Source organism: Trichosurus vulpecula, chromosome 1 (genome assembly GCF_011100635.1).
Source record: "Trichosurus vulpecula isolate mTriVul1 chromosome 1, mTriVul1.pri, whole genome shotgun sequence".
In the NCBI taxonomy this organism is placed as follows: Eukaryota; Metazoa; Chordata; class Mammalia; order Diprotodontia; family Phalangeridae; genus Trichosurus; species Trichosurus vulpecula.
In genome coordinates, this window is record NC_050573.1 from 461,064,393 (window position 1) to 462,217,825 (window position 1,153,433).

Below are 1,153,433 nucleotides of genomic sequence, written 5' to 3' on the forward strand. Positions count from 1 at the left end.
GAAGATTGGAAGTGCATGGCCAACCAGATTTTGAAAAGGAACATTTAAGTGGACTAGTACACCATTCCAAGAATTCAAGATGTGCTGGACTCCTTACAAGGTAGTCAGTAATCCTCAGTTTTGGATTTACACAGAAGTTACTACTGGATCCAATAGCAAAATAAGACAAAGATAGTTTTCATTGTCTCAGCTGGACTTTACCAGTTTGATTTTAAGGCTCAAAGACACCTCAGAAGCATGAATATCTACCTCTTGTCAAGGGCACATGGAAAAGGTAGTTGGAGACTACTTGGAAATGGTGGTGCACCTCTGTTGCTAATGGGAAGCATGCCAGTGGGGTTGCAGGAGCTGGTGTTAGGAGCAGGCACCCACAGTTAACCCTGTGACTTATTAGTAGTGGCCTCTCTGTGGACCTAGCCTACACTTGTAAGTTGAGGGGATATCCAAGAAGGGGTTTTACAAATAGAAGTATTTAAAATATGTGTTATGGTCATCCATCTTGAAGGCTTATTTTTATTATATAACCTGATTATTCATAAAAAATATTTCCCCCTATAATTTTAGAACAAACTTTTAACTTAAGTAAAATAGTAGGCTTAAGAATAGCTTTTAAGGTTTTATCATCTTGTTTATCATTTAGTTTTTTTTAAAGGGTAGTTTATTGCTTGAATATTTTTTAAAATTGATGCAAAGAAATAGGTTAAGGTTAGGTGTATTTTTTAAAATATCAAGCATAGAATCACTCATTGAATTTCAAGGAAATACTATATCCCTTTAAATATTTATTATATGTTTTAAATTACAGTCATCTGAAAACTACAAGCAGACAGTCTGAGAATATTACATTCATATTACATCCAAGAACAAAGATGCTTAACATTTTTATTTTAACATCAATTATGTATAGTTTACAGTTGACGGAAAAAAGAGATCAAAGTTTCTTTACTTTTTTTATATGAAAAAAAAAGTCAGTAAGGAAACTGGATTACCAAAGACACAGCACTACCAATTTAAAGAGTAAAAATGATTTCTAAATATTTTCAATTTTTACGACTTACAATTCAACATTTTTTAAAGTAATAAATTATGTCAACATTAAAGGGTCACTGTCAGGGTGAAAATATACATATTAAAAATTAACATATATTAGGAAAATGCTTTGGGTTTTTTCACCTGTTTTACTATTGGCACACTCCACATCATGGAGAGTAAAAATACACTTTGTCAAGTTTGTTCCACTGAGCTGGCCATTAGCCAGACTCTTCACAAGTTTCAACAGTAGTACAGTAATACAATCTTGAATAATGTTGCTTAAAATACATCAATTCAAATGTTGTGAAACTTTATTCTCCTACCAAATAAGCACCCTCATTCCCTAAAGAATTTTAGACATTCTCATTACAAGTAACCGTAAGCCTAAAACCTCTACTTCTTCAAGGGAAAATAATATAAAACTCTATCAGCTAATAGGGTCTTCAGTGATTTATAGGTTTGGAATTTACTATTTTTATAACCAATGTAAAAATAATGGCTCTTCTTAAAGCCATCTAATAATTTTACTCATAGCATCCCCAATACTACCACAATAATTCTCAATATAATATTGAAATTCTTAATATTCATATATAAGCTTCAAAGTCCAGTCTAATAGAAAAGCTGTCTTTAAAAATGATCACTCTAAGCAAGGTCCAATGATATCTTCACTAGTTTATATTAAAACATTTTTTGATGACACTGAGTTATTTTTAAAGACTACAAAATTACTTAGTTTTAATTTATAGAGTCAATTACAAGAAAGGTCAATTTAGATTAGGACTTGATCCTTCTTACACAAAGAGCTGTGCTTGCAAGAGATCACACAGTACAGAGAGAATCTTTATTTGTATGTACTCAAACAACTGTCTGGTTTCTTTGATTCCAGATTATGAGCATTATGGCTCTGTGTGGGTGGTTAGTGAGGATATGAAAACCACAATAAGAGTTGTGCATAGCCTTGAACCCCCCAATTTCCTTGTCTTTAATTACTTATATGGCTACAAGAAAACAAGGTAGAAAAAAATTCATTTTTTTAGGCTCTTCCATAAAGCAGTATTGTTGTCTCTTGTTACTCCCCCAATAATCAGGAATACTGACCATACTGAAAATGTTCTATTAAACCTGTTTAATCAGCACAGGGGATGTTTGATATAAAGAAGTAATACACCAATCTACAACCATCCCTTCTTTCAAAATCTTGCTCATTATTCATCTCTCCTCAAACTTTCTCTGGCTAACCTTACACTATAAACATTACTTGCTTGTTCTATTTCTCAGTATTTATGTATACTATTAATTGTTATCCTTGCTTTGCATTGCTATCCTATTCTCTGTTGTATGTTTGCTCTAGCTCGGTTATGAGTTCTGTGAGAGCAGGAACCCCATCTTTAACTCCTATTACATTTCCCCGTTGTGCCTAGCATAGTGCTGTATTTATGGTAGATGCTTAAATTCTGCTTAAATAAATGAATATGGAGAATTTCTGGGAAAGGAGAGAGTTTTACACTGTTTCAGAAACCCTTGGTCTAGCACTCCTAAAACTGAATTTCATGTAACTGTCACTGTTTGAATTCAGGAATGCTAGGACTAGAAAGGTAGTAGTAAGAGTTTACAAAAATTCTTTTAAGTTTCTCCAAAGTCTTACACACACACACACACACACACAAAATGCATTGCTAAATATCAGTCTAGCTTTTGTTGAGAGTAGACTCTGCAAATGAGATCTTTTCATTTCAGTCAAAGGTTGTAGGTGGTTCAAAATCCATCAGAAAAGAATCAGTTCTGTGAATCAGGAAAAGATTACTATCTAATTTACACTTTGAAATTAATTTGGTAAGCCCTTTAATGCAACATAGGACAAAGGACCAAGTAGAATACCTGTTTGTTTCAAGATTATACAATTTAAAAAAAAATAAGAGTCCCAAAGTTGATTTCATATGAAGTGTTGCCCAAAGAAAGAATGCCTTGAGGCCTGTTTTTACTTTTCCTTCCAGACCAGAAGGAAAATATTTCAAATCTTATATATTTTTTAAGTATACCTGACAGTGTCCTTTCAAGAAATCTAAACATTTGCAGTTAAATATGCACACTTAAAACCTCACTATCTGCAAAATACAACACCTCAACTGTAACATCTTTTCAGCCTTTATTAATGAAGCATTTGTTTTATAAAGTCTTGCATCAAACCCAAATACACTTTACTATTTTTTAAATAAATAAAATAAACACACCACAGACAGTGACTATTTCATCAATAAGTTACACAAAGAACAAATAAATCATGGCACACATGAATCCAGTCCCTACAGTAGTGAAATGTTTTGGATGTCACATAAATAGGTATATTATATATTTCACATTGAGTTCAAATGGATTTTAAAGTGAAGAAGTTTCATCTTTCAATTTAAATGTAATACTGAAAATGTCAGGGTTGGGGCACAAAATAAAAACACCTTACTTTAATGCACATAAGAAATAAAATGAGAGTTTCCAAAAGTAGGTATGGATAACTCTTCTTTCCTTTTCTCCAAATGCCTTCCCCATGCAACCATCCCACAGTTTCAATGACCACAAACAAAACAAAAACCCACAAACATTTAAAAGGCAACAGCTTTGGCAAGCTATTAGCTTCTTTCAGAGGCTTATTATAATTATTTGGTGGAAAATAAATAAGTTAAAATAAGAAATCTCCCTCTTTTGGCTTTTTCCTTCTCAAATCTCCCCCCTCCCCCCCTTATATTGAGAAAGCACTTCTTAAATGATCACAATCAATTATTTCAACCACAAAACTGCTTGGTTTTACACAAGTATCAATTACATGATAAACCAATATGTACAAACTAGGATGGGGTTCTAGAGGTGGTTACACGCAGAGCTAAACTTGCAAGAGATCTCATGGCGCAGGTTGAAACTTTGTGACACAAGCCAGCTTTCGAAATATAGTTGGAAGCCAAGCGATACAGCCTTTCAGCTCCAAAGGTGTTGAAGTGCCCAGGAAGCACCTTCTCTACCACGCCACTGTCCACCAATTCTATCAGACGCTCACAGGTAACAATATAATCATTGATTCGGCTGTATGGAAGCCAGTCAATCATAGCTCCATCGTATACAACATCTCCACTGAACAAAATCTTCCGATCTTTGTCAAGCAAGCAAATGCTTCCCCTGGAGTGACCAGGCATGTGCATGACAGTGAGCTGTCGGTCACCAAGGCTGATCACATCCCCTAGAAATGAGAAGAGATTTTAAAGATTAAGAACCCCATTATAAACTTTGTTACAAAGATGGATACACAAAGATACAAAGTTAAACGGTTTGAGAAGGATAACCAAAGGTGGAAATAAGTTAATTTACATTCCAAACTTGGTTTTACAAATAAGATTACTTCCCCAAGAGAGTTTTATGAGTGAAAAGTGTTAGAAATGGGCTGGACTTCAAGTACGGGGCTGGTGTTGGAATGTATACCTTGTCTAAGGCCTTTAAATTTAGAGATGCTCATTGTCAGATTGGCTGCAGGGGAATGAATTTTTTTGGACAAAGAAATTCTCAAAGACCTTCTATTAGAACAGTCCTTCTTAAATTGTGGATTGTAACCCCATATGGGGTCATGAAAAATTTGGCAACAGTAAAAGGTTTCTGAACTCATAACAACCAAAAATTAATTAAAAATCAAATGCATAATGAATCTGGGGTGTTTCTGGCAGCACTCTTGTCTGTCTTGCATCAAGCAACTTCACTGCATGCAGCCTTGGCTCTGAACACAAAACATGCACACTTTGCATTTCGAATGAATGCTGTCAAAACTCAAAAAGGGATCATGAGTGGAAAAAATTTAAGAAGCCCCTAGAGTTATATTCTCTTCATAGGTCATCTTCGCAGTAATAAGTTAGTTTATATATGGGCTAGTCATGTATTCCCCTCCATTTCTCTACTTCCATCATACTGTTAAATTCTTAGATAATTCTCTATGCTCTATCTCCATGTAAGATAGTAATTAACCAAAATGGACAATTCCAGATTTTTCAGAAGCCTCATCTTCAGGATAAGGTAATATATTTAAATTAAAACATTTAATAAAATTATTTTGCAAACATTAGCATAAAAAAGATTTGCGGGGCATGCAATAAAGACCCAGATCAAAATAATATACATTCAGAAAGACTAAAAAAATGCAGCAAGATTAGAGAGAAGGTAAGTGATAGAGGAACAGTGGATGAGAATTTCTCCATTTCAAATTGGCAGCAAAAGCTTTTATGGTGGATTTGGGATTCCAAGAGAACCTCAAAGAAGAGAGCTTAGTAAGGTAGCAAAGGGACACTTTCTTGGAGATCAAGCACTCAGTAAAGCAAAGCTCCTAGCTATTCAAATTGGGACCTGTGGGGGAATGTTGTTCTTCAATCATTTCATTCATGTCTGACTCTTAAAGATCCCATTTGGGGTTTTCTTGGCACAAATATGGGAGTAGTTTGCCATTTCCTTCTCTAGCTCATTTTATAGATGAGGAAACTAAGGCAAACAGGGTTAAGTGGCTTACTCAGGGTCACACAACCAGTAAGTATCTGAAGCCAGACTTGAACTTAGGAAGATGAGTCTTTCTGACTCCAGGCTTGGCAGTCTATCCACTCTGCCACCTAGATGCCTCACAGGAAATTTAGTTTTGAATTAATACTCCTGATCCTCCAGTAAGAGAGCCAAAGGGAAAACACTATTTCTCTGAGCCAAGTGGCTGAAATTTACTTCAGAAGATGATCACATAAAAGGACTGGGCAAAGGCTTATGACTAAGCTCTCTGGCCCAATATCTCTTTTCACACTGTCATTATCTTGTTCCTAGTGCTAGGTCTCAAGCTGATACCAGAACAAATGAGACATTCCAAGATCCTCTTTGAAATAATGTTTTGGGATTATAATTCTCTTGCAAAGCAAGAATACAATGCCTTTGGAAAACCTACAAATCACTGTCTTATTTTATTTGACCCTCAATATATAGGGAGGGGGGAGAGGGAGGAAGAAACTCCTAATAACTTTGGCAAATAACTGCTCAGTTGTGATCAAATGGTTTTTATAGAGGACTTTTTAAGAAATCCTGGAAAGAACTATCCACTAAGCAAATGTTAACAGGCTAGAATAGGTGGTGATTTTCAGTCAGGTGCTAAGAATAAAGCCTAGCACAGTCTTGTAGGTGAGACATTTAGTTGACCAGTAATTGAATTTAGTGTGGGAGAAGCACTGTATCTAGCCTAGGTTCAAATCCCAGCTCTATTAATTAATATCTACATAACCATGGGCAACTCAAAAGCTCCCTGGGACTTAGTTTATGAATTTACAAGATGAGAGATTGGACCAACATCCTTTTAGCTCTATATCCTGTCAGTTTGTGACTTCATGGTATGTTTTTAAGGAAGAAAATTTTAAGATTAATTATAATAGTACTTACTTTGTATTTAGGGGTTATATTGCTTTGTACTTTTCACTAACTTATATGGGATACAATTTGGTATAAAGTACATATTAAGCAAAATACAGATGCTTTAAAGAGTTGTATTGTTGTAGGAAATGTATTTATGTGGTAATGTGCTTCTTTCAGTTATCTGTGGCTGAAGAAACTCTAACAAAGGTCAGGCATATGGGTCCACTGAAAAGTACCTACCAACCATCATCTACTGAGTAAGCAAAGTACTTAGGATGGATCAGTTTACTTTTATAGGAGTTTATTTATGGGTCCAAACCTTTTAAGTAAGGTCATATTAAGCAATAAATAATAGTTCTTTACTTTCACATAGCCTTTGCTTCAAAGCATGCATACATAATGTCATTTGATCTTTGTAGTAACCCACTAATGTTCATACCATGAGTAGTATGCATGTGAGTATTATTAGAACATCAAAAATGCCATACTTTATTAGAGCAATGGTTTCCCCAGTCTTTTATTTTAACACAGGCAATGTAGTGAAGCTTTTTTATAGCTCTGTTTAAAAATCTTGACTAGCTCTACTTAAGTTTAAAAAGTTATATTCTAGGATAAAATAGAATTTGTTCTGAAAAGATGAGGCCCTCTACTCTGAGAATATTTCTTCTAAACATAAACTGTCAAAGATGCCCAAGAAGTTTCAAAGGAAATGTTGTTCATAGAAGATTTGTGGATTAGGCTGGGAAGAAGAAAACTGGAGCAAATGACCAAGGTTAAAAAGGCAAAGATGGAAAGGTCCTCAAGTTTCTCAGACTGAGGAGAAAGTCTAATGAATTTTCACGTGGGAAATTATCCTTAAGACTTTAGAATTCTGATCAATAAACCACAAAGCCAAAAGGATGAAGGTGAAACACACCACTACCCATCTGACAGAAAGGTGATAAATTTAAGATGCAGAAAAAGACATGCACTTTTAGACAAAGCTAATGTGGGGATTTGTTTTACCAGATTATAGGAGATATATTGAGGGCTTTTTTTTTAAATCAGTGGAAGAGGGAAGGGGAGGGACAGACTAATAAAAATAATTGCTACCTTAAAATACAAAAACAATTTTAAAAGAAATTACTTTCCTATATTCAGGACAAGGTAAGAACCATTATAATTAAACTTTGAATATTTTCTTCCAATAACATACTGTCAGGACCTCAAACTATCTACAGCTAAAAGGAACCTAATCCAACCCTGCCTCTCCCATCTTGCAAACTAGTTTCCTGTAAGAAACTGCTTAACAGGGTGAAATATCAAACTGCTCTTTCTGTAACCGAAGAAGCAAAAAAACCAGGAATAGTAGTGGTAATGGCAAAGCCATTTGTCGATTAAGTTTACATCAAGTTGGCAGGGCACAAACTTTTGGGTGAGAGGCACGTACCCTGGGGAGGTTTTGATTCAAGAGTAAAAGCAATCTAAATCTACTTAAATATTGGTTGAAAAGCAATGCTACGTACAATAAATGATGGGAAAGTTAGAAAGGTACCAAATTTTAACTAGTTGTTTGCATTCTTTAATAACTTACTTTATTATTTATACTTAATTATTTTAATAGAGGGTGAATTTTCAAGGTGGTGGAGGAAAAGAATGGGTTAAAAAGACAGAAAAAAACATGACAATCTGGTTCTCAACCAGATGGGAAGCAATCAAGGCACCTCCTGATCAAAGAGATGCACACTCTAATTAAAGGCAAAGTACTTAAAAGGAAATATACCTCTAGTGCTGCATTTTCAAACCCAATTGTTCAAAATAACATTGCATGTCAAAGGTGCCAAAATACTTTCATGATTAAGAATGGAAGTTGCCTTCCATGAAAACAAAACAAAACAAATTAAGGATGTATCCCAAATTGCTCCACTTTCCCATGTGCAGAATCAAAGGAAATTATCCTAGAGATCTAGAATAACTCTCTCATTTTGCTGGCTGGAAAACTGAAGCCTCCTGGTTTTAGCATTATGGAGTTTTAAAGACTTTAATCAATCAATATACATTTAGTAAGGGAATTTCAGTCTCTTGACTTTTGTCTTTCCAGGCAAAAAGTTCTAATATTTTTAGGTGATCCTAGAAGAGACATTCTGTTTTCATTTTAGTTGTTGTTCTTTGGACAAGGACTCCATGAGTTAATTATTTTTTTTTTGAGCTTCAGGATTCCAAATTAGCTAAATACAAATTAAGCAAGCAAGAGCTTAGTTCTAATCTAACCTCTCACCCAATGTATTAGAATTCTCTAAGTCACTCACAAGCCCCAGACTCTGCCTGAGCACTGTCTATAATGCAAAACTTGCTACCTCATTAGGTCATTTTATCTCTGAATTTATTTCAATTTTTAGAAATTTTTTCTTGATAATAAGCAAAAATTAGCCTTCCGATCATTGACCCTAGCTACCTCTGCCCTCTGAAGTCCTACAGAGTAAGACCAACCTTTTTTCCACATGAGAACATTTTGAATACACTGATCCAATGCCCCATAAGTCTCTTTTTCCCTAGGATAAGTAAGGCCCCTTCTTCATTCCTCCTAGATAACCTTTACATGAGAGTTTAGAGTTCCTTCATCGTGGACTTCTGGACTCATTCCAGCTTGATAGTACCCTTTCTAAAATGTCACACCCAAAACAGAACATATGGTTTGATGAAAGCTGGGTACAGTGAGTACAGATTCTCTTTCTGACTCTGGACAATGCTGCCTCTTTTTGTACATACTCTTTGGGCATGTTTCCTTTAAAACAGGGTAGATTTTCCATTAGGACTCTGCATTCCCAACACAGTGTAATTCTGGTCTTGTGTTAGAGGCACTGGGTTACCTAGAAGATGCTGGAGGTAACAGGAATTCTACCCCAAAATGAAACATCCTAAGCCTCTAGCTCTCTAACCTGGTGGCACAATCAGTCTGGGAATTATTTGGGTTCAATGACTTCAAGTAATTACTTTATGCTCTCTGTAAAATAATAATACCCACTCATCTTCACATCATAAAGACAATGAACATAAATGAAATCCATGAAAATGGCATTACAATACCATTAATAGAAGGGAATTATTTTCTGTTACTGATTAAGTGTGATGATTTAGCTACTCTCTCCTTGTGCATAATTTACTAGCTGTGTGGCTAGGGATACAATCCAACCAATACTGGACATAGGGAAAGTAACTAACCTAACTGGTCACTAAATGAAGTAGATACGATTTTTTACCTCTCTAGCACTAAGTTGGGTGGGGAGAAGGAAGGCACATTATTCCACATTACTATTTTTAAAATCTGGCTATTTAGAGATCTTCTAGTTACTTCCCCAGAAAGTTAATAGGACATACTTTTCAAATATTGGAAATCTATATTTCTGGGTAAGGAGGAAATTAGATATTACTTAAAAAGTTGAAACTTACAGCTCCTAATGTGTTAGTAGAAGCTGTTTGTCAGTATTATCAATTTTCCAAGTGATTCTGTAAATACTAAGCCTTCTTTACATACCTTAAAACTTAGAAAACCACATAGATACAGTCATGAAAAATGGATTTGAGAATGCCTAAGTTCCCCCAAATTCTGTGAACCTCTCTTGCCTTTTCTAAAAGCTACCCTTTAAGCCATTAAAATACAAGTAGGTGCTCCAAATATTTTATCCATTTTTGAATTTATGGATAGCTGTAACTAGCAACTGCTTAAAATACTACTTTTTAAAAATGCTTGATTTTATTTTTATAAAACATCTGCAATAAATACAATAATTAAAATAATTTAACAATAAATGTTTGTTTCCTTGGTTTCACTGTCATATAAAGGCCACATCCAGCCAATTCTAGTGCAAAGTTAAGTCAAAAGACTTGTTCAAATCAAGAGAACCACTTGCTCTCAAGGAACTCAGTCTAATGAGGGAGACAACATACAAACAATTGTGTATAAATAAACCATATACAGGGTAAATTGGAAATAATCAAAAAATGGAAGGCACCAGTATTAAAGAAGGATGGAAAAGGCTTCCCGTAAAAGATGGGACTTAGCTAGGACTTGATGGGAAATGTCTGCAGTTTGGAGATGGAGTAGCAAGGAGGCCAGTGTTACTAGAATGCAGAATTACATGGGGTGGGGGGAGTGGGAGTGGAGAGGTGGGAGAAGATAGATGTAATGTGAAAGAAGACTTGAAAGGTGAGGGATGGGTAGATTATGAAGAGCTCTGAACACCACACAAGATTTTATATTTGATCCAGGAGGAGATGGGAGGCCACTGGAGGCAGCTAGGTGGCACACTGGATAGAGGATTAGGCCTAGAGTTGGGAAGACCAACTTGAAACCTGGGCTCAGACAATAGCAGTGTGACCCTGGGCAAGTCACTTAACCTGCTTACCTCCATTTCCTTAATTGTAAAATGAGAATAACAGGAGCACGTAACAGGCCTGTTGTGATTCTCAAATGAGATACTGGTAAAGCACTTGGCACACAGGAGTGCCTAGTACACGGGAGGCACCATAAAAATGCTTATTCCCTTCTTACTCCTCTACTAAGTTGGGGGATAACATTGCCAGACCTGAGTTTTAAGAAAATCAATAGCAACTGAGTGAAGGATAGCTTAGAGTGGAAGATATGTTAGGGCAAAAGGGCCTAGTGTCTCTTAATCAGGCTTCAACATCCTTACCTATAAACTGGGAATAACATCTATCCACACCTCAGATGTGGCACTGCTGTTTTAAACAATTAGCTCATTTAGTTTCAGAATTAAGTCAAGACAACAGGCATGGTTTAACTTGATGGGCACAGCTTCTATCAGAGCCCTAAGTGCAACCTGCCTTGACAACAACAAAGTGCAGATTGGGAAAAAAAAATAAATCTAGGTAAATTAGTTCAAAAGCATTAACACTGACAGAAACAACTACTTCATTACTCAAAATGCACGCCTTACTCAGTACTTAGACCTTCATATAAAAGAAGGCATCCATCAGCAGGCCCTTTTGCAGGCTTTGTCTGCAGCTAGGAAATGGATTGTTATAACAGAAATGTAGAAATTGTTCTACAGCCTACAGTGGAATTGCATCTTAACAAGGTGGGGAAGGGGGGGTTGCAATATTCCAAACTCTGTGAGTAAGGGGATGACATGGTACCCTGGAAAATTCTTTAAATCACACACAAAATTTAACACGGTATCTTTAAAAAGTTACAGCTAGAAAGGAGACAGGTCTTATTAAAAGAAGGCAGTGGGTATTAAGACAGCAAGTGAGACTTGAGATGGTTGCTATGGAAACAACTGGATGCAAATTTTATTTTTCACAATTCCATTAGTTAGATTATTAATCAAGAGAAGTACGTAGTCAGAACTTCCATTCAAAGGAAGACAACAAAACAGGTGGAGTCTTAGTTGGCTGGAAAACTGATAATTAAGGAAAAAATATCCTTAAAAAGACTTCAGTAAAAAAAATTCTTAGAATGAAGATGATTTTTTACTCCTGCTTCACCATGAGTCAAGAGGGGATACAATAAAGTAAAAAGGTACATAGCAAGGACCTTCCAGATGAACAGAGAATATTAGGATAGTCAACTAAGGCTGTCCTCTCCTGCTGTTAGCTCCACCATTTTGTAGGCATGACAAAGAGAAGGTTCTAGAATCATACTCAATGCTTCCACATGTTGAGGCCAGTTTAAGGATGAGCAGATTGCTCTCTGCATCTCACATGCATTCATAGGTATAGGCTATTTGCATTTAGTAGTGACCAGAACCGGTACTACTTAAATTGCTATTTTTCCCCTTCTTTGGCTAGTGGGTCTAGTGGAATTGTGGAGTTGAATTTGGGTAGGTTAAATATTCAATCAATGCCTACTCTATTGGTTTTCTATTCTCACAATCAAAGGTCTTCTTTGAGTCAACAAGGAAGGCAAAAACCTCTTTAGAAAGTACATGTATAAATCGTCTTCAATCATTGCTCTCTAAAATGGTTCTCTAAAGCTCCGTGTTGGAATTAATAATGCCATGGACTGAGTTGATAATAGGAGAGATTCTCTGGGAAAAAAAATAGTAACTTGGCATTAAGGATGCTCAATATGATTTAAGTCATGAAGTATCTTTTTTTATTTAAAAGTGCTTGCTGAACAAAGGGTCATATCATAACTAAACTAGGGGTGCAGAGAAATCATCTGTTAGATCTATGGATAAGGAAAGAGTTCGTGACCAAATTAGAGATAAAGAGGGTCACGAGATAAAATGGATAATTTTAATTACATAAAATTAAAAAGGTTTTGCACAAATAAAACCAATGCAGCCAAATTTAGAAGTAGATAAATGAGCAGTAGGTTTCTCTGACGAAGACTTCGTTTCTAAGATATATAGGGAATTGACTTAAATTTATAAGAATAAGAGCTATTCCCCAATTGATAAATGGTCAAAGGATATCACTAGGCAGTTTTCAAAGGAAGAAATCCAAGCTATCAATAGTCACATGAAAAAATCCTCTAAATTATTAATAATTAGAAAAATTCAAAATATTGACACAGTGGACAAAAAAGTTAAATGACAAATGCTAGAGGGTTTATGGGAAAATAGGCTGTGAAATCCTGCCATATTCAAAAGCAATTTGGAAGTATGCCCCCCAAATTATTAAACTATCCATGCCTTTTAGTCCAGCAAAACCACTACAAGCTCTATACTCCCAAAGAGATTAGAGGGAGGAAAAATACCCATATATACAAAACTGTTTATATCAGTCCTTTTTGTAGTAGCAAAGAATTGGAAACTGAGAGAGTACCCATCAACTGGGTAACTGCTAACAAAGTTATGGGAAATGTATGTGATGAAATACTATTATGCTATAAGGGAAGGTGAGGGGAATGGTTTCAGAGAAACATGGAAAGACCTGTATGAATTGATTGAGTGAATTGAGCAGAACCAGGAGAATGATTTATACACTAACAGCAATACAGTGATAATTTTAAAAGACTTAGGAATTATGATTAGCTATAAGGACCAACTACAATTCCAGAGGACTCAGGATGAAACATGTGGTAGACATTTTTGAGACATTTCTTTGCAGGGGTGGGGCATGGCCAACTTGGGAATTTGTTCTACCTGATTTACATGTTTGTAACAGGGTTCTATTGTTCTTGCTTTCTTAATTTGGGGGTGGGGGAAGCTGGCAGAGGGAGAATGTGGATTTCATTTGAAAACTGAAGAGCAGCTAGGTGGTACAGTGGACAGAGCACCGGCCCTGGAGTCTGCAGGGCCTGAATTCAAATGAGACCTCAGACACTTACTAGCTGTGTGACCCTGGGCTTAATTCCGATTGCCTCAAAAACATAAAAATAAATAAAAAGTGTCTGCCCAAAGATTAGAGAATGGCAGAACAAATTGCGGCATATGAATGTAATGGAATATTACTCTGGTGTAGTTGTCAGAGATCTGGCTTTGGGGAGAGACTTCGGTTCAAATCCTGCCTCTGACAAATGTTGACTATGAGCCAGTAAGGAAGTCACTCAACCTTTCAATATACCTGACAATTCGAAAACATTAAGTTACAAAAAAGAAACAGAGACAAATATGAGGCAGAGGAGTAATACCCAAATGAAATCACAGGCCTAGACAGAGATAAAATGAGAATCCTAAGATTCTCATCAGTCTAGACCTGCAAGCAAGGGTTTTGTGGATGTATCCCACCTTGGCAGTCTGACAATGCCTATGGCCCTTTTCTTAGAATATTTTTAAAGGCATAAAATACATAAGATTAAAAAAGAAACCAATTATATTGAAATAAGGATGTGATTTTTCTCCCATCTTAAGAATTTCTGACTGGAAGTCACCTTAGATGGTGTCTAGTGCCGGTAAGAAAACATTCAGGCTCAAGAGCTTTAATTTGTCCAAGGTCACAGACTCAGTGAGAGGTGGAATTTGAATCTAGGCTCTTTCACTTCAGAGCTGGTGCTTTTTAGACAGTTATCGAGGCTCCTTTCAACAGACATAAGGTAAATGGGGTCAGAATTGGATGTCATTTGGAGATAAGGAATAACATAGGAAGACTTGTATTAACTGAGGCAGAATAAAGAAAGCAGAACCAAGGAAATCTAGCCAATGTTGACAATTTAGTGAATAAATAACACTAAAAAGCATCTGGACTCCGATTAAAAAAACTAGTGTTGGTCTTAGAATACAAATAAAACATTTCCCCTTTGAGTAGCAATGAAAACTAAGGGTGGGGAACGCTGCAAACGGTTGCTGTGTCTTTTGGTTTTATTTAACTATTTTTCTTCGTTCCAAGGTAGGGTCTGAAGGAGGAGGGAGATCTGTATCATGAAGTGGCTGAGGAGAAAAAAAAATTTTTTTTTTCCCCCTTAAGTGACTGGAAATGTCAAACAGGTGCTCAGAATGGGAATGAGTGGGTGGAAATCTTTCAGGAAATCCAGTCTCACAGCCTGTGGCATTCCCACTGCACCAGGCTCCCGAAACTAATTAGGGGGCGGAGCCGCCTTCTACTCCACTAGTAGTACACAGTATCTCTCTACAGTAGCAGGGCGCTTAAACCCTCCCATCTGCAGGGCCCCAGAACCCAAGGGGCCTCTCCAGGGATCTTTTTTCCTTCCAAGGGAAGGAATGGAGACAGGTGTCATTCTGGTGACTTGGCAAAGGATCCCCCTCCTTTTCGCCCCCCGCCCTCCGTTTAGTCAAGATCACTGGCTGTTCTTCCAGGGCACATGCACCCTCCCCCCGCTTCGCGCCCCTCTCCCCACGGAGGGGCCAGGGCTCCATTACCCTCCTGCAGGATGTGGGTGGGCTGCACCGCTTGCACTCGAAACTGCCTGGCGTTCCAGCCGGGGCTTGGAGCCCGTACCACCTCGCTCTCCGACAGCCAGGTCGCGGTCTCAAAGTTGTCCCCACGGGCCAGGGCATCCGCCTCGGCCCGGTGCACCGCTACCTGGTCAAACTGGTAGAGCCCGCCGGCGTGGTCGAAGTGGACGTGGGTAGCCACGGCCAGCAGCGGCCGCCGCACTAAGTCCTCCCCTTTGTCCGGGTCCTGCAGGAGGCCAGCCGAGTACAGGTACTCGGGCAGGCTTCGAAGCCCCAGCCCGGTGTCGATCACCACGTCCTGCTCCGTGCCGCGCACCAGCCAGATGTTGGCGCGGTTGCCCGACTCGAAGAAGCGCTCCTGGATCCAGAAGATGCCATCGCCTAGGGACTTGTGCGCGTACCACTCCAGAGCCGACATGCTGGGGATAGGGAATGAGCGCAGGAACTGGGATGTGAGGCGGAAGAGTGTGGGTGTAGGGGTGCAGGGGTGCGAGCAGATAGGAGTGCGGCAGGCCTCTACCCCTCTCCGGGCCACAGACACAGCTGCAGCTCCCACAGGCTGTCGGCGCCGTCTGGAGAGGAGGAGGGCTCAACTGGGGGCTCAGTCCAGGGGGGCTGGGCTCGGGAGAGGCTGCGCTGCCCAGGGCCAAGAGGAGGGGCGGGGGGTGGGGGAGATGGGAAGGACGCAGTAGCAACAGCAGCCTCGGCTGAGCCCCCGCGAATGGGCGTCGCGGGGCAGCGCCTTCCAATTGCAGCGCAGAGCCCACTGCAGCAGGGAGAGAGAGCGCGGAAAGCGGCTCCTTCTCGCTCCACCCTCCTCACCCCGGGGTGGATCAAACTGCAGCAAAGGCAGGGAGGGGGGAGGCAGAGACAGCGTCGTCTGCAAAGCCACAGGTCCCGCGCGAACGAGGGGGAGGGAGCGCGCGTGCCCGAAGCTCGCGGGGCCCAAGCGCGCCTTCTAGTGCTCGCCAAACCGGCCAGGAAAGGGTGGGGGAGAGGCTGGTCAGGCAGCAGTCAGGGCGCCTGCCCAGGGCTGAAAAAGCTTGCTGTGCAGGGGGCGGGCCTTGGGGCGGGGCTAAGAGGCCTCAGCCGGCTGGAATTTGAATGCTGTTCTGGAGGGGGAAAAGAGAAGGGAGGGGTTCAGTTTCCTTGGAGGTGGAACCCTGCGACTGGGAGAGGCTGCACAGGTAACCCGGCACCCTTTCCCTGCCCGCCTTCGAGGGCACACTTGTGAGTTTGAGAACATAAGCAGCCCCAGCCAAGTCCGGCCAGGGAGGAGAGGTAGGCGATGGGGACCTTGAGGGGAAAGGGGAGTTAATGTGGAGCCTAAGGAAAGGGCTCTCGGTTCGGAGAAGTTAATTGAAAACATAGCCCAGAAAGCCATAGGCCAGAAAGAAGTTTGGACCCTGCTGCCTCTTCCTGCTCCCATTAAACCCCAAATGTCCTGTAATGATTCTTATCTGATTGTAACCTAGTCCCCCCTTGCTGGGGCTGACTGCAATGAGATTAGAAAGTAATTTACTCATTACTGAGGACTTTGTGGGCCATTAACCACGTTATGTGGACATAACCTTCTGTAGTGGAGGGATTCTCCCCACCACCACCCCCAGTATTACTGGTCATTGCACCAGGCTTGCAGCAAAGGGCAGAACACTTAGTATCTCCTTACTTACCTGTCAGCACATTAAACCGTGTCATGAGGTGAGGAGGGCTGCCAAGCTTTAAAACAAAATCAGATCTATTTTTTACACTTTTTTCATGTTTGGAATAAAGGCAAGGCAAGGGGGATGGGAACTGGAAGAGGCTGTGCTAAGTAAGAGGAGGTATCTGGCTAAAGATGAATTGGGGAAGACTGGAAAAGGTGGGTGTGGCCCAGTTAGCCTCCTAAAAGAGCTTTCCTTTTAACCTGCCCTCCCTACCCTTCTCTCCACCCATGTGCTGACTACACCCACCAAAATTTAGAAAATTTCTCTGGACTGTTGCCTCAGGCTGACTTTGGCCAGTAAAGCTGTTCTATTCACACAGCAGTCTTAGGCCCTCCCAAGATTGAGAGTTTCTTGAAGTCTGCAATATGTAGTCATAAAAGATAATTATACAAGCTGTATTTTGTGGAGGCAAATACTAACATGCCTCTCTGTTTTAGGGAGAGTATACTATTAGGCTATAAACTGCTTCAGATGACTTTAGTCATGATGGAGGTGTTGACTGGAAATTTCGTATTTACCTTTCTGTTCATATTTTATACCCCATTAGAAAGTCAAGTCAGTAAGCATTTATTAAGCACCTACTGTATGCCTGCGGTGTACTAAGTGGATACAAAGAAAGGCAAAAAACCCAGTCTCTGCTCTCCAGTAGCTCACAGTTTCATGGAGAATACAATAGAGGTCATCTGAATGTTGTGAGATGATGGCCTCGATTTTTTTCATTTTATAGGACGCTAGGTTCTCAGCTGAGGTAGAGGGGATAGGAGACCATGAGAGGCTTGAGGAGGGATGAAAAGGTTTAGAAAAGCCACTGTAGTTAGTGGGATATTGAATGGATTAGGGAGCAAAGCCTCATTTCTTTTTTGGCCTGCTTTATATGTAATAGGTAATTAATATCAATCAATCAACAGACTTTACCAGACCCCGTGCTAAGCACCGTGTATATGAATTGAGGCCTAGAGTCCTTGCCCTCTAGGAGTTTACAATCTAATGAGGGAGAGACAACATGCAAATAAATATATAAAAAGTAAGGATACAGTACAGTAGGAAGTTGTTAAGAGGAAAGGCACCAGAATTAAGAGGGGTCAGGCTAACAGTAGAAGAAGGAATTTTAGTTGCAACTTAAAATAAGCTAGAAAGGTCAGTAGTTGTAGCTTCAGAGGGAGAGTGCTCCAGGTATTAGGGACAGCCAGAGAAAATGCCCAAAGCCAAGAAGTGTACTGTTTTGTTCATGGAACAGCCAGAGGCCCGTGCCATTGGATCAAAGAGTTTGTTTTGGGGAATAAGATATAAGAAGACTGGAAAGATAGGAGGGATTAGGTTATGAAGGTCTTTGAATGCCAAACAGAGCATTTTGTATTTGATCCCAGAGGCAATAGGGAGCCCCTGAAGTTGTTTTGAGTAGGGAGGTGACATGGTTGGACCTGCACTTTAGGAAAATCACTAGTGTCTGAATGGAGTATGTGTTGGAGAAGGGCTGGCAAACCCACCAGCAGGCTATTGAAATGGTCCAGGACTGAGGTGATGAAGGCTTGTACTAGTGGTGGCAATGTCATTGGTGAGAAGGGGGTGCATTCAAGAGATATTGCAAAGGTAAAATTGACAGGCCTTAGCAACAGGATATATGAGAGAAGATGACACCTACAGTGTGAGCTTGAGGGACTAGAAGGCTGATGTTGCCCTTAACAGTGATAGGAGAAGGTGAGGGGTGGGGGAGGGTTTAGGGAGAAAGTTAATGAGTTCAGTTTTGAATACTTTTAGTTCAAGATGTCAACTGGACATCCAATTCTACATGTCTGAAAGGCCTTAGGAGATTCTAGATTGGAGGTCAGCCTAGAGCTTGGGGCAGGATAGGTAGATTCGAGAGTCATTAGCATAGAGATGGTAATTAAATCCTTGGAAGCTAATCTGTTCACCAAGTGAGATAGAATAGAAGAAGAGAAGAGGACCCAGGACCAAATACTGAGGGGATACTCAAAGTTAGAGGGCTAATTTGCAAGAGGATGCAGCAAAGGAGACAGAAGGAGTGGACAGATGGGAAGGAGGAGAACTCAGAAGGAATGGTGTCCTAGAAACCCAGGAAGAAGAGATATCAAGGAGGAGAGAGTGATCCACAGTGTCAAAGAGAATGAGGACTGAAAAAAGACCACCGAATTTGGCAACTAAGAAATCACTAGTAACTTTGGAGAGAACAATTTCAATGGAATAAGTTTGAAAACCAGATTGTATGAAACCAGAATACAGTTTTGTTTCTGAAGATTTTGCTATAGTCATTTAAGACATATGTAGCCATTACAGCCTCATCCTGCTTAGGTGGCAGCCTATTTGTTTGGTTTACTGAAGAGTATTGAGGATCATGGCTTAGTTCTTAAAACACATGGGAAGCTTTTGCCCTGAATTTTTCAAAAGTGCATAAAGTGTATTTTTATGATCAGGTAATAATGGATTAATTTCCCCCTCAGATTTCATGGGCTTACAAATGTGTTGCTAATTAAATAGACCCTATAGCACTGTATGAAATCTGTAGTTTTTTCCCATTGTTACCATTTACATGCTCATATTTTTTAATTTTTTAAAACTAATTTTATTATTTATTTAATATTTTTTAGTTTTCAGCATTGATTTCTACAAGCTTTTGAGTTACAAATTTTCTCCCCATTTCTGTCCTCCCCCCACTCCAAGATGGCATATATTCTGATTGCCCCGTTTTCCAGTCAGCTCTCCCTTCTGTCACCCCACTCCCTCCATCCCCTTTTCCCTTACTTTTTTGTAGGGCAAGGTAGATTTCTATGCCCCATTGCCTGTATATCTTATTTCCCAGTTTGCATGCTCATATTTTTATGCAGTTATGAACATGTAGGAAAAGGTATCCAACAAGCATTTATTAAGGTCCCGTAAGTGCCAATAAAAGGCACTATTAAGGCTGCAGATTTTATAAGATGTCCTTCATTCGGTGAGTTTACACTTAAGCAAAGCACTAGGAAAAAAAATAAACCCTAAAATTATGAGGCCAAATTGGAGAGTCTAACAGGTAAGTGATGAGAGAAGGTATCACATAAGGTAAGGTATGTTACAAGGAGGTGATTCTTGAGCTGGGCTTTTAAGAAGCAGAAGGGTATAGTGGAAGCCTGGTCAAAGATCTGGGTTCAAGTTTTGCTCAGTTACATACTGACTGTGACCAGGGACAGGAGGTCACTTTACTTCTCAAGTGCTCTTGGCAGCTCTAAGTTGCAGAGAAGGTGCCAACTAGCATTAGTGAAGGGAATTTCTTGACAGTTTCCTATAGCTGATGGGGGATGGGGGGAGTGGGGTAGAGGAAAAAGGATCAGCCCAAACATAACCTTGAACTAGAAAGTGCACCTCTTATTCAGGAAACAATGAGTAGTCTCTTGTCTGAAATACAGGGAATTTGGGGAATTAATGGGTTGAAAAAGAAGGGTACAGAACCCAAGAGATTCATCAGTGTTCTGAAGACTGAGGGGATGACTTGGTGAGTTGAGTGCTACTATAATCCAAATGTGAAGTGATAACTGGAGGAATTAGGGGGTGTGGTGAAGAAATGGGAAAGAGAGAGATTAAAAAAGCTGGAAGAATCATTAGGATGGCAACCTGTTGGATGTGGGGAACAAAAGAAGAAAGTTTACTCTGAAGTTTTGGTTCTGGGTGACTGGGAGGCAGTGTTGGAACTGGATTTCATAAGGATTAAGCCTGTGATTAGGAAAAACTAAGGCAAGGAAAAGGATAGAAAGAACCGGTATAACAAGGAAGGTGGCGACTATGCTTAGACTGTTCTTCTTTTCCCCCTCTAAATAGGAAGGTGGCTTTGCTGAAGCCTTTTAGCTTCATTTTTCTATGGTAGTATTTTACTGAAAGCATGGAAGAGGGTGGTGTCCTTAATTTGGAATCCACTAGCAAAATTATTAGTTTCTTTTCCTGCCACTTAAAGCTAGCTATACTTTTTTCTGGGTCTGAAGATTTAGTCTTTAGGAAGTGGGAAACCATTGAATGTTATTGAAGAAGCTAGTATTTCAGGAGAATTAATCTGACAACAATTTGCAGAATGGTTTGGAGGTGGGGGGGGGGACTAGTTATGAACCTAACGGAGACCTAGGCTTGAGGTAATAAGGCCCTGGATTACAAATGAAAGGAAAGAGAAAAATATGAGAAAGATTTCAAAAGAAGAATTCAATAGGTATAGTGTTTAGTCAGTAAACATTTATTAGCACCTACTATGTTCCAGGCATTCTGCTAAGTGCTGGGAATACAAAAAGAGGTGAAAGACTATCCCTGCCCTCAAGAGGTTCTCAATCTAATCGGGCTGACAAGCAAACAAATATGTACAAACTAGTTATATACAGGATAGATGAGAATTAATTAATAGAGGGAAGATGGTAGAATTAAGAGGGGTTAGGAAAGATTTTCTGTAGAATTTGGAATTTTAGCTGGGACCTAAAGGAAGCCAATAGGTGGAGATGAGGAGGGAGTGCATTCCAGGCATGGGGAACAGCCAGGGAAAATGCCCACAGCCAAGAGATGGAGAATCTTGTTTATGGCACAGCAGGGAGGCCATTGTCACTGGATCCAAAAGTAAGTACATAGAACTCTGGAAAGGTAGCAAGGGGGTAGGTTTTGAAAAACTCTGAACTCCAAACAGGATTTTGTATTCTGTGCTGGAAGTAATAAGGAGCCATTGGAGTTCACTGAGTAGGAGGGAATTTGTGTTGAACTTGTAATTTAAGAAAATTTTTTACGTGGCTGAATAAATGGTGGATTGGAGTGGAGAGAGAGTTGAGGCAGGCAGACACACTAAAGGGCCTATTGAAACAGATGGGTTATTAAGTGATGGGGGCCTGCACCAGAGTGGTAGCAACCTCAGAGGAGGGAAGGGAACATTCAAGAGATATTGCAAAGGTTTAATCAAGCAGGCCTTGGCAACAGATTGAAGAGAAGGAGTGGTAGATACTTAGGAATCCAGGATGACTCCTATGTTGTCTTCTATAGTAGTAGGAAAGGGTTTAGGTCACAGAGGTGGGAAGCCTTCAGCCTGGAGGCCACATGTGGCCTTCTAGATCCTTAAGTGCAGCCCTTTGACTGAATCCAAACTTCACAGAACAAATCATAACAAAAGAACTCAGTCAAAAGGCTACACACCCAAGGACCTAGGCGGCCGCAAGTTTTAGGAGGAAAGATATTGACATGTTTTGGACATGTTTAGTTTAAGATGTCCACCGGACAGCCATCCAGTTCAAGATGTCTAATAGGCAGTTGGAGATGAGAAATTGGAGGTCAGTAAAGAGGGTAAGGCAGAATTGAGAGTCATCAGCATAGACATGGTAATTTATATATGTGAGAGCTGATTCCTTCACCAAGTGAAGTAGTATGGAGGGAAAAGAGAAGAGGGCCCAGGATAGGACCCTATGAGACAGTTACAATTAAGAGTACATGATCTGGAAGAGCATCCAGCAAAGGAGACAGAGGAGGGGCAGTCAGGTAGGAGGAGAACCCAGAGAAGCGGTATCCTGAAAAAAACAAGAAAGAAGAGAGTATTAAGGAAGAGAAAGTGATCAATGGTGGCAAAGGCTGCAGAGAGGTTGAGGAGAAAAAGAATTGAGATTGAAGTAGATGAGGCAAAGGAAACGAAAGAAGTCAGAGATGAGTTAGAGGGTTTGAACTCCAGCCATACCATTGACCCACCAGGAAATCGGGATCTTAGATTAAAAATGGGTGGGACTTTCTAAGAGTGACTCATCCAAGCCCCTTATTTTACTGATGAAGAAAACGGGCCTCTTGAAAGTTGAAATGACTTGTCCAAGATAGGATTTGAACTGAGGTTCTCTGACTCTGGTCTGGTGCTCAGTGGTCGTTGTTTGGGGAAAAGATGTTTATTTTAGTTGGACATTTTGAGTTACTCAGTTCAAATTCTACCTTCTACAAGGCCTTTCCTAGTTCTCCTTGGCTGCTAATGCTTGCCCCCTTGGGAATTACCTTTCAGCTACTCTCTGCATATTCTGTCTGTACCTATATTGTAAGCACAGTGTGTTGTTTCCAACAATAGAATGTGAGCTCCTTGAGGGTAGAGAATATCTTCACCTTCCTTGGTATTCCCAACATTTGGCTTTTGCTTGGCATGTGGTAGCTACTTAATAAATTCTTGTTGACCGAGATGTAGAACAGAAAATTGTTTACAACCAGAGATAGAGATTTAGTTTAGTCATTAGTTTAAAGCTAGAAGGTGGCCTTAGAGGGCATTGAGAGAAAGTCACTATCTCTAAGTAACATAGGTGAGAGGCAGGACTTGAACTGGCTCCAAAGCCAGTAAGCTTTATGAATTATAACACAATGCTATCTATATAGGGGTGAACCTTGAATGAATTAAAGGGAGACAATGTAAAGTACCACAGAGGTTGGGGAACTGAACCTTGGAGGAGTGGGGAAGTGCTTCCTACATGTTTAAGGAGCAAGAGAGGGAGAAGAGGAGCCAATGGAGTAGGTAAAGGGAGTAGGAATAGGCTAGTGGAGTGATGCTGAAGTCCAGAGAGGAGAAAATCTTAAAATGGAGAAAGTTTCATAATTAGTGAGTGCCTCATGTCTGGGGTAAACTTGATCTTCACATTCTAGCTTCTTTACTTTTAAGGCCCAGGTACTACCACTTTAACATAACTTTAACCTAATTCTAACAGCTGAAAGCATCCTCTTCCTCACCAAATATTCCTGAATACTTTCCATCTCTCCCAGCCACTCCCTGTTTTGCACATGTTTCCCTTCCCCACCCCCCCCAAGACAATATATATTCTTTGGAGATAGTGACAGCTTTGTGCTTTGTGAACTGTGGGCTCTTTTAATAAAGGTTTGTTGGATCAATAACAGGAAGGCAATTGATGGTATGTGCTTCTGAGATATCCAGAAGAATGAGGATTTGAGATAAGGTTCTAGGATTAGGCCAGTAGGAGGTTATCTCTGACCTTTGAGAACAAGTTTCAGTAGAAAGGTTTGGTACTAATGTCAGATTGCAGTGGCTTGAGAAATTTGTCAAGAAAAGGAAGACATTAGTTTTTATGGTAGAAATTCAAGCAAAAGGTTTTTTGTTTGTTTTCCTAGATAGGGAGAACTTTAGAGAAGGAGAGGAGAGAGATGAGAGAGTGATATTTGGTAGGGGAGAATAATTGAGGAACACAGGTTTCAAGTGGAGGGGATGGGAGAGATAGCACTTGTGGGAGGCCTTTATGGTGGAGGGGGAAAGAATACTTCTTCCTCTGAGCTAGGAGGAAAGAAAGAGAAGATGACTATTGAAAAAAAAATACTTTTTGAGTTTTTTGAGGCTAGAATAGGGAATATAAGGATAGAATACAAGGTAGAAATAGGGCACTGAAGTCCTCTACTTGAGAATCTGTAAAACTACGTATATTTCATTTTGTGCAAATGTTTTTGGGTATTGTCTTCCTCCTTAGACTGTGAGCTCCTTATGTGCAGGGACCATCTTTTGCCTAGTGCTTGTCACACAGTAGGTCCTTAATAAATACTGGTTGACTTGTTTTCTGATTTACAAACAATATGCTAGTTACAAATGATTCTTTTGTCTACATTAAAGCAGGTCAGATAAACCTTTTTTTGTAAATCTTCTTAAATTCGTTATATTGTATCAATATACAGTGTTTGAAAATAATAAAATAATTTCTTTGAGAAGATTGTATAATTCTGAGTTTTTACAAATTTAGACAAACTTCCTACTGTGTGTCTAAATTGTTGATGTTGATTGTTGTAGCCTAAATTGTTGATTGTACGTATATTTTGTATTGCTGCTTCGCTTGCCTTGTCTTATTCCCTATTTTTTAAAACAAATTTTTATTGATATCTTTTGTTTTTACCTTCATCTCCCAGTGTATGCCTCTGCCAACTCCCTCCAAGGCACATCCCTCATAATAATACATTTTTCAAAAAGATGAAAAAAATCAGCAAAACCAGCTAAACCGTTAAAAAAGTCTTCCATTATATGCAAAGTTTAATGTCCACGATATAGTACCCCTGCAAAGGGGAAATGGAAAGGTAACTTCTCATCTCTCTTCTTTTAGGACAGGCTTGATTTTTACAATTCCACAGCATTTAGTTTTCAATTGTTTGGTTGTTTTTTCTTTTTAGATTGTTAGAGTATCTGTGCATATGATTTTCCTGGTCCTGCCTTCTTCTCTACATGTGTTCATGAGTTTTTTCATCCCTATCCATATTTGTCATATGTGTAGTTTCTTACATCTTAGTAATATTCCATAACTGCCTTATACCATAATTTGTTTCGACATTCTCCAGTTATAAGCCTATAACTTGTCTTTAGTCTTTTGTTGTTGTTGTTCTTTTGTTGTGTTATCAAGTTGTGTTTGATCCCTGTGACCCCATTTGGGGTTTTCTTGGCAAAGATACTGGAATAGTTTGCCATTTCCATCTGTAGCAACAATCTGCTGGCAGCTGCTGTAGGGGTGTAAGACCCACCAACAACCATCACACAACAACCTGCCAACACAGGTTCTTTGATCTGCTTTACTAGGAGTTAACAATCTCAATTTAATCGGAACATACAAATATCATTCACTTAGTTCAGGGGAAAAAGCCAGCACCCTGAATTTCAGAGCAAATACAAAAAATTACAAACATACATTTATAAACAGACCAAATACAATTCATAGTTACCAAGAAACCATCAACATCTGAGTTCAGCTGGGAGGCCCTTAGAGCAGCTGCCCAGAGTCCTGAGCCTCCAAGAGAATGCCAACCTCTGGGTTTATATGTCTTGTTCAGGGTCAAAGGTGAGTCACACATGCGACTCACCCATGGGACCTAAAAGCGTCACAAAAATTTGACTTAAACCCATGTGGACTAAAAGTCTCTGATGTCGCAAACATGTCACTCAAACCCAAGTAAACTAGGCTTTCACTTGAGGCAAGGAGGTCATCAAGGACCCCTAGTTTAATCAAGGAAACAAAGGCCAAACTCTTCAAGGGCACTTGATCGAATAAGTGCTAAAAGCCCATCTTGGATTGCCAATACACCTTCTCCAGATCATTTTACAAATAAGGAACTAAGGCAAACAAGGTTAAATGACTTGCCCAGAGTCACACAGCTAGTAAGTGTCTATGACTGGATTTGAACTCATGAAGATGAGTTCCTAGCCTAGTGCTGTATTCACTGTGCCATAAAAAGTTGTTAACCTCTTGAGGTGTATGCATAGCCAGGGGAATCACTAGGTCAAAGAGTATAGATATTTTATTCATTTTCTTTGCATAATTACAAATTACTTTTCAGATTGACTAGACTAATTCACAGCACTAAGTGTGTCCAGTCTTTCACTCAATTCCTCAAACATTGATCATTCCCAACTTTTGTCATCTTTGCCATGTTGCTGCTTGTGATGTGAGACTTCTGGGTTGTTATGTTTTATTTCTCTTATTAGTAATTTGGAGCATTCTTTCATGTGGTTATTCTTTTTGAAAATTGTTTATCCTTTGACAAAGGAATGAATGAATGCATGAAAAGCCATTTATTAAAGCCTTTACTATGTACCAAGCTCCATGCTAAGTTCTAGGGTTTAAAAGGAAAGACAGTTGAAGCAAAGACTTTTTCCATGAGGAAATGGCTTTTTGGCTATTTATTTTTTACTTTGCTTTTTATCTTGGATATCAGGCCTCTATCAAATATTTGGTACAAATTTTTTCTCTCTTGTTGACACCTTGCCTTCTTATGCTAGTTGCATTCATTTTGCTTAAACAAAACCTTTTCATTTTCTTGAAATAGAACCCTGGAAAACCAGGCTTTGATAAAGACCTTTAGCATTCAAATGGAGCTACTAGACCACAACTTAAACCTAAATCACTCTGGCTGTTGCTGATTGGCCAGTAGTTTGCCCCATCCCATTTTTTGGGGTTTTGGTGGCTCTGAAGGAGTATGGAGGGAGTATGAATAACAGGGAGTATGAATAACAATTGTTTCTGTTCTGGCCAGAAACCCTGAGGGTCTTCCCCTTCCAGTTTGATTTTTTTTTTTTTGAGTAGGCAAACTAGGCCATCTTTTGCCTCATTTCTTACCTAGCCTTAAATCACTGAATGGGTATTGCCTCAGACAAACTAAGACTTGGGAAAGACCTTTGCCTAAAAAAGGCCAAGGTGCCCTACTGTATCTGGGGTCATCTTCAGTCTTCCTGACCTATGTCTTCCCACCAGACTTAGATGACTGGAGGAGAAAGTGAGGCTGATGACTTTGCACAGCCCTCTCTCACTTAAATTTTATTAACTTGCATCACTCTTCTGATATCATTGGTCTTTTTCGAGAATGGAGGACCAATAACCAGCATTTTTTTTTTTTTTACTTATGCACAGACTTTTCCATTGTAATTGCCTCTATTCCTTGTTTGGTTAAGAATTCAGCCTCTTCACATAGCTGTGAAAGACATATGGTCTGCTCCTCTTGTAATTTTTTAAATGACTGTTTAGTATTTTTATGATCTTTAATATTCTTTAATATTTAATGTTCAAAATATTTTGTATGATCTTTAATATTCAGGATGCATGTACATTTTTAATTTATTATGGAAGATGGTATAAGATAATTGATCTAAACCAGGAGATGTACACAGACACAGACACACACACAGACACACATACACACACACAACTGAGAACTATTTCAGTAAATTGGTTCCTTTGGTAATCCTATGTATTTTACTATGTACATCTAAAAATTATTCTGAAAAGAGGTCCATAGACTTCACTAGATTGCCAAAGGGATCCATGAAACTCTAGTTTAGTTCTAATTTCTGCAAGGCTGCTTTCTGCTTTTCCTGTAGTTCTTGTCAAATAGGAGGATTGATGGATCACTGAGGTATTTGGTTATTTCTGATTCTTTCTTGTTTAGTCTTTTCCACTGATCTACTTTTATATTTTTAACCAGTATTAAATCATTTCAATTACTGGTTTGTATTATAATTTGAGTTCTAAAAGAGATAGTCCTGCTTCATCTTTACCTTCTTTCATTATTATTGTTTTTACATTCCAGATATTTCGTTCTTCTAAATGAATTTCATTTTGTCTAGCTCTGTCAATTATTCCTTACATAGTTTGGCATAGCACTATATCTGTGAATTAAATTCATGATATTGTCATTTTTATTGTATTGGCATGGCCCAGCCATGAACACTAATTATTCCTCTAGTTATTTAAGTTGTTCATTATTTCTTTATTGTAATTGTATTTATATAGGTATTGAGTGTGTTTGGTAGGTTGATTCCCAAATAGTTTGTGCATTTTCTAGTTATTTTGAGTGGGATTCCCCTTTCTGTCATTAAATGCCAGAATTTTGTCACTGCTATATAAAAATGTTGATTTTTTGACGGTTTACTTTGCAGCCTGCAACTTTAGTGAAGCTGTGATTTTTTCAATTAGTTTCTTTGCTGATTCCTAGTGAGTGGGATGGATGAAAGTCTCCCATTTAAGGAACAGGATACTTAATATTTTAGCTTCCATAACGCCTGAACTATATCTTCAAGTTTAAGAATTAGACCCCCACCCTTTCCCCCCCGCTTAAACTTGCACATACACCACATATGCACATCCTGCATACACATAGGGTGAGCATGCCTGTAACGGCTGTCTGTTAGTTTGAGGTTAAGATGTTAGATTAAGAATCTTTCCTTGTTTCAAGAATGTGAGGCCAAAAACACCCATGGATGGGGATAAAGGTCCAGAGGGGTTTTGGGAGCTTTTTAGAATTGTTTGTGTAAGGGGGTTTTTGGGGCTTCTTAGAATTGTTTTTGTAAGGGGGTTTTGCGGGGGCCCTTTAAGGGGTACATAAACTGACTGCCTTCTGAAACTTGCCTCCCCACCCCAGACCATTCTGGAGTGGGCGATGCCCAATTCTCGCTAGAGACTTGCAAATAAAGCCTCTGTCTTTACCTTGAGAAACTTTTGATATTTCATTTGGGGGGATTATTGTCCCATACACTAGGATTTTCTAAATAAAATGTTATGTAATCAGCCAATAGGGGTAATTTTGGTTCTTCTTTCCTCGTCTTTATACTTTTAATTTCTAAAACATTGCTATTGTTTCCATTTCTAGAACATTTAAGAAAAGGTGGCATCTTTACCCTTTATTTGGGAAACTTTCTACTATTTTCCTCTTCTAAATAATTCTAGCCCTTGTTTTAGATAATTTATATCTTATTTAAAAAGATCATTCTATGATATTCTTTGTAGGGTTTCTTTTTAAAAAAGCATAATTGAGAGTTGGACTGTAACAAGGGCTTTTTATTCATTTATTGATATAATAACGGCTTGTCCTGGCAAAAAATTGAAAGTCATAGGCTTGAATACAGCCTATGGAGGCTGTAATACACAAGGAATGAAGAACTCCAAAGAGCAGGAGTAAAGGACTATCAAGAAACTGTATAACAGGAATAGAAGAAGGGCTGGACATGTGCCAAGAATGAAGAGTGACAGGTGGATAACCAGAGAACTCCCTTGGTTCCCTTGCCAGATCAGGAGAGAACAAGAAAGGATTCCAGCATGCTCACTTCAAACCTGGCTCACTCACTGGACCACTTCTTAACCTCTGTCCTAGCAACCTTCTTATGCTAGTAAATAATACCCCTATCCTATGGTCTTCTCAAAATAGTGAGTTCCTTCTCCCAGATTTCCATTGGAGGAGTTCCCCATGCTGGCTACGGGTATTTCTAACCAGGCTTAGACTTTCTGGACTACTTTTCTAACTTCTCCTATACTCCTCCCCCTGCTTTTTGGCTCTTTTATTTGTTATCTTTCCTAATTAGAATGTAAGCTCTTTAAGGGTAAGGACTGCCTTTCTTTTTGCATGTATTTATTTGTGATCCCAGCTTTTAGCCCCTGCTTGGCTCATAGTAATTAATAAATGTTTTTTCTTTCTATATCTATCTCTATATGTATCCATCCATCCAGAATGTTGGGATGGACTCCATGTGATGAAATTTGGGGTAAACATAGTTGAGTCCCACCAGCCGAATGGGCACGCAAGACTGCATTGCATTGTTGGAGGGAACTCCAAAATTAATGAGGTCACAGATCCACTTGAGTATTGATATAATGATGAGGTTTTAGATTTTTTCGCCTAATATGATTATGTTAATTGTTTTGCTAATGTTGCACTATCCTTGAATCTTTGTTTTACATCTGACTTAATCAGAGTGAATGGCTTTTTGGAAAAATTGCTTTCATCTTCTTGCCAGCTTTTTGCTTTGCCTTTTTGCCAGGATTTTATTTAGCATTTTAAAATTGATATTCACTAATGATATTGGTTTACAGCTCTCTCCTTTCAAAACTTTTTGTAAGTGGGTATACTTTTTTAAAACTGCTTTTTAAAAAAATTAATAAATGATTGTTTTTGTCTCCTTGCCACATTCCCTTTCACCATTGGGGGGAAAGAAGAAGAAGAAAAACAAAACCCTTGTAACAAATAATGCATAGTCAAACAGAAGAAATTCCACATTGGTTATAGCAAAAAAATTACCTGTTGTTATGCAGGTCTCATTTACCCTCTCTCTGTCAGGAGGTGGAAATAGAGTTTTATCATCCATGTTCTGGAATCATGGTCTGATATTACATTGATAAGAATTCTGAAGTTTTTCCAGGTTGTTCTTGTTAGAGTATAAAATTGTTCTCCTGCTTCTTCCCGCTATACTCAGCATTAATTCACATGTTTCTTCACTGGTTTTTTTTTCTGATTTCTACTTTTAAAAAAATCATTATTTGTTTATTTAATATTTTTAGTTTTCAGCATTGATTTCCACAAGATTTTGAATTACAAATTTTCTCCCCATTTCGACCCTCCCCCCCACTCCAAGATGACATATACTCTGATTGCCCCATTCCCCAGTCAGCCCTCCCTTCTATCACCCCACTCCCCCCTATCCCCTTTTCCCTTACTTTCTTGTAGGGCAACATAGATTTCTATGCCCCATTGCCTGTATATCTTATTTCCCAGTTGCATGGAAAAACAACTTTTTTTTTGAACATCTGCTTTCAAAACTTTGAGTTCCAAATTCTCTCCCCTCATTCCTTCTCACCCATCCTCCCTAAAAAAGGCAAGCAATTCAACATAGGCCACATGTGTATCAATATGCAAAACCTTTCCACAATACTCATGTTGTGAAAGACTAACTATATTTTGCTCCTTCTTATCCTATCCCCCTTTATTCAGTTTTCTCCCTTGACCCTGTCCCTTTTCGAAAGTGCTTTTGATTACCTCCTTCCCCATCTGCCCTCCCTTCTATCATCCCCTCTTTTTTATCTGCTTCCTCCTTCTTTTCTGTGGGGTAAGATACCCAGTTGAGTGCCTATGTTATTCCCTCCTCAGGTCAAATCCGATGAGAGCAAGATTCACTCATTCCTCCTCACCTGCCCCCTCTTCCCTTCCTACAAAACTGCTTTTTCTTGCCACTTTTATGTGAGATAATTTACCCCATTCTATCTCTCCCTTTCTCCCTCTCTCAATATATTCCTCTCTCATCCTTAATTTGATTTTATTTTTTTAGATATCATCCCTTCATATTCAACTCACCCTATCCCCTCTGTGTGTGTGTGTGTGTATTCCCTTCAGCTACCCTAATACTGAGGTCTCATGAATTATACACATCATCTTTCCATGTAGGAATGTAAACAAAATAGTTCGACTTTAGTAAGTCCCTTATGATTTCTCTTTCTTGTTTACCTTTTCATGCTTCTTTTGATTCTTGTGTTTGAAAGTCAAATTTTCTATTCAGCTCTGGTCTTTTCACTGAGAAAGCTTGAAAGTCCTCTATTTTATTGAAAGTCCATATTTTGCCTTGGAGAATGATACTCAGTTTTGCTGGGTAGGTGATTCTTGGTTTTAATCCTAGCTCCATTGACCTCTGGAATATCATATTCCAAGCCCTTCAATCCCTTAATGTAGAAGCTGCTACATCTTGTGTTATCCTGATTGTGGTTCTACAATACTCAAATTGTTTCTGGCAGCTTGCAGTATTTTCTCCTGGATCTGGAAACTGGAATTTGGCCACAATATTCCTAGGAGTTTTCTTTTTGGGATCTTTTTCAGGAGGCAATCAGTGGATTCTTTCAATTTCTATTTTACCCTGTGGCTCTAGAATATCAGGGCAGTTTTCCTTGATCATTTCTTGAAATATGATATCTAGGCTCTTTTTTGATCTTGACTTTCAGGTAGTCCAATAATTTTTAAATTATCTCTTCTGGATCTATTTTCCAGGTCAGTGGTTTTTCCAATGAGATATTTCACATTGTCTTCCACTTTTTCATTCCTTTGGTTCTGTTTTATAATATCTTGATTTCTCATAAAGTCACTAGCTTCCACTTGCTCCAATCTCATTTTTAAGGTAGTATTTTCTTCAGTGGTCTTTTGGACCTCCTTTTCCATTTGGCTAATTCTCCTCATTGGCTTTTTGGAGCTCTTTTGCCATTTGAGTTCATCTATTTTTTAAGGTGTTATTTTCTTCAGTATTTTTTTTTGGGGGTCTCCTTTAGCAAGTCATTGACTTGTTTTTCATGATTTTCTTGCATCACCTTATTTCTTGTACCAATTTTCCCCCCTAAGTCTCTAATTTGCTTTTCCAAATCCTTTTTGAGCTCTTCCATGGCCTGAGACCAATTCATGTTTTTCTTGGAGGCTTTTGATGTAGGTTCTTTGACTTTGTTGACTTCTTCTGGCAATATATTTTGGTCTTCTTTGTCACCAAAGAAAGATTCCAAAGTCTGAGTCTGAATCTGAATACATTTTTGCTGCCTGTTCATATTCCCAGCCAACTATTTGACCCCTGAGCTTTTTGTCAGGGTATGACTGCTTGTAGAGTAGAGAGTACTTTGTTCTAAGCTTGAGGGGCTGCACTGCTGTTTTCAGAGCTATTTCTACACAGCAAGCTGTGCCACAACAGTGCTCCTCCTCCCCCAAGAACTGCCAACCTGGACTCCGACTCAGATCTAAGCAGGCTGTGTACTCACGCTCTGATCCGCCACTCAATTCCTCCCACCAGGTGGGCCTGGGGCCTGAAGCAACTGCAGCCTCAGAGCTGCACCTCCAGGGTGGTGGCCGAACATGAACTCCTTTTACTCAGTCCCCACAGTTTTTCCCACTAACCTTGTCTGTTGCCTTTGGTGTTTGTGGGTTGAGAAGTCTGGTAACTGCCACAGCTCACTGATTCAGGGAGCTACAACCTGTTCCACCTGGTTCCTGGTCTGGTTGGTCCTGGCATGGCCCAGGCTGGGCTATACTCCATTCTCCTCCCAGCTCCATGCGATAGACCTTACCCAGCCACTTCCTGGGCTGGAGCCCTGCTGCCCTCTGCTATTTTGTGGGTTCTACAGTTCTAGAATTTGTTCAGAGCCATTTTTTATCGGTGTTTGGAGGGTCCTTGGGGAGAGCTTTAGGTGAGTCTTTGCTTTCCTGCTGCCATCTTGGCTCCGCCCCCCTCTTCACTGGTTTTTCTGAACCTGTCCCATTCATCGTTTCTTATGGCAGTATAGTATTCTGTTACATTTGTATAATCAACTAATCAGTAAACATTTATTAAGTACCTAGTAGGTGCCAGACATTGCTTAAGTGTTGGGGATGCCTAAAGAGGCAAAAGACAGCCCCTTCCCTCAAAGAGTTTACAGTCTAATCTGGGAGACAATATGCAAACAAATATATGCAAAATAAATTATCTGCAGGATAAGTAGAATGTAATTTAAATAGGGAAGGCACTGGAATTAAGAGGGGTTGGGGAAGACCTCTGTAGAAAGTAGCTTTTTAGTTGGGACTTAAAGGAAACCAGGGAGGTTTGCAATTTTTGGGCATCCTTTTAGTGTCTGGGTCTTTGCCTCTACAAAAAGAGCTGCTATAAACATTCTGTACATAGAGACTCTTCTCTCTTTCTTTGATCCCTTTGGAGTATAGACCTAGAAGTGGCATTCCTGAGTTATAAGGTATGCACAGTTTAAGAAGTTTCAGGGCATGGTTCCAAATTTCTTTCCAGAATAACTACCCATTCACAGCTTCATCAGCAGTACATCGATGCGCTTGTTTTTTCACAACATTCCCAACATTTCTTTTCTTTTTTTGTCAATTTTTTCAATCCTATGGATGTGTCATAGTTCCTCAGAGTTGGTTTAATTTGTATTTCTCTAATAATTAGTGATTTAGAGCATTATTTCATATGGCTATTGATTTCTTCCTTAGAAAATTGCCCATTCACATCCTTAAGTGACCATTTATCATTGGGGAATGCCTTTTATTCTTAAATGTTTTAATCATTTCCTTACATATGGTATTAATTATTCTTTAAAAGTTTAGTAGAACTCTTCTGTAAATACATTTAAACCAGGGTCCTGTCCCACACCTCCACATCTTGGTAGTTCCTTTAAAGTTATTTCAATTTCCTTTTCTCAAATTGAATCATTTAAGATCTGTTTGGTGTACCATTGATTTAGGTATTTTATATTTTTGTAGCTAATTCTCTATATCTTTGAATTCTCAATTTTATTGGCATAGAACCACATATAGTAGGTCCTAATAATTTTTATTTCTACTGGGTTTGTTGTGATTTCACATTGTTTATTTTTTCACTTTGTTGGTTTTACTCTTTTTCATCAGGTTGTTGCTTCAGAATATACACAATCTTTAGTGTTCCCATTCAAAAGGTGCAATAAATCTTTTCACTCCAAATTCTTCAACAGTTTTGTCAGTTCTGTATTTTCCCTTTTATCTTTCTGTTAGATTTGTTCAGATCTGAGAGAAGAACATTAAATACTTCTATTCCACTTGTGTTACTGTATAAAACTTTTTGCCACTAAGTTAATTTTTCTTTTATGAATTTAGGTGTTATGCCATTCGATGTATACTCAATATTGTTATTGGCTCTTTGCCTGTGGTTCCTTTTAAGTAATTTCCTTCTTTATCTCTACTGATATTGTGAGGTTTTTTTTTTTATTTTGTCCGGTAGCATGACTTTAACACCTGCTTTTTTTGGATTTATCTGATCCAGAGCAAATTTTGTTCCAGCTTCTCTTTTTTAGTCTGTTTGTCTTTAATTTTTGTCTTTCTTGAATTATTGGTTTCTTATCTATTCTGGCACTTTTTTATTGACATTGACATTTAGTGTTGTGACAGTTATGTTTGTTTTCCTTCACTTGTAGGTCTAATATTGCATTTTTTTTAAAAGTTGTTTTTAAAAAAGAAATCCCTACATGTAACCCTATTTCCAAAGTCTTCTCCAAAATTTTTAACTTCTTTGGCTAGTTTTTTTTGGGGGGGAGAGGTACTTAAATTTTATTTCTTAAGTAATTTGTTTATTTCTTCCTCTCATTCTTCCCACCTCAGTTATTTCTTGTTTTTCAGTCACATCCAACTAACTCTTTTAGACCCCATTTGGGATTTTCTTGGCAAAAATACTAGAGTGGTTTGCTATTTCCTTTTCCAACTCATTTTACAGATGAAGAAACTGAGGCAAACAGGGTTAAGTGACTTGCCCAGAGTCACACAACCAGTAAGTATCTGAGGCCAGATATGAACTCAGGTCTGTCTGACTCCAGGCCTGGTCTCTATCCACAACGTTACCTAATGGCCCTTACCCCCAATTAAGTGGTTAGTTAAAAAATTTCCTTCCTGCCCTCTCCTACAGCAACATATTGTGACATTTTTTGCATTTTTTTCTAAAAAGGATTTCTTCACTTTGTTTATCTCATTAATTCTTTTCCTTCATCTTTTCTGAAATTTTATTCTGGTTCTATATCTTTATTTTTTTCTTTCTTAATTTCTTTGTGCTTCTCATAGTGTTAAAGTTTTTGAAGTATTGGAGCTCCCTCTTCAAACAAATTTTGCCTTTATTTTTCTGCCATAATATTCCTTTTTTTTTTGTACCTTATTCTTAGAAATTCATTAGGGAAGTAATATGGATAGAAGCCATCTAATTGTAGGAATTAGTGCCCTAAATTATCCAGTTCAACATTTTGTTCTCCCCCTTGCCATTTTCTCATTTGTTAAGCCATCTCATTTTTTAATCTATGCCCTGTTCCTTTAAGAAGCCAGCTGCCCCTAGCAGCTCAAATTTCCTTCTTCCTGGCACAGAATCTTGTTCAATGTAATCTTAGAGAATGTGGTCTTCATGTACTCACTCCCCCTAGGTTAAACCCATCATAAAGTCACCATTTCCCATAACTGGCATATATCTCTTCTTCCTCCATAGTTAGTGTTCTTTTGTTGGACTCTCTACTCTTTCTCCATTGGCTTAAGACCCCTCCCTTTTATTCCCCAGTTTCAATTCTTCATTTCTGCCACCTGTCTCCCATTCTCCTGTAGCCCAGCTTTTTGCTGAGAGACTGTAGTAGTCCTCATGGATTTTAAAGGCACATTCCGCATTTCTGTCTGTCTTCTCTTCTCCCCAATATGCACCACTTCCATTCTATAGTTTTGTCCCACAAAATACATTGATTCACCTGTAGTGGGGTTATGGGATTTAGAGCTTCAGTTCTGCTCCTCTCCCTTCATGTCTCTTACTTCTTTATGTTCTGCCTTATTCCCTTATGCGCTTTTTATCTCTTCGTGATTTCCCCTTAATTTTTTTTTTTTACTTTCTAGGTTGATCTTTCTCTTAAAAAGAAAAAACGCAAACCTCTAAATGCAGTGAAATTTATTTTGCTACTTTTTTCTTTTCTTGGTAATTGTATTTATTTGTTGCTTCCAAATCTAATGTTATACTCACCTTTTTTTCCCTTTCTTTCCAGGAATGCCGTAAATTCTTTTTCTTTTTGTTTCATACTTTCTTGCAATTCCACAGGATTCTGTGTCTCAGGCTCTAATTCACTTTCCTTTGTTTTGTAATGCTTATTAAAAGAACTTTGTCATCCATTCAGTACTTTTTCCTTTTAGTTTTATTATCTTCTCTGTTGTTTTATTTGCTTGTGCTTTCCCCCATTAATATTCCTGTTACTTAATTTATGACTCCCTCTTTGCTTATAGGTACCTTGGGGCGGGGCTGCAAAGCTATCTCAGCCTCCTCCCACACTGGGGATTGAGTGTATGCTCACTTGAGTCCCTGCCTCAAATAGCCTTTGGGGCAGGGGAGGGGGGAAACTAGAGTAGTCCTAGCTAAATTTTAGTTTCCTTTCTTTTCTGACTCAATGCAATCCACTCATGCTGCTTCCTTGCCCCAGATCCTCCCTTTAGTTTTGTCCTTTCTTTCACTGGGTGAGCATAATCAGGATCTGCGCAGCCTCTACAGACTTAATTGGGGGTGGGAGTAGGGGTGGAACAATATGATTAAAGTGTGAGGTGAAATGATGTAAGAGGGGATCTCAATATAGTCCCTAGGGCCGGGCTTTCCAGTTGATTTGTACCTCAGTACCTGGAGCCTTGAGGCTTGTAGAGGGGAGGAGGAAGGACTTTAAAGATTAGCTTTCTTGTATGTTAATTCCTGAAGATATCTTTTTCCCCCTATGGATTCAACTTTAATTACTACAAAGTTGGCATACAACTTATTTTTTGGATTTTTTTGAGAATGAATGGGGATTGAGAAAAGTGTTTCTTTGCCATGCCCCTTAACATGTTCCCAGTACTTTCAAAACTTGACTTGATAGACTCAATATGTATTCCATTGACTTAGCAATTGAAAAACCATTTGGAGGATGTCATTTGAGCATTGATCTCTTTTGCCTTTTGGTTTTGTAGTAAAAAGGTAGAGAATCACAGAATATCTGAGCTAGCAGAAGGGGAAAATTTTTTAAATGGAAGATAATTTTCACAATTAGCTAATTTTGAATTGTTTTAAAATGAACAAGAATATTGGGATATAGGCACATGAGGAGGGGTTTGCCTAGTAGAATGTAAGGTCATTGATAATGGGTTGTTTTTTTTTTAATTTTAGTATTTTTATCTCTAGAGTCTAAAAATAGTGCTTAATATTTTTTAAAAGTTAGATGGAATTATTAAAAATTATGTTAAGTGATTTTCTAGCTTTAACAAACATGTGAAATATCCAATTTAATATTTGTTTCTTCATACTGTTCATATGAACATAAAAGAGAACTCCAACTAATTCTGTGTTGAATAATGTAAAGCAATGATTTCAGGATAGAAGGATGTTGAATTTGGTAGTAGGGGAGTTATGAGATCCCTAAAGAAGTATGACCACTAAATTTAAAGTATTCATCCAATCAATGAAGCTTTAAAACTGAAGGGCCTTGTGTATTATGAAGGCAGAATTTATGATTTCAAAGAGAATCATATATATGCCTGAAAGGTTCGGAACCGCAGGATATAAGGAATTCCCTAGGTAGAAGACAGAAGAATTAAAGCACGTATTTAAGCTCCACAGTAACAGACCCACGAACCAGCATCCCCATTTTGATATTTTGATCAAAAGCTTCCAGGCCCAATAAGTCCGCCTCACAAGAGTAACCAGGAGGCCACAGAGAAGCATGATGGTATAAAGCAAAATCATATACATGCTTCCGCTCTACGGTAAGAAGATTACCCACTGGCCTCAAGTCCTTGCTCAGCACTCCTCGGTCCACACGTGCTCCTGCTTCAGCTTCGGCTGTAGGCATCTCTGGCTCCAACGGAAAGAAAAAAAGGGCTCTTCAAGCTGTCTTCTCTCCTCTTATAGAGTTTTTGACATCATCAAGCGCCACCTGAATGACCAGGGCTGATTGGTTCTTGAGTTGGCCCCTCCCCCTAGGACCCTGGGAGGTTCACATCCACGTAGACTAGGTTAACACCCAATAGGTGGAGTCAACACCTCCCCTCAGCCAGCCCCATGAATTGTCATACAGGAAGTTCTCTGCTCCCAGGCATGGGTCTCTGGGCTTCCTGCCCTGGAAGAGAAGCAGCAGGCACCGGGGAAAGGTGAAGAGCTTCCCTGAAGATGACCCCACCAAGGTTCCACACCTAACAGGGCTCTGGGCCTGGGGCCCAGCACCCAGCAAGGCTCGATGAGATAAACTGAGTCACTCAAAGAAAACAAAGGCCATTCTGCCTACCGACACACCTTGATGCTGCTGCCGCTCAGAAAGAGGTTAAAGCAAAAGCAATAATCAGGAAAATTCATATCTGTAAATGCTTACATGAGTAAAATACAGAGCAGACCAATGAATTAAGTATGCAGTTAAAAAAAAAGAACAAACTAAAAATCCCCAATTAAACATTAAATTGGAAATCTAAGAATTAAAGGTGAGATTAATAAAATTGAGTGTAAGAAAACCATTGAATTAATAAAACTAGTTGTTTTTATGAAAAAAAAATGTAAACCATTGGTTAATATGATTTTTTTAAAAAGAGAAAATGAAATCATCAGTACTAAAAATAAAAAGGGTGAATATACCACTAACAAATGAAGTCAAAGCAATTATAAGGAATTATTTTACCCAGTTATATGCCAATAAACTCAACAATGTAAGTGAAATAGAAGAATATATACAAAAAATAAACTGCCTAGATTAGCAGAAGAGAAAATAGAATATCTAAATAGACTTATTTTAAATAAAGAAATTGAACAGCCTATAAGTGAGCCTCCAAGGAAAAAAAGCACCAGCACCAGATGGATTTACAAATGACTTCTACCAAACATTTAACGACCAACTAATTCCAGCATTAAATTAATTATCTGGAATAGTAGGCAAAGAGAAACATATGATATTGACCAGGAAGAGTAAAAAACAGAGAAAGAAAATTATAGACCAATTTCATTAATCAATATGGATGTAAAAATCCTAAATAAAATTCTGGCTAGGAGATTACAACAGATCGTATATTGTGACCAGTAAGGCAGAGATGGTTTAACACAAGGAAAACTATTGATTGTGTCAATAATAAAAGTAACAATAATCAATAAACAATATGATTGTATCAATAGCTGCAGAAAAGGATTTTGACAAAGCATAACACCCATGTCTATAAAAACACTGAAAGTATAGATATAAGTGGATTTTTTTCTTAAATTGATAAGAAGCATTTGCCTAAAACTATCAGCGAGTATTATTTGTAATGAGTATAAGCTAGAAGCCTTCCCAGTAAGTACTGATATGACTCAAGGATGGCCACTGTCACCACTATTCAATATTCTATTGGAAATCGTAGCAATAGCAATAAGAGAAGCATATGAAATCGAAGGCATCAGAATGAGCAATGAGGTAATAAAACTCTCTTTTTGCAGACAATATGATGATATACTTGGAAAATCCTAAAGACTCAACTAAAAAGTTAGTTGAAATAATAATTTTAGCTAAGTAGCAGTATATAAAGTAAACCCACATAAATCATCAGCATTCCTATATATCACCAACAAAAGCCTGCAAGGAGAAATAGTAAGAGATGCCCCATTTAAAATAACTGTAGACAGTATAAAATACCTGGGAATGTATCTGCCAAAACAAACCCAGGAACAATATAAACCAAATTATAAAAACTTTTTATACAAATAAAATCAGATTTAAGTAGTTGGAGAAATATTAATTTTTCATGGGTAGGCAGGGCTGATGTAACAAAAATGATCATTTTACCTAAATTGTTCTATATATTCAATGCTGTCCTAATTAAATTACCAAAAATATTAACAAAATTCATTTGGAAGAACAAAAGGTCAAGAATATCAAAGGGACTAATGAAAAAAACATAAAGGAAGGAGGTTTAGCAGTACTAGATCTAAAACTATATTATGGGGCAATAATTATCAAAACTATCTGATACTGGCTAAGGACCAGAAAGGTAAATCAGTGGAACAGAGTAGACATACAATTTATAGCAGTAAATGACTATAGTAATTTTGTGTTTGACAAGTGTAAAGACTTAAGTTTGGGGGATAATAATTATTTCGTAAAAATTGTTGGGAAAGCTGGAAAGCAGTTTGGTAGAAATTGCACATAGACCAATATCTTACACAATTTACCAAGATTAGGTCAAAATGTATACAATAGCTATATATAAAAGGAGCTATCACAAGAAAATTTGAAGAACATGGAACATAGTACTTATCAGATTTATGGACAGGTGAACAATTTATGAATAAACTAGAGACAGAGTATTGGGAGGATAAAGTGGATAATTTTGAGTACATTAAATTAAAAAGGTTTTGTATAAATAAAACCAGCGTAGCCAAAATCAGAAGGAAATCAGAAAATTGGGAAAAAAGTTTGTAGACAGTTTCTCAGATAAAGGTCTATCTCAAATACATATTAAAAAAATTTTGTAAAATCTGTAAGAATGCACATCATTCCCCAATTAATAAATGGTCAAAGGATATGAACAGGTAGTTTTTTGATAAAGAAATCAAAACAAATTATGGTCATATGAAAAATTCTCTAAATCATTATGGATTAGAGAAATGCAAATTAAAACAACCTTGAGATATTTTACATGTATCAGATTTGCTAAAATGATAGCAGGGGAAAGTGACAAATGTTGGAGGGGATGTGGAAAAATTGGGACTCTAATTCACTGTTGGTGAAATTGTGAAGTGATTCAACCATTTTGGAGAGCAATCTAGAATTATACCCAGAGTTATTAAACAACTTATGACCTTTGACCCAGCAATACTACCATTAAGTCTGTTTCCCAAAATGATTAGGGAGAAAGGAAAAGAGTCTATATGTTCTAACATATTTATAGCAGTTCTCTTTGTGGCAGCAAAGAACTAGAAATTGTGGAGAAGCCCATCAATTGGCAAATGGCTGAACAAGTTGTGGTATATGATTGTGGTGGAATACTACTCTGATATAAGAAATAATGAGCTCAGTGATCTTAGGAAAACATGGATAGACTTGCACAAAATAGTGAAGTGCAAAATGAGCACAACCAAGAGAACATTGTATACAGTAACAGCAGTATTTTTTAAAGAATAACTTGGAGCATCCAAGTCATTTCTACTATTATGAATACCCCAAACTAACTACAAAGGACCTATGAAGGAAGATGCTATCTGCATCCTGAGAAAGAACTGACAAGTAGAAGTATATATAGTATGTTTTTTACATATATACACATATTTGTGTCTAATGGTAGCCATTTCTAGGGTGGGGGGAAAGGAAAAATTTACATGATAACTTCATTATATATTTAAAAAGAAAACTATACATAAGAGAGTTGCAGTTTCATGTGCAGTCCTCTTCCTATTCTACTAAAAAAAAATCCTATACTTGTAGTCCTTTACTTCTGCAAGATAGGGAGGTAAATTTTCTTAACTCTTCTCCAGGGCGAAGTTATGTCATTATAATTATCAGGTGTTTAGCTTCTTTTCTTGTTGTTGGGTTTTCTGGGTTTTTTTTTTTTCATTTACAGGGTTGTAGTCATTATATATGTTGTTTTCCTGGTTAGGAGACCTGATTTTTGTATCTGTTCACCTATTTCTCCCCTCCCCCACCCCTAAAGCATGCGAACTACTTTAGGGCTGTAATGTTTGGGTTTTTTTTTTTTTTTGGTAACCTTTAATGTCCAACTCAATGCCTTGAATATATTAGGTGCCTCAATAAATCTTTTTTGAAGAGATAGTCTCTGACTGGAGTGACAAGTTTATAATTGAATAAAGGGAATATGAATCTTTTTCAAATTATAAGGTGTCATTTTAATTTTTATTCCTAACATACTGTCCCTTGGGATTTGGCTGTCTTTCTATAGTGTAAGAGTTCTAATGGCTGGAAACAGAGGAAGAGGACGTGCTTCTTTTACCTTTAACATTGAGGCTATCGGTTTTGCTAGAGGTGAAAAGTTACCTGATGTGGTGTTGAAACCTCCACCGCTATATCCTGTAAGTATCCCAGCATGCCATTCTATTCTTTTGGATCAGGTTTCAGACCATCTTAAGGTTCAACATTCATAGATAAATTATTAATATTGATTATTCCCATTCTCTTCATGCAGAGGTTCATTACCCTAGACCCTTCTGGCACTCTGGTGAAGTTTTTGGGCCCCTTCTTAGAATCATGTTTTTAAATACATAAAATAAAATACATAGAATTATAAAGGGAATCACTCATGTTGAAATGCATTTAACAATTTTTTTTACGTTCATGGACCCCTCCCCCCCAAGTAAGAATCCTTTCAATAATGGAAGAGATTCTAGTTTAACCTTCTTACTTTTGTTAAGTTACTTATTTGTTCTCTCTCAGCTGATTTCAGTTTCTAGACAGCTGTTTTTTGGTCTAGAAATAAGATTTAATTGGCTGGGGAATTGCTAGTATAGAAACTACTTCCACCAATGCAAATGAGCAACTTGTCTATAATTTGTAGTCTTGAGAGTCACCTGGGACTCTAGGAGTTTAGTTGACTTGTTCTGTGGGTATCCAAAGTAGAAGGTGGCAGAGGACAAAGCCAAGTCTTCCTGACTGCAAGGCCTACTCCTCCATCCACTATGCCACATTGCCTTTCTTAAAATGCATTATTTTTAAATATGTGGGGAAAATTAGGTAGAGGATTCAACTAAGGGTCCAAATAGTGCTGAAATATATCATAAGGATTATATCCTTCACCACTTCTACATGTTTTACTCTTTGCTAAAACAATATATCTCCACATCATATCAGTTTTATACTTCTGTTTGTTAAATTCTATTTAAATTGTTATATATGACAATCATGGATTTTGGGGGTTTTTTTTGGGGGGGGTGACCTGTACTTTTACTCTATCTTGTATGTATACAATTTTATTTTTGTCCCTAAATATACTAGTTGAACTAATTATCTAATTTATTCAAGATACTTTTGAGACATTTTTCTTTTACAAGTTAGCATGGTATCACAAGGTGGGGATTATAATTGTCCAACCTACATAAGAGAGACTGAAGCAGAGTTCTGAGCCAACAGGACTTTATTAAAGGGTCCATCGTCCCCTCTAATGAAAGGACTTCAGATCTTCTTCGTGATCTGAGATGCCCCCTTCTTCCAGGGCCTTATTTTTAATAAGGCCTTATCCCAGATTTGATACCTGAATATTCTAAAGAGGCTATACAAAGTACAGGATCCCTTTGGTTGATATATCTTGCTTTGCAGGCCAAAAAATGATGCATCCTCTTGAAATGCTGTTAGCAGGTGCGGTCTCAGGTTGGGCAAAGCATGAGGCATCACCCCTGACCAAGTGGTCATAAGATGGCCCCCTGCTCATATTGGACAAGACAGTATGGTCTGGAGGTCTAAAAATAAGATGGGGGACTTTCTATGTAATTGAGTCACCCCTGCCACACTGGGCTTGGCCAACATAACAGGAAAAACAAAAGTGGAGGGCCTCTAGTTAGCTTCCTGTGATTAAGCAAATGAACTTACAATCTGCAGCTCACAGCCCTGGGGCCTAATATACAGAACTTATACTCACTACCCCTGTGGAATCATAGCAAACTGATTAATAATGCTTAGAATAGAGTAGGGGGTCCAAAAGAATTATTTCTCATACCCATTTAATGAACATGCCCAAAGCTTAATAATAGTTAATATTTATATGGTGCTTTATGTTTTGCACAGCATCTTATGTTATCTTATTTGATTCTCACAACAACTCTGGAAGATAGGGGCTATTATTATCCCCATTTTACAGATGAGGAAACTGAGGCAGATTAAATTACTTGTCCAGGGTCACATAGCATGTCAGTGTCTGAGGCTGGATTTGAACTCATGTCTCCTGGCTCTAGGCCCAGAGAGCTTTGTCCAATGTGCCACCTAATTGCTGCTGTTGAAATGAAAAGGAAACTTAATGGAATAAAGAATGACAATATATGTATGTTCTTTTAAAAAATAACTTTCGCTCCCTCCCTCTTTAATTACACAGGACACAGATTATAAGCCAGTGCCTCTCAAAGCAGGAGAAGCAGAAGAATACATGTTGGCCTTAAAACAGGAGTTTAGAGCAACCATGAAAAGAACACCTTATTTTATGGACACAGAGGAAGAAAAACAAGGTATGTGTGTGAGTGTGTGGTGGTGTTTGGGGCTTACTAACATAACAGTGCTAAAACACCAAGGCAATGCTTAATTAATGCACATTGGATAGACTTTAAATGTCAAATACACAGAAATGGCACATTTTCTTCTGTATCTCCAAAGAAGATAACATTGACTGGTTTTTCAAGCTTACTTCTCCTTTGCTGTGATTTACCTAGGTAGGTGGTGTTTAAACTTTTAATAGTGCAAGTTGCTAGAATAGCATTTTCCTCACTGTCCCTGATTGCTCTGTTGCTTCAGTAAGATGAAATATTTGATCAAAGCAGCTTACAGTCATAGCATGTTGAAACTATAAAGGATTTTGGAAATCATCTTGTTTTACAAGTGAGGAAGCTGAGACTCAGAGAGGCTGTGATTGAACCAGAGTAAATGATATGATGAGTAAATATTTGTTGAATCGGATAGCTTACTTATGACAAATTAGGATTATCTTTATTTATGGAAAGCATCATGAATATCAGTTAATGCTCTTTACATGTATATTCATAGGACTATTAGCTGAATAGTATTTTCTTTGGGTACAAGGACTCTGTTTTTGTAGTTTCCATTAGCATTTATCACATAATCGTACATAACTGCTGCCTTAAAGCATTTTAATTGATTTAATAATCCTCATGTGTCAAAAAATCCTCAGAATGTTAAAAAATAGCAGTTACGTAGGAGCACTGAGACACCGCAGAAAAGTCATCTGAGATGTTTTCTCATACCGTTATGTAGTGTTGGTCTATTGGCCTAGAATGCAGGCTAACAGTTATAGGCGAGGCTACCAATACATGCTAGATAGCTTTAAGAAGTCATAGCTCTGGAGATACTAATGCATACCTGTATGTTTCAATTATAAAATTTTGGTTTGCTTTAACATGAGTGTTTATTTTTTAGAAAACAAAACTAAGCATCTTATTTATTGATCTTAGTGATTAACTTTGTAGATCGAGGGGTCTTACAAAATACTAATTGATCTCCATGTCTACAGTATAACAAATCTTAACTCCAGGAAAGGCAAAACTTAGAGAATCATAGAATTTGATAGTTGGAGGAGTGTTCAGCAGCCATCTATTTAGTTCAACCCACATGCAAAAGGAATTCCCACTACCTGACAAGTGGTCATCTAGCCTTTTCTTAAAGATTCCCCACCTCTTGAGATTGCTCATGCCACTCCTGAACAGCCCTAGAATAGGATGTTTTTCCTGATATCAAGCCTGAATGTGCCTTTTTTTTCATCTCCCTATCCGTTGTTCTGGTTCTTTGCTCTGGCAACAAATAGAACCAATCAAATTCCTCCTCCACCTACGTGGTTGTCCTTCAGATACTTGAAGATAGCTGTCACAATCCCCCAGGGTCTTCTCCAAGTTATACATGCCCAGTTCCTTCATCTGGTTTTCATGTGATGTGGACACAAGGCCCTTCACCATCCTAGTTACACTTCTCTGGAAATCCTTCTTTTTATCAGTATCCTCCTTCAACCATGGCACCCAGATTTGGGTTCGCTATAGGTGAGGTCTGATGTGGGCAGAGTACAGTGGGAGTATTATATCCCTATTCCTGGAGATCTGTCCATTATTGGGGTCTAGGATCACATTAACTTTTTGGTTGTACGTTGTGTTGCCAACTCGCATTAAAATTGTAGTCCGCCTAAAACTTCAAATCTTTTTCAGACAGTCTATGATCTAACTATGCCTTCCTCTCTTATACTTGTTAAGTTGATTTTTTTTTTGGTACATGCATGCAAGACTTTACATTTATTCCTGTTGAATTTCATCTTACTAGATTTAGCCAGTGTTTTTGGCACATCAAGATTCTTTTTGATCCCAACTCTGTCATCCATTGTGTTAGTTATCTTTACCAACTTTGAATCTTCTACCAGTTTGAGTGTGCTATCTCTTCCTTTATTTAAGTCATTTATAAAAATAACTAGCATGGGGCAAAGAACAGATCTCTGAAGGAAGGAATTTCACTGGAGATTTCTTACCACGTTGACAATTCATTAAAAATTCTTCTTTAAGTCTGATCATTTAACCCATTGTGAATTTAACTAATTACATGATTATTCTACCTTCTCCACAAAAATATTAAGAGATGCTTTATTAAAAGGATAGGCATTGGATCTGTGATTCCCCTGGTGTTAGGAATTCCCAGGTGATGAGACTCCCTTTACTAAATAAGTTGGTGGCACTTTTTCTGCAACTTACAGTTGCAGAGAGAGGGTTGCCAAGTGCACTGAGAGATGAAATGACTTGCAGGGGTCACAGGATCAATATGCTGGAGGCAGGACTTAAACAGAGGTCTGTTTGCCTCCAAGGCCAGCTCTCTACGTACTGGACCACACTGCCTCTGCTTTATCAAAAGCTTGGCAAAAATCAACCTTCCCTTCATTGCTTTGCTTAGTGATTTGATCTTGATGAAGCCATGTTGGTTCTTTGTCATCACAACTTTCTTTTTTAAGATTTTAGACACTATTTTTTTTAACCACTTTTCTCAGGATTCTAAATCAAGCTCAGGGCTTATAATTTGTAGACTCTGTTCTCTTCCCATTTTCAAAGTCCAGGTGATTTTCCCTCTCCCAATATTGTGGTATCTCTCTTGTTTTCCTTAGTCTTGGAAATCTAATCAGTCACATCAACTGGTTCTTTCATTACTTGAGTTCGTCTGGGCCAGATGACTTGAATTCATTAAGGGCATCATGGGCACTCTCTTACGCCTTATTAATTTTGTGTTTCAGTTCCTTCTTATTTTATTCTGTGATTTCCGCTGTCAAGGTCATTCTTGGCAGAGAAAAAAAGCAAAATAACAATTGAGCAGCTCTGCTTTTATAGTTCCATCCTTCCCAAGCAACATCTGTATCTCTTCTTTAATTCCTTTTTTCCCTCCACCATAGCTAAATTTTAAATACCATTTTTAAAATTGTCGGCTTCCCTTGTCAGCTTCAGCTCATTTTGAGCTTTATAATTTCAGACACTATTCCATCATGCTTTTACATTCACCTTCTGTTATGTGCCCTTGCTTCCATCTTCTGTATAGTTCTTTTAAAATCTAAGTTGGTTGGTGAGCTCCCTTTGTATCCACAGTGATCGTGAGAAAACATTCATTTCCTTCTCACTTTTGAAATTGTTTCCCTTTGTGTCTTGAGCATCTCTTGTTCTCCTGGGATGAATTCTTCTCTTGTGATATTTTAATCCATGGGATCCTACCTCTTTCCTCTGAAACTTTTGAAGTTATTTTTCCAACATCTAGAGTGCATGTCAGATTGTTCCCAGATTTTCTGTCACTCATAAACTCTAGGAAGGAATGGGCACTTCTTCCTAAGGTTCACATCATTCCCACCCCAGCACCAAGTTCCTTCTGGTTAGTGAGAATCAGATCCAACATAGAATTTCCACTTTTTGTTTCTTCCATATTATGACGAATGAACAGCACTAAGTGGAAAAATTATTAGATACTATGCTTTTGGCAGAGCGAGAGCTTTAGGAAAGGTCTAGATGATTAAAGTCTCCAATTAGTGCAGTATAATTCCTTTGTGCCAGGCTTGAGATCTAGTTGCCAAACTCCTCATCTATTTCAGCTTTCTCTCCTAGTGGTCTGTAACATGTTGTTGTTGAGTCATTTCAGTCGTGACTGACTCTCTGTGATCCTATTTGGGGTTTTCTTGGCAAAGATACTGGAATAGTTTGCCATTTCCTTCTCCAGCTCATTTTACAGAGGAGGAAACTGAGGCAAACAGAGTTAAGTGACTTGCCCAGGATGACACAGCTGATAAGTGCCTGAGGCCAGATTTTAACTCAGGTCTTCCTGACTCTATGTATGGCACTGCCCAAACTGTAGCATACTTCAGTGATAAAAATTATTTTTTTCTTCCCTTGACCTTCACTGAAATAATTTCCTTCATGCTTCCTCCATCTGGTTCCTGGATTTCCTCATATAAGCATATTTTCTTAATATGCAATGCTACCTCTCCATCCTTATCTTTTTCTTTTAGATAGTTTTGAAATATATCCATTTAGAGCCCATGGTCCCTGTCATAAGCTTTAATCTTTAAAGTCTCATGCATACTTCTGAGGTCAAATTTACCTCCTTGCATCTAGACCTCTAGTTCTTTTTGCTCGTGTATGCATAGACTATGGGTTTTACTATTGCTTCTTTCTTGGATTTTGTTCAAGAACTTCTAGATATTTCTTTTCTTTTTTAAAAAAATTATTTATTTTTAGTTTTCAACATTCACTTTCATGAGATTTTGAGTTTTAGATTTTTCTCCCCCAACTTTTTCCTTCCCCTCCCCAAGATGGCATGCAATCTGATATAGGCTCTACATATACATTTATATTAAACATATTTTCACATTAGTCATGTTGTAAAGAAGAATTAAAACCAATAGGAAGAACCACGAGAAAGAAGAAACAAAGCAAAATAAAAAAGAGAGAACAAATAGTATGCTTTGATCTGCATTCAGATTCCATAGTTCCTTCTCTGGATATGGATAGCATTTTCCATCATGAGTCTTTTGGAGTTGTCTTAGATTCTTGCATTGCTGAGAAGAGCTCAGTCTATTAAAGTTAGTCATCGCACGCTGTTGCTGTTACTGTGAACAATGTTCTGCTGGTTCTGCTCACTTTACTCAGCATCAGTTCATATAAGTCCAAGTTTTTCTGAAGTCTGTCTGCTTATCATTTCTTTTTTAAATTTTATTTATTTATTTTTAGTTTTCAACATTCACTTCCATAAGATTTTGAGTTCGACATTTTCTCCCCATCTCTCCCCTCCCCCCTCCTCCAAGGTGGCTTGTGAATTGATATAGGCTCAACATGTACATTCATATTAAACCTATTTTCACATTAGTCATGTTGTACAGAAAAATTAGACCCAATGGGAGAAACCACGAGAAAGAAGAAACAGAAAAAAAAGAGAGCAAAAAATTTGCTTCCATCTACATTCAGATTCCATTGTTCTTTTTCTTGATGTGGACAGCATTTTCCATCATCAGTCTTTTGGAGTTGTCTATTGGAGTTGGCTATTACTGTTTACAATGTTCTGGTTCTGCCCATTTCACTCAGTATCAGTTCATGTAAGTCTTTCCAGGTTTTTCTGAAGTCCATCTGCTCATCATTTCTTATAGCACAATAGTATGCCTTTACATTCATATACCACAATTTGTTCAGCCATTCCCCAGTTGATAGGTATCCCCTCAATTTCCAATTTTTGGCCACCACAAAAAAAGCTGCTACAGATATTTTTGTACATGTAGGTCCTTTTCCCATTTTTATGGTCTCTTTGGGATATAGACCTAGAAATGGTATTTTTGGGTCAAAGGGTATGTACGCTGTTTTATAGCCCTTTGGGCACAGTTCCAAATTGCTCTCCAGAATGGTTGGATTAGTTCACAACTCCACCAACAATGCTTTAGTATTCCAATTTTCCCACATCTTCTCCAGCATTTGTCATTTTCCTGTTTTGTCATGTTAGCCTATCTCATGGGTGTTATGTGGTACCTGAGGGTTGTTTTGATTTGTGTTTCTCTAATCAATAGCGATTTAGAGCATTTTTTTTTTCATATGACTATAGATAGCTTTAATTTCTTCATCTGAAAACTTCCTGTTACTTCTAGTTATTTCAATAGGTATTCTGCTCCTTTTTTCTAGATTTTTTGGGGGGGTTTGGAGGATTAATTTGGGATTTGGGATAATTTGGGGGATTTTCAGAGGCAGCCTTCTCCTACTATCCCCTTGTCCTTTTTCGGTTTAAAGCCTTTTTTGTTAAGTTCTTCCTTTTCCATCAGTAATTCCTTTTGGTTTGGACTTCGTGGAACATCATTCCTCTTTCCAGGATAAACTGATCACCTGAAATCTCATCATTGTGTAGATTGACTTAGTTTTTGTTACTCAACACTTTTTCAACTCCCTCAGTTGCTTCTTTCCTGTGATTGAAAGGCTGGAGGTGGAATAATAAATTAGTTCAAAAGCATTTTCCACTAGCACCTCTGCTTGGTTTTAACTCCAGGAAACGTGCCTCTGTGCTGGGTGCCACTTGGCAGATCTTCCTTTTTTGATTTGTCTTCCTCCATTAGGCTGTAATCTCTTTGATGGCAGAGACTTTCTTTTTGTTATTTGTGTTTGCAGCAGTTAGCAGAGTGCCTAGCACATAGTAGGTACTTAACAAATTTTTGTCGAATTGAATTTGCAAAGACACCTAGAACACTCTTGCTAGCCTTCGTTAGGTATACAGAGTCCAAGGCCAGGAGTCTATTATCTCTGAATTTTAAGCTATAGTCTAGAACTCTAAATTTCAGTCTCAGCTACTGTTTTCGTAGCAAGTTGTTCACTTTTCAAATTACTTTTCCTCTTTCATATCCCTTTACTTCAATGAGCAATAGTGACAAAAATATATCTTGCATTCCTGTGGTCTTCATTTTTTTGTTTTTGTTTTTCCCCCTACCAAGACTTTATAATTGTTGGCAGGACTTTTTAGGTTCTTTCTGGCAACGTCATTTGTGCCAGTGTGAATCACCAGTAGTGGGTAGTTGTCATCCATTTTGATAAATCTGATCATTCTCTGTAATTGCTTGGATACATGCCCTAGAAAGGCAACCAACCTCAATCTTGTTGTTAGGTTGACAGATTGTTGCTTCAGTGCCCTTGAGCAGAGAATCACCAATGACTATTGTTGTTCTCTTCTTCCTCTGGCCCTTACTAGATATTTTACCTGATAGCTTCTTTGGTTCTACTGTATAGCAGCTTCTCCTCAGACCATCCGGCTCCCTCCTCTTCAGAAGAGTCCCAAATCTTTTTTTAAGCTCTAATTTTTGTACATCTATCTTCTTCCTTCTCTTTAGAGAGTATGTCAACTCTGCAATATTCTGACAACAATCAAATCTCCTTCTCTCTACCTTGGATGCCTCTTTTTCCCCCTTTGAATTCATTTAGAAAAACTTCATTCTCCCTGACAATCTGAATAGTGGTGAAACACTCTTCAAATACATTTAACTTTCTCCAGGAAGGGAGATTAGCGTACATTTGGAACACAGAGAACAGTCAGTCAGCTGTGGCTGAAATGTGTAAAGTTCTCTTGATACCAGTCATTGTAAAGTTTTCTCTGCTTTCCATAATGGTTGAGATTTTCATCTTTTAAAAAAACACACAACTATGTGTAGATGCTGATACCGCAACTCTTAGGTGCCTAGTTAAAACATTTACAGCCAATTATCACCTCTTCATGATACAACAGTCCCACTCAACGTCCTTTCCTCAGTTTCAACAACTCCACAGCCATATTTCCTTCTCCTTTAGCCTCATGTTTACCTCCAGGCCATTTCACTAATTTGTTCTACCCAGCGATACACTTTATCAATCTTGCTTTACTTTCAATAAACTTTTCTTACTTACCTGGTTTTGTCAACTGCTTCCTTCTTTTTCTTATGTTTTCTTCTTCAGGTTCAAATGCCTAATTCTACTTGATTCTCCTTCATCTTTTTATATCCTCCTTAATTGTGATAAGACTCTGAAGATCAAAGATATAGCATTGGAGAGAATGTTAGAGAATATCTAGTACTATGCCTTCACTTTATAGATATGGAAGTGAAGGCCTAGTTCTTTTTTCATCCCAGAAATAGAATTCAGATTAGTATCTGAACCTGAAGGTGATGGTTCTTTACATTTTCCTAAGTTTCTCCCAAATTTCACCAAATTTCTCCCTAAATTCAACTTATGACCTACTTTACTAATGTAGTCTTCTCCAGATTACCTCCATGATTTCCTTCTCTATTTTATCTTAAAAAAAAACCCAATTCCTTATACACAGAAGGATGAACAAGGATTATGTGTAAGCTATGAGTCTCAATTTCATAGTACTTTATAAAAGTTATATGGTAAATTCTACAAGTTATTGTCAAAATGGTCCTGCTTATCTGTGTCTCCCTTTGAACCTCCTTTTATTCTCTTCTGTGCCTTTTAAAATTTTAGTATTTATAAATACTTCAATATTTAAAGTATTGAAGTATTTAAAAATACTTCAGTGATCCTCTTGTTTTTTGGCATCACTCTTGCTAATTACCCATTTTCTTCCCATCCACATTCCCCTAATTAAAAAAAGTGAAAGAAAAAACCAATCTTCTAACAAAATACCCATAGCCAAGCAAAACTAATACAGACAGGGCCGTGTCCAAGAATATATTATCTCTTTCTTCACCTTGAATCTATCACCTCTCCATCAGGAGGTGTGGGTAACCTGCTTCATCATAGCTCCTCTGGAGACATAGCTGGTCATTGAACTGATCAGCGTTCTTGTATCTTTTAGATTTCTATTTCTTGACAATGTAGTTATCCTTGTATAAACTGTTCTCCCAGTTCTGTACACTTTACTCTATCATAGTAAATACTATTTGGGATTCTCAGCACTCATTTCTTCAGTAATTTCTTACAGCACACTAATATTCTCTTATATTCAAATGCCATAGTTTCTTCAGGTGTTCCATAACTGATGAACACTCCCCTCTTAGATATGAGTTCTCTTCTTTTTTCCTTTTCCCCTTTTAACCTAGCACCCCCTTCAAGATTAGGAAGTTTGTTTTTTTTCTACTATTCCCTCCTCAGAGGGGCAGCTAGGTGTTATAGTGGATGGAGTGCTGGGCCAAGAGTCACGAAGACTGGAGTTCAAATCTGGCCTCAGACACTTACTAGCTGTGTGACCCTGGGCAAGTCACTTAACCTGTTTGCCTCACTTTCCTTGTCTGTAAAGTGAGCTGGAGAAGGAAATGGCAACCACTCTAGTATCTTTGCTAAGAAAACCCCAGATGGGGTCATGAAGAGTTAGACATGACTGAACAACAACAAATTCCTTCCTCCCTCTTAACCTTCTTCCCAACCTTTTTTGTTTCCCTTTTGAGTTTAGTATATTTCTAGACAAAACTCTCTGTGAGTGTGAGTGTGTTTGTGTTCAACCCTCCTTTGCCTGTTTTAGATAAAGAGTAATGTTCATTTGAAATCCACTCTTTCCATCCTTTCCTCCATGTTTTTGTATACATTTCTCATTCATTCCAGTTATGAAAAACATCAAGTCCTATCCCTTTCTTCCTTCTTTCCATACCAATGTATTCGTTTTACCCATCCCTTCTCTTTCCCCTCTTTAAACCCTAGGAAAAGAAGGAATACAGTTCCAGGACCTCTGTTTCTCTTATTTAATTGTCTTAATACCCTTTTAAAACATTAAGTTTCTGAATGTATAGTTGTTTCTTCTCGCCCATTAGACCATTAACATAAATCATCATGTAGCCCCTTCCAATTGCTCAAATAAATTTATTTTTCTAGAATTCTCTAGAATCTAGACACTTGTGTATGTCTTTTGAAGTTCCTATTCAGCTCTAGCCTTTTCATCACAAAGTTTTGAATGACTCTATTCCATAAAAAAATTCATTTTCCCCCCTATAGGATTATAGTCAGCTTTGCAGAATAACTTAGTCTTGATTGCAAGCCTATATTTTTCATCTTTTGGAACATAGCCTTCCAAAATCTCCCCTTATTTTTAGTAGAACCTGAGGCAGCCAGGCAACACAGTCTATTGAATGTCTGGCCTGGACTTAGGAAGATCCGAGTTCAAATCCAGCCTCAGACAGTCACTAGCTGTGTAACCTTAGGCAGGTTGCTTAACCTCTTTTTGCATCAGTTTCCTCAAATACATACTGGAGATAATAATAGAACATGCCTTGTAGGGTTTTTGTAAGGATCAAATGGGATAATATTTGTAAAGCACTTGGTCATATAGTAGACAAGGCATAAAAACTTACTCCTTTCCTTCCCTAGAAACTGCTAGGTTTAATATGATCCTGTGTGTGTACCTTTGAGATTTGAACTGCTACTTTCTGGATGCTTTCTGTAATATTTTTTTCTTTGAAACCAGAGTTCTCAATTTTTGCTATGACATTCCTGGGACTTTTGCTCTTTGGGGTTTCTCTCAGGATGTGACTAAAGGATTCTTACCATCTCATGAACTCATTGATTTCTTTTTGATTGATGGATTTCTAGTTTTCAGGGAGTCCATTACTTGGTAAAGTTTACCACTTTCTCTTCTTAGCTATTTATTCTCCTTCCAGTTCTTTCCTCCAGAGCTTTTATTCCATTTTCTTGTTTCATTTCTTCTAGCTATTTTTTATGGCAAATCCATTTTTCCCTTTGATTCTCTGATTGGATTTTTTATGTAATTACTACTGCCTTCTTTGTGGGGAAGGTGGATGGATCTCTACATCCTCAATGTTTTTTTTTTTTTAAATCCTGATCAGTGCTTTCTTTAGTTTGCCCATTTCTCTAGTTTGTAGTAGAGCTTTATGCCAGAGCCAGTTCTGCTCTCTGCTGCTTTTTTAGTAGGCACTCCTTGGTCTTGCCATGAATAACTTGTACTCCCACACTGACATAATTTCCCAGGGTTAAGTTTCCCCTGGAACTCAGATAATGAATGCTTGGTCTTCATGGCCTTCTACAGTATCTCTGGACAGAGCTCTAGAGACCTCAGAGACCTGGGATGATTGAGTCTCTGCCACACTTGCACTGGTTGCTTAGACCAGCATAGGTTGTTGCTTTTCCTTAGATCTTTCAGGTTCCCCACTGTGAGTTTACAACTGCTTGGTGCCTTCCACTTTTGCTATTTCTGGTCATAGAACCTTGTAGTCTACACATGTCACCTTTCTTCTACCAAATCATCTCCCACAGAAGTGAGAAATAGTCTCATACATAGAGACGTCTATGAGGTTTGGTGAACTACAGCCCACTTGGCCCAGAAAAGAGTAAATGAGGGACCTATTTGTCCCCCTCTCAATTTACTAAACCTCTTGTGACTGAGACAGGTAGAAACACATCTTATGTAGTCCTTGAACTTGCCTTGTCTGAATGGAAGGGAGGCCATCCCTCTTCTTCTCTTTTAACCTCTATCCTTTTCTCTATTCCTTCCCTTACTCTCCTTCCATCTACCCTGTCTTCCTATTCCAAATATCTCCTGCTGCATCTGTCCTCATTTCTCTCTTCCTCAGTAACTGCTTAAGATTTGTTGTTACCACTGGTTGTGGACATTGAGTACCAGACTTATGATTAATTATAAGTTCCATTTACATTTATCATTTTAAAATGGAGTCCTTATAGGTACAGACATAATTCTTCAGGTACATCAATGATCATTTCTTACTGGGAAAAACTGAAAGATATTAGGTAATTCTGGGCCTTTATACAAAAAATTCAGAAAAAGGTCATTCTTGTTAGTCTATAACTTCTTTTTCTTTCCTTTTTTCAGTTAGCATATCTTCTTGTGAGAATCGCTGATTGCTTTTGCAGTAAAACATCTTTCAGGTTTTTATAACTTGTAGGTTGAAACTTGAATGGTTACAGTGTAATTATTTTTATCTATTACTGCAGGAATTTTGTTTCTACTTGTTGGATAAATGTATTTCTTTTGGGTGTATCCATGAAGCTTCTTTGAGATCCATGTCTTCTATTAGACTTTCAGCTTCTCCACGGTTAGGAATTCTGTCTTATTCTTCTTATTTATGTCTCTCACAGTGCCTAGCACTGTGAAAGCCTTGTGTGAAGTAGGTATTCAGTAAATATTTGAATGTATGGACTATAATTTGCTTTTAAGGCCACAGAAACAAACTCTTTGGTTTCCGCAGACCTTCAATGGACCATCGTTTGTGGTTATTGACTGTGATGAGCACTTTATTCTTCCAGCAATAATTAAAGGGGAGCTATGAGTGTCTTTATAAATACCTAAAGGCTTCTGCTGAAGAGCTAGTTTAGTCATAGTGTATTGATTTTAGTTTTTTCCTTTGTCGTGGTAGTTAGATGAATCAATATCATCCTTGTATTTTCAAACATACCATCATTAAAACATGTTATGATGAAGGCACATAGAATTATCCTATTCCATTAGTATTAAAAATGCATTTGCTTTTCTTTTTCTTCCATCAGAAAGGCTTAGAAAAGCTAAGGAATGAAAGGGAAAGTAATACATCTTATTATTACATGCACTTCATAATCATAGGAAACATTATAGCCAGCATGTTTAATTTTTTAAAACATAGCTGCTTGAAGTTCATTATCATGGCTTGATTCCTAATAAATATTTGCACATCAAAACAAAACACAACACGACTCCACTTAACTTTTGTGTTGATCTCATGTATTCAGCTAATTACGAGATAACATTAAAACACGAGTAGAAAGCGATTCTATGAGGAGAGCTACAGAGGTCCATGAGGTATGATCCTTGACTTCAAGAAGCTTAGAATTAAATACAGGGGATACCACATTCTCTTTGATATAATAGTTACATACAAGTTAAATGTTTGAGAGAGGTACAAGTTGCTATGGGAGTTCAGAGGAGAGAGAAGATATTTCTGGCTGAAGAAATTAAGCATCTTTTCAGGAAGCAGGTCACGTTTGAGCTGAATCTTAAAGGATCTATATCAGTTTTTTTGTTTGTTTTTTAAGAATGAGGCTATTAGGAAGGAAATGTATTCTGTGGGGAGGGATCAGCATAAGCAAAACAATGGAGATATATTTGACATTCAAGGCCTACCACAGTGTAATACTACCTTATCTTTTCAAATTTCATTTTATTCCCTTCCATGCACTATTTGATTCAGCCCAGGTGAATTACTTGCTGCATCCCTTGCCCTTGCTCTTGACCATCCCTAGTGGTTTAGCACCTTCCATGCCTCTGCTCTTGTTCCTTATGCCTGGAATATTCTCTTCTATCTTCATCTGCTTAATTCCTCCCCAAATCAGGTGCCACCAAGAGAAAGCCCTAACTCACTTGTCTAATATTGCATTTCCTCTTAGACCTCAATTAGCCTTGTTCTGCCCCTCTGTAATATGCATAAGCTAAAATGCCGTGTAAAATAATAATCTCTCGTATCTTCTTACTATACTGTAAATACCATGAAAGATTTCACTTTCTCTCAACTTTGTATCGTCCACCATCTTTAGCATAGTGCTCTGTACACTATTCAATTCAGATGTATTAACCGTGGTCCTAAATAATTGAATTACTCTGGCAGCTACATGGGATAATTGGAGAAAGGACAGGATCAGGGGGATGATGTAGTCTTTCTAGATACCTGGGTGTACCTTTAGAGTTTTAGGCCCCGAGAGTGAATAGTCAAAATTAGCTGCCCCTGATAGGGTTTGGTGATGTAAACAGGAGATCAAGCTGAGAAATATAAGGATTCATCATCTGTGTCAGAGACTTAGAATGGCCTGATAGACTGAAATAAATATGTGGTCTATAAGGCAGTGGATAAAGCTACATTATTGGACCAAAGGGGTAGGTAATGACTTAGTCTGGTAAGTAGGTACAGGAACTCAAGCAAGAATAAGTCTGTGTAGCAGCTGCACCAGTGAGTTTATATTAGAGATGAAAATTGTAGGTAGTGTGGGAAGGCTATGGTCAGGATGAGAATATCAGAAAGGATAAATGAGGCAGACTATAGGGGGCAATAGCTAGGATTGTTCCCAAAGAACTGAGGTTTACCTACTTAAACTTGCTTCCAATTGCCCTTTCCAATAGAAAGGCTGGGGTCTTCTGGGGCAGCTCTTTCCCAGGATAAGATATGCCCATGTTTAAAGAGAGTGAGAGAGGATAAAGATTTGTTGGAGGTTTTGTTTCCTTTAGCCCACAAGCTCTTTAAGTTTGACTAAGGAGAAAGTACTTTGTCATTGGGGTAGAGGGTGACTCCTGAGATCTGGATAAACAATCCCTTAAAATAACAGGGTCATTGCTCTTTACTGAATCCCACAGAGACAGGGTTCCCACAGCAGGGCATTTGGTCTGGGACCTTAATACCCATAATGTGTACAATGGATGGAAAGAAGGAAGAGCCTGGAGACAGGGAGGCTAGTTTTTACCATGGTATGTGTGAGAGATTGTAATGGGGGCCTGAACTAGGGTGGTATCCATGGATTTAGAAAGGAAAGGATAAATTCTGTAGACTTTGCAGAGGTCACGTTGACAGAGCTCTGGAATTAATTGGATATTGGGTGATTGAGGGAGAAATTGAAGATACTCAAGGTTTCTGAAGCAAGAGGATTGGAGAAGTATGGATGACTCTGGATTCTTGAAGAGGCTACTTGTCTCACCAGGTATTGGTATCCCTGGTTTTTTGTAACATGTTTTCAGTGTTTATCTCTGTTTTGATTTTTGGATCTTCCTTCATCAGGATCAGTGAAAATTCCAAACAGATTCACATTAGAGTTATTGTGGGCTTTTTATCTATCTAAAGAAAGGTACAATGGTAATTTGATTAATAAATTCTTTGGAAATGAAGATCGATTTATGACAAAAAGTTGGCCATGTTAATTAGACTTTATAAACAATTCAAGACAGGCTATATGGAATATTGACACAATAGAAGGAATCTTGGGAGCAAGTAGAATCTTTATGGTAAGAATCTCAAAGTAGTAAGAGTAAGTGCCTTTCCTCAATTGCCAGATGATCAAGGATTATGAAAAGGCAGTTTCGAAAGGTAGAAATCCAAGCTATCAACAGACATATGAGAAAAAATTCCAAATCACTAGGCATTTGAAACTAAATTTGTAAATTAAACCACTTCTGAGGTTCTACCTCACACCCATCAGATTGGCAAAGTTGATAAATAAGGAAAATGACAAATGCTAGAGGGGCTACAGGAAAGCAGGCACATTGATGCATTCTTAGTGGAACTATGAATTAGACAGCCATTTGGGAAAGCAATTTGGAACTATGCCCCCAAAATTACTATATTAGATACATATTGGATCAACCCAAGGGTAAAACTACTGGGTCCATATCCAAAAAAAATGAAAGAAAACAGGAAACCCAAGTTTGCTACTAGATGTCAAGCTCCTTGCAAGTAACGGCATAGTTTTATTCATCTTCGTATCTCCCAGTCTAGGGCCTTTACTTATTGGGAACCTAGTAAGTGTGGATTGAATGTAAATAGAATAAAATAATAACCTATATTGAAAAAAAAAAGAAGAAAGAAAAAAGGACCCATATGTACATATGGTAACTAAGGGGGGTGCCCATCCATTGGAGAATAACTGAACAAATTATGGTATATAAATGTAATGGAATATCATTGTGTTGTAAAAAAAAAAAATTGTGAAAAGGACAATGTCAAAGAAACCCTGGGAAGACTTATATGAATCAATGCAATGAAATGAACGGAACCAGGAAGACAACTTATATAATAATGACAACACTGTGAAAACAAATGACATTGAAAAACTTGAGAATTCTGATTCTCAATGGAACTACCAAGCATGACTCCAGAGAACTGATGAAGCATGCTTCCCACTTCTTGACAGAGAGAGGGTGCAGAATTACTGAAGGTACAGAATGAAACATTTTTTGGATGTATTTGATGTGGGAAATTATTTCCCTTGACTATGTGTATTTCCTTTTTCAATTTTGAGGGTAGGTAGAAGGAAGAGAAAATTCATTTTTGTTAATTGACATGTTAATTTAGAAACATGGAAACATAAAGTAGAAAAAAGACTCCTGGATTTGGAAATCTAGAACTATGGGTTCTATTCCTGGCTCCAACATTAATCAGTTCTTTGACCTTGAGCAGGTAATGTATATTCTCTGGACTTCAGTTTTACTATGTGTAAAATGAGGGGATCTCTAAAGTTTCTTTGAACTCTAAAAAATTTTTATTTTTATTGTCATTGTGGCAGTCAGGGATAAAACCCATTGTTTCTGTATATGCTTAGATATATGTACTTAATACACTAGGAAAAAAAACTGTGAAATGAAAGGGGTATTGAGTGCTTAATTATTAATTGGAATAAATTTGAACTGAAGTCAGGCTTGTGAAATGCATTATTCTTATTCAATTGTTTTGTGCTAATAGATGATTTCTATCTCGTTTCTAGAAATTGAAAGATACAGTAAAAGATATCTGAAAAATTACAAAGAAGATGATTTGGAATGGGTACCAGGTAAATATAAGATGTGTAGCTAAAATTTATTTTAAGCATTTCTTTGTCTCCTTTTACATAGAACAGATTTTCTTTTTATTGAGACCTACAGAAAAATAACATTAGCATCTCTCTGTTATCTTTGGGCCTTAAAGATAAGAGTGAGCATTCTTCCCAAACTCAAAATTCTAAGTCTTTTATAATCTGAGTTAGTAATATGCTGTTAGGGCCAGTGGTAGGATTCAAATGAATTAACAACCTGTTCTCCACAGAACAGAGCCGAGGCCACTGGCATGGCCCTGCCCCTGCTTATAAAGGGTTCGGCCAAACCCAACCTAAAATTAGGTACTGGTTCTGGTGGGAGCTGGCTGAATCCCACCACTGCTTAGGGCTTCAGTAGTTCAATTCAAGAAATATTTTTTATGTGCCTAACTCTTATGTGCAGAACCCTTTGCTAAACACTAGAGATGGGCCATGGCCCCTGCCTTGTCATGACCTAATATGTGAATATTCTAGGTCTAGGAACAGCATGAAAAGAGAATTTTTCACATTTTAAAATAGACAAGAACTGGAAAACAGGGACAGGCTGTAACAACTAGTTACAGTTGTCAGCAAACGACATTTCTTTTTGTAGGGACTACCAGTCTCAAAAGCATTGTGTTTCCATTTTAATAGCACTTTCCTATTTCACATACACTTTTAACCCTATTGTAAAATCAATAATGGTTTGTCCCTCCTTCTAACTGAAAATTCTAGTTTAAGATGTATTTTTTTTTCCACACTGGTCTCAGCAGTTTATTTTTCTTTCCTTTAGCATATGTAATTTATTTTTAGTTATTTGGGTACCTTTTCTAATAGAACTTACTTCAGTTGCTTTGTAATCACAAGAACCACGAGTTTTACTTTTGATATAGAATTAGAGCTGAATGAGACTTTTAAGATCATCTAACCCAGGGGTTTGTAAGCTTTTTTTATGTGTGTGTTATGGACCCCCTTAGCAGTCTGGTGAAGAGTATGGACGCTTTCTCAGAATAATGTTTTTAAATGTCTAAAAATAAAATACCTAAGATTACGAAAGAAATATAGTTTTCCAGATCTTTAAAAAAAGTTTTTGTTTCTTATTTCCACAGACCCCAGGTTAGAAACCCTGAATCCAGTTCATCTCTCACATTTTACAAACAGATAAAGAAATTGAGGCCAGAGTGGTTAAATGAATTAGTGGAAATGCCAGGGCCAGGACTCAGTTCTCTTTTCTCTCAAGCTAGGGTGCCCATCTCATGTTTTAATCAATATTTTCAGTGTTTTCATGCACCTGACCTTTCAAAAGGGGCTTAAGAGAGCTTTACCTTCTTTATGTATTATAATGTGCACATACTGGGTCAGTCAGCAGTTATTGTTGGTGAGGACATAAGTTCCCATGGAAACAGTCCCAAATGACTCTTATTTTTTTCTGCTTCCTCTCTCACTGGTCCTAAACCATTATCTCTTTATACTTTAGCTTGATTTTCTGTGGAACATTTTTTCTGTTAAATGTAAGTATATTCAATGTAGAAACCATTAAGGAATGCCATGTGAACTTGAGATTTAAATATTTTCTGCAGCAAATTTAATGAGCTTTCTCTCTGGGTTGGCAATGTTTTTGGATGTATTGTTTTAACAATGCTTCATTTTCATGCTTGGTACCATGTGTAATGATAAGAAGGGTAAGAAGACTCTTTTACTGTTTTCTCTTTTGGAATGCTAAGGTAATCAAGTATCTTTGAGTCTTGCCTTTCAAATGTAATGGCAAGCAAAGTGGGACTTTTTGCTGTTTTTTGTTTGGGTGCTTCTCAGCACTGATGTAATCAAGTACTTTTGAGAGTCTTGCCTTTGTTTCTTTGATTGAATCAAGAGTCTTTGATGACTTGCTTAAGAAACAAGAAAGCTGAGTTCACATGGGTTTGAGTCACATGGTTGTGATGCCCTCTGACCCTGAGAAGGGTATATAAGATCTGAGGTTGGCGTTTTGTTTTGGGGCTCACTCACCGGAAGAGTGTCCTGTGGTTTGATCAGACGAGACTCTGGGTAGCCGTCATGGCGCACCACGGGGCCTCCACCCCCCAGCTTTGAAAAACCCAGATGTTGGTGCTTCTTTCTCTGGTAACTATGTATGTAATGTCTTGGTCGGACAGCTAGAAGCCCTGTCTGCTGATTTGTGTTTATTTGCTCTGTTTATAATTTCTGCTTGTAATTTCTGTTTGTATGCTCTCAGAAGTTCAGGGTGCTGACTTTGTCCCCTGAACTAAGTGAATGTGATATGTATATATATATGTTTAATTGAAGTGAGATTGTAAACCCCTTAAGGTTGCTTTCCTTAAAAAAGCAGATCAAAGAACCTGTGCTGGCAGCCTCTTGTGTGCTGGTATTATTGGCCTTATACCTCCACAGCAGCTGCAAGCAGCATTGTTGTTACACCATGTCTGCACAATTAAAGGAACATGGAAAACAGCAGTAGTTGACTGAAGGTGACTGAAGGCAGCAGTTGCCTTTTTGACTGAAATAGTTTACTTTTCTCTCAACTATTTGGATTTTTTGCTAAGATAATGCAGAGAACTGTCAGTTCTTTACTGTTCTTCAGCAGCAATGTGGTTATCCCGAGACTTAACATTTTGAAGTAGTTTATAGTACAGTCTACAGTTATCTGACCCTCTTACATCTCTGACAGGGAAAATTTTGGTTTGGATTCTACATTGAACCCAGACGCTAGGTCTCCCCAGTCCGAATCACTGGTAATGTTCCTATATCTGTCTCTCTCTCCCTGCCCCAGATTGGAGAAGACTCCCAAGAGAGATGATGCCAAGAAAAAAGTTGACAAAAGGTAGGAGATGATAAAAAGTTCAGTATACAGTAGCCTTTCAGGTATGAAAGAATTTTTAAATTACTCCTTTATATGGGCTTTATCAAATTTTACATTTTTTGCTTCAAAACTTCAGTGCTCAAATTTTTTTTTTCAGGTGGGGGTGGTACACAATCTAGATCTGTGATTTCATTGGTGTTCAGGGAACACTTGGTAGAAGCAACTCCTATCAATGCATTTCTTCAACCTGTAATCTGAAAGAGCTGCTTGAAGCATTGAGAGATTTAAGTGACCTATCCAAGGTCACACAGCCAGCTTATATAAGAAGTAGAACTTGAACCCAGGTCTTCCTAATTTATAGATCAGCTTTCTATCCACTACCCCACACTTTCCTCTCTTGTGCAGATGGTAATTTATGAAACTTAGTGGCCTAAAGTTTCTTTAAGTTTCTGGGGTTTCTTGATGTGCTAGCAATGGCTTTTCAGTTTTGTATATGAGTCAGAAGTATTTCATTAAGATATTAAATTAAGTTTAGGAAACAGTTAGCTAGAACTTAAATATTGTACGTAACAATGTCTCATATTTATGTAGTGCTTCAAGATTTATAAAGCATTTTGCATAAATGATCTCATTTGATTCTTGAAGAAATTTGGAGGAGTGGTTGGCACAGGTTTTAGTAGCCCTATTATGTAGGTAAAGAAACAAGGTTTAGAAAGGTGAGGAGACTTGCCCAGGGCCACACAGCTAGGAAGGGCTAGAGGAGGCTTTTTTTGATTCCAGGGCCATTGTTTTTGCTGTTCCACCATGCTGCCACATTTTAAAAAGCCAGGACAGTTTGTTAGGTCTTGTATTTCCGGTGAATCTCTTTTTAGTGGGCAGCTAGGTAGCGCAGCACTGGGCCTGGAGTTAGGAAGATCTGACTTCAAATCTGCCCTCAGACACTTACTGAGCAAGTCATTGAACCCTGTTTGCCTCAGTTTTCTTATCTGTAAAAAAATGAGCTGGAGAAGGAAACGGCAAACTACTTCATTATCTTTGCCAAGAAAACCCTATATAGGATCATGAAGAGCTGGGTATGAACTGAAAAACAACTCTTTTTAGTAATAGAATGCTTCCAGAGGTTGTAAATGACTTTTTATTGGGGGCGTGGGGTGGGGGGAGCCTCCAACATAACTGTGTACATCATCAAGGTCTCAGAATATCTTACCACATAATAATACGGCTGCTGGACTAGCTTTACCTGGCCTTCTCAAGACCCTTTCTGTCCTTTACTTATGATTTGAAAGTATGGATTATTGTAAGGCATTCCTTTAGCTTGGATAATTTATAAGGAATAATAATTAGGAAGTTATTTAATTAGAATATGGTTTTCTCTTCTGTTTTTTTAGTTTTAAGTGGAATGCTCAGTTATTGTCCTTTTCAATAAAATAATAAACAGTAATGGGATTTACATAGTTATTACTTTTTCTCCCCTGTGTAAGATATTGTTGGATAAATTTTGTAAACATGGTATCAATTACTTTATCAATATACAACCTTTCAAAAAGGCAATACGTATTGCTATTATCTGTGGAAAATTTCTTGAAGAAAAAAACTTTGTCTGAAAAAAGTATAGTACTATTTTCTTCACAGGATTCATCTATCAGGCTATTTCAATAGTCAGGATTTTTTTACTTATGAAAATTTGAAAGAACCATTAATTCTCAGAATTGCAAGTCATCAAATTCAACTCATAATTAAACATGAATCCCCTCTTTTAAAAAAGAAAAAGGTTTATTGGTATCTTTTTGTTTCACATCAAAGTTATTTTCAGCCATCATCCTCTCCCTGCTGTACTGTTCTCACAATGAACTGTCACAAAGTTTAGGAAATATTCCATACTCATAGTGCCTTACCCTTACTTTTTAAATTATCTGGTGGGGTATGTGTTTGTGTGTGTGTGTGTGTGAGCGCGCGCGCACGCGTGCGTGCATGTGTATGTTCTGTTCTTTTTTGCCTTTGTCTTCCTGGCACTTGGTACATTGTCTGACACATAGTAAACATTTCATAAATGGTATTGACTGACTGTTTTCCAAGACCAAGATTAATCATTACAATTACTTAAAGCTTCGTTTCCTTTTCATGTTCTTTTCATTTCTGTTACTGTTCTCATTATACATGCTTATGCATTAGTTTATGCAAGTATTGCCTTGTTTTTTTTTTTCTGAATTACTCCTAGTTGTTGCTTCTTGTGACTCAATAATATTCTGTTTTATTCTTATACTACAATTTGTTCATCTAGTTACTCATTGAGAGGCCCAAACCACAGTGAATAAAAACTGAATTAAATAAGAAGGCAGTGCTGGGAAACACAACACAAAAGAGGTTAATGGAAGACAATTTTTTTTCTCTTTTTAACAATTTATTATTTTTTTTTAGCATTTTGAAAATAATTTTGAGCTACAAATTCTCTCCCTCCTGCACTTACTGAGAAGGCAAGCAGTATGATCAATTATACATAGGAAATCATGCAAAACATTTCCATATTAGCTATGTCACAAAAAAGTAAGAAAAATAAAGTGAGAAAATTAGACTTCTGTTTGTGCTCAAGAGTTCATCCTTCCCCAGTAAAGACAGAATGAGATGAATGGATAACAAAACCTAACAATTTATTGCATATGAGAAAAACACTTAAGATATAGAGTAAAATTCTGGGGCTGGAACTTGGAATTATGCCCCCTGTGACTAAAATGTTTAGCCCCTTCTTCACCGAAGTCCCATGGCCAGGCATCTAAAACCAAAATGAGGTAAAAACAGAAAGAAAGGACCGATACACACCCGAATACTTATAGCAGCATTTTTTGTAGTAGCAAAGAATGTGAAACAAAGAAGGTGCCCATTGGCTCGGAAATAGCTAAACAAACTAATATAGAGTAATGCAATATTACTCTGCTATAAAAAATGAATATGAAGAATTCAGAGAAGCATGTGAAGGCTTATTTGAACTGATGCAAAGTGAACTAAGCAGAATCAGGAAAATTATGCGCAGTGACTATGACAATGTGAGTGGAAAAATCAATCGATCAAGCAATCATTTTTTTTTTTTTTAGGTATCCACCATGTGCCCAACACTGTGCAAGGTGTAGGGGAAGAGGGAGATACAAAGATAAAAATGAGAGTCCCTGCCTTCAAAGAGCATACATTCTATCGGGGGAGCTACCATGAACATAAATAAGAATGTAGAAAATAAATACAATTTTTTTTGTGTGTATGTGGGAGTGTGAATTGGCAGCTGATGGAGAATCTGGAGAGGCTTCATATAGGGATTACTTCAGCAGAGTTGTGAAGGAAATGAAGGATTCCATATGGTAAGGTGAGGTGAGAGTGCACAGGCAGATGGAGATGAACAATAACATTAAATGGAATGCTGTATATATAGTTATAATGACCAAGCTTGACATTGAAGAAAAGTTAGAAAACATACTTCATCCCCTCCTTGTGGAGGTGGGAAACTTTATGTGAGGAATGCTATATGTGCTGCCAGATATATGATGCATTTGGTTTAGCTGGACTTCTATTTTTCACTTTCTTTTTTGTTCTTTGTCACATTTCAGTGGATAGAGAAGGGAGGAGAGTATTCAGAAAATAAGGCAATATAAAACAAAAATTATACCCATTTAAAATTTTTAATAGTTCACAAAAAAAGAGAAAGCCAAATTAACCTGTTGGTTAAATTAACTTGTATCCTCTTTTACTGCAGTAGATATACTAAGTAACCCTTCTGGATTTTTCCCTCTTTCACAGATTTCTTTCTTCTGATCCCTGGGGTTGGTAAGATTTTCAGGCTTCAACCCACTAAGATTCTGGAGTCTGTTATTGCTAGGAAACTACCAAGGGGTTAATTTTTAGAGCTAATATCTAAGTGTGCAGTAGCCACATAGGGTTCATGATGGGCTGTGAATGAGGAGCCTGAGGAACGTGGGGCTAGTTCTCTTGTTAAATTTTTTGTGTAAGAGAATAAACTTGTGATGACGTAGTTAATTTTTCTTCCTGTTGTTGTTGCTGGTTTTATTGCATTGTTGAGTGCCCTTTTTGTTCATTTGAAAGGAGAAGGGGAAACTGAGCCTAAGCTACATCTTGTACTGTCATCTTGCATCTGTGAACAAACCAAATCTCCTCTTCAGCATCTCTGACAAATGGTCATCTGGTCTGCATTTGAAACACTCTGGTGATGGAGTTTTGTCTTCGGAGGCAGACCATTTTATTTTCAGAGAACTTTTAATTGTTACGAAGTTTATTCTTCATATTGATCCTAAATATGCCTCCAAGGAATTTCCATCCATTCTTCTTGATTCTGGCCCCTGGAGACAGGCAGAAGAGGTATTATTGCACACTTATATAATCCTCATCATCATAACTAGCATTTACATAGCACCTACTGTGTGCCAGTCGCTGTGATAAGTGCTTTACAAATATTGCCTCTCTTGATCTTCACAACAGCCCTAGGAGGGACTGTTATCTCCATTTTACAGATGAGGAAACTGAGGTAAGCAGATGTGAAGTGACTTGTCCAAGGTCTCACAACTAGTAAGTGCCTGAGGCTATATTTGAGCTCAGGTCTTCCTGCTTCCAGGTCCTGTTCTTTATTCACTGTGCCTGATAGCTGCCTGATAATGAGGTAATAAGATACATGATACCTTAAATACTTGAAGATAACCATCATGATGGAAACCAAAGTCTTCCCTTATTTTTAGGCTAAAATGTCCCATTTCTTTAACCAAGCCTGGTATGAAGGGTTTTTGGTCTCCTCACCATTCTGTTGCTGTTCAGTCATTTTTCAGTCAGATGTCCCTCTTTGTGACCCCATTTGGGGTTTTTCTTGGCTTGAGTGGTTTGCCATTTCTTTCTCCGGTTCTTTTTACAGATGAGGAACTGAGGCAAACTGGGTTAAGTTACTTGCTCAAGGTCACACAGCTAGTAAATGTCTGAGGGCAGATTTGAACTTAGATGAGTCTTCCCAACTCCAGGCCTGGCACTCTATCCTCTGTGCCACCTAGCCACCCTCACCATTCTAACCTTACTCCAGTGATAAAACTTCTCAGTAGCCTTCCTAAAGTGTGGTATGTAGAACAGAAAACAATATTTTAGGTGCGATTTCACCAGGACAGGACTTATATATAACTCCCTTATTCTGAACACCATGCAGCGCAAGAGTAAATCAGCTTGACCTGTAATCCCTGCTACTGGGAAGACAGAGTCGTCTCGATTGCTTGAACTCTGGAGTTCTGAACTGCAGTACATTAAGCTAAGTGGCCATACTAAGTCTAGCACCAATATGGGAACCCCAAACGAATGATCAAGGAGCTACCAGGTTGCCAAAGAGAAGCGCAGGTCAGAAATAGAACAGGTCAAAACTTCCATGTTGATCAGTATTGGGATTGGGCCCATGAGTGGGCAATTGTTCTTCTAGCCTGGGTGAGCTAGGGAGACCCAGTCTTTTCTTTCTTTCTTTCTTTCTTTTTTTTAGTGAATCAGTTTTTTTGATTTATCAGTCATGACTATGAGTTCTGTCAGGATCCTGAGATGTTCATCCTAGAATGATGATTTGAACTCAAATGAAGGATGTTCTTTCCTCATCTTATCACTTATGTTCTAATTCCCCATAAACCACTTCCATTCTAGACTTCCCAGTCCTGAATGCTATTCTACTTGGTAGAGGAAACTGAAGTAAAATAGAAATTGAGTTCTTTTGCCTTCCCTCCATTATGTATTTTCAGAGTTCCCTTTGCTTCACCTGTGGTCCTTTTTGATCTTTTTGCTTCCAACAGAGCTTTAACACAAGACAAAAAAAGGCCTTTTGTTGTCCTTGGTGGCCATTGAAAGCCTTGGCTCATTCTGCTCTACTCCTCCCCACCCCACCCCCCTTTTTACTGTTTTATACTTGTTACTTTTAAATCTAATTTTCATTCCTTGAAATTGATAGCATGTGTTCTCCTTCCATGCTTAAAATCTACTGTCTCACCTAGTCCTATATGTGTTAAAAAATTGAAATATTTAATGCTATATAACTATGTTAGAGAAAGATGGAACCTGTTCTCAGTCATTAGCAGTATTTCCAAGTGACTTTGTACTTTCTTTCTTTTTTCTTTAGAGGTTGCAACAGGACTTTAATTTTCTATAAAACCTTTCCTGTTCACCTTTAATATCCTGCTTCCCTATGGTGTTTCTGAAAGGAACAGATAAAGCTGAACCAATCTCCATGACTACTGCCTTTTATGCTCAATTTTCCTCATTCACCTTTATCCTTGAACTGAAGAAGTGACAGGCATAAAACCTAGGTAGAGAGAAGAGACAGGAGAGCATTCTGGACATTCATAGCAGCTGTTTCTTCATGCCATCTTACAAAGATGTTTTTGGTGCCTTTTTTTTTATGAGTCATTCTTCTCCCTACCTAGCTTGTTTACTTTGACTGGTAATAGAAAAATAAGTTGAGAAAATAGATATATTTTAAACTGAAATGATTTTTTTTTTTTTTGCTTTTCAGACTTTATATAGCTTTAACGATTTAAACCCACTCACCCAGCTGCTGTGAGGGGGGGACAAAAAGGAGTAGAAAATGAGTTATTTTTAAACTGGGATGAATGTGAAAGTGAGGAAACTGAGAAAGAAACAGGAGAAGAAAAGATCGGGGCATTATAGGAAACATGCAAAGAAGTGGGAAGACTTGCGGGTACAGTTTCTGTAGAAACTTATTTGTAGAAAAGAATATCTACATGTTTGAAGTCAGATTATCAAGAAAAGAATATGAGCTTAGCAGACAGGTATGAAGATCTGTAGAATAATAGATAGTTGAAGAAGTGGATATATTAATGATTAATAATAACATTTTCCACTTATTTGATTCTCACAATAACTCTGGGAGGTAGGCAGGGCAGATGTACTCTATACTTTAAAGCAGTGGCATCAAGCTCAAGTAGAATAGAGGCCACTAAACCATATATAAGGATCCATTCGTGCCACAGATCTATTTGGGGGGGGGGAGGGGCAGGGCAAGACTGCAAATGGAAACCCAGCTTGACATGATGCCTGGCTTGGTGCTCCTTCTCTTGTACCACAATTACTACCATGCTCTGTTTCTTCTACTCTGTCTCTTGCCATGAATTATCCTATTTTTGGGGGAAAAAAAACCACTTTAATTCAAAGGCATAAACTTAAGAATAGTAGCATATTAGTGCTATAAGAGAATTTATATGATATTTGCTATATGATAGTCTTTGTCTTCCTGTACCTTCTTTTTTTTATTTTTTTAATTTTTATTTATTTTAAATTTAATTTATTATTTTTAATTTTTAATATATTTTTTATTTTTATTTATTTTTAAATTTAATTTATTATTTTTAATTTTTTTTATATAAAGCATGTCATGTGTATAGCAGAACATAACAGAGGATTGAAAATATGTAGCAATAAATTTTCATTTCAAGAAAACCTGTATGATAAATAATACACATTGTGTTGAGAATTGTCCATCTTTTCTTTTCTTCCCTTCTTTTGTTCTCTGCTGTGCACTTTTTTACTTTGTTCTTTCACACACATACACACACACACACACACACACACACACACACACCCTCACAAGGCTATACTTAAATATGGATATGTTTCTCTATAGTTATAGATGTATATATACACATATACATATATACATACATATATAGACATATACTTTCCCAGATTCTACTCCTGATCTTTGTTTTTATGTTCGTGCATATCTCTTGTTTCCTATCTGTCCTGCCTCCTCTACTTTACTTCTATTTGCTACCTTGCCCTCTTATTACTTACCTACCCCCTTCCAAAGATTGCTGTCTTCTCCTCTCATTCTCATAAATCTAAACACCCTTCCATAACCCCCTTTAACCTATTTATTCCCTCACCCTCCCCTCTAAGGATCCGTCCCTTGTCCTGTCCCCCCTCCCAGTGCCCCTACCATTTTATTTCTTCTGAATTTAGAAGATTTTTATACTCTTCTAAATATGTATGTATTGTTACCTCTTAAACCCATTCCCGATGAAAGTAGGTTACTAGAACTACCAGCCTTCCTCCCCCATCTAATTCTACTATATTGATTCTTCCCTTGCACGTCATTTGTATAAAATAATTACTCTTTTTAGCTGTTCCTAAATGGGTTTTACTTTTTAAATTCATATCATACTCAGGTTTACACCAGTCTCTTAGGAGCTACCCAATTGTTAATAAGAATTTTAGACATATGCTTTCCATTTTACATGTATAAAAAGTAAATAGTCTGTCCTTATGAATCCCTTATAATCAGTCTTTGGTATGTACGTTATATTTCTCTTAACTCTTGAATGTCAAATCTTCTGTCAAGTATAGGGTTTTTTTTTTTAACAAAGTCTTGAAAGTCTGACAGTTGATCAAGTGTCCATTTTTTTCATTCAGAATTATTCTTAACTTTGCTGGGTATGATATTTTTGGCCAGAGTCCCAGTTCTCTTGCTCTTCAATATATAATGTTCCAAGACCTGTGGTCCTTTAATGTCTCTGCTGCTAGGTCTTGTGTGATCCTAATTGTGTCACCATTATATGTAAATTGATTTAATTTTGATGCTTTTAGTATTTTATCATTGAGCTGGGAGTTTCAGAATTTGCCTATGATATTCCTATGAGTTTTCTTCATAGGATCTCTTTTAAGTGGTGATCAATGTATTTTGTCTATTTCTACTTCCCACCCCCCACCCCCTTGTTCTAATGCTTCAGGACAATTTTAATTATTTCTTGTATTATTATATCAAGATTCTTTTTTTGATCATAACTTTCGATTAGTCCTATTATTTTTATGTTTTCTTTTGATCTACTCATCAAATTTGGTTGTTTTTCTTATAAGATGTTTCACTTTCTCTTCTATTTTTTCATTATTCATATTTTGTTTGATTATTTCTTGATCTCTTATAATTTTGCTAGCTTCACCTTGCCCAATTCTAGCTTTCAAGGTGCCATTTTCTTCTTTAAGATTCTGCATCTCCTTTTCTAATTGGTTGACTTTCATAATTTTCTTGTTTTTTTCTGGATGATTCTTTTTTCCCCCTCCATCTCTGTCATTTGATTTTTAAAGTCTTTTTTAAAGATCATCTATGAATTCTTTTTTGGGCAGGTGACCATTTGACGTTATTCTTTGCGGGTTTCTTTACTTCACTATCCTCCTTTGAAGATGAACCCTGGTCCTCTCTATTCCCATAATAGCTTTCTGTGGTTGGATTCTTTCTCCTTGGCCTGTGCATTTTTTGTGGTAATAGCTTAATTTTTGCAATCACCCTTAGCCCTGGGGTGTGGGAGATGGTGCCTCTTGCCCCAAATCTTCAGTTTTCCCCTCCAGCCTGGAACCAAAGCCAAACCTGTAAGTGCCCACAACCAGGGGCTTCTGCCCCACTGCTTCAGCACTCACCAGGCATGCGCTGATTCCTTCTCCCTTCCCCACTTAGTCGCTCTTGGAAGCACAGCTGGGTCTAGCTTTCCCTATCAGCAGAGGTTCCCTCATTCTTCCCGGGTTCAGACGCCCCAACTCCCCTCATTATGGGGTGCGGGGGCGGGTAAAAGTTCCTGTGGTTGCAGCCAAGGCAGCCTCTCAAACCAAATAACCCCAGAGCTTGCTGCTTGTTTAAGTGGACTCTAGCCTGGAGGTGTTTACTCTTCACAGGGGCCAAACCTGGTCCTGGGATTTTTCTTCTGATCTCAAATTGTCCCAGGAAGATCCCTGTTGTGCCCCTACTCTTATTTATCTTTACCCGAACTTTGTTCAGCCTAAGGTGCTATTTTATCTTATGGGAGAAAATCTTGAGAGCTTGGAATTTTCTGACTTACTCCGCCATCTTCCCACAATCCTCTCTCCTGTACCCACTTCTACTTTTAATTTCAAATTATTTAGAATGTTAACCACATTGCCTAGATCTGGGCTTAAGAAGCTTTCATTATTAATCCTTTAATTTGTATTTTCTCATTGCCAAGCGTATTCTTTGTAATTTGAAATAGTTTACGTGGTGAGTAGAAATGAGGATTGGAGAATGACGGTGAAATTGCAAGCCTGGGTGATTGGGAGGATGCAGTGCCCTCAAAAGTGCTGCGAAAGGGGAGCAGAGGGGGAACAAGGATTTATTAAGCATGTGTTAGACACTGTGCTAAAGACTTTGCAGATCTTATCTCATTTGATCCTTACTACACCCCTGGGAGGTAGGTGCTATTATTATCCAACTATTATTATAGTTTGGAGGACAGAAATGTTTTGGGGGAGAGATCATTTCTATTTTGGACATGCTGAGTTTGAGATGCCTATGGAACATCCATCGTAAGATGTCCAAAAGGCATTTGGTAATGTGGGACTGAAGCTTGGGGGAGAGAGTAAGGCTGGATACATACATGAGTGATTAAATGAATAAAAATGCATTTATTAAGTACTTACTATGTGCAAAGCACTCGGTAATGGGGATAAAAGTGTAAAAAGTAAGACAGTTCTGCTCTCAATGAGCTCACGTTCTAATGGAAGGAGACAGCACAAATGAAGGGTTACAGATAAAAGGATTCCATGGTCTATAATGATAATAGCTAATATTTATATAGTGCCTACTATGGCACTATACCAGGCACTGAACCAAGCATTTTACAATTATGTCATTTCAGCCTCACAACAGCCCTAGGAAGGAAGTGTTATTGTTATCTGCATTTTACAGGTGAGGAAACTGAGACAAACAGGTGAAATGCCTTGCTCAGCATCATACTGCTAGTAAGTAAGTATCTGAGGCTGGATTTGAACTCAGGTCTTCCTGACTTCAGGCCCAGCATTCTGTCAGGTATACCACCTGGCTGCCCCTTAGGGCACAGCAATAAATCAGGTGGTAATACTTCCTTTTCATGGCCTTTCCCGTGATAAAATCATAGTTGTTTCTGAGGTTGAAATCTTTGACAGTGCCAAAGACTTTGTTGGCAAGAACTTTCCTATCTTCAGCAGCTGTGGCTGTAGCACCCGCAGGAGCGTTTGCCAGGCTACATCTCCCCACAGGTTACTTCCCAGCATTGTGGCTGTGGAAACCAAGCTGGATGCATTGCTGTTCTTAAGGCTCTTGTGTTCTGGGTTTTGGGCCATCTCCATTAGGGTATGATAATCATCCACATGGACATAATGGTTAAACTCATGAGAGCTAATGAGATCACCAAGTGCAATAGCATGGAGGGAAAAGAAAAAAGGGTCTGGGACAGAGCTTTGGGAGACAGTCAGTGAAGAGAAAGGAGAATGGGGAGCTCTCAGCTAAGCAAACCAGGAGAGAGAAATGTCCCAAAAAAAAAAAGAGTATGTAGGAGGACAGAGTGATTGATAGTGTTAGTAGGGCTGCAACAGTTTTCATTTAGCTTCATACCATGAAATTTCCTTTTCCAACTAGCATAGATACTCCATTATATATTTGCCATTTTGTTTTGTGGGCATGGTGATGTTGTAAATAAAATATTCTAAGAACAGTGATTTTGATTGCAGACTCTGATGTGTGAATCGATTTACTTTGTTTATTGATACTTCAGGCTTTTTTTGTATTGCCTTTCACATTGGTGTAGGGAAATGCTAATGAGTAGACTATTTCTCCCCATGCAAATCAGCAGATGTTTGAAAACATAGAGGTTTACAGAGCTGGAGGATTAGGTGACTCTTCCAGAGCCTCACAGCCAGTATGTGTCATGGGTGTAACTTGAGCTCAGGTCTTCCAGATTCTGAGAACAACTCTTTATGCAATTAATCATGCTCCCTCTCACCTTAAATTTTTAGGCATAAAATTTTCACTAAAACACCTGGAAAATAGTGCTCACCACATACTACTAATTGTTTTGGTTTTACTCCCTAACACTTTGTCTGTCCTTACAGAAAACCACACATATTCTTTCCAATTCAGGGCATTGGGACACTGGGATTTTGGTTTATTACAGCATCATGGCTTTCCTCACTTACGCATATTAGTGTTTTTAGCTGGAATGGCAGAACCCATATTAATCATGGTGGAATAGAGAGAGACTGGCTGGGCTGTATGTGTCTCTGTGTTGACATGTCACTGGGAGGGATATAGATGGGCAAATGGCTAAATGTCTCCAATGACCTAGTAAATTTATGGATGAAAAATAGACTGAAAGTTTGGGAGTGCTTTAAGATCATCTTGGGGATTGGGAAGCTGAAACATTAGTGAGTTGCCGAAGGCTTTGAGACAGATCCTTCATCGCTGGATTCTAACTTGAAGAAGTAATTTATTTTTTAAAAGAAAGATAAAGAAGATCTCTTGTTGCTAGATTCGTAACTGTCAAAAGCTGTCGTTTTCTATATTGCCTAAATTTACTGATGTTTTTGGTTTATGTTTTGTATTTTGGTAAGTCACTTAAACCTCCCTGAGCTGAGGTTTCTTCATTTGGAAATGGGTATTATAACACTTGAAATAGTTATTTCCCAGGATCAGATGAGATAGTGTATGTAGAGTGCTTGATAAATTTCCATTTTTCATCTCCTGATTACTTATCAGTGAGACTTGCTCAAACTCTGCCTTACCTTCAGTACTTTCTCCTGGGTTATAAAGACAGATAATATGAAAAGATAGGGGTCAAGGGAAGGAAAGGCTAGTAAACATCAGATTGTTGGTCTCCTGTAGACCAAGTCCCTGACAGATATTTCTAGCCCTCTCCACCACTGAAACATACAAATACAGATGTGAGTAATTTTCTTAGTCAAACACTGTTTGCAAGGGTATTGGCTACCTTAAACTGACAATCCATACTTTCATGAAGACAGTTTTAAATCAAAAACCTGAAAACAGATTTTGACAATTTGATCCTCCATGAATGGGAAAAGATCCATTTTAGGCAATAATTGTGCAAAATCCCAGCAAGAAGGTGCTAAGAACATACAGCAGCTCTAATTCTGTCACTGACATTCTGAGGACATACTGGATATCGTTAGCCTCTTTATGAAGTTAATTTCCTTTTTTGAAGTCTTTGGTACATAGTTTAGAGGGATTTGTGTCTTATGAAATGAGTATTGACAAAACCTCCTTAGAGAAAAACATGACAGTACATAATGTTTTACTACCCCTGGCTTTTTTGTACTCTAGCAGCGTTGACTTTGGGCTGCATAATTTATTAGGGATTCTTCCAACCTTGACTATGTTTACTGCTCTACAAAGCAGATTAAACAGTGTCCTTATTCTCTTGCTGCATAGAGCATTCTGAAATACTAGAAAGTTCTGGGTACTGAGCAAGCACCATTAAGTCCAACAAAGTTACTTTTATTTGAGTAAAATCTCAAAAATTTATGGCCATGGGTCCATTTGCCTAATGAATCATAATTTAGTGTAAATGATAGAAAATTGCATTCCCATCAGTTATGGTTGACCAAACACAATCCCTGTGGTCCTTTTCTCTTCATAGTTTTTACATTTTGCATTTTCTTTGTATCCCCACTGATTATTAGTACAGTGCCTTAGTGTAGTGCCTGGCATACATATAATAAGTGTTTAATCAACAATTATTTACTAAGTACCTATGAGCCAGGCACTATGCTAAGTGGTGGGGCTACACAAGTACAAGGAATGAAATGATCCTTTCTCGTAATGAGTTTACATTCTAATGAATGCTTATTAATTGATTTCTTTAAAAAAATATTTTCTTGATGTATTTTAAAAAAAAATAATCACCAGAATTGCTACCAGTGTCCTTCCCTTCCTCCTCCCATAGAACCATCCCTTATAACAAATATTTTTAAAGAAAAAAGAGGAAGATGAGGGGGAAAATCAGCAAAATTGATCAATAAATAAAAAAATATGAAAAAAAAGTCTTTCTTAATTTAACCAGGTGTTCTTTTCTGCCCGTTTCATTCCATTATTAACTTGAGGGTTGACGAAAGGGGAGAGGATCATTAAACATTTTCAGAGCCAAGGCTAAGGTACCATTTTGCAGCTAACCATGGTGAGTCTAAAGTGAGGTCATTGTGTCAGTTTGAAATAGCATTGAATTTAATGCTAATTGTTGAGTAGTTTATTGAGTAAGCCTACACTACCAATTTAGTATAGAAGATGTTAAATGGGCTGAAAAAAGCAACTTACTTTTATTTTGTAATGTGTTAGAGATCTAAATTCACATATTTAGACATAAGGAGTTATGATATTTTTAATTATGAGTGTTCAGTTAAACTATTTTATCTTTGAGCCAGTAATGATATTGTTATTGAATTCTTACCTCTTTCTCCATTGATTAGATGCTGATTATATTCATGAAGAGATAAATCCTACATTTTTATTTCTCAAACATAGTGAAATGGTGTCTCTTAATTCCAGGTATATGGGATGGTGATTGACCAGGAGGATTCGTGCTTAGAGATTTGATCAGAATTTCCAGCTGTTAGCTCAAATATCAGTTTTAACCTCCTCCCCACACCAATCCCTTCCTCCCTTCCAAACTACAGTAGTACTAAAGTATTTTAAAATATTTTGCTAAACTGATGAGATTTGACAGAGTTTTATTTAATATACTTGGTTTTGTTTACTAATGTGAGCAGTGGTCTTTTGTTTGTGTTATAGTCTTTTAGTAAATATGCCTGTATTGCTTTGCCTATAGTAGATACTTAATAAATGTTTGTCGAATTCAATGTAGATGAGGCCTGGGTACAACCAGTGGAAAAACTTAACTAGATTAGAGAGTCTGAAGATCTGGGTTTGGTTCTGTCAGGGGTAGGTGCCTGCTCATGAACCTCGGTGAAATAAGTCTCTTCATTAACAGTTTCCTTACCTTTAAAATAGGGACAACAAAGCTTGCCTTAAGTACCTCATGTGTTAAGGAATCAATGAATGTACTTAAAAGTGCTTAGTAAACTGTGAAATGCTTTAGAGGAGTGAAGTGTAAGGTGTCATCATTATTTATTCTGTGAAACACAAAGCAGTGTATTAGGCTTGTTCAACTTTCTTTACTGTTCTAGAAAAATTGTACTAACTAGTTGTTTTACCTTAGCAGGACCCAAACGCCAAAGGACAAAAGGTACAGCCAAAGTTGCTACGGTCATGAGTACTGTGGATGTATTGAAAAAAATTGAGGTAAGCTCCATCTACTTGTTAAGCAGCTTCAACGTGTGCTCGACTAAAGGGGGTTGGGTACTATATTTCTGAAAGAGCTTACTCAACTCCTGTTGTTCCGCACTATCCTTTGATATCACCTATTTCACAGGAGAAAACAGTTTGCAGAAACTAACAGGAAATCTCTAGATAAGCCAGTGCATTAGCTGGAAAGTGGCATAATTTGTCTCATCAGTTTCATGCATCATCAGACAATATTAGAGCTGACAGAGACCTTAGATATTTTCAGGTGTCTTCCCCATGGTTTTCTCAGCTTTCACCATCTTTTCCTTTCTCATTTGTAAACATCTCTTTCAATACTTGGTTCTCTACTGCTTTGCTTTTGTGCTCTAGAGGTTCAGTGATTTCCTACACAGGAATGATAAAAATAAAATAAAGGAATTAGGGGAAAGCAAAGAGGACTAAGTGTATGAAATTTATACGTTTAAATTTGTATGTTTAAATAGCTCTCATTTCCTTTATTGTAGATATCCTTTTTCTTTGTAGTATTTAGTTTCTACTTGCACTCTTTTTTCCTTTGTCCCTACCATGTCCATATAGCCTTTTATTTTTACATATCTTTGTTTATGTACTCAGTGTATCACTGTGAACTTCCCAGAAGTTGTGAGGATTGATGAAGGAACAACAATCAAATATGCCAAGCTTAAATTTGGTGGGATGATGGATAAGTTGCAGACATACCCTATGGTGTCAAGCTGTAGCCAGCTTATATTGACTGAAACTGGTTTGATTCTGGCCAGCTGTAGAGTTCAGCAGTAGAAAGAATATTAAAGGAGACATGTATTATGAGGAAGATTGATCTGGAACTCCAAATGTGACTTATCTTTAGGACAAAAGTGGGTCTTCATTCATTCAGGTAGAAGGACTTATACCAGCTCAAATAGGCCAAGTCATATTTGACCTGTGAAACCTGAAAATTCTATCACAGTTAAGAGTTTTAATAGAATACAATTAGAATTCAAGTGACCACATCATTACTTCAGAGGTAGAAGTAGTTCGGGTCTTTAATGTGAAATGTATGTGTATTCACAGGAAAATAACACATTCCACTCTCAAACAGCATTCAACAGATATTTGAATTTTAGTCAGTTCTAGGATCTGTACTCTACTGAAACTCAAAAAATTTGGCTCAGGGGCACTAAGTTTTCAGTCTTGATTTCCTAGGTTTTAGAAGATGAATCAGACACAATAAGTACAAGACCACAAACCCATAATTTAAAAATAAAAATATGTATTTCATTTCTTCCCTCCTCTTCCTCTGCCACTACTTTATTTGTAATCCCATGTAATGGTGGTTAAAATTCCAGCTTGATGAAAATATTGTTACTTGCTCAAAGTTAGATGAATTTAGCCCCAAGCTTAACCTGAGATGTCTAATTTTGGGGGGGAGGGGAATGTTGTCTTTTTTAAAAAAAACATTATTTCCCTCTTGTTCTGATTTTTCTTTCACAAGATGACTAATGTGGAAATATGTTTAACATGATTGCATATGTATAACCTATATCAGATTGCTTGCTGTTTTGGAGAGAAAGGGAGGGAGGGGAGAGGAGAGGGAAAGAGGAAGAAAAATTTGAAACTCAATCTTATAAAAAAATGAATGTTGAAAACAATCTTTACATGTAATTGGGAAAAATAAAATACTTACATAAAATACAATGCTTACATAAAATATTAACCAAAAAATTTAGTATTTTTTCCCAAATTACATGTAAAAACAATTTTTACCATTCATTTTAAAAATTTTGAGTTCCAAATTCTCTCTCTCCTTCCCTACCCCTGTCATTGAGAAGGCAAGCAGTTTGATATGGTTATACATGTGTAGTCATACAAAACATATTTCCATATTTGTAATGTTGTAAAAAGAAAGCACAGACCACCAAACCTCCCCTTCACCCCCTGAAAAATAAAGTTAAAAAAAAAGTATGCTTCAAACTGTATCCAGACTCTACCAGTTCTTCCTCTGGAGCTAGATAGCATTTTTCATCATAAGTCCTTCAGAATTGTCTTAGATCATTGTATTACTGAGAACAGCTAAGTGAAGTGATTCACAGCTGATCATCTGACAGCATTGCTGTTACCATGTACAATCTTATCTTGGTTCTACTTATTTCACTTTGTATTAGTTCGTATAGGTCTTTCCAGGTTTTCCTGAGAGCATTTTGCTTATCATTTCTTCCAGCACATTAGTATACAGTTTGTTCTGCCATTCTCCAATTGATGGGCATCTCCTCATTCCCCAATTGATGGTCATCCCCTCAATTTCCAATTCTTTGCCACCAGAAAAGAGCTGCTATAAACAATTTTTGTACATATAGGTCCTTTTCCTTTTTTTTTCTCTTTTCAGATACAGACCCATTGGTGGTAGGCAATGTTTCCTCTTAAAGGAAAATGAAAAAATACTATATAACTAGACTTGGAATCATAAGGAGCTGAAAATTCAAATCTTGCCTTAAACCTGTAAAACAAATGTGACTCTGGACAAATTATTTAACCTCAGGCTCAGTTCCCTATTCTGTAAAATGGGATAAAAATAGCACCTAACAGGGTTATTGTGAAGATAAAATGAGATACCATGTAAAATACTTTGCAAACTTTCAAGTGCTTTAAATGCTAGTTATTATTATTAATACTAACAATATCTTTTGTTCTGTGGCCTCATCAATAAGTGTCTTCCCTCAAGGGATGTAGTTTGAAATCCATCCATTACCTGTCCATTTTATTCAACTCTTGTCCATGCCCTGCCAAAAATCCTATGGGGAGGTTCATTCATTTTGTTGGATAGCTTTCTCCAGTGATCTTGACATTGTGTAGATATCAATAGATTGTACCATTTGCCTATCAATTATCTCTACTCTTGCTCCAGGACTGTCCTATCCTTTCTTTCCCCCAGTTATACATCTCTGATAATATGTTTTATAGGATTTCTGCAGAATTTTTATTTGCAATGTGTTAAAGCATCCTAATGCACTTATTGACATTTCATTTGTCATTTAAAGTATGTAGATGTTGACAGGTTCTGATTTACAGATTGAAAAGCTAGAGGCAGAGAGAATGAGAAATTTATCTAAGATCACATAGGAAGTCCCTGTCAGATTCAGTTGAGGGCCCTTAAAAAATCTTTTCCTTTGTCTTTTAGCTTGGTATCATTGAATCTTTCCTTGTAGGGTGAATATTTGAAAAAAGATAGATCTTGATTTGTGCTCTGGTATTCAAGGCTGTTCAAATATGTTCCCTTTCTCTGTTTCCTGCAACCAGAGAGAGATCCAAAAGAGCAATTCAGTAATCCCCATAGAGAGATGTAATTGAACAGAGATATTATTCTATGGTATGGAAGATCTTTTAGTAAAATTTTAATTAGAATTCTGTTTATTGTGAAGAATGATTCTTTTTTTAGTGGAGCCTGTCTTATGCCTTAATTATATTGCCAGTTGCAAAAGTGTTATTGAGCCATTTTCCTGGAAATCTGTAAAACAATAATAATAATAATATTAATACTAATTTCAAAGTGCATTGTATGTATTACTTGATTTGATGTTTTACCACATTTGCAGAAATTCAAATTCATTATTTACTCATTGCCTTCAGGTTTAAGGGCTGTGATGAAGAACAATAATTATAATAGTTTATATTTGCATGCCTCTGCACACATTATCTCATTTGCTCTTCACAATGACCATGAATAATCCTTGGGACAGAGATAATACAACTATTTAAAAGTGTCCTAGCGAACCCAGGTCTTTCAACTCCAAACCTAGCATTCTTTCTACTACTCCATTGCTGGTCACCTTGGTTTGAACAAATGATTGACACTGACCATAGAAATAAAAATGAGGCTCCCCCTTCCCCAGTTACTAAATTGGAGATGTGTCTATATGTCAAAAAGTAAACTTCTGCAAATACAAGCTGCCATAATGATTTAAGTGAGATGTAGAAATATGGCCAGAGTGAAAGTTTAGGCATTGACTTCCCCTTTTTTCCGTTTTTCACAAACGTCACTGAAAATAACTGAGATTGACTTGAGTTCCATCTCTCCTTTCCCTTATTAACCCCATTAATGAAATTAACCTTAGTAATGAAAGCCAAGGAACAGTAACCAGGTAAGCAGGGAGAAAAAGAATAGCAACACGCTGGATCTTCACACTGAATAAGCTTAGTTGAAAATGATTAATGATGCATTAAAACTTGCGCTTTAAGAAATCTCACCTTTATAATATCAGCAGTTCTTTTATAAATGTGTGAAAATTCACTCCCGGAGTTTAGAAGGAATAAAATTCAGTATTTTTAATGAGCATATAATTTTTCTGTCTTTACCCTTTTGTTATGTTCCCATGAATTCTCATCTGACCTCAGACACTTACTAGTTGTATGACTCTGGGCAATTCACTTGCCCTTTGTCTACCCTAATTTCTTCATTTGTAAAATGGGAATAGGGTTGTTGTGAGGATAAAATAAATTGTTTGTAAAGCACTGTGTATATCTGCTTGTTATTGTCTTGAAAGATCTATCCTGTCAACCGTCACCTAAAATAAAGCATTGCCTCAAGTCTCAATATTGTAATTAATACATTTAAAGAAACTGACGTGATGGTAGGAACCAAATCTTTGACCCACAAGTTACAATACCATTTCTTTTGAAGAATACTGAGGAGCTGTTACTTACAATTGTGTTGTCTTATAAATGAGATTGGAGTGGTTGTGGCCAAGCTGTTACCATAGATTGATTAATGAATCTGATTTGTACCAGGACTTGGAAAAGAAAGGTGACGAAGAAAAATCAGATGAGGAAACTGATGAGAAAGAAGGAGGCAAAGGGAAAAGGAAAGATGATGATGACGATGAAGAGGATGAAGCGGCTGATGAACAAGAAGAGTATGATGAAGAAGAGCAGGAAGAGGTACTGTTTTTAAATTATGACATAATGTATAATAATATACCCCTTTATGAATAATAATAAGATTGGAGGTAGTAATAATAATGAATGGGCATATTTTTAAAAGCAATTGGTTAACAGGAACCTGGTTATTACCAGTGACATAAAGAACATTGAAATCAATTGGACCATTATGACATGGAAATCATAGGCTTTAGTGAATAAAAGTTCAGGAAGAAGTGCTTGATTGGTAGGCAGCTTTATAATAGCAGATTGGCAGCTCTCACTCTTCTTGTTTAAGGGAATAATTTTTTTTTTCAGATACGGTCATGTGAGTTTCTTAAATCAGGAATTTAGGAATAAATTAAGAGGAGGTAGCCCATAAATTTGATTGGTTGACATAGGCCCGATAGACTCAGACTCTGCCTAGGAGGTCTCTTGTGCCTGGTAATGTGAAAGTCTTATTATTACTCAGTTTGGGGGATAGATTTATGGGGAGCATTCGTGCCTTTGTCCCCAATTTCAGTGAGTGCTTTAAAGTCTCTAAGAGATATACTAGGATCCTTTGCCCCTTCCTTTCATCATAGGATCAAGTTCCCAACAGAAGCACAGTACTATAGAAATGGAGCTTTGTGACCATTTAACAGGAATTCCTGTAACCACTAAGGGGTCCTTTATATTTTCAGTAAAACAAAGACTTTCACATATTTAAATGACAATAAAATGAAATATGTTTTTCATGAAAGGTGTGCTACAGTTTCATTCATTACCATATATTCATGAATACCGAAGGGGTGTGCTGGTAAACAACCAGCTTGGGGTGGGGGTGGGAGGGCAGGAATTATGCACAACACACTTTTAATTTTAAGCTACAGTGTTAACATTTTCTTCATCACTTCCTTAAATCTAGACAGTCAATAAAACAGTAAATCAAGCTTTGATTTGTAGCATTTGCCAGTATCAGAAATGTAAATGCTTACTCTAAAAATGTAACAGTTGTCTATCTTGAGCTCATATAAGCTGGCTCCAGCATGCCCCCATTTTACAGTTGTCTATTTTTTAGTATTCTAATTTTGGGCAAGCACTGGTTTATACTTGGCCTACTAATAATGCTTTAATAGTCCAGCTAGATTGAGTGACAATTTGGACTGATTAAACACAGGTTCTGGCCAGCCTTTAGAGTTATAGACCCTCTGGATGTTTTTTAAATTTTCCAACTTGTAGAAATTTTATGAATTTCAAATTTGGCAAGTACTTAGTTCCAAGTCTGTCGTCTCTACAGTTGCTTCCATCTTCAGGATGACTATAGACTCTATTGACTATGGACAACCAAGATTAGAGCTGCTTAGCTCAGGGAGGGGTTACCCCAGGGTTTGGGTTGGGGTCAGTCATAGCAGTCTTGATGTTCCCTATTTCCTGCTGCTTATGACTACTAAGTCTTTCTTCAGAACACTTTTTAACTGGTAAACTGGTAGGTTCCTAAAAGGCTAGCTTTTACTGGACAGATATTCTTTCAGTCCTGCCTCAAACCAGTGAGATTTACTTAAGAAATCCTGTCGGTTTCTGGACACGGCTAGTTTTTGGAATTCTGCATTTTTGGAGTTGTTCTCTCATTGAGTCATGGCTCAGCCAGCGCCAAAAGGCAAATTAGGAGCTCCCCTGTTGAGCACAGTAACAGCAGGATTCCAGGCTTTACCACTGGAGTGAATTATGTATCAGTCCTTAGTGGGATACTGAACTGTATCAATCAGTGTGCATACATAGTTGTATTTCACATTTTTTTCCTACATCCTCCAGTATAATAGGGGGCCAAAGTGCATGTTAGGTAAGGAGGAAGGATGGGAGGAGAAGAAATGCTTACAAAGACTTGATGAATTTGAAGTAGTTAAAGTTTCTGTTAACATTCCCTATTTTGTGACATCTCCTCAATGCATGAGAACAAAAGGGGTGTTTTATTTTGAAGGATAAATGAAGCTAATTAATCAAATGAATAATTTGTAGAAACATTGGCGTTCCTCAGAAAAACTCATATCCTTGGGGAGAAAGAGAAGTAGGAAGGTGTTTTTTTTTTCTTTTGACTGAAACCAGCTGAGAATAAATGGCTTAAGCAAAAGCCAGGGCTTTTGTCTACTCAAAATTAGATAACTTGATGTAGGGCTACTCGAAAGGTAGGGAAAATAAAAGGGAAGGCGAAGAAAAAGATGAGCAAAAGAATAGTTCACCTTTTCTTCATCTTTTTAAGTGTATAAATTAGATTGGTAGGCAAGGTTAGCATAGATAAACGAAATCCATAGAGAATTCTAAATTCCCAGTTTAGTCTGTTTCAGATTATTTTCTCACTATTATATAAGAAGAATTAGCCATCTCCTTCTGCACATAGATTGACAGGAGCCCGAACTCATGAACAAAAAATGTCCACTATTCATTCTCCTCATCTTGTCACTTCTGCACCTAGGTGAGAGACCCAGAACTAGTTTCCTCAACCCCAAATACTCTTGTTTACCTTTCTAATTTTGGAGGTTTCAGCTTCTCTTCTCAGAAGCCAGAAAGGATCCAAAATGACTAGGAAATCTAAGTCCTGGCAATGGAAGTCATATTTCCAAATTTCTTCATGTGGGAACTGTATCGCTCAGGAACTAGGCTGTTATCTCAGAGAATTTATTTTAAGGGCTAGTCTGTATTTTTTCAGCTACTCATTTTCTGCCACAGGCCTTAGTACTAGAAATTTTTGCGAACAGATTTAGTGAATTAATTCTTTAAGGCTGCTAAGCTCAGGGACATCTCTTAAGCCTGTTGTATGAATAATATTCTCTTTCATCCCTGAAAACTTGGAAGTACCCAGGCCTAACTGAACCCAAAAGAAATTGACCAGTGGACTTATACTGTAGTCTGCTTGTACTTAGTCCTGTGTTTCTTCACCTGGTTAGGTAATCTAGTGAGCTGTTCTTGTTATCAACTGCACCCCTATGCTTCTAATGCAAAAAAGAGCCTCTTATGATAGACTAACTGGACTACTGGTTTTTAATGCACATTTCCAATGTCTAAGGGCACTTTTGCCACTTGCCACTAGGAGTTAGTTACTCTAAGGTTGTTTAATTGTTTGAGTAGAAGAGTTCTTCATGAGAAATGCTAGGCTGGATGAGTCAAAAGCTGAAATTAAAATTGTCCAGAGAAATATCCACAGTCTGAGATATGCAAATGATAGCGCTCTGTTGGCAGAAAGTGAAGAGGAATTAAGCCTATTAATAAGGGTGAAAGAGGACTGTGTAAAAGCTGGTTTGAAGCTTAACATCAGAAAAACTAAAGTCTTGGCCATTGGTCCCATCACTTCCTGGCAAATAGAAGGAGAAGAAGTGGAAGCAGTGTCAAATTTTATATTCTTGGGTTCAAAGATCACTGCAGGCAGCTACTACAGCCATGAAATTAAAAGACACTTGCTCCTTGGAAGGAAAGCTATGGAAAATCTGAACAGCATACTAAAATGCAGAGACTTTACCTTGCTGATAAAGGTCTGTATAGTCAAAGCTATGGTTTTTCCAGTAGCAGTGTATGGCAGTGAGAGTTGGATTGTAAGGAAAGCTGTGGCTGCAGAATCAACACTTTCAAATTGAGGTGCTGGAGAAGACTTTTGAGAGTCTTTTGCTTGGACAGCAAAGATGTCAAATCAGTCAATACTTAAAAGAAATTAATTCAGACTACTCAATGGAAGGTCAAATACTAAAACTGAATCTTAAATATTTTGGCCATATAATGAGAAGAAAAGACTCATTGGAAAAGACCCTGATATTGGGAAAGATTGAAGGCAAAAGGAAAAGGGGACATCAGAGGATGAGGTGGATAGATAGTATCAAGGAGACAACAAACTTAAAGTTGGATAAACTTCAAGAGACAGTGGAGGATAGAAGGGCCTTGCTTTCTGTGGCCCATGAGGTCTTGAAGAGCTAGATACAACAGCAACAACATGCAATGATTCACCTTAGAATGAAGCTTTAAAATGTCCTTTAATTAATAATATTTGTGTTGACAAAATCAGGTGTCTTACAACTGGAAAGGACTCTAAAAGATATTTAGACAAAAATCAGGTGTCCCCCCACCCCCCACACTTCCTTTTATAGATGAGGCCCAGAGAGGTTGACTCTTGTCTAGCAAGCAATGGGAATTGGTGGTCTTTATTTGGAAGAGAAGGAAAAAATGTGAGCGGAGTCAATGAAGCCTTTTTTTAAGAAAACAAAAAAATTGTGAGGTCTGTCCATAGCCCCCTTTTCTTTGGTTTTAGGGCTAATATGATTTCCGATTTGGTAATTTGGTATTTTTTTTTCCACTTAAGTAGAGGAACAGATTAAGAGAGTAAATTAACCTTCTAATTATGTGTTTTCCCCCTAGATAACTAATAATTTATTAATTAGGCTAGCTGATAATCAATAAATTGATGGCCAGTGGTCTCCCTCGGTAACCAAAGGCTTCTAATTTTGTTTTAATGTTGCTGTTTTCTCATTATTTAGGAAAATGATTACATCAATTCTTACTTTGACAATGGAGATGATTTTGGTGCAGAAAGTGATGACAACATGGACGAAGCAACATATTAGTGATAATCGTTTAGATTATTTTTGTTTATTACATGGCCTCTGAATACTTAAGCAAACTTATTACCTCCTTTGTTTCTGATGAGAAATGAGTAAGTATTGTATTCTTGTTCACTATCCTGTGAGCATTTATTACTTAAAAATTCCAAAGTCACTTTGAGTTTACAGATTTGTTAACAGTTTACATGTTTGTTTGCAGGGTTTTCCTGTAAATGCCTTTGCCTCAACCATGTTCAAATGAATTTTACAATTACTATTTTGATTTGAATGTGCCTAAAGCCTACAAATTAATACTTGAACCAAGCTGCTCTTGTTTTTAACTGCTGATCTTTTGAAGAATTTATTGGTCTTCATAATATATTTCTTTATCCTGGAAACTGATCTTACATTGCACATGGAGCACTTTAAAAACAAAGAAACTTGAAAGTAGTTGGTATTTTTGACCCTTCTGCATTTAGACTGATGACTTTGTACCCTTCTGGACATCTTCCGAGTTAGTTTTAAAGTTAGGGTGAATTTTGTACAAGAAGCTAGTGAAAGTCTGAATTTTTAAAGTTCTCAACCTCAGTCAGTAGAAGGTGGCTTTCAGATGAAATGAAAGAACCCTGAATGACATAAAGATACCAGGGAACTGCTTTCTGCATGATATTGTAGGAGATGTTTGAGGTTAATAGTCATTTTTAAATTTTCATCCATGAACAGTTGGATTTGGGGAAAAAATAAGGTTATTTTAAGAAAGAATATTCAGTATTATAATATGTAGAAATATGAGAGGGTAATTCCATAAACTTTGTTCATATATAATAATACACCCTAGTGTGGATGGGTAAAGCCCCATGCAGGTGTTTATTTTTTGAGGTAGAGTAAGGTCTCTTGAATACTGTATAGAACATAGAAGTTGTAGAATTAATTCTATTTGTTTACATAATGATATTGAATAAAGCTCAGGATATCTTGAAAATAAAACTTACCTTTTTTTAGTAGAACAGCAAAAGCTACCCATTTTGCCTTTTTTTAAACCAAGTTTTAAGGAAACTTCTTTGAAACCTCCAGAATCTGAAGTTATTGTTCTCTGAGGACACTAATATCCTTTTTGGTTTTCACACCTTCAGAATAATCTGTGAAAAGTATTATTGGACAGATGAAAGAAGGGATTTTAAAGAGTCTGTTCCTCTGACCAGATTCAGTAACACATCAAGTCTTTTTAAAAGCCTGTTGTAGAAATCTTTTCCACTCACAAATATAAGTATTCTCGGGAATACTAATGTGTGAATCCAACAAACAGCTTTTGAAAATCGAGGCCTTCATTCACAAAGACTATGATCTTTCTCTTTAAAAATAAAAACCAAAACCAAAACCCTGCATTTTCTTCCCTCCTTCCACTCCTATCTACCACTCCCCATCTCTGTCGTTATTACCCAACAACACTGACTAGTCTAGGAGCTGAAGACCCAGGTTTCATTTCTACCTGAACTATATTTGACCTATTTAGAGATACTGGGTAGTTCAGTTAAAAAATTTTTTGCCTTAGTAAAATAGGAAAAAAATTCCTAGGAATCTATCAGTCAATCACCAAACATTTATTAAGTGCCTGCTTTGTACCAGGTGCTGATCCCACTAAGACAAAAATGAGCCGGTCCCTGCCCTCAGAAAGCTCACATTCTATATGAAAGGTTCCACTCAGATTGTAGGATCATAGAACTAGAGCTGGAAAGGAATTTGAAGGCCACACATCTAGTTTAGTTCCCTCATTTTACAGATGAGGAAACTCAGTCCCAGGGAACTGAGTGACTTTGCCCAGGGTCCCTGTGAGCCGGAAGCAAAGCAGATGGGATTTGAATTGACATCCTTTGACCCTAGAACTCTCATTCCATTGCACCAAGTATCTTTTAGAGACCTTTTTTTTTTTTAAATTGCAGTTTTATAACTTCTACTGATAAAAGTAGAATTCTTTAGGAAATAAATTGTTTAATTTTCTGTCTTTTAAAGGTCAAATGATGTCTTTGAAAAAAACTTATACTTTCCTCCTCACAAATAAAATGTGTTTTGATTCCAAGATCTGCCTGCATTTTTCTGAGGACTTAGAAATCACATCCTCAGGAAATAGAATGCTAGTTACCCCTGGGTAATACCTTTTGATGTGGAAATGATGGCCATTGTTAATAAGTAAATGTGGTGATTACCAGCTAATCCCTTCAAGTTTAAAGGATTTTATAGAAATGGACAATAATTACTTCAAATTCAAATCACCCCATTTTTCCCGTGTAGAAAGTCTTTCTGCAAGCTGTGACTCACTGCATTTGAAATTGGACGGTTCCTATAAAGCCAATAAACCTTGTTTTTAAGGCCCGAGTTAAAACTGTGTGAAGATTGAAGAAACGGGGGATGTTTAACTTGGAGAAGTCTTAAGTGAGGGCTGTCACTCTCAAGAGAGGTTAGACTTGTTCTTGGCCCCAGATGGCAGTATGAGGAGTAGTAAGTAGTTAGAAAATCTTCCTAATGATTTACATTGTCCAAAAATGAAATAGGCTGTCTCCAAAGAAAAGACTGTCCCAACTAGAGGTACTCTAGAAGAGACTGGATGACCACTTTCTGGGTCTTTTGTAAAGGGGAGATTCGTTCAGGTCTGGATTGAGCTAGAAAATGATTTCTGAGCTCTCTTCCAACTCTGAGATTCTGTGATTTCTAATAGAAAGGGATAGAGGTTTAATTTGTGATTTTATTAGTATAAGGAACTCCTGGGTAAAGAAATTCCTGGTTTTAATTGCTTTGAGTAGTGAGAGATTTAAGTGATTTGTTGAGGTCACGTTGACATTATGTGTCTTACTCTACACGTAAATGCCTATTCAGGGCGTTTTTCAGTTGTTTCCAACTCTTCATGTCCCCATTTGGGGTTTTCATGGCAAAGATAGTGGAGTGGTTTGCCATTTCCTTCTCTGATTCATCTTACAGACAAGGAAACTGAGGCTAACAGGGTTAAGTGACTTGCCCAGTGTCACACAACTTGAGAGTGTCTGAAGCTAGATTTGAACTCAGGCCTAGCACTCTAGCCACTTTGCCACCTAGTTGCCATGTAATGAATAGAAAATACAATTAAATATTGTTCCTGGATGGATAAGATATGTAGTCCAACAAATATTTCTTTTTTGTTGTTGTTGCTCCAAGATTCTCGGTAGTAAAATACAGTTTAATGCCTAGAAAACTGTTATGTATGCAGTTTAAAAAAATTAGTTGCTATACTGAAGCCCTACAGGTACTTACTGACTTGGCACAAGTAAGCCTTTGAGTTGGATATCACTTTCCTAGCCCTCTTTCTTTCTGCCTCAACCCTGTAGGTAATCACTAACTTTATGGGCAAGGAATCACCTAGGAGTGACCTCAATATATTACTCTTCTGCCTTTCCCTATTGAAAAAAATTTTTTTTTTAATTTGGACCAGTAAATTCACTTGTATAGGAAGCTCTCTATGAGGAAACCCTCCATAATATGCAGATCAGCAGCCATTTTGCAATTGGCAGTATGTATTAAGAGATGGGAAATGAAGGTTGGTCTTCCTGATTCTTGAGATTGGGTCTACCAACTGTTCTGTGCTGCCACTTTTTTTTTTTTTAAACATTTTATTTTTTTAACATTTAATAGTATTTTATTTTCTTTCCCTGATTACATGTCAAGACAATTTTTTTAGCATTCATTTTTTTTTTTTTTTGCAGGGGGGAAGGCTGGGCAATTGGGGTTAAGTGACTTGCCCAAGGTCACACAGCTAAATGTCAAGTGTCTGAGGCCAGATTTGAACTCAGGTCCTCCTGACTCCAGGGCCGGTGCTCTATTCACTGCACCACCTGGCTGCCCCAATGCCACTTTTCTTAACTCCTCATGTAGGCTACTAACATAAGAAAAGGAGGCAGCAAAGCATTTTCAGCTCTATGGGTGTTTTGTTATTGTTGCTCTTGGTTTTCTACTTCAAGTAAAATATTTAAGAGAATGTGAAGTCAGTTCTAATGGAAAGACTATAAGTTGGTTTAAAGATAGTCTACATTTGGAAAAAAAAAACTTTAAAAGGCTATATATCTTTAAATTTTGCTACGCAAGAAATTGATAATAAAACTTTAATTTACTCTTGCTGTAAATGCTCATTTTTACTAATTAAGGAAATTCTTGAAATTTTTTTTGTCAAAAAATTAAATTTTCTTAGGAGCAAAATGACTGAATATTCACACTGAAATGGTTAATGTATTTTTGGAAGGAAAAAAATAATATAATCAGTGTAATAGAGTGGTTCGTATGGATTTAGATCTTTACAGAGCAGAGCCAGTATTTATTAATAATAGCTCCCATTTTTATAGTGATTTAAGATTTACAAGTCACTTTAATTATATCTCATTTGATGGTCCTCACAATAACCCTGAGGGGTAGGTGCTATTATCTATCTCCCTTTTACATATGAGGAAACCAAGTCTCAGAAAAGTTAAGTGATAGTATCTGAAGAGGGATTTGAACCCAAACTTTCTAGTTCTCTAGCTCCTTCTCTCTAATACCTTATTGCTATGGTATTTTAAGGCTTTGAACAGGACCTTCATATACAGTGACTCACTTGATCCTTAGGATATATGTGTGAGTTTGGCAGGGCAAGGATTATTCTCATTTTGCAGAATTGAAAGCTAAAACTCAGAGAAGTTAAATAATCATCCCAAGGCCACATGGCTAATAACTGGTGGAACAGCCAGTCTTCCGACTCTCATCCTGTGTACTTTCTTGTGTTTTGTTGTGTGTTTTTTAATTTTCCAGTCCTCTCTTCAAAACCTGTTTTGAGTAGGACTTTTGCCATTGTAATAATACATTAATATACATTGTAAAGAGATGCAAAAATTGAACTTTAAAAAGGATGAGTTAAAGATGAAATAAACTGTTTAAAAATAATTTGTAAAAATGTTTTTTAAAGTCAAATCAAGTCAACAAGCATTTATTCAGTACCTATGATATGCTGGGAATACAAAGAAAGGCAAAAAACAGCCCCTGTTCTCTAGGAGCTGAAGATCTAATGGGGGAGACAACATGCAAACAACTATGTATAAACAAACTATCCAAGATAAATTGGAGATAAGCTGAGAGGGAAGGCAATAGGAATAAGGGTGATAGCAAAGGCTTGCAGAGGGTGGAATTTTATCTGAGACTTGAAGTGGGGAGGCAGAGGTGAGGAAGGAGAGAATTTCAGGCATGGGGGATAGCAGAAAATGCATGGAGTCAGGAGGTGGTGCATCATTGTCAAGGAGGCCAGTGTCACTGACTGTAAAGTTCAGTGGGCTGAGTAAGGTGTAGGAAGACTGGAAAGGTAGGAAGGTGGCAGATTATGAAGGGCTTTTAAAAGCCAGAGAATAGCAAAGGTACAAAAATGATTCATATAATTCTTGGTGAAAACAATAGGATTTATTTTTGAAAATCTTAAGTTATTTTTTTCAGGATCTAACTATTAGTGGCTTCATAGCTGCAGAAGATACCTCACACGGAAGTATAAGATCCAAATGAAAAGAGTCCACTTATTAAGTCTTGATGTTCATTTTTCAGTACCATCCATCAATTATTCAAAGAATTTTATTGACATCTAACTAGTCAATTTCTGACTTCCCTTTGGAGGGCTTGGGCAGGGGTCATGGGGGGAAAGATTGGTTTTAGGAGTCAGGTCTCATGGCCAGAGGATGACAGAGAAGGGAGCAGTTGAAAGTAAATGAGGACAAGATGCCAGAATATGTCCTAGCTTCTTAGTGGCCATTCTGATTGAAAGTTTGGGATAGAGTGGATTTAGGATCAGAATTTTACATTTGAGAGAGTTATGTGATTGATTGATTGGCAGCCACCATGGCCGTCTTTTGTATCCAGCTAGCTGCTGCAACTTGCCTCAAGCCAGAAGACAAGAGCCCTATCTTGTATTTTTAGGGGCAAGGAGAAAAGGAGGAGGGGGGAGTAAGCAAGGAGTTTGTACTGCTGTTGCTGTAGGAATGGGGAAGGGGGAAAACCAAGAGTGTGCAGGTGGGGGACAGGTATGCAGTGGCTACCTGTCTTGGGAACACAGTCTGCAGACACAGGTAGCAACTGCAATGCTGAACAACTATGTTGTCCTCCTTAAAGCTATTATTTTCTTTCTTCACACCGGTAGATTGTCATAAACACACCACTTTGAAGACCACTGATGTAGGAGATACTTTGGTGAAGGACATGTCTGGGTAGCAGTATATATATAAAATATTGAAAGGAAGATTTGATAATTCCTTTTAAGTATATTAATGAATGTATATCGTGTTGTATATGATCGTCTCTTAAAATATGAAAAATATCCTTCAAGATAAAATATATAATAAGAATACGAAGATGACACATTTATATTACTATAATTTTTATAATTGTGTATTTTATAATTTTACATATTATTATATATTTATAACATTACTATTAATTTTTTATTGTAAATATTAAATAAGAAAATTACCAAAGCTAATTCTGGTCTTTAGAATCAATTATCAATCACACCAATACTCATTGGAAAAGAAGAAGGAAAAAAACTGTTAGAGAGATAGATGTTCTTGCCAGGGAGAAGTAAAGAAATCTAATGTGCTTTGAATGATTGCTATCCAAAAATTTCAAATAAAATTTTTAATTCTTTTTATAGGTGTGTTATTGGGTTGTTGTTTTAAGCTTTTCCTCCCTTTTCTCTGTACCATGCCCCTGCGCTTGCATTTTCACTGGGGTCAGTATCCATCAGTGTTGAGGTCTATAGTGGAAAGGAACTGGAGAACAAATAAGACTGGAAAGAAAATAAAGATATTAAGAACACAAGGAAAAGGACTGGCTATACAAAGAACAGGATCAGGATCTAATTGACTAGAACAGGGCTTTTAAACTTTTTGAGGGGGTTGCGAACCCTTCTGGGAGTCTGATGAAATCTGTGGGCCCCCTTTCAAAATGTTTTTAAGTGTATGAAACAAAATTCAGAGGAATTACAAAGGAAACAAATTATGATGAAATATAGTTATCAAAATGTGCAGAAAAAAAAGTTCACAGATCTGATCTGGAACCCAGGTTAAGAGTCATTGTTATATAGACTGACTTAGATTCCTGGCAAAATTATATAATTTTGATGAAAAGGGTGATTAATTCTAGAAAAGGAATTGGTGATCACAGAGAACCCAGGCTTCAAGAACAACTTATTCCAGATTAATTCCATACCTTCTTTGATAATTATCAGGCCGGTAAACCAGGGGAATGCTGTGGATGACATAGTTTTCTTAGATTTTAGCAAAGTATTTGACAGTCTCTCATCCTCTGTGGGTCTAGTCGTGTCAAGTTGGGTAGGTTTGCAGCTAGCTAAATAACTCAAATAATTAGTAATATTGTGGGATTCTAGATCAGAAAATCATGGAGCTAGGAATAGAACATACTAGTACTACCTCTTGTTTTGTAGATAATCAAATTAAAGCCCAGAGGGGTTGTGATTTAACCAACAAGAAGTAGTAAATGGCAGAGGAGATATTTGAACCCAGGACCACCTAACTATAGAATCAATGCCCTCAAATCCTTTACAACCAGTTTAATTTTTTTTCTGGCCATTTGTGCCCTCATTGTTAAATAAGGCAATCACTGTTTCACCAGCATACGGTACTTGTTTATATACTTATTTATATGAGAGAATAAAGACTATGTTAGTGAGCAAACATTTATTAGGCAGCTACTTTGTACCAGGCGCTGAACTAAGTGTTGGGGATGTAAAGAAAGCCAAAAAGACAGTCCCTGCCCTGAAAAGCTCACATTCTACAGGGTGTTCCTAAAGTCTGGACACATAGGAAATGTGGAGTTATTGATTCGAGTTCACGTGAATCTTGCAAAGTGCATCAACCTTTGCATCACAAATGATGGAAATCATATCGAAGATGTTATTTGTTAATATTCCAATTAAATAAAATGTGGTTGAAAATTTCATTCCTTTCTTGAAAATATGCCTTTTTGCCTATGTGTCCAGACTTCAGGAACACCCTGTCATGGGGGAAGACCACACATAAAAAGAAGCCGAAAAGGTGGTAGGGAGGGGGAAGAGATGGGGCATGATGAAGTCCTACAACTAGCTGGGAAATGAAGAGACGGCCACCCTGTATGGGCACTCTGTAAATGGAGGATCTGAGAGGAGCTCTCCCACGTCCATCCTCCATCCTCTCCCAGGAGCAGGGAGTAAAATTAAATGTTACAGTTCACTGAATTTGGAGTAGCGAAACTGATTCTAAAATCTATGAACCTGTTAGTCAAGTCAGCAAGCATCTAAGCACCTTCTATGTAGCAGGTACTCTGCTAGTCATTGGGCATACAAAGACAAACATGGAATGTCCTGCCTTCAAGAGCTTACGTAATGCAGTGGTAAGTATGACTCTAATTTCTGGTACTAGAATTATTACTCAAACTCGAAAACGTTGACTCACCTTTAAAAGTTATGTAAAATAAGTCATGACTGTTGGCATTAATCAAAATTCATGGCTTTATTCTAAAGTAATTTTAAATCAGATAGTGTCATTTATGTATGACTAATGCAAATCTTGAATGTAATGATATCTAAAAATCTCAAGACTTCTCAAAATTTTTCAGATGGGGAAATGGAGGCAGTTCATGTTAATGGTAAGATAGCCTCATGCTATAAAGCTTTTGAGTTTTAAATAAATAATCAACGACTTTCAAATAAAAATGAACATGTAGTATTTCGTTAGGAATTTTTAAACTTGCATTATTGGAAATATATTTTTAAAAGGTTTTATAAAAATATGAATTTATTGAAGACAGGACCCACATTCTAGACTACACTATAACACATAGTGCCCACAAAAATAATGTTAATTTACAAGAAAGGTTGACACTGATTTTTCTTTTGTCAAATTATTTTTGAAATAACATTATTTTTAAAGTTATTCTTTATTAAGATACTTGTGCTTTTCTGATTGGCCAAAGAAGAAATTTTCTGAGATTGAATTGGCTCTTCAAACAGTAACAGAATTGTCTTTGTGACAACTTTGTTTTGTTTTATTTTTCTGTATATGGGAAGCAACTATCAAGTTTGGGGTACCATACTGGGAATATATCATTTTTGATTCAACAAGATAGAGCAGTGATTTTCGGACACTCAAGTTATATCAAAGGATATCACTAAAATTCTCAAAAATGTTTTAATCTACCTACTCCCTCCAACTCCAGAAGCACTGTTTACAAATAAATATGCCCCAAACAACATATTTAGCAGGAAGGAAGATGTCATAAAATCAAATTTGAAAAGAGTTATAGCAATTTCCAAAAAGTTGGAAACCCATTGGGAGTGTCTTGTGATTATTCTGTACAGTGCTACATGCAAATGGAAGTGTAATTCTTTTAGATCTAAAGTATTAAAAAAAAAATGCCTGACATTAACCCACTACCACCCCACTACAAAAAAGGAGGGAGGGGGGCAATGGAGAGAAATCAGTAGCTGCCAATCCATACATCTGCTTTCACATGTTTTTAAAATTTTATGAGAAATATCTAGACAAGGATTTCCTTGTAAGGACATCAGAATGGAACAGCAAAGATATTGCCACCCATGTTATACAGTAGACCACATCTTTGCCACTACACAATTGAGTAAAAGTAGTTGATACAAGATAGAAGTGTCTCTCAAGGCATTTTGTAAGGTTCCTTGAAAGATAGGAAGCAACCATGTGATCAGACACTGTGAGGCATAAAACAGGGATGTATGTTCACCCCTAAGCTCTTCATCATTGTCCAAGCTGAACAGGCCTTCCCTAGTGGTGGTATGGCCCTCCAAACCAGTGTGCAGAACAAACTGTTGACTGCATCAAGCCCAGGAATACTACAGAGGCTCCTAAGTAAGATTCATAATCACCGTTTGGCATGAACTCCCACTGAAGAAAAACTGAGTAAATGAAGAATGTTTACTATCTACTAGAAACAAAGGCACATTTTTAAAAAACCAACATTCTTCAGGTGTTGTCATATGTTGCTGCAAGTCAGGGGACACTATAGTCTCTGTAGAATTGAATGATGTGAGTAGACTATAGCATATTACAAAAAAAGGATTGCAAAAATTGTGTTCCTACTATATGCCAAACACTGTAGGGAGATTTTTCTTGCCCTCAAGGAGTTTATTCTATTGGAAGGAGCAGTGAAAAAAGTCATCAAAAGAAATGTGTGAGCAAAAAAAGATGGGCTAGCTAATCATGCAGTGAGAGGTAGGATGTGTGCTCCACTGGTATCCTTATAAGGCCAAGAGAAATTGATGAAGCCTCCCAGGATGTTGGGTGATCCCTGTGGAGGGTATAGGGCAAGTCATACAGGATGGATAGGCACATCTATGTCAATGGAGGGAATATATCATTGGTCTATGAGTTGGAAAAAAAAAGCCAAGGCCATTTTCTTTCACTAAAATTATTTTGGTATTGACTATGACAGACTTGAAAACACGTTTCTAATGCCATTTGACTGTTTTAAAGTGATGAAATGTGAAGACATAGAGCAACTTCATTTTATCTCAGTGGAACTTAAAAGGCTGCATGATACTGAGTATTTAATCAGAGGCTGAGTGTACATTCTGGCCCTTGCTACTTAATGCTTGCACAATGTTGGCAAGTCACTTTTTCTTTAGTCTTCTGTAAAATAAGTCAAAAATGACCTTTTCACATTCTGAGTGAAAATGTATGATTTTAGGACTCTGGCGTACCCTGCTGTACATGTAGGTAGCTGTCAATTGTCTCCGGGCGGCAGTACACCCACAGAAATTATAGCTACCCAGGTTCTATATGCCCATTTCTGGTTCAATTTATTTCCTACAAATGATACAATGTTTTGATTTAATAACTCACTTTAAACAAAGTATATCTGAATTGGTTTCTCAAACTCTTAGCCTGAATCTAACAAAGTCTGTCAATTCAAGTATATAAATTCAAACTATTGTTTGAATATGGAGAATAGAGTTTGATTTTCAATTAAATTCACCAGCTTCCATTTTAGATTGGATAATAAAATAGACACTTTATTGTTTTACACTCAGACATCTGAAGATATGAAAAGTTTAAATGGCAAAAATTTTAAAGCCACCATTTTAAAGACTTACATGCTAACACATGGTTCTGAAATTATTACATTTTGCATTTGTATCAAATATATTTTAAAGAGATTTACAGCATTAGTGTGAATAAAAATACTTAAATAAAGCATTCAGGTATTTCTATTTATGATCTAACAGTGCAATATGCACATACTTGGAAGAAAAATACTGATTTCCTGAGCAAGTGTTCTAAGTCAAAATATAAAGCATGATTCTCAGCATAGTGCACCATTTAAATACATTTTCTTTAACTCTGGCTTCACCCTTTAACATTTGTACTGTATCCTTTTTTTTCATTATATTTGCAAGATTCTCACTATATTTGCTTCATCTTATTTCCCAATTAAATTTCTTTCCAATTTCCCAATTACAAAGGTCCCAACTTTCAGAAGTAACTATCAATAAAAGGACTAAATCATTGTTTAGTGAGTAGTTTAAATAACTCCAGTCTGCCTTACCAAGTAGATTGTAAAAAGTTTCTTAGAGAAATTAGTTTTATATTCAAAACAAATTTATCTTGTTCACATGGAAGGCAGAGACTTTATAATTTACTAATACATTATCTATGAAAATACATGGTTTAAAAAAAAAAACAAAACCCGAGGCCCATGTTTTACCTTGGAGGTGTTAAAATTCCAATTACATCTTTGAACACACAAAATATTTTTATTTATAACCAAACATTTCCAAGGGAACCAAGATTATTTTTCCAATTATATCTTTGTCAGTTTGACACATGCTAATATAAAGTATGCCAGTTAAATCTGAACACTTATCAGGGTAAGAGTCCAATATACATTTAACCTTAAAGCCCATTTCCAAAGCCTACAATTAGAAAACAAAAATATGTCCTTGAGAAAATTACATAAAGCAACTTTCACATACCATCATCTTGATGCTCATCAGCACATTTACAAACTGAAAATTTATTTTTATAGTGATTATTAAGTACTAAAATTGTACTCCTTTGCTAAGTTTAACCATGTTCTTTCTGGGATGTTGCGTTTAAAGATTAGAATTTGTAATTCCGGAACCATATAACAGGTAAACGAGGGGAACTGCTTAGCAATCAAGAGGATATATTTTATGTTCACATTTATCACCAAAAGTGACATTCTATAGGGCAGAAGTGGTTCCTATATCTAGTCAGGTTTCATGTTTAAAAAAAAAAGCAATATACTTTTATTTACCTATTTACTTATTAGACCATTATTATAATTTCAAAGTAGCACCAGTAGAAGGCAATCATTGATATCCTTTAGCTTACCAATCTGAATTACACTATAAATTCTTCACATAATTGAGTTTTACTGTTTGTAACTTTTATTCCCCTCAAAACTTACAATTTTCTGTAGGCTTACTAAAAAAAAGCATTGCACATATAAACTAAAGTTAATGCTAAGGATTAGAAAAAGACCTCATTCCTCTCTGCAATACAGCAAAGAAAATTAAGTTTGTTTTTTTTTTTTTTGAGAAAGGACTTTCACACTTAATTTAGGTGTCTTCATGAATGTTGCTCATTTCTCAGGCTGTTTTTATATGAATGAGCAGACAGATGTATTTAATAATAACACTTTCTGGTAAGTATCTACCATATGCAAGGGCTCAGTGTTGTTTTCCTTCTATCTTTATGATGCTTTTCTTCTAAAAGAGTAAGACACTCTTATCATGGGTCTAGATTACTCATCTGCCCCACTATTCACTGGATGGGGCTTAGATACAAAATGATTGTTCCTCAAGTTCAAACATCAGACACTAGGAAACAGTGTCCGGAAAATGAGGCAGTATCATATACCTAAAACACACAAAAAGTTTTAATTACACATTTAAGAAAGCAAGTCAGACTCCATTGAACCTATCTTTTATGGCAGCACCACTTTGTATTTTTATAAATATAACGAATCAGTAGGCAAATGCTTGTTTAGCCAGATTACTATGAACTTAAGGCATGACAGGTACCCTGACCTGATCTCCCTCAGAAAACATATATTTTCATACAGCCCTAGCAAAAGATCCCTTGACAATTCATCTCTTACAGTCTTCACAATATGCTGTAGTTTAGAAAGAAAACAAATCTGTTACTCACTTTCTACTTTAGATGATCATCCTCATGGAAGACAGTGAGGGTAAGGGATCAAGAAATGAGCTGTACCTAATTTGCCTACCAATGAAAATGACCCTGTTTATAATTTTTTCCTAATGAACCATTTTTTGCCAAGTCACATTAGATGAAAAAGACAGCAGACACATCTGTGTTGCCCATTAGATTGTGCTTGATTAACTGAAAGCTAAGATCAGTTTACACTACACATACATCACAGGCATTAATTCCATTGAAAGGGAAGTCTAGGACACAGAAGTATAAGTTTGATTCTAAAAAGTATATCAACTCTCATAGTAACATTAACATTTAATTAAGGCATTCAATTAAGGCATGTTGTTGCACATACAGAATTGCAACAGTTCATCATAGGGTAGTAAGAATTTTTCCCAAATAATGCATGTGTACACGTGTAGCAGGTTTCTTCAAAGAACTACGAAAGTACAGAAGTCCACAGTATGCTTATTTTACTGAAGACAGAATGAAACAAAACATAGGCATAATAGTTAAAAGACATTTCCAAAAAATTGAGAAACAGATTAAAACATCTCATCCTCTGATTCACTCCAATATTCTAGTTACTCAATGACACCATTTCTCTATATAATTCCCAGAGGTTATAATATAAATTTGTAAAGTCCTAGCTCCTCTAGCCAAAATTATGCCTTCCTTTCTGATTTTGTTACTTTTGATTTGATTTTGCTTTTGGTTTTAATGCCATATTATATGCGATTAAAAAAATCAATCAACAGATTCAAATGGGTAGCGTCATCTACACAATGTGCTATCACAAATACTTTTAGAATCAAACAATTGTTTCTTAATCAAACATTTTGAGCTAAGAGATAATATGCTTATCTGGTAGTAATAAATGGATTTTCTTCAGTTGCATACATCTAGTGCTACCATTCATATTGCTTAATAACTTTAACATCAATGCCTTAAACAAAAAAATTACTTAAAAAAATAAACTTCAAGGCTATGTTTAAATAAGTGGGTGCAAAATTTTCTACAGAAAAATTTCTATATGTGTACCCATATTCACTTCTGCAGTGCCACAACAGAAACTTTGACTTAAACCATTCAAAGCAGAACAGGTAGTAAGCCTAAGGTTCATACAGAATTGACTTGCAAATGGCTCAAAACAAAGAAGTCTCTAGAAGAAATAAAAGCATTTTCAATAAACCAAAATACTGCCCGTGAGTGGTAAATAAAGAATATAACTGATTCTCTGCATTCCAGATACATTTATAGTTATAAATATTATAATCTAGAACTGAATGTTACGTTATATGCCGTGTAGAAGGTGACTGAGAATTCTGTTTATGAAGTTTATAATCATCTTGTTGTCCCACATTTGTTCCTTTTGTTGGAATTATTCCCTTCTCTACTTCTCTCTGTTGTGATGGCGCTGTAACTCCCGAATGCAGATGTGAGGAGTCCACTGTGGAATGATGGCTAACGTCTACTTTAACTAAAACTTCATAATACAGTAAGTAAAATACTGGCGTTATTATGCCTACTATTAACATGATCACCACAGCTGTCCACCAGCCTATTCCCCAGTCTGCTCCATAATAGGGATCCTTACGTCTAATGCTTTTGCTCTCAGGTTCAAAACACAGTTCTTGTTTTGCTAAGGCAGAAACCACTTCATTGAGGTTCTCTCTCTTTGTGTCTGTACATTTTACTATTTGTTCTATGTCTTTGTCCACTTCCTTTAAGAAATTCCCAGCAGTCTCATTCGAAACCAGAAGATCGGAGTTAGGGAATATTTCCTGCAGTTCTGGAGTACATTGGGCAGCTGAAGGACGTGAAATCTGTCGTCCTTTGGGAGAGTAATGTGTTTCGGTCAATACACTAAACCTTTTTACTGGAATTTTAACAGACCTAAGTGCAAAAAAGTCTTGATCACTGATGAGATTATTAACCCTCTTGATATCTGCTACCTGTTAAAAAAAAAAAAGATGTGTTAAAGCACAAGTCAATGGAATTCAAAATCAGGAGAGGAAAAAGTTTCAAACAGTGACTTCATTATTTCTTTTACTGAAAATAAAGAGAAGTCAAAGTTGTTCCTCCAATTTCTCACAGCATTTTGCCTCAACTTCTTCGTACTTCTCCTAGTACCTCGTACACTTCCTTTCCCTGATCCTTTTGTATTGTGAGCTCCTTGAAAGCAGTGTTTGTCCTGTTTTGTCCTATTTTGTCCTTATATTCCCATCACCAATGCAAAGTGCTTTAAAAATCAGAGCCACTCAGTAAACATTTATTAAATGAACTAAAAGTTGGTCTTATATGAAAACCTCTTCATCCTGAAGCCCAGGCTTTGTGGTTCATACATCTTGAGGGACAGTTTGGTATCATGGAAAAAGTACTGGCTTTGGTGTATAGAGAGGCCTGGACCAAGCTAATGCTGCTAGCTGTGAGACCATATGGAAGTCACTGAACTTGTCTGAAACAGTTTCCTCATCTGTAAAATAGAAATGATGCTTCTATTACCCACCCCATGTAACTGGTGTAGGGGAAACACTTTATAAGCCCCAGAGCACTAGTTTGGCTAGGGCCCTTCCCTAACTGAACAAACTGGGACCTACCTCCTCCTCAATGACAAGCTTTAACAAACCCTCCTTCATCAGATCAATTCCTCTTGCAAACTTTAATTACCCACCAGATGCACTGCCTCCTCCTTGTTATCTCTAGGGCCTTCCAGCTTGAACCTGAACACCACTGCAGACTCTCTCTGTGGACTCTTTGCCTTCTCTTCCAGCCTTGGAACACCTACAGAATCTACTGTTATACCCTAAGCTAATGAAATAGTTGTCGTTTACATTGACTTTTAAAACATTACCAAATCATGTTAATCTTGTAACCTTTTCAACCAACCATTTGACCCAATAGGAATTTTGGGTTAACACAAAAAAGTAGTTACTGGCTACTTTTTTTGACTGTGCACCCCATCAATAAAATTTTTCTTCTAACCTTCACCCCCACCAATATATATCTATTTACTCGTACTACTGAACTATTATATACATTATAAAACTTTTACAAAAGTTAAAATTTAAGAAGGATGAGATAATGTTTGATCAACAGGAGCCACCTGAGTTTAATGAGTAGGGGAGTGACAAGGTTTTAGGAAAATCATTTGGCAGTTTTGAGGAGGGTGGATTAGAGGGAAGAGACTTGAGACAGAAAGGCTAATTAGCAGGTCACTGTGATACCAGGAGAAAGATAAACCTTTCAATTAGGGTGGTGGCTGTGAGAAAAGGGACAGATGGCAAAGGATGTGGTAGGGAAAGAAATGACAAGATTTCACCATGAGGTTAGGGAGTATGAAAAGCTGAAGATGACACCAAGGTTACAATCCAGGGTGACTAGAAGGATGATGAGGCCCTCAACAGCAATAAAAAGTTTGATGAGGGGTATATTTTCAGGAAAAAATTATGTAAAGTGGTCTGCAGATTGAAATTCCAAAGAATGAGCATGCTTGCCCATAGACTGTTCCATTCAAAAAGGAAGGCCTCCAACCCCATAGGAGGGTTCTGCTAGGGCAGGGGTAAATATGCTGGGGTAGGGGGAGTTCACAGAGACCTGTACAATTACTGCTGGTGTTGGTACTCAGGCTGTAACTACCCTGAGGTGCCAACACCCATCTCAGCAGAACTGAGATTGGGGGCTTGCAAAATGGGAAGAAAGTGGAGTGGGTGAGGGGGTATTAGCAGGGTGGGGTGGGATAAGGGAAAAACGTGACTGTGCTAGAGACAAGCCCCACAACAGATCAGCTATGGTGGAGAAGGTTATGTGCTACCCATCTTCCCATTCTCCTAATCGTTGTTTACAATTCCTGCGGGTCAGGTTAGAGGCCACTGACCTTTTCAATAATAGACAAAAATCAACTTTTCTATCTCAAGATTATCCTCTGCTGAGTCAACCAACCAACCAACAAGCAATTAGGAAGCATATCCTTTGTACCAGGAACAGTGCTGGGGGTATGTGAAGAGTACAGTGCAAAGAATGAACTAATAATCCCTACTTATAAGGAACTTGCATCCAAATGGGAAACAACATACATATGAAGTACATACAGCATAAATCTGCTGTAAATGAAAAGTAATTAAAAATATAAGTTAGTTTGGGACGGACAACATTAGCAGTTGTGGGGGATCAGGAAAGCCTTCATGCAGAATATGGTGATGAGCTCATCTTAAAGAAGGAGAGAGATTCTATAAGATGGCTGTAGGGAGGGAGTGTATTTCAGGTACATGGGATGGCCAGTACAAAGACACAGAGATGAGAGCTAAAAGTGCTGTACATAATGAATGGAAGTTCAAAGTAATATTCAATGAGGCTGGAAAGAAAGGCTGGTGCAAGGTTAGGACAGTTTTATCCTAGAAGCAACAGGAATCCTCTAGAGTGGATTAAGTAGGGGAGTCGCATGGTCAGATTTATGTTTCCAGAAGCATCATTTTGTTAAGTGTGTAGGATTGGAATGGGGAAGGGAAAAACTTGAAACAAGGAGCCTAATTCAGAAGCCACTGAAATAGTCTAGGGAAGAGGTGATAAGAACCTAAACCAAGTAGCGGATACATGAATCATGAGAAGAGTTCAGATGTGAGAGACTGGAGGCAAGAATGGCAAGATGTGGCAAATGACTGGATATGTGGGGTGCGGGAGAGTAAGCAGTCAAGGATAATGAACCTGGAAGACTGGAAGGACGGTGATGCCTTTGAAAGAAACAGGGAAGTATGAAAGATGGGAGGCTGTCGGGGGAAAGATAAGCAGTTCTGTTTATGAGATATCCAGTTTGAAATTTCCAACAGCCAATTTGGTGATCCAGGAATGAAGCTCAGCAGAGAGAATGGATAGGAGTCATCTGCGTAAGTATGATAATTAAGCCAACTGGAACTGAGGAGGGTATTGAGAAAAAGTATAGAGGGAGAAGCAGCCTTGGACAATTGGAGACACCCACAGGTAGAGGTCATGATTGGACAAAGAGCCAGCAAAGTAGACTGCGAACAGTCAATCAAGCACTTAGTGAAACTAGGATAAAATAACATCACAAAAGCCCTAAGAGAAGAAAATATTTAGAAGGAAGAGAGTGGATCAATAACGTCAAATGTAGCTGATGAATCAAAAAGATGAGGACTAAGAAGAGGCCAACAGATTTGACAATTATTACATCAGTGGTAACTTTTTACAGAGCAATTCTGATTCAGTGATGAGATCAGCAGCCAGACTGCAAAAGGTTAAGGAGAGAGAGAGAGGAATGCAACAGAGAAAGCTGTTCAAAGGAATTTGCCTGAGAGAGGGAAGAGAGAGGATGATGGTTTAAGGAGAAAGTAAGGTCTAGAGAAGTTTTTAAAAGGATAGCAAAGACTTGAGCACATTTGAAGGTAGTCAGGAAGGAACCAGCAGATGGGGAGAGGCTGAAGATTATAGAGAGAGGGGATGATTAAGGATGCCATCTGCTGGAGAAGATGGTAGGGGATGGGATCAAGTGCATATTCAGAGAGACTGGACTAGGAAAGGAAAAGGGCTACCTTGTGTAGGAAAAGAGGAGAAGAGAGGTAAGATCAAGAGGATTTAAGAAGGGAACAAGGAAAGCACAAGGGAAAAGAGGGAACCCGTATAAAGTGGCCTCTGTGAGTACTGACACGCAAAACTCTCAGGCCAGACAAATCACTTAGGCTACATGTGACAAAGGGAGAAAGGTTCAACTTCTTTAATGATGGTTTCATGGCATATTAGGCCATCCCAAAGCATGATAGCATCATTTCTCTGATGTCTACAGACAAGAACCAGGTGACACTGTAGTCAATCCTATCCATTTGAACACTGAATAAGTTCATACATTACCATTTTTACCTAGATGGGTCCCTCACATTTGTCCTTAATTCTGTACTATTAATACTTTAGGTCCTGGTTACCCCCCATCTGAAATATTTTAAATGTCAATGTTAGACTCCCTAACTTCAACACAACCTCTCTTCTATATTTATCTATCAAGTTTTCTTTCTTCTATAACTCTGATTAAAGCCCTATGATTTCCTGATGAATTGAATTTTTCACCTTTTCCAAAAAGGCCTTCATCAAGACAAATACTCCCACATCTCTTCCTACAATTGAAAATTTTTGTTTTACTCACCTCATGAACACTAACTTGTCTGCTTATCCTAGTCCCACTTTTAAATTTTCTCCAAAACAATGCCATATGACTGAAATACTCGTATGTTCCCAGCCTACCATATTGTCTCTCAGAGTAATTCTAAACCCTCCTTAAGTATCCCCTCCTCCATGAAACTATCCTGAGGTAACCAAAGAAGAGCTGATAGTCTTCAATAACAAGGCTATTAAATTTGACTGCCTTCTATCCCAATTATATATTCACTTTTACTCCTCATTCCCTAGAAAGATTTTTGTCTTTGGCTTGTACAGGAAGCAAATGTTAAAAAAAAAAAAAAGGCAACCCCCTTATATTATTGTTTCAAAAGTTAAATTTAAACCAGACTTTGATGCCCCCTGGTATTAAATGAGGAAAGAGTAAACCTCAAATTTACTTAGACAAATACAAAAGTTTCAGTTATTAGTGGTCATTAATGACCAGCAATCAGATTACAACCAATTAGCTTTTAAAAGCAAAAACAACATAAAATGTTCAAAGTTTACTTCAATAACTGCAAATTTCGTATTACTAGATTTTTATATTGTTTAAATGTTTCTGTCATGCTATTTCCACATGCTTTTGTTATGATTATAAACTTAGGATAAGAAATTGACTCATACAATTGTTTCAGTTAATGATAGGGACCACATTCCACCTTCTTTATGACTTTTATCTTGAAAAAGTCTAACTCTTAGGCTCACAGGCCTATAAAATTATACATCTAGAGCTAGAAGGGACCTCAGAGGTCATTTAGAACAATTCCTAAAAATATTAGTTTTGAAGGAATGTTATTCATTCAAAAAAAGATCTGTCTGGTTCCTTTTCTATGTAGAGCGCCATGTTAATCGCTAGAGGAAATACCTAACTCTTAAAGCCTGGGTCTGGCTTCATCCAATCGGGAGCTCATTTTCTTTGTGATAATGTATGTTAGGATCACATATTTTCATATCTTAAATGTACTTGTTTTTGTGTCTATAGCTGAACTTTGTGATATCTTTGTGATGACACTTTGTTTAGGTTTTGTATGGTAAAATTTGAATGTGGAATCATAATGGTCATTATCTACATCAGCACCATCAAAAAGATAATATAATTACGCACACTGTTCTAAGCACTTGGGAGAGACAATCTGAGACATTTTGTATTGGTTATCTAAGATAGAAACATTTACAGATATAACAAGGGTTTAAATATTCTAGCAGGCAAATATTTAGCCATCAATACTGATACTTTAAATAAAGTCTATAATCTTTTAAAGTCTATATATGGAAGCTTTCCGAGAATTTTACATATATACGCATGTGTGTGTATATACACATACACACACATATATGTATGTATGCATTTTTTTCTATGAAGAGAAGATGGGAAATAAAGGAGAAAGGAGGAACAAGGTAAATGGAATTTCACTTTGGATTGCGTATGATTTTTTTGGACAACCAAAGAAAAAGGACTTACTGAACAACAATACTGAAGGGCTATTGCATTTAAAGTATCGCCTTCCTGTATATCTTTTGTTAGTAATACGATATCATCCAGTCTGTCCCTTGATGTACTTCTTCTGACTTTCTCTCTTCCTCTTGGTCGAAGTTCATACACTTCAGCATCCTCTTCAAAGATATCAGTGTCTGTAGTATTTCCAAATGAATATATTTGGTTGCTCACCACAGACTGAGTTATTGGAAATTGAAAATTTCGAGTCTGATTCCTTCCTGCCATAACCTCAAACTCTATAGAAGAAAAGAGAAAACTTGTGAAAAAAATGGTTTGAGTCAAAACTTAAAGCAAAAACCTGTCAGTTTTTCTATATGCAGCTTATTTTCGAAGCAGTTAAAATATTTTTATCACGAATGTACATATACATAATTTATATATAGACATAGATTTTCTAAGTCTTAAAATATATTTTAGCAATTTGGAGGATAAGAACTGTTTCCCAGTCTAATAATCCACCAACTGTAGTATGCTTGGGGAAAAAAAATGTTGAAACAAGGACAAATCCCTAAGGAATAATTTTAAAGTTAAAGAACTAACCTTCCCCTTAGAGGTTATAAGGAGTTTGCCCTAAGTACCAGATAATTAGGTGTCTGTGTTGGCACTATATCTAAAGAAACGAAGTGCTGATGGTGATAAAACAGTTCTAGCAGTGTGAAGTATTTTAAATACATGCTCATGCTTGTGACCTAGACTTCTAGTACTACCATATCCAAGTTCCTTGGTGTGTGAAAAGCATCTTTCATCTATTTAAATACTCAGTAAGAGTATACTCTAACAAATCTTAAATGTACAATAACAGCCTTTTCCTGAATCAGAAAATTATTCTGTTTCAGTCACTATATTTTTAAGGGCTCTTACCTTCACCTCTCCAACTTGTAAGATGAAGTCTAATCAAGTATGTTGTTACCTAGGTCAACTAATGTAATTCTCCTACAACGGTATCCTAGTGGCTAAACATCAACGTGTGCATGTGCACGTGCGTGTGTGTGTACGTCAAATATTATTGACCAATAGCTGACCTCAGACAAAAACAAACTAATATAAAATTGATTTTTCCTTCCAGGCTGTCAGTTAATAATAATAAAACAACTCTCTAAATTTGGTTCATACACATCGGAAAATAATGAAGTCCTACCAGGTATTAACATTCTGTATTGCAATTTAAGTTCTTTATTAAATGTTTCACATGAGGAACATTGTTGTTTAAATACTCAATTACTTCCTTCAAAAGAAAATTAATACAATTTTGTAATTGAAAGAAACCTTAAGATAAAGTTTTGTTTTGGTCAGTATTCTTATTATTTATTAAAAAATAACCATTAGTAATATAGTATGAGTCATACACTAGATAAGATACTACTAAAAATTAAAGCAGTAGATAAAATGCTCAAAGTTCAGCCAAACCAACAGAAGACATGTCTTTATGCTGCTTTTTTTTAGGTTCTCCTAAGATTTCAACTGAGGAGGACAATGCATATAGTTAGTTCCCTAATGTATTTGAGAATGGATATTTACTTTTGAAAGTCTAAGCTTAGTTGAGTTTACATTTGACTCAAAGACACAAATTTTCCTTAAAAGGGAAATGTATTTATTTAAATGTTAATAAAATTAGTCCAGTATTTCCCTGGCTCTGTATAACACTCCCATTTCTATAGTATATTTCTCAAGTACCAAAGTTTTTAAAGAAAAATTGCCCAAGTAATCTGAAAACCATTCCTTGATCAAACTTTTTAAAGAGTACTTAGTTGGATAAAACTGAGGATGAACTAACAATACATTGTTTGGTTAAATTCAAGTACCATTTACTGTTTATGTGGAAATCCTTATCACAATAACTAAGCCTCACTACAGACAAAACCATATCGAATTACCAGGAGTTGAGGGTTTATCCAGTTGAAAATGAAATGCTGGAATCTGGCCTACCGTAGATTATTTACTGAGCCAGCTACTTAAAACGAATGTCTGGAACACGGTAACAAGTCAAAGAAAAAAAGGAAAAATCGCATCTCCTTTCTTAACAAAATCTCCACTGCGCACACGGCATTTTTTTTTTTTGATCTTAGGAAAACCCTGCACTCCGGAGAGGTTTTGTAGATCAGCTACAGGTGACTGCACCTGGTGGAGTTAGGAAGGCAGGTACTCTATTAACCGTGGTGTGCGGTCAGTATTAATTCCCAAAATGCCCTTGTATTATGCAAGAACCGTGGGGTGCAGCCATCTGACCCCGCTTAACAAGGGTCCAGTCAAAGGGGAGACAGGGCACAAGCCCCAACGGTACCAGGGCTATACACCAGGCTTACTCCCCAGGGGGTGGTCGGCGTTTGGCTCGTTTCATGCTCGCCCCCCTCCCTGCCCATTCCCCCTTTATTTTACTACCCCCTGTTCACCTGCTGGGACTTAGTCTGGGCTATGAGTTCATCCACTCCAAAGCACTTGCGATCTCATCGATGTGGATGGTCCTTCCAACGAGCCAGATCGCCATCCATCCACACCTGCCCGTCAGTGTCTACGAACTGCTCACGATTTTTAAGCGTCACACCGGGGAGCTGGAACAGGGGGCGGGATGAGAAATACGGTAAATAATTTATTTCATGCCCACAAAATGCAGCCACCCTCCTCCCCGGGAGCCAGGGTTGGGGGATGCAGGGATCTGCTCACCGCCCCCGGCCCAAGGACACGCCCGTACACCTGTAGCTAGGCCCATGGAGGGGGTCCCCTGGGGACAGCAGCTCCTCTTCTTCTTTGGAAGCTGCAGAGGGAGCGCGTCCCGGGAAGGGAAGGGACGTCTCTCTCTTCCCCACCACCCCCACCGCCATCTTTACCTTCCCCTTCAGCATGGGGGGCGGCTGCCGCTGAGCTCGTGGAGGATCCCATCAACTTCATGGCCAAGGCTCCCCAAGGCAGCAGTCTCCTCTTCCTGCTCCTTCCTCTTCCTCTGCCTCCAGCACCACCACCCTCCGCGACTTTCCCCCTTACCGCACGGACCTGCCCAGTTGCCTCCGCCGCCGCCGCCACGTCCGCAAACCTGCTGTACGTCATCACGTCGGACCAGCGGAGGTGGGAAGGGGGCGGGGGAGGAAAGAGAGGGGGTGGAGAGGGCGGGGGGAGTGAGCCGGGGTGGGGCGGGGGATAAGAGAGATAGGGGTGGGAGAAGCGCAGGGGCCTCTAGTGCGCACGCGCGCCGTCGGGACCCGCAGACTCCCTCCAACTCCGCCGATCCGGAGACTAGTCCCTTAGCCTGTGAGGCCCTGGGATTGTGAGGCCGGGGTCTGGAGCACGCGCGCGCAGGCAATGCAGGGAAGAGCTTGGTGCTTCTGCCTGCCCGGCGGCACGATTGCGTGCGTGCGAGAGCTGCAATTGCCTCCCTTTGACATTAACACGCACGCTGCCTGGGACTCCTCCAGTCAAACGTTAGACACCTGCACGGGGCAAACCCACCTTCCCGGTAGTAGCCCCCAGGATTGGTAAGGGAAGGGAGCCACCAAGAGCCCACGCAGGGAAGTGTGGACAACTGGCCTAGGCGGGATTCGATCTTAGGTCAGGGACAGAAAATAGATAACAGAGGTCCTGGTGCTTGGTGTCAGGTTCCAGTGCGTGAACACAGCCCAGGTGTGCCGTTTATCCTCTACAGGACTTGACATGTGACAGTTTACTGGAATTTAGTAAGTGATTCCTTTTTAAAAAGAAGTGTAGTTGCAGAGACTTTCCATTACATAGGGTTTTTTTAAAGTATATAATCAATTCAATACCTGAATTCCAAAACTGCCCTACTTCTCTCTCTCCCTAATAATAGCTCGAATTAATAGCTCACATTTATATCCACTTACTATGTGCCAGGCACTGAGCTAAGTGCTTTAAAATCATTACCTCGTTTGATTCTCACAACAACACTGGGAGGTAGGTGCTATTATTAGCCCCATTTACAGATGGGGAAACTGTGGCAAACTGGGATTACGTGATTTGCCCAAGGCCACGAAGCTCTAAATATGTGAAGTCCTATTTGAAGTCTGGTCTTCCAGACTCTAGGCCCCACACCCTCTGACTTTACTTTTGTTCTCTTCTGTGAATTTTAAGTGTTTTCATTGAATTTTTCTCTTCTTTTCTCTTTTTTTTTTTTTGCGCTGTTATCACTACTCCCTACCCATCATCCTGTGTCCTCCCTTGTATCAGACAAGAAGTCATGCAAAACAAATCCACACAGGTGGCATGGTCCCATTCTGAATGCATCTATAATCCATGAATAACCAGCTAGCATTTATATACAAGTTTTAAAATTTGCAAAGTGCTTCAAAATATTATCCCTTTTAATTCTCACATTACTCCTGGAAAATAGGTTCAAGCTATAATTATCTCCACTTTACAGTTGAGGAAACTGAAGTAGATCGAGGTTAAGTGACTTGTGCAGCTAGTAAGTGTCTGGCTGGACTTGAACTCAGTTCTTTCTGACTCCTTCCCATTCTTCCAATAATTGTGATTTTCCATTTTTTTTGTTCTTTGCTCATCTGACAAATATGAGGTAAAACCTCAAGAGTTGTTTTAATTTGTATTTCATTACTACTGATTTGGACCATTTTTTTTAAATGTTCCTGAGAATTGTGTGTAAATATGTTTTAGCTAGTTATTTATTGGGAAACAACAGGTTTTTATTAAGTACCTACCATTTGCTAGGCATTATGCTTGGCACTGGAATTAGAAGAATGGATGAAACAATATCTCTGCTTAAATGTTATATATTTGAATCAGTTAGTTCCTTATATATCCTGAGTATCACACTTTTATCAGAGAAACCTAACTGCAAAAAATTTTATTCCAGTTAACTTTTTCTAATTTCAACTGCATTGATTTTGTTTGTGCAAAAATTTGTCCATTTTATATTTTTTTTTTTAAAAAGCTAATCACAATTGACCATTATCTCTTTTGATCTTTACTCATGTTTGGAATGAAGGAAACAAGCATTTATTAAGCATCTACTATGTGCAAGACCCTGTGTTACTCTTTATAAATATTATCTCATTTAATCCCCACCACAACCCTGGGGGATAGGTGTGAGCTATATTTATCCCTATTTTACAGTTGAGGAAACAGAGACTGAAGTTAAGTGACTTATCCAGCTAGTAAGTATCCACGGCTAGATTTGAACTCACTTATTCCTAACTCCAGCATTCTATTCACTGTGCCACTCAGGGAGTAAAGAATTCTTTCCGTAACTAGAGATGTAAAAGGTATCACCTGCCTTTCTCCTCTAATCCTCCAATTTGTTTCTGATGTCATCTTTTATATTTAGGTCATATGTACATTTAGAGCTTATTGTGGAAATGGTGTGACATGTTAGGTTAATTTTACTTTACAGTTTTCCCACTAGTTTTTGTGAAATCGTTGGGGTTTTGAATACCTTGCTTATATGCCAATTTCCTGGATCACGTATACCTACTCTGTTCCACTGATCAGCATTTCTATTTTTTAACCAGTACTAAATAGTTTTTGATAATTATAGGTTTATAATGTAGTTTGAAATCAAATACTACTAGGCCCTTTTCCTTTCCATTTTTCATATTATTTCTTTTGAGATTCTTGACCTTTTGTTCTTCCAGATGAGTTTTGCTATTATCTTTCTAGTTCTAGTTTGATATAGCACTGATTGAGTAAATACATTTAGGTAAGCCTCCATCATGAACAATTACTATATCTCCAAATAACTTATTTCTATAAAAAGTGTTTTGTAGTTTCAAGTAATTCCTATTATTTCTGAGTAGGTAGATTTTGGACTGTTTTGTACATTTTATTATTATTTTGAATGTAATTTCTCTTCCTATTGGGTTTGTTGATAATATGTAGAAAAGCTAATGGCTTGTGTGTAGTTTACTAATGGTATTCATTCCTTTACATTTTTTAGTTGAATCTCTAGGGTTCTCTAAGTAGACTATCATATCATGCACAAAAAGTTACAATTTTGTTTTTCCTTTGCCTGTGCTTATTCCTTCTAGTTCTTTTTCTTATTTAATCCTATAGCTAACATTTCTAGAGCCATGTAAACTATAGTGGTGATAATGGACATCCTTGCTTTATACCTGATCCTATTGGAAGGACCTCTAGTGTTCCTCCAGTTTAGATACTATTGACTCTTAGTTTTATATAAATATTATATAACATTCAGGAAAGTTCCATTATTCCTGTGCTTTTTAATGTTTTAAAAATACATGGCTGTGGTATTTTTCAAAAGCATTTTATTCTTCTACTGACATTCAGGTGGCTTTTGTTATTTCTGTTATTAAGATAGTCTATTACATTTATATTTTTGCTAATATTTATCCAACCCTCCATTCCTGATATAAATTCAACCTGATCACACTGTATAGTCTTTTTATTATGTTTCTATAGTCTCTTCATGAATCATTTATTTAATATTTTTTGTTGATGCTCAATAGGAATATTGGTCTATAGTTTTCTTTCCCTGCTTTATCCCCAACTCTAGCAATGGACTCACTTTGTGATCAGACACTTTTGGAGCCATTTTATCAAATTTACCACATACTTATGGCAAAGCGTTTGATCCCTGAAAAGTCCAGTGGGGAGAGGGGTGGTTTTTGGTCAAATCTGCTGTCTTCCCAAGATAAATATGAACATGATACTTTGAGAAGTATATACTTTAAGTCAAAACATCCAGCTCATTTTTTTAAAAATTTCAGTTGACTAACGACTTTCAAGGCTATTTTGGCATCATTTTAGCTTATTTTTAGGGGATTTGTTATTTCTAAAAGTAAATGATGCAGGAGAAGTTCAGACAATTAGATCTACATTATAATATTTTCTTTATCTAAGTGGACGTGAGCTATGCCCCATTAGGTTAAAAAAGAAACGCTAGAGCAGCTGTTTAAAAAAATAGTCCTGCTTGAGCTGTGCTCCTGCCCTTATGACACCCCTGTCTGTAACCATTTATCACAGAGACATTTTCTCATCAATAGACAAAGGGTATATTCCCAACTTGATGTGTAGGGCTTTAGCTGCAGAACTCTCATGAATGCTAATGGGGATACAACCTTCATTCTGCATATAGGTTACTTCCCTTATTTTAATGTCAGTTAGCAGCAGGGCCCCTGTTAGAGTCTGAGTGATAGAATTTGAAGCACTGCTACAGGAATGCCACTGTTTTCTTTTATATGAAACTTTCTTGATAACGTGTATGTTATTAAATCATTATAATTTATATTTAAAGAAGCTACTGTTATTGAAGTTTCATAAGGTCTTGAGCATACTGTTACATTTTGTTTTTGGAATATACAAAGAACTCAGTTATCCATGAATTTTGGCCAAGTTCCAGAAATCAGACCAGTAGGAACAAGTGCTTTCCCTTACAAAAAAGAGAGTATCCTCAGATATCAGAAAAACAGGATTTTACTTTTCTGAGATCCAATCTGAAACATTATAGTTATATATTGAAATTTCTACAGAAATGAGAATGTGAATTCTATGAAAACATTATGTTGTTCCTGAAATTTTTAAAGATACTATATATGGAGGGATTTGTAATTTCTGGCAATGTTCTTAAGTGTTCTTTATTTTATAAAGGTTTAAGAATCAAAAAAGAAAAAGAATTCTGTTCTTAATAATAGCACAAACCCCACAATTCACGGTCTAACTTGGAAAATAGTTTTTAAAAAATATTATCACCGAGAGTAGTTCAATTTGTGTATAAAATGTGCATTGTCCTCAAATTGTCAGTGCTGTCTCTTAATCATTCCTGAATCTGCCAATTCTCTTCCCTCCCTCCCTCCTTCCCTTCCTTCCTTTCCATCCATCCATCCATCCATCCATCCGAAACACTTATTAGCATAAATGCTTAAAGACTAAAGGAACTAGTCCCTGCCCTCAAGGAGTTTTTATGCTTCTGTGGAGAGAAAGGGCAGGTGGTTATAACACATACACAAGTAAGTATAGAACAAGAAAAATCGAGTATGAAGAAAACACTTATCCTAGGCCAATAATTATAGTTATACACCATAATAATAGCTTACATTTATATAACGGGGTTTTACAATTTATAAAGTACTTTTTCCATCCCAATAACTCGTGAGGTATGCAGTGCTGTGGTAGAACATAGACTTGGAGTCTAGGAGAACTAGGCTAGGATCTTGTTTCTTTTGTATGACTATGTGATAAAGAGTACCCAGAGGAGAGAAACTGGCAGAATTATAATAGATAATATTTAGTATATACTTTGTTTTGTGAGAACTTTGTATAATTTTTTCCAACAATCCTGTGAGGTATGGAGTCCTTTTTCAGATGAGGAAACTGAGGATTAGATACCAAGGTCATATAAATAGTAATAGAAGAAGGCAAGATTCCTATACACCAGTCTAGAGAGGTTCTCTGTTGGGAGGGAGTGGTAGGAGAGAGGGACCACAGGAAGAGAAGAATTCTTACCAGGGACATAAAGTTCTCTGTGTGTAGTTCCTCTCCTGTCTGCATCTCTTTGTGTCAGCTCCCTTTTGAAGGATAAATCCAAGGGGGCAGGCATTCAGGCAGGCAGCAACCATTTATTAAGCACCTTTTATGTGCCCAGCACTTTGCTAAGCATGGAGAATACAAATGCAAGCAGAAAGGAAGACAGTGCCTGCCCTCATGGAACTCACATTCTTATGGGTGAAGACAACAATTTAAAGGGAGCTGGAAAAAGGGAGGTGGAGGAAGGTACTGACGGGGAGGGAGGGAGGCAGATAATGGTAAAATCCAGAAAATCTGAAGGACAACTGTGAGGGGAATGAAGCTTGGCTGGCCTAGGTCCTTCCCCCAAATGCTACTCCATTACAGTCAAGAGAAGTTATAGGGTGAAAAGGCAGCTGAGTCATGGTGACTCAGGAGAGTCCAACCAGAGCTGCAACCAGCCAACTGTTTTCTCAGGGGTGACTGCCCTGTCTGGGAGGGGGTTCTCAGATTCTCAGTGGCTATTGCTTCTGGCTCCATGCACATATATTAGGCCTGAATCATCTTAAAACAAGGAGCCAGCAAGAAAGGGTGTAGCTCAGGTCTTTAGCAGTCATGATTCTATCTGTCATCTCAAATAAGTTTACTCAGTACTCAATTAGCCTCATGAAACCAGGATACCCAAGACAACGGTGCTTACACAGAAAGGAAGGAACTAAGCATTTAGTAAGCACCTATTATGTACCAGGTGAAGTGCTAAACAAATATTATCTCATTTGATCCTTACAACAATCCTGGGAGGTAGATGCCATTTATAGCCCCATTTTACAGTTGAGGAAACAGAGGCTGAATGAGGTTAAATGAGGTTAAATGAGGGTCATACAGCTAGGAAGTATCTGAGTTTGGATTTGAACTCAGGTCTTCCTGACTCTGGACTCTAGCTGCCTCTAACACACACGGAATTATTCAGGATCATATAGTTGAAAAAGGACAGTATGTCAGATAAATGGATATCTAAACTTTGCTTAAAGACCTCATATGAAGAGAAATCTCTCCAGGCAGCATATTTCACTTTTGGATAACTATAGTTGTTAGGAAGTTTTTCCTTCTCTTCCGCGAAGCCTAAATTCACCTCGTTGCAGCTTCAACCTACTCCTAGTTTTGTCTTCTGGGTTCAAATGGAACAGTAAAAATGTTCTTCCCTGTGAGTGACTTTCGACATTGAAGATCGCTATCATCTCTACTTCACACTCCTGCATGACCACGAACAAATCTCTTCTCCAGGTTAAACATCCCTTAGATGATCCTTGAATGGCATGGAATCAAGGCCCTAAATCATCCTAGTTGCTTTTCTCTGGACAGTCTTCAACTTATCAGTGTTATTCCTAAAATATGATCAAGAACTGCACAGAATATTTCAGGTGTGGTCTGATTAGTGTAAAATATAGAGACATGCTCATTGCATCATTCCTAGATATTTTGCTTTTTTAAATGTTTTCTATGATCGCTTTAGTTGTCTTAGCTGCTATATTACACTATTAGCCCATATTGAGCCTGCAAGCCCCTGAAATCCCCATTTACATTTCATTAATGAGAAAGCATCAAATTCCCCCAAATCACTGAGAATGTTTTTTATACCTTCTATAGGGAGATATCTTCAAAGCCAAAAGAAAGGCCATCTCCTTCAGCTTCTTCAGTCTTAATCAGACCCATCCTGGTCACACCATCTATATCAGTTAAGAGGCAGAATATGTTTAATCTTTTTTAGGTAGATTTTATAAGTTTTTAAAATTGACCTCATGGACTAGTTTTTCTTTTCCTGTTATCTTCTTCCTAGTCCTCCATGTCCTCTTTATATCTATCCCCCAAAATTGATTTACTTTAGACCCTGTGGGGACAGATATTTTATTATAAATTTACTTTATTTTTATTGATACCTTTTGTTTTTCTATTTCTTTAGTTTCTGAACATATTTTTCATATTTCATATTTTTATGTAAGCTATCCCTTATGACAAAGATTGGAAAAAAAATAGGGAAAGTAAGTAAGCTGAGAGTAGGTCCAATATTCTATCTCTATGACAAAGGGAGAAAAGTGCATTTTCTCAACTCTTCTCGAAGACCAAGCTTTGTGCAACATTGCTTCTTTTCCTCTTCTCCTTCCTTTCTCTTGCTTTTCCCTTTTTCTCCTACTCTTTCTCTTCCTTCGCCATTGCATATCATCTTCCTCTTTCTGCATGCTTCACTCTGTATTGGTTCATATAAGTCTCACGATTTGTTTGCTGTTTCCCAATTGGTCACTTCTACTTTGTTTCCAGAGCTTTGCTATTACAGAAAATGCTGCTATGAATATTTTGGTTTATATAAGACTTTCTGTTTTATTGACCTCTTTGGAGTACATACCTAGTAGTAGCATCTCTAGGTCAAAAGGAGCATACTTTTTTCCTTTTTTTTCATACTTATTTTAATGTCTTACTTAAACAGAGCTAACTACAATGGGTTGACCACATTGTTTGAATGCCAAACATACACTTGCCTAAAAGTCTATGTTACGGAGAACTCATACAGGGCAAGCACTCACATGGTGGTTAGAAGAAGTAATACAAGGACACTCTCAAGGTCTCTCTTAAGAACTTTGGAATTGATTATGTGACATGGGAGACACTGGCACAGGACTGCCCAGCATGGTATGCCCTCATCAGACAAGGTTCTGTGCACTATGAGCAAAGCAGAATTGAAGTAGCTCAAAAGAAACATGAGATATGCAAATTTAGAGAATCCACCCCAATGTTCACATGGACTATTTGTACCCAACATGTGATAGAGCATTCTGAGCTCATATTGATCTGATCAGCCATAGTCAGAGGCGTTTTAACTTGATTCTAACATAGTGGTGTCATTTTGGTCCTCTTTGAGAATGAAGGATAACAACCAAACTGATAACAAACAGGAACATATTAGCCCAATTTACAATTGCTTTTTTTTAGCTGAAAACCAATAAAATTTTCTTTATATCTGAATTTTAAGCATTGTGGAATTTCTTTCTCTGGATAGCTTTAAAAATTTCACAGAATCTTATATTTAAATTTGGAAGGGGGCCTTAGTTATCTGACTTAACCTCACCATTTTATAGGTGAGAAAACTTAAGCTTCAGAAAAGCTGTAGGGAATAAGTGGCACTACATTCCTGCCCTACAAGATTGCCCTAAAATTATCCACAGGGCTCCCAGAAGCTGAAATTATTCCAGGGACAATTCTAGAATTGATAGAATGAGCTGGAATGGCAAACAAGTAAGGGGAGGGCATAGGCCTAAGTAACTGACAAGTGATAAAATGCCCATGAAAAGAAAAAAAAAAAGAAAAAAAATTCTGTCATTAAGCTAAAGCTAAAGAGAGAAGAGTCTTTTAGGTTCACCACTGCTTTTTGAAAATGAAGGCAAAATTGGTTGTAAAAAATAAATATAGATTTTCCATGTTTATGAAAAGAATAAAAAGGCTAAAAATGACTAGTGAGGTATACACTTACAAAGTAAAGATGGTCCGTTTTCAATTAAAGAATATAAAAAGAGGCAGTGTATCTCAGTGGCTTAGAAGGCTGACTTTGAAGTCAGGGAGATGTGTATTCATGTCCTGCCTATGGGCCACATACTAGTTGTGTGACCCTGGGCATGTCTCTTAATAGAGTTATATATGTTCATTTTTGGAGAGAGTTTCTCCACCAGGGAGGCCCCTACACCAGTGAAACACCGTTGTGTCAGTGATATTTAAAAGTTTAGGGAGGACAGAAGAGAGGCTGCAAGATTGGAGGAAGGCAAGTGCCCCCATTATTTTTTTGAAAGGAAGCAAATAGGATCTTCAAACTCTAGCTAAGTTTGACTTCAGTTACCGAGGACATTCCAGAACAAGTCATTAAAGAGGTAGTTAACTGGCCTCTAGAAAAGTATACCTTGATTACAGATTGCCAGCTTTGGCTTTATCAAGGTAAGGTCATGGCAGACTAATCTCTTTCCTTTTTAAAAAACAAAATAAAACTGATAGATCAGGAGAATGTTGCAATGTAGTTTACCTAGACTTTAGAATGATATTTGATAAAATATCTCCTACTATTTTTTTGTGGAGAACAGGAAGAGATGTAGGTGAGAAAATAATATATTTAGATGAATTCAGAGCTGGTTGGGTAGCCAATATTGAAGAGTCTAGTTGTTAATGGTTCATTGTCAGTGGGGCAGGTGGTCTCCAATAGAATGCACCAGAAATCTATGGTTGGTTCTGTGTTAATGAATATTTTTTACAGTGACTTGGATAAAGGTATAGATGGCATTCTTATCAAATTTGCAGATGACAGAAAGCTGAGAGATATATCTAAAAGCACTAAATAACAGAGCCAGAATCCAAATAGTTCTTGAAAGGCTAGAGAATTTGGCTGAATCTAATGTGATGAAATTCATTAAGGGCAAATGTCAAGTCTTAACACTTGAGTTTGAAAAGTCAACTTTAATTGTATGGCAGTGTAGTATGGGAGATGTATGGTTAGATAGCAGTTTGTTTGAAAAGATCTGAAGGTTTTGGTGGATAATAAACTCAAGATGATCCAGCAGTATGAGGTAGCAGTCATAAATTTTAATGCAATCCTGAGCTGTATTAAGAAAAGTCATTCAGTACTCTTACATGGTCATGCCATGTTAGGAGTATTATGTTCACTTCTATGTACCTTGGTTTAATCAGGTTGTGGATATCTAGAGAGTGTTGAGAAGAGGCCAACCGTAATGATGAAGGCATTAAGTCAATGAATACTGTTTGAAGCAGTTAGATATATTTGGCTTGGAGAAGAGAAGGCTCAGTATGAACACTACAATTCTCTGTAAATATTTGAAAGATGTTCATAAAGAATTTGGATTAAACTTGCTCATTTGGGCTCCAGAGTAGAAATAGGAGCAATGGTGGAAGCTACAAAGAGACAAATTTAGGCTTCCTGTCAGGAAAAACTTCCTAACAATTATTGCTGTCCTAAAGTGGAATGACCTGCTTTAGGAGGCAGTGGGTTTCCCTACAGTGAGTGGCCTTCTTCAAGCAGAGGCTGGATGGCCATTGTATCATAGAACTAGAGCTGGAAGGAACTTCAGATGCCATCCAATTTAACTTCCTCATTTTACATCTGGAGGGCCCAGGGGAATTGTGTGGCTTGCCCACAGTCTTCCAGGCACTAAGAGGTGGGATTTGAACCCAAGCATGTATTATTGCTACTGTACAATATACCTGTCAGGTATATAATAATGGGAATTCCTTTGGGTATGAATTGGACTGCTGAGGTCCCTCCCTACTCTGAGATTATGAGAAATATGACATAACATCCCAGGTCTAGACATTTAGATATATATACAGATCATTTATTGTTGAATGGTTTTCTTTGGTTAAAGAAATTTTTATCTTTTATGTTTTGATAGTTGAAATATTTCAGGCAAAACATTTATTAAGCATTGTGCTAAACACTGAGAATGATGATACAAGCAAAAGTAAAGGCAGTTCATGCCCTCAAAGAGCCTACATTCTAATTTGGGAAGACAGTACATAAAAGGAAGCTGAAAATTGGGGCTGGGGAGTGGGAGGAGGGAGCAAGGTGGAGAAGTATTGATAGGAGAAGGGTGAAGGAGTGAGCATGGGGGGCTTGGGCACTTCCTCAAGGGGAGGTTCTGAGGAGGAACTCACCAATCAGAGAAAGGAGCTACAGAGGCTGAGGGATCTTCCAGAGTGATGTGGTAGTGCTGTGACATGGTGGAGAAATCTAGAGAGTTAGGAGGAACGGAACCAAAAGAGGAATGAAAGAAAAGCTAATCACCAAAAAAGGAGTATGGTTATAGACTTGAGCAGGAAGGGTATCAGAGGAGACCCAGGGAACTTAAATGCATGCCCAGAGTCACAAAGGTAGTGAGCATCAGAGGAAGGCCTTGCACCTAATTCCTCTAATTCAGAATCAGCAGTCTTCCCCCTGTATCAAGCTACTTCCAGTTTCGCATGATTTATTTAGATTCTGTAATCACTCAATCTTTTATTCAATATAATTTGTTTGCAATTAATATACCTTATATACTTCATTTGATTACATGGATAAATTCTTAGGCTCCCTTTTTCTAAGTATTCTAAACAAAGCTAGAATTGTCCTAGTAATTATTGCTTCTAAGAAGGGTCCTTCTATGTCCTGGCTATATGTTATTTTCACTGAAGGCCTCCAAACTTTAATCCTGCCAGGCTTTGCCTCCTGGCAGAATTATTTGAAGCCCAGAATTCCTGCTGACTTCAAAGGGAGTTTCACACTCTGATCAACTCTGTGGGATGTATAGCAAGAGGAGTGGAGCCTCCTTTTCCAAGAGCCAGTTTCCATTCATACAAGTATCTTTCATTCTCACATATGCGGATCACTGAACAGTTTGTTAAGAAAATCATACTCCAAGTTACTGTTTTCCTTTTTCTTGATGTATTGAAATGCTGAGAAAGAATTTCTGTTGTTACCAAATAACTTTCAGTTCTAAGTCTAAAAAAGGATATTTTTAGGAAAATCAATTACTCTTAAAATTTAACTAATCTGTCATATATTGAAATACCTACAAGAGCTCATTAGAACTTTCACCAAATGTATGTATTCCCCTAAACATTCATATCTGATTTATGAGGATTTCAGAATTGTGCTTCTGTAATCATACATCATTTGATAAAAAGTCCAAAATATTGAGTCTCTCAGATTCTCCTAAGATTCATTCAATATGAGTGATAGTACTACTGGCTCTACGAAAGAGAAATCCTTTGCACAGTCTTTTTTTTAATAACTATAATCAATGTAGATGTACAATTCTGCCTTTACTGTTTTTTTTTAGTCATGTGATTTCATTTGTATACTGAATAAAAAATTGAATAATTACAGAATCTAAATTAATCATGCTAAATTGGAAATAGCTTGATTCAGGGGAAAGAGTACTGACTCTGAATTAAAGGAATTAGGTGCAAGGCCTTCCTCTGATGCTCACTATGTGACTCTGGGCAAGCATTTAAGTTCCCTGGGTCTCCTCTGAGACCCTTCCTGCTCTAGGTCCATACCCATACTCCTTTTTTGGTGATTAGCTTCTCCTTCATTCCTCTTTTGGCTCCGTTCCTCCTGACTCTCTAGATTTCTCTACCATGTCACAGCATGTCACAGCACCTATGAGAGAATTCACTTTACCAATGCAGATCATCATTTGCTCTTCAACCTATAGTCCAGAGAGTAGCCTGGGGCACTGACCAGTTAAGTGATCTGCCCAGGGTAATATAACCAACAGGTGTCAGATGCAGGGCTTGAACTCAGTGCTTCCTGACTCCAAGGATGGCTATTTATCCATCCTTTTAAGATGCTTCTCACCACCACCACTACTATTTCTACTTCTGCTTATTGTTATTATCATTATTATTATTAATAGTTCATTTTTTGTGGTTTATGAAGAACAAAGGATAATTGATAGAAAGCATTTCTATTCCATTGGTATCCTCATGATGTCAAGAGATTGTATGGAAAACTCTAGTATATTGGGAGGAATCTAAGGAGAATCTAAGGAGGAATCTCTAAGGAGAACTTATAGAAAGGCTTTCTAAACCTAAATACCCTTCTGGACATGACTCTCCTTTATGTGTTATCTCCCCCCTTAGAATGTAATCTTGACCGTAGAAGCTCTCTCTGCCTATGTAATTGTATTCCTAGACCCTAGCACAGTGCCTGGCACATGGTTGTTGTCCTTGATTCTCAAAGAGGACCAAAATGACATCACTATGTTAAAGTCAAGTTACAGTATATCCTACTGTGGCTGATCAAACCAATATAAGCTTAGGATGTTCTATCACAGGTTGGGCACAAATATTCCATATGAACATTTGGAGTGGAGATATCTATAAATTTGTGTACCTTGCATTTTTTTTGAGCTACTGCAGTTGTACTTTGCTCTTAGAGCACAGCATCTTTGATGCAGGAATGCCATGCCAGGAGGTCCTTTGCCAGTGTCTCTCATGTCACAAAAATTCCAAAGTTCTTCAGCGAGACCTTAAGAGTGTCCTTGTATTGCTTCTTCTATCTGCCATGGGAGCACCTTCCTTGCATGAGTTCTCCATAAAATAATCTTTTAGGCAAGAGTATGTTTGGCATTCTGTAACAACAATGTTGCTAGAAGGTACTATGGCTGTGTGAGACCAGCACACAGAAGGACTGCCAACACAGGTTCTTTGATCTGCTTTTCTAAGGAAAGCAACTTTAAGGGGTTAATAATCTCAGTTTAATTAAGCACACATATATCACTCAGTTCAGGGGAAAAAGTCAGCACCCTGAACTTCAGAAAAAACACAAATGGAAATTACAAGCATATATTATATAAACATATCAAATAATACAAACCAGTCTATCCATAGTAATATATAGTTACCAGAGAAGCACCAACATCTAGGTTATCAAAGACAGGGGGGCTGCTTCAATAGTTTGCCCGGAGTCTCATCACTCTTTCAATGAGTGTATCTCCAAAGGCAAAACGCCAACCTCAGAGCTCTTATACCCTGTTCAGGACCCTGAGGGCTGGGGCAACTTAGCATTTAGGTGTAGGAAAGTTCTTCAATCTCTAGCACCACATCACATACAAATCAATGGTTCCCATTGTCTTAGTGCTGAGAAGTACTCCAAGATAAAAGATCCCACTTTACCTGCCCCAGTCAAACAAAGGCCAGACTCATTAAAGGCACTTGATAGCCTTAGCATCCCAAAAGAGAAGAACAGCAAAAAATCCTGCCTTGATTACCATTACACATTCAAACAAAGTGGCCAGCCCATCAGAATTGTGCTTTCTGCAGCAGAGTTTGAGTGCTTGGCAGCCATTATGCTGACCTCTCTATTGTATGCCCCTGAAACCTGGATAGTATATCAGCATCATACCAGGAAGCTGAACTGTTTCCATTTGAATCATCTTAGGAAGATTCTGAAGATCACTCAGCCAGATAAAGATAAGGTGCCTGGCACATAGTAAGCACTTAATTGATTGATCAATTCATTACATTATACTGCTTCCCTCTCAGGAGACGGCACAGAGTTGGTTGCCATTTAAAATGAGAAAAGTTTACTGTTCTGTGTTTAATAAATTATTTGCACGAAATGCTAAAAACAAATTTTATAAGATTCATTAGTATTTTAAGCTGTTTCATGCTCTATTTCTTTTTCATAGTCATAGTTTTCTCATCTGTAAATTGAGGAGGTTAGACTAGATGATCCTCAAGGTCCCTTCTGGCTTAAGATCCGTGGTCCTAAGGTCACACAGTTCCATCGTAACAGAGATGGGATACAAGTCTCTTGACTCCCAGTCCATCTTACTTCCCACTAGTACATACTGCCTTTCCATGAGAACAAATGTCACTTAAGATATTCTTTAAAAAAAATCCACCTAAATTTTTACTGATAGATTTTGTTTTTATATTACCTAGCTTCTCCTCCCTTTCCCCTCTCCTCCATTCTTTCCTTCTCCCTCCCAGGGAGCCATCCCTTATGACAAAGATTCTTTTAAAAATAAAGAAAAAGAGGAAAAAAAATCAGTACCATTGGTCAACACACTGGCAAAATCTGACATTGTATGAAGTGTTCCACTCTCATGGACCCCAGCCTGGACGAAGTAGCTAGAGAAACCATCTTCTAGCTCTTACTTGAGACCAAACTCATTCTTTATCATTTTGTAGCACCACTTTGATTATTCTGTGGTGGTGGTTCTTTCCATTTATACAGTTGTAGTCATTATGTATATAATTTTTCTGTTCATGTAAGTCAGTTCATGTAAGTTCATATAAGTCTTTCCATGCTTCTTTGTGTTCTTGTTCATTGTTTCTCACAGTACCACAGTCTGTCCAGCAGTTCCCCAAGGAGCATCTACTTTGTTTTCAATTTTTTGTAACCACAAAAAGCACTGCTATAAATATTTCGACATCTAGGGAGCCATTATTTTTGTCAATAACCTCCTTGAAGCATGTGCTTAGCCGTAGAATCTCTGGGTCCAGAGACTATAGACATTTTAGTCACTTTATGTGAACAATTCCAAATTGCTTTCCAGAGGGGTTGTAACAATTCTACCAACAATGAGCTAATGTGCCTGGCTCTCCACCACCCCTTGAACTTTGACTATTCTCATCTTTTTTCATCTTTGCCCATTTGATGAAAGGTTGTTTTGATTTGAATCTTTCTAATTATTAGTTATTTGGAGCATTCTTTCATGTGGTTGCTAATAGTTTGCAGTTCCTCTTTTGAGAACTGTTTGTTCATTGCCTATGCATCTCTTTGGTATTCATTTAACTTCTGTTACTACCAGTAGCACCTATTCCTATACCTATCACTAATAGAGGGTCTGGTGTTATCACTTAAAATATTCTAAACAATATCTAATTATTATTTGCCTTGTCATATTCTGAAGTTGTATGTTTCCAGTAGGGCAGTTGGGTGGATAGAGTACCTGGAGTCAAGAAGACTTGAGTTCAAATCCAGCCTCCTACTCTTACTAGCTATGTGACCCTGCTCAAGTCACTTAACCCTCTGTGTCTCAGTTTCCTCATCTATAAAATGGGCTGAAGAAGGAAATGACAGATCACTCCAGTATCTTTGCCAATAAAACCCCAAATTGGGTCATAAAGAGTCAGACACAACTGAGCAACAACATGTTTCCAGTACTTTGGAATACTCTTTCTTTATGGTGGGAGAACAACTACAAAAAACAATATTTTCAATATCTTAAAGTTGCAGTATTTACATTCTCTTGTACATTTTGCTAGTGTATATTACATATCCCCATGTCAGGTATCTCTACCTGGCCCTTTCCACCTTCCTTTTATGTGTTATCTTCCCCCATTAGATTGTAAGCTCCTTGAGGGCTGGGACCAGTCTTCTGTTTTATTTGTATATCCAGCATTTAGCACAATATGTGGCACATAGTAGGTGCTTAATAAATGTTTGTGGACCAGCTGACAGTGGAAAAAGGGACACACTTAAAGCTTAGGATAATAATGTTTCATTCGTGTATGATTTTCTGTGAAACCTATGATTTCACAATTATCAGAAATTGACCAACATGGCTTGCCTACTTGCTTTTTTTTAAACTAAGGGATGGTAAGGAGGTTGGCATTTTGCTTTGAACATTAAAATAATGCACTGTCAAAGGCATTTTTGTCTGTAATTTACTCTTTCAGACACAAGCTCAAGACCCTTTCCTTTAAACAAACCAGCAAAAAAAAAAACTCAAAGAAGAAATGTGAATAAAGCTGCTTGAAAGTCGGAAAATCAGTTTAAATTCCCTAAATTGACCCTCCAAACATTGTATATGTGAAGCCCTCAATAATAACTAGGGGAGAGAATATTACATAAAATAAAGAAGGAAGTTTGTGTAAAATTTTAGAGATCACACCTTTAAATTTTCCAGTGTGATTTATTGGTTCCAAGCCTATATAAGCTCATTTGATGAAATATCAAATCCACACTACCGACTAGGAACACAGAGCACCCAGGTGCCTGCAAAAGTAAGGCCCCAATTCCCCACTCACTGGATCCTAAGCTTCTTTTCAGCTTTAGGTGTGGCTATATACATAGGTACAGCAGGTGGCCATCTAGGTGAGACTTGGAGGGATATTGAAAGGTCCTGCTATAATCACAAAATGCAAAATGGATAATTTTGATTATGTTAAATTGAAAAGTTTTTGTATAAATAAAGCCAATGCAACAAAGATTAGGAGGGAAGCAGAAAATTGGGAGAAAATCTTTACAACCAGTGTTTCTGATAAAGGCCTCATATCTAAAATATACAGGGAACTGAGCCAAATTTATAGGAATACAAGTCTTTCCCCAATTGAGAAATGGTCAAAAGATGTGAACTGGCAGTTTTCAGAGGAAAAAATTTAAAGATATCTATAGGCATATGAAAAAATGCTCTAAATCCCTACTGATTAGAGAAATGCAAATCAAAACAACTCTCAGGTGCCACATCTCTCCTATCAGATTGGCTAACATGATAAAACAGGAAAATGAAAATGCTGGAGAGGATGTGGGAAAATTGGAACACTGTTATATTGTTGGTGGAGTTGTGAACAAATCCAGCCATCTTGGAGAGCAATTTGGAACTATGCCAAAGGGCAGTTAAAATGTGAATAACCTTTGACCCAGCAATACCACTCCTAGGGCTACATCCCAAAGAGATCACACAAGTGGGAAAGGGACCTGTATGTATAAAAATATTTACAGCAGCTCTTTTTGTGGTAGCAAAGAATTAGAAATCAAGGGGATGCCCATCAACTGGGGAATAGCTAAACGAATTGTGCTATATGAATGTAATGGAATACTGTTGTGCTATAAGAAATGGGGAACATACAGACTTCATAATCCAGAAAGACCTACATGATATGATGCTGAGTGAGGGCACAAGAACCAAGAGAACATTGTATACAACCACAGACATATTGCTTCTGTGATGACTAACTTTGATAGACTTGGCTCTTCTCAGCAATGCAAGGCTCAAAGATAGCTCCAAAGGACTCATGATGGAAAGGGCTATCTACATTCAGAGAAAGAACTATGGAGTCTGAATGCAGATTGAGGCAAACTATTTGCTCTCTTTTTTTCTTTTCTTTTCTCTCTCTCTCTCTCTCTTTTTTTTGGTTTTGTTTCTTCTTTCTCATGATTCATTCCATTGGTCATAATTCTTCTTTACAACTTGACTATTGTGTAGGTAAGTTTAATGCGAAGGTATATGTAGAAGATATATCAGATTCCATGCCATCTTGGGGTGGGGGGAGAGGGGAGGGAAGGAAGGGGAAGAAAATTTGGAACTCAAAAACTTGTGGAACTGAGTGTTGTAAGCTAAAAATAAAAAATCAAAAAAATGTTAAAAACAAAAAAAGAAAGGTCCTGCTATTTCTAAGCTTAGTTTGACACAGCCCTCTTTTATTATTTTGGCTTCACATTTGGATCACTCATTGTTAGATATTTTATGGGTTAGATAATGAAAGTGAAGGTTTTGTTTTTTTCCAGGTGGCTCATGTTGAAATACCTTTAAAAAAAAGAAGTTCTTTAGAGAATATTCAGGGACAGTTTCAATTCTGTCTTTGTATTCCCATTGCCTATCAAAGTGGTTGGCACATAGTAGGGCCTTAATAAATGCTTGTTGATTGATTAATGGGGGAATGGATAAGACTAGGAGGAGGATGAACCGGATCTTTCTAATAAAACACAGGTTTATTGAGTACATTAGCTAGTTCTAGTAAATGAGCCCTGGATGGGTGTGTGAGAATATGGAGTGGTAAACAAGGACTGAAGGTGACAAGGGGTGCCTAAGATAAATATGGGGAACAACAAAGATACACTTGACCTCTTCTCAATTTTTACTGGCTCCGTTACGTTAAAGGGGCAGCTCCAAAATTAATGTGGCTAGGGCATGCCAAATAGGATTATAGTTATCCACAATGTTACTTAAGTATAGCAAATTATTTCTGCTGAAAAAGGTATATATTGAATTTGGAAATTCAGAAAGTAGACTTATTTTGTGCGGTCCAACCCATTAGAAACATTTGTAGTTGTAAATGCATGTTTTAAAAAAACCAAATATTTTAAGTTAAAAACTTTGATTTTTTTAGACATTTATTTTAATTAATAATAAATTATAAACAATTGAACCTTAAAAATTTGTTGACCAGACCTTTCCCCCCTCTAAGGCAGAATGTTATCAAAGAGAAATTTGAAATGCTTCACACCAAAAGATTGCTTCTCTGCACCACTATAGTATGATATCATGCTCATTTAAATAGTAATTAACTTATAAGTTATTTAAAGGAAGCATAATTTAAGTAGATCATAACATGTACTTCATCTTTGGTCATTTATGGTTCTTGTCTTTCTTTTGGAGGTGTTATATATAGAATGTCTTTGAAAAATGTACAGTTCTTTTTCAGTACATGTTAATGCAAATATACTATTGAGTAATTCTTCTATACATAGGAACACACAATTCTAGAACCCATTCCCATCAATAAAATGTGATAAAAAATTCTAGTAATCTACTCTCAACAAGAGTAAGAAAGTAAGAAAGGAAGGAATTGTGTTATTAGTTTTCTCCCAAACCTAAAGCCATAAATCTTAAAAGCTTCAATATTGATTCAATGAAATGAATGGCGGAATCATTCTCAAGCGACTCTGACAAGTGGACAAATGCTTCCATGGTTACATTGTGATATGCAGTGTGGCTGCCGAGCTTTGTTGGTTTCCTCCCCCTGCCATTGAAGTAAAATAACAAACCACAGGGAAGCACCACACATGGTGGGGATGAACTAAGAGTGACTTAAAAAAAGATTGAACGAGCTGGTCTTACATGATTTTTTAAAAAAATCCCCACTAAAATAGGAGGAAAATAATAAACTTTGTTGAGGAATTGAAACTTTTTATTGCTTATCTGACTAGAATCTTAGGCATCATGTGAAGTAAATATTTTTTCTTTTAACTAAAGAAACTAAATGTTTATCCATGGAAGACAAAATTCTCATTTTTTGGTCACCCTTTATCAGTATACAGTGACACTGCACTATCTAACACACAAGAAAGCCCATTTCCTGGCCACAAAGTAGAATCATAAACTCATGATAGAAATTATTGAGTAATTTTCTTTTAAATTTATAAGGAGATCAATTTGCTGGAAAGCAACGAATCCATTCATCTATAATTTGGTTTTAAGCAAATGTTTGAGCTGCTTAACAATTCTATGTATGCCTTTTTCTTAATTATCATATCCATATCCTATGGTAAACAAAAATAATTCAAAAGTATTATTATAAATAAGTTGTCTTATAACAACTCTACTTTTTAGATACTTTGGTTATAAAAACTTTCTAAATTCATCTAATATAGAACTGATAATATCAAGTTTTCACAGGTAGAAGGATTAACTTAGAATACAGAAGTTTTTTGGAAGCATTTAAATGAGATCTAATGTTCAATGTCATACTGTATGTATTTTAAATTTAATGTTTGGTTGTCTTTTATGTTTATGTTTTTTTTACTGAGTTTTAGTTATGAATTATAGAATGAAAATTGAACATGAGAAATCATGGCAAAATAGATAATATGAATTTCAAAAAGGAAAACTTTTTAAAAATTGAACAAAGAAGCAAGAGTTGGGAAATAAAAGGCACTTTTGGGTCAAATTCCAACTTCTGGAAAACAACTTTTCAACTTCTCATTTAGCATGATCTACAGAGGGTTAGAAGCACTACTAGTTGATCAAAGGAATGGAAGGCTTTAATTAAGGAAAAGCAATTCTACACCCAGAAGTGGCAATAATATCTTGGCATTCCAGTAAAAACATGATCCACCAACCTTTCAGAGAGCTACTTGCCTTCTTGTTCAAGCACCAGCGACAATTTATGCCAGACCAGTAGTAATGGATGGGAATTTTGTTTCATTGTGGGTATATTACTGATTGTGAAGATGATATGAGAAAAACCTGAAAGTCTAAGAAATCTTCTAATTTGTCTACAAGGCAGAGTGGAATAATACAGTTGATTCTCTGCTGGATCTGGAAGCTGACTTGGACACATTTCAAAACTGTGTGACCTTGGACAAATTATTAACCTCTCTGATCTTTAGGAAGCTCTCTGACACTCTGTTACAATTGGGTTGTACATTGTACTGATTGTTGAAGAAATACATTTGCCACTTTACTAACATCAAGCTTTTTTGCAACAATAGCGTTATTTAACCTTTTTATATTGCCTATATAGGGTAATTCTAAATTCTAAACAGAGTGAACATATCTTGTTACCCAATTCCTTCCCATAGATATGAAATTGGGTACTTAGGGATTGTACTTGTATATCTTAAGGAAGAACACAGGTAGGGCAACTGACTTGTGGAAATGTGTTATGTAGCTCTAGCTTTAGTCTAGACTAGTTTTGGACTAGGATTGAGGGCTAAGACTGGCAAGAGCATCCAGAAGGTTTAGAGCAATTATAACAGGACACCTTTCTGCTGAAGGGTTCATTTCTGGTCATTTACAGTATGGAACATCTAGAACAGAAGTTCTTAATCTTTTTTTGTGCCACACACCCCTTTGGAAGTCTAGTGAAACTCTTGACCCCTACTTAGAATAATATTTTTAGATGCATAAAATAAAATATGTGGCATTACAAAGGAAGCAAATTACACTGAAATTTAGCTATAAAAATGTTTTTAAAAAGTTCATGGACTCTGTACCTGAGAGACATAACAAGGCAAAAAGACTCATACATTACAAAAATATCTACAGAAGGCCTTTTTGTGGTGGCAAAAAATTGGAAACTGGAGGGGATGCTCGTCAGTTAGGGAAATGGCTAAACAAGTTGTGGCATATGATTGTGATAGAATACTATTGTGCTGAAAGAAATGAATACTTTCAGAAAAACCTGGGAAGAGTTATATGAACTGATATAAAGTGAGATGAGCAGAACTATGAGAACAGTGTTCACAGTAACAGCAATATTGTAATAAGTCAATTGTAAAAGACTTAGTTACTCTGATCAATACACTGATCCAAGACATTTCCAAAGGACTAATGAAGAAAAATGCTAACCACCTCCAGGGAGAGAACTGATTAACTCTGAGTGCAGATTGAAGCATATTTTCTTTCACTTTATTTTTTTTTCGTCTTTTGCAACACGGCTAATGTGGAAATATGTTTTGCATGACTTCATATGTATAATGAGTATTGTTTTTCTTGCCTTCTCATTAGTGAGTGAGGGGGTGGAAGGAGAGAATTCAGAAGTGAAAATATTTTTTTTTGAAGTTCATAGACTCCAGGTTAAAAAAAAGCAATGACCTAAAGGAAGAATAAGTTTCAGATTGATACAGGGATTTAGGGCTCTTCTAGGGCACTGTTTTTTAAATTGGGGGTCATAATTCTTAGGTCACGATGTCTACCTTTCTGTTTTAAACTACTTAAACTAAACTAGGTGTGGCTGCATGCCCTTTGAACTAAACTTTCCATCATTACCTAGGCACTATTTTAAACACTCCTTGTGGCTCACTATTTATTTATTAAGTGACTCCTGTGTGCCAGGCACTGAGGATGCAAAGAATGGCAAAACACCACCTGTTCTCAAAGAGTTCACGTTGTAATGGAAGCTACATTATGGAAACTACATACAAACAAGTTATCTATATTTATATATAGTGTATGCATACATGTAAGTATACACACATAGGATAAATTGGAGATAATCTCTGAGGGAAGGCACTAAGATTAAGGAGGATTTGGAAAGGATTCCTGCAGAAGGTGGGACTTAAACTGAGATTCCAAGGAACCCAGGAGGTCTAGTTGGGGAGAGAGTTTCAGGCCTGGAGGATCAACCCATGTTTTTAAAGGTGCAGTCTCACTATTTCCAGCTAGTTTTTTGCTCATAGACTGACCTGTCTCTCAGAATGGTACAGCTTCTAGCTGTCATGGGATTTTTTTTTTCAACTTTTCCTTTGCAGGGACTAAACAAAAGAGAGCCTTGGGATACTGTGCTGTGATACCTGGGATACCAATGTCCATTCTTCCACTTCTTTCAGTGGGAGAGAGGAAGGGGTGGGGCATGGGTATAGTGGGGTACTGAGGAAGTGTGAATTTTAGAGTTAATGTCATCTTGAAGGATTATGAGTTTCTGGAGATCATACCCTCTAGGAGAGTAGCAGGGTAGGCACAAAGGGTGGGGGGAGGGAAGAGGGGAAGGAAATAATGCAGAAAAAGTAGTCTAGGACTCAGCTGTGAAGGGAAATAATATGCTAAACTAAGTTCTGTGAACTCAGCGAGACAGGCAGAATAAGAATATGTGTGTGTGTGTGTGTGTGTGTGCGTGTGTGTGTGTGTGAGCGTGTGTGTGAGCGCATGCACATACAACAATGGTCTTGGAAAGAGCTATCCAGAAATGATACAGGCAGAAAGTTGGGTAAGAACCAGGAAGACACAAACCAAAGGGGAAAGCAGTGTGGCTGAACCAAATTACAGGCAAGTAATGGAATAGACTAGAATAACAGATTAAGGCCAATGATGAAAGAAAGGCAGGACCTTGGTGAATGAGAATCCTCCTTCCTCATGCCTAGGACTTTTAATTGATCCCTGTTGAGGCAGGAATCAATCATAGAATCACTAGCCTAGACCAACGCATGTGGGAGGAACTAATTGGGAGCACCTAGGTGAGCAAAATTGGACTTAATGCTAATGAAATGATAGGGTGGTTCCAGTTGTGAAGGTGAGCAGGACAGAAATCAGTTAAGCAGTGGAAAGGTTCAGAGACTGAAGTCAGTAGGGTTTATAGCAGTAGCAAGAGATAAGGCCAAAGTCTACCATTCTTAAGTCAGTAGAATTTCAAGTAGTAGCAAAGAATCAAGCAAACGACAGAATTGTGGTCAGTATGGTGAATACATCATTATAAGCAAAAACAGAGGTGATTATAAGACTAAGGATAATTCCTTGTGAGCTATTACTTTGAGAACAGTCTCAGGACTTCTTGAGGCCTGTTATCTGTAGGTAGGCCAAATTTATTATCTGCTTGTTAGACTAAATCTCTTTATTTTTAGTTTACCAGATTCTCACTGGTTAATGCGATATCTGATCTCTTTTGGGGAAGGGTGATATTACAATAATTGAGTATTCAATATCTGTGAGTGATGAAAGGATTGTGTTCCTGAGGATGATTTTAAGACTTTGAAGGTAGGTCAGTATCATCAGAGAATCTAGCTCGTTGTGAGGGTAAGCAAAGTGGGACTTTTTACTGTTTTTTCTTTTGGAGTACTTCTCAGCACTAAGGCAATCAAGGGCCTTTGATTGAGTCTTACCTTTGTAGGAAGGCCCATACCTCTTTGCTAATTAGGTCTTGAGAGGTGTGAAGCCCTCAAGAAGTGTGACGCCCTCAGGCCCTGAAAAAGGGTATATATATATATACTCTGAGGGTACCCTTTAAGCTAGAACTCCCAGAACTACACAGGCGGAAAGGTTTTGCTTGTGGGCTCACTCATTGGAGTGAGATTTGGCCAGAGGAGATTCTGGGTAGCCTCTGGGTAGCCTTTAAGGAGCTGGGGTGGGGGGAGGTGCAGCTTTGAAAACCCAAATGTTGGTGCTTCTCTCTGGTAACTGTGTATGTATTACTATGGACAGACAGAAGTCCTGTCTTCTGATTTGTGTTATTTGTTCTGTTTATATAATTTCTGCTTATAATTTCTGTTTGTGTTTGCTCTGAAGTTCAGGGTGCTGACTTTCCCCCCCGAATTAAATGAATGATATATGTATGTTTAATTGAAGTGAAATTGTTAAGCCCTTAAAGTTGCTTTCCTTAGAAAAGCAGATCAAAGAACCTGTGCTAGCAGCCCTCCTGTGTACAGCTGCTGTTATTGACCTTACACCTCCACAGCAGCTGCTAGCAACATTGTTGTTGCAGTGGGTCAATTCTAGTAACCCAAGTTTTGTAGCTGAGTCTTTTACCTCCTTTTATCAGAGATTTTCCCTCCAGGGGTCCTGCCCAGTGTACCTTTTAGCTGATCCATGCTGACAGTTTCTGAATTTTGGAAGTCAACAAAACAAGGAATAGTTTTGAAATATTAGTTTTGTCAGTGTTCCATTGAATTTGACTAAGAAACAACTTTAGTCAAAACACAGATTAGTATGCCTAATAGTAATATAATACAACAATGAGTTGAAAATATAATAATTGATATAGAAAATTTTTTCCTCAGTATCTTGTCCTCTGTTTCAAACTGTGTCTATGTGTATAATTGATTCAATAGTTTTGATCAAATCAACTAGTCACAGCAAAGAGACCAAGGTTCTATTTCTGGATCAGTTATCAACTTGCTGGTTGACCTTGGACAAAAAACTGCACTTATCAGTTTCTGTATCTGTAAGTTGAGAAGGATGGTCTAGATTGTGTCTAAGGTCCTTTCCAGCTCTAATAATTTGTAGTTTTAGGTTTTCATTTTTCCAGGTAGAAGAGTTCTAATTTTGGTCATTTCATTTTACCTCTCTGCATATTTTCTAAAATCCTGTATTGTTCTTGAAGCGTAGCATCCAGAAATGTGTACGGTACTCTAAGTGACAGTTCAAAATGGTTTTGTACAAGGACGAGTCAGAGAAATAGGGAAAAACAAAATGAAGCAATGAATTTATTGCCAAAAGAAGACTAAGTTTTAGGTCAGGCTTACAAAACTTTGCTGTGAAATGGTGGGCAGATTATTTAACTTAGTTACTCAATCCCTAGATATTTATTTCCCATTACTCCCCTTCATAGGCTCTCCATTGCAACCAAACATGTCTATCTGCTGTTCCTGAGACATTGAATAATTAATTCTCCCATCTTTGTTTTTGCATGGCAAAATCTTTGGATGCCTATATTGCACTTTCTGTCTATCCCAGCTTGTTACAATCCTTAGCTTCCTTCAAGGGCAAACTTGGTATCCCCTCTTAGCAGAAGCCTTTCTTGATCTCCTAACTTTTTAGTGCTCTCTCCGTTATCAAATTACCTTTTATTTATTTTTCTGTGTAATTGTACCATAGCCTTGCCCCATCTTTAAGAATGTAAGCTCCTTGAGGGCAAGGACTATTTTTGTTTTGCTTTTGTATCCTCATCTTTAGAACAGTCCTTAGTACTTAAGGGTCTTAATAAATAGTTGTTGAATTGAACATTGATCCTCCATTCATCCATTTTTAAATGGGAATATTAATATTTGCATTACTAGTTTCAGAGGATTGTAGAGAGAGAAGTGCTTTGTAGTCCATAAAAATTCTATTTTAATGTAAGTTATTTTGTTGCTTTTTATCTTTCTCTTTTTACTCCAAGATTTTAAAATTATATTTCTAAAGTACCATTTCTTCAGAGACCAACCAAGACATTGGACTTTGGATGTTAGGGACCGCTGTGCTTTCTTGCATGAGCCGCCACTCTCTGGGGATCCTGGAAGGATAGTGGATGGATCCTGGAGCTTGAATGAGAGGAGGTGATAGGCCCATTGGGTGAAACACGTGGTCCAAAACCTGGTAGGGGTGTAGGTGCAATCCTAGGAGGAGGGGGCAGGGCAATAATGACCTTGCTGGAGGAAATTAAAATAATTGGTGGAAGTTTCTTTTTCAGCTGTTGGAGAAGAGGAGCTCTAGGAAGTCCTGGGACAAGCTCCAACTTAATTCCAGAATCTCTTGTTCCTTCTTTATCCTTTTTTCCTCCTCTGGCTGCCTGGGATCTTCCCCATTTCACACTAAGCCTATGCCCATGTACAATCAGTTTCTTGAAGGACTTCAGAAACTTGGCTTGTAACAAACTGGATGAAAGGACACTACTTCTCTGAACAGCTGTTATCTTTTGGATCTCAACAAACTGGTAAAAGTGATTTCTGACATCAGTCTCGCTGACCGTATCTCCCAGGCCACCAACATATAGTGTGGCAATGGTCTTCTCATCTGGTAGGTACAGACAAGGCATTGTTGAAGTCTCCTTTTGATGCTTATCCACCATCGTTTGTGTGTGTGTCCTTCATTCTCAAAGAGGACCATGACATCAGGGAGATGATGACATGACTTGCAGTTGACTTTGATTTGAGTGAAAGAGGGCTGTGCAGTCATCAGCCTCACTTTCTCCTCCAGAGCCATCTGGGTCCAGTGGCTGGATGTTCATCTGGATGACTGGAGATGACCCAGGATGCAGTGGGAGACCCTGGCCCTTTTAGGCTAAGGCCTTTTCAGGTTCTCACTCTGAGTGAGGTGATCCTCATTCAGTGAATGGGCCTCTTTAAGAAGTGAGTCAAGGGACAGCCCCTTTAACTTAAAAAAAAAATCCAACTGGGAGTGTAATACTGATCTTTGATATTCTGATCAGCAAGAGATTCACTTCTGGTGTCTGTGCACTCTTCTCCTCTTTTACATTCTCCTTTCACCCACAAGGAACAAATGTGAGGACAATTTCCTTTGTCTTAAGGGGTGGTCTAGCATGTCAGGGTGGCTGTAGCCTTCCCAAGGCCACCAGCCAGCTGAGCTCCATCAGAGGTCTTAGAAATCTCTCACTCGACATTCTGGATGTAAGTATTCTTTGTTTACCTCACACTTAGGTATATCCCTTAAGGGATGACAGTCCTGCATCATGGACCTGAATAAATAAGCCATATTCTAGGTCCAAAAGGCAGGCCATTTTTTTAATCTCGCAGCAGATTTGTGACGCACTTAAGTCTTCTTAAGACGCAGTGAAAACTGGGGCAATCAGCAGAACACTGTGAACCACCAGACATAAACACTGCATTCTTTTCCACTCTTCTTTGGTCTTCGGCATGTGGGGACTTTCTCCAAGGTACATCTGACATGTAATAGAGAAGTCTGCTTACTCCCAGTTCTACTGGTATATGTTGGAGCCCAGAGATGGTGCCATTTAAAGGGCGCCACCGCCACCGGAAGTGGGAGCGGGGCGGGGCCTCTGCATTCCCAGCAGCCCCTGCGGCCAGCGGCGTGGCTCCATTTTGTTGCTTTCGCACCCCATTTCTTGAGGCTCACGATTTTCACTGCAGTGCCACATTGCACTTATATCTTAAGGAACAAGTAAAAAAATTCTTTTCCTGGAAGTTTCCAACATTTCAAAGATTATGGAAGGTATAAGCATGGAGTTGAGGAGACTTGTTTTCTTGTCCAGCTCTGCCACTCGATTGGGTGACTTCAGGTAAGTCGTTTATCTGCTCCGGGTCCCTCTCAAAAGATTGCCCAGGAGAAGACTGTATTAGATTATCCCCAAGAGTCCTTCCAGCTAAAAAAATTTATGAATTCAAGAAATCCATATGTGCCATAAAAATGCTATGTGGACCATGTGCAACTTGAAGAGCATAGAACAGGGGTGGGGAACCTGTCTCCTTGAGGACTCACGTGGCCTTCTGGGTACTCAAGTGCGGCCCTTTGACGGACTCCAAACGTCCAGAACAAATCTGCTTAAAAGGATTTGTTCTGTAAAACTTGGATTCCATCAAAGGGCCGCACTTGAGGATCTTGAAAGCCACGTGTGGCCTCAAGGCCATAGGTTCCCCACCCCTGGCATAGAATGTTATAGGAGAAAGGGCCTGAGATTTGTCCACTTTGTTGGGGGTGTGCCATAGAGGAGAGAAGGGCCAGTAAAGTTGACCCGTGCAGCTGCTGCGTATTAAAATCAAAAGACAGGCGTTATGTCTGTAGCAGGCTTTCTTTCATCACGATTTTTATGAATCATGGAAACTTGTTCTGACCATCAGTTTTTCAAATACAGCGTGTCCTAAGGTCCTTAGCAGAGTTTCAGGCCAGCTCTTCGAGATGAACTGGCTACTTTCTGCCATTCCCCCTGCAGGTGAGGTGGTTGGGCCCCTGGGCTATGATGGGGGAGGGGGGCGCCAGAGGGAGGAGCTGCAGGCTCCCCAGGTAAGGGGCCTTAGCCCAAGCCCGGGGATCTCAGCCCGGGTGCGCGCAGTAGGACGCACGCTTGCCCAGCACAGTCCAGAGGCAGGGTCCCTCCACAGCCGGGAGAGTCTTCGCCACGCGCCCACGCGGGCCAGCCGGGGCGCCGCTCTGCTGGAAGAGACCATTAGGGATGCCCGAAGCAGGGTGTTTCGGACGACGGAATCAACGCCTCCCGGTCCCCGCTGCGCAGCAGAGCGCGCGTCGTCGCGGGCGTCCACCCCTGCTCTTGTGGTCAGGTACGCGGGGCCCCAGGAGCCGCTAGTTCTATTGGAGCTGGAGGAGGGGGCGGGGGAAGAGGACCGAGTTTTCCTAAGCATCCAGATAGCGGGAGAGTCGGGAGCCGGGGAGAAGGCAAACTGGGAAAGGAGCCTAGTGGCAGTGGAGCCTGTTTCCGAACGCCTTTGTCCAGAGGACACGGATGTCCTTGTCCTCGGGTCCAGGTAGGAGACTTTGGCTGGCGGGGGAGGGTGCGTTCCGGAGAGCGTCACCTTCTAGCGTGTGCGCCCCCCGGACGGCGGGATTCTCAAGCTCCGCAGCACCTGTTGTGAGAGGGCGGGAGGTAAGTGGCGGGGCGGGGGACGGGGGTGCTGGCGGCCGCAAAAGCGGCTCTGTGCGGTCCGTCCTGCGGCTGAGCTGCGCGGAGCTGAACGCCCTTCAGGTCGAGGCCCCCAGCTGGTAGGCGGGAGGCGTTCGGGAGCTGACCGAAGGCTGAATCAACCTCAGCATGCAACCTGCTGCCCTTTCCCTTCCCGGATTTTCAAGCCTTTACATCCCTTTGAAAAGTTGGTTGATATCAAAGAAGGTGAAAACGAAATAATTAGATGTGGAGTTTTCTTTCTTTCTCTCCATCCTGGCCACCCTCCCCCCAAGTAACCTTAACCGTAGCTTAAATTTTAAAAATCGAAGTTGAAAATCAAGTGTTTGTGAGCATCACTCCGCAGATATTTAATAATAATGAAAGGATCTAGATATTCTAAGAAAGTAGTTCCCAATGTGTCGTAAGTAAGTTCTACATCAAAGCACATTATATAGAGTAAATATGTAGATTGTGTTCTGGAGAGGTGTCTAAATATGATTTCAAATTGAAAATTGTTTGAAAGTAGTTATTTGAACTACCAAAGGATCTTTTAAAATGATTGTAGTTTAAATTAATGTTGATAAGTAACAATCTGTTGGAAAATATCAACTCTATTGAATTTTCACCTGCCTGAAAACATGCTTTAGAAATCAAGCTTAGGATTTTTTTGATTTATAAGGATATTTTAAAATTTTACTAAATATAACACTTAAAATTTACAAAATACTTGGCCTTAAACATGTTCTTAATTAGTGTAGCTAAAGTGGCCTCCACACACAACGAGTTTATTGCTTGACAGTAGATCTTAAAGGTGCAGCTAATTCACTAGTGTTGGAATAAATAAGGGCTGTTAAAAATAAAACTTGTGACAAAGCATTACTTGAAATCTGTATGCCTATTGGTTTTTGTGATTTGCTTCCTTAGATTACAGAAGAAATGTATTTACTCTGTCAAACCTTTATCAGAATGGAAGAAGAAAGGAAACTTTACTTTAAAAAAAGTAGAAAGTAGCACTAAGTCACATTTTGGGGCACTAACTTGCTGGATTATGAAGCAGGTATTAACTTTGTGTAAAATACAGTCTGTAGGGGCTACTAAATAAAGTCTGAACCACTAAGATGTAAACCTAGTGGAATATAACAAAAAATACCTAATTTTAAAATATGGTGATTTTTAAAGATAATCAAAATACGTAGTGTGTTTCAAAAGCCTGAAATGCTACTACACTTTTGGGACACACTGAATTTGAAAAACTGGTGGTCAGAACAGGTTTCTGTGATTCATAGAGCTTTAATGAATGATTCAGAAACTGACTGAATCAAAAGTTATCTTCAACTCTAAGGAGTAAATGTAAATTCGATAAAAGAATTAGCTCCCGATCTAGTGAGGTAGAACTGAGATATATTCATTATATAGTGTGTTCGAAAAGTCTCCATGCAGTTTTAAACCTCAAAACTGCACTGAGACTTTGGGGACACAATGTTTTTGTTTTTTAAACAAATAATACCTTGTTCAAGTTCAACACACATAGCTTCAGTATTCATGTAATAACATTAGTTTCATGGGCTTGGCAAGTAAGATACAATTTGGCGCTCATATGACATTTTGATGGCTAATTATTTAGTCAATGTGGAAAAAAAGAGTACCAGGCAAAAATGTGGCCAAAGGGCATTCCACTTTGAGTTGCCCTTGAACCTTTATTGTTCAAAAGAATGCGTCTACAATTAGAAAGAAGGAATCTTCCCGTGAGACTACAGGAAGATCTATATACAGAGTACCCACAAGAATACACACACACACACATATGACATATATAGTATACATATCCTGTCGATTCGCTATTCAAGCTTAAGGCTGTATGAAGACTTCTGAGACATCCTGTGTAATCTTTCATTGATTCAGAAAGACAAGGTGGGGGCGGTATTCACCGAATGTGAAATTCCAGGGCTGGAAGGGAAGCTAGAGAGCATTTAATTTAACACCACTTATGTTATAGTTGAAGAAACATACCTAGAGAGGTAAGATACCTTGCTCAATCAAGATCTTGCATCTTACTATTTTCCTGAGACCACTAATTAACTGAATGAAAGAAAATACTCTGCATTCCCTTGTAAGGTTAAATAAAAAATATTTTAAAAATAGCTAAGTTCTAAGTTTTAAAAAAAATTATTTTCTATACTTATTGCACATTGAGATATATACTTGTGACATCTTATAAGGTGAGATAATATTTGTAAAGTACTTTGCAAATCTTAAAATACTATATAACTACTAATACTATCAGATCTTGTCTATTCATCTATGTAGGTCTCACTAATAAGTTTTTACAACTAGGTAGAATTCCTATGCCATATCTTACACGGATGTGACACTTGGCAATATGCAATAGCCTGTTTATGCCCACCAAGCATCTTTCTACTCTTTGTTTGAAAAATCAATTATTTTTATTCTCCAAAGACCATAGTGTGTTTTGTTATTGTGGAGTTTGAAAGAGGTGAGTTTTTTCAACAGCAAGCAATTGAGTGAGGATCACTGAACAACTTGTAGCTCCTCAAATACAACCACAATCCAGCCTTATATCCTTATACTATTTGTCTCTATCTGACTCATCCATGTGCAGCACCAAGAAATATATACTAATATATGCTTCATGTCATAGTCAGGGCAATATGCATTTTTCATTTACTTTATTTTTTGGTGATTAGACAAGTCTCTTTGGGGTTACTTTGGACTTCACTGAAGAGAAGGCTTTGTAGTTTTCTGGAGCATAGTGTAACTTGCACATTTTGAGACTCTTACCATCGATAGAAAATCCATCTTGTACCATCTTTGTGAGGAGACAGTGTTCCTAGGGAGTCAGCACTGAAGCCAAGAAGACCTGGGTTTAAATCTGCTTCTGATATATATTGCCTATGTGACTGGGCATGGCACTTAACATCAAGACTCTGGGCAGCTCTCTATGACTACATGTTGCAGTGAAGGTGCTGTCCTGCGTTGATAGAGGGAGTTTCTTTACCTTCAAGTTCCTAATACCAGTGAAAATCATAGGTCCAGCCCCTATCCCTTTGTTAAGACCTTATGCAGGGTATCTCGCATTTATTGATGAATGCCTTTGGTGAGCTCCCCATTTAACACCTTGCTTGATCTCAAGATTCAGTCAATTATTGAACAAAATTATTTCTGTAGTATATCTTTCATAGGGTTTTGCACAATTTTGATGTCTGTGTAGAATGACTTTTTTGTAGGATATCTTTTTAATGCTATATTTTGATTTTTCAAGTAAAATGCTATCTTAAAATTATAAATAGTGAACACAGCAGGATCTTATATTCTTTCTGTCAGTTGTGACTTAATTTTTTCTACTATGTGAAATGAATATATAATGTTGTATACATTTATAATATGTTAATATCATACATTAATATAACAATATGGTACAATATATAACATACTAAATGAAATCTCTCTGTTCCTTTCTTATGTTTTCATCAAAGATAGCCTCTGTCTAGTCCATTTTCATATATGTATATTTTTTAAATGGGGTTATAGGAAGCATCTGGAATTGCTGCTTGTTTGTGGGAGGTCCTCACCTGTTAGTAGATAAGTCCTACGGAGTTTACCTGAGGCACCCGAAAGTTAGGTGGCTTACCCAGAATAATACAGCTAGTCAGTCAATACTTCAGCATACATTTATTAAGCACCTCCTATGTGCCTGGCACTATGCTGTAAGTGTTGAGGATGCAGTGAAAAAAAAAAACAGTGCCTTCTCTCAAAGAGCTCATGGTCTAGAAAGTATCAGGGACAGGATTTGAACTTACATCTTCCTGAGTCCTAACTCAGCACAAAAACTTTCTTTAAAGATTTTTCAAAAATGCACAAGGATCGGGGTGGGTAGTTGTGGATCTGTGACTTCATCTGTGTAAGAGCTGTACAAAGTGTAGGTAACTCTACCAATGTTGTACACCAACAACTGTTTTGCATTTTACTGTCCCAGAGGGTATTTTGGGGAGTACTAAGAGGTTAAGTATCCTTCATGGAGTCACACAGCTAATATAAGTCAAAGCCCCAACTTGAATACAGGTCTTCCTGACTTTGTAGCCAGCCCTCTATGTGTTAATCTCTTGCTGCCTCTGTAATCTTATAGAGATGAGAAAACAGAATTATGGTCAGTAGTTGCTGTTTTCAATCTTTTCTGTCTATCTGTCTGTCTATATCTCTTTGATATAAGTGTTCACAGTAGACAGTAGACACAGTAGATTGAATGAATGAATTACTCTCTTATCATTTTATCTGGGATAACTCACTTATCTCTAAATCTATAAGTTGAAACACTCATTTTTTTCCTTGTACTTTCTTTGTGTAGATTTTTCAGATGTTCTCTCCTTGTATACAATTTCAAGCATATTGAGCTCTTCAGATAAAAATTGCCCTTATATTTTAAATATATATTTTATGTATAAAATTATGTTTTTCCTCTTGAATCACCTTGATAGAAATGTGCCTGTGTGAAAATATTTTTATTCTGATATTTATGGTGAAAAATCATATTCTTCAATTGCTTGCAAAACTAATCCTGTATCACCTGTGAGTTGCTGGAAAGCAAGGATGAAAGCTACTTTTAAAAGTTTATCATCACTTGAAATTGTTTTAAATTGAATTGTTGTTTGAATTGATTACTTTCTCTAGTTAATGAATTAACTAGACCTTTTTTTTTAAAGAAAAAAAAACAAATTTGTTCGAAACAAAGTAAGGCAAATGCCTTTTTCTCACATGGTATACGTATGCCTGGTTTTTTCCTTTTGTGTTCAGGCTAGGAAGGCATCTTCTCACATAATCCTGTGCTTCCCATCATGTCTGGGTATTGGGCCACACATGCACCCATAGCACCTGAGTATACTTGTGTCCGTGTCAGCCTGACAAGGAGCAGAGGAGGAAGAGGAGGAGGAGGAGAAAAAGAAGGAGGAGGGTGGAGTAGGGGAGCTATCTAATTTTCTCAGAGCCTCTGTAGTGTACTGTATTCTTGAAACTGTATGCACGCAATATATTTCTCTGCCTGCTAAGCAGGTAACTCTCAGCCATTTTGTTTTTCTATTATAGATATAAAATTGGCTGTACTTGAAAATCTAGGAAAGGAGTTGGAGAAAGGCTTTCTTTATTCATTCATTCAACAGGCATTTATTAAATGCTCAGTTTGCATAAAGTACAAACAGAAATGCCTTTCTTTTGTATGAAGGTGAAAACTGAATTGAGCTCAGAGCTCTTGGCATATTTTCAACAAATTAGTTTTAAATTTATGCTAATAGTCCTTTTTAGGATTTGTATATTTTTAGTATATTTGGGTAGGGAAATTTCTATTTCAATAATGACTTACATTTCTCCTGAACATTACAAACATTCCACACCAATTGAATGAGCTCTTGCTCAGTAGCTCATCTGGTATATGAAAAACTTTTCCCCAAACACATTTCCTGAATTGATCCTATATATTTGAGCTTTGAACTCTTTCATGCTTTATTAGTGGCTACTTTATTAGGGATTTAACATGGCCTTAATCCAGCCATCTGTTCAGGTTTTTTGGCACATCAGCAGATCTGCGGTGCTAGAGCCAAAGAAATTTCCCACATTTTTAAAGGTTAGGGAAAGAGCTACCTTTCTGAATAGATTTCAAATGATTCTCAGCAAGACAATGGTGCAGAACTGGAGTAAAAATGCATGTCATTCTATGAAGCACAAGGTCCCCTGTCTGTCTTTAGCCTTGCTGAATGGCAATTAGCATTTCAACTAGCCAATTTGGTTACTTGCTACGAAGTACTTGGGTTTGTAATTTGCTGCTCTCAGTTTGGTGCTGTTAAGAACTGGCTCTTATGTAATCCTCTCAAAGTACCTTTCTTTCCAGCATGGTTATTGTTGCTGGTCTTAAATAACTAATCAACAAAGAGATTTCCTTGTCTTGAACTATAGGGTGCCATAGACCAAGGAAAATGAAATGCCAAGCTAATAAGGGAATGATTGTAATTATTAATGGTCATTATTGAAATGCGGCACAGGTTGAAAGATTCAGAACAGCTTCAAATAAAATGCAGTTCTAAGGGGGAAAAAGGAGAGTATTGTGAGAAACTGTTGAATAGTTTATTTCTGTTTGTACTTTGTAAGTCAATAAATAGGGAGCACAAATATGGGAATAAATTAGTGGAACATAGAGGCCTCAACAATTTTAAAAAGACAGTCTTAAGTTATTCAGATTGGTTTTTTTTTCCATTCTGAGAAAAAGAATCCTACAAGGAATATGTGTAAAATATAAATGTAAAAATCCATTCTGTGCTTGAATGTGATAATGAATTAACTATGTCTAATCCAAGTGCAGAGGCATAGGTTACTTTAGTGAATGCATGATCATTTTAAAATTTTGTTAGCAGTTTCCTTAATAATGGTTTCTGGTAATTAGGTGACATCAGTTTTTCATAATGCATGCCTGTATTCATCTGTAAGGAATATGCCATGATAATCCTTTCGTCAGTATAATTGAAGTGATAATATCCTTTAATCCATATTACAGGACAATATTTCAGTTCAGTTCACCTTGTAAATCAGTATTCTCTGGGAGAAGATCCAGTTATACAATGATTTGAAAAAATAAATTCTCATTTTTCAAATAATCTTTAACTAGAGAAATGAAAACAGAAGGAAGAATTATTTTAGATATATGTATCCTTTAAGTGCAAATAGAACTTTGAGGACATATCTGAAGGTAATCTAACTAGGCTTGTGCTGGAGCCAGCTAGAACCAGCTAATGAGAACTCTGTGAGCATTCACACTTTGGAAATCAGCAAACTCTACAAATCAGGGTTCAATTTATTGTCTTGTTGATTGTTTAGACTTAAGAATGGCATAGAGAAAATGCCAGTAAGGAAGATTATATTTAAATGTGTGTGATAATGCATTTTTCTCCCTGGAGAGCTAGTGTTATTTTACCAGTATGTCTGTGAATGTAATCATCTGATACACGAGCGCGCACACACACACACACACACACACACACATACACACACATGCATAAGTATATGTATGTATGTGTGTATTATTTGTGATTGTGCAAGAGAAGCCCAATACATAGTTAAAATTGTGGATTAATCAATCAATTATTGAAAGTCATCATTGAGCAATCAACTAGGCAGCCAACTTGCCAGTGGAGACAAGAATTAATCAAAAAGTTGGAAAATTGAAGCAAGAAGGTCAGACTGTCCTTTGGTAATCTGGCTGGTTTCAAAATGTAACAGGTGCCATGAAAGGGATAGGACTTGATATGAACCTCAGAAGATGTATAGGATTTGGAAAGGTTGAGAGTAGGGTATATTGTACTGTAAGTTTGGGAAATAACATAAACAAAGCCATGAAGGCAAGGAAAGGGCAAGTCAACATTGAATAAACTAGGTGGTTTAGAGCAGAGATTTAAGTTGAGAAATAGTGTAAGGTAAGATTGGAATGTTAAATTGGGACCAATTTATGGATGGCCTGGATTACCAGGTAAAACAGTTTGGACTTTATCTTCTAGTGACTTGGGAAGTTTTGAGAATGACTTGGAAATGGTGTTTTAGCAAGACTAATCTGGTGGATATGTACAAGATAGATTGAAATGGGGAAGATAATTAAAAAGAATATTATGCTAACAGTACCAAATTGACCTGAGGAGCTTGAAGTAGGGTAGTGGCAGGGGAATGGAAGTGAATAAATGAATGAGAGACATTATAGAAGAAGAATCATTAGGATTTGGTGATTGGATTTGGAGGGTAAATGAGAGGGATGAGTAAAAAATAATTCTGAAGTTTAGATTTGGGTAACTTGAAAAGTGATAATACTTTAGTTACAGATATCCTGTGCATATACCTATATGCTGTTAACTTAGCAAAAGACATCTGGAAAATAATAGTCACAGAGACTGAATTTAGCATGCAACACTCAGAAATAAAGCAGATTCTAGAGGCAGATTGGCAAATCAGTCAACAAGCATTTATTAAACATCTAAGTGTCAGGCAATACAAAAAACGTACATAACTATCTCCGCCCCCAAGGAGCTTTTGTATTCTACTAGAGGGATACAACATGATCTTGACTAAATAAATACAAAGTAATTTTTTTTTTTGGAGAAGGAACCTACCCGGGGAAATCAGGAAAAAGCCCCTGTGGGAAACTGCATTTCAGCTGAGCTTTGAAGGAACTAAGGGTTTCAAGGTGAGAAGTAGAACATTCCAGGCATGGGGTTGTGTGTTCAGGAAACAGACTGCGAAGTCATGGAAGCAGAGAAGAATATGTAGGCTGTTTAGCTGGACTGTAGATTGTTTGAAGGGAAGTAATGTGTCAATAGTCTGAAAAGATAGGCTGAAGCTAGATTGTGAAGGACTTTAAATGCCAGACAGAGGACTTTGTATGTTCTTGGAATAATGACCACAGATGCAAAACAAAGAACATTTTTTTGGTGTGCAATAAAGAACTGCTGTGCATTTAGGTGTTTATTTTTTGAACCTACAGATTGGTAGTGGTCACTCGCAGTAGTAATTTATAAATATGAAGGACTATGATATGAATATGTACAAAACATATGTTGTATGTGTGTATGTACTAGAATAAATGCACTCTGATCCCAGGTCTTGCCCTATTAGATATGTGTTTTTCAGTAATGCTTGAAATCATGAATGACTGCCTTAGGTACATTTATTCTCTTTGTATTTTACATATAGTATTCTCTAAATCTAGTAGGCATACTAGTAGGCAATCTAGTATAGTTTCTTTTTTATTTTTATTTTATTTTATTTAAAAAAATTTTTGGCAGATAACTTCTTATCAACTATAGGGGCATGTATGATGCAGGCCGAGTTGTTTCATAGTCCTTGTTATTCACCATTACATCTTCCTTATCCACCTGATTTCCCAGCATTTGGTTCCTGTTTTCATTCCTATAAATAGTAGGTATAATCCATATATTTTTGGACATACTCCAATATGGAAACTTGTTTTGCATGGTTATGTATATTTCTTGCAAGGGTTTTCTTTTTTATTTTTTTCCCTGTCCCCTAATTGGTCAGAGGGAAAGAAAATAAGTACTTGTTACTTTAAAAAAAGTTAAAAAATAATAGCAGTATGCACAATTGGGAAATCTCTTGACCCATGTCAGTCTATGAAATTTTTTCCTGAACCATCAGAGCCTGTTCAAATTATTTACCAATACTTACTTAAATTATTTACCAAAATTATTGTTTGGGAACTTAAATATATGAAGCCCATATATACCTCTATTCTCTTCTTTTTTGTTAATTTTCACTCTTTCTTGTGGGGGAAACTTAATTATCTGTGATAGGATTGTAGTTATATTCTCTTCTTTACTGGATCTCTCCAGAGCTCCTACCTGATGTCTTGAATTCCTTTTTTTCCCCCTAGGCTTCATCTAGCACCCCAACCATGTTGCTACTCAGATCTAAACTCATGTTCAGGAAGCATAAATATGAATAAATACATAGTTAAATGTACCTGAAACATAGAAAACCTTAAAAAAGAATCTTATTTCAGGAGGTCAGCATGCTGGACAGAGAATAAGTAGTAATAAAATCCTCATATTCAAAATATGTTGTGAATATCAAGTTATTGCTACATTGTTGCAGTGTGTTAGTTTTTGGTAGAAATTAGATATTACCTGAACTCCCCCTTTCCTTCTGTCTTCATTAGACACTCACAGCACATCAAGGCAGAATTTGTTCTCAGGCAGAATGATGTATTGTATTGTTTTTTGTCTCCAAGACTGCATATTGGATTAAAAAATAAACATTATTTTTTGTTATTCTAAGAAATTTTACTGAGGATAATATAATAAACCATTGTCAATAGTCCACTAATCTGTAAGTTGCTGGTAAAAACAAACTAGCTAATGGATATTAGTCCTGTTTTGTCTTTAGGTATACGTCTGAATCTTAAAAAAAACCCAAAACATTTTATTGATGCATTTTGTTTGTATATCAAAATTATTTCTCTGAAAGAAAAAAAGAAAACAACCACCCTACTCCACTCTCCATATTATACCTTCCTTGTGACAGTAACAGCTAAGAAAAATTATCCCATACAGTGATGTCATCTAGCAGTGGCTATATTTTTCTGTCCTAGAATGTGGATCCTTAAATTATCTAGAGAATAATTTCCATATTTGCACTTGATAATTGACTAATGAGATAGAAAAATTTCACCACTGCAAATAATTTTAAGCCATCTAGGCAGTTTCAGATTTTAATTTTTTTCTTTAAATAGTATTTTATTTTTTCCCCCAGTTACATGTCATGAAAATTTTTAGTATTCATTTTTGTACGATTTTGAGTTCCAAATTTTTAGATTTCAATCTTTGAAAGGACTTCAATTTGATCAGCATTCACAATGGGGAAAAAGGTATGATTATAAAACTGTTGCACACTTGGGCCAATTTAAATCACTTGGAAACATTGCTATCATTTACTTTATGCTTTTTAAATTTTATATGTTTTTAATTAAATTTTATTTTTCAAAATATGCATAGTCAAGAAAACAAATTCCTGCATTGGCAAAAAAAAACTCCAAAACAAAACCAACAACCCAACAACAACCCAACCACCCCAAAATGTTTCCATCTGCACTCCCGAGTCATCAGAGTTAGATAGAATGTTTCATCTTGAGTTCTCTGGAATTGTGATTAATTACTGTGTTTATGAGGATTCTAAAGTATTTCAAAGTTGGTTGTCTTCACAGTGTTGTTGTTATTATATAAATTGTTATTTGATTTTTAATGAAAATATCTTGTCTAACTTAAAAAAGTATGCATCTATACTTTTAAATCTTACCTGAAATATTTCTAGTGGTTAGGTTTTTAAAAAGTCCATATCAGGTAGCACATTGGGCATAGTTCCAGATTGTTTTCTAAAATGGATCAGTTCACAACTCCACCAACAGTGTCCTAATTTTCCCATATCCCCTTCAACATTTATAATTTTCCTTTTCTGTCATTTTTTTTCCAATCTGATAGGTGTGAGGTGAGTTCTTTTAATTTGCATTTTTCTAATCAATGGTGACTTAGAGCATTTTTTCATATGACTATATGTAGCTTTGATTGCTTGATCAGAAAACTACCTGTTCCTGTCCTTTGAATGGTCCAGTTATTTTAAGAAGTATTTTGCGTAAGAAAATTCCAGTATAGTAATTATTTAGAGTTCTCTGTGGAGTATTTTCTCTCTCCTTTTTTTCAGAATTTTAATTTTTTGTTATTCTGAACTCGACAAACATTAACAAATTTTCATATATAAAGAACAGAATAAGAGAATTTTATATCATAGTGCATTTCTATTATGTATACCTTGGTGGGGGGTAGACACACGTGTATGTTAGTTTCAAAGTCTTGATTGTGGTCCCTCTGCATTGACTTTTGTTCTCTTCCATGCATTAAAAAAGTGCTTCATTGATTGTCTTTTCTTTTTTTAAATCACTATCATGACCTCTTGTGTGTGTGCCAAATTTTACCCTTCCCCCTAAAAAAAAGCTATTCTTTGTAATAAGCATAGTTAAGTAAAAGAAATCCATAAATTGGCAACATCTAAAAATGTGCGTCTGTTATTTTAGTTGGGGAATGGTTGAATAAGTTGTGGTATATGATTGTGACAGAATATTATTATGCTATAAGAAATGATGAGGGGAATGGTTTCAGCAAAACCAGGAAAGATTTATATGAACTCATGCAAAGTGAAGTGAGTGAAACTAGGAGAATATTGTATGCTGTTACAGCACTATTGTAACAGAGATCAACTGTGAAAGACTCAACTACTTAAGACATTGATCCAAGACAATTCCAAAGGAGTCATGATGAAAAATCCATTTTCAGAGAGAACTGATAAACTCTGAGTGAAGATTGAAGAATATTGTTTTTCATTGTCTTTATTTTTCTTGGTTTTGTTTGTTTAAGAAATTTGTTTTGCATGACTTCCATATATAATGGGTATCATATTACTTGCCTTTTCAATGGGTAGGGGGAGGGCTAGCAGGCAGGAAAGAATTTGGAATTCAAAATTTAAAAAGTAAATGTTTAAAAAAAACCCTAAAATAATGTATGTTTGATTCTGTGTCTGTAGTACATCACTTCTCTGTCAAGAGGTGGGGTGCACTACTGTTATCCTGGCTCTCGTGGAGTCATGGCTTATCATCAAATTGACCAAAGTTCTTAAGTCTTTTAAATTTGCTTTTCTAGTCACTATGGAGAATGTTAGTGGTCAGTCAACAAACACTTATCAAGCACTTCCTTACTATATACCAGGTATTATACTTAGTGCCTGGTATACAAAGAAAGGCAAAAACCATAGTCCCAGCCCTCAAGGAGTTCACATAATAATGTGGGAGACAATATGCAAATAACTGTGAACATATAAGATACATACAGTGTGACTGGGAGGTGGTCTTAGAGAAAAGGCGCAGGGCGGGGCAGGGGGACATAGGGGGAAGTGAGACCAGTAAAGACTTCTAGCAGAATGTTAGATTTGAGCTGAGTCTAGAAGCAAGGCAGAGTGCTCACTTGGGCAGTGTATATGTTAAAATTAGAATGATCCAGAGAAGATCAGCATGGCACCTGTGCTAGGATGATATGAAAATTCATAAAGCATTTCATATTTTTCTTTCTTTATTTTGCCTTTTTTTGGGGGGAAAACTCATTGCTAATGTGAAAATTTGTTTTGCATGCAATAATGTATGATTATTAACAGCTTCCATTTCCTCTTTTGAAAACTATCTGTTCAAATCCTTTGATTTTTTACCTTTTGGGGAATGGCTCTTGTTTATATATGTTTGTTTCTGTTTTCTATGTATCTTAGATATCAGTCCTTAATTGCAGAAACTTGATGCAGTTTTTTTCTACAGTTAACTGTTTCCTTTGTAATTTTAATTGCATTGTTTGTTTTGTATAAAGTTTATCAATTTTATGTTATCAAAACTGTCTATTTTATCTCCTGGGATCTTCTTTATGCTTTATTTAGACAAGAACTATTCCTTTCCGTAATTGTGAAAGGCACCTCCTTTTTTATACTTAACTTTGCTTATAATGTGACTTTTTATTTCTAGGTAAGGTATCCATTTAAAGCTAATTATGCTATGTGGTGTGAAATGATGGGCTAAATATAATTTCTGCCAATCTGCTTTTTAGTTTTCACAGCAGTTTTTGTCAAATAATGAGTCTTTACCTCAATAGTTATGCTCTGCTACTATCTTCATTTGTGTCTGGATCTTATGTACCTAATTTGTTCCATTGATTAACTTTTTCTATTTCTTTAACCAGTACCAAATAGTTTCGATGCTTATAGTTTGAAAACTGATATTAATAGACCTTTTCATTCCTACTTTTTTCCATCATTTCCCTTGAGATTTCTTTGAGGGATATTTTGTTCATTTACATTAATTGGTGTTATTTTTTTCTAGCTTTATAAAATTAACACTTTTGGTAGTTTGTTATTACACTGACTATGTAAATTAATTTATATAGCATTGCCATTTTTATTATACCTGGACAGCCCAATGATAGGCAATTAATATTTGTCTAACTTTTTAGGTCTGTGTATTTCTGTAGTAAAGTGTTTTGTAATTGTATTCATATAGTTCCTGTGTCTTTGTAGGTAGAACAGAAAAGAATTTCTGTAGCCTCTGGTTATTTCGAATTGAATTTCTCTTTCTGTATCTTCCTGTTGGGTTTTGCTGTTAATATACAGAGATTGATAATTTTTGTTGGTCTTCTAATAATTTCTAAAAATTTCTTCAATTTTTTTCAATAAACATTTTTTCTCTCCCTCTCACAGTTTCCCTTCTTTCCTATTGAAAAAATAAGCCCAGACAAGCAAAATTAATTCCAACATTGGCCATGTCCAAAAACAGTATATTTCTGTCTTCCATCTGAGTCTATCACTTCTCTGTCAGGAGATGGTTGGGTTTATTTTATATACTTCTGCCTCACTGGGGGGAATTGAACTTTATTTGATGCTTTTATGTTAAATATGTTTGTCTCTTTGAGGCATCTAGGTGACGTAGTGGATGGATAGAGTGCTGGGCTTGGAATCAGGAAGACCTAAGTTCTAATCTGGCCCCAGCCACTTAGCAGCTTTGTGACCCTGGGCAAGTCATTTAACCTCTGTTTGCTTTAATCCACTGGAGAAGGAAGTGGTAAGCCAGTATCTTTGCCAAGAAAATTCCATGACACTATTGGTGGGCTGTGGTCCATGGGGTCATGAAGAGTTGGACAAGACTGAATAACAATAAATATTTTTCTCTTAGAAGCTGGATGAATGTTCAGAACAATGGATACCCTCATTTTGGGGGGATGCCTTTGTTAACAGCAGTGTGCCTAACAAATGTGGTCCTGGAAAAATCTGGTTTCATTTTATTTTCACTTTTACTTTATCTTAGAAGATTTTACCTTGTCTTTTTCTTTTGTTATTCTACCATATAATAGTTATCATTATTTGTACCTCATCCCTTTATTAAACAGCAAACTCCGTAAGAATAGGGACAATATAATGGAAGGCAGTGTGGTATAGCGTGGAGCACTTGACTTAATGTCAGAGGACTTTGGTTTCAATTTGAACTCTCTTACTTGCTAACCTAGCTACCTTGATTGAACCTCATTTTGCTCATCTATAAAAGGAGATTGGAGGACTTGTAAGGTCCCTTCTAGTTCTAGGTGTTAAATCTTATCTAAACTGTCTCTTCCAGTGCCTGATGCAACGTATTGAATAAATATTTAATAAATGTTTGTTTAATGTTGAATTATATGATTCATGTCCACTGTGTCAAAACCATAGCTTGACTAAAAGTCATTCTCTATTAGTTCCAATCTTTAAAAACTATTAGGTTAGTCAGTCACCAAAATTTGTAAGTGGAACCCTTCCTGTCTAGAGGGGTGGTTGAGATTTGAAGGATGTTTTTTAGGGCTGTCAACAAACTTAATAAAGCAGCATCAGTTGAGCTGCTGAGTGACATGGCATCTCTCTGAGAACTTGGTCTGCAATCCCATGGATACACATGACACAGTACACCGATCCACGTTCTGCTCTATTAATGTAAATTCCAGGCCAAATGACAAAGAATCAAAAACATGTTTCAGTCTTGACTGAGCACAGAGTTTACTTAATTAGTTATAGGGGCTAGGAAGGGAATGAATATGCAAATATATGCATGTAGCAAATGGACTTTTAGAGACCTGAACTTTGTATAGGGAGTTGGGATTATGGACTAGAAGTTTAAAACTAGGAATATTTTGTTCATCTAGAATCCAGTAAGAAAAAGATAAATTAAGTCTGTCTACCTCTTTCCTCCTGCCTTATTATTCAGAAAAAAAGGTCATTAAGTAATTGATATTCCTAACTCTCCTAGGACCAATATTTTGGTATCAAAATGTGTTGTAATAACATAAATGGGCAAGAAAAAAATCAGCAAAAATTGGTCATGTCCAACAACCAGTAAGGCGTTATACAAGTATGTACATGTCTATGTATACACACATATACACATTATACATACATATGTATACACAGTATATACACACATATATACATATACATGCATATGTGTACATATACATGTACATATAAATGTATTTGCTCTGGCTAAAGACCTATTGTAGGCTAGTGTTATCATTAAAGAAGCTCCAATTAGTATGCTCAGAATTATATTTTCACTTTTTATTATCAAAGTAGCAACTTCAAGTAAAGCTTTATATCTTGATTCATTGTTAGGACGTGAGCATGTGTTGACTGACTTAAGTATAATACTTGTGTAAGCAATTGCAAAATGTAAACATATTTCTGAAGTGTTATACTCACATCATTAAGGATTATTTAAAATACCAATATGGACAAATCAGTGTGCTAGGTGCTAGGAAGACAAGGTGGCACGGTGAGGCCATGTAGATTGTAGTATGAAAGGGCCTGGAGAAGCCTAGCTCTCTTAACCCTAATGGAGGGGATAGGTCTGGAAAGTATGTACACAGATCATTAAAACTGGTGCTCTTGCTAGAGCCATATCAGGAGATAGTGTCAGGACAGAGTCCAGAGATTTTATCTGCCAGGGAACCTCCAGGATGCCTGAGAACAGCACAATCTCCTATATCTGGCCATATCTCTGGGGTCTGTCATTCCTTAGGAAGGGAAACGGAGTCTATAAGGCTGGCCCCATTTCTGCCATTGGTGAGTTTGTCCATTTTGTGGATGGCATTGTCAAGCCAGTCTTTGTTCTTCTCCTGTCTCTTTTCCTGATCTGTACTTTAAAACCCTGCCTTTGTGCCAGAGTATCTTCATTGCCCCCCCCACCCCACCCCACCCATTTTTAGTTCCTGTTTGTGTATTGTCTTCCCCCTTTAGAATGTAAGCTTCTTGATTGTAGGGACTGTCTTTGTTTTTGCTTGTATTTATCCTCAATAAATGCTTATTTCCTTTCTTCCTGTTAAAGGAGGAAGAGACAAAGATGGGCTGAGACGAGCACTTACATTTGGCTACTAGGAGACAGAAATAAAAACCGGGGATTGTAGTGGAAGGAATGGGGGTGAGGCGGTTACTGTCCTAGCCACGTCACTCAGACCTGCAGAGGCACCCAAACTACAAAAGGGACGGAACTAAATGGGAACCATACAACCCATCCAAGAGGGCAGAAAGGAACAGATGATGACCCTGGCACAAAGTCCCAACCCAGGACTGAGCCTGAAAATGTGTATAAACAGAAAAAAAAAAACTGAAGAAGGGGAAGAAATACCAATTTGTGAAAAAGGCAGAACCAGAGGAGAGTAGATTCATAATTGGTACAAGTAAAGCCTCAGAGAAAAGGTGGAGAAGGAAAGGGAATAAGTATTTATATAGTATCTACTATGTTTCAGGTACTATGCTAAGCACTTTTTACAAACCTCTCATTTTACAAATATTATCTCATTACCACAAGAACCCTGGAGGCTCCTATTAGTATCTCCATTTTACAGACAAGGAAACTGAGGCAAACATGTTAAATGACTCATCCAGGGTCACAGAGCTTGTAAGTGTCTGAGGCCAGAATTAATCTCAGGGCTTCCTGACTCTAGACTCAGTGCTTTATCTACTCTGCCACGAGGCAGCTTTAGAGAAAAGAATGAGTCAGTCACAAAGATTCCAAGATTGGCTGGATGAAATGAAGTAAGAATTTCAAAATGAATTTAGAGCTTTTGAGGAAAAGAATGGAAGTTGAACAGGTGGCTTAGAATAGAAAGTGGTAAGCCTTATCCAATTAGTGGACCTCGTGATAAACAGAATGGAAAAAAACCAGAACTTTATGGTTCCATGTGATAAAAAAAATTAGAATAAAGTCAGAAGAAAAATTAGGAGAACTTAAGAAGTATTATTTATTATGAAAAAACAAGTACCTTAGAAAGTGGGTGGAAGAATGATAATTTAAAAATCACTGGGTTTCCTGAAAACTTGATGAAACAAAAAAGATGAACAACATATTTTAAGAAATCATAAAACAAAACTATTGAGATATATAAGAACTAGAGAACTAAGTGAAAAAAGAATTCACCTGTCACCACTTGCAAACAATAACAAACTGAAATCACCATGAATATAATAGCCCAAATACGTAAGTTCCAAGTCAATGAGAAAATACTAAAATCAGCCAGAAAGAAACAATTCAATACTAGGGAAACACAATTGAGATCACAAGATTATTCTGCAATTATACAAAAAAGAGGAAATCCTGGAATATGATATTCCAAAAAGCAAAAATCTTAAACTAAGAGCAACTTACCCCGCAAAACTGAGTATAATACTGCAGAGGAAAAACATAATTTTGACAAAATAGAGGACTTTCAAGTATTCTTGATGAAAACATTAACACTGGGTAGGATTTAAAAAATATATGATATGAGAAACATAGTTAACTAAATATGAGCAAATGGAAGGGGCTAAATTATAATGAAGTTCCTGCATTCAAATAGACGAAAAGCCTAGTGTTCTTTCAGAATGCACCAGTCTTCAAGTCATCAAGTGAACAAAGACAAGTGTAGGACTTGGGATATTTTTTGTTCTGTTTTGTTTAAGACAGGAAAGACCAGGAAGAAGAAAAGGAATGCTTTAGGGAGAAGTGAAGAAGAAGGGGGAGGAACGTACTCTTTCTTGTAATTGTAGTGTATCAGAAAAAGGGCTTGGGAGAGTGGAAATCTTACGAACTCTACTCTTATCCAAACCAAGCAAGGGAAGATTGAATACACACAAAGAATTTGGTGTAGATTTTAGACTCAGTAGAGAAAGAGATGAAATTATACCTCTTATTACCAGGAGGATAGACCTACCCATCACAGTGTTCTCTTAAAATAATGCCTTTCATTCTTCAATATTGAATATTCACTATCATTTTCACTGCCTACTTTTCTTCTGCCTCTCCTCTCCTCCTTTCCTCCTCCTCTTCCTCCTCCTCTCTCTCCCTCTGTCTGTTGCTGTCTCTGTCTCACATACACACACATTTTGCTCTGACAGTGCTAGATAATTAATCTGACCTGCTATAGATACTGCAGACAGAAAAAAATCCTTTTACATAGCAAAGTATCAAAGCATGAGTGAAGTTTCTCAAATGTATGCATCAAACATGGAACAGCTCTCAACAGTTTAACCTATAAACCTTCTCCATTGTCCAGACAGCAAACCTTCTGGGCTCTTGACCATGACCTCCAGCCTATTGCATGTATTCTCAGTGTTTCACTATTCTAGACCAAGAAGGGTGGGTTGAGTTCCTTATCAAGGAGATCTTCAGCACTTAGTGATTATCTAATCTAGAGGAAAGAACCTTGCAGTGAACCTTCACCTTCATACCCCTGAATTAATGAAAGCCCTAGAAGAACTCTTGAGGAAGGAATCCTGTTCTAGACCACTTCATAATTGCTGTTTCTTTTGAGAAGATGGTGATAGTGAGGAGCTGTCCAGTTTAAGCTCATCCTTCGAAAGATAGGAGGTCAGGTGGTGCTCTTAAACCCAGGCACAAAAATTTGCACCCACAAAGTAGTGATTATGATAAATTTTATCAGATGTTTATGCTTGAAACCTCCTCATTTCCCTTCCGCTTAAACAGAACCAAATTTCTTTGCTGGCACAGTGGCATCATCATTTTGATCTAGACCCTATCCTGTCCCTCCAGCACCTTTGCTTAACTCTGATATCTATAGTAACTGACCCCTTATGCTGTACAACTTACACAATACTTTTGTCCCTTTTGCTTTATGACCATGGTCTCTGGCTCACAAGGCTTAAGTCTTTGCCATAGGCAGATATAGCTCATGGAAAGTCCTACACTGGAGGGTGCAAGGAAGAACATCATGTAACGGTGGTAGAAGCCACTAATAAGAACTCCCTCCAGGAAGTGACTTATTTTTGCAGACCTTTGTATCCAAGTTGGCTACCTCTACTCCAAGCCAGCTCAATTTCAGTATTTAGGGTGTTCCCAAGCATCAAAATTTTATTATTCTTTAAAGTTCTATTTCAGCGGTAGTTTCACTAGTTTCAGTAGATTTATTCAGTAACACTGAATTAATAAATTTAAGCAATATTATCTTTTATTGCAATGTAGTCTAATTATGAACAATTAATGTTTTGATAATCATTTGTCTTTTATTTCTGTGAAGAATGTATTCTAAACTTTGTAGTTGTTTTCATGTAAGTTCTGTGTGTCTTTGTAAATATACCTCCAGATATTTTATACGTTCTGTAGTTATTTTAAATAGAATTTCTTTTTCTCCTTCCTGATGGACTTTGTTGGTAACATGGAAAAGAGCTGATGATTTCTGAATATTCTGTAGATATCTTAAAACTCAGCATGTCCAAAACAGAACTCCTTATTTTTCCCCAAAACCTTCCCCTCTTTCCAAATTTCTCTATTACCATTGAGGATACCGCCTTCCTTCCAGTCACCCAAGCCCACAAACTAAGTGTCATCTTCTGTTCTTTTTACATATTTGCCCCATATAGCATGCAGCTAAGTCTTGGCATTTCTATCTTTACATTTTTTACATATGTTCCTTTCTCTCCACTTATGCAGCCACCACTATGGTGCAGGACCTCATTACCTCACACCTAGACAAGGGTAGTGGCCTTCTGGTTGGTCCTCCTGCCTTGTCTCTCCCTATTCTAGTCCATCCTCTATTCAACTGCCAAAGTAATCTTAAAGTTCAGGTCTGGTCATGTCATCCCCCTCCTCAATAAACTCCAAGTGGTGAGATCACCGAATAAGATAATACAGAGGGAAATGAGAAATGGGCCCACAAAAAAACTGTGTGGTACACCCATGACCTAGTCTAGATGAAGCCCAAACAAAGGAGATTGAGGAACAATAAGAAAAATAGGAGAACCTGGAGAGAACAATGTCATGAAAACTTAGAAAGGAGAGTGAATTCCAGAGAAGAGAGTGATCAACATTGTCAAAGGCTGCAGAGAGGTGTGGAAGAATAAGGATTGAGAAATGGACATTAGATTTGGCAATTAAATCGTTGGTAATTTTAGAGAGAGCAGTTTTAGTTGAATGAAGAGGTCTGAATCCAGACCACAGAAGGTGGAGAAGAAAGGAAGTGGTAGCACATAGTACAGATTGCTTTCTCAAGGAGTTTATCCACAAAATGGAGAACAGATACAGAATGATCACAGGAATGGTCGTAACAAATGAAACCTTCTCAAGGATGATGGAAACAGGAGAATGTTTGTAGGCGTGAAGAAAGTGGTTCACAGACAGGGAGAGATCTAAGATTAGTGATGTAGTGGGGGGTGAGGAAGAGGACAGTCTGCTGGAGAATATGGGATAAAATGTGGTCACATGTATATGGAGCGACTTCTTCATGTGAGACGGGGTGAAGTGGGGAATAATAGAAGACATCTGAAATAAGGAAGAGGGAAGAAGAAGGGGCTCTCAGGGAATGGCCTCACTTTTTTTGTTGCAGAATGAAGCAAGGTCCTCCACTGAGTGCCATCATTCTGAGAGTGCAAGTCCTCTGCAAAGCTCTCTCTATATGCTTATATGTCATTGTTTGGCTTTACTTTGGACCCGACATCCTTAGCTGCATCTCTTTTATCTACTGACTGGAGTGTTCTCTTATGTGTCCTCTCACAAGTGTCCTCTTGCATGTATTATCTTTTGAAATTTTCTAGTGATGATGGGAAGCCACAACTCTCTGGTTATCATAGGTGCCAAGGTGAGCCCAAGGGGTTCTCCTCATCTGATTGAATGACAGATTTCTTCTGCAGAGTATGTGGCCTTAGCTGTAGGGATTCCCAATTATTGCATCTCAACAAAGATTGAAGGTATCAGTCTCACCTTTGAGGAGTGACTCACTTTCCATACCTGTAGCTTTTCCCTAGGACTCAGATCCAGCTCCAGTAGCACAGATTATTCTACTGAGGCAATCCAATCCCCCTAATTTCCTTTCTGCTTCTTATGTTTTCGATGGGCATCCCTTGCCCAAGTGAATCCAGAATGGTACAGAGGATGATAGGACACCCGGGTTGCCCCACAGTTTACCCTCCCAAAAGAATTGTATGAGATTATTCAGATTTTCCAGGGCTGCTGACTACCTGTACTGGATTCTTGCCCCGGGGGAAATTTATCTTCACTAACTCTTAAATTACAGGAGGTTCCCTCATTGCTGTCAGTCTTAAACATTGTCTTGGGATCAGCTGAGACTAGGAAGTGGGGAGGACCAAGAATGGGCTATATTGAAGAGGATCATAGGAGAATAGATTTATTATCATTTGAGGTGAGCTTAGTGGTCATCAAGTCCAAACCCTTATTTTGCAGGTAAGAAAATTTTTATGTATCTGCCTCCTCTCCACATCCAATGTTTGTATCTATTTGGTATTTGGTATGGGTTGTTCTCTTCTCTGAGGTTCTTCTTCACTTGTTGCCCCTCCTCTCTGCCCATAGAGCGTAAGTTCCTTGGGGGGCAGGGACTATTTTTCTTTTCATTTTTGTGTTCTCATTGTGGTAAATTGGACAGAGCATTGGGCCAAGGGTCAGGAAGATCTGAGTAGCTTTGTGACCCTGAGCAAGTCACTTAACCCTTGTTTGCCTTAGGGGCTAATAATAGCACTTATCTCCCAGGATTGTTATCAGTCAAGATATTTGTAAAACACTTAAGCCAATGCCTGGCAAATAGTAATTGCTTAGTAAGTTCTCCCGCCCTCCCTCCTTTGATCTCTCAGAGCCTGTTTCAACCCATTAAATGGATGCTCATGTTATGCTAGTGTTACTCTGAAAGTAGGCTGGGCTCTGGGAATGAAGGTATGCCTCCAAATCCATCCAGTGTCAGAGTAGTCTGCCTGCCCGTGTTTGCCTCAGTATAGATGGGGCTGTTGAGTTTTGTATCATCCGAGTGTGACAGTTTTGGACTTAGCATTGCTGTTAATTAACACAGCATCTGGGTTTACTGGAATTCTTGCCTAACATCTATCTATTCTCTTCAGGGACTACCTAACTGGATTTATGAATTCTGAGCATCCTCATTTCATTTCATGAAAGGTTACATGTCATACATGAGCTTACATGTCATAGTTTAGTTTTACTTCAGACCCTACTTCCTTGCCTAGTTAGGCTGAGGCTAAATCACTTTTTGTATGTGAATGGGCAGCTAATTCTTCCAGGGCCTCAGGGTTCAATTTGTGTCCTTGAAAAAGTCCTAGGTGCCTGGGGAAGTTATTTACCTTCCTCTTGTGAGTTAACACTTTCTTCTAAGAAACAGTAGTACACTCATTGTTAATGGTGCCATCATGGAATCAAGACACCATTTATAACCAACAAAAGGGTGTTCAAGATTTCTTGATGGGAAAAGTAACTAGGAGTAAATGTGAAGGAGATTGAAAGGAAGAGTAGCCCCACAGAGTTTGCTAAGTTTTCCTGATAGATTCTTCATTGTTATTGTACTTGTAAGATGGATTGGGAGAAGGAAATATAGATTTTACCTCTCGTAATGTGGCATATTGAATTAAAGTATGTAACATTTATTTCCCCAGGAAAGTGGATTGTGTATAGTGAGGCCAACTATAATAGAGTATCTACATTTTTAATCGTTTTGTTTCAACATTTCTGCTATTTAGACTACTGGTTTTTTACTGCATGACTCTTTTGTTTTCCTTTGAAAGAGTTGCTGTTTTCAAAATTAATGTTGATGATGAAAAAGGTAAAAGGACAGTTTTTGATGCTTCACACTAGTAAATCATAGTGTAGATAATACAAAGAACAAGAATTCTCACAGACTGAATAATTGATAACTTGATGATGAAACCTCTCTGCTTCCACAGGAGTAATTCTATAGTTTTAGTGTGCCCTGTAGGAGAAGTAATAGAATTAAGGTAATTCTAAACCCTAAAACCTTGCTCCATAAGGATCATATTTTTAGTATTATTTACCTGGTATTCACACTGTGGGAAGATCCTGGCTAAGTCATTGACAAGGGAATAGCTGAAGCTAAAAGGTCACCAGACCCTTTCTATTTTACACACAAACCAGGCTTGCTTTTGTATATCCTTGTCTCAGAGCTCAGGGAGGTTACACAACTATTTGTCTTGAAGCTTAGAAAAACATTGACTTTTAGAACGAAAGAATTTTTCTCAAAGGAAACAGACTACTCTCAGACAATAAGTGATGCACTCAATTGAATTCTTAGTATTTTTCTGTATCTAGTCCTGATTGTCACTTATTTGACTTGTGGATACTAGAGTATTTTACTATAAAACTGAAAAAAAAGGAAAGAGTGACAAAAAGCAATCTTAGTCTGGTGCTCTTCAGAATTTTTAAATGACATGTTGCCAAAGGCTATTTGGAATTTACTTGTTAAATTTATGAGCTAACTAATAAGGACAGGAGGTCAGAGGAAGCATGGAAGGAAGATAACTCCCAATAAAGCTAGACCTGCCATGGCAATTCAGATGAATGTGTATTTACGAAAAGTTGAAATATTACACATGATGGAGTTGAATATGAACAAATACAGGGAACTGAAATAATAAAGAAAATACTTTAGGCAGCATGGCCCAGTGAAGAGAGAGCCTACCTCACTGTTAGGAAGATATGAGTTCAAGGCCTGCTTCTGGACCATATTACTTATGGGACCCTGGACAAGTTACTTTACTTCTCAGTGTCTCAGACAACCGGGTAGGGAATTTCTTTCCCAGGACTTCCCTGCATCAGTAAAATCATAGGTCCAGATTTTTAACAGACAGCAAAGGTTAGGATTGTCTATTCACTTTTCTAATTAAAAAAAGAGCTAGGAATTACAGTAGACTTCAAGTTAAATATGCATCAGTAGCATAGTGGCTGTTAACAGATAAGAGTGATGTTGAGACCCTTGTTAGTTGGAATATATGCCAGCTTTTTCAGGACATTGAGTTTAGTGCATTGTTTCCTAATTATTGTTCAACACTTTGGTGGACATTCTTGGGGTATTCTGTATTTCCTCATACACTTTTGCTGATTTTTGGAGGGAATAGGAAGTAGTAGGAAGAGAAAGTAGATGAGAAATGAAAGTGGTGGTCATCATGGTGATGAGAACAGGGAGGATGATTGTGTGTGTGTGTGTGTGTGTGTGTGTGTGTGTAAAATGTTTTGTGTGAGAAAGGAGATATAGGAGGATAGATGACAGGCCCAGTGGATGGCTGAATATGGGGAGAATCTCTTCCCCCTTAGAGTGGCTTGATGTAAGTTCCCAGACTGAAAATTATTGGCAAATACTTCTCTAGGAGATCAGTAACATAAATCTTTGGTTCTAAGAAAGGTTGGAGGGACTGATTTCTTCTGAAAGTGTTTTATTAAACTAGTAGTTTCTGTCCCAAAATTTTTGAAGTCTTATGTTGCTTGGTGAATAATAAATTCTTAGGATCCAAGGAACCGATACTTTGGGTCCATTTGGGAGGAGGAATCTGTCAATATGTTATTTATTTCTTTGAGTGAAGGAACAGAAAGTTCTCTAAAATCTCACATTTGCCTTAAAAGAAAAGGGATTCTATTCAGAAGCAGTTTAAGTTTCCATTGAAGCTTACCTTGCTTGAGCAGAAAAGGTGAAGAGTAGAGGATTTGTGATATTGGAACATCATGTGACATTGGAATATCCAAGGAAAGATATTATTCAAGGATGTATTAGAGAAGAAGGCATTAGAAATAAATCATGACAATATTTCCACAATTTAACAGAATATGACTTAGGAAAAATAACTTTTGTCTTACAGTAAAATATTATTCAAAACAACTTTAACTCGTGTTAAAAAGTGACTAAAAGTTAAAGACATATGAGGAACATAAAATATAAAATTTAAATTTGTAAAAAAAAGACAGCCTGTCAAACATTCTAAAGACATAATTCTGCTTTCACTTTCCTTATATCATCTTCAAAGTTTCATGAAGAATCTTTAAGTGACTAGCTTTTGGCATGTTGTCTTTAAGGCTAAGCTCATCCGCTTACATTACAAAGGAAACAGTTCCTCTGTTGTCTAAGCATGAGTAACTGTTCCTTGCTTTGCAGTCTAATTGGAGCTAACTTTTTATGTGAACTTCACATGCATTCCTTTCTTCTCTCAGCTTCTGTTGATCATCCACTTTGCCCCAACAACTTTTCTTATAATAGTGAAAAGATGAAAGTGAGAAAGGCTCAATTATCAAATGATGTCACAGAATTTGAGTAATTTCCAATTCTTGTTTGTTCATTTACTTGCAGTGGTAATAGAAGTCTTTGATGGGTCCAATTTAAAATGAATTTACTTTACTAAGATTTAGACACAAAACTCGGGAACCCTAATTGCCTGGGAAACTGAATGAATTCACCAACAGCTTTCAGCTTTGAAGTTTCCAACCTTCGAAGGTGCTACTTCGCTTGTTCCTTCCTTCCTTCTTTCCTCCCTTGCTCCCTCCCTTTGTCTGTCTGTCTGTCTGTCTGTCTCCAAATCTGAAACCCATTTCACTCTGGAGCTCATAGATTGGACAATGTTAGGTTCTTGCCCAAGCAACACTTAATGGCTATTTTTGGGCCCTCCTGGCTTGGTGTGAATGTAACTGTTTCTCTTTGGGCCACCAACCCTGAGGGTCTTCTCCTCTCAGTTTGATTTTTTTCTAATTAAAGGGGCCATACCTTAACTCACTTCTTAAAGAGCCCCATTCACTGAATGAGCATTACCTCACTCAGAGTGAGAACCTGAAAAGGCCTTAGCCTAAAAGGGCCAGGGTCTCCCATTGCATCCTGGGCCATCTCCAGTCATCCTGATGAACATAAGGCCACTGGACCCAGATGGCTCTGGAGGAGACAGTGAGGCTGGTGACCTTGCACAGCCCTCCCTCACTCAAATCAAAGTCAACTGCAAGTCATGTCATCATCTCTCTGATGTCATGGTCCTCTTTGAGAATGAAGGACAAACACATAACAGTGGCTCCTAAGAGATTTGAAATTGTTCAGTAAAAAAACCTTTTTTATATATGCATTATAGATTACATTTTGAAAGAGTTGGAAGTATGAATTGTAGGATTACATAGTAAATCTTTGAAATTGATACCTTTTTTCTTAGGGAAACAAATCTGAAATTTTATTTCTTAGAAAGTGCATATGATCTTATAAAACCATCAGAAAACATTAATAAAAAAGAAAACAAACATTTAAGAGGTTTATTTTCCAACTTCATTTGTGTATCTTTGAAAGATTCAATGACACAGAATACTAGTGTTCCATAGTTTTTCATTATCTTTCTCTCTAAAATGAAGTGTTGGACTAAGATGGCTTTAGGTACTTTCTAGGTGATGCAGTGGATATGCAAGGCTGAGCTGGGAGTCAGGATGACTTGAGTTCAGATTTGGCCTCAGACATGACCTTTGTGACCTGGGTAAGTCACTTAACCTCTGTCTGCCTCAGTTTCCTCATCTATGAAATGAGGATAATAATAGTGCCTCTCCAGCAGGGTTGTTAGTATCAGATCAGATGTAAAGCAATTAGCTTAGTGCTTCGCTTATATTATTATTATTTCTAAAATTTATCTACATTATTGTTATTATTTACTTATTATTAAAGTAGGTGCTAAATAAATGCTTGTTCTCATCTTCTTTCCTTGCAACTCTAGATATATGATCCTATTACCCGTATGTCTTTTTTCTGGTCCTCTTTTAGGATGAAATACTAGTTCATTCCTCCCAAGCACATCAGCCTCAGGTCTCCTCTTATTTGTTTAATTCCAACCTGCTTATTCGTGGATTTAAAAATTTACTTTATGTCTATGTTATTTTCTTTGCTAAGAAAGCCACTGGGAGCTACAGTTTACCTGTCATTTCCTAAATCTTTCACTTTTGACCTTATAATCCCTGATTCTTACCTTCCCATGTTTGCAAGTGGTGTATTAAATTGGTTCGTTGTTATCCTTCATTCTCAAAGAGGATCAAAATGACATCACTATCCTTGAGTCAAGATTCAGTGTGTCTGACTATGGCTGATCAGGCCACAGCATGCTCAGCATGCTCTGCTACAGGTCAGGCACAAATAGTCCTTGTGAACATTTGGGGTGGATACTCCAAACTTGCACATCCTGTGTTTTCTTTGAGCTATTTCAATTCTGCTCTGCTCACAGAGCACAGCACCTTCTCTGATGTGGGAACGCCATGCTGAGTGGTCTCCCGTGTCACACAATCAGTTCCAAAGTTCTTGAGAGAGACCTTGAGAGTGTTCTTATATCGCTTCTTCTGACCACCATGTGAACATTTGCTCTGTGTGAGTTCTCCATAACATAGACTTTTTGGCAAGTGGACATTTTGCATTCGAACAACATGGCCAGCCCATCGGAGTTGTGCTCTCTGAAGCAGAGTTTGAATGCTTGGCAGTTTAGTTCGAGTAAGGACCTCAGTGTCTGGTACCTTATCCTGCCAGGTGATCTTCAGAATCTTCCTAAGACAATTCAAATGGAAAGAATTCAGTTTCCTGTCATGGCACTGGCAGACTGGCCAGGTTTCACAGGCATGCAACAATGAGGTCAGCACCACAGCTCTGTAGACCTTCAGTTTGGGTAATCAGTCTAATACCTCTTCTGTCGTATACTTTCCTTTGGAGCCTCCCAAACACTGAGCTAGCTCTGGCAATGTGTGTGTCAACCTCATTATGAATGTGTACATCCCTGGAAAGTATACTACCAAGGTAAGTGAACTCATTCACAGTATTCAAAACATCTCCATTTGCTGTAACCGATGGTTCCACGTATGGATGGTATGGCGGTGGCTGATGGAGCACCTGTGTTTTTTTCATGTTAATTGTTAGGCCAAAATTAGCACAAGCAGCAGAGAATTGATCCATACTTTGCTGCATCTCAGCTTTAGAGGCTGCATTGAGTGCACAGTCATCTGCAAACAGAAAATCATGCACCAGCACTCCCTCCACTTTGGTCTTGGCTTGTAGCCTTTTCAAGTTGAAGAATTTACCATCACTGTGGTAGCTGACCTTGATGCCATGTTCATCCTCCTTGAGAGCATTTGAGAACATAGCTGAAAACATCATGCTAAAAAGCATGGGAGTAAGCACACAGCCTTGTTTCACTACCCTGATGACTGGGAAGGCACAAGAGCATTGGCCATTATCTAGAACCTGGGCAATCAGGCCATCATGAAATTGACATATAATGCTGATGAACTTCTCCAGGCAACCAAATTTTGACATAATTTTGCATAAGCTCTCATGACTAACAGTATCAAAGGCCTTGGTGAGATCTACACATGTTGTATACAACCTTTGTTTTGCTCCTGGCATTTCTCCTGGAGTTGTCGGGCAGCAAACACCATATCAACTATTCCTCGGCCCTTTCTGAAGCCACATCGGCTCTCAGGTAGATGATCATCTTCCAGGTGAAGGATCAGCCTATTAAGGAGGACTCTGGCAAGAATCTTGCCAGCAATGACTAAGAGAGAGACACCTCTCCCTGATTGTCGCAGGACAATGTATTTCCTTTATCTTTATAGAGATGGACAATGGAGGCATCTCCTGGGGGATAACATCTTGCCATATAACCTGGAAAATTTCAGTCAAGTTTGTATGAGTAATGAACTCCTTACCTTGTAAATCTCAGCTGCAATAGAATCAGTACCAGGTGCTTTGCCACACAGAAGGCGCCTAATGGCATTCAAAACCTTTTCTTCATTTGGAGCTTCAGCTAGGGTGGGATCAACTTCAACTGAGGTAAACGGTCAATAGTTTCAGCATTGATTGATGATTATCTGTTGAGAGCACTATGGAAGTATTCAGCCCATCTCTCCAGGGTCTTGTCCTTATCACTAATCAATGTGGCTCCATCAGCACTGAGTAGTTGAGATGCACCATAGGTCTTTGTCCCATAAATAGCCTTCAGGACATCATAAAAGCACTTTGGATTATTTCTATCAGCATAAAACTGAATTTCATCTGCCTTCTTACTTCCAAGAATCCTGCATCTCTCTAAGCTTTGCTTGTACTTTACTTTTGATGGCATTAAATGCTGCCTTCTTAGAGATGGATGAACTGTCCTGCTGGTAAACCCTGTGAAGTTCTTGTTTTTCATTTAGCAGCTTCTGAATTTCCCCATCATTTTCATGGTGTTTGTGAGTGTTCTGACCCAGATGAGCAAATGCAGTGCTATACACCAAATCTCTGAAAGCTGCCCACTCCTTTTCTGTTCCACTGTTGCCAACTGTGTGTTGGCTTAACTTTTCCTCCAAGTTAGCAACAAACTGTTCCCACTCAGAGAGGAGCTCTAATTTGTTGACATTAATTCTTCTGGTAGTCATTTGGCCTTAGCGGGGTTGGCACCAATTTTGCTGAATGTGAATATCTAGCTTGGAAAGGATAAGTCTATGATCAGTCCATCACTTTGTACCACACATTGCCTTCGTCACTCTCACATCCTCCCTGTCTGTTTTCCTTACAATCGCATAGTCTATTAAATGCCAATGTTTGTTGGGAGAGTGCATCCATGAAGTTTTATTGCATTTAGATAAAAACAGAAGACAGTGTTGGTGATGAGAAGGTCATGAGATGCACAAGTCTTCAGTACTAAGTGACCATTGCTGTTGCTGTTTCCAACTCCATTCTTCCCTAGGACTCCCTGCCAAGTCTGGTAGTCTGAGCCTACACTAGCATTAAAGTCACCTAGAATTATAAGCTTGTCCTCTTCTGGCACATTGATGATAAGGATCTCCAGATCTTCATAAAATTTTTCTTTGACATCATTAGGGTTCGTCATGGTAGGAGCACGGGCACTGATGATGGTGGTGTAACGTTTTTCTGCAAGTGGCAATTGCATTGTCATGAGCCTGTCATTCACTCCTTTTGGCAGGCATACAGCTCATTGACTAGATTAGTTTTGATTGCAAAACCTACACCAGCTTCACAGCACTCCCCTTCACTGCAGCCACTCCAGAAAAACGTGCATCCAGCTCTGACTTCAGTAAGCTGGCCTTCATTTGCTAGCCTTTTTTCACTCAGGGTCGCTATTTGGATGTGATACCTGCTGAGTTCTCTTGCAACAAGAGCTGTTTGTCTTTCAGGTCTACTGGATTTTGTGTTGTTTATAAGTGTGTGCACATTCCATGTGGTAATGGTGAGTGGAATCATCTTTGCAGATGTTTTTGTTCATCTCCTCTCCCCTACTCGTAGCCAGTCAGTTTCCAAGTCTTGGAGATTTTTATCTCCTTAACATTTTCCACTACATGCTCACCTATGAGTATAGACCCTCTTTGTACTACTTGCAGTGGCCTCCAATTGATTTCCCTTGCTCAAGTCTTTCCTTTTTTCAAATAGTACTCTAAGCAGCTGTCAAAGTGATATTCATAAAGGGTAGATTTGACCATGTCATCATCTTGAGTGTCTTCCTTGTTCCTTTAAGATAAAATAAAAACTGTTTAATGTTTTAAAACCCTTCATAATCTGACACCTAACTCTCATGTTATTCTCCCCTATACACATCATGTTTCAGCCAAGCTGGCTTGTTTGCTATTCTCAGTACATGATGTTCTGTCTCCTATCTCAAAACCTTACACAGGCTGTCTACCAAGCCTGGAGTATATTCCCTTCTTACCTCCACCTATTGGAATCCAGGACTCCATTCAAGGCTCAGCTCCATAGCGAAAGAGGCCCATCCTGATCCTGGTAGTTAATACTCCCGGTCACATAGCTTATCTACGTATCTGTGGTTTTCTCCTAGTAAATGATTCTTTAAGAGCAGAGTGTATTTTAGTTTTTGTTTCACCAGAACCTTAGCACAGTACTCTGCACATAGTAAGTGCTCAGGGAAGTGATTTTTTTTTCAGAAGATAAGAACCACTGAAGATTTGGGAATAAAGGACTGATGTTATCAGAGGCATGAATTAAGATGACTTACCTGGCAACAGGGAGAAAGACGATGAAAAGAAGCTATACTGGAGCAGGAAGACCCTTTAGGAGGCTATTCTGATAGTCCAGGGCAAGAAAGAATGAGTATTTTTGCAGTGATTATGGGGAGAAGTTAATCTATGTTGGAGTTTGAATTGATAGAACTTGATAACAAATTGAACATAGGGAATGATGGAGAGAGAAGAATTGAGGGTGATTGTTGAGTTAAGAGACTGAGTGACTGAGAGAAAGTTAATTTCATCAACAGAGAGAGAAATTGAGGGAGAGCCAAGTTGGGTTTTTGTTTGCTTTTTGGTGGAGGATAGAGAGGGGAATGATTGGTTTATCTTTGGCTATGCCAAGTTTGATTTTCTAGTGAGAAATTCAGAAAGAGATGTTCAGAAGGTAGTTGGACATATTGAAGCTAAGAGAGTAAATGTAATGACTAAGGGAGAGAATGTAGAGAGAAGCGGGTAAAAGAGCCACGAAGAATAGCGATGCTTAGAGAATGGGAATAAACTGAGGAAGCCAAGGAAAAAGTAAAAATGGTCAGAGAAGTAGAACTATGAGAGCACAGTGCTACTGAAGCCAAGGGAGGCAGAAGTGTCAAAAAGTTGGGGGCAATCAAAAGTGTCTGCTGCTATAGAGAGTTTTAGGAGGATGAGGACTGAAGATGGTCATTGGATTAGACTATGTGGTCAGATGTGGAGATCGTTAAGTCACCAAATATTTATTAAACTACTATGCATAAGAACTAGACACTGAGCATAAAGGCAGAAATGAAAAAAAAAATCCATGTCCTCAAGGAGATTACAACCTAGTAGGGTTCACTTAGTGATTTTAGAGTAGTCTCATTCTTTACCTGCCTTATAACTCATTACCTTTCTTGAGGTACAGTTCCCTTTTAACTATTTTTATTCTATCTTTTCCAGTCTGAAAATCATTCTCATTGGTAGGAAAACAGAAATAAAATAGGAACCAAGTAATTCTCTCAGATATCTGTTGTTTTCTTAGCCATGACACTTCTTATGACTTCTTTATCTTCTATGCAGTCAACTAAGCCTCAGGTCATAGGACTGCCCTCATTTATTCTTTATTTTGTTGTTATTCGGTTGTAGCAGTTGTATCTGACTCTTTGTGACTCCATTTGGGGTTTTCTTGGCAAAGACACTGGAGTGGTTTGCCATTTCCTTCTTCAGCTCATTTTACGGATGATGAAACTGAGGTCAGTGAGGTTAAGTGATTTGCCCAGGTTCACATGGCTAGTAAGTGTCTGTGGCCAGATTTAAATTCAAGGAGATGAATCTTCCTGACTCCAGGCCTGGCACTCTCTCTCCTGTGCTAACTAGCTGCCATTTTTTGTTTGCCTTGCCATGCATGCATACATATATACACACATACATATATTTTTATATCTGTCTACTTACCTATCTATATCAGTCCACCTGCCTTCACGTTCATCTCTTATATATAATTTATAATATGAATTTTTGATGAGCATCCCATGGAGTTAATTCATCTTTTCTTTCTCATCAGAAGCAATTATCATTGCATCATTAGAGTTTTATTCCTGAAAGTCTCTTATTCCTTTGGATTTGACTTTGCTTTTAGAATCTCAAACCATAGGATCTCAAGAATTTTTTGAAATTTACTCTCTGACAAGTACACATCAGATTCTGCCTAGTGTTACCTGCTTTTTTTTTTAAAATTATGAACTCCAAGATAATACAGTCTCTGCCTCTGAAGGTTTCCATCATTGCCTTACCATCTAATTCTCCCTTATTGGTCAGTATTAGGTCCAAAATAGTAGTTCTCCTTGTCTCTAGAAATCTTTGCCACCATTTCCATTCCCTTTGTCTCTTTTTCCTTTATTCTAACTGAGATCCAGAGATTATTAGCATTATTAAAAATTAGTATACTATGCTTATAGATTCTCTAGGCTGTATTGAGCTATCTCAAGAAGAATTAATCAAATATGTTTGCCCAAGAAAGTTATGTTCACATCTTTTAATACCAATAATCTATGTATTTAGTGCCTTCTCTACATAAAAATATAGCATAGGTAGTAAGTGGGAGCAAACAATGTATATAGAAGTTCCGTTATTACCCTGACAAGGTAAAGATAAAGGAACCTTTTAGTTAATACAATAAATAATGCAACTTTCTCTAAAAACAAAACAAAACAAAAACACGAGCTAATTTATTATGCACGCATGGCTGATCACGTGGATCTAAGAGAATCTTAATGATCCATGAGATAAATTGTTCTCATTATTAAAGGTACATCTACATCACAAAAAAGTAGTGGTTTAAAAGCACAGTGCACTGATGCACTTTGGAAAGCCCTTAAATCATGAATGGTGCCATGAAAAAGAACAATATTGATGATTCAGAAAAGTGAATTTTTGTTGGGTTTACTGCAACTAGAGAATATATACATTGCCAAATTATGCTTTTTAAAACAGTAATGTAAATTCTCTCCAGTGTGATTGTGTTACTCAGTAAATTGGAAGAAAATTTAAGTCCTAGAGGTTTTCCTTGTATTAAATATTTTGCCCCAAATAGATACAAAAAATGGAAAAAAAAAACTAAACCTAGACAAACTTACGCCAAAACACTTAAAGATAACACACACATACACATTATGTATATGTATGTGCACAATAAGAAAATGTAAAATTATTGCTCAGATTCTCTCTTCAGTCGTTTCTGAGTATCTTCTTACATAGGGCTTCTGTGTTCACATTCTACACCCAGCAGTGAGTAGGCAGATAATACATGCTTACTGAATAAATGAAGAATGAATTGAATCAACACTGGCTATATTCCATTTGAATTTTTCTTTTTCAGCCCTGTCTGATGTTCCACTGCTTAACTTGGATGAAGGCTGAGTTGATTTTCCATGCTATTCTTTAGATTTTTTTTTCTGAGAATAAAGACATGCTTAATAAATCCTTGGTGAACTGAATTTCATGAATAAGTTTAAGACCAGGTAATGCTATTTGAAGACTATAGCAGCTGGAGAACGAATAGTAGTTATCAGCTAATAAGAAATTATTATAATAAAATTGTGATTTTTGGCTTGATTTCAGGATTATAATTATCTGAAGTAGTTTTTAGCATCATATATATTCATGCCTATGTGTTTATTTGTGACTCCTAGCTTGGTGCGCCTATCCTTAGTCAGTATGGAGCGATAGAAAAATGTTACTTTTATTTTAAGGAACAAAATCTTGTTTTTTTCTTACATCTCATCTCTTTTTGTTTTTTCCCCCACCCATAGGGATGCCCTCTGCTTCTTTATTAGTTAATCTTCTTTCAGCATTACTCATCAGTTTTGCGTTTGGAGAAACAGAAGTAAGATTTGCTGGACAAACAGAATTCCTTGTTAACGAAACAGCTACGACAGTCATACGGCTTGTGATCGAAAGAATAGGAGAGCCAGCCAACATCACTGCAATTGTATCGGTGAGAAAATATTTCAGTAAATGTTCTTATTTGATCAGATATATCTGTTCATTTTAAACTATACTTTATTTTTTCCCCCAGTTACATGTTCAAATAATTTTTAAACATTTTAAAAAAGTTTTGAGTTCCAAATTATATCCCTCCTCTTTTTTTTCTCTCCCCCCCTCCCTGAGATGGTGAGCATTCAGATACAGATTCACATGTGCAATCATGTAAAACATTATTAGTCATTTTGTACAAGAAGATTTTAAAAGAAAAAGAATGAAAGAAAAAAGGTGAAAAAATAGTATACTTCAGTCTGTAGATAAATAATATCAGTTCTTTCTCTGGAGTCAGAGAGTATGCTTCATCATTAGTCCTTTGGGATTGTCTTAGTGGAATGTTTCATGGCGAGGTTTTCAGGAGTTAATTTCTTCTTCATTTTGATATTTTTGAGCACCTAAATTGTGATGTTCTGCAAATATATGTATGTCTGTATAAAAATTTACATTCTAAAGTGATATGACATATGTGTTTCACAGATAGTATTATATAGTAACATTTAATAAATGATCTAATCAGGGATTGATTGATTATACTTAGGCTGGTTTTATTTTCTCGCATTCCTGTCTGCTTATAATAAAAATTTTTTTTAATTTTGGCTTTATATCTCCTACATTTCCCAGTGTATTCTCCTCCTTTCAGAGATTTGGTCTTTATAATGAGGAATGAGAGAGGGGAAAAAATTCATCAAGCCTAACCAGCATGTTATAATAGTTAGAAAATATGTGGCGTTTGATGCTCACTGTCTACAAAGCATCAGAAGGAGATGTCTCCTTCCAGTTCTTTTTTGGGAATAAATTTGGTCATCATAACTTCATAGTATTCAGTTTCAATTGTTTTATTATTGTTGTTCTGTCACTGTTTACATTGTAGTCACTGTGTATACTGTTTTCCTGGTTCTGTTTCCCTTTACCGCAGTTCATATGTCTTCCCATGCTTCATTTTATTCATTTCATACAGCAGAATAATATTCTAATACGTTTATGCACCATGGCTTATTTAAAATAAAATCCCTAATTGATAGACACATACTTTGTTTCTAGTCCCTTGCTACCACAAAAAAGTGTTGCTATAAATATTTTAATATAAATGGGTCTTTTCATTTTATCATCGACCTCCTTGGAAATATATAACTAGTAATGGAATCTCTGGGTGAAAAGGTGTGGACTTTCTGGGTACTTTCTTTACATAATTCCTAAATGCTCTCAGAAATGGTCAGATAAATTCACAGCTCCACCAGTAATGTGTTAGTGAGGTTTTCTTTCCACACCCCCACCCCCAACATTATTCCCATCTTTTGTTGTCTTTGACAATTTGCTCAATTGAGGTGAAACTTTAGTGCGAGCGGAAACTTCAGGATTTCGATTTGCATTTTTTATTATTAGTAAGGATTTGGAGCATTGTTTCATATGGTTCATTTTGTTTTGCAGTTTTTTTGAGAACTGTTTGTTCGTACCCTTTGACCACTAACCTATTGGGGAGTGACTTTCATTCTTATATGATTGAACTGATCATTATTTTGTGAAATTATGAAATTGGGTGGGCATGCCTGGTTCTTAAAGGACTCAGCAGGAAAGACCACAGTGGCAGTGGGAAGCAAGACTACAATCACACTTTAATAAGGCACAGAGGATACAGAGGCGAATAGATGCAGAAAGTACAGGGACAAGCTGTGGAAAGGGGTACAAAGGCCAAGAGTGTGGGGACCGGGGATGGGATGATGAAACAAGGCAGGCAGCAGTGGGGAAGAGGATGGAGGGAGCAGAGGTAGAGAGTATCACTCCCTTAACCAGGGAGGAAGAACCTGTGGTCTCACGGCCCCGTGTAGCCCTCTGCGTTCTTAAGTGTAGTCCTTTCGCTGAATCCAAACTTTATAGAACAAATCCCATTAATAAAAGGATTTGTTATATAAAACTTGGACTCAGAAGGCCACACCCAAGGACCTAGAAGGCCACATGTGCCCTTGAGGGTGCAGGTTCCCCACCCCTGCCATGGATTATAGTTGGGACCACGTGGCAACATGGACCCCATGGATATGGAAGAATGCTGGGGAAGCGGAGAGGAGAGCAGAATTTTGAGGTCTCATCTTTATAGGTTTTTATGGGGAGGAGCTGACTAACACATCTGTGCCACCTTGGGGTTAGTTCATTCATATATCAGATCATCTCAAAGTTGCCAGTAAAACTTTAAATTTAACATCTGTATTATCTCAATTGATGGTTTGTTGGTCTTACTGTGAATGTCTGGAGCTTATCTAAGATTTACATATCATAGGAACAGAAGCCTGTGATTGATTCAGCATGTATTACCAGAATGTGATTTTTGGTTAATATATGATAAAATTTGTAAATTATGCTTTTTTGATCTTTAGGATAGTTTGTACATGGTTTCTAGGTTCCCCTTTGCAATCTTACTTCTTGGTATTGTTACTTTATACTGGCCACTTGTAAACTTACTATACTGAGTAGAAGTGAAGGGATAGTCAGGGGGACTAGAACAAGATACAATTTTAACACAGATTTCTCTAAGTTATTGATATATCTTAAAAATCTGACTCTTATCTAGAGGTCTTTGATACAGAAATTTTCCTCAGTCAATGCCTTCCTTTTTTTCTAGTTGTGTTTTGTTCATGTCAAAGCTTTTCAATTTCATGTAATCAAAATTAGACATTTTATCTATTTGCTTTTGTTTCCTATTCTTTTTTTTTTGCTTAAATAAAAAAATGTAATGATACTTAGGTCCTTGAATGCAGTTCATACAAATTAGTTCTAGATTCTTGTTGCCTCAGATCAGCTTTATGAATTCTGAAACTTTTAGAATTTATAAATTCATCGAAGAGAAAGGAAAAGTCTGAAACTGAGAAAAACTAGCCTAAACATGAGTATGCTCGTGAGTTTCCAAATTTTAAGATAAACTTAAGAGGTAAGCGATGTCTGTGCAAGAGTACAGAAGAGGAATAACAGCTAAGAAAGCCAGCTCTACGAAGTTCCTTCTTGTGAGGCAGTTGAAAATCACTGTGGTACAGTTTTGCTGCAGCCTGAATCTCTCTTTTGGACTTAATAAAAATTATTAATGGACCCTGTGAAAAACCTTTGTGAAGACATATTTTCCAATAATGCAGCCATGTACACAGATTCCGAGAATATCATTACATTGAAAGTCTAAGGTGTTTGAATTTTCTGTGTATCTAAAATTTCACCCTAGTTTTAAAACAGTGTTGAGCTTAATTTGCCTTATATGTACATGCCCAGGATGCTTCATGGATTATGGGCCTATTTCTTTGGATGTATGATTAATTTCTACTTCTTTGATGAAGATGAACGATTCTTCACTAGATAGAATCACAATCTGAGTTGGAAGGAACACCAGAGGCCATGAATTCCAGCCTCATAGCTGAGCAAGAATCTTCTCTCTAACTTCTCCTGGTCATCCAGCTTTTGCTCGATGTCCTCCAGAGGCAGCCCATTTCATTTTGAAGATAGCTCTCATTGTTAATGAAACTTTTCCTTCCATGAAGCACAAATCTATTTTTCTGTGACTCCCATCCTTTGTTCTAATTCTCGCCTTCTGGGGTTCAAGCAGAGCAAGGTTAATCCCTCTTCCACGTGATAGATCTTCAAATACTTGAAGGCAGCCATCTTTTGAGTAAGAAGAGGAAGGGTAAGAGGGCACTATTTTTAGACACAAATAATTTCTGTACCAAGTTTCCTAATAGCTACAACATACTAACAATTGGCATGTGTTTAGTGCTTTAAGGTTAAAATTTAAGGTTGAATTATTTTATTCTATTCTCATAATCCTCTGAAATAATAATAATAAATGACATTTTTGTTTACAAAGTATTTTCTTTGCAACATCTGTATAAGATAGGTTAGTAGAAGAATTATCAGGCAGCTAAGTGGTGCAGTGGATAGCATTCTGAGCCTGGAATTGGGAAGATTCCATTCACCGAATTTAAACCTGGCCTCAGATGACTACTAGCTGTGTGACCCTGGGCAGGTCAGTTAGCCCAGTTTGCTTCAGGGTCCTCATCTATAAATTGAGCTGGACCCCAGAAGGGGTCAAGAAGAGTCAGATACTACTGAGAAATAACTTAACTAATAACATAAAAATTATCATCTAAATTTCACAGATGAGGAAACTGAGACTTGGGTTAAGTGCCATGCCTGTTTCTGATAACTGCGCCTGGTGTAGGTGTGATAGGAATTCTTATCTCTTTTTATTTGATGGGCTATTGAAGAAATAAACAAGTTTTTTTTGTTAAATCATTAAGGATTTAAGGATATTGACAGACTATGGAGCTTTTCTTGGGGGAGAGAATAAGAATTATTCCTGAATTCAGAGTTTGTTCTCTTTTTGCAGTTGACAAAGAATATGATGGATTGTCATGAAATTCTTGAGCAGATTAATTCCCCTCAAACTTGTTAAACTGTGCTTAATTTTCAGTTTAGGTTCATCCTTTCCAAATCAGATTTTGTCATACTAGAGAAGGAAAAAAATCTGTTATTTTGCTTTGGCTCCGTATGGCTTGCTTTGTATAGCTTAGACAAGCAAACGCATAAGGATATTTCTATTAGTTGTTTGTCTTTGAAATGCTAACTCTGTGACCACTTGTTTTAGTCTTTTCAGTTGTGTCTGATTCTTTGTGAGATGACCCCTTTTGGGGTTTTCTTGGCAAAGACACTGGAGTGGTGTGCCATTTTCTTCTCCTGCTTATTTTACAGATGAGGAAACTGTGGGGAACAGGGATAAGTGATTGGCCCAGGGTCACACAGCTAGTAAGTGTCTGAGGCTATGTTTGAACTCAGGAAGATGAATCTTCCTTATTCCAGGTCTGGCACTCTATCCACTGCACCACTGAGCTGCCCTTTCTGTGAGCACAGGCTGTTGTTTCTTTGTTTGAATAGAAATATCTCAGGTATTTGGCAGTTCCATTATTTTCATTTTGAATGCTCCTTTGGGTTTTAGTGTTAGAGGTTTGTCTGGACCCTTGGTTAAACAGCCCTTACCTTTGTATCTTATAGCTTTATGGAGAAGATACAGGTGACTTTGTTGACACATATGCTGCAACTTTTATACCTTCTTCAGAAACCAATAGAACTGTGTATATAGCAGTCTGTGATGATGACATCCCAGAGCCTGATGAAACATTCATCTTTTACTTGACATTACAGGTAGGTACTAGAGTTACAGTTTTACTGATACTTTTGTAATCTCATTCTCATGTTCAGATAGATATGTTCCTATTCTGCTCTTATTCTCTTATATTTAGTATTCTGAGGACTGTTTTGCTGGTACACAAGGTTCTTGCTTTTTTAAATGAATAAAAGTATTGGGATTTAATTTTGTCTTCTGCAGGTTTCCTGGAGACAGCTTCAGTAGCAGACAGAATAATAGGGATGATAAGGACTTCATCATGTTCCCACTTGAGTTTGATTTCTTCTTTTAGGTCTCTATGTTGAAAGTTTTTCTTTCCATGTGGTTTGGAGATCATGGCATCTCTTAAAAACATTATTCTTAAATGTGTAGGAATCAACATCATGCCTAGGTGATTACAGGCACAATTTTGTTGTGATAATTGTTCTAATTTCGATACAATTTATTGATTTATCAAAACTATTTTGGAGTCTGTATTTGTAGTATGGATATTTATTATGTGTTAATTGATAAAGAATGGCAGGTTTCTCATGTATAATTCTGGCCACAAGTTCTTTTCTTTCTTAGGTATGTGGTAGATTCTAAGTTTTTATAGCCTATGGTGACATGTTGCACAACATTTCTACTTTCTGTAAATTCTGGTGGCAATATATTGATATTATATCATTATTATAAATTTCTCTGTTTCAGTTAACAAATCTACATGGCAGTCATTTGTTTGACATACATATTGCTGGTTGAGTTCAAGTTGATGTTGCCCCTAGGGGATCTTTAGATTCCTATCTGGGTTCTTAGCGGTTTCATAGGCTCCATCAGGAGGTAAACCATTTTCTGGTTTCATTAGATAATTCCAGTGACGATAAGTCTTTTAGCAGCTGTGGAGTCTGTGCCAGAAATTTTTTCTGTAAATTTTAAGCTTATTTATCATGTTCTCTGAGAACATCTATGAATCCTCTCTTTTTGGTTGGCTATGGAATTGTTAATCTTTGTATAGCTCTCTTGGGGACCCTTCATTTTATTAAAATTATAAATATTTTGTTTGGATATTTTTAAAAGTATTTATTTATTTTTGTTTTCAACATTCACTTCTATAAGATTTTGAGTTATAAATTTTCTTCCCTTCCCCAAGATGTCATGCAATCTGATATTGGATATTTTATAAATAGACCATCCATGTTACTGCTCCAAGTATACATTGAGCTCAGTCTTGTATTATATAATTGTTAGTGGATATTATTATTCTTACTATTATTATCATACAGAAAACCTTAGTCTACCTTAAAAACTTAGATATTTGGGTCGTAGCTAGCCCTGTTGAGTGATGTTAGTGCTCTGGACTTTAGTGAAAGCAACTTGAACTCCTGTTTTGCAGACATACGAATTGTTCCTCCTGCTCTAAAGATGTGTTTTACAACATAGTTTTCTGGTCCACCCAGCTTACTTAAGAATTGCTTTCATGAATACTAAAACAAGTATTGTCTTCTTCCTGGTCTCCCTTTCTCTCCCTTCTCTCACCCTCTCTCCCAACCATATGTACACACCCACTCACACACATATAAACACAAAGAATGGTCATGCCTCCTGACTTCAAAGGGGAAGGGCACAAAAAGGAGGAGGGACCACTTGGTGAGGAAATGGGAAGTTCCCAGTCGCTCAAAAGGAATTTGTAACATCCCTGGGAAAAGTACTTGAATAGGATGAGAGTTAATCACCCTCTACTGCTTGCTCTATGAGAATGATGCAAATAATCTCAAGTTTTTCTAGTTAATTTTAAAAAATAGTTTTGAAATTATTACTAGTATGATGTCTCTGTTTTCAGTTTTCTGTACTTTATAGTGTTTCGCTTCACTTATAGAGTCAACTGTTAATTGAAATAATAAATGCCTTTTGCCTTTCAATTTCCTTTTTTTCCTTTAGGCCATTTTATGCTGCTGAGGAATATTAGTAGTTATTTCATAGAGAAATTTTCCTGCTGTTATAAAATAATGTTTACTTTGACCTATAGGCTTTTGGTTCATAGGAAAAAAATTGTCTCCTTAGTTTCTATAGTTTCTAGTGGTAAATTTTTTTCCCTACAGAATTATGCACTTTATATTTGGTTCCTTATTCCTTTGTTGTTATTAATAGGTTGTCAAATTGTGATTTATGATTTTCAAAACCTGTTTTGAGGACTTTGTTATTTAGCTAGTTGGGAAATATTTTTTTTCAATATTTGAATTTATTTGACTTTTTCCTTAAAGTATGCATTAACAATTTACTTGCATTTCAGTTCACAATCTGAAAAAAGACATCCTGCTGAAAATGAACTTTATTTTTCACTCTTTTCTTTTTTATGTGCTATTCATTTTAGAAACCAACATCAAAGATAAAGCTTGGATGGCCAAGGTCTGTGACTGTGACTATACTATCAAATGACAATGCCTTTGGAGTTATTTCATTCGATATGGTATGATTGATCCTATATAACTTAACCTTTGTTATTTAAATCTAGTAGTTGATTTACTTTAATCTATAGCACTATATTTGTATATAGATACCATTCTGTTTTGGCATATGGCTGACTCTGTCTCCTTTGTGAAGCATGTAACCAGTTACCTGGAATCTTTTAACCTGGCATGATTTCCTAGAGCTTAGCTCCATTAGCCCAGCCATTGATGACTCAGAGTTTCCTCCATGCCATGCTTTATCCTTGGCACAGGACTTTAGTGGAAGGAGGTACATACAGTCTAAGTTAAATTTTCCTGTTTGGAGTGCCCAAAGTGATTGTTTGATAATGGAATAGTCTATGGGAATCACATAGTAATTGCTTAGTACACTGGATTTTTTTGTCTTTTAATTGGTCTGCTAACATTTTGAACACGAAAATAGTTTATTCAGACATCATTATATATGGTCTTTTAAAAGCATTATTGCCACATTTATTACTTGAAGTGGAGGAAAATGATAATAATAATGTGAGCATCTTTAGAGCACCTACTGTGTGCCAAGCACTTTACAAATATCTCGTTTGATCCTTACAACAACGCTGAGAGGCTATTATTAGCCCTTTTTATAGATGAAGAAACTGAGGCAAACGGAGGTTTAAGTGACTTACCAAAGGTCACAGTTAGTCAACATCTGAGGTCAAATTTAAATTCAGATCTTTCTGACTTCAGGCTCAGTGGTGCTCTAACCACTGCACCACCTAATTGCTAAGATAGGAAGAAAGTGACTCAAGTGTTTCTTTGTCTCTTTCCCCCTTCTCTTTACCCTTTCCAATCTGTCCATGCCCCTAATCTCCTGTGGGCATTTGGGGTAAAAAGAATGAAGCTGAGGACCATGATCCAGCTCTAACTTCTGGGAGTAGAAATGGCCTCTCAGGAGCTTGTTGAGCAACAAGCTCTCTCCCTTTTAATCATATCATTACAAACTCAAATCAACACCTACTATATGTATAGTGTTGAATCTCGGTCCTACCTCTAACACTACCTAGGTGCTGCTGTTTAGCTACTCATTCATTCTTCACAACTTACTGTAATGATCACTGCCCTATAGTCACCTATTATGTTATGCACTCGTCACCCCTTGGTTCTTGGCTTTACTGCCTATTGTTTCCTTCTCTCTCCTGACTGGACCCTGCCAGAAAAAGCTATCAGCAACTGATTTTTTCTCTATCTGGGACAGTGGATGGGTAGGAGGGAAAAGCATGAAAGATGAGCTGGCTGATAGGCACTCTGACAAGCTCCCCTTGACGTAAGGATACATTAGTAAGTATGAATGATACTGCAGCCAAGATTTAGTCTGTCAGCAGTGCTGGATGACTCCAGGAAAAAAAAAACGCATAAAAAGATGCTAAGGCAGTTTAGATTGTTGGTGGGAATGAAGTATAGGCATACTTTCATTATACTTGCTTGAATCTTGGGAGGCTTCGTACTGTAATGGAAAATGCCTCAGACTAGCTGTTGTTATTGCTCTTGTGTTTTGTCCTTCATTTTCGAAGAGGATCGTAACATCAGGGAAATGATGATAGGACTTGCACTTGACTTTGATTTGATTGAGGGAGGGCTGTGCAAGGTCACCAGCCTCACTTTCTCCTCCAGAGCCATCTGGGTCCAGTGGCCAGATGTTCATCAGGACGACTGGAGATGGCCCAGGATGCGGTGGGAGACCTTGGCCCTTTTAGGCTAAAGCCTTTTCAAGTTGTCACTTTGAGTGAGGTAACAGGTATTTAGTGAATAGGCCTCTTTAAGAAGTGAGTCAAGGGATGACCATTTTAATTAAAAAAAATCAAACTGGGAGGGGAAGATGCTCAGGGTTGTTGGTCAAAAGAGAAACAGTTACCATTGACGTTCACTGTGAGCCAGGAGGGCCCCAAAATAACTGTTAAGTGTTGCTTGCTCAGGGACCTTTTGTGGTCCAATCGATGAGCGCCAGAGTGAAATGGGTTTAAGGCTTGATTTTTGAGAAAAGAGAGAGAGAGAGAGCAAGTGAGAGAGAGAGAGAGATAGAGAGAGAGAGAGAAAGAAAAGGAAGGAAGGGAAGGAATCAAGGAATCTAGCCTGGGCAAGGAATCTAGAACTGGGCAGCTTCTGGCCATCAAAATTTACTGTTCTTTGGAGAAGAGAAGGAGAGGACAAGTTGAGTTATCCAGCTAGCTGTCCCCATTCAGGCAGCTCAGACTTCTCACAGGTTGTGTTTGTCCTTTGTTTTCAGAGAGGACCATGGCTTTAGGGAAGTCAAGGCAAGAAGTAGGAAGACCTTCATTGTAGTTGTTAGCTGCAGCATCTAGGGCAAGTCACTGAGCCTTAGTTTTCTCATCTGTAAGCTGGGACTTGTCCTCTCTATCTCAGGGTTAAGTGAAGATCAAATAAGATAATGTATATGGAAGTATTTATAAATGGTAAGCGCTATGTAGGATAAAGTTATAGCAAATGTTTGTTTTGTTTTGTTTTTAACTGGACCTGCCGTTTTGTTGCTGTAGGGAATGCCTAGGGAGGAGAATGTCTGCCAGTACCGATCTGCACCTGCTTTGTAACTTATAGTATTAGTAGAGGGTTGCCTGAGGCAGTGAGAGGGTGAGTGACTTGCCAGGATCACACAGTTTGCCTTAGAGGTGAGGCTTCAATCCTGATCTTCCTCATGTGGATAGATGAACTCTTTAATCCACTACACCCACCATGCTGTTTCTTAATGAATTAATAGCAACATAATTTTCCATGTACTGATTCAACCTGAGATAGTGGTATAAGGCAAGTAGCATTAGCCCTTATTTTTAAGATCCATAACTTAGACTGTTTAGGGGTTCTTAACCTTTTGGGGTCATTGACCCCTTTGGCAGCTTGGTAAAGCTTAAGAACCTCTTCTCAAAATACTGTTTGTTTTTTCAAAAGTTGGTAACTGAAAGAAATTCTAAATTACAGTAAGAGGTTAGTGAAAGCATTTTTTCCTGTCTAAGTTTACAGACCCCTTGAAATCTATGCATAGACCTCTTAGTGATCCATGGACCCCAGGTTAAGAACCCCTGATCTAGAGGCCAGAGGATGTTGACTGCACATTTCTTGAACCACCAATTGGTAGAAGGATCTTTTGGGAGGGTAGTTTCTTGGACCTAGAAAGGAAAACTACTTGTGATGATTTCTTGGATGACAAAGAAATGTCAACCATTAAAAGTTATAATTTTTTTGGACCTCATTATAGGAAATAAAAGTAGATAATACAAAGTTTAGAGCTGTTTGGGACTTATTGAGTCCAGATGAAGAAACCGGGCCACAAAGAAGTATAGTTATATTGGTGGAGAGCAGAGTCAGGACTAGAACCCAGGTCTTTTAATTCCTACTCTAGAACTCTTTGTACTATACTCTGTTGCCTCAAATTTGCTAACTGTGGATAATTTTTACTGGTAGTCTTTTAAGTGCTGTTATTCTCAGAGCTAGTTCATTGTTAGGCAATGCACTATTCTTAGTTGACATTTTACAGAGTCTGCTAACTTGCCTGTGAGCATTTAATATTTCTGTGGCAATGGTTTTTTAAACCCCTTTCTACTATGACATTTGTTCAGCACCTGATTATCTGTCTCCGCTTTTCCCCATTAGCCTTCCTTAATCACAGTGAACGAACCCAGGGGCAGGAATGAATCTGTACCTCTTATTCTAATTAGAGAAAAAGGAACCTATGGGAGTGTAACTGTGAGTTTTGAGGTAAGTTTGTTTAAAAATAACTTTAAATTTCTACCTCTTAAATTTAGTAGATAGCTTACATTTAAAAAATCACAGTTTTGATCATAAACATGAAACAGATTTAATATAGAAATATTTTTATAACCTTGTTATAAATACTGCAATGTAATGTTTTTAGAACAGATGTTCATTAGGAGTCTTACTCTGAATTTGAGGTATTAAATAAGTTTGAGTAATAAATTACTGAAATTCAACATATGAAATGTCAGTTGGAAAACTTTAAATGGTTTAAACATAAGAATTTTCATAATGGATATGAAGCTGAGCTTCTTCCTCAGGCAAACACATGGGCAGAATTATCATGTTAGATTATTTCATTTTCTATTTAATGCATAAGTAAAAGTGAGCAAATACATGGCATTTTTACAACCTTTAAAATTCACATATAAATAATTTAATTTTGGCACTTTCTGAAACTATCTACCATATGATTATCTGCTACTTGTAGAGATTTAAGTATGAAGTCATTATTGTTTCCTTAAACATTTTATTTCTGGAAAAGATAATAATTTTCCACTAAGGCAATTGATGTTTACGGAAGTACCTTTTAGCTTTGATTAAATAGTTAAGAAAAAAGATACTGATAACCTAGAGCCTTTGAGCTTACTCACTTACTAATGGTAACTTGAGTGTTACCATTTTGAGTCCATTAGTAAGTGTAATTGATTGTGCAAAGAGTTGTTCAGTAGTCTCTGGAATCCTATAAATTGCTGCCGCTACTACCAATGCTATGTATTTTTTAGATGATGTAAACCAATTTGCATTTATTAATAATACCTTATAATTTTTTGCAGGTAGAGGGTGGTCCAAACCCACCTGAAGAAGATTTAAGTCCAGTTAAGGGAAATATCACCTTCCCTCCTGGAAGAGCAATAGTGGTTTATAACTTGACAGTATTAGATGATGAGGTGAGAAAAACTAAGTATTATATATATCTGTGCAGAATATTATATCTGTGCACCAGAAATTAAAATAAAGCACCTTTATAGGATGTATTAAATTGTGTTTTGCTTACACAGTTGACCTTGAAGCAAAAACTTTAAAAATCCTAAATAAAATTAGTGAACTGTGGCCAATAATGATGTGAGGGTAAGAGGGCAAAATTGTTTTCCCACTTTTTGTATGTACTACTTAAGTTGTTGTTTTTCAGCTCTTTCAGCCATGTCTGACTTTTTGTGACCCCTTTTGGGGTTTTCTTGGCAAAGACAGTGGGCCAGGTTGCCATTTCCTTCTCCAGATAATTTTACAAATGGCAAAACTGAGGCATACAGGGTTAAGTGACTTGCTCAGGGTCATACAGCTAGTAGAGACCAGATCTGAGACCAGATTTGAACTCAGGCCTGACGCTCTATCCACTGTTCTGTCTAACTATATCATTATGTAAATATTTGATTTATTTAACTTATTGGAGGGAAAGGAAAGAAACAAACATTTATTGTCAGGCACTGTGCTAAGAAATTTACAGGTATTATCTCATTTGATTTTTAGAGTTGTTGCTGTGCCAAATTGAAAAAGTAAGAAGCTGTACAAATGTAAGATAGTAGTTTTAATACTTGTAGTCTCTATATGCATATAATAAACACTTTAAAAATCACATTGATTATTTTTAGTAATGAACTCTTGTTCTCAGGTTGCCCATGGATATACAACTATTCCAAATCTGTTGTCATATGCCATATATGTATATATACAAGCACATATATGTATATACATACACATATATTTATGTACATTCACATAGGTTAGAATCTGTGATTTTTTTAGTGAATGGAATAGAGAAACATTAGCATGTAAGTATAATTTATGCCAGCCAAACAAGAAAGAAAATGGTTTCGGTACTATAGAAAACTTTATATGTATTCCCATGGCTCGAGAAAATGATCCAGCAATGACTGATTAGCAGGTGAATATGAAAGAAAAAAATAGTCACTTCATCTTTTTATAAATGGAAGAAATAAAAAAGAAATAAGACGTACCATAGAGTACATATTACATAAACATTATTTATTCAAAAATTTTAAATTTATTCAAAGAGTCTCCTGAAAAGTCTTAGTCCTTTGTTTCATTATGCAGTAGATAGAAGTGGCCTTTAAGTCTTCAGTTGAAGGAATAAGATAGGATAAGATTGTGCTATCTGAAGAGTTTCCTTGCCAGAAGGTTGGCTTTTAGGCAATTAATTTTTTGAGCTATGACAACTTATAAATTTTATCTAATAAGGGTATAGGACAGAAGGAGCAGTATTTTTATTGATAAAATCATGGATCTTTTGAAGAATTGTAATTAATTGGATTTTTATGTTTCTGTTGCAGATAAATACTGCTTTAAGTGATTTATTTTAAGTTAATTTATTTGTGATACTGTATGTAAGTTTTATTCTAAAATTTTGGAACTTATTTAGTGGGTTAATAAATTTAGCTTTTCATGTAAATTGGGAAAAACAGAATCTTTTAATTTCTAATATTAACATGTTTAAAAGTAATTGAAGACCTACTGTATCACAATGAATAATGTCTTTAGGATTCATATAGAACCACAATTTAGGGAATAATTGTCAGCAGGCAATCACAACTTCAGAAAACTTATGTGAAAACTAGGTTTATTAGAAAAGAAATGAACAAGCATGCAGAACCCAAAGAGTTCACAATCCATACAGAAGTTTGCATTTTTTTAAACAGCAGGACAAAGGAAGGAGGAGTTAACAGAAATCTCCATCCAAAGGGGTATGGCATAGGAGGGGGAAAATTTCAGTAAAGGTGCCAAAAGGACAAAACCCCTCCCAAAGGGGAGGAGCAGGCCAATGGCAAAAATTGCATTGTTTTACCTTAGGAACTGCTAGACTATGAAGATAGGATGGTCTGCTTATCTGTATCGGTCCCAGCTGCACAAGCAGTTTCTTAACCTATTTCAGACTGACTGGCGCCTGTCTTAACTCCCGAGGACACACAGGAAGTTTGGTTTGGGATGCAGACAATAAATTATGTCATCTGGGGGCCTGCATCCTTGATACATTCAGGGCACCCTGCATGCTCTAGGTCCAGTCTTTCTGGAAAATATGGCAACTTAAAAAGACAAGTTCAGGGGACCCCTTAATAGTTCTTAACATAACTAAATCAGAAAATAAAATAGTAAGTATGCTTTCTTATTTTGATGGCTGTCCAATACCATATGTCTTTTTGTTGCTTCTTGGTTTATTCGATACTTCTGAGATTAGTGTTCCATGATTGTTCCCCCTCATTAAGGCCAACCTTTCTACATGTGACCTTGATCCTCTTCCCATCTCTCTTTACTATTAGATTGCCCTGACAGTTATCTACACCCCTCTGATCTTCAGTCTCTGCTAACTGCAGGTTCCTTTCTTCCTGCCTACCAATATGCCCACTTCGCTCCTTATCCTGAAAAAGTCCTCAGTAGACTCTGTTAATCCTTCAAGCTATTGTGCTTTTTCTTTCCTTCCTTTCATAGCCAAACTCTTAATAAAAGCTATCTGTACTCATTGCCCTCATTGCTTCTTCTTTTACTCACTTTCTCAACCCATTACAATGTGTCTTCCAGTGTCCTGCCTGAAGCTGCTTTCTCCAAGTTAGCCATGGTCTTTTAATTGCCATATCTGGTGGCCTTTTTTTCTTTCCCTCTTCCTCTTTGACCTCTCTGCTGCATTTGATGCTGTTGAGCAGTTTCTTCTCCAGTTTCAGATTGAAACTGAGCTGGGCCTAGAACTAAAATGGTCTGGATTGCCTTTGAGAAATTGCAGAGCTTCTTCAGTGATCCTAAATTTCTTCTAGAAACAAATCCCCAGCTTTTTAATACTTATATTCCAGAAGTGTTCTGGAGACAGCTTGTACTGTCTTGAGACAACTTGATAATAATTTATCATGCCCAGTAATTTATGTTACGTTCATTTATTTGTGATACTATGTGTAAATTGTATTCTAAAATATAAAATAAAATTTTGAAACTTATTTGGTGAGCTAATAAATCTAGCTTTTTGTGTGGTTGGAAAAAACAGGATCTTTTAATTTCTGGCACTAATGTGTTTGAAAGTAATTGAAAGTCAACTGTATCACAGTGAATAATACCTTCAGGATTTATACAGAACCAGCTAATTTATATAGAACACAGCTAAGTACTTAGACATCTTGAGAGAGTCAATAGCTAAATTTTCAATGTGAGCATTTTCTCCTTGGAAATCGATAAATACTACAAATTAGAGCTTGCTTTGTTGTTTTGTTGATTGTCTAGACTTACTAAAGTAATGGAAAAATGTTAAAAATGCTAATTAAACTTAAAAGTGTGTTGTACATACTTTTTTTTTTTGAGATGGAGAGCCAGTTGCTAAGCAATTACCAGCACATCCCTGCACAACTCATGGAACACTACAGTACTGAGGAATTAAAAATGAGTGTCATTGAGAGGGCTTTGTAGAATCACAGGATTGGTGAGAACAAGCTGCAATGCAAAATAAATAAGTAACTAAGAAGAATCAGAATAAAGGACTCATGCCTAGATGCTCTGTCCCCTCACCTCTGCTATTTTTCTGGCTTCTGTCAAGACTACAAGCAAATCCCATCTTCTATAGGAGACCTTTCTTAGTCTTCCAAATCTTAGATCACCTACATTTACCCCATATGTCCCTTGTATGTATGTTTTATCTCCTTCGTTAGATTGTATGGTCCTTGAGGACAGGGACTATTTTTCCTTTTTTTTTATATCTCCAGTGCTTAGCACAGTGCCTTAGAAAGTACTTGTTGAATACATGCTTGTGTAGGGGGACCCGTGGGTAGCAAGGTACCATGTGTGGCAAGGCCTTTATCCCAATATGTACCTAGGGGGTGTTGTGTGGCTTGAAGAGAGACATCTCTATTCTCTTTCCCCTCCACCTTCACCCTTCTTGAAGAGATATTTTAATTCCTTCCAGAAAGGGAAGCAGGAGTTTGGGGCTGGGGGCTACTCTGCCATCCTCAGAGACATGGGGTGCTCTACAACCTGGGATTATAGCTATCTCCTTCCTTAATTATTATTATTCTAGGGGATATGATCAGGTTCAAGCTAACTTCTGATTGCTGTGCCATCATTGCAAAGGGTAAAGGATAACTGTATCCAAGACTTCATCCCTTTTCCACCAAATACCAGTTTCACAATGAACTGATACGGCAAAAAACAAAGGAATGTATTTAATCAAAATGGTAGCAAAACAGAAATCAGAGAAGGTATACACAGGAGAATATATACCAGACAATACAGAATGAAGGAACTCTCCCACTAGAAGTAGGTAACTCAGGTCAACCGAAAGAGAATCCCAGATCACACCCAAGGGGGAACCCCCAAGTCTCTAGTGTAGCCAGCTGGGAATGGAGACGTGATAGCATCTGCTGCTTCCTCTCATGTCTTCCCATAGTCTTTTCTTTCAGCAACTTGAAGTGAAATTTCTCTCTTGCATCTTGACTCTTGAAGTTGGAAGCCAGAAGTGCCCAAAGCAACAAATAGGAGATAAGGCTTGAGGAATCCTAAAGAGGACTGGAGAAGCCTGGAGCTTTCTTGCTTCCACTGACTCCACTCTGTCTCTCATGCAGGGCAGGGCATTCATCTCCCCTCGTAAGGAAAGAATCCCTACCAATAAGCTTAGGGAGAAGGGTTATGTTTGGGAGAGAAGATGGGCTCATTACTTGGCAAGGGTGAAGGACAACCAGTATACAGCCTGTGTATTCTTTTTGTATTCTTGTCACGTCAGAGGGTAGTGAGGAAGGCTTTCTTTTACGTAATCCTCCTGTGATGAATTTTTGTAGGCTTTTCCCTCCTTTTTTTCTTCAATGGACTAGGTAGAAGAGAAAATAGATTTTTGATAATTGGAAAAATAAAACACTTAAATAAGTTTAATTACAGAGAAGACTAGACCTCAGGAATCTGTCCATCAGAGATGCTGCACCCAGTGGGGTCAGCACAAGGCCTCCATGAGAATGGAAAGAACATAGGGGCCTGCAGCCCCCACTAGGGTGTGATTTGCCTTGCCCACAATATGTTCCTTAAGTATGTACCTCCCTTGGAGTGTAACCATTTTTTCCCCTGATACTGTGTATAGTTGTGAGACACTACATCCCAGATTTATGAAGAGCATTTTTTTTACCAGGCTTAGGATGCCATCTCAGCAAATGCATTTGATTTGGGGGGAAAAAGAATTTATGGGAGGACATGGATACGAATAGCATGGGAAAGAGAGGCATGGATGTGTTGTAATCTGCCGTGTTGGAGGGAGCATCTATGTTGGTGTGACTACAGATTCATTTGAGTATTCAGAATGTGAAATCTTTGTTCAGTCAAGGCTGATATATTATTGGAGCAACTAAATAATGTTGATTTTGATGTTCTCACTAGAGATGAAGCCAGAAATTCTAAAGGAGTTGAGTCTAAATTAAGGATAGCTCACAGTTTTTTCTCAGAGAGGGTTGGTTTTATTGGTTTCATTTCCCAAAGCAATGAGAAGTAACATACATGAGATACTTAGTCATCTCACAGTTTAGCACTTCTATAAGATGAGCAGGAGTGAAAAGACAGTGAGGAGGATAACTATCACTTATGTGCAGAGGGTGAAGTACTGGATTAATTCTGCAAAGCATTTGACAACGTCATATAAGCCTAGTCAATCTATACTGTCTTCCTTGATGACTTCAATGCAAAAATGGGCACAAAGGAGCATGGCAAAAATAGTTGCTGGAAAACATGGCTAAGGAAGTGAAAGAGGCCAAAACTTGTTAGGCTAGTTAGATTACTCAGAATTGTAATGCTTATATGGAATAAATGATTTTTTTTTGAGGAAGAGAGGTAGAGAACTATGATCAATATCATTGCCATTTATGATTCCAGAGAATCAATAATGAATCATGCTATCCATCTAGGTTGTGATGGGGGTGGGAGTGAGAGAAAAGAAATAGCTTTCTTTTAATAAAAAATAGGTGAGGGAGTGCTATAGATGTGAAAGTTTGCATGAACTTTTAGATGAGATCACTGTATAGCTTTGCTTAACTTTTACTTTGCCACATGAAACATCAAGTGGGAGTGATCTGGGAATGTTTGTAATGTGAAAACGAAACATTTTTGAACACTCAGTGGAAATAAAGGAAAGAGATGAAGGACACTGGACCTGGCAAGTATCAGATAATGCCATAAAAATGAAATTGAATATATTTGAAAGGACAGAAAATGACTAGCTACCAAAGTAGGGGCCATTTTAGAATTAGCTATTTGTATGAAGTCAGATCAACTTAGAAGAGGAAAAACAAAATCAATATGAAGTAGCAAAAAAGAGGGGAAAACCCCAAACAACTTTACTATATAACTACCACAGCTCTGGCATGACTTATTCAGACAACAAACAGAAGTCAAAGGGAAAAGACTCCTTATGGAATCATATGAAAATGTCACAAATGCTCAAGAAATGTCTCACAGATTCTGGTGGTTTTCCACTATCATCTGAAACACATCATGGCTGTCTTGCCTGACTCACGATGATGGCCGGATTAGATACCAGAAGGAGACAGAGATTTTTGTGACTGCTGAATGCAAAAGCACATCACTGGAATACTAAATGAACCTGATAGGGCACACTCCTTGTTTCCAATAAGGTCATAGACACTGATTGCAGCTTCTGTTACCAGCAACCTGCTGAAATTCATGTAAAATGAGATAGAAAAATATCTATTTAATACATATTCTTTAGAGTCACTAGTGGGCTAGTAAGTTAAGTTGTAATATATGTCCTTTACATGATCCGTATTTATTAATTTTTTGTTAATTTTCCCCCGAAAGAAACCTTTTACTTTAGAAAAACCAGCCAGGGGATTCTGGTTGCTCACATTCGCTATTTCTAGGTAGATATTTTTGGTTTATTCATAATCAAATTGGAAAAAATAATGATTTTACGCATAGGTTGATTTGCTAGTCTTGTCAGAGCTATTCTTTTCATCAGTGTTTATTCTTGCTTTGGCAGATACCAGAAAATGATGAACTGTTTTTGGTTCAGCTGAAAAGCGTAGAGGGAGGGGCTGAGATCAACACTTCAAGAAACTCTGTTGAGGTTGTTATTCGGAAAAATGACAGTCCAATACGCTTCACCCAGAGTAGTTATTTGGTGCCTGAGGAAGCAGACATACTAACAATTCCAGTGGTTCGTGGTAAGAATGAGAGTGGGAATTTGATTGGATCTGATGAATATCAAGTTTCAATCAATTATGCTGTTGTGACTGGGAATTCAACAGCCCACGCAGAACAGAATGTAGACTTTATTGATCTTCAGCCAAACACGACTATTGTTTTCCCACCTTTTGTTCATGAATCCTATTTGAAATTTCAAATCATTGATGATGCCATACCAGAGATTGCCGAATCCTTTCTTATCGTCCTACTTAAGGACACTTTACAGGGAGATGCTGTGTTGTTAAGCCCTTTCACGGTTCAAATCACTATTAAGGCAAATGACAAACCTTATGGAGTGCTATCTTTCAATAGTGTCTTGTTTGAAAAGACAGTTATCATCGATGAAGACCGAGTCTCAAGGTAGGGTTCAATTTTGTTCTGTTGCTGTAATAAGTGCCTGTTGTAACTGGATTTTCATTTTAATATATTGGTAGTAAAGTTCATTTAGTGGATTGTCTAACAAATTGACATATATATTGTGCTCTCTCGCTCTCTCTCTCTCTCTGTCTCTCTCTCTCTATATATATACGTGTATATATAAAACAAAGAATATCTTCCTTCTTACACAATTGAGAAGTTACTTTTATTTTCAACTTCAAAAATCAGGATGGAATTATGGTGTATGATTTAGGATAGTTGCTAACTGGAAAGTCTAAGGTATATTTTTATTACTGACAGTTAACTGGGATAATAATTGTTGTTGATATTACATCCTTTTTTTTCTCTCAGAAGTTCGTATTCACATAAGGCACATATATCCAGAGAAAAATGTATTATATATGTTATATTATAGCACAACTAGGGATATACAACTAAGTAACAAGCATTTATTAAGCTCTTACTGTATGCCAAATGATTCAAATACAAACAAAAAAGAAAGGCGGTTCCTGCCCTTGAGGAGCTTACATTCTAATGGGAGAAGACAGCACTTAATAATATTTATGATACTAGAACAATATTTATAACAATAATTATCAACATAAAATATACCATAAATATAGTAATAAATCTGTTGTCTTACATTTGTACATCTGCATGCATTTTTTCTTTTTAAAAATTGTAGGTTTGAAGAAATCACAGTGGTGAGGAATGGTGGAACTCATGGGGACATTTCAGTGAGTTGGGTCATGACACGGAAGAGCAGCGATCCTTCTCCAGTGACAGCAGACATCATGCCAAGTTCAGGTGTTCTGCATTTTGCTCAAGGTCAGATGATTGCCTCCATTCCTCTAACTATTGTTAATGATGATCTCCCTGAAGAGGCAGAAGCATATCTACTTCAAATTCTACCTCATACAGTACAAGGAGGTGCAGAAGTGAGTGAGCCAGCAGAGGTAAGGAAGGTCCTTGGCTTTTACTCTGGGGTGTGTGTGTGTGTGTGTGTGTGTGTGTGTGTGTGTGTGTGTGAGAGAGAGAGAGAGAGAGAGAGAGAGAGAGAGAGAGATGGATGTAAGGAAGCTGCAATTTTTGCATGGGAAGGTAAAATTTAAGTTTCAGGTTTCATACCAAGAGAAAACAAATTGAGCAAATGTGTTTCCTTCTTTCTTTTTTTCCTTCCTTCCCTCCTTCTCCCCTCCCTCCCCCTTCCCCTTCCCCTTCTCTCCCTTCCCTTTCCCCCTTCCCCTTCCCCTTCCCCCTTCCCCTTCCCCCCTTTCCTCCTTCCCCTTCCCCCCTTCCCCTTCCCCTTCCCTCCTTCCCCTTCCCTCCTTCCCCTTCCCCTTCCCTCCTTCCCCTTCCCTCATTGCCACCTTCCCTTCTTCCCTCCTCTTCGCCTTCCCTCCTTCCCGCCTTCCTTCCTTCCCTTCTCCTGTCTTTCTTCTTCTCTCTCTCCCTCCCTCTCTACCTTGTTTTGAGATTTTTCTTTATGAATTGAAGGTTTTTGCTGTCTTTTTCTTTTTCTGTTGTTTATTTTTAGCTGCACTGGTGATTTCATTGGTAGAGGGAATTGTTGTTTAGGAAATTCCATCCATCAATGAAGGTCACACTCTTCTCTAATTAATAATCTTACAAAGTTGCCCACAGCACATAGGAATTTAAGTGATTAGCCCAGTTTCATAAGGCCTGTATTTGTGAGACAGGACTTGAAACTCATGCTTTCCTAATGCCACAATGAGCTCTTTATCTTCTATATCATACTGCTTCTCTTATTTCTGTTGTTTAACACAAAATATAAAGTTCATTCTTGAATCTTTTTTGCATAATTAAGAAATGTACATCCTTAGAGCTATATGTACAAATTTGTGGTAAAAATTTGAATAATGGTAGAAAGTGAAGAATTTGTTAATTTCTGTGCATTGTCTAAATCCCTTTTTTTGGTGGCAGCTTTTGTTCTACATTCAGGACAGTGATGATGTTTATGGTTTAATAAAGTTTTATCCTTTGGAAGACCAGAAGATTGAAAGCAGCCCAGGTGAAAGATTCCTATCCTTGAATTTTGCAAGACAAGGAGGAACTAAAGGCGATGTGAAGATGTTTTTTTCCACATTTTATATTCCTGCTGGATCTGTGGACCCTTTGCGAGCAAAAGATGGCATCTTAAATGTGTCTAGGATAAATAGTCTCATCTTTCCAGAGTGGAAAACTCAAGTTGCTATGAAATTACCCATAAGAAATGATGCATTCCTTCAAAATGGGGCCCATTTCCTAGTGCAGGTATTTTTTCTATAATCTGGTTAAAAATTACATTAGCTTTTTGCTATATATAAAATGAATATTTGGGGCCTTGGTTTACACCATTCTTAACTCAATAATAATAATAAAATCACATTTATGTAGTACAGTCCCATTTACAGAGTACTTTTCTCACAACAGTCCACTTAGGCAGTAAAAAATAAGATGTTAAGGCCCCTTTTACTTTGGGGTCATTTTTTATGCCATATTGCTACAATTGATTATGAAAGGGTACCTATAGTATATGTACTGGGCCCAAGAGTATATGAACCCTCAAAGACCTTGAAGAGTAAATGTACCTCTACCTTACTACATTGCTTACTACATCTGGGCCCAAGAGTATACGTGCTGATTTCAGAGTCCTTGAAGAGCAAAATGTATCCCTGTCTTACTACATTAAAACATCAGTTCAAAAAACTTCAATTAAATAGTTTCCCCCTTGTACTCTATCTACTTTTAGTAAATGGCAGGAAAACCAGCTTATTTTTAAGAGAGTGGGCTGATAAATCTATAAAGACAACAACATAATGGAAAAAAAGAAAGGTAGTTATGTGCTAGAAAGAATATGGGATTGGGAGTCCGAAGATATGGATGTAATCCTACTTCTGTTACTAACTAGCAGGTAAATCGGTTCCACTCTCCTGTCCTCAGTCTCCTGATATGAACTGTTTGGACTAAGTGCTAGGTGATCTTTCCAGCTCTAAAATTCTACAGTGCTTTGAAGAAGTGTTTTCTGACTACCCAGAAAGTTTGGTTAATCAGAGCCTTCCCTTTCCCTGAATATTCTGGACATTCAAGGTGTAATTTACCAGGAAGGGATAAGAGTTTTATTTTTATAACTATAGCTTAAAGAGTTATAAAATTAGTATAGCTGTGCTTTTAAAAGATGTAGGACAGAACAGGTATTTTGAAAAAAAGGGAATTTAAATTAGTTTTATGAATTGTATCTGGATTAGTGGTAGTTTTTTACTTTTCATCATTTTGTGTTTTTTGCTCCTCTAACAAACTCCAAACTTTATCCAGTGGCCCCTTTTTTCTCTTTGCATTCTGTTTCTCAGAAGAGACAATGGTTAAAAAAACTTCTCCTGTATCCTGAGTTTGACTGAGGTATTAGGGTTGTTTCTTTTAAGTTTTTCTGTCTATGGAAAGGTAAATCTGTCTAGGTTGGACACAGGTCAAGGCTTTGTGTTGATTAGTACTGGGATTGGACCATGAGTGGCTGCTGCACTTCTAGCCTGGGGGAGTTAAGAGCCAATCTCTAGCAAAACAAAAGAAACTCAACAAGACAACAAAATAGTCCAGACGTCAGGTTAAAAGCCCTAGTCCAAATACTATTTTTGACACCTCAGTAAGGCATAAGAGGTACCTCAGTAAGGTGTTTTGGCATGACTACAGCAAGCTACAACTGAATATTTTGTAGTGCCTTATGAATTTACATTATGAGATTACACTGTGCTGTTACCATAGTTTCTCAGAATCAGATGTATGTTCATCCTACTCCTGTTCTCTTAATTGTCATGATACCTTTTATCTGGGCTCTATTAATGAGGACATGCTTACATGGAACATTAAATAACAAAGTATTTGTTCCATGCTATTATTAAGGGTGTTTATGAGTCTTTGACCATTTCAGCACCTCCTGAAAAAAAGCCTTCAGAAACAGCTAGTAAGTTTTTTTTTTTTTGTATATTGTACATATCGCTGGGCTGAAATATGTTGTCTTTTAGGCATCAGAAGTCTGGTTTAGTGGATAGAGTTGTGCTGGTTTGCCCTAGTTTAGTTATGCTTTCAGCTTCAATATTGCACTGCCCTGTCATCCAGAGAGCTGTTGGTTAAAGTTTGCCAGTTGAAGGCTTGCTTATTCTAAAGAGACTATGACTGAAGACGGTTAAACGAAGAGCTCCTCCCAGTGCCTAAGCTATTTTGTATTTTGTAAGGTAGATTCCTTTTGGCAGCTGCATTATTAATTCAATTAGATCTCTTGGGTGAAGTAATAATAAGAAATGCTACTTGCGGTATTTTCAGCAAGTGGTATGTAGGAGTTAAAACATCTTTCATAGATGCCTAACTGAAACCCAAGGGAAAGAAAGGAGAATTTTTCTTAGGAAAGGCAAGTATTTACTGAGTGCTTTCTGCTTGCAAGCACTTGGGTAGGCAGAAAGGGAGATACAAGGCAGTAAAAGGGCAACATGGCCCTTACCATCAAGGATTGTGCAGTCTAGACGAGACTTTAAATAGCAATTAAAAATAATGATATGGATGTTGTATATAAGGTCTTACACGATTTATTATCAAATAAGTGTCAGAGTGATTGAGTTTCAGGGGAGAGAGATTTGACAAAGAGAGAGAAAGAGGGAAACAGAAACAGAGACAGAGAGACAGAGGGCGAGTTCTTTGAAGTTCAAAACAGACAGCTGAAGAAGCAAGGAAGGAAGGAGCAAGAAGGATTGTAGATTTTCTTTCTGTGGAGGATGAAGAACTTTGATATGACATATATCTATTTGGTAATCAATTATTTTTTAAAATAAATTTTTACCCACTTTCTCCTTCCCAGAGAACCATCCCTTAAAATAAGGAGTATATTTTTTGGAGAGGAAAAAAAAGTCTGAAAAAAACGTACAATGTATTTGGACCTTTGGGTCTCCAATTTCTATGAAGGGGTAGACTCTGGTTTTCCTCTTCTATATCTTCATTCGAATCCTACTTGGTCTTTTTAATTTTGTTGCACTTCCTTTTGATTTTTTTGGTATGAAATTCTTTCCATTTACATTGTTATAGTTACTGTGTGCATTGTTTTCTTGGCTCTGCTTAATTCACTTTGCATCAATTCTTGTAGATCTTTCTATCCTTCTCTATATTCGCCACATTAATCAATCAATATTTTTAAATGTCAGTTTTGTTCATTGTTTGAAATGAAATTTCTATTTCTATTATTGCTTCTTTTGTCTTATTATTATGTAGAAATTTTATAGATTTTTGAGGGTTTGTTTTGTAGGCTGCAACTTTGCTGAAGCTATTAATTGACTCAGTTAGTACCTTTGCTGATTCTCTGGGATTTTTCTAGTATATCATCATCTCATCAGCAAAGAGAAATAGTTTAATTTCTTCTTTACTTATCTTTATGCCTTTAATTTCTTTCTCTTGTCTTATTTAGCTGTCGCTACATTTCCAGAACTATATCAAACAATAGTGGGGAGAGTGGGCATCCATGCTTACCTCCTATATTTATTATAAAAAGTTCTGATATACATGATGCTTGCTTTTGGTTTTAGATAGATTCTTTTTATGATATATTTTTTAAAAGTGTCTCTCTATGCCTACATGTCCTTTATAGGGTTTTTAACATAAGCGAATGTTGTGCTTTGTTAGAGGCCTTTTCATGATCTATTGAGGTGATTATGTGGTTTTGGAAGTTCTGGTTTTTAATATGATTATATTGATTGTTTTCCTTATGTTGAACCATCCTTGTATCCCTGATACAAATCTCACTTGGTCATAATGAAGGATTTCTTGAACAAATTGTTGTAGTCTGACAGGATTTTGTTTAGAATTTTCAAGTCAGTGTTCATTAATGTTATTGACCTATCGTTTTCTTTCTGTGTTTCATCTTTCCCTGGTTTAGCCATCAGGAGTATATTTTTTTCCTCAGAAAAGTATTCTGGTAGGGTGCTTTCTTTCTCAGACTTTGAGAGTAATTTTTGAAATAAGGATACTTATTGTTCTGTAATCTGTTTACTCCTAGGATTCCCCTTTTTCATTGTGCCTCATTCCCAGAACAATGCCAGTTATTGCATGTATCAGAGGGGGCATTGCCCCATCATAGAGTCTCTCTATATCCATGTTCCTGATTATACAGCCCACACTGTACCTTCTTCTGGTTATCTTTTTTCCCCATTTACCTCAATATCTCCTCACTGAGTTCATGCTTTTCCACTCCCCCAGGTACTAGTTGTTCCAGGAGTTCCAAATCTCTCTCTCCTGAGGTAGGCTAAGGAGACTTTGTAAGCCCCAGTCCCTCAGATCACACCCAGCATGAGAGTCTAATCTCTCTTCACAGATCATCTATTCAAGCACAGGAGCATTCATCAGTAGAGCTCCCTCCTGCCTTAAAGAAAGACCTACTTCCTCCTAATGTAGTCCCCTGGTTTTTCTTTCTGAAACCATGGGGTTCACCCTCTCCTTAATTTGACCCTGTGGCATCACCTTTCTATCCTTTTAGGCTCCCTTATCTCTACCATATAACATCCTATGTTGAAATGTAATGCCACAAAAAGCAATGATTCACTGGTAAGCAGTGTGTCACCAGGTTCTATCCATAATACCCGGGCCCACATCTTCACTGTTACCTCCACTGGACTTCTGCCTTGTCCCCTGTCATCTTGTGTACATTTAGAAAGAAGTCTCTTACTGGTCTCTCTGCTGTTAATTTTTTGCTTTTGCTGAGCTGGAAGGTGCATTTTTTCATTCCTCCTGCATTTTAGTTTTTTGGGGTGTTTGAGAAGCAAATAATCTCTTCCTCTTTCTAAAAATATTTCAAATGCCTCTTTATTGTTGAATATCCATCTTTTTTATTTATGGTTAAGCTCAGATTTTCAGGTTGGGTCACCCTGGGCTTCATACTGAGCTTCATTGCTTGTCAGAAAACATTATTCTATTCCCTCCTGTGTTTTATGGTGATTGTAGAATAGTCTTGCATTATTCAAATGTCCTTTCCTTTGTACTTGAAAGTCTTCTGATCTCTTGTAGAACTTGTTTCTGAACTGAATTGTTAAATTTAACCACTATGTATCAAGGAATTTGCAGCCTTGGGTTTTTTCTGAAGCTGATCTCTGAATTCTTTTAACTGGTATTTTTTTCTACGTTCAGAAGTTCTGGGTAGTTCTCTTTTATGATTTCCCGCATTATGGATTAAGATCCTTAGGTTGTCTTTATGCATCCTGTCTTCAAGATAAGTATATTTTACTTGTATATTTTATGAACATATCTTCTTTTAATGTTACTGTTTTTGCTTCTCTTCTTCTGGGTTATTCTTCACTTCTGTATTTATATTTCCTATTTATTGTTCTCTTTTGTTTTTTGTTTTTTTTGGTGAGGCTTGTCATTGCAGATTACAGTTTTTTTCTATTCTGATCATTATTTTTGCTGTGCTCTCACAATTGTCATTTCTCTTTTGAAATGCTTAAGAACAAGTGTGTTCTGGTTCAATATTCTTCTCACATTTCACAATATCCTCTGCCTCATCAAATATTGGATCATTTTCCTTTGTTTTGCAGTATGTATCCATAGATGCCTGAATTAGTTTACCAGATATAGAGGCCATATTTACTCCTTTCATTAAAGCTTTCCCTGTTAATTTATCAGCTTATGCTAAAGTTCTTAGAGTTTTTTTCTTTGTGAAATCTTTGGTAATTTTAGTCTTTTTTTTCCTCCTTGATTTTCCCCTATTGTACATTTTCTGTTCTGTCCCCTCTGATGGTATTTTCTTTGGGGACTGGATCCCAAAGCATCTCAACCTTCTCCTGTGCTGAGCAATTCATGATTCACCAGCCTAGGTTTCTGCCCCAAGTGACTTTTGGAGAGAACTGGACCCAGCTAGATTCCTGCTCCCCCACCATGGTGTCCTGACCTGGTGTCTTGCCCTATTCCCTCTTTTATTCACTTCTCTGGCATTTCAGAGAACTGTCACGTTGGTATTATCCGCCTGGGCACAGGCAGTTCAGGTCTTTGCAGTGCTAGTGCAATGGGGTTTTCTGCTGGTGCCAAGGGGTTGTCTGCCTGAGCACTGCTGGCCGTTGTGGCCCTGCCCAAGCTTACTTTTCCTCCTGAAGGTTTGCGTTAGCATGGGCTATCCCAGAATATACTTTTGCGGCCTGTCTCCATATCTCTATGCAAGGAGGTAGGGGGACTGTGGTGTGGCGCTGTGTTGTGTTGCAGGCCCTTTGGTCCTTGAGTCTACTAGTACAGCTTTGCTTCCTGTAGTGTGGGATGTTGGGGAAAGGTACTGAGTGAACAAAAGGGTTGATGAAGGTCAGTTCACTTTTTTAATACCTTCTTTTGGATTCTGAGAGTTCTAGAGTAACCAATGCTTCTTAACTTGTGGGTCGTCATCCCATATGGGGTGATGACCCACAGTTTATGAAGTGCTGAAGGGGTTACAAGTGGAAAATGTTTAAGAAGCCCTGTTCTAGACTTGTGGAGACAGCTGAAGTTGCTTTATCTTTGGTGCATAATTTCTGTTTTGGGAAGGTTTAAGAGGTTGTAGGGGTCAGAGAAAATATCTAGTCCTCCATCTTGCCACTCACATGACCCGGAAGTCCTGGTACACAAATTATTAAGTGCCTACAAATACAGAAAGAGGTCTCATTGTCAGAGCATTTGTGCTGGGTTGTTTTAGTGGTGATAGAAGGATGTGCGCTGATTTCTTCAGGCTCTTCTAAGATGGTGAACCAGGATTAGGATGGACCTTTGGCTTTTAAAGAGAGTGAAGAAGCTAATTATGAGTACCCATCAGTACCTCATTTAGTGACTTAATTAAATAAGTAAAATGTCAGAATAGTTTTTGCTCTTGCTGAGTTCAGTATCTAATTGTCCCATCTAAAGGGTTTCTTAGACATATATAGACACTGTGCTTCGAAATGTACAAAGTTAGTTCAAAACATAGAGTTCCTTACATGAACTGATGCTAAGTGAAGTGAGCAGAACCAGGAAAACATTGTACACAAAAACAACAACATTCTGTGATAATCAACTATGATAGACTTAGTTCTTCTCAGCAGTACCATGATCCAAGACAATTTCAAGACTCATCGTGGAAAATGCTATCCACATCTAGAGAAAGAACTGATGGATTCTGAATGCAGTTAGAAGTATGCTGTTTTCACTGTCTTTGTTGTGTGTGTGTGTGTGTGTGTGTGTGTGTTTCCTTTTGTTCTGTTTCTTCTTTCACAACATGGCTGATGTGGAAATATGTTTATATGACTGTACATGTATAACCTATATCATATAGCTTGCCCTTTTGGGGAGGGGCAAAAAGTGGTAGGGAAAAAATTTGGAACTCAAAATCTTATTAAAAAAATGAATGTTGAAAACTATCTGTACATATAATTGGAAAAAATAAAATCCATCAAAACCAAACCAAACAAAAACAAAATATATAGTTCCTATCCAGGACTATGTGTTGTATGAATGTATGTAGATAGGTAGGTAGTTAATCTGGACCTGAGGTTTTATCATGGAGACTCCCTGTACCATTGCAAGTAAACAACTTTTTTTTTAAATAAATCAGAATCTAAGAGAGTTGTTTGGGGACAGAGAGGTACAGTGGCTATCCATGGCCATAAATTTAAGGATGAGTCAGAGGCCCCCAGTCTTCCTGATTTCAGGGCCAGTTCTCTGCCCATTAAACTACACTGCCTCTTGGATTATTGGAGATTATAAATGGGTGGAGTGCACCGAATACTTTTATTTTCCACTAAGCTGGTTTTCCTCAGACTGACTGAGCCATAAAGAAGATTTCTAAAAGGGCTTAGAGACTGGCAATTTAAAAGTTAGTTTTGGTTTTATATTCTCCCTAGGACTAATGACACTGCCATTTTTTTTCTAGCTACTGTCTGTTACCTGATTTGCCTCATGAGGCCCCTCACCATCACATTCCAAACTCAGGTAGAAAACTCTGGTGAGAACCTTATTATTTATGACAGAAAGCAAAATTTTTAATGTACTGGTTTGCTTTTTGCTCCTAAATAACATAGAAATCCTGACTTTTTTTTCTTTTAGGGTGTTTGCCTTGTGGTTTTGGGAAATAGTAGAGGAAATGTAACTTTTAGAAGTACAGAACATCTTCTCATTTCATAAGATCATAGGAGCTCAGACATAGAGGATATTTAGTTAATGTCACTCATTTTAACCAATGAGGACACAGGTGCAAGGAGTTTAAATGATTTGCCCAAGATCATATATGTAATGAGTTTCAGAGTTGGGATCCAAAGTCAGTTCTGACCAGGAACTCAATGCTTGATTATCCCCTGAGCATACTGCCTTCTCAGTTCTGCCTTTTTGTGGTTTCTGCCTTGAACTAATATTATTTGAACTAGGATTATAATCCTTTGAACTAAATATTTCAAATACTGGGATATTTCTTTGCACAAGGTCTCCAAATACTTCATAAAATAAAAACCAATATGAAACTGTAGAGGCAGAGGATTTGGTCACGTTGTTCAGGGACATTGTTTTTAAAGACACTGATGCCACACTCAGGTCCCTTTTTTCACTGTGAATCTTAGATAGCTGCATGTTCAGTTAAGCAAAAAAAGGGGGGGGAGGGAGAGGCTTTATTGCAGATAATTAATTAAAGCACTCATTTGGAAAGCTGTGCTGTTTCTCACTGACACAATTCCTTGAGGTTCAAAATAGACTTTAAGCTCAAGAGACATGGTTAGAATTAGAAGGTTGTATAACTTGTACAGTACATAATGGATGAGCAACCTAAGAATAGGAAGAGGCAGATTCAGCATGGAAACTTGAATGAAACTAAAGAATGGAGAATCAGAGACATGAGCTACTCATTCTTCAGTAACCTTCTCAGTTAAAGACATTAGCCTGAGATACGACTTTTGGCATGCATGGGATTACTAATGTGCTGTCCCAGTTGCAAATGATCTAAAAGCGAGAAACAGTTCTTAATGAATGGATCAGTGTGATTTAGCGAATGCTTAAGAAACACAGGAAAAAAGGGCTTATAGACAAGGAAACCAGCCATGGGAAATTAGCATTTTCCTTTCTAGCATCAGTTTGTCCTATATCCTCCTAAACCTTCTTTCCTTATATTATTCAAGAATAATTCTTAGAATTATTGATGTCTTTAAAATTGCAAGATTACTGTCCTTATCTAAAAGTAAATTAGAACCTACGTCTTCCTTTTTTCCTTGCCCTGGTTAAGGTAAAAATTCTCAGGCTTGAATTTCATATTTCAAAAATCATAAACAAATAACCACAATAGGTTTCTATCACCTTTTCCCCTCCTGCTGCCATATATGTTTATATGCTCTTTAAGTTTATATGCTGTTTAAATTTGGAAAATTGAGTGTTCACTTTTTATTCTAATATTCTTATTTTATTTCTAATTCTAATATAATCTATTCTAATATTTAGCTCTCTCTACTAAAAGACAGAGGAGATAAAAAATGAAATTTCTGTAGTTTCATTCCCTTTCTCCAGCAGAAGGGACAGTTGTAGCTAGGTGTTTTTTTAACTTTTTAACTGAAGGCACTTCTCTTTTTTCTTTCTTTTTATGGGGGGGGCATGTCTGAATTAGGCATTGTGGCATGTTTGGCTGTACTTTGAGTGGTCTTTTGCATTTGGCAACACTATTCTCCTCTAATACTTTCCCATCTTTTACTTAAAGGGCTTATTCCCCAAACATGTTTTTCTTTTTTTTAAATGTCTTACTCTTTCAATTTTATTTGGAGTTTCTAAGATTTTCATAGCAGAGTATAAGATTTAGAAAATCTTTACTAAGCATTAACTCTTAGATAGCCCCCTAGAAATATATGTTGTTGGATACAAAGAGAGGAAGGAATAGGCAAGGGATAGGATGATAGAGCAGTGCTAATCTATCATTGTTACTAGGAAAACAACTCAAAGTGTAAGCCTCCCTAGTAGTGACTAGACAGTCCTATTGCCTTGTATACAAAGAATAGCACAGTACTCTAAAGGCTGGGATATCTTTGAAAGTCACTGAAGGGCACCAAAGTATTGTGATAGGGCCATGGCCAATAGGTCAGAACACCTGGGTTCTAACTTTGCTTTTGCTACTGTGCCATGATTTGTAGCAGTATGGTATTATTGGAAAAATATTGGCCCACCTCCCTCTAGCATTTCTCTTATCTTTTTCTTACTTTTAGAAATCCCTTGCTGGCTCCACTGCCTGTTGTCCAAACACTCTTCAACTGTTTGCAGTCTGGTTTCCATACCTACCATTCTACTAAAATTACTTTCTTCTAGAGTTGCCATTGACTTCTTAACTGTCCAGTCCTCTTACTGACCTGTCATGGAGTTCTCATCTTCTTTGACATTTCTGCAGCACTGAATACTGTTGATGTCTTTATCCTTCGCGACACTTTCTTCTCTTTTATTTTATGACACTGGTTCCTTTTAATTTTCCTTGATCATTTCTTTTCTTTTGTTTATTATTTACTTTTAGTTATCTAACTTTGAGGGTGTTCCTCTTCTCTGACCTTAATGTTCCTTTCCTATCTCACTATCTCCTTCCCTTGGCAATATTATCTCTTTCCATGACCAACCTTTAAGGGAGTTTAGACTAAGTAGTAAAAGGTCAAATTTGATGAGGAGACATTTGGCAATATTTGAGAGTAATTGAGAAAAATTTGAAGGACAGTTTCCAGACTTATATATTAGTCTGGATTCTTCCAAGTTGTAGGGGAAGCTAGATCTAGGACAGTTAGGATTAACAAGCAAGCTTGAAAGAAGACTCAAGAAAAGATAAGGAGAAGGTAGCTGGCAATACAAAACAAAGTAAGAAAAGGAAAGTAGGAAAATTAGAAGTTTAAACAAATTGCTTGGATGGATTAGTAGGCTGTCCAGATTAGTGAAACAGATTGGTAGGCTGAAGGGGAGGTAGTTATGGCTGTGGATGTGGAGTTGTAGAGACAAAGGAAAGGAATTTGAGTAGAGCTGTCAAGTTATTAAGAAATGATATTTGGATGAATAAAATTTCAACTAGGAAATTGAAACCGTCTTCAAGTGGTTTCAAGGAACAATAACAAAAATCTCAGCCATTATGGAGAATAGGAGAAATTGTGCAGTTACTTGCACTGAGTATATTTTTGTCTTTCTGCCACAGACTAATGACTGTTGTCTATGTTCTAAACACAGGCTGATTGCCCTTCTAGAAGGGAAGGTGAAGGGATTCGAAGACTGCTTCTGCACTCCAAATTGATAGGGAGAATGAGGGATTCCTAAATGATTCAGAGGAGAGTCTTAAATGTTAAAAAGGGAGATCTGAGTTGGAGGAGGAGACGTCTGACTTTTGGACCGTGGAAAAGTGTCAGAGGAGAAAACAGAAGGAAAAAGACTGGTACAATTAGTTCTCAAAAACAAATTTGAGTCTACTGAGGAGGAGAGATCTGGATGTTTTGAGGAAGAGGTTGCTTGCTCTTCCTACAATGATAGTAGAGCCACAGAAAATATTAGATGGAAGTTCATCAAGTGAAGGGCAGAGGAAGGACAAAAGTATTAACAGTCCCTGCTAAAGGGTATTGAGGCAGTAACCTGTCAACCTGATGACAAGAGACAAACCTGTTCTTCCTGTGGCATGTATAAAAGACATTACAGAAAACCTCCCAAGACTTATCAAAATATATGACAACCACTCACTTTTGGTGATTCACAAGAATCACGAAGATTGTGCCTGTGGACACAAGAGACTGCCGTACTCTTTACTCCAGTCATACCAGATTAGCCATTTCCTAATAGTGTTTTGTTTGACTCCTATATATTTACTCATACCCTAGCTTTTCCTGTAGATACTTGCTTTTGTGTCTCAACCCTTTTAGCAAGATGTAAGTTTCTTATGGGCAAGGACTATGGCATTCTCCATTTTTACAGTTCTAGTGCCTGACATAATCCCTTGAACAATTGTAGGTGATTAATAAATATTTGTCAAATAAATTGAATTTAAAGCAGAGGTTATCACTCAAGCAACACACATTTATAAGTAACTTTTCTGTGTTTAGTGCTGTGCTGTCAGTGTGAGGATGAAACGGGGGAAGGACATATAAAATGTAAAAGGCCTGGTCCTCCTCAGGGAGCTTACAATCTCATTGGGGAGATGAGGCTCGAAGACGTTAACAACAAGCTTACAAACACATTAAGCTATAGGAATTCACATGGGAGGAAGACCAGTGTAAGCAGTAGTTAGGAAGGATTCATGAAGCATGTGGGATTTGAGATGGTCACTGAAGGATATGCAGGATTTGCAGACAGGGAGGAAGAAGGGAGAATATTTTAGGTGAGGGAATCACTGTGAGATATGGGCTATGCTTTGCTGATGAATTTTAGGAATATTTGATAACTGTCATTTTGTAAAAGTTCCTGGGCTGTCAGCATCTTTTATAATTAGGATTTAGAGTTTTGAGTGTCACTTCAATAACTAAACTCAGTCTAGTAAATAGACAAAACTACCTTGTCTCTTTGGTTAGATCTTGGCTATGGGCAAGCTTTGGAATCCTGACCACCAAGATTCTAAGTTTATTGAAGTAAGGTATTGTGTCTTATTCATATTTTCTTAATTTAATTCATTATTAAGTCTAGCTGTTTTTCTTCTCAGTATCAGAGTTGCCCTTTCTAGCACACCACCTTATCTAGACTTTTCTCAACATGAAGTGGAATTATTACAATAGCTTCTTCCTTTGTTTTCCTGCTTCCAGGATCTCTCTGATATAATTCATCCTAATTTTCCTCCAATATCCCATTTCATAATGTTATTCCTCTGCTTAGAAGTCTAATAGTATCATCACTACTATTAGTCTTAATATTAGTGTCTTAATTAATGTCTTAAATAGTGTCTTAAATAATGGGGTTGGTTCTTTGGACCATAGTGTTAAAGACTTAGGGGACCTTAGAAACTATTTAGTGTCATCTCTTTATTTTACAAATAAAGCACCTGAGACCCAGAGGGGTAAGTGGACTTGCCCAAAGTCACATAGGTGGAAGAGCCAGGATTCAAATTCAGGTCCTTTGACTTCAAATCCAGTCTTCTTTCTCCAGTATTATACATTTACTTTCTTGCAACTGGTTGTTGTCCCATGTTACTTGTCCAGCTGAAGTACATCTTGGTTGTAATTGCTTTTTATTGCTATTTGATTTACATATAGTTGGAAACTGTGGAGCTAGTGAATATAATTCCTCCAATCCCACCTCTGAGTCCTAGATTTGGTGACATCCAAAATATTTCTCTAAGAGTAACGCCAGATATTGCAAATGGAGAAATTGGCTTTATAAGCAATCTTCCAATTATTCTTCATGAGCCAGAAGATTCCCATGCTGAAGTGGTAAGTAGAATGTTTCTCACCAGTGATAATTTTTGTAGTTTGAAGCATTTTTCCAACTGTGGCTTTTAGGAGGGGGGAGTCTAGTTTTCCTGAGGTTAATACATGCATTTACTAAGTTTGTATTATTAAGTTTTGCAATAGAATTTTCACAGTATCTAAGTTGCTTAATTTTTATATTTGAGTAATTACCATAGATTATAACCTTATTCTTGGGAGTCAACTTTCCTAGAATTGTACATTTTTTTCCAATTAAGACAGACTATTTAGAAACATTAACATGAAACCAAATAAAAAAGCCAATGATTTCTAAGATTTATCTTTATTTTGGGAAGAGAAAGGAAGATCCACAAGTTTTTGGTTGCACAGTTGAGATTTTTATTTTATTTAACACCATTTCACTGTGTTGCTATTTTTAAAAGTACTTAGCAAAATGTGCACGCACTAGGCAATGTCTGTATAATTAATCTCAGTCATTACAGAGGGATTTGTTCTATTTCATTTTTCAGGTTTCTATTCCCTTACATCGAGATGGAACTGATGGCCAGGCCACTGTATTTTGGAGTTTGAAGCCCTCTGGGTTTAATTCAGAATCAGTGACAGTAGATGACATAGGCCCTTTTAATGGTTCTGTTGTATTTTTATCTGGGCAAAGTGATACAATGATTAACATTACTGTCAAAGCGGATGATATACCGGAAATGAATGAAACAGTAACACTATCTCTGGACAGGTAAAGATACTTTATATCTTATATAATATTCGTGTGCATCTAGTTGAATATTTCTACTTTTTGTCCTTGTTCTGTCCTTTGGATTGGACAGTAAGAAATTCATTCAGGTAATAATACAGTGATGATGGAAGCATTATGAATTTGCACTTTGAATTCTGGTTTGAATACTAAAACACTCAAGGACTTGATGATCCTTCCTTTTATTTCTGATCTAACTGTGAAAGTAAAATCTCTCAGACACTGCAGAATCATCTGACATAAGTTACAGATTGATGAATTTCATACTAAATCTTGGGAGAAGCTTTGCTTATTAGAATTAATTTGAGGCATCAGATTCATCTTTTGAATAATAAGTGTGTTAGTGTAACAATAAAGTAAGCAGGTGCAGATACAAAATTGTATGATACTTACAGATGAATATGAGGTTTAGCATAAAATTCCCCAGTCTGTAACTTGTATTAAAACAGCATTACAATCCCCAAGAGAGATACTTTACAGTTAAAGTAAGATCTGTTTCCCCTCAGAAATAAAAGAAAGGAAAAAGACTTCAAGGTTTTCAGTATTTGATAATAAAATTGATGCTAATTGCTATCTTGTTTTTTCCCTCCTAAGTTGGGTAATTACTGCCGGCCAATTTACTTCAGGTTAGAGATATACAACTAGTGTAGACCAAGGTGAATCTGATTGAAGAAAGTTTAATTAACTATGGTAATGTGGATGTTTTGACAAGAAAATAAAACAGAAATGACTCAAGAAATGCTATGCTTTACTACTTTATTTAGGGAGGAAGTAGCAACAATTTTCCTTAGATGGTCTCACTTAGCGTTTATTTTTTTAAAAAAACTTTTAGGTTTTAGTTGCATCTTTCTTCCATTATTTAAATTGGAGAAAATATGCCTTTGGAAATTTGGTGAGAATTTATTCATTAAGTGAAAGAAAAAAAACTGTTTGAGCCAATTCTGTTGGTTTATCTCCTTTCATACAGGGGAAGAAACCCAGTAAAACGTAAAATGCCTTGTGGGATCAAATACATTTTGGATTAAACCCTAGGGAGAAGAATTTCTTATGAAACTCTGTGAAATATATCCTAGAAAATCCTTCTTCATTTAATTCTTTTCTCCCCCTTCAAGTTAGTTCCTGGCACTAATTAAATCAGTGTATAATCCTGCAAAAATTAAAGAGGGATGAACAGTGAATACAAACCTTGGCAGTAGAGCAGTCAGACTGTGTTTTATAGTAACTTTGAGCATTGAGCTAAATATGTTTAAAAGGCAAGATTTTCATAACCATATGCAAAATTACATTGTTCTCTATCTTAGTGGGTTTTCCAAAGCACTAATTTTGAACTTCAGCCAGGCTAACTTCCTAATCTCATTTTAAAAGAAATTTAAAAATACATTATGTACAATAATGTGTCAATACCAGGCTTGTTAAAGCTTTGTCATTTCTTTTTATTCTTTCCTTCTTGTAAGCACAAGTGACAACCCAGAAAATTATATACTACGGGACTGCAAAAGTTAATTGGCTTCTTTTTCATTTTAAAGGAAATTAGCTCATAGTTTAATATGTTCACCTTTGATTAGTATGCATCAGTTCATAACTGCAGCATACTTCTGCCATCTAAGTTGTGTGTGATCAAAAAGGAATGCTGTTTTCTTTAATGTGGGTTTTACATTCTTTTAATAATCCTTCATTTACTGTTTGAATGTATATTATTACTTCACATAAAAATTCATTCCAAGAGGACAGTGTGATTTAAAAGGATCAAATGCTCACTGTTATTTTTTTGTTCCTGCTGCCTGGGTAACCTAGAATAAAACTACAAGCCATTAACTAATCAAAGTAGATTATAATTACTTTCAGTAATATTCCTGAAAAAATGAATTTAATGGATCAATTTGCCATGATTTTTAGGGAAATTTTAGAAAAAAACTATTCAGGCCATTGATCTCCAAATTTCACATTCATATAGTTAAACTTTGCCTCAGTTGAGGACCTTTATTTTAAAAATTCATACTTTTATTTGCTAATTTTAAACACAACATATAGCTTCTATTTGTTTTATTATTTCATTTTGTGAAAATCAGAAACATTCTCATCGTGCTAATCTGAGGGTAGAAAATTTTTCATTTTTCGTTGTTTAGAAATCTTAAGTTTAGAAATCTAATAACCAGGCATCAGCTTGTAAGCATGCCATAACAAAGCATAAAGGGTCAGGTTTCTGTAGTTCAGTGGACTTCCTAAAAATATTTGAATCAATTCATTGAGGATGAGAGATTGATGTTTATGGTTCATCTTATATCTAAAAATGTAGTTGTCCATTACTTGTCATGTCAAAATAAAATTTTGTGGATTCTTGGGCTTGTCCTCAAGCAAATGATTAGAATAAATCTTTATTTCTCAGCTTACATGGTTTCTACACCCTTCCTTCCCAATCAAAGGACAATAGGCTTTCGATACTGAGAATTAAGTTTCTTAAAAAAACCTAATTAAAGGCACTAAGTAATTATAAATGGCTTGAATAAAATTTGCTCAGCTGCTGCAGTCTGTGAGCATGTACAATGCTTGGCAAGCATCTAGTTTCTTGGAGGAGGGCTGTTGAGGAATGTCTTGAATGGGTCTTGACATGCTGGTTGGTCATGGGGTCATCTCACACAAGTGGGAACTGCCCAACCTCTTGCTAGCAATTGTCAATACTAAAAGCACCCAGTAAGCAGGGTTCTCATAAAGTGAACATTATTAGCTATTGGAAAGAGAGGGAAAAAGACTTTCTTTATCTTCACCCCTCTATTCTAAGTTTGGTACAGTGTTCTTGAGATTCTGGCAAATGGCAATTTTTTTATTGGCTTCCCCTTCCCTACTTCTTTCTGTTGACAGGGTAGAAACTGAAAGGTTTGTCGTGTATTTTGGGTAAGTGTACAAAGTAATGTCTTTGTTTTTGGTGAATCTACATTTTGTTTTGCAAGTAGCTGTTTTGGAATAGCCAGTCTTTTGCTACAATTCAGTTTTTTGAATATTTTTGCCTTTCCTATCAGCCTGTGCATGCCTTGCATGCAGTTTCAGTTATGAATGACATGGGGTGTTGACATTAGACATTTTTTTTGTGTAGGAGATCTGACTTACAGTATGCAGTATTTGATGTTTGAGATGTTGGTGCTCCTGAACTTAATTTACAGTTTTGAACCATAGTTCACACATAAGGAGAAAATTTGTAGACATATATATTTGTTGTGGATAAAGCGCATATAGGTACAAATTTTTTTTTAAGTTGGCAGAGGATTGGGAATTATTTCTTATCCCCTCTCTCCCTCCTTTTTTTCTGTGTGACTGAGCAAATTTACTGTTATTAATGGGATTCTACAGCTCCACTTTACCGTCTTGCATTCTTTGCAAAGTAGAGAGAAAGTCATTAGACTTCTCAGTTCCTGTGCATACTAGTAAATGATTAGGTAACACTGGTCAGAATAATTGCTAGTAAATGCAGTGGAGGCAAACTCTTGTTAATCAGCACATGAGCTCTCTAGTGTCTTGATTCTTTGGACTGGTATTTACATTTAAATTTCTGGCCTAGCTTCTCCTCTTTACCATTTACACTTTATTTTTCTGGGCACCATATGCTCAGTGAATTTGAACTAATTTTAATGCTCAAATGAAACATAATTAGGAAGATAAATTTGTTCGAAAAATGATAGATATATTGAACTTGTCAAATGACTGTGTATTTTCTTTTGCCTTGATTCCTTGTACTATTATGAAAGGTGGTTTGTGTACTTTTAACACCTATGCATGGCTAGTCTACTTGATGTGGAGATGTTAAGTTCATTCCCCCACCATACCATCTTGAAATATGTTGAACTGTCATGATGGATCTGTTGTAGCATTGAAGTATGTGTTTAAATACTTCCTGTTGTTTTCTCATTCGGGCATGTTCAGGGACAGGGGTCAGACCCTGACCTCTCATGCCCCAGCTGTACTACCCCACATCACTAAAGTTATTTCATTCACCTTTAGAGTCAGTTGGTCAGTAAGCATTTATTTAGTGCTTACTATGTGCTAAGCACTGTGGATAAGGAAAAAAGGCAAAAGATAGTCCTTACCCTCAAGAAGTTCACAAGCTAAGCCCTGGCCACCATTTTCCTTATAGCACTGATGATCAGGAATAAAACGGTTCATATATTTGGAAGGAGTGTGCTAGTTGTTGTTTTTTTCATACTCAGAGCCATGTACAATTTTTTATTGTGTCCTTTGATCACAATGATGACATATAGGAATAGGAGTTAAAATTAAGAATAAGAAACTTTATAGTAAAATGCTTTGGAGGGTCAGCTAGGTGGTACAGTGGATAAAGCCCTTGACTTGGAGTCAGGAAGACCTGAGTTCAAATTTGTCCTTAGATACTTACTAGCTGTGTGACCCTGGGCCAGTCATTTAATCACCTCAATTTCCTCATTTGTAAAATGGAGATAATAACAGCCCTTATCTCTCAGGGTTGTTACGAGGATCAAGTGAGAGAATAACTGGACTCTAAGCCCAGTGCCTAGCACATAGTAGGTGCTTCATAAGTGCTTATTTTAAAAAATCCTCAGAATTTTATATGGAGTAATCTTGCTCTCTAATTCATCTGATTCCCTTTGTTTTCCTATAGAAAAATAACATTATTTTATCCAAATCTTGAATGGAAAGCTATTAAAGAACTTTTAGGTGGTAATGAAAATCAAATAGTAATTAAACGTTGTAATATATACATATATGTTATATATGTATATACATATTTAAATTTATTTATATATTTATTTAAATTTGACCCACTTATTAGCTCGGTTTATCCCACATATCTTTAGGGTAACATCCAACATTTTTTATTCATAATGTCTATATATCATACTAAAAATGCTTGAAAAATTTCTTTTAAAAGCACTTAAAGTAACAAGAAAAGCAGCAAGCTATTACAATTTAAAAACACTTTCTTCTAACCAAACCTAACTACTTACAATTCTCTAAAATTGTAGAAATAGCAATGGACCATTTTTGCACTTGGACAAAAGACAATATATCAGAGGATTAGCACTTACATGGCAGGCTTATTGTGTGTTAGGTTTGCATATGCATGTGTGTGACACAGTGAAACAAATTGCAATTATCATGTAACTAGTGCCAAAAATTATCTCATTTTCATTGTTTGTTACATTTAAATTCCATTTGAGGTTTTAAGTGAATGGCTGGGCCAATTTTTATAATAAAGTACGTTTTAGGCTCAGTTATAAGACAGGGTTCCGTGGCTCTGGTTTCCTGTAAACATTATTGTGGATTAATTTTACTTTCAGAAGTAGAACTCTTTGCAGCCTATAAATCGTTCACTTTTGACTTTCCCAGGGTCAATGTGGAAAATCAGGTCCTGAAATCTGGGTATACTAGCCGAGATCTAATCATTTTGGAAAATGATGACCCTGGAGGAGTGTTTGAATTTTCTTCTGCTTCCAGAGGACCCCATATTATAAACGTGAGTAGAAAAGAAGGTTCTTTTACACATTTGAGAACTCATCTATAAAGGAATAATATCGCGTGGAATTCCTGTATTAGGCTTATAGGCTTCTTTTCTTTTTAAGGAAGGAGAATCTGTAGAGCTCCACATTATCCGCTCTAGGGGAGCCCTTGTCAAGCAGTTTCTTCACTATAGAGTGGAGCCAAGAGACAGCAATGAATTCTATGGAAATACGGGTGTCCTAGAATTTAAGCCTGGTGAAAGGGAGATTGTAATCACCCTGCTGTCAAGATTAGATGGAATTCCAGAGGTATGGCATTTTATTATACTTAATTCCTCTCCTGAAGTTAGATGGCATAAAAAATTTTGTACGTGGGAATGTCATGTACAGTTGGAATGAAAAAGAAGAAATCAGATTGCTAAGAGGTTATCAATAGACTCAGTTTTTCTCATCTGTAGAAGGAGAGAGTTGCACATGTGTTTTGTAAGGTTCCCTCTCAACTCTGACGTGCTATGCTTTTTTTCAGGCCAACACACACACATGCATACACACATGCATGCATACACATAAAACACCAAATCAACAATGTGATGTTTTCATGAATAGTGGTAGACTTCTGTTTTATGTGAAGATCTCAACAGGTAGAAAGTGACAGGAAACTTTCACTTTTAGCTCAGATTAATTTTTTCATCTTCCTTCAATTCTGCTTGGTTGTTAAGTAATCTTTAGTGACTGAAAATAGGTGATATGTTAATGATCTAATATTGAACTGAGGACATTTTTGAGTTTTTTTCTTATTTAAAGGAAATAAACCCAAGGTGCCAAATTGGTGCCCATTCAGTACAACTATCCAGCCATAATACTTTAAAACATTTATAGAGCACATTACAGCTTTGAAGCATAGTATCTTTGTTAATCCCCACAACAACCCCAGCAGCTATGCAGGGCAGATAATATTATTGCAGTGCTGTGGAGGAGAAAACTGATCAACAGTTCTGACCTGCTCAGGAAAGACAATGGCAGAGCAGGGATTAGAACCTGAGTCCCTGATTCTTTTTTTTCTTTCTTTCTACTCTTTCCACTCCGCTTCATGGGGTCTTTGCCCCTACGCTATAAAGCCAGAATCCATGTGGTTTTAAGTTAATTTTATTTAGCTTTTTCTGGTATAGTTTTAATGACAAAGGTATCAAGAAAAAAAATTCTCACGTAATTTTAAAGTATAAATATAGGCCTAACCTGTTGAATTGGGCAATATTAATATATTTTGCTTCCTTTTGCCAAGTCATGAAGAAATATTTTAAAAGGTAATTAGAAGGATCTTCTTTGATGACATACAAGCACATTTCTGGAAATTATTTTTATTGTACATGTGATTTCATTGCTATAGAGCAGGGGTTGAAAACCTTTTTGTGTGTGTTATGGACACATTTGACAATCTGGTGAAATCTATTGACTTCTCAGAGTGATGGTGTTTATATATACATATATACACACACACATATATACACACATATATCTGGATATAGATATGGATATATAGATATATGAATATAAAGAGATATCTCCCATCTGAATACACAGTTTCCCCTGAAACTGGGCCATAGGCTAAGAACCCCTGGCAGAATTTTAATCCAAGTTTTATTTCCCTAACTGCACAGCCAACTCTCAATCCAATTTGCCACATTTGAAAAATACTGTAAATTAAACTTTCTGAGTATTATTTAGTCTTTAGTGAATGCATGGCCACTCACAATTTTAGGCTTTGTATTTTATTTTTTTTAACAGCAATAAATTTTCACTTCACAAAAGCCTATTAAATAAACAAACAAATAAATAAATAAATGACATTTCCCCCACACAGGGGAAAACAAAAACAAAACAAAACACCTCCCTCTTCCAAACTTTCTGATCTAGTCAGAGGCCCTATTATCCTTCCAGTATCCCAAAAGTTCCAACTTGAGAATCATCCTCAACTCATCACTGTCTTCCCCAAATGTGTCCACCAGGAGGCCAAATCTTGTGCTTCCTGGGTCTCATCTCTCCTCACACAGCTCTGACCTTAGCTCAGGCCCCCATTCCACATGTTGCTGCTGCTGCTGCTGCTGCTCTTCCTCCTGCTCCTCCTCCTCCAGGCCATCCCATGATGCTGCTGCTGCTACTGCTATGTTCCTTAAACCCAAGTGTGACTCTCTTACTCAGTTACCTCCAGTGGCTCCCTATTGCCTAATGTTCGTAGGCTAAACTAGAAACCCCTGGGATTAGCATTCTAAGCCTTCACGGCCTGCACCCACCTCTTCTTCCTGCCTCACTTACATTTTTTTTCACCTCCCTGAACTGGCCTTCCCTCTCCATGGCTCTACACTGAGCATTCCTGGCACCTGAAATGCATTCTTCCCTCACTCCCACCTCTCCCTTCAAGCTTAGGCACTACCATTTCATATGAAGCCTTTCCCCACTTCCCGATCTCTTTATCTTTATTCTGTACCTATTTCTCCTTGTACTGGCTGTCTCCACCACTGAGGAATGTTTTCATGCTTCCTCTCTGTATCCCTAGCACCCAGCGTAGGGCATGGCACCTAGCAGCTACTTTAATAAATGCTGATTGATGGACAGCCTGCCAAGCAATGCCCAAGTGTCAAACTCAGACCATTTAAAAAAAACTATGATGACTTCCTTCTTCTCTCCAAGTGAGAAGGTAGCTTTCTGTCTCTTATCTTTGGTCATCCCATGCTGAAGTCAGTTGTGTGCATGTGCTGTCACCCAGCATGGCATGATGGGGGAGGTGCTAGACTTAGAGTCCAAATTCCCCTCGGACCCCTAAATAACTTCTGCCACCCTCCTCTCTGAATTCTCCTTTATTAAGTTATTAATGCCTGCAGGGAGGGCTGTGGCTCAAATGAAGCTGTGGATGTAAAGAGCTTCATGGAAGTCTTGCTGATGAGGAAGAGGAGGGAGACAATGGTTACACACCTTGATGCTCAGTCTTTTCATTTCCCTCCATAGCATGTAACAACAATCATCATAAAAATTCTCATCTCCATAAAACTGTAAGGCTTCCAAAGTATCTTCCTGACAATAATCCTATGGATAGTGCAAGCCCAATCTCTCCATTTCATATATGAGGAAACACAGTGAAATTATTTGCTTGGAGTCATGATACCAAGAAGCACCAAGACCAGGCCTCAAACTCAGGTTTTCTGATACTGAGATTACGAAACAAAGAATCCCCAGGAGGCTTTTGGTTAATTTAGAAGCGTGAAGAGCCCAGCTCACTGACAGACTCCAGCAAAGAGCTAAAAAGGCTTTAGATCCAATAAGGACCACTGAACCCAAAGAGAAACAGTAGTAGTAGACCCTTCATCCAGCCTAGGACTGTACCACAAAGCAGTTCCAAATGAAAGATTGGGTATTTTGTCAGCTTGGGGAGCTCTGAGGGAGGGAGCCCCTGCACCATGGCAGAGATCATAATTGGCTGGTCAGTGATTTACCAGCTAAATCCTAGGGCCCCATGGGGGAAAGTAATGTGCCCAGAGTCCCATGGCACACTAAGGAAAAACTCCACATTAGGGAGTGAACTCCAAGCTTAGCACTGTAGGCACACACTGTATCAAGCTACACATCTAGAGCTAGTCAATCAATATTCAGTTGGTCAGAGCTTGAAATTACCTTCCCTGCTCCCTCCCCTCAACCTACAGGTCACCTGCTCTATGCAGTAGACTCTGATACCCCCAGTTTGAAAGGATTTCCTCCCTTTTACTGAACTTCCAGAGGGCAGAGGCTATCTATTACTCATCCTTCCATCCCTCACAACACTGAACTCAGAACAAGCATTTTGTAGGGTTGTTTAAGGAGTAAATTCTTAGATTCACCCACTAAATCTAAATTCTGTAAAGAAGGAATGTCACATGAGAATCTGAAATATATTGAGGGAACCCAGAAATGCTGGCCAAGTAGGATCTGAACTATCACTTAGATTAAGGAGGGTTGGGAGTGTGTGGGAGCAAAAAAGAAGGGATTAAGACCATTTTCAGAAAGAAAAATCATGGGAAATAAATGCTGAATACAGACACAATTTCATATTCAAGCACTGAGCTACTCACAAAACACAAAAAATGTCCATGGCAGTGGGGTCCAGCCTAGGAAGCAGTGCTTCGGGGCTATCATATCCATGGGTGTAAAACCCTCAGTACTTCACCAACACTCTTTTTGACGCTGATGCCCCAGCGCACCAGAGCCCCTCCCTAGACAAGCAGAGCAGCCAAGAAAGCCTTTGGGGGAGGGGGCCTTCTCTGCATCAGCCTTTTCTTCCTCCAAGACTGGCAATTATTTGTTACTCATCTCTTTTAAGAAATGCAAAAAGAATATATTATTCCTTCAGAAGGGTCAGGCTTTGTATTTTAATAACTTAACGTCTTCATTTTAGTTGGATGAGCACTACTCTGTGATTCTCAGCAGTCATGGTGAACGGGAGAGCAAACTGGGAAGTGTCACAGTGGTCAACATCACTATTCTAAAAAATGATGATCCTCATGGAATTATAGAATTTGTTTCTGATGGATTAATTCTCACAATAAATGAAAGTAAAGGGGAAGATGTATTTTCTGGTAATTACTTTTATTATATTTCAACTCATAAAGGTGCCCTTAGCTGGGAATGTGATTTTTAAGTTATATTTTCTTTCTTTCAATTAGCAAAAATCTATTTTCTCTCTGTCCCAGATGGTCCATTGGGAAAAACCCCAAAATTCTTGTAACAAATAAGCAGTCAAGTAAAACAGATCTCCACATCATCAGTGTCCAAAAATATTACTCCTTCTGCTTCTTGAATCTATTACTCTTTGTCAGGAGGTGGATAGCATAAATGATCATCAGTTCTTTAAAAGCATGATGGGTCATTGCATCAGTCAGAAATCTTAAGTCTTTCAAGTCTATCTGTCTTTACAATGTTGTTGTTATTGTGTAAATTTCTTACCTGGTTCAGTTTACTATACTCTGTATTAGTTTACATGTCTTTCCAGGATTCTTCGAACTCATTCTTCTCATATTTTTTTCTGTTTGTTTATGACACAATAGCTTAAAATACAATTAAGTTACTATTACTTTCATTGTCGATTATACATCAAAATTCATTTTTATGTATTGTAGAAACAATCATAAAAGTAAAGCAGTGTTATCTTTCTGACTGTTGGTGATGTCAGTTGCTTATTGACCTGCCTGGTGGATTTATTTAGGGCTGTCTTCCATCAGTTCAATTCAGCAAATATTTTTACTAAGTATCTGTTACATTGTTCTGCACGCAGTAGGCATACAGGCTATATTTAGAAAATACTAGCTTCTATGAATGAGGAGGTAAGAGTCCCACTGTATTCTGTTCCCTAAACCAAGAATATCTGCAGTATTGTATCATTACTATTCTGGTGCCACAGATTAGGTGGGATATTGATAAGTTGGAGAGAGTCCAGAGAAAGCCAGCCAGGATTGTGAATGGTTTGGGGTTCATGATTTATATAAAGATTGGTTGAGAAAACTTGGGATATTTAGCCTAGAGAAGATTTAAAAGGCACATGCTAGTTGTCATCAAGTATTTGAAAGGCTCCTTTGTGGGAAGGGGATTAGACGTTCAGTTTGGCCCTGAAAATAGGTAAATTTAAGCATGGTGTAAAGAAAAATCTTCTAACAATTAGAAATATCCTGAAGTGGAATGGGTTATCTTGAAAGGTTGTGGACTTCTTATTGGAGGACTTTGAGGAAATGTTATAGTCAAATATACTTGTCACATATTTTGTATAGATAATAATAGTTTTTTATGCATGTGTTAGACTACTGGTCTATGGTCACTAAAATCCATTCCAATCCTGAAATTCTCTGCTTCTGGGAATGTATATGGAGTAATGTGCTGGAGTTATATAAAATTTGTATACAACATAGTCCTGGACTTGATGGAGCTCACATTCCTGTAGGGGGATAAGATATAAACACAGATAACAGAGATATGCAGTGTTAGAAGATAGGTGGAACACAAATTTGGGAGAGTTTGTTTCTTAAAAGGGGAATTAGGAAAGGTATAATGGAGGAAGTAGAATTTGAACTGTTTCTTAAACTATTGGTAGGATCCAATGGCATATGTAGGAATCAGCATAGGCAAAGAGGGGCATGGAGATAGGTAAGGACAGGATGTGTTCTGAGAATAGTGAATCTTTTGCTGGATCTTAGAATTATGGAGGTGCAAAATATGAGACAAGGCTGAAAAGGCTGGTATGGTGGCATCAGTTTGTGGAGGGTTTTGAATTCCAGGCAGAATTGGTGTAAATTCTATTTTTGTTGGTCAGTAGAGAGCCATGGAAGAATTCTAAGCAGAGATACAACATGGAAAGATACATGTTTAGTCTAGCAGTGACATAAAGGGTGAATCAGAGGAGGAAAGGTTTTTCAGAAGGTTTTTCACATCAGAGGTTTTTTTCGGATGTTTCAGAGGTTTTTCACAAGATTGTGCATGACTTAAAAGAGAGAAAAGCCAGATGCCGTACTGCTGCTTCATTGAAGCAGGAGTCTGGGGAGAAGATGTATCACCCTGGTTAGATGAATTTCTTTGCAGCATTGTATTAGGCTGGGCAGAAGAAATTACAAATCTTGAGAACAGTGCAATTCTGTCTCACTCTAGCTAGCATTCTTCTTGTCCATCTTTTTGGAGTCTGAATGATTGGCATCTTTGTAAATAACTACTTATTCACTGCTTTATCACTAATAACTTTTCATGATAACAAAACGAATTGTGCCCTTTAAAGTAAGACTGGGCTGGTATAATTTTGGTATATACCTTCAAGACTATGCTAAGCATAATCTCCTTAAGAATAGGGATAATTTCATTTTTTGCTTTTGTATCCCCCAAATATCCACATTTTATTTGTACCCACAATAGCTATAACTTTATTGCAGATACCTAATGCTTATTGATTGGTAACTATCTAATATATTAACAATCAGGCATTATGTTTAATTTTGTTTAGTTGGGTTCTTACCGTTCATTGTTTGTGCATTTGTTATTATGTATGAGACATACGTAAGTATAAGTGAAATTTATATTATACTTGTTTGTATTTCATAGCTGTTTATGAAATAATAAGAAAACAAGGCAACTTTGGCAATGTTAGTGTATCTTGGGTGATCACTCCAAACTCTACAGAAGATGTGTTCCCTGTGCAAGAGACTGTTTTCTTTGGAGATCAAGAATTTTCTAAAAATATCACTGTTTATTCACTACCAGATGAGGTAAATATTGTATACCAGGTCTTGCATATATTAAGCAGGCAAGTAATTCTTCAATGAATAAATGAATGAATAAATGAATGAATGTATATCTGGTAGTTATAAAAACAAGGAATATGAAAAAGAATAATTTGTGAATTCAAGTTTATCTAATATCTGATTATTATCTGAAAAAGAAGCAATGAATGTTCTTTCACTGGTGTTATTTACTATTTTGAAGCATGACATGGAATCATAAGCTCTGTGGTCCGAGGACAGAATGCAGATATGGTTAGTGAGAGCAGGGACTGTCTTTTGCCTTTCTTTGTATTTCAACATCAGCACAGTGCCTGGCACATAGTAGATGTTTAATAAATGCCTAATGCTACTGCTACTTTGTTTCTTGGGCTGCTGCTCATTGATTGTAGGATCACTTGACTTACCTTCTCTGTCATATAAAGGAGCAGGTACCTAGGATCAGAGATAAGCAGATAACAGAGGAGAAGAGTGAAAAGAGGGTGAATAAACATACCCTTTGGGGTTGGTATCAGAGAATGACTGCTAAGATCACTGACCAGTGCCCTTTAATGCCATCTCCAGAGACATAACTGAACCGAATAAAGTGATAGCATGAGCAACTATGACATTTATTATGTTTCATAATGAGAACAAAGGAGGGTGCATGCATGATAAGGAAGCCCAGAAGTCATGGCATTTGAGCTATTATGAAGGAAAGGAAGAGAGTGCTTATATTAGGAACCATACACCCTGATCCCTTAATTCCAAATGGATTCTAATTCTTAAGAGTGAGAGGAAGAATAGGAACAGACAAAAGAAATGGATGCAGAGGATGGGTCATGCACAGGATTGGTAACAGTGGCCATGCCAACAGAACCAGAGCTGCAGTGAACAACCTGTGACATAATATTGATATTTTTATGAACTGGTTGTGAAACACTGGTATAGGATTTTTATAGTCCTTTAAAAGCTGCCAAATCTCAGGCACTGTTTTGAATTCTTTCATTATTCTAGTCTCCAGAGAAATTTTTCTCTATTTAGCAATTCGTTTTTTTTTAAATTTGAGCTCCATTTTTTCAATTTATTTCAGAACTTTTTGTTTCTTTTCAGAAATGACATCAAAAGTACATGTGATTTTCATTTTTAAATGATACAAGCCAGAAAGTTTTTACTTTTTATTAAGTGTATTTTAAACAAAAGTGAATGTGGTTAGGTTGTTAGGCAGTTATTATTATTATTTTTGTTACTGTTGTTGTTTTATTTTCTTCCCTCTCTCCTTCAATCCTAATTTGACACTGATGCATTTCAGCTGATTTAAGCATATTTTTTTCCCCTGGATAATGGAAGAAGAATGTGTAATGGACAGAGAATCCAATTTTGAGTCAGGGAACCTGGGTTTGAATCCTAACTGTTGCGTATTGAGTGGCCTTGGGCAACTCACTGCTCTATATCACTATTCTTTCATCTGTAAAATGAGGGAGTTGTATTCAGTGATTGCTAAGATCATTTAACTACACTAGATCCTATGATTTTATAAGAATTTGGTGATTCAGCTAGGTGACGCAGTGAGTAGAGCACCGGCCCTGGAGTCAGGACGACCTGAGTTCAAATCCAGCTTCAGACACTTGACACACTTACTAGCTATGTGACCTTGGGCAAGTCACTTAACCCCAATTGCCCTGCCTTCCCCCCTCAAATAAAAAGTAAAAAAAAAAGAATTTGGTGATTCCTGTAGATTGCTTCTAAGACTATTACTCTGTCTTTGAAACAGTAATAGAATATTCACAGTGAAAAGACACTTTAATCACCATGGATCATTTTTTATTTCTTAGAATTACCAATATGAAATGTATCTACTTGCCTTAATCATAATGTTTTTGAAGGCTTTTCTTGTCATCTCTTTTTTAACAGATACCTGAGGAAATGGAAGTATTCACAATCACCCTTTTTAATGCCACTGGTGGAGCCAAAGTGGGAAATATAACTACTGCAACCCTGCAGATCAGAAGAAATGATGATCCAATTTATTTTGCAGGTGGCATGCCTGTCTTTTTGAATAATTTATGTAAATTTCTAGCAAAGAGGTTTTTTTAAATGAATTTTTTAAAAACCTAATGCAATGCTTGTTTAAATATGGTTTGGTAGGATGAGACTTGTCTAATAAGCTGCAAATCTTAACAAATGTTTTAAAAGTCTTCTAAAAGATGAAAGAAATAAAATAAATTCTAAATTTAGGCTAATTCTCCCTTTTAAGCCCCCAAAGAGCACTTGTTATTTGCTTTCCTTTTGGTAGAGGAGAAAAGAATCTCCCTTTTGTCTTCTTTTAGAATCTACAGTCCCGCTGGTTCAGTGTCTGGTTGGCCTGACTGCCTTCTGCATGATTAACATAAAGTTAATTCTTTCCCTCCCAAAGGCTTGAATAAAAAGTTGCATCAAATGGCACCACGTGCTGTTAAACATTTGAATATTTAAAATATATTATTAGTTTCTGGTGAATATTTTTATTTTAATTCTATTTATTTGGAACCTTTGTCCTCATCCCTTTATACAGTTTTGTTGCATTGGGCATTATCAATTTTCCCATGGCAGGAACTTTTTGAATCAATGTTGGCTGATGCATATTAATAGCAATCCATTAGAAAGTATTTTTTTGTGTGCATACTCTGTTAGCAATGCGCTTTGGGGGATACCAAATTAAGAAGACTTCATAGACTTTGCAGTCTGATTGGAGAGACAAAAACAATTCACCTAAACCATTAGCAGATAATACAAGACTGCATAATTAAGGCTAACTTGCTTGCTCCAGACTCAACAGGCTGTCTGAGTGCAGAGAAAAGGGTGGTCCCTGAGAACTGGAGAGTCAGAAAAGGCTTTATGGTGGAGATGGGTCTTTAACTAGACTGGGAAGGATAAACAGAATTTAGACAGGCAGTGGGGGAAAATTCCACACGAGGGAAATAACAGTGAAGGTATAGAGGCAGTAAAGACCTGCAGATGAAATTGGGTCTAAACTAGCTAATATAAAGAATCAAGGAATTTGCTGTCTTTTTTTCCTCTACATGTTTCAGAACCTCGTGTGGTGTGGATTAAGGAAGGTGGAGTTGCTAACTTTACAATTCTCAGAAATGGCTCCCTTGATGTTGCCTGCACTGTCCAATATGCTACCAGAGATGGAAGGGCAACTGCAGAAGAAGGAGACTTTGTTCCTATTGAAAAGGGGGAAACACTCTTTTTTGAAGTTGGGAGAAGAGAACAGAGTATATCTGTATTTGTTAATGAAGATGACATTCCTGAAACAGATGAGTCCTTTTACGTCATCCTCTTTAATTCCACAGGTTAGAAAATTAGTTATGGAGCAGTTCATTTGCCTTTAATTGTATTTTGAAGAGAGGCAGCATGATGAATAGAGTAGTAAATAGAGAGCTGGCCTTAAAATGAGGAAGACCTGGATTTGAGTTCTGCCACTGTCTCATATTGGCTTTGTGACCCAGGGTGAGTGATAACCTCTCATTGCTCTAGAAGACAATTCTCTCGGTCTTTAAATTGCAAAGAAGATGTCAAGAGGTGGTAGGACTTTCCTGTGCCAATGAAATAGTAGGGCCTGACCCTATCCTTATGAAAATAAACCAGTTTACTTCTCCAGCCTTATTTACCTATTCCCTTTTATGCACTTTACATTCTTGTTTTGTTCAATTGTTCAGTAACATCCAGCTCTTCAGGACCCTATAGGCCATTGCAGGCTAGGCCCTTTTATCCTCCACCGTTTCTTGAAATTGGTCCAGACTCATGTTTGTTGATTCCATGACACTATCCATCTCATCCTCTGCTGTTCCCTTTTCCTTTTGCCTCCAGTCTTTCCCAACATCAAGGTCTTTACATTTTAGTCAACTACATTCTCCACTGTTACTTGGTCTTGTTATGCCCCCCCCCCACTTCTGTGGCTTTGATCTTTCCGTTTTTTACTCATGAAATAGACTCCCATCCTATTTCCAGCTGTCAAAATCCTCTAAACATATGACCCAGCTTAGGTTCTAGCTCCTCCATAAAGCCTTCCCTGATTTCCCTCCCCTCTGGCCACCCTTTCCCTTCCTTCCCATTTGAAGATGATGTCTTTCTCCTTAACTCTCATGCTATTCTGTGAGAGACAGCATGGCATAATGGAAAGAGTAATGAGTTCAGTCATATTGCTTTTTAATTCCATCTCTCCTTTTTGTTAACTGTGCAACCCTGGGAAAATCATTTAGCTCCATTTCCTCCCTCCCAGCTCTGAATTCTCTTGCCCTGTATTCTTCATTTTGAGTTGTACTATAGTTACGCAGGCATATCCTTTCTTACTACCGACGAAACTCCTTGAAGGGAAAGACTCTTGAAGCTTTGTCTTTGTTTCTCCCCAAGCACCCAGAATTGTGAATTTGCTTCATGGATGATTGCTGAATGAAGGAATTGCTCTTTAGTGCAGTATGACCAAGAGTACATTCTTTGGACTGAGACATCTCTTCTACCTCTCCTTTGAAAATGCTTAGCTGGACAGACAGTCTTAAATTATGTTGGGGATGGGATGAGGTGAAAAAGTAATAATTATTCCCAATTTGTGCACTGGAGAGGCCACTTTGCTCATAGAGAACTCAAAATACCCAGCTCCTAGATAGGGTGTGGGACTGGGCATGATAGGAGTCAGTCAGTCAGTAGGCATTTATTAAGCACTTATGTGCTAAGCACTGGGCTACGTGCTGGGGATGCCAAGAAGAAGAAAAAACAAAACACAATCCTTGCTCTTGAGGAGTTCATATCCTAATTGGGAGGGGGATTACGTAATTTTACAAAAATATTGTTTAAATGTCCTTAGGCTCCCTGGTTGGGGAAGCATGTGTGTGACAATAACTAACTGTGTGACAATAGAAGAGTCAGTTACCTCAGCTCTAAAAATGAAGATACTATTATTTACAAAACCTCAAAGGGTTGTTATTTAGAAAATGTTCTCTAAACAAAATAGCTTATGAATGTGAGCTATATTAATTACTCTATTATTATCATCATTATTATATGCCCCCTTTCATGGTCCAACTCCATTGGAGTCTGGTAGCCTTGGGTCATTTTCTAGTCTGGTCAATCACATATTCCAGATCTATGAATGCTAATTTTATTTTTTAATTTCTCTTTTCAGTTTTATTTATTTTATTCTGAACTTAAATAAAACAAACATTTTCATAATATAGTGGAATAGAAAAAAAAGATGATTGCACATGAAATTGCAAATCTATTATGTACAATTTGCTATCCTTTTAAATATAAAATAAAGTTATTATGTAAATTTGTTTTTTTCCCTTCTACTCCCCTCTGCCCTAGAGATGGATACCATTAGACATAAATATGTATGTGCGTGTATATATATATATATACATATACATACACATACACACAGATATGTAAAATCATTCTATACATACTCCTATTTATCGGTTCTTTCTTTGGATGCAGATAGCATCTTTCTTCATATGTCCTTTGTAGCTAATTTGGATATTTATAATAGTCAAAATGACTTATTCACTCAAAGTTGTTCTTAAAACAATATTGCTGTCACTGTATACAGTGTTCTCTTGGTTCTGCTCATTTCGCTCTTCAGTATTTTGTGCATGCCTGTCCATGTTTTTCTAAGATCATTAAGCTCGTCGTTTCTTATAGCACAGCGGTATTCCAACATGATCATATGCCACAACTTGTTCAGCCATTCCCTAATTGATGGGCATCCCTACAATTTCCAGTTCTTTGCTGCCACAAAGAGAGCTGCTATAAATATTTTAGAACATATAGATTCTTTTCTTTTTTCCCTAGTCATCTTTGGAAAAAGACCTAGTAATGGTATTGCTGGGTCAAAGGGTATAGGCAGTTTAATAACTCTTTGGGCATAATTCCAGATTGCTGTCCCAAATGGTTGGATCAGTTCACAGTTCCAATAGTGAATTAGTGTTCCAGTTTTTCCACATCCCCTCCAACATTTGTTACTTTCCTCTTCAACCATTTTAGCCCATCTGATAAAATGATAATCTCAAGGTTGTTTTAATTTGCATTTATCTAATCAATATCTAATTTTAGAAGGGGAAGAGGAGGATTTTTCTCTTCTCCTCTGCCCCTAATGCGCCTCCCACTGCCCCCAGCCAAGCTTTGGAAGTAGCCTCTTCTACCTGAAGAGCAGTCCATTTTCGTTGCAAGGCATATCCTCAGGGAAATACATGCATGGTTTCAGAAATCATATTTATACGGAGAATATTTGATTTTTGCCACAATGTATTCTTCGAAACTCCATTATAAAGCAGATTGTCACAAAGCACACTGTATTTTCTCGTAGGAAGGTTATTACAGTTGGGAGTTAGATGTTGCAACAAAGGATCTGGCCTTAATCAAATCACATCTGTGACTATATGTGTGCCATGGAAACAAGTACAGGACAACTATATCCCTCTCTAATAATTTAAACTAGTTAGATTATGCTCCAAATCATAATCATAGAATTTTAGAGTTGCAAGAGGACTTACAGATGATCCGATTCAGTCTTATGATTTTAAAGATAATTCCTGGCAATTATACAGTGCTTTAAGGTTTACAAAATGCTTTACAAATATTTTCTCAGTTGATCTTCATAACAGCCTTGAGAGGTAGATGTTATTATTATCATCTTTATTTTATATATAAGGAAATGGAGGCATACAGGGTTTCAGTGACTTGCCTGGAATCATACAAAACTAGTAAGTATCATCCGAGGCCGGATTTGAACTCATCTTCCTGACTCAGGGGCCTGTGCTATATCTATCCACTGTTCCTTACGAGATGATAGAAAATTAAGATGTAGAAACTATATCTAAGAGAAATGAAATTGATGTCGAGTCAACAAATGCTAATTAAGGATCTTCTGTGAAAGGCATTGTCCTAACTAAGCACAGGAAATAATACACAAAAGTGAAAGCCCATGCAATCAAGGGGAATTTAATATGTAAGCATTAAGTTTGAGGAAGGAAAGAGCATTAACAAGTAAAGGGATCAGAGAAGGCTTCGTGGAGTATGTGGCACCTGAACTAGATCTTGAAGGAAGATAAAGATTCTGAGGAAAAATTTGGAAGAAGGCATTACAGGTAGGGGAACAACTTGGGCACATGAAAGGAGATATAGCTGACCTCAGGGAACAGCTAGCATAGCAGTCTAGTTTAGCTGGAATGGAGGATGAAAGGGAGTAAGATGACAGGGAGTAAGGGAGTAAGTTGTTGCTAGATTGTGGAGAACCTCAAATGCCACTTTGAAGAGTTGTTGCCCCTGCTGTTGTATTTTAATCCCAGAAACAATAGGCAGTGGCTGAAGGTTTTCTACCATTAGAGAAACATGGCTAAATCTTTGCCTGAGCAAAGATAATTTTGGCAGTAGGTTGGATCAGAAAAGGGAGAAACTAGGATATAGGAGTCGGAGTAAGACCATTAGAGTAGTGAAAGGCAAAGAGACCTTGAACTAAGGACCTTGCTGTTCATGTGTTTTATCCTCCCAGTCATATGCTAGCTCCCTTAGGGCAGGGATAGTTTTTTAATTTTGGCTTTATTGTACTGGCTTCTAGCATCATGACTTTCTCATAGTAGGTATTTAATGAATGTTGTATCATCTTGGATGTTTACTATTATATGGTTGTTTAGGCAAATCAAGTTACGTTAAAAAGCCATTAATAAGCACTTGCTATATACCAGCCACTGTGCTAAGTGCTGGGGATATGAAGAAAAGCAATAAAACTCCCTGCCCTCAAGGAGCTTACAATCTAATAGGAGAGAGGCAACACGCAAACAACTATGTACAAACAAGGCACTAGCATTAAAGAGGAGTGAGAGAAGCTTGTTAGAGAAAATGCAATTTTAGTTGAGACTTGAAGGAAGCCAAGTAAGACAGGAGGCAGTTATGAGGAGGAAGAGTATTCCAGGCATGGAGACAGCCAGAAAAAAAATGCGTTAAGTCAGGAGTGTAGTAAGGAAAGTAAGGTTTAGGAGGACTGAAAAGGTGGGAAGGTGCCCTTCATAAAGGACTTGGAAAGCCAAACAGAGGATTCTGTAGTTTATCTTAGCTGTGATAGGCAGCCACTGGAGTTTATTCAGTTGTGGGAGGTCTGTGTAATTTGTTAGATTTGGCTTTGGGAAGATCACTGTGATTGTTGAGTGGAGGATAAACTGGGGAGGGAGCAATATGAAGCAACAACATCAAACCAGAAAACTGTTGCAATAATGTGGGCATGAGTTGATAGGCCTGCACCAGATTGGTAGCAGTTTGAGAGGAGCAAAGAGGATGTATGGTAGAGGTATTACTTGGTAACTGATTAGATTGGGGTGGGGGTGAGAGTGAGTAGTCAAGGATGACCAGGAGGATGGTACTGTCCTTGACAATAACAGGGAAGTTAAGAGAGGGGAGGGTTTAGGGGGGTGGGAGATAATGAATTCAATTAAAAAATTAATGTCTCAAGGGAAAAAATGCAGCATTACTCATTTATCAAATGACACTTGTTGAAAATAGTTTCATTCTTGCAAATAGATTTAAATTTATGCAAATGATATGTTGAAATAAAATAAGTAAATATGACAGGATTTGAATGTAACAGAAAATGAACTTCTGGTATAGTCATTTGAAACTCTTCCTTTTTGTATTTGAAACTAGGTGACACAGTAGTATATAAATATGGGATAGCCACTGTTATTATTGAAGCTAATGATGATCCCAATGGTATTTTTTCTTTGGAGCTTGTGGACAAAGCAGTAGAAGAAGGAAAAACCAATGTATTTTGGTAAGTAAGCGTTAATTCTATTTCTATTCTCCTTTTAATATTTTTTAATCTAAAATATGTATGTTTTGCTCAGTCTCAGACTTTCTTGCCATTCAAGATTTTGAGTATGATGACTAGGAAAAATGTTTTACTTTACAACATAAAGCTACGGTATCTTACCTTAACCATGTTGTGGTTTTTGCATATGACATGACACGACACGACACGACAACATGACATGACACTTCCCTAACAAATTAGGTGAACCTTTTTCATGGTTGGCTGGAAAACTCTGAAAGATGGATGGTGAGTTGGAAAATAGGAAAATAGAAAAATGTCTATTTGAAGATTACAGAGGAAATCTATGTCTGTCTTTCTTACTCAATTTATGATCCATTACTTATGAACCTATTAAAAATGAGTCTTATTTGGTATGATTAATTTCCAGGATTTTGAGACACAGAGGACACTTTGGCAATGTTTCATTGATGTGGCAGTTGTTTGAGAATGATTCTGCTCTACAGCCTGGACAAGAGTTCTATGAAACTTCAGGAACGGTTATGTTCATGGATGGCGAAGTATCCAAACCAATAACTCTCCATGCTATTCCAGATAAAATTCCCGAGTTCAATGAATTTTATATTCTAAAGCTTGTGAACATTTCAGGTATGACTTCTCTCTAGATTTTCTTACTATTAACACTAGGATGCTATAGCTTATACTTAAACAGATACCCATAGAATATTAGATTTTGTTGTTGATGTTAAGAATATTCCATTGCATGTGCATGTACATACGTGTGTGTGTGTGTGTGTGTGTGTGTATGTATCAATGTTCTAGGTGCTGAGAGAGATACAAAGTTTATATGAGACAAGGACTCTTATCTTCCAGGAGTTTTAGTTGAGCAGGTGTGGGATGCAGATAACTAAAACATACAGTGATTCACATCATAAGGAATGTGCAAAGCCAAGAGCTCTAGGAGTTCCAAGGGGGAACATCTTGTTAGCACTACCGTCATCTTGATCAGCAAGCAAGTATCAATCACTTACTGTATGCCAAGTACTGTGTTAAGCACTGGGAGTGCAAAGAAAGGTAAAAATATAGTCATTGCCCTCAAGGAATTCACGTTATAATGGGAAAGATAACATGTAAAAACCAATGCGCATGCAAGATGTAGACAGGGTAAATAGGATGTAAGCTCAAAGGGAAGGAGTCTTCATATAGAAAGTACTTAAATGGGGGAAAATACTTTGCCATCATTCTAATCTCTCCTTAGAAGTTATATTTTCATATTTAATTTTGGGATTACAGCTTGTTTCAGAGTGTGTATAGAACTTATTTCTTTCAAGTCTTCCCATATGGCAAGAATGGGAAGGATTGGAACCAATATTAAGTGCCTGCTGTGTATAGAGCACTGTTTAGTGCCAAGGGAGGTACGGAGCTTATATAATATGTGGCCCTTGTTCTCAGTGAATGTATATTCTACTAGGGTGCTAAGGCAAAAATACATGTAACTATGTTAAATGGTACCATCAATAATAATTATGATCATTGAAATTTTTGTGGTGCTTTAAGTTCTGTAAAGCGCTTTATATGGATGATCTAGTTTGAGATATTTACAGCAGGCGTATACCCCCATTTTTCAGAGAGGAAACTAAGACTCAGAGAGGGCCAAGTAACTTCCCCATGGTCATTCAACTAGTAGCTGTAAGGGGCAGCATTTGAATTCATGTTCAAAATAAAGCGCTATATGAAGTCTAAAGTGGGGGGCGGAATATATTACTGATCAAAGGGATCATGGACAGCTTAGTGGAGAAGGTAGCATTTAAAAGATGTATAGGAATTTAACTAAGATGGGGAATAAGGACATTGTGGACCCAGGGAACATCAGGAGCAAATGTATTAAGGCTGGGCAGCTCAGAGTATGCTGAGGGGCAGAATTGTCCAGTTTATTTGGGTCTAGAGTGTGCTTCCGCACACATTATATGAGATAATGCTGGAAAAGCGGGTAGTACCTTATTATGGAGGATTTTGAATGCTAGACAAAAAGGAATTTATACTTTATTCATTGTAGAATTTGGATGTCATAGATTTGAGAAAAGGAGTGCCATGCATAAGGAAAATTATGATGGATTAAATGGTGGGAAGAGAGGATGCAGACAAGACATCTTGTTTGGAATTATGGCAGTGGCTTGGGCATTGGGTTACAAGGGCCTGTGCTAATGTGGTAGTGGGAATAGAAAGGAACAGATGTATGTGAGAGATGTGGAAAAGATGGAATTCGTAATTGATTGGATATGAAGAGGAGGGATCAGGTTAGGGTTAAACATAACAAGATTGTGAAGATTGGAGACTGGCTAAATGGTGGTGTTCTATGGTTCTGACCAAATTGGAAAGTTTCTTAAAGACAAAGCAATGAATTTAAAAATAATTTTCAACACTACTTAAATATGTGGATGGATCTGTAATTGCTCCAAGAGGTTATTCCTTCCATTAGTGCAGATCACCATGTCTTTATGCTTTCTCTCCTAAGAATTACAGCTGGATGTCCACTAAAGCCCCTACATCTTTTTCAGACACACTGTTGTCTCACTATGCATCCCTCATCTTGTGTTTGGGAAGTCCAGGTGTAAGGCCTTATTTTTGTCCCTATTAAATTTCCTCTTGATTCAGACCAAAGTTCTGGTTTGTTAAGATGTTTTTGAATCCTGACTCATTCATCTTGTGTGTTAGCCAGCCCTCTTAGCTCTCTTTTGTATTTATAGGCCCAACTGTTCTCCTTGATTTAATTTCCTTATGCTTTATTTCCCATTTCCTCACATAGAACTTTGGATCCTGAGGTGGCAAAGCCCAGTTGTAGTGGTTCTGTCATCTCTGATGATGGGAAGATATAACTACTTTTGCACATTGGTTACATTTCATATCTGCTTATTGTCGTCCTTCCAGTTTCATCTCCTGGGTTGCACTCTGCAGGCTCATCTGACGCTATTTTAAAAAAAATTTATTTATGTATTTATTTTTAGTTTACAACATTCGGTTCCACCAGCTTTTGAGTGTTAAATTTTCTCCCTCTCCTTCCCCTTCCCCTTCTCCAATATGGCATGCAATCTAATATAGGCTCTACATATACATTCATATTAAACATATTTTCATATTAGTCATGTTGTAAAGAAGAATTATAACCAGTGGAATGAACCATGAGAAAGAAGAAAGAAAACAAAACAAAAAAGAGAGATAGCAGATAGTATGCTTCGATCTACATTCAGACTCTGTAATTCTTTGTCTGGATGTGGATAGCACTTTCCATCATGAGCCTTTTGGAGTTGTCTTATAGCCTATCAAAGTTAGTCTATCAAAGTTAGTTATTGCACAATGTGGCTGTAATTGTGTACAGTGTTCTCTTGGTTCTGCTCTCCTCACTCGGCATCATTTCATATAAGTCTTTCCAGGTTTTTCTGAACTGACACTAGTTTTTGATGTTTTGCAATGCAGTATTGTTCACAGACGTTTATCCTAATCCACATAAATCCAACAAAAAGTCACTAAGCACCTACTGTGTGCAAGGTACTGTCCTAGCATTGGGATGCAAAAAAGTCTGGCAAATATTTGCAGCTCTCTAGAACCTTGCATTTTACTGGAGGGATATAACATGTAAACACATAAATATATGGATGATAATTTGAAAGAGGAGATAGCACTAACAACTAGGGATATCAGGAGAAACTTCTAATAAAAGGTGGCACATAAATGAAGCCTGGAAGGAAGATAGGGATTCTAAGAAGTGGAAGTCAGTCAGGATTACATTGCAGACATAAAAAATAACATGTACAAAGGTATCAAGTCAGGAAGTTAAATACTTTCTTTAGGGAATAGCAAGTTGGCCACAGAGTATGTCATTAAAGTGAGGGTAATACCATGCACTTATTCCAGAAAAGGAGACAGAAGGAAGCCTGGATGAAGAGCTAAGCTGAGAAGTTTATATTTTATGTTAGAGGCCATAGGTAGCCACTGAAGTTTCTTGAGCAGGGAAAACAACATCATCACAACTGTGGTTTAGAAAGATTATTTTTATATTCATGTGGAAGATAGGAGGCAGGAAAGATTGGAAGTTGGAAGTCTGATCAGTAGGTTGCTATAAGAGTCTAGCTGAGAGCTGATTAGGGCCTGAGCTATGGTGGTGATTTGCGTAAAGAATAGGGGAAGGAGGTAGAGTTTCAGCTCATGGTCAACCAGCACTATTTTCCCATTCCCTCTCCATTTTCCCTTTCCACTGTCTCTTGAAAATTCACAAAGACATTCTCAACTCTCTTTCCATTTGACTTTTTGTGTTTTCCCCCTTCCTATGGCATTTCTTTTATAGGTGACATTAGCCTTGTTAAACATGCATTTGTTTTTAACGTTAAAAATTATTCTTTTAAATAAACTCAAAATCTTCCATGTATGCAATATACTGATTTCAGATTCTGGATTCTTACTCATTTTGTATTCTCCCACACAGGCGGATCACCAGGTCCTGGTGGACAACTAGCAGAAACCAACCTCCATGTCACAGTAATGATTCCATTCAATGACGACCCCTTTGGAGTTTTTGTCTTGGACCCAGATTGCCAGGAACGGGAAGTAGCAGAAGACGTCCTTTCAGAAGATGATATGTCCTATATTACCAACTTCACTGTTTTGAGGCAACAAGGCACCTTTGGAGATGTACGAGTAGGCTGGGAAATACTGTCTAGTGAGTTCACTGCTGGATTACCTCCAATGATAGATATTTTATTGGTTGGAATTTTTCCCAACGCAGTGCAATCACAGCCACATAGGAGACGCCATCACAGTGGAACAGATGCTTTGTACTTCAGTGGGATGGAGGATGCATTTGGGACCATTAGTTCAAAGTACCATCCCACCAGGAATAACACAATTGCCAACTTTACATTTTCAGCTTGGGTGATCCCTAATGCCAATACAAATGGATTTATAGTAGAAAAGGATGATGGCAATGGAACCATGTACTATGGTGTGAGGATTCAAACAAATGCTTCTTATGTAACACTTATGCTTCATTACACTACCCTGGGTTCCAATGTTACTTATGTTGCCAAAACGACAGCCATGAAATACTTGGAAGAAAACATTTGGCTTCATCTTCTGATCATCCTGGATGATAGCATAATTGAATTCTACCTTGATGGAAATCCAATGCCCCGAGGATTAAAGAGCTTGAAAGGTGAAGCAATAGCTGATGGTGAGTGAAGTCTTCACAGCCAGTTCATTAGATTTGGAGTTATTTTAAGCTGGAAAATGTTAGAAAAAGTAAGTGTTAAGTTAAAAATGAATCACTTTTTTTAAGTTGCAGGTTTAGGAAAATCTACTCTATGGGCTACTTTGAAGAGGCATTCTTGTGTTTCAACTTAATTGTTTCCATTTTGAGGAATATTTGTGTCTGTATATTCTCACTTGGTGACCTTATCAGATACCATGGTTTTAATTATTATTTTTATTCCGATGACTCCCAAATCTAAGTCACCAACCTTAGTCTCTTTCCTGAGCTCTGGTCAACCATCACTAAGTGCTGATGGATTATTTCTAAGTTAGTGTTCTATAGGTCTCCCAAACTCAGTGTGTCCAAAGCAAAACTCATTATCTTTCTTTCCAAACCCATCATTCTCCTGAAATTCTCTATTTATGTCGAAGGCCCCACTTTCCTTCCAGGCACCCAGGTTCACAAACTCATTGTCATTCCCAACCCTACACACACACACACACACACACACACACACACACGCACATACACATGTATATTCTCCCCCCCCCCCCCCGCCCCACACCTGTTCAGTCATTTCAGAAAACCCCATTTAGGGTTTTCTTGGCAAAGATACTGGAGTGGTTTGACATTTCCTTCACTAGCTCCTTTTACAGATGAGGAAACTGAGGCAAACAGGGTTAAGTGACTTGCACAGCCAGTGTTTGTCAGAGGGGACTTGAGCTTGGGTCTTCTTTACTCTAGTGCTTCATTCTCCTTTCATTATGGCCTCTCTGGTAAATGAACAGTTAGGTAGGATGAGTAGATAAATATTTGTCCATATATATCTCTATTTGTATATATGTATTATTTTGAACAATAAACAAAGAAAAATATATTGAAATTACATTCTTTCTTAGCATGTTCTTCATATGACCTTAATTGATTTTCTTTCCATTTTTGATATTGAAGTACTCAATGTATACCTGTTTAGAATATGTGCAGTAAATTTCCTAATGCCCTTGGTGTGCCTTGGCAGAGGCTCGTGGTCTGCACTGGAGGAGGCAGTGCTTCCATTGATGCTTAGTTATGGCCTCCAGTACTAAGCGTTGCCACCTAAATGGAACTTTTCCTCCTCTGAAATTCTTTAGGTTCAATTCAGTCCATCTCAACAAATGTTTATTAAATGCTACTACCTAGGGCAAAGTCAGGGTGGTATGGTGGTTAGAGGGCCAGCCTTGGAGTTAGGAAGGCTTAGATTTGAATCCTGCCTTTAACATATTGTGGCCATAGGCAAGTTGCTTAATTTCTGAGTGTCCTTGGAAACTCTAAGACATAAATTGCTGACAGAGGTATGATTTGCACCAGTTAAAAGAGTCGCCACACTTGGATGAAATGAAATGAAATCACAGATGCAAACAAGAGTACAAGGAAGTATCTTACTACTCACTGGGTCAGTAACATTTTTCTTCTTTTATTTATTCAGTCAGTAAACATTTTTTTCAGGAGACAGTGTTACATAGGAGAGATACTAGTCTCAGAGTCAAGAAGGGTTTAAGTCCTACCCTTGACACGTACTGGTTGTACCTTGGACAAATCAAACCTCTTAGTGCCCCTACCTAAATTCTAAGGTTGAAGCTGCACAGCAGGTGCTCATCTACATTGGTAGATGGAATTTTAATATATCAATGAACTTATGGATCTGGAAAAAGATAACATCTCCATGAAAACATTTTTCTGGTTTCTTATCATGGGAATGAGGGGTAAAGAGAAGCAGGTTCTTCCAATATAAATGATATCTATTCATGCTTTTATCAAATTGGAAAAGGTTAAGGTCTGATAATGGTTTATCTTTTCACCAAGGAGAGTCTTGATGAATTTGGAGGGGCTTATTATTAGATTGACTACCCGGTGATAAACACTTTTGGGGGAGACCACCACAGATCCACAAGACCATTTACTGCGACAGTGGGAAATTATAGATCATTAAATTATTGAAGGAAGTCTTGTTAGAATGTGTGTGTATCCATATATATGTATGTATGTTCATATACATATATATTAACATATGTATGTCCTGTCTCCTCAAAAAGATTTTAAACTTAGTGATGGGAGCCATAGCTTATGCATTTATAACAAAAGCTGTTACATAGCTTATACATTTATACATTTATAACCAAGCTATTACATAGCTTATACATTTATAAGAAAAAAGGTTAGTGTAGGATAATGTCTGGGCCAGGCAGTTATCCACAGAACTAGGAAAGAAGGAAGGGAAAGGGACACAACTAAATTTTATGGCAAGATCATAAATTTAGGCTGTCTGGCCAATGAACTGGTAATGGCTTTTACTTCTCAAATGCCATAGGAAAATGAATGGGACTTACATTATAGGAAAACTGTCCATTTGGAGCCAGACGAATTAACTGAGTGGGAATTATGCTCATGTTCCACTGACAAAATGGGTTGACTTGCTTAGTCAACAGCTATAACTGTGGGCATGTTGCCAGTATGTTTATAAATTTCCAGATTATTGTGACTATTTAGAAGGAGGAAATTTAGTAGTGGTTTATAAAAATTTTACTACTGGGACAATTTTACTTATTTCCTTGGAAATTCACCTCAGAGGTTCCCTAGTATAAACATACTTTAGTTGAACCATTGTCTGTATTTTACAGGGGGGGGAGGCTGAGGCTGAGAGGCTAGATGACTTATCTAGGGTCACATTGCTGTTGAGTGTCTGAGTCAGGATTAAAATTCAGGTCTTTCTGCACTTTATCCTCAATACTACCTAGCAAATTGTATTTATTGACTAGCTGTGTGACCTTGGGCAGGTCACATAACCTGTCTTTGCCTCTGTTTCCTCATTGGTAAAATGGAGACCATAATAATGGCTACTTCCCAGGGTTGTTGTGAGGATTAAATGAGATAATAATTGTAAATCGCTCAGCACAGTTCCTGGCACATAGTAGCACTATAAAATTGTTAGCTTTATTATTACTCTTATTAAAGTTGTTGTTCACCCTTCATTCCTGAAGAGGACCCATGACGTCACTACTATGAGGTCTTGACTTGTGTATGAATTGAATTGGAGTGAGGCAAAGCTGATCAGAGTCAGCCTTACTTTTTCCCTTCGAGACTATTACTGTTGTCATTTCCTCATTTGGTGAATGTGAGCTGGCACCTCAAAGTTGTTTTAGTTTGAATCTCTTTGATGATTTTATATAGCTCATAGAGCTTTTGTAGCTCATAATGGGAAAGCACAGGCTAGGAAGACCTGAGTTCAAATTCTTTCTCTGACATTTACTGGATATATGACCCTGAGCAGGTCATTTAATCTCTCCGTGCTCTAAACAACTCTCTTAAGACTCGAAGTTGTAGAGAAGGTGACTACCTGCATTAGTAGAGGGAGTGTCCTCATCCAGGAGTTCTTTGTATTAATGAAATCAAAGTCTAGTCCCTTATTTCTAACCACTTTTGTTGCACAATATTAAAAAAATTATGTCACGAAGCACAGCTATCTTTTACCTAATAATTCCTTCTATTTGTTGATTTTAAAAGTTCATAATTGAGAAAATATTTGAGAAATATTATTGAGAAAAATATATAATTGAGAAAAAATATTTTTTCCATTTTCCCCACATCTCTAATAATTTCACTTAAAATTATTTTTCATCCCTAAATGTGGCTATTTATTGAATGCTTACTATTTTGAGGCATTGAATTAGGCACGGAAGGAAATACAAAGATTAAAAAAGAGAGGTCCCTGCCTTTACCTTAAAATCTAGTAGGAAACATACCCAGGATTAAAATGTCAGGCAGAGTAGGAAAGTGTGGTGATCCATACTAAGAGAGGACTCTGTGAATTTTGAGGATGAAAATAATACTTATATCTGCGAGGAAACAGATAAGGTTTCATAGGAAAAAAATGACCTTTACATTGGTCCTTGTTGGGTAGAGTTGGGTTTACTGGGTGGGGGAAAGAGGAAGGATAGGGATGCCTTCAGCAATTTTTGTCTTAAATAGGATCATAGAATTCAGAGCTAGAAGGGTCATGAGAGGTTATCTCTCCAACTGTGTCAAGACACAGGATTTAAACTTAGATTCTGATCCTGAATCTAGCACACTTTCCATTTTTCTTAGCTGGTTTTTTCATGGAAAAACACCATATTTTAAAAGGTCTTAATATACTTTAAAAAAAAGCTTAATTGATTCATCTTTAGTGAATACAAAATATATCCTTTGTAGAACTTTGAAGTATTGAAGAAGTTTAGTTAATACATCAGTTTTGGATATGTAAAAGATACGGCTTTTGCCATGTTATTTTTTCAGTTCAATGGTTCTATTTCACAAATCTGTCTTGTGATGTAAGAAGCTATTGATATAGCTGGTTTGTATTATGTTATATTTCTATTTTAAAATTAAATATTCACACTAATTTCTAATTTCAGGTCCTGGGATAATGAGAGTTGGTGCAGGGATGAATGGCAGTGATAAGTTTACAGGACTGATGCAAGATGTGAGGTTGTATGAGCGAAAATTAACCCCAGAAGAAATCTATGAACTTCATGCTACTCCAGCAAAGAATGATTTGTACCCTGTTTCTGGGTATCTAGAATACAGGCAAGGGGAAACCAATAAATCATTCATTGTTTCAGCGAAAGACGACGATGAAGAAGAAGGAGAAGAATTATTTATACTTAAGCTAGTTTCTGTACATGGTGGAGCTCGTATTTCCCAAGAAAATATCACAGCAAGATTAACGATACAAAAAAGTGACAATGCCAATGGATTGTTTGGCTTCACAGGAGCCTGTATACCAGAGGTAAGATGCTAAACACGGAGTACTAAGTGACAGTGACCATGGCTGATGGTGAATGCTCTTTAAGATTTCTTTCAGCTTCTAAGAGATAGAATTCCTCCCACATTAAGGTATCTCTGCTTTAACAAAGAAAGTTAAGAACTAGTTAGATTGGTGACTCATTATTTTTTTTTGGTACTCATCTTCTGATTTCATGGATATAGAGATCCCCCAACGAAGAACTTCCTCTACCAGTGCATATTGCCACCTTATCAGCAACTTAATCTTAGCTTCTGTTTGGCTTTTAAAGCCCTTCATTTCCTGGCCCCTTCCTACTTTTTCTAGTCTCCTTACACCTTTGTAACAACAGTGTTACTCGCAGCTGCTATGGCTGTGTAAGGCCAATAACACTAGCACACAGAAGTGATGCTAGGACAGGTTCTTCGATCTGCTTTTCTAAGGAAAGCAACTTTAAGGGGTTTATAGTCTCAATTTAATTAAACATATATATCATTCACTTAGTTTAGAGGGAAAAGTCAGTACCCTGAACTTCAGAGCAAATACAAACAGAAATTACAAACAGAGAAAATATAAAGAGATCAACAGACAGGTTTCTGTCTGACCATAGCAATGCATACATAGTTACCAGAAAAAGAAGCACCAGCATCTGGGTTTTCAAAGGTTGGGGGGCTCCTTAACGGCTACCCAGAGTCTCTACACCAACACTCTTCCAGTGAGTGTGCCCCCAAGGCAAAATGCCAACCTCATAGCACGTATACCCTGTTTAGGGCCCTTGGGCTTAGTGCCTACTTAGCAAAAGGGTGTGGGAAAAATCTTCAATCACTAGCACCACATCATATATATTGTTTCCAATCAATGTCTCTTGATTCAAACATAGGCAAGACTCAAAGGCGCTCGATTGCCTTAGTGCTGAGAAGCATTCCGAAACAAAAGACAACAAAGAAGTCCCATCCTGCTTGTCATTACAACCTAACACCCTCTCTCCCCCACGTACCCTATTATCCAGTGACAGTGGCCTTCTTGCCTGAAACACCCCATGTCCTTACTCCAAGCATTTTCACTGACTCCCCATCATGCTTGGCCCTCATTCTCTTCATTTCTGCCCCCTGGCTTCCCTGACTCCCTTTCTGTAGGAAGTCTTTCCTGCTCTCCCTGAATGGTGGTGCCTTCCCTCTGTTACAAGTTATCTCTACAAGTTATCCCCTCCATATCTTGTTTGTACATAGTGGTTTGCATGTTGTTTCCCCAATTAGATTGTGAACTTCTTGAGAGAAGGGACTGTTTATTGCCTTTCTTTGTATCCTCAGTAAATAGTCAATGCTTGATAAATGCCAGTTGACTGACTAACTGGCAGTTGCCCAGGGCATGCCCTGAGTCATGCAATCTTATGTTAGACATGCATCAGATGTGGGACTTGAACCCAGGCCTCCCTGCCTAAAGGCCAACTCTCTATCCTTTATGCCATATTTCTTGAATATGAATTAAATGCATGCACATTATTGAGCAAATGATCCTTTAGAGTCAGAATTGAGAATTAATGCATCTCACAGAATGAAATTAACTTCAAGGCACCACTTAATTTCTACTGACTTCTTGGGATCTTATAAGAATAAACAATTTATATATTGAGAGCTGATGTGAAAATGGGGTGATATTTATTTATTGCATTTACTACTAATAGTTGCCAAAGGGATGTAAAACATTGATATTTATCCGAGAGTTTTCAGATAAAACTACTTACTCAAGGATTAGCTAATAAGTTTCTGTAGCAATAGCAAATGCCATTCTTATCAGCCTTCGTGGCTAGTGTGAATTTACAGGGCCCTTTGCTGTTCTTCTTATCTGTCCTTTCTAAGTCTTCAGGGTCTCACTATAATCTTGTTGGTTTCCTGTTCAGTAACACGAGCCCCTTTGAAACAGTCTCACAGGTGTTATATGTGACAACAAAGGCCTGTGGAAGAACTCCAAGGACCTGAGAGGAGTTTTGACTCTGCCTTATCAACTTGATTCCAGCATGTTTCCTTTAATTATATATTCAAAAGATAATAAAGATTAAAAAACGAAGCTAAATTTTAAATTTTATAGATCATATATGCCCCACTCTACTGCAAATGGAGGGACAAGTATCAGTATAAAGTATACACTGATCTTTGTAATCTATTTATAGGGAAGGTAGTGAGAAATCTCCATGATGCCTCAAGTGTGGGACTAGAATTCTGGTCAGTCAGCAAACATTTATTAAGTGCCTACTATGTGTCAGACACCATGCTAGGTCCTGGGGATTCAAAGAAAGGCAAGAAGGCAATCCTTGCTCTCAAGGAGCTGATGGTCTAGTTGAGGAGACAACATACAGACAACTATGTACAAGCAAGTTATCTACAGGATGGAGATCGTCAACAGAGGGAAGACACTATAATGAAGGGGGAATAGAAATGTTTCCTGTAGAAGATGTTCTAGCAGGGATTTGAAGGAGGCCAGGGAAGCCAGGAGGCAGAGATGAGGAGTAAGAGAATTTGGGGTATTGGGGACTGCCAGAGAAAATGCTCAAAATGAGGAGAGGGATTGTCTTGCTTGGACTGAATAGTATGTGGGGGTTGGGCTGAGGATATAAGAAGACTGGAAAGGGGTATGTGTGTGGGGGAGAGTGATGGTAATAAAGGGGCTTAAATGCGAAACAAAGAATTTTATATTTGATCCTGGTAGTGATAGCGCTGGAGTTTATTGAGAAGGTGTGTGATATTGTCAGCTCTGAACTTTAGGAAAATCACTTTGACAGCTACATGGAGGACAGGGATTTGGAGTGAGGAGAGATTTGATGCAGGGAGAGTTGGCTGTTGCAATGGTCCAGGCATGAGGTGATAAGGGTCTGCCCCAGGGTAGTGGCAGTGTCAGAGAAAAAAAGGAGGCATATTCAAGATCTTAGGAAGGTAATATTGACAGGCCCTGGCAACAGATTGGATATGCAGGATGAGAGCAAGGGAGGAGTCACGGGTAACACCTAGGTCGCAAGCCTGGGCTAACAGGGGCTCCTCCAGAGTAGTGGGAGCTTTGGAGACTTCTCATTCTCTGGATAAAGTGTGGTACGGACTTTTGGTTTGGATTTGGATCATCATATCACTAGTGACTCTGATGTACATTTGAAAAAGAAAACTCTAATATTGGTACCTTTTATTTGGCTGGAATTTTAAAGGTGTCAGAAAACTTTCACATGCATTTTTAATTAATCCTTACAATATCCCTGTGAGGTAGAAAGGACAGACTTAATTATTCCCATTTTACAAATGATGTTACAAATTGATTCTTAGTGAAGTTGTGATGTGTTCAGTTACGCAGTACATAGTAGCACCTCCTGGGACTAAGTATTCTGAATATAACCCTAAGCCTATGCCATGGTCTTACCTAGGGGTGGGGAACAACCTGCAGCTTCGAGGCCATATGTGGCCCTCTGGGTCCTCGAGTGCTGCCCTTTGATTTAATCCAAACTTCATAATTCCTTGTTCTATGAAGTTTGGATTTGGTGAAAGGGCCTCAGGCTGTAGGTTCCCCGCCCCTGGTCTTGTCCATTTATATATGGACTGATTAACTGAAATTTCAAAGAGCGATATAGGCTAAGCAGAATAAACAGTTTAACAACAGAAAAACAAAAAACCCCAGCTGTGTCTAAGTGAAGACGAGTTCCTTTACTTTTCTTTGCTTTAAAAATCATCTCAGCAGTTTTCAAAATAGGCATAATTTTAAAATGGCTTTATTTAGCTGAAGGCAGAAATAGCTCAGCATCTGCATTTGGCCTAAATGGTTTTTCGAACTTGGCCAGGGTCTATAGAGCCATTTGAAAAAAGGCATTATTATCTACAACTAGCCAGGCTTCCCCATGTAGGTAATTGTGCCTATATTAATAAAGTTGTTATGAGAAGATGACATTTTTTTACATGTGACAGAAGTGGAATGAGTTTATATCATATGTTGCAAGAGTTATACAGATGTACATTGCATACATAGCAAGAGGAAAACTGTAGTGCAGTAGAAAGAGCACTTGATTTGAAGTACAGTGGCCAGTGTTTAAATCTCGACCCTGACGACACTATCTCTTTGACCTTGGGCAAGTCACTGAACATCTTTGGGACTCAGTTTTCCCATCTATAAAATGAAGAGGCTGGACTGGAATGCCTTGAAGGTCTCTTCTAGCTCTAAGTCTATGATCCTGTAGTCAGCTCATTGTGTGCATGAGACGCTGTAGGATAGAGGCAGCAGTTTTGGGTACTAAATCCTGCCCTGGTTCTTCTGCCAACTGACTCTACAATGCTGGACATCTTTAATCTCTTTAGCCTCAGCTGCCTTCTGTGTCAACTGTGGGAGTTGAGCCAGATGCTCTTTATGGTCCCTAATAGTGCTGTCATTCTGATTCTGAGATATGGAAGAACTTACTGAGAGAAAGAAATTGAATGCTGGAACTGGATTACAGTGGGGAGGAATTTGTGGAATTCTCATCCCTGGAAATGTTAAGAAAAGGATTAGCAACTCCTTTTTATCTTATCTAAAGGAGTGTAACCTTGTATCATGCTATGATATTTTTGTCTCATACTCAGAAAATAACAATGCCAGTCCTGTGGATTTTTTAAGAGACTACAATTTTGTCAACGTGAGAAATGTTTTCTGAAAATGTGTCCTTCCCTTCTTAGCTCTAAAGGTCTCACACAGATCATCTCACAGTGATGATCAGTGTTTATAAACTTCCTTTTATAGTCATTTGGCATGACCTAAACTGCCAATTAATCTAAGTTAAAAATAAAACATATTTTTGTTAAACAATTACATTATTTTGAATATTTAATGCATTCTGCTTTAGAATGATGTGCATGTGCATGCGTGTGGAAAGTCTTTTGTGATTTTCAACTCCCATACCAGGCCTGGAGTCAGAAAGACATGAGTTCAAATTTAGCCTCAAACACTTACTAGTTATGTGACCCTGGGCAGGTCACTTAACCCTGTTTGTCTCAGTTTTCTCATCTATAAAATGAACTGGAGAAGGAAATGGCAAACCACTCCAGTATCTTTGCCAGGGAAACCCCAAATGGGGTCATGAATATTTGGAAACAACTGAGCAACAAAAAGCCTCCCTGCATTGTAAGGTCTTTTCTAGAACTGCTGGTCCCCTCCAGTTAATTGGCTATTTGGCTGACAGGCCTTTTCTCCTATTGCCATTTTTCACTCTGCTCTATTTTTTCTGTCATATTTCAGAGCCTAAACTTTCTACTTTAATGTACTTATTTTACCAAAGTATAGCTATGTATTTAAGTGCCTGTAAATGACTGGGATTTATTGCTTGTTGTATCAGTTTTAGTCTGTTTAAGTGACACTGGTCTAAAGAATTAAAGTATGGAAATTCATGATTTAAAAAATACATTACTGTAACAAAATTTTACATTTTGAGAATATCCTTATGAGAATGAGAACTTTAGTTTGAATTGTAATTGCTTTTAAGTGCCTACCATATGTTATGTTAATAGATTCTTTTCTGTGTAAGTGCTATTGATACACTCTGATATCACAGACCATCACCCAAGCATGAAACTAAATTAAAAATTCATGGGATATGCTAATTCTTTAGCATTCATCTTCTATTTCAGCAAGGAAAGATTATTCACAGATAAGAATAGTTAATTTTTTTCTAGAAAAAAAGTTCTAATAATTTTTACCCATGTTCGTCCTTCCTTTTGTTGTATCCCTGCTGATTTAGAAAAGGCCTTGCAAATGCTGAAATCCCAAGAGACATCAGGACTGTGTATCATTCAATTCTTTGAGAATTTGGATGATTATAATTCTGCAACTTGTTCTGTAGGATTATAGTTGGAAAAAAATGTTAGAAGTAGTTTTGTCTGGTGGATTCATTTTACAGATGAAGAGACTGAGGCCTGGAGTAGGTTGTTCACACAGATAATAAACCCAGGCCCTTTGACTTGAGGTGAAGTTCTGTTTCTTTTGTGCTACACTATATCAAATGGCCTAAATGTTCATCTGTACCACATTTTAAACTAAATTACAACCTAACAGTAGAGGAAAAAAGTTTAATATTCCATCTTCTATTTCAAATTTTTATTTGATAAAGATATATTCCCTACAGCTTTTTCTCCAGGAGTCGAACTCTCCTGAACTCTTCTAAAGCTTACTTTTCTGGAAGCCCTGTTTCAGATTTAGTTGACTTTGGAATTTCGATATATAATACATATACGAATGAGCCTGTTAATTGCTTCTTAAGGATGGTTTTAGCTTTTAATAAAATCTTTCAATAGTAAACTTTGGGTTATAAAAATTTTGCTGATATGAAAATGACAAAAATAACCCCAATTCTGGGATCTGTCATTTAATCAACAAGCATTTATTTGGTGCCTACTGTGTGCAAGGCAAGGCACTGGGGATACAGAGAGAAAAGTGAAAAAAGGGTCTCTGGCCCTTCTTACTTTCTACTGTGCCCAAAGAAGAATTTCACAGCCATTGTGTGTAGGCCTATAATTTCATTTTCATTCCCCGTTAGCTCTTTGGTGTAGAATAGTAAAAAAGAAAGAGCCCTGACCAGTCAGAAAATGGGTTCAAATCCATCCTCTGACATTTATTATCCATGTAACCATGGCACACATCATTCAGTTACTCCAGGCCTCAGGTTTCTCATCTGTAAAATAAGGCTAATATTCACAATACATACTTTAGAGGAAAGAAATATGCTTAGTAATCCTTAAAGTGCTACAGAAATATAGGCTGTTATTATTTGTGTTCTTATAGTATGTGTCTTTGGTATTGAAAAGTGTCAGAGCTGATAAATCATATGTAGATTGGAGAAATGTTACTACTTCTTGAAAATCTGGATTGTAAGACTTTTTTTTTAATAACAGGATTTAAATTCACAGACCTGCTGAGTTTTTGTAATATATATAATGGATTCACAAGGGTTAAAACAACATGCTCCTGTATTCTGAATGGTATTTAATAAAAATGTGTAGATTTCTGAATATCTCAGGCTCCCCTACAGAATTATCTTTTGGCCAACACAATTTTTTGTCTCCATTAATTACTACTGATACCATTTGAGCATGTGGATACTGCCTAGCCTGACCTTGTGAGGGGAGTCTTGGGAGTACTCCAGAAAAACTTACTTTTAGACTGTTTTTTGACTTAGTGTAGGTTGGGATAGTTATAGAAGCCGAACATAGTAGATTAGCACCAGGGGAGTGGGTCTTTGTAGAAAGGATGGTAATTGGGTTCTATTCTTCCCCCTGTTTTGGATATAGAGGGAAGGAAAGAAGGTAGGAAATGGGTGGGATACTGTAGCACTTGGTGTTTTATTTTGTCACGATCTGTGTAGTGAGGGAAGACCAGACTTTGTTTACCAATGCAGATCAGCAGCTGTTCTGTATATTTTAGAGATATACATCCAGCATTGGTAAGTTCAGTAACCTTCTCAGGGTCACATTACAGGTCTGCCTGTAGCAGAGGCAAGACTTGAACACAAGTCTTCAAGAGTCAAGGCCAGGACATCTCTCTCTTCATTCAAGAATATGAAAATTAGGGAAAGTTAGAGAATATAAAATAAAGAATACAGTGTTTGTGTTCTGGGTGGAGGGAATAAATTTCATCTATTTCCCCCCTTTCACCTGACTGATTACTTCCTCTTTCTATTGCTGAACATTTTCATGTGAAGTTTGGTACTGAGGGTTGGGTTTCACAATCATTTGACTCTGCTTTTACTACAATTTTTTTTCAGGTCAAAATTGGTGGAGCCAGTTAACCTACTATTTATGGAAGAGCTATTCAGCTTTCTAGTTTAATCATTTTGTAGAACTGAATAGAGTACATCCTGGAATAACCACATTAATTACATTTTAATGATTTATAAGAAGGCATATCTAAGATTTAAGTCAATCTCTAAAATTGTTCAAAATGAGGCTTACACATTTCAGCTATACAAACCAAAGTAATATGTTTAAAATAGAAGAAATCTTAAAGTATAGTTTAAATAGAGGGTAGATAAGTATTTATTAAGTGGCTACTTAACTAATAAGCTTTGTTCTAGGCAGTATAAAGGATACAAAGGAGAATAAGGTATCATTCTTATGTTTAATCTCCTACAAAGCAGGAATACTTGAAAAGTTAAATAATAGCCTAACCATTGGCTGCATAAGACAGTAAAATTAGTTTTTAACAATATTAACAAATTGTAATGAAATCTAGATATTATAGCAGTACTTTTCAGAGGCCATAACTTCTGTTAACATCCAGATATTTGTGATTTTCTTCCTGTTACTTCTCCCCTGCATATTCTAAATAGGCAGCTAGGCAGTACGGTGAATAGAATGCTGGACCTGGTGTCAGGAAGACCCCAGACACTTCCTAGCTGTGTGGTCATGGGCGAGTCATTTAACCTCTATTTCCCTCAGTTTCCTCATCTATAGAATAGAGATAATAGGAACTTCTACCTCCCAGAGTTGTTGTGAGGGTCAAATAAACTAATAACTGCAAAGCATTTAGCACCGTGCCTGTGAGCACTCTATAAACATAGCTAATATTGTATAATATTAATTAATATTGTATTCACCAAGGCAGAGGGATGCTGTAGCTTCCTTAATAGACTCTTGTCCTTGGAATCATTAAGGGCTGGGTTAAAGCCCCATCTTTGAATCGTACTTTCCACGTGACCTTAGGCACATAGTATCCCCGGACAACTCTCTTTTCTCAACACGACATAAACTGCATAGGAGATGCTGGTGTGTATTGGTAGAGGAAAGTCCTCATTAAGAGCTCCCTACCGTGATGAAATCACAGGTTCCATTAAAAAAAATTCACTACGGGTGGGTATACATGAATCTATATAAATTACTATGTGAATCAGTATGTAAAGTATCTGTAAAAAATAGCATTCTATCCAAAGTATACCATTTCTGGCACAGAATATATGTGTCTATGTACCATTTTCTAAATAGGTAGCAGAAAATTGCTGAATTTTAATAAGAAGGTGGAGATTTTATGACAATTTCCTGATTTTCTTACACGTAATAATAACCTTTACTGAGTGATTGGGATCAGTGTTTATCTAAAAATAATTTTCATTTAATTTCAGATAGCAGAGGAAGGGTCCACCATTTCCTGTGTCATTGAGAGAACCCGGGGAGCCCTGGATTATGTGCATGTTTTTTACACCATCTCACAGATCGATTCCACTGGCATTAATTACATCGTTGATGATTTTGCTAATGCCAGTGGAACTATCACATTCCTCCCTTGGCAGAGATCAGAGGTAAACCCTACCTTCTCTTATTAATGTTAATTATTTGTTTCTTTGAAAGTCTCCCGGAATGTAATTTTCCAGTGTACATATTCTTTAATGCAGTTCTGTGGCTTATTATTTCAGAGCTTAAGGACTTTAACAATATGAATATGATTTAAAACAATGTGGGTTTATGTTCATGTGTATGTTGGGGGGGGCAGAAGGCATAAGGAAACCCACTCCCTTTTGGATTTTCGTATGAAAGAAAAGGATAAGGCTATGAAATTTATTTGGGTCTATTAGTTCCCATTTCTTCTTTTTCAAACCAAATGAACTAGCGTATGTGAAGTGCTTTGAAAACCTTAAAACATGTTGAGTACCAGTACAACTACATGTCATATGGCTTTCAAAGATATTTTATGGTTGGGTACACAGCTGTTTCTCTTTTCTTAAAATTTGACTTCTGAAATTCATGAGTTGAGAATAGAAAATATACTTATCATCTGATACTGTTATTTATACTTCCACATCAAACTTTTCAATGGTATCATCCTTCTTTTTTGTTTAAAAGTAAGTTTCAGTGTTTAGAGTATCCTATCGAATGGACTAATCTTTTGAAGAATTATTTCTAAATATCATATTTGTCAATATGGTATTTCCATCCTTTTACTTGCTAAAATAGGAAGTACTGGGGACATAGAGAAGGTGGGAATTTATATAGTGATATTACTTTGGTAACAGTGAACAATGGCAGCTACTAAAATTGGGGGAAAATTCTTCCCAAGTAAACTAGTAAAATAAAAGCCCCCTTTAGAGCAACATCTCTGGAGAGTGACCTCTTCTACCACAGAAATACTTCGAAAACCCGGCCAGAAGCCCGTGGACAATAGAGCAGTGGGAAAGAGAGCCATCATCAAAGCCCTTGTAGGCATAGGCAAATAAGCCCACAGCCTCCCAGCAGAGGCCCACATGGCCTGTAAACTTATGTGTCCAGAGGCACTGAAAGCAGGAGGCTCCCCCACCCCCACTCAGAAAATCCTAGGATGGTTGGAAAGGCCCAGGATGGGGACCTCACAGGCTCCAGAAAGTGGCTTAACCAGGGTATTGATGCTGTACTCAGACAGAAATACTCCAGTGCCTGGGACTCCTAAATGCTTAGCCTTTGATACTGCGATGTTGTAGAAGTCTCTGAAGATCTTGCACTCTGAATGCTAAAGATTCAGGGTGGGGGGTCCTAACCCCAGGAGGTAGGGGTCGGCACACGAACCGACCCAGGAAGAACCAAAATAGGACTGACAATTGCTCCCAAAAGTACACCAGGGTAGAGTCTGGTCCTGGCCCAAAGCACTAATTTGGGAAATAAAGCTAGAGAAATGAGTAAACCAAAGAAAATAACAACCAGTATTAAAAGTTATTGTAGCTCTAGAGATCCTTTTCTCTCTTCCCAAAAAGAAGAGAATGAATCTGTATTGCAAAAAGACTCAAAGAAAAAAATAGACTTCCCACAATTACTACGTAAATACCCAGAAGATACGAAGCAAGAGATTTTTTAAAAAATGAAATACAAACTTTGGAGGAAATTGGAAATTGGAAGGATGATTAAGTTTAGAAGAGAAAGTGGTAAATCTTATCTAAGAAATGGGCTCCCTGAAAACTAGAATAGACCAAACAAAACTCAATGACTCCCTAAGAGAACAAGGATTATTAGAATAAGATCAAAAGTTTGAAAAAATAGAAGAAAATGTAAGGTGCCATATAAAAAACAACTGCCTTGGAAAAGAGATCATGGAGAGATAATTTAATAAATTGCACATCCTGAAAACCATGATTAAAAAAAAAAACTAAACACTGTATTTCAGAAATCATAAAAGTCACATATATGTATGTATGATTATGACTATATATGTAAACTACTCATACTTATTAGAACCTGACGGCAAAGTATAGAAAGGATCCACCTCCTGAGAGAAACCCGAAAAGGAAGGGTCCCAGGAATGTTATAATGCAAATTCATAACTCCTAAGTCCAAGGAAAAATACTGCAGGCATCCAGAAAGAAGCAATTCAAGTTCAAGGAGCCACAATTATGATCACACGAGATCCGTCCACTTCTGTAAATTAGAGGAGAAGACTTGGGCTTATATTTGAAGTGGTATCCACCTCCTCAAAGACTAAAGCAATTTCTAAGAAAATATCTGCTGTTTCTGCAAGTCTCCCCCCTGGTCCCTTACTGTTAACAGATGCTTTAATATACTCTGCTACTTCTTTACCCAAAAGTTTCTGGTTCCCAGTGTTTTGAGTTAGCCACAAAGAGACCAAATATTAGTAAGAGATAAATACAAATGTAAATTAAGGAAAAGAACCGAATCTTTCTCTAAATACAAGGAATTTTCCTAACTAGGGGTTTGGAGCAGTAATGATGACATTCTTAACTTTTCATTTAAGATAAACTCCCTAAAGCAGCAGGTGAGGGTACACCATGGAGTGGTGGATAATTATATTGTCCCTCGGCTAAAAATTAGCTAATTATTGTGACAGTATATTACAGTAGAAGTTACCAGAGCTTGCTCTGCTGGCATCCCATGATGAGGTATCAGAAAAAGATGTTTGTGGAAGAAGTTTTCTTTTTCCTCCTGGCATGGGCCAAAACATAGTTTCATTTGGGAAAAATATACTACTTAAAATTATGTCCCTCATGTATTTAAATAGTTTTCTTATTTATTTTTCCATATATTATTTGTGGTATCATTGTGCCTACAGTTATTGGCCTCAGCCCCATTTAAAACAGTTACTCTTTTTGGCTACATGGTGGCCACTAACCAACATCCCCACCAGCAGTATTACCTGACTAAACTGAAGATCACTTTTATGTTATAATAATCTTAAATAAACAGTAATGGATTATCACAAGCAACAGATATTCATTGAGTGCCTGTTCTTTGTAAGAAACTATGCCAAGCACTGTGGACAAGCTAACACTTAGAATTACATGTAAGCTCCAACTCTTTCCTAACCACCTTTCTCAAAAGATTAGGAGCCCAAAATGTATATTTATAATAAAGAGAACAAGTCTACAGTTGAAACAGTTCATAGAATTTTCATACTGATGAAGACACAAATTTGGTCATATGGACCATATGAGTAATTTACAAGGAATACAAGCAGATTGTTCCAGGGAATATTAGCCAATGTAAATAAAAATAACTGATCTTTACTAAATTATTGCAAATTGAGGTTTTCAAAGCTTGTTATGGTATTTCATCATCACAGTAGTTCCATAAGGTAAGTATAACATGTATTATGATACCCATTTTACAGATAAGAAAACCAAACCTGAGAGTTATAGTTCAGAATTAACAGATGGAACATTGGAAGAAGTAAACCCCAAACTCAAATTAAATGATACTTTATTTCATACAAATAACACAGGGTTCATTATTATTTTCAATAACAAATATATTAATTACCCTCCTTTAATATTAATCTATCCCTCTTGCTACTCTCATTCATCGCCCAATTAAGCACATTTAAAAAATCTCTCAAAAGATGCCTACATAGTCCAGCATAACAAATTCTTACATTAGGCCCCTATGGTCCTTTCTAACTCTAAAGTTGTATGAAGCAACCACCAGGTTCATAAATATGAATACATTAAAATTTACATGAAACAATAAATTAAAACTTTAAGAAAACTCCCTAGAGAAACTGACAGGGCTTATCAATACTTTAAACAATACAATTTTATATTATCACATACAACTACGTAATTAATTCTCGTAAAAGGCAATTGCAGAGGACTTAAACATTTATGAAATGTACATCCAGAATTAACGTCAAATTTTAAAAAACAGTTTGTAGCTTTAAGAGGAGTTTTCTGTATCTGGCTCCAGTCCATTTGTGCTAACATGTTACATGCCTACTGTGTGTGATCCACTGCAAGCTCTCTGATATTCCCTCAGAAATATAAAACTTCAGTCTTGCCTTAGCGCCTTCATGCTCATGTCCCATCCCCCTTTGGACCTGCTCTTATTCTTTACAGGTTTGCCTAGAAGAAAACTGTTTGAGAGTTGCTAGATTTGTAACCTGTAATAATTATACTAGAGATGATGATGATCCTAAAAATAATAACTAAAATTTACAGAGTGCTTTACAAATACTATTACTCAGCGGATACAACAGTTCTGTGAGGGAGGTGCTGTCCCTGTTTTACAGGTCAGGAAACTAAGGCAGACATGAGTTAAGTGACTTGCTTAGGGGTCACATGGCTAGTGAGTGTCTAAGGGAACATTTACATTCAGGTCTTCCTGAATGCAAATCCCAGGCTCTCTCCACTGTGGTACCTGGTGGTACCCAGTTTGGTAACACGTACTGAACAACCTACCATTTTTGGACAGATTATACTTTGCCCCATGTTATTATTTGAGGTATTTAATTAAGAGACCAAGGTTGCACGTATATTTAAACACCGAATACAAACCTTTTGGAGTAGAAATGAGTCGCAATTATAAGTAACTAAAAAAATTAAGTGTGGTTTAAAGGATACTTCTTTTTCTGTGGGGAGTAATATCCATGTTTCCTAACCTAACATCTGACTTTTTATAATTCTAGGTTTTGAATCTCTATGTTATTGATGATGATATCCCAGAGCTTAATGAGTATTTCAGGGTGACACTGGTCTCTGCGATTCCTGGAGATGGGAAAATAGGTTCAACACCAACTAGCGGAGCAAGCATAGATGTTGAAAAGGAAACGACCGATGTCACCATCAAAGCCTCTGACCATCCATATGGTAGTACCTTTGTCAGAAATCACCCTTTGTCGTATGTTTGGGCTTCAGATTTGTCAAATAGAGAAAATGAAGCTTTGATAAATGACAGATAAGTGACAGACTGATTTGGACATTCAGCACTTAAGCTTCTTATTTGAATGCCATCTTTTACATGAACAGCTATAAAGCTACGTTCCTGTATTATAGAAATATATCACATGCATATAAACATAAAATTATAATTAAACTTTTAAAAACTGGATTTTTAAAAATTTAGATTATCTGAAGATACTACTTTCCTTTCTACTTCTGTTTAGTATCCCTTCCTTTGTGTGTAGCCTCTAGCAGTAACAAGAAGTGAAGGTCTTTTAGAGACCCTTATAAGGAGTCTCTTATTATAGCTCTTCAGTAACTAAAGAAGTTTCTTGTATCATCCTCTGGGAGTGTGTTAGCCTGGTCATGGACAACAAAGCAAGAAAGAAGATTGGGGTCAGGGGGTAGGATGATGATAGGGTAGAGGAATGTCCTAGTTTAGTGAAATGGGTACTGGATTGGGAGTTAAGAGTTTTAAGTTCAATTCTTTGATCAACCAGTAAGTCACTTAAACTCTCTTAGTCTCAGTTTATTCATATGTCAAATAAGGTCCTTGTGCTAGGTAATTCCTAAGGTTTCAGCTCTAACATTAGGTGATTCTGTATTTGGGAGCCAAATAACAAAGCTGGATGGCCTTCCATTTCCCAAATCTTTTTAGTGAGATCTTTAAAACAAAGCATATTGCCACTTCTCATAAAACAAGAGCTAAAAACAAATTCCAAATAGTTTTTGACTATCTGAATTTTTGGGACTTGAGTAGTTTGATGTTAGGTGGTCAGATGGTAAGCAAACATCATTTTGACTTAAGTTTAGACGTTCTTGTTTTTAAAAAGATTCAAGTTTGAATTAATTGAATTTTTCTATTTGGGGAAAAGATCACAAAATGAGTGAATGAAACACTTTGTGCAAAGCGCTATGCTAAGTGCTGGAGATGCAAATAGAAAAGTCAGTTCCTGCTCTCCAGGAGCTCACATTCTAATGGGGAAACAACACATCCATAGAAGATATCTCATCCTATTATTCATATTGCATATTAATTGCATACATTATTTAAAATAAAAATCCACTAATACCCTCCACCAGTATGTCATCATGAATGAGAAGTGACCCTGGGTCATTGAAGGCTGTACTAGGAGTGAATAAGCTCCAGGCAGTTCTGTGAAAGTGGAAAGGTTTTCACTATTTATCAGTTGTTTGAGGACCAGCCTGGCAGAGGCTCTCCAAAAAAATCTAGGTATGACACATTTTAAAGTTTAATCTGCATTATTAACGTCTTCTGCATCACATTGTCTCGACAATTAACAAAACAATAAATCAAGTCCCAATTTGTGGCATTTGTTGACTTCCAAGGTATAAATGCTCACCTTGAAAATTTAACAGCTGTTTCTCTAAGCCATTTTGAGCTGGCTCCAGCACACCCCTGCCTACAACATACCTGACCATGTATGTTCAGCCTTTGCTTAAAGGCATCAAGTAAAAGGGATCCCACTATGTCCTGAGGCAGCCCATTCCACTGGTAGATGGGTCTACTTATTAGGAATTTTATTTCATATTAAGGCTAAATTTTTTTCTTTGCAACTTTTACTCATTGCTCTGGGTTCTGCCCTCTAGGTCCAAGTAAAACAAGTCAAATCCTTCTTTTACGAGATACTCCTTTAGTGGTAATTGTTGTTGTTGTAGGAGCAGCAGCAGCAGGGGGGTAGTGGTGGTGGTAGTAGTAATAGTAGTGGTGGTGGAGTAGTGGTAGTAGTAGTAATGATAGTAGTGTCAGTAGTAGTAGTGGGGCAGCTGGGTGACACAGTAGACAGAGCATTGGTCCTGGAGTCAGGAAGACTCATCTTCCTGAGTTCAAATCTGGCTTCAGACCCTTACTAGCTGCATGACCCTGGGCAAGTCACTTAACCCTGTTTGCCTCAGTTTCCTCATCTGTAAAACGAGCTGAGGAAGAAAATGCAAATCACTCCAGTGTCCTTGCCAAGAAAACCCTAAATGGGGCCACAGAGAGTCTGACATGGCTGAAAAGTGACTAAAAAGTAGTAGTGGTTGTGGTTGTGGTAGTAGTAGTAGTAGTTATTGTAGTTCAGTCATTTTTCAGTCATGTCTGACTCTTCGTAACTCCATTTGAGGTCTTCTTGGCAAAGATACTGGAGTACTGGACTGATTGGCCATTTCCTTCTCCAGCTCATTTTACAGATGAGGAAACTGAGGCAAACATGGTTAAGTGACTTGGCCAGGGTCACATAGCTAGTCTGAGGTCAGAGTTGAGCTCAGATCTTCCTGATTCTAGGACTGGCACTCTATCCACTGTGTCACCTAGCTGCCCCCATAGTTAGTAATAATAGTAATAGTAATAATGGTAATAGTAGGAGTGGTTATAGAAGTAGTGTAAAGATAGTAGCAGTGGTGGTGGTGGTAGTAGTAGTAGTAGCAGCAGCAGCGGTGGTGGTGGTAGTAGTAGTAGCAGCAGCAGCAGCGGTGGTGGTGGTGGTAGTAGTAGTAGCAGCAGCAGCAGCAGTAGTGGTGGTGGTAGTAGTAGCAGCAGTAGTGGTGGTGGTAGTAGTAGTAGCAGTAGCAGCAGCGGTGGTGGTGGTGGTAGTAGTAGTAGCAGCAGCAGCAGCAGTAGTGGTGGTGGTAGTGGTAGTAGCTAACATTTATGTAGTGCTTTAATGTTTTTAAAGTACCTTACAAACACTATCTCCTTTTGTCCCCATAACAATGCTATAAGGTGGTGCTATTATCAGCCTCATTTTATAGCTAGGGAAACTGAGGCTAGAAGTGGTTAGGGACTTGCTCTGACTCATACAACTAGTGTCTGAAGATTTGAACCGAGGTCTTCCTGGGTCCTGATTCAGTGCTTTACGCACTGCACTACCTCCCTGCTCCAAATACTTTCATTTAGCTAATGGATGAAAACACAGGTGCCCATTTAAAATGAATAATGAAATCTGTACAATGTGGCATTTGTGAGAATGTAAGTGATGGTGTTTTTGCATTTGTTAGGCTTACTTCAGTTCTCTGTGGAAATGCCTCCTCAGCCTGATGATAAGATGACTCTGCCTACAACTAGTGTTCCACATATGACCGTGAAGGAGGAAGATGGAGAAGTTAAGTTGTTGGTAGTTCGTGCACAGGGTCTTCTGGGAAGGGTGATGGTGGAATACAAAACAGTTTCATTGACAGCATTGAGTCCCGACGATTATCAGGTAAGTAGATGGGGATGAATAGAATGCAAAGCATCCTCAGCCTTGTGCTTGTTTTTGTTTTTGTTTTTCTTTGGGGGAGTAGATTAAAGTTCTTATGTACACCAGTGTACAAAATATTACTTAAAATAGTGTTAATTAATATTAAAACAATATTAAATAATAATAAAATAATAAAATTTAACTAAATATTACTTAAAACAATGCTTCATCATTGGTAGCTAGGAACACTCATATGAACCGATGCAGAGTGAAGTGAGCAGAACCAGAACAATTATACCATAACAACAACATTATAAAGACAAACATCTTTGAAAGGCTTCAGGACCCTGATTAACACAAAGACCAACCACTCTTTTGAATTTTTTTTCCTTCAACAAAGTACTTCCTTGACACCATTTATTCAAATTGGGGAGAAGAAATTTGAAGCTGCCTCTCAGTTGTCATCATCTTGGCCCTTACTAAAAAGGAAATAGAAAAACATTAACGTAAAACTATTATACATTGATCATGCCTAGGCCTCTTTGCACCACTGACAGAGCTGCTTCCTTATTCTGTGTATCCTGTTTCAAAAGGTCATAGCAAAGGCTCCCATTAGCTAACTACACACACCTTGCTGATGGCATCTGTGCAGAACTAATTAAAATACAAGAAAACTGGCAATAGAAACTGCGTGATCAGTCTTATCCCTGTTTCTTAGTAATCCCCAATTCTTTTACATATTTACTTTCTTTATAACTATATTTTAATTTTGAAATATTTTAAAAATTTCTTACCTCCAAAGTAATTGTTTTGTCCATTGGCTTGTCCATTAATGTGCCATCTTTAAAGTTCTTACATTTCCTTCTCTCTCTTCTCATTCTCTGCCTCTTTGAAACCTTGGCTTAATTCAAGGCTCAGTTCATATACCACCTTCTTTGGAAGCCTTCCTCAATCCTGTCAGTAAGGTGAATTTTAGTATAAGTAAGGTGGATTTTAGTGTGTGCAAAGTCGATTTTTGTTATTATTTCTTAGAGTTCAGTTTCCCAGGATTTATGGCCATAACAACCTCAGTTTCCCAGGATCCATGGCCATAACAATTTCTCTTTCCCAGGTATTAGATATAAGTTCCCAGGCCCATGGTTCAAAATATCTCCACCATGCTTGCACAGCATTATATAAGGATAGATAATATAAACGTGTGCTGAAACTGTAAACATCCATTGCAACTGCACAGTAAGATATAGGGATGAGGTGATGTAAACTTGTGAGGCTATTGCTGGCAATACGCTTTCTTTTTCTGATGCCCGATGAAACAGGTGGTCAGTGGTCAGTGAGTTGGGGAACCTTTATGGTTAAATGCACAAGCTGGAATGCTGTGTGCCTTGAATGGCCCCCATTAAGGCTCGGGAGCGGGGGAATCTGTGTTTGCCTCAACTGGTCTCCATTGAGGCGTGAGGGGATTTAGAGGATGTACAAGTCGTGTCCGTCTCAACTGGACCCGTTGAGACGTCAGGATAGTTGCCCCCCACCTCCATTCTCACCAGCCCTTGCGAGAAGGGTGATTAGGGAATTCTGTAGGAGTTTGTGGTGCTTCTGTTATCAGTAATACTGTATTAGAGAAAGCTAGATTAGAGTAAAGCTTATTATTAACCCTTTTGAAACTCTCTTTCCTGTCTGACCAGATCAAGAGTGAACCTGTTAGAGGCTGGAGTCCAAACCTTCAGTGCCTCCTGTGTATTTTTTGCCCAACAATGCACTCATCCATTTAAATCTTCTCCTGTATTCTTTCTATTCAGTATGTTTCTTTTCCATCTGGATTTATTTGCCCGTTGTTGTTTCACCCATTAAGCTTTTTGAGGGCAGGGACTGTTTTGTGTTTCTTCCTTTCTTAGCATAGTATCTTGTTTAGAATAGTATCTGGAATATAAAATGCACTTAGTAAATGCTTGTTCACTGATTGGATATCATTTCCTGTGATATTCTTCTAGAATTTACAGGAAGACTTCTGCAAAAATCTTGTAATTAGTGTTAAATAATATTAATGGCCTGTAACTTTTAGTATTTTTCTTTTCTTTTTCAGAACTCATTGATAGCTTTCCTTGTTTCGTTTTGTTGGTCATTTATTTTAACCTTTTCATTTAACATTCTAAACTTTGTTAGTTTGTGGTTTTCTGAGTCAACATGCAGCCTTCCATTTCTATGTGTTTTACCACTGCTTCTTCAAAAACAGTGGCACAAAATGAAAACAGTGTTGCCCAGCCTTTCATGTGGATCCTCAGGATGCATTTGTTAGCTATTACTCTGACCATGAACTGTTTCAGTGATTTCAAGTCACTAATTTATATGTAGCTTTGTGTAAGAATATATCATATACCAATAATGTGCTCCTTACCTGAGCTTTTATACATTAGTTCCAGGATCCCATTTTGTTAACCTTGAATTATTTGTAAGTGATCTTTAAACTTGATACTAGGAGAAAAAGAAATAATAACCTGGGTATTTGCTCCTCAAATAATCTGTTACTTTGTTATTTACAATCCAATCTAGTCAACATTAATTGCCTACTATGTGCTAGGCACTGTGCTAAGCACTGGGGATACAATTAATAAAAAGACAGTCCCTGCCCTCAGAGCTTACAGTCTAATGGGGAAGACAACATGCAAAAGGTGGCAGAAGGTGAGGGAAATGGGACATGATGGGGTATCTTGGTCCCTGGAGTTGAAACTGGACAGAGTAGCAGATGCAAAATGGTGTGAGTTGAGAGACCAGTTTCTGCCACCAGCAAAGGAAGGCCTTGGGAGGAGTCCCTCATTCTAGTCTCAGGGGTGGGGAACTTTTACTGAATCAATCAAAGGGCTGCACTTGAGGACCTAGAGAGCCATATGTGGCCTCGAGACCTGCAGTTTCTGCGCCCCTGCGTCTAGCATCATGAAACCAGGCAGAGCAGCAGACGCAGGGTGAATGAGCTGAGTCAAATAGCCAATTAAGAAAGGGTTGAGTTTGAATGGCATCATTAAAACTTCAGAACAGAGATTTAGCATATTTCCCTATTTTCTTCATAGTGAGTATAATACTCTGAAGGATAGTAACCCCTTCTATAAATGAATATCCAACAAAATATATTGCTCTTTTTTCTTGAAAAGATTCACATAATAAAAATGCCATTAAAAATATAAACAAATGTTGAGTAGATGTGTTTATAAATGCCTTATTTCCAAATGTCTTTGGTGAAGAGAATGTGTTGCAGCCCATCACTTTAATTATTTAGTGGCTTATTGAAGTCTCCTGTTGAGTCTTCCTTTGTGACTGTATATTCTTTTGTAAATAAGAGAACATAGAAAATGAAAATCTTTCTACTCTGACTTGGCCAGAGGACATTCATTTAAAACTTGTGCTGAGCTCTAGTCACCCTTATTTTATATGCCTTCCATTTTACTTCTCACACTTTAAGTACATATGTTGCAGCATTAATAGTAATTTTAGGAATAGCAAAAATTCTCATTTGTTCAAAATCATGAAAGGAATGAAAATGAGCGAAAGGGTAAATGTATGTTTTTTGTTTTTACATTTTTATTTCAGGATACCTCAGGCATCTTAGAATTTCAGCCAGGGGAAAGATACAAATACATTACTGTTAACATCACAGATAATTCTATTCCTGAATTGGAGAAATCTTTTAAAGTTGAGTTGCTAAACTCAGAGGGAGGAGGTAAGGATTATACTTCAAAAGTTTTTGGTAAAGTTATAAACCTCAGGCCATAAAGGCAATATATAGATCTTACTAAAGTGGTTAATTATTTTAAATTAAACACAGTTATATATTTCTTCAGGAGTCTTTGGTGAATTCGTATGTCTTTGAAAGGAATCTAGATCCTGGATTGACTGAAGAATGATTTAAGAAATTTGGATTAAAATGTCTGTTACATAGTTTATCTTGCTATCTAAAACCATGTATCTTGCTATCTACATTCTATGTTTAGAATTAAATACTACTTTTAAACAAGCCATGGTTATATATTAACAAATGAAGTAATCATAATTTATGATGCCAGACTTTTAAAATTTATATTGAGAAAATAGAATGCTTTGGGTTGAAAAATCTCTGTCAAGTACATTATACTAGGAGTCTATTAGCTAGACCTGAGGAAAATGTCTTTCGACAATGTGAAAGTGTAATTGCACTAAGAGATTGCAGAGTCTGGATGTAACTCTTAGCATTAGTTTCAAACCTATGCCTACAAACCAACACTTTGTTCTCCTGATCACCACATCATTCATCCTGGTAGGGAACAGGACTAGAAATATGCACAAGTAGATGCCCAAATTCGCAAGTAGTTTCTTGATGACATTAGAACTTCTGATTTTATTGTGACTTTCACAGTAACTCCTTGCGTGATTTGTAGAATAGCATAGTCCATGTCCATATAGACACTTAAGAGATGCTATTAGGTAGCAACTTTTGTTTGCCTCTTTCTCCAGACATATGTATATATCGAAGTGGGGAAATTATGATTTTGTTAAAAATTGGGCCTGTGGTAGAAAAATCACCTAAACAAAAAATAAGGTTGATGTTATAACTGATCTCATTGCAAGTAAAAGCAGCATATTGGGAAGATAAAAACATGTTCATATATTTGTGCTCATAAAAGGCAAGAAAGTGGGGAAAAATATGCTTTCCTCAAGGAGAATTTCCTGACAGCATTCATAATGTCCTACTGGAAGGAAAGGAGGACAAAGCAACAATTAAGAGCAAAGAAATGGCAGCAGCAATTCTGAGGGGTTTGTATACAGTAAATAAATGACAAGAGACCAGTCTGCAAGGCAAGCGAGCCCTAACTAGGGAAGGACAAATGGAACTTTGCCTCAAGGAACAAATATTTACAGGATACTGCAAGAAATTGCTTCAGCAGCCTAAAAACGACTAAGTATAGCACCTAATTAGCAAAAACAGTTAGTTAAAATAGGAAGCTACCAGATAGTGTTTGTTCCCCACATCTCAAATTCTCCTTTAGGGAGCTTTTAGTGTCGTTTACCCTGGCCACAAAAATTGATAGTTAAGGCTCTAACAAGCGATATGTAAAAGATCTACTTTGCATTTGCTCAAGGGGTTCTTTTTCACTGATTTCATTTGGTTATTTTTCTGGTAAAGTTTTCATTTAAAAAAAAGACTTCTAAAGGTAGTTGCTGTACTGTGCTTAATTCAGGAATCCATGATTTTGTCATTGTGGTTACTCTCTCTACTGAATTAAATTGTAGCCTCTCTCTGCCTTTGTGGATAGTCTGCATGAGTTTAATGTGGTTGGAAAAAAAAGAAGCATCACCCATAGGTCACCTTTCTGGTGATGAATATTTCTATACTTAAGCTGATCCTAAGATGGTGAGACATACAAATGATTGCCAGGCCAGTACTTGCTATGGTATTTGTTAAATTTTCTCCTATTAATAACTCAAAGCATTTCAACACTTACATGATAAAATCAGAAAAAGAACAGTGTCTAATTATAATAACGATAACGATACTGACAGCAACTTTGATTTATCTACCTCTTTTCTTTAAAGAATTCAAAGCATGATAACATGTAGTAAGAGGACCCTGTTTACTATCTCTGTGAGCATTTAGGCATTACTTACTACCTTTTCAGTATGAAAACGATGTAAGAAGAGGCTTAGGGTTTTTGTCTAAGGGTGAATGGAGCAACAATAACAAAACATTTTTATCTTCAGTAATGCAATTATGATTGAATTTGAAGAAAATTAACTAATTAACATTGTACATATATCTGTACACACATGTATATACACACATGTTTATATGCATACATAGGTATATACACAATGTATTTATACACACATACATATATAGATACACACATATATACACATCTATAAATACATGCATACATACGGTGCATAGGACATTAAGTGGGGCCACTTAATAGGTAAGCTTACCTTACAGAGAAGTCTGTTGGTTGTTAAGGAACTTAGGACCCCTTATGGATCAGTCTGTAAAGCTGTATTCTGCCACCTTGCAGGCCATTTCCTAATCAGATTCCAGTGTATTCACTCCAGATGAGTGAAGTATCTCAGGGTTCACTACTTGCTGTCTTGGCTTCAGATAAAATTGAAAATAAAGAGCCACGTGGACCTGCCAAGCCATTTCCCCTTTTTGGATTCTGAGAGAGAACAAGCTCCAGGATGTGAAGGCTACTTTATTTCTTCTGGTGTCTAATGCACTATCAGGAAGAAGGAGGGTACCACAGATTTTATGGTCTCTTTGTGGTAGAGAGGGACAAACTCTTACTTTGAAATCTGAAGACTCGGGGTTCAAATCCTACTTCTGACCCGTACCTGTGTGATCTTGAGAAAGTCACTTAACCTCCTAAACATTCACTTTCTCAATTATAAAGTGAGAGAACTGGATTTTATGGCTCCTGAGGTTTCTTCCATCTTCAAATCTGTGTATCATTTGTGCACTGAAATATTCCTGCTCACACCTAACCTCCTACCCTACCACCATCATGCCTTGCCTGTCCTTGGATGGATTGGATTAAATAAAGCATTTATTAAATGCTTTCTGTGTGTTAGGCACTGTGCCAGAAAAAAAGAAAGTCTTGGAATTAGAGTTAGAGTTTACATTTGCCGGGTTGGGGGGAGATAACACATAAAAGGGAGATGAAAAGCAAGGAGAGGGGGGTTCCCAGATAGGAGCAAAGTAGAAGAGTCCAGAGAGTCAGGAACTGAGCCAGGTTAGAAGAGAGCAGGTCTAGAATAGATATTTCCTCAATTGGAGGTTCTTGGGAGGATCTCACCAATTGGAAGAAGAGGCCTTGGGCGGGGAGGGGGGCACATCACTAGCAGGAGTGATACTGAGACAGAAGTGGAAGAGTTGAGAGATTTTGGAGATCTTGGGTACTTTGCCTGCATTTTACAGGATAATGTCAGGAGTGTAAGCTGAGTTGATGTTAGAAAGTACAATTATCCATTCCACCTCATGAGGGTTAGGGTTGTGGTGCCTCCATGATCTGGAAAATCCCCTTTGTACCAGAGAAGTCTGAATTTTTTATGGGGTGTTTGTAGCACCTTATTGTAAAATTTGGGTTGATATACAATACTACACATATATTTTATGCATTTCTGAGTTTCAAAATTTTTTCTGTGTCATCTGCTGGTCTTTGTTGTCTGCAGCTTCCACAAAACTTCCCCAAGATTCCCATTTAATTTCTTATGCTGGCCTATGATATATTGAAACCACGATGGGGAAAGTTGCAGTGTGGAAGGGATAACTGTATAATCCCAGTCCTTCTGCTGTGGATCTTTTAGTTCTAGCTAGCACTCCACTTTGTGCTGGTTTATATGGGACCAGGTCTGTGATGTATAACATTTGGAATCTGTGCCTGTAGGGAATTGTATGAGTGTCTTTCCTTACCTGTGACTGGGGAATTCTAATATAGGATTCTCTGAAAAGACCTAAATTTGCATCAGGATAGGACTTCTGTATCCTGCTATAAATAAGAAAATAATTTTTTTAAAATTAGGAAGGTTTGTAGAATTGGCCACAGCATCCATACCTGATGCCAAATTTGTGCTGCAACTTCCTTACCTCCCACCTCCCAGCCCTCTGTTATTAGATTGTAAATGGTCTGTTCTTCTTTTGTAATACAGCCATTCTTTCAATAAAGCGTTTGGGGGCTTTTCATGAATAATGCTATCTTCTCCTCTTGACTGAACATGTAGTAAATGCTTTCCATCTCTTCTCTGTTCTATAAATGTGTATATGTGAATTGCACAATTCTGTGCCTCTCTTCTTGAAGTTGCTGAACTCTTTAGGATTGATGGGAGTGGTAGTGGTGATGGGGACGAGGAGTTCTTCCTTCCAACTATCCACAAGCGTGGTAAGCATCTTAGTCTATCCTCTCCCCTTTATGACTCTAATTTTCTACATAAAATTCTGCTTCCAAATACTATGGTTCTGAAATCTGCCAAGTCTTACTTTAATTGGCTCATGACAAACGATTACCATTGTCATCATTTCTTTCCTTTGTATTTTCAGAATTCAATTTTACATTTGTTTAGAAATGACTCAGAATGAGAAATATGGCCTTTAGAATGAAATTTCATTCATAAAATAATTTTGAAATCTGTATAATTTTGTTTGGTCTTAATGCCCTGAAAAGGTGAAGAAAAATGAGAACATGTTTTATAATTTAAGGTCTCTGTTATAATTTCTCAACATAGAGAAACATTGTTTTTCCTTGATAGTCAATATGGGTGAAAGAAATAAATTAAAAGGAAACCAATCAAAAGAATACATTACTAAGATGACCATTGCTCTTAAGAAATGAGTTTTAAAAATTGAAGCTATTTCAAAATAACATTTTGGTTTTCTTTCTAGAGCCTGGAACAGTGCCTGGCACATAGTAGGAACTTGATAAATGCTTGCTGATTGGCTGATTTCTATTTAAAATATTTCCATCATATGAGAGAAAATCCTTATTCTGCCTCTTCTTTTAAAGAGAAAACTTTCTATTCCTTAGAAACCCATTTTTACAAATGTAGAGTTTTTGTACAGCATCTTTGCTGACCTCATAGAACTCAGGGCCCTTTTCATACAATGGAGTATATTCTAGTAACATGTCATGTTTTTCCTTAATATTCCCAACTTCCTGCAGTTCTTTACACGATATCTTTACTATATCACATTTCATGTATGCTATTTATCTGACTACTTGAACACCACTCAAAAATTGAGCACATTTTTTGGGAAATTGTAGGTATTTTGGCATGAAATATTTAGAAATGTGAAAGAAGATGTATCGTATTATAATATACTAAGATTGGTGTGGTAGGATACAATTATTGTGAAGATGACAATGAAAGTGCTTCATCTGGATTGAAAAGAAACTAGAGATGATCTCATTTTAGATTTTAAGTCCATTTGGCAGATGTTTTCAGTATAGTCATGTGTCTGACCTTTCCCACCTTTTCTCTGCTGAGGAATTTTCTCTTTCATGGAGCAACCCCCCCCCCCAAATTTTATATATTTATTTTTATGTTTTCATGTACTTTGTATCTTCCTTTTTGCAAAATGGATGCTGCAAAGGTTATGAAATGACAAGTTTGCATTTCTTTACAAACAATTGAGAACTAGATGCAGGAATGAAGCAAAGCTTTAAAAATTGTTTGTTCACCTCTTACTAGCTATGAGACCTTAGGCAAATCCCTTAATCTTTCTGAGTCTGTTTCCTTGTGTATAAAATGGGGATACTTGAACTACCCAACCTGAAAGGACTGTTGTGAAGATCAAAAAAGATAATATAAGAAACATGCTTATTTTATAAAAATAAAGTATTAGTGTCATTACTAAAATGCTAATTAGCATTATACTTTTTTTTTTAACTGGTACATGTAGCCAGTTTAGGAATAGCCTCCCAAATTATAGTAACCATTGAGGCTTCAGATGATGCCCATGGTGTATTTGAGTTCAGCCCAGAGTCATTTCATGTCAGTGGAACTGAACCCGAAGATGGACAGAGCTCAGTTATATTAAAGGCAAGTAAATTTCATTTCATTTTGTAATATTTTAGACAGTATTTGGTTCTCAAATTTGTTTCCATTAATGATGGTATTGGAAAACAGCAGCACTTGTAGATCTAAATTAATGATTTAAAAATCATCTCTGTTGGATTTTGGTGTTTGTTTTTGTGCTTAGCAATAAATACAAAGGAGTCTTGCTATTCTGCAAATACATATGGCTTTAGATGGTCTAATAAAGCCACGCTGTTAAGATATGATACAGCAGGAGCCGAAATCATTGCTACATGTTCTTGACTGTTTTATCCATATACCTGATTAGGAGACAACACTCATTAATAAATAACCCAGTGTAGTACATGGAAATAGAAAGGACAGATAAAATCATAGAGAAAATTTTAAGAACCAGGTACCCAAAGAGACCTAGAAGGCAGCATGATATCGTAGACTCAGAAGACCTGAATTTGGCTGTGATATTTACTAGCTATATTATTCCATGCAAGTAACCTAACATCCCCATGTAGCAGGTTCCTCATCTGTAAAATGGGCAATATAATATTCTCTTACTGGGAAAGTGTTCTATAAACCTTAAGTGCTGTACAGGTGTGTTATTATTTTGTATATCTCCTTATATCTTATTGAAGAGAATGTTGTTTTTAGCATCATAGTTAAATCTTCAGTAAAATACTTGTATTTGGTTATTCTGTTGGGTCGTAGCATTAATTTGATGAAAACAATTTGGTTTCTTTTAATGGGTGACTTAAAAAAATATTTCATACTTGAGGATGAAGTTTGTTATTCCTCAAAGTTTCTTTGGAAATCTATTTATAATTTTATAATTGAATGCAGGTGATATATGACTTAATTTACAGAAATTTTTTAAAGCTAACCTTTCAGGACTATGTTTAAAATGAAGTACAGCTATATACTATGATAAATATTAGAAGTATGATTGCCTCAGAGTGTCATTGAAGCAGTTTTTTAAAAAAATACACAAAATAGATCAGAAGAATGTTTAGAATATAATCCTCTTTATTTTGCTTTATTTTGTACGTGGAAATGTCCTTTTTGTGTATTTGTTAAGTTCAGAATAAAATAAAATCTATTAATAGGACAAGAAAGATGCCATGGATAAACATAAATATAATTGCTTAACCATATTTAGTTTATTTCTGATGTATATTGGAACTGAAGAAAATATCAAGCTTTAACTCAGTTAAACACTGATTCGAAAGCTCAAATTTACTATTCTATTGCCATTGCATTGATATTAGAAAAACCTTTCATCATTCTAAGACTTGTATTTTTCAACTCATATTATGATATATATTTTGATATGAGGTTTTTTCACATTCTTCAGGTTGTGAGAAGCCACGGGGCTTTGTCGCAAGTAACTTTGCATTGGAACATTCCCTCTGATGTATCTGGAGACCTTGCCTTCACTTCCGGCAATGTCACTTTTGAGATAGGGCAGATAAGCGCCAATATAACTGTGGAAATACTGCCTGATGAAATTCCTGAGCTGGATAAAACATTTTCCGTTTTAATCCTAAATGTTTCCAATGGCCGCCTGGGAGTCCGTACAAACGCTACATTAACAGTTTTAGCCAGCGATGACCCATATGGAGTATTCATCTTTTCTGAGGAAAACAGACCCATCAGAGTTGAAGAAGCAAGCCGGAATGTTACTCTCACAATAATACGATTAAAAGGTCTTATAGGAACAGTCATGGTTACATACGCAACGATGGATGATACGGAAAAACCACCTTTTTTCCCACCTAATTTAGCCAGAGCAACTCGAGGAAGAGACTATCTACCTGTTTCTGGGTTTGCTACTTTTAGAGCTAACATGAGCGAGGCAACAGTTATTATTCCTATTTTGGATGATGATGAACCAGAAAGGTCGGAATCTGTGTTCATTGAGCTGATCAATGTTACGTTAATAGAAAGAATACAGCATCGACCAAGTAAGTAGAATTTTGCTTTACTTATCCATTGTGGTACAGCCCTAGCAAGTTCAAAATAACTTAAATATGTTAATATTGATGCCTTTGGTCTTCATATTACAGTCATCTTTTGGGGGAAAAATAACTTTCTCTTCCCAGCCTCCTCAGATTGAGTCTACCCTTTAATACTTAAAAACTCAATTAAATAAGAACAGCAAATATAATGACTGTATCTGACAGTACTCCTTTAGTCTCACACTTCTCTGGCAGAGGGAGGCATTTTTTATTATCTGTTCTCTGGACCATCACTGGTTTTTCAGTTACTCAGAGAATATGTTTCCTTTTAATGATTTTTTCATTTTTTATCTTTGTATCTACTGTTCTGGTTCCATTCATTTTATTAGGCATCAATTCATGCAGATCTCCTGTTTTTCCCCAATCCTCCTTGAGCTGATTTTAGATGGAAAATTTTCATAAAACTGGTAACTCATACAGCCCTCACCTTTTAATGGATGATGTTCAAAAGTTCAGTTTTCAGTCAGTTTGCAGCTCAAAATTCATTTTCCCACAGAAATTATGTTGTATAAGATGGTTAAGTTCCAGGCCACCAAATGTTTATTTTACCCAGAGTGTAGCTGAATCTTTATTATGTGTTTTCAGTCATTTATTCTGCAAATATTGATTAAATGACTTTTATGTACACAAATGCAACTGTGGAACAGGAAGTAATAGCAGTCTACAGCAACTGTAAAGTCTGGATGCTTTAGAGTAATGTAGGTCAAACTGGTATGTGCAGAAAGCACACATAAATTCAATATAAGAATCTTTGAGGTAGTTTTTAGTTCAGGGATCTTGGGGTAAGTTTGTAATTATAAAGAAACTGAAATAAAAGAGTGTAATTATTCTTGTAGCAGTGGGTTTTTTCTCCCATTTTAAAATACTTTAATTGGTCAGTTACTGTGTATTTATCACTGTTAGGCATGGTGCTAGGTGCCAGGGGTACAAAGGCAAAACTTAAACAGTTCCTGTATTTAAGGAGCCTACTACATTCATTGGTGGGAGGGGCAGCAGCCCCTGGTATATAAAGATATTCCAAAATACGAGTACATCTGCCTAGACATGGGCACAAGATGTGCTGGCTGTGAATACAGCCTAATGTTTCCAAAAAAAGAAAAAAATCAGTAGTTTGTGTTTCAGTATTCAAATTTGTATTTTTGAAGTTTAGCTTTGAATTAGTAAAAGTTTATCTAAACTTTATTTGTTAATTTTTTAACATTTAGAGTTTTAAGGCTTTTTTGTTTTATTTTTAGTTTGATGAGCAAAAATAATGATCTTTATGATTGCATATTAATAAAATGTTCACCATAAAGGTAAAATAAAATCCCTAGAAAATTTTCCTAAAGAAAAGTTAAGGATCTAGGTTATAGTTGTTAGCTGATAAACCAGATAGTAAGAAGTTAACCAGACTGGAATATGCAAGTCTTTATTTAAGCATTTAATATTCAGTTTACTTAAACATTCATTGAGTATCTTTCTGTAAAACTGTGTGCTGGGTAGGAGATATAGCAGTAAATAAGATATAGTTTCTACTCTCAAGGAGCCTTATATATAACTTTAGTGCATTTTGTATTTGGGGTACAGAGTATTAGAAATCTAGGCATGTCTGTGGGTCCCTTGCCAAAGGATGTGGGCATCCCAGCAATCCCTGATTAGTCCATTGATCTTCTTGAAAGGGGAGATTGCATCAAAGATGATTTGCCACAGAGTAAAGAGGAACATTTTTCCTCTGAACCCCCAAGAGGTTATAAGACTAATAGAAACACTCCATCCTTCTCTCTTTGGAATTCTGCTAGCTTGAGGCTGCCTAAAAGAGAGCAAGGGGAGAAATCTTCTACAGCTTTTATAGCCTACTGAGGGGGAAGTGCCTCTAGACTATGTGGCCAAGTGTCTTTGATGTAGTTCCCCAATTATGGGGACAAATGGATCAGTCAGGGATTGCCGAGGGTGGCTGTCTCTTAGCAATGGGCCAAGGCATGTATTCTACTGAAAGAGAACAGAACACATGCATTGTTCTATGGGAAAGGTGCCAGTATACCCATGCTACAAGGGTAAGACATAAGCCCCGCTTCCTAGGGGGGGAATGTTTAGCTGGAGAGAAAACAAGAACTCCAAAACTATCATCTCTGACACAACCAGGGAGTAATTAAGAGCTAAATTGTGTAATACTGGTCCATAGGAACAGAAAGGGTTCAGAGGAGGGAATGATGCAGGGACATTTCAGGCTCCTTGCCTTTTTTCATGAAAGCACTGGCCAATCACCAGAGCTCATAAATGAAGTCAAGCTGTAAGAGTAATTGATTTATATGTGGTCCAGGGAGCAGGGCCGGATGAGCGGCGTCAGAAGACAGGGCTAACATCTGGCATAATGAGGAAACATGGAGAAGAAGCAAGACAATATTACTGCTATTCTATTTAAAGCATATGAATTGTCTCATATGTTAATTATAACTGAACACTAATGCTTTTTTCTTTTATTTTTAAATTTGATTTTATTTTTATGATATCTTTTGGTTTTGCATTACATTTGATTCTTCCCTCTATCCTACCCATGAAGCCATTCCATATAGCAAAAGATTTTAAAAAACAGAGAAAAAAAAGCAGCTTAGCAAAATTAGTCATCCCTAGAAAAGGGGATCAAGAAAGGTTTCCTGGGAGAAATGGCCCAGAGTTTGGCCTTAGCAATCTACCTCAAAGAATTCTATTTTGTAGATGTCTAATAAAATTATTATGTAATTTTGTAGTGAAAGGCATGATGACATAGGGTATAGCCAGCCTCAGATTTAGGGTATAGCCAGCCTCAGATTTAGAAAGACCTGAGTTTCAAATCTTGCATTTGACACACATTAGCTGCATGGCCTTTAAGACAATAATCGCAGATGTTGATATGTATTAGAGAGAATTTTCTCCCTGAAAGTTCCCTGTAACAATAAAATCCCAGGCCCAAACCAGAAACAAAGAAACAAAAAACACCTGTGTAGCTCAGCTATCTGTTTTGGTTTCTCATTCCCCTGCTAGATTGAGGGCAGAGGACTCTTAGCTAAATTTTCTATGTATTCCAGTGCTTAGTGCTGTGCTATGTGCAAGGAGGTGTTTAATAAATGGGCACTGCTGTGCTTTGAGATCAGTGCTTCAGGTACTGCTTTTTTAACTCTCCACACATGCTGATCCAGAAATGAGTTGAAAAAGGGTATTACATGATTTTCATGATGTTGCAGTGATTATTTCCAGCCATTGCTAGAGTATAAGAAATGGAGTACTTGGGTCAAGAGGCTGTATTGGACTTTCATTGTTTTCTCTTTACTTTTCAGTTCCAAACTCTCCTCGTCTAGGATCCAAGGTAGACACCATTGCTCATTTAATTATCCTTGCCAATGATGATGCGTTTGGGACTCTGCAACTCTCGGCGCCAATTGTTCGAGTTGCAGAAAATCATGTTGGACCAATTATAAATGTGACGAGAACAGGAGGAGTTTTTGCAGATGTTTCTGTGAAGTTTAAAGCTGTGCCAATAACTGCAATAGCTGGTGAGAAAAGATAAATTCTAAAACCGCTACACAGTGATAGATTGTTATAGCAGTTTATAGTTGCTTCTGATAAATGCAGCCACAGAAATACACATGTAATAGTCAGAAAAGTCAGCTACAGTAATGAAAAATGCACATTCAGTCACTGAAAATAAGTATCTTACATCATACATTTGTGACAATAAATTTCCATAAAGTTAGTGGGAATTAGAGAAGTCATTTTTGAGCAAAAGCATTTTATATAATGATCAAAAGTGTGTATATCTAACTCTAAAGTAGATAGGACATTATTAGAATTGTTTTGTGACCTCTTTGTGGTCGTCCTTGAAGTGAGATTCATGTGTAAATGACTGGCAAAGAATAGAAAAAAACAAGTGCTGTGGTGGGATCTTAATGCTTGGCAACAGGCTTGTTTTCTGTGCTTTTTTATTCTCCCTGTCTATGAGCAGAGACCATGAAAACAGACAATAGTCTGCATTAGCTCTTTAATTCACACAGACCAGATTTTTCATTTCTAATCTAATCTTAGGGAACTGGCTACCTCCTCTCCCCCAGCAACATCCTTGCAACCTTTGAAAGGGATTTTTGCCTAAAGCTATTTTCTGCACTGATGAGACTCCTGCTAATATGAAATCAAAGGACTGAAAAACCTTGGCTTGGCACTTTCAAAGATGTCTATCTATCTGTCAATCATCTATCTGAAAGTGAATGATCAGCCTGGTGCTATGAATTTTTAAAAAATCTAGAAAACAGAAAAACAGTAAAGTGGATGTGACAGTCATTGGTAAAGAATTAGCTGAACTAACCAAGAGTAAAGTTAGGCTGAGGGGTAGGAAAAGCCAGGGTGAGGGCCTTCAACCTCCATCCTCATGGCATTTTGCTAATGGTATATGATGTTTTTGTACATACTAAATTTCCAGATAATTAGCCCCCAGATTCCCAGGAGCAATCCACCTTTACTCCTCTGCTGGTCTTTACTATTGTAACAAAATTAAGCTGTTGCCACTACCACCATATAACAATAATTTAAAAAATTGTTTTGCTAGACATACACACACCTTTACAGTTTAGAAAGTGTTTTCCTTACATTTTTATGAGGGAGATGGTTCAAGTTTTACTGATCCCATTTTACAAATAAGGAAATTGAAGCTTGGAAAGGGTTAAACAGTTTGCTTATGTTAATATATATGACTGCTTAGAAACCAAGTTCAGATTCAAATACAGACCTTTTGCTTGTACACCCTGTGCGCAATCCATAGGAGTATGTGGATGCTTTGAAAAGGGGTTCCATTAATTTCTACCTGCCTGTATTAGTTGTCTTGAGTTCACACATTCATTTGATGCCAGGGTCTCATAGAGATTGGTTGAAATCAGTCATATTGCTGAAAAACTGGCTGTTTGTTGGTCTGGAATCAATTACTGATTATGTCCGTTAGTGCATGGGAAGAATGTGTGTAAAATCATTGGTACTCATTTTTACAGCATAGTTCCTGAGAAGAAGGAGGTATTAGATATGTATTCTGCCCTGGTCAGACCTTATCTATGGTACTATGTTCAGTTCTGGGTGTCAACTTTTAGGCAAAACTTTGAGAATTTGAAATTGTGCAAAGAAGAAAAATCAAGATAGTGAAGAGTCTTGAGTTTATGATGTCTAAAGATTGGTTGAAGAAATAGGAGATCTTTAGATTGAGAGTTCAAGTACTTGAAAAGCTGTCAAATGAAAGTGGTGTTCATGTTGTTCAGCTTGGTCTTAGTGGGCTGAATTGACAGCCCTGGATAGTAATTAAAGCCATACCAAAGTTGGAATGGAATACTTTGAGAGGAAGAAGGCACTTTTTCCTTCAATGCCACCACTATTCCCCATTGGAGATGTTCAAGCAAAGGCACATAATTAGACTAGATGACCACTGAAGTCCTTTCCAGCTCTATCATGTTCCTAATCTTTATTTGTAATTTTAATATCAGTACATGTAATTATAAGTTTCATTTACATGAAAATGTCAAATATTTTCATATCAGTAGTTATATAATATTGGGAAGTTTGTATAAAGAAGCCACAGTCTTCACAATCAAGATGGAACAAATATCCACCTAAATAAAGAAGAAATTTAAGTATGTTAACATAGGTTAATTTCAAGGGGCAGAGCCAAGATGGAAGAGTAAAAGCAGGGACTTGCTTGAGCTCTCCCCTAAACCCTTCCAAATTCCTGTTGAAATGACTCTAAACAAATTCTAGAGCAACAGAACCCACAAAATGACAGAGTAAAACAAATTGATAGCCCGATACATCCTCCAAGGTCGACAGGAAAGGTCTGTTGCACCAGTCTGAGAGAGGAATGCAGTCCAGTGCAAAACCTGGAGCAGGCCTTGGGACTGAATCACTGGCAGCTGTGGTGGTTTCCAGACTTTTCAATCCCAAAATGACAAAGACAACTTAGAAGGTCAGTGGGAAAGGTCTGTCAGACCTGGGTGAGAAAGAAGCATGGTTCAGCCCCCGGGGTATTGATGGTGTCAGCAGCTGCTTACAGAACTCTTGGCTGACAGACGGTGGGGGGATCGAGCAGCTGATTAGAGGGACATTGCAGGGATCTCTTTGCTGATGCTGAGGCAGGATTCTCTTGCTTTCCCTGTGCTTGGATCTGGGTCACAGTCCTGGGGTGAAGAGGACCACTGGTGTGGAGGACTTTGTCGCTGCGAAAAGAGAATCCTCCTCATAGTTCCAAGGCAGAAAAGAGTGCCTGTGCTCACTCACAGACCAGAACACAGGCCAAGAGAGGAGTAAGCACATCTCCTTTGATCATACCACCTCAGAAGAAGGAATTTTACAGGTCCCTAGAAGTATCTCCAAAAACAGCTGCACAAAACCCTTGAAGCTTGGGATAGTATACTCTCTACACTGGAGGTACAGAGTCCTACCTTAACAAAGAGTTAAAAAATCAAGTGGTTGGCTGGGGAAATGAACAAACAACAGAAAAAAACTCAAACTATAGAATTTTACTTTGGTGAAAAAGAAGATCAAAACATGCAACCAGAAGAAGACAACAAAGTCAAAGCTCCTACATCCACATCCTCCGAGAAAAATATGAATTGGTCTTGGGCCATGGAAGAGCTCAAAAAGGATTTTGAAAACCAAGTAAGAAAAGTAGTGGAAAAATTGGGAAGAGAAATGAGAGTGATGCAAGAAAATCCTGAAAAATGAGTCAACAGCTTGCTAAAGGAGATCACAAAAATACTGATGAAAATAACACCTTAAAAATACCTTATGGCAAAAGAGGTCCAAAAAGCCAATGAGGAGAAGAATGCCTTAAAAAGGGAAAATGGAAAAGGAGGTCCAAAAGCTCAGTGAAGAAAGTAATTCCTTAAAAATTAGAATGGAGTAAATGGAAGCTAATGACTTTATGAGAAATCAAGAAATTATAAAACAAAACCAAAAGAATGAAAAAATAGAAGACAATGTGAAATATCTCATTGGAAAAACAACTGACCTGGAAAATACATCCAAGAGAGATTATTTTAAAGTTATTGGACTACCTGAAAGTCATGATCACAAAAAGAGTATAGATATCATCTTTCATGAAATCATCAAGGAAAACTTCTCTGATATTCTAGAACCAGAGAGGAAAATAGAAATTAAGAGAATCCACTAATCACTTCCTGAAAGAGATCCCAAAAGGAAAACTCCTAGGAATATTGTTTCCAAATTTCAGAGTTCCCAGGTCAAGGAGAAAATATTGCAGCCAGAAAGAAGCAATTCAGGTATGGTGGAAACACAATCAGGATAACACAAGATTTAGCAGCTTCTACATTAAGGGATTGGAGGGCTTGGAATATGATATTCCAGAGGACAAAGGAGCTAAGATTAAAACCAAGAATCATCTACCCAGCAAAACTGAGTATAATCCTTCAGGGGGAAAAATGTTCATTCAGTGAAATAGAGGACTTTCAAGCATTCTTGATGAAAAGACCAGAGCTGAATAGAAAATTTGACTTTCAAATACAAGACTCAAGAGAAGCATAAAAGGGTAAACAGGAAAGAGAAATCATAAGGGACTTCTTAAAGTTGAACTGTTTACATTCCTACATGGAAAGATGATATTTATGACTCACGAGACCTTTCTTAGTATTAGGATAGTTGGAGGGAATCTATCTATCTATATCTATCTATCTATCTGTCTGTCTGTCTATCTATCTATCTAGACAGAGGGCACAGGGTAAGTTGAATATGAAGGGATAATATCTAAAAATATAAAATTAAGGAACGAGAGAGGAATATACTGGGAGAAGGAGAAAGGGAGAAGTAGAATGGGGTAAATTATCTCACATAAAAGAGACAAAAAAAGCTTTTACAGTGGAGGGGAATGGGGGAGGTGAGAACCTTACTCTCATTGGATTTGGCTTAAAGATGGAATAATGTACACACTCAATTAGTTATGGAAATCTGTCTTACCCTACAGGAAAGTAGTGGAGAAGGGGATAAGTGAGGGAGGATGATAGAAGGGAAGGCAGAATGGGGGAGGAGGTAATCAGAAGCAAACACTTTTGAAGAGGGACAGGGTCAAAGGAGAGAATAGAATAAATTGGGGGTGGGATAGGTTGGAGGGAAATATAGTTAGTTTTCTACAACATGACTATCATAGAAGTGTTTTGGATGACTACACATGTATAACCTATATCAAATTGCTTGCCTTCTCAATGAGGGTGGGTGGGGAGGGAGGAAGGGAGAGAATTTGGAGCTCAAAGTTTTAAAAACAAATGTTAAAAATTTGTTTTTTCATGCAACTGGGAAATAAGATGTACAGTTGATGACGTATAGAACTCTATATTGCCCTATAGGAAAATAGAAGGGGAAAGGGGATAAGAGAATGGGGGGAGGGTAATAGAAGGGAGGGTAGATAGAAAGAAAAGCAGTTGGAGGGAAGGGGTAATCAGACAGAATGCAAGCCATCTTGGGGTGGGTAGAGGGGAGGAATGGAGAGAAAATTTGCAGCTCAAAATCTTGTGGAAGTGAATGGTGAAAACTAAAAATAAATAAATTAATTAAAAATATAGGTTAATTTCTGTTGATCCTGGTGTATTTTCTTTTTACATTTTAAAGGTTCTGACAAAATTAAAAATGCTTTGGGGTACGAAGCACAGCAGAACTTAAGATAAAATGAAAAGAATTTTAAATGAAAAAAATGTGGTGAACTGAAAGCTTTCTCTAGAATATAGGCTTAGTTAAGTTATAGGGGAATGGAACCTTCTTGTGGATACCTTTTTAAGGTGAACTTGGGAAATTTGGGGAATATTGTTCCCAATTGTAAAATACTGAGTTATTGTTCTGCAGAATGGAGATGGTGAGATAGAACCATGGAATGTCTCCAAGAATTATGGTCAGCCAGTCAGAGGATGGGAAGATAGGTCACATCTCACCCTTCCTGCCTTAGCCAGTTGTGGGGCTTGTCTCCAAGTACATGAACCCTGCTTCTGTTGTTCTTTAACACTCTCTCATTCTGTGTCTGTCTCCTAGAGTAGCTCTCAACCCCTACCCCCCTGCTAACTTGACTGGCAGCCCCTGAGGCTGCCAGTGTAACCCATATAATCTAATAGATATCAAGCAGCAGTAGTACAGGTTCCAGTGGGAGAATTTCTGCCTCCACCCCCAGCGTACCCATCCCCTGCTTCCTAAGTCACCTTGTGTCTGTGGTAGGCATTTATTTGGAAGTCAGACTTTGCAGCAAGGGCAATAATTGTTGAGTAAAACACTCCTCTAGAGCCATATTTGTTTTGGGGTACATAGACTAAATCACATAGTAGTACACGACATAATTTATGAATAAATTCATATACATTTATTAGTGATACAAGCTCAAATATCTTTTACTGATAGGATATGCAATAAAAAATTGGAATATGGCACTGCATAGTAGCAGTTATATCCTTCTCATTTAGTATAGTAAATTGTTATGATATTTTTGAATTTGGAGTAAAATTGTTCTGAAAATAAAAGAATTTTCTTTTTTTCCTTTTAAATCAGGCATATACTGTATGGAATTATTATTAGTATTAGGCATTTAAAAACCAGTTTAAAAGATTTTACTGTAAGAATTAGAGTTCAGTTTAAAGTGTAGGGTTCCACCGCAACAAAATTGATACATTTAATCTTACTAGAATGATCAGAATTCTGTTTCTGTATTTTTTATCTCATATCCAGTTTGATGTAGGAATGGAAATCTGAAGAGTAAGTAATTGATCATATATAAAGAGTTACAAATGGTTCTCTCTTTTTGAAGGTAGAAAAATGAACTAGACTTTTATAGGATCTGATCATTAGAGCTTTTAAAAAAATTTTTTTGGGAGTCTATTAGACAAAGCCTGTTTGTAGGTAGTGTAATAGATAGATCCTCGGATTTGGAGTCAAGAAAACTTGGGTTCAGATACTGTCTCATATACTTACTAGTGATGGAAACCTGGGCAAATGACTTAACCTAGGTTCTATGAACTTTAAAGAAATACATTATGACAACTGTATTTCAGTATAATTGGCCTCCTTTGTAAGCTTATACATTTTATTTTATGTATTTAAAACATAATTCTGAGAAGGGCTCCATAGGCTACACCAGATATCCAGAAGAGACTATGACACAAAAAAGGTTAAGGACTCCTAATGAAACTTTCTAGACTTCAGTTTCCTTATCTGTAAAATGAGGAGGTTTTATGTCATAACCTCTAAAGTCCCTTCCAAGATGTATGATCCTATGACTAAGATTTTTGTAAATTAATAGACACATTTTCTCAAGATATTTAACTTCATTTGTTTGGGTTCAAAGAATTTAAAAGTATGTATATTGATTTTTGACTTGGTAGGTGAAGACTACAGTATAGCCTCATCAGATGTGGTCTTGCTAGAAGGTGAAACCAGTAAAGCTGTGCCAATATATATCATTAATGATATATACCCTGAGCTGGAAGAATCTTTTCTAGTGCAGCTGCTGAATGAAACAACTGGAGGAGCCAAACTTGGGGCATTAACAGAGGCAATCATCATTATTGAGGCCTCTGACGATCCATATGGATTATTTGGTAAACTTGATCACTCTGTTTCTCTCTTTAGACTCTGTATGTGGTGGGAACTGATGAGATGAAATGTGCTATATGACAGATTTCCCTTCATTTTCATGGAATCAAAGAACTGAACCTTTCACTTTTCTATTGATATTTTAAGTGCGGTTTAAGTGTCCTTGATAAGTAGGTGGGAGCCCATTCTGGGTCCTTACTGACTACCCGCTGAACAGCTATGGTGCAGTCCTGCCTTGATTGCCATTAGTAGTGAAAGAAGTTAGGACCTTCTCTGCTTACAAAATCTTCCACTCACAAGAAGAAAAGAAACCACAGAGTGGTTTATTTGGTAACTCTGGCAGCATTCCCTTTTGTGCAGTGTTTAGCTATCAAGACTGCCCTAAATACCCAAAGTAGCAGAAAAATCCCAAATAGGAAAAGACCAGAAAGATGGTCGATTCCTTACCCATAACTCATTACAGACTCAGCTTCACTGTGTATTTCAAACTAACTGTGCTTCACGCTTCAGTTTTTCAGACTACTAAACTTATAGTAGAGGAGCCTGAGGTCAATTCTGTGAAGGTAAACCTGCCAATAATTCGCAATTCTGGGACACTCGGCAATGTCACTGTTCAATGGGTTGCCACCATTAATGGAGAACTTGCCACTGGCGACCTGCGAGTTGTCTCAGGTAATGTGACCTTTGCCCCTGGGGAAACCATTCAAACCTTGTTGTTAGAGGTCCTGGCTGACGACGTTCCGGAAATTGAAGAGGTGAGAGGAAGAGCTAGTCTAGAATGACACTGTAAATCAACTTCTGTTACTTTGTCTTATGAATTTTAGAGCACAAATGTAGGAAAACTGGTGCTATTATATTTGAATAATGTGTTTGACATATCATTTTACAAAAGGACATTTTAAATATAGTAATGGAATATGAGGTCCTCAGCCTCATTGAAAAAATAAAAGCATAACTCCCTAAGGGATTGTATAGTATTATCAACAATTTACTAATTCGTATGTGCATAGAGCTTCTGTAAGGTATATGTGGACTTTGGTCATTGTAATTAAGTATTTAGAATATATGAGCCATGCTTTTTTTCTTTCTATTCCATTTGTGGCATATTAAATTTTAATTTGATTGCATCTGTACTTCCTTTGGCTTTAGTGGGAGCCAATCAGTTTAAATTAAAGGAAGACTGTAACTCCTTATTAAGCACCTTCCCAATTTTGATTTCTTTATTTTTAAAATTTATTTTATTTATTTTATTTCTTTATAATGAAGAGGCATGCTTAGAACGATGTTTCTAAATATTATTTTTCTTTTATGAATTTAGGATGTTAGAATGTTGGTGCTGTCAGTAGTAGGTGTCAGGGTGAAGCCCACACAATTTCTTTCAAGTGTGAATTCTTTTTATATGTACCAGTAAAAAAATACTTGTAATTTGGAGATTGGCCAGTAGGCATAAAATCTTTTTAAAAATCATGTCCATCAACTTTGAAAGTATTAAACATTTATTTTATTTTGTCAGAAAGCTTCCATCTTCTATTGTTGTAAAAATAAGCTATAATAGAATTTATAAGAAATAGCTGATGCAGAAAATGAATAGACTATATACTTCTATTAAATAATATATCTGAATTGATATTTTTCCCATGAGAAAGTCCATGACATGAGCATAGGCATGTCACTTAACCTTTCAGCCAATAATCAATCAGTCAGTCAGCAAGCATTTGTTAAGAATCTACTCTGTGCCAAGCATTATGCTACTCTCTGGATAGACCCAAAGGAGGAGGGAAAGGGAGGGAATAAGCATTTAATATACACCTACTATATGCTAAGTGCTAAGCACTTTACAAATATTATCTCATTTGATCCTCACAACAATCTTGTGAGATAGGTGAGATATGATCCTCATTTTACAGTTGAGGAAACAGACAGAGGTTAAATAACTTGACCAGGGTCGCAGAGCTAATGAGTGTCTGAGGGCAGATTTGAACTCAGGTCATCCTGACTCCTGGCCGATCTGTGCCACCTAGCTCTCCATTAATGATTATGTTATATTAAGAAGTTGGGGGGGAGAGCAATTAATTTACTTTTAGGTTTCATGCTCGGTTTTTCATGTGTCTTATAGAATATCGTTTTTTGAACCAAGTATATCAGAACTGTTAGGTTATTTTGAAGTATTTCTGTTATCATTCTTACTCTGATCTTAGAACTGGGATACTGTTAAGAAAGTTTTCCACTCTTTCTTATTAGGTTATCCAGGTGCAACTAACTCAAGCCTCTGGTGGAGGTACAATTGGGTTAGACCGAGTGGCAAATATTATTGTACCTGCCAACGATAATCCCTATGGTACGGTAGCCTTTTCTCAATCTGTTTACCGTGTCCAGGAGCCTCTGGAGAAAAGTTCTTGTGTCAACATTACTGTCAGGAGAAGGTTTGTAGGACAAGTGTTCTGATTTTGGTGGGAATTTCTTGAATAATTGGAATGATTTGGTTTTAATTATTGTGATTTCCAAGATATACAAGATATACAAGATACATAATAGTTGATTAAATTTAGTACTATTAACATGGAAATCCTATCACACCTTTTCTTTGTGAAATACAATACACTGATTTCTTATTTATGGTATAATTTTAAAGCCTTTAGTTTAGTCAGTAATTTCACAGTCACAGAATTTGAGAATTGAGAGGGACCTCAATGGCCAGCTAGTTCAAGATATCTCCATGACCACATAGGTAACAAGTGGTTGTATACCCATTGCTTGGAGACTTCCAGGGAGGGGAAACATAGCATCTCTCTGGCTAGCCCATTCAACTTTTGGATAGCTTTAATTGTTTGGAAGCTTTTTCATGGCAGTGAACCATGGCATTTCTTTCTAGTGGACATAACTGAGAACGAAATGGATGCTTTTTTCTAAGTTAAAGAAAACCCAAAGTAGTTTATGATTTATAAACTTTATTTTTTCTCTCAGTTCTTTGGTGAAACTCTAAGCTACCCCTGAGATGCTTTAGAACTTGAGAGTATGAGCTATACAAATATTTGTGATCAGAAGGCAAATTTTTAAAAAACTGTTCCTCCTCAAAATTTACTCAAATTATTTTTCTTGTGGTTTCATTGTAATGCAGTAATAAAAAGGGGGCACTAATATAAAAATAAATTTGAGAAGCAATTCCAGTGACTTGCTTGATGTCACTTATGACAGCTAAATAAGAAATCTTTCTGAAAATTCAATTAACCAACATCTATTTCTAATGAAAAGGATACAGTATAGTTTAGATTATGGAATTATGGATTTAGGACTGGAATGCATCTTAGAGGTCAGTCCCTTCATTTTCCTCAAATGAGAAAACTGAGGCCTAAGAAAATTAAATGACTTGCCCAAGGTCACACGAGTAGTAAGCATCTGAGGGATGTTAGATCCTTAGAGAAAATCTAATCTAACTCCTTCAATTTACATTTAAGAAAAGAGAGTTGAACTGACTTATAATTAATGTCTTGTACCTAAGTCTCTTAATTTCTCATCATGATAACTTTTAGAGCTTAGATATTTTTTTGGTTCTTTAACATGCTTGAGAAATGTGAAAAACAGCCACTTGGTCTTCTTTGGTATTTCTTTCTTCTTCATGTAGAATCCAAGAGAATTTAAGTAAAATTATGCTAATGAACTAACTTGGCTCTTAATTGTCACTGCACCCTTTAGCGGAGGGCGATTTGGCCAGCTGCTGCTCCACTATAGCACTTCAGATATTGATGTTGTGGCTCTTGCGATGGAGGAAGGTCAAGATGTCCTGTCCTTTTATGAATCTCCAGCTCAAGGAGTTCCAGACCACCTTGGAAGGACTTGGGTGAATGTCTCTGCAATTGTGGATCCTCAGCACACGTGTGCCGCTCTGTGCCTTAAAGAGCAAGCATGTAGCGCCTTTTCTGTTTCTGTTTCTTCTGAGATTCCCCAGTGTTTTTGGATGACCACATGGACTAGCCCAACTGGCAACAGCTCCAAATTCTGGACCTATCGGAAAAACGCAACAAGGGTAGCTGCCCTTTTTAGCCGACAGGCTGTGGCTGGGAGCGATTATGAGCCCGTGATAAGGCAGTGGGCTGTAATGTTGGAGGGTGATGAATTTGCAAACCTCACAGTATCTATCCTTCCGGATGATTTCCCAGAGATGGATGAGAGTTTCACTATTTCCCTTCTGGAGGTTGAACTGATGAACATCTCAGCCAGCCCCCAAAACCAGCCAACCATTGGACAGCCAAATACTTCTACAGTTGTCATAATGTTGAATGGTGATGCTTTTGGGGTATTCAAAATTTACAGTATCAGTCCCAATACATCAGAGGATGGCCGATATGTGGAAGTTCCAGAGCAGCCCCAAACTGTGGTACACCTATCAATTGAGAGGATAGGGGGCAGCTTAGGCCAGGTCACGGTGGAGTGGCGTGTTGTTGGTGGAACGGCTATTGAAGGTGCAGACTTTATAGGTGAAGGAGATGTTCTGACTTTTGCTGAAGGTGAGCTGTAGCATTATGTGAATGTTAATGTTTATTATGTTCATATTTTTAGAAAGAATTACAATGTCTTTGTGATCATAAGTAACATTTCCTATATACAATGCACATATGTGTACAATATATATGTCTATACAGCATATAATACATATGTATACCATGTATATGTAGTAATACAGTATATTGTATATAGAGAAAGGAATTGGAAGAGTTACTATATATAGTTCATGTGCTATATTTTGTAGCATATTATATATATTGTATATACAGTATGTAGTATATATAGCAGCATAAATATGTATTATATACTATATATTGTATAGTATATTGTGTACTATATAGTGTGTACTATATGTTTTATGTATTTCTTATTGCACATACAACGTATTGTATATACCATACTATACCATATATAAAAATGTGTATTGTATAGCATATTGTATACTATATGTTATATGGATGGTGCATGTTGTACATATTATCTAGACACACTATATCATATAATATATGTACTGTACATATATATGCATAATATATATAGTGTATACAATATATTGTATATACCATACTAAAAACATACTGCATTATATCATATAGTATAATATTTTATAGTATAATATGTACTACAAATTAGTATATTTAATTATAATTATATTACAATTGTGTTATTTTTATTATATTAAATATACTATACTATTGTATAATATCATGCAGTACATTTCATAGTATGGCATATGTGATCTATTGCATATGCAATATGTGGTATATGCAACATATATGTACATATCAGATTATATTATATGATGTATATACCATATTGTATATAATATACAGTATGTATTCAAGATATAATATAATATATAGTATACATTACAGATATTACATAGCATAATATATTGTTCACTATATCATGTATGTACAGTATATATTGTATGTACAATACATGACAGCACATGATATACTATATATCGTATATGCCATATATGTATAAACTACACTATAAATATATACTATATTTTATATGTGACAGATGCACATATACGTATTCATATATGCAGAGAGAGAACTTCCAGTTCCTTTCTCTTACTGTGTTTGTCCTTAATTATCATTTTGACGGGAAGCAGTTATCAAGCATATGATGCGTGCTAGGCACTGGAAACACCAGGACAAAATGCACATGTATAAGTATACAGAATAATATTTTTTAAAGTGAGGTAATTTTCTACAAAGTAGAAAGTGGAAAGGTTGGGAAGTTGGTGGGATCATGAGAGGTTTCATGTAGAAAATAGTACTTGATCTGTGGCTCGAATGATGGAAGGAATGATGATGAGGAGAGAATGAATTCCAGGCAAGGGAACAGCCACTGCGGAAGCTTGGAGAAGGTAGATTTAATGGTGTGTGTAACAGAGAGAACTTTGGTTTGGTTGAACTGTAAAGTATAGGAAGGAGGATGATATATAATGAAGGGAAAAACTGGGAAGGATTTTAAAAGCCATACAGTCAAGTTAACAACTTAACAAACATTTATTAAATGCTTACTATGTGCCAGGCACTGTGCTAAGCACTGGGAATATAATGGCAAAATTATTTTATCCCAGAGGCAACAGAAAGTCACTGGGGTTTATTGATTATGATAATGACATAGATCCATGCCTAAGGAAAATTACTTCAAGAATGAGTACTGGTATAGCAGAGTTGACCCTCCCTAGTAATTATGAGAATAATGAATTGGAGTCGATCTTGAAAATCAGTGATTTTCATTTCATTGCTTTAGGTGAAACCAAAAAGACTGTGACTTTGACCATTTTAGATGATTCTGAACCTGAGGACGATGAAAATATTATAGTCAGCTTGGTTTACACTGAAGGTGGGAGTCGTATTTTGCCCAGTTCTGACACTGTTACAGTGAACATTTTGGCCAATGACCATGTTGCAGGAATTGTTAGCTTTCACACAGGCTCCAGGTCTGTTATTGGTCACGAAGGTAAGTTCTTTTTGCTGTTTACTACATTCATTTTCTTTTTCCATGGACATTATTCATTCATACAATCTATGAAAGCTTCTGGTGTTTGTTCATTTCATGGTTTTGGCAAGCTTAATATCAGGTATGAATAAAACCTGTTTAAGTCATTGGAATACCTGACTTCCTATAATTAAATTTGGACATAGATGGCAATCTCAGTTTGTAAAGTAAATTGTGCCTACCTATTGTATTTCTTGGGGCTTTAGTTACCTCACATTACAGTGTTCATAATGCAAACAAGCAACTTCAAAGCTTATTATATCATATGCAACGAACATACATGGCAGAAGATGAAATGGAAAAGGCGTACTCCAAATTAAATCAACTTGCATCTTGATACTTGGCAATTTCATTGCAAAAGTGAGAAGAATATAAAAAACTGCATTTTTTTAGGATCAGGTAATGATTTAAGAATCAGCTATCTGTGTACAGGCAATAATGTGCCAAGTTCGTCTTGCAGATTCACGTAGAGTACGGTTCTACAGTTCTATGCAGAATACAGTTTTATTTGATCCATAAATAATACTGGCTCTCGTATGTAATTCTTTCCTTTTAATGCACCAGTCATTTAATATTTTAAGAATCTGTGATTTCTCTGGCATGGATACTTCTTCCATCAATGCACTATGATTATGATCGTGGGTTTGGGAGCAGATCTCTTAGGAGATGGGAAGAAATAGAAGTTGGCTGGGTCTTGTCACCTTGATGACACTGATTTGTTAGCATTGGGTTATGGCGAGAGTCCTTTTATTGTTCTACTCTTCAGCACTTTGAAATACATAAGCCATATAATACCTATGTTATATATATTACATAATAATAACTAGCATTTATATAGCACTTAAACTTTACAAAGCACTTTAAGAATATTATCTCATTTTATCCTCACAACCTTGGAAGTAGGTACTTATATAATTCCTGTTTTACAGAGAAGAAAACTGAGGCTAAGTGGTTAAGTGATTTACCCAAAGTCACACAGTTAATAAATGTCTGAAGCTGCATTTGAACTCAGGTTTTTCTGACGCCAGATCCAGCATCCTACCCACTGTATCACCTAGCTGCCTTTCATATAATGGCTTATGTAGTATTCATCAAATAGTCTATGCAAAGAGTGCAACATGTTTAAATGTGTAAATTAATAGCAATTGAACATTTTGACTCAAGCCACTCTAGTCACTCAGTGTTCTGACCTGTGCTAAAAGTATCTGAAGAATGGCATCAGTAAAGTAATTTAATTCAACTTAGTTCTCCCTAAACTTTGAATAATTTCTAGATGTAATGTCTTGATATAACTATGCGTTATTACTTTATTTTCATACATTCTTGTCTATGCTTTAAATACTGCTGTATTCTTCTGCTTTCTAAAAATATAATATCATACTCAACATTTTGTACATATAATTCAATTATACCATGTATAATAATGCATAGAGAAATGTACCTAATGTGAATTTACAAGCATGAAATTATGAAACTCTTTTTAGAGATAGAAATGTATTCATGTTGATTCTACTGAGATAACTACAGATCAAATTGGGTAGAAATTTGAGTCATGTGCACTACTAACATTGATAACATTTCTTCTATTCTTCACATTGCTGTTTCATTTATATGATTAGATTTAATACTTGGACTACAGTGCACATTCAACTTCAGCTTGAATTTTTGATTCATGAGAAGGAATTGTTTTATTGTATAACATGGTATTGAATCATATTGAATCTTATTTCTGTATTTTGTACGAAAGCAATCAATGTGATGCACAGTGGTGAATATTACTTTCTTTCAAACTTAATGTAGGAAATTTAGAAATATGGTAGAATGAATTTTAGTATAGTTTTAAACAATATATAATGGGTTTCATTATAAATCAGGGTTAGGAATTCAACTCAATCACTGGCCTCTGCAGGATCATAATCATCATGTCATGTTCGATGGATTTTAAATTTTCACTTCTCTTAGAGACAGCATGAATCAACTTCAGGCAAAGATTTGCACACCAGCACATTTCCCCTGACATTTGAAATGTGATTCCTTAAACTCACTTTCAGTGCTTCAAGACTGGGAACAACCTTAACTTTTCAATCTTTACTGTTCACACGGACAATTTCTTTTCGAATTATTTATATACCTATAATTGTTTCTAAAATATTAATCTATCATTTTCATTTTATTATAGAGGAGAACCACCTGGGGTGGGGGTGGGAGATGAAGAACATATATATTTAATTGGAAGTCTCCCTCCTGTGAATTTAGATCTCTTGTCATTTTTTTTCTGGGAAGTATAGTGATACTAGTTCTTTTCTTTTCCTTTTGACACTCTGTATTACCTGAATGTTTGCTAGTTTATTTCATAACTGCAGATTTTTCTTAGTGGAGATTTTATGGTCTCAGAAAATAGAGTATCTTGTAGGAAAATTGTCCCTTTCATTAAAAAAGAGAAGTCATGTCTCTGCCCTTTCCTTTAGATTTTTTTTCGCCTTTTTCAGGGTGCTGTTTGATTTCTGTGGATGTCATTTTTGTAACCCTCCACAACCTCCATTCAGTCATGACTGTGATAGGCAAAGTGGATAGATTGCTAAGTGTGAGCACGGAAGACCTGGGTTAAAATTTTACCTCTGATATTTACTATCTATTTGACCCTGGGCAAATCTTCATCAGCCTTTGTTTTTTTATCTGTAAAATAAGCAAAATGTGATGCATAGTATCTTACTGGGTTTTTGAAAGGCTCAAGTGAGATAATTGATGTAAAGTGTTTTCTAATCTTTAAACTGCTATAAAGTTAGGTGGTACAGTGATAGATTGTCATACCTGGAATCAGTGGCCTCCTACACACATCAGCTGTGTGACCTTGGGCAAGTCACTACACCTCTGTTTGCCCTAGTTTAGACAACAGGGTTGTTATGAGGATTAAATGAGACAGTATTTTCAAAGTGCTTAGCATAGTGTCTAGCATGTAGAAGACATAATAAATGTTTACTGATTGATTTCTATCATGGATACTTGTATTCTTTTTAAACTCTCCCCAAGAAATTATAAGCTCTTCAAAGGCAGGAACAATGACTTACGTATCTTTTTAATAGTGTTAAGCCCCATGCATTACCCATATGTACTCAATATTTGTTGAATTGAATTAAATGAATTCCAGTTGTTATATGCAGTCATTATGAAGCTTCTTGATGTCTTTGTCTTGTTCTACTCTCTGTTGCTCATAATTACTTTTAATTATGCATTTTTATTTCATTTATTTCTCAGTAATTGAAATTAAGAAAGGATAACCCTCAGCTTTTTCTCTGGGCATTTTCTCTGGCTGTCCCACATGCCCAGAATGCTCTTTCTCCTCATCTCTGCCATCTGGATTCCCTGACTTTCTTCAAGTTACAGCTGACATCCCACCTTCTACAGAAAGTCTTTCTAAACACCTGTTAATTCTGCTGTCTTTCCTCTTTTAATTATTTCCCTTTTGTTCTGTATATAGCTTGTTGTACAGTTGGTTTGCTTCTTGTCTATTCCATTAGATCGTGAGCTCCTTGAGGATAGGGACTCTTTGTCCCTTTTTGTATCTGCAGTGCTTAGCACAGTGCCCAACATATAGTAGACACTTAATAAGTGTTTATTGTCTAAATTAATAAATTCATATTTAGAAAATGTTTATGATAATAGCAATATGATTCCAGTTTTACCACCTTGAAAAACCATTGGCTTGTTAATGCTGTTTGTCATAAAGCAATTGAACAGTAACATTCATTGTTTCCTAAAGGTATTTGAAAAAAGACAATGTTTGTAAACATATAGAATTTATGTGAATAAAAAAGTGGTAATGTCCTTATATTAACAGGTACATATATACACAAATATCTAATATATAGATTTGTATATTTTATATGCTGTTAAAGTTAAATGAGACTGTATAACTCCTTCATTAGACATTAGTCACTCAGATTTTCTTTTCATATTTTAAAAATGATTTCATTTAAATACAGTTATTCATTAGGATATGATTAATATCATCGTTTAACATTTATGAAATAGATATTTATGAAATAGATATCATGAAGTAGATAAATAACATTTATGAAATAGATCCCATAGGACTGTTCTCTAGAAGTGCTGTGCCCTAGAAGAACTCTCTTTGATCTCCCAAAGCTTGCTTTTGCTCATGTTCATTTGTTCATGGTAGCCCATGTTCTCTCTAATACTACAAAACAGTGCTTGACTATTAGAGACATACAAAACATATAAATAAATTGGTCATAGTTTTCCTGAGGATATTAATACCTTTCTTTTACATTTAAAATGCACATAATGGTATTACATGAGTTAAATTCCAAAGAGATGTGTCTTTCAGGCATTTGCAAGCATTTTCACATATGCATTGTATAAAATATCATTGCATTTCAATGTTAAGAATTTGTGATGAGTAAAGAGAGAATTGACTTAGTGTTATAAATAGCATTTTAGCATTTGGAATGTTAATACACAGGTAAATGTATTGATGTGTATGTGGGCATGTTCTTTATAGCTTTAAAGTATTAATATTCCTGAAGCCGAAATAACTGGAAGCATCAAGAATTCAGGGAGACCATTTTTGTTACTGAGTAAAATTAGGATTTTTTTAAGCTTGGCAAATCATGACAAAACATTTGTATGATGTTCAGGAGAATGATGATAAAATCTCCTAATGCATGCCTAGACCTTTTGTTTATGTTGAGTATAAATATGAAGGTGCTTTTTCATTAAGGAAACATAATTCTGCTCTTGTCATTTTTAGGAGAAAATTTGGAATTCCATGTCATAAGAACACCCCCTGGTCGAGGAAATGTCAGTGTTAACTGGAAAATTATTGGTCAACTTCTTGAGCATAACTTTTCTAACTTTAGTGGAGAAATCTTATTTCTTGAGGTAACTTCATATAAAATTGACATGAATATTCAGGAAAAATCATGGGTTTCTCTCCTCCCTTCAAATATGTGTGGTAAGAACAAAGGGAAGGCAATCTGAGGATTGCATTTTTGATACCATGGGGAAGACTCCTCTGAGACAGGACTTCTGGAGCTCCTTTATGTGGGTCATTCTCTCATAGGTCACAAAGCAGACCTTAAGGTTGCCCCAGAGTCTTACCTTACTGATTTGAAACCACATAAGCTTGACAGCTCCCCTTGTTCCTCCCTAACCATAACATAATAAATTATTTTGGAGCTGCAAGATGAGTTCTTGCTTTTTTCTTGGAACTTGAAGGGGTTATGGTCATTATTTCCACAGAAATATAGAATTGGTAAAATAGCTCTGTGATATCAAGTGTCATTTTTGACCAATTCATAACTCCTGGTGTCTTTTAAGATCTTTTAAAATAAAAGCATCAAAAAACAGGAAAACATTAAATTTGGAATAAAAATATAATACATTGTAATTGGGACTAATCTCTCATGTTTTTCCCACTCTCCTGCACCCTCAATAATTATCTTGTTTATTCTTCTTTACCGATATTTCTTAGATGCATCCCTTTCTTTTCATTCCCATTGCCCTCATCTGGACTCAGGCCCTTATTACATCATAACTAGATTATTGCTATAGTCTCCTAAATGATATCCCTGAAAACTGGTTTCCTTCCACCCTACTGTAGCCCATGCTATATACTACTGTCAGGTTGTTGTTCATAAAATATCTCTTTGATTGTAACTCTAAATAGTTAACACATTAAAATCCTAGCTTTTTGGAGGGGCCCTGCCTGATCTACCTCATTGTCTGATCTTATCATTGTTTTCCTAAATGAACTCTGTGCTCCACCCATATTTATATAATCAGTGTTTTCTGCTTAGCCACACATACTTCTGCCCTGGAGGTTTTTTGCTCTTTTCTCACTACTTCTCTAAATGCTGCCTTTCTTTCTAGACCTCCCTCATGACTTGTATTTTCTATGGTCCTTCCCATTATCATCTCAGCCCTCAATCATTATCACTCTCTCTGAATTATTCTAACACTTATTTCTTTGTCTTTCATACGACACTCAGAATATATTTTTTGTAATGTTATTCATCTTTAAAAATTAAGGACTGGAAAAGCATTTGTTCATTGCTTGCTCTGAACCACATGCTTTGCTAAGGGCTGAGAATACAAATAGAAAAGCAAAGACAGGGCCTGCCCTTAAGGAGATTAAATTCTAATTGTGAGAGATGATACATAAAGGCGGAGGATGACCATGGAAAAATATTTTGGTTTAGAAAGTAACAGGGATGATAAATTACAACAACCCTCAGAGTTTACTGGATATTGGCAAAAATGACAAAAAATGTCAGTAGTCAATGTTGGAAGGGTTGTAGAATGATAGACATACTAATACATTGTTGGTAGAACTGTGAAATGGTACAACTATTTTGGAAAGCAATTTGTAATTATTCAAATAAAGTTAGTAAAAGTTTCTATATCCTTTGACCCAGAGACTCTATTACTGGGCTTATATTGCCAAGAAAGCCATAGATAAGAAGAAAGTCCCTATATATACCAAAATATTTGTATCAGCATTTCTTTAGTGATCACAAAGAATTGGAAACAAACTAAATGCCCATTGATTGGGGAATGGCTAAATAAATTATGATGCATGAATGTAATGGAATACTACTGCACCGTAGGAAATACGGTGCGGTGAATACAGAGAAGTGTGGAAAGAGCTATATATACTGATGCAGAATGAAGTAAGCAGGGCCAAGTGAACAATTTGCACTGTGATTACAACAGTGCAAATAGAAAGAACAACTATATACCAAAAAATAAAAAGTATAAAGATCAAGCAGAACTATAATAAAGAGATATGAGAGAACACCTCCAGCCAACCCTTTCATGGTGGTGGGAATTCCACAGCTGTTACACATTGCACATGTTTTCAGACTTTTTCAATGTGTCAGTCAGTTGTGTTGATTTTTTTCCTCTAAAAAGAATGGCTTTTTGGGAGAGGAAGTAGGAGGAATACTTGGGATAACTATGATCTTTAAAGAAACAGAAGACATCCAGAAAAACTTATTTTTTTGAAAAGCAAATCACAGGGATACTTTGTAGAGTAGACCTTTTCCAAAAACTATGATAGCGTTGATTTGATAAGGGATCTTGAACTGGATCCTTAAGGGAGATCCTTTGGAGGATAGTCATAAGGAGGGGTACCACAGAGAGTACTTGAACATAGTGGCAAAGGTGCCAGTGAGAAGATGGCCACTGGGTGAAATGAATTATGATAAGGTTTGTCCTAGATATGGTGGGGTGGCTGAGGTCATTACTAATTAGAACAATAGGGTTGAAATTCTAGGGGTAGAACGGCATTGTGGCTTCACATGTTGCATCTTCCCAATCAGATTTTTAAACTCCAAGAAGGCAAATATTATGTCCTTGTATTTGCAGAGCTTAGCACTGAGTAGATTTTCTGCTTATTAGGTACAGGGTCAATTTTCAATGATGATAATGAGAATTTATCAAGCAATCTCTTTATATCGAATAGGGATCACTAAATCAAACATTTTGGGTGCATTTGTTGGATGATGATATTCCTGAGGAAAAGGAAGAATACCAAGTGATTTTATACAACATCAGAACACAAGGTAACCTAGACTCCAATTAAATGATGATTTCTGTAATTTAGTATTATCTTATGAAAGAGAAAAGTGGCAATGGCCATCATCCCTATGTATAAAAACAAATGTTATCATCATCATGTTTAGGTTTTTAAAAGTAGTTGGGGTTAAGTGACTTGCCCAGGGTCACACAGTAAGTGTCTGAGGCTGGATTTGAACCCAGATCCTCCCAACTCCAGGGCCGGTGCTCAATCCACTGTATCATCTAGCTGCTCCTAGGTTATTCTTTCATACTTTCTGTTTTTACAGATTAGAGGGGAGGCCTGGAACTTTTTGGTGCAAAAATCTAGAGCAGCTTGAAATTATTAGCCAATCCCAAATTCACAAAAGCTTAATATTAATGGTTTCTCTGAAAGTGAAGTGGTCCCATTCCTACTAATTATGTCATAAAATTCTTTATGAAGTTGCTTCTATATTAGTGTACTTGACTTGATTGCCTCTGTTTTGTATGTGAGTGCTGTTGTATAGCCTACACCACCACTGCAAGTAGTAATAATAGCAAGACCTAGTGAATAAATTAATGTCTAACTGTTGAGGAATTACAAATAAGAGAGAGCTTCCATTGGCTAATCCATAAAATTCTGGGAGTGGGAATGTGGCATGTTGAATGTAGAAGAGTAGAAAATAAAAATATTATTCTTTTCTTTTTTTTGGATAATTTCTAGCAATTTAAGCATAAAGGATAGAATGGAAGAAAGATGTCAGGAATTTAGGAAATGAGCTAGAGTATTAGCAAAACTTTTTATGTAATCTGTTGACTTTTCCAGGAGTTTCTTCAGCTGGAATGGCCATAATTGACAGCCAGGGCTATGAAGCTGTACTGACTGTGGAGGCGAGTGATGAACCACATGGGGTTTTGAATTTTGCTCCTTCCTCAAGATTTGTTTTGGTCCAGGAAGCAAACACAACCATCCAGCTTTTCATTAACAGAGAGTTTGGATCCCTAGGTTTGTGTTAACCTCAAAAAGAATGAGATTTCTCAACCTGCTTAATATTTATTAAGTGAAATGTGAATTTACTAAGTGAAAATCTAAGAACTAGGAAAGGTACAGAAATAAGTACAACTTGATCTCTACACTTAGGGAATTTACAATATCATGGAGGTGGTAAGATATACATAGGTAAATGTAATAATAATAAAAACTAAAATGAGCCAAGTGCACCAGAAGAACAGAAAATTTGGTAAGATCAGATGTGGCTGTAGCAGGTTGTAGTGTAGAGAAAGCCGATTTTGGAGTTAGGAAGTCCTGAGTTCAAGTTTTGCCTCTATTACATACTGGCTGTATGATTCTAGAGTAATCACTTGTTTTCACTAAGTAGAATTGCTTTCTTTAAAATATTCTATTGCTTTCTTCTCCCAGTCAAGATTTTTATCCATTTGGGGCAAAGATGACCTGGATCTAGTCCAGCATCACACAGCCCCCAAGCCAAGCAGTTGTTTTTGTTTTGTTTTGTTTTGTTTTCTTACTGGCAGAAGGAGTTGCCTTACCAGGAAAATGTATAAATATTTATAGCAGCATTTTTTTTCATGATAGCAGAGAAGTAGAAACAAAATAGATGCCCTATCAGTTGAGGAGTGGCTAAGCAAACTGGTACGTGGAATTCCCTACACCAATGAAATTACAGACCAGGACTGAAGATCCAGAGTGAGTGAGAAATCATTTTCATCTGTTGGGTATCAAGAAAGAAATATTGGAGGTGGCACTTGAAGTTATAAGAATACTTTCTTGTAAAAGGGTTATACTCAGGGAATGGCAAAATAATCTATTGCATATATTTGAAGATACAAGGGAAGAAAGATAAATTGGGAAGGGAGGGAATTCAAGAGTGGAGGGAAGATCATGAGTTATTTCAGGGAGACTGATAGGGCATCCTCCTGGAGATTTCAATTACTCATTTGGAGAGAATAATTATGAATTCAGGCAAGAAATCAGGGAGAAAGATTTTATAGTTATTTGTACTGGAAGAGTACATGAGGTCACCAAGAAAGAGGATTAAAAACAGATGAATGAAGAAGGCTAAGGAGAAAGCTTTGAGAGAAGGGGTATTGCTCTGTTAAAAGGGAGAGGATGAGAGGAAAGAAGAGCCAGTGAACAGGAAAAAGGAGATGTTAGAAAGGCAGAAAGAGAACCAGGACAGTGTGAAGTCAATGTCCTCTGAAATTCCTTCCAGCTCTAGAGTGATGGTCCTGTGAATAAGTTCAGTTAAATGCCTTCTGTGTACAAACACTTGTATTAGGTATTTTTGTTTGTTGGTTTGTTTGGTCTAGTCCTGTGATTTCATTGGTGTTGGGAACTTCTGGAGAAGAAATTCCTTCTTTCGTCTGTTTTGCAACTTACAGTCTCAGAGGGTTGCTTAGTGGACTGAAATTAAGTAATTTTTGCCCAAGGTCACGCAGCCAATATGTGTCAGAGGCAGAACTAAGCTGCAGACTTGTTCCCAATGTCACGCTATGTCACACTAACTCTAGTATTTATACATCCTTAAAATACATAAAATTTGACCAAATTGAAGCTCAAGGTGAAAGCATATAGATGTCTGCCTAATAGGGCAAAAACATCACATGATAATTATTTAAAATCTTAAATAATGAAAACTTCTTTTCTCCACCAATACAACTAGGCATTATTAATGTCACCTATGCTACAGTTCCTGGGATGCTTAGTCTAAAGAATCAGACAGATGGAAATCTAGCAAAACCTGGAGTTGATTTTATATCAGTAGTTGGTTCCCTGATATTAAGGGAAGGAGAGACATCAGCTGCCATCAATATTACTATCCTAGAGGTAAAATTCTTTACTATAATGCTGTATTTCAATAAGCAACACACAATGCTGAAGTTTATGGAATATTCTACCTGTATTGTTGGCAAAAGATATCTGGCCATGCTTGTTTTTTTAGAAGATCGTAATTGTATATACATCTTACTTTCTCCCATGCTTTCTTTTCCCATATTCTGTTAGGTATTCTTTGCTGTCATGCAAGATTATAAACCTGTACTATTGCAGTGCTGATATAAATCACAGAGACCTTGTTAAATTGGTTACTGATTTAAGTTTCTTTGTTTAGTTCCTTTTAGTTTGATTACTAAACTCTTCCACAAGAAGTGGGCAGTAGCTTTTAGAAAATGTGGCCCACTTGGATCTGGAGGAACCCCGTTTTATGTCCCAAGAATTCATTAGAAGACTTCATAGATTAAAGGAAAGAGTGTACGGTTAGGGTAGAGTATTGTTAGAAGCTTGTTAAATAAATATAGTGCTTGAGGCATGTTGCATGGTGGAGCATATTAAGCTGGTTTCTTATTCCCTGCATCTGTAAAGGGAATTCTAACCCTGGGAAGTCATAATCTGTCATTGAGTTTCTTTGTAGAAAAAATAGCCTGAAAATTAGCTTTTCATAATCATAGATTATTTCAGCATTGTATTTAACAAATCATGATTATGTTATCAAGTCAGATATTACATTAATCAAATAAGTTAACATCTATAAAATGCTTTGTAAAATTTGAAGTGACATTATTGATATTATATTTGAGAATATTCCGTTTATAAAATTACAGACAAATGAAAAAGATCAAATATCTGAAGTCACTGATAATACTTTTGTTGAGTTAACATTTTAACTTAATATGGTGTTATTGTCATGGATTTGATAACCATAAGATATAACATTTTGGTGTTCTTTTTCTGTATATGAAATGATATTTTGTAAAGTTTGTAGATTGTCTGACAAGTCTCTTTGTACTAATCACTTTTTAGTTTGAGTCTAAGCTTCTTCCTTTGCTTCCAGAGGCCTATTTTTGGGAATATTGTATCTACTTTCATTACTCTGTTTTTCTGAATTGTTTCTACCTCTTTTTTGCTTCCCGTATTACTGATTAAAACCTAAAAGTCTCATGATTAAAAAACAGTTAGTAGGAGAGATGAAGGAACTACTTTTGTTATCATCCACTATGCAACTTACCTTTGTCCACAGAATTAGCAAGGGTTAGAGTATTCAAATCCTTAGCCTTTTCTCTGTTGATATATTCATTTTCATCTTTGTTTGCCCAGCCTAACACTGTGTTCTACCAATAGTAGGCACTTAATTGATTGAATTAAATTGAGTAAAAACCAAGCAAAAGGAGAAGTGTATTTTTACTTTTTAGTTCACTTGCCTGATTTTAATTGTACCTGATCTTATCTCTCCTATTTCCCTTGTGTGTGGAACTAAGCTTGTTTCCGTAAGAAGTACATGGTGGATATTTAGTATGGTACTGGTTCATAGTGGATATTTAGAATGATGTAATTTTCCAGTCTTTCATCCCCATTAAAACTTTTTATGAACATTCTATCTTAGAGAAAGTTTTGATAATACTTATTTGGCCTGATTGGCATCTATCAACTAGCATTACTATGAATACTTTTGGACATAAGAATAAAGCAAATGTCTTTTCCATCTCAAGCTTGTAACTTTAGATTTCCCTTAAGACCATTTTAATATGAACATCAACCAGACAATTTATAAAACAGCCTATGACAGGCAAAACTACTTTGAGAGGATAATGAGAAGACTAATGTGTATGCTTTTTCAGGATGACATACCCGAACTAGAAGAATACTTTCTGGTCAATTTAACATCAGTTGAACTTATCATGGCTCCTCTGACTTCATTCCCTCCTAGACTAGGTATAATTTTCTTACTCCTCAATTAGCATCATACGAATTAATTTATTTTGTGTTGGTCAATGATTTTATTCTAATGTTTCATGTAATATCAAGAACGAACAAAAAATAATTACTTTGGGCTTCAATAATTTATATTTCTCTTTAATTTTATAATTGTTCAATAATGGGTAATATAATAAATATTTAAATTTTATAAAGTTTTTTGACTTGTCATAGTTATTTTATGTGTAAATTTCATATTTGTCTGTCTACCAATATAAATTTGTTTTTCTCAGACAATAATCAGTGCTTTAATTTGTGTATAGCGATTGATTTCCTATTGCTAGTTTAAATTCAGTTAGTTCATTTTATTTTTAGCTCTTAAATAGCAAATGATCACAATTTGCTATTTTTTTGTTAAACAACAAATTGTAATCTCTGCTTCTTTTTCTTTTTTAACTTTTCTCCCTTATCTTTCCTTTGCATGCCTTTAGAAATCATTCAGTTAATTCATTACAGATTAAAAGGTAAATCTTTATACACATTTATAAAGAGTAAGCTCTGCTTAGAATATATAGCAAATATAACAAAATATAGGACAAATTGCTGCTAAATATTTGGAAACTTGAAGGAAATACAGCTGTCGTCAGCCTAGTTAACAAGAATTCTTTGAACTTCAACTCTTCTGAAGGGACAGTAGGGTTAGGAAGAGAGTGTGACAATTAAATAACGTTAAGTGTAGAAGAGGACAGAGGCAGCAGGAGCCTCCAGTTATGGTCCACTCTTCGATCCTTGGCTAGAAGACATGATGGGCAAAGAAAGGATAGGGCTACTTTAGCAGAGAGAAAAAGAAACAGGATGCAAAGGATGGCAAAATAAGCACCTAGAAAAGAGAAATGACTCATTCTAGATCTGAGATACAGTTTTTGGGAAGCTTCAACATTTATTTGTAAAGAAATTATTTTCAGTTTATTGTAGGTTAATGGCTATAAAGATCTAATATTTCTTTTACAAAAGTAAAGGTATTACCTCTCATCCAAAGGATCCGATTTCACTCAATTATTTGTATCAAATTTCATTCTGAGTTATTATTGCTAATTCTAGCTAATAGCTATTTTTATTGGATTTCATACTTATACCAAGGATGGGGAATCTCCAGCTTAGGGGCCTATTCTGTCTCTGGACTTGATTTCATTTATCCAAAAAAGTAATAATGTAATGGTCACTGAAACTGCAGCCCAGAAAATATTATTTCTTGTGTCAGTCTGCTATGAAGTCTAAGGAAGTTTAAGGAAATTCTTGAAGTTTAAACTCTTTAAGTAGTTGAGGAATTAAGAATGGGTAGTAATCCAATAATTAACATTTCAAAGTTAATCACATTTATAAGACATTTTAATGTTCACAAAGTACTTTCTCCATAGCAGTTTTGTAGGCAGTACAGGCACATATTACTGTCTCCATTTAGCAGATAAGGAAACTGAGGCCCGGAGAAGTTAAGTGATATGGCTGGTCACATATCTAGTGCTGCAAGCGCTCTTTGCACCTAGGTTTTATGACTTCAAGTCCAAAATCCTTTTTACCATGCCATATGACCTGAATCACTCTCATTCTTACTCCTAGTCCCCCTCCCCCTTAACTGGCAATGATATAAATTACAATAAAATCTTAGCAATTAGAAACCTTTGGGGAATGAGTTGTTCTGGATAGCCAAATTTCCCCAACACTTGCATTTCAATCCATTTATGAATGAAAATGTCATTTTAACCATATGGGGGAGTGGATGTGTTTCTTAAATGTGTTATGCATCTCACTTCTTCAACAAAGTAAACGAAAGATGAAAAATTGCTCTTATGACAGTCACACAGTGTATCTGTTGCTCAATAGAATACATCCTATAGTCAGGGCTTGTCGGTATAGTGTTGTTCATCGCCATGTTGGATGGATTCAGATTGTTTTGCTTTTTAAGCTCTTATATATGCTTTTTGGAGTTTTCTTATTTCTTCCTTTCACATTTTTTCTGGCATTTTGCCTTTGTAATTTTCTGTTTGTAATCTGCCCATGGGTTTGGAAACTAGATAACTAAGCATATTATAAATGTGTGTAAAGTCAGAGTTAAGAGGCTGTAGGAGAGAGAGATTGTCTTATAAATAGAACGCATGAATGTTAGCACATTGACATTATGATGTCAACTTTAGCTTCTAAGTGGATTTTTATGTTTTTTGGTTCTTAGCACTAAAAGTAGTGAAAGTTTTAAAATATTTATTGTATTTCATAAAACAGAGTTATATTTCCTATTCTTAGTTGAAAATAACATCAAATGCATTAAATGAAGTATATGTACATGCTTTGTAAACCTTCATAAAGAACAGTGTCAGGGTTAGTTATTGCTAGTATTGTTATCGTTACTATTATCCATAGGGCAGCTAGGTAGTATAGCGTATAGAATGCTGGGCCTGGAGGTAGAAAGACTCCTTTCCCTGTGTTCAAATCCAACATTAGACTTACTAGATATGTGATCCTGAATAAGGCATTTAAGTCATCTTTGCCTCAGTTTCCTCATCTGTAAAATAAGCTGGAAAAGGAAATGGCTAACCACTTCAGTATCTTTGCCAAGAAAACCCCAAATGGGGTCACAAAGAGTTGGACATGACTGAAACAACTGAATAACAGTAATAAAAATCATCATCATCATCATCACTATCACTGATATTTGTTTTGCTTTTTAGATTCAGAAGGCGTAACAGCACAGATTATTATTGATGCTAATGATGGAGCCAGAGGAAAGATTGAATGGCACAATACCAGGTAGTTTCTATAACTGATTAAAGCATTTGCATGAATTTATTTTGTGAATATATGTGATTTTATAAAGCAAATTAGCTTCAAAACTTTACCACCAACAGCACAATTTTCTTACTTTTTTTTAGGTTTGAAGTACATGAGTCACAAGGAATTTTAACATTGGTGGCACACAGGGATGGAGGGTCACTTGGCCATGTGTCCTTGTTTGTGTATGCACAGAATTTGGAAGCACAACTAGGGATAGATTATGACTTTACTGCAACGGTAGGAATCAAGATCACTCATGGTTTACTTTTGAAGACTATACTAAGGTTATGACAGTGTAAGCCTAGTAGAGACAGAAAATCTATATACAACCCAATCAATTTTGAGTAGTAATATGATTAATCACTAATTATAATTATTATTTAATTAATATAATTTTAATGGGACTTATAATTGGGCTTATACAATGAGCTCAATACAATTCTGTTTTTTAAGTTTTGTTTTGAAGCAGGTTATTGTATTCTGTTTATCCTAAACACAATTTACTTATCAGGAAAAAATGCTTTTGCATGATCAGATGCAGTGCTGTAGTGAAGAACATCATCTGAATTCTTTGATCTCCTCCTTTTCCCCCTCCCACACATATCTCTAGCATTTCCACTTCACCACCACACTCAGTACATGTGAGTAGAGTTTTCTCTTTCAACATAGTTTCCCTGTGGTAAGAGCTGTGGGAAGCTTTGTAGCCTAGTAAGACTGGAGTGATAGGTAGAAGTTCCAGAAAGATAGGTCTTTACTATATGTAAGAAAAACCTTCCTAATATTCAGATCTATACAGAAATGGAACTGGCTGTATTTAGAGATATAAGGTTTCCCTTCATTAGAAATCCACAGTCAAAGACTGATTATACTCTATGTGTGGGTTGAACTAGCTGGCCTGTGTCAGTGCATGGATACAAGAGATGATTGGATAAAATTGGGGAATATTGACTGAAATATAGCATATATAAACAGAGGTGATGTGAAATGACACTGGAGAGGTGATTTTGAATCAGGTTGAACAGGGCCTTAAGTGTGGTTAAGGAGTCTATATTTTGTCCATAAGGTACTACAGTGTAGTTGAAAATTGGGAGGGCCATGAGAGTAACATTTTCAGACCTTTGCATTAAAAGATTATGAGTAAATAATGTATTTGAGAGGGGAGACACTAGAGACAAGGAGTTCAGTTGGAAATCTGTATCACATTAGTCAGATAAGAATTATTGAGCTCCTGAACTATAGCAAATGTCCATTTTAGTAGAGAGGAAGACACAGTGAGTGTTGTATCAGAAAATGATAGGAAGAAAAAAAATCATCCTTACTTTCAAGAAATATGAAATTTTTACCAAAGAAATTAGTCATGCTTTTTTTTTAAAGTGCCTGAGGATTTTAAATTCTAAAGTAGATTTTTAAAAATAATGTCCTTTTCTTCTACCTTTCGATAGGCAAAACTGACCCCTGAAAAAGATAATGACAGTATTGAGAGGCCGAAGTTAAACAGGCACTTTGATGGAATTTAAGGAAGTTAAGGAAGCTATAAACTGGTCCCGCCATTTTGGAAAGCAATTTGGAATTATCTCCCCAAAGTTGCTAAATTGTGTATGCCCTTTGACCCAGCAGTACCACTACTAGGTCTATACCACAAAGAAGTCACAGAAGGAAGAAAAGAACTTTCCATGACTCTTTTGAGCCTCTCTCAATCTATTAATTCTTGCCTAAATTTTCCAACTAAGTTGTCCCATCTTCATTTTTCCAGGCCTCTTACTCTATAACCTACTAATGACTGAAGGAGTTTACCCACAAAATGACATTAACCTTGGAGTTTCTACAGCAGTCTAGCCTCTACTTCTGGTCATATTTTAGGCTTAGGCTGCAGGGGCTACTAAAGGAACTGGATATTTCTGAGCATAACTGATGCTATTTTCTGGGGTGTTCTCTTACATCATCAGTGGCCATTCCAACTTATTTATTGAGGGCTCATCTGATCTCATAGCACTTTGTATTTATGCACTTAACAAACTCGACATTGTATTGTATTGATCTGTTCTCTAAGCCCTGTTAGATTGTTAATTCCATGAGGTCAGGCAGAGCATCCTGTTTATCATTTTAGTACCTTGAACTGCACTAAATAGCTGCTGAATCGGAGAAAAAAAGAAAATGTATAAAGGTTCTGTTTTTTCAACAGATAATTTTGGTGTAGTATTTTTATGGGAATTTGTAAGAAATGTGTCATGTAAATGCTTTCAACCAAGATGTGATGTTAAAATTAATATTAAAATAAAATAGATAACAAGAGATGGTAATCTCAGTAAAATATGTTCATTATCAAAAGTTGGTTATATCTTTCTCCATTACACTCACTTTGAAGTTCAGTTTAAAAATGTTGACAATAATAATAATAGCTAGCATTTATATAGCACTTTAAGGTAGGTGCCATTATTATTCCTGTTTTACAGATGAGGAAACTGAGGCAAAGAGGACTTAAGTGACCTCTTCAGGATCACATAGCTAGTATGTGTCTGAGATTGGATTTGAAATTGGGATTTGACCAAAGAAATTATTTGGGGATTGCAGGAGGTGAGGGTATTGTAGGACGCTGTGTCTTAAAAAGGCAGCTTGATCTGAACCAGATGTTAGGTGTAGCATAAGATCTTGCCATGAAGTGCCAGAATCATGAAGTGAGTCCCGGGGCACCACTGCAAACCACCATACTATGTTTTTTTCTAAACAGGCATTGTATATCAAATGTTGGTTCTGTTCATTTTAATACTGCCTATATTTTTGTGACCAGATTCTTCATTTTGCTGATGGAGAAAGGTATAAGAATATTGAGATCACAATTCTTGATGATGAAATTCCTGAAGGAGATGAGAATTTTCTGGTGATTTTAACTAATCCCTCTCCTGGACTTGAGCTGGGGGAGAATACAACAGGTGACAAAAGCATATTTTCTCATAAAATTTCTCTTCATTTTTTCTCTAACTTTATAGATTATTCTAAATCAGAGTAAGCTGGAGTGGTGAGAAAGATTAGGCTATACCAGAGGATTTGGTCTGCTTTTGTATTCTTGTCTAAAGTGAACAATACTTAAGTATTGTGTCACAATGGAAAATGTACACTCCTATGCTTGTATCATTGTTTATGTGCCAAATGTACTTGATAGGAATATGGAGAGATGAGTAGAAAAAAACTGAAAAGTCATTAAAAAGTAGTGATTACATTTAAATTTCCCTTACTTTCAAGTTTCATTTATGATGTTAGTCACTTGAATGAATGAGCATTTATTAAGAGCTTACTATATACAAAGCACAGGGTTTCCAAGTAGAAAAGAAAGACAGTCCTATTCTACAGGAGCCCCCATGCTAGTGGGGGAGGGAATGCATGTATGAGATTTGGGCTGAGTCAGATGGAAAAGCCTAGGTGTTGTTTAGGTTCAGTGGCAGAGCAGATGGTCATGAATGTTCTTTAATGTCATTTCCATTGATAAGTGCTTAGCTGGGGGGAAAACAACTGGCAGCTTACTTCAGTACCATCTTCTTAGCTATATTATAAGGTTCAAAGTACAATAGAATCTTGAACATCTAGATACCTAAGTCATTATATTTCACTTCATCCTCTGTTTTAATCTATCACATGGCAACAGATATTTAACTTTTATTTCAGTTAATGTTTGATACAAGAAAGATATTTTCAACAGCACGTACAACTTGACAGTCTGCATGAAGATTATTTTTTAAGCTTTTTTTTGTTTCTATTTAGTATTTACTTTTTTCCCAGTTACATGTAAACACAATTTTTAACATTTGTTTTTAAAACTTTGAGTTCCAAATTCTCTCCCTTCCTCCCTTCCCAACCCCCTCTCATTGAGAAGGCAAGGAATTTCATATAGGTTATATATGTATAGTCATGCAAAACATTCATAATAGTCATATTGTGAATATATGAAAATTGTTTCAAGGACTGCACAATGCTTACCATTGAAATAAGTCAACATCTGTTCAAAGATGCAGTAAAACTTGGCACATGATAAATACTAGACAATTAAATACAATGAATAAAAACAGCAAATAGAACCATTAGTTTACTGTTGGTCAGGCTCTATACTAATGTTTCTCCAAAGATATGCCATGGCGCTGAGAGGTTGCCATAAAATTTTGGCTGTTGTGTTATTGCAAATAAAATAAAATTTATAAGTACATAATCCTGTTTACTATTACTTATCTAACATACATAGAATGATAAGTATATTATTTGCGAAATAAACGAAACTTGATTGTGACTCCTATGCTAACTTTAAAACACATCTAACCTTAAACTCACATAAAACTACTCACGTATGAAACTCCCAAGTTTCCTATAGTGTTGCCACCCTGAGACATTCAGGGTGCCAAGATTCTTCATGACATAACTGTGAGCTAAAAAAAATTGAGATCCATTATGGTTTGCCGACTTCTGGGAAGGTAAGAAGTTGGTAAAGAAAAGTGCAAATGGAGAAGTTATATGGGAGGCCAGTACTCTAGCTAGGCACTAGCCTTTGTGTTCCTTGTTGGTCCTTTAATTTAACGCTTTATCTTCTCTTTTCTCATAATACACATACAAAATACATATGGCTTTATGTGAAAAGAGTCTTCAGTTAGAGTGAAAAATGTAAAGAATTTTAAGTAATATGATCTATTGCTTTCATGTATTCTTGCTTCTAGATTTAAAATGCAGATTCCTAAGGTTCCTGAAGAGCTGCATGAATGTGTATGTCTATTTCAAAGCTGGAAGAAAATTTCTCATCAACATTATGCAGGAAGAATGTCCTTTTAAAAATTGTTGGGATGAATAAGATAGGAGGGTGGGAAAGCCATGTAGAATATAGGAGGAGGAAAAACACAGGCACTCGTATGTACATACTCACACACATATGTGTGCATATACAGTTCCTTCATCTTCTTGGCCCCCTTTGTTTTGTAACTTTCTCATCTTAAGATTTTACACATCAGTTATACCATGGATGGACCCTTTGTTAGTTTTTAGCTAAGTGGCTAATGTCTAAATAAAATTATTTGGGGGCAACTATCTAGTTGCGCAGTGGATACAGTGCTGGGTCTGGAATCAGAAAGACCTGAGTGTAAATCTGGCTTCAGATATTTAGGAGGTATTTAACCCTGGTAGGCTCAAATTCCCTATCTATAAAATGGGGATGATAATAACAGCCCCTACCTCCCAGGGTTGTTGTGAGGATCAAATGAGATATTTGTAAAAAGCTTCACAGACCTTAAAATGCTACATAAATGCTAAGTATTATTGTTCTTTAGAAAGTAGTGGATTGTTGTTTGTTGTTTTTCAGTCTTATCCAGCTCTTTGTGCCCATTTGGGGTTTTCTTGGCAAAGATACTGCAGTGGTTTCCCTTCTCCAGCTTCTTTTACAGATGAGGAAACTGGGGGCAAACAGGGTTAAGTTACTTGCTTAGGGTCACACAGCTAATAAGTGTTTGAGGCTAGATTTGAACTCAGGAGGAGGAGTCTTCCTGACTGCAGGCCAGGTGTTTTATACCATGTGGCTGCCCAAGTAGTGATTATGGCATTCTTATCTCTTTAGAGAGTTTTTCTGTTGTTTTCTGACATATTTTATCAATGGAAAGCAGAAACATAGGCCTTAAGTGACATATCACTGGACTTCACATCTGGCTATGTTCAGATTCTGGGCTCAGATACTCACTTAGCTCTGTAGTTTAAGGAACCCACTTAATGATCAATCCCCTCTTCCAAGACAAGGAAGTTAGGCTAGGTTGTATCTATAGTCTTTTCTGCCTCTGATGTTCTGTGATTCTAGGCTAGGCAGTACAGTCCTCTAGGCCTCTATGGCATGTAGATGACAGTCTAACTTATGAAGATTTCCCAAGAGTTCAGTATGTAGTCTTTCTTGTTAACTCATTCCAACTCTTCACTTTTCTCACTTTAAGTATTCTTCATTATATTTATGCTAGATTATCTACTGCACACTTTATCCTTTATCCCCTCTCCTCCCTCTCATCTTCCCTCCTCCCTTCACCCCCACCCCTTCTCTTTCTTTCTCTTTGGTTCTAACCACCAAAGTCGTTGGCACTGTCAAATGGCTCAAAATCAGAAATAGATAAGAGGTTTTTAAATTTTATTAATTTATTTTTAGTTTTCAGCATTCACTTTCACAAGGTTTTGAGTTCCAAATTTTCTCCCCATCTCTCCCCCCCAATCCAAAACTGTGTGCATTCTGATTACCCCTTCCCCCAATCTGCCCTCCCTTCTATCACTCCTTCCCCCTTCTCTTATCCCTTTCCCTTCTATTTTCCTGTGGGGCAAGATTGATTTCTATATCCCATTGCCTGTATATCTTATTTCCCAGTTGCATGTAAAAACAACTTTTAGCATTCATTTTTAAAACTTTGAGTTTCCAAGTCTCTTCCTTTTCCCCTCCCCACCCACCCTCATTGAGAAGGCAAGCAATTCAATATAGGTTATACATGTGTAGTCATGCAAAACACTAGTCATGTTGTGAAAGACTAACTATATTTTATTGATTCTATTCTCTCCTTTGACCCTGTCACTCCTCAAAAGTGTTTGCTTCTGATTATCCCTTTCCCCAATCTGCTGTCCCTTCTATCATCCCCCCTCTCTTATCCCCTTTCCCCCTACTTTCCTTTAGGGTAAGATAGATTTCCATACCCAATTGAGTGTGTATATTATTCCCTCCTTAAGCTAAATCCAGTAAGAGTAAGGATTCTCACCCACGCATTCTCACCCACTCATTCCCTCTCACCTCCACTGTAAAAGTTTTTTCTTGCCTCTTTTATGTGATTTACTCTATTCTACTTCTCCCTTTCTTCTTCTCCCAGTAAATTCCTCTCTCATCCCTTAATTTTATTTTTTTAGACATCATCTCTTCATATTCAACTCACCCTGTGCCCTCTGTCCATATATAGTCCCTCCAACTACCCTAATACTGAGAAAGGTCTCGTGAATTACAAATATCATCTTTCAATGTAGGAATGTAAACAAAACAGTTCAACTTTAGTAAGTCCCTTATGATTTCTCTTTCTTGTTTACCTTTTCATGCTTCTCTTGAGTCTTGTATTTGAAAGTCAGATTTTCTATTCAGCTCTGGTCTTTTCACTAAGAATGCTTGAAAGTCCTCTATTTCATTGAATGAACATTTTTTCCCCTGAAGTATTATACTCAGTTTTGCTGGGTGATTCTTGGTTTTAATCTTAGCTTCTCTGACCTCTGGAATATCATATCCCAAACTGCTATATCTTTTGCTATCTTGATTGTGTTTCCACCATACTTGAATTTTTTCTTTTTGGCTGCTTGCAATATTTTCTCCTTGACCTGGAAACTCTAGAATTTGGATACAATATTCCTGGGACTTTTCCTTTTGTGCTCTCTTTCAGGAGGTGATGGGTGGATTCTTTCAATTTCTATTTACCCTCTGGTTGTAGAATATCAGGGCAGTTTTCCTTGATGATTTCATGAAAGATGATGTGTAAGCTCTTTTTTTATCATGGCTTTTAGGTAGTCCAACAATTTTTAAATTATCCCCCCTGGATCTGTTTTCCAGGTCAGCTGTTTTTCCAATGAGATATTCCACATTGTCTTCTATTTTTCAGTCTTTTGGTTTTTATAATTTCTTGATTTCTCATAAAGTCATTAGCTTCAATTTGCTCCATTCTAATTTTTAAGGAATTATTTTCCTCAGTGAGCTTTTGGACCTCCTTTTCCATTTGCCCTTTTTAAGGCATTCTTCTCCTCATTGGCTTTTTGGACCTCTTTTGCCATTTGGGTTAGTCTCTCTTTAAAGGTGTTATTTTCTTCAGTATTTTTGGGGTCTCCTTTAGCAAGCTGTTGACTTGTTTTTCATGATTTTCTTGCGTCACTCTCTTTTCTCTTCCCAGTTTTTCCATTACTTCTCTTACTTGATTTTCAAAATCCTTTTTGAGCTCTTCCCTGGCCTGAGACCAGTTCATATTTTTCTTGGAGGCTTTGGATGTAAGAGCTTTAACTTTGTTGTCTTCTTCTTGTATGTTTTGATCTTCTTTGTCAACAAAGAGTCTATAGTCCATTTTTTTCCTGCTCTTTGCTCATTTTCCTAGCCAATTGCTTGACTTTTAACTCTTTGTTTAGGTAAGATGCTGCTTCTGTTGTGGAGGGTGTACTTGTCCCATGCTACAGGGGTTTTGTGTAGCTGTTTTCAGTGATATTTATAGAGACCTGTAAATTTTCAGTTCTTCCAACGTGGTATGATCAAAGGAGAGGTATTTACTCCTGTGCTCTGGTCTGTAAGTGACCACAAGCACTCTTTTCTGACTTGGATCTGTGAGTAGGATTCCCTCTCCACAGCTGCCACAAGCACCTCCATTCCTCCTCATCCCAGGACCGCCACCTAAGACTGTGACCCAGTTCCAAATACGGACAAAGCAAGAGAATCCTGTCTCAGCACCAGCAAAGAGATCCCTGCAATCCCCCTGTGATCAGCAGCTCGATTCCCTCATTCTCTGTGGGCCAAGAGTTCTGGAAGCAGCTGCTGCTGCCCTGGGGCTAGGACCAGACTGCAGTCCTTTCTCACCCAGGTCCAACAGACCTTTCCTACTGACCTTCTAAGTTGTCACTGGCATTTGTGGTTTGAGAAGTCTGGAAACCATCACAGCTGCCAGTGATTCAGTCTCCAGAGGCCTGCTCCAAATTTGCTAGGGCCCAGTCTGTGCTGGCTGGGCCTGTGCTGGACTGTTCTCTTCTCTCAGACTGGTGCAACAGACTTTTCCTGTAGACCTTCCAGGTTGTTTTGGACTCAAAGTTTGTTTCACTCTGTCACTTTGTGGAGTCTGTTGCTCTAGAATTTGTTTAGAATCATTTTTTTTGGTATTTGGAGAGGTTTGGGAGAGAGCTCAAGCAAGTCCCTGCTTTTATTTCTCCATCTTGGCTCTGCCTCCTCAGATAACAGTTTTTATCAGAGGAAATGACTCTAAAGAAGATACATCATCATTTGCTTTGCTGAAGCATCCTAAGGAGCACTGGGCCTTTCCATCATTTTTTATTTTTATCCCCAGTGCTTAACCCACATCTTTGTACATAGTAAGCACTTAAATACTTTTTTCATTCATTCATTCTCTTCTATCACTTCTTCCTTCTCCTCTCCTTTTTACTTCTTTCTCTTCCCTGTCTTCCCTGTCTATTTCTCCCCTTTTCCCTCTCCGTTTGTAAAAGAAGTGTTCATTTCAATTTAGCAAGTATTCACTGAGTGGCCTCTAAGTGCTCAGCATTTAGAGGCTACCATATTTTGATTTCATACATTTTTTTGTTTTTATTTTGACAGCATTAATTACTATACTTGCCAACGATGATGGCCCTGGAGTTCTGTCATTTAACAATAGTGAACACTTTTTCCTAAGAGAACCAACGGCTCTCTATATCCAGGAAAGTGTTGCAGTGTTGTATGTTGTTCGAGAACCTGCCCAAGGACTGTTTGGAACAGTGACTGTTCAATTTATTGTAACTGAAGTAAATTCTTCAAAACTGTCTGGAGATCTGACCCCTTCAAAAGGGTATGTTGTTTTGGAAGAAGGAGTTCGATTTAAGGTAGGATACTTGGAGATACTAAAGAATAAAATACCATTTTTGGTAACTGTCTAAAGTCCTGTTGGAAATAAGATGGATTACAAACTGGCAACATTTAAATAAAGAAACCATGTTTATTCAATTATTTTCCTATTTCCACCGACTTGTAAATATAAACAATTATTTAAGTAATACAATAGGTTATATTTTTGTTTTAGAGACTTATGCTATTGTACCTAGACATCCTATATTTTCAAGCACTGTTTTATATATCATTTTATATATCATATCGTTGTAAAACCAAACTACCTAACCCCTAACATGATGACTTATTTATCTATGCATCTTTGCAAGACTCTAGTTAGGTGGAATATGGCTTGTCTCAGAATATTTATCAGAGTTAGTATCTTATGTGTACATAACAGTAGCTGCTTGGAATATGACGGGAAGAATTTGAATGAAATTTTTTATGTTGTTTTCTTAGTGAAATTGCACTATAACCTATTCACAAATGCATATATATGGTGCTAGCCATGTCTTGTCCCTTGCAACTCTCTTCCTTTAGAAAGTGTTTATAATATATAGGCATATGGCTACTGAATGATAATGATAATTAAAAATAATAGCTAGTATATATAGTATATTAAGATTTTACAAAGCACTTTACAAGTACAGTGCTGAACTATGTACTATGAGCTATGCTAAACTCTTTACAACTATCTCATTTGATCTTCACAACAACCCTGGGAGAGAGGTGATTTTATTAGCTATTATAATTTCCACTTTACAGGTGAGGAAATTGAGGCAGATATGCCTCAATTAAGTGACTTGTCCAGGGTCACACATTCTGAAGTGGCATTTGAACTTCCTGTACCTTAAAGCTGCTTCTCTGGTAGAATAGTCCATAGTAATCTGGTTTCTTTTGTTTCTTTATCCTGAACATTTTCCCAATATTCTCCACCGTTCTTTCCAATTTCCACTGTGACTGTGCCGTTATCAAGTGGTTGTGTGTGTTGTGTTGACTCAGTTTTGAGGACCTTGTTGAGGTAAATTCCTCTACTTCACGTTTTGCAACATGTGTTGCCATATAAACTGCCATTATATTCATGGTGGTCTTTTTCTTGTGCTCATCCTTGTGCAAGATGAGATGAACAAGAGTTTTACAAGGGAGTTCTTCTTGTTGTTTTTGGGTACATCATGAAAAACAGCTCTGTCATCACCTTTTCTTCCCCAAGCAGAATCTTTGTGTTTTCTGCAATCTTCTGCTCCATTTTCCCACTGATCTGCCACTATTATTTCAGAAATGAAAAGGAAGCCATGTAGGGCTACTTTACACATGGCTTTGTTTCATGAGTTGCCATGGTCAAATAATTCATCATCAAGTGGCCTTGATATATTGGTAGAATGTCCCAGAGCTTCTGTTCTTCTGACCTCCCATCTGAGAATCTAGGGTCACTTTGACACTGTGATGAAGCATATTCAAGAATAAAGCTGCGATAGAGTAGGCTTCGTGAAGTTCTCTAAATTATGAGTCCAATTGTGATGACTGTAATGAAGAGATAATTATAGTTTTGGGACTTTGACTTGATCTTTTAAGAACAAGAAACAGCTGACTGTGTTAGTTGTCACTTATATACATGGAAGAACTGAGAAATTCTGACAATAAAAACTTTCAGCTACATAAATATGCTACCACATTATGAGAATCTGAAAAAATAAGAAGACACTCCGCAGACTGGATTATTTTGTTGTCAAAAATTTGTCTTCTCTCTGTATGTGTGCTGTGTATGTTAATGACTTCATCTTCCTGATTTATTTGCAGATGCTCCACATATCTGCCATATTAGATGAAGAACCAGAGACGGATGAACATTTTGTTTGTACCTTGTTCAACCCAACTGGAGGAGCGAGACTGGGGACACCTATACAAACTCTCATAACTGTTTTGCAGAACCAAGCTCCAATGGGTCTGTTCAGTATTTGGGCAGTTGAAAATAGGTATAGTTTATTAATATGAAGACTACAGCTTCTGATAACCAGTAGGAAGTATTCTCCTGAAGTGAAGAAAATGCAGAATGACAATTTCTCTGAGGGCAAAAGATATTAGTAACCTGAAGACATTTAGTACTAATGGTATTAGTGCAAGTCTTATGTTTTCACTAAAAAATATGACATTCTTAGTATTTTACAGTATTAAGAAAGTATAATAAAAGATTGAGGCAACTATTTAGCCAAATCTGAATAGTTATATATTTAACTTGAATATATTTTAAACATTTCCACTGGGTGCTGAGTTTTTCTGCATTTGATTTCTTGAAAATAAGCTGTTTCATTAGTAACATCTTATATTTTTGTGGCATTTTATATAGCACTTCGCATTTTACAAAATGTTTTCTCATTTAATTCTCACTGTAAGGATGGATAGAAGAGAGAGACTGGATTTGTGATTTCATTGGCATAGGGAACTCCAGAATAAGGAAACTATCTCTATCAATGCAATTTGTCTTAGAGAGTTGGCTACAACCCTGAGATGTTAAGTGCCACCAGGGTCATGCAGCCATAATATAGAAGAGATGAACTCATCTCACTGTTTCCAAGGCTACCTCTCTCCCCATTATGCACCTTCCTACAGTGTGGCTATATATATGACAGGTATTATTATCTCCATGACAAAACTGAGTCTTTGTTATTCCCAAAGTCCTATAGCTAGAAAGTGACAAACTCAGACTTCAGTCTAGTCTCCTGACTTTAGGATCAAGATTCTTTATACCATATCCACTGACTCTGTATAGATCTAGTCTTTAACATTTTCCAACTTGTTTATTATTTCATATTATTCAGTTCTACAAATTCAAAAAACATCATGTATCTTCTCTGTGCAGGACATGTGATAATTGTTGAGAGACATGCTACTTAAGATATATTTCCTTTGTTTTAGACAAACATAGTCACTGATTTATTTTCAATCTTGACTTTATGTCATGAAAACATGTTAGCATTATGTTTTCTATACCATTATTGATTCATATTTGTTGAGTTCTTTTGTAGGTGGAGGGAAAGTGGTCCTGATCCAATATTTCACTGATATAGGGAGTCCCAATAAGGAAACTCCCTCTATCAATGCACTTGCCTAGCTAGGGTCACACAGCCAGTATGTGTCAGAGGCAGAGCTTGAAGGTAGGTTTTCCTTACCCAAGGTCTTCCTCAGTCCAGGACTAGGTCTCTACTACCCTAATGAGCCTCTATTGAGCTATTGGAGTGTGCAGTTCATTGTACCTATTTTATAGATATTCAAATGATAGTATGCTTCCCTAAAAGAGCATTTGCTTACTGTCAGTTATGTTTCATTATTTATTCCATGCATGTCAAGTGATTAGAGTATGCATGGGATATGCAAATGAGATTGTTTTCTCACTTTCTATAATTCTACTTGTTACTTTTAGAGCCGCAACTATCACCATTGAAGAAACCAACAGGACTGTTTATTTAAATGTGTCTCGGAGTAATGGGCTTAATTTAACTGTGAGTGTGGAGTGGGAGACAGTGTCTGAAACTGCCTTTGGCATGAGTAAGTTCAGTTCCTTAGGAAAACAAAACCTCAGAGCTTCCAAATGCCTGTCAAATTTTTTTGGCTTTAATTGTTTGTCATTTTATTGAAAGTTGAGAGAAAGCAATTAATAAAGTAGCTTGAAATGTTTAATTTATTATACAAGATAATTTCTACTTTGGAGGTCTTCCCATTGCTTTTCACAGTTTTTTGGGTTTCCAGGACTCATCTTATTTTAGAAAGCATTACAGTAGCTTCGTAGCACTTAATTTTTAAGAATTCAACTCTATGCATGTGGACCAAAGAGGAGGAGAGGGAGGTAGGGTAAGGGAAGGGAGTGACAGAGAGAAGTATTGGTCTATTTTTGTGAGCAATTGCCCTAGTTGAGTAGGAAATGGGAGACCTGTGTCTGCTCTTGCCTCAGCGTGAGTATTTCTTCTGCAGCACGATTCTAGAAATTTGCTTTTCATCAAGCTACAAATCTTTTTATTCTGCTTGATCTGGGAAAGTTAATGAAAGGAAAAGCCTTAGAACTTCCTAGCTCTTCCTAGTCAGCTGGAAGGTCTCTGCTATGTTCTCTTTGAATTCCTTGTGCCCTCTGTTATCTCTGGGTGAAGCAGGAAGAAGATTATGTGTAAAATAATTACACTTCTGGGTGAATCCCTTTCAGAAGTATTTTTCCTTCTAATTATCAGTCTTCCAGATGGTCAAGTTTTTACCTTTTTTATTTTCTTCTTTTTGCTTAGAAGTCCTGGTGTCTTGTTTCTCTCCTTTTCTGTGTGCTATAAAAAAACAATATTTACATTCATTTGTTTCTAAAACAAGCATTTAATGTCTGAACTCTCAGATAGAGACTACTGCCTTTTAAAGAAACCTTAGTATCTTTCTAGCTACAATTGTTTAAAGATAATATACTGTATTCTAGGTAGTTTTAAAAGGATTTTTAAGGATGATATTGGTTGTACATGGTATTCACCTTGCTTGCCAATTTTATACACTAAATACCAATGTAAGACATAACTCTACTTTATCTAAAGACTTTTAAATTTAAGAGTCACCTCTATTCTTTAATCACAAGATGTATTCCCTTGTCTGGCTAGGCAAGACCATTTAGTTTTTTTATGAAAAAAGAATGGCAGACTTCCAGAATGTCTAATTTTTGTGTGAAGATGAAGACTTTACAAGTTAATTTTTAAGAAAGGGAAACTGTTAAAGGTTTTTAAGAGTATAGCTGCTTGATTAAGTAGGCATAGTGTCAGCATAGCTCCTGATCTACAAATAAAGTTTAGCTTCAACATATATATCGTCTATTGCTTACTATCTCCTAATTGATGCGATTAGTATCTTTTCCATGGGCATGGAGTGTCAATAATGTGAAAATTTCCAACTTTTTTTTCACCCTATTTCAGTAGAGATGTCAGATGGACTTGATAGAAATGATGGACATTTACTTTTAATTGTAAAATAAATATAATAATTAAGATAATATGGAAAATTTTAACTGTCATTTAATACATGGTTCTCCTTGTACACTGTAGAATTTTTCTGGGTTTTAGAATTTTTAGAATTTTTCAAGTTTTTAGCTGAAAGCTCTGACCAGGAGGGCCAGTTAAAGAAGATAAGGCTCTTATGAAGTCTGTTAGATATTGTTTTAGATATATTTTAATATGTTACAATATTGAGCTGAACAAACTGTTATGGGATGAATGGCATAGTCCTTACTTCCTGAAATAATACCTGAAACATGCTGCATAGTGGTGTGTGCCTTTTTTAAAGGTCTTTTACTCATTAATTTTTTTTCTTTTATCTTCTTTTTTGATTCAGCGAGCATTTTTAATTACTTGCTATATTCAGGGTACTTCATCTGCCAAAAATGAAATAACCATAGCTTTATTAAATACACACACATACAATATCTACACATGTATATGAATTTACATCATACAGACATTTAAGTTACTAAAATTCAGCAGTATTCCCATGGCAAAGAATGCACACATACATATAGATTGGTTGGCTTTTTTGTTTTTATTAATACTCCATATGTCATATTGATACATATAGGTCATTTTAAATATTTTTTCTTAGTTATTCATGTGTGCAAGTAGTTGATGGCAGTTTTAGGGTATTTAGCATATCTTCATAAGTTTTTCATATGCAGTTCATATGCAGTTATTTATATATAAGATTTTATGATTCAAACTTGGTGTTTCGTAGGTTTTTTGGTTTATTATTTGGAGGTGTGGGAGTAGAAAGCCTTGTCAAATTTTCAAAACATTAGAATTTGAAATTAATTGCTAGGAATACTTTTAATTTAATTTTTTTGACCTGGGCAAAATCCACAATTGAACTAATAATAATCTCAGAAATATTGTTATTCATTGATCTCCAAATCCAAAAGTATCTTTTATTAAAGTTAGAAAATATTTAATGACGTTAAAAGATTTTTCTAATTGTAAATATTTTTCCTCTTTTTCAGGGGGAATGAACAGTGTACTATCTGTCTTTCAAAGTTTTGAACCAGCTTCCAGCTGGTGTTTCTTTAAATTAGGAGAATCAGTATATGGTATAATGTTAAGAATATCCTCCCAACAATTTTCTTCTCTCTATCGATGGCAAGGAATTTTTATTCCAGTTGAGGTAAATCTTGATTCTTTTAGTTTTAGATAAATTAGCTAACATGTATTTGTATATTTCTCACTATTTTTCTTATTGCTTACTTCTTAGGATATTAATATACAAAATCCTAAAAGCTGTGAGACATTTTATATCAATGGTTCCCCCTATGTTGTGATCACTCATGGAGAAAAAGATGGAGAGAAACCTTCTAAGAACAGCATATATTCTATCACATCAGAGTTCAAATTATTTCTGGTAAAAAATTAATATTTTTGCATATAACATTTCTTAAGAGATCAGATTTTTATTATTTTGTTGGTGTCAAACCATATATACTCTAACTTTAGTTGGAAAGAAACTTTCTCTTACAAGGTATGTAACTTATGGCCCAGGACCTCCTAAGATTCTGGGTGTCACAAATGCTAGGCTTCCCTAATTTCCTGTGCAAGTACTCAAAGTACATATGGGTAGAGAGGACAGCCTTAATTTCACCCCTTAAAAACTTCAAAGGCTGCATAGGAGTCCATAAGTGACTATAGAAACATGAAAATTATTCAGAGGACTCACAATAGCCTATAAATAAGCATAAAACATAGAACATTCAGAATTGTTCCCTTTGGGAGGAACTGAATTTGGGCATGCCACAGGGGCAACATTGGCTTTCTAGTGGATCCTTAGATTCCCCATAGGTCCTACATAGTCCCTCCAGAATTCGTAGTTTCCCCTGTGGTTTGTCTTCCAAGAGGCAAACAGATTTTGGGTTTGCTAAACAAGCAATACCCAGATATTCTAGTGAATCATTCTTTTTCACTTCCCCAGAGACCTATTACGGCCTTGTGGTACTACTCTGAGGTCTCAGACTCCCACAGAAGGGAAACATTCTTTGGAGCTCCTAGACAGCAATTTTCTTTTCCATCAAAATGGTCTTAGTTACTCATTGTAATAGTTAAAGTTGGCAAACTTCCAACTTCTTGCTCCCTCATGATGTAGCTTTAATTTTTGTTGCTCTTCTAGATGCAGGGCTACATTATTTATCTTTTTCTTAGAGAGATGCTGGTCAGGGACTCTCATTCTGTTTTAAAGGCTTAAGTCTTCAAGCTCTTAAACTTGGGTTTACTCTTGGGCCAGAGTTGCCTTGGAAACTACATTTTTTTCCTGGCTAAAAGACTTGATTTGGTGATCATATTTCCTAAGAAATTGAAATCCCCCTTCCAATACACAGACTTGCTCTGTTGTAATGTAGTCTAGGGAAAAGTTTAAAACAAAAAGGAAAAAAGAGCTGAGTAGTGTGATTGTCTAACTTCTACAGGCTGTTTCAAAGGGAGGGTCCTCTGACAAGAGTCTAACCTCCTGAGTCATCTTAGTGAAGACAATAGGCCCTGATAATCATTCAGGATCTATCTTCTCTCTTTTTTTTTAAAAAAAAACTTATTTTATTCTGAATTTAAGAAATCAAAGAAGCATTTTCATAACAGTAGAAGAGAAAAAAAGATGATTGCACATGAAACTGCACATCTATTATGTACAGCTTGCTATTCCTTTTAAATATATAACAAAATTATCGTGTAACTTTCTCTTTTTCCCCTTTTTTCTCCTCCCCATCCCGCCCTAAAGACAGCTACTATTAGACACAAATGTGTGTGTGTAAAATCATTCTAGACATACTTCTGTTTATCAGAGCCCACATTCTCCTACAAGTCCATGTTCTTCAGGGGATGGAGCTTACCTGACTCCAAAGACTCACATCTCATAAGCTCATCAAGGTGATTGGGAGAGTTCATCAATTTGATCATGGGAATCCTCTCATCTTTCCCACCTGCCTTGCCCTCCCCCCCACCCCCTTAGAAATGTGTCTTTCTAAGGAATTTGTCATATATTTAGTTAGGATCACAGAACCATAGATCTATAATTCAGTACAATACTTTTCATGTCTTCCTTCAAATATTTATGAGAAACCAGTGTAAGCCTAGAACTCACAACTCCTTAAAGTTATGTTTCATGAAAAATTGGCTAATAATGTTGATCATGTTCATAACTCAGTTCTCTTTTTCTTAATTTTAATTGTATTGTTATGCCTTCCTTATAGGAACAGACAATTGTAGTTCCAGAAAGTAGTCAAGTAAAACATTTTACTTCAACCAATCAACATTATTTGATTGTTGCAAGTCAGAGGGATGATTCTGAGTTGACTCAGGTTTGATCTTTTTCTATGTTTGAAAAAATCTAGGTTTTTTTTCATACCATACCTTAGAGCTCAGGATTAAAGCACGGTCATATTTAAATGGCAAATAAGAAAATGGAACTTAGTCATTGATTTATTACAGACTGATTAAATGTTCTGTTTCTTTTATAAAATTAATATATTCGGTTTTCCCGGAAAGTGACTTGGTTGAATGCCTGGGAAATTAAATAGACTGGGTCACTGTTCATGCTTAAGACAAGCATTGGCAGCCTTCCTTCCCCCAAAGACTACATGCACTGTCATTATTTAGATCAAATTTGAGCTTTTATGACTCCTTCTCAGAGAAGACTGGGTATTTTCCTGCATATTATTTTGTTTCCTATAATGGGGTATAATATTATATTGCCAGTTACTGTTGGTGATAGTGAGATTTTTTTCAGTGCCTTAATTCATTTAAAAAAATTTGCGTAAAAATAAGGTTGCTGTGAGCACTAAGAATCTGTAGGTCTAACGATTTTAGGAATTGATTCGGTTCCAAATAGCCCACTAAACAAACAGGAAAAGAAAGCAATTTTGCATCAGTACCCATCTGAGGCTCATTTTTCTCCCTGCCCAAGAGGTGTATTTCCTCTCGTTTTTGAAAAAAAAAAGTGTGTTTGGCTTATGAAATTGTTCTTGAGCTTCAGGTGAAATAAAGGGGGCCCTCAGAGAAGCACTATTTGATATATTAGGTTGTCGAAAACTCCAAGGTCCCAGTATAAGATGACTTTGCTTTTTAACATCTCCTACAGGTCTTCAGATGGGTTAGTGGAAGCTTCGTGCCACATCAAAAACTTCCCGTTCATGGAGTGCTGAGCATGACCTTGTTTCCCAGAGGAGGGTCCATGTTCCTAGCTGTCTCTCCATCTGACCCTGGATTAAATTCCATTTTGTTCAGATGGTCAGGCAATGAGTTTAGTCACTTTCAAGAAGTGTCCGTCATTGGGACCGTGCATGTGGAGGCTTTGACTTCAGGAGATGACATCTACTTAATTTTTGCCAAAGGAATATTTCTAGGTAATAAAATACAGCCTTAGCAGATGCACGTGTAGATATTATTGAAGTCATTTAGTATTCATATGGTACTTTATATGAGAAAATTGCTTGACAATAATTTTTTAGTTAATCCATAAAAATATTTCTTTGAAACAGATAGATGACGTGTGGTATTATGGATGGAGATGGAAATAGACACAGAACCACATGACTTAAGCTCTGTCATAGTGTGAAGTAACAAAAGAATTGGAAACACATTTTTAAAGTTTTTTGTCTATGCTTAGGTTTTTGAGCCACTAGTGTCCTTAGGGTAGAATTGAAAATAAACTTGACCTTGCTGGTTTTATATTGATGATACAAAACTTATCACAATAAAATCTTAGACATGTAATCCTAAGCAACTTCTGATGCATCTTAACTTTGTAAGTTGGCCTGTGGTTAATGAGTGTCAGTGATGTAAAATGTGTAGGGACTTCAGGTAGTAAAGTTGTTTTTGAAATTTTCTCTGAATTTGAAAGGTGATTCTTCCACTTAATACTATACTTTCAGAGGGAAAAATCAACTGTTCTTCTAACATAGTTAAACATTGTTTTACCTCTGTGTTCCTGTTTACCTTCTGTTAGTTTTAAGTGGTTAACCATATATACATTTTATTGTAATGTAAAAAAAAGGATGACCTATTTTTACTTTCTCTTTACTAAATTTAACATTCCTTTATTATGTGTTTTCCTGGGTAATCTTAATGTTTGTTCTCTAATTTTTGCCTTCAGTCTTTACTTTTATTCTTTTCTTGTAGGAGACAAAAGTTCAACTGATGTTTTCATCTGGGAGACAGGGCAATCTTCTTTAAGATATTTTCAAACCTTAGATTTTGGTGCTGTAAACAGGATCCACTCCTTCACTCCTACCTCAGGGATAGGTATGGATTAATGTTTGTGGACTTATTCTAATTGTAACCACTACTTTTAGATGATAATAATAATAAACTTAGTTTTAATTATAGTAAGTTTTAATTCATTTCTAAAGGTACCAGATTGTGGGAATAAAAATATCCAAATTAGATTTAATAGGCTACAAATTGTTTGACATGGACTTTAATTGGGATTTTTGGTTAAGAACTATTCCTGCCCTTCCTAGGATTGGAGGATCCTTATGCTTAATGGAGGACCAGCTTTAGGTTTTGTTCTTCTCAGGATTTTCTCTACTTTCACATGAACCATCTTGAAATGCAATAAAAAGAATTAAACAAATGGAAAAAATTGTTAAAGGGAAAAGTCAGAGATGTCACATAGATGTAGAGCTGAAAGGAATCTTCAACCCTTTCACTGTACAGTTGAGGAAATTAAGGCCTAGATGGCCTCAAGATCACATCGACAGAAGTAGCAGGGCCAGAAATTGAATCCTAACTCTCTAACTTCAAAGTTAAAGCTGTCTCTTATGCCTCTAGCTTTGAGAAACTGAGGCATGACATTACTTGGCCTTTTTATGCATTGTGAAATTATAAAGGAGGTAGAAAATTGCTGTTTCTGTTCTCTGCTAAGTATAGAATTAGAAAAAATGTGTTTATTTACAACCTGATGCCTTTAGGTTGGATCATATAAGCCAGTCTATTGTGAGGCTCCCCCAGAAATCCATCCTTTGTTTTCTTCTTTATCCCTCACAACTTAGGAACTCAGCAATTTCATCTTTTACTTTGGCTTCAGATACCCCTATGTCAACAGGGCAATGGACATTTATTAAATTTCTTCTGTGTGTAAGTCATCATTATAGCAGCTGGAGTTGCAAAGAGGTTCCTGTGATTAGTGTCTGTTCTGAGAAACAGAACATGTATATTAAAAATATACACAATTTAAAAATGAAATATAGTGATAATTAGAGTAGCAAGAAGGAAATTACCTTTTAAATCAATGGATAAAGGAAGAATTCATGACCAAATAAGGAATAGAGAGGATCACAGAAGATAAAGTGGATGGTTTTGATTATATAAGATTAAAAAGTATTTAAACAAATAAAATTAATATAGTTAAAATTCGGATGGAAACAGGTAAGTGGGAAATAGCTTGATAGCAAGTTTCTCTGATAGAGGTTTCATTTAAAAGATTTATAAGGAACTGATTCAATTTTTTAAGAATAAGGATCATTCCCCAACAGATAAATGGTTAAAGAATATGAATATTCAGTTTTCAAAGGAATTCAAGCTATATGAAAAAAATGCAACAAGGAGCCAAGATGGCCACTGGAAAGCAGGGACTTGCATGAGCTCCCCACCCAGATCCCTCCAAACACCTATAAAAATGACTTTGAACCAATTCTAGAATTGCAGAACCCACGAAATAGCAGAGGGAAGCAGGGCTCCAGCCCAGGACAGCCTGGATGGTCGCGGGTGAGATATGAAGTAAAGTCCTCAGCTGAGAAGATGGGAGAGAGTACTTGGGAGGCCTGAGGGAAGAAGAGAAGGTTTTGAATAGCTGTTGTGGTAAGATGGGTAATCAAATAGAAAAGAGCAGTAGATTGCTTTGCTTCAGTGAGAGGCAAGTTGAGATGGCATAAATTTATAGCAGACTCAGCACAGTTTCATGATTTCCTCTAGTTCCATCCGTTAGCTCACAAGTGGGAGCAGGTGGTGGGAATAATCAAAGGTTGGGGTTTGGCAAGATGTGGTCAATTATAGGACAACAGAGCAAAGGGTTTGATTATAGAGGATATTACAGATTTCAACTGTTTCATCAAGGGGTCAAGATTGGGAAGGAAGGAGAGTGAAGCCAGAGCAGAGGCGATTGCCTAGGTCAGTGTGAGGGTTGGAGATCTGAGATCATGATGAGGAATCAAAGTAGCTTTAGTAGGCATTTGGAATAGGGGGACTGTGAGTATTTGGTATGACAATATCTATTGAAAAGGTTTCTTTTCTTAATTTTTTAGGATCAGTGTTATTATGTACATGTAATTGTGGGCAATAGTTGTGTCTGTGGCAATGTTCCAGTCTTCCTATGGTTTATTTGTTAAAATTTTCAAGTATATTTTCAAGTCCCTATCTGTAGTATAGGGATTTGTCATCTGTTAATTTATGAAAGAGAATAAACTTCTGATATATTAAAAATGCTTCAAATCACTAATAATTAGAGAAATACAAGTTAAAGCAATTTTGAGGTTCCACCTCATACCTATTAGTTTGGCAAAATGTCAAAAGAAGAATATGACAGATATTGGGAGGGGGAATAGATATGTTTATGTATAGTTGGTAGAGATGAGAAGTGGTCCAACCATTCTGGAAAGCAATTTGGAACTATGCCCCAAAGTCACTTCAAACTGTATATATCCTTTGATCCAGTTATACTTATAGGTCAATACCTAAAAGAAATCAAAGGAAGAAGAAAAGGCCCTTATGTGTAAAATTATTCATAGCTGCTCTTTTCATAGTAATACCAAAACGGAAACTAGGGAAGGACCCACCTTTTGAAGAGTGGCTAAATAATGGTATATGAATGTAATGAATATTTTTGTGCCATTTGAATGATAAATTGGATAGTTTCAGAGGAAACTGGAAAGACTTCTTTAAATTAGTGAGAATAATTTATATGATGACAAGAACTATATAATGAAAAACAATTTTGAGAGACTTTGGAAATCTGATGCATGAAATGATGACCCATGGTTCCAGTTGTCCTAAAATAAAATGTATTACTTCCTTCCAGAGAGGTGACTTAAAGTGTAAAATGAGACATGCATTTTGTGGTATGACCAGTGTGGTCATTTATTTTGTTAAAGTTTGTTATTAGGGTTTTATTTTATTTTATTTTTCAATTGTTTAATGGGAACAGGGAAGAGAAAGGTCTGGGACAGATAATAAATGAATGTAAAATGAATAAAATACAAAAGTTTTATAATAATTTGCCAAATGAATAGCAGAGATAAAATGCTAAGAAGGCTTAAATAGATCAGTTGAGCAGGAACTGAGGTGTGTGATGTAGTGGACAGAAAACTAGTGGTCTTGGAGTCAGGAAGGTCTGGGTTCAAGTCCTACGTCTGATACATACTGGTTTTGTAACTGGACAAGTCATTGTCCAGTTACACATGAGCCAACATTTTAGTGCCCTTGCCAGTGCTCAAAGCTGTGATGGGTAGACTACGTTTCCTCATTGGGAGTTTGCCATTTATCAAATCACAGTTCTAATTTTTAAAAAAAGGAGCGATAAAACTGAAAAGGTGTATGATATTAGAGCCATATTGTGGGAAAGGGCCTTGAATCCCACATGTAACAGGGCTTGCCTGGGCATTTCCAGATCACTAGGGTCATTTAGTGTCATATAAGCCTTACCTTCCAGGTGTAACCTGGAAAATAATGATACTATTGATAAAAAGGATCATCAGGAGGAAGAGATTTTTTGTTTATTTTTAAAGGAAATTTGATGTTTTATTTTCAACATTTAAGCTTGAGGTGATAGAAATTTCAGCAGGCATCAAGAGCTGTGGATTGTAACCTTAGAATTGAAGGAAGGAGATAGAAATTTTGGAGGCCAATTTTGTAGAGATAAAAGTTGTAGCTTAGGAGTAAATAAGATCTTCAAAAAGGAGAGTAGAGGGCAGAGGGTTCAGCAGATTTTGACAGGTTTTCCACGAAATTTCTCTTTCTCTGCAGTTCTAAGTGGTGTGTTGTCTATAAGTTTTCTTATCACCAGCTAAATTTAATATAATAAAGACCTGCTTATAATTCTGTTTTTTTATTTTAAATTTATTTTTTTCCCTTAATAAAGATCTGTTTCCTCTCCTACCCCCTGAATAAAAGAAGACAAACAAAACCCCTGTGAAAGTATACATGCTCATGCAAAACAGATTCCCATATTGGCCATGTCCAAAAGCACATGTCTCATCCTTCACTCTGAGTCCATCACCTCTCTGGCAAGAGGTGGGTAGCATGCTGCATCATCAGTTTCTGGAACTTCATTATCAATTCTTAATTTGGTCATTGAATGTTTTTAAGTCTTTCAAAGTTGGTTGTCCTTACAATGCTTTAATTTGTATAAATTGTTTTCCTAGTTCTTCACCTTTTCATATAGGTCTTCCAAGATTTCTGTTAAATCCTCCCTTTCATCATTTCTTATATAGCACAATAGTATTAATTACAGAACGGTTACATTCATCTTCCATTCCTTTTATATTCCTGCTTTGTAACTATCTTCTTGAGTATAGTTAACACTATTAGCATATCGCTGATGACCTCATCAGGAAACTTTGGGGTTCTTTTAACCTCATGATTGCCTTGGCTGTTGTCCCATCTTGCCACTGGTACCTCCATAATATCTCCCAAACTTTCTCCTCTCTTTTTGTACCCTGCTTCTCAATAATTAATGACAACATTGTTCACATTCTTCCAATTCCCAGCTCTTTAAAGTGTTACAGATGAGTTTATACTCCACATCTTTGACTTTCGTGTCTTTCTCCTTAGCAAAAAGATCAGGTGTTTTTTGACTGAGACCATTTTTAGCTTCTTTTTTATCTCCTTATTGTAGCTGTTGATTTAGAGGGAGTGGGATGGGGCATAAAGTGTAAGAAGACTGGAACGGGAAGGGGAGAGGTTGTGAAGGTTTGAATGCAAGAAAGGGGATTTTATATTTGATACTGGAGGTGATAGGGAGCCAATGGAATTTATTGAGTAGGGGGCTGGCATGGACAGACCTGTGATTTAGGAAAAATTTCAAATGGATAGTGGGCATATAGCCATACTGTTGTCATTGTTTCATAGCATTTTTAAAGGTCGTTCATTCCTTTTGTCATTTTTCTTTTTTCTTTCTTTTCCTTACTCCTTATAGTCCACATACTCCTTGTCGGCAAAGTTGAATCTGCTCTGTACTGCTGGAGTTCAGCGTTGAACCAATTCTCTTTTGTTTTGGGAGCACCTTCTGCTAATGATGCAGCTTTTGTTACCGTGAGGTCACTGAATTCAAGCAAAAATCTCATTGTTTTAGCTGAAGTCCATTACTCACAGATATATGAATTGTCTTATATCTCAGACCAATCTGATTTTATTCCCAGGTAGGTTTCACCTTTTATACTGAGTATCTTAGTGCACTTTATATTTTGCATTCTCTATTTTTGATACATACTCCTTTGGTGAATGGCACAGGGTAGACAACTGGCCTTGGAGTCAGAAGGAACTAAGTCTAAGTCCTGACTGACACATCCTGGCTACATACTTTGAGCAAGTCATGTAACCTCTTAATGCTACCAGATAGCTCTCCAGAACTGTGGCTTATGGAGCATGTGCTGCTCTGCATTAGTTTACTCTTTCCTCTCGGAGCTCACAGGTCTGGGACCAGAATTTCTTTGGTGACCTAAAATTTAAATGCATAGGAATGAAGAGATATCATATTAATATACCCCAAGTATATTCCTAAGGTCTTTATACTCTATTTATCCAAAAATATCTTATCAATTTGAACATTTTTATTTTTGAGGAAGTTCTTTTGTTTTTCCAGTTATTGACATTTATTAGTGTTTTGAGATGTTTATAACCAATCTATCCTGTTTGTTCCTTATTTTTTGTGCTCATTATATATACATATATATTTATGTATAAATATATGTGTATATTTATATATGTATATATGTTTCTCGTGCCAGTTCAGGTGAATTGATATTCACACCTGGAACCAAGGAAGCTATAATTACAGTCAATATTCTTGATGACATAATACCAGAGGAAGAAGAATCTTTCAGAGTTCAGCTTAAAAATCCTAAAGGAGGAGCAGAGATTGGTATTAATAATTATGTGAAAATAGTTATTCCATCTAACGATGATGCCTATGGAGTCATTGCATTTGCTCAGGTACTGGTATAAAAATCCTGGTCTTAGAAGCTGGGATAATGTATTGCATTTTTACAGCACCTATGCACATTCAGGAATATTTTATATACCTCCTTTTAATTGTGTGAATTCTGTGGATGGAATGCAAGCATAAAAGTAACATTCCACAGCTAGTTCCCATGTGTTTGAATCCACACTATTCAAAGTTATTATTATGGAAAATATGATAATTGGTTCTAGCCCAATGGACATATGCAGTGCACATTCAAATAATGTGGCCACTTCATGGAGATTCTTTATTTGCCATTATTGAGGAACTTTGGATACTCACCTCACACTTCTAGACCTAAAATCTCTTCAGGAGTCCTTGAGCTAGGAGTAGTAGTGATTGGTCATAGTCCAGAATGCCTTCGAGAAACAAGGCCATTTCAGAGATATGCATTTGAGAGTCAATATTCCTCTCTAGCCAGAATACTCAGATCCTTGAACATCTAAGTCCTGATATCAACCTTAATTCTTGGTGCTACAGACAGGCAGAAGACAGTTACATTGTGTTGTATCAGCAATTTTGCTTTGCTACAAAACAAAAAACCAAACTTATTCTGTTGGTATTTATATTTTTAAAGAGGTGTATGGATATACTTTATGATGGGCTGTCCAGATTTCATTTACCTCGGACTGCTTTGGGGGTGCCTAAAGTGAGTGATGAAATCATTGATATCGTGTAAGAGATCTGATTAATTTATATTTTTTACTTAATTGATTTTGTTCTCAAATCACTAGTATTGTTTTAAAATATTGATGGTCTTATCAAAAACATTGACTTTTGTTGATTCTAGTGTACTGAACACCCAAGTAGTATCATTTATTCTCTCATCTTAGGCTCATCCCTTCTCTACTATGACTTTTTCTCATGGGAGTATTGTTTGTTTTCTCCCTGTACTTACCTTAGACCAAGGATTCTTAACATTTTTGTTTTAACCCCTTTTCTGAATATTTTTAATTGCATAAATAAAATATATAGGAATACAGAGGTAGTCAATTATATTGAAATCATCAAAATAGTAAAAAACAAAGTTTAGGGACCCCACATTAGCACCCTGTAGTATAGAGTGCTAATGAGTCTCATATATAGTAGTAGGGTCCATCTCTGTACGTTAGTCAACTTTCTAATAAGCTAGTTAAGTTAGAAGAATCATGTTCCCTGGCTGCAGATGGCACCCCAAATCCTCACCAGTTTTCTTGTGAATGTGTAGTATCAGTTGATAATGAGGAGGCTGCATAATAGAGAGGAAAACATAAATTTCAATACCACAGTCACCTATTAGTGGTCTTGCTCTGTGCAAAGCACTGTTAGTTACTGAGGATATAGAGTTTAAAAAAAACAAAAACAGCCCCTTTTCCCTTTAGGACCTTATGGCTGTCCTGGGGAAAAACAAAACAAAAAACAACAAAACCAAACCTCAAAGTATTTTCGTTGACTGTGAATCTGTATCATCTTTGTATGTGAAGGAAAATGTGTACTTGTTGGTCACTTAGGTATGCTAGGTTCTCTTTAGTAAACACTTTTTAGTTTCTTGTTTCCAAGTATTCAGGAGACTTAAGCTAACTCTAGATAATGGATCTGACTTTATTTTAAATCTGTTAATTGGAATTAGTTAATGAAGGCCTCATGGAGTCTGGACAATCTGGCAACAGCACATTTGATTAAGGAAAGTAACTAATGAGAGTTTCACATGTGTTTTCTGGTTGCATCAAATCCTCATTGACTAACCTCATTAATTGAATGCACAGAGCCAGGGAAGCAAGGCTTCCTAAGAGCTATATGGTCCCTTGTGAATAAATGATGAGAACATTTTAGAAATAGTGACAGTTTCTCAGGGAATGTTTGATTGCTTTGGGCATGATTTTATTACTATCTAACATCTGTAACATGATGTTAAAATGTTGTATAAAATATAGCTAGACACGATCCTTTCTCAAGGATTTAGCATTTTAAGTAGAGTTGGAATCTAATGTTACCGGAAGATGAGGAGGAGAGCCTACCCTGAAAAGCTTTGTGTTCTGTATTGTATCTTAGGGGAATTCAGTGATTTTAAAGGGAAGAAGTGAAAGCATTTGAGAAGAGATATTAGAGGTATCAAGCAAGGCACATTAAGAACGTACAGAGTTGAAAATGGGAATGGAATTAGAGAAAGCGCCTAGAGAGTATGATTGTGAACATGAAGAAAATGAGAAAGCTAGCACGAGACAAAGACTGCTGGTGGGGAAAATGAAGTAAAAGTCTTATAAATGAAATATAAAACATCTGAAATTGACAGAGAAGGGAAGGAAAATTAGCACGATTCCTTTAATTTTGGTTCTAAAGGTAGCAAGAACAAAAGAGAATGGGAACTTCGATCAGTGGGATTCATAGAACTAGAATGTGAGTTATTTTGGTTATTATTTATTATTCAGTTGATGCCCTTCATAAGTAGGAAGGAAACAAATAAAAATTAAGTGCCTACTATGTGCAAGGAACTGTATTAACTGCCTTATAAACATGTCATTTGATCCTCACAAAACCCATTTTCTACTAAAATTTCATCTTCTAGTGTAATATCAATTAAAACTGTTTTTAAAAACTGTTTTCTCTTTTAGAATGCTAAAGTAATCAAGTGCCTTTGATTAAGTCTTACTAGGTGCAAAGCCCCAGGCCTATGCTGATTAGATATGAAGCCTTCAGGCCCTAAGAAGGATATATAAACTCAGAGATTAGCATTTTGTTTGGGGCTCTCACTCACTGAAAAAATGTTGGTGTGATTTGACTAGATGAGACTCTGGGTAGCTGCTGGAGCCCCCTGGCTTTGATAAAACCCAGATGTTGGTACTTCTTTGGTAACTATGTATTGCTATGGATAGACTGGTTTGTGTTATTTGCTATGTTTATATAATGTATGTTTGCAGTTTCTGTTTGTATTTGCTCTAAGTTCAGGGTGCTGGCTTTTCCCTCTGAACTAAGTGAATGATATATGTATGTTTGATTAAAGTGAGATTGTAAACCCCTTGAAGTTGCTTTCCTTAGAAAATCAGATCAAAGGACCTGTGCTAGCAGCCCTTCTGTGTGTTCTTGTTGGTCTTTCATCCCCACAACAGCTGCTAGCAGCATTGTTGTTACATCTAGTAGGAAGCCTTTCTCAACAACTCTTAATTTTGTTACCTTCCCTCATTTAACTTTTAATTCTTCTTGCATATAGCTTATGTGTACACGTGTTTGTTGTCTCCTCCATTACATCGTGAGGTCCTTGACAACAAGGCCATTCCTTATATCCTCAGCCCTAAACACAGTTCCTGACGTATAGTAGGTGCTTAATTGACTGACTGACTGACTGACTGACTGACAACAACCCTGGGAAGTAGATGCTATTAGCATCCCTATAATATAGTTGAGGAAAATGAGACAGACAGAGGCTTAGTGCCATGCCCACAGTCACACAGCTAGTGTGGGTCTGAGGCTGGATTTGAACTTGAATCTTCATGACTCCAGCATTCTAGTCATTGTACCACTTAGCTGCCTGTTACAGAAGAGGGGACTAAAACCCAGGGAATTTTAGTGATTTCCTCAAGGACCATGGCAGGACAGAGACTAGAATCCTGACCTCCTAACTTTCCCAAACTGGCGATTTGTTCCTCTGTAGATATTATCATTTTACGTATTATACTTCAGACTTGTAATTTTGTGAAAATCTAATAATATTAAATATTAATGCAATTCTAGCTATACAATTTCAAATGACTAATTTGTTTGTTATTCCTCTTCATTTTCAGAATTCGTTATATAAACAAGTGGAAGAAATGGAACAGGATAACCTGATAACCTTAAGTGTTGAACGTTTAAAAGGAACATATGGTCGGATAACAGTGGAATGGGTAGCTACGGGAAGTATTAGTGACATATTTCCCACATCAGGGGTGGTATGTAATATATGAAATTACAACGAAATTCCCATATGATGATTATTGATATTGAAAGATACTAAACATCTTCTATTAGGCTTTTGCTGTATGCCTTTTGGAGTGCCAAATCACTGAAACATGGAATTCAGCATGAGGTCAGGCTTTCTTAGATGAAGGGCGACGACTCGTCAAAGGGTCCAGGGAAGTAGCTCAGATTTGAATATTCCTGTAATCTTTTCTGAACCATACTATTGACTAATAATAAAGGTTAATGGCAAGTTGAGACAACCTAATCAATCAATGAAAGAGATCTTTTTATTTTTTATTCACATCAAAGGGAGGTAGTGATGGGAATAAGTTGGCAAAGGTAGGGTGGAACCAAATTGTGGATGTCATTAAGTGATGCTCAGAAGGGTTTATATTTTATTCATGATACAATAAGGAGCCACAAGATTTGTGAGTAGGTGACATGGTTCTAATGTTGAAAATAAACTCTCAGAGAGCAGGAATTATTTCATTTTTTATGCGTTACAAGTGCCTAGCATGTCAAATACACATACAAATAAGTGACTTAAGTATGTCATTTATTAGGAGTTTAAAAAATAAACAAAAATGAAAAAAAATTCTTCTCTCAAGGAGCTTACATTCAACTCTCAAACCTTGTCACCTACTCAAAAATCTTTTGTGATTCCTTCTTGTCTCATGAATAAAATACAGACTCTTCTGAGTGTCACTTAATGTTTTCCACAATTTGGTTCCAACCTCCCTTGGGCTCTTTATTTTATATTATTCCCTTACTTTCATGTACTCAAAGTTCCTGCCAAACTGAACAACTCTCTGTCCTTGTTCTTGATGATCCATCTCCTATTTCTGTGACTTCAGAGGAGTCATTCTCTATGCTTAGAATGCATACATCCCTTGCTTCCACTGCATAAAATTCTTAGTCTCCTCCAAGACTCAGTCCAGGTTCTGCCTTTTCCATGAGGTCTTCTCAGATGCCCTCCATGTGTTAGTGCTATCTCCCTCCCCAAATTATCTTTTATTGATTTATCTTGTGTTTACTTATCTTACAAGTACATAAGTATTTGCTTGAGCATACATCACCTAGTAGAATAATGAAGTCCTTGACAGGGACCTAGAATGGTGTATTGTGTATAGATTACCCTTAATAAATGTATGTGGATGAAATGAGATCCTTTTTGTCAGCAACCTGCAGAGAAATAGGTGGGTTGACTACGTGGATTAACCTGAAATCCATTATAAAATGTTAGAGCTGGAAGTGATGTCAGAGGTCATCAATCCCAACCCCCTAAATTTCGGAGGTGAAGAAACAGAGAAGCCAAGTACCTTACCCAATGCTACATAGCAAGATAATGGGAGAACTGAGTTTTGAATCCATATTTCCTCACTCTTTCTACTTTGCGATGCTGACACCATCACAAGTATCCCATCAAAGGCCTTAGGTTACCATTCCTTCTGAGCTGCTACGGCTTAGTTGGGGAACAGTTTAAGGTCAGGATTGCCAGCACTCATGTGGAGATCCTAGATTCAGAATTGGAAAGGGCCTTAGGGGCTATCTAGTTTAACCCCATCATTTTACATATGAGGAAATTGAAACCCAGAGGGGCTGAGGGACTTGCCTATATCAAGCAAGGAAATAATCAGAAGATAGAACAATCAGGTTGCCATTCTGGGGATGGATACAGAAAGATAAAAGATCTGGAGTAAAGAATAATAATAATAATTACCATTATTATTATTATTAATAGTTAACATTTATATAGCTCTTAATCTGTGCCAAACACTATGTTAAACACTTTACAAATATTATCTCATTTGATCTTCACAACAGCCCTGGGAGGTAGGTGCAATTATGATCCTCATTTGAGGAAATTCTCAGTTGAGGAAACTGAGGCAAAGAGAAGTTTGAGTGAAGGGAAAACAAAGAGGAAGCCAAGCCAAGGCAAGCAATGTATAGGGGCACCAAAATCAGGAGGAGGAGTGCCACAATTCAGACTTAAAGTCTGCACAAGGTAGTGCTAGAAATTTAAAACGTTTGCGAAGAGACTAACTGATGTGCGTGTGCCTGCGTGCATGTGTATGTCCTGCAGACATCAAACTAAGTGACCTGCCTTCCCACTCACCTTCTGGGTCCTGATAAATAGGGCTACTTTGAAAAGCTTTCTAACCTCTAAGGTAGTCAGTCCCATTCCAGTGATCCTTATAACAAGGGCTCCAGTGTAATTAGCAGGAACTATAATATATTCAAATCTATGTTGATAAGTCATATTAATGTTCTGTTGTGATACAATGTTCACAATGCACAAAACATTGGGAACAGTATAACATGTTAATGTTTTTTTAAAACTGTGTGAACTTGATTTCATTTATTTTTATTTTAATTCCACAATATTGTTCCTGGAAAGTATTCTAGGTCTAGACTATAAATTGTTTTCCATTTTGATATTAAAACTCTCTCTTGGCTCAGTCACTAGATGCATATTGAGTTTGTGGATTATCCAGCAAGCTGATTCTCTTCCTTATCCTTTTTATTTATTTCATTTGTAAATAACACATCCAACGCCAGCATGCACAGGGGAAATAAAGGGAAATGAGTAACAATTCTCGCAAAAGGTTTTGTGGGGAAAAGGTTGAAGCTATTAGGCTGCAATGACATTTTTAGATTATTTGTGGGTGTTATTTATTTATGATTTCCCTGTCCTGCATTACCATTAACAAATAAGTCTGTAATTTGGGACCTGTATTCCCAGGAAGAGTATTTACTTTAATAAAAGACATAAAGCAGCATATGGCATTTTGACTTGGTATAGTTTACTAGCTTAAGTGTTAGAAATGTATTCCTTTTCCTAACCAGGTTTTCCTCTCTAACTTTCAGTAAAAAAAGAATCCGAATTGTTTGTGAAATTACGTTTTGTCTCGTTGTATGCATAGCTATTGTGATATGTGACCAGTGAGAGATTTCAATAAAGCATACTTGGTGTTCCTGTTGAATGGTATGAATAATATCTCAGTAGAATCAATTGGTGATGACAATATCAATAACATACTTTTCTCTAAATTTTTAGATTTCATTTTCTGAAGGCCAGGCACTGTTGACTATCACTCTGTCAGTTCTTGCTGATGACATCCCAGAATTATCTGAGATTGTTGTTATAACATTAATCCATGTCACCACAGAAGGGATTCAAGACCCTATAAGAGGAGCTACCATTGATCCCAGAAGGAACAAGGCTGTAATAACTACCCTCCCAAATGACTGTCCATATGGTGTGGTTGGCTGGCATGCTGACTCTCTCTTTGTTACAGTATTCGAGCCTGAAGGTGAATCTTATAAACCTTTAAATAAGACGCATTTTTGTGGTAATTTAATTCAGCACACTTCATTTAATGTAATTCCTGTTCCCATTTTATGTGTTTTTTTTCTGTTTGATACTCTACATTAGTTTAATATTACTTTCATTAGTCAAAGTATTTCAATGTCCGCTTAATCCACTGGTCATGTTAGTAGTATTGCTCAATTAAATAAGTTGACTGCAGAGAGAAATGGTAAATGTACTAGCCGACATAGTTTTTTTAATTAATCTGAAAGAGACAGTTTCAATACTTAATCTTGTCCTCTTTCTCTCTTTTCTCTACCCACCCCGCTTCCTCCTGAACATTCTACTTTGGGAGTTTTTTTTCCCCAATCATAATTCAGGCCATAGTCATCACAGTCTTCCAGATGGTTATGGTATCCAACTCTAATATGGTTCATCTGATCCAAAGCATCAGTATTCCAAAATTTTTTTATTTACCCTTCTCTTTCAGTCAAGGTTGGGTCAGCCCCTCTTTTCTTTGTATTTGGAACTGACTCATTCATGGTGGTTTTGCTCACATACTATGAGGATAAATAGGTTAATGTGGGTAAAAAAAAGAAACTTTGAATCATTTGGATAACTGCTAAATAAAATTTAACGCAATGACATGCTGTGTATTGTTTCCAAGGTTTTTCTGATAAGATGAAACCCTCACTTTCAAGGAGAACTTATAGTTTAATGTGTAATGGAAAATTATATGTGTGCCACCCCCATCTGTATTTATATGCTTATCTAAGTGAACAGAATCAATGAGCAGTAGTTTTAGTAGGATATGGAATAATATGATATTCGTTGGCAAGTTTCAGTCATTATGTTCATAGATTATAATCAACTGTGTAAGTCACATACCAGACAGGATTGTGACTTATCTGAACTCTAAGTTTCCCCCAAGGCTTTCAATACTCTGCAAATAGTAGATGCTTTTGAAAATTAAAAAAAAAATCTTATTGAAATATTGTATTTAATTTAAGCATTTAAATTTAACCATTTAATTTATCTAGAGTTGTTTCTTAAATTTTGGAAGACTCTTTTAAGGACTTATAATTGGCATTTGCATTATTCTTGGGGTGAGGAACCCTGACTTACCTATTTTTTGTATCATCCATGTTGTCTTACACATAGTACATAGCAAATGTTTGCTAAATTGACTCAACTAAGTACTTTCCTAAGATATTCTGCAATTTAATTTGATACTTATATTAACATTTGTAAAGTGAAAAATATATTCAAAGGGTTAGCTGATTAGATATTGCCATAGGAAAATGCCCCATAGAGGAAGACAACTTTGGAGGGTAGGGGTTGGGTTTGTGAAAGAGACAGAGAAGTGGGATATGGCACATAGGCTAGTGCCATCTTGAACAGTTCCTAAGTGACACTTTTAGGGGAACCAGGAAATATCTATTAGGAATTGTTGATATTAGGTAATCAGTCAGGTAGTCTTTCTAGGCCAATTGTTCCCAAAGGATGTTTATCAAGTTCCCATTGGGAACTTAATTGTAAGGAGTTTAGACTTATAAGCTCCCATGTATGTGTAAGTCTTGCAACTCTCCATTAGCATGCCTCAATTCTGCATAAAGAATAATACTGTGTCAGGGACACGTTTGAGAGCCAATGTCTTAGACTTTAGTGGTATCTTCATCTAATGATTATCTTGTTCTTACTTATGAAGAGCAAATTTGTATTGTTATAGTACATGTTAAGATCCTTGATGGTAAAGTTTGTTTTCATGTCTCATTATAATAATATGGGGATAAAAATGGCACCTGCAGAGTTCTTGTGAGGTATGTTTGTAAAGTGCTTAGAACTAGTAGGCGCTATATAAATGCTTATTCCCTTTTCCTTTCTTCCCTCCATTACGTAGTGACACTTGCATATAGCATGTCCTTAATAAATCTTCACTGAACATTGAAGGAGTGAATCTTCATAGGAATGTGATTATCCTTCCCCCGACTTTCTGCTGGCTATTACCCAAAGAATTGTTTTGGAATGCTTGGGTCTAAGATTTTTTGTATATACCAAAATCATCTGGCATAATGTCGATGAGAAAAAGAAAAACTGACTTACTTGGACTGTTATTTCTTGTTATTTGACAGAGAACGCGACCGTTGTTCATTTAAAAATTATTCGAGACCAGGGATTACTTGGTAACATTGCTGTTCACTTGGTAGCTGAACCCAGTTTGTCACTTCATCCTGATAATCAAGCTACTGAGAATGAGGATTATATGCTCCAAGAAAAAATTATGATCATGCAAGAAAATGAAGAGATTGTTTATGCCAAAGTCACAATTCTGCCGGTGAGTTATTGGGGTATCAAGCTTTAGATATCAGGATGCACATAATATAGCACAATGTAATGAAAGGAGCTCTGGATCTGGTGGCAAGAGGCCTCAAGGTGAGTCCTGGTTCTTACACTTAGTAGCTGAGTGGCCAAGCCCAAATGACTTCATCTTTGATCCTCAATCTTCTCATCTGTAAAGCGGGGGAGATAATACTTTCATTACTGACCTCACGGAATTGTTGTCATGAAAATGATTTCAATGCTTTAAACTGCTATATGAAAATATTTTTATTACTACTATTGGGGCAGTATGGCATAGTAGATAGAGCATTAGATTTGGATTCAGGAAAACCTGAATTTGAATCGCATCTTAGACACTCAATAGTTAGATGAGGAGGAAGGGAGAAAGCATTTATTAAACACCTACTATGTACTGGACACTTCTCTAAGTGCTTTACAAATATAGCAATCATTTTGGATTTTGTCTGTGATTTCATCAGTAAATAGGGAAGTCTAAATGATGAAAGCCGCTCTGCCGGTGTAGAACCCTAACAACAATAGCTGCTTTTTCTTTTTTTGTTGTTGTTTTCCTATATCACTTTAAGGTTTATAAAGTTTCTTGCATGTGTTATTTCATTTCAGTCCTAAGAGGTAGGTGCTATTAGTATCACCATTTTGCAGATGAGAAAAATGAGGCTCAGCGTGGTGAAATGGCTTACTAAGCAGAGCGGCTGGGTAGTGCAGGGGATAGAAACAACAGGCCTGTAGTTCAGAAATGGCCTCACACACTTCCTAGCAAGGCCCTTGACCTCTGTCTGCCTCAGTATCCTCAACATTAAAAAGGGGATAATAATAGCAGTAATAAACCTTATAATAAAAGCAATAATAGCAAAATAATAGCAATAACGAACCTTAAAGTGCTATAGGATAAACAGCTATTGTTGGGGTTCTGCACTGGTGGAGTGGCTTTCATCATTTAGAGTTCCCTATGTACTGATGAAATCACAGACAAAATCCAAAGGATTGCTTTAATTATTATTATTATTATTGTTGTTGTTGTTGTTATAGAAAGGTATTCACTTTCTTTTTTTATCCCTAAAGGCAAAAATTATTTTTATTGTATATAGAAAATTTCTGGTTTTGGCACTATGTAATTGGATATTTGCTGTTTGCCTTGTGACTATTACAAACATTTCATATATTTGCATTTAGTTTGGGTTCCCTTTTTTGACTCCATGTTGTACTATGGCTTTTAGATATGTGTGTGGCTGAATTGAACCAGTTATTATGGTAATCGATTCATTACTTAAACCTAATGACTAGAATTATTCGGTTATTTTGGCCTTTAGGTTGGAAGGGTTTTGCTCTGTACTCAGTCATCAATCTGTAAACACCTTAGCTAAAGATAGGGACTGGATTGATGAGTTCCTCTGGGTTGAAGAGACTCTGTCAGTGCTGCTCAGAGCCTTTCCTGTAATTTATAATCTTACAGGGTGGCCTAGAGCACTAAGAGGGACTTGTCGGGGTTCACAAAGTCAGAAGTAGGACTTGAACCCAGTTCTTTCTTGACTCCAAGCTCAGCTCTCTAGTTGTGCATGGCTACCTCTCTAAATGAATAAGGCTCATGCTGTAAAGAAGAAAACAAAGTTGTCACAAATAAAAAGGCATTTGTTTAAAGAATGTACTTTTTATTTGACCCTAACAATGGCCCTGTAAAGTGGAGTCTACAGATTTTTTTAATATTTTAAATTCCAGATTTAATGAACACAAAGAATATAAACATTTCTATATGTGAATTAGAACAGAGAGACACTTATGAAGCTGCTAATCTCTTATGAACAGATTACTTTTTAAAAACGTAGATAATAAATTCAGCATATTACTTTCAAAGTTATCCTGCTTTTCTGTTTCCTTCAGAACTTCCTTCTGTTCTCTTCTGTGCATTTAAAAATGTTATAATGATCCTTTTCATTTTTTGCATGATTATCATTAGTTCTCTCTCTCCCACATTTTTCTTATTAAAAAAGAAAAACAATAATAAATATGCAGAGTCAAGCAAAAAAAGAAAATTTTACACATTGAACAAATTTGAAAATGTATGTCTCGTTCTTCACCACAAGTCTATCATCTCTCCATGAGAAAGCAGGTGACATACTTGATCGTCAGTCATCTGGAGTCATGGTTGGTCATTGTGTTCATCAGAGTTCTTAAGTCTGTTGAAGCTATTTTTCTTTGCAATTATTATTATTGTTGTTGTTATATAAATTATTCTTTTGATTCTATTCACTTCATGCAGGTCTTCCCAGGTTCTGCTCAATTATCCCTTTCGTCATTTCTTATTGCATAGTATTTCATTACATTCACACGCAAAAAATTTGCTCAGCCACTTACCAATTAGTGGACACCTTTCTCTTTCTTTCTAGTTTTTTGATCAAAAAAAGTTGCTAGAAATATTTTTGTACATATTTTCTTTAATCTCTGGGTTAATTGATGTACATAGTTTTAACTTCTGGAATGCAGTTCAAATTGCATATATTATTTTAAAATCTTTTTTTGAGAAATTTCTATAAGAATAGCATAAACGTTATGTTATGTTATGCTATGTTATGTTATGTTATGTTATGTTATGTTATGTTATGTTATGTTAATGCATGAGATTTCCAAACTACTTTCTGGCATACTCTGTCATGGCTACTTTGAAATGGCACCAACTGAACTAATGATTCAATGAGATACTGAGATTTGGATGAGCCCAGTAGGGAGTAATGAGTACATTTTTAATAAATTAAATTAGTTTTTTTAGATAGTGGGATTTTGGCATATGAAAATGGCTTAGAAATCTTGACATCCATGATTCTATCACCTTACCAGACCATTAAAGAGCCACACCTGTATACAAAGTTGTCCAGTCATCCTTTCATGATCTTTTTCAGGTTCTCAAACTGAATATATTTTAAGAACAAATAAATGAAAACCAGAACTTTTTCTTTTATTCAGGATGATGTTCCAGAGTTAGAAGAAGGGTTTATCATCAATATTACTGATGTCCACCTAATGAACTCTGACTTCACCGGAGGGCAACCAGTTGTAAAGAGACCTGGGGTAGAAATAGCTGAGATAATAATTGCAGAAAATGATGATCCAAGAGGAGTGTTTCAATTCAGCATTGACAGGGTAAGAAAGACCTTAATATATTTAAAATGGTAGGAGAATTCTTCTGGTGAATATTGTTTGTTGAAATTTTCTTGTTTGCAAATATTTAAAATACTTGGTATAGTGGAAAACACACTGAAGGCAGGTGACCTGCATTCAATTCCCAATTCTTCCACTTACCTAGATGTATTACTTTGGACACATCACCTCATCTCTCTCTGCCTTAATGTTCATACTTATAAGGTGAGGGAATTAGTCAATATTTAAAATGTGTTATAGCTTCAAAATTCTGCATCCATGGAAAATGATCAAACTTGACTCATCATTTGGTTAAATTCTTAGTGCAGGTCCCATACAAGTAAACTTGGCAATTTCTTTCAATCTATTATAGTAGGTACTATTTTAAAGGTCTGGAGCTATGAAGATACCTTATGTTGGATAATAACTAAATCTTAATGTGATTATTAAATTATAATTGAATAACTTAAAATATTTCAAAAGATAAATAATGAGGGCAGACAAGATGCAGAAAAAGTTTACTTTGAGAGGGCTGAATATTTTGTTTTTTAAAAAGTAACAGTCACCTTGCCCTTCAACTTATTCTTCATTTCTAGGATATGAATGGAGCTATTATTGCCCATGAAGTACCACCACCATTGAATGTGCTTAAGCTGACAGTTGTTCGATTGGCTGGAAGCTTTGGACTCATAAATGTTTATTGGAAAGCAATACCTGACAGTGCTAGCCTAGAAGACTTTACACCATCTTATGGGATCCTCACATTTGAAGATGGACAAGTATGAAACTATAAGCATATCATGGGTGTCTGAGGCCACTGTTGTTAAATTCTGTCCATGAAAGCAACATGTGTCACTTTAAGTAACCTCTAACAAATCTCTCTATGTCATATTGTACCAAGCACAAGGACATAATCAACCAGTCAGTCAAGAAGCACTTATTAACAACCTCTGTGTGCCAGGCGCTGGCACTGAGGATTGGCATTGAGGATACAAAGATGAAATTGCAGCACTTCCTGCCCTTATGTTCCTTGACCATCTAAATTGAAACAAATAATTTTTAAAAATTAAAGATATTTTCTAAGAATCATGGCCTTTAAAAACTGGGCATTTCAGAGTATGTAAAACTTGAAGATATTTACTGAGTTCTTATATATAATGAAAAAGGGCATACATTGGCAACTATAAAAACATGTAGGCAGTTGATAGTGTTTTCAGTTATTTGCAATACCAAGATTACCCAAATCCAGTCTATTGCTCTGAGATTTGCATAGATATGTTTATATAATGTGCTTTGATTTGCTGTATTATTTAGGAAAACACTTGTTTCTTCCAAAAGTGAGAAGACTGATAGGCATTTGACCAAGCAATAAAAATGCTTCCTTATTTATGGATATCTATAGTATATACATTTTTCAGTTACTAGTATTTTGAATAATAAAACTTTATAGAAAAGGATTTAGATTCTCTTTTTAGGCTAATGCTATGTTCTCTTAAAATGACAAATCTCAAGTGCTATTCCAATGTTAATCATGCCTATTAATACCTTTAATATGTAAGATTTAGCTTCTGTTGGAAAGAAATATGGTAATGCATTAAAAATCAATGATTTATTCCATTCTGTGTTCATTCTTAAATCTAACATGGAACATATTCTTTGTCCACCATGAAAAGCTCTTAGATAATTTGAGTTAAAGATGGTTTAGTGAGTTTCTTTTCCACTGTTTAAGCTTTCTTGAGTTTATGACCCTCTGATGGAATCTGAGTTTTGAAATGTCAAACATTTAAATTTCTAAAGTTTGTCTATTATGGAATAAAATAATATAAATACGTTTAAGAAAGAAAACTTAGCTCCTTTTTAAACGTGTATGCTAAATTAAGTGTCAAAACTTCCCTCAAAGACATAAGAAATGTTTATAATTGAGAACACATTTATATGATGTTCAGGACATTTTTATGACAAGTACTGAAATCTCAAATTGGTCCAAGTGTTATTTGTTTATATGTTGCACAGTATTTAGCACAGATACAGATAGAAGAGATTTCCAACAGTGTGTTTTTAAAATTCATGGTTTTAGTACATAAATTTAGTTTTCTATTTCAGGAAGGATGATTATTATACTGGTCACATATTCCATTGCTTTATATCATTGAATCTTGAATGTTAATGCCCAACACACTAAAATTGAAGCATTTAATATGTTGAGAAATGACATTTAGCATTGAGAAACGTTTGATACAGCTCTTCAAACTGATAATCTGAATACCACAACTTAATCCTTGTTACTGCCTTTGAGACACAATTTGAAAGTCGTTTTCCAGCTTTTATAACGTCTATTCCACATGATTTTTGATGGGGGCTCTTTGATTAAAAAATGGGTCAAGGATTTTTCTCTCAGAGTTCTTTAGCCAAAAGGCTCAGTTAGCAAACATATGAAGCCAAAGACATTTGTTTGGATTTTTATTCAAAAGTTGGCTCTTGCCTTGCTTTGATACTGAAAAATGGCCCTTTTTGTCATTTCAATAAGTATTTTCCTTGGTTGTGGTTCAAGGAGTCTGGTCATAGTGTCATAATGACTTTTAGGTAAACTGTTTTCCATTGTGGGTAGCAAGGTATTCAGAGGTTGATTTAGAACAGAATTTATAGAATGCTAAGCTGGAGAAGGGATTTCAGAGATTTTATTATTTTATTCCTTTTATTATCGAGGATATCAAGTAAGTCAGCAGAGTTGAGAATACCAGCTTCCGACTTGGAAAGGTTCTATGACCTAGCTGTTTTGCTTCTTATATTGATACAAATACTCTGCCAAAAGACCTTTTATTTATTTCCAAGAAAACCTGCTACTTCCTTTTAAAAGCTCTAAATATATCGCAGCTAAAAAAATGAAAGCCGATGTGATTCAGTCTCAGAGTTCAGCTGAAATACATCGAAGGTTATTCTTACTAGTGTTTGTGTGTGTATGTGTGTGTGTGTGTGTGTGTGTGTGTGTGTGTGTGTGTGTGTGTTCTTTTGCCAGATGACTGCAGTACTGGAAATTGCCATAATTGATGATACTGAAGTTGAGTCTTTGGAAACTTTCAACATTTCCTTAATCAGCGTGACTGGAGGTGCTAGGCTTGGCGCTGATACTGAAGTGACCATCGTTATTCCACCAAATGACTCTCCATTGGGAGTATTTGGATTTGAAGAGAAGACTGTAAGTCTGATGTAAATAGGAGTGTTCTTTTCCCATGGCCTTTTTCCGAATTTAATTCTCATTAAATGTGTTAACACTTTCTTGACTTGTTCCTACAAACTTTGTTTTTCCTTGGCTTCCTTTTGGTGAACTTTTTGTTTATATTCATTAAAATTTAAAGGACCTAAAGCCTTAAGTAATTAAGGATTAGATTAGGACTAGGAAAACCGAGCTATTAAATGAAATTAGCATTTGCTAGTCAAATCCTGTTATTCAATTATCAGAATCTTCCAAGCAGGTTGAAAGCATTATAGGAATGCAGACCTAGTAGGTATAATTATGACTGCATTTTAGTGCAAAGGCAGCTCAGTGTTTTTCAGGGTGAAAATTACCTAACTCTGAGGAATAGAATAGGGAATCTTAGTATTCTGTTGATCAAAATATCCACAAGACATAACTAGAGTTGCCCTACTTTCATAAATCTCTAGAAACTAACTTGCTTGAATCTCCTGTCAGCATCAATAGAGGAATAGGGCATTGTAACCTTTCTTGTGTGCTCTACACTGGTTGGAAAAACATCTCTATTTTTGGAATTTGCCATTGACTTTTTAGGTTGGACCAAAAGTCATTGTTCAAGCCTTGGCTTTTATAATATATAATATATAATATAATTATATATATATAATATATATATATCTACATATATATATATATATATATATATATATATATATATATACATGTAATATAAATTTCCCATTGCACAGTGCATAGAATTCAGGACTTGGAATCAGGATGACTTGAATTTGAAGCCTGCCTTAGATACTTACTGGCTGTGTGACTGTGGGCAAATCTCTTAACCTCTCTGGGTGTCAGTTTCGTCCTCTATAAAAATGGGGATAATAAAAGCAAGTACTTCATGGAGTTGTGAGCAACAAATGAGTTAATATGTAAATGCTTTGCAAACCATAAAGCACTATGTAAATGCTAGTTCATTATTTTAAAATAAGCTGCATACATTTACATGCTTACAATCTTGAAAAGTAATGGTTATATACTTATTTGACTTAACTGCTGTTATAATCTCTGATATTTATTTCTAACTGGGGTAACATATCCTTTGGTCACAGCCTCAAAATCCCCAAAGCTTGATTATTTTACTAAAAAATCAAGTTAGAGGTACTGTCCCTTAAATTTGTCTTCAGCTTCCTATTCTTTAGCATACTGCTAAATTCTTTTTTGTTGTTCTGAGTTTTCTGTAAAATATCAATAGCAGAGAGTGTGCCTTTTTAACCTGTCTTGTGGCTACACTAAACACTGGGCAGGAATATTTATTGCTATCAGTAGGATGAGAGAGAATTTGTACATTTCAAACTGGAATTAAGAAAGTACTTCTTGATAGACATCTAAGTGGTAATGCTGCCTAATTTAGGATTAAATTACTTTAAAGAATAGTAGTTAAAATGGGAGATTAATTTTAGAAATCTCAATGAAAACTTTGGAAATTAGGATTCTCTAAAATCCCTGGTCATTGGGGTAAGAAGCAATTATGATCTAGAATACTTCCATTTTAGGTAATAACTATCTTCTAAATTTGAAAATGGATATTCTTATGTTTCATTTCCCTTCTCTTCTTTTTTTTCTCCATCATCTAATTTTGTGTAATACCTGCTTCCAGGTAACAGTTCCTGAAGCCCTATTAGCTGATGATCCTTCCTCATACATCACATTGACAGTTACCCGGACCCAAGGAGGAAAAGGAGAAGTACAACTTTTATGGGTTCTGGAGGAAGCAGCTAAAGATGATTTAAGTCCTTTGAATGGAACACTTCATTTTGAAGAGGTATAGTAAGGAACAGGTCTCCGTGTGTGTGTGTGTGTGTGTGTGTGTGTTCGTGTCTGTGTCTGTGTGTCTGCGTGTGTGTTCTTTGCAGATTTAGATTGGTTTCATTTTCCAAAGTAGTAATATAATTTAGTGTGATAATCACATCAACTAGTCACAGTATAACTGGAATTCTGTGTAGCACTGACTTTTTATTAGAGGAAAATGTATTATTAAGAGGAAAGATGAGAGAAAAGGGGGATAAACAATTTTCAAATACATATTGTTTAGTAAATTAGTAAATTTGTCAAATTCAAAAGTATATTGAAAAGCATATGTTGATATTGGCATATCTCTGTAGGAAGAGTAGGTGTTTTTATTGGGATAGTTTGCTTTTAGTTGGTACATGTATTCATCATCTTTCATGGCTTATATGATTAGTTGCTTGAGGTTGCAAAAGTATCTCCTAGAACAGTGCTTCTTAAACTGTGGGTTGTAACTGCATATGGTGTTGCAAAAAAATTGGCAACAGCAAAAGGTTTCTGAATTTGCAGTGACCAAAAATGAATTAAATATCCAATGTGTAATGAATCTAAGTTGTGTCTGGCGGCATTTGCCCATGTTTACTCCTGCAACTTCACTGCAGCCTTGGTTCTGAACACAAAGCATGTGTACTTTGCACTGTACATGCCCTCAGGCCACACAACAGCAATGCTACCAAAACTGAAAAGGGGTCGTGAGAGGAAAAAGTTTAAGAAGCCCTGTCCTAGAAGATGTACATTTGGAACAACTGTACTTGGTAGAAGTGGTTTTGTTTTTTAACTTGTGAAAAGAAACTTAAAAAGGTTCAGAAGTTTGAACCTGAAGAGAATAGAAAGGGAAAGGCAGTGATGGGACCAAATGGGGTCAAGTGGAGTATTTGTAAAAACAACGTGAGTGATATGGTAGATCTTGAATCAAAATACAAATGGTTTGATTTTGAAGCCCAGAGTTTTGACTGAAGGGGTGATTTTTGCAGCCAAATAACCAGGTAAGGTAGAAATACCTCGAACATCTTAGAACATTCAGTTTTGCCTTGTAACTTACAGGGCCAGGATCTCTTGAAAGCATTGCACAGTTTCATTAAATGTAGGGTAGAGGTTATGTGCTGAACATATCACAGTATCCTAAAATAGTAGAGTTGCAGAGTTGGAAGGACTCAGAGGCCATCTAGTTCAACCTCCACCCAAAGTATACACTGTCTTATGTAGCTTATGTAATATGAATCCTATCATTTGTATTGAATGGAGTTTATATTGGTTTTATTCTTTTTGAGATTATAATGTCATATAAAAGGAGCATGTGACAGACATGTTACACAGAAACTTTCTTAGAAGGACTCTGTTCAGTAATTTGCCAGCAGTGGTGAGCAAAATAATATAACAGCTAGTTTTCTGAGTCATATTTTTGGGAATGGTCATCATAGTGTTATCTTTTGGAATATCTCTGTATTTTCCTGGTACACTTTATGCAGAACAAAACTCTTTGAAGGATTCAGAATATTCCTCTCTCCTTAGCTGACCATTTTGACAGCCAGCATTCTTCCATTCAGGAAGTCAGCTCCATCACCAAAAACATTAATAATAGTAGTCCTTGTACTTGATGACATACACATTGAAATTTCAAATGCAATATTTCTTATCAATGATAAAATGGCTTAGAGCAGATTTTTGTCAGTTTTAGTAATTATGAGATATCTATCATCAGAGGATTATAGGTCTCTGGGTTCTTGTTTCAAATAGATATGCCCTTTTGTGGTTTCTCTTGTCCTATTCTTTCCCAGAGTAATTTAAATGTGGTTGGGAAGATCAGCCTTCATTCTTGATGCATGCTTATAAGAAATTTCTCTCCTTCATGGTATATTTTAACATACATATACATACATATATATTTAAATTCAAGAATGTTAAATATGGATATCTAGTCAGTGTCTATTTAAAAGGCATAAAGCATGTAAATATGAATGGCTGAATTAATAATTTATTTGCTTAAGTTAAATGACTTGTCACTTTAATAAAAAACTGATCTAACTGCTAAGAACATTTCTACTTGCAAATAAAATCTCTTATCAATTGTATCTTTTAAGTGAAGGTTTTGAAACAGTTTTTTTTTGTATATGAAGATGATTCTAGTAACTTATTGTCAGTATGCTTTGAGTTGTTTTTCTAGTTTTAGTAGTAGTATTATAGTGGGCAGCTTATGTGTTGCAAACAGAAGCATGCCTTTCAAGAACTGAATGTTTGATCTCTATCCTGGAACTTTTCCTCCCCTTTGCCCAGGTGAAGCCAACTGCTCTGTGCAGGGCTTAAACCCATGGATTTCATTAGCGCCATATACTGACAAAGTAGCTAATTTTTAAAGAAGAGTAAGTCAACTAGCATTTTTAAGGTTCTGACTACATGCCAGGCCCTGTGTCAAGTGCTGGCGATACAAGAGGAAAGGCAAATAACAAACAGCTTCTGCTCTCAAGGAACTCCCAACCTAATGAAGAACCAATGGTGGAGGTTCCTTGATAAATCCAGGAGCCCATTATCTTCTTTTTAGCAGGGCTATTTTTTTGTTCAATATCTCTCTTTAAAAGCAATTCAGGATTCAGAAAAAAAAAAGGTTGAATTTTTTTTGTTAAAGCAAGCATGGAATCCTCTCTTAGGTTCTGCTGTGCACATAACATGCTTTTTTTTCTTTCTTTGTATTTAAGATTCAGTATTTAAGTTTATGATGTGTTTTGTTTCTTTTTCTATTCTGTATTTGTGCTCTGGCCCTGGAGTCTACAATTAAATTAAATTTAAAAAGCAGGCATGAATATAGTTGTTTTACTGATGCAAAATGTTTTGATTGTCTTTGGATCAGTCTTGAAAATATTTCCTAATTCTGTGGTTTGATATAGAATGAGTCTCAGAAGACTATTGTTTTACATGCACTTCAAGACACTTTTTTGGAAGGTGATAAGAGCTTCATCATTCAGTTGTTCTCCCTTGATGATGCAGAAATATCACCAGTAAATGGTAAGCAAAACTCTCCTTTTTTTCCACTTACAACTTACATCAGTTCCTTAAAAATTACAATTGCATACTCAGTAGTTAACAAATGTAGAAAACCCTTGGTTGTGTACATTTCATTCCTTGAAAAAATATTCTTTGACCAATTTATTGTTTAATGTCATATGAATGTAGTTGCTTTGGTAATTTTACTTTTCAGGAATGTGCACTTCTGACTTACCTTTTCTGTCTATCGACATATAATCTGTGGATCTGTAAAGGGTAACAAAAATAAAACTTCAACCACTTCTCTCCTACTTAATCCTGCTTCTTGCTAAACTGCACTTGAATTCTAGACAGAAGCATTCAACAACTTGTCCAGGAAATGGTTCTGAAACCATTCAATCCTGCTTTAAAAGTAGTCATAGAAATTCCGGTATGCAGGCAATGATGATGATCTTTGTTAGACATCTGGAAGGATGATGCCGGGCAAGATATGTACCTGGCCGTGCTCTTTCTATTCTGTTATTTTCTACCCCCTCTTCTCTCGAGTATTCAGTGAAGACAGTGTTGCACTGAAAACTAGAGAGAGCATCATTGCTTTGTTCATCTACTTGGGGTTCTTCTACTTTTATTCTGTAGGCTTGTCTGAGAACTGTAGTCTTGCATAGTGTATGATCACTTAGCCCAGTTCTCTTAAAGATTATATTCATGAGATTAAAGTCATAGGTTGAAATCTATAGATTGTAGGTGCTTTCACTTTATTCCTTGGCTCTACACTATACTTCTACTTCCAGTTCCCTATCTTTTAAATATATGGCACTAGTTATGAGAGGTAAACAATAGCATACAATTTGAGCACTTAATTTTCAGCTGAGGAGTCCAGTAATTTAATATGGTATATCATGGAATATAATATGGAGTACTGAGGAGACACTGTGTAGACATCCGTCTTAGAAAAAGTTGTACTGAAGACTTGTTTTCCCCTAGGTAGAGCAGCAATTGTCATACAGGGAGAAAAAGGAGGATCTGGAGAGGTCGGGATAGCCCCATCATCTAGGAATGTTTTCATTGGAGAGCCCTCAGCAAAATATAATGGCACTGCTCTCATTAGGTATGTGCTATCATAATTTTTCTCTGCCCTAATCATGTCTACCTAATTATTTTTTGGTTGGTTAAATGCCTGAAGAGGCCATTTCCATGTTGTCATCACTGTATTTTGAGTGACTGAATCAAATGACTTGTCTGTGTTATCTTGATGTTGTAAAGAATTGTCAGTAATATAATGTCACTGAATTGGCAATGAAAACTTAGCTTGATTTGGATAACGCAATGTAGTGGCAAGGGCAGTGCCTTGGAATCACTGTGTTCAAATCCAGACTCTGAAATTAACCATGTGTATTGTGACTTTCTGAAAAAGCAACATGGCATAGCGGATAACAAGTTGACTTCCATTAGGACAACCTGGGTTCAAGTGTGACCTCTGACACATGGACTAAGTAAACCTAGGCAAGTCACTTTACCTCTTAGTGCTAAGGCTACTCTCTAAAACTCCAAATTGTGAAACAATTTTGGATATAGATGGGTAGATGGAATTTTCTCACTGAGAGTTCGCTGTGTCAATGAAATCACTCTCCATCCAACTAACCAGCCAACAACAACTAAGAAAATGACCTCTATTCATTGACTTCACCTCTTAGTTTCTTTATCTGTAAAATAAGTGATTTGGGCTTTTATAGTTCTGTTTTATTTCTCTTTTTCCTTTGAAAATATTTTAAATATAATGGCTTCAACCATTATGTAGTTAACTCCAAAAATCTGTGTCTCCATCCCTGACTCCTATTATAAGATCCAGACCTGTGTCTTCAGTGTCCTTACGTATAGATCTGGTCATATCACTTTTTTGTTCAAAATCCATCAGTGGTTCCTTGTCTATTGCTGCAGTGTTAAACTCAAATAGAGATGGGAGCCCTTAAACCACATATAAGGATCTTTGTGGGTCAAATATTGACTTAGAAAACCATGTTAACGTTATTTTCTTCTGTACTATTTTTATTTGTTAGATATTTCCTAATTACATTTTAATCTGATTTGGGTGTGCGTTTGATAACTCTGGACTGTTGGGTAAATTTCTACCTCCTGACACTCCACATCTCTTGTCATTCCACATCTCTTATGATCTGGCATCACAGTATCTTTCCAGCCTTATCTCATTACTCTTCCCACTATGAACCTTCTGATCCACTCAAATTAGACTATTATTCCCTTCCTTATTCCTTTGGGTTTGCTTATCATATTCCTAAAACATAGCTCCATGAAATAGTTTTTGAAAACCATGAAGAACTAAAATTTTCAGAAAGCTCTGCCTACTTTAAAGTCTTAAAATTTTAATGAGTGTACATTTTTGTGTTCCTACCTATAGCCTGGTTCGTGGCCCAGGAACTTTTGGAGAAGTCACAATATACTGGAGTATATTTCCCCCTCTGGCAGAGGAATTTGCAGAAACATCAGGAAAATTAACCATGCGAGATGGACAGTCTGTGGCCATTGTGGTCATACAGGTATTAATACTTACTTGGCAGTCTGATTCATTCTGCCATGTCATATTTGTTTGATATAATCTTACAGAGTTTGTCCTAGCAGATCCCTTTCTGAGGATTCTGTGGATTAATTTGCTTTTTTTTTGGTTTTGTTTCCTATAGGTTTTAGATGATAGCATTCCTGAAGAAAAGTGTTTCTATGAGTTTCAGCTTACTGGAATCAGTGAGGAAGGAAGTTTAAGCAAGTCTAGTAGTACAGCCAATGTTACAATGGTTGCTAGTGACTTTCCTTATGGCTGGTTCATTTTGTCATCTAAGCTCCTCCAAGTGTCAGAAGAAGGACAGAAGGTATAGTACTAGGTGCTTCAAATTTTAATGCTTGTATCAAATTAGTCATTCACATTGTGAAAGGAATGTTGAGAATAATTGTGAATGTGCAGTGACCCCTTTGTTTCTAGTGATAAATACCCTGCCACATTAATGAACCTTTAAGTTGTCTTCCCAACATAATTCATTTTTTTTTATCAACAAACAATTTTAACATCATCTCAATGACCAATAAAATATTTAGCTCAAAGCAGAAAAAGTGAAAATCGATTAGGTTCAGAATCGAAATAAAATAAGTGTTTCTTTTTTAGGTTAACATCACAGTTATTCGTTTAGGTGGACATTTGGGCCAAGTGAAACTCTGGTATGAGACTGTAAGTGGAACAGCAGAAGCAGGCTTAGATTTTATTCCTGCAGTAGGGGAACTTCTCTTTGAACCAAAGGAGAAGGCTAAAAGTATCCATATTGAAATTGTTGATGATGACCTTCCTGAAGGTCCTGAGGAATTTTCTCTTGCAATTACCAAAGTGGAACTACAAGGAAGGTAAAGTAAAAATAAATCATAAAACTATAGACAGCTTTACCTAACTGGGATATAGCTTCTTTCTAGTCCCTGTTCTTATTTCTTATGGAATGTCAGAGCAAAGGTAGAATAAAAGTTGTAATCATAACTAAATACGGTTTTTGCAAAGTTAAAAAATTTATTTTATGGATATTTCAACTGTTCAGTTCATTTTTTATTGTCAGTCAGCAAGCGTTTATTAAGTGCTTATTATGTGCCAAGCAATGTGCAGATAAGCACTAGAGTTAAAAAGAAAGGCAGAAATACAGCGTCTGCTCTCAAAGAACACGTATTCTAGTAGAGGAGACAACACAGAGATAACGATGTGCATACAAGATCTATACTGTGTAAATTGAAGGTATTCTCATAGGAAAGGCACTAGCAGTGCCCAGGAAAGTCTTCTTGAGAAGGTAATATTTAAGCTGAGCCTTGAAGGAAGCCAGTAGGTGGAGGTGGGCAGGAAAGCATACCCAAACAGATCTGATATTTTATATGCTGGTGTCCTGTTTGATGTCTCATTTGAATGTGATAGGTATGGCAAATTCTACCCAAGAGATTGGGAAACTCATCCTAGATACATTTTATCATGTGTTCTCTCTCTTTTTTATATTATCATTTTGTTTTTTATTCCTACTTATCCTATTTTGCATTATATTAATTCACTCTCATAATCCTACTTAGGGCCTTTTGGTATAAAATAGGCTATAAATACCAAGTAAATATCTAGCACTGTGGAAGTAAGGGAAGGGCCATTACATTTTTTAACATTTTTGTCTTCAGTGATGAGAAAAGTAGACATAATTTCTAGCTATCTTCAAGATTGCGTTTGATTGGAGTATTAGCATTTGAAATAACTTTGCAGAATTACTGTTATTAAAACCAAAAAAGAAGAGTCATTCTTCCTTAATTTTCTCAAAGAATAAAGTATTTTTCATCTATTTTTCTGACGTTCCTTTTATAGTTTTATACTTGCCACCTGTTTTAAATTTCAAATGTAAACCAATGTATGGTGCTTAACATTGCTTTTTAATATCTTCGCATCTTTATTAACTTTGAATTTAGAACATACTCTAATAGTCCTTTTGGCACTTCACCAGTTTCTTTTGATTTCTAGACTTATTAATATGGTATATGTTCACTAGTATATCCTGTCAATATGGTATTATTCCTAGACTCATTAATATGATGTATTTTCACTAGTGATCATCCCAGATGAATGATTGTATGTGTGTATATATATGCATGCATATACATATATATGTGTATATATACACCTATGTGTATATATGCATACATATATGTGTATATATACACATGTGTGTATATATAATATATGAATCTCAGAGTGGGAAGGTTATTTAGAGGCTATTTAGTTACAACACACACCTGAACAGAACTATTCTTTAAAGTATCCTAGAAAAATGAGTCATCTGGTATTCACTTGAAGAATTTCAGTGAAGGGAAACCCCTTAACTATTGGGGCAATTCATTCTACTTTCGAATAGCTGTAATTGTCCAAAAGCTTTTCCTTATGTTGAATCTTAATCTACTCCTTGCTAATTTTGTCCATTTCTACCAGTTTGGCTCATTACTACTACTTTCCAGCTACACAGAACAGGTATAAATCCTCTTCCACATGACAATTTTTTAGATACTTGAAGACATTTAGTATGTCTCCCTTAAGTCTTCTTTTTCCTAGACTAAAATGCTCCAGATCCTCCAAGTAGCTCTTATATGACATAGCTTCTAGTCCCCAGTTCCCCTTTTCTTGTGATGTTCCAGCTTATCATTAACTTGCCTAAAATGTGGACTAAAATTTTGTTTGTTTATGGACATTATGCCTATCTTACTGTACCCTAATATCACATTAGTTTAGTTTTGGCTGGCTGCCCTGTTGACCCATTCAGTATGCAATGCATTAAAATTTCAGCATCTTTTTTTTTAATTGGAACTGTCATCTTCTATCCATGCCTCCTCCTAAGCCCAATTGTAGAAGTTTACATTCATTCCTGTTCAATGTTATCTTATTAAATCCTATATTCTATAGGATATAATGTATAGGAGTATACTTCTAGCCTATTGAGATCTCTTTTGGTTTCTAACTATTGAACATAACAGCTTTTCCTCTCAGCTTTGTGTCATCTTCAAATGTGATAAGCATTCCTAATGCTTTTATTCAAGTCTCAGACTAAACAAACAAACAAACTTAGGCATTTCAGGACCTAGGACAGATCTTTGGGGTACTCCTTTAAAGATTTCTCTGAAAGTTGATACCAACACATTAACTCTTTCGATCTGGTTATTCAAATTTTTCCTGAATCTCCTTGACTGTACTATCATTTAGCCCTCCTGTCTTTGTATCAGCCACCCCAAAAATAGCATGAAAAATTTTGTTAAATGTTTTACTCGATTGTTAGGATATTATATCCATAGCATTCCTCTAATTTACTAATATAATAACTATCAATAAAGGAAATAAAATTATTAGAGCATTGCCTACTTTTTATGAAGCTACGCCATCCAAGTCATGACCACTTCCCATTCTAAATGCTCAAAAACCGTTTCTTACCAAGTCCTAGAACTTGCTGGGGATAATAACAATTTATAATGCTTCGAAACACAATTGTAATACAATATTGCATCATAATAGAATCACAGCTTAAAATTGCAGTACTTGTCACGTTTTAAATGTGGTACTGTGTGGCAAAAATTGGCAGTATATTCTAAAAACTATGATGCAAAGTAAAATAGGAAGAAGACAAAGCTTAGTATTTTAAAATTTGGAAAGAGCTTTACATAAATTCTCAGATCTGAGCTTCCTGACAACTCTGTGAATCAGGTACTACAAATATTATATGGTTCCCACCTTCTGCAGGAAGCTTTCCCTGATTCCCCTTAATTCTAGTGCTTTCTTTTTGTTGATTGATTGTTTCAAATTTATCCTGCATATAGTTTGTGTGTGCCTCATTGTTTGTATATTGTCTCCCCCATAGGACTGTGAGCTCCTCCATGAGTGTTTACAGGGATTATCTTTTACCTTTCTTTGAATGTGCTTAGCACAGTGTCTGACATGTAGTGGGCACTTAAAAATCTTTATTGACTGACCAACTAACTAATAATAAACTATGTGTCCTAAGGGCCAACTGTACTTAGGATAAAATACAAAATTTCTGTTTCTTTTAAATCCCCTTACAGTTTGGTTCCAACTCATATTTTCAAGCTGACTGCACATTATGTCTTCTCATAAAACTTACACTATAGTAAAATTCTCCACACCCAACATTCTATTTCCCCTCTCTGTGCCTTTGACCAGATTGCCATTCTACCTGAAATGATCTCCCCCTTCACTTCTGCCTCTTAGATTCCCTCGCTCTGGTGAAGGCTCAGCTGAAGTGTCATCTCCTTTGAGAACCCTTCCAGAGTCTCCCCAGTGCCTGTCTCCCCTAGTAGAAATATTTCTTTGTGTTTATGCCGTCCTATCAAAAGTCTGAAAGAGTTGAACCCTTTACAGGGTGGGAATGGGTCACTCTCTTAATAATCTGACAGCCAGTCAAGATTCTATACCCTTATCAGCAGTGAGTGAGACTCAGAGTCTCAAAGGAGCAAAATCCTAATATCTCATTGTCTCGCTTTTCTACACCTTGTATCCTATAATTTCATCAACTGTGTTTTATTTGGGGAATGACTCAATTGATCAGGGATACACTTGATCAGATATAGGATCCTGGGATATAGAAGCTAGCAAGTGTTATCAGCTCATTTTAACTAATTCTTATTATTCCATCTCATAATGATTTTATTTATTTATTTTTCTTTCTATTACCTTCCAAGAGGGTATGATTTTACTGTTAGAGAAAATGGACTTCAGGTAGATCAACCTCCAGAAATTGGAAATGTCTCTACAGTTCGAATAATAATAATGAAAAATGACAATGCAGAAGGAATCATCGAATTTGATCCAAGGTATTCTACTTTTACAGGTAGGCTCATTTACTATTGGCTTTTTGTTTATTTCACAATTTTCTGAGTTATAGTATTATGTCAGTGTGAAATGGTCAATTTGAAATTCCACACAGAAAATTTCCAGTAGCTTTGATATATACATAAATGTATGCTGGATTGCACAGTTCTTTTTAATCACCTCCCAAGATTCTTCTTCAAGCAAAGGTCTGTCTGTCTATTTGTCTCTCACCATATCTATCTGTCTGAATATCTTATATATTTGTATATGTGTATATGCACACGCGTGTGTGTGTGTGTGTGTGTGTGTGTGTGTGTGTGTGCGTGTGTGTGTGCGTGCAGCTAGGCAGTGCAGTAGATAGAGCCCTGGGCTTGGATCCAGGAAGATATGAATTCAGATACAGCCTTAAGCACTTACTAGCTGTGTGACTCTGGGCAATTCACTTAACTTCTATTTGCCTCAGTTTCTCATCTGCAAAATGGGGATACGCATGGCAAATCACTTCAGGATCTTTGTCAAGAAAACCCCAAATGGGGGTATGTAGAGTCAGACATGACTGAATGACTGAACTACAATAATAATAAATACACACATATATGCATTGTGTGGATAGGTATATACATACACATATATGTGCACACATATCAAGATCCTTCTGGTAGTGTCGTGAGGCTGTTAGTCATGGAACACCAAAGCCTCTGAAGAAAATTGAAAGTCAACCAAAAGACAGTGTTGGAGCACATGGTAGGTATGAGCAGGTTATAACACAGTCTGCAAATAAATTGGTACCAGACTATGAGAGACTTTACAAAGAATTCTAAATAAAAGTGGTACAAAGGCTATCATCAAAGAAATGTATGAATGAAAAAATAATATGGGCTGAGATCCTTGGTTTGACAAGATTGAAAGTGAGGAAGACCCCTAACATGTTGATAAATTTATAGGAGGATGTGGACCAGTGGTACATAGGGTGCGCAGGCATGGGTGTGTTATTTGGATGTATTGTTTCTGCGTGTTTCAAGGGAATATCTATATCAATTTGAGCTATATCAGTTACATCCTAGATCCAATTGAGTATTGAATATATAAGATACACACACACATATTTATTTGAAAGAAGCATAAACCATGCTTACCTTCAGTTCACTTCACTCTTTGACATCACATCCCACTCTTTCCACCTTTCCCCCAGGCTCAAAAAATTGATCCTTCTACTTGCCAAGGTGCCCTTCCCTCTCTTTCTCCATCTCTCCACCCCACCTATCTTCCACATCTTTAAGAAATGTTCATTAAACCATCTCATCCCCTCATGCTAGAATCTTGTATCTTTCCTTCTTTTCTCAGCCAAACTCTTTAAAGAAGCTAGCTATCCTCATTGCCTCCACATCCTCTCCTGTTCATCCTACATGCTTGGAATGGTCTCTCTCCTTCCTGTCTCCCTATAGGTCCCACTCTTCCCTAGGTGGAGCTCAAGCACAATCTTCTATATCAGCAATGCTCCCAAGTGCTGCCAAGCCAGATTAAAATGTAATTGGGAAATATTTAACAAAAATAATAAAAATGCAATAAAATATAGATTTTAATATTTAATATTACATTTCAAAACTGTCAATATGTGACCTGCAGGGATCCTTATATATATGAATTAATGGCCTCCATTTCTATCTGTGTTTAACATTATTGTTCTACATGAAATCTTTCATGATTACCTAGCTTCTAGGGCCCTCCCTCCCAGACAACCTTGTATTTAACTACTTTGTATGTATCTGTAAATATTTACCTTATTTTTATGCCATATGTACATATCCGTATATACTTCTCTCTCCGTATATACTTCTCTTACATTAGAATGTAAGCACTTTGTAAGTAGAAATTGTTTCGTTATTTGAATTTATCTTTCCAGTACCTCGCCCAGTGCCTGGTACTTAATAAATGCTTGTTGATTGATTTCTTGTTTGTTAGGCACATAATAGCATGCTGCAGATGCAAAATGACACAAAGGAAAGACTTTGCCTTTATGGAGGTAAAAATTTAAAAGTCATGATAATAACTAGGATCCTTTAAGATTTGCAAAGTCCTTTACAAATAATAGCTCATTTGTTACTCACAACAGCCCTGCTAGTTGGGTGCTTTTATTATCCCCATTTTTACACCTTGCTAGTAAGTCTAGTAATCTGAGGCAGGATTTCACCCTAAGTCTTTATGACTCCAAGCCCAGTGCTACATACCAATGACTGATTCAGAATAAAATAGGATTAGAGCAAAGGAGAGATTCAAGGTACTCTGAAAAATCACTTTCTACCAGGGAGCTCAGTGAAAGCCTCATGTGAGGAAGTGGCCTTTGAATTGGGCCTTAAATAAATGGAAGGATTTCAGTGTAAAAGAAGGGGAGAGTCAATTCTGTGGATGGAAGCTAGCATGAACAAAAAGGCAAGAAGACTAGAGAGGGAGGAGTAAGAACAGGGAAGAGCACTTCATTTTGACAGGATGCCTGAATACATAGAGCTTTAGATATAGCAGTTACTAAATCAACATTTGTTGAATTGAGTGGAGTTGAATTTCATAAAGGGAGAATGTGAGAGAATGCTGCAATTATAGGTTCAAATCAGACTGTGGAGGCCAACAATTGCATGAGGGTTTTATGCTTGCAGTCAGTGATTATAGGGAGTGGGTGACTTGATCACAGTAATTAAAAAGAGTACATAAATTTAAAGAATGTATTGAAGAGAAGAGAGTCTGTAGAGAGGAAAACCAGTTAGGAGGTTTTTATAGTTTTCCAAGTAAGAAGTGATAAAGGCCTGAACTAGGAAGGTACCTATGGGAATGGAAATGGGCAAGGTGAGGGGAAGTTTGAGATGGTAAAATCAGTAAGATTTTGAAACTGCTTGGCTGCGTGGAAGAATGAGGGAGTGGGAAGACTAAAATATTGCTTCAAGCCTGGGTTGTTGGGAAAATGGTGGCACTATTAAAAGAGAGAAATAAATCTGGGAAGTGGTATGCCTATAATTTTGCCCATAACCATGAATTTAACTGTTTACTTTAAATGAATGCACTCTAAACGAATTATTCTTGTCCAGTGTCTAATGAGGTTTTATACTACCGGAGGTCACTAAAACCATACCCATATTGACATCAGCACCTTAATGAAACCATAAGACAAAGAGAAATCATAGCTAAATGAAAGCATGACTCATATATAGTCTTCAGAGGGATGAGTAAATGAGTTGATGGAATTGGTTTCATTGTGTGCCCAAGCAACAGTAACAGAAAACATTGGCCACATTATCATGATATAGTATTTATGATGACCACAAGCGAACAAGCCATTATGAAGCCAAGCTTCAGTTTATGTGCCAGCATTAGTTGCAAAGAGGGTGAACAGGGCGAACAAATAGACGAGACCTTCCAAACCGAGTTATGTTCTGATGCTTGTTGACTTCAGAGTAAAGGTGAGTAGAGGAAAAGATGACAAAAGACATTTGTTGATTAGTCATTTTCAGTTGTGTCCAGCTCTTCATGACCTCTTTTAGGGTTGGTTGGTTTGTTTGTTTTGGTAAAGATTCTGGAGTGGTTTGCCATTTCCTTCTCTAGCTCACTTTACAAATAAGGAAACTGAGGCAAACAGGGTTAAATGAATTGCTCGGGGTCACATAGCTAGCATCTGAAGCTGGATTTGAACTCAGGTCTTCCTGACTGAGAAAAGATATACTGGTGTGTGTAATTTGTGATTAATCACAGATGAAAGAGTCCAAATGTATGTTACTAATCTATGTATGAGGAGTACTTTTTCCAGGAAGAGTTGGGAAGTGCTGGATAAAGAGAATAGCATCACAGAAAAAAACAAACAAACAAATAACAAAAAGCCCTGACTCAGTCAATATATGAGAAACATGTGGTTAATAGTATGTGAGTCGGGGGGTGGAGCCAAGATGGCAGCTGGAAAGCAGGAACTTGCGTGAGCTCCCCACCAGTTCCCTCCAAAAGCCTATAAAAAATGGCTCTGAACAAATTCTAGAACTGCAAAACGCACAAAATAGCAGAGGGAAGCAGGGATCCAGCCCAGGACAGCTTGGATGGTTGCTGGATGAGGTCTATCGTGCACGGAGTGGAGGGGAGCGGAGCTCAGCGTGGGCAGCAGCAGGACCAACCAGACCAGGAGCCGGGTGGAACAAGCCCTAGTACCCTGAATCAGTGAGCTGTGGCAGTTACCAGACTTCTCAACCCACAAACACCAAAGACAACAGGGAAGGTTAGTGGGAAAAGCTGCGAGGGACAGAGTTCGCCTGCCCCGGGCGCAGCGGAGGGGAGGTGCAGCTACAGAACTAGAGCTGCAGTTGCTTCCGGCCCCAGGCCCACCTGGTGGGAGGAATTAAGTGGCAGATCAGAACAGGAGTGCAGAGCCTGCTTAAGATTTGCTTCAGGTCCGGGTTATTGGGCGGTTATTGGGGAAGGAGGACTACTGGTGTGGCAGAGCTGGCTGTATAGAAATAGCTCTGGAAACAACAGCGCATCCCCTCAAGCTTGGAACAAAGTACTCTTTGCTCTACAGGCAGTTATACCCTGATGAAAAACTCAAGGGTCAAGTAAGTTGGCTGGGAACATGGCCAGGCAGCAAAAACGGACTCATATTCAGTTTCAGACTTTGGAATCTTTCTTTGGTGACAAAGAAGATCAAAACATGCAGCCAGAAGAAGTCAACAAAGTCAAAGAGCCTACATCAAAAACCTCCAAGAAAAACATGAACTGGTCTCAGGCCATGGAAGAGCTCAAAAAGGATTTGGAAAAGCAAGTTAGAGAAGTAGAGGAAAAATTGGGACAAGAAATGAGAATGATGTGAGAAAACCATGATAAACAATTCAATGACTTGCTAAAGGAGACCCAAAAAAATACTGAAAAAAATATTGAAGGAAACAACACCTTAAAAAATAGACTAACTCAAATGGTAAAAGAGCTCCAAAAAGCCAATGAGGAGAAGAATGCCTTGAAAGGCAGAATTAGCCAAATGGAAAAGGAGGTCCAAAAGACCACTGAAGAAAATACTACCTTAAAAATTAGATTGGAGCAAGTGGAAGCTAGTGACTTTATGAGAAATCAAGATGTTATAAAACAGAACCAAAGGAATGAAAAAGTGAAAGACAATGTGAACTATCTCATTGGAAAAACCACTGACCTGGAAAATAGATCCAGGAGAGATAATTTAAAAATTATTGGACTACCTGAAAGCCATGATCAAAAAAAGAGCCTAGATACCATCTTTCAAGAAACTATCAAGGAGAACTGCCCTGATATTCTAGAGCCAGAGGGCAAAATAGAAATTGAAAGAATCCACAGATCGCCTCCTCAAATAGACCCCAAAAAGAAAACTCCTAGGAACATTGTTGCCAAATTCCAGAGGTCAAGGAGAAAATACTGCAAGCAGCCAGAAAGAAACAATTTGAGTATTGTGGAAAAATAATCAGGATAACACAGGATCTAGCAGTTTCCACATTAAGGGATCAAAGGGCTTGGAATATGATATTCTGGAGGTCAATGGAGCTAGGATTAAAACCAAGAATCACCTATGCAGCAAAACTGAGTATAATGCTCCAAGGCAAAATATGGATTTTCAATAAAATAGAGGACTATCTGAATAGAAAATTTGACTTTCAAACACAAGAATCAAGAGAAGCATGAAAAGGTAAACAGGAAAGAGAAATCATAAGGGACTTACTAAAGTTGAACTGTTTTGTTTACATTCCTACATGGAAAGATGATGTGTATGATTCATGAGACCTCAGTATCATAGTAGCTGAAAGGAATATGCATATATATATATATATATATATATATATATATATATATATATGTGTGTGTGTGTGTGTGTGTATATATATATATATGTATATATATATATGTATGCATGTATATATGTGTGTGTGTGTGTGTGTGTGTCTATGTATATATATATAGACAGAGGGCACAGGGTGAGTTGAATATGAAGGGATGATATCTAAAAAAATAAAATCAAATTAAGGGATAAGAGAGGAATATATTTAGAGAGGGAGAAAGGGAGAGATAGAATGGGGTAAATTATCTCGCATAAAAGTGGCAAGAAAAAGCAGTTCTCTAGGAAGGGAAGAGGAGGCAGGTGAGGAAGAATGAATAAATCTTGCTCTCATCGGATTTGACTTGAGGAGGCAATACCATACACACTCAATTGAGTATCTTACCCCACACGAAAGAAGGAGGAAGAAGTTAAAAAAGGGGGATGATAGAAGGGAGGGCAAACAGGGGAAGGAGGTAATCAAAAACAAACACTTTCGAAAAGGGACAGGGTCAAGGGAGAAAATTCAATAAAGGGGGATAGGTTAGGAAGGAGCAAAACAGTTAATCTTTCACAACATGAGTATTGTGGAAGGGTTTTACATAATGATATGCATGTGGCCTATGGTGAATCGCTTGCCTTCTTAGGGAGGGTGGGTGGAAAGGGAAGAGGGAAGAGAATTTGGAACTCAAAGTTTTAAAAACAGATGTTCAAAAACAACAACAAAAAAGTTTTTGCATGCAACTAGGAAATAAGATACACAGGCAGTGGGGCATAGAAATTTATCTTGCCCTACAAGAGAAGAAGGGAAAGGGGGATGGGAAGGGAGTGGGGTGACAGATGGGAGGGCTGACTGGGTAATGGGGCAACCAGAATATACGCTGTCTTGGAGTGGGCGGGAGGGTAGAAATGGGGAGAAAATTTGTAATTCAAACTCTTGTGAAAATCAGTGCTGAAAACTAAATATGTTAAATAAATTAAATATAAAAAAAAGAAAAAAAATAGTATGTGAGTCATTTCAGAATTAGCTCTGAGTACACAGGCAGACTATTGACTAGTTAGTGTAAAGGTCAAAATCAAAAGGGAGAAAGGATAAATATTAAAACATCTCCGAACCAACTTATTTAAAATGTTGACTGCAAAATACAGAATGGACTGAAATAACATCACCTCTTCATTATCAACATTTCTTAGAGAAATTTAACTGACCCCAAATAGCTACCACAAAATGAAGACAAGAGTCCAGAAACTCTTAACTGGGAAATGCTTGAACTCTTTGTCAAGTAGGGGAATGAAAAGGGAAAAGGGAAACACCAATTCAGAATAAACGTTCATTTGTAAAGGTTCACTAAGAAAGATGACTGAAGATAGTGAATACTAGCACCTCAGAAAACAATGAAATGCTATGGAAGGGAAAAGAAGCATGAAGCATGACTTGGCATAAAACCCAGAGCCTTCAAACAACATTTATAGAAGCTGAAAGGGAGACAAAAAACAGAAATAATTTGCTAGCATTTCTACGGTTTACAAATTCTCATAGTTGATGACAACGGAGCCACTTCCTTGGATTCTAGTATCCCAGTTTGTAGTGTGCCAAATATGAAGAAATAGAGATGACACTTAAGAAGATGAAATTGGGTAAATGTGAGGAGACTTGTTCAAACACACAGAAGAAATATGCTCTGGAAACAAAACTATTTTAAAGGCACTTCAGGAATTGATTTTTAAAGTTTATTTCAGAGAGGAAGATTCTAAAATGATGGAAAAGATTAACATTATCATCTCCTTCCAGCTACCCTGCCAAAAGGGGGTAGGTGAGAAGACCTCTGAAACCCATCTACCTCCCTTCTCGTCTCTATAAGATCTCAGAATCAGGAATAAATACGTGTGATCTTGTGTAAGTTACTTAAGCTCTCTCAGCTTAAGTAACTCTCATCATTTGTACAGTGGAAATACTGACCTCACAGGGTTCTTGTGAGGCATAAAAGAGTTGATCTTTAAAACAAATATGACAATTAATTATTAGTAATTATCATTAATTATATTATCATGGTTGATTATTATATTTGTTAAATTATTATTAATATATTGATTGTAATTATTATTATTAATGATGATGATGATAGAAGACAATATTTATATAACATGTACAGTGTGCCAGGCACTGTGCTATGTGCTTTACAATTGTTATCTCATTTGATCCTTGCAACAGCCCTGGGAGGTAGGTACTATTATTATCCCCATTTTACAAATGACAAAACTGAGGCACACAGCTATTAAGTGTCTGAGATCAGATTTGAATGCAGGTCTTCCTGACTCCAGGTGTAGCACTCTGTGTAGTATTACCTAGATGTCTAAAACATGTATGTATGTGTGTGTGTGTGTGTGTATGTATATATGTATATATATACACATACACACACACACATAAAATTTATTATCACTGTATGAATGTTTTCAGAATATTCTGACTGGAAATTAAGACACCAGGCTGTCTTTCAGAGGTGATATTTTTATAATTGAACACATCTTCATAATCACTTTACATTTCACTGAAACAGGGAAAATATAATATTTCATTATTTTATTTTTTAAATCACAAAATTGCATTTATCTTGGTAGAAAAAATAGGCTTAAAGGTTGTTCTCTGGGTGTATTTATAAATATCTGACAGATATTTACATCTGTGGTAACTCCTCAGCGGCCCTCTGAGTAAATAAATGAGGAGCTGAGCAACATGTTCATCAGAGGTACTTTGTCTGTCAGTGCTATGAGGATTTTTTGCACAAAGTTTAAATGGAAGAAAGATTCCTTATAAATAAGAGGTTTTCCAAGTGTTCCCATTTGATTTTGTTCCTGATGAGATTGTGCCCCAGAATATCATGGGACCTTGTCAGTGAAGTCTAAGGCCACTCATAGGAGATTAGTTTGACAACCCACACAAGGAAAAACAAATAGGATGAAGAATGCATATTGTCCAGGCTTACATTCCATGAAATTAGGTGGGAAACTCATTGAATTAATCTATTATTGCATATATTTAGGGCAGACACTATAGATGAACAATGAGCTGGGCCTAGCATTTGATATAAGGCAAAGAGTGAATGATCGTAGAAATGATAATAATAATAGTTAATATATATGTAGTATTTTAAGATTTGTAAAGCACTTTACATGTCATCTCATTTGAACCTCACAACAATGCTATGGGTTAGATGCTATTATTATGTCCATTTTCAGATGAGGAAGTTGAGGCTGAGAGAGGGCTAAGTGACTTGCCTCAGGGTCACAAAGCCAGGCAGGATTTGAACTAGGCTCTTTCTCATTCCACGTCCAGTACCCTTTCCACTGTACCACTATCTCAGTGTGAATTGAGATCACATTTAGCAATAGCATGGCTCTTTCAGTGATAGCCAGGTGCTCTCTACCACAAACATCCTTTGTGAAATATGAGTATTCCTTTAATGAGGCTATAGGAATAGGTTGTGCACCTGGGTTTTCTTTGGTATGGGGAATTCTCAGATGAGGGAACTACAATAAATGCAATTTATCACCGTCTCTGAAACCTATAATCTTAGAGAACTGTGGAGAGCCTGGAGAGGCTGTGTGGCTACCCAGCATCACATGGGCAGGACATGGCCAGAGAAAGGACTTGGACCCACATCTTGAGAAGCTTTGCAGCTGTCTGTCTGTCCTGTAAGCCACATGCAACCTCTATGATGATGCTATATGGTTCCAAAGAATGGAACAGTATGATCTCAGGAGAATCAAATTTGCAGGTGACTGAGGAGGCAAGAGAAAGGGTGTGGTGTGTCGAGGTAGGCACAGCATCTTGCCAGTGCTGAGTTGTTAGTCAGAAGAAGCATAAGATCTATCAGTGGTACATGGGGCCAGTGAGAGAAGAGGTCAGTCAGATAGAAGGACTGAGGGATAACAGATGAAAGGCCTCCAGCACATGGGGTGCATCCTTCCTCTATGGGGGATTTCTAGAAGGACATGGGTAAGAATCAAACAGCATGAGAAGGTATGGATAAGTTGTGATCTGTGCTGGATGAAGGTATATCTAAATTAAGATCATAGATCCATTTATTATTGAAGTAAACTCAAAGACAGCAGAAACCTTTTCCATGTTGGATTCCCACCCCCCACTTCTACCTTCTTTACAACTTCTAATCTTGGAGAGTTGCTTGGGACATTGAGCAATTAAGTGACTTGTCCAGAGTCACACAACTAGAGTGTGTTAGGGATGGGACATAAACCCAGGTCTTCCTGACTCTAAGCGCAGAGAGCTGTCTCTTAGCCACGATGACAGACTGCCCCTCATTTATTTTCTTACTGTCAATAAAATAACAATTTTCATTGGCTTCAATTCATAATGATTTTTGGGAACATTCAAAGCAATATTTTATTTCTGTATTGGTAACCACTTTAGTAAGAGTCATTGTAATATTAGTGCAAAGAATCAGCGCTGAAGTCAAGATGACCTGGGTTCAAGTCCTGGCTGTATGAGCCTGGGCAAGTCATTTGCTTTCTTATTGCTCTAAGCAACTCTCTAATTTCATGGGAAGTGTTGATCTGCTTAGTGGAGGGAATTGCCTCTGAGAACTTTTCTAACTCTAAATCTATGACCTTTTGATCATTTTGTGGGAAAACATCACTATCTTGTGGATGTTTGCTGCTAAACACTATTTCAGCCAAATAATATTTTTTTCAACTAAAAATATAAATCATATGAGATCTGTCATTCATTGGCATCTCTTTTCACATTAATAATGACTTCTAGATAATTGAAGTTTAATGTAGATTCTGTGGCATATAGTTATTAGAATAATTAAAAACTTCAGTTAAGTCTTCATCTTCACCTTCCTTAATTGCAAAAAGAAGAAATTAATGATTTCCCTTTGGGCGGCTTCTGATAAAGTGTGTTTACTACTAACTCTGCATTCTTGTTACAGTGGAAGAAGACATTGGGATGATCATGATTCCAGTAGTGAGGCTGCATGGCACATATGGCAATGTGACAGCTGATTTTGTCTCTCAAAGCATTTCTGCCCTCCTTGGTGTGGATTACAATGTTCATGGTAACTCGGTCATCTTTCGCCATGGAGATAACCTAAGTTTTATAAATGTCTCTATCATAGATGATGATGAAAGGTAATAGAGTTGATGATTTCATTACTTTCATTATCAAATGTTTAATAATGAATATATGAGAATCCTGTGTAGTGTCTAGCACAGAACTCACTGAATTTTAGAGTTGGAAAAAGTCTTAGTGTCCATCTTGTCTACCTAATATCTGACAAGAATTTCCTCCACAAAATAGCAAGTAGCCAGCAATCGTTTATTAAGTGACTACTGTGTGCCAGCCACTGTGCTAAGCATTGATGATAAAAAGAGTCCCTGCTCTCAAGGAGCTCACAGATTAATGGAGGAGACAACAAATGAATGACTGTACAAAACAGGATCTATGCAGGATAAATTGGAAATAGTCGACGAAGGGAAGTCACTTGCATTAAGGAAGATTCAGATGGGCTTCTTGCAGAAGCCTTTGTTTCAAGACTTACAGTGAGGAAGAATCAATCCATTACCTCTTGAAGCAGCCCATTTCACTTTTGGAGTGCTCTAATTATTTAGATAGTTTGTCTTGATCTCAGGCCTAAATTTTGTCTTTGTAACTTCTACCCATTGTTCCTCATTCAGCCTAATCCTTTTTGATGATAGCTATAACATCCCCCCCCCCCAAACTACTTCTTCATCAGAGAGGAATGTATGTCAAATGGGCCCCTTGTTTTAAAACAAAATTGTGGAAAACACATTCACTCACTGAGAAACAATTTGTTACATGCCGGGAAATGGAAAATGTCACTTAAATTGAGTTGAAAAAGATGCAATAGGAGTTGCATGTATCACTTTCCTAGAATTAGAGGAAATCACTATGTGTGTGCTTTTTTTTTCCTTTCAGACTTTTAGAAGTCTGATCAGAATATGGAAACAACCCCTTCCAATTCACTGTCTTAGTGCACCAAGCAATTAAAAACAGAGGAGGAAAACGCTAATACCAATTCCTAGGCATTAATGTTGATGTTGATAATTCAGGCTTTTAGATGAGCACCCTCTTTTTACTACTTGGTGTGTGTGCTGTGCATTGAATATGTATGACCAATTTGGAAAATGACTAGTTATTTGGATTTTAGCAGCATTTTAATATGTTTAGACTCAGAGAATTGCTCCTTCTTGCCATACAGTGAATTTGAGGAGCAGTTTGAAATCCTGCTGACGGGAGCTACTGGAGGAGCAGTGCTTGGGCGCCACCTAGTGAGCCGAATCACTATTGCTCAGAGTGATGCACCCTATGGACTTGTGCGATTTCTCAACCAAAGCAAAATTACTGTTGCTAACCCCAGTTCAACTCTGATTTTGTCCTTGGTGCTGCAGAGGACTGGAGGACTCTTAGGAGAGATTAAGGTAGAGTTTTCCCTTCCAAAACCTGGAGGTGGAGGCGCCAAAGAGAAAAAGGGCTCGTCTGGGGATTCTTGCTTGTTATGATTTAGAAGATTAAATTTTAGGGAGTTTGACAGCTCTGTACAGATTATGATGAAGTCAAGGATTATTTCCCATAAACAGCACTTGGCAAGCTGAGTTCATTTTATATTATGTTTCTTTAAGGATCTTCAGAAGGAAGGACACTTTGGTTGTCTTATAGAATAAGATGGTTCAAAGGTGAGAAATGTATACACAATATTACTGTCTTGCTTGGTAGATCTTTAAAAATTGTGCTATATGAAATATTTTTGTTGTGTGTTTTGATGTTATTACTGTCTTCTCTTTCTTGCCCTTTAATAACCTAGTGAACAATGTGTTTATGTTTTTTGAATCAGATGTGATTTCATTGGAATACAGAATTCCTGGTAAGAGGTTCCAATACAGATTGGCAGAGCTGAATTTAGAAACTTAATCTTAGAAAGTTGGCTAGGAAATCAAGAGTTTATGTCATCAATGAAAAGAATTTAATAGCACCTACTGCGTACCAGGCACTATGCTGAGAATTGGGGATACTAGGAAAGAAAAAAAGGAGTTCCATCTAATGGAGGAAACAATATACAAACAACTATTTACAAACAAACTATATATAAGATATATTGGAGATAATGAACAAAGGAAAAGTAGTGGCATGGAGGGAGCAGAAAAGCTTCTTGTGGAAAGTAGGAGGGAAGTAGGAGATGGAGTTGAGAAAGGAGGACATGCATGGGGGACATCCAGTGAAAGTGCTCGAAGTCTGGAGCTAGCATGCTTTGTTTGAGGAACCACAGGAGGCCAGTGTCATTGGAGCATAGTTATGTGGATGGGGAGTAAGGTGTAAGAAGACTAGAAATGTAGGAAGGATCTAGGTTGGTAAGAACAAAAACAGGATTTTATATTTGATCATGGAGTAGTAGGGAGCGTTGGAATTTAGTGAATGGGGATGACATGGTCAGACCTGCAGTTTTAGGAAGATAAATTTGAGCCGAATGGAGGATGAACTGGAGTGGGAAAAAACTTGAGGCAGGGAGACCAGGTTGTTGCAATAATGTAGGCATGGGGTAATGAGGGTCTCCACCAGGTGGTTCCAGTGTCAGAGGAGAGAATGAGTGTGTAGGTGAGATGTGACAGGGATAAAAATCAAAGGACTTAACCACTGATTGCATATGAGGGGGTGAGAGAGAAGAAAGAGCCACAGATGACACATTGAGCCTTGGTGACTGGGAGCATGGTGGTGCTCTTGACAGTAGAGAAGTTAGGAAGAGAGAAGGGTTTGGGAGTGGGGAAGGACAATTAGTTCTGTTTTGAACATATTGAGTTTAAGATGCCAGTGAGATATCTAGTTTAAGATGTCCTATAGGCATTTGGAGATTCAAGACTTGAGATCAGGAGAGAAGTTAGGCTTGATAAATAGATCTGAGAATCATCTTAATAGAGTTGATACATGAATCCAGGGCAACTGATGAGATCACCAAACAAAATCGTATAGCAGGAGAAGAGGGCCCAGGATAGAGCCTTGGGAGACATTCACAATTATTGGGCATGACCTAGATGAAGATCTAGCAAAGGAGACAGAGAAAGAGAGATCATACAGGTAGGTGGAGAAGCAGGAGAGAGCAGTGTCACAAAAAGCTAGAGAGAAGCAGTAGAAAGGTGATAGAGTGGTTAGGGCATTGGACTTGGAATCCAAATGACTGGGGCTCAAATCTGACCTCAGACACTTATTACCTGTGTGACCCTAGGCAAGCCATTTAATGTCACTCAGCTTCCATTCCTCTATCTGTAAAATGGATATAATAATAATAGCACCTATTTCTAGGGTGGTCGTGAGAATAAAATGAGGTATCATAAGTAAAGTACTTTGCGTACGTTGAAGTGTTATAAGTGCTAGCTATTGTTACATTATTATCAATGAGAAAAGGATGATTAACAGTGTCAAAGGCTACAAAGAGATAAAAACAGAGGAGAACCGAGAAAAGGCCTTTAGATTGGCAATGAAGAGATCATTAGTAACTTGGAAGAAAGCTGTTTCAGTTGAATGAAGCCAGATTCCAAAGTTCCGAAAAATGGGAGAGGCAAGGAAGTAGAGGCACTTATTATAGACACCCTTCTCAGAGAGTATAGCCATGGAAGGGAAGAATAGATGTAGGATAATAGCTGGTTAGAATGGACAGATCAAGTGACAGTTTTGTGAAGGTAAAGGAGACATGGGTGTGTTATAGCCACTAGGGAAGCAGCCAGTAGACAGGGACAGATGGAAAATTGATGAGTTATTAGGAATGATAAAGAGGTCAACCTACTAGAGAAGATAGGATGGAATAGGGTCACTTGTGCATGTGAGGTATTTGCTGTGGCAAGGAGTAGCATCACCTTTCTTCGTAAGAGGTAAAGGAGGAGATAGTGATGAAAGGCATCTGAATGATATAAATTGAGGAAAGGAGATGAGGGAACTCTTGGTGAATAAACTCAATTTTTTTGGTGAAATGTGAAGTCATCAGCTGAGAGGGTTTGAGGAAGGATGGAAATGTTTGGAAAAGCCACTATGGTGAACAGGATAGTGAATCAATTAGAGAGGTGTAAATATAATCCCTTTCTGCATCGAGGGTCCACTTGAGGTTATTATTTGTATTTGACCCAATCAGTCCAATTTCATTACTTTGTCCAGCTCAATTTAGCTGCACGTGAGTAGGGATGAAGGCTTTGGATGGTGGGAATAGTTGAAGGCTTGACAGGGCAAGATTTTTAATAGGATAAGGGGGCAAGAGACACAGGAAAAGAGGATGGCATAGAACCGAACTGGTTCACCAAAGGGTCAAGATTGGCAAGGGAGGAGAATGTAGCCAATGAATGGGCAGTGACCTGAGAAAGTATTAAAGAGTGGAGAGATTAGAGCTCACGGGGATGACAAAGAACAGGATTAGGAGTTTCAAGGCACAGGGAGAGGTAGAATGATAGATAACAGATTATGATCAGATAAAGAAATTTCAGATTTCATGACCATGGAAGTATAACACTTTTGGGTCAGACAGAGCAAGATCAAGGGTAACTTGCCCCATCTCACACAGCAGGTTTTGAGTAAAGGTCTCCCTTCCTACCTCGTTGGCCAATCTTTATCCATTATGCTACAATACTATGTATAAACATTAACCCCCAGTTTTGATATGTCAATACAAGAAAAATATTTAATTTTATGATTTATGTAAGTTTGTATTTAATTGTGAAAGCCTTTATTAACATTTTCTTTATATTCTGAAAAATGTGTGTTAATAGTAGAAAATGAACATTCTGTAATTACATAATTGCATTGTTATTTTAGACAAATATATAAATATGAATATTTTAAAATATTTAAAATTAAAGAAGTAGAAGTAGAAATTTCTTAGGAGACTATTCCTTAGATAATATCTGTTCCTTTTCTAAAATAGCCTTTTTGGGGGAAAATCAGTATTCTATATTTTGTACATAAACCTTTCAGAGACAAATTTACTATTTAAATTATTCTAATTCTAAGGATCTCTGCTTAGAGAGAAAATCCAAAGGGAAGAAATGCATACTGCCATTGAGAAATCTCTCTCACATGCAAGGCATTTCCAATTACAATTTATAGTTGTCCCAAATAAAATACAAAATTTCACAGTAAGATAAAACATAGTATCAAATTTCAAGTAACAGTTTGATTCATGCAAAACAATGGTCTCAACTTTTTGCACTTCTAGGAGAAATGCTTTCCTAAACCCTTCTGAACTAGTGCCCCTTAAGTATTTTTTTTCCTTGATCAAAGGTGAATTCAGGAGATACTTCACTTACTTTGAATTAAACAAAGATATCTTCCTACCTTTGATCAGACCATTGCCTTAATCAGGGGATAGACGAATAGATTATTGGTATTAAATGGAAAAATCAAGGGTGTCTCCTCCACACCATCTAAGGTCACCACCCTTAATTCCATCTTCAGGGAGAACAGAATTTCTGTCTAGCCTCAATTATTGTAATGAGTTAGGAGTTGAAAAGGATGTTAAAGGATACTGACAGAGTATTGACAGAGTTTCTTATTCGGGGGGGACCTAGGACTTCAGACTAAAGTACTGTCCTAATATTAATAATAATATTTAACCTAAAGAGAGAAAGATGGTGGGTGATTGGGTTAGTATATTTCTATAGTCTGCCTGTAAAATGACAGCTTGGTGAACAAATCTGACAGATTACTTTGATACTCAGAAAAACCTGAGATTTCATCAGTGTGACTCTGTCTCTGCTGGGTATAGGTGACAAACAACCTCTTTACATCTTCTCTTGTGTGATTCTTACCCATATTTTTCCTTAAACCTATTTTAGAATAACTATACAAATTCGCTGCAAATCCTAATCTTGTTCTTTTGGTAACTCTTTGTGAGGTACCAATATGCTGTTCATTTGTCCATTCATTGCTTCTCAATCTCCCTACATGACTCTATTCTTGGTTGTATGTTATCCTTCCTTTGGTATCCTATGCTGTTTCTTGTGTGTAAGTTATTAATATTAACATGCTTTGAACCATTGCCACTACAGAAGTTTCCATTGCTTTTTTGTTAATTAGTAATTTTGTAATCCTGCAGATTGATTGGGACATATTAGGACCTAATTCACAAGAAGTTTTACCACCACTGAACAGTGACATTGGTGAACCTGTGAGTGGATCCTTCTCTTTTGGTGATGGAGAAGGTGGATTGAGAACCATAATTCTGACCATCTTGCCCCATGGAGACATTGAAGTCCAAGAAACCTTCATTGTAGAGCTTCACATTGTGAAAGGAGAAGCTGAATTAGACCGAAGGGCTAGAAGTGTCTCCCTAGTAGTAAGTTTGTCTTTTGTGGCTTCTTCTGTAAAATTCTGGTTTCATAGGACCACAGATTGTTATCTGGTTCAACTTCCTTGTTTTAGAGATGATGAAAATGAAGGGTGATTGGAACTGGACCATATTCACCCAGGTAGTAAGTAAGTTACAGAACCAGGTCCTCTCCTATACCATGCTGTAATGGGTTTATCAGGAAAGAGTGAAATATTGTACAACTGAAAAGATAAGTTAGTGACAAGTTTTTAAAAATTGGCACATTGTTAATCTTTCTGTTGGGTAGAATCTGGTGAGTAATTCATGTTAGATCTTGTCTGTCAGGATATATTTGCCACTGAATACAGTGCCATTGAATACTGCTTTTAAAAGCTTCCAGAAAATTTGGCATCTGAGGTACTATATCCTATTCATCTTTGTATGTTCCCTCTGTGCCAAGCACATACCTTTTATGTTGGAGATACTTAATAAATTGAATTTGAATACATTTTAGATTAAATACTTACTGAATTAAATTGTACACATGTAATATTTAAAGGGAACTATTATTAAATTATCCTAAAAGTTTGGTTAATATATTTCCATAATTAATGCCCATGAGCACCCGCCTTGTCTGCTCCCTCAGGTTGCACTTGTATTCATGGGCAGGGTCCCCAAAGGATAGATGGCTGCTACTCCCACAGGTTTTGAGGGTACTCTGAGGGTGAAGCAACTCATACCTCTAGTACTGCAGGGCTTGATGTCCTTTCTCGCCTTATGGAACCCTCATGCTGCTCCTTCCCTGCGTGTGGGGTCTCTGTTGGGATAATTACTCAGCAGAGCCACCTCCCTCTAGTCTTGATGCTCATTGGCTAGGGCAAGTTGTCCTTTGCATCTCCAGTCAGCTCTTCTCCCTCTTGCCAGGAGTCATGCTCCTTGAAATTCTCAATTGACTGTTCCTCTCTGACAATGGCATCCTAGAGAGTTTGTGTCTGCTCTTTGCTAGAAATGGTGTCTTCTCCTTGGCCAATAGCTCTGCCATGGAATTGGGGAATAAGTAAAAGAGAGGGTGAAGAAAAAAAAGTCCTCTCCCTTACTGCTGTTTTCTGGCATAGGCTCCAGGGTGTCATACACAAGGCTGCTTCTAGCCTGGCCTGATTCAAATGTATAACCAATACCAAATGACTCTAGGTCTGGTAGGCTTAGCTATTTAAAGGTCTCCAGGGTTATGGTCTGTTCTCCCCCAGCCAATAGATAGAATCCTTTTCTAATCCAGTTAAGAAATTTGTGGCATTCATAAAAGGATCACTGGACCAGGCAGGTCCCTTTCTTCCTACTTAGTTTAACATCTGGTTAACACCTTGTTATTCTGTTCTTAGCTTTCTGGGCTGGAGGGATGGTCCAAAACCAACTCCCCTTCACCTATATAAACAAATCCTAAGTTGCTTTTATGGAAGGACAATTAATTGGTATTTCTAGTTCGAACCATTAACATCATGAAGGAGGTGATCCATTAGACACATATTAAGTTTATCCTTTGTGATATTCATCAGAGAGACTGTGGAGTATAGGTTTCTGTAGATGAAAAATTATATGTAAGTGTTCCATGAACTTCAAGTTTGGAAACTACTCTTTGGCATTGGAGAGCATTGCCTCTCTTATATCTTGAAGGGCAGTAGAGTTATGGTTGGCTTTTGAAGCAGATGATCTGTCTGGGGTAAATATGGCTTATAGAAAAGTCAAATTAGGCATCTTGATTATAAATCATGGAATCTCGAATTTTCACCTGCCTGTTGTAGAGGACAGAAAATGTAACAGAGATGTCTGGAGGCTCTTTGACCAGTATATTAATTAGCCACTATGTCTTCCTCATGTTTCTCACCCCCTACCCCGCACCATCTCTTTCTTTGAATGAATGAATGAATGGCGAGTTCCTTTACCTGTTGATATTGTTTCACTACTATAATTATTATGTAAGCTGTACAAATCTACTCTGTTTTGTTGTTTATTTTCTAGATACAAAAGTTTGGTGATCCAAATGGAATTGTTCAATTTGCTCCTGAATCTTTATCCAAGAAGAATTATATAGAACCATCGACTTTGGAAGGACCACTTAGTATTACATTTTTTGTCAAGCGAATTCAGGGAGTTACAGGGAATATTACGGTATCATTACACTCATGTTGAGTTTTGCTAAATACGGTAACATTTCCAATAAGCATACTAGAAAAAGAATGAGGTGTATTTATTAACTGTACAGCATCCCATTTTTCAGTGAAACTGAAGTGGCAGAAATAACATTGGGATGAAGGTAGTGATCTGAAGTTTAGTGTATTCCCCAGTTCTATTCCCCAACATTTCTGACCCTTTTTTTAAAAAAAAAAACATATTTGAAGTCTTTTGAAGTTACTTGGTTAGTATGACTTCTTGAAATTCTTTTTCATTACCTGGAGACCATTTGAATACACAATTTTAAGTGTTTTGAGTAGAGGCACTCTGGGATTTTGTTATGGTGCTGGTTGCTTAATGGTGGTGTTTCTGTAAATTAAAAAAAATGTACTTTTTAAAAAAATAGTATTCACTCTTAAACACACACATTTCTGTCTTTTCCCAGTCACATGTTGAATTCCATGCAAAGGAAGTATCTTTCCTAGCTGGAGCCAAAACTGCTTAGCACTAACAAGGAAAAATTCAAGTGAGAGGGTTGGTTTATGATAGAATTAGACCTCAAAGGGACCTCAGAAGCTCTCTAGTCCAGCTCTGTCTTTTGGCACAGGGAGAGTAAGTGAGTTATTGGCCAAAGGATAGGTAGCAACCATCAGAGTCAGGATTTGAATCCACAACCTCTGACTCAGCTCTTTCCAGTGCCCAACTATGTGGCCTCTGTGGTCCCTTCCAACTCTAGCTCCATGAGCCTGTGATCTCTGGTTCTAAGTCCAATGTTTTCTTAATGACAAGTCAAGGAAAGGAATTTTTGAAGTCTAAATATTCCACTCTGTACTCAGGTTACAAAGTTATAACAGTTGCTCATCAGAGGAAGATTTAAGATGGTCAGCATATGTCCATCAAAACATTCTATTCACCTCCCAGCCTCAAACTTTAGGCTTTTGTTTACAGTTAATTCTACTCTGACCTGCAGTTTTAAGAGGGAAAAATTAGGGAGAAGGGTGCAGACCTGTGATTTCTTTGTTGTTGGGACTATCCCAGGGAGGAAACTCCCTATACCAATCCACATCTCTTAGGTTCTGAAATTGATAGTCTTAGTGAGTTGCCTGAGGCACTGGGAGATTCCTGTAAGAGCCTATTGACCTAATTAGGAGTTCAGGACAGATTTTTAATCCCCAGGGATGACTGAACTACTTTTTCTTTCTGAGATGATTGGGCTATTTTATACTAGTTAAGAAAAGCAGTGACTTTATTCGGTGACAGTGACTTTGGGAGGCCACTGGATGGAGGCTGGTGCATGCCTGAGGCTCTCCATTTTCCACTATGCATTTTCCACTAAATATATGCTTTTGGAGTGTTTAGAATAGTGTGTGACATGGTAAAACATTTGCACGTGTCTATTCAGCACCTATGGATATTTTATCTAGAACAGCAGTTCTTCAATATTTTTGGTCTCAGGACCCCTTTACATGCTTAAAAATGATTGAGGAATTCCTTGGTATTTACTGTATTAAAAATCAAAACATTTTAGTATTATGATGGAAATAGTTTTGACTTCATGGACCCCCTTAAAGGGTCTCCAGCGTCCCTGGACCATATTTTAAGGAGCTCTGATCTAGAAAAAAGTCAACTTTTTCGTCTAGCAAAACATATCCTAGCAAGTTTTATGCTTCATTGGATTTTCTAGGGTGTTTCAATTTGATTTAGGATGTTAGGCTTCAGTCCCAAAAAACTTAGTGGCTTATGGTGTAGTCATGTACCATATGATGGAACAACTTTCCTATTTTTTGAAGAGTTGAGATTAACTATCATACTTAAGTTGAGTTTTAAATATTCAGAGACAAATTCTGATCATAGTATTACCAATTATATAAATTTTCCAGTGATTGTTTACCATAAGAATTCAGAGAATACCAGTCAAAATTTTCCAGAGTGTCTTCATTCTCTACTCTGTAAGCACCACCTAGGTACACATATCATTTTGGTCTATTAATGAAGTTTCTAAGTTTATGTTTTGAAATTGTTATATTTCCACTTTCTTACATCATCAGATAGGAGTTTTTATTTAACAAGCAGGTGAAAGAGAATATAGAATTCTAGGTATATAAATTAGCTAGCTGGTTGGTCAGAAAGAGTTAGTAACCCTCCTGCTGTGCCAACTTCTACCTGGCTCAAATCCTTCTTTTTGCAGGAGGCCCTTCTTGCTCTCCCAACCTCACTGCTAGTGCCTTATGCACAATTTTTTTCAGGTTGTCTCCCCCACTAGAATGTGAGCTCCATAAGGGCAAAGAACTTGGGTTTTTTTTTTTTTGCCTATTTTTCTTATCCCCAGCAATAGCACAGTGCCTGATTCATAGTAAGAGCTTAATAAATAGTTATCATATTATATTGATATATTAATGATAATAGTTTATACCTTTAAAATGCAACCACCTTGTGAGAAAGGGCATTATCTACAAGAACCTTGTGAGGGAAGTAAAATACTATGTAATCCCATTTTACAGATTAGAAAACAGAGGCTCAGAGTGGTGAAACTGTGTCATTGACCACACAGTCAGCAAGTCTACCAGCAAAAAATACACAACCAGGAATAATAACTGTAGTGGCAGAATCTAACTTCCATTTAAAATATCCCACAGTGTGTTCAGATAAATCAGTAATGTGAACTCACAGAATTATTAAGGGGAAAAAAGGAATTAAGTCTTCCTCTTTTGTGATCAAATGTTCTGATTTTTCTTTTTTAAGTACAGTCTACTATCTCTAACATTCTCTGTGCACTGTAGGGGAACATCTAATTAAAATTTTTGACTGAATGTTATTTTGATTAAACGTTTTTATTGTCCTTATTTTAGGTTTATTGGGAACTAACCAGTGAGTTTGATATCATTGGTGATTTCCTTGCCACAAGGGGATTTTTCATGATTGCTGATGGGGAGACTGAAGCCAACTTTGATATTCAGTTGCTGCCAGATGATGTTCCTGAAATAGATGAGGATTATGTAGTACAGCTGGTTTCTGTGGATGGAGGAGCAGAACTGGATAAGGAAAAAAGCTTTACAAGCTTCTCTGTTCCTGCAAATGATGACCCTCATGGAGTATTTGCTTTGTATGCCCATTGGCAATCTGTAGTGGTTGAGCAAAGCCTCAATAGATATATCCGAATTAATGTAACTCGGCTTGCTGGAACATTTGGAGATGTAGCTGTGAGGTACCGAATATTGCCCAATTCTCAAGACCAGGCAATTGTAACTGAAAGAACAGAGGGGCATCTGATTATCAGAGATGGTACCAATTATAAAGTGGACACAGTGCCAATAATTAATCAGGTTTGTAGCATACTCCTCTGATTCCTTGATTCCTAGAGTTCTGTCACCTCACCCAGCTAATGATTGACTTCCTGTAATTTCCAAAGGGACAGATTTAATTACATTGAACACCACATAAAATTAATTAGTTGTATTGGTAAATTCCTCCACTCTGTTTTTTCAGCAGTTTTAAAATGGAGTGATCTTCTTTTACGCAGGCAGGATCTATAGATTTAATTGTTGTTGAATTTGACATTCTTTTAGTGAGGCAATTCAGAACAAATTCTTTTAAAGTTAGAGGTCAGTAAGCTATTTGTAATTAAGTTTGCACATGAGTCTTTACAATATATTTGTAACCATATTTTGGTCACCTCTTTAAAAAAATGACTTTTTTTAATCAGTTCTACATAACTTATGGCTGAAAAGCTTATGCAAAAATTATGTAGAAAGGTCAGAATGGCAACAAGTAACAGTGACCTTTAGGGACTAAAGTACTCCCTACCCAGAGTTTCATTTTTATTGGTACCCTACATATCCTTGAGTGTTTTTCAGTCTTTCTTCCTTTATTTGTCCTTCATCTACCTTGAGCCCCTGGGAAGGACCATAAAAATTTTCTTTTCCATTAATACCTATCATATTTTTGGTGATATGTTTTTTTAAAAAAATGAATGTCATCAACAAAAACAATGCTAATAATTCCTACAAAATATTTAAAATTGTTTCTTACGTAGTTGTCTGGTTAGACACAGCATTGATCTTTTATAGCACAAAAACGGTGAACAAAGAGAATTTAGCCATCCTCTCCCAGAGAAACCACTCTCCTTTTCGTTGTATGTATGATTTTGGATGGAATAAGCCATATTACCTGCTTCTCTCTCTGGTAATTGTCTCGTTCACACTTCCTTATTTTGTGTTTGAACATGTGCTGAGCCTTCTTGAGAGGAGACATTTTTGAGTGCTGTTTTTCTTCTGTAGAGGTATTACTTGAGCAGGCAGACTAATCTTAAACAATAATAGGTGCAGTGCTAAGGTAGATTCATAGGACTTGAGTACTGGGGCCTTGGCTTTTTAGAATAGCCTTTCTTGGGCTCTCAAACTCTGTCCTGAGAAGGGAACTCTGTGCATGGCTTTTTGGCCCCAGAATTACAGGGAAATCATGGAATCCCATGATGTTCACACATCATCAAACCCTACTGACAACCCCAGCTTCTTTTGTTTTCAGCCCTTTTAGACATCTCTGAAGCTATGTGGGTAGAAGTTGGTCCAGAGTCATAAAGTCACAGAGGTAGAGAAGAGACCTTAGGGACCTGGTGCAATATGGTATAGTAGAAAGCACACTGGACTGGAAGTCAGAAGACCTAGGGTTGAAGCCCAGCTCTCTCAAGCATTGCCTATGTGACTTTGCAGGGTTCAGTTTACCTTTCTGGGTTTCTGTTTTCTCATCAGTAAAAAGAAGGGGTTGGTCCTCTGGGAGAAAACTGATCTGGAGAAGTGACAGAATGTGATAAGCTGAATAGAAGGGAAAAGGAAATTGTGAAGGTTATTTGGAGAACTTTGGATTAGTGAAAAAGGTCAGAGATTGAATCTTGTGAGAAGAAATTTGGAAAATGAAAAATTGAATTGAAGGAGAAAAGGGCAAAGAACGAGAAAAGAGGGTTGAGAAGAAGGACCAGAGGAGAAAGTAAATGCTCAGGCAGTAAGAAAAGGTAAAATTTTGTCGAGAAGGGAAAGGAAATTGGTTGTGATTGTCTAGTTATTTTTGAGGGGAAGGAAAGGAAGTTGGATGTGGCTTTCAAGTCATTAAGAAGAGATACGAGGGTATAAAATAGGGATTCTTAACTTTTTGTATGTTTTAGACCCCTTTGGCAGTCTGGTGAAGCCTATTGATCCCTTTTTAGAACAATGTTTTTAATTTTATTCTTTGAATATTTTTAATGTCTAGAAAAAAGGTATGCTACTCCTAGCTAAAGGGCTGCTTGCACCCGACTAAAATGTAATTGGGAAATGCTTAACAGAATAAATTAAAATATAGTATTGCATAAATAATGTTAATTTGTGATTTTTAATGTTTCTATTTGAGTTTGAAACCACTGGTCCGAAGGACACCAAGGGAGGTGGCAGGGCTGATCATTGGTTATCCCTTATTCTCCTATGTGACCAATCCATCTTTCTGATCATATATCTCTTTGACTACAACATTTTAATAGCTTTTCTTCCTCATTTATAATGTGTTGCAATCTAATCACATACACTAGGCACCTTTCTGTTGACCTTTAGGTGATCTTCAACTTCAAGTAGTCAGATGCTCTAGTGTTCCATAACTCAGACAGACAAAAACCGGAAAAAAGAAAGGAAATATATGTTCAATAGAAGTGTTTTTTAGAATAAAGCCTGGTAGTAAACCAAATATTATGCCAGTTACTGTGGAATTTTTTTTTTTTAAAAATAAAAATTGTTCTTTTAAAGATGTTTCTATTCCTGGGCTTGAATTTCACTCTGGAACTGTTAAACGTAATCCATGTTGGTGGACAGTTCTATGGAATGCCAAAAATACTAGAAGAGGCAAAGTCAACTCTTATTGCTATGCCTGAAGAAGCTGCCAATTCTGAGGTAACAGGACTTGCTTGTAGTGCTAAAGAAAACACAAGGGGGCAGTATGGAGCTTTTTTTCTTCATGAAGAATCTGAATCTGTGTTCCTGGGAAGAGATGTATGTGTGTTTATTTAATTTTTGTAGAAGTGTGTATATATGCACATATACATATGCATGTGTATACATTTTACATATATGTTTATGCATAAGTACACAGCTCTCCCTAGGAATACATGTTCAGAGATATATATCTTTGTGTACATGTGTGTTTGTATATGTATGTATTGAAGTGCCCTAGCTATGGATAAGAAAAGACTTGTAGAACTACATGGATATTTTAGTAATAATAATAATGATGATGATGATGATGATGATAACAACTAGCATTTATACAGTGCTTACTATGTGCCAGGCACTGTGCTAAAAACTGTAGAATTATTATCTTATTTACTCTTCACGACAACCCTGGGAGGTAGGTGCGATTATTATACCCATTTTATAGGTGAAGAAACTGAGGCAAATGGGAGGATCACACAGCTAGTGCCTGGGGCCAGATTTGAAATCAGGTTTTCCTAACTCCACGCCTAGCACTCTGTCTGCTGTACCAACTAAATTTCTTTTTCTACATATTAATTTTTGGACAATACACATTTAAAGTGTAATATAGATGTCTATGAACAAATTGTATTAAAATGGATTTTTATCTTAAGCATTAAATAGGAATAACATCTTTTAGAGGTAAGTTAGAGGCTATATATTAGCTATTTGAGTAGAAGAGATAGGTTATGTAACAAAACTTACAGAATATAATACTGATATTTTAATAACTGCTCAAATGATAATTTTGCTTCATTGTTCTAAAGATCCTTTTCTTCTCTCCTTAAATCTCTCATCACACTACCCTCCCCCACTCTTTCAGCTCAGGACCTTACCTTTTACGTTACTGAAAAAATTGAGGGCACTTATCATATGCCCCTTCTTTTTACTCTTTTCTTTTCTTTTTTTTTTTTGAAGCTAGGAAAGTAGATTTATTTAAGTAATTGGAAGGGGATGTGTGATAATGTGGTGCAAACATTTTATTAATTTATCTTTAGTTTTCAACATTCACTTCCACATGATTTTGAGCTCCAAATTTTTTCCCCATCTCTCCCCTCCATCCACCCCAAGATGGCATGCATTCTGATCTCCCCTTCCCCCAATCTGCCCTCCCTTATATTACTGCGCCTCCTTTCTATTATCACCTTCCCTTCTATTTTCCTGTAGGGCAAGACAGATTTTTATATCCCATTGCCTGTGTATCTTATTTCCCAGTTGCATATAAAAACAACCTCCAACATTCATCCTTAAAACTATGATTTCATACTCTCTCCCTTCCTCCCTCCACACCCCACCCCCACCTAGAAGGCAAGCAGTTCAACACAGGCCACATATGTAGTCATGCAAAACACCTCCACAAACAGTCATGTTGTGAAAGACTAACTGTATTTCACTTCATTCTATCCCACCACCCATTTATTCTATTCTCTCCTTTGACCCTATCCCTCCTCAAAAGTGTTTGCTTCTCATTACCTCCTCCTCCCTTTTGCCCTTCTTTCTATCATCTCCCCTCTCTTATAGCCTTCCCTGTGGGGTAAGATAAATTTCCATACCTGAGTGTGTATGTTATTCCCTCTTTAAACCAAATCTGATGAGAGTAAGGTTCACTCATTCTGTCTCACCTCTCCCTGCTTCCCCATGATAAAAGTTTTTTTTGCCTCTTTTATGGGAGATAATTGACCCCATTCTACCTCTACCTTTCTACTTCTCCCAGTACATTCCTCTCTCACTCCTTGATTTTATTTTTTAGATACCATTCCTTCATATTCACCCTGTGCCCTCTGTCTATATATATACCCTACCAACTGCCCTAATGCTGAGAAAGGTCTCATGAGTTACAAATATCAGCTTTCCATGTAGGAATGTAAACAGTTCAACATTAAGAAGTCCCTTATGATTTCCGTTTCCTGTTTACATTTTCATGCTTCTCTTGAGTCTTGTATTTGAAAGTCAGATTTTCTATTCAGCTCTCATCTTTTCATCAAGAATGCTTGAAAGTCCTCTATTGCATTGAATTTTTCCTCCTGAAGGATTATACTCAGTTTCACTGGGTAGGTGATTCTTGGTTTTGATCCTAGCTCCTTTGACCTCTGGAATATCATATTCTGAGCCCTCCAATCCCTTAAAGTAGAAGCTGCTAGATCTTGTGTTATCCTGATTGTGTTTCCCTAATACTTCATATGCTTCTTTCTGGATGCTTTCAGTATTTTCTCCTTGACCTGGGAACTCTGGAAATTTTGCTACGATACTCTTAGAAGTTTTCATTTTGGGATCTCTTTCAGGAGGTGATCGGTATATTCTTTCAATTTCTATTTTACCCTCTGGTTGTAGAATATCAGGGCAGTTTTCCTTGATGGTTTCATGAAAGATGACGTCTAGGTTCATTTTTTTGATCATGGTTTTCAAGTAGTCCAATAATTTTTAAATGCTCTCTCTTGGATCTGTTTTCTAGGTGAGTTGTTTTTCCAGTGAGATATTTCACATTATCTTCTATTTTTTCATTCTTTTGGTTTTGTTTTATAATTTCTTGATTTCTCATAGAGTCATTAGCTTCCATTTGCTCCATTGCTAATTTTTAAGGAATTATTTCCTTCAGTGAGCTTTTGGACCTCCTTTTCTGTTTGGCCAATTCTGCTTTTTAAGGCATTCTTCTCCTCATTGCCTTTTTGGACCTCTTTTGCCAGTTGGGTTAGTCTGTTTTTAAGGTGTTATTTTCTTCAGTATTTTTCAGTTCTCCTTTAGCAAGCTGTTGACTTGTTTTTCATGATTTTCTTGCATCACTCTCATTTCTCTTCCCACTTTTTCTCTACTTCTCTTCCTTAATTTTCAAAATCCTTTTTGAGCTCTTCCATGGCCTGAAACCAATTCATATTTTTCTTGGAGGCTTTCCATGTAGGAGCTTTGACTTTGTTATTTTCTTCTGGTTGTACTGGAATCTTCTCTCAGACTGGTGCAACAGACCTTTTCTCTTGAACTTACAGGTTGTCTTGGGCTGGAAATTTGTTTCACTCTGTCATTTTGTGGGTTCTGTTGCTCTAGAATTTGTTTAGAGTCATTTTCTACAGGTATTTGGAGAGATTTGGGGGAGAGCTCAAGCAAGTCCCTGCTTTTACTCCTCCATCTTGGCTTTGCACTGCCCCACCCCCCCTTAATCTTTTCTTTATCTCAAAATAAAAACCATTTGATATCTCCACTCCAACCATTCTATAATGGACAGGGACTACTGTGCTTCCCAGTGTTGGACCAACCAGCTTGAAGAGAATATTCAAGTAGCGAGGAAAGTAATTTTTTCCCTTCTTAGCCCAAGAGAGAAACTAACAAGATCAAAAAGCAAAATCATTTTCTTCATATTGAATGACATTGTTGTACTTTGAACGCTCACAATGCCTTTATTTTAGTTGGCCCAATGTAGGAATATTTCACCAAGCCCAATCCCTCTCTCTGGGATGGCCCCAAGTTTCATTACCCTATGGCACTGTCAAGTGTCTGTGTGTAGTGGAACACCTCCTGCCAGGTGCAGGTCAGGGAATGAGTCACCAGGCACATTTATATATTGTTGCTCAGGGACTGTCTGTGTGTGTCTGTGTACACGCATGCCAGGTTCTTTTCATTAAACCCATGATCTCTGGAGATGTGGAGCAGGGAACACAGTGTGAAGTGATGACTGGCTGAAGTGGTGCAAAGCTTTTGGCTTTTTTGGGGTGCCAGTCTGCTTATGATGGGAGCCCACCATGTGCCTTCCTCCATATGTGACCTCTTGATGTGGATTTGACTGGGGGCAGAAGCTGTGTAGTACCTTTCTTTGTATCTCTAGTGCTTAGCACGGTCCTGGCACATAGTAGGTACTTAATAAATACTTATTGACCAACTGACTGCGTTATAAGGACCTCTCTTTTTTTTACCCCCTATTATCCTAAGTTGGGAGAAGGGGATAACATTGATATCGACAGTATATATCTGTCCAGCAGTCACCATGGTGGAGTGGATTGAAAACTGGACTCAAAATTAGGAAGCTCTCAGTTCAGGTCTTGCCTCTGATACCTGCTCATTGTGTGACCCTGGATAAGTCATTTAACTTTTCAGTAACAACAACAACTAATGATATAATAATAGCAGCATCTTCATAGCCTTTTAAGGTTTGTAAAACATTTTATGAGTGTTATCTAATTTTATCCTTCTAACGGCCTTGGGAGATAGGTACTGTTATTATCACCATTTTGCAGAAAAGTAACTGGAGGCAGAAGTCAAATGATTTGCCCAGGGCCACGCAGCTCATAAATGTGTGAGGAAGGATTTGAACCCAGGTCTTTCTTCCCCCAGGTTCTGATTGTATCTGCTGTACCAGCTAGCTGTCTTTTCAGTGTCCAGCACAGCCCTCTTAAGATTATAAATTTTAGGGCAAGCCCTGATCTGCATCAGTTAAAGGAGTTTCCTAACGAGGAGTGCATCATGCCTACGAAATAATGCATCCAATCTATAAAAAGATACATCGTCTAGATCATTAATAAGCTGTGATTTTACAGAAACTGAAGCACAGCCTATGTTGTTGCCTTGTTTGGTGTATTATCTCCAGATGGTATCATTGGGAAGTGCTTGCTTGGATCAGGATGTAGAGTTTACTTTTACAGCATAAAGATTTTAATGTCCCAGAGGTATCTTTGTCCAGTTCTGATCTCCTTGAAAAGAAGAAACTAAAGAGGAACATAGAATCACCCAGGCTCACAGCCTCAGAGGCGACCTTGGGTCACCTTTCATATCCCATCAGTTGCCAAGTCTTGTCAACGTTACTACTTCAGTCGCTTTCCCATCTGTCTCGTCTCTACTCTCAGGGCTACTACCCCAGTTCAGGCTCTCATCCACTCTTCTGGAGAATTAGCTTAGCCTCTTAATTGTTCTCCATGCACCAATTCTCTCTTCTTTCTTCCACACCCTTGCAAAATTGATATTACTAAGGCACTAGTCTGATCATGTGATTCCCCTGTGCAGGAAGCTCAAGGATAAAATGCAAATTCATTGTTTGGATTTTGAAGCTTTTCACCTTTCACCATTTCACCTTTTTTCACCGTTGAACATTTCTCTCCTTCAAACATGTTTTGTTCCAGCCAAACGGGCTTTTTTTTTTTTTTGTAGTTCCTGATCCATTACATGCCATTTTATGTATCCTTGCCATCTCGCTGGCTTGTCCCCTGTGTCTGGAATTCACTCCCTTTTCACCTCTGCTTTGTAGCATCCCTGGTTTCCTTCAAAGTTCCACTCAAGTGCCACCTCCTAGACGGAACCGATCCTGAATCCCGCAGTTGCTAGTGCCCACCTTACTGGATGTTACAGTGGATCTACTTTATATTTTTCTTTGGACATTTTGTTCCACCTCCCCCACCCCTGTAATAAGTTCCTTGAGGACAAGGATTTTTTTTCTTTGTATTCCCAGTGTCTGCCATAGTGCTTGACATGTAATAGATGCTTAATAAATTTGACTGAATGAATGCAAGAATTTTAAAGTTGAAAAAGATCTTAGAAATCATGTTGTCCAATCCTCTTACTTTGCATATAAGGAAACTTTGGTAAATTTATTTATTTACAAAATTACTTTAAAATGTATACAGGACTTTACAATTACGCACAAGATTTACTCTTAAATTTAAGTGAAATTCAAGTTTAGTTCAGGCTAAGTTTTGTGTGTGTGTGTGGTTTCCTTCACTTAAGAAAGGAGGTTGTTCGTGACTTCTGTGTTAAAATGGAAGAATTGGTGTCTTTATATTATACTGATATTCTTTGGTTTCATGTATTATCTTTGTTCTAGTTAACTCCTGAATCTGCCTCATTAGAATGTCACTACTTGTTCAACCCTCCATTTTGTAGTATATTTACCCACATTAGTTGAAGGAGATAATAAATGTATGAATGATTAAATTTTTTATTTTCAGAAATCTGAAATCCTTAATTCAAATCATGAAACTATCCATATATGTATGGATATATATATATATATCCATATATATATATATATGTATGGATGTATATATTTGCATATGGGGGGTGGGAGAGAAAGAATTTCAAGATGTAAGATATCATTTGGTAGACTTTTCCACCAAGATGGAGGTTCTTAAAATAAACCACCTATATGCAACCTTTTCTTCGTTTAGGAAATATATGACTGTTCAGTTTACAAAGCTATGATATATTCTTCATCTTTTTTTCCCTTTCTATCCTAGGTTGGATTTGATTCTACTGCTTTTCAACTTTCCAACATCAATAGTGGCACAAGCTTAGCTATCATATCCAGGAGAGGTACCTATGGTTCTGTTACTGTTACCTGGAGTTCTGGCTATCCTTCCAGTTTAGAAATTCCTGGGTTTGTTGACATAGGTAACATTATACCAAAATTTGGTAAGTGTAATTTTTAAATATTCAGACCTATAGTACTGTAGGTGTTTGACTGAATTTCGAAGGGCTGCTACCAGGTTATATTCTGTTGAGCCCCAGAAGTACACCAGACTGCTTAATGCTAATAATGAGCTACCTTTTACCATAGTTGGGAAAGGTTGCCTGGACTTCTGGGAGGCCTGTCCAGAAATATATCTGTTTTGACATCTACACTAGAGGTGATCCAATAGAAAACCTATTTCTCAAGGTACTTCATTCTGAGGTAGTAGATTCTTAGTGTCTTAGCTATCTGCATAATGAAAAGAAGCAGCAAGGCCTTAGAAAGCAGGAATTCACAAGTCAGCTAGTAGTAGAGTGGGAAGTCACTTCAGGAGTAGGATGAGAGGACATAAGGTGGAAATAGCCTGATCGCAACTCTGGGAATGGGCTGGGAAATTGGAGGGGGACCTTGGGCCAAACAATTTGGAGATTAGTGAAGAAGACTAGGACCAGTGAGTTAGAGTGGTTTGGAACTGGAATGTAAGTTGACAGGAGGTCACTAATTTAAGACATAGTCATTTAAAAACTAATAAAATTTCTTCTTTATAGAGAAAATAATTTTTTTTTCTTTAACTCAAGAATTAGGGCTTCTCTACTACTACAAGATACACTCTAGTTCCTAGTGAGCCCTTAAAGTTATTTTTAAAATAGAATTCTAATTGAGAATAGAGTTCTATTTAAAAATATCTGTGTGAATATTGGCGTACTTTTACATGATTATAATATGGCAGATGTTTTAACATATACTACAATTAATTTTTTTAAAGATTTGACGTTATTTGAGAGGACTGTTGTCACAATTACTTTCCTATTTTTTCCCAGCCATTATTTTCTGGGATTCCAAGCCATAATGGAGATTCCCCCTTCACTAAAGCACTTCATTATCTTCATCTTTTTTATTAAATTTTCACTTTTAATTCCCTAGCGATAGCAAAACTGTAGGGGAATGAAGAGGAAGGTGTTCTTCATTATCATTTCTCTGGAGGGCAAGACTAGTCATAGCATCGATCTGAATTCTACTATCTTCTGTTGTCATTTTCCTTTAAATTATTGTAGTCATTTCAGAACTCTTCTTCTTCACTCTGACCTCCAGTTATTCTGTCCCTCTTTGTACTTCTACTGCTCTGGCCTCCCTCCCTTCCCTTCTTAGTTCATCTTATAGTTAACTGCCCTGCACCCTTGAATCCCTGGCCCCTTCATGATTCCACCATTCATATCCTTTCAGTCGTCGTGCCTGAATTACCATCACCATATGCTTTCCCAAACTGGTGAACAATGCTGTAGGAATTCACGTGACCCTCATGATTGTGTCCACTACAAATTCATGTTCTCTGATATCAACTGTGCTGTTCTCCCCTCCTTCCATTTATTTATCATATAGCCATCCATTAATTTATTTAATATGTATTCATAATCTCTCCCTCCCCCTTCCCACTCATTGAACAATTTTTTAAAAAGAAGTAAAAACAAAGCCTTCATAACAAATGTACATTGTTCTGCAAAACAAGTTCCCACATTGGCCAAAATGTAGATCTCATTCTATATCGTAAGTCCATATCTCTTCAGCCTGAGGTGGGTAGTGTATTTCATCTTTAGTGTCAAGGACTCATGGTTTGTCATTGTATTGTTTAATACAGTCTTTGAAGTTGTTTTTCTTTATAATATTGTTGTCATTTTATAAATTTTTCTCCTAGTTCTGCTTACTTTACTCTTATCAGTTCATACAAGTTTTCCTAGGTTTCTCTGAACTCATCCCTTTCATCCTTTCATAATAGTATCTCATTACATTCATTTATCATACTTTGTTTAGCCATTCTCTAATGAATGAGAACTCTCTTACTTTTCAGGGCTTATTTTAAAATTTTTATTTATTTAATTTTTAATTTATGGAATAAAACAAGCATTTCCATAACATAATGTAATAAAAAAGATGGTTGCACATGAAGCTGTAAATATGTTATGGATAGCTTACTATTCCTTTTAAATATATAATAAGGTTATCTTGTAAATTTCTTCTTTTCCTCTTCCTTCTCCCTACCTTAGAGATGGCTGCTATTAGGCACAAACATATATGTGTATACACACACACACACATATATAATGCATATATATATATTTCTGTGTAAAATATCTGATCTCAACTGGGCTGTTCTATATTCTCTCTCATTCTATGTATACTTCTGTTCATCAGTTCTTTCTCTGGATACAGATAATATCTTCCTTCATATATCCTTTGTAGTTAATTTGGGTATTTATAATAATCAAAATGACTTATTCACTCAAAGGTGTTCTTAAAACAATATTGCTGCTACTGTATACACATTCTCTTGGTTCTGCACATTTAGTTCTTCATTATTTCATCCAAGTCTGTCCATGTTTTTCTAAAATCAACGAGGTCTTCATTTCATATAGCACAATAGTATTCCACCATGATTATTTACCACAACTCATTGAGCCATTCTCCAATTGACGGACTAAGCTACTATAAAAAGAGCTCATATCTGTATTTCTATATATGATGTTATTTTCCTCTTTCTTTGATCTCTTTGTGATATAGACCTAGTTGTGACATAGTTAAGTCAAAGGTTATGCAGAATTTAATGACATTGCAGTGAAAATTCCAAATTGCTTTTCAGAATGGTGAGACCAACTCTCAGTTTCCTGAATAGTGCACTAATGTGTCTGTTTTCCATAGCCCCTCCAACATTTGTCATTTTCTTGTTTTGTAATCTTTGCCAATTTTATGTGTGTGGTAGAATATCAGAATTTTAAAAATTTGCGTTTCTCTGATTCATAGCAATTTGGAGCATTTTTTCATATGGTGTTGATAGATTGAATTTGTTTCTTCAAAAACCACTTGTTCAAATCCTTTGACCATTTAACAATCAAGGAATGACTTTTAGTCTTATAAATTTGAATCACTTCTTTATTAATATTTGACATGAGACCTTCATCAGAGAAATTTGCTGCAAAGCTCTTTTCCCAATTACTTATTTCCATTTTAATTTTAACTTCATTAGTTTTGGGTAAAACCTTTCAATATTATGTGATCAAAATTGTGCACTTTTTATTCTATTACCCCCTCTGCCTTGTTTGATTACTCACACTTCCCCTATCTGTAGAATTGAAAGGTAATAAATTCATTGCTAGTCTGATTTGCTTATGATGTCACCTTTTATGTCTAAGTCATGTATCAATTTGGAGTTTATATTGGTACACAGTATAACAGGGCTGTCCAACCTTAGGTTTTTATTGAAGTAGTAGACAATATATTTTGATTTGCCATCTTAGTGAGAGCTCTACTGTAGCTCGGTTTCATTTACTAAAGCATTTATGTAAATTTCTATGCTTGTAGGTGGGCCGCATAAATCACACTGCAGGCCACATGCAGCCTGCGCAGCATATGATGCTTTTCAACACCTAACTTCAGACAAACTGCTTTCCAATTTTCCAAGAAGTTTTTGTCAGAGAAATTAATCCTTAGCCCAGAAACTCAGGTCTTTGTGTTTTTCAAACAATTTGCTATTGTGTTTACTTCCATATGTTGTATACCTAATCTATCCCACTGGTCAATATCTTTATCTTTAACCATTACCAAATTGTTTTAATGATTACATCTTTATAAAATAGATAAATATCTGGTACTGATGGGCCTCCTTCCTTCTCATTTTTTCCTCACTATTGCTCTTGAGATTCTTGACCTTTTGTTCTTCCAGATGAATTTTCTTTCTTATTAATTTTTTTTCTAGCTCTATAAAATAATCCTTTGGTAGTTTCATTGATATCACACTGAATAACTAAGTTTATTTAACTAATAGTGTTACACTTATGATATTGGCTTTATCCATTATCCATTAATCTTTCTCCAGTTATTTAGGAGCAGTTATTATTTCTCTGATTGTTTTATAACTGGATTCAAATAGTTATTGGATGTGTATTAGTAGATAGAATCCCAAATATTTTATAATGTTACATATAAATATAAATAATATATAAATATAAATATGTAGATATAGATATAGATGTATAAATATAATATAGTTTTCTTTCTAGCTCTTCGTGCTGGATTTTGTTTGTAATATACAAGAATGCTAATGATTTATATAGATTCATTCTACATACTGAAACTTTGCTGATTTTTATTGTTTCAGTTAATTTTTTAGTTGACTCTGTTGAGCTCTATGTATCCCATTATATTATCTGCAAAAAGGTGATAATTTAATTTCCTCTTTGCCTGTAGATATTTCCTCTATTTCTTTTTATTGTTTTATTACTCTAGCTAGCATTTCTAGGTCTGTGCTAAATAGTGGTGATAATGGGCATCCTTGCTTTATCTCTTATCTTACTGGAAAGGTCTCCAACTTTTCTCCATTACTTACAATGTTTGTTCTTGGTATTATTTACTATATTAAGGAGTGGTCCACTTATTCCTATGCTTTCTAACATTTTTAAACAAAAGCAAAGGTTAGGCCTTTGTCAAAAGACTTTCAGCATCTATTCATATAGGATGCTGTTTTAAAAATTATTTATATTGTTTATTATATTTATAGTCATCCTTATGTTGATCCAGCCAGCATTCCTGGTAAAGTCCAGTCTTTCTTATATGCTCTCATAGTCTTTTGCTAATAGAGTATATCAGTAAGGCAAGATTCATGACCTCAAGGATGACCATGAACATGCCTGAATGATTCGGGATTGCAAAGCATGAAAAACTCTTTATGTAGAAGGCCGAGGAAGTATAACATTTATTTAGATTCCAGAGGATCAAATCCGAGAACCAATACCCCCAATTCAATGTAGTAGCAATTGATTCCAAAACCAGTAAGCCTACCTCAATGTAGAAACAAGGAAATTATAATACAGTGTTATAGCAAGGAACCAAGTCATCCTGTAACCTTCCCCCCTGCTAGGGCCTTCCTGTAAACAATCACTCACAAATCCTAACGCCCCTCATAGCACTCTCTTCTGCTGGTTCTCTTCAGTGTCTGTTCCTTAGTGAGCTCTTGATATCTGTTGCCTCAATGTCTTCCTCTCAGTCCTGCTGCTCTCAGTCCTGCTCTTCTTCAGTTCTCTTCACCTCTTCAATTCTCTTCCTCTTCAATTCTGTTCTTTTTCAGGTCTGGGCTCTCCTTTTATACAGTCCTAGCCAGCATCTGATTGGCTAGAACTCAGGTCTGTGATTGGCTGAATTCATGATTGACTAGAACTCAGTGCACATACCATTGGCTCTGGTCTTAGCAACTCCCCTCAGGGCCCTGAGGGCTTCACACCCACATTGGCTTAGCGCCTAGTAAGTAGAGGCTTTAGGCTTTAGGCCTACTTACAACCAAAGATATAATCAAGCTTTCCCACCTAGGCCCACCTGAGGCCTATTGAATGGGTGGGGAAGATCTTAGATCACATTAACATATAGGTCCCTCCTTCTGTAGAAATTCTTTGGCCATGTGTCTTGCTGTGGTTTGGGCCCATTCTGCCTAGATACTACCTAGGGCCTTTTTTTCTTCCCTAATTGATCCTTTATCATGATCCCTATGAAGGATGTTCCAAGCCTTCTTTTTTCTTAATTCCCAATAACCCCAGTACCATTCGCTCTTTCATTAGTTGTGCTTTTTTTACTACTTTACTAAGAAAATCAAGGTCATCCATATTCAACTCTTTTCCTCTATTCCCTACCTCAGAACCACTCTAAATAGATTTCCATTCTCTCTGCCTTTGGTGCAGTCTTTGAGGAAGGATCTCCCTCCTACTTTCCGTGATTAATCCCTCTACTTGTAACTGAGTCTGTTTTCTAGAAGCTTTCTCCAGGTGTTTCAACCATCTGTCATTTTCTGTTTATCCACATCTACTGGCTCCTTTTTTGACAAAAACAAAACTTTCATTCAATCTTGCTATGCCCTCTAGATCTGTTTCTTCTTCCTTTCCCTGCCATGCTCCCATAAATCTGTCTATCCTTACCTGCGACACTTCTTCAAAATGCACTCATTTTCTGGTTTCTTATCCTACCATTTTACTGAAGTTACCAACGATTTCATGGTCACAAATGATCTCCTAACTACTAATTACAATGGGCTTCTCTTAGCTGATATTTATATAGCACCTACTATGTGCTAGACACTGCGGTAAGAGCTTTACAATTATTATCTCATTTGCCCTCCCAGCGACCTTCGGAGTTAAGTGTGATTATTATTACCATTTTATATATGAGGAAACTGAGGCAAATAGAGGTTAAGTGACTTGCCCAGGATGACGCAGCTAATGAGTCTCTGAAGCTGTATTTGAACTCAGGTCTTCCTGAGGCCAGGCCCAGGCTGGTATCCACTGTGCATCTTTTGTTCACTTCTTCTCCCTGGATGCTCTCCCCTTCCTTTAACTCCCTGGTACTTCCTTCTCTTTCAGGTTCTCCTTCAACATGCTGTATGCTCTCTCCTCAATTTGAGTCCTGTGACTTTTAATTGCCTGTTGGATATCTCTATCTGAATGTCCTGGTAGCATCCCAAACTCCACATGCTCAAAGTGAAGCCTTTTATTCCTCTCTCCCCTTCCCATCCCAGTCTTACTGCTCATAAAATAGCATTTTTATTGAATGGTGATAAGCTCACATTACAGCAGTGGAGGATGCCTGTGAAAGAGCAGCCAGGAGGGAAATATGACATCACTGGATGCATGCAGAGAGAGGTTTCAAAGAGTCTCGTTGTTGTTGTTCAGTCACAGTCGATCCTTAGTGATCCCATTTGGGGTTTTCTTGGCAAAGATGAATGGTTTGCTATTTCCTTCTCCAGTGGACCTATTTTGTCAGGCAGAGGTTAAGTGACTTGCCTTGTATCACATAGGTAGAATGTATCTGAGGCTGGATTTGAACTCAGTTGTTCCTGATTCCAGGGCTAGTGTTCTCTCCACTGAGCCACTGGCTGCCTCCCTTATCTGGATTATATGCAATGTTTTAAGCCTCTGGGCAATTACAGATAAAGATTTTCATCTGACTGGCCCTGTTCAAGTCATGGTAACTATCTGGCTTGAGCAGGTGTTGACAATTCTGCTGCCTGGGTCAGACAGCTGCCATCATTGTAGCTGGAAACTAGGAGAGAACCTTTTGTTCACCCTGTCTTTCTGCATAAAATCTTCAAATTCCCTGCTTCCTCTTGTACCTAAATCTGCCCTTTCCAAGCTTTCCTGTGTCTTTTTAGGGCATCACTATCCAACTAGTTACTCAGGATCATACTCTTATAATTATACTTAATTCTTCCCTGTCTTTTATCCCATCCTCTGCCTACCAATATTTAGTCAGTTCCCAAGACCTGTTGATTTTGTCTACAAGTATTTATATCTCAACTGTATAACATTTTCCCTATTCATACCACAGCCAACCCAGTTCAAGATCTTATCACCTTTTGCTTTGATTATTCTAATAGCCTCCTAATTGGTATCCCAGACTCCAACATCTCCCCCTCTCCAATCAATACCAATTAGGCTATTAAGAGTCATATAGATTTTCTTTATATACATATTCCTGTGCTTAAACATGAGATTGTAATTGTCAAAATCACTACCAATTTATAAATATACCTGCTAGGAAAAAAATGCAACCTTTCAAAAAGGTTTCAAAAAATCCAATTTTATCTTCAGGCATTCTTTGCCAGTAGTCTTAGAAGCCTTACCCCATAGATCTTGTATATTCCCTGGTATGCCCCCTCCCTGACTACAACATTCAGCTCTCCTCAGTTTCTTGGAGTGTTCAGGGAGCAGAGGAACATAGCCAGGAACTGTTTTCCCACTGAAAGTACCACTCTCCCTTTACCTGCCCACCCAGGGGCTTCTCTCTGAGAATTGTCATTCTGCCATGAGTGATTCACCTTCATCTCCCTCTCCTATTGATAACAAGGTTTTAGAGAAGTAGAAGGAAAGTAATAATAAACCATGCTCTTCTTTCACTTGAAAAAGCGAGGCACAAGTATATTTGGATTTGAATTCACTGTAAATTGCTATAGTTCCCCATTGTGCATGTATAGGCAGATATATATGATTTTCAAAAAGATGTTATTTTTAATTTCCTTTGTTGGTAAACTGTGACCATCTATTTGCATGTGTCTGTATCACTCCCCATCCCCACTCACACACACTTGTTTCTCCATGTGACTTGAAGCTCTACAGCAGGGGTTCTTAAACTGAGGTCTATGAACTTGTTTTTTTTAAATATTTGGACAACTGCATTTCAATATAATTAGCTTCCTTGGCAACTCTGTGTATTTTATTTTATGTATTTAAAAACATTATTCTAGGAAGAATACCAGATTGCCAAAGGGGCCCATAATAAACAAAAAAGTTGCAGTTCCCTGCTTACAGGCAGGCTCCAGCTAAGAGCCCTTAAAGCTGATAGTTATATTTTCAGTGTGGGCATTTATGCCTTGGAAATTGGCAAATGCTACCAATCAGAGCTTGATTTGTTTTGTTGATTGTCTAGACTTAAAGTTATAGAGAACATGTTAATAATGAAGATTAAATTTAAAAGTGTGTCCTGTGACCATTTTTGTCCGTGTCTTTTGTTTGTTTTTATCATCTGTAAATCCTCCATAATGTCTCTGCCAAATGGATTGGAGGGAATTATTACTGGGTTGTTTTTTTTTTGTTTGTTTTTTTGCTGTCTTGAGCATATCAGAGTATCTCTTTGTTCATCTGTTGTCTTTAATTCTTGTTGTATGGCTGGCCTACTTCTTTCTCAGTTTTCCATGTTTTTGATATGTCTCTTCACAGTGTTAATAAGAATTAAATCTTTAATTAAGAACTGCCTATACACCTGTCTTCTTTTTCATATTTCTTTGCAGGTATTCTTACATTTTCTCATGGTGAGAAAAGGAAAGAAGTGTCGCTAGCTGCTCTTCCTCGACCTGGTCGACCAGAGGCATTTATCATTCACTTATCGATAGTGCAGAGCAGTACGCCTGGGGGAGCTCGACTGAGGTAAATAAAATTAAGACACATGTGAGCAACTGTAATAGCTCATTATAGATGGATATTAGGGATAAAAACATCTGATGACGGATATTTAAACTGAATCTGTTTTTCAGGATGGAAAAAGTTAGCGGTTAGCTTTCCTTGATTTATAAAGACGTCTTTCAGTTTTAACGTAGGGCAGAAGTAGTGTATCCTAAAGATGGCGTGTTACCTGAGTGTCTGTAGCCTGCAGCCTAGTTGTCTCTTCCACACCATCCTCTCTGTTACTTGTGAAATTCACAGTCCTCTGGTCCTAAGTCTGTAGTCGTGTGCCTCTTCCAGCACCGCTGAGAGGGTTGACAAGTGATCAGAGACAGCACTGTCCTGCTCCTTCTCAAGCGAGAGAATTGGCCTGAGGTCACGTCTTCCTCCCCCATTCCCAGCATACCAAAGTCTAGAAGTTGCCAACTTAGCATGCCGCTTTTGAATGATTGCCAACCCCTGATAGAAAAAAAGTTGGAGACTGAAATATTTCTCTCAACCTGAAACAATTTATTGAAATTAGAAGTGAGCCATGGTGGTGAATTTGGGTCCTTGGCAAACTGGATTTTAAAACCTGTTAATCTGGCTAGCTTATAATTTTATTTTTTAAAATAAAGTCATTACATATGAATGCCACCTCCATGAAAGTCCTCCTCTGATACTTCATTTTAGTATGTATGTGACCCTAGCTTCTCTGCTGTATCTTTACCTGTAGTAAACAAGTAAGACTAAAGTGACCATCAATTAGTTGTCTATAGCCTCTACTAAGCTGACAAGTATCTCCTATTTGTTATCCAATGACCAACTTAACATAAGTTTGGGGAGGCTAAAACAGGTGTTTTTTATTTTGGGGCTACTGTCACTCACAAAGATGGTCTATTAGAGCCTAATAATGGGTTGAACCTACAGTGGCATGAATTCACATTCCTTTTGAAGTATAGTCTGACTGAAATGAGGAAACTGGTCCATTCACAAAAAAGCCATGGCCTAGAGGAATGTAGGGAAGCTAGGTGGTGCAGTGGATAGAGTGCTGGGCCCAGAGTCAAGAAGACCTAAATTCAAATCTGGCCTCAGACACTTACTAGCTAGGCCCTGCCTTATTTGCCTCAGTTTCCTCATCTATCAAAAGAGCTGGAGAAGAAAATGGCAAACCACCCCAGTACCTTTGCCAAGAAAACATCAAATGAGGTCACAGAGTCTGAAATGACTGAACAACAACAGAGGAATGTAAACACACTGCGAAAGAGGTCTAAGAGAAAACAAAACATTGAGTTATCTCTAGTTGATAATAAGCACCATCAGAGGAACATTGAAACTCATTTAAAGGGAATTGTGACATATTCAGACTTTGGTAGCATGGCTTCCACAAATTAGGAAGGAAGGGAAACAGCCAAATTGGTATGCGCTGCCAACAGTCTTAATAATTTTTAATGACACTAAACATTTTATGAATTTGGACAGGGACAATCTAAGGTCCTTTTTGGCTCTAAAGCCTGTCTATGATCCTGTGACCCTGTGAACCTCTTCACAGTATTTATCTATAGACCATAATTTATGCATAGTTTATACATATTACAAACTAAAAATACACAGTAAGGGACTTGTTCTTTCTGGGATCTTATGAGGAAGCCACAGCCCCCAAGATTATTTCATTACTATCTATTGTGAGTTGCACTACCTATATTTTAGGGCATTTACATTATTTAATATTTCATTTTCAAAGCGTTTTGTGTTTTGATGAAAAACAATGAAACTATGCAAAGTGCACATAAATTTTAAAAAATAAAATTGAACCTGATTGCCTTCTTTTTCTCGTCCCAGGAGAGTGACAATGGGCTTAAGTAGATGTACTTGGGCATTTTTGTTATTTAGTTTGACTTTGTGACCCCTTTTGAAGTTTTCCTGGCAAAGATACTGGAGTGGTTTGCCATTTCCTTCTCTAGCTCATTTTACAGTTGAAGAACTATGGCAAACAAGGTTGAGCGACTTGCCCCAGGTCCCAGTATGCTGGTAAGTGTCCAGGCTTGGCACTTATCCACTATGCCACATAGTTGGTATGTTTGGCTACCAGGCATATTTATAGACAAGGAGAGAAATGGCAAGAACATGGTTTCATATTATATTCATGCTAGGGTTCTTCATTTGCCTGAAACATGTGTGTCTCTTCTGTACATAGAATCCAAAGGGACAGGGAAGAGATAATGCTAACTTTTTATTTTGTAAAATGTTTTGCCTATTTATATCTGAATTCTTAAAAAGCATGTATGAATGCAGCCTTCATGATGGCTGTCATATTAATTCCTTTCAGCTAAGGCCTTATCGTCCTCCATATAACCAAAGTCACTCAAGTTCTGGCAAATTGTTGCACACCTTTCATTCTAGATAGAATGTTAAGGGCATTAGCCTCATCAACCAATATGTAGGGTTTTTATTACTCTGAAGAAATCATATCAATTTTAAGAAACATACGCATGAAAGATTAATCTTTTCCGAAGAACTGCTACTTCTTAACAACTAATGAAACCTTTGATGGGGGGATGTTATTCCTTTTCAGACAAGGATTTACTGTGGCTGAAATTGAGCCAATGGGAATCTTTCAGTTTTCCCTCATCTCAAGAGATATCATAATATCAGAAGATGCACAAACAGTCAGATTGAATGTACAGAGATTGTTTGGTTTCCACGGTGACTTTACTAAAGTGACCTATCAGACTACAGCAGGAAGTGCAAAACCTCTGGAAAATTTTGGGCCTGTTCACAATGGAGAACTGATATTTAAAAAATTAGAGACTGATGTTGATTTTGAAATCACTATCATCGACAATCAACTTCCTGAGATGGCAAAAGTCTTTTATGTCAATTTGACTTCTGTTGAAATCAAAGGTTTGCAACAGCTTGGTGCTAACTGGAAACCACGCTTAAATCCAGATTTCAGTGTTGCAGTTATTACTATACTGGACAATGATGGCCTAAGTGTGATTGATGCTGCTGTCCCTCTAACAACTACTGCTTTCCCTAAGGCTACTGATGCTGTTGTTGCATCTCACACAGTTATCACTGCCCCTGAAACCATCAAGACTACTGCCATTCCCCAGACAACTGAAATTGTTACCTTTGTGCCTGAAGCAACTGGCATTGTCATTCTCACGAATGGAGCAATTGTGCCTGAGAAACCTGATGTGGTCACTATAACTGATGCTTCCGTGAAAGGAATATTTAGTCTCGGGCCACCTGTCATTTATGTTGAAGAAGATACGAAGGATGGTACACTTGGTACTGTAGAAGTTCTTGTCCGAAGGACTAGTGGGTTCACCGGTAATGTCAGCATAGCTGTTAAAACTTATGGGGGAATAAGTGCTCAGAGAGAAACTGGTGAATTTCCTTTTCAGGATGCCTATGGAATTTCTAACCTTACATGGGCCAATGAAGGAGAAGATTTTATAGAGCATTCTTTCATTCTTACGTTTCTGGATGGAGAAAGAGAAAATAAAGTATATGTTCAAATCTTGGATGATGATGAGCCAGAAGGACAAGAATATTTTTATGTTTTTCTCACCAACCCTCAGGGTGGAGCCCAAATTATAAAAGGAAAGGATGACATTGGATTTGCAGCTTTTGCAACCATCATTATTAAAGGTATTTTTGACATTCTTGTTTGATAGGTGATGGTGAAAAAATGACCTACCCTAATATAGAAATTGGTAGAAGAAAGTCTACTTTAGGCTCCCTCTGAGGGAAGCCTACTTGAGGTGCCCAGATGTCATCATTAAGGCAATTTTTTACCAATAGCATGAACGCTAGCATCCTTAAGTACAGCTCCAGGGGAATATTTAATGTACACACTCATCCCAGAGTCATTTACATACTCTACGGCATATGAATAATAGATGTAGACAAAATCTTGTATTTCCTGTTTACCTCCCTTCCTTCTAGATGGACACAAACAATCTCAGGTAACCTATCCTGTTTTAATGATTCCTCCTTCCTTCTACTTGACACCCTTGAAAGAGAATTAAATCTGACACACTTTCTCAGCAACCCATTCTAAAGCTAATAGATATTTGTTACTGTCAGGAAGTCTTTTTTTTTTCATAAATACTTGTGGAATTCATAATGAATGTAAAATCATGTCTAAAATTACTTCCTCAAATTTATATTATTTATGTTAACATTATTTTGGATTAATGAAGCATGTTATGTTCACTGCACTGTGGTAGGTGTTAGGGATGCAGAAATCTAAGAAGATTCCTTTCTTGCCCTCAAGGAGCTTACAGTGGAGGGTAGAAGATAAGAATACTATTGTGACAACCATAATACACTCTGAGATGATAGTCTCCAAGTTCTCTTAGATCTCTAAGACTATTAGTTGCAGAAAAGTTACTAGCCTATATTTATAGTAGTGATGTTTTTTCACGAGGAGATTCCTATGCCATGGAAACCATAGGTACAGACCAAAAATTATAGGGTATAATACAGACACTATTAAAAAGTCTCTCTCTCTGTTGTGTGTGTGTGTGTGTATACCCACACACACACACACACATATGTGTCAATGACATCCTGCAGTGTATTAGAGCATAGTAGGATAGTGCATAGAGAGCTGGCCTTAGTGTCAGAAAGACTGAGGTTCAAGTTTGCCATCTTACATATACCAGCTGTGTGATCCTAACCAAGTCATTTAACCTCTTGATGTCCTGGGCAGCTCTCTACAACTATATAATAAAGTATCACCTTGCATTGATTAGGAAGTTTATTTGTCTGGGACTTTCCTATACTAATGAAATCAAAACTCCCAAATTCTCTATCACCCTAAAATGTTTAATATAATATATAGAGATGCAGTGGTAATTATTTAGCAACAAGACTCTCCTAGGGAAAAATATGCTTGCATACTTTTAAGTCTAATCTGTATTATTAACACTTTTTAAAGTCTAGACAATCAACAAAACAACAAATCAAGCCCCAGTTTGTAGCCATTGCTTATTACTGAAGTGAAAGTGTTTACACTAAAAATTTAACAATCAGCTCTCAAGACAGTTAAGCTCCCGAATACATTTTGGTATAATAAGCCCGACCAGTCTGTTGATCAGTAAACATTTATTAAGTGCCTATTATGTGCCAAGCACTGTGCTAAGCACCAGAAATACAAAAAGAGTCAAAAGACAGTCTTTGACCTCCAGGAATTTATAATCTAATGGGGGAGACCACATGCAAACAAATATATACAAAGTGAGCTATATACAGGAAAAATAGGAAATAATTAGAAGGGAGGCCCTGGAATTAAGAGGGGTAGAGAAGGCATCCTATAGAAAGTGGGATTTAGTTAGGACTTAAAGGAAGCCAGGGAGGTCAGTCATCTGAGTAGAGGGAGGAGAGCATTCCATGCCTGGGGGACAGCCAGAGAATGCCTGGAGCCGAGAGACAGAATTTGTGAAAAGCCAGGAGGCCAGTGTCACTGGATCAAAGAGTATGTGTTGGGGAGTAAGGTGTACGAAGACTGGAAAGGTAGGAGAGGGGCTAGGATGTGAAGGTCTTTGAATGTCAAAAAGAGCATTTTATATTTGCTCCTGGCGACAGTGGAGTTGGAAGCCACTATAGTTCATTGAGAAGGGGAATGACGTGGTTGGACCTGAGCTTTATGACAGTCACTTTAGTGATTGAAAGAGGATGAAATTGGAGTGGGGAGAGACTTGAGGCAGGCAGCCCCCCCCCCAGCAGGTTATTGCAGTAGTCCAAGTGTGAGGTGAAGAGGGGGCTTGCATCAGAGAGGTGGCAGGGTCAGAGCAAAGAAGTGGGCATATTCAGGAGATGTTGCAAAAATGAAATCAATAGGCCTTGGCAACAGCTTGTAAATGGGGAATGAGAGATAATGAGGAATCTAGGAGAGGTCCAAATAGTGGAGAAGAGAGGGAGATCACCAGGGAAAGGTAGGGATATATTTATTCATGGAAGAGCTGGTAACTGAACTAGTTTTTAAAAAGGGAAGACTGCAGCAGGGGGGAGGTGTAGGAGACAGCAGTTCAGACATGGGAAATATAATATATACAGTAATGGTTGTATGTTGATACCGGGAAAAGAAAAATAGGACCAAGTAATTGTGAGCAGCCTAGTCTGCCTAGCATAAAGAAGGTAGGAAGGGAAGTAGTATAAAGTTAGGATAGAAGGACAGAGTGGGCCTGGTCTGTGAAGGGCTTTGAATAATAGGCTAAACAGTTTGTATTTTATGCTGTGGGTGGTGAAGAATCACTGACAGTTTTTAAGCATGTGTGGGACATGGTCAGACACGTGCTTTTGGGAAAACCAGTTTGGCAGTGGTGCAAAGGCTGGATTGCAGAGGCTAGATTGCAGAATAATAAGAATGGAGTTAGGGAGATCCATTGGAAGAAGGGTATTTATTACAGTAGTCCAAGAGAGATGTAATGAGGGCATAGAAGAGAAGTAGAGGAAATGGAAAGGAGAAGGGTGGGAAGGAAGAGATGTTGGGGAGGTAGAAACAACAGGACTTACTTGTAAAGTTTGGATGGTTAGCAAGGGTCAAAGAAGACCCTGAACTTGGAAATCTCAGTGACTGGGGTAATATACATACTCTTAGGAGAAATAGGGAAGCAGGGAAGAGGAACAGGACTTAGGTAGGGAATGATGAGTTCTGTTTTGCACATGTTGAGTGTGAGGTGATGGCAGGACACAAAGAATATGAGACTGGTGTTCAGTACAGAGCTTAGGGCTAGAGACAAAAATCTGAAATTGTGTGCATAGAGATGATAATGGAAGTGGTGGGAGTGACAACTGTTGTCTATTCTGTATCTTCTTGTTTCTTGGCATAAATAATCTAGTTTTGTGTAAGATTTCAGATTGGTAAAATCTGTTAGTGTGATTGTGTTCTGCTTACAAAGCCTTTCAGAACCCAAGGTCGTATGTCATGATTTATATCTCTTTAGTTTACTTTTCTGCTGCATACATTTATTATGCCACACTTATTCTTACAGGAATTAATTACATTTTTTATTGATCATTTTTCCAGTTTATTTAGTTCAAATCTTGTTGTGTAGCATTTTCACTGTATTCTATGCCTGCTGGCTTAGTGACATTTAGAGCCCTAAATGGAGTATGTTATCTGTATTAAAGAATAAAATGAGTTTAATTGGCCTGCAAAATAATATTTGTACCATTTATTATGCCCCTCTGCCACATCAACCCAATTAGAAATTGCAAGAAGGAAGCAAAATCAATTCCATCTCCATGTGATCCCTCTTTCCATGATCTTCTAGATTTAAATTTTAATTGAAGCCTTCTGAATAGGCTGCTTTGAGCATTGAATTGTGAGAGCTCTAGGTCTCATCTAAATTGTGACTTGTATCACTGTGTTGAGCAGATGAGTGATGGATTAAAAGTTTTTCCTAAATACATATGTATCATTACAATGTAAAATTTATCTTTCAGGGAGTGATCTTCAGAATGGTATTGTAGGATTCACTGAGGACTCACAAAGTGGACTGGACCTGGGTGAAGACTCTGATAAAAGAAATGTCTACCTTGCTGTCATAAGGCAACCAAACAGGTACAGATATATATTGGGAGGATATAACATGTTGTTTCCCCATTCTGGGTCTAGTACATTTTGATTAAAATAGTAGAAACAGGACGAAATGTTAGAGGAGAGATTGTCATGCAATTTCATAATGTCCCCAACATTCAGGTGCTCTGTTTCTTTTATGTAATTTAACATGTTTGCGTTACTTTATACCTTTTAAGTAGGATTAAGATGGCCAGTACCTTGATAGATCCAGGCAAACAAAAAATCTAATTTGTTTCTTCTCTGTAAGAAATAAAGATTTCTTTATTATTTTGGTGTGCGTAGCATTCTATGTTTCTTATCAACAGCACCTTTGAAACTTCAGATCCCTTTTATTAGTACCATCTTTACCCTGTAGTTGTCTTAGTATATTTAATATGAAACTAGATTTGTAAGTTGTTGCTGTGTTCCAAGGGAGAATGAGATATGGAAAATGGACCTTCAGTTTTGAAATGGATGCTTGCTTTCTGAGTAGTATTATGGTTTGGATTTTAACTGTTTTCATTGGATCCATTTTTACTTGATTCTGTGAATGGAATAGAATTCAAGAGTCTTAGAATTGGAAGGAATCTCACATGTCAAGTAGTCCAGTTCACACCTGATCAGGAGCTTCCAATACAGAAGAGGTGTTGAACATGCAGCATGCACATCTCATGTGGCCCACAGCATTCCTGCCCTCAGCCCAAAGCAGATTAAAGTGTAATTGGGAAATATTTAACGCAATTAAAAATATAGCAAAACACAGATAATGTACGTTTTAAGACTATGTCAGTAGAGTTTGAAATCACTACTCTACATCATCACCAACATTTAACCATGCTTAATGTTTGCGAGTGATGACAAATTCATTCCCTTCTTCATTCCTTTTTTGGATAGCTCTAATGATTAGGTAGGGCAGCTAGGTGGCTCAGTGGATAGAATGCTGAGTCTGCGGTCAAGAAGACCTGAGTTCGAATCTGGCCTCAGATCACTTATGTGACCCTGGGCAAGTCACTTAACCATGTTTGCTTCCATTTCCTCATGTGTAAAATGAGCTGGAGAAAGAAATGGCAAAACACTCTAGTATCTTTGCCAAGAAAACCCCAAAAGGGGTCATAAAAGGTCAGACATGACTATAAATAACTAAACAACAGAATAATTAGATTTGTCCTTATATCAGGTTGAATATCCCCGTGTGTCTTCATATCAAGTTGAAATCAGTTCCTCATCAACTTCTACCCATTATTCCTCCTGCTCTCTGGGGTCAAGGAAGCCATTTATCCTCTGCATTGTTATACTAGTATATGGTGAACATTTCAGTTTCTTCATCTGCTCATCTCTAGCCTGAACATTAGACTATGAGCTCCTTGAGAACAGCTTTATTTTAACCTTTTTTTCCCCTTGTATCCCCAGTGCTTAGCACAGTGTCTAGAACATTACAGGTGCTTGATAACTAACTGAATATCCCCATTTTGTTCAGTCTGCCCTGGTATGGGTTGTCCCCTTCTAAGCAAACTGACCCTTGTTATGCACTTTCTCAAATATAATGCCCAGAATAGTTGTATCTATATACACATAAAGAACATATTTATTTAGAACTTATAGATTTTATAGAACATATAATAATATAGTGTATAATTTATATATCTGTAATTTCATAATATATAATTTAATTAGATCTTTTTGTTTTCTTTGGAAAGCATTTCTATGTATCTAAATTTTACTTCTAGCTTTCTATTTAACTAGCATCGTGACCTTGGGCAGATCACTTTTTCTCTGGGTTTTAGGTTTCTCATGTATGAAATGATGAAGCTGAGCTAGATAATGTTGAAGTTAACTTCTACGCTAAAAAAAAATCATAGTGTAGCAGAAAAAAAAACTGGAATGAGTTAAAACAAACAAAAAACTTGTACTCTAATGTTAGTTCTCTTATCACCTAACTATAAGACCTTGTGCAAATCACCTACTGTCCCCAAGTCTCAGGTTTTTTGTCTATAAAATGGATATAACTATCTTACTTTTTCACAGAGTAAAGAGGATCAAGAGATAAAGTATACTAAGCAGTTTTGTAAATTACAAAACAGATGCATCCTACATAAATTCCGATTATGAATATATTCGGTCATAATTTGTAATTATAATTTGCTTTCAGGTATTATATTAGTCTTATGAGCAATGTAGTGGTATATTCTGAGAACAAAAATGTTATATAATTAGGCACCATAATTTTTGTACTTTGATTTAATGTAATTTCAGTGGTTTGACTTTGTCCACAGAGTTTTTGAAGATGTCAGCATCTTTTGGCGAGTCACATTTAACAAAACGGCTGTTGTACTTGAGAGAGCAGGAGTGGACTTACGTGACATGCTGTTGTCTGTATCAGGGACCACAACTTGTATGTCAGGCCAGGCAAAGTGCCTCATCTCCATTGAACTCCAGCCTGATAAGGTAAGAACAAAAGCAAATCTACTCTACATTTTATGATGTTCCTCACAAAGAGGGAGATAAAGTATTTTTGTGTGGAGCAAATATGCTCAATCAACAAGCACATATAAAGCATCTCCTATGTTATAGGGACTGGGCATGCAAAGACAAAATTCAAAGAATCCTTTCCCTCAAGTATCTTACCTTAGGTAGAGGGAGACAAGATGGAGACCTAGAAATATGTACAAAATATATGCAAAGTGTAGTTTGAGGGGCAGGGCACTTGCAGCTGAGAAAATCCCCAGAGTCCTTGAGTAGAGGTCGTGTTCGAATGGAGCTGTAAAGGAAACTAGGAAGTTTAAATGTTGGCAGGTTGGGATGTGAGGAGGGATTAACTCCAGGCAGGAGGGCAGCATGTGCAAAGATACAGAGATGGAAGATGAAATGTGAGTGGGAAGCATCAAGCCATCCAATTTCACTGGCCCTTTAAAGAGCATATGAAGTGGAGTAATGATGATAAGCCTTGAAATGTTAGTTGGAGCCAGATTGTAAAAAAGTCTTTAAATGTCAAACGCAGGAGTTCATATTTGGGGAAGGAAGGGAATAAGCATTTATATGATGCCAACTATGTGCCAATGTCTGCACTAAGCACTTTTAAAATATAATCTCATTTTTTCAATCCTCAAAACAGCTCTGGAAGTAGATGCTATTCCCACTTTGCATTGAGGAAATTGAGGCAAACAGAACTGAAGTAATTTGCCTAGAGTCACATAACTTTTAACTGTCTGAGGCCAGATTTGAACTCAAATTTTCCTAACTCCAGGTCTAGTGCTTGATCCACTGTGCCCTGTGTGCCACCCCCCCCCCACTTCCAGCTACCTTCTGGAGATAATAGCCACTGAGTCTTATTGTGGGGAGGAAGAAGAGGTCCGTGCTCCAAGCCCAGCGATAGAGCCTAAATCATTTTGCTTTTCTGAAGATTTCAGATTTATAATTTGTCATATATTCTTTCATAAGTGTATTTGAGTTAGATTTTTCCTTTATCTGCTTTTAGATATTTTTTTGACATACCTTCCAGCCTTAGGCTAGTTGTCAGAGGGAAGATGATCCCTTCAGAGTTCCCGCAGGCAAAGTTTCTCTTGATTCCTTTTCCCCAAACCCCTAAGTACAGGAGATCTTTGAGTTGTCCTTTCTTTCATCTGTTTATCATAAGTCTGAAATTTTCCCTTATCCCTATACCTCAAAAACTATTAAAGAAGAAATTTAGATTTTAGTCTTAAAAAATGAAAGAAAAAAATCAATTGGTGGCTTATATAGTGATTTTCATTATTTTTACCCAGACACAAGTTTAAACTGTGTGGAAGGAAATAATCAGTCGGTAGTGTCTGTGGCCCAACTGGGAAAGGGAAATCCTGGAAATGACATCCTATGCCTGCCTTTCATAAAGTGTTTCAGACACGTTTAGGAGTTGAGAGAGGTTTACATATGACTTGGGTAGTTGTGTTTCCTTATCAACACTTCATGTTTATTTTATGCCCACAACAGTTTGTAAGACTGGAAAATTTCTCCCGTTTCTATTTCTAATTAAATGTTGCCACTCAGTGGTACATTGTTCTCTTCTGAAAGTTCTTCACCTAGAATATAACATCTTTGAAGTGAGGGTTTGTGAATGATGTAAAGTAACTGTATAATCACTGTCGCAATGAGCAACATTTTCCTGGAGAACAAAAACACAAGACTGTGATGGAGAAAGAAATCCTTATTTAAACAAAGAGGGGGAGTGCCTGTGTGCTTGGAAGACCCATGGACTTCAGTTAATAATACTCTCCTTTCCCAGTGCTTCTGTTTTATCTACAAGAGATATTGAGATTTTTAACAGCTGGGGAAGCCACAAGCAAAACTGAAGAGCAAATACAAAATAAAGCAAGCTAAGTGCTACATAATATTTATTTAGATAATTCTACCCCTACTGCAGATTAACATTCACCTGCCCAGTGACTGAGAGGAAGCATACTTCTTGGTGAGGCTGGAGGATTTTTTTGTTGTTTTTCAAAAGATGATAGATTCACAGGAGCCCGTGAACAGAAACAGAAACACATGGAGCATTCAAAGAACACACAAGGTTTCCCTCTCCCCACCCTCTTTGCCAAGAGAATTGAACAATGCCTGGCACATAGTGCTTAATAAATGCTTATTGACTTCACTTGGGTTGTCATCAAGAAATACCTTGACATTCCAGTAAACTGTTTCTCTCACAAGAGTCTATATAGTCTCCTTCAGACTCATGAAAACCCTGTGGTTTAGATCTCACTCCCCCTTTCCCCAAAGTAAACATAGTTTGGGGATTTCTGATAGCTCCTAATGCTTCTGTTATATAATGCTGAACTGTGTTATACAATGGGTAGTTAGACAATAGAGGTTGCCTTTGGAACCTAGACTAACTTGGCTACTATGGATTAAATCAATGGGCCCAACAATGATGCTGAGATTTTGGATTAAATGATAATATTTTTTATTAATCATTTTTATTTAATATTTTAGTTTTCAACATTGATTTCCAAAAGATTTTGAGTTACAAATTTTCTCCCCATTTCTACCCTCCCCCCCATTCCAAGATGGCATATATTCTGATTGCCTCGTTCCCCAGTCAGCCCTCCCTTCTTTCACTCCACTCCCCCCATCCCCTTTCGCTTTACTTTCTTGTAGGGCAGGATAGATTTCTGTGCCCCATTTTCTATATATCTTGTTTCCCAGCTGTTTGCAAAAAACAACTTTTTTTAAGCATCTGCTTTTAAAACTTTGAGTTCCAAATTCTCCCCCCCTTCCCTTTCCACCCACCCTCCCTAGGAAGGCAAGCAATTCAGCATAGACCACGCATGTATCTAAATGATAAGTTTTAATCATGAACTAGGAAATGAATCAGCATTATATTATGAGTTTGAATCCAATCATTCTTTGGAAAATGACCTTCACAAGATGATTTGTAGGGAAATAGATGGACAAATTCTTAGCAGGGCTCTAGATATTCTGTGTTTAGAAGATGGTTGGTAAAATTATGATACTTACTTATATGACTTTACTTCAGAGGAGGAACATTCCAAGAGAAAAATAAATGTGTTTTTGATTGACAGGTAGGATACATGTAGAAATGTAAACACATCAAAGAAAAACCAGTTATCTTTATGATTGGTTCTATCTTTATTCCAGGACCTAGAGGGTTGTCATATTCTTGTTTATTGGTATAAATTTTTAAAATGACAGTTCTGGATAATGATTGCATAGCTAGAAATAACATGGTCTCTTAATAATTGATGATAATATGTAAGGCTAACAACCATATTGCTATAATTTGTTAAGACCAGATTTATGGGATAAAGAAAGATGAAATAATAACAAAAGGTACTTTTTTTCTTATTCCTTGGCAGAAATCTCAGTTTGAAATGTATTTTTTTGTGGAGCTCTATGAAGCAAGCATGGGAGCAGCAATAAACAGCAGTGCCAGATTTGCTCAGATAAAAATCCTGAAAAGTGATGGACCTCATAGCCTCATCTATTTTTCAGTGGGGTCTCGGCTGGCAGTAGCTAATAAGAAGACCACTTTAATCAGTTTGCAAGTGGCTCGAGATTTGAGTACAGCATTAATGGTGTGTGTTAACTTCAGTACACAGGTAAGAATGGTGATACACATACACACACATATATATGTGAGAATTTCTAATCTATCTATGATAGTTTTAGTGTAGTTAGGTAACAGCGTATGTATTTTTTCCTAAAAGAAGATAATAGTATTCAGGTTACTTTAAATTTTTTATACTCTTACTTATAATCACTTCATTTTTCATCTCATATGTTATTATATGTCAACTCTTAAAATGCAGAGTTTTGCCTTTCCCTTTTTCAAGTAGATTATTCATTGCAATATTTTTGTATAAGTCTGTTCTTGAAAATAATTAGAAAGTTTTGGTGAGTACAGAATGGGACACTGCATGAGAGGTGGCAGGTGTACTGAATGTGTTGCTCTTGAAATTTAAACTAGTTATTCATTACCAATGAAATCATTTGTCTATGAAATTTCTAAGCACTAATCAGACCATAACATTCAATGTCCTGATGGTATCAGTTCCTTTTCCCTTCTTTGTTCCATTCCATTCTGTGAACTGATCTAGGAGGCCCTTGGACCACTGTTGAAGTTGGTAGTGGTAAAGGTTGGCACCACTTCAACATATACTGTAGAGTAAGCACTGAACTTGATTTCAGAAGATCTATGTTTGGATGTTCCTTTGTTCTGACACTGCCCATATCACTCTATGGGCCTCAGTCTGTAAAGTGGGCTTCCTTCTCGCTGTAAGTCCTTATGATCCGAATTTTAAGGGATCTCTCATGGGAAGTAATGGTGCAGAGCATTAGCTAGCCAGAATGTAGGCTCACTTCGTAGCCGAGCAAGACAGGCCCTTCCTTGGCATGACAGTAGCCATTGGGTATCTCAACCTGTGCTCCTGGATTCCATGTGACCACCGGGTACAGACCTTCAGGATCTCATATCTTCTTGATATTACTATATTGTTAATGATAAGAGGCAGCATTGCATAATGGATAGAGTGTGGGACTTGGTCTAAGGAAAATGCCAATTCAAAAGCTTACTTGCTATATGACTGACCCTGGACAAATCACTTGACCTCTCTGTGGCTAAGTTTCCTTGCCTGTTAAATGAAGGGAGTTGAACTTGATGGTCTCTAAAGTTCCTTCCAGCTTTAAATCTGTGATGTGATGATATGCACCTGGGGACAGTTCTGGCTTTAAATCTGCATGGTACAGGGAAATGTTTGGTTGTGTATTCCACGTATAAATTAAGGAGAGCAAGGCCAAGGGTGGCCAAAAGGGTATGTAGGAGTGGTCAAGCCAGGGCAGAGTGGTGGAAGAGCTCCATGTCGTTATGGAAGAATAAGTAGGAACTTGGGCTAGGAGCTAGGAAGAAAGGCAGAGCTGATGATCGATGCTTTGAGGGACAGTGAATAGGTGGTTAAGCTTCTAAGGTGTTAAAGTACTTTGTTCCCTAGGGTCCCATGAAGAGTTTCTTATCCAATATCCTATACTCCAGACCTTAGTCTGGATGCCTAAAGAATGATAACAAGATGGTGGGTCCAGGTGTTGGGCAAAATAGAGTATCCTGCTTCTTGTGGGAGGAAGTACTGTATGTGAATGTGTGCAATTAAGTCAATGAGCATTCAAATGCCTGTTGTGTGCCAGGCACTGTGCTAAGCACTAAGAATACAAAGGAAGGCAAAAAAAATCCAGTCCTTAGGTGGCATAGTGGATAGAACTCTGGCCTGGAGTCAGGAAAACTCATCTTCCTGAATTCAAATCTGGCCTCAGACACTTACTACCTGTGTGACCCTGAGCAAGTCACTTCACCCTGTTTGCCTCCGTTTCCTCATCTGTAAAATGAGATGGAGAAGGAAATGGCAAACCACTCCAGTATTTTTTCCAAGAAAACCCCAAATGGGTTCACAAAAAGTCAAACACAACTGGAAAATGACTGAAAACAAGTTCTTAGGGAGCTCACAGTCTAGTTGGGGAGACAACATGAGCAAGACATAGACAAGGCTTGAGATTGGGGGTTAGGAGAGTCGAATTATAATACCCCTCCCTCCTTCAACCATACAATTCCACAGATTCTGTTTAGAGGGAAAGGACTAGAAACAGTAAAGGAGGGTAGGAAGAGGTGATATTAGGGACTCTCCAGAGAAAGCTGTTTTTTCAGTAGTAAAAGAATAATTAAAATTTGAGTCATCAATAGGATTAGAATGCTACTTTCTTTGGTTTCTCTTTACATCAAGTCTGTCATATCTTGTTTTATTCTGTCTTGGCTAAACCTTCCTGGGGATCTTCAAGGGCAGTTTCTCATACATAGCTTACACAACCATGACCCAGCCTGGAATGCCTCAAGGTATTTAGTTTATGGGAGTGACAATGCATTTCCCTGAATTTCTAGGTTACTTTCCTTTACTGTAATTAAAGCTTTTGATGGCAGAGTGCCCACATCTGAAGACCGTATTTGAAACTTGAAGGGAAAGAAGAGATCCTGAAGAATCTAATGAAAATATTAATTTCATCCTATTTTTACAGTCTCATTTTGTAGCCTTAGCTTCTCTTAAACCACCCTGATGTTTCCCCTTCCTCCCTCCTCCTGGACATATGAATGGAATGTACTGACAGTTCTCTTTCTGTAATTGGAAAAGGTGAGAACTTAATTATTTTATAGCAATATCAACTTTCATCTTATTAGTAAATAAGTAGTAGACATATAGGTAAATATCCTTTAGTAAGCCAAATTTCGTAGTCTGTGGAAAGAACTGCCCCTCTCTGACATAAATTTCTTTTCATTTAAAAAAAATGATAGATGGCACAGATAGATGGAGCACTGGGCCGAAGTCAGGAAGCCCAAAGTTCCAATGCAGCCTCTGACACTTACTGGTTTTGTGACCCAGGGCAAGTCCTTTGTTTGCCTCAATTTCTTTATCTGTGAAATGGACATAATAATAGCTCCTCCCTCCTAGAGATAATTGTCAAGTCCTTAGCACAGTGCCTGGCACATAGTAAATGCTATATTAATGTTGGTTCTTCTTCTCATTCTTATTATTCCAGAAGGCAGTTTTCATTCTTCCCATTTGAACTATCCGCACTGATATCACCATTTCCTATAAAACCTTAAAAGTGTGAAACAATAGTCATATCATGGAGGCTGGGCCCAGAAATGTCCTTAATCAGCAAAAACTTGAGTGGGTTGTTGTTGTTGTTGTTTGCCAAGAACAAAGACAAGCTGTCTAAAGGCAAAAGGAGGTGGAACACAAACTAATTAGTAAAAACACTTTTGAGGACAATACAAGATGACAAGACCAGTGTCGCTTCATAAAACACCAAAGAAGTGGTGAAAGCAATATAGATCTATGAAAAGCTTGTTGTAATACAACCACATATCATCAAGCATTCATAGATGAAACTGGCAGGAGGAGAACAAGGAGATGGAACAAATTTCTTACCAGCTCTAACAACCAGTTTTCATTGTCAGTGACAGAGAAGCTATTATATTTATATGATATTCATATATTTATATATTGTTCCCAATGTAATATATAAAAAACAAACTGAAATAACCCTTAAGTAAATGAAGCTGGGAAGAATAACTGGAGAAAATCATGTGTATATACCAAGGGAATTCATCTAGGAGGGAAGGCATTTGGATTTATGAGGTTTTTCAGGGTGAAGGAGAAAACAAAAAGATGGGGAAAAGTCATAAATGATATGATTGTTTCAAAAAGACGACCAAGGGGGCAGAGCCAAGATGGCGGCTAGAAAGCAGGGACTTGCGTAAGCTGCCTCCCAAATCCCCCAAACGCCTGTAAAAAATGGCTCTGAACAAATTCTAGAGTTGCGGAATCCAGAAAATAGCAGAGGGAAACAGGTATCCAGCCCAGGAGAGCCTGGATGGTTGCCGGGAAGGGGCTATTGCATAGTGCTGAGAGTGGAGAGCCGCCCAGCGTGGGCCACGCCGGGGCAGACCAGACCCTGAGTCAGCCAGCCGGAACAGGCTTTGGGGGCATGAAACAGTGAGCTGTGGCATGTACCAGACTTCTCAACCCACAAAAGCCAAAGAGTAGGTTAGAGGGAAACTGCGGGATCAAGTTCAGAGCGGTCTGGCTGCCAACTCTGGGGGTGGAGGAAGTGGTGCAGTGGTGGCCATAGCAGCAGCAGGAAGCTCCTGAGGCAGCCTCCAGAGTGCGAGCATCAGCAGCTTCCCAAGTCCCTGGCTCACACCATGGGAGGAATCTAGCAGCAGATCAGAGCAGGAGTACAAGGAGCACTTTGTGGGCACAAAGGCAGATTCTCTTTCTGTGCCCGGCTGGGATCTGTATTGTGGTCCTATTTGGCAGTTCTTGGGGGAAGAGGAGTGCTGTGGTGACAGAGCCTGTGCTGATGGTGGAATAGAAGTAGCCCTGAAAAGAGCAGTGCTTGGACCCTAAAGCTTGGGACAAAGTACTCTCTACTCTGCAAGCAGTCATATCCTGACAAAAAAGTTCAAGGGTCAAGTAGTTGGCTCCGAACATGAACAGGCAGCAAAAACAAACTCAGACTCAAATTCAAACTCTAGATTCCTTCTTTGGTGACAAAGAAGACCAAAACATACAGCCAGAAGAAGTCGACAAAGTCAAAGAGCTTACATCAAAAGCTTCCAAGAAAAATATGAATTGGGCTCAGGCCATGGAAGAGCTCAAAAAGGATTTGGAAAAGTAAGTAAGAGAAGTAGAGGAAAAATTGGGACAAGAAATGAGGGTGATGCAAGAAAACCATGAGAAACAAGTCAACAACTTGCTAAAGGAGACCCAAAAAATACTGAAGAAAATAACACCTTAAAGAGTAGACTGACCCAAATGTCAAAAGAGCTCCAAAAAGCCAATGAGGAGAAGAATGCCTTGAAAGGCAGAATTAGCCAAATGGAAAAGGAGGTCCAAAAGACCACTGAAGAAAATACCACCTTAAAAATTAGATTGGAGCAAGTGGAAGCTAGTGACTTTATGACAAATCAAGATATTATAAAACAGAAACAAAGGAATGAAAAAATGGAAGACGATGTGAAGTATCTCATTGGAAAAACCACTGACCTGGAAAATAGATCCAGGAGAGATAAATTAAAAATTATTGGACTACCTGAAACCCATGACCAAAAAAGAGCCTACACATCATCTTTCAAGAAATTATCAAGAACTGCCCTGATATTTTAGAACCAGAGGGTAAAATAGAAATTGAAAGAATCCACCGATTGCCTCTTGAAAAAGATCCCAAAAAGAAAATTCCTAGGAATATTGTTGCCAAATTCCAGAGTTTCCAGGTCAAGGAGAAAATACTGCAAGCAGCCAGAAAGAAACAATTTGAGTATTGTGGAACCACAATCAGGATAATACAAGATCTATCAGCTTCTACATTAAGGGATTGAAGGGCTTGGAATATGATATTCTGGAGGTCAAAGGAGCTAGGATTAAAACCAAGAATCACCTACCCAGTAAAACTGAGTATAATGCTCCAAGGCAAAATACGGATTTTTCAGTAAAATAGAGGACTTTCAAGCTTTCTTGAAGAAAAGACCAGAGCTGAATAGAAAATTTGACTTTCAAATACAAGAATCAAGAGAGGTATGAAAAGGTAAACAAGAAAGAGAATTCATAAGGGACTTACTAAAGTTGAACTGTTATGTTTACATTCCTACATGGAAAGATGATGTGTGTAATTCATGAAACCTTTCTCAGTTTTAGGGGAGTTGAAGGGAATATAGACAGAGTGCACAGGGTGAGTTGAATATGAAGGGATGATATCTAAAAAAAATAAAATCAAATTAAGGGTTGAGAGAGGAATATATTGAGAGATGGAGAAAGGGAGAGATAGAAGGGGGTAAATTATCTCACATAAAAGTGGCAAAAAAGCAGTTCTGATGGAAGTGATGAGGGGGCAGGTGAGGGGGAATGAGTGAATCTTGTTCTCATCGGATTTGACTTGAGGAGGGAATAACATGCGCACTCAATTGGGTATCTTACTCTACAGGAAAATAAGGGGAAGGGGAAAAAAAGGAGGGGATGATAGCAGCAAGGGCAGATTGGGGGAGGTGGTAATCACAAGCAAACACCTTTGAAAATGGACAGGGTCAAGGGAGAAAATTGAATAAAGGGGGACACGATAGGATGGAAGGAAATATAGTTAGCCTTTCACAACATGAGCATTGTGAAAGTGTTTTACATAATGATACATGTGTGACCTATGTTGAGTTGCTTGCCTTCCCAGGGAGGGTGGGTGGGGAGGGAAGAGGGGAGAGAATTTGGAACTCAAAGTTTTAAAAGCAGATGCTTAAAAAATATTAAAAAGTTGGGGTTTTTTTTGCATGCAGCTGGAAAACAAGATATATAGGGATTGGTCATAGAAATCTATCCTGCCCTACAAGAAAGTAAGGGGAAAGGGGATGGGTGGGGGAGTGGGGGAGTGAAAGAGGGGAGGGCTGACTGGGGAATGAGGCAATCAGAATATATGCCATCTTGGAATGGGGGGAGGGTAGAAATGGGGGGAAAATTTGTAACTCAAAATCTTGTGGAAATCAATGTTGAAAACTAAAATATCAAATATTAAATTTTAAAAAAAGATGACCAAAAGAACATTCTCTAGTAGTTTAAATGCTAGACTTGGAATCAGGAATATTCAAGTTCAGATTCTATCTCAGACATGTTAACTGTGTGATCCTGAGCAAATACCTTTCCTCTCTGTGGCTCAGTCTCTGAAGTCCCTTCCAGCTCTGAATCTATGATGCTATGAAATGCAGCCGGTAGACAATTCTGGCTTTAAATTTGGATGGTACATGAAAATGTTAGGTTGTGTGTTCCACACATAAATTAAGGATCAAGGCCAGGGTGCCTCAGGAACATAGAATCTTTCAAAGGTGTCCAGAGCCCTGAGAAGTGACTTGTTTGGGAGGGACAGGGGCAGGGAAGGGGTGGGGGAGGACTTGAAAGCAGGCCTTCCTTTGTCATTACCTTGGGAAAGGAGATGAACTGGACGTGCGGTGAGAAGAAGAAATAGATCTTAGTCTCCAGTTGTAGTCAGGTAAAAAGGCCTGAAGCAAAAAGACCAGAGGTACCTGTGGGGGATGCTTTGTTGAGACACGGACATGAGAAGATGTGAATGACTTGCTCTGCGGTGTTGAAGGGAACACCCGTTTAGGGGGGAGGAAAAGGGAATATCAGCATTATGTAACGCCTCCTGTGTGCCGAGCTCTTCACAAAAATCACTTTATTTGATCCCCACAACAACCCTTCATGAAGTGCCGTTTTATTCCCATTTTACAAATGAGGAACCCGAAGCAAACAGAGTTCACATGGCTAGATACGTGCCTGAGGCTGTACTGGAACAGAGGTCTTTCTGACTCCAGGTTTACCACTGTGTGCACTGTATTTACCAGCCAGCAACCTCAGATGAGATCACAGGCCCATTAACATTGAGGCTTTCCCATTTAGGATTATGGAGTGGTCATTAAGTTCATTTACTTGTATTTAATTAGGGCTTTTATCCAAATTCATCCCCCACATGGGTTCAGAATTCTAGCCTCATAGAGATGTTTGCTAGCCCACAAAATTTTTACAAGTCCTCCTCATCCAATAAAAAAAGCATTTCTTCTGCCGTATTGTTTTGATGCTTTAGTCTGTTCAAAAGCTCTTTCTTAATATTTATTTTAAGCTTCCTAGAATTTCCTGTTTATTTTGGATTTTATACGTATATATATATATATATATATATATATATATATATATATATATATATACACATACCTGAGTGTTCCTTTAATTCTTGTTTGATGATCTATCATCACTTCCACTTTTTATGAGTTTTGGAAAATAGATTTCCCAAGAATTTTAGCATGGTGTATTAGCCTAGAATATGATTACTCTTACAAATACTTATATGCCAACATGAGACTAAACTAAGGTTTTCATTCTTAATACCCCCAATTCTTTCTCCTGCACTCCCCTCAAAAGGATAAAAAAAACTAGTTGGATAATTTTTTAGAGTAAAAATTTGTTTCATTTTAAAAAATATTATTGCCTCGATTTTGTAGTGTAAAGACCTTTAAAAGTGACAGTCAGGGAATCATAATTAGAATTGTGTTATATGCATAATATATATGGGGTAATCCTTACCACAAATGTATCACCATGGGAATGATGACTTTGCTTCTGGAGTTCTCTGGCTGCTTCTTCCATTGGTCTACATGCCCTGGTGTTCATTTGTTGGCCTTTTGAAAAGAGTTGTGGCAGCCTCATTTTCCCCAGGTAATCAATTTAATTTTCTAGAATGAATTGAAGTTCCTCATTTTGCATGATTAGAAAGACAAGTCAGTAGATTTTTAAAATACATGTATTATTAAGTAAGGTAAAATATGACTTTAAAATGAGTTATCAGTTTAAGTGCTTAATAAATGTTTCATTCGTTCATATAACAATTGAGGCATACATTGTTACTACCGTACAATATCTATTCATCTTTTTGTAATGGGAAAACTGGCCAGTGGGGACCTAGTCCTTGGGATATGCTTGGATTGGCCTTTCTTGGTAGGTTATAGAGAGCATATACAGATATTTCCTGGCTGGCACCGAGCCTCTATGTGTAGGATTAAAACTGGGCAATGAGGGACCAGTCCTCTCATAATGCCTCCAGCTATAAAGTAGCCATGATGTAATATGGAAGGAACAATGCCTCTTTCAAGAATTTTGTACCTAAATTGCGTATGTGTATCCTGGAAGTTGTATCATGGGAAACTTTGATTCAATAAAATCAGACTTCAGTGCAGGTTTGGAATTTGCATTTCTTGAAACTATTCATCCATGTTTGAAGTTGGAACAATTGATGGTTTGTCCTGTAAGCTACCAGGGATCTCCCCTTGTATATTTATCTAACAAATTAAAGCTATCATTGTCTATTCAAGATCTTTTGTTTGAAATAAATCAGTTTTTATAAAAATAGAAGCACAATTATGTCACTGAAATTATTCTGTTGCAATTCTAGGAGCTGAAGATTGCTGAAACAGTGGGCCGCACTCTCATATCTCCAGCCATTTCAGGGAAAGATTTTGTCAAGTCTGAAGGCACATTGATTTTTGAACCTGGCCAGAGAAATGCTGTATTAGATGTCATCCTAACCCCAGAGACAGAATCTTTAAATCCATATCCTAAGCGTTTCCAGGTTGTGCTTTCTGACCCAATAGGTGGGGCCAGAATAGACAACGTGTATGGCACGGCTAATGTCACTATTGTGTCTGATACTGATTCTCAGTCCTTTTGGGGGCTAGCTGATCAGCTACACCAGCCACTGGATGAAGATATTTTGATCAGAGTGCTCCACAACCTAAATCTCAAAGTAGCCACTGAAAACACAGATGAACAACTTAGTGCTGTTATGTATCTAATAGATAAGGTAAGCCTTTCTAAAAAATAATTAGTGGCTTCCATGAAATGGCTTATGAATATAATGGCCCATTTAGAACATGACTCTGTGCTAGGGTTGTATCTATCTCCTTACTTCAGGGTAACCTTGACCGGTATAGAGCCAAGAGTAAGTTGGAGTAATGCTATAGCTGCATCATGGCATGGTGGAAAGGACATTTGGGCTGGTACTTGGGAGACCTAATTTCTCATCCTGGAATTTTCACAAGCTGTATATCCTTGGTGAAATTATCTTACCTCTCCGGGCCTCAGTTTCCTCATCAGCAAAGTGAGGGGGCTGGATTTGATGCTCTTCAAAGCACTCTCCTACTCTAAATCCTATGATTCTTTCCTATTTCTAAAATACAGCTGCAGCTAAAAGTGGTGGGGTACTCTTGTAACCCTCTGCTACTGGGGGTGGGGAAGTCTCTCTGCTGAAGTAGAGCTAAAAGCAATTAAAGGTCTGCATTAAGTCCCACACTCGTGTGTGAGCAGAGGGCCACCAGGCTGCCCTAAGAGGGTCAAACCAGCCCAGGTTAGAAAAACAGAACAGGATAAATAAAGCTTTTGTATCAATTAGCATTGGGACTGGGCCCAGGAGAGGTTAATGTACTTCCAGCCAGGGCAGGATAGGGAGACTAGTCTCAAAAAATAAAATGAAATAAAATAATAAGATAAAGTCTAGCAGTAACAGCTCCTTTTCTCTTGTCTCTCACTGTGTTTCTTGGATAATGGGAACATTAATAAAAATGGAAGACCCTAGAGTTATTTAAGATTCTTGTACCCTTTTTATGGTCTTGAAGCAGCTCTGCTTTTTTAGTACAAGATACTTCTGATGGACTAAAGATAAAGGACCTCAAGAACTTAACATCTCTGTTGAACATTTGCTGTCATTAAGCTTGACTGAGATCTGAAATATGGTACAAGGAGAAGTTTATCTGTAATGGAAAAGACCAGGAGTGTGAATTGTGGGTGCAGTCCAGGGAGCAGAGTCTATTATCCGATAACCAGTATAAAGGCTGGTTTAGGGTAGGGAGAGGAGAGTGGTTGTTGTGAATTTAGTTAACTGAGACAAGCCCTGGCTGAAGGCATTTCCAAGTCTTGTTGAAATATGAGTCTGTAAGAATAAGGTCCAATAAAGAAAGTCCCACACAGGCTCTTGCCAAAACAAATATAATAAATTCTCTATTACTTTATTCTGTTTTATTTCTTTAGTCACTATAAGGTGAAAATGTGGACAGTATAGCATGGAAAATAATCTTTGACAAAATAATCTAGAATTAAGCAAAGTCTAGAGCAAAAATGATAATTTTATTAATTTATATACATAAAGGGACAGATGTTTTGTTACAACTGTATGTAAATTTGTTAACTCCTCTAGGCTCCATTTTCTTGTAGCAATCTGTAAAGCGAAGGGGTTAGACTAGATGTACTCTGAGACTTCTTTCAGCTCCAGGTTTCTGACTTTGGCCCATAAGACATCAATATTATTACTGCATAATCTGAGTAATGTAATTACTACATAATCTTTATTATCACGTGTTTCTGAGTGCAAATCATTTGGCTCAATCCAACTTTTTTCTTTACTTAATGTTCTTTTAGTTATATGCTTTCATTTTACGTTCTTGACACCTTATATTTTCAGTCTATTAGAAGAGGTATTTTGTACCAAATGGATATAAAAAATATTAGTATATGTTCAGGGCCCAAGAATATGCAGTTGCTCCAGAGTCTCCCATTTCTTCCAACATTTGCATCACCCAAGAAAAACAAGTAAGAGAATGAAGAGCAAAAGTGTCTCTAACTAGCTTTTTAGATGTGGAAAGGGAAACTTAGGGACACTTGTCAAGATGCCTGACAAATTCCTCAGTCCCTGTTTAACAAGTCTTATTTCCTGGGTAGGCCCTCTCTGAGTCCTTTTCTCCTAGGAGAGTACACAAAGCTACCAGCGATTAGCCAGCAAATCCAAAGGAAATCATGTGAACAACTTCTGGTTTTATAGAAATACACGGGCAAATCACTTTGTTTGCTTTGTTTGATTATGTGATATTTATAACCATACTTTTCATGTCTGTACCCCATCATTTTCCCAGCTAAGAAACTACTGTAGGTAAAAGCTAAACATTTTAAACTCTCTGTAGAAGAGATAGGTGGAAAAAAAAGCATAAAGTACCCCACAAAGGTCAATCCTTGCCAGATAGCTCTAAAAACCAGCAAGAATGGCTTGTGTCAGATTAGGAGAAGTGAGTTAGAGAGATAAGGATTTTCTAAAGGAAATGTTCTTACTTATTTGCTAGTGATAAGATCTCTTGTGTTTATGCTAATTTGGTATAGAAAGGAAAAGTGTACTTAGGTTCTATGAGGAAAAACAGTTTTAAACTGGTTTTAAGCATTGATTTCAAAAGATTTAACAAAGTCTATTATATTTTCCGTTTTAGAAAGTTATGTGAAGGCCATGTGTTACTGACAGACATTTGAAACTTGTTTACATGAAGTTATGTAGACATTTCTTGATTGCTGTTTATGGATTCACTGGGTAAAAGGAAACAGGAAGTAAACAGTTACAAATAGATTAAGACATCCAGATTTCAAAGACATGAATCACAAAACTCAATTACCAGAGATGCCCACGATGGGAAAATCTAATTAGCTTTGTTTCTTCCTAACACTTATCAGCCAATGTAATTTTCTCTATCCTCCATTAACAATTTACATGTAATGAAAACCCAAAAATATTAGAGGAAAGGTATTCTAAAAAGCCGGAATAGAAAAATGTGACTGAATTTTAAAAGAAAAACTGTTCTTACTATGTGCCAGCTGAATTGTGTTGAGCTTCAGTGGAAAATATATAACTATTTCAGACAAGGTCAGTTCTGATATCAAGTATTTTTATAGGACTAACACATATGTGAAACATTCCAGGGACTGATGTTTCTTAAACACCTTTTCTCTATTTCAGTTACACTGGAATTTGGGATCTCAATTGTACATTAAAAACAATGAACTACTCATACTTCTCCTTCTTTTACTATGTCTGTGTATACATAATAACAACCTATATATGCATTTGTGTATATGTATACATAGATACATGTGTACATGTTTATATGTATTATGCATAGTATGTATATGTGGATATAGATAGGACAGATTGGTTTTTTTAACCAAATCTGTGATTTCATCCGTATGAGCAACTCTAAGGAGGAAACTCCACCCACTGATACAGACCAGTATAAAATATAATTTTATTCAAACTATAGTCTTGAGAATTGCTTGGGGCGTTCAGAAGTTAAATAGATCGCATAGCCAGTATGAATCTGAGGTAGGACTTGAACACAGGGCTTCTGACCTCTGAAGCCATTTTTGTGTCTGCTATGCCACAGTTGCCTCTTGGTAAAAGTACTAACAATTGGGGGAAATCAGGAAAGGTTTCAAAAAGCAGGTAGTGCTTGAGCTGCATCTTGAAAAGGAAGATTGGGATTCTGTAACAGGGTGGGGAGGAGGGAGTGTATTCCAGACTTGGGGAATAGCCAGTGAGAAACCACTGAGAAGGGAAATAGAGTGCCGTGGATAAGGAACAGACAGAAAGACAGTTTGGTTGGAAAGTAGGGTACAGGAAGAAGAACATCTAATAAGATTGGAAAGACAGGTTACAGTCAGACTCTAAAGGGCTTTACAAGTTCAACAGAGAAGTGCATGTTTCATTCTAGAGGCTACAGGAAGCCGCTGAAGTTAACTGAGCACCATGGTCAGACTTGCAACCTAAGAAAACCACTTTGTGGCAGTGTATGGGATAGATGGGAGTAGGGAGAGATGCAAGGCAGTAAGACTAATCAGGAGGTTATTGCAATAATCTAGGCAGGAACCAAGGAGTCCAGAAGGAAGGTGGCAGCTGTGTGAGTAGATAGAAGGGGCTCGAAGTAGGACATGTTGCAGAGATGGAAACAAGAAAATTTGGCAACTGATTGGATATGTGAGGAGAGGGAGAGTGGAGAAGTCAAGATTACAAACCTGAGAGACTGGAAGCGTGGTAGTACCTTGACAGAAAGAGGATATTTGGAAGAGGGAAGGGTTTGAGGAAGATAATGCGTTCGATTTGGAGAGGTCTCTGGAACATCCAGTTTGAAATGTCCAATAGACAAATGATGGTGTGGGACTAGAGCTCAGGGGAGAAACTGGTGCGTGTATGTGTACATATATGTGTATACATACATGTATCATCTCTGTTTAGAACATACACTTATATGGATATAAGGATATATTTGTCATCTGAATGATGACATGAGGCTTGATGTGGATTATATATCAAGATATATATGGGTATATTTTTAAAATATCCACATATTTAAGTTCCCATTTTGTCACAGGGAGCTTTACCAAGAGGCTGCTGTGGCATGGCAGACACAAAAATGGCTTCAGAGGTCAGAAGGCCTGTGTTCAAATCCTACCTCAGATTCATACTGGCTATGTGATCTATTTAACTTCTGAACGCCCCGAGCAATTCTCAAGACTATAGTTTGAATAAAATTATATTTTATTCTGGTCTGCATCAGTGGGCAGAGTTCTCTTCCCAGAGTTGCTCACACAGATGAAATCACAGATTTGGTTAAAAAAAACCAGTCTGTCCTATCTATATCCACATATACGTACATATACATAATACATATAAACATGTATACATGTATCTGTGTGTATACATATACGCAAACGCATATATAGGTTTTGTGTACACAGACATAGTAAGAGAAGGAGTACGAGTAGTTCATTGTTTTTAATGTTCAGTACTGTTGCATAGTCCTCCACCTTTGCAAGGAAGAGAAGGAGGTTCATTTTCATATTTATCCTTTGGGGCCAGACTGGGTCATTGCAACTTTATAAGATTCAGTTCTTCTTGTTGCGGTGAATTTTTTAGTTTCATTTATTTTGTTATAGTTGTGAATATTGTTTTTCTAGTGCTGCCTTCTTTGGTTTGTATCAGTTCATATGCCTTTTATAGCATCACATTCATCTTTTCTTGTAGGAAATCAGTATTGTAATATTGAATTATATCAGTGTACCAAAGTTTCTTTTAATCGTTCTCCAACTGACAGACATCTGCTGTACCTTGTTTCTAGTTCTTTTTGAGTATAAGAGTGTGGCTATAAAGATTTTGTTACAAGTAGGAATTTTTTTTTCCCTCATTGCCCTTTTTGGAGTATATACCTAGGAATAGGATTTCTGGGTGAAAGGTTATAGACATTTTAGTCACTTTCCTAGTATAATTTATGGATAATTTAAAAATAAAAATTATTCATTTTATTGTAGTTTAATATCTAATATGAATGCTAAAAGACATTATTTTTAGCCTGAACCTTTGATTTTGTTGGCATAGGGTAATCAGTGAGGAAATTACTTATACCAATTCATATCAGAGCCTGTTTTCCAATTTATATTCTCATTGAGTTGCCTGGGTCACTGAAGGCTTAAATAAGCTGGATGTGGCAGAACATCCAGGGCTTCCTGGCTCTGAGGTCAGCTCCTTTTCTACCATGACGGTATGTTTCTTCAAAAAATATGTTCTATGTATTGATGAATAGAAAGAATATATTTTATGAATCTAATGTGATGTCCTATTTCTTCCTTTCTCAGATAACAGTTGAAGGCAAAAAACAAGTGTTCAATGTTAGAAGCAGAAATCTTTTTTATGACATCCTTTGTACTCTGATTAACCCACGACGTAAGGATACTAGGGGCTTCAGCCATTTTGCAGAAGTGACTGAGAAGTTTGCCTTTTCTCTTCTGACTGATGTTACCTGCGGATCTCCTGGTGAAAAGTGACTATTTTTTTTGCCATTGAATACAATTATGTGATAAAATTACTTAAGTATTTCCTATATCTGTTTTATAGCATCTATAATAGTATAATATATAATGTAAGTACATATGTGTGCATGTGTGTAAGATATATATATATATATATAAATACAATTACTACTCTTGTATTTCTCAATGCTTCAAAGTTTCTTTAAAAATAAAATCTTTATATTGTTAACTCCCATTAGACCATACAATAGATAAAAATGAAATCCTGAATAGAAAACAAATGAAAATAACTCAACTCCAAAGTTTAGCAGTGATTAGTAGTGTTGCTTTGAACTGCTTATATGGCTTTCCCAGTAGAACTATTGTTGAGAGTCAGAAGTGAATTAAATATGTTCTAGCCATGCCTAAGTTACCTCCTGGAGCTGATGCTCAATCTTGAAAATAACATTTAAGTTCATAGTAGGGATCTGCCAAGAGAAAAAGTCAAGAGAAATACTAATAGCTAATAACATATTTATGGCAAACAACCTTTCTTACAGAGTGATGGACTGCTTGAACACAAAAACTTATGGTTCACTTAGGCTTTTAGGTGGCAAAGTGTATAAAGTCTTAATTATCTGAGTTCAAAGCCTGCCTGGAGTACATACTAGCCCAGTGACCCCAGGCAAGTCATTTAACCACTCTCAGCCTCAATTTCTTCATCTGTATAATAGCACCTTCCTCAAAGGGTGGTTATGAATGTTAAATGAGATTATATATCTATTTCTATCTATGCCTATATCTATATCTATATCTGTATCTATCTATCTGTCTATCTGTCTATGTCTGTCTATCTATCTATCTATCTATCTATCTATCTATCTATCTATCTATCTATCTATCTATTTCTCTATCTATCTAATGTTGCATGGGGTAGCTACCATGCTGTAGCCCCTCACACCTCTCATACAGGGCATGAACACATGCACCTTCACTCTTTGGGCTCCAGCCTGCCTTTGAACTGGCAGATTTAGAACCTAGAGAAGGACTGCTGTCATAGAATCACACTCAGATTCTCTCAGGGTCCTAAGCATACCCTTGCTGTGAGGGAATATACTTCCTCTACTCACCACTTTTGCTCTTGAGCCCCAACTTTTGCAGTTCTTGTTACACAACCACCTACTCACAATAATGACATTTTTAGGTCTTAAACGTAACCACCTACTTAACAATAAACTAAAAGAAATAACATCCATTTTATCAAAGTAATATAGTAACTAATAATAATATAATATATTCATATATAATATAATATATAAAATAATAATATATAATAGTATGATATAACATAGTAATAAGTATATTATAAACCACATATAAATCTGGGTTGCACTTCCATCAATGTATCTTCAGTCTGTTGGGCATATGCTTATAGAAACCTACCAGTGATACACATGAGTGAAGAAAATCCATGTGCTCAGGATAATTCATAACTCTAGAACTACATGCTTCTGATTCTTCTTTCTGTCTCAGGAACTGTCAAAAGTTCCTAAATAAATGTACCTTCTGTGTTAGATACATGCTTCTTTTGTTAAGCTGAGTTGATCTAACTCCTCACTGGGCATAACTTCTTAACCAAACTAGTGGATCCACTGAGTGACTTTTCTGATTTTCTGCTTTCAATCTGTTCTTTTGCTCAGCTAGACTTGCTCCTTAATAGCAACTGGAGTATCCATCACTTCCAGTTTCAAATTTTGCTGAAGCAGTCATGAAATTAGTCTCTTTTGCATCTCTGTCATTCTCATCTTTCTGGGTTCAATTATGGACCCCTTCTGAGATTGACCCTCCACCTTAGCTTATGATTAGTAATCAAATTCTCAGATCATACCACATACTAACATTTATATATCTTCCCAGTTACCATAGCTTATATTTAAAATTCTTCAATACTAGCCATGACAGAATGCTGAATCAGACTAAATCTCTACCAACTCTCTCAAGATTTCTCTTAGAATTCTGAGCAGTCTTAATTCAGCAACAATCCTTAAAGGATCAATATATTACACATGTAAAATACATTGTAAACTACAAAGGGCTATATAAATATTATCTATTATTATTATTAAAAACAAAACACATAATTGCTATATTCATGTAGTAGGAAAAAGGAAGTAGTCTTAATTTTTTTTATTCTGGGCCTAACAAACACCAAGTAAAATGATCATTTCCATATACACAATAGAACAGAAAAAGAAAACTGCGTAATGTTACAGATCTCTATTATGTACCACTTAATTTTCTATTAAAGTATATATGTTCAACCTGTAGCTTTCAAAGCTGCCCTGTTTCTTTCTGGTCTTCTTTCTGTTGTCTTCTTTGCATTAAAAAAAGATACCTCGATTAGTATCTTGTTTTTTATAAGCTTCACTTTAATATTTTTGAGAGGCTCTCTTTCATTTCTGCAGGTCCCAACTATGGAATTTCATAGGGGAGAAAACTCTCAAATAGCTGTTTCTTTAGAGGAAGATTAGAAATTACAGAATGTATTCCTATATGTTTTTATACCAAACTAGCCTCTGATTTATCAGATGAAGTATTAGTCTGAATGAAAATTCAAGATTTTTTACAAGTTTGTAAAACTTATTCTCCAGGTAAATCACTGAGAGTTTTCTTCTATTTGCAAGCTTATTTTGCATCCAACAAGGTCATTCCCCCTCTCCCTTCCACGTTCCAGCAATGTCAACTTTCTAAACCTTTTACTGTATTCCTACCTATCAGACTTCTTAGTTATCCTGCTTCCATTGACTGGACAATTTCCCTTTCTTCTCTATTAATCTATGAGCATAACTTTCTTCAAGACCTTGCTTAAAACTCATCTTCTACAAACTTGCTCCAAAGATGCTTTTGCACTTAGTTCACATATAATAGTTTCTAAGCTTGAAGGTTTAGAATTGAAGGGACCTCATAGTTCATCTTACCCAAGGAAAGTTAGACCCAGGAGAGGTAAATGCCTTGTGTAGACCACAGAGATAATTAAGTAGCAGAGACAGAATTTGAACTGAGGTCTTCAAATTCCAAATCCATTGCTCCCGTGTGTTTCAAGTTGATTTTCCCCCCTTATTCAATAACTGTTATGAATTTGTGTTGATTGAATATCCTTTTTGTCTAATGGCATTTATTTGTAAGATGGGCATAGGAAGAGGATTATGAGTGTAGAATGGAAAAAATGAGAAAGAACATATATATATATATATATATATATATATATATATATATATATAATATAGGTGTAGAACTTTGGGCATTATTCATGTTAGCATTATGTTTTAAGCCAATTTAGCTAAAAGGTACTCTGTAACCTACCCTATTAGCCTACTCTAAGTATTCTTTTATTTGAGTACTTATTTACTCTAAGTACTAAGTCATCATCATCATCAGAAAGAGAGGCATGATTTAAGACAACATGTGTTTTTTGCTTGTATTATGAAGAAAATTACCAAATTCACTAATTTCCCTTTCATGTACCTATCCCCAAAATGAATGAATAAATTTTGCCACAGTCAAAGTTATTGCTCATATGAACCATGGTTTCCTCCTTTTATATGTAATGCCTATAAGATTTTGACCTACTTGTTAAATGAAAAAGTTTCCTTTTTAAAATTTTTTTAACAAGTGATATTTTTAATTAAATAGCTATTTGCATTGGGAATTAAATAGTAAATACAAACAATGTTAATGAATCTATTCATTGCTACTTTTGCTACGTTCATTAGCTGGCATTCTTTCTTTCCTGTGACATATACTTTTTTTATTCCGTTTCTTCATATAGTGCTTCTTAGTTGCCCTCTCTTTGTGTTTGTGTGTATACAGGCTCCTCGAGGTTAGGAACCATTTCTTCTTCTTTTCTACTTCCTCATTGATGCTGGTATAGTGTTGAATACACAGTAGGTACTCAGTGCCTGTGCAATAAATACTGGCCCTGTTCTCCAGAATATTTACCTCAGAAGAAGCAAGAGTGGGCATCACAGAAAGCCCTATAGCAGGTCACATAGTGGTAGTGGCAATGAAACAAAAAGACTTGTATTATTTGCTCTGCTTCTCTTCTTGGGGCCTGATTTTCATCCTATTTTATGCTAGGACAATGTGATGAAGTTATGAGTCTTGAGAGTGTGGTCTAGTGGCATGACCCTGGACGAGACACTTTACCTTTCTGGGTTTCGGTTACATCACCTGTAAAATGGCAGAGTTAGTCTAGATGGCCAGTCTAGGTCCCTTCCAGCTCTAAATCCAGCTCTAAGTGATCTAAGTAAGTAGTGTTTACTTTGACTTTACAAAGCTGACTAATGACCCTCAATCTTAACTAATATAGTGTGTCTCAGAAGTCTTATTGCAGTTTGAAACCTTGATAGTTTAAGCTATTGGCTAGTAGTTTAAAACTTCATTAAGACTTTTGGGACACCTTACGTAAGAGCATTTATTAAAAGTGGTGAATTCTTGAGTACAATGATGAAAATGTTTCAAAGGGCATAAAGCCATTTATATTGTATAAGAATTATGCGTATACTCAATTTAATATCTTTATGATATAGGTGAGGAATTGATAACTATGATCCACCTTTGAATAAACATTTTATTTTCTTTCCATTCTTACACTATATCAGTGTACCAAATATCACAAATTTTTGAGTTTAGTCATGCTTCAAAGACTAAGAAAAATAATTTTTAATTTCAATTTCATTTCCCAATAAAATGATTGTTTGACAGCATTGCACAAACATTATATTAGTATTTTCACCCTCCCTCCCCATTCTCATGTATTAATAATTGTTTGAAAGCAAGGGCATTCAGCTTAATGAGAAGTACCTTGATTTAAGTTAACGCTACAAATTTTGGTATATATCTGCTGTTAGTTTTGCCATCAATCATTAAGGCTTGCCTTCAAAGGTACAGTTGTGCTATTTCATTGAAATTCATTGATATACTTGGTGCTACAAAACATTATAATTAAAATCACTTTAAGGGAATATTTTATGATGTCTGACAGCTAAAACAAAAAAAATGAAAGTGTATGCAAAAATGATCAGCTGATCAGTATTTAGTATTAATATTATCCATTTTAAAGTCTTAAATACAAAAAGTAAGATTTTACATGGACATTTAGATATAAACACTTATTTTTATAATATTAACTGACCCAAATAAAATAGAAAAGAAGATCAAGACATCACAGATTTCAAGGTAAAATAAGGCTGGATACATAGGTCGAAACTGTATTGTAAAGGTCTTAATGCATGGCTGAGGAAGATTTATTTTATTCTAGAGTTAACAGGGGTTTTTTAGGCCCCTGAAAGTTTTTGATCAGAAGAGCAACATGACATCAGGTCAGATGGATATCATTATGGGAATTCTGTTTTCACAGTCACATATCCTGCCTTAAGTCACAGGTGACTCAAAAATTCATGTCATGGATTACAATGAGAACCAAAACAAATATAGAGAAGACTCCGTGCAGACCTACCAAAAGCAACTCAATATACATGCCCTATAGATGCTAGGTCATTGATGTCACCTTAATGTACAGAGGGTATCAATATGTCCTTAAATAAACATGATTGTGTATATTTTTATCTGTATGCTCTTTCAAGAGAAATATTTCTTTTCTATTTCAACAGAAGCAAAACCATCCTTGACAAATGTCCATATTTGTCAATATTGGCCCTTCACTGGTATCCACAGCAAATCAACGGACACAAGTTTGAAGGAAAGGAGGGGGATTATATACAAGTTCCTGAAAGATTATTGGATGTCCCAGATTCAAGTCTTATGGCTGGTGAAAAGACATGCAAATTAGTACAGTTTACAGAATATAGCAGCCAACAGTGGTTTATAACTGGTAACAATGTTCTGGCCCTGAACAACAAGGTAGTTTTTCATTTCAAAGTAATTTCTTGTTCTCATGGAATCCATGTTTGTTCCTCTGTTAACCTCAGTAACCTCAGCTGACTCATTTTTTTTTCACCACTATGATGTGTATCCTGAAGTCTCTGGTTCTCACAGACATACCAAACATCATGATCTGCTTATTAAGAATGGCTTCTTTCTGTAGATAATATGTGCAATTTTACAATTGCCACAGTTAAGACACATGTAAAATACTTGCTTGAGCTTTTAAAAATTGAAATTCTAATAAGTTGTGCTAAAAGAAGGTAACTCAATTTCAAGCAAATCCCAAGTACTTAATGCTAAAAGACAGTGAAGCTCTAAGTAAAAACCAGAGAAAGAGTGCCCAGAGGAGTGCAGTAGTGAGTAGTCCTTGATCTCAGTGTTAATATGAAAAAAAAATGGAGTTATGTAGCAGTAAGTGACAAGCACTTAGGGGAATTTTATTCATAAGTGGCCTAAGAATAGTTGAATGGGGAAAAATAATAAGAATGAAGCAATGATCTGAACTGAAGGTGGTGGGAGACAGTTTTGGTGGTAATATTAATTGGAAAACTTCAGTGAAGTTTTACCATGATTAGTTTTGAAAAAATTTTTATTAACATATATATTTTTGAAAATGGCAGCAGCAGGGACTTGCCTAAAGCTCTCCCCCAGGACCCTCCAAACACCCATAAAAATGGCTCTGAACAAATTCTAGACCTGCAGAACCCACAAAATAGCAGAGGAAAGCAGGGCTCCAGCCCAGGACAGCCTGGATGGTCACTAGGTAAGGTCTATTGCACTGTGCTGGGAGTGGAGCAGAACAGAGCCCAGGGTGGACTGTGCCTGGACCAACCAGACTGGGAGCCGGGTGGAACAGGCCATAGCGCCCTGAATCAGTGAGCTGTGGCAGTTACCAGACTTCTTAACCCACAAACACCAAAGACAACAGAGAAGGTTAGTGGGAAAAGCTGCAGGGACAGAGTGAAAGGAGTTTGTGGTCAGCCACTGCCCTGGGGGCAGCAGAGGTGGTATAGCGCTGTGGCTGCTTACAGAGCTACAGATGCAGTTGCTTCTGGCCCCAAGCCCACTTGGTGGGAGGAATTAAGTGGCAGATCAGAGCAGGAGTGCAGAGTCTGCTCAGATGTGAGTCGCGGTCCAGGTTGGTGGTTCTTGGGGGAGGAGGAACACTGGTGTGGCAGAGCATGTTGTAGCTGTAAAAACAACAGCGCAGCCCCTCAAGCTTGGGACAAAAGTACTCTCTACTCTACAAGCAGTCATGCCCCGACGAGAAACTCAGGGGTTAAGTAGTTGGCTGGGAACATGAACAGGCAGCGAAAACTGAATCAGATTCAGACTCAGACTTTGAAATCTTTCTTTGGTGACAAAGAAGACCAAAACATACAGCCAGAAGAAGTCAACAAAGTCAAAGAGCCTACATCAAAAGCCTCCAAGAAAAACATGAACTGGTCTCAGGCCAAGGAAGAGCTCAAAAAGGACTGGAAAAGCAAGTTAGAGAAGTACAGGAGAAATTGGGAAGAGAAATGAGAATGATGGGAGAAAACCATGAAAAACAAGTCAATGACTTGCTAAAGGAGACCCAAAAAATACTGAAGAAAATAACACCTTAAAAATAGATTAACTCAAATGGCAAAAGAGCTCCAAAAAGCCAATGAAGAGAAGAATGCCTTGAAAGGCAGAATTAGCTAAATGCAAAAGGAGGTCCAAAAGACCACTGAAGAAAAAACTACCTTAAAAATTAGATTGGAGCAAGTGGAAGCTAGTGACTTGATGAGAAATCAAGATATTATAAAACAGAACCAAAGGAATGAAAACATGGAAGACAATGTGAACTATGTCATCGGAAAAACCACTGACCTGGAAAATAGATCCAGGAGAGATAATTTAAAAATTATTGGACTACCTGAAAGCCATGATCAAAAAAAGAGCCTAGATATCATCTTTCAAGAAGTTATCAAGGAGAACTGCCCTGATATTCTAGAGCCGGAGGGTAAAACAGAAATTGAAAGAATCCGCAGATTGCCTCCTCAAAAAGATCCCAAACAGAAAACTCCTAGGAACATTGTCGCCAAACTCCAGAGCTCCCAGGTCAAGGAGAAAATACTGTAAGCAGCCGGAAAGAAACAATTTGAGTATTGTGGAAACATAATCAGGATAATACAAGATCTAGCAGCTTCCACATTAATGGATCGAAGGGCTTGGAATATGATATTCTGGAGGTCAGTGGAGCTAGGATTAAAACCAAGAATCACTGATGCAGCAAAACTAAGTATAATACTCCAAGGCAAAATATGGATTTTCAATAAAATAGAGGACTTTCAAGCTTTCTCAGTGAAAAGACCACGCTGAATAGAAAACACAAGAATCAAGAGAAGCATGAAAAGGTAAACAAGAAAGAGAAATCATAAGGGACTTACTGAAGTTGAACTTTTTTGTTTACATTCCTACATGGAAAGATGATATGTATAATTCATGAGACCTCAGTATTAGGGTAGCTGAAGGGAATATACATACATACATATATGTGTGTGTGTATCTATCTGTCTATATCTATATCTATCTATCTATATCTAGAGAGAGAGAGAGAGAGAGAGAGAGAGAGAGAGAGAGAGAGAGGTCGGGCACAGGGTGAGGTGAATGTGAAGGGATGATATCTAAAAAATTAAAATCAAATTAAGGGATGAGAGAGGAATATATTGAGAGAAGGAGAAAGGGAGAGATAGAATGGGGTAAATTATCTCACATAAAAGTGGCAAGAAAAAGCAGTTCTGTAGGAAGGGAAGAGGGGGAGGTGAAGGGGAATGAGTGAATCTTGTTCTCGTCAGATTTGACTTGAGGAGGGAATAATATACACACTCGATTGGGCATCTTACCCCACAGGAAAGAAGGAGGAAGGAGATAAAAAAGGGGGGAGGATAGAAGGGAGGGCAGATAGGGGGAAGAGGTAATCAAAAGCAAACACTTTCGAAAAGGGACAGGGTCAAGGGAGAAAATTGAATAAAGGGGGATAGGATAGGAAGGAGCAAAATATAGTTAGTCTTTCACAACATGAGTATTGTGGAAGGGTTTTGCATAATGATACACATGTGGCCTATGTTGAATTCTTGCCTTCTTAGGGAGGGTGGGTGGGGAGGGAAGAGGGGAGAGAATTTGGAACTCAAAGTTTTAAAAGCAGATGTTCAAAAAAAAGTTTTTCTTGCAACTAGGAAATAAGATATACAGGCAATAGGGTGTAAAAATCTATTTTGCCCTACAAGAAAGTAAGGGAAAAAGGGATGGGGGGGAATGGGGTGACAGAAGGGAGGGCTGACTGGGGAATGGGGCAATTAGAATATATGCCATCTTGGAGTGGCGGGTAGGGTACAAACGGGGAGAAAATTTGTAATTCAAACTTGTGGAAATCAATGCTAAAAACTAAAATTTTAAATAAATAATAATTTAAAAAAAGAAACCAAGAAAAAAAGATGTAAAGGAAGTAGATTCAGCAGTATCAGACCTTAAACTGTACTATAAGGGAGAGCATTGTTGAAATATAAAAGGGATAATTTTGATTGTGTTAAATTAAAATTTTCTCGTAGCCAAGAACAGAAGGAATGCAGAAAATTGGGGAAAAAACTTTCGTAGACAGTCTCTTAGATAAGGATGTGATTGGATTGGAATGTTGCTGTGGTGTAGAAAATAGTGGCCTGGTTGATTTAGAAAAACATGCAAAGACTTGGACTTATGAAGGAAGATGTTATCCACCTTCAGAGAAACAGATGGCAGGTGGAAATAAGCATAGTATGGCCTTGCAAAAATGTGTATGAATGTATATGTGTATATATGTGTATGCTTATAGATATCTATTTGGGCATATATATACATATATAAACATATATACACATACATATTTAAATACATACATACATACATACATACACATACGTGTGTGTGTGTATCCATGCTTAATTGTAGCCTTCTTCAGAATGGGAGTAGGGAGGGAGGGGGAAAAAAACAAAGCAAAAGGTACACAGCAGAGAACAAAAGAAAACCAACAAGGAAGCAAAGAAAAGCTGCTTAGCTTTGGAAAACAATGTATAGTATTTATTATATAGGTTTTCTTGAAATGGAATTTTATTGTTTTATATTGGATCCTCTCTTATGGTCTGCTGTATACATGACAATATTTTTTTTCTTTCTCATTTTGTATTTAAGTTTAAAATTTTAAAAAATTTACGCCACCCCCAAAAATGATTGATGTGATGGACTTTGGGGTCTCTTTGTACCCTGAGATTTTATAAACAAACCCTTTCCATTTTAGATGATACAAGGAAAAGTAAGGTAAGAGCAAGTAGAAGGGGTGACCCAAGAGAGGTACAAAATGGAGAGATTACATCCAGCATGGAAGAGAGGGAACAGGAAGGTTTCATGAAAGAAATGACGTTTGAGCTAGGCCTTGAAGGATGGGAGGGATCTGAATGAGTAGAAATGGAAAGGTGGTGTAGGAAGGGGCAAGGGAACATTTCAGGAAGAGAAAACAGCTCACAAAACAAACTTACAAATGAAGTTAGCTTTTTAGTCCTCATTTCATCTCCCTGACCCCACTGGCAAATGATGAGAAGTTTTTTTTTAGTCCGATTGCTTGACTAAAAAAGTAGGTTTATTAGTTCTCCTGTGGTTAAAATGAGGCATCATTATTTCAAATACCTCTCAAAAGAGGTTTTACTGTGTTTTCTTTATTATTGAATTATACAGCTTAACTCTACTAGTTCTAAATTTCAGTCTCATATACTCTGCTCTGCACTAAGAGAAAGAACACTTGGATTCTAAGCTGCTTAGTAAATGCTATTTGAATAAATTGTCACAGGGAACAGAAGTGTTGGATCAAGCCTGTTGGGACAGGAGCTATGAGACTCAAATCTAAGCTGATGACCTAATACTGTAGTCCCCTCCAAATAAATGTTCAGTTTTTAAAGTAGAACTTCAGTTAATGGAAAATATGGTTTAAAGACTTTTGAAAATTGTATGTTAACTTATCACTGTTCTAAGATGCGAATATATTTTGAAGACTTTAAAAAATTGTGTGCTAACTTATCATTATTCCAATATGGAATGGTTTTTCATCCAGAAAACAAATGCCTACTTCAATATATTTTTAAAGTTTCCTGTACTAGTAATATTGTCAGGTCTTGGTAATGAATACAATTCCTTCTATTGAGGGAAAACTGTAAAGAATTCTGTCCAAAGACTGAGGCTTCTGGAAAGTAATTTCTACTCTTTTTCTGTAATAAATAGTAAGATTACCTGTTTTAAAAATATATATATATATATATTTTTAATGTTATAGGTTTTGTCTTTGAGTGTGAAGGGTCAGAGTTCATATCCACTGACGGACAACAATGAGGTCCTTTATCGGATTTATGCTATAGAACACCGGATTGTACCCCAGAAGTCCTTGTGCCTCCTTTGGAATCAGGCTGCTGCAAGGTACTTTCGCATGATTGTGGCTTTTGTGTTCTACAAGACCAGCACTACTTAAACTAGATTTGAATGTAGTATTCGGTTACTTACTTCTGGTTAGCTCTGTGGATGGGTGAGCACAAACAGGTAGAGAATGCTGTGGTGTTGGATGAGAAGGAACATACAGTCACAAAGTCATTAAATAATATTGCAGATCTTCCTTCCTTCCTTCCTTCCTTCCTTCCTTCCTTCCTTCCTTCCTTCCTTCCTTCCCTCCTTCCCTTCCTTCCCTCCCTCCCTCCCTGCCTTCTTTCCTTCCCTTCCCTTCCTTCCTTCCCTCCCTCCCTTCCCTTTCCTTCCTTTTCCTTCCTTCCTTCCCTTCCTTCCTTCCCTTCCTTCCTTCCCTTCTTTCCTTCCTTCCTCCCTCCCTCCCTCCCTCCCTTCCTTCCTTCTTCCTTTGTTCCTTCTTCACTTCTTCTTTGTCTCTTCCTTCTTCCCTCTTTTACTTCCCTCCCTCTGTTCTCTTTTCCTACATCTCTTCCTTCTTTCCTTTACCTCCTTCCTTTCTTCCCTCCCTCCCTTCCTTCATCCTTTCCTCTCTCCCTTTTTCCTTCTCTTCCTTCCTCCCTTCCTTTCTTTACTCCTCCCTCCTTTCTTTCCTATCTTTCTTCCTCTCCCGCTTTTCTCCTTCCTTTTCCCCTTCCTTCCTCCCTTTCTTTCTCCCTTCCTTCCTTTCTTCCTTCCTCTCTCCTTCATCTCTCCCTCCCTCAGTGTTGAAGGCTAGAGCTAGAAGTCTAGCAACTAGGTTTGGTCGAATCCACATTAATCACATTATGAACTGATCTGAGAAGTTCAAAAAGTATTCCTTCTTTCTCTGCCTCCCAAACTGGCCATAAGACTCACTATTGCTATGTGGCCAACTATGGAAAGCCCTCTGATGGAATTACTTGTGGCAAGAAGAAAGGGTATCCAGTGTTAGAAAGCCTAGGTTCCAGTCTTGACTGTGCTATTTGTTCATTTTGTCGGCTTGGGCAAGTCACATAATTCTTCTTAGCTTGAGTCCTTATCTGTAAAATGAGGCTGCTTCAGTTATCTACTTCACAGGGTTATTGGGAAGACCAGAAGCATTATCAACAGTGTTTCCAGCCCATTAACAACCTGGTATAAAGTCTCAAGACTGGATCCTTATTTAGTCAAGGGAAAGGCCTCAAGTTTCTATTCCAGTATTGGTACAGAAATTTAGTGCATTGATATGTCACTTAATAAATATATATTAGATTAAACTGAAAAGTTCATTGGAAATGCTGAAATGATCATATTCATAGGATCAGAGACTAGGGAGCTTAGAGGTAATTTAGTTCAACCTCCTCATTTTACAAAGGAGGAAACAGGCCTAAAAAGTGAAATGAGCTGATTGAGGTGACATTAAATGTGAGTGTTCAGGTCAGAGTCTCAGTTGCAGGTCTGTCTTTAACTCTGAATGTAAGGTTATGATAGAATATTGAACTGGTTAAGCAATTGATAAATTCAGGAGCAGGTAGCTAGAACTTTGGAACTGTGAAGCAGACTGACCCTCCGTGGTTCTCATATTGTTAGCTTCTCATGGTTGGATGATCAGATTGAGATTCATGATTTCTAATTTCTGATCTCAGTACTGTTGCTTGATGCCGAGACTTTGATCAATATCTCTATCTTTGAAATTCGAAGTTAAGAATCTTCTGCCCTTGGAGAATTTTTCTTAAAAATCAGGAGAAACATGAAATAGATCCCAGGCTTCTTTATTCCAAGGCCATCTTTCAATTCTGAAATCTTTTCTAAGTAAAATGTTTAGCACAGTGATTGTACATGGTAGGCATTTCTCTTCCCTATCCATACATATTTCTCCCCCCCCCCTCTCTCTCCCCTTCTCCCTCCCTCCCTCTCTACAAATATGACAGTTATGCTTCATCTAATTCATTGATGGCACTATTGAATGTTCAAAACTATTGAATTTTGAATAAACCAGGGCCAAGAATGGAATTCTGCCTCATACCAGTAGAGCTTTGCCACAATTATGTTAGTGATTTCCTCTGTGATTATTACAGTATACTAAACTAACTAGAAACTATTTAAAAAGAGAATAAAGGGAATAGAAAACACAAAACACTGAAAAGAGATCAACCAATGGCATTGCAGAAGACTGCTCAAAAATGTGGCTATACATCTTTAATGGGCTGTACTGGCTATAACTTAGTGAAATGTTTTCAGCTCATAGGTAAGAACACATAAAAGACATTAATCCTGGCAAGAACTTGAAGAGATTCGTGGTTCAAAAATAAATGTAGGAGATGTAGTTTTTTCTATTTTTCCCCAACTGATGGCATGATTAATACAACCTTCTACAACTATAATTTCTATGTAGGCTTGGTTTTTTTTTTACACAGGTAAAGCTGGTGTATTGTATTACTAATGCTAAATTTGATTGTACTTTGATTTTGATTGTATTTAAAAAGTGTGATTATAGAAATTCTCCTCTAAAACACACAGTACTCCTTTGGGTTTGGTTAGCTTTTCAGGCCATTTTTCCGGGTTAATTGTGTAGCTGACATTCAGGTGGCTATTTACTTCTTGTTCTGTACAAGATATTTTCCTCAGCAGTTCTGCTTAACCATTGGGTTTACCTAAGGCTTGACTAAAGAACACTTATATTCAACAAATGCTTTCATTCTACAATCCTTCTCAACACCTTACGTACTCTAATGAAACAATGATGGTAATTTTCATTTTTGTTTTTGTTCTAGCTGGTTGTCTGATAGTCAGTTTTGCAAAGTGGTTGATGTCACTTCAGACTATGTGGAATGTGCCTGTTCACACATGTCGACATATGCTGTCTATGCTCAGACAGATAGCTTGTCTTCATACAATGAAGCTTTTTTCTCTTCTGGATTTATTTGTGTCTCAGGTCAGTTGATTACTTATTAAAGTTAATCATGATAAAAATAAAAGTATCACATATTTTAAATTGTACATATATGATAACATTAACTGTTAATTATTAATGAATACTTCTCATGCTATAAGCTTTTATTAGATGATCAGTGTAAGTCCCAAAGAGAAAATTAAAAGTCAGAAATTAGAAATCTTTTTTCCTATTGAAAGTGATTTTCTTCAAAAAATATACTTTACCTATAAGTATAAATTAATTTCATTAAGGTTTTTTTCATAGAAAAATATGAATATTCTATTAATCTACATTTTAAATTAGGAACAAGAAAATTTTGCTTAATAAACGCAATAATTATATTTTAAAAACTTTGATTCTTAAAAAAAGAGAGAAAGAGAAGGAAGGGAAACAGGGATTAAGGTGAAGAGGAATAGCTATGATGGTCTGCAAGTATGACAAGAGAGATGGAGAGACAGAGACATAGAAAAACAGAGACACAGAAACAGAAAATACAAAGAAGAGAGACAGAAAGATAAAAAGACAGACACAAAAATAGCACAGGGAGACACAAGAAGAAATGCATGGAATAATACACACATAGAGAAAGATTCAGAAAGCCACAGAGAGAACCACCTAGCCTCAGAAAGACAGACACAGACACATGGATGTAGAAAAGGAAACATGGAAGCTCACATACAGTCAAAGACACAGGACACTATTAACTAGACTTGTATAGAAATAGACTTTTATAGAATTATTTCTTTATCACCTTTTAGGAAAGCTTATATAAGACGTTTGTAATTTTGCATTTATATATATATATGTATATATAATTCCAAATATGTGTGAGAAAATATTTCTGTGTGAGATGTAGTTTTGTGTGCATGTGTTTTCACATACACATAAATATATGTACACACACATGCAGGTATGTACACATATATGTGCACATACTTTTATACATGTGTATGTATGTATATATGTGTGTATGTATGTATATATGTGTGTATATATGAATACTGCCTCCTGATACTTGCCTTGCGGGTCAGACAAAACTAATTAAGCCAAGGACTTAATTAAGGAATGTAGCTCACCTTTGTCATGGAAGAGAAAGAAATTCATGAACCTTGCACTCCAGACAACCTTCCCCTGATATTCCACTTGCATTCTACCTTTATGCTTTTGTTCACATAATTAATTCTACCTGGAATACGTCCATGCATCCTTCCCATTTGTCTACATCCTGCCAGGCCTTCAAAGCTCAGGTCAAAGCCTCACCTTTTCCCTGAAGCCTTTCACCATCCTGGCCAGTGACTTCTGTGACTCTTACTAGCTTTGTCTCTGATTTCTAATCTAATATGAGCAGATTATTAGTTGTCTTTTCATATATTTTTGGTCTCCCTAACTAGATTTTAGTCCCCTAAAAACATACCTAAAATCCATACCTTAGTAAATGCCCATTACTTGCCTTGATTGTTGATGGCAGCTAACCTCATTGTTTCGGGACCTGCATGTTACAAATATAACCAGCATTTTCCTCAAAAGTCATAAAGTTCAATGTTAGGGTAAAAAAACTGTGAATAAATAAAAAGTAAAAGAAATAAAAATCTACATCTATAAGAAAGCATAATGTGGCTTACCATATTGTGGCAGATGGAGAAAATATTTCCTCATTCATAGTCGACATCACTAAGTATTAAAGTTATTCAATTGACTAGATGTAAAGCCCTTTACACAGAGTACTTTGGCTCTGTAGATAGCACAAGCATTTCACTATTCAAGAGCAAAGTCACTGTTCATTTATTGATATTATTTAGGTAAGAAAATGACAGTGGTCTTCTGCATCTCCCCTTTTTACTTGTCATATTAGTGATATATAGACATGGGCTTAGACTTAAGAGATACTCCTATTCACTTCTGAATTTTGTCGGAAAGCAGTAGTCACACATCAAGTTTTATTAGATCTGTTATCTGTTGTTCTGATCTAGCTTTATTGAGAGACTGTTCACCTGGGCCCATAGGGTCTGAGGTACGGTGCTGACTCACTGTTCTGTACCCAGGCACACGATTGGACTTGGTTCAGATTTAGGGAATCGTGCCTCTAACGAGAGGAGGCTTTCTTTTTTCACACTTTTCATCCGATTAAATACCCCACACCAATACCATAGAGATGATTTTACTTCTGGCTCACATCTGAGGGTCTGCCCCCACCCCCGCAAAGAAAGGGAGCAGTAAAAAGGTACTCAATAGAAAATATGAATAAGGCCAAGTACCACTAAACACAGAACATGCCTAAACATGCATTTGATGACAAACAAACACACTTAAAACAGGATTCAGTAACTCATCTACTGTTACAATCTTTTGGGAGTCAGATACCCAAACTTCATCAGAACACAGATCCACTCCAGACCAGAGCCTCTTATCATCTTTGATTTCAAACCATTTGGTCCTGTATTTTCAAACAGCTGCTTCTCTCATTGGACCCAGTACCTAAGTACTTTTTGAAATCAAAAGGTGGCCTGAAAGCCCGGGCGTGTCCAACTTGAGAACTGTACGTTTGTTTACTCAGGAAAGGAAACACAAAGAAGGAAAGACAGCCAGGGGCCCAGGTGCAAGCTTTCCTGGTTGAGTATGCCCAATCCTCCCACTTGCTCCCCTCTGTCTATTATAGAGAGGACCACACAGAATCACAAATAAGAGGACCAGCCAGAAGCTTTCTCTTCTTTTAAAAGATACAGTATCTGAAGCCCATCTGCACCCCTATTTCCTGCTACTGTCCTGGGACAGAGGGAAGACCTAGGGATAATACAGGATTTGCTGTCGTACTGAAATGCCAAATCCTTTCAGTTCTGGGTCACCAAATAGCAGGAAACATCCAGGAAATTCATCACCTCTTCAGGACCCAAGCAATGATATTATGTACTTATAATATCCACAAGTTTTCAGCAGAACTCAGGGTCCCTGGAATGGCTTCTGTAAGTCAGGTTAGCCTTGAATATACTTCTCAGTAGTAATTCGGTGTCAGAAACACTGGACAATGCTCTTACTTGGTGTCTTGGAAGTTTCTGAGATCCTATTCTGAGGATCTTTACATTTCACCTTCTAATTAATATTCACCTTCTATTATTAAATACATAATTTAATATTTAGTGTACTCGTTTATATATACATAAACACATGCAAACATATATCACCTACTTGCTGTGTATTTTTCTGGGCACAAAAACAAATGATTAATTTACTATCTTTTGCCATAATAGCATTAAAATCTACTTTCTAAGGAGTTATATTTTCCTTAATAAAATGTTACAGCGTTTTATTTCTAAATCTGTATTTAAATCCAGTAACAAATATTGTTGGCCTTTCCCTCAGTTCCACATTACTTTAATTCTATGACATTTTGCTTTCATGACAATACATTTTGATAGCATAGGGAGAAATATATAGGATGGTGGATTAAAGGTAGAAGGCATTAGTGAGAGAGACAGAGAGAGAAGGAGGGAGAGAAGGGAATGAGATAGAGAGGAGAGAAAAGAGAGGAGGAAAAGAGGGAAGAAATAAGAGAGGAAAAAGATAAGGAGAGATGAAAAAGATGAGAGGAAAGAAAGAGAGAGAGCTTTGAAAAGAGTATAAAAACAAAACAAACATCATTAGGTCTACCTAGATGATGCATTTCTATATTGGGAATATTCTGCAGAGTTGTGGTCACCATTTACATAAGAAATACATTTCTGGAAAGTCCAGGAAAGATGAACTAACACAACTAAAGGGAGAAAAAGACTGCTATATGAAAAATTTTCTGTTTAGCAATATGAATCCTGGAAAAATATAAATAGATTCTAAAATTTTGAACTTCTTAAATAATATTTATATAACAGAAGTAGAGGATACCTCTCAAAACTTTGAAGAGGCAAAAGGAAGGATAAAAGGAAAGGGCTAATTGCTCTATATTGTTATTGTTCGGTAATTTCAGTTGTGTCCAACTAATCATGACCCCATTTGGGGTTTTCTTGGAAAAAATAGTGGAGTGGTTTGCCATTTCCTTCTCCAGCTCATTTTACAGATGAGTAACTGAGGCAAAAAAGTTAAGTGACTTGCCCAAAGTCATATAGCTAGTCTGAGGTCAGATTTGAACTCATGAAGATGAGTCTTTCTTCAGGCCCAGCACTCTGTCCTCTGAGCCTCCTAGTTGCCCCAATTTTTCTATATATAAGAAGTAGTAAGAATAAGGGTATCATCACTCCTAGGATGACAAAAGCTAAAAATATAAGCACAACTTTAAAAAGATTTAGATAAATCTGTGAACTATAGAGTAATGTTAGTTAATCATATAAGTTAATAGGGGAAATTGGTATTCAATTCAGTAAGCATTTATTAATTGCCTATTAAGTACCTTGACATTGGGAATACAAATACAAAGTGAAAATTGGTTTCTTCCCTTGAGGAACTTACAGTGCTTGAATAAGAAAGTCCAAGCTAATTTGAGGAGGGAGGAACCATTATCAGCCAGCAGGATCATGTAAGGCTTTGAATAGGGAGTAGCACCATAGTTGAGTCTGAAGGAAGCTGAGGAGTCTGAGAGGCAGAAAAGAGGAAGGAGTATAATAATAGCTCATGTGTATATAGTATTTGAAGGTTAGCGGAACACTCCATAGGATTATCTCATCTCATCCTCACAGCAGCTCTTTGATGCAAATGCTATCTATTGGTAATCCCACCAGGGTCACAGGGTCAGTTAGTATCTGTCTTGGAATCTGAACTGATGTCTTACTGACTAGCACTTTAGACCAAAAAAAAAAAAAAGAAAAGAAGCATCCATTCCTTCAAGGAGCTTGTGTTTTGGTGGGAAGACAACATGCAGTGATGTAGATATATACAATATCACATACAAATCACGTACAAGGAAATGTTCCAGAGGTGGGGAGGCGCTGACAGCTAGAGTGTGTGTGTGTGTGTGTGTGTGTGTGTGTGTGTGTGTGTGGATTTCCAGATGTGGGGAGAGCAGTTAACTGAATGCTATGATGTGCCCTGTAGTGTAGCATGCTGAGATCTGGACAGACACCAATACCTCTGTTCTGAATCCTTGAACTTTACTTTCCTGGACCTCAGTGTAGCTTTACTGGTTCTTATCTAATAGATGAAGCCTAGCCAGCTTAGTTATCTGGTTTCTCAGCCCATAGTAGATTAGAAGTAACAGCTAAAAAGGCAGTGTACTTGGCAATGGTGATAGTCATGCAGGAGATTGTTAAGGGCAGACATAATGACAACAGGAGCAGGGATGGCTGAGGTAACCTGAGGAAACAGAAAAACTAGAGTAAAAAAACCAAACTCTGAACTGTACTGCCCAAAGTATTGCACAAGTCGATAAGGACTCTCATCCTGATAGCCCTGAGTCATCAAGAAAATGTTAGATTATGTCCAGCACATTACTTTTATGACAGTGAACTGTATGGTACATTTTAGAGTCAACAAAATATTTTTTAATATAAAAGATAAGCTTTAGTAAGAGAGATGTGAAAACCTGTTATGTAGAACAACTCATATATTTCAATATGTGAGATAAATGAGAAATAACTATGTTTGTATCATATGTACATGTAAGCGTTCTTTCATTTCTAATTTCATAATTAGGGCTGAGAATAGCAAAAGACCTTGCAGCTAGTGGAAATACTTTTTTCACCTAAAATTTTATGTCATCTGTGCAGCTGTTTTTGTAAAGACAAGTTAAATTGATTTATTCCTTTCCTTTCAGTCTGATAGTACTAAGTGTCATGCATCTATCAATAGTATATTATGTTCTGCACTAAATTAGACTATGTCTACCCAGCTCTAAAATGCATGATTACAGGAAAGGTCTGTGCCTTCATACCTGGAGCTCCTTGTGGTGTAACTCCCTCCACCAAAGCAGAATGAAGTCTGTCTGTGGCTTAATAGATAAGTCCCAGGGAAGTGTATGAAGCATAGAGAGGGTAAGCAATCCGTTTAGGGTCACACAGCTTGTAAGTGTCAGAGATAAGATTTGGATCCAGGTTTTCCTGATTCCAATAATCCATGTTGCCTCTAATATCAGAACAACCAATTTAATTTTTTAAAAAATTAGTCAACTGATTGTTTTGAGATACAAGAAATTGTACTGATTTTTTTGGGGGGGGGATTAGTGGGAACGGTGCTGTCTGTGCTGTCTTAACCAATATAATCTGTTGTTTGGTGTACTATAGTTGCAACCTTAAGAACTTTCTCAAATTGTAAAACTTTGCTTTGAAGAATTTTTATGACAGTATGCTATAGTACCCTGGGGATTAAAGTGATCTGGATTCTAGTCCTAGTTCTGCAGTCAAACAGCTGTGTGATTTTGGGCAAGTAACTTTTCCTTTTGGGCCTTGGTTTCCTCATTTGGAAAATGGAGTTTAGACTAGCAAGTCATGGTGCCAACATTGTATGATTCTCTTCATAAGACTTTGTTTATCATGAATAAATAAACCAGTGATGATGTGTGCAAGAACTGGCATAAAAAGATATCAATTAGAAAATGTACAAATCGAAAATAAGGCTGGTCATGAAGCGAAGATTTATGAGATGGAGAACCTAGGTCTTGCACTGATACCAAGGAGGAGTTAAAAATGCTAAACAAAAGCTTTCATCAGCCTGGAGATCATCTTTGAAGGATGTATGAGAGGAAATGAATAGAATCCTATTCTAGACTCAGAAGGCACAAGTGGATTATTTTGTGGGTTTGGAGGGAGCAGCCGTATGAGTGAAATTATAGATCCACTGAGGTTGCTGGGCCGACAGTATGGCGCAGAAGCTTCCAGAAGTCTGCGAGACCTTTTCAGGAGAACCAGGAGGTCAAAACCATTTTCATAATAACAGTAAGACATTTTAATTTCTAATATGGTAACTATCAACCAATATAATCTGCATAAACAAGAGCTGTTTGAGGTCCTCAATAATTTTAAAGAGTGTAAAGGGATCCTAAGACCAAAAAAATTGAGATTTCCTGCCCCAAAGTCTTGATTGAATTCATTTATGCATTCAACAAGAATTTCTTAAGGATTTCCTCTGTGCCAGGAACTGTGTTTAGCTAGGTACTGGGAATAGAAAGGCAAAATTGAAAAATAGTTACTGCCCTAAAGAAGCTGATATTCTATGGTAAACAGGAGAAAGGCAATGTACACAGATAAAGAAGTGCAAGATAAAGGAAGAGATTGATGTGCTGGGGTGCAAGTAAAGAGGCGGTTCATTCCAGACAAGGAGATATGTGCAAAGGTATGAAGATAGGAGATAGAATGCCAAGTACAAAGTACTGCAAAAAAGGCCCATTTAATTGTAACAGAGAGTTCATGAAGCAGGTTAATGAGCAATAATCCTGGAAAGATGGGCTGGAGTCAGTTTGTGAAGTGTTTTGAATGCCAAACAGAGGGGTTTGCATTTTATCCTAGAGGCAGTAGGTAACCCATGGAACTTCTTGAGCAGAGGAGTAGCATGATAAGAAATATAAATTTGAGTGTTGAATTGGAGTGAGGAGAAACTGGAGGCAAATGGACCAATTAGGAGACAAATGTAATAGGCTAGGGTAAGAGGTGATAAATACTTAATCTCTGTGGCGGCCATGTAAGTCGAGAGGAGGGTGTGAATATGAGAGATGTTATAGATGTAGAATCAACAAAACTCAGCAATTGATTTATTAGAGTGTAGGAGGAAGAATGAAGAGTCAAGAATGACTCCGAGGTTACAAATGTTAACGGTGCCCTCAGCAGAAGGAAGAAAATTAGGCAGAGGTTTGGGAAAAAGATTATTTTTTTGAATCTTATTGAGTTCGAGGGGCCAATGGGACATCCAGTTGGGAATAATAACAGTAACAAAAAGCTCACGTTTATAAAAGATTTTAAGGTTTGTAAAACACTTTGAAATCTTCCCTTATTTGGTCCACACAGCAACCCTGTAGTGTAGGTGCTATTATTATCTACACTGAGTGGATAAAGAAACTGAGTCTAAGAGAGACTAATTACTCACCCAGAGTCACAGAGTTAGTTTCTCAGAAAGAATTTGAGTTCAACTCTTCCTAACTGGAGGTCCCGCACTCTGTGTCCAGTGTTGCTGAGCTGCCTCCGATGTCCACAAGGCAGCCGATGATATGAGGATGATGCTCCAGAAAGAGACTAGGGTGGGATGTATACGTCTGGTAGTCATATGGATGGAGATGATAATTAAGCCCATGGGAACTGAAATGGTTACCAATAGAGTGAGGAAAGATTACATAGAATGTAATATATTTCAGTTTCAGGAACAAAAGCAAAGAAAAATGTACAAATGTTTTAGTGGAGAGCTTGTGACTTTAAATTTTGTAAACTGTTACAGATTATGAATGTAAATAAATCATAAGCAAATTTTTATAGCCTTTGAGGTAGCATAATAGAGTTGAAAGAACAGTAAAGTAACCTGGATTCAAATCCTACCACTATCAATAGCTTCATAACTGTTAGTAAATCATTATATTCCTCACTTAAATTACCTCATCTTTAAAAATGAATATAATAATAACCATAGTACATGGCTCACAGGGTTTTCATAAGGGCCAAGTGAGATAATATATGTGAAGTTCTTTGTAAAACTCAGATGGTTTAAATGCAAATTATTATCATATTTTAGACCATTTAAAATTTTCACAAGGAAAATTTCAAAAAGGAATTAATATCTAAATCCTTTACTAGAACCTATTATTCTGGCACCTTAATACTATTTATTTATATTAGTCAATATCCATTTTACGTGTATCTTCAACTCTTCAATGTCACCATTATTAATAATTATGTTTTGACTAAAGGCGAAATGGATGGTAATGTGTTCAGAGCATTAATGCTGGAACATCTAGTCTTTGTCAGTAAAGGTGCAAATCTTAACAGGTTCACCTTAGTTCTTGTGCCTCGATAGGTACATTGTGTTCCTATGTGGGTGTCTTTTGGATGAAGCCTAGGACCTGAACACCTGTCTACTCTGTGGGAACATAGAAAATCCCATGGCAGCCTTCCCAAAAGAGAATTGCTCCAGATTTCTTGGCCAACCTTCCAGCCTTAGTTTATGCAAAGTCTGCCTCACCAAGTAGTGTCCTTTCTACTATATTAAAACAAGGGGCTGCTATTTAAATCAGCTCCCAAAGGCTTACTGCAGGCACAACTATACCAGGAAAATGAGTCATAAGGACCTTTCAGATGTCCAACTGAATTGTGCCAATCCTTAGCTTCCTTTTAAAAAAAGAAGAAATAACAATTAAAAAAAAAACCTATTTACAAGTTAAGAATATTGATGGTGGAAAAAACACCAATGTTTTCATTTGCATATCATGAGAGCCTTTTTACAGTTTTAAAAATTTAACAAAAAAGTGGAGAGGCAGTGTAGCAAAGAGATTAGAGAACTGACCTTTGAGTCAAGAAAACCTTACTTCAAATCCAGTTTCTGACGCACTCTAGTTATGTAACCATGAGTAAGTCACTTAATCTCTAAGACTGTAAATTACTGACTAGTTCCCCATCTGAATTAAGGAGGGAGGTATCACAACAGGAGCTCCTTATACCAGTGAAATCAGACATCTGGACAAAAAGGACTGAGAAGTACCTGCAAGAGAGAAAATACTAGAATACTGTTTTATAAAGCTATTATCACCCTGCTTCTTTATGGGTGGGATGGACATTTATATCTTAATATTAGCATTAAAAAACATTCTTAGATTAATCAAATCGTGGCCTTAAAATAGGAGTTTCAAGATAAAAAAATAATAGAATAGGTCTCCCTCATCCTCTGGTTTTTGAAATGTGAATAAATGAGTACAGAGTAGATTTAAAGACAGTGATTAAATTCTTTTAAACCATTTAGAAGTTTAGAATTTTATGCTGAGAAGTAATGAATTGTGAGAGATTGGGATTTTATCTATAGTTTTGGCACCTAGTTGAATGAAGTTGCCTTTAAAACTCATAATTATCTCTGTTGTAATTACATAACTGTTGCCTGTAGACAAAAAGGATAATTAACATAGGTAAGTTTTTGTAGCACAGTTTACCATTTTATACTTGCAAAATACCATCTCTATCCCTGAATGTCTCTATTTAACCAAGCCACCTGGTTTTCTGACAATAAAAGGTGTCAGTATGATTCCTCTCTTACAACGCAGGTACCAGCTGATCCAAATAATAAAAAATGTCAAGCAAAAAATAATCCATTCACCTAGTTCATAAATTAAAGATGAGCACAAACTTTTGATTGGGAAAGCTACCTTTTTTTGCTTAGTTAATATGATGGCATCCCAAAGTACACCAATTGGCCCAGTATAAGATTATTGAAGTTAAGTCTTTCTGAATACTGAGCACTAGAAGCTAGTCAGTCTTCCTTTTTCTATGGCCCCAGTGCTTTTCTCAGTAACACTAGCTGTTTGTTCATGGATTTTAAAACAACGCTTTGTGTTTCTTCTGTTCCTACAGGTCTCAGCCTGGCTATTCTTTCCCATATCTTCTGTGCCAGATATTCTATGTTTGCTGCTAAGCTTCTGACTCACATGATGGCGGCCTCTTTGGGTACTCAGGTAAGGCCAACTAGATCTTTCAGAGGTTTCAACAAGATTATCAGTTTGCTTTCCACAGTGATCCATAAAGTTCTTCTGCCAGTTATGTGAATTGGATGTGCAATTAGAATGTAGCCTAATCCCAATAAAGACAGCTTTATTTCTTTTTTGCAGAGGAGAGAGAAGTCAGAAAGTAAAAATGTGCAAGATATTAATTCTTTGATCTTTGTTACACTGAGAAAGCCTTGAACCTCACAAAAGAAAATAGTGGAGGGAAAGTCCTTTGACACTTTTCTTCCCCTGTCAACTTTTACTAATACTAGCACATTTTATCTTGTTGAATAAACTATTAACTTAGGTGCCCCACTATAAATTTACCTTGTTACAGAGCTATTTAAAAATCCTATAAATAATAAAACATGGGAATTATCTAGTATCCATCTACTCTTATCTCATGTTATAAGGTTTAATATATCCATATGTATTTTAAATTGCCTTCTTTGTTTTTGTGCCTATTATACTAGACAGGAAATGACCATATTCCTTTTATTTCAAATTACATATTTAGAAGCCAGAGATAATGCCACTCTTTTCTAAGTTCTTTTTATAGATGACTCTTATAATTGTGATTTTACGAAATGATATCCTTCCCCCACGTTGATACACACTATATTTTTAAGATGACAAAAATGTACCTTATTGAGCAGTATTATTTTCTTAAATGTTATTGAATGAATGAGTGAACATCGAATGGAGAAATTGGGATATAAAAATAGAGGATATATAAGAGGTTTGATTCAGGTTTCTCTTCTTTTTCTAGCAGTGGGAATGGCAAAGTGAAGGTTTTGTAACTGTATTTTATTTTTTAGGGAACAAGCTAAGTGCTGAATTCTAGGCCAAGTGCTCCAGATTATGTTTTAAGAGTACCTGTGAAAGAAATAAAGTGGCAGCTGTTGCCCAAAAAGTGACTTGACCTGAATTTGACAAGGTTATTTATATTGGCTTGGTAACCTGTCTAAGCTGTCTGATCTTGCCTGTGTTCCTTGCATGTAGCATCTCAGAAACTTGCCTTCCATAATTAGAGTTTACTTGGCTGCATTCACCACCCTCTCTGGTGATTTTTGGCAGTGGTATTGGTACTAGGCTTAATTATAGCACCATAGGATTACAGGCAGCTATTCAAAAGTCCTAGCAGACAAATTTGCTCATGTCTAGGGATGTGCAAGGAATACCTAGGATTTACATCACTTGTACTCATAGCAAAACACTAGAATCAAATACTTTGTATTTTGGAATCCATAGGTACTCTTTTAAAAAATTGTTTAAATAAGATCCATTTAGAATGACCAGTAAAATTATAAATTGCTTTGCTGGTGAGAAAGATCACAAAACAACTGTTGTACTTTTTTTCTAATGCAGGTTTTATTTCACATTAATTTGGGGAAGGAGAGGTGAATTTTTCCGTTTTTTCATTGGTGGATTATTGGCATCCAGAATGCATTCTGATACTTAAAAATCATTCTGTTGGATACTGTCACATGAATACAGCCTCAGTCACTTAATGGTTATGTGACCCTAAGCAAATCACTTAACCTTTGACTGCCTCAGTTTTCTCAGCTATAAATTGGCAATAAAAATAGCACCTACTTCCCAGGATTGTTGTTAGATAGTATTTGTAAAATGCTTTGCAAACCTTAAAACACTATATAAAAATGCTGGCTTATTACTGTCTCCCTTATCAGACCTCTTAAAACAAAATCAGCAAATTAGTCTGAAGTGACTGCCTAACCTTTTTTATTCTTCAATTTACTATATATAGTGCCACTTACACTGGTATCTGACATAAAAACAAACTTTCTAGATGTCATGACACCTGTTTGAAGCATCTTTGGAATTTGCTCTGATTCTCACTTTAGGGTCAACTCTTGTTTGAGGAATCCCATAGATGTTAGGATGGTTCTAAGGTCTCCATCAGAACATTGGTTTGTTCTAGGGAGGATACAGGAACCTAGGTTGTTTGGAATGCCTGATCCCCATCCTAGAGGAACATTGACCTATGAGAAAACCCCATGAAGTAATTATCATCATACTAGTGCTGGAGAGACTCTAGTAATGATTGAATCTAACAAAACCTCCCTATTTGGAATCTATATTATTCATGTGGACCAGAGATTCTTAAACCCTTTTTTGTGCCCTGGATCTCTTTGACCATCTAGTGAAGTCTGTAGCAAGATATTTTTCAATAATTGAAGGAAATGCTAAGTTTCAGTTAGAGGCTAGGAAAATTGTATATGTGTGTGTGTGTGTTTCCTTTTCAGGTTCACAAACCCCCTGAAATAAAGGCCAGTGCATTCTAATTTAAGAACCAATAATCTAAAACAGGGCTATCCAAAATGTAGCCTGCAGTGTGATTTATGCGGCCTGCCTACAAGCATAGGAATTTACATAAATGCTTTAGTAAATGAAGCTGAGCTACCACAGAGTTCTCACTAAAATGGCAAATCAAAATCTGTTGTCTGTTGTTTCAGTAAAAACCTAAGATTGGACAGCCCTGATCTAAAAAGAAAATCAAATTACCAGTATAAAAATGAAAAAGATGAATTCACAAGCAATGAAGAGGAAACAAAAGCAGTTATTGGGAGCCATTTTGCTCAATGATGAGTCAATGAAACTGACAGTCTAAATTAAATGGATGAATATTTACAATGATCTAACTTGCCCAGAAGAACAGAACAAGAAATGGAATACTTAAATGTCTCTATTTTAGGGAAAAGGAATTAAACAAGCCATAAATGCACTTCCTAAGAAAAAATCCCCAGGGCCAGAGGAATTTACTAGCAAATTCAATCAAACATTTAAAGAACAATTAATTCTAACTTTGAAAAAATAGGTAAAGTAGTCCTACAAAATTCCTTTTATGACACAAAATATGGTTTTGATACCTAAACCAGAGAGAATCAAAACAGAGAAAGAAAACTATAAATCAATTTTCCCAATGAATAGTGTTAAAATAAATTTCAAGCAAGGAGATTATAGCAACATATTGCAAAGATCATACACAATGACCATGTTGTAGTTCTACCAGGAATACATGGCTAGTTCAATATTAGGAAAACTGTAACTGACCATATCAGTAACAAAAACAATAAAAATTACATGATTATTTCTGTAAAAGGAAGGTGACCTAGCAGTACTAGATTTCAGACAGTTCTACAAAAGTCTAATCATTAAAATTATTTGGGACTGAGTAAGAAATAGAGGGTGGATAAGTGGAACATATTAGCTACACAATGTGTGGAAGCAAATAAGTACTGTAACCTAGTGTTTCATAACCCCAAAGATCTCAGAAAAAGCATTTGACAAAATGCGATAGCCATTGATGTTTAAAGAAAAAACCACTAGAAAGCATAGGAATAAATGGAGCTTTCCTTAAAATGATAAGCATTAATCTATCAAAAATCAAGAACAAGTGTTATCTCTAATGGGAATAATAAGCAGGAAGCCTTTCCAGTAAGACCGGGGTAAAGCAAGGACATCCATTATCACCATTACTTATTCAGTATTGTACTAGAAATGTTAACTATAGCTCTATGACAAGAAAAAGAAATTAATGGAATGAGCATAAACAAATTAAGAAGCAAAACTATTACTCTTATAGAGGATAAAATGGTTTACCTAGAGAACTCTAGATTGTTAACTAAAAATCTAATTGAAATAATAAACAACTTCAGTAAAGTTTCAGGATTTAAAATAAATCCACCCAAGTCAACAGTATTTCTATATATTACCAACAAAACCAAGCAGGAGGAGAAAGATAATTCCATTTAAAATAACTGCAGAGAGTCCAAAATACTTAGGAGTCTACCTATCAAGATACACCCAGGAACTATATGAGCACAATTGCAAAATACTCTTTAAACAAATAAAGAGATCTAAATAATTGGAGAAATGTTAATTGCTCATTGTTGGGACAATCCAGTATAACAAAAATGGTAATGCTCCCTAAATTAATGTACTTATTCCGTGCCATACCAGTCAAACTACCAAAGAATTGCTTTATAGAGTTAGAACAAAAGGTCTCGTATCAGAGGAATCAAAGGGAAAAAATGAGAAGGAAGGTAGCCTAGCAGTACTAGATTTCAGACAATTCTACAAAGGTCTAATCATTAAAATTATTTGGAACTGAGTAAGAAATAGAGGATGGATAGGTGGAACATATTAGCTACACAAGATATGGAAGCAAATCAGTACTGTAACGTAGTGTTTTATAAACTCAAAGATCTCAGCTGTTGGGGCAAGAACTCACTATTGGACAAAAACTGTTGGGAAAACTGAAAAGTAGTCTGGCAGAAACTAGGCATAGACTAAAATCTCATACCATATACAAAGATAAGTTCAAAATGGATGCATGATTTAGACATATAAAGTGATAGCACAAACTAGTGGAACAGGAAAGAAATTGCCTGTCAGATTTATGGATAAAAGAGGAGTTTATGATGATTAAGAAAGAGGTTCACAGAAAGTAAAATGGATAATTTGATTATATAAAATTAAAACTTTTTATGCAAACAAAACCAATGCAGCTAAAATTAGAAGAAAATAGGAAACTGGGGGAGTAATATCTCATAAACCTCATTTCTAAAATATATAGGGAACTGAGTCAAATTTATGAGAATAAGAGCCATTCCCCCAACTGATAAATGGTCAAAGGATATGAATAGACTTGTGTGTGGAAGAAATCCAGTCTATCAATAACCAAATGAAAAAATACTCTCAATAACTAATAATTAGAGAAATTCAAATGAACACAACTCTGAGATATTTTCTCACTCTCATCAGATTGACTAAAATGAAAAAGAAGAAAAATATCAAATACTGGAGGGGCTGTAGGAAAATAGGTACAGTAACATACTGTTGGTAGAGATGTGAACTAATCCAACCATTCTGTAAAGCAATTTGGAATCATGCGCCAAAGGCCATTAAACTGTGTACACTTTTTGAAAACCAGCAATACCACCATTAGGACTATACCCCAAAGAAGGCAAAGAAATACAAAAAGGGCTCATATGTAAAAAAAAATATGTACAGCAGTTATTTTTGTGGTGGCAAAAAAATTGGAAACTGAGGGGATGCCCATCATTGGGGAATGACTGAATGAATTATGGTATATGAATGTTATGGAATACTGTCATGCTATAAGAAATGATAAAAGGTATAGTTTCAGAAAAACCTGGCGAGACCTGTATGAAATGATAGTGAAATGAGCAGAACCAGGAGAACAAGCTATATAGTAACAGCAGTATTGATTGTAATCAACTTTGGATGACTTAGTAGCACCGATCAACACTATGACCCACCACAAATTCCAGAGGACCCATGATGAAACATGCTACCTACTACCAAATAGAGAATTGTTTGACAGAGATTGCAGATTGAAACATATTTTTCTTTATTTTTCTCACCCTTTTGGGGGGAATGTGGCTAATATGAAAATTTGTTTTGCAGAACTATACATATTCGTTATAGGTTTTATTTTTCTTGTCTTCTCATTTAATAAAGGAGGAGGGAAGGGGAGGGAACGAATTTGAAACTGATAATAAAAGAATAAAAACATCTCTATTTAAAAAAAAACCAATCTATCATTTAGGACCAAGTTGTGATAGCCTTTGGGAAGAAGTAGATGAGGTAAACTTTGCCTAGATATTTAGTGGGAAAAAAACATGGAGTAGGTGTCAGGTGGACTCCTTGGTTAACCAACAAATAGTTATGTCACAATCTCTAGCTTCAATTAACTCATGTACAAAATGAAGAGGTAGGACTAAATTATTGTATAGGGCCCTTTCTAATTCTAAAAGACTGTATTGTTTTTGGTTTGCTTTTTTCCTGACTTAATAGTGCCCCCCCCCCCCTCCCCACCCCCGTTTTTTTTTTAACTTTGAAAATCAGTTCCTGTAAGAAACCTGCAGATGGCAGTAGAGCCATTTTGCCAGAATTGTTTTCCAATCCATTTAAATTTCATTTAAGAAATCTGCATGTATATTTGTTTTATATATATGTATACACATAAATGTGTATATGTGTATGCATACACATACATATATGTGTATCTGTGCATATATACGTGCATACATATATATATATTTATATATGTATGTATTTATTTTTTTGGGGGTGGCCATGCCAAGGAATAAAATACTCAGAAAGATGATATAATTTTTTTATTTTCTTAAGACTCATCATTTCCTTTATTTGTACAAAATAGTGAATAATTATACTCTGGCTGAGAAAAAAACAAACAGCGGTTTAAGGTTTTAATGTGTCCTTCTGTCCTGAAGCATCTACTTTGAAGACATGGAGCTAGTAGTAGTAGCATCAAGCCCAGTATCTTTGAGTTTGCCTGCCTTAGGTTCAGTGGGCTCAGTAGACTTAGCAGCCTTGGAGTCAATGAGCTTGGAAGCCTTGGAATCACTGTGCTTTATGACCTTAGAATCAGACTTGGTAACCTTGGCTTCAGTCTTGGAGACCTTGAAGTTGGACTTGGTAACCTTGGGGCCAGATTTAGTGGCCTTGGAGTCAAACTTGGTGATTTTGACTTCAGACTTGGTGACTCTGGCTTTGGACTTGGTTGCCTTGGAATCAGACTTGGTAACCTTGGTGGTCTTGGGGTCAGACTTGGTCATTTGAGCTTCAGATTTGGTGACCTTGGCTTCAGACTTGGTTACCTTGGGATTAGACTTGGTGACCTTGCTGTCAGACTTGGTGGGCCTGGGGTCAGATTTGGTGGTCTTGGGGTCAGACTTGGTCATTTGAGCTTCAGATTTGGTGACCTTGGCTTCAGACTTGGTTGCCTTGGGATTAGACTTGGTGACCTTGCTGTCAGACTTGGTGGGCCTGGGGTCAGATTTGGTGGTCTTGGGGTCAGACTTGGTCATTTGAGCTTCAGATTTGGTGACCTTGGCTTCAGATTTGGTGGCTTTGGTGCCCTTGGGGTCAGATTTGGTGATCTTGGCTTTAGACTTGGTAATTTGGGCTTCAGATTTGGTGACCTTGTTTTCAAACTTGTTTGCCTTGGTGTTAGACTTGGTGACCTTTGTGTCAGACTTCGTGGCCTTGGAGTCAGATTTGGTGGTCTTGGGGTCAGACTTTGTGATTTGGGCTTCAGATTTGACGACTTTGGTTTCGGACTTGTTTGCTTTGGGAATAGACTTGGTGATGGTGTCAGACTTGGTGGTTTTGGAGACTTTGGGATCAGACTTTGTGGCCTTGGAGACCTTGGTGTTAGCCTTTGTGGCTTTGAGACCACTGTTGGTGGCCTTGGGGTCAGACTTGGTGGCTTTTACTTTGGATTTGGTTGCCTTGGGCTCAGACTTAGTGACCTTGGTGTCAGACTTGTTGGTCTTAGGGTCAGATTTGGTCATCTTGGGGTTAGACTTGGTAATTTGGGCTTCAGATTTGGTGACCTTGGTCACAGACTTGCTTGTCTTGTGATTATACTTGGTTACCTTGGTATCATACTTGGTGGTCTTGAGATCAGATTTGGTAGTCTTGGGGTCAGACTTGGTGATTTGGGCTTCAGATTTGCTGACCTTGGTTTCGGACTTGTTTGCCTTGGGATTAGACTTGGTGACTTTGGTATCAGACTTGGTAGCCTTGGAACCAGATTTGGTGACCTTGGTTTCAGACTTGGTTGCCTTATCAGACTTGGTGACCTTGGCATCAGACTTGGTAGCCCTCAGGTCATATTTGGTGTGCTTGGGGTCAGACTTGGTGGTCTTGGGGTCAGTAAACTTAGTAGCCTTGTTATCAGTGGCCTTGGCAACCATTGGTTGAGTGGTTCTGGCAACCTTAGAGTCAGGTTTATTGATCTTGGGGCCTGGGTGTTTAATGCTGACCTTGGGTCCTGGACATTTGGTGGCAATCTTGAGGCCAGTGCTCCTGGTATCGGCATTTGCATCTGTGTGTTTGGTGCTCATGCGCTTGAAGAGCTCAGACATGGAGACCTTGATGCTCAGGATCCGGATGGCCTCTGATAGGGCCTTGATGGTTTTGATGTTGTTGGCTTGTATCTTATTCAATTCCATCATCTTTTGCTTCTTTGCAAAGCCCGTGTTTCTCAGAAACTTGGGGTCAATCCCTTTCAGAGACTTGTATCTCTGTGACTGAGGTTTCTCGATGCCATTTCTTTGCCATTTGCACGATTTCTTGTGGGTGGTATGGTTCTTAGACTTAGCCATCTTTACACCTCTGCCTGTGCTAACAGGCACTCCACGGACCAGAAGAGGCTGAGAGAAAAAGAGAGAGAAAGAGACACACACACACACACACACACACACACACACACACACACACACACAGAGAGGCAGGGAGAGAGGAAGTGCGGGGCAGTCGAGGATGTAACAATTTTTTTTAATCCTGAGCAATGCTTTTGTAACATTATTTATACTTTGAAATATTTGGCTTAAAATTCCTTTAAAAATCAGATAATACTCATCAGCCAATATGGTCTTACTAAGGAATTCTAGCAGATCAGACTGTATTTCCTCTGTGGAAGAGAATGAGGGGCAGCCACAGGAAAGCCAGGAAGACCTAGATTCAAGTCCTGTTTCTAACATATACTGACTCTGTGACCATGAACAATCCATGTAACTTCTCAGTGCCCTGGGTTACTCTCTAAGCCTCTCTAAGTTGCAGAGAAGGTGCTGACCTTCACTGGTAGGGAGAATTTCCATATTTAGAAGTTCTCTATACCAATGAAATCACAGCCTTTTTAAAAAAAAGAAGAGAATGGATGAGGCATAGGTTTTGAATGATCTCTTAGTTGCCAAATCCAGTGGCTTTTTCTCAATTCTCATTCTCCTTGACCTCTCTCTCTGCAGCCTTAGACACTGTTGATCACTTTCTCCTTGATACTCTCTTCTCTCTAGATTTTTTGGGACACCACTTTCTCTTGATTCTCCTCCTACCTATCTGACTGCTCCTTCTGTATCTCCTTTGCTGGATCTTCACTCAGATTATGCCCCAAACCAGCTGTGTCCCACAGGGCTCTGTCCTGGGTCCTCTTCTCTTCTTCCTCTCTTCTGTTTCACTTGGTGATCTCATCAGCTCCCATGGATTCAATTATCATCTCTATGACGATGATACTCACATCTGCTTATCTAGCATTAACCTCTCTGCTGACCTTCAGTCTCACATATTCAGCTGCCTATTGGGCATCTAGAACTGGATGTCCCATAGACATCTTAAATTCAGCATTTTCAAAACTGAATTCATTATCTTTCTTCTTAAATCCTAACCTTCCTATTACTGTTGAGGGTACCACCATACTCTCAGTCACCCAGTTTTGCAACCTGGATGTCATCCTTAACTCTTCATTCTCTCTTACCCCTGTAATCTCTTACCAAGGCCTGTCAATTTTACCTTTGTAAAATCTCTTGCTTGTACCCCCTTCTTTCCTTTGACACTGCCACCATCTAGCACAGGCCCTTATCGCTTCACATCTGGACTATTGAAATAGCTTACTGTTTGGGCTTCCTGCCTCACTTCTCCCCACTCCAGTCCATCCTTCACTCACCTGTCAAAGTAATCTTCCTAAAGTACAGGTCTGACCATGCCATCTTGCTTCCCCATTCAGTAAACTGTGACTGGTCATGCGAGCTGTCTCATAGAATCAGTCCAGTTTCTGTTGGATTACTTTACATTCTTGAAAGCAGGTTTAGAATCATCACACATTATTTTCTTTCTCAGTATTCTCAGGAAAGAATTTTATAACAAATGAGATAAGTGATGGGAAAAGTAGAATTTTAGAATCTTGGATTGTTTAGAAATTCAGTGTTCTTCCTAAGGTCTATCTCTGCCCTTGATCTTAATTCACTGACATGAAACTATTAGCAAAAGAAACCTGATACTTTTTTTGAGCATAAATGGATTCCAACAGAAAATTCTGTTAGCTTCTAGTAGACTACTTTACCTGGGCAAGGACAAGTTTTTCATTCTATTTGCAATATGTAAATTTTAATTCTTCCATTTAAAAAAAAAATTCAACCTTTTTCTTCAAAACTAACCTAAATTAGCAAAATCAACAGATTTGCTTATACAGGCTTTACTCACTGTAACTGTAAAAGGATCAACTTTTTTTGTTTTAGAAATTCAAGAGTAAGCAAAAAAATTAAAAGTAGTTTACATAAATAGATGGGGTTTTTTAAGTCTGTGGGAATTATTTTTGCTAATCACAGAGATGGATTTGCCAAGTACAACTAAATGACTTGCATACATTTAATAAACTGAAATTTATAAAAAAATGTTCTTTGAAAACAAGTTTTGTAAGCACTCTCACTTAGAGTCTTCTCACATGCTCTATTTGAGTACTTTCTGGAGGACTTGGTAAAAATGTGTTTGTTTTGCCAGGTTGATGCTTTTTCATTTATCTGTTAAATTTAATTATTAATCACTTTCTCTGTTCGAAGCTTTGCCTTTAAGTACCTTACCCATAGTAGGCTTACCTCAATAGTCATTTATCTTTATGTGAATGTATATGTGGTTAAAATGAACTCAACAGAAATACGCAATTGTAAGATCATTTACCTCAAGTATATGTGAAAAAAATCTTGATGCGAGTGAGAGATATTCTTCTCAAAAAGCCTAAAATTGTATCATTGGAATTTTTCTTTAGAAACCACACTGCTAACCCTTGTGTACCTTGATAAGGCTGGTAAATAGTTGGGACAAAGGACAAGTTTGTATTATATCAGTACCAGTTCTGGTCATTCTGTCAGAAAGAAAAAGAAACTTTGTAAATCTTAAACAAAATAAAAAAAAATTTCTTAAAGCCCACAGGATAGTAAAGTAATCCAATTTATCTGTTTAATAGTATTTAAAAACGAGGAAGCACATCGACTATTTGGGTTTTTAAAAAAATTAGTTCAAGCATGTTTTAAAAAATTGACTAAAACTTTCCAAAGCAAGTCTTCGTGTGTGTGTGTGTGTGTGTGTGTATGTATGTATGTATGTATGTATGTAAGGTGTGAGGAGCGTATGCCAGTGTGTGAATATGTATCTACATGTTGGCTGAACTCAGACAATTTTGAGATTATGTTTGGGCATTAAAAATGTTTTTGTTATTGTGAATAAACTATATTTGGTCACAGCTTGAGTTTACATTGTAGTTTATTAGTGTCCCAGCCTCTCTCCTTGGGATGGTGCAAATGAACTATTCTAAAACTGTAGGAAGAAAACCCTCTATGATTTAGCAATAATTGTGGAAGATAACATCTTTGCTTCTATTCTCTTCTCTCGATATGTCTTTGCTAGCCCACGTTCCTTGAGAAAAATTGAGGAAAGCCCCTAATACTTTTAATGAAGGTGGAGTGGAGGAGGTCCTGTGTTGATCTAATAGGAGGATATCCCACAGGATGGGCAGGATTGGATGGGTGATGATGTGCACTATCGGATGGACTGTCCACATAGATGAGATCACAGATTTTTTTTAGTTTTTGAGCCACACTGACCACATACCACTGAAAGGGTATGGTATGTGGCCAGAATTGGGACTGGCAGCCACATAGCAGACATGCTGCTAGGCAGGATGAAGCTATCATTCAGTTCCCCAACAGTAAGCATTTTTATTCAAGAGATTTGTTAAGAAACTATTTAGTGGTTCTGTACTGGAAAAAAATTTTGTCTAATAAGCATAATTGAAAATCTAACTTTTTTATAGATTTAAACAGAGTAATGGGGATATAGAGAAAACCTCTATTAAAAATACAGAAATTTAATTTCCATTGACCATAAAATTTCTGTTTTGACTCTTGTTTCTACTCTTGTAGAATTTTTTCCCCCAAAATTATTAGCCTCTTGTTTTTTTTGGTGGGGGGGGCGGCAATAATCAAGGGGACATAATCAAATTTTTCTTTAATGATTTGGAAGCCTTGCAGTACCTCTGGGACACAGAACACCGGATATGATTATACACGGTACTTCAGATAGAAGTTTTAGGAGTCTGACTTGAGAATATAAAAACTCTAAGTTTCGCTCCATTTTAAATCCCTATTGTTGATGCTTTCGCTTATTTCTAATGAAAATGGTCAGTAGCAAGAATTCTAGTTAAACCAAAGTTCTAGTTCATTGTTATTTTAATTACCCACAATCCTTTACCTTTACCATTTGCTAAAGACAAAGCTATTTTTTTTCTCTTTATGGCTTTCAGAAGAAGAAAGTTTATTGGACACATAAACTCACTAATAGGGTTGAAGGCCATGTTTTTTCTTTCAGGCCTTCTTTCATAACACCTATTTCAGAGGAACTCAAAAAAATACCTATTGGACAGTGTAAACAAGATAACTACAAATAATTTATAGACTTTTTATCTAATATTTTTTGCCTCCAAAACAGTGTAGAAACCTAGTTTGTCTCCCTTCGTCAAGTCTCCCCCAGTCTATTCTCTGCTACATACAACTACCAAAGTGATTTTCCTCAAGGATATATCTGGCTCTGTCTCCTCCCCCCACCATTCAGTTAACTTCAGTTGCTCCCTATTGCCTCTAAGAAAAAAATTGGTAGTCTTCTGTTTAGATTTTAAAGCCTTTACCATCCTGTCCCCAACATTTCTTTACTCTTCCTCTTGAATTCTTTTGCAATAAAGCTAAATTAGCCTTTGAGCTATACCTTTTCAAGCACCTATTATGTTCCAGGCATTCCATCAGTTGACTTCATGCTTTTGTACTGGCCTTCTCCTATGCCTGGAACATATGCCTTCCTCATATTCACTTCATAGACTCCCTTTTTTCCTTTAAGATGCAGCTAAAGAACCACTTCCTACAGGAAGCTTTTCCAGATCCCTCAACTACTAGTGTCTTTATATTTAACTATTTGTATTTATTATATTCTGTCCTCTTTATATTTATTCAGCGTATACTTAAATGTGAACTTATTATCTTCTTCCATGTCAGCTCTTCACAAAGAGGAATAGTTTCATGTTTTTTTCTTTTTTTTCCCCTAGTGCCTAGCACAGTGCCTATAGCATATAGCAGACACTTAATAAAGGCTTGTTGACTGATGAGTCACTGTGATAAAAAGAATTTTTTTGAAACAGGCAAGAATTAGCAAGAATTCATAATGAATTGGGGGATTTTTAAAAATTGCCTCTTATTTTAAGTGTGCTAATCAAAATCACCAAAATCATTATATAAAATTTATTTTTAGACGAGAGAGAGAGAGAGAGAGAGAGAGAGAGGGAGAGGGAGGGAGAGAGAGAGAGAGGGAGAGGGAGGGAGAGGGAGGGAGGGAGCGAATGAGAATGAGCATGAATAGTGGCAGATGCTGCAGAGAGGTCAAGAAGAATGAGGCCTGGATTATAGCAAGAAGTAAGGACTTTGGTGATCTCCAAGAAAACAGTTTCATTAATATGTTTGGGGTGAGAGCCAGGTGTGTAACAGGCTAGGGAGGGAACAGATGGTAAGGAAGTATAGCTCACATGATGGGAAAGTTGAGTAACAAAGGAAGAAGGAGGACAAGGGTAGTAGTTACAGTGGTTAACAGGACAAGGTTCAACCCATTTTTTATCTACATTTTCAACAGTTCTTCTCTATTTACCAGTTCTGCATCGGTTTTTATAGCTTCTCTGTCAGTAAGCGAAGAGGCTCTGTACTCCATTCTAATTAAACATTTAAGCAGTGTGCCCCAAACCTCAAATTCCTATAAAAATGTAATGCATAACAATAAATTAAATAGACTTTACTATGTTTCTTTTTGGCCCATAACTTGATTTCTTTTAAGATTTAGAATCAAAGAGTCCAAACTGATATGTGAGAATTCACATTCTACTTAAGGAAATAAGGTGTCTGTGCATAAACTTTTTCATAACAATTCAAGACACTGTATGATTAAATGAATTCTATCACTATAGAATACAATTCTGGTCTTTACTTTCCACTTCTAATTCAGATCTGTTTGCTAGCCTTATAGATTTAGTAATGCTGAATTGTTTCCAAACTTGGAAAGAACTTGACACAAGTTTATATAGCTATTACTTATGAAAATCTTTAATAATTTACTTCTACAACCAAAAATCCAGCATTGGCCTAGACCAGCTATGAACTTTCAGAAACTGAAAGGCTTTAGATATTTAAAATGGATTGGAATCTGAAGCCGACTCAACAGTGCAGTTCCAGAAGATGAATATCTCTTTATGTCAGAACATAAGCAGCGGCATCTTGGTTCCCCAGCTTTTCTTTGGATTTTAGCTTGTATTTCTTTTACAACATCAAATTGATAATTATTGACATTTTTCCCCTACCTAATACAATTTGGCAAACCTTAAGCTGTATCTCCTAGACTGTACTGCAGACTTTCTCACAGAGTTGGAAATAAGGAGAAGCTTAAGGATCAAAAATAGTATCATGGTCACTCCTGGGAAATTAAAACTTTCCCCCAAGTGCTGAAGCAGCAGAACTACAGAAAGACTGAGTAATATTCTGAATGAGGCTACAGTGACATTCTGATGTTTGGAACATGGCATTAGTTACTAGGATAGTGTGTGAGGTGAATTGCTACTGTCCTGGAAAATACCCATTTAGATCACACCACCCAAGACTGAAACAGAAACCATCATTTGCTTTTAGGGACACTCTCTGGCTTTGCTGATGAGTAATATAAGTGAACTGGTCTGTAAACCATTTTAGGAAGAAAAAAGGCCATTGTGAACATCTAGAACTAGATTGAATCCTGATCAGTTGCACACACAACTCTTAAATTCTACTCTCAGACTATCAGGACTGCAGGACAAATCCCTGGCCTTGGAATTAGGACGCTCCCGGCATCAGCTATTGCTAGCTTTGTGACTATAGGCAAGTGACTTAACTTTTCTGAACCTCACTTTCTTCACCTTTAAATGGGGATGATGATATCTGTATGACTTACCTTATGGGTGTTAAAAGAAAAGTGCCATATAAACTTTCAGGTAAAATGTCCCATAAAAGTGAGGGCTTTTTGAGTAGAAGGCATTGGCTTTCTGATGAAAGGTTCAGATCCTACCTCTGCTATTTATACCTGTGTGATTGGGCAAAACAGTGAAACCCCTGAACCTCAGCTTCCTCATCTGTAACATGAGGCATATGGATTATGGCCTCTAAGGTCCCTGACAGCAATAAACCCATAAGCCTTTGAATACCTATATAGAATTCCTAATCCTAATTAGCAAGACCTAACTTCTCAGTTTTAAGATGCTCTAGAACAGAAGCTATGTTTATTTAGACTGTCCCAGAAAGAGGAAGTGATTTGTCTGAAGTCCCATTGGTGTTAATCAGTAAAGCTAAGATAGGAATCCAAGGTTTTTGATGCTGACTCTTCATTCGAACTCTTGCAACTTGCTTTTCCCTGTGAAGCTTTTCCATGATTGGCCCTTAGAAAATGAGATTTTAAACAAATGGTATATGTTTCAATCTCAAGAAATTTCATCTATTTAACTGCTTTCTCAATTAATGATATATTTTAGATCATAATTGTTTGCTGACCTTGTTTAAATTGTAAGACCCCAAAGAAAAAGTGGATTCTTTTTTTTCCTGCTTCGCATAACACCATAAGGGACAGGATGAAAATAACATAACAAAGAAAATGAAGCAAGTCATTGCCTCATCTATAGACCTGTCAGTTGGGTGAAGTTTTTCAGTCTCATGTTGGCAGCACTATATTCGGATGCCATCTAATAAGAACATATACTTCATGTTCTGCCAGAGTAGAAAGGGGGTGTGGGGAGGAACTTTGTTTCAAAGCACCAAGCCTGTTTTGGGTGAGAGGGAGATTTTTATTGCCAAAATGAAACATTTACATTTCAGATATAAACAACTGTATGCATGTCATGGCCGATCCATCTGTAGAATATGCCACATGCCAATTTTCTTTCCTTGAGTTTGGCCCAGGAACTGTAAGAAAAATTTTAGTGCCCTCTTCTCCCTCAAATAGTTTTTTCCCCCTTCATTCCATCCATGGTTCTCAAACTTCAGAGATGACCCTTTGTAGTTAGAAAGAGCAAGTTTACTCTCTGGTCAAAGTTTGTCAAATTCTCATTTCTTAAAACAAATAAAGAAACAAAGAAGTTTTCAAACAAAAAGAGAATCATATTGGAAACCATTGTGTTTTGATTTCCCTGACTTAGGTTTGTGATTGTCAAGAAATAGAAGGTTTGTACCCAAAAAAAACTGCTCAGTAAATCTAAAAGTGCTCAAGCATCATTTCCTCCATTAAGAGGATCGTGAAAATAATAACTCCTTCATGTAGTAATGTTCTAAAAGAAATCAAGACAAAACCAAAGATAACTTGAATGGGTTGACATATAAAAGTAATCTAAACCAGAGGTTTTAAATACAGAGCATGCATGTAGTATAGGCCAGCAACACTCTGAGTGCAGCCTGAACCAGATTAAAATATAGTTGGGAAATATCAAAATAAATAACAATACAATTAAACATAGGTAACACTACATTTTAAAATGGAATCAATATGTAACCCACGAGTATCCTTTTATATGGATTAGTGGGCTCTGTTTCTATTTGAGTATGATGCCACTCCTCTAAATGATGATGATGATGATGATGATGATGATGAAGACAAATGAAAACTGACTTTTATAGCATTTTTAGGTTTATGGCACTGTTTTATTGGATCCTTACAACAACCCTGTAAACTAGATAACCATTATTCCCAATTTACAGTTAAGGAAATTAAGTCTCAGAAAAATGAACTCACTTGCCCAAGATTCCACATCTAGTAAGTGTCCAAATCAGGGCTTAAACCTATATCCTTTGTCTCTAAATCTAGGCCTTTTTACATTCTATCTTTTTTAATGTAGAATCATTCAATCTATCAACAAGCCTGTTGCCAGGGATTGTGTTAAGCACTGAGGACAAAAGTAAAAGAATCCTTGACCTTACATTATGACACAGGAAACAATGTGTGCGTATATTTGTATGTATATACACTTATATACATGCACGAAATATATGCATTCACATATGTAAATTTTGAATGGATGTGCACAGCTTGGAGGATCAGGAAAGGCTTCAGAAAGGAAATGGGACTTGAGCTGAGTCTTCAAGGAAATTAGAGATTCTGAGAGGCTCAGATAAAGAGGAAAGACGTTTCAGGAATGGAGGACAGCTAGTCTGAAGGTGTGGAGGTGATGCGTGGGGTCATGAAAAGGCCAGAAGGGCGGTTGTATTGCAATATTTCTAAAGAGAGTGTTGTAAGACTGGAAAGGCAGAAGGAGCAGCCAGGTTGTGAACAGAATTAAATGTCAATTAGAAATCATATTTGGTCCTAGAAGAAATGGAGAGGCACTGGAGATTATTGAAAGAGGTGAGGATGACATGCACAGTCAGTTGTGCTGCCTTGGTTCTGTGGAGAATGCATTGGCATGAGGAGAGAGTTGAAGTGGGGAGGTAAATTAGAAGGCTATTGCAGCAGACACAGTGGGGAACGATGGAGGCCTGAAGTTAGAGAATGGGGTGTATGTGAAAGATAGAAACAACAAAATATGTCACCTGATAGGATATGTGGGGTTGGTGTGAGGGAGGGTGAGGAGTTGAGGATAAATAATACCAAGGTTGAGAACTTGTATGACTAGAGGAATGGTGACAGTAATAGGAAAATTCAGAAGAAGGTTGAATTTTGGGGGAAAGATAATTAGTTCTGTTTTGAACACGTTGTGTTGGAGAAATCTATGGGCCATCTAGTCAGTATATAATTTTAGATACAGAACTAGAGCTTACAGAAGAGGATAGGGCTGCATCTGTAGATCTGGAAGTCATCTGCATAGAGATGGTAATTGAGCCCATGAGAGCTAATAAGGAGGTCAACAGGTGTGAGAGTGTAGAAAGGAAAGAAAAACAGGACCAGAAGTGGGCCTTGAGATACATCCACAGGCAATGAGTATTCCGTGGGTGATGAATCATCAAGGAAGCCTGAAAAGGAATGATGAGACAGGTAGGAGAGCTGAGAGAGAATGATGTCATGAAAATTCAGAGAGAAGACATCCAGGAAGAAAGGGTGGTCAGTGGTGCCAGATGCTGCCTAGAGAGCAAGAACGCTGAGGGCTAAGAAAAGGCCGTTAGATCTGGCAGTTAAGAAATCATTTGTAAATTTGGAGATAGCAATTTGAGTGGTAAGGTTTGAAATCATATTGCAGAGTGTAAAAGAGAGTGAAAGAAGTGGGGAGAATTCATGACAGTTTTTCAGAGTTGGCTGGGAATACAGGACAATGGTTAGCAGGGATATTGGATATTGGAATTGTTTTAGGAATTTGTTTAGGAAGGCAACATGTTTGCTGGTGGCAGGGGAGGAACCCTTAACTAGAAAAAATTTATATATATGTGTATATATATACACGTATATGTATATACATATTAAAAATAGGTTTGCTAGAAGAGTAGATCTATAACTTAATAATTGGAAAATAGGCATGCACGTTCCCAGAGAAATAATGTAAAAGGTGGTTAGGCTCCCAGATTATCTCAAAAATATCAATTTAAACTACAATATAACCAAAAAGTAATAGTAATAGCTCACATTTTCATTGTGCTTCACAGTTTACAAAGTACAGTTCCTCACAACAATCCTCTGGGCAGCATTGTCCCCGTTTCACAGACTACAAAACTGAGGTTCAGAGAAGTGACTTGTTCACAGCCACAAAGAGCTTGAACTGGAATTCAGTTCTCCCATGCCTTTCCACTCCACCATGACTATTACAGAATATAATATAATAGTGGAAACTGCATACCAAGTTCCAACTGGAGGTGCCAGTGACACATCCCCTTGATTCAGTTCCTTCTGTGGGGACTTTTCCCTATTGTTTTACCATCTGCTTCCCGCATGGGCTTCCAACTGGGTAGGAGGGTGATTCTGGTTCTGGGAGTTCCCTGGCAGAGGAGTATGGATGAGACTTGGGGGTGATGTCTCATATGTTATAAGGAATGAGGGTTCTGACAGTTGAATATTATGCAGAGAGCTTGGTCGAGGCTCCAGAAGGTGATTGAGGAGCTAAAGTGAGAACTGTGTGTGCATCTGTGTTGGGGGGTCCTCTGGCAGCACATACTGGGCCTCAGATGGAGGTAAGAGAGTGACCTTCCAGTGCTAGTGAGTTCCACTGGGGTAGAGGCGTATTGCAGGGGTCAGATCAAAGACTTCGGATATCAGTTCGCTTAGGTAGCGATAGCGATGTCTCTTCTAGCAGTGAGATGAAGACAGACTGGTAGTGATCTGTATGTGTACATATACACACATACATCCATATATGTAAACCATACTTATTGCTAGTAGACTGTCTCATCTTTCTGTTCACTTTTGGCTTGATATTCAGTGAAATCCAAGTCTGTGGAGAAGTTTTTAGGGAATTTGCTAAGTAGAAATGCTAATCGAGTATTGGTTAGATATAAGTTAAGCCACTGTTCATTTTTATAAACTGCAGTGGAAGTAATAGGACCACCCTACCTGTGGTGACCTGGAGCCAAGACAGAGATTTAGTACCATATTTCATTTTGGTACATCTCAACAGTATGAGTGATCTAGAGTTCATACAATGTTATGGTGAAGTCACTTCAAGTATGTCATTGTGTATGATGTAGGCATACTTTTAATAAGCACTAATTACATGAACCTTCGTAATTGATCCCCACAGCACAATCACATCCTAGTCACTGCTTCAAATAATGTTGAAATTTATTCCTGAGACATGAAGGTTAAAACATATTCCTGGGACCTAGGTCTACTGGTTAGAGTCACTGTGCTTTGAGATAGCAGAATAGAAATATCCTTGATAAGGCCTACTCTTTGGGCCCAGACTCCACTTTTTTTCATTCCCAATGCTTATAAAGCTCTGGGGTTCTCAGAAATTGGCATGAACTGACCCCAAGAGATGTTAGCGAAAAATATAGTCCCTTCTTGAGTTGATTCAAATAGAGTTTTCACCATCAAAAGGTTAAACAATTTGATTCACTTGGATTTGAAGCTTGGCTGACTCAGGAGCTTGGTCTACATTACCTCAAGTCAAGAAATTCTAAAGTAACCAGGAGCCAGTGACAGGTTATGCCTGAATAAAGGCCAGAATTTCTGTTTTACTGTGGGGGAAAAGGCATCCATTTACTATATTCTGTACTGACCCTATTCCACACAATTTTAGATGGGTTGATATATGGCATTACACCTGAAAATAACCACTGTTTAGTAAATCAGATACTAGAGATTTAGAGTACAGATTTATAGGTCTATGATTAGGAAATAGATTTTGGAAACAAAATGTATTCATGCTTTGGGATTTCAGCTTGGTTATTTTTGTTGTGTTTTGTCTCAAGTCTCACTAACAACCCAGAAAGTAGTATTTAATCATTCTCCATATTGTTTTGTTTTTCCTCTAGCTATAACTCCAGCTATAGTGGGTCATTTTAATTTCTAAGGTCTGGAACATTGTCAGTTTGCCCAGTTGGGATTTAATTTATAGTTTGTAGTTTATAGAATTTACTGGGTGGTATTAGCTTTTCTATTATGAATACTGTCACAGGCTGGGTAATTCCTGATCTCAGTATTCTTTGTATAATATGAGGAAAATATAATGTCCTATTTATACACTTTAACCAGATCATAGGAGTAAATCATATGCTTTGCTTGGAGACCTGAAAATATTTTATATTCCTCCCTAAAATGCTTTAATTTGTTCCCAGGAAACTACTCTTTTATCTCATTTTATGTTAACAGACTTGATACGAAGAACACAACACTGGGCATAGGGTGCCTGGTCTCAGAATATCTGGTTTCCATTGTCTTCTTTTGCTCTATTGCTATCTTCATAGACCTCTTCCTGTTTCCAAGAACTAAGTATTAGTTTAGAGGATGAGTGCAATTCTCCTATTGTCAATACCATCCACCTCTTCTCAGCTAATGATCCCTTTGGGTAACGGTTCAGCTTCTCCTTTCTATCTAGTCCACATTCCTGGCCTGCCTCATTTCCCCCTTCACCTTCAAACCCCCCTCCCCACCAAAACCAAACCAAGTCACCTAACAGCTGCAACTAGAAAGGCTTATTTCCTAATAGAGAATTGCCCCGCTGAGACATCTAGAACTAGAGCTCTTTCACTGGTCTCAGGCATGGGTCTTTTTGGAAGTAGATGATAAGAGATAGTTGGATGCTGACCAGTACTTCCTATAGTGTATTTGTCTGTATCTTATATTCATAAGTAAATTCATAAATACTTAGAAATGCATATATGTAAGCTGACTAAACATGTTTCACAAGTAATAAGGGGTCCAAAAAGCTGAAATGGCTCTGAGAACTTAGCTGGTAAGTCACAGATGCCAGACTATGGTAGAGCTGTCTACTGATAGTTCTGCCATTTCAGTAAGTACTATTTACAGTAAAAATTAGATATTGATAAGAGGTCATAAAATATTCAATTCATATATATTAATTGGGAAAAAATTGCATTTACATGCCAAGCCCTTTAAGATTACAGGAGTTACAGCTGCTTTAGGGTGATAAATGATATTGTTGTCATCCAGTTGTTTTAGGCATGTCCAACTCATCATGACCCCATTGGAGGTTTTCTCGACAAAGACACTGGAGCAATCTGCCATTTCCTTCTCCACTAGAGGTCTTACAGGAAAACAGAAAATGAAAAATAATTGGAAGCCACCAGGGTTCTGGCTGTTGTTTTTTGTCTATGCTTGCTAACACCAACTATGCGCCAGGCACCGTGTTAAGAACTTCACAAATATTAACTCATCTGATCCTCACAACAACCCTGCAAGATAGGAGCTATTATGACTCTCATTTTACAATTGAGGAAACTGAGGTAGACAGGGCAAGTGACTTGCTCAGGGTCACTCAGCTAATAGGGGTATGATGCTAGATTTGAACTCAGGTCTTCCTGACTCCAGGTCCCACTGCTCTATCCACTATACGACCTAGCTGCCTCACCTGGTTATTGAGGTACTATTTTTGCAGTTAACAAAAGGCAAAGGGGACCCTTTTCTAAACATTTTTCTTGCAGGTTCAGACTATAAATTTATGTCCATGTTCCAAGAACTTCTACATTGAAAAAATGTATAGGATCTGTGATTTTCTTGTATAGTAAATTACGGCCTGGGAGGGAAGCTTCTCCACCAGTACAGACCACAGCCTGCCTATGACTTTAAGTCCTCAGGAGTTGCCTGAGGGCCTGGGTGGAGTGGTGATGCAGTTAAACTTTCAGTGTGAGCATTTACACCTGGGCAAGCAACAAATCAGGGCTTGATTTTTTTTTTGTGGTTGATTGTCTAGTCTTAGGTGATGAATAAAATATAAATAACAAATTTTAAAATGTGTTCTGCGTACATTTTCTCTCATTCCTCTCCCTCAGCCACCCCGAGCTAGTCATTAAACATTTGTGAGCACACCTCTGAATAAGACATAGAGACTGACTTCCCCACGGTCACACAACTAGTGAATAGCAGAGGCAGGATTTTAACTGAGATCTTTCTAACTCCAAGTCTAGCCGTCTATTCACTACCCAGGCTTTCTTTACATGAAATAAACATGTAGGAATAAATAGAGGAGTTAGATTGTGTTACGCTATGACTATGAGAAGTTGTACCATGCACAACTTAGTCATGCAAGAAGCATTTATTAAGTGCCTACTATGTACCAGGCACTGTGCTAAGTGCCAGGGAGGCAAAGAAAAGCCAAAACAAAGTCTTTGCCTTCAAAGAGTGCACATTCTTAATGGGAGAAACAACGTGCAAATAACTATGCACATGAAGCAGGTAGGTGCCGCAGCGGATAGAGTGCCAGACCTGGAGTTAAGAGGACTCATCATGAGTTCAAATGCGGCCTCAGACGCTTACTAGCTGTGTTACCTTGGGCAAATCGCTTAACCCTGTTTGCCTCAGTGTCCTCATCAGTAAAAATGATCTGGCAAACCACTCCAGTATCTTTGCCAAGAAAATCCCAAATGGGGTCACAGAGAGTTGGACTGAAATGGTTCAGCAGCAGCAACCATAATGTACATACAAAATACATATAAGATAATGGGAGGTTATCTGAGAGGGAAGGCACTAACGGGGGGGGCAGGGGAGGATGGAGGAGAAGAGGGAGCATCAATTGAGTCTTGAAGGAAGCTAGTAAAGCCAGGAAGAAGAAGTAAGGGAAGCACACATTCCAGGCATGAAGAATAGCCAGAAACAGAGTCAGGAGATGGTATGTCCTGTGTGGGAAGAGCAAGAATCCAGCTGTTCCTGGATTGTTGTGAAAGGGAGTAAAATATAAAAAGACTAGCAAGGTACCAGGTTGTGAAGGATTTTAAAAGCCAAACAGAATATACTTGATCCTGGACATGATAGGAAGCCGCTGGAATTTATTGTGAGGAGAGGGAGAGAGCACGTTGGCCCTGCACCCGAGGAAGCTCACTTTCTCAGCTATGTGTTGGGGATGGAGTGAACTGAGGGAAGATGAGGCAGGAAGACTTGAGATATATTGCAGTAGGGAAATGGCAGTGAATTATTTATGATGATTTGAGTGTAATTAAGTATTTTGGGGCAGCTATAGCAATTCAGTGCTAAATTTCTTAGTCTTACTGGTCCTACTGATAAGAAGATTTTGGTTATGCAGTATTCATTACTATACTTCTAGGAGGTTGGAGTAAATAGCCTCTGACTGCCCTTCTAGCTCTTAATCTTACAGCTCTTTCATGCATAATCCCTTCCCTCAGACTTCTGGAAACAAGAATCTAGGCTGAGAAGCAAAATCTTCCAATTCAGAATCCTGAAATCTCCCGTTTCACAGGGCTTTTGTTAGGAAAGAACTTTGTAGGTCTTAAAGTAATAAATAAATTTAGGTGGTTATTATTATTTTTGTGAAGTATAGTTTGGTTTGAATTTTTCCTTGCTTTTAAAAATTTGTTAGATTTTTTCATTTTTAGTTTACAACACTCAGTTCCACAAGTTTTTGAGTTCCAAATTTTCCTCCCCTCCCCCCTCCCCCCAAGATGGCATGGAATCTGATATATGTTTTACATATACCTACTTATTACACTTATTTACACAGTAGTCAAGTTGTAAAGAAGAATTATAACCAATGGAATGAATCATGAGAAAGAAGAAACAAAACCAAAAGAGAAGAGAAAAAAAAAGAGCAAATAGTTTGCCTCAATCTGTATTCAGACTCTGTAATTCTTTCTCTGGATGTAGATAGCTCTTTCCATCATGAGTCCTTTGGAGTTGTCTTTGAGTCTTGTATTGCTGAGAAGAGCCAAGTCTATCGAAGTTAGTCATCATAGGAGCAATATGTCTGTGGTTGTGTACAATGTTCTCCTGGTTCTGCTCCCCTCACTCAGCATCGTATCATGTAGGTCTTTCCAGGTTGTTATGAAGTCTGTATGTTCCCCATTTCTTATAGCACAATACTATTCCATTACATTCATATACCACAACTTATTTAGCCATTCCCCAATTGATGGGCATCCCCTTGATTTCCAGTTCTTTGCTACCACAAAAAGAACTGCTATAAATATTTTTGTACATGCAGGTCCATTTCCCACTTGTGTGATCTCTGTATGGTAGAAACTGGGCATAGACAATATCTTACACCGTACACCAAAATAAAGTTAAAGTGGGTTCATGATTTGGGAATAAAGGCTGATACTATAAGCAATTTGGGAGAGCAAGGAATAGTTTACCTGTCAGATTTATGGGAAAAGGGAAGAATTCATGACCTAACAAGAGACAAAGAGCATTACAAAATGCAAAATTGATAATTTTGATTATGTTAAATTGAAAAGTTTTTGTATAAACAAAGCCAATGCAACAAAGATTAGGAGGGCAGCAGAAAATTGGGAGAAAATCTTTTACAACCAGTGTTTCTGATAAAGGCTTCATATCTAAAATATACAGGGAATTGAGCCAAATTTATAGGAATAAAAGCCATTCCCCACTTGAGAAATGGTCAAAGGATATGAACAGGCAGTTTTCTGAGGAAGAAATTAAAGATATCTATAGGCATATGAAAAATGCTCTAAATCACTATTGATTAGAGAAATGCAAATCAAAACAACTTTTAAGTACCACATCTCTCCTGTCAAATTGGCTAACATGTCAAAACAGGAAAATGATAAATGCTGGAGAGGATGTGGGAAAATTGGGACACTGTTACATTGCTGGTGGAGTTGTGAACTGATCCATCCATTCTGGAAAGCAATTTGGAACTATGCCCAAAAGGCTATAAAAATGTGCATACCCTCTGACCCAGCAATAACACTTCTAGGGTTTTTCCTTCTTTTTAGTGGGACTGCTTCCCCTTCTATATAGTAAACAGTGGGAAGGAAAAGTTTCAAAGTTTCAAAGGCAGGGAAAAGTATACTTATAGCCAAATGCACATATATTTATTTATTTATGCATGTATGTTTGTGTATATACAGTTAGATCCACACACACACACACACACACACATATATGGATCTAAATGTGTATCAGAAATATTTTCTTGTTGCTATGCGTCCTACCCAGATTTCTATATGCTCTGTAGATAAGTTAGGGGCGTAATTCAGAAAATAACTTTTCAGTGCATATTCAAATAAATCAATTATAGGATAAATTTTATCTTGTTTCCCTGTTCACTTGTCTGTAATTTTATTTTAAGAACTTTTTTGTGAGGGGGGAGGACAAAGGGTGGCAACCATGCTTGTGATTTTATCTCTATAGGAAACTGCCAAGTATGGAAACTCCCTTCGTTAAAGCAGGTCAGTCACTTCTGTTACTTAGAGACAAATAGAGTCATCAGGTCCCCCTAGAGAATAAGTGACTTATCCTGGGTCATGAAGCCCCTATTTGTACATCAGAGGCAGCACTCTAACACCAAATTTCTTGCCTCAAGATTCTCCTCACTAGACTGCAGTGCTTTTATGTTTACTTAAGACTGTAGACTTACACTCTTGAGGGAAATACAGAATTATAGGACCTAGAAAACAAATTTTTCAGAAGATGTGCAAATAGTTTTTAATAAAAAATTAAAACTCATGATTTGTGCTGTGTTTTTTCAGCTACAGATAAGAACCCAAACTGATTGATTGATTTTTCATTACAAATAGAACCCACATAGATGGTAGTCTGAGAGAGGGGAACCCAATCAAAAGTGTGCAGCACTGTGTTAGAGAGAGGAGGGAAGTTGAATGCAAACAGATACGTGGGAAACTCTAACAGAGGAAACAATTCAGCCTCCTCATCAGTCACTGCTGCTTGATTTACACTTTGGAAGTTTACAAGTGGCTGCCAAGCTACGTCTAAGTCCTCAATCCTTAGAGATTTCTTTTCTAGTTTCATTCTGTATCAGTAGTGGCTATAGCAATGGAAGCAAGTCAAGAAGTGAAATTAAAAGACAAATAAGACTGAAGTAAGCAATTTAGAATGATGTGGGAATGCAGTTTTACATGATAAAATGATCTTCTCTACTAGAAAAAAAGTGCTGAACCAGGAGTGAGGAATCCTCTATTCTTTCTCTGGCGTTGCTGTGTGATGTTATACTAACTACTCTGTGCTTGTTTTCTTATCTGCACAGTGATGGGGCTGGACTAAATCTCTTCCATCACTTGAGTTTTGTGATTCTGTAATTCTAGTGGCTTTTCAAACTGTTTCTCTACTTTTGCCTTTGAGGTCGGAAAGCTTCACACTACTCCCTTCAAAGTCATAATATGGACCAGTCCTCCTTCCATTACTCCTCTGAGCAGCTAGGAATTTGTTGGAGCTCAGTGCTACCTGCTTTGTGAAGCACTTCCCTTGTTCCCCTTTGGTCAATGATGACTTGTTTCTTGTGAGACCTTCTAAAGCCCACTTTTTTGTTCTAGAATGTCTTTGCCAAGTTTTATTTTGCGTTGACAGTTACTGATGTATCGTGTCATAGGTGTCTCTGTATTGTTTCCCATATTTCATACTGAGCATAGTGCTCTACATGCAGTATATTGCACACAGTGATCTACGTAAAGTAGGAACTTAATAAAGGTTTATTGAGTTGAATTTCATCCTTCTGTATACAGTGCTCTATGTTAATCTGTGGGAAGGATAACTGAATTTCTTTTCTATAATTTTATATTACAGAGGGAATTAGTGGACTGTTGAAAATTAGTGGAGTAAGATTGGCAATGTCTGATGTGAACGGAGGTAGTATGGAGTTGAGAAAAGCATTATATTTGGAGTCAGGAGATTTGGGTTTGAATCCTGATGGTGCTACCTATGTGACCTTGAAAAAGTAACCTCTCTTGACTGCAGTTTCTGTATCTGCAAAATGAATGGTTTCACTAGATTCTATCATCCTATGGATGCTGCATCACCTGTATTTTATAGAATAGTTCATTGTGAGATGAGATGTTACGGTAGAAGATATTGAACATGACAACTTGAGTAACATGCAGGTTTGGAAGAGAGCTGAATTTAGGGGAGAAGACATTGAGTTATGTTTTGGCCATGATATGTTAAGCGATCTTTGTGATATCCAATTAAAAAAACCAGACGTATAACTGAAGGTCAGGAAAGAGATTAGGCAGGGCTTTGTATAGATTTGAGGGTGTAGTGTACAGTAGTTGATACTATTGAACATTTCTTATTTCTTGATACTTTCTCTTCCTTTGACATTAAAAATTCATAGTTCTACTTCTCTCTTGTTGAGTCATTTCAATCATGTCTGACTCTTCATGACCCAGACATTTGGCGTTTTCTTGGCAAAAATACTGAAGTGGTTTGCCATTTCCTTCTCCAGCCCATTTTACAGAAGAGGAAACTGTTGTAAACGTGGTTAAGTGACTTGCCCAGGGTCACATTGCTAAGAAGTGTCTGAGACAAAATTTGAACTCAGGTCTTCCTGACCCCAGGCATTGCACCACCTAACTACCCTGCTTCTCTATTATTGCTCCTTTACATCTCTACAATTTCTTCACTCAGTCTGATTCAGTTCAACAAGCATTTAAGCACTTGATTTGTACTAGGCACCATGATCATTAGAATATAATCTTCTTGAGGACAGGAAATATTTTTGCTTTTCTTTGTGCCTAGTTAGTGCTTGATAAATGTTTGTTGAATGTTAACTCTGTTAAATACTGGGATACCAAGACAAAAATGAAACAATCTTTGACTTCAAGGAATTTATATTCTAAACTTGGGCATCTTTCATGGCTTTTTCATTGACTCCTTTTCTCTGTATTTATTTTTGTGGTTTCAGTCATCGTCGGATCAATTTCCAAATCTATGCCTCCAGCCCCAATCTCTCTCCAGAAATGTGGTCCTGTGTTTCTAACTGTCCTAGATGCCTCTTTATATCCAGCACTTCATAATCAGTATTTCCAAAAATGATTTCATCATTTCCCATCCTCCCCAATATCCTTTTACCAATTTCATTATTTCTGTTAATGACCACCACTATAATTTTTGTCACCCAGGCTTAAAACATCAGAGCCATCTTTGATTCTCATGTCTTTCTCTCACATTCATCCGATTGTTGTCCTACTAGATTCTACTTCTGCATTACCTCTTGTATGCATTCCTTCCTTTCCTTTTTCTACTTTTAAAAGTTCAGGCCTTCATCATCTTCTAACTCTTCTTGCCTCCAGTCTGTTCTCTCACAAATACATCATTCGTACCAGCGACTGTATTATCTTCCTAAGACATAGCTCTGATTACATCATTCCTTCACTCCAGAACTTTCAATGGCTACACATTACCACCAAAATTCTCATCCTAGCGTTCAAAGCTCACTATCATCTTCCTCCAAAGAACCTTTTCAGACATATTATCTTACACTACTTTGCTTCATGTATTGTGTCAGGAAGACTGTGCTCCTCGCTATCCACACACGCCATTCATGCCTAGAACAAACATCCCTCCTTTCAAATCCCAACTCAGATGGAGCTTCTTCCATGACACATTCTCTGATTCCCCCAGCCTGGCTGGATCTCTTCCTGTTCTAAGTTTTCATAGCATTTTGTTCATGAGAGATATCTATGTCTATCTGCCTATTTATCTATCCATCTAACTAGACTGTGAAGTAATAAATAGGAGGTTTGACTTTCCTCTTCCTATAGATATTTATAAAGGTACATATTTATAAATGTCTATAGATATCTATCCATATATACTATCTATATATAAAATGCACACACATACGTATATATGTATATATATATGTACATATATATACATATATATATATATCTCCATACCTCTCTTTCCCATTAGCTAGTAAAGGTCTTGAAGGAAGAGGCTGTATCATATTTCGCCTTTGTATACCTAGTATGTAATAGGTGAAATAAAGATAGTCATCATTAGCTTCAAGAACATTCTATCCAAATGAGGGAAACAAGACCATGGAAAGACGTTATGTGGTCAAATTCTCAATTGTGTGGTATAGGCTTTAAGTGTGTAGATAGAGACTAAGCCAATTAAAGCCCATATGGAGTCTGCTTAAATCACATAAATTTCTACCACTTGAAAAGTTTGGCTTGTAAAAATGGATTTTTTCCTAGAGATTTTTGTTTATATCTCTCCTTTGCCCCTGTCACTGACGGCACTATTTTATACTTATTTGTATAGCTATCATAGTATCCTCAATAGACTATAAGCAGGGACCTATGAAGGACAATGACATTTATCTTTTTATACCCAGACCTAGCATATTTTCTTTTACTTGAACATTGCAAGGTACTTTTGCGTGCAGGGAACCTGGGTTTGAATGATGGAAGCACCGGGACAGTGAGAACCCTAACATGGTAGCAAAAAGAACTTTTATTGAATGGGACTAAGCTCAGGTTTCCCGCAACTTGGCATGGTCAGGATGGGCAGGGAAACCATGATAGAAAATATTGAAAAAATGGTGACCTATAGGAGAATCTTCTGGCATCGCTGACTGGGTCTAAGAGAGACTTCAATTGGCCTGATCAGGATGATCCTTTTGTGTAGACCACCCCAGGGTAGATAACACTTTATTTTGTGGCTACTTCCTGAAGCTATCTCACTTTTAATAGGTGGACAGTATTTTACATTGCATTTTAACAATAAAAAATGGAAGAGCCTCTTTATAGAAGCCATCCATAGTTGATGATTGATGGGACTTTGTACGTTACTTAGATCCTACCTCAGCCAACTGCCCTCCAAAAAAAATAAATTGTAAAAGGTCATCAGATAACACTAGGCCAATAGTAATTTGATACTTCCACCTGGCTTAATTAAACATGGGCACTGATATTTTATTAGAAAAAAAATAAATGCCTGAGCTGAGGTTCCAGGAAGATTTGCACTTGCTCATTATTTCTGGCTTATTCAATTGGGGAAAAATACCAACTAAGCATGAAACACCAGTGACCTGCATGGCCGGAAATGATAACCGTGCTAAATCAACTTTCTTGTGGTAAATAGGCCCAATTATTTCATTATTAATGATATTGGTTAAGCACTCATTAAGTGTGCCATCATTTCATGGGTTAGTGTCACTTGTAAACCTCCATTAGGAATCATGCTGTGGGGTTTTAGTTTTTGTAATCTTGTACTTTTCCATACATGCCCATCCAGTCACATTGCCTATTGTCTTAACAATTGGGAAACTTTTCAAGAGGAGTGGACTTTGGATAGCAGTTCACTGCAGGGGATGGAGATGGAGTACATTTTACAGGGAAAGCATGCTTAGAATTTGGAAATAGGGCCCAGATGGCATTACACAACCCCTCTAAGGGAGCAATGTTAGTGGGAACTGTAGATATAAGATAGAAGGGAAAAAAAGGAACTGTGGAGGAAAATGGGAAATTTTTCCGATTCCCTTGTTGAAATTAGTAGCAAAACATTAAACCACTAGAACTCCTGAAATCTAAGCATTAAACAAAATATGGAAAATATATTAAATACCCAAGGAAGTTGAGGCTTTAATGTGCTTTTTGAACACATCAATCAACTATTTTCTATATTCCTATCTTTCATTAGATTTCTATTTTTCTCTTTATCAAGAATAATTTTTCCAAAACTTTATATCTGACTCTTTTTGGTTCATTGTTTAAATATAGAGCTTCTGGTAATTGGACTTCATCTTGGTTTTTTAAAAATAAGCTTTTAAAGATAGAAACTCTGTAGAATGGGAATTCTGTACAGTTGGCCAGAGGGAACTCTGAATTCAATATTTACCTGCCAAAGATCCTTGCCATGTTGGAACCTTGACATCTGGAGAGAAACATGCACCTTATTTTTCATATTTTTATTTTTCTAAAAGAACTAAAGGATAGGGGTTGAGGTCTTGGCAGATGAAAAACCATAAACCCTAAAGAGATGCAAAGATCTTTTGTCATGATTAACAAGAATCTAGTGCATACTAAATAGTAGTATATAATATATTAAAATATTTTAATCCAAAGCCACAGAATATGATCTTATAAATTATTCTAGTGACATTAAGATAATTATAATTAAAATTTTTCACATTATAAAATGACCTATAGGTTTTTAAAATAATAAACCAGCTTCTTACAATTAGAACTACCATGTTTTGAAATTATGACAGTAGTGTTTCAGTTGTTATATTTCCATTAAAGCATCAGTCCATTAAGAAATCAAATCTGATCACTGTTTTGAACAATAGGGGCTTTAGAATCACTGTCCCTAATGGCCTTTTCATAAGATAGTAACGACCTTGACCATTTCTGAAGGTCATTGAGATTATCTTTTTTCTTCAGTAGAAATGAATATAAACAATTTTATGTTCTTTGTGAGAAATTTCCAAGTATATATTAATAGGTCTTTGGTGGTAGACACAGCATGTTTTTTAAAAAAAAACAACTTTGCTTTTGAGAACCAGGATGAAGATCATATAGTGACTTAGCTTAATAATTTTTATGCAATATAGCTTTAAGTTCTATGAAGGCAAAACTGTATCATCTCCTCTACTGCTTATCACAAAGCAATGAATAGAGTAGGTTCTTAATAAATATTGTTCTCTCTTTCCTGTCTCCTGTCAACTTAAAAGCTACACTGTGAGTATCATTTCTTCATTTTATAGACCACGTAGAGTCTATATCCACGCTAAATAAATTGTATCATGAAATTTGGTAGGAGAAAGTGATTTTTTTCCAAAGGTCCAATTCCTGTTGACATTTTCTGGGATCTCTTTTTAAGAAAGTGTATTCTTTATAAACTTTAATGTAGGAAAAAAATCTTTCCTCAAAATCCATACTTTAAAAGATTGTCCAGTTTGTATTTTGATACTTTAAACATGACTGGTTAACAACATTGCTTCCTTAACCCCTATATATTATTAAGAAATGTGCCATTCTTTGAATTTAGCTGATAGGTAGCATTGCTGTATAATATCATTTGTATGGATGTGGTTGAAAAGACATGATCAGTTATGCTCAAGTACTTGACACAAAATAGGTGCTAAATAAATGCTTAGTGACTTAATCTCTATATACGAATGTCCTCTGGTTTATCATCGTAGCCTGTTTCTAGATACTGTCATTGGTATTGGCTTTGACCCCTCTGCCTTAATGATTGCTTGGTAACTTGTCTTAAATCTACTCCATTTCCAATCCTCTAGAAATTGATGCCATGTTGTCACCAAACTCTTTCTCTGCAAAGGTTGCAATGGCAGCTATGTTGCTACATTTTTTTAAAATTTGCATTCCCATTTTGTTCACTGTGCTGCTCCTAGGGCAGGATTTGGCGTCAGCTGCCAACTCTGTTGTTCCCTTTAATATGTAGTTATATGAAGTTTTTTCACACTTATTCTGAATTCTTAAAATTATAAGATCATGGATTTGGTCCGGAAGGGGTGTTTGGGATCATCTGGGGCAAGTACCTCCTTTTGTAGAGAAGGAAACAGGAGACCAGAGAGTCTGTGATTGTTCCAGGTGAGGTTATAAGTAGCAGAACTGGGAGAGCAAATAGTTTGCTTCAATCTGCATTCAGACTCCGTAATTCTTTCTCTGGATGTGGATAACTTTTTCTATCATGAGTCTTTTGGAGCTGTCTTAGAAACTTGCATTGCTGAGAAGAGCCAAGTCTATCAAAGTTAGTCATCACAGATACTGTGTGTCTGTAATTGTGTATAATGTTCTCCTGGTTCTGCTCCCCTCACTCAGCATCAGATCATATAAGTCTTTCCAGATTATTATTAAATCCATCTGCCCCTCATTTCTTATAGCACAATAGCATACCATTATATTGATACACCACAACTTGTTCAGCCATTCCCCAGTTTATGGGCATCCTCTTGACTTCCAATTCTTGGCCACTACAAAAAGAACTGCTATAAATATTTTTGTACATGTGGATCCTTTTCCCACTTGTATGATCTCTTTGGGATACAGTCCTAGAAGTGGTATTGCTGGGTCAAAGGGTATACACATTTTTATACCCTTTGGACATAGTTCCAAATTGCTCTCCAGAATGGTTGGATCAGGACTACTGACTTTTCATGGTGCCATTAGAGTCACTCCTTTGCATTAAGGTGTCATCTGTCAGAATCCCCTTTTCTGCAGGGAAGTTTTAGAAGAGTTTGGAAGGGTGCTGAAACATTAAATGACATTTCTAGGGTCTTACAGCCAGTTTTTATCACAGGTGGTATTTGAAGCCAGGTCTTCCTGAGTGTAAGTCTAGCTCTCTAACTACTATATTAAACATTATCTTGGACATTAAATACCTATATGTGAACTGTATCTACAAGTCAGAGGGAAAAAGGGTGGGAGGGGCTCACATTCCCCCATTACATCCATTTCCATGTTACTTTGAATTTATTTCTTAACTTGTCTAGCTCAGGCCCTGTAAGGCTATATAGATATAGGGATATAGAATATAGATATAGGACAAGGCTGTCCAAAATGTGGCCTGTGGGCCACATGCAGCCCGCAGTGTGATTTTATGCAGCCTGCCTGTGGGTTTTAATTTTCACGAGTGAAAAAATAAAATAGTAATTTGCATGGAATACATATTAGATTTTTTAATTCCATCACTAATAACTAATCTCATTGATGTTAATTTTCTTTGGTGTTTTTTTTAAATATTTTTTTATTTTTAGTTTACCACACACGGTTCTACATAATTTTGAGTTCCAGATTTTCTCCCCTCCCTCCCCCCTCTCTCCCCAAGACGGCATGGAATCTCATATAACTATCATGTATAACTTCGCATTGAATTAATTTATACACTAGTCAAGTTGTGGAGAAGAATTATGACCAATGGAATGAATCATGAGAAAGAAGAGACAGAACCAAAATAAAAAAAAACCCAAAAACAAAAACAAAAGAGAAGAAAAAAGGCGAGCATGAAGTGTGCCTCAATCTGCATTCAAACTTCACAGTTCTTTCTCTGGATAAGGATAGCATTCTCTATCGTGAGTCCACTGGAGTTGTCCTTGCACCTTGCGTTGCTGAGAAGAGCGAAGGCTATCAGGGTTGGTCCTCACGGAATCCATATATCTGTGGTTGTGTACAATGTTCTCCTGGCTCTGCTCCGCTCACTCAGCATTATGTCGTGTAGGTTTTTCCAGGTTGTTACGAAGTCCGTATCATCCCCATTTCTTATGGCACAATAGTATTCCATTACCTTCATATACCACAGCTTGTTCAGCCATTCTTTTGTGTTTTAAAGCAGTATTATGGACGGAGCATATTGCCTGGAATTTTCAATTGATGCGTTCAGTCCGTACGATGCAGATTAGTCCATATGCACCTACCTTTATACTGTTGTGTTGTCGCTTTGTTGTTTCGTGTTTGCGTTTGCACTTTGTGCCTTCACCTGTTGTGTTGATGACACACGTTCCCCCACTTTCTATTAATGTACTATATTTTTTATTCTGGTTGCGGCCCTCAAATAATTATTTTATTTTAGTGCGGCCCTAAGATAGCCTAAGGTTGGACAGCCATGATATAGGATAAAGAACTAACACGGTATGGGGAACCTGCATGCAGCCTCGCAGCCACATGTGACCTTCTAAATCCTCAAGTGCGGCCTTTTGACTGAAGCCAAGTTTTACAGAATGGATCATCAATACAAGGATTCAGTCTTAAAAAAAAAAACAAACTTGGGCTTTGAAGAGATGTTCAGGAGGTTGCTTTTGTGGTAGAGATCAGGAGGAAATGAATTTCTTTGATGGGAGCCTAGCGTGGAAATACTGGGTTTATTTTGCTACAGGTATCTTGCAGAGGGCATGGGGTATCACAGACTTATTAGTGTTGTTCTTTTAGAAGATGATAGTTATGGTGGTCGCTTTATGATTCTGATTGTGGTACTGAAAGTTTCTGTGATTCAGTTCCTAAGGCCCTTTGCAGACTTAAGGGCATGGTTGAGTGAGAAATAGAATTGTTTTGTGGCAATCTCTAAAAATTTATTTGAATTTACAAGGACAAACTCAGTATGAGCTGCAAGGTTTCAAATGTTCCTAAATGTATTAATTTTAGCATTTTTCTTCCTCTTACCCTTCATTTCTCATATTTGTAGATACAGTTCAAATCTGGGCATTGAATGGTGTTAAATGTCTAAGAGAAGCAATCTATATAGTGGCTAGAGAGGCAGCCTTGAAATCAGAAAGATCCAAGTTCTAATCTCATCTCTAACACATACTGCCTATGTAACCTTTGGCAGGTCACTAGGCCTCCTTCATTCTCAGTTTCCTCACCTGTAAAAATGAGGGGTATGGACTACATTGCTTTTGAAGTACCTTCTAGCTTAAATCTTTTATTCTATGGAAAACTATGGGAATGGTACAAGAAGAGAGGAGGAGGACAAGTGACAACCATTACTGGCTTAGAATTACCTAGCCTAGGGCATGCCCTGCCAGGATGTCAAAGAGCTAAAGCCAGGTTAATTAAAATCACTTTTCCTGATACCTAATCTCTTCTGAGTACGTCACTTGAACAAATAAAGCATGCATCTCATTTTTTTTCTTGATAAAGTTTGCGAATAAAGCTTATAGAAACTTATCTGGGATAATTAAAAACAACTTGAATTCATTAAATTAGAAATAGACCAAAAAAACTGTCCCAGTAGGAATTTGCTAGTAATAGAAAAATGTTAGTTCAGTGTTTCAGAATGAGAGAAACATGAAGAATAGCTATAAAATTGTGGGCAAAGATGTTTGCTATTGAGTTGGAGGGCTTCCCCCCACCCTGAATAACGATTTAGTGTGACAGTGATCATGGGTGCCAGCATTCCAAGAGTTTCTGACCAACATGGGTATGGCTGCTTTGGTGTCCAATTGGGTCTGAGAAGGATGTTAGCTACAGATTCTAATTCAGGAAATTGCATTGACCCTACCTATGTTTCTTTTTGCAGTTTGTTTTGGCCTAGTCTAACAGCCTTAATTTGAAACCTCCTTTAAAGGCATAGTGATTTCATTTTTTCCACTCTTCAGCTACAGTTTCTTTCCCAGGGAACTGAGGATACTATATGCACATAGTGGCAATTCAATCTTTAGAAATTTTGTTGAAGTGGAAGGTAGACACCTTTGCCACTGATGACTGTAAATTTTGGCATGCCTCTTTTGAGGATATCTGTTACTTTAAAACTTGTGTATTTTGAGGTCAGGTTAGCTAGAGCAGAATAATTTATATTCCCAGAGTAACACCATTTATATTTCATTTAGCACTTTGGAACGTGCTAAGGAACCTCAGGAAACTGTACTTGCCTCTTAAAAATATTAGCAAAAGGGAAAATTAGAGAATGTCTTAGAGTACTTTATTAGGATTAAAATTGTACATCATTTTTTCACAATTGGAAGTCAACAAGAATGGCATGAAAATATTTTAAAATATATTAAAACTAGTATAAGTTTGCATATAAAGTCTTTTGAAAGCAGTTATTTAAACCAATCATTTTCTAATGAATAGGGAGTAAGATATATGTGAGGAGAAGCAATGTCACTTAGTAGATAGAGAGCTGGCCTTAGAATTAGGAAGACATTGGGTTCAAATCATACCTCTGACATATATTGGCTGTGTGACTCTAAGAAAGTCACTTAACCTCTCAATACCCCAGGCAACTCTGTAGGATTATAAATTGCAGTTTAATCTGCATTCACATAGGGAGTTTCTTCTTTGGGAATTCCTTATACCAACCAATGAAATTAAAGTTTGGGTTAAAAAAAGCAAAATTACTTATGCTGCATATTATATGCATTGCTATAATAAGTATAGATACTCTGTCAACTTTCGCCTTAATTGTTAACTTTTTGTGGTTTCTCCATTTTCACTTTTTAAAAGCTTTTTTTTTGCTAATCAGTACAAATATTGAGTAACATATTGATATTGGCACAATTTTTACAACCCCTCTGTAACATTTGGCTCCATTACCTTATATGAACCCCTGTACCTCACTTTTCTAATATGTTTTCAAATTGCATATTGCTAAAATTTGAAAATCCTGACTCTTACTGCATTAGTATGATATTTTGCCTCTAATTAAAATCATGATTCAGCTAAACTTACTACTAGCTACATGCTGAACACCACATTATACCATCCCATGAATCATTTGTCTTTTGTACAAGGTGTGTCCATTGTAGAAAAATCATAACAAGGCCCACTGTACTAGTGCCAATGAGTCTTTTCAAAAGAAGTTGCCACACCCAGACCTAAAGCATTTTCAAACCAAGATTAATAGGAATGAACCTATAGTGTGCCCACATTTATTTATCCAGCCTGTTGCCATGTGATTTAGCAGTTCAGCCATGCTGGCAACAAACCCAAAACCAGAAACTGAATTTAGCTTGATATAATTTGAGTCATATGACATAGTAGATAGAGAACTGGCCTTGAAGTCTGAAAAACCTGGCTTCAAGACCCACCTCTGACCCATTATAGCTGTGTCATCCTGGGGAAATTACACAACCTCCCAGTGCCCCTAGACAGCTCTCTAAGATTATAAATTTCAGAGCAGGTAGAATTGGTATTGATAGAGTTTTCCTAAAGGAAGATGAAATCCCAAATCCAACAGCAACAATGATAACAACACCAAAAACCAAATCTTTGAGACAAAGTCTTAGTCAAAGTAAGTAGTGATACATAACCAGTGAGCAATGTTCCTTCCAGAGATTTGCAGCTGGTAAAACCTAGAAGGAGGTAGAGTCAGGGTTTATTCCTCCATATTGTTCCTCACCACAATCCTCCTATTGAGAAATGGTGATTTCTCATTCTCACTTCTGCTTCTTGTAGCTCTACTGAGATGCCAGTAGGGAAATCCAGAACAAGCCACATTTGTGGCCCTGTCTGCTACTACTTCCTTTTATAGTTTTGTTGTTCTTACCAGCTACCAGCAGATGGTGCTCATTCCCTTTCTCAGGGGACTAATTTGTTAACAACTGACCCATGGAATTACAGTGAGTATGTTATACCAAAGGGCCTCCATCCCTCCCAAGATTCTTTGGTATACCTGTTCCCATAGACTCAAACTTTACACATACAAGGACTTTTTAGGTCTATAAGTTCATTCTCCTGCATCTTATAAACATATGTCTTGTTTATTCACGGTAGCTTATTGCCACTTACATTTTCTATGCCACCACTTGTACTGGATTCAGTTAATAATGCTGTTTCCATAAACTACCGCCATGTCTGTTGCTTGTTGATTTCTTAAAAATGGTTCAGTAGAGTCAGTGTAGCCTTAGACTAGCAGTATTAGCAATGACAAAGCTTCGGCTCAAGATCACTTATAATTCTATGACAGATTTGGTCATTGAGGTAACTGTTCAATAATCCATTGAGTACCAATATCAACTGAGGTATAAAACAAAGAAGCATATGTTTACCGAAGATGCGACCAGTGAAATCAAGACTTCTTGCATTTTCCAAATAAAATCCAAATTGAAAGTAGTCCTGCACCTGTATTACTTAATGCTTTCATTTAAGAGAACTTCATAGGGCTTCAAGGGGTATTGTATGATAATGAAGTTCGTTAAAAAGATGTCTTAGGATAGGTTTGGATTTCTGGAACACAGCATCTATACACACACATATCTACATATCTACATATATTAGATATATGCATATCTAATATATAAATATATATATATGTACATATCTAAATATACCATTCATGATCAGAGACTTCTGATCATGAATAGAATAGACATCTGTCAATGGCAGTTAAAAAAACAATTGCCTGGCATCTTGAATTTTAAAGTCCTTTAAACTGAAAAGGAGGCTTGAGAAAAATGGAAAAATATTTTCCATAAAAATAAATGTTTATATACATATAAAATAATGAAGATGCCAAAAAATTCACAGAAGACAAAATTTAAGAAAATAACAAGTGATAAATCCTATAATCTATTATGTCTGTACATAAATACTGAGGCATGACTAGCAATTTTTCCACTCTAGACAAGTATCAAAAGACATTCCTGAGGCAAGCAGCATGAAAGATACTCTGTGGAGGCCATGGGGGAGGGGTGGGCATGGGGGTGAGGGTAAGTTATATTGTCAGTCCAGGTTAGGGAAGTGATAACCTAAAAAAAGGAAGCATATGCTGCCTTGTACCTTCCAGTTTTAACTAATAATTCTTGCTAACTATGTGCTAAGCTCTATTTCTAAGCTCCTGAAATCTTGGAAGTGTTATCAGTGCCCTTTAAATTCGTCACCCTGGGAAAAAGCTATGGTTGTCCTGCTTCTTTACAGCTGTAAAAAATATACCAAATATGGGTGATAGGCAAGATGAACTAGAAAACCTAACAGAGGGGCCAAATTTGTCTTCATGTGGTATCACTGATAAATGGAGGGATGGGATCTATAACTAAAATGTGACTTTGGACAAATATACCTCATTCAAAAAGAATAAAAGAGGTGAAAAAAGTGGAGGAGGGAAGAGTACTAAGTAGCTTTGTATTACAAGAAGTTATGATAATGTGAGAAAATACAAGAAAAGAGAGGATGCATCATATATAACATTTGGATGAAGATCAGTGGAAGTAGAAACAGAAGACCTTATATGAATTAAGGGGTGAAGAGGCAGTTAAGTGAAGAAACACTTAAGTTCTCCTGAGGTTCCCATCTTTTGGTTGACTTTGAACCTTTGCCTGGGAGAGTGCTAGACTGATCGCTGCCACTCTACCCCATGCTCAGAGGTTTGCTGAGATGATCAGCCTGGGCACGAATGCAGTCGTTGGCAGCAAGTGCTTTCCTCTCAGAATTCCATTCAAGGACTTAATGGTCAGCACCTTCCTCCCTTTCCTCACTCCACTTTGCTTTCCTTTTAAAATGATCTCAAAGTTTCAAGTCAGTGGATAGTAGTAGCTCCTTTACAAAGACTTGGGGAACTCTGGCCTACTGTATTCCTGGACATCGAGCTAATGGTTGTGATGTAAAACAAAGATCGTAATACATGGTCTTTGCATTGAGAATCTCTCGATCTAGCTGTGAAGCCAAGGTATGCCAAGAAAATAACCAATCTGGTACTGATTATAACAGAGGTATAACTCTACTGTAAAAATCTCCAAAATAATTTCCTTTTAAAAGTATCACAGTGCTTTGAACAGCATGGTAACGCAATAGGACAATGAAGAAATAAATCTGTTGGAGAACAAAAGCATCATGGAAGAGGCAGATCTTGAGCTCACCCTTGAAGGATAAGTAGGATTTGAATAGAGAGGGAAGGGGGTAAGGGAAGGGGAGTGTGTGGAAATAGGAGAAACAAAATAGACAGAATCATGAAAGTAGGAATGAACACAACATTTATAGACAACAGTCAAGAGAACTAATCAGGAAGAGCAAAGGATTCATGCTGAAGAAGGATGGGGAAAGGGTTGGGTGCTTATATAAGATAGGCCTGATTATGGAGGGAGGGCCTGGAAAGCAGTTGAGACTTGATTCACAAAGCAGTAGAGAGCTCTCTTGAAGTGGGGAGAGCTTTAATGAAATAGGCGTTTTAGGAAGATTAGTCTGGCAAGCACCGTGCAGGATGGATTAGAGTGCAGAGACTAGAGTCAGATGCCTCTTGAAATGATTCAAGTGTGACGTGCTGAAGGCTGGAGAAAGGGCTGTATCTAAGAGAAAATTCAACAAAGACTTGGTGACAGATTGGATGTAGGTAATGGGGAAGTGGGGAGAACCTGAGGTGACTCTAAGTTTTCTTACTTACCTGAGAGATTTGAGAAATGATGTTACCAGTGACACTTTAACCAATAAATAAAGGAATTCTGCCTATTGTATGCTCTGTTTCCTGCTCTCTTCCTTCCCCAGCCTCACATCTATGCTGTCATTTGTATTACATTGTATTTGTACTACAATTTTAAGTATAGATCATGGAATAGCCAAGGTTATAGCCAAGAACACAGTCTTTGACTAAGTAATTCTTTGGCATTCGGAGTAAAAGGCAGTGCTGAGGGTATGATCGTCTTCATAGAATTAGAGTTGGGTATAAGCCAGAAGGGCAATGTGAAGAGAGTGAAAGTTACTGTAGTTCCTGTCATCAAGTATGGTAATTTGTGGTTGGGCCTGTCAACTAATTTTGTCCCACCATGGTATATTTTCACTTAAATTGTGTGTGTGTGTGTGTGTGTGTGTGTGTGTGTGTGTGTGTGTGTGTAAGATCTACGGGCAATTAGCTAGCTTGATTTTCTTTTCTCAGGCCTACATTTGCTTAGAGGGCACAGAAGTATGAGTAGTCAGAAAACTATCTGCTTTGGACCACTACACAGTGATACCGTGGATAGTCATTGCTGAAGAGTACCCAAAGTAGCTAGTGTTGGCCAAAATACTTTGATAGACAAGGGGAGCCAAGTTTCAGTAGCTCAAGCCAACATTTTTTCTAGACTTTTTAGTAATTAGACTCTTTGGGGAAGATCATACTATTTCTATAAAACTTAATTTAAGAGTTTTACATTCAATAATATACTGTAATGATCGCATTCCCAAATTTAAAGGAGATTTCTCAATTTTTGTTTAAACTCAATGTGACTTTTGCATATACATTGACACTGAATTAGCTCTTGCGGGATTTCATTGGCCTTCTTTACCCCCTCAGTTACATTTCCAGCTCCCTTTTATCCTAACCAGTATTAATATGAAAAAAAAGACTCTTGTGGGACCTGGACATAAGACAAGTACATGGGAGAAAAACAAGAAACCAAAACTGTGGGTGGTAAAACCTCTTCATGTTTCCACTCTTAACATAGTTACTTGGCTTTTCTTGTTATTTTAAAGGCGGAATGTCAGGTTTTTTTAGAATGCTGTTAAAAAAACAATAAAATAGGAGCAATAAAATAAACATATTGTTTTCATGTGTATAATTCCCCTGCATCCCGCCCCCCCCCCCAAGGGAAAGTCATCAATTTTCACTCTAAAAAAGTGTGGTATTGTTATGCTAGGTCATAACAAAGATAAGCATTGAAATGAAAATTGTATTTTAACAAATCATCATATCAATTCAAAAAATGGAAATTTCACAGGAGCAAAACAACACATGTTTTAGTACCCTGGGGTTCAAAGAAGTACTATTAAAATTTTGACCAACATATTGAGATGCAGGTGTGAAAAATATCTTATTTCAAGCTTAAAAAGCAGGAGATCCCAGTGTATGTGATACTTACATAGAAGTTATAGGCCATTTCACAATCAACATCTTGACATTATCATTTGTATTTTTAACTATTTAAGGAAACAAGTATCACTTTACCTCAAGTTTTTCATAACAACCAAAAAGGCTTCTAGTAGCAACATGAATGGAAAGCTTCTTGAAGAAGAAGTATATGAGGCTATATCAGATGTGGCTCTCAGAGAATCTGAAGTTGGAAGAAAATTTGGAGGTGCTTTAGCTCCACTTCTTAACTGATGCATGAATTACCTGTACCGCCTCATCTAGCCTCTAATGACCAGGATCTCATGTCTGTTGGGAAGACTCCTTTAGTGTGGGGAGGAACTGGGGAGAGGAGGGAATTTCATTCTCTCGTCCCTCCTCCAAGCAGCCATGTGGCTTTGAAGGGAGTTACTGGACCAGTCGGTGACACTGCATCCAGCAGGCAGTAGACATTCGCACTCTAGGTGGACAAGCCTTTCAAAGAGCTTGATTCTTGGCAATGGAAAATTCAGCCCAGGACAAGAACAGATCTTGGAAATGAGGACTCTACTAGAGTAAAAGGATTCTCACACACAGTTCCAGAAGTTGTAAGATACTTTGACCACCTGTGTGTGTGCTTCATTGTCACTGCTCTAAGTTCATGCCCATGCTTCCCAAAGATGCTGTGTGCATTTGCTGGAGGCTGCACTCCAGTTTTATGGATGTAATATTTTGTGGAAACTACTTTTGCCGTAGTTATCATTTTAAAAAAATATCATGGACTCCAGGTGAAGAACCTCTGCTCTATGAGGGGCCTAGTTTAGAAGTGAAAATTAGGGTAATATCTTAGAGGAGGTGGGAGGTGTACAATGCATACGTACATACATGCATACATACACATATAGCCTCTCCTATAAATCTAGTGTATTTATGTATGTATTATGTTATATATGTGTATGTATACACATGAATGTTATGTATTGTATACGTGTATATATACATATACACATGGACATTCACGCTCCAGTCCTTATGTCTCCCTTGTGTTATAAAGTCTCACATTTCCAACTCTCTTATCAATGTCCCCACCTGGGTACCCCATTCAATGTCAGTGTTTAAAACAATTCAGTATCATACTCTGAAACTTATCACATCTCTCAGTTTCCTTAATTCTACCATCCTACCAGCCACCCAAAATTGAAACCTTGGAATCATTTTTTACTTTTCCCTCTCTCTCACCACCCACCCTTATCTGATATATTACCCCTATTCTCCATGTCACCCTAATTCAAGCCTTCATCATCTTTTACCTATAATATTTTAATTCCTTTCTATTAAGTATTCTTACTTCCACACTTTCCTCTCTCCCATCCATCCTTCACACAGCTTCCAAAATGATCTTCTTAAAGCATATGTCTAGCCATGCCACTCTTTAATCCAAAAACCTTCAGTGGCTTCCTATTACCTATAGGATAAAAACAAAGGTCCTTCACTTTCTAGGCTTATTTCAACCTATTCCCATTCCCAGCCATCTTTCCTACCTTTTTGTCAAATCTGAAAATTGGATAAATATATTTTAAAGGCCTATATATTATTCCCCCTCACACTCTGTATGGTCCAGCCAAATGTTATGCTGTTCTTCACAGGTGACATTCCATTTCCCATCTCCATTCCTTTACATAGGTCATAGCCCATGCCAAGAATATACTCCTTACATTATTAAAATCTCTAGTTCCCATCAAAGAAAGGAATCCCTAGTTTCCTCGCATGTTACCTTCTGCATGAGGCCTTTTCTGATCACCCTGGCTGCTTGAGCCTTCCCTTGAATTTACCTTGTATTTATTTGGTATGGATAAATAGATAGGTGGATGATGAATAGATAGATAAATTATTCAATTCAATAAACATTTATTGAGCACCTACTATGTACCAGACACTGTGCTAAGCACTGGGGAGACACATAAGAAAAACAGAGCTTACAGTCTAGTGGAGGAAGACAGTACACAAAAGGAAGTTGAAAAGGGACTGAGAATATGTACCCTGCACAAGGAACATGGTAAACAGTGGCTGATCTGTAAGCCCTTTTTAAATGGAAGCTTTGGGAGTTTTTTGCTCCATCTTCCAGCTCTCCAATCAGAGGGGCAGATACTACTGAGAATACTGGTGACATAAGAGTACCAAAGCTCAGGCAGTCTCTTAAATGAATTTCCTGGAGCACGAATACAGTTGAATCCAAGAAATGTAGCTGGGAGTAGATAGCTGAAAAGGTTACATAGATATGAGAGAGAGAGAGAGAGAGAGAGAGAGAGGGAGAGAGAGAGAGAGAGAGAGAGATAGAGAGAGAGAGATATACAGAGACTGTCACCCCAGTAGAAGTAAGATTCTTAAGAAAGGGACTTTCATTTTTTTTCTTTATATGTCCAGTGCATAGCACAGTGGCTGATACCTAGTAGGTACTTAATAAATACTTGTTGACTGATTGGCTGATTCAAATAGATTGGATGATTCAAATAGAAAGACAAGCTATTCCCCGGGGTTGCCCTGCATCGTATCACTGATGTGCATTTTTGTAGACCTTTTTGCTGTGACCAAAATGTGCCCCCTTAACATTTTCCCCTGTTGAAATCTGTTCTTCCTCTAAGGTCTAACTCAGATATCTCTCTCCTCACTGAACTCTTTCCTGATTTTCCCATCTAATGTGTACCTCTCTTCCTCATTTTCTTAGTCATTTTTTTTTCAGAAGGTGTCCATTGTCCTTAGTACCCTGTACCATATATTATCCTTAATTTTGTACTTGCACGTCAAGACATCCTCCTCCTGATTTCGTTGGTCCTCTTTGCAAATGAAGGACAAACAGTAACAATAGCAGAATTCTGTGCATGTTGTATCTCTCTTTCATCGTGGTCCACCCCCTACATTATACTATAAATGCTTTGAGGTCAGGGACTAAGTAATTTGTCCTCTTTATATTCTCAATAGCTAGCACAATGTGTCTTGTGTAGTAAGTTCTTAAAAGATCTTTGTTGAGTTGAATCTTGGATATTGATTTGATTATACAATCTTACAGATTAGAGATCCCTCTCAGCTTTTGACGTATATCACTTTAATAATCATGTCTTCATCCAAATCATCGACAAAAATTTCAAACAAAAAAATAAATAAAATTTCAAATAGAAACCATGACCTAATCACTAAAGAACTGACTCTGGGGTGATCACTTTGGGGTTACAAACTTCAACTGGATCAAAATCCACCTAACTATATTTTGTAGTTTACGTTTCTCCATCTTGTTCACAAGACATCATGAGAGAATTTATTCAATGTCCTTCTGAAATGAAGGTTTATGACCTCTACAATATACGCTGGAACTATTAGTCTTATGGCTTTGTCAAAAAGGTAAGCTAGATTAATTTATCATGGCTTTTTTGTGGGTTTATGCTGTCCGCTAGTGCTTATACTTCCCTACATACTCATTAAACACTCATTTAATAAACTTTTCTGGAATTTACCTGGCAATCATTGTCAAATTCAGCACTCTATATTCACTTTCTCTGGTTTCCCTAAAAAAATAGAGAGTTCTTTTTTAGGAATCCTGTGAAAATTCTCTTGTTCTTCGCTGTAATTTACATTTCACTGACAGTGTTCAAGGTATATATTTCATTTCAGTTCAACAAAAATGATAATATATGTTTGATGAGCTATTTACCTGACTTGAAGCCACCTTCTGTGTCATGGCATTGTGCTAGATGCTGTGGATACAAAGATGAAAAATAGAATCTGTCACAAAGATGAAAAATAGAGTCCATCTCCTTAAATAGATTCCAATCTACTGGGAGAATCAAACATATACACAAATATGTATAATGTAAATATTACTGTGATTTCTCACCCCTACTCTCCCAAGTAGATTGTAAACTTGTTGAAGGTAGGAACAATTGTTTTTATTTCTTCTGGTCATGCCACTTAATACCATTGCCTTGCACATAGAAAACACAAGAATTGCTTTTCTCTTATCTTCTTTTCTTCACTTTGCTTTTCCTTTTTTTGGCTAATGTGAAATGTGAAAAACAAGGTACTAAATGGACTGTGAAAAGAACGTTTGTTTATAACATTTTTGTCCTTTTGGTTGGTGATTTCCCTGTTTAAAATGGCCCCCAAAAGTAGTGCTGAAGTCCTGTCTAGTGTTCCTAAGAACAAGAAGACTGTGATGGCCCTTGTGGAGAAAATAAATGTGTTCGATAAGCTCTGTTCAGACATAAGTTAACTAAGATGTCTTTAAACAGAAGCATACATGAAACAAGGTTATGTATTGATCGGTTGACAAAAATGTTGTGACCAGAGGCTCACAGGAACATAATCCTGTATTTCCCCTGGGACTAATGGTTCAGTATTTGCTAATTCACTGTTCATGGACACTATATAACCCCCTCGAATGACAAGAATCGACTATCTCATTCTGTGCCCTGAACCCATCATGGATTAGCATGTTTCATCACTGATCCTTTGGAATAATGAATTGTCATTGTTTTGATCATAATACTTAGAGCATTCAAAGTTGTTTAATTTTGTAGTTTTGTTCTTATTGTACAAATTGTTATAGTTCTGCTTATTTCATAAAATAATGATTGTTTTTAATATGGAATAAGGAAAGAAAAAACCAACATGCTCTAGCTTCTTTTAGTACACTGAGACGTGATTTTTTTAGTTCAGGTAACTTGAACTCATTGAGAGTCCGGAGGTATTCTCCTATCTCCTCACCTGCTTGGGGTTTCAGTTCATTTGTAGCCCTCTCCCCCTCTGCCATACTTTTATGTATGAAGACCATTCCCCTTGATTCAGATAATGCAAATAAAACAGGAGTCAAGTCATTGTGCTTTCTGTCTGTCATTTTTTTCAGATTGTGGCACCCACGAGCTTATCATTTCCTTGTATGTTTTTCTCGATCCTAAAGACTGAAAAAAGCTGTGTTGCTCTGAGCATTTTTGCAAGCCTCCATTCTTTCTGGTTATTAACCTGCATGCTAGGATTCCTACAGGTCCATGCCGCTGTCTTTTGTTCATCCTTGGTTCTGTGACCCTGCTTATATATCTTTTGTATTTAATTTGATACTTCTTTGCGAGAGCAGCGATCACATTGATGGTGGTACTTCTTCCAAGGGGTATAGATTCTTGTCTGTACCCTTCCATAAATACTTCATAGAACATCTACTATCTTGGTGGCCTTTCTCTAAGACTCTTAATGTTTCATCAATCCTAGTAGAAAAATTGACCTAACTTTCATTCACTCTTGCCACATAAGCAGTCAAACTCGTTTTCTCGTCATTTGTGCCCATGACAATGGATTTTATATCATTTCTCCTGCGCTAAGGCATTGTTGATAAAATACTACACCTGTGTCACTTACCACATATTTCCTATTGCATTCTGGGTAGCCTGTAATTTTTTTGAGGTTGTAGTGTTCTACCATTTGCAACCATAAATATTACAAGAAGAATATTGGCATGAAAATGATGGACTTTTGAATCAAGGAGTAACTTTGAATCATTGAAAATACTATACAATTTCCCAAATTATAATGCATATTTTTTCGTATTTTCCAGAAAGATGCCATCAATTTATGCATAGAGCATTTATATAGAAAAGTGAGCATATATGTTCATAGTTGTTGTTACTATATATATGGCACATAGTATGTGCAAAATGAATGCTTCTTGAGTACCTGATGTTTTCATGGCTGCCATTTTATGGTAATAATACAAACCATTATAATTTTTATTCCTTTATTATCTTCCCATCTTTGAGATAACTTAAAAACTAATCTTTGAATGCTTTTTATTCCTGTTCATGTCAATTGGCAAAACTCTTTTTTAAATTGAAATGTATTTAATATTTTAGTTTTCAACATTGATTTCCACAAGATTTTGAGTTACAAATTTTCTCCCCATTTCTACCCTCCCTCCCATTCCAAGATGGCACGTTTTCTTAATGTCTTGTTCCCCAGTCAACCCTCCCCTCTTTCACTCCACTCCCCCCCATCCCCTTTCCCCTTACTTTCTTGTAGGGCAGGGTAGATTTCTATGCCCCATTCCCTATATATCTTTTTTCCAAGCTGCATGCAAAAAACAACTTAAAAAAATTTTTAAGCATCAGCTTTTAAAACTTTGAGTTTCAAATTCTCTCCCATCTTCCCTTCCCACCCATCCTCCCTAGGAAGGCAAGCAATTCAACATAGATCACACATGTATCATTATGTAGAACACTTCCACAATGCTCATGTTGTGAAAGGCTAACTATATTTCCTTCCATTCTTTCCTGTCCCCCTTTATTCGGTTTCCTCCCTCGACCCTGTCCCTTTTCAAAGGTGTTTGCTTTTGCTTACCTCCTCTCCCTATCTGCCCTCCCTTCTATCATCCCCCCTTTTTTATTCCCTTCCCCTTACTTTCCTGTGGAGTAAGATACCCATTTGAGTGTGTGTTATTCCCTCCTCAAGTTATATCCGATGAGAGTGTGATTCACTCATTCTTCCTCGCTTGCCCCCTCTTCCATTCCAACAGAACTGCTTTTTCTTGCCACTTTTATGTGAGATAATTTATCCCCTTCTATCTCTCCCTTTCTCCCTCTCTCAATATATTCCTCTCTCACTTCTTAAATTTATTTAATTTTTTTAGATATCATCCCTTCATATTCAACTTATCCTGTGCCCTCTGTCTATATTTCCTTCAACTCCCCTAATACTGAGAAAGGTCTCCTGAATTACACACATCATCTTTCATGTAGGAATGTAAACATAACAGTTCAACTTTAGTAAGTCCCTTAAGAATTCTCTTTCTTGTTTACCTTTTCATGCTTCTCTTGATTCTTGTATTTGAAAGTCATATTTTCTATTCAGCTCTGGTCTTTTCATTGAGAAAGCTTGAAAGTCCTCTATTTTATTGAAGATCCATATTTTGCCTTGTAGCATTATACTCAGTTTTGCTGAGTAGGTGATTCTTGGTTTTAATCCTAGCTCCTTTGACCTCCAGAATATCATATTCCAAGCCCTTCGATCCCTTAATGTAGAAACTGCTAGATCTTGTGTTATCCTGATTGTGTTTCCACAATACTCAAATTGTTTCTTTCTGGCTGCTTGCGGTAATTTCTCCTTGACATGGGAGCTCTAGAATTTGGTGACAATGTTCCTAGGAGTTTTCTTTTGGGGATCTTTTCCAGGAGGCGATCAGTGGATTCTTTCAATTTCCATTTTACCCTCTGGTTCTAGAATATCAGGGCAGTTTTCCTTGATAATTTCCTTAAAGATGAAGTCTAGGCTCTTTTTTTTTGATCACGGCTTTCAGGTAGTCCAACAATTTTTAAATTATCTCTCCTGGATCTGTTTTCCAGATCAGTGGTTTTTCCAATGAAATATTTCACATTGTCTTCCATTTTTTCATTCATTTGGTTCTGTTTTATAATATTTTGGTTTCTCATAAAGTCACTAACTTCCACTTGCTCCAGTCTAATTTTTAAGGTGGTCTTTTTTTCTTCAGTGGCCTTTTGGACCTCCTTCTCCATTTGGCTAATTCTGCCTTTCAAGGCATTCTTCTCCTTATTGGCTTTTTGGAGCTCTTTTGCCATTTGTGTTAGTCTATTCTTTAAGGTGCTATTTTCTTCAGTATTTTTTTGGGTCTCCTTTAGCAAGCTGTTGACTTGTTTTTGATGGTTTTCTTGCATCACTCTCATTTCTCATCCTAATTTTTCCTCTACTTCTCTTACTTGCTTTTCCAAATCCTTTTTGAGCTCTTCCATTACCTGAGCCCAATTTATATCTTTCTTGGAGGTTTTTAACATAGGCTCTTTGACTTTGTTGACTTCTTCTGTCTGTATGTTTTGGTCTTCTTTGTCACCAAAGAAGGAATCTAGAGTTTGAATTTGAGTCTGAGTTCGTTTTCACAGCCTGTTCATGTTCCCAGCCAACTACTTGACCCTTGAGCTTTTTGTCAGGATATGACTGCTTGTAGAGTAGAGAGTACTGTGTCCCAAACTTTAGGGTCCAAGCACTGCTGTTTTCAGAGCTGTTTCTACTCCACCATCACCCCAGGCTCTGCCACACCAGTGCTCCTCCTCCCCCAAGAATTGCCAACCAGGACTGCAATACAGATCCATGCAGGGCACAGCAAGAGAATCTGCCTTTGTACCCACAAAGTGCTCCTTGCACTCCTACTCTGATCTGCTGCTGGATTCCTCCCACGGTGTGAGCCAGGGATTCGGGAAGCTGCTGATGCTGGAATTCTGGAAGCAGCCTCAGGAGCTTCCTGCTGCTGCAACCACCAGAGTTGTACTACCTCCTCCACCCCCAGAGCTGGCGGCCAGACTGCTCTGAACTCGATCCCGCAGTTTCCCCCTAACCTGCTCTTTGGCGTTTGTGGGTTAAGAAGTTAGATAACTGCCACAGCTTACTTTTTCATGGCCTCAAGTCCTGTTCCAGCTGCCTGATTCCAGGTCTGGTCTGCCCTAGCCTGGCCCACATTGGGCTGCCCTCTGCTCCCAGCACCATGTGATAGACCTCTTACCGGCGACCATCCAGGCTCTCCTGGCCTGGAGACCTGTTTCCCTCTGCTATTTCGTGGGTCCTGCAGCTCTAGAATTTGTTCAGAGCCATTTTTTACAGGTGTTTGGAGGGATTTGGAGGAGAGCTTATGCAGGTCCCTGCTTTCCAACTGCCATCTTGGTTCTGCCTCAATTGGCAAAACTCTTGCAAACTTACTTAGTTCTTTTTAAATATTTTTTTCTTCCTTTTCAGCATTATTTAATACTGCATGTTCACAATAGGATTTTTTAGAGTCTCTGACACTTATGACCTGCGTGACTTTGACCAAGTCTAGAACTTCCATGAGTCTCAGTTTTCTCACCTGTAAAATGTGAGGGTTGGACTAAATGCAATTTTCCAGTTCAAATTTCTGAAACTCCAATTCATTTTCCTTGAATCATATTTCCTTCTTTAGTTACAGGATTGTGTTTGTGTGTGTGTGTGTGTGTGTGTGTGTGTGTGTGTGTGTGTGTATCTTTTCAGTGAACATTTTGAAAGAATTTCCTAGTTGGCTTTGATCAGCATTTGACTCCTTGCATGTGATAAAAGTCACTTCTTTTTTTCAAGATTCACCAAGTACTTCCTCCTAACATTATGTCCAAAGTAGCAGTTTTTTCTACTCTCTGTGCTTTCTTTTTTCCCCCTTCATTTTAAATTTATTTATTTTTAGTTTACAATATTCAGTTCCACAAGTTTTTGAGTTCCAAATTTTCTCCCCCTTCCAACCCAAGATGGCAGGCAATCCGATATAGGTTCTACATATACCTTCGCACTAAACATATTTTCACAATAGTCAAGTTCTAAAGAATTATAACCAATGGAAAAAACCACGAGAAAGAAGAAACAAAACAGAAACAACAACAGAAAAGAGAGCAAATAGTTTGCCTCCATCTGTATTCAGACTCTATAATTCTTTCTCTGGATGTAGATAGCTCTTTCCATCTTGAGTCCTTTGGAGCTGTCTTAGAACCTTGCATTGCTGAGAAGAGCCAAGTCCATCAAAGTTAGTCATCATAGATATAATGAGTCTGCAATTGTGTTCAATGTTTTCCTGGTTCTGCTCCTCTCATTCAGCATTAGTTCATATAAGTCTTTCCAGGTTATTATTAACTCTATCTGCTCTTCCTTCTTTATAACAAAATAGTATTCCATTTCATTCATATACCACAACTTGTTTAGCCATTCCCCAATTGATGGGCATCCCCTTGATTTCTAATTCTTTGCCACCACAAAAAGAGTTGCTATAAATATTTTTGTAAGTATAGGTCCTTTTCCCTCTTGTATGATCTCTTTGGGATACAGCCCTAGAAGTGGTATTGGTGGGTCAAAGGCTATTCACATTTTTATACCCTTTGGGTATAGTTCCAAATTGCTCTGCAGAATGGTTGGATCAGTTCACAAGTCCACCAACAATGCAGTAGTGTTCCAGTGTTCCCACATCCTCTCCAGCATTTATCATTTTCCTGTTTTGTCATGTTAGCCAATCTGACAATGAGATGTGGTACCTAAGAGTTGTTTTGATTTGCGCTTCTCTAATCAATAGTGATTTACAGCATTTTTTTCATGTGACTGTAGATATCTTTAATTTCTTCCTCTGAAAATTGCCTGCTCATATCCTTTGACCATTTATCAGTTGGGGAATGTCTGTGCTTTCTAAAGGAGGAAATTTTCAGCATAACTAGTCAAGAATTCACCAGATCTTCTGCTTTGAATGGACTGAGGAAATGGCCTCCCAGGAAATGTCTCAGGAGCTGAATTCCCCATCACTATGATAGCTTGCCTCCATTAATTTTGGTATCTATATAAGGAATGTGTCCAATATTTTCTCTACATTTTTGAGCTCCACCTAGTAAGAGGTAGTGTGACGTAGTTTCCTCATCTATAAAATAGAGTGGTTGGACTCAATGGCTCTTCCAGCTAGAAATCTATTATCATATGATAAATACTTGCAGTAACAGTAGTTACTTATGCTTTCTACTCACCTGAGTGTGCTCTACCATAGTTCCCCCGTTAGGTGCGTGGATTTCCCCCTGAAGCATACAGCTCTTTAAAAAAAATTTTAAACCAACAATAACAACAAAACAAAACAGAGTGCTACTGGAGTGCACCTTTGTTTTGGGGGGTGGGGTGGGATGGAAGGAGAATGGGTTGTTGTTTTTTGTTTTTTGCAAGACATGCGAAGACATTTTCTAGTACTGAGTCATCCTAACAAGTGCTAATTGTACCTAGGAGGTCATATTTTCTTCTCTGTGATAAAATCTCAAGTTTACTCTGATTACCATCTGCTTTGCACAATTAGTATAAACTTACTAAAAAGCAAATATATTGTTCTTGTCTCTCTCACTTATTCACTTCTGTGAACTACTAGGTAATTCCTTCACTGTTGGCCTTTTTTCTTTGCCATACATACTGCCTTCCATGTTTTTCTTTAACAATTATGTCTAAGAATTTCTTTTCTTCCCTGTGTAAATAAAGTTAAAATTTCTGTTGAATAGGTCACCAGGTTTGTTTCTATTTAGACATATGCATCACAGGCATGATATGAACTTTTAAAAAAATTTGAAGTATATCAATAGAGAAGCTAGTTAATTCATCTATGGTTCAGACTCCCTACTTGGTTAAACATTCAGAATTTTCTGTATAATATTGTCATTCCTTTATGTGTGGATCTAACATCAGGAAGGATCAGGAAAATCATAGAATCACAGAATTTTAGATTTAGAAGGAATCTCAGTGGCCTTCTGCCCCAACCCATACCTGGAAAGAATTCCTTCTGCAGCATAATCACTAAGTGGCCACCCAGCCTTTGTAGGAAGAACCTCTACCTTTGGGCGCAGCCTATTTCACTTTTGTAAAGCTCTGACTCATAGGAAATTGTTTTCATATGAAGCCTAAATTTTCGTCTTTGAAGCTGCCACCTATTATTCCTATTTTCTCTTCTATGGGAGCAGTGGGATAAGTCTGTTACCCCTTTAACATGTCAGCACATCACATATGTGAAGATAGTCATGAAGAATCTCCTACACATACATATATACTCCAAGTCTTCTCTTCTCCATAGTAAATATTGCCAGTTTCTTCAACCTCTCCTCATGTGACATGAACTCAAGGCCCTTCACACACATTCCTCTCAATATTCTAGTGTATAAATGTGTATCTGAATTGGTGATGCCCAGAACCAAACAGATCATTTTAATTGTGGTTTGACCAGCAAAGGGTAGAATGGTGCTATTACCTGTTTTTTCTTGGACATTGTGCCTCTTTTAATGCATTCTGAGTTGGAATTGACCTTGGCTATTATATTATACTATTGACTCAAGCTGAGTTGCTCTAATTTGCATTTCTCTTATTATTAATGACTTGGAACATTTTTCACATAGCTTGGAATTCTGCCCTTGAGAACAACCTGTTCCTTAGGCTATTTATCAATTGAGAAATGGTTCTTATTCTTATGAATTTGAATCAGTTCCATATATAGATGCATATATATGTCTGTATATACGTATAATGTGTATATGTAATGTTTGTGCATATACATGTCTTTAAAATGAGACCTCTACAAGAAAAGTTTGCTATAAAGATTTTTCTCCACTTACCTGCTTCCCTTTTGATTTTAGTTGCATTATTTTTGGAAAAAAACCTTTAAAAATATTTTTATATGAACCAAATTATCTATTTTGTCTCTTTGATCATTTCTGTCTTTTGTTTGGTCATGACTTCTCCTATCCATAGCTTTGAAAGGCAATTTTCCCCTTGTTCCTCTAATGTGTTTTTGGTATAACTTTTTATGTCTAGATCATTTGGAGCTTCTCTTGGTAGATAATGTGAGGTATTGGTCGCAATCTGATTTTTGTGTAGTTTTCCCAGCAGTCTTTGTCAGATTATCCCAGTTGTTGGGGTTATTCCTAAGTGATTGAATGTTGCTAGAACAAATTGGGGAATTCAACTTAGTGGCTCTCCTACAAATCCGTGCTATAGAATCCCAACTGGGACCCTCCATTGGTTGAAGACAATACTTGTATTCATTTTTCTCTGGCAGCCTATCACCAGTAGCTTTTCCAAGCCTTCTCTTCAATTCTCCACTTCCAACAGATGAATTTGTCTCCTACTATTTCTGAGAATAATAAGAGTTTGCACTTATATAGCACTCAAAAAAGTATGCAAAGCTTTCCTTACAATAACCTTGTGGTGTAAGTAGTAAAAGTATCATTCCTATTTTATAAACAAGGAAAACTCCTTGTCTCCCTTTCCTGGGCTATGCTTCCAGTATGATGTCTCCTCCATTGGTTTACGTGACTTCTGTCTCCTGTCTTAAATATCACTACCTGAAGTCTTTCTTTTTCCTCAATAATTCCAAAATCTAAAAGGAGATTAAAAACAAATTACAGTTTTGAAAAATTAGTCTATAGTATTTAAATAGCATTTATTAAACAGAAAAAAGGGTTTTGGTGGGGATTAGGGAGAGGGTATTCAGAGTTTTTTTTAAAAGCCATTCTTCCCTTGGAAACCAAACTACATGTATTATTATAACTCAAAATAATAAAGAATAATTTTATAATAAACTTAAATTTCTTATTATAAAGATTTTACTCTTTCCTTTACCAAATTACCTAGCTGAATTTCTAAATGGTTTATATTTACTGTTTTCTCATGCATTATGTATTTAATTAAAAATGAATCTAGCAAAAAAAATAATGTTTAAATATTTAAACAATAACAATTGTGATTTCTCAAGAGAAAAAAGCATAACCTGACAGTGAACTCATGTTTGTTCACCTAAACCAAAACATTATAAACCCTTGATGTGAGAACAGGCCAGGACTAGTCAAAAAATGCTTCTTACAGCATGTGGTTTAAATGTGGCCTGTGTACCAGTTAGTCCTACAAATTACTTAATAATACATTTTCAGGTTATGAAATTTTAGCATTTGTACATTGAAGAGAATTAACTACAAGTTTTACTTATTTCTAGAATAGCTATTTTTTTAAAAAGCTACTTCACATATAGATGTCTTTCTGATCTAAAAAGATATAAAGAAAGGAAATTGTCTCAATGTAGAAAGGTGAAGAATTGAACCCAAAGGGTCACTTTTCCAACCTGAATTGACCATATCTTCAGAAATTTTTACTAGATTAAAAAGTTTGCATTTTGAACAATATTATCCATTTAAATGAAAATGTGTGTCTGCATGGTGAGGAGGATACAACCTAAGCAATACAGCACTGAAATGGGATTCAGGAGTCCTGCATTTTGTCCCCAGCTCTGCCACAGAATAATCCTTTGGTCCATTTCTTCTACTATAAAATGAGAATAATAACAACTATCCATATTTATAAATTAGGATAATATGACTTGTTTTTTAATGTGTAAATGGTATGCTTTATGTAAACTCTCATTTAAATTATTTACTCTTTAAATAATAGCCCAGATATTTCCTTCTTATGCCCAGGAGGGGAGTGATATCATAGAGGAGGGAGTTGGATGTCCTGTGTATACTACACTTAAATCAGGACTATATCAGATTTGGAAGAAAGAAGCTTCCATATACACAGTTTCCTGGAGGTAGGGATGGGAGATGGCAGATACATGGAAGTAAGTACATATTTTTCTCCATTTTTATGTCATAACTGGACACAGGAGCTACACAGGAGAAGTGCTCCTGCTATACTTCCCAAAAACTTAAGCTTATGACCACAATATACACTCTTGGCCACCCCCTTGATTTGGAGTCTTTGAACCACTGTCTACTAGCCCATCTCATTTGCATAGATAGAAATCATTTATATCTATTTTTAAGAGGGGAATAAAGCAGTACTCCCTTTTTTTCCATAAAGGTATAATGGATGACCAAGTAATTCTTATATGTTGTTATACCATATCATATTATGCTTACACTTAAAACAAATTCTGCAAAATCTCCAACTATGCTAACCCCATCCTTAGCTTTTCCAGAGCTCCATTGGCCTTATTTTTGCTCAGCTGTCCTTGGCCTTGGCTTTCTTCAGGTCCCAGGAGGGCCTTTTAAACCTAGTGGAAGTTCCCTGGTGAGTCAGGCATGTTTGGCGCAACCCCTCAGAAAGATTTCAAAAGTTCAAACTAAGGACTCTTCACATGGAACTTCTGAACAGTCTTTACTGCTTTTCTGGGATTTAAAAAAAGAAAGAAAACCTTCAATCAAAGACAGTAGTACCAACCCAAGCATTTTCTTTTTCAAATCCATATATCATTTATTTTCAGTGTTCATTTAGGTAGCTGATTTATTTTAGTTTATCTTTCACTTTTGAACTATGTCATAAAAATTTTTATTAAAAATTTGATTTCTAGATACATGGAAATATTTATTCTTACAGTTAGACTTCAGTCTTTGTTCTGTTTTTTCCCCACTCACAGAAAGTCAGTATCTTTCACAATTTGACAGGTACCCTTTCCTTGTGAATAAAAGAATTCCCAAGTGAATGCATTTTCATGCTTTTTTCCCTCCAGGTCAAAGTCTGTTAAACATATCTGGGTTTCAGGCATGCTTGAAAATTTGCAAACACTGATAATTGGTTGACTTTAATTGACCCAGAGATGCTCAGGATGCATTTTACTGTTTCTTGGAACGAAGATAGAGTTAAAGTTTAAAACAAAATCTGCTGCTGCCTGTCTTTTTTTCTTTCCATAAACAATAAAGTCCAAATGGCCACATATTTCAAAGAAAAAAAATCACCTAGCTTCAGCAATACTTTTTTTTTTACTCTTTCTTTAAATAGTTCCATGATCACATAGTGTTTACAAAGCAAACAAAACACACGTGAAAAGGGGATTGCCTTTTCAGTAGAGGGCCTTCTCCTTAGGACACGTTGACAGCCCCTGAATATCTTCCCCTGTTTTCTGTGAAGGTGGACATCCATACTCAGAAGTTCTTTTGAACTCCTTAATAAGGAAAAGAGGTAGATGCAAAACAGAATGCTTGTACAGTTCAGTCCATGTACAAATGAAGAGGGCCTTGGAGACACTAAGGATGGCAGTATTTAATTTAGTGGAAGTATCAGAGTTAAAAGAAAGAATTGCTGTTTCTCTGGACCTCCAGCCTGGAGCCCTGTTCTTACTTGTTGACACAATTAAGGGAGCAAAGCAAAGGTGACATCCTGGGTCCTTTAACTTCAGAATTGATGAATGTTATGGACATCTGAGACTTTAGTCTCACAGAATTTGCCTGTGATACTGTTGGTCCTTGATTTAAATTCATAAGTTTATAAACAATATTCTTTTTAACCCCATCTAACTTTTTTTTTTGGAGAGGGGAAGTCAGGACAATTGGGGTTAAGTGACTTGTCCAAGGTCACACAGCTAGTAAGTATGTCAAAAGTCTGAGGCCGGCTTTGAACTCAGATCCTCCTGTCTCTAGGGCCAGTGCACTACCTAGCTGCCCCCATAACCGGATCTAACTTTAACTGGATCCTAATGTTCCCTGTCCTACTGTACATAAGTCCTTGCTATTTGCTGCATGACATTCCCTTCATTCATTTGTGTTTGTCTTCCTATCATACTCACCATAGTGGCCATGACTTTTCATGCTGCGCGAGAAATGGGGTCTCAGTTTCTTCATTGAGAGAATGGGGATGATAACACTGGCACCACCTACCTTACCAAGCTGCTGTGAGGAAAAGTATCCTGTAGGATAGGAGCAGCTGGGCGGCTTGGGGGATAGAGCACTGCGCTTGGAGTTAGGAAGACTTGAGTTCAAATGTGACCTCAGTCTTAATAGCTGTGTGACCTTGAACAAGTCTTTTAAGTTCTGTTTGTCTCCGTTTCCTCAACTGTGTAAATGAGGTTAATAATAGTACCTCCCTCCCAGGATTGTGGCCAGAATCAAATGTGCTAAACTTTGTAAAGAACTTAGTGTGGTACCTGGCACATAGTAGGTGCTATATAAATGTTAGCTATTACTCTGAACATTAAAGTGCTACATAAAAATGAATTCTTATTCGTGTCATTCCTGACTTCCTCAGAGTTCTCCGACTCCCTATTTCCCTATGTTGTTGGTGCCACTATCCTCCCAGCTTTGAAACTCTTAAGCATTATCTGAATCTTACCTCTCTCTCATCGCTTGGTACCTCCCGCATCAGATGTCAAGTCCTTTTAGTTCTACATCCCCAGGACTTCTCCTCCCCAGCATGAAGCCATCGTCCTAGTTTGGTTCCTTGTAAGCTGTGACCTAAACTATGTCACTCTGGCTTCTTAACTGATCTCACTCCTTCCTGTCTCTCCACTCTTCTTTCCATCCTCCCAAGTTGCAGAAGTGATCTTTCTATATAATGCATGGGTCACTCTCTTCACTAAAAACCTTCATTGGCTCCTTCTTCTCCTAGGAACGAATAGAGTCTTTAGTCAGGCATTTAAAGTCCCTTGCAGCCTGGCTCCAATCTGTTTTCCCGGTCAATTCAAACTACTCCATTTCACAACTTCCAGCCAAATTGAAAGGCTAGCTTTGCTCTGCTATGACCCTGCCTCCATGAATAGTAGAGGTCATTCCCCAGTGCCTAATATGATAGGGTATGTGCTGTGCCCTCATTGTCTGAGGATTGAGTCTGCTTCTTTTTATCCCTCCACAGGGTTCTCCAGTATCCAAAGAGGGTTGGTGTGTATCTGTTCTCTGTCATTGTTCCTCCTCCATTTTTAGGCCCCAGTTCCACTTATCCACTTAATGTCACAGTATCTTTTTTTAAAGGTATATGTATTTATATATGTGTTTTGCGTATGTGTGTATTCTTCAAAGATATAACTAAAACATGCAGATGTTTCTCCCCAACACCTCAGGGGGACAGAATCCCCTCCCCCCAAACACACACCCCTCAGTCTCTGGGGAGGGGAGAGGAATTAGACTCAGAGCTTAGCTCAGTTTCTACATAGCCTTAGCTCTTAAAAGTTCAAGTACAAAGCCCTACTGGGCTAGTTCCCAGACCCTTGCTCACTGCTGGACTGGCTGCAACATTGGGCTTAGATTCCTGGACTTCTCAATTCCCGTGGCTCTGGTTCCTCTGTCAGAGACCCTATGTAGAAGGAAAAGAAAAAGGTCAGAACCCCAGGTACCCCTTGGCCTAATTGGAGGAGGAAGGAAAGAATCCCTAGGCCCTTTACCACATGGTGTCACTGGTTATCAGTGAAAGAGTCCTTCCCCTTAGATGTGAATGCAGAGAAAAGGCCTCACATTATTCAGACAGGCAGTTTTAAAGATGATGATACCAGTGGGAAAAGGCTGTTCCCAACCATGTCATAGGCCAGCACAGAATGTCCACAAATGTCTGGTCCTCTAGTCTCCCAGAAGCAAGTCTTTCCAGCATCCTCCACTTGCCATCTTAGCTGATCTGGTCACGTGTCAAGCCCTCCATTATACTAGAAATCTACTTTCTTCACATCTTTGCTTAATAAAATATCCGCCCTTCACCACTTCAACGAAGACTTCCCTGATACCTCCATCTGGAAGTGAGCTCTCCTCACATTTTCTTCCAAGATGTTGCCTGGATCTTTCTTTTGTCGTTCTCTCTCTCTCTCTTTTGTATCGCATTTATGTGTGTATATTCTACCCACCCCCCATTATTATATTGTAAGATCTTTGGGGGCAGATTTTGAATCATTTTTCAGCCTTGTATCCCAAGGGCCTGGCCCAGTGCTTTCTTTGCATGTGATATATGTCTTAGATATTAGTGTAATTGAATTATTGTGATTCTAATTCTAATTCAGTTATAATGAGGAGTCATATGTCTTTTGTCCTTTGAAAAAGTCCAGAGATAACTTAAGAGAGTAAAGCAAAGTGAAATAAAAAGGGAAGGGTATAAATAGGAAATCATCTAAACCACAAGTTTGTGATCAGCAATTTCCCTAGCCCTTGCATTGCTGCCTCATTGTGTCTCTACCATATATCACCTTTAGAGTGAATCTCTTTCACTTCTGCTTTTGCTATTTGCAAGACAGTGCTTTCCAACTTACAAATGAATTTCATTTCAAAATCTCATTTGTATGTCTGTTGTTTAGAATTAAAAAAAAACTGCTACCATGGCAGTTAGGATACCAAGCTAGTCCACAAGAAACTATTTTATTTATGATGTAGCTAAAATATTATTCAATTGTATTGAATAATAGTGGAAAACAATGTTGTTATAATTGTGACATTTTTTGCTACCTAAGTTTCTATAGATTGGAAACCTAACTACTTTTCTCTTAAACTATTAACTTAAGCGATTTACAAAACAAAAAAAAGTAACCATCATGAAACTCCATTCTTACAAATTTTCTTCTATCTTTTCATTAACACACATTCACATTTATATATTACTTTACTTTTTGAAAGACCTTTTCTTCACAACCCTTTGAGGTAAGTAGTGGAAGTATCATTATCCCATTTTAGTGATGAGAAAATTGAGCCTCAGAGGGATTAGTTCTATTGCCAGACTTGGCATCAGGAAGAACTGGGTTTGAATCTTTCCTCAAATGGTTGATTTCTACATAATCCTGGACAAGTCCTTTAACCTCTTTCAGCCTCAGTTTCTTTGTACAGTGAAGCAGCTGGACTTGAGGTCTCATTTGGCTCTAATTCTAGGATCCTTTGATCCATAATCACACAACTAGCAAGTGTCTGAGGTAGGATGTGTGCTCACATCTCTCGAATTTAAATCTAGCAATCTTTCTGGTACGCAACATGTTATCTCATGTGCATATGCTGTTTCACAGTTGTAATTCACGTGTACATTCTCTTTTATGGAGTTTTTAAACTTGGAATTATTTTACATAAGATTTTCACGTATCAGAATCCTTGCCTTTTAAAATAACTTTCACCTTAATATACTTCAGTTTGCTTAGCTGTTCTGTCTTTGGATATTTAGATTATGTCTTCTTTTATTTTTCTTTTTTGTCACCAGTGGCACTACAAATGTTTTTGAATAAATTACTTTTTTTTAAAAAAATTGTGGTTATTTCCTTGGTCTGAAGGATATGCACTATTTACTAAATCCTGTTACGTATGGCCCAGATTGGTTATTACAAAGACTAAGCCAATTTATTGAGCCCTCAATTCAGTTAGACAAACATTTATTAAATACAAACGATGTGCAAAACACTGTGTTAGGCCATGGATGGATAATAGCCACTATTATGTGGAACTTTTCAAAGTAGTTTATATAAATCATTTCATTTTGATCGTAAAACTCCAGGATATGTGTGGGACAGGTATTATGTCCTAATTCCACACATGAAGAAACTGAGGATAAAGGAAATAAAGTGGCTCACCCAAAGTGTCACAACTAGTAAGTAGTAGAATTGTGAAATCAGGGCCTTCCATATTAAATCCAGTACTTTTTCCCCCCATTTTATTGCAGTGGTCAGTAATCCCTGCTGATGTGGGATTTTATTATGACTGTTTTATTTTAATGACATTTGATCACATCTTAAAGTTGCTTTAGTGTGTAGTTTTGAATCACTAGTGAAGTCACAGTGCATTTTTAAATTCTATACTGGCTGCATTCATGTGAAAATTATCCATCTTTATTGATTATTGATTATATAAAATATGGATATTAAGCTCATATATTAATATAAGTTCATTATATATTTTAGAATTATGTGAGCTGCTTGTCCTATGTACATATATGCATATATATTCCTTTTGCTTTTTTTGAATATGTTTGTTATATTTATTCATGTAAAAGTATATACACACACATATAATGAATCTATCTTCGTTTTGATGAAACTGTTTTTCTCTTCAAAAGGCAGAAATTGTTCTTCCATCCAGAGTTTGGATAAACATTCTATTCCATTTTCCCCAAGTCTTTTTTTTTTGGCCAGCACATGTTTTACTACAGTGATACAGCTCTAGACTAATTTTTTCCATCAATACGTTATTTCTGATTTGACATATATTAATTTTTATTCTGTGTGGTGACTGTTTAAAGCCTTATAGCTGCGTGTGATGATGCATATGATCCTTGTGAGGCCAAGGCTGGTGGATCCCATCAATTCAGGAGTTCTGAGCTACAGTAGGATCAGCAGTCATTCGATGTCCATAGTAAGTCTGGCACTAATGTGGTGAATCCCTAGGAATGAAGGGCCACCAGAATTCTCAGTAAAAGGCAAAGCCACCTAGGTTGGAAAAAAAGAGCATTTCAAAACTTCTGTAATGATGCATTGGAATCAGGTTCATGAAAGTCTTCTATTACTTATAGCCTAGGCAAGATAAGGAAACCCAGACAAATTTTTGTAAAAAAAATTTTTTAATATTATTTTTATGTGAAAATATGTTCTTCAAATTGAAATTAGAAGGACACTTGGAAACACTGGAAATATTTTCCTTTCCCTACCTTCAGGACTCTAGGAGGGTGATTGAGAGACATCCAAGGAACATGAGGATAGTAACTGCATAGATGAAGATTATAGGCAGCAATGGAAAAGATAGATTTCCAATGACTCCCTCCCCATAGTTTCTCATCCTATATACTTTACCATGCCCTAGGACCCACATCACCTAGACTTCATCCCTGCTATTTCATTTCCCCTCTTTGGTCTTGCATTTAGTTTTTTTCCTCTCCAATTCATCTTCCAAATCAATATTTTTCAAGCGTAGGTCTCATTATGTGTTTCCTTTGGTCAAGAAGCTTCATTGGTTTCCCATCACTTCTAAGGTAAAATACAAACCCTACTCTTTGGCGTTTAAACCCATCCATTATCTGGCTGCAGGTTATCTTTCTTGACTGATAACATAATGTTCCCTTTCATGCACTGTATTACAAATAAACTGCACAATTTGCTATTGCCCTAACCTAGCATTCTGCCTCCCATGTACAAGCTTTTGCACAGCCTGTCCCCAATTCCTGGAATGCTTTTCCTACTTACCATTGCCTCTAGGAAACTTGTTCCCCTTAAGGCTCAGATGAAGTACCACCTCCGTCAAGAGCTTTTTTCTGCTCTTCCGAGTTGTGCAACCTCATCAAAAATCACTCTTTTTATATATCCTGTGTTTACTTATCTCTGAACATATTCTATCACCCCAATAGAAGATAAGTTCCTTGATGTTGGGGATTGTCTCTCTTTTGGATTTTTCTGTGCAGTGCCTAGCATACAGTAGGTGTTTAATAAATATTTGTTGGTTGATTGATCTTGGGGGCTGGATGTAAGAGCTTGCTAGTCATAGGACAGAGGAAGTACCAGTTGATCTAACAGGAGACTGGAAAGTCAGTGGCAATGGGATGTTCAGAAACTTATGTGGGACAAACTCAATCCATAATAGGGTAATAATATGTCTGTTACCCAGGCCCTGCAACTAGACCATAATGGCTTTAGCACCAACTCTTCTAGCACCATGCACCTCTTTATCTCATATACTTTATCTTATTAGTGTATATTCTCTAGTGGATTCTCTCTATTCTTAACACACAAACATTAGCCAGGTTGTATATCTTTTGAAAAATCAATTCTGGACACTTATATATGGGTCAGATAATTTTAATTTCTCTCTTTTTTTAACCTTCCAACTTTTGATTTTTGCTATTTTGAGGGCTAGATTTAGTGCTGGAGCATTAGATTATAAGCTCCTTGGGGGCAGGAACTATCTTTTGCCTCTTTTTGTATCCTCAGTGCTTGGCACAGGACCTGGCATGTAGTAGGTGCTTAATAAATGTTGATTGATTGAAAGGACAGGAGAACAGAAAGAGGAAGCTATTTGGGGGAAAATAGGTTTTGGTTGTATTTTACTCCATTATATCAATAAAAGAGAAACTTCAATTTTGTTTTTCTTAAAATGGTGAGTTTTCTTGAACAGTATTTGTCAAGGGAGAATAACATCTTTCGAAAATCAAAATAGGCTTCTACAAACCAAGAATATGGTGGTTTGTTTGCTTTGTTTCTGAGATCAACCAAGTTAAGAATGGAAAAATCCTATTAGATCACAGAGCTTGTTCCCTCACCACAGCAGGATTATTTTGTACAGTATATTTCCTAATGCTTTGTTTTTTGTAATAATGTCCTTCCTGTATTCATCTAAAACTCAGCACTCCAGAATATTTCCATGATATTGCAATTATTGCAGTGCATTTTGTGATCTTTGCTAGAGAGAAACTATGTGGCGTTTTCTTTCTTTTTTTGCTTTGTAATAAATACTAATAATGTTCATTTTAAAATTTTCTTATAAATGTGCTTAGCAAAATCTAAATCATTATCTCTTTTCAGTGGGCAATTAGACTATCCCTATAGTAGTCCCAGACTTTGTTGTTAAGTTACAAAGATAATATCAGTAGGGGATATCTAGATTTATCTTCTCATAGTCACTATTTTCTTTTACTTGAAGATTTTGAAATTGAAATGACTTCTCTAAAACACAAGATTTATTTAGTCAAAAACTGTTTATGCAGAACCCATTCTGTGTGAAACACTCTTCAAGATAAAACTTCAGTCCAAGAATCCAAATTTTAGAAGGGAGCCCAGAGGTCAGCAACTCTAATCCACACCTGAGCAGGAATCCCAAATGCATCCTGCCTGACTGGTGTTCATCTCACCTCAACTTGAAGACACCAGGTCCACAGATGAGAATCTTCCTTTCTCCAGAAGCAAACTGTTCCACTTTTAAACAGCCCCAGTTCTTAAATTGTGTTTCCTTATCTTGAGCCAAAATCAGACTCTTTACAACTTTCACCCAGTGCTGTTAATTCCTCCCTTTGGAGCCAAAGGCAAGTCTGATCTCCTTTCCATTTGATGTATTTCATATGTTTGAAGGCCACTGTCGTCTTCTACACTGTCATCTGTTGTTGCTTTTCTAGACTGGACACCTAAAATTTATTTATCCAGTTCTTAAGTGCCATGGTCTCAGTCACCTGTGATCTCTTCTCCTAGTTGTGCTCTAGCTTATAAATGTCCTTCCTAAAATGTGGCGCCCAAACTGAATACAGTATCCCAGATATGGTCTGACTAAAGCCAATGGAACTGTCCCCCTACTCTTTCTTGTTACCATATTTCTATTAAACATGCCTCTGACGTTTACTAGCTGTCAGACCTTGCTCAGATCCGTTAATCTCCCATAGCCTCAGTTTCCTCATCTGTAAAATGTAAACAGTGATAAGCATCGACGTCATAGGGTGATTGTGAGGACAAACAAGATAATGGACATAAAATAGTGATTTTTAAAGTCCAAGTCATCATATCTTGGGATCATACATCTGGAGCTGGAAAGGACCTTAGAGACCATCTAGTTCAGAGCCTTCATTTTACAACTAAGAAAAATAAAACCCAAGGGTGAGATAAGTGACTTGCCTAGGGTGACACTAATGGTAAGCCATCAGGAGTAGGATTTAAACCCAAGTCCTTGCTGTTCTTAATAACAACCTAGAATCAAATTGTCTACTTTGACTGTTACACCACACCATTGATTCCCATTGATTTGGCAAATGTACCAAAAACACCAGGTCATTTTAAACATCAACTGTTCTTGATATATCTCTCATCCTGTACTCATACACTTGTTTTTTTGAGCTCCAGGGTATTAGTTCCTGCAATCTCATCATACTCACAAACTTCACTCTTGTCCATAATTCTTGCCCTGTTGAGATCATTTTGGATCTCTGTTCTTTCATCCAGGCTTTTAGTCATCTACTTAAGTAGTATACCCCACATTGTCTATATGCCTTCATTTGATTTATGAATAAACATGTTGAACAAGAGGGGGCCCAGATGAATGGGGAGCCATAATTAGAGGGAAGATCATGAAACCAGAAAATTCCAATCAGGGACAGCTGGAGGCCTTGGATTCAATAGGAATTTTAGCATAGGAGACAAGTGAGTAAAGTGTCTGCCACCACCCAGATTGAATATTGTCTTTGAAATAGCGGGACTTGGAGTCAGGAAGACTTGATTTTAGTTTTTGCCTTAAATACTTAGTAGCTATGTGGCCCTCAGAATTCCCCAAACTCTCTCATCCTCAGTTTCTTTACCTAGAAAATTAGAATAATAACAGCAACCAACTTACAGGGTTGTTGTGAGGATCCAGTGAAGTCGTATATTTAAAGAACTTTGCAAACCTTAAAATGCTGCATAAATGTCAGCTATTGTAGTGAAGTTAGAGACAAAAAGATAATCCTGTCACTACTCAGAGTTAGGGACCATGGGGGAGTTAGCATAGATTACACAGCAAACATGTTGACTGGTCAGAGTGAAAAGATATTAGAGAGTAATATGCTGAGAATAATGTAATATTTAAGCTATCTATAAACATCAACTTGGCTGTTCACCTTCAAAATGTGAGATTCTTATCTAGTGACCAAGAAGTGACAAGCTATTAGAAGAAATGAATTATTTTAATCTTGACAATCTAAATATAGAGGAACCAGACTATAAGAGGAAGTTACTGCTAAAGATTATTCTTCAAAGGGCAAATAAAGGAGTTAGTTTTGTCCTGATTCTAAAGATAATAAGAAACATTGCTTCTCAGGATATTTGAGCACCTCTCATGATAAGCATTTGTGAAAAGACTCCATGAAGATAACTACAGGTTAGGTACTGGCAATCTGGTGCAGAGGATAACGAAGTCAAGAAATTGTGCAAAGGACTTGATAAGACTCTTGAGTTGTTAGAAATAAACTAGGTGATAAAGGTGTGTGTGTGTGTATGTGTATATATATATATATACATATATGTATGTATGTATGTATATGTATGAAAATACAGTTCAGGAATAAGAAACAAGAGGGATGAAGGAATCAAGGCTTATAGATGATACAGAAACCTTATACCTAATATATCATGAACACATTCTTCAAGAAGAGAGTTGGGAGTTGCTAGACATGGCAAGCACCAAACATATTAAATAATGAAATTCATTATATTTTAATAGTGTAAATGACCAATTATTCATATGGGAGTAATTTTAAATAAAAATATTTGCTAATATTCATTCCATTGGTTTGTTAGAACAAAGATTGAAATAAATTCCAAATTAGATGATATAATAAAAAATAAGAAAAAATACAGTACCCGACAGTGAAAATTTCAAGCTGACTTATTTATATAAGGGGTACATGAAAAAAAAATAGACTATCACTATTTCCTAAAGACACTTGTCCTGTCATTTCAGTCAGGTTTGATGCTTTGTGACCCCATTTGGATTTTTCTTGGCACAGATACTGAGGAAACTGAGCCAAACAGGGTTAAGTGGCTTGCCCAGGAGCACACAGCTAGTAAATGTCTGAGGTGAGATTTGAACTAAAGTCTTCCTGACTCCGGGCTCAGCACCCTATCCATTAGCCTATGTAAATCCTTAACAAGGAGGACAAAAAAGCCTATAAATTGCCTCCATCAGTAAACCTTTGATTTTCTTTCCACATGGAAAGAAGTGACAGCCAAGGGCAGCAACAGTTTAGACATAAACACAGTTGTCGAATCTTACAGGGGGATGGTGGAAGTTATGAGTAGTATTATTTCATCATACAGCAAGCAACTACAGAGGGAAAACATGTTTTTAGAAAGACTGTTGAGAAACTCAACTAGACAAAATCATTCTGAGGTGATTTAAAGCACTAGAAAGATGAAAATATTCGTGAGATTTTTATAATAAACTCTTTTCTTCATAAATGGCAGTGAAGTCACCCCATTTGGAATGTAATATCACAGTCTAGATATGCTACATGAGGAAATAGAAATATATACTAAAAAAATGAAAAAATATGGGAAGAATGCCTTTATTAGACCAGGTATACACAGAGGAGGTCCATGCTGGAGGCAACATAATTGTGAGGGTTTCAAAAGATAGATTCTCAAGATATGAAAAAGAGAGAAAATAGCAAAGCCTTGGAGGAAAAAAAGCTCCAGTCTATTACTCCCCCCCCAAAAGGTTGCATAATATATTAATAACTACCCATATATATATATATATATATATATATACTTTCCTATTTCTACAAATAATTTTAGAATAATAATTTTCATAAACACAGGTTATTCTTAGTAATGATATGAGAAGGTAATAGCAGGCTTTTACAAAGAGAATTTTATAGAAGACCATACATTAATAGTTAAAGAAAGGCATAGATAATATAAGACAGCATCATATCTGTTGTTTCTTGACCCTAAGCACTACATGATTCATAGATTAAAATACCATTTCAGAGGTTCTTTTCAAAAAGGTACATACCATGTGTATGTCAAAATCATACATGACTTCCTGAAAGATAATGACAAATGAAGGTAACTAACTTGGGGCCTGGTTATTAAATCCAGTGAGACTTAAAGACAGGGATTGCAGTCATGAAGAATGTTCAGCATAGAATTCAAACAGAAGAGGGATTCCCAATAGATGGTGCATTTCTCCAGATATTCATGGTTTTTTCTAGATAACATTTTACTATTTACATTAATTTTTATGTTATAGTCACCTAGAAGCAATTATTAGCTATTCAAAGGAATTTGACCTAACCATCTACACAATACAAAACAAGTAGATGAAGAGTGACTGTTCTCCAGGCTATAATTTGCAGTTGGGTGGACAGCACATAGAAATGGTTCATTGGTACACATATCTTGATTGCTCAGTGTGCACGGATGGTGGGCTAAATCCAGATTTAAATAAGAATAGGAGAGGGGGCTAGATTGTCTTTGGGAAATCATGCAATGCTTTTATTGACCCAAAGCTTCTCCACGAAACAGAGGCCCATCTTTTTTTACAGCAGTGTTCTTCAGTTGGTAATATATGGTGGCAAATCATGTAATGCCAGTCTTTGAAAAACTAAAATTGAAAGTCACCCAAAGAGCAATAGAGAGTGGTGATCCACCATGTTGCATATTGGGTGTGAGGAGGTTGCAACACACTGTCAGTGAGCAATTGCACAGAAATAAAGAATATCATCAGAGAGATGTCTGACTAGAAAGGAATAAGCATATGGAAGAAAGAGTGCTGGGCTTGGAGTTAGAGGGCTTGGGTTCAAATCCCTACTCTGCTCTTTACCACCTAAGCCAAGTCATTTCATTTCCCTGGGTCACAAGTTCCACATATGTAAAATGAGGGGATTGGGGTAGGTGAGTTCTAAGATATATTTCAGCTCTAAACCTGTGATCCTGGCATAACTACGGACAGTTCACATACTCTAATGTTAAAAGACCTAGACAAGGGGTTCTTTACCTTTTTTGTGTCCTGGATTCTTGGTCTGGTGAAGCAAATGGACCCTAAGTTAATGAAATAAAATAAGTTTAGAAATGAAACCAAAAGTTATTCAGGATAGAAGCATACTTTTTATCCTATCTAAGTTCATGGACTCCCCTGAAATCTATCCATAGACATAAGCTGTGTACTCAATTTTTAAGAATCCTTCATCTTAGAGGAAGGCTTCTAGCTAGCTTGTCTTGGTAGACCCTCCATGGAAGACTTAGGGGAGATCTTATGTCATAGTTGCACAGGATTAGAAAGTGTAGCTAGGTTGTGATCTCTGTAGCTGGAGAGTTTATACCTTGAGATGACATGTCTGTTGAGTTGTATTAAAATGTCATGGGATACAATTCAGTTGTCTAGGAATGTATAGGAAGTAGGAACTTGGCCACCCCTTACCTGTCATGGTAGGACTGTTGGGAACTCCGTAATAGAGCGGCAAAAGTAGGCCAGATAGAATGTCCCACAAAATTGGCCACACTTGTTCATTTGCACACATGGCTGGATAATTGCACTGGCTTGTTTAGTAGACATATCTAATTAGAATAACTCACCCTGAATGAAGACAATCAAGAATCCTGAGAATTGACCAATCAGAACAAGCTTATGCCTTGCCAAGTTCAGACTGCAGACTTCGGAGGAACTGTAATGTTCTAGCCCAGTACCTTTCCTCTCCTGTAACAGACAAATCTGTTAGTTAGCAATCTCCACTTTAAGAGAGGTTTTGAACATAGATAGCATGAGACATAAAGCCATTTTTTTTCTTCCCTTCCATGCTTGCTGGAAGATCCTCAGACCTTAGCTTTCTTTTCTTTTTTTATTTGTAAAGTGTGTGTCAGTATGTGTGTGTAGATAACATGTATGCGTTGCCCACATAGGTATGTAGGTATATGTCCAAATTCAGCTAATGAGGGAGACTTCAATTTCTTCCTGGAGGACAATGAAAGAATGGGACAGAAGGCTAACTGCTCTGCTTTCTTCAGAGTAAGAGTACCCATGTAGAATTTTATCTATCTGCCCCTCTAAATATTGCTACTGTATGAGAATGATTTTTTTTCTCAGATTGAAATCACTTCTTTAGTCACTATCCCTTAGAGGACAGGGGTACCGAAAGCTTATATAAACTGTTGACTGCTTCCCACCAAATGCTAGTTACACAAAAACTATCACAAATTAGTGAATAGCAAGTAAACCCATTTATCCAGTTTATAGCAAACAGAAATCAAAGGTTTACAGATATACCAGAAAATAGAGTGAATGAACTTTCTGATTGGGAATGAGGTATCACAGAACAATCAAGATAGTATCTGCAGTTTTACCCACAGGGAAATTCCCTGAAGTCTCTAGGAAAACGTACTGGAAATCAAGGACATTTGAAGAACTGGCTTTCCCCTCTTTGTCTGCCATTTTAGCAAAACCCTTTCCTTCTCTCCCTGGAGTCTCTTCTCAAAGAAATTCTGCAACCATGTGTCCTCTCCAAAAAAAAGAAGGAACATGAAGGTTCCTCTTCCAACCTCTTGCACCAACTCTGCCCTTCATGCCAGCATCATTCCCTCCACAATCAGATTCTTAGGCAAATGCTCCAGGTTTGAGATTGTTACATACTTTTACCTCTTATGGCTAACTGCTGTGGAAAATCCAATCTCCATCCTTGATCTGTAAAATAAATATAATTAAATTGATCCATATTTTAGGGATATTTTGTGAATTAGCTAAATAATTATCTTCCAAAAATAAATATAGCATACTTAAATACTGTTTGCCTTCCTGTTCATGCCTATAATTTATATATGAGAGGTTATAAAAGTTATGACAAACTTAGTATAAATGTGAAAGATTCATCTAACTAACTCAGTACATGCTGATAGACTAAAAGGACAAATTCAAAACTTCTAGACTAAAATTGGGTTTGCTTTGCATTTGAAAAGAATATACCAATAGGACACTAATGCAATTATCTGCTTTGTCTAATAGCAATAATAATATTAATAGATTACATTTGTATAGAGTTTACTGTGTACCATTGTTCTTTTGGTTGGATAACATATGGATAAATTCCAAGGCCAGTCTGTCTTTCCTGTCTACCCTATGAATGAATTTAGTGAAAGAATGAGCTTTGTGAATTTTTTACAGAGAATTGTAACACCTTCAATTAATTTGATTAGGTTACCAGGAAGTTTAATTATAAATTAAAAGATTGCTATGGCCCTGATTTTGAGACCTGTTTCTCAGGAAAAGGGGGATGGTATAATTAGAATTCTAATTTTAACTTAGGTCATTCTTTGTTTTGAGTTAACAACTTTGATAAAGTCCTTTAAAGCAGACAGATAGTTATGTATACATTTTCTTTTGAACTCTTTTCCACACTGTAAACACTGGGAAGTACCAAAGTGTTGCCTAACCCAGGCTTTCTCATAAGTTCCTCATGTGCTGAATTCATGAACTCTTTTACCTTTGTGTTTTTCTGGAGTTCATGTAAAGGTCTGATTTGGTTTCATTTTCTTAATGTTTCCAAGGAAATATAGCTGTTCCATGATTTTGTTTCATACAATAGATAAGAATATCTTAATAACATGGGATATACAGTTTATGCTTTGGCTGATACTACCTTTTTAGCAATAAAAAAGAAGAAAAAGTAGAGTAATTTAATATTTATTAAAATAAAAGTTGACTTTGAATATACTTGAAAGTGTATTTATATCAATAAATCAATATATAACAACAACAGAAAGAATACCCTAGCACTTACATTGTGCTTTAAGGTTTGCAAAGTGCTTTACACAATATTATCTCATTTGATCCTCACAACAACCCTGGGAAGAAAGTGTTATTATTATCCTCTATTTATAGGTGAGAAAACTGAGGAAGACAAACGTTAAATGACTTGTCCGAAGTGTTTGAGGCCAGTTTTGAACTCAAATCTTTCTGAGCCCAGGTCCTGCCCTCTATGCTCTGTGCCAGCTGGATTCCAATAGTCACATTGATTCCATTAACTTTAATAGAAGAAACATCAACTGATCTCTTTCTGTTTCAAGTTTCCCCTGACACCAACTCATTCTCTGTACAGTTGCCAAAGTGAATCACTTAAAATGCAGGCCTGGCCATGTCACTGTCCCAGTCATTATACCCCGATGGAGACCAGTGACCTCTAGGATCACTTCTGTCTAGCTTTAAAGCCCTTCACCACTTGATTTCAACCTCTCTTTTCAAGCTTTATCACATGGCACTCCCTTCGTTCACGTTATCGTTCATCCAAGTAATCTTTCTTTGCTATTATTGTTTAGTCATTTCAGTCATATACAACTCTCTGTGAACCCATTTGGGGTTTTCTTGGCAGAGATGCTGGAAAGATTTGCCATTTCCTTCTCCAGCTCATTTTACAGATGAGGAAACTGAGGCAAGCAAGGTGAAGTGACTTAACCAGGGTCACACAGCTAGTAAGTATCTGAGGCTGGTTTTGAATTCATAAAGATGAGTCTTTCTGATTCCAGGCTTAGTGCTCTACCCTCCACACCACCCGGCTGCCCTTGTCTTTCTTTACTATTCCTCATAGAAGAGACTCTTTTTTCTCTCTACTTTTGCACAAGCTTTTCCTCATTCCTCAAATGTACTCCTTGCTTATTGTTTCCTCTTAGAATTTCCTTCAAGGCTCTGCTGAAAAACCACCTTCTACGTAAAACATTTCCTCTATCCTCTGGTGCCTTCCCACCAAAATTACTTTTTCTCTTTTCAGTGGCCCTATGCACATAAAGTACATGTCTCCCCAAGCTGGACTGGAAGTTCCTTGAAAGCACAGACTGTTTTCATCCTCAATACCTACCAGAATACCTGGCACATTTTAGTCACTAATTAATGCTTGTTGCCTGATTGAGCACTCTGAGTCCAGTGAGAGACCCTGTGTCCATAGTCTGAAGACCAACTAGTTGAGTTCGGAGATATTCCTTACTGGGTTGGCTGTAGGGTGATAGATATTTTGGCCCCAACGACTCACAAAGAATATTTTCCAAAGATGTAGGGAAGATACAGTAAATATTTGTGGTGGGAATTCCCACACCAAGAAAATCATGGACCTTTGAAGTTTTCAAATAAGGAATAACACAGCTCTCTAGCCAGTGAGAAGAGAGTAACTTAATGATTTGAAGGACAAAAGAGTGATCAAATTAATTATTTTTTTCAGATTTGATGTTTTAAATGCATTTAGCATCATGATATGTCTTTAGTAAAAATAAGTTTAGGATTTAAGGTTAATAAATGCCTTCCAGACATTTTTTTTTTTCCAGAGACTCTGAAACAAATGTGGGAAAGACGAATTCATAGTTCAGAGCTCTCATAAGTAAATTAAATAATGAGTCTCAGAAATCTTTGTTGATGCTTTATTTCTTTTTTTTTCCCAGTGTACACGTTTCCCACAAGCTGCAATCTAAAAATAAATAGTGGTGAACTTTATTTCTAAAATCTTTATCTTTGACTAACCATTCTTGTCATTGTGGTTCTCCAAATATAAGTTCTATCTCCAATTATAAATTCCATTTGCATTTAATTCTGCTATTAAAAACATAGTATATTGGGTAGAACACTGGATTGGAAGTCAGAAGGCCATAGTTCAAACCCCAGTTGTGCTGGCCTTAGGCTTGTATGTGAGTGTAGGATGCTGGTTACCTCTCTGAGCCCCAGTATTCTGATCTATTAAATTCAGGCAGGGACTAGATTAGATTATCACAAAGGTTCCCTTCTAATTCTAAATCCTAAAACCTGCCTCTAGGAAGCATAATCGCTATACTTATATTAAATAAGGAGCAACTACAAAAATGTTAGCCTTTATTTTTCCCATAAGGATCAGAGAGATGCAACAAAGTGTAGTGGAAAGAGTGCTGTATTGGAAATCAAAGGACTCAAGCTCCAGTTCCAACTTTCCTCTTTCCTAGCCATGCAACCTTGGAAAAGTTGCAACTTGGAAGGAACCTCAGCAGCAATCTTTTCCAATTATACGAAACCAGCCTTTCCTTGAAGACAACTAAGGCAGAGGAATCTGCCAACTCTCAAAGCAGACCATCTCTCAATGAGACACTGATAATTATTGGGAAGAATTTTGATATTAAAAAAGATGAGTGTTTCAGGAAGAAGTTGAATTAAAAGAACTTTACAATTTCTTTTTAAAATATAATTTTATTTTTCTTAAATATTTCTTAACTACATGTAAAATTTTTTTGATATTCATTTTTAAAAAATTTTTTCTTTCAAATTCTCTCCCTCCTTCCAGCCCCTCCCCCACCCCTTCAGAAGGCAAGCAATATATCAGTTATATATATAAAATAATGTAGAACATTTCCACGTTAGGCGTGTTGCAAAAGCAAACACAGACACACACACACTCACAGACACACACACACCAAGAAAAATAAAGAAATTGTGAAATGCATGCTTCAGTCTGCATTCAGATTTCATCAGTTCTCTCTGGAGGTGGATAGCATTTTTTTGTCATGGGTCCTTTGGAACTGTCCTGAGTCATTGTCTTGATGAAACTAGCTAAGTCTGTCATGGTTGATCATGCTTACAATGTTGCTCTTACTATGTACAGTGTTCTCTTGGTTCTGCTCACTTCGCTTTGTATCAGTTTATAAGTCTTCCCAGGTTTTTCTGACTATTTCTTAGAGCACAATAGTACTCTATCACAATCATATAAAATTACTTGTTCAGCCATTCCCCAATTGATGGGCATTCTCTCAATTTCTAATTCTTTGACACCACAAAAAGAGCTATTATGAATATTTTTGTACAAATAAGTCCTTTTCCCTTTCCTTTGATCTCTTTGGGATGCAAACCAAGTAGTGATATTACTGGGCCAAAGGATATGTGCAGTTTTATAGCCCTTTGGGCATAAGAACTTTACAATTTCTCTGAAGTTATCTACCATACTCTCTTCCACCTGTTCAATTCTGGGCCCACCTTGTTGTCCATTTGAAGTATCTGTTCAAAGTACACACACACATCCGCACACCCACACACATACACACATACATTTATGTATGTGTATACATATACGTATATATGTGTGTGTGTATGTATATATATGTGTATATGTATGTATATGTACATACATACATACACACATACTCATAGGAACTGACTCATTCACTTCATAGTGGTCTTTAAAATGCTAGTAATTTCCTCTGCAAACCGTTAATAATGTTTAAGAAAGCATTTAAGTACATTAGAGAAAACATGATATTTTGTGAAAAGATGTTTCTAAATTTGATAATTGCCAGGTTATTTATTTGTTTTATGAGTTTAGAGTCTTATGTATTGTCTTCCCCAAAAGCAGGAGTCACCTGTATACATTTTAAATTCAGGTAAGGTCTCTCGGCCAACTTAATTATCGGAATCTTCATAAATGAATATGCATGATTTATAGGGTGACAAAAGTAGACTATGGTTTTTCTGTGGAATTGAATGTTATGATATTTGTTAATAGATGATGGTCTAGGGAATATTAACACTTCAAGACAATATTCTAAAAATATCCTGGAAAAAAATGATAGAAACATTGGTTTAGGGGAAAACGAATGTGTATTATGGACATGTGAGTCTGTTTTGGCCAGAGAATTAGATTGTTGTTGAATCTCTGTGATTTTAGAATTACTTATTAATCTGGGTGGCCTTTGGTCAGAGGTCTGAGGAGCGGGCACATGAATTGAGCATGACAAATACCATGACCTTGTTTATTTGTTTTCTCTATGTCTGAAGATCTCACTCTCTGTGAACCAAAAATATACATGACAAAAATTAAGTTTAAGATCGACTGTGAGAAGGGTAGGGAAAATGGTGGATGGTGAGAGTGGGAATGTTCTAAAATCAAACATTGCTATGAATGTGTTTTGGGGTAGTAGGTCAGGTCTTTGGCTTGAGGGGACAGTCCTTGGCTCCCTTCCCCCACAGGAACAGTGGCCAGAGAAGCTGTGCCACTAGGCATTCAGAGAAGAGCACCTGCTCAAGGATATGATACTGTGCAACAATTCAAGAACATCTGCTTGTGCCAGATTTTAAAATAGCAAATGAGCTGATTCATTGATTAGGCCCATTCTTTTAAGTGATTTAACACACTATAAACCTTCAGCATAGACTATGCACTACCAATTTGCCCATGTTCCCAAGCTCTCAGTGAGATCCTCAAACTTGTTCTAGGATTATAGGTCTGGATTGTCATTTGGTTACAGAATCTCATCTAGTCTCCAGCTGTGCTAAGAGGGCCTACCTGGATTTAGGGTCATTCTAGAGTTCTGGAAGTTAGAAAACAGGTTGGTTCTAGGATTCCCCCAATCCCTCTAGGTGCATGAAGCTTTCAAAACTGTACAAAAATATCGATGTCATAAATATTTGCATTTACAAATAGTACCAATGCAAATTCAGAATAAAACATGAGCCCAGCATATAGTATATAGTGGCAGCTGCCGAGTCTGTGGTGGCATCAGTGACAGCTAGTTTATTCTAGCACATATTTGGCTGGATAAGTCATTCTGTACAGAATCAGAAAGAAAATGCAAATTGCATATAACTACCCAGATTGGGGGAAAGGGGAGGGTGGGAATAAGCTACCATTGATGATGCCAACAATGGGCTGTTGGTAAGAATATTAGCACTAAACAAAGGAGAATGCAACAGTTCCAAACCAGACAGTCAAATATGGCTTGTTTCACGTGTGAAACTTCTCCCCACTCAGGATCTGGAAAGCTGCTGCAGCAGGAAATAGTTCCAAAGTGGGAAGCCCTGCTGCTGAGAAACTTATTTCCTTGTCTTTACACTTGAAACTAACAAGTTCTATGTTTGTCATGATTGTTTGACTTTGGAAAACATAATATTAATTGAACAATTAACCAGATCCTTAAGATGTGTAAAGAAAATCACCAAGTTCCTGAGTTATATTTGAAAATAAGTGGGAACACCTGTCTCCACTTTTCATCTCTACAAAATGAAAATGTCCCAAAGCATGGAGTCTCTAAGGCTGGTCTCATTTTCATCTATCTCAGGGGGTTTGTATCCAGACATGGAACAATTCCACATATGCTCTATCTTTTTTGTGATTTTTATGGACTTTGTATGACCACAAATCTTTTCTTTTTCATATTGAAGAATTCTTATTTTGTTAGCCAGTCCTCAAATATCATCTGCTTAGTTCCCTCAGTTATTTTATTTGAACTCTTTAAATTGTACCTGTGTTGAGGTTTTGTACATGCACAAGAGTTTGTTTTCTTTTTGGCTTTTGGTACCCAAATTTGGTGATACCCAACATTTGGTTAGCTATTTCAGTGATAAAAGCTTGTTGAGCCTATACTTTCAGGAAGAAAGAAGTCTATATTCATCAGAATTTGATTTCTCTAGTCTATTTTTTAAAATTCATTTAGTAAAAGGAAACTCATATTTTGGAAAGAAAATAAGGTTGGTTTTGGACATGTTGAGTTTGATGTGCTATCCAGACACCCTGTGGATGGTTGGCAATTCTAGTCTGGTACTCCAGAGGGAGGGTACACACTCATAATTTATATGACAATAAATTAAGGAGTGGCACTTATTATTCATCTCAGAATTCAGTTGTAAAGTAAAATGAATCTCTGAAATACGGTTGATGTGGGTCAAACTTAAAGGAACTGTTCACATTTTTTTTTGTACTAGAGTTTCTGTATTGAATAGTTTCTAAGAAGAGAATAGCTGGGGTTTGGAAAAGCATTGTATTTTATAGAGACATAAGTGTAGAAAGATGCTTGCTAAAACAGGATTTGACCTATACCTATATAAAAGAACCAACTGTGCTTTAAAAAGGAACTCTCAGATCACAAAAAATTATTTCTCCCCCTGCCCCAAGTGTGGGAAAACTCAAATGAATCATAAAAGTTCTTCCTCAAGTAATCCTTGGTGCTAAAAATGAACTAGAGCTCATATTTTGCTTTGTTTTAGGTCACCATGTAGATAAAGCCTTAAGAGTGTAGACCAACTAATTAAGGAAGTGTGAACCATTAAAAATATATTCAGCAGCTCCAATCCACTTTCCACAGGAAATAAGACTTTTCCTTTAGTTTTAAGGGGAACAGAAACAGCAGAGCCTAGGATCAATTGGGGCGGGTGGGGGGTATGCTGGTATGATTCCTATTGATTTAAATATCAAGATAATTTAGGTAAAGAAGAAATCCTACAATGTTTAAATAACATTTCGCTAATACAATTTATGTTGTTTTCACAAAAGGACTACTTCCTTTTTTTTAAACAAGAATAGTATGTTAACCTCAGGTACAGTTAAAAAAATTTAATGTTACCAAATTTAGATATATTACATATTATAGGTTAGTGAGAAATCACTTAACATCTTGGGGTTTATTCTTACAATAATATTAAAAGGATTTACACATGAAAACCTAATCAGTATTTTAGTCCACAACATCAAAAATGTCTGGGGGAATTTTCTTTTTAATGTACACAATAATTGCATAATTCCGTTTAAAGAAGGGTAACAGAAATATACAGGGCTTTTAAAGTTGAATGATTATAATGTTCAAATGGAGTTATACCTTTTAAAAAACTGAATGTCTCCCAGCTTTTTAAGGAATCATGTCTTCTCCATGTGCACAATAGAATCTCTTAAGATCTCATTTAGGAACATTTTTGGCTATGTGGATAGTTCAGACATTGAAACAAGCCAATTATCAATCTCCTTCAGAAATTGTATAATTTTGGTCATTCCTTTCCCCAAACTACCTCCTTTCTGTTCCTCACTTGTTAGCATTATATGTGAGTGATATCAATTGGAATGGTGATGTTTCTCTTTTTTGTAGCTGTTGTATATAGGAACCATTGCCAAAGGGATATTATATTCTTCCAGACAAATTTACTTAGAAAAAGTTGAAAATTATTAAAGTATTGTAGGTCTCTAGATATTGGGATGTTTGTTTTTTATTCTTAATAAACACATTAAAGTTCTGTTTAAAGTTTCACATTGTTTCACTGCGTCCCCAGGAGGCATCAAATCATTCCAAAATAATATGAAAATAAGCATATTCTAGAGGGAAAGAGACATAAAGCACACAGTGATTAAAATGTTAGGCACAGCAATCAGCAATTTTGATTCCATTCTCTGTCACTATCTCATTTGATACATTAAATATCTGTAGTTTATGGAGATGAAGCGAATTTTAAATTTTAAGCAATGAGCTGACAGATTTTTCCCACCTCCTAGGGTTAAGAAAGACTGGTATGTAGCTATGGACAGAGAGCAAAGCCAAGATCATTTTCAAAAGAGGATGAACATTTTGCCATTGATCTGTGTTTAGAATTCATGTTTATCTTAGCTGTGGGCATTGAGTATCCTAGGCTAGTAATGAGTGACCCCATTTGTTAAACAGCGCTCTCTCTCTCTCTCTCTCTCTCTCTCTCTCTCTCTCTGTTTCTGTATGTCTCTCTGTTAAGCATCTAGTTAGTCTGAAAAAAAAGTTGGCAAAGTAGTAGTTTCCTTAAACAGTGCTATTTTAAGTACAAACTCATGGTGTGACTCTGATGCAACACCTTCCTGGTCTATGGGTCAGAAGCAGGGCTTTTCGATTGGAAGGTTCTAAGCAGTGTTATTTGTTCTCAGTGTTGGTCTGTCAAAGCTAATGTGTTGCCAGAGACATGTGATAGGTTTATTTTGCAAATACTGAATGGAAAACAGTAAACATTGTAAATATGAATGTTAATTATTTTAAATTATGTCTATCCGACATTTAAACAAACCAGAATATTATTGCAGCTTCCTCCTCAAATTTGAAATGACCAAGCATCAATGGTTTTTTTTTTTTTAATTTTGTCAGGGTGGCCCTCTACATAACTTTTCAGAAGACTAGCAATTTATATATTGGTTTATTGTTAGTGGAACCATGCCAACTTTTTTTTAATCACTGTCGAAGTAGTAAAAATGTTAGTGGTAGGTTAAGGTTTAACTTTGAATATAAACAACCAAATTAAACAAAAAAATTAAATACTTTGCAAATAATTTCCAGACTTAGGATCCCAAAGTTTTGTAGTATAGTCAAGACTTTGCTCACAAAACTACTATGTTTTATTTTGGTGTTTGGATGGCATATAATAGGTGCTTAAATAAATATTTGTTGAATGTTTTTAATTACTATACTGACTAACATTGCTCTGTTTGCATTTTTGAAACCCTTAAATGAAAATCACTACCTAAAACAATGAGCACAACTCTCATTATATAACCTGGTAAACACACCAAAGGGATACATATGATAATGTATAATAGGTAGGGAGCAAAGGAGGCAAGGCAGAAGAGAGATCCAGACTTAGTGTTCTAGGAATATTTTAAGAAGGGAGATAGCAAGTCTTATTTCCCAGAGGAGGTGATGCCTTGATGAGCCTTGAAAGACTCGGAAAGGTAGAAATGAGGAGGAAGTGTGTTCTGGGTATAGGGGATAGAAGTGTCCACTCAAGAGATTGTAATGGAGGCCTGAGCTAGGTTGGTGAAATTGTGAGTAGAAGTAAGAGGAAGGGATGGTAAAAATGTTTTGGTACAGTAACACTAGAAACAAAGAATTATAATTAAGTTGTTAAGTCTTTTTTCAGTCATGTCTGACTCACTGTGACTTCATTTGGGGTTTTCTTGGCAGAGATACTGGAGTGATTGGCCATTTCCGTCTCCATCTCATTTTACAGATGAACTGAGGCAAAGATAATTAAGTGACTTGCCCAGGGTCACACAACTAGGAAGTGTCTGAGGCCAGATTTGAACTCAGGAAGATGAGTCTTCCTGACTCCAGGCCCGGCACTCTATCCACTGTGACACCTAGCTGAATTGTAAACAAGAACCTAAGTAATTAATTTGATAGTTATTCTGTGCTTACGGGGCTTTCCAAAATGTAGACATGACAAATTCCTTAACTGTTATTGACATTAGAGAATATTGCCCCACAATTATGGTAGTCTCCGAAAACTAAAGAAAAAAGAAATCTTTAGAACACATTTCTAAAGTGAGAAAGAAACTGTTTTCTAACGTGTCCAGTGAGAAGCCACTGGAAATTCAGTGTTGTAGTAATGGCAAAGCTGGGCCTGAATTAGACAGCTGAAAGCGGGAGTGGAAAGAAGGTGACAAATAGAATAGAGGAGATTTGAACACATTTAGAAATAGAGGGCAAGAAGCCCCAAAAAGGGCAGAGTTGGAAATGCAAGAGAGAGTGGGAATAATTTTGGGAATGAGTGATGGAAGGAGGGCCCAAGAAAAGAGAAGAGGGAACAAAAGTGAGAGATCAAATGCTTAGAAGAGGCTCATCCTCCAAGACTGAAATAAAATAGAGAGGAGTTTGAGGAAGATGATTTCACATGGCCTTGATTTATCAGTAAGAGGTGAGGATATTTGTTCAGAGAGAGAATGCTGGGCATGGGATTGGGAAGAGAGAACACTTGGATGAGGTCATTCCTATTTCCCCCCCTCCCCCAGTTCATTCAGCCAACAAGTATGTACAATGATACTTGCCCTCTTCCAATCACAGACCTAGACTTGTAAGAGTCGTAAGAGCCTTTCTAGTCTAATACCTCTTACCTCAAGGAGCTAAATGTCAGGTTGGGAAAATAAAACTAAAGTTGCATGAAGCAATTAATGAACAATTAAAGATTGCACATAATTGTTAAATTATGTGGTATAAATTATTTGCCCTAGAAAGTCGTAAAAAATGGGTAAAAGTTACCAGGGAAGCCTTCTCTGAGGCCCTGAACTTGAGCAGACCCTTAAAGGATGGATAAGATTTAGTTAAGGTGGGGAGAAACTGCCATTTCAAGCAGTGAGAATATGAACAAAGGCCTGGAGTTGGGACAGAGCATTTTGTATTCATGCAACACTGAACTTCTAGGCTAGAGCAAGAAGTGTGCTCTCTCTGTGTTTTATACTTAGCTCTTAAAATTCCTTTTTTGCCACTAAAGTTTTTAGATATATTTTTTCATGATTCTACTCAATTACAATGTTTTTAGAAATTGTCATGGAATTTAGTTTAATTTTCTCTGGGACAGATTTCAAAGATAAATAGAACCTGTTTTGTGGGGAAGGTGATGATCATGTATAGGGGAGTCCTGAGAAAAACATCTCTAAGCCATGGAATGTTGGTGCTCCTTAGTGTTAAGACTTTTACAATCCTCATTTTAACTTTTACTTCAAAATGTACTTTTCCATCACTTTTACTTTTGCATTGAGTACATCTGTCCACTAGGGGGCACTCTTTCCACACTATGTTCCTTCAAAAGTTAGAAATTCCCAGAATCAGCTCTACATTCTTGCTTGGCTTTTTTTTGTTTGTTTGTTTGTCTGTTTTGTTTTGTTTTATTTCAGTAACATGGTGCTTCCCATCCCCTTAACCATTCCCCCGCCTCACCCTGGCTTTCCAATAGCAGTAGTTATTGATATAAATAATGAAATTTGCTTATAAATATTAGACTGATATGATTCTTGATTGTGTGTGCATGTTATTCAATTCTGTCATTTTTTAGTGGTTTTTGACTCTTTCCTACCCCATTTGAGGTTTTCTTGGCAAAGGTACAGGAGCAGGTTGCCATTTCCTTCTCTAGTTCATTTTACAGATGAGGAACTGAGGCAAACAGGGTTAAGTGACTTGCTCAGGGGTCACACAGCTAATAAGCATCTGAGGCCAGATTTGAACTCAGGAAGATGAGTCTTCTTGACTCACGTATGTTATATATGTGCATAATTACAAACGCATAAATTTAACATTTTAGAAGAATCCGATCCACGTGGTTGCCAAGAGTAATGAAAGAACTCTAGTTATACTTGAAAAATCATTGTCATAGGTAGATAGATACCAGTTATTGTTCATCCTTCGTTTTTTAAAGAGGACCAGTAACATCATGAGTCTATGTCTTGAGGTGTATGTGACTTGGATTTAAGTGAGGTTGAGTTTATGTCTCTCAGTCCCTACTACTTAAATTCTTCCCTTCCCCTGCCTCAAAAAAGGAGCTGTGAATTACAAGTACAAGCACAAAAGAAGGAAAGCCAATTAAAAAGGAAACTCGGGAGTAATTTTATGAACGAAACTTGAAATTTTTAAATTATCAGAAAAATAGGAGTGTGGGGGTGTGCGTTGGAGGGTAAGGTTTGTGCAGACATAGCGCATTTTTGAAGAATGAGGCTGGTTTTCTCTGTGGTGTTTCAAAAGCTGTCTCATTACTTCATAGAAAGACTATATATATGCAACTTACACAGACTTAACTATATGTATTCAATATGATTACTATTAATGATGTTTCCATGAAGAATTTCTTATATTTACATAGTTTTTACATTTAGTAATGTAGTAAAAGAAATTCCTCACTCATTTTTGTAGGTAGTTTTAAATGTCTGATCTCTAGGATATGCCATGAACCAGCAAGATACTTCAGATTGAAACCAGCGGCTCTTTCGTAATGTTAGTCCTATGGCCGCATGCAGTTGATTCAAAGGGAAAGTTTCTAGGTTAAAAGTCATGTTCACCTGGACAAAAACATGCTTTTGGTTTCATAGGAACACTTGCAAAAAGGAAGATTCCATCAACAACTGACAAGATCCCAAACCAAAAGAAGAGTAGGTTTTTCCCCCCAACTGTGGTATTTGCCTAAGCAGAAATTAATGAGGGAGAATCGTGTTCTGCATTCTCAGCAAGAAGGATCTGAGAAAATGTGCTTGTGGTTTTCCAACTTGTCTTTCTTTGAAGATGTTAAGTATCAAGGAACCAGGCTTCTAACCATACAGACCTAACAGTAACCCCAGAATTAGTAGTGCCTTTGCCCAAATTATAAGAAGTGGATGCTTCCCTTTATTTGATGCTATCTACCAATGTTGTGTTTGCTCAGTCCCAGGTCTGAGCTGGGAGATTAAGAAAGTGTGTGGGTACTTTCATATGAGTGTCCAATTATTCTAAGAATCTTATTTCTCTAGTGGGTGATTGAAAGAAAGTGGCCCTGCTACTGATGCACTCCTCTTCAAACAGCCTCTTTAAACAGGCCAAAGGGACTGCAGCGAAGAGTCACTTTTTCCTGGATAAGAAAAAGGAGCAATTGGTGGAGCCTTCGTTCCAAAGGCTCTTCTGATGTTGATTGGGGCACAAATGACCTCATATTTCCTGGCACTCCTCCCCTTCGCACTACTGGCGGTCCTGCAAAGCCACCTCAAGTCACTCGGTGCTATTCTTTGGAAGATTTACACTATTTGATTGTGGCTTCTAATTGGCAAATTGATTTCCTAGAGTAGTATAATATAGTCCTTTTACCCTCAAATGAATCTTGCTCTAGACAAAATGGACAGAAACAAAACCTAGAAAGTGTCAGAAAGTTCATGGTTCATTAATCTATCAACAAGTATCTTATTAAGTAAGCGCACTTACCATACACTGGGCACATAGCATTTCTTTAGGACTTTAATGACTCTGATGTGATCTCGTGCTTATCACTCCCCTTCTAGCACCACCATTCTGTGATTTGATGAAGGGCTTCTCTATCCTTGAGCTTTCTGAGGAAGCTTTTTATGCTTTCCCCTGACAGCTTACCTATATCCACTCTCTCCATATGTTGTTTGTACCTCATTATTTATTGGCTGTCTCCCCCATTATTACGTATGCTTCTTGATGTCAGGAGGCTGGGTTTTTGGTTTTTGCCTTTCTTTCTGTCCCCAGCACTTGGTACTTGTGCTTTCCCTCTGTTGATTATTTTCTATTTATCCTGAACATAGCTAGTTCATAGCTAGTATTTTTTACGTTACCTCCTTCATTAGGCTGTGAGTTCATCAAAAGCAAGAACTGTCTTTTACTGATTTCTTTGTATCCCCAGCACTTAGCACAGTGTTCAGCACATAGTTGGCACTTAATAATTCCTTATTGACTGACTGACACATAATAAGTGCTTAGTAAATGCTTACTGACTTACTGACCCCCCAATACCCTGGAGAATCTCCCTTTATTATTTATCATTTGGGGTGTAGCTACCTATGTGCCACTTGAGCTATCTGTGATCTCTCATTTTTGCTGCTTTCTTTTTTAATCCTAAATCTCTACTTAGAATTGGAAGTGTTTTTTACACCATTTCTCACATTCAGTAATGTGCTGCAGTCTGCTGATGTTTACCATGCATCTTTCCATTGTCCTTTGGATTATTTGTAATTCTAATTCTTCCAAGATTGTAATATTTCATGATTGGCGACCATAAGGACAATAGCCATATTAAAGAGGTGGACTTTTGTAGGAGCAGCCAGTGTAGAATTTTTAGAAAGCATTGCTCCATTTCCCAAGTGTAATCCATCCCAGTGTCTTTATGTACCAATTTCTAGGCCTAGCTCATTGTCTATCTGTAGTGCTGTCAAAGCTATGCAAGATGACCTAATTTAGTGGGCTGCCTCTCCATACAATAGTTGTATGCCATAGTCCTGATAACAGGTATTAATCATATACTTGACTTTTTACCCATATAGACAATGAAAACTATCTTTTTTCCTACTTATGTAAATCTGTTTGAGAAGTCTTTGTAGTATTTCTGGACTCAGTGCAAATAGTACGATCACATAATTTTGGAATCAGAATCTATCTGGTCTTAGATTAGAAACATTTGGAGAATCTTCTCATCAGTAAGAAATCCTTTGCCTCAGACTTTGCATGTGAAGTCTTCTATGACACTAAAGAGAATCTCAGTGAATGGGAGATAATGTAAGATCATGGCATTTAGAGCTATAAGAGACCTTAGAAATCACCTAGTCCTACCACCTCATTTTGCAGATGAGAAAACTGAGTTAGTAGATTACAAAACACAATAATACCTGACGTCTCACTTGAAGTTGGGGATAGAGCCCTGAAGTTGAAATTAGAAGATTGAGTATTTAGTCCCAAAGCTCAGGGCCATGAGAATTTGGGGAAAGTGACTTCTTTCATATCAGTGGTAACTATTTTTACTGTATAGGCATAAAATTAAAATTAAAAATGAAGGAAAATAAAAAGAAATGCTAAAGTGTTTTATTGAACTAGAAAACATACGGGTAAATTTTCAGAAAATCATAATGTACCTCTTTCAAGCTTGGCAAATAGAATAGGGAACTAGATATAAAAGCATGCTATCAGTTGAGGCCTCAAAATATATTTTAAAAAGAGTAACTAACAGAGATTCATTTTTAATTAGGTGCAAAGTATGCATTTTAGCATCTCTCAATTAAATGAATTTATGAAACTCATCACTTTTAAGACATTAATTTTCTTTCCCTTACTCAGTTTAGATGTGTTATTGTGATGAGTGAGCTATGAAGATTATGTTAATTTCAGTGCATTATTTGTATAATGTAGCCTTCAGAACAGAGCCCTAGAAAATGGGAGGGAACTTGAATGCCATTCTGGACTCTTTGCATACTGATTGTAATTTGAATTTGCCTTCTGACGCAAGGAGAGACTGGGGACTCATGCCAGCACTCGACTGAGTAGGTATAATGTGCTATAAACAGTAAGGATAAATGTGATGATTTATAGTTTTTTTTAAAAGGGAGTATTAGCCTTAAAATCCATAACCAGTTTTTCACTGAAGTTTAGCTTATAGGAATATTGAGCCAAAAGAAGGGCATTCCTTTTCCTTTAATTGAATTTAAAAATAATAGTACCTCTCCTCTTTGCTCTCCAGTTTTCAGTATGCTTTCATATGCATTATTATCTCTGTTGATCCTTACAACAGCCCTGTGAGGTAGGTAATATGTGGGGGAGCTCAAGAAAAGAAGTTAATATCCTTCTTCTGGAAAGCTTAAAAAGATAGGGAAGAAGGCTCTTATCTCCCTTCTTCAGAGCTGATACCTATTAATAGTTGACCATGCAGGTATGTGATCCTATCCTTCTGAGTCTAACCTCCTTACGCAGCACAAGAATGACAAGTTCCCCAGATTAACTGCTTCATGTTCCTATTTTCATTCGGTCTTCTAAATTTCACCTCAGAAGCTTCACCTCCTGCTTTAGGGCCTGTTCAATGTAAACAGCTCCTAGTATTGCAGAACAGCAGAATTGCAGAGAACTGCAATCACTTCAGGGAAGGAATGTAAACAGGCTGAGAATTCATCAGCCCACACTGTCTCTTTTTTAAGAACTTGGATCTCATGCCAGGTTGTGTTTCACTCTGTCCGTATCTGGAAAATGAGCCTGACTGTATACTATGACAGACAGGAGCATGTTCAGGCTAAAAGCAATTTCTCCAAGAAATAAATATGTCCATAAAATTACCCAGATTTTTCTGTAGAGAAAATAAGAAGTCTAAGAGAAGGATATTCATTCTGACTCAGTGGTTCATTTGTGGTTTTTATGATGCCGCAGTGCTCATTCTAAGCTAGACTACTCTCTGTACATGGACCCTACACAAATACAATGGCACAGTTCCAAACTGTTCTATACTTGAATATAAATATGACCAGAGTGTGGAGACAGTGTTTCATATACCTCTGGATGGCTGTAGGAAATCTCTCTCTGACATCTGTTGTCAAAAGAAAGTACCCCCAGGTGCTCAGTTAGAAGAAGGTACAACGAGGCTAAGGCTTAATGTTAGAGTACTTGGGATAGGCTTGGGGTTTGGGTCTTCGGTGTGTGTGTTTGTGTCTCTGTGTCTGTACATATACACATATACATATCCACATGTGTTCGTATGTGGATATGTGGATATGTACTATGAATGTTTATAAATATATGTATGTGTATGTGTATGTGTGTATATATATACATATATACACACATACACACATGTACATACGGACGTATATCCATGTATGCATTCACTAGACTCGTCAGTTATGTCTGAGGTAGTAGATAAGGATGCCTCAAGGCATCTTTAGCCTGACAAAATTATGCCCGCTTCTTGGCTTCCCCTTTCCCATGCCATGTCCCTATCTCCTCTCTCCTCTAAGGGAGAAAAAGGTAGAGACAGGCTTAGGAATCACATGTAGGCAAGAAAGCCTAGAAATTACTGCATAGGCCTGTAGGGTGGAAAAGAAAGTCAAGTGATGAATTTTGGGCTGAGAGAACCCTGATTAGGGTATCAGTCCTCAGAAGGTAGGTAGAGAAGGTAGCTATAATGCTGCTAATAAGCTGCTTTCACATTGCCCTGCCTACTCTTGGATTTTTGCAAACATATTTGTTATTTTGAAAATAATTATTAGTTAAGAAATGTCTTTCCCTCTTCAACTTGTTTCTGGAATCAGAGCAGCTGGGTTTGAAACCTGGCCTTGCCACTGTCTGTCAGTGTGACCTTGCGGTATGAACCTCTCTAGGCCTTAATTTTATCTTAGGTAAAAATGAGAGGTTTGGACTTGATAATGGCTAAGGTGTTTTTCTACTCCTGAATCCTTTGAGACAGATAAAATGCATTTAGGACTTAAAACAATTCATGAAAGAAACAGGGGTTTCAGTGACATTTTCCAGCTTCCAATGGACCATATTTGAATGATTTTGGAGCAGTAAGTACTCTTTACTCTCCCTACCTTGCCTATAGAAGAAAAGAAAACTTAATGATTTGTGAGTGTTCCAGATTCCCTTGGTTAACCTCTCTTTGTTGATATAAATATCCGTGTAGCCACTCCTGAGAGATAGTAAGCAGTTAGGGAGAATTACATAAAAATAAACAGGGGAATGAAGTTGTTTTGGCCATCAGTGCCAGAAGAATGAATAAAATATCCTTGTACCTGAAGCGAAATTGTTAAAATACAATTGTATTTGCTTTGGGAATAAAAAATCCTTTTTAGTTATCCATGTCATTAATAGCTTATCAAAGGATGTGCTGCAATATTTGGCAGCTTGCAGGCTAATTACACAAGCTGCCTGAGAAGGAAGAAGTAGTGCTCTGTTCTAACTGAGAACAAAAGCTGAGAAACAGAGAGGATGCTGCGAAGGCTGGAGTGAGCCAGTTTGAACCGGCACCAGTTAGTAATGACAGGGAAAGAAGAGGTGGGATAAGGGGAGAGGAGGAGCCCTCAGGAAAAAAAAAAGGAAACATCACATTCCAGCAGAATCTGTCTCCTCTGTGATTCACTGTTTCAGCTACATTAGACAATCTCATTTGAATGTGTGGTTATGAGCAAAACCCTCCTACAATCTCACTGCTCAGAGGAAGATTCAGAAATAGCATTGTGCATTATATTACAACATGGTTCTCTGTAACTCTTTTGCTGATTTTTTTAACTTTATTTTTTGACCCAGTCATGGCCTATTAGGGTTGATAATACAAGTTCATTTTTTTTGAGACATTTAAAAAAATCCCTACCCCCAATTGTAAAGAATTCAGGCTAAGTTGTTATTGTTTTTTTTTTAATGGTTCTCCTTTTTTAAGGTTACAAACCATGTTACACACACTCTCTTAAGGTATTGTCCAGAGGAAATGATAGGGAAGGGCAGGACCTACGTGAATTATTGTGTAGGTGGGGATTGACCACAAGATTTGACCCTACTGCGGCAGCTAGGTGGTGCAGTGAGTAGAGCACCGGCCCTGGAGTCAGGAGTACCTGAGTTCAAATCTGGCCTCAGACACGACACATTTACTAGCTGTGTGACATTGGGCAAGTCACTTAACCCCAATTGCCCTGTCCCCCCCCAAAAAAGCAAGATTTGACTCTATCTTCAGGTCCAAAGGAAAATGAAATCACTACATAATGGAGTTAACACTAAGATTTAACATGCCTTTGATGACCCAGAATATAGCAAAGGCATTCATTTGCTGAGAAGAGCCTTGGGAATTTAGTTGAAATTTTGAGAAAAATAGGGATTCTCATGAATTCCATGTCTTTCAGTCTGACAGCGGTAAGTTTAGCTTTTGGGAGCTACCGTAAGTAATATTAATCAATTTGCTAAAAGTTGCACTACTACTCCATTCACCATTCCTGTGACCTCTGTGACCAAAATATCCCTCTCTGGGATCTCCCCTGTGTGTGTTGTCTTTGCTTGTTAGAATGAAGGCTCTTTGAGGGCAAGAAGTAGCTTGATTTTTTGTGTGTTCATTTCCCTGGTTTAATGGTACTTTTCCATTCATTCATTCATTTCATTCATTCATTGAAGGGAAAGGATGAATTCTGGCCTTGGGAAAAACACTTAGGTAAGTTAATATTGTCTTAAGGCATTTGGTCCTGGAGAAGCCAAGTCAATGCCGTCTCTGTTTTCATTGTTTGGGAACTCAAAATGTTATATAATCAGCACATGATTCTTCCTGGTATTTGGGACCAAAGAAAGGATGGATAATCCAATAACATTGTTTGAATCAGTTACTTTAGCTCTCTCACTCACATCCCCTAGCAGTTCCTTCCATATCTCTACCCCGCGACCAAACAGCCAACAAGGAAGTTGGACTAACCAGACTTCTACACATTCACGTTGCCCCTACTCACCTTCTGGTCAATATTCTAGTAAGTGGTGAAATGTGTGAAGGATGAATAACAGAAAGAAGTCAGTCCCAAAGTTCACACTGCAAGTTTTTAAAAATTGACCTTTCTTTGGACGGCGCTCACTGACATGTTTATTCAAGCATATATTAAATTAGCATTTATTGAATACCAAACTTAAACATAGTAGTGAGGTAAGTGTTGAGGAGAATATTAAAAGCTCATTGCAAATTGTATGACACTTTACAGAATAATAGTAAGTTAAATTTATATAGTGCTTTAAGATCTGCAGAGTGCTTTTATGCATCATCTCATTTGATCCTGGACATAAATTTGTAAGGTATGTTGTTCATATATTAGCATTTCCTTGGAATCTATGAAGTTCAGCCCTTTGCTTAAAAATAAACTAAAAAGTAGCTGTCTAGCCTCCATATGAAAATCTGCAATGATGGGGAACTCACTATCTCCTGAGTAAGGCTATTCCATAAATGTGTTTCCCCCATTGAGCCAAAATTTGCCTCTCTGAAAGTTCTACCTGTTTACCCCTAGTTTTCTGTCCTCTGGAGCCTAGTGAAACAAATCCAGCCCTTTTTCTACATGTAGCATATGCTCTAGATCTACTCTCCCAGCTTCCAGTTGCACTGGCAAGTGAGGTCCCCAGAGGGTAGATACTTTGTGTCCTCTCAGCATTCTAGGGGTACTTCTGAGAGGTTTGGAATGTATTTATCAGATGCAATAGTTTACAAGCCCTCAAAGGTTGTACTCTCTCTTTTGATTATCTGTTGATATCAATTAGTCAGACTTAATTAACTTTTAGAAAGTGACATTTACTGAGATTGTATAATAAGAAGAGTTGGTACTAAACTTCCTCCCACCCTCAAAGTCTGTGACACACTTTTTCACCAGTACATACAGGGCCCAGAGGAATGTGAGCTCAAGATAAGAGAACACATGGGGCCGAAGTGTAATTCAGAGCTCCTGGTTTCTTTAAGTCTCTTTCTCCCCTTTGTGGTGTCCTTTTGAATTTCTCCTAAATATGGTATAGCTTTTCTTCTAGGCTTCTTGCTGAGTTTTGAAACTTCCTTTCCTCACTGTGTCCAGTTTGCCTTTGGCTCCTGATGAGGGCAATGCATTAGCTGTTGCAGGACTAGGATGCTGATAGCAAAAATTTTCTACTCCCTGAAGTTCACAAAGTCCTCTTATGATAAAGGGGGGTGGTGGAGATAGAGGACACAGAGACTAAGGCTCAGTGCCTGTCTCACCTTAGTTTTGCCCCTTTGCAGGTGCTTACAATCATCCAACATATTAGCTATTTCTTTTTGCTTCATGTTGTACTCAGATGTGATAAGCGTTCCATTTAAGCCTTTATGTAACTCATTGATAGAAATGTGGAACAGAACAGGGCCAAGAACAGATTACTAGAACACTCCACTAGACCTGGCCCTTCAGGCTGATAATAGCCCATGAATTACTATTCTTTTGCTCTGGTCATTTTGAGATAGATACGGGGGCTGCAATTTAATTAGTATAGAGAACTTCTGGATTAGAGAACTCTCCATCAATGCAGGTTGGTTTTCTGAAATTTATACTCTTAGAGAGTTGGCAGAGCACTGAGAATCTAAGTGACTTTCTCAGGATCACATAGTTATTATGTGTCTGTGGCAGAACTTGAACTCAGGTCTTCAGACCTTCAAGGCCAGATCCCTATCCACTGCACTACACTGTCTCTTTATTAAGCCATATTATCACTTAGCATAATATCGTTCAGCCTATATCTCTCCATCATATCCACAGGATATAATGAAATACTTTTTTCATATGGTTTTATGGAAATGTCACATTCCTCTGCTGTGACTATCATCTCCTTAAGTGTTCATATATTTTACTTTGAATAATATATGTAACATGTAGGTGCCTCTCATGTGACACTGCGGCAGTATAGTAGTGTGCCCTCTGCTGTATAAGCCGCTTTCCTTAAGCCTATAGTGAGACAGCATACCATATTTTTTATTATCCAATGAGGGAATAAAATATTCCAGTTGCCTACCAAGTGGCAATGTCTTTAGCAATTAGGCCAATGACTACTTCTGTTCCGTTCTGGTGTATACATGGTACAACCTTCCTAAATGGTACAATATCCCAACTAGCTACAATAGGGTACCCAATCTGGCAGTTCCTAGGCTACCTACCGTTGCTAAACAGCTTAAATCCATGCTATCGAGGTTCAGCATTAGTTAGGGAATGAAATAGAATAATACTCTGTATTTCAAAAATTAAAAAAAAAAACTGTAGCTCTAAATCCCTGACCCTTTGGCCGGGGTCCCTTCACTCTGGTCATAATCTTCCACTTTCTCATAGCTTAAATATTTAACATACTTTATTAAACATAAAAATGGAAGAAAGGAATGAAAAGGCATTTGTTAAGCACCGACTAAGTGCCAGACACTATTAGGTACTGAGAATACAGATACAATAGTGTTATATTTCTTTTCCTTGAGGAGCTTATATTCTAGTTGGGGTTGGAAATACATATGGGGGGTGATGGTCAGAGAATTCTCTCTTCGGAATGACTCTGAAGAGTCACAGGGATGGTGAGTTGATCAGTTGGACAAACAATTGACATTCTCTTTCCGGATACTAGGGTAGCTGAGCAATAAGTAGAAAGTGTATGTGGAGGGGTGGGTTGTTTGGATCAGAGGAGAGCTATGGACTGAGCCAGCTATATATGGTAAACTAGGTGAGTTTGCATTCATTCACTCACCAATCAAGACAACTCAGCTGCAGGGCTAGAGTTTCAAAGCTCAATGGATTAACTGTTCCAGGGACTGGGGGCATTGTTTCTGGAGAAGAAAAAAAAGTAAGGGTCCCACAAAGGACTATTTGTTTCTGGCCATCTATTCAGCCCTCCTCTTTCTTGATCTCCCAGTTCTCCAGGTATGGCCAGGGGAACTCCCAAACCACAGCCTGCACATCATGCAGAAGGAATGGGGGAGGGGGAAAGACTGTGTACCTGGGTCCCAGCTCTGGACTGTGGACTGTGCCAGCTATAACATAGATCCTATGGTAGGGTAATTCATATGTGGCAATGAGCAGAGAGAAAGGCGAATAACAGAACCCGCAGAGCCCCATACTGTTATCCCCTCCCCTCTTCTGTTTCATGCCAGGAGTCTAGCTTGCTAATAATACCAGTCTAGGGGAATGATGGTTTCAGTTTATAGAGCTCTCTTTGCTTTTCTTTCTCTGGCTTCTCACCTTAGGCTGGCCTAGAAAGCTGTCACAGGCAGCACCACCTGGTTTGTGTATTCCCAAAGAAAGTCCTTTGTGAGCTGCTTTTCTCCAGTGCCTGTTTCCATAAGGGACACTGAATGAGTCTCTAGCTTTATGTAGACTCACTTTTTGTTCTCCGACTGCTATCGCTGAAGTGAAAACACACAAAGATTTGGTGCACGGTTGTTGTTATTTGTTGTTTTTTACATCTAGCAGTGGAATATCTGCTAATAAAAAAGGGAGAACAGAAAGCAAGAGGTGGGGGAGGGGAAGTACTGGCCAGCACAGTTCATTGGAAATACAGCTGCCAGTTTTAAGCTCTTCTGACTGAGAGGGAAGGAAATGGCTTTTTTCCTGCTTAGACACTGGAGAGGGGCAGTTACCAAAGCGGCTTTCTTCACAGAGAAGATCACAGTCTCAGGAAGTAGGGAAGGGGGTGGGGAGTTGGAAGATTCTGGGGGGGGGATCTCACCAAACCAGATACATTCAACGTCACAGCACCTCATCCTCCACATCTACAACCAATCATCTCTTCATCATTTTCTCTGAATGAAAGAACCACTGTACCTTGGGCACCAGCATCTCCCTGTGTGTTCCCAACATGGAAGATGGCTCCACATACCAAACTCTGCCTTCTTCTCACTCTCCTCTAACAATCACAGACACTTCCACCCATTTCATAATCTTAGTGGTCAGTGGAATCCTGGGAGAGTGTCTGCATCTCTATGGTTACCTTATTGCAAGGCCAGAATCCATTGCAGGGTTACATAGGGGACATCAGAGGATAGTCATGAAAGAAGTAGTCTTCCTCTTCAGCTCAGCAGCCTGGAAGGAGTCACAGTAGCTGTTAGTCTTGAGATTCAAGATTGATCTGGATTGCCTCTGCAATTCATATCTCCAGAAGTTTCATTAGGCTTTGGAGTTCTGGCTATCAAAGCAGTGGCAACAGGTATGACATTAGCCCTCGCTGTTCATTTCACCTCATAAAACCCTGAAAGTCTCCCTCACAAAGTTAGCTGCTCTTTGCCCATGTGGCTATCTGTAAATAATGACTGTCCCTGGCCTGCCATTGTCCTCTCTGTGGTGGTCATCCTGTACAACTCTCAAGGGCTGTGGAAGAAGAGGAAAAGACCGTGCTGACTTGGAGGAAACAGCTCTGCAGAAGTGCTCCTAAGTCCATTAGAGAATTCGAGAACTTTGCCAGGGAGTGAAACAAAACTCCCTGGCCCCTACCTTAATGAACCCACTTTGTTCTCTCTTCTGAAAACTCAGTCCATCTTAGCTCATCCTTGGCACCATTCTCTTTCTCCATGATTTTTCATGGATAGATAGCAGCTCAGCACCCATAGCCACGAGTCTTTTAAGTACTATAGGATATACTTAATTTTGGCATGGTGATTTGGACTCACTTCCTTGCCATCTCTTTGCTTATCTTTTTATTTGTTAGACACTGAACTTTAATAAATGCCTTTTTTTGTTTGTATTTCTTAGCCTGAAGATCATTTATTTCTCTGTGGATCTAGTGCAAATGGTCTGCCTGTTGTTTCTCACACAAGACACTCCACTTCTAGATTCTGCCATTTTATCACCTCTCCTCCATGCTCTCTTCTCTCTTCTCCTCTGCTTCCTGACTTCCCTGGCTTCCTTTAAGGCTCAGAATCCCATCCTCTGTAGGAGGCCCCTCACCTCTGCTAGTGCCTTGCCTCTGAGATTACCTTCCATTTACATTTTCGATATCTTTTGCATGTTCTCTTCCCCATTAAAACATAAGCTTCTCGAGGGCAGGGACCATGTTTCGTCATTCTTTGTTTTTCCAGTTCTTAACATAGCACCTGCATAGAGTAAGCACTTAATAAATACTTGATAACTGATACAGGAGCAAAAACAAAAATAAGGCATGTAAAGTGTTTTCCTCAACACTCTATGAGGTAGGAAGATAAGTTAAAGCAACTTGACTACAGTTAAATGTTAACCACGCAGACTCAGTGGCAGAGCTAGGTTTGAAACTTAAACTTAGGCCTCAAAATTCAATACTCTTTCATCCTCTTAGTTATGGAGTGCATACTCTCCCCACAGAACTGTGCTAGGTGCTAAGGGGAGGACCTAGTTCTAAGAAATATTAGATAGAAATATAAGACATCATCCTTGACCTTTAGCAACTTTAAGTCCAGTTGGGGGAGTAAGACATACATTACACATATCATTATAATAACAGCTAATATTTATCTAACCCTTTAAGGTTTGCAAAACACTTTGTATATGGTATCTCTTTTGTTCTTTATACAACATGGTAAAGTAGGAGCTGTTATTTTCCCCCATTTCATAGATAGGGAAACTGAAGCCAAGAGAGTTTAAGTGATTTGCCCAGGATCACACAGTATATGACTGAAGCAAGATTTGAATTCAGGTCTTTCTGAATCTAAGTCTAGCACATATCCCACTTTGCCACCTAGCTGCCTTAATGGTCTATCTATCTATCTATTTGTGTATATATATGTACATATGTGTGTGTGTGTTTGTGCACGTATACATATGTATTCTCAGCTACCAATGGAAGGCAATTTGTAATTACTAATAGAAAATGACTGGTGCAGACAGTGAGATCAGAAATGGGTAAAGCTAAATTTGTTTAAAGAGTTGGAACTATATGACCAAGTAAAAGAGGGAGGGAGGATCAATTTTGAACAAACAGAACCAATGCAACTAGAATTAGAAGGGAAACTGTTAATTGAAGAAAAAATATTTAACAAGTTTCTTTTATAGAGGTCTCATATCCAAGATACAGAGGGAAGTGAATCAAGTTAACAAGAATATGAGCCATTTTCCAATTGATAAATGGTCAAAGGACATAAGTAGGTAGTTTTTAGGAGAAGAAATCCAACCTGTCAATAGCTATATGAAAAGAGCTCCAAATTCCTAATAAGTAGAAAAATGCAAATTGATGCAACTCTCTATAATGTAAGCAACTCTGTGTAATGTATGGCTGTCTCAATGTGGTCCACATCGAGGCAAGAACAGGCATCTCTAGAGTCTTTTATCCTCACCCTTCTCCAATGGAGATTTTGGTTCCTGACAGGAAAGGAAGCAGGCAGTTGGGAGCCAGAGACTGGCCACTCTGCTCTCCCCTGAGAGAGGGGCTACTTGGCTAGAATTATATCTATCTACTTATCTAGGGATGTAAATTTTAGGGCTACTTGGCTAGAATTATATCTATCTACTTATCTAGGGATGTAAATTTTAGGTTCAAGGTAAACCGATGAATATTTCTTAATAATAATAATGATATCTAACTTTTACATGGTGCTTACTGTGTGTCATGCACTGTGCTAAGTGCTTTATACATATTATCTCATTTGATCTTAATCCAGAAAGGGAGGGTTCCCAGGTTTTATATCTAAGACTTGACTTGCCTCCCATGGAATACCAATTCTACAATAAACACATGTAGCAAATAGCAAGGAAACTCATTTATCCAAGTTGAGAGCAAAACAGAAATCAAAGAAAGTGTAACTATAAGAATATATACTCAGCAATACAGATTGAAGTAGCTCTCCCATTGAGAGCAACATAACAGAGAGAGAGAGAGAGAGAGAGAGAGAGAGAGAGAGAGAGATGATTGATTTCACCCAAGGAGGAAATTCTCCAAAGACTCTAGTGTAGAAATTTGGGGATAGGGACACGATAGGGATGGCCAGCTCTGCTCATTTCAACTTCTTCCCAGCATCTTTCTCTTCCTTCAGTGACCTGAAGAGAGGTTGGAGTTACACATCTTTACACATCTCTTTTGATATTGTAAGCCAGGATAGCCTGGATCTCCCTCCTCTCCCGCACTTTCACCAACTCTGTCCTGCCCTTCCCTCAGGTGCATGGCATTCATGTCCAGCACTGAGGAGAGAGTCCTTTACTAATGGGCTTTGGGACTCGGGTTACATCTCATATCCTACCTTACACACATCAGATCGGAAAAGTTGACAAAACAAGCAAATGCTGAATGTTGGAGGGACTTCAAGGGCACACTGATGCAGGGTAAACTGGTTCAGTCATTCTGGAATACAATTTGGAACTGTTCCCCAAAAGTTCCTAAACTGTGCTTACTCTTTGACTCAGTGACACTAATACTAGGTCTATGCCAAAGAATTTTTTAAAAATTTGAACAAGCATTAAGCACTTCCTTGCCAGGCACTGTGCCGTGTTTTACAAATTCTCTCTCATTTTATCCTCAACAACAGCCCTGGAAGATAAATGCTATAAAGAGATCAGAGAAAGAGGAGAAAAACCCATTTGTACAGAAATACATGTAACAGTTCTTTTTGCGGTGGCGAAAAAAAGCCCAAACTGAAACTCAGGGGGGTATCGGTCAGTTGGGGAATGGCGGAACAAATTGTTCTAAACAAATATAATGAAGGATTTATTTTTGCTGTAAAAAAATGATGAAGAGAATGATTTCAGAGATACCCGGGAAGATTGGAATGAACTGATTGGGACTAATGAAAAGAAGCACAAGAATAATACAGTAACAAATCCTTTTTAAATATGATCTTTATTCCCCCTTCCTTCCCCTACCCAAAGAGTCAACTCTTGTAACAAGGAATCAAAAGGGGGGGGGGAAAGAGTAGTTCACAAAATTAACCAACACATCAACTGAGTTGACAGCATATGAATGTATGAAGCCCATTGTTTCTTACCCCTCTTGCATTTAAGATTCATACTCAGAGAAGCATATCCTGGTAGGCTGAAACCCAGCGGGTTGGCCAGCCAAATCTTCAGCAAAGGAAATAGTACCGAGTTAATATGGAGGCCAGGCTTTACAGGAAATTAAGCCAGCTGTTTGTAACATAATAAGTCTAGTTTTTGGTACTTAAGACTATAAACGCCTTTAAAAAGTTTTTGTTTTTAATTCTATTCAACTGCAATAGTTTCATTTGCTCCCTAGCCACAGGGATAATTCTTGACTTTCTTGTGAATCCTCTTTTGAATGGCTAAAAAGTTAGTATGTTGGTATTGGGAAGGAAAGAAGGAAAAGGTTAAGAGAAGAAATTCTGCATGTATGCATGCATGCACACACATACACATACACACATACACGAGCAAATCTAGGAAAGTTAGGGTAAGTAGTAATGGTGCCATTTGGCTGGATCTTGAGCTGGCTGCTAAAAATGTGTGGCTGCATCATGAATTAGAAGCGCTTTGGAGAGGTTGCAGGTCTCCCCTGATCTCTAGGCCTTCTGTTAGCACATAGTATTTTAGATAGATTAATCTGGCAGAATATATTGTCTGTACAAATAGGTTGGAATGAAGAGAGAGGGAGAGAGAGCAAGGTGGGAGAGATCAATCAGAAGGTTATTACAGTATTGCAGATTTAAAGTAATTACTGAACTAGTATGGTGATGGTAGGAATGGAAAGGAAAACACAGAGATATTTGAAGGAATAATTGAAAGAACTGTGTGACTCTGACAAATAGGGTGACAGGGAATACAGACCAGGACGTGGATTTAGGAGAACCTGAGTTCAAATTTGGCCTCTGACATTTCCTTGCTTTGTGACCCTGGACCAAGTCATTTAATCTGTCTTTCTCAGTTTTCTTATCTGTATAACGGGCATGTACCTCCTAGAGCTTTTGTGAGGATAAAATGAGATAATATTTATAAAGTATTTTAGAAACCATAAAGCATTATATGAATGCTGTTTATTCATCCATGCATTCATTCGTTTGTTTGTTTGTTTGGATGTAGGAGCTGAAAAGGAAGGGTTTTTTTTTTTAAAAATTGTGAAGATTCTAAGTGACTAAGAGAGTGCTGACAGCATTGTTGGAATCAGGTGGGGATAGAGAGAAGATGTATTTGATTTTGAACAAGCTGAGTTTGTTACAATGCTCTGTCTAAGTGGAGATATCCTGTAGGCCAACAATTTCCAATTGTTTTAGTTGCAAAATAATAATATTAATAATAGCTAACATTCATATAGGTGCCTACTATGCGACAGGAACTCTGCTAATCCATTTATAAATATTATCTTATTTCATTCTCACAACAATCCTGGAAGGTAGGTACTGTTATTATGCCTGTTTTACAGAGGAGAAAACAGAGATAAGTGGAGGGTAAGTGACTTGTCCAGGGTTATATAACTACTTCGTGTCTGAAACTGGTTTTGAACTCAGGTCTTGCTCATTCAAGGCCTGGCACTCTAATCACTGCACCACCTAGTTGCCCAAGCCTCAGTTAGATACTACTGAAAATTTATGGTTTTATGGTTTTCCAGAACTGTCTCTCCTCTGCTCTCCAAGGACTAAGGTAAACCGTTAAGGAAGACCTCCAAACTCTGTAAAAGCTTCAAAAGGAAGCAAATGATGGCAGTGACTTCCCCTGCAGAGCAAGTGCATCTTAAGAGTGTCACTCAGCTCGGGAGAGCTGTGGGAAAGAGGAGATACTGATCCTGAAGCAAGCTTCCGCTTCAACTCTGCTCTTAAAGTCAAAAGTACTGCCATGTTCCCTGCGCTATGTTTAATGTTGGGTCAGGAAATTGGTGGATGTGGTGGGAAGAGAAATTAGGAAGGCAGACCCTTTTTTTTCCTGAGAATTTGAGGAATTTTTCCAGTGATAAATAAATAGCTTGGAAATGATAGAATTCAGAAATCCTGCTTCCATTTCTAGTGCTTCTCATGTTCATTGTGAGTAATACTGTAAATATGTTCAAAGTTATGAAAATTAGACTAGCAATCTGAACTATAGGTGTTTTTTTACTTTTTATGTGTTTTTCTGCATAATTTTCTAAGTAAGTTGAATGGAATCCTTTCCCTCTTTATATGGAAAGCAAAATTTTTATGGTATTTCAATACCAGCATAATTATTTTAAATTTAAGGTAGTATGTATGAAGCAGTCTTTTGTTTTTTAGAAAACTTTTTTTCTTACCAAAGCTAATATGTACATTAATTATCTAAATGAGCAAAGTGATGGGAATTTCTCAACATCCAAGACTGACACTACCATAGTAATTTTAAAAATACCATTCTATCTATGGTCCTTTATTTATTTGTTTTTTTGTTTACTTGCTATTCCAAATATTTTAATAAAAATCCTTTTCAAGGCATTTAAAACACCATTGATAAGTGGTGAAGATAAACTCCATTGGAGTAGCAGCTAGCCTCAGAGCTGAGAAACTTTCTTGATTTGGGAGAGGATCTGAGAGTTCCCTGTTTTCTAATCAGTCTTGTGCTTCTCTGTAATCTTCTATTTCTCTTTTTCTGTGTTAAAATCTCCTTTTTAGTGCCTAGATTCATCTAGCTTCTTCTCTAGGTAAGTATCAGTAAGACAATTTGAAATTTTTACTCCCAAAAGGTTCACCTTGGTAGAGGTGGCAATAACAAATTTCTATTGGGGCCTCCGTGGAGAAACACAGTTAATGGTCAGAAGTCTGGGTATCAGTAGCAAGCCATTAGAGAGTTGCTTTGGGAAAACTCTTCCCTTGCCCCTATGATGGCAAGTAAACATGATTAGAGTTGTGCCAGGGGTGATGCTAGCTCCAAATCTCCTTGCATGCTGGCTGTAGGACTTTTTTTTACCGTGACTTAACAACTTTCTAGAAGCAGCTGGGTGGCTCAGTGGATAGAGTGCTAGGCATAGAATCAGAGAAGTTCAAATTTAGTTCTGTAACTCTAGGGAAGTCACATAATCCTGTTTGCTTCAGTTTCCTCATCTGTCAAATGAGCTGGAGAAGGAAATGGCAAACCACTCCAGTATCTCTGCCAGGAAAACCCCAAATGGGGTCATGAGGAGTTGGACATGACTGAAAAATGACTGAACAATAAAAAACTGCTTTCTAGGTACATCCTCAGTAGGGTAATATCTAGGCATTTTGTGAATCTTTACTACTTGTGTACCTTCATTCTTATCACCACTTGCTGGCTTTGAGATAGTAGCAGATACTTTCTCTGTTTTTCCTTTTAATCTGGATTCTAGGTGTAACATACATCTACTTGTACATGGCTCACCAGGAGTACATTTATGATCAGGAATATCTACCAGTCACTAGGGCTGGAGCAAGGTTCCAAATGCAATGCTTTCTAGTCTTCTTGACCACATTTTCAGCCACATCTTCTCTTTACTTCTTTGTTTCTTTTTTGACCTTTTTTCCTCTCTTTTGGTCATTTTTGTCTTCCATCTTGAAAGAAGAGAAAGAACTATCCATAGCCTTTTAAAAAAATGTTGTAAATAAAAGTTCTTCAGATTCCCATACTGTCAAAATAGTTAGTCTTTAATTAGAATTTTATCACATCCCAAAGTTTTCATTTTCTATTTATATAACTCTTAAAGGTCTATGTATAGAGCCAATCGTTCAGAGGGAAAGATATAAACAACATTGCCACTGAGCCCTTTCCAACTCACTCTTCACTTCCTTCTCTGTTTCAGAGAATTTCCAGAAATGTGCATACTGTTTATTTATGTTAATAATTCATCTTTTTAAAAATATGAACTTTGATACTTGGATATTTTCAGAATCTCATTACCATGGGTAATAACCATAGGCACAACACACACTTACATATATAATACATACATATGTAGGTTTTTAAAGTATGTTATCTGCAGTATCATTTGATGATCACAACCCTGTGAGGTAGGTTCTATAGATATTATCTCCCCATGTTACTGGATAAGAAAACAGATTCAGAGTGGTTGGTTGACTTGTTAATAATCACACAGCTCATAACCACAGTAGGTGAGAATCAAACCCATGTCTTTGTGGATTCCATACCCACTGCTCCAATCACCATAACATTGCTCTTCATGTTCCCTCTACCAACACAGCACACAGTTCATTCACATTTCATGGTTTACTGTTTCTGAAAAATTCATCATTTTGTGGGCAAGTTAATGATCCTTTATGTACATAGCGATGTTCCTCTTTGGAGAACAGGCTCACAATCAGCTACCTTAAAGCCTTTCCAGCTTAGTAAGACCTGTCAGATTTCAAGAAACCAGGACCCTCTCATCATCAAAATGTTCCCTGTGAGCATGACTTTAGGTTAAAAAAGGAAAAGAAAAGCTATTATTCTATAAAGACTGTAAGAAAACAGATGATTTTTTAAAAGTTGATTGCTTTTCTTTTTTTAATTAACATTCCTGACTTTTTTCAAAAATGACTTACGGGGCCAAACTTACTCTATTATTTTTATGACTTTCAGGAGCCGGATTGTCTTTCCTTGTCAAGGACACTTGGACTCACTCTTGTTTTTATAAATACCTGTCTTTCTGCAAGTATCCACACTAATTTTGCAAATGGGGAAAGTAATTTTTTCTGAGATACAAAGTCAAGTTAAGGTTGATAACTTTCCTGGACCTTTTCCTACAACTAGAAGTCACAAGGACTATCCCACACAAGGCAGAATGGTGGCGCTCCTTTTGTATTCTCAGTCAACCAGGGACTCCATAAATGTGTATCATGATATTCTTGTACTTAAAAACTTTTGTAAGAACCTATGAGTAGTAGCATCTCCTACAGACCAAAGGAAAAAAGGCTTTACAAAGGCATTCCCTTTGATTACAGCTTTGTAATCTACCAGCAAGAGTTTTTGGAACAAAAAGGAAAGGGAAAGGAAGGGAAGGGAAGAAGGAGAATCATTTCTATATATCACCTACTATGTGCCAGATATTGTGCTAAGCATTTTTTACAAATAATATCTCATTTCAACCTTACAGCAATCCTGGGAGGTTATGCGATTATTATCTTCATTTGACAGTTGAGGAAACTGAGGCAAACATAGGTTAAAAGATTTGCCCTTAGTCACACAGCTAGTAAGAGACCAAGATCGGATTTGAGATCAAGTCTTCCTGATTTCCTGACTCTGGGTCACCAGCTGCTTCAGAAGAGATAATGCTGCTTTTATTGATTATATATTAGGCCCAATCTTTGCTTCTGCATACTCACAATTAGTAACAACCCCAGCACCACTAACCAAAGTATTTATTAAACATCTGAGTATATACAGCTTAAGTTGCCCCTAAAATGACCCCATATGCCAACATAAAGTTATGCCTTCTGTTCTAAGTCTATCATCTTCATTTCTCTACTACCAGAATCCTGGACTCTTTCTCTGGATCATATGGCTTGTATAAGTGAACTTTATCTTGCCAGGTCATAGGCCTTCACATCACTTCCAGGCTTACTATTCAATGTATAACTGCCCTTTCCTCCCCACCGCCTTCTAACACTCCTTCATATTTTGTCTTCCTCTATTAGAATATAAGCCCCTTGAGGACAGGGACAGTTTTGTCTACTTACTTTTGTATACTCAATGCTTAGCACAATACCTAGTTCACAGCTTAATAAATATTGTATCTTTCTTGTTGTCTATATAATAATTAAGGGATAATTGTTCAATGCACAAAATATTCTATGCTTTGTGAAATAATTTACTATAGAGACTCCTCTGAATAGCCCCACTAGTTCATTTAAGTATTGGTTGTCATATTCATGTACTAATTACTTAGGGAAAAGAGAGGCCTAAAGATTAAGAACTACTACCAATTTGAGATCAAAACTCAAAGATAAAGCAATCTCATTCATTGAGTTTGTGTCTATCAATGAATATTATCAATGAAAATATATGGTTCATTTCACAAGTAGCTTTTAAAAACAAATTATTTTAATAAATAAATTGCTTTAAGTTTGTGAAGTGATTTCCTCACAACCTCCCCGTGAGGTAGATTTTACCAATGGATAAATTCAGACTATGAAGATAAACAATTTTCCTATTGTTACATAGCTTGTAAACAAGAAGGGATCCCCAAAGTCATAGCTTTAGAGCTAGGAGTGATCTTAGAAGTCATTTGAATCCAGGTCTCCTGACTCTAAGTGCAGCATTCTTTCACTATTCCATAATACATCTTGTCAATATAAGTGGATATTCCTGTATTTACTAGAACTAAACAGAATTCCTGGTAAAGGATAAAAGTTTGAATTGTACAGGTGGATCATTCGTAACAACTCTTGTCAACATGGGGAATATTTGTGTTTTCATGGTTCCATCAGATGGATCCTCCAGCTATTTCCTTTTTCTAAGTGACGGGACTTGTGTCATGCCTTTTGGCCTTATAATCATGATGTTACTATTTATAATATCTCACATTTACATGGTTTTAAAATAATAGTGCAAAAATTTGACAAAGAATGATAGAAATATTTGGAAAAGGAATGTGTGTGTGTGTGTGTGTGTGTGTGTGTGTGTGTGTGTATGTTTCTGGAGGATCTGGTGTTATGGGGGGGCAAGAAGAGTCTGTGGTTAAACTGGTGATTAGTAATCAGAAATCTTGAATTCAGTTTCTTTCTGTGTCAGAAAGACCTGCTTCATTACCCTGAACAAGTTGCTACACATTTGCTATCTGTAAATTAGTAATAAGAGAACCTACTCTTTTAGTATCTCTCTCCACAGCTTTATAGGAGACATATTGTTTGATGATGCTAGGGATATAGTCTTAGAAAGTGTTTCCTTTCCAACAGCATTGTTCCCCTCAAAAAAAGTCTTTCCCCAAATATTTCACTTTCTTATGGTTTCATCCAGCAGTAGTGCTGGTATGTCATCTGACCACAGCCTCACTCGCATTTTCATCAGTAACTTGAATGATGAAACAAGAATATTCCTACCCCTTCCCAATAAACCATCCCTTGTGATAAAGGATAAAGAGAAAAAACTAACCATTGCATCAACAGAGCATTCCAAACTGCCTTCCAGGAATGGTCGTATTGTGAATATCTAACTTTTAATAGGTATCCATCATCATCATTGGCAAAAATAGTAATAATTATGATATTACTAATAATAACTCACATTTGCATAGTAGATGATGGTTTTAATATGCAAAGAATTTGACAAAGTATGGTAGAAATATTTGGAAAAGGTGAGGGTTTTTTTTTTTTCTAGAGGATATAGTATCATAGAAAAAAAGAGACTCTCATGGTGAGGCTAGTCATTAGTGATCAGAAATCTTGAATTCAGTTTCTTTCTGTTTAAGAAAGACCTGCTTCATTACCTTGAACAAGTTGCTACACATTTCCCCTCTGTAAACGGGTAATAAGAGAACCTATTCTTTTCAGCATCTCCCTCAACAGGAGAGGTAGGAGAGGACTAGGGATCAGACCTATGATTTCCCTAATATAGTGAACTCCTAAATGAGAAAATTCTCTTTACTAATGTAGGTCAGAAACTTCTATAAGACTTAATAATCCTAAAAAGGTTAAGTGATTTGTCCATGGTCACATAGCCAATATGTGTCTGCAATGGAACTCAAACCCTTGTCTTCCTGGCTCTTGGGTCAATTTTTTGTCCATTATGCCATGGCTACCTCTTTTGGGGTCTAGCTGCTGAGTCCACATGGGCTGGGCTGCTGAATTCAGTATCTTCACCATTAAGGCCCTGTCTGCTCTGGAGCTTGTCTTGAGGTCTGACAGGGTTCAGCCATCCAAGATCTTCGCCACCTCTAATGAGAAAGGAGCTAGGCTTCCTTTTTCTCACACTCCCACTGATTACACTGGAACTCCAGAGATAAATTTTTTAAGCTTAGATTTAGCCTCAAGTCTATGGTTTCCCCAAAAGGGAGAGTAGAGAAGTATTTAATATCTAATATGAATTAGATAGTCCTTACAATAAAATATAAGATAGGCATTTATTTTATACTCACAAAAGAAATTTTCAAACACAAAAACTCACAAGCATCTATTGGGAATAAGGTTTATACAAGATTCAGTAACTTAGCTACAAGAAAGGAAACACGAAGCAGAAAAGGCAGGCAAGGACTGGAGTACAAGATCTCCTAGTGCAGAGCATGTTCCATTAGGGAGTATTGTTCATCTCCCCACCCCTTCATGGGGAGTCTAGAGGCAGAGCATAGTTTGCTATATGGGAAAGTCAAAGCAAGATAGAGTATTGTACCTCCTTTTAAGGGTCTACAGATTAGGAAATCTTTTACTCTCAAGTGTTATCTCCATTTAAATATTTACAAGCAGCAAAGGAAATAGACTGAGGCTGTAAAAGATAGGGCTGATTCAATAAAACTCATCTTTGTGGTGGAACTGCAATAGAGGCAGTTTGCCCATTTGTATATTAATACAAGTAAGTGTAAAGGAAAGAGCATTGAATTTGGAGTTAGCCAATCAAGTTCTACCTTAGGTCTGTCCCTTACTGATAGCTAACAGCCAATAAGGGGATAGATTCTTCATTTCAGAGTCCATGTTCTTCACCACTGAACCACCATATGACCAGAAGAAACCAGGAAGCTGATTGTCTCTAATGCATCTCATAAAACTAAGATACAGTGTCCCTGGAGTCCTCAGAAGTTTTTGGCCCCTATGGGTCAATTCGGTCTACGTACACATTTATAAAGAACTTGAAGATCATTTGAAATCCCAGTGGCAAACAAATTTTAAAATCTGATATTGACCTAATTAAAATTTTGATTTTGGATCAATTGAACTAATCTGCTTTTAAAGCAATATATTTGTTTACCATAAAGCTTAAATTAGTTTTCCATATCATATTTGAAGTCAAAATGATGATTATGATAATGTAATGAAAAGTATTTGGTCTTCGTCCTTTCTATAAAATAAATGTCACTAGCTGGAATTATCAATTTCAAAGCTTTAAAAAAGGCAAAAACATGTGACTGAGTCTTCACTAAATCTTCAAGACATAAGAAACCTCATTTGTAACGTGCCTTATTATTTAATTCCATACACAAGAGTTGGACTTGTGAATATTGGTTTTCTCATGGTTGTTTCATAAGTTTATTTTCTTTAAGTATCTTAGATGTGAAGCATATTGGGTGGAGTATCGGGGCAGTTCAGTGGGAACATGGGTGGGTTTGGGTGGGTAGAGGGGGAAGATGAGAGAAGGGAGATGGAAGTCTTGATCTCTGGGAAAAGAGAGAGGAAATATATTCATTAAGAACAAATTAGGAAATATATTAGTCTTGAGTATTATCTCCATTTAAATATTTATGAACAGCAAAGGAACTTGATTGAGGCTGCAAAAGGTAGTTGGGTTGATTCACCAAAACTCATCTTTGTGGTAGAACTGTATGATGGTCACTTCCAGTAGCAGTTTGTATATTAATATAACCAAGTATAATTTGGAGTCAGAGACTCAAGTTCTGCTTTAGATCCATCCCTTACTATTAGCCATATAATCGTGTCTATGGTACTTAACAATAAGTACCAAAAGTAAAATAAGGATGATGATAATTTTTGTATGATCTATCTCATTGGTTAGTTGTGGATGGTATGATGAAATATGTATTGGATTTGGGGTCAGAGGACATAAGTTCAAATCTTGACTCTGCAACTTAGTACTTGTGTGACCATGAGCAAATTATTAATCTTTTATTGGCTTTAGTTTTCTCATCTGTAAAATGAAGGGATTGGACTAGATGACCTTTTTAGGTCCCTTTCCAGCTTTAAATCTATGTTCTTATGAGATCAAATGAGATAATGTATGAAAAACATTTTGTGGCTGTAGAACATTATATAAATGTGAATTATTATAACTTTATATGTACTCAAGATTCATTCACATTCAGTAGGTAGAGGTATATTATCCATTTCCTGTGAAGATCTTAACTAGTATTGCCTACCTGTCTTAGACATCTTGTGAGGATGAAATCTATTCTCTGGTCGTTCTCATTAGCTATTTAAGGATGAGCTACTTTTTCTGGGCGTGTGACCAACTCAGACATGTTCCCTGACTTCCTCTGGCCATGAACAGACAGACACAGAACAACAGGTAATCACACCTACCCAGAGAAAAGGTGGAAAATATCCCTCCTGGACAGGTGGGTTGTGCTCTGATCAAGAGGGAGCAAACATTAACAGGAAAGTACCGAGCTTGATCAACCACTGGACACTGCAAACATGGAACTCATTAGAAGTCATTATTTAAATATTTAAAAACTTGCTCTAGCTATAATTATTCTGGTTGTGATACTGCCTTCTGTTAAGCTCACTGCTATGTTTCCTGGGAGACCCAAGAAAGAAAAGACAAGATCATAAAACCTGATTTCATGCACACTTTACATAATTTCTGGCTTTCAAAACACAACTGGCTTGTATTATGAAAATCTTTTTTTGTTGAAAAACACCCAGAGGTAATTCCTCTTGAGTCCTCATTATTTCATAAAATAGATCACCTATGCATGTAAACAGTGGCAGAAATTTGAATTATGGGCTTCCATTGCACATTGTAGGTTAACCCTCCTGCTTCCCCTATGTGCTTGCAAGACATTCTAAAGGAATACATCCTTTCATGGTCCTTAAGCACTGAAGGGCTGCTTGGACAATAGTATCTTCCAGCCAAGAGAACAAAGAAAGCTTGACAGGGTATCAGGTGCAGAGAGGTAGCTACATGCCTGAAGGAAGGTTTAATGAATGGATGAGGTAGCTTTCAGCTGGACTTTAAAGGAGGGTAGGGATTCAATAAAGCAGAAGCAGGGAAGGGCATAAAGTTACCAAAGGCACTTAGGGGTGTGGATGGGGAGACATAAGGTATCCGTGTATCCATATCCATATGCTATAAGTAGTCCACTTTGACTGGAGTACAGTTTATGTGGAGGGAATTTGCATGTGACAAGGCTGAAGAAATCAAATGATGTCAACTTATGGAGGACTTCTAATAATAGGTGGTACCAGGCATATAAATCCTTACTTAATACATGCTTGCTGACTGACTGACCATATATTCATTTCAGAAGTAAGACAGTATGGTGGCTATGATTAGCATGCCACTGGATAATCCTGAGTAGAAAATAAGCTCCTTGAGGACAGGGACTGATCATTTTTGTCCAGTAGCTAATCTATACAGTAGACATGTGGTATAGTAGAAATAGCACTGACATCCAGGGGTGTGCTGGAGCTAGAGCAAACCTGCATGAGAGATCTGATTGTTAAATTTTCAGTGTGGGCTTAAGAAAGAGATAGAGAAAATATTAATAATGCAAATTAAACTTTAAAAAAAAGTATGTCACATTTGCTTTTTTCTCCTGGAAAACCAATTGTTAAATATTTACCAGCATAACACTGTTTACACCCCCTTCTGATGCTTACTTCCTATGTGACTTTGGGCAAGTCACTCAACCCCTTGCACCTCAGTTTCCTCCAATGACAGGATTGGACTAAACAGCCTCTGAGGCTCCTCTTAGATCTTAATCTCTGATCCTGTGACAGATGCAGCAACGTTTGTGGATGTGTTAAATGTAGTAACTTAGCTAAACTTGCTGAGATTTGCAGTTTCAAGGCCAGCTGACATAACAAATGCGAGTTCAATGATGATCATTAGTGAAGAAACATGCTGTGTGGGTTTTCCTGAGAAACTTTTCTATCCAACTCTGTCATTAGAAGGAAATACTTTAATCTTCCTGGTAATATTTCCATCCACATAATGGTGTAGGTTTGGAAACAGTGGCCACATGTAGAAATGATGAGGCAGCTTTTAGAATAGCTTTGTTCACCATGAATGTATCAGTCTGAATTTCTTATTTTTAAAATACAAGGCAGTGTGGGGAAGTGGTTAGAGAGCCAGCCTCAGAGTCTGGACAACTAGGGTTCAAATCCTTACTCTGACACATGCTGGCTTAACCCTCCGTATTCCATGTAAACTAAGACTTTAAATGGCAGAGCACCTGCCGATGTTATCTGGAGGAGGAAGTTCCCTGGAAGTTCCCTAGACTGATGAAATCCCAATTGCGTATTTAAAGACATATATATTCACATGCTCACAGGCCTTTGTGCTTATAATGTGGAGGTTTGAAGAGGTCATTTAAGAGTGTACTTACTGAGTTGGTTTTTAGCCTGGGAAGACGGAGCCCCAACAATAATAACAGTAACATCTTAAATTTCTATAGCACTTTGAGGTTCATAAAAGTACTTTCCCCACAACAACTCTATAAGACAGGTTTTGCAATATTGTTTTCCCCATTTTGCAGATGAACTGAGAATAGTTATCTTTCCGTTACCTCAGGCTTCAGGAGCCAGTAAGGTTATTTGTTGTTACTTTGACAAACATCTCAAGCATGTGTGATTAGTTATGGGAAAACATGAAAGGAAAACCTGTTTCTTAATTGCTCTGAACTGCATTCTACTTTATTTGCTTTCCTTAGAGTAGCAATCAACAAAGTGGCAGCCCCACCCCATTGGGACATGGCATGACTCCAAGGGGACTGTGGCATGGCTCTAAGGTATATCCAATCAGAGGGTAGAAATGTGGGTGCCATCTCACCATCTTCACCCAGTATTACCCAACAGTCCCCATTTCTTCCACCTTCATATCTGTGACTTCGGCATCCCTAGAACCTGACAGTTGCAAGGCCTGCTAGGTACTTAATGAAATGCTTGCTGACTAATTGATTGATCCTCAAGTCTTTACTCTCCTTTACTCCATATATTAGATCAGTTGTTTAGTCTTGTCAGTTCTATTCCATCCCCCAACCCCAACCCTCCACACACATCTACCACCCTCCTCTAAGTCCTCATCGACTTTCACCTGAACTATTTTTGTAACTTCCTAATTATCTCCTTGCTTCAAGACTCTCCTTTCTCTAATTGCTCCTCCACTCAACTGCTAAACCAGACCTACTCAACTTGGCAGCAGGTAGGGGCCAAAACTAAAATAGGCTAAACTTCTTCCAGGCTGCAGATAGGTTTTTAGCAGCTCATCTTCCCTGTTAATCACCAGTAACAACCGAAAACATAGAGAAAAGATAAGACTCTTCTTGTTTCTCTCAAACTAGAGACAGACTGACAGTGGTTGGTTGCTGTGGGTCATGTAACAAACAGGAGAGAGGGTGCAGTGGCAACCCACCTGCCAAATTACATGACGGGCACAATAGTGACTAGTGGAAGGTGGACTAAGTGGGGCATGGACAAAGCACTCATTATATCTTTACTTTCTTTTACAACCTCTACATTTTTTGCAGACCACTCGAAATCCTTTGGCAGGCTGCAAGCATTCCTTGAGGCTGTATGTTGTGCAGGCCTGTGCTAAACCAACCGTGTCATTCCCCTACTCAATAAACTCCAGTGGCACCCTATTGATTCTAGATCAAATATTATTTGATATTTATTGAATATTTTTAGAAGTTCTATTTTTGTGTAAGTTTTGTTGTGTATTGGAATTATTAGTACAGTAGTACATGTATATAATTTATTAAAAAGTAAATATAGTGAGTCGATGCTGAAAAATTTTTTGAGAGGTACAGGATCAAAATATTGCCTTAAGGTGTTACAGATTCTCATTTGATGGTAGGAAATATTTGCTAATTCCTTGGTTGTGCTCATGTTCCCAAAGAGGGATTGCAAAGTCATTGTTTACGTAATACACTTTCAGAGTGTGGACTGTATAACGTAAGAGGGATTTTATTAAGTCGTTAACATAGTCCATAACCCAGAATATCTGAGATATAAACCAAGGAAACCTGGTACAAATTGCTGAGTTTTAATGTTCACAGCATTTCTAATATAATGCCCCTTCCAGCTCCCTCCTTGTCCATGTTCATTCAATTTCCAGGGAAACCCCTGAAATGCTACTTCTGTTCCTTTCTCATGAGGTACTAAAGTTAACTTGTCTTTTTTTGTTTGTTCTAACAATGCTCATGTTCTTAAAATTCAAGGATCTTTTTCTCAACCTGTGAGATCATAGCCTTATGAGGAAAAAGGGTAGTATGGTTTAATGCAAAGAGCCCCTCAACCACTGTCTTCAAGATAATACATATGAAACTAGTTCGAAAATTGAAAGTGCTATACTTGACTGCTATACAAATGTCAGGTATTGTTTTTAGTGGAAATTTTACTGGGATAAACTAAGCTCAGTTTAGAAGATGTTAAAACATATATCATTATTTGAACTTGGTCCTAATTAAATTTCTGTGGATTAAGCACAAATTTAATACCAAATCAGGAGGGTGTAGTAGCAATTTAGATCTGAAGATCTTTCCCACCCATTAATAGACCATGTGACCTGCTTGCATCACAGAAAGTGTGGGAGGAGCTTACTGAGAGGAAAAGGAAGTTATGTCACAGGAAATGCTGTGAGAGAGAGAGACAGAGAGAGAGAGAGAGAGAGAGAGAGAGAGAGAGAGAGAGAGAGAGAGAGAGAGCAAGTGAGCAGTGCAGTTATGGCTGTTAATAGCTGCTAATGGTCGCCATCATGATGGAGCTGAACAGGCTGACTTAACTATACTGTGAGTTTGTCTTTGGGAGGACCCCAGCAGGGGGTCAGAGAGGTTTCGTGATGGTGAAGCTCCATGTTGTGACATTGTGTATTGAGTGTTTTACTGCTCTGATAGACTGAATAAGTGGCTTGTGGGATATGGTTCTCTGGTATCTGAATAAATGTTATACTTCTTCTACCTTCTATGTGGAGAGTCTCGTATGCTTTGTGATACAAAATTACATAGGCATTTTGACAATTATCATCTACATTGTTAATTGCCTTACTGATACGGGGGTATTGGGGGAATAAAAGCTTAATTGTGAACATTAAAGTAAACAAAATGAGATATGTCATTCATCATACTGGTTCCTGCTAATGTGAGTCCTCAGATTTTTCTTAGAATAATTAAAAGGCAGTGAGCATAGTGCAGTGTGTGGTCAGCAGCACAGTAGAAGAAAATGAAATTTCTGACAACTAAATGCCGTGTTCCTGACAGAGGTGGTAATTAAGTCAATATGTACCTCATTTATTAAGTAAGCAATCAGTGGTTTATTAAGATCATCAAACATCAACACCAGCCATAATTTCTATTATTCAGCTCCACTCCCCACCTCCGACAATTGCTTTTTCAATATCAATATACAAAGACTCCAAATACTCTACAATTCCAGAAAGACAAATACAGTGGACATTGAATCATGCTGCACCTACCTGATCTGCAGACATTTGTTTAGAATAGAGGGTCTTAACCTTTTTGTGTCCTGGATCCTTGTGGCCATCTAGTAAAGCCTCTCCTCAGATAAAGTTATTACTGGCATAAAACAAAATGCATCACAAAGAAAATCAGCTATATTGAAATACAGTGATCAAATATTTTTTAAAAACACAAATTTATGGACCCCTGAAATCTATCCCTGGACCCTTTGGGAGGTCCATGGACTCCAGGTTATGAATGTTTAGTTTAGAATATTGTAAATAGTAAAGAGATGACTCAGACATTAAAGGATCCTCCTGATGTAAGTTCTTATTAAAAATAACAATGAGTATTGCAAGCCTCATCCACACTCACCTTTTTAATCACAAGTTTACCAAAGTAGATTTTTTTCTAGTATATAGACTTCCATGAAAGCAAAAAATTTTCACTTGTGGAGAGTTGTATTAACTCTTTGGTAATGTTTTATATGTATTCTGCTTTTTTAAAAATAATGGTGATGATCACATTTATGTCTTCTTTGATCATCACAACAACCTTGCCAGGTGGGTAGCCATTTTATCAATAAGGAAACTGAGGTTCACTGAAGTTACTTGCCTATGGTGGAACAGTAAGTATTAGAGGTAGGATTTAAATGAGGGTTCTCCTGAGTCAAAGAAAAGCACTCTATGCACTATGCCAACACTGCCTCTTTTGTTTTTTACTTTCCTTGTCACTTCCTATTACCTCCCCCTCCCCGCCTTATTGAAAATAAGTAAAGGGAAAGAAAATAAAAACAACACACTTAACAGGTTTTATGACCCATCTCTACTTCTTCAAGAATTGCTGATTCTCTTCCAAGAGGGAGGAAGCCCTCTGAGGCTTAGATCGGTCTCTGCACTGATGTGAATTCTGATGTCTCTTAGTGCTGATTTCATTTATATTATTGTGGTCATCCTGTATACTCTTTTGGTTCTCTGTGCTTTGTTCGAGGTATGTTAATTCTTTCACGCTCAAATGCCATTTACTACATTCAGATCACAGCTGTCTTGTCACTAGAGAGTAGATAGATTGATAGATAGAGAGATAGGAAGATGGATAATAGAGAGATGATGGATAGACAATAGATCTGTATGTATAGATACATACATACACATACATGTATATATATATGTATTCATATATACACATACACATATACTGATACATATATATCACTAAGGGTTTAAAATGCTATAAAATATAAGGTTTATTATTTTCCCAAAATTTACAAGAATGACCAAAATTAAGGCTAATTAATATATAAATACATACATATAATAAATACACCCCTATAATAAGACATGGTGAAAAGCAACTACGACATAGTAGATAAAGAGCTGGCCTCAGAATGGAAAGAGGCCCTTGTTCATGTTTGTGGTCCCGGATAAATCACTTAACCTCTCAGTGCCCCCAGATAATCTCCTGAGACTGAAAGTTGTAGAAGCAATACAGCTCTCAGGAGGAGGACTTTCCTCACTAGGAGCTCCCTATACAGAATGAAATCACAGATCTGGTTGAAAAAATAATAATATATGAAGGAACTTTTATTTTTAACTATATTAATGTATTATGTGGCTCGGCTGTCAGGGACCAGAGTGATATTAAGTGGCAATATTATTGAAGAGATATTCTAATTTTGGCCCATCTCTAAGTAGATCATAGAGGCTGATGCTTGCTGCCCCTGCTGCCTCTAATAATCACAGCTATTGCCCCTAATCTGTATTACCTTCATCACTCTACTTTGGGTTTTTTTTTTGCTTGTATCTTCTTTTACTTCTCGAGACTTTCTTAGTTTGCTGACGATTAGTCTGACTTTTAATAGATAAGAAAGGCCTGTCAAAATGCTTATTTTCTTTTAGTCAGTGAGATACTCAAGCATGGAACATTGAATGTTATCTAAATCTTCAGTTTTTTCCCTCTTCTTTATTATTTCATAGCTGCTCTATGTGCCCAGCTCTAGCATCTACTATGGAAGACTTTTTTCATTTCTTTCTTTGAGCTACTTCAGGGCCAAAGCCTTGAATGCTTGAGGATTCTGGAAAGTTGCTCCTTAGATAAGAGGAGATTCCATGAGAGTCAGTGCGTTTTCCAGAGGTGATAGCCTTACTTAAGTCATTAGTTTATGCAAATGTTCTAAAGCATAACAAAACTATTCAAGGCTTTGTTTGAGCTACATAAAGAGAAAGATGAGGTCTGCTAATTGGATCGCAGTAAAAAGTATCTACGTTGATGTTTGCATTATTTGGAGACTGACCTCTCTTTCTCTTTATGTGTGTGTGATATTTCACAGATGACTTTCAAATTTCCTTATTTTTTATAATATTTAGTCATTAAAAAAAACAGTGACAGGAAGAGCTGGCAAATGTCATGTGATACTAGGATCCTTTGGTACTGAATTATCTCGTTTGGGGACACAGGTCAGATCTATTAGATAATTTTGGCTTTCCGATTAACTTTGAGTACCTTGGGCTATGTCTAAAGGTAGTTATTGAATTATCCACAGTACAGTTTTTTTTCTGTGACCTTTACAAAAGGACCAGGATCAATGAGCTGAATCAGTCACAAACGTGATAAATCCTAGTAGCATGGAGAATGCTAAGAAATTTCCTCCTCCTAGTGAATATCTTTTAGGAGAAAGAAATTTACAATATAGAGCAATGCAGTTTACCCAGTCATTCATTACAAAAGAGCATTTTTTTTTTGCTTTTTTTTGGGGGGGCAGGGCAATTGGGGTTAAGTGACTTGCCCAAGGTCATACAGCTAGTACAAGTGTCAAGTGTCTGAGGCCAGATTTGAACTCAGGTCCTCCTGACTCCAGGGCCGGTGCTCTACTCACTGCACCACCTAGCTGCCCCTACAAAAGAGCATTTTTACTGAAGACATCATGGCATAGTGGAAAAAATACTCTGCTTGGAGTCATAGGGTCATAGTAATAAGAATTTATATAGTGCTTTAAGGTTTTCAAAACATTTTACAAGGATTATCTCATTTTGTCCTCATAGCATCCCTAGGAGGTAGGTGTTATTATCATGACCATTCACAAATGAGGAAACTGAGGCAGACAGAGGTTGTCACATGGCAAAGGTCACACAAATGATAAACTTTATAGGTGAGATTTAAACTGAAGTCTTTTAATTCCAGAGTCATTATTCTCCACTCTAGCCATGAGTCAAAGGATCTGGCTTGAGTTCTGGACCTGACAGAGCACTGGCCGTGTGAAGGTGGACTTTTAGCTCTAGTTCCTTCATCTGTAAGGGCAGCTAGGTGGTGCCATAGTGCGCAGAGTGCCAGGCCTGGAATCAGGAAGACTCATCTTCCTGAGTTCAAATGTGGCCATAGACCGTAGCTGTGTGACCCTGGGCAAGTCACTTAACCCTGTTTGCCTCAGGTTCCTCATCTGTAAAGTGAACTGGAAAAGGAAATGGCAAACCGCTTCAGTACTCCAGTATCTATGCCAAGAAAACCACAAATGGGGTCACAAAGAGTCAGGCACAACTGAAATGACACAACAGGAACAAAAGCCCTTAACCGTAAAACTGGGATACATGATATTTTTGCTTATTTCCCTCAGGGAGGAGTTGTGAGGAGGCACTTTGTAAAGATTAAAGCACAATATGAAGGTGAGATATTTAGTATTAGGATCTCAAGATCATAGATTTAGAGCTGGAAGGGGCCTTAGTCCAAGCTCCATTTGTTACTGATGAGGAAACTGAAAAGTTAAAACCATTGTGTGGTAAATCTAAAACTTAATAATTGCTGTTAAAAATTTAGAATCTACTGTAATATTATTAAATTTATTGCAAGGTTATGATCAGCAGCCCTAAGGATAAGGTAAGAAAGAAACAATGTAGTACTGTTTTAGGAAAGAGATTTCCATCAGATTATTTATTGTTCCTTAAGAATATAGATTAGACTATTAAAAATTTTAAAGGAAGAAAATATTATGTAAGGGAGGCAGCAAGTATTATAGATGACAGCTAAAGACCTGGGGCCTAGTTCCGGTTGTATCACCCACTACATGACCTTAATCAACTCAGTTAACTTATCCGTGCCTCATTTTCTTCATCTGTGAGATGGGGATAATAAAATTTGCCATGCCTACCTTGCAGGGATTTTATGAAGATCAAATGAGATAATGTACACAGGGTGATTGGTAAACATAAAGCATTATATAAATGTCAAGTATTACTGTGATTTTTAAATCTTTATTTTCATTTTGGTGGGACATTATCCATTTGCTTTTATTTTGTTCTTGCAAAGCATGAATAAGATTTATGTTCTTATTCCATTGTAATTCCATATATGGGCTTTTCAAACTATTAGTAATAATAATAAAAAAGAGCTGACTTCTCTCTTTAAAAAAAATTATTGACTAGTGAGGACTACAACTGACATGCCTATAAAAACATGTCCTTGCAGTTTCCACAAATGCTAGAGTTCAATTTTCTTCATGCCCATTTATGAACTGCCAAACCAGAGGTTCTCTGAGATCTCAGCTCATTTATACCCAATGAGAATAAATTATGAGAGGCAGTTCTTATGAGAAAAAGAATAGTGGGCTACATATAATGTTCTTATAATAAAAATGATAAAATTCTGCCACTTTTAAGAATCAGTGAAACCCTGTACATATTATTTAATTTCACTTTTTTCCTCAGTGATTTTACATGTAAATTCTGGAGTAAAAATGACATTCTTTTCAATGTATGTTAAGATTTCAGTGATAGATACTATATGAATTTTTTAAATGTGATTTTACTTTATCATGGTTTCCTAGTTTCCTATCTGTTGTGAAAATGCTAGTACACAAAATAGCATTCAAATTAGTGAACATTTAGTTCTTACTACTTTCACTTAATGCCATTGACAGAAATTTTTATATTTAGGAATTTACATGTATAAAAGTATCTTTTCTTACCCATATGATATGTAGTTTCCTTGAAATCCTTTTTTTCTGAAACATTCAGTTTTGAATACAAACTGTATTGTAAGTTCCCTTTCTTTTTTTAACTGATACCACATTCATTTCATTTTAATGTTGCAAATCATATAGGGTTAGTTTCTTTGAGACTAAAGCACACCAAAATGACTAAGTTATCGTGAAGTGTTTAATATAGAGTGGGAGTGCTAACACTGCTCTATTCTGGATATTTAATGAATTGTCAGACTTTCAAGATTTGGTTAAAAAAAAACAACCTGAACTTAATAGAAGATTTGACATATAAGATCCAAGAGAAATATAAGGCATATATCAAAGACTAATTACAAGGGACTCAATAAGGACAGACTGTTTATGTTTTATATGAGGAAATGTAAAAAGTATGTCTATGACTGTTATTAATAATTGAGTAGTTCATAAGAAAGATCGTGGTAGACCTGAGTATGATATGATTTTAAAAAATAAAACTATATAGAAACAGGTAAAAAGAGTAATTATTTTATACAAATGAGGTGTGAGAGGAAGAACTGAAGCAGAGGAATTAGATGAGGGAATGGGGCTGGTGGTTCTGGAACCCTACTCTCATTGGGAATGGATTCAAGAGGGAAATATAGATAGGCAGGTAAATAGATATATAGATAGAGATATATACATACGTGTATGTATAAAAGTCTTCTAAATTCAGCAAAAGCTAAGAGGATAGGGAGGGGTAGAGGATGAGAGAGGGATTTTTATAGGGAGGGTGAGGGAATAAGATAAAGGGCAGGGTAATAGAAGGGTGTTTAGATTAATGGGAATGGGAGGATAAAGGAAGGATCCTTGGAGGGGGCTTAGGTTAAGTAATAGGAGGGAAAGGTAGTAGGTAGAAGTAAAGTACAGGAGTCAGGAGGGATAGGAAACAAGAGATACACACAAACATAAAGATCAGGAGTAGAATTTATTAGGGAAAAAAGCAGGGGTAGTAATCATGTTCTCAGACAAAGTTAAGGTTAAAATAGATTTAATCATAAGAGAAAAATAGGGAAACTGCACTCTATGTCAGCCATATCAATATTGTTTTAGACTGTTTAAAATAATGAGACGGTATAAGGTTGGATTATTGCTGTGGTATAGGAAATGATGAGTGTTAGACTCAGAAAAATATGGAAAGACTAGGACTTATGAAGGAAGTGGTTATCCACCCTCAGAGAAACAGAGGACAAACAGGTATAGATTGGTCTTACATAGATGCATATGAATGTATATGTCTGTGTATGAGTATGATTATAGATATTTGAGTTATATGTGTATACATGGAAGTGTATGTATGTCTACATGCATGTGTATATCTTTGTGTATATAAAAGTATGTTGGTATGTATATATGTATGTATGTGTTATATCTATATATGTGTATGTATGTATCATGTATGTATCTGTGCTTAATTGTACCTTCCTGCAGGGAAGGGAGGAGGAAAGGGGGGAAAAAGGACAAAGTGAGAAATGCACAGTAAGAGAATAAAAGAGAACTTACAAGGAAGCAAAGAAAAGATGGACAGCTCTGAACACAATGTGTAGTACTTATTATATAGGCTTTCTTGAAATGGAAATTTATTGCTGTACATTTTGAATCCTTTCTTACATTCTGCCGTGCACATGGCAATGCTTTTTTTTCTTATTTTGTATTTGTTTTAATATTTAAGTTTATAATATGTTCCTTTTTCTTTTCTTATTGTGTACATAAGTTTTTACATTTAAGTTTAAAATAAATGAATTTAAATATTTAAAAAGCCCGCTGCTCTATTCTTGACAAGAAAAAAGAAAGTTTATAGAAATGGAAAATTTCTATTAAATCTTACCAGTACTGTAGATGATAAAGTTAAAGTTACAACAAAATGAGTGTCAGGAAAGACCTACCTCCTAAATTTATTTTACATTAATGTGACCAAATATATCAACCCAACATTAAATATTTATGTCAATACTTCAAAAGATCCATGACTTAACTAGACTGGGTCATCTCGAATCCACTTCTCGGTGATCAACCTCTGAGAGGCTCAGGTATAAGATATTGGTGGGGGAACTTTACATAAACATTTTTATGTTGGCTGGTTCCACTAGGTAAGAAGAAATATAATCCAGTAGGTAATGGGTTAGACTTGGAGTTAGCAAGATCTGTGTTCAAATTGGACCTTCACCACTTGCTAACTTTATGCGTGACCTTGTACATGTTATCTTACTTAACCTTTCTCAACCTCAGACAACTTTATTTTTTTAATTTTATTTTTTTCCTGAAGTTACATGCCAAAAAAATTTCCATATACACAGCAGAACACAAGAGAATTTTATATAAAACCATGAATGTTCTATAGCGCTAGATTTTTTTAAAAAAGTATAACACAGATTCCAACATAATATACTAAACATATATATAACCTTACATAATATAACATAATGTAATATAATATAATGTAACTTTCGAAATTATGCTGCTTGCCCGTGCTTCCTTCTGAGCTTCCTTCATTATCTTCTATGAATTAAAAAAGGTGTTTCATTTGCCCTCTTTTTTTTTTTGGCATCACTATTACTAATCCTCTTGGTTTTTCTAATCCTTCCAATTAAAACCAAGAGATGAAAAAGAAAAACTAAAACCTTGTAACAAAGAAGCAAGTTAAAACAAATCTATGCAATGGCCATGTGCACAAATGTTTCTTTCTGTTAGAAGGTGTGTAATATGCTTCATCAGGTGTTCTTGGGACGTGGTCAGAGTTAAGTTCTTCAAAGCTGTTTTTCTTACAGTGTTGTTGTCCTTGTGTGAATTATTCTTTTCATTTTGCTCACTTTACTCTGCGTCAGTTCATGCTACATTGGATTATCTGAAATCATCTTTCTTCATTTCTTATAGTGTAATAATATTCCATTACATTCATATGTTGGTTGGTTCAGCCATTCCTCTGTTGATTCTTGATTCTAGTTCTTTGCTTTTCTTTTTCCTTTTTCTTCCTTTTAATCCCTCCCCATCAAGATCATGAAAATCATTTTGCTTGAAGCTATTCTGTCCCCCATATTATATTCCTTCTTAACCCTGCCTATTTGATATATTTCTAAACTATATGTATATGTTCAACCCTCCTTTCTCCATTTCAGAATGAGGTTCATCTGATGCCCACTGCCACCTCTCCTTTCTTCAAGTTGTTAGATTCTTCTCCTCCCCAATTGTGAAAATTAGCAAATCCTGCCCCCTTCTTTCTCCTCCTTCTTCCTTCCTTAATTCTTCCTTCTCTCTCCCTTCTTTATACCCTCACAACAGATCTAATCCATCACCAATTCCTTTGGTTTTCTTTTTTAGCCTGCTTTTATACCCTCAGTGCCTGTTAAGGTTCTGAAAGGATGCTTGTTTCTTCTCCTATTATTAAAATGTTAGCATTAAATCATCATGCAACACTTTCCAGATACTCAAATAAATTTACATTTTTAGGATTCTATTGATCATTGTGGCTACCTTTCCAAGTCCCTTCTCATGGAAAAGTATGAAAGTCCTCTATTCCATCAAAAATCCATTTTCCCCAAAGAATTAACTCTGCTTTTCAGGGTAAATCAAGCTTCTCATAGCTGTTGTCTCCTAACCTCCAAGATGCTCTTCGTTCCTTGATAAATAACTACAGTGCCTGGCTTACACACTTGCTATCCTTATCACCTCTTCTCTTCTCCCTCTATGCTGTTTCACTTGGTGAGCTCATCAGCTTTCATGGATTCGATTATTTTCTCTATTTAGGTAAATGTTGTTTATTTATTGAGCCCTAATCTCTCTCCCAACCTCCAGTCTTGCATCTCTTACTGTCCATTGCACATCTCAAACTGAGTCACCTGGATTCTTGCACTGACCTCTACCCTCCAGAGTTAGGCTTCCCTAGATCTTTGAGGTTCAGATAGAAAACTGGGTATTCAGGGCCCTGTATGGCATATCTAGATAGTGTGTGAGGGTCCTTAGAATTCACGAGCCTCTTGGGCTATCCGAAACCCAGACTCATGCAGGTTATACATGACTAGGGCCTGACTGTGATCATGCTATAAGGCAACAGGGTTGTTTGCCTGTATTGATCCTAGCCTTGCTACCAGTTCCCTTTTCTATTGGCTTCTGGCTTTCCTTTTGTGTGGTTCTGCAGTGGACTAAGTTCCTAACTGTAGTTTCTCATTGAATTTCTTAATCATTCAGTCTTTTGCAAATTCCAGGTTTGTTTGGTTTTTTCTGGATTAGGGGCCTGGGTTGTCTACCTCCATTAAGAGAGCCATCTTAAACAGAAGCCTCAGACAACTTTCTAAAACTTAAGGGTTGATCAGGAGAACTGCCTGTTCTACCTGACAAACTAAAGTGCAGTGAGCATTTGTTTGAGACTTCTGATATTCCTATAGAGGTTTGTTCACGTCTCTGGGTGCTTCCTACATGATAGGTCTCTGATTCCAGATGAGCTGGTTGACTCAGATTGCAATGGTGTGGAGCCAGTTCTTTGTGCTAGTTTGTGAAAAGGAATTTTTAATTGCCAGCATTGGCCTGAAAAGGCCAAATTCTTCACCCAAGCCAGAGAAATACAGTGGTGTAACCTCTCAACCCAAGAGATACTAAGAGAACTATGCAAACAAATGGCAAGAGTTCCTGAAACCCACTTTGCCAAATAAAGGAAGAGGAGTTTCATGGGGAACATGATCCCATAATGCAACCTTCTAGACATAGAAGGGGATGTTCTGACCAGTAACAGACTTAGAGTTGCCTCAATAGTAACTCCAGGTTTAAGAGTTAAGAATCCAGTATTTTAGAAAGATAAGGTGAAACTTCTAAAAATAGCCAGTCTTCCTCTAGAGCAGAGAAACCTGGAGTCCACAGACTACCTGCCTCCCAGTTTCATGAGGTCCATGAACTGAAATTGCATCTTTATTTGTACTAACCTCTAATTGAAATTTATACTTTTGTCCAATTATTTAAAAATAATATTCTAAAAAGGCATCCATAGGATTGACCAGATTGCCAAAAGGGTCTATGACCAAAAAAAAAGTTAAGAACTCTTGCTCTAGAGGGAGATGATATAGTTCTTCCAGCAAAGGACTAAAGCCAGATCATGAAAGAAACTCTTCTCCTCCATTATTACCATGAGTTATTCAGACAGTAAGGTCCAGTGGGAAGGCTGTTGCTTCTTATTAAACCTAAGTTCATTTCAGCTCTGGAGGGAGTCCAAACCCCAGTATAATGCCTTGAGGCTTGATCTCTGAGCTAAAGTGGAGCTCATTGGAACATCAATGGGCTTGCCTTATTAGCAACCCAAGTTCCTTTCCTTGAGGGAGTCCCAAGCTGTGGTGGAAATCTGAGTCTAGAAGTCATTAGGACTCTAGGAAAGGAGGAACTAACTAGAGAGGGAGAATGTGAGCAATTATTTTTGGCCGCTCATTAATCCTTTATGTGTTTTCAGTATTTTCTGTGGGATGGAACAAAGACTGTCCTGTAAGCAATATGTGCACATAGCTATGGAGACCTAGACACAGGTTACAGTTAAGCTGCCTCTGAGATTTCCCTGAGACAACTCTTGGTTGAGGCAATGAGTGGAAAAAAAAAGTTATTGGGTTGGTGAGGAACACCTTTAACATTAGCTTTTTTAATGTAAATTTAGGCGTTTAGATGTTGGCCTATAGATTATGCATATCTGCTAAATTATAGGTGAATTGCAATCTTTATACATTTCTTAGAAAACAATAGCATTGTTAATCTAATGTTTCATATCTTTCATAAGTCTAATCTCCCTCAGTATTCTTTAAAAATGTGGGTTTTTTGCATAACATGTTTAGTTTTAAAAACCCACTAATTTTATAGTTCTAATGGAGTTATGCTGCCCAAATCAATTTCTTTTTGAGTGGTATCTGAGAAATTTAATAAACCCAGGACTATTCATACAATTTTTTTAAGTCTCACAAGCACCTTTGAAAAGGGACATTGACAAAGTTATCTCCCTCCATACCTAGAATCTAAGTCATAAAACTTTGTGGGGTACTTGGTGAATATTTACAATATTTACAACTTGAACAGTAGCTCAATGAGCAAGAGTTCTGGGGAGGCAGATTTCACCCTAATCTAAGGAAGAATGTTCCAGTAATTGAAGTTTTTTAGAAAAGGAGTTGAATGCTTTGTGAGACAGACACCAAACAGAGGCTAGGTTACCCGTGTCAGGGATGGTGTAGGAGGGGATTCCTACACTAGATAAGAAATAAATTAATTACTTAAGTGAATTTGTATTAAGTCAGTGATGTGTCCATCTAAACACATAGTGATATATATATACATATATATGTACATGGATGAATGAATTTATACATGCTGACAAGAGAAGATACATTTCAGTTTCTAACAGTATACAGGGAAGCAATGTAAGCATACCTCTCTTATTTATAGAAAGTGAAGGAGCAGTCTGCTAGAGATGAATCCAGAGGAGAACAGCTTGCTGGGAATTCTACCCAGGACATAAGTGGTAATCGCATTTAATGCATTTAACAAAGATTCTAGATGGATGACAATTTTGGGTTTCGAAAACTGGTGTCCCAGCATCCTGCTGAGGCTCTGTGTAAGAGACATCAGGTGGCTATCTTTGACTTGTCATGCTGTTGTGGCCACGGTGGTATCAAAAAGTATTGGATATCCACTCATGCATGAACGTCTGTAACTCACTAGGAGTTAAGCTCCTATGAAGCAGTTTCCTTTGGGGGTGGGTAGATTTCATGTTTCTTTTCCCATGAGAGAATGGGCTTCTGGAATTCCACTAATCATGTCCTTCTTGAGCTGTGGGAGTGGTCAGATGGAGACCAAGAGAAATGCCAGTGATCAGACAAATTGCCCTTGGGCAGTTGTCTTCATTCCCTGAGGACAGAGTCCCTGTCTCCCTGTGACCTCTGAAATTCAGAAGACACCTTAGAACCTTGGCATCAAAGACTTGCTTTGTGAAAAGCAAAGAGAACAAAAATTCAAAACTTAAGTTTCTGAATGTAATTTATTGAAGGTTATTCTTACAACTCAGAAGAGCTAGAGAGGAGGAAAGTTTAAGGGTTTGTGTTTCAAGGAGATATTTCATTACTTATCTATAGTGTCATTTCAGCTTGCATGGAGGAGGAACAGCTTAGCAGTAAGACAGCTTCCCAGCTTTCCCTTTTTATGCAGTGAAGGATCTATCTCTGGTATGTTTCATTGATGTTTTGCCATTTCTCCTTGCTTCCCAGGGGCTCTGGGGTAGTGATTGTGGAGAAATAAAGTGCTTTGTGTTACCTCCTATGTCTACCCTTTGTTATCATTGAGCATCATAAGTGGTTGAGAGGGCAAAGGAAAGAGAGAAGGATGTGGAAGGGGCAGAGAGACTTATTTCATCCCTGTGACTGACTTTAGATATATTCTCATGGAGACAGAGGCTTGGTTTAATGGCCTTGAAGGGGCTTTGAAAAACTGTCTCAGAACTCATAGCCCATTCCTCTAAAAAGCTAGCCATGTGCTTGCGCAGGGCTGCTTGGCACAACAAAAAACAAAGGTACGAACGTTTGTTTGGGGCCAAAATTTCTGATTTAATATGATTCTCCTCAGCGGGTCTTCAGACTACAACATGTTATAAGGGCATCAGCCTGGCTAACATTGACTTTAGACCTTTTCTTCAATACTTTGACATATTGGCATATATTCTACCTCTGAGATAAGCCGGCAGACAAATATAGATGTGTGTGTGTCTGTGTGTCTGTGTATGCGTGCGTGTATGCATGTGTGTGCATGTCTGCATTTTCTAGCAAGCCACGGCAATTCATTCCCATTCACAAAGCACTTGTAGTGGCGAAAATTCTAAATAGCAAAATACCCTCATATATATTATTTGAAGAGTCTTAGCAGCCACAAACTAGATATTATAACATGAAATGTGGCAGGTTAGCTGACCTTGACACATCTATAAACTTGGGGATAATAAAATCATGGGGTTTTTTGCCTCACAAGTTTGTTGTGAAGATCAGATGAGATGCTGTACATGAAACACTTTGTAAACCTTAAGGCCCGATATAAATGCCTGCTATTATCCCACTTAAAATATTCGAAGATGATGTTCATGCTTCTACCCTGAAATCTCTTCTCCAAACTAACCTCCAGTTTTTTTGATCAATCCTCATGTGACGTTTTGAGTCTCACCATCATATCATCCTCTCCAGATGTTCCACATCTGGTTGAAGTTCTTCCCAACCCAGAACTAGACACAACTAGTCTGATTTTCATTATTTCTCTTTGACAAAGTAAGAAAATCACCTTATCGGAAATATCTTTGAGTTAACCTTTGATGATGAAATTCGCAGACATTTATTGTGAAGGTAGCATCTCATTGCTGAAGCAGGCCATACCTTACCTATCTGCTTGGACTTGGTCTTCACATCAGAGATGGTAGGGTTACCAGCTGGGGTCCCTGAAAAGTCCTGAGGCTTTGCAGCTCTTACTAGTGCTGTTTTTAACCACCTGTGCTTGCCTGCTGATCTATCTTAAGCATATTAAGACATTGCACTATACAGGGTATCCCCAAAGTCTTAAGCTACTTAAGGCTTTCAAGATAACTTTGAAGACAACCTGCCTGTCTATTTTACCAGCTTACTGTTATTCCACTACTTACTCTAGCTGTATGTTGCTCTTACTGTTTTAGTCATTCATTGTGTCTACTACTGTCCATGGAGTTTTCTTGACAGAGCTACTGGAATGGTTTACCATTTCCTTTTCCGGTGAATTAAGGCAAATAGAGGTTGAGTGTCTTGTTCAGGGTCCACAGCTAGGAAATGCCTGAGGCTGGATTTGAACTCGGGTCTTCCTGACTTCAGACCCAGTGCTTTATCCACTGAGCCACCTCTTTGCCTTTTATACTATAGCTGTATAGCATGCTCTAAAGTTTGGAGACTGGCTTGGAAGAATTGAGTTAAACCTAATATTCAGGCCATGAAACAGCTTAAGGGACTCTTTTGTTGCTGTTTACTACTCTTCTGAAAATATTGAGATAAGAATGTCTCTCAGACTCAAGTCCAGGGCTTTGGAATGAGCCAGACTCCTTCCCTTCTGCCCCTTGCACCCTTTTCCACTCCTCCCCAACCTCCCACCCTCTGCCTTTTCTTCCTTCTCCACCCCTTCAACCAACTATAATGCTCAACTATCCCAAAGGATAGGTTTGGGAATGAAGAGAAGAAATAAAACTTTTCCTCCCATTAGAATTCTTTAGAAGCAGGTAAACTTAGGAGGCATCACTAGCCTACACCAGGGATACAATGTTTTCTGTATATAAAGGGAAAACTGGGAAGCCATTTTTTTGCTGCCCTGTCTCATGAAATGATCTGGGGACACTGGTGTTTGTATTGCACAGATGGTTGGAGTAAAAATCCAATATATAGACCCAGAAACATCCTTCTGTCTAGAACAGGTGTTCTTATTCTTTTTGTAACATAGGCCTTTTGTGTGTTCTGGTGAAGCCTATGGACTTCTTCTCTGAATAGTATTTTAAAATGCCTAGGATTATAAAAGAAACTAATTATATAGAAATACAATTATCTATCTAGCTATATACATATGTGCATATAAAATGTACATAAAAGCATATATAAAATATATTGAAATATCCTCTTTGGATATTGTAATCTGCTCATTTTCCAAAATGTATGTTGGCATTCGCCATCAACACTAACAAAACACATTTTTCGAAACGGGCCCAAATTGATTCATAGAACCAGCCCCCCCCCACACACACACATACACACATACACACACATGTGATCTATGAGTCACATAAACTGCTTTGGGATCACACAGTGTGTTCCAAGAGGTATTTCTGTTAAAATAATTAGGAAGTGATTCAGAGGAGAAAGAGCTTTTCCATCAAATAGGATATTTTTTCATTTTTGATATTTTTATAGATTAGCTCCTGCATTTTTGTACTTTATAAAACATTGCAGCAAAAGGAATTGTGCAATATTTAGTGTTATTTTCTTCACTGACTCTGCGTTGGGTCAGTGGCAGGATAGTGGATAGAGAACTAGACTCTAAAGTCAAGAATTCCTGAGCTCAAATCCAGCCCCAGATACTTAGTACCTAAGTGACCTAAGTCATGTAACCTTTGTCTGCCTCAGTTTCCTCATCTGTAAAAAAATAGTGATGATAATAATAGTACCTACCTCCTAGGGTTGTTGTTAGAATAAAATGAGATTATATTGGTAAGGCATTTTGCAAATCTTAAGGTGCAATAGAAATGCTAGCTGCTATTATTGTTATTACAATAGGTAGAAATATGATGTAAGAAATGTAAGAAAGAATGCAGAGGACAAAACTACCTCCCTAATTTAGGGCCAAGAAATAAACATCTGAAGTAAAATATAAAGAAATAATAGTTTTCTTGGTTTATTAGAAAATTTTAATAGTGCTTTATATCAAATGAGTACATTGACAATCGTATTGCACAGTGGGGTTAGATTATGGCCTTTGAGTTAATTAACACTTCAGTTACGGATACGCACAGACCTTTGTTAAGTCTTGTTTCTCTCTTGTTTTATTTACTGAAAAAGTTTTACTTTCAACTTAAATTCATGCTTATTTTCAGTCCATAAGGAATAACACTAGAAGGGGAAAGTTGTTTTTTTTTTCCAGCTGAGGATCACTTGAGAATCTAAAAAAATATACATTTTACCCTTTTCAAAGTAAATTTGTGAACTGGTTATCTAATTTAGATGGGTATCTAGGTGGTGCAGTGGATAGAGTAGCAGGCCCGAAGTCAGGAAGACCCAAGTTCAAATGTAGTCTCAGACATTCACCAGCTGTGTGATCTTGGGCAAGTCACGTAACCCTGTTTGCCTCAGTTTCTTCATTTGTTAATGAGCTGGAGAAGGAAATGGCAAACCACTCCCATATCTCTGCCAAGAAAACCCCAAATGGGGTCATGAAGAGTCAGACATGACTAAAATGACTAAACAATAATAACCAACAATTCAAAAGTGACTAAGCTTAATAAATGGTCATTCCCTTGTATAGGTACAGCAGAATTCATGGTCAGCCTTGTGTTGATCAAATGCAAACTTCTGGTCATGTCTCCATTACCAAAATAAAGTAGAAAATTAAAGGAAAAATTCAGGAGAAAAATCCGACTTTCCTTTGAGTTGTCTAAATAATAGCCTTATTTTTTTCATGGAAGGAATGGAAAGACAAGCTTCATTGTCCTTGGTCCCTACAAAGACATTCCCCCTCCAGATTGAGAGGCATTTATTCTGCTTTCATAGAACTCCTCATCTCTGTCATCAGGGAAACAAGAATTTTGCCTTTGAAATGCTAAGTCTATAAAGGAAAATATGCTTTCTTTTTGAATCAACTTTCAAGAAATTAAACCGATCTTACTATTCCCATAGATAACATTTGTCTGTTATTGTTCTTTCCTTCTTTTCATCTTAAGATAGAAATGCTTCTGGGACAAGTCGCTCTTCTGCTATTACTCTTTTATGTTTACTGTTCAGATAATTGTATGGGGGGGTAAAGTGACTGCTTGTTTGAAATTGAATAAGACTATTGAGATGTAAGCTTCTCTTATACAGGCTCACTGAAAGCATGTTGGGGGAATTGCACTATCAGATAGGACAACAGTGATGTTAAGTACTTTACTTTGTTCCCATATAGTTTTGGTTTCCTGTTCTGTCTCTATATTTTGAAAACTTTTCATTCCGTATAATATGTTGTTTAAGAGTTCAGTATGACAACATTTGTTTAAAAAATATTATTCTTAGATTTTTACGAAGTCTTATCCAGGCTATTGTGGGAACAGTTGTGTCTGTGATTATGGTACAGGTCTAGACTGGTAGAATAAGAATTGTTGTATCTTAGTTTATGAAAACTAGCGAGCCTTCTGTCCGTCTATTAATAAACAAGAGTTTCTTAAAGATTCTATTATGCTTGGGCAGCAAGATGGCATAGTGGATAGAGTGCCAGGCCTGTTGTCAGAAAGACTCATCTTCCTGAGTTCAAATCTGACCTCAAACAATTACTAGCTTTGTGACCCTAAGCAACTTAACCCTGTTTGCCTCAGTTCCCTCGACTGTAAAATAAATGGAGAAGGAAATGGCAAACCACTTCAGTATCTTTGCCAAGAAAACCCCAAATGGGGTCATGAAGAGTCAGATATGACTGAAGACAACTGAACAACAACTATTATGTTCCAGGTGCTATGTAGGGGATACAGATACAAAGAATAAAATAATTCCTACTTGCAAGGAGGTTACCTTCTAATGGATGAGAACATATATAAGAATATATATGATAAAAACAGAGTGTAAAAGAAGTTAATAAAAGATGGTTTGGGAAGAAGAGCACTAACAGTTGGGGAGACCTAAAAAGGTTTCATGTAGAAGATGGTACTTGATCTGCATGTTGAAGAAAAGGAAATGCTATGAGGCAATGGTGAGGAATGCATTCCAGACATGGAAGACAAGTAGCATAAAGGCATAAATATGGGGAGTGAAAGGCGTGAATATGGGGAATGGAGTAAACGAGAGAAGCTCAGTTTGGTGGCATCACAGAGTGTGGGGAAGGGAAATGGTGGCCAGTGAGAATGGAAAGATCAATTAGGCCAGGATAAGGGCTTTAAAACTAAACCGAGGAATTAATATTTTATCTTAGAGGTGATAGGGAGCCACTAGAATTCATTAGATATGGAAGTGACAAGGTTAGATCTGTGTTTAAGGGGAAATTACTATTAGCTATGTGGAGGACATGATGAAGTGGGGAAAGAGAACCAATTTGGAGGTTGTTACAATAATTTAGGAGAGAGTGATTAAGGCCTGAACTAAAGTGGTAGTTTTGTGAATAGAGAGATCCGAGAGATGTGATGAAGGTAGGAATGGCCAACTTTGGTCCATTGACTAGGTATGTAGGGTGAATACGAGTGAGGAGTCAAGGATAATGCTGAGTTTATGAACCTGGGATACTGGAAGGATGGTGATGCCTTCCACAAAAATAGGGATGTTTAGAAGAAGACAGGGTTTGGGGGAAAGATACTAAGTTAGGCTTGGGACCAGTCAACTTTAAGATGTCCTTGGAACATCCTGTTTGAAACAGCAACAAAATTGGTGTTGTGGAACTGAAGCCCAGAAGACAGATTGGAGCTGGAATATAGAAGTCTCTGAGGATAAGAGCCGATGGTGTGTCTGAGCACGTGTAGAGAGAAAAGAGAAGAGGACCTAGGAGCAAGCCTTGATACCCGCAGTTAGGAAGCATGACATGGATGGTGAGCCAGGAAAGGAAATGGAAAAAAAACCTCAGACAATAAAGAGAAGAACTAGGGTTGAGTAGTGTTACAGAAACCCAGAGAGGAGAGTGTTTTAAGTGAGGTGGTCAAATGCTGTAGACAGGCAGAGAATATGGACTGAAAAGAAGACCATCAGCTATGGTGAGTAAGTAACTTATAATTAGTAACTTTGTAGAGAGCAGTTTCAGTTAAGTAAGGAGGTTGAAAGCCAAATTGCAAAGGGTTGAGGAGTAAGAGGAAAGAAAGTCAAAGAAATCAGTATAGACAACTTTTCCTAGGAGTTTGATTGAGAAAGAAAGGAGAGATATAGGATGAGAGCCTGAGAAAATAGAGTCTAGCAAAAGTTTTTTTGTTTGTTTCTTTGGTTTTTTTTTTTTTAATTTTTGGGAGGGGGTATTTTTTTAAGGATGGGAAGACTTAGGCATGTTTGAAGGCGGCAGAGAAGAAGCCAGTAGATAGAGAGTGGCTGAAGATTTAAGAAGGGTAGGCTACATAATGATTAAGGTTGTCATCTACATAATGTGTAGTTCTAGCCACCAATTTGTTTCTTTCTGGTTTTTAATTAGGTTGTTACAATCATCACAATATATTTTTAGAGCACATGAGCAACAGGTTAAAAACCTACAGGTGTACTTTTGGAATGAGCAAACATCACTTCACCAAACAATTGCAAATATATACATACTAATTGAATCTGTTGAATGAAAATGAAAATAGCTTACTCCCAGATGGAGCCTGTGAAACAGCAAAGATCCAAGAGTGAAATCTGAAGGCCCACCATGGGCAATATCCATATAAATTCAACAAATACCATGTTAATCAAGAAGTACCATGCCAGTGGCTGCATCATTTGATTTTTTAGAAACAGAGAGATGGTATGACGGTAATTCAGGACCAGGCCATCAACCACTAAAATTAGAGATGGATTATCCTTAAGGAGCCTGGTCTTATTTATCAATTCAGACTATCCAAGGAAAGAGTAGAAACTACACAATAAATCGCTGCAGATTGTGAACCTTCACTGCCTACCAAATGCATGGCAATATACCACTTATTGTCTTGAATTTACATCCAAAACTCTCTAGCTTTTGTAAGCTACAAAGAAGGCAAATCCTATGTTACAGATACACAACACACTTCAAGATATCCTTGAGAATTCAACAAATAAGCTGTACTGGACCTGGAACCATCATCACAGACAGAAACATTGCCCACAATTATTTGAAAAAAACAAATGTATCTACTCTAGGATATCTCACATAAGTATTAAGAACCCTTAACAACTTTCAGTGTAGGAATCTGAGCACAAGCCATCCATTTGGAGGTATCCTGTTCAGTTGAGAGGGTAAGATAAATTAGTACTTGTTGGCTGTATGCTTCGTAATTCAAGTATGCATAAAGCATTTATATGCCCCACAGGAAGGATGTATAATAAAGAAAATGTCCTTCTGACCTACAGTGTTTGGTTGGGCAAATTTCCCTCTCCATAAGGGTAAGTTAAAAACATGCTGCTTTCAGAGGTCCTTATCTGGTGGGAGCACAGAGCCAACCCCTCCACCTTACCAAAATCAGCCTGGAGGAATGTGAGAGGGACAGACTGGCCTTGAATTACAGTGTTCTTGTTAGCTGTTAACTTTCAATTGAATGGCTTACTTCAAATGGCATACTGAACAAATACACTCTTCTGGCAGAGTGCATAGATTATTTTCTTCCTATCTCCCCCCAGCCTAGCTCTGAGCAATAGGTAATGATTAATCGAGGCTAGGGTGAGTGGATTTTAATTATGAAAATTAATGAGAAAACAAGAACCAGGACTTTTGTTCTGAATTCTACTTAGTTCATGTAAGAACCTTAGGCTATGTGCTCTTTGGGGCAACAGGAACAAGGATGTCCTAAGGACATTCTTGTTCTACATGTAGCCATTTCAAACCTGTTAAAAACATTGATTGGTTTTTTGACTACATTTTTCTTCAGGCAGCTTAAAATAGTGATCATTGGAGCCTGTGCAGAACAGGAGCTGACATTCACTGGGGGTCACATATAATGGGTACCTGGCTCTTTCAAGACAGTCAGTGGCAAATACTTTGCGTCATAGAATCACCAATGTAGCACAAAGGAGGAGAAGAAAAAATAGCCAATTTATGAAACATTGTGATGCAAAGAGTTTTGTGTGTAGGGAGCAAAGATTCATGTCATGGCAAGGTGGCCCTAGAATAACTGCAGGGTAGTTTTGGAAGGCCAATAGCCAAGGTTTGGCAGGAAAAAAAATTAAGTGAGACTGGTTGAAGTTATTAAATTAATTTTTTAAAAAAGAAAAGTCAGGGCAAAGTATGAGAAACATTACTGGTATTGGAAAATTATTCATTTCTTCCTTTTTTCTCTTCATTCTTTTCATTCTCCCTGCCCACAACATTTATTAATTGCCTACAGTTTTCAACTCGTTGGTCTTATAGAAAATTTTAAGTATAATGTCCCATTAAGAGTACTAAGACCCTTGTTAATGACAGGTTTAATTGGTCAGTTAAAAAAAAGTCATCATTATCATCCATTTTGTTCAGTCAACTCTCAAACAAAAAAGATTATATTGATATGATAATAAAAGCAAATATTTCGGCCAAGATGGCGGCTGGTAAGCACGGACTAGAGTGAGCTCCGTACCCGAGTCCCTCCAAAAACCTATAAAAATGGCTCTGAACCAATTCTAGAACGGCAGAACCCACAGAACAGCAGAGGGAAGCAGGGCTCCAGCCCAGGACAGCCCGGATGGTCTGTGGGTGAGCTCTGTTCCACACGGAGCTGGGAGCTGGGAGCTGGGAGCTGGGAACGGAGTGGAGCAGAGCCCAGCCTGAGCGGCGTGGACGATCCAGACCGGAAGCCGGGCGGAGGGGGCCCTAGCGCCCTGAATACGTGAGCAGTTACCAGACCCCTCGACCCACAAACACCAAAGACTGCGGAGAAGGTTAGTGGGAAAAGCTGCGGGAGTGGAAGGAGTTCGCGGTTCGGGCTTCCAGCCCCGGGGGCAGCGGAGGTGGGGCAGCTACAGCTGTTGTTACTTCCGGCTCCAGGCCCACCTGGTGGGGGGAATTAAGTGGCGGATCACAGCAGGGGTGCACAGCCTGCCGAAGATCTGAGCCCAGTCTGGACTGGGGGTCCTTGGGGAAGGAGGAGTGCGGCTCTGACAGAGCTGGCACCTCCCCCCCAAACGTAGAACATAGAACTCTGTAATCTACAAGCAGTCATGCCCCACTGAAAAGCTCAAGGGTCAAGTTAGTTGGTTGGGAATATGGCCAGGACGCGAAAACGCACCCAGATTCAGTCTCAGACTTTGGATTCTTTCTTTGGTGACAAAGAAGACCAAAACATACAGCCTAAAGAAGACAGCAAAGTCATAGAGCCTACAACCAAAGCCTCCAAGAAAAACATGAACTGGCCCCAGACCATAGAAGAACTCAAAAAGGATTTGGAAAAGCAAGTTAGAGAAGTAGAGGAAAAATTGGGAAGAGAAATAAGAAGGATGCGAGAAAACCATGAAAAACAAGTCAATGACTTGCTAAAGGAGACCCAAAAAAATACTGAAAAATACACTGAAGAAAACAACACCTTACAAAATAGACTAACTCAAATGGCAAAAGAGCTCCAAAAAGACAATGAGGAGAAGAATTCCTTGAAAGGCAGAATTAGCCAAATGGAAAAGGAGGTCCAAAAGACCACTGAAGAAAATACTACTTTAAAAATTAGATTGGAGCAAGTGGAAGCTAGTGACTTTATGAGAAATCAGGATATTATAAAACAGAACCAGAGGAATGAAAAAATGGAAGACAATGTGAAATATCTCCTTGGAAAAACCACTGACCTGGAAAATAGATCCAGGAGAGATAATTTAAAAATTATTGGACTACCTGAAAGCCATGATCAAAAAAAGAGCCTAGATACCATCTTTCAGGAAATTATCAAGGAGAACTGCCCTGATATTCTAGAGCCACAGGGCAAAATAGAAATTGAAAGAATCCATCGATCGCCTCCGCAAATAGATCCCAAAAAGAAATCTCCTAGGAATATTGTGGCCAAATTCCAGAGCTCCCAGATCAAGGAGAAAATACTGCAAGCAGCCAGAAAGAAACAATTTGAATATTGTGGAAACCCAATCAGAATAACCCAAGACCTGGCAGCTTCTACATTAAGAGATCGAAGGGCGTGGAATGCGATATTCCGGAGGTCAATGGAGCTAGGATTAAAACCTAGAATCACCTACCCAGCAAAACTGAGTATCATGTTCCAAGGCAAAATATGGACTTTCAATAAAATGGAGGACTTTCAAGCTTTCTCAGTGAAAAGACCAGAACTGAATAGAAAATTTGACTTTCAAACACAAGAATCAAGAGAAGCATGAAAAGGTAATCAAGAAACGGAAATTGCAAGGGACTTACTAAAGTTGAACTGTTTTGTTTACATTCCTACATGGAAAGATGATGAGTATGATTCATGAGACCTCAGTATTAGGGTAGTTGAAGGGAATATGCATATATATATATGCATATATATATGTTTATGTATATATATAAGTGAATGTGTATGTATGCATGTATCTATGTGTATATGTATGTATGTGTATGTATGTGTATATATATATATATGTAAAAGAAAGAGAGCAGACACAGGGTGAGTTGAGGATGAAGGGAAGATAGCTAAAAGAAATAAAATGAAATTAAGGGATGAGAGAGTAACTTACTGAGAGAGGGAGATAGGGAGAGATAGAATGGGGTGGATTATCTCGCATAAAGGTGGCAAGAGGAAGCAGTTCTAGGAGAGGAGGGGAGTGGGCAGGTGAGGGGGGAATGAGTGAACCTTGCTCTCATCAGATTTGGCCTGAGGGGGAATACCATACATACTCAGTTGGGTATCTTACCCCACAGGAAAGAAGAGGGAGGAAGATAAAAAAAAAAATAAAAGGCAGGGGGATGATGGAGTGGAGGGCAGATGGGGGTGGAGGTAATCAAAACAAACACTTTGGAAAGGGGACAGGGTCAAGGAAGAAAATTCAATAAAGCGGGATGGGTTGGGAAGGAGCAAAATGTAGTTAGCCTTTCACAACATGAATATTGTGGAAGGGTTATACATAATAATACATGTGTGGCCTAGGTTGAATTGCTCAACTTCTTAGGGAGGGTGGGTGGGAAGGGAAGAGGGAAGGGAATTTGGAACTCAAAGTTTTAAAATCAGATGTTCAAAAACAAAAAAACTTTTTGTATGCAACTAAAAAATAAGATACACAGGCAATGGGGCGTAGAAATTTATCTTGCCCTACAAGAAAGGAAGGGAAAAGGGGATGAGAGGGGAGGGGGGTGATAGAGGGGAGGGCTGACTGGGGAACAGGGCAACCAGAATATACGCCATCTTGGAGTGGGGGGGGAGGGCAGAAATGGGGAGAAAATTTGTAATTCAAACTGTTGTGAAAATCAATGCTGAAAACCAAATATGTTAAATAAATAAATTGCATTAAAAAAAATAAAAAAAAAATAAAATAGGAAAAAAAAAAGCAAATATTTCTATTGAGTTTTGAGATTTGCAAAGCATTTAATATATTACCTCATGTGATACTCAGCAACAAATCTGTGAGATAGGTGCTATTATTAATTCCCATTTTACAGATGAAGAAACTGATCCTGAAAGGCTAAGTGACTTGCCAAGGTTCACACAACTAGTAAGTGTTAAACTCAACTCAACAATTATTAAGCACCTACTCTGTGCTAGGCAGGGCAGCTAGGTGGCACCATAGTGCACAGATGCCCTCACACGTAATAGCTGTGTGACCCTGGTGAAGTCACTTCACCCTTTTCCTCATCTGTAAAATAAGCTGGAGAAGGAAATGGCAAACCAGTCCAATATATTTGCCAAGAAAATCCCAAATGATGCCACATAGAGTCAGATACTCACTCATACGACTAAACAACATCAACAAACTGCTAGGCATACTCTCAGGGAGATTATCATCTAACAAGGGAGATAGAATCAGACAATTAGGTACAAATAAGATATACACGGGATAAACTAGAGATAAACGCAAAGGGAAGGCATTGACATTAAGGGGGACTGGCAGTGACTGCTTGCAGAAGGTGGGATTTTAGATGAGACTTGAAAGGAAGCCAGGAATTTAGGAGACAGAGATGAGAAGGGAGAGGCATGTTAGGAGGATAGCCAGTGAAAATGTAAGGAGGCAGAAGATGAAATGTCTTGTGTGTAGAACAGCAAGGAACAGCATCAATGGATCATGGTTTAGGGGGAGGGTAGTAAGGTACAAAAGGACTGAAAAAAGGTGGGGAGGGGAGGTTCTGAAGGGCTTTAAAAGCAAAACAGATTTTTGTATTTGATCCTGGTAGTAATAGGGAGCCACTTTGATTAGGGAATGGCCTGGTCAGACCTATACTTGAAGATCAGTTTGTCAGCTGAGTGGAGAGTAGATTGAAGTGGGGAAAGGCTTGAGGCAGGAAGCCTAACTGGAAGGGTACTGCAGTGGTCCAAGTGCAAGGTGATGGGTGATTGATTACACCAGGCTGCTGGCAGTGTCAGGAGAGAGGAGGAGGAATATATGAGAAAGGTTGAGAAGGTAGAATCAACAGGACTTAGCAACGGATTGGATATGGGGCTGGGGGTCTTGTGAGAAAAAATAAGAAGTCAAGGATAACACCTCGACTGGGAGCCTGGAAGGATGGTGGTACCCACAACAGTAATGGGGAAATTAAGAAGAGGAGAGGATTTGGGGGAAAAGATGAGTTCAGTTTTGTACATGTTGAGGTTAAGACATCTATGGGGATTCCCATTCAAGATGGCCAAGAAGCAGTAAGAGATGTGACACTGAATGTCAGAAGAGAGGTTAGGTTCATATAAATAGAATTGAGAATTATCTTTGTAGGGATGATAATTGAATGGATAGAAGTTTATGACATTACCAAGTGAATAGTATAGAGAAAGAAGAGGACCAAAAATAGAGAAGATACCCACGATGTGTGGGCGTTCTCAAAAAGTAGACCCTGGGCAAGGACTACTCACCAGTCAATGAGTTGCCCTCAAGAGCAATAGAATGATCAATAGATCATTAGAATGAATCCCTCAATTAGAATGAATGATCAATGAAATGAGTTCCCCAATCAAATTGTAATTATAATGTACAAACCTTGCTGAGAAGTATACACTTCCCTCAGAGATAGATTGTGCCCTTCTCCCTGGCCATAGAGAAGTCCTCTGATTGGTCCCCAATGAGATAGTTTGCCTCCAAGATGAGTGGCAACCAAGATTCCGTCGAGACAGACTCTTATCAGAAGTATAACCCTTTTCCCATGGTTTACAGAAGTAATCTATAGTAAGCATTTACATTTTTTCAAAAAGTTATCTGTAGCTTTTTGGAAAGCCAGTATTTAAATCCATGGATTTTTTTTCCAGTGAAACTATTTGGCTGATCTGTTAGGACATAATCAGTCATAAAATTCTGGCTTATGTTTAAAGTGTTACTGTTTGTCTCTGTTTATAGGTAAGGACTTTTGAGTAACCCCTACATAATGCATGTGCTCAGGAATATATTTAATGCTGAGAAAAAACAGGGCTAAAACTCAGCACTTAAATCTGTGCTTCATCTTGAGCTAGTACATTGAGTGCTCTGCGCACACAGAAGATACTCTCTGAACACTTGGTGAGAGGTGTCTTAGTCTAGCCATTCTTGTATTAATGACAGTTAGATTTGAGCATTTTCAGAATGTTACATGAAAATTAATTCCTTTTAAGATCAAATCAGAAATTCTTTTATACACTCATAAAATATATACACACATACATACATGCATACATCTATGTGTGTGTATGTGGGAAAAATAGTTTTTCCTCACATAGTTAAAGCTAAAAAAATCTCACGATGATGATAAAAAACCTTAGCATTTACAAAATAGAAAGCAGAAACATAAGATGATAGATACAAAAACTTATTGTGATGTTTTTTAACAGTTTCTTGACAGAGGAAATACAATCGCAAAGATATTTTTAATCAAGTGTAATCATAAGAATTTATGAAACTCAAAATTGCTTGGAACTCTTGTTTTATAATATAAGCTGTTGCCTAACAAGGCAGAGTAAAGGGTGTGAAAATGTACATACAACAGGCCAAAGACTTGTATTTGATTTCAACAAAGCTTTGGTATTTCAGCCCTGTTTTATAAGTAAGGAATTTTGATATTTCTGATTAAACAATATTTCTAAGTTGAGTACATCTCATTTTTTTGTCAATAATAATAGTAAAAGGTTTCCTTTGAGGATTTTCCTCCTAGGAGCACAGGACATACTATAATATGATTTTCTAACTTTTTTGTGGAAACATGCAAGCCAGTTCATTATCATTTTTGGAATGGATTTATACAGTATATCAATTTTTAGAGAAAAATAAGGTTTTCTTTGGAATCATAGAAATTTGGAAATAGTTGAACTGAAAGGGACCAAACAGGTCATTTTGTCCAACCCATCCAGTTGACAGATGAGGAAAGAGGGGCACAAACATTTCTACAAGGTTGACTTTTTAACAGACATATTTCTTTCTAACAGCATTTAGCACAGTGCCTGACACATAGTAGTTGCTAAATAAATGTTTATCGATTAATTGATTGATTCTTTCTTACAGATTGCATTTCTGGCATCTGCATATGCAAGTGGGCAACTGACTGAAGAGAGCTGCTCAGCCCTGGCCGCTATCATGCATTACCTCTATCTTTGCCAGTTTAACTGGATGCTTGTTCAGGTGGGAACCTCATTCCTTTTTCTCTTTCCCATGAATCTCATGGTTCCTCACCCCTAGAATTTGACATGTACTAGTGATATCTACTGACATGTCTACAAACTAGGTTCTTTGGAAGCTAATAAAGCAAATCACAACTCACAAGCTATGCCCTATATCCCCCAAACATCCCTTTTTAATGGTTTTATTGATGTTTGGAGGGGGGGAAAAGTCAAATACAGCAAAGTACTCCATTTAAAGAATCAGCACCAGGCCTAGCAAGAGAAAGAAAGGGAGCTTTGGACATGAATTTGGTGGAACCAGCCTTATATAGGAAATGAGCAAAGCTGGTTTCCCTGAGGTATTGAAAGAAACATCTGTATGTTTGTTTTTGCTCTATCTTCAAAGTAAATGTCCCTCTGTAAAAACTAATTGATGTTAAGTTGCTCAATGAAACTGGAACAATAGTAACTAGCACCTTTCTTAAGATTTCTTGAAATAGTTTTACAGCACTGGAAAACCAGGATTAGATAAGGCCCGTTGGGATTCAATTGGAACTACTTGACCATGCTTTAAATTCAATTCACTCTAGTTTCACCTGATTGGCCAATGACAGATGCCAGCCCAAACCTTCCTTGGTCATTTTTTGGGTTTTGATGGCTCAGAATGAATTTAAATAGCAATTGTTTCTGTTCTAGCCCATATACCTGAAGGTCTTCCCCCCGCCCATTGATTTTTTTTTGAGTAAGTAAAAGAGGTCTTTTTTTTTTGCCTCATTTCTTACCTAGCCTTAATCACTGAATTGTTGTTGCCTCAGACAAACTGAGACTGGGAAGGATCTTATCTTAAAAGGCCAAAGTCTCCCACAGAAATCAGGGCCATCTCCAGTCATCCTGATCTATGTTTTGCCACTGGATCCAGATGGCTCTGGAGGAGAGAGTGAGACTGGTGACTTTGCATAGCTTTGCCTCGTTTAAATACAATTCACTCGCAAGTCAAGACATCACCTTTCTGATGTCATTGGTCCTCTTCCAGAACTAGGACAAATAACAACCAAGAAAAAGAACAAGAGATTATTTACACTTACCTTTTGAATACACACTCAAGCTGAGAAGATTCTTGATCACTCTACAATACCAGTCACTTGTGGCAGGAAGAAAGTTCATCAAGCCTCCCCGTCTTAGCTTGAAATCAGGCAGGGAACATTACATATACTTGTAGGTGGGGAAGAGGGAGGAATAACCCTCCATCGCACAAACCCCAAACCAAAGCCACCCCAAGCTTCCTTGTACTGGCCTGGATGATGCTGGCTGAGCATGCCCCATTCGGGGGCGGAGTAGAGGACCAAGGGGGAAGTTACACGCAAACTCTCAAATGTCACTGCCTAGTTCTGTCACAGGTCTGTAACAGGAAGCAACTGGTGTAAAAAAAATGTTTAAACTTTTTTATAGGTTTGTTTATCTTTAGTCTATATTGTAGGCGAGAGAGCATTCTATCTCTAGATTCAACCCAGAACCTAGATTAGAGACTAGATCAGAATCTAGAGCAGCTAGGTGGTATAGTGGATAGAGTGCTAGGCCTGGAGTCAGGAAGGCTCATCTTCCTGGTTTCAAATCTGGCCTCAAACACTGGGCAAATCAGTCAATACTGATTTTTGCCTGTGTTTCTTTATCTGTAGAATGAGCTAGAGAAGGAAATGACAAATCCCTCCAGCATCTTTGACAATAAAACCCCAAATGGGGTCATGAAGAATCAGGCAACTGCAATAACTGAGCAACAGCAAATATCAAAATTGAAGACTTTTCCCCTAATTCAGCTTGCAAGTTTGCTGGAATTCTTAGGACTAGGCTGTCTCTAGTCTGGAGCCCTCTATTCCTGGGATTCTGATTATACCTGAGTTGTCTCCTTTGCTCCTTTAGAGATCTTGATAGCTCTGGACCCTCAAAATCCTACCTTATCTTGAACCCATTTTTCTTTGGTCTCTTCCTGTTGGAATCAAATTTGCTCTTTGGTTCTACCTTCACAGTGAAGCTCTGAACCTTTGTCTTCTATTGTAGAGTTCCCTGGTCCCCCTAGAAGCAGGTGCCTTGATAGCAAATGCTATTACTTCCTAGTGCCACTAGATTACAGAAGCTCCTTCCTAAAGTCGGCAGTAGACTGCTTTCTGTACCTCTGTCAAAGTCTATGATCCCATTGGACACCCCCTGAATTCTTATTTTGGACCTGAGGATTATATCCAGCTCTCAGATCTTTTGCAGAGCAGAAATGACTAATACATCCTGAACCAAATGAACGATATGCCTTTTGTAGGTTATCTTTGATGATTCACCCTGTCAGATGTGTCCCAGAGGAGGGTGCCCTCTCCAAATCCTATCATTACAATTATACCATAGAAAATAATATTTTTATAGCAACCACATGGATAGTATCATGTGGGCTAAAATTCTGCCTCAGATACTGACTAGCTCTGTAACCCTGGACTAATCAATTAACCACTCTCAGCCTAAGTTTCATCATCTGTAAAGTGAGATTAGTAATAGGACCCATGCCACCTAGTTGTTCTGAGAATTAAATCAGATAATATGTGTAAAGCATTTTGCAAACCTTAAAGTGCTATATATATATATCATATATATATATATATCATATATCTATGTTACTATAATATATAATATATATATATACTATAATATATAATATATTTTTATATATATGTTACTTCTTCTTCTTGTTATTGTTACCAATAATGAGAATTTTTTATAATATATGCATGACAGCAATTTTTTTTAAAAGAAAAACAAAAAAACCCTGAAGTTTTTAGTTTAGACCTGACCTGCTATGAGCCTGCAGTGGGACTTAGATGCTAAAAAGCCAGTGCATTCTCCAACTTTGTTATTCAAGTCTACTGCCCATCATTAAGGAGGTAGTAGCACTATCACACTCTTGGATGGTCAGAACACTTCTGAAACGCTGCATTCAGTCTTCAGCATCATTTTTGAGGGACACCGACAAACTAGAAAACCTCTGGAGAAGAGTAGTTAGGGTGTGGAGAGGTCTGGAGATCATGTTATATGAAGAAAAGCTTCAAGAATGTGAGCATGTTTTCCTTGAGAAAAAAGGAATTGGACTGGGTCATGATGGCTCTCTTTAAATATTTTAAAGGCTATCATGGGAGAGAAAGAAAACCTATTTTGAATAGCTCCAAAGGGCAGAAGCAGCATCAGTGGGTGGCCAGAAGGGAAGAATTTGGCTCAATAGGAGGGAAGATTTTTCAAACACTTAGAGAGGCGAAGCAATAGAAGGGCTGTTTCAAAACGCCATGAGTTCCCCATCACTAGAAACAGTTAAAGATTGGGTAACTGCTTGGCAGGGATAATACAGAAGAGATAACTACACCATTAATGAGGTCAGACTAGAAGACCTCTAAGGTCCCTTCAAATTACATGATTCCATGATGATGGACATGTGAGAGGGGACTGGAGGACCGACACACAAAAAGGAAATTAATATTAGAATTTGGAAGTATAATAGAAATTAGTGTGGTTATGGCTAGTTCATACTTGGTAGGCTAAGTACAATTTTGAAAACTTTAAAATATTGAATAAGTTCAATGTATTTCAGATGGAATGCCACATATGTTTCATGGTTTGTGGTCTGACCACAGGAATAGGAGTCCAGGAGCCTGTGAATTCTAGGTCTTTTACTCCCAGTGCGTTAATGTGTGGTCAGGGTTAGGTTACTTACTCAATTTGTATTTTGCCACATGTAAAATGGGAATTTATATTTCCTTTTAATATTCTGTATGGAAGAAATGCAAATGTATTTAATGAATTAGAGCATTTTAAAAGAGAAGTTAACTTTCTTATCTCCATGTTTGTTTAGTGCAATCCAAAAAGCATTTAGCATCTGCTTCATCCAGAGTCCTGTGTTAGTCATGGAAAAGACAAGCAAACGAGTGAATCAATGAATGGATGGATGAATAAGACCATAAACATCCCTCTTCTCATGGAGTTTGCAGTCTAGTAGAAAGATGCAACATGTGCCCAAACAATTGTAATGTAATGGAGCACAATTAAATGCATATAAGAGATAGAAACAATGGGGTTAAAAAGAGAAAAAAATATTTTTTTGTGGCATCAGTAAAAGCTTTATGGAGAAATTAACATTTGAACAGAATCTTGAAGCATGGGAAAGATTACAGTTGGCAAAAATGCAACCAAACATAGGAAATAGAATGATCAAAGGCAGAGACGGGAAAAGTAGGGACATATGAATAGGGGACAAGTTGTCCAGTTTGGTTGGAGAGTAGTATGAGATGAGGCTAAGGAACTAAATTGGAGCCAAATTATGGAGGGCTGTGAAAGGCAAACTAAGGAATTTGGACTTCATTTTGTCTGTTATCAGGAATGATTAAAAGTTTTTAAGTCAAGGCATGACATGATCAGATCATTTCATCAATTATTCAGTCAACAATCATTTATTAAACCTTCCCTCACTCAAATCAAAGTCAATTGCAAGTCATGTCATCACTTCCCTGATGTCATGATTCTCTTTGAAAACAAAGGACAAAAACACAACAACAATTTATTAAAAACTTACTTTGTTCCGGGCACTGTGCTAAATCCTGGAGATATCCACCCCCCCCCAAAAGAACAGTTCCTATTTGCAAGAAGCTTACATTCTCATGGGGCCCCAGCAGATACAATAATCAGTTTATGTTAGATAGATACAGAGTAGATGGAAAAGTCATCTGGCGGTTGTATGAAGCATAGATTGAAGGCAAGTAAGATACTTAATAAATGTTTGTTGAATTAAATTGAATTCTATTGTTGTTCTGCTTGGTCTTTTTGGGAGAAAACCAGTGCTGTTCAGGAAATTCAGTGTGTCTGTTGTACACAGATGTTGGTATTCTCTTAATCTAGTGCCATGTTAGGCCAAAAATAGGATGCCATGTATACAGGCCACATCCCTAAAATAGAGTATTTTTGAAAGGAAAGAAACATACAAATGAACAAAATTACCATATAAGAAGACATTTTCTGTAAAAGATTTAGAAGGGTTTTTGGTTTTTTGTATTACCTTCCATTCAAATAAAGATATATAATTAATTTTTAATCATTACTATTCTTTTTCTAAAATACTTTTGTTACTATTCTTCGTCTTTATTCCCGCCCCCCCCCCATATTCCCACAATATGTATTAAGAAGAGAATTACAAGTCCCACTCAGGTTTTATACAGACCAGATTTGGGGATAATGTGAGGCCTCTCTTCAGATAAGGACAGAAATATGGAGGAGTAGAAAGTAGCAAAACCAAGTAGCAGAGTGATTGGCAAATGACCTCCAAAGTAATTAATCATGACAAAGATCAGATCATCTCCTAAAAGTCAGCTTTTTACTCTAAGTGAAATCAGCTCAGTAACTAGCCTCCCTTAAAGCTGTAAGGAACCTTCTTGCCCTTGGCCACAGGCTCAGAGAAGATTGAAATAAAGCATGTTCATTTGTTAAGTTTTTAAAATACCCTTGCTTGGTAGAGCTTGAGGGACTGGTTTGATTAAGTATTCATAAAGTAAATAATTTCCAGATGCCTTAAAGTCTCTTTCTCTATTCCGGGTTAAAATTCCGGGGCGAATGGGTGGGGGTTGGGAAATCTTATCATTGTAAAGAGGAACACTCCTAAGTATACCTGTGATGCGTGTTAATTTCCCGAATAGAATTGTAAGTTCTTTGAAAGGACTATTTCTTTTTTGTCTTTATATCTCTAGCACCTGACAGTGTGTTAATCAGTCCAGTAAACATTTATAAAGCACCTACTATGGGCCAGACACCATTCTAAGTGCTGTGGATACAAAGAAAAGTAAGATAGTCCTTGCTCTGCAGGAGCTAGTAATCTAAAGCAAATAACTATGTACTAACAAGCTATATACAAGGTAAATTGGAAATAATCAACATGGAAGGCACTAGAATTAAGAGGAAGCAGGAAAGGATGTCTTGTAGAAGGTGGAATTTTAGCTGAGATGCACAGATTAGGCACTTAATAAATGCTTTGTAATTTATTAACTGGAGACACAAAATCTGTCGAATTAACATAGTTTCCTTTGGCTGTAGAACACAAAGTCTACATATTAAGTAACCTTTAATTTTTGTATAAGTGAAGTTGAATTTGACTACCTCATTTCTATTTTTGTGTATTTTTGAGTATCATAAGTGGCTGCATTGAAGGGGTAAGCTTGAAATCAGTAGTAGCAAAAAAGTGTATTGAGTAGGTTCTCTGTCCATGAACAACTTCTCTTCCCAAATCATTGTTGCTACTTTCTAAAATAATTTTAAACCAGTAAAAACTCAATTATAAGTAGTAGGAGGTTGGCATTTTTATGTTGGCAGATACGTGTAGAAACTGGAAGGATTCTAGGAAATTATCAAAGTCCAATCCTTGTTTTGCAGATGAGTGAAATTAAGACAATAGAGTTGATTTCGACTTATTTGAAGTCGCAGTGTCAGGTGCTTGAGATACAAAAAACAAAATAGAAGCAGTCCCTAACTTCAAAGAGCTTACATTCTATTGGGGGGAAACAACAGGTACCTACATAAGGAAGTGTGTGTGTGTGTGTGTGTGTGTGTGTGTGTGTGTGTGTGATACATATACTTATGAAATGTAATGAAATATATGTGTAGAGAGAACGAGAGAAAGAGCAAGAGAGAGAGAGAGAGAAATGGATGAATGGATGATAGCTAATGTGTGTGTTAGAGTATACTTGATGGTACAAAAACCTGACTTGTTCTCTTTCTTTCTATGCCCTATAGAAAAGCAGCCTGTCAATAGCGAATTATTCAGCTTGGGAGTATAGTATAAATTTTGGCTACCAGATGACACTGCCTTCAGACCACTAACCCAGTGGCTATGTCGAAGGGGTAGTCAGTACATTTGTGTACCTGGCATGTTTGGGCTTTTCTATCTGCTGCAGTTTTCTCTCACTGCTCACCATAAAGTGCTGAAACTACACATGAACGGATCATTTATCCCCCCTTTCACCAGCTAGAACTCTCACAGGCTCATGGGCAGTGATGACCCTAGAAGCGACTTGGGACCCACTCAAAAATCACCAAAAATAGGAAAATACTGGATCTCTGTTATAAGCCGCCATCCATACTTTTGGAGTGCCCCCTTCTCATTCATGAAAAATGAAGTTCATTCGTCAGACTTAGATATTTTACTCTTTAATGGTTATTAATAAATCAATAAACAAACATTTACTAAGCATTTACTGTGTTTGGGCACTATGCTAGGTGCCGAGAATACAAAGACAAAAAAAAAAAAAAAAAAACAATCCCTACCACAACACTGAGACAACATAGCAAAATTTTTGGGATACATCCAAAGTAGTGCTTAGGAGGAAAGTTATATCTCTAAATGCTGATATAAATAAAAGAGAGAAATAGCAGACTAATGAATTAGGCATGCAATTAAAATTAACTAACAAATTAAAAGCCCTCAATTAAACACCAAAATAGAAATCCTGAAAAATCAAAGAGATTAGCAAAATTGAAAGTAAAAATCCATTGAACTAGAGCTGTTACAAAAAAACCAATAAAATAGACAAACTATTAGCTAACTTTATTTAAAAAAAGAAAAATTTCCACTATCAAAAATGAAAAAAGGTGAATTCAACCAGCAAAGATGAAATAAAAGCAATTATTAGGAACTGTTTTTCCCAACTACATGCCATAAAGACAATCTAAATGAAATAAATAGATATTTACAATACCCAGATTAACAGAACAGGAAATAGAATATTTAAGTAATCCTATTCTAGTAAAAAGAATTTGAACAAGAAATGAACTTAATGGGGGAAAAAAGGGCCAGGACCAGATGGATTTACAAGTGAATTCAACCAAGCATTTAAACAATTCCAGTACTACAGAAACTGAAAAAGTAAGTAAAGAAGCCCTACCAGATTCCTTCTATGACACAAATTTAATCTTGATACCTAATCCAGGGAGAGTCAAAACAAAAAAAACAAGAAAACTATTGACTACTTTCCCTAATGAATATTGGTGCAGATTTTTTTAAAGAAACTTTAGCAAGGAGATTGCAGCAATATATCATAAAAAATCATGCACTATGACCAGGCCAGATTTATACCAGGAATTCAGGGCTGGTTCAATATTAGGAAAACTGTAAGCTAAGCATAATTTACCACATTAATAACAAAAACAATAAAAAAACATACAATTATTTCAATAGATGCAGAAAAAGCTTTTGACAAAATACAACTTTCCTTAATATTAAAAAAAACAAGAAAGTCCAGAGATAAATGGTTCTTTCCTTAAAGTGATAAAAAGTATCTATCTAAAACCAAGAGCCAGCATTATTTATAATGGGGATAAGCTAGATGCTTTTCCGGTAAGATCAGGGATAAAGCGAGGATACCCATTATCACCGATGCAATTAAGCATTGAACTAGAAATGCTAGCCCTAGCAATAAGGCAAGAAAAAGAAATGGAAGGCATAAGCATGGACTTTGAGAAGTAAAACTATCACTTTGGGCAGATGACAAGATGGTTTTCTTGGAAAATCCTAGAAAGTCAACTAAAAACTAATCAGAACAATTCACAACTTTAGCAAAGTTGCAGGATATAAAATAAACACATACAAATCATCAGTATTTCTGTATATTACCAACAAAATTCAGCAGGAGGAGTTAGAAAGAGAATATTAATTTAAAATAACTACGAACAGTCTAAAATACTTGAGAGTCTATATGCCAAGACACACATAGGAACTATATGAACACAGTTACAAAACACTTCACACACTGTATTTATTTAAATATAGATCTAAATAATTGAAGAAATATTAATTGCTTATAAGCAGGTCAAGACAATGTAATAAAAGTTACAATACTACCTAAATTAATTTACTTCTTCAATGTCATTTGAATCAAACTATAAAAGAATTGCTTTGTAGAGCTAGAAAAAATTGTAACAGAATTCATCTGGAGGAACAAAAGGCTGTAATATCAAGAGAATCAGAGGGAAGAACAATGGGAAAGAATGTGGCCTAGCAGTACTAGATCTCAGACTAGTCTACAAAGCTTAAATTAAAGTTACAAACCTGCGAGACCAAACATTGGACAGTTTGGAAGAGGAATGAGTTAGGAAGGAAAGATAATAATTCCTGTTTTGGACATATTGAGTTTGAGAGATCTTTGGGACGTCCAATTTGAAATATCCACTAGGCTGTTGGTGATTTTGGATGGAAGCTCAGGAGAAAGTGGGTTTGGATGTAAAGGTCTTTGTGTCATCTGTGTCGAGATGCTAGTCATACTGAGAGTTTTCACGCTGAGTGAAATATGGTCCTGCCTCCCAAATTCCTTTGTACCTTCATTGCAGTCTCAAATTGGAAGCTGTGGATTGGGTTTGAGGGTACAGTGGAGGGTGATGGTGAAGAACTTCGCTACCCTTACATAGGAAATGCAAAATAATTTATGGTAGGGTGGGGAGAGGGCCCTAGCAAATGGAAGACCAAGATAGGCTTTATTGGTAGTGGAGAATCTTGAAGTTAGCCTTAAAGGAAGAATTCTAAGAAGTAGAATTGAGAAGTTATGCAACCCAGGCTAGCAGGCAGGGCTATGCTGGTAAATGGTTGTTTTTGTTGTTGTTGTTGTTTTTTTTTTTTTTAACAACTGGCTGGATCTCCAGAAAAAAAGTAATCAAAAGAACACTTTTAAGGTTAATTTGCATTATTGACATTTTCTCCATCACTTTCTTGGGTTGACAACAAAAATCAAGTCCTGATTTGTGAAATTTGCTGATTTCGGATGTATAAACCTTCACACTGAAAATTTAACAATCTCTGTACAAGCTGGCTCCAGCACCCTCCTGCCTGGAGCCCAGTGTGGGAAAAGGGATAGAGAAAGAAGATGGAAAGTTGTGAACCAGGAATGGCAAGTAGGCCAATTTACCTAGAACATAAAGTACATCAACAGGAGTAATTTGCAATAAGTTTGGAAATGTGGAATGGAGCTTTTAATTGGAGAGATAATTAAGGTCTTTGCACATGAAGATTAGAAGTTCATATTTTATCCTGGGGAAATGAGGACCCACTGGGACTTCTTAAGCAAGGCAGTGACGTGGTCAGGTAGGCTTTAGGAATATGAATTTGGCACTTGTGAGCAAAATGTGTCGGAGAAGGGAAAAACCAGGCAGGGATACAATTGAATAGGCTCTTGCAAAGTCTAGGCTAGGTTATGAGAGCCAGAACTAGGGTGGTGGCTATGCGATTGGCTAGAAGGGGGTGGACTCAAGAGATGTGGAGATAGAGTAGACAGGACTTGTCAAGTGTTTGGATTTCCACATGGATGTCCCATTGTCCTCTAAAGCTGAGCATAAGATCTGGAATGAGGGAGTCAGCCAACAACCGAGAAGTGGAATTGTAAGATGAGCATGGGTATATTATTTGTTCTGTGGAGAAATGTTCACCCCAAAGTAGCACTTATTTAAGGGAAATTCAATTTAAAAATTATAAATGACTGTAGGCAAGATCATTAATAGGATGCTTCTATTCTACTTGAAGAATGAATATAACAAAATTCAAAATTTCTTTTGAAAGTTCTTTCAAAAGGTATAGATTTTATTCTACATTCATAGTTTTATTTACTTTCCCCTGTGTGTAAACCCCCTGCTAAAGGAGGTACCTTGCAAATTATAGATACAATTGTATGAGGACTTGATTAAACAGGAAAAACCCAAGAGATATGAATTAATTCAAGTATGGACAAGTGTACACCATTATACTCTGTATACATGTAAATATATTTACTTACTCTCCAAAAGACATGCTGATGCTACATGTTCTTTGTAACATTTGTTTTGATTACTGAAATCCCTACCACCGTATATTTATTTAAGTGGCTTCATAAAGCCCGTAAATATCACCACAACCACGTTTCATATTAAACCAGTTTTCACTAGTTTACACACACACACGTACACATTCACTCTCAAGCATGTTTGTATATTTGTTCATCTGTGGGGGGCAAATGTTTCTGAGAAGTTATGAATGCTTATTTTGGCTCTGGAACTCTTTAGGTTGTATTGGATGCTGGTTATTTGCAGGAAGTGCTTTAATAGTTATTATAAACGATGTCACTGGGACTCTAGAACTTATTTACATAACCAAGTTTAGAGAGGACTGATGCTACAAATTGCGTTTCTGAGTGAGACTGATCTTAGTCATTCAGCTCAGCTGAGGCTCAGGAGTATTAATGACTCTGCGGCCTTGCCCTCGGTTTCTTTCCTTTTAGTGAAGCACCTCTTTCATCACAGGTTTTTTTTTGAATGGGGTAATTGTTGATCTTTTTAAAGTTTTTCAAGGCTTTAAAAGTCCAATATTTCTTGTGTGCGTGTGTGTCATTTTTATCAGCATAATTACCAGCCTGTTGCTCTTAAAACCTTTCATGTTCCCTAATTAAATCAGTGAAGAAGGTTAGAGAGAGGGCTAATTTTAGCCATCCTCCTCCTCCTCCTATTGCTGGGCTTCAACAACAGTTGGCCTTCATGTCAGGGAGGCTTGATTTCTCACATATTAGGCAAGTGAAGAGACTGAGGCATGAAACGTGATGCTACAGGGTATAATCAGAGGGCAATTTTGTTGAGTTTTCTAACTTAATGAAAGATGTAAATTTCAGTGAAAACAAGTTAATGTCAATGATGTTTTGTTTCATAATGAAACTCAGTCATACTTAAGTGGTGCCCGTAGGCAAGATGTGGACAGACAGTGGAATGAGGCAGCATGATGTAAGAAACAGAACACCACTCTGAGAGAGCCTGGCAGTGAGGCTTATCTGTGTGACCATGGGGAAGTAATTTAGTCTCTCTGAGATACAGTTTTCTGCTATGTAAAGGGGGAATTATGGTACTTGTAGCATAGTGGATAGACCTGGCCTTAGATTCAGAAAGAGCTGAGTTCAAGTTTTCACTCTGAGACATACTGGCTGCACGGCCTTCATTAAGTCACTTCACCTCTCTGTCTTCAAGCAGCTCTTTAAAATGATAAATTGTACAGGTCGTGTTCATCTTCACTGATAGGAACTCCCTACCAGGAGCCTCATAATTCAATAAAATCATAGGTGTGGGGTTAAAAAAACCACCTCAACATGAATCTACCTACTTCATGGGGTTGCTGTGTGGAAAGTGCTTTCTAAATCTTAAAGTGCTAGCAGAATACAGGTTTCATTAAAATAATCATAATAACATTATATAATGAAATATGATAACATTATTTTCAAAGGTCTAACATATCTATAACTTACTTTCCTTAGAGACGTTATAGTATGTTGAAAGAACACTAAATTTGGAATCATGGGACCTGGGTTCAAATCCAAACTTGCTACTCACTAGCTGTATTACTTTGAGCAAATTATTTTACTTCTCTGGGCCTTAATTACTTCATCTGTGAAAATGAGAGAATGGAGGCATTCAGTGGGAAAAGCTGAGTTTAGACGGTTGGTGCCTCCCCTCCCAAAGTTACCTTGTTTTTGTTGCACATATATTGTCTGTATCCTTATACACGTGTCTCCTCCTTTGGAATGTAATCTCTATAAGGACAGGAACTGTTCCACTTTTGTCCCTATTGATCGATATCACAATCTGCTGCTAACCTAGACTGAGTTCATATCTGCCCTCAATTTATGTCAAAAACCAAACAGGCATCTTTGCTTTACCCTGCCCCTGCACATGGCATTACTCTCTTATTGCCTTGTTCTTCCACAGCCTCTCTCCTGCCTGATGTGTTTTCTCTCCTCAGGTCTTCCTCTTGCATTCCCTGGCTCAGTTCAAGTACCACTCTCCCCCCAGGGTCTTTTCTGATCTCCAGCATTGCTCCCCACCCCACCCCCCCACCCCATTGCTAGTACTCTAACTTCCTCTTTGAAATTACTTTGTGGTTCATCTGTGGTTCTTCAGTCACAGGATCATAGCTTCTAGACCTAGAGAGACTTCAGAGGTCATCTTAAGTCCCACCCTGCTCATTTTGCAAATAGAAAAGCTGGCTTACAGAGATTAAGCTACTTGCTCAAGATCACATGGATAGCAAGCATCCCAAGTGGGATTTGAACCCAGGTTCTCTGACTTTAAAGTCAGTGCTCTTTCCACTCTACCACCGGTTTTCTCCTTGTAGGGGAGCTCCTTGAGGGCAAGAAATTTTTAAATTTGGGTTTTTGTATCCCCCACAGCTAACCAAAGGCTTATAATATAGTACACATATAATAAATGCTTATTAAATTCAGTTCAGTTAACAAGTAGTCAACTGTAGCCAAGAGTTTCCGTAGGCCTGGGACTTTTTCAAGGTGTCTTCCACAAGGTGTGAAGAGTCGGGACAGAGCGGAAACTTAGGCCACAGGATCAGTTTGGCTCAGGACAGAGTATAGCTAGCCAGGAGGAAGCCCTGGGGAGGATTTAACTATTCTTTCCACTCCCTTGGCTAATATTACCTGTAGCAACAGGAGAATAAGGGTCGGAATTTAAGGACTCCAACTGCCCAACAGGGTCTCCAAACTCCTTCTGTCTGATCATTTCAGTGAATGATAAAGAGACTCAAAGGATACTTGGGTGAAGTATAGGAAGAGACAGTCATTTACCATGTTAGTATGGATTACGTTAGTTTAACCAGATGGTTTTTTTTTCCCACACCTAGTAGAAATCCTGATACTGATTCTTACTAGCTAAGTGATGAGCTACCCAAACTTCAGTTTTGTCTCTGTTAAGCGGGGATAATACTAGCACTATTTACCTTATGAAGATGCTATGAAAAAAGTACTTTGTAAAATTTAAAGTGTTTTGTCAGTCTGGGTTATTCTTAACTGAGAAGACCAGAGTCATTCTTAGGAGAATGTAGAGCAAGGGCCAGCAAACTGCAGAGGGCCAAATCCAACCTGCTGCCTGCTTTTGTATAGCCCTCAAACTAAGAATGGTTTTTGCATTTTTAAATACAATAAAACTTTATTTTAAAATGTAAAAAACAAGTTTAGCAGGACCTGTAGAAGCAGGCAGCCAGCCCAGATTTGGCCCCGGCTGCTACTTTGCTGACTTCTGGCAGAGCCTAGGGCAAATCATAATTTATCTTTCCCTTAATTTCTCCTTTCCCCACCCCCCAAAAGTGAGTGGAAAAAAATAAATATCTGAGCCCTCCCCAATGCTTCATTCTGGCAGGTTATGCTCTGTCCTCTGCCAGGTTGATCCTGTGGCCCAAGTTTCTGCTCTGTTCTAGCTCTTCCTAGCTTGGGGAAGACATACTGAAAAGGCAAGGCCTACTGAAACACCTGTATAAAAATGAAAAAAACTTTACATTTTTATATAGGTAAAATCAAGTTAAAATGAACATTAAGGGTGACCTTAAAGGGAAGAAGGAATCAGAAAGTAATATGAAGGCTTAGGAAATGGGGATGAGAGGGAGCTCTTTCTCGATTCAGTTCAATTCAAGTTAATTCACTTCAGCTGGTGCTTGAGAAGGGTTCAGGCATAACAGTTTAGCAAACCTAAGATATTTTATGACATCTGGCTGTGATCTTGCACAATTTAGCTCTTAGAATAACAATAAGGGGTATTTCTTAGGTATTTAACATGTACAGAGAATTGTGGAAGGCAAAGGCTCCTGATTTCATGGAACTTACAGTAATACAGCATTAACTGGGTTAGCTTTTTTGTACACTATACAACAATACATGTTAAGCCCATTGGAGAGTCAGAAAGTGAAGAGCGTTGTGATATCTTCCTTATGCCTCTGACCGCAGGCTTTCCTTGCATATGTGAAAAGTCTTGTAAAGCCCTTAGAATATTAGAGAGGTATAAAAGTGAGACCATGGAGGACAGGGCATTTTTAGAAAAAGGATGGATACTGTATCTTTTTTAATTTAAATTTTCTTTGTTATTATGAACTTAAGTAGTCAACAAACATGAAAATTTCAATATTCAAAGGACAGAACAAAGAGGATTACATATGACTAAAACAGGCATAACAAAATCACTTGCTTGTGTCCCTTTCTGAACCTCTTTTTTTCTGATCTTATCTTTTTATATCTTTGTTTCATCCACTCTGCCTAGCAAAATACAAAGTAGATGGATGAGGTATTACCAAATGTAATCCAATTAATCAAAGGACCATGAAATGCATGTTAAAATAGAATTTAGTACACATACTGCCCCCTATTTCTCTAGCAGGTTGCTATTTGCAGTGAAGCCTGGCAAAGATGTGCTCCCTGTTAGTACAAAAACCAACGTGTTGTCTGTTTCCCTCTCTAGGCTGTGAACTTCTGGTATGTCCTCGTCATGAACGATGAGCACACAGAGCGACGCTATCTCCTGTTTTTCATTCTGAGCTGGGGGCTTCCAGCTTTTGTGGTGATTTTACTCTTAATTGTCCTACGAGGGATCTATCACCAGAGCATATCCCAGATCTACGGCCTTGTCCATGGTGACCTGTAAGTACTTCTAAAGGAAACATGTTGGGTTATTGAATGGTTATTTATTGAAGGGGTGGGGGGTATTTTCTGCATTCATGGCTTCATCGTTGCCTTGATGGTGAAATTTGAGGATGCCCTTTCCTTCCTGCCTCAAAACAGGACTTGCCTGCTTGCCAAGGTTTGGCAAAATCTACTATTTAGAGATTTGTTCTTTTCTGCTAAAACATTGTCTCCCTAAATTCCCATTCAAATATACTAATGGTTGGGGCAGGAGTAGCAAATTCGGTTGTTGTAAGTTATAACTACATTAGTGTAAATGTGTTTATCAGATGGAGGGAAGCAATGGCAGTTAGCTGGGATTGAGATGCTTGAATGAAAACGTTTTGCTCCCAAAAGACAAGAGAATATTTTTGGAGCATGGGACAAGCTCCACGTAGGATACCAGTGGGGACATTAGTGCACTGGGTGGGAGAGGTGGTGGAGTTTTGGGGAGGATAGAGAGAGAAAGCAAGAAAAAAACATGTGAGGATATCCAAGATAAAAATGGCCTACCTCCAGTTTGGTGAAGGACTAGTCCTGTTTAATATATACACAGGTGCATATACACACATAGATATATGCACACATGTTCAGTATGAACGCATATGTGGTACGTGCAATGTGCACATATGCGCTCAGTATTGGTCTACAATATATACATGTATTCATTATATAGACATACGTGTCTCATGTTATATATAATACATACTGGAATATGTATAATACATATATGTATTATGTGATACATACCATATATAATATATAACATTATGCATAATATATACTATATATGTAATACATACTAATATATACTGGAATATACACACATACATACAGTCAACCTCAGTATTCACATCTTTAACTTTTGTGACTTTAAACATTCATATGGTTTTATTAGTAACCTCATTTTCATTTTTGTGTTGGCAGCTGCACACATTTGCAGCTATGGATAGTAGATAAAATAATGCACACAAGTGTGTGGAGTAATTGGTATCCTATTAGGCACTTCACAAGTCTTGTTCACCCCACTGTTACAAAGAGTTCCCCATGCATTTGTTGCATATTTTCATTATTTGCCTTTAAAAAACTCTAATTTTGTGTTGTAATTATGGCCCCAGAGTGTATGTATGTATGACTCTAAGCCTAAGGGTATAAAGTCAAGTGATGAGGCTTAGGGAGAAAACAAAGGTGTGAGATAAACTTTTTACCAGAATGTCCGCAGCCTCACTGTTGGCCTGGAGAACCGTAAGGATCTCAAATGGCAAGAAGTAGAAGTTGCTAACAAATTATTTCAAGCAACTATGTCCTTCATGATCTCAAATGCCCTCTACCAGCCATGAAAGACAGAGGGTTGCAGGTGAGGTTGACACGTTGCCGGTCTTGACATCTCACGACAGCAGCTACTAAAACTCCAGCAACCTTCTTGGTTTTCAGAGGGCAACAAAAATAGAGAAGTTTATAGTAGTACAGTATACAATATAACATCCTCATGCCACCATCTGACACAGTAGAAAGTAGGATTCAAGTTAATAATGTACAGTATTTATGATGCTGTAGATTTAATTTGTTATGAAAAGTAACTATTGTCTGAAATCAATGTGTGTGTGTGTGTATTTTTATATTGAGTTGTTAGCATGAAAGGTCACAGAATTTCAGGGATACTAGAGAGAAAAAATGTTTTGTATGTTACCAGTTTTATTTTGTCTACAGTATTTTATGAGTTATTTCATGGTTACTGGGCATATTAACAGAATCAAATATTTTGTTATAAAGAATTATATGCAGAAAAGTATATTTTCAGCAATCTCTGATGAAATATTACATTTTTGGTGGTTGTTGGAACCTAATCTCCTATTTCTCATAGGTTCAATATATTAACATTTGTATTTTTGACTTAATACCATTTTCTTGGAACATTACCTCCATGAAAGTTGAGGATTGACTATAGTAGTTACTAATTATATAGAGAGATATAGATTCTCTCTCTCTATATATATATGTGTGTGTGTGTATATGTATGTATATATATAATATATACATATATTTCATATATATATATATAATCTGTCATTGACAGATTATTTCAAGATATGACAGAGACAGAGAGAGACAGAGATTTTACAGATATGTACACAGGACCTTATCACTGAATCAGAGAATCTCCAATTTACAAAGAACCTCACAGGCTATCTGGTTCAAACTGTACCAGTCTAAGAATCCTTTCCGTGCTTTGTTGCTAAGTTATCATTTGGTTTCTACTTGAAAACCCCTAGTGAAGGGAAACGTGCTACCTCCTGAAACCTCCCATTCTACTTTTGGAAAGCCCTGATGGGAAATTTTTCCTAACATCAAGACTGAATCTACTTTTGCAGATTTTCCTCTTTAGGTCCAGGCACACTGTGATGCCCCTCCAGAGACTTCAAGGGACCTATGTCACTTCGCCCCTAAGACAACAGTTCTCTAGGCCATAATGCCCCCAGTTCCTTTAGCTCTCTTCACACAGCTTGCTTGATCTCTCCAGCCTTTTAAGCATCCTGGATGCCTTTCTCTGAGCACCCAGGACTTTTCTGTGTTTTATCCTGTCTGCAAAACTGAACAAAATACTCCTGATGTAACCCAGACTGTAGGAACTTTGAAGCAGCCACTAAGTTAAATATGTCTGAATAGATTATCACACCTCTGACTTATCCATGACAACTCTATTTTCAAGAGTATTTGTTAAGGCCCTGGATCTTCTTAATTATAGCTTTGTTAAAACTCCACTCACAAAGAAGCCCTTCAAAATCAGAACTCTTAACCACTGGGTTATCATGAGAATAATATCAGTTAAAAGATGTGAAAAAACTCAAACTAAAAGCACTGCATAAATTCAAGGTATTATTATATGCTATTTCTAAGCTTTATTGCTTAAAACTTCACTGAGACTTTTGAGAACACCCTGTATAACACATCTAGTCCAGGCTCCAGAAAATGTTAGGTGCTTGATTGCTATAAGTAAGCACCAGAGCCAATAACTGGGATAGGACTATCAGGACTTTTACCCATGGTGGAAAATTTAGAGGGTTTCAATTCCGGTATGCTAGAGCTGGCTCATACCAGCTGATTATTAAATTTTCAATGTGGGCATTTACTCCCTTGGATATTGGCAAATGCTACAAATCAGGGCTTGAATTATTGTTTCTTGATCGTTTAGACTTAAGTGTTAATAATGAAGATTAAACTTAAAAGTATTTCCTAGGTACATTCCCACCACCACCACCAGAATCAGTTGTTAAACCTTTACAAGGACACCGCAGTTCCAGAACTGCCCCAGAGTATGTTCCCTCTGCTTCCTTGATTCCAACATGTGTCCTCTCTCTTCTGTAACCTGTAGACTGTTGGATTTAGATGCTTCTTTCCCCTCTACTGCATCCTCGATCCCCTGCTATTCAGCCTAGGTACAAAAGTAAATGTATATTGCCCTGGCAAAAATATTCACATACACCTATATGTATCAGATGGTAGAAATAATACTCGCTTAAGAATCAGGGAATTCTGCCATTAATGAGCTATGCGACTTTGGATCAATCATTCAAGCTTTTGGACCCCTAGTTTCCTCATCTGTAAAATCAGGAGTTTGGAAAAGATAATCTTTAGGGTCCAGGTCTAAAATTTTCTTTTCTTCTAAATCTTGGAGTCTTGCTATATATTTAGAATATATTATATATACATATATATGTATATATATTGCTACATATTTAGAATCAGGACTTGAATTCAAATCCTGCCTCTGTTACCACAAGTTACTTTGGGAAAGTCATTGTACCCTTTTAGACCTCAGTTTCCTTAGCTATGTAATGAGGAGGTTGGACTACACCAGAGATGTCAAACTCAAATAAAAACAGGAGACCATGAAACCACGTATAACGATACCCAGCCACATATTGGCTTAGAAAACCATACGTTCACATTATCTTTATTCTAATTTATTTTTATTTATTTTGTTTGATAGTTTCCCATTACATTTTAATTAGGTTTAGTCTTCACTCAGGTATTGTTGAGGGCCTCAGTGCCCCTGCATGCTACGCATTTGATACCTCTCAATTGGATGGTCCCAGGGGTTTCCTCTGTCTCTAAATCCTATGATTCAGTTCAATTTAATAAGCACTTATTAATCAACTATTATTTTAAAGCATTTTGCTAAGATCTTTCTATACAGTGAAAAAGAAAAGTGGTCTCTGCCAACAAGAAGCTCACATTCTATCACAATAGAATGTAGCATAAACAGATGCATATAAATACACTGTTACTGAGGAGAGGAATGAATCCCTAGCAACTAGGAAGATCAACTAAAGCTTCCAGTAAGAGGTGGAACCTGAGCCGGATCTTAGAGGAAGCTCAGGTTTGGAAGAAGTGGAGATGAAGAGGGATGAAATTCTAGGCAGTGGGTCTAACTCACGCAAAGATGCCAGGAAATGAAACTCCAAGTTCTGTTTGACTTGAAGGATAGTAATGTGAAATAAATCTAAAAAGGTATATCCAGGTTGTGAAAAACTTCCAATGCTATGAGGAATGTGTGTGTGTGTGTGTGTGTGTGTGTGTGTGTGTGTGTGTGTGTGTGTGAAGAAATAGGGAGCCGCTGAAAATTCTTGAGCAGGAGATTGATTCATTGACATGATATCCTAGAGGTCATCCATTCATCGTACAGCTGAGGAAACACTCCCACGGAGGTGAAGTGATTGACCAAAGCCGCAGAGGTAGTATGTAATAGAGCCAAAATTATAACCCAAGTACTGTCTTTCCAAATCTAGTACTTTTCCACTAAAACATATTGCCACCACATGGGCAGACCCTGAGGTGAGGGGGATTATTTTGGTACCTGAGTGGAGGATAAAGTGCAGAGGAGAGAGAGTGGAAGCAAGCAGACCATTTAAGAAGAAATGTACCTCCCAGGTGGTGCTTTTGCCACCCTAGTAGCTACATTTATTTTGGTGGAGTCCAAAAAGTGACTTTAAACAGAATTTTGCCCTGTTGTTAATACTATTGAGGACAGTGTTGTGAATAGAGAGCTGGTCTCAGAGTCAGTTCAAGTTCTTCCACTGATACCTGCTGGCTATGTGACTCTGGGCAAGTCACAATCTTTCAATTCTCTAGGCAACTGTTTAGGACCATAAATTATAGAAAAGATATCAGCCCTCATTGATAGAATGGGTTTTCTCATCTGGGAGTTCCCTGTATTGGTTCAGTAGCAGGTGCAGTCCCTATTAGTATTTTGAGAAAGTTTTAGTGCACATATCATTTGTTTATATGCTAGTTTCCTAGAATACTACGATCATATTCTTTTAGCATTGCGTTCCAAGCTTCGGAGGTGCCAATTGAAATCTTTAAAAAGGGCCCTCTTTCATTTTCATACATACAAAAACAAGCAAGCAACAGTACCTAAGAGAGAGGGATTTTTCTCCTTTTTTAGTGTGGGGAGAGTGGTGGGGCAAAAAGGTAGAGAGGAGAAGAAGGAAGCATTTCCCAAAATTCATAGACTACTTGGCTGGTATTTAAGCCCCAGGTGTATTCACTGGCCACTGAATAAGTATGAGTGAATGATGTTACTTGGATTAAATCATGTCCATAATGATACTAAAAAAGCTTTTTTAAAAAGTGAAGTAATTTATAGTTGGATTCTTCAGAGTATTTAAGTTTCGTGTAGTAAATAAAGCAAAAATGTATTTTAATACATTACTCTTAAAATACTTATATTTCTTGTGTTTTTAGCAGGAGAATCTAAGCCTAGGGCAAAATTATAATTGCTAAAGTACCAAATACATTTATAATCATCTTTGCAAAATTTTGATGTCACAGAATTATCAAATCAATAGATGCCAAACTTTATTGATCGGTTACTCCTTCCTCTGCTTCCAGGGAGGGAATACCTAAGATATTCCCATGAAATTAAGTCTGTGATATATAGGGATGCTGATGATTTATGTGGATTTACTTTATTTCCTACTACTTTGATAAAATTATTAATTGTTTCAACTAATTTTATAGTTGAGTCTTTGGGATTTTTAAGTATATCATCGTATCATCTGTAAAGAGATAGTTTATTACCTCCTTCCATATTCTGATTCCTTCTATTTTTTTTGTTCTCTTATTGCCATTGCTAGGATTTCCAGTACTATATTGAATAATAGTAATGACAGTGGACATCCTTGTTTCACACCTGATATTACTGGGAAGGCTTCTAACTTATCCCTATTACAAATAATGCTTGCTGATGGTTTTAGGTAAATGCTTTTTATCAATTTAAGTAAAAATCCATTTATACCTTTACTTTCAATTTTTTAAATACAAATGATTGTCATACTTTATCAAAAGTTTTTTCTGCATATGTTGATATAACAATATGATTTAAAAAACTTTTATTACTGATATGATCAGTTATGTTGTTGGTTTTCTTCATGTCAAACCTTCCTTGCATTCCTGGTATAAATCCCGCTGTGTATGGTAACAGTAATATTGTTTTGTGAACAACTTTGAGTGACTAAGTCATTTTGGCTATTTAATTACCCAAATTAACTACAAAAGACCTGTGAAGGAAGATGCTATCTGCATCCAGAGAAAGAACTAATATATAGAAATATGTATAGAATGTTTTTTTCATATATATGTATGTGTATACATATATATATGTATAATATAATATACGTCTAATATAATATACGTCTAATGGTTGCCATCTCTAGGGTCGAAGGGATAAAAAAAGTTGTATGATAACTTTATTATATATTTTAAAGGAATGGTAAGTTATCATAATAGATTTGCAGTTTCATATGCAATCATCTTTTGTTTTTCTTTTATGGAAATGCTTGTTTTATTTCATAAATGAAAAATAAAATAATTTTTTTAAAAATGAAAATGTCTGGCTTTGTAAACAGGCTAAAGGAACAGATTCTATCCTTCATTCAAACCCTAGTTCTAATATTGGGATGTTAATTATCACCTTCATGCAGATTTAAATCTAAATATTATCAATATGAGGATTGCATTTGAAACCTCTCCCTAATAAAAATTCAAACACCAGGGTTTGAAAAGCTTAACATTTCTACAAGGAGAGTCAATCCAGGACTTGCAGTCATTGTGAAATAATGGCCCACCTGCAGTGGCTACCCAGTGGTAATAATTTCTCTTTTAGTGAACAGTTTTGTCGTAATAGTTCCTAAATGCATAAACACATACTTTGTAGGGCTAGGAAAGGTATTAATAGTCAGCTGTACTTACTGAGTTTATGATAACATGTCCCATATGTACTACTGATGCCATTTCCTAATTAATGGGTGTTAGACCTTGTCAGATTATTCAGAGCAACAAATGTATGATAAAGATAGGTATAAGCCAAGGTAAAAGAATTGCATGGTGGTTTTGGAAAAATGTTTATATTGACTACCCACTTAATTGCATTTCACCAAGAAAATTATACAAGTTGAGGGGGGCAGGGTTAAAACACCAGTAATATCCTTATTTCACAGGATTATTAGATGATCGATTCAGAACTAGAAAGGATCATAAAGGTCATCTTATACAACCTCTTTATTTTAAATATATTCATTAAGGCTTGGTAAAGTTAAGTGACTTGTCCAAGGTCAAGATATTAAAGGGCAGGGCCAGAATTTTAACTTGGGTTGTCTGACTCAAAATCAGTATTTTTTCCAAACCATGGACTCAATTATTGCTTTTTTTTACATTTTTACTTATTTATTTTCATTAATAGCTTCCTCTGAAGAATCTTTTTTTCATTAAAATAGAAAGCGATAAAGTTCGCATTTACTTCAGCAGTAAAGTTCAGACCAGCATACAGTCTCCCCCCGTATACCTCTGCCCACCTTTTCATCCTACCTGTAAATCCAGATAATAAAATTATATTTATGTGTGTGTGTATTTATGTGTATGTATGTATATATGTGTGTGAGTATATGTATATATATGTACATGTGTATATATGGAAGTTAGTTAAGAATCATAGTACCTATGAGCATATATAGGCTAGTCTTCATAGTTGAAGGGGAGAAAATGGAAAATTACCAGCGTAATTCAGAAAATGTCCATTCCAACCTGAATCTGAGGTATCTGTTTTGGCCACCTGTTTTCATATAAAAGTAATGTTAAGTAACCTTACCAAGATAAGCAACTCTCATCTCCTCTTGTTTAATTTTTAAAACAAGCTTATTAGGGCAAAGAAGGCCTCACTTTTTAATGTCTTCTCTCCCTAGCTAGGTTCTTAAATTCCTGCATATATTCTCTGGTAGGAGAATTTTCATTTTTTTAACATATTCAGGTCATAGAATCATAGCTTTAGACCTGGAAAAGAGGTCATCTAGCCATTCCTCTTATCTTGGGGATGAGAAACTAATATACAGAGAAGCTAAATGAGTCTCTCTAAGTCACACAGTAACAGAAATGAGGTCCTCTGGTTCCAAATCTAGTGCTTTTCCCACAGGCAGCATGGCATAGAGAGAGAACATGTCTTGGAATCTGAAAATGCCTGTTTAAGGGCTACCTCTGACCTATACTGACCGTATGACCCTGGACAAATCACTTAACATCTCAGTGCTGCAAGCAATCTGTAAGACTAAATTGTAGAACTGGCACTGATTTGCACTGGTAGAAGATGTTTCCTCATTAGGAATTCCACATATTAATAAAAATAAAAAGGAAACAATAGCCAAAACTGTCCCTGACCCTTATTTTGATTATCTGTTAACTTGGAATTCAGTTCAGTACTTGCGAAATGACAGGTACAATGGCCACATCAATGTAAACAGAAAGAACAACAATACGACGAAACACAGAATGATCCAATTTTAATGGCCAAATTTGGATCCTGAGAAAAGGCTCTTCCTCCCTTCTTTGCAACAGTAGGGAACTTTTCCATGGCCATGGAATATTCCGTTGACTTTCAGGCACAGTCATTGAGCCTGGCTGATTTTGATGAGCTGAATTTTTTCTTTTGTTTTTTGTTTGTTTTGTTTTGTTTTGTTTTGTTAGAAGGAATGACTGCTTCCAGAGTAGGGAATGAGGAAGGGATGTATTCAGGAAGGAATGTTACCCAAAAAATAAATATGCAGGGGAAAAAAGGTCAGTTTCCAAATCTTGTGGTTGATTTAGGTAAACTTCATCAGCCTCTGGGAAGTCTGAACTTGGGAATTCCAATAATTGGGAAGTCCAATAATTAGTAGACAAGAAGAAGGGTACACCTGGTGAGTGCTTATATCAATATCAATAATACCCTAACATGGGGGCAGCTAGGTGGTGCAGTGAGTAGAGCACCGGTCCTGGAGTCTGGAGCACCTGAGTTCAAATCTGGCCTCAGACACTTGACACACTTACTAGCTGTGTGACCTTGGGCAAGTCACTAAACCCCCATTCCCCTGCATTCCCTCGTGCAAAAAAAAATACCCTACATGCCATCTGTTACCTTGTTGGCATGAAATTGTCCATATACCTCCCAGATTACCACAGCATAGGAAAAGAATTTAGACCCTAGGAAATTAGTCATTTGAAATATTATTTTCAAATAATAAATCAGTGGCTCTTTTTTAAAACACAGGCTCTGTGTTTTAGAATTATTTTAAGGACTTAGGCAAATCCATCTGTATTTTTGTAAGTAATGTTAAAAAAATCAGCTTTTATCTTCATACCACCTAGGATGATTTTTAAAAGATACTGTGCTTTACAGGTAAATAATAGTAGTAGTGCTGGGTGAAGAGGCAAAATATATTTTGGCCAGATTGGTAGCTTTTTTGCTAGGAGACATAAGCTTCCAAAGTTTGCCAATAATTATATATATTAAGCAGCTGCTGAATAATAAACATTGCTCCATTCATCGTGGATAATACAAAAAAAGAGTAGAGACAAGGTCATTACTGTCTAATACAATTCAACAAGCATTTATTAACTTCCGTCAGAGTTGTGATTAGAGTGGAGTGATAGAGACTTGTCCCAGGTACCTGACATCCCAGTGACAGGTTTCCTCCCTGTGGCAGCTATACTATTCTCTAACCCAGTTCCTGTAGACTTCTTGTGTCCCTGCACCAGGCCATCATATTGTCCCTCCTGCCTCATTTGGTCCCACTTTGTTATGGCCAGGGTCCCATTGCTGTTTTTTCTAGTACCTGCCTTATCTTACTACTATTTTCCCTGACTACTTCCTACCTCACTGTGCCTCTTCAAAGTGGAGTCTGTGGAAAACAGACCTCACCTTCTGGCATGACTGTACCTGACCAAGGGAACTTATTCTCTGAGTCTCACTTTGTATTTTGGAACTTGAGCCCTGCGCATTCTTTTCATGGTGTGATGCCTGAGATCGGCAGTAGTTGGTGCACACTGGCTAAGGTGAGATCCCAAGGCCTTCCCACACCCCCTTCTGGGTTTAGCCCTGCCTTGCTTTCTTTCCTAGCAGTTTCCCTAGCTTCCTCCCTAGGGGCTGCCTCCACCCACACATTACATCCTGAGATCTTGTCTCTTTAGTACAAGACAGTGTCCAAAACCCTCTCCCATAATGGGGCTTGTGTACCACAGTCTAAGGTCTTTCTCTAGCCCTGCCTGCCCTACCCCCCAACCCCTTGCTTCAAGTACCAAAATTCTGGTAACTGTGATGTTACTTATAATCTACAGCGCACTGTACTAGGTACTGGAACACAAATGGGAACATCAAGGAGAACAATATGCTAGAACTTAAAGTGTATGAGGAGGAGTAGCATAAAATCAGTCTGACATCAATCATCCACCTGGCCTCAGAATTATTTTCACTTTATCTTTCTCTAGTCAGTCAAGTGACAGCTATTTTTTGAGCACCTGGTATGTGCAAAGAGCATTGTGCTAGGTCCTGTGAAGGTGTGCCATTTACTTAGTATCTGGACTTTATACATAACTCACACTTAATTTTACCACACAGGCTAATGAGTAATTAGGCCAATCCCTTCAGAATGCTGATACACCTCATTCAAATGTCATTTTGCATTGTTTTTCATAGATAAAATTCTATTATAGTAAACTTGAGTCAACATTTGGTTCTAATGATTACATTGCTACATATCACATACCCAGTCTTCAAGATCTGGTGCTGACTCTATAGTTAATCAAAAAATGAAAAGTTCTCTAAAGCCAGGGGGAGCCAAAAAAGCTTAATTTACTCCATACTCTCTCAGAGATCTTGGGTCTTCTGTGCTTTATGTTCAGGTGGTGTGATGGATTAAGTGGGTTTATGTAGTGGGAGGGGAATATTTGAAGGGTTTGATATGGGTATAAATAAAAGATAAAGTTACAGATAAAGTAAGGATTAATAAAAGTATGGTGAAGATCTTCTCCCTCTAGAGTGTAGCTCAGAGCACAGGAAACATCATAAGAATGACTATATAATTAAGTACTAGCTTGTGTGGCATAGCTTATACATGCTGTAATAACTGGGAGAGGGGAAAAATTACTCAGGATTATAAACAAGTTTTCATAAAAGAGCCTAGCCCAGTGTCTTGCACATAGTAAATACCGAATAAATGCTCCTCAATTTACTTGTTAATTGGTAAGAGATACAGTACTTAATTTGGGCTTGGCTTTAATGAAATGTCAAATTTTAATTGGGACGGGTAGAACAAAACATTGACTTACACCAACAGACTATTTTTGTCCATGTCGGTGCTCCCTCCAGTGGTATAAATCTCTATGAATCTTACCTTGATGAAGCGTTGAACAGCGGATGGGGCTCTGGACTTGGAGTCAGGAAGACCTGGGTTTAAAGTCCAGGTCAAGTGGGCAAGTCTCTCAGCCTCATTGGGCCTCAGTTTCCTCATCTGTAAAGTGATACATCCTCTTCTTATCCTGAGAAATTCTTGTCCATAGATTCCTATGTCTTCTGCATAGAGGGTCTACTCAATGTTCTGGAGGCCTACTGCTAGCTCTTCTCGCTTGACCTGTGATAGAAAATGCTAACCACATCCAGAGAAAGAGTTATGGAGTCTGAATGTAGATCAAAGCATACTATTTTCACTTTTTGGTTGTTTTTTGCTTTTTCTTTTTCATGGTTTTTTCCTTTTGTTCTGATTCTTCTTTCACAACATGACTAATGTGGAAATGTGTCCACATACAGGTATCATTTCAGAGCACTTTGGTGCTGTGCCTAAAAGAATGTAAATATTGATTGCTGAAACTTTTTTCCCCTTAAAGATGATACTTTAAACCCAAATCACTCTCGTTCCCATTGATTGTCCAACCGCAGGTCCCAGGCCAAGTCCCACTTGATCACTGTTTGGTCCCTGATTGCCTTGGAGTGAAAGTAAATGGCGATTGTTTCTGTTTTGGCCACAAACTCTGAGGGTCTTCTTCTCCCAAATTGGGTTTCTTTTGAGTAGGTAAGGAGGCCATTCTCCTCCTCATTCTTACCTAGCCTTAATCACTGAATGTGCACTGCCTCAGTCAAACCGAGACCTATTGAAGACCTTAGCTTAAAAAGGCCAAGGTCTCCCACTGCATAGGGACCTTCTCCAGTTGTCCTGATCTATATCTGGCCACTGGACCCAGATGACCGGGAAGGAGAGAGTGAGGCTGATGACTTTGCACAGCCCTCCCCCAATTCAGTTCACTTGCATGCTGTGGCATCACCTCCCTAACGTCATGGTCCTGTTCTAGAACAAAGGACAAACAACGACAACAACTACAACTTTGTGCTGGCCAACAAAACTTTACAGTATTTATTAAATACTTAAATACCTGGTAAGAAGGAAACTTCACATCCCTTCTAATTGGATTTTTTGAGGGGGTGGAGATGCGGGGGTTGGGGGGAGAGGACCTGTGATTTTATTGGTATAGAGTACGGTCCTGGGTACAAAGTTGTTTATTAATGCACATTGCATTTGGAGCACATCTGCTCCAAAACTTTCATATATAGTCTCAGAGAGTTGCCTGAGGTACTGAGAGGGTCACACAGCCATTATGTGTCCAAGGCAGAACTTGAACCCAGGTCTTCCTGACACTAGAGCCAGTTCTGCTACACAGTGGCAGCCTCTTAAGTGAATATATGATTCAAATCAAAATTAACAATGCCCTAGTGGATTTTAAAATTGAGATTGAAGCTTTATACCATGATAAGGAGAGAGAATGGCCCCAAGAGCACCTAAAATTGAATCTATTTTCCTTTTTTCCCCTCTGAAAAGGAAAAAAAACATGATATAGATTTGTTATTGCTTTATTGTCACTGAGCCAAATGGACTCAAAGGATCTCTGTGCTGGAACATTATACCTTAAGTTAGTATGGACAGGGTTTTAATTCATCAAAAGATAAGAAAGATGTAGTTCTCGTGGGCATTTCATGCTAACATTAGACAGTCTTTCAAAGATTGTGCCTTTTATCTTGTAAATGGACACCACTCTGCTTAAATAAAGGCCAGAGTCTTGATGAAGTAGATCATTTAATTTATTGGCTATGCTATAAAGTCAAACTTCAAAGTATCAAAATCTGAAACCTGTCACTGTGAATGCCTCCATTGGGCTGCTAGATACCAAAATTCAGGTATGAAAGTGGAGGAGTCTCACAACCAACTGAATTGCTCTTTCTGGGGAGTTAAACAGGATTAGCTTTCCAAGCTGGCCTCTCTATCCTTCTCTGGCTCTCCTTGGGCAAAAGTCAGTGTCATCTGAGTAGGATGGAGAAAAAAAATGCAAAAAGAGAGCCTAATGCCTTTCTCTCCTGTCTGTACCCCATTGTGACTAAGTTGAATGGATGAGAAAGAGTAAGAGCCTGTGAGATTTACTCAGAAATAGCCCGGCTCTCCTGGGGAAGATGACAATGTGAGAATACTAGCCATAGGTGGTACTGGAAGAAGAGGCCTTGGAAGAAGATGACATCATAAGAAATATCCTGTATTCCAATACCCTGGTATCTTCTGACTTAAGCGGATGGGATTCATATGATGGGGTTCATATGATGGGATTCATAGAAGGAGTTGAATATTAACCATGTGGGTAATTAAAACTATGGTCTATAGTTGCTCTCAAAACAGCCCTCTGGGCAGAGATTCATTTGGGGTAAAGGCTGAGAAAGCTTTTCCACTGACTCTGAATGCTCTCCCATGACACTTGCTGGAGTATCAATGCTAAAGTCAACATAAGAGAGATGGATTTTGAGTCAAAGGATCTGGATTTAAATCCTGGCTCTAGTGACCCGAGATGTCACTTCATCTCTCTGGATCTCCATTTACTCATCTGTGTAAATAAGAGATTGGACTGCATGGTCTCTAATTTATGTTTGAACACGTTGGTATCTCAGCAAGTGGCCAACACTATATAATAGTTTATTCACGCTTGAAGGGTTGGTCTGGAAGGTTCATCACTCTTCTCTTCTATCTTGATTCACTGATGATGAATAAAGAGGTTCCAAAGGATACTCAAGAACCATCGGTCTTGGAATAAATGAAGGATGACTTTGGGCAGTAGCTCTGAACGTACCGAGGGGATTCTGTTGGCAGGGAGAAGTATCCCAGAGCAGGATGCGGGTAGAGCAAATCTCTAGGATAGGACCACATTCCAGGCTGAGGTGTGTGCTTGGTGAGATTGTGTTTAAGGCCTAAGGGGAACAACTATTGTCTCTGTCACCCAGGTTCATCAACTCAGAGTTATCCTAGACCCTTCCCCCTGCCATTCCACCACCCCCACATCCAGCAGGCTCTCCAATCCTGTTGATTCTACCTCCACAACACCTGTCATACTGGTCCCTTTTTTGGCACTCTGCAATCTGACTCCACTATTACCTTTCCAGTCTTATTTCATACTTAGCCCTATTTGCCATACTCCACATCCCAGGCCAACTGGACTGTAAGTTATTTCCCAAACTCAGCATTCCACCCCCTTTTCCCATAAGCTATCTTCCTGAGATGAGTTTCCTTTGCAATTCCAGCTCCTGGAATCCTTAGCTTCTTTTAAGCCTCAGGTCTGATCCACCTCCCAATTAACCCCTCCTGATCCCCACCAGTGTTTGACGGTTATTTTCCTCCATCTTTTATTTAACAATCTGTTTACATATTGTATCTTCCCCTCAGTAGAATGTAAGCTTCTAGAAGGCAGATATTATATTGTTTTTGTCTGTCTTGCCTCAGTGCTTAGCAAAATTCCTTGCACATGTATAAAAACTATTTCTGGATGAAGTTAGTGGATTGAATTAGTTAGTAATGGCTTCTCCCTGTCCTACTGTCGTTACTTCTCTCTCTGTCACAAAACTGTAATACCCTCCATTCTGTTCACATAATGGCACATGCCAAAATATAGGAGCTGGAAAAATGTAATTTTGCAAAGATTTCCAAGATACCTTTTTGTCTCCTTATGCCAAATTCACCCACAGATCAAATAAACAAGTATTTATTGAACACATGCTAGGTGCACTAACAGATACAAAGCAATAAACCTTGGCTGTTATTCCTGTGGTAAAGCAGTTTACAGCTTCTTTGGCGATATTACAATAGTCTTGGGAGAAATTAACCATAAGGACATTTAAAGAACAGTCCTAGGTAGAGACAGTAGAGAATTTACAAGGCAGCACATGCCTAATTGCCAAGTGAATTATACAGGAGTTTAGGTGAGGGAGAGAGTGCTTTAGCCCGGGGGTGGTCCAAGAAGTCATAGAGGAGCTGGCCTTTGAACTGAATCTTGAAGGAATGGTATGATTTGGACATTCAGAGAGAAATGGATAGGCTATTTCAGGTTGATGGACCAACATAAATGAATTGTGAAGTCAGGTAAGTACAAACAGTATTTTAGGGATGATGAGTAAAACAATTTTCCTGGACCAGGGACTTATCGTGGAAAGGGGTAAATTATATTAGAAAGGTAAGATGGGGCCTTGAATACCAGGTAGAGAAGTGTAGATGTCGATGCAACATTTAGCAGAAAAGAGTATTTAATATCTAATTCAAATCAGATAAAATATTTTAAAGCATCTATATTCTGAGATATTTTAAGAGAAAATTTACTTACCAGTTAAAAACCAATTTATTTTTTGTTTATTTAGTATTTTGTTTTTCCCAATTTACATGTAATGATGATTTTTAACATTCGTTTTTAAAACTTTGAGTTGCAAATTCTCTCCCTTCCTCCCTTCCCATCCTCCCACCATTGAGAAGTCAACAATTCGATATAGATTATATATGTGTAGTCATGCAAAACATTTCCATAATAGTAATATTGTGAAAAAAAACAGGCAAAAAACCTCAAGAAAAATAAAGTGCAAAAAGTATGCTTAAATCTTTACTCAGATACTGTTAGTTCTTTCCCTGGGGATGGATAGCATTAAAAAAACAATTTGTGAACATTATTTTGAACACTTTCTGCATAGATGTTTGATAATAGGTAATTAATTATACTATCCTCAAATTATTGAAGGCAAAAATTAGTCTGTTAATGATGAAATATTTAAATAATTGATGAAAAATTGGTTATCATTCTATTTCTAATTGTTTGGTACTTCAGCATCATATTTCACTTTGAACACCTTTGGCAGATGTTAATTATAACCTATTCATAGAACTCTGATCCTGGACAGAATTAACCACTATAGAAATTGCTCAGTCATCTGAAAATAACCTAATTTTGCTAACAGTGTTAGGAAAACTGTCATTGATGTAGAGGACAAATCTGACCTGCATTAGGATACCTGTGGGAAAAGTTAACCATGTAAAGCTCGTGACTTCATTTTGCAAATGATTTTATATTTATCGAATCTAGAAGCCAAAAAAATGAGGTTTTTTTTAAATAAAAAGGAATGGGGAAAGAATAGTGGGTGTTCTCCCTATTGGAAATGAGTGCAATAATATATTCCCATAACCAATTAGAAGATGATGCTCTCAGTATCTTTCATGTGTTTACACAGTGAAAAATCCTTACATTATCATCATCGTTAGCATTGTATAGAACTTTATAGTTTGCAAAGCATTTTGCATATTTTTTCTTACTTGCTCCTCAGAATAAGGCTATGGGATGGTGTATTATCATCACCTTTTTATAGATGATGAAACTGAGGCTGAGAGAATGTGACTCACCCAGGGTGACACAGCTAATATACCTGAGGCAGAATTTGAATTAAAAACCTTCTGACTCTAAGTCCAACACTTTACTTACTATTCCAGCATTAATGTAAAAGAAGCATTCCTGGGTTCGACCAGTATATCTATAAATATGCTTGGTAGAATTCCCTAGCCCTCAAATAGAAGATTGCAACGGACAATCAATAGCACTGAAGCTTCAGATAGATTTCCTAAATGAATCTTGGTTGTACTGGTGTTAAAAATAACGGATCTGGCAAAGCTTCCTTTCCTGCTCTTTTGTAAGCTGTTGGCAACTGAGGAAAGTCCCTTGAAAGTCCATATAAGAAGAGTCCTTTGATTGCTCTGAAGTCAACAAGTATTTATTAGTCACCTATTATGTGTCAGATGCTGTGCTAAGTGCTAAGAATAAGTCTGAAAGGCAAAAACAGTCTCAGCTCTCAAGGAGCTCACAGTCTAATGGGAGAAACATCATGCAAACGACTATGTACCCAAAAAGTTGTATACAGGATCAACTGGCAAAATAATCTCAGAGGGAAGCACTAGCATTGAACTTCTCTTCCTCACTCCAAGTTCAGCATTTTATCCATTAAGTCATCTAGCTGCCACCAGCTGTGGAAATGGACCTGTCACTTCATTGATAGAGGAAATGCCCAGATAAGGAAAGCACTTCTATCAATGTACTTTCTTTGCATCTTATTATCTTAGATAGTTGCTTGGGGTACCATGAGGTTCAGTGACTTGCCCGTGGTCATGCAGCTTATATGTCAGATGTGGAACCTGAACAGAGGCCAGCTCTCTATCTGTCCACTATGCCATGCTGCCCCCTTGTTGAATCCATTGTCTGAAATTCATATAGAAAATTGTATGTTGCAGTCATGAACTTATACTACTAACATGTGTTGGGGCTGCTGAGATCAATCACAAACCCTTTTCTCATCTCCCTACTACTATTTTGTATTTATTGCTATTTATTCTGTATGTACTTGTCTCTCCTCTTATAGTAAGCTCTTACAAATAAGGATTCTTCTACCATATCTGTTTCCTTGCTGTTTAGGCCAGTAATTGCCAAATAGTAGAACCATTATTGTTTGATTGGTGGACATATCTAATCCCCTCCTTCACTTCTTTTATTGATGAAAAACTGATACTAATGAGTGGCAGAGCAAGAATTAGAACTCAGGTTTCCTGTCTCCCAGATTTATTTTTTCCATATTTCAGCATTACTGCTTATAAAGATCCAGTCAGCAACATTTATTTAGTGCCTATTAAACTGAACTCTCTGCGGAGCTAAAGAAGAAAAAGAAAGCAAATCCTTGCTGCTAGAGCATATATGAAGTAAGAATGACAACTGGCATGGAGAGCCTGCCACAAAGTCTTCCTAGGGCACAGAAAGACCTGAGTGGTGCTGTGCTTCCTGTTGGATGAACTGTTTATATTTATGAGCATGTCCCTTTTCATTAGAAATTCCTTTAACAGAACTTCCTCTATAAATAACTGATTTCTTTCCTGTCCTAATCTATTTGGCAGTTTGTGGCTTTATAACCTGTCATGGCTTTCAAAATGAGAGGAGTTGTCAGATTACAAAATACCCTGTAATAGAAAGTCTCTAAAAATAAATGTTGAGCAAGCATGCACCACTTTTCTTTTGAAAGAGGCTAATGAGATGAGCAAGATGAAATGGGGTACCAGCAGCATCTCTCTTTACCATTCAGACCCTATTTCCTGTTGTTTCCCACTTATTTCTTTATGCTTCATGTGTCTCTATTTCCAGTGCTTACCTAGTTACCTATTAAAATTAGAAGAAAATTGCTTACTTCAATGTTTCTACCCCTGGTAACTTTAATATTACTGAGGAAAAAGACTGTTTTAGAGGTCCCTGGTATAAAATATTCATAGGATCAGAGATTAGAGATGACTGAGTCCAAACTTTTCATTTTACAGATGAGAAATCTAAGGTTCAGAGAGGTGAAGTGATTTTGCCAGGAAAACACAGCTAATAAGTGCCTGAGGAGGGATTAAAATCTAAGTCTTCCTAACTCCAAGGAGGACACTTCCTACTTGGCTAAACAAAGTGATCTATTCCCTACCCATGGCAGAGTCACTTGGGTGTGACTCTAGTATTTGGAAAACAACATAAATCAAGCATAATTGTATTTCATCCTATTTATTAATAGAGGCTAACTTTAGTGTCTTACATAACGTACTATCCTTATGATTACTCTCTGAAAGAGATGGGACATGGTACTTGGGGTCAAGGAAGATCAGTAGTCCCATGAGGCAGAAGTGAGGCAAGAGTTCATTGCAGCGTGGGCAGTGGCCAGTACAAAGGTGAGAGAGGTTGGAAATTGGAGTATGGTATGTGAAATTGGGTGTCCACTGAGGCAGGAAAGATAGTTTGGAGCCAGGTTGTAAAGGATTTTTAAAGTTAAACATAGAGACTTTTATTTTATCTTAGAGGCAAAAGTTTTTCAAGTCACTAGAGATTTTTGAGTAGAGGGTTGAAATGGTCGGATCTGCACTTAAGTAAAAAACACTTTGGTGGCATTAGGACATATTGGAGTAAGGAGAGAGACCTGAGGCAAGGAGATCAGTGAGGATTCCAGGTGAATGATGATGATGATAAGGTGAACGTCAAGTAGCTGTGTGAATAGAGAAAAGGTATTGCAGCAGCGGCAGACTGTAATAGAAGGGGATCCCAGTTGGCTGCATGTTGAATTACAAAACTACAAATTAACATTATCTATGTTAATTAACTATATTATAACTTACTTTGTTATATCATATTATATAACTTGAAGCCAGCCGGCAGAGTTCAACACCTCTGTAGAAGTAGAAGTTGCAATATTTGGCCACTGATTGGATATGCACAGGGAAAGAAAGTGGGGATTCAAGGATAATGTAGAAGATTCAGACATGGGAGACTAAAAGAATGATATGTTACCCTTGAGAGAAATAGGGATGTTGATCTCTAACGGCCTTCCCAGCCTAAAACTCAATTAGTCTTATCTGGTTAAGGTTTTAGGAGGTTACATTTTATTTTGGTACAAGAGAGACTTCCCAACAGACAAACAACATCCCCACCCTGATAAAATCCCTTCCCAACAGTCAAAGTACAGTGCCTAATAGAATAATCCCTGCAACATGTGGATTATTTTAGTTGACACTTTGTTTTCCATGTTCAGAAGTTCTGAGAAGTTTTCTTTTTTTTTTTTTTCTACATTACGGTTTTCAGGTTTTTTTGGCTTACTGTGTTCTTTCAGGGGACCTACAATCCTAAATTGTCTCTATACATCCTGTCTTTGAGATCAATATGTTTTACTTGCATGATATCATGTTTTCTTTTAATAAAATTGCTTTTGCTTATCTTTCAGAATGTCCTTCAGTTTTGCATATTTGCATTCCCAGTCAGTCATTCTCTTTTTTTGTTTCCTTGGTGAGACTCAACACCAAGTTTCGTTTGGTTTTCTTCTATTCTGCTAGTTATTTCTTCTGGTCAGGCCATAAATTCTGATTTCACAGTTCTTATATCTCCTTTAAACCATTTGGGAACATTCTGCTGTGGTCTCAAGCTCTTTGGAGAAACTACAGGGTCCTTTGCTTTGCCAGGTATTGATTTACTTTGCTTTGTCTTGCTTTATTTACTTTGTAGACATCTGAACTCTTTTAGTTGATATGGGGCCCATGTTCTCTTTTGTTATTTATATATTCCCCTGTGGCTTTATTTGTTTACATTAGAAGTCTGTAAGTTTTCTTCCTCAAAAGATTTTTGGTCATTTCAATCTTTTTTCCTTATTTTCTGCTACTGTTTGCTTTCTGACTCACTTGGAGATAAACACCAAAGCTGTATCGGCCTTCTTCTCTTCTGACAATCTGTATAGTTCACCACCCTTAGTTTCTGCCCTAAGTGACTTCTAGAGGGACAGAGCTAAATGCTGACCTCTTTGCAAGACTTGGTGAACTATCTTGCCCCAGTTCCTTCTGTTCCTCAGTTGTCTCTGGCTGAGCTCTGCTGCAGTACAGAGCATTGCCATGCTGCTATCCCAGCCAAGAGAAGTTTCTGCCTTTTGCTGTCCTGTGGTACTGGGAGAAGGGATGGGTAGAGTTTAGTTCTGTTGCAAGCCTGTGGATTGGCTTGTGCAGTCCTGCCCATATGGTGTGAAGCTGAGAAGGGGGTGCTGAGTGAGTTAGCGGTTAGAGATTAGCCTTCTCACTATTAGTTTTTTGGATTTTAATCTCATTTCAGTTCTTGGTGTCTTAGACTGTGCAGACAGTTAAATTTGCTTTCTTTTGTGCATAATCCCCACTTTGGAAAGACTTGAGAAGTCATGAGGATTGGAAAAAAAAATGTGGCCCTCCATTTTGTTAGTCATATTACCCAAAAGTCATGTGCTTTGATTTTAATCCTTCAGAACTGGCATTGTCCATTGTCTTTGATCTGAGTTATATTGCCTTTAAATGTCATCCTTATTTATGTTGTTTTTATCATTATGAGTTCTGTTTTTGTGGAACTACTTTCTTTATTCTGTATCCCTTCAAATAAGTCTTCCCATGTTTTTGTCAATTCTTCATATTCTTAATTTCTTGTAGTTTTATAATGTTCTAGTGCATTCTCCTTGGACCAGACTGATTTTTTCATTGGTAGAGGGATTACCAAATCTCTTTACTAATGTAGTTCTTTCTACATTGCAACCTTTGGTCTTGAAGACCTGGGGCACTGAGAAAGGAAGTGATATATGTCCAAGGTCATACAGCCAGTATATAGCAGATGCAGGACTTAAAGTTAAGCTTTCTTGACTCTAAGATCAACTTGCTCTCCACTACACTACTCTGCCTTATTGCGCCCATTAGTAACTATGGGAATCAAATAAATGAGAATAGAAATAAATTATTACCACAGAAACGTATAATCTTACAATTGATATAGCATTCTTATCTCATTATTCTTGTCTTCTTCTGGATTAGTCCTTTCAGGGCTCCTCCCCCAACTCCCACTTGCATTGATGGCCAAAGTGTTCAGAAAACAGCCACTAGGACAATCCTCTGGGTTCTGGGAGTCACTCTGAGGTTCTGTGAGTACTGTCACTGTTAGGCTTCCTATTTATAATTAGTTAGCCCAACTCCATTAGCTTCTAGACAGGGTATCTGCTGAGGTGATATAGCAAGATACAAAATACTCCTAAATATCTGGGACAAACTTTCCAATAAATATACACCATAGGTCCATGGGAAGATTGGGCTCAAGCTTAGAGGGCAGCGGGAAGGACGCATTCATGTAGAAAACACGTGTGAACAAAGAATAAGCTCTCAAATCTTGAATACTATCTTCTCTTGGATCCATAGGGAGATCACAGGGAGTAGAAAATCTTTTTCATGAATCTTAGAGATTCTTCTAACCATTCTTCTCTGGTATGCTTATTGAAGCTGTTTCCTTCCTCAGAGTGCTATCTTTCTATATTAATCTTAGTTGTTCTATGTTTGTCATTAGTATATCCTCCTAATGAATTGTCTGGTACTGGTCTAGCCTCTGATAAAATGACCAGGGGGCAAGGGTGGTGTAATATTCCCTCTGAGCTCACTCTTCCTATCCCCAGGGTAAAAGGATGTGCCTCCTCAAGTTTCTCCCAGGCTTTGTGGCTAGACTGGGATACTTCTGACATTTCTATAGTCATTCAACCACCTCAGCAGGATAGTTAGCTTTCTTGCTTAGTCAGTCACAATTTTCCCCACTTGATCAAAGAGGTACCCACATTTTATTTTTTTTACATTTTTATTGAATTTTATTTTACCAGAACACAAATACAAAATAGAGAAAAGAAACAAAAACATATTATAAACTTAAATATTGAAACTTAAATATAAAGTAAAAAAGAAAAAAAAAAGCATGTCATGTGCATAGCAGAACATAGGAGAGGATTCAAAATATGTAACAATAAATTTTCATTTCAAGAAAGCCTGTATGAGAATTTCCATTTTTTCTTTGCTTCCTTGTGTTTTCTTTTGCTCTCTGCTGTGCACTTTTTAACTTTGTTCTTTTTTCCCCTCCTCCCACCCCTCCCAGAAGGCTACAATATAATTTAAGTATTTTTTGATATATACATACACATACAGATATATACATACACTTATACATATATAGACATATACTTTCCCAAACATAATCTACTCCTGATCTTTCTTTTTTTATGTTCGTACATATCTTTTGTTTTCTATCCTTTCTGCCTCTTCTACTTTACTTCTACCCACTACATTGCCTTCCCATTACTTGCCTACCCCCCTCCTCCGCCAATCACCCTGCCCTCCTATTACTTGCCTTCCCCCTCTAAGAATCCCTCCTCTATCCCCCCATTCCCATTAATCTAAACTCCCTTTTTCTATTCCCTCACTCTCCCCTCTAAAAATCCCTCCCTTGTCCTCTCCCTCCTCACTAAACCCCTACCATTTTATTTCTTCTAAATTTAGAAGACTTTTATACTCTTCTAAATACATATGTGATGTTCCCTCTTAAACCCATTCCCAATGAAAGTAGGTTACCAGAACTACCATCCCTCCTCCCCCCATCTTAATCCTCTGTATCCTTTCTTCTTCTTGTACCTCTCTTGTATAAAATAGTTACTCTTTTTAGCTGTTTCTAAATGGTTTTACTTTTTAAATTCATATCATAGTCAGGTTTATTCCCCTCTTTCTTATAAGCTCAACAATTATTAATAAGAATGTTAGACATACATTTTACGTTTTATGTTATATAAAAGGTAAGCAGTCTGTTCTTGTAAATCCCTTATAGTGAGTCTTTGGTATGTACCTTGTGTGCCTCTTAGTTCTTGTATGTCGAATTTTCTATTAAGTTGAGGATTTTTTTTAACAAAGTCTTGAAAGTCTGGGGTTTGTCAAATGTCCATTTTTTTTCATTCAAGATAATACTGAAATTTGAAGGGAATGGTATTTTCAGCCGGAGTAGGTCTTTTGCTCTTCAATATATTGTGTTTCAAGACCTGTGGTCCTTTAATGTCTCTGCTGCTAGGTCTTGTGTAATTCTAATTGTGGCACCATCATATTTAAATTGTTTTAATCTTGATGCTTTTAATATTTTGTCGTTGATCTGGGGATCTCGGAATTTGACTATGATATTCCTATGAGTTTTTCTCATAGGATCTCTTTTAAGTGGTGTGCAATGGATTTTTTCTATTTCTACTTCCCTGCCTTGTTCTAATGCTTCAGGACAATTTTCTTTAATTATTTCTCGTATTATTGTATCACGATTCTTTTTTTGATCATGACTTTCAGTTACTCCAATTATTTTTATATTGTCTCTTCTTGATCTATTCCCCAAATCTGTTGTTTTTCTTATGTTTCACTTTCTCTCCTATTTTTTTCATTATTCATGTTTTGTTTAATTATTTCTTGATCTCTTATAATTTCACTGGCTTCACTTTGCCCAATTCTAATTTTCAAGGTGTCGTTTTCCTCCTTGAGATTCTGGATCTCCGTTTCTAATTGGTTGACTTTCCTTTCATAACCTAATTATTTTTCTTGGATTATTTTTATTTATTTATTTATTTTAGTTTTTCCTCCATCTCTGTCATTTGATTTTTAAAGTCTTTTTAAAGATTTTCTATAAATTCTTTTTGGGCAAGTGACCATTTAACGTTGCTCTTTGGGGATTTCTTTACTTCAGTGTCCTCCTCTGAAGATGAACCCAGGTCATCTCTATTCCCATAATAGGTTTCTATGGTTGGATTCTTTCTCCTTTGCCTATCCATTTTGTTTGTGGTAATAACTTGATTTTTATAATCACCTCTAGCCCTGGGGTATGGGAAATGGTGCCTCTTGCCCTAGATCTTCATTTTTTAATTTAAAAAAAAAATTTTTATTTAATATATTTAGTTTTCAGCATTGATTTTCACAAGAGTTTCAATTACAAATTTTCTCCCCATTTCTACCCTCTCCCCCACTCCAAGGTGGCATATATTCTGGTTGCCCTGTTCCCCAGTTATGCCCTAGATCTTCAGTTCCCTCTAGCCTGGAACCAAAGCCTAACCTCTAACTTCTTGTAAGTGCCCACAGCCAGGGGCTTTCTGCCCCACTGCTTCTATACTCACCGGGCATGTGTTGGCTCCTTCTCACCCCCACTGCTCTTCACAGCACAGCTGGGTCTGGCGTTCCTTGTCAGGAGAGGTTCCCACAATCTTCCTGGGCTCAAACGCGTGACTCCCCCCACTATCCTGGGGTAAAAAGTTCTAATGGCTGAGGCTGAGACAGCCACTCAAACCAACTAACCCCAGGGCCTGCCGCTTGTTGTTAAAATGGAACCTAGCCTGGAGGTGTTTACTCCTTACCAGAACCAAACTCAGTCCTGGGGTTCTTCTTCAGATCTTCTCAGACTGTCCCTGGGATATCCTGGTTGTGCCCCTATTCTTCGTCTCCACCCCATTTTGTTCGCCCTAAAGTGCTATTTTTACTCTTTTGTGGGGGGAAAATCTTGAGAGCTTGGAATTTTCTGACCTATTCCTCTGTCTTCCCACTCCCCAAGGTTCCCACATTTTAAAGGAACCAAATAGAGTAAACAATATTATATGCATTTTTAAAACCTAGCCATTCTCTCAGATTGATTAACTGAATTGAGGGGAGAAGAAAGAAAGGAACATTTTTCCCTTACGTAAGGAGTACGTTGGATTTGCTCTCTGCACTAGGAAGGGCAAATGTAAGTGCTAGAATTTTAGTGACCAAAATGTTAAAAGATATAAGGATCTTATACCAACTAAATAATGACATCCTAAAGAGTACTCACATGGAACCAAGGTTCTTCAAGTCATACTGGAAGAAATTGATTGCAAGATATTTTAGGTCAATTTCAATAGTAATACAATACATGGAGCTCTAATTTTTTTTTCAATTATAGCAACTCAGTGTTGAGAGAGGTGATTTGTATCAGTGGAGACAGTTAACCATACTTAAGGAAAACACAGATTGCCTTAGTATTAAAGTACCAATTTACACACATTTTGATTCAATTAAACAAATACTTTTTAAGCATCTGTTTTGTGAAAGACAGTTGCTAGGTCCTGGTGATACAAAGACAAACAAATAAAACAGTCCCTGCCCTCTAGGAGCTTACAGTCCACTGGATGGGGGAATAAAACATGTACACAAATAAATATATCCAGAATAATACAAAGTCATTTTTTTTGTTGGGGACAAGGGAAATGCTATAGTAATGAGGGATGAAGAAAGACCTCATTGAGGGAGTAATATCTGAATTGTGCCTTGAAATGAAGAAGAGATTCTTTAAGATGGAAGCAAGGATGGAGTACAGTCCAGACATGGGGAACTATTTGTATTAAGACATAGAACAGTATGTATAGGGAATGCTTATTAGACTAGTTTGACTTGGAATAGAGAGTACAAGAAGAGAAATATGAAATAAGACTGTACAAATAGATGAGAGCTAGCTTGTGCTGGGCTTTAAATTCCATTATGAAAAATTTTCTGTCCTGGAAGTTAAAAGGGAGCCACAGAAGATTTTTGAGTAGGGGACTGACAAGATCAGATCTATTTTTTTTGACTCTGGAATCAGAGGGGAGACAAATTACTACAAAGTTGAGGAAGAGTAGATGAGTGTCCAAATGAAAGTAGATGCTGTGTGAATACAGAGAAGAGACCAAATGGCAGAGATATTGTGGAGGCAGAATACACAAATCTTGGCTAATCATTAGATATGGGGGGAGGGGAGGTAAGGGAGGGGGAGGAATCAAGGATGACCCCAAGATTGTGCCACAGTTGAATTTGAGATGCCTATAGAACATCCACATGGAGATGTGCAGCAGACAGTGGGTGATGTTGGACTGGAGTTCAACAGAAAGATAAAGGAGTTGTTCGCATAGGTTTGATAAATATTTAAATATTTTATGTCTTTCACCTAATCCTTGAAGGCATTTTTTTTTTAAAAACTGGCACCTTCATTTTATAAATGCAGAAATCATGGCACAAAAAAGTGTATTACCTTTGTAACAACCTCTCGACTTCAGTTTTCTCACTTGCAAAACAAAGTGGTTGGATGAAATGATCTCTGAGGTTCTTTTGAGCTCTGATGTGCTAAGATTCTATAACATATTAAAATTATTTTCAAGGTAGTGTAGTCTGTTGAATGGAGGGGGAATTCCTGGTATAAACACATTTCAGGTTAAATCATGAAGATGAACAAAATGATGCTAATGCTAGTGCCCTTCCTCTGAGATTACATCATCCATCTATCCTATAAAATATCCTGTGTTACACAGTTTTTTGCACAATGTCTTCCCCATCAGATATGGAGCTGCTTGAGGGCAGGGGCTATTTTTGCCTTTCCTTGTGTCTCCATCAGGTGTACCGTGCTTGATACATAGTAGTATTTACTGAATGCTTGGTGACTTGACTTGGTCTGTCAGACAGAACAACATCTAATGTCTGCCACTGAAGCCAGGGAGCTGGGTATACCCAAATACAGCAGAATGCAATGAGGGAAAATCTGCACAGATCCCTGGCATTTTGGGGTTTGATTCAGAAGATTCCTGGGATTAGCAACACTACCCTAGTGCCTGGCAATTAACAAATACTCGCTGACTTGACTTGATTTAACCAACCGTTTCTGGTAATGATTTTGGTCAGGTCACCTCTCAGCAGATTTGTTAGTCTAATGGGAATGCCCATGCATATCCCCAAAATGGCCTTCAGAGTTTTGAAGATGGTTTTCAGTTCTTAGAATACCTACACTGTTGTGATGTGACTCTATTCCCTCTAACCTGGAGAGTCCCGAGGGACAAATGGCACAAGATGAGATACTTGTTTTGGACCAGCAGCAAAGAAAGAAAAAAAAGAAAGAAAGAAGGAAGGAAGGAAGGAAGGGATTCTTAGAGGGGTGAGATGAGAAGAGAATAGCCATTTATTTTTTAATAAATTTGTCTAGTGTGTTTTGTGGATAGAACAGAATTGCTCTTCTGTAGCTCCATTTTGCATCTCTCTGCCCTATAGTGGAGTCAAGCCACAGGCACCCTTGGGACATTGGCATGACCTAGGATCATGAAGCTGGGCAGTTAAAAAAAATATTCCTTTATCTGATCAAAAAAGGAAACAGAATAGGTCAAAAAATACAATTCTGTGATGTCCCAGAACTGACTTTTGCTGACTTTGTCTTGACATCAAACAAACTGCTCCTGGGTGTCTGCAGAATAGACTGTATTATTTTGTTCCAAATGTTCCCAGTTCTGCTTTTTTGCTTGACATGTAAATAAGGACCATGTGTTGTGACAGCAGTATTTTTTGCCAAACAATACATAATGACTAGAAAATGCTTTTCTTTTGCAGATACAGCTTTTTAGTACCCCTTCTAGCAAATGGATTATTACATTAAGCTAAGCATTTGCATTTTTTAAAAAAATATGAGCTTGAACAGGTATCTTCATCAACACAGTGCATTTATTAAAGAGTTCTTCTAACAGGTACCTGAGCTAAATTCTATATTAAAACATACTATTGCCATTTTCTAGTAATTAACAATCTTTAAATTATCAAATGGATGTTACCTTATCAATTTTTTTGTTCTTTCCAGGGAGGTAGACAGTAACCCATCCATGCTTGCCCATCCTTTGGGAATCCTGTCCATATCTTCCCATAAGTTCATCACAGATACTTCACCCAATATCTGACTGGCCTTCCTCAATTTCTCCTGACATCGGAAGACTGACTAACAGCTGAGCAGCCTATGGAGCTGTCCACCCTAGTCACTGACATGTGACCAGACCATCTTCTTTGTTCTATTATACATTTCTTCATCATCACCACTATCATCATTATAAATAGCTAGCATTTGTATAGCACTCTGAGGTTTGCAAAGTGTTTTACAAATATCATCTTATTTTATCATCACAGCAACCCAAAGAGATAGGTGCTATTATTATTCTCATTTTACAGATGAGGAAACTGAGAGACAGAAAGGTTAAACGGTTTGTCTAGAATCAAATATCATAGGCCACATTTGGACTGAGGCCTTCCTGACTCCAGGTCCAGCACTCTGTCCATTGCACCACATAGGTGCCTTTAAAGAATATCATCTTTTCCACCTGTGCTTTGACGTTCTCATTTATTTTATCTTGTGGCCTCCTCAGAGCCACCTTGGTCCCCTGGGTAATATTCATGTTTAATTCTTCAATCCATAAAACGAGCTGACAGAGAATTCAGGAGCAACCAAACATTAAGAAAATTAGTTAAAATACCCAAAGGAAAGTGTTTACGGTGATTGAAAGTATTTATTCCTTATGATCTTAGAGCAGTAAAGATCACCTTAACTTCTCCAGATTTGCTAACATAGCTTGGGTTTATTTTTAAGTAATGAACTTTTCTCATTTCATTTGCACCTAGGTGACACCATGACAGTATAGCCTCTCATATTCATAAAAAACAGATGATCAAATTAGGCTGCATACACAATGTCCTCTTAATGGGATTTACCAACAGATGGGTGGATTAGGAAGTAGATGTTAGTAGGGAAACAAACTCAATGGAGATGCATGAAAGCAAGCTACAACATGACACACACTTCCTAACTAATGAATAATGACTACATTCATCGTTTCTGAGAAACAGAGATTTCATGTGAAGTTCCTAGGGTGGATCAAAAGAACCACCTAAAAATGACAGCAATCTATCCATCTTGTAGAGAAGGAGGAAATACTTTAGTGCACACAAAGACTCAGTTAGAAATTGAGCCTTGTTCTCAATGATCAAATGATCTTTGTCTAGCTTTTCATTGACTTTTGTTTGGCATATAGAAACATATTTGTGAATTTTAAGTGAAAGTTCAATTTCACTGTGAGTTCCTAAGTATTTGGGAGTGGGGAAATCAGAGTTCACCAAAATTGACTGTGATGAGCCAAAAATAAACATGAAAGACACAAGCGGGACATTAATTTCTTTCTAAAGGTCACATCCATTGGAAAGCAAAAATGAATGTCACCTTGGCCTGAACTTTTCTCAGAATTTGTAGATAACATTTGGAGTTAATTCAGATGCTAGTATCTTCTCAAAAACATTAATGAATCTAAATATTTTTAATCTGTCTAAATCACTTTTTGCCCATTTGGCTTCAGCTCTTTATCTCATTAATCTTAATACATTTCCTTAGAGGCCAATGTATTTTTGCAGCTTGGAGGCCTGAAAAAGTTAAGCAATTTGCCAAACTACATAGAAAATGTCTAACTCCTTTCACCCTGATTTCATGTTTTTCTGCACTAAACTGCACATACTAATATTTAGTTTTCTGACAAGAATAACAGAGCTGAATTCCTTTTTTAAATAAAAATTTTAAGGAAATCATTTACAGTGAACTTCTGGTTACTCATGTACAATTTTGTTTTTTAACAAGTCTCCCTAGGAACCAATTCCCTGGTTTCTGTCATTGTATTCAGGTATAGGTTCCATCACCAACTTAACAGTATTAATAGGTGGTAGAAACTACTTCTCAACCAGGTTTTTGGGCTTCAAAATAGTTACCCAGTTTTTCCTTCCTCTTCTTTAAAAAAAATATTACTATTTTTTTTTCATAGCACCTTTACTTCTATGTAAATTCCTTCCTCATCCTTTACCTGAATGATCATCCCTTGTTACAAAGAATGAAAGAGAAAAAAAAGCAGTTAAGAAAAACTAACCATCACAACAGGTGTGTTGCATTATGGACCATGTGCTACATCTATAGTATCCCACCACTGCAAAGAATTGAGAAACATACATTTTCTTTTTTTTTGGCCAAGCATTATCATTAAAGGGTTCAATTTCATTTTGTTGGGTTTTTTCCTCCATTTACCTTGTCATATTTATCTCATTTTCCTGGCTAACTTTGTACCAGCCCAGATAACTCTTTTCATGACTTTTTTTTGTATTTTTGATATTCATTATTTTCTTTGGTACAGCAAAATTCCATCACATTCATATATCACAATTTGTTTAACCATTCCCAAGTTAATGGCTATCTACTTTGTTTTCATTCATTGCATTTATAACAAGTTCTGTTATAAATATTTTTTATGTGCATGAGGTCTTTGTATCTTTGACCTTTTGAGGGGTATATGCTTAGCAATGGAATCCCTGGGTCAAAGGATGTGGATATTTTTTTCCTTTCTTTGCATAATTTCAAATTGCTTCCCAGAGTGGTTGAACTAGTTCAAAGTTCCATCTTTGTTGTCTATGTAGGCATTTCTTTCTGTATCCCTACCTAAGTAGATTATTTCCTTCCTTTGTCATCTTTGACAATTTTATAGCACCCTTCTACTCTTTTTTTATTTTTCATTTTTGGAGGGGGGAAGACAAGGCAGTTAGGGTTAAGTGACTTGCCCAAGGTCACACAGCTGGTAAGTGTCAAGTGTCTGAGGCTGGTTTTGAACTCAGGTCCTCCTGACTCCAGGGCCCTTGCTCTATTACTGCACCACCTAGCTGCCCCTACCCATCTACTCTGAACTTTTTTTAGATAAATGTAGATGATCCTGTATGTTGGAAAGAGCACTGGACTTGGAGATAGAAGTTTGAGTTTGAATCCTAGTTTGGCTATTAACTTTCTATGTGATTTTAGGCCAGTCACTTAACTTCTTTTCTTCATTTTCCTCATCTGTACAATAGTGGGACTGGCTTAGTTGATCATAAAGGAATTATTATAAAGACCGAATGACTGTCACATTGGTCTGACTTCTCTTAAAATTTATGACTAGCACTTGTGGTAATTCACATGCAATTGCCTTCTCAAAAACATTAAAGCAATTAATCTGACAAAAAAATGTTTTATCTATCCAAACTACCTTTTTCCCACTTGGCTTTGGCCTTTTATCTCATTAATCTTAACATATTTCCTTAGAGTCAGTCTGTATTTTTGCAGTCTCAGTTTCCCTGCCTGTAAAATGATGAGATTGGGATTTGTAGATCATAAAGTAGCTGGCCTAACTCCAAATCCAGTGATTAATGTATCTGCTCATTAGATTGGGAATCAGAAGCTTGCTAAGTGATCTTTAATAGGACTTTCATAAGGTTTGGAATTGTGAAGGAGAGTATTTTGAAATAAAGCCAGAAAGGTAAATTGGAACCATACTGCAGAGAGTTTAAATGCTAGGCTAAGGGCCTTTTATTAATAAGCCATGGAGAGCCACCAAGGATTCTAGACAAAAAGAGGAGAGTGATTGAACAGTTCCCAAGAGCCAGGACTGTTTAAGTATTTTTGTCTTTGTCCTTGGCACATAGAAGAGTGTTTATGTACACAAATACAAAGCTAGATAGATGGATAGAAAGAAAGAAAGAAGGAAAGGGGTGGACCCAAGATAGCCCCTGGAAAGTACGGACTTGCTTAAGCGCTCCCCGCAAATTTCTCCAAACACCTGTAAAAACTGGTTCTGAACAAATTCTAGAGCTGTGGAACCCACAAAATAGCATAGGGAAGCAGGTCTTCAGGCCAGGATGGCCTGGCTGGTCGCTGGGAAGGGTCTATCACACAGTGCTAGGAGCAGAGCGCAGCTCAGCGTGGGCCACACCAGGACAGACCAGACCAAGAGTCAGCTAGAGCAGGCCTTAGGGCCATGAACCACTGACCTGTAGCAGTTGCCAGACTTCTCAACCCACAAATGCCAAAGACCATGGAGCAGGTTAATGGGAAGTTTCTGGATTGGGTGAGGGAGCAGTCTGGCCCCAGCCCTGGGGGCAGCAGAGGTGCAGCAGTGGCGTTGGCTGCTTCCAGAATCCCTGGCACACGCGGTGGGAGGAATCCAGTGGCGGATCAGAGGGGGAAGGCAGGGAGTGCTTTGCCATGCTTGGATATGGGTCGTGGTCCTGGTTGGCGATTTTTGGTGCAGGAGGAGCACTGGTGTGGCAGAATTTGTGGCCAGGGTGGAGTGGAAGTAGCTCTGAAAACAGCAGCACAGCCACTAAAGCTTGGGACAAAGTACTCTCTACTCTACAAGCAGTGATACCCTGACAAAAAGCTCAAGGGTCAGGTAGTTGGCTGGGAACATGAACAGACAGCAAAAATGCACTCAGAGTAGACTCAGACTTTAGAATCTTTTTTGGTGACAAAGAAGATCAAAACATATAGCCAGAAGAAGTCAACAAAGTCTAAGAGCCTACATCAAAAGCCTCCAAAAAAATATGAATTGGTCTCAGGAGATGGAAGAGCTTAAAAAGGATTAGGAAAAGTAAGTAAGAGAAGTAGAGGAAAAGTTGGGACAAGAAATGAGAGTGATGCAAGAAAATGGTGAAAAACAAGTCAATGACTTGCTAAAGGAGACCCAAAAAATACTGAAGAAAATAACACATTAAAAAATAAACTAACTCAAATGGCAAAAGAGTTCCAAAAAGACAATGAGGAGAAGAATGCCTTCAAAGGCACAATTAGCCAAATGAAAAAGGAGGTCCAAAAGGCCACTGAAGAAAATATCACCTTAAAAATTAGATTGGAGCAAGTGGAAGCTAGTGACTTTATGAGAATCCAAGACATTATAAAACAGAACTGAAGGAATACAAAAAATGGAAGACAATGTAAAATATCTCATTGGAAAAATCACTGACCTGGAGAATAGATCCAGGAGAGATAATTTAAAAATTATTGGACTACCTAAAAGCCATGATACAAAAAAAGAGCTTAGACATCATCTTACAAGAAATTATCAAGGAGAACTGCCCTGATATTCTAGAACCAGAGGGTAAAATAGAAATTGAAAGAATCCACTGATTGCCTCTTGAAAAAGATCCCAAAAAGAAAAGGCCTAGGAATATTGTGGCCAAATTCCAGAGCTCCCAGGTCAAGGAGAAAATACTGCAAGCAGCCAGAAGAAACAGTTTCAGTATTGTGGAAACACAATCAGGATAACACAGGATCTAGCAGCTTCTACGTTAAGGGATCAAAGAGCTTGGAATATGATTTTCTGGAGGTCAGAGGAACTAGGATTAAAACCAAGAATCACCTACCTGGCAAAACTGAGTATAATGCTCCAAGGCAAAATATGGATTTTCAATAAATAGAGGACTTTCAAGCTTTCTCAATGAAAAGACCAGAGCTGAATAGAAAATTTGACCTTCAAATACCAGAATCAAGAGAAGCATGAAAAGGTAAACAAGAAAGAGAAATCATAAGGGACTTACTAAAGTTGAACTGTTTTGTTTATATTCCTACAAGGAAAGATGATGTGTATAATTCATGAGACCTTTCTCAGTATTAGGGTAGTTGAAGGGAATATACATATATAAAGACAGAGGGCACAGGATGAGTTGAATATAAAGGGATGATATCTAAAAAATAAAATAAAATTAAGGGTGAGAGAGGAATATATTGAGAGTGAGAAAGGGAGAGATAGAATGGAGTAAATTATCTTGCATAAAAATGGCAAGAATAAGAAATTCTGTTGGAAGGGAAGAGGGGGCAGATGAGGGGAAATGAATGAATCTTGCTCTCATCAGATTTGACTTGAGGAGGGAATAACATACAAACTCAATTGAGTAACTTACCCCACAGGAAAGTAGGGGGAAGAGGATAAGAAAGAGGGGATGATAGAAGGGAGGGCAGATGGGGGAAGAAGTAATCAAAAGCAAACACTTTTGAAAAGGGACAGATTCAAGGGAGAAAACTGAATAAGGGGGAACAGGATAGGATGGAGGGAAATACAGTTAGTATTTCACAACATGGCTATTGTGGAAATGTTTTCCATATTAATACATGTGTGGCATATGTTGAATTGCTTGCCTTCTTAGGGAGGGTGGGTGGGGAGCGAAGAGGGGAGAGAATTTGGAACTCGAAAGTTCTAAAAGAGGATGCTCAAAAAAGAATTGTTTTTGGGAAATAAGATATACAGGCAATGGGGTATAGAAATCTATCTTGCCCTACAAGAAAGTAAGGGGAAGGGGGATTGGGTGGGGGAGGTGGAGTGACAGAAGGGAGTTCTGACTGGGGAACCAAGCAATCAGAATATATGCCATCTTGGAGAGGGAGGAGAGTAGAAATGGGGAGAAAATTTATAACTCAAAATCTTGTGATATCAATGTTGAAAACTAAAAATATTAAATGCATAAATTATTGAAAGAAAGAGAGAAAGAATGAAAGTGAAGGTAATTTCATGGCCATGGCTATATTAAACATAAAAAGCACATGTTAATAAGCATCTGTTGATTCTTCTTGTTGTGGTGTTAAGGATGACTACAGTCGAAAGAGATAAGATGGCCTGGCATTCTACAGTGCTGGCTATGTTAACTGTGAAAATGTCTGCAGGAAGTTTGTCAAAAATTCCGAGACTATGGTATTTGGATAGAGGTGTTTTTACGACTCTATATAATAAGTAGAACTACATAAAATATTAGGTATATTAGTTAAAATAAATATAACCTAAATTCTCAAATTGGTGACAGCTAGATAGCACAATAGATAGAGTGCTAGGCCTGGGATCAGGAAGATCTGAATTCAAATCTGACTATTTAATAGCTGTGTGACCCAGGACAACACCCTGTTTGCCTCAGTTTCCTCATCTGTAAAATCAGCTAGGGAAAAAATGGCAAAACACTTCTAGTATATTTGCTAAGAAAACCCCAAAAAGGGTCATGAAGAGTCAAACACAATTAAAAACAACTAAAAATTCTCAAATTAAAAAGTTCCTTCATTCATTGTATAGGAAAAAATTCTGTTGTGATTACTATCTGAAGAAGAATATAAAATGTTTTTTTATTTTAGTTTTTTGTTTTTACTGTACTTGGGGGGGGAACCCTATATAACTTATACATCAGGGTCAATTTATCCTTTGATGGTATGGATACAAATCTTAATTTCCCATGAAGCAACTTATTTGAAGAACGTTAAATATTATTTGTGGCTTTGTGACTGTCAATTTGAGGAATAAGACTTCAAGATAATATTGTCATACTGTCCTTGCAATAATGATGTCAGAAGCTGGGTATGTAGAATGTAAGCTCTTTAAGAAGAGGGGAAAGGAAAGGGGAGAGAAAAGGGAGGGGCAGGGGGTGAAGCACTGTGCTAAGGACTTTTTTCACAAATACTTCATTTGATTCTCACAACAAGGATGCGAGATAGATGCTATTATTATTCTTATTTTACAGTTGAGCCAATTAAGGCAAACAGAGGTTTAGGTTTGCCCAGTATCACACAGATACTTATGGTTTGTGGTTAATTTGAATTCAGGTTTTCCAGACTCTGGACCTGATGCTTTATCTACTGGATTGTTTCATTCTTTGTTGTTGTTATTTGACCTTAGTCCTCAAAGAGGACCATGACATCAGGAAGGTGATGCCATGACTTGCAAGTGAATTATATTTAAGTGAGGGAGGGGTGTTTATTCTTTGTATTTGTATCCTCAAAGCATAACACAGTGCCAGGCTTAGTAGGTGCTTAATAAATGTTTGTTGATTGAATATTATATAGATCATAGGGGATGGGTGTTTTTCTTATATATGCACTTGGTGGGGGGGCACATATACCTTAAAACAGAAAGATTTTATTAAAATAATTCTAGCTAAGATGAATAGAAGGGAAGGGGAAGAGGTAAACCTGGCATGTTCAAAATATATTTTTTATTATATTTAAGAAAATACACAAATATAATGATGGAAAAATAATTTCTGTCATTACATGAACTACTCTAACAAAATAGTATTTTCTTTAGATCAACTCCGTGATCTTAAAAAATAAATGTTTTTAAAGAGAACTGATCCTGAAACTTTAGACTTTTTTCTGGAGGCTCTGATAACCTCTTTCCCTTCTCTGACCTTATTTCTCTGTTGTGAGAGCAGGATGTCCTACATGTATTCCTACAGCCAGGTGGTCTTCCTGAAATGGAGTTCCATCAAGTAGTCTGCCAACTCTTACAGTTTTTAAATGCTTGAAGTTAACTGGTTACAGACAGCACTGGGGGCTGACGGAGTTCAGGGAACAGCTCCGTGTTCTATTCTATCCCATGGACTGGCCAGAGATTCCATGGGAGATGCCATTCCCAAATTGGACATGGGAGATTTGCATAGCAGAGTAGTAGGCCTGGGTCTTAGCAGGATAGCTCAGGGGAGGTGTTGAAAGAAAAGTTAAGATTTATGGTACTTGGAGCCTGACCTTTACTACACTTAATATAGGCACCCAGCTGGAAAGGAAACTTTGGTATTATAATTTAAAGAAGAAAACCCCACAATTTTTTTATTGTAGACTTTCTTTAAACAAAGTGAATAAAGGGGAAAAAGTAAATTCACAGGAATAAATTAATCAAGGAATGATTATTTTCTTTAAAGAAGGACTCTTCATCTTTTAAAGATAGTTCACCAAGCTGTTTCTTTAATTAGCAAGTTTTTGTGATGCATATAAAATAACAATTTCTCAAACAAAATAAAAAACAATACATAGCCATTTACAAAACCAGGCTTCATTATACATGCTCCAAGATATTTCTTCTGACTTCTTTATTTGTTTAGAAGCTGAAAACACTCCTAGGTGCTGGTATATCACATTTACATAGCACTTTGCAGTCTACAAATAATTTTCTTTAAAATATCATTGTGAAGCAAGTAGTGTAACTACCTGTAATCAGCTGTTATATCTCCATTCTTTTTTTAACAAATGAAGAAACAGAGGTACGAGGTCACATACCTAGTGTTAAACTAGTATTAAACAAAAGGTTAAACTTTGGTTATCAGACTCCAAATATAATGCTTTTTTTTCTAGACCTTGTCCTCAAAGAGTAGTTAGAGAGAAGACAAACTGGCCAGGAAAGTTTTCATTACCTTTTCTTTCCTATAATATTCAGAAAACAAACTGCCTGTTTGCTCAGGCCACTTCCTACCTATAGAAGAAAAACAGCTATGATATTATTTGTTCCAATTAATTAGCAAATTAATGAAAAATATTTGAGTGTGAGGGATACAAATAAGAAAATAAAGACAGCGTCTGCTCTCAAGAGACATTCTAATGGGGAAACAGTTCAAATAGAGGATTGGTAATCAGGGTAGAACCATTTGGTCCTGAAAAGAGTGAAGTCATATGGGAGCCAATTGGTAAAACCATCCAGAACAATGGCAGAGTAGATTTTAATCATGGCTCATGGTTCCCTGACAGAATTCTAGCTCCAGAGAGATGCAAGGGGAAATAGGAAAGGTTGCAGTCACCACCTGAGTGGTTGTTGAGGAGACTGTGGAGAAGGTGGCTAGAGAGGGAGGGAGTGATATAAAGCATGGCTGGAACTTTCCTGAAATAATATTCTAAGAGAAATAATCACAGGTCAGAGAATGGCACCTGAGGGCAGAAATTTCTCCAGAGCATGATCTCTGGTGTCAATAACATGGCAGGAATCATGATAGTTCATTATCAGTAAATAGCAACAACAACAACTAATAATAATAATAATAATAATAATAATTTTTATAGAATAGGCTCAAAAATAGGTCTCATTCAAATAAAATTTCTGTTAATGGATCCACTGTGATCCAGACATGACACAGGTGACCCTTTTTAAAAAATGAACACTTGAAAAATTATTTGTAATTAAAAGCCAGGACATGTATAAATATATACATGTATAAAAAATCTAATTATGCTTCCTTTCCATTCACACATTTCTTATTTTCGAAAAACTTTTTGTTCATCTCCCCATTTGCTCTTATCTGCTTTTTTAAAAAATTTCCCTCTTTATTTGTTCCTCCCTTTTCAGGGTGACAATGGGCAGTTGGTAGTCTTAAATACTGGCCCAAGTCCATGGGGCTTTTTAGACTTACATGAAAGAAGAGGGCTTACCTTGAAGAGAGTTTTTGAGGAATGTTGGTCATCTCAGTGATGTGTGATATTTCTGTGATATGACAAAGTGATGTTTTTTTCCTCTGATTTTTTTGCATAAATTTCAGTAGTTAAAATAACACATTCTCATACTGTTGCCTAATTTATGCTTTTTGGGGTAGGCCTCAGAAATCAACCTTAGTAGGTTGTCATTAGAGAGAACATTTTTTAAATTGGCAGTGAACCCAAGGAAAGAGAGAAGATTCCAGAGTGATTCTAATGCCTCTCCTTTAAGTCACATGATTCTCTCAGTGCTGACTTGGTTTTTTGGCATATTCTCTGGCCTGTTCCCCCTCAATCAGCTAACCAAGGAAAAAGGAACTTAACACTTTCCTGTTGATGGGCTGGAATCCACCCTGGCACTGTAGGGTCTGTAGATTATATGTGTGAAAATACCTAGCTCCAGTCCACATACTCATCATGGTGGCCAACAGGGTTTGGAATTATAGGAGAGTTTAACTAGGAGGGACTGGCAGGTGTTGAATGGCAGGAAATGTGACATTAGGAAGAAGAAAGAGCCAGAAGAAGAAACTAAAGCAAATGTGTGTGTCACAAATCATTTGGCATTATTAACTATATTTCCAGTGTATTTGGTGATAGTAGCTTTGGGCAAAGATTAGTGCAGGACTATTATTTCTTCACTGAGAGAAAATATTCTCTTAATTTATTGCCAGAACTGAAATAAAAATATTTAATTTCTAAATTTGATCTGCACAATCTATGCCCATTTACTATTCCATTTCCATAAACAAGATTTTTTTTTCCTTTCAGGTCCTTTTGGGGCATGTTTTAATGTTAATTTTAAGCAAATATGCCCATATCAGAAATAGACACATTTCAGTAGTTTATTTTGCTCAATACTCTTTTTAAGTCAGTTGAAGTACAAAAGAGAAAGAAATGAGTATGTTTTATTCATTTTAAGCACAGATCACTTTAAGAATGTCAGTAATAGGGGCGGAGCCAAGGTGGTGCCTGTAAAGCAGGGACTCACTTAAGCTCTCCCCCAAATCTCTCCAAACACCTGTAAAAATGGCTCTGAACAAATTCTAGAGCTGCGGAACCCACAAAATAGCAGAGGGAAGCAGGTCTCCAGCCCGGGACAACCTGGAGGTTCGCTGGGAAGGGTCTATTGCACGGTGCTGGGAGTGGAGCACAGTGCAGCGTGGGCCATGCCCAGACCAACTAGACTGGAAGTCAGGTGGAGCAGGTCTGAGGGCCATGAATCATTGAGCTGTGGCAGTTACCAGACTTCTCAACCCACAAACACCAAAGACCATGGAGCAGGTTAGTGGGAAAACTGCTAGATCAGGGTGAGAGTGGTCCAGCCCCAGGACTGGGGGTGGCGGAAGTGGCGTGCAGTGGCAGTGGCAGTGGCAGCAGTAGGAAGCTCTTGAGGCTGCTTCCAGAGCTCCAGTGTCAGCTGCTTCCAGAGTCCCTGGCTCACGTGGATCAGAGCAGGAGTACAAGGAGTGCTTTGCTGGTGCAGAGGCAGGTTCTCTTGCTTTGCCCTGCTTGGATCTGGATCGTAGTCCTGGTTGGTGGTACTTGGGGGAGAAGGAGCACTGGTGTGGCAGAGCTTGCAGTGGTGGTGGAGTAGAAATAGTTCTGAAAACAGCAGCACAGCCACTAAAGCTTGGGACAAAGTACTCTCTACTCTACAAGCAGTGATACCCTTACAAAAAGCTCAAGGGTCAAGTAGTTGGCTGGGAACATGAACAGGCAGCAAAAATGCACTCAGTCAGACTCAGACTTTAGAATCTTTTTCGGTGACAAAGAAGATCAAAACATACAGCCAGAAGAAGTCAACAAAGTCTAAGAGCCTACATCAAAAGCCTCCAAGAAAAATATGAACTGGTCTCAGGCCATGGAAGAGCTTAAAAAGGATTTGGAAAAGCAAGTAAGAGAAGTACAGGAAAAATTGGGAAGAGAAATGAGACTGATGCGAGAAAACCATGAAAAACAAGTCAATGACTTGCTAAAGGAGACCAAGAAATACTGAAGAAAATAACACATTAAAAAATAGACTAACCCAAATGTCAAAAGGGTTCCAAAAAGCCAATAAGAAGAATGCCTTCAAAGGCAGAATTAGCCAAATGAAAAAGGAGGTCCAAAAGACCACCGAAGAAAATATCACCTTAAAAATTAGATTGGAGCAAGTGGAAGCTAGTGACTTTATGAGAATCCAAGACATTATAAAACAAAACCAAAATAATGAAAAAATGGAAGACAATGTGAAATATCTTATTGGAAAAATCACTGACCTGGAGAATAGATCCAGGAGAGATAATTTAAAAATTATTGGACTACCTGAAAGCCATGATAAAAAAAAGAGCTTAGACATCATCTTACAAGAAATTATCAAGGAGAACTGCCCTGATATTCTAGAACCAGAAGGTAAAATAGAAATTGAAAGAATCCACTGATTGCCTCTTGAAAAAGATCCCAAAATGAAAAGGCCTAGGAATATTGTGGCCAAATTCCAGAGTTCCCAGGTCAAGGAGAAAATGATGCAAGCAGCCAGAAAGAAACAATTTGAGTATTGTGGAAATATAATCAGGATAACACAGGATCTAGCCTAGCTCCAAGGCAAAATATGGATTTTCAATAAATAGAGGACTTTCAAGCTTTCTCAATGAAAAGACCAGAGCTGAATAGAAAATTTGACCTTCAAATACCAGAATCAAGAGAAGCATGAAAAGGTAAACAAGAAAGAGAAATCATAAGGGGCTTACTAAAGTTGAACTGTTTTGTTTACATTCCTACATGGAAAGATGATATGTGTAATTCATGAGACCCTTTCTCAGTATTAGGGTAGTTGAAGGGAATATACATATATAAAGACAGAGGGCACAGGATGAGTCAAATATAAAGGGATGATATCTAAAAAAAATAAAATTAAATTAAGTGGTGAGAGAGGAATATATTGAGAGAGGGAGAAAGGGAGAGATAGAATGGAGTAAATTATCTCGCATAAAAGTGGCAAGAATAAGAAATTCTGTTGGAAGGGAAGGGGGCAGATGAGGGGAAATGAATGAATCTTGCTCTCATCAGATTTGACTTGAGGGAATAACATACATATTCAATTGGGTATTTTACCGCACAGGAAAGTAGGGGGAAGCAGATAGGAAAGCGGTGATGATAGAAGGGAGGGCAGATATGGGGAGGAGGTAATCAAAAGCAAACATTTTTTAAAAGGGACAGGGTCAAGGGAGAAAATTGAATAAAGGGGAACAGGATAGGATGGAGGGAAATATAGTTAGTCTTTTACAACATCATTATTGTGGACATGTTTTGCATAATGATACATGTGTGGCCTATGTTGTATTGCTTGCCTTCTTAGGGAGGGTGAGTGGGGAGTGAATAGGGGAGAGAATTTGGAACTCAAAGTTCTAAAAGCAGATGCTCAAAAAAAAAAAGTTGTTTTTTGCATGCACCTGGGAAATAAGATATATAGGGAATGGGGCACAGAAATCTATCCTGCCCTACAAGAAAGTAAAGGGGAAGGGGATGGGTGGGGCGGAGTGGGGTGACAGAAGGGAGTTCTAACTGGGGAACCAGGCAATCAGAATATATGCCATCTTGGACTGGGAGGAGGGTAGAAATGGGGAGAAAATCTGTAACTCAAAATCTTGTGGAAATCAATGTTGAAAACTAAAATATTAAATAATAAAATATGAAAAATTAAAAAAAATTTTAAAAAGAATGTCAATAATAACTGTCAAAACTGATGGTGGTTAAGAAGGGTAAAGATGGTGGTTCCATTCATCATTATGGTACAGTATACACAAATTCTGACATAAATGTGCTGTATCTTTTCTTTTGATGATGTTATTTCTCTCGATTTTCTTTTAAAACTGCATTTATAAAGCAAAGAAAAGACAACCCATATTTGAGTACCAGAAACCAATCTAATGACTTCTTGGAATTGTCTTTACTAAGGCAAGTTGCAGATCTGAGAGCTCTCTTTTTTGACCAAGGAAGAATGATAGCCCTATGTGTACTATGAGGGAAAGAATACTCGACTAGAAGTCAGGTTATTGAAGTCCTGGCTTTGTCTGCCATTGTTTTGATGTCTACAGGTTCCTTCACTTTAGTTCAATCTTCTCATCTGCAAAATGATGGTGGATTAAATTATTTCTAGCATCCATTCCAACTGTAAACATTAGTTTCAACAAACACATGTCCATGCCGACATAATTATCCAAACATGGCATCACAGCCTAGTAGATAGAGGAAGACCTGGCATTGCATCTTGCCCCCAAAACCTTGCTATTCATATGATTCATCACAAGGCCCTTAGTAAGCACTCAATAAATGTTTGGGTGGAATTGACTCTTAAGCAAGTCATTTAACCTCTTTAGGCCTCAGTTTCCTTTCCTGGAAAGTGGGGATAATACCATCTATCGTTTTACAGTATATACCAGTTTGTGAGATTCAAATGAGATGAGAGGTGTTTACTTGTCTTAGAGTACCATATGAATATTTGTTGTGTTTGTTATACGGGGTATTCCCCAAACTTTTAGTTTAGTTTTCAGCCTAATAGCTTTAATAGGGTATATCGTCACACTCAGCATGAGACTAGATATTCTCTATCCTCCCACTTTCCCCCTTTGAATCAGCCATGTTCCCCTAACTCTCATCATTCATCTACAGCTTCAGGGCAATTAACAGATATGAGCATGGCAAGTAGAGGGTGAGAAGTAATGTGGTATAATAGATACCTACCCTGAAGAGTCAGGAAGTCCTAGGTTTTAATCTCACGTCTGTCACATACTGCCAAATCAGTGAGACTGAGCAAGACACTTCACTCATCAGTGATGGAGATAATTCTCTAAGACTGTCTATTACAGAGCAGCTGCAGCTCAACATTGGTAAAAGGAATTTTCTTACTGGAAATTCCCAATATACCAATAAAATCACAACTTTAATCCGGGAGTAAACAACAGGATCAAGTAATGGTGCAGGCATTAATATCGTGCCTTATGTGAGTTCAGTCTCAGAAGTGTTGTGTCAGTGATGACCGCCACATCTCCATAAATATCCCTGTTGTTATTTTGTGTGAAAGCACCAAAGTAAATCTGAATTATAGAGAAGTAGTAAACGTGTGGCTTCATGACAGAGTCAATAGTCTCAAGTAAGATTATAAAATCATAGACTTTCAAGCTGTAGGAGACTTCAGATTACCTTGTTTAAGCAACCTCCTTTTTCAGATGAGGAAAGTCCTCCTTGGCAGGTATGTACCTGACCTAGAAGAAGGTGTAAAGTGCTGCTCATGGCATCTCCAAAGAGATAAAGGCTAGAGCTAGAAAAGACCCAAAGAATGGCCATAGGAATGGAAGAACAGATCAAAAAGAATAAGAATCATCTGTCTTAAAATCAAGGGCATGAATCAAGTATAAGATTCATATTCTGGTATATTAGAGCTATTAGAATGCCCCTGAAGATTAAAGGATCTAGTTTTAAGATAACGAAAATCATAACAGTAAATCATAAATATAAGATTTTTTCCTGGAAAGCTTATAAAAGCTAACAGTAAAAATAGATTTAAGAAGAATTTCAGGAAAGTAATGAAGGGTGGATCCAGATCAGGTTATTAAGAGAGTTTTCTGCATTTAGAGCAGAGATTGTCTTTTGCTGCTATTTATATCCCCGGTGCTTAGCACAGTGCCTGGCACATAGTAGGCACTTAATAAATGCTTATTAATTGCTTGATTAATCTCTAAATTTTTTAAGTTAATATAGAGGGAAACAAGGCCATGCATTCTCACAAAATTACTTTTGGTATTACCATCAGTAGCAGGTATAGTCTAATACACCATGCATTTTAGTGCTTCGTAAAATTTCTTCTCTCAATAATAAACATGAAGGTTAGGAAAATGTGCAAAGAACTTAGGGGTACTGTTTCACCTTTGGGTCTTGGGTATTTTAGTCATGGCCTATTCCATGTATCCATTGGTTGCTAGATAGTGCCATAGTGCATAGAGCACTGGGCCTAAAGTCAGGAATACTTGAGTTCAAATCTGCCTTCAAATGCTTAATAGCAGTATCATACTGGACAAGTCACCTAACTTCTGCCTTAGTTCAACTATCCATAAAATGGGGATAATGATAGCACCTACCTCTAAGGACTGTTGTTAAGGATAAAATGAGATAATACTTATAAAGTACTTTGCAAAGCTTAGAGAACTGTATTAATGCTGGTTATTATTATTACTGATTGTCCAAATATTTATTAAGCACCAGTTATGTAACAAGAATATATGCATGTTGATTCATTAATTAATATGTTATAGGTACACTCCTAGGTACAGTGAGAATCAAAGATGGATGACATAAACCTTGTCCTCATGTAATTTAGTGGTAGAGGTAAGAAAAGCATTGAAATAACTCTAAGACAGAACCCCAAAATAACTTCAAAATAGGGGAAAAATGGTGGATTTGATGATTCACTTGTCATTTGGATTCATAAACATTTAGTTTTCCTCATTTATAGCCACACTGGCTTTTAACCACTTTTCCCCCCATCTTTTCAACCTTTAATGCATAACCTACTCCTAAGCAGAACTTCTATGTTTAACAGTACAAACTCCACCAATAAAGATCATTGTAAATAGCATTAATAGCTGAGGACAATAGTTTGAATTTCTGAGGACTGGATTTTAATTTATAATTTAAATTCCATATGGTTCTTTATAGACCAGGTAAATGGAACCATAGAAGGACCATGTATGGTATAATGGAAAGAGTCAGTTAGTTAATAAGCATTTTTTTAAGTGGCTACTACGTGCTAAGCAGGGGCAGCTAGGTAGCATAGTGGATAGACTACCAGGCTTGGAGTCAGGAAGAGTCATCTTCCTGAGTTCAAATCTGGCCTCAGAGACTTCTTAGCTGTGTGACTCTGGACAAGTCACTTAATCCTGCGCACCTCAGTTTCCTCATCTGTAAAATGAGCCAGAGAAGGAAATGGCAAACCACTCCAGTATCTTTGCCAAGAAAACCTCAAATGGGGTCACAAAGAGTCAGACACAGATATGACTGAAATGATTGAACAACAAATGTACTGAGCCCAGGGAGTACAAAGAAAGGCAACAGAGAGTCCTTTTTCTCACAGTCTGATAGGGGAGACAATGTGCAAACAACTTGGTATAAACAAGATATGTACATGATAAATTGGAAATAATCAACAGAGGGAAGGCACAAAGATTAAGGAGGACTGGTAGATGCATCTTGTATAAAAGTAGGACTTTTAACTGAGACCAGGAGTGGGAGATGAGAGATATGGGGGACAGCCAGTGAAAACTCAGAGTCAGGAGATGGGGTGTCAGAGGGAAATATTAGCAAGGAGACCAGTGGCACTTGATCATGGAGAAGGTAGAGGAGAAGTTATAAGAGGACTAGAAAAGTAGGAAGACTACAAGGTTAGAAGCAAGCCAGGTCATGAAGGTTCTTAAAACTCTAATAGAAGATTTTGTATTTGATTTTGGAAGTAATAGAAAGCCACAGGAATAGACTGAATAGTTGACATGGTCAGACCTATTCTTTAGAAACACCAATTTGATAGCTGATGGAGGATGGATGGAGTGGGGAAGGACAAGGCAGGGAGACCAACCAGTAAGCTATTGTAATCTAGGCATAAAGTAATGAGGGCCTGTACTAGGGTGGTGGCAGTGTCAGAGGGAAGAAGGGAGTATATATGAGAGATGTTAGAGAATTAGAAATGTTAGATATTAGAGAGTTAGAGAAGACTGGACTGGACAAGTAATTGGACATGGGAGCAGAAAGAGTAACGATTTGAAGATGACAGTGAGGTTGTAAGCCTGGTGGTACCCTTAACAGTAAGAAAGAAGTTAAGAAGAAGGGAGCATTTGGGGGGAAAGATAATGGGTTCTGTTTTGGACATGTTGAGTTTATGGAAGGGAGCAGTGTCTTAGCAATCTTGCAAGCCCTAATCATATTTGTTAACTTATTTGTATAAACTTTGTCATCTGAAGGAAATACAAACACCTAGGAATTTTGGCTTAGATGTTGTCTTCCTGAAGTCAACTGGCACACATCTATGGATACATAAATCCTTCAAGTGCTCCTGGTACGTAGATTTATAAAACCCTACCCCCGCCCCCATAATATGGTAGAATTGAATCACAGATCAGCTTGATTAGTTAGGGGAAAGTGTTTATGGGAGGGGAGGATTCCTTTGTTCAAATAATACAGTGCTTTAGTGTTTGTTAAAAGGGATGACTGAATTTAATCAAGGAGGTTTAAGCCAGAAATAGTCAGTTGGCATAGACCTATCAAATTTAATGCAATAAAGTAGATAAAGGTAACTGAATTCAGGGGTAGTTTGGGGGCCTAGAAAGGGAAAGACAGGAGTGTGATATTTCCAATGAGTTATGCTTTGTACCACTTGACTGCTTACCACTACTTTCCTCTGCTTTATACAGCTTAAAATGGAAAGGTTTTTTTCCCTATTGCCAAATTATGAAGATGACCTTAAGAAGTGTTTAGTGCTTAGTACAGAGAATTAATACTTAAACAAAAATATCCCCATCTGAGAAGCAGAGATATATTTTCATCTCAAGGGGCCAGTTGCAAAGTAGTAAAAAGGTAAAAATGATTTCAAAGAAGCACACACCATAACACTTGTCTGTCAGTCAGTATTTGTGGGGTTCACCGGCTCTATGCATGGCCTTATGAGTGGCATTGAGAGGACAATGAAAAAGAATCAGATTGCTCAAGTAGTTTATTTTCAAGCTCAGAAAACAATACATATGTGTACTAAAGATAAAAATGATGAGTGACAAATGAGTAGTAAGACAATAAACTCTATAATAATTCAAAAGTGAGTGAGATCACTTTGAGGTAGTCAAGAAAGACTTCAAGGAGCGGTGAAATCCTGAGCTAACTTTTGAAGACTCTGTAGAATTTGGACATGGGTTAGGGGAGGGGAGGCAGATATTCCAGACAGAGTAGAAATCATTAGCAAAGGTACAGAGAAGGAAAAGCACATGACATGATCAGGAAATAGTAAGCAGATACCAGTGTGGTTGGATAATATTGGGAAGTAATGGAAGCTATACAAATATAGTCCAGGACCAAAGAATGGACCCAGGTAAAGAGTTTGGACTTTATCCTGCAGACAGTGGAAAGCTATGGAGGGATTTTGAGCAGGGAAATGCCATGATGCAAACTATTTTAGAAAAGTTAATTTATCTGCAGTGTAGAGAACAAGCTGGGAAAGAGAAAGATTGGGGAAGCGGGAATCAAGTTAGGATCTTGAACAATTGTATAGCCATGGAGTGTGAAGATGTAAAATAGAAATGGGGAAAAAAATGTGAGAATTGTAGTTTGTTACCACATGCCCCTCCAACCTAAAAGTTTTGAAAAAAAATATGCCAGATCTAGAGTAATTAAATTTGGAACTACAGAGTAAGAAGACAAGAACACTACAGAAGGTAAAAAGCCTCATGAAGCAATATTGGATAGCTGATAGACTTAGAGTTCCTAGTTAGCACTATCTACACCCAGCCCAGGCTTAGTACTAGGTACAACCAGGGAAAACAACCCTGAAAACTATTGTTTCAAGACTGTGGATACCCATGCAGTTTCCCTGTCACAGCGATTACAATTAAATTACCCTTCATCCCAGAAAAAAACACTAATCCTTAAAACTCCAAGGCATGTAGTGGTTGAATCTCATAATTTGAATACTAAACAACAAAATTTCGAAGCAGATAGAAGAATGGTCTTCAAATATGGAGTAACATCAATATTAGTAACATGATTATTCCATAGCCCTAGGCAACCAAAGAAAAGGACGGAATAATGTATATATTACATATATATTTTAAATAGGCAAAGAAAAGGATAGAGTGATAAAGTTTTTTAAAATGAAGCTATAATACAAAATTAGATGTCCTGCAAAGCTGAGCCTAATTGCCAACAGTAATTCAACAGAGCTAATCAATAAATCAAACATTTATTGAATACCTACCAGGTGCCAGGCACTGTGCTAGGCCCTAGTGGTATAAAAACAAAAGTGAGACCATCCCTTCCCTCAAAGGCTTACATTCTACTGGGAAGAAAAATGTTCATAGATAAGTAAATATAAGATAAATACAAGATGATGATGATGATGGCAGCTCTAACGACAGAGAGATTCAAGAAGGGCTTCTTGGTAGTTGAGCTAAACGTTTAGCTCCATAGCAGCTTCCAATAGATGGAAGTGAGAAGGCAGAACATTCCAGACATGTGGAACAGACTGTGCCAAGGTAAAGAGACAGGACATAGAATGAATGAGAAACAGACCAGAGCATACAAAGACTTATGAAGAGTGATGTAGAATCAATCGGAAAAGGCGGGTTGAAGTGAATTTCTAATAGGCTCTAAAATTGAAAGACAAGGGTTTGTATTTCATCCTATGGACAAGAGGGAGCCAGTGAAGCTTCTTGAGCAGAAGAGTGATACAATCAGCTCTGCACTATCGAAATATCCATTTGACAGATGTGTGGAAGTTGGATTAGAGAAAAGAGAGGCTGGGTGCACAGAAACCACTTAGGAAACTTGCAAGAGTTTAGGAGACAGAGGATGAAGGTCTATTTTGTCCCTTAGGTTGGATGGCATGATATAGGTAATAACCCAATGATTTCTGTTTTTAATAAAGAATGTACAGAATGGCTCATGCTGAAAAAATAATGTGTATTAACAGCCACGCTGATTATGTTGCAGTGATCATGAACCAGCCATATTTGCATGCCTCTAGAACAATAATCTTTATGCCTGAAAACGGTTCAGAGATGGATTTGCCCCACTGACGCTGAATATGACATTGTTCAGCTTTCCCTAAGGAGCCATATAATTGCATGCTGATGTGCACACCCAACTAGCTTCTATGACAAAAACACTAAGAAAACCATCTTTTTTCTCTGGATTATCAGGAACGTCAATAAATGAGGGTGAAGTGATTTCATACAAATTCCATACAAATAACAGCTCTGTGACTCAAAATGTTGACTCCAAGGAGTGGATCTGGTGCATTTTGGAGTGACATTTTTTTTTACATCACCCCTTGCCTAGGTTTGAAATTGGAAACTTGGAGATTTGGAAAAGGAAAGAATCGGAAAGGGAAATAACAGGCAATTGAAGAATGACAATGAGAGGGAATAATGTAGTCAGCCCGCACATGGAATATTGCATTCAGTTCTGGATACCACATTTTCAGATGGATGTTGATTGACAAGCTGGAGCATATAGAAACGGGTGACGGGAATGGTAAAGACAAGAAGGAAAAGTATTGGGAAAATTTTTTTTATCAAATATGTTTGATGGGGACCCAATATTTAAAATATGTAAGGAATTAATACAAATATAAAAGACCAAGAGCCTAAGAACAAACAGTTCTCAAAAGAAGATTTGCACATTTTTAGCAACCATATGGAAAATAGTTCCAAATGTCTAACAGAGAAATTAAAATTAAAATAACTCTGAATCTTCATCTTATACTCTGCAAAGTGACAGTGGCAACAAAGGATGGAAATAATCTATGGCCAACTATTGGCTGGGTCTGTGAGAATACAGATATACTGATAGACTTTTTTCCTTTTTAATAAATAAATTTATTATTTACTTATTTTTAACATTTTTTTTCAATTTTGAGTTTGGAATTCTCTCACTCCAGTCTCTCCCCTATCCATTAAGAAGGCAAGCAACATATTGATGATACACGTGAAATCATGCAAAACATATTTCCATATTAGCCATGTTACCAAAAAAAAGCAAGAAAAATAAAGTGAAAAAATTATACTTTGATCTGCAGTCAGACTTTTAACTGATACACTGTTAGTGGAACTGTGAAATAGTCCAACTGTTCTGGAAAAGAATTTGGAATTAGGCTTAAAAAGTGACTCATTCACACAAAGATACTCCTTCTAAGTAAATATCTCAATGAAAGTTAGTGATAAAAATAAAGGTCTCATCACATCCTCAAATATTCAGATGGATCTGTGATTTATCTCATCAGTTTGAGAGTTCTGTCTGCTGATATGGATCACAGTGTATCCATGCCTATCTATCTGCTGCAGTCCTTGCCCATGTTTTCCCAAAAGTTTGCCCCAAACCATCTACACAACATGGTGGAGGGAGGCTTTCTCTTGATGTTTTGAAAGCAGCACTAGAAGACTCACAGTGCAAATGTCATCTCTCACTCATGCAATAATATCTGCCCACCATCTCCTCCTGTCATACAATCTCTTATTGATGTCATTTGCTCATATTCCTCAGAGTTTCTCATTGATTATGTGTTGCAGCCTGCTCAAACACGTCATAAACATCTCCATTGCTCTCTGTTTTATAATTTTAATTCTTCAGAGGCAATGGTATTCAATGTCTATTGTCATAAAGCAACACAGGTAAAATGGTAGTATTGAAAAGACCAGCCTTTGTCATCATGGGAAGCTTGGAGCCAGTAAAAAAGCTTTGAAATTTCCCCAAAGCAATCTATCACACAATTGTCCATCTCTATTATGTGCACCAGATATTTGTCCTGTTGGACGATCCAAATATATGTTAAAATTTGTGCAACATTTTCATCCACTTGACCTTTTCCTGCATGGATGGACAGACCCAACTTCTTTGAGGGATTGCAGATATCTGTGAGGAGGCCTTGTAATGTCCTGGAACTCTGTGCAATCAGCATAATGATGTCCTCAAACAGGGGTATCTGGAGGACCTCACCATCCACAAGGAATCTCCTGTACCTGAACTTTCCACTTGATCTCCTCCATTTTAACAGCCAGTATGTTTGGCATTCATACATCTTCCTGTTTTATGCCTCTCCTGATGTTTATTGTCAGAGGGTTATTTCTGTTGCTACATATTTCAAAGAATCCTACATGATGTTGATGCATTGATGGCATACACTATGTTATAAAAGAGCCTGTAAGGCAGTGTTTTGTTCTACCAGATCAAATGCTTTCTTGTAATCAACAAGCAAAAAGCAAAATGGAATTTTATATTTGTGACTACTTTCAGCTAGTTATGAGGTAGTAAAGATGTAGCACATTGTTGAAAATCACTCATGAAAGCTTTATTATGCCTTACTCTTACCCCTGTCAAGGATAGCTTTGTTTCACACATACAGAATTTTCACAAAGATTTTATGTAGATGAGAGATTGGAATAGGTATATAGGTCAGTAGTTATTGATATACTCTTGGTTACGTTGGGTGGGGTATTAATAAGGTCTTAGATGTTTTCCCCACCTTTTTGGCATCTTTCTGTCCTTCATATATCTTGCATATCATTCTCTCAAACTGAGAACTATGTCACTTCCATCACTGATCTCTTTATAGACTTGATCCAATCTAGCTGTTTTTTCCCCATATTTGTTTACTTTAGGGTCATTTCTGCCTCCCCTTCAATCACTTCTAGGAGTATGTTACAATCCAAGTAAGGAGTCTCACTCCTTAAGGGGAGAAAAAACAATTTTCAGGGAAATAGAAAAGCTATGTAAAAATTATTTTAACAAACTGTTTTTCCCATTAAGTTCTTGTATACGCTAAAATTTTAATAGCAGCACTTTTGTGGTGGCTGGACCCCAAAGAGCTAGACTCTGAGTAGTTGACCATCGACTGGGAACTGGTTAAACAAATTGCGGTATATGAATTTAATGAAATATTATTGCCTCGTAAGAATTCAGAGAAACTTGTAGATATTCTTCTGAATTGGTTAGAGAAAAATAATAATCAAGAAAACAAAATAAATATGACAATATAAATGGAAAAAAACAATGAAACAAATTGAACATTGTATATACATGTTTGTATATATTGTATATATGTGTGTACATGTTGTATACACATCATGCAAAAACTTGGCTTCAGAGAAGAATTTTTAAAATTTACCTCCCTCCTTCCTTTCGATGAAGATGTGAAGGTCTATGGGTATTAAAAGTTGCATATCTTTCTCTTGTAACAAGATATGCAACTTTTAATACCCATAGACCTTCACAAAGGGAAAAAGGGAGGAAAATGTTTTATTTGGATATGAATATAACATAAAAGCAACATGTATCACTGTAGTTTTTAATTGTCACAAGGAATAGAGTGAAAGTCAATAGAAAATGTCTTCTGCTGTCTTATTTGTGGTTTCAGCTAATTATTCAACTTAGGGTGTTTTGAGACACCCCAAAATTGCCAAGCCACACATAGTTGTGAGCACCTTAAGAGCAGGTACTGGATTTTGCCTTTCTTTTTATCCCCAGTGCACAGCATTGGGTTCTTAAAATTTGGGAAAATAATCAGTTGAGGCTTAAGCCAATGGTAGAGAACAGAAACTCTCCCAATCTACTCAGTGTAGCAGAGAGGAGGAGAGGTAAAAGGTAACAACAGACTTTACCCTCAGATGAGTCAAAACCATTTAACACGCAAAGGAACTTAATAAATATATATCTGTCCCCAAGGGTTCTCTGCTATGCTGAGGAGGATGGGAGAGTCTCTGTTCTCTGCCATTGGCTCAAGGCCCCACTAATTATTTTTCCTAAATTTTAAGAATGCAATGACTAGCACCCCAGTTTCATTTAACCACTTAACATCAGATTAACTTTTTGCAAAAGAATATTTATTTCAAAGATATAGCAAGAAGAAACATACAAAACTTTTCTTCAATGTCTCACCTCCCTAGTTCTTCTTGTACCACCTTAGATTCTGGGGAGGGCAGGGGAATTAGGCTAACAGCTTTATTCAGTTCCTGCATAGCTTTAGTCCCATCAAATTCAAGTTCAGTGTCCCACTAGGGTAGCATCCTAAACCCTTGCTATTTGGGGCTTCCCTCACAGTCTGGCTGTAACACCCAGTCTGGATTCCTGGACTCCCAAATTCCCATGACTTGTAATCCCAGGTCGGAAACTCCACTATCTGCACTCAGAACTGAAAGAACAAATAAAAAATCCCTGGGGCCATTTCTCAGGGCCACATGGTATAAAAGTGGGGTAGTAGCCATCAGGCCCTCCCGTCTTACCACAGTATCACCTGCTGTGAGTAGAGCCCTTTGTTCTTAGACTGTCACAGACAATTCCAGCTATACGACAAACAGAAAAAGGCTGTTTCTATATATGATAGGTCAATGAAAAATATTCATGAATATACCAGTTCCCTGTCTCCCAGAAGCAGACTCCTAGATGTGAGCATCCATCTTAGCTGATCTGAGTGTGCGCCAGACCCCCATTACACATGTAAAGAATTACCCAGGAGCAGTTGTATGAATAATATTATCAGAAAAATGTGTGGTCAGAAAAAAAAAGATAGGCTGACTGTATAGCAAGAATGAGATAAGCAATGGACAATTCATATCCATATAATATCAAGAGAATGAATAAGAGGAAGACATTCTTCCTACCCCTTTGAAAGGAACCCCAGTGATAAATTTAAGGGAAGACATGGACAGCATGGGATGAATCGTATGAATGAGTATGGTCTGTACAACTGGAGAATTCACACATCCATTGGAGAATTGAACACAAATGTAGTAATTAGAAATAATCCATATAAACATTCCAGGGTGAAAATGTTCATTTCATTTGGTTTTAAAATACATATTCCAATATTTTATTCATCCTCTGTGTTTCCCTATATTTGCCAATCAGGTCTATTGCATTGACTAATTTTACTTTTTCTTTTTAATCAAATGACCTTCTTGCAAATCCTTATTTCCTTTGTCATCCAGTCTTCTCAACTGTATGGTTAGTTGTTGTTTGTTCAGTCATTGAAAAATGGCAATGAAACTGTAGGTCTGGGAAGCCTAGAGGAAGGAAGAAAGATAGGAAAGGAGATAAATAGAATAGGAGGGAGGGAGGAGAGAAGGGGAGGAGGAACAAGCTTTTATTATGCACCATCTATGTCCTGTATCAGTAAGGCAATAATAACAATGTAGATAACAATTGTCGAAATGCCTATGTAGTTCTGTATCACAAAGTATAGGAGACTCTCCACATAGAAGGTAGAATAAGCAAACCGTTTATTCAGACACCAGAGAACCATATCACACAAGCCATTTATCCAGTCAGTCCACTTCATCATAACAACAAGAAACCCAAAACATTCAATATACAATATAACAACCTGGAGCCTTGCCATCCCAAAACCTCTCCGACCCCCTACTGGGGTCTTCCCCAAAACAAACTCACAGTACAGCTAAGTCAGCCTGTTCAGTTCTAACAAGCACGAAGGCAGCCATTAGCAGCCATTAGCAGCCATAACATCTTTCTCTCTCTCAGCATTTCCTGTGACATAACTTCCTTTTCCTGTCAGGAAGCTCCTCCCACCACATATAACTTAGGCTTCCTGTGATGTAAGCAGGTCACATGGCCTATTAATGGGTGGGATAGATCTTCAAATCTAAATTGCTACTACATGTACCAGGCGCTATCCTACACACTTTACAAATATTATTTCATCTGATCCTCACAACAACTCCAAGAGGTAGGTGCTATTATTATCATCTCTTTTTCCAGTTGAGGAAACTACAGCAAACAGATTAAGTAACTTGCCAAGGTCACAAATCTACTAAGTATCTGAAGCTAGATTTGAACTCAGGTCTTCTTGACATTCTAGAAAGTAAACCTAGCATTGTCAATAAGTACCTTTTTATTAAAGGGTACTGTGGAATAGGGAACAGAAAATTGGTCTTGGGGTCAGGCAGACTGAATTAATACTCTTTTTCCAATGAACCTGGGCAAATCATTTAACTTCTCCATGCTCTAAGCAACTCTTTAAGATTATAAATTCCAAAGAAGGTGTCAGTTTTCATTGAAAGGGGAGATTCCTCCTCCAAGAGATTCCTTGTGCTGATGAAATCATACTTCTAATCTCTATTACTACTTCTCTCACAGTGTGTGGGTATCCCCCTGAATCATGGAAATAAGACACATGATGATTCCTTACCTTAATCTATGGCTGCTTTAGACTTAATCTTGCCAACTCTGCAGGCTTAGAGATTGTTTCTCCATTGTTTATATCCTTTGTAAATCTGTGCTATATAAATACATATTCCTCTCTAGCTTATATCTAATCGTTTAGGGATCACACACACTTTGATGGCTGTCACACATGTAAACTCTCAATTTTCGTGCTATGTGGATAGCAAACCAGTCTGTATTCTCCTATAAATCTACCACAGGAGGTCCACCTACAATTCACCAAAAAAATATTGTTTTAGGACAGCAGATGTCCACCTTAAAGTCTCTCCTGCAAGGAAGTATCTCCCATGCATATATCAAAATCATATAGGAGTCCTTGAAAGGTATAAAAACAGGGATAACCTTGTGCAACGATCTTCAGATTAACAGTTATCAAATGGGGCTCAAAATAGGTAAAAAGGAGTTTGACAAAGGTGTTTTTCCTTGTCACAGAATATGTCCAGCTGTCCAAAAGGAAAGATTCCCCAGAGAAAGCAAGGTCCTCCAGATGCTCCTGTTTGCATATTAGTAAACACACGTATTAGTAAACAGATCAACACCAAATTTGTAAAAAAAAAAAAAAAAAAGAGCCATTTCCCAATTGACAAATGGTCAAACAGGCATTTATCAGAAGAAATCAAAGCTATCTATAATTATATGAAAAAATACTCTAAATCACTAATACTTAGAGAAATGCAAATTAAAAGAACTCACACCTGTCAAATTGACTAAAATGATAGAAAAAGAAAATGACAAATGCTAGAGGGCATGTGGAAAAATAGATACAGTGTGGTGGAACTGTGAGCTGGTCCAGCCATTCTGGGGAACAATTTGGAACTACAACCAAAGGTCTATAAAACTCTGCATATCCTTTGACCCAACAATACTGAAACTGGGTCTGTATCTCAAAGATACCAAAGAAACAGGAAAAGAGACTCATATGTACAGAAATATTTATAGCAGCTCTTTTTATGGTGGCAAAGATTGTGAACTGAGGGGATTTCCATCAATTGTGGAATAGCTGGAACAAGTTATGGTTTGTAATTGTGATAGGATATTATTGTGCCGTAAGAAATGATAAGCAGGGTGGTTTCAGAAAAACCCGAGAAGATCTTTATGAACTGATGCAAAGTGAAGTGAGTAGAACCAGAACATTGTACACAGTAACAACAATATTATAATGACAATCAACTGTGAAACACTTAGTCACTCTAATCAATACAGCGACCTATGACAATTCCAAAGGACTCATAATGAAAAATGTTATGCACCTCAAGATAAAGAACTGATGGATTCAGAAAGGCAGATTGATGCATTTATTCTCTTTATTTTTCTTGCTTTTTTGCAACATGTCTAATGTGGAAATATATTTTGCTTGACTTCATGTATGGTAGGTCTCTTCTTGCCTTCTCATTAAATAGAGGTGGGAGGGGGAGGAAGGGAGAGAATTTGGTACTGAAAATATTTTTTTTAAAATACCAGATTAACTTCAAAAGATGTGTAGAGTAAGACTACTGATTCATTCCAAACTCATGAGTTAAAAATGTCTCAGAATTGTTTTTTAAGAATTTAAAAAGTGTTTTCAGGAAGAAAGATTTTTCACTTTTCACTTTTGGGGGTAAGGGTGGCCATTTATTTTCATGTACACGAGCTGTAGCATAAAAGATTTGTTGTTATATTTAGAATATACAATGGGATAAAATGTTAAAAATTCCCTCTTAGTGACATATCCTTTAAATTCCTTGCCAGGTTGGGCAATAGATGGGACAACTTAATATCTATTAAGGTTTCAAAGACTTGAGGTAATGTCCTTGGCAATCAAATTCTACTAAATGAAAAGATTCAGTTCTCAAGGCATTGTTTTCCTGCCCAAAGAGTGCCCTCATTGACTTCATTGGGAATTTTGCCCAGGTAGAATGCTTTCATAGTTTCCATAGCTGCTTTTGAATCTTAAACTCTAGATTTTAGTATCATCATTAGTCCTCAATTGCCTACAAATTTTTCTACCAACCCAATCCAGTACCACCTAAAAAGCATCTATGAAGTACTTACTTTAATCAGTTGCTTTGTTAGTCTTAATCTTGCCAACTCTCCAGGCTTGGAGAGTGTTTCTTCATTGCTTATACCCTTTGTAAATCTAAATCTAAAATATAATAAAAGGCATTGTGGTGGATGCTGGGATACAAAGACAAAAGTTAAACAGCTCCTGCCCTGAAGTAAGTTACATTCTACTGGGGGGCTAAACATGTAAGCAAATGAGTCATTACATGATTATCTGGTGGGGGGTGAGGGCGATCAGGAAATACTTCCTGTAGGAAGTGGCAAATAAGGTAAGCCTAGAAAGAAGGCAACGATTCTAAGTAGTATAGGTCAGAAGGGGAGTTCATTCTGAGTCCAGAAGTCTATACAAAGGCGACAAGATGAGGGATGGAATGTGGAGCTTGGGGAACAGCAAGAAGTCAGATTTGGCTGAAATACAGAATGTATGCAGGGCAGTCATGTGAAATCAGCCAGGAAAGGTATCCCAGATCAAACTCTTAAGTGTTTTAAATACCAGATTAGGAGTTCCTAAAGGTAGCAGGGAGCCACTGAAGATTCTTGAGCAAGAGAGTGATGGGATGAGACTTGTGCTTTAGGAAGATTATTTTGACAACTGTGTGACAACTGCATTAGAGAGAGGAAAGACTGGATTCTGGGAACCACTTAAGAGTCTGTTATAGTAGTCCAAGCTATAAGTCTTGAATTAAGGGTGGTGGCACCATAGATTGAAGGAGACCAATGTTATGGAGGTAGAACTGACAAATTCTAGGAGTTGATTGGACATGGAGTATTAGGGAGAAGGAGGAATTTTTTAAAAAGATTTAAAAATTGTGAAGCTAGGTAGCTAGCTATAAGAACTGTGGGAGATTGTTGTTGTTGTTTTCCAGGGGAGATGAATTCATTTTGATTAGATTGAGTTTGAGATGATTATGGGAAGCCAAGGTGGAGATGTCCAACAGGCATATATTGATACAGGATTAGACCTCAGGAACATAGTAAGACTAAATACACTCACACACATCAACTGAATGAAAAAAAAGAAAGAAAAAAGCATTTATTAAAGCTCTAGGAATACAAATAGAAAATACAGGAATCACTACTTTCAAGACACTCCCATTCAATGGGGGAGACAACACAGATAGAAGGTTTCTGCTATAGGTCAGATGGAAAGGTCCTGTAGTCCTTAAGGTGCAGTGGCAAAGCAAATGGTATGCCTCTTCTTTGATGGCCTTTCCACTGATAAAATCATATCAGTTTCTGATGTTGAACCATCTGACAGGGTCAAGGACTTTGGTGGCAGGAACTTCCCTTTCTGGGTCTTCAGTAGCTGTGGCTGTAGCCCTGAAGGAGTAGTTACCAGGCTGCATCTCTGCAGGGGTTGACTGGTCTAGGGCTGAGGGCACAGGGCTAGAAGCAGTACAACTTCCAAGGTTTGGGGGTTCAGAGTCTCAGGTTGTCTTCATTAAGATGTGATGGGAGATAGCAGTCAAAATGGTGTTGGTGGTGGTTGTCTGACTTATCTGGCACGTACTGCTTTCTGTCAGTCCTTCAGGGTGCCTACAGGGTTGGCAGTTGGCAAGGCTGGCTGTCTTCACAGGAGCTGCTTCCCCAAACAATGGCTTTGTGGGCTAGATTGTATCATAAGATCAAAGATGTGATCCAGAAGGGACCTCAGAGGGCATCTGAGCCAACTCCCTTATTTTGTAGATGAAGAAACTGAGGCCCCGGGTGGTTGTGACTTGCCCAAGGTCAAGCAAGTATTAAGTGTAAGAGGCAGTGTTAGAACCCAGAAGATCTAGCATGCTCTCTGCTCTATTATGCTTGTTGTCTCTTACATAGAGCAGCAGCAGCCTTAGAGAGCTTTTCTTCTCTACCATCCCAGAGTGACTTTGCTCCCCTCTCCTCTCTCCATCCCAACCCTGCTCTTCCCCTTCTTTTTTGAGGTCAGTCAACAACATTCCTCACTTCTTGCCAGGCAGATAAATGAGAAAGCCAGAACCCCAAACATTTTTAATATAAATAATAAAAAAAATCCATTTATAAGCTCCCAGAAGAACAGCGCATGGGGTAAAAATGAACAATGCCTTGTGAATGAATGATGAGAGGAGGCATTTGGAGATGAGGAGCAATGACTAGAATCCTTCTTGAATCTGTAAGAGTTTCCTATCCTTGGAGACACTGTAGGAAAATTGGAATCACCATCCTTAACTAACATTTAATAAAATATAAAGTAAATAATTGCAATTTCTCATTTCCATGACTCCTGCCATACCAAATCAACAACTTCAGGTTCACTCAGTTGATGGCTCGACCACAACACTGAACCACAGCTGCTCTGGAAGAGTGTTCAGCTGTGCCTCAGAGATACGCCATGGATTTAACCAGGAAGCAATGAATAGGATAGCTTGGGAGAGTGGATCCAGTCTAAAGTCCAAGTGAGACCATCACTGCTGAGCTGTCTTGAGAGCAAAAGGTTAAAGGTTGCTGTTCCTTTATCACACATTGATGAATAAGGGAGGGAATTCCATCTATTCTTTTTACCTTATTTAGATGATATGTTAAGAACTGAATAGCCAGGCTCTGATCTTTCTGATACTTTAAAGGCAGATTTACAGCTAATAGTCACTTCAAGAGGGATTGGCTAATACAAGTAGTTAAGGTACAATATATTTAGTTTAGAGAGTAATTATGCTGAAAGATCTCTGGTCACTAAATGATTTCAGCTATTGTCAAAAACAAAGACTCAAAAGAAAAACATTTCACTGCTATTGTTGCTCTGTAAATATTAACAAAATAATTAAAAATTATTGGATCTAATTTAAAATAATGAATTTTTCTTCCTTGATTCTATTCATTTTATGTATACTCTTCCTACAAGCATTGAATGGAGGAATTTTTCCCAGTTGTGGACACAATTATTAAGTCAGTGCTTGCTTTTGGAAATATGGAAATAAAAGTACACAACTAAACAGGAATACAATAGTAAATGTGGACTGGAATCTTCTTAAATTCAAATACAGTCATTGAGAATTGTAGGGCTCTGGGCCATAGACATGGCTACAAAGCTGAGAAGGGTGTGCAGAGGCCTCCTAGAAGGCCTCCAAGAAGGGAAGACAAGCCATGCCTAGAGGACCCAGGTTAAAATGTAGATCTGTGACTAGGTAGCCCCTTCTTGTTACCAAGAATTGATTTATCATGTGTGCTAGATGAGAGGCACTTGTTTTTGTAAAAAAAGAACATTGAACTAACGGAGTCATGAGTCCTTTATTTCTGGTTTTGCCACTTGCTGATTGGATAATACTGAGGGCATAATTTAATTTCTCTGGGCCTTAGTTACCCAATCTGTAAAAGATGTAGATAAATGAGAATTCTTCTATATACATACAGTCACCTCCATTTAAATAGGATTTTTTTCTGTAATAATTTCCCCCAGAAGTTAAATCAATACAAATTAATTGCTACAACAAAGAAGAGACCGAGAGAGCCGAGAAAACACCTTATTCAGCAAATATTTGACTTATGGGCTAAATGGAGAGAGATGGCTGCCAAAAGACCAGCTTAAAATATAAACTCATTTGTAAAATCTTATAAAGAAGGATGATGAATCCAAGTCTTCTTGATTCTATCTACTACTCCAGGCTATCTACATATGAGTATATTTTATTAGTATGCAGTATCATTCTGTCTCACTGCCACCTGTTTTGTCGGATTTGAATAAGATTTGACCTTAGAGCATGGGGTCTTAGCCTTTTTTGTGACATAGACTCCCTCTGGGAGTTGGACAAAGTCTCTGGACTCTTTCTGATAAAAACATTTTTAAATTCATATAAAAATACGTAGAATTACAAAAGAAACCAATTGGAATACACTTACACATTTTTAAAATAAAACTAACTTCCTGGTCCCCGATTTAAGGACCCCTGGTTTAGAGCCATGTTCCATTTCTCACTGCACCAAGTCCTAAGGATATGCCTCTGAGGCCAAATTTATCCACTTTCTTTAGGATCCCTAGTCTAGTGGCTTGTGCTGACATTTCATGTATTTGCATATAGAAATCAGGGTCCATGAGTTTTATTGCTAGCTCCTTGGTTAATTTTGTTCTGTGAATTATGTGTACTTGGTATCTCTCCTGCTATTCTTGTTCCCAAATTGTAGCTACTCTCTATGGTAGCAAACTGGATAAATACGCATTGGCAGTTTTTTCCTCTCCCATTCTTTCCAGTTTAAAGTCTCTTTTGATGAAATTTGAAAGACTTTAGGCAAATACATTTTTACCAACCTGCCCTTGGCTTTAACTCCCCTATTCCTCAGTTTCCTCATTTGTAAAATGAGGAGAGCTGGCTTAGATCTAGAGCTGGCTCGGGTCCCTTCCAGCTCTAGATCTATGATCCTCTGATTTCCAACTTCCCATCCAGAGCTAATGTTTTGTGACAATCTTTAGGTGGTGAGCACTTCAGGTGAGCACCTGGGAAAACAGGTGTGCTTGCGAAAGTGTCTTGTAGCTGAGAACAGTGTAGAAGACTCACGTTATCAATTTGTCAAGGTCGCCAAAAGGGGACCTTGAGAAGTCTGTGCTCCTGTAAAATCTAATCTAGGAGCCCTGTAATCAGGATCTCATTAAGGAAAAGCTTAGTATTGTTTGAGTTCTTTTTCCCACAGCAAAGCTAAAAGGAAACAGCAGCCTAGGATAAACAAGGAACATTGCTTTTTCCTGTGTTGTACAATAGTAAGTCTAGTTTATTGACAATATTGTGGGTTGTGCAAATACTGAATCTGATGATGAACTTTTTGAAGAGCCTGTTGGTTTCTTAGCTCTTGCAAACCAGCATCCTTTCTTTTGTTTCTAACTGTTTTTGTTTTCTAAGACAGCAATGTTTAAATATGAAGGCTCTATCTGCTGAAGAGCAAGGGAGAAGATACTCATAGCTTAGACCCTACTTTGGTCTACTTTTCCTCATGCTAAGATTTAACTTTTATCCTTCTTTTGTTTCTTACATAAATAGGAAAAATACTAGAATTGCAGAGTGTGTTTTTAGGGCCCTCTCATACCCTACCTCAGAGGGGAGCTGAGTCCCTGAAGGAGAAAAACTTCCTAAACCGAAGGGGTTGAGGGTATGCTCCCACCCACATACAGAAACATAACTATTCCCTCCCAGAGAAGAAGCTCAGGCTCAAAGTCTGCCCTTTTCCAGAGCCCCAAGAGGCAGACAATGAGAGCTGAGCTTGCTGCAAAGGCAGAATAGCTCTTAGAGACAGTGAGAACAGCTAACGCTAGAGAGAGGCACAGCATTGAGCATGAGGAAAGCAATGATCCTGCTGCCCCATGCCCTTGTCAGACCACATCCGGAGCATTGTGTTCAGCTCTGGGCACCTTGTTTTAGGGAGGCTATAAATAATCTGAAGAACATCAAAGGAAGGATGGTGAAGGACCCTAGAGACCATCCATACCCTTGGAAGGAAGAGTTGAAGCAATAGGGGATGTTTAGTCTGGAGAAGAGAAAACCTAGGGGAGACATGATATCCATCTTCAAGCATTTAAAGGGCTATCATCTATCAGAGAGATTTCTTTTGTTCTGTTTGGGCCTTGAGGGCAAACTGAGTGTGAGGTGGAGAAAGACATATTTCAGCTTAATCTGAGGGGGAAAAACTTCCCACTAAATAGAGTTGTCTCAAAGAAAAATGGGAAGGTGGTGGTTTCCTCTCCATTAGAGGTCTTAAAGTGAAACTGAAGGATGACTTTAAAAGGGATGTCCTAGATGCGATCATTAGTCAGATCTGAGTTGGACCAGATGGCCTCAGAGGACCCTTCCATGTTTGAGGGGGGAATGATGGGGTACAGGATCTGGGACCCCCCCTTGAATTCTTCTTGAATCTTCCCACTTGAAGCTTTTGCCTGAGGCCATAAGCCTCTCATTATGGTTAGATCCAAATGTCTAAGTTACTCTTAACCTAGCCTAGCCCTCTGTTGTCTGGCTAGCTTCCACCTTTGATCCTATCAAAGTGTCTATGCCCAAATCTGTTACCCTTAAACTAGCCTAGCCCTACATTGTTATCTCCAGGTAGTCTTCAACTACTTCCCACCCTTAATCCCATTCTCTTGGTTCCTGGAGTCTGACCTCACCCCACTCTCATCAAGCTCCTCCTTAGACTCCTCCTCAAGACCCTCCCTAAACCCTTCCTCCCATCACCCCAGGACTACCCTAGATCCCTCCCACAATCTTTCTGTATATAAGTTCCATCTCGCCTCCACGAAGGGGCTCAGATTCAATCTACCTCAAATTGAATCTGGCCCGCTTGTGAAAACGAGTGTCACGAATGGTGAGATTTCTTAAGACAACCCAATATGGGTGCATCTGTAATAAACTCTGTGTTTCTCTTTGGCTGTGAGAAGGCTTGAGTTGAATGCATTTGAGCAGGACCCAGAGTGTTGGTATTTTGGGGTCTCGAGCACCCCTAAAAGCATAGTTCCCTAACCTTATCAATTCCATGATTCTGTAGTCTTGAAACTTGGAGCTGGGAATCTAAAGGCCAGGCCCCTCCTTCCTCTTTCAAATGACTGTTTCCCTATATTTGTATCTGTATGGAAAATGCGTCTCTATTTCCTCAATTGTTTTTTTTTTGTAATTTCTAAAACTGACAAACTTTGTTTATTGTTTCGTTTTGGTTTTTGGCAGAGGTGGGAGAGAGTACTTCTGGTTCTGCTGCTAGGCACCATATGCTATGGTCAGTGGGGAAGGGGTATGAAGAGGAGAGAATCTTTACCCAGGGGTCTCCTCCACAAGGTGTTCTCAAGCCTGGAATTAGTCCTATTCTTAAACCATTGAAAGTCATCCAAGGCTTAAATAATTAAAGCTCCCAGGGGCATGACTAATTTGTTTGCTAGCCAATCTCATTGTTCCCTTCTTAACTCCATCAGAGAGGTGTTCAGAGCTAATAAAGGAATCACAAGGTATACTTTGCTAACACATTAAAACTTCGTCATGTGTGACTACATTCTGTGATGGAGTTTCCTCACTGGGAATTCCCTACACTGATGTACAAAATTTCATGCGTAAGTGATTCCATTAATCCCATCTCCTCCAGGAGATTGTCCCCTCTCTCATCTGCCCTTTCACTTACCTCCCTAATGCCTACAGACATATCCATACCTTCCCTATCTTGACTTATTCATCCTCTCTCACTATCCATCCCAAATCTCTCCTCCCTTTTATGGATAAATTCCTTGAGGTGCTTTTACTACTTTTCCTCTCACTATCTTCTTAACTCTCTACAATCTGACTTCTGACCTCATTTAGTCAGGCAAAATCACTTTCTCCAAAGTTACCAATGAGCTCTTTATTTCCAAATCTAATGGGCATTTCTCAATCCTCATTCTTCTTGAAGTCTCTGTAGCCTTTGGCACTTTTGATCACCATCTTCTCCTTCATGCTGTCTTTTCTCTAGACTTTGCTGCAATACTCTCTCCTGGTTATCCTCCTACCTGTCAGACCTCTCCTCAAGTTCCTTGGCTGGATCTTCATCCAGGTCACAGATGTAAAAGGCAGCTGTCCCTCAAGGTTCTGTTCTGGGCCTTCTCCTCTCTCTATGTATACTATTTCATTTGTTGATCACCTCTGCTCTGATCAATTTGATATCTATGCTAATGATTCTCAAATCTGCTTACCCTGTCCTAACTTCTCAGTTGACTTCTAGTCTCACATCTCCAACTGCCCATTGAACATCTTGAAGGATGTCTTGTAGACATCTTGCACTCAATATGTCCAAAACCAAAGTCACTATCTTTTCCCTCAAACCCTCCCCCTTCCTAATTTCGCTGCTGCTGCTGCTGCTGCTGCTGCTACTACTACTACTACTACTACTACTACTACTACTACTACTACTACTGAGGTTACTACCATCTTCCTAGATATCCAGGTGTCAACTCATTTCTCCCACCCGCAATATCTAGTACGTTGCCAAGGCATGTTGATTTTACCTTCGAAAAATCTCTTACACTGACTTCTTTCCTCTAATAATGCTACCACTCTGCACAGGCCCTCATCATCTCATGCCTGGACTGTTACAATAGCTCACTGGCTGCTCTCCCTGCCACATGTTTCTCCCTACTCTGGTTCATCCCCTCACTCATGTGTCAAAGTGATCTTTCTAAATCATAGGTCTGATTGTGTCAGCTCCTACCTAGTAAGTTCCGTTGGTTGTCTATCACCTCCAGGTTCAAATATAAAATTCCCTGTTTTGGATGTTCAAAGCCCTTCATAACCTGCCCTGCTCCTGCTTTTCCAGTCTTCTTACAAGTTATTCACTGCACACTCCATGGTCCAGTAACACTGCCCTGTTGCTTACACAAGATGCTTTATTTCCCAACTCCATGAATTTTTGCTGACTATCCCCTGTGCCTGGAAGCCTTTGGCCCTCATCCCTGCCTCTTGTCTTCCCTTACTTCCTTTAAGTCCTGGCTAAACCCTCCCTTCAACAGGAAGCCTTTCCTTATTCTCCTCAAGGCTTGTACCTTTCACTTTGTTAATCATCTGCCATTTAACCTGTGTATATCTTGCTTGTACCTAGTTGTTTCCATGTTCTCTCCCCCACCAGTCTTTGAGCCCCTTGAGAACAAGAATGGTTTTGTTTTGTTTTGTTTTTTTGGTATCTCCAGGACTTGGCACAGTTCTTGACATATAGTAAGTGTGTATATTAGTTACATAAATGCTAGTTGACTGGCTAACTGATGAAAGCTGTTTCAAATGACAGATGCACAAATGGTTGTGGCTTAAGAGCAAACATTACGGGGCAGATGTAAAAAATAAACAAAGGAATTTAGGAAAATTTGAGATTCACTTTCAGCTGAGAAGCTGATCATGAAATAGTAAGTACCTGAACTGGTCCTGAAGTCTTTCTTTCAAGGATTTCAGTAATTTGGAGAGAGACCACAAAGTAACCCGGACATTGAGAAAAATACCAACAAATTCATAGTGGAAGAATTCAGGACAAGATAGGAGAAGAGTTAATAGTTCAATTTGAATGAAACATGGAGTGCGTAAAATAGGGGTAATATAGGCTACAGCAGAAAAGGCAAACTGGAGCCAGGTTGTGAAGCTAGTTGAGTATAAGGCTATCATGTGGGCATTGGTGAACCACTGATTGTTTTTTGAGTAGGGGAGTGATAAGTTTGGACCTGGGTTTTAGAAACATTATTTTGGCACCAATATAAAAGATAGATTGGAGAGGGAAACAATTTCAAACAGGAAGACTAGTTAAGAGGTTATTGCAGCAGCAAACATAAGAGGAAATGAGGGACTGAATTAAAATGGTGGCCATGTGAGTGGAAAGAAATCACAGAAATCAAGGAATCTGAGAATTTTAAGGATCCTGAGCTTCAATCTTCTATTTTTCTTACTGTTCTTTTCTCCCTCTGCTTTGACAGATTCCCTTGGACCAAAATTCCTACTGTATTTGATTATCTGGTTCTACTCTTATTGAAACACTGAATTCATGCCTGTTGAATGACTGATTAATAGAGTTCTGTTTTCTGCCCTGTTGCTATAGATTGCTATATGTACCACCTCCTCCCTGGAGTACATGACCATGGGGTATAGGCTGCCAAGATCACCTTCCCTGAGCCTTGTATTCCCATACTACTCTGTTCGGAGGGACTCGTTCTGGAATGACTATGTGTTCCCTCTCACCCCCATGTCCTATGATGACTTCCCATCAAATTCTTTAGTGCCCAACTCTTTGAGTGTATGGCAATGACAGATATACTAGGACAAATAAGCAGTGGATACCTTTTCCTGGCTGCTCTATTTATGTCATTCTTTTTCATTAATCTCAAACTACTGAATCATAGCTTCTACCGCCTCTCTTTGTCATTGGCCTCCTATATTGCACTTTTATGTCCTTTTTTTTTCAATCCTAGTCTACTGCTCATATATAGGGGAAAAATCAGGCCTATGTGTAATATGAACATTTTCCTGTCTTGGATGATGGAAAATAACCACTCATAGTACCAGGTACCTCTGCTATATGCTTTCAGTCTTTACTTGTATTGTAGATATTTCTGCACACCTTTTATTCCATCTCCACACAGCACCCCTTCACACACACACACACACACACACACACACACACACACACATTGTAAACTCCTTCAGGCCAGAGACTGAGTCACGATATACCACCTAGCCTTGCCCAGAATAGCCATTCATTAAAGACTTGTTGAATAGAATTGAAGAAATAACTGTCATAGAATCCATACGTTCCACACTATTGTATAAGGGCTCACAGTAATGTAATCATTCATCTGAAAGATAGACTCAATCCAAAATGACCTTGGGAAATTGAGCATGTGGTAAGAAGCAAACAGACTCAACTCTATTAAGGACAAGAGCAGCATGACTAACTTGGAGAAGAAAAAAATGAGTATAGAAATCTAATACAAAAAAATCACAGAATTTAAAATTGTTAGGTACCTCAAGTAGCTCTCTATTAACCCATACAGGAAAAAGAATCCTCATTACAACATCCACAACAGGTAAACAGCTCTAATGAGGGAGAACTCACTGCGTCCTGAAATACTCCACTCCACTTTTGTATAGCTCTAATTGCTAGGAAGTTTTTTTTCAGAACATTAAGCCTAAATTTGCCTCTTTGAAATTTCCATCAGTTGCTACCAGTTCCTTCCTCTGGGGCCAAACAACAATCTAATTCCTCTTCCATGTGACAGGCCTTCAGATGCTTAAAAGCAGCTATCGTGTCTCCCCTGAGTCTTTTCTTCTTCAGGCTAAGCTTCCCCAGTTCCTCTAAACTCTTCAAATATGGCATTGACTTAAGGCCTTCACCATTCTGGTTGCCATCCTTTGGACAGCTTCCAGCACATCAATTTCCTTCCTAAAATATGGTTCCAGAACTGAACACGTTATTCCAGATGTGTTCTGACCCTACAGGAGTACAGAAGGACTACTGCCTCATTATTCTTTTGAAGCTCCCTCTCTCTCAGCGTATCCCAATGTTGAATTAACCTTTTAGGCTACTATGTCACACCATTGACTTATACTGAATTTTCACTCCACCCAACCATAGATCTTTTTTCAGATAAATTACTATGTAGCTATACCTGCCATGGAGCAGTGCAGTGGTTAGAACACTGGTTCCACAGCCAGAAAGACCTGAGTTCATGACGCTTACAAGCTGTGTGACCCTGGGCAAGTCGCTTAACCCTGTTTGCCTCAGTTTGCTCATCTGTAAAATGAGCTGGGAAAGGAAATGACAAAGGACTCTGATATCTTTGCCAAGAAAACCGTAAATAGGGTCAAGAAGAGTCAGACATCACTGAAACAACTGAATGACAATAACAACAACATACCTGCCATACTTTGTAACTGTAAAGTATAGAGTTGTTTTTTGTTGATATTACTGGGGTTTTTGGACTCAAGTATAAGACTTTTTTTTCTACTTTTCTCTATGACATTTCATCTTCATAGGGTCATAGATTTAGGGCTAAAAAAGACTTAGAGGATATCTTATCTAATCCTCTCATTTTACAGATAAAGAGAGTAAAACACATCAAGGTTAAGTTAATTGCCCATAGTCATACAGATAGTAAGTCAGAGGTAAGATTTGAACCCAGTGCCTCTGGCTTCAGAGAGACTTTGCCACTCAACTACTTTTTTTCATCTCTTCATTCAGTTCATCCCAATATTCTAGACTGTCAAGACCTTTTTGGAACCTGCCTTATAGTGGACTAGCTTTCTTGCCTAGTTTGTCTATCAGCCAGTAGATAAACATTTAAGTGCCTACTATGTGCTAGGCATTGTGCTAGGTTCTAGGGATACAAAGAAAAGTAAAAGACAGGCCCTACTCTCAAGGAGCTCATAATCTAATGAGGGAGACAACATGTAAGCAGCTATGTACAAACAAGCTATGCCCACGATAAATTGGAAATAATCAACAGAGAAAAGGCACTAAAATTTAGGAGCGCATTTAGTTTTGTCACCTAAAAATTATAAAGATCTCATCCATGTATCATTGATGAAAATGTTCAATAGCACAGGGCCAAATACAGATCCCTGACACACTTCTACCTCCTTCCAAGTTGACATTAAGCCATTAATGCTAATTAATCTATCCAAGTATGCTATTGATCGGTCCAAATTTTTCTCTTTTCCACAAAAATAGCAGAAGAGTCTCGACCAAAAGCTTTGTTAAAATCTAAATAAACTATATCATTCTTCAGTCATTTGGGCTTAGTTGGACTGTCAACAAAGGAAATAAGATTGTCCTGTCATGATGTGGCTTCTTCCTGAAGCCAGAATGACTCATTGTAATCATTGTGTTATCTAGGTATTCATTAACCATCTCATAAATAATGCATTCTAGAATTTTGGCAGGAGTAAAATCAAGCTCACTGGCCTATAGTTTGCAGACTACTTGTTTCCCTTTTTGAAAATTATTAATAAAGTGATTCATGAGTTAATATTTAGAAAATAAAAGCTTAAGTATACATGAAAGTATTTTGCAATGTGTATAGAAAATGTGATTTAATTTCATCATTATATTGTATTAAATCTTGGTCTAGGCCTTTTCAAAAAAGTTGTTCAATTTGAGGCTTTATGTTGTAAAAAAAAAAACTCACAGAAGACTGAGAGAAAAAAATTATTGAGCATCAAAAATATATAAGAACATCAAATTAGTTGACATTTATTGAGCAATTAACATGTGTTAAAGTAAGACCAATCAGAAAAGGAACTAATATTATTCAGACAGAGAATAATAAGCTAAAAAGCTATTTAATAAGTTTCTAAGTAAAAATAAGAAAAACAAATACATAGAGAAAAGTGACTTCTTCATGGGGAATAAAATAAGGCCCTATCCTGCCATGCTCTCTCCTTCTATTTTGCCCTCTGTCTTGGTGCATTCACGGAAAATTTACTTCCCCCCTAAAACACTGCATCCCCGGCTACCCTTCTCTAGTGCTAGTTGTACCTCTTCTCAGGTCCTGTGACACACTGGATCAAAATGAAGAGGAGATGTAACCCATGTTCCTCACTATTGCTTCTAGATCCTCTCTTTGCCACTCCTGCCAAACATTTAAGTGTCTACTATGTGCTAGGCATTGTGCTAAGTTCTAGGGATGCAAAGGAAAGTAAAAGACAGGCCCTATTCTCAAGGAGCCCATAGTCTAATGAGGGAGACAACATGTAACGCAACATGTAACACAATCTTTGAGCTGTCAGCCTTTGAACTTCATTCTACTCATGTAGGTCACCATCCATATCTTTGTTGCGGTTATCTATGCCTCTCCCCCACCCAACCCTGCCGCCAACTCTCATCATTTCCGCCTCCTTTCTCAACTATTTTAATAACTGGTTCAAGAAAATATTGGATGTGGGAGGGGATGTGGGAAAACTGGGACACTAATACACTGTTGGTGGAGTTGTGAACTGTTCCAACCATTCTGGAGAACAATTTGGAACCACGCCCAAAGGGCTATAAAACTGTCCATACCCTTTGATCCAGCAATACCATTGGTAGATCTATATCCCAAAGATATTCCAAAAGGGGGGAAAGGACCAATTTGTACAAAAATATTTACAGCAGCTCTTTTTGTGGTGGCTAAGAATTGGACATTGAAAGGATGCCCATCAATTGGGGAATGGCTAAACAAGCTGTGGTACATGATTGTAATGGAATATTATTGTGCTGTAAGAAATGACAAGTAGGATGATTTGAGAAAAACCTGGCAAGATTACATGAACTGATGCATAGTGAAGTGAACATAACTAGGAGAATTATACACAGTAACAGCAATATTGTTTGATGAAGAACTGTGAATGACTTAGCTATTCTCAGCAATACAGTAATCTAAGATAATCCCAAAGGACTAATGATGAAGCATACTGTCTGCCTCCAGAGAAAGAACTGATCAGACTGAAGCATGCTATTTTTTACTTTTTCTTTCTTTCATTTTTTTCTTTGTTATGAGTCTTCTTGTGCAAGATGACTAATATGGGAATGTTTTACATAACCGCACATGTATAACCTCTGTCTGATTGCTTGCTGTCTCAGGGAGGGGAGGAAGGGAAGGAGAAGGATAGAACTTGGAACTCAAAACTTTAAAAATGTTTAAAAATAAAAAAATAGCTGGTTCATAATATCCTTCCCCACTGAAATCCCCTACTTGGGGATTTTGTTATATCCATTGATGTCCCCTTAAGCTCCATGGAGTCCCCATCTGTCAACCCCCTCAATTCTCCATCTACCCATCTCTCTTTTTGTAGCTCAGCCATACATAGGGATAATCATACTATTAACATGTACATGAAAACATACATGATCTAGAACTCCGGCATTCTTCTTTTTGATTATAATTTTCTATCCTTTCTCTCCCTCTGCTAACCTCATTCCTTTTAAATCTATGCTGCTTCTGACCTTCAATCACTATGCATTTCCCTTCCATTCCCCCTCCCCTTCCCCTTCTCTCCCCTTCCCTCTTTCTCCCTTCCCATCCATCACTCCTGCTCTGACTTTATTTTGCTCCCTTTACATCTTGACCCTGTTAAATAGCTGTACAACATCCTCTGCTCAGGTGTCCCACTCTCCCCCATTCAATCACTGCCTCTGTCTTAGCAAAACCCAATTCTGGGTTACCTTCACCATCCAACTTCTCTGCCCCCACCATGGTGCTGTTTACTGTTATGGAGGCAGGTCTACAACCCTGCTGACTGGATCAGATAGAAATGTATATTATCAAATCTCATCTGGACCCCAGAGGTATCACTGAAAATGTTTGTACTTGAAAGGAGCTCCACAAACTGTGCCAGGGTAAGGGGCACTAAAGAGGCTCTACATTGGGCGAAATAGGGACACCACCCCCTGATTGGAACTAGAGACCCTGGGATAATATGTGCTACCATGAAGTAGACTGATCCCTAGCTCCTCCACCAGAGAGCCATTTGATAGCTTCCTATTTTAAACTAAGAATTATTCATAACTAGATACTAAATAAATATCTTTCTGCTCCATATTAAAGAAGGATGATTTTTTTTAAAGGGGAGATCAAACTCATACTCATCCACATAAGCTACAAGGGGCTTTCTCAAGGATTCCTTGATGTGATATGAGAGGAAACAGAGTCCTGAAATACACGTAACTTGCCCAAGATCACAGAGGAAGGTCATTTAAATGTTGTGGAAACAGAGACTGAGTATGGATGTAGTATCAAATGAAGCACCCATCTCATACTCACAGACTTATCTGCGGCCACACAGCTAATAAATGGCAGATATAATAATAATAATAACATTTATGTGGTACTTACTGTTCTAGTTCTGTGCTAAGTGCTTTCCAAATATTATCTCATCTCATCCTCAGAAGAACTTTGGGACACACGTGCTATTATTATCCCCATTTTACACTTGAGGAAACTTAGGCAAACAGGTTAAGTGACTTGCCCAAGGTCCTACACCTAATAAATGTCTAACATTAGATTTGAACTCAGGCCTTCTGGACTCCAGGCGTAGCACTGTATCCTGGTGTTCAAAACCAGGTCCTCTGAGTCCAAACTGATGACTCTTTCCACCACCACACCAGGCTATCCCCCTTGTAACCTCTCTGGGGGTAGGATTACATTTTAATTAATCCTTGAAACCTTAGTACCTCATCTGTAGTGGTATTTCATAAATATTCACTGATTCAAATTAAAAAGTCAACCCTCCCTCCAGTATTTGTAGTTTTTAGACTTGGCAAATTTTCAATTTTGAGCTGGTTTCTACCTACCCTCTACCATGCTCCGAGATTGCATACTGCCACCTCCCGATCAGTGTGTGTTGAACAAATTTAATTGTATGGTTGAACCATTTTGGAAAGAAATGTAGAACTATGCCCAGAATGTTATTTAACTATACATTCCTTTCAACCCAGTAATACCAACACTCCCAAAGAGTACATATAAAAAAAAGTGGAAAAGGATCCATATGTACAAAAATGCTTATGTCAGCTCTTTTTTTGGTGGCAAAGAATTGGAAACTGAGTTGGGGAATGGATGAAATATGATGTATAAGTCATAAATGATTAAGGGGTTAGAAGAATCATATGAAGTAAGCTGAGTGAAGTGAACCAAACAAAGAGAAGAATTTCTACAATAACATCATTATTTTAAAGACAAACAACTTTGCAAGACTTTAGAACTCTGATCAATGCACTGAGCAGAGGATTCATGATGAAACATGTTAATCCACTTCCAGATAGAGAGGTAATGGATTCAGAGTGTAGATTGAGATTTCTTTAACATGGCCAATGGGGGAATTCATTTTGTTTAACCATGTATGTTTGTAAAAAGGTTTTTTTTTTTCTTTTCTCAATAGAGGAGGGAAGAAGACAAAAAGATATTTTCATTGCTTAAAAATGTAATTTTAAGAAGAAATTAATTGTAATAAGTGGCCATTCTGGAAATCAAATATTCTTTGAGAATATTTTATTAATGGTAAATAATATTTACATAAAGTCAAAAGTTTCATTTTTTGTTCCCCCTCCCCTACCCCCGCCAAGGAATAGGAAGACACAAAGGAAAAAAATGCCTGTTAATTGAAAAAAATAAAATTTAATTTTAAAAAGCAAATATCATCTCTTGTGTTATAAATTTCCCAATTTTGTTGTTGTTCAGTCATTTTTTAGTTATGTCCTACTCTTCATGACCCCATTTGGTCTTTTCTTGGCAAAGATACTGGAGTAGTTTGCCATTTCCTTCTCCAGGCCATTTTACAGATGAGAAACTGAAGCAAACAAGGCAAAGTGATTTGCCCAAGGTCATGTGGTTATCACTTATTTAGACATTATCTGACCATATGCCCCGTCTAGTGTCAGCATGGTTAAGAGAGAGTGTCTCCACTGAAGTTCTGTTGGTATCCAGCCAAGTGTGAGAATGACCCAGAGTTCTTGAAGGTTCTATTCACAGAGCACAAACTTGAAAGGCTTCAAATATGGTCCCAGCAACAAACTCTGTGTGTCATGTGAAGACCAACCTAGATGAGCTTGGAAAGCCAGCAGTTTGGCCATAGGGTGAAAATAGGTTTAGCAAGTTTCAGAAAGATCAACCAAGTCATAAGGGAGCAACGATCTGTGTTGATGGAGTGTATTCACCAACAAAAACATGCATCCTTGAAATTATTTTAGAGCTCAGAGCTATGATTACATAGCAATGAAGAGGAAAACTGGAGTTAATAAAATATTGTGATTCTTTTTTTAGTGTAATTTCTTTTTTATTTATTTAATTTATTTAATATTTTTAGTTTTCAGCATTGATTTTCACAAGAGTTTGAATTACAAATTTTCTTCCCATTTCTACCCTCCCCCCCACTCCAAGATGACATATATTCTGGTTGCCCCGTTCCCCAGACAGCCCTCCCTTCTGTCACCCCACTCCACCCCCATCCCCTTTTCCCTTACTTTCCTGTAGGGCAAGATAGATTTCTATGCCCCATTGCCTGTATATCTTATTTCCTCGTTGCATGCAAAAACTTTTTTTTTGAACATCTGTTTTTAAAACTTTTGAGTTCCAAATTGTCTCCCCTCTTCCCTCCCCACTCACCCTCCCTAAGAAGGCAAACAATTCAACATAGGCCACATGTGTATCGTTATGTAAAACCCTTCCACAATACTCATGTTGTAAAAGACTAACTATATTTTGCTCCTTCCTATCCTATCCCCCTTTATTCAATTTTCTCCCTTGATCCTGTCCCTTTTGAAAGTGTTTCTTTTTGATTGCCTCCTCCCCCTATCTGCCCTCCCTTCTATCATCCCCCCTTTTTTTATCTCCTTCCTCCTTCTTTCCTGTGGGGTAAGATACCCAATGGAGTGTGTATGTTATTCCCTCCTCAGGTCAAATCCCATGAGAGCAAGATTCACTCATTTCCCCTCACCTGTCCCCTCTTCCCTTCCTACAAAACTGCTTTTTCTTGCCACTTTTATGCGAGATAATTTGCCCCATTGTATCTCCCTTTCTCCCTCTCTCAATATATTCCTCTCTCATCCCTTAATTTGATTTTTTAAGATATCATCCCTTCATATTCAACTCACCCTGTGCCCTCTGTCTATATGTATGTATGTGTATATGTATATGTATATGTACATTCCCTTCAGCTACCCTAATACTGAGGTCTCATGAATTATACACATCATCTTTCCATTTAGGAATGAAACAAAATAGTTCAACTCTAGTAAGTCCCTTGTGATTTCTCTTTCTTGTTTACCTTTTCATGCTTCTCTTGATTCTTGTGTTTGAAATTCAGACTTTCTATTCAGCTCTGGTCTTTTCACTGAGAAAGTTTGAAAGTTCTCTATTTTATTGAAAATCCATATTTTGCCTTGGAGCACGATACTCATTTTTGCTGGGTAGGTGATTCTTGGTTTTAATCCTAGCCCCGTTGCCCTCTGGAATATCATATTCCAAGCCCTTCGATCGCTTAATTCTGATTGTGTTTCCACAATATTCAAATTGTTTCTTTCTGGCAGCTTTTCTCCTTGACCTGGGAACTCTGGAATTTGGTGACAATATTCTTAGGAGTTTTCTTTTGGGGATCTTTTTGAAGAGGCGATCTGTGGATTCTTTCAATTTCTTTTTTACCCTCTGGCTCTGGAATATCAGGGCAGTTCTCCTTGATAATTTCTTGAAAGATGATATCTAGGCTCTTTTTTTGATCATGGCTTTCAGGTAGTCCAATAATTTTTAAATTATCTCTGCTGGATCTATTTTTTAGGTCAGTGGTTTTTCCAGTGAGATATTTCACATTGTCTTCCATTTTTTCATTCCTTTGGTTCTCTTTTATAATATCTTGATTTCTCATAAAGTCTTTTGGACCTCTTTTTCCATTTGGCTAATTCTGCCTTTCAAGGTATTCTTCTCCACATTGGCTTTTTGGAGCTCTTTTGCCATTTGAGTTAGTCTATTTTTAAGGTGTTATTTTCTTCAGTATTTTTTTGGGTCTGTGTTAGCAAGTCATTGACTTGTTTTTCATGGTTTTCTTGCATCACTCTCATTTCTCTTCCCAATTTTTCCTCTACTTCTCTAACTTGCTTTTCCAAATCCTTTTTGAGCTCTTCCATGGCCTGAGATCAATTCATGTTTTTCTTGGAGGCTTTTGATGTAGGCTCTTTGACTTTGTTGACTTCTTCTGGCTGTGTGTTTTGGTCTTCTTTATTACCAAAGAAAGATTCCAAAGTCTGAGTCTGAATCTGAGTTCGTTTTTGCTGCCTGGCCGTGTTCCCAGCCAACTTATTTGACCCTTGAGTTTTTCATCGGGATATGATTACTTGTAGAGTAAAGAGTACTTTGTCCCAAGCTTGAGGGGCTGGGCTGTTGTTTTCAGAGCTATTTCTACAGAGCAAGCTCTGCCACACCAGCACTCCTCCTCTGCCAAGAACCACAACTTAGATCTAATCTGGCTGTGCACTCATGCTCAGATCCGCCACTTATTTCCTCCCACCAGTGGGCCTGGGACTGGCAGCAACTGCAGGAGCAGCTCTGTATGCAGCCTCAGAGCTGCACCACCACCTTCGCTGCCTCTGGGGCGGTGGCCGAACTGCGAGCTCCTTTCACTCTGTCTCACCAGCTTTTCCCACTAACCTTCTCTGTTTTCTTTGGTGTTTGTGGGTTAAGAAGTCTGGTAACTGCCACAGCTCACTGATTCAGGGCACTAGGTCCTGTTCCACCCGGCTCCAGTTGGTCCAGGCGTGGCTCATGCTGGGCTTTGCTCTGATCTGCTCCCAGTTCCATGCCATAGACCTTAGCCCACAACCATTCAGGCTGTCCTGGGCTAGAGCCCTGCTTCCCTGTGCCATTTTGTGGGTTCTGCAGTTCTAGAATTTGTTCAAAGCCATTTTTTTATAGATGTTTGGAGGGACCTGGGGGGGAGCTCATGCAAGTGCCTGCTTTCCAGCCACCATCTTGGCTCTGCCCCAAAATATTGTAATTCTTAAGAGAATAAAAGCAACTGATCATACTAGCTGTATAAACATACTAAATCTCTGCATTTGAATCAATATGTAAATGGAGTTGTGGAGTTTTTAAACCTTAAAAAGACTTTGGTGATCAGCTAGCACTACCTTCCCCAGCCCCCCTTTAATTTACAGATAAGGCACCCAAAGCCCCAGAGTTGGTCAATGATTTGCCCATCATCACTGAGACTGGATCCAGAGGTTTGATGAAAAATTAATGTTAGTGCCCTGAAGATCAGAGGGATGCACCATCAGGGGTGCTTGGGGTGGGGAGGGGGAGGGTACACCTCTTGAAGTTGTTAAGTCACAAAAGAGTCAGTGTCTATCAGCAGAGGGAGAAGTCACCCCACGCTCTTAGGGATCCTTGAGGAATTGGAATACAAATGCTTTCCAATTCAAAACTGGTAGGGATGGCCATGACTGTCTGATTTGGTTTTAGGCCACTTTTTATTAAATATCTTTTGATCCTCATAGTGTCATAGATGATGGGACTTAACTAATCTACTTCCCCTCCTTTTTTTTTTAATACATATAGAAATCGAAGCTCAAGGAGATCAAGTAACATACACATAGTAAATAGCAGAGTCAGGTTTTCAATCCAAGTCTTCTGCCTCCAGAGACACTATCTCTTTTCACTGGATCATGTTTCTGCTGCTGTCTGTACAACACAGTCTACCTGGCCTTTCCAACTTGATGCAGATGGCACTAGAACCTCTGAGGTTGCTTCTGCTGGTAAGACTCTCAGCTGCCTGTTTCACGGTTCAGTTAAAAAAAATACAGCCAGCTAGCGAATTCAAAAAAAAAGCCTGTAAAGTAAAAAGCCTTGGTTGCTCCTTTTTCTTAATGAACAGCTCCTTGATTTGAGGAGAACTAGGTAATGGAGATGAAATAAACTTTCTGCTAGGAAGCAGAAGTAAAGCTGCAGAAACTGATAACTGTTATCAAATTCTTTCACCTCTGTTTTAAACTTGATTATGATGGTCAACTGTAATCATTCACCTAATGACTGATTACTTTGATCCAGGTAGCTCTAGTAGTGAAAAGAGAATCTCTGTGCCATGGCTGAATTCATCCTGGAGAAATGATAACAATAAGAACAATAAATAGCTAACATGGCTATGGTGCCTATTCTGTGCTAGACAACGTGTTAAGCACTTTCCAGTTATTATCTTATTGGATCTTCACAACAGCTGTGGGAAATAGGTGCTCTTATTATCCTTATTTTATAGAGGGGAAAACTAAGGCAAACAGGGATTAAGTGTCTTGTCCAGGGTCTCAGAGCTAGTGTCTGAAATAAGATTTGTCTCTTGATTCCAGGCCTGGTGCTCTATCTAGACACTGTACCACCTAGCTGCCCAGACAAGTAGCTAGTTCATGGTAAAGAAAGTAAAGAGTAAAATCCACACCAAATCTTTTATTTTGGTTAAAAGACTAAGTGATGGAATTCCAGAATATTTTAATCCTGCAAAGATCCCTGATTTCCTCAGTATGATAATGGTATCCATTGGTGAAGATTGCAACCTCTCTTCACCTTCATAGAGAGTTTTCTTGAATCGCAATGTCCCCCCAAAAACCATCACCTGATTGCCAAGATTTTGATAATAGACCTCTCTGAAATAAACTAGGCTTGTTCTAAAACAACAGAAACACTCACTGGACTCCTACATGGGTTACTTTTTTTGAGTTTGCATACATTGAAAATCTTTGATAACCCAGGGTAATCCCACAACATAATGAGACAACAGGGTACAACAGAAGGAGGGGAAGTCACCTACCAGATACTCTTAAGAAAAGTCAGTCTGCAATTAATCAAAAAAAAAAAATAAGAGCTTTCTTACCTTTTCAAAGTTAAACATTTTCTGTTTAGCCATAGTGACGGATTTAGACCAGAACTAATCACTTTAGTGCCAACTGCTTCTAACATAGATACCAGTACTACATTCTTAAACATAATGTATTTGGGCTCTCAACCAATAAAATGTTAGACCTCTGTCTGTGTATGCAACAAATCAGAATGATTTATTCTACTGAGAATGCCAGGCTTACATAAATAAGAAAACAGAACCCTTTCAAAAACCTATACTTAAGTAAACAATGTCTTGCTTGTTTCTTTTGTGCCATTTTAATATTTGGGATAAGTTGGCTTTAATAAAGTACAGTTTGTAGCTTTGACTAAAGCATTTTTGAAAAATGAAAGGGACCCTGGAAATCAGCTCTCATGAATGCTTTACCTATGGTTCACAGAACACTCAAAGGGATTTCTGTTTTGCTATAGTTCTTTATTTGGATTCTTAAAACTGCCTTAATTAAAACAAAATATCCCCCCACCTTACAAAACGAATAAGCTATGGTTTGTTCCAGTGGTAACCCCTGCCATTTTCATTAGTATTTGCTCAGCAACAGCCCAAGCCTCCAGAAGCCAACAGAAATGCTTGGTATGGATGATCTGCATGTATGTAGTTCAGCGTGTATCTCTAATTTCTTATTCACCATCTGGGAAAGCCAGATGTAGCTCTTATGATAAGATGCACTGAAGTTCAGTGTTGCTACTTCAGTGTTTCAAATGTAAATTTTCATAGTTTGCCATTGAACCAAGTGATATGTTTTTGGTGATAATATGGCATGATTTTCAATTGTTTGTGTTGTTGCGGAGTCCTTTCAGTCGTGTCCAACTTTGTGACCTTATTTGTGGTTTTCTTGGCAAAGCTACTGGAGTGGTTCGCCATTTCCATCTCCAGATCATTTTATAAATGAGGAAACTGCGTCAAACAGGGTTAAGTGACTTGCCCAGGGTCACACAGTTAGTAAGTGTCTGAGGCCAGTTTGAACTCACAAAGGTAAATCTTCCTGATTCCAAGCCCAACACTCTATCCACTATGCCACCTAGTTGCCTGCAATTGCTTATACCCAGAGCTATTTTCATTTATTGTTGTTCTAAAATACAGCTCACTGAATTTCAATTCTAGATCTAGAGTTAGATCAAAAATCCAGAGCTAGGAGGCATATCAGAGGCCATCTAGTCCAACTCCCACATTTTACAGATGAGGACACTGAGGTACAGGGCAATTACATGACTTGCCCAAGGTCACACTGGTAATATGTTTGATGCATTTACGATTTCCCTTTGTCACTTATTGTGCTGTGACAAGTGGAGAATTCAGCTTTCTTTTGACCTGGGCCGCAATCTCCAGACCTAGGAAATAAATATATAACTTCTTTCCTCCTTAAGAGGGCCTTGTTGAAGTGCAGTCCAATTTTTGTTGGAAATAAAGCCTTTTGTGACTTTTGTTGTTGTTGTTCTGGCATGGCTGACTCTTGATGACCCCATGCACGAAAACACACTAATACTATCCATGGGGTTTTCTTGGCAAAGATACTGGAGTGGTTTGGCATTTCCTTCCCCAGTGGATTAAGACAAACAGAGATTAAGTGACTTACCCAGAGCCAAGCAGCTAGTTTGTGTCTGAAGCTGAATGTGAACTCGGGTCTTCCTGACTTTAGGCCCAGCACCCTATCCATTGAGCCACCCTATCTGCCTCCTATTGCAACCTTACACATTCTCATAAAATTATTTTTTAGTTGAATTAACATTCTCCAAACTAGAAAGCTTTCTTTCAGGCTATAGAAGTTCATGGCAAAACTTCCTAAGAGACAGAAGGATTATATTATAGGATTGTATCGAATGTAAACAAATGGTTGCTCTTATAAAAATGCATCACATCAATAAATAATCACAATTACTTCACTCTGAGGTCATACATGTCGTGCATTATGTTTTATTTTTTCTATTTTAAAAGTATTTATTTTTTAAACATTCTTTTTTTAAACTTTGAATTCCAAATTCTCTCCCTCCCCCACCCATTGAGAAAACAAGCGTTATACATGTCAAGTCATGCAAAACATATATCCCTATTAGCCATATTGCAAAAAAAAGCAAGAAAAAGTGAAAAACGATATGCTTCAGTCTTGCATTATATTTTCATTAGCTATGTACTAAAGTCAATGACTTAAGCAGTTGTTTAACTGACAGTAAAGAAAAATTATGGTAATTCAGAATATAACTACAACATACTAATTGATATATTTTGGATTGTTTTATTGAAGCAGTTTCATTTTGAAAATTCAAAAGGTGTATTTGGAGGAGGGAGAATGCTCTTTCGGTCCAGACCTAAAACATCATCAGTATGGGGACCTCCCCCCCATAGAACTCAACTCATGTGTAACAAATTGTTAGAAGGGGGAGGGTACTAAGAAGGTAAATGATATACACATGATCACATAACTATTATGGATAAGAGGCAAAACTCTTCCTAACTCAGAGACTGGCCCTATAATCTCTACACCACACTGCCTCATGTATGTTTTATTAGCACTATTCAAATAATATATTAGTAAGGAAATCCAGAATCTTTCCACATTTACCATTTGTATACAGAAAAGACAATGTTGCACATAATATACCGTGAGTTCTTTCTCTATCTTTGGAAATATAATTGCACCACATTGGCAAATTTGTATCTGCTATTACTACTGGAAACATTTCCTGGTTTCTACCACATATAATTAAACAAGGAACCATCACCATAAATGAGCTTTCCTATCTTTGTCCATATTTCTGGAACAAAATGATCCAAGCTCCAGACCCACACAGGTTACACACAAGTGTGGCTGTCTGAGGGACAGAGGATATATAAACCAAAATTAACATGCACTTGTTTTGATATCTTGGTTTCATCATTTGCAAATGAAAATAAAAATTTATTTCTGCTTTCAAAAGCTCTCCTTAAGTGCAAGTTTTTTCTGGTAACCATGGCATCAATCAATAAATGTTTTTTGAGAATTTATTTTGTGTTTCTGTGTTTGGTCCTGTGGTGACAAATATAAGCCAGTGCCTTCTTTTAACAATTTGTTTTGTTGTTCAGTCATTTCATTTGTTTCTAACTCTTCATTACCCTATCTGGGGTTTTCTTGGCAAAGCTACTGGAGTTGTTTGCCATTTCCTTCTCCAGCTCATTTTACATATGAGGAAACTGAGGCAGGCTTGCCCAGGGTGACACAGCTAGTAAGCATCTGAGATCAGATTTGAATTCATGAAGATTATTCTTCCAGACTTCAGGCCTGGGGCTCTATCTACTGTGCTGTGTAGCTGCTCACAGTGATTTGCTTAGGAGTAGATAATGAGAGAATAGTTTGGATCAGAATATAATTAGTGCTAGAGGAATTCAGAGCAGTAAAGGATGACTTTGAGGAGGAGTAATCAGGGAAGGCTTCATGGAAGAAGTGATGCTGACTCTTTGTGCTCCCTCTAGAATTTCTTCTGGACTCCTGTCCACTGAAAATTACTTTCCTGGACTATAGCCCTCTCTAGATAGCCTCCTTTCTGCCGGTGGACAAATTCCTGTCTCTTTGCCTTTCTACAGTATATCTTTCTTCTCATGATTGACACCCTGCTATTCCTTAGTCAGCTCATTTAAGCAACCTAGTTTTTTTTAACAAGTAACCGTCAGACCTGACATTTCATTTTGGACTTGCAGCATCTGGAGGAAAAGTCTTAACTCAGTTCATCTAATAACATCCATATTGTCATAAATAATATTAATGAAGATGAAAACCATTACAGAGAGGCTGACACACTGTAGCTAAAAATAACTAACTTCATGTTCTGCTTTAAAGTTTATGAAACACTTCACATGCATAATCTCATTGAGATATCACAGCAGCTCTAAAAGGAAGGAACAAAAAGTCCTGTTATCTCCATTTTACAGAGATCAAGATCAAGAAAGCGACCTTCCCATAATTACACAGGTAACAAGTATCAGATTTGTAACTAGGCTTTCCTGACTCCAGTGGCAACATTTTATCCACCCTGAGACGCTGCCTCCTTCCACCGCGATTGGTCCTTACAGTGTAGTGCCTCCTTGCCTCACAATGATTAACTAAAGTCACAAAGTACCTATGAAGGTGTGTGTGTGTGTGTGTGTGTGTGTGTGTGTGTGTGTGTGTGTGTGTGTGTGTCCTTATCCCCATTCAGGTCTGAATTTCAGCATCTGGAGCTTCCCCCAAAGTAGCCATGAACTGACACTTATGCTCATAGGACTTTAAAAGATAATATAGTTTTATTTACCCACGTAGTTTATAAACTGCTTGGCCTGAGGCCACAGAAAGCTGGTACCTCCTCTTCAATAAGCCACCCTATACACGATAGATCTATATAATACAAATGACTTACAATATTACCCTGGGTGGAACCCTAGGGGGGCAGGCCAAGATTCACTTTTCCATGTAGATGCTCTATTGCTTTTTGGGTTTTTTTTGGGGGGGTGAGGGGGCTTAAGAATTCTCCTCCCTACAGTATTCTACATCTCTGCCCTAGTTCTTGTCCAAATGTCAGTAGGGGCGCTTCACACATGTCACTGATTTCTGCTTAAGGCAGAAATGGTGAATCATTTTCACTGTTATTGCTGCATTCAACTCTGCTTTAACGCTTCATACATACTTCTTTAGTTCTTAAAACTTCAGCTGACACTGTTATAGCTCTTTCATACTTCCAGAGTATTTTGTCTACAGTCTGTGTAAATCTTCTGCTTCTTTATACCCACCTCACAGCCCTACTCTCCACATAAAGGGTCTTGTCAGGTGGTTATGTGACTGTTTCTTGAGCACTCAGAGGACTCTTTTCCACCCTGCATCAGCTCACGGTGAGTCCATTGCCATTTGCCTCATTCCTTCTTTCAATACTTGCTTCAGTCTGTTCCATTAAGTATTTAAAAAGATAGTCTTTCTTTCTTTCCATTTGTCAGTATGTCTTCGATCTTTCTCTGGAGCAGGTGGGCTAAGTTAGACAAATTACCTACAGCCGTTCCCTGGAAGGGGGAGGGGAGGAAGAGATAGAACTAACAATTACTGGTGACTTCTCTCATTATAGACTGTGTGATTCAGAATGAGAAACATAAATTCTCCCTACAAGAGTGAAAGAAAAAAGAAGAAAACCCAAAAGTGGCTAAAGCCAAAGAGCATTGAAACTCATTATCATACATTACTATAAACTTTGCCCTAATGTCATTTTCCCTCTGGAAAAGTCTGCCATGTCATGTAGTTCCTAAAGATTTTTCTTCTTTCTCATAGAGACTAGGGGAATGGTAACTCGGTTGAGTTTCCTTCTTATCCAGTCTCCTTTTGACCCTTTCAGTTAGGATTCATCACACCAGCATATCAAATTCCCTCACTATCTCACCGATTTTACCATTTCTAGTAGAAAGAAAAAGAAGAGTAGAGACCCTCAACTCTACTGAAGAATATTTATTTTAAATTCACAGGATTTAGAGTTGGAAGAGACCTTGGAGATAATCTAGTTGCTCTCCTCCAAACCCATTTTAAAGAAGAGAAAATTGAGGCTCAGAAAAAAAGAAGCAACTTGGCTAAGGCATGGGCCCAAGAGTCAAACCGAGATTCTTGGAGTCAAGATCCAATGTTCTTTCTACTGTCCTTCCTTGTCAAGTAGCACAAAGAACTCTTAAGACAGTCTTGCCTCTAAAAAAATAGCCACAATAATGAAAACCTATTGCAACATTATATTGAGGCTCCAATGTATATGGAATATTATGATAGGCTTTGGTGATTATTTTGACCAAAAGTTACAGACACCATGTCTTTTAAACATTTTACAGTAGCATAGTCAACCCTTGTTATTATGAGTTATACCAATGGAAGAGAATATTAGTTCAGATGAAGTAAAAGTAAAAAACAATTTGTATTATTTGCTTTGATCAGCAACATCAATTGCAAAGTTATTGTTCTACATATGAAGCTGATTTTTTTCCTTAGAGACACTATGTCTACAATTCAGATAATTTTTTTAACCAAGTAGCTGGGCTGTGATCCAAAAGGCTTGACTTCACATAGGTATTTTTATCCATCCCTCAGGTTGTTGGGGTTTTTTTAACTAGACCTAGAATTTCATGAGTGTCAGGAACTTCTGATAAGAAACTTTCTCTACTAATACTTTCTCTGCAATGTGTGTCATAGAGAGTAGCATGGTGGTACTTAGTAGCTAAGTGACTTGCCCAGAGTTAGGTAACCAATATGTATCACAGATATGACTTGAAATCCTGTCTTCCTGATTCTGAGACCAATTCTGCTCCACGTTGTCTGTCAGCTTTCAGATTATGGTATACAATTGCAGTAAGTTTCACTTTTTCTATAAAAATAAACCATTAAAATAACAAAGCATCAACTTAAACTAATCTTAGGTGATGACTGTTATTATGAAAAAAGTTTCTAAGAATTTTATAGTTTAGAAAAAGGCATACACACATGTGAATGCAATCTGGTTGTCTCATTAACCCTTTGTTGTTAAAAATTTGTACTTAATCTGCTGTTGGTTTATTTGCATACGCCCAAGTAGAGTTTCCTCCAGCCTTTCCTTTAAAGGAAATTCCTTTAACTACCACCTGCTTACAATTTTTAGAGAGAAGGTAGCATGGTGATTTTTTAAGATCTATAATTGTTTTTCCCAATCCATCTATTCATTCCCTCTGTCTTTTTTTTACCATGGCAAACTGCTTTTTTTGCCTCAGGCAGCTTGGAAAAATACAGAAAAGAGTTTAAAACCACCCTCTATGTGCACACCGGGAGTATGAATCCTCCTTGAGAGTTTTCCTCCCATCATAAGGAAATAGTTTCCTGGCAGCCAACCTCTAAGTTGCTCAACTTAGCACACCCCTCTCTTCCCATAAAAATATATTTTGTAAAAAGGTGTGGTATTATCATACAGATGCTTTTGTTTTAATTATAGCCTGGCCTCTGATATGAATTCCTTTTAAAGAACACCATATCTGTTTTTTTTTTCTTTATGATTTTAACCCTGAAAAGATACATTAAAATAGAATACACAAATCAGAGTATACAGTAGTTACTCCACCATTTTTGATGACAACTTTGTCCTTCAGCAAGCCCAAATTTCCATTTCACCTATATAGCATTGACTGGGTAAAATACATTGTCCTGCACAATTGATTATGAGAGATGACTCTAAACTGGAGTCATAAGAGCAAGAGACCTCACTGTGTTAACATAACACAATAGTAATTATATTAAGAGAGCGTGAGCTTGCTTTCTGCGTTAGATTCTGCAAAGCTGTGATTCTTATCCCATAAACATCCAATGATTCACATCTTTCTGGATATTGAATCCCGTCTTCCCAATAACTTCCAGTCCTACTTTAGAGGTGTGCTCCTTGACTTTTGCTTTGCTTCAGTAGATCTTCATCAGTGTATATTTCTTCCCAAGCAACTTATGCATGTTATTCAAGTGTATATTAAAATACTTATAGTGAAAAAAATCTTCATATAATTTTGAAAGAATTTAGACATTAAAATATTCTCACATAGTCCATGTCCATTTCATCGAGAATCCTTGTAGGTCTTTTACATACACACACACACACACACACACACACACACACACACACACACACACATATGTATGTATATACGTATGAATGTTCAAGCAGCCTCAGGTCAGAAATGATTAGAAGAGATAGATGTAAATATGATTATACCAGTTTTACAGAGTGAAAAGAGTGCTGAAATGTGAAGTCAAAAAACTTGTGTTCACATCTTAGCACTGATACATACTAGCTGTATGACCTTGAGGCAAGACACTTCCCTCTCTGGCCCCAGTTTCCTCATCTGTAAAATAGGGGGGTAAACTCAACGATCTCTAAGGTTCCTTACAACTAAATAAGAATAGCTAGCATTTATATAGAACTTTACAGTTTGTGAAGCACTTTACAAATATTATCTCCTTTTATCCCAACAACTACCTTGAGAGGTAAGTGCTATCATTATCCCCATTTTGCAGAGGAAGAAACTGAGGCAGACAAGAGGTTAAGTAATTTTCCTAGGGTGACACAGCTGGTAAGCGTCAAGTGCTGGGTTTGAACTCTGTTCTTCCTCCCTCCAGATCCAGAAATCTATCCACTCTGCCACCTAGCTGCCTCATTTATTGAACACTTAGCTATGAATGTAGAATCTCTTGTCTTTTTTCAGGAATATTACTAGACATAATAAGGACTTGATTTTGTTGCTATTGACTTGAATCAGTTTAGACTTTCTGTCTTTTTTTTTTGAGAGGCAATGTTGCATAGCGAATAGTGCTTGCCACAGCAGAGTCAGGATGAAGGACCTTTCTCTGACTCATATTGGCCATGTGACCCTAGACGGAGTCACTTAACTTCTCACTGCAATGGGCATCTAAGACCCCAAATTTCAGAACAATTGCTGATATGCATTGGAACAAGAAACTTCCTCACTGGGAAATCTGTACACTAGTTAAACCACAAATCCAGACCAAAAGAAATGCTCTGTTAACATGCTTAGTCATTTTAATGCTGTTTTGAATTTTACATGTATCATAGCTTTACTGGACAAGGAAGTCCAGATATTTGCAAACCTCTGTGATTCATTGGAAACGTTTGATGGGAGGAGGATGGGATTAGAAGGGTAAATCCCTCACCATTTCACTTTTCAGTGAACAATGTAACATTTACACAGTAAGTAATATTCCCTTGCTATGATTTATTATATGAACAAATGTGAAACTAGCCATTTAAGACTTTAAGGAAATGAGCAAAGTATCAACCATAAATATATCATTAAATGCTATACCAAATTAGTATATGCACATTGAGGTTGTTGTGGTGTGATTTTAAAGAATGGATTTCTAGCATAAATCTATACCATATGGCTTAATTAGCCAAAGGACTGTTCCCAGGACCCCCAGGCCTTCCCCTCTGAAATTGTCTTCCATTTCATATAGACAGATACAAGCATATCTATATCTATTCATATGCGTATAAATATTCACATATATACATATATATGTGCATGTATATATGTATGTATATGTGTGTATATACACACATATATACTTGATTATTTGCAAATGGTAAACTTCTTGAGGTCAGGGATGGAAGGATTTTTTTCCCCTTATCTTTGTATCATAAATGCTTAACCCGGTTCCTGGCACATAGGAAGAGCTTAATGAATTCTTGGAGGCTGACTGACTAACCAGGATGATCGTAACGATTAGTTTCCATAACCCACAGTGCCTATTATTGTCATTGCTATAAAGGCACAGTATATACGTATATTGCAAAAGATAACTCTGGGTCTCCTTGCCAATCTAGTACCAAAATGTGTTAGCTGGCTCTAGTCAGATAACATTGCAAGTATCATCCTAATATAAAGAAATACACTGCATTATAAAAGTCATCATTTGCTGGGTTCTGATTTGTGTGTGAACAGTGCCTCCTGAATATTTCTTGCTCAAGTCATCTCTAACATCACCAGATATCCCAGTATGGTAGTGGCCCTGATATGAGTCACAGGCAAGCCTCCTTGGTTTTGAGACAGGAGAATTAGTCCATATCAAAAGAGTAGAAAGGAAAGAAAAGAGGATCTTTGAAGCATTTTTCAAAACACAAAGAAGAAAGTTCAGAAGGAAACAGACAAGTAGGAGAGCCTTATGTGGAAATGTTTTTTGGAAGTGTTTGTTAGCATTTTAGAATAAAAGAACAAAGATTGTAAAGGCTAATCACCACAATATTTACTAGATAAAAAGTTTAGTTCACATAGTGACAGGCATTTTCTATAGTATAGGCTTCAAAAAATAAAATTAGCTTTTTCCAATGATTCTTGGAGAGTTGTGAAGCCATTTTGAAAGTCAGATTAACCTGTTTGAGACAAGAAGATAACAGTGAAGAACACTAGGACTCAATTTCCAAGTGGGATCCTGCTGATCTAAAAAAACTCAAATAATTTATGAACTCCTAGTTATAAACTGAGGGAATATAACTCAGCACATCTTTGCTTGGTTGTTGTTTTTCATTCTTGAAGAGGACTAAGATGATGTCGCTATGTCAGGGTCAAGATACAGTATGTCCAGCTTTGGCTGCTCAGCCCAATATGAGCTCAGAATGCTCTACCACAGGTCAGGCACAAATAGTCCGTGTGAACATTCGGGATGGATTCTCTAAATTTGCTCATTTCATGTTTCTTTGGAGCTACCTCAATTCTGCTTTGCTCATAGAACACAGCACCTTCTTCAATGCAGATACACCATGCTGGGCAGTCCTTTGCCAGCATCTCCCATGTCTTGCAGTCCATTCCAGAGTTCTTCAGAGAGACCTTGAGGTTGATGCATTCATTGCTAGAGCTAGCTCATTGTTTGGGAGGCTCTGAAGGAAAGTGTGGGAGAGAAAAGGTATTAGATTGACTACCAAATTGAAGGTCTGCAAAGCCGTTGTGCTGACCTCATTGTTGTATTCCTGTAAAACTTGGACAGTATACCAGTGCCATGTCAGGAAACTGAATCATTTTAATTATCTAAGGAGATTCTGAAGATCTCCTGGCAGGACTTTAAGGTTCCAGACACTGAGGTCCTTACACGAACTAAACTGCCAGGTATTCAGACTGCTGCAGAACGTTCAACTACGATGGGCTGGCCACATTGTTCGAATGCCAGACGTACACTTTCCTAAAAGACTATTTTATGGAGAACTCACACAAAGCAAGCACTCACATGGTAGTCAGAAGAAGCGATACAAACACAAATCCTATTCTAAATGGATTCTTTTAAGAATATCATCCTTCAACTCTGTAGAAATTGAACCTTTTTTTAACCCATAAGAATATTATTATGCTCCATGTAATTTATACTGGTGATCATATCATATTTTCATAATGTAAAAGCTACTTTCAAGTCTTTTGGGTGGTGATAACAGAATTGTTTTTAAATTTTAATTAACTTTTGTTCTTATGTCACCTTTATTTTTAAATGTATCCCCTCTTCCCTACCCAGAGAACCATGTTACAAAGAGTAAAGAAAGAAAAAAAAGAGATTCAGCGAAGCTAACCAATACATCAGCTGAATCTGACAGCATATATATTGATCCATTCTCATAGTCCCTCACCTCTTTAAAAGAAGGGAGATATATTTTCTTATCTCTTCTTCAAGGCTAAGTGTAGCCCTTATAATATACAAGATTAAATTTTGTTGCTTTAGCGTTTTCCATTTACATTGTTTTCACTGTATTGATTCCTAGTTCTGCTTACTTCTTTTTGCATCAGTTCAGATAAGTCTACTCATACTTCTCTAAATTCTTTGTATACATTATTACCTACCACACTGTAGCATTCCATGATATTCATATACAATCTGTTTACCAGTTTCTCAACTGATGATTATCTAAATTGTTTGCATCTCTTTTCTTTTAAAAAAAAGTGCTGCTATGAATATTTTGGTGTATATTGGACCTTTGACTTCCTTTGAGTATGCTCCAAATAGTAGGAGCTCTAAAAGGTTATGATCATTTAAATTACTTTCTTGCTTCCCAAGATTTTGGACCAGTTCCTAGCTCAATAAACAATGTATTAATATTCCTTTCTTTCTCTATCCTTCTCTCCCCAATATTTACCATTCCTGTCTTTTGTCACCTTGGACAATTTGTTGAGTATAAAGTGGATGCAGAAACTTAAATTAATCAGGCACTATTGACCTTATTTAGAAAATTTGTTAGCATTTTTATTTATAATGTCCACACACCAACTCTGAAACTTTCTAGCTTCTTTCTTGTACATCTAAGGAAGGGGTTGAGATAATGCCCCATTTGGAAGTCTGTTCAAACATCCATCTTAACATTAGTAGCTATGTGAGTTTCTAAGTGGATGAATTAGAAGGGAGGGGAATAGGATGCTTAAAGCAAAATTAGTGTTCAAGGCATCTACCTGATTGACCACCTGATAGGTCAATGTATTTTCCTGAATCTGACTTCTAGAAAAGGATGCTCTCAAGAGAGTTAATTAGATTTCTGAAACTGATGATGCAGTGTTATGATTTCATTGGTAACAATAAAAAATACTTGCTTCTTTATTACAACAGTTACATGTTGACAGTCACATTTTGGTAATAACATTTTTCATGTTGTTCAGTCAACCGGAGAACACAACCAGCAGAGAGTTCTTGGTCTGATTGCCAGCAACCCAGTTATATGCATATATACCAATAATCTACCTGTGGCTTTTACTGACTTATCTTAAAAGCATTGTATTTGTTTGAAAAGATAAAATATCAAGTATTTTTCCTGCTTGTTTTTTGTTCTGAAACCTTCCCCTTTCAGCAGCACAGTTTAAAACTGACCTTTTGACCTCCAGTCTGGTCATTTCCAGTTTCCTTTGTCTGATTAGTGATAGCCAAATAAAGAGGTAGGGACTTTTTCTTTGAAAGGGCCTTTTGTCCCCTCCCACGCACCCTTCTGTTTGTCTTACAATTCACTTTGTCCTTTTCCTTGGGTTGAAGGGTTGTGGGAAAGGAGTTTGGGTTAGAACTCCATTTCTAATTCAAAATTCATTAACAATGATAATAATAACTTACAGTTATATTGCTCTATTTTGCACATGAGAAAATTGAGACTCATAGGGGTTAAATGACTTGCCTACTGTCACACAGATAGAAAGCATCAGAGTTGGTATTCAACCCCAGATCTTTCTTAGTACAAGTCCTTGGTTCCATTTGCTTTACTATGTTACCATTCCAAATTTATTTAGTATCTCTAATTTCTGAACCTGAGATTTTTTTTGTAGTTTAATATTTTCAGTTTCTCTTGCATTCATGAAATGATTTATCTTCATGTTGTATTGTGACAAACCATTCTTTTGAACCTAGTACAATATAATAGCAGGCTTTTCTATAGTGTTTTATGGTTTACCAAGTGTTTTATATACATGATCTCATCTGACCTTCCCAACAACCCAGTGATGTTAAGGATTATTACCCTGATTTTTCAGATAGGGAAACTAAGACTTAAGAAGGTAAAATAATTTATTTTATATCATAAAGTGAATAAGAGCAGCATCATGGTATTGTAGAAAGATTTTATTTAAAGTCAGAAGACCAGGGTTCAAGTCCTGGGAGTCACCTCTCTTTGTTTTAGTAATTCAGTAAAAATGAGGGTGATTACAATTTTTGTTGCTGTGAAAATCAAATATGATGTGGCACTTGAATGTGATAGAATATCACTGTAAGACTATGGAGAATATAGGGAACCTTGGGAAGACATTTGAACTGATGCTAAGTGAAATAACCAGTACCAGGAAAATAAAATACACAACTACCAGCAATACATAAACTATAACTGTATCATTTGTAATTAAAATGATCTAGCTTGACTCCAAAGAGTAGATATGAGAATGTACCTCCCTCCCTTCTTGGCGGAAATGGAGCCTGTCACTTTAATGATGTATTTTCTAGTCTTGCCAAACTGCTTTTCTCTCTTTCTTTTATTCTTTGTTATAAGAGATTCTTCTCTTGGTGTTTGAAAGGAGGGCTGTATTGGGAATTTTTCTAAAAAATCAGATGAAATATTTGTAAAGCCTTTTGCAAATTGCAAAACTCTGTATATACAAGATTGAAGGCAAAAGGAAAAGGGTTTGGCAGATAGTATCATGGAAACAATGAACATGAGCTTAGACAGAAGGGCCTGGTGTGCTTTGGTCCATTGATTTACAAAGAGTAACATGACTGAAGGACTGAACAACAACATACAACTTTATTGTTGTTGTAGTTTTTTTTTCCAGTGGAAGAACCCCAGCTCAAACCCAGGTCTTTTGACTAAATCATGTTTCTTAGAGCCTGAGAAAGCCAGAAAAAAAGGGTTAGAACTTGGTGCCTGAAGCAGTAGGGACCCCAGAGCTGCTTGCAATTGCCATTTATATCCTAAGCCTATTTCAGAAGAGATTGTACTTTTGAGACCAATGTTAAAAGTATCCTTGAGGGGGCGGAGCCAAGATGGCCACATGAAGGCAGCGTCTTACCGGAGCTCTCTCACAAGGTCTGTCAGATTCCCATAAAAAAGTGAATTTGAGCAGATTTGAGAGAGTCAGAAACTGCAAGCACTCTGCGTGGGGCAAATTTCTGAGCCGGGAGAGTCTGAAAGGCCGAAGGCATGAATCTGTAGGCTTGGAGAGTGCTCAGCGTGGGGCGTGCGGAGCTGCTCCACACCAAAGCGGAAGCAGCCAGCAGGAAATCCACATGGGAGACAGGCTGGGAGAAAGCTGGGCGCCCAAAACCGGCGGAGATCCCCAGGCCTCCCAACGCAGGACGGCAGTCTGTGGAAGCGACGAGAGGCAGCACAATGCCACCGGCCGGGAAAACACCAACTCCTGACACTTACAGCCCAGAAGCTCAGATCCTTTTACTTCCGGGAGACATAATGGCCAGGTAAATGGCTCTAATCCCTCCCCCCCCCCCCTCACCCAGAGAATTCCTCGGGGGAAAAAAAAAGAAAGAAAGCTGGAACAGAGGAGAAAGAAGTCGGGCTTCAGTGGACAAATAGTAGAAGTTCATTAGTCCCAGAGGGGCAGAGTCGACAGGGGTCAACACAAGGAGCCCAGACCGGGAAGTGCCAGAGATCAGCTCAAACAACAAACAGCTGAGACCGTTGCTGAAAAGCAAGTGCTGGAGAGCACCCACAGGGAGTGAGATGCCAAGGAGCCAGACCCCTCCCCTACACCTCAGGAAATTCTAGACTCACAATCCCCAGAATAAGAAAGTTGGGACAGAGAGCCCTGAGCCCCATAGGCAGAAATTTGTTGTAAAGCCAGGAAAAGGCAAAACAACAAACATGAAGAAGAACACAAAAAAAACCGAGGACAATAGATTCTTTTTATGGAGACAGGCAGGATCAAAATACCAATATGGAAGAGGACAGCAATGACACTATAGACTTCTCTGATACCTCAAAAGGTAATGTGAACTGGTCTCCAGCCCAAAAAGCATTGCTGGAAGAGCTAAAGGAGGATTTTAAAAAGCAAATTAGGGAGCTAAAAGAAGACAAAATCAAGGCCCTAAAGAATAAGATTGGTGAAATGGCTACGAAGATACAGAATCTAAAGAGAGAAAATGACACCCTGAGAGGTAAAATCAACCAATTGGAAAAGGAGACTCAAAAGCAAAATGAAAACACTAACTCATTAAAAATTGGAATTGAGCAAGTGGAAGCTAATGAATCTATGAGGCACAAAGAAGTAGTAAAGCAAAACGTTAAGAATGAAAAAAATAGAAAAAAAATGTGAAATACCTGATTGGGAAAACAACTGACCTGGAAAATAGATCCAGAAGAGACAATTTAAGAGTTATTGGTCTACCGGAAATCCACAATGAAAAAAAGAGCCTTGACAGTATCTTCGAAGAAATTATCAAAGACAACTGCCCAGAGGTCCTAGAACCTGAGGGCAAAATAGTCATTGAAAGAATTCACCGATCACCCCCTGAAAGAGATCCCAAACTGAAAACACCAAGACATATTATAGCCAAATTTCAGAACTATAAACTCAAGGAGAAAATACTGCAAGAAGCCAAAAAGAAGAAATTCACATATCGTGGAATTACAGTCAGGATCGCGCAGGATCTCTCAGCTTCCACATTAAAAGACAGGAGAAATTAGAATATGATATTCCGAAGGGCAAAGGAGCCGGGACTACAACCAAGGATCAACTACCCAGCAAAACTAAGCATAATTTTTCAGGCAAGGAGATGGACATTCAATGAAATAAGGGAATTCCAGACCTTCCTGATAAAAAGGCCAGAACTCAATGGAAAATTTGATCTCCAAACACAAAACTCAAGAGAGACATAAAAAGGTAACCAGGGGGAAAAACCCCACAAACCTTATGAACCAATAAGGGCAGGTTGTTTGCATCTTTATGTGGGATTATATCATCTTATGTATGTTTTATATATATATATACATATATATGTCAGTCTTGAGAATGGTACAGCTATTATGACAATTGAAAGGGATATACATAGGTTGTGAATGCCTGTATAAATTAACTGATGTAAAGATAAAAAATATAAGTAAGAGCTATAAAGGGAGGGCTATGAGTGAAGCGGTAAGGAGGTAGTAGAAAAGGGTAAATTACACCAAATGAAGTGGCACAAAAACATATTATAGTAGAGGGAAAGAAGGGAGGGAGAAGAGCAGTATTTGAGCTTTACTGTCATCTGATCTAGTTCAAGAAGGGAATAACATACCCTGATAAGTTTAGAAATCTAACTTGTCCTACAGAAAGTAGGAGGGGAAGGGGGGGAAAAAGGGAGGGGGGTGGTCAGAAGGGAGGGGAGAAGTAGCAAGTGGGAAACGGTAAGATAAGGGAGGGGAATAAAGAGAGAGGGTAAACTGAGGAAGGCGGCGGTCAAAAGCAAAATTTTGTTGAGGAGGAGAAGGGGAAAGGGAGAAATAAAAGCATAAACAGGGGGAACTAGGATGGAGAAAAAGACACAGATAGAAATCGTAACTCTGAACGTGAAGGGGATGAACACTCTCATAAAACAGAAGCGGATAGCAGAATGGTTTACAAACCATAATCCTACAATATGCTGTTTACAAGAAACGCATTTGAAACAGGGGGATACACATAGGGTAAAGGTAAAAGGCTAGAGTAAAATATGTTGTGCCTCAGCTAAAGTAAAAAAAAAGCAGGTGTAGCAATCCTAATCTCAGACAAAGCAAAAGTAAAGATAGATTTAATTAAAAGAGATAAGGAAGGACATTATATCCTGCTAAAAGGCACCATAAACAATGAAGCAATATCATTGCTTAACATATATGCACCAAGTGGTAAGGCATACAAATTCTTAGAGGAGAGGTTAAGGGAGTTACAGTAAGAAGTAGACAGCAAAACTATAATATTGGTAGACCTCAGCCTCCCCCTTTCTGAACTTGACAAATCTAACCTCAAAATAAATAAGAAAAAAGTTAAGGAGGTAAACAGAATTTTAGAATAGGCACATATGATAGACCTCTGGAGAAAACTGAATGGGGATAAAAAGGAATATACTTTCTTCTCAGTGGTACATGGCACATACTCAAAAATTGACCATGTACTAGGGCATAAAAACCTCACAATCCAGTGCAAAAAGGCATAAGTAGTCGAAGCATCCTTTTCAGATCATGATGCAATAAGAATCATTTTTAATAAAGAACCATGGAAAAATAAGCTAAAAACTAATTGGAAACTAAATAATCTAATTCTAAAGAATGAGTCGGCCAAAGAACAAATCAGAGAAATGATTAATAACTTCATTCAAGAGAATGACAATAATGAAACAACATACCAAAACTTATGGGATGCAGCAAAAGCAGTTCTTAGGGGAAGTTTTATATCCCTAAATGCTTACATGAATAAAATAGGGAAAAAGGAGATCAATGATCTGGGCATACAGCTGAAAAGGCTAGAAAAAGAGCAAATTGAAAACCCCCAATAAATACCAAATTAGAAATACTGAAAATCAAAGGAGAGATTAATAAAATTGAAACCAAGAAAACTATTGAATTAATAAATAAAACAAAGAGCTGGTTTTATGAAAAAAAACCAATAAAATTGATAAACCTTTGGCCAATTTGATTAAAAAAAGAAAGAAGAAAATCAAATTACCAGTATCAAAAATGAAAAGGGTAAGTTCACCTCTAATGAAGAGGAAATCAAAACAATAATCAGGAATTATTTTGCCCAACTGTATGCCCATAAATTTGACAACCTTAGAGATATGGATGAATATCCTCAAAAACATAAACTGCCCAGGTTAACAGAAAAGGAAGTAAAATTTCTAAATAACCCCATCTCAGAAAAAGAAATTGAGCATGCCATCAATGAACTCCCTAGGAAAAAATCTCCAGGGCCAGATGGTTTTACAGGTGAATTCTATCAAACATTTAAAGAACAACTAATTCCAATACTTTGTACACTATTTGGGAAAATAGGTGAAGGAGTCCTACTAAATTCTTTTTATGACACAAATATGGTACTAATACCCAAACCAGGTAGAGTCAAAACAGAGAAAGAAAATTATAGACCAATTTCCCTAATGAATATTGATGCAAAAATTTTAAATAAAATATTAGCAAAAAGATTGCAGCAACTCATCACGAGAATAATACACTATGACCAGGTAGGATTTATTCCAGGAATGCAAGGCTGGTTCAATATTAGGAAAACTATTAGCATAATTGACCATATCAACAACAAAACTAGCAGAAACCATATGATCATCTCAACAGACGCAGAAAAAGCCTTTGACAAAGTACAACACCCATTCCTATTAAAAACACTAGAAAGCATAGGAATAAATGGATCCTTCCTTAAAAGTATAAATAGCATCTACCTAAAACCATCAACAAGCATTATTTGTAATGGGGATAAGCTAGATGCATTCCCAATAAGATCAGGGGTGAAACAAGGATGTCCATTATCACCCCTGTTATTCAATTTGGTACTAGAAACATTAGCTGTAGGAATAAGAGAAGAAAAATAAATTGAAGGAATTAGAATAGGAAAAGAAGAAACTAAATTATCACTTTTTGCAGATGATATGATGATTTATTTAGAGAATCCTAGTGAATCAAGTAAAAAACTACTTGAAATAATAAACAACTTTAGCAAAGTTGCAGGATATAAAATAAACCCACATAAATCCTCAGCATTCCTATACATTACTGACAAACCCCAACAGCAAGAGATAGAAAGAGAAATTCCATTCAAAGTTACTGTAGACACTATAAAATATTTGGGAGTCTATTTAAGACAAACCCAGGGCCTATATGAACATAACTATGAAACACTTTTCACACGAATAAAGGCAGATCTAAATAAATGGAAAAATATCAGTTGCTCATGGTTAGGCTGAGCTAATATAATGAAAATGACAATTTTACGTAAATTAATATATCTATTCAGTGCCATACCAATTGAACTACCAAAAATTATTTTACTGAGCTGCACAAAATAATAACAAAATTCATCTGGAAAAACAAGAGGTCTAGAATATCTAGGGTATTAATGAAAAGAAATGCTATAAAAGGTAGCCTAGCCATACCAGATATTAAACTGTACTACAGAGCAGCAGTCATCCAAACTACCTGGTACTGGCTAAGAAACAGGGGTGTGGATCAGTGGAATAGGATAGGTACACAAGATGGAGAAGTCAACAACTATAGCAATCTACTCTTTGATAAACCCAAAGAGGCCAGCTTCTGGGCTAAGAATTCACTATTTCACAAAAACTGCTGGGAAAATTGGAAAATGGTAGGGCAGAAACTGGGCATGGAACCATATCTTACACCATATAACAGAACAAAGTCAAAATGGGTTCATGATCTAGGAGTAAAAGCTGATACTATAAGTAATTTGGGAGAGCAAGGAATAGTTTACTTATCATATTTATGGAAAAGAAAAGAATTCATGACCCAACAAGAGATAGAGAGCATTACAAAATGCAAAATGGATAATTTTGATTATGTCAAATTGAAATGTTTTTGTACAAAAAAAAGCCAATGCAACAAAAATTAGGAGGGAAGCAGAAAATTGGGAGAAAATCTTTGCAACTAGTATCTCTGATAAAGGCCTCATTTCTAAAATATACAGGGAACTGAGCCAAATATATAGGAATACAAGCCATTCCTCAATTGAGAAATGGTCAAAGGATATGAACAGGCAGTTTTCAGAGGAAGAAATTAAAGCTATCTATAGGCATATGAAAAAATGCTCTGGATCACTACTGATTAGAGAAATGCAAATCAAAACAACTCTTAGATACCACATCTCTCCTGTCAGATTGGCTAAAATAACAAAGCAGGAGGATGATAAATGCTGGAGAGGATGTGGGAAAATTGGAACATTGTTACATTGCTGGTGGAGTTGCGAGATGATCCAGCCATTTTGGAGAGTAATTTGAAACTACGCCCAAAGAGCCATAGGAATGTTCATACCCTTTCACTCAGCAATACCACTTCTAGGGTTGTATCCCAAAGAAATCACACAAGAGGGAAAGGGACCCATATGTACAAAGATATTTATAGAGGCTCTCTTTGTGGTAGCCAAGAATTGGAAATCAAAGGGATGCCCATCAATTGGGGAATGGCTGAACAATCTGTGGTATATGAAGGTAATGGAATACTATTGTGCCATAAGAAATGGGGATGATACGGACTTCGTAACAACCTGGAAAAACCTACATGACATTATGCTGAGTGAGCGGAGCAGAGCCAGGAGACCATTGTACACAACCACAGATATATGGATTCCGTGAGGACCAACCCTGACAGACTTCGCTCTTCTCAGCAACACAGGGTGCAAGGACAACTCCAGGGGACTGACGATGGAGAATGCTATCTTCATCGAGACAAAGAACTGCGAAGTTTGAATACAGACTGAGGCACACTACATGCTTGCCTTTTTTCTTCTCTTTTGTTTTTGTTTTTGGGGTTTTTTTTTTTGTTCTGTCTCTTCTTTCTCATGATTCATTTCATTGGTCATCATTCTTCTCCACAACTTGACTAGTGCATAAATTAATTCAATGCGAAGTTATACATGATAGTTATATGAGATTCCATGCCATCTTGGGGAGGGAGGGGAGAAGGAGGGGAGAAAATCTGGAACTCAAAATGATGTAGAACCGTGTGTGGTAAACTAAAAATAAAAAAAATATATATTTAAAAAAAATATCCTTGATATTGTTGTTAAAAGTATGATGGAAGAAGCATGTCCTTGCATATAGTCAAGGAAGGAGGTCCAAGTAATCAAATCAATACAGAGGCCAATAGTGATAGTGATAAGCAAGAGAACAGCAGTGTGAATAAGAGTCCATGTATTGTGGGCACAGGGTGGGGGTGGGGGGCGGCGCGGGGAAGACAGGCAGGCGTCTGAAAGCCTGGGAAGTTGGACCCTGTAGTGCCAGCCATGCTGTGGGATGCTAAGTGGAGGAGTCATCTAGGGGAGAGCCCACACTGTATTCTGAATCCTAGCTTTCTCCACCCCCTCCCCCACACATAGTCATGCCAGTATTAAGGAGCTGTGATGGGAAGTCTGGGTTTGTATAGTAGCTGAATCATTCAATAAATCAGCAAACAGGTACTATACAAAGTTAAAAGTCAAACAGTCCTTGCCCTCAAAAAAATTCATTTCCAATAGCAGAGCCAACATATATACATATAAATCTATACAGAATATACATAAAATTAATACTAAGTAGTGTTGAGACAGGGCAGTAGCAGCTGGAAGGACCAGGAAAGACTTCACGTAGAAGAGAGAATTTGAGCTGACTCTTTAGGGAAGCCAGGGATTCTAGGAGGGATAAAAGTAAGGAGGGAGAACATTGTAGGCATGGGACACAGCCAGTGTAAAGTCTCAGGAAAGAGAAGTGGTATGCCATGATAATGGTGATTTATTTTTTAGCTTCCTGTGGTCCTCATATGAAAAAACAATATGTCCAGAGTGGGGTATGGGGTGGTGAAGAGAACAGGGCATCTAGAGCATGAAGTGTGACTGACAATAGCATGATGAGAGATCTTCTACAAAAAGAAGCCTTAACCCTTTCAGCTAATGCAGTCTACATCTCCATTTGTGCATCTGCCCAATTTCTCTGCAGCAGTATGCAAACTGTTGCATGCACACAAAACTTTTGGCCTTGAATATTTTGTGGTCCCAGCAGTAAAGACATTAATCATGGCTATGCTATCTTGCTGGAAATCTCAGATTCTGCCTCCCTTTGTGAAGGCACAGATGATTCCTTTTCATTTGACGAACAGGAAATGAAGCTGAGAACTTTTTAAGTGTTGTACTTTCTTTGGCATTGTGCAGGAAAGGAATCTTGGCTCGCCTCCGTCTGTCCAGTTCATTTTTAATTGGAGCTATTTACAGGACAAGTATCACCTGAAATTCTACTGAAATTTAATTTCAATTCTAATTTTAAGTAAATTTTACCTCATTTTCTTTTGTTGTTGTTCAGTCATTTTTTGGTCTTGTCCAACTCTTTGTTGCTCCATTTGGTGTTTTCTTGGCAAAAATCTTGGAATGGTTTGACCAGGGGTGGGGAACCTGTGGCCTTGAGGCCACGTGGCCCCCTGGGTCCTTAAGTATGGCCCTTTGACTGAATCCAAACTTCACAAAACAAATCTCCTTAATAAAAGGATTTGTTCTGTAAGACTTGGACTCAGTCAAAGGCTGCACCCAAGGACCTAGAAGGCCACAAGTTCCCCACCCCTGAGCCATTTCCTTCTCCAATTTACTATTTTAAAACTATAAATTTAAAAGATATTTCCCATTCTTTTCCAAACTGATGCAACTTTTACATCTGCATTATGCCTAACATCTGGACAGATATTTAAATCCCTATCTTTATACTGTTGTGAATCACTTTGCCTGTGTGTACATTACATTTGTGCACTTATATTAAAGTCTGGGAAAGGGAATCTTGTAACAAATGGTATAGACTGGGGTTCTTAACCTTTTTGTGTGTCATGGAACTCTTCGGCAATCTAATAAACCCTATGGTCCCCCTTCTCAGAATAATACTATAAAATGTATAAAATAAATTGTAAGCAAACCAAAGGTTAGGTAAAATAAAGAAGCAATAATTTTCCCATGCAAGTTTATGAATCCCCTGAAATCTATCCATCTATGCCCCAATTCCAGGTAAAGAAGCCCTGGTACAGTGGAAAGCTTGCTGGACCAGAATCAGGAGACGGGGTTCAAGTATTAGCCCTGCCATTGCTATCTGACAGTGGGCAAATCTCTTTCCTTTATTGGATCTCATTTAACTTCTGAAATGAAGTTCAACTAGACTTTGTCTGAAGTCTTTTGTGGATTCTAAGATTCTATAATTCTGCTGTCCTAGGGCCAAAAATATCCTGCTGAGATGATGAAATCCATTCCTCTGGTTTTAGATGGCTTCAGCTTTCCTAATGAACAATCCACATTACATATTTTAATGTCCTTTAAACTGGGTACATGTCTCATTAGATTAAAAGCAAAGACTGTGGCGTTTGTAACCTCCGTATCTTCAGAACCTACCACAGTACTTTCTATGTAGTAGACACTTAATACTCATTTGTAGAATCTAATTGAGTTAAATTCATTTAATTATACAAATTATATAGGTGGAAAGCACTGGACTTGAAGCCAGAAGACCAAATCCCAGCTGTGTTAATTAACTGCCTTTATGACCTTGTGCAAATTATTTCATCCTCTGGATCTTGATTTCTCCAACTATGAAATATTAGAGTTGAACTAAGTGATTTCTCAGGCTCCTTTACACCCCAAATTGATGATCATATAACCCTAAATAAGACTTATAGTAAGTACAAAAAATAAATAAACAAAGGTGGGTCACGCTTGTTTTTTCTGAAACAAGACGAGGAAAAAGAGGTCACTGCGATTCTTTGTGGTACAGTACACTGAATAGAAAGTCTGCGGACCTGGATTCAAACTCCAGTTTTGACATTGAGTAACTGGGTGACACAGAACAAGTCACTTGAAATCTCTGAATTTCTGTTTCCTTAGCTATATAAGAAAACATTAAGGTGATCTTTAGAAATGTGAATTATTATCATGAAAATTTTGTGATCTGTCATCAAAGTTTATTTCTGTGGTATTATAGCCTAGTCAGGATGCTTTTATTCCCATCCCCCCAATCCTAATTTCATAATGTCAAATTCAGTCCATGGATTGTGAGAATAGCGACTTAGAAGTAATAGGAAATTACAGAATGTTAGAGTTGTAAGGAAGTATAGACATGTTTCAACAGGAAGCCTTACTCAACCCCTCTTAATTCTAGTGCCCTTCCCCTTTTGATTATTTCCTATGTGTCACATATATAATGAATATCTTGCTTTGTATATATTTGTTTGCATGTTGTCTCCCCCATTAGACTGTAAGCGCCCTGAGGGCAGGAACTGTCTTTTGCCTCTTTGTATCCTTAGTACAGTGCCTGGCATGTCATAGGTGCTTAATAAATGTTTATTGAATGGAACTGAATTGAACCAATTTACTTCAACCCCTACATTTTATACACAAGAAAACAGGATCAGATAGATGGCTGTGACTTCCAAAAGGCTACGTAGCCAATCAGTTGTAGAGTTGGGATCAGGGGGTACTGAGATTTTGAAAAAAAATACATTCGATAGCCTATAAGATGGCGGCTGAAAAGCAGGGACTTGCGTGAGCTCCCCACCACGTCCCTCCAAAAACCTATAAAAATGGCTCTGAACAAATTCTAGAACTGCAGAACCCACAAAATAGCAGAGGGAAGCAGGGATCCAGCCCAGGACAGTCTGGAAGGTCGCTGGATGAGGTCTATCTTGCACAGAGCGTGGGAGAGCAGAGTTCAGCATGGGTGGCGGCAGGACCAACCAGACAGGGAGCCAGGCAGAACAGGCCCTAGTGCCCTGAATCAGTGAGCTGTGGCAGTTACCAGACTTCTCAACCCACAAACACCAAGGACAACAGAGAAGGTTAGTGGGAAAAGCAGCGGGGGACAGAGTTCATGTTTGGCCACTGCCCCAGGGGCAGCAGGGGAGGTGCAGCTACAGAACTACAGCTGCAGTTACTTCCAACCCCAGGCCCATGTGGTGGGAGGAATTAAGTGGCGCATCAGAGCAGGAGTGCAGAGCCTGCTTAAGATTTGCGTCAGGTCCAGGTTGGTGGTTCTTGAGGAAGGAGGAGTGCTGGTGTGACAGAGCTGGCTGTATAGAAAGAGCTCTGAAATCAACAGCACATCCCCTCAAGCTTGGAACAAGGTACTCTTTGCTCTACAAGCAATCATACCCCAATGAAAAACTCAAGGGTGAAATACGTTGGCTGGGAACATGGCCAGGCAGAGAAAATGCACTCAGATTCAGTCTCAGACTTTGGAATCTTTCTTTGGTGACAAAGAAGACCAAAACATACAGCCTGAAGAAGTCAACAAAGTCAAAGAGCCTACAACAAAAGCCTCCAAGAAAAACATGAATTGGTCTCAGGCCATGGAAGAGCTCAAAAAGGATTTGGAAAAGCAAGTTAGAGAAGTAGAGGAAAAATTGGGACAAGAAATGAGAATGATGCAAGAAAACCATGAAAAACAAGTCAATGACTTGCTAAAGGAGACCCAAAAAAATACTGAAAAAAAATATTGAAGAAAACAACACTTTAAAAAATAGACTAACTCAAATGGCAAAAGAGCTCCAAAAAGCCAATGAGGAGAAGAATGCCTTGAAAGGCAGAATGAGCCAAATGGAAAAGGAGGTCCAAAAGACCACTGAAGAAAATACTTCCTTAAAAATGAGATTGGAGCAAGTGGAAGCTAGTGACTTGATGAGAAATCAAGATATTATAAAACAGAACCAAAGGAGTGAAAAAGTGGAAGACAATGTCAAATATCTCCTTGGAAAAACCACTGACCTGGAAAATAGATCCAGCAGAGATAATTTAAAAATCATTGGACTACCTGAAAGCCATGATCAAAAAAAGAGCCTAGATATCATCTTTCAAGAAATTATCAAGGAGAACTGCCCTGATATTCTAGAGCCAGAGGGTAAAATAGAAATTGAAAAAATCCACAGATCACTTCCTCAAATAGATCCCCAAAAGAAAACTCCTAGGAACATTGTTGCCAAATTCCAGAGCTCCCAGGTCAAAGAGAAAATACTGCAAACAGCCAGAAAGAAACAATTTGAGTATTGTGGAAAAACAATCAGGATAACACAGGATCTGACAGCTTCCACATTAAGGGACCGAAGGGCTTGGAATATGATATTCTGGAGGTCAATGGAGCTAGGATTAAAACCAAGAATCACCTACCCAGCAAAACTGAGTATCATGCTCCAAGGCAAAATATGGATTTTCAATAAAATAGAGGACTTTCAAGCTTTCTCAGTGAAAAGACCAGAGCTGAATAGAAAATTTGACCTTCAAATACAAGAATCAAGAGAAGCATGAAAAGGTAAACAAGAAAGAGAAATCATAAGGAACTTACTAAAGATGAACTGTTTTGTTTACATTCCTACATGGAAAGATGATCTGTATGATTCATGAGACCTCAATATCATAGTAGCTAAAAGGAATATGCATATATATAGATGTATACATATATATATATATACACATATGTGTGTGTCTGTGTATGTATATATGTAGGTGTATACACACACACACACAGACACAGAGGGCACAGGGTGAGTTGAATATGAAAGAATGATATCTAAAAAAATAAAATCAAATTAGGGGATAAGAGAGGAATATATTGAGAGAGGGAGAAAGGGAGAGATAGAGTGGGGTAAATTATCTCACATAAAAGTGGCAAGAAAAAGCAGTTCTCTAGGAAGGGAAGAGGGGCAGGTGAGGAGGAATGAGTAAATCTTGCTCTCATCAGATTTGACCTGAGGAGGGAATACCATACACACTCAGTTGGGTATCTTACCCCACAGGAAAGAAGGAGGAAGACGATAAAAAAGAGGGGGGGATGATAGAAGGGAGGGCAGATGGGGGAGGAGGTAATCAAAAACAAACACTTTCGAGAAAGGACAGGGTCAAGGGAGAAAATTCAATAAAGGGGGATAGGTTAGGAAGGAGCAAAACATAGTTAATCTTTCACAACATGAGTATTGTGGAAGGGTTTTACATAATGATATGCATGTGGACTATATTGAATTGCTTGCCTTCTTTGACAGGGTGGGCAGGGAGGGAAGAGGGGAGACAATTTGGAACTTAAAATTTTTAAAACAGATGTTCAAAAACAACAACAAAAAAGTTTTTGCATGCAACTAGGAAATAAGATACACAGGCAATGGGGCATAGAAATTTATCTTGCCTTACAAGAAAGGAAGGGAAAGGGGGATGGGAGGGGAGTGGAGTGACAGATGGGAGGGCTGACTGGGGAACCAGAATATATGCCATCTTGGAGTGGGTGGGAGGGTAGAAATGGGGAGAAAATTTGTAATCCAAACTCTCAAGAAAATCAATGCTGAAAACTAAATATATTAAATAAATTAAATTTAAAAAAAGAAAAAAAATACATTCATACTTTATCCTACAAAGAATAGCTGAAAAGCATAATTGTATCTTTAAATAATCCATGTACTAACAAGATTTCACTGAGAGTTTATCATCTTTATGATTTTTAATCTAGGAGCTCAAATAATGTCTTTCAGATAACCTGGATAGATCATCTTTTTGAGTTTAAGCCACTTCATTTGTAAACCTGGTTTGTTTCTTTTTACTTCAGAATAACTGGAGGTTGAACTGAGGTTTCAGATGTGAGCTCATATTTTGTGTGTGTGTGTGTGTGTGTTTGTGTACATGCGTGCATGTGTGTACAGGACTTGCTTTTCCAAGAAATTGCACTAGACAGTTGAGATGGTGTAATGTATTTCTTGATTAAGGCTACAGATCAGCCTGCTTATGCCCAAGTATATAGGAGCTAACTATCTGAATACAGTGTGAAATTAACTATCAAGGGAACACATGTGTTTTGGGGGCATGAACAGGTGGTCCAGGGGTTAGTGGGTTGTATTATTTTCCCAATCCTGATAGTTCATTTAAGGAAACAAAATGGCCCATTTGTGAAATCAACATTTTCTGCTTTCCTTCAATTCAGCACGTCACAGCTAATATGCTTTAGTGGGCTTCTCAGATTGACTTAAAGTACAGCCCATCAGTCTCAATCAGAGTTGGGAGCAGAGACAAAATCCTCAAATGAGTACTGATTGACTTAGTGTGTATATCCTATAGTATCTTCCCATATTCCTACTTATGCTTTCTGTTATACCTATTCATTATCATTTTTATTACCTGTATATCACAAAAAGACATAATGTGTTGTTCTCTACAAATGCAGCTGGAGTGTCCATTGCCCCTTAAATACAGTGCCTGTGACCGTGTATTTTCCAGAAGATTTTTCAGGCTGCTTTATGTAGTGGATATACAGCTGGCTTTAGAGGATGGATATTCTGAGTTCAAGTCTTATCTCTAAAATGTGCTGTGTAATTCTGGACAAGTCACTTAACCTCATAGTACTCCAAGAAATTCTCAAAGATTTGAGGATCAACTAGTAACATGCCAATCTGTGATGGTAGAGGAATTCCCTCACTAGTAGCTACCAACACTAATGAATGATGCCTCATCAGAATGAATAATGCCTTTTCTGGCATAAAGAAGTACCTGGGTTCTTAGAAACTTCCATCTCAGCGTAGGCTGGAAAGGTTTAGCATAAGGTCTTGGCAAAAGACCTTGTCCATTGATCAAGGACCAACTTAGTTAACTATAGAAAGTTTTGCCAACAGAAAATAATGGATATATTGGTGGTAGTGAACTTTGAAACATAATAATATAAACAATATAATATAACATAATATAACATATATAACAGCATCCAACTTGGTATGTCACTCCCAAAGGGGGTCAGTAGTTTCAAGACTTATGTAATTTTTTGACCGGTGGTTCTTAACCCTTTTTTGAATCCTGGATCTTTTGGTGATCTATGGATCCCATCTCACAATAATATTTTTAAATGCAAACCATGAAATACATAGTACTGCAAAGGAAACCAACTATATTGAAATGCAGTTAGAAAATTTTTTTTTAGAAAAACAAATTTACAGACCTCTTGAAATATATCTTCAGTGCCCTTGGGAGTCTGTGGACTCCAGGTTAAGAACTTTTGTCTCAGACCATTCCTAAGCATTAATTTATCTGTTGGTTCTTTTTGATATGTAAGCTTTGTCTCATGACCAAGAAGTTGATTCAGTGCCTAGAGAACAAAATCCCATGCCTACCAACATTTTTAGGAAAAAAATGTACTCAGAAGACATAAAGTAGCTCAAGCTGGATAAAATGAAGGCTCACAGCTTCTCCTAAGAGAGGTACATACAAGCATCAGAGACTTCATTTCAACATCCTCCCAAAGGCAGAAGGGCATCATTACATAGGACACTGTCATCTCAACTGGCGGCACTCAGGATAAGTATAAACAGAAAGACAACTATGAAGATAATTGCAGCTTGTCTGTTAGCATATATTTCTGAGAAAGAAATAGAGAAATATTATGGAGAATATGACCAAATCCTCCAAATTTAATCAACATATACAGCACAGTACTCAATGAATTAATTATAAAGGAGGCACAAGGAAGTATGGTTCCCTGAAAATGGTGGAAATTGTGGTTTCAGAATAAGAAATAAAAGGAACAAAAGGGTTAAAGGTTATCCAGAAGCCTCTCACCTACATACCATGAATTTTTTCTTCCACATCAGGTGAACAAGCATTAAGTGCCTACTGTGTGCTGGCATTATGTTAAGCACTGAGGAAGGTACTAAGGAAAGAAAAGAAAAACAAAAAACATGCTCTCTGGGAGTTCAAAATCTAATGGGAAAGACAACATGCAGACAACCTTATACAAACAAGACAGAGACAGGATCAATTGGATATAAATCAGAGGGGAGGCCTCTTCCATCTTTTCTCTTGAAAGTAGAAACCAGGAGCTCCTAAAGTAACTTGACGCTCAAAGAAGATTTGAAGCTTGACCAGCCCTAAAAGGGCCCTGAAGAGTCATGAAAGGGAACTAGCCTGTAAAGTCTTAGAGAGGGACTGACCAAGACTAATGCTCTCTTGTCTCTCACAAACTGCCCCCATCTCCTCAATGTAGGGCAGGGTGTTCATCTTCACCCATAAGGGGCAAGTCCTATACCAATGAGCTTTAGGACATGGGTTACTGGAGAATAAATCCTGGCACACAGCAAGCACTCAATAAATGTTGGTTAATTAATTGATCAGTTGAATGATGAATTGGCAAGTACTGTAAATGTACAATGAACTAGGCCCGAATTAAATAGAAGGGAATTGTATTGAAACAAAAACCTAAATTTTAATACCATTATTTTCCTAGACATCATGACAATTATAATAATTGTATTTGGAACTTTAAGAGATGTAAATCAGTAGCCCCAATGAAGATACCAAAATTACCTAGAAAGCATCTTAGCTAGGAAATTCTCAATCTTTTTGCCAAACAGAGAGATGTGGCAATGAAGTTCAGTAACTATTTAGAATACATTCATTTGTAAAAATCTTAGGGAAAAGGCTGGCAGAAAAGTAAGACTATTATCATCTCATAAAATACTGAAAAGCAGTAAGGGAAAAAAAAACGAGTTTGTTTTTTTTTTAAAATAAGTTGGTGAAAAGAACTTAGTGATCCCAAGAGCATTTAAGGATGAGGCTGGAAGGAGGACAGCAAAGAGATACAAAAGGAAAAGACCTGGAAATGTTTTTATGACTAATTGTCATTTCACAATCAAGGAAAGTGGCACTACCACATTTAGACTCCTCTTACCTAAAGTCCTAGACTTGTTACTAAAGAAAATGAAAATGGGATTGAATGGAGCAAAAGCAGGGACAGCAAGTAGACCAAAGCAAGTGTACATGGAAGAGGAAGCATAGGCTCGAAGGGACACAAAAGAACTGAGGGGCTGAGTCTCACAATAACCTCTCTCTACTTTCCATCAGCAGCTCTGCTTAGTTTGGACTCAGTGAACACCATGCCGGCCCCAGAATAAACTCATTGCCCAAAATCTCATCAGCCTGCAGACTGCTTTTGATGCTCAGTGCCTTCTCAGCTCCCTCTGATTGGAGGGATGGAGGGTGAAGCAGTAAACTCTTCTCAAAGTCTTTCTTTATAAAGGGCACAGAAGTTTCCAGAGCCCTCCATTTTCTATCAGCAGCATGTTTGGATTCCTAAACGTCATGCCCCCATGCTGGGTGTCCCCAGCTTCTCCCTCCCTTTTCAGCTTTCTTTTGTGTCATGTTTCCTCCATTCAGTTATTAGCTCCTTCAGGGCAGCCATTGTCTTTCTTTTTCTTATTTGTATCCCCAACACTTAGCATACACAGTTCCTAGCACCTAGTAGCCATTTAGTTAATGTTTATTTAATTGAATTGAATTAAAATGTGAAAATAGGGAGAATCACAGGCATGCAAAAAAAAAAAAAACTTGAACCTTATTACCAAGTAAAATGAAATAAAAAAATATTAGCAGCTGCTGACCCATATTTATATATACCTACCTATACTCATTTTTATTGAGAATAATCTGTTTTCATTAAAGGCATCTTAATGAGGACATTAGAAGGGAACAGTTAGGCTGCCTAGAGTGCTGGGCCTGTAGTCAGGAAAACCTGAGTTTAAATCAGGGTTCAGATGTTTATTTGCTGTGTGACCTTGGGTAAGTCACTTAATCTCTGCCTCGGTTTTCTCATCTGTAAAATGGGGATTATAATAACACTTACCTTGCAAGGTTGTTGTGAGGATCAAATGATATAATATTTGTAAAGTGTTTAACACAGTGCCTGACACATAGTAGGTGCTATATAAATGCTTACTTATTCCCTTCCTCCCTTTTCTTCCCCTTTTGCAAGCAATATTCCACAGAAGACCACTTTTTTCACTGTACAATTGGCTGAAGTGAGTAGCATACAAGATCCCACTGTACTTATTAATAAGACTATAATAAAATTTAGTTGATAAGGCAAAATGCCTCCTCAAAAGCTTTCCTCCAACAATGTCTCCCATAAGTACGTTAAAATCACATATAATATGTTCAAAGATGCTATGCTAACAACACAAATAATTTTGTTTGGTATCCTTGTGATAGTTAATATCAAGTGTTATGGAAATATCCATGGATTTGTTGATAGTCACAGCTGCTGCCCATCGAAACTATCAATACATAGAGATCTAGGAAGCAAAACCAAGGTTTATTATAATATGTGCTTTACCATAGTCCCATAGATCTTAATTTACTCTGAGTCAGGAACAGAGATTTCCTAAAGCTTATATAGTTTCTAATTACATCAGATAGGCAAGGAAAAGAATACAATTTTTGGATTTATAGTCACCAGAAAGAGACAAGAATTCAGAACTGCCCAAGAGGAAAAATAAAGGTTTACCTTTGGCAAATACACTTGTAAGATTTACATTTCAAGGATAGTCTTGTGAGATTTGCATTTCAAAGCTAGACTTGGAAAATTTATAGTGGGTTAATTGAGAGGATGGAGGTTTGCACACTAAAAAATAACTAGAAAAGAGAAATCCAAGTCAGAGCTAGTGGCAGTTTTTCAGTAAACACAGAGAAGGTGGTCATATGGGATTTATAGCCACTAGGTGGGTATCATAAATTCCTTTACCTCCATCCAGTTTCTTACATAGGTTAAAGAATAATTAGAGGTCTCAGCTGGCTTAATGTACCATAAGGAAAACCTCAGTTTTGCTGTGACTTCTCTCACAACTAAAGGTAGCCATGCTGAGTCTAAATAAAACAAAGAATCAAAAATTCATACAGCACAAGCAAGGTGTGCACTCAGTGCAGCCTCTGAGGCCGAGATGCAACAGAGTATGGATCAGTTCTCTGCCACTTGAGCTAATTTTGGCCTGACTATTAATACTAAGAAAAAAGAGGTTCTCCACCAACCATTACTGCACCATTCATATATGGAAACATTGGTTACAGCAAATGGAGAAATTCTGAATGCTATGAATAAGTTCACTTGCCTTGGCAGTATACCTTCTAGGGATGTACACATAGACGACGAGGTCGATGCACACATTTCCAGAGCTGGCTCAGTGTTTGAGAGGATCCAAAGGAAAGTATGGAACATACAAAGTCTTAGTCTGCTTACTAAACTGAGGGTCTGTGGAGCCATTGTGCCAGCCTCATTGTTGAATGTGAAACCTGAATAGCATACCAGTGCCAGCCCAGGAAACTGAATCGCTTAGATTTGAATTGTCTTAGGAAGATTCTGAAGATTTTCTGGTAAGATAAAGTATCAGACATTGAGATCCTTTCTCAAGCTGAACTGCCAAGCATTAAAATTTTACTGCAGAGAATACAACTCCAATGGGCTGGCCATGTTGCTTGGCAACAGTCACACAGAGGTCAGAAGAAGCAATGCAAAGACCCCCTTAAATCTCCCTGAAGAACTCTGGAATTGATTGTGAGACATGGGAGATACTAGCACAGGACTGTTCAACATGGTGTGCCCACATCAAAGAAGGCCCTGAGCTTTATGAGCAAAACAGAATTGCAGTAGCTCAAAAGAAACATGAGATGTACAAATTTAGAGACATTTCCACTACAAATGTTGGTATGAACTATTTGTGCCTGACCTGTAGTAGAGCCTTCCAAGCTCATATTGGCCACAGTCAGACACACTGTTCCTTGACCCCGACAGAGTGATGTCATTTTGGTCTTTTTCAAGAATAAAAGGCAACAACCAATGTGATTGTTCATTCTGTCAAGCCCAAGAACATTGCTGAGCCTCATAAATAACATCCACTGTCACTATAAAGAGAGTAACCTAACTATCCACACAGGAGAAAGCAAGTGAATGAGGAAGTAAACAAAATGTGTTTTGCCCAGCCTATGAAGTTCAGTTGGTTAGATGACTTTTTTGTTAATCCATAAGTGAACTGAACTGTCTCTGGGAAAGTACAAAATTATTTTAAAGACCCAAGAACTTATTTATGGAACAAAAGCCCACCTTTTAACATGATGACTATGAGTCATGGAGTATCTATGGCCTCTGAAGACTTGGAGTAGATTATTCAGAAGGTGATACAGAGGCCATTGGTTGATATGAGCAGGCCACAATGCATTTAAAAAAAGAAGAAGAAAATATTCAGGAGTGATGTCAGGAATGTCATCAAACAAATGTAGGATTAGAAAAAAATGTTGGGTCAGCCACATAGTAAGAGGAATAACTAGATAAGCTGTATGCTCCATTGGTATTCAGGCAATGTGAAGAGAATGCTAGAAATACCTCTAGCATATTATGAACACTCTCAATGGTGAATTTATAGGACATGGAAAAGATTTTAATTATTAATATGGATGGGTTGCAATCTGAATTGTAGGAGAGAATACCAATATGATAAGACCACAGAAGCATTGAAATTTTAAAGTGCTTTTGTTAATGATGCTACATAGCTGCAGTTCATGGCACATAGAATTGCAAGTGACCTATAGAAAGGCCACAGAAAGATACAAGATGACAAATAATAATAACATTTACATAATGCTTTGAGATTTGAAATCTCATTATATTTATCATCTCATTTGATCCTCTTAACAAGTGACTTGCCCAGGGTTATACACTTTGGGAAAAGCAATTTTTCCATGTGGGCTTGACTATTGTTGTTCATCCTTTATTCTTCAAGAAGACTGACCGATGGCATCACAAGGGTGATATTTCAGTAACTAAGGGCTAGGTGGCTTTTTCCTAACTGAAGGAATATGAAGATATCGAAGATGTTCTAGTTCTTTTCCTTAAGAGGTATTGAAACTCACCTTAAGATTCAATTGTCTGAAGCAGTGTTTTTAAACTCAAATAGAAATGGATCTCTGCATATTAACTTAGGAAACCAAAAATGAACATTATCTATTATTTTTATTTATTTTGATTAACATTTCCCAGTTACACTTTAATCTGATTTTGGCCTGTACACTAGAGTTTTGTCCAAAGTAGCCTGGGGTAGACAGACATGTTTGACACCTCTGAAGAGGACTGGCTCAGTTTGCTGCCATGGTAATTTTTCCACTTAACTACAAAAGACCACAAGAAACTCAAACTCCCTCTCAGGTTTCTGACCATGGACAAACAACATGGTCAACACTGGGAAACTGTGGTCAGACAAATCAGTGTGGTGCACCAACTTAATCTCCTTGTTGAATATCCTTCTTGTGCAATAGCTAAGTAAGCCTCCTTTTGATTAACTATTGAATAACTTACAAATATATAATTTTGTTCAAATGTCAGACTTAAACTACTAGTGAGTTGGGCCCAATCCATGACTCATGGCTAGGAAAGTGTCTGAGACAGGAATTGAACTCAGATCTTCCTGACCCAGAATCCACCAAGTTGTCCCAATAATGACTTGGCTCATAAGAAGTTGCACACAAAATATCATGGAGGACCTGTATGGCCAGTAGAGGAGTTGGGCTGGTCATACACTGAGAATGAGGACTAATAGATGAACAGCTCAATTATTGCATTGACACCCAAAGAAAATTAAAATATGGGCTCCAACACATTGGGTAGGTCTGCTTTGAAGGCTTTACAGGAGGACAAGGATAGGAATTATATAGGATGAAAAGGTTTGGGTCGTTAAGTGGACTAATGGAGGGATAAGACCAGAAATCGTTTGAGGTATTAAAATAAGTGTAACGGAGCAATGAAGATGGCCTAAAATTCAATACTGGCATAACAAATCACCTCATTGAAAGCAGAAGGGAGCAAATCCAGGTTTGTACTCTAAAAACAGGGACTGGATTGGCTTAAATGCAAATGAAGGTCATCATGTAGTTTCATAACACATCAATTTTGGCATGTAGTAACTCTTTCCCTAGAAATATGATTAGATCCCGAACCCTGCCTGCCTAGGAGCACACTATTCTCAGTAATTTCTAGACATCTTCTCTAGAATAAATTTCTCACTTCATGGCACTTATAGTTTTCCTAAAAATAATAAAGTAATAAAAAAAGTTTAAAAATCATAATAGAATCATATACAATAAAGGGAAAGTTTACAAAATCCTGTCAGTCACAATAGTTCAATAACAAACCTCCACTGAATGTAGGCGAGTGAAGAGGTAAAACTGTTCAAACAGTGAATGAAGGTGCCAGTATCTTAATTTGAGTATTTTTTTAAATAAAATTGTTGAGTTATTTGGAATTTTTCACACATTCAGGAGTATCCCCAGGGAATGAATAATACTATGCTGTTCCTATTTCATTTGGTTGCCTTGAGATCCTGTTGTTGAGATTACAGGACTTGAAAATAACAGGAACATCCTGTTGACAAAAATAAATTCCTTAAAGTAAAATATTGATGCAAGTGAAGCCAGTGTGTGTGTGTGTGTGTGTGTGTGTGTGTGTGTGTGTGTGTGTGTGTGTGTGTTGGGGAGGGGGGCAGTATAGGGAAGGAGGAGGAGTGCTCGATTTGTTGGGGAGTGGCAAATGATTGCGTGTGTTTGAGGGTTCATTGCTAGTATGATGGCAACAGCATATTTTTAGGCATTTTTATCAAAAGATCATAAATCTAGAGCTAGAACATTTGGGACCTTCTGGTCTAGCTCCCTTGTTTTACAGGGAAGGAAACTGAGGCCCAGGGACATGTCTTCTAAAAAATGCAGTTTATTCTTTTGTTTACATTCATACAAACACACACACACATAACAGTAATTTAAAATTTTGTATTTGGGTTTTTAAAAATTAGTTTGCTTGTTCTTTGGCCTTTTTTTGTCCTGGACCCGGCCAAGAATACCTGGATAAGGCAGAAGTTCTTAACCTGGAGTCTACAGATCTGTGGATAGATATTGGGCAGGGGGGTTACATAAACTTGTATGGGGGGGAAATTTCATCTTTATTTTCACTAACCTCAAACTGAAAGTTAGTATTTCCTTTGATTTCAAATGTAGGCGACAGATACTATATTGTGAAGGTGTGTATTCACCACCAGACTGCCAGAGGGGTCCATGACACAAAAAAAGTTAAGAATCCCTGGCTTGGGGGACTCCTGGTCAGGAAACTCCTTCTAAGAATGCAGACAAGCATATGACTCAGTCAGAATGGCCTGGGCCACTAAGAGATTACTGACTCACTTAGGGTCACACAGCCAGTATGTATTTGAACCCTAGTGTCTCTAATTCCAAAGCCAACTCTCTCATCATGCTAGCTCTCAAGATATTTGGTGCTTTGGCAAACTGATCCTTAACTGGAATAACTATTGCTAGACTTCTTTGGGATGGTGCAGTTCCAGGTATTATCCTCAAAGTATTACCAGGCCTTGGTACTCTGATCTATGGTGCTATCATTCAGTAGCCAACTTGGCTACATGGACTTCCTATGAAATGCAGAACAAAGAATGAAAAAAACACATCCTGAGAATGAGACTGGGGCTTATTAGCAAAATGTGGACTTCAAAAGTGTGTATTTCCCCAGTTGGAAGCCAACACCTCATTAAAGCACTGTACTAGAAATCAATTGATATGTGGATTCTAGTCACAGCTTTGTTACTAACCAGGGATATAATCCCAGCCAAATCCCTCATCAACATTCACCAAACGTTTACTATGAACTTCGTGTGTGAAGGTATTGTGTTGGGGGCTGAGGGATATGTAAAGATAAATAAAACTCAAAAGAAGGCAAGGAGTTGAGGTTGGCTGTTGTGTCCCAGTGGAGGGCCAAGAAAGTAGGTGAGAAGGGAGACTTTTCAATGGGGCCTTGTGGGGACAGTGAAAAGCAATTGGTAAACATGAATAAGGGGATTGTTACCCACAGTAGTGGACCTGATAACATTAGGTAGCATGAATTTAAAGTATCATAGCTCAGATTAGGAAAACAGAAAGCCATCCTTAGTTTGGCCATCTGTAAAATGTGGGGCTTAAACAGAATGATCTGTAAGTTCATATCTCATATTATTATTATGGAGAATGATAGCTCTCTGCCTCTCTGTCCTTGTTTCTGTGTGTGTGTCTATCTTTGTCTCTGCCTCTCTATCCCTCTCCCTCACTGTCTCTCTCTCTCTTTCTCTCCCTTCCCTCTCTTCTTTTCCTTCTTCTCTTCTTCCCTTCCTTCTACTTCTGAAGAAAGGTCCTGGGGAACTTTCAGTGAATTGACATTACTGATGCGACACCTTGATCCCATTTCCTCGTAGGCACAAGAGGAGGGGGGGGGGTATCCAAGGGCAGTGGTTTTCTCTAGAGAGGCTCTCAAACTAGTTAGGGACTTTGGCCCAAAGGTGATATCTTTGGCTATATAAGATTTCTATGGGACAGCACAAATGTGAGTAAACTCCTTGGTCTCGTTGTAATCAGGACCCTCATCCTTGGGAACAATCCAGAACTAAACTGGTGTCTCAGACCGTCCCAACACATGTTATCCAAGGACATGGGGATGATGTGGGAAAAGAACGGAGGCAGGGTTATTCTCCCACCCCTGGTATGGTATTTTCCATCGTGAAAGATTATAAACATCAACTAATACCAATATAGAGAGGCAGCCGTGGAGTAGTAGATTAAGATATGCTCTCTGAGTCAGAAAGACCGAGATTCAAGTTCTGCTTCTTGGCAGTGTGATCCTGGCTAAGTCACTTAATTTCTCACTTCCCTAGGCAACACTGAGACTATAAGTTACGGGTAAGATGCTGATCTTCACTGACAGAGGATGTTCTTTCCCTGGAGATCTGTTAACAGATGGAATCACAGTTCTAATTTTAGAAAATATATTTCCATAAAGTAAGACAGGTAGAAAGTCCTACCCAGCCTCAAATCTCAATTCTTCTATAAAACTTTCCACTCCATCTCAAATTGTTATCTTTGTTCTCTGAGTTCATAAGGCTAATGTTCTTTACCTTAATCCTTTGCATTGAGACATACATATGAATATAATTAATGTTAAGATAAGAAATGCTGTTTGAACTGAAATAAGTAATAGTTCCCATTGTTACAATATCAGTGCCTTTGAACTGATAAAATTTTAGATACTATTTTGTTTTACTAGCTCTTCTCATTGAGGATTAATAATGCTTAATGTTTGTCCAATAAACAAATCAATAGATTGGGAGCAGAGCAGACTATATGATCTTGCAGTTATCTCATTATTAGAGTATATGTATAATTCATATCGTATGTGTATATATATATGTGTGTGTGCATATACATACACATACACGCACATGTCCTAAGATAACGGTAGCTTTATATACTTAATACAAGGTTTCTGCTATTTGGAAAATTTAACTACCTAAAAAATATTTTCCCTAAGGGTGGCAATAAAATTCCAACTACCTACCACCCTTCAAGAATACATTTTTTCTAGGTTATTAAATTTTCCAAAAGTCTAGTTCTTTTATATGCCACTCCTTTTTTTTTTAATTTAACTGTTTTGATGGACATCTCTCTAAAATGTACTACTTAATTCCCTTCCTTCTTAAAAGGGTATATAGAACATAATTCAACCTCATTTTAATGAAACAGTTTTGATTATGGGTATGAGTCGTTGTCATACACGTGTAATTATGGATAGTATGGTGACATAGAGTTACAGTGGTCCTAGAACGTGCTTTCATGAAAAAGAATTGTCAGCTGTGATTTTGTTTCTTTTTCATAAAGGTAACTGAAGCATGTACAGCTGTAAGGCCTCCTTGGTAGTAACGTGGCTACTTCCTTGTAGAATTAACTAATTAATGAATCAGAAGATCAAACAGCCACATCCAAAATTATTTTCTTGTCCCCACAGGGAAAAAAAATCACTTAACAGTCTATACTGTGCCTCTCATTGTCCTTTGTCTTTTTAATCATCATTCAAAATATTATCTGTCATTATCAAAACATTTCTGCAATATAAACACGGTGGACCGCAGAAACTTTCCTGTCAACTTGTACCACTCTGGTGACTTGCTTGCACAAAGTGTGTTCATGAGATGTGAAAAAAGATCTCTCATCATTTGAAGGATTTCTGCTTTGGGGTTTTGGGGGAAGACTTCCTCTAAGACCTATAAATTCTTTATCAGAGTAATATTACGTGTTTTATGAAATGGCAAAAGAGAACAGAAGGAAGGAAGGAAGGAAGGGAAAGAAAAGGAAGGAAAGGAAGGAGGGAGGGAGAAAAGGAGGAAGGAAGAAGGAAAGGAAGGAAGGAAGGAAAGGAAAAAGGTCCAGGAATCAAATTAGAAAAGCCTTCCATGGGAAAAAATCCACATAAACTTAGCCAACAATACATTGACAAAAAAAGCAACATACAAAGGGCTGAGTCATGAGGGTTTGTTTGTGGTTTATGATGGTGATTCAGAACGAGGTCATCTTCACCAGAAATTACATAGGGATTATCCTTTAAGAATCAAAAGTTTGTGACAAATGTAGGTTATGCAAGGAAATGATAGAAATTGTGCAACACATCAATGCAGACTTAAAAATGTTAGCACCTATAAAATGCCTAGCAATAGATGATCTGGTGATAAGAATTATACACCAAAAGCTTACTGGGAATACAGGACTCAAAAATATCCAGGAGAATTCCATCTATAAAACTGTCCTGGCATCTGACCACTGGCACATACCAAAATATTATTGCTGCGTTTGCCTGGACGTGACATCTATCCATCAAAAAATTAAGAATGTTTTGACCGATGATGCCGTACCAGATACTCTTAATCCCCAAGCTACGTGGGACAAAGGAATCCTTCAAAATGTAAAGATACACCAGAGAAAATCAAGATCCTGGAGGGGTCGGGTGAGGCACATGGACTCTCTTACTAGAGTTTTACTAATTATACTTCTAAGAAACCTACAAAGGATGCATTTGCACCGTAATACTTATATTCAATGACAAATAGCCGTTATTTCAGTGGCCTGTTCAATAATAAGCCATAAGACATTACCTATAAAAGAATAATATTAGGACTCATCCCAGGACAGATTCTGTCTGCACCTGCATCAAAATAAATGAGAAAAAGTAGATATTATGAAAACTTACCTTTATACAGCGCTTTAAGTTTTGCAGAACACTTGACACACATCATCTCATTTGAGTCTTAAAGCAGCCCTTAGAGGGCGGTGCTGTTATTGTTTCCATTTTGGGTCACAGTGCGAGCAAATGTCCAAAGCAGGATTCAAACACAGGTTTTCCTACCTGGAGTCCACAGCTTTTTCTGCTACTAGTACACTAGAGTGCTGGACCTAGAATCAGGAAGACCCAAGTTCAAATGCTGCTTCAGACAATTACTTCACTGTGACCCTGGGCAAGTCACTTAACATTTGTCTGCCTCAGTTTCCTCATCTGTAAAATTGGGACAATGATAATACCTCCTTTCCAGGGTTGTCATGAGGATCAACTGAAAATATTTTTAAAACAATTTGTGAACTTGTCAATACTATATAAATGCTTGCTATTTATTATTATTGTTATTGTTATTGTTGTTATTATTATTATTATTATTATTATTATCATCTACTATACCACTCTGTCTCTCTCACTAGTCCCAAACCTTTCTTAGTCTTCAACAGCTCACCCTCCCATTTCTGATATTGGTTTAATATAGTGCCTTCCTCACCTGTACTCCTCCAAGAATTTTCCATTACCCTCTTCCTGACTCTCCAGTCAGGGAATGGTTAATGCAGTACCATGAACCATACTTAGCAATAGTCCTTGCTGGACCCTAGATGAGGCTGGAGACTGTTGAATAGAAAAAGGCTGAGGAGAAATCTCTGGGGCACTGTACTAGACACCTCCATGTAGGTCGATGTCACCTGAGACTACACAAATACACCATCATCTAAACAACATCTTTCCAATTTGTGCACAAATATATGATTGAGAGTTTGTCAAATTCTCATTAAGATATAAACATGCTGAACACTCTCTCCTCCCTTCTGCTGCGGCTGCCATTGGGGCTACAGTAGTGCCGCAGCCATTGCCATCCGATACCCCATTGCCGTGGGCCTCAACAAGGGCCACAAAGTTACCAAAAACATTTCAAAGCCGCGACACCGCTGCAGCAGTGGGCGCTTGACCAAACACACCAAGTTTGTGAGAGATATGATCTGGGAAGTATGTGGATTTGCTCCTTATGAGAGGTGGGCCATGGAATTGTTAAAGATCTCTTAGGATAAGAGAGCCCTTAAGTTCATCAAAAAAAAAAGGTAGGGAACTCACATCTGGGCCAAGAGGAAGAGAGAGGAGCTCAGCAACGTCCTAGCTGCCATGAGGATGGCTGCTGCCAAGAAGGACTAAACTGGACCCTGCCAATCTTTTCCACTTACCCAATAAAGATTTGACAAATAAAAAAAAGATATAAACATGCTGAATGTCTGGCATTCCCCCTGATCAACCAGTCTAGTAACTTTGGAAGGAAGGAAGGGAGGGAGGGAGGGAGAGAGAGAGGGAGGGAGGAAGAGAAGAAATAGCACTAGTCCATCACACCCTATTCTAGGTGAAACCATGCTGCCTTTTAGAGATCATGACTTTTATCTCCAAATGCTCAACAACTTTCTCTTTAATTATGCCTTCTAGAATTTTGCCAGTCAAGTTCACTCTGGTCACTAGTTGAAGAATTAACCTTTTTCACTTTTAATGAAAGCCAAAATGATTTTTGTCTCTAATTCTGTGGCATCTTTCCCTTCTCCATATTTATTGAAAGACAGATCCAATATCTTTTAATACTCTGGGATATAGTTTGCTCTGGCATAGTACAAGCGAGGTGGATAGATTCCTGACTTGGAGTCAGGAAGACCTAAGTTCAAATATGACCTCAGCTGTTTACTAGTTTTGTGACCTTATGCAAGTGACTAAACAGTTTTCTCATCTATAAAATAATAACACCCATCTCAGGTTTGTTGCAAGGGTCAAATGAGATAATACTGTATGCAAATTCAAATCTTAGCCACCATGATAAACTCAATGGAGACGGCTCAATGCTCTTTTAGCATTTTCTCACTAATCTTGAATTTCAATTTTTCATTTCTTTTGCATTAATTTATTACTCTTATTTTGTTTTCCTTCTTAAACTACAGATAGTTCTCCTTGATAGAGAAAACAAATAAAATATAAGGTTAATAATTTACCCTGCTTTCTGTCAAACTATTATCAGCGTCCTATCAGCCCCTAGCAGCCGTTTGGTCCACTCATTGATCTTCTCATCCCAACATAGGTAAGAAAGCCCTTGGTGTTGTTCCTAGAAAGGTGATCTCCAACCTCAGCTAACTGTGAGCTTTAATTGCTGATACTGGTCTACTGGATCAGGGAAGACTTTTGTTGTGATTTCCAGTTGCCTGCTCTAGCTTCTATCTTCTTCACGTCTTTTTAGAATCTAATTTGATCAGTTAATCCCCAGTGCATTTATATTGATTTTGTAAGCAACTCATTCTTTTTTTTGCTCATCAGAATCCCTTATGTGAGTCATCAGAATTATTCTTAAATTAATAGTTGCCCCTCAAAATTTTAGGCTCTGAAATTCCACTGCTGAATAGGGGCCCTGTCTTTGAGAAGTGGCCATAACCTGGCTGTTGTTGAGTTTCTTCTGGGTTCCTCAGCTAGTCCAGATGTCTCCCAGCTCTAGGAGGCCTCTTCTCAGATAGGTGAAGTTTTACCTCATATTCCCAGCTTCCTGTGGACAGGGACTTTGTAAACTTTGGAGCTTCAGAAAAATGAGGTGTTTGGGTTTTTTTTTATTCCCTATGTAACCTAGCATAGTACCTTGAACTCTACATTTGTTGATTGATTGACCTGAAATAAATATGAAACAGTGGATTCTTTTTTTTTTTGGAGGACACTTTTCAAATGTCAGCTCCGACCATGTTTAAAAAAAACCTTTGGATAGGTTTCTGCATAAATAATGGGAGTAATTTTAAAATTCTAGAAGCAGTGGTGGGAAAGAATCTTAGTGTCTTTCCCTAGGTAGTCTATACTAATATGAAACAGAAGACTGCTTGTATTTTTAAACCAATGCAGTCATATTTATCAGTGTAATTCAAGTCAAAAAGAGATCTGTTCCCACCTCCTTTTTTTCCTGAATCACCATATGTTTTCTTATCTCTCCATTTCATTTTCTGACATGTACAGCTAGACCCACTACATCAATAGGTCATTGTTCTAAGGCAAACTGATGCTGTGAAGAGAACACTAGACTAAGTGCCAGGAAAGCTGATTCTCTCATCCCAGCTCCACCACTAAGTAGTGGTGCGATCTTACTTGCCCAGGTGACTTTGCTTCTTAGGGCTTTAGTTTTCTCATCTGTAAAACAAGGCGGGTACGCTAGATAATCTCTACAATCCCTTCTGTCTCTGATAGCCCAAGATTCTAACATACAGAAAAGGGATTTCATGGCCTAGTGCGTTAGGCACTGGACTTGGAGTCAGGAAGAGCCCGGCTCAAATCCTACCTCAGACAATAGCAATGTGACCCTGAGCCTTAGTTTCCTCATTTATACAAATGCCTTGATGGCCTCTAAAGTCCCTTCCAATTCTAAATCTGTGACCCTCTGATCTAAATAGATTCTATCTAAAAGGAAACTCTTTTCCTGTTTAAAGATTACAATTTTATGACCATAATAATAGTAGCTAACATTTATGTAGCACTTACTATGTGCCAGACCCTGTGCTAGGCTCTTTACAATTATTATCTCATTGGATCTGCACAACACTAGGAGGTAGGTGCTATTATTATCCTCATTCTACAGATGAGGAAGCTGAGGCAAACTGAGGCCAAGTGCCCAGGTTCAAACAGCTAGCAAGTGTCTGAAGCTGGATTTGAACCCAGCTGTCTCTGACTCCAGTTCCAGGGCTTTATCCACTGTACCACCAAGCTGAAAACAAATTAGATGTCCATTACTGGGGGAATTTAAAAAAATTATAATACATGAATGAAATGCAATATTGTTGTACCAAAAGAAATGACAAATTGAAGTCCTTTTCCACTCTCAGATGTGAAGAATTCAAAGAATCATGAGAAGATTTATGTGAATCAGTGCAGTGAAGTAAATAGAACCAGAGAAACAACATGCACAAAGAATGTTGTAACACAGAAACCGAGCTCTGTGTAAATATGCAGATGTGGGAGATGACTGGAATAGGACAGAGCATATACTACCATATTTCACAGGGTCAGTGTGTTGGTTGGGTTTCCTCAAGTGCTTTTTTTTTCTTCCATAATTTTTGTTAGAAAATAAGACTTACTGGGGAGGGGGAAGGGCTGTGGAATAAACTGAGATGTGAGTGTGGCTAAACTAAAGATATCAGTGAGAATAGGATTTTAAAAACGAAATACCTCCACATGAACACAACCAGGAAAAAAGCACCAAGAGGGCCCCGCAACAGTCATGACTGCTCAGGTGAATAGTATTCCTGCATTCTCAAGGAAGTTCAATAAGATCATCATCTTTGGGAATAAAAATAAATTGGGCATAAAAGGAATATTAAAACCAGAAGCATTCTGTTGAGTTTTATTTATACCTGACAAGCATCCTCATAATGAATAACATCTGTATTCTCCAACTACTATGATCAATATTAAGACATACAGTCAGTTCCCCTTTGCACAAATTTCCATCAGTGATGACTAGTGATCTGGTTACAAGATAAACCTGATAATAAAAATGACCAGTCAACTTTTTAAAAAAAATCATGCAGATCAAACATTATTGTTGAAGTGTCCAAGTAAAGAGGAAATTATGTTTAAGTACGCTTGAAATAAAAAATAATTCTTCATAAAGCTCCACTGGTTTGAAGTGGCATGAAGGAAACTTAACCCAGATCATACCCCACGTTAATTCAGAAGACCACTTCTAAATGTGTCTCTTGGAGATTCCTTTTGGGTCTAGGTTGGAATGGGGTAGCTACTAAAATCCCTTTCCACTTCTCAAGTCTGTGATTCTGTGACTCCCTTTAAAAAAAAAAGAGACTATAGAGCAGAAGCTTATCTTTTCCCCAAAATATGTCCCAAATACTTCTTTGTATGGATATCAAACTAGGAAGTTAGTAGTTATAGTTTCCTTGTTATTTTTATTGTAGTTATATTTTTAATGTTGGCTTTGTCCCCAACTAACTAGATGATCTTAGGCTAGTCACTAGAACTTTCTAAGCTTCCTTTGCTCTATATATTAAGCTACAGAATTAAAATGCCTGCTCTGGGAGTGTTAAGAGGCTAAGTCAGACTAGAGAAGTATTTATTAGGTGCGTTCTGTGTACCAAGTATTATGCTTGGAAATTCAGGAAGCTCTCTTCTGGACAATCTAATCAAAAAACTCTCATTATTGCAGGCTCTTGGGAAGCATACACAAATAAATATAATGCAAAGTGGAAAGATGCAAAGTACTATAGAATTCTGAAGAAAGATTACTTCCTAGTCTAGGAATCAGGGCAGCTTGATGGAGCTTTTCATCTGATATAGGTCCTGTGGGAATAGCAAGATCTCAATAGGGAGGCATAAGAAATTTCATAAGAAAGTCACTTAGGTGATAAGCATGGGATCTGAATGGGATGGGATTTGAAACAGTAAGGAGGCCAGTGGTACAGTTAAGGGAGTCTTAGACTTTGAGTCTGGAAGACATGAGTTCAAATCTTGCCTCAGACACTTTCTAGTTGTAAGACTCTGAGCAAGTCACTTAAGCACTCTTAGGCTCAGTTTCTTCATCTGTAAGTTGGGGATAATACCACCTAGATTGTGAGCCTGGGTTACTCAGAGGTTGGTAGTACCTTAGACCAGTGGTATCAAACTCAAATAGAAAAGGGATCTACTAATTCATACATAAGGATCCCTACAGGCATCATTTTGTCTCAGTTTAAATATGATATTGTCTGTTTTATTGTATTTTTATTTATTTGTTGGGATTGGGCCACTCTCAGGAGTGATAATAAAAATGACCAGTCAACTGTCCTAGATGGTAATAGGGAACTTAAGAGGAAAGGGAGAGTTTGGGGAGGGGCAGGAGATAATGAGCTGGTTTTTTGGATGTGTTGAATTAAGGATATCTATAAAACATCTAATTAGAAATGTCTAGTGGGCAGTTGGAGATGTAAGACTGGCGGTCAGGAGAGAGTTTAGCACTAGACAAATTGATCTGAGAATCATCTGCATAGAGATGGTCATCAAATCCATAGGTGCTGATGAGATCACCAAATGAAATAGAGGGAGAAAAGCAGACTCAGGACAAAATCTGCAGTTAGGAGGTGTGATCTGGATGAAGTTCCAGCAAGGAGACTGAGAAGTAGTTAGAAAGGAGAGCCATGCCCCAAAAACCCAGGGAGGAAGGAGTATTGAGAGAAGAGAATGACAGTGTCAAAGGCTGCAGAGAGGGCAAGAAGGATAAGGACTGAGAAAAGATAATTGCATTTAGCAGTTAAGACGTCACTAGTAACTGGCCCGATTAATTTCAGTTAAAGTTCACTTCAATAATTCAGTAAAACTAGTTTTAGTTCAAATGAGATAGAAAGCCAGACTACACCCTCTTATCACCTCCTCCATTAAACTGTGACCTCCTTGAGAGCAGGGACTATGTAGTCGCATTTCTTTGTATCCCCAGTACTTTGTGTACAGCATTTGGCTCACAGCAGATGCTTAACAAATGCTATTGACTAACTAGTTTGTTTCCCATTAATTAATCTGAAACAAAACATGCTCAGTGCCCTAAGGTGTGAGATCAGGGATCACTAGTGATTGGAAGGAAGGTAGGAGAAAAAGTAAAAACCAAAAGAAAAATAACCATGTCTGCCCGTGACTCAGTGTAGAAGTTCTGGAGATGTTCTGAAGAGAAGCTAGCAAGGGCTAGAGGCTGTTAATGAAGGGAAAACTTTCACATGAAGATGAGGGAAAGAGCAAAAGTTAGTCATGTTCAAGAAAAGAGCCAAAAAGAGTGTTTATTTAGTAGCGGAAAAAACAATAACTGGAAACTACTGTAGATGCTTGGAAACTAGATGGGCTGGTAATTACTAGTACCGCACTGTATTTTTTCTCTTTGAAAAATCAATTCCACATGGCTTTTCTCTATTCTTATGGTATCTGGTCTCTTCTTAAGAAATACTGCCAGTGGGTTAATTTTGACTACGCCCTTAGCACTCTTCTGTGCACAGTATTTGGTCTGCTCATTTCTTAACAGTATATTCAGTTTTTCCAAGAATTCTGTTCCCGGCCCCATTTCAAAACCTGTTCTGACATTTCCTAAATGTGTTCAACATTTCCTAATTGTAGACCCCTGACATGTGCTCACTTCTTAAATTATTACTATACTGTCACTTTACCCAACCAAGGTAGATTAGACTCTTTGCTGAGGCTGCTTATTCTCTCCCTTGGTACACAGTGTGCATGGCTCTTGTCATCGTTAACTTCTGTTTAGACGTGAGCACTTTTGATGAATCCTGTTGGAAGGCCTATTCAAATCTTGTTGGTCAGAACAGTGACTGTTATCCCTGAAGAGTAAAAAGTTTTCAAATAATTCTTTAAGTTGTCGTGGTATGATTAAAGGGGTGCTGAAAAACTTGGCCTATTTCAAAAATTTTTCCCCCCACCCCCTCATTGATTTGCCATGAGGTGAAATTCCCACCGGTTAGAGTCTGTGATAGATTTGACTACAAAGATATCAGGGCTACTTAGAAAGGTAATAAAATTGTCACCTGCAAATGATTCTTTAACCATTTGACATTGGAACATTAGGACAGATTACTTTATTTGGATGGGTCCCTACTATGCTCCTTTGGGAGAGTAAGGCATTAGAGATTTCTCTTTCTGTCCCTTGAAGTAGAGTGGAGATACATTGTTAGATTGCCTCACGTTGCCCAGGTTCTCTCCTATGAAAATAGAAACCCAGAGGTTAGTTCACTTTTACCCTCAATTAACAGTCTGTACTAAAGAGAATCCGATGGTGGAATTCTTATCATTGTTCACTCCATATGGAATTTTGTTTTGGGGAAAGAACCAGCTGTCCAGCCTAACAGCCTTCTGCTTTGTTCTTCCACATCCTGCATACTCATCACAGTGACCATTCTCAGGATTTCCATGGAAAAAACTGAGGTTCTGAAGGTTCCCAGCCTCAGTTGCCCATATTCCATTGTCTCTTCTGCCTCAGTTCACCAGCTCTAACCCTCTGGCACCGTACCATTAAGAACTTCTGGCCTTCATGCTTTGCTGCCCTCATTCTGTGTTCTCACACCAAAGCACATACCCAAAATATACCTAATTACAGCTTCCATCTTTTTATCTGTTCTTCTACACTTACAGTGCTCGGGCCAGTTTATAACTGTCCCAACGCTGCATACACCAGAACTCTGGCTTCTTCTTGACACTCCTGACTAGCCAGTGACGTACGGAATCAATAACCACTAACATTTATATAGCACTTACCATGTGCCAAGTATTGGCAAATATTATCTTGTTTGATCCTCACAACAACCCTAGGAGGAGGTGTTATTCTTATTCCCATTTTAAAGATGAAGTAACTGAGGCAAACGGGTTAAATGACCTTCTCAGGGTCAACAACTAAGAAGTGTCTGAGGCCAGATTTGAAGTGAGGTCTTCCTCACTCCAGGCCCAGAGCTCCATCCACTGTGCCACCTAGGTACCCTTTACAAATGTTTCCATGATGGTAAGAGGTAGGCAAGAAATCTTCCTGCTCAAATAACATCACCTTCATCTCTTTTCCCTTCCAAACCCCCAATGGTCCCAGTTTCTTGATAGTGGTACTGAAGATATTTGTTTATTTACACACCTGTTGTATGCAGAGAACCATGCTAGGCACTGGAAGATGTACAACTTTAAGATAATGCATTGTCTATGCCTGCACGAAACTTAAAAGTCTAAGGGTTTTTAACCTAGGGCCCATGAATGTGGTTTTTAAAATATATTACGATAACCATATTTCAATATAATTAGTTTCCTTTGTAATCCAATGTAGTTTATTCTGTCCATTTCAAAACATTTTTCTGAGAAGGGTTTCTTTAGACTCCCAAAGGAGCCCATGACACAATAATAATATTAACAATAACTATCATTTCTATAACACTAAGATTTGCAAAGCATTTTACATATATAGTTTATGTAAAGTTAAATGTAAAAAACATCAAGAGCTCCAGGTCTAGAGAGAGGAAGAGTAAAGAAAAAGAACATACGTAACTATAATACAAAAACATGACATTTTAAGTGTGTTAAAGAGTTATAAAACAAAGAACTTTGTGAAGTCCTGGAAGAAAGCCTTTACTGAGTGTGATGAAGTTGGGGAAGGTGAACAGGGAATGATTCATGGTGGAACTAGAATGTAAGTTAAACTTTAAAGAGTAGGCAGGATTTCAGCAGGTGAGGAAGATTGAAGGAGGGCATTCCAGACCCAGAAAACAATATGAACAAGAATGCAAAAGCAAGAGAGTGTTCAGAGAATGGGGGAATTCCGGTAGGGGTGGCTGAGGCAGAGAGGAAGACAGTTTGGGTAGAACCTAGAGTTCTAGTTCTAGCACGGAAGAAAGTAGTATGAAATGGGGCTGGAGGTTTGATTGTATCATATTGTAATGAGCTTCAGATGCTGGATAGAAGAGTTTGACCTTGAATGGGGGACAGTAGAGAGACACTGAAAATTTTCAAGCAAGGAAGTGATATGACTAGATCTGTGGTTAACAAAGATTCTTCTGGCAGGGCTCTGCAGGCTGGATGAAAGTGGGAAAGAATGAAGGGACACCTGTTAGTAGATGTTTACAGCAGTCCAGGTAATGAAGGCGTTCTGGTGAGAATACAGAGTAAGAGACGGATGGGAGGGATGTTGTGGAGGTAGACTTGTAACTGAAAGGGTACGAAAGATTAGGGAGACAAGAGTCAAAGCTAAGGTCAAGGTTCACATAACTGTGAAGTTGGGAGAAGGAACAACTTTAGGCTCAGTTTGAGATATATCAAGTTGAAAGTACTGGTCAGACGTCCAGGTAGAGATGAGGTCAGGATTTCAGATATAGGATCATCTCCAAAGCTTTAGTAAGTAAACCTATAAGAAGAACAGTGAAAGACAACTGAGAAACATCCACATTATAGGGTTCAAGCCAAGTGGCAAAGTGGATAGAATGCTGAGCCTGGAGGCAGGAAGACCTAAGTTCAAATCCAGCCACAGACACTTATTAGCTGTATGACCCTGGGCAAGTCACTTAACCCCTTTCTGCCTTACTTTCCTCATCTGTAAAATGGGGGAAATAATAGTACCTTCCTCCCAGAGTTGAACCCCATTTGAGGATCAGATGAGATAAAAATTGTAAAGTGCTTAGCATGGTTTCTGACACACAGCGGGCACTATATAAATGTTAACTATTATTAGGAGGAGGATGAACCACTGAAAAAGGTAAGGAAAGAGCAGTTAGAAAGACAGCAGGAGGGGATGGGGTTTCTAATGTCAGCGGGAGAGTAAGTATCCAGGCAGCCTAGGGTGGTCATGTCAAACATTTTAGAGAGGTCAGAGAAAAGATCAGTAACTGTTGTGAAAAAGTCTCCGGGGACACAGTGGAAACTGTTTCATTTTTATCTTGGTATCTCAGACATATTAGCATGCTACCTTAAATATGGGAGATTGCTGAACATGTTTGTTGAATTTAAGAAAGCAGTTCTGGTAGGAGCCTGATCACGAGGGACCAAGGAAAGATTGTTGGTATTGTTTTGTCTTTAATTCTAAAAGAGGACCTTATTAAGTGAGAGAGGGCTGTACAAAGTCACCAGCCATCTGGGTACAGTGGGGAAGTAAAGATCAGGATGACTGGAGGTGGCCCTGATGCAGTGGGTTTTTCCTAGGTCTTAGTTGACTAAGACAGTGCCCATTCAGTGATTAAGGCTAGGTAAGAAATGAGGCAAAGAATGGCCTCCTTTACCTAGTCAAAAAAAAATCAATCCGGGAGGGGAAGAACCTCAGAGTTTCTGGCCAAAAGAGAATCTATTGCTATTTATACTCTCTCTGAGCCACCTGGGCTCAAACAATGACCAAATGAGGCTTGGGCTGGGATCTATTGTTGGCCAGTCAATGAGAGCCAGAGTGATTTAGGTTTAAGGCATGGTCCTTAAGAAAGAAATCTAGCCTGTAAATCCCAAGATATCTTTCAAGGTTTCAGCAATCAAAATTTATATTCCTTTGGGCAGAGCACCCACAGGTAAGGGTATGCTACCCTATGGGGACAGAGGGAGAAGAGGGAGAAGAGGGAGGGAGACAAGGAGGAAGGGGAGGAAAGAAGGAAACAAGGAAGAAAGGAAGGAAAGAGCTTTGTTGCCCAACTGCAACTGGCCAGTTGGGTCCTCAGTGGGGCAGCTACTACTACTCACAGGTTGTTGTTTGTCCTTCATTCTCGAAGAGGACCATTGCATCACAAAGGTGGCTAGGTGGAGGCATTGGGTCGACACATCTGTTCCAAGAAGTTTAATGGTGAGAAAAAGCATGCAAAGAGACAAGGAGCTAGGTGGACAGGATATAAAAGTTATAAGAAGGCTTTTAAAAGAATCATGTTTGTAGGTAGATGAGGGAGAGCCAATAAAAAGGGACAGATTGAAGATCTCAATGCCCTCAAACACTTCCACTCTAAAGACAGAGATTTGCAGCATCAGAAGAGACTTGTCTTTTTATTTGGATGAAATGTTGACAAAAAGTAGGGATTCACTACTGAGCTTTCACTTTGAAATTTTGAGTTAATGTGCACTACTAACATGAACTAATTCTATACCTTCTGAATAAGATTTAAATTTCTTCAGTTGTGCATTTATTGTGACAGTAAATATTTGCCTGAGTCTTAAAAGAATGGAAGATTCAGAATGGGGATAATGGAGCCACAACTGGGTTGTTTTTTAAATCTTATCTCTGAGAAATACAGGACTGTGCCTGGGAACTCACCACTGTCAAAAAGTCCAAAGTTTTGGGGAGACTGGTAGAGCGCAACAGAGCTCAGCTCACCAGTACTCCCTCTATCCTGCTTCCTGCTCCAAGACTGACTCTCCAGTCCTGGCTTCCTGTTCATTTCAGCTCCAAAACAATATGGCCTTCAGTTCACACATATTTGGACCCCGATTTTGACCCTGTACCTGTGACCCTTCTCTCCTGGTGATTTCCCTTATTTGTTCAACCCCTTTCAAGGAATAAGACTGTGAGCTCTAGGAGGGCAAGGACTTTCTCTCCCCAAACACCTAACACAGTATTCAACACACCATAAATACTTAACAAATGTTTGTGTATTCACATTTTTAATTGAATTGAAAAAATTCCCTCTGTTCCTTTTATTGTTTGTATTTAAATTATACATTATGTATATTACATTATGTAATATCATATTATATTTAAATGTAGACTACAGCTTAGATTTCAAGCCTTGCTGTGGTTTAAGGATGAGCCTTGGTTTGGTTTGGTAGCTATTGTTTGATTGTGTAGCATTTGATCTTGCCAAGACAAGGTGCTTCAGTTGAACTTTATTTAAATTCAGCCAACGCAGTTCTTCCTCTGGTGATTACTTGGCGTCTGTATGCCTATATCAACATCTGAATTGGAGTCTCTTGTAAGATTTTCAAGAGCAGGAACTATGTCACTTTTCCTATTGTTCCCTCACAGTGGTCTCAGATTGCAGATTCAAATAACAACAGAGCCTGTTAAAGCCAATATACACATACACAGGTGATCAAAGTTATCTCTATTTTTAATACTGTGATATCCAGGTTCAAGGGCACTTGTGTTTGCCTGTTTTATTGAATCTGGGGCCCATTAACTGGAAGTCCCAGGTCCTAAACATATTAATGAGGGAGGGAACTTTAGGCACAATGCCCCCAAATTCATTTCTCAAACTTAAGATATTTTATCTATGGACCATTTCTTTAAAGATGAAGATCGTAGAGCTTAGATATCTCTTCGAATGAGATAAGGACTACAACTGACCAAAGCCATGCAAACCATGAAAATAGAAATAGTCAAGTATCCCCAAACTACTTATCATTGCATCTATCCCTTTAACAGCAAAAATTTCCTGGTGATGCTATATGCATGTGAAAACCTTATAATAATTTTTTAAAAAGAAGTTATACAACTTTCTTGGGAAGAAGAATGTATTGTAATAAATTCATGCCAGTAGCTCTTTAGATGCTGAATATATGTAAATTTTCAGACCATTTTCAGCCTTTGATGGAAAGATTTTGGTATATTCCAGGTGGATCTAGCATTTGGAGGATGGAATTCAGTTGCCTTTGAATCTTTCCATAGTGGCCTTGGACTACATTATTCAGACAAAGAGGAAGTCAGCTTTATCTTTCAAATATTTTATTAAAATTTCAAATAGTTTCCAAGTGACGGAAATTTGCAAAACTACCATCAGACAGGTCTAACGCTCATCTGTTCCTAAACTATTTTATTTGTGTGTGTGCGTGCGTGCGTGTGTGTGTGTGTGTGTGTGTGTCTTTTAAAAAAAAATTTTAAAATTCCTGTTCATTTCAGCTCCAAAACAATATGGCCTTCAGTTCACACATATTTGGACCCTGATTTTGACCCTGTACCTGTGACTCTTCTCTCCTGGTGATTTCCCTTATTTGTTCAACCCCTTTCAAGGAATAAGACTGTGAGCTCTAGGAGGGCAAGGACTTTCTCTCCCCAAACACCTAACACAGTATTTTAAAAAAATTTTTAAATTTTTTTTTTAAATTTTTTTAAATTTTAAATTTTAAAAAAAAAACCCTTTACTTAAAGAAATAAAAATGGCAAATGGGAATATGTGCCATCTTGGAATGGCAAACCCACCATTTTACTTCATAAAGTTATAAAAACCTTAAAACACGAAAGATGTTTCTAGATCTTTTACTCAAGATCTTTAGTCAAGCCAAGCTCCAATTCAAGTAGAGAAGTCTGCCTTGTGAGAGTCCCAAATTAATAGTGCATTATTTTGAAGGATATTTGTATTTCTATTCAATTCTTACTTTCCTCAGTGCTGAAGTAAACAAAATGTCTCCCATCCTCCTCTCTTTCAGATGTTTTATCCCAAATGTCTATGCAGCTCTCTTCACTGCTGCTCTCATTCCCTTGATGTGTCTCGTGGTAGTGTTTGTGGTCTTCATCCATGCCTACCAAGTGAAGCCTCAGTGGAAAGCTTATGATGATATCTTCCGAGGAAGAACAAACGCAGCAGGTATGAGGTGATAAAATTGGGGTAGTTCTTAACAGTCAGAAAGAATGCTAGAACAAATTGTTGTTGACCCACTTTCCTCATAACAGGAACTGTAACATCACCCATTAGTCCCATTGTCTAGCTCAAGTACTAAACATTAAAGTGAATGGTAGGCTGAAACCATAGGCCAAGAAATTGGTTTCTGATTTTCCTTCCTCCTCTAGGTTGCAGGATCGCTTCTTAATTCCCTAAGCTTGCAAGTAGGTGGGATGTCAGAATAGTTGTTTGTTCAGGCCAAGTTTCAGATTTCCAAGGAAGCTATATTCGGTCCCGAGAAGACCCCTCCCTAGTTATCTAGGGACCTCTGCCATATGGCCAGGGCCTGGCCTTGGATCAGTACAGCAGAAGAGCCAACCAGGGGACACTGTACCTACCATATCTGTGTCTCAGAAGATGACATTTGAGACTTCCTGACTCCTTTTTCTGGACTTTCTATGGAAGGGCTTTCCTGCCATTTCTATTGCAAGTAGGTTTTTTCTGGTTTCTTGCTGGTTTGTTTTCCATGGTGCCCTTGGATTACATCATTCAGACAATGTTTCAGGTATCGATAGCTAAACAAACTGCCAAGGAATGGGTGCAGCGCTTCCATGATTTGTGAAATGTCTTCATTCCTCAGGTTTCAAAATCTTCTTCAGACTCAAATAAACTCCCAAAATGTCCTTGAGTGGTATCTTTTGCATTTGGAGAGCTGATTTTTGCTGACAGATGTGCAAAAACATATGTAATCAGACAGTTTCATAAGTGACTACACATGTCTGTATACTTAAGAACTCAAGTTTTTCCAGCCCAAATTGGCATTCATTTTAGTTCATTTTTTCCTTGCTGAATCATACTTAGCACAGGTTTTTATGATCTGATTCATTTTTGGTTAGATTAGACTCCCTTTGGATTCTCTCAGCCAGGAACAGCAATAACAACACACACCTACACACCTAAAAATAGCTCAGAGAAGGGTAGGGGAGTGCTTGGCTGGACAGGCAGGGAGAATCTTTAGCCTCTTGATGTGAATCCTCAAAGGACAGTGGAGAAGGATGTCAGAAATTTCAAGCACTCCATCATTCCAGTTATTTTGTACTTGTAAAGATCATGCGATGTGCTTATTTTTCTATAGTCTCTTGTGTGTGTATATATATATATATATATGTATGCATATATGTATATATATGTATTGTTTTATCCTGTAGAATGCAAATGCTTTGAGGACAAGGATTTTTTTTGTTTTTATTTTTATATATCCAGTGCCTAGAAAGGTGCTAGAAAAGTGGGCTCTTTATAAATGCTTGTTCATCGTGGCAGACAGAACATGAAAGGAGAAGGGACATGTAAGGATCTGAAGAAGGAGCTGCGTATTTTTAGCCCATAGAAAAGAAAGACTCGGGGGGACATGATAGCTGTCTTAAAGTATTTGAAGAGCTGTCATATGGAAGAGGGATTAGACATGTGCTGTTTGGTCCCAGAGGATGGAAGCAGGACCAAAGGATGGAAGCTGCAAGGAAGCCAATTGAGATGTCACAATCAGAGCCGTCCATCAGTGCAAAGCCCTGCCTCCAGGTCTGCTGAGCTCCCCATACTGAGAGGTCTTCAGGCAGGAATTGGATAGCCACTTATCAAGGACATTTGCCACTCCTTTCATATATGGGCTGAATTAAATGGCCACTGAGAAGGCCTTCCAGCTCTCAAATTCTTTGATTCTTTAGAAGGTATACTTTGCTATCTTCATTTACTAATCTTTTGACTGAGAGCCAGTCTCAGAACTATGGGAAGGACAGAGAAAAGACTTAGAGGAATGAGTTTCCCCTAATATAGAGAGAAAAGATAGATTATTTTGGGAGGCTTACAGTTTTGTTCTTCATGGCCATCTCTTAAAGGAGGTTCCAATGGCATTCTGTAGTCATAACACTTACATGTCATTTATGACCATGATAATTTTTAAAACTCGAAAGACCGGAACTGTCTCATGCCTTTTTTTGTATCCTCAGAGCTTAGCACTGTGCCTGGCACATAGTAGGCATTTAATATGTGTTTCTTGACTGATAAAGTGACTTCATGTGGGTAGAAAACAGGATACACCTTAAGAAAGGGCATTTGGGGGATATGGGGTAATTTTTGCAAAAAAGATAGAAGCAGGGTGGCCTAGTGAAAAGAGCACTGTCCTCAAAATCAGAATTCACAATAAATTAAAATTAAGCTAACATTTATTAATTTAATTTAAATTTATTTATTTAACATATTTAGTTTTCAGCATTGATTTTCACAAGAGTTTGAATTACAAATTTTCTCCCCATTTCTACCCTTCCCCCCACTCCAAGATGGTGTATATTCTGGTTGCCCTGTTCCCCAGTCAGCCCTCCCCGATATCACCCCACTCCCCTCCCATCCCCTTTTCCCTTCCTTTCTTGTAGGGCAAGATAAATTTCTACACCCCATTGCCTGTGTATCTTATTTTCTAGTTGCATGCAAAAATTTTTTTTTGTTTTTGAACATCTGTTTTTAAAACTTTGAGTTCCAAATTCTCTCCCCTCTTCCCTTCTCACCCACCCTCCCTAAGACGTCAAGCAATTCAACATAGACCACATGTGCATCATTATGTATAACCCTTCCACAATACTCATGTTGTGAAAGACTAACTATATTTTGCTCCTTCCCAACCCATCCCCCTTTATTGAATTTTCTCCCTTGACCCTGTCCCCTTTCAAAAGTGTTTGTTTTTGATTACCTCCACCCCCATCTGCCCTCCCCTCCATCATCTCCCCCCTTTTTTATCTTCCTCCCCCTTCTTTCCTGTGGGGTAAGATACCCAATTGAGTATGTATGGTATTCCCTCCTCAGGCCAGATCTAATGAGAGCAAGGTTCACTCATTCCCCCCTCACCTGCTCTCTCCCCTCCTCGCACAGAACTGCTTCCTCTTGCCACCTTTATGCGAGATAATCCACCCCATTCTATCTCTCCCTATCTCCCTCTCTCAGTATGTTGCTCTCTCATCCCTTAATTTCATTATATTTCTTTTAGATATCTTCCCTTCATCTTCAACTCACCCTGTGTCTGCTCTCTCTCTTTCTTTTATATGTATATCTATACATATATAGATATATACATACATACACATTCACTCATATATATATATATATACATAAACATATATATATATATATATATATATATATATATATTCCCTTCAGCTACCCTAATACTGAAGTCTCATGAATCATACATGTCATCTTTCCATGTAGGAATGTAAACAAAACAGTTCAAGTAAGTCCCTTGCAATTTCTGTTTCTTCATTACCTTTTCATGCTTCTCTTGATTCTTGTGTTTGAAAGTCAAATTTTCTATTCAGTTCTGGTCTTTTCACTGAGAAAGCTTGAAAGTCCTCTATTTTATTGAAAATCCATATTTTGCCTTGGAGCATGATACTCGGTTTTGCTGGGTAGGTGATGCTAGGTTTTAATCCTAACTCCATTGACCTCCGGAATATCGTATTCCAGGCCCTTCGATCTCTTAATGTAGAAGCTGCCAGATCTTGGGTTATTCTGATTATGTTTCCACAATACTCAAATTGTTTCTTTCTGGCTGCTTACAGTATTTTCTCCTTGATCTGGAAGCTCTGGAATTTGGCGACAATATTTCTAGGAGATTTCTTTTTGGGATCTATTTGAGGAGGCGATCGATGGATTCTTTCAATTTCTATTTTGCCCTGTGGCTCTAGAATATCAGGGCAGTTCTCCTTGATAATTTCTTGAAAGATGATATCTAGGCTCTTTTTTTGATCATGGCTTTCAGGTAGTCCAATAATTTTTAAATTATCTCTCCTGGATCTATTTTCTGGGTCAGTGGTTTTTCCAAGGAGATATTTCACATTGTCTTCCACTTTTTCATTCCTTTGGTTCTGTTTTATAATATCTTGATTTCTCATCAAGTCACTAGCTTCCACTTGCTCCAATCTAATTTTTAAAGTAGTATTTTCTTCAGTGGTCTTTTGGACCTCCTTTTCCATTTCGCTAATTCTGCCTTTCGAGGCATTCTTATCCTCATTGGCTTTTTGGAGCTCTTTTGCCATTTGAGTTAGTCTGTTTTTTAAGGTGTTGCTTTCTTCAGTGTATTTTTCAGTATTTTTTTGGGTCTCCTTTAGCAAGTCATTGACTTGCTTTTCATGGTTTTCTCGCATCCTTCTCATTTCTCTTCCCAGTTTTTCCTCTACTTCTCTAACTTGCTTTTCCAAATCCTTTTTGAGCTCTTCCATGGCCTGGGACCAGTTCATGTTTTTCTTAGAGGTTTCTGTTGTAGGCTCTTTGACTTTGTTAACTTCTTCTGGCTGTATGTTTTGGTCTTCTCTGTCACCAAAGAAAGAATGCAAAGTCTGAGACTGAATCTGGGTGAGTTTTCGCTGCCTGGCCATATTCCCAACCAACTAACTTAACCCTTGAATTTTTCAGTGGGGTATGACTACTTGTAGACTATAGAGTTCTATGTTCCAAGTTTGGGGGGGAGGTGCCAGCTCTGTCACACCAGCACTACTCTTTCCCCAAGAACCCCCAACCCGGACTGGGCTTAAATCTTCAGCAGGCTGTGCACACCTGCTCTGATCCACCACTTAATTCCTCCCACCAGGTGGGCCTGGGGCCAGAAGCAACAACAGCTGTAGATGCCCCACCTCTGCTGCCCCTAGGGCTGGAAGCCGAACCGCGAACTCCTTCCACTCCTGCAGCTTTTCCCACTAACCTTCTCTGTTGTCTTTGGTGTTTGTGGGTTGAGAAGTCTGGTAACTGTCGCAGCTCACTGATTCAGGGTGGTAGGGCCCGCTCTGCCCGGCTCCTGGTCTGGTTGGTCCTCGATGCTCATACTGGGCTCTGCTCTGCTTGGCTCCCAGCTCCCAGCTCCCAGCTCCGTGTGGGATAGACCTCACCCAGAGACCATCCAGGCTGTCCTGGGCTGGGGCCCTGCTTCCCTCTGCTGTTTTATGGGTTCTTCAGTTCTAGAACTGGTTCAGAGCCATTTTTTATAGGTTTTTGGAGGGACTCAGCACGGAGCTCACGCTGTTCCCTGCTTTCCAGCCGCCATCTTGGCTCTGCCCCCAAGCAAATATTTATTAAATACCAATAGACTAGACAGCTAGTCTAGGGGCAGCTAGGTGGCTCAGTAGATAGAATGATGGGCCTGGAGTTAGGAAGACTCATTTTCCTGAGTTCAAATCTGGGCTCAGACATTTCCTAGCTGTGTGACTCTGGGCAAGTCACTTCACCCTGTTTGCCTCAGTTTCCTCATCTGTAAAATGAGATGGAGAAGGAAGTGGTAAACCACTCCAGTATCTTTGTGAAGAAATGGGATCACAAAGAGTCAGATGCCTGAAAAATGACTCATCAACAACAAATAGACTATACCCTCATTACTTCTCATTAAACTATTGTAATAACTTTCTCCTTCCTTTAGGCTTATCTAGCCCCAGTCTCAATTTCATTTCATGCCTATTGCAATTCTAACTTCCATATGTGCAGATTTTATCTATTCTACTCCTACTCAAAATCCTTTAATGACTTATTATTGCTTTCCAAATAAAGTTCAGACTTCTAAGCCTGCCATTAAAGGCCTTCCAACTTCTAACCTTTGCAACTATTTTTCAGACTATTAACCTTTACCTACAGTGTATACCAGTCAAAATGAAATCTCCTTCATATGCATATTCCACTCTTTTCTGCCTCCAGTTTTTTGATGATCGTATTCCCCCTGCCTGGAATGCCCTTTCCTGGCCATTTCCTCCTTTTGGAAGTCTCCCTGCCCCACAATGTCAAATACAAATGCTACTCCCTTCATTCCATACCCAATCATCAATAAGCTTTATTCCCCTTGGAAGTCTCATAACATTTTGTTTGACCTTCTCTTTTGTATTCATGGTTTGTTTTGTAAAGGTACATATTTTAACTACTCTTCCTAATTACAAATTCCTTGAGGCCAGAAAAGGTTCTTTGCTTTTGTATTTTCCTGACTACCTACCAGTCAACAGCTGTGCTGGCAGAGTGCTTTACAAATAGTTTATATTTAATAAGTATTTATCTAATAATACAAAATTGGTCTGAAAGATGGAGTTCCCCAAACAATAACTTACACAAATATATGAGGAACCTGTGATTTCATCAGTATGGGACAACACCTCATAACCCAGCCATGATTTAGTAGTCCCAACACCCAAAGTGGTGGTTCTCGAAGAGTGTGTCACTAGTTTTGAATAAGCATGACAGGAGATATTTCCATTGTCCAGCTCCTACCCCCAGCTGCAGTTTTCTGCCTACTCTTCCTGGCTTGACATTGGGGAGAAGGTCACACTAGCAGCTTCTGCTGCTGTGAGTCCTGGGGAAATTTTTTAAGGGGGGGGGGCAGGCAGAAGAGGTTGGGAATGAGAAGGAGAAATAGAAGAATCCCCAAATCACCATAGCAGGTCTAGAAACTCAGCCATGCAATAACCCTTCTTTGTTGCCAAATTCAATTTTCAGTATTTTTTTAAAAAAAATTATTTTCTAATGATAATGAACACTGTGCCATGTACCAGAAAAAAAAGATTAAGAACCACTGAGATAAAAGTTAAGCAATCTGCCCATGTTCACATAACTCATAAGTACCAGAGGTGGGATTGAAACCCAAGGCTTGCTAACTCTAAGCTTAGCACTCTCTACTACACCATACGACCTCCAAGCACCTGATTTATTTCCAAGATGTGAAGTACAACCAAGGGCAGTGATACCTCAGTTAATGACCTTCCGAGAATGAAGTTTCTTTACAATAAGATTAGCTATAGGGAAGAAAAATTCCCATAAATTTTTCAGAGCAGTATTGGCATAAAGCAGAAGCATTATTTCTTCATACTAAGCTGTAGATATGTGTATGTCTAACTGCAGAACAAAAATACCTCATGCTCAGCTTCTATTTGTCCACTTTAGCCTGAAAGTAAACAAAGCTGGCCCTAGGCAAAAAGAATGGCAAAGTTTATCTTTGGCATTCCCAGCCTTCCTTTTCTGCACCCTTTCCCAACTTCCCTGCCTTTTTGGTGACCAATATCCACCTGATATCCAACCCTTCCCCCTTTTAAAAGGAAAGGATCTGATATCATTCATTTTTCTTTATCATATGAATCAGAATATGCAGTCTCTTCCCGTCCAGAAGAATTTATACTCCTCTAGGGAAGATGAACCAGGAGGCATGCTGTGCCTAAACTGAGTGGCTGCAGGAAGTGGAAGGATTGGAGAATGGATTAAAGGAAGTCAGGGAGGAAGGAGAGAAGGAACAAACAAGGGAAACAAGCATTTATTAAGCACCTACCATGTGCCAGGTGCCATGCTAAGCACTTCACACATTTGATCATCCTTAGGAGGTAGCTACTATTGTAATCCCCATTTTGCAGCTGAAGAGACTGAAACAGAATGAGGTTAAGTGACTTGCCCAGGGTCATATAGCTGGTAAGTGTCTGAAACCAGATTTGAACTTGGGTTTTCCTGACTCCAGCACTTTATCTACTGGTGGCTAGGGGGTGGAAGGCAGGAAATGTCCCTCCGTCTTCCAGGACCTGGAATCCTTTATGCCTTAGAACAGGTCTGCCTGACAGCTTCCCTCTATTCAGGCACTGTCTTCTTCCCTTCCTTCTCCTTTTCTGCTTGAATTCAGATCAGGACCTTTTTTTTTTTTTACTACTTTTAACTCTCTCCTACTTCTTCCTTAAGAATTTTAAATGCAAATTAAAAATTTTCTGGGCGTGCATGAAATTATTTAATATTTCATTTTTTAAAAAAATTACCCCCTTTCTCCAATTTCCTTGAAGGCATCCCTGTGTCTCTAATGTAACGTAAATTCTGTTGAAGTATATTCTTACAATCCATTTCCTTTGATAATGGAGGCATCACTATACAATGCTATGCAGTTCTAGATATAACTGAATTTTTATACATGTTCATCCATCATTCCAACAATATGTGGCCGGCTGTCTGTATAAACAAGTTCTTGAGCTCAGTATAATATTTAACATCCAAATGGGAATCTGCCCCTTCCACAGAACTTCAATTAGAGGGTTGTGAGTCTTGACCTTAAGTTGTAGTTATCTATTTGGAAGGTTATTACTATAGAATTAAATCATGTAGCTTCTTTGCACATTCTGAATCTATTTTTTGGAAGGACACTGCATCATGAGAAGCATGAAGCATAATGTCCTGAACTAAGGAAATGATAGTTCTGCTATAATCAGGTTTGTTTAGACAGCATCTGGAATATTGAGTTCATCTAGAGTCACTGTATTTTAAGACGACACTGATTCACTGGAGAGTTGACCTGAGAAAGGTGACTAATATATCAGAGGATCTTGGATCAGTTGAAGGAAATGGGAACGTTTAGGTTAGAGGAGAGAAGTGCTCTCATCAAGAGGAATGGTTAGACGTCTGCTTGGCCTCAAACTGCAGAATTTGGAACATTTCATGAGAGTTGAAAAGAGACATTTCAGTTTGATGTAAGAAAAACTTCCAAACAATTAAGAGACATGCGAGAGTGGAATGGACTGCCCTGCCTTGGAAAGTAGTAGGATTCTATTTCTGGAGGCCTTCATAGAGGGGATTCTTGTTCAGGGATGGGTTGAACTCTTAAGTTGTCTTCCAATTCTGAAATGAGAGAATAATGAAAGTTTCCCAAAAATTTTAAATTAAACTGTTGAGAGTGGGTTTTTAAAAATTTTTTTTAAATCCTTTTGTCTATAGCAAAACACATTGGGAAGAAAAGGTCAGCTAATGTCAGGATAGTCATATAGCTGAGACCTAACGTGGCCTAATAGATAGATAGCTGGTTTTAAAGTCAGGAATACCTGAATTTAAGCTCTGACTCAGACACACACTCTAGCTATGTGTCCCTGGGCAAATCACTTAACCTCTTATTGACTCTTCTAACTCTATGCTATTTTGCAGATGAATTGTTGACCTACATCTGTGGAGGGCACATCCAAACAAGGAATTCTCTGCACCAATGAAATTATAGGTCTATACTCATTGATGTAGCTGAACTGTTCTTTTCCAATGATAATGACTCATTTAATAATAATGCAGAGAGGTAATTATCTACAACCTGTACTCACACAGAGACACTATTTGAGGGCTCCCAGCACTCATTGATAAGAAACAAGGAGTGTTTCATTACTTCTGAATAGATTTTTCTCCAAGTAGAGCTTTCCTCAATGTAATGATGGTCATCACAAAAGAGGCACAGTTTTAAGACTAAAAATTATTTTAAGGTGACCCCTACTACCATGATAGAGTATTGTTGTTCAGTCATGTTTCATTCATGTGTGACTCTTTGTGACCCCATTTGGGGCTTTCTTGACAAAGATACTGGAGTGATTTAACACTTCCTTCTCCAGCTCATTTTACAGAGGAAAAAACTGAAGCAAGGAGGGCAAAGTGACTTGCCCAGGATCACACAACTAAGGAAGTGTCTGAGGCCACATTTGAACTCAGGAAGATGAGTCTTCCTGACTCCAGGCCCGACAGTTTATCCAGTGTGCCACCTAGCTTCCCTACTAGAGATGAATAGTCTGACTGTATAGAATTATTTGCTCTCACATGTTAAGACCTTTGCCTCTGAAATCCTCTCACTTCAAGATAGGTTAATTTCTTCCTCAGTTCAATGAACTGGATGTTCAATGAACTGGATGTTCAGTGAGAATGATTCATAATAAAGATATGTTCCCTAAGCCAAATTTCAATTTCTCAAATGGAATTTTGAATGAAGCCTATAATTTTAGGGTTTAGTTTTGATCTCTGGCAGTGATAAGCCTGTCTCTACATTTAGGCTCCTTAGAATTTACTGGCTCCTCTCTGATTCATAAGCCCTTTCTTATGTGAAGAATGATTCATGAATCAGGGAAACAAGATTCATTTGAATAAAAAGCAGAAGTAGATGACTGAATCTTTTTCATATAAAAATCCTACACATAAGTTCTTATTTGCTTAATATGAATTTAAGGGACTTTGATCCACCTACAAATGTTCAACATGAATTTTGGATATCTCTTAAAATAAGCCATAGAATGGTTACAACAGAATCTACTAGTGGGACTCTTCTGTATCAGCCAGCATTTCAGGCTTCTATTTCCAACCATTCCTAGAATAGGAATCATGACATATATAGGGAAAAAATAGCTCTATTTTTAAAGAGTCTCCATTTGTCATCATTAAAGATGAATAACACCTAGTTTGTTTTGCTTTTGTCAAAATTAAAGAAAATACTTTAAATGCTTATGATAAATGCAACAAAATATTCATCTTTTTCTGTCTCCAATTTTAATTTGGCTAACCATATCTTTATTAACATTTCTCTAGATCAATTGGAATCCAAAACAACTTAGAAATTCAAAAGAATAAAAGAAAGGACAACTAAGAAACGGACCTCACTTGGATTCTGAAATATTTATTTATTTTTATTCACTTGGTGAAAACATGTTTATTTTGTAAAGAAAAATGTTCAGATAGTTAATGTGGTTTTCCTTGCCCAGACAAGGCAGAAGATTAGGTGAAACTACCTGAATGTCATCTTACCTAGTAACAGTCAATGCTTGAGTAAGATCCAGAGTGACCAACATAACAGGTTTCACGTGTCCTTGGCAGGAATTCCCTTGTTTGCAGACTACTCACATGTTTCCATTGCTGAAAATAAAACAAAAACAAAGCTTACAGATTTAGTGGGGCAGCTAGATAGTGCAGTGAATAGCGCACCAGGCCTGGAGTTAGGAAGACCTGAGTTCAAATGTGGCCTCAGAAGCTTAATAGCTGTATGATCCTGGGCAAGTCACTTAACAGTCTCTGCCTCAGTTTCCTCATCTGTAAAATGAACTGGAGAAGGAAATGGCAAGCCATTCCAGTATCTTCACCAAGAAAACCCTAAATGGGGTCATGAAGAGTTGAACATGACCAAAAATGACTGAACAGCAAAAACAGATTAGAGAAAGTACTATGCTACAAAAAAAGCAATCTTTTCTATTTGAGGCTGAAACAATATCATATGCACAAGTATGGGTCACCTTCCCATGGTTTTCTGGTAATGTCACCACCCCTACAAACCCTAAATTATTGAAGTTGCAATATGATTACCAGTATGGACATAACTTTGTTTGTGTATTCTTTCCCATACAAATCTCAAACCTTTGTATTTGAAAATTTCATAGTACCAAGTATTCATAGGTTTTCTAAAATATTTAGTGTTTCTGAAAACAGCAACGATTCAAATAAGGAATTTATAAACCTAGAATAGTTATTATAATAACATTACCAATTTTTACTACTTCTAGCTAATTAACTCCATAACATATGAAGCTTAAAGGATCCTCAGAAGTAATTCAGGCAGCCAGCCATGGTGACATATCCCTGTAATCCCTGCTATTGGAGGGAGGCTGAGACTGATGGATCACCTGAGCTCTGGAATTCTTAGCTTCAGTAGGACTAAAGTCAGTTAGATATCTGAACTTAGTCCAGCACCAATATGATAAGCTTCCAGGTAGTAGAGAAGAGGGAAACCCGGCTGCCTAAGGAAGACAAACTGGCCCAGGTCAGAAAAAGAACAGGCCAAATCTCTTGTGCCGATTGGTGGTGTGATTGGGCTCAAACTGAGCTCATACTCTGTTTCTGATGAGCCATTCCCAATCTTCTACAGTGATTCAGTACTTATAGGTAGAAAATATTTCCGTATTTATAATATAAAGCCTTCTGCTACAAGTTAGGGCGTGGCTTCCTAACTAGGAATAGTCATGAACTCTAAAAAATTATTGTGAACTCTATATATTTCAGTATAGTTTCCTTTATACTCAAATTATTTTATTTTCTCTGTATAGAAACATTATTCTGAAAAGGGCTCCATAGACTTTCCCAGATTGCTGAAAGAGTCCATGACACAAAGAATCTCTGAGTTAAGGCAGTTAGAGAATCCTAGGTCTTGAAGAGGCCTAGAAATGTCACATAGTCTTCCCTTCTGCCTTAGGTAGGGCCTTCCAAACTGTCTTATGGAAAATGAGAATTATCTTAATTTTTAAAAAGCTTAAAGAACCTTTCTTAAGAACCCATTCTGATAATTCCAATGACCCTTTAAATTCTTTTCACTTTTCCAATAACTTCAGTTCCTACAAAGTATAATATTCTTAGAGAAGATATACAGCGTGTTCCTAAAGTCTGGACACATAGGCAGAATGCATATTTTCAACAACATTTTATTTAATTGGAATATTAACAAATAACATCTTCAATATGATTTCCATCATTTGTGATGCAAAAGTCGGTGCGCTTTGCAAGATTCATGTGCACTCGATGCAATAACTCCACATTTCCTATGTGTCCAGACTTTTGGAACACCCTGTATAACATCTCATTTTGTGTCTCCCTCTGTTCCTAGCACTGTGCTTTCTGCACATAGTGTATACTTAATCAGCATTTTTCAACTTGAGCTAGACTGTCCTCAGTGGAGTAGCATTTCATATCTTTGTATCATAATCATTATAGTCTCCTGTATCCTCATCAACATAACTGATAAAAATTCATATTCCCTACATAACATCAAAAGATCCCTACTTTGAAATTGATGCAATACTCTATACCATGACTATTCAACCAGCTATATGATTCCACTAATGAACTAACCTTCAGCAAATGTTTTGACAATTTACCCACAGTATGTCATGAGAGATTTCTTTGAATAACTTGCTGAAATCCAGAAACATTTTGTCCATGACTTTTGCCTGATCTGCCAAGCTAGAAATCTGCCCAAAAAAGAAAATGAGGTTATTTTGATATGACTTGTTCTTAGTGATTCAGCTGTGGTTCTTAATGCTCTGGTAGGAGCAGTAGTTGGGAACTTCACTACAAATTCTTAATACCTGTGGAATCATTTTAATCTCATAAGAGACAGCATTTTCTAGTGGATAGAGAGGTGGTTCTGGAATCAGAAAGACCTGATTTCAAGTCCTGCCTCAGGCATGTACTGGCTTTGTAACCCTGCACAAGCCCCAGGCAATTGTACAAATCACAGAGCAGTATATCACCTGCATTGGTAGAGGAAATACCCTCACTGGTTGTTTACAATAACCATATCATAGGTGCAGTTGAAAAAAAATCTCCATCACAAATGAAGTTAAATGAATTATTTGACTGTGATAGTATGAAGTGAGGATACCCTGAGCCCATCACCATAGCGCATACCCCACCTCAGACAGCTACAGGCGTCCTAGAACTATTGTTGCATAATTTTGGGTGAACAAATGTAATGTAACCTTTTTTTAAAAAATGCAGGCCCAATGAATGAATGAATGAATGAGAATTTATTAAGAAATTACTGTGTGCCAGATACTTATCCTTCTCGATCTCTCCAAGCCTATGACACTATTGACTCTTCTCCTTGAGTATTCTCCTAAGAGTATCACTCTTAAGTTTTCATGACACTAGCCTCTCTTTTTACCTATCTGTCCACTTCTTTTTACTCTCTTTTGCTGGCTCTTCATCAAGGTCGTGCTTGCTAAATGTGGATGTCCCGCAGGACTCGGTCTAGGCCCTCTTCACTATTTCACTTACTGATCTCATCAGCTCCCATGGATTTGATTATAATCTCTATGCCGATGGTTCTCAAATCTGTTTATCCAGCACTAGTCTCTCTTCTGGCTTCAAGTCTCTCATCTCTAGCTGCCTATTAGACAACTCAAACAGGATATTTTGTAGACATATTAAACTCAATATGTCCAAAGCAGAACTCATTATCTTTCCTGTCAAACCTTCCCCTCTACCTAACTTCCTAATTACTGTTGGATGTATCATCATCGAAGTCTGCTAGGCTCACAACCTAGATGCCACCCTCAGTTCCTCACTCTCTCCTCCATATCAAATCTGTTGCCAACACCTGTCAGTTTTACCTTTGTAGCACATCTAATAGACGCTCCCTTCTTTCCTCTCACATGGCCACTACCCTAGTGTGGGCCCCTATCACCACATGCCTGAGCTATTGCAATAGCCTGCTGCTTGTTCTGCCTGCCACAAGTCTCTCCCCACTCCAATCCATCCTCCACTCATCTGTCGAGTGATCTTCCTAAAGCACAGTTCTGATCATATTGCCTCATCTCCCTCAGTAATCTCCGGTGGCTCTGTATCACTTCTGGAATCAAATATAAAGCACACTGTTGGGTGTTCAAAGCCCCTCATAACCTTCTCTCCCTATTTTTGAATGCTTTTACACCTTATTTCTCTCCATCTGCTCCTTGATCCAGTGACATTGACCTCCTTGCTGTTGCTTGGACAAGACACTTCATCTCTTGGCATCTCAGTAGTTGTATCCCATGCCTGCAAAACTCTCCCTCCTCATCTTCACTTCCTGGCTCCCCTGACTTCTTCCAAGTGTCAACTAACATCCCACCTTCTACATGAAGTCTTTCCTGATTCCCCTTAATTCTAGTGCCTTTCCTCTGTTGATTATTTGCAATTTATCCTATATGTAACTTGTTTGTACATAATTGCATGTTGTCTCCCCTAGTAGATTGTGAGCTTCTTGAGAACAGAGGCTTTCTTTCTTTGTCTCCAGCCCTTTAGTACAGTTTCTTGCACATAGTAGGTGCTTAAAATGTTTATTAGTTGATTGATTAAGTTTTCGAGGTACAAATATCAAAATCAAAAGTTAGAGACAGTTTCTATCCTCAATGGACTTACAGTTGATAAAGGAAGACAATATCAATAGGGGAGTGGCAACCAAGGAAAGGAGATTCATGCTGGGGAAGATAAAGGGAGTTGGGGGGGAAGGTATTCATGGGGGTGGACAGATAGGTGGATGGATGGATGGGCTGTAAAGCTGCAACATGGACCAGTGTCTGGGATTAGCTAGTAGATAAATTGAGGTAAGTGCACTAGTTTTTATGTACTAGGTCACCAATCAACTCTTAGGCCTTAGAGTGGAAGTTCCCAAGAAGAATGGATCTATTTCCCCAAGTCCCAGAGGCATGGATTCTCAGTGGTCTGTGTAACTAGGGTAGGCTGTGTGGGGTGTTCAGGGACGACTAGCACCTCTGGTGTGAGGGCTTGCTGAGCGCTTTCAGGGCTACTCACCTATCTTTGGTGTCCACCTGCAACCAATTCTTACCTGTGGCTCCAAGAAACATATGCAGCAGCCACATCCCAGTAAACTGCCTTGGCAGATAGGCTAAACCAGGTTGAAGGTAACTGACAGTCTCAAACCTGTCAGTGAGTTTGGGGATCATCTATCCCAAGCATGTGAAAACTTTGCCCCAGTGGAATGGGTAGATGAGAGCAATTTGTTCCAATGGCTATGAAGGCGGCTGAAGCAGGCTCTGTGGACAGCTTAGAGGCTGCTCAGACATTAAAGACACCAAGGTCATCCACAGCATCCCAGGCCATCACCAGTCATCTTGACTAATGTCTTAGCACTGGACTTTGATGACTCTGGAAGAGAGAGGGAGGTTCAAGACTTTGTGCAATTCTGCCTCACTTAAATCCAATTCATGCCAGTGTCAAGACATCACCTGTGATGTCACTGGCACTCTTCAAAAACAAAGGACAAACAACAACTCAGGTAAGGCATAGGATCATCAGACTGTAGACCCAGAGCAGGAAGGTACATCAGAGATCATCTAGTTCAGTTGCCCCAGTTTGCACATGAGGAAACCAGAGCTCTCAGAACTTCAGTGACTCGCCCAAGGTTATGCCCCTATTAATGGAAGAGCAAGGACTAAACCCAGATCTTTTTGACTCCACACAGCACTCTTCCCACTGTACCACAGAGCTAGCATGGCAAAAATCTCATTCACTATTGAAATTAGCTAGACAAATAACTTTACCATCTGCCAGACTGAAGAAAGAAACACTGTTCTTGTCCTAAGTAACAGTAAGTTTTCTGTGCTATTAACTCTTTTCCTTCAGCTCCTATGAAAGGAGTTCCACTGAGAATCTAAATTTGAAGTTTTGTGCTGTGTCTCACTTTTAAACTCCACATTGATTTAAGAACTCCTTCTCTTCACATTTCTCCTTTATTCACCCTTGAACAGACCACAAGATAAGCCATTACTTTATATCCCTATAAAAACTACCTAAAGTGGTTATTTATGCTTGTTTCTTCCACCCAGCTGTATCTTTTTACAGGTGACTGAAGTCATCTATTCCTACTAACGTACATATCTGAATCACAAAATATAGAATTGGGTCCTTCAGGGCTTAGATTTTTGTTTTGTTTTGGTTAACATTTAGCAGAACCACATGAGCTAGGAGAGAGACCAGCTTGTGATGACTGTTGTATCTCTAAAATTCTATATGGGATTACCATAAACAACCCTGTATTGGCTTTTTTTTCTGAGAGATTGACTCTTATGGTCCGGTGATAGGATGGGGATCATGTTATAATAATGCAGCCTGTGACACTGATATTTAATCTCCCAAACTCCATTGTTTGAATAAGATTTTGATTTTGAACAAGTACTGCATATTTTTCATTGCCTGTCTTCCAGGTTTGGAATCTCTGCTGATTTTGGTTTTAGTGCCAATAGGAACACTTTATTACCTTGGAGGAGAAGCATTTCAAAGTGTGCATAATCGCAAATAATACCTCATAGTATGATGCTTTTAATGAAATGGAGCATCTGGCAAAGTCACGGATTTCTTTAGATGATATTGCTTAGACTTGTACTATTAGAGCTGGAAAGAATCTTAGAGATCATTTGGTCCATCCCCTTTATCTCACAGATGAAACACCTCAGGCCTAGAAAATCAAAGTAGTGTACCCAGGGTGGCAGAGTTAGGATGTGGCGGAATCAGGACTTTAAACTGAGGCTTACATGACTCTAAAGGACCGCCCCACCACCACCACCATTATAGCAACCTACAGTTAAAAGAAGATCCAGAAATTTGGACAATAGAGTTGGCCAAAAGTCTGAAAATATGTAATGGGAACTAATAATACAAGATTTTACTTAATTCATTCAGTCGTTTTTCAGTCGTGTCTGAATTTTTGTGACCCATTTGGAGTTTTCTTGGCAGAGATATTGAAGCGGTTCACCATTTCCTTCTCCAGCTCATTTTATAGATGAGGAAACTGAGGCAAACAGGGTAAAGTGACTTGCCCAGGGTCACACAGCTAGTCAGTGTCTTGAGACTGAATTTGCACTCAGGAAGATGAATCTTCCTGATTCCAAGCGCAGTGCTCAATCCACTGCCACCTAGCTGCCCACAAGATATTATAGATATAACCATAAATTCCTTTAGAAATCTCAAATTTGCTCATTCTCTAGAACCATATTGGAGAAGAGAAAGAGAACACACATTTATTAAGCACTTACTATACGCTAAGCACTATGATAAGTAGTTTACAAATATTAAATTAATTCTTACAACAACCCTATCAAGTAGGTGCTATTGTTATCCCTATTTTACAGTTGAAGAAACTAAGGCAGACAGAGGTTAAATTATTTGTCCAAAGTCACAGAGCTAGTAAGTGTCTGAGGCAGGATTTGAATTCAAGTCTCCCTGACTCCACACCCAATGTTCTACCCACCATGCCACTTAGCTCCCTAGTTTATTGGTAGTCTATAATGGTCTGTGTAGTATATATAGTTTCAAAGTTCAGTGATAGAAATAGACTTTTTATAATATACCGCTTCTTTTCTGAATGAATTTAAGTCCTTTAAAGGGTGAATTTTGTTTGGTCTGACAGTAATAACAAAGACTGGCCTGATTTTTTTTTTCTCCAAACCTGTTTGCCTACCCTCAGTATAAATGTTTCTATTGACTGTGAGAGGTCATATTTAAACAGATCTTTTTTTTTTAAATGAGCTTTGACAGAAGCCAAATGAAAAGTGCAGTGTAAATAAATAACCCTCAAGAGAGCAAATATTGTGATTTTATAATTAGGATATGTTGCCTTCAAAAGAAAGTAGATTTAGGTCATAAGGAAAACTAGAAGTGATTAGTGGTAATTTAAAACACTGTTGTACATTCCTATAAAGATTTGGGGAAAATCAGTGTGACTGAAGTTTGACAGGTAATTGAAAAGAAAATATATCTGATCCCCAAATTCACTAATTTATAAACAAAGTTAGTAGTTTGGGTTATTTTTCCCTTCCACCCTAATGTCAGATTATTCACAAATCCAGCTACCACTGTTTTTAAGATGCTTTGTTCTGATAGTGTACTTTATCCTACTTTATAATTGCATGACCTCCATCATTTCAGAAACATGTAGTAACATACAGTTTTGAAGCCTTGGGCATAAATAAGCTATAGAAACTATTTTACATTTGCTAATCTTACAACACCTGTGAACCAACACAATCAGTAACAATTTACATTCCTCACATAAGTGAAAGGAAGAAAACCCCCAGGTTAATGGGCTCAGGAAATTTTAAGCTGTAAATTTGTTCATGCATTGAACACATACACACACATATACACCCAGAAAATTGTAGCAATGGATTTAATTATTTTCACCACAGACACATAAATATTTGTTAATGAAGTTAAATATACTTTAGGGCTATATCTCTTCTCAATTTCCCATCTCAGATGTAAATTGCTACACAATGATTTCCTGCTTCAGTCTGGGGGTTCCACCACACATAACATTTTTTTAATCTGAAGATTTTTTAAACCCTACCATATTTAGATTTTCATAAAGGAAAGAGAGAATCCGAAGTTGTCACTAAGAATGGGTAATTAGTTAACTCATATATATCTGAAGTTCTACACTATGTCTTTAGGTTCTATGTCATATATTAAATGTACAGAATAGTATTCATTTATACAATACTGTTGATTTCCAAATACTCTGTGATCACTTAAGTTAGGTAATTGTGAACACAATAGTGTGAGGTATTGTTTTTCCCAATTTACAAGTATAGATATTAAGCAACAGAAAGGTTGAGTCATTAGCCTGTTTCCTGTTAGGGGAGTGGTAATGTGATTTTCAAACCTTGCTTTAGTGATATACTAGCATTGTGTCTATCAAAAGGCATGGTGACAACAAACCAGTGGACATCATTTATTTAGACTTTGCAAAGTTTTCAGTAATTCAAAGGCTGTTAGCAATGACTGCAGAGATGAAAACAAAAATTAAAAACAAAAAATTGAGCTGCCATCTCACTGGGGAAATGTTTTGCAATGTTTGGAAGGCTAATTGCTGGACAGGAGAAATTCTTAGAGAAGCATTGTTAAGATGGTATTTCCCCAGAGATAAGTCCTCAGAACTCTCTTAACTTACTAACTTAAAAGTAATTGCCTCTAGAATTCTTTATTTTTTCTCTGTTGATTTTTCTAGGATTTGAAGAAATTTGATTTCATACGTTCAGCATTATTAACTTGGACTTTTATTGAGAAGTCCTTTCATTTCAATGACTGCAAAATGCTGTGTGATGCTTTTATGAAAACTGCTTCTTAAGCACAACTCACTGATTAATCTCTGGTCAGATGCAGAGAAAGCCTCATTTTCAGGCTTTCTGATTAGGACATCTAAAAGGGATTCTAAATGTGGCTGTAGGCATGTTGAAAGATGCATTCTGAATTTTCCCTGTATTACAAAAGCTGTGCAGCATGCTGAAAATTGGCCCAGTTTGGTGTCTGAGCATGTCTGTATGCAGATGAGTGCTCAGCCCTCTGACTTCTGAGTAGCCAGCAATCTGGGCAAAAAACTGTTAAACCAGTGTTCAGTTGTTAGTTGACTTCATCTTTGCCTTTAAAAACCCAGATTTTTTCTGACAGTTCTCCTCCTAATGGCATTATATGAAACCTGATATCCTGAAAATTGGCCATGAATATGAAAGATCATTCCTTCCTACCTTTATGGTATATTTTCTCTCATTTGAAGAAAACAGAACATTTGACTTTTCTTGAGAGCTAAAGATTTCTTTGGCCCCCTCCAGAGGATATTAGCTGGCAGCCTTGAAGTATGTGGTTCAAATAGAATTGCTCTAATAACAGTTAATGGAAGATCCATGTGGGTATGTCTCAGCTAACTCAGTTATCCTCCTTAGACGCAAAATTATAGCTTGTAAATTGAAAATTACATCTAGCCATTTCAAGATGAGACCATAATCCTAGGCTTGCACCATATTAATCTGACATTTCATTCTAATAAGTCACAGTCAGATAAAACATCCACAAAAGCTTTCCCTACACCATGCAATGGAACCACTGGGAGTCCATGGAAAGTCATACAGCTATTTATGTTTTCAGTGGATTAAGTGACTCCACTGAGAGTTTGCCCTACATTCCCTACCCTTCGCCCACGGAAACCATACCCGGCCTGTGCCAGTGCTGGCTTGCTTCTTGGCCTGCAAATTCAGACTTGAAAGAGACTTACCTAGGTCTTTTTAGCATGTAATGCTAAATGGGAAATCCAGCCTATTCCTGAATCATCCTTAGGGCCAAGTTAGCTCTGGGTTTCCCCTAGGTCATTAAGCCTGTTCCTGAATCACCTCTAGGGCAAAGTGAGCTCTGGGTTTCCCCTGGGTCATTATGCCTCTATAGAGTTTGGGATCCTAGGGACTGGTTTTGGAGTAAGATTCTTCAATGTCTGCCCCTGATATTAGGCCCCTTGGGGTTATTCTGATCCTATTTTAGAAGAGATTTGAATCCTCAAGATGGTACAAGTTTCAAACTAATGCCACTGGAAACCTTAGATAAGTTGAGACAATTCTGTTTAAGACCAGCTATCCTATTGTTCTGCATTTGTTCACCTTTGCCTGACTCTTCATGACCCTAGGGACCAAATCGTACATGGGGTTTTCTTGGCAAAGATACTGAAAATGGATTAAAGCAGAGGTTAAGTGATTTGCCCAGGTTCACACATAGCTAGTAAATGTCTGAAACCAGATTTGAATTCAGGTCTCCTTGACTCTATCCCCTGTGCCTCCTACTAGATATGCTAAGGTCATTTTTTGCTTCAGTGGACCCTCTTTTAAGTAAGGGCTTATACTCTTATGGTTTGGGTTTGAACTAGAAATAGATCTTTGAGAATGAAAATTGTACAGTGTAAGCTGAACTACCTTCCACCTAAAGTACTTTTCTTTTAATGTTGAACTACTAATGCCCAGAACTCCTCTAACTGGGGAACTCAAGTTTTCATCAGGGCCAGAATTACATTAGAAAGAGGAGTTCTTCCCAAAACAGATCCACAGTGGTGTAGGAATAGATGAGCACTTGCAAAAGATTTGTGAGACATAATATTGTGAAAATCAATGGGATTGTTGATGGAGATGAGAAGAAGCAGCCACTTACACACACTTCCAAACACTATTGAATTAGAGGAATATGATAATGAAAAGATAAATTCTGAAATTTGAACTAGCTTAGGAAACCTTGGCTGGATCTTATAACTCTTGAAATTGGGCCTTTGTGGTTCTCCTTGGAATCGTTTGCAGAGACCATTATTCCCCTACATTACCTTTGTTGTGTTACCTGTCCTCTCATCATCCTGATGCTGCTTTGGTATTTCCCTGAAATCTGGGTCTTGTTTTTTCTCTTGACTTGAGTACACAGGTAGATGACGACACCTTATTTATTCAGAACTTGATTAAATACTTAAATCTTGTTAAGAAAGCTTGCTAGCCCAGAAACACAATAAGTACTTTCTTATCAAGAAATCTCAGCACCCTGAAACTACTCTGTTGCTAAATGCTATTCATTTCACAATGAAAGAGCCACAATCCACACCCCTCCACACTCATTCCCACTCCTTGTCTTGAAGCCCTACATCTTGTGTCCTCAGTGACTCAGATTGGGTTCTCTTATATTTCTTTGAAGAGTGTTTTTACAACACCTCTCCAATTGTTTGAACTAAAAGCCCAAAGGGGGTAAAAATAAAACAAATTTTAGAAAGGATGGTAAACACAGGCTGAACTTCTTGCTCACTTCAACAGGGTGTCATCCCCATACCACTGTCAGTGGCATAAAATAATACAACAGGCCTACAGTTACAGGGAACATAAAATGCTGCACTAGACTCTCTAAAAACACAATGAACACAATTCTATCTCTATTTGCCAACTCAAAAATCCATCTACTCCCTCTTTTAAATACAACAGCAATAAATGATTTCAATCCAGTTTTTCTTTCTTCCACATAAATTTAACATATGAATTTCATGAGAAATTAGAATTTCTTTGCAAGTTTTAAGATGTTAATTGTTTTTGCTAACCACCGTTTAAAACCAGTTTTTCTCATGAGTGACTCATGGTTAAGTTAGGCACCTGTCCAACACAACATTTTGCTTTGTTTAATTTTATCACTGGATGTTGAAAATACTACCTTCCTAAAAATGATTCAAGTTGGGCTTTCTTGACATGATTCTTATATAGGCAGCCTTATTTCTTAGCCTTCTCACTACTGTATCTGAAGCAAATATATTATTCTTTCCTATTATTTTAAATGATCATTATTAGATTGATTTGAGGTTTTGCTAGTGATCTAATTTGCCGATACTACTCTAGATTGATTCATTTTTTTAAAAAAATTCATAGCATTTTACAATATCATTTCTACCTATGTGAGACTATATATACCCAAATTGCTGAAAGCTAAAGTTTAAATCTAGTAGGAAACTTTATTATTAGTAGTTCAGTTATTTTGAAATGCTTGCTTGAATGGAGCACTTAATATGGACCTGGATCCAAATACTCACTCTGCTACTTGGGAGAATATGAGAAATTTACTTAAGTTAGGTGGGCCTCAGGTTCCTGGCAACAGTTCAGACAGGATTTATCAAGGACCTAATGTATACTGGGGGCTATGCTGGCCACTGGAGATACAAAGACAAAAATGAAGCCCCTCCTGCCCTCAGGGAGCTTATATTCTATCAAGGGAGAGACTGAGAACACATAAAAGTATGTGTTAAATTGAACTAGATACTCTCCAAGGTCCTTTCTAGCTCTAAATTCTGTAATCCTAATAATAATAAAACTTAATCATCTTCATTAAATGAATACACTATTTATCCACTCTCCAAACCCACTTTATTCTCACATATTGCTTTTCCTACTTTCAAAGTCCTTTGAAATCAGTCAGGTTTGTTTTATTCTACAGAAGTTAAGAAGGTATGAACAAACCCCACTTGAAGTCAACCAGCTTTTAATCACTTATTTTTCACTCTTGGAGAACTAGTTTTGGCATTGTACTTTGATATATTGAGCTGTTTATGACTGGAAACCTAGATGTCTTTCACTTTTTTTCATTCCAGTGGTTCCAGCCTGAAAAATGAGAAGTCATTACTGTGGCAGAATACCAAGATAACATGGGTGTTGCTAATAAGTGCTATTCCATGATGCCATCTTACCCAGTAGGACTTTCCCAGCATCTGACTTCCTTGTACTTTGCTCTAGGCATTCATAGAGGCAAAGGGACCAGATTTTCAAAGATAGCTGCCCTGTTTGTTCATACAAAAATGTACATGTCCCTTTGTACTGTGTACAGAGACATAAATAGAATTTTGTGTGTGCATAGTGGGTACAAAGTTTGCAATCTACAAATTCAGCGCACAAATGTTGGACCAATTTTGGCAAATTCTTTGACCATGGTTCAGGCATTTTCCAGACTTTGGGTATTTTGCCATAAGTAGATGTATGTAGTCCTTTTATGGAATAATATTTATTTATACTAAAAGCAAATATACATGAAAATTAACTATCTCTAGGTATCTTTTTTTCTAGCCCTTCTATAAAGAAGCCATGACCATGGGCTTCCTTAATTATACTGGGTTTTGCTTATGCAATTCTTATCTTATTTTTAAAATGATAATCCCAAACCAGAAAAGCAACATCAGTGATTTCCAGAAAGAGACACCTGCCTCACTTAGTCTCCTTTTCCTATAAATCCCTTTACTTCTCCAATATGCTAAAGTTGCATCAGTAAGAGCACATATGGCTCTAGGTGGGACTCAAATATATGAGTAGATGTGGACTTTGAGGTCTGTCCAGAGAGTTACCAGTTTCAGAGTCCATTGAGCTGACATTTCACTGCAGGAAAGAACTTTTGTTCAACAGTGCTAAGGTCATAGGGCCATAGATTGAAAGCCAGAAGGGTTCAGAGATAACAGTTAATTCACACCCCTCATTTTACAGAGACCTGCTACTCTAACTGAGTCTTGTGATGATCTGCCAAATGAATATTAACACACCCCCTTTTCAGCTTAAAACACCTATAAAAAGGAGAAAAGAAAAGAAAAAAGGGGAAATTTATACCGAAAGTATGCTGGAATGAAGGATACTTGAAAACATATTGGTAGGTGTCTAGGGCAATATGTTAAAATAATTTCCACTTCAAGTTCTTAGCTTTATTCCCATCTTCAGTTCTGCTTAAATAGAAAAGTAGATGATATGTTTGGTATTATTTTTTCCTAATAGAAGCAAATCTTTCCTATCATTTTTATTTCTATTCTCAGCATATAGCCCCAGCAAGTGGGAGAGGGCCTTGCATCTGGTTCCCTCTTACCTGTCTGGTTTCTGAGCCTGTCGGAGTATCACTTTTACATTTGGGTTGGATTGTATTTTCATGATAGTCAAATGTCGATGGTATTTTGTGAATAGTCCAGCAGGTGGTAGTCTAGGAGAGGAACAGCTCCCATCTTTTCACATCCTACTCACCTACTCACACACCCATGTTCAAAGAAGAAAGAGTGTCAACATAGTAATGCATCTTATCACCACTGGGCACAAGAATGGGAATTCCAATATTGCTCTTCCATTATTATTCTCAATGCATTTCTACAATGTAACAAGGAAGGGACCAACAAAGAATCTCTGTAGATAGTCAATATTTTGAAACTGTTTTTCTTATTTCTAGAAATCCCACTGGTTTTATACCTATTTGCTCTGATTTCCATTACGTGGCTTTGGGGAGGACTACACATGGCTTATAGACACCTCTGGATGCTGGTCCTCTTCGTCATTTTTAACAGCCTGCAGGTAAGACTCGGTCTTTGTCTGGTTCCAGAAAACAGATTCATCCATGACTAGATAATGAACTTGAGACTTGATAGGTTCCTTTAAATGTGTCAAGTGGCAGATGGAAGTGAGTTTATACCAGCATGAAGTCATACAAGAGAACCACTGGGAGAAAAATCTTCAATATTTTAAATATAGATTAAAACCCAAACTATTCTTTACATGGGGAAATATACTGCATTTTGGTACCCTCCCCCAATAGAAATCTATGCTGTTTTTATAGGATCTTTTTCAATTCAGTCCGGCTCACAATACAGGACCTGATTTTATGTTTGTAGAACTTAGTGAAGGCAACACTATAGATCTTGTGCATATAGTTTTATATCAGGATTGAGGTTCTGCCCTTAATACCCAAGAACATAAATACATTGAAGAATGAAAAAATGCCCATAGTGTTTAAGGTGTTCTCTTTCAAAACCTGACTGTGAATGCCATGAAATTCTTTTGGGCCAATGTGGAAAATGATTGACATCCCCCATTTTCTGTAACACTGCAACTCGGGGACTTAAATTAGTCTCATGACTATGTTTGGAGAGTATAACTAGGAATTATATAACCATAGCAGGAATTGAAGCTATCCTTTTTGTTACTTTTGCTAAATGGAAAATAAATTATGCACTGAAATGAACAAATGGAACAAATGAAGGCATTTCTCTTAGATTTATAAAGTGGAAAAATCTGTCCTAGGTTGTAATTCCTTGAATTTACCATATTATCTTTGGAAGATTCTGATGTTGCAAAATGTAGTTATCATACTTGTACATAAAGAACCACAGTACCCACTTAGGGTCAGAGTATGACTTGAACCCAGGCTTGAGACTGATCGTCAAGTGAAGAATTGAGATCATAGATGTAGAATTGGAAGGATAATTAGAGATTAATTTGTCTAATATTCTTATGTTATTAATGAAGATCCTGAGGCCCAGAAAGGTGACTTACAGTGTCCCACAGGTAGTAAGCGTCAAATTCAAGATTGAAAACCCAGCCATAAGATTCTAAACCCCTTGTTCTTCTCATTGTTCCATACCAACTTTCAGTTGTGTGGTTCATTCTATTGGCTTATGTAAAGTAGCCCAAAAATAGTATAAAATGAAATTGGGAAGAGGAAGGATTGCCAACAGGTTCACAAGTTTAGAAAAAGTAAAATTGGTTTCTGACCAAACATCCCTGAAGGGCTGTTAAGATTTTATGTAAATCGGATATACCAACATTTTTGGGGTTATATAGATCAGATATACCGATATTGATTAGATATATAGATCAGATATACCAATATTTATTGGTTATCTATGTGTAGAACTCTGTGCTAGAGTGTGTAAAGAGAGGAAGTGTGATTTAAGAAAACTAGGACTCATTTCTGGGTCAGGAGTCTTGGGTTCCAGTTCTGACTAGACTCTAATTAGCTGTTTGACATTGAATAAATCACTCCACTTCTCAAGGTCTTCTGGAAAACGTGAGATTTAGACTCTTTCACCTCTAAAAAATTATGTGATATTAAAAGAGAAAACAAATTCTCTCCTTTGGGGACCTTATAATAAAATGTGTAGAAATACAACCACCCTAGCCAAAATCCAGGATGCCAGTGGACATGTACACAAATTAAGATATGTTACAAATTATGTGTGTAAATGTTGTATACATAAAAATTAATAGCATAATCAAAGTTGGGTGAGATTCATTAAGCATCTTCAGGCATAGTAGACCTTGCACTTAGTATCATCAATAAATGTTCATGTATTTGGCTGTAATATATTCTCAACATGAGGCCCTTTCAGAGTGAGTGCTCAGTTATTAAGAATGCAACCTAAAAAGTAACACTTTTTAAAAAAATTCTCATTTTGATAAAAAAGAAATGTGAGAAATTGTTTGATTTACAATAAGAAGAGACAAGAAAGTCATTTCCTAAACCTGCTATTATAGTGAAATCAGTGGGAAGGAACTTGATAATAGTGCTTCTCAAAGAGTATAAATTGTTTTTCTGGGTTCTTCACCAATTCTTATGTCATCATCATATATGCCATTTAATCTACCCTTGTCTCACTCTCCCCTACCATACAAGTATGTTTTTCACAACACAGAGCCCCTGTGAGGAACTCTGCTATCAGAAGTGTCCTGAGGTACTTGGACATGTGTTTTTGTAATGATGAGGAAGGGGCATTCGCTTGAAAAGTACTCAACATTATTATTAATAATCATAATCTTAGTAACTAGCATTTATGTAGTTCTTTAAGGTTTTCAAAGCACTTTGCAAATATTGTCTTATTTTATCTCCACAACAACCCTGAAAGCTAGGTGCTATTATTATCCCAATTTTACAGATGAGGAAACTGAGGCAGAATAAGAGGAAGTGAATTGCACAGGGTCACACAGCTAGTAAGTGTCTGGGGCAGAATTTGAATTCAGGTCTTTCCATCTCCAAGTCCAACATTCTATCCACTGCATCACCTAGTGGCCCTCACATCCTTCTTGAATTCTTCCTGTAGGAAGTTTAGACAGCCTAATGAATACAGTTATGCATTTGCTTAATGGCCTAACTCAGTTAAAACTCTGGATTGCTAGATGTATTTTGTTTTAAAGCACTTCTGACTTTTGGCTCACCCACCTCATATCTCTATACACTACGACTCTCTTATTCCCTTTTTTATGAATAGTAGACACTCAATAGATATCTGATGATGTAGAAAATTTATTTAGAATAAACTCTCTGTGAAAGATCTTGAGAATGATTCTTTATTATCCTACAGTAATTGGGGTTAAGAGCTCATGTTGATATAGCATTTTGGTATTGTTCAGTCATTTCAGTCAAGTCAGTCAACTCTTTCTGACCTCATTTGGGGTTTTCTTGGCAAGGATAATGGAGTGGTTTGCTATTTCCTTCTCCAGCTCATTTTACAGATGAGGAAACTGCACTGAGGCAATCAGGGTTAAGTGACTTGCCCAGGGTCACACAGCTGGTAAGTTTCTGAGGCCAGAATTAAACTCAGGAAAATGAGTCTTCCTGACTTCAGGCCCAGCTCCCTATTCATTGTACCCCAAGTGGCATACAGTCAGAAAAAGGACAGAATGCTGTGCATGAGAGAATTTGATGAAGGCTTTGTACAGGAAAGGTGGCTTGGACTTTAGCTTTCTCTGACTACTAAAAGAAAAAAAAAACATTAAGTACGAGAAACACAAGGACAGAGACAGAGTCAGCACGGTGTTAAGGGGACACTGAAAAGTCCAGCCTGGATTAGTCAGAAGATTTATGATGAGGAGCATTCAGAAATGAACAGGCTTTTAGTGGGTATTCACTAGGTATTTGATTTATGGGAGGTAGGGAAGGGTTGGAATCTAGCTTTAAACATCAGATGGAGTTTTTTAGAACATAACAGAATTTTATATTGAGAAGGAACCTTAGAAATCCTTTCTTTTCCAGTGATCTGTCACTCCCAGTACATTTATCTTTTCTGTTTCTACTTGCACTGGTCTTTATTCACATGTTTTCTGTCTCTGTTCTTCATTTTACAGATGAAGAAGCTGAAGCAATGATAAGTCTAGGGTCTCAATAGACTTGACCCAATAAGTAATGAAAAAACTTTGTATTTTTGTTGAGGAGGGGCATGCCATGAGAAATATGGTGCTTTATAAAGATTAGAGTAATAGTGTTGTACAAGACGGCTTGAAGTGGGAAGAAACTCAAGCAAAGGAGACCAGTTAAAAGGCTGTTTAAGTATCCTGGGACTCCTGGACTAGAATGTGTGAAATTGGTGGAGAAGGAAAAATTGTAGGGACATTTTAAAGGTAGGACTTTCTTGATAGTCATTTGGATATAAGTACAAGCAATTTTTACCATGCGCATGCCGTCATTATCGCTACTTGGGCTGGGGATTCCCCTTCCCCCTTTTGACCGTCTAAGCAAGATGCTGCCTGAGGCCCAAGAAACTTGTGCTAATGAAAAGGAGAAAAGGGGTGTGGTGGGAATCACCCACTCCCTTTAAAGTCTACTGAGTAGGCTTTTAGTCATTAGTCCTCTGGCACAGTGCCCCTTTTCATCTTCACAGTGACTAAGGGACCAGTAGGGGATTTCTGCATCATCCCAAAACAGAGTTTTTCAAAACTAAGGCAGAGTATGTTCTCTTCTCTTGTTCATGGATACACCCATGTTATGCATATCAGTTGGAAACATATCATCTTCATTCTTGCCTCTATGTCTTCCTTCAGCTTCCCTTCACGTGGGTTGTAGTTTTCTCTCCTATCCCCATCAAAATTCAGAATCCTGCCCATGATTCCACCCACTCCAAGTAGTATCTCCCAATAACTTTACTCTTTATTGATCCTTCTTTCTTCTAAACACTTAGAGTTTTTACAGTCTGCATCAACAGATTTGTTATTTGATAACATGTTGTCCTATATTGTCGTATGTTCATTGCTCTCTCTGCTATACTGGATGCTCCTCAAGGGCAAGGATCATCTTATGCTGCATATGTGTTCTCCCCCCACCCCCTCCCCTAGTACCTAGCACAATGCTGAGTACATAAGGGAAATTCCATAGAGATCTGTTTATTGATTCAGGAATAATTGCTTCCTCAATATTGTACTGCCATTGCCAGGTAGCTGCCTGTACATCACTATCTGACATATATACTCTTTGTTTAGAAAAATAACCTCTACCAAAGTCCTACTCTGTTGCTTTATTGTGCAATGGAAGTGATCCTATGTTTTCAAAGGCTATGCCAGTAGAGTTCGAACTCTGACAGGTTTTAGTATGTTAGCAAAGTTTTGAGTGTGGCCCTTGAAAAGACTAAGTCTGTTTTCCCAGGACCAGCCTAATTAATCATGGAAAAGGATCTTATCAATAGGCTGGCCATCTGGTAATGGAACTTTTCTGGCAATGACAGCCTATGAAATAAGCAAACCAAAATGTCCCTCAATTCTAAGTAACCCCTTTCTGCTTCTGCAGTGACAGTAGAGAGAAGGAAAAAAGGGGTCTGAGGGTTCTAAGAATTACATAGTTTATAGACTGTCTACGAACATTAATTTGACTACTTGTATTCTAAATGTGAGGTGCTTGTCCTGTAACTAACAAGAAGGCCTGTTGCTGGAAGAGCTAAATTATCTTGACATCATGATTATAAATAATACCAAAAGAAAAAAGCTTTAGCTTTAGATGGTCCACAGGTGCTCCTTGGAGAGACAAGGAAGGAGTTGTCAGAGTGGCTTTTACCATACACCCCAAAGCTACAAGAAATATTATCCCATGGAATGGTTGGTCATCACATATTTTAGTGCTAAGGATAAGCATTTGCAAAAAGATCACCAGAAAATTTCAGTTTATGTGCTGACATTATTTAGTAAGTCTTAAATGGTACAGAAGTTCTATGAAGAATATGATAAGGCCTTCCAGTCAAATCAGTACATACACACACACACACACACACACACACACACACACACACACATATATATATATTGGATATTTTATGACTTCACTACAACAATGGAAGAGGTGAGGATGAGGAGGAATGTATGAGAAAGTATAGATCAGACAAAAGAAACGGGAAAGGATAAAGACTCTAGATTATGTAGAAGCTTCACATCCCTATGTCATAAAGATTTTCTTCTAAAAAAAAGAATTAGTATGTCTCAAACATGGTAAGTATCAATAACATCACAAAGAATGTAATAACTAATAGTTAACAGACAAGAAAAGAATCATTATGGACATGGGAACTATCACTGGATAACTACTATCAACTCGTCAGAGCTAAGATCATAATTTATAATAAACAAAAACTTGTTATGATGAAAAGATACAGTATATCATTTAAAGGATTTAACCTTGAATTACTTAAACAACCTATTAAAAATAAAAAATGGGAGATAGACAATAGAAATTACCTTAACATCAATAAGTTAAGCCAATGTAAATTAATTCCTATTGCAAGGAGGCTGAAAGACCTCAGAAAGTACCTTAGCCAACATTTGACTTATTTGCCAAATAGGGAGAGGTGGCTGCCAAAGGCAACACCAATTCAGAATATAAACTACTCTATAAAATCTTTTGAAGAGAGTAATAGACAATTATGAGCAGTATCATCTCATAAAGCTGGGAAAAACAATGGAGAATAAAACCAGTCTAACGAAATCATGACATGGTAGCCAACTAATCAAAGTCATCGCAAGGATATTCAAGGATAAAAGCAGAAGAGGACTATGAAAAGAGGGGAAAATGGAAAAGATTTGCAAAAACTACTACAACAAACTTTTTTTTTCTCTAAAGAATAATTGAACTGCTATCTTTGGACCCTCATATCACAGGACCTGAGGTCCTTACAAAGGAAATAGAAATGGGACTAAAGAGAACAAAGCCGGGAAAAGTAAATGTATTAGATCAAGTACAAATAAAGTAGACCCATCCTGGAGATGACAATCGTGGAGACATTACGGGACTGAGCTACAAAAGTTCTAAAGGGAGAGGAAGATACCAAAGGCATGAGGAAAAATTTCATAACTTCCAGAAGTGACCATAAGAATATCAACAGCTACAGAACTATATGTCTGTTCCCCCAACTATACAAAATTTTAAGGGTTAGCTGTGTATGAATTGAAGGCATCTTCGTGAAGGACACTGATAGGGAATAAAGAGGCTTTTGCAAAAAATACGCAACAATGGGCCACATCTTTACCATCTCAGAATTGACTAAAAGATGTAAAAAATATAAAATCTGCTTATGAGATGTGCTTATTTTTTTGTTGAATACTAAAAGCATCTGACTTGCTAGAACAAAAGTGATTTACAGGCTCTTTTATGACAAGTTATCTCCCATCCATACATCAAGATCATTCAAGATTCCTTGGAAGATGTAGCAACAGAAATAACCCTATTCGATGACCTTCCTATAATAAACATGGAAGAAGCATGAAACAGGGAGATGTATGCCTGCCAAAATCATTGCCACTGAATGGAGATTTACCTCAAAATCCAAGAAAGTATACTCTGTGGATGGTGGGGACCTCCAATTTGTGGAAGACATTGTGTTGATTTTATCAAGCAGCAAGACACTGAAGAACCTCCTGTTATAGATCTGTAATCATTCAAAGTAGTTTGGACTATCTAGGAGTATGCTGGCAAATGTTTTATAGTTGACTGTCCAGGAAAAAAAATATTCACATGATACACTTTTAAATTTAACCGTAATTATTAACGTTTTCTCTATCACCTTCTAAAGTCTAAACAATAAAAAACCCAATAAATCAAGCTGTTATTTGTAACATTTGCCCATTCTAATGTATAAATGCTTATGCTGAAAATGTAACAATTAATTCCATGAACCAGTTGAAGCTGGCTTCAACAAAACCTATCTGTCAGTACATGAAAGACCAAGCCAGTGAAAAGTGTCTATTTTTTAAATTGTCGCATTTCAGCCTGCATCTGAATTGATTCCTGTAGAGCCTGTCCGACAGTATGCAGAACTGGAACATAGATGGACAATGAGCTAGGCATAGAGTTGAATAGGAGAAGAACAGCTTGGGTTCCTTCTGGAAATTTTCAGGGTTCTTTTACTGATCCCAAGTTTCTCTCAAAGTTACTACAAAAGCCAATTTTCTCAATATATTTTACTGGTGTTGCTGCCTAGTAGCAGAACCAGGAAGATCAATGCTTCTGAAAATTTTAAGATGAACAATATATAGAATACAGTGGAAGGGCAAATGGTGGTTGATAGCAGGATACAACATAAAACTGAGGAAGTACAGAAATGAATGAGTGAAAGTTATTTTAAGGAATTATATAATAGGTTAGGGTTGACAAGCCAAAGTAGTCCACCCATCCTCAGAATATTGGGGGGGAACATGAGGAAGGTCTCCAGTAGTTTGGGAGGAACCCTTGTGGTTAATTTGTAGAAGGATACAAATGAGATTCACACAAGGTGGGCAGGCATGGACATTTTGTGATCTGTATCATTAGGGTAGAGAGAACTCTTAAATCAGTGAGAACACATATCTACTTGATTATTTAAGTAAGAAAATTAGCCACAATTGCCATTTACTGCCATTTGTTAAGCATTCATTGTGTATATGAAATCATAATCACAATCTGGATTGATAATATAGCATTATATAGAGAAGATCTATTGCTCTCTGGGAGCATAGATCCTTGCCAGTAGAGATTATTTCATTCATTGTATTTGTACCCCTAGTGCTTAGCCCAGTGTCTGACGCAGAAGGCAATTAATACATAATTTGTTGGTTGATAGATTGATTTTTCATGTTTTATATTCAATAATTTACATAAATCTATATTATAGCAAGGAAGAATAAATGAACTTTGACTTAAGAGAAATGCTTAATGCAGAGTAACATCAAATAACTGAAAACTAAAATAAAATTGAGATATGTTGATAACACACTATATCCCTAACATAATGAGCCCAGTTTCCTAAACCTACAGTCAGCAGACTGTGTTTGTGCAACCTGTGGGAAGAAGGAAGTTTTCTGTGGATTTCTGAGGTAGAAGCAGACAGGAGGGGAAAGGTCCCATGGCAGCCTTGACCTTCCTTCCTCATGTCCTACCTCTCAATAGGAGACTAGAGCAGCTGCTATTCTGATGTCCCTATCATTTTCCCAGATAATGAACAGCAGCTCTCAGCTTGCTGCAGTGTGGCTTTGGAACGTGTCTTTGAAAGATACAGACACTGATCCCATGGCTGGTAGCCACACGTACGCTGCCTGCTGGCTGTGTCTCAGCAATCTCTGCTGGTTGTTTGAACTGTGTCTACGTAATGATTCAGGCAGGCAGTTGGGAAGAGAGAAGCAGAAACGTTTGCATGATCCTCATTGTGCTATGCACACACCTTGTAGGAGAGAATCAAGTGCATTAAAGCTTGAATTTCTGATATTTTCAACAGTATGAAAATCCCGATCCTTTGGGGCAAAGGTGATGTAAACCATAAACTGGTGGTGCTTTATGTTTGCTGACAATACCTTTGCCAAATACAATTACAAGCAGCTTAATTTATGTGCCATTTGTAAACCTGAGAAGTAGAGCTGTGAATTGTACTTTGCAGAGTCTTTTTAGACAGACTACAAGTAGCTTATATGAACTCATCAGCATGAAAAGAACTTTCTCAAGTCCTGCCAGTCTTTTCAAAGAAGCTATCATGCAAAGTATACTGTTTTTATGTGCATGTGTGTATATATACTTGTATATATATTCTCCAACAAAAGGGAAAGGAAGCACCATAGAACTCTGCAGACCTTACTGAGCCTCTGTTGAAGTGCTCATAGAGACATAATTGAGTTTTGACTTCCCTCCATCATTGTCTATGAATATTTAAGGTGATAGATTCTGTAACTCTGTAAATAATTCTGAAAAAAGTACATTTATGGATGGAACATCTGTCTTTTGCGTGATGGCCAGAATGTGTTTTGTGTCTGAATTGCTATAGAGCTTGAATAACTATTTTTCTGGGTTGCTATAGAAGAGATTCCTACATTGGGTGGAGAGTTAGACTGCATGAATTCTGCTTTTCTAATCTTTAGACTGCATAGTGTAAATTATGATACCTAATTGTTGTCTGAAGTTCTTGGAACTTCTTAAACATGTCATACAAATAACTTTGTAGAATAACAAAAAGTATATGGTGGGCCATATTTTTTGATAGTGCCCAAAGCTCTTCCTTGGTGTCGCTTCTCTTTTCTTTCTGCTCTTTCTTCCTTGGTGAGTTCATCAGCTCCCATAGGTTCAGTTTTCACCTCTTTGCAGATGATTCCAAGATTTATATATCCAGTCCCAGTTTCTCTCTTTATTTCCAGTCCCACATCACCAGCTGTATATTGTACAGTTCAAACTGAATTTCCAGTGGGTATCTCAAACACATGTCCAAAACAGAACTCATTATTTCCTCTCTCCAACCCAAGCCCTCTCTGCAAAACTTCCTTATTACCATAGAAGACACTACCATCCTCCTAACTGTGATCCTATTAGGATCATAGATTTAAAGCTAGAAGATGCCTTAGGAATCATCCAATTCAACATACCCATTTTACAAATGAGGAAATTGAGGTCAAGAAAGATTATTTAACTTCCCCAAGATGGCCAAGGATTATAAGAGTAGAAATAAGATTCTAACAGAGGTATTTAGATTTTGAGTCCAGTGCTCTTTACAGTAAGCAAGCAGGCAACAAGTATTTGGCACTTATTCTTTTCCAGGCACTGTGATAAGCATCAGGGACACAAATGCAAGTAGAAAAACGAGACAGTCCCTCAAGGAACTTACATTCTAGGGACACATAAAAGGGAGCTAATAAGTGGAGGAGTGGAGGGCTGGGGAGAAGGCACCCCAGCAGGGACATGGTGGTGAAGACCAGAGATTTGGAAGCACAGCCAGATGGTGAATGAAGCATCCCCAGTAATAGAGGCCTTAGAAGGAACTCACCAATGGGAGAAGGGAATGAATGAGCTTGACAGAAGAATGTTCTGAGGTGAGAAGACCTCAAGTGCTGGGGAAAGTTAAGGGTAAGAAGGCAGCTTAATCAAGTAGAAAGTAAGAAGAGTAAGTAGGATGGAAATGAAGCATGGTTATTTTGGGCACATCCACAAAATGGAGGACTCCAGGACTCACCAATGCACAAAGGAGGCCATTGTGGCAAAGGGATGTTTTAGGGTGAAAGACTACAGGCACTGAGGGAAGTACACCATCATACTTCTCCAATGAATGAATTAAAATTCTAATTATCTTTCTGTGGTTGTGAATAATAATGTATTGAATACTTTTTTATTAAAATTTTTAGCAACTTTCTGGTGTTTTAGTAGCTTGTAGTCTTTAAGGCTTTAATCAATCAACAGGTTTACTGAAATGTCTTTCTTTTTTTGTACTTTCTTTTTTTAATTTTTAAAAATTTATTATTTATTTTAAGCATTATTTTCTTTTTACATTTTGAGTTCCAAATTCTCTCCCTGCCTCCCATACTCTCCTCCATCCACTGAGAAGGCAAGCCATATTGAAAGCAATTATACATGTGAAATCATGCAAAATAGATTTCTCTATCAGCCACATTTCATAAAAAGCAAGAAAAATAAAGAAAGTGAGAAAATTATAATTCAGTTTGTGCTCAGAGTTCATCAGTTGTCTCTCTTTGGGGTAGACAGCATTTTTTCTTTATCACAGTTGATCACCATTACAACATTGCTGTTACTGTGCACAATGAACTCCCATTTCTTCTCACTTCACTTTGCATCAGTTCATATAGATCTTACCATGTTTTTCTGAAAACACCCTTCATAATTTCCTACAGCAGACTAGTACTCTACCACAATCATATGCCACAACTTTTTTAACCATTCCCCAATTAAGAAGCATCCCCTCAGTTTCTAATTCTTTGCCACCACCAAAAGAGCTGCTATAAATATTTCTGAACATACAGGTCCTTTTCCTTTTTCCTTGATATCTTTTAGGTACAAAACCTAGTAGTAGTATTGCTGGGCTTTATAGCCCTTTGATCATAGTTCCTAACTGTTCTCCAGAATGATTGCACCAGTTTACAACTCTACCAATAGTGCATTATTGTGCCTATTTTCTTATATCCCTCTAGCATTTGTCATTTCTGATAGGTGTGAGGTGGTACCACAGAGTTGTTTTAATTTGAGTTTCTCTAATCAATAGGGATTTCAATCATTTTTACATGACTATAGATAGCTTTACTTTCATTTTCTGAAAACTGCCTTTTATATCTTTTGACCGTTTATCAATTGGGGAATGGCTCTCATTTTTATAAATTTAACTCAGTTCTATACTCAGTATATGTTTGAGAAATGAAGCCTTTATCAGAGAAACTTTATATAAAAATGATCTTACTTCATTGTCTATATGACACCTTTTAGCAAAATGTCATTTCCCTGATTATCCCTTTTAATTAGGTCTATTTTTTTCTTTTGCTTTAAGTGAGATCATGATGACTAATTCTGCCTTATTTTAGTTTAGCTAGAGCATATTAGATTCTGCTCCTGCTTTTTGTGTGTCTTTCTGTTTCAAGTGTGTCTCTTATAAACAACATATTGTTGGATTCTTGTTCATAATCCACTCTGTTATCTGTTTCCATTTTATGGGTGAGTTCATCCCTTTCACATTCGCAGTTATTATTACTGTGTATTTTCCTCCATCTCATTTTCTTCTTTTATTTTTCTTCTCTCTCTCTTTTTGTCCTGTCTCTCTCAAAAGGCTATTTTGCTTCTAATCATGCCTCCCTTAATCTGTCCTCCCTTTTATCATGCCTCCATCTTTCTCTCATGCCCTTTTCCCCTTATTTTGCTTTGGGCAAGTTACATTTCTGTACACAACTGAGTGTGTGTGTATACATACATACACTGCACACAAATACACACACATGTATATATATATACATGTGTATGTATGTGTATGTATATATATATATATATATATATATACATATGTATATATATATACATGAAAATCTTCCTTCTTTGAACTCATTCCAATGAGAGTAAAGTTCAAGCATTGGCCACCACCATCCCCCTGTTTTCCTTTCTGCTATAAAAGCATTTCCTTGCATGCCTCTTTTATGTGAAAAAATTTTCCCCATTCTACCTCTCCCTCCCTCCTTTACCCAGTGCATCCCTCTTTCTCACCCCGTAATATTTTTGGAGATTATTCCAAGATAATTAACTCATATCCGTGCCCTCTGTCTATATAAACTCCTTTTAACTATCCTAATAATGATAAAAGTCTTAGGAGTTACATGAATTATCTTCCCATATTTGGAATGCAAACAGTTTGACTTTATTGAGACCCTTAATGATTATTCTTTCATATTTACTTTTTTACACTTCTCTTGAATCTTCTGTTTGAATGACAGATTTTCTATTCAGTTCTGGTCTTTTCATCAGGAATGCTTTAAAGTCCTCTTTTTCATTAAACATCCATTTTTCCCCTGAAGGATTATACTCAGTTTTTCTGGGTAGGTTATTCTTGATTGTAATCCTAGATCCTTTGCCTTCTGGAATATTATATTCCAAGCCCTCTCTCCTTTAATATGGAAGCCACTAAATCTTGTGTGATCCTGACTGTGACTTCACAATATTTGAATTGTTTTTTTCTGACTGCTTGAATTATTATTTTCTCTTTCACCTGGGAGCTCTGGGATTTGGCTACAATATTCCTGGGAGTTTTCATTTTGGGATATCTTTGAGGAGGTGATTAGTGGATTCTTTCCATTTCTATTTTATCCTCTGGATCAAAGATACTAGCACAGTTTTCCTTGATATTTTCTTGAAATATGATGTCCAGGCTCTTTCTTTGATTATGGCCTTCAGGTAGTCCAATAATTCTTAAATTATGTCTCCTTGATCTATCTTTCAGGTCAGTTGTTTTTTCAAGGAGATAATTCACATTTTCTTCCTTTTTTTCATTCTTTCGACTTCATTTGATTGTTTCTTTTAGCTTCCACTTGCCCAATTCTAATTTTTAAGGAATTATTTTCTTCATTGAGATTTTGTACCTCTTTTTTCATTTGGCCAATTCTGTTTTTTAAGAAGTTCTTTTTTTTCAGTAAATTTTTGTGCCTCTCTTACTGTTTGACCAATTCTGTTTTTGAAGTGTTATTTTCTTTAATATTTTTGGTGTCTCTTTTACCAACCTGTTAATTCTCTTTTCATAATTTTTTTTGCATCATTCTCATTTCTTTTCCCAATTTTTCCTCTACTACTCTTATCTCTTTCTTTAACTCTTCCAGGAATGCTTATTGGACTTGGGTCCAATTAGCATTTTTCTTTGAGGCTTTGTTGCTATTTTCGTATTGTTGTCTTCTTCTGAGTTTATGTCTTGGTCTTCCATGCCATCATAGTAGCTTTTTATGGTCAAATTATTTTTTATTGTTGTTTGCTCATTTTTCGAGTCTATTTCTTGACTTTGAAATTTATGTTAAAATGGGGCTCTGCTTACCTGGGAGGGTGGAGGCACAGTCCCAAACTTCAGACTTTTTCATGTTACTATTTTCAGAGCTATTTCTAGGGGTTTGCAAGTTTTTGGTGCTTCCAAGGTGGTGTGATCCTGGGAGAGTTGTAGTCACTGCTTTCCTGGTCTGTACTCTGCTCTTTACTCAAAAAGAGTCCCTGTTCCTCTACAGCCACAAGCATGAGCACTCTTTTTTGCCTTGAAACTGCAACCAGGGCCCCTGCTCCCTTGTGACTGACCTTCAGCACTCCTCTTTGCATTAGAACTGCAACATAGAATTGTGTATGAGCAATAGAGTTGCCAATCAGTGCCAGCTGTACCCAGCATCAGCAGAGGGTCCCCTTTACTCTCTTTCTGACCAATTGTGTGAAACCCTTGCCATCTTTAAGCTGAGAGCTCCCAAAGCTGCTGCTGTTGCTGCAGCCACTGTTGATGCCTCCACATATGTGAGTTCCAGAAGGGCCTCCACTCTAGTGTCACAAATTTCTCCTATTGACCTCCTAGGTTTTCTTAGGCCAGAAAAATGTCTCACACTGACCTTTCTTTGGCTCTGCCATTCCAAAATTTTATTTCAAGTGTTATTTTAAAGTTGTTTAAAGGAAATGTTGAGGGAGTTGAGTGGGGTTGCCTCTACTGCCACCATCTTGGCCCTGAAATTGCTTTCTCCAAAGTTAACAATAATCTCTTAATTGCCAAAACTACTGACCTTTTCTCAGGCCTCATGCTTCCTGATCTTCCTGCAGGCTTTGTCATTGTTGATCATCTCCTTCTGGACTCTCTCTTTTCTAGATTTTCATGATAAAAGCTTACCTTGGATCATCTCTTAACCTGTCCAGCCATTCTGTTGCTGGATCTTCATCCATGTCCTATTCACTAACTGTAGGTGTCCCCCAAACCTCTTTCTTGGACTCTCTTCTCTTGTCTTTCTGCCCTCTATCATTTGCTAATCTCATCAGCTCCCATGGATTCAATTATCATCTCTTTGCTAATGATTCCCAGATTCATATAGCCAGTCCTAGTTTTTTTTCCCAAACTCCAGTCCCGTATCATCAGCTCCGTATTAGAATTTCCAGCTGGATGTCCAATAGCCATCTCAGACTCAGCATGTCCAAAACAACTCATTGTCTTCCTCACCTCCAATCCAAGCCCCTTCTTCCAAACTTCCCTATTACAAGCAAAGATACGTGCACAACTTCCATTGTGGATTCTTCTCACGTGTCCCACACATCCAGTTGATTACAAAATCTTGTCATGTCTACCTTCACAACGAGTGTCATATTCACCCCCTTCTCTCCATTCACATAGTCATCAACATAGTTTGGCCCTCATCATCTTTCAGCTAGAGCGTTACAGTAGCCTCCTAGTTGAGCTCTTTGTCTCAAGTCTCTTCCCTCTCCAATGTATCCAAAAACAACTGTCAAAGTTATTTCGATAGCAAGTAGGTCGTTCAGTGGATAGATCGCTGGGCCTCAGTGTGTGGCCCAGTGTGGCCTCAGACATTTACTAGCTGTGTGACCCTGGGTAAGTCACTTAATCCTGTTTGCCTCAGTTCCTCATCTGTAAACTGAGCTGGAGAAGGAAATGGGAAACCACTCTAGTATCTTTGCCAAGAATATCCCAAGTGGAGTCACAGAGAGTCAGACATAATTGAACAGCTACAAAGGTTGGTTTTGTTTTTCCTAAACCATAGTTGTGACCATGTCATCTACCCACTACTCAGTAAGCCCTAGGAACTTCCTGTTACCTCCAGGATCAAATATAAATTCCTTAACACTCTTCACAACCTGGTCCATTCCTACCTTTCTGGCCTTCTCATATTTTATTCCCTTCCAAATACTCTGTGATCTAAACATACTGACTTCTTTGCTATTTCTTACAGTAACATTCCATCTGCTGTCCCTCTGTCTTTGCACTGGCTATCCTATGTGACTGAAATGCTTGCCTCCAACTCTTCTTATCCTGAGCTTCCTTTAGCTTTTAGCTCCAATGCCACCTTCTGCATAGACATTTCCTGATCTCTCATATGTGAGTCTTCCCCTCTGAGGTTCTCTGTCATCTACCCTAGGTACATCTTGTATGTACATATTTATATATACATTTTCTCCCCCATGAACATGTACAGTGGCGTCATCAGGTGATACCTGGGGAGTGATCATCAGAGGCAAGATGAAACCAAGATCCTTTGACTTTAAAGCCAGTGTGCTTTCCCATTCCAGAACAGAGCTAAAACTTTTATATATTTCCTTGGAGTAATATCCCATTCTTACAAAACACAAAATTAAAAACGTAACAAAAAAGTGAAACATACATAGGGCATAAAATTCAGCATTTATCTAACTGAGAATTAACTAAAGTTAGAGAAAACAGCTCAATCCCATTTCCTCTGGTCAAGGTCAAACACTCTGAGTCAACCTACTATCAGTAGAAGCACACACGTATTACAACTGCTGTCGGTTATAAAGTGAAGGCATTTGAAATGGATTGTATATCTCAGGCAATTCACTTACCACTAAGAGCTTTGAAGGAAAGAGTTGTTTTTGTCTTTCCTCATATCCCCATCTCTTTCCACAGTGTTTTAAAGCAATATATTTAATAAATTATTATTGATTGATTTAGTAGCTTATAGTGATGGCAAACTAACATAACTTGGCATTTCAAGTGTAAATAGATACTTATTCCTTGAATGCTAATTGTCCTTTCCTACTCAAGGTGTAAAGTAACATGTATCACAAACATTTGCATCCCAAACTATTCGGTTTAACTGGATAAAAAATAATACTCAGTGTCAAAGTAGCATGAAAATTCAGGAGGGGCCTTGAAGGGAGGCTTCCTCTCCTCTGTTCACAGGACAGTCAAATCTGTTGCTGCTTCACTTCACAAGCCAGGAAAGTAGTTGTTCCTCCAATTTATAGTTTCTATTTCATCACTTAGGCTAGTTGGTTCTATACCTTAGTAATATAAGAATGTAATATAATGTAATATCTTAGTAATATAAGGACATGACGATCCTCAAGTAGAAATGATGAGCAAATTGTGTGACGTGAAGCATCCAGACTGAGAAGCAGCAAGATAACTCCACAGAAACTGAAGAGAAGACAAACACACCTATAAAACAGTGCCCAGATTTCATTTCTTAAAAAAAAACTTTAAAAATAAGATAACATTAGATGCTACTTTAGAAAACTGTGACCTATTCACATCTACAAATGAGACATCCACTGGACTGGAGATGCAAACTAAAGGTTGAAATTAGAAGTTGTTACAATACATTTCCTTTCATGGGGCAGCTAGGTAGCCCAGCGGATACAGCCCCAGGCCTAGAGTAAGGAAAATCTGAGATCAAGTCTGTCTTCAGACACTAGCTGTTTGACCCAGGGCGAGTCACTGAACTCTGTTTGCCTCAGTTTCCTCATCTGTAAAATGAACTTGAGAAGGAAATGGCAAAGCACTCCAATATCTCTGCCAAGAAAACCCCAAATGGGGACACAAAGAGTCAGACATGGCTGAAACAATTGAGTAACAACAGTTTCCTTTCAGATCATTGTTGAAGCCAGGCGTGCTTCTTATTAAAGGAAACATTCTAAGTGCCCACATAATAGCTGACCTTGGACAAGTTATTCTACCTTCCTGGGTCGAAGTTTCCTAGTTTCCAAAAGGAAGGGCTTGTAGTAGATGACCTTTAAAGTCCCTACCAGCTGTGGAACTATGGGCCTATGATCCTAGTTCCTTTTGGATGATATCTTATTATATCCAAAGTCCAGCTGCTAATAATGTTCACCATCAACAATTTAAGTATTATTCCCATCAGGTTATCCTAGGTACTATTTTCCTGCTTGTGCTGTAGTTTCTTTTTTTCCTTGAACTCTTTGCCCTGACTTATGCACTAGGAAAGCTGTCCAAATGACAGACAACTTGGGATTTTAAGGGTGATTTCCAAAACAGGCCTGAAAGCTAGTAGCTTCCAGTTTGGGTAAACAGCAATCTGGCACAAGGTAAAAGAAATCTGGAAGAAATGGTGCCTCAAAGGACTTTATTTTCTGCTTTATTTCAGGCCTAATTCGCACCCCTGAAACCTCGGAAGGATTTTTTTTAGTTTGATTCTAGATTGAATGTAATTCCTCACTTCAAATGTTAAGTAAACATTGTTTCCCAAGCTTTACATGTCTAATAAAAACGTGTAGGCCTGGAGTATTTCCAGCCATGAAACGTGAAATACGAAGAGTGTTTCTCTCACTACAGAAGAGATTAACAATTTTTTGATTTGAACTTAAAGCAATGTTGTTAGCTTTGTAGAACTTTCTGCAATGTTAACCCTTTATTTTCTGGGACAGATGTCTTATTGGAAGAAAGGACTAAGTTTGTCCAGGAGAATTCAGCAATTCCAATTTAGCAAACATTTATTTAGTATTTACTCTGTGCAAAAATCTGTGCTAAGTGTTGGGAATGCAAAGATAAATATAATACAAATTATTTTCAAGGGGCTTAAAATCTGACTTTGTCTTAAGCTGTAGCATACACATGCTATTTCCTTAGGGAACTATAATTCCTCAGGATACTCTCTCCTGTCACCAATTCATTGAAACATTATTAATTTGATACTGTGCTAGGTATGTGTTAAGAGAAGTACATTTTATTGGGATAAGTTTAGTAAGTATATGGAAGCTGCCATCTTGGATCTTACAGTCCAGTAGAGGAATGTGACAATACTGTATTTAACAAACTCAGTGATTTACTTTCTCATCACTCCTTTCACACATACATACTACAGCCTCTCCATACTGAAGAAATTAGACTTCTTTAATTGCAGTGCCCAAAATAATTCATTGGCTCCAGCTGAGGAGCCTTTCTGAATTTAGCCAGGCTTGTCTTCAGATGACAGTCATACAATCTGTCCTTGTGCCTAGACTGAAAGCCTTCCTACTTTGGTAGGACTTGAGAGAGATAGTACCCTGCTAACACAGCTTTCTAGAACCCAGGGTCAGCTCTACCCTAAAAAGTAACTAGAATATGGGGTGGGGTAGAAGAGGAAGGATGCCTTAGGACAAGCCCATCTAAATTTTCTGCCTAACTGGAGGAAAGCCCTGGCCACCTCTTAATTTCTAGTTATGGCAAAGCTACCACACCAATGATGTGGCATCAGAATAGGACTTTAATGGAGGGTAGCTATAGACTTGAACATAGAGACTTCAGGGAGTGTTATCTCATTGCTATGGACACTTGGACACTTCCTCAAGCAGTGCAGATTCTAACGTATCCAATACCTTCATAATCCATGATTTTCAAAATATTCCATAAATATTCTACTTAGACCCATTGTACTAGAGACTTTCCTCTGGTTCTTTTATCATTTCATTTTGACCTAATGATATCATTATTAGGCTTATATCCCCAAAGAAATGAAAGAAGAAGAGGAGCCCAGTTTTCAAAATTAGTTATAGCAACTTTTTTGTAACGATGAACAACTGGAAGAAAGGTGGATGTCCATCAGTTGGGGAACGTCAGAACAAATTATAGGATATGAATGTAATGGCATATCACTGCTCTGTAAGAAATTAGGGAAGAGACATTTTCAGAGAAACCTGGGAAGACATATCAATTGAATCAGAGTAGAGTGAGCAGGAATAAGAGAACAATTTCCAGGGGTAGAGAACCTGTGGCTTTGAGGCCACATGTTGCCTTCTAGGTCCTTGGGTGCAGCCTTTTGATTGAGTACAAGTTTTACAGAACAAATCCTTTTATTAAGGGGTTTTGTTCTGTGAAGTTTGGATTCAGTCAAACTGCCACACTTGAGGACCTTAGAGGGCCTCAAGACCACAGGCCCCGCCATGTCTGATTTAGACAATGATTACAACATTGTAATTCTGAAAGATTTAAGAACTCTGATCAATGCAGTGACCAACCACAATCCCAGAAAAACAAAAATGACGCATCTCCTTCCTACCAACCCACCTCATGTCTTGGTGAACAACAGATGGATTGGAGGTGCAGAATGAGACATAAATTTTTTTAAACATAGACAATATATATGGATTTATTTTTCTTAACTGTGTTTATTTGTTGGGAGGGGTGTGTGTGTGTGTGATGGAGGAGGAGTTTTATGGGAGGAGACAGAGAAGGAATAGTGACAATGACTCCCAAGAAAAGGAACAAAAATGTCGATGAAACATTTAAAAATACATAGGAAAGGGGCAGCTAGGTGGTGCAGTGAGTAGAGCACCGGCCCTGGAGTCAGGAGGACCTGAGTTCAAATCCGGCCTCAGACACTTGACACATATACTAGCTGTGTGACCTTGGGCAAGTCACTTAACCCCAACTGCCCTGCCCAAAAAGCAAAAAAAATAAATAAATATTAAAAAAATACATAGGAAAGAACAAAAGGAGGTTGGGAGAGACAAAGTCAAGCAAGTCAGTTTTGGAATTAACATGTAGAACTTGTTATATGGTTTTTTTTTAAGTTGAGCTGTATATAATGATGGAAGTTTGTGGTTTAGTGCACAAAATGTTTTTTTCCATTTTTCTTTGTATATGGAGATAATAGTGTTTGTGAATGTTTTTCAAGTTCATTATGATGAAAAGATAATTTTAAAAGAAAATGTGGTAAATATCATAGATTCAATGAAATATGGAAAAATATGTATGAAAGAAAGCAGAGCGAAATGAATAGAACAAAGAGACCAACTTAAGAAATAACCACATTAATAAAGTGAGAATAAACAAGTTTGAAAGATCTTGCAAGTTTGATCAAAGCAAAGACCAACTGTGGCTTCAGAAGACTGATGATAAAACATAACCTCCCACCTCTTGACAGAGAGGTGTTGGACTAGAGATGAGGAATTGGACATGCATTCTCAGACATAGCCTCCATGTGTTGATTTGTTTTGTTTGATTGTACTTACACTTAAAGTAGAGTTTCCACTTAGAGGAAGGAGGAAAGGGAGTTAATGTATTGTGATAGGTGGGGGTGGGGCAGCATACAAAGAAGAAGAAAAGAAACGTATAAAGGAAAATGAATAGAGCAGTTTTGTTATTGCTTTGTTAAATGTAACATATGTATTTCTTTTTTTAACTACATATGAAAAAAGTTCGTGGTTTCTTGTACAAATCTCTTCATTCAAAAGTTTGTATTTATTGATGGGTGTTAAGTTCATAGTAAAAAGTGAAACTTTAAAAGTAGATAAATTTTTGTAGCAGTAAACAATTTGGGAATAGCTGCTATTTATCAGTCTAGCTTGATAGCTCTCAACAGCTCCTTATTTACATAAATTCAGCAGTTTGATCCAATACTTCTTAGGCATTTACCATGTGCTGAGGCTCCAAAGATTAAAAAAAACAAAATTCCTGTCATTACGGAGCTTACATCCTGGTAGAAGGGTATAATGCAGAAACAGGCACAATAGAAATAGAAAATAAGCAAATAAAGCAGATGAGAATGAAGAACAAAATGAGTCCCCAGGAAAGACAGACTGTTTCTGAGTGAAGGATCAGGGAAGGCTGCATGGAAGAGGTAGTGCTTGAGGGGTGCTGGGCAAGAACAGCAGGATGTTGGAAGGCAGAAATATAAAGGGTGGCATTCCAGGATAGGGAATGGAAAAACAAAAATTAGAGTCCGGGAAGTCACGAGGCTTGTAGAATGAGTGAAAAGCCATTTAGTATGGCCGAAGTACGGCGTATGTGGAAGGGAGTCTCTGATTTACAAAGGTTCCTTACATTGCTTAATGTGGGACAGCTATACAAATGGGTGACCCAATCAGTCTATCAGTCAATCAGTTGATCTTATTAATAATTTATTAGTACTAAGTTATTATGCATCATAAGTACCTGCTAAGGCTCACGTTCTATGCTAGGCATTGGCACACAAATAGAAATAAGGAAATAATCCAAAGAATTTACATTCTAATGGAGAAGACAAGGACAATATAGATTATATGCTACATATCATAAATAATATATGCAGAATAATTATAAAGAGAACAAATATAAGGTAGTTAATAAGGTAATCTGGGAGGGAGGGCACCAGCAACTGGTTGAATCAGGAAGGGCCACAAATAGAAAGCGGTGCTTGAGCCGCATTGTTACCAGAGGTGGAAAGAGAGTACATTCCAGGTATGAGGGAACAGCCAATGTAAAGACAGAAATGGGAGGTGAGGTGGCTTATGTGAAGAACAGTGGAGCCAGTTTTGCTGGATTGAAAAGTACAGAAAGGGAAGTAATGAACAATAAGGCCAGAATGTGAAGGGCTTTAGAACCTAAACAGAGCAATCTATATTTCATTTTTATTTTGGAAGCAGTAGAGATCCACTAGTGTTTATTGAATAGTCAGATCTCCACATAAGAAAAATCACTTTGGAAGTAGTATGAAGGACGGACTAGAGCAGAGGCGGGGAACCTGTGGCCTTGAAGCCACATGTGGCCCTCTAGGTCCTCAGATGCGGCCCTTTGACTGATTCCAAACTTAACAGAACAAATCCCCTTAATAAAATATTTTGTTCTATAAAACTTGGACTCAGTCAAAAGGCCACATTTGAGGACCTAGAAGACCACATGAGGCCTTGAGGCTGCAGTTTTCCCACCCCTGGACTAGAGCATAGAAAGATTGGAGACAGAGGAACCAATAAGAAGGCCATTACAATAATTTAGGTGATGAAGACCTGAACCAAAGCTATGTGAGCAGAAAAATGACAGATGCAAGAGGTAGAAATGTCAGGATCTGACAAGTGATTGGACATATGGAATAAGGATGAGTGATGGAGATAACACTAAAGTCACAAACTAGGGAAACTGGAAGAATGTTGAACTGCCTTCAACAGAAAGAAGGAAATTTGGAAGAAGATGAATTTAAGGGGAGGGACAATGAATTCTGTTTCAGGAATGTGGAGTGTAATATAACTCCCAGATATCCAGGTGGAAATGTCCAATAGGCTGGTGGTGATACAGCACTGTAGCTCAAGGGACAGAGACTGATACTAGATTATAGATCTGGGAATCATAGGCTTAGACATGATAATAAACCTGTGGGAGCTAATGAGAGAGAGAGTATATAGAGAGAAGGGGTCCCAGAACAGAATCTTGGTAGAGATCCCAAGTTAAAGGCCGTATATGGAGGATGAGCCAACACAGGAGACTGAGAAGGAGCCATTAAGTAGAAGAACCAGAACAGAGAAATGTCACTAAAAAAACCCCAAAAAACCAGAAAAGAGTGTATCCAAGAGGAGAGGTGGTCAACAGTGTTAAGTACAGCAGATAAGTCAAGAAGGATGAGCCTGAGAAAAGACCATCAGATTTGGAAATTAAGGGATTATTGGTACTTTTGGAGAAAGTAACTTCACTTGAAGGACAGAGTCAGAAGCAAAATCACAAAGGAGAGAAGAGGAAAGATAACTTTTTCTAGAAGTTTGGCTGAGAAAGAGGGGAGAGAGAAAGTATGATAGCTTGAGGGGTAGTAGAGTCTAGTGAAGGTTTGTGAGGGATGGGAGGGAGGGTGTTTGGACATATTTGAAGGCAGTAGCAAAGGAAGCAATAGACAGTGAGAGGTTGAAGATTAGGGGTAGTTGGTGTCGCAGTCTTCTCTGTAGAAGAAGAGAGAGAATGGTATTAGGGATATGTGTGGAGTGGTTGGCGTTGGCGAGAAGGGTAACTTCATTATCAGATTGATAAAAAGGAGAGAGAAAGGGATGATGGTAAGGGGTTTTGAAATACAGAATGGAAGAAGAGGGAGCTCACATTCAGTGATCTTGGAGTTCTTAAAAGAAGAGGCAGAGAAGCTGGGTGGTGCAGTGGATAGAGCACCGGCCCTGGAGGATCTGAGTTCAAATCTGGCCTCAGACACTTAACTAGCTATGTTACCCTGGGAAAGTCATTTAACTCCAATTGCCTCAAAAAAAAGGCAAGAGGCAAGATTCTCAGGTGAGGGAGAGAAGGAGATGGCGTATCACTGGAAAGCTTGAAAGGGAATAGCTTCCATGAGGAGAAAGAGAGGGAATCAATTAATAAGAACCAAATGCATTGCCTTGTTGTAGTAAAGGCCAAGCTGAAGTTGGATAGCATGAATTCATAATGTCCCCAGACAGCACATTGGGTAATTTTCTCCAGCTCCATTCAGTATCATGTGAATAGGAACAGAGGAGGCACACTGTGGAAGTCATCTCGGACCTAGGTTTAGAAGGGATAGAACAAGGGATTTGAGAGTAGAAGACAGTGTAGACTTGAATTGGCTATGGGCTGGATTCTGGAAAGGGAAGAAAATAAAGTCACAGCAGGGTAATGGTCTGAGAAAGTACTGAGGAGTAGAAGGTTTCAAGTTCCAGATAAGGACAAAGACTAGGTTTAAAAGAGGTGAAGCATAGAGGGAGATGGAATGATAGGAGGTTATGCTCAGATAGGGGATTTTTAGCATTTCTAAGTAGGGAAGTGGAACACTTGTGAGTAATAGTGAGACCCAGTGGGTGACCATCCCTCTATGTGGCTGAGGTTGAGTGGAGTAGGTAATGGGATTTAAGAAAACTGAGGATTTAGGCTAAGAAGTTTGAGGGAGCATTAGTATTTATGCAGAAGGCCTCTCTAGTTTAGGGCAGGAGTTGGAGAGGAGAGGAAGATGCCAAGTGCTTGAGAAAAGGGTAGAATGGCGTGGGAGCTTCTACATGATGGCCACCATGACCTAATTACCATAGGAACACTTATTTCCTTAGGCATTACTCACCTTCAGGTTCTTTTCCATTTTCCCCTTCCTTTCTTGATCTGCTGTTGCCTGGGACAGCCTTCTCCATTCCTGGCTTCTCAGTCTCCCACAAAGGCAGGGTCTGAGGTAAGAGAACTAGTATCCCCAAAGGAGAAGGGGCAGTGAACCTCCCTTCAAATCACTGTCCATCCAGACATAACCAAACTCTCCTCTGACATTGGCCCCAGTCGCTTGACCCAACTTCTCATCTTCATGTTAACCAGACATTCTGCCCAGCTCCTGTCCTAAAATGCCCTGAGCAGGTTTTCTCTAAAACAACAGCCCTCAAAGTGTGATCTAAGGACCAGTGCGGGTTCCTGAGACCCTTTCAGGGAGTTCACAAAGTTCAAATTATTTTGTAACAACACTAAGATGTTACTTGTTTATTAAAATACTCACTTTTCCAGCTACGTATACATGAGGCCAGATTTTCTTCAAATACTTCAACCTAAACAGCACTGCATTAGATTGAATGCAGAAGTAGATAGGACAATCCAACTGTCTTTTATTGACAGACATTTAAAAGATTTGCAAAAATATGTAAAACAATGCCACTCTTTTCACCAAATTATTTTTGTTTTGAAAAATATAGTTATATTCATTAAAATGTCATTTATGTTAGCATAGAATGGGTTTCTTATTGCTATTTTAATAAACTAATAAATATTTTAAGATTGTATCAGTTTTAATTTCTAATGTGGTAAATATTGATAGATATAACCCACATAAACAAAATCTCTTTGGTGTCCTCAATTTTTAAGGGCGTAAAGGGGTTCTAAAACCAAAAGTTTGAAAACTGCTACTCTTAAATATAGGTGGTAAACCAGATGTCAATTCTACGTACATGCAAAGACCCCTTGAGACCCCTGGGGCAATTTTCTCCACATAGTAGTGAAAAAAGAGAAGGCTGGGGTCTTAGTGGGGAGATATATGAGTGTGTCATTGAACTCCCAAGAGGGAAAAGAGGCAGAAAGGCCAATTCTTGGAGTCTTTAGAGTAAAAGGAGGGCTAACAAAGGAGATGCTAACCTTCCTGATAATCAATGAAAATACCTCATTTTTCTGAAGTACTTTGAGATTTAATCATTGCTTTTACCCAACAACCCTCTGATGTAGATAATATAGGGATTTTTTTCTCCATTTTATAGAAGAGGCTACTGAAACTCAGAGAAGTTACATGACTTTCCCATGATCACACAGGGTTTGAACTTAGATCTCTTTTCTTTTTTCCTCTTCTTTTCTTTTTTTCTCAGGAAGACCCAAGTTCAAATCCAACTTCAGACACTTTACTAGCCATGTACCACAGACAAGTCACTTAAGGCAGTCTCTCTGTTTCCTCAACTATAAAATGAGTATGGGGCAGCTAGGTGGTTCTGAAGTGAGTAGAGCACAGGCCCTGGAGTCAAGAGGACCTGAGTTCAAATGCGTCCTCAGACACTTGACACACTTCCTAGGTGTGTGACCTTGGGCAAGTCACTTAACTGCAATTGCCCTGCCTTCACCCCTCCAAAAAATAAAATAAAACAAGTATAATACCAGCACCTACTTCTCAGGGTTGTTTTAAGGATCAAATGAGACAATATTTGTAGAATACTTAGCATAGTGCTTGGTACATAGTAGGCAGTACTTATGTGCTTAATCTCTTCCCTTTCCCTTTGCCTATTAGAAGTCCAATGTTTTTCCCACTGTACTTTGCTGCCAATATTGGGGCAAGAGAGTATCTGTCATTCAGTATAACTTTCTACTCTGCTTAAAAAAAAACAAAACGAATAAAGGTAGTAGATAATAGATGCTAATTTATTCAGTGGCAATGACATTAGAGATATTTCTAGGGAGGACTCAAATACATCACAGGATTTTTTTTTTCAAAAATCAGAATCCATTTCTCTTGGAAAGAAAGGAATAGCATCAATCTGGATAAACTTGTGAGAGATTAGATTGTACATAGTCTTAGAACTCGATCTTCTTCCAGTCGTTAACAGGACTTCAGTTTGCAGGATACTAGTTGCGCATTCTCCTCCAGCAGGCTGACACACAACTGACAATTTAGACAAACATCTGGTCTCAGGATGTTCCATGACAGTTTTAAACTCATTCTCTATTTCAGGAAGGGAATCACAACATGGAAATTGGAGCTAAAAATATATTGCTTGTTTTCAAACTGAGAGGCCAGCATTAGCATGCACTGGTTAAAATCATGATCATTCCCAGCCTCACATCTTAAGCAACTATTTTCCTGGGAAATTAGCTTCTCAAAGGCACTGACTGATCTGTGTCCTCTCTTCCCTTTGTATCCTTCTACAGTGCCTAGTACAGTGCTCTGTACACAGTGAAGCCCTTTCTTTTTAAGGCAAAAGCCTTTTTTTCCCATTTAGTTCTGTTGTGTAGTTGGTGTATGTCTAGTTAGAGCTTTCAGACTGAAGCCACTATTTATTAAGTGTTTTTCCCCAGTGAAAAGTTCCTTGAGGCTCATGAGAAATGGGACACATTTTGCTGCTAATGAAGATATACAGAGTCGGATTCAAATGGAGCACAGAAGCAAATTAACAAATTCTGTCTTCAGATAAATTATTCTGTAAGAATTCACAGTAAGCATCCAGAAGGGGATCAGTGCAGGTGTTTGGTTAGATACTGTTTGCTTTTAGTCTTGGCTGCTTCCTTTTGAGGATAAACAGCTCTTGGGAAATACACATTGTACAAATAATCAGTTACAGAGGACAAATTGTTTCTATGCACTTCCTCTGCGATTACTTTCCAACAGCTAACAGTAATAAGAAATATCAGTGGTTTCCATTGGAGACTAGCATATGAACTATTCATGAGCAGTGGAAAGGAAGGAGATTTTCCCAGTAAGTCCTGGGATAAGCATAGAAAAGCCAGGGGATGTTGGGGCTGTAGCATAGAATTACCCCAGAACTAAGCCAAATTCAAGGGGAAAAATGATTCAAGTTTCTTGTAGAGTGAGATTCAGGGAAACCAATGAAATATGAGTGATTCCAATTGCTTCACATCCCATTTCAGCCTTTCTGGATGCAGATTAGATTTATTTATTTTTTACAAAGTAAAGCTATCTAAACTAAAGCAGGGAGAAAGGAAAGATATCTTACTTGGATTTTTTTTTTGCTAGTTCAGACTTCTCTATTCCACGTCCTTAATTTTGTTTCTATAGAATTTAGGCCCCTGAAACATCTCTGTGTTCCCACGTGAAAAGCCTTGGCTTCCGACTATGTTTGACTGTGAAAAACAATGACTAACACTTGCCTCCTCACTCTCCTGTTGATTGGCCAACTTAGGCTTTTCAGACTGTACCCATGAGCTTCAAGAAAGGGACATTTTAGCTTGTGTATGTGTGGGAGAGAATTGTGTTCTTAGAATCAAATGTCCAGGGAAGAAGATGGGGGCAAGAAGATAGGAGCAAAAACCGTAGGTTGGTGAAAATGTGATGCAATGGGGGGGGGAATTTTAAATTAATTTTAACACTCATCTTCTCTTTGAAATGTTTCATGACATGGTGAACAGCTCGTGAAGGTCTATTTTATAATAAATTGGCATCACTTAATCATTTTAGATTTTTTTCACAATATTTTTAAGTCATTTTAGCAGGGTGGAATTAGGCTGGTTGGGAAACATTATCATCCCAGAAAACGTTGAAGTTTTCCTCTTCTCCTCCCTTCTCCTTGCATTGTTGTACCAACTCTACAAAGCATATCAGGCTATGAAGGTTTGTTTCACTGTTGTGTTCATTTGCACTGGAGGCCTGTCTATATATTGAGCATTTACAGGCTACTTAATGTACTGAGTCTCTGCTAAATTAAGGCAAACAGTGGATTTGTCAAAAAAAGATTTGCTATTTTTAAAAAGTATTTTAGCAGATAATCTTTATAATCTTGTAACAATTAAAAGAAATATTCCGACTAGTCTTAGGTGCCAACTCACGTAACAAGTATTTTTCTTCTCTACAATTTTTTTAAGTATATATATATATATATATATATATATATATATATATATATATATATATATATATATATATCCCTAACACCTTAATCCAGGGATGTGGGGAACCTACGGCCTCAAGGCCACACGTGACCCTCTAGGTTCTTGGGTGCGGCCCTTTGACTGAATCCAGACTTCACAGAACAAATCCCCTTAATCAAAGGATTTTTTCTGTAAAACTTGGACTCAGTCAAAGGGCTGCACCACAGGTTCCCCACCCTTGCTAAATCTATACAAAAATGTGGAATGCATGGCCCCAACCCTGATCACATTAACATTTTAATTGGGAGTCAGGGCCAAGTCTAGACAAAACTGAAGCAATAAATGTGTCTATCTGCCACATTTCCCATTCTTTGTTCCTTTGCCCCTTCTTCACTGTCAAAGATCTCTTGGTTGCCATCACTCACCCCTAATTGCTCAGTCTTCTTACTGTTGCTTAGTGACTCAACTAGCTACCCCTTTAAAGATCTTGTGATGCCTTCTTTGCTAATACTCCATGTACTGAACCTTTCCTTTCCTCCACACTCTCAACAGAACATCTCTTCTATGTACCATTTCTTAAGGAACATGCTTTCTTCTATAGTTAAATCAAGTAAGCTCAATTGAGACAAAGTGCTAAAATCAAATAATGACCTCAAGTTGTCTTACTTGGTAATTGTGGATTCTTCAATGAAAAATTTGCTTATCCAGTATCAGTTGTATTGGTTTTGAATATCTTTAAGGAGTGCTTATGATATGAATTCTTTTTTCCTTGGATAGGTCCATTGGGAAGGTATTTGGACAAGCTATAATCCATGTCATGTCACCTGTATGTAATGCTAATGCATAAGACTAGCCCTGTAAAGGAGAGAAAACCAACACAAAATAATAAGAGGATAATACAAGGTAGTAAAAATAACCAATGAGGGAGAATGTGCAATGGTGGATAAAGAGTTAGGAAGATCGGACTTCAAGAACTGCCTTTGGCCCATAGTAACTATGTGACCTCAGACAAGTCCCTTAGCCTCTCAGTACCCCTAGACAACTCTTTGACACTCTAAGTTACGGAGCCATTGCTAGTCCATTTTGGTAGAGACAGTGATGATCAGGAGCCTCTTGTGTCAACTGAATTTCTAATAACAATAGAATAATAATGATAATAATAATAATCATCCACATGATAATAATAATTGGCGTATTATAGGAATTGAGAAAAGGACAAAGATGAATGTGAGATGAAATAGTCAAAGAAGGCTTTGTGACAGTGGTGAGAGAGTAAGCCAGTCTCTGGGATCCAAACTATTTAGAATTTTATGTATCAGGCAGAGCCAAGATGGAAGAGGAGCAGGAAGAAGTATAGCGAGCTTCCTCACCACCACCAAAAATAACTCTTCCAAACAGACCTAGAAAAGGTACTAGACTGAATCCTGATGGGGAAATCTAAGAAAAAGTCACAGTGAGTCATTTTCCTAGATCAAGTTGGCATAAGAAGATAGAGCAATCTTTGGAAACTGGAGATGGGGTCTGTGCAGGAGCATGCCTGTGGAGTACTCAAGCACCCTGGAAGAGGCTGTGCACCAGGCCATAAGGAGGTCCCAGAGTCATACTGGGCCCCAGTGACATGAACCAGTGCCTAATGGCAGCTTAGTCATCAACTGCCAGGTTCTAGGCCACAGATCCAAGGCCCACTGAGGAGGATACATGCACCCCAGGTGCTGTTCTGGGGTAGTACTAAGAGAGGAGCAAGATCTGAAGCAAGCATCAGTAGTGTGGGTTGCAACCCAGGAGCAATGACCAACAATTCCATCTTCTAGCCTAGCTTTCTGCAAAAGAACAACCAGGGCAGAAATCCTAGAGCAAAGGGAAGTGGACAACTCTGTCCTGCCGAACCAACAGAGATTCCCAAATGACTGATAGTGACTGAGCCCAGAAGCAGTCTGCTCACTTGTAACACTGAAAGCTTGGAGGTCCCCAGCTTGAGATGTCCCTGAGAATCTGGAAGAGTACAACACTCAATACCCCAAGAAACAGCAATAGGATCAGCCCAGATCTTCCCTTCAGAAGTGCCCAGAGGCCAACCTTAACATTAAGTCTAAAGTCAGGAAACAGGGCAACAGAATAAGGAAACAAAAAGGATTTTCTATACCATCCCTCCTTTGTGCTCTGGTATTTGGTGGTACGTTTAACATATGTGACTATTTTTATGTGAATTAACTGATGAGGAAATGAACCATATTTTTAAAGTGTTATCCAGATTCACATGGCAGATGAAATTTCTAAGAAACAAAATACTAGGATTGACTGGTTGATTTTTACCCCTATGATTGATGTTTGTTGTTGAACACAAAGCCACATCATACAGTCAGCACTAGCTGGGGTTAGACTTGCCAACTTTCGTGATGAGATTGCAAAGAAGAAAAAAAAGACCTTGGATTAGTTAGTGATATTTTAACCCTGAGAACATTTGTTTATAATATTCTCTGACCTCAGGAAATGAGAAACTATAATGAGAAAAAGGAATGGCTAAAAAGTTCCTTTTCCCTTTTCTCTCTTCCCTTTTTCCTCCTTGCATCTGTTTTGTTTGTTGTATGTACCACCTCTTATTTAATTGACGATCCTGCTGTAGTGGCTTTTCAGCCAGACCCATCTTCAGTCCTGCCTCCCTCTTCAAGCTTATACTTATGGTTAACCTTAAGTAACCAGGGTTATAGGTTTCACCTCTTATGCAATTCTTACAGCTCTCAGAGATCACTGAAGCTAAAAAGTCAAGGGCAAATTAATTGGCAAAGGTGTAAACTGGGTCCAGGAATTTTGGAAATCATTCTGTAACTATGCCCAAAATATTATTAAACTGTGAATACCATTTGACCACAAAATACCACTACCAAGCATATACTCCCAAAGAGACAAAACAAAGAGAAAAAGATGTAGGTATCATGTGTACAAAACTATTTAGAGCATCTCTTTTTGTGATTGGGAAAGAACTGGAAACTGAGAAGATGCCTATTAGTTGGGTAATGGTTGAACAAATTGTGGTGTATTAGTGCTATAAGAAAGGACAAAGAGAAAAGTTTAAGAGAAACCTGGAAGATTTGTATGAACTGATGCAGAGCTAAATGAGAAGAACCAGGAGAGCAATTTATATACAAACAACACCATTGAAAAAACAAACAACTTTGAAAGACTCATATAACCATGATTCCAGAATACTAACGATGAAAAATGCTACACACCTACTGACAGAGAGGCGATGGACTATATATGGAAAATGAGACACTTATTTTTAGATATGACCAATATTGGAATTTGTCTTGTTTGACTATGGATTTTTTTCTTTTCTTTATCTGCAGATAGCTCTTCCATCACAAATCACAGAGACAAACGATGTGCTTTTGGCTGGGTTTACTTATTCTAGAGATCCGGGGTAAAAATGAAAAAATGGCTAGTACTGGTATACATCAGAGATGTCAAATACATGGCCCATGAGTCACATGCTACTTACAATACTCTTGAATGTGGCCCGAACCATATTAAAATGCAATCAAAATCTAAAATGTTAACAAAATAAATAAAAATACAGTAAGATATAAATAATATCACATTTTAAAACTATCAATCCATGGTCAATGAGGATCCTTAAATACAGATTAGTAGCCCCCAGTCTATTTGAATATATCACCAAGGGTGGACCCCTCTCAGGGTCCATGTCAAAGTAGTGTCATGGACCCTCTCAGGGTCATATGTATACATATGTATACACATATAAGTGCATATGCATGCAAGATTGATCATGGGAGTTCCCAGATCAACTGGGTGAGCTTACAGTGTGGTAAACCTTTGTTTGGGTTTTTTGATTTCATCTTCCTATGGAGGCCTTTGGTGCCTCATAGAAGATGGGTTTAAGTGATTGGAAATGAATTAGTTAGCCTGGACTGTTGTGGAATAGACTTGTTGGAGGACCTACTCTTTTATGCTGGCCTATAAAAGGGAGTCTTCAGTCACAGCCCCAGCCTTTGTTCCCCTCTTCAGAAGATACAACGGGAGTATAGCAGCCTAAGAGTGGATTTGAGCCCGGGGCCAGGGCTGGGAGGATGACAGGAGAGAGATGCAGAATTCTTCATCCCCCCACCCTCTTCCTAGAGGCTGTTAATTTCTTCCCTGGAGCAGTGTCATATGGGGGTTGCATATGTTCTTTCTTGCTTACATGGCTCCAAGGGAGAATTCCAGGCCTCAGCCTCAGAGAGACAATGGAGAGCAGCTAGGGAGAGGGGAACCACATGGTTTGAATGATCAGAGTTTTTAAGCCTAGCTTTCTGAAGTAATGTCAAAAGTTCCTGAGCCCTAGTTTTCTGAATAAAAAATAGGGAGAGTTCCTAGAAAGCATAATTCGGGATGTAACCTTCTAGTAGAAGAAGGGGCATTTCTTGGGCAGCACAAGCCTTCAGGATATTTTGCTAGAAACTCCATCATTGAGAGTTCTGAGACTTAGCCTTCCAGAGAGAAAGGGAATTCCTAGGTAGCATTAGCCTCTGGGAGAGAGAACATCACACATAACATTCCTTATGCTAGAGGATACACAAGAGAGTCTAAGCAGGAGTATTGGAGATCAAAGGACCTGAACTTTCTCATCTGGTATTACCATGAGTTATTCACACAGTGGAGTTTTGATGGGTTGGGTTTTGTGCGTTTGGGTTTTTTTTTTTGTTTTTGTTTTTTCTCAGCAGCCCCAAGTACGTTTTCCTTTCAGGGGAGTAAAGTCCTCAGGGTGTTTCCAAAAGGCTAGATAACTTCACAGGTACTTAAAAGTGAAAAATGAGGCTCACCAGGTTTTGAGGGGATTGCCCCAAGTTAATTCCCCTTCCAAGGGAGTCCAAAATAGTGGTCCTTTGTGCCTGGAAGGCTCTAGGAACCTGAGGAAAGATGGAACTCAGTGGAGAGAGAGAAATTTGTATCAGTTGTTCCTTGGCTACTATGTGTTCTTTAAGCATTTTCTGTTTTTCTGTGGAGTAGATAAAGGCCTTTCCCATACAAAGTATATGCTTTTGTTCCTTTTAGAACATGTGTAGGATCCTACATTTATGGAGAGAAAACATGAGCTATGTTCAAACTATATTCAGAAGTTTCCCAGACAATTCTGTGTAGGCATGAAATGAGCCACAGACAGATATGACTTTTGGGGGTAGCCCCCAATTATGCTTATCCATGTAGGCCCAGAATTTGGGGCCCTAAATTACAACTGTAAGCATACCTAATACCTCAAAAATTACTTTCCCATGATCTCTAACTTGTAGTTGTTGGGTTTTTTTCCCCATTTCAAACCTTTTTTTTCCTCTTCCTCCTTCTGTTAGTAATTTTCTGTGATGTCTACTCTAATGACATATTTTCTAATGTTGTACATTTCCCAGAGGTCTTTAGGAAACAAACACACTCTAAATAAATATGCTAAAATTAATAATACCTAAGAGAGTTTTATGAGATACATTTGAAAGAATTTCTATAATCTGTCCTTTGCTGCTGTTTTATTCAATGAATCTCATGTTCCATATAGTTGAGCTTTGCTTCCTTTTTCCTGTTGTAATAGAATGTTTAGAGCCATTAACACAAATTACACAAAAAGGCAAAACCCCCTTCAGAATAAATACCATATTTGCTTTCATTTTCTCCTCTTATCTTTTCTTCTTTGCCTCACCATTTTGAGGAAACAATCAAGAAAAATGTTTCTCCCACTTTTTTGAAAGTCCCAGTAATCTTCCTTTAAAAACTTTATCACAACTTGTCTTCGGTCTTCCCTTCCCTCTCCCCAAGTCTTCTCTAGACTAAACATGTCCAGTTCCTTCAACTGATCCCCACAGGATATGAACTTGGGTCTTTTAACCATCCTGGTCGCCCTCCTGGATTCTTTCCAGGTTAATATCTTTGCTAAAATTTGATTCTTAGAACTGAAAACATTATTCCGTGTGTGGTGCAAGGGCAGAATACAATAGACCTCTTTTTGGGCCGGGAGGGTGGGAGTGAGTAGGAAGTTGTGGGAAGAGGTCTGGACCTGTTATTTCATGGTCGTGGAAACACATTCTGCCTGTGCAGATTTTGGCAATTGCTCTGAAACTTATCATCTTAGTTGCCTGGAGCCACTAAAAAGTTAAATGATTTGTCCATAGCTATATGACCAATATGTGTCAGAGGCAGAAGCTGAACTCAGATAGGTACCATCACTGCCTTATCCTGGGACAGTGTACATTTCTCTCTTTTTAAAATGTGGTTTTAATATTTTTCACCAGTGGAAGAAGGGGGCCAGAGTGTCAGTGCAATGTTCCAGAGTGAGGAAAGCCCAGGTGTTAAGGGAAGTTCCCAAATGAGAAGGCAATTGAATCATGGTGCAAAATCCAAAAAGTCAAAGCATAGCTGGAACTATAATAAATATATATATAAATATATAATAAAAAAATAAAATAAAATAATCATAAAAATAACAACAATGACGTGTGTGCTAAGGCTCATTACAGAGGGCCTTCCTCACAATAACCCTGTTATATAATTGAAGCAAATAATAATTGAGGTTCCCATTTTATGAAAGAGGAAACTGGGTTTGGAGATCATCTTATTCCAAAACCAGTCAGTGCTCTTGCCATTATGTCAATTAATTTCGGCAAGCATCTATAAAGCATCTACTATGACACTGTGCTAGGCATTGGATTGTGTATCACAGAGAGGAAGAGGAGACACATAAACAAATAAGATATATATCATGTGTTTAACAAGTTCCTGAATTTGTTGTTTTAAGTCTTCTTTACTCCCTATGCTTATCACCCAAGGTGGCTTTACTTTTAATAAGATGAACTTGCAAAGCTGCCAGCTTCAGTGTGTTGTTATTTAAATACAGGTGATGGAAGCCACAGTGTTTAGCAACTTGTAGGTTCCTATGAATACAGTAAGATTTAGTGCTTTATTCTTTAGACAGACCACATGGTGTTTGCTTTTATAAATGCCATTAAGTAGCGTAAATCAAGAAATAGTCATCGAAATAAAGAGATCATCTCCACCAAAACAAAAACACATTTCAAGAGCTTTGGATATTTACAAAAAGCTTCATGGTCATTTGAGCATTGTAATACCCTCTCTTCTATGTACCACCAAATGACCATTGTAAAATGGTGAAAATTAATGTAAAATGAAAATAAGTTCTTCAAAGTCTGGAGTAACAAAACTAAATTTAGGGAAAGATCTGAACTGGATCTACCAATTTAGTAAGTCCTTTAGTCACCACTTCATGCCACATGCATTTGAGACTAGTAATTACTGCCATGACAGCATCTTGAGGTACTGCTACCTCATCCCTCCCTGTGCCACTCATCCTCTCCAGCCCAGAGAGTCAGAGAGTAATGCAGATGTATAATATTAAGCACCTCTCAAAAAAGCCATTAATTCCTTTTTATAGCCATTGTCCTTCTCTAATCCTCTCATTTGTTCACTATAGATAATTTCCCTATCTGCCATTGCCCCCATACCCACTTTGTTTAGTCGTGGGCTGTCAGAACTAGAGTTCCCTTAAGCACTGTGCAGTCAAAGCCCCTCATTTTATAGATTTAGAAAACTGAGACCTAGAGAGTGAAAATAACTTACCCAGAGTCACACAACAAATTAGTAGCAGAGCCAAGACTAATGTCCCTATCCTTTTACTCCTCCATATTTTCCATCAACTTCTTAGTTCTCATTCTCTAACTCTCAACTCCCCTAAAGGACATTCAATCTTCCAGCCACTGGCATCTCAACCTTTTCTCCTTGTAGTCTTCTTTCCTATAAAATACCGTAGATTTCCCTAGAATTTCCCTCTACTACAGCTTCAATTATTCTATTTCCTATTCTGGATCTGCTAGAAGGTTTTTTATCATTCAGATTTTAAAAGACTCATAAATTGTTAGAGCTGGAAAGGACATTAGAGGTCATCGAGTACAGCCTTCTCATTTTAAAGATGCAGAAACTGAGGACTGGAGTGGTAGAGTGACTTGTCCAAGATCTCCTCTCTTCTTTTATATCCTTATTATACTACCATTTATTTTTCAGTTCAATTTAACTCAACACTTATTAAATGCCAACTATGTGCAAGAAAGTCTACTAGATGAGTATGTTCCTGTAGAACCTATTATTATATGACTCAGTTACGTAAGTTGGATGGAAATATTATTAAAATTATTTGTTCTTGTGAGTTCTTAAAGAGGTAGTAAAATTACCTTCAGGAAATATTACACTAGAAGTTGAGCCCCAGAGTTGAGTCCTGGCTTTGCTGCTAATTAGCTCTGTGACTTTACGCTCAAATTCTCTGGGTCTCACTAAGTTCCCTCCTATGTAAAATGATAGACTATAAAACAGAATGTCAGAGTTAGAAGAGATTCAATTCAATAAGCATTGATGAAGTAGCTAGTATAAGTAAGGCAAAATGCTAGCCTTGGTGGAGCGGAGGCTGTAAAAAATTACCCCTGTCCTCCAGGAGCTTATATGACAGCCAGGTGGCACAGTGGATAGAGTACTAGACATGGAGAAATGAAGACTTGAGTTTGAATCCTACCTCAGGCAGTTACTAGCTTTGTGAGCTTAGGAAGGTCACTTAACCTCTGTGTGCCTCTGTTTTCTCATCTGTAAAATGGAGATAAGAATAGCATCAACTTTCCATGGTTATTGTGAAGATCAAATGAGATAATATTTGTGTTACCAACCTTTAATTACTATGTAAGTGCTAATTATCATCATCATCATCATCATTATATTCTACTAAAGGATCATCTAGTCTAGTCCTGTTTTTATAGGTTATATGATGTCTCATTCTCTCTAGTTAAAAAAAGTCACTTATGTTTTTTGATTTTTTATATCACAGTTTTTCCCAGACATACCCCTCCCACTCCCAGTCAGTCTTCCCCTATGACAAAGAAACAAGAAAGTAAATAAAAACATTTGACAGATTGAGAGCATCTAACAGTGTAATGCCAATCAACACAACACACTTGAGGGCTGCTGCTGTGATATATTTATTTAGGGTTGAATCACATAGTATAATGAACTCTCTATTTACTCAAAACTAAACATTATTCAAGAAACTAAAGTATAACATTCGTAGCAACATAACAACTTATTACCAGAGTGGCCACGCAGCCTTGAACAAAACATATCATTTAATATATATATAATATCAGGGGATCCCAAGCCAGGGTCTTCCCTAGCCCAACACATCCACCGGTAGGTCACAGTAGGGTACAATCCCCTCAAGCCAAACAGAATGTCCAAGTAAAGTCCCCTTAGGGGTATATCCTTCTCCCCACACTGCTGTTACAGGTTCCCACCTAACACTGTCAGGTGCATACATGCTCAAATGAGCCAAAGAGTCCAAGTCCCAACATTGTTCCAGCCCCCGCTTCCAAGTCCTGAGAGACAGCTGGGTGACAAAGTTTTCATCTTGACCCAGGCCAAACTCTGAGCCCCGTGGCTGCAGGTCTGCGGGCAGACTGCTCAGGCTCTTGCCTGGATCCTGACACAGGCAGCTCTCCGCTCCTGGTCTACCTCTCACCTCAAGGCTCCATTTAAGCTCTGCCCCTGGCCATAGCCTTGGCTCTGAGAAGTTCAAAAGAAACCTCTCCCCTGGCTCCTTTGTTGTCTCTCTAGGAGCTTTAGCTACCAAAAGTAACACAATGACTGGGAAACAACAGACAATTATCCCAGTCTCACCAAACCCCATTGCTATGCAAGCTCCCTCTGTTCAGCAAGTTCCTGCCACTGCTGCCACCACTGCCACCAGCTCTCCCAATGCTAAACACTCTGTTTCATCCTCTTCTTCTTCACACTCAGTGCTCAATGCTCATCTTCTTCTTCTGGGTTCATAGTCATAGCCTTTAACAACAGCTACCCAGAGTTGTTACCTTCTTTTTTGAAAGGAGGGAGTTCCATTTCTTCATCTCTTCTCTGGACCCAAAATTGGTCAATCAACAAACATTTAAGTCTAGCACTGTGCTAGGCACTGAGGATAAAGACAGAAATAAAGCAGTCTTTGCCTTAAGAAGTTTACATTCTATCAGAAGAAACATATTTATGTATACATGTATGCCCGTATGTATAAAAATATACAACATGGATACAGTATAATTGGGAGAAGGCACTAGCCAATGGGTGCATCTGAAAAGGCTTCCTGTGAAGGTGGCACTCATGATATGCCTTCAAGAAACTAGGGATTCTAAGACACAGAGGTGAAAAGGGGTGCATTCCAGGCCTAGGTGGCAGCCTGAGCACAGACACAGAGATGAGTGATGGCTTGTCATGCGTGAAGAAGAACAAGAACACTTTTGCTCGATTATACTGGGTGTGAAAGGCTGCAAAAGTAAGTTGCACCCAGATTGTGAAAGACTAATCAGAGGAGTTTGAATTTGATTCTGGACAAGGAACTCTTAGAATTTATTGACTAGGGGAGTGACAAAGTCAGATACATGTTTCAGGAATATGACTGGCAACCACATGGAGGATGGATTAGAATGTTGCTGTTGTTGTTGTTCAGGTATTTCAGTGGTGTCTGGCTCTGTGTGACCCCATCTGGGGTTTTTTGGTTTTTTTTTAGCAATGATACTGGAATAATTTGCCATTTCGTTCTCCAGATCATTTTACAGATGAGGAAACTGAGGCAAACAGGGTGAAGTGACTTGCCCAGGGTCATACAGTTAGGACATGTGTGAGGTCAGATTTGAACTCAGGAAGATGAGTCTTCCTGGCTTCACTCTGCTACCTAGCTGCCTATGGATTAGAAAGATCATCATAATTAAGCATTGTTCTACCCGTGTGTCTTTGAATTCCTCATATTTGTCTTTTCTTATGAGAAAGTAATATTCCATTCCATTTATATGCCATAATCTGCTTAGCTAGCACCCACTTTGTTTCTAGAACTTTGCTCCTCCAGGAAAAAAGTTAAACCCATGATTTTATGGAGGAGGAAATCTAAGTGACTTGATAACTTAAATGACTTGACCAGGGTCTCAGAGGTAGTGAATGAATGACAGTCCCCTGATCCCATATTCAGCACTCTTTCCACTGCACCATGTTGACTGAGACAGCAAGTGAAGGGCAGAGCTAGGAGTAGATATATAGCAGTTCTTTCAAGTTCCTAGTTCATTATCTTTCTACTAGACCACTACACTGTTCATACACGGTCATGTAAATGTAGCATCTTGACTTCCCTCACTCCCAAAACACACACACACACACACACACACACACACACACACACACACCCATAAGGAGTTCCCAAAGGCCACTCTAGGTTCTAAACAGGTTTGGAATGTGAGTTATCTTCCTCTCAAAACATTTGTTCATGAGCTACCTCTTTTGCCAATCAGCAGACACATTGATTCAAAGCAAAAGAAGTTGAGTTAACTAGCATAGCAAGATAAATGGAAAGAAAGATTTCCCCCTTAGACACATGGCTGACTATCTCACAAGTCATCACACTGGTAGGGAAGGGGACATACAAGAAACATACATGATTACGAAATATACATGATTTTACACAAAAACACTAATTTCTGGGGAACACATGTGCCCAGGGCAGCTCATGCCTTTGAATATAGAATTAGTGATGTCCTCTGGGAGTGTCATCGGGTGATCTGTTTTATCTGTTGAGTTTGTGTCCCCTGTGGCTATTTTCTCTCAATGGTGCTGCTCTCTCTCTCTTCAACCTTCTGGTGGTCTTTGGTTAGTGTGTACCTTCAGGGGGAAGAGTCATCAATTCTTCACCTAATAGCCATCATTAGCTTTCTTGTGAAACAGCCTCCCCAGCCAGCCACACCCAGCCAGTCAGCTAGCTAGAGAAATCCTTAGGCATTTTAAGTCTGTCTTTGGAACTTCTTATCTTCTGTTGCTTCTTGGACATACTTTCACTTAAATTCTTATGTGAATTATAGCACCAAATTAATTTTAACTCATATAATGTTCCTAAGTCACTATTTTGGGTTCTCATCAAAAGATCTTGTTAACTCGTCATAGTAAGACTAAAAAAGGCCCTGAATGGAAATGTAGTAAAAAGACTCCCTTCAACATAACCATAGACCAGGTTACCCTACAGAGCAGTTGATTGATTGCAAGACTGAAAGGGGCCAGGTGAGGCTAGTGACTTTCCTTCTACATTATGACCTTTGTCATGCACTCTTGCCAGCGACGAAATTACTCCCAGATCTCTCTCCTCAGTAAAGAATCAGGAAAGACACCTGCTGTACAGGTACAGTTTTTAGGTCCACATCATAAAAGGTCATAAATTACATATTCTATAGACAAAATGATGATCCTCAAACTCAACAGGTATGCAAGTAACCTACCATGAACTCGCGAATGACATCGGCAAACATGACCATACATAGACACAGAATGCATAAACCATGAAACAAATAACACGTCTATGGCAACATCTCATACTCTACACCAAACATATAGGTCTTATGTAATGGTTAAAACATAGCATCACTTAGCAGGGTGGTATATAGTAACCAAACACATAGATCATATGCAATACATATTAATTGCTGGTCTCCATATGGATTGGAAAAATGCTCAGCACCTGGCTTGCACAAGGAGTCTCTGCATATTGCATTAGCTGCCTGATGCTTACTTATATCAATCTTACATCAAAGGGGGCTCTAACTTCCTTTTTTTACCTTGGTTCCTATATCATCATGTACAGTTTCTTTTTTGTCTTTTTTCCTAATCATCTGTTTTCCATCTCAGCCCATTATTCTTTTTCTTAATCCATCTACTTTATCTTTCTTCTCACTTCCTCCTCCACCCTTATTTATTAATAACCCTAGTGATTTTTATTGTAATTTGTTTTTTCACTGATGCCTTTTCCTTTGGCAAAATGTGATGTGGCTCAAACTGGTTTCTTCTCTTATTTTAGCTGTTCATAGAGTGCTGGCATGGAACTATTCTGAGCATCTAGGTGGCATTGTCAAGAAAACCTGAAGCAACTCACTGTCTGCCTCAGTTTCCTCATCTGTATAATGGGGGTGATAATAGCAACTACCTCACAGGGCTGTTGTAAGGCTCAAATGGTATAATATACTCAAAGTGTTATATAAATGCTAGCTATTATTATTATTATGGCAAGTTCTGAGGCACACAGTGAATGAAATAGCGCTCAAACTGCTTTCTGAGAGCAAGGGGATCTTCCATTTTAGGAAGAACAAGTAAATTATCTAATCCTAAAAGGTTGTACAGAAATAATAAGGATCTTCCAGTTTTACACTACTTCAGAATATCAGACAGAACTCCTAGAAGTGGCCAGGTTGAGGAGCTGTATGCTATCAGATATTCATGGACCCTCGCAGCCTGCCAAGAGTCGATTGCTTAGGTTTTAAGAGCTACAGGAGCCAGGGAAGGAACATAGATGCCTGCTAGGAAAGTCAACAGGAGCCTTATAGCTGCACCCCAGAGGAGCTCTTTGAAAATCTACCCTGATTGTCTTTTGCTCTGTGTTACCAACATATCTACTAGCCCTGATCTAACGCACTGGAGCAACGTCCCGCTGTGTCCACCCTTCCACAGGAGGGAGTTGGCAGCTCTCCTAGAGCTGGAGCTGAGAAGAGATCACCATAGCCTCTGGTTAAAGCAAAGAAAATGTTCATAGTTGTTATTATAGACTCTTCAAGCCATTCTCCTCCTGGTTGCGTTTTTCTTGAGCCTCCCCCTTCCCTTTCATCTTACTTCTCCTTTGGCCCCAGCCCTCTCACCCTTGGATGGCATAACTCTGCATCTTTATGTTGGCAAAGACTTAACTGAAAAATACATCTTCCTCCCTCATAAGCGAGCTTCCCAGCCAAAGCAGTGAATGGATTCACAGACATGTGGACAGCAGGGAGCAGTAGCAGTTATTTTTACCCCTCTGTGCCCCTTTTGGCATGGGCAGTGAGGGCTCTCACCACGGCCTCAGCAGCCTCAGGCGTGATCCTAGAAAAAGATGGGATTCAGAGGTCTGTGGAAAGGCAGAAAGGTGAGAAAACAGGAGTGAATAATGTCAGTCAAGGTTCAGCCAGATGCTGCCAGGGATGGTGTGAGGGAAAGAGCCCTGGATCTGGAGTCAGAGAAGTTGGACTCATGTTCTGGCTCTGAAGCTTTACTACCTGTGCTTGTTTGGGCCAATCAGTTTACCTGTCTGTGCCTCAGTTTTCTCATCTGTCAAATCTCTAAGGGACCTTCCATCTCTGAAACATGATTCTAATAATTATTAGCAGAAGCATTAGCTGTCCCCCTCATATTATTCTCTTCAAGTTTTAGGTCCTTGATGTGTGCTGATTTAAAAACTAGTCCTCACTCTCAGACACTGGGTCTGTCGCAGTATAGGCAGGACTCGAAGTTTTGCCTCAGTCAACTCACAGAAGGCCAGTATAGATTTCAAGTTTACCCCAGTGTTTTAGAGCTGCTTTAGAGCCATCCTGTATGACCAAGAATTCTTGCACCTCTCTCCTGGGCCTATTCCAAAAATGACTGAAACTCCCAGGTTGACCTCAGAGCTATCTCATTCTCTTAAGAAGACCTCCATGATGATACAAGATATAGCAGGATTAAATTTCTGGGGCCTTCTAGAATAGAATACCCTACGTTCATCCCAGGGTTGGCATGAATCCAAGTAGATGCCTAATGGATGGGATACAGGGGGCATGCAGGAAATCATTACCCCTACTATCTATCTGCCTCATGGTTTCTGACACTATTGTCAGACTGTGCCAGAATGAGATTTTGGAGGAAGAATGAAAGGACACAAGAAATAACCACAAGGTATAAGAAGCAGAGCATGCTCTTAAGTAAACCAAAGTTATCAAAAACAAATTGTATGTAACGCAAAATTCTAAGAGCTCTTCCAATTTAAAACATAAGAGGATAATCAATTATATATGAGGTTAATGCTTGGACCTGAGCAAAGAAAATCTTTACCAGAACCAAATTCAGGACCAATGAATGATCTGGTTGCTGTGATGGGGACAACTGATTATTTTCAATCCAAATGATGGTATAGGTCAAATGAGCAGCCTGAATAAAGTGAGAGGCACATTAAGAGAAACATCAGACCAAGGGATTACAGTTGTATTTATTCTTTAAGGCACGAGAGTTAAGTACAAAAGTCTGACCTAGCTGAGCCAAGATGTGACTTGTTGGTTCCTCCCAACTACAGCTCAGAAATCTGCAAGTCATTTGGGACATAGGAGAGCCCTGCGTGCCCCATGCCATCTGTATCTTGTATTCCTGCTGCAAAAAAGGGTTTGGTTTTGTTTTTTTAGTTTATAGATTCTTTTTTCCCAGGGAGGAGAAGATGACATCAACTAAATATGAGCTACAGACCTAAAAACAGGAAAAAAAGTCCTACCTTAGGAAACTTTTTTGCTTTTGTTTTCTCCCTGTGTGTATATGTATGCATGTGTGTGTGTGTTTTTAAAGAATGTGATGCCTGTAATTCATTTGTGTCTGGAAAGAGTTGAGCAAGTTTGAAGTTGGAGCTAACCACAATTGGTTGAAAATTGCTAAATTGTTTTTCTTTATTTTCAGTGAAATGTCAAATGCTGTGCTTTTGCCTTGACAAAGGTCAGTCTGGCTTAAGGAGAAAAAAGACACCTACATGTGTACCATCAGCTTGTTGTTGATTTAAAGCTTCCAAAGCATTTTATCTCCTTGGAAAGCTAAGTATGGGAGAGTTTTAGCGACACCAAAACAGGAGAAAGTAGATCGCAGTCAGAGCCGCCCTCTCAGCTTTCTTTTACTGCGCTACCTGTGAAAACCAACCGGGAGAAAACTCATTTTGACAGGACTGTTCTCTGTGGTTACTGCGTATGTGTATGGAATTGTGCATGTTCAGGGTAATGCAGAGTGCCGGTCGGGGACTCTCTTAATCTTTCCCTCGTGTGTTTCTTCTGTCAGACATACTTGAGTGTAGCAGAGTTGTGGAAAAAATTTCCTGATGAACACATCTCACAGTGGTGGTTAGCAAACGGTATACTAGAACTTGCTCCTCCGGGCGAGAAGTTAGTTATTTTACAGCTAATGATAAATTCGATGGTGCAGACGTAATGTTTTATCCTGGCTACAAGAGAAGCAGTGAATGATTTCAAGGAAATATGACAGTGATCATCATGAGTATTCTTGTTACTATTGCAAATTAATCTGGCCCTGTCATTATTTACCCATATAATAGTATAAACTCCTACTGGAATGAGTCTCTTGGACACTGATTCAGTAAAAATTTATTAAGTGCTTACTATGGCCAATATGGGGCAGCTAGGTGGTGCGATGGATAGAGTGCTGGCCCTGGAGTTAGGAGATCTGGGTTCAAATCCGGCCTCAGACACTAGCTGAGTGATCTTGAGCAAGTCACTGAACCCTGTTTGCCTGTTTCCTCATTTGTCAAATGAGCCGGAGAAGGGAATGGCCAATCACTCCTGGATCTTTGCCAAGAAAACCCCAAACGGGGTCAGGAAAAGTTAAGAAAAACATCTGAACAAAAATGAATGGCAGTGCGGGGCTAAGGATAGACTACGTGTCCACCAGTTAAGTTCAGAGAAGCTTCACCTCGTATTGGCTTCAGAGTCACGAATCATTTGGCCAGACTAACTTTCCACTAACTATCCTCTAAATTACAAATACAGTCTGATTCGTGTTGGTGTAGGAAGTACCCACACCAGTAAAATGACAGCTCCTTTAAGTACTGACCGTGCCAGGTTTTTTAACTAGAAACAGCATGTGGACCAATGGGAAGAATGTTGGCTCTGGACCTGGGTTCAAATCCCTCTTCTGAGGCTTACTACCTATGGGACAAGGCCCTCAATCCCTCTGGGCTTCAGTTTCTTCATCTGTAAAGTGGACTATGTAGCCTCTGAGATCCCTTCTTGTTCTAGACATGCGACTCTATAGTCCTTAAAAACAAAGATGAAAAAATGCTGTAGTCTCTATTCTCCAGGATCTTACAAATCAATGGAGGAGAAGACATGTCTAGAAATAACTACAGTGAAAGAGCATAGGAGCAATTTAGCCAAAAGAGATAAGAGATTTAAAGACGGAAGCGTAACTTCTACTTGGGGAGAATAGGAAACTTCATGGAGGAGGTAGAAGCATATTAGAGAATGTTGACCCTAAAGTTCAGAAGACATGGGTTCAAATCGGGGCTCTACCACTTAATTCCTGTATAACTTTAGTAAGTCACCTTCTTGGCCTCAGTTCCCCAGCAACCTTTCCCTCCACCCCATAAAATGAGAGGTAAGGCCAGATGGCCTAATCAATAGGACTTGGCAGCTGACTGGATGAAGGGCTTGAGAGAAGGAAAAGTAAAGGATGACTCTGAGGCTTCAAGCCCAGGAGACAGGGAAGATGGTGATATCATAAATAGAAATGAAGTGTTCCCATTTAAATCCAGTTTAATACAATAAGGTCCCAGACTTGCACCATTAAATTGTTGTTGATTTAAAGCTTCAAAAGAAGCCACAGAGGAAGAGGTATTGCACGTTCTCCGGGACTTTTATGGTTTCTCCTGGTTTTGTAATTAATCAGTTTGACTCTAGGGATAGAGAATTGATCATTATCTCTACAGAGGTGATAAAAAGAGAAGCGAATAGGGCCAAGGATGGAACTTTGGGAGACACACACTTAGTAGGTAGAAAGAGATAGAGGGACTGGCAAAGAAAGCTGACAACTGGTCAGGGAAGTGAGATGAGAATCAGAAGAGAGCAAAATCATAAAAGCAAAGAAAGGATGGTGTATGCAAAAGGAGGAGGTGGTCACCAGTGTCAGATGTTACAGAGAGTTAAAGGACAGAGGACTGAAGTAAAGACATCAGCATATTATCAATAAGGAGGTCATCGTTGACCTTAGATTAGTTTCAGTAGAACGGTATGAATAGAAACCAGATTTCAGAGTGTTACGTAGGGAGGGAGTGTGGTGGAGAGAGAAGAAGCAATGCAGAATGGACAACCTTGAAGAACATTGGTGATGAAGGGGAGGAAGACAGCTTGAGAAAGTAGCAGGGTCAAAGGAAGCTTTTTTTTTTAGGACAGGCAAAATCTAGGCATGTTTGGTGGGTGAGATTGAAAATGCTAGAGATAATGGAAATAATTAATGGAGTAAGGTTATTGAGTTGAGGAGAGGGGTACCCATAATCAAAGACACAAGTAGAAGGGTTTAGTCTTGATAAGAATCAGGACAAACTCATTCTCTGACACAGGAAGGAAAGTGGACAATATGGATGATAGCATATAGAGTAGTTGAGGGATGAAGGGAGCTCATGTTGGATGGTTTCGGTCTTCTTAGTAAAATAGGAAAGTAGTTTATCTACTGAGAATCAGAGATGAATTTAAGGATTTGAGGTACAAAGGAGAAAGGTGTGTAGAAGATGAATTATCAACCTGTGACAGATACAGCATGGAAAGAGACATCATGATGTGGTTAAATTAGAATGAATTTGAGGTCAAAAGATCTGAGTTCCAATTCTGAATCTGCTATTTACATGTATGACCTTGACCAAGTCACTTCCTTGCTTTTTTCGGTCCTTTTTCTCATCTGTAGAATAACCTTCCAGAGCTAAATTATATGATTATATAAAAAGAAGATTTTGAATGCAAAGTACAGGGAAAGAAAGCACAGTTTGACACCTAGCACAGAGGTGTCAGTCACATAGCCCCACTACATGTGACCTACAACTGGCCCTCATGTCTCCAAACCAGATTAAAATGTAATTGGGAAATGTGTAACAAAATAAATAAAAATACAATAAGACATAACTAGCATTTTAAAACAAAGTCAATATGTGGCCTGCAGAGATCCTTATGTACAAATTAGTGGCCTCTTTTTATTTGGGTTTGACAGCACAGACCTAGCATGTGTCAAGGGATCTTCCTGTATCCTCTAGCGTACTTCTGCAGGTACAGAATGATGGACATAGAGCTAGACAGTGGTTCATGTGAAAAATATTATGGGATTTAGAGGACTACAGGCTCAGTCCCAGTCCACAGTGTGACATAATAGCCCCAAATATTATTGGGATCTTAGATTGAATGAAGGGAGTCATAGAACCCAGAAGAAGGAGGTGATGGTTCCCCTGTCAGCTTGTCCTCATCATATCATATAGCTAGTACTCTGTGAAGTCTTGGTTTCAGTATTTCAGTAAGGACATTGACAAGCTGGAATGCATCCAGGACACTGTGACCAGATGACAAAAAGACTGGAGATGCTTCTTTATGAAGATCCGTGGAAAAAACTGGGAATGTCTAGCCTAGAGAAGAGAGGACTTTGAGGGGAATGCCCCCTGCCTTCAATTATTTGAAGGCCTGTTTTGTGGGAAAGCAATCAGACTTGTTCTGTTTGGTCTCAAGAGTCAAGAACTTGGAGTAACAGATGGAAGCTTGTAGGGTTAATGGGGAAATAAGATCTTCCCTGCCCATCCATAGGCCTTATGTGGAGCCCATTAAGGGAAGCTTGCTTGCTTGTAGGAAGGCTTACTCACCTTTTGTTAATTCCTAATTAGGCTCTGAGCCTGTTAGCTGAAAGAGTATATATCCTCAGAGGTGAGCTTTTCTTGCTTTGGGAGTTTGCTTATGAGAAAGATGTTGTGATTCCCTGGTCAAGATTGAGTGGCTGTATGTTCAGAGCTCCTCAACTGCTCAGAGGTAAAGGCTCTATCGATTCACTAGTGGATATAAAGCTTTGATTCAGGCAGTAGAGGCCTGTCTGTTGGTCTTTATTTCTCTTCTCTATGTTTTCTCTGTTTGTCTTTTATGTAATTAAAAGATTACTGACACCTTTTTGAGCAGTCTTTCCTAGTAAAGCAGAGAGAAGAACCTGCACTACTAGCCATCCCGGATGTGCCAGTGTGGTTGCCGTTACAAAGCTAGAGCAGGTCAGATTTATTCTTGATATGAGAAAAACTCTGCAATTACAAGTATCCAAAAAGTGGAATGGGCTGCCTTAGAAGACGGGTTGGTTCTTCCTCACAGAAAAGCTTCAAGTAGGTGCTGGAGACCGCTTGTTAACAATTCCACAAAGAGGATATGGCAGTTTGGTCAGATATGGTTTAGACTGGATGACTTCTGGGGTGCTTTCTCACTCTGAGATTCTGAGTCAGTGTGCTACATAGTTTTTGGTATAACTCGAGTGTACAGGACATGCTCAATTGGAAGTTGTTGAATTTAATCTCCTAGTTAGCATCTTCCCCCTCTTTGTCACTGCATTAACACAAAGACACAGTAGTTGGCTATAATGATGGATGAGTTTTGACACCAAGCCTCATTCTGAAACTCTATTTTCATTTTATTCATAGGGTTCTTAATTTTTCCAATGTAGAGGAATAGGGCCTGGGCCTTTGCTTTCATTGGTACATAGCTCTCTTATATGAGGAAACTCCCTCTCCAATGTGGGTAAGGACATGGATCCTTGAGCCTTGCCCAGAGTCACATAGACAGTGGGTGTCAGAGGTGGGATTTGAAATAGGCCCATTATCTAACCCCCCAAGCTATGCTGCTTCTCAGTTTTATATTACAACTAAAGTAAATATGTTTTTAAAAAATTTATTCTCCAACGTCTCTGAAATATTCAGTGACCACTAAGTTAATTAACTGTCTTTAGCAAGACTAAGGTACCTAAAGTGTTCCCAGAATAATAGCCTTAGCAGTGGGGTTGAGTACATACAGCACAGGTCAGCATCCCAGACTAGTCTAGTGCCCTTGAGTAATAGGAAGGCTTAGATTGTGCCTCACTGAGCTCACTAAGTTTACTGGAAATGCGTATTTTCCAAGTGCCAGATTCAGTAAGTCATGTAGCAAATGTTTATTTTGTTCTCCTTTGAAAAAAGTTGCTTTGGTTCTTGTAAGTTTTCTTGATGGAAGTATTCCAGAAAATGACCTAAGACATATTCACAGAATTGAGCTGGAAACAGGATTTATTCCCTGGCTTGGCTCTGCCCTTTATGGGGTATTTCTCATTGGGAGGCCTCAGGAGGCAGAGAGGAGAGAATCAATAGGGGACATACCAGTATTGCAACTAGATGGGCCCCTCATTTTGGAAAGACACCACTCTTTTACTGTCATTCTTTAGATGTTCTGTTAACAGAATACAAAAATAAAAGCTTGCCAAGTGACTCCATAGATTGCCCCACCTCACTGCCAGGGTTGTAGAAACAAAGCAGTCTATCTTTTTACCTGATGCATTTTCCCAACCTTCTTGACAGAACATTTTTCCCGTCTTCTGTAGGTGTAGTTGTTTATCTTGTTTTATAAACTGCCTGGGAGCAGGGATGAGCATTTTTTTCTAGGTTATATAAGATATTGGGCACACTCAAATTGCTACTTGTTTTATTCCCGTAGGGTTATACCACACCTATCCTCTAAAGCATTGAGGTCTAGTGTTTTTTAAATAATAAAAATCTTATCGGATATTTGGGCCATTACAAAGAAAGGCACTTAAAGAGTTTATGTCTTAGAAAAATATCCATTCAGCTGAATAAACATTCCATGGATTCAGAAAGCAGGCCAGAGGAAAAGCAAGACTTTATTGGCAGTGTTAGAATCAATGTCAGAAATCAGGAGGCTTTCCTTCACGTGAGACACCAGACTCTGGCTCTGAGATACTTAGTTTCTATACTTCTTTTTTTAAGAAAAATTTGAATCCCGCTAAAAACATCAGTCATTTATGTATAACATCCTCAACATACTTGCTCAGCTACTCTGAAGATGCCATTATTATTTTCTCTTCTCCCACTCAATAAGAATGCCACCTTTGCAAGACTCTCGCATTCCATTCCCCCTCTAAGAAGCACTGAACAAACCTGCTCAAAATCTTGCCTCAGACTAATAGTACACAAAATCACCCTTCATAAAGTTATAAGAATTATGTATCATGGAACGTGGCCTGGATATGAAATCAGTACACCTGGATTTGGATCCCATCTCTGCCGCTTAATCATTAGGTGAACTTGGACAAATCATTTTGCTTCTCGCTCTCTTTCTTTACCCATTGAGGATTCTAGACAAAGTGATTTCTAAGGTTTCTTCTGGCTTTAACTGTCTAAGATAATTCACAGAATCTCAGTAGGTCCCAAGAAGTCACATGGTACAACCCATACCTGAGCAAGAATCCCTTCCACAATATTCACAAGTACTCGCCCAGTCTCTGCTTGAATATTTCCAATAACAAGGGTCATACTACACTATCCAGTTCCTTCCACATTAACATAGCTCTAATCATTAGAAAATGTGTGCTGATATTGATCTGAAATCTGACTCTGCAATTTCTACTCAGTGTTCCCAATACTACCGCGTGGGGCCAAAAACAACTCTGAATTAGATACAACTCCCTTTTCCCAACACTCTTATGCCCAGTTTTTTTCCCATCAATTATTTATTATAGAGTAAAAAAATTAAATAATACAAATAAGCATTTTAGATTTGCTTATCTCCCCCCAGGGAAAGTTTCCTTAGTATACTAGTAATTAATGCAGAAATGTGTTAAAATGCTGGTATTATTATATTGTATCCATTTTAATGAGATGAACACTGGACTAGATATTGAGAGGCTTCAGTTTTTGGCACTATTGTTTACTAACTATGGGACCTTGGGCAAATCAGTTAAACTCTCCAGGACACAGTTCCATACGTCCAGTGAGATGGAATTCTATTAGATGATCTCTGTGGTTGTGTCTTTGAGTATTTGTATGTTTGTTTCAATAGTCAATAAACATTAATGAAACATCTACTATGTGCCAGACGCTGGCTGAGGGCTTTACAAATATTATCTCATTCGATCCTCACAACAACCCTGTGAGCGAGGTGCTATTATAATCCTCTTTTTACAGCTGAGGAAACTGAGGCTGACAGAGGCTAAGTGATTTGCCCAGAGGCACATAGCCAGTAAGTATCTGGTCTATGATTCAAGCTCAGTTCTTCCTGACTCCCAATGCTTTATATACTGTACCACCTAGATGCCCTCAATTTTTACTATTTCATAATTAATTGAAATATGTAAAAACTTAAAAATCTTATTGTGTTGATCATTTATTTATTTAAGAGCATTTGATTCAATTTTAAAAAAGCTACTGTAAAGGTTCTTTACAAAGTTTCTTCTATCCATACAAAAAGACCATTCAGTAGTCCTTGAAAAATAGACAGAAATAATAACCCTGCTCAATGACTTTCTCATAAGAAACATCAGCCATAAACCAGGGAGAAGCATGCCTGCCAAAGTCATTCACCACAATAATGGAGGAGATCCAGCTCAGTGTCCCAGTCAACAAGGGATTCCCTTTGAACAATGAGGTCCTTCATGCTCCTATTTGTGGCTGACATATTGTTTCCCTCAAGCCCCAAGACATTGCAGAGTCTCCTGTTTGACTTATCCATTGCCATAGGAAGGACCAAGTGCATGAAGAATTTCTCTTGCTCATTTTACAGATTTCCACAGGCATTTAGATAAATACCTTTTAGAGCTTTCCAAATTTGTACATATACACATACAAATATACATACATATATATGTGTGGATATATATATATATATGTGCATGTATGTGGATATTTGGAATTTTGTATATATATATATATATATATATATATATATATATATATGTGTGTGTGTGTGTGTGTGTGTGTGTGTGTGTGTGTGTGTGTATGTATTCAGAAACGGGTAGTACAGATGGATCATGAGTTGGGCCCAGAGTTGAACAGGAGAAGTAGAGTGAGCTTGATTGTTTCAGGGAAATTGCAAAACTCTTTTAGTAACCTCAAGTTTCTCATGAAAGCAAAGGTTCATCTTTTTCAGTACTAACAGTTTTCCAGTGTTTTTATATGGCAGCAAGATATGGAACACCTCAGAAGATAAGAACTAAACATGAGTATCACACAGACGTTAATGGAGAAGAGCTTGGGGTAGGTTTGAGCAAACTGAAACATATGAGGAACTCTGAAGGAGAAGAGTACAGAATGTAATCAAGGAATTGGATGATTGGATGAGAAGATGGGTTAGTCATGTGGTAAGAGTGAGAGATGATAAGTGGACAACCAGAGTGCCCTCCTACCCTTAGGGTGTTAGGAGATGAGGAAGACTTGTTGGGTAAACTCCAGTGGTGAATGTTTGGGAGAACATGGACAAGAGTTGCATGGGTTTGGTTAGCATGAGTTGGTTTCAGTCTGTATCATTGCAGAGAATTCCAGAATCAAGGAGATCACAGATCCATTTAATTAGTTTGAGTATTTGAGTTTCCCCTCGAAGGAACAAGACAATATCTAATAAAGCATGCATGGGCAGCTAGGTGGTACAGTGGATAGAATGCAAGGCCTGGAGTCAAGAAGACTCATTTCCGAAGTTAAAATCTGGCCTCCGACACTTACTAGCTGTGTCATTTTACCATTTGCTTTACTTTCTTCATCTGTAAGATGAGCTAGAGAAGGAAATGGCAAACCACTCCAGTATCTTTGCCAAGAAAACCCCAAATGGGGGTCATGAAGACTCAGACATGATTGAAACAACTGAACAACCACAAAAAATAGAGCATATACCATATAACTGTGTATCTGTAGCTTTTCCTGCATCCCAGGCCACACTCAACTCATACTCTGAACCCAGGAGTCCTAGAAAAGACAGTTTAGATGTAACCCCACAATGGCTACTTCTCAGAGCAGGCAAAGGAACATGGGAAAAACACAATAAAGTTTCTAGAAACCATTTAATTCAAGTCCTGGGGAGCAGAAGAGGGAGTAGTCAGTATCTGGCTTGGGAGTAGGCATAGGGAAGAAACTTGGGAACCTGGACCAGCTCTCGATACTGCTCTTTGTCTCCTCACTGTGCTGTTCCAGGTAACAGCTTCCAATCCCACTCCCAGCTTACTTTTGCCTCACTGTTCTCTGCTTCGGATAGTTCCAACCATTCCTTCCACCTAGTTCATTGGTAGTGGAACAGTGGGGTATAGGCAGGGCCAGATCAGCTATGAAAAGAAATTAGACCTCACTCTCTGTCTTGCTTTGCTTGTCCCCCTATATTTTCAAATGTCCCTCTTCTCTCCTTCCACCTGACCAAGAGGTGGACATCTTCACTGTCATTCCCTATTAGGGCTTGTACTCTGAGAGGAAGTCACTGAAGAGGAAGAGGGATGCTATCCAATAAATAAACATACCCAAAAAGGAATAGCAACTAAGGTGAATATAAGTGGATCTTCAAAGTACTTTAGACCTATGAACAATAACGTTGCTAATTTTATGATGCAGAAATTGTGCATACTACATGGTCACATATAGTAAGCAATAAAAGGATGTAGTTGTAATTGTAAAAAATGAATATTTACCTTAGTTGTTGACTTGTGGGTGTACGTGCTTACAGGCAGGCGTGTGTCAGAGGTTTTTTTGTTTGTAAGTCAGATTCGCTCTCCTGCTTCCCTTTCCAGAGTTACCACCTGTTGCTTCTGACCAGGAATGCCTCTTCTTCTCTAAACCACTGCAGAACAGATGGCACATATACAGTCCTTTTGAGATTTTCTCAGTTTTTAAAAAATTATTATGAATAACAAAGGAAAACTCAATTCAGCAAACATTTACTAAGTGCCCTGCTGAGTTCACAGCTTCCCAGGAGGTTCTGGGAGAGATACAAAAGTTTAGATAAGACACAGGCCCCTTCCTTCATGGAACTTACAGAGAAACAGAAGGGAATAAGAAAGCTCTATGCTCTGTCTACCCTCCCACCCAACCCTCAACTTCTTCTATTTTTTTAACTAAGACCCTGTGGGTTAAGACAGAGTCACACACAAGTGCTAACCCCAACCCTTCTCTGAACCATTTCCATGATCTCTACATCTTGTAGTTGGTAGAGACCAGACACATCCCTCTGGTAGGAATTTGAGATGTGCCTAGAGTAATGGCAGGATTACTAACTGTGCAGTCCTGACATGTTAAACCTTTATCTGAGTATCCCATTTTCAAATGATCCAAAAAGAAAAGGTCTCTGAGCTCTTTCTGCTGTGTCCCAGCAAGCCGATAATGAGCATACTATTTCCAGAATGATATATACTACATTCCTCCTGATTTAGCGCCTGAAACTTTGCCATTTTTCAGTACTTGGCAAATCCAGAAGGATAAAATTCATTGGGAAACAAATGTTCTCTCTAAGTTCCTAGTAGGATATTACAAAAACAGTGAGGCAAGTAGACTTCAGTGATCCTTCCATGTTGGAAAAGCAAAACAAAACTTCTGTAATTAAAACCAGAGACCTTAGGATAGGCAAGCAGAGAAATAAGGGAGATAGGCTGAAAAGAAAAAAACAACCCATGTTTGAAACTCTTCCCACAAGGTGATTGCTAATTATATTGGAAACATGTAAACAGAAATATAGAGGACGTTATGCTTACTTACATGCATGAAGAGGCACCAGCCCTAGATATTATTCATAAAATGCCAAGGAGGGTTCTTAGTTCCAGTGGAGAGAGAACTAAAGAACATATGCATTTCTTAAAGTTCTCTTACCATTCATGCCCCACCAAGCATGCCATTCTGATGAATTCAAACAGATTACAGTGCCATACTTCACACTTCTCTGACTATATGTAGCCATAAGCTTCACTAAAGCAAGAAGAAACTTTAAGAGGCAAAGAAGCATCTGAATTCTTTCCTCACGTGTCCTGAAGTTGGAGTCACAATTAATGTAATGCCAGCTGTTTGTGGACTTGGGTTCATATTTTTGGGGAAATTCTCTAGCAACTCACTCACCTTGATTGATTGTAATTGTGCTGAACCATAGACTAGAAACTTAAAATTACTTCTGAAGCCTTGCTGACAGAAACCCAGGCAAATAATCAGTTAGTTAACAAACATTTATTAAGCATCCATTACATGCCAGGCATGTAATGTAAGTACTGGGAATACAAGCCAAAACTCAAGTAGCCTCTGCCCTCAAGGGGAGTGGTATAGAATCGGTAAAAAACATTTAACTTGAAATGTCTCGCCATTGGTGATGCACAACTTGAAATTCTTCGTTCTTGGGGAGGCTGAGCTCAAGAGTTCTGAGGTGTAGTGGGTTGTGTAGTTGGTTGTCTACACTAAGGCTTGCATTAGTAGGGTGAATTCCTGGAAGGAAGTGGGGGAAGGAGACCACCAGATTGCCCAGTGAGGGGCAAACCAGCGCAGGTCAGAAATGAAACAGGTCAAATCTTCAATGCCAATGTAGGACCTGCACTTCCAGTCTGGGTGAGATTTTTATTGTGGTTCAGCTGTGCCCACCTCTTCATGATCCCATTGGGGGTAGGGAGACCCAGTTCAGGAGAGAAGACAGGAGAGAACAAGAAAGGAAACTTAAAATAGAAACATTCGCAACACCCATTCCTTACACGAATACCTTCCCATTTTGTGTTTCTCTCTTCCTCAGCTTCTTCTCTTCCTCTTCCTTTTAAATGTATGCTTATCCTTTCCAAGTTCCTAGAGAAAACAGCTTCTGCACCTCTGGCTTTTCTACATGAAGCCCTCAACCCCCATGCTTAGAGTAGATAACCAATTCTATTACCCTCAGAGAATGAACATTATCTGATGTGAACCCTCAGCATCACCACCATCCTCGCTGTCTGCTCACAGAAGAAGTGCTATCCTTACCCTTCATGAAGTATAATCCTAACCCTGCCCTGGATCTAATTCTCTCCTGCCTCCTCTGACATGACTCCAGCAGTCATTGTCTCTTCATCTTCAGGTTCTTATTATTAACTGTCTCCTTCCCTATGAGATCTCTCCAATCCAAAAGAACCTTTCCCTTGACCCTTCTACTATATTCAGATACCTCCCCCAGATATGTTTCCTTCATTGCTTTTTTTTTAAGTTGTCTACACCTGATGCCCCTACTTTGTCATCTCCCAGTCTCTCATTAACACCCTGCAAATTCCTGGCTTCCATCCTCAACAAGCTCTGATGATTGCTTCATCTAAGGTCTGCAATGATGCCCAAATTACTAAATCCAAAGGCCTTTTTTTAGTCATCCTCCATCATTCTAGGGAATTTGGGGCATTGTTTACCAACTCCCGCATGCTATCCCCTACCTTGAATTCAGAAACACTGTACTGTCCTGGATCTCTTCCTACCTATCCATCTGCTTCACTGTTTCTTTGTTGTTTTCTTATTCCGTTGCTGACACCTGAAAGTCTGGATTCATCTCTTTACACTCTATTCTATGACAATTTCATTCATTCCCATGACTTCAACTTCTGTATTTGGTCAGATGACTATGATTCATTTTTTTGGTGTTTTTTGCAGTACTATTGATTCACATTGAACTTGCAATCCACTAAAACTCCCAGGCATGCTTTTCCCCCAGAATTTGTTGTCTAGCCATCTCTCCCATCTTATAATTATAGTTTAATTTTTCAAACCATCTAGAAATTTATATTAATCACTATCAAATTTCATCTGTTTTGATAGGGCCCACTTTTCTAGACTTCTGGAATCTGATTCAGTCATAATATTACATATGTCTTTAAGGTTCGTGTCATCTACAAATTTAACAAACACATGTCTTCAGGTAACAGATAAACTCAATGAACAGCAGAAGGCCACGAACATATTCTTGGAACACTGCAATAGAACAGGGGTCAGCAAACTATAGACAGAAGACAAAATCCAGCCCTCTGCCACTTTTAAATACAATAAAACTTTTTAGCTCAAGGCCTAGCCGTACAAAAACAGGTGGCAGGCCAGATTTGGGCCATAGTTTGCCAAATCCAGCACTAGGCACTTCCCTCCAAGATGATGTTATCCTCTTCATGGTTCTTTGGATCCAGTCATTCAACCAGTTCAAAATCTGTCTAACCATGGCATCATCTGTCCCACATTGCTCTATCTTATCCATAAACATTGCAGTAAGGATTATCAAATTCTTAGCTGAAACCTAAGTATACCAAGTATGTTAATATTCCCCTGATCTCTCAATCTGATTCTGACTCACAGAATGTTAGGGTTGGAAGGAACCTTAGAAGTGTTAGGTTCAGCTCCTTCCTAAACATGAACAATTCCACAACATACCCAACAAGTGGCCCCGAATCTCTGCTTGTTGAGCTCTCATAAGAGGAAAGCCTTTACCCCATCAAAAAAAGGAAATGAAGTTAACCTGGTATGACCTATTCTTAAGGAGGCCTTGCTGACTTTTAGTGATAACTACTTCCCTTTCTAAGTGCTCACAAATCATCTCCTTAAAATGAGTTCTCGAAATTTGCCAGGAATAGAAGTCAAGTTCACTGGTCTGTAATTTTCAGGCCCTACTCACTTCCTTTTTGAAAACTGGAACATTTGCAACACCTTTCCTCTTCCCCAGAATCTTTCAAACGTCAGCAACAGTGGCTCGACAATTACATCTACCAATTCTTTTCACATTCTAGGATAAAGTTTGGCAGGGCCTAATGACTTAAACTCATTGATGGTAGCTAGGTGCTACCTAGGGGCAACTAGGTAGCAAGTGGACAAAGCTCTGGGCCTGGAGTCAGGAAGACTCATCTTCCGAAGTTCAAATCTGACTTCAAACACTTCCTAACAAATCACTTCCTTGTCTGTAAAATGAGCTGGAGAAGGAAATGGCAAACTACAGCAGTATCTTTGCCAAGAAGACCCTAAATAGTGTCACAAAGAGTCAGACACAACTGAAAAACAACTAAACAACAACAAAGGTGCCACCTAACCATCTCTTTACTTATCTTGGGCTTCTATTTCTGATGACCATTTTTGTTCTATCCTTCTCTGTCCAAAGGTCATTCTCCTTGGAAGAGAAAACAGAAATACAATGAGAGCTTGGTAGTCTAACCTTCTCATTGTCCTCTGCTATCATTAGCCCACCCACCCTGAGGAATAATTCTGGCCTTTTTTTGATATGTCTCTTGTCCCAACATAGTTTTAAAAAGTCCAAAGTATCCTTTTTGTTGCCTCTTAGCATTCGTTACCAACTTCTCCTGAGCGTTAATACTCTTGATAACTCTACCTACAGGACTCCTACTCTTTTGTATTCATTCTCTGTTTAATGTCCTTGCTTCCATATTATACACATGGCATTTAAAAATTTTAGTTTATTGATGAGTTCCCTGTGTATCCAAAGATCTTATTATATAGTTCCCTCTTTTTTCCTCAGAATAATTTCTTTTTATGTCTTAAGAATTTAATTCTTTAAAATTATGGAATTGATTTCCCCTGAAAAATGTTAGGCCTATCTATACTTTCTGTGAATCCTTTGAGACCTAATTTCCTAAAATCTAGGGTGCACACTAGAATATATCCAGCTCTTCTCAATTTTTTTAAATCATGAACTCGATGATTGAGATTCCTACAATTTCTCCATCAGCAACCACTGACTTTAAGTTGGTCAAAATCAGGTCCAGAATAGCAGTTCCCTTTGTCACTTCCTTGACCTTTTGAAGGATGAAGTTATCATTAGGAAAAGTCACAAATTTAGCTCTTGCTCTGGTTTTGGCAGAGACAGAATGCCAGCAGATGGCCAAATTATCAAATATCATGTTTCTGAGCATTTTGGTGATCTCTTTCCCAAACTCTTCATCTAATTCCTCCTCATATTCAGGCATTCTACAGAACATCTGTCTTACCAGCTCTGTCTAGTCCTTGGGACCTAAGTGGCTTACTATGCTACATGCTATTCATGACTGAACATGTATGTATAGCCTGAGTCTTGGAAACTCAGAATAGGCTAAATACACTAAGCTGCCCTTTTGGGTACATCCTATATGAACCAATGTCAAGAAAGGGGTGCAATTTTTCAGATCTGTCTTAACTGTTCGTTCCTTTGGGAACCATTGTTAAAGACCTAGGTAAGTCCCTGAGGGGCCAATGTGGATCTAGAGATTGACACCTTTACATCTTTCCCGAGTTTATATTTAGTAAAAGAGAATTTTTAAATTATTGTTTTTATAGGTCTCATTGATTCAACAATCCCTTCAGATCTTGACCCTGCATTTGGTACTAGTACAAACCTGGACTAAAACAATACCCCTACAATAATATTGTTTATTTTTCTATATTGCCTCTTCTCAAACCAAATGCTCTCCCTTTAGCTTCCCAAACGTCCTCACATGAGTGAGTATATAGTCCAAATGTATAATGCTACTCTACTGTTTCTCATGCTTGTTCTTTTCCTTCTTAATAAATCATAGATTTTCAGGGTCATATTCTAATCCTGTCCTACCAAGTCTCCATGATACCTATAAGCTAGGGTATGCTGGAGCCAGCTCTTACCAGCTTGAGACAGCCAATTGTTAAATGTTCTGTTTGAGCATTTATACCTCAGAAATAAGGAAATGCTACAAACCAGGGTTTAATTTGTTTTGTTGATTGTCTAAATTTAAGAAAGTGATGGAGGACATGCAGATTAAACTCAGAAATGTGTCTTGCATAAAAAACGTGTTGTTGTTTGTTTTTCCAGGGAGCTGGCTGTTTAACTTTTACTAGCACACATTTGCCTGTAAGGTCAATTCAGTATAGCAATATTTAAGTGCTTGTTACATGCAAAGTACCACTCTAAGGCTGAGGAAACAAAGACAAACCACCCCCCCCCCCCGACCCGAAACTGTCACTGCTGTCTCTGAGCTTACTTTCTACTGAGAAGTGGCATTTGCACAGATAAGGAAGTACAAGATAATATGAGGAAAGAACTTTAACAAGCTGGGGGCATCAGGAAAACTTCCTTTGGGACCTTAGTTGAGCCTTGAGGAAAGCTAAGGATTTTTGGACATGAAGGTAAGAAAGGTTTGCATGGCAGGCATAGGAGGCATCCTATGATGACCCTGAGGTAAGAGGTGGAATCCTGGGTCTAGAGAGCAGGAAGTAAGTCCGTTTGGCTAGCATGAAGGGGAGTAATAAACAATAATTTGGAAAGGTAGAGTTGGAGACTTATTTGTCACAATATATTTTTTCCTTTTCTTGGTTGATTAGGGAGAGTAGATGCAGGGAGCAGAGTAGGGAGGTAGGATTAGCAGTAGTGATGTTCCTCCCCCACCAAAAAAGGTTGTTAGAACATTTTTTTTCTTTAATGCATAGAAAGAAGCTCAGAAAGAATAACAGACAAGCTGGGCAGTTTTGAAAGAAATGGGTAGAATTTATTACATACCTTTATTTTTAAAAGAAAGTGGCATGAAATCAAGATTCACAGATTCATATAGAATCCTTTTTGATATTATGCTATGTTTATGGAAATACCCGCTCCCCTTATTTGGTGTAAAAGTTCAGAGTAAAAATGTTTGGGGGTAGTTTATTTAAAGGTAAAACTGGAGGCAGGTTATAAAGGGCTTTAAAAACCAAACTGAAGAGTTTAATTTTTCCCCCAAGAGGCAATAGAAAGCAACATAGTCAGAACTCTGCTTTAGGAAGACTATTTTGACAGCTGAGTGGAGGATGGATTGGATAGGGGAGAAACTGGAAGCAGGGAGGTCAAACAGGAGGAGGAGAGGTAATTCGGGCCTGACCTAGGAATGAAAGGAATGATGATAAATATGAGAGATGTTGTTGTGGAGGCAGAACTGACAAGACTTAACAACTGACTAGACTTGGTGAGGAGAGTTAGGGGAGAGAGAATAAAGAGATGAGGGTGACTTTGAGTTTGTGCATCTGTGTGACTGGAAAAGTGACGGTTCCTTTTGACAGAAATAGGGCTATTTGGAATATGGATGAGTTAAAGGGGAGAGTTGTCAGGCGTGCCTCCTTGTATTAACATCTCTAGTTACTCTGTGCTGTCTAGGGATGGTTTGGGAGGCAGATGGCCCAGGTTTGAACCCCTGCTCTGCTGTTTATTTGTTACCTGTGTGACCCTGGGTGAGTCATTTTACCTGCTTTCCTCATCTGTAAATGAGGGGATTGGCTCAGATAACTTCCAAGTTTCCCTAAAACTCTAAATTTATGATTCTGTGACCTTATGGTTTTATTACCATCCATTGCATTTGTACATAGAAATATAAATTCTCATGGGATTTTATAACTGGCTCTCTTCTTGGATATTTTCTCTAGTGAACTACTGTCCTCTTCTGCTATTCTTCCTCTTGTGATGCCACTCTGTTATCAGACTTGACAAATTGATATCATTAATTTTCTCTTTTTCCATCACTTTTAAGATTAAATCCTCCTTGATTAAATTCATATAACTCTAGAAAAATGTGCTTTTACTGACCCTTGTTAGATTTATTTCATTCCTTGCCAAGAACCCATCATTTTTTACATTTTACATCTTGGTACCAAAACCCAAATCCCATAATTAGACACAATCTTCTTAGCCAGCTGTTTATTTCTCCTTTCATGCATTCCTCTCCTGAATCACCTACCGTTAAGTCAGCAGTGGTGATGAAAATATCACCTATGCCCTTCAAGGTCTTCAGTTTCTTCTTCCAAAAGTCTCTCTGGATATCTAGCAATACTTCAAAAGCAACATGTCTAAAACTGAGTTTTATTTCTGCCCGATATATTTCCTTCTGACTTGACTATTTCTGTATGTGGCATCACCAATCCTGTTTACCAAACGTGAACATGTGGAGTTATCTTTGACTCTTCCCTTTCCCTCACTTCTCAAATTTAATTAGTTACCACATACTTTTGATTCCAATCTACAACACTTCTGGTTCCCATCTGACCCTGTCTGGCACCACTCTAGGAGAGATCCTCATTATCTCTTCCTTGACTGTCCCAGGAGCCTTCTTGAAGGACTTCTGTCCTGCACATGCTGCCGCCTCTGGTCCTTTTATATGTAAGGAAAGGGAATTTTCTTGTTATGCTGAACTCTCAGATGAGGGAATTCCCTCTGCCAATGATGGTCACTACCTTCTTTGCAACTTAGGGGGTTGCCTAGAGCACTGAATAGTCATGACCTGCCCAGAGTCATATAGCCAGCATGTATCAGAGTTAGCACTTGAACCCAGGTCTTCCAGGCTCTGAGGCTAGCTCTATATCCAGTATGTTTCTCTTCTTATTCATAGTTCTTGTTGTGTCATTTCTCTGCTCAAAAAACTTTTAATGGTTCCCTCTTGCCTACCAACAACATTTTGCCTTGAATTCAAATCCTTATGTAATATAATTCCAATCTACTTTTAAGTCTTATCGCATATTACTCCCTTCCACATATCCTATGCTTCAGTCAAACTGAACTATTCTTTATTCACTTGCCATGCACTGAGCTGTATTGGTTTTGTGCCCTTGCCCATGCTTTTCCTGTGCCTTCTTCCTTCTCATCTTTGCCCAGTGAATTCTTATGTGCCGTTCATAGCCCAACTCATATACCTCCCCAAAAGCATTCCTGTGTTTGTAATGTCCCCCCAGCCCCGCGCTGGATTTAACATTGGACTTTGTCTTGCAACTTTCTAATGTACTTATCAACTACTTAAATGTTACAACGGCTCTGAAATCTCAATTATGTGGGTATTCCCTCCAATGATGAAGACCCGCGTATGTCCTCTCATCCTATGTCACTTTTATCCATATCCTCCCATAATTCTCCATTGGATATATGTCCAACATGAAGCCCTTTCTCTGGTTCTCTCGAAATTGTATGGATAGCAGTTGTCTACCATGTTGGTGAATGGACAATCCATAGAGCTGGTCCATCAGTATATATATTTCATAGACAGATATTGCCCATGGACAACGAATAAAAGAAAGAGAATGATCAGACTCCCTCTACAAAACGGTGACCCTACACTTCTCCCTGAAATAAAGGCCCATTTTCTTTATAACGACGTTCTTTCATTGACTTTACATGGTTGTGAGTGATAGAATACCATTCCGCAAAGAATTAAAGTCACATTTCCCCTAAAGGACAATGGAGAGTAATGTGCTAAGTATGAGTATTGGATACAATGGATTATCAACCCAAAATTGCGCAAGAGAAGCCATATAAAAGATGTCATCATAGAATTACATGCCTAGAAAATAAGCCAGATGTGTGGCAAGATATGGGAATAACCTAGATCTAATTTTCATATAATGTTATGTATTACAGTTACGTGTTTTGATATCTTATTCCTGCACTAGACTATATACACCATGAGGGCAGAAACTGTGTCTTATCTAAACCTTGTCACCTTCACCACCCCTCCCCAGTGCCCCTATGGTTTGTGTGCCGTAGAGAGAGGCTTATTAATAAATGTCTGTGAAATGTGTTGGTGAGCCAAGAATGACCATCGTGGCGTTCAGGTCACAGTACTGGCCTTGAGCACTTCCTGGTAGGAAGGCTGTGTAGGAGCATCCACACATCGTTCCCAGACTGAGACTGCCCCAGGCCAAAAAGCCCAACCAAACAAAAGCCCAGTATGTCACCAGCCTGTGAATACAGATACAGAAAATTACTAGAACACTATGGCCCTGGCTCTAGTGCTTCTAATCAGATGATTTCATTTGATTGGGTGGGGGAAGAGAAACGGGACAGTTACAAAAGAAAAGCAGCATCCCAAAACCCAAGAGTGCACAAAGACCAATTGTCCTGAACGCTGGACGATGCAAAAATAAGCAAGTCTTGCTTTGCAAGATTTCTTAGGGGAAGGGCCTGTGATTTTTCTTCTTCCAAAGTATTCTGTGAATAGCACTTGAATAGCACTTTAATACTGTTATAGGGAACATATTTTTAAATAGTCTCCACAAAATTGTTCTAAGCTGTTTAGCTTAGAGAATTTGGTAAACTAAGCACATTATTACAATCATAGTAAAATTTGAAATGAAGGCACAAGCCTCCTTTACCTACAACCAATTTCCAAAACTCTGAGAAGCTAAGCAAGAGGCAGGATTTTTACTTAGTTCTTTATTCCTGACAAATTTAAAAGGTAGAAGTATATATTGCTCCCTTGTCTACCATATCTCATTTTTTTGAGAACAGGGTATATATGAGCAAGCAAATAAATGATTGTGACACAATCTAGCAAAATTTTAAGACAGTGACACTTTTATAGAAAATCCCAAGGTGGGGAAAGGGCAGAAGTTGTCAAGATCTAACTCCTTTTGAAGGCTTACCTATAAAATTTTTTCATTGAGCTGATCTTGCCCTAAGGTCTGCTTATCAAGTTTGTGATTAGATACACTTGACTGCTTGGGTTCTCAGAAGCCAGTGGCAATCAGGGACTCACTGACAAAGACACTCCTTTTTAAGAATTTCATGATTCCTGAGTGGCCTGTGTGGAGGAAGCTGACTCATTGATATAACTAGACCCAGATTTTAGTTAAGGGTTAGCCCTCAGGCATGGAAGCTCTAAGTTGCTCTATGCCAGTAAATGCAAGGTCAGGACAGACTGGAAAATCTATGGGAAAAATATTCCACTGGTTTCTGTTTTCTCCGTTTTCATGCCTCAGGTAAGACTGCAGCAATATTGTCTTTGGCACATTTGAAAAGGACCAGTAAGGCAGAACTTACACCATAAGAAAAGAGCTTAGGCCTGTTCTTTCTTCTATCTCAAAGAAGAAAGGGGAGAAAAAAAGAGCCCCACGCTGTAGTGTATGGCTCTAAATTCAGAGCAGAATGGCACCTTAGTTTACATTTTCTGTCAGTTCTGGGAAAGAAGTAATTTTCATCCTTGTGAAATATCCAACCCCCAAAGATGTCACGTAGCCTAGGAACAGTGCATCATTTCTAAGAAGACAGGGTTGTGGTCAGGCACTTCAGCTGTTAGGAATTTTCTGTACATAGAATTAAATCGACCAGGATAGAAAAGTAACTAAATGAATGCAATTTTTTTCTGCTCAAGTGGGAGAATGCCTGGAGATGAGAAACAATAACAACAGTTTCAGGGCAGGCAGTCTTGACCTCTTACTTTGTTGTTTGTTTTTAATTATTGTTGGTTAAAAAATGTATCATCACTTCTTCTCTTCCGAAATTCGAATATAATGAATAATTTCTGATCAGCCATGGTCTTCAATTACAGAACTCCTGTGACCATTGGACTGGGCACATATTTGTCTAATGACAAGGGATGATTTAGAAAGGTATTTGTAAGATCAAGGAAGAAGATTTGATTTCACTTCCTATTGATTAAGAGGTCCCACTGAAAAGCTTAGCCTCACCTTTACACACACAGTAGAAAAAGATAGATATGGAACAGGTTAGTCCTAAGTTCACTATAAATAAAGTGAATTTCACTGAAGAAGAATCCTATTTTCCTGCTGTTTCTCATTACAAAATCAGAAATACAGAATGTCGGAGGAATGGACCCCAGAGACCATACCTAAACAATCATTACTTCCACAAGATCTCCAACGAGTGGTCTTCCAGCCTTTGCTTAAAGATCTCCAGTGAGGAAGAATCTGCTAACTCCCAAGGCCTCCTTTTACCTTCTGATAGGTCCATTGGTGAAAGATTCCAAAAAAGAAGAAACATGTAGGAGAAAATGTTTTTACCATCAAGGACAGTAAGGTCATCACACTTGGACTCTAAAGTCATGGTCCCAGATGAGTTTAATAGAGGGAGAACAAAGTCAAGAAAGGATGCAGGATTGGGCCAAGTACATTGAGAAGGTCTGTAATAGAGGCAGTACAATTGTGAGAGCATTGATGAGTCAATTCACAAGATAGCTAAAGGAGAGGAAGATACCAAAGACGTGGAAAAAAAAATCTCAGATCTTGTTGGTAACCCAAAAAGTGATGGAGAGAACACTGACAACAACTGGCCCATATACCTAATTTCCCAACTATACAAAAATTTGATGAGAAACTGCAAATGTGTTAAAGGCATCTTCTATGAGAGCATAAGTATGGAACAGTCAAGCTGTAAGTGATATTTTGCAATGGCTCACATTTTTGCTTTCACACAACTGACCGAAAGATATAAAACATACAAGATCCCACTGTGCTTATTACTTGCTAATTGTGAAAATGCTTGATTTGACAGAGCAAAATGCCACGTACCTTAAAGGCTGTCTTCCAGCAGCTCTCTTCATGCAGCAAAAGCATTAAAAATTCCTTGAAAAAATATAACAACAGTGATTATGTCATTCAACAGTCATCTGACCATATACATCAGGTGAGAAGAATAAATCAGGCATTTGTATGCTCACCACTGTAATGGAGAAGAGCCAGCACAGAGTTTAAGTTGAAAAGGGATTCCATATGGATGGTAAAGGCCTCAAATAGTTCTGATCATGGATAACATCATGCTGATTGCATCTAGCCCTGAAACATGCCAGTGTACTCGAAGAGATCTGTGATCACAAAGGACTTTGGCCTGACCATCCTCATATCAAAGAACAAGGGGATGAAGAATGTCTGTTGCCCAAATTTCAGTATGCATTTGAATGGCTAACCTCTGTATAGCTTGTCATCAGTATTTATATCTGAGACAGATGGTATAGATGAATAATGAGTTGGGGCCAAAATTGAGTAGGAAGAAAGTGGGCTCGATTTCTTTAAGAAAATTTCAGAGCTCTTTTAAAAGACCCCAAAGTTCTCCCAGGAAAAAAAAGCAAAGGTCCATTTTTTTAATACCAATGTTTTACCAGTGTTGTTCTATGGCTACAAGAAATGAAAAAACTTAATCTCTGAAGAACCAAAAATGAATATCCCACAGAGAGGTTGGAGAGGGGAATGGTGGGTATGAGCAAGCTGCAATATATGATGTGATCTTTATCATTTGCTTTGTTTTTCAGTCGTGTCTGACGTTTTGTGACCTCATTTAGGGTTTTCTTGGCAAAGATACTGGAGTTGGCTTGCCATTTCCTTCTCCGGCTCATCTTACAGATGAGGAAACTGAGGCAAATATAGTTAAGTGAGTTGCTCAATGTCACACACCTAGTAAATATCTGAGCCAGATTTGAACCTAGGTCTTGCTGACTCTATACCCAGCACACTATCCACTACACCACATTTCTGCTAATGTTTCGTTAGAAGAAATACACAAATCAGTGAAATCAGTGAGTAGTCGAGAGACAAAATCTGCCTCTTGATGCAACTTCTATCCCTTACTCCTCTTTCTACTCTCTGGGGTATGAAACAGAATAAATCAAATCTTTCTTCCACATAACAGCTTCAGATAAGACACCTATCATGTCTGTCCTCCCCATGTCCCCTAAGATTTGTTTCTTTAGGTTTGACATCCTTTGCTCTTTCAAATGATGCTCATATGGCATGATCTTAAGGCCTTTTACCATCCTGGATGCCCCCCCTCTTGGCAATCTCCAGCCTATCACTTTATCACTTACCACATTTGGTATTCTTTACTAGAACACAGTGGCCAAAATTGAATGTAATACAACCCTCTGGAAGTGGTCTGAGCAGAGCATAGTATGACAGAACTTTTGCCTTCTTATTGCTAAATAGTATACTTCATTTAATGAAACCTAAGATTGTACTAGCTTTTCTGGTGCCCATGCCACATAACTGACTTATACCCACTTTGTTGACCATTACACCCATCAGCCAAGTATATACCATGATCTTGTACAAATGACTTTGACATCTGAGCCTAGCTATGGCTAGGTGGTGCAGTGGATAGAACACTGGGCCTGGTGTCAGGAAGACCTGAGTTCAAATCCAGCCTCAGACACTTACTAGTTGTATGACCCTGGGTAAGTCACCTAACTCTGTTTGCCTCAGTTTCCCTATCTGTAAAATATGCTGGAGAAGTGCTATGATAACTAGGGTGGGACTTTTTTTTACTGTTTTCTCTTTTGGAATGCTGAGGTAATCAGGTACCTTTGAGGAGTTTTGCTTTTCAAATGTAATGGCAAGCAAAGTGGACTTTTTGTTGTTTTTGTTTTGCAGTGCTTCTCGGCACTAAGGAATCTTTGATTGAATGAGGGGTCTTTGATGACTTGCTTACATCAGGGGAAGGCCTAGTCACATGGGTTTGAGTCGCATGATTGTGACTCCCTTTGACCCTGAAGAAGTGTAGATAAACTCAGAGGTTAGCGTTTTGCCTTTGGGGGCACGCTTATTGAAAGTGTGTTGGTGAAGAGACTCTGGGTAGCTGTTGAAGCCACAGCCTCCCTTCCCCTCTCTGGCTTTGAAAAACCCAGATGTTGGTGCTTCTCTGCTAATTAGGTATTAAGATGTTAGACAGACAGCTAGAAGCCTATCTGCTGGTTTTTGTTATTTGCTCTGTTTATATAATTTCTGCTTGTAATTTCTGTTTGTATTTGCTCTGAAGTTCAGGGTTCTGGCTTTTCCCCCTGAACTTAGTGAATGGTATATGTATGTTTAATTAAAGTAAGATTGTTAGCCCCTTAAAGTTGCTTTCCTTAGAAAAGCAGATCAAAGAACCTGTGCTAGCAACCCTCCTGTGTGCTGCTGTTATTGACCTTACACCTCCACAGTGGCTGCTAGCAACATTGTTGTTACAAGAAGGAAATGGCAAACCACTCCCTTGTCTTTGCCAAGAAAACCCCAAAACAGGTCACAAAGAGTCAGACACAACTGAAACCAACTGAACAACAACAGAATCTATTAAATTTAATTTTGCAGAAGTAACATGGCATAGGGACTAGAGAGCTACTCTCAAGGCCAGAAAGAACTGATTTCAAATCAACCTATGACCCCGGGCAAATCTCTCAGCCTCTTTTATTGTTTGAGAAGACTCTCTAAGACTCTAAGTTACAGAAAAGGTGCTGACCTGCTTTTGCTAAAGTTCCTTCCTGGGAGCTCCTTATACCAATGAAATCACAGATGCAGGCCCTATCCTTCTATCTAGATAAAATCTTATTAGATGCAAAGCCCTAGCATGTCCCAAGCTTTGGGGATCTTGATTCTGGCACCCAATGCCAAAAGTTTGTATCATTTGCAAATATGATAAATATGGCTTCTGTGCCTTTATCCAAGTCATTACCATAGACCCCTAGGACATACCTCTGAAGACTTCCTTCCAAGTTTATTTATTAATGATATTTCTTTGGGTCTGGACTTCAAACAGTTTCAAATCCATCTAAGAAGACTCACATCTTTCCACCTTATTCATAGGAACAATAAAAGAGATTTTACCGAATACTCAGATAAAATCTGGATAAGCTATTTGCATATCATCCTTTTACTCTGTTAGCCAAGTAACCCTGTCACAAGCTGAAGTGAGGTCCATCTACTATGACCTGTGTTTGATTTAACCATTCTGCCTCCTCCTTTTCTTCATGTTCACTAACCATCCCTTTAAAAACATGTTTTCTAATTTTTGCCAGGAATTGAAATCAGGCTTATTGGCCTACAACTTGTAAACCCCAGTCTTTTTCCTTTTTTGAAAATCAAGACATTTGCTCTCCCTCAGTCCTTGTGACTTCTCCAGGTTCTCCATTGTTTTCCAAGTTTACTGACAGTAACTTAATAATCACATCTACCGGTCCTTCCAGCACCTTAGGGTGAGTCAACCTGATGCTCTTCATCGAGGACAACCAAGTGCTTTCTTAAATAGGTGATAGGAACTATTACGTGATGTAAGAAAACCTGAAAAATCCATAAGCTTGAAGCTCTGGCTATGTAAAATGAACTGAGCCTCCATCGTTTGTAAATTTGAAATGAGTTCAAAATTGTAAATATAAAGCTTAATTAAAATGATGGATGCCTTTGGTACTATATTTCATGAAAAATTATTCCAGTATAAGTGAAAGATTAAAATAGCTCAATATATTTCAGAAGAAAAGTTTAGTAACTTTTTAGTAATTGTTCGTGCCTTTATCTCCTACATCTAGCAGGGTGCCTGACACTGTGCTTAATAAATGCTTGTTGAAAGGAGGTAAATGAGCATTTATTAAGTTCTTACTATGTGCCAGGCCCTGTTCTAAGTGCTGGAGATGCAATGTCCCTGACTTCAAGGAGCTTGCATATTAATGAGGGAAGACAGAACAGAGTAGGAGGGGGATGGAGTTCATTGTCGAATGAACAAATGAGCGAATGTTTCTCTCTGGTACATTAGTAGCCCCAAGCTCCGAGTTCTTGGCATCACCCGGGATCTCATAATACTTGTTATTTTGAAGGGAGAGTAGGGAGTTGTCCAAGAACTCATGTTCCATGAATACGGTCTGCCTTCTCAGGAGCAAATGCTAAACCCGTATAGCAAGAACTACCCTCCTTAAAAACACCCCAGCCCAGCATTTAAGACCCTCCACACTCTGCCTGTGACCACATTTCTCTTCATGGACTCTGTGAACTCCCTGAACTCCATACACTGTCTGTCTGCCTCTGCACATAGGCATCCACTCTCCTGTATGCCGGAAATCTATTCCCCTTTCATGTCTATCCTCCTCTGTAAAGGCTCAGCTCAGTCGTGCTGTGGACTGAGAAGCTGGTCCTGATCCCTGCAGCTTGCCACTGCCCTCTCGTGCCCCAGATGTTCCTGGGGGCAGCTAGGGGGAGCACTAGGCCTGGAGTCAAGAAAACTTGAGTCCAAATCCCATCTCAGACACTTGCTAGCTGTGTGACCCTGGTCAAATCACTTCAGCTTTGTTTGTCTCAGCTTCTCCAACTGTAAAAGGGGAGATGATAACAGCACCTACCTTACAGGGTGGTTGTGAGGACCACATAAGATATTTGCAAAACACTTAGCACAGTGCCTGACCTATAGTAGGTGCCTTATAAATGCTTACTCCTATCCTAAAGCACTTTAGCTAGATTTCACCTTTGATTCTGTCATATCCCTCATTGTATTATGTTTCTATGAGTACCTGTTAAATCCTACCCCCTCCCCCAAACTCTAGGAGGGTGGCAATTGTGTAATTGTTTTTAATTTTGGCATTTTTAGTACCTAGTACTATGTCTTACACATAGCTGCCCCACATACATACATACACATATACATACAGTAAGAAGCTAGGCTGTTTCATGGTTGAGTTGTTTGTTCTTACCCATCAGTATTCTAATGGCAGCCTGAAAATATATGTGGTATTTACTAAGCCAGTTCTTGCTGCAGCTACGTGGTGTAGTGGTTAGAGCATAGGGCCTTGAGGTAGGAAGACCTGAGTTCAAATGTGGCCTCGGACACTTGCTATCAGTGTGATTCTGGGCAAGTCATTTAACCTCATTCAGCCTCATATGTAGTAAAGTGGAGATAATGATAGCATTTATTGCCCAGGGTTGTTGTGAGGATAAGATGATGTAATAATTGTAAACACCTAGCACAGTGCCCGGCACATATGGGTACTGTATACATGTTAACTAAAATGATGTAATAATTGAAAGCACCTAGCGCAGTGCATGGCACATAGGAGTACTATATAAATGTTAACTAAGATGATGATGATGATGGTGATCCCCTTGTATGGGGACTTGTCCTCTCCAGTGCTTCGTAAAGGGTTCAGCCAGTGACTATGTTAGGCTGTGATTGAAATCCGACGTCTCCTAAGGAGAGAAAACTGCATAGATGAGGTCTGAGTCAAAGTGAATAGTTCTCTCCCTGTCGATAGCTTTTGGTGATGTGTATACTTTAGAGCTGACTAAGTTTAGAAGAACATTGAGCTGTCTAATTATGATGAAGAGGTAGCACCCTAGAATGCATTTCTGTGAAGGTTTTCTTCAAATGCATTTATGTGCCAGAGTTCTACATTTGTTTCTAAGCTACAGATCAGCTAAATGTTCACTCAGTAATCGCACCCAGCCCCTTTGGCATAACAGAAAACAAATCTACTCCCTTTCATATGATGACTCTTCAAATATGTAAAGAAACTTACTCTGAATTCCTTGTCTTAAGTCTTCTTCAACTACAGCTGTTTCCTCCACTGTTTACTCACATCCTGCTTCTCTCTTCTAGATGATCTCTAGTTTTTTTTGTTGTTATTGTTGATGAGTCATTTTCAGTTGTGTCTGACTCTTCATGACTCCATTTGGGGTTTTCTTGGCAAAGATAGTGGCGTGGTTTGCCATTTCCTTCTCCTGTTCATTTTACAGATGAGGAAACTGAGGCAAACAGAGTTAAGTGACTTGCCCAGGGTCACATAGCTACTAAATGTCTGAGGTCAGATTTGAACTTGGGTCTTCCTGATTCCAGGCCTGATGTTCTATCTGCTGTGTCACCTGCCTTCCCTTCTTAAAAATACAGTTCCCATAGCTGACTCAGTACTCTACAGTGTGAACTTACTAGTATGGGGTAAAGTGGGACTTTTATCTCCTTTGTTCCATACTCCAGAGATTTTACTAACATTATTGTAGTCTGGATTTACATTAACTTTTTTTTAGCAGTTTTGTCATAGTGTTTGCTCATATTCAGTTTATGATCAACTAAAGCCCCAGGTCCTTTTTCATATAGACTGTTATCAAGTCAGATCTCTTCGATGCTGAACTAATACAGTTGATTTATTAAGAAAGTAAATTCAGCACATTACATTTAGTTAGTCTTGTACAATCCTATTTTGTTGTTTTCACCCCTTCATTCCACTCCACCGATATCTTTATTGACTCTTTAAAACAATGGTATTAGTTATTCCTCCCAGCTTAATGTCATGTGCAAACTCGATCAGTGTTTTTTATGTCTTTGTTTAAGACGGGCCTCCGTGACATTGTGAGAAGGATCAGTGAACTTAGAATCCAAAGAGCCAGATACGAGGCCCCTGTGTAACTGTGAGCAGGTGGCTGACCCTCACGGTAAGCCTCAGTTTCTCCATCGGTGAAGTGGGAAAACAGCAGCTGATAGTGACATGGCATTTCCTATGCATTAGGACATTTGGTCCTCAGAAGAGAGCCATGAGGTGGGCAATATGGCCCTCCCTGTTTTACAGATGCAAGAAACGACTGAGGGTGATTTTCTGAGGCTCTGGAGCTAATGAGTGTCGGAGCTGGGATTCAAACTTACCTTTCTTTGGACTCCAAGTCCGACACCTCTTTTCATGATCACGTATTGTCTCAAATGACTAACAGTACTTTTACTACCTACCACATGGAGTCGTTGGGAGGGAAGTAATTTGCAAAGCATAAAGCACTATGTGGATAATAATAGCATAAGGTAATGTTTAACACAGCTATGTGACCTTGGGCAAGTCACTTCTGCCTCAGTTTCCTCAATTATAAAATGGGATAATAAAAGCACCCACTTTCCCGAGTTGTGGGGATCAAATGAGATATTTGTAAACACTTGGTACAGTGCCTGGCACATAATAGGTATCTAATAAATGTTTGTTTCCTTCCTTCCTTATCAAGCTCATACATTCTCTATGCAACTGGAGAGCAGATTCTTGCCTGTCTCTAGCCTGATGCCCTGGTCTCTGCTTTCCTCTTATTCATTAGGAAATTGGAATACTTCCTCAACAGGCTTAATACTTCCTCAATAGGTAGTCACAATGCATTATCTTTGTAAAGCCCTGACCACTCCCTGGAGCCATTTTATAGGCTAGTAATTTGCCCATTTTCTCAACTATTTTGTTCAAGATGACTTTGCATTGACTTTGTGTATTCCCAATACCTGAAAATGTCTAAGCAAAATTCTGTCACCTCACTATCTTGACAACAAAGTCATCATGATATCTATTGTTCCTAACAAAGCTTTTCTGGACTAAGGCCATAGCTCTGTAGGCCTCTTTTTTCAGCCAAGAGGCATATTGTTTGTGAGTTGGGTTTTTTATGTGTATATGAAACTCTAGAGCACCATTAAATGGGTAAATGTGGCTCTTACCCAAACATCAGTAGGTATGCTTTTGGCATCATTCCTTGTAACAATGCATGCATGCACTAGAAATGCTATGTGTTAACTCTGCTGATCTTTCTGTTAAGGCCTTAGGGTCCCAAGCATATTTAGCAGCATACAGTTGAAACACTCAGGTTTATGAATCTCCCTAAAGGTGTTAAGGTATGGTTCCTGATTCCTGCCAAAGTCAACACCACCTTGAGTAGTTTGTTTTCCAAGACTCCATCTTGGTCAGAGGGAATCCTGGCAGGGAAGCCATATAAAGAGAAATACTTCCCTACAGAGGTACCCTGGTTCCTGGTGGGTATACCTGGGAAATGATCTGTCACCACTACAATGTTGCTGGGATTTTTCCTAACTTGTTTTGAGGATTAAAGTCTTTATACATAAACTTCAAAGACTTCCCAGTATTTATACTTTCCAAATATTAAGTAGGAGCTGCTCCTATTTGCCTTTGAACATAATTAAGCATAAGTCTCACATTTCTTAAAAACATCTATCACTATGTTGTGTCAATAAAATCTTTTTTTTTACCAGCTTGAGTATCTTGCCTTGACCTGACTGTCCAAAGACATTGTGTAGGCCAGTCATAGCAATAAGACAAAATACCTTATAGGTAACACCAGCTGTTTTCTGGTACCATTTGGGATTAACTATAGCCCAACATATAGCTCCAGTCTTTGCAACTATTTGTAGGATAGAGGTGTCAAATATGGCCACAACACTCCCAAGTACTCCCCTCAGAACCAGATTAAAATGTAATTGGGAAATATTTAATGAAATAAATAAAAATACAGTAGAACATAGGTAATATGAATATGTGTTTTTTAAGTCAATATGTGACCCACAGGGATTTATGGCTGAGTGGTGCCATTTCCATTTGAGTTTGATACCATTGCTCTAGGGCAACGGTCTCTGAACATTGTTTTTGATTGTGCATCCTATTAGTAAAAACTTCAGCATGTGTTTGCTCAACCTTCTATTATTGTAAAATGAGTTAGTCATGGAAATGAAAACCTGGAGGCATCATGAGATGTTTGGCCATTAAAGAAAGAACCAATTATGTACCACCTCGACTCTTGATGCTGTTTGTCAGTCCTTTCATTTTGCCCTCATGGCTGCTTCATCTTATTTCACACAAATAATGTGCCAGAACTTCTCTTCTCCACTCTTGTCCCCAGTGGTCCTACTGCTGTCTACACTGACAGCCAATGACTTATCTAGCGTTACTCACAGTACGGAGGCCTTGGGGCAAGAACTTTCTCAACCGTCCCCACTTCAAACCTCTCAGCACCATCACCTTCTCTCTGCATCTTCCATCTGTTCCTAGGTGAAGAGGGTACCCTGCCTAATCACTATTCCTCTCCGTGTCCCCAATCCTATTTCCTCCTACCACCTTCTTCCAAGGTCTTTCAGTAGTCAGCTCTTCTCTTTCATACAGGTTTAATCTCTGCCTTTCCACTGACTCCTTCTCATTTACCTATAAATATGCTCAGATATCTCCAGTACTTTTTCAAATTTTTATTGATTTTATTTTTAATTTATGAAATAAAACAACCATTTCCATAACATAGTAGAATTTTTTAAAAAGATGATTGTACATGAAACTGCAAATCTGTTATGTACAACTTGCTATTCCTTTTAAATATATAATAAAGTCATCATGTAAATTTCTTTCCCCCCCCACCTGAGAGATGGCTACCATTAGACACAAGTGTGTGTGTGTGTGTGTGTGTGTGTGTGTGTGTGTGTGTGTGTATAAAATCATTCTATACATACTTCTATTTATCAATTCTTTTCTCTGGATGCAGATAGCATCTTCCTTCATATGTCCTTTGTACTTAATTTGGGTATTTATAATAGTTAAAATGACTTATTTGAGCAAAGTTGTTCTTAAAACAATATTGCTGTTACTGTATACAATCCAGTACTTTTAAAAAATCCCCTCCCTTGACACCTTCATCCTATTTTTCTTCCTTTCCACTACTAAGCTTCTTAAACTGTCTACACCTAATGCCCTCACCTTCTCACTACCTACTCTTTCCTCTGCCACTTGGAATCTGGCTCCTGCCGGCACCAATTTATTGCAGTTGTTCTCTCAGAGGTCACTAATTCTAGGTCCTTATCTTCTGTGACCTCTAAAGGTCTCCAGCGGAAATACTTGGAATGTTGACTTTCTAACATTATCTCCAATTTCTCCTTTACATATTTTGTTTGTACATTGCTGTTTTTATATTATCTCTCCCATGAGACTTAACAGTGGGGGGAGGGAGAGGACTAGTTTTTGTCCTCTTTGCTTTTCCTCTGGTTAGCACCATGCCTGACACAGATTAGGTGCTTCATAAATGCTAATTGACTTAACTTGACCCCTGTTTTCAAAAGGATCTGACTCAGGCCAGTCTCCTGATAGTTTGGGTTTGATACAAAATAAGACACTTATAGGTCATTAACAATGAACAAAGGAAAAAAGATTTAGCCAGAATAGAAGGATATTCTGGATAACAAGGATAGGCACAGAGCACACCTCCCTGTTGACTCGGCTGAACTGAATCTTGCTGGAGTTACCCTTTGTACTCCAATAGCCAAGCACCTGAGCTTTCTCTCTCTAGCTCCTTGTCACTACTTTGGCTTCCTAGTCACCATTTAAATGATGTTAGGGCTGTTACTGGTCAACACTGACCTCTGTATTCAGAAAGCCTGATATAAGCAGTACTAAAGGAGGAAGAGAAAAACTAAAACAGAAACAGCAAAAAAAAAAAACCCAAAATGATACAATGTAACAGCTCCCTGAAGAAGTGTCCAAATCTAGGAGAGTCCCAGAAAATCCTAAGTCCCCGGTCTAAATGACCAAGAATATGTGGTCGGCAATGCCCAGTCTCTGCAGTTCAGAATGAGTCTCTCAATGTAAAAGGATATTCAAAAGCAGGAGGAACACCAGGAACATCCAGGTTGCAGCAAAGATGATCACATTTCTTTCAGGTCAGGAAGAAGTACCCTCTACCACCTTCCATTTAGTGTTTGCCGTTCAACTTGCCAGGACCTCCCTATCTCTGGGAGCCCCACAGTGGGAAGAGGGGAAGGAAATACAAAATCTTTGCCCCATGAGAGGCCTCTGAGGGACTGCCCTCCTTCTGTGGCAACTAGGTAGACAAGTTTACCTCTCCTTGTGGCCAGAAAGCAAGGTCCCTCCCAAAAGTGTTGCCCGTTGATCCTCTAGGCCCTCCATACTGAGGAATTGTACAGTAATCACCAGGGATAGTATTGGCAGCAACATGGAGGGGATGATCAGCTTTGCATTATAGTAATCAGTAGGCTACAGTGGGCCTACTGCAATTTGCTCTTGCAATTACTGGTACGCATTCTTCTGTCTCTTGGCTACTACTGCTGCTAAGAACTAATCCACTGTCGACTACCCCAGGGCCCATGTCTCTACCTACTTCCATCTGCTGGCTGATACTACTCTCATCCACTGTCTGCTGCTGTCCACTGCCCGCTGGCCAGCTCTGCTTGATCTCATGTCTCTGCCCACTCCCCTGGTGGGGCCTGGATTTTTTCCCCACTGCTCCTGGTCATTGACAACGGGGCCTGTGTCTCTGCTTGCTTTCTTTTCTACCAGAGTCAACCACTATCATCTGTGCCAAGGCAGAACTACCCGTAGAAGAGCCTGCGACCTTCTGCCTCATACTGAGATAGAGCATTGCCTGAGCCTGAGCCCTGTTGTGCTAGAAGCCCCAGATAGAGTATTATAGTTCATAATAAATAGTTGAGGGGTGAAAGTGGAGGCTCTCCTCCCATACAGAACCTTGGCTAATTAAATGGGGGTATTATTGGCACATTTGTCCATATCTCTAATTCCAAAAATGTCTCTGAACTCCTGGGGAAACTTTATCATTGTCCTTTTGAGTGACTCCCCTAATGACTTGCACCAAAGAATCATAAGAAAATCCATGTGGCAGAATTCCAATTGGACTCTGAAAGGCCAAATCAAAAGCAAACAAACAAAACTCATAGTTTCTTCAGCATAGTTGTTAGATGATCTAAAATTCCAGGGATCTGCCTTTGTTTCCATTGTTCGCTGCTGGGATCCCTCAAGCTATCTCACAGTCACCGGCTATGTGCATATACAATTATAGGACTAAGGATTACTGGTTCAGCTGTATTGTCATGTCCAAAAAGCCGTGAAAAACCAGTTTATACAAATATGGCAAGGCCGTTCTTTCAGTAGGCTCCCCCAAGGCAATAGGGTTTTTGATCACCAGTAATAATACAAAGGTGTTCATGGATGTCCCAGGAAAGATTGAGTATAACCATTTCTTCTAAATTGGTCCTTTTTTAATAGGAGAAAAAAATCTTTCTCCATCCTCAAACTTTCAATTTCTCCAGACTACTTTAAAGGCAAAATGAGTTTTGAAGAGATTCCCTAACAGAACTTTGAGGAGGCTTAAATTACCAAGCCAGAAGGGCCAACAAAGCTGAGGGCCTAAAACACAACTATCCTCAAGGAAGCACATACTACAGTCCAGGTATTGTGTTAATCACTGGAGTGTACAAAGAAAGGTTAAAAGATAGTCCATTCTCTCAAGGAGCTTGCAGTTTAATGGTAGGGAGAAGAAGGAGGAGAGAACACACAAATAACTATGTGGAAACAAGCTATGTACAGTATAAATGGGAAAGAATCAACAGAAGGAATGAAGGAACTAGAATTAAGGGGGATAGGGAAAAGCTTTCTGTATTAGGTAGTATTAAAAGCCCTTCTTAACCTGGTTCCTCACCACCCCTCTCTACTCTTCATACACCTTACTCCCCACCACCATCCACATACTCTGCAGTCCAATGAAACTGGCCTCCTTTCTGTACCTCCCACAAGGAATTCCATCTCCCAACTCTGAGCATTTTCTCCATGCCCAGAATATTTGCCTGCTTCACTTCTGCCTCCAGGCTAAAATCCCACCTTCTACAGAAAGTTTTTCCCTATCCCCCTTAATTCTAGTTCCTTCATTCCCTCTGTGCTTAATAAATGTTTGATTGACTGAATGGCACAGTTTGCTCTCTAATCTCTTAGAAGTGTGGGGGTTGGGGGAGTCCAAACTAACAGGGATATTGGGAAGAGGAGGGATTTTGGGGATAGAAAGATAATGAATCCTCTTTTGGGCATGTTGAGTTTGAGATGACTGTGGGGCATCCAATCCAAGATGTACAAAATGCATTGGATGGTATGGGAAACTGGGGAATATATATGTATGTGTGTGTGTGTGTGTGTGTGTGTGTATAAAATAGATAGATCTAGGAATTCTCTGTGTAGAGATGATAATTAAACCCATGGGAACTAATAGGATCATCAAGTTCCATCTCTGTATGTCACAGATCACATCCCTTCTCTGTGTATCACCATAACTTTGGACTCACCTGGCCTACAGGTTAGAGAATCTGCATTGAAATCTGCAGAGATTTCTCTGGCCTATAGTTCACATTAAACTCATATTTGGTTAATACCTTTATCAACTCTGACAGTCAGTGTCCAACACAGTGTGAGTCAGTGAATTGTTGTCAGTCAACAGTTGGTGTTGGGTTCCATATACATACTCTCAGAACTTCTCAGTGGCTGTCCACTGTAAAGCCCAAAATTCCAATTTAGGTTTGGAATAAAGTCTCATTATCAGCAAGGCTCTACTGACAAAAGTAATGGGTTTCTGGTCACCATTGCTCCCTTGGTACAAGACTACTCTCAAGCCTTCCAGGTTTCCATCACTATGGAACAGAAAAGGTTTTACTGGCTCTGTGTAAGCCAGTACTTTTGTAATGGGCAACTGACCAAGTCCTTAAAAGTTCATTTACACTTCTCATCCCAAACATCTCCAAATAGTGCAAAAGGGTTCAGTCCAGATTGTCCTTTCCCAACTGTGTACCCATAAATCAGATCACTGAATAGCTCAGAGATGATAACATAAGTCTTCACAAATTTTCCATAATAGCCACCAAATCCTACGAAAGTATTTAGTTAATAGATATTCTTTGGATATGGCCAGCTGGCAAACACTTCTATCTCTTCTCCATTTGTACTCACTCCCCGATGAGGCACTATGTGACCCACATACTTGGAGACTCAGCAGACCTGGAACTTGTTAATTGACAAAGCTTTGAATGAGCTTCTCCTAACCAATCTAACATTTTCATTAATCTTTTCTCATGTTGTTCCAACATCTTTCCAAAGAAAATGAGGTCATCTGCATATACCAACACTTCCAAGTAGTTCATATCTCCAATCACTTTCTCTGTAATTCTTTGAAAAATGGCACATGCCCCCAAGGTTACTTGGAATAGTCTGTAGTGTTAGAATCCTGCTGGGCATATGAAGGTTGTCTTCCTCTGCCAAAAGTGGATGATAGTAGCCACTGCAAATAAGAACCACTGACTAACTCATAAGTAGTTCAAGGCTTCTTAATTTCATGGCAGAGTGTCCTAATGACCTTAGTTCTCTTATTCAAAGTCTGTTCCACACACATCCAAATATCAGATTTTTTTCTCTGCCACAGTCGTGAGAAGTGCACGGGGAATGTGTGCTTTTGACGATACTGCTGTCAAACTTCCTTCAAGAGGATTCTGGAGACCTGAGTTTTAATCTCACCTCAGATACTCACTAGCTGGATGGCCTTGGACAAGTCACTTAAACTATCCAAAAAGTAGGGATAAGAATGATAGCACCTACTCTGGAATTGTAGCACTCTGATTTCAAGTCACACACCAGATCACATATTAGTTCATCAGACTCCTCTATTTCTCTGCTTCAGTCACCTCTTCCATCTGCAGTGTCTCTGTAGCATATCCTGTCCAGGACTTAGAGAGTTCTTCACCAGATGGATTTGAGAACTCTTCTGAGAAGGATTGGAACTTGCCACAGTAAAACCCTTGCTCTGGCTTGTGTTGAGTTTGCTCTCTAACTCCAGATGTCAACTGTCATACATATGTTTCACAAAGTCTTTTGACATTCTCTCCTTTTGCAAGAGAATCTTGTTTCACTTCTAGATTTCTTTTGGCGAGAGGCACTGGTGACTGGTTTCTAGGTTTTCTTATCTCTTTAGGGAAGGTAGGAGCTGGTACCTATTCTGTGCTTTGAGTGAGGCTAAGGATTCAATAAAGTGGAAAGAGAAGGAAAGAGCTAAGGCAGAGTCAACTTGACTGGAAAGAATAGGTGAAAGGAAGCAATACCCCTTTGTCCATACCCTCTTGATTATTCCAGCTAGAAGTGATCCAGATTTCCCAAATGTTTTTCTATAGAAAACTCACCTTATTTTGAGTCTTTTATATACATGTCTTACATCTCACACTATACTATATAAACCCCTTAAGAGTTGGTACTATGTTATCCATATCTATGTATGTATATCTTCTTATCTACTTAAGTACCTGAGGGTACTTATTATGTGCCTTGCACATAATAAGAATTTAGTAAAAATTTGTTGAATGAATTGATGAATTATTTTAATGAGAGAAAGAAAACATCTAGACAAAAGTATCTTAGACAGAGTTAGATGACGTATCCATCATCTGTTTATTTTCCTTCTTTCCATAAGGAATAGTGGGAAGGAAGAAACTCCTGTCCATTAACTTTTTTGTAGAGAACCAAGCCTAATGCCTTACAGATAAGTACTTAATACTTACTATAAAGTAATGAAGGCAAGTAATAATTTTTGTAGGAGCTTTCTAAGAAATGATAGGATAAAAGTTTTATTGAATTAAAACAGCATTCTAGATACACCAAATTGGATGGATAATATTCCAAATATTGGAATACTTAGATACATAGAAAACATGACTAGAAAAACTCTAGGGAAACAAGTTATTACCCACTCAATATTCTTGCTCATGAAAATCTATCCATTAAGTTATAAAAATAAGTTCTACTATGAAAACCATCTTTTGAAAATTCATCATTATATTTGCAAAACATCACTAAGCTTTTAAATATTTAACATTTCTATTAACTCAAACATTTATGATAGCAAAATAAGTTATTTTATACAATAGAAAAACCATGTATACTACAGAAGTCCTTATTTCACTAATGAAAAATCCAAGAAACGATTAGACACTTGATCTCTGAAGCAGCTATGGCATAGTAGAAAGAGCAGTGGCCTTGGATTTGGAGTCTGGGTCCAGACCCTTGGACCGTGGGTTTAAGTCCTGATTTTTGACATTCGTGATCTATGTGACATTGGGCAAAGTCACTTGACCTTCCTAAGCCTCATCTTTTAAAAATACTCATAATGATACTTAGGGAAGCTAGGTGGTGAATTGCAAAGAGCTCTGGGTCTGGAGTCAGGAAGGCTCATCTTCCTGCGTTCAAATTTGGCCCCATTCAATAAAGGACCCCATCTTAGCATAAATGATGCTGTTTTAGGTGTTACTGTCAGAGAGTTCAACAAAGCACAAAATAATAAGTCTAATCAAATTTCATATTCATGTTATTGCTGTTTAGGAGTTAATGCATCTTGCAAAAGTGGCTAAAATGAGATCATTCTGAATTAAGTTTTCTTTATTCAAATTCACATTAACCACAACATAGTGAACTTTTTCACAAAGGTTTTTCTGGCTTTTTGGGTTTTTATTGTTTGTTTCATTTTATTGCTTGTAGTAACACTCCGATAGATTTTCAAAGCTGGGAGATAGATCCATGTTTCAGCTTGCTGGCTTAGGCAAGTGACATAGATAACCCATGGTCACCAAAAATTAACTATCATCAGAATGGCTCTTGGTGTTTATTTAGAGGACCTCAACTGACCTTTCTGGCTCATCGGAGAATGCAAAGCTTTCATGAATGAGTTTAGAATAGGACTCTCAGAGATAAATCATGGCAACAACCATGCTTGGGTGGCTATATTCATCACGTAGATTGCTTCAGAATTTCAGCCTGAAATTAGGGGAGCTTTGCTGCAGATTAGAAGAGCTCTTTAGAAGAATTGAGTGGATGGAGCATATGGAAGGATCTGTCCCCACCTTCCTCTCTAATTTAATATAGTTACCAACATGGCTGATCTTCTGTGAGTCAGAGAATTCCATAGGTTTGAGGCAGTATTCCTTAAGTGTATTGTATAATGTATGCATATAAACTGAACACACACATACACACTATAAATATAGAAGTGGTTTGTGAACCATTGTGAAACTGATTTTGAATCTCTGTCATGCTATTGAAACTTCTGTTCCCAAGGTCAAAATGACTTTTTAATCGAGTCCATTGACATTTTCTTCAGTCCTCAAAACTCACATTTTAAGTGCTTTAAGCACCTACCTTACAACAACCCTATGAAGTAGCTAAAAGATATATAATTAATCTCTATTTGAGGTATACATATATAGAATTATATATGTAATATTATATGTATATATGTGTGTTTGTATATATGTATATGTGTATATGTATATGTGTGTATATGTGTGTATGTATGTATGTGTGTATATATGTATGTATATATATATATATATATATATATATATATATATATATATATACACGTGTGTGTGTGTGTGTGTGTAATTATTTCCAGTCTGATGGATTGGTCAATAAATGAAGCAATATTCTTTTGACTCCAAATCCAATATTCTTTCTCTATTCCATCCTGCCCCATTCACCTTACATTTCTGCAGCATAACACTCGATGCCACTGGCCATCCCCTCCTTTCTGATAGTCTGTCTTTAGCCTTCTTGACACTGCATAATCTTTGTTTTCCTTCTGTCTGTCCCTTAATCGTTAAGTTTCATTACTTTCTCTGGAATTTTCATTAACTCTGGATAACTTGCATGGAAATAAATTAGCAATGGATGAGGATTAGGTCAGAGTCTAAGGCTTTTATTGACATAAAAAACAGATTTATTGAAGGAACAGATATACTGAAAATAGCACTTTGGGGTTAGAAAATGCACAATGACATACTTTGAGAAGCACATATAACAAACAGGAAGAAATACATATTTGTAGGTCCCATAAAATTAGTTCTGAATGAAGAGTTTATATGGTTCATTAACTATATCCCTGCTGTGGAAAGGGGGAAAGGGCAGCACCGTGCATTTAAAAAGTTAATTGATCATGACCAACTGAATACTACTGTTCTAGAAGTCCACTAGACCAGCAGCTTCCTTTTTTTCTGTTAGTGTTACAAATATTTTTGTTTAAAAATAAGCCCCTTCATCCCTTTCCTCTCACTTCTTCCCCAGCCAGAATCACAATATTATACATTTAGAGCTGGAAGGAACCTTAGAGACATCATCCAATCCCCTTGTTTTTCAGATGACAAAAATGAATCCCAAAGAGCTTAAATGAGTTCCTACAGGTAGCAAGTAATGATTGGCAGGGCTGGAATTTGAACTGAGAACTTCTGACTCCAAATCGCCTGCTCATTTTGAAGAACAAAGAATTTAACTAGCCAGGTTGAAACAGTAGTACAAGGTTAAGATGCCAGCACCATTCCTTGGTCCTTCACGAAAACAGCTCATGGGAAAGGCTATGGACCAAGTGAAAGGCCAGTCGAGATGATGAAGTCCTGCTTTAAACTCTCACAGAAACTCTATGGTAGCTAGTGGGTGAAGCTGGTAGAGCACCAGGAGCCTGGAATCAGGAAGACTCTTCAAATCTGGCCTCAGACACTTGCTAGCTGTGTGTCCCTGGGCAAGTCAGTCACTTTACCCTGTTTGTCTCAGTTTCCTCATTTGTCAAATCAGCTGGAGAAGGAAATGGAAAACCATTCCGGTATTTCTGCCAAAAAAAAGCCTCAGAAGGGGTCTTGAAGAGTCAAACACAGCTGAACAACAACAAAATCACATCCCTTTAAATTTCTTCAAGCCAGTATACATATACAACAAATTAGTTCCCATATTATGAAAACCAGTAACTTCCCAGGACCTTAATGTGGAACCATGATCTAAATGGTATTTGAACATTTTCTATTCAGGTGTTCAGGGAACACTGACAGGAAAAATGAGCAGGTGAGCGATAGAACCAATTTTAGAGACTTAACAGCTGTGAGGGTCTTGTTTCCTGATATTCAGCTTTAGCTATAACACAAGGATTTTGTTTGTCTTCTCCTAGGATAGAGTACATGCAGAGAAACCATGTAAAAAGGCCACAGGCCACGTCTTTCAATTAAATGTGTTAAAATATCTACACTCAATCAATCCTAGAAAATCTAATGTAGTCAGGATGCCAAGAATGGTCAGGAACTAAGTGACAACTGTCTGAGTAACACTTACATTTAAATTATGGACTTGAAAAAAGTTCTCTAATTCAGGCTTGTAATGATTTTGTGACATCACTCTTGGTTTAAATATCTCAGGTTTAATTATACTTTTAATTATCTCTTGGGTATCTTGCTGCACAGAAAGCAGTTTTATCACAATGAACCTGATTCTCTGTTTTAAGAGGTCTCCCTTGCCAAGAGATTGTCTAAAATTGTTGTTCAATCGTGTCTGATTCTTCATGACCCCATCTGGGGTTTTCTTGGCAAAGATACTAGAGTGGTTTGCTATTTATTTCTCCAGTCCATTTTATAGCTGAAGAAACTGAGGCAAACAGAGTGAAGTGACTTTCCTAGGGTCACACAGCAGGATTAGAATGCAGGTCTTCCTGATTCCAATCCCAGTGCTCTAGCCACTACACCACCTAGCTTCCCCATTGTCTCAAATACAGAAGTAGAAAAGAACTATGGCAGATATATCGAGGTAGGAAAACAAAAAGTTGCCCATTTATTCACTTGTAGCATTTGAGAGATCAAATGAATGGTCTGAAACCCATGTCTTCTGTGTATGATAAATCAAAGGTAGAAGGCATTTGTCTTGCCAGTGGCTGATAAATTATTAATGTGGAAGACCTTGGGGCAAGACAAATATGGAGACAAATAAATCCAATGTAATGGAGACCGCCTGAAAGAACAGGGAGGGGTCCAGAAACTGGTGGTCCTGATGAAGGCAATAAACTGGCTTTGTCTGAAAAATATGGAAGGAGAAAAGGTCATGGAATTCCCAAGTTCAGGATCTTGGACATGATGTGATTCAGTGAGACAGTGACATGGCTGTGCCAATGTGGGGCTAAAGCTAAGTGCAGAAAATGTTCATTAAAGTTGAAGTGGTTGAGAAATTGTGTGGTCGGGGGTCATCAACATTAATGTTAAAATCTCTGAGGATACTGCCAGGGGAATGATGGTGAAGAGGAAAATGGAGATCTAGGTGCTAAAATCCTTAAAAAAAAAACAAAACCTGAATCAGCAGATTACCACAACAAGGAAGGAAGGTCAGAAAGCAATGGCATGGATTTAAAAGAAAGATTATTGCAGTATGAAAGTACAGAAAAGGCCTGGAAGCCAGAGTAGGGATCAAGGCTGATACTTTCCCTAAGCCTTGTGAATCTAGGGAAATGGCTTCTAATGCAGAAAGCTACAAGGTATGTGAGGCCTACAGGGGGAAGCCGGGTTTCACTTGAAATGAGAAATGGAAGTTGTAGTAGTTGAAAAATCCAGAATGTTAAGAAGTAGAAGGAACTGTTGTAAAGATCATAGTACCATAGTTTGGGCTAAATATGGGTGAAGTGGATTTGGCCGAGAGAGGAAAAGGATTAATGAGGAGGTAACATGGACATGAAAGTCACCATGACAAAGCAGAGTCAGGAAGAACCAGCTTGAAGCCCAGTCTCTGACACATACTGGATTTATCATCCTAAACAAGTCACTTAACTTCTCAGTGCCCTAGGCACCTCTCTGAGATTATTAGCAGTGAAAGGTTGCCTGTCTTATTGTTAGAGGGAGTTTCTTTAAATGGAGCTCTCTTCATTTGTGAGAATAAAGGGACAGATAAAAAAATGAGCAGGAGGAGGAGTCCAGGAGATGGGTCATGAAGCTTACAGTTAAGGCAGGGGGACTTGGAAAGGTACTGACAAAATCATCACAAAAATTTATTTTTAAAATATTTAAAATTAAGCAGAGAATTATCTAATATCCCATATGAGTTTTTTCTTTTTATGTTCTTTTATCCATGTTTATGAATGAATAAGGATTTATTAAGCACTTAGTATGTGTCAGGCATTGTGATAGTATCACAGCCCTGTTAGTTCTAGAATTCTCTCCTCCTAGATCTATGTAGGAACCTAAGTTCACCTGGTCAGCCTCCAAACCCACCTAAGCCACCTGGGACATTCCTGCATCTTCAAGGGATCCGTGTCCCATGGATCTGGAGGTGGAAGGGACTTCAGAGGCCATCTAGTTTACGCTTATTTTATAAATGAGGAAACTGAGACCTAGAGAAGGAACAGCATCAAAGGCCACATAGCTAGAAAGTGGCCAAGAAAGGGTAGCTTGGTTTTAAACAAATATGTATTTATTTATAATCTCTAAAGCCAGCAAGTTTTTATTAAGAAAAGACCAATTGATAATCTTTTTTAGTGTTTAGTTACTAACATAGTAATGAAATTCTTTATTTGTATCCAAAGAAAATTTGACACTCCATTTATGATTCCAGAAACCTGACAGAGAGGCAATTACTCAATATGAATGAAATACACATTTTTGGATATGGTCAATGTGGGAATTTGTTTTGTTTCTGTAACACATGTACTAAGGCCTTACTCTCTCAAGGCCACACCTGTTGCATCTTTCCCCCTCCCAACTCAGGTTTTTGGGTGCTCTGAGAGTGCTAGGGTGTCTCTTTCCTCTGTTATCAGTATAAATCCCTCCTGACTATGTTCCTTGCCCCATGCTCCATCCATTTAACCACAAAACATCAGGTAGCTCTTACAAAACAACATTTGCTTCAAAGATATAGCCAGAACAAAGTTCAAATATTTCCCCCAACACCTTGGAGTAGAAATTAAGTTTATAGCTCAGTTCCTCCATAGCATTAGTACCACCAAGTTTACTTCCAAAGGTGGCATTGATATTAGAAGAGTCCTTCCACTGGGCTGGGGTCCAGAAGGTCATCCTGAAGAGTCACTCCTTGCTCCTTATTCCCTGGGCATCAGTGTTGCTACATTGGCTGCATTACAATACAGCCTTCATTCCAACTCCCAGATTCCTATGGCTTATTCTTCTGGTCTTTGAAACTCCCAAGATCAAAGACTCAGCTCCCAGCACCAGAAGGTATAGGTAAAGCAATCCCACCTCTCCCCAGGACATGAATGCAGCAAAAAGACTGCCAGAGAGGATGGAAACTTTTTCAAAGACACTAACAGTTCTGGCTGCACAGCTGATGGAAAAGGTCTCCTCCCAACTACGTGGTAGGCCAACCTGAAACCAGTTACAGAATTTCCTTGCATGTTCTAGTCATCACAATACTCCCAGAAGTAGCTCCCTGGTGCCCTCCATGTGGAGATGTCATCATAGCAAGTTGATGGGATTGGCACATGCATTATATTTGACTATGCAAATTTGCTACAAGAGGTTTTTATTTTTCCTCTTAAATAAGTGGGGGGGGGGGAATAAGTATTCATTATTTGAAAAAAAGAAAATAAAATGGAAAGTAAATTTTAGAAATAAAACTTTTTTAAATGCTGTTTTCTACTTTAAACACCATCTTTAAATAGAAAATTTTATAAAGGTTTTAAAACAGTTAAAGTAGTTTCATCAAAGGCAGTACCTGTTTGCTACTGGGTAGGCACCATTCTTTGTGGCAAATAACCTCAGCAGTCTGCTTTCTGGTTATTCTTTAGGGCACAATTTGGATTTATTGTAGCCTTCAGAGGAGGAGAGAGGGCACACTTCTATTTAGCATAGTTTTCCCACAGATTGGGTCATATATTTTAATATATTTTGCGCAATTTACTCTGAATATTGAATAACTATTCAATCACAATATTAACACTGATTTACATGACACTTGTTCATAGCTAATAGTAATACATTCTCTTCTGCTCTTGTTTAACACCACCACAACCTTTTTCGGCAGCTTGTGATTTGTAGGCCCTTCCATCTTCAGTGCATACATTGCCTGCCCTTGGCTTTGTGAGAGTCACTACTACTTCCAGGCTTGTGCTGAGAAACTTGACAGAAGCAGAGAGAACAGTATGTTTCCTCATACACTGTGGAAGGCAGGCACAGTCAGTCCTATGAGGAGAGTAAAAGGAATTGGGTTTTTGTATCTTGAAGATGAGAAATCTGAGAAATAACCCAATAATGGTCCTGAAGTATGGGACCCTCAAAAAGAGGAAAACAGGCTTAAATTGAGAGGAGTACCTATATACATACATATATGTATATACGTATATATATATATATATGTGTGTATATATATGGGAGAATTTCATGACTCTTAAAAAATGGTTTAAAAAAGCTATCAAGAGATAGTCTTTTCACTAACTTTTTCTAAAGAAATCAACCTTGTACCATTTCTAGTGTATATAATATTTAAAAACTCAAACATACATCTGTCAAAACCCAAACCTATGAAAAGACTGCAAACATCCCGTATGGTTTAGATTAAAAATGTCTTGAAGCTGGCCTGGGCTTTACAATAGCCTCCTAATTGGTCACCTGTTTCTATTCTGTCTTTTTCCAATCTGTCCCCTATACAGTTACCAAAAACATCTTCCAAAGCACGGGTCTGCGCGTTCCACTTCCCCTGTGCAGGTATTAATGCCTCTGGGATAAAATGCAAACTCTTTAATTTACCATTTAGAGCCCTTCATAATCTGTCTCCAGCCTCTCCTTCTAGGACATGTTTCATTCATACTCCTCCTCATCAAGCTTGCTACAGTTCAGTCAAACTGACTGACTTGCTGTTCTCTGAACTTGGCATTCCATATTCCACCTATGTGACTTTGTACATGCCTGAAGTATACTCCATCTTACAATCTTTCATTTCCTTCATATCCCAGCTTAGAGGCCACCTGCCTCCTGTGGGGAAACCTTTCCTGATCCCCCTGGCTCTTAATAATCTCTTACTACTCTCCCTTCTCAAATGGATTTCCCTGTGTATATATCTCCCTGAAGGCAAGGACTCTTTCTGGTTGTTTTGGGTGTGTGTATCCCTGGCACATAGCATAATGCTTTAGACAAACTAAATGCTCAATAAATGTGTATTTGATTGAATTAAACCATGTCAACCAGGGCCCCTAGCTCCAAGTATAGGCTTCCTTCAATCTAGTGAAGTTGTGTGACACTGTCATTTTTTTTAAAAGGGAGGGAAGGGAATTTGAGGAATAACATAAAAGGTTATTAGATATTTCCCTGCTCATCTCCAGGCAATTCATTTTTATTATATGTCTAGTAACTAAAGACATTTTTAGGACTTACTATTGATCAGACTCATTCCTTTTACTTTCTTCATTTTTAAACGTATGGACTTTAGATTGTGGTTTTTGTATAACACTATCTCCGAATGGTAAAGTCAGAAAAGATTCTCTAGTGACCAACCTTTTTATTTTACAGATGAAGAAATTTAGGCACAAGAGAGTAAAATGACTGGTCTAAGATCATCTGACAAGTAAACGAGAGACTAGAAAAAGAAATTGAGTCTTCTGACTGTGATTCAGTGTTCTTTCTATCATAACAGCATCTTTGAATATAAAGAATCAGAAAACCAAGTCATATTTAAAAAAAAAAACAACACTCCAGATCATTAAAGTTAGTGAAATGCTAATTAAGGCTATTCTGAGGTTGTACCTCACACCCATCAGATTGACAAAGTTAACAAAAAAGGATAATGACAACTGTTGGAGGGGCTGTGGAAAAATTGGAATGTTAACGCACAGTTGACTGCTCTGTGAATTAACCCAGCCATTCTGGAAAGCCATCTGGAACTATGGCCCCAAAGTCACTAAACTGTGTATACCCTTTGATCTAGCAATGCCTTTACTAGGCCTATATTCCAAAGAGATCAGGAAAAGAGGAAAAGAACCATTATGTATTTAAATATTTATAGTGGCTCTTTTTGTGTTTTGCAAAGAACCAGAAATTACCAAGATAATCATCCATTGGGGAACGACTGAATCAATCAAACAAATAGTAAATAAATCTGTTGTTGTTCAATCCTGTTGAACTCTTTGTGATCCCATTTGGGGTTTTCTTTCTTTCAGTTACTAAATGTCTGAGGCTGCATTTGAACTCAGGTCTTCCTGACACCGGGCCTGGTGCTCTATCCACTATACTACTCACCTGCCCCAAAATAAATCTATAGTGGAGTATTATTGTGCTATAAGAAATGATGAAGGGGAAATGATAAAGGAAATGGTTTCAGAGAAACCTAAGAAAACTTGTATAAACTGATGCAGGGAGTGAGCAGGACCAGAACAATGTATATAATATAATAACCGTAACATTGTAAAGACAAACAGCTTTGAAAGACTTGAGAATTCTAATCAATGCATTAACCAACCATTGTTTCAAAAGACCAAAGAGCAAAAGCATTCTAGCCACCTCCTGAGAGAGAGAGGAGCGATCTAGGGTGCAGGCTGATGTATATGTGTTTTAGGGCATGGACAGTGTGGGAATTTATTCTGCGTAACTACGCATATTTGTTACAAAGGTTTTAGTTTTTATTTTTGCTCTTTCAAGGGAAGTCAATAGGTAGGGTGGGAGGGGAACAGGGAAGAGAGAAAACAGATTTTATGTTCATTGAAAAAAAATTTTATTTAGTTTTTTAAATGAGAAAAATATCAATTAGTTTAAATTAGATACAGTTGTATATCTGCTTATTACAAACCTAAGATCCTGCACATATGAAATAGGAGAAACCACAGAAGGAGCCTTAGAGTCTCTCATTGGCACGAAATCCACTTGTACTTGCTGCTCAAAGTCAGTGTCCATCCGAAATAATATTTCAGTAGCCCAGCAGCAATGGAAAGCTGTAGGGAACAAGAAGACAGAAAGGGAACTGGCAGCCAGCCACTAAAGACTCCCCAGGGGAGTCCATCAGGGAGAGAGCAAAAGCAGAAAACTGCAGAATCCATTAACTGAGAAGCAGCCCCAAGAAGGAGCGCCAGCAGCAGCACGTAAACCTGCGCACTCTGCCAAAGAAACCAGAAGCCACCGAGAGAAGTCACCTGAATGCTAAGCAGAAGGAATCTAAAAGCAGCCCTGGGTCAGTGCTGCTGACATAGTGGGGACAGAAGACCAGCCACCAAGAGCACCACTGTGTGGACTGTGCTCCGAACAGTGGATGTTTCTGCATCTGTAACTTATAAAAGAAAAAGATGAAACTAAAAGGAAACAAACAAAAACTTCGTCAGTTACAAACATATTTAAGTTCAGGAGACTCCAAAACCCCCAGTTTAGATCCTGGTTACTTCAGGGATCCTGTCTCTCATCACATACTGCTACAGCAATGAAAACCAGAAGTATCTTTGGGGGAAGACCCTAAATCCAAAATTCCAGAGCTGAAGAACACATCTTTTCTTTTATTCTGAGAACTTTAGTTTTTACATCACATTCATTTCCAAAGTTATCTCTCTCCTCTCCCATTCCCTCCCTAGTGAACCATCCCTTAAAACAAAGATTTAAAAGTAAAGAGAAAAAAAAATCACTTCTGCAAAACCAGCCAACATATCAACTCTAACGGTATCTGCAATATCCTATGCCCATAGTCCTCCGCCTTTAAAAGGCAAAGTACATTTCCTCATTTCTTCTTCTCTGGGTCATTATGATGACCAAGGATTCCATTTCAGTTTTTTTGTTTTTTGTTTTGTTATCTTCATTGTGAATGTTGCTTTCTTAGGTCCAATTTCATTCAGCATCAGTTCAGTCTTTCCATTTTTCTTTGAATTTTGCATATCCGTTATTTCTTAGGGCACAATAATATTTTATGACATTCATGTATTTAAATGCATTTAAACATTTCCTAAGAACACATCCTTTCTTTTTAAGATCCCCACTTCTAGAAATTTCCCTTTGTTCTTGCAGAATTGGGTCACAGGGTTGTTCATCCTTTAATCAGGTTGCAAAGCTATTCTGTTTGATTCGCCCATCTGCTTTTATGATCCCTCTGCTTATTCCTTTTTTTTTGTCTGGTTCCATACATGCACAGATGCTTTGCTAATGTGTATGTAGTCTGTTTGGATGTGTTTTCTATAAAACCTTTGGGCAGATTTTTTTGAATGATACAATCCCATTGGGATCTATGGCAAGGGTGTTTTCTTAAAGTTAACTCACCATTAATCTTGTCCATGACCTCTGCTTGGTCGTTTGTATCTGTACAGTCCCATTTGGACTTTCTGTACAAAGTAAGCATAACCCCCTTTAAATCAAGAAGGCTGAAAAGTGTTGTGACAAGGACAGAGACTTAAGAGCCAGGAAATCTGCAGTTTCCACCTGCAATGGAGAGGATGTGACCTTTGGCAAGTGGCTTAGCTACTATGTGGCTTCCTTTTTTGTATCTGTGAAATGAAAACATTAGTGTTTGTCTCCTGCTTTGAGGAAATAGTGCAAAAATTAATGAGGTAACTTACAGATTCTCTCAGAACCTATATTATTCCCTGGAGGTGTTAGGCATTTAGGAAAGTGTACCTGATTCCTTTAGACTATAGCCTGGAGTTAGGAAGACCTGAGTTCAAATCCAGTCTCAGACACATATTAGATGTGTGACCCTGGGCAAGTCACTTATCCTCTGTTTGCCACATTTTCCTCATCTGTAAAATGAGGATAAGAGTAGTACATACCTCCCTGAGTTGTTGTGAGGATCAGATGAGATAATATTTGTAAAAAAGTGTTTCACATGGTACCTGGCACATAGTAGGCACTATATAAATGTTGATTATCATCATTCTTATTGTTATTATTATTCTGGCTTGATGTTTGCTCATTTCAGCTTTCACATATTTACATAAACAGTTAAAAAGAGGCCCCAGAGATCATCTAGTCCAACTCTTTTATTTTACAGATAAGGAAACTGAGGCCACAGTGATTGACTTGCCTACATTTCACACAAATACAAAAAGCTTTTTTTAAATAATAATAGTTTATAGGCAGGAATATACTGACAAATGTTTAACAACTGACTCTCCTCCCCCTCATCCCCCACCCCCCCAAAAATGTGCACAATACTTTGAGTTTAATCTTCATCATTAACATCTTCTCCATTACTTTCTTAAGTCTAGACAATTAGCAAAACAATAAATCAAGCGCTAACTCATAGTATTTGCCAATTTCCAAAGTGTAAATGCTTACTCTGAAAACTTAACAATTGGCTAAAAGGTAGGAGCTGTCTCCAGCACAACCCAGTCTGTAGAGCATTTTATAGGCTTCACTGTTAATCATATTATCTCATTTAACCCTCATAACAACCTCATGGTATAGTGGGAAAAGTTCTAGATCTGGAATCAAGATATTCATGGAGACATGAGTTCAAATTCTGACTCTATCCCTTGCTAACCCTGGACACTGGCCAATTCAGATCTGGATGGCAGGATGACTTCTGGTAGTTCCTTCGTACCTGGTGCTGAGCCACTGAAGCAGATCTGATCAAAATAGAAGGCTAGAGGAGAAATTCATTTCCCCTTCTTTATGTACAACTTATTCAGAGAAGCGGTCAATAGTTTGCACTACTGAGATTCTAGGATGTCTCTTGGCGTATGGGAAAGGAGCTGGCATAACAAAAGAGATCAGGTCTATTTGTAATGGAGACCTGAGCCGCCTCCCAGGTCAAAGTTCCAAACGGCCTCCTTCTTCCCCTTCTTTCTTCCCAGCCTGGAACCAGCAGCTGTTGTGTGTTTGGGGCAGAAGCATTCCTTTCCTTCTCTGCGGCAATGTGCACGTCCCCCCAGGCTTTTCATTGAGCTTTAGAACATTTGCTATATGTTTCTGTGATTCTAAGAAAAACAAGCTTGTAGCTCTGTCATGCAAGTCATTTGCAGCAGGCAGCCAGTCTCCTTTCTGAAGCACAAAAGACTAGACTTTAGAACCAAAAGAGAGGAAAAAAGAACGTGTGTTATTTTAACAGATAGTTCCTTAGAGACTGATTTTAAAGTCTTGGTTTCTGGTCCAGCTTTTACTCCATCATCCACTGTCCTTAGAGAATTGCTCAAAGAAATCAATGTCATCCCCATCATTTTTAAGGCTGACAGTCTCATTTCATTCCTGTCCTGTGTATTGTAGTTGCCAATAGAATTAGGTCATGTTCATGTGAAAATAATTAGTTGTACAATGAAAATTGTAGATTCCTTTCTACATACGGGGTTTTTTTAGAAGCTATGTGACTATTGTTGTTTACAATGTAATTTGCTTGTGAAAATAAAAATATTAACCCACGTAGTTGAGGATGTTTCATTTCATTTCTCCCAACAAACTGTCCAGTTTAGGGGAAAGAGAATCAATGTGATTAAGTACACTTTGGGATGGTAATAGTTATGGATTATTTTACTTTAAAACAGTATTACTTAAAAATAAATCATGTGCTTTTAAAATATCCTAATTAATTTTTATAGAAAAATAGCCCAGGGAATTTGTGTCTGTGTGGGGAATGGTGCCAAGTCTAATTTATAGTAGTTTTCTATAGATGTGTCTTTGTTTACATTCATATACACACATAGGTGTGTTTGTGTGTGTTTATACGTGCATTCATGCATGCATACGGAAACATCTGTTTATCTTGTAATTATTTCATTTTGTTTTTAGACTTGAATTTTAGTTTGTTTTTTTTTTATTAGCAATCATTTATTTTCTTTCTCACCTTCTCTCACCCATACTGATAAAAGAAAAACAAAAACAAAATCTTGGTAACAAATATACATGATCAAACAAAAGAAATTCCCACATTGATCGTATCCAAAAAATGTATGTCTCGTTTCTGCCTCTTGAGTCCTTTACCTTTTTGTCAGGAGGTAGCTAGAATTCTTCATCCTTGGTCCTCTGGAATTGTGGTTGGTCACTTCAGTAATCAGCTAAATCTTTCAAGGTTACTTGTCTTCATAGTATTATTGTTATTGAATAAATTATTTTCCTGGTTCTATTCACTTCACTCTGCCTCAGATCATATAAGTCTTCCCAGGTGTCTCTGAAACTGTCCCTTTCAACATTCCTTTGTAATAATATTCCTTTACCTTCATATACCATAATTTGATCAACTGTTTCCCAAGTGATAAGCATCCCCTTAGTTTCCAGGTTGTTGTTATAATAAAAAGAACCGTTTCAAATATTTTTGTTCACAGGGGTCCTTTTCCTCTTTCTTTTATTTCTTTGGGGTGTAGGCCTAGTTGTACTGTTCCTGGGTTGAAGGAGTAGTTGGTGACTCTGGGGGCACATTAAGATTCGCATGAGTTAGTAGTTTTGAAGCTTTGAATAGTTTCTTGTAGGCTATTTAGAGTTACAAATGTGAACCTATAAATGTACTGTATGTTATTGTTTCTAGTATCCTAGAAACAATGGGAGTAACGGGTAAATGCAAATTCCATTGAACTAGTCTTAATTCTGTTTGCTGAGGAGCTTCTGGGTTAATGCCTTACCTCAAGAGTGTTCCTTTCACTTAGGAAGCTGCGCAGTTTGGCTTTGGGGTTTTTTTAGGAATTAAGTATCTCAGCGACTAGGAAAATTCTGACTTCTTTCCAAAAATTAAGTAACAGGATTAATGGGTAGACAAAAGGCACAGTTTAAGACATTTTACTGGTGGAGCATAAAGGTCAAAATTAGCAAGCTATAAAGAGGCACCATTAGAAATATACAGTAAGTCCTTTGTAAAAATCATAAAAGACCATCAGTGTAGGCAATGAATCGAAAACAAATAAATTTTTTTTTTTGCTATCTGTGACGGAAAGAGGGTGATTTTCAAGAGCTTGACATAGTTGCAAAAAAATTTAAAGGGCCATCAGGTCAGTAAGAAACTATAAAATAGCTTTGTTGCTCTTATGTAACAAGAAACACAGTACAAGTTGGGTGTTAAGCAATCCACAGTATTCTACAGGCCAGTGATTTTATAATCTCAATAAATAATAATTCATATAGCACATTATAGCTTTCAGAGCACTTTTCATGTTGTGTCCCTTGATCCTCATAACAAACTCTATGAAGTTGAAAGACAGGTATTATGGTCCCTATTTTACAGAAAAGGAAACCAACTCAGACGAGTTAAGTGATACATAAATATGGCTAGAGGGATATTTTTTAACCAAACGAGATGTCAGTGACCACAAAAGATGAAAAAGAAAACTCTGATTACATAGAATTTCAAAAGCTTTTTCAACGGACAAAATCAGTGTAGTTTGAATAAGTCGAGAAGCTGTTGGTTGCAAGGAGGGGGCTTTTAGCAGAAAAGAGCTCTGAAAAGTATTCAAGATAATAAGGAATTGACATAAACATATAAGAATAAAAAATGTTCCCCAATAGGGAAGTGGTCAAAGGATATGAATAGGCAGGTCAAAGGTGATATTAGCCACCCACAACCATATGAAAGAATGTTTCAAATCACTGATGCGATCATTGAAAATTAAAACCACTCTGAGGTTTCACTCTAGACACATCAGATCAGGTCAGATTGGCAGAGATGGCCAGAAGACAAAAATGGTCAAGGCTGAAGGGGCCGTGGGAATATAGGAACACTTGATATACTGTTGGAGGAGCTCTAAATCGATATAACCATTCTGAAAAGCAATTTGGAAAAGTCACTAAGCTGTGCCATCCAGAAATGGATGAAGTATGTATCTCAAGAAAGACAGAGGGGAAAGGTTTCCTACACCTAAAAATATAGTAGCACTTTCTGTGGTAGCAAAGAAATGGAAGCGAAGTTTACGTTCCTCAGTTGGAGAAGGGCTGAACAAGGTATGGTAGGTGCATGTAGCACAGGGACTGGACCTGTGATTTCATTGCAGAGGGAATTCCTAGATGAGCAAATTTTACCAAGATAGGTTGGCATTTTATTGTCAAATAAAAAGATTAGACTTGCCTAAAAGAAGGAGAGATTAAATGACTTACATAGTTAATTTATGTCAGAGATGGCACGTGGACCTAGGGGTGATAGGACTAATATCTGCTACTATTTCCCTCTTCTTTTATTGCTAGTAAATGTTTAACAACCAGCTCTCCAGGGGGGAAAAGGTATGCATGGCACACTTTTAAGTTTAATCTGCATTATTAAACCAGTTTCTCCTTTATTTTCTTAATTCTAGACAATCAACAAAATAATAAACCAAGCTCTAATTTGTAGTCATTGCCAATTTCTGAGGTGTAAATGGTCACACTGAAAGTTTAACAATCTGAGAGCCTATACAGCTGGCTCCAGATCATCCCTGGACCCAACCCTCCTGCTTCCCTCCTGCCATAGATTGTTATTGCTCAGTCCTTCAGTTGTGTCCAGCTCTACGTGATCCCATGGACATCGTCTGTGGGGTTTTCTTGGCAAAGATACTAGAGTGGCTTGTCATTTCCTTCCCCATTTTACAGATGAGTAACCAAGGCAAATAAGGGTTAAGTGACTTGCCCAGGGTCACACAGCTAGTAAGTGTCTGGGGCTGGATTTGAATTCAGATCTTTCCTGACTTCAGGCCTGGTGCTCCATCCACTGCACCGCCTACTTGCCTCAGATTAGCTTTACCTAAAAGGAGACAAAGCTGTTCCTGGGATCTGATTAATTCCAGCTTCTCTGATGCAGCTTCCTGGTCATCAGAGGGGCATAAAAAGCCCTAGGCATGTGGAATCAGGGCCCCTCGGATTTGCTGTATTTCTGAATCACCTTCTTCTTCACCATATCCTGCCTTGATGACCAGGCGCATTTCCATAAGGAGTGGGGAAGAAGGGGGAACCACATCCAGTGCCTTGGTGTATGTGTTAGGGCAAACTAAAGCTCCTTTTGTTTACTCTTCAAGCGACTTTCAAGAACTTCATTTCATCCCAACATAAACCCTGAACTAAGAGACTACTGGCGTTACAGCCACCTTCAGTGAAGGCCAGCTTTCTTAGGTCAGCTAGGTGGCGCAGTTGCCTCAAGTCAAGAAGACTCATCTTCCCGAGTTCAAATCTAGCCTCAGATATTTACTAGCTGGTTGACCCTGGGTAAGTCACTTAACCCTGTTTGTCTCAGCTTTCTCATTAGTAAAAGGAAATGGCAAACCACTCCAGTATCTTTCCCAAAAACAAAACAATAGCCCAAATGGTTTCACAAAGAGTTGGACATGACTGAACAACAACAAAATGGAATATTATTATACCAAAGGAAAAGAATATGAAGAAGTCAAGGAAACTTAGACTTATATGAACTAATGTAGAACAAATTAACCAGGACCAAGAGAAAAATTTGCAAAAAGTGTCCGCAATAATGTAAAGAAAAGTAACCCTGACAGGCATCAGAACTCTCATCAATGCAGTGACCAATTGTGATTTCAGAATTGGTGGTGAAGTATGCCTCCCTCACTTTTCAGAGAGGCAAGACTCACTGATGTTTGTTTTTCTTAAACTTACCCTTTTTTGTTTCAAGGGAAAGTTCTATTGGAGGAAGGGGAAGAAGTTAGGCCATTTACCCAAGTCTCCTGAGCTCCTAAGAAGTGGAACCAAGACTAGAAACCAGACGTCCTCATGCCTTTCTCACTGTTTTTTCTATCACATCACACCAAGATAGGGAAAAAGCAAAACGTGAGAGAGTCTGATGAGAACATAATATGCAAGGGCAGGGCTGGGATGATTAATCATCAGCCTTTTATCATAAACACTCTAATTTGTACCAAGGTAGAATGACTACAGTGTGTAAGATTCACACAATGGAAAAAGATAGCTTTTTTTTTTTCACAGCTGGGATGGAGATTTTTTGCAGAGGAAAAGTCCTGTTGCAGATGGGATATGGTACCTTCTGACTGCTGAGAAGTGTTATACGGATTAACTTGACTTTATTACACAGCTCTATGGAGTTAATTGGGAAATAATTTTCAGTGATTCAGCAGCTCTATACCAGATGACATTTGCTAAGTGTTGCTCTACATGCTTGAAATTTTACTATTAGAATGGTGGCTTGTTATTCTCCCAGCATGCCACAATCATATCACTATCTGTCTTAGGGAGACCATGGAGTGACTGCCCTCCCAAAATATAACCTCTTACAAAAGTGACATTTTAATCCAATCCAGCAAATTTTTCTTTGACCCTCTGGTATTTTTTTTCCTTCACAGGGCCTTTATGTCTTTGTGGTGTATTTCATTCTACACAACCAGATGTGCTGCCCAATGAAAGCCAGCTACACTGTAGAAATGAATGGGCACCCCGGGCCAGGTTCGGCTTTTTTCACAGCAGGCAGTGGCATGCCTCCTGCAGGGGGTGAGATCAGCAAGTCCACCCAGAATCTCATCAGTGCTATGGAAGAGGTACCTGTCATTCGTCTCCTTTTGTGAAGAAGGGAAGATAAGTCCCACCTCACAGAATTCCAGAATGTCAGAGTTAGAAGGGAGATTAGAGGTCATGAAAACTAACCCTCTCATTTTACAGTTTAATCAAATGAGGGCCAGAGAGATGGAGAGACTTGATTAAGATTGTACAGCTCCTGGTAGGGCCAGGACAAGATGGGAGACCAGGTCTCCTGGTTCTCAGGCCAACTTTATTGTCACTATACCATATTATGTATCATCCTGACCAATGACCTCAGTCTTCTCCCTGTACTATGAGTTGTGGTAGCCATTACACTTGAAGAAAAATAAATTAGACATAGCTTGCTTTAGCATCTCACATCAGTTAGTCTTTGAGGATGAATTTACCCATAATTAGATCTTCTAACACTCTTGAAAACTGTTTCCAGAATGTTTCTTAGTCCAAAATATTTTTACCAAGCCCTTTTCCTCCAGATAATAGAGCTTGTCACCTTGAGCAATCATGAAAAGAAGTACAGTGATCCAGATACTTCTTTTAATCTAAATATCCAAAAATGTTTCAGAACAGAGGCTCAGAACTTTCACAAGGAGCGTGAATGGCATTAATGGAAATCCTAATCACAATTTGTTATATGAAATGTACATCTTCTTCACTTCTCTCTCCATTCTTCCCACATTTTACACACTTAGTCCCCTTTCTACCATTCCCTGGTTTTGAAATTCCTTGCCTAGAAGAAGCTAAATGGTGCACTGAGCCTCTAATCAGTAAAACCCCCATTCAAATCCAGCATCACACACTTACTAGCTTTGTGACCCCTGGGCAAGTCAGGTGTTGTCAGGATCAAATGAAATAATAATTGGAAAACACTTAACACAGTTCGTGACACATAGTAAGCACTATTTAAATATTAGCTATTATTTTTAGAAAGCTCAGATGAAGAGTCTGGGGAGCGTGTCATTAGTGAACACAGGGAAATTGGAGTACCAGTATCTTGTTCTTAATCTTTTATTCAATTTAATGCAGCAAAATTCAATAAGCAACAAATGCCAACAGCATGTAGAGACTGGAGCTAGGGTTTGTTTGGGGATATAAAGGTAAAAAATGACACAGTCCTTAGCCTCAAGGAACTTGCAATATGATAAGAAGGAGGACTAGAGGGAGACGGGCTAGACCTCGGATTTCATCAAAATAGAAAACCCCTGGGTGAGGAAGGTCGCTCTATCAATGCAGGTCAACCCCTTTTCTTCACCTTAAATTATTACAGAGTTGTCTTGAGCAATATTTCTCAAACTATGCTATAAGGAATACCCCAAGCAGTTTGTTTGTTTTTAGATAAATCTTATGTAGTTTGTTAATAGGCATTAAAATAATAATTTTAGGGTGCTCTACCAAATTTTTCTTTAAACTGAAGGGTTCTATCACCATGAAAAGGTTTGAGACCTGTTGGCCTGGAACTTTGAGAGGTTGTGACTTACCCAGAGTCATTGAGTCAGCAGATTTCAGAAGGAGAACTTGAACCCAGATCTTCCTAGCTTGGTCTGTATCTTCTGCTCCAAGCTGCCGCTCTCTTGAAGCATATGACATTCACAAATATGGGTGACTGAAATGGGTCAAAGCTTGAGGAAAACTATTCTAGGTTTTTCACATTACAGGTGACATTATCGGGAATAGGGATATTATTTTTAAAAAAAAAACACCAGAAGGGAAACTTTAAAAAAAAATTTTTCTGATTTTCCAAAAATATGTAGCATTTGTTTAGAGATCTTTGATGCCTCAGTTAAATTTATTTATGTTCTCTTTTCCTTTATTCCCCACTATCCTCAAAGTCTTCAGTTGGCCTTTACTCAAAACGTACCCTCTCAATAGTAGCTCCTGACCTGCAACCACTTAGACAATCTTCTCTTGGGAGACAACAGCTGTGAGAGCCCGCTGGCTGGGCACCAGTCACTCCTTAAAACCATCTTGTTGTGGTGGTGTTGGAAAGCATATCCCTAAAGGATATTCTCTGATCTGAGGAGCACCAGATTTGAACTGGCTTTGATCCAGCACATCTTACCAAAGGGTGTTGTCAGAGGCCATTGGAAGCTGTGGATTTCCTTGCGGAGCGGGGGGCAGGGGGTAGAGGGGTGAGAGAGGTGAAGAGAATGGTGGAAGGAGCATTTCAATTTAGAGGAAGGTGAGGGAATTACTATCATTTGGGTCACAAAGCATGGAAGAACGGAGGACACTATTTAAACTGAATTAAGTCAAGTCAGAAAGTGTGAATGCTGACTGTCCTCCAAGCACTGTGTGGTGGAATGTGCAGGCTGCCAGGCAGAGTCTTGGCAGGTCTTTACTTTATGATAGAATTTACTCCTCACAGATGTTCCCAAAGTAAAATTAAAGATGGGAAAATAGATGAGTATTTAACCTATATTTACCCCCACCAAACACCAAAGAAATACAAAGAGCTGTCCACATCGGATTACTGTGTAAAAGTACCAAATTAGATAGCCTAAATAAGCAGTAACATTTGTCAGGGAGCTAGAAAAGAGAAGCTGACATTTACAGAGTGCTTCCTATGTGCCAGGGACTGTGCTAGGTAAGCACTTTACAATTATTACCTCATTTGGTCTGCACAACAACCCTGGGAGGTCGGTGCTCCTATCATCCCCATTTTACAGATGAGGAAACCGAGGCAAACAGAGGTTAGTGACTTGCCCAGGGTCACACAGCTGGTAAGTGTCTGAGGTCAGATTAATTGCAGAATTGGAAGATACCTTAGACATCATCCAGTCCAGTATTATCAGTGCTTCTGCACAGGCTGTCCCACTTGCTGGGTATGTGGCCTTCATCTCCCCATTTTAGAGTCCCTTGGTGCCCTTTCAAGGCTCAGTTCAAATGCCACACGAAGTCTTTCCTAATTCCCCTCATTTGCTAGTGCCCTGCCCTAGTAGATTAATTAAAAATTTATTTTTATTTTTTGTACTTCTGTGTGCACACATTTCCTCTGAGAGCCTGGACTCTTGTTTTTTTCTTCATATCCCCCAGTTCATGGCATAGTTGCCTGGCAAATAGTGGGTGCTTAATAAAAGCTTGCTGAATGATTGATTAAGCTGCTAATCAAAGCAAGAATCCCACCTACAACATCCTTGACAAGCAGCCATCCGGCTTCCACTTAAAGGCCCCCTAGTCACAAAGAACTTGGGCTCCCCACAGACAGCCCCGTTCATCTTTCTACAATTGTAATCACTACCAACCTCTCACATTGAGCCAGAAGCCCACCTTCCTATTCTTTCTACCCATCTGTCCTGGTCCTGCCCTCCCAAGGTCAAGTTAAACAATCAAATGCCTCTTCCACAGGAGGGATGGAGTAAACAAGCTGCCTCTGACAGGAGACTTCAGGAGGGGATAGGTGAGCATGGAGGTTTTTTATCAAGGCCCTTAAAGTCACACACAGATCAGTGCTCCTGCTTCATTGCTGGCTTTCTTCAGTCTGAGTGATTCCTTGAGAAGCATTTTGATTGGCTCTCCTCTGGAATGCTGAGAAAGGACCGGCTCATGTAGAGTACTCATATAAAGTACTTTGCTACTTTATTCATATAGTTTTATTTTTTTCAAGGTGCCAGCTGACTGGGAGAGGGCATCCCTCCGGCAAGCAAGTCAAGCGAGCCCCGACTTTAAGCCGAGTCCTCAGAATGGCGCTTCATTCCCCGCTGCTGGAGGCTATGGTCAGGGGTCTCTGATAGCTGATGAAGAATCACAGGAGTTTGATGATCTGATTTTTGCTCTAAAAACAGGTAAGATTCGTGTTATTTGGCCTCTCTTCTAGAACCTATGCCCATTTCCATGATGAAGGATCAATTTTGGTTATGTCTACCACTACTTTGTTTCCTCTAGAAAATTTAAATCTTAGAAATAAATATTAAAGACTTAAAGCATAATTTATGGGTTTCTCTATTTACAAGAGCTTGATACAATATTACTCTAATCTCCCAATAAACCTATAGTATCATAGAACTGAGATGGATATAAGGCTCATAGCAGCATCTCTCTCTCTCTCTCTCTCTCTCTCTCTCTCTCTCTCTCTCTCTCTCTCTCTCTCTCCCTCCCTCTCCCCCCCCTTCCTCCCTCCCTCTCCCCCCTCCCTCCCTCTTCCCCTCTCCCCCTCCCCTCCTCCCCCCCTCTCCCTCTCTCTCCCTCTGTTTCCTAAAGAGTTCCATCTGAGGGAGTTTTATAAAGTCCCCAAATTACTGATAGGATCCCTCTGATCACAACAAACTATTTGGTCCCTTTATGCTTTTAAATTTTATTAATGATCCTCCCCACAAAAGAACTTCTGTTTACATGGATTATATCTATCATTGTTTACCATATTAGAAATTTAGTTTTTAGTGTTATTGTAAAAATAATTTTGACCTCAGAGACCCTTTGGAAGAGTCTTGGGGTACAGGGTACTCCCAAGGGGCCCCAATCCATATTTTGAAAACTGCGGGCCCACATTATATGGTGGCTACTGTATACTGGGTAAAAAATTGGAGAAAGTAAACTTTGGGTTCAGATAGACCTCCAGTGAATAGATCTCACGCTGTCTCTTTAATAATTAAAATAATATAGTTTGGGAGCTATGAAAGCCACTGGTGGATAATGGTACTAGGATGATGATACTGGGACTTCACTGGTAGTACAGTGCTGGTAGCTTTATGCCGGCCCCCATATGTTATGATCTTCTTCATGTTACATTTTTCAAACGGCTGGACATATCATATGATGTGGCATATCATATGACATGCAAAACTACCCACTGCCATGACTGAAGCTGCCCTTAAGCTGCCTTTGGGAGGAAATAGTGGGTGACCAGCATTCTTCTCAGTTTCTAAATTACTTCCCAGTAGTATGTTAGTTAATTTAACTTTTTTAGGACACTTAGTCAAGTATATAACTGACACCTTGAAGAAACATCCTTTCCAAACCCCTGAGCTGGGTGGGTATTCAGCCTCTGTCATCTGCTCCAGTCTTGTTATGTAAATGAAATGTACTTCTATACTGAATAACAAGACTGCTTTGTGTGTAGGTGTTTACCAGTGTGTGTATGTTTATGGTAGTAGGTTATTATTTTGCTAGTCACAAGACAAAGGACTGACAACTTCATCGTCAGAGGGTGGGCACTGGAGTGATCCCACCTCCCCTTGGAAGTGGCTCTGCTCCTGTGTGACCTTACCTGATCTGGTCGTTGCATGGATTCCTCCCCCCTTTTCACTACTCTGGGGCCTATGCCTTATAAGGTAATATCACTTCATAATAGTTCTTCAGTAATTAAATCCTTCTAGATGAGCTCCAAGGTTTGAATTCTGTTGTAACAAGAGTGGCTTTAGTAGGTTTCCCATGGATTTAGCCTCTCCCACAGGCATTTCATTCCAAGCCACACAAAGGCGCGAACCTTCCCTAACATAATATGGCTTCAGTTCCTCAAAATTTAAACCTGGTGATACTCAACTGTGACCTGGCTAATCTTATTTACTGTATGAGTAAATGAGGAAGGGGTGATTTCTCAAGTAATCGGGTTACCACTGATGTGCCCATTTAGGATTGCATTCAACAGCAAGAGGTAGCCAGGTAAAATTCGAGTATAGATGTTACACGCCCTTAATTGAATAGAATAACCATCCTTGTATTTGGTAATAACTGATACTGTTGAGTGATCTTCCAGGGTATGAATTAATGAAATAAATTACAATGTAATACATTTTAAAAAGTACGATAAAATGTGGTAAAAATTTTCATGAGGTAAAGTAGGTCACCTTTCCTTTAGTAAACAGAAGAGCGCAAACAGATAGATGCATAGATAGATAGACTAGATAGATAATAGACGCTCCTAATTACAAACATCGCCTGAGAATTCCATTGTTGTCCTAGATTAAAATTGTACTTTCTGGATTATGTTATTATTTCCAAGAATGACTGGACCAACACTAAAACTGATGCAGAAAAGTTAATAAGCCACAGTACTTTATTTGAGAGTGAGGAATTTCCCATTTTAGACTTAGCTGGCATGTTATATAATAGTACGCATTAGAATCATCTGTATTTGTCTCATTCTACTACCAGATTATAAAGGCAGATACTACATCTTAACTGAATTTTGAATCTCCCCCATTGGCTAACATTGTGTTTTGCATACAATAGTTTTTTTTTTAAACAAAGAGCATTTATTAAGCACTTACTATGTGCTAAATCCTGGATATACAAAAACAAGCAAGCAAGATAGGCCTATGTTCAAGGAGTTCACATTCTAAAGAGAGAAGACAGCATATAAAGAGGAACTGCCCAGAGGAGTGGGGTGGAGGCAGGGACAGGTACCATGGGAGGGTAAGCCCATTGACAAGGTGATAGAGAAGTCCAGAGAGTAGGTTTAGCAGGGAGTAAGGTGAGTGTGGCTGGGAAGCCTCATGAAATGGTGGTCTGGACTCAGCAATCAGGCGAGCAGACCTCAGGACAGAGTTACCTCCAGGATGAGAAGGAGGTGGAGAACTTCTAAGAGTGAGTGAACTAAAGGTTTGAAAGAAAAAGGGAAATTTAAAATGAAGGGGAAAGGAAGGGGTCAGGAAGTTATATCTTAGATAGGTTTTTAAAACTTGGAAGTAATTTTTAGAAAAGAAGTCATGGAATTTCATTTTCATATTCTATAAATAAAAAAATAAAGTTTTGGATAGTTATCTAATATATTTCTAGAACACACCTGTTTCACTTCAATTAGAGAGCTATGTTTTCACTAGGACATCTGTTTTGAGAAGCAAAAAAATTTTTAACATGTTTTTTTCTTTTAGTCTACTCAATAGCAAATAACCAGTTTAACTTATTTTTTGCACTTGCAGCACCTGATTCATGCCTCATTTATGGGCCTCTAAAACTTAACTATAGGTTTTTGGTAGGCCAGAATCCTCTCTAAATCACAGCTTATAAGCCCCTACCAATGAGTTTGCTTGAACTAGTTTGCCAGGGACACACAGTTCAAATGAAAGGCATTAAATGAAATAATATAATAACAACCCTGCCCCCCCCCCACACACACACACACTCAAAATTTTCACAAATATATCTATCTTTGGTGGGAAAAGTTGGAAGATATGCCAGCTTCCCACTGGGTGTCACATCTCTGCTCTCCCTGACAAGCCTTTCTGCCCTTCATTATTCTCCCTCAGTTGTTGATCACTGGCACCAACTAGTTGGGGGGGGGGGGGGGGAGGCGGTGTTGTTTTGTTTTTGCTAATTTGCATTATCCTTTTAGTCCTTAGAAGTAGAAGTTCTGGTTTACATAATAAAGATTGCTGTAAAAGCTTCAGAAATCCTTTTAGCCTTATTCAGGGCAAATAATTAATTAAAGAATTATTCTAAGAGAAACTACTAGGAAAAGTTAGTTGACTATTGATTCATGCTAAAATCCTGTTTAGTTTTTGGTATCACAATTATGTTGCTTTCCATAGTTTATTGTAGCTGCATCTTCTTCTATGAGTTTCATAATACAAAAAAAGGATTAGTCTTTCGTTGGAATAGGCTTATTTTAGTAGCAGTTGATGGCATTAATTACCTAATTATACCCTCTTGTTTAGATCATTTGTTTTTATTTATAATAGCTTTTGAAATTCTTCTCATGGTAGACTATTTCTCAGGCCTGATCTTCTAGACTGACATTCCGAATATAGCCACCGTTTTCATTAATTTCATTCAGAGACTGATTTAAATCAATATTCTAACACGTTTGCCTTGGGTTCAGTTCAGGGGTTGAGGAGAAGATGTTTAGAATGGAAAAGAAAAGTCACATAGGAAGCAAATTATTCATATTTCCACTTTCTAAGCATGTATGTTGCATACTCGGTAATTATATAATAATTATTATGGCCATCACTTCTCTGGCACTTTAAGGATTGCAAAATGCTTTACAAATGTCATCTTATTTTTACCCTCACAATAACCTCGTGAGGTTGGTGCTATTATTATCATCCCCACTTTACAGATGAGGGGACTGATCAGGTGTCTGCTTGTAAATGTTTAACAACTAGATCTCTCTCCCCACCCCCAAAGTGCACATGACACATCTTTTAAGAATTCTGCATTAACACCTTCTTAAGCTTGGACAATCACCAAAACAGTGAGTTGATTTATAGTACTTACTGATTTCTAAGGTATAAATGCTCACCCTGAAAATTTAACAATCAGCTCACAGTGTCTAAGACAGAATTTGAATTCAGATCTTCCTGACTTTGTTCAGGAGTCCAGTGTCCATCCAGTGCTCTATCTATTCTACCACCTAGATGGTTCAGTGAGGTAATTCTTTCTACTCATTATTCCACTTGTCTATAAGAATATCCTTTCAGCACAAATTCATCTTGCAAAATAATTACTTATGCCAAGATATATTCAAATTAATGAACAGCAATTGAATAAGCTAATCCTTATCATTAAAATTAACACCAGGAAATGGGGGAGGAAAAGGGGTCTGGAACTGTGATTTCAATGGTGTGAACAATCCCCAGCATGGAAACATCTTTTTTTTTTAATTTTTTAATTTATTTAACATATTTAGTTTTCAGCATTGATTTTCACAAAAGTTTGAATTACAAATTTTCTCCCCATTTCTACCCTCCCACCCACTCCAAGATGGCGTATATTCTGCTTGCCCTGTTCCCCAGTCAGCGCTCCCCTCTGTAACCCCACTCCCCTCCCATCCCCTTTTTCCTTCCTTTCTTGTAGGGCAAGATAAATTTCTACACCCCATTGTCTGTGTATCTTATTTTCTAGTTGCATGCAAAAACATTTTTGTTGTTTTTGAACATCTGTTTTTAAAACTTTGAGTTCCAAATTCTCTCCCCTCTTCCCTTCCCACCCACCTTCCCTAAGAAGTCAAGCAATTCAACATAGGCCACATGTGTATCATTATGTATAACCCTTCCACAATACTCATGTTGTGAAAGACTAACTATATTTTGCTCCTTCCCAACCCATCACCCTTTATTGAATTTTCTCCCTTGACCCTGTCCCTTTTCGAAAGTGTTTGTTTTTGACTACCTCCACCCCCATCAGCCCTCCCCTCCGTCATCCCCCCCATTTATTTTTATCTTCTTCCCTCTTCTTTCCTGTGGGGTAAGATTCCCAATTGGGTATGTATGGTATTCCCTCCTTAGGCCAAATCTGATGTGAGCAATGTTCACTCATTCCCCCCTCATCCGCCCTCTCCCCTCCTCCCACAGAACTGCTTGCTCTTGCCTCCTTTATGCGAGATAATCCACCCCATTCTATCTCTCCCTATCTCCCTCTCTCAGTATGTTCCTCTCTCATCCCTTAATTTTATTTTATTTCTTTTAGATATCTTCCCTTCATCTTCAACTCACCCTGTGTCCTCTCTCTCTCTCTCTCTCTCTCTATATATATATATATATATATATATATATATATATATATACACACACACACACACACACACATAGATATATACATACATACACATTCACTTATATATACATAAACATATATGTATGCATATTCCCTTCAGCTACCCTAATACTGAGGTCTCATGAATCATACTCGTCATCTTTCCATGTAGGAATGTCAACAAAACAGTTCACCTTTAGTAAGTTCCTTGCAATTTCTTTTTCTTGTTCTTTTTCTTGATTACCTTTTCATGCTTCTCTTGATTCTTGTGTTTGAAAGTCAAATTTTCTATTCAGTTCTGGTCTTTTCACTGAGAAAGCTTGAAAGTCCTCTATTTTATTGAAAATCCATATTTTGCCTTGGAGCATGATACTCAGTTTTGCTGGGTAGGTGATTCTAGGTTTTAATCCTAGCTCCATTGACCTCCAGAATATCGTATTCCAAGCCCTTCGATCTCTTAATGTAGAGGCTGCCAGATCTTGGGTTATTCTGATTGGGTTTCCACAATACTCAAATTGTTTCTTTCTGGCTGCTTGCAGTATTTTCTCCTTGATCTGGGAGCTCTGGAATTTGGCGACAATATTCCTGGGAGATTTCTTTTTGAGATCTATTTGAGGAGGCGATCGATGGATTCTTTCAATTTCTATTTTGCCCTGTGACTGTAGAATATCAGGACAGTTCTCCTTGATAATTTCTTGAAAGATGATATCTAGGCTCTTTTTTTGACCATGGCTTTCAGGTAGTCTAATAATTTTTAAATTATCTCTCCTGGATCTATTTTCCAGGTCAGTGGTTTTTCCAAGGAGATATTTGACATTATCTTCCATTTTTTCATTCCTTTGGTTCTGTTTTATAATATCTTGATTTCTCATCAAGTCACTAGCTTCCACTTGCTCCAATCTAATTTTTAAAGTAGTATTTTCTTCAGTGGTCTTTTGGACCTCCTTTTCCATTTGGCTAATTCTGCCTTTCAGGGCATTCTTCTCCTCATTGGCTTTTTGGAGCTCTTTTGTCATTTGAGTTAGTCTGTTTTTTAAGGTGTTGTTTTCTTCAGTGTATTTTTCAGTATTTTTTGGGGTCTCCTTTAACAAGTCATTGACTTGTTTTTCATGGTTTTCTCGCATCCTTCTCATTTCTCTTCCCAATTTTTCCTCTACTTCTCTAACTTGCTTTTCCAAATCCTTTTTGAGCTCTTCCATGGCCTGGGACCAGTTCATGTTTTTCTTGGAGATGTTGTAGGCTCTTTGATTTTATTAATTTCTTCTGTCTGTATGTTTTGGTCTTCTTTGTCAGCAAAGAAAGAATGCAAAGTCTGAGACTGAATCTCGGTGTGTTTTCGCTGCCTGGCCATATTCCCAGCCAACTAACTTGACCTTTGAGTTTTTCAGTGGGGTATGACTGCTTGTAGACTACAGAGTTCTATGTTCCACGTTTGCGGGGGAGGTGCCAGCTCTGCCACACCAGCACTGCTCCTTCCCCAAGAACCCCCAACCCGAACTGGGCTTAGATCTTCGGCAGGCTGTGCACCCCTGCTCTGATCCGCCACTTAATTCCTCCCACCAGGTGGGCCTGGAGCCAGAAGCAGCAACAGCCGTAGCTGCCCCACCTCCGCTGCCCCCGGGGCTGGAAGCTGAACCGCGAACTCCTTCCATTCTCGCAGCTTTTCCCACTAACCTTCTCAGCAATCTTTGGTGTTTGTGGGTTGAGAAGTCTGGTAACTGCCACAGCTCACTGATTCAGGGCGCTAGGGCATGCTCTGCCCCGTTGCTGGTCTTGTTGTTCCACACTGCTCAGGCTGGGCTCTGCTCCACTCTGTTCCCAGCTCCCAGCTCCGTGTGGGATAGACCTCACCCAGAGACCATCCAGGCTGTCCTGGCCTGGAGCCCTGCTTCCCTCTGCTGTTTTGTGGGTTCTGCTGTTCTAGAATTGGTTCAGAGCCATTTTTTATAGGTTTTTGGAGGGACTCGGTACAGAGCTCACGCTATTCCCTGCTTACCAGCTGCCATCTTGGCTCCACCCCCTCAGCATGGAAACTTCTACTCATGGAGTTTAGATGGTTCAGTGGATACAACACTGGAGCTAGAGTCACGAAGTCCTGAAATCAAATCCTGCCTCAGACATTTATTGGTTGTGTAACTCTGGAGAAGTCACTTAATCTCCTTCTGCCTCAGTTTCCTCATCTATAAAACAAAGATAATAATAGCACCTACCTTCTGGAGTTGTGGTGGAAATAAAATGGGCTAATATTCATAAAGTACTTTACAAACCTTAAAGTGCTATATAAATTCTATTTATCATCATTGATTAGTAATTTATTTACAATTTGGGGACCCTGAGATTTTAATTGATGTGCCCAGTATGTGACAGTGGCCATACACAGACCTGGGTCTTCTCAACTGCCAGTGCCGCCCTCTCTCCGCCACACCACACTGCCTCTCTGGGAAGACAAGTGGAATATTTCATTGCTATATGCATTTTGTATATCGTTCATGCACTGTACCCACACACACACATTTTAAAAAAGCATAAAGATAATGTCTTTCATGTCATGTCAGTCATGTCTTTCATATGTCTTATACGTCATCACTATCTTATCCATTATTTAGACAGTAGGGATAGTCTCTCTAGCATGACAGTTTATAACCCTTCTGTGTCCTATCAGAAGGTTTCATTCATTGCTATAGCCAGAATAATCCACCATTTGCCTAGTGATAAAATTAGAACTCTTATTTAAACTGGCCTTCAATGATGGATGCCCAGTTCATCATTGGTCAGGGCCTTCAGACCTTCTTAGCTTTATAGAACCTGTTGGGACTTGAGCTCTACTGGTCTTTGAAAGCCCCAAGTCCGTTCAGGATGGCAGAGTATTAATAATGAAGTGTGCTACCCACCTCCTGACAGAGAGGTGATGGATGTGACACATACATTTCTATACATGACCACTCTGAGAATTTGTCTTGTTTGTGCATATGTGTTACAGAGGTTTTGCTTTTCTTTTCTTTTTAATTTGGGGGTAAGGGTTGGCAGGAGATGGAGGCAAGGCAAAACGTTTCCACACAATTAGATGAGAACAGAGGGAAGGACAGAATGAATCATGGATTATCAGGGGCTTGACAAACAGGACAGCTTTGACAAGTAGGATATGAATAATTTAAAATATTTTTAAAACAAAAATAAGCCTTGTATAACAGAGATTTGCAGTTTCATGCACAAAATCTTCCTGTCCTAGAATGTATATAGAAATGCTCATTTTAGTTTGTGTTTGTTAAAGTCAGAATTTTTTTAAAGTTAAGAAAAAATCAGGTCTCCTACAGATTATGATCACTCAATCAAAAATATATATTATGTTAATAGAGAAATAATATAATATACATTAAATGACTAGTATGATGAGACTTCTTGCCAAGATAGCAGACTGAATAAAGATTAGCAGCCCAACTCCTACACACTTACTCTAGTAAAATAACTAAAAATTATACCAGGCCAAATAATGTTTGAGAAATCCAGTGGTGGACTACCAAGTGATGAGTCTGGGTATGGCATCACTCAGACGGGAATACCCAAGGCCCATGGTCTCTAAGTTTCAAAGCATTCTATCCTGAGATGCCACAGAGGGTCCTGAAGATACAGCATTCTGAATGTCAAAGATTCAGTAGGGCATAGCCCCTAGGGTTGGAAGTCAGAGTGGGAACATAGATGACACAAAACCAAGTAAAGCTGACCATTCCACCCAAAATCACGTCAGGAGACAGAGCCTAGCCCTGCCACAAAGCCCACAAAGCTCTGGGGCTGGAGAGATGAAGAATCACAAAAAATATGTAGACCACCAAAAAGAATTGTAACAGATCCAGACGTATCAGAAATCCAACCTAGGAAAAAGTAATTCTACGGCAATTGCAAACAGAGACTCAAAGGGAGAAATGGATTTCCCACAGCGTCTACAGGAGAGATATTGAAATAAAAGGTCTTAAAGAAAGAATTAGAAAGAGAATAAGTAGCTCAGAATTTTATCCAAGTAATGGACTCTCAGGAAGTTAGAGTAGATCAAACAGAAATCAATGATTCCATGAGATAGCAAAGAAAAAAAATTAGAAAAAAATCAAAATAGTACTCATTATCAAAAAGATTGACCTGGAAAACAGCTCACGTATTAACTTCAGAATCATTGGACTCCCAGAAAATCATGATTTTTTTTTTAAAGTCTGGAAATTACATTGGATAATTTTTTTTAAAAAAACCATCCAGATCTATTAGAACTAGACAGAGGACAAAGGGAAAATAGAAACAACTCACAGATTACTTGCTGGGGAAAAAACCCTAAGAGGAAAAGTACAAGGATATCATAGCCAAAATCCAGAGTTTCCATGTCAAATATAAATACTGTAATCAGTCAATCAATAAGCACTTCTTAAATACTTACCATATCCAGGCACTGTCCTAAGCACCAGAGAAACACACTCAAGCAAAAAGACAGTCCTACCCTCAAGGAGTTTACATTTTTAAAATAAGAGAAGCAACATGTAAAAGGAAAACTGAAAAGTTGGAGATGGGGGAAGAGGAAGGGAGTATTATATACTAGGATGGGGCCATAGTCACAAAGTTCAGAGAGTGGGCGGGGTGGCTATTCTAGGACTTCTCCCCAAAAATTGAGGTTCTGGAATGAACATATCCATGGAAGAAGGAGTCTACAGGAATAGAGAACCACAAGGATCACACAAGAGCCAGTAAACAAGAGTAAATCTTGAAATGCAATATTCCAAAGGCAAAAGACATAGGCTTACACCCAAGAATAACTTACCCTGAAAAGCTGAGTACAATCCTACATGGGAAAAAGAAAAATGGATCTTTATTGGAAGACAGAACTTGCGAGCATTTCTGATTAAAAACCAGCCCTGATTAGAAACTTTGAAATGCAGATACTAGAGTTGAGAGAAATCTAGAAAGGTAATTTCAGCAATTGGAAGGGGCTGTATGATAATAAAGTGCTAACATTCTAATAGAGGAAGAAGAAACAAAGGTCCCTTCAGACTAGTTTTTAAAATAGCAGGTTGAATTTATCATATACTTTACATATTATATACAAGATTCATATAAAATCTTTTTATGTTGTACTCTGTATATGGAAATGCTTATTTTTTTGATGTATGTTAAGTTCAGAATAAATAAAAAATTTCTGCTATGGCCGTGCACTGTCTTAGACCCTAAGGATACGAAAACAGAAGGAAACGATGATGAGGCAACCAAGTTGGTTTTGGGCAGAGAATATATTCTGTGGTGTGATTCCAGTGTCATCTCTTAAGCCAGGTCTTTCTTTCCAAGTTTAAGTTTCTCACTTGTTAGATACTGGTGGAGACCATGTCTTGGGCATCTTTATATTTCCCACGGCATCCGCCACCATTCCTCATAAATGATAGGAGCTTAAGAAATATTTGTTGAGTGAATGGACCAGGTTAGCCCTTTTGGAAGTTGTACTGACACTTTCTGATGGCCCAGTTACCAGGTTCTTTCTCACGACCATTCTGCAAATCACCCGACAAGATGACCTCGTTTGTCCTCATTTGCCTTCATGTCTTGGCATGTTTGGCAGTAAACATGGTGAAATTCTAATCATAACACTTACTGTCACACTGGTTTTGAAAGCACATTGTATTTACAGCATAACAATTGCTACCAGCACAGTGTTTAATGATAGGGAAGAGATAGTGTGTGCTGATGCTTCTTGCAGACCTAACCTCCCCGTTTGGTGGTGGTTGTTGTTGGGCAGGGTTGGGGGGTGGGAGTTCCTACTAGCAAATGCAGGTCCTGCATCGCTGGTGCTCAGCTCTTAGGATAACCACACTTCTTCTCCTTGTTTGCCAAGATCCTTAAACCCCAGATCTCCCCCAAGGAGAAAACTACTGTAGCCTCTTGGGTATTTAAAGGGGATTTACTATGGAAATATACAATACGAGGAGTAAGGCACAATATCAGATGGAAAGGTAAACAAAAGTCATATGTTTTAATCATGTTCCTGTGTTAGTTATAGGATAGTTATCCACTTGTCTTATAATTGTTCTTATTTTGGGTCTTGATAATAACTTCATTCTAGTTTCTATGGCCATGAAATTATATGGCCAGACCTGCCTTCTCAACTCTGAAATCAACTCCTCCAGTCCTAATAATGACCTATAAGATGCCAGGCATAGTCAGGAACGTACCTAAGCAATCCCAACAGCCCACTCATCTGTCAGGGAAAGCCTATTTTTCGTTTTCCTCAATTTATAGTAAGAAATGATCCTTCTGCTGGTCTTCAGGCTTTGAAACATCCTCTAATTTAACGTGAAGATCCCTTCTGGCCCCATTGGAAGCCATTCACACTCTCATCTCACTTTTTGTTCTGGTCAGTTCCTCTTGAACCAGATTCTGTAAGGCTAGTCCTTCAGCTGATTCAGTTCTTGATGAAAAAAATGCCACCTCTTCCCCCAACACCACAGGGAACATGGCCTTTTGGCCCAGCCATCAGGTCCTTTGCTGGGTCCAGCCTTCCATGTCCTAGCTCCATGCTGGCTCCAATCAAACTAATTTGATCTCTAGTTCTGAAACTAAACTCCCAAATGTGTCTGCCTCTACCTCCCCACTACCAGCTACTCTAAACTTACAGACATGTCTGAGTATCAAGAGACTAGACATTCTTCAGTTCTCCTCAGCTAAGAATCTAATTACTTCTACATTCTAGGACTGTGAGTAACTGATCCTACTTGAGACAGTCCCACCTCCCCCATTGAGAGTGAACCCCAAAGAATATGGTTGTTTGTGTGTTTTGATAAATAATTAAATAATTCATGGGCTTATGAGAGAGCGAGAGAGAGAGAGAGAATATATTAAGTCTTATTTTGTTGCTAGTATTAAGCACTGGGGACACAGATAGAAGCAACTGAGACAATCCCTGCCTTCAAGCAGCTTCTAATAGGGGAAGATGACACATATAAAAGGTCTGGAAAGGGGCAAAGGGGATGGGGATTGCACGCTGGTTGGCATGACTGGAGATGTTTGGGAAGTGTCCTAGAGGCCTTAAACTGAGCAAGATGAGTCTAGGGCTGGCCTCAAAGCCAGTATTTCCAGAGGGGCACAGTCCAATCTCCCAGTGGGGAGAGAAAGTGGAGATGACTTTGCTGGCCACGGCCAAGAAGTACAATATATTCCCTTTCCCTTTCTCACCAGTGCCCAAGAATTGGGCAGGACCATAGCAGCACAGAAATGTGTCTAAATTTTTTCAATGGATACATGAAAACCCCAAGTTCTTAAAATGTAAAGATTTCTGTTTGCTTCATTTTTTTTTCCCTCAAGCAGAGAGAATGAAAAGCTTTTCTACCCCACCCACTGAAATACCACATCCCACAGCTAGACCAACCACCATCCCAACTTGTTTCCTTTTTGACACCTTAGGAAGCTAAGAGCTTTTGAAAGGAGGGACTGCTGTCCCTGGCTCTCATCCTCCTGAAGCCTAAATCCCATAGAGTAGGGGTAGAAGGGCAAGGAGTCTACAACCGTATATTTCATTATTGTACAGGATGTGTTGCTACTACAGTGCTTCCAGTGGCTTGGCGATAGAAATAAAACATGTATTATTGCTGTATAATAAAATCAAATCTGGGCCCTCAATATGAAATATCTGCGATGTAGCTGCACTCTTAGTAATGACTTGCTTACCACTAGATGTCACTGAAATGGTCTTAGTCTATTTACAATGGAAATAAGTAATTCACCCCCATAGATTCTAAAATAAATGCTTTAAAAGGAGGATAGGGGATAGAAAATGTTTCTATCTTTGAGTTGCTACAGTTAGGACATAATACTAGGAGATAAAAAATGGGCACTTCCCCTGTGGCATGTGATGATACTGACAAGCCTAGGTTGTGCAGTATCATCTATACCAGAGGCCCCCCACAAGAAGGCACAGTTTAGCTCTGGGCACATCCTGCCCACAAGCTAGAGAGGCTTTGTTATAGACCCCTGCACTGGAGCAGACCCATACAACTTCATCTAGTATATAGTCCCCATGAGGGTTCTGTCCCCAGACATGGGACCTCTACAAAGGGCAGGTCAGAGGCTGTGACCCTGAACCAGCCTAGCTTCTTCAGGACATAGTTAGAGAGGTTCCCAGGACCTGTGCTGATCCTTCCCAGAGGTTTTCTGTCCTGGGTCAGAAGTCCCCAGTGTGAGTCTAGGCCCGCTGAGACCTAGAGGCATTCATTTAGAGGTAGGCAGAAGGGAGAAGACATCCCAGAGGACTGTCAGCCTCTCTATAGGTTTCCTACTCGCATGGTACCGTGGTATTAGGTATTCGCCTACCAGGGGTAACCATGAGAAAAATAAACCATGCGCTCAGCTGGAGAATGTCTGCTAATGAGGAAGTATGACTAGTGGACAGAGTCTCATACTTGGAGTCTCAAAAGCCTGAGTTCATATCTGGCTCTGAGACATACTAGGGGTGTGACCACAGGTACTGTTCTGAGGCTCAGGGGAAGGAATTCCTGGAGTTCTTACTTCAGAGGGTCATGAGATTCAAACGAGATAATGTACAAAAGGCATTACATTCTGCATGCTTTAAAGCTTTATGTAAATGTAAGTTGGTATTATGGGGAAACAGACACAAAGTAGCTTCGTTAGGAGGTGAATCACATAGTCTACAAACCTGCTGTATATATAAAACGTGTTTATTAAATAGTCGACTAATTTCACAAGTCACAAGTGAGAAGGGGTGGCAGGGCGGGGTGCCAGGGATTGGACTTGTGACTACATCAATGTAAAAAACTACTAGTGGGAAAAGCCCCTCTATCAATGCAGACTGGCAATTTCTCCAGTTTTTTCTTAGTCGTAGAGAATTGTCTAGGGGCACTATGAGGGGTTAAGGGATTTGCCATGGGTCACACAGCCAATATGTTTAAGAAACTAGACTTGAATTCAGGGACTCTGAGACCAGCCTCTATTCAGTATACAATGCTGCCTCTCAGTCTCATTATTAGATGAGGGGTTTTTTAAAAGAAAAGAAGAGGGAAGGAAGGGAGGGAGGGAGGGAGGAATGGAGGAATGGAGGGAGGGAGGAAGGAAGAGGAGGAAGGGAGGGAGAGAGGGAGGGAAAAGAGTCAGAGAGAGAGGGAGTCTAGGTTACCAATTACTGGCTGCTGGATTTTGTACAACTCACTTAGCATCTCTGAATGATTTTCCTCAACTATAAAAGAAAAGCTAAATGGTGTCTATGTTTTCCATTTCTGTGATCCTATTTTATATTTTCTTGTATCTAAATTCTAGCTCCCAAGAAAAACTATCCCAGGGAAATTTGATACTTCCTGTGGCATGCTACTTAAGGGAGAGGGTCAATTCAATTCTGAAAATGTATTAAGCATCTTCTCTCCTCAGAGTACTTAGCTAGGTAATGGTGAATACAGAGGGGGAAAAATGCCAAGCTCCTTCTGCTCGAGGAGTAAGGATCATAGAATCATAGAACTTAGAAGTGGAAGAGGGCTGGAAGATAATGTAGTCTGATACCTTCATTTTACAGATAAGAAAACTGAAAACCCAGTTAAGTGACTCACCCAAGGTCTATGGAGGGGTAAAAAGCAAAGCTAAGGAGATAGTCACATGTCTAAGCCATTCCAATACAAAAGAGAATAGGGCAGGTGTATGGGCTAGATACAAATAAAGTGCTGTGCGACCTCTAAGAAAGGAAAGATCATTTCAGATCATGTAAAGCCCTTTAAAGGTGATATTTGATCTGAGTCTTAAAGGATGACTAGGATTTCAATGGGCATATTGTGAGGAAGGAGTTGGGTAGAAAGAGAAAGCATTTCAGCCACTTGTGACAGACTGTGCCCCAACCCCATACTGTCGGTAAACCACGTGCCCTAATTTGATCCCTTACTCTCAGGTCTAGCTCTAGGGAAAATTGTGGAGCAGGCAAACTAGTCTCTGGCAACCCTCCATCTTCCCTTTCATCCCTCTTCCCTTTTCTCCTGGTGTTCCCCTGCCTAAGCTTATCTATGTGATTCATTCCCATATTGCTTTGCTCCCAACTAACTGCATGAAGGGTAAATGAATTCACAATAGGTGTTAATGAATATAATATTTGCATTGTGATATATCTACCATGTGATATTTACATACTATTAAGAGACTCTTGAAGGTCAAAAAGATTCCAAGATGCAAAGGAATGAATCTTTAATGGTGGAATTTCAGGCACTGTGGCAAGGCTGGTGAGAAAAATTTTTTTAGAATCCCCAAAATTCCACATGGTCCCCTACTTGTAAGAATGTTCTATTTACCTATTACCTCCCTTCCATTCTATAAAAAACAGAAGTGTAAAGGGGCTTAGAGATCAACTAGTCCAAACTTCTCCTTTCGTGGAAAAGGAAACTAAAATACAGAAAGGTTAAGTGAGTTGTCCCAAGGTAGTATGTGGGAGATAAGACACATAGCCAAGTATAAGACAAGACAGAGCGTGGCAAATGAATAGAGCATGTAAAGATCCAGTGCCCAGACAATCCAGGGAACAAATGAATAGGCTTTCATGATAGGATCAGTAATGGCACCGTCACCATGAAGTGGGGGAGATAGGGATGGGCAGGTCCACGTGGTAACCAGAGGGAGCTTGGGACCAGAGGTGTGCCCCGGACTGGGCCCAAGTCCCAGACTCGGTGGCTTGTAAGTAAGCACATGCGGCTGCTTCATGGTTGTATTTGGAAAGGGATCTTAGAAGTCGTCTCATCCATTGTACAGATAAAGAAACTCAGAGGCTCAGAAACATGGAGTGACTGGCCCAAGTGACATAATAGTCAATGGCAGAGCAGGATTCAAATCCAGGTTTTCTGCTTCTAAAACCATCAATCTTTCCATTGTCCTGCCAGCTCTACACAGCAGAACTAAATCAATATGCAAGAATTATAATATATGCAATATAAAGAATATTACAACAAAATAATATAGACATACATATATTACACGTGTAGGTATATATGTGTGTGTGCACGTACATTTATGTGCATGTGCATGAGTGTATAAATATATGTTCATGCATATGTACATGCATTTATGTGTGTGTATGTGTATGTGTATGTATGGTGGGGGGAGGAACTAGACCTTTGGTTTTCATCCACATAGGTAACTTCCAGAGGGAGGAGACTCCCTACATCAAAGTAACCTATCCCCTGCTCTGCAGTGGACAGGCTCACAGGCTTGGCCAAAGCACCAGAAGGTCGTCACTTGTCCAGCATCATGCTTCTTCAGAGATGGTTCTTGAACCTGGGTCTTCCTGACTAGCTCTCTATCCACTCTGCTATGATTGCGCCCCTCTCTCTCTCTCTCTCTCTCTCTCTCTGTCTTCCCCTGCCTCTCCCCTGTCCCTCTCTTTCTCCTCTTCCTCTTCTCCCTCCTTCCCTCACTATCTGTCTATACACAATATGAACATTAATTAAACCAGTGAGGTGGGATTACAGGGGTGCCACAAGAGGTTGTTGGGGGAGATACTTAACGCTGGCATCCTTGCTGCTCCTCCAATGAGACGTTCCATCTCCTGACTCCTCACATACTCATTGGCTGTGGCCCACGCCTGGATTTCTCTCCATCCTCAGCTCCTAGTCCTGGCTTCTTTCAAGTGTCACCTGAAATCCCAGCTTCTGGGAGAAGCCTTTCCCAATCCCTCCTAATCCTGGTGCCTTCCCTAGGTTGATCATTCTGTGTAGAGCTTGTTTTTACATAGTTGTTTGGGTGCTGTCTCCCCCATTAAACTGTGAGCGCCTTGAGAACAAAGACTGTTTTTTACCTTATTTTGCATCCCTAGTGCTTAGCATGGTGCTTGGCACATAGTAAGTGCTTAAAAGTGTTTATTGATTGACTGACTGAAACAGATCCATGCTCTCAGTTATGTGAATACTCCCTCCACTAGTGCAGATTGCAACCTCTCTATACCCTCTTACCTCATCTAATTCTTCTCCATGAATTTCCACAAATTTACCATAGAGAATCTAACATTCCAAAGGCCTTCCTCTTTTTTATTTTTAATATGCCATGTGTCCCGGTGTGGCAACCAGGCTCTCTAGCTGTAATTCCTCACTTATAGCAAACCTTTATTTTTTGGTTGAGGGGGTTTCCTGGCAGAAAAGCACCACCATGCTTCTAATTAACCCTGAAGTTCCTAATTACAAGAGCCTCAAAGGAGAGAACTGTAAGAACAAGTGGAGGACATAGAACACTGTGGGGTATTTGTGGGATATTGTAGGAAAAAAGCTGGCCTACTCTGTAATAGCAAAGCCCTGGAAACAAAAGCAGGTGCCCATTGACTGGGGGAATGGCTCAGCCAACTGCGCTGCAGGAATTGTACTGTGCGGTAGGAAATGATGAATGCAGAAAACCAAGGGAAGATCTATGTGAACTGATGCAGAATGAAGTAAATTACACCAAGAAAACATGCATAATGACCGCAACGGGGTATAGGAAAAGAGCAATCACACATTTACACACACAAAATAGAAAGTGAATGTTGCAAAACTACAAAGACTCAAAAATGGTTCAAAAGGAGAGAAATAAGACACCCCCACCTCACACCTTTGCCAGGGTGGAAGGTCTACGAGTGTTGTGAAATGCAGTATATTTTCAGACATTTTCAAGTATTGAACAGTTATGCTTATTTTTCCCCTTCTTTTTTCTTTATCTTTTTTTGTCTTTAAAAAGACTATTTCTTATAATGAAATGGCTCTCTAGGAAAGGGAGGCAGTAGGACACGGACACTGGGGAAACTCTGGTGATGTAAGGAAACAAAACTCATCAATAAAGACTTCCTGGAAAAAAAAAAAAAAGAAAGGGCAGTAAGTCAGCAGGAAGAGCGAACTGTGTATAAACCTTATCTCCAAAATTTAGAGTAATAACAGTACCTACTGTCATTACAGCTAACATGTAATACTATGAGCCGGGCACTACACTGGGCACTTTAATAATAGTTAACACAATAATAATAGCTAACATTTATATCATAATTACTATGTGCCAGAAACTGTTCTAAGCACTTCAAAAATAGTTAATGTAATAATAGCTAACGTTTATATAGCACTTGCTGTGTGTTCCAGACACTGTGCTAAGCACTTTACAACTATTCTCTCATTTGATCTTCACAACAACCCTGTGAAGTATGATTATCCCCATTTTAAAGATGAAGAAACTGAGGCAAACAGGTCAAGTGACTTGCTCAGGGTCACACAAATAGTGTCAGTGGCTGGATTTGAACTCAGGTCTTCCCGACTCCAGTCCCTGGTGCTCTCTGCCTCATACTGCCTAGCCATGTACATACATAACTGCTCTGAGGTTCCACTTCTTCATCTATAGAATATTACCAACAAGGGTTGTTTTAAGTATGAAATGACATTATGGGCAGGGCATCTCTTTCCTTTTATTCTGAAGAGTGGATTAGAGATATACTTTTGGGGGGAAGGGGAAGAGGGAAGACAATTAGGGTTAAGCGACTTGCCCAAAGTCACACAGCTAGTAAGTGTGTCAAGTGTCTGAGGTCAATTTTGAACTCAGGTCCTCCTGACTCCAGGGCCGGTGCTCCACTCACTAAGCCACCTAGAGACACACTTTTGAAATGTGAGCAGCCTTTGTGCTAACACGACATATTGGCTTCTCTTAATTTGCAGTGGGCTCTCATGTGAATGCTGTAGATCATCAGGATGGGTAATCATTTCGGAAGCTGTCAAAAAGGAAGACTTGATGCAGATCTTTTCTAAATAATACAGAAAGCCTACCACCAGGATCAAGGGAGTTAGAGCCATAAGAGCCCCTAGAGATCAGATGGTTCAACTCTTCTATTTTACAGATGAAGAAAAGAGAGTACTAGATGTTCAGTGCCCCACCCCCTCCCACCCAAGGACACAAGGATAGAGAGTAGGGAGGCACAGAGTCAGGATTTGAACACAGATCCTCTGATGTGAGATCATGTGCTTTTTTTTTTTTTTTTTTGCAATATACCATATGCAGTTTTTGGTGGGATTTTTTGTTTCTTTGTTTTCTTTTTTCTCAGTGTGTATATAATGTGGAAAATGAAACCTGAGAACATCTATCGTAAAAAAAGCTTGATGACCACAACCTGGGATCCAGCCCATACTCCCTGTCCACCGACCACCCCACCCCGCTCTAGTATGTTAATTAATGGCAAAGTACTTGGCACCTAGCTGCTATGGAGGGATAAGAAGATGGATGAGACCGTCAGTACCATAACATTAATGAAGTAGTCATATGTTTATAACACTTTACAAAACACTTTCATCACAGTCCTGCAAGATAAGCATTGCACCATTATTTACAAACAAATTCCAAGAAATTAAGTCATTTACTCAAGGTCACATAGCTATGTAAAGGTCTGGGGACTTAAATATAATTGTATTTCCTTCAAAGTGAAATTCTCCATTCTACCACCCGATCCCATAACACACAGAAAATAACTGTTTGTCCTTCATTCTTGAAGAGGACCGTGACATCAGGAAATTGCTGCCATGACTTGCAGTTGACTTTGATTTGAGTGAGGGAAGGCTGTGCAAGGTCACCAGCCTCACTTTCTCCTCCGGAGCCATCTGGGTCCAGTGGCCTGATATCGATCAGGACAGCCAGTTGCCCTCTAACACACATAACTTAACTAGAGAATCAGTAAATGCCAAAAGAATGTGTAACTCAGTGACCCTAAGGCAAGGATTTCTAGAAGGAAAGGGGAGGGAGCTGGACCTTCGAGCTTTTGAGGGATAGTCAACACATTGATTGAGAGTCAGGTTTCAAAAAGAGATTTCCAACCTAGAACACTGGGGCCAAATCAAGTTAGATAAAATTTAATGGGGATAAGTGCAAAATTTTGTACTTAGGTTTAAAAAATAAACTGTATGACAATGGCCATACAGCAACTCATCTGAAAAAGTCTAGGTTTTGTTGGACCATAAGTTCATTAGTCAGAAGTATAATATTACAACAAAGAAAACTAGTATCATCTCAGGATCCGTTTAAGTGATTAGGAGGTGATAGTCCTATTGCATTCTGTCCTGGTCAGACCCAGGCAGCAGTTGAGGGTACCACATTCATTCAGGGTCTCCCTGCCTTTCCCTGGCTGCAGCAGCCACTCACAGGCTAAATCCTACTGCTGACTGACACAGACTCTTTGTCTGCTCTATTTCCAACTTGAGCCACTTAGCACCCCTTTTCCCCCATGGGCGTACCATCCTGGAACCAGACAGTGAAGGCCCCTGATGGGCTTAGCCCACTGCAGCTCAGAATTCCAGAGCTCAAAAGTGATCCTCTACCTCTGCTTCCTCAGGAATAGGGTTTACAGCTATGTGCCACGGTGCCCCACTGGACACCGCGTATTTAGGACAGATATTACATAAGCTCAGAGGAGTGACTATCCCAGTGGTGACTGAGATCTTGCTCTGTAGGATCAATTGAAGGAGCTGAGAATGCTTAGCCAGGAAACAGAAGACTTCTGGAAGAAGGGCTAGCTGTATTACATTAAATTGTGAGCTCTTTGAGGGCAGGGACTGACTTTTGCCTTTCTTTGTATCCCCAGCTCTTAGCACAGTGCCTGGCACATAGTAGGTGCTTAATATTTATTGACTGACTTTCAAGTATTTGGAAAATGACCCCATAGTGGAGGGATTAGACTTCTCTTCTGTGTGGCCCTGAAGAGCATAATAAGGAACAATCGGTGGAAGTCAAAAAGAGCCAAATTTAGGCTTAGAAAGAAACACTTCACAACAACTACAGATATCCAAAAATGGAATGGCCTGGCTTCCTCCTCATTAGAGGTCTTCAAATCATGGCAGGATGTTGTAGCAAGGACACAGAGCAATCATTACTAAAGGCACGAGATGGCCACTGAAGTCTGGCCTAACTGAAATTCTGAGTATCATGAATAAGCAGAAAGAGATAGGGAGAGTAGGAATAGAAAATCTTTAAGGTAGTGAAGACAAAAAGGCAAGAATATATAGGGATGTGTGTCTGTGTGTGTGTGCGCGCACGTGTGCGTAAGAAGGGGGATGGAAAATTAGAAGACCTGTTTGACTGGAAGAATGGGGAATAAGTTTGAATAGGTAGGATAAGGCCATATTATGGTGGATTTTAAAAGCCAAGAAGATTTTGGATACAATCCAATATGTAATAGGAGCTGGTTAGTGTAGGTTCTTAAGTGGAGGAGCGATGTGAAAGATGTGCTGTTTTAGGAAGATTAGAAGGGCAGTCATTCAGAATAGGTTGGAGGAGTCAGGGAGACTGCTTTGGAGGCTGACTAATACTCCAGGATGCAGGTGATGAGAGGTGAAGCCAGGGTGGAGTCTATGAAAATGAAAAGGAAAGGGCAGGCGGAAGAAACATTTTAAAGAAAGAGTAGCAGCACTTTGTGACTGATTGGACAAAAAAGATGATGGTGTTAAGTACTAGGGATATAAATACAAGCAAACAAGACATTCTAATGGAAGAGGAGAACATATAAAGGGGAGATGGAAAGAGGGAGGGAGAAGAGTAGAGGGAAAGGAGAAGAAAGCAGGGCCAGCTGCTCCTGAGAAGTGAAGTCTGGAGGGTGAGTCAAGCCAGGGCCAGGTGAGGATGGTTTAAGGCCTGTCATGAAATGGTGGTCTCAGCTAGGGACTCACCAATGTACATTGGTATATTCTTTCAAGAGTAATTTTGTGGCATACACAAATGATGAAGAGATAAAAAGGAAATTGTCCTCTATCCTAAAGGATTTGGGGCTCAGCTAGCAAAGCAGATTTCAAGGTAAACTGTAACAGAGGCTATGGGGAAGGCAAATGAAGGCCAACCCCCAAAATGGATAGGATGTTTTAACACATGTTCCTGGAAGTATAGATGTTTGTGTCATCTTTTTGAGTAGAACTCATATCTTACAAATTCAATGAAAGTAAAAAGCCATATTAGAATATATTTGATCATGAATCTTTTGCTTTGTATTTATTTTTATTGTTCTTTATCTATTGTAGGTGCGGGCCTCAGTGCCAGTGACAATGAATCTGGCCAAGGCAGTCAGGAAGGAGGCACGATGACGGACTCCCAGATTGTGGAACTGAGAAGAATTCCTATAGCGGACACTCACCTCTAGCTCCTTTGGTCAAATGGGAATTTTCATATTTTTATATTTGTGGGGTGACCTTTTGGTCTGAATCTCTCCCCATATGTGCCGCCAGGCAATGGAGAACTAGAAGTTGTCCCTAAGTGTTGAGCCCAGAAAGGGTTGTGTCTGATAAATAGTAGATTTCTGGCAGAATCCCCCAAATCACCTGTTCTGGTGAAAGATTTACAAGAGTTAATAGGATGTACTTCTTCCATAAAGTATAGATTAAGTTTTTTTAATTGACCTGCATGTCTAACAGTGTTTAATAAAAGTAATAATGATAATTATTAATAAAAGTAATAGAACCCATTTGATCTGAAATAGGCTCATTTCTTGGTGGGTAAATGCTATGCTCGATGAAAATGCTATCTTCGTAGGTTACCCTTCTACTATATTAACTCGCTCTATCAACTGAATGAACCTTTCTGAAGAAGAAGTAAAGAAGTGAATTATAGTCATTTTACAAAAGGTAAAATGAGACATAGGGAGATTAACTCATTTTCCAGTGGGAGTCCAAGCCTCCCTACTAATTTCGGAGGTAGAGTTCTTTCCATTCAACATGTGGTTTCTTCATCTGGTGCCTGAGGTAAATACCTAGACAATAAATACTAATACCCTGGGTTCTTAAAGACTTTGCTTTTGAGACCACAAGACCACAAGCTTTGGCATATCCTACCAAGCTGGAAAGGCTTCAGGTACTGACCAACTGAACTAACTGTTCAATAGACTGTGTGTCGTCTGAGCAGATGCCTACCTAAGCTGACGTGGCTCATCTCCAGGAAACTAGCCGCTGTGTATTCAGGTTGTTTTAAATGGTAACAACTTATAAAAACCATGTCTTAAGGTATGGAAGTCTGGGAGATGGGGTTCCTAAACTGGTAAAATTACAGCTACTTGGATAAATTGAAGTATAATTGTCTTAGTCTTTATTGCCTAATAATTAAGCTTATAAAATCTTCCTATGGGTAAATATTTATTGACCTTAGTTGTTGTTCAGTTGTGTCAGTCATGTCTGACTCTCCATGACCCCATTTTGTTTGGTTTTTTTTTTTGGCAGAGACACTACAATCGTTTGCCATTTCCTTCTCCAGCTCATTTTACAGATGAGGAAACTGAGGCAAAAGGGGTTAAGTGACTTGCACAGCTAGTGTCTAAGGCCAGATTTAAACTCAGGAAGATGGATCTTCCTAACTTCAGGCTCAGCAGTCTATCCACTGAGCCACCTAGCTGCCCATTGACCTTTGTAAGGAACAGAAATACAATTTCTAAAGCTACTAGGCAACCCTTAAAGGACAGAGGTGATGGTCACAATTAAATGGCAAGAACTAGAGAGTATAGAGAGCCACTAGGTGGCGCCATAGTGCACAGAATGCTGGTCCTGGAGTCAGGAAGATTTATCTTCGTAAGTTCAAATCTGGCCTCAGACACCTACTAGCTATGTGATCCTGGGCAAGTCACTTCACCCTGTTTGCCTCAGTTTCCTCATCTTAAAATGAGCTAGAGGAAAAAAAAGGCTAACCACGAGTATCTTTGCCAAAAAACAAAACAAAACCCAAGTAGTGTCATGGAGAGTTGGACATAACTGAAAATGACTCAAAAACAACAATGATAGGGTATATTCAGCAGTTGTGGGGATTCTCTCAATAATAGGATGCAAAAAAACTCCATCCTTGGACGATACTCAGAATATTCAAGCCCTGTTCTCCTGGGACCCTAATATAAGAGGGTGGAGATTGACTATTTTAAGTAGCAATCTGAAAAGCAGATAACAAAGGGGTAAGATATATCCACACACCCAAGAGATGCAAAAGGAAATGCCAGATATCATCCCTAGAATTTCTCTGAAGAGTAACAATTGAGACAGGCGGAAGTAAGAAGGCAGACACAGTGTGTGATGACTGACTTTGATAGCCTTGGCCTTTCTCAGCAATGCACAGACCTAAACAGTTCCAAAGTACTCGTGATGGAAAATGCCATCCACATCTAGAAAAAGAACTGTGGAGTTGGAATGCAGAGCAAAGCAGGCTATTTTCTTTTTTTGTTTGTTTTTTTTCTTTCTCATAGTTCCTTCCATTTATTCTAATTCTTCTATATAACATAACTAATGTGAAAATACGTTTAATAGGAATGTATATATAGAGCCTATATCAGACTGCATGCCATCTTGGGGAGGAGAAAGGAGAGGGAGGGAGAAAAATTTAAAACTTATGAAGTGAATGTTGAAAACTAAAAATAAATAAACTTAAAAAAAAAGAATTAAGGTGGCAGAGTGAGAGCTAGAAATTTTGCCTTGACTCCCCCATAAACTCTTACACGATGACCTATAAAGTGAACCAAACCAAATCCTAATCAGGAAAGCCAAGAAAAAGTCATAATGTGCCTTTTCTCCCACCTGAGACAGCTTAGGAAGATAGAGAGGTCTGCAGACATTAGGGTGGGGACTGCCCAGGAGCACAGAGCAGTAGCAGCAGAGCCTCAGGAGGCTGGGGAGGAGGTGGCAGGAATGGTGGAGAGTGACCCTGTACTCAGGATGGTAAAAAGACTGAACCCCTGAGGGAAAGGAGCTGCCAGGGGACCCCTGCACTGACACTCGGAGTGCCATTTGGCAGCTCTGTTGCCCATTACCCAGTTCTGTGTGGAGAGAAACACTCATGGTGACAACCAAGAGGGAGCAGGGGCCCTACATTTGTATGGAACAAGGAAGTTCCAGAAACATGGCTGTGTGGCTCCGAGCCCAAGAGCAGAGGGGCAACCTGGTCCTAATCTTTAATCCCACACATAAACCTGCAGTGGAAGAAACCAGGGCAGGAGACCAAAACCAAGGGGAGCCAGTGGTTCAGTCGCTGAATCTGCAGAACCTCCGAGTGGACTTACAGTGACTGAGTCCAGCAGCAGTCTACAGAACTCAACTGAGGCAACACCCATTCAGTGATTAAGGCTAGGTGTTGTTTGTCCTTTGTTCTGGAAGAGGACCATGACATCAGGGAGGTGATGCCATGACGTGCAAGTGAATTGGATTTAAGTGAGGGAGGACAGTACAACACCTAGCCTTAATCACCGAATGGGTGTTGCCTCAATCAAACTGAGACCTATTAAAGACCTGAACTTAAAAAGGTCAAAGTCTCTCACTGCATCCAGGGTCGTCTCCATTGTCCTGATCTAAATCTTGCCACCGAACCCAGATGGCTCCAGAGGAGAGATTGAGGCTGGTGACCTTGCTCAGCCCTCCCTCACTTAAATCCAATTAACTTGCATGTCATGGCATCACCTCCCTGATGTCATGGTCCTCTTCAAGAATGAAGGACAAACAACAACAACAGAACTCAATCAACTACACATAAGCCAACAGAATCAAACCAGGTCAGGAATTTGCAGAGCACAGACCAGGAGGGCATCGAAGGGACTTCTTCCCGGATCACACAACGTTAAAAGCACTTAAAACTTGTAGACCTCTAGAATGAGTTGTGAAAGCAGAAGGAATAAAATAGACAAGCTCGGGCCAGTTCACCACCATAGAGGTAAGCAGAACACAATATTACATAAAGTCCAAAGTCAAGAAGTAGGCTACAAAAATGAACAAAGAATAGAACACCCTAACAAAAAAAATTTACTATGATAACAGGGAAGTTCAAGACACAAACATAGAAGACAATGACTTAAAAACATTTATAAGCAAAGCCCCCCCCCACAAAGAAAAATCCAGATTGTACACAAGCCCAATAAGAATTTCTAAAATAGAGTTAAAAATAACCAAAATAACCAAAATAACCAAAAAATATTTTGAAAATTAATTAAGAATGGTAGGGGGAAATTTGAGAAAGGAAATAAAAGCTTTGAAAGAAAATTATGAAAAGAGAATTAACAGTTTGGTTAAAAAAAAAGAGGCACAAAAATAATACTGAAGAAAATAACTCCTTAAAAATTAGAACTAGCCAAGTGGAAGCTATTGACTCCATAAGACACCAAGAAACAATAAAACAAAGTCAAAAGAATGAAAAAATAGAAGGTGAAATATTTCATAGGAAAAACATCTGACCTGGAGAAGAAAAAATTTAAGAATCACTGGATTACCTGAAAGTCACAAATAAAGAAAAAGCCTAGATGTTATATTTCCAGAAATTATAAAGGAAAACTGCCTCGATATCTTAAAAGCAGAGGGCAAAGTAGAAACTGAAAACTACCAGTCACCTCCTGAAAGAAATTACAAAATGAAAACTCCCAGGAATATTATAACCAAATCCCAGAGCTCCAAGGTCAAGGAGAAAATGCTAAAAGCAGCCAGAAAAAAAAATGGTTCAAATACTGTGGAGCCACAGTCAGGATCACATAAGATGTAGCAGCTGTCACAATAAAGTAAAAGAAAGTTTAGAATATGATATTCCAGAAGGAAAAGGGATTAAGATTACAACCAAGAATAACCTGTCCAGCAAAACTGAATATAATCCTATAGGGGGGAAATAGACATTTAAGGGAATGGAAAGATCAGAAGTTCAATTTAAAAATTTGATATTCAGACAGAAGACTCAAGAGAAGCATAAAAGGGTAAACATAAGTGAGAAATCATAAGAGATTAGACAACGTTAAACTGTTTACATGCCTATATAGGAAGATGATACATGTTAGCCCCTTTATCATCACTAGGTCTGTTAGAAGGCATGGGTGTGAATCTAATGTTGGGATGTTCTCAAAAGAAAAATGGAAGGATGAGAAAGAGGGATACAGTGGGAGAGGGGGGAAGAGAAGGAGGAATGAGGAAAATTATCTCACATAAATAAGCATGCAAGGAAGAGTTTATATAATAGAAGGGATAATGGAGCAAGGGGGGAGTGGGCAACATTTGAACCTCACTGTCATCTGAACTGGTTCAAGGAAGGAAGAATATACATACATACATACATACATACATACATACATACATACATACATAGTTGGGTATAGAAATTTATCTTACCCAAGAGGGAAGTAGGAGAGAAAGGCTCTAAGAGAAAGGGCGGAGGAGGGAAAAGAGGGAAGGTAGATTAAGGTAAGGGAGGCAGTGATCAGAAGCAAAATAGACTCTTGAGGAGGGACAGAATAAAAAAGAAAGAGAATAGGAAAAAGTAAGAGAATAGGAAAGAAGGAAATAAATACACAGTTAGCAATAATCATTATAAATGTGAATGGGATAGACTTGCCATTGATGTAGATGGTTTCAGAAAAAAACTGAGAAGACTTATATTAACTGAGGTAAAGCTAAGTAAGCAGAAGCAGGAGAATGATTTATGCAATAACAGCAATATTGTAAAGGTAATCAACTTTGAAAGATATACTAGTTCTAATCAACACAAGGACCAACCACATTTCCAAAGGACTGATAATGAAACTTTCTATACACCTCCAGATAGCTGTTGGACTTTGTAGAAGCAGATTGAAGTATATTTTCTTCCCTTCCTTTTTATTCCTTTTTGGACAGAATTAATGCATGAATTTGTTTTACATGACTATACAGATTTATAATGAGCTTTTTTTTCTTGCCTTCTCAATAAGTGGGAGAGAGGAGAGGAAGGAAGAAAATTCAGAACTGAAAATAAAAATAAAATGGGACTGTTGGGGGAAAAGACAATTTTCCAATAGTCTATTAATAGTCAAATAATCTAATTACTTTGATGTTTCTTGGAGAACCTGGTTAAATGGATTTTCCACTTTAAAAAGAGTCTCATGGATGAATTGTATTAATTTATAGAGACTATAACACCTATGTTAAGCCAGAGAAAAACTAGAAGGCATAGAGTGGATTTTTAAAAATATTTTGATAACTTTTTTAACATAATTGGTTTTCTCTTTTCAAAAAACTAACAACTAAAAAGAATTCACAGAATCTCAGGGTTGAAAAGGACCTTCAAGGCCACATATCAAACCACTACCTTAAAAACTCCCCATGGCAGCATACCTAGTAAATGGTCGTCTAGGCCTCCCCTGAAGACCTCTAGTGAAGGGCATCTCACCATCTCCCAATGAAGATCCCAAGGATTCAATAGCAGTCTCACCTCATGACCCATCTCCTCTTTCTCAAGGTTCATCCATTGGAATTGTTCCAAGTTATTGTCTTAGGTCATGGAGCTGGCCAATCATGAATGCAGATGAGATTTAAGTTTATTTGCTTATAGGATCATGTTAGGAGGACAGCAGTGGTATTGTACCGTGGTCACCTCCTTAGCACAGAAAAGACAGGCTAGTGCAAGGGAAAGAACACTGGTTAGGATTCATTGGATTTGGGTTTGAATCCCAACTCTGTCCTAGAGCACCTGTGTGACCTCAGACATGCCATACGACCTCTTTTGTTCTCAGTTTCCTTATCTATAAAATAGGAGAGTTGGACTAGAATCAAGTATTCTTAACTTGGGGTCTGTGGCCTTGGTTTTTATTTTAGTAACTATCTTAACATAACTCGTTTCCTTTTTAATCCTATGGGTGTTTTATTTTACGCACTTAAAAACATTATTTTGATAAAAGTTCCATTGGCTTCCCTAGACTGCCAGAGGAGTCCATGATACAAACACAAAAATTACAAACCTCTAGAGAATCTCTAAGATTCCTTCTAGATCGAAATCTCCACAGATTACTCCCATTCACCCAAATAATTATAGAAATATCTGGGCCCTACATATAGCCTATCATGATAGGTACCTATATTTAAGAAGTTCTAAGGTTGGTATTTTCTTTAATCAAAAATGAAGATTTCAGTCCAGTCCAAAATGAGAGATCAGAAATTTTTCCTTAATATTAGATTTTTCCTCTATTTCACATAATTCTATTGAACAATTCAACTTACTTATGAAAGAAATTACCATGAAGAGAATAGTGTGAGTTTGAGAGAAGTATTTCTTTGGCTTTTTCATACTCCCTTTGGACCCATCTTTGACTGAGACCAGAAAATCTATCCTAGAATAAACATTGTTCATGATAATTTCAAGCAAATTATTTCCAAAAGAAAGCATGATGTATTGAACTTTTTTGTATTTCATTTGGGAGTCTTACAATTTCATTGAGCATTCTAGTATAGTGCCAAAAGAAGCATGCAAATTCCAAAAAGGAAAATTAGGCAGTCTTTCCTAGAATAAACTTCATTCTATTCGCAACAATTTCCTATGGAGTTACAGTAGAAATATTCCACATCCTCCTCCATTACTGTTGGGCAAAGAGCAATATTCCAGGGGAATGTCTGATAAATAAACCTTCCAAAAGGAAAAATATATGTGTTAGGATTCTAAGACTCATCAAAAAGGCAGTTTTGCTTAAATAAATAGAGTAATATTTAAAGTTAATTGTGTGTGACTTCTCTTACATAATTGATATCATATCGCTTGCCTTCTCAATGGGTGGAAGAGGGCTAAAATTTTAAAAATTGAACATTAAAAATTAAAATAATGAAATAAAGTTAATTGCATGGAATTTGGGTAATGACAATTACTGACACCTCTCCCAAATAATTTTAAAATATTCAGAATTCCAGACATCATTATCTTTCTGTCCTTAACCAACCTCACATCATACTCATGTCAAGTTAATGTTACTCGTTATCTTTATGGTACATCTATTTACAAGACTTAAAATGTATGACCGGCTGGTAAGAAATAGCAATGGTAAAACTCAGTCAGAGCCCTTACCAGCCCAGAGGAAGGGGTAGCTAGAAGTGGTTCCTCGGGCCAGGATGTCTGCTCTCACATTAAGCCTTTCTTCTTCATTGCTATCAACATTAACCATCACAAACATTTATTGAGCACTTACTATTTCCAAAGCACTGTTGTAGGCTGTGAAAAAAACTAAGAAGAATAAAGCATAGGGGGACTGTTGCTGACTTCATGTGTTCCTGGCCTTTTCTCTTCCCTGTAAGCATCCCTCCTACAAACTTTCTTGTTTCTCTATGCCCTTCCTTTAAAGCCTCAAATGATCGTTATGTTTTTTAGTGAATGCCTTTTTTGAGCTCTTTCAAAAGACCTCAAAGCCCATCTTTTCCTCAAAAGTCTTCATTAGACATCGTGGCAGAATGATAACTACCTCAGCATATGACCAGTCTTAGCAGTGGAGAAGCAACATGCTGTATTTAGAGAACCAGCCTTGAAACCAGGAAGAGCTGAAAGCTGTGACACATGCTGGCTGTGTAACCCTAGCCAAGTTCCTTAACCTCTCAATGCAAGACTAGAAATTGCAAAGGAAATTCCAACCGCAATTGGTAAAGGGTGTTGCTTGACCCAGAAGTCCCCTCTATCAGTGAAATTGCAAGTCCAGTCCATAACCCTACCCCTTATTACCAGTGGAGATCTTCTTTCCGTTTTTTCCTCTCTCTGTGGATTCAAAAGTAACAAAGTTAAACCTAATTACAAAGCCAAGTATCAGCCTGGAAATAGAAAGGCGGTTCTGTTACTTCTTCAGGAGAATTGTAGAATTCAACATTTTTTGTTGGTGTCATTTTCATTTTGTTTTGTTTTGTTTTGCAGGGGGGGGGCAGGGTAATTGTTTTAAATGACTTGTTCAAGGTCACACAGCTAGCAAGTGTGTCAAGTGTCTGAGGCTGGATTTGAACTCAGGTCCTCCATGATTCCAGGGCTGGTGCTCTACTCACTGCGCCACCTAGCTGCCCCCCAAGTTGTTATTTTTCAATAGCATCCAACTCTTTGTAACCTCATTTGGGGTTTTCTTGGCAAAGACACTGGAGTGGTTTGCCATTTCCCTCTCTAGCTCATCTTACAGATGAGGAACTGAGGAAACAGAGTTAAGTGACTTGCTCAGGGTCACATAGCTAGTAAATATGTGAGGCCAGATTTGTACTCAGGTCTTCCTGACTCCAGGCCGGGCTCTCTATTCACTGCCCCAGAGCTGAACACAGTTCAGACCATTTAAACCAGACATCTCACTCAACTTGGGTGTACGCCGAATTTTAAGTCTACCACTCAATAAGAAAAACCTATTTCATTGATTCAGTTTACCACAGAGTTTTAAAATAAAAGTTTTCAAGCGGATGCACATTCTGTCATTTATTTTTCTATGATGAGTAAAAAGAGACAATGGAGTATAATTGAAAGAGTACTGGGTTTTGAATCAAAGGATTTAAGTTCATAGGATTATAAAATTAGAGCTGGAAGGGACCTCAGAGATCATCTAATACAACCTCTTAATTTTATACATGAAGAAACTGAGACCCATTGAGAAGTGACTTGTCCAATGTCACACAGGCGGTAATAGTAAAGGTGGGATCTGAAGCCAGGCAAAATCAGGTACTCTTTCCAGTGAACAACACTGCTCTCAAATCTTGATTTTTAGAAAATAGTCATTAATAACATTATATTGTACTTTCTGGTTTAGAAGCTGATGTAGATTATATTATGTTATATTATATTATAATAAATTATATTATATTAATACAGACACATACATGTATATACACACATATATACATGCATATATGTATATACACATTTCATATATATGTATGTGTATATACATATATACACATGTATACAAATATATATAGTTAACTCATTTAGTCTTCATAATAGTACTTTAGGTAGGGCTTGAAAGTATTATTTTCATCCCTTTTTTTTGGAGGGGGGAAGGTCGGGCAATTAGGGTTAAGTGACTTGCCCAAGGTCACAAAGCTAAAAAGTGTATCAAGTATCTGAGGTCAGATTTGAACTCAGGTCCTCCTGGCTCCAGGGCCTATGCACTACTCACTGCACCACCTAGCTGCCCCTTTTTCATCCCTTTTCAATGGATGAGGAAGTTAAAACAGAGAAGTTGAGGAACTCACCTATACTCACATGCTATTAAGAGCCTAAAGCAGGATTCAAACCCAAGTTTTCCTGACTTTGAGTCCAGAGCTGGTGTATAATACACCATTACTTCTCTTGGCAAATCCTGTGACTTCCCTTAGTCTCAGTCTCTTTGTTTGAAGAGGTTATGCTAACTCACCTCTGAAAGACATTCCGGCTCTAAATGCTAAAATGACCTTTGTAAGTGGAGCAGTGTCCAAGATAACTACACTATAGCGAGATGGTTTGGTAGATAGAGCACTGGTTCTACAGTCAGAAAGACCTGAGTTCAAATTCAGCCTCAGACACTTAGCTGTGTGATCTTGGGCAAGTCAGTTAACCTCTACTTTCCTCAGTTTCCTCAACTGTATAATGGAAATAATACCATCTATTTCTCAGGTCACTGTTGGGGATCAAATGTTTAGCACAATGCCCAGCACAGAGTAGGCATTATATAAATGCCTTTTGTCTTCCCTTCCCTTCCCTTCCCTTCCCTTCCCTTCCCTTCCCTTCCCTTCCCTTCCCTTATACTGGATGGGATTCAGGGGTCACTAATAACCAGTCTAGCAGATAACTAGATTATCTGTTCCTGATAGATGTCCCTTTGGATTGACTATAAATTGTCAGATAAGTTGGAGCCTACAGAACAAAATGACAGATTGGAGGTCCAATTTCTCTTTCTCATTTCTATTGGATTACTATCTCTGTCTGAAAGCACAACAGAGAAACCCAAGGAGAGACAAAGAGGGACACCTGCCATGAGGAGGCATGCTTTAAAAAAAAAAACCAAACCACGCATTCTGAAAACCAAACGAAGGTTTCCAGCAGTAACTGGACTAACACAAATACGCTTAATTCCCACGGCAACAATATTCTGCCATCCTGTTTCCTGCCAGCGCACAGAGAGATGGGCCATCTGCCAGGCAGGCACAGCAAAATGTGGGAACAAACAAATCAAACATATTCGGGAACAACAGGACGGGAAAAAGCCAGAGCTATTACACTCAGGCCTGCCTTTTTTTCTCCTTTCCCATGGGCCTTGCGTCTTTTTCCCTCCTTGATGAAATCTTCTTTTCTTTCCCTCCTTAGTGACCACATGCTATCCCTTTTGTAGCGATTTCATTGTTCTTTTCTTCCCTTAGAGCCTCCTGTAAGGGGGTAGGAGGATAGTGATCAGGGGCATCCCTAACCAGTCTGCTGAGTTCCCCGATCCATTTAATGAGCCTCCTAGAGCAACACTCTGGCAACATCTGAGGGACACCTCCCTGTGGAGGGTACTGACATGCACCTAGTTTAGAGGTCACAGGCAACTCCTAATAGATGTCCAGTGGCCGGGCAGCCTCCAAGATGATTGTTTGGCTGGTGGGGATTCATCAGAAGGAGTTGCCCTGCTCTGTACTTCATACATTCTGAATTCTCCTGCCCCACCCCTCAAATTGGTCGTGACTGCCTTAGGACAAGAGCATATGGGAGTTAAAGGGAGTTGTCCCCAGTTTTCTGAACACAGGCCAGAGAGTAGAGTTCCTGAGAGTAGATTTTTCTCAGGCCAAGAGTTAATAGCAGTCCAGGCATTGATGGAATTCCTGTACAAGTCCATGAAAAAAGCAGATATCTTCTCTCCCACATGGAGTTCAAGATGGTAGTTCATAGATAGCACTCATGAGCCCCAACCTCCTATGTGGAGAGGGTAGTGACTTCAAATGTCTTGGCAGCCAAGTCCCAGAATTGAGCCTTCTAGCCTGAGGCAGCGAGGTGGCCAGGAGATAGAACACTGGGCCTGGAACCAGGAAGACCCAAGTTCAAAATGTACCTCAGACGCTAAGAGGTTATGTGACCTGAGCAAGTCACTTAATCTCTGTTTTGCCTCAGTTTCTTCTACTGTAAGATGGGGATATAGCACCTACCTCTCAGGATTGTTGTGAGGCTCAAAGGTGATGATATTTGTACAAGTGCCTGGCACATCTGTTGTTGTCGTTCAGTCGTTCAATCTTGTCGGACTGTTTGTGACCCTGAGGACCATAGCTCACCAACGCCATCCATAGGATTTTCTTGGCACAGACACTGGAGTGGTTTGCCATTTCCTTCTCTATGTCAGTGATCCTCTTTGAGAATGAAGGATGAACAAGAACAACAAGGTGACTTGCCCAGAGTCACAGAGCAAGGAAGCGTCTGAGGCTGGATTTATACGCCAGGCATATTGCAGGTGCTGAAAAATATGTGTTCCTCTTTCCTTCATTTCTCCCTCCAAAAGGAAAATTCCTGGGCAGCACTGGTCTATGAATTTGCTTCATGGGTTACCCCAAGATGGAGACTCCCAAGCGTGAGAGTTCAGGCATCAGAACTCGTAGAGAAAGAGTGACTCCTGAGGAGAAATGTATCTTGGAGAAAGAAAAGACCTACAAAGTTCCTGAGCAGTATCCTTTTTGGAGAGCAAAGCCATCGAGATAGGGGGCAGACTTTACTACCTCACCCCCACTATTACAATGACATTTGGACAATCAGGGTCTGATGGGAAGGGAGCTCTTGACTGGCAGGCCCCAAGTAAGATGGCCTTCCACGGGGCAGAACTGTGACTCTTGAGGGGGAAAGTAGGACCCCATGGGAAAGAAAGGCTCAACATCCTGTTGGCAACCCTGAGTTCGTTTCCCTTCTGAGGAGAGTTTATGGGCAAGTGAATTACTTTCTGTCTTTTCTACATATTTCTAACCGTACCACTTAGGATTCCAATGATAGCACAGGTCCTCAAAAAGGGACAAAATTCAAGGGAACTGTTAGAATTCTCTGATCCTTAAGGGATATTCAAATACCATTGAACATTTTTAATACTATTATAATCTATGCTATGAATAAATATATTTTAGGCATATTACAATTCTTATTATATTCCCATAATAAGAATTTGGAAGTATGAAAAAAAATCCATGAATATAATTTAAAGGTACAGATCTCTATCTACAAGAATTACAATAGTTCGAAATATATTACATATGACTCTAAAATAAATCACTCTATGTCTATTTTAATACAGGTGTGTCATATTCAGGAGAATTAAAGGAAATAATAAAGCTACATGGAGAAAACCTGGCATTAAAAGAGTAGGAAAACTGGCCAGCTTCCTGGTTCCTCCCAAATTTCCCAATATCCCAACCCCTTCATATACTATGGGTTACACTTGATTGTATCTGTGATCTATCTCATCATTGTGGGTACTCCTTTCACTAGAACAGGTGCAACTCATCCATGCCTTCTCATCCTCTGCAGTTCTTTTCATGGATTTCTACAAATCCTCCAAAAATGATCAATTCAGTGTGGTCAAAGCTTTCCTCTGGTTCCTTTAATACATCCTCTACACACACTCATACACACACACACACACACACACACACACACACACACACACACACACACACACACACAAACACACTCACACACACTCACACACACACAGAGAGTGTAAGCTCCTTCAGGGCAGGAGCCTTCTTGTTTTTGTATCCCCAGAACCTAGCTCAGTGCCAGGTATATAATAGGTGCTTAACAAAGGCTTTTTCATTCATACAAAAAAAATTTCTCTACTCTAGCATAGGCTACCCATCTCTTCTCCCTCACTCTTGCTACATGACCAAACAAACCAGTTGCTTTTCTAGTAATACCTGTCCTCAAAGATGGCTTTTACTACACTCTTTGTACACAATTTGTCCTTAGCCACACACAGCAACCTACTTACACCCATGATTTTTATTGACCTTTGAGTCACCTGGGATTTTGAGTCTTACAAGATGAGTATGTTCCATGACTTTCAGGCATAAACACTGGTCTTTTGAATCATGTAGCAGCTTCGAGTTCTGAGTAATTTTCCAAATGAGTTTCTGTTGATCTCCTCCTCTAATTCTACTCTGAAGCGTTCCTATCCCTGCCTCTGCCTCCATTAACACTAATTCATACCATACAACATCCATTGTAAAGTGGAGAGAGATATAGCATCGCCTCTCAGCAAGGACTATTCTAAGACTCGTTATTCTTCTCAGATGGTGTGGCTATAAATAAAGGAGAAGACATTCTTCCATATAGTCATTTGAGAATTATCTGCTTCTACTCCAGTTCAGAAAAATATCTTCCATATACATATATATGTATGTATGTATATACACATACAATTTCTTCAAATGTCTTTCTACATAGGAGTAAAAGTATGCTCACATAGTATTTGTTCCTATATACATACATATGCACATACATACATACATACCATATATATATACATATATATATATACATATATATACATATATATATATATATCTGAGATCTTTAGTACTAGGTTTTTCCAATGGGGGATAGATGGAACAGAAAATTGAAAATGAATCTTTCTTAACTTATTCCCTTATTCACGTCAACGCACATGGATACACCAGATATTATTATCCAAGCAGAACAAGATTCCTAGATCTAGATCTGGGAAAGAGGAAAGCGGAGAGAAACTCAGAAGCCATCCAGCCCAAGGCTTTCATTTTATTAATAACAACATCACCACCAATAATAATAATAAAACTTATATAGCACCTTGAGGTTTGCAAAGTGCTTTCCAAATATTACTTCATTTTATCCCCACAACGACCCCGGGAGGGAGGCACCATTACTATGTTCATTTCACCTAGGCTTCCTGACACCTAGGCCAGTATTCTAAACTAATGACTGTTATTTGAAAATTATTCTTTTAGACATTTTCTAGATTTTAATATGGACTTTTTGCTTAAAATTCCCTTAAGTCATTAAAGTGTATGACATTTTAAAAAATGAGATCTACTGTGGTTAACAAAACACCTCCATTTTTTAAAGCCTCAGTTCATTAGGTTTCATAATTCATTCACCTTCCTTGACACAACAGGATTGCTGAAAGCCCCCAAAGAAGTATAAAAATGCTGCTAATTTCACTCTAGCAAAAGTCTATATACCAAGTTTCAGCCTAGGGTAATTCTTTATAGAATGACTGGAAAAAGCAACAAAGCCAAATTAAAGGTTACGATAGCAACAAGAAGAGACATTTAATCTTCATATCTCATTACCAGGCTATGCCCTATAAGTCAAACAAGCTGTGAGAAGAAAATTGTATATCCATGTATTATTTGGTAACCAAAGGGTTGTAATCTACAAATTTCACTCTCATACCTATTTGATCCCACAGTAGGGAACTCAGAAAGTATATATCTGTCATTTCGTGGCTCATTTATCTTGCTTATGCTAAATATATTAGAAATAATGGCCTGCATTGTAACATTCTGACTTTCATAATTTGTCATTTCAAATGCTAGTGAACCAAAGAAATAAGAACGACTCTATGATGAAGGAAAGAAAGAAAGCAATTGTCATATGGGGGATTATTAGCATCCAAGTGTCACAAGCCTACAGAATAGCCATACCATGGCATTCAGGTAACTCTGGGCCCTAGCATGTTCCATTTGCCTTCTCGATGAGGACCTGACCCCCATGCCTAGAACGTTCTCTCTCCTTACCTCTGTTTTTTAAACCCCTATTTAACTTCAAAGGTTGCGCTCATAAGGGCTTTCCTGATCCCACCCAGTTGCTGATGCCTCCCTTCACAGTCATCTATTTTGTATATACTTACATGTGTATATGTTGTCTGCCCATTAGAACATAAGCTCCTTGAGGTCAGGAACTGTTTTGTTTTTGTCTTTATAGCTTCAATGCTTAGCACAGTGTCTGACATATAAGGATAAAGCTATGGACCAGACTTGTGATTTCACTACTCTAGGGAATTCCTGGGTGAGGAAAGTCCCTCTACCAATGCAGGTCAGCATTGTGACTTTCTCTGTAACTAACACCTTAGAGAGTTATCTAAAGCCCTGAATACTTGAGTGACCTGCCCAGGGTCACACAGCCAGTATGTATCTGAGTCAGGACTTGAATCCAAGTCATCCTGGTCTCAAGACTAATTTCCCACTATCCCATGCTGCCTCTCTAGCACAGAGAAAGTGCATCACAAATGTATGATTGAGTGACTGACTCAGCAACCTGGAAAGGCTTCAAGTTTAAGTCCAATGATAAACTATGCTTCTATGGTCCAAGGACCCATTGATGTTTGGAGGATTTCCTTAACTTTTTTTTTTGAGCCCAGAGGCCAGTCTGCTGAGGTAACCAGGGGCCAAAATCTGTGTGTACCTGAAGAGATGAGTTAAATCATGGGTGCCTAAAGTGCTGAAGAAGTATCTCAGAACATTCGCCTACACTTGTCCCTGCCTCCTCTGTCATACTTTTCTGATCACATAGCATTTTTAAGACCTTGGCCCAGTCCTAAATTTCCTAATTCCTAACTCATTCCCCTGGAACAAAACCCACCAGTTTTTAACAACCACCCAAATGAAGACTGTGCTGTTGGGAGGTCTCCCTTGCTTTCAGTGAAGGAGGCTTAATGAATGGGGTAAATGTGCTCAGAATCACAAATTACCAGAACACACGGAGCTAAAAATTCAGGGTCACCAGCTCAAGAGTGGGCTGAAGAGAGAGACAGGGATAGAGAGAGAAGGGAGGGAGACAGGGAGAGAGGAAAGAGGAGGGAGGGGGAGAGGGAGAGAGAGAGAGAGAGAGAGAGAGAGAGAGAGAGAGAGAGAGAGAGAGAGAGAGAGAGATTTCATTATTTCATTTCTCAGGTCCAAGTATCCAAAAACTATAGAATTCCAGATTTTCAGAGAAGGAAAGAGTTGAGAATTTCTGCTTCAAAATGAAGGTATTTTATATCATGCAAAGTCATTGTGACAAATAATAACTATATTCAGCAGAGGAAATAAAAGTCATAGGACTCTTATGTACAGGCACCTTATTTTTTGGCTGGGGGGAGGGAAACTGAAGGCTGGAACCGTGAAGGGATTTGTCAAGGATTTTATACACATACATACATATATATGTATGTATTATATGTTATATATAAATATATTAATATTAATTATAGAAATGAATTCTTTATGAATTAATTATAATGTATTAATTATATAATATGTGTTACATTATATATAATATAATATAGAGTGGTAGAGTCTGGATTCAAATCCAATACTCTTTCTACACCACACTATCCTACCTCCATACTTCCTTAATCTCTGGAAAAAACAATTCCCACTGGACTGAGTATTCACTGAGAAGCTGGATCATAGGATTTACAGCCAGAAGGACCTTGAGATCATCTCATCTGATCCCCTCATTTCACAGATTGGCATACTGAGATCCAGAGACCTGAAAAGATCTACCTAATTTCACACAGATTAAAGAAATAAAGCTAAGATTCTAACCCAGGCCTTCTGACTCTAAATCTGCTTTATCACACTGTCTCTAGTGGAATACTCCAGCTCCCAAAACCTTCATCTAATCTTCCACTTGGGGATTAACGGCACTGAGCAATAGTAAATCTTGTGCGTATGCTAGCAGCTTTACGATCTGGAATTCATGCAAATTATTTACAGCAGAGCGACATCAGAGCATATGGTAAGGCTGAAGTATTTAATAAGAACATACTGCCAAAACCCACTTATCAGAGTACATACTGTATCTGTGACTTGTGAAATTTCTATTCATCTCACCAGATTGCCAGAGCAAGTATCCTACAGCAGTTAAGTACTGGGCCCATGGCTATTGGAGGGGTAAGGGAACCAGGGATCCTATTAATGAGTTATGGAATTAGAGTAATGGTATATGCCAGGGGGCCTCTAAATATCGCTCCTTAAACACTGCATCCAAGTTCCTGGTATTGTTGCTGTTCAGCTGTTTTTCAGTCATCTCTGACTTTTCATGGCTTCATTTGGGGTTTTCCTGGAAAATATACTGGAGTGTATTACCATTTCCATCTTCAGCTCATTTTACAGATAAAGAAACTGAGGCAAACAGGGTTAAGTGACTTGCCTAGGGTCACACAGCTAGCAAGTGTCTGAGGCCACATTTAAACTCGGGTCTTCCTGACTACAGGCCCAGCATTCTATTCACTGCACCTAGTATTATTAAGGGGGTAACTGTCTATTCAAAAATCAGAGTTTCAATCCCAAAGATATCAAAGATAGAACCTTCCCGTATACCAAGGCATGGTAACACATCCTGTAATCCCTGCTGCTGGAGAGGGTGAAGATGATGGATCACTTGACCTTGGGGGTTCTGAGCTGCCCTGGGCTAAGACAATAGGGTGTCCAAACTAAGTTCAACACCAATATGGGGAGTCCCCAGGAACAAGGAGTCAACATTGGCTGCCTGGCCCAGGTCTCAAACAGGGGGTCAGGGCTTCCTTGCTTATCAGCAGTGAGATCAGGCCTCTGGACTTCCAGCCCAGTGAAATAGGAAATTCCAGTCTCAAAAAAAAATTCCCATATATTCTGAAATATTTCCAGTAGTACTTTTTTTTGAAATAGCAAAGAATTGGAAACAAAGTAGATGCTCTACAACAGGGGAATGACCAAACAAATAGTATTACATGAATATAAAGTATTACTGTATCACAAGAAACAGTGATAGGTGAGCTAGGAGGCACAGTAGACAGAAGGCCAGAAAACTCACCTTCCTGAGTTCAAATCCAGCCTCAGATACTTAATAGCTGTGTGACTCTAGGGCAAGTCACGTAACCCTATTTGCCTCAGTTACCTCATCTGAAAAAATGAGCTGGTGAAAGAAATGGCAAACTATTTCAGTATGTTTGCCAAGAAAACTCCAAATGCTGTCACAGAGTTGGACACAACTGAAACAGCTGAACAACAAGAAACAGTGAATGTGAAAAATACAAAGCATAGTGAGACCTACAAACAGGCAAAATGAAGTAAGCTGAACCAGAAAAGTAACATATACAATGTAAACGGTAAAATTAATAACAAAAAATTAAAACTGCATGTTGGGTAATCACAATGCCCAAGCTTAGCACCAAAAAAGATGTATAGAGGGCAGCTCCCCGGGTGAATGGGGATCCATTGCTGGGGAGGGGCAACTCTGGCAGACTTGTTTGATACATTGGTTAGTTTGAGAAACTACTTTTTTCCCCTCTATCTTTTTTCCTCTTTATTAGAACTCTGGCTCTTTGAGTGGTGGAGGAAGAATAAGGATATATTGGGAAATGAAAGTGATATAAAATGTTTTCAAGGAAAACATTTTATAAAAACCTCCAAGTTCCAGAGAATGGACATCTTTCTTTCAGCCCAAAACAGATGACACATGAATTCAAAGCAAAAGACATTTGATGAAAGAGAAGAGTAAGAGAATTAAGGGAGAATTCCCATGTGCAAAAATCACCCCCCGACTCCTCCACCTCCACCCCCCCAGCCCAGGTTTCCTTGCTCTGCTCGAGAGAGGGATGAAGCTCTTCCTGGACGTCTCGTAGTCCTGGGTTGCATCCAGACTGGACTCACTCAGCTGGCCCCATTGGTTCCATCTCTCCGTGGCACCCTCAGCTCACTGCTTGCTGCCAGCTGGGTCTCACTGCTGCCCCACACCTCGGAAGCTTCCATTTGCTGTTGTCACCATCATCGGCTACTGGGTCGCTTCTCCACTGGCCTGCTTTTTCTGCTATGCTGGTGCCATCTGTTGAAGGACTTTTTCCTCCTTAAAGGCTATCCCATTGCTTTTTTTAGAGATTGCCCACCCCTAGAGGAAGTTTAGCTCTTTGGTTAGTCAGGCTAACAAGACGAGATGCAATCTGAATTATCGGAGGGAATAAACACACTTGTATCTAAGAGATCACAGTCATTGGAGGATTGAATCGAGGCAGACCCGTAGCTGCAACCGGTACAGAAAAATGTCCAGAGGTCAAAGTGCTTCTTCCTTTACAACTTTGCTCGCTCTCAGCAAAAACTCTCTCAGAACCACTTGACATTTAGTTTGGGGTTAAAAACTGACCTCTGAGCCATATATATTACCCTGGATCTTCCCTTAGTAACACTGGAAGGGGGGTGGGGGGGTGGAGCTGATGCCCTTGTCTTGCATTCCTACAGCTACATCCCAGTTTCTGCCTTCCTAACGCTGGCCTTGCTCCATTAAAGACACTTAACTATAATTACTGGACTATTTTTTCCACACCCTTCAACAATCATTTCCGAGGAAGAAATATAGGGTATCTTTCCTCCACCCATCCTTATTCCTCTCACAAGCTAACAGCGTTGAAAATTCATTTTATTTTTTCAGTTAGCAGGCATTTGTTTTCTCTCTCTCCCCTCCACACTCCCATTGGGAATAAGAAAAGGAAAACTCTTGTAACACATATGCACCGTTAAAGCAAAAAAAAAAAAAAAAAATCCAGCATTGACCATGTCTAAATCCATATATCTCATTCTTCACCTCTGTGTGATAAAGCTAACACAGTTCTTCACTGGTCCTCTGGAATCATGGTTGGCACTTGCCTTGATAAGAGTTCTTCATTCCTTGAAAGTTGTTTGTCTTTACAACGTCCTTGTTATCATTCTTGGACATGCCAATAGGGAATCTGCTTTGCTTGATTATGCATATATTTGTTACAAGGGCTTTGTTTTTCTTTTTCTTCCCAGTGGTGGGAGCGAAGAAAAAAGAAATGCTTGATAATTTAAAAAAATAAAATTTTATTTTAAAAAATAACACCACAATATTGTTATTGTAAAAATGATTCTCCTGGTTCTGCTCACTTGATTTGCATCAGTACATACCAGTCTTTCCAGATTTCTCTGAAACTTTACAAGCTACCCCCATTAACATGAGTAGTCTGGATTCTCTCAAAGCGTAACAAGATCTAGGCCTACATCAAAAGGGGATTTTTTAGCAATTCAGATCAATTGTATCAATGTTTACTCATCTACAACACCTAGAGGATAGTTTTTTTGTGTGTGTATAATGGACCCCTTTGTGCAGCTGATAAAGCCTATGGTCCCCTTCTCAGAAAAAAAAAAAGTTTTTAAATGCATAAACTACATAAGATCACAAAGAAAGCCAATTATATTGAAATGAAGTTATAAACTTTTTTTAACTTCAAGGAGTCAAGATTAATAATCCCTGACTTAAAGGGTTATGATTTACTTTTTCTCCTATTTAGGGAGCAAAATAAAATATTAGATCTCTACCTTACACACCTTTTTTTTAAACAATTGTCAGAGCAGAGGGGCATATTTCTGCTGACTTTAGTTGGAAATTATATAGTTGGAAATCAAAGTAGCAACATAGCTGAATTCATTTTTCCATATGTTTTAGAGATTTTCTTTTTTAGGGAAGGTGATTGTTTGGGGTAGCTAGGTGCCACAGCGGATAGAGTGTGGAGCCTGAATTCAGGAAGACTCATCTTCCTGAGTTCAAATACAACCTCAGACACTTAATAGCGGTGTGACCCTTGGAAAGTCACTTACTTTTGTTTGCCTCCGTTTTCTCACCTGTAAAATGTGCTGAGAAAGGAAATGGCAAACCACTCTAGCATCTTTGCCAAGAAAACCTCAAATGAGCTCATGAAGAGTCAGACGTGACTGAAAACACTGAAGAACAACAAAAATGCTTATGCGTTAGCAGGACATTGTTTTTCTCTTTTTCTAATGGCAGTGGGGGTGAAGAGGAAAAGAAAAGCAAGCTGTACATAATAGAGATCCACAGTTTCATGTACAATCCTTTTTCTGTTCTATTAGGAATATGGGAATGTCCATGTTGTTTGATGTTTCTCAAGTCCAAAATTTTTTTTAAAAAAATAAAGTTTCTTCTATCTTTAAAAAAAGTAAAGTTTATAAAATGTTGCAGAGAGTATATATGATTTTTTTAAAATTTAAAAAGACACACAAGGAAGGGTAGGATGCCCAAAGGAGAGTGTAATAGACTTTGATCCAAAAGTCCAGTCAGAGGGTCTGGGTTCAAATTTGGATTCTGCCAGTTGTGTGGCTTTGGGTAGGTCAGTGCTCTCTGGGCCTTGGTTACATCATTTGTAAAATGAATGGATTGCTAAGGTCCTGTCTACATCTATGAACTACAAATTTTTCAGGTACATAATATGTAATGTATAATATAACAGCTAACGTGTTTATGGAGCACTTCGTACATGCCAGGATATGCTAAAGTGCTTTGCAATTATCTCATTTGATCCTGACAACAACCTTGGGAAGAAAGTGATATTATTATCCCCATTTTACAGACAAAGAAACTGAGTCAGAGGTTAAGTGACGTGTAGGGTCACACAGCTAGTGAGTATCTGAGACTCCATTTGAACTCGAGTCTTCTTGTCTCCAGGCCTGGAGCTTGATCCACTGCAGCACCTAGTAAGTCTTCAGCTCAAAAACTTTAGGATCTTGTTTCATCATTTATAAGGCTATTCATTTGTTGGGTACAAGGCACCTTCATTTCTCAGCATTTAGTATCCACTTGACCAGTTTTCCTGTGCTAGGACAATAGCTCTTCCCACAATGGATAAAATGGTGGCCACAATTAAAAGAATGATGATGATGATGATGGCGATGAGGATGACGGCGATGATGATGATGACGACAATGTTAACGGCTTTAAAATAACAACACTGTGACCCCCAAAATGAAGCTGCTTGTGTTTTTCATCATCTCATCAGTGGAGGTCAGTGACGTCCTGGGCCTTCAAAATGGATGAGAGCCATACAAAAAAATGCTTATGTTTCATGCATCCGATGATCTGGGAACTTACTTCCCACTGTACAATCTTCAGAGCATGGGGTTTTACATAGGGTTTGGACTCAACAACCCTTGCGATTTGTCTTATATCACAGCACTACCATGGGAAGCATGGGAAGAAATTGCTTGCATTCTGTCTACTTCATTCGAGGCTACTGAAAAACTAAAGCCCAATATGTCATCACATAATCACAAGTGAATTATAGGAATGCACTTTTATAAATAGATTTGCAGGGTGCCAAGGTTTCCAGTGGGCAGCTAGGTAGCACGGTGAAGAAAGTGCTGGCCCTAGAGTTGGAAGATTCATTTTCTTGAATTCAAATCTGGCTTCAGACACTTCCTAGCTGTGTAACCCTGGACAAGTCACTTAACCCTATTTGACTCAGTTTCCTCATCTGTAAAATGAGCTAGTGAAGGAAATGATAAGTCACTCCAGTATATTTGCCAAGAAAAACCCAAAATTGGGTCACAAATAATCAGACGCAACTGAAAAACAACTGAATGACAAGGACCGAACTAAGTCTTCCAATAAAACAGGAAGCCATTAAAAGAACTTATCATTTATCATTTACATCATGAGAAGAACTAAGACCCCCAAGGGACTGCCAAATTACCCTAGGGCAGGGGTGAGGAACCTGTAGCCTTGAGACCATGAGTGGCCCTCTAGGCCCTCAAGTGCAGCCCTTTGACTGAATTACTGAACAGATTTTTTCCTGTGAAGTTTGAATTTGGTCAAAGGGCTGCACTTGAGGACCTAGAGGGCCACATGTAGATTAAAGGCCCCAGGTTCCCCACACCTGTCTTAGGCCCTGATAGAGCCAATGGATCTTTGTAAAAGAATTTTATACAGACATCAGTAATCTTAAATTCACTCACTACTGAACAAGAGATACCTGTTACTTCTCACTACTGCTGACATGGTAACCACAGATAACATCACAGCATTGCATTGCTGGATCTGAAAGGGACTTTAGAGGGGCCACCTAGTCTAATATTCTTATTTCACAGTTCAGAAACTGAAGCTCAGAGAAGGTAATCACTTGCCTAAATTCACACAGGCCGTGAGCATCAGAGTCAGGATTCAAACCCAGGTCCACTGTCTTGAAAGGGCCAACATCCTAATGCCCCGTCACATTCTCCTTGTTCGGTAAATTAGCACAGTTAGGTATTTGACATACACAGAATCCTTTGGTTAAGAGGCTCTTGGACACGTACACAACCCAGAGATGCTTTGGGACATTTCTTCTTTATGTAGCCTGTAGGCCCCACACAGAAAATCTAGGAAAATGATTGCCTGGCACTGCCTGGTATGCCAAGACCAGCTGCCTTTGAAGGCATGCGGTTCACGGTATAAAAGAAGATGAGGTGTGATTTATCAAAGGAATAACGAAAAAAGAACACAGGACCCTGACTGAAAGCCATGTCTGTGAGCAACCTCTCTGGGCCTCAGTTTCCTCATCTGTCAAGTGAATTGTTTAGAGATGACCTCAAAGGGCTCTTCCAGCTCTAGGGGCCCATGAAACGATCCAATGAGCATCCCTCTCGCTGCTTAGTGCAATAGAAAGAGCGCCAAATTTGGAGTGACGATACCCAGGTTCAAATTCCGGCTCCAACACTGCTTTAACTGCACTATCTCTGAACCTCGGTGTTTTCATGTGTAAAATGGGCATAATCAGACTTGTGGTACCTCCTTCACAGAATTGTTTGGAGGAAAATCTCTATAAACCTGAAAGCCTTATTACATGGAATCACTATGGACATTTTCAATCACTTATGATGTAACATAAGTGGATGTATGATGTAGCATAAGTGGAAAGTTGATTGAACTTAGGTTCAGTGGCTTTGTTCAAAGGTTCTGGCACTTGCTGTGTGACCTTGGGCAAGTCAATCTAAGCCTTAGTTTCATCATCTGTAAAATGGAGGATCAGAACTTTGAAAGACTTAAGAACTCTCTGATCTAGGACCAATGAGGAAGTACAGTACTCACCTCCTGATAGGGAATAGACTCTTTTTTCAATGAAGGGGGGAGGGCAAAGCAAAGTGGGAGGGAGAGAAAATAAATGCTGGTTATTTGCAGGGGGAAACAGTTTGTTTGCTCTTCCAAAGGAGGGGGTTGAATTTGATGGTCTCTTGGGTCTCTTCTTGCTCTAACTCTATGATCTCCTGACCTTGGACGACTCTTTGTGCCCCATCTGTAAAATGAAGGTGTTGTACCCAATGACCTCTAAAATCTCTTCCATCTTTACATCTAACATCCAGTAAATTCCAAATATGCATTGAGAGAAATGATAATTAAATAACTAAATATTGGGGAGATCCAGGATTTTTTCCCTTCCTCATTTGGAGATTAGGTCAAAGTTTAGTTCTCTGAAGGGCAGGACAGAAGATGAGATAAAATCTTGGAACTGTTACTTCACAACTAGAGAACATCACAAAGAATTAATCTAAGGTGAATTAGGGCCCATTTTGTTCCACTTAGGAAGGCTAGATTGCCCAAGGTTCAAGGTGATCTGGTTTAAGATAGTCTCTCTTTGTCTCTCATAATATTAATTCTCTCATTACTTGTTAACCAATCAGAGTCAATTGCCAGCCTCAGGAACACTCATTCTTCCAAGGGCATAGAAGCCTGGAGTAGGTTCCATGAGGGCTCTTTGGCATTTGAAAGTGCCACTGACCCTTTTATTACTTATGTGCTAGCATGATTAATAAAATGATTAATTACCCAGAAACTATGTCTCTAGAATACATCACAGTATTCCTCTCCCACTATGATTCATCTGCAGCTGGATTTAGGCACCGGTTTTGCTGGCTTTAGCTGGTCTTTGTCCTCTCTGCCCCTTTTTGGGGGGAAGTAGATGCAGCTCCCTGCCCATCAATGATGTAGTTCCTTATTCTCTAGAGTAGAGGTGGGGAACCTTAGGCCTCAAGGCCACATGTAACCCTCTAGGTCCTCAAGTGCGTCCCTTTGACTGAATCCAAACTTCACAGAACAAATCAAGGGATTGTTCTGTAAAACTTGGACTTCTCAAAAGGCTGCATCAGAGGACCTAGAGGGCCACATGTGGCCTCAAGGAGGAAGGTTCCCCACCCCTGCTCTAGAACTTACTTAGCCTCACAGTCATCTTTAGCCAATACTTAGTAAACAAGTCTTCATTAAGCAAAAAGCCTTCATTAAGCACTCACTACTATTGCTAGGCAGTAGTGACACAAAGAAAGGCCAGGTCAATGAAGTCTGCTGAAGCATTGACTTTTCTGACATTGAGGCCAGCCTTAACGACCACTGGAAACCTCGAGAATTCATAAGATTCTAGACATGGGAGGGGCATCAGAGATCATATAGTCCATCCCACTCATTTTTCCATGGATAGATTTGAGAAATGAAATGAGACTGGTGACCAAGGATTTAAGATGCTTGACCTGGATTAACCCAGGCTTATCTGTTTGCTTGGTTTTTACTCCAGATCCACACAGCTTTAGTGATAAAGACCCTGGACTTCCTCTTGCTAGGATTATACCTTTGGGCTGTAGTTTATGATGTCTCTGGCCCTACAAAAACTTGCCCAACAGCAGGCCCTCCTCTGATGGAGGAGAATGTAGCCATCAAAAATTGCAAGGAAAGAGATGGACAAATATTGATGTAAATATGTCCTTGACTCCCCTCACATCTGGGAGCCCAGTCTTTTGACCAAGAAAACACTTCTCACTTGGTCGAGAACAAGTGAACAAACTTAATCATCTCCCAATTAACTCTGTTAATCTGTTGGATGGACATATTCAAATCCTACAACAAGTCAAAGAACAAAAACATTGAATCTGAAGGTATACCAGGCACTATGCTAAACCTGAGAATACAAATACAAGGAAAAAGAAAGATAGTCCTTCCCCTCAAGGAGTTTACATTTTAATGGGAGAAGATGACACATAAAAAGAGCCTGGAGACAATACCTTTACTACTCCTTATCCCAAAGAGATTGTAAAAAAAGGGGAAAGGACCCACATGTACAAAAATATTTAGAGCAGCTCCTTTTGTGGTGGCAAAGAATTGGAAATTGAGGGGATACCCTCAGTTGGGGAATGGCTGAACAAGCTGTGGCATATGATTGTGATGGAATGCTATTGTTCCATAATAAATGATGAGCAGGCAGATTTCAGAAAAACCTGGAAAGACTTACATGAACTGATGCAGAGGCGCTTCCTCAACGGGAGTGAGATATCTGAGATCTGAGAAAGCACCTTCACTCTGTATTATCCAATATATATTCATATGTATTCCCCTTAATTTCTGTTTTGCTATCAACTTGACTTTCTTTTCTATTTGCTATGTGTACTCATTGTATAATCGATTTGGTGTCAGCCCATCTCCAGGAGTCCTGATCTATATCAGGCCATTGGACCCAGATGGCTCTGGAGGAGAAAGTGATGCTGGTGACTTTGCACAGTCTTCCCTCACTTAAATCCAATTCATTTGAAAGTCATGGCATCATCTTCCTGAGGTCACGGTCCTCTTCGAGAATGAAGGACAAACTACAAAAAGAATAACAATAAGTCACATACATCCTCCCCACTCCCTTGCTACAAAAGAAAAACTGTTTAGCAAAACCACTAGTGCAGTGTATGTGCCCTTCGGCACTCTTATCCCCTATCTCAGAAAGGTAGTGCAATGGTTAGAACCAATGGTGGAATTCAGCCAGTTCACACCAATTTGGTAGAAATGGTACCAAATTTTAGGTTTGGTTCCTTGAACTGGTCGTTAGCTAGGGCGAGGTCTGAGCTCACAGGTTCGGGGAGGAAGGACAACACCTCAGCTCAGTTCCATGGAGAACTGGTTGTTAATTCATTTGAATCCCATCGCTGGTTAGAACACTGAACTTGGTGTTACAAAGACCTGAGTTCAAATCCAGCCTCAGACTCTTATTAGCTGTGTGACCCTGGGTAATTCATTTAACCTCTGTCTGTCTCAGTGTCCTCATCTGTAAAATGGAAATGGCACTTCTCTTCCAGGGTTATTGGGAGGATGAAACAGGTTACTATTTGTAAAACATTTTACAAACCTTAAAGCAATGTCTAAATGTTAGCTACGTTGCTACTACTCTTACTATCTCTCTAAGGAAATGAGCAAAGTCCCACTGAAGGTTTTAGACGTCATTGTCCATGGTCTATCATCTTCCACTCTGTAGTTCCCTTTAAACAGAGTTCCTCATCATTAAGGTGGGGGCTGGACCTCTACCAGGCCACAAGCAAGCTTGCTCTTAGCCAGACAGCCTCCTCCCAAGTCTCCCAAGGGGAGGAGTTACCTCTATATCTAAGTTTTAACAATACTTTTGATTCAGAATTCTCCTTAACACCAGAAATGCTACCTTCGCCAAGAGAAAATACATTTGCCTAAAGGGAAACTTGAATAACAAATTGCGTAAGGACATCTGACCATAAGGTCTCCCCGAAGATGAAGAAAAATCAAGAAGTGAATTCTTATAACCACTGATCTGCAGCTCAAAAGAAGGGGCTTAGAGGCCACCTAGTGTGACTCATTTTATAGATGAGGAAACCAAGGCCAGACAATGAAGGGGCTTGCCCAGGGTCACACAGAGCCAGGATTTGAACTCAAATCCTTTCAATCCAACAGTCTGTTCGCTGCATCATATCAAGTAATAAGGGAGTTAGAAGTTACCTTTAGGAAGGATCAAGTTACAGATGAGGAATTAAGGCTCAGAGAGCTTTTAAAAGGTTGTTATTGCTCTTAAAAGGCACTGGAGTGAACCTAGGAGGAAAACTGGGCATTCTGGACAGGGCATCTGCTGCCAAATGACTAGCTGAAGGAACTTACCTAGAGCTATTCTGGGAGCCCGGCAGCCTCAGGCTCTATTTGCCCTGTGGCAATGTGGTGGCTTTTTTCTCCAGCTTCCCAGTTGGTCATTATGTGACCCTTGTGACCGCATGTCAGGAACACTCCCAGCAGCCTCAGCCTGGCAGCCCCAGCCCTGCGTCTGTGGGAACTGGAACCTGTTACACAGCCTTCTCCCCACCCCACCCCCTCCTAGTCTGTAACGCTGCATGGGGAAGCAACAAGAGAATTTGGCTCCCTGGCCCAGGACAAGTTCTGCCCTGACAGCTTTTAAGGGACAGGATATGTCTTGGCGCTGCCCGTTGGTGCTGCAACTCAAGAATTATGAAAACATAATAGTTTTGTGTGTGTGCGTGTGTGTGTGAGAGAGAAAGAGAGAGAGACAGACAGACAGACAGAGACAGACAGAGACAGACAGACAGACAGACAGAGACAGAGAGACACAGGGACACAGAGAGACAGAGAGAGACAGAGAGGCAGAGAGACAGATAGATGGAGACACAGAGAGACAGATAGATGGAGACACAGAGAGACAGACAGAGAGAGTCAGAGAGACAGACAGAGATAGAGGCTCAGAGAGACAGAGAGAGACAGACAGAGACACAGAGAGACAGGGAAAGACAGAGAGAGAGAGAGGGAGGAAGGGAGAAGGAGAGGGAGAGGGAGAGGGAGAAAGAAAGGGAGAGAGAGAGGGGGAGAGAGAAGGGGAGAGTATGCATACTGAGGGAATTTCCAGAATTTCACATTTATCTGAGGTTTCAGTCTTTGTGAGGTGGAGGGAAGCTTAGAGGTCCAGTGTGATCCTTTTCCAAATGAAGAAACTAAAAATTCAATGACTTTCCCAAATTCTCACAGTCAGGGTTGGAACCCAGGTGTTTGACTCCTAATCCAGTTTTCTTTTCACTACCCCACTATCCAAAGAAACTCCAGTTATCTGCTTTTGAGCCTCTGACTTTCACAGTCTCCTCTGTTTGAAATACCTGCTCCAAATCTAATCATTATGTGGTTTGTTTCATGGGCAGCAAGGTGGTACAGTGGTTGGAGCTCTGGGCCTGGAGTCAGGAAGACCTGAGTTCAAATCTGGCCTCAGACACTCACTAGTGGTATGCGACTCTGGGCAAGACATTTAACCTTTGCTTGCCTCAGTTTTCTTATCTGTAAAATGGGAATAACGACGGCACCGACTTCCTCAATGTTGTTGTAAGGACCAAATGAGATAACTGTAAAGCCCTTAATACAGTGCCTGGTATATGTTAAGTGCTATATGTCATTGTTCAGCCATGTCTGACTCTCTGTGACCCCATTTGGGATTTTCTGGGCAAAGATACTGGAGTGGTTTGCCATTTCCTCCTCTAATTCATTTTACAGATGAGGAAACTGAGGCAAACAGATGATTCGCCCAGGGTTACACAGCTAGTAAGTATCTAAGGCTAAATTTGAACTCAGGTGCTCCTGACTCCAGTCCTGGTACTCTATCCATTGTGCCACCCAGCTATCCTATGTGGTATATAAATATTAGCTATAATTATTATCATTTCTAAGCCTTCCTTCACACTTGAGAAATGTGGACATCTAAGAATTCTCTTTTATTTCTCACATCCCACACTCTTCCTGACCGCAGTCCAGTCATTCTCAGCATTCAGTGGCCATCCTCTTGGGATTCCCTGCTCTCCAGGCTAGCACTTTGAGGGCCTCTCATATTTCTCAAGAGGGCATTCTGAAATGTCCACAACATGCTTCAGCCTGCTTCTGATTACTCAATTTCAACATATGACATTGTCATCTGATTTTTCTCATTTTAACTTTTCTAGTAAAACTGGTATGTTATATTATATTATATATATATATTATTTATATTATATTATAGCCATTTTCTGCTTCTTTTTTTATTTGAATAAGAAAGGAGCTTATTTTCTTCATATTAATTTTTTTGGACCAGATCTGTGGTTTCCTTTGTCTGTGGAACTCCCAGCAAGAAAATCTCTTCTATCGATGCAGATCAGCAACTGTTTGTACCTTAGAGTCTGAGAGAATTGCCTTTAGTACAGAAAGGTTCAAATAACTTGCCCAGTGTGAAGTGACAGCCAATATGAATCAGAGACAGGATTTGAACCCAGGTTTTCCTGATTTTAAGACTGCCTCCACTATTCCAAATTGCCTCTCCTCATACTGACATATTTATATATGGTATTGAAATATTAAAGTGAGGGGCAGCTAGATGGTGCAGGGAGTAGAGTACCGGCCCAGAGTCAGGAGGGTCTGAGTTCAAATTTGACCTCAGACACTTGACACACTTACTAGCTGTGTGACGTTGGGCAAGTCACTTAACCCCCATTACCCTGACTTCCCCCCTCTAAAAACAAACAAAATTTAAAAAAAAGAAATATTAAAGCGAGGACTAAAATTGAGAGATAAGGCAAAAATATTTACATGAATAAAGTCTTAGGAATTCAAATTCCCTCAAACAACAGTAGTTTCTGACTTTCAACTTTAATACCAAAATTATGAATTTTCTTTAAAAAAAAAACCACAACAAACTTAGATTTGTTGACACCTTTGTTCATGCTTTTTCTTTTTATATCACAGTACTCCGGGCTTGGAGTCAGCAAGACTCCTCTTTGTGAGTTCAAATCCAGCCTCAGACACTCACCAGCTGTGTGCTTCTGGGTAAGTCGCTTAATCTCATTTGCCTCAGTTTCCTCATCTGTAAAATGAGCTAGAGAAGGAAATGCCAACCACTCCAGTATCTTTGCCAAGAAACCCCAAAATGAGGTCACAAAGAGTTGGACACGACTGAACGACAATTCTGAAAGTACTACCCAGGCCAGTGCCAACCTCTGCAATTGAACCAGAAAAATAATTCCGCAAAAACAGGTGAAACAGAGGCCACCACTGACAATGTATGCAGTAGTCTGCATCTGTAGTCCCCTAACGGCTCGGTCAAGAGGAGAGGGACATGAGTCATCGTTCATGTTCCAGTATCAAAATTGGTTATTATAATTACTCAGAGCTTAGCTTCCTTCGAGAGTCCTTTTCATGTATGTTATTGAAGCCATCCTGTATATTGCCATTTTGTTTCTGTGTCAGTAAATATAAATCTTTCCATATTTCTCTGAAATAACAATAACATTTTTACAGTACTTTCTATGTTCCAGACTGCAGGAAGCGCTTCACGGTTATTATCTCATGGGATCCTCAAAACCACCGTGCAAGGTACATGCTATTATGAGCCCCATTTTACAGATGAAACTGAAGCAAACAGAAGTTAGGTGACTTGCCCAGGGTCACACAGCTAGTAGATGTCTAAGGCCCAATTTGAACTCACATCTTAGGTTTAAATACCTCAGAGTAGTGTAACCACGGGCAAACCCACAGGCAAAATCTCCTGGACTTTGTCATCCTCAGGAACTCATCATTCTGCAAGATGGAATCAACTCCAAAAACTCTCACCTCCTCAGATTTCCCACCCCTGCTATAGGACTTCAGCTCAAAATATATAAAAAACAAGAACAGAGCTATTTGCTAGAGGCTCTCACTCCTGGAGGCACGGGATTCTGAGCAGCCGATTTAAGGGCCTCCTCGCTGAACTCAGATGATGGTTTCTTGGTAGTTACGAATTGTATTTGGTCTGTTTATAAAAGTATGTTTGTAATTTGTTTGTATTTGCTCTGAAGTTCAGGGTGCTGGCTTTTTCCCCTGAACTAAGAGAATGATATTTGTATGTTGGATTGAAATAAGATTGTTAACCCTCTTAACGCTACTTCCCTTAGTAAAGCAGATCAAAAGGACCTGTATTGGCAGCTTTCTGTGTGCTGGTTGTTGGTGGGTCTTGCACCCCTACAGCAGCTGCTAGCAGATTGTTGCAACACCCGTGTGGCCCTTTTCAGCTTCTTTCTATGCCATGTCTTCCCCATTAATCAGACTGTAAGCTCCTTGAGGGAAGGGATTGTCCAATGCCTTTCTTTGTAGCATGGAGCCTGGCACATAGTAAACACTTAATAAATATTTATTGACTAATATTTATTCAAAAGTGCTGAGAGGATAAACATGTTTAAAAAGAAAAATAAAAAGGCTTACATTCTGGGGCTAGGGAGAAAACAAAACATGTCACTGCAGGTAAGTGCAAGGTAATTTTAGGAAAGAAAGTACAGAGACAGAGGAAGTTTTATGGAATAAATGTCACCTGGACTGAGCAGTGAAGGAAAATAAGAACCCTGAGAGGTGAAAGATTAGAAGTGAGTATTTCATCTGATAAATCCAAAGACCCCCAGCTACTAAGATAGATATTCACTATTGGACAAAAACTGCTGAGAAGACAGGAAAGACCATACATAGAAAAACTATGTCTAGATAGCAACATATCACACCACAGGACAAGAAGTGTTCCTATTGAAGCACAGCATTTAAGACCTACTGTGTGCCAGGCACTGTGTTAAGCTTTACAAATATTATCTCCTCTAATCTTCAACAACAACCCTGAAAAGGAGGTGCTATTATTATCCCCCTTCTATAGCTGAGGAAACTGAGGCAAGCAGAAATTGTGTGATTTGCCCAATATCACACAGCTTAGCAAGCCTCTGAAGCCAGATTTGATCTCAGATCTTCCTGATTCCAGGCCCAGAAGTCTATCCACTCCCCCACCTAGCTTCTTCAAAGCAAAATTAATTAAAAGAGTAAGGAAGAAATTATCTTTCATAGTTATGAAGAGAACAAATGATGACTAAATGATGAATAGAAATGATCATAATAATTGATAAATTATATATGATAAATGATGGCAATCATGATAAAATAGACAATTTTGATAAAATTTTAAAACATAAAATTGAAAACATAAAGTTTAAAAAAAGGTTTTATAGAAACAAGTGCCACTAGAATTAGAAGTAAAGCAGGTAACTGAAGGAAAAACAAAATAAAAACTTTGCAGTAAATTTCTCTGAAAAAAATCTAATTTCCAAGAGGAAAGAAAGGACTGAGTCAAATTTATAAAATTAGAAACATTCTCCAGCAGATAAATGGTCAGAGGCTATCACATTTGCCCACTGGTTGGTCTGCCTGACACAAGTCTCTCCCCACTCCAGTCCATTCTACACTGAGCTAGCAGAGCTCTAGTATTTTGATAATTTGGAATTATGCTCTCAAATGTGTGTATGCTTTCACCCAACAATACCACTACTAGGCCTATATGCTGTAGAGATCAAAGAAAGAGAAAAAAGTACCTTTCCAAGCACACGATAATATTTATTGCAACAGTTTTTTATGAAGGTAAAGAACTAGGAAAGAAGGAGACAGATGTTAAATGCCTATCTCATCTGATCCTCACAACAACCCTGAGAGGAAGGCACTGTCATTATCCACCTTTTACAATTGAGGAAGCTGTGGCAAACAGAAGATAAGTGACTTGCCCAGGATAACACAGCTACTACTAAGTGTCTGAGACTGGATCTGAACTCTGGTCTATCCTGATTCCAGGCCCAGCACTCCATCTACTGCACCACCTAGCTGCCTCAATTAGAATCTAAACTAGAGGGACAGCTAGGTGGCACAGTGAGTAGAGCACCAGCCCTGGAATCAGGAGGACCTGAGTTCAAATTTGACCTCAGACACTTCACACACTTACTAGCTGTGTGACATTGGGCAAGTCACTTAACCCCCATTACCCTGACTTCCCCCCTCCAAAAAAAAAAAGATACACTGAGAATCTAAACTAGAAACTAAGGAGTTGCCCATTAATTGGGAAATGGTCGGAAAAGATATGGCATATGAATGTAATGGAATATTAACAAGCCTCAAGAAACTATAAAAAGGACAGTTTCAGAGAACCCTGGGAAGACTTGAATGAACTGATTCAGAATGAACTAAGCAGGACCAGGAGAGTGATTTATACAATGATCACAATATCGTAAAGATAAATAACTTTGAAAAACCTGAGAACTCTGATCAATGCAACAACCAACCATGATTCTAGATGAGTGTTGATGAAGCAAGCTATCTACCTCCTGTTGGAGCAGTGATGGACTCAAGGTGCAGAAGGAGACATACTTTAGGGAGGATATGGATAACTTACAAAATTGTTTTGCTTGACTATGCACATTTGTTATGGAAATTTTTTGTTTTTGTTTCTTTTTCCCATCTCCCAGTGCTGCAAGATGGGAAGGAGAAAAAAATATTTTTTGCTAATTGAAAAAAATCTATTTTTAAAATGGGGAGTGTATGGCAGGTATGAGGGAAAGTTTACGAAGAACTTGTTTAAATACCATGGAGCAGAAGGTAAAACGCCAAATCAAGTGTTTCTGAAGTCAGTCCCTTGGCTTGTATTTCACAGTTTTCATTCATTCAAGACATTTTTAAGCACATATTTTGTATAAAATCTTTGAGGGGCTGCGAAGAAGAAAAAAATATCATTCCCATCTTCAAAGAGATTGTAATCTTGTAGGAGAAAGAAAACACATGCACTAAGTATTCTAAGACAAAACAAAACTAAATTGAGAGTTACAAGAGACCTCAGAGTGCATCCAATCCCCATCCCCCATTTTGCAGAACCAGAGATGAAATGAATAACGCAAGGTCACACTCAGGCAGGTGACAAGAAGCAGAGCTGGGGTTTGAACGAGGGTCCTTGTAACCCCAATGCTCCGAATACTCATTCTGCAGCGATACTAAGGGTTATTAAGAAAACCTAAGTGCCAGGAGAGTTCAAAAAGGGAAGAGCTTGTTCTCATGTGAGCTGATCAGGGAATTCTCCCTGGAATATGTGGCCCCCGAGCTGAGGCTGGACAAATGGGCAAGCCGAGATCCTGGGTAAGATAGGAAGAACATAAGAGAAATGAGGAATGCGTTTGGAAGACAGAAAGTATTCTATTTATTTGTGGACTGAGGGGAGGAGATTGGAGCCAGATTGTGGAGGCCTCGATTGCCAGGTTAAGCAGTTTGAACTTTTCAGTAGTTGATGGGGAGCCAATGAAGCATTCTGCGCAATTAAAGTATGAGATCAGAGTTGGGCTTTAGGAAGAGTGACCTGGCACGCCGGCACTGATGTGTAGGATGAACTGGAGGAGAGAAGAGCAAAGAGAAGGCTATTGTAATGCTCCAGGTGTGGGGCCGCCAGGTGGTGCCATAGTGCATAGAGTTCAAAGCCTGGAGTCCTGAAGACTCATCTTCCTGAGTTCAAATCTGGCTTCAGACACTTACTAGCTGTGTGATCCTGTTTACCTCAGTTTCCTCAATTGTAAAATGAGCTGGAGAAGGACATGGCAAACCTCTCCAGTATCTTTGCCAAGAAAGCCCCAAATGGGGTCATGAAGAATCGAACACAAATCAAACAAATGAACAATGGGGGAGAATCTATTGGAGTTGATGGTCATGGGAATGAATAACAAGGAGGTGATGGTGCATGTAGATTTACCCCTTTAGGTTTGGGGTGGGGGGAGAGGAGGGAAATGAAACCAATAAAAAGAATGAACCCATGGAATGTTTTCCTGGGGATAAGAGAAAATGGAGATACTCATTAGATTTGAAGAAATGTACTCAAAAGGGTGAAGAAAAAGGGGAAAAAAATAAAATTATAGAGATTATGCTAAAAGGAGATCTACTCAATTTTATCGGAAATCTAACATCATAATTCCTGAAAATCAGTGTGTGGGATGCCCTCACATATGCTTAAAAGGCTTTCCATATTCTCCTGAGATAAACAAAATAAGTCCTCTGAGCCAAAATGCACAGTTATTGTTATCCTCTCATTGCCTGAGGACAAGGACTAGGAGTCATGAAGCAAGCTTGCTCCCAAGGACAGGCTGAAAGAGGAAACAACATCTTGTAATTGTCAGACTTGAAACCAATGACCCAGAAGATGAGTTTGAATATCCTGAAAAACAATCTCTTACCTCAGACGTCACTAAAACCAGATATTTGTTTCCATCAACACAAAGGACAACATTCAATGAAAAGGCTTCCCTGCTCTTCTGGGAGTCTGAATCAGCCAAAGCACTTGGAAAATATGAAGAGAAAAAAGGGAAAAGCATTGGGAAACTTTGACAAATAAGAACTACAGATGCGTATTCTTAGAAACTTTGCTAACTTTCTCAGTCTTTGCCCTTACTAATCTAATTAACTACGTATGGTACAACTAAATACTGTTTGGGGCTTTCATAGCTTTCCTGTGACTTATTGAAGTGGGAAAGGCATGTTGATTGTAATGATGCTGCTGGGTCAAAGATATTTTTTTCTCTTACCAGAATTGCTCCAGAGCTTTGCACCAGATGGCTGGGAGGCTCAGCCTTCCTGGCAAGTTACAGTAAGGGTAGTGGGTCTACTCAAAAGTGAATGGAAATGTGAACAGAATCAATGCAACTCCTGGGATCTTTCATTGCATGAAAAGATCAAATCTTCCTTACAAAGAAGATGGATCTCCACCCTCCCTCAAAACAATAACATGGCCTAGAAAAACATTGCGTGTGCATCTTTTTAATTGACTATTTACTAAATGACACCAATAGGAAAAGTGAGGAGAAAATGTACAGCAGTGGTAGAGGGGCTATGGTGTGGACTGGTGTATATGCTGTCAGACTGAGTTAATGTATTAGTTAGTTTTGCTGAACTACTTTTTTCTCCTTTTTTCTTCTTTGTTATAAGAAATGGTCCTCTGGGCAGGGTCCCAGGGAGGAGTGTGTGTGTGTGTGTGTGTGTGTGTGTGTGTGTGTGTGTGTGTGTATAGAATTAAAGGTAATGAAAAACTTAATTATCATCAATGATTTTTGGAAAAAAAACTAATGATGGCAAACACACTGGCCAGTGTTTCAGGAGACATGGGCACTAGTCCCAGAGCCTCCATTAACCTGCTGAGAAATCTTGAACAAGATCTGTTTCTCATGTGTTAAATGAAGAAAGTTGACCAGATGATGCCTAAGTTCTTTCCTGAACTAAAATGTTTAGGCTTTTCTGTTCTTTTTTTTAAGTTAGCATGCACATGATCTGAAGTTCAAATCCCATCATACCATATCCTTCAGCAGCCTGAATGTACATGCCTGATAGCCAGTGATTTCAGAAACTAAGTGGAATTGGGCTTCTGCCTGGGAGTCTGCTGGGAATACTAGAGAGATCTAAGTTGCTTTTCCCCAAGAGAGGCATAGTGTCCAGAAAGGGGAGGGGAAGGAGGAAGAGAAGGACGATCCTGCAGTACTGTCACTGGTAAACCTACATCCGGGCACCAAAGTTTGGAAAGGATATTGTTAAATCCAGTGAGGTTGACCAGGATGGCACCATATGAGGGTCAACTGAAGAAACTGAGCATCTTAGCCTGGAAGAGAGAAGACTAAAGGAGGATGTGTGTCTGTTCTCACAGAATGCCAGGCTTGGAGTCAGGAAGGCTCATCCAAACCACTGGTCGGTGGATGTTTTAATGGTCACTCAGCCTGACCAACATGCTCCCAGGAAGCTAAGTGGGTTAGGAGAAAGTGGAAATTGTTATATTGGGAAGAAGAAATAATGCCTAATTTGATGTATCCCTAAAACTCAACATGTCAGATTGAATAAAACATCTTCCCTCTAAACCAGCTCTTCCAGCTACTTTCTTATTTTTGCTAATGTCACAACCAATCTGCCAGTTGCCCAGACACACCATCTCCTAGTTTTCTTTGATTCTTCCCTTCCCCAATCTCAGTCCTCATATTCAGTCACCAAGTCTTTTCAATTCTTTCAAAATGCCCCTTAAACCCAACCCCTCCTTGCCACAACCTTAGGTCAAACACTTACTGCTAAACTACTCTAATACTTCAGCTATGGACCTTATTATTTTACATTAGCTTGAGTTCCAAATATATCTCTCCTTCCTTCCCTACCTGGAGAGCTATCCCTTGTAACACTGTCTCTCTCCAACCAGTCCTACACACTGCTGAAAAAAACTCATTCAAAAACCTGAATGATTCTCCATTGCCTTAGCCTAGCACCCAAGGCCCTGCACAACCTGAGCTTCATGTCAGCCTTTCCCATCTCACTCCCTACTACTGCCGGAGATGCTCCTGGCCAGCCACATCTTAAGCTTCCCTAAACACGTCTTATGCAACCTTGCCTTTGATTTCACCATTCCTTCCATTCAAAATGCCCTCCCTGCCTCCTCTGCACAGATTGAAATCCTGCGCCTTTTTTCACATCTCATCTCCAATCTCGTCTCCTCCTTGAAGCTTTCCCTGGTCACCCTAGCTCAAAGCTCCTGCCTCTAAAGGTCTTTTAATCCCTTAGGTTTTTGTTTATTTCTTTGTTTTTGTTTGTTTTTGTGGCATTGATCATCAGACCCACAAAGAATGGTAAAGACAAGGAGAGTATGAGGGGTTATCTGTTGATGCATTCTCTTATTCTCCCAACTGGATTACATAATTTATGCATAGCATATAACCTAACCCATAATATCCCAAAATCATAGGAGGATGTCAGAGAACCTTCTAGTCCAAACCATCCCTGAAGAAGAATTCCTTGTATGACAAAGACAGCCAATGTGGCATAGTAGATAGGAAGACCTACCTGGGTTCAAGTCCTACTTCTAACACATACTGCCTGTAAGACCCTGGGAAAGTCACTTATCTTGCCAATGCTTAATAGAGAAGGTGCCAACCTGCATCAATGGGGAGAATTTCCTCATCCAGGAATTCCCTATACAAAGGAAACCACAGGCTTAGTCTCTGCCTCTATCCATACCATACCTGGTAGATGGTCATCTAGAGTTGGTTTAACTCTCTCTGAGAAGGAGGGAGCCCACCACCTTTAGAGGCACCTCTTCCTCCCACATCAGGAGGTCTTTTCCTTGTATTAGGTCTAAATTTGCCTTTACTTAACTACCTCCCACTTCTCCCTCCACCACCACCATTGGTCCTAATTTTGTCTCCTGGGGCCAAATAAAAAGGATTTTTGAGCCACAGTCCTCCAAATACTCAAAAAACTACCATAATCCAAAACCCAAGTCTTCTTCTCTCCTGAATTCACCCCAAGTTCCTTCATAGGATCCTAATTTAGCCCAAACTCAAGGCCCTTCATCATTGCTTGCCAGTATCCACCTGCCGGCTTATAGATATCAATTTGAATATAGAATCCCATGCATATATATCCTGATGAGGGCAGAGGACCTGGGGTTATCATCTCTATTCCCTGGATACTCTGCCTTTCAATATAGCCAAAGATTACAGTCGTTTTGGAAGAAAAGCAAGGTGATACAGTGAATAGACTGCTGGGCCTAGAGTCAGGAGAGCCCTGAGTTCAAATTTGACCTCAGATATTTAGTAGCTATGTGATCCCGGGCAAGTCAGTTACTCTCTGTTTGTCTCAGTTTTCTCAACTGAGAATACAAATAGAAATAGTATATTAATATTAATATATGAATATTAAAATATAATAATAATATAGTAAAATAGGAATGGTAATAGCACCCACCTCCTCAGATTATTTGAGGTTCAAATGAGATAATACCTATAAAGTGTTTATCATGCTTGGCACATAACAGATACTTTGTAAATGCTCTCTATTATCAATAATAGCTAATATTTGCATAGTGCTTACTATGTACCAGGCATTGTGCCAAGTGCTGGGAATTTTAATTTTTTTTTTAAATTAAAAAAGCAAAAGGCCTCTCAAGGAGGGCACAATCTAATGGGAACGGTAAGTTTTCAACAAGGTAGATATGAAAGAGCCAAGCCTGCCTCAAAGTCACTGCCTTTACATTTACATCTAAAATCAATGGGCCCATAGCTCGAAGAAGTGGGCACAGAGAGCAGGGTTACATGGGCTACAATGCCTCCCCAGTCCTCATTCAGTGCCTTTCCAGCACCTACCACAGCAAGGGCCAACTTTTCTACTTCACATTCAATACTTTCCATAATCCTTCACCTCCTCACCTTTCCAATCTAATCTTGTTTTACTCCTTTCCAGGTGTTCTGGGAGAGGACTCACTTAGGCCAATCCCCTGGTAGCTTAGGTTTGACACTGGAACAAAATGAAACACTCATAGGTCATTCAACAATTAACAAAAGGAGATTTGCTTAGAAATAGCAGAAGCATATTCAATGATTATAGGCACCGAGGGCACCTCAGGTTGATTCAGCAGAGTGAAGCTTCCTTCTTCAGCAGTCATTCATTGGAAACTAGGCCTGGAGTTCCTGAATTGTCCCCAGTAGACCAAGAAGGGATATCCAGAGCCTGAACCTTTATCCCCCTGAGCCTCCCAAGACTGGAGGATGGTGTCAAAACCTTTTAAGGAAAAAGTGGCCTGACTTGCATGGGGGCAGGAGTTAGGATACTGCTCCAAAAGGAACATCTTTATGACTCTGAATATCCACTTACACTCAGGCCTCCAGGCCTCTCTCTGCCTTTGCTCAAACTTACCATTATGCCTGGAATGTCCTCCCTTTTTCTCTTTGCCTGCTAAGTGCCTACCCATTTTTTAAAGCCTACCTCAAATTCTATCTCCCGTAGGAAACTTTCTTTGATACCTCCTAGACCTCCACATAGACATAGTCCAATTTTGTTACTATCTCAGCCCTGTGAGAGAGAAAAGACAATGACTTATCTAAACGTTGTATCTGTGCATAGCAGGTAATTAACCAATGTTTGTAGTTGTGCACAGCAGGTGCTTAATGTATTTGTGGCTGCACACAGCAGGTACTTAACAAAGTTTGTTGTTGTATCCTGTGAGCCTGGGCCAGTTTCCAAACTGCTGGGTCCCTTATAATAGACAAGGGTGTTCCCAAGCAAACTATTTCTCTTTCAGAGCCCTGCCTAGAAGTGTCTGCTTCAGGCTTGAGCCAGAGCCTAGGTGACTAAGAAATCCCTTCTGGGTTGTGCATTTTTGCTGGAAGAGCTAAGAGCAGGATGAACCTGGCAGTGTCCCAAGTCTGGGACCTGGGTTCCAGTGCATATTCTGCTGCTAGTTGGCTATATGATCTCTAGGAAGTTATTTAACCTCTTTCTTGACTCTCAATTTCTGCACCTAAAATAGCACCAAAATTCTCTTTGCTTTCCAGAGGATCCCATCAGCATATAGATTATAGAATCCATAGCAAATCTTCTAGACCTGGCTGGGATTAGATCCCAGCAACAGCCCAAAGACAGGATATAATGAGCCAGAAGCCAGAAGGTCATAGGATTTTGAGCCAGAAAGGCCATCAGACATGATACGGTCCAACTCCTTTATTTTGCAAATGGGAAAATTGAGGCTGTGAGAGGAAAAATAATTTGTTCAGCATCCCACAGCAAACTAGTGGCAAAACCTGGATTCAAATCCATATTCCTTTATTCCAAATTCAGGGCTCTTTCTACCACACCATGGCTGTTAGTCTACAATGACTCAATTTGTGGCATTTCTCGGACCCTTGTTTCATTAATAAAGTAACTGATCAATTAATGAATGAATGAAAGAGCATTTAGTAAGCACTTACTCCATGCCAGTCACTGTGTTAAGTGTTGGGAATAAATAACAAACAGAAAAAAAGTGACTGGAGTTCTTGAGGAGTTCCCATTCTAACTGAAGGAGATAACGCTTAGAAGAAAGTTCAGCAGCAGGGCAGAAGGAAAGTCTCCAGAAATCCTAAGAGGTGTGCAGAGGGGTGGATGGCAAGGCCCAGAGGTCCTTAGGTTATGTAAGCAGGTTAGATAACAGACAAGATTGCAGAGTGTAAAGACAAAGCAGACTGGAAGACCCAGTAAGCTTTCCATCTCTCACTGGAACGAATAGAGTTGTTGACACTAGCCTGGTCTAACCAGTTTCAAAAGTCAAGTATCCCTGGCCAAGGGGAAAAGGAAAGGGAAGGGAGTGCTACCCACAGTGGGGAAGAGGAGGTGTCTCTGGAACTGCGGGAGAAAAGTTGGGGAGCCAGGAGGAAATGGCACCCCCAATGTCCTGAGAATTACAGGTTCAAGTGTAAACTCTCTCAATTTCAGACTGCCCTTGAATGATCTTGATCTTTTACTGGTTACTAGATGGTGGCCAAAGAAGCCAGTGTGGAAAATCTAGCATTTCTCTGTCCCTGGAGGAAGTCAATGACCAGGGAACATATCACAGCCTGAAAGGCTATGGCCACACTCCCTCTCAAAGGTCCAAAGGTGTCATGCTTGCATCTCTCATCACTCTCTCACAACATGAAAGATTTTAAAAACTGAGATCTCTAAGCCACTGAGAAATCATCTCGTACAACACCCTCATGCTCCAGGTGAGGAAGCTGAAGACCAGAGAGACTAAGTGAATGACCCAAAGTTACACAGCTAGTGATAGAATAGGAATTAGAATCCAAGTCTTGTGACTTACAGGCCAGTGCTCTGAATATAGAGCTGGGAGAGATAACCCTTCTCCTTTTCTTCTTCCATTCCCCCCTCCAACTTCATCCTATCCCTACTGTCCTCACATCAATCTCAAGAAAGACACCAAAGTCACGGGAGCGACTTTTCTGCAATACCCAACTACAGCTAATACTATTATTACACTTGCTATGTGCCAGGCACTGTGCTAAGCGCTTTGCAATTATCTCATCTGATACTGACAACAATCCTGAGAGGCAGATGTTGACATTATCTCCATTTTACAGATGTAGAAACTGAGGCAAACAGAGCTTAAGTGATTTGCCCCGGGTTGCACAACTAGTAAGTATCTGAATCCAGATTTGAACTCAGGTCTTCCTGATTCCAGGCCCAACACCATAACTGAAAAGACTCCCTAAAAGTGGGACTTCTTTATAATAACATGCTTTTTATTGAAGTATGAATGGAGCTACATGGTGCCTCATTTTGAACCTTGGCTTTTCTGGTTATCCTTTTTTGACCCATGTCACCTGCAATACAGCCTAGTGGAAAGAATGCTGAACTCGGAGATAGATCTCAAACTTCGAGGATAACTAGCTGTGGGACCAGGGGCAAGTAACTCAACTCCTCTGAGCATCAGCTTTATCATTTGTAAAATGTGCCTGAGAATACTTGCAGTACCTACTTCACAAGGTAATTGTGTGAGGAAAATGGTTTACAATCCTAATATTGTCCCAGGACCAGGAGGGGTTGGCAATCCCAGGAAGGACAGCCTGGTGACACTGCTTCCACGTAGGGAGACATGATTCTTGATTGGCCGAGAGACTTCAGAGAAGGGATCAGAAAGGAAAACAGAGAGATTTGGCATATTGATGGTGCCTTTGGTATATAGCCTCGGTTCTGGCTCAGCAGCAACTTAAAAGGCTTCCTTTCCATCCATCACCATGCAGTAGGATACCACAGGATGCCTCTGAAGTGGAGGGCAGAGCCCTCCATTCTGTTTCTCTGGAAGAAGCATCCTCATGGCTTGGCATCAGGTGGAACAGACTGCAAGTGCTCGAAAGCCTGGGACCCTGTTAGCCAGGAGAGACGCAACCTCCTTTTGTTTAAAAATTTACCATCCTTGAGCAGTCATTTATTCTAAAATAGCTCAGTAATGGAGTTTTGGTCAAGATTATTACCATCCAAGTGAGTCCAGTTCCCAGCTGGTAGCTGTTTAGGTTTGGCACCAGCAATTCATAGGGTATAGATACAATCAGTCATCACCCAAAAGATGACTACTTTCTAATTGTTTCCTCTTCAAAAGAGACCCAAAATTATATGATGAATCATTTTCTTTTTCTTTAAGCCAGTCAAAGCTGGACAAAACCACAAGGCACACACCCATAAATACCCCTCACATACACACACACACACACACACACACACACACACTCATGCCCACACAAGAATTACAGGTGAAAAACTGGAATCTAGAGAAGGAAATGCCGAAGGTCAAAGGCCCGTAGGTAATGTGTGTCCCCACTTCAAGGAACAGATGACACTCTTCCTATTTAAAGGAAAACGTGGCCATTTGTCATATTTTGAAGTGATTTTTTAAAAAATGCTTTTCTATAAACAAATATTAAATACATTTTGCTTTGAGTTGCTTCCTATTTTTCTTGTATTACAAGTAATATGTATAGTTTTTCATGAATGTAACATTGGACTCTTAATGGTGAACGTTTCAGGCAATTTAGACATTAATATGAAGACAAAACATTTTTAAGTTCCTCTTTTTTCTTTCCAAAAATGATATTTGATGACTTTAATAGTTAAAGATGAAATCCTGAGAATTATTTTTTTTAAAAAATCCCCTTTCCTGATCTATAAAACAAAGGGGTTGAACTAGATGATCTCAAAGGTCATTTCCATCTCTGAATCTGTGATCCTCTGAATCCATGAAACTCTGATAGCCAGCCTAGGTGACCTCTGACAAGACAAGAATTCCATCTGGTCCCTTTCCCATTTCAGCTCATTTCTCCTGATCTCAAGGGAAGGTGTCTTGACTCATCCTCCTAGTACTATAACAGCTTGAGTCAAAGGGAGGAGTGAACTCCAAAGCTTTGTCATCACACTTGTCCCACCTAATTGGCACATGGAAAGCCATGTTGTTGACCTCAAAAGACTGCTGTTATAATTTTCCAACCTATCTTTCAAAAATTTAGTTCTTAGGTTCCATCATTCCTATCACAATAACTGACACTTAAATGACACTTAAGATTTTGTGACTCTTTTACACACATTATTTCATTTGATCCTTACAACAATCCCATGAATTAAGGGCTATAGCCATAATTACCCTCATTTTCTACATAAAGAAGCTGAGGGAGGCTCAGTGAAGTTAATTGACTTGTTCTAGATTGCACAGCTATTAAGTATCAGAGGCAGGATTCCAACCTGTGTCCAGAAAGAATACAAGAAAGCCACCAACCAAGTTAGATGTTTAAAAGACACAGGGAGTAAAGACAGGTATCATAAGATGAACACAAAAACATGATACATATCTGCCACATAGCATCTGGATGCTAAAACTTGAAAGGGTCTGGAAACAAAAGCTTACAACAACAAAAAGAGTCAGGGTTTTTTGGCTATATGTTGCAGAGAACGGAAGGGGTGCAGAAGGGATAGGTTCACTATTCTGGGTGGAAAGGACAGTGATAACTAATGACAGAAAAAAAAGACAAAGTCACTCAATTCCTGTTTTGCTTTAGTTTTCTCTTTGAAGAAGGATGATCTTTGGATTAGAAAGTATGGAACAAAAATCTAATGAAGAATTGAAATGCAAAGTAACAAGATAGAGAACACCTAGCTACTCCTAAAGAATTTAATTCAAGGGGCCCAGAAAAAGCTACAGCCTCTGGTACTAGGGGAAAAAAGGCAAATGTGATCACAGAATCAATGATCTTTGAATGATAACGAAGAATTGGAGTGGTAGCAATAGACTGGCTAAGAACATACATTCTCCCAATTTCTGGAAAAGGGAAGAGAATGGAGTCTGCTAACTATAGGCTGGTGAACTTGACTTCTATTTCTGGGAAAATAAAAGGAATTGTTAGTGGACACAGAAAAAAGGAATCAGTGATGGTAAAGGGCCAATGTGGCTACAACAAAAACAGGTCATTCCCCACTAACCTCATTTCCTTCTTTGACAGAGCCACTAAACTGGTAGATCAGGAACATGCTGTAGGTATGGTTTTTGACAAAGCACTTGTGTTCTTATAGAAAATATGGAGAAGCCTGCACTGCACCCGATGATAACACAGTTGGACAGACTGTAAACTGATCGAATGGCTAAACCCAAAGAAACACTGATGGTCTATTCTCAGCTTCGACTCCAGAGCAATGCCCCAAGGATCAGTGCTTGGCTAAGGGAAAAGATGGTGTCCTTACTGGTGTTTCAGATGACATAAAACTGGTAGGGACTGTTAATACAGGAGATGATGGGCTCCAAGAAGATTTGAGCAGTCTTGAACATCAGGCCACAGCTAGGAAGACAAAATTTAATAGGAATAAACACAAAATCTTGCAGCCCAGTATTTCGTAGTAGTCAATAAGTTTTTGTTGAATTGAATGTTTTATTCATGAATAGAAAAACTATGGAAAGGTTTAACGAAAGAATTAACCTTACACAAAGTTTGGATTCTTTGTGTGGGCTGGCCAAAAACACACCTGACAAACCCAGACACTTGTGTAGCTGGAATAAGTATGACCAGGTTTCACTTTCTTTGTCGATGAATCGATAAACATTTATTAATCACCTACTATGTGCCAGGCACTGTGGTCAGCGCTCTGGATACAAAAAGAGGCAAAGGACGGTCCCTGCCCTCAAGGAGTATACAATCTAATAAGTGAGACAATGTGCAAACAAATATATATGTAAGAAAGCAGGGGGGAGCTAGTTGGCTTAGTGGATAGAGCATTGGGCCTGGAGTTGGAAAGATCTGAGTTAAAATCCTTCCTCAGACACTTACCAGCTGTATGACCCTGGGCAAGTCAGTTAACCTGTTTGCCTTAATCCGCTGAAGACAGAAATGGAAAACCACTCCAGTAGCTCTGCCAAGAAAGCTCTAAATGGAATGACAGGACTACTATGTTCTAGGTTCTATGCAGGGGATACAAATAAAAAGAATAAAGCAATCCCTGCTTGTAAAAAGGTTATAGTCTAATGGACAAGTACATACATAGGTAGGCAGATAAAAATATACATGATAAAAACAAGAGTATAAATACAAAGACAGGACTGAACAACCACAATGATGAACTATATACAGGATAAAGAGGAAGAAAACCTATCACTCCTTAGGACCAAGACTCCTGTCCCCTTCCCAAGGCTCTTTAGGTTATCAATTGAAAGAACACTTGGTGTTTGCCACCTCTAGGAAATCTATGTAAGTAGCATTTTACAGAACATCTTGGCATCCTTTGCCTACAAGGGAAGCGGGGGTGTTTTTAACTGTACACATTGCTTCTATTGGACATCTGGTACTGAACCTTCTCATCCAGCAGGCGAGGGGATGGGAGATGACAGAGAAAGGTTGACTAGCTGGTGCTCCAAAGACTAGCAACCACACCGCCCCACCCCGGCCAAGAAAGTGCATTTGTGAGCCCCAGGCTCACAATATAAACAGCCAGAAGGGTCTGTCTCCTTTCTACCTCCCTGGAGTGCAGCCCCCACCCTCCACTTTCCCTTAGTAGTAGAATCTTCAGCATGTAAAGGTTTGTTTAATTGAATTCTGTAGTAGAACTTTTCCAATTCCCAGCAAACTTAATTGTGTTATCATCTGGAAAAGCTGTAGTTTCTTTGATGATAATAGGAGAAAACACCCCTCCTCCAAGCCCTTACAGACATCCACTGTCTCTTTCAAACCTCTCCCCACTATTGGTATTAGATGATCTTTTTTTTCCTTCAAAATTTAACACCATGTCTTTTATGTGTGGTCAGTGAGAACAATTTTGCCTCAGAACAGCCTCAAATCCCCACGTAGTATAAATATGCCTGCTCACTCACGACTGAAAACAAGCAACAAGTTCTGTGTAATGCACTAACACTTTTAACCACAATTTAAGACTCTTAAAAAGTACACTAGATGGATTTTTATAATAGGAAAAAAAAAAGAAACCAGAGCCATACTCTCTACTTACAAAGCAGGAGCATTCAATACGTATTAAAGGGCACCTACACAGACCTTTTTCTCCTACCTACTCCTTTATCTTCCCACTGCCACCACACCAAGAAGGCCCCCATTTGATTGGTCTCTTTTGTTTTCAGCCTCTCCTCTCTTCAAACCATCCTAAAAGCCACATTTAACTCTTTCTTCCTGAAATTCTGTTCTATTACATCAATACCCTCCACAGAAACCTGGTAGAGTACTCAAGGCTGTTCATAATCTGGCCTCAAGCTACTTTTCCAAATTTATCTCCCTGTATTCCAGGACACAAGCCATCCTTTATGAGCAGACTGGCCTACCCACTGCCCGCCACTCTCAACCCCACCCTCAATTCCACACTGCTTGGGCATTCCAGGCCACTTTATCATTGCTTCCTCCTCCACTATGAGTCTATGGGGACTAGTGTCCTGGTGTGAGGGCCTGCCCAGCCCTTTTCAGGGCTGATTATCCACCTTTGGAAACCATCTTCACCTAACTCTCACCTGTGTGTAGCACATGTAGCAGCAGTCACACCCCAACAAACCGTCTCAACAGATGACCTAAACCAGGTTGATGATAACCGACAGGCCTGAAACCCTTCACTGAACTTGGGGGGGGGGGGGGCGGGGGGTATCTACCCCAAGCACGTGAAGACCTCCCCAGGAGGAATGGGTAGATGAGACCAATTTGTTCCAACAGCCATGAAGGTGACTGAAGCAGGTGCTGTGGAAGACTTAGAACTTGGTCAGACATTGAAGATGCCAAGGTCAGCCACTGCATCCTGGGCCACTGACTTTTGTTCTGCCACTGGACTTCCATCTGGACTTCCATGATTCAGGAAGAGGGAACGAGGCTGATGACTTTGTGTGACTCTGCCTCACTTAAATGCAACTCACAAGCAAGTGAAGGCATCACTCCATGGTGTCCTCGGTCTCTCTGAAAACAAAGGACAAATGACTCACCCTTCGAGGACCAACTTGAATCCCAACTCCTTCCCCAAGTCCTCACGCTAGCCACCGCACTTGGCTCTAGTGGTAAAAAGAACTGAAAAATTTTTAAAAGCCCCTGCAAGGCGGTGCAATGAATAAAGTGTTAGACCTATGGTCAGGAAGACCTGAGTTCAAATGTGATTTCAAACATTAAACTAGCTATATGATTCTGGGCCAGTCACTTAAGTCTTCAGCCTCAGTTTCACAATCTGTGGTTGTCAGGATAAAATGAGGTAATATTTGGAAAGACTACAAACTTTTTTTTGAGGGGGGAAGGCAAGACAATTGGGGTTAAGTGACACACAGCTAGTAAGTGTGTCAAGTGTCTTTATTTTAACTCCTGGTTGATGTTTTGGCTTGATGGCATTGGTTTGGCCCTGGAGAGGTTCCTTGAATTCATTTGATTACATCAAAACTTATGCATAGAAAAGGACTGACCCTGCCCCCCCATCTGTCAATTTCTGAGTTGTGGTCCTGGGATCTAGTAATGATCTAATTCAACCTCCTCCTTCTATAGACAAAGACGCTGAGTCTCAGAGAGGTCAAGTGCCTGCCTAGGATTAAACAGATGGGACTTGAAATTTGTAATCTATAACAAAATCCTGAGTAACAAGTCTGAAAGAAATGAAAACAGATGTAATTAATGCAAGCCTGTAAGCTTGGGTCTGGGAGTGGCTAAGTGGTGCAGTGGATAGAGCACAGGGCCTGGTATCAGGAAGACCTGAGTTCAAACGTGGCCTCAGACACACTATCTTTGTGACTCTGGAAGAGTCACTTAACCCTTTTTGCCTCAGTTCCTCATCTGTCACATGAGCTAGAGAAGGAAATGGCAAACTACTCCAGTATCTTTGTCAAGGCAACTCCAAATGGGGTCAGGAAGAGCCAAACATGACTGAAATAACTGAAAAACAACTAGAATGTAAGGGTCTGGGTTTGCTGATGACTAGGTAAGATCTAGGCATACTTTCTCCTCCACAGGCTCATTGTTGTTGTGATTTCTTTCAGGCCATACAGCCTGACAAATTTTTGACACTACCACCTCTAACCAGAAGAGATTTGGTTCTCAGACCAGAGAGAGCCCTCCTAGTCAGATTTAGTTTAAACCCAAGTATAGTAGGCCAACAAAACAAAATGCCTTACCTAAATTTAATGGAAGACTGGTTCCTTCCAATCACAGCCACAGCATAAATCATCCTTTTGACTACCTCTGGTGATAACACTAGAATGAATAGTCATTACTGATGGACACCTTAAGTGTGCTTTGTCATTAAGAGCTTAAAGTGAGGAGTGGTAGAGATGGTGAAGATTGAGGACCAAGATAATAAAGGCAAGGTCAAAGAGATAGTGAAGACTGAGGTCAAAGATCGCAAACAATAAAGTCCAGGAAAATCCTGCTGGAAATCCCTTCACCCATCTTCTCACCAAACTCTAGCTTTCTAAAAACTCTTGGGTTATTAATGTTGAAAGATAATCTGGTTCATCTCCCCTAGTTTATGGAAGAGAAGATTGAAGAAGCAAAAAGATGATTCACCCAAGATCACATACCTGGTAAGTAGGAGAAGAGAGACTAAAACCCAGGTCTTTGGAATTACAAATTCAAGCTCTTTCCTTTCCAGAAGAACTCCAGAGTTCAGCCAAAATCAGATTAAAATTTAACTAGGAAATATTTAACAAAATAAATAAACACAGAATACAACATAGAATAATGTTATTTTGTGGTTTTCTAAGTCAATATGTGGCCCACGGGGATCCATTTCTATTTTAGTTGGACACCACTGCTTCATGTGAAAACACATCTTCCTCCCCACTTAATTATATTTCTCAATTAAAAAGTCAGTAATGTAATAAATGCTTCTTTGCAGATGGTGCTGGTTTGGACCTGTAGAGATTTTGCTGTGAGGGAATTTGTGGGACTCATACACCTGAAGCACCAGGCTGCAGGGATGGGGAACTTTTGGTCTTGAGGCCACACGTGGACCCTGAGGTCCTCAAGTGCAGCCCTTTGATCGGCCTCGAGGTCGCAGGTTCCCCACCCCTGGTTCAGTACCTGTGATTTCTCCCCGCTTACCTGACTTTAGCAGATAGCCTTAGGAAGTTGCCTGAGTCTCATAGAGGTGACATGGCCAGCCTCTAATCCTACAGCAAGAGTAAAATTTGAACCCAAGTCTTTCCCACTCACACTTGGTTTCCTCTCTGATCATGTCCATAGATTGTTAAAGTAGGACACCTATTTGTCTTAGGGTTAATCATTGAAGTGGTCCTACTTGGTGAGTAGATTATACCACTTATCTGGAATTACAAGATAGTTCTACCTGGAAGTGAAAAAGACCCCAGAGGTTATCTTGTCTGGCACCTTAATTTGTTAGATATGGAAACTGAGGCTCAAATGACTGACTTACCCAAAGCCCACCTTACACCCCACCATGGTCTTGGATTAGTTATATTCACCTCCTTGTTCCTCAAAGAAGATACCACTCCATCTCCAGACTTAGGACTTTCTCACTGGCTATCCCCTATGCCAGGGCAGGATAGGAAGGGCAGTGGATAGTGCCAAGCCTGGAGTCAGGAAGACACATACTATCTGTGTGACCCTGGACAAGTCACTTCACCCTGCTTGCCTCAGTTTCCTCATCTGTAAAATAAATTGGAGAAGGAAATGGCAAACCACTCCAATATCTTTGTCAAGAAAACCCCAAATGGGGCCATGAAGAGTTGGACAAAACTGAAATCAAATGAATAATAACAACAAAATCCCCTATGCCTGGAATGCTCTCCTTCCTCATCTCCTCCTGCCTTCTCAGGCTTCATGTCTCAGTCAAAATTCCATCTTTCCTGATTCCCCTTAACTCAAGTGCCTCCTCTCTAATGATTACTTATCCCAAATGTAACTTTTTTGTACATAGCTGTTTTGCAAGTTTGTTTCCTGCGTTAGAGTGTGAGGTCCACTAAAGCAGTAACTGTCTTTTACCTTACTCTGTAATCTCCAGAGCTTAGCACAGTGCCTGGCACATAGTAGGTGCTTAATGTTTATTAACTGACACCACAGTCCTTCTTACTCATCCTGGTTTGCAGGGCAGCTGCATAGGTACAGTGGATAGAACAGTGGGTTTAGAATTAGAAGACTCCTCTTCCTGAGTTCAAATATGTCCTCAGCCACTTACTAGCTGGGTGACCCTGGACAAGTCACTTAACCCTGTTTGCCTCAGTTTCCTCATCTGTAAAATCAGCTGGAGAAGGAAATGGCAAACCACGCCAGTATCTTTGCCAAGAAAACCCCAAATTGAGGTCACAAAATATCCAGCATGACTGAACAACAACAAACCCTTCATTTTACAGATGGGGGAGGGCCAACTTTAAACTCCTATTTCTCGATTCAGTTGTTATTAACACTAAATCTACCAATTTCCCTCTAAAGAAAGCAAACACTTCCAAACATCAGGACTTCACTGGTTAAAAACAGGCACAAATCTTCCCGTGAGGGTCATGGGAGAGCAAAGCCAGTGTTTGGAAATACTGTGAAAGCATGAGCAGCATAAACTATAGAAGGAGGCCTGAGGAAAGTGCAGAGGAAAACTTTCCAACCTCTGTTCCAGTTGCCTAGGAGTCTGTGTAGGTTGTTGGAGACCTCACCCCTCTGTGGCCTCCTCGGTGACTCAGTGGGATCCCTGTGGCATTGCTGGGGAATCTGAGAGGCAGCAACCAGGCAGCGAGAGCCAAGAGGCTCCCTTTGATCTCCCCAGGACAAAAGCACTCCTTGCTTCTAATCGTTCAAAGGTGGAAGAACAACCGGGAAAAGTAAATATTCAATCCAGAATCCATCATTCTTCAAGCCTCTGCTATGAGCCAAGGACAGGGCTGAGTGTTGGGCCTTCAGAGACCCTGCCTTAGAGGAGGGGATGGAAGGAAACGGGCATTTATTAAGCATCTAATATGTGCCAGGCACTGTGCTGAACATTTTACAAATATTGTCTCATTGGTTTCTCGACAACTTTGGGATGTAGGTGCTGTTACTCTCCCCTTGTTGTTAAGTTGAAGAAACTGAGGCAGATGCCACTTAGGTGACTTGCCCCAGGTCACACAAGTGGGAAGAGTTTGAGGCTATATTAGAATTCAAGTCTTTCTGAATCCAAGACCAGCTTTCTAGGCACTTTAACCACCTCCCTGCTTACACATGCATAAGAATGTAGACGACAACAACAAATAAATAATAACTAACACTTGTACAGATTTGCAAAACATTTCAATACATCGCTCCATTTGAGCCTCACAGCAACCATATGGGGGAGGTGCTATTTCTTATCCCTGTTTTGTAAAGAAACAGGCCTACAGCGAGGAAGTATACCAGGCAAGATTTAAACTCAGGCCTTCTTGACTACAGGTCCCAGACTGCCAACTTAGGCTCATATATAGGCATATACTGAAATAGATGCAAGATAATTTGGGGCAGCAGGAGACACTAGCAGTCGGAGTTGGGGGAGAGGGGGCGTCAGGATATTTCATGTAAAAGTTGTAAATCCCACTAGCAGCTGGGAGTGGGGAGAGGATATTTCATGTAAAAGTGAGTGCTTAAGCTGAGCCTTTAAGGAAGTTTAAATCCGGCCTCAGACACTTAGTAGCTGTGTGACTCTGGGCAAGTCACTTAACTTCCGTCTCAGTTTCCTCATCTGTAACATGATGGTAACAATAGCACCTATCTCCCAGAGTTGTTGTGAAGACTGAAGGAGATGACATTAGTACAGTATTTAGCATTGTGCCTGGCACACAGTAATCACTATAGAAATGCTAGCTATCATTATCATCCTTATCATTCTGAGAGGCATTGGTGAGGAGGGAGTGAACTTCAGGCACGGGGTGGGAGGCAGCTGGTGAAAAAGCACAAAGACCAGACGGTCTATGCGCATGTGTACTTAGGTCCATCCAATGTGGCCTGATTCTACCCTGCCAGCCTTATTTGTTATTATTATTAATTAATTAGTTAATTATTATATAAGACATATAATATTGTTGTATACGGTTATATTATAATATATTATATAATAAATAATTTGTTATTCTTATTTATTAATTTATTGTTTATTATATATTATAAGATGTATAATATTATATTGTTATATGTTATATTATAATATATTCTATAATAAATAATTTGCCATTCTTATTAATTATTATATATTATAAGATATATAATATTATATTGTTATATATTGTTATATTATAATGTTATATAATAAATAATTTGTTATTATTTATTAATTTATTATTTATTATATATCATAAGATATATAATATTATATGGTTATATACTGTTATATTATCACATATTATACATAATAATAAATATGGCTGGAAAGGTAGAATTAGGCCACATTGGATGGACCTAAGTACCAATCAGAAGAGTTTATATTTGATCCTTGGGGTAATAGGAAGCCACTGGAGCTTACTGAGTAAGATCTGTAGCTAAATCCATGTCCCATGCTCTAGAAACTGCTTCTAGGATAGGCCTGGAAGTCCAGACCACAGTAGACTGAGGAATCTTTTCCTCCAATATGGCGCCCTAAATATTCTTTACTCTGGGCCTGGGTAGGACTTAGAACTCCCAGATCACCACTAGTGATTTTCCTAAACCATAGTCCAACAATGTCACCTCTTCCTCAAAAACTTCATTGCACATGACTTCACTTATACTTGCCTTCTCAAGTTGGGGAGGAGCAAGTGGGAGGAAGAGAATTTGGAAGTCAATTTTTTTTAAATGAGTGTTAAAATTTTTTTACATGTGATTGGGAAATATTCAACAAAATCAATAAAAATAATTTTTAAAAAACCTCAGAGGCTGCCTTTATTTCAAGGATCAAATAAAAGTTCCTTTCTTTGGCATTTAAAACTTTTCATAACCTTGACACTTCCTATATTTTGAGCCTTCTTGTAGATCTTGTATATACTTACACATGCATGTGTACATATATTTATACATATGTATGTTTGTGTGTCAAATCTACCACTAAAACATAAGCTTCATGAAGGTAAGAACTTTTTTTTTTCAAATTTTCCTTTGTATCCCCTGTACCTTACATAGTGCTGGACACATAGTGAGGGCTTGATAAAAGCTTGCCATTTGACTGATTAATTCAGAATTCAGTCTGGTCCATCAAGCATGCTTAGACCTGGATGGATCTATATGGATGAGGGGGTAGAGTTCAGGGTGATACAACCTCTAACCTTGGATAATTAATGGTCATTGTCATCCTAAGCTTCCAAAACGCTGGGCTGTGATTGGTTAAGTTTCTTTCCTTTTTTCTCTATTGAGTCAAAAGAGGGCTGTGTCAGCCTACGGATATACTAACTTTAACAAACTAAGATATCAAGGTCATTTGGAAGACACGTGAGATGATTCCCGAGTATCTAAATTTCAAGGCCTACAGGAAGAGATATGACACATCTATTTATGTTGACCTTCTCAGACGGAAGATCAAATCATACCAGGAGGCTTTCCCTCCCAGGGCAGTCAGATACCTAAAACAAAGGAAGACATATGTGTGTATATATGTATATATTCTCATTCATATTATAATATAATTATTTTGTCATATTATCATATAATTATCACATTGTCATGTTTATAATAATTACACATCATAATTATCATATTATAATATGAATTAATACTAAAAGTCTGCAAGGGTTTGACGCACACTGTGCCTACAAATCTGTGAGGCAGGTACTGTAAGAAAATACAAATATAAGGGCAGCTGGTATACTGGAAAGAACCCAAGATTTTGGGCATCAGAGGACTTGGGTTCAAAACCTGGCTGCCATTTGCTACCTGTGCAGCTTTAGCCAAACTGATGAACCTCCATGTTTTCTTCTTCTTACCTAGAGCTGTAGCACCTGAATTCACATCCAAGTTGTACCATTCTTTGTCACCAGGGCAAGTCACTTGACTTGTCTAAGCTACAGCTTCCTCATCTTTTGGGTGGCACTGAGCCAGGAGTCAGGAAGACCTGAGTTCACATCTAGCCTCGGACATTTACTAGCTGTGTGACCTTGGGCAAGCCATTTAACCTTTATCGACCTCAGTTTCCTCATCTGTAAAATTCAGATAATAATAGCACCTACCTCCCATGGTTGTTGTGAGGCTCTAATAAGATAATATTTGTAAAATGCTTTGCAAACCTTAAAGTGTTATAATGTAAATACAAATAAATATGCAAATAAATCCTAGCTGTTATCATTATCATTATTACTAGATGAGAGTTCATATGATTGGTATCAAAGGTGGCTTCTAAATCCAGCTTCCATCCCATACACCGTATTACCACTTTTTTTGTTTTAATCGAGAAAAAACACTCGAATTTGGGTTTTACTGTTTTGTTCTGTTGAAATGTTTGAAATGATCGGTGTTTCTTGTCAATGGTGATATGGTGATGAGGCAGAGTGAATCGGTTCCAGCATTTGATAATTGCAAAATCTGATAAAAGACGCTTCACACCTCTTATTAAGTTGTATTACTCTTCAATAATTAATTCTCAACACTTCAATCAATGATTAGACAAGTTGTCATCAGGGAATGAATTAGAAAGGTTAATTCTGGAAATAAACCAGATCCCTCCGTATCAGGGAGTTCATTAGCATGTGACTCTTGAGGAACCTGTAAGTACTCCACAGCTAGGTATTTCCTTCATACAATTGATACGAATTTCAGTTTGGGGATATACTACGGGTGTGCTGGAGCTGGCTCCTGTAGGTTCCCCAGAGCCAATTGTTAAATTTTCAGTGTGAGCATTTACACTTCAGAAATCAGCAAACGCTGCAAATTAGGGCTTGATTTATTGCTTTGTTGATTGTCTAGTCCAGACTTAAGAAGGTGATGGAGAAGTGTTAGTAATGCAGATTAAACTTAAAAGTGTGTCGTGTGTTTTCAGAAAGCCCATTGTTAAATATTTACCAGCACACCAATGATACAAATAACCCTTAAATCTAACTTGATAAAAATCCAATTAAACAAACAAATCCTTCCTTCACATCCTCTAGGATAAATTCATAGGCCTGGGAATGGGGGTAGTGCAATCAGGGCACTTTTCTGGTAATGGGCCACCATCTTGTTTCACACCTCTAGGTGGACAAATAGTATTCATTAGGGAACAGAAAGCACAGGGTGCTGTTTGATTGTGTTCGCTTCACCTGCAGCGTTAGATAGTAGGGCAATGGGTCTGTGGCAGAGGTCTAGACCTGGGGATGTTCTTCTCATGCCCTGGAAGTAGCAGGGTACATTGAGAAAGAACCGCTGGTATGGAGTCAGAGGACACAAGGATTAAAACCCTGTCTTTACCATTTCTGGTCTGTCGATTAACTTTTCTGGGTCTCAGTTTCCTCATTTGTAGAAATGAAGGCTTTGGATTTTCTAGTCCTTTCCAGTCCTAAAACAGTGAGCCTAAACATTTAGGAGGCTTCCATTTGCCACGTAAAAAAACAGGATTTGACTGGCACAAATGAATCATGATGACATTGAACCAGATTTCTGTTCGCAGACAGAGCTGATAGGGGCTGGCAACTGCTTCCTTCTGATGTCTCCCTGATATATTCATTCATTCTCTCTGGGAGGAGAAGAAGCAGAAATGTACAGAGAGGCGAACTCCAGATTGTAGGATGAGTCACCTCCCCAAACAAGTCCCTCCACTCCATCTGCCAGGCTTATTAGACGGCTGTGAGCCATAAAACCTTGGATAACACTGGTGGCCAATGATGGGCCATTAGAACAAGCAGGCCATTGCAACAGTCGTGTCATAAAATTGCTAGAGTGATGTGTCAATTGCCCGTCGGCACTCAGGGCCGACAGAAAGCTTTCATTTCTCTCTGCCAAACCAAGCAAACAGATTTCTGGGGCTGGATTTCAGAGTCTCCTCTGGGACACCTGCTCTGAGCAAAAGGTAATAAGAATGTCACCTTGCTCATCGCTGCTTGGAAAGGCAGCACACAGTGGGATGCTTTCTTTGCCTGCACCCTGTTCTTGAAAGGAATCAGACTAAAATGGGAGAATGAATCAGTTAAATTCAAACTCTACAAATCCCCTCAACAAACACAGAAGGCAGCAGGTCGAAAGATGGATGGTATTTCTGTTGTACAGTAAGTATCTCACTCCCCTGGGCTGCGAACAGAAAACAGCGGCCTTCCCATGACCCTCTGAACATACATTCGCCGTAGCTGGGCACTTAGCTCCTGTTTTCCCTTCTGGCCAACACAAAGGCATTGAGAACTGTCTCAGGCCTCCACAATACCCCCACCCTTCTGGCCTGCTACCCTTGCCTATCTCAGGCCTTTTCATTACAACTCTGACATCATCACAGCTATTGTAGGTGCCTTAGACGCAGGCTTCTGACCAATCAAGGCAACAAGCATTTACTAATTGCCTGCCCTGTGCCAGGCACTGTGCTAAGTACCGGGGATACAAACGCAAGCAAAACAACAACAAACGAACAAACCCACAGTTCTGAAGGGGCATATAGACTGAGGGGGAAGACAACACCTAAGAGAGATGAAAACCTGGGGGTGGGAGGGAGGAGGGGAATGGAGAAGGTGCCTGTGAAGGCATGATATTAAAATTCAAAAAAGTCAGATGCACAACCGGGAGAATGAAGGCTGAGTGGCTTGGTTTGTTCATTCAGTCATTTGTCAGTTGTGTCTGATTCTGTGACCCCATTTGGGGTTTTCTTGGCAAAGATATTGGAGTAGTTTGCCATTTCCTTCTCCCGCTCGTTTTACTGATGAGGAAATTTAAGCAAATGGGTTAATCAACTTGCCCAGGGTCACACAGCTAGTATCTAAGGCCAGATTTGAACTCAGGTCCTCCAGACTCCAGGCCAGGTACTCCATCCACTGTGCCATCTAGCTGTCCCATATGTGTTATTGGTGAGTCATTTTGTATCCAACTCTCTGTGACATCATTTGGAGTTTTCTTGACAAAGATACTAGTGTGATGTACCCATTTCCTTCTCCATCTCATCTTACAGATAAGGCAAATAGGGTAAGGTGACATGCCCCAGGGTCACACAGCTGATAAGCATCTGGGGCTAGATTTGAACTCAGGAAGATGAATTTTCCTGACTCTAGGCCTAGCACTCTATCTACTGAACCACGTAGCTGCCCAAGTGGTCTGGGCCTCTCCCTAAAATAAAGGCCTTAGGAGGAAATACAGATACTGAGGGAAGTTCTGGAGTGAGACTGCAGCTGAAGAAGAATTCTGAAGTTCAACCAACAAACCTTTCATAAAAATCTGTTTTGTGATGGGCACAGTGCCAGGTGCTAAGATACAAATACAAAAGTGAGATAGAGCCTGCCCTCGGAGAGCCTCTAGTCTACTAACCATTTTCCTGGTGATGGCTTAGGGAGTCCTTTTTGAGTTCCTGTATCAGAGTACACCTTGATTGAAACCTAGATACATTCCACAACTCACTGCAAGGGAAGCACTCAGGATGGGCCATACAAGGGGAGGCCATAGGAAGATCCCTGGGTGCAAGTCTTTTAGGGCCAAGTGCTGTTAAATACTGGCAATAAAGTGTAGGGAAAAAGTGACAAACCGAAATAGAGATGGGGCTACTAACTCAAAATAAGGATCCCTATGGGGCACGTTGACTTAGAAAAGCACATATTAACATTATCTATATTCTATTATACATTTATTTATTTTTGATAAATATTTCCTAATTACATTTCAATATAGTTCCCGTTGTACTTGGGAGTATTATGGGCTGCGTGTCGGCTGTCTCTTTGACATCTGTGGTGTAGGGGAAAAGCACTTGACTTAGAGTTAGGAAAACTTCATTCAAGTTTAGATCTCTCATTGGTAAAATGAGGCCAGCTAGGTGGCATGGTGGATAAAGAACTGGGCTTGGAATCAGGAAGACTCATCCTCCTGAGTTCAAATGCGGCCTCAGACACTTACTGGCTGTGTGACCGTAGGCAGCCCTGCTTGCCTCAGTTTCCTTATCTGCAAAATAAGCTGGAGGAAGAAATGGCCAACTACTCCAGTATCTTTGCCGAGAAAACCCCAAATGGCATCATGACAGCAATAAGACAAGGATAATAATAACTGCTCCACCTATCTCATAGGGCCACTGTTAGCCTCTAATAAACAATGAATAAACAGTGCTTTGGCATAAAAATGAGTCAAGTAAGGAGAACAATTTATACAATCGTAACAACATTGTAAAGACCAACAGCTTGAAAAGACTAGGAGCTCTCATGCGCTCAATGACCAACCAAGATCCCAGAGGACTCGTGATGAATCAGCCTGCCCTCCTCCCGACAGAGAGGTTTTGGATTCAGAGGGCTCATTGAGACTTTTTTTTTTTTGACATGCCTAACGCAGGATTTGTTTTAACAGGGATTTTGTTTTTCTTACTTTCTTCTTGTAGGGTGGGGAAAGTGGGAGGGAACAAAGGTGGTGGATATTCATTTGGGAAAAAAGATTGATTGATTTTTTTTAAAAGATTAATAACTTTGTAACCTGGGAAGCCCTGGTTAATCATGGCTAGAACATTGTGCTCTTACGAGCCACTTTTCCAAAAGTCTTTGACAAACTAGAGCACGACTACAGGAGTATAACTGTGATGGTGAGATCTCACCATTAGTTGGAGATCCTGGCGATGCGTAGCTGAGCGAATAGACTATTTGGTATGGGCACAGCTGGGTCATGAACATGACAGAGCTCTAATAGTTACCAAGGGCTTGAGGAACAGGCTGAGAGAAGTCTTTTCTTGCCCAAATCTACTAGGATCTCCTCTTCTGCCCAACCTTCCTGTCGACAAGCCCCTCTTTCTCCTCCTCCCCAATGCAGGGCAGACATGGCTGATCGGCACGCTTAGATGAGCAGCGTACTGGCCAACTCCAATAAGATGCTAGTAGAATATGAAACCTTTACCAACAAGTGGCATGGGGCCCAGGCAACACATGCCTATTCTAGTGGTACAAGGGTTCTTGGACCCCTTCGGCAATCTTGTGTAGCCTATGGACCCCATCTCAGGATAATGCTTTTTAAAGGCATAAAATAAAATACCAATTATATTTATCAAAAAGTTTTTTTTTTAAATAAATTAATGGATCCCTAGTCAATGGGCAGCTAGGTGGTGGAGTGGATGGAGTACATAGCCTAGAGTCAGGAAGACCTGAGTTCAAATCCAGCCTCAGATACTTACTGGTTATGTGACCCTGGGCAAGTCCCTTAACCCTGTTTGCCTCAGTTTCTTCATCTGTAAAATGACCTACAGAAGGAAATGGCAAACCACTCCAGTACTTTGCCAAGAAAATCCCAAATGGGGTCACAAAGAGTCAGACACAACTGAAATAACTGGACAACAAAATGAACCCCAAGTTAACAAGCTCTGTATTGGGGGGAAGTAGTCTTTCAGCTTATGTGAAAAGAAAGCATAAAGGACTAGGAGTGAGGTTTGGGAGGGTGGGCCTAGACAGAATGATCTATGAATTCTCTGCCCTGGCTTAATATTCTCGGGGTGAGGTTAAGAGATACTGATATGAAAAGGATCTTTCGCTTGCTGTTGGTATAAATTACATGTTGTTATTACTGTATGTGTAATGTATGCATGACACTATAACTTTTTAAGGGGGTTTGGAGGGACATTTCCTTAAAAGCAAATGACTCATCCATTTGAAAGCAAAGATATGGGTGGAGGGGACAGCTGGGCTGCGACAGATGTAAAAATGTTTAATTGGACCCAGCTGAGGTCAGATTTTCCCAATCACACAAATGCGCTTATACTGGGAAGCATCCTGAAGCTGGAAATTCGTGTGAGGTATGAGAACTTTGAAGCCGTAAGGAATGGGAATTGGGTTGAAGCACTGGACAAGGACAGTTATGCACTGAACCCTGTATGGTTCATGATGACTAGTAACACAGAGAAACCAAGTCCTATATGGGAAGAACAGGCCAATTTAGCTTCATTAATTGAAATAGCTATGGCCAGATTAGAGACATTTTAAGATAAAATTCCTGTGGTCCGTAAATATTTGGTTCTCTTAGAGGTTTTAGTTGCCTTTCCCCCCTCCTTACAGGGTGTAATGAGACACTAACCTTCTGCCCCTCTCATCTTTCCCCAAACACACTTAGTTTCCGTTTTCCTGTAGCATAGCAAGATATTACCTGCCTGTTCTACAAACTGAGGATCAGGGGCAAAGACAGAAGAAGAGTAGCTTCTGGCCATGTGTAATTTATCCCTGAGAATTCTCTGATTGGCTGAAGAACTGAAGATACAGAGCACCTTTGAAAAGGGGAAACCATTTCCTGCTAACCTTTTTCTAAGCTGTGGCTCTCCAGGCAGCAGGATGGGACACCAGGGAGGAGTGGGTAAAAGACAGAGTCTTTTCTCTACCCTTGTGTTATGGTGATCCTACATGCATGGTGGCTAGTGGTCTGAGGAACTGGGTTCAGATCCCCTATCTGACACTTAACTAACTGTGGGACTCCTGAAGATCACCTCATCTTCCTGGGCTTCAGTTTATAGAAACTGAAAAAAGAGAACTGAAACTTAAAGTAACTGAAAAAAAAATCTGTAAAATGAGGGGGTTGAACTGGAAGGCTTCAAAGGTGCCCTGCAACACTATAGCTATAGTCCTATGATCTCGTAGCATCAAAATGGGGTTCAGATACTACATTCTCAAACTGTTCCTAAAGTTTCCCAGAGGGTGTTTTGATCTTGTAGTTAAGGGCAGCAGTGTTGAACAAAGCTCAGGCCTTAAGAGATTCCCAACTTGGATGTAAATCTGTGACACTTAGGACAGCAAGGTGGTGCAATGGATGGAGTGCTGCTCCTGGAATTCGGAAGACTTCTCTTCCTGAGTTCAAATCTGGCCTCAGACACTTCCTAGCTGCATGACCCTGGGCAAGTCACTTAACCCTGTTTAATGGAGAAAGAAATGGCAAACCATTCCAGTGTCTTCGCCAAGAAAATCCCAAATGGGATCACAGAGAATTAGACACGACTGAAAACAATAGGACAACATCAGCAGCAACCACAAGATGACACTGTAATCTGAATGGAAGGTTTTTGCCTGTATTTTACATACATTTATCTTTTCAAAAGGTTTGTGATAGAAGCAAAGTTAAGTCCTCTAAACTCCATTTTACAGATGAGAAAACTAAGGCTCAGAGAGACTGACCTTCCAAAATCAATGATTTTCCCAAGGTCATACACCTAGTAAATAGCAGAGTCAGGACCAGAATCCAGGTCTTTTGATTCCTAGCACCTTCTTTCTTCTTTAAGATGCTGTTATTAGCAAAGCACTGTGCTGGGTACCATGCAAAATACAAGGTAAATGTAAAGTATGGTTCTGATCCTCAAGGAGCTAACAGCTTCATAGAGGAGGGAAAAAACTCTATGGACGCTTGCATAGCAGTACGAGGCTGGATGTGACAAAGGGCCCATTGGAATGGTACAGACAGTAAGTGCTACAGAAGCTAGGATTCAAACCCAGATCCTTTGAAAGTAAATGCAATACTTTTTTTCCACAACGCCGTGGTGCTGGTTTAAGAAGAAACGTATCCCTCAAACATAGAACTCTGGATAAAGCCAGGCATGGTGGCTTATATCTTTAATTTCTGCTATCAGAGAGACTGAGGCTGGCAGGTCTCTTGAGGTGGGAAGTTCTGAGCTGAAGTAGGCTATGCCTGTCAGGAGCCTGAGCTAAGTGAGACATTAATATGCTGAACTCCAGACTGCTGAAGGTGGGGCGAACCAGACCAGGTCAGAAACAGAGCAGGTCAAAGTTTCTGTACTGATCAGTAGTGAGCTCAGGCCATGGGTAGCCCCCAACAATAGTCTATGATTAATTAATGAATGATATACAGTTTTGGTGACGGTTACCAAGTTAAATAATCATTACCATCCAATTTTGAAGCAATTCAGAGCTTAATTTCTTCAATAAAAAATACCCAAAGACTTCATTTAGAGCAATGGAAAACATATAAAGGATTACTTAGACGTATTCCTTGAACTCTGATAAAAATAAACTTATAGAAAATAGGGAATAAAGAGATAACAAATTTACAATAAGCAGGGAAGATTAAGTATTTACATTACGTTAAGGTCAAAGATTAAAGGTTAAGTGACTGATGGGGACACAGATATAGTCAAGTCCTTGGTAGTGTTTTATGTTTATACAATAAGTGATAAAAAAAAAACTGCCTAAAGGCAGTGTACATGTAGGGAGAGTCAAATTGAAAAGAGACTTCAGCTTTTGCAGACTTTTCACTTTTCTCTCTTCTATCTGATACCTGAAATCCCCCATGATATCAGAAGCTCACTGGAGTATGGGAAATATCACTTCAACACTGGCACCCAGATTGGAACAGTTTCATCAAGGATGACCCCCCACCCCCAATCCCAATGCCGGGGTACAGTGACAGGGCATGGGTGCTTTTCTTTCAGGAATGCGCATGTGGAAGAAGATAAAGAATTTTCCAGGTATCCTGATGTGACTCCCATTTACTGATTCATCCACAAGTCTGCTCCTTTCAAGTGGGTCCTAGAACAAGCTACAGCCCAGGAAGAAATAAAGCAGGTGGTCAAGCAGTCTTCCCCCTTGAGCCCTACTGCTCCTGCATGTTATGACTATGTTTTTGTAGGTTTCAGTCCATAAAAATGAGGCTGAGCAGAGCCTTTAGCAGTCACCAAGGGGTGACTAGAATAAATAACCAGAAAAAATAGGCCTGGAGTTTCTGATATTCATTCGTTTCCTCATTTGGGGACCATTTCCTTAGAAGGCCATTAAACCTTTTTGTGGTGTGTCTGTTTTCTTTTTGCTGTCTTTTTAGTTTTGTTTTTTTCTTCTTTTTTACATCAGGCTCCTTGAATCTGCAAGATTAGGTTAGCCCAGTAATCCCTAACAGAAGTGGTAGAAGGTTCTCTAGGCTTTAAGACCCTTACCTCCAAGGGTGGAGTATTGTGGGAGCAATACCCCAGGGGAGTACTCGAGGCCACATGTGGCCCTCTACGTCCTCAGGTATGTCCCTTTGACCGAATCCAAACTTCATAAAAGATTTGTTCTGTGAAGTTTGGATTCGGTCAAAAGGCCACCCTTGAGGACCTAGAGGGCCACATGTGGCCTCGAGGACACAGGTTCCCCACCCCTGTACCTAATCCTATTTCAAAGTAGGCTAGTATTTCCTTGACAGGTGACAAAGTTGCCCCTAAGACTTGATAGATCCAGGGGGCTAAGGCTCAAATGATGCCTTCCTTGATACAGCTTCCTGGTAGCATCTGACCACATTGATATGACTTCCTGGTCACCTGGTCATAAAAGGGTCCACTCATGTGGAAAACTCATGTCATGAGTCTATTTGAGTTACCACACTGCCCTGCTGACCAGAGAAGTTTCCCTGAGGAGATGAGGCTAGAGAAGTGTCTTTCTTCATTCCAACATCAAACCTTATCTAACAGAGTACCTGACTGAGTCAGGTGTGACTCTAATGAATAGGATATTCATTAAGTTTGCCAACAATATTAGGATTTTGATTGGAGGACTATGTGTTTTTTTTTTTTTGCAAGGGGAAGGCAGGGCAATTGGGGTTAAGTGACTTGCCTAAGGTCACACAGCTAGCAATTGTGTCAAGTGTCTGAGGCCAAATTTGAACTCAGATCCTCCTGACTTGAGGGCCAGTGCTCTACTCACTGCACCACCTAGCTGCCCCAAGACTATGGTTTAAATCCCACCTCTGGCCCTAACTACCTGAGTGACCTTGAGAAAATTATTTCACTTCCCTAGAGCGCACTTTTCCTTTTTGTAAAAAGAAGGGGGTGTACTAGTGGCCTCTGAGGACCCTTACAAGTCTCCATTTATGATCTTGTGGGCTGATGATGGAAGAAGTTAAAATGTAAATAAGCCTTGAAAAACCAGAAAAGTTCATGTGAAACTAGATCCATAGAATCATAAGACTCAGAGAATGAAGGAATCTCTGAGGTCATTTCATCTGATGTCCCACATAAATTGGGGTGGGGGGGAGAGGGGAGATATAAACATTAGATTTGATACATGTCCTGCTTTTAATCTATTATCTCAAAAGGGAGGGAAAAGCTTATGTGAGGTAGGGGATAGGGGGCACTGGGGGTAGGATGGGGAGGATGGAGGGTCACGGCATTTCTCAGGCTGTCCTAGCCTTTAAATTACAGCCATTTTCTGGCAGTGTCTCCTAATTGTGGTGTTTTCTTCTCCCAGAGCGCTCCAAGCATTTCCCAGTGAGTAGACACCTAACCAGGCACCCCCAACCTTTCAAAGTCACAAAGTAGTAGCTAGTCAGTCTAGAAATACCATCTCTCAGGGAAAACACAAAGCTGAGGAGGAAGCCAAGGATGTGGCCAACGTCAGGCTCACACTGCCCCAGAAAGCACATATGTCCATGTGGCCATGTGGCCATGCCCATGGAGGAAGGGCAGGGATCCTCCCTCCCTGCTGCGAGCCCAAGCTTGAGGCTGCCTGAGTCACAAGGGACAAGCCCACAGAAGAGGGCGAGTTGGTGTAGCTTGGCTCTTAAATCCTCCCAGTGGGTAGGTAGCTCTGGGCTGAGTTGGGAATCCTCTTTTGAGACATTGCAGTCATAGAAACCAAGGGACCAGTTGGAAGCTATGATACAAGGGAGAGTGATTCTTGCTGACACTCCATGTCCCAAGTCTGTGTCTGCGCTATCCGCCCCACACCCCCTTCCTGGAATACTCTCCCCTCTCCCTTCCTCCTCTCAGCCCCCTGGCTTCCTTCAGGACTCAGCTTAAATGCTACCTACTTCTGGAGGCTTTCACTGGTCCACCCTCCCTTCCCCACTCCCCTCACCTCCCCTTTTATTTATCCTGTATGTCTTGCACGTACATAGCTGTTGGCATGTTGTCTCCCCCGTTCAGAGGCAGCAAGGTGGCACGGTGGCTAGAGGACTGAGCCTGGAATCAGAAAGAGCTGAGTTCAAATCTAGCCTCAGAAGCTTACTAACTGGGTGTCCTAGGCAAGTCATTTTAACCTTTGCCTCAGTTTCCTCAACTGTAAAGTGATAAAGTACCTATCTCATAGGGTTGTTGTGAGGATCAAGTGAGATGATATTTGTAAAACACTTAGCACAGTGTCTGGCACATTGTAGGCACTATATATATCCCGGCCCCACCTCCCATTAGAGTGTGCTCTCCTTGAGCAGAGTGGTAGTGTTTTTGCCTTTTTTTTTGTATCCCCATAGCTTAGCATGACATAAGTATCTAATAAATGCTTGTTTACTGACTGACATAGGAGCATAAATTTAGGACTGAAAGGGACCCAAGAAACCATCTAATCCAAGCCTCTCATTTTACAGATGAAGAAATTGAGCCCCAGATTTGCCCTGAGGCCACAGCTTTAGTGTCCAGGCTGCATTCAAACCCATATCTTCCTTTAGTCAATTAATAAACAGTTATTAAGCTCCTACTATGTGCTAGGCACTGTGCTAAAAGAGGCAAAACTTGGTCCCTGCCCTCGAGGAGCTTACAATCTAATGGGGAAGATGATGTGCAAACAAATATATACAAAGTGGGCAATATACCTGATAAATAGGAAATAATTAACAGAGGGAAGTACTCTATACGAGATTGACTCTCAGAGTTAAGGATAAAGTTAAATAAGAAGGAGAATTCCAGACAAAATGCTAGGAGAAATTTGAAAAAGGATGAGAATCTTTACCTAGGAATTCTCAACCTGGAGTCTGTGTACTTGGGTTTTGCTTCTGTCTGTTTGTTTAATATTCTGATAGCTGTTTCAATAGGATTGGTTTTTCTTTGTCATCTTGTGCATTTTTAATGAGAATTGGGATCCATAGGCTTCAGCAGACTGCCAAAGGGGTGTATCACACACTCACACACACACACACACACACACACACACACACACGTACACGTACACGTACACGTACACACACGAGTGCATGAGCACACACACACACACCCACCCACACACAAAAGGTTAAGAATCCCTGACCTAGATCCTTCAGGAAAGGCTTCAAAGCAAGACCAGAAAGACAGTCAGGGCACAATAGATTTGGCTTCAAATTGAGTCACTGGGTGATCCTGGGCAAGTCCCTAGGACTCCTAGCACCTCAGATTAAGGGTATGTAAATTTAAATTGTATAATAGGAATGTCTCACTGAAAAAGGCAAAGAAAGTGCTTTCTAAGCCTCCAGGGCCAGAGGAATGTGAGCTATTATTATTCATGGAAGTGGTGGCACCTCTCAAAGCAAAACTCCCTTATGGAGGGCTCTAATTGTTTTCCTAAAGGTCTTCCCTATGCTAAATTGAAATTGAAATTTTAGGTGCCTTGTTGGCCTGGGCTTCTCTCTCTCTTCTCTCTTCCTTTTTTCTGTGCCTGGAGGCAAGATGATATTAAAGAATTTTGATTAAGTATTGATATCAAGGATTTTTGCCGCATTTCCTCATTAACACTGACCTAGGTGGGTTTCCTTCCCTGTCTCCCAAGTGAAGAGGCTGCCCTAGCTCCTCCATCAACCCCTCTCCATCCCTACCCTGCCAGGGGTTGGGTTTGGAAGCCTCATCAAATGGCTATCCCTGCTTACCAATGAAATCTAAGGAGCCCATGCTGCTGCTCCAATGCTGAACAGCAGTCTTCTCTTACCTTACTGCCTGCAGGCTTTTCCTTAGAAAAGGTTCTACCTTTGACCCAGCAATACCACTTCTAGGGCTGGATCCCAAAGAGATCATACAAATGGGAAAAGGATCCACATGTACAAAAATATTTATAGCAGCTCTTTTTATGGTGGCAAAGAATTGGAAATTGAGGGGATGCCCACCAGTTGGGGAATGGCTTTGTTGGTATATGAATGTGATGGAATACTATTGTGTTATAAGAAATGATGAGCAGACAGACTTCAGAAAAACCTGGAAAGACTTATGTGATCTGATGCTGAGTGGAGGCAGCAGAACTAGGTGAACATTGTACACAGTTACAGGCACATTGTGCAATGACTAACTTTGATAGACTTAGCTCTTCTCAGCAATGTAAAGTTCTAGGACAACTCCAAAAGACTCATCATGGAAAATGCTGTCCATATTCAGAGAAAGAATTACGGAGTCTGAATGCAAACGGGAGCAAACTATTTGCTCTCTCTTTTTTGTTTTGTTTCTTCTTTCTCATGGTTCATTCCATGGGTTATAATTCTTCTTTGCAACATGACTAATGTGAAAATATGTTTAATGTGAATATATATGTGGAGCCTATATAGGTTTGCATACTGTCTTGGGGAGGGAGAAGGGGGGAAGAGAGGAAGTGGGGAAAATTTGGAACCCAAAAGCTTGTGGAACTGAACTTTGTAAATGAAAAATAAACAAATGAATTTAAAAGAAAAAATACCTTGAGAAAAAGAAAGAAAGAAAGAAGGAAGGAAGGAAAGAAGAGAGAGAAAGAGAGAAAGGAAGGAAGGAAGGATTCTGGGGACCTCCAGAAAGAAGACCAAGGGGTTGAAAATATGTGTCCCTGTGGAACAACTAAAAGATCTAGGATCACTTAACCTGGGCTAGAATGACCCAAGGTGTAACTTAATTACACTTTTCAAAACTATGAAGCCATTTTAGCTTTCTGTACAAAAGAATCCATCCACCCCCAAACCTTCGTAAAGTTTACTTAAAAGTTTCTGCTTTGGTGCAAGCTTGAATTTTCAACAAACGGGGGTTTGTAACAGTTGCAAGCCTCCTATAGAATTGCTGGTGGGGAAGGTATCATTTTAGGTAAATATAAAGTAACATGATAGGAAGTTATTGCAAACAGTAAAAGAAGCAAGGAGAGAAATTTTCCTTCCTTTCTTTTTGTAAAATAAATTTTTATTGATGCATTTTTTACATCACCAAAAATTCCCCAGTATCCTTCCCCTTCCCCCTCCCCACTCCCAGAGAGCTATTCCACGTGACAAATAATTTTTTTAAAGACAGATGAAAAAGAAGAGAAAAAGATCATCCAAACTGATCAGTAAACATTCTTTAAGTGTGTACTACCTGGGAATACAAAGAGTCAAAAGATAGTCCCTACCCATGAATCAACAAAAGTCTAGAAATACGTGTCAGGTACCACACTTGTGTAAGTCCCACATCTGCAAAAGAGTAAGGGAGTGGGGGCGGGGCAGGGCGGAGAGAGAGAGAGCCCCTTCTCATGTCTCTTCTCTAAAGGCATGCTTGTTCTTTGTAATTTTGCATTTACTTCTGATTGTTTTGTGGTTCTCCTTTCCATTTACATTATGGCAATCATTGTATTGAATGTTTTCTTGGCTCCGCTGACTTCATTCTACATCAGTCCCATGTTTCTCTGCACTCATCAAGCACGTAATGCAAAGTAATAGTCTATTGCATTCAACATCCCACCCTTTGTTTATCCACCGTCCCAGACGTTGAGCATCTACTTTGTTTCCAACTCTTTGCTATGACAAAAATAGCTGCTATAAATATTTTGTTTTGCGTAGGGACGTTCTCCTCATCAGTGGCTTTCTAATGATAGAATGCCTGGGTCAAAGGATATGGATATTTTAGTCACTTGATTTACATAATTGTACTTTGTTTTTCAGAATGGTTGTATTGATTTACAACTCCACCAAGAATACACCAGTGTGGCCATATTCTGACAATCTTTTCAATATTAACTATTCTTATCTTTTGTCAGATTTGCCAATTTGCAGGGTATGAGGCGAAAGTTCAGAGTTGTTTTGATTTGCATTTCTCTTACTATGAGTGATTTGGAAGATTAAGAGTGTGCAGTTCTTTTGAGAGGCGTTTGCTTATAGTATTTGACCACTTATCTATTAGAGAATGGTTTTTGTATACATGTACATATATATGCGGACAGGTTGGTGGCACAGCGAACAGAGTGTCAGGCCTGGACTCGGGAAGACCTGAGTTCAAATTCAGCCTCAGACACTTAGTAGCTGTGTGACCCTGGACAAGTCACTGAACCCTGTTTGCCTCAGTTTCTTCATCTGTAAAATGAGCTGGAGAAGGAAATGCAAACTGCTCCAGCATTTTGCCAAGAAAACCTCAAATGGGGTCATGAAGAGTCAGACATGACTGAAAATGACTGAACAACAAGATAAATGTAAGTTATTATTATCTGCTGCATCTCCTCTCTGCATGGCCAACCTACTCCCTTTGTGATCACACATTTCTTAGATGATTTCCTTTTCAAGTAGGGAGATAGTGTGGTGGAATGGACAGGGAGTTGGCCTTGAAGCCAGACAAAAATAGTTTTACGTCCTGCTCTGACACATGCTGCTATGTGACTCAAAGGCAATTCATCTAACCTTTTTATAAGAATGAGAATTCTTTATGAATAGTGACTCCTGTGTCTCATTTCACACCCATCTAGATAATGCGTGGAACTTCTGAAGTCAGTTCATGTCCAGAACATTCACGGCCATGTCTGCTAATAAACCAGCAAGACAAGTTTAAATCTGGCCTCATATAGCTTAGTGGTTGTAAGTCATTTAATTGTTCTGTGCCTCAGTTTCCCCAAATGCAAAATGGGGATGACAGTAGCGCCTGCCTCCCAGGGTTGTTATGAGGATCAAATGAAATAATATTTGTAAAGCATTTAGCACAGCACCTGGAACATAGCTGGCCTTAATAAATAGTTGGTCTTTTCTCTTTCATCACAGAATACACTTGGGATACCACTCAAGTCTCCGACTTGGCTTATCTGCAGACTTTTTTTTAAAACTCAAGTTCTGGAGACTTGTTTCCACTTCTACCATATCTTACTGTTATGAGGCAGTATTGCCTATAATATTTCACCATCATCCTTTATTTTTTTTCCAAATGAGTTTGCACGCTAATCCGATTTGCCTTTGATTTCCATGCATCTCTTTTTAGCAAGGGTTTTGTGTTTGCTGACTAATGGCCCTGTCCTTGCGGCCATTACTTTACAGTGGTTAGGCTTTTACAGGAAATGATGACAATAAAGGCCCATGTGTTTTCCTTTTGTCCTATTTCTCAATGTTTAGCTTCGTTGGCTCATTTGAATAGGTCAAGCAGAAGCTGGTGCAATTCTTAAAAATTTTCTTCTAATCTTTATTTCATTTCTAGCCTTGTAACTATTTCTAGAACCCTCCCATTGCACAATTAGATGGATTTATCAATCCATAAGGATCCTTTATGATTACTAACTTCTGTGTCTCATTTTGCTGCCAACCATAATTCTTGGAACTTCTGAAGTTAGTTGGCGTCTAGAACTTTCATGGCCGTGTTTGCTAGCAAACCAAGTCCATCATGAAATTTAGAAACAGAGCATGTTTATTTGGGACAGAAAGGAACTTCAGTGTTCAAGTGTTTACTTCAGGGGTGTATTGGCGAGCTGGTTGTTAAATTTTCAGAATGAGCATTTACAACTCAGAAATCAGCAAATGCTACATATCAGAGCTAGATTTATTTGTTTGTTCATTTAATTGTCTAGACCAGAGTGGGGAACCTGCAGCCTCTAGACCACATGTGGCCCTCTAGGTATTGAGAGGATTTGTTCTGTGAAGTTTGGAATCGGTCAAAGGGCTGTACTTCAGGAACTAGAAGGTCACATGTGGCCTCGAGATTGCAGGTTCCCCACACCTGGTCTAGACTTAAGAAAGCAACTGAGAAATTATTAATAATGAACTAAACTTAAAAATGTGTCATGGGTATTTTTTCCCCCAGAGTCAGTTGTTAAAACATTTACCCGGGCACTACTGAGTATAATCCTCCTTGTGAGACACAGAAATTCCAGGATACACAACAACAGATGTTTGGGGAAGGAGGTCTGTGTGTTGTGTGCCGTGAGGGGAATTGGTTCACAGAGAATTCCGAGAAGATGAGGGAGAGATGAGAGAGGGGGGCATGGAGCTCAAATGACAGATGGAATTTCATCTAGTCCTCCTGACGTGTCTCCCTGGTGCCTCTGTCCAGAGAGACTGTGAGAGCTGATGACCACAGAGACACTGGTGATGGTATGAATGTGGCACAGTGAACTAGATCCCGTTGGGTGAGAACCCTTCACAGGTTCTATTCCTTTCCCCCTCTTCCCTCACCAAGGAGAAGGTACTGATGAACTGCCCCTTTTTGGTACCTGAAGAAGAAGCCCTTCCTTCTCCTTTCAGTCAGAAAAATCACTTGCTGCTGGTCTTTCTTTCTCAGTTCCTAGCCCACTGGGTGTTTTATCCCCAGTCCTCCTCCCACTCCCTCCCCCACTTATTTTTATGTCCTAATTCATCCTTCTTGATACATACAACCATTCTGGTGTGCTAGACTTAGCTATGTGATCCCTTGGGGAATTCTAGAGGGGGTAGAATTGGGCAGAAACAAATTTAATAGATCCACCCAAGATTTGGTTTGAGAGACAGCCTCTGGGGTTAAAGTTATTGGGAGAACAATGAGCCCTAACTGTGCCAGCACCTATGCCAGGTAATAAACAGGAGTGGTCAATAAACCAAGAGGAAGTTGTTATAATGCAACCTGAATTCACCCCTCAACTGAACATGGGCCCAATATAACAAAGCCCAATAGTGAGGACAGAAAGAAAAGTAAAGGAGAGGGACCGTGCTGTGTAGGCTACTGCTGCTTTTTTCTTTTCCATTTTTACACTTTCAGCTTTATTGATGTTTTGTTTCTACATGACAAAAATTTAAAAGTTACTCCAGTCTTGTAACAAAGCAAAACAGTTAAGTAAGACTTAGAATACAGTGACCTCATGTGAAAGCTCATGCAACATTTCACATATGTTGCATCACCCCTCCACCACCACCTCTCTATTCTTCCTAAATGAACAGAAATTTATTTTTTCTCCCTCTCACAACCCAACCCCATTGGAAAGAAAAAAAGTCAAATTTCTTGTAACAAATACTCATAATAAAGCAAAGGGAATTCACTCATTGGTTGTATATAAACACATACACATGCATACATATATATATGTACATATAAAATACATATACACATAAACATACACGTATATGTCTCATTCCAAACCCTAGATCTATCACCACTCTGCACTGGATAGTATGTTTCATCATTGGTCCTCTGGAATCATGAATGGTCATTGTGTTATCCATCAGAGTCGATCCTATTTACCAAAAGTGAGCTACCAACACCTCATTACGTGGAGACTGTTTAACTTTTGCTTCGTAAGTAAAGCAATAGAAAGTGATAATAGTCCATATTATTCTCTTCCCCTACTCTGGTGTCTTTCTTCCTTTTCTCCTCTCTAACCAATGCCTCCCCAGGTGTCACTAGGTATCCTGGAAAAGAGAAACCTTAATCTTGTCCAAGCAGTGCTCATACCTTGGGCCCAGAGCCTCAGATGGCATAAAGTTTTCTCCCACAGTCATCAGATTCTGTACCCATTCTACAAATGAACTACTGCTTTCTTCTTATGCCACTGTGGAAAGGGACAGGAAGTGGGGGTAGGGGAGAGAAGAAGGACCACTTATGCTACATACAAGTAATCTATTAAAATAGAATATATAGGTAATTGTTCTTCATTTTTACTAACGAGAGAACATAAGGACTGTAACATTAAGGACGTAATTTCCTGAAAGGGTGTAGTTTAATGTTGGAATAGGCTATTTCATTCAAGTGTCTCTAATAAAGCCCTTCTGCCTCACTACTTCTTTGCACTGGCTCAGAGAAACGGGTTGATGCTAGCTCATGAGGTAAGGTAGATTTAAAGGAAAAGTTGGTAGGGAGAAAAAAATCGAGAAGAATCTGCTTTATGTTCATGAGAGGAAAATTGGTGTGTGTGTATGTGTGTATGTGCACGCACTTTTTAAAAAATTACCACACACATACAACTCCTGTGCCATCACAGATCCAAGATTTGTAAATGATGGAAGATAAAACATCTCAACAACCATCACTGGCCTAAGAAAAGTGGAGAGTGGCACCTCCCGAATTACTACTACTGATATTAGCCCCTGCCAAGTGTTGAACAATCCCATCAACATTCTAAGTGAATGCTATAAAAGTAGGTCAGTGAAGACATAATAGGTAGCAACAATTAAATTATAGCAACAATTAAAGAGCAGCTGCTGAACAAATTGCTACCTGTGGACTCAGCAATATTCTATCACCTGCCAAAAACCCTTCGTTTTGACCCCAGGCACGTTCTTTCCAAAGAGAATCAGGACAAAGTTTGCTAGCAGTGGCTGGAATTCAGTCTTTTAAAATACATATCATAATAATAGTTAGCATTTATATAATAAACACATATTTAGCTAGGTGGCACAGTGGCTAGAGTGCCAGGCTTGGAGTTAGGAAGACCTGAGTTTAAATCCAGTCTTAGACACTCACTAGCTGTGTGACCCTGGGCAAGTCACTGAACCACGTTTGCTACAGTTTCCTAATCTGTAAAATGAGTTGGAGATGGAAATGGCAAACCACTCCAATACCTTTGCCAAGAAAACCCTGAATGGGGTCATGAAGAGTCAGATACAACAAATGACCGGACAACAAAAATATAACACTTTAAGGTTTGCGAAGTGCTTTGAAAATATTCTCTCATTTGATCCCCTCGACAACCCTGTGAGTTGGTGATTATCACCCCCATTTTACAGATGTGAAAACTAAGGCTGAGAGAGGTTAAGCAAGGTTACACAGCAAATAAGTGGCCATATTTGACCTCAGATCTTCCCTGAATCCAGGTTCAGTATTCTGTCCCCTGTGCCAGCCAGCTATTTATTTTGACTTATAGTCAAAAGACCTCAGTTCAATTCATGAAGACAATACTAAATGCCTCTATATAATCATAGGCATGTTCTCTAGCCCTGCTCGGTCTCAGTATATTCAGCTGAAGGGGTGTAGTGGCGGCAGGGCTATTAAAACTAATACATTTGTATAAATGTAGAGATGTAGTCGGCTATAGTCTATTGTTATAATATAGAATATTGTTTAGGAAAACTTATTTGTTCCCTACTCAACCCTTCATCAGAAATATCCTATGTTGATAGGTTATTCTCAAGATTTTGTAAAGGATAGGGAAGTATATGAGTTATTAATATTTTATAATTATTATTATTTTCTTGATCACCTTTTTAATAGTAATTTTGAATGTTCTTCTCTCTCCTCTCCTTCCTCCCCCACCCCACTCTTTTGGGAAACTCTTTTCTTTCACATAGCTTGAAAAATGATCCCTCAACATCCTCAAAACTGTTTTCTCCAACACGAACTTCTTCTGTGCGTACTGGGTCTAGCCCATTTTCCTGTCTTTGTTTACTTTAGTGTTGTATCTACTTCCTTGATATGATGGTAGAGGACAAATGCTTTTTCCCTGGAAAAAGTGTGTTATGGAAACGCAGCCATCTCTTTTGTATGTAAAGAGGAACTTTTTCCATTGGTCAAAAGTCCCCTGTTATATGCATTTCTCATCTATTTGTAGTTGTTCAGTTGTCCAATTCTTCACAATCGCATTTAAGGTTTTCTTGGCAAAGATACTGGAGTGTTTTGCCATTTCCTTCCCCAGATCATTTTACAAATGAGGAAACTGAGGCAAACAGGGTTAAGTGACTTGCCCAGGGTCACCCAGACAGTGTCTGAGTCTATATTTGAACTCAGGTCTCCTGATTCTAGGTCCTGTGCTCCATCCAGTGCACCACCCTGCTGCCCTTTTTGTTGTCTACCTTACATTTTCATCTTTAAATGCTGCCAGTATTGAGTCTCATGCCAAGTTTTCTGTAAGCTTGCCTTTTTCCCTACTGCTTTTCAATAATTTATGAGTCACATTAGTGGTGTGCTGGAGTTGGCTCAAACTGGCTCCTGAGACCCAACTGTTGAATTTATAGTGTGAGCATTTATACTTCAGAAGCCAGCAAATCAGGGCTTGATTTATTATTTTGTTGATTGGTTAGCCTTAAGAAAGTGGTGGAAAAAATGTTAATAATACAGATTAAACTTAAAAGTGTGTCAGGCCAAATGAGAGTCAGTTGTTAAACATTCACAAGCACATTCCTGGATACACTTTATAATCTTCTATCATTCTTCTATATGATATTATAGCAGTATGACTCATAAAATAGTGAGAAGCCATAGAAGAAAAAGCAAATTTATAGAAATCTTTGAATGAAACTTAGGAAATGGTGATAGTCTGTGCCCTTGTCTGTTTTTTTATCCATTTCTTATTCTCTCTCTCTCTCTCTCTCTCTCTCTCTCTCTCTCTCTCTCTCTCTCTCTGTCATGTCTGACTCTTCATGACCTCATTTGGGGTTCTTTTGGCAAAGATCCTGGAATGGTTTGCCATTTCCTTCTCCAGCTCATTTTACAAATGAGAAACTGAGGCAAACAGGGTTAAGTGACTTGCCCAAGGTCACAAAACTAGTAGGTGTCTGAGACTGGATTTAAACTTAGGTCTTCCTGACTCCACGCCTGGCACTCTAACTACCATGCCACCTTGCTCCCCTCAACAACTGTAGCTGTCTTGGTTACCTGCTATATCTTCTCATTTTTATCCACAAATTTAATACTGATTTTGATGTTTGTTCTAAGGAGTCAATAGTCTGGATTTAGACATCTGGTTCAGAAATGCCTCACACAGCAGGACCCAATCCTTTCATGTCTGCTAGAATGTAATCATTTTCATTTTTTGAATGTTATTTGGTACACGTCATGTCCATTGTCTTATGACACTCATCTTGAAAACTGTCCATACCAACTAGGAACTCCATAAATATTTGTTAGTTGAAAAAATAAAGAATGAAGCTTGTAGTCAAATAAAATCCTTCAAGTTTCTTTCCATATAAACTGATAATGAGCTGTGGCTCCTTCATTCTCTACTTATAGAGCTCACTGCTTGAGTCATATGTTGAGGATCATAGGACTAGAGGGGTAGGGATCTCAGAGACCATTTATTCCAACTCTCTCATTTCAGTAGAAGAAACTGAGGCCCAAGGAGGTTAAATGACTTGCCCAAGGACTTTACATTTAACCCTGTTGCTAACAACATATTCCTTCTCTTCTACAAAACCTGCCTTAGTAAACTTACCCTGATTAACTCAGCCTTTTCTTAAGCCTGACAACAAATGACTCCTCTACTATTTCTACTCAATACAGTTCTGCCATTGTTTCTGAGTGCATTTTTATTGGTAGTTTCTCCTCTATTAATTTATTAGTCTTTGAAAGTAATATTTTCAAAGGCTATCTTAAAATATGTAGCTCTCTAATACTATATGCCCCTACTAAAGTATAACCATGTTATAGCATCCCTCTGGAGCTACTCTCCCAGCTTATACTGTCAGGTTGGGTCCCCAGAGGGATGCTGACAACTTCTCCTCTCTGGATTTTAGGGGTAACCCGGAGGGGCTGGATTTTTCTTTTTTTTTAATATTTTATTTTTCCAATTACATGTAAAGACTATTTTTAACATTCATTTTAAAAAAATTTGAGTTCCAAGTTTTCTACTTTTCTCCCCTCACCCCTCCTTTCCTGAGATGGTGAACAATTTGATAAAGGTTGTACATGTGTAATTATGCAAAACATATTTCCATATTAGTCATGCTGTTGAAGAAGATGGAGACCAAAAGAAAAAAAAAACACATGAAAATAATGAAAGTGACAAATAGTATGCTCTGATCTGCATTCAGACTCTATCAGTTCTTTCTCTGGAGCCAGATGGCATTTTCCATCATGAGTCCTTCAGAATTGTCTTGAATCATGCTATTGCTGATAATAGCTAAGTAATTCACAGTTGATCATCATATGATATTGCTTATTACGGTTATTATGTATAATGTTCTCCTGGTTCTGCTCACTTCATTTTGCATCAGTTTGTGTAAGTCTTTCCAGGTTTTTTTGGAAATCAGCCTGGGGCTAGATTTTTCTAAAATGTCACTCACAAACTCTATGCTTCTTGGTTCTTCAAATATCAGTTAAGCAGGTGATACCAGTCAGTTTTTACAAAGGGATATTTGCTTAGCAGGTATGGCAGGGAAAGAAGTTACCAAAGCCTCTCTCCCAAAACATGGATGGACTCTCCTCTTGCCTACACAATGTCCCTTGGGAGAGTGGGCACAAGTTTAGAGAGAACATATAGCAGAAGGGTAACTCACAGTTTGTGGTTACTGAAAATTGGTTTCTCCTTTCCTGGAATCCTCATGAAATTTCCTTAGATATAGCTTTCTGCTAAGCTTGGAAGGTTGGAGCTCTTAAGAGTCCTGAAGCTGCCTTTCCTCAGTGGGCTGGTTTGGTTCTCAGTATGTCTCCCTGCTCTGACGGCACAACATTGCTTTCATCCATTACTGCTCCAATGACATTGCTAGAGCAAAGATCCTCTTCTATTTGAGTGTAACACCACTGATGTTGTTTGTCTTTTCTTTCAAAGAGGATCAATGATGTCATGGGGTGATATCTTGACTTGCTCATGAATTAGATTTAAGCGAGGCAGATCACACAAAGTCATCAGCCTCTCACTCTCTCTCTCTTTCTTCCTGAGTCATCAAAGTCCAGCGGTAAGACAAAAGCCAGGATGACTGGAGATGGACTGAGATGCAGTGGATGACCTTGGTGTCTTCGATGTCTGACCAAGCTCTAAGTGCTCCACAGTGCCTGCTTCAGCTGCCTTCACGGACATTGGAACATATTGTTCTCATCTGCCCATTCCACCAGGGGAAGTCTTCACATGCTTGGGGTAGATATCCTCCTGATTTATTGAGGGGTTGGAGGCCTGTTGCTTACCCTCAACCTGGTTTAGCCCACCTGCTGAGACCATTTTACAAGGGTGTGGCTCTTGCACATGCTTCTTGGAGCCACAGGTGAGCGTTGGGTGAAGGTGGACACCACGGGTGGATGAGCAGCCCTGAAAAGCACCAGAGGTACTAGTTCTTCCATATACCCCCCCAATACTGTATACATTCCTACCACTGATGTATAACATTGTTTGATCAAAGTACTTCCCTCTAGCCAAACTGATTGAGGACTTGTTCCCACCTAGTTTGCATTTTTGATTAATTTATCAACTCAAATCAAGAAGTCTGGACTCTCTGTATTTGATAAAAGTGGGATAGACCCTCACCCTTACAATGGCACAAAGGTGATCCTAGATCCTTGAAAAATCTGGCAGCCTAATGCCAATTTTGCAGGCCTCTCCAGATTGAAGAGGCTTTAAGTATGAGGTCAGTGATAAATTGTATGTTTTCTCTGAACACCAGTACAGCTAAGTTCAGAGAGGCTTATCATCAGCTTGACCACAGGGTAATGACTTTTTTGGTCCCAGCAACTTAGAGAGACCATCTATTAGCTAATAAAGTGATTGTGGTCTGTGTTGGTGGAGAGAGTAACCACAATGATGAAATCATAGATCCTTAAAATATTCAAGAGTAGTTTGTGTACTACTCAACCCTGGATTCCACACAGACTTCTGTTCAATGTATGGGTAAATACAGAGGATTGTGATGATCTCTTCTCTCTTGAGCTCCCATACCTATCTGAGACTAGGAACTTTAAAAATCAAATGGGATATCAGATCTGTAAATACAGTTTGCTAATAGACTAGGCAGGAAATATAGACCGAAATAGCAAAAGACTTAATTATGACAGAACTGAAAAACAAAGCATATAGAAAAACGTGTCTCAGCACTTATTAGCCTAGAAAAACAGCATCTCCAAAAAAGACAGCTGTGGCAATGAAAGCATAGGCTGTCTTTGTGGCTGAGGAGTACTCTTGGATAAAAATAATAGCAGCTCCTACTATGTGCCAGGCACTGTGCTAAGCGCTTTACAATTATTATCTTATTTGATCCTCACAAACACCCTGAAAGGTAGGTGTTATTATCCCCATTTTGCAGATTTGGAGACTGAAGCATACAGAAGTTAAGTGACTTGCCCAGGGTCACACAGCTATTCAGTGTCTGAGGCTGGATTTGAACTCTATCCACTGTGCCACCTAGCTGAACCTGAGGAAGAAGACAGCATTGAAGTGTAGAATCTATATGTCAAATTCTCTGTTTCCAATTCCAATACATTAGCTGTGGAGCAGAGGTATCAAATCTCTTTGCTGATCCACAGCCTGCCATTCTCCACATGGCTTCTGGCTGTCTACACAAAGGTCCAAACAGCTGCTATCTCTATTACTCTTCCATTACACAGTGGGAAAAAAATTGCCACTCCATCATTTTGCTTTGAGAAAGTCAGAGAGAAATATCTTTTCAATAGCTAATGGGAAAAGCTGCTGGTGGCAGAAACTGCTCTCTAATGCTCCTGGGCAGTCAAAGAGGATGCCTCCCCCATCCTACCTCCCTCACCACTCAGAAGCACAAGTACCTTATATGTCATTGTTCAGTCATATCTGGACCCTGTATGGGGCTTTCTTGGCAGAGACACTGGAGTGGTCTGCCATTTCCTTCTGCAGGGAATTAAGGCAAACAGGGATTAAATGGTTTGCCCAGGGCCACACAGATAGTAAATATCTAAGGCTAGATTTGAACTCAGGTCTTCCTGACTCCAGGCCTAGAGCTCTATCCACTGAGCGACCTAGCCACCTCAAGCACCAGGTAGTCACCAATAAACGCTTTCTGACAGATAAAATTCTGGGTAAGTAACTGAACCCGCAACTGAGAGTAGATTCCTTGTCCTAGGCTGCCTTGGAGATTATAGCTGGGTCCCAACAACACAGACAAGAACAATGAATACCATTCAGTGTTGGCATTATTTGAACTTGTATTATTCGAAGCTATAATGATATGTAAACTATGGTAATACAATGGAAATACTCAATATAAATCAGAATAAAGCAACCATTTCACAGGATTCATTATTCTCGCTAATCAGGATATAACTACCAAATCCTGTTCCATAAAAAAAAAAAAAATTTCCAGTGACTAGCACAGTGACCATAGGCACTTAATAAGTGGTTTTTAATTGAACTGAATTCAGTGACAAGCATACACAGTATGCCTTGCTTTTTATATATACACGTGTATAAACATGTCTATATATATGTATATATATACTATATATGACAAATTCATGTAAATCAATTTTTATTAATAGATATATGTCTTAAATGTACAAAAGTAATTTGCTTTTTCAAAGAAATCCTAAGGGAAATTCTTTTACAAAGTGAATGTTGTTTTGTAAAATTCAATTTTCATGTCCCCCTAGACTGGGGCTTATTTTTCTGACCCTCATTCACCCTGGAAAATTGGGTCTCCAGAACATGGCTACTCCTTTTCCTCACAAAGTTCTAGGCATAATCATAATCCTTAAGGGCTTAACATCTAGGGTGTTCCCCTGCAATATCAATTCCCAGTTAATATTTCCTCAATATTATCTGACCAATTAACATCCATTATCTTTCGCAAAGGAATATTTACTGACAACATATCAAAGTACAACAGCCTCCCCAAAGGGAAACACAACCTTTTCTCTCCACACCTCATTCTCTGGAGAAAGTGAGCTCAAATTTAAAGTAGTTGGTATAAAACAGGTTCACTTTGGGGTATGCTATACCTGATGGATGAGTCAATATCTTACTTTCCTCTCATGGTATCTCAGCTTCTGGGTAAATCAAACTGATGAGTGGAGTCAAACCCGCTGCTCCTGGGGAAGGCTCCCCAGCAGCCTTGGCTGCTTTGGCTATGGGCCAAACTCTGTTACCAGCTCTCGTTGTTGGATATCTGATGGTTCTTCCAACTTTTCAAGGTTCACAAAGTCACAACTTTCTGTCTTAGTAACCCAAGATTAAGAAGGAATAAATACAAAAAGGAAAAAGAAACAGAAGTGCCATGCATTCACGGTCACATGGAAGCTGAGGAAGAGAAAGAGCCTGAGGTTCTCAGAGGCCCATGGCTGTTCCTACTTAAGTCACCATCAGGGAAGGAAGAGAGAAAAGGTTCATGTGTCTGAGCCTTTTGTATGCACACACAGTTCTGGCTCAGTAGCCAATTGAAAGGCTTTTCATGACACACAGTAAGCTTATAAAAAAAAAGCAGTTAAAAACAGTTTGTATGCTATGAAGAGAGGCCCTCCATCATATATTTCCAGAAACCTAGTTACCACCAACCTTCCATAGAAAAAGAATATAGAGTATTTTCTAAGGACTGGGACCTCACTGGTCAGTACCTCCATCACACATACATTGTTTTATTTTTGCAAATTAAATTTCATTTATTTCTTTATTATTTGCAATGAACAAAAGTCAATTTTCTTATCAAGTTTTTTTTATAAATATGCAGAACAAAGTCTAATTAGATTTAATTAGTACACTTGAACCCTGCAAACTAGTTCTACAGATAAGTAGTCAGCTGTGGTTGACTATACTTGGAGAAGTTATTCAGAACAAATTTAGGTCATCATAGGATAGATTTTCCTACATTTGAAAGATTTAAGCTTTGCTATAAATATGTAAAGAGCCAATCACTACCTCTCTAAGCATATCATCATCAAGAAAATTGTGAACAGCTGACATTTTTCCTATGCTAAGTCCAAGGTGGATGGAAAGAAGAAAATCTGTCAACAATACCTTCTTTATACAAGAGTAGTTTGCCAGGGAGAGCAACTTTGCTCATATGAAACGGAACATTTAGAACCTGGTGGTAGTCACATTCATATTCTTCGGTTTGAAGTAGTGGGCCTGTAGAGGCTGTTTCTTCCCTTCTATCACTGGAAGGTCCATCTTAGGTGGCTAGAAGGCTGCTGGGTCTTCTGCAGTTCTGGTACCCTGGATCTGCACGAGCTCCATTGGAGATGGCTTCTGAGCACCTCTCTAGGACTGGACCCTGAAACCCAAGTGAGATTTCTGAAGCTTCATTTTTCATATGAAGTCCTGTTCCTGTCTCCACTTCCAGAATCCATGCTGCTGCCATCTGAGCCAGGTAAGGAAGGAGAAGTAAATTAGGCTCTGAGCTTCTGCTTAGGAGAAGAATGCAATATGCTACTTGGAGGAGACTGGACTTTAATTTAAGGACTGCCTCTATCAGACAATGGCACTTGACTTCTTCTCTGATGAGGCCTGTATGGGGTGTGTATTGGGCATCTTTTAGCCCTCCCTGGCTGCTGCTCAAACTGCTGGATGTTCTCATGTCTGATCTGTAATCAGAGAATTCCTGATGACATGTAACCTTGGCCTTCACCACTGGCACCTTATTCATATGGCCACTGGAAGATAAGAAAGTTATGTTAGGAGAATACAAACTAGTTCCTCCTTCTTCAATCTAAGGAAGCTGCTGGCACTTCCAATATGGGAAAACCAGCTTTGTCCACAGGACCTTACTGCAAGTCAGTGTAGTATCCTCCAAGACATCATCAAAACCGAATGCCTAACGATGTGTTTTAATTGTCAGCAACACCTCACCTAGAAGCCTCCCTGCCCTGTGCTCAGTAGCAGACACATCTGGCTCTCTGGATGCCAGGAAAGACTGTGATCCAGGTGTTTCTCTAGAGTGAAATGTAGAACTCTGATTTCCACGATGAAAGTCTATGGAAGTTATACAGACAGAACAAAGATGTCAGAAGGGAACATTCTATAGATGGTGATGAACTGACAAAGAGTCCTAAGCAGAGACTCTCCTGGTAGCTGGGGCTGTCTGGGGAGAAGATGGAATGGAGATTGTCCACAGTTTGAGACTGTAGCAGCATGGAGAGTAAGCTGAGACAAACAAGACACTAGTCACCATCACTTCCTATGCACCAAAGCCCAGGGCCAGTGGAGACCATGCTGCAAAGAGTACCAAGACCCAAGTGGACCTTACTGGGGAAATAAGAGAGTGAAAACTCATGCAGTTTTCTTAACAAAAGGCACATCAATTTGCTTTCTTTTGGTTTCTATGTAATAATCAATCTTTCCATCTCACCATTCTCCCTGGAACAAGGTAATTTCATCTTCACCATAGTCATTTTCTACCCTGCTCTGTATCCTCACCATCCACATTCTCCTTCTACCTCCTCTTACCTCAGAACCTATAATCAAAGCAACACTAGCATTGCCTCTGGAAAGGCCATTGTCAGTTGACTGCCCTATTGCTCCATTTACCATCTTTGTGAATTCCCAGACCATAATTCCCTTCTCTGTTCACTCTCCCTGACTGTATGTTGTCTCCTTAATTAGGATATAAGTCCTATCACACATACAAAAGTATTTATTATGGCAACTATTTTTGTGGTGGTAGAGAATGGGAAGCTAAGAAGGTTCTAGTCTCCATCAATTGGAGAATGGGTGAACAAATTGTGGTACATTAATGTAATGAAATAGTCTTTTTTCAGTCATGTCTGAGCCCATTTAATTTTTTTTTTGCAAAGGTACTGAAGTGGTTTGTCATTTCTTTCTCCAGCTCATTTTACAGATGAGGAAACTGAGGCAAACAGAATTCAGCGACTTGCCCAGGGTCACACAGCTGGTAAGTGTCTGCCGCCAGATTTGAACTCAGGAAGACGAGTCTTCCTGACTCTAGGCCTAATAACTCTGTCCTCCATGCCACCTAGCTGTCCAATGGAATAATACTGAGCTATAAAAAGTTATTAAAGGGACCATTTCAGAGGAGACTGCTGGGTGGCACAGTGGAGCAAATGCTAGGTCTGGAGTCAGGAAGGCCTGACTCAAGTCTCAAGTCCAGACTCAAACACTTATAGCTGTTTGACCCTGGGCAAGTCACCTGACCAGTTTGCCTCCATTTTCTCAACTGTAAAATGGGGATGGTAATAGCACCTACCTAGCAGAGTTGTTATATGAATCAAATGAGATAATATTTATAAAGCATTTAGCACAGCGCTGGCACATACAGGTACTATATAAATGTTTATCATGATCATCATTAACTGATGCAGAGTGAAGTGAACGGAACCGAGAGAACAATTTATACATTAACAACAACACTGAGAAAACAAACGACTCTGAGAATAAAGAAATCTAATCAAGACAATGACCAACCAAATTTCCAGAGGACCAAAATTGAAGCCTTTTCATAGAAAGGTAAAGGGCTTAGTGTGCAGAACAAGAAATATATTCTTTGGACGTGGCCAATGTGAGAATTTGTCTGGCTTGACTATATATCTTTGTTTGTTTTAGGGCCTTATTTTTTTCCTAAGCACTCCAACAAGACCCTGAAGATGCAGGGAACCACCAGATGGGTACATTTAGAGATGCAACACCCCAGTTTCCCAACCTTCTACCTGAGTGTAGTAAGCATGGTGGTATTTATGAAGTCCTGGAACATTTCCTTGGCAGTCTGGATGCTGAGGTAAAGTCTAAACAGAATCTCCCCTCCCTGCTGGAAGCCCTTCTTACTTCCACAAATGATATCTCTCATATATTAATGAAGGGTGGGTCTATTCACTTCAAAGAGAGATTTGCTGGCAAAGGAGGTGTCAGGAGATGTGAGTCAGGTCTGGAACCGGGCAAATATTCTTGGATCCTCACTTAAAACAATTGTTAAAATACCAAGAATTCTCAGTCATAACAACTCATACTGAATTCTTAGGAGGAAAAGAATTAGTAAAAATTAACTTTCTTCCCCTCTCTTCCCATGGAAAGCCAATGCAAACATTTCAGATTTTCTTGTTAACTCAATTATGTCCAAGGAGTTCTTTGTCTTACAATATGTCCTTTAATTTGGAATATAGTTGTTTTAGCACATAAGGAATCAGATTTAGAATTGGAAGGGCCTTTAGCAGTCATTGAATCCAAACCCCACATTTTACAGATGAGGAAAGTAAGACACAGAGATATTAAGTGACATGCCCAAAGGCAAACAGCTTTTCTTTAAAAGAATTTTTTATTGATAGCTTTTGTGTTTTTCATCATCTTCATTTCCTAATATATCCTTTTCCTTTCCTAGTAAATGAAGTAATCCCTTGTAAGAAAGAATTTGTTTAAAAAGAAAGAAGAAACGTTCATCAAAAACAGGCATTTTGTCTGACAGTATATGTAATAGTCCGCATCCATAGTACCCCACCTCTGCAAATAAGGGAAGGAGGCACATTTTCTCAGCTCTCTTCTTGGACTAAGCTTGGTCATTATAATTACATGATATTGAGGGTGTGCGTGTGTGTGTGTGTGTGTGTGTGTGTGTATGTTTTCCATTTACACTGTGGAGATCATTTATAACTTCTTTCAGTCAGTGAACATTTATTAAGCACCTACTATGTGCCATTCACTGTTTTAAACTAAAGATCAAATGAGATGACATTTGTAAAGCATTTATTTAGTCCAGTGCCTGGCTCCCTTCCCCTTCTGCCCTTTCCCCTAATTGGAGGGGATACATGCAAAGCTGAAAGAGAGTCCCAGCTCTCGAGGGCCTCAGTCTAATGGGGAGAAAACAAGCAAACAGCTCTTTGTGCAAATCCTCTTTTAAATGGCAGTGAAGGTAAATGGCAGTCTACATAGGAGTCTGATTTCCCTGTTCATCTCAGAGTCTCAGTGTCAATCATCCTAGTCACTGGCATTCAATATTTCCTCTGTGACTTCCTTACGGATTTCAGTGACGATATATAGACTCTTGTGGGGGATGGGCTGGGGGAGGGGGAAGCTTTCTTTAACACTAGCAATGCATTTTAATGGTTATTTTCAGGTCTGTCATTGCAACTGATACTGGGACTTTGTGAAACTGATTAAAGAGAGTGGGAGTTTATCTCGTCCATGTAATTGGACTCATTAAGTCATTTTTCAGTCATGTCTGACTCTTTGTGACCTCATTTGGGGTTTTCTTGGCAAAGGTATTAGAGTGGTTTGCCATTTTCTTCTCCAGCTCATTTTACAGACGAGGAAATTGAGGTTAAGTGACTTGCCCAGGATCACACAGCTAGTAAATATGTGAGACCAGATTTGAACTCATGAAGAGGAATCTTCCTGACTCCAGGCCCAGCGGTCTATCCATGTACCCTGCTCCCTAAGGTCTCTTCTAGTCCTATATCCAATGATCTTAGAGGTTTGTTGTGCTTAGTTGTGTCTCCCATCGTTTTCTTTAACCTTGTTTTTCCTCCACTGTTTTTTTGTTTGTTTGTTGCTTCAAGATGAGATAATACACAATGCGGCTCGTGACCTTCCCCTCTTCATTTCACAAATGAGTTTATGTTCTTCACTGGAGTTGCCCTTGGCTCCATTTTCTTTCCACATGGCAAGTAAATCAAGTATTTTTTCGACTCTTTTGTTCTCCTTGTTCTAATAATTGATTTGCTTCAATTAAAGTTCTGTATGAAAGTGCTGTAATTGTTCTAATAGACTTCCTTTCATCCATTTCCCATTTCTCAGCATCAGTAACTTTTTAAATAGGCCAGGTTGGAGCTATTTTCATTGCACATCATATTTTTCTCATTTCTGTTCTTTCTTTTAGCTTCAGATGAATTTAATCTTTGCTCTAACATGTCAGTTGTTTGACTGTACACAGAGAGCTAAATCAGGAATGCCTGTTACGTCAGTAATAGATTGTTTTCTGAAAAGAGCACACTCCTTCATTTCTTTTTGTGATATTACTTAGTGCTTGCCATGTCTGTCACCTCATTCTTTTCTTGAAGAAGATGTATTCATAATGTATTATTATAATATTTTTGTGTGGTCTACAAGATTTTGACCTTTCTCATTCCTTAGTACTGTACCATATTTTTCCAACCTAATTTTTGGACACCTCATCTAGTTCCACCTTTACATTGAAGTTGCCAAATATCCATGCATATGTTCAATTTAGAGGGTCTTATTATATTTTTCATAGGATTTCTCTATCACTTCATCCTCTGCAATAGATATTGACACATAAAATCGCAATTTTCATGGGGGGGTGATTTTGCAAAAACTTACTGTTACTGTCGTCATTCTGTAGTTTCAGTCATGTCCAACTCTTTGTGACCCCATTTGGGGTTTTCTTGGCAAAGATACTGGAGTGGTTTGCCATTTCCTTCTCCAGTTCATTTTACAGATGAGGAAACTGAGGCAAACAGGGTTAAGTGACTTACCCAGGGTCACACAGTAAGTATATGAGGTCAAATTTGAACTCAGGTCTTTCTGACTCTAGGTCAGATGCTTTATCCACTGCCCCTAAAATATTATGAGCACTGTAATGAGATGGCCAATTCAGTAGTTGCCCTTCCTCTCTCTCTCTGTATGTATGTATATATGCATATATACACATACATGTACATATATATATATTTCCCATAGACACATGGATGTATTTAATATATATGCATATATATTTAATTACATTTAATTTAATTCATGTCTGGAGAATTATGTCCAATTCTAGGCACAACATTTTATGAAGGACATCTAGATGCAAAGCTTCAAGGTCGCACCATATGGGGACCTATTTAAAGAACCAGAGCTGTTTAGCCCGGAGAAGAGAAGACTCCAGGAAGAACATGATAGCTGTCAGGTAGAAGAAAGATTAGACTTGTTTTCTTTAGCTCCAGAGGGCAACCAGGTAGAGGTTTCAAAAAAGAAGATTTAGGCCTAATGTAAGAAAAAGTTTCTTAGCTATTAAAGCTGTTCAGAAATGGACTGTGTTATCTCAGAAGGTGGTGGAGGTTTCCAAGCAAAGGCTGGATGACCATTTGTGAGGAATGTTGTAGAAGAGATCTAGGCTGAGCTAGATGACCACAGATGTCCATTCCAACTCTGACCCTTTGTAATCACTCCTATTGTTGGAGTTCACTTTCTTTCTTCCTTGTTGTTGCTTGTCCTTCATTTTCAAAGAGGACCTATGACCAACAATGTCTTGACTTGCATGTGAATTGTATTTAAGTGAGGCAGAATCACATAAAGTCATCAGCCTTTCTCTCTCTTTCTGGGTCATCAAAGTCCAATGGTAGGACAAAAGTCAGGAAGACTGTCAATGGCCTAGAATGCAGTGGATGACCTTGGCATTCTTTATGTCTGACCAAACTCCAAGCTCTCCACAGTGCCTGCTTCAGCTGCCTTCCTGGCCATTGGAACAAACTGTTTCCATCTGCCTATTCCACCATGGGAAGCCTTCACGTGCTTGGGGTACACATCCTCCTAATCCACTGAAGGGCTGGAAGTCTGTTGGTTACCCTCAACCTGGTTTAACCCATCTATTGAGACGGTTTACTGAGGTGCATCTGTTGCACGTGCTACCATTTCTTGGAGCCACAGGTGAGAGATGGGTGCCAGCTGGACACCAAAGGTGGGTGAGCAGCTCTGAAAAGGGCTTGGCAAGCTCTCATAGCAGAGGTGCTAGTCCTCTTGAACAGCCCAGACTCCTCTTTCCCACTACATCTTCTTCCTGTATCCATAGTGATAACTCCATCTTATTCCTTCCTGATGACATCTTCATATACCTGTTGTCCCTACTCATCCCCTAGATCTTACGATTACAGTCCTTGCCTGCCCTATGAACCTTAAGAACATTAAACACTGATGTCAAATACTTCTCTCCCAATATCTCATATATTCTTATTCTCATCCCATGACTGAACCCTCTTCCAGCTATTGTTTTAAGGCATAATAATGATCATAATAACATTCCATGATAATAACAATAATAGATACATTTACATAGTCCCTTATAATTACAAAACTTGTAATGTACCTCACCTCATTTGCTCCTCCTCACAATGTGAGGCAGGAAATATAAATTATCCCCATTTTATAGATTAGTAACCTGAAGCTGAGAGACTGGCTTAACCAAACCCACACACCTAATTAATGGAAGTAAACCCAGGTCTTCTGATCTCAAGATCAGTGTTCCATCCACTATAGCAGACCAGCACTGGGTAAACCTCCTTCGCCTGTGCTCTGCCTCCCCGACTCTCTACTTAACACATTCAATTACACTCTCATCAATATTTTAGATCCCCTTTGGATCCCTCCTGTCTGTCCTTTGACTGTCCTTTTTGCTTCACTTCTACAATATACTTATTTACTTACGTGTCTATGCAGCAAGGTACTGATGGAGAAAGTCTTTCAACTTCACCAACTTCACATATGATTCTGTCCTCACTCATGCTGGTGTTCACCTCTCATAGACTCCTTTTCCATATCACACACAGACTATGCAAAACTATTCCTCACACAACATTTTGAGAGTCATTTCACTGTAGTGTAAGCAGCATTTGACTTGGAGTCAGAAGACCTGAGGGCAGTTAGGTGACACAATGAATAGAGTGCTGGGCCTGGAGTTCAAATCCAGGTTCAGATATTTACTAGCTGTGTGACCCTGGTCAAGTCACCTACCACTGTTTGCCTCAGTTTTCTCATCTGTCAAATGAACTGGAGAAGGAAATGGCAAACACTCCAGTATCTTTGCCAAGAAAACCTTACATGGGGACACAACTGAAATGACTAAAGAATAACAACAGAAGACCTAGGTTCAAATGCTGCAGGAAAGAGGCATCACGGTGATATGACTGTTTAGGAATCAGTATACATACATGTATATGATGTACTTACATACATGCATATAGGTATACACACATACATAATATATACATACATACTATATTGGAGTCAGGTTTAAAATCCTGGCTCTTCTACTTACTATCAATGTAATCTTAGCCAATTTAATTCACCATTTGAAAATTATCTATGTCACCCTGGGACAGGCATTGCAGATGGACAATGACTTCATCCCAGAGCTGAATAGAAGCCAGAAAATGAATGGACTGAATCTTTTTAGGAAGTCGTGTAGTGCTTTAAAAAATGTCAAATTGTTCTCCAGAGCATATTTGTAACAGAAATGTTCTCCCAGTGATGTTTTAGAGCTGGCAATCTTGGAACATCATGATTTTTTTTTGGTTAGGCAATCAGGGTTAAGTGACTTGCCTAGGGACACACTGCTAGTAAGTGTTAAGTATCTGAAGATGGATTTGAACTCAGATCTCCTGACTTGAGGGCTGGTGCTTTATCTATTGCACCACCTCACTGCCCCAACATCATAATTCCTAGGGAATGCAAGTTATAAATGACTCAGGGGGCAATAGAGAGGGCAAGCAGGTTGTAACCTATTTTCAATAATGAACTTTGCTCAAGAAATTGCATAAAGGTGTCAGTGAGGAAATGTTTGTTCAGAAAAGGAAGTGGGTTGATCAGGTGGTATGAGTGAGTGATGAGCACTCCACTGGTACTCATGAAATAAACAGGAGCAAGAGGAAGGCCTCTATAGCACACTGGGTGTCTCTTCTGTGAAGGAGCTATTGAAGAACATGGAACTTCCAGCTCTAAATATATGATCCTATAATTCTGCAGACAAACATTATATTGGCTGAGAAGGCATGGATGGGTTGCAATTTGCATCAATGGAGGGAGTGGACATGTTGATAAAAATGTCAATCCTTTGAAGTAGTAAGGTATACTGACCTCAAGAGCTACTTAATAAATGTTTACTAATTTAATTGATTAGAAGTTAGTCAATAAGTATGTGCTAGTCACTGTGCTAAGCCCTTGCGATATGAAGAAAGGCAAAGGACAGTCCCTGCTCTAAAGGAGCTCACAGAAACAACACACAAACAGCTATGTTCAAAGAAGATATATAGAGGAAATTTGAGATAATCAACAGAGGGAAGGCAATAAGGGGGAATCAGGAGAGGGTTCTCTTAAAAGATGGGATTTTAGCTGAGACTTGAAGAGGGACAAAGGAAATGTAAATGAAGATGAGGGAGGAAGTTACTGCAACCAGGGAAAAATCCAGTGAAGATGTCCAGAGTTAGGAGATGTCTTGTGCAAGGAACATCAAAGAGGCCAGTGTCAATGCACTGTTGGTGGAGTTGTGACCTGATCCAACGATTCTGGACAGCAATTTGGAACTATGCCCCAAGGGCAATCAAACTGTGCACAGCCTTTGATCCCGCAAAACTACTACTAAGTCTGCATCTGAGAGAGATCATAAACATGGGAAAAGAACCTATTTGTAATAGGTTCTTTGTGTGGTGGCAAAAAATCAGAAATTGAAAGGGTGCCCCTCAATTGAGGAATGGGTGAACAAGTTGTGATCCATGAAAGTACTGGAATACTATTGTGCTATAAGAAATGATGAGCAGGCAGATTTCAAAAGAAAAACCTGGAAAGACGTACATGAACTGATGCTGAGTGGAGTGAGCAGAACCAGGAAAACATCGTACACAGTAACAGCAACATTGTATGATGATCAACTATGAATGACTTAACTATTCTCAGAAATACAATGGTCCAAAGAACTCATGATGGAAAATGCTATCCACATCCAGACGAAGAACTGAAGGAGTGTGAATACAGATCAAAGCATATTATTTTCACTTTCTTCATTTCTTTTCATGGTTTTTTCCCTTTTGGTCTGTTTCTTCTTTCACAACATGACTAATAAGGAAATATGTTTCACGTCATTGCACATAAATAACCTACATCAAATTGCTTACCCTCTTACAAAGGGAGAAGGAATTCAGGGAAGAAGGAAGGGAAAAAATCTGGAACTCAAAAAATTTTTAAAGGAATGTTTAAAGTTTATCTTTACACGTAATTAGAAAAAAAATACTTTTTAAATTTTTTGTTAAAGAGGCCAGAATCACTGAATTGCAGAGTAGGGGGTGGAGAATAGGGAGGGGGGAGCCAGGGGAGAGTAAGGTGTAAGTAAAAGTAGGAGGGGGCAGGTTGTGAATAACAGAGGATTTTATATTTGATCCTGGAGATGAGAGGGAGCCACTGGAATTTACTGAATGGGGGCAGGAGGAGGAGGGGTTGGGTGAAATGGTAAGATCTGCACTGAACCTAGTTTGTTGTCAATCTATATCATGTATCCAAGACGTGTTGTGATGAACCAACCAGAAGCCTGAGTCCTGGATCCAGGGTTGAGCACAGAGTACCCTAGGAAGACTCGAGAGAGAAACGCCACAAGCAGCTGGGCTGGATGAGGGTTGATGCTGGGACAAAGACAGAAGGCACAGGTGGGCTGGCTGAATCCAAAACTGAACAGCCAGGCTGCATCAGGGTAAAGTACTCCCTGGGAAGTGCCAGGTCTGATCCAGGCACTCTTCTATCTCCCTCTTCTTTTGTGCCATTTCTTACAAACCCACAGACTGATGTCAGGGTCCAAATATGTCATTGTCTTTAATGTAGAAAATAGTTACAGAAAATTTGACAAATTTTTTTCCTAGTAGGTAGAGATCATAAAAGATAGTCCCTGGTCTCATTGGTGGCTCCCTATCACCACCAGTTCCAAACAGAAAATCCTGTTTGGCATTCAAAGTTATTTATAACCTAATCCCCTCCTGCATCTCCCCTAACCTTCCAGTTTTCTTGCACTTTGCACCTGCCCCCACCTTTACTTATTCTTTGATTCAGTGACCTCAGACTACCTGCACAAGAAATTTACTCTCCAGACTCCAAGCATTTCCATTGACTGTGCCCCATGCCTGGAATGCTCTCTCGCCTCATCTGCTATCACTGCTTTGTGGATGAATTCCAAATATCTTTCAAACCTTTGCCACAAAAAAATTCCAGAATCTTAGAGAGGGAAGGGACCTCAAACTCTTTGTAATAATCTAAACTGTACTTTGTGGAACTATATTAAAAACCATTTTTATTGCAACTGAAAATATTAAGAAATACATTTCTCAGGTCTGAGACCTTTTCAAGATGGAAATTTTGTCAGTACTTCATCAAACTTCTCAGGAAACAAAACCTTCCGTCAGACTTTCTTTTAGGCCTAAATCCTTTCTTTGAGGAAAAAAAAGGTTAGAAAGGAAAATTTAGGTTTAGGAAAATGGATAAAGGTGTGATAAGACCTAAAACAGGGGTAAGGAACCTGGGCCTGGAGGCCACAAGTGGCCCTCTAGGTCTTCAAGTGCTGCCCGAGGCCACCAGTTCCCACCCTGACCTATAATACCTTTAGATTAGTGAAGGCCCTTTCCTCACCTCCAGAAGTGGTTAAAAACCTATCTAAAAGCAGAGCCTTCAATTGCCAGTTCCTAAAACGATTAGGGAATGCATCTGGGGAGTAGATCTCTTTGTTTACTTATGGTCATCAGTGACCTGCAGGTAGGAGGGTTCTCCTCTCCACCCACTGTCTTTGAAGGCCCTGATCAGAGGGGTGTGTCTCAAAGATTAAGTAACTATTATTCTATCTGATGAAGTAAAATGTTTACCTTTAGCTGTGTAACTAGGTTTTATCCTTGTGAAATTTTGCTAGATTTTTGAGTCAGTCACCGATCAGGGGGAAATTCTCTTCCTCAAGGCTGCCCATTCCCTTAGCTCAGCCAAAATCTGACGCTGCAGTTTCTACCCAGAGCACCTATCTCTGTCCTCTGTGGCCTAGTAAAACAAGTCTAATGCATTTTCCAAGAGACAGCCCTTTAACATAGCTAGATGCTAGAATATAACACCCTTAACTCTTCTGTTCTCTAAACAAAATAACCCCTATTCCTTAAAGTAAACCAACCCCTACGTAGCATGGACTCCAGATCTTTCACCTGTTGCCTTCCTCTGGACACTTTTATTTATCACCGTCCTCTCTAAGACATGGTGCTCAGAAATTAGCTCTGACAATGGGACAAGCACCCCTCTAATGTAGGTATACACCCCACCCTTCTCACAAAGCGCAAGATTGCAATAGCTCTCCAAATGTCATTATTTTATCAAGTATCCCCTTGGTAATTTGATTGGCATAGCATTAAAAGTGTAAATTACCTTTGGTGGAGTTGTCATTTTTATTACTTTGGTATAGCCAATCTATGAGCACTGAGGATTTCTCCAGCTAATTAAGTTGTTCTTTATTTCATTAAGGAACACTTTGTAATTGCATCTATTACGAGTCTTTTGTGTATTTTGGTAGGTGAATCCCCAGATCCTCTATGCATTTTGTAGTTATTTGGAATGTGATTTCCATTTCTATTGCTGCTTCCTGGGAGTTGATATTTATATAGCAATGCTGTGTTGTGTAATAGCTTTCAATCGCACCTTTTAAGCAGATTAAGCTTCAAGTCCACTAAAACCTCTAGATCTTTTTCAAATGAATTGCTCACTCATCCAACCCCTACAGATGAGGGAACTTGTAAAGTTGATTTTTTAAAAATCACGTATGAGGCTTTATTTGTATTTATACCTGTTCAATATCATTTTATTAGAATTAGCCCAGTAGTTGATCCCAACAGTCAAGAAAACGACGACCCAAGAGCCCCTACAGTTTTTTTTTATAGCCCTTTAGCCAGTGGGCTGAGAATGGCTTTTATTTTTTTAAATAACATTTTATTGTATTTAAAAGTAAATAACTCTAGTTCATAGGAGCCTGGCCAACTGGGCCCTCCCGTGTGGTTTGGCTGACCCCTGATGTAGTCTATCACATGTAATAACCCTTCCTGGCTGGAGGGCCTGCAGTACAGAACCAGGCAGTGGGCTATATTTGGCCTGCAGGCTGTAGTTTGCTGATCTCTTGTCTAGTTTGTCAAGATCTTTTAGGATCCTCTCTCTTGTTATCCAGTGTGTTAGATATCCCACCCAAATTTAGGCCATCTGATAATCCAAATCATTGATAAATGTTAAGTGGGGCCAAACAGAATCCTGGGGCATGCTACTGGAAAAAAGGTCCTTTCGAATTGATATCAAACTACCCGTGACTACTCTTTGGGGACCATGCCACATCTTGTCTTTTCCACAAGAACAACAGGAGATAGTCTTAAAAGCTTGCCAAAATCTCCATAGATAAGAGGCTGTTTGGTACAAAGGAAAGAGGATCAGAATCGGGAGGACCAAGGTTCAAAGGCTGTTTGGACACTTGGACATATTTTTCACTTAGTCTCTTTAAGCCTCAGTTTCATCAAACATAAAATGGGCACAACAACCATACCTGCCTCGCAGTTTGTCTTGAGAATCACGTCAAGGTCATGTATGTAAAGCACTTTGTAAATCTGAAAAACAAAACTACAGAAATGTTGGCTGTTATTATGTTACAACACACGCAGTTAATTCATTTTAAAATAATTTTTGAAAGTCAGAGGAAAGTGGAGGTCAGAGAACTTCCAGAATGATGCTGCTAGGTGAGAAATCAGATGTTCTGAGGAAGAGGAGGGTGGGGGAGGGATCCCTCCTGAAATAGAGGTTTGGGAGCCTATGGCTCCACCCTTCCATTGGAGGGAGAGCGGGTGGTGATGAGGCAGAGTCCCAAGGCTGATGGGAATCTTGTTCCACGAGGTTTTGTTTTTTTTTCCAACATCAACCCTAAATGACTTATTGTAGAGAAAATAAAGGTAAACTACATTTTTACCTTTCTCCAACCTACCAATTTATTCATCCTGTCCAAAAAAAGCAAATGAGGTAATGTTGGCATAGCCTGTTTCTAGACAAAGCCATGCTAGTTTTGGGAGCCTATCTTTTTTTCTAGGTATTCCATAATTACTTCTGTTATAATAGTAGTGCATTTTAGGTTTTTGCCAAAAATTGCAGTCAGCCTCATTGGTCTGTAGCTTACCAACTCTACTTCCTCTGTGTGTGTGTGTGTGTGATAAGGGTGAGGGTCAGGTTGGGATGCAGTCCTAGACCACAATCCCTGTGTGGACCAGGCAGGATGACATAACAGAAGGGCCCTGCTCCCTGATCTGGAGCATGCACCAAGGTACTTGGCAGACATTATTCTTGCATAGACTCTGGAGCACTAATATACATTCTATAATTGGCTCCACTCCACTAACCACATTGTAAAAAGAACCTTCTATTGGCCACAGAGTAAGAACTAGGGAGCATTTAAAAGGCAGCCAGGCCTTGCTCTTGTTCTGGCATTTTCCTGTCCAGCTACTTTCTTCAAGTGAGTGGGGAAGTCTTTCTCTAAACCAGCGGGTCTTAAACTTCTGGACCTCAAGACTCCTTTATTGTGCTATTAAAAATTAATAAGGATAACCCCCCCAAGGAATTTTTAAAATGTAGGTTATACCTATTAATATTTGTCACATTAGAAATGCAAAGGTCTTATTATTATTATGAAAATAGCTTTGACCTCATGGATACCTCGAAGGGTCTTAGGAACCCCCAGGGTCCCTAGACCACTCTTTAAAAATTAACTATTGCTCTAATCCTATTTGCTTGGGCTCCCCCCAACTCCATTTAGCATGTATTCCCCCAACTATTAACTGACAGTGATTAGTGCCCCGGTTCTATTTAACTAATTAGCATCAATTAATTATTAAAAGGAATATTTACTTCAAAGATAGTCAATAAAAATTTATTAAGCAGCAGGCACTGTGCTAAGCACTAGGGGTACAAATACAAAAAACAAACAAAAAAAACCATTCTTACCCTCAAGGAGCTTACAATCTAATGGGGGAAGACAACACACAAAGGGGAAGAGGAACCAGGGAAGGTACCCAAAGCAGGGGCAGGGTGGAAAAGTCACAGACATCCCAGAATTCTGCAGTCAGGGGAGAAATGAAATCATCTGAAACGAGTTCCTCCCTGAAATAGAGATTTTGGAGTTCAAAGCTCCACCCTCTAATCAAAGGAACAGGTTTTCCAACAATGAGCTTCCTGGGACATGGTGAAAAAAAATCAGCAAAGCCCCCCAAAAGAGTGGCCAGGTGAGAAATGAAATAGAGAAAAATAGAGGCACAGGCATCCCCTTGCACCACAACTGAGAAAGCACACTCTCTCCCAACCACCTTGGTCTTTAGTAGGCTCAAACCTAAGTGCAATTTCTACATCGTGTTTAACCCAATAAATTCAATTCCAAATGTGGCACTGATGATGGATGGAGGTGTCCACATCTCTGCTACTGCTGGGGGCCACAAGGGTAGTTATGAAATCACTCATGTTTATATCCCCCAGTTACAGAGTCAAACTCCCTTTCCAACGGACAGGGATTGAGCTCCCAGCCTTGCACAAGGAAAGATCATTCTATGTGGTTTCCATGGTGCCTTCATGCTGCAAGCAAAGGGACACACAAAAACATAAGAAGAGGTTCAGCCACAGGCCTTTATAAGAAATAATATTCAATCTGGCAAATGTATTCTTTAACCAAACACATTTTAAAGACACAATCAAGCAGAAGTGAAGGCAGGGCGTGGTAGGGCCTGCCTGTTTATTCTTCTGGGCCGGCTTGTTCCCCTTCAACCTCCTGCTACCAGCATGAGTGCCTGTGATAAACACACAGTCACACACCCAGCTTGTCCATTTAGAAATCATCTCTCAGGGTCTAAAGAAGGGGATTGTGCGTGTGGTAGACACCAGCTGCTGCCACGGCTGAGTTGCTGCCATGGAACTTTTTGTCTGCCGTCACTTTTTCCCTTCCTCCTTCTCCTTGAGAGTCCCCCAACTCCCACAGTCAGTTGCCAAGGTCTGATCTCAGTGTTAGTTTCCTCTCTTCAAAAACTGGGAAGAACTACAAATCCCAGGGGTTCTTGTGGTCAGCCACCCCTTGCCAAGGGTTGTTATTAGTTAGTTACCTCACCAAGACTTTGGTGGCTTGCTCTCCTGACCTTTCAAGACTCAAAAGGTTATGGCCATCTCTCATTTCCTCTCCTTAAAACAGGAGAGAACAAATGAAAAGAGGCAAGGAACAGAGGCCCATATTCACCAGGTACATGACAGCCTCAGATGAGGAGACCCCGAGGTCTCTCCCCTCGAGGCACTGTCTCCCTCCATTGTGGTCACTTCCTTCCAAGGTTCCCATTGTTTGTACTGCTGCAACCAGTTCCTCTTTGGGGTAAGAATCTGTGCAGTTCAGAGTTTCCCCTTTTCTTGGCATCTTCTCTACTGAGCTGTATTTCTAAATGCTGGACTTTGGGGGGCTGCTGTCACTTCTAACTCAACAACATGTCTCCAAACTTAATTTACTATCTTTCCACCAAAGTTCACCTCTTCTCCTGGCCGTTAACCCTCTCGGTGGTAAGCCCGCAACTCAGGACTGACGTCTCAGAATCACCTTTGACTTTGTCTCCCACCAGCACAGGTTATTTTGTAATGGAAAGTCACCTAAACTTAGAGCCAGGAGACATAGGTTCAAATCCTGATTCTGCACGTACTAGCCTGGGAACAAGGTATACTCACCTCACTGCTATGCATTTCAGCTACCTCATGTGTAAAATGGAGTTAATCTCTGCCTGCCACTCTCACAAGGCTAATGTAGGGAACGTATTTCGAAAATCTAAAAGTACTTAGTGAATAATTTTTTTATTCTGACCAGACTGTTCTAGTAGCCTCCTAACCGTTCTCCCTGTTTTGATTCATCCTGTGTACAAATGCTAGACAAATTGTCCTAAAAAGCTTTTCTTCATTTCTCTCTTCTGCTCAAATAAATGTCTGTGTTTCCCTGTTTCTTCTACTCTAAAATTCATACTCCTTAACCTGGCATTCACTGTCCAGCCCTAACCTTCCAGGTAACGTTAGAAAACCTTGTCTCCTTCCTTTCTGCAGTATCCTTGGAATGGTCCTCTTCTCGGCCCACCTCTGTCACACCAGAAACCTGGAATCTAGGCCAGCTACCTGGGTTCGGATAGGTGGGGTGGGGAACCTGCATGAGCTGTTTGCCTTATCTTGCTGGGATCCAGGAATCCCATGCCACTACTTCCCATAGTTTCTAGAAAAGCCCTTTTTGAGGGTACCATCCTCCTTTCTCTCTGTCTCTGCTTTCCAGGGCTGCCTTATTTGTTATCTTCCTCCATTAGAATGCAAGCTTCACCAGAGAAGGGACTGTCATGCTTGTTTTTATTTGGTTACCCAATGTTTAGCACAGTGCTTGGAACACTTAATAAAGGCTCTATCCATGTCTGTCTGTATGCACGCATGCACATATTTACGTATGTATGTATGTATGTGAGATCACTTCACTACACTAGCTCCCCACTTATGCCAGGTCTACTCATGAAGCCCAGGGCATCTCTTTTGGTTCTGCTTACACCATTCATTTCACTCCGCCCGTGAAGCCTTTTCTGACTGCATCTTATCCACAATAATCTTTCCTCCTAGCTTACAGTCATGGAATTATAGATTTAGAGCTAAGACATCTTAGGAGTCATTATGTTCAAGACCCTCATCTTACACCGTCCAAAGAGGTTGTGACTGGCCCAAATTCCCAGAGCTAGTAAGTATCTGACGGTAGGATTTGAACCCAGGTGTTGATTTCAAGTCCATTACTCAAACCACTATATCACACCATCTCTAGGCTGTACCACTCATTTGGGGTGATACATTGTTATACTTGCCTTTCATTGTTAGTTTGTTTTGTTTTGTTTTTGCATGTGTCTCTATAGGTGACCTGGCCCAACTGAGGCAGTATGTGCTGGAGCTTTCTAGAGCCCTGGTCCCAAGGTTTCCCCGACTCCATACCACACATACTCATCTGCCACCTAGATCCTGAAAGAGGAAACCTCCTCCACCCTACTCCACTCTACTGTGAGCTATCCTCCAGATACAATGAGACAATCATCTATCTAGATCAGAGGTTCCCAAACTTATTTGGCCTATGTTTTAATAACCCAGCTAGCAGCTTCTGTGGGGGCGTAAGATCCCCCCCACAGCCAGCACCCAGGGGGCTGCCGGCACCCAGGAGGCTGCCGGGACACCGGGAAAGCACAGGTTCTTTTTATCTGCTTAAACAAGGAAAGCACGGTGAAGGGGTTGACCAGCTTACTTTAATCCAGCATTCAGTTAGCATACAGACAACATTCATTTAGTTCAGGGGGAAAACATCAGCATTCAGTTAGCATTCAGTTAGTTCAGGGGAGCAAAGAGACAAGCATCAAGAGACAGACCGAATACAATTTCATTTGCTTACTTCAGGGGAAAAAACCAGCACCCTGAGGTTCAGAACATTTATGTAGTTCGGGGGAAAAGAACCAGCACCCCAAACCTCAAAACGAAAATACAAACAAATTACAAATATCAACAGACAGACCCAATACAATTCATAGTTACCAACATCTGGGCTTGGCCCGAGAGCAAGGGCTGGCCCAGAGTCATGCTCCCCACCGCTGCCGCGCCAACCGGAAAAGGAAAGAGAGTTCTTCAAGCTGTCCTCTCCCCTCTTATAGAGTTTTTGACACCATCAAGCGCTGCCTAAATGACCAGGGCCGATTGGTTCTTGAGTTGGCCTCTCCCCCTAGCGTAGACTAGGTTAACACCCAATAGGGTATGGCTCTGGAGTCAACACCTCCCCTCAGCCAACCCCATGACTCATCACACAGGAAGTTCTCTGCTTCCAGGCATGGGTTTCTGGGCTTCCTGCCCCGGAAGAGGTCATACAGGAAGTTCTCTGCTCCCAGGCATGGCCCAGCAATGCTCAATGAGATAAACTGAGTCACTCAAAGAAAACAAAGGCCACTCTGGCTACAGCCTACTTCCCCCTTTAAAAAAATTACTCAGCATCCTCTTGGAAATCTACTTTCCTTTCTTTAACCTTTTAAGGTTTTGTTTTTAATTTGCATGATTTCAAAAAAAATTATGAAAGTTTTTTTTTAAAATGATGCATCTTAAATTTAATAATTTGTTGCAAATTTGTGGATTTTTTTTTCCTGCATTGAAATTTTGATGATGTAATATTGCATTATGTAACTGCATAGTATCATACTGTAAACAAGTCATTACATTCACATATTCCTGCTGATGCCTGCTGGGCTTCCTTCCAATGTGGGATACACTCACATGCCAGCACTTGATTGTTAAGACCTGTCGGCAGACTTGACCACTGATGGGTTATAACTGACATTTTGTCTGTTTATTTGGAAAATAATCGCTACAACTTTAACTGTGTTACACAAAAGATGAAACATGCATGAACGGTTTTTCAAAATTTTCTTCTCTTCTTTCCTTATGTTTCTAACACCCCCTCATTTTTATTCACCGTCCCTCAAGTGCACCCAGGGCTACTACCCCACCCCACCCCCACATCATTCCAGAGCCCCCCAGGGGGTGGCATTGCCCACTTTGGAAACCTATGATGGACACTTTGCCATCTAGAGACAGCAGAGGATTAAAAAGCTTTGCTATATGCAGGAACCCATCCCTAGTTCCCTCCCCCTCTAACTTCAATCCTCTTTTAAACTTCTACCTTCCCAACGCTTTCACATGTTGCTTCCTAAGAGAAAACAACAGACTTTGTTCTACAGTACCCAGGATACTCCCCTGCCACACACGGAGTCCCTAGACAGAAAAGCTTTCCAGGTTCAAGGTGTCTGAGGATCCACACCCATTCAAAACCATAGTTTACAATACATTTTACACAGTTTATATTGACACATTTACAAGAACAAAGTAAGAAACACTGAAATAAAACACTTTATTCCCTCCATCTAGGGCATACTCTGCTCTTGTGTGCCTTGCATTCTGTAGGGCGCGGCTGCTCTTCTGGGCCCCAGTGATCTAACTCAGCTTACTGGTCTCATTTTTTTCTTTTGGTCCCACAGTCCCAACTGAGAGATGCTCTGTGGTGCCCTATTACTAGCTTCTGGTGTTCTCTCTTCAGGGACAACCATTCATATCTACGTGTTATCATTTAGAGGTGGCTAGGCGGGACAGTGAATAGAGTGCCAGACTTGGAGCCAGGAAGACTTAAATTCAAATTCTGCCTTGTTCACTTAACTAGCTGTGTGATCCAGGGCAAGTTACTCAGTTTCCTCATCTGTAACGGGGGGTAATAGCAGCAGCTACCTCTCAGGGTTGTTGTAAGGGCAAAAGAAGATAACATTGGAAAAGCACTTTGCAAACCTTAGAGCATTGTACAGATGCTAACTATTAGCATGGGGGCAACTAGGTAGCACAGTGGATAGAGTGCAGGGCCTGGAGTTAGGAAGCCCTGAGTTCAAATCTGGCCTGAGACACTTACTAGATATGTGACTCTGGGCAAGTCACTTAACCTCATTTGCCTTAGTTTCCTCATCTGTAAAATGAGCTGGAGAAGGAAAAGGCAAACCATGAGGTCACAGAGAGTCAGACATGACTGAAAAACAACAACAAATTATTATTATGATTATTAATTATTATAGTGACTAGAAGCTCTTCCTGATTAGGACCAGCAGACAGATCTTTAGTCATAGCCACCCCACCCAGCTAACAAAAACCAGGCACTTCTTCGCCCCTAGGCTAGGATGAAGTCTTTTGGACCTACGGTCTGGACAGGAATCAAAGCCCTGTTATAGATGACCATACGATTTTGTAAACGAACAGACAGTAACCTAAGGCAGCAAAGTCCTTGCTCTCTATTCTGCAGCCCTGCCTTGATCAAGCCTTTCTGTTAACAGCAAAAAGATTTTCCCTCTCTTTGTTTTCAAGCTTCTCTTCATTCACACTTCTCCCTTAAAACATTGTAAATTCCTTGAGAGGAGGCATTATCTCTTAGCAATTTGTGTACGGTCCTAGACCCAGTGTGGTATATGGCAAAAAGAAATCCTGAAGGTAGAAGACCCAAATTCCAGTCCCAGCTTTGACAATGACTCAGGACAAATCACTCGGACGTCATTTATAAACAGGAATAATACTGCTCGTACTACTACCAATCTCACAGGGTGGTTGTGAGGAAAGGTCTTTGTAAACCTGAAAACCCTATAAAAATGTGAGTTGTTAGGACTCAGTACTTATCATAGCTGTCTTGCTCATGGCAGATATCTACTAAGAAACACCAACAGCTGGATGACAATCTTTAGCTCTCCTAATGTGAACAGAGGCCCCTTGACCCTAACACAACTGCTTGGAGAAAAACATCACCGGGAGTGGTTGTCCTGAACAGCTGACTCTGATTGTCCAAATGCCACATGGCCCTCTGGTCCTATTAAAAGCTTGATTACTGTTTAGTTGTACTCCACAATCTGACAATTTTGTCATCTGTATGGAGATTGGACAAGATCAATCCTAAGGCTCCTTCCTGCTCTTGGATATATGATGGTCCTTGAGGGTTTATGTCTAATTTAACTATCTCTACCCCTCCTGCACCCTACCCCCTTGTCTTTCACATACTAGATATTACAGTGGGTTGATCCAGCTGAAAATAGTAGGCACACAGCTACAAAAGTACCCACTTGAAAATTAGACCAGCTTCAAAGAAAGAAACACACAATAGCCTCTACCAGCCCTTCTGTCTTTGCATCTAACCAACAGTCTCTGCCTTTGGGGTAACTAGATAGGAGCAGAAGGAGAGGCACATTTTTATTTTCAAGTGGCTGAGCCTTTTAGTGCATCTTGAAAATCTACAGTAAAGTAAATATCCTCCAGGGGTGGTTTCATAATTGGTTCCTCTTACCAAGATGACTGGCTCCAACCAGTTCTTAAGAAACTTGCTTACAGACAGGGATTGCCCAACTGATCTTGATAGACAAGAAAGTACATAGGGTAGAAAAGGTCATGCCAGTGAATGTACAGCCTGTCCACATCTTTATGTACCAAGCATGTACTAATCCACAAAGCAACATACAATACGTTCGTTTGTTGCTTAGGATTCTAGACTACCTCTGCCAGTAGAACTTTGAAAGAAACAATGTTTTTCAGAACACTCTCTTCCTATTGTTAAGCCAAAGGGAAGATGTTTTTCAGAGTGGCAGGGCCTTGTGGCGTGCCACCCCCACCCCCGCCCCAAATCTCACCGTGTAGACTTTTTGCAGGTAATTCAACCCTGCCTGCCGAAAAATAGTTTCCTCTTTGGCTTGATAGCTCAATTTACCCTCACAGCAATCAAAATCTTTGATTGTTTAGACAACAAAGCAAAGATTTTGTCTTATAGAGACCATGTGAAAATACAAATAGAGAGGGGAGGACACCTGGAGCCCAATCCATTTCTTGGAACATCTTTCAACTCATTAAGTTAACGAGCACCTCTTAAGTGCTCCTTATGTGCCAGGTGGGGCAGCTAGGTGGCATGGTGGATAGAGTACCCAGCCTGAAGTCAGAAAGACTCATCTGGCCTCAGACACTTACTAGCTACATGACCTTGGGTGAGTCACTTTACCTTGTTTGCCTCAGTTTCTTCATCTGTAAAATGAGCTGGAGAAGGAAGTCAAACCATTCCAGTATCTTTGCCAAGACAACCCCGAATGGGGTCACAAAGAGTCATCCATTACTGAACAACAGAATATTTGCCAAGCCCTGTGCTAAACACTTAGTGATACAAAGGCAAAAAGAATCCCTGCCTTTAACTATTTAGGAACAAGATATACACAGGATAAATTGGAGGTGATCTCAGAGGTTAATTCAGGCTGGGAAAGGCTTCTTGCAGAAAGTGGGATTTGATTAGCATGGACTAGCTTATTTAATTAGCTAACAATCATCACCTTGGAATGCAAAGCATCTCAGCTTTGAGAGAATAGGACAGAGAACAATGTTGGCCTCCGTCCAAGGAATAGTAGATGGCCCAATGGAATGAGCGCTAGATCTGATCTGTGTTCGAATCTTCTCTTTAGATACTCACTAAATGTTTGACCACGAGCAAGTAACAGCCATTTTGAGCCTCACTTTCCTTTCTGTAAAATTATCCAATGTTCTGTTGGTTTAAGGACTCCTTTCACTACTACACAGCCTCTCCCACCTTAGCATAGGCAGCAGGCATATATTCTTGTCTCTGGGTCCATACTCCAAGCCCTTCAAGTTTGGTAGTAGTGCTTGCCAAGATTTATCTTATAATGTGGCACAGTTTTCCAGACCCAGGTTCCCTTCTATACCATAAGGAGGCCCTGGAGCAGGACTTTATTGGACAACTTGCAAAATGTGGGTTAGAATGTTTGCATTATAACTATGATGACTGAGCTTGGCTCTGAGAAAAGGTGAGAAAATATAATACCCTCTCTTCAGAGGTGGGGGAACATTGGTATGGAACACTGCATGTATTGTCAGGCACAGCTGAGATGCTGGCAGGTTTTGCTGAACTGCTTTTTGCCCCCTTTTAAAAAAATATCTGGTTACAAGGGATAACTCCCTGATAGGAGTAAGTTGAGGATATAGTCAGAAACGAATATGGTATAAATTTATTATAACACAATATACTAATAATTAGAATTTTTGTAACAGCAAGCACCCTGACAAACCCAGGATGACCTGCTAGCACAGGCTCTTTGATCTGCTTTTCTTAAAGGAAAGGCAACTTTAAGGGGTCAACAATCTTACTTTAATTACAGATAACTAGAAAATACAAGTAAAGAAAGATCATTCACTACTTCAAGGGAAAGGTCAGCACCCTGAACAGGGGGAAAATACAAGCAGAGAAATTAGCATAGGTATTCAAAACAGACAGGGCTCCAACTCTCTCAGAAAGGAATATACCACTAGATTGGGGGAGCACCACTATATCTGAGTAGTGGGGGGGGGGGTCTTAACAAATGGCTATTCCGAGTCTCATCCAGAGGTCCTTCTCATGAGCAAACCCCCAAAGCAAAATACCAGCTTCAGAATACATATACACTTCTCAGAGCCAGAAGGCATCACAACCTTCAGTGACTCCATGCCTAATTAGCTTAGTAGTAACAGTTGTGAAAGCTTTCCTGCAAGCAAGCCTCCCCCTAAGCAAGTTCCTTCCCCAATAGGCTCTATGTAACTCAGGATGGATCACAGCCGTGATTGAACACATGTGGTCACATAGCCCTATCGATGGATAGGGAAGCCCTTCCTATTCTATTAACATTACACTAGCTCAGGGCTGTTGTAAGGAAAGTGTATTATAGGCCTAAAAGCATAATATTAAAATTAAAAATTAGTCCATTGGCTAAGTATTGATGGGGGAGGGGTTGGGTATGGCACAGAAGAGGACAAGCCAGAGTGGTGCTTTCAGTGTAGGAGTCTTATAATAGATACTGTATCAGCCCAGAATTCCAGCAGGCCTGGATTCAAGTCCTGACTTAGTCACTTATAAACCCTACAATCTTGGTCAATGCATTTCACTTCTTTGAGACTTTGTTTCTTTATATGAAAGTGAGGAATATGACACTTGTCCTGCAAGATTGAAAACTGTAAGTGACAATATTAAAAAAGGCATTATCTTAATGCTGTCAGTTGTCTGGCAAAAATGGGGACTGGGAGACAAATTTGGCCTACTTTACAGTTTTGTTTAAGCAAGTCCCAAAGAAAATTGGGAAATTTCCATGATGACAAGTCATTGGATAGAATTACTAGGGGGTAAAGGAGTTGTTCTGAATGAGTGTCCAGGAAAGTACTTCAGGGTGAAGGTTATGCCATAATACAAAAGGTCAAATGCCTCATTACCTACCTGGATGACTTCACTGTTGGCCTCGTTGAGATAGTCAAGCCAGAGAAACAAGTCAACAAGCATTTATTAAGTGTCTCCCATGTGCCAGGCATTGTGCTAAGCTCTGGGGGTACAAAGAAAGGCAAAAGACTGTCCTTGCTCTCAAGTAGCTCCCAATCTAATAAGGGAGACAATATGAACACAACTACGTACAAATGTGTTATTTTGAGAAACCAGAGATCACAGAGAGAAGGCACTTGCATTACAGGGGAATGGAAAGGTTCTTTGCACAAGTGGGATTTTAGCTGGGACTTGAAGGAAGCCAGAAAAACCATAAGGTACAGATGATGAGGGAAAGAATCCCAGGCATGGGAGACAGGCAGTGAAAAGTCATGGAGTCAGAACTAGAGTGTTGTGTGGGAGGAACAGCAAGGAAGCCAAGTGAAAGTGAGGAAGTCCTAAGGTGTGAGAAAGCTGGAAAGGTGGGGGGGGAGGGGGCAGGTCAGGAAGGGCTTTGTAGACCAAACAGAGGATTTTATATTTGATCCCAAAGGGGATAGGGAGCTTCTGGAGCAGACTGAATAGGGGGCACCATAGTTAGACTTGCACTTTAGGAAGAGCAGTTTGACAATTGAACAAAACATGGACTGGAGCGGGGAGAGACTTGAGACAGTCCTCTACTGGTTTTAGCAGTTTCTTCCTCATAAACTGCCAAGGCATAAGGTACATCAGAGTGGTAGCAGGGTCAGAGGAGAGGAGAGAACACACACTAGAGATATTTCAAAGGTAGAATCTACAGGTCATGGCAACAGATTGGATATAGTAGAGGGAGAGGGAGGGAGAAGGTGAAGACTGACACCTAGGTTGTGAGCCTGGGTGACTAGGAGGAGAGTGGCACCGCCCCCCACCCCCATAGTAATAAGGCAGGTAGAAAAAGGGGGAGGGCATAAGGGGGAAGATAATGAGCTCTGTTTTGTACATGCTGGATTTAAGGTATCTGTGAGACATCTAGTTCAAGATGGAAACGTAAGATTGGGGGAAAGGGGAGAGGCTAGGACTGGGAAAGTAGGTCTGAAGATAATCCGAAATAGCAATTGAATCCATGGGAGCTGGTGAGATCACCAAGCAAAACAGTATTGAGGGAGAAGAGAAGATGGCCAAGGACGGGGCCTTGGGTGACAAGAACTTGTCAGCAGGAATGATCTGGGGGAAGATTCAGCAGAGAAGACTGAGGAGTGGTCGATTAGATTCATTATGAAAACGTAAGAAGACAGTATCAGAGAGAAGATAGATAGATATGTAGACAGAGCATTTATTAGACACTTACTATATGCCAGGCACTGTGCTAAGTGCTGCTGGGGTTACAAATACAAACGAAAAGAAAGTCTCTGCCATCAAGTTTGCATTCCAATGGTGGCAAGATGAGGGGCCTGAAAGGCTGAGGTGGGTGTGATTGGGGAAGGCATCTCCTCTGGGTCAAGGTGGAGAGGTGGTCTGGGGCATCATGGGCTCGTCCAGGTTTGAAGAATGTATGATGGCTGACCTGTGTACAGTGGTAAAGAATAGAAGAAGGGAGTTAAGAGGGAAATGCAGGCAGCTAGGTGGCTCAGTGGATAGAGTGCTGGGCCTGAGTTAAAATTCGGCCTTAGACACTTAACTAGCTGTGTGACCTTGGGCAAGTCACCTCTGTTTGCTTAAGTCTGTTGGAGAAGAAAATGGCAAACCACTCTAGTATCTCTGCCAAGAAAACGCCGTGGGCAATATTGGCGTGCCATGGTCCACAGAGTCAAAAAGAGTCAGACACTACTGAACGATAACGAGGGAAATAGAGGCTACAGAAGGAAAGAAGCTGTCCTCCTGGTAGTGTATAGGCTGAGTAAAATAGATGAAAGGGCATTTTATACAATATTCAATAATTTGCTCTACAAGGGAGGCGTGTTAGGACTTTGACCAAAGGTTCATTTCCTGAGGATTTATAGGCATACCTACAAGTGCTTTGGAAGCAGATAGAGAGAAATAGATTTGTTTGGTTCTTAAAATTACAGCACTTTTCATCTATCCTTCACATTAATATCCCTGAGAAATGCTATGGGAACTCCGTGTTCACTATGATGATACCAATATCCTTTGGCATATTTGCTTGCTATTTGCCAAGTTAGAGGAGAGTAGTTTTAAAAAGTACTTAATCACAGCTGTGATTGAACCTTCCCACTACCATATGGAATAAGTAGCACGCATTTAATGCAACAAAGAACAAACTCTAACAGAGTATTTTCCCCTAAGTTCAAGGAAGAACTATTTTAATAGAAGAATAAAATATTATGCATCAATACAAGAGGAAAAAATGCTAGAAGCTCTGTTTGCTTAAGCAGCTCATTTCCTTGCTAAGTGAGCCATAATGGATTCCTGTTTTCCCCTTGGTCCAACCTCTTAGAACATGTATGCATGTTTGCAAAGTTTACAAATCGAATTGTTCATTGCAGTTAGACTCTAAACTAGGAGACGCACCATGAATGGAAAGTGGGGGAAAAGTGCTGTATTTGGAATCCATATTCCTGGGTTTGAGTCTTTACTCTGTCATGTATGAGCTATGGACCCTTGGACAAATCCTTAACTCTTCTGAAATTGTTTCCTGATCTATTAAAAGTGGGCAAATAATACCCACCAAGCCTCTATCACAGGTTTGTTGTGAGACTCAAATAAGGTACAGGTAAACATTTAAGTCTGATAAAAGTAGAAGCTTTTGCTGATGTGGTGAGGGATTGGGAGGGCCCCAGGACAAGGTCTCTGAAATTATATCACCACTCTATATTTGCCGAACTACTTTACTACCACGCTACTTTAGATATGTGACTTAAGGGCAGAAAAGAGTTGCAAAATATTTGGAATGCTTTCATGATTCATTATCAGGGGATGAAGAAATGAGGATTCTGCCTCAAAAACTTGTATTTTTCCCAGCGTATTTTGAGCCTCCAAAAAAATTCTATTGTGATGCTTTCTGGTTGTTTGGAAGTGAACCTGGGTTCTTTAAGACCGTGCCAATGGAGAGCAAGCTCTGGCTGCTTCTATCAAGCTGAGAAGATTTCAAGTCTACGCCTGCAACACACTATTGCCCAAGAATCAGAGCCACTCGTAACAGCTGTTTACTAAGATATTAGGTAGGGGTCTGTTTTGTTGGGAAGAAATACCCACAAACAGAAGCATTTTGAGATCAGAAATTCCAATTTCATTGGAACTAATTCTGTTGTGCCAATAATAAAGCACCAACCATTTTTCTTGTGCTGATGTTTTTGAACTGGCACATCAATCAAAGAGCATTTATTAAGAGTCTATACGGTACAATCACCTGTAGAAATCTGTAAAAGGGGGATAATAAAAACATCTACCTCACAGAGTTATTGTGAGGATCAAATGAGATAACCCATTTAAGCATCTTGCCAACCTTAAAGTGCTATGTAAATGCTAGCTATTATTATTGTGGTTGATAAAGTGATCCTTAATATGTCAAAACTTCAACTGTCCAGAATCCTATGAATCCCAAGAATCCCTACTTGACTAGAAGTGCTTTCAAAAGCAAATGCAAAATCCAGAAGGCTATAATAGATACATAATATCCCAAAACAAGTATAAAGTGGTTTAAAAAAGAAGGTGGGAGTCAGAGGTCCAGGTTCAGATCATAGCTCATTGTTTAGGTTTCAAGAGCTTAGAATGAGTGTATATACTAATTGTTTTCTGTTTTGCCCAGAAACTTCGAGGGTCTTCCCCTCCCAGAATGATATTTTTGTGATGGAAAATCAGGCTATCTTTTGTTTCAATTGTTACCTAGACCTTAGTCATCGAATAGGTGATGCCTCAGATAAACTGAGACCTGGGAAAGACGTCAATTTAGAAATGTCAAGCCATCCACTGCATTCCTCTTGCCACTGGACTTCAGACTTTGCTGACTCTGGAGGAGAAAATGAATCTGATGACTTTTCAAAGCTCTGCCCTTCTCAAATCCATAAGATGTCACCCGTGTGATGCCGTTGGTCCTCTTTGAGAACAAAGGACCAACAACAGCAATAACTCCCCTCTTCACTACCTAAGTAAGCTTGGACAAGCCTTCAGTGAATGCCTCCATTTATTCAGCTGTGGAGTAGGAGGGCTTGACTAGATGTCCTATAAGGCCCCTCCTACTTCTGAATCTATAACCCTACCTTCTACTAAGGGAGGCCTTTCCTGGGTCCTCCAACTGCTAATGCCCTCCCCACTCAGGATAACTTCCCACCTGCTCAGGATAGATCTTGTATGTTCCCAGTCATTTACATACTGGCAGGGGCTGTTTTTGCTTTTCTTTGTATCCCCAGCACTTAGCACATTCAGTAAGCACTTAATAAAAGCTTATTGACTGAAGAACTGATCCCGTGAGTATTCTCCATTGGCTGGACCCGCAAAAGGCATACTGTGTTTTTTGTAAGAGGAATATTGAAAAACCATAGTCATTCAAAGGAGCATGAAGAAAATCATGTCACTTGAAGAACGGTTCCATAAGAAAACTTCAGGAGTTGGGTTTGAATCCATATACGACTCTTACTACCTTGGGCAAATCACTTTACCTCCTCTGTGAGGCTTAATTTCCTCCTGGGTAAAACAAAAGGGTTGGACTTGATGGCCTCTGAGGCCCCTTTCAGTGTCAGGTCTATGATCCTAATTATAACTGGTTACTTGGACTTTCTCTGAAATCTTTGTGGCTTCAGGGAAATGTAATCCTCAGCAGAAGCATTGTGATCTCTTCTCCCTGTAGGAGAGATTCTGCGACGAGTCTGTGCCCAGACACCAGGGCTTGGAGGAGGCTGAGGCAGAGCCACTGAGAGGGAGGCAGGGGCGGTGATGCAATGATGGGCACTGGACGGGTCGGGGAGGGGAGAGGAAGAGAGAGACAGATGGACAGACAGACAGAGGAGGCCCTTCCAGAAATCTGTTATCAGAGTTCAGTAACTGGAATCTGGGTGTTGCAGACATGGTTGGCTCCAGAGGCCCAACCAACCCCTGCTCATCAAGGACAAGAAAAAAAAAACAAACCTCTGATGGGAAGTTGCTGGAACTGAAGCTGCTGGTTATTGTCACTCCTTTTGAGATAAGGGGAAGACTATGAAAGCTGCACTTCCCTTCTCCTTTCCCAAATGAAGTAGCCATTCCTACATGATTTTCTCTTGTTTGTTTAAACTCTTTCCAGTTCTGACTGGTTTCACCCAGAACTTCTCTCTGATGCATATCTGTACATTAATTGCCCACAGGGAGGACTGCAAAGGAAGAAGCCGGTGAATAGCTTTGTGGCCCCTAGGTAACTAAACAGATGAAGGCCCTTCGGGGTCTGACTGTTGGGGAGAGCAGGAAAATGAATTATTTGCCCCCTCCTCCATAGAAGCCCAGCTGAATGAAAGAGAATGACTCTTACAAGATCATAAATAGCAGATGCTGATAAACCACATGACTCAGGACCACTGACCCTGTGCTACAGAGTCACGAATAAGCAAGATTTGGGTGGCTTAAGGTGGCTAGCATTTCAGTGAAGCTTGGGTGCTGCAGAGGGAGGGGCAGAGTACAGTCACAGACCAAGAGAAGGTATCTCTCTCCCGGCCCTCGGAACCCCACCCCCCCACTCTCCCAGCCACCTGATGAGAGGAACACTAAGGGTTCTGGGAAGGGTGGCCGCACACTGGGAACCCCCCCCCCCCAATTCCAAAGGGTCACAGCTATTTCCTTATGTATAAGCCAGGCCCTACCTCACAGAACTATCTGCTAGTTATACTATTTATAGCCTAGAGATAAGAATATTGGGGGGAGAAGGGTGGGAAGAGGGGTATAAAAGCTATCTTCAAATATCCGAAAGGTTCAAATGATGGAAAATGTAATAGCCTCTGTCATTGCTGAGGATAGAGCTAGGACAAATAGACGCAAAATACAGGGATGTGAATTTTAACTCCATATAAAGAAAAGCATCACAACAACTGGGTTCAAATACTACCCTGCTGCTTACTAGCTGTGTGACCTTGGACAAGTCATTTAGCATCTCTAGGTCTCAGTTCCCTCATCTGTAAAATGAGGGGCATGGAATAGATGACTTCTAGGCTCCCCTCCAGTCCTAAATTTATGACCCATTCTACAGTAAGATTGGGTAGAGTCCCTTGTAAAATAAGGAGTGTCTTAAACTTTTCTTTTTTTTCCCATCTAGGCCTATGATTTTTATCCATGCAGAGAACAGTAAAGAAATTCCCTCTAACAATGCAGATCAGGAACTGTTCTGCAATTTACAGGACAGAGAGTTTTCTGGGAGAACTGAGAAATTAAGTGGTACACCCAGGGTCACATATAATACATGTCGAGAAGAAGCTCTAACCAAGATTGTTCTAAGTCTCCAGTCAGATGTCTGTCTGCTATACCACAGTCTCTTGCTTTGTGAAAAACAGGAACCTGATAAAATGTTTGTTAAATTGAATTGAATTACAAGAAAAATTGTGTGGCCATATGTCAAGAACAGAAAATATCAGAGAGGCATTGGACTAGGTTAGCTTGAAGGTCCCTTTTACTTCTAAGATTCTATCATTCTGTAAACATTCAGTGAAGGAGGCCCTGGCAAGACCACAACTCATCATGCTAATCCATATGGGAATAGAAGATGTTCCTACAAGAAACTGAGATTGTAACTCTAGCAATTTTTAAGTTCTGGGTAAGACAATCAAGGATGACGGGAGCACAGGCAATCTTCTGATCTCTTCTATTAAAAGGCTGAAACTGTAGAAGAGAAAGGAGAATATGGGAGCTGAAAGGATGGATATGTAGGTGATGTCAAAGATGAAAACTGGTTTTTTCAGCACTATGGCTTAAGATACTAGAATAAAGTATATCTTGATTTAGGAAGGGCAACATCTTGGGGGATTGAGGAAAAGTGGTCTTTGGCAAGAGTCACAGCAAACTGATCAAAAGGGTTTGAAAATAAATGAATTTTGAGGGACGGAAAAAATCCAGGTAAAACAGTAAAGGCAGAGCACAATAAGGTACTCCAAGCATGGGTCAAAGAAAGACAAAGAAGAGCAGAAGTGTTTCTCTATCAAACACCTCTTCTAAGATCCCTCTCAAGCAATATCATCCTCTTTCTCATGAATCTTCAGTCTTTCCCTCTCCACGGGCTCCCGCCCATTTAGATGGGGGAGGGGAGCGACATAGCATCTACACAGATCATTATAAGATAATTAATGAAGGACAGAACACTAAAAACTTGGGGGAGATCGGGAAAGGCTTCATGGAAGAGGCATCTGAATTGAACCTTGAAGGTAAGACTTCTGACAAACAGAAATGAGGACATTTAGTCAGTCAGCCAATAAACATTTATTAAGTGCCTACTGTGTGTCAGTAACTGCATTAAAAGCTGAGGATACAAAAAGAGGCAAAAGACAGTACCTGTCCTCAAGGAGCTCACAATGTATTAGAGGAGCCTACAAACAAACAATCACGTACAAACAAGTTACATGCAGGATAATGAAGAAAAAAGTAAAAGAAGGAAGCACTAGAATGAAAGAATATTTTTGGTAAAGGCTTTCTGTAGAAAGTGGGATTTCAGTTGGGAATAAAAGGAAGCCAGGGAATCCAGTAAGTGTGAGGGGTAGCTAAAGAAGATGCTGGGAACCAAAAGATGGAGGGTCTCATTTGTGGAACAACAAGGAGGCCAGCATTGGTGGTTGAAGACCATATGGCAAGGAGTGAGGTGTAAGAAGACTGGAAATTTGGGGGATAGGAGGCTAGGTTATGAAGGGCTTTTGAATGCCAAACAGAGGATTTTGTATTTGATCCTGGAGGTGATAGGAAGCCAGTGGAATTTACTGAGTGGAGAGGAGGGGCTGGTGTTGACATGGCCAGTCCTGTGCTTTAGGAAAATTACTTTGGTGGCTAAATAGAGGAGAGATTTTCAGTAGGCAAAGATTTAACTTGGGCAGACCCACCAGCAGGCTACTGTCCAGGTGTGAGGTGATGAAGGCCTGCACCAGAGTGGTGGCAATGTCAAGGGAGAGAAGGGAATGTATTTGAGAAATGTTGAGAAGATGAAATTGACAGTCCTTGGCAACAGAATGGACATGGGGGAGAGAGTGAGAAATAGTGAAGAGTTAAGGACAAGACCTAGGTTTTAAGCCTGGGTGACCAGGAAGAAACTTGCCCTTTACAGTAATATGGAAGGTAGGATTGGGGGAGGGTTTAGGGGGAAAGAGAATGAATTCAGTCTTGGACATGTTGAGTTCTCCAGTTCAAGATACCTAATAGGCTGTTGGAGATGTGAGACTAGAGGTCAGCAGAGAAGTTAGGGCAAGACAGGTAGATCTGAGAATCATTAGCATAGAAATGGTCAGTAAATCTAGAGGAGCTGATGAGGTCAACAACTAAAGTATTTCAGTATAGAGGGAATACAGAGGGAGAAGAGAAGGGAGCCCAGGACAGAACTCAGTGGGACACCTACATTTAGAAGGTATGATCTAGATGAGGATCTAGCAAAAGAGCCTGAGAAGGTGCAGTTGGGTGGGTAGGAGGAGGACCAGGAGAGAGTGGTGTCCCTGAAAACCTAGAGAGGAGAGTATCGGTGATGAGAAAGTGATCAACTCTGTTAAAGGCTGTGGGAAGGTCATGGAAAAGGAGGACTAAGAAATGGCCATTGGATTTGGCAACTAAGAGATCACTGGCAACTTTGGAGAGAGCTGTTTCAGTAGAATGAGGTCAGAGGTCAGATTGTAAAGGGCTAAGAAAAGAATGAGAGGAGAAAAAGTGGAAACACTTTTTTGGATGGACTTTTCAAGGAGTTTAGCCAGAAAAAGCAGAAGAGATACAGAATGATAGTTAGCAGGGATGGAAGGATCAAGTGAGGGTTTTTTGAGAACAGGAGAGACATGTGCATGTTTGCAGGCAATAGGGAATGAGCCAGAAAACAGGGAGAAATTGAAAATAAGTGATAGGATGGGAATGGTAGAGGAGGTGATCTCTTGGAAGAGATAAGACGGAATGGGATCTCTTGAGCAAGTAGGGGCTTAGCCTTGGTAAAGAGTAAGGGCACCTCATCAAGCTAGATGAAGAAGGAGAGAGTGGCAATGTGCATCTGAGTGATGAGAGATGAGAAACAGGTGAGAAGAAGGAGTTCATGGAAAATGGCTTCAATTTTTCCATAAAATACAAGGCAGATTCTCAACTGAGAAGGTTGGGGGCAGGGGAAAGGGAGAGCCCTGAGATATTTGAGGAGGGATGAAAAGGTTTGGAAGAGCCACTGTGGAGAGTGGGATAGTGAATTGATGATGGAGGTATAGGAGGATTATCTAGTGGTGGTGAGGGCCCATTTGAGGTTGTGTAACATAAACCAGAACAACTGCACGATTTTCTCTACCTTCACTCAGTAGCATGTGTGTAGAAGTAAAGGCTGAGACTTGGCAGGGCAATTGTCAAAATGATAAGGGGGCTAGGGACTCAACAGGAGGACAGCATAGAGTTAAATTCATTCACCAAGGGGTTCTATAAGAGGAGAAGAGGAGAGAGTAGCTAGTGCAGGGGAGATAGCTTGGGAGAGAATTGAGGGGTCAAAGGATTGGAGATCATAGTGTGGACCAAGAGTAGGCTTTTATAATGGAAGAGAAAGGGAGAGGTGGAAAAATAATAGATTTTGGTTAGATAAAGAAATTTCAAAATTTTTGAACATGAAGGTGGTATATTTGTGGTTGATGGCAAGATCAAGGGTATGACCATCTTTGTGTGTAGTTGAGGTGGGGTGGAGGTAGGTTGGGTAGGTGGAGGAACTGAGTGGTTAGGGTGTTTGAGGGAGAATCAACATCCATGTTGAAGTTCCCTAATCCAAGGGCAGGAATTGGGGGTGAGGGCAGAGAGAAATGACCCGGGGGGGTGGTCTGTGGACAACAGCTACCAGGATTTTGATTGAGTGGTAGAGATGAATAGTATGAACTTCAAAGGAGGAGAGGTTACTGAGTGATGCAGGTAGGGAGAGAACCTGGAAGAGGCAAGAAGGGAGTAAGTATTCGAACTCCCCTTGATTCAACCAGTAAACTAAGGAGAATAAGTAAAGGTGCAGCCAGTATTGGAAAGAGTGGCCAGGGAGGCTGTGTCATCAGAGGGAAGCCATATTTCAATAATAGCTAGAAGATGGAAGGAGTAGGAGAGGAAAAGGTTTAGGATGAAGGGACATTGGTTACCTATGGAACAGGCATTCCAGAGGGCAGTGTTTGGTTGAATTTTGGGAGTAGAAGGGTTGTGGGGGTGGGACTAAGGAATCAGATGGTGGAGGATGGGGAAAGGGGTTTGGATGATGAGCCAGATGGGTTCAGAATCACTGGGATGTGTAGAGTATGACCAGATGTGAGAATGTTCATCATTGAGTAGGTTTCATGCTCTTCTTTTCAGAGGAGGATGTAGACAAATGCAGCAAGAGATGGAAGGCTCACTGTCAGATTGTCATCCCCATTTCACTGGGCGGGAAATGTCACAGCAGGAGATGAGTGTCTAACCTGCTCAGCTGAAGGAGGAAGCCCCATTCCCCTCCAACTTTCCACTTCCTCTTCCCTCGAGGGACAAGTGTGGTAGGAGATAGAAGGCCTGAGGTCCAAGGGAAGGTTGCTTCTCTTGTCATGAGAGAAGCAAACTTTGTCAAGTTTGGGAGACCAGGCTGGCAGCCGGAGGTGAGAGTTACCTTGCGCTGGCATAGAATCAAACTGGCCCAGTCTGGCTCCCTGCTACATGTCCTTGGGGTCCCCATGCAGGAGGAGATGGAAGGCAGGCCATCAAAAGAAAATTTGGCTCCTCTTCTCTCTCTAAGGCTGTGGATAGTGCAGCAGGAAGGCACCAGGGGAAGTTGCTTTTGGGTACATGGAAGTCTCCTGCTGAGCCCTTTGATGTCTTCCCTCAGGGGATGTGCACAGCAGAAGGTGGAAAATAGAGTCAGAGGAAGGTTTTCTCTCTATAAACCCCACTTTGGCTGCCATCTTTCACACTGTTTACAGACTGTGCTTCCTTAGGCATATCACTCTTTTGCTCAAACACTTCACTGGCTCCCTACTGACTACGAAGTAAGGCTCAAATGCCTCATATTGGCATTTAAGGCCCTCCACAATCTGGTACCACTTTGTCTTCTCAGCTTTCTATTGTGTTTCTCCCCTCCATGTACTATTTTGCGTCAGCCAAACTGTACTACTGCCTATTCTTCAAATATCCCCTCACTATCCTGTGGTCATGATTTCACTCACCCTATGTCTGAAATGCCCCCCTCCCCCTTCATTCACCTTTGAACTCCTACCTATTCTGTAAAACAACTCAAATATCTTTTCCTTAGAAAGCTTTTCTTCATTTTGCAGGTCAGTAATGACCTCCTCTCCCCTGCTTTTTATATATTATTCTGTATTATAGTCATTTTTGTATGAGTCATATCCCCCCTACTATATTGCAAACTTCACGGGCAAGAGATGTGTCTTATCTAAATTTTGCATCTCTCCCAATGTCTAGCATCCCACTATGCATGTAGTGGATGTTTAATAAATGTTTGTTGAAATGCTGAATTGAATTCTGCTAAAAGCCGGGTATCTGATAAGCTCTTAAGTTGTTTCCCTGACATTCTTCCTTCATCTCATACAATATTATATTTCTACATTCCCATACTCTGAAAATAGAAAAATGACAGAGGCATTTCTTATACTTCTAGAAAAAGATCAAACTAGATCTTTTTTCTTTACTTTTTTGCCAAGTAAGGAAACTAATTTGCAGGGAAAGACAAGAGTCAACAATTATCGTATAGCATTTTGTGTTAATCTGTTTCTGAATGCTAAAGGAATCCTTTCTGTACCAAGAATTTTTAAATAACTCAGAATCACATAAATGAAGAGGCAATAGGATCCTTAGAGGTCACTTAATTTACCATGTACCTAAACAGGAATCTCCACTGCAAAATCCATTCCAAGTTGGCAGCCAGTCTCCATTTGAAGGTCTTCTCCTTCAATGATAGGAGCCCAACATTTCTCACAGTGGTCTATTGCATCTGTGGGCAGTTCTTAATTTATCAGGACATCTTTCTTTGCATTGAACTAAAATCTGCCTCCTTGTAATTTATGCCCAGTGTTCCCAGTTCTCCCCTCTGGGACCAAATAGAATAAATATCTTCCACATGACAAATACTTCTAGACAGCAATCATGTCTCCATTAAATTGTCTCTTCTCCAGACCAAACATTCCTAGTTGCTTCTACGGATCCTTGTATGGTCTGGTCTCCAGTGCCCTCTTCCCATCTATTCTTCCTCCTTAAGCATAGATATGGTCAATGGTAAATGAGAAGGAATACAAAATGGGGACAGACTGAAGGCACATAAATGACTGCTACAACATCAGGACACACCCAGATGGAGCACGCTGAACTGGTGTTTACCTCCTACTCTGTTCCCCTGCCACCAGCTACAGCATCACATGCATTGCATAGAGCTTCTTTCCCTGAGCAAAGTCATTTCCATGGAGGATGAAAAATGCCTAAAGGCCCAGAATGTTTCATTCCAACCCTAGTACATGGTGATTACTATGAAACCTGACACAAATCCAAAACTGTTTGGTAATTTTCAAACACTCTGACAATGCAGTTATTACTGTTGAAGTTTTCAGATGAAATAGCTGTTGTTCATTCTTCTTGTACCATTCCTGCAGAGCATGAACAAATCTGAGCCACATTCTCCTCTTGTTATTTAAGAAAGTGAGCTGTGGGGGATCCACCCCAGATGACAGAGTGGGACGAAATAGTACAGATCAGCTCTCCAAAACTGCCCCAACATGATCTAAAAAGAAGGAAAACTGAGTAGTAATTGGGAAATTCAGGAGAAACTAGCCCAAGATCACAAATGTGGCCTATAGGTGAGTGACCAGGGCAAGGACTATGGAGCAGGGATGAGAGAGACTGTACTTGGAGCTCCAAGTTAGGCCAACAGCATAAGGAAGCTCAGGCTGATTAACTCAGCCCCAAACCAAGGCCAACAAGTCTGGAGTCTCTTAGAGGGTCCAGGATAACAGACTTTAGGGCAGAGCTAGGCCAGCAACATAACAATGCCTAGAGCTAATGTTGGACTCTGTCCCTGGTCCAGACCAGCTGCCTAGTGTCTCCCAGAGGGAGCATGGACTGCATGCACTTATCCCTGAGAGCAGATTCACTTAGAGCAGGTCTTAGTTCAGTCCCCCCACTCAGGACTTCAGCTGACAGGGGGGTGAGGGGTGGGCAATGTCTCCCAGTAGCATCAAGATTACAGACTCAGCCCTCAGAGCTCACAGCTAGGCCAGCCATACTGGATTACCCAGATATACAGAGCTATTATGATGCTAGGGATGTTCAAGACACAAACCTAGAAGAGAACTCCAAAGCAACTATAAACAAAACCTCAAATAAAAACAATTTGCTAAAAAACATCAATAGGAATTCATAGAATAAATGGTGAAAGACCTTTTTAAAAAGGAGATTAAAATGGTATTAGAAATGAAATGAGAGTGACAGAGGAAAGAAAATCAGGTTCACATAAGAGTTAGCAACTACTACCTTAAAGAAGTGAAGAGCATGGAATATGATATTCCAAAAAGCAAAAGGTATGGACTTACACCAAAAGAAACTCACCCAGAAAACCTGAAATAATCCTGTAAGTGGAAAAAATGGACCTTTAATAAAAAAAGACTTCTAAACTTTTTTTATGAAAAGACTAGAGCTCAATGGAAACTTTGAAAAACACAGAAGTTAAGAGAAACATAAAAAGTTAAATATAAGTGAGCAAGTATGGAAAAGACTTCATAAGGATGAAATATTTACATTCTGATGGGGAGGAAGAGTGGAAACAAGCATTCCCTGAGAAATGGAATGTCATCATGGGTCATAGAGAGAATCACATAAGATGGAAGACCTAGAAATAATTTATTTTTTATGTTTTGATGATCTTAAAAGAAGAAAGAAAAAGGAATGGGAGAAAAAGAATATACTGGGCACAAAAATGGGAAGGATGTACTTAATATTTCACATAAGTGGGGTCACAAGTAGAAGTTTATATAAATAAGGAAAGGGTGGGGGGCAAATGTCCCTTTAACCTCATTTTCATCTGAAATGATCAAAGAAGAGTGGATCACACAAAAACACACTTGTGCACATAATTTGGGGTAGAAATACATTCAACTCCACAGGGAAACATGAGGAAATGGATGGATGGATGGATAGACAGACAGACAGACAGACAGATAGATAGATAGATAGATAGATAGATAGATAGATAGATAGATAGATAGATAGATAGATAGATAGATATGGAAAATTAGAGGATGGGTAGATCCAGAGAGGGTATAAAAATGAACAAAGAAAAGAAACAAACCCTAATTTCAGAGAAGGAAAGAAAGAAAGGATAAGAATTTGATTGTGGTTTAGGTGAGGGAAAGAGAAAAGGGGAAGAGGAATGAAAGCTGATTACAATAAGCATAGAGCATAGATGCTAAGCACACCCTTCTTCTGTGAAAGGAAGAGGTGGCAATCAAAGAAAGGAAAGAGCTCAAGAGACTATGTTAAGGGGAAATACACCATATTCAAAAGTTTTTGCATAAAGAAACCCAATGCAGCTAAGATTAGAAAAGAAACAGTTAAACAGAAAAGAAATCTTTGTAGCAAGTTTCTCTGATAAAGGTCTGGTTTCTAAGACATAGTATAAGGAACTTATTCAAATTTGTGAGAGTAAGAGCAAGGGCAGCTAGGTGGCACAGTGGATAGTGTACCAGCACTGACATCAAGAGGACCTGAGTTCAAATCAAACACTTACTAGCTGTGTGACCCTGGGCAACTCACTTAACCCCAATTACATCCAAAAAATAACTACAAAATATATAAAATGTCTGGGGACATGGTGGATAGGGCACTTGCCCTGGAGTCGGGAGAACCTGAGTTCAAATCTGGTCACTCACTAGCTGTGTGACCCTGGGCAAGTTACTTAACCCTGATTGTCTCCGGGGAAAAAATAAAAACCAATGATAAGAGCCATTTTTAAACTGATAAACAGTCAAAAGATATGAAAAAGTAGTTCTTAAGGGAAGAAATCCTGGCTATCTATAGCCATAAGAAACAATGGTCCAAATCACTGATAATTGGAGAAATGCAAATTAATGCAACTCTGAAGTTCCATCTCACACCTATCAGACTGACAAAGTTGTTTTTTTTTTTGAAAAAAGGAAAATGGCAAATGTTGGAGGGCCTGTGAGAAAATAGGCATACTGGTACAGTTATTCTGGAAAGCACTTTTAACTATAGTCAAAAAATTAATAAAGAATGCATATTCCTTGACCCAGTGATGCCACTATTAGGCCTATAACCCAAGGGAATCAAAGAAAGAGGGGAAAGGACACATATGTACAAATATTTTTATAGCAGTCCTCTTTGTGGTAGCAAGAAACTACAAACCAAGGGGGATGCCCAACAACTGGGGAATGGCTGAACAAATTATGATATATAAATGTGATGGAATACTATCTTACTGTAAATAATAAAGAAAGAAAGTTTCAGAGACACCTGGAAAGATGCATGTGGACTGAAAAAGAGTGAAATGAACAGAGCCAGGTGAACAATTTATATTAATAATATCGACATTGTAAAAATGAACAATTTTGAAAGACTATATCAATTATATTTCCATATCACCAATAAGGAAGAATGTAGCCCACCACCGTACAGAGAGGTGATGGACTAATATGCAAAATAAGACACACATTTTTGGACATGGCTAACAGAAAAATCTGTTTTTCTTGACCATGAAAATTTGTTACAAGTGTTTTGTGTTGCTGATCTCCCCTTCTTGGAGGGGGAGTAGTGTGGGAGTGGGGAAAATAAATGCTTGATAATTGAAGAATAATTAATTTTTAAAATTATGAAAGAAAATGAGCTGTATGAAAGGTTAAGAATACCCATGGTACATTTATTAATTACTTGAATACCTTATCCTGTTACATACAACACAGGTTCTATAGTGTGGTTGGCTGGTCATAGTTCACATAGAACCACAGATTCAGAGATAGAAGGGATCTTAGAGTTTATCCAGATCAATTCTATTTCCCGAAAGAGGAAATAAGCCCCAAGTGGGAAAATGACTTGCCTGAGGTCTCACAGGTAGCAAAAAATGGAACCAGAATTTGAATCCAGGGATTTATCTGATTGCAAATCCAGTATAAAGAGGTCAGTAATCTAAAAAGGGTATGTCATCTGTTTGGCTTCTAAAGCCCTCACTGCCTGGCTCCACATTGGCTTCCCAGGCTTGTTTTATATTATTTCTCCTTCAATCAATGTGCTTTTGCCCTAGCTAGCCACCCATGCCTCTTCCTCTTCACCTCAGTCTTTTGGAATCCTTGGTAATTTTCACCTTTCCTGATCCATCCCACTCCTCACCCCAAGGCACGATACCCTTCCTCTTGAAATGACCTTTCATTTATTTTGTGTGGAAAGACAGATATAAATATAGATTGATTTATTTATACAGGTACATATTGTCTCTCTAATTGAATGTAAGTTCCTTGAAGGCAAGAGCAATTTCATTTTTGTCTTTGTATCTGCTGATACTCAAAAAGTGCCTGTTGATTGTTTGATCAGGGCAACCCCTTCTTGATAAAGTTCAATATTTAGTAAGCACCAAGTCAAAATTTTAAAGAAATCCTCTCTCATACATGAGTTAACAAAAATATTTTTGCTTGATTAAAGTAAGAGATCTATTTCAGGATGTTCCATGGTCATTACTGGCTTCATCTTGTGACCATCTGGAGACCAGAGTGACCAGCCAAGCTGTGCGGATTCGCTCATGCACTCATGCACACACACACACACACACACACACACACACACACACACACACACACACACACACACACTTACTTTTACAAAATCCATTGGCATGTGCCTCAAAGTTTGCTCTGTTCTGTGAACTCTTCTGACATCCAAAATCTGTTTCATCCACAAAAAAACCTTTTCAACAAATTGAGGTTGTAAACTTCTTTGAGATGACATGAATTCCTGGTCTTGGAAATATGATTCGGAAAGTTTAAATGTTCTCCATTGGCTCCAGATTCAATGCTCTTCTCACTGCATAAACAAAGAAGAAAAAAAGAAGGATTGAGAGGAGAAATGAGGGACACATTTCATAAATTTAGCAGGGCAAGCCAGTCCAGACAATGAAGGCTCCAGGTGAAAAATCAAACTCGTGTAAAAGATAATAAGCCCCGTTTCAGATAGGAGAGTAAGCATGTAACCACACACATATACACATACACACACACACACACACACACACACACACACTTTTTTAAAAACAGCATAAGAATAATGAAAGTGAAATAGAATGTGTAAAAGAAAATTTATTCCTTTCTTTAACCTTGTAGGAACTTGTGTAAATAGATGAAACAAGAGGTTGAATCCGTAGAGAACCTGAATGATTTAGGCCCCTAAGGTTCTTTCCACTTAATAGCAAAAGAATGATCATTTGTTTGTTGTTTTACCTCCATAATTGACTCAATTCTCCACCTCATCTTACTCATCTGAGCCTGTTCTATTGGTTTCCTGCAGGAATATATTTGTGTGCTTTGCCTAGGATCTGAGGAGCAGGAGAAAATGAAAGACAATCCTGAGACAGGATGAGGAGTCACTGGCCAGTGTAGGTAGGCCGAGGCTGATTCTGTGGGGCAGATGGCTTGCAAAAAACTATCTTGGAAGTTGTAAGAATTATTAGAAAAGATGAAAGCATTTAAAATAACCTCATTTTGTTAGCTTTTCATAAACTTAGTTAAGAGCTGGGTCAGGATCATTGGGGTAAAAACAAAGCTGGATTTGGATCCTAAATTATCCAACTTGGCTCTCTATTCCCAATTACAAAACTAAGTCACTGAGGTACCTGGTTTTAAAATTAACTGTAAAGAGAACATTTAATGATGGAGCAATTTGGAACATTAAATCAGCCAGTTTTCTACATCAGATAATAGCCACAGAGACAGAATGATTGAAAGGAACACTAGTAGCTTTGTCTAGGGCCAGCTTTACACAAAGCAATATGGAAGGTCAAGCAAATACAGAGAATTTGGGCAGTAAAACCTGCCAATCCAGATAACTCCAGTTCTAAGACAGAGGACTTGACCTGAATTGTCTAGGTTGGCTATCTACCCAACCCAAATCAACTGGGTAACTGCCAACTCTCCAATTCACTCATATGTAGACCTTAATCTGCTTGTACCATTGGGATCTTTGGAAGTCATTTAGGTGACTTTATAATTTAATAACCATAGAAATAGCAAAATATGGGCAATAATTGAAAAATAATCATACCTAAATGATAGAAACAAAGAATTTCAGAGTGAAAAGGCAATCTAGAGCCTCGTTTATTTTGCTTCTGACTTCATCTTGTATCTTTTTAAGGGAAACTCTCAGAGAAGATAAAAAGTGCTTGGAAAAAAAGCATTTATTAAGCACTTTCCATGTGCCAAGCACTGTGTTATGTTCTTAGGAGATAAATACAGAAGTGACATGATCCCTACCCTCAAGGAACTTCCATAGCATTAAGGGAAGACAGCATATGGAGGGGAGTGATGGTTCCATAGCATTAAGGGAAGACAGCATATGGAGGGGAGTGATGGTTAGGGAGGTGGTATTACCATCAAGGCATTGATTGCCGTGTTCTTTCCATCAATGGTAATGTTGATTATTATTCTCAGAGCTAGAGACAGAAAGAGGGGAGAGTTGGGGACAATACACTTATGATGGCCAGGTATAACCAGAGACAACTTTCTGCATTAAGTCAGTTAGATATGGAGAACTCTAATCAATCAGGTTAGAGTAGCTAGGACAGTTATTCGGGGTAGTGGATAAAATACCAGGCCTGGAATCAGGAAGGCTCATCTTCCTGAGTTTAAATCTGGCTCAGACACTTACTAGATGTGTGACCCTGGGCAAATCACTTCACCCTGTTTGCCTCAGTTTCCTCATCTGTATGATAAGCTGGAGAAGGAAATGGCAAACTACTCCATTATCTGCCAAGAGAACCCCAAATGAGGTCATGAAGAGTTAGACATTACTGAACAACAATAAACAAGTTAGGAATATTGGGCCTCAGGGCTGGAGCTTCAGTGCTAGGTCAGAGTCTAAGGTGAGGTGACAAGGCATAGCCAGAGAGAGGCATTCTAAATACTAAAGCTGCCATGACAAGAAAGGAAAAGAAAGAACTTTTTACATTTACAGTGGAGAAGGGTCCTCCTCTTTGAATTTAATTTCAATAGTATCTAGAACTTGGAAAGCAAACTGTGGTGATGCCACAGGAGCTAGGGTCACCAACAATGTGGGGGTGAGGAGGTAGGGAACCATTCCTTCACCAAGTCCAGCATAGCTAGGCACTGCTACACTGAAGCTACAGGGACTGGTGACCTTCTCCCACCCTTGTCCTTTACCTGCCCTCTCAGTTTGCCCTGGGGTTACCTGTCTTTTCAAAAGAGGAACTGGGCTCCCAGTGCTTCCGTTATACTCTTTACTTCAGATTCCTGAGGAATAATTCAATTTTGGGCTCTCGTCCCAAACAGGAAATGAAAAAGTAGTTCAGAGTACAAGCCTAAATCAGGTATGGAACAGGCAGTTTTCGTCTGACAAAGAATAGGAATGCTGAGCAATAAAGAATCACAGAATGGTTGCAATCAGTTGAGAGGCTAATATTAAAGCCTCTTTGGGTCATCAGCAAAAGCTTCTTGGTGGGAACTTTTTATTAGCTATTTTACATATCACTACAGTGAGTACAGCCTAATCAATGGTATGTGGGCTGTTTCTCATTCTTCTCCACCCTCCTCCGACCACCACCTTTCCCCATTCTCTCTCTTAGTCAGCAGCTCTTTCCCTCTCCACCAACTGCCTCTGCCACTGTTTTGTTGGAATTGCCCCACTGCTTAGTGCCCAGGAGTTGGGAAGATGCTCACTGACCTTTGAGATCTCACAAGGCCCTGTACCAAGAAAAAGAAGACACAAACAGGAGGCTCCTAATACCAAAACAGCCTTTCCTAAGGGGCCATGGGCTTATGGCCCACTGTGGGGAAGGGCCTCCCTCCATCAACCCTCTAGAGCTGAGAGCTTACTTACAGCAAGGTAGGCAGAAAGAAAAGGTCTCAGTGGTGGGGACTGAATCTTTAGTATATCAACAGAGTTCTGGTGCCTGACAGAGTAAGGGTTCAGTTTCCAAAATATATCAACAACTATATATGTGTGTGTGTGTATTATATATGTTTATATATATGTGTGTGTGTGTATGTGTGTGTATGTATATGTATATATATAGCACACACATATGTGTATATGTATATGTAAATGTATGTGTGTGTGTGTGTATAATCTCCACATACACACTGTATAATACCCATTCCCGAATAGATAAATGGTCAAAGGTCAAAATGCACACACACACGCACAGACATGCACAGACACACACAGACACACACAGACACACACATCCCTCTCTGTGTGCATATATAATAGTCATTCCCCAACAGATAAGTGGTCAAAAGATAGAGGAAACAGATCTCAAAAGAATTGTAAAGTATTAACTACATGAAAGAATGCTCCAATCATTAATAAGACAAATACAAATCAAACCAACCCTGAGGTTTCGTTTCACATGCTACAAATTGGAAAAGATAATTAAAAAGTGGTGCCAATCAACGTTAGAGGGGTTGTGGGGTGATAGGCACACTGATGTATTGTGGTGGAGCTGTAAATTGTTACTACCATTTTGGAAAGCAATTTGGAATTATGAAAATAAACTGACTAAAATGTCTATACCTTTGATCCAGAGATTCCGTTATACACCAGGGAAGCCACTGATAAGAAAGCTCCCATATACACTCAAATATTTATAGTAGCAGTTTTTGTGATACTTCAGAATTAGAAACAAAGAAGACACCCATCAATTGCTAAACAAATTGTGGTACGTGACTATTATGGAATAAGTGTGTTGTAAGAAATTATGTGTGTGACGGGGTTTTTGGTGGGGATGGAGTCAAGATTGTGGAGAAAGGGTAGGGTCTTGTATGAGTTCTTTCAAGCCCCTCTCCAAATGCCATTAAAAAATTGCCTCAAAACAAATTCTGGAGGAGCAGAACCCACCAAAGCACAGGGTAAAACAATTTTCTAGCCTAAGACTACTTAGGTCAGCAGGAAAGGTCTATTACACCCGGGTGAGAATGAAGCATAGTCCCGTGCATGCAAACCAGGCTCCAGCAAACCATGAGCAGGCCTTGGGAATAACTGAATCGGGAGTGGCAATGGCTGCTTCTGGAACTCTCGGCCCACAGATGGTAAGTGAGTTGGACAACTGGTCAGAAGGAGATTGCGGGCATCCCCTTGCTAGCACTGGGGGCAGGACTCTATTGCTTTGCCCATACTTGGATCCAGGTTGCAGTTCTAGGTGTCAGTCCCAGGGCAAGAAGGGGCAGTAGCACACCAGAGCTCTTGGCTGCAGTGGAGTGGAGACCCTCATCACAGTTCCAGGGCAGAAAAAGAGTTTGTGGTTGCTCACAGACCAGAGCACAGGCCAGGAGAGCAGTAAACATACCTCTTCTTAGATCATACCACCTTGGAAGAACTAAAAGCTTACAGACCCACAGAACTAGCTCTGAAACAGCTACACAAAAACACTGAAGCTTGGGAAAGTGTGCCCTCCACCCTGAAAGTAGAACCCCACTTTAGCACAGAGTTAAAAGTCAAGAAATAGGCTGGGAAAATGAGCAAACAGAAAAAAAGCTTCACTACATAAAATTACTATGGTGACAAGGAAGATCAAAGCATACATTTAGAAGAAGACAACAAAGTCAAAGCTCCTACGTTCAAAGCCTCAAAGAAAAATATGAATTGGTCTCAGGCCATGGAAGAGATTAAAAATGATTTTAAAAATCAAATAAGAGAGGTAGAGAAAAAGTTGGAAATAGAAATGAGAGTGATGTGAGAAAATCATGAAAAAAGTGAAAAACTTGGTAAACAAGGCACAAAAAAATACTGAAGAAAATAACACCTTAAAAAACAGAATAGGCCAAGTGGCAAAAGAGGGACAAAAATTGAATGAGAATAATGCCTTGAAAAGCAGAATTGGCAAATGGAAAAGGAGGTACAAAAGCTCACTGAAGAAAATGGTTTCTTAAAACTTAGAATTGGGCAACTGAAAACTAATGACTTTATGAGGCATCAACAAACAATAAAACAAAATCAAAAGAATGAAAAAATAGAAGAAAATATCTCATTGGAAAAACAACTGATCTAGAAAACAGATCCAAGAGAGATAATTTAAAAATTACTGGACTCTTAGGTTAAGAGCCATGATAAAAAAAGAACCTACACATCATCTTTCAAGAAATAATCAAAGAAAACTGCCCTGATATTCTAGAAGCAGAGGGTAAAATTAAAATTGAAAGAATCCACCAATCACCTCCTGAAAAAGATCTCAAAATGAAAACTCCAAGGAATATTAGAGCCAAATTCCTGAGCTCCAAGGTCAAGGAGAAAATATTGCAAGCAGCCAGAAAGAAACAATTTAAATATCATGGAGCCACATTCAAGATACACAAGATTTAGTAGTTTCTATATTAAAGGATCAAAGACTTGCAACATTATATTCTGGAAGGCAAAGGAGCTAGGATTACAACCGAGAATCACCTACCCAGAAAAACTGAGTATAATCCTTCAGGGGGGAAAATGGACATTCAATGAAATAGAAAGCTTCCAAGTATTCCTGATTAAAAGACCAGAGCTGAATAGAAATTTTAACTTTGAAATACAAAACTCAAGAGAAACACAATAAGGTAAACATAAAAGAGAAATCATAAGAGATTCACTAAGGTTAAACAGTTGAGAGGCTACATCAGAAAATGATAGCTGTAACTCCTAAAAACTTTCTCATTATTAGGGCAGTTAGGAGAAGTATACATAGACAAAGGGCATGGGTGTGAATTGAATATGATGGGATGATTATCTCAAAAAAATAAAATTAAGGGGTGAAAAAGAGGAATGCATTGGGAGAAGGGGAAAGGGAGAAGATGACATAAAAGAACTTTTACAGTAAAGGAAAAGACGGGGGAGATTTGTGGGGGGAGCTAGGGAACCTTACATTCATCAGAATTGGCTCAAAGAGGGAATACTCAGGTATAGAGATCTATCTCACACTACAGGAAAGTAGGAGGAGAACGAGATAAGAGAAGGGGGAGGGTGATAAAAGGGAATGCAAAGTGTGGCAAGTAAAAGACAGAAGCAAAACACTTTTGAGGATGAACAGGGTGAAAGGGGAGAGAATAGAATAAACAGAGGAGAAATAGGATGGAGGAAAATACATGGTAATCATAACTGTGAAAAAAAATTTTTACAGCAGGTTTCTCTAATAAAGACCTCATTTATCTAATATGTAGAGAACTAAGTCATACTTATCAAAATAAGAGCCATTCCACAGTTAATAAATGGTCAAAAGATATAGGCAATTTTCAGACAAAGTAGCCCTGAGGGCTCAGAACCTACTTAGCAAAAAGGTATGGGGCCTGGGGCCTCACACCAAGTTAGTGAAAGGGGTGTGGGCTGGCCTCTAATTAGGCCTCCCTTTGTTGGCCCCATCTGAGAACTATTCAATGGGTAGGAAAGATCTTTCACTTACAGATTGGCCTTATTGGGGTAGGGGTAGGGGGGAAGAGTGAGAGAGAGAATATGGAACTCAGAATTTTGAGAAAATAAATGACAGGCATTGTTTTTGCATGTAATTAGAGGAAAGATAAAATATTGAATCATAAAAAAGATATTATACGTGTGATGAATGCAGAGAAACATGGAAAGATCTACATAAACTTATGGAGAGTAAAGTAAGCAGAGCCAAGAAAACAATCTACACAATGACTGCTACAACGTAAATGGAAAGAACCACCCCATACAACAAATTAAAAGTGAATATGGCAAAACTACAAAGATCAAGCAGGACCTGAAAGAAAGGAGATGAGAGAACACTCCCAACCCACCTTTTCACAGAAGTGGGAGATACACAGATGTTACACATGGCACTTGTTTTTGGACTTTTTCAATTTATAGATCAGTTATGCAATTTCTTCCTCTTCTTTTAATTTTTCTTTCTATAAAAACACTATTTGTTATATGGGATGGATCTCTGGGAGGGCTAAGGTGAGGACAGTGGAGGAAATTAGGATGATATAAAAAATGAAAGATGTCAAAATTTTTTTTTTAAAAAAGAACCAATCAGAGGATTTCAGATGCTTATCTGATGTGTGTGTGTGTGTGTGTGTGTGTATTTGGTGGGAGGGAGGGCATCAGGGAAGAAAAACTCTTTCATAATGCAACCCCCAAGGGGACCCTACACAAGCATGGCCCAGACCTTGACTGTCTATCATCTCTATTGGTTTTTCTCACTGCCACATCTCTTTTCTATTTCCCAGGGTTCCCACTATCTACCCTAGGCTGATGGAGAAGATTTAAGTCATGTCCCTTTCTTTCCTGCCTTATTCCACAATAATAGCACATGCTCCTTCTTTAGGGATTTGAAAAATTATTTGCTACAGGGAAATGTATATGGGGAGACCATAAAAGCACAATGAATGCATAGTTTAAGTGTATAATAATCTTAAGAATGAATTCTGATGCCATACACTACTTAAAAGGAATTAATTTTTTTTTCTACTGAGCTTCTTTCCTCTTGATCTTCTATGGGGTCTAATTCTAGGCAGCCAGGTCGTATAGTGGACAAAATGCTAGACGTGGAGCTAGGAAGTACCTAGTTCAAATTCTGCCTCAAAACCTTACGAGCTGTGTGACTTTGGACAAATACATAACAACTTCCTCAGGCTCCATTTCCTCCTCTGTGAAATGGAGATAATAAATAGCAGCTACCTGACAAAGCTGTTGTGAGGATAGCTAATATTTCTCAAGTGCTTTGCAAACCTTCAAGTGCCATCTAAATGTTAGATATAGCTATTATCTTTAATTGCTTCTGAGTTTCTCTTCTCTCCAGTTAACTGTTGGTATCTTGGTCTTCCGAAATCTGTTTCCCTGAATTCTTAGGTTTGCGTGAGAGAAACTAGGGTCTTAGAGATGCCATGTTCTCTCTGCCTTACAGTTTCCTCAGTTAAGACACTCATTATGATCTTCAGAACTATGACTCCCTCACCCTAGACTTGTAGGGAAATATTCTCTTACATAAAACCATAGGATCTTGTATTTGACTCAGTGATACCACTACTAGGCCAATGAACCAAAGAGAAAGAGGAAAGGACTCCTATGTATAAACACATTTATAGCAGCTTTTTTTGGTTGCAAAGAACTGGAAACTAAGGCGGTGCCTATCCACTGGTGAAGGGCTGAGCAAATTATGGTACACAAGTGTAATGGAATAGTAGCATGCCATAAAAAATTATGTAGCAGATGGTTTTAGAGAAACCTGAGAAGAGCGTTTGAATTCATGCAGAATAAAGTGAACATAACCAGGAGAACAATTTATATAGAACAACATTGTGATTTCATGGTGTGGGAGATTCCTGGTGTCGAAAAGCAACTCATCCTTAATTTTATTATTATTAGATCGTTGCTTGTGGCACTAAGAGGTTAAATAACCTGCCCATGGTCGTAAGTCTAATTGGTGCCACAAGGACTTGAACGTAAATCTTCTTGACCCAGGGCAGCTAGGTGGCGTAGTGGATAGATCACCGACCCTGGAGTCAACAAGACTCATCTTCCTGAGTTCAAATCCCACTTCAGACACTTAGTAGCTGTGTGACTCTGGGCAAATCACTTTACCCTGTTTGCCTCAGTTTCCTCATCTATAAAATGAACTGGAGAAGGAAATGGCAAACCACTCCCGTAACCAAGAAAACCTCAAGTGGGATCACATGGAGTTGGAAACGACTAATGACTGAAGAACTGCTTGGCTCTAAGGCCCACCCAATGTCCATTACTTTCATTCTTTTATCATCTCTCTCTCTCTCTCTCTCTCTCTCGCTCTCTCTCTCGCTCTCTCTCACTCTCTTGCTCTTCCCCTCTTGCCAATGTTACAATGTGTCTTGGTTTTCCTTTCAGATTATAAACTTGTCTCAAGGCAAGAATATACTATCTGGTCTAAATGATTCCCTAAATACCCAGTACAAGTTATTAGTGGGTCTAATTACATATGGAATGGTGATTCAGCAATGAGCTTTGGTAGTAAATGTTCCGCAATGGGCATTGTTGAGTCGCATTGATACCATTCTAGAATACTGCCTGTTTATATTACATTATTTGAAAATGAGTTTTGGTGCATCTTCAAACTGGGAATTCGAATAAACTCAGATTCACCTCTATTTGTGTCCTAGAAAGGCTCTAGAAAGCTTGCCTGGACAAAGAGTGCTGGGAGGTTCTTAGGCAGTTTATAGCAGGATTCATTGAAATTTTTTTTAACAGTTTGGTCCCTCAAAACTTTCCTATTAAAACACTAGAGCTCTAGAGGTCCAATGACGAAGTTTGCTACCTACCTCCTTAAGACGTGATAGACTGAAGATGCTGAATGGGACATTCATTTTCAAATATGGCTGATGTGGGAATTTGTTATGCTTGACTATGCATATATATTACAGGGGTTTGGTTTGATTTTTTTTCAAGGTGGGGGAGAGGTGGAAAAAAAGAAAAAAATAAATGCTCACTTTAAAAAACGACACTTTAAAAAAAAAAGTAAATTAGAAATGGGACCAATAACTACTTCTCAAAACCTATTTGTTAACCATTCTGATACCTGTACCTCCCTGCCCAAAATGCCCAGGACACCTTAGGGCTCCTGCTACCTGAAACTTCCCCACAGAATGCCTACAAACTTCTAAAATAAGATTGTAACTATGTTTCAAAGTTACATATGTAAAAAAAAGACAGAAATTGTTTCATTTCCATCTTTATATCCCCAATATTTGATGTACTGTTTAGACACTTAATAAATATTTGTTAAGTCAAAACAAAATGACAAAGTTACATATGAACATCAAAATTTCTTACCATCCCTAAGGAATACTGACTGGTCATCTTGCCCCCAGCCACAACCACAATCACATCCCATCTCTCTTCTTTGTCCTCCTTGTTCTTCTCCCATGAGTCTTCAAATTGCCAGGTTTGTACCATCTGACCTAGGAGACACATTTGTCTACTTCTTCAAGGCATTCCAGTTTTTTGGTGGGGGGGTGGGGCTTTTCAGTTTGGGGTTAAAAAGGAATTCAAAATGGCAGCATATTACGGTGGAAAGAACACAGGCTCTTGAGTCAAAGGAACTGGTGTAAAACCCCATTTCTGTTGCTTACTTACCTGGCCTAGTTACATAATCTCCCTAGAACTCAGTTTCCTCATCTATAACATGAGGAGGTTGGACGTTATGGTCTCTTTCAGCTTTAGATCTGTGGCCCTATGTGTTTGGCCTAAAATCTGGTTCAGATTTTTATTTGTAATTAATCAATCAAAAAGTATTAATTAAGCACCTACTTTGAACCACAGACTGTGCGAGGATCTAGGGACATATATAGAAAACATTAAACAACCCCTTATTCATAAGGAGCTTTTCTCCTACTCTAATGGGTGAAACAAGAAGTTTAAAAATACAAACAGCATAAATATAAAGGGAACAAATATGGGCATACGCATAAATACAAATGAATATAAAATTACAAAGTAGTTAAATGCAAGGTAGTTTGGGAGCGTGGGAACTAACAGTTGAGATCAGGAAATATTTCATCCAGAAGATTGTGGCTGAGCTGCTTTTTAAAGGAAGAGAAGGATTCTGGGAGGCAAAGGTAAGAAGGAAGCACATTCTGGGCATTGGGTTTGGCCTCTGCAAAGACATGGAGACAGGAGATGTAGTATTGTGTGTGAAGAACAGAAATATTTGGCTAGATCACAGAATACAATATAGTGATGATATAAAAAACCCACTAGAAATCACAAATTACTCAGTTTTAAATTAGTGACAAATTTAAAATTTTAAAACTCCCTAATAAATTAAAACTCTATATGTGGATATATACTTGAAGTAAATAATGAACTAAATTGCTATTGTAAATTAAGAAGTCAGCTTTGGCATCCCTATACGTTACAAATAGCCATTTTCTCTTCCTATCAGTTAAGGCGTATCAGGATTAATATTAACAAAGGCATTCTAAACTATTTTATTGTTGTTTTTCAGGTCTTTGAGAAGATTAAAAACTCCTCTATAACATATTGGTTTAGTGAGTTGTTTAGGGTATTAGGCAGCTAGATGGCTCGGTGGATAGAGCTCCAGGCCTAGAGTCAAGAAGACTTGAGATCAAATGCAGGCTCAAACACTTAGTAACTGTGTGACCCTGGGCAAGTCACTTAAACTCTGGTTGGAGAATATATGTATAAGGAAGGACTAGTACCTCTGGTGAGTCCTTTTCAGGGCTGCTTATCCACCTTTAATGTCCAACCAGTCATCCAACTCTCACCTGTATCTTCAGGGAGCTGAAGCACGCATAGCATCCACACCCTGCTAAAACTGTCTATGCAGACAGGCTAAACTAGGTTGAGAGTAACCAAAAAGTCTCAAACCCATTGCTGAATTAGTGGGATGTCTACCTCAAGCATATGAGACTTCCTACAGCAGAATGGGCAAATGAGAACAATTTGTTCCAACAGCCACGAAGATGGCTGAGGCAGGCGCACTTAGTGCTTGGTCAGGCATCGAAGACACCAAGGTCATCCACTGGCCACTGCCAGTTGTTCTGACTTTTATTTTGCCATTGGATTTCAATGACTCTGGAAGAGAGAGCGAGACTGACAACTCTGTACAATTCTGCCTCACTTAAATCCACAAGACACCACCCTGTGATGTCATTGGTCCTCTTAGAAAAGGAAGGACAAACAACAACAAGGTACTGGATAGGGTAGGTGACCTGTCCAGGGTCACACAATCAGGAAGCATTAGAATCATGAATTGAATCCTGACTCTGAGACTAGCCCTTAATTCACTTCTACAGGATGCCTCTTGTTCTAAATTTAGCAAAAATTTATTGATAATTCTTTGATCATTTTTAATTGTTGGAAGAAGAAACTATTTAACTCAATTCAAAACTGTGCCATTTTAATACTTTGGATTAAATTTTCAATAAAAAGTATTTTTGTTTATCTGTTTGCTATTTACAACCCCAGCAAACTAAGTTTAGAAGGGGTAGCAATTGGAGTCCTCCAAAATTTCATGCAAAATACTGAGTTCTCTTCTGCAATTAATTATGTACTAAATCACATGAATGAACCATTCTTGTACAAGTTAAGAATCCTCACAAGGCCAGAGGATAGATCATAAGACATGATTTTCCAGTCATTTTAAGTGGAGGAAAGAACTCTAGACATAATCATCATCTAAGTAGGTGGTGTCAAACTCAAATAGAAACAGGGTCACTAACCTACACATTATGTTCTGGTATGTAGCCCATCAGCCACGTGTTTGACACCTCTGGCCTATGTCATTCATTTTCATATTTCAGAGGAAACTGAGAGCTTATATAAAGATGCTGGCTTGACCATTTTAATATATCTTGACATTCATTGCTACAGCCTTCCTCTGATTTATATTTAAAAATTTAAGATTCTCAAGCATTGGAAAATCTGCTTCAGTCAGTTCCTTTTCTTGACAGGGATACCATTCCCACTTCTTATAAGATTACAAAATGGTCTACAAGAGTAATGGACAATCCAATAGTCTATTGTATATGTCTTAAGTAATACTCTTTGGCTGGTAATTATATGATCTAGGCTTGGTGAAGCCAGTAAAAATCAGCACACAAGGATGGCAAGCTCAGATTCCCCATACTGATCTGCCTACGTACCCTTCTCCACTATGGGGTGAGATCCTCCTCAACCCTCTCAAAGCGAAAAGGATGTTGGTCATGAAAGGCCTCTAATATTTGGTTTGTTTTTAGTAGTCAAGGAAACTCAATTCAGACTCTCCCCAGTGTTCAGTTTCTCCCATTATTATTTACTTTTAGTTCTGTGGGTACCACTCAGCACCTGACGATTGCTACTAGAATGAGAGCTAAGTATACACATAAATAATTCTCCCCTTGCCAGATGGCCTCCTCCTCTTACCTTCCTTTGCCCATTGCCCACATAATGATACAATCAGGGTTTAGGAATCATGGTAGTTGTATGCCTCCTCACTCTGCATTTTTAACTTACATCTTATCTCAACTGGAACACTTGTATTGTTTTTGTATAGTTGTATCTTAGGATCTTTGTTTTTCAAGGTAGCAAAAGCAGAAGGATTAATTTATTTCCAAAATAATCAATTAATCCCTTCTATCCTCTAGACGTTGCATTCCCCCAAAGCTCTATTCTAAGTCTTCCTCTCTTTCCTCTTGGCATTTTCTTCCTTGAGGATCTCATTCACTCCCAAATCTATGTACAAAGGAGACCCTAAGTTTTTCCTGAACTTTAGTCCTACATATCCAACTGTCTGCTTGACATCTCCACCTGGAACTCCCATTTGCTCCTCCACCTGAGCATATCCAAAACTGAACGAATTACTTTACGCCCCACCCACCCACCCAAACCTGTACCTCCACTAGAATTCCCTGCTTCTATTGAGGGTACCGCTAAACAACCGGGGGCAGAGCCACGATGGCGGCTGAAAAGCAGGGATTAGCATGAGCTCCCTGCCAAGTCCCTCCAAAAACCTATAAAAAATGTCTCTGAACCAATTCTAGAGCTACAGAACCCACAAAAGAGCAGAGGGAAGCAGGGCTCCAGCACAGAACAACCTGGATGGTCTCTGGGTGAGGTCTATCCCACACAGAGCTGGGAGCGGAGCAGAGCCCAGCGTGGGCAGCGTGGACCAACCAGACCAGGAGCCGGGCGGAGAGGGCCCTAGCACCCTGAATCAGTGAGCTGCAGCAGTTATCATACTCCTCAACCCACAAAGATCAAAGACAACAGAGAAGGTTAGTGGGAAAAGCTTCGGGAGTGGAAGGAGTTCACGGTTCGGCCACCACCCCAGGGGCAGAGGAGGTGGGGCAGCTACAGAACTACAGCTGCAGTTGCTTCCGGCCCCAGGCCCACCTGGTGGGAGGAATTAAGTGGCAGATCAGAGCAGGAGTGCAGAGCCTGCTGAAGATCAAAGTCCAGTCCGGGTTGGGGGTTCTTGGGGAAGGAGGAGTGCTGGTGTGGCAGAGCAGGCACATCCTCTCAAGCGTGGAACATAGAACTCTTTAGTCTACAAGCAGTCATACCCTGCTGAAAAACTCAAGGGTCAAGTTAGTTGGTTGGGAATATGGCCAGGCAGCGAAAACGCACCCAGATTCAGTCTCAGACTTTGGAATCTTACTTTGGTGACAAAGAAGACCAAAACATACAGACAGAAGAAGTTAACAAAGTCAAAGAGCCTACACCAAAAGCCTCCAAGAAAAACATGAACTGGTCTCAGGCCATGGAAGAGCTCAAAAAGGATTTGGAAAAGCAAGTTAGAGAAGTAGAGGAAAAATTGGGAAGAGAAATGAGAAGGATGCAAGAAAACCATGAAAAACAAGTCAATGACTTGCTAAAGGAGACCCCCCAAAATGCTGAAAAATACACTATCCTCTGGTCACTCAATCTTGAAAACTTGAAGTCATTTTGACTGTTTTCTCTCCTCCGCTCACTGTTGGCCAATTAGGTGATAATGGCTGATCATGGGATGGAATGGGGGCTTTAAGGAAGCACAAGGGGAGAAAAGAGTTAATGACTCAGGAGATTGGCTAAGTTGTCTCCTTATTGAGAGAATGTGTGCTACTTTGGCAGGTTATTGAAGAGAAGATACACAGGGACTTAGCAGAACATCTGTCACATAAGTTCTTAATAAACGCTTGTTGATTTGACTAGACTTGACAAGAGGGGAAAGACATGGAGCCTTTTCTTTTCTCCTCAATCTAATATAGCATGCAGAGAATTATCTCTCTGCTACCTTGTTCTCCAGGGAGAGCTAGGTAGCATAGAGGATAGAGCACCAAACCTAGAGTCAGAAAGATGAGTTCAAATCTATCCTCAGACACTTTTTAGCTGTGACTCTAAGTGAGCCACATAACTCTGTTTGCCTCAGTTTCCTCATCTGTAAAGTGAGCTGAAGAAGGAAATGGCAAATCACTTCAGTATCTTTGCTGAGAAAACCTCAAATGAGGTCATGAAGAGTCAGACATGACTGAACAACAACAACCTTTTCCTCCTTCTAAGGCAGGTGGGATCGTTCCCTGGTGTGTTGGGAAAAGGATATGGGTGGTGGGGGGTGGGGAGGAAAGGTTGGTTGAGGATTTAAGGACTTTATGAATGGAAGAAGACATTCCATGAAGATATCAACAACTCTCATGGGAGTTCCCTTCGCTTTTTAATTTCTGATGACAAGCTAATTAGACTCAGAGAGCATGAATTTTTCTGAAGTCCCCATTTTAGGGCCTGTTAGTCAGGAGCTACTATGAAGAGCTAAATGTTTGCACGTCCGGACTCTGATAAAGTTAAACATTTTCTGGATGCCAAACTGGGAGTCAGTGTTTCATCAACCTAATGCTGAAGGGGCAAATGAGGACAGCGAAGCTTGGTAAGCTGCTGCAGAAGCCTGCCTGTTTCTATCGCACTTCCTAGGATTCTCTTTCCCAATTACTCTAGTGGTCCTACTCTTCCCACAGCCCCACATCATTAGTGCCTGTATGTATCTGGGCAGAGCTGTAATATCTTGTTTATGTTTGCATGTATTTATTTGCATTTGCTTTGTCTCCACCACTGGGCTCACCAAGGTTATAATCTTTTTTTCCAAAGATCATTGACTCTTAGAATTAAAAGGACCCTTTTAGGTCATCTCCTGTAATTTCTACCCAATTCATTGGTCCCTTCTAAATCAGTCCTTCAAAACTGGTTGGCTGGCTTTTGTTTGAAGGGATGCAGTGACTTCACCACCCTCTGAGGAAATCTATTCTATTTTTGTCTAGCTCTGACTGGAAGTTTTTTGGAACATTGAGCTGAAGACTGCCATCCTCTAACTTCAACCCACTGATTCCATTTCTACTCTTTGGTGCCCAGCAGAACTTAGTGCCATCCACTTTCAACTTGACAACACTTTAAATGTGTGAAAACTGCTATCATGTTGCCTTCAACTGCTCTCTTCTCTGGTTATTTCATCCAGTCGTAATATGACATAGTTTCAGTACTCCTCATCGTCTCACTCACCCTCTTCAGGTGATAGCTTATCCATGTTATTTCTAAAATGTAGTGCCCAGACTGGCACAATGCTCCTGATGTTGTTTAACCAGAGCAAATAATAGCAGAACTATGACCTATTTCACTGTGAAAACTATGTCCTATTAAAATAGCCTGAGATTATATCAGAAAATGAGGACCAGGCCCACTTCACCTGGGGCACAGGAAGGTTTTTTTAGTGTTTTACTTTTATTCTTATATTTTGAATATAGTTATATTACAATACAATTGGTTTCTTTTGTAACCCTATGAATTTGTTTTGTGTACTTAAAATCAGAACCCCTCAGTTAGATGTATTTTCTGCATCACACTTCTGATGAACACTGAATTTACAAGTGACAAGAATTCCCAGGTCTTGCTCATATGAGCTACTTTTCATTTCTATCCTTGGGTACTTAGGTCCATAGGCTTTGGATTGGGAAGCGACCTTTATGATCTCTTTACTCATAGGTAAGAAAACCTAGGCTCAGAGAAGCTAGCCAAAGATCACATATATAAGTAAGCAGCAGGGTTGAATTTGAACCCAAGTCTTCTGACTTCCAGTCCAATGCTCTTTCTACTACATACCACACTGGTTCAGAATAATATGAGTTGAGTACTTTTCCCTCCTATAGAGATTTCCAAATCTCTATATTTGTATTAACATTTTTCCATACTAGGCTACCTCATCTTTACTCATGAAACTAATTTTTGAACCCAAGTATAAAACTTGGCTTCTATCCCTATCCAATTTCATCTTGGTATCTTAACTTTCCATGCTAGTCTGAACTGTTTTCTTTGAAACCTGATTTAGGGAGCAGAGTGAAGATGGTGGAGTGAGAAGCAGTTTTGTTTAGTTTACCCAGTTCGACTCCTATACAACAAGGTGAAAAATGTACGAGGTCCAGTTCTGATCACAAAAGCCAACAGAAAGTCACAGTGAATCATTTTTTCAGCCCAGGGCAGTTTAGGAATAGAGACAGAAACCTGTGGATGCTGGAGTAGGGGATACCCAGGAGTGGGTAGAAGACAGGAGAAACTCTATCACCCAGGGACAGAAAGGGAGCTGGGAGAGAATATGATTGCACAAAGCTTTGGGGCATAAAAAGATCCCAGGGAATCCCTGAACCAGCATGGGGAACAAAAACAGGTACCATCTGGCAACTCTGTCACCCATTTCACTGTACCAGATAACAGATCCAGGGTAGAAGGAAGCAGTAGTGAGTAAGTGGGGCCCTAGTTATGTATCAAGCAAGGAATGTGTTCCAAAAACATAGCTGTGTAGCTCTTAACCCAGGAGCATAGTGACCTCTCACTGCTAACCTTTAGCCTAGCATATAAGTCTTGCAAGTAAAATAACCAGGACAAGAAACCAAGGCCAAAGGGAGCTGGCAGTTAGTCACTTTGAACCTGCAGTATCTCCCAGTGGGCTAACGGTGACTGAGTCCAGCACTAATCTACTGAAACTCAACTATACATAAGCCAACAGACCCAACTTGCAGAGTTCAGACCAGGAGGTCAGTGAACACCTCTCCCCAGATTACACCACTTTGAAAGCACTGAAAACTTGCAGGCCCCCAGACTGAGCTGTAAAAGCAGCAGAAGGATATTAAAGACTGAAGTTTAGGCCAGTTATCCCCCCACCAGGAGTGAGCAGAGACTAACATTAACATAAAGTACAAAGTCAAGAAGTAGGCTAGAAGAATGAGCAAATAAAAAAAGAACTACTATGGTGATAAGCAAGCTCAACACTCAAACACAGAAGACAATGACTTGAAAACATCTACAAGCAAAGCCTTAAAGAAAAAAAAATATAGACTGGACACAAGCCTAATAAGAATTCCTGGAAGAGTTAAAGAAAAAATTAAAGAAGCTAGAAAATTATTTTTAAAACCAAATGGAGCTATGGAAGAAAGATATGAAAAGAGAATTAATGACTAAATAAAAGAGGTACAAAACATTACTAAAGAAAATAACTCAGCAGGGACAAGATGGCAGATTAGACTCAGCAACCAGGTGAATTCTCTAAATATTCCCCTCCACACAACTTAAAAGTAATGCCTCAAATCAAATTTTGAAGTAGCAGAGCCAAAAAAAGATGAGAATGAGTTATTTTTCCTGCCTAACACAACTTAGGGTGTTGGCAGGAGAAGTCTGTAGTGGTAGCATGGGTGATGGTGGCAGCAGCAGCAACAGCAGCAGTTTTGGGATCTCTTAGTCCAGAGACTATAAGGGGAATGGACAGCTGGTCAGAAAGAGATTACAGGGTATCCTTTGCTGGCACTGTGTGCAGCTAGTGCTAATGAGGAATGGCTGACCAAGCTGTGTATATGCTTGTGATGGAATACTATTGTGCTGTAAGAAATGACAAGCAGAACACTTTCAGAAAAACCTGGGAAGACTTATATGAACTGATATAAAGTGAAGTGAGGACAACCAGGAAAACATTATAGACAGTAACAGCATTATTGTATGATGATCAATTGTGAATGACTTAGCTATTCTGAGAAATACAATGATCCAAGACAATTCTGAAAGACTTATGATGAAAAATGCTACCCACCTCCAGAGAAAGAACTTATGGAGTCCGAATGTAGATCAAATCATACTCGTTTAACTTCCTTTATTTTTCTTTCTTTGGGGTCTGTGTTTTCTTTTGCAACATGACTAAAATGGAAACACATTTTGCATGACTTCAACTGTATAATCTATATCAAACTGATTTCCTTCTCAAGGAGGGGGATGGGGAAGGGAGGGTGAGAATTTGGAATTCAAAAATGTTTTTTAAAATGTTAAAATTTTTTACATGTAATTGAGAAAAATTAAAATTAATTTTTTAAAAGAAAGAAAATAACTCTTTAAAAACAGAATTGGCTTAATCATAAAAGTAGCAAAAACTCACTGATGAAAAGAACTCCTTAAAAACTGGAAATGGCCAAATTTACTCTGGAGCAGAATTTATTATGTGTCAGCTGAAGTTAAAAAAAAAAGAGAGGCAGGGGTAGCAATCATGAACTGCAAAAGCAAAAATAGACCCAATTAAAGAAAGAAAATCAGGGAAACTACATTTTGCTAAAAGACACCATAGACAATGAAGTAATATAAAAAAAATTTACAGCAAGTTCCTGTGATAAAGACCTCTTTTCTCAAATATATAGGGAACTGGGTCAAGTTTATAAAAACAAGAGCCATTTCTCAATTGATAAATTATCAAATAATATGAAAAGGCAGTTTGAGGAAGAAATCAAAGCTATGTAGAGTCATATTAAAATGCTGTAAGTCCCTTTGGGCGTAGTTCCAAATTACTCTCCAAAATGGCTGGATCATCTCACAACTCCACCAGCAATGTAACAATGTTCCAATTTTCCCACATCCTCTCCAGCATTTATCATCCTCCTGCTTTGTTATTTTAGCCAATCTGATAGGAGAGATGTGGTATCTAAGAGTTGTTTTGATTTGCATTTCTCTAATCAGTAGTGATCCAGAGCATTTTTTCATATGCCTATAGATAGCTTTAATTTCTTCCTCTGAAAACTGCCTGTTCATATCCTTTGACCATTTCTCAATTGGGGAATGGCTTGTATTCCTATATATTTGGCTCAGTTCCCTGTATATTTTAGAAATGAGGCCTTTATCAGAGATACTAGTTGTAAAGATTTTCTCAAAATTTTCTGCTTCCCTCCTAATTTTTGTTGCATTTGCTTTTTTTTGTACAAAAACATTTCAATTTAACATAATCAAAATTATCCATTTTGCATTTTGTAATGCTCTCTATCTCTTGTTGGGTCATGAATTCTTTTCTTTTCCATAAATGACTACTGTATAAATTAATTCAATGCGAAGTTATACATGGTAGTTATATGAGATTCCCTGCCGTCTTGGGGAGGGAGCGGGGAGGAAAGGGAGAAGATCTGGAACTCAAAATTGTGTGGAGCCGTGTGTTGTAAATTAAAGATAAAAAAATTAATTAATTAATTAAAAAATAAAAAAATAAAAACAATGCTGTAAGTCACTACTGATTTAAAATGTAATTTAAATGTAATAGAAATGTAATTTAAAACAACTCAGAGATACCACCTTGCACCTATCAAAAATGACAAATGCTGGAGGGGATGTGAGAAAATAGCAGCACTAATAAACTTCTAGGGGAGTTCTAAACTGGTCCCACCATTCTGGGAGACCAATTTGGAACTATGCCCAAAGGGCTATAAAACTGCACATATTCTTTGACCCAGAAATACCATGACTAGGTCTGTATCTCAAAGAGATCAAAGAAAAAGGAAAAGGAGGTATATGTACAAAAATATTTAAAGCAGCTCTTTTGTGGTAGCAAAGAATCAGAAATTGAGGGGATGCCCATAAATTGGGGAATGGTTGAACAAGTTGTGGCATATGATTGTGATGCAATACTATTGTGTTATAAGAAATGATGAGTAGGATGGTTTTTTAAAAACCTGAGAAGACATATGTGAACAGATACAGAGTGAAGTGAGCAGAACCAGGAGATCATTGTACATTTTAACATTTGATATTGTAATGATGATCAAATCAGCTACCTGGATCAGTACAATGATCCAAAACAATTCCAAAGGACTCATGATGAAAAAATGCTTTGCATCTCCAGAGGTAGAACTGATGAATTCTGAGTGCAAAGTGAAGTATAATTTTCTTATTTTATTTTTCTTGCTTTTTTGAAATATGGCTAATGTAAAAATATGTTTTGCATGATTTCACATGTATATGTGATATCACATTGCTTGCCTTCTCGGTGTGTGGAAGAGGAATGGGAGAGAGGGAGAGAATTTGGAACTTAAAATTTAAAAAGAAAAGAATGTTAAACAATGATTTTTTTTCAAATTTTTTAAAAATGAAAAAATAACTTCAAAATTGGAATTTGCCAAATGGAAGCTAATGGCTCCATGAGACATCAAGAAATAATAAAACAAAGTCAAAAGACTGAAAAAAAATTGAAGAAAATGTGAAATATCTCATAGGAAATGCAGCTGACCCGGAAAATAGATCAAGGAGAGATAATTTAAGAAGCATTGGATTACCTGAAGTCCATGAACAAAAAAAGAGCCTACATATTATATTTTAAGAAATCATAAAGGAAAACTGCTCAGATATCTTAGAACCAGAGAGCAAAGTAAAAACTGAAAGAATCTACTGGTCACCTCCTGAAAGAAACCCCAAAATGAAACATTCCCAGAAATGTCATAGCCAAAATTCAGAAATCCCACGTCAATGAGAAAATAATGGCAAGCAGCCAGAGAGAAAGAGTTCTAATACTCCAGAGCCACGGTCAGGAACCCACAAGAGCTAGTAGCCACTACTATATAGGAACTGAGGGCTTGTAATATGATATTCCAGAAGGCTATAGATTTCAATCAAGAATAACTTATTCGACAAAACTGAATATAATCCTCCAAGGTAAAAAAGGATATTTAAGGAAATGGAAGACTTTCAAGTATCCCTGATAAAAATACCTGAGCTCAGTAGCAAATTTGACATTCAAACATAGGACTTAAGAGAAGTATACAAAGGTAATATTGACAAAGGTAAACGACATGAGTGAGAAGTCACAAGTCACCAAAAAAGGATACAATGTTTACATTCTTATATGGGAAAATGATAGTGGTAACTTCTCAGAACTTTGTGATCACTAGGTATTATATACAGAGGGAGTCTAATTAGACAGAGCATCTAGGTATGATTATATAATATTTGGATATTCTCAAAAGAAGAATAGAAGGTTGAGGAAGACAGATGCACTAGGAGAAGGGGAAAAGAGATTAAGAATGAGGAGAATTATTTTACATAAATGTAAGGAAGAGTTTATATAATGGAGAGGACCATGACAGGAGCAGACAGAAAAATAAAAAGCTAGGTTTCTTTTCATGAGGAAAAAAAATAAAATATATAAACCATTGGCTAATTTGATTTAAAGAAACAACAATAAATAGGGGCAGCTAGGTAGCATAGTGGATAGAGCACTGGCTCTGGAGTCAGGAGGACCTGAGTTCAAATATGGCCTCAGACACTTCCTAGTTATGTAACCCTGGGCAAGGCACTTAACTCCAATTGCCTCAAAAAAATAAATGAACAAGAAGGCCAAATTAACAATATCAAAAATGAAAACGGCAAATTTGCAATCAATAAAGATGAAATAAAAAGCAATTAGGAGCTATTTTGCCCAACTATATGCCAATAAAACTGACAATCCAAATTAAATGCATAGACATTTGCAAAAAATATAAATTGCCCAGAGTAACAGAACAGGAAATAGAATACTTAGATAACCCTATCTTAGAAAAAGGAATTGGACAAGTCATAAATGAACTACATAAGGGAGGAAAAAAAGAGAGGGCAAGAACAAGATGAATTTACAAGCTAATTCTACCAAATATTTAAAGAACAACTAATTCCAATACCATATGAACTGAAAAAATCAGTAAAGAGATCCTACCAATTTCCTTCTATGACACAAATATAGTCTTAAGCCAGGGAGAGTAAAAAAAAAACCAACAAAGAAAGAATGGTATACACCAACTTAATACTGATGCAAATAATAATAATAATAAATTAAATACTAGTAAGGAGATTACAGCAATATATCACAAAGATCATAAACTATGACCAAACTGGATTTATACCAAGAATGCAGGGCTAGTTCAGTATCAGGAAAGCTATAAGCATAATTGCCCACATTAACAACAAAAAAACAAAAATCATATTACTTCAATACATGCAGACAAAGGTCTTGACCATTTAATTCCAATTGCCCTGCCTTCCCTCCTCTAAAAAAAAAGGTCTTGACAAAATACAACACCTATTTCTATAAAAAACACTGGAAAGCACAGAAATAAATGGAAGTTTGCTGAACATGACAAGTAGTATCTATCTAAAACCAAGAGCAAGAATTATCTGTAACAGGGAAAAGCTAGAAGCCTTTACAGAAAGATCAGGGTTGAAGCAAGGGTGCTACTATTCAATATTGTACTAAAAATTCTAGATATAGCATTAAAACCAGAAAAATAAAATTAAGGAAAAAGCATAGGCAATGAGAAACCAAAACGATCACTTTTTGCAGATATGACACTTAGAGAACTCTAGAGAATCAGCTAAAAACTTAATTGATACAATTAACAACTTCAGCAAAGTTACAAGATACAAAATAAATCCACGCAAATCACCAGCATTTCTGTATATCACCAATAAAACCTAGTAGGGAAGGATAGAAGATGAAAGTTTACTTAAATAACTATAGACAGTAAAAAAAAAAATAGTTAGGAATCTACCCGCCAAAATACACATAGGAACTATATGAACAGAATTACAAAACACTCTTCACACAATAAAGACAGATCCCCTCTCTACTCCAACTACTGACCTCTCTGACTTTAAGTCCCAACTAAAATCACACTTTCTTCCAAGAAGTCTTCCCCAATCCCTCTTAATCCCAGGGTCTTCGTCTTATTAATAATTTCCTATTTGCCCTATATATAGTTTGCTTTTTATATATTTATTGCATGTTGTCTCTCCCAATACATCATAAGCTCCTTGAGGGCAGGACTGTCTTTTGACACTTTTTATATTCCCAAGTACTTAGCACAGTGCCTGACATAAAGTAAGCATCTAATACATGTTTATTGATTGATTAATTAACTGGAGAAATATTCATTGCTTATGAGTAGGTTGCATCAACATAATGCAAATGATAATCCTACCTAAATTAATTTACTTAGTCAATGCCATAGCAACCAAACTACCAAAGAATTACTATAGAGAACTAGGAAAAAAATAAGAAAAAAATTCATCTGGAAGAACAAAAGGTAAAGACTATAAATTTTTAAAATTGGAAAAAAGGTGGCCTAGAAGTACCAAATCTTAGTTATACTGTAAAGCTATAATCATTAAAACATTTTGGTACTGGGTAAGAAATAAGTTGATCAGCAGAACAGATTAGTTATATAGTATACAGAAGAAAATGAGCAAAGTGATCTAGCATTTGATAAACACAAAGATCCCAGTTATTGGGGAATGAAACTCACTTTTTGACAAAAACTGCTATGAAAACTGGAAAGCAGCGTAGCAGAAACTAGGCCTAGATGACCATCTCATACCATATACCAAAATATGTTCAAAATGGGTACATGAGTTAAGCATAAAGGGTGATACCATAAGAAAATCAGTAGATCATGGAAGAAATTACCTGTCAGATTTATGGATGAAGGAAGAGTTCAAGAGTAGAGAAGATCACAGAAGATGAAATAGATAATTCTGATGACATAAAATTTAAAAGTTATGGCACAAACAAAATCAATGCAGCTAAAATTAGAAGAAAAGCAAAATACTGAGGAAGTTTCAGGAAGTTACAAGAAGTTCTCTGATAAAGGTCTCATTTCTAAGATATACAGGAAACTGAGTCAAATTTACAAGAATAAGAGCCATTCTCCAATGATTAAAGGATATAAATAGAAATCTTTCAGAGAAATAAATGCAAACTAGCAATAGCCATATTTTTTTAAAATGCTCTAAATCACTAATAATTAGAGAATTGCACATTCAAACAATCTTAGATAGCACCTTACATCCATAAGATTGACTAATTTGATTTTAAAAAAAAGGAAAATGTCAAATCCAGGAGGGTCAATGAAAAAACAGGCACACTAATGCACTGTCCATGGAGCCATGGACTAGGACAGCTATTTTAGAAAGCAATTTAGAATTATGCCCACAGGGCTATAAAATTGTGCATCCTCTGACCCAGCAATACCCGTACTAGGTCTGTACCCCAAGAAGATAAAAGAAAAAGGAAAAGAATCCATATATACAAAAATATTTATAGCAGGTCTTAAGAATTGGAAACTGAGGAGGTATCCAGCGATTGAGAAACAGCTAACCAAGTTGGGGTATATGGATGTGATGGATACTATTGAGGTGTAGGTAACAATGGAGAGGATGGTTTCAGAAAAATCTGGGCATATTTGCATAAACTGACGCTGAGTGAAGTGAGCAGAACCAGAAATCAATCAATCAAGATAATTAGCTTTGAAAGACTTAATAATTCTGATCAACACAATGACCAACAATGGTTCCAAAGGACTCACGATAAAACCTGTTATCCATCTTCAGAGAGCTGATGAATTCAGAGTACAGACTGAAGCCTCAGAGTGCATACTGGAACATGTATTTTCTGTTTTGTTTTTTTTTTAGACATATCTAGGCAGGTAGGTGGTACAGTAGATAGAGTACTAGGCCTACTGTCAGGAAGACCTGAATTCAAATCTAGCCTCAAAACTTCCTAGTTGTGTGACCCTGGACAAGTCACTTAACTTTTTCTGCCTTATTTAATAAGGGCAGCTGGTTGGTGGAGTAGATAGAGTGGCAGGCTTGGAGTCAGGACGACTCAGCTTTCTGAGAACAAATCTGGCCTTAGATACTTACTAGCTGTGTGACCCTGGGCAAGTCATTTAACACTGTTTACTTCAGTTTTTTCATCTGCAAAATGAGCTGAAGAAGGAAATGGCAAACTGCTCCAATATCTTTGCCAAGAAAACCCCAAATGGGGTCATGAAGAGTCAGACATGACTGAAACAACCCAACAACAATGACGTAGAGATTTGTTGTGCATGACTATACATATTTGTAAAAAATTGTGTTTTTCTTACCTTTGCAATGGGTTGGGTGGGGGAAGGGATGCTGGAGAGAGAATTTGGAATTGAAAATAAAATAAAACTGAATTTAAAAAAACGCCAAAGACAAAGCATTCCACTAGTAAACTCTCTTCAGGTTGATGACATCCTGGACCCCTCCCTATTTCTCACCCCCTATATCCAATCTGTTGCCAAGGCCTATTCATTTCACCTTTGCAACATCTCTTGAATATATCCCCTTATCTCCTGACATTGTCACTACTCTAGTACAGGCTCTCACCTCAAGCCTGGACTATTTCAATAGGCTGCTGGTGGGTCTGCCTACCCAAGTCTTTCCCCATTCCCCATCAAAGTCATTTTCCTAAGGCTCAGGTCCAACCATGTTAACCTTCTACTCCATAAATTCCAGTGGTTCCCTGTCATTTCCAGAATCAAATAAAAATCTTTTTTATGCCCTAGATGGCCAGGATGATGTGTTAGGGAAGCCAGTGCCAAACGGGTCCAGGATATACCTTTATCTTCTAAGCAAAACCTCCCCATCTTGTGAGTGGGAAGAGAGAAGCTGAATTAAGGAAATTCTGGTCCTATGTACAAAGGCATAGATGTCACATTTATCAAACTTGATGGTGACACAAAGTTAAGAGGGTAGGATGATGTATGATAGAGCAAAGATCTAAAAAGACCGCAATAGGCTAGAATGGTACACTGAATCTAATAAGAGGAAATTTACTAGGGATAAATGTGTCAAGTCCTATACTTTAAATTAAAAAAATCAATAGCACAAACATGACTAGCCAAAAGTTCGTGTAAAAAATATTTGTAATTTTAGTGTATTTAAAGCTCAGTACGAGTCAACAATATGATATGGCCATCAAAAAAGCTAATGTGACCTTTAGTTGCATGAAAGACCTAGCAGCCAGAAGAAGGGATATTAGTCCTTATGCTATGATGCGCTCAGACCTACTGTATTGGTCAGACTGTTCCTGAAGAAGTATGTTCTGCTCTGGGTGCCACATTTTAGGAAGGATTTTGACAAGTTGAAGGGCATTCAGAAGAAGGTACCTACATTTTGAGGAGTCTGGAGATGATGCCACATAACAATTTGTTGAAGGAACTGGTGGGGCTTTACTTGGAGAAGAGAAGACTTAGGGTGGATCTCATGGCTCTCTACCCATCTATCTGCAGAGCTACCATGTGGAAGAGGGGCTTGACCTGCTCTCCTAGAGGACAGAAAGGATCCGTGAGTAAGAGGTATAGAGAAACAAACTTAGGCTTGATTATAAGGAAAAATCTTCTTAACAACGGACACTATCAAAAAACTGAATGGACTATCTTGGTTAGTTTTCTCCCCCCTTATGAGAAGCAGCTGGGTGGTAGAGTGGATAGAGTGCTGGATCTAAAGTCAGGAAGACCTGAGTTCAAATCTGGGCTCATACACTTACTAGCTGCATGTTCAAATCTGGGCTCAGACACTCACTAGCTGTGTGATCCTAAGCAAATTTCTGTTCTGCCTCAGTTTCCTCAACTCTAAAATGGGGATAATGATAGCACCTTCCTCCCAGAATTGTTGTGTGACCCAAAATGTGACAATATTTTACAGTGCTTAGCACAGTTATTATTGTTATTATTTTTAGTCTTCAAGCAGAGGCTACATGTTGATTGCTGTGGAAAGATGTTTGTCCATTAATAAGTCCATAAGATCATATATCTGGAGCTGGAGAATTCAGATGTGCTCTCATCCAACTTCTCATTTTATGTTTGAGGAAACTGAAACCCAGGGAGAGGGTATTTATATCAGGTGGCAAAGAACTGGAAACACATAAATTGGAGAATGGCTGAACAAGTTATGGTGCATGAATAGGATAGGATATCATCGTGCTGTAAGAAATAGCAAATTTCAGAGGAATCTGGGAATACCTTGAGAGCCAATGGAGTGAAAAGTGAGGAGAACCAGAACAATTTATTTAATAACAAAAATAACGCAAAGATAAACAACTTTGAAAGACTAAGGAACTCTGATAAGCACAACGACTGATCACAATTCTAGAGGACTTAAGATAGAACGTGCTATGATAGAAATGTGATGGACTCAGGATGCAGATTAAGATATATGTGTATATGCATGTATACGTGTTTGTACTTTGGACATGGCCAATGCAGTATTTGTCGTTTGATTATACATCTTGGCAACAAGGGTTTTTTTCCCTTGCTTTTTCAATTGGAGGTGGGGGTCATGGTAGGGAGAAAATGAAGATACAAAAATTTTAAAAATAAATAAAAAAGAAAAAGCTTTAGAACAGGTCACACAAATAATAAGCATCAAATGAAGGATTTGAACCCAGTCCTCTGAATCCGGAGCTAGTACTTTTTCCATTGAATCATACTAACTCTCCTAATGCCTCTGAGGCCCCTTCCAACATTAAGATCTTGCAATTCTGTGAGTTGGAACTCTTATTTTACAATTAGAAAACAAATTGCCACTAATTAATTGATCTAATTAAAAACTCTTGGACTTCATCATGGTCTCCAGAAATGCATTATCCTGCAATTTTACATTAACTTTGAAACTCACCCCTCCTCAGTCTCCCCTGTTCCTAGGGTCCCTCCCTCCCTCTGATTGGAAAGGGAAGAGGATGGACATCTGAACACTCCTCCAAGATTCTCCATTTAAGGGTTAGCCATTTCATCATATTCCACCCAGCTGCATTCCTGGACTCTTCCTTCGTCATGCTCCTACACGGGATACCCTTTCCTCCTTTTTCCCCTTCCTAAGCTTCTTTTTATGTGGTGACTGCTCTTTAAATTGTGAGTAACTTGAGAGTAGGGATTATCTTTTGCCTTTATTTGTGTCTCCAGAATTTAGCATAGTGCTGGGTACATGTTCAGTCTTTTTCAGTCGTGTCCAACTCTCCATGACCCTATTAGGGGTTTTCTTGGCAAAGATACTGGAATGGTTTGCCATTTCCTTCTCTAGCTCATTTTAGAGATGAGGCAACTGACGCAAACAAGATGAAGTGACTTGCCCAGGGTCTCACAGCTAGCAAGTGTGTGTTTGGATTTGAACTTAGGTCTTCATGGCTCCAGGCCTGGCACTCTATCCTCTGCACCATCTAGCTGCCCCTCTGTCACAGAGTAGGTGCTTAATAAATGTTTACTGACTATTGAAAATTTTAGTATATTTTTGTCTTAGTTTACTGACAACATAAAATATAATTTTTACATTATATCCATCTCATTGTTTATAATTTAATAATAATCCATCTTTATTATTGTGTAATATTAGATGCCATGCATGTACTATGTGTATATACACAAAAAGATGCTTAAGCCTTTTAGTCATACTGCCAATAGGCCAACATTTGTGTTACAATAAGATAAACACACAGCTGGCTGTCCCCCTTCATGCTGATTTTTTCCTTTGATTATAGATATCATTGCAAGGTCACCTGAACCTATCACCAGGTATGTACATAAATGCTCTATCTCATGCTTTTACAAAGGTGAGAGGGTGGGTGAAATAAATATTTAAGGCTACCAAAAGTACAGGGACAACAGGAACAGACTATGAAGTCAGGCTGGCAAGGATGATTAGCCCTAAGCTGGAATTTACACACAAATCCAAACGCAGTAACCATGTGTAGATCCATCTTTTAATACCAAGGTAATATACATGTTTGAAGCAGGATCAATACATGAGCTGAATTTTTATTTTTCACCAGTATCCTCCATGTTAAAGGTTCAGTTAGCTTAATTTCATGCCCACAAAGTATCTAGTAATAGAAATAATAACAGCCAATATTTACACAGATTGTTCCAAAAGTCTTAGTGAAGATTGAAGTTTTAATAGCTTTCAAGCACTGTATAGTTCTTCAGAGTCTGCAAAGTACTTCACATATTTCATCTCATTTAGACTAATCTATTATAGTTTCAATAAGCTCTTTCATAAACAATAATATACTTGAGGAGATTGATTCATGAGCCAACAACATACCTGGGGTATATATTAAGCCACTTGGGTGAGCTTCCTGCCCAAATAAACCCAAGTTGTGGTTATAGTGCTTAATGAATACACATCCTACATATGTATGTTTATTACTTGCAGATGAAATTCTCTAGGCTAGCAACATTCCGACTTCTTTAAAAATAACGTTCAGTGTTTTCATTTAAAATAACAAAATATCACTGTCCTTAATCCATGAGAATACAGGAGATAAGTGGGTAAGTCAATTTACATTGGTAGCTCTTACCTTTCACTGTTATATTAGTCATTAATGTAGGAATATTGTGGGTTCCTTTGATGATAAATCACTGATTTAATTTAGGCTAGTCTGAATTAAAGATGTCTCTAGAGCTGTACAATTAAAAATTTTCAAGATTAATTAAAAAATAAAAGGTGACACAGCAGATAAAGTGCTAGGCTTGGAGTCAGGCAGATCTGAGTTCAAATCCTGCTTGATATACTCACTAGCCAAGAGACCCTGGGCAGTCATTTAATCTCTCTTAAACTCAATTTTCTTATGTATGATCCTATGAAAACCCTAAATTTCCTGAAATCCCTGAAAGGTTTATATAGTTTTGTAATAATATGTTAAAATGCAAAATCCCCTAATGTTGTTTTACATTTATTACAATCAAATAATGGACTGAAGGTCAGACTTTCCCAGTAAGAACAGTTGTTTTTAGATTTTTATACACAAAATTTTAGAATGTGAAACTCTTGTACCTACTAGATCTTGCCAATGAAATCTCATCTAGCTTTCTCGTTATTTAACTAATTATAGCAATCAATTAAATTATTTAATTTAAATTTAATTTAAAAGTTTTCATTTAAATTAATTATATCATTTAATTATGTAAACATGTAATGTAAAATAATTTTATATAATGTAAGAATGATATGTATTTTATGTATAATAATTTTTAAAAAGATGAAGGGAAAGAACATCTGACATTATAATCTAAGGCTATTTCAATATTCCAAAATAATCTCACTGGTCTGTATATGTCCACAATGATATAAAGTAGACAGTATTTCATGAGTTACTACAGTTGAAAATATTTAATGGCTGTTGGCCAGCCTTCTAGTTCTGATCTCCTGCAAAGTCAGCAAAGCTGGTCCTTTGATGGCAGACACAAAATTCATCATTAAGCCCATACATGAAGCCTTTCCAGATTGACAGGGTATTCTAGAGCTTGTGTTTCACTGGCATAGATACAGTGAGAAAACAAAAGAGTCTGTTCTTGAAAGATTTGGAGAATTTCTTTCATCTATAAAATGTTCTAGATTGAACAGACAAATAAACCATGGAGGAAAACTGGTAATGGTTTCATTTCTCAAGAGAAAATAATTTCTTAACCAATTTTCACTGTATTTCCTTAAAATATTAAAAAAACATAAAATGTACTCTAGAGTTTGAAATTAACTTATAGAATACACAGTGTACCATCAATAAATAGACTAATCTTGTAATTCTAGTTATCTTTCACCACTAAAATATATATGTATATGCATGTGGTATAGATTTATATTATGTATTATGTATTAAATTGATCTGGAATTGTGGGAACATATTACAGAACACCTGAGCAGATGGAGGACATGGATGATATTTTCCTAAAGCTGATCACAAAATTGGCACAGAGGTAAAATAAAATAGTTATGGAGGCTTCCTACTACCTAAACATTCATTAGAAGTTTAATTTCACTAAAAGCAGAGCACATAGTGAATTCGTGTTATGTCTTACTGGCAATTTTATCTCTCAAGAAGTAGAAGAAGCAAAGAACAGAACTGCTATCTTGATCCTCATTCTTATCAGCAAGGAGGAACTGGTTGGAAAAGAGAAAGAAAGGAATGGAAACCTTGGGACAAGGTGGTTATACCATCTGAGAATTGATTATGGCCAATGAGGAGAAGGCCCATCATAACCAGGTGTATGTTTTAGAAAAGCAGGCTCCAAAAAATTCTCAAAAAACAATTGTGATTCCATGACCCAAAATTAAAAAAAATAAAACCGAAAACAAAAAGAAAACAAACTAGTTAAAGAGGAATCAGTTACTCTTATGAGAACAATTCCAACAACATAATCACAAATGATGTTGATGAATAAGAAAAAAGAATTTACTTTATATCCTCCTATTTTCCTAAAAATATTAATAAATTTCAACAAACTTTTTAATTGAGTCTTTGGTAGCCATCTCTAAGGCAGGGGGAAGGGTGGGGGTGGGGGTAGAAGAGGAAGAAAAAAAGGAAAAAAATGACATGATAACTAATATATATTTAAAAGGAATAGCAAGTTGTACAAAGTAGATTTGCAGTGCAATCATCTTTTTTATTATGCTATGTTATGGAAATGCTTGTTTATTCCATAAATTAAAAATAAGATAATTTTTTTTTTAGGAAAAGAAAAAAAGGAGGAAATCTGAAGAGTTTTTGGTATATAGGGAGCTATCAAATGAGCTCAGATTTTTAAAAAAATATGTACAAAAGCCAGAGAGGGTCATATAATCAAGATTAAAATTTTTAAAAAGTGAAACATTTACAGAGGATATGATAGCTTTTGTCAGATAGTCACAAAAATATCACGTGGAAAAGAAGTTAAACTTATTTTCTATTCTACCAAGGTTACTATCAGGACATTTCTAGTAGGAAGAATTGTTGAATGTTTAGAGCTGTCAAAAAACAAAATGGTGTATGTAGCTCAGTGATATAATGAAATCCCTGTCATTCTAAGTGTTCAGGCAAAGGCTAAGGATGTGTTTCCCTTCTCAAGGAGCAGGTAGAAAGGATTACTACATGGGTAGGAAGATGGGACAGAATCAATAAGGTTCTTTTCAACATGAAGCATCTAGAATTCTGATTCTATATATATTTTACACTAAGTTCACAGTTTATAAAACCACAAGTCTATCTTGCAAAGTTATATGTAAATGGATGTGATATGCAAATAGCTATGGGAAGGGGGAGGGAGGAGAACCAAGAAATTTTAGTAACCACATTGATCAGTTTGCCTGGCTTTTGTGGTTTGTTTTAGCTCTCCGAAATTCTATGAATGGGAGACACATTTCCTTATTTTTAAAAAAGTCTTGGATTGTATTCATTTGGAAGAGGTGATCTTTTCCACTACTAATTTACTCCACACACTCGTAGACCACTTTTGGAAGGAGCCTGCCCTGGACTTGTTCCAGTAGGCCTAGCAGCAAACCCAGATGTAGTTGAATCAGTCATGCCAAAAGTACAGCCCAGAGGCAGCCATGCTTTATGGCTCAGGGGAAAGTTACTGCAAAATCAATGAAGCAAGACTTTCAAGTTCTTATATGAGCTCTGTCACCTGTGTGACTCTCTGAAAGTTCTCCTGTCTGCAAAATGAATCTAAGAAGTCATTCCTAGACTGTTGCATGAATAACAAGGTAGCTATGAAATATGGAAAACTAACTATATTGTATGTGTATACATTTGCATATGTAAGTATATATCCACATTCTTAATAATTGGTTACAGAAAAGACTTAAGAACTGTGGCTCTATGATTAAAAATATTTAGAAAATAATTTAAAGTTCACCATAATAATGTGATGCCCTCACCACAGGTCCTTATAGTGTAAGAAGCTGAGATCCGGTAGAGAGGCAAGGGACTTGCCCAAAATCACAAAACTTGTAAGGGTCAGAGTGGGACCCCAGGCCTCCTAATACCACGTCTGGAACTCTTTCACTACACTGTACTAACTTATTGTACTAAGAGAGGATTGAAAGTCATAATCTAAGAAGGGAAAAAAAATTCTCCTTTAATGGAAAACAGAGTTTGGAAGAAAAGGCTCAAAATGTGGTGAAAGGCGTTCTTTCTAAAAGTTCTTAACTACAATGCGTCGACATTCAATACTTAGGAAAACATGATGCTGTGGTATTCCAGATCAAGTTGAACAACTAAGTAATCCTTTCTAGCCATCTTAACTTGGAAAACAATGCTTCCAGAAGTGAACAATCCAGGGATCAGTCTTACAAAATACACAGCTATTGTGTTGAAGAGAAATCAGTTATCCACCCAGATTTTGGTTTTTTTTTTCCTTTTTCAAATAGGGGCAGGAAAAGGTGAGAGAAAGAGAAAACAGATTTTCATGGACTGAAAAAAAAATGAAATTTAATTTAAAAAAATTTTTTAAGAGTGTCCAGTTATCACTATGGTGGATTGGTTATTGCTGCTTGTTATATTCACATTCATAACATGAAATACTTAGGATGGAATGAAAAAAAAATTGCCAGAAAATCCCAATATTTCAATAAAGATATTTTTAGACTTCCTTTTTAATTTTAGGATAGCTGAATTTCAATAAACAACTATTTGATTCAAATCTCAGTTCCTGGTGGTATTCAAGACTTTCCACAGCATGGCCCCAATTGCCCTTTCTATCCATCTCAATTATTACTCACCTATTCTTACCCAATAATAGAACTAAACTGAACTAGCTGTTGTATGAATGCAAGGCAGACACCTCCAGCTTTTCCATTTCCTTGCTTTAGCTCATTCTACCTAAAATATCCTGCCCTTCCCAGTCTCTTCATATTGAAATCTTCAAAGTCCTTCTCCAAGTGCAACTTCTGTGTGGTAAGAACCAGACCTGGTCAAGTACAACCAGTGGATCAGGATTCTCATCTCTGATTCGTGCTGTCTGGATCACATACAGAAGTATGTGGTTTTGTATGTAAGGGTGGGGGCCATATGAGTTAACTAATCCATCAGGCTATCCCTCTGAACCCTGATGCCTTTATCAGGAAGAACAATCGTACTGAATCGATAAATCAAAGGCATCTCAACCATATTCAACAGGAAGTCTATCCAGATTACTAGACTTGGTCATTCTCTACTTGTATAAAGCCATCAAGCTAATTTGGAATTGGTTATTGAAAGTGTGGCAACTTAATATTCAAAAAAGAATCATCTGGAGTAGGGGAAGGAAGGAGGAATGCCTCAGCTACTTCTCCCTCCACCACCTGACCAAAGGACATCTTATGCAAATAGGTAGCATTTATATATTAAAGTTTTACAAAGCACTTTACAAATAATATCTCATTTTATTTTTACAATAACCCTCAGAGGTATGTGCTATTATTACCCCTCATTTTACAGATAAGCCAATTGAGGCAGAAGTTAGGTCGACTTGCCCAGGGTCACCCAGCTAGTGTCTGAGATTGGATTTTAACCGGGTCTTCCTGACTCCAGGTCCACAGATCTATATCCACTATACCACCAAGCTGAACTTCAGAGAACTGCAGAATTTTAGACTTCTCACTGTTGACCTCGAAGCAGGTGTCTGCTTTGGGAGCCAAGAAAAAATTAGGCACAACGAGGAAAGGCAGCTTCAAGACCCTACAGGAAGCTGAGGAGGCTACTATACACCTGACAGGATCTTCCTGAGTGCCCAGCAAAGGGGAGAACAAGACTGCTAGCAATCAGAAACTATGAGTTACCCCTCTACATTCTGTGCTCTCTAAGCATGCCTCCCCCCCAGATTCTGTGTGTGTTCAAAGGAGACTGTCATAGACCTCCGCCCCACCCCTTTTTTGGAGGCAGAAAATGTTTTCTACCTGCTATTCTTATTATAATACCTTAGTAAACTGGCTGTCTCCATGCCTGGAATGTTCTCCTTCCTTATTTCCATCTCCCGGCTTCCTTCAAATCTTGGCTAAACCCCTACCTTCTCTAGGAAGCCTTTCCTGAGCCTCCCTAATTCAATGCCTTCTCTCTGTTACTTGCAATTTATCTTGCATATACATACTTGTTTGCATGTTATTGCCTCCATGGAGAGCAGGGACTATCTTTGCCCTTTCTTTGTATTCTTGTTCGTAGCACTGTAGTTGGCACACAGTAAGTGCTAAATAAATGTTTATTGATTGACTTACTAAAAGTTAATTAAGTCTGGCTTACTAATGTCAAATGATAATCATGGAGAGAAGCACACGGTGGGGAGTTCATGAATTATAGATTAGTTATAACTGTTGTCACATATATGTGTAGATATGTATGTATATGTGTGTCTATATGTATATACATGTGTGTATATATGTACACACACACACACATATATATACATATATATATAAGTATATATACAAGCATACCTCAGAGATATTGCAGGTTTGGTTCTAGACAACCACAATAAAGTGAATATATTGCAATAAAGTGAGTCACACAAATTTTTTGGTTTCCTAGTGCATATAAAAGTGATATTTACACTATACAGTAGTCTACTAAGCGTGCAATAGTATTATGTCTAAAAATTTAATTAATAATACTTTATTGCTAAAACAAAATGCTAGCCATCACCTGAGCCTTCAACAAGTTGTAATCTTTGTCCTGCTGGAAGGTGCTATCTTGTTGCTGATGGCTGCTGACTGATCAGGGTGGTGGTTTCTGAAGGCTGGGGTAGCTGGGACAATTTCTCAACAGTGAGACAAAGTCAACAAAGACGACAGTGAAGTTTGCCTCATTGATCTATCGACTTGAACACTTAGAGGCCATTGTAGGGTTATCAACTGCCTAATTTCAATATTGTGTCTTGGGGAATAGGGAGGCCCGAGGAGGAGAGGGATGGCGATGGATCAGTCAGAACCCATACAACATTAATCAGTTAAGTTGGCCATCTTACACAGGCATGGTTCTTGGTGCCCAAAGACAATTACAATAGTAATATCAAAGATAATGGACCAGAAATCACCATAAAGAATATAATAGTAACGAAAAATTTGAAATATTGTAAGAATTACAAAAACGTGACACAGAGACATGATATGAGCACTTGCTGTTGGGAAAATGGCACCAAGAGACTTATTTGAGCCAGGGTTGCTACAAACCTTCAATTTGTAAAAAAGAAAAAAAAACATGTAATATCTACAAAGCACAATGAAGAGAAACACAATAAAACAAGCCATGCTTGTACTTATAACTGTAACTATACATATAGTTACAAATAACTATGAGTTATGATTATAGCTGCAGTTATTAAGGGAAAAAACCCAACTCCTCAAAGTTACCACCTAGAACTCTGAGGAGACACACAGCAAGCCGTGTTCTGGGGACCCAGCTGGACACTGGGAGTGTGAGCCCAGAGTACTGCTATACATAAAAGAAGGATAATTCATCCATCCGTTCAGCAAACATGCAATATGGGTGTTCATATACTTGGTGCTATGGTTAATTTAGAAAAAATAATGCATAATCCCTGTCCTCAAAGAATTGATGTTCTAGTCAGAGAGCTGACATACACATGTAACTATAACAGAAAATAAATTAGATAAACACACAAAAAAGGCACAAAGTGCTACTGAAGAGGATGTAGAGATCTCTTTCAGCTGAAGGGATCTGGGAAGATTCCTTAGGAGAAACAGCAGTTGAGCATTTAAGCATGGAGGAAGGATTAAACAAGAGTAATTGGTACCAAGATCATTCTAGGCAAAGGGAACGATGTGGGGAAAGGTATGAAAGCGAGAAGGCCAATGGCCAGGGGACACCAAATAGTGAGCTATTTGGTACCCTTGGTTTAAGGTTAGGGTATATGAAGATGTGTTCAAGCTGGAAATACAAATAAAAAGCACACTGTAGAGGGCCTGAATTCTAAGGGACCTTTTACAGATCTCAATTTAAGATGCTATGATCTAAGCTTTAAGGAATATACTCTACCAATCCTAGTAGGTGCCTAATGAATATTTGTTCAATTGAACTTAATTTTTGCGGTAAAATTTGTTGAACTGAACTTAATTGAATTTGGCAAGCAGTATGGAGCCACTTAATATTTTAGGACGGCGGAACAATGCAGTGACAGCTGTGAATTATAAAGATAGTAATTGTCCACAGCAACTCATACGGAAGTCGCTGCATTAGTCTTAATTTTTAAACTTTTACTATTTAAGTAGTCGGTACAAATATTTTTGTCTTTACAGATGCTAGCATATCTAGTAAAGATTATATAATTTTTCTGTTGTCATTTGGGGGCTCGGATTTGTTATCATTTTTCCCCAAATCTGTTATTTCATCAGCTCCCAGGGCAGAAGCCACCTGTACCGGTGGAGACTGTTAACTTGACATAATCTTTGTAGTAATAAAATTTTGCCAGTAATCAAGTCAGGAAGAGACAAGAATGCTGAGCTATGAGAAGCAATTAGGTAAAAATTGGTGGGATTTCCAAAGATCCTGAAACCCCAATCCCAATTTTTTCCTCCAGTTTTGCCACGCAGTGCAATTTGTTTCCACTCTTCCATGAATCCTCTTATATTTTCTCCCATTCTCTTTGATTCAGTTCCTTATTACAAGCTCTGAAAATTTCTATTGGATTCAGAGAATTTTTCTCCAAAGATGTTAATTATATTTTTTTAAATCATTGATTTTACCCTAAAATTACATTTTGAAAAGAGTACATGGTATCATTTAAAAAAAACAGAAATTGAATATTTAAGGCACTGTATAAAGGACTACATGTGGCACAATCTTTGCAATGAATTCAATCTAATTCCAACCGACTCAGCAGAAGTAAATGTGAGAGGTAACACAATACCTTAGGAAGGTCAGGTATAAGAAGGGCAGTTTCATGAGAAAAAATACACTGTTGATAGCCCCAGCTCTACCACGTAGTGGCTGTGACATTGGGGTGTTGCTTAAGCCCTCTGACCCTCACTTTTCTCACCTGCTCTGCATGTTTCTGTTATAAATCTATTTATTTTCATCTTGTCTCTCCCCGTTAGAATGTAATCTCTTCCAAGAGCAAAGACTGTTTTGGCCCTTCCCTGATTCCCCAGTGATTACTTAGCATGGTGCCTGGCACAAAGTAAATTCCTAATACTTGTTGACTGAATTACTGAAAGGGTTGGGATAGATGAAAATTTATGCCCTTTGTAGTTCTAAAATTCTATGATCTCTAGCTGTAGCCTGCCATCAGAACTGAAATTTCTATGCCTAGATAAGGCAGAACCTGAATGTACAATGGAGACAAATTTTGATCCTTTTAATTTTTTTTCTTTTATTAGATGATCAGGGAAAGAAAGGGCTGAGAAATATGTCCTTAGATGGCGTGGGAATGAGGTTGAATCAATAACCATTCAAAACAATTAGGCTTATGAACTGGTTTAGACCTCTGCCCTGTACAAATATAGACAAAAGCGTTGCAGTACTGCAAGGATCCCAGAAAACAAAATCCGGAATGGCAGAGCAAGGGGTGCCAGGGGTGTGAGACAGTGAGAGAGGGCAAGAACTTTGCAAATACTGGCCTCATTCCTTTGCTGGGAACTTCTATCTCGTCCACCTCCCTTTGGTGCTGTATTTAGAAAAGATTAATTCAAAACTGTGAAATTAAAACATGATGAGTGACAGTTCTGAGAGAAAACAGCTGTGGCATTAGATTTTCATCATGTCAGGCCTGAGATCTGCATTTCAGGTCACTTTTTTCCATTGGCACTGGTCCTGAAGGACAAGAATTATTGTCTCTCTATTGGCCATTTTCTAAAGCACCTGTTGTTTGCATGGAGCAGAAGATTAATAGGGTCCGAATGGGAAATGGGTCTATTTCAAAGAACTAAACTATCCACAGGGACTTAAAAAATTGGGTTCAGCGTATAATACTTCTCAAAAGTTGAAACAAATTTTCTATAGTATATTATTATCAGTGTTAGTAAATATGCCAGCAGCACCTCTCTTCTAGGTAGAAATTCTGGAATCTTCCATAAACATTTTCTTTAATGAACATAATTTTAGAGTAGAAGAAATATTAATTATGTCCTTTCCTTCTTCTTGGTGGCCTAGAATTGAGGAATTTATTATTTGCACCAAATAATACTGGCCTTTTTTTGCCAAAGGATATTAAGACATGAATCTTAAGTCAATGAAGATCCCAAGAGACTGAAGAACAAGATCTTACTTTTCCCTTTCCTGCGTAAACATAGGGGCCCCTATTCATAACACCAATGTCATCCACAAGATGTAATTACATCAAAAATCACTGAAATATCAGAAGTTTCAGAAAGCCATTGGCAAGAACACACTCCAATGTGAAGGCGTTATTAATGGGACCCAGAGCTATCACAGAACTGGAAATCCTCGTTAGACTCTTTAAATGCACAAAATGAGTCATTGGGCTGTTCTATAAATAGGAAAAGACTAGTGTCACACAGTAATATTTGAGTAAGAAGGCAAGTCCTGTGAAAAGTTGTGGAGACCACAATCTTTTTAAAACACTTTGTCTTTAGAAGGGATGGCTAAGTATGAATGTTTTACTGTGGTTTTCTTGCTCTTTTATATTTAAGTAATGAGGCCACCTACTTAAAAGATGGGAATTTTGTTACAGGTAGACCAATCCAATCCCTGTCTTGGAGAGTTCAGTACATTCTATTTACTGCCTAGTGTAGGTTATTAAGGATTATTATTTTGCCTGCCTCCGCAAATTCCAGCTCCTCACTCCAAAAATATGTGCGTGTATATTTTTTCCAGTCTAATGCCGTCTCACCTCATTATTATCAGTTCTGTTTCCAAGGGGAGTATTTCAGTGAATAACTTCACAGGAATAGTACTCTAAAATTGTTGTATCCTGAAAGGAACCCAGAACTCACGGGGACCCATGAAAGCTGTAGCAGCCAGGGTCCAGTCGGGGGCAGCAGAGAGCTTTAAGCAGAGACCCCTGGTGAGAACCTAAGTACTTTCAGCTGAGGTAGCAATGGAGGGTGGGAGAAGGAGTGAAGTCCACAGTTATAAAAAGCAAGGCAATATCTATTATCTTGGCTCCTAAAAAAATGGTTTTGACTATCAGACCTGAAGACAAGAGAAGGGCTCATAGGGAGGTTGCTTAAACCAAGAACCAAAGTCCAAGGGGATAAGGGTCATGAAGCCAGAGTAGTGAGTAAGGGAACAACCAAAGGAGTTTCCCAGAGGCAACTAATTCTAAGGGTCTCTTTGGCCAGACCCGGGTGTAGACTGTACCGATGATGCCAAATGGAAAGAAAGAACTGAATATAAGTGGGAATGGACAGACTGGAGCACTTCTAGCAGAGCAGATAGGAAGGAGAATGAGTCTGTTTTGAGAATGTTATGAACCTTAGGTTTAATAAATCATGGTCTTGGAATCAAAACGAAAAAACGGCAAAAATATAATATAGCAAAAAGAAAAAGATATCGTCCCTATGGGCTGACCCCTATGCCTAGAAGGCTCATCCTTCTCTCTCCTCTGCCTCTGTCTTCCTGACTTCTTTCAAGTCTCAGCTCAAATCTTAAGTAAAGGAAGTCCAGTCCCTTGCAGCTGCTAATGTTTTCCTGTCTCTGAGTGCCTTCTATCTACCCTGTGTCTATCTTGTATGCACAGAGTTGTTTACATGTTTCTCCCCTATTATGATGTAAGCTCCTCAACTGCAGTGACTAAATTTTGGGGTTTTTTTCCTTTCACTGCATGCCCAAGGCTTAGCACCCTTGCCTGATACAGATTAAGTACTTGTTGACTAACTGGCATAGCATCTATTATAGATTAATATGTAGCTAGAGCTATGGGATAAAATCAACTTTTTGCCAATTGAGAAGTCTCATGTTTAGCCTCTTACAAAAAGTACCCTTGCACAGATAGGTGGTACAGCAAATAGAGTTCTGGGCCTCCGGTCAAGAAGACTCATCTTCTGAGTTCAAATTGGACCTCAGACACTTGCTTGTGTGACACTGTGCAAGTCACTTAACCCTGTTGGCCTCAGTTTCCTCATCTGTAAAATGAGCTGGGGAAGGAAATGACAAACCACTTCAGTATCTCTGCCAAGAAAACCCCAAATGGGGTCACCAAGGGCTGGACATGACTGAAACTACTGAACCTAAACACCACACACATGCAAAAAAAGACCCCATTTCTGATTGTCTGGTGAGTCCCTTGGTACCTTATTTCCAATTAGAAATAGAGGTACTTTTCCTTAATCTCAATTATTACACATTGTAGAAACACTTTTAGAGAGAGAGTATGAAGACAATTTGGGTCTATAAGAATCTGCTCAAGTTTCAGTGGCTTCCTCCCTCCTGCCCCTTAGGATAAAATGAAAACTTTTAAAAAAAAATTTTGCATTTAATGCCCTTCACAACCTGGCTCCAACCTATCTTTCTAGACTAATCTGACATTCCTCCTCCTTACGCCAAAATGGTTTACTTAACATTCCTGGCAAAACATTCTATCTCCTGCCTCCTAGACTGGGATGCTCTCTCTTCTCACCGCTGCCTCTGGGAATTTCATGGTCCCTTCAAGCATTACCTCAATTGCTACTACCTGTAGGGGGGCTTTCCAGACTCCCTACCTCCCAAATTACTTTGCATTGACTTGTCTTTGTACATGGTGTCCACCTCCACCACCACCACCCACCTACCCACACCCACACACACCTCAATAGCCTATTAGCTCTTTTTTCATTTTTGTCTCTATATACCCAGCACTTTGCAAAATTCCTGGGACACAGTAGCGGCTTAATAAATGCTTCTTTCCTACCTTTTAGCAGTTTGGCTAGGTTAGGAAAAAAAAAAAGGGGGAGGTGACAGCTTAAAACTAAGTTAAAATAACCCACAGGACCATTTTTTGATCTTGGAAGAAGGCAAGATTAATTTCCCAGGAATATATTTTAAGTAAAGCCTGGTAATCAGTTACTCTTCCGTTCTGATGCTGCCATTGGGTGGTCACTGGTGGTACCAATTGGTAAAGGGGTCCCCCTAGTCCTACCCTTACTCCTCTCTTGTTGTGGAGCATTTGGGTGCCCAGATCCTTTCCATTTCAACTTGCCCCGTCACCATAGGTATCGATCAAAGCAGCAGATGATGGTTTTGTGTGTGTGTGTGTGTGTGTGTGTGTGCACATGTGTGTGATTCTACTGGTTTATTATTTCATAATTTTAGAGTTTAAATTTCGTTATAAAAATATTTGGTGGCAGAATTTTAGTTTATATCTAAAATCTCAATCTAATAGTGCTTCGAGTAACTCTCTAATATTTTAAATAAAAAACCAATAGCTGATCAATATTGGTGGAGGGCGTTTTCAAAACAAGAACTTGTGTGTAACTATGAAATCACAGGTCTGAATCCACAACCTCCTCTCCTCTTCCTCCAATATTCAGCCAATATCTCCAGCTCAAGAATTATTTGAGTACCATGTACTCAGTACAATTTTAAACACTGTGTATTTATGTAAGAGATAGGCAAAAGACAGATAGATATGTTCATATATGTGTATATATTTCTTTATAAGGGGCTGCCTAAATAAGCTCTTTATGTCATATAACGACATGTTGTTATTTAGTTCATTTTCAGTTGTGTTCAACTCTTCATAACCCCATTTGGGGTTTTCTTGGCAAAGATTCTAGAGTGGTTTGCTTTTTCTTTCTCCAGATCATTTTTCAGATAAGGAAACTGAGGTAAACAGGGTTAAGTGACTTGTCCAGGATCACACAGCTAGTAAGTATGAGAGGTCTCACTTGAACTCAGATCTTCCTGATTCCAGGCCAGGCACTCTGTCCACTGTGCCATTTCTCTGCCCAACCTTGCTATACAACATGCACATGTATCAGTAAGTATAAAGCAAATACAAAGCAGTACACAGTGGTTTTTCAAGGGAGAGAGCACACTGAGAGAACAGCTCTGGGGAGGGAGTTGGAATCAGGAAAGTACGATGTAGGAGGTGGTACCTGAGCTAGGTTTTGATGAAAAGTAGGGAACTTTGGAAGTGATTGTGTGACATGGGAGACACTGGCACAGGACCGTTCAGCACGGCGTGCCTACATCAAAGAAGGTGCTGTGCTCTATGAGCAAAGCAGAATTGAGACAGCTCAAAGAAACGAAGGATGCACAAGTTTGGAGTATCCACCCCAAATGTTCACACGGGCTATTTATGCCCGACCTGTGGTAGAGCATTCAGAATTCTTATTGGTCTGATCAGCCACAGTGGGTCACGTTGAAACTTGACTCTAGCACGGTGATGTCATTTTGGTCCTCTTCGAGAACAAAGGACAACAACCAACCAGGGAATCCAAGAGGAGATGAGGAGGGAGTACATTCCAGACCGAGACATGGCTAGTACAGTGCAATCCAGGGGATGGAGTATAATATAGGGGGAAAGGCTAGCAGGCCAATTTCACTGTAAAGGAAAATGCATGAAAGGGAGTAATATGAAAGAAGGTGGGTGGAAGCCATATTGTGGATTCTAAATACCAGTCTGAAACTTTTGTCAAATCTTCATTTTAGAATGATCAATTTGGCAGTTATGTGGAAGATGTACGGATGGCTCAAATGATAAGGACCCAAAGGTCTGAAGAAGTTTTGGAGGAAGATCTTCGGCCTCTAAGCCGATTTCTTCTATGGAGGATTTCTGGGAAAGTATGGACAAGAATCACGTACTATGAGAAAGAACGGAGGAGTTACAATTAGCATTGGTAGATCAATTCCTAATGCCAATAAAATAACATCTTTCAAAGTATCAAAGTAAGCATGTTCATTAAGATTTTAAAATGCCTTCAGTTCTATTAGTGACTGGCTTTCACCCCAGATGCTCCCCTACTTCATGTTCCTTGAGCCCCATCTCTGTTTTTTTTTTCCCTCGGGGGTCAGATTCTGTGAGTCCAGTTAAGTTAGATTTGGATTCAGACCGAAAATAATCTCTAATTTGCCTCTTTCCCCTGTGTGCCCAACTTTGATTTCCTTGGAATTCTGTCACATCGGGGCCAACACTCTTCCAACCTGTTCCAATATTCAGAATTAGAAAAGCTTCTAGTGAAAAATATTTAGTGTTAAGTATCCACAGAAACTAAAGATAATTTACAGAACACATACATAAATATGTTACGAAAGCTTCCTTTTGCTCCATTCTTTAGAAGAAAAGGCATTTTTTAAAAAATCATAGCTTTTTCATTTCCTTTGCCTTCAGAAATATATACCTGCAGAGTAATTTAATTATTTTTTTCTGCTCTTTGTTAATAAGAACTTACCAGTTTATCTTTAAAAATAATAATTTTTAAAGAAACATTACAAAGAAAAGTAAAATATTCTCAGTACCAGGAAATAATAATAGCTAGCATTTATATAGTTCCTACTATGTGCCAGGTACTGTGCTAAACACTTTACAAATATCCTCTCATTTAATCCCCACAACGATCCTGGGAGGTAGGTGCTATTATTATCCCCATTTTACAGATATGGGAGGCAAACAGAAGTTAAGTGACTTGCTCAAGGTCATACAACTAGTGCGTGTCTTAAAGACAAATTGGAACTCAGGTTTTCCTGACTCCAGGCCAACAGCTATGGCCAACTAGCCTTTAATTAATGAATATGCCAAAGTGATTACAGAAGTACAATCCGGTGGGAATATCGCCTCTCATTTCTCCAAAAGTACCAATTACCAAATCTGGCTATACTGATATCCATTTAAAGCAAATACAAGATTATGCACAAAGAAATTAAGCTTAGTAATTGCCTGGCACAGGAAATGAAGGCAAATGTATTGCAAAGTCGGTTTTAGAAAATAATACTCCAGGGCAATCAGCATTTTGCCGTAAGACCCATGTAACCTAATACTGCAGAATCCTCATCCATCAATGATACACAGCTGTTTGCCATTGTCCAAAATCTATAAAAGGAAAGAATATCACAAGAACATTTTAAAATTTTAGTTGGTGCCTTTGGGTTTTTTTATATCGTAGTTATTTCCCATATGCCTTGCCTCCCCCATAGAACGTTCCCTTGTCACAATAGAGAACTACAGTTAAGCAGAATTGTTGGCGCACCTTCAGTATCCCAAAAGAAAGCAAGTGTGTTTCGACACCTGCTCTTAGGGACTGGGTAACCCATGAGACTTTACAGCTTTTTAATAAGATTAAAATTGATTGCAGTGCTTTGGTTCATCCAGAATAACCCGTCTACAGAATTAATCAGACGACAACCACTGGAACGAGGGCTTGAAGCAAATGCAGAGATCCCTATGCCCACCTCTCTTCTCATTTTAGGAAACTGAGGCCAAGGCCAAGTAAATGACTTTTCCCGACGTCACAACGCTAGTTAGGTAGCAGAGCTAAAGATTCAAACTCAGCCCCTGGATCCAACACTCAGCGGCCTGCGCGGTGACAAACGGCATGGAAATGACACTTACTCAGAGGGTGACATTGCAGTTCGTCCTTCCAAAGCGTTCCTTGCTTTTACTGTAAGCCACTCGTGCCAGCGCACGACGCCAAGAGCAAACCTCATTTGCGTCACTACAATCATCAGTATGTGCCCGGGTTCTTTATCAAACCCGCTGCAGATAACCTCTTAAGATGTAGGGCTAAACGAAGATGAGGGGTTTTAGTGCGGCCGGAAACCAAGTGTGCACTGGGGTTATGGACAAGTCCTTATAAAAGAAATCCGTGATTTATTAATGCAGGCTTGTGACGAAGGAATTTAATTAGTGGATTCATTTAGCTCTGTAGTAAAAGCAAGATTTTGCAAAGAAAATAACGCAAGTCAATCCAGGGCTTGCTTGGGGCAGAACGGCCGTGAACTCCGTGCGCTGCTCTGTTGTTAAGAGAGATGGCCAGGGACTAGTAACCCGGGGCTGAGCTACAAAGACGCCGAGAAGCGTCTTTCTCATTTTCCAGGATAGGCTGAGCTGGAGCAGCTGACAGCCGGGGGAAATCCATTGGCAGGGAATTCAGTGAGTCAGCGCTGAGTCACGGTCTTCTCTACGTGACCGAGGGAAGGCGCAGCAGCCGGTTTGCCGAACAAGAGAAGCATCCAAACGCCCGCGATCCCACACGTGCAACCAGCGAGACCCTCCCCGGGTCAAACGCGCTACTTTGTCTGCTGCAGCCTCGCGCTCCCCAGCCCTGGAGCGAGTCTGCCTCGCGCACGCGCGGGTGTCCCGGAGCTGTGGCAGAGCCCGCAGCCGGGCGCTTGGGGAAGCGAGCGGAGCTTTTAGCAGGCTGCTGATGTTCGAGTTCCCCTGGGCTTCCTCCAGATGGGCCCGAATGTACACGTGTGCGCGCGTGTGTGTGTTTCACTCCTCTTTTGGACATGCACGTAATCAAAATGCTGATCTTTTGATAAGCTTTCTCCTTTTAAAAGGAAGCCCAGGAAGAGTGAATTAGTAAAAGCGGGTGGGGAAAAGGATGCGTGGGGGAGAGTCACGGCGCTGCAGGAGCTCCACTCATTCCCGGGCTCTTGCACGGGCGGTGCTCGATGCCAAGAAACTGGAAAATGCGTTCAATCCCTGCTGTACCCGGACAAGGAAAGACGTGCTGCCGGATAATCCGTATTGGTCTGGATGGGGAAACCAACCAACCAGCAAACAAAAAATCAACCGGCTCACTTCGACAAATGATTTATTAGTAGGTGGCACAGTGGATGGAGTGCTGGACCTGGAGTCAGGAAGACCTGGGTTCAAATCCAGCCTCAGATGCTAGCTGTGTGACCTTGAGCAAGTCATACTATAATAATAATTATAGATCATATGATATATCATATAATAACAGCCATTTCCCACAGTCATAAGGATAAAATGAGATATTTGTAAAAGACTCTGCAAAACTTTTACTATTAATAAGTATGATAAGATTGTTGTTAAGCGCCAACTGTGTTCAAGGGAGAAAAGGAGGAGGAGAGAATAGGCATTTACATAGGGCCTACTATGTGCCACGCGAGAACTTGATCCTTGTAACCCTGGGAGGTAGGTGTTATTTCCATTTTGCAGATGAAGAAATTGTGATGGATTAATTGACTTGCACAGTCATACAGCCAGGGACTGAGGCCGAATTTTAATTTAGGTCTTTTTGACTCCAGGCATTACTTCAGTTCTTCAGTGGATCTGCTTTCCATGATGTGGGTGCTCTCCACTTCCTACTCCCAAGTATGGATGACAACATACTACATTTTTTCATCTTGTGTGACTCGTGTCCATATTCTCCCCTCAGTCCCCACATACTGGGGGGACTTCCCCTAGAGCTCCTGCCACTGAATGGATGCCATTGAAGCCCTTGGAAGGTCCATCAACTATCCACCCACCTCAATAAATGACTAATCCACCTCCTTTCCTAGTCATACATCTGTGTGATGACATCCTTTGTGCAACTTTCCCCGGTCTACTCACTCCCATTATTGAGCTTTGGATTGCCTTTGGGATGACTCACAACCTTTATTCTTGAGAGACTGGTATTCTGTGATTCGTAGCCTCATGGCATCCCTGGGAGACCACTGATACTAAAAGGTTGTCCTTTGTTTCAGGGGGAAGCTTGGAATCTTAAAAACCACTTCACTGTCCGTCCCTCCCCCCCATGCCAACATTTGGTGGTAGTGGTGGGGGAAGCAACCTACGTATGAAACAAAAATAACAATGCTGAACTCAAAAAACTAATGTATGTACATGCTGCAGTGATCTTCTATGATCTCATGCTCCATGGAGACGTACCTTGACCACTTTCAAGACTTCACTTAACATGTTTCTTGTCTTTCAGTGGCCAACTCTGTGTCAGTCACACTTTCTGGGCTTAGTCTAACAAACAGTCCATGGCTGATCCTGCAATCAAAGCTTGGTAAATTCTACCATAAGTTAGGCATCATTTCGAGGCTACAATGACACAATGATACATCAGAATAGGACTTTGGTGGAGTGTACGGAGACAAAAGCAACACTAAGTCTTGTCAACCAAAACCTCACCATTGTATGACAGAAAAAATGGGGAGCCATAGAAGCTTAAAGGCGTGAGGACTTAAAAGAATTATTTAACTTGAAATTAGATTTTTTTAAAAATTTAGCATAATGCATGTTTCTACCAATTAAGAATGCATACACAATTTCTTTTATTTATAAGAAAATTTAAATATATAGATGTTGTTATTCAGTCGTTTCAGTTGTCTCTGACTCTGTGTGACCCCATTTGGGGTTTTCTTGGCAAAGATACTGGAGCGGCTTACATTTCCTTCTCCAGCTCATTTTACAGAAGAGGAAACTGAGGCAAACGGGGTTCAGGGACTTGCCCAAGGTCACACAGCTAGTAAGATTGGTACACAGGTAGATGACTCCTGACTCCAGGCCTGGCATTCTAGCCATTGTACCACCAAGCTGTTTGGCATATAGCAGAGGCTTAATTGATCTATGCAACTTGTTTTTGTGGCCCCAAAAAAGTACCTTATGAAACTGGAACCTGATATCTCCTTTTACGATCATTGGAAAGATGAGAGAAAAGGAAAACTCCTAGGAAGAGTGGGAGTATACACAGCACTAGGCTACTGAACAGAAAAACATCTACTACACGTGATTCAAGACTTCCAGACAAAACTACCCCCTCTTTAGAAAGGAAAGCATTGTCTGACTCTTCACATACTAGTTCTTAGTCATACACACACACACACACACACACACAGCATAAAGCCTTGGGAAATCAAGATTCACTACTGAGAGGTTGGTTTTGTCTGCTTCCGCCTATCCCCCTTGCATAAAATTTTCTTCCCTACCCCCTTCTCTCTTCCTAGCTCATACATGTCTTTTAAAACCCAGCTCAAGCCTCACTCCCTCCATGAGATATTGCCTTGCCATTCTAGGCCACACTGTTCTCTTCCTCCTTAGGAATCTTCCAGCACTTAACTTCCTGTAATCACTCAACTTGGTTTTTAATCACATACTGGCTCATACTGTTATTTAAATATTTCATGTGTTTATGTGTTTTCTCTCCAAGCAGATTGTAAACTGCCGGAAACCAGCTAATCCAATCTTAGGCTGCTGTAAAAGAGAAACAGTGTCCAAAACTAGGGAGGCAATTGTCCCTCTGCACTCTGCCATGGTCAGGCCACATCTGGAGGATTGTTTAGTTTTTGGTACCACATTTTCAGAAGGATATTGACAAGCCCTGGAACCTTCAGAGGATGGTAACCCAAATGGTGAAGAGCCTGGAGATCATGCCATATGAAGTTCACTCAAAGGAACTGGGAATTTTTACCTTGCAGGAGAGAAAACTTAGGGAAGACATGGTAGGTTTCTTAAAGCATTTGAAGGGCAGTCATGGTAAAGAGAGATTACACTTGTTTACCTCGACTAGAGAGGAGAGAACTAGAAGCCATAGGTGGGAGTTGCAATGAGCCAGATTCAGTTTGATACAAGGAAAAACTCCTAGCAGCAAAGGCTATTCAAAAGGCAGAATACCATGATCAAACCTACCATGCTTAAGAAAAATTGCCTTGGCAGCTGAGTAAAGGATGGACTGTGGAGGGAAAATCTTATGGCTGGGAGTTTCCTCAATGAGAGTTGAGTGGCATTCTTGGGAGGCAGTGCTGCCCCCAGCCCCCAGCCCCTCCCTAGCTAAAGTTCCTTCAGCAAAGATGGGACAACCAAACACATTTCAGATAGATCAAACCTTGTTCTGGTCTCAGCCCTACTTGACACCCTTCCAATCTGAGGTTCTGAGGTTTATGATTTTGCCATTCAGTGGCATAAGAAAACTTATCTTATGCTTTTCTTGTTTCCTTGATAAAATCTAACAGATTGCTAGGCACATGAAGGAAACTCAGGAAATATTAACTCAAACAAAGAGTGTGGGAGCAGGAAAAGACCTTAGAGACAAGAGATAAGGAATGTGGCTCATAGGACTGAATTGACTTGCTCAAAGTAAGAAGCATTTAATTTGGGAGTGAATAAAAAATTACATTTAGCTAAGGCTATACCCATAAATGTGATCATGAACAATATAAAACAAAATTTAGGTGTATCAAGGTATGTCAGTTGTGGTCATAGGATCAGAGTAACATAGATTTTGAGCTAGATAAGGTCCTGGAGGTCACCTAATCCAAACCTCTCATTTATAAGTGAGAAACTGAGGCCCAGAGAAGTTTGGGCCTCACAAAAGTCACAGAAGTAAGAAAGGGAAGACCTGGATTTTGAGCCTATGTCCTCTGGCAAATTATTTTTCTAATACAGTACACTCCCCAGTAGACATTCAATAAATATTAATGGAATTAAATTGAATCTTCCAGCTTGAAAGTTGGCTTTTATAAAAGACTTCTATGCCCCACCAATTCAGAGGAGATGTCAGTGAAATGAATGGGCTGGAATTTCACCCACATTAATGTGGAAAAGCTACAGGGAGCTCGGAATTTGGTTTGCTATGTGATAAGAGTGAAGCATCCTCACATACTGTTTGGTGAAAGTAAAAGAAAATTAGTAAATTGTCTTCCCTCTTAATCAGGTCGAAAAAAGGATAATAAACACAGGATACATTATTGTCTAAATCCAAGTTATAATAAGCATAGCTTCCTTCCTTCAGATAAAGTCAAAGCTTCATCTGAAATAGCTGAAAGAAAATAGGAGGAAAACTCAATGTTCACTATTCCCTGGGGGAAGGAGCTTTTTTGAGGGTATCTGTTGAAACAGCTCCAAGACCTGAGAGGGAAGCCAGCCAGCCGAGGCAGCCAATAGCTGAGCTGTGGGATGTGTGGCACCCTGTTAAATCCCTGTGGAACAAATAAAAAGAGTAGATATGACCTGGCCTGCAGATGCTAATAACCTAATTTAGTTAATATGGTAAAAAAACGAAGCACCAAAGAGTAGCTAGGGGCTAGGAAATAAAATGGATCAAGTGCCGGGCCTGGAGTCAGAAAGACCTGAGTTCAAATCTTCCTAGCTGTGTGACCCTGGCAAAGTTACTTAACTTCTGTCTGCCTCAGTTTCCTCAACTGTCAAATGATGATATTAATATCATTTACCTTGCAGGGTTATTTTAAAGATTAAATGAGATATTATTTGTAAAGTGCTTAGTACAGTGTTTGGCACATAAATAAATGTAGTGCTTAATAAATCATTTCCTTTGAGTTAATTCCAGATACTTACTTGACCACCGTCTTATATATTTGACCAGTGAATGAGTCACTATTGTACAAATCAAATTCCTACAAAGTTAGTATGTAAATATTCCCAGTTGACTTCTGTAGGATATAGGGAAATTTTAGCAATTTTTGACTGCTTGACCATGTCACAGAAGACTACTCTAGCTCATCCACTAAGCCGCTGGACAGTGACCAGTCCATAGTACCTAATGAATGTTTGATGAATGCTTGTGGAATGAGATAGAGACAAGGTTGTTAGGGTCATCTGACTGCATCATATATCATTCCTTTATGATCCAGAGCCAATTTGGCTAACCTTCCTGGCCAGGATCTTTCCCCTTCACATTAAAAAAAAATCTGTATCTGTGATTTCATTAGTATAGAGAATTCTCAATGAGGAAACTTTCTAGTCTCCTGAATAAGTCTTTCCAGCTCCAATCGACTCTCCACTCAGCTGATAAGGTGGTTTTCTAAAGCGTAATTGGTTTGAACATGATCCTACTTTATTCAGTGAGATCCTAGGATTTAATCCTAGGATTAAATATAAACTCCTCTGTTTGGCATCTAAAGTTCTTGATAGAAGAAGGCCTGAAGGCCAAGACCAAAAAAAAAAAAGAATCTAGACATCATATTTCAAAGAATCATAAAAGAAAACCACACAGATCTCTTAGAACCAGAGAGCAAACTGGAAATGGAAAGAATCCACCAGTCACCGTCTGAAAGAAACCTCCAAATGAAAGATCCCTGTAATATTATAGCTACACTCTAGAGCTTCCAGGTCAAAGAATAAAAATGCTGCAAGCAACCAGAAAAAAAGAATTCTAGTTCTGAGGAGCCAAAATCAGGATCACATGAGATTTAGCGATCCTCACTATAAAGGAGTGGAAAGCTGGAAATATGGCATTCTGGAAGACAAAGGAGATAGGCTTACAACCAAGAATAATTTGCTCAGCAAAACTGAGTATACAGAAAGGAAAAATGGATTTTTAATAAAATAGAAGACTTCCAATCATCGCTGATGAAAAGACCAGAACTGTGTAGAAACTTTGAAATGCAAACACAAGAGCCAAGAGACATATAAAAGGGTAAATGTGAGGAGCAATCACAAGGGGCTAAACAAGGAAAAACTATTTCTGTTCTAATGTGGGGAGATGATACATATATCACCTCAAGACTCATCATCACAGGGAGTACAATTAGACAGAATATCTAAGAATGGTTCGGTTATGTTTTGATTATCTTTAAAGAAGAATGCAGCAGGAAGATGGCGGTGTCCGCTTTGGTCGCATGGGCCGCCGCAGATCAGTGAGAAGCCCCGAGCTCCGGGGAATCATTCGACCCCTCAATATTTTGGTTTCTTCAGCCTTCCAAAGCTGCTCCAACTCTGTGTGTCTGGTTTCCACGCTGTCTGGACGACCTTTCGGCCACATTCAAACGCCGCTTGTTTCTCCTGCTGCCAGTCTAGTTCCACCTGTTAGAAGTCTGGCATGTGGGCACCCTTCAGCAATCCTTAATAGCGTCACCCCTTTGCTTCCAACCATCCTACACCGCAGGTCAGAACTGTAACATATTGTAGTTTGAGAAAAGGAAAATGGAAATCTGTGAAAGCCGTGCTCTTCAGGTTTCTTTGCCTACACTGTGGTCTTTGGGTGAGGAAGAAGGCAGGTTATAAGAAGAGGTTGTGGAAAAAGAAGCCTGCATGGAAAAGACGCCTCCGGGAACAGGTGTTCTGCAACAAAACTCAAAGCAAACTGCTCGACAAAATGACCACGTCTTTCTGGAAGAGGCGGAACTGGTACATCGATGACCCCTTCCTCAATCGCACCAACCTCAAAGTGTAGGCCTGTAGACAGATGACATTTGGGACACAACACTGGGGACTCTTCTCATGTGTAGATCTTTGTATCTCTGTGCAAAGATGAATAAGGCAAATGGTTTAAATGGCAACAGCACAGAATACCAGAATAAATGAGAGTGGGTAACAATTTTAAAAAAGAAGAAGAATGCAAATGGAAGGGAAGAGGAATACACTGGACAGGGGGGAGGAATGGTAGAGAAAATTATCTCACATAATTGGGGTACCAAAGTAGAAGTCTATAAAAGCAAGGAGGATGGGATAAGGGAAGTATGCAGGCTTTGAATAGCACTCTCATCCAAACTGATCAAAGGAGGGAAAGAATACACAAAGAATTGGGTACAGTCACTCAATGGGGAAAGAGGACAAAAAGAGGAAAAGAGAGAAGGAAGAATTAGAGGGAGGGTACAATGAAGGAGATATTAGTCCTTAGTAATACAAATTCTAAGGATGTACAAAATATTTATAATTATTTTGTAGTGGAAAAGAATTGGAAACTGAATGGGTACTCTTCAATTGAGGAATAGCTGAAAAGGTTATGATATATAAATGTTATGGAATACTATTCTGATGTAAGTAATAACGAAGGAGAAGATTTCAGAGAAACTTGAGAAGACTTGTATGAACTTATATGGAATGAAATAAGCTGAACCAGGAGAAGAATTTGTACGACAGTAATATTGTAAAGACAAACGTCTTTGAGAGACTTACGAACTCTGCTCAGCATAATGACCAACCATGATTCCAAAAGACCAATGATGGAACATGTTATCCACCTCCTGAGAGTGAGGTGAAGACTTAAAGAGAGCAGGAGAAATTTTTTTTTTATATGGCTAAGGTGGAAATTGGTTTTGCTTGATTATACATAATTGTAACAGTGGTTTTGTCTTGCTCTCTCTATTGGGGTATGGAGTTTAAAATTTCAAGTTTTAAAAAGAAAAAAATAAAGGACTACTAAAGAAATTGCTAAAAATGGATTGAAGACTAGATAACTTAATCTAAAAAATGAGCGACTCAAAAAAAAAATCAACCCAAGAAACAACCAATAATTTCATTGAAAATAATGACAAGATACCAAAATTTTCTGACATGTAGCCAAACTAGTTCTTAGGAGAAAATTTGTTTAGGAGAAAAGTAGTTCTTAGGACAAAAAACCTTCATCAACTAAAAAAGAGGAGAAAGGATTAATTGGGTATGTAACTAAAAAAAAAACTGGAAAAACAACAAATTAAAAACCTCCAATCAAACGCCAAAATAGAAATCCTGAAAATCAAAGAGATTAACAAAATAGAAAGCAAAAAAACCACAGGAACTGGGGGTTTTTTAGGAAGAAAGATATAAATTCTTAGCTAACTTGATTTTTAAAAAAATCATTATTTATTTATTTAATATTTTTCGTTTTCAGCATTAATTTTCACAAGAATTTGAATTACAAATTTTCTCCCCATTTCTACCCTCCCCCCACTCCAAGATGGCATATATTCTGATTGCCTCATTCCCCAGTCAACCCTCCCTTTTGTCACCCCACTCCCCCCCCATCCCCTTTTCCCTTACTCTCCTATAGGGAAAGATAGATTTTTATGCCCCATTGCCCATATATCTTATTTCCTAGTTGCATGCAAAAGCTTTTTTTTTTGAACATCTGCTTTTAAAACTTTGAGTTCCAAATTCTCTCCCCTCTTCCCTCCCTAAGAAGGCAAGCAATTCAACATAGGCCACATGTGTATCATTATGCAAAACCCTTCCACAATACTCATGTTGTGAAAGACTAACTATATTTTGCTCCTTCCTATCCTATCCCCCTTTATTCAATTTTCTCCCTTGACCCTGTCCCTTTTCCAAAGTTTTTGATTTTGATTACCTCCTCCCCCATTTGCCCTCCCTTCTATCATCCCCCCTTTTGAATGTCCTTCCTCCTTCTTTCCTGTGGGGTAAGATATCCAATTGAGTGTGTATGTTATTCCTTCTTCAGGTCAAATCTGATGAGAGCAAGATTCACTCATTCCCCCTCACCTGCCCCCTCTTCCCTTTCTACAGAACTGCTTTTTCTTGCCACTTTTCTGTGAGATAATTCACCCCATTCTCTCTCTCCCTTTCTCCCTCTCTCAATATATTCCTCTCTCATCCCTTAATTTGATTTTATTTTTTTAGATATCATCTCTTCATATTCAACTCACCCTGTGCCCTCTGTCTATATGTGTGTGTGTGTGTGTGTGTGTGTATGTATGTATAGATGTATATTCCCTTCAGCTACCCTAATACTGAGGTTTCATGAATTACACACATCATCTTTCCATGTAGGAATGTAAACAAAACAGATCAACTTTAGTAAGTCCCTTATGATTTCTCTTACTTGATTACCTTTTCATGCTTCTCTTGATTCTTGTGTTTGAAAGTCAGATTTTCTATTCAGCTCTGATCTTTTCACTGAGAAAGCTTGAAAGTCCTCTATTTTATTGAAAATCCATATTTTGCCTTGGAGCATTATGCTCAGTTTTGCTGGGTAAGTGATTCTTGGTTATAATCCTAGCTCCATTGCTCTCCAGAATATCATATTCCAAGCCCTTCTATTCCTTAATGTAGAAGCTGCTAGATCCTGTGTTATTTTGATTGTGTTTCCACAATACTCAATTTTTTTCTTTCTGGCTGCTTGCAGTATTTTCTCCTTGATATGGGAGCTCTGGAATTTGGCAACAATATTCCTAAGAGTTTTCTTTTTGGGATCTTTTTAAGGAGGCAATCCTTGGATTCTTTCAATTTCTATTTTACCCTCTGGCTCTAGAACATCAGGACAGTTCTTCTTGATAATTTATTGAAAGATGATATTTAGGCTCTTTTTTTGATCATGGCTTTCAGGTAGTCCAATAATTTTTAAATTATCTCTCCTGGATCTATTTTCCAGGTCAGTGGTTTTTCCAATGAGATATTTGACATTGTCTTCCACTTTTTCATTCCTTTGGTTCTGTTTGGTAATATCTTGATTTCTTATCAAGTCACTAGCTTCCAATTGCTCCAATCTAATTTTTAAGGTAGTATTTTCTTCAGTGGTCTTTTGGACCTCCTTTTCCATTTGGCTAATTCTGCCTTTCAAGGCATTCTTCTCCTCATTGGCTTTTTGGAGCTCTTTTGCATTTGAGTTAGTATATTTTTTAAGGTGCTATTTTCTTCAGTATTTTTTTGGGTTTCCTTTAGCAAGTCATTGACTTGTTTTTCATGGTTTTCTCACATCACTCTCATTTCTCTTCCCAATTTTTCTTCTACTTTTCTAACTTGCTTTTCCAACTCCTTTTTGAGCTCTTCCATGGCCTGAGACCAGTTCATGTTTATCTTGGAGGCTTTTGATGTAACTCTTTGACTTTGTTGACTTCTTCTGGCTGTATGTTTTGGTCTTCTTTGTCACCAAAGAAAGATTCCAAAGTCTGAGTCTGAATCTGAGTCCATTTTCGCTGCCTAGCCATGTTCCCAGCCAAGTAACTACTTGACCCTTGAGTTTTTCGTTGGGGTATGACTGCTTGTAGAGTATAGAGTACTTTGTCCCAAGCTTGAGAGGCTGCACTGTTGTTTTCAGAGCAATTTCTACACATTAATCTTTGCCACATCAGCACTCCTCTTCCCCTAAAAACCAACAACCTGGAACAAGAGTCAGATCTAAGCAGGCTCTGCACTCCTGCTCTGATATGCCACTTAATTCCTCCCACCAGGTGGGCCTGGGGCCTGAAGCAACTGCAGCTCTAGTTCTGTAGCTGCACCTCCTCAGCTGCCTCCTGGGCAGTGGCCGAACCACGAACTCTTTTCTCTCTGTCCCTGCAGCTTTTCCCACTAACCTTCTCTGTTGTCTTTGGTGTTTGTGGGTTGAGAAGTCTGGTAATTGCCACAGCTCACTGATTCAGGATGCTAGGGCCTGTTCCACCCAGCTCCTGGTCTGGTTGGTCCAGGCGCAGCCCACACTGGGCTCTGCTCTGCTCCACTCCCAGCTCTGTGGGATAGACCTTACCCAGCGACCATCCAGGCTGTCCTGGGTTGGAGCCCTGCTTCCCTCTGCTATTCCATGGGTTCTACAGCTCTAGAATTTGTTCAGAGCCATTTTTATAGGTTTTTGGAGGGACCTGGGCTGGGGGGTGGGGTGGGGCGGGAAGCTCACGCAAGTCCCTGCTTTCCAGCCGCCATCTTGGCTCTGCCCCACCAGCTAACTTGATTTTAAAAGGGAAAGTATAAAACCAAATCACCAGTATTAAAAATGGAAAATGTAAATTCCAGTGAAAAAGAAATTAAAGGCATCATGAGGAACTGTTCAACCCAAATATATGCCAATCAAACTGATAACCTAAATGAAGTGAATTAATATTTGCAAAAAAATAAGATGACTAGATCAACAGAACAAGAAATAGAAAACTTAACTCAATCTTAGAAAAAGAAATTGACCAAGGTATAAATGAGCTCTTAAAGAACAGCATCAGGATCACATGTATTTACAAGCAAATTTTATCAGACATTTAAAGAATATTTGATTCTAATATCATACAAACATTTTGAAAAACAGGCAAAGAAGGGGTCCTACAAATTCCTTCTTTGATAAAAATATGGTCTTGCTACCTAAACCAGGTAGAGTCAAAACAGAGAAAGAAAACCATAGATCACTATCTCTACTGAATACTGATTCAAATTTTTTAAATAAAATGTTAGGAAGGAGACTACAATAACATAAGATGAAGATTACACTCTATTACTATGTTGGATTTATATCAGGAAAGCAGAACTGGCTCAACATTAGGAAAACTATAAGCATAATTGACTTTATTAATAACAAGAACAACAAAAGTATATTACCCTATCCATAAATGCAGAAAAAGCTTTCAACAAAATATAACTCCATTCGTGTTAAAAAAAACACTAGAAAATATAAGGTTAAATGAATGTTTCCTTCATATAATAAGCAGTATCTATTCAAAACCAAGAGCCAGCAATAATCTGTATTGGGGATAAACTAGAGGCCATTCCGATAAGATTGGGGATAGAGTAAAGATGCCTATCATCACCACTATTATTCAGCATAGTGCTTGAAATGTTATCTATAGCAATAAGACAAGAAAAGGAAATTGAAGGAATAAATAAGGCAAAAAGGAAACAAAATTATCACTTTTTGCAGATGAGATGATGATTCCCTTAAAGAATACTGGAGAGTTAAGTTAAAAAAAAAACTAATTGAAACAATTAACAACTTTAACAAAGTTGTAGGATATAAAATAAATACACACAAATCATCAGCATTTCTGCATATTACCGACAAGATCTAGCAGAAACAAATAGAAAGAGAAATGTCACTTAAAACAACTTCAGAAAACTTAAAATACTTGAGAATCTACCTGCCAAGACATACGTAGGAACTATAAGAATACAAACTACACAGTGCTCTTTAACCAAATAGAGACAGGTCTAAAAAATGGGGAAAATATTAATTACGCATGGATAGGTCAATCCAATATAATAAAAATTATAATACTACCTAAATTAATTTATTCAGTGCCATATTTTAAAAATTACCAAAAGATTACTCCATGGAACTAGAAAACATAATACGATTCATCTGGAAGAACAAAACATCAAGAATCTTGAGGAAATTAATGGAAAAAAAGCAGGAAAGAAGGGAGGCTAGGAGTACCAGATCTCAAAATATGCCACAAAGCAATAATAATCAAAACAATTTGGTACTCATTAAGAAATAGAGATGCTAATCAGTGGAATAGATTAGCTTCATAATAAGCAGAAGCAAACAACAACCATAGCCAAATGTTTGAAAAAAGACAAAGATCCTAGCTACTAGGGCAAGAATAACAAAGCTATTGGGAAAATCCTAAAGCACTCTGGCTGAAACTCGGTATAGACCAACATCTCATACCATAACAAATTAAATTCCAAATGGGTAAATGACTTAGACATAAAGGTTGATATCATAAAGAAATTAGGGGCTCAAGGAAGAAATTACCTCTCAGATGTGTGAATACAGAAAGAGTTCATTATCAAACAGGGAACAACGAGTGTGACAGAAGGTAAAATGAACAATTTTAATTACACAAAATTAATTTTTTTGCACAAACAAAACCAATACAGCTAAAAGCAGAAGACAGGCAGATCGATGGGGGTGAGGGTATAAAAAAGACACACATTTTTCTGATAAAGGTTTTGTTTCTAAGACATATATGGATTGATTCAAAGTTATAAGAATAAGAACCATTCTCTAAATGATAAATAAAGGATATTATTAGGCAGTTTTCAGAGGAAGAAATCTAAGCTATCCATTAAAATGTGAATTAAAATAATTCTGAGGTTCCACCTCTTACTCATACAATTGGAAAAGTTGGCAAAAAAGGAAAATTACAAATACTGGGGCAGGGGGCTGTTGGAAAACTGGTATATTGATGTACTATTGGTGAAGTTGTGAACTGGTCTAGCCATTCTGGAAAGCAATTTGGAATTATGTCCAAAAAGCTATTAAATTATGCATACACTTTGATCCAACGACACTACTACTAGGACTATACTCCAAAAAGACCAAAGCAGGAAAGGATCCATCTGTACAAAAATACTTATAACAACTCTGTTTGTAATGGCAAAGATTTGAAAACTGAATAGGTTTCCATCAATTGAAGAATAGCCAAACAAATATGTTACATGAATGTGTTGAATACTAGTGTGCTGTTTAAAAAAAAGAGAAAGATGAAGGGAATGGTTTCTGAAAAAAAAAAAACCTGGGTAGATTTGTATAAACTGTTGCAGAGTGAAGTGAGCAGAACTAGAAGAACAATTTATATGATAACAACAATATTTTAGATATTTAACTTTGAAAGACTTAGAATATCTGATCAGTACAATGTCCAACAACAATTCCAGAGAACTCATGAAGAAACAGGCTGTCTATTTCCTGATAGAAAAGTGATTAACTTAGAGTGCAAATTTGAGGGAAGACATATCCTTTCTGGACATGCTTAATTCAGAAATTTGTTTGCTTAGCTATATATGTTTATAACAGAGGATTTTATTTTTTTTATATTCTCATTTTCTCAGTGGGGGTAGTCATAGAGGAGAGATGGTAGAGAAGGTAGATCTTTAAAAAAATTTAAGAGGAAGAAAGAAAGAAGGAAAGAGAGCAAGGGAGGAAGGAAAGGAGGAAGATACAAAAAAGAGAGAGAAAAAGAAAGAAAGAAAGAAAGAGAAAGAAAGAAAAAGAAAGAAACAAAAGAAGGAAGGAGGGAAGGAAGGAAGGAAGGAAGGAAGGAAGGAAGTAAGGAAGGAAGGAAGGAAGGAAGGAAGGAAGGAAGGAAGGAAGGAAGGAAGGAAGGAAAAGAAGTTATTTGCTTAGTACAGTGCCTGGCATACAGTAGTCATTTAATAAATGCTTATTGACTGACTGCTCAAGGATTAATAAATTAGAGGACAGATTAAATCAGAAACCCATCTTGAAAACTGATTCCATAGTTTTTTAAAAGGATTAATCCCTATCCTATTAATATTTTATAATACTTAGCAAAAATATCTTTTTTTCAAGCAAACAGCACTTTATTTCCATGAATGAGAAAAGCATGATTAATAACAATTGCATGGTTAGTTCTACACATTTTCAAAATGTAGTCTTTAGATTTTACACAATAGCTCTGTGAAGTAAGCTAGCCCAGAATTATTTTTTCTCTTTTTATAGATGAGGTAACTGAGTCAAGTAGGAATTAGGTGACTGATTGAGGCCACACAGCAATTATAACCTAGACTTTCTGGCTCCTAGGCTAAGCATGATGCACAGACCACTAAAGGTCACTGCTGAGTTGTTTTTATTACCTGGGGACAAGAGTTCCTGCAGGCTTTTTACCTTGGGGGGGTGGGGGAGAGGAGAGAGAGAGAGAGAGAGAGAGAGAGAGAGAGAGAGAGAGAGAGAGAGAGAGGAAGAGAGAGGAAGAGAGAGAGAGGAAGAGAGAGAGAGAGAGAGAGAATATGTGGAAGAGTTAGGATTGCCCTACAAATAACAACTTGGATGCAAGCACATGTCATTAGGTTTCCCAAGCCAGGATGAGGGCCTAGGGCTTTGCTGTAGTATTGTCTCTAGGTCACACTCCTAATTTAGAACTGTTAAAATCCATTAAATTATTCTGTGTTGGTTTTTTTTTTGTCCTAAACTTGAGAAGTTTGAGTGTACTACCATCTATTCTGCATTACTTGTACTATGCAAACACACCTAGATGTCTTCCCATTCACCTTGTATATGCTTATGGTCAGCTAGGAATAGGACAGGGACAGCAAGGTGCTTTCATGCCCTCTAAATAATAGCTTCACTTTAAAACATTCAAATTAAGATATTTTTTCCCCTTGATTCAATAAAGCAGTTTTTCTCAGGTTTCTAGAGATCTACAGCTATGTTTCACATCTTTTGGACATTTTTGCCCTATTATCTCCTCCTTCAATTGTGCTCCTGATAATAGAGTGACCTTTCTCCTTGACAAAGCCAATACCTCTCCATCACCCTTGGTCGCATCCCTTCCTAACTTCTCAAACAAAATATTGCCACTATCCTCTCACACATTCTCTAATTTTCAATTTTTCTTCTCTTTGGTTCCTTCCCCGCAATCTACAGAGATGCTCATTCTCCCTAATCCTTAAAAACCCCTCACTTGATCTTATCAACCCTATGTAGTATTAAGTATATGATTTACTGTTACCTATGCTAACTAATGCTATAGGAAACACTTGCTAGACTTACACATGTCTACACATGCCACAAACTTTACTAATCAAAATGTGTAAACAATATCTTTTAGAAACTGACCACCACCAATCATCTGATGCTATAGAGTTTCTGATAGTCTTCTTTCTTACCTAACTTGGCAAGGTTCCCTCTCTGCCCAGTCCAGGACCATGTCACCCTTGGGAATGGTACTCTGGTAAATTGCTAACATTTCCATTAACCAGTCAGCACTGTCCTTCAGCTATGCAGACTTGCTCAAGACTCAAATTTGGGAACAGGAGCCAGCTCTGCTTTCAATTGGGATCTCAGGCAGATTTTTTTTTATACTTTTAGCTAATGTTTACCATAAAATTTGATTGATAGTTTACTTCAAAATTACTGATAAAATTGTTTATAATATTTTTTCATGGGTGCTCTGTTTTATTAGAGGGTCAGCATATGTTGTCTTAAGTAATAATAATCGTAACAGTAATAATATAGTATTATAATTAGTATTATAAATATATATTGTATTACAAAATATGGTCTATATTATAGTATTATAGTAATATAATAAAATAGAAATAATCATAATAATCAGTTGTTTTTAAGACTATACACATTTTGCTTACCACAGCATACCACACAGATGCTTATCTTATCATTAAAAAGCAATTTATATAAAAACATTTCACTCAAGACAGCTCAAAACAAAATGGAAGCTTAAAACAAAATGGAATCAGTTATGCTAAGTTAGCAAATGCTCTTATTAAGGTAATAGAACTTATTCTCATTGCATTGTCAGTTATAATAACTTGACAAACCATCTTATTAAGGCAATAGAACTTATTCCTTTCACCTTGTCAATGATACTCTATTCGATAAATTTGTTCCCATTATCTTATTAAGGTACTGAGATTTATTCTCATTATAGCCCACTAATTATTATCCTATATCTCTCCTCCTCTTGTGGCGAAACTCCTTGAGAAAGTCTTCTACACTAAGTGCCTCCACTCCTCCTTTCATTTTCTAAACCCTCTGAAGATTGGTTTCCAAGTCATTCCATTAAATTCCAATGTTAACAGTGATCTCTTAATTGACAGATTTAATGGCCCTTTCTTAGGCCTCATCCTTCTGGACATGTCTGCAGTCTTTGATACTATTGACCACCTTCTTCTGCTGGAAACTCTCTTTTCTTTAGGTTTTCATGACACATGGCTCCATTTTATCTATATGACTTCCTTCTCAGCCTTTTCCACAAGTTTTTCATCCATGTCACACACCCTAATGAAGGGAGTTCCCACAAGGTACTAGTTCTGGGCCCTCTTCTCTGTTCTCTATATACTTTCTCACTTAGTGATCTCATCAACTCCCACGGGTTCCATTATCTCTATAAAGATGATTCATAGAGATATATAACTATCCAGTGGTATGCTAGAGCCAGTTTGAACTGGTTCCTGAGAGTCAATTGTTAAATTTTCAGTGTGAGCATTTATACGTCAGAAATCTCAAACTCTACAGATCAGGACTTGATTTGTTGTTTTGTTGATCATCTGAACTCGAGAGTGACAGAGAAAATGTTAATAACTTAGATTAAACTTGAAAGTAGGTTGAAAGGTGCAGTTTTGGAGAGCTGTATGTTAACCATTTACCTTGTGTATATCCGGCCTTACTTTCTCTCTTGAGCTTTAGTCATCTAAACTGTCTTTTGGATATCTTGAATTGGATATTCCATAGGTGTCCCAAACTCGACATATCCAAACTAGAATTCAACTTTCACTCTTGAACCCTACCCCCTTCTGAAATTCCCTAATATTATTGAAGAAACTACTATCTTTCTAATCACTCAGGCTTGTAACTTGAATGTCACTCGTAATTCCTCGCTCTTACTTGCCCCGCATAACCAGTCCATTGTTGTGCGCACCTTCACAACCTCTCTAATATACCTTCCCTTCTTCCCACTCATACAATCACAGCCCCCAGTTCAGGCTTTCATCACCTTCTACCTTGAATACTGCAATAACCTAACTGGTTTCATTGTTTCAAGGCCTCTCTTCATTCCAATCCATCCTCCACACATATGTCTAAGTTATTTTTCTAAAGAATAGGTCTATGTCACCCATCTGCTTGCTCAATGAGCTCCAGTGGCTACTGATTACCTTCGAGGATTGGATATAAAGTCCTTTGTTTAGCATTTGAAATTCTTCATAACTTTGTCCTTTCTAATCCTATCTCTGACCCCCCTCCATGCATTCTACAATCCAAATACACTGACCTGCTGGAAATCAGTCAGTTAGAAAATAATCATATATTAGTTCAGGCACTACGCTAAGTGCATGGCATACAAAGAAAGACAAAAGTTGGTCCCTATTTTCAGCTAGGTAAAGACAAGCTATATACAGGATAAATTGGAAATAATCAATAGAAGGAAGGCAATAGAATTAAGGGAGATCAAGTTCTAACTCCATGTAATAGGTAAGATTTTAGCTGGGACTTGAAGAAAGTCAGGGAAGCCAAGAGGCGGAGAGGATGAGGAATGCATTCCAACATGGGGAACAGCCAGTGAAAATGTCTGGTCAGAAGACTTGTACGAGAAATAGCAAGGGGGATATGCCCTTTGACCCAGCAAAACCACTACTAGGTCTACTTCCAAAGATGACTGGGGAAAAGGAAAAGAACCTATATGTTCTAGGATGTTTATAGCAGCTCTCTTTGTGGTGGCAATTGCAGGCATGCCCATCAATTGGGGAATGGCTGAATAAGTTGTGGTATGTAATTATGGTGGAATACTATTGTACTATAAGAAATGATGATCAGGATGCTCTCAGAAAAACCCAGAAAGATTTACAGGGGTTGATGCAAAATGAAATGTACTGGGTACGAAGTAACACCAATATTGTAAGATGATCAGCTGTGAATGACTGAGCTATTCTCAGCAATACAAGGAGCCAAGATAACTCTGAAGGACTTAGGATGAAAAAATGCTATCCATCCCCAGAGAAAGAGATGATGGTGTCTGAATACAGTTTGAAACAACTTTTGTTTTTTTTCCACCTTTTTTTAATCTTTCTTGAGTTTTTTTTGTCTATGTTTTCTTTCATAACATGACTATTATGGATATGTTTTGCATGACTATACATATATAACCTGTATGAAATTGCTTGCCTTCTCAATAGGGGATGCGGGTGGGGAGGGAGGAAGGGAGAGAATTTGCAACTCAAAGTTTTAAAAACAAATGTTAAAAATTGTTTTTTACATGTAACTTGGGAAAAACTAAATACTAAATAAATATAAAAAAGAGAAAAAATAAATGATGAGCTCAATGACCTTAGAAAAATATAGAAAAACTTGCATGAAATAATGAAGAGCAAAGTGAGCAGAACCAAGTACAATGTATACACTAACAGCAATATTGTTTTAAAAATGACTTCGGGTTAATAAGTCATTTTGACTATTATAAATACCCAAATTAGCTATAAAGAACATATGAACAAAGATGTTATCTGCATACACAGAAAGAATGGATAAATAGAAGTATGTACAGAATAATTTTACATGTGTGTGTATATGCATGCACACACATGCACACACACACACACACACACACACACACTTGTGTCTAATGGTGTCCATCTTTGGGGCAGAGAATGGGGAGAAAATTAAAAAAAGGATAAAATTATGTGATAACTTTGTTGTATATTTAAAAGGAACAACAGGTTGTATATGTGCAATCATCTTTTCTATAATACTATATTGTAAAAATGCTTGTTTTATTCCATAAATTAAAAAATAAAATAAATTTTAAAATGTTTTTAAAAAGAAATAGCAAGGGCCACTGTCACTGAATGGCAAAGTATATAAAGGTGTATGAGGTTTGAGGAGGCTGAAAGTGGTGAGGGGAATAATGCTGAGGGAATATAATAACACAAGGGAATATAAAAGCCAAACAGTGTATTTTCATTTGTGGGTGTGTTAGGAAGGGAAGGGTGTCACGGTCATACCTATGCTTTAAGAAGGTCACTTTGACAGCTGAGTGGAAGGTGGACTGAAGCGGGGAAGAGACTTGTGGGAGGGATGCCAACCAGCAGGCTATTGCAGTCACCTAGGCATGAGACGATCAGGGCCTGCACCTGGGTGATGGCAGTGTCAAAATAGAGAAGGGGACATCCTTATGAACGTAAGGATGAGAGAGTGGGCCCCACATGTGTAGCAGAGATTGTTGCTGGATGGCTCTAAAGGAGGGAGAATAGCCTCTTCTTCTACCCTCTTCTTCTCCTACTCTTCTCCAAGTGAGACTTTAATTTCTGCCAGTATGGGAAGCAAGAAGTTGGGGCTGATGTCCACTCTGTTCTCCTCAGAGGGTAGGAGTACCAGGCTAGAATTACATATATCTGCTTCATTAAATATTATTATTCCAGGGGATATTATCAGGTTCAATCTAACTTCACTCTGCTTTATCATTATTATTGGGGGAAGGGAACCCCAAATTTTATATCTAAGGCTTAACCTCTTTCCTACCAAATGCCAGTTCCACAACGAATACACATTGAAAACCTATTTACCCAAATCTGTAGCAAAACAGAAACCACAGAAAGTATAGACAGCAGAATATATGCCAGACAGTACAGAGTATAGGAATTCTCTCACTGGGAATGAGGTAACTCTGCTCAACCAGGGGAGAACCTTTGATCTCATCCCAAGGGGAAACTCCCCAAGTCTCTAGCATAGCTGACTGGGATAGGGATAGGATTATGACTCCTCTCACGTCTTCTCAGGGTTTTTTCCTTGAGCAACCTGAAATGGGCTTGGTTTCTTCCATTTTCTCTCTCAAAGCTGGAATACAGAAGTTCCCAAAGGAACTCAGAGCTTGAGGAATCCTGAAGAAGACTTGAAGCCTGAAGAGTTCTGAAGAAGAAGGGAGCTCTTCCTTCTGGAAGGAATCCAAGGAATCTGAGGTGTGGAAGGGAAGACACAGAATATTCCAGACATTGGAGAGAGACCATGATTAAGCATGGAGATGGGAGACTCTTTCCTAACCTCCAGACTTGCATATCCAACTCCCTATTGGACATTATGCAGGGCAAGACATTCATCTCCCCCAAATAAGGAAAGAGGCCTATACCAGTGGACTTTGGGACAGGAGTTACATGAAGGTAAAATCAACAGGCCTTGGCCACAAATTAGACATGGGGTTTGAGATAGAGTGAGGAGCTGATGATAACACTTAGGCTGTGAGCCTGAGTGACTTGGAGGATAGTGCTATCTTCAACAATAATGGGGAAGCTAGGAGGAGGGTAGGGTTTGGAGGGACAGATAATGAGTTCAGTTTTAGACATGTTTTATTTCAGATATCAATGGGAAATTCATTTTGAGTTGTACAATAGGTATTTGGAGATGCCAGACTGAAGGTATTCAAAGAAGTTAGAGCTGGATAAGTAAATTTGAGAATCATCAGCATAGAAATGATAATTGAATCCATAGGAGCTGATGAGATCACCAAGTGAAAAAGTACAGAAGGAGAAGAGAACAGAGCCCAAGACTGAGCCATGTGGGAAAAACGTGGTTATTGCGAATGACCTGGAGGAAGGTACAGCAAGAGACTGCGAATGAGTGATCAGATAGGCATGAGGAGAATCAGGAAAAAAGACTGGAGAAGGGCTAGAGTGGAGAGAGACTTAAGGCAGGGAGACCAACCAATAGTAATCATCAAAATGGTGACAATGTCAGAGGAGAAATAAGGGGGATGACATATGTAAGAGATGTTATGATGGTAAAATCAACAGGATCTGGCAATGAATTCGATACGGAGGGTGAGAAAGTGAGGGTTGGAAAATGGCATCCAGATGATGAGTCTGGGTGATGGGGAGGACGATGTCATTCTTCAAACCATCTCAGGGAAATTTGAAAGGGAGTAGGATTCAGCTGGGAGGGGAGGGGAAATGAGTTCAGTGTTGAATATGTTCAGTTTAAGATGACTCTGGGACATACAGTTTAAGATATCCAAAAGGTAGCTGGATATGCAAATCCGGATGGTAGGAGACAGTCTCTTACCTCCTTGATCTTTTATGGTCTTTCCCCCATGCCTGGAATGCTGTGACTTCCCTTCCACATCTCAGATTCCCTGGTTTCTTTCTGGGCTCAGTTTAGATACTACTTTCAGCAGGAGGCCTTTCCCAGTCTTCCCCTCTTTCTTCTCTCCACATATTACCAGTGCCTTCCCCTCCCATATGACCTTCCCTCTGTTCTATGTATATCTTATATGTACCTAATTATTTGCATGTTACCTCCCCCATTAGAACATGCATTCCTGAGGGCAAAGACTATTTTTACCTTCTTCGTGTCTTCAGCACTCAGCATAGTGCCTGGCACATAATAGGCAATTAATAAATGTCTATTGAGTGACTGACTGAATCTAAGGGGAGGATATTTAATCGTTATAAATCCAAAGTCTTTCACTTTGGATCAAAAAATCAACATCATAAATGAAAGATAAGAGAAGGGCTTAACTAGAGAACAGTTCATCTGAAAAATCTAGGTGTTTTAGTGTATTGAAAGCTCAATGCAAATCAACACAGCATTTACAAAACATATGCAATCGTAGACTATACCAAGAAGAAAAAAATGAAGGTAAGGCCATTGTGCCTTTATGTTCTGTGCTCAAATTTCTATTAGGACAGGAGCAGTTAGAATATGTGACAAATACACACTCAGCTCCCTGGTTGAATCTCAAGGATAAAAGAGTACAACGACTGAGAGGCTTTCAAATGTGAGCCATGTGGCTCAGACCCAAGTACACAAGCTCAAGTCTCAGCGCAGAACGGCTCTCAACACAAATCAGCTTACCTTTTCTTTCGCATACAGATTAAATTGCTCTTACGCTGATAGTGTGGATGTGAACTATAAAGATTTGAGCTTTGGTTTTTACTGTATTTAATTATTTTAAAATCTTCCAACGTTAAGTTCAGCTGTCTTGTGATATTACAAATTAACATGTAAACATTTCTTCGATTGGTGAAAATAAGTTTAATGTTGTGATGTGTTTAGTGAGCCCTGAGCACATGGATCTGGGTCTATGCCAAATAACTGATATTGGAAAAACATATGTTCTGCATGAAAGTAGCCAGGTTTATGTTGCATGGTCCAGATTCCAGATGTATAACAAGAAAGGTTGTTGCTTGAGTGAGGGCCAAAAGTGGGTCATCTAGTAGCCTGGTGACAACTTCAAATACCATACATGCACTTACATATCTGTCTATTAACACACACATACACACACACACACACATATATATGTATATATACTCATCCATGTATACATGTGTATACATATATACACATAGAGTATATTGTTGTTGTATGTGTATGTATATAAACCTAGCTGTCTGCAGGAAGAGGAGCCAAGGCCATCCCTGAGGGACTTGAGGGGGAGAGGTGGGGAAGGTGGATCTCCCCCTCCAAAATCTTAATGTAGGAGGGGTCATACTTAAAAGGAACATTTACCTCGGTTACTAAATGGAAGGGCTGGTATTGGTACATAATGCATACTGGTAGATTCCTTTTGTTGTTGTTGTTTAGTCATTTTTTCAGTTGTGTCCAACTCTTTGTGACCACATTTAGAGTTTTCTTGGCAAAGGTACAGGAATGGTTTGCCATTTCCTTTTCCAGCCCATTTTACAGATAAGGAAACTGAGGCAAAACAGAATTAAATGCCTTGCACAGGATCACACAGCTAGTTAGTGTCTGAGGCCAGATTTGAACTCAGGAAGATGAAACTTCCTGACTCCAGTCTCCACACCTTTTCTACTGTACCTCCTAGCTATCCAGTAGATCACTAGTGTATTGTAAAAAGCCAGGTGCAATGAAGGAGAAAGAGTGCTGGATTTGGAGTCAGTTTGGGGTTCAAATCCCAGCTCTGTTTCTGCCTACCTAGGTGACTCTGGGCAAGTTCTTTCATTTTTCTGTGATTCCGGTCCCTCCTGGGAGTAGAAGTTGAGTTGATGATGAGTGGGTTGATCTGTTTCCTTTCTACTCTAAATTTACAAAAGGAAAGATCTGTCAAAGGAAATACTGGTAGGTGAGCTTTGGCAGAAATAAAAGGAGAGTCAGAATAGGCCAAATTCTAGAGAAATAAAAATATGGAAGAAAAGTGAAGAAAAACAAAACAATTCTCTTTGCCCAAATGTTGGGTGGGAGTCAAGACACTTAGAAATAGCACAGGGTACAGAGCTCTGTAACCTGCCCACAGTCTGAATCTCACCCAAGCAGTGCTTCTAGGAGCCCAAAGGATAAATTCAGCCTGGGGGGTCACCTCCCTGTGTCCTTGTCCTCTCCCTCAAAATGAACTCCGAGATGAAAGCAATAGCCAACTCTGCTTCAGAGCTAGGATGCTGTTATTTGGATTCCTGCTGTTGATGCATGCCAATCCTGGAATGCTGGGCTGCCTCACCCTCCCATAACATTTCTGGCTGAATTAGGGGCATCTCAGTTCCAGCACATGGAAAGGCCATAGCCCAGGTTTCACTTTGGACTTTTGATTCAGGGGTAAAAGCCAAAAAAGCAACCTATTCTTAGGCAACAGCCAGAATTCAGGTACTGCCGGCCAATTCCTGGCTCACTGGACCATTCACCCACCTCCTACTTTCTGATCTAAGAAGCCACCAAGAAAATTAAGGTTGCTGATACCTCATCCTCAGATAAGTCAAGCAGATTTCTTATTTTGCCAAAGGATGTTACTTCTTGATAATGATGTATGTAGCCACTTTGGAAAGTACATTAATAGTTTTAGACTATCAGGGAACAAATTAACTAAATTCAGCATAGCATTCACTTAATGTATGCCTAGCAAAGGTTTGGGGTGGTGGTGGTGGAATTGTATATTTAATTTAATGTATTAGTATGTTCCCTGCTCTAACAGGCACACAACTAAATGTTAAGTATTCAGTAGAAGTAATTTATTCAAACTACTATTAACACATCATTCACCATAAGAGAAGTATTTCAATTCTGCAATCCCTATGTGTGTGAGCTTTCTCTCTCACTTTCAGCCCAACACTGAGTCTTTCCTACTCTCTCTCCCTTCCCCCTCTTTCCCTCCTTTCTTCTTTCTGAACTGAGGTAAATTATTTGCATGAACCTTCGAAGAGTTAGTCAGGAAGCAAATGAGGAACCAGATGTTTACATCCTAAAATCCAAGAATGAGGCCACAAATGCATGAACCATTTCTAATGTATCTTCAAAGCCCTGGGAGTCAGGTATGTCAATATATATTTAGTGGTGACCATTAGTAAGATGTGGGACAAAAAGTTCAGAAGCAAAAATTAGGAATGTTGCCTTGAAAGCAGTTTAAGGTTTCAGGCACCACCCTTATGGAAGCTAGGAATGGAAAGACTGAAATTGGGATTTTCCCTCCAAACAAGTGGTTAGGATGATTTAAGAAGGCAATGCATATATTTGCATTTGATTTTTTAAAAAATGATTTCCATATGCCATCTTACGTTTAAATTGGACTTATTAACTTTTCAAAAGTTTGATTGGTTGGTAGGTTGCTTTCCTTTGTTCTGGAAGAGGACCAAAATGACATCTCTATGTTAGAGTCAAGTTTCAACGTGTTTTACTGTGGCTTATCAAACCAATATGAGCTCAGAATGCTCTACCACAGGTGGGGCACAAATAGTCTGTGTGAACATTTGGAGCAGATTCTCTAAACTTGTGCATCCTGTGTTTCCTTTGAGCTATTTCAATTCTGCTTTGCTCATAGAACACAGAACCTTCTCTGATGTGGGCATGCCATGCTGAGTGGTCCTGTGCCAGTGTCTCCCATGTCATACAATCAATTCAGTATTATCTCCTCTTACCGATGTGGAAATTTAGGCATAGAAATATTAAGTAATTTACCAAAGTTCCATAGTAAATTAGGGGTGACTAGGACAATGCTATCCTATCTTCAGACTCTTGCAATTGAACCCTATCACCTCTATGGCCCATTTTGACAGATAGCTTTTTTGCTCAAGACCTGCGACTTTCTTAGGTGTAAGGAACTCCTGGTCAGGAAAGTTTGCTGTGCCCAAGCAAACCACCAACTGCTAGGCAAATCAAAGTCTAGAGAGTTGCCTGGGACCCTGAGAAATTAGATGACTTGCCTCAGGTCATAGAGACAGTTAGTGTCTTAGATTGAACTTAAACTCAGGTCTTTCTGGCTTCTGAAAGTAGCAGGGCCTCTATCCACTCTACTCATGTTGCCTCTTTCTGGCAGCTAGTTATGCTGGTCAGTGCTTTTGTTAATGCCATTTCTTTCTCTCTTTCTTTCTTTCTTTCTTTCTTTCTTTCTTTCTTTCTTTCTTTCTTTCTTTCTTTCTTTCTTTCTTTCTTTCTTTCTTTCTTTCTTCCTTTCTTTCTTTCTTTCTTTCTTTCTTTCTTTCTCACCCAGCAGTTGTTAGTGACTTAGATATATATGCTTCATTAGCAATATATAATAGAAGTTGGGAATCATCTCTCGCCTTGAAAAGGATGTGCAGCAATGCATTTCTTTCTTTCTTTAATTTCTTTCTTTCTCACTGTATTGTAAATATATTTTTCCTTGATTTGAAGATCTTTCCCATCTATTAATAGGTCCATGTGACCTGCTTAAGTTGCATGGAAGCGGAAGTCACATGTGGTGGGAGGAGCTTGCTGAATGGGTGGAGAGAGGAAGTGAGGACAGAGCAGGTAGAGTGGTGGGAAAGAACAGAAACAGACAAGGAGGCAGCTAGGATTGTGAGTGTTTGTCTGTGGGAGGGCCCCAGCAGGGGAAGGCTTCGGGATGAAGTTGCTCTCTGCAGTGGATAATGTGTATTAACTTCTTTGTAGCTATCATGGATTCAGTTTACTGTTGTTGGGATTTGGCTTTCTCGTGTCTGAATAAATGTTTTGCTTCTGTCTTCCATATGGAGAGTCTGTTATATTTTGCAATTCAGAACCACACCGGCATACTCACAGCAATAGCAACCTCTGTGAATATTGCCTTGGCAACACGCTCACCCATCAGTTGTTAGTGACTTAGATACATACACTTCACAATCAATATATAATAGAAGTTGGGAATCACCTCTTGTCTTGAAAAGGGCGTACAGCAAAGCAGTTTGGAACTGTAACTGTACAAGCCATTTGACCCAGAAGTACCACTACTAGTCACAAACCCAAAGAGATTTTTAAAAAGAGGATAAGGACCCATATGTACAAAAATATTTATAGCAGCTCTTTTTGTGGTGGCAACCAACTGGTAACTGAGGGGACGTCCATCAATTAGGGAATGGCTGAACGAGTTGTGCCATATGATCATGATGGAATACTCTTGTGCTATAAGAAATGTTGAGAGAAATGGTCTCCTTATATGTCTGAGTAGAACCAGGAGAACAATTTAAATAATGACAACAATATTGTAAAGATAAAATAAAAGACTTAGGAACTCTGAGCGACAAAATGACCCACCACAATTCCAAATGACTCATGATGAAAACATACTATCGACCTCCAGATGGAAAACTGATACACTGAGGGCAAATTGAAGCACTCCCATCTCGTTCTTCCTTCCTTCCTTTCTTCCTTCTTTCTTCCTCCTCCTCCTCTTCCTCCTCCTCCTCCTCCTCCTCCTCCTCCTCCTCCTCCTCCTCCTCCTCCTCCTCCTCCTCTTCTTCTTCTTCTTGTTCTTCTTGTTCTTCTTGTTCTTGTTCTTCTTCTTCTTCTTCTTCTTCTTCTTCTTCTTCTTCTTCTTCTTCTTCTTCTTCTTCTTCTTCTCCTTCTTTTTCTTCTCCTCCTCCTCCTCTTCCTACTCCTCCTCTTCTTCCTTCTTTTCTTCCTTCTCCTCCTCCTCTTCTTTCTTTCTTCTTCCTTCTTTTTTGGATATGACTAATACGGAAATTTGTTTTGCTAAAACTATACTCACCTATGATGGTTTTATTTTTCTTGCCTTATCATTGAGTGGGGGAGGCAGGGGAGGGAGAGAATGAGGAACTGAAAACAAAATTAAAAATTTTTTTAAAAGGAGGTATACATAAAGCTGAAAAAGAACATCACAAATTCTCCATGGCTACAGCAGAGTGGGGTTTGGAGTCAAAGGATTTGTATTTCAGACTCTGGCTCTGCTACTTCCTATTTGTGTAAGTGACAAGTCAGTTCATCTTCATGAGTATTGGTTTTCTCATTTGTTCAAATTAGGAGGTAAACTAGGTGATCCGAAAGGTCTCTTCCAACCCCATGTTCTACAAACATTAAATTTATAGTTCATAAAGGATCAAAATAATGAATTTAGGGCAGAGACAAAAATAGGTCAATATCTACATTGTCAGGTCATATTAATCTTATTGATTTGCCTTTTAGAAAAGGACTTTTTTTTGCATAGTTCACTCACTTTTGGAAGTTCATTTTCTTCATAAGAAAACAGCCCAGAAATAAGTTCAGTGCATTAAGGGGCACTGACTTTCCTATAACTATTTGGAAACACAGGAAGTAATCTTATTGTTTATTGTTTATATGTTTAGATAAAGCAAGCTAGTTAGTCTGCCAAAGAAAAATTTATAACTGTCAGAAGGCAATAGGGAACAAATAACAGCAAAACAGTAAACTTCTTCTCCATCCTGTCAGAGAAGATATAGACATAAATATTTAAAATAATTAGTTTGTTCCTAGTACTTTGTATTTGTTCATATGCATGTTGACATGCAAGCTCCTTTTTAAAAAATCCTAACATTGAAAAACAAATTGTGAAATCACACTTCACCCCAAAGACAGATTGCCTCACTGTATTTTTTTTTCCTTTCTGTCTCAAGAGATTTCCTAATATTTGAAGATATTGCCAGTATGAGTAAGTTGACATTCGAAAAGAGTCTAAGAATTGTAAAAACCCAAAGCATTGACCTTTCAACAAAGTGTGTTGAATGACTTTATCTGGGATGCCTACAGAGACATCTGCTTCTAACACTAGGCCCCATCTACATTAGTCCAGATCAGCACTGCTGGTAAAATGTTGTCTCATGATAAGGTAGCATTCCCTTTGATTTTCTATATACTTGTGCAAATTTGTGTGCAAAGAAAAGAATAGAAGTCAAAGTTGTTGGCTCAAGGGGCATTAAAGTACTGGTAGGGGGTGGCGGGAGAGACAAAAAAAGCATTCAGCTCTTTGTAATTTTAGGATCGCATTGGAAAGAAAGAAGTTGATCCTAACTGATTAGAAGAACTAAGAACCAGCCAGGAATGGGAGGTGGCTCCAGCAACTGTACTCTTTTAGTTCACAATTTAATGCAACATTGGGGGACTAAATGAGGCATTGGAAAGACATTAACAAAAAGGAGGTTACTGTGGTCTAACACAGTGAAGATATGCAACAAGTATTCAACGGCTCCCCCTTGTCTTCACATGGAAACATCTGATCATCAGGGGCAGGATATGGTGAAGGACATGGTGACTCTTTGGAAATCCATCAAGTCAGAGCCCCCACTGCCTATGGGTAAGATCTTTTGTGCCCATAGGTGATCAGGAAACCTAGAAGTCAATCAGGTTCCAGTAGACTTTGTCTCCTTTTAGAAAAAACTAATCTCTGTGTCAGGAAGAAAGGAGATATGGGTCAATCCCATGTTGTGGAGAAAGGATGGTAAATGATGGCAGGTATTAGTCCTATCACACCGGCAAACCCAAGTAGCAGCTTTCTCTATAGCACAGTTAATGATGGCCTGAAAGTGTTCACAAGTAGCAAATTACATTTGCTGCATTTTTTAAGATACGAGCCCAAAGATTCAGTTGTTCTATGCTAGTTTTTTTTTTAAGACAAATTAGATATCTTACTAATGGGTGAAATTTAAATTCTGAAATTTTATTCAAGGGACATATGTGTATGTATATGTATATACATACATATATAATGTACACTCTCATATATGCATGTATATGTGTACATGTACATATGTCATGTGTATGTATATATAAATATGAACTCACATGAACATACATACACACATATATATGTTTATTTAAGTCCCTGTGGAACCAAGGGGGAGGAATAGTATAAGCAATAAGTGATATATGTATGTATTATAGATGTGTGCATATACACATGTATGTATATATAATATTAAAGTACCTGTGGAACCAAGGAGGAGGAAGAATATAGGGAACATAGGTTGTAGGAAAGGCCAGATTCAAACTCAAGTCTTGTCATACACACACACACACACACACACACACACACACACACACACTCTTTCAGCACTCTTTCGGCTTTACCACAGGATGAAGACTTGCCCTTAATTTCTTCCCTTATCAACTTTTTAAAATTGCCTATTTTGGAAAGAGCTATCAATTTCTTGGAAGGAAGTGGATACTGACCAAGAAGCATGGATTGCTTTTGAAAAGAAGTGTGATCTTTCTGGGTATTTTGTACTCCTGGGAAGGGATTTCCTGCTCCTGGTTCTTCCAGTTAGGACCAGTTTCTTTGTTCCCGAAAGCCATCAGAAGCTGGCAGTTTCCCCTTTGTTATTTTGAAATCCTTTACTGTAATTTGTCCAGTGTGGAGAACACCTGGCTTCTACCAACTCAGCCTGCAATCCCATTAAGGCCAAAGGAGGATTATGCTCCAGGGCAGTAGAGTGATGGCTTTCCCAAAGGTCACACAGCTCATGCCAGAGTTGGAATCTGAGCTCAGCTCTTCCTAAACCCAAATCTAGCATTTTATTTGCCATCTTTGCTCTATTGCTATCTTGGTTAAGTGCTGAGTAAGCACCTCTATTTAGTACTTATAGAAATGGCTATCGTCAACTAGTTACAACTTATTTGTCTAACATAGTTTTCTCTTTTCGGATTAAAACTTCATTTTCGTACTGTTTCCATCACTTGCAAATTCAACTAAGTTAGAAATTCTTCTTTAGGTGTATTTATTTTTACTTGGCTCCAAAATACAATTGAAGATGTCATTCAAGTATGACATGATACGTGAAAGCATGACAGGATACTCATCCAACCAAGGCTTCTCATTTGCTAATTGAGCTCCAGAGCTTTTGACTTCCTGGGAGACCAGGAAACTTATTCTATTGTGATTCCATTAATTGACTAACCGGTACGATAAAGAGCAAAGCATTTGTCCTCCCTTTGCCTTTTCCTGCCCAGATCTAGAAAGCAAGAACAACAATGTTCACTTGTCCGGTATGAAATGTTTGCCAAGGACTTAGTAATCCTTGGTGGGAAGGTAGCATTTTGGTGTTCTACAGCAATATATTCTTCCTTTCAATTAATTTTATTTTGCTTGCTTAAGGTTCGGGCCCCAAAGTTTTATTGTTGTTTTACAAGACAATGAAAACACTAGATTAGCAATAAATAAGCTTACAGAATTTGTGGTCACAATGGCATGTTTATTTAATACTTGGGTTTAGATTTGATTCTGACTCAAGCTCTTCGTTCATCTGAATTGGGGTGTGTGTGTGTGTGTGTGTGTGTTAAGAGGATCTCCAAATTAAAAAAAAAAAAAACAATCCGAAACCTTCTAATACAACAAACACGTTCTGTGCTAGGCCCTGGGAGAGATACTGAGTTTAGGCAAACAAAGCCCTTTCAGTACTATGAAGTTTTCTTTGCAGTAACTTCATCCTTTTGCATTTTAATTAGTTACTTTTGTTTTCCATTTTACATAAAGGAATTTCCCATTTGGTAAGTATTTGAGCAGCACCTCATTAAAATTCTAAGGCCAAGATCAAATGATACCTACTCCATGAAGCTAGATGAATGGGAAGTATTATCATGCTTATTTTGACTTGTTTTATTTATATGCCTCTTTCATTTGAACTCAAGGCATTTGGATTGTACTTCTCTCATGTACGTTTATCTTATACTAATTACCAAACTAGGCTGTCAACTCCACAAGTTCAGGTACTATGTATTCTCTACCTAAGTATCACCTCCAGCACCTCACACAATGCACTGCATTGAGTGTACAATGAATAAATGTTGACATTGTCTGTAGGAATGAATAAACAAATAAATTAATCAATGATTAAATAAATGGACAAGTGAGTAAAAGTTGAAAGGAACAAAAGGAAAGGATACCCTTTGCTGTTGAAACCTAATGACCCAGAAACTGTCATGAAATGTTTGAAGCAATGTAAGAAGTTATATGTAGGTTTATAATCTAAATATTTAGAATCACAGGATTTTAGAGCTAAAAAGCACTTGAGAGTAATTTAGATTTAAAGCTAGAAGTGTCTTAGGGGGTGGAGGTACCATCTAATCCAACTCCTTGCCATTTTATACTGCTGCTTACAGGGGTGAAATGACTGGCCCCAAGGCATAGCTAGTTTGTCGCAAAGCTAGGGCTGGGGGCAGCTAGGGCTAGGTGGCACAATGGATAGAGCACTGGCTCTGTACTCAGTTTGAACTTGAGTTCGAAAATGGCCTCAGAGATATGTGACCCTGGGCAAGTCTCTTACCCCAACTGCCTGCAAAAAAAAAAAAAAATCTAGGGCTAGAACCCAAGTCTTTCTTAGTAAATAAGTATGCGGCATTACAAAAGGTGCTACCATGCTACTGTACGCATTCAGACACAGAGGAGATAATGAATGAATGCCTGTTGACTTGACGTTTTTAAAAACAGAATCAAACTCATTATCTTTCAATGGCTTTGAATTGGCATGTGTGGTCAATGTGCCCTACGGCATCCTAATGTGAAGATTATTTTTTTCCTGAATGGAGTCATCAGGCAGGAAAAATAATCTTTTTAGTGTGAATAGGAAATTTCCTTTGTTGACAGATCAGTCAAAATTGGTCTTAACCGGGAAGTGCAATACTCATAATGTAGAAAACTGACCCATATAAAGCAGATCACGGCACTAGAGGAAGCTCCGCTGATTCTGACCTTGGACCTAGAAGGGCACAGATAGCAAATTTGTGGGCCATTCAATAACTCATTGAATAATGAGAAAGCTCTGAAGGGCACATGATGTTGTTTCCGGGTTTTTGCTTAACTTCATGACAGTGAGTGACCTGGCTATTTGAGCCCAATGTCTATCTTTAAGAAATGTCTATCTATCTCCCAAGGTTGTGGTAACGATCAAATGAGATAATATTTATAAAGTACCTGGCACAGAGTAGGTGCTTAATAAATGCTTGTTTACTTCCTTAGCATAGTGCCTGGCATATAGTAGGTTTTTAATAAATATTTGTTTACTGACTGATACAACTAAATCTGTGAAATGCTTTGGAGAATCCTATTGCATTTAGGAGAAATTGTTCTGGACCATCCCAAATTCCCTCATATGCTTTATGAGTAGAAATTATTCCACTGTTATACTTGTGTCCCCAGTGCCTAGGACAGTGCCTGACACATAATTGCACTGAATAAATGTTTATTTTTTTTGATCGACTGAGAGAATCTGACCTCACCATTACTTAAGAGGATAGAAAAAGCTAAGATAGTTATGAGTTGTGATACAGCCTTGCCAAATATTTCTACAGCGATTAAGCCTACACGCTTTGCATTTTTACTGATTACATTTACCTGTTGCTTTCTTTCTCCCCTTCTGAACTGTTCTATACTCCATGAGGCTAAGAAAACATAATCCTTTTCCTCCATCAGTTACTGTATATTCATAGTTGTGTCCCTCTTGTCTAGCCCTAAAAAAAAAAAAAGCCAATTGAGATTTTAAAAGGAGAAGCAGGGGATAATATATTGCCTTTAGGTTAGTCCTTGATCCCATTAGGCCTAGCATGACATCTTTTGCATTCTGGGTCCACCAGCCATTTCTTATTTTCATTTCAACCCAACAGTTCACTAAGAATATGTAGAGATAGAAAGAAATTGAGGTTTAAAGGGAATGAAGTACAGTTTTGGATATAAAATAAAACTTTTTAAGTTCCTAAAACTTCTGTGGACTCTGTGTGTGTGTGTGTGTGTGTGTGTGTGTGTGTGTGTAATGGGGATGGGGAAAGAAAGAGAAAAGGAGGGAAAGGAATGGAAGAGAGAGAAGAGAAAGGTGAACCAGGGACGGTTAGGAGGAGAGACAGAGAAAAGACACACACACACACACACACACACACACACACACACACACACACTATGTTTTCTTGTGTCATTGCCTCAGCCTTGGCATGGAGTCAGCACTCAGAAAAAGCAGATTTAAAATTTGGAGGTTTTGCTTTAGTGGGATGAAGCTGACCTCCAGTCACCAAGGAAAATCAAAACAAAACACACAAGAATTTGGAGAAGACATTTTTCTGCCAAAGGAATAAATTTTCCTTGTTGCTATTTCTACTTTAGCCAATATTCCAGTGGGGCAAAAACCAGACAGATTGGTCAAGAGTTCAATGCAATTTTCTGTGACATTTGACTTGAAGTGATATTGCAAAAAGATAAAATGAGTTTAAATGTTATCCTTTCCAATGTGTGTGGCACACATAACTAAAGAAATGGTGGAAGGAGAGTAGACAGGAAGAGTTGTCCTTCTAAGTGGTACTTAGGTCTAAATTCTAGTCCTCCTAAACCAATTTGTTGAAACAGTAAAAAAAAAAAAGTATGTTCAGGGATGCAATTTTTGTAGCTATTGTTGGGCTTCTGAAACAAGGATTTTGTTTGAAAGAAAGAAATCATTGACCTTCATGGCTGCTAATACCACCCCCCTCCTCCCGCTGTAGCTGACTACTTACAAGGTTTTAATGTTATTTACTTTTATTAACAAAATAGCAGGAAGATGGTGGGGCAGTTGGAAAGCAGGGACTTGCCTAGGGCTCTCCCCCAGAACCCTGGGCTCTGAACAAGTTCTAGAACTGCAGAACCCACCGAATAGCAGAGGGAAGCAGGACTCCAGTCCAGAATAGCCTGGATGGTCACTGGGTAGGGCCTATCGCACAGAGCTGGGAGTGGAGCAGAGCAGAGCCCAGTGTGGGCTGTGCCCAGACCAACCAGACCGGAAGCCAGGCAGAACAGGCACTAGCACCCCTAATCAGTGAGCTGTGGCAGTTACCAGACTTCTCAACCCACAAACACCAAAGACAACAGAGAAGGTTACTGGGAAAAGCTGTGGGGGACAGAATGAAAGGAGTTCATGGGCCACCACCCCGGGGGCAGCTGAGGAGGTGCAGCTACAGAACTAGAGCTGCAGTTGCTTCAGGACCCAGGCCCACCTGGAGGGAGGAATTAAGTGGCAGATCAGAGCAGGAGTGCAGAGCCTGCTTAACATCTGAGTCCAGTCCCAGTTGGTGGTTCTTGGGGGAGGAGGAGGGTTGATGTGGCAGAGCTTGCTGTGCAAAAATAGCTCTAAAAACAACAGCACAACCCCTCAAGCTTGGGACAAAGTACTTTCTACTCTACAAGCACTCATACCCCGATGAAAAACTCAAGGGTCAAAATAGTTACTTGGCTGGGAACATGGCCAGGCAGTGAAAATGGACTCAGATTCAGACTCAGACTTTGGAATCTTTCTTTGGTGATAAAGAAGACCAAAACATACAGCCAGAAGAAGTCAACAAAGTCAAAGAGCCTACATCAAAAGCCCCCAAGAAAAACATGAACTGGTTTCAGGCCATGGAAGAGCTCAAAAAGGAGTTGGAAAATCAAGTTAGAGAAGTAGAGGAAAAATTGGGAAGAGAAATGAGAATGATGCAAGAAAACCATGAAAAACAAGTCAACAACTTGCTAAAGGAGACCCAAAAAAATACTGAAGAAAATAACACCTTGAAAAATAGACTAACTCAAATGGCAAAAGAACTCCAAAAAGCCAATGAGGAGAAGAATGCCTTGAAAGGCAGAATTAGCCAAATGGACAAGGAGGTCCAAAAGACCACTGAAGAAAAGACTACCTTAAAAATTAGATTGGAGCAATTGGAAGCTAGTGACTTGATGAGAAATCAAGATATTATAAAACAGAACCAAAGGAATGAAAAATTGGAAGACAATGTGAAATATCTCATGGGAAAAACCACTGACCTTGAAAATAGATCCAGGAGAGATAATTTAAAGATTATTGGACTACCTGAAAGCCATGATCGAAAAAAGAGCCTAGATATCATCTTTCAAGAAGTTATCAAGAAACTGCCCTGATGTTCTAGAGCCAGAGGGTAAAATAGAAATTGAAAGAATCCAACGATTGCCTCCTGAAAAAGATCCCAAAAAGAAAACTCCTAGGAATATTGTTGCCAAATTCCAGAGCCCCCAGATCAAGGAGAAAATATTGCAGACAGCCAGAAAGAAACAATTTGACTATTGTGGAAACACAATCAGGATAATACAAGATCTAGCAGCTTCTACATTAAGTGATCAAAGGGCTTAGAATATGATATTCTGGAGGTCAATGGAGCTAGGATTAAAACCAAAAATCACCTACCCAGCGAAACTGAGTATCATGCTCCAAGGCAAAATATGGATTTTTGACAAAATAGAGAACTTTCAAGCTTTCTCGGTGAAAAGACCAGAGCTGAATAGAAAATTTGACTTTCAAACACAAGAATCAAGAGACGCATGAAAAGGTAAACAAGAAAGAGAAATCATAAGGAACTTACTGAAGTTGAACTGTTTTGTTTACATCCCTACATGAAAGATGATGTGTATAATTCATGAAACCTCAGTGTTAGGGTAGCTGAAGGGAATATACATACATACATACATATATATGTAAATATATATATATATATATATATATATATATATATATATACATACACAGAGGGCACAAGGTGAGTTGAATATGAAGGGATGAGATATCTAAAAAAATAAAATCAAATTAAGGGATGAGAAAGGAATATATTGAGAGAGGGAGAAAGGGAGAGAGAGAATGGAGTGAATTATTTCACATAAAAGTGGCAAGAAAAAGCCGTTCTGTAGAAAGGGAAGAGGGGGCAGGTGAGGGGGAATGAGTGCATCTTGCTCTCATCAGATTTGACCTGAGGAGGGAATAACATACACACTCAATTGGATATCTTACCCCACAGGAAAGAAGGAGGAAGGAGATAAAAAAGGGGAGATGATAGAAGGGAGGGCAGATAGAGGGAGGAGGTAATCAAAAGCAAGCACTTTTTAAAAGGGATGGGGTCAAGGGAGAAAATTGAATAAAGGGGTATAGGATAGGAAGGAGCAAAATATAGTTAGTCTTTCACAACATGAGTATTGTGGAAGAGTTTTGCATAATGATACACATGTGGCCTATGTTGAATTGCTTGCCTTCTTAGGGAGGGTGGGTGGGAAGGGAAGAGGGGAGAGAATTTGGAACTCAAAGTTTTAAAAGCAGATGTTCAAAAAAAAAAGCTTTTGCATGCAACTAGGAAATAAGATATACAGGCAATGGGGCATAGAAATCTATCTTGCCCTACAGGAAAGTAAGGGAAAAGGAGATGGGTTGAGTGGGGTGACAGAGGGAGGGCTGACTGGGGAATGGGGCAATCAGAATGTATGCCGTCTTGGAGTGGGTGGGAGGGTAGAAATGTGGAGAAAATTTGTAATTCAAACTCTTGTGAAAATTAATGCTGAAAACTAAAAATATTAAGTAAATAATAACAATATAAAAAAACCAAGATAGCAGAAGTCATAGTGTGGCATACTGAAGAGAGCATTGAATTTAGAGTCAGAGGACATGTGATTGAAGGCCAGCTCTGTTATAATTTCTCTGTGCCTCAGTCCTCTCATCTGTAAAACAAAGAGATGTCTGTAAGATCTCCTCTGGTTCTAAATCTGAATATTCAGAATTTGATCCAGACCTGTGATTTAACTAGCATTGTCAGAGACAGGATTTATACCAAGTCCTACTGACTCAGAGCTATTATACCAGTCTGTCCCTCCCCAAATTCCCCCAATTCTCTTCCTCTCCAAAAAATTAAAAAGCCCCCAAATCAAACATGTTATTTAGCGATTATGACTTGACTAAAAAAAGAGCACCATAGTATAGCAGGATGATTCTTGTTATGTGCCCTGTGTTTAAATCTTACTCCAAAAACCTACTAACTATATGATCATGGGTAAGTCATTTAAGCTCTGTTACTATAAAACAAGAATAATATCTACCTATTACACTTTATATTATATATTAATTATCATATAACTTATACAATCATTGTGTAAATATTACATATTTGATATTGCATTTATGTTTACAAATAATATTTTCTATTCAGTCATTGTGACGGAAGTGCTTTGCAAAACTTAAAGAGTATAAAAATGTGATTTATTAAATATCATTCTTAGCAAAGAAATATTGATCATTTCATTCTCTGATGAATCTGTGACCTCACAATTGTGGTTACTGCTTCCAACAATGCAGGTTACAACCTTTGTCTGACCATCCTGCGGCTCTTGTCCATTTCCTCCCACAAATCCACTAGAAGGAGTCCACCCAACTTGCTAAGGACTTTCCTCTAGATTTCTTGACATTGCATGGAGATCAGTAGAGAATATGGGCTGTTCATCAGTTATCTCTTGATCTCCTTTTGTTACCATCTTTTTTCCCTAGTTGTACATAGACTTATCTGATGATAGTCCTTCCAACATTTATGTGCAGTTCCTTGTTATCTCTGTGTCACGGCCTCTCCATGGCCCTTTGGGTGACCTACAACTTTAATCCTTCAGAGAAGGTAGTATTACATGACTCATTACGGTTTCTAAGAGATAAAAATAAGCATTCTAGATGTGAGAGAGTTCATACAAAGACATGGAAGATGGAAAGTCATGTTGCCAGTTCTAAGACCTCTAGAGATTCTAGCCTATTTTCAAGAGATCTTGGGGATTTCAAACTAATATTCAGATTTTCCAACCCCAGAGTGACAGTCTCTGATATTCTTTTTTTGCTCTAAAATTTGTAATCTTTTGCCTCTCTGATTCTCTGAATCTAAATAGCTCTGAACATCTCATGTTCCAGCAACCAGCTCCCAAAGTGAACCTACTAAGTAGCATTAGACCCCTGAAATCCTTTCTTAACCAGATCAATACCCTCAAAGATTCTAGGGCCAACATAAGGTTGAGAAGTATAGGTTCTAGTGCCCCTGAAGTCTAGTTGGGCTATTTGGAAGTAGTTTTATAGGGAGAACATTATGATTTGATGTAGCATGACATCGGTGGACCTACACACCTCCTCAAACTATTCTCCTATATTATTCCTGTCTTTTTCTTTTTTCAGCCAAACTCCTATAAGGAGTTATCTAGATACCTCCAATTTACCTCCCCTCACTCACTTTTTAACCCTTTGATATTTGGTTCCAACCTCATCACTCAGTGGCTTTCTCCAAAGTTATCAATGATCTTTTCATTGCTAAATCTAATAACCTCATCTCAATAAGCATCTAGGTAGCCCAATAGATGGGCAGTTAGGTGATGCAATGGATGGAGTGCCAGGCCTGCAGTCAGGAAGACTCATCTTCCTGAGTTCAAATCTGTCCTCAGACACTTACTTGCTGTGTGACCCTGGGCAAATCACTTAACCCTGTTTGTCTCAGTTTCCTAATCTTCAAAATGAACCAGAGAAGGAAATGGCAAGCCACTTTGCCAAGAAAACCCCAAATGGGATGGAGAAGAGTCAGACATGACTGAAACAACTGAAGAACAACAACAAAAGCACAGTGGATAGAGTGCTGGACCTGGAGTCAGAAAGACTTGAATTCAAATCTGGCCTCAAATACTTCCTAACTGTGTGACCCTGTGCAAGTCATTTAATCTCCCTCTATTTTCTGATTTGTAAAGTGGTGATAATAAATAGCTCCTCCCAGGACTTTTGTGATGGTATAATGAGCTGTGTGCAAAGTGATTGGAAACCTTTAAGTACAATCTAAATGCTAGCTATAATTTTCATCCTTCTTGAGGTCTTGGCAGCATTTGCCTCTGTTGATGACCCTCTCCTTCTGGATACTCTACTCACATGAGTTTGATGAAACTGCTTGGTTCTCCTTCCCATCTCTCTGTTTGCTTCTTTTCGCTCTGCTTTGCTAAAATATCTTCCATCTCATGCTCTCTAATTGTGAATGTCCCAAGGCTCAGCTCTCTTTTCTCTCTATGCTCTTTCTATTTTAGTAATCTCATCTGTTCACATGGGCTAAATTACCATGTCTATGGTTACCAAATTTATATATCCAACCTCAGTTCTTTGTCCCGAGTTCCAGTCCAGCTGCTGGACAGCTCTTTGGACATCCCACATGTGTCACAAACTCAGTACGTCTAAAACAGAACTCATTCTCTTTCCTCCCTGACCTCTTTTGAGCTTCCCTGTTTCTGTTGAGGGTACCACTCTTGTTGTCCCTGATTCCTCACTCTCATCTCACATTTAATCAGCTGCCAACTCTTGTCAATTCTACCTCCATCCAATTTTTTGGATCCATTCCTTTTCTCCACTCCCATAGCCACTGCTACAGCCTCCTAATTGGTCCCCTTTCCTCAAGTTCCTCTTTACTTCAATCCATTCTTTACACAGTTACCAAAGTGATCACCCCCCACCTCCCCACCTCCCCAAACTCAGTTCTGACCATGACACTCCCCTACTCAATAAACTCCAGTGGCTCCCTGGTACCTCTCGGATCAAATGTAAACTCCTTGGTTTGGCTTTTAAAGCCTTTCACAATTTTACTCCAGCCTACCTTTTTTTTTTTTTTGCTTTTTTACAGAAGGTAGCAGCCTGTGGTTCAGCCAACTAAACTCTTACTGTTCCTCATGCATAGATAGCACTTACATAAGTCTACTGTCTCCACACCCTTACACTGGCTGTCCCATGTGCCTAGAATGTACAATTTCCTTACTTCTACTTCTTAGAATCCATAATTTCCTTCATGGATGAGCTCCAGTACCACCTTTTCTATGAAGTCTTTCCTGATCCCCTTGACTGCTAGGACCTCCCATACCTACTCTCAAATTATCTTGGGTTTAAATTTGGCATATGCCTATGTAAGTATGTGTTGTCTCCTCTGGCCAGATTATAAATTGCTCCAGCGAAAGGACTGTTTCACAGTAGGTGCCATGGTGGAGAGAACACTGGCTTTGGAGTCAGGAAGACCTGAGTTCAAAACTAGCTTCAGATATGTACCAGCTGTGTGACCCTGGGCAGGTCATTTAACCTCTGGCTGCCTCAGTTTCAACAACTATAACATGGGAGATAACATTAGCACTTGTTTCCCAGAACTGTGAAAATGATTAAATGAGTTAATATTTGCAAAGTGCTTAAGACAGCCTGGCACATAGTAGGCCCTTAATAAACATTTGTTTTCTTCCTTTCTTTTCTTGTATCCCCAGGGTATAGCATAGTGTCTGGAACCTTGTTGTTTAGTCATTCGGTCATGTCAAAGCCTTTGTGACCTTGTATGGGGTTTTCTCAGCAAAGAAAGATACTAGAATGGTTTGCCATCTTCTTCTCCAATAGATTAAGGCAGAGGTTAAGTGACTTGCCCGGGGTCACACAGCTAGTGAGTGTCTGAGGACATATTTGAACTCAGGTCTTTCTGACTCCAGACCCAGAGCTCTATCCACTGAACCACCTAGCTGCTTCACCTGGAACATACTGGTATTTAAATGCTTGATTAACTCATTGACTTAAGTTCAAATCCCACCTCTGACACTTACTAACTGTGTAATGGCACATAGTAAGTACTATATAAGTGTTAGCTATTATTATTATTGTTCAGTGGGCTATTCACTTAGTCTTTCTGAGTCTCAGTTTCTACATCTGTAAAATGGGGGGAATAGTACACATAATAGAAGTTGTCATAAGCATCACTGAAAAAATGTATGCAATGGCTTTGCAAAATCTAAATTGATATGTGAATGTCAGTTATTACTATTCCTTCGTCTTTATAAAATATACCTCCAAGGGAAAAACACAACCTTTTTATAGTCAGTACTTGGAAGTAGCCATCAGAAACAGATCTTACTTATCAGAAAATTTTAAAAGTATCCAGGTTGAGCAACATGCCTGTCTGGTTTTCAAACACATGTTCATTTCCATGTTGCTTGACCCTTTGCTAAGAAACTAAACACTTATAATTGAATATATTCTCTTCTTGGGAATCTGTGGCCAAACCACCTTAGGCTGGGATCTTTTTTGGCTCTAACAAACCCACCAGGGTCAGGGCAGGCCAGCCCTTGGCCTGAAGCCCTCCCAGAATAAACTAAACAGCCACAGGAAGTGGTTTTGGTGATTCAGTCGGTGGCACACTTCCTTTTGAGTCAGAATTGAATCATAGACATTAGGGATGAAAAAAGGCCATGCCTTTTCCCAGCTTCCAAAAGAATATTCATCACAGCCAGCCATACAAAACAAAATTTGCTGTTTAGTGGGACTCCCAGAACGCATTGCAATAATTAAGAAACTGACTACAAACCTTGTGATCACTATTCAGCTTGGGTGGGTGGGGGACCATGTGTTCCAAAGGCACCCCCTCCCTTTCCCAGCATTTCTTTGATTGCAGACTGCAGATTTTTGAAGGGAAGCTGAGGTCATATGTCACTGTGGCCATTAAGTTTCCTGTGCCTCTCTCTCTTCCTAAGCATAGAAGCTGACCCATTTCCACTGGATATGCTGGCGTTTGCGCACACATAAACCCTGTTGCTTTAAATGGCCCAGATCCTCTTCGTCACTTACTGACCCGGAACATTCGTTGGCATGTCTGTTGGAATGGCTTCTATGTGCTGCTCCAGCCCTGGCAGTGTTTCAGCTGTGAGTGAAATGATACTGTTCTGAATGTACTGAATGCAGCTGGCAATTCTGTAAATTGTTTTGAGGCTTAAGAAAAACCCCATAGATATCAACAAGTCATAAAAAACATGCATATTTTCCCCTGGTCTCCCTTCCAGTGCTACTTTTTAAAATTTTTTAGTATTCTATATCCTGGTGATTTAGATAGAGTTAACCCTATTCTAACGTGAACAACTAAAGCATAGTGTATGCTTAATACTTCCCTCTAATTCATTTGATTGTGATTCAATTAACTTAATAAATTTGCAACACATTTCAATTGAATAAACTATTAATAAAGATTCATGGACTCAGGAGGGAAAACCTAGTTTCATGTCATTCCAAGAAGGGTAATGGATTAGACTGGAATCAGACAAGGTTCAGAATTAAATCATAAGGCCCAGCTGAACCTGTCATGACTATAGCAATAAAGAGAGAGGAAGATCTTGCACTATGATAATTGATTGAGAGCCTCAAAGGATCTTAGAGGTCATTGTGCCTAATCCCTCACCTCCATTTTACAGATTAGGAAACTGAGACTGAGGAGAATGAAGTGATTTGCCTGGGATCACACAGCCAGCAGACTTGAACTCAGGTGTTGTGTGGTATCTGAGGAAGTGAGTGACCAAAGGTCAAATGGGACCTTTGTCCTGCTACACAGGAGTTCCCACTAAATCTTGGACTTCTCAGAGTCATCACGTCCAGCTCCTTCAGCAATTTCATCAACGTCACCTACACCGATATCAAATGGCAAGCCTGTCTCATCATTAAAAAAGTCTAGGAGCTGAGCCAGGTAACCAGCAACAGATCCAGCAGCCAGCTCTTCTGGGCAGGATGTGTAGAAAATGGATGTCTGCCAAACAGCCAAAGAGTCCTCATCTGACATGCTAAGGGGTAGCAGCAGCCAAGAAGAGAACGTCAAGAGACTCTGACTGCAAGGTGGCAGGCGGGGATGGGAGGGAGGACTGGGGTGGGGGTGGGGAGGACATCTCATCTCCCTGCAAAGGCACTTCTTTAAAAGATGCTTATTCTTTAAACAAAGAAGATCCTTTCTGTTGTCCTATAATAACAGCTAATAAGCACTAGCATTTCTATACCTCTTTAAGGTTGACAAAGTGTATTAAGTCAAAAACCATTTATTAAGTACTTACTATGTACCAGGCACTGTGCTAAGCGGGAAGGGGGGTGGTCAAAGAAAGGTAAAGATAATCTCTGCTCTCAAGGAGCTCATAGTCAGTTTAATGGGGTAGACAACATACAAACAACTATGCACAAACAAGATACACAGGATAAATCGGACATAATCATGGAGTGGGATTAGGAACAGTTTCTCATAAAAGGTGAGATTTTAGCTGGGAATTGAAGGGAGTAAGGAGGCAGCAATGAAGAGGGAGGGAATTACATATTATTTCATCTGATTCTCATGACAACCCTGTGAGGCAGAAGCTATTATCATCCCCATTTTATACATGAGTCAGTTGAGGCAGAGAGAGGTTATGACTTACAGGGTCACAAAGGCCAGATTCAAATTCTAGTTTTCCTGATGCTACATCTAGTACTCCATCCCCTGCACCATCTAGCTTCCCTGTTTAGTCTCTTCCAAACTGACATAGAGTCAGTAGTATGACCCTTCACTCTAGACCCATCATCAATCAACACCCCACCCACACCTTCTATAATTTAAAAGGCATTGAAAATGGAAGGAGAACTGCCAAAATTTCAGGAAAGTTAGTTCTCTTAGTAAAGAAGGAGAGGCCTTGGATGAAAATACAAGTCCAATACCAGGCCTTTTATCTACCGAGGAAGTCCTCTGTAGCTGAAGAGAGAACTGGAATAAGCAGCTGCCACCCGGGATAAAGAAAGGCAGGGTGGGAACACACTGTGGGCCATGCCAAATTGTGACTGGTGCTCAGGTCTCATGAGGTTTGTGCTTAAATAAGCTGACAGAACAGAATGAGTCAGCAGCTAGGATGACCAGACGCTTCAAGGTTGCTGCTTTCTTTCCATGGCAAGAAGTGACCCTCTGAAGGGTGTCTGCACGCAGTCTACATGACATTGACAAGCCACCTAATATCTGGTGTCCTAAGTCACTCCCTGATAGCTAAGGTTCCTACTCAATACTTCAAAAGAAAGGACCTGATCCTCTATACCTAACCTCCTAAAACAATTCATGTTTGGCACAGAATGTTATTAATAGATCCCAGGTGGGATATCACCTGTTCCTGACTGCTCTGGATAGATCAGTGATCTCCCTTCAATAGGAGTAAGTTGGAAGCTTTTTCAGGCTTGCCTGGCCATATATGTGTATGAAAGGCCAGGCTAGAGGCTGACCCTGTAGGAGAGACAATGGATGACCTAGTCCCTTAGGCTTAGCTTTCTCTTTCTTCCTCCACCCCTCCAAATTTTTCCCCCTCTCACTCATTCACCCGTCTGAGCAGAACTGATCTATATGAAGATAACTCCTAGGTCTGTATTCTCAGCCCTTGTCTTCCAAGTGCTTCTCTCACAGCACCAACTATCAGGCATTTCCAATTAGATGTTCCATAGGCAAATTTGAGCTGTCCACAACGGAACTAATTCTCTTTCCTCCCAAACCCACCTTTCTTACGTCTTTCCCTGTTTCTGCGGACAGTCTGCCATCCTTCTGGTCACTTGGGTTCGTTTCCTTGATGTCACTCTTGACTCCTTTACGTCACTGATCCTACATACCTAATCCACTGCTAAACTTGGTTATTTTTTCCTTCGTGTCCTTCACATCTGTCCCCTTTCAACCACTCACGGAGCTGACATCCAACTTTAGGCCAGCCAGCCTTCACAGGGCAGGCAAGCCAGCCTGGCTGAATCAGCAAGGAATCCCGAGGGAGAGCCGGCAGGGCAGCATGTGCGAGATAATTCAAACCAAGCCCTTGGCCACCATCTTCCCTCAGACCCTCATGGAGATAAGCCTAGGACCCAGAACCCAAAAGCCTTGTGAATAGCAATGTTTCCAGCGTGCTGCCTATAGGCATCATCCTAAGAAGCAACCCCTTTGGAGATGCAGCCTGGGAATTGCTCCTATAAATGCAAAGCCATGGCTGCTGAAGATTAATAAAAGAAGGTTCTTGCCACCAACGTCTTTGGCCCTGTCATATGCTTCGACATTGGAAACTGATATGATTTTGTCGGTGGAAGGGGTGTTAAAGAAGAGGCATTACTATCCACCTTGCAGTTGCACCTTAAGGATCGTGGGAATTTTCCATCTAACTTGCAGCTGAAACCTTCTATATATGTTGTTACTCCCATTAGAATGTAAGCTCCTTGAGAAGAGGGACTGTCCTAACTTTTCAATTTGTGTCCCCAGTACTTCAGTGCTTTGTCATAGTAAGTGCTTAATAAATGCTTATTCATTCGTTAATTCATTCATTCATTCATCATCTCTTACCTGTGCTGATGTAATAGCTTCCTAACTGCGCTCTGTCTCTAGATTCTCCCTAGTCCAATTCATTTTCCATATAGTTGTCAAATGAGTTTTTTTTTCCCCTAAAGCACAGGCCTGGTCATTCCTTTACTCAATAAACCCTACTGGCTTCTTTATTAACTATAGGAACAAATGTAAATTCCTCTGGCATTTAAAGCCTTTCACAACCTGGCCCCAAACTATCTTTCTAGTATTATTACATGTTATTCTCATTGACGCAAATAATGGTGCAACCAAACTGGCCTCCTCATAGACAGTATCTCACCTCCATGACTTTGCACTGGTTCTCTTTTAAGCCTGTTAGGCACTCTTCCCTCACCTGTGTCTCTTATCCGTTGCTTCCTTTAAGGATTAGCTAAAGGACCTCTGTCTACATCTTGCCTTTCTCTATTCCCCAGCTGCTAGTGCCTTAACCTCTCCCTCAAGTTATCTTGTATTTCTTTTGTATGCATTTTGCCCAAATAAAGGGCAAGGTTACAAGTTCCTTGAATGCAGTTTCTCTTTTGTGAAGAGGCCCAGGAATAACAGTACCCTCCCTAACTGCCCCATTCCTGGCCACTGGCCCTGTTTCTAGCCCAGCCTCTGCAGCCATCATCAGAAAAGCAACTTTTGTAGAGAAGAGGCCAGCAATCCCCAGCAAGTGCCACCTATAAGACAACGAATCAGCCTAGCTGAAGTAGCCAGGCATCCGACAGGAAGATAGGGAGCAGCATTGGCTAGCCATTGCCTGTTTTCTATAACCCCTCCAATATTTGTCAATTTCCTTTTTGGGGGAGTCAACTTTTTTGATCTGGACCATCAGAGTTGCTTTAATTTGAACTTCACTAATTAATAGTGAAAAAAATCTTGCTATTCATGACATGTCTCAAATCTGATCCTTTCTCTACATACATGAAGCTACCACCTTAGTTCAAGCCTCCATCACCTCTGGCAAAGATTATTGCAACAACTTCCTAATTGGTCTTTCTGATTCCAATCTCTCCCCACTCCAGTCCATACTATACATTGCTGCTGAAATAATTATCCATCAAGGTAAATCTGACCATGTGACTCCCCTACTCAGTCAACTCCTGTGGCTACCTCTTGACTCCAGGACAAAATTTCAACTTTTTTTGTTTTGTTTTGGTTTTTTTGTTTTTGTAGCCCTATGCAATCTGGCCACAGCCAGCCTTCCTACCTATCTCTTTGTCTTTGCTCTGATTGTTCCTCTTGCCTAAAATGTAGTTCCTCCATATCTAGGCTTCGTAGTCCTTCTCTTACTTTAAAATGAAGCTCCAGCCCTGTCTTTTGCCTGATCCACACATTGCCTCTCCAACCCCATGCCCTCTCTCTAAAATGACCTTGTATTTAACTATTTTTTATTTGTTTAGTTTATATTATGCTGCGTGTACAGATTGTCTCAAAAGTTGTGGCTTAAAACTACGCTATTATTTTGGAGATCACCTGTATTTTTATGTGTATTCTCTCCAATTAGAATGCTGGTTTTGAAAGTAGGGGTTATTTCATTCTTTGTGTCTGTGTCTACAAGTGATTAGAACAGAGACTGGCATAAAGTAGGTTTTTAATAAATACTTGATTGGCTGACTGATTGGTGGTTGATATTATCTGATCAGGACAGGGTACAATGGACTATCAGCTCCTTATTCTTGGAAGTTATGCTTCAATTAGTTCAGTCCAAGAACACATGAGCTTTTTTTGGCCGCCACATTACTGTTGTCTCACTTAGAGCTTGTACTCTATTAAAATACCCAGCTCCTTTTCAGATGAAATGCTGCCTGGCCACACTTCCTTCATCTTGTGCTCATGAACGCATGTCTAAGGCTTTAAATGTGTCAATATTATATTTCTTGTTATGAGATTTGGCCCAATGTTCTGTCAAGCCTGTCAAGATCTCTCTGAATCCTGACTTTGCCATCTAGAGTGTTAACTAGTACTCTCCACTTTCTGTCATCTGCACATTTGATAAGGATACAATCTATTCCTTTATCTAAGTCATTGATAAAAATGATCAACAGTACAGGGCTAAGTCCAGATCCCTGAGGAACACTCACATTACTTTTGCAGTCAAATTTTCCTCCTCATGTTAAGATCTCTAATTCATGTCTGTAGATTTATAAGTACACATTTGAAACAACACTTGTTTGTTTTCTTGGAATTTGTCTCCTGTGAACTTCTATCCTACTTTGACTTCTTTTCTTCTTCCATTGTAGCTATGCTTTATGGCACATAACTTGGTGGATGTACTTAAGTCAGTGTCTCCAATACCTCCTATGCAATTTAAAGGCCTTTTGATTAGATTTGCAAGACTCAAAGTCCAAGAGTCTGTCATTTCTTTATTTTACATGATGGTCCAGAAATCCCATTCTCAGGTTCCGCTTTTTTTTTCTTCTCCTCCTCCTCCTCCTCCTCCTCCTTCTCCTCCTCCTCCTCCTCTTCTTCTTCTTCTTCTTCCTCTTCTTCTTCTTCTTCTTCTTCTTCTTCTTCTTCTTCTTCTTCTTCTTCTTCTTCTTCTTCTTCTTCTTCTTCTTCTTCCTCTTCTTCTTCTTCTTCCTCTTCTTCCTCTTCTTCTTCTTCTTCTTCTTCTTCTTCTTCTTCTTCTTCTTCCTCTTCTTCTTCTTCTTCCTCTTCTTCCTCTTCTTCCTCTTCTTCTTCTTCTTCTTCTTCTTCTTCTTCTTCTTCTTCTTCTTCCCCTCCTCCTCCTTCTCCTCCTCCTTCTCTTCCTCCTCCTCCTTGTGCTCTTCCTCCTCCTGCTTCTTCTTCTTCTCTTCCTCCTCTTCCTCTTCCTCCTTTTCCTTTTTCTCCTCCTCCTTCTTTGCCTCCTCCTCCTCCTGTTTCTTTTTCCAATTTTTACATTTTTATTTTCAATTCCAAATTCTTTTCCTCCTTCCAACCTCTTCCCTACCCATTGAGAAAGTAAGAAATACTATAACCATTACACATATGAAGTCATGCAAAACATATTTCTGCAATAGCTATTTTTTAAAAAGACAGAAAAATAAAGAAAGGAATAATATGTTTTAAACTGCACAAGTCCATCACTTGTCTGGAGGTAGAGAGCATTTTATACCATGAGCCCTTTGGAGCTGTGTTGGATCATTATATTGATCAGAGTGACTAAGTTTTTCATAGTTGGTTATCTTTACAATACTGCTGGTGCTTACATAGATTGTTCTTCTGGTTCTGTTCGCTTTGCTTTACATCCATTCATATAAGTCTTCCCATGTTTTTCTGAAACTATCCCCTTCATTATTTCTAATAGCACAATAGTATTTCGTCACATTCACATGCCACACATCATGACTTGTTCAGCCAGCCATTCCCCAAATGATGAACATCCCCTCAGTTTCCAATTCTTTCCCACTTCACATAGAGCCAACAGAGCTGCTATAAATATTTTTGTGTATTTGGGTCCTTTTCCTTTTTCTTTGATCTCCTTGGTATATAGATCTAGTGGAGGTATTACTGGGTCAAAGAGTATACATAGTCTTATAATTCTTTGGGCATAGTTCTAAATTGTTCTCCAGAATGATTAGACTAATTCACAGCTCCATTAGGTGCCCCATTTTAAACCAGCTGTTTATTTTCCAAATTTGCTTTGGTGAAGCATTTACATGAATACCACCCATGCCTGTAAGATCTTCAGTTCCCAACAGAAGACCTCCTAAACTTTAGTGATGCTATCTAGATTCCTTCTGGCAGTATGATTTGTACTCACAAATTACTGTCAGTGTATATTAATCATCTATTTTTACAGGTCTTGAGAAGCTCTTTGTCATGTCTTGGAAACGTGCCCCCAGTAAGATAAGAAATTATTGTTATTGGATTGACAAATAGCTGGTTCAGTAGCTCTCAATAAGACCTCACCAACTACAACCCCTCTTCTCTTTTCCTTCTCACCCTTACTGAATATTCTTCCACATAACAGCATCTGTGAGTCTTATTTAATATTCACTAGAGAACAAGTAGCTTCTGCCTCAGCATAGTAACCATATCCCTCTTCTTCAGAAAAAGATTGAATTTTTGTAGCTCCAGGTGTTTAGTGGTCCTTTTTCTTTCCTTCCTCTTTGATGTGCCATTCTCCCATCCTCCAACCTCCTGACATAGATCAGGAAGTGGGCTTTAAAAGGTAATTGGGAATGCAACAAGTGAAGAGTGGTTAATAGGAGATTGCAACGTGGAGACCACCAAGAACAAAGGCAAAGAGACAGAAGATGCGCAATGTGTATGGCGGGGCGGGGAGGTCATGGAGGAAGAGAGTAGTCTAGTTTTCCTGGAGTGCAGAATGTGCAGAGGGGAGTAATATAAGATAAAGCTACAAAGAGAATTGGTGGAATCAAACTGAAGAGTCTTGAATGCAAGACAGAGGGGTTTTAACATTATTTGGTAGGCAATTTGGAGCTACTGAACTGAAAGGTTACATAACTAAATCTAGGCCAGAAAAAAAATATTCTAGAGATTGTATGAAGGATGAACTGAAGAGGGGGGAGAAAAAATGAAGGTGAGGAAACATGTCAGGAGACTACTGTGACAACTTTGAAAGTCTTAAGAACTATGATCAATAAAGTGACTGACCACTATACTTGAGAATCTAGAAGGAAGCATGCTACCCACCTTTTAAATAGAGAGGTGATCCACTCAAGATGAAAAATGACATGTATGTTTTTGGACATAGCCAGTGTGCAGATCTTGCTTTAACTATGCATATTTGTTGTAAAGGTTTGTTTTTTCTTTTTTTTCCCCTTTTTTCGTTTGGAGGGAAGATGGGAAAGAGAAAAAATCATTAATTCAAAGGAAAAGTTTTTAAAATGCTTATATATGTGTATAGGGGAGGGGGTAGTTGCTAGGTGGCCCAGTGGACAGAGCACCAGGCCTGGAGTCAGAAAGACCTGAGTTCAAATCCAGTCTTAGACATTTACTTGCTTGTGACCCTAGGCAACTCATGTAGCCCTGTCTGCCTCAGTTTCCTCATCTGTAAAGCAAGCTGGAGAAAGAAATGGCAAACCACTGAAGCATCTTTGCCAAGAAAACCCCAAATGGGGTCACAAGGAGCTGATGAGACAAAAAAAGACTGAACAATAAATGTGTGTGAGAGTATGTGTGTATGTGTGTGTGTGCATGCATGTGCATGCTGAAAGGAGGCTGTTGTAAATGTCCAGGCACATACGAATCACACCACTGAAAAGACCACATGACACAGTAGAAATAATATTACCTCTAGAGTCAGAAAACCTGGGTTCCTACGTCATCTATGGCATTTCCTATCTGTGTTATTTCTTTTAAAAGTGAAACTCCCTAAAGAGACTACAAAAAAGGGAAGGCTTACTAATTACCTTGGGGTGTAAAAGTGTGAAAATAACATGTCACTTTCTTGAACAATCTAATGACCCTTATTGGGAAAAGGAACTGAATTGAGCAACCTCGCTAGTGGGAATGGGCAATGGAAATTCCCACTTCAATGAAGCATTACCAAAGCTTGAAAATCTCGCACGTTAAAAAAATATCTGCAGAATAAATATCACTCAAGTTAATCACAACAACGCTACCCAGGTCTCCTTTTAGACAGTCAGTTCCATAGTCTTCCTCTCCACTGAAATGAATCTCACCCCCTCAGTCACCTGAAACACGTTTATTTTTTAAAGTGTTTAAAACACTCACTTGTCACGAAGTAAAGTATCTGAACCCTCAGTAGTAAATTATCTTAAAAAAAGAAACTGTCTTATTTCACATGGGCAGGAAAGAAAATCAAGGTAGGGTGCCCAGCAGAGCACAGGACCTGGAGCCAAGAAGGTCTGGGTGCAAGTCATGCCCTGGCCACTTATTAGATGTATGTTTCACCTTACTAGATGTAAGTCACTGAAGCTCTCTCAGCTTCAGTTTCCTCATCTGTAAAATGGAGATAATAATTAGCACTTGCACCCCAGATTTGTGGTGAGGATCAAATAAATAAGGTTTACATTGTACCTTATAGAACCTAAAGTATTATATAAGCATGAGCTATTTTAAATATGTTTATATAAATGCAATAACTCCCTCTTTGTCCACAGAGAACAGGCGCATTCCGAGTCAATAAAAGGTTGATAAAAAGTTTCTCCAGAAAAGGCACAAAATCTTTTCTAAAATATAAACCTACTCAAAAATCTTCCTTCTTGCTAGTATTCTCCTCTTCTTTAGTTTGGGTGTTCTGATCCCTCTTTCACCTTTGAAAGTTTCCCTAGCTTCTCACCATATTAGAAGAGTTCCTTCCATATGTGTCTATGTATATATTTGCATAGAGAACTGGGCCAGGAGTCAGGAAGACTTGTCTTCATGAGTTCAAATGCAGCCTCAGATACTCACTAGCTGTTAAGACCCTGGGCAAGTCACTCAACCCGGTTTGCCTCAGTTTCCTCATCTTTAGAATGAGCTGGAGAAAGAAATGGCGAACCATTCCAGTATCTTTGCCAAGAAAACTCCAAATGGGCCCATGAAGAGTTGGATGTGACAATGACAACATATATGTATATATGTGTATATATATATATATATACACACACACGCACACATCATACATATACAGATATTTATATTTAATGTTTCTGAAGCAGCCTCCCCAGCACAAACCAGCCAGCAGCCAGAGTGCTTTGTTCCTTTAGCAGAATGATGCTTATCTGCTCTTTGAGTCAGAAAGACTCTTTTTGGCATTTCCTTGGCAAAGATCGAAAGATCCAGGTTCTAAAGAGTACATTGTGTTCTGTGCACTATTGTAATCACATCTCCATGCAACTGATTTTCACATGTTTAAAAAAAAAGAAGTGATGTCCTCATCACCTAGTCAGAATATGCTTGAGTAAACAAAATATGTGGAGAACATTACCTAGGAGGAAGACAAAATGATGGTTAAAAGGAGCATTGCTATTCAGAAACTGTGAGAAACCCAGGCTTCTGGGCTATCAAAATGATTACTAGAAACAGCTGTTCCCCACTCCTGGCACTGTGGGGGAATGTGTGTACTGTATTCAGATGACTCAGAAAATATGAAACAGAAAGCACTTCATGTAGACGTGACTCAGCTTCTTGGGGAGTATGTTGTCTGTATCAAGCACATCTGGTCATAGCATTTCATGGCATATTCAGTAGTTAGTTTACATTTGGGAGCCCCCTACTTTACTTTTATATTTTCTTGGTATGAAGTATGTCAATTTGTTGAGATACAGCTAGGTTAAAATATGCTGCAAACAAGTTACAAATTATCTAAATGGCTACCACTTCAGATTTTATTTTGCTACATCTTTCCAAGGTTGGTTACAAAACTTAGGGTCAGATTCTGTATGAAAAGCTTCAATGTTTCTACAGGGAGCGGAAAAGGGTGAAGTGTTACTATGATTTCTTAAAATAAAGTTTGGAATGTCTAGTCTGCAAAGTAATTAAGGAAGCCACAAATTATTGTTGGCAGTTGGGAAATTGCATTTGCAGCTTGTAATTAGCATTGACGATGAATTGAGAAATTTATAAAATTCCATCTCTTCTTCGGAATACAGACCACATTAAATGGCCACTTGTGCTGACTTTTAGAGACCCCGGGATCAGATTTCATATTCTACAGTTATCCTCACTGAACCTCAGAGGCCAAACTAATTACATTTAAATCTAAACTCACAAACACTGACTTCCATATAAGAAATAAATTTGGTCAGCACTGACCTATTTTACTTTTGTTTTTATTTTTAATATCACTTTTGTGGAAGAACCAAGGCCTAGAAAAGCTTTATATAGCAATTATTTGGTGCATTTGAGATCCCGTCAAAATGGGTACTGCCTCCACCAGTGATAGTTGGAACCTACCTGTGTCTTCTCATCAAATGCAATTCTTGTCTATGAACTCTCATTTTTCCTGCATAAAAGATATCCCCAACAAGCCAAGATATGTTTCTCTATATCTTACAACATTTCAGTATAGCACTGAGGCTGTCCATGTTATCTCTCCCTTACACTGCATAATGAGACCACCTACTTTTATGAACATACATTTCCTGACTTGTTTTACAACACATCTTACATACAAGTCATTTTTGAGAATATACTACAGCTTTCTTACTCCCACCATGCGGTTCTTTGGGTCAGCCACATTTTAGATTCTATAGAGATCAAAGTTTCATGAGTTGTAGTTAAATGGCATCATGAGTGTTAAATATGTGCATTTTAATTCAGTGATTCAGTGATCAATGATAGTTCAGTGACTTAATTGATTTTTGGAATCACCGAAGGATCTATGCCATTTCCCAAGTGCAATCCAGCCTACTCTCTTCTTCCTGAGGAAGGAACAGTGATGTTTTGGTTAATGGATCTTCATTCATAGCCCCCATCTGACCCTTACTACCTGTGTGACCTTGGGCAAATCACTAACACCCATGAAACTTAGTTTCCACATCTGAGAAATAAGGGTTTTGGATTAGGTAGCCTCATAGATCTCTTTTAGCTCTCCTGTTCAGATCTGAGGCTAGCTGATTGACCATTGAAACTTTTGCAAGAGTTCTTAACCTGGGGTCTATGAACTTTAAAAAAATATTTTGATAACTGTCTTTCATTATGATTGGTTTCCTTTGTAATCTTATGTATTTTATGCATTTAAAATATTATTCTGAGGAGGCCATAGTATATTGCCAATAATGATTTGTGTGCATGACTTGGTGTGAAATAAGTCGGCATAGAAATGTATGATCATAAAAAGAGGAGGGGTCATCAAGCAGTATGAGAGAGAGAGAGAGAACGTAGGCTCTACCAGACTGCCAAAGGGATCCATGATACACACAAAGGTGACAAATCCCTGATTTAAATTATCTAGCCAAGATATTGATTGTCTAACTCAATGAGCTGCCTCCTCAGATGAATATCATAATGTGGGAAATATACTTCTTCCATTCACTTATTCTTTCCTGAATGGATTTGTGAAGCCATTGTCATTGAGTAGCCACAAAACTGATTAAAGAAGCCCTATAGAGTTCATGGATTCAAGGTTATCTTTATAACATCGGGTCAGGAAGCATTTATTAAGCACCAACTATGTGCTAGGGGCAGCTAGGTGGTGAAATAGATAGACCGTCAGGCCTAAAGTCAGGAAGACTTCTCTTCATGAGTTTGAATCTGGCCTCAGATACTTACTAGCTGTTTGACCCTGAGTCACTGCTTACTTCAGTTTCCTCATATGTAAAAATGAGCTGAAAAAGGAAATGGCAAACCACTCCAGTATCTTTGCCAAGAAAACCCTAAACAGAGTCACAGAGAGTCCGATGAGACTAAAATGACTTAATAACAACATGTGCCAGGCACGTACTAAACATTAGGTATACAAAGAAGGGCAAAAAAACAATTCCTTCTCTCAAGAAGCTCACAGTTTAATCAGGAGACAACAAGCAAACAACTACAAACAAACCAGATATATACAAGATAAACTGGAGATAACATCATAGAGGGAAGATACTACTAACATTAAGAGAGAAAGTTCTTGCAGAAGGTGGGATTTTAGCTGAGATCTGAAGCCAGGGAAATCAGGAGATGGAGATAAGGAGGCAGAGGATTCTAGGCTTGGGGGCCAGTCAAAGTAAATGCCTGGACCTGAAGGAAGCCACAAACACTGCAGATCATCTACAAACAAGAGTGTCTGGAGTTCTCAAGCTATGAGAAATCTAACTTTCATTTTGACTGTACTCAGGATGTCCTTCATAACCAGAGTGAACCCATATACCTCACCTTATGTTTATATTCAGAAAATTGTGGAACAAATTTATTTCTATAGTTTTCTCTATCAATGTATATCATGTGATCTTAACATATGCATGAAAGATGCCTTGTTGAAAAACAGCCATTAAAAAGGATATATTTTGTCCTGCTGAGTCAAATGCTTTTGTGATATCAACAGAAAATAAAATGTGCTAGGACTTTTTTTTTCTACTGTGAAAATTTAGTCTATTAGAAAAAATCATCCATAAAAGGATGACTATTCCCTTCTTACATTTTCATCTAGGATATTCTTGATATGTGCATAGACTGTTTTCATAAAAAGTCTTTTGGGATATGTTTTACTGTTTCCTTTTAGCTTCATATCGAAGCCATTTACAGAGGTGAGGAAGTCCTCTATCAACCTCATGATTGAATCTCCTCTCTGGTAACCACAATAAAGTCCAATCAAGCAAAAAGACCCAATACAATAACTATCTGACAATGCATACATTTTGTTGTAGCCATTCCCAGATTCTTTTCCATGAAGATGGAAGCATGACTCATTGTCTTTTCCCTGGGCCATCATTTTTTTTTCTAGTTAATTAGAATTTGAGTCTTCCTTTAGCCCTTTCCGTTTACAGGGATGTATGAGACACATTGTATATATTCTTTAACTCGTGCTATTTCAGTTCTACCTCAGTTTGTACAAACCATCCTAAGTTTCTCCGAATTTCTCACACTCATCATTACTTATTACACAATATTACATTACATGCATATGCTGCCTCCCCCTCCCAAATAGCCAGTCTCCAGTTGATGGACACCCACTTTATTTCCAGTTCTTGGCTACTTCCATTGGGTACTGCTATGTAGCTCTTTTTGTACAGAGAAAGAACTGGAAAATAAGGGAGTGTCTCATTATTGGAGAATGGCTAAACAAATTGTGGTATGTAGTTGTAATGGAATACAATTATGTTGTGAGAAATGATGACACACAAAAGAAACCTGGGAAGACTTGTAAGAGAACAATTTGTATGATACCATCAATACCGCAAAAATGGACAACTTTGAAAGACTTAAGAACTCTGCTCTATTAAATGAACCAACCATAATTTGAGAGGACTGATGATGAAGAATGCCAGCCATTTCCTGACAGAGAGTGATAGAATCAAGATGAGAATGAGACATACCTCTTTGGACATGGGCAACGTGGGGATTTGTGGTTGGGTTATTTTTATTTTGTACTATATATATTTGTTACACAAGTTTTATTTTACTTTTCTTTTCTTATGGATGTAGAACAATCTTTAGTAAAATACAGCACCCATTTATTTTAAAAATTTAAAAAGCATGGTATGGAAAGGACTTCCTTTAACATGATCAAAAGCCAAAAGCTAACATTGTTTGTAATGGGGAAACACTAGTTTATCCAGTATGAATGATAGTAAAACAGGAATACCCTTTATTATTTGAAATAGTTTTAGAAATACTAGTTATAGCAATAAGACAAGAGAACAAAGTTAAAGGCATAAATTTGGTCAAAAAGTAGAGGAAAATTATCCCCATTTGCAGATGATAGATAGTGTTCTTACAAAACCCCAGAGAATCCAAGAAACTAACATAATTAGTAGTGAACTGGACCACTTAGCTCAATATATCTAATGGCTGGCTCCAGATCATGCATCGCCTTCCCAGGTTATCTTGCAGTTTACTCGGGATATTTTGCCCTCTGCCTGTTGTATGCAACCTCCGCCCCATCACCCCATCCCCATTCTGTCAGTCAGGGACTAGAGAGAACCTCATGCCCATGGCAGGGAGAGGGAAGTGGCTCCACCCCCATGAAAGTGAAAGACACCCAAGAGGAAGTTAATTTTCACCAGTCAAATACTACCAACTGTGGTATTCACGTACGTGTGTGTGTATATCTCAAAGAAAAGTCTTTAACAAATTTAATCATATAAATATTTAAAAGGAAATTTTAAAGGTCCTTTGGTTTTTGGAAATTTTTTCAATTAATAAACATTTTCTCTCCCTCTCGCCCATCTGCTTCAATAAAATGCTCATGACAGATATGCATTGGCAAACAAAACAGATTCCCACTTTAGCCATGTCCAAAAATCTATGTTTCATTGTGCATCTTTCTTCCATCACCTCTGTGTCAGGAGGTAGGTAGTATCTTCCATCAAATAGTATTCATCAAATAACATGTTCTCTGAAGATTATAAAAACATGTTATTCATGACTACACATGTATAACCTATATCAAATTGCTTGCCTTCTCAATAAGGCTGGTGAGGAAAGAAGGAGAGAAAGAAGGAGCTCAAAATTTTAAAAATGAATGTTAAAAATTGCTTTTACATGAAATTGGGGAAAAATAAAATACTAAATAAAGACAAAAACAACATTCTCTGCACATTAGAGGTGGGAATAAGGGGTAGAGTACAATATACACATAATACATAAATATGTATATATATACACACATATAGTTGTGCATATATGTGTATATATGTACATATAGACACAAAAAACTAACCCCAAATTCCCACATTCCCCATGTCCAAAAATGGATTTCTCATTCTGCATCTTGATGCCATCGTCTCTCTCTGATGTCTGTGTGACATGTCACACAGACATCATACAGACATCAGAGAAGTGATGGGATCTAGATATCACATATATATATGTGTGTATAAATATATGCATATATACATGCGTGTATACACACATGCCCACACAAATATACACACATGTATATGGGCAGTTAGGTGGTACAGGGGATAGAGAATCAGACTATGGGTCAGGAAGACTCATCTTCCTGAGTTCAAATCTGGGCTCAGACACTTACTCCTGGGCAAGTCACTTCACCCTGTTTGCCTCAGTTTTCTCATCTGTAAATGATCTGGAGAAGGAAATGGCAAATCACTCCAGTACTTTTGCCAAGAAAACTCCAGATGGGGTCACAAAGAGTCAGACATGACTGAAAAATGATTGAACAACAACAAATATACATACATACATACATACATACACACACATATATGAAAGCATGTACACATATCACACACCTCTCACTATAACAATACTCACTATACAACAGGACAAGTCTGCTTTGGACTTGCTATCCATGTCTTTATTACTGAAAATATCTACATGCAAACTATTAATACTGTTTGACCTGTAACATTATATATATTTTCAACTATGCCCCAAATTTACTGTTGCCACACAGACTAGAACTCTCTTGGCTTTGGCCAGATCAGTCTATTAGATGCCAAGTGACAGCTATATATTCATCTCTAGACATTCTCCGTGAAAAGCTGCAGTATCCATTGCCATAAGCTGCAATGAAACAACTTAATTAGTTCTAATTGTGCACACTTCCTTCCCCTTTATCATCCTCTTATCTAAGATGGGCCCTACCAGCAGGTGGAACATTCAACTCCTTAAGCAAAAAGAAAAGCTATTCCATGCCACTTGTCATTGAATGGCCCTCAACAATCCTATTTCTCTCTGGTCTGGTTGGCCCTCTAATGTAATCTTTAAAAACAAAACAAACAAAACAAAACCTCTAACAAAAGGCTTATTTGTAATAATTTAAACATAATGAATGTACGCAGTCTGACTTTATTATCAATTTTTTTTAAATAGGCTCTTGGGAACGGAAAGGGCAAATGGAGACACATGTGCCACCTCAACTCACTGCTTCTCTTAGATTTGTTGTAAGGCCTCTAGTATGCTGATGACTTTTTTTTAATTACTAATACCATCCTAATCTTGTTCTGTTGCCCACCCTCCCGGTAATCTCTACACATTCATCAATCACAAGATTCATATATGGACCAAGTTCTTCCCCTCATATTCCTTGGACATGCCTCCTACCATTACTCCATTGTTTCTGCCCAGCAAAAATCAATAACTTTCATATTCCTTTCTCAAATATATAGTCTCTCTCCCCCCCCCATGATATAGTATAATAAAAAGACAATTGCACATGAAACTGCAAATCTACTATGTACAACTTGCTATTCCTTTTAAGTATACGGCAAAGTTATTATGTAAATTTCTTTTCCCCCCCTTTTTTCCCTTCCCCTCCCCCACCCTAGAGATGGCCACCATTAGACACAAATATGTATGTATATGTATGTAAAAATATTCTGTACATACTTATATTTATCAGTTCTTTCTCTGGATGCAGACAGCATCTTTCTTCATATATCCTTAATAGATAATTTGGGTATTTAAAATAGTCAAAGTGACTTATTCACTCAGTCATTCTTAAAACAATATTGCTGTTACTGTATACAATGTTTTCTTGGTTCTGCTCATTTCACTCTTCATTATTTCATGCAAGATTACTATGTTTATCTAAGGTCATTGAACTCATCATCTCTCATAGCACGATAGTTTTCCATTGCAATCATATTCCACAACCTGTTCAGCCATTCCCCAACTGATAGGCATCCCTGTAATTTCCAGCTCTTTGCCACCATAAGAGAGCTGCTGTAAACAATTTAGAACATATAGGAGCTTTTCCTACGCCCAAAGAGTTATTAAACTGCCTAAATCCTTTGACACAGCAATATCACTACTAGGTCTTTTTCTCAGATATACGTGGGTACATGGACTTTGCTCGTTGGGTGCTGCCTTTTCACTTCCTTCCTGTACAAGGCTCTGTAAAGCCATGGTTTTATTCAAGTTCCTGTAATATAATCCTGTAGTATACTCCAGGAGCAAAGTCTCCCCTGACGGTTGCCTCACTAGCCATTTCCAACAGGGAATGATGATCTCAGGCACTGCTGCATCTCAGTAGGGCTCCACAGTTCCCATAGTCTGCCTGGTCATCACCAGGTGTGGCTCTATTGACTTACTCCCAGCTTCCAGATTTGTCGGAATCCTTAGCTGAAGTGCTGACTTTTCCTAATAGATTTCACCCTCTCCCATCCCCCATTCTGCTAATTTACAATTCATACATTTTCAAGCTACGGTTCTTTTAGAAAATGGCAAAAACCCTAACACTTTCAGAAAACTGAATATAGGAAGAGAGAGAGAAGGGGAATCCTTACTTTCTTTCTTTTTTGTGTGTGTGTAGTGAGATTTGGTGAGATTTTTTTTCAAAACAGTGGCTAAAATAGGGTCCACTATCCTAAGGAGTCTTTGACTCAGGCACTGAGTTCTTAAGAACCCCATGGAGGGCCACTCTCAGCTAGCTTCTGGCCTTAGGCTTCATTCAAATTTTTGGATTCCGTTTCCTGGTCCTTGAGACTGCTAGGAAGTTTATTTAACTCCCAAATGGAGAACTCCTTCAAGATTTAGTGTGGTGAAGTGGAAAGGGCATTGTCTCTGGAGTCACAGGAGCTGGATTCAAACTCTCTTTTTTGACACTTAAACCTGTGTGGGGGTGGGGGGCAGTGGGGTAGTGAACAAGATAGAACTTGTTGGGCCTAGAGTCAGGAAGACCTGAGTTCAAATCCAGCCTCAGACACTTACTATGTGACCCTGGGCAAGTCACTTAACTGTTTCCCTCAGTTCCCTCATCCGTAAAAAAGAAAACCCCTAAATAGGGTCACAGAGTCCAACATAGCTGTAACAACTGAACAACAAGAACCTATGTGTATGAGCTTTGGGCAACTCACAAATTCTCCAGATCTGGTTTCCTCATCTAGAAAATGAGAGGGTTGGACTTCATGACCTCTGAGGTCCCTTCCAGATCATTTCAAAAGAAGCTCTGCCACAAAAACCTTCCAGAGCTAAGTGTGCCTCTTCAGCCTTCTATGAGATTTGAAACCTCCTTACGTAAATGAATCTAAACTAAAACAAAAACTAAGTTCTCAAAGTGGGGCCTTTCACTTGAGTTTGTACCAGCAAGCCCACTCTATGTAAATTTGATATATTTCACAATTTTGCACAAGGATATACGCACCTTCCTCTTAGTCTTTTCTCTCTGGGGGAAGTTGGTGGGGGGGAGGGGAAAGAGGATTCCAATAGTATAATTGAAAAAGCATTAGTAATTCCTGGTAATTCCTTCCCTTTCCCTGCACCCAAAACAAAAAGAGAGTCAGCCTATGAGTGTTCGCATGTTTCCCATATCCCACCAGAGTTAGTTTCTCTTTCTTCTTTCCCCTTTAATTACTCATTTGGGGCACTCAGGGTCAGTTCTGTAACAACTTTTTTAGGATCTTCAGAATAAGAGAAAATATTTTTACATTTGCTGATTTTTCTGTTCAGCTGTTCAGCGAGAAAGTGTTAAAGACAGGGGTGTGCCAGAGCCCTGCTCAGCAGAGCTCTCAGAACTAATTGTTAAATTTCAGTGTGAGCATTTAAACCGAGGAAATTGGCAATCTCTGAATCAGGGCTTTCTTTCTTTCTTTCTTTCTTTCTTTCTTTCTTTCTTTCTTTCTTTCTTTCTTTCTTTATATTAATCTAGATTTAAGAAGGTGGTAGAGAAAATGTTAATAATTCAGATTAAACTTAAAAGTGTCATATTTATGTATATATTATATATATGCACACACACAGACATATATATACATACATGCACACATATGTACATACACACACATATATATACAAATGTATAGATATGAGACTAGCTCACCACTGGTTATAGAAATGATAAAATAGCACCAGAAAACACTTTGAATCCAGGTTCAGAAGACCTATGTTTAAATCCCAGCTCTGTTATTTTCAACCCGTGTACCTTTTGATAAGTTACTTAAGCTGTGGGCCTCAGTTTTCTCATCTGTATAACCCACATAATTTTGAACTAGCTGATCTTGAAGGCCTCCTCCAGCTCTAAATCTGCTTATGGTTCAAATACACAAAACACACACACACACACATGTATATATACATATAATTTAAACACTGGTTCTCCTTATCTTTCCCAGACTGGAAGTCCAGCAATTACCTGTGGCCTGGTCTGACTACTGATCAGCATGATAGCTTTGACCTGCTCCATTTCCTATCTGGGCCCGTTGTCCCTTGTTGGGCAACCTGGCATGTTGTACATTTTACATGCACAAAACAACATCCATGTTGAGTAATGTTTTTGCAGTTCTGTTACCAGAAGAAAAGCCCTTTGGTTAAACCTTCAAAGCAGGAAGGCCCTTCTCAAGCTTCCGTCTTTTGACTGTCTGACGCATTCTCCCAGAAAGACTGTAATGTGTTACTTATTTACAGAAACTGCAAACTTTTTTTTTTCTTAAGAGGAAGCAAATGCATCAAAAATCATGATACAGGAAGTCTTTCTCAGAGTTCTTTGACACGTGATCTCTCTTGCTTCTTGCTGTAGGTCCTGTACCCTTTATAAATTTATTCACACAAACAATCACTCAGCTTCAAAATGATGAGAGGCTTTAGCTTAATGCTTTAGGATATGGCAGATGGAAAGTTGATGGACTAGGATGACATGAGGGAATGAGAACTCTACTCTTTGGACTTCATCTGAAAACTGAATTTAGGTTCTAGCTATGCTACTTACTGTGTGTGCCCGGGCAATTCCCTTATCTTCTCTGAACCTCAATTTCCTCATTTATGAAATAGAAATAATAATATCTGAACTACCTTTCCACCTTGTCTGCTAGAATTCCTGTTCTGTTGCTAACAGACTATCCTTCAGATTAAATTTGTGTTCTCCCCTGGAAAGTTTTATACATACGTATATACACACACATACACACACACACATATACATACACATATTTATATGTATATACATATATGTTTGCATGTATTTGTATATATACATACGTATGTGCATACATGTACACACATTTTATATATGTGTGTGTTATATTCCATTTTCTATAAATGGAATGCAATAAAATGTAAGCTCTTTAAGGATAGGGACTGTTTTTGTCAAGATGAGCATTTATTAAGAACCTACTAAGTGCTAGGCAATGTACAAAGCACTGCTTACAATCTAATGAGGGAGACAATATTCAAACAAATATGTATGAATGAAATATACATGGGATAAATAAGGAAAAATATTACAGAAATGAAATCAGCATTGAGGGGGACTAAGGAAGCCTTCTTGCCTAAGAGGGTATTTTAGCCTTTTAGCCAAGACTTGAAGGCAGCCAGGAATGTCAGGAGGTGGAGATCAGAAGGCAGAGCATTCCAGGCACTAAAATTCCCAGCCATTGAAAATGATTGTAGACTGGTGGTGGAAGGAACAGCAAGGAGGCCAGTGTTGTTAGATCTCTGAGTAGGTTGAGAGAAGTAAGGTCTAAGAAGACTGGAAGGATAGGAAGGAGTCAAGTTTTTGTCTTTCTATGTATAGCGTCTCCCATAGTGCCTCCATATAGTAGGAACTTAGTATGTATTTGTTAAATTGAATTGAATATTGATCACACAGGATTGTCTTGAGAAAAGCGTTAGGTAAAAGATAAAGACAGTATTATTTTCAGGCTGACTAGGGTTGAACACTTTTAAGCACTGAGATCATCTTGAAAAAAAAAACTAAGGTGAAAAATTAGAGTCCTAAATGTCTCTCAGAGTAAGTACATAGGCAGTTAGGTGGCACAGTGAATAGTGAGCTGAGCCTGCAGCCAGGGACAGCAGAGTTAAAATCTGGCCTCAGATACTTATTAGCTATGTAACCCTGAGCATGACACTTAAACACTATGAGCCTCAGTTTCCTCAACCATAAGATGGGGATAATAATAGCATCTACCTTGCAGAGTTGTTGTGAGAATCAAATAAGATATTTATAAAGTGATTAGCACGCAACTTGGCACATAATAAGTACTAAATACATGCTAGCAGTTATTTTTATTTATTTATTTTTATTTTCTCATTAATCATGTTGTAAAGAAACATTAGAACCAATGGGAGGAACCAAGAGAAAGAAGAAACAAAACAAAACAAAAGAAAAAAAGAGATGCAAAGGTATGCTTCCATCTGCATTCAGACTCCATGGTTCTTTCTCTGGATGTGAACAGCGTTTTCCATCATGAGTCTTCTGGAGTTGTCTTAGCAGTTATTACTATTATTTTTATAAGTAGAAGTAATGGTAGTAGTAGCGGCAGCAGCAGCAGCAGTAGTAGCAGTAAATTTCCTAGATGCACAAATATTCACATGGACTATTTGGGCCCGACCCGTGGTAGAGCATTCCGAGTTCATATAGGTCTGATCAGTCACAGTAGGACACACTGTATGTAACCTGACTCTAACATAGTGATGTCATTTTGGTCCTCTTTGAGAATGAAGGACAACGACCAGTAGTAGTAGTAGCAGCAGCAGCAGGAACAGCATATCTTTGAAGAAAATTAAATGAAGTCAGGGAGTTTTGGTAGCTTTGGTCCATCTGAAATTGAAACTGTCAGAACATGTGTCCAGCAAGATGTTAAATTAGTCCTACTGCAAAATTCCTCAACCCTCCAAAGTCCAAACAGATGAATTACGAAACTGGATATTTGAGGTTAAATTCTTTAGATAATAAGAGAAAACAGGTAGAAATCTTATTAATTGCCACCGGAGAAATGTAAAATACTTGGAGAACTCTCTCAGCAGCCCCACCCTTTCCCTCAGGATTTGGTAGAACCTAGCTCTAGGGGAGGAATTCCCCCACCTCTTGCAGTGAGCCTGCCCTAAAATTCCCACTCTTTCCCAAACCCACATGAAGGAAAGGAGACCTAGAAGAGGAATAGCTAAAAATGCCGTTACTTGTGGCTACTCTGGGCCTGAGGGAAAGACAGCCGGAAACAGCAAGAACCAGTCCACCACCCTGGAGGCTGTTATGACTTGTCTTTAGTGACTTTGCCTAAACCAGGGGTGGGGAACCCGTGGCCTCGAGGTCCTTGGGTGTGACCTTTTGACTGACTCCGAATTTTACAGAACAAAACCCATTATTAAGGGGATTTGTTCTTTGAAGTTTGGATTCAGTCAAGGGGCAGCATTTGAGGACCTAGAGGCCCACATGTGTCCTTGAGGCTGCAGGTTCCTCACCCCTGGCTTAAACATTCTTCTCCCTCCCCTCACCTTTCAAGAAGCAGCAGATGTTGACTCTGCCAAGTCAAAAATAGAGCAGTAGGAAAAATTCAGTGTCTTGAAGATGGGCCTGGAAAACCATTTGGAGCCAGTCTGGCATCTCAGTCCTGTGTCAGGTCACAGCACCTTAAATTCTGCATCCAAAGAGGCCGAGGTAGCACAGCAGCCATTCCAGCTTTGGAGGTCAGCTGAACCAGTTGAGATAGAAGAGGCAGAAAGTGAGCATGGTGGGGAGGAGAATGGGGGGAGGACGGGCAAGATGTTGGAGGGAGAAGACTGAACATCAAAGACACTGAGAAAAAAGTCTCAATTGAAACTGAAATACAATCACCAAATATTACAACATGAAGGAAAATGAAACAAAAATACCTGATGAAATACAGAATCCTGTTGACAACCTCCCCTAATGTCCCCCATGGAACAGCAACAAAAACCATCAGAATAGCCTAAAAAAGAAATACAACTCAAAAATAACAAGTTAAGGATAAATTTAGGTCAGAAATTACAGTTTTCAACACAGAAAATATATTTTTTGAAAAAAGTGAATAAGGAAAAAACAGATTCGTGATGGAGAATCTAAAGAAATAAAAGAGACTTGGACAGATTTGGAACACAAGGTACTGAAATGGAGGAAAAATTTCTAGAAGAGAAACAAAAGGCATCAATGTTAAAAGGATACATGAATTCTATGCACATCAAAGCTACTTTGATGACAGGCTACATAAAGATAATTTCAGTATGATGGCGATTAGAAGAATATGACAAATAAAATACCATAATGCAGGAAATAATATAAGAAAATTGTCAATAATTTCTAAATACAGCCAGTAAAGTACTGATAGAGAAAATCTACAAATTGCCACCCAGAATGATGCTGTTGGTACTTTTATGACATGTTAGACTTTTTTTCTTTTCCTTTTCCTGAAGTCAGCAAAGCCCAGATGCTAATAATTTGGTCAATTTCTTTAAATTTTCTCATAGCAGAAAAAACTATTTTGGTTTTTAATCTTTCTAATCTCTCTCTCTCTCTCTCTCTCTCTCTCTCTCTCTCTCTCTCTCTCTCTCTCTCTCCCTCTCACTCTCCCACCCCTCTCTCTCCCTTTCTCCTATACCTCCTCTTCTTCCTCCTCTTCCTCCTCCTCATTCTCCTCCTCTTCCTCTATCTGTCTCCCTTCTTCCTCCTCCTTCTGTCTGTCGGTCTCTCTCTCACACGCACCTCATTTGAATGCAAAATACACAATGGATCCTTTGGTGACCTTCTTACCTTAGCTTAGATGACATTAAATATATTAAGGCTAGAACATTCCAGGTATGCCTAATCAAAAACTCAAATAGTTCTGTGATGTGGGTATTCCCTTTATGAGTAAAGATTACAACTTTTCCGTACCATTCCATCCTGTGTGATCTTCATTCATGTCTTGTCATAAGCTCACCACACAGGGTCCATTCAACTTATTGGAGTGTGTGTGTGTGTGTGTGTGTGTGTGTGTGTGTGTTTCCCTGATATTACAATGATACCAGTGAAGCCCTTGGGCAATCAGTTATCCCTTGTTCTTGGCAAGTGATCAACCCAACTTTTTTCAGTGTCATATGTTTCTTTGAGAACATCCTCCATTATTGCTTCTTCCTGCTTCCTTATCAGCAAGGTTTTACAGCCTGTTTTTATCCACCGTGCTCCTTTTGATCATACTTTGATGTGATGTTGATACTCAACTTAATACTTAAGAGACTGTAATGTTCCATGACTTGCAACTACATAATAACACCAGACAAATATTATATTAAAACTTAGGAGGGAGAGGAAGAAAAAATTTGGAATTCAAAAACCTGTAGAACTGAGTGTTATAAACTAAAAATAAAAAAAAAATCTAAAAAAACCCCCCAAACTTAGGACTATTAAAAGAAAATTTCAATTTCCCAAATGCAATCTATTCTACTTCTCTTTTTCCATTCTGTTCAATTCTGGCCTCAACTAATTTTTCATTAACAGTGTCTGTCCAGAATGTATATGATGTTGGAGAAGGTCTATAGGCTATTCATCTAACTGTTTATTATCCATTTGGTATTTTCTATGAACATAGTTGATCCAAGTAAGAGTTGGATGACCACTTTTGTGTCTTATATGGAGGGAATTGTTACTCAGAATGAAATAGTTTCTGAAATTCCTTTCAACTCTGAGATTTTATTATTCTGGGGTTAATATGTCAAAAAATTGAGATGTCAAAACAAGAGGGAGTTAGTTGTAAGAAGCTATTAAATTCAATTTCATTCAAATCAATAATAACTTATTAAGCAAATACTATGTGTAACATTGTGCTTAGTCTTAGAGAAGTGAAAAGTTGAGATGTTAGGTCCCTGATTTCATTTAGCTAATTATCTAGTAAAAGAATATATCTATACGATATGATACATGACAAATTCATATGTAATACAAAACAGCAATTTCGGAGGCCTCCAAAGAAGACATAATAATTATAGCTGGCATTTATATAGCACTTTAAGGTTCACAAAGTGCTCCACAAATATTATCCCATTTTATCCTCTCCAAATCCAAGTACATAGTACAAATTCTGGTTTTACAGATTAACAAACCGAGGCAGATAGAGGATTGTGATTTGTTCCCCTGAACAAAAGGATAGTTTCAGAAAAACCTAGGAAGACTTATATGAACTGATGCACAAAGCTAGTGTCTGAGGTGAAATTTGAACTTGGGTCTTACTGACTAGAGGATTAGGACCAACGTTCTATCCATTTTACCATCTAACTGCCCCTGTCATTACTAACAGAAGGTAAGATGGTATTTGAGTTAGACCTTTTGGCAGTAAAGGACAGGTAGGAATGCAATAAGCGAAGGGAGAAGGAGTAAGACATTCCAGACATTGAAAACAATATGGGAAAAGGCTCAAAGGTAGGAAAGTAAAAGGCATAGCAGAGGGTATATTAGTAGTTCAATTTGGCTGGAGTACAGACTTTATGGAGGAAAACAACATGAAAGATGCCTGAAAACACAGGCTAGCACCAAACTGTGGAGGGACTTAGATCACAGGCAAAGGAATTTGAATTATATAGGAAATAGGAAGCTACTGAAGACTTTTTGGCAGGAGTGATATGATTTTAAGTGTGTATAACAATTCTAAATATACTTTTCTTCTCCCCTGTTCTCTTGATCTACATAGCAATTTCTGTGTTCAGTTCTTGGGAAGTGAGTCTCTAATAAGAAGGATTAGGTTCCTTTACTCATGGTTCATTATATTGCCACACACACACACACACACACACACACACACACCCCACACATACACACATACCCATTATTACTCCTGGGGTAAAAATTGCTTAAAGCAGGGCTGTCCAAAATGAGGCCCACAGTGAGATTTATGTGGCCCGCCTACAAGCATAGAAATTTACATAAATACTTTAGTAATCGAAGCTGAGCTACCACAGAGCTCTCACTAAAATGGCAAATCAAAATATGTTGTCTATTGTTTCAATAAAAACCTAAGGTTGGACAGCCCTGGCTTAAAGCAAAGTTTAGGTTTTGCTCTTATCTAAGGTCTCCCCAAAGGGAGAAATAGAAAGGTATTAAATGTATAATATGAATCAAGTATAGGACAGCTATTTATTTCCTACACACAAAAGAAATACTTACCACACACAAGATCTATAAGTAAGGGATCTATAAGTAAGGATTGACAGGAAGACTTAAAATAGGTAACAGTAATAAATACTATTATATCCTCCTGAGTGGTTGAGGCATAGAAATCAAAGCTGGGGGCCTGCTAAGAAGGCATTTTGCATTTCTCCTCTTTCTGAACTGTTCCTCTAAAGGCATATGTCTTCTGGTAAGCCAGGCTAAGAATTGAGCATATTTTTCTTGTCCTTTCTGATGCAGCAACTCCCCCTGCCACCAGTCAGTTCCAGTCAGGAGAACCACGTTCTCCAATCTCTTGAACTCACAAGTTTGTCTCTAGGAGTAGATGCATTCAACTCAGGGATGCTGTTTAATCACCTATATTCAGGAAAGGAAACAAGGTGGAAAGGCAATCACAAGGAAGGACCATAAGGCAGCTGTGTTCTTGCTTAAGCTGTTCCTTATGCAGTAGTAAAATATTTCTACTAGAATTGGAAGAGGGGAAAGGGCTGCTCTTTTTCCCACTCTCATAGGATAGATTCAAATAGACCAGACACAATCTGCATCCAGGAAGAGAATAGACAGACCTAAGTGAGGAGATGGTGGTAGGGAGAGAGTAGAGGCATTCTCTTTTTAAAAAATTCACTAAATATATATGATTGTGATAGAATACTATTGTGCTGTGGGAAATAACAAAAAGAATGATTTCAGAGAAACCTAGGAAGACTTACATGAACTGATGCAAAGTGAAGTGTGCAGAGCCAAGAGAATACTATACACAGCAATATCAACATTATAATGACAATCAACTGTGAAAGACGGCTATTCTGAGGAATATAATGATCCTTAATAACTCCAAAGGACTAATGATGAAAAATGCCATCCATCTCCAGAGAGAGCTGATGAACTCTGAACGCAGATTGAAGCATAGTTTTTCACTTTATTTTTCTTGCTTTTTGGGGGTGAGGGGAGCAACTAACATGGAAATATGTTTTGCATGATCTCATGTATATAATGGGTATCATATTGCTTATCTTTTTAATGGGCATGGGAGGGATGGGAGAGAGAGAATTTGGAACTATAATTTTAAAAGTGAATGTTAAAGATTAGTAAATCAACATTTTAAAAATCCACTAAGTCATTAGCTCATTGGCCAGCACCCCAAAGTAGAATCCCTCTGGTGCTATCACATGTGTCCCCAGAGTCCCCACCAGTTTCTAGAAGAGCTTAGAATGTTCCCAAAGGCCCATTCCTACACATACTTCCTGAGATGTAACTTCCAATTTAATCTCAACTACACCTACATATGCACAATTGGTCTGGGGTGTGTGGAGAGGGTAATGTGATGGTGCTCTATTCTAATTTTTTGAAAATTGTTTCAGCAGGTGGCTATGAGGTCCTGTACTAAGGGGTGTATCCTTGGGAACAGAAAGGAAGACAATGGTTCCAGCTGATTCCAGTTGTGTTGTGGTGTAGAAATGGCTAAGCTGTCAGGCTGAACTTCTGAAATGCAAAGAATGCGGGAGATTGTAATCACCAATTTATCTTCAGCACATCTTTGTCCTATTTCTCATTTAGAAGGTTACAGCTGAAAGAACATTAGAAAGTATTGAGTCTAAGGCACCTCTCCCCTCCCCTAACTTTAAAGATGAGAAAACTGAGGTTCAGAAGACTATATTACTGAATATCACAGATCAAGTTAACATCAGAGATGTTATTCTTTGGGACATACTGTAAAACTGAGTGGAACATTTTGTACTGTGTGTTTTGCATGTTAGCCTAGTGAAAAGCACATGATTTTCTCCAGGGGTTAATTTACTCTAATTGAATCAACTAGCTGCAAAAGAATATAACACATGTGTTTAGAATGTTTCCGTTAAAATATGCCGTTTGTCTTACTATTTTAACCTTGTCTAAAATCTCTACAATCAATTTCCTCTTTACTAGCTACATATTAGTCAAAAAGAAATTGTATCCATTTCCAGACTGCAACTATTCCATTATAGAAAAATGATGTATCATTTCACACACATACCAGAGACAGTTGCTATAAAATAAAATAGTTTTTACTTTTCTTTTCTGGACCTCATTGACCTCATCTATAGAATGAAGGGAAAGATTAGATCATTTCTATCATCCATTCCATTTTATTCTTTTTCAGCCACTGGGGTCCCAGAATAGTAAGAGGTCTGGGACCTCTAGAAGTCAGAGTCCATGAGGGCTCACGCTGAGTCTAATCAGTCATTACAAAACCCTAAAGGCTGAGTGCCCCGTATGAGGTTTGACAGGCAAATTCCCAGCTCCCACTTCATTCATCCTTAATATCTATGGAGGCACAAATTTTTTTCTTCTCTTTTCTCTTCTAATACTTTCATTGCACACTACATCAGCTCCACCTCTCCATAGTCCATATCCTCCATTGCCTTCCCCTTCCAGATTATCCTATTAGTTGACGTAATCCTCACTTGTACTGTGAATACATACATACATACATACATACACATATGTACACACATATACAGATAGTGGGTGATTGAGTCAATGGCAGTATGGCAGTAAAGAGAGACATCACAACTCTGTGGGGTACCTTAGAATCCCCAGGGGATCATGTAATCTACCTGGCTCTGGGAGAGGGCCACAGATAGCATCAATACCACACCAGTATTCATACTGTACTGCACTATGACTTGGTTTCTTAGTTACACCCCCTCTTCTGTGTGAGTCCCCTAGCAACCCAGGGTACAAGGTACCATTTGGCTCAATAGTCACTCAAGACAAAATTATAAAATTTTATAAAAGGCCTAACTGATGTGTCTAATTTTTCTTCTACTTAGCCAGAGGTCTCAAATATTTAAGAGGAAAGATGTTTAATGAAGTAGAACATTAAGATGATTTGCCATAAACTGTTCTTTGCATAAACATAAGGCACACTCTCCCATGAATGCATGCATTGTCAATGGGGAGAGTAAGCATGCTTAGGGCTCAAGCATGAAGGGCATATATATGGAGAACATGTGTCCAGGGTACATAAATGAAAGGGTATCACTTTTTTTTTTTTTTGCAGGGGGGAAGGCAGGGCAATTGGGGCTAAGTGACTTGCCCAAGGTCACTTGTGTGTCTCATGTGTCTGAGGCCAGATTTGAACTCAGGTCCTCCTGACTCCAGGGCCCATGCTCTACTCACTGTACCATCTAGCTGCCTCAGGTTATCACTTCTCTGACGGTACAAGATCATTAATATTTGCACTGCTCTCATTGGGCCTGCTCCTTACTGGATCTGGTATTCTGAGTGTCTTACCACTGGTCTTACCCTGGTGGCTGCTGAGTCTCTGATTAGCTCTTTTTCCTTCTAGCTTCTGGGTTCTCTCTTCAGGGTCACCTAAGCCATTGTTGTTCTTCAGTCGAGTCCAACTCTTTGTGACCCCATTTGGGGTTTTCTTAGCCAGATATGAACTTAAGAAGATGAGTTTTCCTGACTTGAGACCCAGGGCAGGTACTCTATCCATTTCACCACAAGCCATATAAGATCTGATTTGCTAAAAAAGAGCAGGTTCCTAGATCTTTAGTCAGAGTAGCCCAGTTGCCTCACCCAGATAACAAAACCCTGGGAAAATGCCCCTCGGGCTAAAATTAAGTCTTTTCTACACCTAAGTATTCAACTGTCTTCATTAAAGCCTTCTAGTTACAGAAAACTATCTAATTCTGGGTTTGATGTTACCAAATATTTTCTAGTTTAGCATGTAAATAAATTTTAGCTGGAACAAAAGAAACTAAGGTGGTCAGGTCAATGTTCTCCATCCTCCTATCCCAAATTCTTGCTTTTACTATTCATGTCTATCAGAAGCAAAGCCTAATTGTTTGGGTACCATATTTTTGTCAGCAGAAAAACCTCAGTTTCTCCATTACTTTATACAGTAAATACTTTGAAGGACTGCTGAACTCAGTTGTTTATTGTGCTTTCACTGCATCACACTGAGGTCTTCAAGGACTATTGTGATTAATTTTAAAAGTGGCTATTTCCTCTTTTTCTTACTTCACTTTACTTACTTCACTTACTTTCTTACTTTAAGAGATCTTACTTCAAGGCCTTTTGGGAAACTAACCAAAGGAGTTAAGTAACATTGAATGGATGTAGGGAAAAGATGATTGAATTTGGAGTTAGAAGACCTGCATTCATGTCTTAGTTTTAGCACTTATTACCTAATATGGCCTGGGGCAAGTCACTTTACTTCTAAACCTCCATTTCCTTATCCTTAGAAGAGGAGGTAAGATTAGATACCCCTTCCTGATATTAGGGGTCAAAGCTAGAAGCAACCTTAGAGATCATTTAATCCAAATTTCTCATTTTACAGGTGGAGAAACTGAGACTTAGAGGTAAAGTGACTTGGCAACAGTCACTCAGGTAGTTGATGTTCTGTCCTTCATTGAGAAGAGGACCAATGACATCATGAGACTTAAGGCCGAGTTGCACAAAGTCATCAGCCTCACTCTCTCTGAGTCATCAAAGTCCAATGGCAAGACAAAAGTCAAGATGACTGGTGATGTTCCAGGATGCAGTGGATGACCTTGGTGTCTTCTATGTCTAAGCAAGCTCGAAGCTATCCACAGCACCTTCTTCAGCCACCTTCATGGCCGTTGGAACAAAATATTCTCATCCGATCATTCCTCCAGGGGAAGTTTTCACATGCTCGGGGCAGACATCCCCCTAACTCACTGACCTGGTTTAGCCTGTCTGCTAGGACAATATGCTACAGTTTCTTGGAGCCACAGGGGAGAGTTGGGTGACAGGTAGACATCTCGGTGGATGAGCAGCCCTGGAAAGGGCTCAGCAAACCCTGAACACTCCATACACCTCAGGTAGTAAACAAGCCAAAATTCAAGCCCTAAACTCCAACTCTCTGCCTCCAAATCCAGGCCTCACTAATTCCAATCCATCCTCTGGCTCTCACTATACCAATGCTCTTTTCTTTTATTTGAATCACAGCCTCCTGACCCAGACCCAGAATTTTGGCAGAGTAGCACTCCAACTACCAGTGTAATGTTATTAATGTCATGGCCTCTGTAGCATAATAAATTCTTCATCGTGAATTTCAGAATAACAATAATACTTCACAGATCTGGGATTTCATTCATGTGGGTAGTCTCTCCACTAACCCAGGTCAAAACTCTCTCTATGATTTAGTTGACTGGTCTTGTGAAAAAAAAAATACCACTCTGTGATGGTCCTAGTGTTGAGACACTCTAAACTGAGGCACGCTGGTCCTCAGATAATAAATATATACGGTCTCACAATGGGACCGAACAGAAAGACTTTTCAGCCATATGGATATGACCAAACATAGTCTTCCCTGGCTTGGCCTTAAAGATCAAAGGCCACCTGGATACCAGGATGATGTCTTAGAGGAGGACTTTCCTGAGAGAGAAGAAAGACAATAATTGGCATTCGAATCCCTTCCCCATCTGGCTTCAACTGGCTCTCCCAGCTTTGTTTCATCACACTTTACTTGCCTTCATGGACTCTGTTTTCCAGCCAAATTGGCCCAATAGCTAGCTGTTCCCCAACTTCAGCATTCTATCTCCCACATCTTCGAAGAGGTGGATTCCCATGATTGAAATGCTCTCTCTTCACCTCGTTTCTTAGAATCCCTGGATTCTTATAAAGCTTAGTTCATGGATCACCTCCTATAGGAAGCCCCTCTTGATCCCCTTAATTCCTGGTGCTGCTCTCTTTCTCTTCAACACTTATGCAAATATATTTTTCTTTTTACATGTTCTATCCTTTTCTCAGTAGAATGTATGCTTCTTGAAGACAGGGACTGTTTTTTTTTTTGTCTTTATATCTGCAGTGCTTAACAAAGTGCCTTACCCATAGTGGTTGCTTAATAAATGGTCATTGGACCAGACTCTTACATCTATTTCTATTTCTCCACTCCACTTGCTTCAGGCCATCTCCACTGTTGGATATTTTATTAATTAGAGAGATAGCAATGTGTATTCAAATGAATAAATATAAAGTATGCATGAAGTTATCTGTAAGAGTAGGGATTGTAATTATCCCTACCTTACTAAACATTGATTTTTTTTTGAACAGGCAACAACATATCTCATCTAATTAACCAATCAGAGATTGGTGTGAACCAGGCAAGTGTGAATCAGAACTAAGTGTGAACAAGGCAAGTCCCAGAGAAGGAATTACTGGTACCAAGGAGGGTGCCCCCAGCCTTGCCCTTGGTCTAAACCTCCTCTTTCCTACTCCCAACCCTTGGCAAGAGAAAGACCTTATGTACTTTAGAGGACTAGAAGACTTTTACTTTTTCATCTGCTTCCTAGCAGCATCCCTGGGACAGCAATGATCAGGGCATCTTGCCTACTGCTCTCCATTCTCCTTTGCTAACTCTTTAGGTAGCTCTTATCCATTAATAGTAGGTGTTTCCCCAAGGTCTATTCTTGGTCCTCTTTCTTCCTCCTCTTTACTCTCTCACTTATAAAACTCATCAGTTGATGTAAATTGAATTATCATCTCTATTCAGATGATCCTCAGAACTACTTACCTGGCTTTAATCTCTCTCCTGACCTCAACCTAGTCTGCCTCTAACACTTATTAGCTTGTGACCTGGGCAAGTCACTTACCCACTGTCTTTTTTGGTTTCCTGGTCTGTGAAATGGGGATAATAATAGCACCTCTCTCAGGGTTGTTGTGGGGATCAAATGAGATGTCATAAGAGTGCTTAGTACAATGCTTGGCATGCAGTAGCTGCTATACAAATGTTCATTTCCTTTCCCTGTTGATGGTGATGATGATCATGGTGATGGAAATAGCTCTAGAACCTTTGCTACACATACAAAATAATTGAAAGAAGACATCACTTAGATTGGGAAGATTCAGAAAGTCTTCATCGTGGAGATGGCATCAGAGTTGTAATTGCATTGAGTACGGTAAACAGCTAGGAGGCAAATCTAGAAGAGAGAGAGACAAAAAGACAGACAGGCAGAACAGGCAGACAGACACATACACAGAAACACACACACACACACACACACACACAGAGACAGACAGAGAGACAGAGAGAGACAGACAGAGAGAGGTGGGGTGGAGGTGGGGGTGGGGGTAGAATCAGGAAAGGCCTTCTGTTGAAGGTAGAATTTGAGTTGAGTCTGGAAAGAGACCATGGAGGCCAGAGGCAGAGATGAGGAGAGGGAACATCCTAATCATGAGGGATAGCCAGCGAAGAGGCACAGTGTCTGGAGAAAGTTTTTAATGAAAGAAGGATAGCAAGAAGGACGGTGTCACTGAATCCTAAGAGGAAAGTGTAAGAAAGGAGCTAATCCTTGAGGGGCTTTAAATGCCAAGTGGAGAATTTTACATTAGATTCTAGAAGTAATAGGCAGCCACTGGAGATTATTGACATTACTTTTATTCTGAATTTAAAAGAGTTAAATTAAATGGGTGTTTCCATATACATGGTAGAACAGAAAATGAGGATTGCACATGAAACAGTGTATCTTTATCATGTAGAGCTTGCTTTCCTTTTTAAGCATGTGACAAATTCATCATGTAGCTTTCAAAACTGTCCGGTTTCTCCTGACATAAATCATCACACTGCTCTCTTGATTTCACCTAACTTCCATCTTCTGCTCTGTATGCCTTCCTCCCTCCTCCCCTTTTACATTAAAAAAAAAAATAAAAGGAAAAATTTTTTATCTAGGTCTTTGTTATTTTGCCATGGTCATTTTCTGGGGGAAAATATCCCCTTTCTACTCTTCCTAATGAATACTTACTTCCTTGTCACAAAGAAAAGAACCTAGGCAAAACCACCCAGTCTGATGATCGAATCTGACAATGTAAACATCCTGCCCTTGAAGTCCCCTATCTCGCTGCTGTAAGGATGGGATATGTCTCATTTTCTGTTCTTTGGCACCATCAACAGTTTCTCGCAGACTCAGAATTTCAACTTCCTTTTAGTATTCTTTACATTTATATAATTTAGTCATTCTGTATACTGTACTTTTGGTGCTACATGTTTCACTCTATATCATTTCACAGGGGCAGCTAGGTGGCACAATGGATAGAGTGCTAGGCCTGGAGCTAGGAAGATTCATCTTCATGAGTTCAAACCCAGCTTTAGACACATACTGTCTGTGTGACCCTGGGCAAGGCACTTAGCCTTGTTTGCCTCGGTTTCGTCATCCGCAAAATGAGCTGAGGAAGGAAATGGCAAACCCATCCAGTATCTTTGCCAAGAAAACCCCAAGTGGGGTCATGAAGATTTGGACTTGACTGAAAATGATTGAACAAAAACAAAGTCATTTCACATGTATCTTCCTGTATTTCTTTGAATTCTTTATATGACAAGGGCTACATGGGCTAGGTGGGTAGTGGTGTTGATGCCAGAGCTATACACATCTATATCCAGGTTTGGTCGCAGGCTTTCTGCCATCTACAGAGGGAACAGGCTGTCACATAATTAATTAATTAATTAACTAACTAACCAGTAAGGGGGTGTGGTATGTATTTTTGACCATTAGAGGATGTGCTTAGTACACGTGAGCAGACTATTCCCGTCCTCCCATTGTTTCAAATTCTCTTATGTACATAGGCAGCTAGCCCAGGGTTCAGGATAGATCTAGAGGTACCACCTAGAATATACTTGATATTTCAAAAATAGAAAATTCTCTCATCTCTGCTCTAAGTCACTATGTCCCACTTTGGGAATCTCCCCATCTCATTCCAAACAGATTTCATTCCTAGGATTGAGACAATTTGCTTTTTTATAGTCATATGATTTAATGAAACATGACAAGCTTGCAAGGCAAAACAAAACTGCAAAGAAGCTTTCAACTAGCCAGCCTCAATGAAACTCCTGCATAGGCTCAATTTTCTCCCTTCCACCCTCCCTCCCAGTCAGTAGATGGGAAGGTGGGGAGGGAAGAATGAGGGGAAAGGTTATTTGTTTTCAGAATTTGCTGACTTTGCCTCACCAGGCAATCTGAGGGAGCAAAAGGAGAAACTCTGGAATTGGCATTGCCCCCTGGTCAATCTCCACCCCAGTGGCTGGGTGGGGAATTCACAGCATGGTTACTTCCTTTAGTCTCATTCCAACCTGGTTCAGTCCATACCACCTGTTCCCATCTGGATACCTGGGTCTTGAGTCGCACTGGCTCCTAATCACCCTTCCCTAGGCTCTAAGATCAGTCTCAATTCTTGCATAGGCTACAGCAGGTAGAAGCTCAGGTCATGTCTGCAGTGACCATGCTCTACAACATCAGTCTGAGCACAGCACCCTATTGTTCTCTGTGGCTGGCATGGCCAACGGGAAATGTAGTATTATTTTTTCCCCTTTTTTCTCCTGCATCCCAAAACTTGTGGCAGGAGATCTTAAGGGAAAAGGAACCAAAAAATTAAGGATTTGGGGAAAGGTATGCCCATACACAATTCCTACCTTTCTTTTGTTTCACTGATCTATTAGCCCTAGTCATTTTTAAGAAGCATTACAGAGGTCTGTTAAGCTAATATTTCTCTTTTTTACTGCACAATCATATTCCATTTCATTCATCTACCAAAGCTATTTTTTAGGCACTCATCAATTGATATACGCACTTTGTTTCCAGTTCTTTGCAAACACAAAGATAACTGCTATGAATATTGTGGTGTACACTGCATTTTGGACTTGCCTGGGATGTGTGCCTACTATTGGGATGGCTGAGTCAAAAGGTATGAATATTTCAGTCACTTTTCTTCTATAATTCGAAATTGTTTTCTTCAATTGTTAGGCCTTTAAATTCTCCCACGTGAAGAAAAAGTTTTGTTCTCTTGGTGCTGGGTTTATCTTTTCCCTTCTCCTTTGGCTATACAAGCTCTGGTGTGGCTCTTCACCTGCCTGTCAAACTAGTCACCTCAATAGCTAATCAGTCTTCTATAAAGAAGAAATATTTTGATATGATGGTTCTTTTCCCTCTGATTCCTAAGAATTTCACAGTTAATGACTTCCTTCTTGAAAAGGGGAAATTGGTGTTTCCTTCAGTCAAATTCTATATCCTGGCTTCTGGAATAATTGTTTCTATTAAGGGACAAAGTTAATAGTGACCAAAGAAATCCTGCCATACCTTACAGAAAGATTTTTTTTTCTATGTAGCTCAGATACACCTCTTCCCCTGAAATGCCTGGACCAGAGATTTAGAGCTAGAAGGCACTTGGAAGTAATCTGGTTGACCACCTGCATTTTACAAATAGGGGACCCTTAGTAGAGGAGAATAAAAATGCCTTTCCTCAGGTTACACAGGTAAGAAGGCACCTGAGCTAGAATTTGAACCCAGTTCCTTCCTTTACTTATGCTTATACTCATACACCTTCCTGCTAAGTGCCCCAGAAAGCAGTCAGAATGAAACAAGCTATTAAATACTTAACAGATATTTTGCAGGCAGGCTGAGACTGTCAAACAAACTTAGTGCCAGTCTTCTAGGAATTAAAGATTTAAAATAGGAGTTTATAATCTATAATTTACAGTTTGTAAGCCAGGGTCATTTGGAAGCCAGATAACTTTTTTGTCCCTGTAGAGTACTATTTAATACAGTGTTTTGTGCACTCTATACTTAGTGGCTATGTATTGAAGTAATGATTGATTAAATGATAAATAGCTCCCTAGTGGTGCGAAGGAGTGACAACTGTGCAGCTTTCAGAGAAACACATTTTACCTTCTGGAAAGAAAAACAAGTCAAGATGATCCGCTAGAGCAATCCCAATGGCCACACACTGAAGAAAAAAAATAAAGGACAGAAGACTTTAAAGAACAATGGATTTGGCGCCAGGAAGACCTTGGTCTGAAATCTAGCTCTGCTACTTACATTAATTTAGTATCCAGGTATCCTTATGCAAATTATTTCTCCTTCCTTACTAAACCTACTCTCATTGGGCCTTCCCTCACTGTAACCCCTCTGCTGGCACCATTAGTGCAGACCCATAGGGAATACTGTGAAGGAGAGGTAAGGGAACTTGTCATCCATGATGTCTTCATATCCTCCTTCAGGGGCCCAGGCCTGTACACTGCTTTACTTCCACACAAGCCAGCCCTTCCCAGAATCACCTGCTTTCTGGTAATTCTTCTTTCCTTTTTTCACTGGGAATAAAATGAAAAATCAGATAATGAAAATGAGGCTTTTTCAAACCATAAAGCACTAAATGGATGTTAACTATCATTATTATTAATTATTATTATGAGTCCTACATCCTGAGTAAAATTATTTAGCATATTTATACCTTAATAGTGATCTTCACGAAACAATACTTTAATATCAAAGGAAGAATGAGAAACAGCTTCCATTAGGTCAACTGAAGAGTTAGGTGAGCTTTTTCCTTCTGCATCTCTCAAAAAAAGGTATGGGAACAGGGAGATCAAGAAGAACGTGGACACAAGAATCATTTCAGCCATGGACTCAGGAAAGACATTTTCTAGGCTCCTACAGAAAATAGATTTCAGGTTTCTATGGGATTATTTGTAAGTTATTGTCTTAATATAGTATTTTGTACTCTACCAGGGGTCATACCATTCATGAATATGAATGAAATCTAACTATGTATAATACAGGGATACGGGGAACACTGTATTTGAAGTACTTATAAAATTGGATTTGGCTAGTTTTTTCTATGCTATAACCTTAAGTGTCCTCCAAAATGGAAGTGGGACCAAATATTCTCATCCCCCTAGACTCCCACCTGCTGCTCCTTTCCCCCTCCCTTTTAGAAGGACTAGCTGGCACCTATAAGCAGTAGGTTGTTGTCGATGCATATGGAATTAGGGCAAATAAAGACAGGTTTGACCCTTTCTGGGGACATGCTGTTAGCCACCCCTAACCCCCATAGTATGTAAGCCAAAGTCATCAGCAGCAACACCTTTAGCATAAATCACAAGAGCTGGAAGGTGGCTTACTTTGTAGCTGCTCCTTAGTGTCAGCCAGCTCTGTCTGCCATAAATGAAACTCTTGTGGAAGTTATCCATTTTCATTCTTATTCCAGTTAAGTATTGAATCTTCTTTTTTATGAATTATGATGTTCTCTACAGTAGGTATAATTGATGACTATTCCCTTTTTAATAGCCATATTCCTGAAGAGATGTGCATAGTGCTTTATGTTGGTTCTGGGGGTGCTTAAACATCCTGAAGAGTATGTCTAGGATCCTCTATGGACAACTAAACTACCCCTCTATAGTCTGTGATTTATTATATGGAAATCAAAAGGATAAGCTTTGCTTGATTTTTTTTTTGCTACTTCAGATTTATTAACTTGAAATCAAATAGAGGCCTACCCAGTAAGCAATCATTCATTGTTCATTTTGTACACATGAATTTGGGTTTTTTTTTGGGGGGGGGGACATGAGCTATGATTTCATTGGTTCAGAAAATCCCCTCTATCAGTGCAGATTAACACCTACTCTGCAATGCATATGTAGTCTTAGACAATTAACTGGAGCTCTGAGAAGTTAAGTGATTTACCTAGGGTTACAAAGCTATTATGTCAGAGACAGGACTTGAACTCAGGTCCTCCTGACTCTATAGCCAACTCTCTGTCTACTAGATAATGCTGCCTATTGAAAATGGAAAAACTTTTACATAAAATGTAGTGGTGTTACATGGAGGAAAGATTTGGAGTCAGAAAACTTGATGAGAGGCATGATCAAGTTGATAAAGTTTCAACAAGGTCCAATAATTCTTTTATCCTTTATTATACCAAGAAAGCTAATTATCTGAGGAGCAAGGCTGAGAAAATATCTGTTACTTTAAAAAAAAAATCTCAGTTACATTGTTTTCTATGAGATGTTACTCCAAGAGCATCCATAAACCAAACCTAACTCACTGTATAATACAGGGATGTGCAGAAAAGCTGTATTGGAAATGCCTGAGTTTGAATATTGTCTCTGCTACTTACTACCTGTGCCACCTTTGGCAAACCACTGCACTGAGTCTCTGATGGGTGTTAGATCCCTCATCTGTAAAATGAAGGTTTTGGGACTTGGTGACTTCAAGGGTGGCTCTATGATTAGATTAGAATTTCAACACAGCACAGGGGGTGAAGTTGCAGCCTAGCTCTATTAAACATTATCACTATCCAGGAAAAAGGAAAAAGCAGGGAGCCAGGTCCTAGGAGCTATGTTCGGAATCAGGACATTCCCTGAAGAAATTCCTGTGGTCTTGAATAGCGAAAGAAGAAAGATAGATCCCAGAATAAGTAATGGGCTTCATAGGAAAAGTGAAATATTATTAGTTGGAGACTACAACTCCCAGAATGCCACACACTTGAATCCATTTAAATCTCTTCCTTGATAAAACATTCTAATTCAATCCTGGAAGGATTTGTCTTTATTCTTTTATTTTAGAAAAGAAAATCTATTGGAAAAATTAGATGTATTTTATAATGCTTTGCTTTATATCTAAGTTATCTGGAATGTGTCAATTCTAAAAAATGAGGAATACTATTGTCTTTATTTTAACTAGGTTGGGAATTTTTCCTTATAGATACTATATTCTTTCTCTTCCCTTCACCTGCTTCTCTTTCTTCATGGCCTCCTTCTTTTGGAGGAGTTAAGAGACTACAGTTTTCCTTCTCCATTTGTAATTTTATCAGTCTATTCTGTCTCTCCAAGATGTGCTTAAGGATGTTTATGATTCTTGAGGCATTTGTGTTCACATGTATTGATCCCCCCTGGGCTTCCCTGGGAGACCAACTCTCTCTTCTTCCAGAAGAGAGGAGCAGAAGGGAGCCATACTCTTCTCTCTGTTCCTGTCAGTTAAAAGTGACAACCCTGTTGTATCTGACAACTGGACAGGGTAGGGTGAGTTAGTTAATTTCAAGCCCGCCACCACAGACAAGGAGCTTGTCTGTAGTAAAAGGTTCGAAATAAATTGACAGGAGCCATCAATTTCAACTGGGTGGAAAAAGACTGATATCTTAAGGGTTCTGAAATATATCCTTGTTGACTATGGGCCAGCATATTAAATTGTTTGCTTGTTTATTTGACCTTCCTCCCCCTGCCCCAGCACCCTGGTAACTATCTGACTATGGCTTTTGGGTACCAAGTTTACATAAAATAGTCTAGATTTTAACATTATCATTTGCACAAAGTTATTTGCTTTGTTGATTTGCTTTGAATTTTTTTGCTGGTTACAAACTGAATTTAAAATTGGTTAATTCATTTATCTAATATTTATTGAGTGTTTACTATGGACAAAAAATAAATAAGTAAATAAATATCAAGTTGCTTTCACCTTTTGGGGAAAAATTCTTATTATTGAAATCCCATAATAACACCTTGAATTTTCTCATCAATGATATCTCCAAATTTGGAACTATCTATGAGTTAGTGAAATCCACCATCTTATAAGGTTAAAATTATATTACATTTGTCTTTGGCATCTTTCCTTTAACTGGCAAAAACTGTTTATCTAACTAGTAGGCAGACTATTAAATAAATTGATGCTTTAATCCCAAATCTACAATGACTTCTATGTTCTTTCCCTGAGCTCCACAAGTGTGAAATATTAATTAATCATTCCCTTCAGATGCAAATAGTATACTGGTGGTGAGTTTAGAAGAAGCAAAGTCAGTTCTGTTTTAACTTATTTTTTCCCAGTTCAACCTATTAGTATTTATTTTCTCATACTGGATTCTGCTACTATTTTAAAAATATACAGAAATAATAGGTGGTTTTTTATCAGCATGTGGTATGGCATTTAGGATAACTCTTTTTACCAGTTCAGGTCATAACCTGCCTATGACTTGATAAAGTTTAGCGAGTTGCCTTACAGGTTAAGAGACTGGTCCAGGGTCAAACAGCTAGTAGTTATCTGAGGCTGGATTTGAACCCAGGTGTTCCTGACTTTAATTTAGCACTACCTACTGCACTCTTCAGCACTACTGCCCTTAATTTTAAAATATGAATTTGAAAAAATACATTTTAAAAAAAACTTTCATTGCTTCTTGATTTGCATAACGTTTGAACATCTAAATATTTCATGTGATAAATATTGGCCCACTGTCTATAGGGTTGTTTGGTGATGGAGTGGACTTGGAGTCAACAAGATCTGGGTTCAAATCCTGCCTTATACACTCACTAGTTGTTTGATTCTGGGCAAGTTTCTTGATCTTTCAGTGTCTCTGTTTCCTGGTCGATAAAATGAAGAAGTTGGACTCACTGGCCTCCAAGACTCCCTTTCACCCCTAAATATATGATCTTATAACCAATCCTTCTATACCTACTCTTTTTCCCAGTCCCATATTGATTTAATGGCATATCAGACAATTGGGCAACATAAAACATGAGGGTGAATTAAATTCACTCATGACAAAATCATTCCTCAAGCATACAGTCATATTGCTTAATAACATGTGGGATAAGGGGTAGGGGATGTTACCAAATTCAGAGACTTGGGACGTAGTAACCGATTATGATTCCTTTTCTTTCTTTTATGCCTAACCCCAAATTTTAATACTTTAAAAAACATGAAATCACTCTTAACTAGTGGCATGCCACTCTGTTTTCTATTTTTAAAAACAAGTGGTTATTACATGTGCCACAAACATCGAGATGAGAAGAGATTTGGTTTGGCTCCTGTAAACTTTTTTCTCCCTCTCTGTTATGGAACTAATTGGTTACAATTTAAGAAGCAATGATTTTCTTTCATCATGTTCCTGTTTTCCTTTTTGTTCACTGGGTGTTAATTATGTAGTCCAGCTATTTCATTTTTTGAGCTCACTCATTCTCCTTTCTATTTCCTTGTAATTTTTTTTTTAACGATTAAGATCTATGACCTATTAAAGTTTAAAAAAAGTTACTTGGTGTTGTCCTACATATCCAAAGTTTTGGCCCTACCCTGGCTCTTTCTCAATTATGAAATTAATAAGCTGAAAGGCACATAGTTCAACTAGGTTATGTGACACGAGCTGTTGATGTCCAAATTCAGGCTTTGCATTAATTGCCCA

General features: G+C 38.3%; 4 protein-coding genes, 1 non-coding gene and 3 pseudogenes across 5 annotated transcripts; 4 read left to right on the forward strand and 4 right to left on the reverse strand.

Annotated features, from left to right (window-relative positions):
* Positions 1-747: 747 nt before the first annotated feature.
* Positions 748-16,198, reverse strand: MBLAC2 (metallo-beta-lactamase domain containing 2). Its single transcript, XM_036741751.1, has 2 exons — positions 15,210-16,198; positions 748-4,261 (listed from the first exon to the last, which is right to left on the reverse strand). The coding sequence occupies exons 1-2, from the start codon at positions 15,661-15,663 to the stop codon at positions 3,876-3,878; spliced, it is 840 nt and encodes a 279-aa protein (XP_036597646.1). The 5' UTR covers positions 15,664-16,198; the 3' UTR covers positions 748-3,875.
* On the forward strand, positions 15,967-88,263 carry POLR3G (RNA polymerase III subunit G). Its single transcript, XM_036741752.1, is given in 9 exon segments — positions 15,967-16,105; positions 16,108-16,164; positions 42,598-42,719; positions 44,729-44,858; positions 60,783-60,848; positions 63,634-63,684; positions 78,684-78,766; positions 83,549-83,698; positions 88,177-88,263. Coding segments are annotated over 9 exon segments (885 nt in total).
* Positions 88,264-99,282: 11,019 nt separating this feature from the next.
* On the reverse strand, positions 99,283-112,196 carry LYSMD3 (LysM domain containing 3). The gene is made up of 4 exons (XM_036766386.1): positions 111,969-112,196; positions 111,534-111,692; positions 109,108-109,379; positions 99,283-103,435 (listed from the first exon to the last, which is right to left on the reverse strand). Exons 3-4 carry the CDS (start codon positions 109,366-109,368, stop codon positions 102,770-102,772), a joined length of 927 nt encoding a protein of 308 aa, XP_036622281.1. The 5' UTR covers positions 109,369-109,379; positions 111,534-111,692; positions 111,969-112,196; the 3' UTR covers positions 99,283-102,769.
* A 26,293-nt stretch (positions 112,197-138,489) lies between these two features.
* Positions 138,490-139,995, reverse strand: LOC118839891 (annotated as a pseudogene).
* A 14,188-nt stretch (positions 139,996-154,183) lies between these two features.
* On the forward strand, positions 154,184-154,286 carry LOC118835024. Its single transcript, XR_005009390.1, has one exon. It is a non-coding gene; the product is annotated as a U6 spliceosomal RNA (small nuclear RNA).
* A 15,308-nt stretch (positions 154,287-169,594) lies between these two features.
* ADGRV1 (adhesion G protein-coupled receptor V1) lies at positions 169,595-897,535 on the forward strand. The gene is made up of 90 exons (XM_036763404.1): positions 169,595-169,616; positions 176,284-176,468; positions 181,535-181,684; positions 184,018-184,113; positions 187,739-187,843; positions 188,677-188,790; positions 195,864-196,429; positions 197,133-197,403; positions 198,392-198,721; positions 211,633-211,809; positions 212,316-212,539; positions 217,913-218,039; positions 218,146-218,331; positions 222,446-222,626; positions 225,127-225,290; positions 227,196-227,319; positions 228,353-228,619; positions 233,961-234,087; positions 234,515-234,732; positions 238,565-239,308; positions 243,757-244,130; positions 253,237-253,413; positions 257,991-258,171; positions 261,244-261,446; positions 265,005-265,134; positions 269,237-269,317; positions 270,835-270,974; positions 272,317-272,926; positions 276,274-276,489; positions 283,336-283,551; positions 284,057-284,301; positions 285,788-285,969; positions 287,240-288,051; positions 289,823-290,032; positions 294,843-294,973; positions 297,558-297,657; positions 298,458-298,637; positions 300,313-300,476; positions 302,264-302,357; positions 305,063-305,141; positions 305,264-305,402; positions 307,954-308,095; positions 314,497-314,759; positions 316,561-316,736; positions 318,182-318,306; positions 320,765-320,925; positions 321,013-321,159; positions 322,991-323,098; positions 323,878-324,142; positions 324,918-325,040; positions 329,929-330,151; positions 330,740-330,944; positions 334,731-334,877; positions 337,946-338,201; positions 340,330-340,532; positions 343,514-343,690; positions 344,284-344,466; positions 346,704-346,883; positions 348,541-348,705; positions 351,611-351,728; positions 352,692-352,815; positions 354,124-354,262; positions 354,404-354,589; positions 354,880-355,112; positions 358,962-359,110; positions 369,850-370,048; positions 371,140-371,359; positions 376,009-376,248; positions 378,238-378,387; positions 381,240-381,713; positions 384,159-384,302; positions 390,593-390,767; positions 399,623-399,758; positions 402,328-403,409; positions 407,214-407,331; positions 409,602-409,773; positions 413,175-413,417; positions 422,347-422,754; positions 428,391-428,575; positions 434,216-434,465; positions 439,813-439,952; positions 442,706-442,866; positions 453,324-453,424; positions 595,110-595,226; positions 610,502-610,680; positions 744,892-745,049; positions 769,905-770,026; positions 870,302-870,493; positions 874,096-874,273; positions 896,903-897,535. Exons 1-90 carry the CDS (start codon positions 169,595-169,597, stop codon positions 897,019-897,021), a joined length of 18,903 nt encoding a protein of 6,300 aa, XP_036619299.1. The 3' UTR covers positions 897,022-897,535.
* An 82,727-nt stretch (positions 897,536-980,262) lies between these two features.
* Positions 980,263-981,575, reverse strand: LOC118839902 (annotated as a pseudogene).
* A 93,153-nt stretch (positions 981,576-1,074,728) lies between these two features.
* LOC118839912 lies at positions 1,074,729-1,075,342 on the forward strand (annotated as a pseudogene).
* The last annotated feature ends 78,091 nt before the right edge of the window (positions 1,075,343-1,153,433 follow it).

Coding starts and splice junctions, on each gene's coding strand:
- LYSMD3 (XM_036766386.1), bottom strand. CDS start 109,368: ATGGCAGGAAGGAATCAGACTCGAAATTTTCAATTTCCAATAACTCAG. Junction 103,436..109,107: donor CCCTTCAGTATTGTTGTTCA/GTAAGTCCTTTT, acceptor TTTTTTTAACAG/GTAGCAGATATCAAGAGGGT.
- ADGRV1 (XM_036763404.1), top strand. CDS start 169,595: ATGGCACTGGCAGACTGGCCAG. Junction 453,425..595,109: donor CGGCCTCTTTGGGTACTCAG/GTAAGGCCAACT, acceptor TCTTTCTTACAG/ATTGCATTTCTGGCATCTGC. Junction 745,050..769,904: donor AGGAAGAACAAACGCAGCAG/GTATGAGGTGAT, acceptor TCTTATTTCTAG/AAATCCCACTGGTTTTATAC.
- MBLAC2 (XM_036741751.1), bottom strand. CDS start 15,663: ATGTCGGCTCTGGAGTGGTACGCGCACAAGTCCCTAGGCGATGGCATC. Junction 4,262..15,209: donor CACCCACATCCTGCAGGAGG/GTAATGGAGCCC, acceptor TCTCATTTCTAG/GGGATGTGATCAGCCTTGGT.